Genomic DNA, 1,153,433 nt, shown 5'->3' with positions numbered 1-1,153,433 from the left:
ATGAACAGCTGCCCTATTTGTGATGTTCACTGATACCTTGGGATTTCAGATCGATTCCGTATTTATGGATTTCCGGGAGGCTTTTGACACTGTACCACACAAGTGGCTCGTAGTGAAATTGCGTGCTTATGGAATATTGTCTCACTTATGTGACTGGATTTGTGATTTCCTGTCAGAGAGTTCACAGTTCGCAGTAATTGACAGAAAGTCATCGAGTAAAACAGAAGTAATTTCTGGCGTTCCCCAAAGTAGTGTTATAGGCCCTTTCCTGTTCCTTATCTATATAAACGATTTGGAAGACAATCTGAGCAGCCGTCTTCGGTTGTTTGCAGATGGCGCTGTCGTTTATCGAGTAATAAAGGCATCAGAAGATCAAAACAAACTGCAAAACGATTTAGAAAAGATATCTGAATGGTGCGATAGTTGGCAGTTAACCATAAATAACGAAAAGTATGAGGTCATCCACATGAGTGATAAGGAATCCGTTAATCTTCGGTTACACGATAAATCAGTCAAATATAAAGGCCGTAAATTCAACTGAATACCTAGGTATTACAATTATGAACAACTTAAATTGGAAAGAACACATAGTAAATGTTGTTGGGAAGGCTAACCAAAGACTGTGTTTTATTGGCAGGACACTTAGAAAATGTAACAGACCTACTAAGGAGACTGCCTACACTACGCTTGTCCGTCCTTTTTTAGAATACTGCTGCGCGGTGTGGGATCCTTACCAGATAGGACTGACGGAGTACATCAAAAAAGTTCAAAGAAAGGCAGCACGTTTTGTATTATCGCGAAACATGGGAGAGAGTGTCACAGAAATGACACAGGATTTGGGCTGGACATCATTAAAAGAAAGGCGTTTTTCGTTGCGACGGAATCTTCTCACGAAATTCCAATCACCAACTTTCTCCTCCGAATGCGAAAATATTTTGGTTTGACACCGACCTACCTACGGAGGAATGATCACCACGATAAAATAAAGGAAATCAGAGCTCGTACGGAAAGATATAGCTGTTCATTCTTTCCGCGCGCTATACGAGATTGGAATAATAGAGAATTGTGAAGGTGGTTCGATGAACCCTCTCCTAGGCACTTAAATGTGATTTGCAGAGTATTCATGTAGATGTAGATGTAGACCTTAGTTTTTCGTGATGATCCATCATTTGAGAGAAGACAGTTGTTTTCCATTTATGACATTTTTCATAAAATTCAGCAGAACATAAATGACTGGAGATTATGTGAGGCAGGTTGCAACAGCTTATAAAATTCGACTCATTTGAGAAAGCTGAAATTGTCTTTCACTCCTTCATTGAATACCATCGAATCTATTTAAGCTGTAGGGATTACGTGAGGGACAGAGAGGTAGAGGGGGAGAGAGAAAGTCTGTTGGTGGTGAGTGGGACCGGCACGAGAAAGGACATTGTTTTCGCACAATTGGTCCATGTCTATTCGTGTGTAAATGTTAGCGAATATCTGTATGCAACGGTATCTGAATTCTATCTGCCCTAAGCGTGGGCTTACGTAATCTGTTTTCCGATAAAACTCATAACACCAAACAAATGGAATCACAAATTTTATGACTTGTAGAGGCAATCGACCTTGAGCTGCCCGAAACGATAACAGTCACGTTTGGATGGAGAGATGGTGGTTATCGCTGAAACAACCGGCTTTAGGTTATACAATTTTTTTCATAAACAGTCTAACCTGAGTGTTAAAAACGCTTAAAAAAATCAGTTTCTAAAATAACCGATTTTCGGTATTTTATTGGTACTATTTTCAGTAAAAACGTTCACATCGAACAAAAACTGAAAAATTCGAAGACTCACTCAAGATTACACATTTCAAGATACATAAAAAAACATTAGTAATGAGTGAAGAAATCTTAATCTATCCACCGTTTGCTGCTCTTCTCGAAAAGTAATGAGGGGTTGAATACTACAAAAAATCACAACCATTATATTGATCCTCTGTTGAGGTATCGTACTGTATGTAGGTTCAAAGCACTATTTGGGCGTTGCATATAGTCAGTGCTAAAGAGCTAAAACTGAGGATAAAAAACGTTTTTTCGAATTCAGTTGTCAGTTTCCAAGGGCTTCCAGAAGATGAAGGCATGTTATGTAGACACAAGTTGTAGATCAGGTACTTTTTATTTTTATAACAATATATGAATTGTTGAGTTTTTAATTTATTACTATAGCGATAATTTCCCTTTTCTTTTATTACGCTCTTATGAAACTTTTGTAGCATTCTTTTTCTTTAATTATTTAGGATGAAAAACCCGTTTTGTTGTCAAATATACTGTATTTATCAGATACGTATAGTCCTGGCGGGCTAAGTCTTGCACACGTCGCGGGTGTTAGCGCAGATGGCTTTTCCCATTTTCTGTAATACCCCAACATTTGAAAAAAATAGAAAATTTAGGAGTAAGGATTCCTCTTTTAAAAAAATGTTTTATTTAAAACAAAATTCTTTAGCACTGATGCTACGCTAAATTGGTATATTGGTTTCTTTACCCGGAAGTTAGTAAAAAATAAAAAAGTAACTGTTATAACCAAAACCAAGAAAACGCCGAAAATTTTGGTTAAACAGTAATAAAATACCAGTATTGGTTTTAACCGGCCGGTTTTCACATCCCTATCTGTATGTCGGTACGGTTGATGGGACGTGCCAGAGTTTCAAGTCGTTCAGAAACAGTAAACTATGACGACTAATGATTTTTCTCATAGTTCAGGAACGATTAACAGCTGTACGAGAGTCAAATTTAATACCGCATCTATTAATTAGAGACTGCACTTCAAATATGGGACGCGTTTGACTAACGTCTGGATATATGTCGATCGTTAGGTGAAGGGCACATTGAACTTAAGTGAGTGGTAAGTAAAAACTGTAACTGTGAACGTAATTATAAAATATACCCGAGGTTGTATGTGCATCCACGTAAAATATTTTCCTTGTGTAACCCAATATTCTTTGGAGAATAACAATTTTGTACTACGGGTGAGTTAAAATCAATACTTAGTTTTTATTTATATTTATGTACAAGACATAGATTAGAGAAGATAAATATCTTTGCCGAGATCGCTAATAATAGCCTTTATTCTCGAAAAACAGCTTCGGTAATTAGTGTTACCATCTTCAGATCTCTACAGACAGTTTGTTGCATATTTCTTAAAAGAGCAGTTAGAGTACTCTTTCTCAAGAATTGGCAGCTACTTAACAGACTAGAAGACTGATGCATCGGCATGTTAAAAGTAAAACGACAACATACACAGTTATTCACCACGTAACATCTGTCTTATATCACTCACAACAGAAGATATCATTACAGCCAGGGCGCCTATAGGCAAGCTGCAATGGTATGCTCTGTTGTGAGTGGTGAAACACACATGTTATGTGCTGAATAACGGTGTATATAGTTGTTTTAATTTTTACATGGCTATGCATCAGTCTTCTAGTCTGTTCGGTACCTGCCAATTCTTGAGAAAGAGTGCTCTTACTGCTCTTTTTAGAAATATGCAACAATTATCTGTCGAGATCTGAAAATGGTAACACTATTTACCGAAGCTGTTTTTCTAGAATGAAGGCTATTATTAGCGATGTTGGTAAAGACGTTTATCTTCTCTAATCTATTATCACAGATTGCCCCTTGCGGCTCGAAATGGGTAAACCAAAAAATACGAGATACAGTTTTCCGAAATCGAATTAACTTTTTCGAAACTCCTAGAACATTATTATGTTGTATGATTAAATGAAGTTGAACGTAATACTACTTACAGAAATAGCTGCAGAGGATTTACAATGCATAAATGAAAACCATGTAGATGTAGATGTTCGAATTGAATTCAGTGTCTACTCAAAATGCTGAGTGCAAGTGATAGAAGTGATTTAAATATTTTGCTGTACTTGCGTTCTAAACTTTTCTACATTACTAGACAACAGACAACCATAAAAGTTGAACAGATCTAAAGGTATAACATAGAAACACCAAATTTTCGTGAACCATAAAGAAGGTGCACGAAAACTGGACCTATACCTGCCGCGCTGAGCTGTAAATAAGGAAAATAAAAATTCAGTACCACCAGAATCTCTATCTCGTAAGATTTTTGACTACAAGGGCAAGGGTAAGTCCATATAACTATAGACTTAGACCTTGCCCTTAGCACAAGGATATTTGTGTTTATTTTATCTACCGTTAGCAAGCCACCTAAAACAGCGATAAGAGTACAGACATTATGACAGTTATTATCGATTTTTGTTTTAGTCTTTTAAGCCAGATGTTTTTTCAGCAGTACGCTGAGTCTGTAGCATGGCGTCATCCGACAATTTAGTGCCCTGTGTTCGTTTAATGTGTCGGAAAGCCTTAATCGTCAATAAGCTGTCCTGAAAATATTTCAGTGCCCTGTCTTTTGGTTGTATACTTACACTGTGTACATCTTTCTTTGACGATCGTGTACCACGCCGTTCTCATCTTCGGTGTGGCGTCAGTTTCGTCCGTTTGAGGATAATTCATCCTTTTTACGTAGCCACAAACCCTGATGTTGTGTTTGTGCATTGTGTCCGTAATATTTCTGCTTTAGAATATATACGTATTTATTACATTTTTATGTAGATCTAGTTTTTAAAATTTAACTGCAGTATATGAACGCCTGCATGGATAAATACACGCATGAAAGAACTCCCCATATATGTGGCCATTCAATGTTATGAGGTAGCAGGGGACGCTATCGTTATTAGGAAGAAGAGATTTAAAATATACCTAGCAGTCAAGCCTTACTGGAAGGAATGTCAGGTCGTGAATTCAGTCACACATCGTTTTTTTAAAGGAACAGTTTGCATCCTGAAATTGGAATAGGAAGAGACTCACATATATGGACAGAACAGTCACAAACGTTGTTTCCGTAGAAGAAATAAGGATACCGGATTCGTGATCATTAATGGGCAGAATAAACAACAGTCATGCGTGCTTATTGAATATTTCGTATCCCATATTTGTAAAAGCAACAAGCCAAAAGAAGACTGGGTAGGTGATCTGCTCTGACGGAAAGAATCACAGCAAGAAGGAGCTGTGTGACATAAATGAAAGTTCGTAGGCGTGTTTCTACATCTGAAAGATAATGTCTATTCAAATTTTGCGCCAGTCGCATAGAAGTGGCGCTAGTAACGCCACCATGGGGATGCAAATCAGGTTTGCTTTAAATACGCACCGTAACGATTGTGAGCGCTAGTTACCTTTGAGACTGAACGTGGTGAGCTGATGTGAGCGAAGAATGTCTTTAGGGCGACGAAGACGCCAGTATCAGCATCTCGTTGAATTTGAATGGAGTAGTGTAATAGGACTATGAGAAGCTGGATGTTACTTCTGATATATTCAGAAAGACTTGACAAAAATGTACCATTCTTAGATAGTTGCTGTTAGCTGCGGTCACTACAGTAGCAAGGTGACCAGTCCGCAGCACGTGGTTGTGTGGTAGCGTTCTCGCTTCCCACGCCCAGGTTCCCAAGTTCGATTCCCGGCGAGGTCAGGAATTTTCTCTGCCTCGTGATGACTGGGTGTTGTGTGCTGTCCTTAGGTTACTTAGGTTTAAGTAGTTCTAAGTTCTAGGGGACTGATGACCATAGATGTCAAGTCCCATAGTGCTCAGAGCCATTTGACCCATTTTGAAGGTGACCGGGCTCCGGACGGCCACGTGGCGCTACCGACAGGGAAGACCATCATGCAGCAGCAATTAGAACAGCAGCTGGCACCACAGTGACACAACGAACTGCTGCAAATCGGTTAATTTAAGGAAAGCTCCGAGCCAGACGCCCTGTAGCGTGCATTCCACTGACCCCCGACCACCGACATTTTCGACTTCAGTGGTGTCAAGCGAGAGCTCATTGGAGGGCAGAGTGAAGTCCTGTCGTGTTTTCCGATGAACGTTAGGACTGTCTCGGTGCCAGGGATGGCCGTGTGTGGGTCAGGACGCCAGTTGAAGGCCAGCAACCAACCTGTCTGCGTCATGAACACTCTGGACCTACATCTGGATTTATGGTTCAAAAATGGTTCAAATGGCTCTGAGCACCATGGGACTTAACATCTATGGTCATCAGTCCCCTAGAACTTAGAACTACGTAAACCTAACTAAGCTAAGGATATCACACAACAGCCAGTCATCATGGAGTTATGGTCTGAGGTGTGATTTCGTATGACAGCAGGAGTACTGTCATGGCTATCCCAACGCACTGTGACTACAAATTTGTACGTCAGTCTGGTTATTCGACATGTTGCGCTGCCATTTATGAACGGCATTCCAGTGAGCGTTTTCCAACGGCATAACGCTCGCCTACATACCGCTGTTGTTACCCAACACGCTCTAAACAGTGTCGAGATGTGGCTTTGACCTGCTCGATCACCAGACCTGTCTCCAAGCGAACACATACGGGACATAATTGAACCACAACTCCGGTGTCATTCACAAACAGCGTTAACCTTGCCTGTATGGACTGACTAAGTGCAACTGGCATGGAGCTCCATCCCACAAACTGACGTCTGGCACCTGCACAATACAATGCATGCACTTTTGCATGCTTGCATTAGACATTCTGGCTATTGCACCAGTTATTGCTGTACCAGTATTTGACATTTGCTATGGCTTATATCGTGCTTGCATTAACCCGTGATCTTGCAGTGTTAATCACTTAAGTATGTTATCTAGACAAACCTGTTCTAGAAATTCCCTTACCTTATTTTTTGGTATTGCGATTTTTTTTCATCAGTGTATTTTAACAGCACTCGATAATTTAGCAAAGTTTAGATCGCAAGTACGGCAAAATCTTTAAATAATTTCTATTACTTGCACTCAGCATTTTCGGTAGACACTGAATTCAATTCGAAGAAGCGCATAGGGGCCTCTAATAGGAAATATATGATAAACTGATATTACTCCGCTTTTAACCGGATGTGCGATACCAACATTTTGACGTAGGGCCGGGATACTGCGACGCAGATTATTTTTTATGTATAGTTTTACTTGAATGATGGTGCAACAGAGGTAAAATTTTGGAGGAAAAACACTCAATACAAGTTAATTTTATTTTATTTGCTGCTTCTTGTTTAGATCCGGCGATGGTGTGTCGTTGTTGTTACGCATATACGAGTATGTGTATGGCCACAGAGTCAGTTTTCCTTAACTAAAGTCCATGTTTGTTTGATCGGAAATTAAGAAGTTGCCGCATATATTACTTTTTGTTTTGGGTATTTTAGTCATTGTATTACTGAGAACCAAAGGAAAAATTCCTAGAGGGAAGCAGAAACGAATTACTATTGGTTAATAGAAACCTGATTGGCAATAATAATGCAAGGCCTTAGAGGAGGATTGACGATACCTCCCCCCCTCCTCTTCCATGATTAATAATCGAAGCGTCCTTGGTTCTAGGTTCGATCCCAGCCATAGCTTAAATTTTGAGTAAAAACCATCAGCAATGGCTGCCGTAAGATTTTTGATATAAGCCCTCACTCCCGTTTTAGCAAAAGGCTTGCAAAAGAGAGCAGAGGAATGAATAGAGGTCAGAGCCATCCAGGGCACGAAACTATCCCTAAAGGCGGAAGAATCAACTACGATCAACGGCACGAAGATGCAGAAGGCACTAGGAACCACTGCACGAAAAATACTTACTGTGATTTTTGAACAGTGTAGTCGCTATTATTTACTGAAACGTATTGGACAACTCCATCTTTCCTCTCTCTCATTTCTTCTGTCGATCCTGTATTCTCAAGTAACTCTTTCTATTCCTTCCCATACCACGAAGTTCCAGTCATCTACAAACTGATGTACGCGTTGAACATCGTCATATACTTTCTCTATCTCTTCATCTTTTTCTTGTGACGTAGGCATAGTTTGTCGTCTGTTCTACTGAGGATCACTAAACTACCCTACTTTTCTAGTCATAATGAATCCTATCACTGTTGTACCAATATCTGCGTCTGCTGCTATCACCCTATATTCTTCCGACCTCAAATCCTCATCTTCTTTCAGATTTACTACACTGACCCCCTGACCCCCACCGTATTTACAGTGAGCATTTGCATCCCCCTTTTCACTTTTTCTAGCTTCCCTACAACATTAGGACTACTGACAAGCACCGATTCGGAGAATGTTACCTCATCGTCTGTCATTCATTCTTTTTTCATGGTAACATCCTCCTTAGCAGTACTCTCTCAGAAATCAGAACGAAGAACTAGTCCAAAGTACTGTCTGGACTTATTTCCCAATGGAGAATTAATGGAGACGCATTTTAAGTAACAGGGTACATGTGTAACTTTTATGAATATAAATAAATGTTGTGAACTATAACTCTAATGAACTGAACCGGTTTCCTGTCCTAACATTCGTGTGTATGTATACACTGTAGTCCTCAACAATGTGTAGTCCTCAACAATACAAGTAGCGTAATTATGAAACGCTATCTAATATAACGAATCGCCAAATTTCCTGAAATTTTATAACTGTATTTGAATAACCCAAAAGTTCTCAAAAATAGTACAAATCATGAAATGTAAAAAACAATAAACAACGAAAAATATACAGAATTCTTACAATAATATTAGCCAGCAAAGCACCGCGTGCTCAAATGTTTGTACAATGTGGTTGTTGCAGCTTCGCTATCGAGACAAGACCTTCATCTGACTACTTCGCCATCGAGACAATACGTTCATCTGACTACGAAATTGCAGAGTCATATAACCTCGTATCCTGGACAAAGGGTTCGCCAAGTGTAACTTTTCTGACTATAAATAAATATAGCGGATGTTCTGAACCATAACTGTGCTGAACTGAACAGGTTACCTACTCTATTTCGTGTGTGCGTCTGCGTTGTAATCCTGCGCAATGCAAGCGGTGTACTTACAAAACGGTATCTGATAAAATTACATTTACATACCATGTGGTACTGTAGTAGGCATATAAAATAACGCACGTATTCGAATGTAACTTTGTGTCAAAATATCAAAGCAGTCGATGAAGAACTTGCGAAGGTTTTAGATTTTGAACAAACGAACATGAGGTTTTGACAACAACGTGTTCCTTTAGGTATTACGCACACACATCTATGTACCATAAGGCGCTCGAGTTACTATGTAAAAACACTCTAGTATTTGAATGCCACGTTGTGTCAAAATTTCAAAGCAGTCGGTGAAGAACTTGGAAAAGTTTAAGATTTTGAACAAACGAACATGAGGTTTTTGTCAACGACGGGTCCCTTTATATATTATACACATACATTTATACACCATAATGCGCTCTACTGGGTATATGAAAACACTCTAGTATTTGAAAGCAACGTCGTGTCAAAATTTCAAACCAATCGGTGAAGAACTTTCGAAGATATACGATTTTGAACAAACGAACATTTGCAATTTTACTGGCTGGGATCAAATACAATACCCATGACGTTTTGATTACTTGTCAATGACGGTACACCTACACCACGGTTTTTTTACGACGTCTTTTACGGACTTCAAATGCAACGAATTTACGTCGTTGTACAAATGTTGATGCAAAACTTATGGCTCAAATGGTGCAAATGGCTCTGAGCACTATGGGACTTAACAGCTATGGTCATCAGTCCGGAAAACTTATGCACAACTAATATATTCAAATTACTACATTCAACAAGGAATTAAAAAGAGGGAACACCATTATACATTTCTTTTCATGACATTATTAACTGATGTTTCACTTCTTCTGGGAGAACATTTCCTCTGTGCTATGTTGATGTATCCTTTGAACTGGTTTTAGATGTGCACTACAGAAAGTAATGAGCAGAATTATAAAACTACCACCGAATATTTGGTTTTCCCCTAAAATAAGAATTTCACGTGAATTACAAGAAAATGAAAACGTATTATTTATGTTAATGATACAAATGATTTGTTCAGATTTGTTGTGGATTGCAGTTCTTTGTTTGTATGTTTCTAAATATGTTATACACTTAAAATTACACATTAAATGCAAAACATATAATTTGCTTCACTTTTGCTGAAAAGGAAGATCCATAGTTGCATCCAACAATAATTCGTTTCTATATGTGTAGTCGCGAACATCTGCATTTTAATCTGGTTTCTTTGTATTTTTACATAATTTTCCCAAATGTGTTGTTCCCTTAGGTGATCGTATAGCTGGCTGAAATGCAGAATTTTTATTGCAATATTCAGTTCTTAAACCGTCGCTAGAATCAAACGTAGATAATTGTGCACTGACAGTCGATATATGGATCCTAGATGAGATGGGAGACTCGAGTGTCGCTATAACGAACGGTCGACAAATTGAAACCTATCAGTGTCGTTGAGTTTCGCGAGAAAAAAGTCATACGACCGACAAGTCAGACAAAGACATTGCGTTCAGCAGCAGAGAAACATTTACAAACTGTTCGCAAAACTTGGTAAGAGTTTAACATATCTATGAGGTTCTTCCAGTTGTAGAGAGTTTCCTTCTCACTCAACTTTAAAAAGTTAATCAGTTTCTTGCATACATATATATCTGCCATATTCGCTTCAACACTATACACTTCGCGTAAAAGTGAGTGGATCAGTTTGATTTCATATTTTTTAGGAAGAACTGGGTAGGTTTTAGAAACACCGACTCGCAAAATAAATGTAATATTTGTGGGTAAAATTACTGTCTGGGCGTTTGTCTATGTACGTGACTAGCTCGAGTGAGTATATTCGAACTGTAGGGAGGTAAAATCTGGGAGTGGTAAGATGATGAGCATAAAGAAAATAATTCCTTGAACACCCTTATTTACCACAATGGCGAAATTAACCGGCCACAAGAATGAGCAATACTTATTCACCATGGAGGCCAGAATTTGAATTACAGTTTCAAGAACGGTACAAAGAAATTAAAAAAAAAACACTGTGTACTCTGTAACATTAGAAAATCTCCTCAGACGCACTTACTGGGCCACACAATAGTTTTGGCTGCATAGAGCACAATGTGCAAATACTTTAATCAGTAAAGAAAAAAAACTTTCAAGGTAATTGATTGTGCAACATAAGAAATACTATTTTGTTACTTTACATTAAAAATTTAATTAGATTCGCTTCAATATTCATTATATTCTCAGTTCATATGTTTCTTGAAATATTCCCCAAATGATTTCTTAGTTTTCTTCATTTGACGTTGTTAATGTTTTACTTGTTGTTTGAAAACAAAGGAGGGCAGTTCGTATAGGTAAAGTTTCTTTTTCAGATACATGTAATGTTCCCAGGGCTCATTTCGTTCATAATTTTGTTCTATCTTGTTCAACAGTTTCATTTCATAACTTCGCTCCTCGATGCTTACTTCCTTTGCTATTTGCGTTCGTCAGATCTGAAGTGTGTCCTGTCTTTTTCTTTCTCGGACATGTAGTATTTTCTACGAGCAGTTAAACGACCTTCCAAAGCCCGACCTCACTTACTACTCTGCTACGCATGTTTATTTCTGTTTTTGTTCCCAACCGTTCCTTTTGCAGCCTGCAATAACTGTATTTTTGTATTTCTCTACTGGTCGAGCTTTGAATTAATTTGCTTATTCTTTTTTGTTCTTGGTATCGAATTCAGACACAGCTATTAAGCTATTCTTTCTAATAGAGAGGTATAGGTTTGAACTTCATTAGTGAAACATAGACATCAGTGTCTATATCTTTCCCCATTTTTATAAAATTATCATTATTACTAAGCCCCACAAGCCACAAGGTGTCTTCGATGCAGAATAAACATTTTGGTCTCTCTCTACAAATAATTTACCAGTGTCTGCCCTATAGCACTTTTCCAAATCAATTTTGATGTTAACAGTGAATTAAAAACATAGTCGCATTGCTATGGCACGAATGATCCACCTAAACTTATGTCAAAATTACTATTTGACCGTGAAAAGGAGCTGGTGAGGCCAGAAGGCAGAAATATTTGTCTAAAACGAGCTTACCGAATTACTGTTAGACTTCCGATTTCAGACAGCCCGAAAGCTGGAACATAATACACCAGACATCAGAACTGTGAAGGAAGAGAAAGTGTGGATCGTTGACATTGCCATCCCAAGTGATAGGAAGAAAGACAAGAAGCAACTTGGAAAACTTGGCAGATATGATCGCCTAAAAATGGAACTATACCGACTCTGGCGTCAACCAGTGACACTGATCCCAGTAGTTCTCAGCACACTGGGAGCAATGTCAGATGATGTTAATGGGCACTTTAACACAAATTGCATTAGTGCAATATCCATCTGTCAACTACAAAAGGCCACTACATTGAGATTTGCACTGATAATAGTGATTATTATTATTATTATTATTATACTGATTACCAGTGTTGCTGGCTTGTTTAATGTCAACACATTCCCAATCTTGCTATTCCATTAGCGATGAAATGTCATCGAAACTCTCAGCAACCAGCCTACGGATATGACACTAAGATCAGTCATATAGCTTTTATTCCGTCTCACCACCTTACAACCTCCGACGTCACCCCCATAAGATTATAAAAATTGTTATCCACAGTGTCTTTCAGGTAGTAAGTCGTATTCGTGCAAATTTTGGTTGAAATTGCTTCAAAACGTTCAAGGGTAAATGTGCATGTCAACATTCTCCCAATACTTCCCCCCACAATTAGAGGTACCAGTATTGACTTACACCTACATATTTTTTTCCTATACAGTAATCCAGCATGAAATAAATTTGGTTGAAATTTCCCCATGGGTTACAGAGTTATGCTAACATAAGCCTCGGTTTCCTCCATTACTTCCGCACTATCCGTTGAAGACTATGGCTGTCCCAACACCATAGCTTTTTATGTTGTTGTTGTTGTGGTCTTCAGTCCTGAGACTGGTTTGATGCAGCTCTCCATGCTACTCTATCCTGTGCAAGACTCTTCATCTCCCAGTACCTACTGCAACCTACATCCTTCTGAATCTGCTTAGTGTATTCATCTCTTGGTCTCCCTCTACGATTTTAACCCTCCACGCTGCCCTCCAATACTAAATTGGTGATCCCTTGATGCCTCATAACATGTCCTACCAACCGATCCCTTCTTCTAGTCAAGTTGTGCCACAGACTTCTCTTCTCCCCAATCCTGTTCAATACGTCCGCATTAGTTGTGTGATCTATCCATCTAATCTTCAGCATTCTTCTGTAGCACCTCATTTCGAAAGCTTCTATTCTCTTCTTGTCCAAACTATTTATTGTCCATATTTCACTTCCATACATGGCTACACTCCATACAAATACTTTCAGAAATGACTTCCTGATACTTAAATCTATACTCGATGTTAACAAATTTCTCTTCTTCAGAAACGCTTTCCTTGCCATTGCCAGTCTACATTTTATATCCTCTCTATTTCGACCATCATCAGTTATTTTGCTCCCCAAATAGCAAAACTCCTTTACTACTTCAAGTGTCTCATTTCCTAATCTAATTCCCTCAGCATCACCTGACTTAATTCGACTATTCCATTATCCTCGTTTTGCTTTTGTTGATGTTCATCTTATATCCTCCTTTCAAGACACTGTCCATTCCATTCAACTGCTCTTCCAAGTCCTTTGCTGTCTCTGACAGAATTACAATGTCATCGGCGAACCTCAAAGTTTATATTTCTTATCCATGGATTTTAATACCTACTCCGAATTTTTCTTTTGTTTCCTTTACTGCTTGCTCAATATACAGATTGAATAACATCGGGGAGAGGCTACAACCCTGTCTTACTCCCTTCCCAACCACAGCTTCCCTTTCATGTCCCTCGACTCTTATAACTGCCATCTGGTTTCTGTACAAATTGTAAATAGCCTGCCGCTCCATGTATTTTCCCCCTGCCACCTTTAGAGTTTGAAAGAGAATATTCCAGTCAACATTGTCGAAAGCTTTCTCTAAGTCTACAAATGCTAGAAACGTAGGTTTGCCTTTCCTTAATCTTTCTTCTAAGATAAGTCGTAAGGTCAGTATTGCCTCACGTGTTCCAGTGTTTCTACGGAATCCAAACTGATCTTCCCCGAGGTCGGCTTCTACTAGTTTTTCCATTCGTCTGTAAAGAATTCGTGTTAGTATTTTGCAGCTGTGGCTTATTAAACTGATTGTTCGGTAATTTTCACATCTGTCAACACCTGCTTTCTTTGGGATTGGAATTATTATATTCTTCTTGAAGTCAACAAATTTAAAACTAAAATACAGGGTTGTTTCCAGCATCGGAGTCAGCTGTATGCGTCGTTGCATCTCACATTAACTTTTTCCGTCTAGTAAGTCATATTCGCACCAATTTTGAAATTTATCCGGGTGTTCCAGAGTTGAGTATTCGTGTCACCACTTTCCCACTCCTCACAACTTGTAGAGGTCCTAGGGACATCTAAGCCACACCCCTCCACCCTATGCGGTAGTTTCCTCCTTGCAATAAGGCATATACACTCCTGGAAATTGAAATAAGAACACCGTGAATTCATTGTCCCATGATGCCGGGTGTTGGCCCTGTGTGCCTCGGTCGTATGCAGTCCTGATTGTGGCGCTCACCTGCACGGCGCCAAACACGCATACGACCATCATTGGCACCAAGGCAGAAGCGACTCTCATCGCTGAAGACGACACGTCTCCATTCGTCCCTCCATTCACGCCTGTCGCGACACCACTGGAGGCGGGCTGCACGATGTTGGGGCGTGAGCGGAAGACGGCCTAACGGTGTGCGGGACCGTAGCCCAGGTTCATGGAGACGGTTGCGAATGGTCCTCGCCGATACCCCAGGAGCAACAGTGTCCCTAATTTGCTGGGAAGTGGCGGTGCGGTCCCCTACGGCACTGCGTAGGATCCTACGGTCTTGGCGTGCATCCGTGCGTCGCTGCGGTCCGGTCCCAGGTCGACGGGCACGTGCACCTTCCGCCGACCACTGGCGACAACATCGATGTACTGTGGAGACCTCACGCCCCACGTGTTGAGCAATTCGGCGGTACGTCCACCCGGCCTCCCGCATGCCCACTATACGCCCTCGCTCAAAGTCCGTCAACTGCACATACGGTTCACGTCCACGCTGTCGCGGCATGCTACCAGCGTTAAAGACTGCGATGGAGCTCCGTATGCCACGGCAAACTGGCTGACACTGACGGCGGCGGTGCACAAATGCTGCGCAGCTAGCGCCATTCGACGGCCAACACCGCGGTTCCTGGTATGTCCGCTGTGCCGTGCGTGTGATCATTGCTTGTACAGCCCTCTCGCAGTGTCCGGAGCAAGTATGGTGGGTCTGACACACCGGTGTCAATGTGTTCTTTTTTCCATTTCCAGGAGTGTATATCTGAAGTCTTATTTAGCCTTAAAGGGTCTTAATTCGGAGCACAGAGATTACGTTCACTTTCACAATATAAAATAAGGTTCACACAGAAATACTTCAAAAGAGCACGGTAAAGAGGATTAAGTCATTTATGAAATGTGCGACTAATATTTTTAAGCTGATATTGAATAGAAAGATTGCTGGACACATCTCCAGCCATGCGCTATTCGTTTACTTTGCCTGGTGGTCATCGCGCTTCGAGCAGTTTGAAACTACACATCTCCCACAACGCATTATAATTGGAGGAGGAAAGCTGGTTTTAAGTGAGAGAGAGCGAAGCCTGATCTGGCAGAGCCGAGGCACTACGTTGAAAAGATTAGCTGGGCGTTTGCAGGAGAATTCATCCGGAGTGTGCTTCATCTCCCCTCTCGGTCGCCCTGGTATTACGCGCGGCAATGAGAATTACGGCCAGCTAATTTCATCAGAGACGACTAAGCTATCTCTGACAGTGTGGCTCGCTACATGAATTTGACGAGATCAACATAACTGCTGAGGTCCACGTTACGTAGACCCTGGCTACATTCGAGAGAGGAACTATAACAAGATTTAGGGTGAATGACACCAGAGATTCGACTGAAAGAAATTCAATTTCGTTGATCTTATGAACACATTTGGCTCAGAGCAAAAGCACGACACAGACAGAAAAAATTCCATTTCTATAGCCAACGTGATCAATGGTTACTAAAAATACTTAGTCCGTATCAAGCACCGAGCTTCTAGAAAACGTCAAAACGCAGCCAGATTACCACCCTCCGTCAGATTCAGACCACAGAAACGTCTCTGATATGACGCCTTCCAGCACCAGGCGGAACAGAGCCACACAAAGACTGCTTCCTGTAATTATTATCTGTCATCGTAACAAAATGTATGAGAATTTGATACATACTATGAGCCAGTTCTTCCACACTTGGGTGCCCTCAATTTGTATGCGAGGTGCTAACGTGCAGCCTTCGGCCTTGTCTCACATGGTCGTCGCACTGTTGCCAATGTGTTCTTTTTCCTACAGGTGTCATCTGGGTATCATCGCAAGAAGCAGTGATTACCAAACAGAAGTAGCGTAGCTGTAGCAGTTCTGGTGCCCTTGCAGTAAAATCACATTGAAAAGTGCAGGTGCTAGTGCAGGTTAGCTACATTCTGTAGAGAATCATTACATTTCACTATGTCCGATATAGATCCATTCTACCTGAAACAGAGCTTATCTCTGAGTGATGAATTAATATCCTTTTCCGAATGTATCCATTTTTTTAAAAAAGGAAAAGAAAGAACAAAGCACTAAAAGTCTTCCTCCTCTATCTAACCCTTTTTCTTCCGGCTGCCACGCTGTAAGGTATCATATATTTTTTATTCTGCAATCTTACTTGAATAATGTCAGATTTGAGCTTTACTGTGTTCTTATTCTCTAGTATTGCGATTGATACTTTTCGCTAATAATGTTTAAAGCTCGTGTTAATGTTTCAGTTTCTTAAATTCCTTGGAAGCTCCTCGTTTGGTGACACAACCATCGCGCGCCATTGCAGTTTCATTTCTGCAAGTCGAGTCTGCAATCTAATGTTCTTTATGAAGTCTAATTAGCATTGTTATTACCAAGGAAATCATTTCGTTACATTTAAACTAAACACAGTCTTGAGTCAGCAATCTTTTCCGCTCTCCAACCACGATTTCTGGATCTGATGAATCATTTACGTCAAGATACCATGTATTTAATCAGTTGAACGGATTATACGAAGCAGGAGAAATTGTTTATAGTTCATGGATTCTAAAACTTTCGTAATTTCAATATTCTCTTGTTGTCGTCAATGTGATGTGGCCTTGTCTCGCGATAATTTTATTTCTAATTTCAAAAATCGTTAAAAAATGTCACACCAGTCGAAACAAAAGTAATGTTACCCTATCGACACCACGACAGGACCAACTTTTGGTAAACATATATATAACTTTATTTTCATTACATTATTACAGATTTTCTTGTGCTTGTTTCCTGTACCATAAAAATTGACAAATAATAGGCAAATGAATGAGCAACCAAAGGACAAGCTGATTATAAAAAGGAAATTAAAATTAACAACAGTGATAGCAAAAAGAAGAAACAAATTTATCAAAAAATTATGGACATATTAGATTAGACTATATTACGAGTAATACTTGTTCTGTAGATTATGAGTACAACTCTGTATAATGATGTGGAACATGTCAGTTTAACAAAGGTTTCTTGAAATGTCATAATTAAAGGGTCTTTTTCTGAACTGTATGATTGCTCACACACACACACACACACACACACACACACACACACACATACACACACACACACACACATATATCACTCTGTGAAGCTACTGAAAATATCCCTACTTCTTTAAATAAATGTCTGCTAGCTATCTTTGGTGGGCTCCAGCTATTATTCTGATTACACGCTTCTGTGCAATGATTACTTTTTTCCTTAATGAATCACCCCAAAATATGAGGTCATAAGATAGCAGTGAATGAAAATAGGCATAGCAAACTAATCAACTGGTATGTTTATGACAAATATTTCCTGTAACTCTGGTAGCATAAGTAGCTGAACTCAAAACGTGTCTTCCAATTTAGTCTTTCATCAATGTACACACCCAAAAATATGGAATATTCTGCTTTGGTGACAACGTGTACTAGAAGCCACCAGTGCCTCCAGAAGCACTGAAAAAAGGATTTTTTCGTAGATTGTGTACACTCTGCGTGATAAAGACATATGCTTTGAGCTGATCTCTATCTAATTTCGTAAGATTGCTACTAATGTATTCTCGAAGCTCGGTAAAATTGTATGAATTTTCTGAACGTGACATAGAGGTTTCCATTACGCTAGATATCACGTACCGGCATTGGTATTCCAAAATCATACAAGTATTTTTCATCCAGACGTCCAACTTTGTCTTCAGTTTCAATAAGAGCCTTATTGTGACATCAAGATTCATATACGGAATCCTCAGTACAATATGTTTTTAACAACACCCATAAAGCAATTAGTTGAGATGGATTACAAATGCAAAAATGACTGCAAATAAATTTCTAAATTTTGATGGAGTCATTGAAATTGCCACATCCGCTAAAGGATCATTCCAATGATCATCATTATTCAGGAGACTTAATCCACTGCAAGCTGCGTGGAGCGTTGGATAAACAAGGCCACCAGCCAGAATGAAATTTTCAGTCTGCAGCGGAATGTGCCCTGTTATGAAACTTCCTTGAAGATTAAAACAGTGTGCTGTACCGAGACTCGAACTTGGGACCTCTGCCTTTCGCGGGCAAGTACTCTTCCGGCGGTAGAGGACTTACCCGCGATAGGCAAAGGTCCTGAGTTTTAGTCTCGGTCCAGCAGATAGTTTTAATCTGCCAGGAAGTTTCAAGGCCATCAATAGTCTTCAGACTATTAAATGAGCTACGTCCTTCAACGTGATGTAAGTAGATGCGTAAATGGAAACATTCACTTTTATTTTGATGGATTGTATAAACTCTATCAAGAGATATATCTTTTTAAATGCAGGAAATCGTTCAACATATAAACCTTGTTTCCTCCTAGAGAACTTATTATTGCTCCAAGTATAATAGCTAGGAAGCTGAGGTTCTTAGCAAACCCGTCCGTTTGACAGAGATGGTGAAAAGCAGTAAGAGTAGTTCGTTGTGGATTTCCTCAGTAAAACATATGCATTCGGGTTTTCTAGACGAGCAGCTAAGTATATCACAGCAGGAAATCTTTCATGAATTTTATAGCCAAGAAAATGCGGAACGGTTTCAGGGGTACATACATACCTATGACGTTATTGGTTCACTCACCTAGATAATTCTGAACAGATAATGTATTTCGACCAGGATCCTTAATAACATATTTATAAGTATAATTGATAGATTGGATAGAACTGCAAAATTCTACATTTATAGTGGAATAAAACTTTTTAATAGATACGGATTGTGTGGAAGAATCTATCTGCTATTAATATCCATTTCAACTCCACGTACATTTAATGTAGCCGTCTGCCCTCCCCTTGGATTTCTATCGTCTTTGGTTTGTGTCTCTGATATAAAGGGTGATTCAGCTGCCCCTACCGCTGTCGTTTTATGCAACCTGCAGTGTTATATCTGACCACGTACGAGATTTTCATATTCTCTCGCTCACTACGCGCAGCTACTAGAACTGCAGAGAAAAGTGAACAGGACCTTTTTTTGTAGGAAATTTGATACAGTTATATTTGAACTGGGATACGTTTTCTTTGGAGTCCATGGTTGCCGAGTTATTAAAAAAAGGTACGAAAGACCTTCAAATACAACTTCACGCCTTCACCCTCCCACACTATTCAGGATTTCCAGTATGTGGTTTGTGCACTCCTTACTACCACGGTACAAGATTTCCGACTACACTTACTATTCCCTATATTCGATCGTTTTTGATGTCTATTGATTGGGCTGTTACGCCACCAGCATAGTCGGCTATTTCGTTAACGTTACTAATTTAAACATGCCCGTGAGGGTAACGAGAGAAAAACTCACTACGTTGACAATTCAATCCAGACATAACCATTACAAGCACAGTAGTTTCATATACAGAGGGACTCACGCATATAGTGATTTAACTGTTTAATTTATGCTATTAAATTCACAAAATTATTTGATAAAATTTATACAAACGGCAGAAATTAGTGAGAGCTAGACAAATGGGGCAATAAGGCCAGTCAATGAAAATCAAAAAAGGTCCAATGTCACAAATAGTTCGTGCCGTTGGAAATTTTTGTAATGTGGTAGAAAGGAGTGACACAAACAACATATTAGAAACCCTGACTAGTAAGAAGTGAGTGGCCTCCTGCAAAAAACGTATTCCAATACAAGATTTCTTCTGTATTAACAATTAGCGCGCAGAGAGCGAGAGAATATGAAAATCTCGATCATGGTCAGATACAGTAATGCGTGTTGCATAAAACGACAGCGGCAGGAGCAGCTGACTCACCTGAATATGAGCGAGGAAACTTTTTAGAACATCTGCCGTCTTTCATGAAAGGTGAAGATGCACTGGGATCACCACGTGGGCCATAGATGATATTTTTAAAAACAAGGTCAAACAATAAATGATCATCATTTTTAAATGGAAGTTCAGCAGAAACGATGAGATTAATTTCGTCAGATTGAACTTTGTGTCCATCCACATTAGTGACTGAGCGTCTGGTAGACCACGTTTTTGCCATTTTACGTTATATGGACAGCAATTGACTTTATTAAATATTTATTGTTTGTTCACATGGCCTTCAACTTCAAGTGAAAAACACGAGATATAAGGTCATTTCCGACGATTTAATTAAAAACAATTTTGGACGTCCATGTTTGCGTACGTACGTCATGGCATTTTGTGCTTCTCGCATTTATTATGGTGAACCAGTAAAAACAGATGGTAGTATAGTACGTTGGCCAATATTAGCAGGTTCGATATTGGCATTTTGATTATCTGTATTTGACAGCTGTATGTACTTGTATTCGTCGCCACGTATCTGTGTTTTATTGTGTCGAATGTAATTTAATCTTTCTGTAATCATTATGGCAATCATGTCAAAACAATATTGACTGATAATATTTTTTTAAATAATGCAGACAGTTCATAGTATCTGCTCTCATCACAAACCTGTAAGCATAAAAGTGCATGCAATATACAGTTATAATTTAACGATTGTTAAATCTTGATTGAAGAATTCTAAGATAATACCCTTCGTCCCTTCTGGGAAACGTAAGAGAATGTTGTAGAGGATTGTATGAACGACGAACCTCTAATACTACTATCATTTGAATATATTAACAGCTTACAACAATATCTCTGCTAAGGACACAGCAACTTCGTTTATAATTGGAGCCTTATAACAGCATCTATGCTGTTCTACAGGTACTCGATCAGAAAGAATAATTTAAAATCATGTTTTGGAGTGTCATGTGTCATACATTTGATAATTGAAACTTCTATTAATTATTATTTTCTTGCAAGAAATTTAGCAATGTTTGCATTAGATCTCTTTCTAAATTTTACTCAAATTTTGATCGACGTCGTATCTGATCAGCTTCGGAAACAAAGTGAATTTGTAGAAATCGAAAATATTCGTTTGAAACATAATGCTGTATTTCCTTGAATAACTTAAGATATGTTTTGATAATGGATCTGATACTAGAATTAATTCCTTCAGCGAACCCTGTGGTATTCTTAGCTGTGGTAAAGGGACTTTACCTCCAGTGTAATATAAACCAGGAGCTCCGTCTTTCCATTTCTTTTCCATATAATGATTGTATATTTTGACCATTGCACAAATTTTTATTTAATTTGAAATGCTGTAAGCAAGGTTTGTAATACACAACGCATAATAAAGAGTTAAGTTTATCTGACAGTTTATATGTACAAAAATAAATTGACATTAGACTAGCCTCACCGCATGCACCGTTGCTTTGCAATTGTATGTACATCGTATTCTTTGGTCAGAGATGACGACTGATTTGACTGGGAAAAAAGGCTGGGACAAATTCTTCACTTTTCTAAAATCGCGCGGGAAAAGGAATTTGTCTAATTGTTTAAGTGCTCAGCTTTCGTAGTTAAAATCGTTGTGAGGACAATGATAGTAATAATTTGTATTTGTATAGTGTAAATTGTATTAAAAGTTATTGATTATATCTTGAACCGAGGTTGCACAAGCCACACGAGAACCGGAAATATGAGTGCATTCGCATATGCGAGGTAACAGAATTTACTGGACGGACCTTGAACTACGAGAAAATAAAGGACGCACATGCCTCGAAACTGTGTCAAATTGACTGCGAGGAAGAAAATAAAACACCAAGTTTTCACAGCACATCTGTACTTTTATGTGGTAGAAGTTAGTGAAAGTCCACATGCAATTGACCACATAAAAATTCTCTGATCATAAATCAGTTCCAACGTATCTGAGTATCCGACCTCGAATTTTTTTATTGTTACTGCAAATGAAACCTTGATTCGTTTAAACTGTGTGGTAAATCGCTTGGGCTCTTTGATATACTGGGTAAGAGCGAGTAAAGTTTCTAAAGATTCAGATTGCGGAATAAGCCGACAAGCCATAAATACAACTTTCGTAGTATACAGGTTTTCTGTCGAAACCGAAAATGTAACACAAGGTTGTGTCTACAGTTTTCGTTTAAAATTGTACATACGGAGAAACAGTTTTTGTAATGGGTTAAAAGTTCCGCCATCTTTGTTAAAACTGGCTACGAAAAAGAAAATGAAGCGCATACTTTCACAGCACAACACACCACAGGATTTACTTTCTCGCAGTAGGTTTAAACAGATAATCTCTACATTCTTATTTCAAAAACATATGATTGGGGTGACCAGAATCCGGACATGTCCTCCTCTCCACCCCATAGTCCGGTGTCCAGGCGGATCCTTACATTGTCCTCCGTTCTCGCAAAGTTGACCTAAGATAAATATATTTTTAATTACCCCCGTTATATTGGTCCTTTCTTCAATACGTTACCCACAGATGGCAGAAGGACCGTCGATTTTATCGATTTTCCATAAGCAAGTACAAATATCGATTATTTAAAATTTCCTTTCCGTATTTTCAGTTCAGTATTCATGTTGCCTTGGCTTGGCATTATAGGTTTCATGTCTTGTACTCAGTACTCATGTCCGAGTGTGATTTATTGTTTATTGCAACCGAGTGAATTTTGTAAGATATTTGACATTGTGACGATCATAATTGCTTTTCTACTTGCGCTGTTAGAAAGGAACAGCATGTGAAAACTGTATTCCCAGACTTTGAAACACTACTGGAAAAAAAGGCTAAAAATGGGCCGAGTATTTTTGTGAAAGTATGTCCGTTGATTGTAATTCAGAATTGTTAAAACTTGACGAATACTTTTTCTGTATCAGGGCACAATGCATATGCTGAACAAGCATTTTCGCTCACTCCAACACAGCGGAATGATGACAGGAATATGTTGAACTTTGAATCTGTTAAACGTGTTTGATTAACCAGTATAATATAAAAGAATTTTCCTGTGTATCCTTTTACAATTATCTGCTGAGCAAGCCTATACTTATACAGAAAGTTGGATCTTGAGAGAAGTACCATTAAAAGTTGAGGAACGTATGTTGTATATAATAATTAATTAATTTATGGAATTTGAACGTATGTTCGTGTGTCCTCTTTTTTCTAACTTTGTCCTCCTTTTTGAAGCTGGGTGTCCTCTTTTTAATACATCTGCATATGGTCACCCTACATATGGTCCATATCCGTCCGAATGTTTATACGAGGACAAATCAAAAATTCTTTGCCCGAATGTTTTATTAACCAAAATAAGGTACATACAGGTAATGACAAATATACATCCTAATCTACGTACTCTACTTTTCCACACAGTCCCCACACACCGGTTACACATTTGTCCCATCGCAGTACTAGATTTGAGATGCACCTGCGGTAGAATTCAGCCGTCTGCCTATCGAACCGCCGTCGGACTGCTGTCTTGGTTTCATCGTAAACTGTGAATCACTGTCCTGCCATGAACTTCTTCGGTGGTCCAAAGACGTGGAAATCACACGCCGATCTCCTTTCACCATGCATCCAGGCGGGAAATTATGTCGTCAGTCAGCGACGAACGCAGCCTCCTCGATTGTTCATTGTCATGCAAGAGCTCGCGGTCCTTGTCGAACTCACAACACCACCACCTCACTGTTCTTAAAGCGCGTCAGTTATCGCCATATGTGGGCTGCATTTCCCTGTAGATCTCGATGGGCGTTCGTCCCTTGTCCCATAGAAACCGAATCACACTTCGTTGCTCTAACGCCGTGGACGTGTGGAGCTCAACCTCCATTCTTAATAACTGACAGCAGCGCCGAGCGGCTGAGTTACCGGCAGATGAAGCCAGCGCTGGGAATGTATATGCTGACTTCGCATTTACACGTATTTTGACTATGAAATAGGAGCAAAGACGTTTTGATTTGTCCGAGCAAAAATAACCGTGCAAACATTTGAAGTAAATCGATCAAGAACTTTTCGAGGCTTTTGCTGCTAACGTTTCCCGCAGTATCTACTACTTGTTTTTGAAAATATTTTATAAGTTGAATTTAGGAGGCTAAGAGTAGTTACAAGTAAAATATGGCCTTTCTGATTTTCTGAACTGGGAACGACAACGTGGAAATGAACGCAAGCAGCAACGTAACGAGATTAAGGCAGCCGTGGCGGTGAGCCATGGGCGCCGTTTCCGTGGGGGCGCGGTATTTTCACGGCCGAAAGAAAGTAAGACACGGCCAGCGAAAAATGGATGAAGGAATGCTAAGAAGAAAAAAGAAGAAAAACGGGAATGACTGTACTGCATTAAAATGAGAAGGGGCGGAGATGCATGAAAGGGACTCAAGAGGAGCTTCGGATTGGATTCAGCCGAGCAGCATTCCTGCAACTTCTGCCTCTCCCTTTTATGGAGTTGAGATGTTCGATGATCATCACTATTTAAAATACTGATGTTGGGAGTTAAATCATCGACGTTTCAATATAGATACTCGTCTCTGTAACATCGAAACATCGATGTTGATGAGAAAATGTCGATCACCGGTGTTGGCAGAAAAACAGGTAACTTGTTAACACTTTCAATGATTTTCTTGCTATTTCGAGGAATCTTTTTTGAACATGTATCATAATGACATCAATGTAGCCCTTAAAGATGTAGAAACAGCATTTGAAAGACAAAGTGAAAATTTTGTTTCGCCAACCCACCCAGTTTGGAAGAAAAAAGTCTATTGAAAAGACTGACAGTCTGGATAACATCTGTGACAGGGATTGTGATGTTGTGTAAACCAAGTGGAGCAGCAAGTGATAAGAAAACAGTCAGACATAAAAATAATTAAAAAAGAATCAACTAAATGGAGTTCAACTTTCTATATGACTGAAAGATTTTTGCATTTGTGTGTGGTTTTTAATAATATCATTCAGTGCCATGCAGCTGCACTGCATAAGCTAACACTTGGCAGGTATTGTATCTGGCAGGTAACTGTGACATTTTACGGCCTATACAAGTGGGTACTCCTGAAATTTGCGCAGAAAAGTACGTTGTAAAACGTAAAGTAATTCCAGTAACTAGTACATTGATCATCAAAATATCTGACCTGCAAACACTACAAATTATTGAAGATAATCTGAAAAGAACAAAAATCGCTTACCATCAACTGTGCACGTTAACATATTAGCCTTATCAGCATTGTTCGATCCCAGATTCAAGTATATACCCCATCAAGACGCTTTAGAATGTTGGAAGGCAACGGAGACCATCAAGGACGCGAAACACGTTGATACATGACACGAAAATAGGAGAGCCAAATTTTATTAATGGAGTAAACGTAAAGTAACGCAAGAAGTGAAAAATTTGGAAATTGTAGCAGGAACTGACCTACCATCACTATTAATTTATTATCTGAATCATCGTCTTCTAGATGGTGAACAAGATCCAATAGAAATATGGAATGACGTTATTGGCACAACCTCTCCGAAATGGTAAGAAGTACACTGAAGGAATTAACCTGTATAGCTACACTCTCAGCTTCCGAAGGTCCGTTCTCAAAAGCAGTTTATGCTCTCTGTCAACCTAGTAGCGTCGGCGTGGTAAGGAAAGTATATTAGTGGAGCAGAGGCGAATGGGAAATCATTCTAGTGACGCTACTGACAAAAAATGGAAAAATTCATAGAGACAACCGAGTTTGACAAAGGGCATATTCCTGCGGACCGGCGCCTAGAAACGAACACCTCGGAAATGGCGAACCTGGTCGCCGTTTCGCGGTGTACAGCCCTCAGCATTTACTAAAAATTTATGGAAATGGAAATTCGTGGTAAGTCCTATGGGACCAAACTGCTGAGGTCATCGGTCCCTAACTTACACACTACTTAAATTAACTTATTACTTAAACTGACTTACGCTAAAGACAACACACACGGCTACCCCGCGCGGCAGTTTTTGAAAGACTGTGAAACCACGAGTAGATGACAAGAAGTTGGACGTTCACACCTTATCTAGGGTTACCACAACTTTCCCAGTGGAAATTCCTTGATACATCTCTAATTTCCAGACACGTTTTAACATCTTTCCCTGACAAATTTTGAGATTTCAAGAGTAAGTAAAGACACAAGTCGACAAAAAAATGTAAGGACTTCTGTATTTCTAAACGTATGAGAAAAAATCTTAAGTACTAATATTAAAATATTTTGTAATGAACTGTTTTTAGATGGAGAAAGCAAGCCAAATGGAATATATATTTCGTTAAGACCACTGATATTATTTTATTTCAATATAACGAAACGCATTTGATGACAAAAATACGTATTTCATTGGAGCTGCAAGACAGATTGAAAATACCTTCACTGATTTCAGAAATAACCTTCGAAAAAAAGGAGGCCCTTGAAAGAAATGTATAATGCAGAGAAGAGTTGTGTAAACCAGCACCATAGATGCTTGCCAATAAAATGTTGATACGATCATGTTCGTTATTTCTATTATTTTACAGGTATCGTGTAGTTTTTTTCCAAGACATTTGTACATAGTATACAAAGTGCCAGCGACTGCCACAATTTTCTTCTTCTTATTGTCCATACTTTCTAGTATATAAACTACTTTCAAAGTGCCAAAATGTAACAGAATAAATAAAATGTCTATAAAACGCCGCACTGTAAAATGTACTAGCGGCGTGACAGTCGCAATTACTGAAATCCATCGCCAGTGCGCCCGTGGCCTCTGGCCTGCCGAGGATCACCGAGCACCGCAGTCTTGGCTCCACGGAAAAAACACGAAAATCCCTGTATTACGCCACACACAAACATACCTGGCCTGTGGGCAGATCGGTGAGACTAGATCAGACGGGAGGGCCTGCACATTAGTGGGAAACGATGGGCTTCAGAACGGCAGGCTCCATCCGCCAGAGATACCCACAGAAATGGCCTAAGGTTTTGGCACGTCACGGAAGTCCACTTACAGGGAAATTCACGTGTAGCAGACACCGTATCGCTGAAATGAGATCGCGGCGATCAATCCACGTGCAAATACCCTGAGAATCAATACTAATGAGTACTAGGTAGCAACTTAAAGACGATCGCTGAGCCGCAGACAGGCACACAGAAAAGACAATCACACTCTCACAACTAAATTTTCGGCCAAAGCCTTTGTCAGAAAACTAGAGTACACACACAATGACACAGACACAACTAATGCAAACATGACCGCCGCCTCCGGCCGCTGCGTCTGCAGTCTCTCAGAATCAGATCCAAACAAACGACTCCCCACGCCTCCCTGCCTTTCGTCGGGAGCTGTTAGGCTAGCGAAAAGAATTAGTGGTAGCACTGACTGGAAGTTGAGGGAAGTGGTAAAAGGGGAGAAGCAGTAAGAATGCGGGAGTAGGGAAGAGTCGCACGTACTCAGCTTGTGATATTCGCTATTTTTGGCTTCATTAAAACAGCAAATAGTTAATACTTTCAGCCAGAAGGCAAATACTTGTTTATAAAGAATGATTAATGTGTTGGAGTTTCCTAAATAATGTAAATCGTCGTCTTTGGGTGACAACATAAACAGAAGAATACGGATAGATATGGGATACTTCACTTTTTTGTTTGCTGGAGAACAAATGAAGCCTTGAGCGCTAAACACTGGTACTGTTTTTCTTAAGTAAGACGGACGCAGATTTGTGGCGGTCTGATCTAATTTTTATTAAATGTATGAAAACGTGTTCCGTCTAAGTTTGAGTGAAGTGTAAAAAGAAGAACTGTTATAACTTACCGTAACGACGCACGAGCGACACAAGAAGACAATGGCTATATAAAAGAGCGCTCAATGGACATGACACGGACGTAAAAAACTAGCGTCATTGAAGTACTAAGCATAAGGTACGATGTATGTTTTAGTTACAATAAAAATTCTGGAAATATTCAATCAGTTAGCAGTGCTCATTCCTATCATCTCCTCAGTATTATTTTCATTTTAATAATGCATTTTTCTAAGATTACAGACACCAAGATCAGCAGTCCAATGTACGTGTTACATTGACAAAAACAAAACTGTTTTATCGTCTTCTTGCACCACCTTTAATACTGAATTTCCCTTTTGTGTGATGTTACAGTTGTTTTTGCGCCCCTAATGACTTTCTGGTCCCTTAGGGAATTGGTTTGTCATAACAATAACTTCACGAGCGGGTATGATCGTATCTACGATCATGAAGTAATTAGAAAGACGATAATGCAATTTCTTAATCAATAGCACGCTAGCTGTAACTGCTTCAATGCACGCGAAACTGCAAGTAAAAACTATTCACATTTCATAATGCAATATTTTATGACATTGGTCAATCCATGGTTCTTAAGCCAATTGTGACTGATAAAACAGTAAGCGAAATCTCAATTTCCAACTTTTCCATTGAATAACCACATCACTTTTATTTTGTTACATCACAAGCTGCACCCAGCCAGCGACGATACATGACAGTAAAAAAACCATTTCATCTACTGACACGAAAACGAGTTTTTTCTAGTACTTTTTAAAAATTTCCCTAATGTTTCCCTGATTTCCCTGACACGTTTGAAATTACCTGATATTCCCTGTTTACCCCGATTTCCAGAACTTGTGGCAACCCTGTTATCACAGAACATGGAGATCGGAGACTTGTGAGCTCTGTACAGCAGGGTAGGCAGTAATTTGTGTCAGGTTTCTCGACGGAGTACAGCAGTGGTGCAGGCTCATCTATTTCGGAGCACAGTCAGTACACTTAGGACTCCGCTGCAGACGACTCCATCGTGTTCCAAAGTTGATCCACCGATATTGTCAGATACGACGGCATTGGGCACGGGATGATCGAGACTGAACATTGGTCGGATGAATCACGTTTCTTGTTATACTGGGTCGACACTCGTGTACGGATACGCCGTTGTTTAGGTGAACAGCTGCTCGAGATACACAAGACCACAGATGCAGGCTGGTGCGGGCAGTATTAGTAACTGATGAGGAATATTCATTTGTGCTTCTTGGGAAATTGTGGTTCTAATTGTATACATCATGGCAGATGTGGATCCCTTCATGTTTGATGTCTTCCTTGGCGATGATACTATCTTTCAGCGGGATAGCTGTCCGTGTCACAAGATCAGCAGCACGATTTGAAGAGCAAGACAGCGGATTCACGTTGGTATCGTGGCAACCATTTGGCCAGATCTGAACCTAATAGAACACATTTAGGACACTATCTGGCACCAGTTCCGCATCTACAAACCATCAACTCGTAATTCACGGGAACAGAGCAACCTGTATGTAGACATGTGGCGCCCTGTTCATCCGAAAATCTACCAAGGTCTTGTCGAGTCCAAGCCACGCAAAATCGCTGCCTTATTGCGTTCAGAAGTGGACCAACACGCCATTAGGTTGTCATAATGTTTATGATTTGCAATGTACATAAATAACGTAACCTATAAAGTTCGTGCAACTTAAAGACGATGAATGGGGCTAATCACAGTTGATTCTGTTGTATATGGTGAAGTAGCATCCCCAGAAAGACCAGCAAAAGCGGACACTGTCTAGGTATCGACGGTTGTCCTTTAACACAAACAAATATAATATGCTGTGCTAAAATAGTTGTTGTCTTAATCCGGCGAACCATGTGTTAAAGCCAAAAAAACACGTTCCACGTTCACATATTTCCCCAAAATGACGCTTGCCCACTGCAGACTATTAATGCGGGCCAGAAAAGACGGAACAGGTTTTCAGATTTTTAGGTAGCTCGAAGACTCTTTCAGTAATAAAACCTACGAGTGTGAGTCTAATGAAAACCACAAATATTTTTTAAAATGTTATTTATTCTGCTGAAGTGGTACAAAGCTTCCTCCAGCGCTTACAAAGTGCATACATTCCTTTAGAAAAAAATTATTTTGGTAGTCCGCACAAACACTCATGCACCGCGTGGCGTATCTCTTCACCAGAACGGTACTTCTTTCCTCCCATTCCGTCTTTGAGTGGTCCAAACATATGGAAATCACTTGGGGCAGGGTCTGAAGAGTATGTTGGATGAGGAAGACACTCAAAATGCTGGTCTGTGATTGTTGCAACTGTTGTACGGACAGTGTCGGGCCTTGCATTGTCGTCTTGCAAAAGGACACCTGCTGACAGCAATCCACGTCACTTTGATTTGATTGCAGGCCGTAGATGATTTTTAGGAGATCTGGTGACAGTGGTCCCTCTAGGCATGTAATGCTCCAAAATGACGCCCTTTTCGTACCAAAATAGAGTCAGCATAACCTTCCCTGCTGATGGTTCTGTTCTAAACTTCTTTGGTTTTGGTGATGAGGAATGACCCTATTCCTTGCTCGCTCTCTTCGTTTCCGGTTGGTGGAAGTGAACCCAGGTTTCGTCCCCAGTAACGATTCTTACAAGGAAACCATCACCTTCTTGTTCAAAGCACCGAAGAAGTTTTCCACAAGCATCAACACATCGTTCTCTCATTTCAGGAGTCAGCTGCCGTGGCTCCCATCTTGCAGACACTTTGTGAAACTGCAGCACATCTTGCACAATGTGGTGTGCTGACCCATGACTAATCTGTAAACATGCTACAATGTCATTCAGTGTCACTCGGCGGTTTTCCTTCACTATGACTTCAACTGCTGCAATGTTCTGTGGAGTCACAACTCGTTGTGCCTGACCTGGACGAGGAGCATCTTCCACTGAAGTCACACCATTTGCGTACTTCCTACTGTATTCGTAGATTTACTACTGTGACAAACATGCATCACCGTACTGAACGTTCACTCGTCGATGAATTTCAATAGGTTTCACACCTTCACTATGTAGAAACCGAATAACAGAACGCTGTTCTTCCCTGGTGCAAGTCGAACTGGGGCGGCCATCTTTATACTGATACTGCGACGGTATGTGTGCATCTGCACTATGCTGCCACCTACAGTCCATTCTGCACGCTGTTGTAGCACGCTTACTAACTTACAGGATAACGGTGCGAAATTTCGATTTGTTATTACAAATTTAAGGTGTTCATTTGATTCACCTAGTACATGTATGAATGTACACGGGTTGATTTAAAGTGCAACGACCAGGTAGAATTAACGAAGGAGGTAGCGTACAAAACCCTTGTTTGGCCTATATCTGAGGTCCGCTCGCCTGTCAGGGGCCTTTGCCAGGTAGATGGGTGAAAAAGCGTAGATCAAAAGAAGAACAACTCCATTCCTCAAGCGTTCATTTATTTAGTATCTGCATCTGTAGCTCAGTGGTCAACATAAATGACTGCCATGCAGAGGATCCAGCTTCGATTCACAGTACAGCCAAGGATTTTTCTTCTATTGAAGGACGTATGGAGCGAATTCAGCCTCGTAGTGCCAACTTAGTAACTATTTAAATGAGAAGTGGAGTCTCCACGGTCTCGAAAACCAGCAAAACGGCCTGGAGAGCGGTGTGGTGACAGCATGTACACTACTGGCCATTAACATTGCTACACCAAGAAGAAATGCAGATGATAAACGGGAATTCATTGGACAAATATATTATACTAGAACTGACATGTGATTACATTCTCACGCAATTTGGGTGCATAGATCTTGAGAAATCAGTACCCAGAACAACCACGTTTGGCCGTAATAACGGTCTTGATACGCCTGGGCATTGAGTCAAACAGATCTTGGATGGCGTGTGCAGTTACAGCTGCCCATGCAGCTTCAACACTGTACCACAGTTCATCAAGAGTAGAGACTGTCGTACTGTGACGAGCCAGTTGCTCGCCCACCATTGACCAGATGTTTTCAATTGGTGAGAGATGTGGAGAATGTGCTGGCCAGGGCAGCAGTCGAAGATTTTCTGTACCCAGAAAGGCCCTTACAGGAGACCATGCGGTCGTGCATTATCCTGCTGAAATGTAGGGTTTCGCAGGGATCGAATGAAGAGTAGAACCACGGGTCGTAACACATCTGAGTTGTAACGTCCACTGTTCAAAATGCCGTCAATTCGAACAAGAGGTGACCGAGACGTGTAACCAATGGCACCCCATACCATCACGCCGGGTGATACGCCAGTATGGCGATGACGAATACACGTTTCCAATGTGCGTTCACCGTGATGTCGCCAAACACGGATGCGACCATCATGATGCTGTAAACAGAACCAGGATTCATCCGAAAAAATGACGTTTTGCCATTCGTGCACCCAGGTTCGTCGTTGAGTACACCATCGCAGGCGCTCCTGTCTGTGATGCAGCGTCAAGGATACCCGCAGCCATGGTCTCCGAGTTGGTAGTCCATGTTGCTGCAAACGTCGGCGAACTGTTCATGAAGATGATTGTTGTCTTTTAAACGTCCCCATCTGTTGACTGAGGGATAGAGACGTGGCTGCACGATCCGTTACAGCCATGCGGATAAGATGCCTGTCATCTCGACTGCTAGTGATACGAGGCCGTTGGGATCCAGCAAGGCGTTCCGTATTACCCTCCTGAACCCACCGATTCAATATTCTGTTAACAGTCATTGGATCTCGACCAACGCGAACAACAATGTCGCGATACGATAAACTGCAATAGCGATAGGCTACAATCCGACTTTTTTCAATGTAGGAAACGTGACGGTACGCATTTCTCCTCCTTACACGAGGCATCACAACAACGTTTCAGCAGGCAATGCTGGTCAACTGCTGTTTTGAGTATGAGAAATCGGTTGGTAACTTTCCTGATGTCAGCACGTTGTAGGTGGTGCCACCGGGGCCAACCTCTTGTGAATGCTCTGAAAAGCTAATCATTTGCATATCACAGCTTTTTCTACCTGTCGGTTAAATTTCGCGTCTGTAGCAATTTTAATGGCCAGTAGTGTATCTTTCAGCCGGATACGGTAACTGTCCGTGTCACAAGGTAGGAGCGCGATTTGAAGAGCAAGTCGGCGGATTCACTTTGATGTCGTGTCCACCATTTCGCCAGATCTGAACCTAATGGAACACATTTAGGACACTATCTGGCACCAGTTCCGCATCTACAAACCATCAACCCGTAATTCACGGGAACAGAGCAACCTGTATGTGGTGCCCTGTACCTCCAAAAATCTACGAAGATGTTGTCAGGTCCATGCCACGCAGAATGGCTGCTTTATTGTGTTTAGAAGTGGACCAACGCGCCATTAGGTTGTCATAATGTTTAGGATTTGCATTGTACATAAATGACGTAATGGATAACGTCCGTGGCTCAGTGGGTCTAGTCGTAGCTCATTCTGTTGTATATCGTGAAATACGAGTAGCATCGCTAGAAAAACGAGCAGAAGGCGGACACTGACTAGGTTTCGACCGTTGTCCCTTAACACAAACAAATATAATATGCTGTGCTAAAATAGTTGTTTGATTACGCCGTACCAAGTAATCTTTGGTAACACATTCATTAAGTATATGTATGTATGTACACGGGTTGATTTAAAGTGGAACGATCACACAGAATTAACTATAGGAAGAGCAGATATATCACAGCGAGATTTATAGGAAAAATCAACATAAAGTATAGTCCAACAACGAAGGAGGTACCTTACAAAACCCTTGTTTGGCCTATATCTGAGGTCCGCTCGTCTGTCAGGAACCTTTGCCAGGTAGATGGGGGAAAAAGCGTAGATCAAAAGAAGAACAACATCATTCGTCAAGGGTTCGTTTATTTACTATCTGCTCTCCAGCACAGTGGTCAGCATAAATGGCTGCCATGCAGAGGATCCACGTTCGATTCACAGTACTGTCAAGGATTTTTCTTCTATTATAGGACGTATGGAGCGGAGTCAGCCTCGTAGTGCCAACCTGGAGCTATTTAAATGAGATATAGAGTCACTGCGGTCTGGAAACCCAGCTAAACGGCCTGGAGAGCGGTGTGGTGTCCGCATGCACCTCCATACGACACCCACATGACGCCGCAAGGGAGAGGATGACACGGTGCCACGTAGTCATTCCTAAGGTCTTCAAGGCCTGGACGATCAGCTTTTCATTCATTCGGTGCGTATGTGTCCCGAAGATGGCCTAACTCAAGTGGCCGACGCTGTAAGTGAGGTGTTGGCATCACAGTGTGATTTACTACAACAGTTTCGAGACCGTACCTTCCTTGGAAAGTCAACCAGCATATTGCTTCCTCCTGCATGAATCTCGATAAAAGTACCTGAAGGTAATATCAGAGGGAGTGAAGCTCGTAGCGATGTTTACCAACGTCGTTCTTCCTTCACACCATTCACGATTTATTAGGAAACGGGGGAAGGAGGATTGTGGTGGTACGGGAGTATCCTACGCCACATTACTGTAAGGTGTAGATACAGATGTAGGAGGGAGGAAGAGGATAACAAAGTATTCCCGTAAGACATCTGCAACTAATCTCAGGAATAAAGGGTGATGTTTTTCGAGTCAAACAAAGATCAGAATGAAAACTTCTTGGCAGATTAATACTGTGTGTCGGACTGGGACTTGAAGCTGATATGCACGCCTTTCACAGTCAACTGCTCCACTGACTAAGCTATCCAAGCATAATTCACCTTCACATCGTTACTTCCGCCTGAACCTCTTCTCTTACCATCCAGACTTCACAGAGGTTCCTCTGCATACCTTGTGGTACTTGCATTTCTGGAAATTATTTCCCCAAAATATCCTTTCTTCCAAGAGTGTTAGACAAAGTATGCAGGAGAATTTCTGTGAAATTTATGAGTAGGAGAGGAGGCAATGGTGGAAGTGAAACTGATGGCGGGTTGTGAGCCATGTGTAGATAAACTTTGTCGGTAGAGCCCTTGTCCACTGAATGGAAACGTCTGGGGTTCGAGTCCGGTGCGGCATACAGTTTTAATCTGCTATAAAGTTCGAAATCACCACGCACTCTGCCCCAGAGTGAAAATTCATTATGAAGATTACAATGCGCTTCATGATGGCCTCTCCTTTAGTGTTTATTTTAGTAATGTGGTATAGCTTTTAGTAATGTGCAGCATGGTATTCATGGCCATCAACAAAGAGCAAATAAAGCTCTGAACATAATAAATAAAACAGAATACGATACAATTCTTTTGAATAACATAAAAAATAAGAGTGGATTATATAATATAAAAATATATGATATGATACTAACATCGCAGAGAAGAAAGAAAAAGAACTAGAAATGGAAGTAAAAGCTCTGGATGATATAACAATAAACTCAATGCAGCTGGCTGGGGTAATAGCAGGAAATTTAAGGGGGGGGGGGGGAGCACTGCCATGAATGGTAAAATACCAATGGTTACAGGTGTTGGAGCAGCACCTTTTTTAGGATAGGTAAGACAGAAAGGTGTCAAGTTCTACGAGAGGTCAGGATTGAAAAAAATCTTCAGTATAGGAAAGAAATTAAACAGCACAATTGTAGCACATTGGATCACCAATCACAGCTGTCAATTATCAATTTTAACCAATCACCAGAAATTTTATCTCCACCAAGTTGTATCTCAGTCCTAGGTAACTGCTTTGATGAATTAAAGTCACCCAACCCAGTTGACATAATCTGCTTCTCTGAATACCATGTGACCACTGGTATAGGAACTAGGCCTAAGCACAATGAGAAACTCAGACAGGAGAGTACTGAAAATGTTAGAATAAGGAAAGGTTCTCATAAAACTATAATTAAAAATAATGTAAGTATATTTCATCAAAATATTGGTAGTTTAAAGAATGAGATAGATGAGCTTCTGGTTTGTGTAGAAGATTTAGAAGCTGAGGATGAAATAGATATACTATGCCTGTCTGAGCATCACATTTTTACTGATATGGATAAGGTAAATGTAAGTGGTTATAAGCTCTCTGCACATGTAATTGGAGAAAATGTGGAGAAAGGAGGAGTTGCCATATATGTCAAAAGTTATCATTGTGCAAAAAGTATAGAAAGAAAAAAGTTTTGTGTAGAGAAACATATAGAAGCATGTGCACGTGAGCTTAAATTAAATAAAGGCACATTTATAATTGTAGCTGTATATAGGTCCCCATAAGGAAATTTTCATCTATTTCTGAAAAATTTGGACTCCTTGTTGTGCTATCTGTCAGACGGGGGAAGCAAATTATTATTTGCGGGGACTTCAATGTAGATTCTCTGAAATAAGGTAATAGTAAAAATGACCTTGAAGTATTACTCGGTTCTTTCAATTTGACACCCGTTATTGATTTTCCTACTCAGGTGGTAAAGGATAGCAGCTCACTGATAGATAACTTCTTTATAGACCAAGATAAGTTTAACCAGATAAATGCTCAGCCTGTTGAGAATGGTCTTTCTGATCATGGTGCACAGCTAGTTACAATATATGACATAGCTGCATTCAGCAGTACTGAACAGTCCTCCAAAGTAGTACGTTCAGTCAACGATTTAACAACTGCAAATTTCAGGGAAAGCCTACAGCAGTTAGACTGGGATGAGGTGTACTGTGAATCTGATGCCAATTTAAAATATAATTTATTTCATGACACTTTTGTAAATAAATTTAAAAACTGCTTCCCCAAGAAAATAGTTAAACATACTTGTAAGAAACCATGTAACAAACCATGGCTTACTAAGGGTATAAAAATATCTTGTAACCAGAAAAGGGAAATGTATCTGACAGCAAGAAAGAGTAGTGACCCAGAAACTATCAAACATTATAAAAACTACTGTGGTATATTAAGAAAAGTTATTAAAAAATCCAGAAGTATGTGTATCACGTCTGAAATCAGCAACTCTGATAATAAAATTAAAAATATTTGGAATATTATTAAAAGAGAAACAGATCAACTAAGAGCACAGGAAGACAGTATTACCATCAAATTGAATGAAAACTTTACGAATAAAAAGTGAGAAGTTGAAAAAATTTTTGTAATCATTTCCTAAATGTTGTGGATATAGTAGGATCCAGGTGCTCATTAGAAGATGCTAGGCTGTTACTGGAAGAGGCCATACCTATGCAGTTTGATACAATTGAAATCTCACCCACTTCTTCCTCTGAAATTAGGAAAATAATAAACTTGCTTAAAAGCAAAAACTCACATGGAATTGATGGCATTTCCAGCAAAATACTAAAAGCTTGTTCTCAACAGATAAGTAAGATTCTCAGCCACCTGTGTAATAGCTCTCTGGAACAGGGCACTTTCCCTGATAGACTGAAATATGCTATTGTTATACCTTTGCATAAAAAAGGAGATAGATCTAATGTCAACAATTACCGTCAAACCTCCCTTCTAACAGCTTTATCCAAAATTTTTGAGATTGTAATGTATTCAAGAGTAGCTTCACATATCTGTAAAAATAAAGTACTAACAAAATGTCAGTTTGGTTTCTAGAAAGGTTTTTCAACAGAAAATGATACATATGCTTTCACCAATCAAATTTTGAATGATCTGAATAAGCGAACACCACCCATTGGGATTTTTTGTGATCTTTCAAAGGCTTTTGATTGTGTAAATCATGAAATTCTGCTAGACAAGCTCAAGTATTGTGGCATGAGTGGGACAGTGCACAAATGGTTTAATTCGTACCTAACTGGAAGAGTGCAGAAAGTTGAAATAAGCAGTTCATAATAAGCAAAGATCAGCACATTCCTCAAACTGGGGATCTACCAAGAATGGGATTCCACAAGGGTCGGTCTTGGGTCCTTTGTTGTTCTTAATATGTATTAATGACTTGCCATTCTATATTCATGAAGAAGCAAAGTTAATTCTCCTTTCTGATGATACAACTATAGTAATCACACCTGATAAAATTGTCAATAATGTCTTTCAGAAAATTACTAAGTGGTTCCTTGTAAACGGACTCTCACTGAATTGTGATAAGACACAGTACATACAGTTCCGTACAGTAAATGGTATGACGTCATTAATAAATATAGACCTTAATCAGAAGCATATAGCTAAGGTAGAATATTCAAAATTTTTAGGTGTGTCCATTGATGAAATTGGAAGAAACACATTGATGATCTGCTGAAACGTTTGAGTTCAGCTACTTATGCAATAAGGGTCATTGCAAATTTTGGTGATAAACATCTTAGTAAATTAGCTTACTACGCCTACTTTCACTCATTGCTTGCATATGGCATCATATTTTGGGGTAATTCATCACTGAGGAATAAAGTATTTATTGCACAAAAGCGTGTAATCAGAATAATAGCTGGAGTCCACCCAAGATCATCCTGCAGACATTTATTTAAGGATCTAGCGATATTCACAGTAGCTTCTCAGTATGTATACTCTCTTATGAAATTTTCTATTAACAACCAAACCCAGTTCAAAAGTAATAGCAGTGTGCATAACTACAACACTAGGAGAAAGGATGATCTTCACTATTCAAGATTAAATCTAACTTTGGCACAGAAAGGGGTGAATTATACTGCCACTTAAGTCTTTGGTCACTTACCAAATAGTATAAAAGTCTGACAGATAACCAACAAGTATTTAAGAAGAAAAAAAATAAAAAAATAAAAAAGTAGTTATATTAAATTAATTATGCTGTTAAATTAATTTAATTATGTCATGTACTGGAAAATTTGACTCGTTCCACATCATTACGAAATATCGTATTCATGATCTATGGAACTAGTATTAATCGAATCTAATCTAATCTAATCTAATCAGGAAAACATCAGGTTTAGATGTAATTAATTAAATATGGAGGATTAGACTAAACCTTAAATTGTTCCATTTGTTTAACATGAGCTGGAAGAAAAAAGAATATCACGTAACTGAAAAAAAGAAGAAATAATATCGATGTATATGAAAGGAAAAAGAGTAGAGAGCGATAAGCTTGCTTGATAAACCACATAAAACACATGCAGTAATTTTAAACACAACACTGAAAACAATACCAGCCTGTTAAATGTAGGAAGAACACGTCGGGTTTAGAAATGGTGCGATCATCGACTGATGCAGTTTTTTATTTTACAACAGGTTATTGAAAACCAGCGAGTTGTTTTACGACAGGTTCTAGAAAAGCAGAGAGAGTTGAATAAAAATACACATATTGCTTTTTTAGATTTTGAGCGGGTTTTTGATAATGTGGCTAGAGAAACGTTATGGAGATCAATCGAGCACGGCAGTTACCCTTAAAGCTAGTATCAGATATAGAAAATCAGTATAAAGCCAGTAATCGTAGATACAGAAGGCACGTGTAAAGAGCCGATACAAATAAATTAAAGGGTGAGACAAGGTTGTAGTTTACCTAATACACTCTTAGGTATTTGCAAAGAGGATGTAGTTTGCAGATGTAATTCTAAGATCAACAGTTTGGTACAACTAGACAATTTGGTAAAACTAAAATCACTCCTGTACGCTAATGATTTCACACAGATTTTTTCAAGAGAGGATGATGTACAAAAATAACTGTATGAACCAAATAGAATATCCAAAATGAGATTTACACTCTGTAGCTGAGTGTGCGCTGATATGAAACTTCCTGGGAGATTAAAACTGTGTGCCGGACTGGGACTCGAACTCGGGACCTACCCAAGCACGACTCACACCCCGTTCTCACAGCTTTACTTCTGCCAGTACCTCGTCTCCTACCTTCCAAACTTTACAGAAGCTCTCCTGCGAACCTTGCAGAATTAGCACTCCTGGAAGAAAGGATAATGCGGAGACATGGCTTAGCCACAGCCTAGGGGATGTTTTGAGAATGAGATTTTCACTTTGCAGCGGAGTGTGCGCTGATATGAAATGTTCAGAAATATGAAAATATCCTCTAGCAAATCTAAGTAAATGGTCATTTGTGGAAAATATTCTGTAAGAGCTTAGGCAGTAGTTAGTGAAAAAATTATTTAACCGGAAAATCGATTAAACTACGTTGACTGTAAAATATCGTATGTCGTATGAATAAGAAGGGAACATACGCAGTTAAAGTTAGATTTGGAAGTGTCTATGGGATAATTCACAGAACCTTAAAACATAACACAACGAAAGAAATACGACCGAAATTTTATAAATGTCTCATCCATATACCTACTACATGAAAATTAATCGTGGCTATTGAATAAAAGACAAGAAAGGCAAGTACAAGGAATAGAAATGAGTGCTCTTAGAGAGGCGAAGGGATGTAAGAGAATAGATAAAATACGAAATGAGGATATCCGTAAGCAGCTGAAAATCTGGGGTGTGGAAGTTAAACTGGGTGAAAAAAAATGGTACGAATATCTACAAACAATGAATCCAGAGAAATCATCACGTCAGCTAAAGAACTTTAAGCCGAAAAGGGAAAGAGATCCTGGCAGACAGAGAAGAAGATGCGAAAAAAATGCAGAAAAGAAGAAAAAGAAGATTACAGTATGTAAAACAGATTCTCATCGCAAACCAGGCAAGGGGAGAAGAAACAAAACTGGACAGCCGACAGATAAGGAAATCGTCAGTTTGAAACGGGTAACGGTGCTATTTGTTTTCAATAAACAGATTTCTTAACTGTTGGTGCTGCTGATTTTATAAGAATTAAGCGATAGATTATCAAGGACGAGGCGAAAAATTAGCGCAAGTAGAAAGACATAGAGCACAACACCAGAAATTTAAACCAAAAGGGAAAATATTTCGTGGTAGAGAGGGAAAAAGATAGGAACAGCAGCAGGCCGCAGTAAGCCTAATACGTCAAATGAAAAGAAAAAAAGAAGGGATGAACAGGTTGTTGCTTGTGTTGCGTCTGCAGCGCCTTCGTGTATGACAAGAGAGCAGTAACCGGCGCGCGCTATGAGGTAACGGGCCGTGGGCCGGCTGCGACCCCACAGCTATATTTGTCAGCTCTCTCCTCTGTTCGTCTCCTCTCCCCCAGTCCTCTCGCCCTCGCATCAGCGTCATGCAGCAGCAGCAGCAACAGCGGCAGCATCCTCGGCGCAGGCGCAATACTTGCCCCGACCTGACGACATCGATTACCTGCCGCAGCGGACTCCAGGGCTGCCAACCTCCGTCCCTCGCTGCCCGCCGCCGTGACGTCAGGGGGACTGCGCGCATGAGCAGTAGCACTTCGCTGAGCGTACTCGAGGGCCTCCGCAAATCAGCGCGTATTCTCCCCCGAGACCGTCCAGGTCGTCGTCGTTTCCCGTACCTCTGGCAGCCGAGATGGTCGCCTTGACTTTGACCCCGTCCGCCTCCCTTACTCCCGTGAGGCTCAACATTCTGTGCGTCACGGTACCTCACGGTTCCAGGGTTAGTTTCTGGAGTGGGGGGAGCCGGGCGGTGGAGGGAGAGGGGAAACACTTTCTTACTTTCCCTTGCCCACCCTCCTTCAAATATAATTTTCTGTCACTTCCAATTTTAAAGTATCACAGTCTCTCCACTTCTGCATATACATCTACATCTACATTTACACTCCGCAAGCGACCCATCGGTGTGTGGCGGAGAGCACTTTACGTGCCACTGTCATTACCTCCCTTTCCTGTTCCAGTCGCGTATGGTATGGTTCACGGGAAGAACGACTGCCGGAAAGCCTCTGTGCGCTCTCGAATCTCTCTAATTTTACATTCGTGATCTCCTCGGGAGGTATAAGTAGGGGGAAGCAATATATTCGATACCTCATCCAGAAACGCACCCTCTCGAAACCTAGACAGCAAGCTACACCGCGATGCAGAGCGCCTCCCTTGCAGAGTCTGCCACTTGAGTTTGCTAAACATCTCCGTAACGCTATCACGCTTACCATATAACCCTGTGACGAAACGCGCCGCTCTTCTTTGGATCTTCTCTATCTCCTCCGTCACCCGGACCTGGTACGGAAACCACACTGATGAGCAATACTCAAGTGTAGGTCGAACGAGTGTTTTGTAAGCCACCTCCTTTGCTGATGGACTACATTTTTTAAGGACTCTCCCAATGAATCTCAACCTGGCACCCGCCCTACCGACAATTAATTTTATATGATCATTCCACTTCAAATAGTTCCGTACGCATACACCCAGATATTTTACAGAAGCAACTGCTACCAGTGTGTGTTCCGCTATCAAATAATCATACAGTAAAGGATTCTTCATTCTATCCATCCAAACGATGGCGTCCACCATGGTGCTGCTTTGGAAAGTAAACCAGCTTTCACGCGTAGAACATATCTCGCAAGCTTCAGTATTCTTTCAGTAAAGATTTTGTGCAGGCTGCGTAGATCTTTTCTTCTCAGCACGTTAATTCATACATTTTCACGATGACTGATCCTCAAAATTTTACTCGCGCATTGTTGGTGAATAACATTTGACTTGTATGCTCATTTTGCAGAGGTTTTCAATGTTTCACGTGCGTATGTAACCATGGACAGGATGGCGGAGGAGTACAGCCGAAGCTTTGTGGATGTACAGAATCTAATAGCCGTTTGGATCGAATTCGTCGGAAGACTGCAGAAGCGCGGAACAAGAAGGCCCGCTGCTACTGTTTAAAATCTTTATTCAAAGGTACGACAGGTTTTGCCAGCTATATTTGCATCATCAGGTTCAAAAATGGTTCAAATGGCTCTAAGCACTATGGGACTTAACATCTGTGGTTATCAGTCCCCTAGATTTAGAACTACTTAAACCTAACTAACCTAAGGACAAAATGGTTCAAATGGCTCTGAGAACTATGGGACTTAACAGCTGAGGTCATCAGTCCCCTAGAACTTAGAACTACTTAAACCTAACTAACCTAAGGACATCACACACATCCATTCCAGAGGCGGGACTCGAACCTGCGACCGAAGCAGCAGCGTGTTTCCGGACTGAAGTGCCTAGAACCGCTCGGCCATAGCGGCCGGCGCATCATCAGGTGTTTATTTGTATATAAATGTATAAAACAATTTATTAAAATTTTGGCAGTGGCAGGTATTGGAAAATAACAGCTATTAATTTTGTGCCTACCTACAATCAATCCATAAAAGCTATCTGTTTAAACAGTCGGAAAAAATTTAATAAATTGTGTTATACATTTGTATACAGAAAACATCTGGTGATGCAAATATAGTTTGCGGAACATTGTGTCTTCGAATAAAGGCTTTAAACAGTCACAGGGAGCCATCTTATTCAACATGGAATATTTCGAGTGTGAATGTCCTACATACAATGGGTTAACAGTATGATGGTCTGGAATTTCATATAGGCTTACAATACTCCACAATGTTTCTCGGTGTATACTGCCGAAAGCGTTTCTAACAACGAAGTTTAGGTGCAATAGACAATTGAATCGTATGCGTTGTTCTGTTATGTTTCGCACAACAAGTATTTGTTCAGAGCACGATCTCCCAGTTCGATGGCCACCCTACTCTCGTAGTCTAAAATCTGCTGCTTCTTAAATCCTTCTCAGGTGGTTAATCGCAAACTGAACAGGGTGAGAAACGAATCAAACTACAATAAATTTATGAAAGGGCCTCCTGTCCTTGAAAGTAATCCTGAACCAGTGAAAGCACTGGAATGATGAAGCAAGGAGGATAATTAATGCAAAGTCTTCACCGAACAAGTTCTTCCAGAAATTCAGAAGGATGTAGCACTTAACGTGGGTCGTCAGATGTGGATGCAACTAGACGGAGTACCTGGACTGTTTCCTGTGCTGGAACGTATCGTACTCAACGCCCCGGTCCGCAGCTAGTGGTCTAGAGGCTAGCGTTGTTGCCTCTGGACCACGGGGTCCCGGGTCCGATTCCCAGCCTGGTTGGGGATTTTCTCTGCTCGGGAAGTGGGTGTCTGTGTGGTCCTCATTATTTCATCATCATAATCATTCGTGATAGTGGTTATTGGACTATGAAAGAATTAGGACTTCGTACGAGTGCTGATGACCGCACAGTTGCTCGCCCCATAAACCAAACATCATCATCAACGCCTCAAATACCGGAGTTGGATCAGGAGGTCCATTTGCTTGGCTATCTCGCTCCCCTGATCTGACGCCTTTTTATTTTGTGGGAACTATTTCTATGACCATTCACATTAATTTCTTACGTCCTCTGCACCTTTGATAAACAGAAATTCTTTTTCGTCCACCAATGAAAATGAACAAACACAGTTTTTCTTTGCTTCATCCGAGTCGTAGACTTCAAGGTATATGTACAAAAACTACCTCAGCTGCTGCTACAGTTTCACTCTACAATGCTGTAAACACTTCTTATCTAAAGACGTCCATAGGACGTAATCAGTAGTGAAAGTTACAGTATTTTTTTAATGTGGTAGCACCATGCAGAACATCCATCCAATTATTTTGTGTTTTAGATACATTCATCGATACTGTACTTCGCAACAGGTTTCAAATGGGAAATTTGTGGTATGTTCTATGGGGCCAAACTTCACCAGTCCCTAGGCTTACACACTACTTAACCTATCTTCTTCTAAGGATAACACACACACAGGTTTCGAAATTAATTTATTTATCATGTGGCGTACATGCCAAAATAGTTGCTCTGTCTGTTTCTGCTTTCCCGATAGGTAGTTCTAAGTAGTTGTTACCGTTTGATTGTTACAGTGTGACAATATTTTCGAGCACACTGCCGTCTTTGCAAAGTGAGGCTAGGTAAATACTACTTCATATAACATATTTAATGAATTTTAGGCGGTATCATTTGGGAAATAATTACAAAGTGTTTATTTTTTATGTTTCTTGCTGAATAAGCGAGGATCGGAGCAACGCTGTTTCGTATGCTGTTTCGTTCGGAGGGGAAAATCGCCGGGCCTATCAGGGCGACGCATTTAGCTGACGGCCATTTCATGCAGTCATTATTACTGCAATTGAAACTGTAAGACAAAGAAAAATGACATGAAAACAATGTGACTTGAACCTGGTAACGTGCAGTTTCATCTTGTATCTCGTAACAGAAAGTTGTCAATCTTGTAATTTATTAGGAAAACTTATGAAGTTAATCACGACAGTACTGTATTTATAAATGTGAATTTATATTACTGGAAGGTGTAAAAATAAATATTTAACTGCTAAAGTCTGCAAATAAACTGCGCTGTGTGGAGAATTTATTTTGACAGACGTCCCATGTTGTAGTGGTTCCTTTAAACGACAGACGAAGAGAAAAACGTATTTCATACAGTACGAGATATGAAACAGTCAAAGATAATCTTTTGGTGAACTATTAATATGCAAAACATTACCGACGAAAAGACTTAAAATGATTCAAATAATAAAAAGCTTATCTAAAAGATAGGAAGATATGCAAACACTGAATGTACGAGAGGTGTCCAATAAGTAACGCAACACGTCCCTTTCTCGGCCAAATTCGGTAGAAAAAATGCGGAATTTATTGTAGGACATCGTGAAATATTCCCGTTTCAGTACCTATAATGAAGTTCCGGCACGCGGCGCTACAGGTAGCCATCAAAGTGGCGACTATAACGGTGGTGCGTTCCAGAAGAGATCTCACTTTCTTTTGGCAGCCAATCAGTGCATCGCAGATATTCATAGGCACTTGTAGTATGCCTACTCGCACCTCTCGACAAAAGCACGGTGAATCGCTGGCCGAGGAGTCTGTCATCGTCGCCGTAGTCGCCGTCGTCGAAGTCGTCGTCGTCGTCATCGTAAGGCTGCACAAACCTGTTCGATGTCCGGCGTGCCAGCCGGCTGCACGCTGCTGTGACTACTGCAATCTTGGAACGTGCGGATACTCTCATTTGAGGTGATCGACGAATCACAATCAAACACCTTGCTGCTTAACTGGATGTCTCTGATTGTAGAGCTGACGCACTCCTCCACCAGGTCGGATACTCAAAAGTGGGTGCGCGATATATTCCTTGCCTCCTAATAGAAGACCATAAAGAGCAACGAAGGACCATCTGCGCAGAATTGCTTGCACGTTACGAGGCTAATCTTGACAATTTTTTGTCGAACATCGTTGCAGGTGATGAAAGGTGGGTTCATCACTTCGAAACGGAAACAAAACATCAATCTATCGAGTAGTGCCACACCACCTCTCCAACGAAGAAAAAGTTCAAAGCCACATTCTCAGCCCGCAAAGTCATTCCGATGGTCGTCTGGGACTCGGAAGGGGTTATGCTGTTTGATGTTCTCCCGTATGGTGCAACAATCAGCTCTGAAGTGTATTGTGCTATCCTCAGGAACTTAGAGGAACGACTTTGGCGTGATCGTCGCCACAAAATGCAGACGCACTTCTCAGTCTGTGGCAATAGAAGGCCTGACACAATTCTGCGCACCCCGTAGGTGCTCACAAAACTTCACTGGACTTTCCTCCTCATCTACGCTACAGCTGGGTTGGGGAGTTTAATGCAGCAAGACGTTGGATCCGACGTCGACTAGTAGAGTGGTACCATACAGGCAATACAGATCCTTCTAGTAAGGAAGCGTTAGTCCGTCGCATTGAATGGAAATTATGTTAAAAAATGCGCATTTTAGCCAAAAGTCTAAGAAATAGGATGGTGTGTTGGAATCCCGAAGAAGACCAACATGCTTTCAGAAAAAAGTGTGTTTCATTACTTATTGAACGCCCTTCGTATTAAAATTACGAAACTGCTTCAACAAACAGTAACACAAGTGTCCAGTTAAAACGTTCATCTCTAGATCACAACAGGAACTTGGGAAAAAATCCAACAAACGATGACACGTCGCCGACCAATTGTAATAACATCCAGACGATAACAAAGTATTTATGGTTCAAATGCTTCAAATGGCTCTGAGCACTATGGGACTTAACTTCTGAGGTCATCAGTCCCCTAGAACTTAGAACTACTTAAACCTAACTAACCTAAGGACATCACACACATCCATGCCCGAGGCAGGATTCGAACCTGCGGTCGTAGCGGTCGCGCGGTTCCAGACTTAGCGCCTAGGACCACTCGGCCACTCCGGCCGACGTATTTACGGCAAGTACCTGCGACTACAGAGAAAATATTTCGGGTCCTCTCGGGTTAATTCACCTTGTCGTGGTCATTATCATGCATTTCTCCGTGTTCAAGAAATGCGTCAATACTACGTTTCCTTAGGGCAGAGGAGCAGAGTTTCAGGCGATGTGACGTGTTAGAACGCAGAGCAAGCCTTTCAGTTTGTGTGACGTCGAACGAGAGCTGTGTACTGCAATGTTGCCTAGAGAAACGGCGCTCTGAGTACGGAACTGTACGGTTTAGGCAGCTGTAGCGCGGTCGATTACAATAACATGGCGAGCGCAAATAAAACAGAACAGCCGGTTTTATGTCTGTATACGAAATCCTTTTCTATTTGTGCCATGCGACAAAGTCGGAAGGTGTTAACTATGTAATAAAAAAGTATGCAGTATTAAGACACGTAATTTACAACGTCATTATTCTGCGTACAATGCAAATGAATATCAGAAATGCGAAGAAGAAGAATATGACGCAGTAGTATCGGAAGTGAAGGAACATGCTTATGTGGAGGGCTATCAAAGTAGCGACGCATCTGTGAATCTGCTCTACGGAAAAGCTCTTCATATAGCCAAGTAACTAAGGCCAATTATTGAACGACACGTTGTGAAAGATATCATTATGATGCCCACTGAAGACATGTGTCTACATGCGGTAGAATGCTTTGAAAGGGTACGTTTGCCTCCTAAAACTATCATGCGATGTATTCAGGAAATGGGTGCAAACGTCCAAATGGAACTAAGTCTGCACACTATTCCTTATCTGTCGATGGCAGTGGTGCCAAGTACTGCGCAATTAGTTCTTTTCATTAAGGGCTTCGATGAAAAGTTGATCGTCGAAAAGGAATTTTTTGATTTAGTTCCCCTTAAGGACACCACCATGGGTTTGGACATTTTTCAAAGTTATTAAAAGAGTTCTTGAAAACGCCGGACTGATTTGGAATAAGCTTGTGACTGGCACCGTCTATGGTGGAAGTCAGATTAACAGCACGAATAAAAGAACATATGAAAGCTGTTGCTGATGCAACGTATGATCTCACTGCAATACACTGCATTCTTCATCAAAATGCTCTTTGCGCCAAATTCATTAAACTTAAACATGTTACGGATCCCGTGTTACGAATTACAATTCCATCCGGTCAAGATGCCTTAGAGACAGACAGTTGAGAACGTTTCTTGAAGAGTGTGAAAGTCAATATGGTCCACCTCCCTAATTGGAGCGTGCGCTGGTTGAGCGCGCGTAGGGTGTCGGATACTTTGTTTAAGAGACGAAAAACTATTGTTTATAATTGATCAAAATCATTCTGATCCTCAGTTGAAAGAAAAAAAAAACCTGAATTTGCGATTTAGCTTTCCTTGCTGATTTAACAGCTCACTTGAACGATTGAAATACCTCACTCCAAGGCAAGGGCCTCATCATAACAGATAAGTGCTACAGAGTCAAAGCCTTCAAAATGACATTGGATCTGTGGAGGAATCTGTTGGTGGCTGTAAAAACTGTGCATTTTCCCAAGTTATCCCACGTGCGTACTCCAAGTATTAGTCTCTCTGAATAACAGAAGTAGATATTACACAATCGTAATCAGTTTGAGCCCAGGTTTCAATATGTAGAAACATTGTCGGTTACGTTTCAGCTCTTTGCAACCTTGTATTCAGTGGTTATCAACAACCTTCCTACGAGGTACCAAATGAAACTGCTATATTTACAAACTGACTATTTGTTTAAGGACAAATTTCTGATTTCTACATGAATATTCCCCATACCAGGTTTCCGAGGTTAGATGCACTTTTTGCACAGATTTGTGTGCGTTTGGTTCGACATTTGCACGTGAAAATTTTTTTTGTTATGAAATTAGCGAAGTCCAAAGCCCCAGCCACCTTGTCGTATCACAACCTAACACGTAGTCTTCGATTACAAACATCCCAAACATTAGTTCTAACGCTTATAAACTAGCTAAAAAAAACGATACACAACATGACAGAAAAACGGCATAGAAGTGAAAGGGCTAAGGCCTCACACATCTCTAATATTTATGAGAGCATCTGAAAATCGAGTATGATGTATAGGAATAGCGAGGCGAAAATTGTATACGTGATTCGCGTCATCGAAAGACAACTCCCGGGCACAATGTGCATAATGCAGCGAGTTACTGCGATCTACGCACTACGTAACACGCCATCAAGCGTCACTGTTGCCCCTCAATGCTATTATTTCTCTCTATTTCAGTCAGCCCTATAGTGACTTCTTTGATATCATTTGATAACGTTTATTTTAAAGTGACCCTTTTCCACATGTGAAACCCGCTATTGAATACTAGAGCATTCTTTAACCAGTGCTTAAAATTAGTTTTCTTATTTCTATGTAAATATTAAATGGATAATACCATTTAATAAGTCAGATTCGATCTCCTCCCATTGTTATAATTGTACAAGGCTCGTTCAACAAGCAACGCAACACTTCTTTTTCCTTGGACAGTTTCGGCTGAAAAAATGCCGAATTTGTTGTGAGACATCGTGGAATATTCCCACTTCAGCCTCTGTAGATTCATTGGTGGTTATGCTATACGAAGTCTTCAAAATGGCATCTGTAACGGAGGTGCGTCCAAGCAGAGAACTATAATTGGGTTTGTTTTGGTGGAAAACAAGAGCATCAAAAATGGCTCCAAGCACTATGGGAGGTCATCAGTCCCCTAGACTACTTGTTGTTGTGGTCTTCAGTCCTGAGACTGGTTTGATGCAGCTCTCCATGCTACTCTATCCTGTGCAAGCTTCTTCATCTCCCAGTACCTACTGCAACCTACATCCTTCTGAATCTGCTTAGTGTATTGATCTCTTCGTCTCCCTCTGCGATTTTTACCCTCCACGCTGCCCTCCAATGCTAAATTTGTGATCCGTTGATGCCTCAAAACACGTCCTACCAACCGATCCCTTCTTCTAGTCAATTTGTGCCACAAACTTCTCCCCAATCCTATTCAGTACCTCCTCATTAGTTACGTGATCTACCCACCTTATCTTCAGCATTCTTCTGTAGCACCACATTTCGAAAGCTTCTATTCTCTTCTTGTCCAAACTGGTTATCGTCCATGTTTCACTTCCATACATGGCTACACTCCATACAAATATTTTCAGAAACGATTTCCTGACACTTAAATCTATACTCGATGTTAACAAATTTCTCTTCTTCAGAAACGATTTCCTTGCCATTGCCAGTCTACATTTTATATCCTCTCTACTTCGACCATCATCAGTTATTTTGCTCCCTAAATAGCAAAACTCCTTTACTACTTTAAGTGTCTCTTTTCCTAATCTAATCCCCTCAGCATCACCCGATTTAACTTGACTACATTCCATTATCCTCGTTTTGCTTTTGTTGATGTTCATCTTATATCCTCCTATCAAGACACTGTCCATTCCGTTCAACTGCTCTTCCAAGTCCTTTGCTGTCTCTGACAGAATTACAATGTCATCGACGAACCTCAAAGTTTTTACTTCTTCTCCATGAATTTTAATACCTACTATACACAACATGACAGAAAAACGGCATAGAAGTGAAAGGGCTAAGGCCTCACACATCTCTAATATTTGTGAGAGCATCTGAAAATCGAGTATGATGTATAGGAATAGCGAGGCGCCAATTGTATACGTGATTCGCGTCATCGAAAGACAACTCCCGGGCACAAAGTGCATAATGCAGCGAGTTACTGCGATCTACGCACGAATTGTAATAACATCCAGACGATAACAAAGTATTTATGGTTCAAATGCTTCAAATGGCTCTGAGCACTATGGGACTTAACTTCTGAGGTCATCAGTCCCCTAGAACTTAGAACTACTTAAACCTAACTAACCTAAGGACATCACACACATCCATGTTCCAACATTTCTACGGAATCCAAACTGATCTTCCCCGAGGTCCGCTTCTACCAGTCCTCAAGTACATCGCTCTTGTATAAACCCTCTATATACTCATTCCACCTTTCTGCCTTCCCTTCTTTGCTTAGAACTGGGTTGCCATCTGAGTTCTTGATATTCATACAAGTGGTTCTCTTTTCTCCAGAGGTCTCTTTAATTTTCCTGTAGGCAGTATCTACCTTACCCCTAGTGACACAAGCCTCTACATCCTTACATTTGTCCTCTAGCCATCCCTGCTTAGCCATTTTGCACTTCTGTCGATCTCATTTTTGAGACGTTTGTATTCCTTTTTGCCTGCTTCATTTACTGCATTTTTATATTTTCTCCTTTCCCAACCACTGCTTCCCTTTCATGCCCCTCGACTCTTATAACTGCCATCTGGTTTCTGTACAAATTGTAAATAGCCTTTCGCTCCCTGTATTTTACCCCTGCCACCTTCAGAATTTGCAAGAGAGTATTCCAATTAACGTTGTCAAAAGCTTTCTCTAAGTCTACAAATGCTAGAAACGTAGGTTTGCCTTTTCTTAATCTTTCTTCTAAGATAAGTCTTAAGGTTAGTATTGCCTCACGTGTTCCAACATTTCTACGGAATCCAAACTGATCTTCCCCGAGGTCCGCTTCTACCAGTTTTTCCATTCGTCTGTAAAGAATTCGCGTTAGTATTTTGCAGCTGTGACTTATTAAACTGATAGTTCAGTAATTTTCACATCTGTCAACACCAGCTTTCTTTGGGATTGGAATTATTATATTCTTCTTGAAGTCTGTGGGTATTTCGCCTGTCTCATACATCTTGCTCACCAGATGGTAGAGTTTTGTCATGACTGGCTCTCCCAAGGCCATCAGTAGTTCTAATGGAATGTTGTCTACTCCCGGGGCCTTGTTTCGACTCAGGTCTTTCAGTGCTCTGTCAAACTCTTCACGCAGTATCTTATCTCCCATTTCATCTTCATCTACATCCTCTCCCATTTCCATAATATTGTCCTCAAGTACATCGCTCTTGTATAAACCCTCTATATACTCCTTCCACCTTTCTGCCTTCCCTTCTTTGCTTAGAACTGGGTTGCCATCTGAGCTCTTGATATTCATACAAGTGGTTCTCTTTTCTCCAGAGGTCTCTTTAATTTTCCTGTAGGCAGTATCTACCTTACCCCTAGTGACACAACCCTCTACATCCTTACATTTGTCCTCTAGTCATCCCTGCTTAGCCATTTTGCACTTCCTGTCGATCTCATTTTTGAGACGTTTGTATTCCTTTTTGCCTGCTTCATTTACTGCATTTTTATATTTTCTCCTTTCATCAATTAAATTCAATATTTCTTCTGTTACCCAAAGATTTCTATTAGCCCTCGTCTTTTTACCTACTTGATCCTCTGCTGCCTTCACTATTTCATCCCTCAGAGCTACCCATTCTTCTTCTACTGTATTTCTTTCCCCCATTCCTGTCAATTGTTCCCTTATGCTCTCCCTGAAACTCTCTACAACCTCTGGTTCGTTCAGTTTATCCAGGTCCCATCTCCTTAAATTCCCACCTTTTTGCAGTTTCTTCAGTTTCAATCTGCAGTTCATAACCAATAGATTGTGGTCAGTATCCACATCTGCCCCTGGAAATGTCTTACAATTTAAAACCTGGCTCCTAAATCTCTGTCTTACCATTATATAATCTATCTGATACCTTTTAGTATCTCCAGGATTCTTCCACGTATACAACCTTCTTTTATGATTCTTGAACCAAGTGTTAGCTATGATTGAGTTATGCTCTGTGCAAAATTCTAGAAGGCGGCTTCCTCTTTCATTTCTTACCCCCAATCCATATTCACCTACTATGTTTCCTTCTCTCCCTTTTCCTACTGACGAATTCCAGTCACCCATGACTATTGAATTTTCGTCTCCCTTCACTACCTGAATAATTTCTTTTATCTCGTCATACATTTCATCAATTGCTTCATCATCTGCAGAGCTAGTTGGCATATAAACTTGTACTACTGTAGTAGGCATGGGCTTTGTGTCTATCTTGGCCACAATAATGCGTTCACTATGCTGTTTGTAGTAGCTAACCCGCACTCCTATTTTTTTTATTCATTATTAAACCTACTCCTGCATTACCCCTATTTGATTTTGTATTTATAACCCTGTAATCACCTGACCAAAAGTCTTGTTCCTCCTGCCACCGAACTTCACTAATTCCCACTATATCTAACTTTAACCTATCGATTTCCCTTTTTAAATTTTATAACCTACCTGCCCGATTAAGGGATCTGACATTCCACGCTCCGATCCGTAGAATGCCAGTTTTCTTTCTCCTGATAACGACGTCCTCTTGAGTAGTCCCCGCCCGGAGATCCGAATGGGGGACTATTTTACCTCCGGAATATTTTACCCAAGAGGACGCCATCATCATTTAATCATACAGTAAAGCTGCATGTCCTCGGGAAAAATTACGGCTGTAGTTTCCCCTTGCTTTCAGCCATTCGCAGTACCAGCACAGCAAGGCCGTTTTGGTTAATGTTACAAGGCCTGATCAGTCAATCATCCAGACTGTTGCCCCTGCAACTACTGAAAAGGCCGCTGCCCCTCTTCAGGAACCACATGTTTGTCTGGCCTCTCAACAGATACCCCTCCGTTGTGGTTGCACCTACGGTACGGCCATCTGTATCGCCTAGACTTAGAACCACTTAAACCTAACTAACCTAATGACATCACACACATCCATGTCCGAGGCAGGATTTGAACCTGAGACCGTAGCAGCCGCACGGTTCCGGACTGAAGCGCCTAGAACAGATCGGCCACAGTGGCCGGCAATAAGAGCATCGCAGATGTTCATACGCACTTGCAAATTGTGGCTGATGGTGACAATTTTTTGTCGAACATCATAATAGGCGATGAAATATGGGTTCATCACTTCGAATCTGAAACAAAACGACAATCCATGGAGTGGTGACACACTATCTCTCCTCCGAAGAAAAAGATTAAAGCCGCAACCTTCACCGGTTTAGTCATGATGACAGTCTTCTAGGCCTCTGAAGGGTTTATTCTGGGTGATGTCACGGTGAACAATTATGAAATGTGTTGTGCTACTCTCAGAAAATTGAAGAAAGCAATTCAGCGCGGCGTCTCCACAAAACTGCAAACGAACTTCTCCTTCTTGACGACAATTCAAGGTATCACACAACACTGCGCACCTGAGACGCGAACACAAAACTTCATTGGCTGTTCTCCTGATCCACCCAACATCGCGGATCTTTCACTTTTCGAATTCCATCTGTTTGGCTCAATGACGGATGCACTACGCGGGAACCAGTATGTGGATGATGGGAAGCTGTTGACGCAGCAAGGCTTTGGCTCCGGCTCGACCAGTAGAGTGATAAGACCGTCGCACTGAAAAGAAATTATGTTCAGAAATAGGGTTTTGTAGCCAAAAGAGTGGGAAATAATACGGTGTATTGGAATCCTGAATAAAACCGATCTGAGTTCAGAAAAAAATATCATTACTAACGCCCTTCGCAGTTGGCACTCCCAGTTGACGTACACTCCCATGATAAACTTTTTATTAATTGATGTTCAAGCTGACTTGTTGATTCACACCTGTCAACAAGATCGAGTCAGGTGCTTCCAGCACCACACGGTACGGCATCACCTTCTTTGTGTTTCTCGTGTTACAGAAAGTGTTGGGTAAGCGAGGTATACGACCTCGGTCTTGACCGTATCGGGTTCGTTCTGTGTACCAGACATTCTTTTCATTTACGTCAGCTTATCGTCTGGTACTCCGTGTTAACAAATTTAACCGATCTGACACGGTAAAGGGCAATTCTTCCGAATACGAATATATGGGTTTGCAGTCTGTGAGTATCTGAGATGATGTGTGCCTCATCGCAGTTCTGGAATCATGCATCGCTTGCCAAGTTAATGACGCATGAAGTATGATTAAAAAATTGTATAATGTGTACAAAGATTGTCCCTAAATGTCATGAGCTTCTTGCTGAATGAGTACGTAGCGTGCCCCGCAGACTAAATCGACCTTACGATGAACAGGAAGAAACTGCTGGGCGAACGAATCCTAATCATGTGCACGTGGCGTCTCTCAGAAGCAGCCTTGGCGGTCAGGCTACCCGCTCAACACATCACAGCTGAATGTTACAGTAAAAGTTGCTCAGAACGGAATCGCCTGGGGCTAAAATAATTTTCCAAATTTGGTAGGTTTCCGGGTTACGCAAACTCACTGGGCTACGTAAAATTTGTTAGGTATCATGCACAAAAGTACGGTAAAAATTTTTAATTATGCATATACTGTATTTACGTACCTTCACTCCAGCACAGTAGATTTCATTTACTGTATGTATGTTGGACAGTAGAACACTGGACTGTTACACTAATTCATAATTAACATGGAATTTCTATATTTTTACTCGAAACTTTAAATTCGTTGAGTACTGTATGTACATACATATTATTCCAATGTTTATTTGTTTTACATTTCACTTTTTCGCCACATATCAATGAAGGAAACTAGTTTTAATGTCCTGTTCAAAATTGTTTCTTCTAGGCAATTTTTTGCACCATAAAATAGTTCCAACAAGTTGCGAGAATTTGTGTGTACTGTAAATTGCGTAACATCGTTTATGCATGCAATGGCTACTTCAGGCGTATTAGTTTTTCTAGGGACATCATTTTGCTTCTCTTCTTCTTCCTTTGTTTCTTCATCATCATCATCTGTGTTGCGGATTTCTATTAACTCTGTTGCTGAAGTGGAGTGAGATGACATAAAGTCACGACTTCGAACGTAATCATCTGCACTACATGAGCCGGCCGCTGTGGCCGAGCGATTCAGTCTGGAACCGCGCGACCGTTACGGTCGCAGGTTTCGAATCCTGCCTCGGACATGGATGTTTGTGATGTCCTTAGGTTAGTTAGGCTTAAATAGTTCTAAGTTCTAGGGCACTGATGACCTCAGAGCCATCTGAACCATTTTTTTTTCTCTACATGAAATGTTTCGCATTTTCATTAATTCAGCAGTTGCTGCTGCATTTTCTTGAACTTCGCTGGGCACAGAAGCGTCTTGTTCTTGACCCCCAAATCCTGCTTTGTTGAAGCACTTAGAGACAGTTCCGGGTTTTATTTCCTTTACTGCCAAGCCAATTCAATTTACTGCATCCAGGACAGAAACTGACAGTGCTAGAGCAAACGCACTTTCGGCTTCTTCAACACTAAGAAAAAGAGATTGCATCATTAATTGCCTATAATGACAGTTGAATGTGTAAATAACTCCCTGGTCCATGGGTTGTGTGAGGCTGGTTGAACTTGGAAGGAACCAAGCCAATTTCACGTTTGATAACGTTACTTTCGGTGGCAGTTTGCATTTTCTAGGAAAAGGAGAACTTGGCGATTTCCTTTTTTTTTCATTTTGGCATTCAAAGTGCCCAGCCATTCTTTCATAAGACCACTCATCATCCACGCCTCTTTATTGCTTTGCCATGTGACTGGACGCTTACTGACGTCTACGTTTTTGAAACAACGCGGTTTTGCAGCCTTTCCAATCACCAGTGTCTTTTCCATTTCACCTAACATGTTTCCACATAGCTGTACAGGGAATCTTTCCTTGGATATTTTTCCTTCAGATCAAAATTGGTTCAAATGGCTCTGAGCACTATGGGACTTAACAGCTAAGATCATCAGTCCACTAGAACTTAGAACTACTTAAACCTAACTAACCTAAGGACATCACACACATCCATGCTCGAGGCAGGATTCGAACCTGCGACCGTATCGGTCGCGCGGTTCCAGACAGAAGCGCCTAGAATCGCTCGGTCACAACGGCCGGCTGCTCCAGTGCACTTTTCACCTCGAATTGCTAGCGATTTTGAAGGCAGCGCGCACTAAAACAGTCCCGTTTCATCGGCACTGAACATTCCTGCGGGTCATAATTCACAATTAAGTTGGACTAGTATTGTTTTCCATTTTGTTGCTACACTTTCCTACGCATCCTTAGCTTCCCTACACACTGCATTCATCACGATACTTTGAAACTGTCCACCTATCCTGTGGATGCCTTAAACTCCGTAATTCCAAGCTCTTTAGCGACTTTCAGAGCCTTACTCTCCAACATGGGTCCAGATAAAGTTTTTGTCCGCACACTTACGAACCATTCCCACACTATTTCGTTAATCTCTTCGTTCCCAGTCTACTTCGCCTTTCTTTTCACCTATCCGTTCCCTTTCATCCATTCGTCCCGAATCTTAGCATTGTTTCTTAAAGTCTCATAAATTTGTGTTTTACCGCATTTGAAACGCAACATAATTTCGCGCACAGAGAGTTTGTCTTTCTCACTCGCCCCGATTACATTAATCTTTTCGTTAAGTGTTAACGACACATACCGTTTGTTCGACATCATGCTACTATTCCTCTTAAAGTGCTACTAGTCAACTGAAACTGACAGAAAATAATGACCTTGACGGGTAAAACCATTGTTTAACGGAACAATGCCCACCTCTCCCACTGCGCATATTGCAGCAGTTTTAGTAGATGAGCAACAATGTTGCTGTATGCGCCGGAGTGCGTCAATAATGAGGAAAACGAGAAAGCCCACAGACAGAGCGCTAAAACGAACCGTATCCTTTGATGTGCTGTACCAACACTGAGAGTAACTTATTCGTTGTTGCACACAGCGGCGCGCTTTTAGGTCCATACCAGCAGCGCCGCGCTGCGCTGGACCTCTTTTCTTGGTTTTGCGCCGCTTAACAGAGGTGTTGAAAGTAATGCCCTTGTAGAGTCGTGAATTACTAATGAACTGTAATACAGTAGCACTGTATAGGCTCTTTTCCGCATTATACAATGAATTGTTAAGAATGCTCTAAGATTTGCTTTCCGTTTCCGCGTTAGGCACGTTCCGCTTTTCACACAAAAATCTGCATATAAAAGTGCACTGAATGCGTCGGGACTGAAATATTTGTATGGTTTGGGCCGCTTTCCGAACCACACACGTACCGATCTGAGCAAGTTTTACTGTAGCTCCAGTCATCCTAGTAGTCAGAATGTCTACTCTGTGTGTCCGCACACAACTGGAGATGCATCCGCTAGCAGAGGCAACGCAAAATTTCTCAATCTCTAGGAACGATTTTCTACTGAGAGTTAATCAAAGAAAGACAAAATTATTGAATAGTGAGAGATATAGGATTAACGACAAACTTGACACGAATATTGGAACTCAAGTAGTAGACAATCTGAAGAAATTCTACTACACTGTAAGCAAAGTAACGCACGACGGACGAGGCAAGTAGGACATGATAATAAGACTAGCACAGACAGAGAACGTATTCTCGATAAACTAAATCTACCTGTATCAAACATGGACCGTAATTTGAAAAAAGAAATATCTGAGAACCCCGTGTCTATAGCACAACATGCTACATAAGTGTATCATGGACTGTGGCAAAACCGGAGAAGAAGCGAATCAAAGCACTTGAGTTGTCATGTAGCTGAAGAGAGTTGAATGTTAAAGCGATTGAGAAGGAATGATGGTTCAAATGGCTCTGAGCACTATGGAACTTAACATCTGAGGTCATCAGTCCGCTAGAACTTAGAACTACTTAAACCTAACTAACCTAAGGACATCACACACACCCACGCCCGAGGCAGGATTCGAACCTGCGACCGTAGCGGTCGCGCGGTTCCAGACTGAAGCGCCTAGAACCACTCGGCCACTCCGGCCGGCGAGAAGGAATGAGAAGCCTCTTCAAACAATCGACAAGGAAAGGAGAAATGGAAGCTTTGCCGCAAACTGCCTAGCTCAACTTCTAGTGTACTCCTACAAGTCGTAATTTTCCGTCATTTCAAATGTTAAAAGCCATTGAGTACCCCAGCTGACTGATGAGGCTTTAATCTTCAGTGTTTGGTGGGCAAAAATTTAGCTCGAAAAGGTTCTGTGATGTTTTGGAGATATTTATTGCACCATAGTGAGTCCACTGAATGAAGTTACAAATGACACGCTAAATCATCCGCTCTTAATCCCATAGAAAACGTCTGCAGCAGCGGGTGAAAGGTTGCAATCAACCTCCCCTAATTTGGTAGCTCTGCCGAGATCTACTCATCAATAAGTGGCTTCCGCCTGATGTAGCACACCTGAGGAAGATTTGAACTGACTTCCTAGCCCAACTGAGGCCTTTATCGAGGCTAGAGGTGGTGTTACATAGACGTTTGCTTAATAATAAAGGAATGTAACTGAAAACAACTTTTCTTCAAGAGTATGTGTGATGCGTGGAAGCTAGATAGTTTTGTTTAACTATCACCACTACAATTGCCCCTTAGTGACAAACAATTTGACTGTTACGTTTCAACTACGGCCAAAAATGTAGACTTTTCTTGATGAATAAATGCTTGAACATGCCTAAGCTTTATGAAAATGGATTAAGATGTAATGTGGAGGCACTAAAGTAACAAAGAAAATTTGATAAATTCGTTTTTTCTAGCAAAGGCAATACTCGTAAAAAAATCATATCGACAGAAGCAGAACAATGTCGTTAAGTTTTCAATACACAAACCGAAATGAGTAATTTCATACGTCTAGCCAAGTAAATTCAATGTTACTTTGTAGTAGTAAGGATGATTCTGGCACCTTATTCTGTTACTGACGTGGATACATATGTCACTGCGTTTTTTTTTAAAAAAAAAGAGTTATCGTGCCCCTTTTTGTATCTTTGGTGGACTTTTTTTTCAAACTAGCATTATTGCGCGAGATCTTTGAAAAGTTAAGTACGTAACATCACATGTTTTTAGCACACAAAGCGCATATTAAAAAATTAACTGCGAATATTTCAGCTTCCAGAAAACAGTTACTCCTATGAATATGTACATATCAATGGTTGTTTTTCCCGTTACCATGAATGTGCAATCTCCAAATATGTTGATATATCTTGAAACATAAAATAAGTCTGAAGGTTACTTTTCGCAGCTTATCAGATGATTCAACAATACTATCAAGCAGACAATAACGACGTATACGATCTCTTTTCCTTGCTTGGCGAGTTGAACTACATAGTTCTCAGGTTTCCAAGAGAATACTTCGTACTAATATCGATGGATTTACTTATTCAATTGTTTTGCAACAGTAAAATAACAGCACTTTTTGCATAGAACTCCAAGGTTGTTGGATATTAGTAGAAGATGTACATCCGCTGCTCAGTTCTAATGTCAGGTGAACACTGATACCATCAGCAACACCATCTTTCTGCAAAGCTGTGTTTCCAGCAGTCTATGAACAAAGAGTAATTATGTTGGAATTTTAGCATGGAACATAAATTGAGGTTAAACAAATCCAGTTTAGCACGACATTTGAGGAGCTGTTTTGTGAACAATAAAATCAACCGTCGCAGTAACTATATTAATCATGAATTTCTTCAATAAACTGTTTGTAGGTTTGAAATACATGTTTCGTTTATCGTTACACTTTGAAAGTAACTGTTGTGTCGATAGTGGAGGGCAGTAAATAAACACAAACATCTACAAAAATGGTGCAAATGGCTCTGAGCACTATGGGACTTAACTTCTAAGGTCATCAGTCCTCTAGAACTTAGAACTACTTAAACCTAACTAACCTAAGGACATCACACACATCCATGCCCGAGGCAAGATTCGAACCTGCGACCGTAGCCGTCGCACGGTTCCAGACTGTAGCGCCTAGAACCGCTCGACCACCCCAGCTGGCAGACATCTACAAAAAGATAACACATTAATAAGTTTATTAGTTAGTTAGTTAATTTCATTTTGCACAATAAATCGTTTTGATGTGCAAAGTGTCATTTTACATCCATACTGAAAATTAATTTGTACATCTATTTGTTCTCTAAACATCACCATACAATAATTTTTCCCCAAAATGAAAACAAGATATACAGATTGAGTTAGCAATTCCAACCCACCACCTTATCACATTATAAACATAGCAATTCTTCTACGCAACAGAAAGAGTTGCCAAGGAGAAACTTTTTCAACTTGTTTACAAATTTTACCTTGCTGTCTGTTAGACATTTTATATCACTGGGTCAACTTTATTATTGCAGCGTTGTGCACCCCTTTCTGTGCTAAGGACAACCTTAATGTTGAGTAATGAATGCCATTTTATTCTAGTGTTGAACTGTACTGGATTATTTACAACAAACTTCATGAGGAAATAAATATACTGTGAAGCAGTAGTCAGAATGCCCAACTCCTTAACAGATGTCTACATGATGATGGCAGTGAGCACTAAATATTATTCTTACAACATGTTTTTGGGCAATTTAGACATCCTTTCATAAAGATGAGTTACCCCAGAACATTATCCCATTTGACATTACTGAATGAAAATAAGCATAATATGTCAACTTACTGATTTCGCTCGCGCCAAAATTTGTTATGATTCTAAGTGCAAATGTGGCTGAACTAAGCTGCTTTAGGAGTTCCAAAATGTGTTTTTTCCAATTTAAATTCTCATCAAGAATTTTGAAGTTTCCACCCTATGTATTATTTCATTACCATGTGTTTGTTACACTCATCACTTGTGCAGTACCCCTAGAAGTGTCAAACTGAATATGATGTGCCTTTGTGAAAGTCAGGGTGAGATTATTTGCAGAAAACCAGTCAATGATACTTTTGAGAATTTTGTTCACTATTTCTTCCATTTCTGTATGTATACTGGGAGTTATTACAATACTGGTGTCATCCGCAAAAAGGAACTAATTCTGCTTGCTTTACATTAGACAGTAGATCATTTACATACAGGGTGTTACAAAAAGGTACACCCAAACTTTCAGGAAACATTCCTCACACACAAATAAAGAAAAGATGTTATGTGGCCATGTGTCCGGAAACGCTTAATTTCCATGTTAGAGCTCATTTTAGTTCCGTCAGTATGTACTGTACTTCCTCGATTCACCGCCAGTTGGCCCAATTGAAGGAAGGTAATATTGACTTCGGTGCTTGTGTTCACATGTGACTCATTGCTGTACAGTACTAGCATCAAGCACATCAGTACGTAGCATCAACAGGTTAGTGTTCATTGCAGTCAGTGCAATATTTACAAATGCGGAGTTGACAGATGCCCATTTGATGTATGGATTAGCACGGGGCAATAGCCGTGGCGCGGTACGTTTGTATCGAGACAGATTTCCAGAACGAAGGTGTCCCGACAGGAAGACGTTCGAAGCAATTGATCGGCGTCCTAGGGAGCACGGAACATTCCAGCCTATGACTCGCGACTGGGGAAGACCTAGAACGACGAGAACACCTGCAATGGACGAGGCAATTCTTCATGCAGTTGACGATAACCCTAATGTCAGCGTCAGAGAAGTTGCTGCTGTACAAGGTAACGTTGACCACGTCACTGTATGGAGAGTGCCACGGGAGAACCAGTTGTTTCCGTACCATGTCCCGCGTGTGCAGGCACTATCAGCAGCTGATTGGGCTCCACGGGTACACTTCTGCGAATGGTTCATCCAACAGTGTGTCAATCCTCATTTCAGTGCAAATGTTCTGTTTACGGATGAGGCTTCATTCCAACGTGATCAAATTGTAAATTTTCACAATCAGCATTGTGTGGGCTGACGAGAATCCGCACGCAATTGTGCAATCACGTCATCAACACAGATTTTCTGTGAACGTTTGGGCAGGCATTGTTGGTGATGTCTTGATTGGGCCCCATGTTCTTCCACCTACGCTCAGTGGAGCACGTTATCATGATTTCATACGGGATACTATAACTGTGCTGCTAGAACATGTGCCTTTACAAGTACGACACAACATGTGGTTCATGCACGACGGAGCTCCTGCACATTTCAGTCGAAGTGTTCGTACGCTTCTCAACAACAGATTCGGTGACAGATGGATTGGTAGAGGCAGACCAATTCCATGGCCTTCACGCTCTCCTGACCTCAACCCTCTTGACTTTCATTTATGGGGGCATTTGAAAGCTCTTGTCTAAGGAACCCCGGTACCAAATGTAGAGACTCTTCGTGCTAGTATTGTGGACGGCTGTGATACAATACGCCATTCTCCAGGGCTGCATCAGCGCATCAGGGATTCCATGCGACAGAGGGTGGATGCATGTATCCTCGCTAACGGAGGACATTTTGAACATTTCCTGTAACATAGTGTTTGAAGTCACGCTGGTACGTTCTGTTGCTGTGTGTTTCCATTCCATGATTAATGTGATTTGAAGAGAAGTAATAAAATGAGCTCTAACATGGAAAGTAAGCGTTTCCGGACACATGTCCACATAACATGTTTTCTTTCTTTGTGTGTGAGGAATGTTTCCTGAAAGTTTGGCCGTACCTTTTTGTAACACCCTGTATACAAGAAACAGTAGTGGACCTAAGATTGAGCCTTGGGGAGCTCCATACGTGAGCTCCCCAGTCAGAATTATGTCTCTGGATTCTGTTGGTTCAACTACTAGTAAGTACAACTTTCTGCATTCTTTTAACCAAAAGACATGATCCATTGGTTTGCTATAATGTCAGTGCCATAAAACTTCAATTTATCTAGGAGTATACTATGATTCCCACAGTCAAATGACTTAGATAGGTCACAGAAAATACCTACCAGTGCTATTTTGTTATTTAATGCTTTTAATACCTGGTGTGTGAACACGTAAATGACATTCGCATTAGAGCAACCCTTCTGAAACCCAAATTGTGATTTGCTGAGGATATTATTGTTTCCAAGGTGAGATACTATTCTAGAATACATCACCTTCTCAAAAAATTTTGGAAAATGATGCCAGCAGTGAAGCAGGTCGTTGTTACTGACCTCTCTCTTATCACCTTTCTTAAAGAGGGGGTTAACAACAGCATATTTTAGTCTTTCTGAAAAAATGCCTTCAGTTAATGATGCATTACATATTTCGGACAATACTGGACTTATTACATGGAAACAAATCTTTAGTACTCTGTTGAAAATACCATCAAAAGCAGAATAGCTCTTACTGTTGAGAGAATGAATGAGGCTCTTAACTTCAGAAGTAGAAGTTGATGGTACATTCATATGATGTAATTTTATGAGAGTTACTTCTTCAACATATTGCTGTGGTCTTTCTCTTAAACTGTTGGTCCCCACGATTTCTACTATGTTTAAGAGGGGCTTATTAAATACATTTGCTATCTGTGACTTGTCATTTATAACCCTTCCATTCAATTCAGTAGTAATGTTATCTTCCTCTTTGGTTGGTTGTCCTGTCTCTTGCTTCACTATATTCCATATTGACTTAACTCTGTTGTCAGATGCGCCGATTTCTGACATTATTAGTCATTTGGAGTAGTTTTTGTACTGTACAACTACTGTGGGCTCTCTACTCGTTCTTGCCAAAAGACACATTTCCCTTTTCCTTTCAAAAGATACTTTAATTTCCCTAGTGATCCACGATTTTTTACATGGCTGTTTAATTTCCCTTCTGATTAGCTTATGCGGAAAGCTGTTTTCAAATACTGATATGAATTTATCATGGAACAGACTAAATTTTATATTGGCATTTGGTTTTTTATAAATTTCATCCCAAATTGTTTCTTGTGAATTACTCTTAAAAACATTTGCCCTGTACTCATTAATGATTCTGACAACCACTGAGGTGTATCCACACTGTAAGGCACTATGTCATTTATCCTGACTGACTGTGCATCATGATCAGAGAGAGCATTTGTCACTGGGTAAACGGTTACTTTTTGCTTTGCGCCTCATTAAAGAAAATATGAGGGACCTACTGTCTTTATCCATCTATGCTAGGAAGTTAACTACTGAGAGCAAATTGTAGGTTCCAAATAAGATTCCCATATCATTTTTCCTGTCAGAATCCTTTAGAAAGTATACTTAATTGCTGGATTCAAATGTAACTCACTATTTCCAGCGTCGTACGCAGAATTAATCAAAGTCCCTTGGTTCTGGAGGCCAGTGAATGGTCTCAACCAGAAGCTTCCATCTTGGCTGCAGATTTTTGAACCTGCTTTAGGTTGGAAGAGTTGCTGGAATCACCTAGACGGATCTGAGCGCACTAAATAGAGGAAGCAACTACTCTGCTACCAAAATACATGTGGAGTGCAAACTGTTTATTTTTCTTTACGCTAGGCAATAGTCTGTAGTCCTCTCATGAACACTCCCACACAATATCCAGGGATCGTAATCATATATCGAACAAGGCAGAGACACTTGAAATGCCAAGATTTTAACAGTAAACCGTCTAAGCATTTGTAACAAAGTCCCTACGTTTACGCACTACAAGAAAACTGTCGCATTCCAGTTATACTCGAGATTGAGAGCCGGATGAAAGCCGGTGCAGAAAGCTCCAAAATATTTAACGGGTAATGAAATGTGTATCGAAAAGACAGTTTATACATCGTGGGGGGGGGGGGGGGGCTCATTGCAGTCTCCAAAAATATTACGTCTATGTAAATCAAAACTGAGAGTGACTGCAAAGTTGTATGCACGCGATTAAAAGGTGTATGTATGGTTTTACTGGACGCGTAATTTCCATTGACAACGTCAAGGGAAATTGGGCCTTCTGGCGTTTGTTCGGACCGGGTTCAGTTTCTAATTCCCCTGTTACATTTGCGGAATCTCTCAAAGAATGTTTTTTCTTAGTTGCGCTGAAGTACCCCGATCAGGCAATATTAGTTGGGGACGACATTACGCTACGGAGTATAGACTGGGGCGTCTATAGGGTTGTTGCTGGTAGTACAGACAGACACTGTTGCGGAGTCGCTTCGAACACTTACTCCCAAAATTGTCTTAAGCAAGTAGTTCAGCAACCCATATGCAATGAAAGTATATTAGATCTCGTGGCTACCATCAGGCCTGACCTTACCGACAGTGTCAGCATAGAGACGGATAAGAGATCGTAACGTCTTTTTTGTGAATAAAACCGTCTAGATCGCTTCATACAGTTCTTATAATAGTGCAGATCAAAACTTACAACTTGCGAAAGATGTTTCAGCGTCAGTATACAAGACCTATGCATAATCGATCCATCTGCAGTTGTAGTTAACAGCTGAGGCCATGATTAGACGTATCTTTTGCATACTGACACTGAAACTTGTTTCGCAAGTTCTAAGTTTGGTATGATGATGACAGAAGCCGAAACAGCGTTATGAATTAAGGAATATATTAAGCCACCCAGACGGTTTTATCCATAAAATATTCACGACGATCCCGGACTTTATTAATGAGATCACAATGTCATCATAATCATGGTGGTTGCTAAATTCAATAAATCCATAATGAAATCTAGAAGAAATTTTATGCTAGAAAGACCTAATAGGCAGCTGTTCGTATTCATCTCAGACCGTGAATGGATATCATTTCCTTCCAGTGTGTAGAGGAGTTAGGGGGTCAAAGTTTGAGTTAATCATAAATCGCTCTCTGTAGAAGTATGTGCCAAGTAGATTAAGGAAGAAAACCCCTAACGATGGTTTAATACAAAAATTCGAAAAATGCTAAGAGAACTAAGATTGTCGCAATCCCGCTTCTAAAAATAACACGGAAACGTCGTTAGGCAAAAACAAGTACAAATTTGTGCGTCCATAGGAAGATCTACGAGCAAAGCAATCAAAAAGTTCAGCCATCACACGTCAGCGAAAGATGTTGTTGAGAAAGCTAGGCAATTCTGGTCCTACGTAAAATCACTAAGCAAGCCGAACGCTTTTGCTCAGTTACTCGTGGACCGGTCTCGAGTGTTAAAAGCAGACAGCAAAAGGAAAAGTGATGTTTAAATTTCACGTTTCAAAAAAATCATTCATGCAGGAGGATCGTACAGACAGTTCGTCACTTGATCGTCGAATAAACACCCATATGGAAGACGTAGAAGCCGTAATTCCTGGCGATGAAAAGCAGCTGAAAGATCTGAAAACAAATAAGCAGCCAGGATCGGGTTTAGGGAGATGAATTAGCCCCACACATAGCTTGCATTTATTGGAAATCCCTCGCCTAGTTGAAAGTCCCAAACGATTAAAAAGAACGGAAAATGAATCGCTTATATGAGCAGGATGAAAGAACGGATCCGTAAAATTACAGGCCAATACCCTTAACGTCGATTTGCTGCAGAATTCGTTAGCATATTCTGAAGTTCGAATAAAAGAATTTCCCTTGTGAGAGAATTTAGAGAGCATTACTCTTGTGAAACTTAGCTTGCAGTTTTCTCGCACGAAATCGGGCGAACCATGTGTTAAGGCCAAAAGACAGATTCCAAATTCACATATTTCCCGAAAATGACGCTTCCCCACTGCAGACTATTAACGCGGTCCAGAAAAGACGGAATAGGTTTTCAGATTTTTAAGTGGCTCGAAGACTCCCTCAGTAATAAAACCTGGTAAGCTGTTCTGGATGGCGAATGTTCGTCGGAGACAAAGATATCGTAAGAAGCGCCCCAGGAAACTGTTCTCCGCGTACATGTTCGACCTCACGGACAGGATGAGAAACGATCTGCGACTGTTTGGTGATGCCTCTATGGTGCGAGGAAAAATGTCGTTAGGTGGCTGCGGGAGGATACAAGGTGACTTGGATAGAATTTTTATTCAGTGTGATAATAGACAGTTTTCTCTGAATGTGGAAAAACGTAAGTTAATGCAGACAAGTACGTAATACAAAACTATAATGTTCGAATACATTATTAATCGTTACTGCTTCACAACCATACCTACAAACAGCGTTGCAAAGCGACATACGATACAAGGTCAGTTATAGAGAAGGCAAATGGTCGACGTGGGGTAGTTGGAAGAATTATCATCTGTAAAGAAGACACTTGTACAACCCATTCTTGAGTACTGCTCGAGTGTTTGGGGTCCCCATTACGTCGCATTGAAGAAAGACGTCAAAACTACTCAACTGCATACACTTAGAGTTGTTGTCGGTAAATTCGAGTATTAAGGAAATGCTCCACGAACTCAAATGGAAATCCATGAAGGCAAGAAGATGTTCTTTCCGTGAAACACTATTGTGAAAATTTAGAGATCCGGAGTTTGCGACGGACTGCAGAACGACTCTATTGCCACCAACATACATCTCGCGAAACGACCGCGAGAATAAGACAAGGGAAATATAAGTGCGCATAAACTACTGTTTTCCCCTCCCTCCATTTGCGATTGGATCAGGAAATGAAATGACTAGCAGTGTTACAATATACACTTCGCTATGCACGGTATGTCTGCTTGAGCGGTACGTATATTTTTGTAGGTCCGACCTTCGACATGGTGCTAGTCACTTCACTGTACCATTAATGTTTCCTAAGTTGTCTTGGTTCCACGTGTAGTTTAGTGCACGCATCCCAGTCAAGCGAACAGGGATTTCTGGAAGATCAGTTATGTATCTCTCACACTGCACGCGGGCGGGTCTCGGATACTTCAGCTCAATACAGACTCCGGACCTCCTACGCTCGTCATGTACACGCTCGTCATGTTATACACGTCCACGCCTCCTGATACTCTCAGAATCTAAACAGAACACCTTGAGCGTTGAGTGGGATTCTTTAACTAGTTTTAGCAAAATGCTAAATGTGGCGATCGGATCTGAACACCAGTGGTTGACTATGAAAAGCTTTTGAAATCTTTTTTTACCACTTGGTATGCACAAGTTGTCAAAAGTTGAATTCTGCTCACCAGTGTTTACAGGTACACCGTATTATTCCCAGGTGTCTCCCCATAAATCCTTTCTGAATCAATTCGCTGTACTCTGAGCGGTATGGTGAATCGCTGGTGAACATGTATTTAGTGTCGTGGTTTCACGAGTCTGTGGTTTTGCGATGGCTGACCTGAAGGAGCAGCGTATCCGTATAAAATTTAAAACCAAACTTGGGAAATTATCAACAGAAACGCATCAATTGATGGAGCAAGCTTTTGGAGACGGGTCTAGGTATTTCAAAAACGGACGAATAGAGACTGATAATGGAGACCGCACTGGTCGGCCATAAGCTGGCATCACAGCAGAAGACTTTCAGAAAGTGAGAATTCTGATTCTTGCGAGCTAACATCCCACAGACGTTCGGGCTCACATGCGGTTCCTCTTTGTCGAAATGTCTTGGCTCAAATTCGTCTAGGGGTTGAACCGCACGTGTCTCATTACACGCCCTAAATTATGCACTTGTGAAGCTTTGGTTAAATTGTCTATCTGATGGCAAGTTAGCGAAATACAAAGTTAATATAACATATAATAATTGTAGCAATAATATCGGGAACTAAATTAACGACCCATAAATGATGTAGGCCACACAGTTGCGATTTGGTTAGAATAATGTTTATTCAGAAAGCAAGCTAATAGCGAAAGTGGTCGTATTTAGAGTTACTGTTATTTTCGAGCGCATATCCATTTGATACAGTTCGATCATTCACAATCTCATCGCGAAACAAGTCCAATACACTGCCTCCTTGACTAGGCGAAAGGTTAAGAGCTCACACCAGGCGCGTGGCTGCTCACCGATCAGAGACTAAGCCCAGCGATACCACACAACGCGACATTATCGAAGTCGTTTCACTTTATAGCTGCCTAAAGACCGACTGTCCGCAATCGCGTCTCAATCCGAACTGTACCCTTTGGCGTCTCCCGCGAAACTGTACAGTTTGGTGTCTAGACCAGAACTGCCCTCTAGCCGGCCGTTGTGGCAGAACAGTTCTGGGCGCTTCAGTCCGGAACCGCGCTGCTGCTACGGTCGCAGGTTCCAGTCCTGCCTCGGCATGGATGTATGTGATGAACTTAGGTTGGTTAGGTTTAAGTAGCTCTAAGTCTAGGGGACTGATGACAGATGTTAAGTCCCATAGTGCTCAGAGCCATCTGAACCATTTAGAACTGCCCCCTGCCCGTCTCCGACCGCGTTTCCCGCGAGCCGAACATGTTCGCTCAGCTGACTAGGGAAGTTCCCTTTCCTGAAGCCGTCCATCTGATTGGCTACAGCTTATTCTGCATTATTTTACATTTTAACATGTTTAAATAATCAAAGCTTGACCACTCTCACGTTCTAAATAAAATAACAATAACATAAATTACACAATAAACGTTAAATTCTTTTACACAAAAGAAATACAATTTCCTTCTTAGCTTTGAATGCCACGGCCAGTAGCCTTGCACCAATGTGCTTTCTGATAAATAAATAAAAGAAAAGTAGCTGTTATCACTCAACTTTACAACAAATATTCTATTACTTAAAGATTCAATATGGTGTCATGGTGTTATCTTTCAACGTGTTTTTTGTGGAGGAAATGATGATGTTATGCTTAACTGAAAATACTGATAAATTTACTATCTCTTTTAAACAAATAAAGTTACAGAATTGATATTTACAACGTTTGTCATTTTAATGATGCGCTTCTATATGAAATGTCGATCGTTAAGATCGACTAAGGCGTTCAGTTTTTAGCATTCAGGTCTCTGTTACAAAACTTGTGAATTTAACAGTAAATCCTAAACTATTATAGATATGATCAGTATTCAAGTTTTATTGGGATCGCCATGAAAATTTATGAAGGCTGGCAGATTAAAATTACTGTGGCTTGACTCCCTGAAGTACTACAGAATTAAATAGTTTTCATAAATGTTTCTCTTCATGGTCGATCTTAGGTCCGCCATATTTAACACTGCTATGCTTCCCTGGGTTTCCGTATGATGTAGGTTCTCGTCTGTCTCACTCGCACACTACAGCGCTTAGGCCTCAATAGACAATAGACGCCTGTGAGTTTCCCCTTCTCGCGGTGAATCTGCGCCCTTTGAAGCAAACGGTCGTCGACGACAGGGTTCGTTTCACAATTCCTGTAGGCTAACCCTTTCGACCATATATTTAAATGAGAGCTCAATGCACATTAACTCACATTCTACACGACGGGAGATGGGCTCTCCAAGACGTATCGTAATGTAGCAAATAATTCCGAGTCTTCCACCTTGGAGGGAAGTAAGCGATCCTGAAGTGTGTCTCGTCACGTAGCCGGGAGGGAGGAGTATGGTTTTCTCTCACACATCAGCGCAGCTGTTGCTAGCCGCTGGGGCAAGGTGCTTGCATACTGCGTGGGGTACAATCTGTTATGCACACTCAAAAATGTTCAAATGTGTGTGAAATCTTATGGGACTTGACTGCTATGGTCATCAGTCCCTAAGCTTACACACTACTTAACCCAAATGATCCTAAGGACTAACACACACACCCATGCCCGAGGGAGGACTCGAACCTCCGCCGGAACCAGCGGCACCGTCCGTGACTGCAGCGCCTTAGACTGCTTTTTTTTATCTTACTTTGTTCGTTTTTGTTCGTGGTATCTGCTCGTGGCCGACGTCGCAAGACACCCGATTCAGTTCGTGGTTGATTCATTAACTCAGTTTTTTTTATTACAGAGGGCAGCTAACCCTTTGACCAAACACGCTGAGTTACCATGCCGGCAGCGGCTAATTCCGCGCGGCTATGCGCACTCCCTCTGAATCTAAAGAACCAGTGATTTAATTTTATTCAATCTTTTTCATGCTCTACATAAAGACTTTATTGGTAATACAACTGCCGGCCGGGCTGGCCGAGCGGTTCTAGGCGTTACAGTCTGGAACCGCGCGACCGCTACGGTTGCAGGTTCGAATCCCGCCTCGGGCATGGATGTGTGTGGTGTCCTTAGGTTAGTTAGGTTTAAGTAGTTCTAAGTTCTAGGGGACTGATGACCTCAGAAGTTAAGTCCCATAGTGCTCAGAGCCATTTGAACCTTTTCATAATACAACTGTCCTGTAAAAATCCTAGTTCAATATCTTCAATACTTTTCGAGATTTAAACTTTTACCTGAAATCCATAACAACTTTCCTGGTGTTACGAAAATGAGCTAGGGATTGTGTAATGTCTTCATTTACATTCTCATCTGAAACTATAAAGAGATCAGCTCACATAAACTATTTCTCTAGAATTTTGATTGATTTCATTACAATTGCTTGATGACGTAATAGTAACCATTTTTAAAATGATTGTTCAATTATGTTTTGTTGTGTGGATAATGTAGAGAGAGTGAGAAAGTATATGATGGGCTTATTTCAATAGTGGCACAAGTCCATTTTTTTCATTCTGAGATACAGAGTTCTAAAGTTAAATGAGCGCTGAAAAATCTGCAGTTGAGATACCAGAAATATTCAAGCATATGGCTTCTAGCTACAGATGAACCTTTCTTTCTGTTTGTTTGAACCATCAGTGTGAGAAGCATTATAGACAGAAAGGTGGAGGTAATGGACTTGCAACACTATTGAAGTAAGCCCTTCATATGGAGAACATACGTAAAATGTGGTTGTCTCACATTATTGCCGGCCGGAGTGGCCGTGTGGCTCTAGGCGCTACAGTCTGAAACTGAGCGACCGCTACGGTCGCAGGTTCGAATGCTGCCTCGGGCATGGATGTGTGTGATGTCCTTAGGTTAGTTAGGTTTAATTAGTTCTAAGTTCTAGGCGACTGATGACCTCAGAAGTTAAGTCGCATAGTGCTCAGAGCCATTCTTACATTATTAGAAACTATGTACAGCGTACCCATGGGAAAGTTGTCGTGCAATCAGGAATCATGTGACGTATGTTAAGTGTGAATGCTTTGGTATGAAAGCAGCCACAAAAAGATAGATGTTAAATCGAGTAGTAGTTCATTTCTGTAGAAAATTCGTATTTAGTTTTACCTAAGTTTAAATTTAGTTTCTTAAATTCAGAATTGCTTTCATAAATTACCTTCTGTAGTACACTGGATGACCAAGGAATTGCCATGAGTACTTGACGTCTGGAGCTCTTCTCATTGGCTGCCTATATCACCAGCCAACAGTGATCAAGCACTGTGTAGCGCTTTGTGCTACACTTGTGTGTACCTAGGAGTAGTGGTACACTTGTGTGTACCTAGGAGTAGCTAGTGAGCCGTATTACTGCACAGACCTCATCATGAACCGTCTTATTGTACAGATCAATGTGGAACAGCTGCAGACTAATTTTTACTGAGATGAAAGAAATTTTACTTTCTGTCGGTTCTGTTATCGGATTTGTAAATCGCCTCTAGTTTTGTACATTATAGTGAACGTCTGGAAATTTTAAGTGGATTTTAAATGGACTTGTTTGGAAGTTATTTGCGTGTGAACTTTCTGGTCGTACTTAACCTCTGCGTGACGTGTTTCGGGAACATCTGGAAGCATTTGAGCGAGTATTTCTTTCTGAAGGTCACCGGATTACTATATATAGTAAGTCGTCAATAGCTGTAGGTCAGTGAACATTAAAACGTTAAAATCATTCTCGTCAGACCGATTAACTTCTGACTGCTTTCGTGTGGAGGACTTATAGGAGAAATAGTCATTGACTTACAGCTTTATTAGTTTGACTGTAAGTGCGGACTCGCTAGCAATTTAAACCATATTTTAGAGACAATGAAGCATAGTTAGGTGAACTTTAAAACGTTTTCAAGGAAGTTATTTAGAACACCGAACGCCCAGAGTTTCTACGAACTTACAGTTTTTGCTTCCAACATTGAGTTGACGGGCATTGCTTGATGGGTTATTTGTCGGATTTTCTTCATCGCTGCCAACGCAGAGTGAAAGGCACTGACCTCAAGATGCTACACGTTACTCCCCATACCAGAGAATAGAATAAGGGTGAGAGCAAAGATTTGGTACCACGGAGGTGATTCAAAAGGAATCGCAGGGAGAACTAAACACTAACAAAGACTTCGAGGAAGCATTCTAAAAACGGCAGAAACAGTAGCATCTGTGAATACTCTTACAAGGGGACTAGTTTCAAGTCAATGCTGCATAATAAGACCCAATTAAGATGTAATAATTATAACACATATCCGGAATTATTGGATACCACTTACCACTTAGCATCTGCTTCCCTCTACTGAGATCTATTCCTGACAAGATCTTATTGAAGACGGATGGCAGTGTTACTGCTCTCCAGTTATCTCCAGCGTCCTACCATGGTCCAAATGTGTGTGAAATCTTATGGGACTTAACTGCTAAGGTCATCAGTCCGAAAGTTTACACACTACTTAACCTAAATTATCCTAAGGGCAAACACATACACCTATGCCCGAGGGAGGACTCGAACCTCAGCCGGGACCAGCCGCACAGTCCATGACTGCAGCGCCCTAGACCGCTCGGCTAATCCCGCGCGGCCCTACCCTGGTTGGAGGATGAATGGGGGGGGGGGGGAGGTGGGAGGGCAGTGGAGCGGATTCATTTCGGGCAAAAGATTGTACTACAGTTTTTACCACAAAATAAGGCATTTCAGTGTTTGCATACAGTCCGCGTCATACACTACTGGCCATTAAAATTGCTACACCACGAAGATGACGTGCTACAGACGCGAAATTCAACCGACAGGAAGAAGATGCTGTGATATGCAAATGATTAGCTTTTCAGAGCATTCACACAAGGTTAGCGCCGGTGGCGACACCTACAACGTGCTGACATCAGGAAAGTTTCCAACCGATTTCTCATAGACAAACAGTAGTTGACCAGCATTGCCTGCTGAAACGTTGTTGTGATGCCTCGTGTAAGCAGGAGAAATGCGTATCATCACGTTTCCGGCTTTGATAACGTCGGATTGTAGCCTATCGCGATTGCGGTTTATCGTATCGCGACATTGCTGCTCGCGTTGGTCGAGATCTAATGACTGTTAGCAGAATATGGGATCGGTGGATTCAGGAGGGTAATACGGATCGCCATGCTGGATCCCAACGGACTCATATCACTAGCAGTCGAGATGACAGGAATCTTATCCGCATGCCTGTAACGGATCGTGCACCCACGTCTCGATCCCTGAGTCAACAGATGGGGACGTTTGCAAGACAACAACCATCTGCACGAACGGTTCGACGACGTTTGCAGCAGCATGGACTATCAGCTCGGAGACCAGGGTTGCGGTTACCCATGACGCTGCATCACAGACAGGAGTGCCTGCGATGGTGTACTCAACGACGAACCTGGGTGCACGATGGCAAAATGTCATTTTTTCGGATGAATCCTGGTTCTGTTTACAGCATCATGATGGTCGCATCCGTGTTTGGCGTCATCGCGGTGAACGCACATCGGAAGCGCGTATTTGTCATCGCCATACTGGCGTATCACCCGGTGTGATGGTATGGGGTGTCATTGGTTACACGTCTTGGTCACCTCTTGTTCGCATTGACGGCACTTTGAACAGTGGACGTTACATTTCAGATGTGTTACGACCCGTGGCTGTACCCTTCATTCGGTCCCTGCGAAACACTACTTTTCAGCAGGATGACGCACGACCGCATGTTGCAGGTCCTGTACGGGCCTTTCTGGATACAGAAAATGTTCGACTGCTCCCTGGCCAGCACATTCTCCAGATCTCTCACCAATTGAAAACGTCTGGTCAATGGTGGCCGAGCAACTGGCTCGTCACAATACGCCAGTCACTACTCTTGATGAACTGTGGTAGCTGCATGGGCAGCTGTACCTGTACATGCCATTTAAGCTCTGTTTGACTCAATGCCCAGGCGTATCAAGGCCGTTATTACGGCCAGAGGTGGTTGTTCAGGGTACTGATTTCTCAGGATCTACCCACCCAAATTTCGTGAAAATGTAATCACATGTCAGTTCCAGTATAATATATTTGTCCAATGAATACCCGTTTATAATCTGCATTTCTTGTTGGTGTAGCTGTAGTTTCCAGCCGCAGGGCCATAACAAACCGCTTACATCAGTGGATTTCCACTTTTGCGGTCCCTACGTTGGCTATAATGATTGCCCATTCGTCTTCCTTCCGCTCACATTCTTTCTTTACTGCATCACGTGCCTGCAACACCGCCGAATGGCATTTAACTTCAGGGTTGGCAGTGGTCATAATGGTATGACTACGTACTCATCACAGTACACAGTCCAGAATTATACTCACTGGAACCATTTGTTCGGATTGCTTTCCTGATTTATCTACAAGAGAATCCTTCATAACAGTACACTCTACGAAAATAATTCGATGAACGTATAATCTGAAACGTCATCAAATGTTTGGTTTTCGTCATCTGTTTAATCGTCAAGAACTTTGTACTTTGTAAATAATTTGCTCTAGACGTTTCCCCTCTACGCTGTAGATTTTCAACACAAAATCAGCGCTAAAGCACACATACGCACTAAACACAGACAGCCTGAACGTCAGCTAAGGCTTTGAAACAACAGATAATAACAAAGGTTTCAAAAACGACGAATTTTTCCAACGTTACTGCTTCTGAAACTTCCTGTCAGATTAAAACTGTCTGCCCGACCGAGACTCGAACTCGGGACCTTCGCCTTTCGCGGGCAAGTGCTCTACCATCTGAGCTACCGAAGCACGACCCACGCCCGGTACTCACAGCTTTACTTCTGCCAGTATCTCGTCTCCTACCTTCCAAATTTTACAGAAGCTCTCCACATATTCGCGGGACAACCCAAAATTGTGGCTGATATACTGCACTTCATTCCATTCCTCGATGCTTACAGTTATTACATCATGGGAAGTGGGGTCAGGATGGTGTAGACATGAGCTCTACCCAAGTGCAGGACGCCTCTCTCCCATAAACTAATTAAATATAGAATATGCAAACTGAATTAAAGAATATATTACGGACATTGATTTGAATTTCATGGACTGAGATTATTTCTCTCAAGCACATGGGAAGAGGGGGAGGGAAGGGGGGTTTGGGGGACAGGAGATGAAGATTTGTGTAGTATTTTCTAGGAGGGGGAAAAGTGGCTGAGAAGTGAACTGGGCAGGGGTAACAAAAAAAGAATTCTCTCTTTTCCCACAGGTATGGGGAAAGAGAATGGGGTTGGTGAGGGGGGGAGCTGGGGGGGTTCTGAGAAGGATAGATTGTCGCCAACGGATCGTAAATCAATTAGCTTAATAATAGATATCCCAGGGAGTTATAAATGAATTAACATAACAATAGGTTAAGGGATTATATCATTAATTTAATTAAAAAACATACCAATCCGATATCAAAAGTGTCCCAGGACCGGTATTATCCAAGACTTCCAGTTAGTATTCAGCTAAATGCAACAATATCTACTTAGGTGTATATGCTGCTAGATTAGCCTTCTGGACAACTGCAGTAATACTGATAATTACGTTGCGGCAAAGATGGAGTTGGGCAACTTGTTCCACGTTTTAAACCTCTTCTTTATCCATATTGTAAACGGTATTTATTCACACGTCATGCGCGAGTATCAGAATGAACTACTCCATTTACCAACAGCTGTGCTATGTGGACACCATGTCAACTATATCTCAAGCTGTTGATAATCAGTTTACTTCTACAAAAGATGTACAAAACTGATATTATGACTGATTATAAGGTGTACAAATACATACAGATTCAGAATCCTTCATACTCTGTGATGATCTTGAATAGGGTCTTAGTTCGAATTCAATCTACTCCACTTCCTGCTTTATGCTCTAAGGGGGTACACTATTTTAATACAGGCCACGAAATGTCAGAATTGTGTTTTTTGTTGTAGGTAATGGAGGGCACAGTGTGGGATCTGTGTCTTGTGTTCATAAAACCAGCCCAGTCATTTAGAATAGTTTCACTTAATTTAGCACATTTTATCGTGTTCCCATTATTGTTATATTTGATTTAAATCTTGATAGCCGATATTTGTCTACTACAGTTCCTGACATTTTTGTTTCAGTGTTTTACTGTAGCAAATACTTGTTTAACAGCACCATCTCTTCATGATACATAGATAGAGACGCTTGTATTTGCCTACTAAGGCACGTGAAAGACACTTGCAAAAGACGTAACGTTTTATGACACTATTCGCTAGGACATACTATGCTACGAGGGGTTTTGTGGCATATGGGGTTGATCAGCCGGCCGGTGTGGCCGTGCGGTTCTAGACGGTTCAGTCTGGAACCGCGTGACCGCTACGGTCGCAGGTTCGAATCCTGCCTCGGGCATGGATGTGTGTGATGTCCTTAGGTTAGTTAGGTTTAAGTAGTTCTGAGTTCTAGGTGACTGATGACCACAGATGTTAAGTCCCATAGTGCTCAAAGCCATTTTTTTGGGGTTGATCCGTACTGCTGATAGTGAAGATTGGAGAAGCGAGAGCGCGAAAACAAATCCACCAACGAATGAACTCAGGAACGTAATACCTTTAGTTTTCTATCTACGGCGTCAGTTTAATCAGCTGGCAGCGTGATTATTGTGGACTTTTTAAATGTATCACACAGGGCACACACTACATTTTCCCAATTCTTACCGATGAAGTAATCGATTTCATGGAAGCCGTAATTTGTTGTGAAACGATATCACTTCGAGCTCGCAATAAGCCTTAACACCTGACGAGACAATGTTGTTGCGCCTGTGTAAGCAGAACCGGTTTACGCCTCTGCTCTCACGCACGAGGCCGGAAATATACGAGTACACTTAACAATTCGTGTGTACTCATTACGTCTCGGGCAGAGCTCATGTTCTACAAACTGCTCTAATTAGCGCTTAATTCAACGTACGGCGGATAATTTATTGAGTAAATGAAGGAATTATCTTCATTAGCGGCTCTGCGTCGCGTTATTAGCGAGCTGAGCAGGGTGCGCTGCGATGCATTATTATTTAATTTGTCGGATGTCGCACAGGGAAAAACAAAAATGCTGGTCATATAGCATTTTAACACAGTCTAGAATAGAAGTATTGCAGAAAAACACCGATTTATAGACTGTGATAACACAATCCAAGGGGAAAAAGAAGTCTCACCACTAAGGAATTATTCATATGGGACCGAAGTCGGTAGATTTGATGTACATGCGTAGACAAACAAATGATTACAGTTTCAGAAATAACGGACGGTTTATTCACGATAAAGAGCTTTATAAATTGAGCAAATACATTACTGGCCATTAAAATTGCTACACCAAGAAGAAGTGCAGATGATAATCGGATATTCATTGGACAAAATATTATACTAGAACTGACATGTGATTACATTTTCATGCAATTTGGGTGCATAGATCATGAGAAATCAGTACCCAGAACAACCAACTCTGGCCGTAATAACGGCCTTGATACGCCTGGGCATTGAGTCAAACAGAGCTTGGATGGCGTGTACAGGTACAGCTGCCCATGCAGCTTCAACACCGTACCACAGTGCATCTGGAGTAGTGACTGGCGTATTGTGACGAGCCATCTGCTCGGCCACCGTTGACCAGACGTTTTCAGTTGGTGAGAGATCTGGAGAATGTGCTAGCCAGGGCAGCATTCGAACATTTTCTGTATCCAGAAAGGCCCGTACAGGACCTGCAACATACGGTCGTGCATTATTCTTCTGAAATGTAGGGTTTCGCAGGGATCGAATGAAGGGTAGAGCACCGAATCGTAACACATCTGAAATGTAACGTCCATTGTTCAAAGTACCGTCAATACGAACAAGAAGTGACAGAGACGTGTAACCAATGGCACCCCATACCATCACGCCGGGTGATACGCCAGTATGGCGATGACGAATACACGCTTCCAATGTTGGTTCACCGCGATGTCGTCAAGCACGGATGCGACCATCATGATGCTGTAAACAGAACCACGATTCATCCGAAAAAATGACGTTTCCCCATTCGTGCACCCAGGTTCGTCGTTGAGTACACCATCGCAGGCGCTCCTGTCTGTGATGCAGCGTCAAGGGTAACCGCAGTCATGGTCTCCGAGCTGATAGTCCATGCTGCTGCAAACGTCGTCGAACTGTTCGTGCAGACGGTTGTTGTCATGCAAACGTCCCCATTTGTTGACTCAGGGATCGAGACATGGCTGCACGATCCGTTACAGCCATGCGGATAAGATGCCTGTCACGTCCACTGCTAGTGATACGAGGCCATTGGGATCCAGCACGGCATTCCGTATTACCCTCCTGAACCCACCGATTCCATATTCCGCTAACAGTCATTGGATCTCGACCAACGCGATCAGCAATGTCGCGATACGATAAACCGCAACCCCGGTCAACTGCTGTTTGTCTGTGAGAAATCGGTTAGATACTTTCCTCATGTCAGCACGTTGTAGGTGTCGCCATCGGCGCCAACCTTGTGTGAATGCTCTGAAAAGCTAATCATTTGAATATCACAGCATCTTCTTCCTGTCGGTTAAATTTCGAGTCTGTAGCACGTCATCTTCGTGGTGTAGCAATTTTAATGGCCAGCAGTGTAAATAACGTGTTGGTAAGTTGAGTAAATCAGTAACGTGTTGGTCCACCCCTGGCCCTTATGCAAGCAGTTATTCGGCTTGGCATTCATTTATAGAATTTTTTGATCTCCTCCTGAGAGATATCGTGCCAAATTCTGTCCAATTGGCTCGTTAAATCGTCAAAATCCCGAGCTGGTTGGAGGGCCTATAATTCTCCTTACGTTCTCAATTAGATCCAGCAAACTTGCTGCACAATATAGGGTTTGACAAGCGCATTGACAAGCTGTTATCGTGTTAATATTTCAAGCCTCGGATGGCTTCTCATGAAGGGTAACAAAACGGGGTGTACAATATCGTTGCCGGACCGCTGTGCTGTAAGGAAGCAGCGGATGACAACCAAAGCGATAGTGCTATGAAAAGCACATCTGGTTGACAAGCCACATGGTGAGCCACAGTAAAGCTGGTCTCCCACCACTGACCAGGGCATCTCCAGTCACGTCGTCGCTGGTCATCGAGGTTTAATTCGAAGCGAGACTTATCACTGAAGACAGTTCTACTCCAGTAAATGATATTCCAGACTGAACGTGTCCGACATCACTGCAAACGGGATTGTTGGTGTACAGAAGTCATTGGTTGTCAGTGAAAAGGACGCCGTGAGCTCAGCTCCCGTTCTGTGAACCGCTTGTCAATGGTTTTTGCTGGAACTGAAATACCAGATGATTAATCTGTGGCTCTAAGTGATGCTCTGGTCCCGGTGAGGTTCGAGTCCTCCCTCGGGATGGGTGTGTGTTTGTCCTTAGGATAATTTAGGTTAATTGGTGTGTTAACTTAGGGACTGATGACCTTAGCAGATTTCACACACATTTGAGCATTTTTTTATGTTCTGACGAATGCTCGGTCGCCACATTCTGACGTCTCTCTATGTCAACCCCTTCCTTCTTGCTGCTTTGTTGAGCCATGGTTCACCCAGTCCTGCCAACAGTGGCACCACTCCTATTCAAATGTCAGGCGTTTCACCGACCACTCCAACCGGCTTCTTTGAGCTCATGTCCTCTGTCAAATGCAGACATCTGCGTAAATTGTTCGCTAGCCTGTTTGCAAGCATAGTTTCTGTTCAACTGAGTGCACGGGATGAAATTTGCAAGTAATTTACGCCCTGGTGTCGACATGAACCCTGTTTACTATCCTTGCCTGGTGTGTGGTAATAATATGCTGTAGCGTCACACATTGAACTATAGGCTGCCGAAGTTTACTGTTTTGCATTTTCTATTAATATTCGTATTTTTTTTCCATGGCAAATCCCGGTTTAGTAACAGAACAGCTGCAGTGTGTAACAGTGTCGAAGACATAAAATGACTTTTAGCTTAATAATAGGAATATTTATATATGTGATTGGAGAGAGAGAGATTGATTTTTGATTGTGACTTTACTTTAAGTCGTAACTGGTACCTGAATTTTGGTCGCTGCCTTCTTAAATGATACAGCTTCTGCACCAGTTGGTGACGTATTATAATTTGGAGGAAGTTATTGTTCTTTAAGATTTAAAATACGGCTCTGTTGGTTACTTGGCAGTATTGCGGATAGCTTTGAGCCCAAGTTTTCGTAGCTTTTCATACCTAAGGGACCGCTGTTGTAAGTAAATAAGATCAAACAACAATGTGCTTTTCGTGAGAAAAGGAGATTGCTTGGCACACAAACTTCCTTCAAACTACACGTCCTGCTACATCAAAATTGGTCAGTGGAGTTCAGCACCGTACTGTTATACAAGAACATAATCCAGTTACTGTAATTAAGAACTTATGAGAGGTCGTTACGTATTGAATGACAATTTTGTCGACTGATAGCCGGCGACGACAATGAAGTTCACCTCCTTTTCCAAAAAGAGATATTTCTATTCTTCACTTCCAGAAAATTTGTATTATGAAACGTCCCCTTTGAACAATTATACATGACTGTGCTTAAACTGACACACAATATTTTTAGCGCAACGCAATCTGACTTTCAAAAATCCCTACAAAAGAATGGCCCTGACTAACATTAACCTATACGTTTCACAAATCGCTTACCTCACAAAAATCTTCGTTACTCGAACTACTGCAATACAGCGAGCGCCACTACTGCCAGCTAAATAAAAGATTCAAACGATTGAAGGCACTTACTACTCATAGGCACAGTTAGCAAAAGAAAGATTTTGATAGATAACAAACAATGTATTTACCTTAACATTGTTCAAAAGTCATATTATATGTATCAGTTCATGACATCCAGTCTTACAAATGTACTGTCTCTGATGGACACACGTCCAGATCATCCGCTCTCAAAAATGCGCCATCTCACTTCCCACATCCACCACTGCTGGCGGCTCACCTCCAACTGCGCAACGCTACGCGCTGTTAACATCCAGCTGCCCAACACTACAATGGCAGACAACAATGCAAACTAGCCACAGACTGCACACAGCACAGCCAGTGATTTTCATACAGAGCGCTACGTGGCGTTACCAATAAAAAAACAAACAGCCTACTTACGAGGTGCATTCAAGTTCTAAGGCCTCCGATTTTTTTTCTCCGGACTGGAAAGAGATAGAAACATGCGCATTGCTTTAAAATGAGGCCGCGTTCATTGTCAATACGTCCCAGAGATGGCAGCACTTTATGGCAGATGGAATTTTACCGCCAGTGGCGAGAATGAGAACTGTTTTAAATACTTAAAATTGCAACGTTTTCCTTACTTGAACAGCGCGCAATCATTCGTTTTCTGAATTTGCGTGGTGTGAAACCAATTGAAATTCATCGACAGTTGAAGGAGACATTTGGTGATGGAGTTATGGATGTTTCGAAAGTGCGTTCGTGGGTGCGACAGTTTAATGAAGGCAGAACATCGTGTGACAACAAACCGAAACAATCTCGGGCTCGCACAAGCCGGTCTGACGACACAATCGAGAAAGTGGAGAGAATTGTTTTGGGGGATCGCCGAATGACTGTTGAACAGATCGCCTCCAGAGATTGGCATTTCTGTGGGTTCTGTGCACAAAGTCCTGCATGACGTCCTGAAAATGCGGAAAGTGTCATCCAGGTGGATGCCACGAATGCTGACGGACGACCACATGGCTGCCTATGTGGCATGTTGCCAAGCAATGTTGACGCACAACGACAGCATGAATGGGACTTTCTTTTCGTCGGTTGTGACAATGGATGAGACGTGGATGCCATTTTTCAATCCAGAAACAAAGCGCCAGTCAGCTCAATGGAAGCACACAGATTCACCGCCAACAAAAAAATTTCGGGTAACCGCCAGTGCTGAAAAAATGATGGTGTCCATGTTCTGGGACAGCGAGGGCGTAATCCTTACCCATTGCGTTCCAAAGGGCACTACGGTAACAGGTGCATCCTACGAAAATGTTTTGAAGAACAAATTCCTTCCTGCACTGCAACAAAAACGTCCGGGAAGGGCTGCGCGTGTGCTGTTTCACCAAGACAACGCACCCGCACATCGAGCTAACGTTACGCAACAGTTTCTTCGTGATAACTCTGAAGTGATTTCTCATGCTCCCTACTCACCTGACCTGGCTCCTAGTGACTTTTGGCTTTTTCCAACAATGAAGGACTCTCCGTGGCCGCAGATTCACCAACCGTGCTGCTACTGCCTCAGCGATTTTCCAGTGGTCAAAACTCCTAAAGAAGCCTTCGCCGCTGCCATGGAATCATGGCGTCAGCGTTGTGAAAGATGTGTACGTCTGCAGGGCGATTACGTCGAGAAGTAACGCCAGTTTCATCGATTTCGGGTGAGTAGTTAATTAGAAAAAAAATCGGAGGCCTTAGAACTTGAATGCACCTCGTACAGTATACATAAATGTTTGGCAACTCTTACACACACTCTACTCGGTTTGAAACGTCCCCTTTAAACAATTATACAGGACTGTGCTTAACCTGACACACAATATTTTTAGCGCAACGCAATCTGACTTTCAAAAATCCCTACAAAAGAATGGCCCTGACTAACATTAACCTATACCTTTCACAAATCACTTACCTCACCAAAAATCTTCGTTACTCGAACTACTGCAAAACAGCGAGCGCCACTACTGCCAGCTAAATGAAAGATTCAAACTACGGAATGCACTAACTACTGATAGGCATAATTAGGAAATGAAAGATTTTAATAGAGAACAAACAATGTATTTACCTTAATAGTGTTGAAAAATCATAATATACAGAACAGATCATGACATCCAGTCTTACAAATTTCCAAACTCCGCCATCTCTCTCCCCACATCCACCACTGCTGGCGGCTCACCTCCAACTGCGCAACACTACGCGCTGTTCACATCCAGCTGCCGCTGCCCAACACTACAATGGCAGACAACAATGCAAACTAGCCACAGACTGCACACAGCACAGCCAGTGATTTTCATACAGAGCGCTACGTAACGTTGCCAATAAGAAAACAAACAGTCAACTTACATAGCCCCCATGCTCCCCACAAAAAATTTTACAAATTGTTTTGGGCAGTGGCCAATAATGATTTGATAAAATTTTCCATAATTACATTAACAAAGAAATCAAATGCCCACACTTATTGATACAATGTTGGTCAAAAGCTAAAATTTTCTCACAGTCCATAAAGACAGTCCTGATCGTTCATCACAGTAAAATAGCAGTGTTTCTCACAAAGTCTGAGCAGTAAAAGAAAATGCACACAGAAGTAGTGGATTTCCATGCTGTCTTGAAGAAGTAGTGATGTCCTTCCAACGGAAAGACAGTGCTGACTCTTGACATGCAGACAGGTAATGGGCCATAACAGAGCAAACGCACAGCAGAGTCAGTCGAAGTTTTGAAGAATATTGGTAGGTAGGTCATCACAGAGCAGACACACAGTAGTGCTGGTAGAGATTATGGTATTGGTGGGCCACCAGAGGTGCAGACCCACTGTAGTCCTTGTAGAAATAATGGTATTGGTGGGCCATCAAAGATGCAGACCCACTGTAGTCCTTGTAGAGATGGCTAGCAGCCATCCGTTGCGACTGTGCAGGTGCACAATCACCATCGAAGATTGTTGCGGACAATATACCAAGTCCATAAGCCACCACTTGTGCATGCACAGAAAATTTTTTTTGAAATGTCCTTAGAACCAGCAATGCTGTTATCTAGTCCCTTGCTGAATTATTAACACACATGCAAACACTATCAGTCCCTACTTCTCACATATTGTCCATATACTATGACCAACAGAAACACGTGCAGTGAAATGTAACTTAATTTGAAGAACTGGTGTCTATACAATTATAAATTTACAACATGAAAATACAATTACAAAGGTACAAAATACATCATTAAAGAACATAATAGTACAGATAAGATTTGTAGTAATATGGGCGTTACAAAAGAATCGAAATAACATATACATCAGTGTTACAGGAATTATGACATAAGTACATACATAGAAGGTCTGAATATCTTTCGAAACATCAACTTCGCACGTGAGCATTAAAACAAAACAGAATAAATAATGTCTAAGCATCTTTACAAAGCAAATAACATTATTAGAAAAATTCTACAATATAACTCTTATTAGCTAAACACATAAAGACAGGAAAAACAGAAATATGCAAGAGTACACAAACACATAGGGGGATAACACAATGGAAAGGACAGGGTTCGTTTTCAGTGTAACATTTGGTACTGCAGTCCAACCCAAAACTTCATTCCATATCTTTCGTCTTATTTCAACATTTGTTTTCACCAAAATATCCTATCCAAGCATGCTTTCTGTATTTATGTGTTCACATATTTCTTACCTCATTATTTATTTTCCATTATCTTACATCATTTATTTCCAAGATAATCCTACCTAAACTTCTTGTCTCTAAACCCTACTTTTTTGTTCATCTCATCTTTCAAAATACTTTTTTTGGCCAAACCATATTCTTACAGCTTCTCAATGCATTTCTTCCAATTCATCACAACTCATTCTCTTATATAGTCTACCCCCTCTTAAGCTAACTTAAATCTACTCAGCTCAGATGCTAAACTAAGGGACGAGGCAATGCAGCAGCACAAAACAATTAATACAAATAGCAATGACAAAAAAAATACAAATGGGCAAAGCAATTGCAATATTACAACTAATATAAGGCACTGTGCAGCAAGCAAGAAAAATAAATCAGTAGTAAAACTGGCTTAACAAATACAAAGTCAAATTCAGTAACACTATGCCTGGCGAACAGCAGCAGCAAATGCTATAACTTATACCTAAACATGAGAAAGCTCAAGCAGAAAAAATAGTACACTAAAGACAACAATGCAGATAAGGGAAATGTCTATTCACATCTTAATGTCTGTCATTAAAGTGGTGCACCACAACTTATTCTACAAAATAAATTACCAAGTACTTGAAAAGAAAATTATGAATGCAGTTCCTGTGAAGGTAAATGTCTTTTTGTGCTCCCTCATTTTTTTGAAAAAATTATTATTTACTCGACCTGTAGACAAAATATTTATATTAGTACATCTATAAAATTTTATTTTAACCAATGCTGCAGTGCAGCTAGAAACTAGATATTAAACGAAATGAGCAAATATATACATAAAGCAAGCCATATGGCATTTCTCTCAACTAGCAAGACAATAGATGTAAAAATGTTCGTCATTTCATTAGGCAATTTAGTAAATATCATAAATTAAGAGCTCCACAGTGTAATCATATGTTTTCAAGTTCGACCGTGTCGTTTTTGCGATGCTTTCTACAAAGGAACGTCAATAGCGAGGATAATAGCCTCCCTTTTTTTTCTCCACCTGTGCCTCTGAAAGGCACACGCTAATGGCTTTTTTCCAGGCGACTGTCGCCCAGCTTGGTTCCCACAACGCATTACGTGCAGGTGGTCACTTAACTTTCTTACCGAAATATTTACTACACCAGTTTCCGCTACAGTGACAGTCTCATATAAAAATATTTCACAGGTCAAGAATTTGCGTTACAAATATGTAGAAACAAAATGCTATTGATATAACAGTGTCCAAAAAATTTTCGTCGGCATTGTAATACATTCACGCATTTACATACATTTCATAACTCAAAGTACGATTCTTGGTTTCCAACAACCTTTTTCACAAACCAGAGTCCCTAAACACTACTCATTATTCCTTACCTTATTCATAAACACTTCTTCAATATTTCATCATAACAGATACGTAGCATAATCAAATAACTCATATAGCATCAGCTTATTGATCATAAACATACCGCAACAGCATAATACACATAGTCATCGTAATAATAACATCATAACACCTCAGTCAACTCTCAAAATCGTCGTAGCTTCCTCCAATAACTTCAAAACCTAAAAAAAATTCTCTGTTCATGTCAAAAGAGTCATCTGCCTCAAACGTACTTTAAAAATCGTGATCCCATACCAAATATATCATTCAAAGCTCTCATAATATCACAATGGGTCCAAAAAAATATGAACAGTTTACAAAGTACAGACAAAATACAATTTCGTAAGTGTGAAGTTATCCAACTGTGTAATTACGTAAACATTTGTCACTGATGTAATAAAAAAAATGTTTGTTTCTCTGTTAAATAATCAGATAGCTGTGTAATTTATGTTTTAGAGAAATATGGTACCGATGTGTAAAGTTGCATAAGCAAATACCATATTAGCTAGGGCTCCCTGTGCTTGCCAAACACATGGTACACAAAGTAAGCGTGTACCCCCCTGAGGATTAATGTAATTATACCCTCAGGTGTTACAGATTACAGCAATGGAATGAAATGTATCACGGAAAACCTTTGTATCATTGTACTTCAAATATCTTTAAAAATAAATGATTTAAGTACAAAATTAATCACTCAAATACGTGTCCTGTAGCGCTAAATGTGCGTCTTGCTGTAAGATAATCTCTGTGGAAGTGTCGTAGTTATCGTCCTCCGAAAGCTAAGTTCTGCAGAAGCCGATGTACTTACCTCATGATACACCAAATTTCAAGTAAACCAGAATGTTGCATTAAAATCTCATTAGCAGTACTGGTAAATGTTCTAAGTATGTGAGTCTTATAGTCGTTACGCATTGGTGCACTAACAAGCAAGAATGTACACACACAATAACACTGTGTCATCTGTTCACCATAACAATGCATTCGTAATTTCTGTTTAAATAAGTTCTCTCGGTTCTTGACTGGATATTTTACTTGAAACATTGTTGCATGTTAACAGATTCTAAGTCTGACAAAGCCTACTAGCAATGTAAAGTGAAAAGTTATATGGCAAAGACAAAGTTAAAAAGCAGATTATCTTTCAATAAACGGTTTTACATGTGAAATGTGGTGTAAACCTTTACTCTTCCTAGTACGCAGCGTTTCAACTTCAACGCAATTATCATGTGGTATACGTCGGATTCTGTAAGGTCCATTGTAAACTAGAAAGAATTTGTGACTCAAGTGCTTCTTATGTGACAATGAATGAGCTTTAATGAGAACTTTCTGAGCAATATATAATTTCTTTGCATTTTCTTTACCGTGTAGTTTTCCCCTTTTGTCTGCTGCAGATTTTATATTTTTAATAGCCAAATCAATTATGTCTGTGTCGAAGTTTACGTGTATTCGGGAAAGGTACAAGCTCTCTGATTCTGTTCGGTGGTTCTTCATTCTTTTGTACAAGAGTAGGTGGTAAAGCAGTGGAGTCATGAGGCATTTCATTCAGCACGTTTTGAAATAAGTGTAAATATGTGTCCCAATGCTGATGCTTTCTGTGACAAAGTCTGCAAAGCTTATTGATTTCTTTTATAATCCGTTCAGAGGGGTTACAATGTGGTGAGTACAATGAAATAAAAACAGGTTTGATTTTATGATTCCGAAGCATGCGTGACCAAACAGCAGATCTGAATTGCGGTCCGTTATCTGAAATGACTTTACTAACGTGTCCAACTTCACGTAAGAAATTTTTAACAAAGGCGTTGGATACAGACCGCCCAGCGGCTTTACGTAACGGTGTGAAAGAAACAAATTTTGAAGTAAGTTCAACAGCGACTAGAACGTACGAAAATCCATTAGATGTTCTGACAAGCGGTCCCAAGAGATCAACAGCAGCAAATTCTTTTAATTTAGAAGGAATGATAGGAAACAGCGGAGCACGATGGGAGATAGTAGATGGTTTCGCCTTTTGACAAAGTTTACAAATAGACAAGACTCTTCGAATTCTGTTTTCCATATTGTTAAAATAACTAGTCGTTCGAAGAATATGATAACATTTTCGTGGGCCAAAATGTGCATAGCTGAAATGAATGTACCAAATGAGCTTATTAACAAAATCGTCAGGAATGCAAAGTACCCATAGCTTGTCATCAACAGTGCAGCGTTTGAACAGTATGTTGTTTCTAACCAGATAATAATGCCGAATCTGTGTGTGTGTCTTTTCATGCCATTTGCTCTTGATGTCTTTCCAAATCGGATCTTTATCTTGTTCATGAGCAATGTCCTTTAAAGATGTGGTGATGAAGTTTTCAAAGGCGACTTTCTGAATGTAAAGAATACTGAAATTTTTCTCGAGGTTGCCTTCTGTGTTACTTTTCTCAAGCCCAGCCGGTGCACGTGACAGTGCGTCCGCAACAATGTTCTCCTTGCCGGGAATGTAGACTACTGTGAAGTGGAATTCTTGCAGAAACGATGCCCAACGTTTTAACCTGTCATGATTTAATTTTGAAGACATAAGAAATTGTAATGCACGATGATCACTGTATACTTTTACGTGCTTACCAGAAAGAAAGAAACGGAATTTGTTAAATGCCCAAACGATAGCTAAAGCTTCTAATTCAGTAACGGAATAATTTTTTTCAGATTTTGTTAGCACTCAGCTAGCAAAAGCAATGGTTTTCTGAATGGTAGTGTCATTTTCTATGGCTTCTTGAAATAAATGGGCACCAAGACCGACTTTAGAAGAATCCGTGCTAAGGCAGAAATCTTGTGACAGATCTGAATGAGCTAGTACTGGCGCGTTAAGTAGCGATTCTTTCAAAGAATTGAATTCCAACTGTGCTTGTTCGTCCCAATTCCAAATAGTTTTTTTTCCAGTGAGAGAACAAAGTTTTGGTGTAACTAGAATTTGCATATTCAGAAAACGACGGTAAAAATTTACGAGACCTAGAAAACTGTGGACTTGTCTTTTTGTGGATGGAACGGGAATGGCTCTGATTGCTTCTAACTTTTCAGGATCCGGCGGAATGCCTTCAGAAGAAATAATATGTCCCAAAAACCTCACCTTTGACCTACCGAATTCAGACTTTTCCAAGTTAACTGTAATTCCAGATTCTGCCAAAATACGTAACAAACTGTTGAGGATGCGATTATGTTGTTCCCATGAAGCTTCTGCTATTAGAATATCGTCCACATATAAGGTGATGTGACGTTTTAAGAACTCAGGTAATATGGAATTTAGCCCGCGAATGAATGCTGCCGAAGAAATGTTCAAACCAAAAGGAAGTTTCCGAAACTGATAACAAACGCCGAAACAAAGGAAAGCTGTGTATTTTCTACATTCTGGATGAAGTTCGATCTGATAAAAGCTGGATCTAAGATCAATAGAAGACAACACTTTTACACCATTAAAATTTTGAAGAAGTTCTTCCAACGTTTGCGGCCTGTCTGTTTCAGGAATAATGATAGTATTGATTTGTCTCGAATCTAAGACAAGCCTGATCGATCCATTTTTCTTCTCAACAACATGTAATGGATTGTTGTATGAGTTTACTGCAGGCTCAATAATGCCCTCGTCAAGCATAGATTGTATTTCTGTTCTAACACGGTCCCTATAATGTGCTGGAATTACGTATGGTCTAACACAAAATTTAGTATGCTCACGAACACGAAATTGGTATTGAAATCCCTTGATTGTTCCTGTTTTGTGAGTAAAAACTGTGGAATGTGCTTGTAAAATCTCAAAAAGATCCTGCCTATCAGTGTCATTACAATTCTCAATTGTTTGAATTTTATTCTGAATTAACTCATTAATTTCAAATATGCCGTCGATATCGGCCTTGTCAGTACTTGCAGTGTGATTGTTAGTGTCTAGTTCCGTAGAAAATTCCGAACTGTTGTCTAATAGAAGGTAAAGCCGATTAATTTCCTCATCATGGTTTGAGAGCCAATTTCAAAGCTATTGACTTACCTTCCTTCTCTAAACTTATTTCAGCATCGTGAAAGTTTAAGATTGCTTTGTATTCATTCAAAAAGTCTACTCCCAATATAATTTCCGTCGACAATAATGAAACAATAAGAAAGTTCATAGAGAAGATGTGGCTTTGGCAAAAGAATTCTAAATTGGTTTGTTGGCGTACATCTACACTTTTTTCAAAGATTGCACCTTGTAATTTAATCTTACGTAACGGAAGTGTGGGGAAATCGTTCGATATGTTGCATTTTCTAAAAGCTGTTTCACTAATTACTGAAATGGGACTGCCAGAATCAAGTACTGCCGTAAATTTTACGTCAATTACAGTAATGTGAATCACAGGATATGCAATGTTGTTATTTTTTACGTTGTGTTTTTGGAGTAAGATGTCCCTACTGTCTTCCATTTTTACGTAATTACTAGCTACGGCAGCTGCGTCGTCAATTTCATAAGTACGTTTTGTGGCTGCCAGCGGTATGAGTCATTGCCTATTGTGTCTTTGTTGGCGAGCGTCTTTATTGGGATTTGGAGACCTAACTTCTACAAATTCACCTTGTCGAGAGGACTCTGCTCTGTTTGAATCCCGCCAGTACTGATGCAATTCAGGTCTGTCGTTACGATCATATCGTCTGTCGTCATGTCGGTAGATTCCATAGTTTCTTTCTTGTCGGTCACGTGGTGGAGAATTTCTCCCTGAATCGTAACTGCGCGCTGGACCGTTGCATCTGAAGTTATTCTGTCTCCCTTGATAATAATTATTTTGGTTCCCATATTGCCTGTTGCCGGCCGAAGTAGCCGTGCGGTTAAAGGCGCTGCAGTCTGGAACCGCGAGACCGCTACGGTCGCAGGTTCGAATCCTGCCTCGGGCATGGATGTTTGTGATGTCCTTAGGTTAGTTAGGTTTAACTAGTTCTAAGTTCTAGGGGACTAATGACCTCAGCAGTTGAGTCCCATAGTGCTCAGAGCCAAGCCATATTGCCTGTTTCTCTGATTGTCTCTGTGATAGTCATTACCGCGGAGAGGTGATCTTTCCCTGTAATTATTACTACTCTGCCAACGGTTGTCATACGGTTGGTGTCTGTTTCGATCACGATTTACGTTGAAAGAATAGCCTTGTCGTATATTATTTCTGTCATCGCGGAATTGTGACGGATGTGATCTGTAATTGTTGTGCTCCTGTTTTCGCGTTCGATTGTCAGTGTCAATTTCCAGTTCTTGTAACAGTCCCTGAAAAGCTTCAGTGTCTTCTTTGCAACGTCCTGCTAAAATAATATGTCGTAAATGTTCAGGCAGTTTGATTAAGCAAATGCGGATGAGTTCTGAGGATCTGTATGAGTTTGACAGGTACTGATTCTTGTGCAACATGTCTTCAAAATATTTCACAAGACTGGAAAATTCAGATTGTTCTAAATGTTTCATCATTATGGTGCTATGTTTTACTCGGTCTTGTGTAGCTTGAGACCAATATGCTGAGAGGAAGGCATGATAAAAATCTCCTTCACTGTGACAATCGTGAATGACCGATCGCATTCTTACAGCTGGTTCATTCTCCAAGTAGCCACACATAAATTCTAACCTGTGCTCCAATGACCAGTTGGGAGGAAAACAATGAGATAATTGATGGAGCCACGCTTGTGTATGAATGTCGTTGGCAGAATTCTTAAACGTTTTGAATTTACGTGTAGTAACGAACAGCTTATAGTCAAAATCATCGTGTCGGCGAGTAGCATATCGGTCATTGTTACGTCGTGTCGGCGGTTCCATCTCAAAATTCGGTGCACCTTGCCAATTTCTTTCATAATTTCCGAAATGCCCTGTGTTATTATTTTGTGGCTTTTCCGTATTTGTAAGTTCCTCTTCCCGTGTTGGAGCGCGAGTGTCCTCTGAAATATGAAATTTTTGTATTACTTGTGCCAACTGATCTTGTACTTCCCGGATTTCTCTTTTGTATTGCGTATTAATTTGATTCTGATTTTGTTTCAATTTCTTAATTTGTTCATACTCTTCTGTGTCAGTGATGGCTACAGGTCTTGTGTCATTCAGATCATCTACCTTTGCAGATAAGTTAGTGAACTGATCCGAAAGTTCGGCTACTTTCTCCGATAGTGTACTTATTTCCTCAGTGTGTTTTTCTGAACCAAGTTTCAGTGTGTCCATTTGTGTTGAAATCGTATCTACTGTGTCCTTTAAGTTTTCTTGAGTTTTTGCAAGTTGCGTAACCGAATCGGTAGATGCAACTGAGTCAATTTTAGCTTGCAAGGTGTCGTGATTTTCATGAACAATAGTTTGCAGTTCTTTTATGGCTGCTTCGTGATTCTGTAATGCATTTTCATGACGCGAAAAAATAGGTTGGAAATGCTCACAAATTTGTGTTTTTACGTCATTACAGACTTTTTGACATTTCGATTCGATGTTATGTAACTCAGTAGTTAAATCTTCACGTGTTTGTTCAAGCGTGGTGTCTAACTTTTGAAGATTTTGTTCCATTGTGTCTAACTTTTTAGATTTTGTTCCACTGTATAACTTGTGAAGATTTTGTTCCATTGTGTCGAACTGTTGCTGTGTTTGTCTCTGGTGTTGTTCCATTGTGTCTAACTTTTGAAGCCTTTGTCCCATTTGTCTCTGATTTTGTTCCATTTGTTGCATTAATTGCAATAATAATGTATTAGTGTCTGGAATCTGTTTCTCTATGCTTTTTGGCAGTGCCCTTTCACCGGCAACATTCACATTTTGACAAGCAGAAAATGTGTCTTGACTCATTTGAGAAAACGGTGAGGACCCAAAACCTAAGTCTACAGTATTTGCAATATTGTGTTCTGTAATTTCGGATTCCTGAGGCGAGCTGTTGCCGACCGATCGATCGATAATGATTCCTTGTTCACTACCTGTTTCACTGTCTACACCATTATTTGCCGCCCACTCCATTTCCCTATGCACAATTACCAAATTACTACTTCGAATGTCTGTTAATTCACTACAGAGTGGTGCTGATAAGCTACGCTCGTCGTCACTATTATTTCTCAGTTTACTTTGAAACCTGGTGTTACGTTTTTCACACACCATTATTGTCACAATATTTCACACAATAACACAGAAAAGCACAATTTGAAGAGCAAAAATAAGAGAACACATTAACATAGCACTGAAAGTAATATGTAGTTAATTGCAAGCGCAGCTGCGAAATACTTGGTGCAAATCTACATGCATGCCACAACTGTTTTACTGTACAACAATGAAAGACTGCAACTACAAAGGAGATCCTCTCTACAATTACACACTAGCAATAAACAATAGCTACGCTAATTACACAAACTACAAGAAAAAAATCAGAAGATTCCAGTGAGGTATCCTGGCAGGGTCGCCATATGAAACGTCCCCTTTAAACAATTATACAGGACTGTGCTTAACCTGACACACAATATTTTTAGCGCAACGCAATCTGACTTTCAAAAATCCCTACAAAAGAATGGCCCTGACTAACATTAACCTATACCTTTCACAAATCACTTACCTCACCAAAAATCTTCGTTACTCGAACTACTGCAAAACAGCGAGCGCCACAACTGCCAGCTAAATAAAAGATTCAAACTACGGAAGGCACTAACTACTGATAGTCATAGTTAGGAAATGAAAGATTTTAGTAGAAAACAAACAATGTATTTACCTTAATAGTGTTGAAAAATCATAATATACATAACAGATCATGACATCCAGTCTTACAAATTTCCAAACTCCGCCATCTCTCTCCCCACATCCACCACTGCTGGCGGCTCACCTCCAACTGCGCAACGCTACGCGCTGTTCACATCCAGCTGCCGCTGCCCAACACTACAATGGCAGACAACAATGCAAACTAGCCACAGACTGCACACTGCACAGCCAGTGATTTTCATACAGAGCGCTACGTAACGTTGCCAATAAGAAAACAAACAGCCTACTTACAAGTTTTATCACTAAAATAGCAATATTCATTAAATGTAACAATACGTTCTGAGCGACGGCCTAGCAGCATGCCCTCTTTCCAGAAGATACAGATTAACAGCCCTATTTTTTTAATAAATCGTCCTTTTTTTTTAGAGTCCATACTGAAAGATTCACAACTACTATCGTTTCGCGGATTGCGCGCTTAACAGTTTCTTGCTGTCCAGCTGCCCTTCACTTGGTATTTACACACATTACTGAGCTTCTCAGAAAAAAAACTAGGCACAATTTAGTTCCATTTTGGGATTGTTGAAGTTGCCTCTGTACCTGAAACTTTCGTTTCGTTTACAACAATGCGTTGGGCGTCAACTTCTACGAAATCCAGATACAGTCATAAAATCGGTCTAGTATTTTGTAAGCTCTGATTTTGTTCACTAAGCTGTAAAATGAAATTGTATAGAATGCCTCCCAGAAGAAAAGAACAGTGCATTCAATCTGGTCGCCAATGTCGACGGCTCTATGGACCTCACGAATGGCGATAGCGATACTAGTTTCATAAGATCTAAGTTTGCGAAATCTATTTTGATTTTTACAATGAGTAGGAGGGAAATGCTAATTCAAGTTACAGTTTGACCTTGAACACTGCCATTGAACTTTGACACATGCAGAGGCATTCCAATGAACCTGAACCGTCGTCTTGACCTTGAACTCAGGATGTCATCACGCACGTCCCCTCCACAATCACAGCCCAGAGTCTTAAGAGCCATTTAAACGAAACAGGGATGTGTTTACTATACCTCCTGCTTGGCAATAAGTGAGGTTCGATATTTGTACCCCACTTGGTGCAAGGCATAATGGACCATCAAATTTAGTACTTGCCACTGAAATTTTATTATTTATCAAAACACACATGGCTCATTTATTAGGAATTTTGATCTAACTTTCGGGTTAAGGTGCACATGGTGTCAACAATAGTACAATATGTCTACCCCAGTTGGTGCACGGTACAATGCATCATAATGTTATACTCATACGAGAAGCTGACAGCCAAAATCTGACAGGAGGTGTAAGCTACCGAGAGAGTGCAGTTGTTGTGTAACGTTCAGGTTAAGATGTACTTGGCACCTAAAACATTACTGTGGATTCACAGATTAAATTGTTTGCTCTGCATTCTATGACTGGGAGGCCTTTTCCGGCAGTTCGGTCTCATCCTGTTCTTAAAATTATGTATTTGATCCAAGCTCTGTATCATCATACGATAAATAATAAACAGATTAAGTGCTAAAGGTTACTTGCACATCAAAATTTGCTGTATTGTTATTCCATAACAGTACATAACACCTGTGGCTAAAACAATATGCTAATCAGACAAACCAGTAATAGTTGAAAGTTCATCATAGGCTTATATGAGGTTATGGTACTATGGTGATTCCCCTTGTCTAAAGTTATTTCTTAAGTCACGTTAAGCAAATACTGTCGTGAACAATCAGTTGATTTTTAAGGCATTACTTTTGATTACAGAGTTTCTTTTGAATTTTTTCAGAAGTTATTTCTTATCAGTTAAAATTTCCAATCTTCATTTAGTTTATTATATACATACTAACGTTGCACTTAGTGATACGGAATTTTCGGTCGTAGTTTTTAATGTTGCTTTGTTGCCGTATACTGTACGTTGCCTTAGCGAAATCTGTGAAGATATTTTTCAAGACGTGAGATAAGTGGAAATACAGTTTAAGACCAGGAATTTCTTTGTAAGTTTAGTTGCGTATTTATTTCAGAAGTCAGGTTATATTCGGGGTAGCGTTACATTTTTTATAGAAACTGCTTCAATTTGTAGACAGTGTTGATCAAATCATAATAAGTCTGCTCCGCTAACTGCTCCCTTAAGCGTTGTTTCTCGTAGCAGTGAAATAAAGCGTAATCTCTTTGGACCGAGCACACACTTATAACTTTACACTTCGCTTTGCGTTTGCACTTTCAACTACGTGACGCGGATTAATTAGCAGCATTTATCGATTTAGTTGCCTAACAGTACAAAGAAACTTACAAAAGTCAAACAGGATATAATTTGACAGTTCACACAGTGTCGCTTTTTATCTTTTTCACTGTTCATACATTACTGATTCGGGCGCTTTATGATAATCATTACAGTTCACTGTTCCCACTATGATTTTCACATCTCACGCGGTTCACTGTTCTCGTTAATGGATAGTAGCTTCTTCTTTAAATACACGTTCCCCAACAGGGATGCCATGTGTTAAATTATGCGCTGTTGTGTTGGAAGTCAGATCTGGAGGCAGGAGAGATCTGTAGAGACTGAATAAGAGTCCCAAACCGTTCTTTACACCGACCTGTCATCTTCACAAGTTGTGTCCCCAGCGCAGAAGAGTGCTCGTCAGTCGTCGGATCTTCTTCGGCGAAGGCTGCAATGAAGTCATCTCAAACTTGAAGTTGAGTTTGTATTTTTTTTTTGTGGGACGCCACTTGCCCAGGTTAGTCTCTGTATCTACAGAGGGCAAGATCTGTAGTACGTGTAGTAACCACAACCAACAGCGGGAACGCCTTGGGCTGCGGATGGGAGCCGCCAGGCGGGGAAGCCGCCGGCGGTGGAGCACGCACCACCGGGTAAACACAGGACGAGTCGGACGACAGACCAACGACAACTGACAACAACCGACCACGACCGACTATGAGCGACACAACGAGGAAGAGATAAACAACGGAGGCTTATGGAAACCACAACACCAAACACCAAACGTAAATCCACTCAGAACCAGACCCAGCCAAATGTCAACAACGAGCAACGACCAGAACACATTACCGCCGAGATAGAAACGAAATCCAGAGCGAGTACCAGACTGTCTGGACTAGGGCAGAGCGGGTCCCTATATACGAAACCGGAGGGAGCGGCTATTGGCCGCTGTCTGCACGTGGCTTAGCGGTGGCGCCCTCGCTGCGCGAGAGCCGCTGCGCGGAATAGTCGCATATGTCTATTCAATGTTTTTCTAGTTATTTTCCATTTCCGTATTTTTCTTGGCTATGGTGGCAGAGTATGCCACTTGTTAGCTCAAGAATAAAGTTTGATGGAGACGAGCTGGTCCAAGTGTGCATTTCTTCTCTTGGTGGCTGTTTGCCAGGCGCTCTGAGCACGGGAAATACCTCCCAAGGGACTGCTTTTGTTGACACAAGCGGCGTTAGCCTTTATAGCATGTGCTACGCCACCGCAGTTCAGAGAATCATTGAGTATGGTTCAAATGGCTCTGAGCAGATTGAGACTTAACTTCTGAGGTCATCAGTCCCCTAGAACTTAGAACTACTTAAACCTAATTAACCTAAGGACATCACACACATCCATGCCCGAGGCGCCAGCCGGAGTGGCTGCGCGGTTCTAGGCGCTACAGTCTGGCGCCGAGCGACCGCTACGGTCGCAAGTTCGAATCCTGCCTCGGGCATGGATGTGTGTGATGTGCTTAGGTTAGTTAGGTTTAATTAGTTCTAAGTTCTAGGCGACTGATGACCTCAGAAGTTAAGTCGCATAGTGCTCAGAGCCATTTGAACCATGCCCGAGGCAGGATTCGAACCTGCGACCGCAGCGGTCACACGGTTCCAGACTGTAGCGCCTAGAACCGCTCGGCCACCCCGGCCGGCTCATTGAGTATGGCTACAGGCACGTTCCTGTAGGGAGATGGAAGAACACGCCGCAGCAACTGTGTCGTGCACTGTAAGAGAATATGGTGCCTTTCACTCCAGACCTTGTCATCCAGTCAAAGCAGTCGGTTCGTCTCTGCGCTGTGGCACGAATGGCAAAACCAGTGGGCCACTGCTATTAACCAGTATTAGCTCTTGCATGTTTGCATATTAAGTCACGTTCTTTAATCGATGGGTAGGACACTTCGTCAGGGTTCTCGTGCAGTTATGTGAATTTAGGGAAATTCTCGCTATCGCTGTGGTAAAAGGTGCGATTCCTGCCATCCATGTAGGTTTTTTTGGCGTCTGGTCCACATTCGACCCGGAGCGCTTGCTGAATTTTCGAGTAAGTTCGTGCTGACTCTCACCGCTTTCTAAGCATCCCTTTGCGTGATATACTACGCACCTTGTGTTGCCACATTAAGTATATTGCTCCATGAATATTGAAGCTGTTTACTTCGAAACTGCGAGCTGTACAGATTAGGAAAACTTATTGCATTTCCCAAACAGTCTTCCAATATCCTCCAAATTGTTAGCGGTACATGCAGTATGCATTTGAGCTGCGGTACAGTCAATATACACCTGAGCTGCTAGTGAGCCAACCTTTGCTGCAGATTATGGGGGGATTAATGTTCTTCTCACTAATTACCAACCATTTTCATCGTGGCTCATGTCGAACGTTAAGTCAGTAAATCAATACTTGATAACTGGAGACTTGTTTTGCATTTCCAACCTAATTGTTCTACAACTGATCCTGATTAGGCGACCCTTAAATAATGAATATTGGTGCATAAGTTCGGTGCGTGTTTCCAAAAGCTTAACAAAACAGACACATATAACAAAGAATTTAGTCCTCAAAAACATTCTCTTTCACTATTTGCCAACGCTGGGGTAGCTTTTAGATTCCGAGACTGTAGGAATCATTTGGTTTTGAGGAGAAAAATTCATCGAGCCATGTTCGGAGCGTATTTTCATCAGAAAGGGAGTTCCATGAAGGTTGTTTGAAAGGGAACGGAAAAGATGAAAATCTGAGGGCACAACATCAGGTGAATAAGGTGGGTGCGGAATGACTTCCCAACCCAGCTGTTGTATGGTGATGTTTGTTAGTCTAGCAGAATGCGGGCGGGCATTATCGTGGGGTAGCATCACTTCACACAGCCTTCGTGGTCGTTGTTCTTGGAGTGCGTCTGCAAGGTATCTCAGTAGTTGACAATGAATGTCAGTACTGATGGTTACACTTCCGGGAAGCAATTCGTAGCGCACCACACATACACTGTTCCACCAGCTGCATATCTTTTCTGGATGCGTGCAGGTCTTTTTACGGGGAGTTGCTGCTATTTTTTTTTTGCCTCAACTATTCCTACCTGTCCTTTTTAGCATAAAGGCGCTATTTCTCGTCATCAGTAACGATACAGAATAGGAATGGTTGGCGTTGTTCACAGGTCAGTTGATGAGGAGCAAGCAAAGATGCACATATTGCCACTCCCTGATTTTTGTGATTGTAATCTAGAGCGTACGGTACCCACACGCCCCCTTTTTGAACGTCCAACATTGATTACAGATGTCGCACGGTCGTGAAATGATTCAGAACATCACATTTAGCAGTTCTGGAGTACTTTCACGTGGATAATTGTGGATTAATGCGTTAAAAACGATCCTCATCAAACCCCGAACTGCCTGAACGTGGGACGTTGCCTAACGCCAAATCGATACTCTTCAAAACGAGAAACACCATTTTCTTGCCGTGTTCTGCCCATTGGCGTTATCCCCATAAACGGCGCAAATATTTCTCTCTGCCTCCGCTGTTCTCAATTCTCTATTCAAACTCAAGCAGAAGAATATCTGTTGTTCCGATTTCTCTATGTGGCACTCCATTTCTTAGCGTCAACAGCTCCGCTCACCCTCTAGAAGTGATAAAATGACAATATTTAAACTCAAATAGCAACAGTGAACTAGAAGTAAAAAAAAAAAAAAAAACAACAACTGACAAATAAACCCATAGGAACCTCAATACCAGCATTCAAAACAAAAACGCTAAATCTTCTCGGGTTAATAGCTGAATCAATGCTTTATTCTCCGGTAATGATTCAGCAAGTTTCTTACTTCCATCTTCAGGCGAAGTATCGGGTTCACGGAGCGGCTTCACCTTTTACCGTCCCCTCCTTGGGGAAATGCATGGAGGAGTCTGTTGTAGCCTGTTGGCTTTTACTCCACATTGTATGCTTGTGTGTGTGATTATCTTGGATAATTTTGGCTGTCTCTGTATTGTGATGGCGTTCTGATTGTGTTTTGTACTTGCCTGAGGTAGGCGAGATGCTGAGTATTTTAAGGATTGAGGATTGGTATTAGGACTTGGAGATTTTGTGATTTTTCTCTTCGACTTAGTTGTCTAAGAACGTCATACATTGTGCTTATTGCGGGACATGTCATACCGACCTAGGGAGTGGATGATGTTATTTTCAGATCTGGAAGGGCTCTCATAGAAAGCCCTTGCTAGATCTTGGATTATTTATTTGAGGAGGAGGATTTCAGCAGCGGCGTGCAAGTCGTCTGTTGGAAACCCACGGGGAAAATGCAGAGTCCTCATGACGGCGCGGTTCTGCAGCCTCTGGAGCTTGTCCAGGTGCTGCTTCGCCGCATATCCCCTGGCAGTGCACGCATATTCCATTATTGGACGTATGAGTGATACGTATACATTCACCCCTGTCGAGCAGGAGAGGGAGCCGGTTGTGTTGTGGATTGGGTATAGGATGGACATTTTGGCACAGACCTTCCTATGGACCTCATCTATGTGGGGCTTTCACGTTAGTCTAGAGTTCAAGATTACGCCTAGATACTTGGGAGATCTGCGCCAGGGGAGTCGGGATCCATGTAGGTATACGTGAAAGGGGGGGGGGGGTGTTCGTTGACGGGGGTCCGCATCTCTCGAGCCTCCGGGTGATCAGCACAGCCTGCGTCTTTTCAGGGTTTATGGTGGTGCGCCAGCGACGGGCCCAGGTTGTTGTGTCACCTATTTTTTTTTTCCTTTATTGTAATTTTTATCACCTATACAGGCGGGCTGTCAGCAGCAGAGTACGCTGCTCTTCAGCCTTAAGTGGAACAATAACATGACATAGAGGTGATACAGTCAATACAAAAAAACGGCGGGCAAAAAATGGAGATACACAAAACAATAAACAAGAAGCCGTTCACGTTGGACGATAAAAACACTAACACTTGTTGACACGGCGCACAAAACACGGAGAACGGCGACGGCACATGTGAACAGTTGAGTTGTAACTGCACGAAACACAAAACGAAGCACACACACTAGACATTGATGGCGATGATCTCCGGCGCGCGAATGTTCACTATGCGTGTGCGAGTCCGGGGACCTGCCAAGAGAGGAGGAGGAGGAAGGGGAGTGGGAGAGGGAGAGGGGAGAGCAGAGATGCCACGGGCAGGGGAGAAAGGGGGGAGGGAGGAAGGGGGAGGGGAAGCCCGGGGGAAGAGGGGTGGAGGGAGGGGACGGGGGAAAAGGAAAGGGAAGGGAAGGGAAGGGAAGGGAAGGGAAGGGAAGGGAAGGGAAGGGAAGGGAAGGGAAGGGAGGGAGGGTGCCTAAAGGAAAGGACACCGGAAGTGGGGGGTGGGGCAGGGTCAAAGTTGATAGGAGGGGTAGATGGAGGGGAGGAGGACATCATCAGGGAGGGGGAGCTGGCGGAAGCCACCTTGGTAAGGAGGGTGGAGAGATGGAGACCAGGTGGGATGTGGGCACACAAACGCGGCAGCGGGCGGGGGTTGGAGAGGATCGGGGAGACGAGCGGGTGAGGAGGATCGAGTTTACGGGAGGTGTACAGGATCCGTATCCTTTCAAGGAAAAGGAGGAGGTGGGGGAAGGGGATGAGATCGTACAGGATCCGCGTAGGGGAGGGGAGATGGATGCGATAGGCGAGGCGGAGAGCATGGCGTTCAAGGATTTGGAGGGATTTATAAAAGGAAGGGGGGGCGGAGATCCAAGCCAGATGGGCATAACAAAGGATAGGGCGGATGAGGGATTTATAAGTGTGGAGGATGGTGGAGGGGTCCAGACCCCACGTGCGGCCGGAGAGGAGCTTGAGGAGACTGAGTCGGGAGCGTGCCTTGGCTTGGATTGTCCGGAGGTGGGGAGTCCAGGAGAGGCGACGGTCGAGGGTGACGCCAAGGTACTTAAGGGTGGGAGTGAGGGCGATAGGACGGCCATAGATGGTGATGTAGAAATCAAGGAGGCGGAAGGAAGGGGTGGTTTTGCCTACAATGATCGCCTGGGTTTTGGAGGGATTGACCTTGAGCAACCACCGGTTGCACTAAGCGGTGAACCGGTCAAGATGGGATTGGAGAAGGTGTTGGGAGCGCTGCAGGGTGGGGGCAAGGGCAAGGAAGGCGGTGTCATCGGCAAACTGGAGAAGGTGGACGGGGGGGGGGGGTGACGGCGGCGGCATGTCCGCCGTGCTGTGTCACCTAAATGCTTTGTAGCCTATGAATGACCAGGTCCTTATTTGCGTTACGAGTGTAAAAGACTGTGCGGTCAGCATACTGTGCAGTGTGCATCAGGGGGGGCCGTGAGAATGTCCGCAGTGTACAGACTGTACAGAACGCCCCAGGACCGATCTCTGTGGCACCCCAGAACGAATACCCCTTTTGCTGGAGCTGGCTGTTTCTACCTTGATAGAGAAAGTTCTGTTTGTGAGATAGCTTTAAACCTGACTAAGCTCCCGTGGAATCCCTCTGTGTATAACTTGTATAATAGCCCTTTATGCCATACTGAATCGAAGGCTTTGGCTATATCAGCTAGCACTATCCCGCAGTAGCCTCTGCGGTTGAAGCCCTCAGTGGCTGCTTCCACCAGTCTCATGATCTGCTGTGGGGTGGAGTGCTTCTGTCGGAATCCAAAATGGAAATCCGGCAGAAGTCGCTCGTTGACGATTTGATCTCGTATGGGTATTAGCAGGAGGGGCTCATAGAACTTGCTGAGAATTGGCAGGAGGCTAATCAGCCTGTAGTGCTGCGGGAATAAAGGGTCTTTCTCTGTTTTGTGTATCGCAACCACTTCCGCGTGTTTCCAGTGAGCTAGGAACTCGCGGGTACGAGTAATGTCGTTGAAGATGTCCGCGAGGTGTTCGATAGCCGAGGGCGGAAGGTTTTTAACTAGCTGGTTGGTGACACTGTCGTGTGCTGGCGCCTTTTTTGTAGGGAGGGACCTAATTACTTTTACCACATCCTCGGGGGCGAAAAGTGGGGGTTCGTCGTCTGGGTCATCATCAGCATTGAAGAAGACAGCTAGTTGACGACGGACTAACTCTTCATGTTCGTCATCCTGGGGTTCTGCCTCTTGAAACTACTTCTCAGAGGAGTCGGCGAGGGCGTTGACCTTTTCAGCATGGCTGTAGGCTAGACCCCGCTTGCTGTGCAGTGGAGGCATCCTAGAGCGTCTTTTGGTGAATTGCTTGGTTGCTTGCCAAAATGTGTGATCGTGTACTTTGAGAACTGTGAGGCGGTTTTCCCATTGTTGGTTTCTGTACTGATTGAGCGCTACCTTCAGCTCTCTCTGTAGACGATTGAGCAGCTTCCTGGTGGCCCGATTGTTGGTGATCTTCCACTCTTTTGCCCTTTGTGTTATTGTGTTGGATTTGGGCTAGCAAATGTTTCGGGAGTTGTACTAGCGGGGGCGGGCCGTCCCCTTGTGTGGGTGTGTGGGGGGGGGGGCATCTTCCGCTGCCTGCAAGATAATACCTGCAAGGTCTTGCAGCGCTTGTTCTACTGTTTCGGCAATAGGTGGCGGAGCGCGAGCGGTATCAGAGGCGACAGTTTCTCGGTATCGCTCCCAGTCTGTACGTTTGTAAGAAGTCTGGTACCGAGGGAATCCTACCCATTCTCCCACATCGACCTCTAGAAGCACTGAGTTGTGATCGGAGGACATTCTGTTGGTTGTCCTTGCGGCCACAAACCTTGTGATCCTCCTAATGAGTGAGGGCTATGTCTAACACGTCGGGCCTACCTCCAGTTTTTGGAAAATGTGTGGTCTCGACCAGATCCAGTGTTTCGATGTAGTGGTCACGCGATAGTTGTTGCAGTTTGGCGCCAGCTCTGGAGGCTATTCTAGATTTCCTATCGGAGTTTTCGGCACTGAAGCCGCCTCCCATTAGGAGTTTGCCTTCAATTTGCCCTAGAGGAGGTACGTCTCCCTCGTCTATCTCGTCTTGTGGGTGTTGGTGGATTGCAACAATTGTTAGGGGTCTACTGGCAGAGATTACTTCGACTGCCACTGCTTCGATTTTATTGGTAGATGTTTAAGTATACCTGGTGGTGGGGGATCCCTCTTTTTATGTATATGGCAAATCCTCCACCTTGGGTTGGCCTGTGTTTACGGTAGCTAATGTAGTTGGGAACTGTCGCTTTTATTCCCGGTTTTAGGTGGGTTTCTCACATAATGCATATATCGATGGAGAACTGCCTCAGGGCCTCCCTGAATTCTTTCATCATTTCCACGATAAGGTTCATGGTCTGGACCATAATGCCTAACAACTGATCCGATGGGGTCAGCTGAGTGTGGGGGTCCCTAGAACTTCCTCAGTCCTGGTGGACCTGGTCGTTGTTGTGTTTTTCCTAGTGTTGTTCTTCCGTGTGTATCTGCTGTCGTGGTGAGTGGGCTTGCTTCGATTTCTCGACGTTTCCGTGGCTTTTTGGTGGAGAAACCACTTACGCATATGTTGCCCTTTGTGTCTCGGGCCTTGGTTTTCTCTGTGTGTATTGTCCTGTTTTGTCTCTCTATGTGGTTTGATGGGATGGTGCAGTCTTGTTTTCTTGTGTGGGGGGCGGCCTTCGCACCCTTTACCTTCTGTGTGTGTTTGATGTGGACCTCACAACCTTGGTATCCTTCCATTGGTTTTTCCTACACAGCACGCACCTTATATGCGGGTCCATGTGTTTCATTGTGCAAGTTCTGGCGTCATAGGGTTCGATGCATTTTCTGCAGCGCACGGGCATCTGGCAATGGGCGGCTCTGTGATCCAGTCTCTGACACATGACGCATTGCACCACCTTGTTCTTGCAGCGGAGTGGCTCTGTGGTGACAGGGACTGCCAGAACAACTTTGATCTCATGCCTGTTCTGGGGTATTTCTGGCAGAGTGACTTGGAACAATGGCCACTTACTCTCTGCCCCATTTTAGCCCATCTGCTCAATGGTTTTTACAACATATCCATGGGTAGTCAGGTCTGTCTTGACTGCCTGGACGTAGAGCCGTCTAGGGAGGTCCCTAATAACGATGTTTTTGTTTCTTGTCTTATGTTGTGTAACGTCATTTTGACTTTTATAGCCGCTGGACCAAGGGCTTCTCTGCATCCTCGGCGCCGCTCGGGCCAATCAGGCGCAAGGGGAATCTGCGCTGCGGCGCATGATGTTGTGGGAGGGGGGGGGGGGGGGGAGCCGTGGGCGCCGGGTCCTGGCGTCTCTTCTCGGTTCGGCCTGTTTATTCCATCCGCCTCCACCGACCTGCCTCCATCGATGCGCTCTCGTCTTATTCTTGATAATGTTGTGTTCCACGCGGTGCTGAGTTGGAAACCGCTATCACAGTTTACCACGTTATCACTGACCCGTATCTCCACTTCCAACACTGCTGTTTTTGATGCCCTCCTTGCTCCGTCCGTCACGTGTTATATCGGAATTTCTTAACTTCATCTCTTTCGTGACCATCAATCCTGATCTTCAGTTTCTCACTGTTTTCATTTCTGCCATTTTCGTTACTTTCGCCCTCTTCTTCGATTTACTGTCAATCCATATTCTGTACTCATTAGACTGTCCAGTCCATTCAGCAGATCAAGTAATTCCTTTCCTGTTTCACTCAGCATTGCAATGTCAGGTGAGCGAATCCTATCATTGATATCGTCTCACCTTGTATTTTAATTCCACTCCTGAATTATTTTTTTATTTCCTTCATTGCTTCTTCGGCGTACAGATTGAACGGTGGGGGCGAAAGACTACATCCCTGTCTTACAGCCTTTTTAATCAGAGCACTTCGTTCTTGGTGGTCCACTCTTATTATTCCCTCTTGGCTCTTGTACATACTGTATATTACCCGTCGCTCCCTATATCTTACCCCTATTTTTCTCAGAATTTCGGACATTGAACCATTTCACATCGTAGAATGCTCTTTCCAGGTCGACAAATTCTATGAGACTGGTCGCACCTGATGAAGGTAACGAGCTACGTTACCGTAATATCGTGCAAATACGACGCTGATATCCGGCAGAACACCCGACAGCCCAAGATGTCAATAATAACATTGTTTCATGAAAAAATCTGTAGTCGCTTGAATATCGAGGTATATATGGAGGTTTCGTATACCGGGTGATCAAAAAGTCAGTATAAATTTGAAAAGTGAATAAATCACGGAATAATGTAGATAGAGAGGTACAAATTGACACACATGCTTGGAATGACATGGGGATTTATTAGAACCAAAAAAATACAAACGTTCAAAAAATGTCCGACAGATGGCGCTTCATCTGATCAGAATAGCAATAATTAGCATAACAAAGTAAGGCAAAGCACAGATGATGTTCTTTACAGGAAATGCTCAATATGTCCACCATCATTCCTCAATAATAGCTGTAGTCGAGAAATAATGTTGTGAACAGCACTGTAAAGCATGTGCGGAGTTATGGTGAGGCATTGGAGTCGGATGTTGTCTTTCAGCATCCCTAGAGATGTCGGTCGATCACGATACACTTGCGACTTCAGGTAACCCCGAAGCCAATAATCGCACGGACTGAGGTCTTGGGACCTGGGAGGCCAAGCATGACGAAAGTGGCGGATGAGCACACGATCATCACCAAACGACGCGCGCAAGAGATCTTTCACGCATCTAGCAATACTTTGTTTCTTTTTTTTTGGTTCTAATAAAACCCCATGTCATTCCAAGCATGTGTGTCAATTTTTACCTCTCTATCTAATTATTACGAGGTTTATTAAGTTTTCAAATTTATACTGACTTTTTGATGACCCGTTATTTATCAAATGGCAAAACACTCTAATCTTTGCGCGCTATCATTTGCCAAAATCTTGTTTTGAAATCTAAAACTATTTAGAGGTACGAGGAATCATGAATATTTCATTCTAGTTTTTTCACTGATGCAAGAGTTCATGGGGGAGTGCTTTACATACATTCCATTTTCTCGAGATTGGAAACATAACGATATCCTTCCAATCTCAAAGAATAATTCAGTACACTATCTACATTTAATACGCAGCAGCATGCAACCTACCACGCATCAAACACAAATTCATAGCGACGCCTGTTTTTCACTGCAAACTAAGAAGAATTTGTTGCAATAATTTATCTACTATAGATAACAGTAACTACGACCATTAACGAAATGACAGGCAGAATCAGAGTTTATTACCGATTAGTGTCTTTAAAATCTTTTGAGAAAGTTCTCAGATCGACCGACTTGCTGTTCCGCGCCGAGAAGTCAAATACCAATTTTCTCGGATATAGCTTTACAAATTCTTCACTGTGTTTTATAATAAATATTTATTTTCAAATAACTTTTCATCCACTGTTTCCGTCCATAGGGGTTAAATTTCCAAAAGTGCTGACACACGTATTTCTTTATTTGTAACCGGGAAACAAATACCAATTTTTGTAGGTCTTTCCTGAATACCGTCTTAATAGAGACATATTACCAAAAACATTTCATCCTCCATTTCACAACCTTAAGTGTGGAATTTCAAAAATCCCTCCTTAAACGATGCCTACAATATAAGGTCAACACCCTCTGAAAATTTCAAATGTCTGGACTTAATGGTTTCGCCTCAGCGATGATGAGTCAGTGAGTTAGTGAGTCAGTCAGTTGGGACGTTACCCTGCATGTACAGAGATGAAGTACTGATCACTGCCGATGATGTGAGCAATAAGAGAGCAGACAGTTACACGTCCAGCGATTGTGATGCACATGTTAGCATCCACATACTATACTAGCTAACCAAAGCAAATGTCTGTCCCGTGTCCGTTCTTCATGAACCTAACTCGGTGACGGTCGTTCAAACTCCGAAAATAGTGGACGCCGATTCGCACGCAATGCGCGTTCTTGCATCGTTCGAACGAATCGCTTTAAGACGCGAGCATCCACGTCTCAGTGGTATGTGGAAGGGGTTCCTTTGCGTGCCAAATGGGCGTGACCATTTCTAGAAGGTCTGTGCCTTGCTAAAATTTTGCGCCTCTTCCCACTACAGTACAGTCCTGTTGTTGCAGTTCAATTAATAAAACGTTTGACACTCATAACCCTCTTGTCTCCAATAGTCCACTAGCATGTTTTCCAACACATCTTCATCACACCATCTCGTCGTCTTCTCACAGTTCAATTGTGCCAATTAATTTGACGCATTATGCGTTTTACTCGGCAAGTCTCTCAAATTCCATTGCTGGTATAGAGGCCGGGGCAGCTAAAACACAGAACAAGGAAATACACGTTAAAAAAAAGTTCGCACCACGAAGGAATTATCCGAATGACACGAAAAATTTCAGGCGCTGTGGCTGAGCTGTTCTTAGCGCTTCAGTCCGGAACCACGCGGCTGCTTCAGTCGCAGGTTCGAATCCTGCCTCGGGCATGGATGTGTGTGATGCCCTTAGGTTAGTTATGTTTACGTAGTTCTAAGTCAAGGGGACTGATGACCTCAGAAGTTAAGTCCCATAGTGCTTAGAGCCATTTGATTTGAGTGTTTAGGATCCATACCAGATCGGATTGAAGGAAAACACCGAATCAATTCAGAGGAGGGCTCCTAGATTTGTTGCAGGTAGGTTCGAATAACACTCACGTGTTATGGAGATGCATCGGGAACTCAAATGGGAATCCGTGGAAGGAAGGCGACACTCTTTTCAAGAAAACACTATTGAGAAAATTTAGAGAAACGGCATTTGAAGTTGACTGCCGTACGATTATACTGCCGCCAATATACATTGCGGGTAAGGACCGAGAAGTTAAGGTTCGAGAAAATAGGGCTCACATGGAGACATATAGACAGTCATTTTTCTCTCGCTCTATTTGCAAGTGGAACAGGGGAGTGAATGACTTGTAATGTACGGAGGCCTGCGCGTTATCTATATAGACGTAAAATGGAAGAATTCTCAGGAAATGCAGCCAATCTACAAAGGAAGTAGCTTACTAAAGAACTGTTCGACCAATAATTGAACGTTGCTAATCAGTGTGGTATCCATAGCAGACAGGATTAATGCAGAGAATAGAGAAGATTCGAAGAATAGCAGCACGTTTCATTACACATTCATTTGGATAGCGTTACGGAGATGATGAACGAACTACAGTGGTAAACGCTGCAAAAGTGGCGTTATGCATCACGGTACGCTCTCCTGTTTAAGTTCCGAGAACGTACGTTCCTAGAAGGTTTAAGAGATACAGCGCTTCCTCCCACTCGCAAAACGACCATCAAGATAAATTTGAAGGGCCTGGGGCCCACCATGAGGCTTAGTGGCAGTCGTTCTTCCCAGAAAATAATTCGCGACTGCAATAGAAAATGGAGGAAGTGACAATGGTAGACAAAGTACCCTCGGCCATACACCGCAAGGTGGCTCCCGGAGTACGGATGTAGATGAATATGTAGATGTTTTCATATTGCATAATCCATATATGGGTAAGTATAGTTATTGCTACTGAGAAATTAATCATCCACACACAGACAGCGCTATACTTCGCTAGATAATTACAGTGCCACAATTTTTGGGCTGCTGCTGAGAGTGGCAGAAATCTTAAAACGAGGATAGCTAACACAGAGTGTTCTGAATGGTGCCTACTTTTAAAGGTCAGTATTTGGTGGCTGGAGGCCAACAGTTACTGTAGCTAGTCAATTGGGGTCTCATAACTTATTAATTCATGTAGATTACCAGTTTATAACAAGATCGATACATACGCGGCCTGACGTGCTAGACCACACAGTCAGTATTACTCTTGAGCAAAGAAGTTTGACGACTACTATCTCAACCTATCTTCTACGGCAGGGGTGGCCAAGATTTCGGCTAGCGGGCCATGGTTGGCACGAGTGTCATAGCACTCAGCTTCGTTCCTCATTGCGCCCCCGCCACACACACACACACACACACACACACACACCACCACCACCACCACCACCACCACCACCACCGTCCCTCCCCTCGTCATGCCACCACCAACAGGTCACACTCTCTGAGCGGGAGGAGGGGAGAGATGGGAAAACTGCGAACGCGCTGCATTTAAATGGAATGCAGTCGCACTGCATGCGATTTGGTTTTATACTTCACATTTCTCAATAAATTGTAGCACTTGTGCAACTTCATCATGGAGAAGTGGAAACTGTAGCTGAGGAAAGCAATTTAGACATCCTGGACAGTATCGACGTAACAGAATGTGCCATTAAGCTTGAATTTCCTTGCAGGTCCATCGGTTTCATCTGCACATGCACAGGAGCGCTTTCAACTGAAACGGCAAACGGTCTCGAAAATAGATGTAAGACTGACAGTGATCTCAAAAACGTTTATGAAACTACGAGTCTCTTTGAAATTCTTTCAAGATCACAATGAGCTCTTCAGACATCGCATTTTCTTTAAAGGCAGTGAGCTTGTGGAACGGGACTGTGTTTCTCGAAATCTAGCTCTTCCATAACACGATTTTCTTTTTAAATGCATTCCCGTCAAATCAGAAAGAAGTTGTTCCTCACCGTTCAGTGCCTTACCGTGGACAGTGTGCAGTCAGCTCCACTTAAAATAGGAGGTCTGCAATCCATTCCAGATGTTCTAATTTTTCTTCGTGCACTCCTTTTTCCTTCATAAATTCAACAATAGTGAGTTTCAGATCGAAAAATTGCTCCAGGCTTTCCCATTAACGCAGGCATCGTGCTTTGCTGTAATACGAGTATATAAAGTATCCACACTCTTCCTTAAGTTCCATCGGAAACAGTTGCAGCTGACAGTGGAATAATGCGGGAAACGTCAGAAATTTTGCTTTCATACCATCAGTATCTTCACAAGCTGCATGCCTGCAAATTTAGCGTAAAGTGCTTCTTGATCTACTGTAGAACGAGTCCCGTCAGTCGATCGTTGTAATTCTTTGTTCTTTCTTGTCAACCAAATCTTTAAATTCTTTCTCCACGGTATTATAATATGCGGCTGCGTGATATGTATTGAGAACTCTCATCCGTATCTTCTGTCATTTCCACTCATTTTTAAAGGCTCGTGAAGATAGATCATTGGGTTTTTGTAACTAACCTTTTTCTACGGGTTATTACGTTAAGATTAGGGTCGCCACCGACTCAAACCATACAACCAATCAAAGGTTTGGCCGAGTCGGAAAATAAATTGATTTGATCACAGACCAAAAACTCAAAAATGCATACATTGCGATGTCACTCATAGGGGATGCGATGTAATTAATAGTATTGCACGTGCACTGTTCACGAGAATCAAACATTTAAAATAAAATAGGAAATGCATGAACACTGTGCATAAGATCAGTTCCCAGCAACACACCTCAAAATAAGACTTAATCTAAAGCATTTGTTTTAAAATAAAAGGGGAAACTAATCACTGGACCTGTGCCTAAGGAAACGCATTGGATGTGCTAACGAGAAAAATATGAGGTGAGTGCTTAGGTGCAAAAACGTAACCTCGGTATACAAGAGAAAATTGTGGATAAAATCATTTATTCCTAAGATATGGATGTGAGGCATGTACACAATTCCTGATAACATTAATTCCTAAAACATTAAAGAAAAGCATCGATACATTCACCGTTATAATCTACACCTAAAAGTATTGGTGTGAATCATTCATACAACTGCTGTTGCCTGATAACTGATCGCAATAACTCGTGAAACGGTACACGTTTTGCAGTACACCCACGTGCCCACGTGGTTTGTGGAGAAGCAATTTCTAGGTATCGTGGCCAAGTTGCAACAATATCACATAACACAATCACGAACAGTTAATCTTTAAAACAAACATGAGGTCGGACAGTTAGTGATGACGGTAGCCCAACAAACTCTAATGTTCAACCACGTGGTTGGCCCCCCACGGACGAAAGATACATAAAGGAAGGAAAATTTACGAGAAGTCAAAGCTATTAATATTTAGAAAAATAAAAGCTTATACAGGCACAGCTGAAGGCAAACAGACATTCATACACAAGCGAGTGCTCACTTCTTATCGACACCTTCGTGTGGCGCTCTTCCGGCGGATCCAAGTCTGCTTTAGAAATTTACTAAAAGAAAAATCTGCCAAAGTTTTGCATTCCTTGCTGCGACAAGGCAAAACAATCTTTCAGAGTTGAAAAGCGAGACCAAAAGCTAACAGCTCTCCTCTCGCCAAGTAACAACGCGACACGCGGTCAGTCTAACTCACCCTTCTTCGACTGGAGCACAGCTGTGGACGCTTCCCGTACCGGCGGCAGACTGCCTCCCTTTTTCTTCTCCAGCCTCTTTCACGCTCCACGTGGCCCGGAAAACCCAAAGATGCCGTTTCCGCCACCAACCTAACGCAGGTGGATTTCTCACAAGTAGCGCAAACCTCTTTGCCCACTTGACCACTACGAGAGTTGGCTATTCTGTACAACTGCTGCTGAATCTGTATGACTATCGCAGACTTTCAGCAGCAGACTATGCCACCGTCTAGCACAACTACATTCTTTCAGTCACACCACTATGAGAGTTATGAGAAAAGATAAACAAGGAAAAGAAAGAAATGCTAGTAAAAATGGGCTACCGGACTAATGAAAGGTGGCTACATGACCCTTTCATCGTCTCCTTTTGTGCAAACACCTACTGGACATGTAAACGTCCTTCGCACAACGAACTAACCGCGAAGTGTAAACAACTCTTACACCAGGATTCTGAGGAACTGGAGAGAGTTGTGCCGACCGAAAAACACCACAGCGCAGTACTAAAGGCAATGCCGAGCTGTGCTGGATACTTCCGGGAAGTAATGAGCAAGCTAATACAAGCGGAGCGTTGACTCGCCCGTGGCTCACACAATCGACTCGCGTGAAGTTTAGCACGCCGTGGCCGGCCCTGTTCTAAGGTAAGTCGTAGGATCAGCATTGCCTTGACCTTTCATACATTTCTCAGGAACCCAAACTGACCTTCCCCGAGATCGATTTCTGCCAAATTTTTCCATTTTTCTTACTAACAAGCCGGCCGGAGTGGCCGAGCGGTTCTAGACGCTACGGTATGGAACCGTGCGACCGCTACGGTCGCAGGTTCGAATCCTGCCTCGGGCATGGATGTGTGTGATGTCCTTAGGTTAATTCGGTTTAAGTAGTTCTAATTTCTAGGGGACTGATGACCGCAGAAGTTAAGTCCCATAGTGATCAGAACCATTTCAACCATTTTTTCTTACTAACAGCTGCGACAAACGTGCAGGTACATGAACGTGATCATTATCATTTCGAAAAGAGTTGCTGTTGAATTTGTCAAGCATCGCCTCTGGAATCACTAGAAACCAAAAGGTATGAAAGGACGAGACATTTCTAAAATAAGTTAAAGTTATTTTCCCAAACAGCAATTCTGGAAGAACTATCTTTTCTATCGTCACATTAAAAATGAGACGAAGTCCTACCCCGATGAACACGACGCGTTGACAGTTTTCGCCAGTTCACTACCCCGGCTCTCCTTTATGGGCGCTAGTGAAAGCCCCTCTGTTCGGGTGCTCATTCCGAGGGAACTAAAGCCCCTTTCGTCAGCGGCGGCGGCGGCGGCAGCGGCAGCTCGGAGCAGCAAGATGTATGGCGCGACTGAACAATAGCCGTTGTGTTCTGTCCGTGTGTCCCACAGATGACAGCCAGCTCGCAGAAATCTGTTCGCCCTATCTGCGCCCCTGCTGCCTCTCCTTTCATTCTCGTAATTACGCATCAGCCCCGAACGCTCTTCGACTGGAATCTTTTGCAGGGGCGTCTAATGACATAGGGTTTCACTGAGTTTTGCTGCCAGCGTAGTGGGCCAACTTTCATCATCTTCAAATACAGAAAAATCTGAGAGGTGCACAGATTTCTCATGTTCACCCGTTCATTACAGAAAACTCAAAAAAGGATTATATGTTGCAAACAGAGCGCCGGAAAAGTTTGTAAATCACAAATATTCATTTACTTTTTCAGTCGTTGTGATTATTACATAATGTGAAGTGTGGTGTCACCGCCAGACACCACACTTGCTAGGTGGTAGCTTAAATCGGCCGCGGTCCATTAGTACATGTCGGACCCGCGTGTCGCCACTGTCAGGATCGCAGATCGAGCACCACCACACGGCAGGTCTCGAGAGACTGACTAGCACTCGCCCCAGTTGTACGGACGACATTGCTAGCGACTACACGTACGAAGCCTTTCTCTCATTTGCCGAGAGACAGTTAGAATAGCCTTCAGCTAAGTTAATGGCTACGACCTAGCAAGGCGCCATTTGTACCATTGCATGTATCTCAAGATAGTCTCACTTGTATCATCAAGAATGCTGTATACCAAAGGACGATATAAAAGTTAAGTGTTCTAGTAGCTAAGTTCTTTTCTTTATCACATTCATTACGAATCCTGTTCCAGACTTCGCGCCAGTCGGCGTGTGTGTACGTGTGCCCTTTCGGCTACCCGTCACTGTGGACTGGCTGCCTTGTCAGTCCACTACATGAAGGACAATCAAACAATTTAAAATCAGAGGTGGTAAAATAGCCTATATTAAAATGAGTGAAAGTTCAAATCCGCAATGGCTGTATATCGTATTTTCACTGGACGACTATCAGTGTGCGACTAGCGTCGTAACTTGCAGTTCTATTTGACGCCTGCCAATATACTGTAGTATAGTGACCACTCCTAGGGACTGAGTGTCTTTACCCGCGGAATTTGACGATGGTTTCATTCTGTCATACGTGGATTGTCATGAGCTGTCCGGGATCATCTTTTGACTGTGTTTTGTAAATGTATACTGATCATGCGTGACTCGGATCGGATGCCCATCTTCCGTTTTATTCATGGTTTTACCGAGGAGTGACATATTTCTATGAATACTTGTACCTTGGAAGTCGTGGTACATCAAGTGTAGCTGTATATGACATGAAGATAAACCTCCATGGAATGAAACCGATCATCATACACTGGAAATAGAATAAACAGCTATTGCGTATTTCGACTTTCACTCGTTTTAATATAGAATATTTTACTATCTCTGAGTTTAAATTGTTTGATTACTATTCACATTATGTGCCGGTTTTTAGCTGTGGTTGCCTAACGTATAAGGTTATTTACTGCCAATATTGTCACCGAATTAATACTTTCTCTACGCCGTCAAAAGTGCGAATCAATGAAAAGAACTCTGTCGGTGTGTGAGTTACGTTCTTGTTATCTATTTCAGTCCACCCTTTAAATGTCATTGAGAATAAATTTTACGCTGATTTTGGAAAGGATTTATATACACCATTTAAAGGGGGGGCCAATCTGAATTGGGCTCCTTGTAATCATCAATTTAAATCAATCCTTAATGTTCCTCTTGCGCTCTTTTTATTGGTCGTGTTAAGGTTAAGTATAAGTCTCGATCAATTGCTTCCTGCTAACTTGTTGATTAGTAGATTACCCATTGTTAATTACTGCTTAGTCTGTTCAGGTCGACTCAACCTATTTGTGTAATACTGCTGAAGTTACTCCATGCGTAGCCCGGTGTCTAGGTCAATTAAGGAGAGCAGCACGCGATCAACATGTTATACATTGTTCTAATATAGTGAGGAGTTGCCTCACATCTAAATTTTGAGTAATGTTGTGCATGTATGTGCATATAATTTTGAAGGATCTCAGTTTTCCTCTTTATTATTGGCTTGAGAATTTTTAGTTAAATTCCGTTTTAAGTAAGCTATGTTTGCCCATCCCGCTAGCCGCGCAATCTAACCCGCTGCTTCCTGAGCGGAAAAGCGTGCCGGTCCCCGGCACGAATCCGATTAGTGTCAAGATCATGTGTGCCGGCCAGCCTGTGGACGGTTTTTAAGGCGATTTTCCATCCACCTCGGAGAATGCGGACTGGTTCCCCTTATTCCGCCTCAGTTACACTATGCCGGCAACTGCTGTGCAAACACTGTCTCTACGTACAAACACACCGCCATTACTCTGCCACGAGGGGCTACTCTCGTCTGATATGAGGCGTTCCCGGAGGGTGGGGGGGGGGGGGGGACGGGGGAGGGGGTCCACTGGGGGCCGAACCACACAATAACCCTGGGTTCGGTGTGGGGCGGCGGTGGGGTGGGTGGACTGCTGTGGCCTGTCGTGGGGTTCTAAACCACTGATGGCTACTGCGGCTCTCCATCGTTTCTAGGTCCCCGGTTTAAATACACAATACACAAGCTATGTTTAAAAATCGGATAGGACTCTGCTTTGCTATTGAGATTGCCGAGCTTGCCTGTCAAATCAAATTTTGCTTAATTGTTTCAAATAAATTTTGCTTTACTTAATGCGCCTAAAAATTGTTCTAATTGTTCAGATTGCTGAGTTTGTAAACAACACAGCTACTCTAACGGCCCATGTCCTGTTATCCTGCCATATAAGAATGTAATCTGGCAACGTTCATCCTCTTCGATCCTTAGGTACCCGTCCATCGCGGTGCTGCACGCAAAAGCCTCACTGTCCCGAAATGACGACATATTGAGAACCCTGAGTCCAGCGCTATCAATGGCTGCACGAATGTCGCGAACCTCTTTCTGCTGCCAAGCCAAGGGACACCGCAACGGTTGTGAGTGTCCATGGTTATACAAGTGTTGTTACACTGTGCCTGCAGTTGTACGTCTTCCTGTAAGCAAGCCCATTTCCTGATTCAGAAAACCGTAAATTTCTGCACTTCAGAACCAAAAATACGCGTGCTTTCTAAGAAGCTATCTACCCATATAATATACTTAATGCCAATTCGACATCATGCTGTGGCAAGCAATGTAATAATCCCTGTTGTTTATAACCTATGTCGACGAAAAAAACGGAGAAAGCAAAAGAGAAAATTCAAAGCAGGAATTTGTATTGTGTGCTGCGCCGTATTTGTTTTCCCCGTCACTGGTGGGGTATGTTCGCTTTGATTCTGTGGAGGGCACACATCCCCAAGTCGCCAGCAATTATCAGTGAGCGCTGCAAGCGACTTCTCTAGTCAGACCGGAAAATTACAACATTTATGAAAACAGTTAACAACTACAAATTACTTTAGATGCAGAACTAGAGCGAAGCCGTAGCCTGCTGAACCTGATGCATGACTTCCTTTCTCCCTCCACAGCATATGCTACTGGAACAGGAAAATAATACAGTGTGTTTGAAAAAGAATCCCTAGTTTTAATGTGTCCTAGAATCTGTACAAAGTTAAATACACTATTCTAGTTTGTGGTGTTTGATCCATTAACTCTCCAAGTTTGGCTCTCCTGCAGTTGGCAGGTCTTCTTGACCTTAAGATGGCACCAGTGCTGGTCCCCCCCCCCCCCCCCCTCTGTTCCTTCAGTTCAGTCCAGGCGTGCGTGCAGTGCAGTGCAGAGCAGAGCAACGCAGCAACAATGTGTACTCTGCAACAGAAAGCGCTGTGTGTTATTTGGCTTCTGAAAACTGAGTCAGTTATAACAGTGCAACGTAATTTTAGACGTCAATACGGTGGTGAACCACCTACAGCAAAAACTATCTCTCATTGGCTAAAGTATATCAAGGAAACTGGTAGTAGACAGAGAACGTCTGGAGATGATGTTGAAAAGATCAGTGTTTCGTGTGTTCGGAGCCCAAAGACGTCATTAGCCAGACGTAGACTACAATTAGGAGTGCCTAAGGGTACTGTGTATGAAGTTGTGCATACAAAGGTTACGTGCCTACAAATTTCAGCTGTTACATATGAAAAAAAAACTACTGGTAAAATCGAAAGATATGAGTTTGCTGTTGACTTTCTACACGGAACTGATGATGTGAATTTCATAAAAAAGATTCTCTTTTCTGATGAAGCTACATTTCATGTCAGTGGAACAGTTAACGGTCATAAATGCAGAATTTGGGGGGCAGAGCCCCCACATGAAGTTATTGAGCATCAACGTGACTCACGCAAAGTTAACGTCTGGTGCGGTTTGAGGGAAGATCGTGTGCTTGGTCCTTCCATTTTTGTAGAAAAAACAATAAACGGGGACGTTTACTGTGACATGTTGACAGAGTACGTCTTTCCCCAAATGGACGATATTGAGGTGGAAAACGGGCTTGTGTTTTTCCAACAAGATAGCTCTCCACTTCATTACAGCTACTATTTGTGTACGGCTCTCGCTTTTCAGGAAGGTGGATAGGCAGGGCTGGCCCATTACCTTGACCACCACGCAGCCCAGGCTTAACCTCACTAGACTTTTCCTTTTGGGGCCACATAAGAAATCTTGTGTACAGCGAAAAGATGAGAGATATCAATCATTTACGGTAAAGAATCGTCGCAGCGGTTGGGACAGTTACACCTGAAATGTTGGTGAATACGTGGCGAGAAGGGGAATATCGTCTCGGCGTGTGCAGACAACAAATAGATTCCACGTTGAAGTCTCATAACATTAAACAAAACTTGAAGATATTCTATTTCATGATATGTACTCATTGATGTAATTTTTCATTAATTTCCCCCCTAAATTTATACGTAAAACTAGGAGTTCTTTTCAAACACCCTGTACATGAAGTGCCCTCCGCCACACTTCGTAATGTGGACGTCAAACAGATGAAGCAACAAGAAGATGCCATTGAGCGGCAGTGTCAACAGATCTGCACAACATTCACAGGATCTCCCAGTCGCGATCCAAACACAGATACCTTGTCTGACGCTGGTTGGACACTCATGCCAACCAATGCCAGGTGACCAATCTGCTAATCACCTTCATTCTATTGATGTTGGAACAAACAGTGGCTGCAGTACACACAGCTGTCAGGGCAAACATCAGTGCACGGTCTCCAGAATCAATGGGCTGACTTTCAACACGTTGTTTGGAAACAACACGACCATGCACGATACACATTTCAGACATTTTTTTCGCAACATGTTTCTACAGTGTGATACGCACTTCAAACAATGAGTCGACATGCGATCAGCTAATTAAAATTGTTATACCACTACATTAATGACTTGTAGGTGGTGCAAAACCCTACCTTCGCAACTGTCTACACTACCACCAGTTGCATCCTCCTGTATTAGAGCAGCTGAGGAGACATCACATGAGCGAATTACATTAGTTATTAATGGACTATTGTGACACGTCTACAGAAGAACGACCAATGACTTGTCAAGTGTGTCAAGTGTGAAGCTTACAGGGCAACAGAAAGTTAGGAACGAAGAAGCACGACATATAATTAAAATGATAATACGATTAGCCGAGGTAACATCGCCACCATCTAAAAAGGCACATCATGTCCACTCATGGCTACTATCATCATACCTATTAGATGCCATGGACCACAAACTTCGAAATTATTGCGAATGGTAGCCAACTCGAAATCATGTGATAAGGTGGTTGCTGTAGCTCGAATGATGCAAAATTAAAGACATTGTTGATGAGCACCCGATTCGGAAAGTGGTTACCAAGGTCTCTACACTCAAGAGGACAACACAGCCCGGCAGACGAAAGAATCCATTCTCCACCGACATGAGGTCACCGTCTCCCGTTGGTGAAGATTCTTTAGCGAGCCAGGTCTCAAGGTTATTGCACTAGTGGGCATGGCCGTCGCAAATTCCACACCAATCGACCAGCCAGGTTGCCGACTGCATACTGCCAGTCAAGAGTGCCAGCGACGTTTTCTGGTTGCGCATCACACCGACGACGTTATCTAGATGATTACTGTAGGCGAAACATCAGCTTCGCCGCCTTGATACTAGAAAGGCACCATTGGATGGTCATCTGACTAAACGACCACTGTGTGTGGAAACGGCAACATCCAGAAGAAATTTCTGAAACATTGCAGCGACGAAGAGTATCTGACCACAAAGCTACGAGGTGTGGCTAGAAAAAAACCGGACTAGTACTGGTGAAACAATAAAACGAATGCAATAAGGCTGAAAGTCACGTGGCCTGTCACGTGACTCTCGCTCCGCCTACTGCTCGAGTTTCATCTGCCTCCTGCACTCAGTCTGCCCGTGGCGTCTGTTTTAAGTAGTTGACGTTTTGTCTGTGCGTCGGAAAATGTTGAGTGTACAGAAAGAACAGCGTGTTAACACCAAATTTTGTTTCAAACTAGGAAAATATGCAAGTGAAACGTTTGTAATGTTACAACAAGTGTACGGCGATGATTGTTTATCGCGAACACAAGTGTTTAAGTGGTTTAAACGATTTAAAGATGGCCGCGAAGACACCAGTGATGACACTCGCACTGGCAGACCATTGTCAGCAAAAAATGATGCAAACATTGAAAAAATCGGTAAACTTGTTCGGCAAGATCGCCGTTTAACAATCAGAGCAGTGTCTGAGTTAACAGGAGTTGACAAGGAAAGTGTTAGGCAGATTCTTCATGAAAGTTTCAACATGAACAAAGTGTGTTCAAAAATGGTTCCAAAGTGTCTCACAACTGAACAGAAGGAACGCCGAAGAATGATTTGTTCTGACATCCTGGAAAACATTGAAAGTGATCCCACCTTCTTACAAAATGTTATTACTTGCCAATGGATGCATTGGAAAACTCCTGGTTCTCTACGACAAAAAAAAGCACGAATGTCAAAATCGAAATTCAAGGCAATGATGATTGTTTTTTTTTTTTTTGACATCAAAGGGATTGTGCACATTGATTGGGTACCAGAGGGACAAACAGTGAATCAGCATTACTACATTAGCGTCCTGGCTACCCTACGTGAGCGAGTACGGAGAAAACGGAACGATTTGTGGAGAAAAAAGTCATGGATCCTTCACCAAGACAATGCCCCAGCTCACAGTGCGTTGTCAGTGAAGACGTTTTTGGCAAAACACAACATTCCCATCTTAGATCATCCACCCTACTCACCTGATTTGACCCCCTGTGACTTTTTTCTTTTCCCTAAAGTCAAGTCAGCTTTGAAAGGAACTAGATTTGAGACTGTTGAAGCAGTAAAAGAAAAAGCGACGGAAGTAATGTATGGACTTACCGAAAATGATCTGCAGCATTGCTATGAACCGTGGAAAATTCGTATGGAGCGGTGTAGAGACCGAGGAGGAGAGTACATTGAAGGAGATAACATGAAATTGTAAATAATTGTAAATAAATGTTTTTTCCAGCATCAGTCCGGTTTTTTTTCTAGCCGCACCTCGTATATCAAAAAATTAGGCAGAATTTGAGTACAGCATTACCTGTATTATGAGTATCGTTCAATAACTATTGAAACACGTTTTTTCCTGTCCAGTTGCGGTCTAAAAATGCGTAATTTGTTGTGGGGCATAGTGGAATATCCCAGCTTCACCCTCTGTATTTCCATGAAGTTCCAATAGGTGGTGGCGCGATAGGTAGCCATCATAATGGCGTTTGTAACGAAGGTACGTTCCAAGCAGAGAGCTGTCATTGAGTTTCTCCTGGTGGAAAAGCAGAGCATTGCAGGTATTCACAAGTGCCTGCAGAGTGTCTACGAAGACGTAGCAATGAACAAAAGCATAATGAGGCCTTGGACGAGGCGTCTGTCAGGATCGCAACGAAGTCTTGCAAACCCGTCCGATCTCCGCATGTCAGCCGGCCACACACACTTGTGATTCCTGCAATGTTGCAACGTGTGGACACTCTCACTCAAGGTGATCGACAGATCACAATCAAACACATCACTGCTCCACTGGGCATCTCTACTGGAAGTGCTGACACAATCATCCACTTGTCGGGGTACTGAAAAGTAGGTGTTGGTGTTGGTGTTGGTGTTGGTGTTGGTGTTGGTGTTGGTGTTGGTGTTGGTGTTGGTGTTGGTGTTGGTGTTGGTGTTGGTGTTGGTGTTGGTGTTGGTGTTGGTGTTGGTGTTGGTGTTGGTGTTGGTGTTGGTGTTGGTGTTGGTGTTGGTGTTGGTGTTGGTGTTGGTGTTGGTGGTGGTGGTGGTGGTGTTGGTGTTGGTGTTGGTGTTGGTGTTGGTGTTGGTGTTGGTGTTGGTGTTGGTGTTGGTGTTTGTGTTTGTGTTTGTGTTTGTGTTGGTGTTTGTGTTGGTGTTGGTGGTGTTGGTGGTGGTGGTTAGTGTTTAACGTCCTGTCGACAACGAGGTCATTAGAGACGGAGCGCAAGCTCGGGTTAGGGAAGAATTGGGAAGGAAATCGGCCGTGCCCTTTCAAAGGAACCATCCCGGCATTTGCCTGAAACGATTTAGGGAAATCACGGAAAACCTAAATCAGGATGGCCGGAGACGGGATTGAACCGTCGTCCTCCCGAATGCGAGTCCAGTGTGCTAACCACTGCGCCACCTCGCTCGGTAAAGGTAGGTGTTGCGCTGCGTTCCTCACCGCCTAACAGAAGACCATAAAGAGCAAGAAAGAACCATCTGTGCGGAACTGCTTGTGCGTTACGCGGCTGATAGTGACAATTTTTTGTCTAACGTTGTAACAGGGGATGAAACACGAGTTCATCACTTCGAACCGGAAACCAAACGGCAATCCATGGAGAGGTGCCACACGACCCGAAGAAGAATTTGAAGGCCGCAGCATCAGCTGGTTATGATGGCGAAGGGCCTCTGGGACTGTGAAATACACTTCTGGAAATGGAAAAAAGAACACATTGACACCGGTGTGTCAGACCCACCATACTTGCTCCGGACACTGCGAGAGGGCTGTACAAGCAATGATCACACGCACGGCACAGCGGACACACCAGGAACCGCGGTGTTGGCCGTCGAATGGCGCTAGCTGCGCAGCATTTGTGCACCGCCGCCGTCAGTGTCAGCCAGTTTGCCGTGGCATACGGAGCTCCATCGCAGTCTTTAACACTGGTAGCATGCCGCGACAGTGTGGACGTGAACCGTATGTGCAGTTGACGGACTTTGAGCGAGGGCGTATAGTGGGCATGCGGGAGGCCGGGTGGACGTACCGCCGAATTGCTCAACACGTGGGGCGTGAGGTCTCCACAGTACATCGATGTTGTCGCCAGTGGTCGGCGGAAGGTGAACGTGCCCGTCGACCTGGGACCGGACCGCAGCGACGCACGGATGCACGCCAAGACTGTAGGATCCTACGCAGTGCCGTAGGGGACCGCACCGCCACTTCCCAGCAAATTAGGGACACTGTTGCTCCTGGGGTATCGGCGAGGACCATTCGCAACCGTCTCCATGAAGCTGGGCTACGGTCCCGCACACCGTTAGGCCGTCTTCCGCTCACGCCCCAACATCGTGCAGCCCGCCTCCAGTGGTGTCGCGACAGGCGTGAATGGAGGGACGAATGGAGACGTGTCGTCTTCAGCGATGAGAGTCGCTTCTGCCTTGGTGCCAATGATGGTCGTATGCGTGTTTGGCGCCGTGCAGGTGAGCGCCACAATCAGGACTGCATACGACCGAGGCACACAGGGCCAACACCCGGCATCATGGTGTGGGGAGCGATCTCCTACACTGGCCGTACACCACTGGTGATCGTCGAGGGGACACTGAATAGTGCACGGTACATCCAAACCGTCATCGAACCCATCGTTCTACCATTCCTAGACCGGCAAGGGAACGTGCTGTTCCAACAGGACAATGCACGTCCTCATGTATCCCGTGCCACCCAACGTGCTCTAGAAGGTGTAAGTCAACTACCCTGGCCAGCAAGATCTCCGGATCTGTCCCCCATTGAGCATGTTTGGGACTGGATGAAGCGTCGTCTCACGCGGTCTGTACGTCCAGCACGAACGCTGGTCCAACTGAGGCGCCAGGTGGAAATGGCATGGCAAGCCGTTCCACAGGACTACATCCAGCATCTCTACGATCGTCTCCATGGGAGAATAGCAGCCTGCATTGCTGCGAAAGGTGGATATACACTGTACTAGTGCCGAGATTGTGCATGCTCTGTTGCCTGTGTCTATGTGCCTGTGGTTCTGTCAGTGTGATCATGTGATGTATCTGACCCCAGGAATGTGTCAATAAAGTTTCCCCTTCCTGGGACAATGCATTCACGGTGTTCTTATTTCAATTTCCAGGAGTGTAGTTACTCTGTCTGATGTCCTTCCTCGTGGTGCGACGATTAAATCTGAAGTGTGTCGCGCTACGCTCACGTGATTTAAGAAACGATATCAGTGTGTTCATCGCCACAAAAATGCAAACGAACTTCTCCTCCACGACAGTGTAAGTCCTCACACAAGTCTGTGCACCCGAGATGGGCTCATAACATTTCAGTGGACTGTACGTCCTTACCCACACTACAGCTCGGATCTCGCGCGTCCCGACTTCAATCTGTTTGGCCCAATGAAGGAAGCACTGCTGTGGGAAGCAGTACATGGATGATGGCGAGATCATTGCTGCAGCAAGACATTGGCTCTTCCGACTTCGATCACTTGGGTGGTAACAAGGGAGCGTAAAGGCATTCCCCGTAAGGTTGCTTAAGACCATCGCATTGAACGAAGAATGTACCCAAAGAAGTGGGGAATAATATGATGTATCGCAATCCTGAATAAAACCAATCTGTTTTCAGAAGAAAATGAGTTGTGTTATTTATGGAATGGGCTACCTGCTTATGAAACGAAGAAGAAGTGTCCTATTTAGCAACATTGTCACTCCTCTAATTTCTTGCCCCTTTTTATTAAGTAATATTTCCTTCTGTTTCATGTGATCTATCTGGTTTGAGGTGTCAGGTCAGAGGGGTGTTCTGAACACAATTTCGACACAAAGCAGCTCAATAGGCTGTGGAGTGGAAGGGATAGGCTAGCAATAGAACAGTGCATCACCATTGACTAGACACTCATTTATTGAACACATAAGTCAGGTATTACCCAAAAGGAACAATCACTCCAAATTACAAAATAATATTATTTTCCTTTAAGTCGCTCAAACATTTAAACAGGCAAATAGCAATCATTTAACTGAAAGCCTTTTAAGAAAGCAAGACTAGAAAATTTGAATGATGAGTTAAAATCATATTTAAATAGGCTCTCACCGAGCACATATTTTAAAACGAAATACTTCCTTTAAGGAACCAGCGATCAAAATTAATTACATAATCCTCAACAACCACATTACATCCAAGACATTTAAGATTAAACAGTAATATATAACATCAGAGAGCTGCAGTCCCAAGTTTTAAGCAGCACGTTTCAGATGGACTGCACTGCAACAGTACAATACAAGTCCCTCAGAGGATCTCCCCACACAGGAAGTTATTGCCGCAATCGACAAAATATGAACATCATTGCATGTACAGATCTAAAACGAACTAAACGCTCTCTTAAGTTTGGTACAGTTAATTCCCTTGCAGCATAACATACATCACAAGTCTAGCCCTAGGACGGCACCGACACCCCGCAATTTAGCACGCGAAAAACTACAGCGATGCACTCATCACGTATCCTTATAAAATCCAAGAACAGAGAGTCAGCTCCCCAATAGCGGAACATTTAACCACGCGCAGCGTGCGGGTTTGCCGGATGTTGATCTCGCCGTTAACCTCAACACCAGTTCAAATACTAGTCAGCCTACAATCTTGAACCACCATACACATTCCTTCAGTTACTGCATAGAAAGCCAATGTGATAGGCAAACAGACCAGCATACGATAAAAGCTTAAACAATTTCCTTACTAGACAACCCTTATGAATAGTAGCCGTAATTTTTTTACACCCACAATCAAAAGACAAACAATGCCAATCATAAGGACAGTAGCACATAAGCAAGTAGCAGTGGTAACTTCTGCTTAGATTGGTTACAAATCAGCGCGTGATTTAACACGCCAGAGAACAGTCTTTACAACATAAGCATCAATACAATAGAAAATTACTCACACGTGTACTCCCCACGATTTTGATTCGCAAAGCCATAGACAAAACGTGGAGAACGTATCACTTAGACCAAGATAATGGTGCTCCCTCAGTTACCCCAAATAACTGACTCCCTTAGTTGCACAGCAAAGAACCAGACCTAATGAAACCGCCACAATTTTCGCCTCTAAATTGTCACAGTACAAGTGAGACTCAGTCACAAATGTAATTTCACATCACCAGTTCCCGTATAGTCAATACAAGGGCCTGATTTTCACCCGTTTATAACGGCAGGCGGCAACATCGTACGGAAAAAAGCGTAGACACAAGCTCTTACCAATTCTCTTCTCCGAAAGCAGCCACCGCAACTCTCGGGAACCACTGGGACATACAGTGCAAAAATCTTTACTCCTTCACACAAATTACAGGACGCCCGCTTCCCGCTGCTTGCTACGGCGCCTTCCGTTCAGAGCCAACTTGTATATCTCCATGCGATAGGTCCGGTCCCACACTCGCTGCGTCAACCCGACAGCCCTCTTCCACCACGTACCGGTGCACCTCCCCCCACGGGACCGCGCCTCGTTACTCCTCGCGTAGGCCCCAGAGGGCGCTGTTTACCGCCCTGACGACATGGGCAGGAAAGATAAACCACCAGAGTGGCACTACCGATATGAGCCACCACGGCTCATGGTTTTGCTTTGCTTGTTTGTTTCTTTAAGCAACTACTTCTTTGTTGGTCCTCCATTGAGAAACTGTTGACTCTGAACGTCTCTGTTTGTCGAATTATTGGTCGTACTGGCATAATGTCTTAATAGGATAGAATGTAAACTCTGTTTGTTCCCCTTACAAGTTGTGGATTTTATGCCTAGGCTTTAGTCATCGAATTCCTTCCCCCAATCATGAGGTAGCGTGTCACAATCTATCTTTTTAACAACATCACAGTGAATGATACATTATGCTACCTGTTTGATCAGAAATGGGCTAGACAGCATGGTTCTCGAAATGCGCAATTGTATGATCGTATCCAAGGAATGTGATTTCAGTGGTTTGATCTGTCTTCACAGTATCTTTCACTGACAGTTTCTAGCAAATTTGTTGACGTTAGCCGAAGTGAGCGTCGCCAACGGAGATTTGGTTGAAGGCTATGAAAGATATTTTGTTCGTATCTTCCGATATCTTCGTTTTATGATACGATTCACTGTTCAGACACACTGCACCTTGTGGAATAGTTTAGATAGAAGCGTTAATCACTTTTCCTAGATCAATCGACATAATTTATTAAAATCTGATATACCGTGATGATGTACGTAGAAAGCAAAGCAATGCGGCAAACAACTGAGGTGGCACAGTGGTTAAGATATTAAACTCGCACTTAGAAGGCCCGAGCTTAATTTTCCTTCCAGACCCACCGATATACGTTTCCGAATGTTCCCCTATATCTGTCAACGCTAATTTCAAATTCTTTGAATAGGTTGCGACGGATTTCCTTTGTCAAGAATGAAATGTCGCAGTTAATCGTAGCAATACCAAAGCATTTTCCGAAACGCGTGTTGCGAAAGGATGGGGAAAAGGGGGGGGGGGGGGGTAGGGGCTTTGTGGCCACATTAAAAAAAATTTAAAAAATGAAAGTCGTCAATTGTTGTTAAATTGTAGTAACACCACTGGCGCGGGGTGACAGCTCTATGTATATCGACGTTTGCCCTCTGTTCAGATCTTCGGTCGTCGGTTGCGACTTGAGCGCGAAATGGCGTACTCTGATGAAGAGAGGCGAGGCCAGTACCAGCCTAGCAAGTGCCTCCGTAAATGTTCGTCGATCTTCCCGGCGTCGGCAGTGCTTTGTGTGTTGGAGGCCGTTGACGGCTGTTGCTATGTGGACCTGGATTGCTTATCCGCCAATTGGAGAATTTATTCTGTTAGACATGGGCCCTTGCAAATGTTTTAAGGTGATTTTCCTTTGCTGCATCGTTTAATCTGTACATATTTCCTGGTCTCTATATCTCCAGATGTGTGTACCCTGAAATTGTTTTAAATGCCGTTTGCTGTTTGCTCCTGAACTCTGACTTCATATTCATGTCTTATTGCGTGGACTGATGTTACAATGAGTTAAGTTCAGAGTAGTTCTGAACAGAAATTCATGTTATTCTCGAGATGGCTTACTGAAATTGTTAGCCTAAAAATCTTGATCATTGTGGGTATTTGTTGTTTTACCCTCTCTCAGTGCTGGCATTTAATCTGTTCCAGGCAGCGCCAAGTATTGTGGAGCAGAGGTTGTATTTAAAAGCGTTGTTATTCCGTCAAATACTTTCTGGGGAGTTTTCGTGTTGCCTTTGCACCGGATAAGCAATGACTGTAAGGCAGATTTATAACTGGATAATTTCTGAACTATTTTTACGGCAATTTTGATGTGGTTTTGACCGCAGCGTTTTAAGATTTAAATTTCTTGGTCACTTGATTTGGTTATAGCCCCCTGTGCGTTCTTAATTTATATTTTGTACTCTCAGTTGAAATTGTGGCACCCCATAAAGGCTCCTTCAGGATTTCTGGACTTGGTTGTGTCAATTTTGATTTGATGTCTACGCGGTTGGGAGGTCTGTAATTTAATGAGTACTAATACATATGTAGTAATGCATCTATACTAAACTTGATTGTTGTTGGTTTTTATACTGCTGTGCGCGGGCGGGAGCCCTGGTTAGAATTTTGCACGTGGTATTTGCTGGGCGTCTCTTATCCCCGGTAATAGCGATTATCACGTATTGTTTAAAATTATTTTAATGAGCAGAGGTTGTGATCCCCTTACTTTCCTGGACCGAGTTCTTGTTTTACCGTCATTTGGTTCTTTCTAGGGGAAAACTACTATTCGTATCGTTGGCGTCCATTGGTTCAAATGGTTCAAATGGCTCTGAGCTCTATGGCACTTAACATATGAGGTCATCAGTCCCCTAGACTTAGAACTACTTAAACCTAACCAACGTAAGGACATCACACACATCCATGCCCCAGCCAGGATTCGAACCTGCGACTGTAGCAACAGCGCCGTTCCGAGCTGAAGCGCCTAGAACCACTAGGTCACAGCGGCCGGCCCGCCCGTTGGGACTCGTTACATGTTGTAAATAAATTTTGGGAATTATCATTCTTTCGACCATTTGTTAGTTCTTAAAATTGTTATTGATTGGTTCATGTGAATTGAAATGTCACTAACTGATCTCTTACCCACTATGGGGTAGTTTTTAAAGTCAATCAAACAAAATTTGAATTTCCTTGAAATTAAATCCTAAAATTAAATCATCTGAAAGTTTTATATTGCCGAATTCTTGTTTTGAAATCGTAAACTTTGTTTGAGTTTAGAGGAACTTTATATTTTCAAGTAAAGTTCATTGTTTTAATTCCGAAACTTTTTTTGAGTAAATCATTGAGTGTGCAATAAATAGTGTACGATTTTCCAAAACTCTGGGGTCTAGTTCTTCCATTAAAATCCTTACTGGCGACTTTGGGAAGCCGAGACTTTCCCCACTAAAAACATTATTTTTAAAGATATGATATATGATTTTTTATTTTTATCTTTATTTTTATTTTTTATTTTTATTTTTTATTTTTATTTTTAATGATATGACATATGATCAGGTTCCAGAACCAGAAAATATCTTTTAACACACTGTTAGCGATACTAACATACTTTCAATAACGTTTACTACCGACGGGATGACCACCACAAAAAATTATAAGAAAAGGACATTTCGTTCATTGTTGTGGCCTTTTACTCTCAAAACGATTTCTAAAGAGATACTGATGAGCAATTAAGGCCTTGACCAGGAAATATGAATATGACCTTTTCTGGGGAAACTGACAACTGCTACCGAGACTTAAATTTTTGGGTTGAGTTTAACTGAAAATTTTAAAACATGTATGGAATGTGATAGAAGAATTCATTAAAAACAATAAATATTTTTTTAAATTTTAAAGTATAAAGAAACTGAGTAGATTATTAAAGTACTTCCAAAAAGTGGGCCGGAGCCCCCCCCCCCCTTTTCTTGCGTGGGTGAATCTTTATTACTCATTAATATATAGTGCTGGCCATCAAAACAGAAATCCAAGAAGGATAGCAAATAACGAAATTTTAGTTGTACATAAACAGTATAGTAAGAAAGATACGTAGTTAAATTTATAAGTGACTGAAGAGCATACAGGGTGGAAAATTTAGTACATATAGCTTTGGAGGACTTAAGATCAAGTAAGGCATAAGGGATAAATAACATTCCATCAGACTTTCTAAAATCATTGGGGGAAGTGGCAATAAAAAGACAATTCACGTCGGTGCGTACACTGTACGAGTCTGGTGACAGACACACCATCTGACTTTCGGAAACACATCCATCCACTCAATTCCGAAGACTGCGAGAGCTGACAAGTGCGAGAATTATGACACAATCAGCTTAAAAGCTCATGCATCCAAGTTACTGACAAGAATAATATACAGAAGAACGGAAAAGAAAATTGAGGACGTGTTAGATGACGATCAGGTTTGCTTTAGGAAAGGTAAAGTCACGAGAGAGACAATTCTGACGCTGCGGTTGCGGTTGAAAAGTCGAGTTCGTAGGATTTGTCGATCTGAAAAAAGCGTTTGACAATGTAAAAATGGTGCAAGATGTTCGAAATTCTGAGAAAAGTACGGGTGAGCTGTGGGAAGAGATGGGTAATGTACCATATGTACAAGAGCCAGGAGGAAATAATGAGAGTCGACGACTAGTAACGAAGTGCTCGCATTAAAAAGGTGGTAAGGCAGGGATGTGATCATTCAACCCTGATGTTCAATCTGTACATCGAAGAAGCAATGCTGGAAATAAAAGAAGGATTCAGGAGCGGAATTTAAATTCAATACGAAAGTATATCAATAATAAGATTCTCTAATGACGTTGGTATCCTGAGTGAAAGTGAAGAAGAATTACATGATCTGCTGAATGGGATGAACAATATAATGAGTGCAGAATATGGATTGAGAGTAAATTGAAGAAAAACGAAAGTAATGAGAAGCAGCTGAAATGAGAACAGCAAAAAACTTCACATCAGGATTGATTGCTATGAAGAGTAATCTACTGGTATCAAAACTAAGCCTTAATTTGAGTAAGAAATTTCTGAGAATTGTGTGACAATGAAACATAGACTGTGGGAAAACCGGAACAGAGAAGAATCGAAGCATTTGAGACGTGTTGCTGCAGAAGAATGTTGAAAATTAGTTGGACTGATAAGGTAAGGGATGAGGAAGCTCTGCCCAGAATCGGACAGGAAAGGAATATACGGAAAACACTGACAAGGAGAAGGGACAGGATGAGAGGACATCTGTTAAGACATCTGGGAATGACTTCTGTGGTGCTAGATGGAGCTGTTGAGAGCAAACACTGTAGAGGAAGATAGAGATTGGAATACATCCAGCAAATAATTGAGGATGTGGGTTACAAGTGCTACTCTGCGATGAAGAGGTTAGCACAGGAGAGGAATTCTTGGCAGGCCGCATCATACCAGGCAGAAGACTGATGAATCAAAAAAATAAAATAAAAATCTTTGCCACCTGGGCAGCATCAGTGACATCATGAGCAAAGAGTCGAATAGAGTTGGAGGGCGGATGCGTTAACGCATTTCCAGGCTGATCCAACTCTGTGCCAGAGCCCGTTATCTGTACTGGCTGGCGGGATGTGGTGTCGCAGCCACTCGGCAGGCCGTAACAATCATTTTCAGTGGCTGGGACACTACTGGAAACAGGCGTTATCTTTTTGAAGAATAACGTCGATGTAACCACGAAAATAGGGCACAGCCATAAGACTTGTTGTTGTTGTTGTTGTTGTTGTTGTTGTGGTCTTCAGTCCTGAGACTGGTTTGATGCAGCTCTCCATGCTACTCTATCCTGTGCAAGCTTCTTCATCTCCCAGTGCTAAATACGGAAAACACTGACAAGGAGAAGGGATAGGATGAGAGGACATCTGTTAAGACATCTGGGAATGACTTCTGTGGTGCTAGATGGAGCTGTTGAGAGCAAACACTGTAGAGGAAGATAGAGATTGGAATACATCCAGCAAATAATTGAGGATGTGGGTTACAAGTGCCACAAACCCCTCCCCAATTCTGTTCAATAACTCCTCATTAATTATGTGATCTACCCATCTAATCTTCAGCATTCTTCTGTAGCACCACATTTCGAAAGCTTATATTCTCTTCTTCTCTGAACTATTTATCGTCCATGTTTCACTTCCATACATGGCTACACTCCATACAAATACTTTCAGAAACGGCTACCGACACTTAAATCTACACTCGATATTAACAAATTTCTATTCTTCAGAAACGCTTTCCTTGCCATTGCCAGTCTACATTTTATATCCTCTCTACTTCGACCAACATTTTATTTTGCTCCCCAAATAGCAAAACTCCTTTACTACTTTAAATGTCTCATTTCCTAATCTAATTCCCTCAGCATCCCCCGACTTAATTTGACTACATTATCCTCGTTTTGCTTTTGTTGATGTTCATCTTATATGCTCCTTTCAAGACACTGTCCATTCTGCTCAACTGCTCATCCACGTCCTTTGCTGTCTCTGACACAATTACAATGTCATCGCCGAACCTCAAAGTGCCGGCCGAAGTGGCCGTGCGCTTAAAGGCGTCAAGTCTGCTTTCGGCCGGTGAGCGGCGAGTACGTCTTGTTTACGTCCCGTCCGCAGAGTCGCGGTCCCGTCCGCAGAGTCGCGAGCGCGCGTAGTTTGTTTACTTCCTCGCCGCAGCTAATACTCGCGTCCGTTAACACTGAGTCGCCATGGCTCATTCGTACAGAAAAGCTACCATCAAGATCAGCTTCCAGCCCGACTACGCACGACCACGAGCCTTTGAAGTAGAACGATTCATCCGTGACGAAGTTCAAATACCAACACAGCACATCATCGGTATCCACCTATCCATCACAAGTAGCGTCGTTTACGTCAAAATGATCGATGACGAGTTATGTCACGCAGTTGTGAACAGATGCGCGAACACTCTCAAGTTCAAACACTCCGATGGTCACATCGGAGAGGTTACTGTTGACCATGCTGGACTAGGATTACGCACACTAAGAGTCTTCGAACTCCCTTTCGAAGTACCACCGGACGTCGTCACCTCAGCTTTCCGCCCTTATGGGACGGTAATTAGCCACTTGGCCGAAAAATGGAACACCTTCGAGACGTACCAAGTCCTCAACGGCGTCCGACAAGTGAAAATTGAATTAAAGAAACATGTGCCGTCCTACTTAGTCATAGGTGGCTGTCGAGCAATAATAATGTACGACGGTCAACCTCGTACTTGTTCTGGTTGCGGCCAGGAGGGTCATGTGCGCTCGGCGTGTATTCAATGTCGGGTTACACAACTTCCATTGCATGACACGACATCACCTCCTACGCTCACGGCCCTCCCCCTCAATTACGCAGAGGTGACACGATCGACCGTCATGACAGACGACAACCCCCCCGGCAGACAGGAAGCGTTAGAATGCGCACCTGTCGCCGGTCCTGGATTGACCAACACCATTACGGTGTCTGCAAGGGTTGAAGAACGCCGGCCATCGACTCCACATGAAGATTCGGAAGAGAGAATGGACCTCGACGCTAAGGTTGTACCGACCTCTGCCTTTCTCCCTGAGGGGGATGCTATACGGGAACCACAAACTCTTTCGGACACAGAAACCCACGTCCGCAAACAAAGGTCACCGAGAAAACATAAAAAGCGACGTCGCACACCCTCAGACGATTGCCTCCAGCGGACGTCTTCTCCAGTTGACGACCGGACGGCCGACGAAACGACGAGGAAAATGAATGACACGAGATCGCCCTCACCTGTCACTTTGTCTGATTTTGACAAACCCGACTCCGCTCTCTCGGACAAACGGATGGCCAGCACAACGCCCGCCGTTGGTACACCACCGGAAACAACTGCGGATTTACCCTCAGTCACTCAGCCCACAAGTGTTCCACCGCAGTCACCGTTAACTTACGGACCTTGGGCGGATGACATTGAAGACGATTCTACGGCCGCTGTGGTGGATGAGGAGAGGGGTCTCTCCTCCCACACCTCGGCCCCTCCCGAGTAGCAACAGATGACGGCGCGGACGCGGCCAGCAGATCACGGGCCCCACCTTTTACGGCGACACTGACGGCAGCCCCCACCGCAGGAGACGATCTACATACCTATCGCTTGACGACCATCAACATTAACACCATTCGGACACGTACGAAGTTGTCGCTGCTCCAAGACATGCTCAATGCAGCAGACGTTGACATTGTCTTTCTCCAAGAAGTCTTCGTCGCCGATTTCCCGGGTATGTATGGTTATACGGCTCATGTGTCCCACGCCTCGCCAACTAACAGTGGAGTCGCCATCCTCCTCAGAGAGGGCCTCGAGGCGGACGAAGTCCGATATCTCCCCGACGCTAGAGGAATGGCCTTAACGGTGCAAGGCGTCCGATTTATCAATGTGTACGCCCCTTCCGGAACGAATCGCCGTCGTGACCGATCGCTCTTCTTCGCAGGAGGAATAGCACCGCTTTTTCAGGGCAGGCACGATGACTTGATATTAGGGGGCGATTTCAATTGCACCCAAGCACCTAAAGATCAGCTGCCACGCCATTCACCGTGCCCCGAACTTGGGACACTCATCGGCGATCTCCAGCTAGTAGATACATGGGAACATGTCCGAGGAAATAGACCGGGATACACCCATTTCACGAGTCACTCGTCTAGTCGCATCGATAGGATTTACGTCTCCCGTTCTCTCGCGGCAACGGTGAGTGACGCGGAGGTGTGACCAGTAGCCTTTTCTGATCACGAGGCCTATATATGTGCCGTCACCCTTCGTCGCCAACGGGTGTGGCGCAGCCGACATCCCTGGAAATTAAACCTTGCTCATCTCGCTTCTCCGGATTGTCGACGCGCCATCGAAGACACGTGGAGTTTGTGCGTCCGCCGCCTCCCAACGTATCCTACGTCGATTAGTTGGTGGTTAACCTGCGCCAAGCCGGCCCTACGGCGAACCTTTATTACGTATGGTCGTGAGACTGCTGCTTGGAGGCGGCAGACCCTTGATTTTTATTTCACCGTCCTTCGCGAATGCGCCTCCTTGCCACCCACACCGGAACGACAGCTGACAGTTCAGCGTGCGAAAGCACAGATCGTAGCCCATATGCGCCGACACCTCGAAGGGACGATCGTCCGAGCGCGGACACAGGACAGACTCGCAACGGAACGACCCACCATGTACCACGTCATCCGAGAACGTACACTGCGAAGACGGGCGCTAATACATGCCATCACCACTGAGGACGGCCATCATCACACCACACAACGCAATATTGCTGCAGCCTTCTTCGCCCATTACGCACGACTTTATTATGCTCAATGTTCCGACCCGACGACGGTGACAGCAGTCTCACAATTGGTTTACGGCATTGTCCCACAGGATTTACAAACTGAATTATTGAACGACGTTACGGAAGACGAAGTTATCGACGCCATCGGTAAAGGAGCGGCGAATAAGTCTCCTGGCCCCGACGGGCTCCCTGTGGAGTTTTATAGAATTTTCCAGTATTTACTGGCTCCCAAGTTAACAGACATCTGTCGGGAACTTATGTCCCCTGCGGTGCCGCTCCCTGCGACCTTCGTAGAAGGAATAATTACACCGGTTCACAAGCCTAAAGGTGGGGCTCGAATACAAGATTATCGCCCGCTAACACTCGTCAACCCCGACATGAAGATATTCACCAGACTATTAGCAAACCGTCTACGACCGACCCTACCTTACGTCATCTCGTCAGATCAGACTTCCCTAGGGGGTATCAACAACATCCACACAGCATTGCGTCGATACCGTGACTTAATAGCCCTAGCCAGGGCACGCCTCATCCCGGGAGCGCTGGCATCACTAGATTTTAGCCAAGCTTTTGATCGAGTGGATCACGCGTACCTAACGTCCGTTCTCCAGCACATGCAGTACCCACAGCAATTCACAGACGTCGTGATGCGCCTACTCCGAGGGGCGACTTCCAAAGTGCTCGTTAACGGGCGTCTCTCGCAGTCCCTCCCGATTTTCCGCTCCGTCCATCAAGGCTGCCCCTTGTCGACGTTACTGTATGCTCTGGCACTGGAACCGCTCCTCTGTGGTCTCCGTCAACGCCTCACCGGTCTTCCCCTACGTGACGTCACATTTCGCTGTACAGCATATGCAGACGACCTGGTTCTCGTGTTCCGCAATCGCGACGATGTCAACAGAGCACTAGAATGGATTACCACGTACGGTGTGGCTTCCGGCAGCTGTCTCAACGTCGCCAAATCGGTCGCCATGGCCATAGGAGACGGGTTGACCCCAGCGTGTGTCGAACCCCTACAGCTTCGTGGCACTATCAAATGTCTCGGAATAGAGTTTCACGACGACATACGGCGCACCGCGGCTCTTAACTACCGCCGCTTATTACAACAAATTCGGGTCCAGATCTTCAACCTTCGTCTGCGGACCCTCGACATTCTCCAAAGGACACACTTCGTCAATGTTTACCTCGCATCGCGCCTTCCACACATAGCGCGTGTTCTCCCAATACCGTTACTGATGGCTCGACGTCTATTAGCGGCATTCGGAGCCTACGTCAGTACAGGCATGCTCTTCAAAGTCAGTTATGAGTCACTGACCCTTCCCCCAGAAAGGGGAGGTCTTGGTCTAGTCCATGTCCACGACAGAGCTGTGGCCCTGTATGTCAGCTCACACATCAAGCTGTGGCGCCACCACCCGGAAAGTTTGACAGGTTTGCTGTTGGAGTCCTTAGCTCCGCCCTCTATTATGCCCCCACTGACGACGCAAGACATACCCCCACCCTTCTACTACTTCGGGAACTTTTACATTGAATACAGCTATGTCCGTATCGCAGTACCACCGACGAAACAGGCGTCGGCGCGGGATATATATCATGTCCTACAGCAGAGGCGCCCACCAAACATCGTGGAGACCAAAAGCCCTCAGGTTAATTGGACGGTGGTGTGGAAGACGAATCACGCGATTCCACTGGACACAGCCGTCCGATCCACATGGTACATCACAGTCAATGGTAAACAGATCACCCGATCACGCCTCCACAAGATAAACATGGCGGAATCGCCTCTCTGCGTAGACTGCGGGATAAAGACGTATGGCGCTTGGTGCGTCAAATTTTGTCGTATTTTCTACGAGTGACTCCGGAACACATTACACCTCGGTTTCTACTATTTCCGGATCAACAGTATTTCCCGCGCGCCAAGACCAACGCTGTCACGTGGATCCGTGCGCATGCGGTACACTACTTATTTCACGATGGACCTAAAGATGTATTAGACTTTTGGAACTACCTACAAGAACGTCATAGCAAGATCGTACGGAACCCAAAATACAGACAGTATTTTTCTAATTACTTAGGGAGTGCCCTACGCGACCCTCCACGCAGCTGGATCATCAACAGGTAGGAGAAGATACCCATTGAGTGAGCTGACATGACTAAGTTCGATTCTCGGTGGAACAACATGATATACGTGAAGACGTACCTGGATGATGAAGCGTAAGGAGAGTAGCGACACACCCTTCTGCATCCTGTATAAAGCACTTTTTTTTTCGTTTTCCCCATATACATTAACTCGGTGTAGGAACGTGCCGAGATATTGTTTTCTTTTTCTCAGAGCACGATGCGGTGCTAGATACATTTATTTTTGTTGTGGTATAAAGTAAAACCGCATTAAGAATGTATTAAAACAGTAAATAAAACTAAATAAATAAATAATCATTCCCACAAAAGATTTCCCCTTCCCATCCCTGATTCCTTGACGGACGAGGGGGACACTGCGACCAGGCCTCGGGTTACGACCCCTGATCGCTCTGCCCTCCCTGCCCTCCCCACCTCCTTAAAAAAAAAAAAAAAAAAGGCGCTGCAGTCTGGAACCGCAAGACCGCTACGGTCGCAGGTTCGAATCCTGCCTCGGGCATGGATGTTTGTGATGTCCTTAGGTTAGTTAGGTTTAAGTAGTTCTAAGTTCTAGGGGACTAATGACCTCAGCAGTTGAGTCCCATAGTGCTCAGAGCCATTTGAACCTCAAAGTTTTTATTTCTTCTCCATGGATTTAAATACCTACTCGGAATTTTTCTTTTGTTTCTTTTACTGCTTGCTCTTTTTTTTTTTTTTTTTCTTGGTCATCAGTTTACTGACTGGTTTGATGCGGCCCGCCACGAATTCCTCTCCTGTGCTAACCTCTTCATCTCAGAGTAGCGCTTGCAACCTACGTCCTCAATTATTTGCTTAACGTATTCCAATCTCTGTCCTCCTCTACAGTTTTTGCCCTTTACACCTCCCTCTAGTACCATGGAAGTCATTCCCTCATGTCTTAGCAGATGTCCTATCATCCTGTCCCTTCTCCTTATCAGTGTTTTCCACATATTCCTTTCCTCTCCGATTCTGCGTAGAACCTCCTCATTCCTTACCTTATCAGTCCACCTAATTTTCAACATTCGTTTATAGCACCACATCTCAAATGCTTCGATTCTCTTCTGTTCCGGTTTTCCCACAGTCCATGTTTCACTACCATACAATGCTGTACTCCAGACGTACATCCTCAGAAATTTCTTCCTCAAATTAAGGCCGGTATTTGATATTAGTAGACTTCTCTTGGCCATAAATGCCATTTTTGACATAGCGAGTCTGCTTTTGATGTCCTCCTTGCTCCGTCCGTCATTGGGTATTTTACTGCCTAGGTAGCAGAATTCCTTAACTTCATTGACTTCGTGACCAGCAATCCTGATGTTAAGTTTCTCGCTGTTCTCATTTCTACTACTTCTCATTACCTTCGTCTTTCTCCGATTTACTCTCAAACCATACTGTGTACTCATTAGACCATTCCGTTCAGCAGATCATTTAATTCTTCTTCACTTTCACTCAGGATAGCAATGTCATCAGCGAATCGTATCATTGATATCCTTTCACCTTGTATTTTAATTCCACTCCTGAACCTTTCTTTTACTTCCATCATTGCTTCCTCGATGTACAGATTGAAGAGTAGGGGCGAAAGGCTACAGCCTTGTCTTACACCCTTCTTAATACGAGCACTTCGTTCTTGATCGTCCACTCTTATGATTCCCTCTTGGTTGTTGTACATATTGTATATGACCCGTCTCTCCCTATAGCTTACCCCTACTTTTTTCAGAATCTCGAACAGCTTGCACCATTTTATATTGTCGAACGCTTTTTCCAGGTCGACAAATCCTATGAAAGTGTCTTGATTTTTCTTTAGCCTTGCTTCCATTATTAGCCGTAACGTCAGAATTGCCTCTCTCGTCCCTTTACTTTTCCTAAAGCCAAACTGATCGTCACCTAGCGCATTCTCAATTTTCTTTTCCATTCTTCTGTATATTATTCTTGTAAGCAGCTTCGATGCATGAGCTATTAAGCTGATTGTGCGATAATTCTCGCACTTGTCAGCTCTTGCCGTCTTCGGAATTGTGTGGATGATGCTGTTCCGAAAGTCAGATGGTATATCGCAAGACTCATATATTCTACACACCAACGTGAATAGTCGTTTTGTTGCCACTTCCCCCAATGATTTTAGAAATTCTGATGGAATGTTATCTATCCCTTCTGCGTTATTTGACCGTAAGTCCTCCAAAGCTCTTTTAAATTCCGATTCTAATACTGGATCCACTATCTCTTCTAAATCGACTCCTATTTTGTTCTTCTATCACATCAGACAAATCTTCACCCTCATAGAGGCTTTCAATGTATTCTTTCCACATATCTGCTCTCTCCTCTGCATTTAACAGTGGAATTCCCGTTGCACTCTTAATGTTACCACCGTTGCTTTTAATGTCAGCAAAGGTTGTTTTGACTTTCCTGTATGCTGAGTCTGTCCTTCCGACAATCATACCTTTTTCGATGTCATCACATTTTTCCTGCAGCCATTTCGTCTTAGCTTCCCTGCACTTCCTATTTATTTCATTCCTCAGCGACTTGTATTTCTGTCTTCCTGATTTTCCCGGAACGTGTTTGTACTTCCTCCTTTCATCAATCAACTGAAGTATTTCTTCTGTTGCCCATGGTTTCTTCGCAGCTATCTTCTTTGTACCTAAGTTTTCCTTCCCAACTTCTGTGATGGCCCTTTTTAGAGATGTCCATTCCTCTTCAACTGTACTGCCTATTGCGCTATTCCTTATTGCTGTATCTATAGTGTTAGAGAACTTCAAACGTATCTCGTCATTCCTTAGTACTTTCGTATCCCACTTCTTTGCGTATTGATTGTTCCTGACTAATGTCTTGAACTTCAGCCTACTCTTCATCACTACTATATCGTGATCTGAGTCTATATCTGCTCCTGGGTACGCCTTACAATCCAGTATCTGATTTAGGAATCTCTGTCTGATCATGATGTAATCTAATTGAAATCTTCCCGTATCTCCCGGCCTTTTCCAAGTATACCTCCTCCTCTTGTGGTTCTTGAACAGGGTATTCGCTGTTACTAGCTGAAACTTGTTACAGAACTCAATTAGTCTTTCTCCTCTTTCATTCCTCGCCCCAAGCCCATATTCTCCTGTAACCTCTTCTTCTACTCCTTCCCCTACAACTGCATTCCAGTCGCCCATGACTATTAGATTTTCGTCCCCCTTTACATACTGCATTACCCTTTCAATATCCTCATACACTTTCTCTATCTGTTCATCTTCAGCTTGCGACGTCGGCATGTATACCTGAACTATCGTTGTCGGTGTTGGTCTGCTGTCGATTCTGATTAGAACAACCCGGTCACTGAACTGTTCACAGTAACACACCCTCTGCCCTACCTTCCTATTCATAACGAATCCTATACCTGTTATACCACTTTCTGCTGCTGTTGATATTACCCGATATTCATCTGACGAGAAATCCTTGTCTTCCTTCCACTTCACTTCACTGACCCCTACTATATAGATTGAGTCTTTGCATTTCTCTTTTCAGATTTTCTAGTTTCCCTACCACGTTCAAGCTTCTGACATTCCACGCCCCGACTCGTAGAACGTTATCCTTTCGTTGATTATTCAATATTTTTCTCATGGTAACCTCCCCCTTGGGAGTCCCCTCCCGGAGATCCGAATGGGGGACTATTCCGGAATCTTTTGCCAATGGAGAGATCATCATGACACTTCTTCAATTACAGGCCACATGTCCTGTGCATACACGTTACGTGTCTTTAATGCAGTGGTTTCCATTGCCTTCTGCATCCTCAATATACAGATTGAATAACATCGGGGAGAGGCAACAACCCTATCTCACTCCCTTCCCAACCACTGCTTCCCTTTCGTGCCCCTCGACACATATAACTGCCATCTGGTTTCTGTACAAATTGTAAATAGCCTTTCGCTCCCTGTATTTTACCCCCGCCACCTTCAGTATTTGAAAGAGAGTATTCCAGTCAACATTGTCAAAAGCTTTCTCTACGTCTACAAATGCTAGAAACGTAGGTTTGCCTTTCCTTAATCTGTCTTCTAAGATTAGTCATAAGGTCAGTATTGCTTCGCGTGTTCCAACATTTCTACGGAATCCAAACACAAATTTCTTCCCCCGATGTCGGCTTCTACCAGTTTTTCCATTCGCGTTAGTATTTTGCAGCTGTGACTTATTAAACTGATAGTTCGGTAATTTTCACATCTGTCAACACCTGCTTTCTTTGGTATTGAAATTATTAAATTCTTCTTGAAGTCTGAGGGTATTTCGCCTGTCTCATACATCTTGCTCACCAGATGGTAGAGTTCTGTCAGGACTGGCTCTCCCAAGGCTGTCAGTAGTTCTAACGGAATGTTGTCTAGTCCCAGGGCCTTGTTTCGAGTCAGGTCTTTCTGTGCTCTGTCAAACTCTTCACGCAGTATCTTATCTCCCATTTCATCTTCATCTACATCCTCTTCCATTTCCATAATATTGTCCTCAAGTGCTTCGCCCTTGTATAGACCCTCTATATACTCCTTCCACCTTTCTGCTTTCCCTTCTTTGCTTAGAACTGGGTTTCCATCTGAGCTCTTGATATTCATACAAGTAGCTCTCTTTTCTCCAAAGGTCTCTTTAATTTTCCTGTAGGCAGTATCTATCTTGCCCCTAGTGAGATAAGCCTCTACATCCTTACATTTGTCCTCTAGCCATCCCTGCTTAGCCATTTTGCACTTCCTGTCGATCTTATTTTTGAGACGTTTATATTCCTTTTTGACTGCTTCATTTAACACGTCGCAAATGTAACACTCGCAGTCCAGATTATCGGATATGCGCACCAGACGTGGTCTTGTTGCGTACCCAGTGGCATTCCAAAGCATCGTGGGAAATGCTTGACCCGTATCAAAATGACGGGTTCTCTCCTCCTCGAGCCTGTACAAAGGAGTATGTCCATCGTGAAGCTTTATGCATAAACGCTTGTCTGAAGGGGCGAAGTGGCGCCACTCCTGTGGCCAGTATTGCCTTTGGGCGTACCACTACCAAAGTACTTCTCTCAGCATTCACATCAAAGGAAGCTGCGGTAATTGTTGCTGGCTGACAGTACAGAGTGCTCCAAATGTCATCACGCTGTCCATATGGATACTTGTCTTGCTGTGAACAGACCCATTTCGCGGCTCAAGGTACATGACGTGATTGTAGGATCCTGCTCTGCTGAGCGAACAATATGTCTGTCCACTCGGGCCCTGGCCGCAGTGAGATCGTTTCGATTCTGCATGGCGTAGTCCTCACTTTGGCTCTCCTGCACTTATCGACCTCATATTCGCATGACGGTCGTGGGACCCCGACTAACGCGAGTAGCAATATTCCGTCTCGATAGGCTACGATACTGCTGCTGTCGAATTCCGACACGTGGCGGTAGACGTTCTACTTCACAAACAGACATCACTCAAATACGATTTCAGAATTAGAAACGTGCTGCATAGCTTCGCTTACAAAGGGTGATTGAGCTGCCCCTAGCGATGTCGTTTTATGCAACCCGCAATGTTATACCCGGCTTTCGAAACCACACGCGAGATTTCCATATTCTCCCCCTCACTATACGCTATTAGTCCTACACATAAAGAATTAACAGGAACTCTTTGTCGGAAATTTGATGTAGTTAAATTTTTTACGTTTTTTCCAGAGGCCGTAGTTTTCGCATTACTCAAGAAAAACATCCAAAATGACCTTCAAACGCACCCCCACTCCCACACTCATACCCACCGGTCAGGGTTTCTAATATGTTGCTCATGACAGTCCCTCCTACCGCTACACAGAAATTTGCGACTGAACGAGTTGTTTCCCATATTCGTCCATTTCTTGATGTTCGCTGTTAGCCTTATTGCCACAGGCTTGGTCGAGCACATAAAAACTGTAAGATTAACATTTGTGTGAATTTTACCTAATTTACCTAAGTGAATTTTTACACCATAAAATAAACAATTACGTCATTGTATTCGTTAAGCCTGCTGACTACGAAACTACTGTGTTTGTAGGGTTTAAGTTTGGATAGGATTTTCAAATTTTCAACGTAATTAGTTTCAGTGTAACGTTTACAATAGTCATTTCTCTTTCATTACCCTCACGGGCACGTTTAAATTAATTATGTTAAGGAAATAGGCGACTATGCTGGTGGCATAACAGCCAACAGAGGTCAAAAAACGGCCGAATATCGGCAATAGTGTAGTCGGAAATTTTTGTTCATTGGTAGGAGTGAGGAATATGGAGAGCATTGTGGATTGTGTATTGTGTATTGAACCGGAGCATAGAAACGACGGAGAGGCTTCGTACCGCCGTAGAACCCAGTGGTCCACAACCCCACAGCAGGCGACAGAAGTCCACCCGCCCCATACCGCACCCAGGGTTATATGAACAGCGTACTAGACATATTGCCTGGTGAGGGATGCTTGTGTGAGTGGAGGAGCATTTGTAGGTCAGCTTTGTACGATTTCTTGAATTACTCGAAGCTGATTCTTGTTGTATTGTTGATTACGTTTACTTAAACTTATGGAGTGACTTTTTTCGAATTCATAAACATTTTATTTTTATGTGTTATTACTTTTATGCTGTATTTTAATGTACTGACACAGTCTATGACCTTGGAGGGCATTGCTCCTCAATTTTGTCCTGGTGAACGTGACGTGCAAATAAATAAATAAAAACACCTTGGCCTCTGGTGAAACCGTCTCTCAGTACAAATTTAACTACGTAAAATTTCCTGAAAAAGATCCTCTCAATTCTTTTTTTCTCTAGGACTAACAGTTGCCCGGAGGAAGGTAAGGACTGTGAAAATCTCACCCCTGGTTTTTAAAAGTCAGATAGAACATTGCAGGTTGCTTGAAATGATATAGATGTATATCGAATCCAGTTGAAATGCTAATCATTTACACAGTGGCAAATGTAGTACACTTCATGACAAATTTCACACTTGTTGCACGCCGCCCTCGCAGACCTTCAGTTTTAAATATCAGCAGTGTAGTTCCAGCCTTCATTGAATCATGCTGAAGTGGGCAAGCTAAACAAAATTACAATGATCCACTTTGTTAGTGAGATCGTAAACAGCATCCTGCAGTTATTTCCATTGTGCACGACATTCCTCAACACAAATGCTTAGTTACACACGACTCTTTTGGTATTCGACACGAGTATAGCTGCTTTTCGAAGCAGTGCTATCGAGAATGATCGATTTGTGGCCACAAGTATCTTATATTTGTGTAACAGTTGAATCTTTATTCCTGAAATGTATTTGCTTGTAGGATAGTTTACAAAAATTTGTAGGCTGATCACATTTGAAGGAAAAAGTGAAATTATACAAGCAGCGCGTTTGAGGGGTTACGGAAGAGATTACCAAAGACGCGATACTGGGGGAACAGTAGCTCGCTGTGTGTCGGAGGGTGCCCTCAGATCAATGGCGTACTGCAGCAGTGAGTTACCACGCACGGGTTTCGCCCAAGTCAGTGCGTCCCGTGTATGGAAGCTGATAGCTGTTTGTCCCGAGTGTCATATGCACATCATACTAAATGGTACCGTAGCAAAAGTGTTGAACATTAAAATCTGGTGATAAAAAGTGTACACACACACACACACACACACACACACACAAATGAAGCGTTCAATTGGCGTTTTATGCCAATAGAGGGGATTTAGATTTGACACGAAAAGTTAATATAATGTATTGTTGGCCTGACTGGGAGCGTTTGAAAGAGTGGACAGAAATGATTAACATTTAGTTCACATTTTGCTCTAATCAATAAACAATTAAATACACAATGTAATAAAACAGAATTATAACGAAAGAATCTCCATTTTTAAAATCCGCGAAGCCTTGTGATAAGAGCTAATGAACCAAATGCCCAGTGAATCTATAAGGTGACAATTAACGAACTATATGAAATGAAATCGTCATAACTTCTGAACTTGGCCGCGGGACATTATGGGAATTAGTATGCGCATGCATGGTTTGGTTTAGCGACGAAGCCCACTTTCACTAGGATGGGTTCGTCAGTAAGCCAAATTGGGGCATATGGGGTTCTGAGAATCTCGTGATTGATGGTACAGTGATTACCGAACGCTACGTGAAGCGTTTGGAGGATGATTTCATCCCCATTATCCAGTGACCGTGATTTCGACAAGATGTGGTTCCTGCAAGACGGGGATCCATTCCATCGAAGCAGGAGAGTGTTCGATGTCCTGGAGGAGCACTTTGGGGACTGCATTCTGGCTCCGGGGTACCCGGAGGCGTCTGGAATGGGCCTCGATTAGCCGCCATATTCTCCAGATCTGAACACATGCGACTCTTTTTTGTGGGGCTATGTTGGAGACAAGGTGCACAGCAATAACCCCAGAACCTGAAAACAGCCATTTAGGAGGTCATCGACATCATCATGTTCCGACTCTTCAGTACGTCATGCAGAAATTGGCTGTTCGTCTGGCCATATCATCGCCAATTATTGTAAGCATATTATACATGTCATAACCTAAATCTGAAAACCTGTAATGACATTTACATGTTGAATAAAGTGTGAGCTCGCCGTAGTTTCTAAGTAAATTACGTTTTTTTTTTTTCATATATTTCATTAATTGTCATCATGTAGATGTGAGAAACGGAACTGCATGAAAAACGGAAAAGAAGGATTGTATGACAATGCATGCGTCTCAAAGGCTGGTCAACAAATGACTAAGCCGCACTGCTTCTCCGACAAAAATGCATACATAATATAAAAAATCATTTGGAAAAGAATAAATATCTTGCACTACTTTCCCAACCCGTCAGTATTTAATCTATTCATTGATCTGCAGCTGTTCTGGTTTATACCAGAATGTATTTCTTCCCTGGCTACGTTACGACAGTCGAAGATAAGAATGCAAGGATATGCAGATGAACCTCTCGGATTAGACAAAATCTCTCTTAAGGGGGCTATCGACGTGGTCAAAGTCTGAAAAAACAGAAAAGCAGCAGGAGTGGACAGGATTAATGCGGAGTGCAGGAAATATGGTGGAAGCTTCTTTCTGATTAGCGATGCAACAGCTGAATATGTGCTGGAGACAAGGAAGAACACCCGAAACTTCGCTAAATACCATCATCATTCCTATTTACAAGGAAGGTGACAGGAGTCAATGCGAAAATTATAGCAGCTTTAACTTGCTGGACAGTGCGTGTAAAATGTACTCTAGAGTAAGCAACAGTGCGCTTAAGGGTATAGCACACACTATCAACAGCGAAGAACTCATGAGTTTAGACGGGGGCCACTCTGCAGTAGATGGAATTTATATAGTCAAACAAATGATTAAGAAAAGAAGGGAATTAATTCTGGAAACTCATGGATGAGATTAATGTTTAACATCCAGTCGACAAAAGGTCGTTAGAGAGGGAGCAAAAGCTCGTATTAGGGAAGGATGAAGATTGAAAGCGGCCGTTCCGTTCCTAGTGAGTCATCCTGGCATTTGTATTAAGTGATTTAGGAAATCACGGAAACCTAAATCAGGATGGTCAGATGCGGTTTCGAACCGTATTCCTCCCGAATGAAAGTCCAGTGTGCTAACATCTGCGCTACCCCACTCGGTTTCGAAACTCAGATCGCCTTCGTCGAATTTCGAAAAGGCATATCACAAAAAAATGTTCAAATGTGTGTGAAATCTTATGGGACTTAACTGCTAAGGTCATCAGTCTCTAAGCTTACACACTACTTAACCTAAATTATCCTAAGGACAAACACACACACCCATGCCCGAGGGAGGACTCGAACATCCGCCGGGACCAGCCGCACAGTCCATGACTGCAGCGCCTTGGACCACTCGGCTAATCCCGCCCGGCAGGCATTTCACGACCTTAATAGAGACGTGCTGCGGTAAATTTTGATGACATAAGTTTTACCAGATAGTCTAGCAATAGCATCACAACTGTGTTTATTGACACAGGAAGGCAAATAACAGTAATAGTGAACACAAAAATGATATAGGCGAGGATATTCTCTCCCCCCAACGCTTTCTAACATCTGTGTGGACGAAGTCCTGGTAAAATGGAAACGATTTTTCAAGCTGGTATAGTTTAAGTACTATTTTATATGCTGACAACATTGTTATTGTGCAACAGACAAGCCAGTTGACAAAGAGGGTCATATCTACATATCTCTTCAGATGTATAGCAGAAGAAATAGATTGATAATATCTCCACGTAAATCAAAAGATGTTGCATTTCTAGGGAAAAACGTAATAAGTTCCAAAACTGAGCCAAATGGCAAAATATTGGAGCGGGTGCCAACCTTTAACTATCTTGGATGTGGAATATCCCCATAAATATATCACGACATAGAAATAAGACTTTGAAAATTTAAACATATATAGGTGGAAGAATTCACAGAACTATGAAACAGCAAACCGGAAAAAAAACTAAACAGAAACTTTATAAAGCAATGGCGTTTCCGGTAGTATTATACGGAAATGAGACGTGGGTGTTCTCAAAGAAAGGCAGAAGGAAAATTATGTCAGCTGAGATGAAATTTCTCAGGCTGTCAAAGAGTGCAGACAGATGCACAAGACACGAAACACAGAAATAAGACAGGAGCTACAGATTTTTGATTTCGAAAGCAGGACTGAGATCGTTTGCTCCGGAATCACCGTGGACTACAAGCGCACTCGAGAGCGAAAATCGGACGTCCGAGTACAAAATTGTTTCCGAACAAGTTGTGGAGCCTACTTCATGAATATGATAGGGATGATCTTATATTGTCACAATTTTGCTCTAGTTCTCCTCTTCTATTGAAGAAGTGCGCTCCAGAGACTGTGCCAATCTGTTGCGGTCCTTTTCAGTACATACATGTTGCTCTGAAATCAGTATTCTAAAACTTTTAAATTTGATTACACAAGTAAGTATTACTCCATGCAGTTTGTTCACATTTAATGCTTTTCAGGCTCATTGCAAAAGGAGTCAATTGAGCGAGTAATCTATATTTGATAACCTAAAATTACAGAGTATTTGTGTAAAGAATAGGTAAAATGAAGATTACCATCAAGCAATGTATCATTACAATCCTCCTGATAACTTTGTAAAGACATATGATGCGTAGGAATGAATTTAAAATTAGTGAATTTAAAATTATTACACAACAATAAGGATGTAATGAAATGAATGCCTGTAACTTTAATGTCAATTAAACAGTGTATGATATAAACACGGTGCGAAGAAAATTTTATACCTACACAAAAAGCTGTAATCAAATTGCTTTCTACTTTCGATGGCAAAATATTTAATAATAATGAAGCGTACGTGATTAAATATAGAAAGAAGTATTTTACGAGGGCGTACTGAAAAGTAAGCCTCTGAATCTCTATGTGAAAAACGTGTAAGACTTTCTAAATAAAACAAATTTTATTACAATTCTACATTTTTATTCTTCATGTCTGTATATTTGCAACCCTGAACCACTAGAGGATCCGAACTGTAGCGTGTACCATGTCAGTGTGTAACGTAACTATATCGGTGAGTGAGAAACAGCCTGCTCTAATAGAGTTTCAAATTCGAAGAGTTCATACACACACTGAGCACTCCCTCCTTCAACATGATAATTGCAGACCACACATGAGTGCTGCGACATCCGTAAGAATCCGACGTCTTGGGTTCGCTATCCTGCATCACTCTCTATACAGTCCCGACTTGGCCCCATTCGATTTTCATCTGTTTCCAAAACATGAAGAAAACCTTCAAGGACCTAACTTTGATAGTGAAGAAACGGTGCTAGCGGAGGTGAGGTTGTGGCTGCATCAACCAACGTTCTATATTGACGGTATCAGCAAGCTGGTCTCTCGTTCAGGGAAATGTTTTCGAAGCCGGGAGGATGACGTTGAGAACTAGATACGTACACGTGAACAATAAAGAAGTTGAATGTAAATAACGTTTGTTTTATTTAAAAAGCTTTTAGAGTTTTCACACAAAAAATTCAGAGGCATCGCATTTCAGCACTCCTTCGTACATACGATGCATTCTACTAAATATTAATTGCAAATTCACGATTTTTATGTTATAGTAACTGTATATTACTCTTCTGTATGAGTAAATAAATTTTATAATTCATTTCCTTAACCCTACATATTGCCTTTAAGAACCTGTTTATATCTCTCCACCTTGTAATTACTGTAACTTTTTACAGTTGTAATGCTTTAAGGAAAATAGACTAGGAATTCAGACTCGTATAAATTTACTATGGGATTCTGTATAAATATTTCTGCAGCACTGAGAAATAAGATGTTTTGGGTTTCTTAAATATGATTTCGCTTTGGAATTTTCATGAACTCGTATCAAACGTTTGCTGCTTACAAACTAGTTCACGCGGTGTTTAGAGTCACTCTAATATCTAAATGTATGAGATCCTGTATTTCTAAATTCCCATCACATACTTTTTCTTCAGCTTAGGATCTATTAGGTAAAAATAGGAACCAGCCTGGAAACGCACAACTTCCATACCGTTGGAGCAAACTTAGAGACAGGTGAAAAAGTGATGACGGCTTTCAACAATCCTGATAAGTCATAGATGGCTGCCTAGCTCTTGCCGTACCAATGTCAAATCCCAGTATTTAAGTAATAGTGGAACAGATTGCAGGCAGTCTGTTGAAGAAAAAATGCCAAGTGTATAATCTGAGGCACGAATACCATACATTTTGTTTGTCCCTCACCATCAAGAATTCTTACCATGTTAGTAAGTTGGCTTACTAAATGCCATTAGTTACAGACTCATAACGAAGTATCACCGGTCATATAACCAGCGGAGAAAGTGGAATATGTTGTTTTACATGAGTGTTCCTGTAGCGCAGAAATGAGGTCGTGTGCTGACATAGGTGGGAGAGGGAGAAAAGGGGTTACTGGTCAGTCTGCGCTCCCGAGAGGTACAGAGCAGAAGGCAGAAGGACAATACACAGTGAATGTTTTCTTCTGTCTGAGCCAACACTGGTACAGGCATTTACTAGAAACGCAGGTGGTGGGACTCGGTAGGGAACTCGTTGTGGAGACTCTTCGACAAACAGGGTTTTGAAATGTTTATTCCAGACAGGACTAACTAATACACTGGATGCTAGTTCTAGGGTTAGAAAATTACATGTTAATTCCTTGAAGATTAACTAGCGTCCTGGGACCGCGTCTGGGGGCGTCTGCATTTTCGCAGGGCTCTCCGCTTACGGTTTACTTCATGTAACAATATCTCTCCTAGTTTCGTCAGCCCTCAGCATCGTCTCTGCTTCCGCGCCTTGGAACGCCTGTCCTCCTTTCTCACAGCTTCAAGATAACACTACAGTAGCAAGGAATAATCAATATATTACAGTGATACGTTTATGAACTTTAGCTCCTATTCAAAATGATACCTAGTTGCTATTCATTAGAAGTACTGAAAATATGTGCTGGGAACTTTAAACACCGTCGCCATACATGGTGACGAAGAAGGATAGCTTCGAGCCAAGTATGTATTAACGATTAACGTATTAAGTATGTATTTAAGTGTGACAACTACCTCTTACAGTTCTAACTGGTTCACGTTTTGGATACCTTTGCCGTGTTGTTGCAGTTTTCACAAACAATAGTACGTCACTAAACTCTATGGTAGCTGTAGTGGACTGACAAGGCAGCCAGTCCACAGTGACGGGTAGCCCAAAGGGCACACGTACACACACGCCGACTGGCGCCAAGTCTGGAACAGGATTCGTAATGAATGTGATAAAGAAAAGAACGTAGCTACTATAACACTTAACTTTTATATCGTCCTTTGGTATACAGCATTCTTGATGATACAAGTGAGACTATCTTGAGATACATGCAATGGTACAAATGGCGCCTTGCTAGGTCGTAGCCATTAACTTAGCTGAAGGCTATTCTGTCTCTCGGCAAATGAGAGAAATGCTTCGTACGTGTAGTCGCTAGCAATGTCGTCCGTCCAACTGGGGCGAGTGCTAGTACTTCTCTCGAGACCTGCCTTGTGGTGGCGCTCGGTCTGCGATCCTGACAGTGGCGACACGCGGGTCCGACATGTACTAATGGACCGCGGCCGATTTAAGCTACCACCTAGCAAGTGTGGTGTCTGGCGGTGACACCACAGTAGCCATCATGTGTAATGTACGTATTTTGCATAATAAATATTACGCAGCCCGTACCAAGCGTTTGAACCCTGAACGCAGATGGAGACTGTCGCTGTGCGTTGTTGCTGTAATATGTTCTCGAGTTACCAGCCGCATCAATTTATACGCATAGCCTGTCAACTGAGACGACTGAAATCCGAGAACCTTCCGTTCAGGTATTCAGTCATGCAAACATGGAAACGGTAACATTTTTAATATGAGACTTTAATTACGCCAATTACGAACCTTTCGGGCGGAATAATGACTACGGCATTGATGAAAGCGTAGGTAAAAATTAAATGTGGTATGGAAGCGTTTCGCGTTACGTTGCTGCAGAGAAACGTTGCGAAACTGACTCACTGTTTGAAAAATTTTGCTAAATACTGTTTCGACGGTTCCTTCAGAATATATGTCTCGTTTTACAGTTGCTATGTCCTTACTTTTTTGTCAGCGCTTCTTGACTTCTGGGAGAGACAAGATTGGATTTTTGTGGTGTGTGGAGGAGAGGCAATAACAGCTCTGAAGTACAGGTCGACTCATTGACTGGATTAGTTGTGTGTATGACGTGAAACCAAATGCGCACACGCCACATTCTAATTGCTGTCACGAAACAATGCAGAACTTTGATAAGATGGAAATATATTCGACCACTCTCACAGAAATAATTTTGTTCTTCTAGTACGAGCAGGCAGACACTAGTTGTAGAGAATGTGTTACGCGTCATAGTTAAATTTTGTGACTCACGTAAGGTCTTCGGTGTATTTGAGTGTTACCTTAAAGTAAAGACTGACCTATTTCTTTTTTAATATGTTTGGTATCATATTTTCTGTTCAACAGAGATCAAGAAGTTTCATTTCGTTGATAGTAGAGCTTTATTGTAAACATCGGAGGCCTCTGATGTCAACTAGCCTCTGTCATAGTGTAACCGAGACAGCGATGTAAGAGCTACAGTATTACAATCAGCTTCAGTACTAACAAGGAACGTCTCGCATACCTACCTATTTTCTGATAATGTTTTACCCCTGCTCGTTACAATTACATCGAATGTGTTTAACAGAAGGTTAAACAGCGAAAGGGAAAATCGTCAGGGGAAACAAGGAAAGCCGATAACATAAATGGATCTGCATTAGTCAGAAAAACATTTTAAAAAATTAATTAGATCGGCTCTGACGCATCTGAATTTCAGTGTACGTTAGATGTACGACCAAAGACTGTACAGCGTGGTAAACAATACGATAGAAGTTGCAACTCTTTGAGCAATATATTAAGTACTTTGTCTATTTTATTTCACTGTGTAGCTTAGGACGAGTGCATCGGTACAAGCTACTTTTTGTCAGTTCTAATCTGTCTAAGGCAGATGTATGAAACGCGATGCTCTTCTTTGGATTTACTTTGTGGATTACATTTAATAGAGATCCAGACGGACGAGCAATACTTACTTATTGGCCGAAGAAGACTTTTCGCTGTCCGTCTTAGTCCCTTCACTGCATGTGTTCCTGTTTTTATGCGTTTGGGCGCTGATGACCCCGCTGTTTAGCGCCCGTAAACCTCCAATACACACACAAGAAGACTTTTGTGAGCTACCTGCTTCATGTGTGGACTGTGCATCCTGAGGATTTTTCTGCCATTCCTACGATTACTTTTAAGTGCTTTTTCTATTGTAAATCGTTCCATGGACATACTCCCAGATATTTTATGGATGTGGATGCTTCCAGTAGCTGCTCGGCAATCGTTTAATCATAAAATGTTGGGAATTTCCGCAATATCTCACGTTTGTTTGATAATAAAGAAAATAAATTTCCTGACTGAGTCTACTGTTATTGTGGATATTTTGTGTCCAGATCGTTTACTATATTTCTTTCTTATAACATTCCATTAGAACTACTGGCGGCCTTGGGAGAGCCAGTCCTGACAAAACTCTACCATCTGGTGAGCAAGATGTATGAGACAGGCGAAATACCCTCAGACTTCAAGAAGAATATAATAATTCCAATCCCAAAGAAAGCAGGTGTTGACAGATGTGAAAATTACCAAACTATCAGTTTAATAAGTCACAGCTGCTAAATACTAACGCAAATTCTTTACAGACGAATGGAAAAACTGGTAGAAGCCAACCTCGGCGAAGAGCAGTTTGGATTCCGTAGAAATGTTGGAACACGTAAGGCAATACTGACCTTACGACTTATTTTAGAAGAAAGATTAAGGAAAGGCAAACCTACGTTTCTAGCATTTGTAGCTTAGAGAAAGCTTTTGACAATCTTGACTGGAATACTCTCTTTCAAATTCTAAAGGTGGTAAAATGCAGGGAGCGAAAGGCTATTTACAATTTGTACAGAAACCAGATGGCAGTTATAAGAGTCGAGGGGCACGAAAGGGAAGCAGTGGTTGGGAAGGGAGTGAGATAGGGTTGTAGCCTCTCCCCGATGTTATTCAATCCGTATATTAAGCAAGCAGTAAAGGAATTCGCCGATGACATTGTAATTCTGTCAGAGACAGCAAAGGACTTAAGAAAGCAGTTGAGCAGAATGGACAGTGTCTTGAAAGGAACATATAAGATGAACATCAACAAAAGTAAAACGAGGATAATGGAGTGTAGTCAATTAAGTCGGGTGATGCTGAGGGAATCAGATTAGGAAATGAGACACTGAAAGTAGTAAAGGAGTTTTGTTATTTGGGGAGCAAAATAACTGATGATGGTCGAAGTAGAGAGGATATAAAATGTAGACTGGCAATGGCAAGGAAAGCGTTTCTGAAGAAGAGATTTTTCAACTTAGAGTGTAGATTTAAGTGTCAGGAAGTCGTTTCTGAAAATATTTGTATGGATTGTAGCCATGTATGGAAGTGACACATGGACAATAAATAGTTTGGACAAGAAGAGAATAGAAGCTTTCGAAATGTGGTGCTACAGAAGAATGCTGAAGATTAGATGGGTAGATCACATAACTAATGAGGAGGTATTGAATAGAATTGGGGAGACGAGGAGTTTGTGGCACAACTTGAAAAGAAGAAGGGACCGGTTGGTAGGACATGTTCTGAGGCATCAAGGCATCACCAGTTTAGCATTGGAGGAAGCGTGGAGGGTAAAAATCGTAGAGGGAGACGAAGAGATGAATACACTGAGCAGATTCAGAAAATGTAGGTTGCAGTAAGCACTGGGAGACGAAGAAGCTTGCACAGGATAGAGTAGCATGGAGAGCTGCATCAAACCAGTCTCAGGACTGAAGACCACAACAACAATAACAACATTGTTTCGGCTACTGCCGTAATCACATTTGTAGGTTCTGTTAAAGGAACGTGCCAACTGCCTCGCCTCTGTGGTAACACCGGTTTCCGTCAGATCACCGAGTTAACAGCTGTCGGACTGGGCTAGGACTTGGATGGGTCACTATCCGGTCTACCGAGCGCTGTTGGCAAGCGGGATCCACTCAGCCCTTGTGATGCAAACTGAGGAGCTACTTGGTTGAGAAGTAGCGGTTCCGGTCTCGTAAACAGACAAATTGTCCGGGAGAGCGGTGTGCTGACCACACGCCCCTCCACATATGCATCCAACGACGCCTGTGGGATGAGGATGACACGGCGGCCGGTCCGTACCGTTGGGTCTTCATGGCATGTTCGGGCGGAGTTTAGTTTGTTAAAGGAACATTCGAGAGGCGTTTGTTATACACTATCCGATCAAAACTATCTGGAAACCTGTTAGCGGACGTTAATATGGAATGAGTCCACCCTTCGCCCTTATGATGGATTGAGCTCTGCTGGGGACACTAGCAATGAGGTGCCTGAAAGTCTGAGGAGATATGACAGCCCATTTTTCCTTAAGGAACGAAACCAGAAATGGTGGTGATGTTGATCGCTAGGGTCTAGAGCAAAGTCGCCGTTCTGACTCAACCCAAAGGTGTTCCTTTAGGTTCAGGTCGGGGCTCTCAGGTCATTCCAGGAATGTTATTGCCCGGAAACATCGTGTCACAGATGCTGCTTTATGACAAGGCGATTATCATACTGATACAATCGACGTCGCCGAATTGTTCCTCTACTGTACGCAGTCCACAATGCTGCATTCAGCGTTTTCTTAAGCACAGTGAAGAAGCCACATCCCAACCACATAGGAGAACACCCATCCATCGTAACTTTATCTCCGCTGTACTTCACTGTTAGCACTATTCATGTTGGCAAAGTAACGGCATCTGTCAAACCGAAACCGTTCCACTGGACTGTCACAGGGTATAATAAAATCACTCGTTTATAGTTATCCACGGTCCAATGACGTCGCTCTTTACACCAACCCAAGGGTCGTTTAGTATTTACTGAATATTGTGACTTACGAGAAACTGCTAGACCCCTGCACCTCATTATTTTTACGTCCGAGTCATTCTCCTTGCTAGACTGTCGGTAGCACGATGGAACTATCACCATCTGGGTTCCTCGACGATCCCTGCCAATACCAATTGGCAAGCGGTCTGCCTTGTCTTGATTTACATCTACATCTACATCTACATCTACATCCATACTCCGCAAGCCACCTGACGGTGTGTAGCGGAGGGTACCTTGAGTACCTCTATCGGTTCTCCCTTCTATTCCAGTCTCGTATTGTTCGTGGAAAGAAGGATTGTCGGTATGCCTCTGTGTGGGCTCTAATCTCTCTGATTTTATCATCATAGTCTCTTCGCGGGATATACGTAGGAGGGAGCAATAACTGCTTGACTCTTCGGTGAAGGTATATTCTCGAAATTTCAACAAAAGCCCGTACCGAGCTACTGAGCGTCTCTCCTGCAGAGTCTTCCACTGGAGTTTATCTATCATCTCCATAACGCTTTCGCGATTACTAAATGATCTTGTAACGAAGCGAGCTGCTGTCCTTTGGATCTTCTCTATCTCTTCTATCAACCCTATCTGCTACGGATCCCACCCTGCTGAGCAGTATTCAAGCAGTGGGCGAACAAGCGTACTGTAACCTACTTCCTTTGTTTTCGGATTGCATTTCCTTAGGATTCTTCCAATGAATCTCAGTCTGGCATCTGCTTTACCGACGATCATCTTTATATGATCATTCCATTTTAAATCACTCCTAATGCGTACTCCCAGATAATTTATGGAATTAACTTCTTCCAGTTGCTGACCTGCTATTTTGTAGCTAAATGATAAAGGATCTATCTTTCTGTGTATTCGCAGCACACTACACTTGTCTACATTGAGATTCAATTGCCATTCCCTGCACCATGCATTTACCTATGCCTATTCCCTCGAGTTTCTGTTTTTTACATCACTTGGGCAGCTTTATAATGGTTAAAAAGTCTTTCGTGGATTTTTAACTCAGGTGACATCCAATGGCTGGTCTACGTTCGGAGTCATTGAGTTCTCCTGTCCGGCCCGTTCCGGTATGACCGTTTTTCTACTGATAGTACCACTTTTATACTGGTGGGTCCATCTCTCGTGGCATCTAGTGGTCAAATCCCCATTGTATACGAGTTCCGGGATACTTTTTTTATGAGATGGTCTACATTATCAGATACAAAAGTGCTGTGTCGTCCGAACAAGACGCAGCCAGGGCAAAAGCACCACAGGCGCAAAGATGCGAGCTGGTGCCAGTGCCATAGAGACTCGCCACTTGTGAGAGTTCCACCAGTGCCACGGGCGGCGATGAGGATAAAGATATCGACTTCGTCTCGGCCAATTTCCGGCCGAGTACAATCCGCCAATGACAGGACGACTATGGATAGAAGTCTCCTCGGAAGACAGAAGAGCAGCTGTCTCCCACTTATACACTCATGCTCATAAATTAAGGATAACTGCAGAATGTGGTGCCACACAACGTGGCGCTAATAGTATACATACATAGGAAACACAAACAACACAGATCTGTAAGTCTACAGTATTGGTGATAAGTTGAGAAAACCGTCCCGAAATACGCTACAAAACGCCACTGTTTCCTGCGCATGTACCCTGACGTCAATATGGGATATGATCACCATGCACACGTACACAGGCCGTACAACGGGTTGGCATACTCTGGATCAGGTGGTCGAGCAGCTGCTGGGGTATAGCCTCCCATTCTTGCACGAGTGCCTGTCGGAGCTCCTGAAGTGTCCTAGGGGTTTGAAAGACGTGCAGCAATGCGTCAATCGAAAGCATGCCAGACGTGCTGGATGGGGTTCAAGTCTGGAGAACAGGCAGGCCACTCCATTCGCCTGATATCTTCTGTTTCAAGATACTCCTCCACAATGGCAGCTCGGTGGGGCCGTGCATTATCATCCGTCAGGAGGAACGTGGGACCCACTGCACCCCTGAAAAGGCGGACACACTGGTGCAAAACGACGTCCCGATACACCTCACTTGTTACAGTTCCTCTGTCAAAGACATGCAGGAGTGTACGTGCACCAACCATAATCCCACCACACACCATCAAACCACGACCTCCATACAGGTCCCTTTCAAGAACATTAAGGGGTTTGTATCTGGTTCCTGGTCCACACCAGGTCCACACCAGATGAAATTAGTGTTCAGACTATACCCGGACTCGTCCGTGAAGATAACCTGGGACCACTGTTCCAATGACCATGTACTGTGTTCTTGACACCAGGGTTTACGGGCTCTCCTATGACCAGGAGTCAGTGGAATATACCGTGCAGGTCTCCGGGCGAATAAATAATGTCTGTTCAGTCGTCTGTAGACTGTGTGTCTGTAGACAACTGTTCCAGTGGCTGCGGTAAGGTCCCGAGCAAGGCTACCTGCAGTACTCCGTCGCAGTCTGCGGGCACTGATTGTGAGATATCGGTCTTCTTGTGGTGTACACTGTGGACGTCCCGTACTGTAGCGCCTGGACACGTTTCCTGTCTGATGGAATAGTTGCTATAATCTTGAGATCACACTTTGTGGCACACGGTGGGCCCGTGCTACGACCTGCTGTGTTTGATTTCAGATGGTTCAAATGGCTCTGAGCACTATGGGACTTAACATCTGAGGTCATCAATCCCCTAGAACTTAGAACTACTTAAACCTAACTAACCTAAGGATATCACACACATCCATGACCTAGGCAGGATTCGAACCTGCGACCGTAGCGGTCGCGCGGTTCCAGACTGTAGCGCCTAGAACCGCTCGGCCACTACGGACGGCTGCTGTGTAGAACCTGCCTCCAATCGCCCCAGTATTATACCCCTCATAACGTCATCAATATGTGTTCTTTGAGCCATTTTAAACACACAGTCACCATTAGCACATATGAAGACGTCTGCACACTCACTCGCTGCACCGTACTAACACACCTCTGCGTATGTGGCCTGCTGCCAGTGCCACCGTGCGACGACAGTAGGTCAAATGCACCGCATGGTCACACCCTGACGTGGTTTAAGGTCGCAAACCTCCCACCAGAGCGTTGTTTCACCATGTATCAGCATTATCCTTAATTTATGAGCTTGGCTGTAGATCATCGTCCAGGGCTGACTTAGACGGGGAATGTCATTTAGTGAACTCTTAGAAGTGAACAACCAGTTGCTGTAAATTGCATTTGCTATGTACTGTGAAGTTTACCTACGATCATTTGCACTTAGACCTTGAGGACCTTTTTTGTGTTATATTAAAAGCAGAGTTGCAGACTTCATTATTCAACAAGCCACAAAGATAAGTTAACCTTTTAACTCATTTGTGTCACTTGATTACTAATTTGTCGGAGGGTTGTAGAACCTTTGTTCTCCTATCCTGTTACCTGACCCTGGGACATAGCTATGCAATAGTGGCAGGGATAAACTGTCTCAGCGGTGTACCGCACCAGAAGCCTTTTCACGAACTCACAAACTCGGCCTGCCGTAACTACAGTGGCAGCTCGGCCCCCACAGCAGTAGTGACGAGGCCGTTACAGAACTGGCGACAAGGGTTTACAAATAAAGAAGAAAATTTTAAAATTAAAGAATATTAAAACACCGTTTCGCCAAAATGTAAAACTTGTCTGATCAATAAAATTTATGCGTAAGCTGTTCGTCAACTGCCAACTCGATTCAAAACATTTACAGACTTTCGCCAGTAAATGTACGATGCCTTCAGTTTTCAGCACAAAAACATGAAATGACAGCTTTTGAAATTATAAATGTTCTGTGTTAAATTGTAAAACATGATTTAAATGAGTCGATTTTCACGTTCGTGAAATTAATGTCTCAGATGACAAATTCCTGTAATCAGAAGATCTAAGACTGACCTTGAACAGATCTCTCATTAACTGCTCAATTTCATTCATGGATAAAATATTTCCAGTAGCTTTATACGATTCTCTGTTCCTACTAACTACCATAATCATGTGAGCTTTCTAGTCTACAGGTGATAGTTTGAAGTCTCCGTGTAACCTTATAACGCGACCATGCAATCCATACTCAACTTGGTCCTAATTTTTCATGGAGTGGTCCGCCACTTCTGCTCTTGAGGCGTGGGCTGTATGAAACGAATCGACTGTCAGTTTTTTTATCAACCTTTCATACTTATCTTCACCACTATTGTTTTACGTAAGATATTACCGAATTATTTGTGGCTCTATATATGTCGTTTCTGAAAGTATTTGTATGGAGTGTAGCCATGTATGGAAGTGAAACATGGACGATAACCAGTTTGGACAAGAAGAGAATAGAAGCTTTCGAAATGTGGTGCTACAGAAGAATGCTGAAGATAAGGTGGGTAGATCACGTAACTAATGAGGAGGTATTGAATAGGATTGGGGAGAAGAGAAGTTTGTGGCACAACTTGACTAGAAGAAGGGGTCGGTTGGTAGGACATGTTTTGAGGCATCAAGGGATCACAAATTTAGCATTGGAGGGCAGCGTGGAGGGTAAAAATCGTAGAGGGAGACCAAGAGATCAATACACTAAGCAGATTCAGAAGGATGCAGGTTGCAGTAGGTACTGGGAGATGAAGAAGCTTGCACAGGATAGAGTAGCATGGAGAGCTGCATCAAACCAGTCTCAGGACTGAAGACCACAACAACAACAGACTATATATGTACGCCTCCATCATATGCGTACATCATAAAGTGGCGATGTAGAGTGCTATTATCAGGATTTAAAATTTCATTGCCATTAACATCTTGTTTCCTAGTATTATGTGAGCATTATTACTGGTTAGAATCGAGACTAGTGCCAGGACATTTCCATATACGCTCCTGCAGTTAACTAATGTATCAACATTTTCTTTCTTTGATTTGCCTTGGCGAATGCTGTTGTAATTATTGACTCTAATGTTCTTCCACTCCGGAACCAGAAAGTAATTTATCGAGTCTGTTGAGGGATTTATCTACGCTAAAAACACATGTGCATGTCACATACATCCTGGTATCCTAGTATCCGCTTCCTGTGTCTAGTGCACTTCTGAGCTACAGAGAGGGATTCTACAATTCTCCATCCGATAATCGAGGTCGATAAGTCTCCAGAGATCGTCATAGAATAGGTTCTGGGAACGATGGTGCAAAACGCTAGGTCCCTTACACCAGAGTAGGGTCGATAGTAGAGTTCCAACAATGCCACGAGTCACGTCTAGGAACCGAGGATCATTTCTTAAACTAGGCATCATTTTCGTCACGGAGGTTGACGTTTTACAGTCTAGTGAACTCAATAATCACTGACATAGCCTCCTCCTCACTTCGGACGAGATCCTTCAGTAAGTGCACGGAGCAGATAGTGGCCCTCCCTCCCGATTTGCCTGCTACCTACTGCAAATCCACTCTGTGTGGAAAGTGAAGAGCTACTGTCGTTAAAAAAACGACGCCTTCCTCACCAGCGCAACGAAATCTGTCAGCCAGTTCGAGGCAATACAATTCTTACTGTTTACAAATATAAAACTCATGCCGCAACATAACAACCAGAAAAGTAAAATGTTGGCCATTAAAACTGCAAAACCGGAAAGGAAATCATACAACAGATTTTACTTATTGTTCGTACGCAACAGACTAGCAAGGATGTATTGTTAGATTTGTAGGTATTTAAGAGTGTACAGCCGCGCGGGATAGCCGAGCGGTCTTAGGCGCTGCAGTCATGGACTGTGCGGCTGGTCCCGGCGGAGGTTCGAGTCCTCCCTCGGGCATTGGTGTGTGTGTTTGTCCTTAGGATAATTTAGGGTAGGTAGTGTGTAAGCTTAGGGACTGATGACCTTAGCAGTTAAGTCCCATAAGATTTCACACACATTTGAACACTTTTTTTAAAGTGTGTACAACACGAGAAATTTATTACACCGCGCAGATACCTGCTGCTGTATCCACGGCACAGATAATTATAATTATAATCGGTCGAAGCCGGCTGGCTTAAAGTTGACGAGGTACGGATACGTCATCCCAAGGTGGCGTAACCATCCATATTACCAAACGAATAGCCCAGACCACAGCCCGAATTGCAAGATGCCTATCTAATGGCTTTCAGGGACAACAAAAACTTGATATTTAATATTTCATATAATTAACGGCTGAATTTAAAAATTTAAAATGTCATGATCTACTCAAGAAATAGCAGGAGGAGATTAGTGCTAAACATCCCATCGATGGCGAGGTCATTAGAAACGAAATCTACTCAGTAAGAGATTATAATCTAATGTTTAAGGTTTAACACAGTAAGACAAGTATTTCTGTGTTTATGTTGCGAGGAAGAGTAACACATAGTGCACAAGTTTCCAGAATATATTCATCCAGTATTTGAGAACGAGAACACTTACCCACTTCCAGGAAACGTTACACATAAATTCAAACCTTTACGATACTTTGTCAAGGTAACACCCTCTCCTCCCACATTTCCTGCACTGGTAAATTGACGACACATATCGTCGAGAGCAGTTGAGGCTTCGTCATCGACTGCATCTTTGACTGCTCGCAAAGAAAGAAATCAAGAGGAGTCAAATCGGGGGATCTCGCACGCCATTTGGCAACAGAATTTCGTCGTATCCAATGTCCAGAAAATTCGCATACAGTATTTGCGTTGTAACTAGGGAAGAGTGAGGTGCACAACCGCCGTGTTGCATCCACATACCCTGTCGAATATCCAGTGTTACCTCTTGTAGAAGAACTAGCAAAATGCTCGTCGGAAAGTGTGAGTACGGATGACCACTTCGAACGCCTGATATGAAGTGAGTCGCACCATGCGTTTACTCCTCACGACCGTTAATGTTAAACCTGACGAGTTTTGATACCCAGTAGTGTATGTTATGCAAGTTTACATTATCGTGGTTAGTAAACGTCACTTCCTCGGTATAGAGCACACAGCGGAAAGTCGTCACTCAGCTGCTAAAGGGCAAACCGACAAAATTCTGTTCGACGTTCGAAATGAAGGTCGTCGAGTGCCTCATGTAGCTACAGATGATAGGGATGGCAATTCTGGCGGAGCACACACGTCTGGCTCATTCCAAATTCCTTGGTAATATGTCTCGTACCACCGTGCGGATTCATTAGCGTCATAGCCAGGACAGCATCTTAGTGTTCCCTGTCAACTGCCGCCTTCTTTCTTGTCCTCTTTCTGTCGTTCAAACAGCCTGTCCGCATGAGCGTCTTAATACACTGAAGCGCCACAGAAACTCGTATAAGCATGCGTATTAAACTACAGAAATATGTAAACAGACATAATACGGCACTGCGGTCGGAAAAATAGCGAGTGTCTGGTGCAGTTGTTAGATCAGTTACTGCTGCTACAATTGCAGGTTATCAAGATTTATGTGAGACTGAACGTGCTGTGATAGTCGGCTCACGAGCGGTGGCACACAGCATCTCAGAGGCACCAATGAAGTGGCGATTTTCCCGTACGGCCATATCACGAGTCTACCATGAATATCAGGAATCCGGTAAAGCATCAGATCTCTGACATCACTGCGGTCGGAAAAAGATCCTGCAAGAACGGGACCAAGGAATATTGAAGAGAATCGTTCAACGTGACGAAAGTGGAACCCTTCCGCAAATTTCTGCAGATGAAAGGAAGAAATGTTTAACGCTTACTACTCTTTCGCTGAACATGTAGTCCACCTTTAGCATCAGACATGAGGTTTTAATTTATAAGGGGAGATCAAAAAGATTCCGTTCGAAGACAGTACGGTCCAGAGCCGATAGCCAATCAGGTGAAATTGCCATGAGCGTTCAGGCAATTACCCCACCGACGCACCAGGTTGAAAAAGATCTCGTTTGGTTAAGCACCGTGTCTGCTGCTTTAAGAAGTCCTTAACTGCCTGCTGCACATCGTCGTCCGACAGGAATCCTTGACCCTTCAAGGCATATTAAGGGACCGAAGGCGTGATAATCGCATGAAGAAAGGTCAGGGTGGGTGCTGGAGTGTCTCCCACTTCAGCTGGCGTAACTTTTGCTTTAAGACACTTGCGATATTGGAAAGTGCTTTACCATGACGCAGCAGCACCCTTATCCCAGATTTCCCGGTTTGCGACAGACATGTTGCCCCAAACACATGCGTCGTTCTCCTATGGTTGTCCAGCGGCGTTTGTCCTTCGGCAGCGAAGAAAAGAGTAGCAACACGTTGGTCATGTTTTGACGCATTTCGTAATAACGTTGCCAAGCTCATGCTTCTGCATTTACGGCAGGCACGTCAGAAAGAAACAAATGCAATGCTAATCCCCTGCCTACATGTCGCTGCTTATGTCGACATTGGAGTCACGCTACGTTGCCTATACGCTGTAGCAGCGCCCTCAAACGGAAATTTTTTGATCGCCCGCTATATCACTTCTTTACTACTACTCGTAACTGTAGTCGCAGTTTCTGTTTTGCAACCAGTATCCAACTTATAGCACTGAATGTTTCTGCAGAATTGTATCATGACACACCACAGTTCAGGATATTTCACGTAATAAACAATGAGAACCGAGTAAATCTAGCTTTTGCTTAAGGATACAGGGTACTTTCCCTACTCAATACTATGTAGAAATCGAAATCTATTTCTTACAGGCACTGTTTCTAATGCATATGTTTTACAGATTTTTTGTTGATATCAGGTAATGCAACACACTTCCTAAACAAATCAGAAATATTTTGAATATTTTTGAACCTGCTTAATGTTATTAAAAAATTACGAAGAACTGATGCAATTTTTTTTCCAAATTGCTTCCTCATATTGAGGTATCATTTAATTCAGTATTATACATTTGAAAGAGACCAACTTTTTACCAGATGTAGATGACATGACGGCTGAGGTACTAGACCTAATTAATTCCGCCTATTATGTATATTGCAAGGATAAAAAGTACCACATCTTAAATTTTTATTTTTATAATTTTTCCTAAAAATGTTATTTTTTCTATAATTTAGTTGATTCTGCATAAAGCTTAGATCCACTACATAAGTATGAATTATTGCAAGTTACAGAAAAAAATTAGAGCATTGCTTTATAAACTTTACGAAATTTTTTTACCTTATTTCTGAAAAATACAACTTATGGAAAACTGCGAATGAAGGTAAGAGTTCAATTAAACTGTGCCTCAGAACATTCTTGAAGCATAGTCTTCATGCTGCAGCATTTCTTCATCTTCAAGCTTCCTCTTGGCATTCCTTTTAGCACTTCTTGCTTCTTTGGTAACTTGAGGAGCGAATGTTTCAGCTTCATGCACCCGTTGTCAGTCACATGCAAGCAATTGATCTTCCATATTAGACCCACATTTTATGTCTAAATTTCCCAACACTTCTAACCTTCCTATCACTCCATTACTGAAACATATCACTGCATCTTTTACACCAACTTTTAATGTATTTAATCCTACAAAAAAATTCTTGGGTAATCTTTCGCATATGCAATGGTTAAAACTTTCATGTGTATTCTGAGTGCCCCCATGAAGACATTTACTAAGCAAAACAGGGTCACTCAGGCCGCTAAAAATAAGTTTTATTTCATTCATAACAGAAAGTTCAGTTTTTTTTCGGAATAATAGTGGTTTCTGTAACAGAAGTAAAGGGGGCTTGGCGGCACACATGACCGTAACTTTAAAACTTTGTATATATAGGTCATTTTTCATTTGAAAGCCTATAATGTATATATCAATGTAATCAGGAAAGACTATAGAATTTAGTAAAGTCATAACAAAAATTTCGATTTTTTCACTGTTTATAAGTAGGCTACCCTGTATCCTTAAAGCCTAGTGCAAATTCCGCAGCTATATTGATCTACTGTTTGATAATGAAAGCCCTTAGAGACATCCCATTAAAATTAATTTCAAACTTTTATCGCTTACATGCATAACTTCCAATATTTAACACACACACTCATATGAAAAGTAATGAGTCGTTTGAAGCTACGAGGAGCGTTCAATATGTAATACAATTTTTTCTCGGCCAGTTCCTATTGAAAATATGTACAATTTGTTGCGGGACCTCCTGGAACATTTTTGTTTCAGACGGTTTCTTTTTATTCCATGATTACCATTTTCGGCGAAGCTAAAGCCGCCGTCATCGGATTTAGGGAGGACAGAAAATGTGGTGTCACCGCCAGACACCACACTTGCTAGGTGGTAGCCTTTAAATCGGCCGCGGTCCATTAGTATACGTCGGACCCGCGTGTCGCCACTGTCAGTGATTGCAGACCGAGCGCCACCACACGGCAGGTCTAGAGAGACGTCCTGGCACTCGCCCCAGTTGTACAGCCGACGTTGCTAGCCATGGTTCACTGACAAATTACGCTCTCATTTGCCGAGACGATAGTTAGCATAGCCTTCAGCTACGTCATTTGCTACGACCTAGCAAGGCGCCATTATCAATAGATATTTAACTTGTGATGCCTGTACCGTCAGGCCGATGTTCTACAATTATGGATTAAAGTTAAGTATTACAGCAACTGCGTCCGTTTTTCTAAGTTCTCATTTCCTTGTAATGTTCCAGACTTCACGCCAGTCTGCGTGAGCTTAACGCGTGCCTTTCGGCTACCGGTCATAGTGGATTGGCTGTCTGGCCAGTCCACTACAGAAAACACTACAAAAGTGGGCTTAGATTCCACTTATGTAACATGTATAGATATCAAATTAGTTACATACTACCAGTTTATTGTTTTACAAGCATCTAGATCGCTCCCGCATGAACACAATGTGCTCCCTACAAAATTTTATTTTTGCTGAAAACCAGACCATCGCAAGTATTCATAGGCGCTTGCAGAATATCGACGGAGACCTGGCAGTGAACAAAAGCACGGCGAGTCTTTGGGCGAGACGTTTGTCGTCATCGCAACAATGTCGCGCAAACCCGTCCCATCTCCCGCGTGCCGTCCGCCCCCCAGAAAATTGATGAAATGGCTTTGCGTCTTCATCGTCGCAAAAACGCAACCTATTCCTTCTCCATGGCCGGCCGCGGTTGTCGAGCGGCTCTAGGCGCTTCAGTCCGGAACCGAGCGACTGCTACGGTCGCAGGTTCGAATCCTGCCTCGGGCATTGTAGCGTTGCTCTTGGGGGACGAAAAGAAAAAGAATTGTTATTATATATATATATATATATATATATATATATATATATATATATTTGCAAAATGTCGAAAAAGTGAATATTTTGGTGGGCCACTTGGCAGCAGAATCAGGGAATGATTACACTATTATAATAACATACGTTGAGCGTTAAATACCTGAATAAGAGCAGCATATTGATATATATATTTGAGATCGTTCGGAAGAAACATTACCATTTCTGTGCATTTTTTATAGTCGCGATGTGGTCATACCCGGATCAACGCTAAGGGACCAGAAGATTTATAGACTTTAAAAGAAATGCAACACTACACAAAAAAGTTGGTTCAGAAATAATAGGAAAACGATAATGTTCCTTCTGATTCATGCTGCATTCGGCCCATCAGCGTGATCGTAATTTCTGGTGATGAAGTAACACAAAATAATTATAATTCAAGTAAATGAGGAGATGGAAATCATCAAGGTTAATTTACTAAAATAAGCACACTTATCTGTAACACACCTTCTTTTTAATGCTACGTACCTTTTCATATTAAATTACAATAGATGACCATTGTGGTTAATTACTTTATACATAACAGTCAAAATGTCCTCTTGATGCTGTCTGTTCGTAATCAGTTACAAGAAACTACATGTTTTCTTATTGAAAAAAATAACATTTAGCATATTCTCTCAATATCTTCACATAGAATATACTCGTAAAATACAGTTGCGGAATGCAGAAAGTCCGCGTCCGCCTTTCATAGAATACAAACAGTAAAAGGTGAGGTGCCAAAAGCTTCATTTGTCTTGAAACAACAGAATTCTTTTTTTATACCATTAATCGATACATGTACATAGAGATTTACAGGCACCGCGCAAGAACGGCAAAGATAAAGAATAACTGACTCTGTCGCTGCTATGCGATGGTTCATTTCTTTTACTTTACAATTCTTCGATAACTTTAGGCCATCAGGCATTTACTGTTGAGCGTATATTAATGTTTGTGAGGCGAAAATTACTAATATTACAGCATGGCTGTTTGTGATGTCCTTAGGTTAGTTAGCTTTAAGTAGTTCTAAGTCCTAGGGGACTGATGACCTCAGATGTTAATTCCCATAGTGCTCAGAGCCATTTGAACCTTCTTCATTATGACGCAAGGCCTCCCACAGGAGTGTGCACTAAAGAAGGGCTTAACTTCATTGGACTGTTCTTCCTTATCCATCCTACAGCCCGGATCTATGTTGATGAGGGGAAGGTAATTGGTGGAGGAAGACGTTGGCCCGACGTCGATCAATAGAGTTGTACCATGCTGGCATACAGGCCATCCCAGTATGGTGGTATAATGCCGTCGCGTTGAACGGAGATCATGTTGCCGGCCGCGGTGGTCTAGCGGTTCTGGCGCTGCAGTCCGGAACCGCGGGACTGCTACGGTCGCAGGTTCGAATCCTGCCTCGGGCATGGGTGTGTGTGATGTCCTTAGGTTAGTTAGGTTTAAGTAGTTCTAAGTTCTAGGGGACTTATGACCTAAGATGTTGAGTCCCATAGTGCTCAGAGCCATTTGAACCATAGATCATGTTGAAAAACAAGGTTTCCAGCCAAAAGGCTGGGGAATAATACCGTGTATTGGAATCCTGAATAAAAACAGCTGCTTTTAGAAATAAAGATGTGTTGCAGTACTTATTGAAAGCCTCTCGTATTTCGATAGTGGCACTCTCTTGACTTATTTGGTCGTCATTACAACATAATCCATCCATTTTACATATGTTTCCGTGTAATGAAGTACCTGAAAGTGCCGCCTGAATTAGAAACGAAAGAAATAAATCGAGAACATCAACCAAACTGTGAACCAATGATATAAGTCAAGTGTTTTGAATGTATATAAATCAGTAAATGATCAGGATACGGCGGAAAACGTTCATGGTTTAACGATATTTAACAAGCAGAGAAAAATCACGGTACTAAATTCAAAACGACGGAGCTAAAGTGAAATTTCATGCAGTCACTGCGTGCGAAATTTTACAAAAGGAAAATGAAGTGCAGAGAAATCAAATTAAGATATGAGAAAAGGACGTTTCTAGAAGCCAAAAAGTTGATTAATGAATGTGAAACAAATGTTTTCTTCGACCGCAACATCTGCAAACATTCCACGAGGTCACGCAACAAATTCTACATGTTTTCAATCGGAACTGGCCGAGAAAAAATTATATTACACATTGAACGCTCCTCGTAGCTTCAAACGTCTCATTACTTTCCATTTGAGTGTGTGTGTTAAACATGTAAGTGAGAAAACTTTGAAATTAATTTTAAACTTAGTGGGAAGTCGCTCAGGGCTTTCATTATCGAACACTAGATCAGTATAGGTGTGGAATTTGCGCTGTGCTTTAAACAAAAGCCAGTTTTACACGGTTCTCATTGTTTATGACGTGAAATATCCTGAGCTGTGTTGTGTAATAATACAATTCTGCAGAAACTTCGGATACTGGCTGCAAAATAGAAACCACACGACAAGTAAGTTGTCTTCAAATCGTGTAAAACGTTGAAATGAGCTGTCTAAACAACAAGCAATGGAGAAATAAGTAAATACACGGATTTACTAACAGAAAGTATTTTATTTTGAATATTAGTAACAAATATTACTTTCATTGTACAAAAATCGGTGTCGTTATATACAATACTGTAAAATGTATAAAAAACAGATACCGTTTTTGTCAGACTTCTTCATTTTACGAAACTTCTTTGAAAACAATGTTAAGTGTTATAATGTGATCCCCTTCCACCGGAGGTTCGAGTCCTCCCTCGGGCAGCCGGCCGAAGTGGCCGTGCGGTTAAAGGCGCTGCAGTCTGGAACCGCAAGACCGCTACGGTCGCAGGTTCGAATCCTGCCTCGGGCATGGATGTTTGTGATGTCCTTAGGTTAGTTAGGTTTAACTAGTTCTAAGTTCTAGGGGACTAATGACCTCAGCAGTTGAGTCCCATAGTGCTCAGAGCCATTTGAACCTCCCTCGGGCATGTGTGTGTGTGTGTGTGTGTGTGTGTGTGTGTGTGTGTGTGTGTGTGTGTGTGTTTGGTGTTTGTCTTAGCATTAGTTAGTTGAAGTTGAAGTTTGTTTAAATAGTGTGTAAGTCTAAGGACCGATGACCTCAGCAGTTTGGTCCCTTAGGAATACACAAACATTTGAACATAATGTGATCATCGTTTACTTTTTTGCTATATGTACAGCATCTTCAGAAAAACCATTAATATCATTGAGTCCACGAAATCGTGAAAAAGCCCCATATAACTGTCGATGCAGAAAAACCGGTTCTGCTAAATACTATCTGCCCTTTGAAGCGTCTGGTCTAGCGTTTTATTAACAGTCATAGCGAAGGTTACTTCTACTGGGAACTTTTTCCTTATCATCTGGGGTAGGCGTGGTAGGATCAGAAGGCATGAGGCTAATGTGGGGTATTAACACAGATTTATCTGAGTCAGTGAATTTAACTTTAATGATGTACTCGCTTAAGTTTGTTACTACTAACCTTGCACCATTAATTAATCCCTGATTTTCATTAAGAGTACAGGAACTCTACGGCGTACAATTGAACGTTGTTTATTCATCCAAGTTGAGCAGAAACATATCTGAAGTGACTCTTTGCCTCTCCACGTAACGAAGTGAAAATGACAATGACTGAATGTTGTACAATCGTCATTTTTTTGGACCAAGAATCGCCGTTGAATACAATGGCGAAACATTTTGTTCGTTGTTTTCTGTGGGATTGAATATGGTCAGACCGTTGTGCTTCTGGCAGTGTTGGAACACGAAATACAGAAGAAAAGAGTTAATAGACATTTGAGAGTTTTTGCTTTGTAATTATTCATTCGTAAAGAAAAATTAATAACAAACAAATATTCCTGGCAGTAAATGTTTGTTTTACCTTTGCTGGTGATGCAGATTAATGACACTGACTTTAACAGAAGTGTAACGCAACCACATGAAAGCTGTAAAGTTGTGACAAATTAAATGTTAAATAAATAAAGTTATAAATTAACTTAGAAAAGTAAACCGTAGTATCATGAGACGACAAACGGTGATATAGTTCGGTTCATTCGCGCAGTACTCTACGCTTGCTTATGGAAAGTTAATAGCAACTATTGTTATATATAATAGTAAAATTAAATGGTGAAAAGATGGAGCATGCTAAATTCTTTACACAGACTTGTATGAGCAAACTCGCGTGATAGACTACACTTGCGTAAAGACTCTAAACAACTGCAACATGTGTCGTGCATTTTGGTTTAAGAGACTGTCGGCAGATGGCACCTGCTATAATGTTTTCATAACAATAATTTCAAAATAAATTTTAACGAAAATATCTTTAATCATTACTGGAGAATGGTCTTGAAAATGATGTCTCAGTCATTAATTTTGATTAAGTAACGCGGGAGATACTGCATACCGACAAAAGAACAGGGTTGAGAAATAATATGCAGTCGGATTCAAAAAGATGTTTACAAACTGAATTGGCACAAGAATCAGTAATCAATAGGAACCGGGGGTTGCGAACACCACTACAGGGCGCTACGGTCACGAGACCGAAGCTTCGCAGCGAGTGTCCTCTTCACCGATGAGACTGCATTCTCACTCGAGGGACTGATGAACGTTTACAACCTGCATACACTGGCGTATGTGAACCCATATGCTACACTTACTCATGCCACAGAGCAAATTTACCCTTAACATGTGGTCTGGCATCGTCGGAGACTGTTTAATTGGGCCGTATATTCTCCAAATGGTTCAAATGGCTCTGAGCGCTATGGGACTTAACATCTGAGGTCATCAGTCCCCTAGATTTAGAACTACTAAAACCTCACTAACCTAAGGACAGCACACACATCCATGCCCGAGGCAGGATTCGAACCTGCGACAGTAGCAGCAGCGCTGTTCCGGACTGAAGTGCCTAGAACGCTCGTCCACAACGGCCGACTTGATGGTCGTACGAATCTCGTAATCCTGCGAGTAGGTTTGCTGGACATGCCTATATGAGGTGGCATTCGATTTCAGCACGACGGAGTCCCCGTGCATTTTAGCAGACAGACGAGGACGCGCCTGCAGACAACGTTTCCCGGCCGCTGGATTGGTCGGTGTGAGTCAGTGGCACGGCCACCACGATCACCCGATCTGTCCTCAATCGATTTTTTCTGCGCGGGGTGTCTGAAGAGCCTTCCGCGCGAACCATGTGTTACTTCGCCGGGGGATCTAGTGGGCAGGATTGTTGCATCAGCAGGGTGTTTTCGAGATACACCAGGTATCTTTGAGGGGCTGCGCCGCCCAATGCAGCGTCGACGTCGGGTGTGTCTCGATGCATCTGGACGAAACTGTGAGGAGCTCCTGTAGTGGGCGTCCATCCGTAGCATGTAACTAAATAACTGCAACGCCCTTTAGTAGCCCCGGATGGCCTTTGCGAACCCCGGTTCCTATGTGATTACTGATCCTTGTATACCCAATGTGCCATGTCAGTTTATAAATGTTTTCTTCGAATCACCCTGTATATGATGATGATGATAGTGTATCTTACTTTCTTTTATTTTCTCTTGCTCCCAATGCCAGTTCCTTTAAATAGAACGATGTTCCAAAAGTGGTTACAGGAACGAATTCACTGCTTGATGCATGTTAAAGCAGATAAATCTGCAGTAGCTACCCACTTCTAAACTACAAGACACCCACTTTAGAGAAATGATCTCCAGACATTCTACATTATTCAAAAAGTGTGAAAGGCTAGACGTGTTGTGGTAACAAGAAACACAGCCGGAGCGCTATGCCCGTCCGCTTAACAGCGTGTATCACAGCTTCTGACAGATGGCAGCCTCCCGTACAATTCTCTGCGGACCGCTCGTGCCCCAAGTTACGAGTAAGTGTGTGCAGTCCCGCGTGTGCTCCCCACAGTCCGCAAACATCTCGGGAAAGTTCACACATTTCACGCCGTCACTTTACTCCGGTAGAGACATCCTTATCGTACCAAGTTCCCCGCGGCTTTTACTCTTCAGCGCACTGTGGTGTGGTGATTCTTCACACAACTCTATGCTTGCAGAGCAGTTTCATGTCTGAAGTAAGCCATACAGCTGAGTAATGTTTTCGTTACAACAATCTTCCAAATACACTTATGAATTGATGAGTCAGAACGTTACAGTCAGTTACTTAATAGCGTGTTGGCCCAACTTCGGAAACCCATCGCATGTGCAAGATCCCCCGTGGCAGCGAACCACAGTTTAGCCACGACTCCGTAGAAAGCGGTATAGGTGATGCTCAATACAACTGGTCATGCCTTCCCGCGGGAGACTGCGTGAGTTATGTTACCTCTATCCTGGATTACCTTAATAGATCGGCGCATAGGACGTCCTCCTACCTGTTCTCCGTAGATCTGTCGTTTATGTATTTCCTCGAAGCATTTCTAGAAGCATACTGCATTCTTTCGGAGATGCAAGCAGGCGCCCTGTGTGGCTATAATTATGGTCACACACAACTTTTTAATACGAGCCGCCACAGCCGTTGATCTTCGTGATAAATTCAACTATAATATAGCACAAACAGCTGTTAAGTGATGATTTATTAATGACTGGTTTCGTTGCGTTAAAGCAGCGTCTTCAGGTTGTTAGTAGGGTGTATCCGTAAGAGCGTGCAAAAATGTAACAGAAAAGAGAATGCTCCACTGGGGTCGGAGAAGCCATCTTAAGGAGATATGGAAGAAAACTTTTCTACCGCTTTGTCTAGCATTACTGTTTTCCAGCTTATTTACAACGAGCGTGCGTTTATGTTCACACGTAGTGTGCTGTTTATTTACATGTACATTCTTTACTTCCTGCAAGGAAATTAGGAGGACGAGCCCGATTGCTAGGAAGTTATAATGCAGGTTTTGTTTACTTTACTTATCGGTAAGGTGGCTGTTTTGTATCGTATTTACATCGTCCCATGACAGAACGTGCTATGAATCAACTACAGACCCACTCATTACTCACAAGGGAACCTCCCCATTGCACCCCCCTCTGATTTAGTTATAAGTTGCCACAGTGGATAGGCCTTGAAAAACTGAATATAGATTAATCGAGAAAACAGGAAGAAGTTGTGTGGAACTATGAAAAAGTAAGCAAAATATACAAACTGAATAGCCCATGCGCAAGATAGGCAACATCAATGATGGTGTGAACTCACGAGCGCCGTGGTCATGTGGGTAGCGTGAACAGCTGCGGAACGAAAGGTCCTTGGTTCAAGTCTTCCTTAGAGTGAAAAGTTTACTTTCTTTATTTTTGCAAAATTATGACCTGTCCGTTCGTTCATTGACGTCTCTGTTCACTGTAATAAGTTTAGTGTCTATGTTTTGAGACCGCACCGCAAAACCGTGCGATTAGTAGACGAAAGGACGTGCCTCTCCAATGGGAACCGAAAACATTTGATCGCAAGGTCATAGGTCAACCGATTCCTCCACAGGAAAACGTCTGATATATTCTATACGACACTGGTGACGGCATGTGCGTCACAGGAATATGTTGTCGACCCACCCAACTTATACACTTCGCCAATGGGTAAAAATATTCTTAAACCTTGCCCGATTTGGGTTCTCTTGTGGATGTGATAATCACTCCCAAAAAAGTGATGAAAACATAAGAGTTTGTCACGTAAACCGAAAATAAAAAATTAAAGTTTTCACGCGAGTGAAGGCTCGAACCAAGAACCTCTCGTTTCGCAGCTGCCCACGCTAACCACGGGACCACGGCGCTCCTCAGCTCGCTTACTCCTTGATATGACCTATCTTGCGCATGGACTACTCAGTTTGTATATTTTGCTTATTTTTTCATAGTTCCACAAAACTTCTTCCTGTTTTCTCGATTGATCTGTGTTCAGTTTTTCAAGGACTATCCACTGTGCCAACTTATAACTAAGTGTGAAGGGGTTGCGATGGGGAGGTTCCCTTGTCAGTATTATTCAGAGACGTAAAGTACAATGCGATGGAGCAGTACCGGTACAGTTTCCCACAACTCACTGATATGCGTCTTGTGTCTGGGTAAGTGGGGAAGTACACTGCAATGCTCTCGCTGCTCAATGGCTGTACAGAGAATGATTTCCTAACAGGCATCATCCGTCACGACCAGTGTTTATTTCTCTCGATCGGCGAATGCGGGAGACTCGTTGAGGGAAGAAACGAGGGACCTAGCAACAGGAGGACGACTTGCACACCAGATTTTGAAGAGGAGGTGATGGAACGCGTTTCAGCGGACTCCACTATAAGCACTCGTCGTATTGCACGTGAAATGGGCGCTGAACACACTAGCGTGTGCTGAGTACTCCAAGAACAGCAATTACACACATCACCCCCATCTAATCCCTGCAATGCTTGTAACTGATTTTCCACCAAGTGTAGAATTGTGTCAGAGGATTCTCCAACAGTGGATTGATCGACCAGATTTCCTCCATATCGTGTTGTTTAGTGACGAGGCGTCGTTTGATCGTGACTGTATTTCGAACATAAGGCATAGCCTTGTGTGAGATGAGGAAAACCCTCACGCTGTAGTAGTCGCACATTCAAGTACGTTTTGCTGTGAATATGTGGGTCGGCATTGTAGGACACAATGTCATTGGATCTTATGTTCTACCGAGCCATCTGACTGGCCACCTGTACTTGAGGTTCGCGCAGAGAGTTCTACATTTAGAGGACGTACTCTTGGCTGCTCGTGAGCGAATGTGGATACAGTATGACAGTGCAACGTCTCACTTCAATGTGGATGTCCGCAGCCGTCTCAGTGCCTGGTGCTGGGCTGGAAGGGCAGGTCTTGTTCCATGGCCTGCGAGGTCACCTGACCTAAATACTCTTGATTATTTCCTATGGGAATATCTAAAGTCACTTGTGTATGAGACCCCAGTGGATACAGAGATGGAATTATAGCCAGAATTGTATCTGCCTGTGATGTGATTCGAAACACACCAGGTATATTTGTCAGGATGTGTCAGAATCTCGTTCGTCTATGTCATGCTTGCACTGAGGCTGTCAGTTTCAGCACTTTTATAAGATACAGTACGAATTTTACGTTCATTGTGTCACTGATGGCATTTGCAGATAACTGTAACTAATTTAAATAAAAAAGTACACAGCGATGTGATTTCTTTGTTATTATCTTCTTACGCTGATTTCTCTGACCCAAGTTCAATACCTCAAATTTTCTTCGAAGCATCCTCTATGTCCTATTACAATTTTGCACGCTCTGACAGAAACACTTTGTGTAATGCTGTGGTGCAAACGAATAAAATGCTGCACGAGGGAATCAGTAGAACTAATTTCTTAGTGGGCCAGGCAGTATTGCTACTAAAAATCATTACGTACACTTTCATACCCTTCACTCAATATTACGCCGCAGACGCCCTAAATAACGCCATATTAGAAAATAAGACAGAAGCGATAATAGCCTATCTGGATAATAATGACTGAGTCACAATACACTGATGAACCAAAACATTATGACCACTGCCTGCCGCGAGGTTGTAGGTTGCCTGGTGGCGTTGACGGCGCGTGACGCAGGAAGAAAAGATTACGAGCGGAGTAGAGACGAATGGGGAATCCTTCTAGCGACGATAGGTGCCGCAGATTCGGAAATCCGACGACTTCAGCGTTATTGACAAAAGCCAGTGTTGTGGCCCATTGTTTGGGAATGAGCATCTCTGACACCGCGAAACTCGTCGGCTGTTCCCGTGCTATTGTCATGAGCATCTATGGAAAGTAGCTGAAGAATCCTGAAACCACGAGTAGCCGACAAGAAGTCAGACGTCCGTACATCATCACAGAACATTTGCCCACCTCCAAAGCAGGGTAGGCTGCGATGTATGGCACATCTGACACAGTACACTGCTGGTGCAGGCACAAGCGTTTTGAAGCACACCATTCACCACACAGTGCTGAATGTGGTGTTCCAGAGTAGAGAACCCCTGCGTGGCCCCAAGAACTTCGTCAGTTATGATTACAGTGGGCACGGGTTCTTCGAGAATGGAATCGTGTCACCCTGTCGGATGAATCCCGTTTATTGTTAAAGCAGGTCGATGATCGTGTACAGATACGCGTGTGCAGGAACAGCTCCGTTGGGAGCGGCCAAGGCGTATTGAAAGACAGTGTTCTTTACTTGAAATGAGGCCATTTATTGGCAGACAAACTAACAGATTCGAATGTAAATGGGCAATATTAGTCAGGCCTGGGGAGGCGAGGGTGAGCCAAGATGTAGTGGTGGGCAAAACATAGTTCGCATCAAACTTACACGAAGTTAAAGAAAAGCGGTGGCTGCCATTCGGACAAGTCCGAATGGGATGGCAGCTACAGAAACAAAGTCCTCAGCGCCGCACCGGGAAGAGAAAATGGTGTTCACAGCTACAGGGCGCGTGGCAGAGAGCGTTTCGGCTGTCGGGCGGTAGGGTAACTCCAGCACAGCCTCAGCACACGAGGGAGACACGAGATCAAGATTGCCCTCCTCGGTGCTGATGTGCTGTTACCAGATCTTGGGATGAGAAAATTACAGGCAACTGAAGCTACCAGCTAATGTTTGACCATTATATATATATATATATATATATATATATATATATATATATATATATATATATATATATAAATGAAATAAACCTTTTGAAATAAAATAAAAGATAGAATCCCCTACTATCTGGAACAACCTTACACGCGTCATCCAGGCGAACGGCTGCTCGGAACAGGCTGCGTGCCATGGTTGCAGGCGGGTGTGAGCAGGATTACGTTATGGGAGGGGGGGGGGATATGTGGTAGTAATCGAAGGCAACATGACATTTGTGGACTACGAGAACATTATTAGGGACCACCTGTAAACCCCTTATGCTTGATGTCTTCCTCAATATGATGATTCTCGGTGCCAGAATCGTGTTTTCCTGCATGATGAATGTCTGTGCCAGAATCGTGCTGCAATGGTTTGAGGAGTGTGTAAGTGAACTCACGTTGATATCTTGACCAACAAAATTGGCATATCTGAATCCGATGAAACCCAACAGGGTTGGTATCAGGCGCCAGCTCTGCTCTCACAAACGAACCGCCTGTAAATTACAGAAAGTGTGTGACCTGTGCATAGGCATCTGGTGCTACAAACATCTGGAAACCTATCAAGTACTTTTCGAATCCATGGTACGCAAAATCACTGCTAAATTGCACTCCAGAACTGGACCAACACACTTTTAAGTAGGCGGCCATACAGTTTTGGCTTATAAGTGTACGATAACAAAGTCACACTTATGAAACACACATGTCACAGTAATGAGTGTCCAGACAGTCGCATCAATACACATTGCACCTCCCACCCCCCATTCCCTCTTGTGGCAGCGCAGGCATGTACTTTCACATGCAAACGATCATAAAAGTTTTGTAAAGGAAAACGTGGTCTGTTGTAGACTGTACATCACGTATCACTCCGTTCAGTAATACAAACAACATATACACACTTCACACATACACAAAATTCAATATTTGGCTGCACATTGAAGGACGTTTCCCAGAGATAAATTCATATGATTCCAATCCTCTGGTTTCAAACAAGGTTTTTGAGAGATTTCCCTTGGTTGTAAGGAGTATGCTCCAACCTGGTAAATCCCTCCCATTTACTCGCAGATGGGATCCCCTCACTATCAGCCTTTCTGATATTTGGCTGAACAGAACTGCGACTCTCCCATGGGCCGGGAATCAAACAGACCGCTCCACTCCTAGGTGTGGAGACTGAAAGTTTGACAATGAAACAAACAATAAAAAGTTGAAAAGTTGTAGACTGTAATGTAAATATTCTAATTAAATCGATCAATTAGCTAATTTCGACCATAAGTCATTTTGAAACACATCCGTGATTTCATGTATTACGTATTGTATACTGTAATTATCAGATTATTTTATTTTACACGTATGAAACCAGACCCTTATAACTCATTCAAAATTACCTCGTCGCACAATTTCAATAAAGAACATTTACATTACAGCCTTCAGCTTTTATAAAGTACACTCCTGGAAATTGAAATAAGAACACCGTGAATTCATTGTCCCAGGAAGGGGAAACTTTATTGACACATTCCTGGGGTCAGATACATCACATGATCACACTGACAGAACCACAGGCACATAGCCACAGGCAACAGAGCATGCACAATGTCGGCACTATTACAGTGTATATCCACCTTTCACAGCAATGCAGGCTGCTATTCTCCCATGGAGACGATCGTAGAGATGCTGGATGTAGTCCTGTGGAACGGCTTGCCATGCCATTTCCACCTGGCGCCTCAGTTGGACCAGCGTTCGTGCTGGACGTGCAGACCGCGTGAGACGACGCTTCATCCAGTCCCAAACATGCTCAATGGGGGACAGATCCGGAGATCTTGCTGGCCAGGGTAGTTGACTTACACCTTCTAGAGCACGTTGGGTGGCACGGGATACATGCGGACGTGCATTGTCCTGTTGGAACAGCAAGTTCCCTTGCCGGTCTAGGAATGGTAGAACGATGGGTTCGATGACGGTTTGGATGTACCGTGCACTATTCAGTGTCCCCTCGACGATCACCAGTGGTGTGCGGCCAGTGTAGGAGATCGCTCCCCACACCATGATGCGGGGTGTTGGCCCTGTGTGCCTCGGTTGTATGCAGTCCTGATTGTGGCGCTCACCTGCACGGCGCCAAACACGCATACGACCATCATTGGCACCAAGGCAGAAGCGACTCTCATCGCTGAAGACGACACGTCTCCATTCGTCCCTCCATTTTCGCCTGTCGCGACACCACTGGAGGCGGGCTGCACGATGTTGGGGCGTGAGCGGAAGACGGCCTAACGGTGTGTGGGACCGTAGCCCAGCTTCATGGAGACGGTTGCGAATGGTCCTCGCCGATACCCCAGGAGCAACAGTGTCCCTAATTTGCTGGGAAGTGGCGGTGCGGTCCCCTACGGCACTGCGTAGGATCCTACGGACTTGGCGTGCATCCGTGCGTCGCTGCGATCCGGTCCCAGGTCGACGGGCACGTGCACCTTCCGCCGACCACTGGCAACAACATCGATGTACTGTGGAGACCTCACGCCCCACGTGTTGAGCAATTCGGCGGTACGTCCACCCGGCCTCCCGCATGCCCACTATACGCCCTCGCTCAAAGTCCGTCAGCTGCACATACGGTTCACGTCCACGCTGTCGCGGCATGCTACCAGTGTTAAAGACTGCGATGGAGCTCCGTATGCCACGGCAAACTGGCTGACACTGACGGCGGCGGTGCACAAACGCTGCGCAGCTAGCGCCATTCGACGGCCAACACCGCGGTTCCTGGTGTGTCCGCTGTGCCGTGCGTGTGATCATTGCTTGTACAGCCCTCTCGCACTGTCCGGAGCAAGTATGGTGGGTCTGACACACCGGTGTCAATGTGTTCTTTTTTCCATTTCCAGGAGTGTATTTAGAGATTGCAGATGCTAACAGCAACAAAAACTTTTTTAATCATAAAAGTATCGAATGACATCCTGCAACAGATTTTCCCAAGAATCTTACACGCTTTGTTGCACTTCGGAAGTGGTTCTTACAGGCCCTGGAGAACAAATAAGTTCCCAATTCATCATGTCCCATACGAGTTCAATTGGCGAGAGATTTGTTGATCTTGTTGGCCAGGGCAGTTGTTTGACAATACGAATCAGACCTTGCATCGCAGCAGCGGTGTGTGGACGCACAATGTCCTGCGAAAAAGCACATCACCTTTCTGTCCAACAAATGACAGCAGCAGGGATAACAACCGGTCCAGTGTTGCACGTACTGATTACTCTATCCTGCAGAAACACCCATGTGACCACAAGATGTAACTGATTTCACATACACTATGAAGCCAGATCTGGGATCCGTGTGCCGTGGGCGAATGCACACGGGGTATAGGCGGCTCAGCGCACGCACACAAATCCGTCACTCGCATAGATGCAGAACATAATTTCATCCCAGACGACAATAGTGAGCCATTCCACATTCCAATCGACTAGAGTAGCCACGCTTCGCAGTGTCTAGGTGCCACTGGTACCCTGGACAGAGGCGAATGCGATCTTAATCCTGCTGCAAGCCGACAGTTCTCAGTAGTCCCTGGTAATGCAAGAGGTGCAAGATGTGGCCGGTTTGTTTCCTTGAATGAGGTCCGGTCGGACACCGCTGCTCGCACGGTGCGTTGATCCTGATGCGCATCCACTCTACGCGGACGTCTAGAACCTGGTCTACGGTGTGCGGGTGTTCCACACACCACTGCTGAAAGCAGTGACGCATTACCTGTACACTGTGTAGCGACCCATCCATATGGTCACCGTGCTTTCCGCAGACGTATAATGCGACCACGTTCAAATGACTTGAGTTGTTCTGCACGAGTACCTACTTGTCGGAGGGGCATGATTGTAACCCAAAATGAATGCTGCAAACACTGTTCACCTCTAAATCCAGCTCCGTCATTGTCCCAGATTCAAAACAGTGGGCGCAAAGACAGGCTTACTGAGCTCCATCTGATCTATGATGACCGCAAATCGCAAATAAAAAGGAAATACGTAATCACGGAAATAATTCGAGACTTGAGTGAGCGGGCTGCCATTACCAGGGAGAAGTGAACTCCTGACCTTAGATTGCTCCGGCACCCACCGTCTTCGCCAGTAGTTCCCAGCATGGGGATAATTACACGCTGAGGAGCAAAATGAAATTTTCTAAGGAATAAAAACTAAACGAATCGATTCTGTTTCAGTATCGATACTAAATTATTTTCGAACGATCATTAGTATTATCATAGTTTTGTAAGACTCTTATATTGATTATCAATATTTACTTTTTCTCAATTAGTAGCATTAATGTGGTGTAGGTTACAGATGCCTCACATTATCCACCCACTACAAATATCTCTTGTGCTTTGTTCCGTAAATCATTGATGGTAAAAGTGAGACATATATGTAGCAAACGTTAAATATCTCAACAAAATGTCTTCTCCAAGTTGTAGATATTACCTGCAGTAGTGCAGAAATTGCCTCATTATTCGCTTCAAAACAGATAACTGAATTAATTGACAGCACGACAAAGAAAAACTACTTAAGGGCTACTATAGTGATGTATACAGTTTTTATTATTATTGTTAAAGTGGTTCGAAACAAAGCATTAACAGCCTGTAGCCGTCCAATTTCTGCCTGTTCGGAAGGAAGGAGTGCAGCAGTGAATTGATTTACGAACAGTAAGTATAATGTGCACATCTGAACTTACTTGACTTTATACAGGGTTGCTGTGCGCAGATCACGCAAGTGCCGCAAAGGAGAGGAGTAATGCACGGGAAGCATGTTTTGTAACACTTGTACCCTCATTGTGGATAGTTAGCTTCTTTTTCTAAGAAGGAGTTGTGGGTAGCACTTGTGATGCTTCACGAATCCCTTCACCATTCGATATAATGCACACACCACACACACACACACACACACACACACACACACACACACATACACACTAAATATCATTCATCTTTCATCATTTTAAAAATAAAATTCTTTGAAGAAAAGTCTTTCCTTCTACAATTTAGTTAGGTGATAAAGTTGGTGACAATGTAGGGGACGGGGTGGGGTGGGGAGTGGAGGGCGGGTGTACTAACTAATGTCTGATAGCACTCAGGGGTAACAGTCTAAAAAAAGGTGGGGAACCACTGGTCTTGCCAGTCTAAACAAAGCTACACTTCCAACAATGGTGCATTTGAGTGGTTACAGTTTTTTGCTATGCTAAAAACTATTAAGTACAGTATACTTACATGAATGTACAGAAATCTTAATAATGTAATTTTAACTTTGGGAAAGAATATAAGCGAAGCCTACAAATAGATTATTAATTCGTTTGACGTTCAAACCTTTCAAAAATACTTGCAATAGAAAATACTTTAGTACATATTAGATGTCCATGGCGTAACCGAAAAATTTATCATCAGAAAAGAATTCTCCCCCCCTCCCCTTTCAGTCAGCCGCAGTGTACTATACTTCCTTCCATAAAAATCTCACAAAATCACTACAACAAGAAAATCTTTGAACTGGAACCCATTTGGAGGCTTACCGACAGTCATTCGTCCCACACGAATGGAACCGGAAAGGTGGGGAATGATAGAGGACCAGAAGTACGCTCCACCACACGCTGTAACGTGGTTTACAGATTAAGAGGGGTAGGACGTCAAACGGACCGACTTGGAGCAGGAGAGGCATCAAAGGACATTTTAATTTCCACTGTCTATACTTTTACAAATAAATTCATAAAACTTTAACAGCATGACAAGGAAGGATTCAGGATTCATACTCATAGCAGTGGAAGCTCAAAAATGAAACAAAACACTTTTTTTTACACGTGAAATTTCATCATTTTTTCACTTACTACTGGCTGCATTTGTTGCTATAAGTACACTTTTCTTCCTAATTAAGAGAGATTCTTCGATTACTTTTGCACACCATACAAACCATAGTTACAGGTGTATGAAACTCTAGAGGTTATTTAATTTATTAAAAAATGAGTGAACTGTTACATTTTAAACTTCGTGTTCAGAAAAAACTCAAGTTTTATAGTTAATTATCTCAATTTTTCCACAGTTTTTTAATAGATTTGGAACATTCTAGAGTTTCATACACCTGTAACTACTGTTTGTATGCTATGAAAAATTCATCGAAGAATCTCTCTTACTTAGGAAGAAAATAGTGCCTATAGCAACAAATGCAGCCTGTAATAAGTGAAAATATGATGAAATTTCACATGTAAAAAAAGGTATTGTGCTACATTTTTTAACTTCCACTGCGATGAGTGTGAGTCCTCAATCCTTCCTGGTCATGGTGACAAAGTTTTATGAATTTATTTGTAAAAGTATAGACAGTAGAAATTAAAATGTCCTGTGGTGACTCTCCTGCTCCAAGTCGGCCCGTTTGACGTCCTACCCCCCTTAAAGGTGTAGACGTAGGTATCAGAACAAGGATCGAGCAGACGGTTGCAACCGTCACGGGCTGTGACCTAGTAGCGTGGGCCGCTCGAAAGAGAAGTAGGCGCTGCTCGCGAAATGCCGGTTGGCGCTACCGCGCGCCGGTGGCGGCGCGAGGTTGGCAGGCCTGCGCGGCGCACCGGTCGCGTGCCCGGCGGGCCTGTGCGCCGGCACTCTGTGTGCGCACGCCGGCCAGTGAGCACCCGCCAGCGCGCACCTGCCGCAGCGCCGCCAACTCCGCCGCACCGCTGCACCGGTTATTTCCGTCGCCGGCAGTTCGCGACTCTGCCACCGAGTCGCTTCAGGTCGCCTCCCCAGTGTTAAGTGTGGTCGCGCGCCCCGGATACAGACAGTGTTGGTTTGCGACGCTGAGCGGATCGTAACCGCTCTTTCTCCGGTAGCGAGTTCGAGTCCGTGACGGCATGACGGACTGCAGCGGCGGCGGTGACCGGTGAGCGACGAGTGGGCCCTGAGGCTCTCTGGCTGGCTGCGACCAATGCAAGTACTCCCCCTTGCAGGTACTAAACTGTTACTACTTTTAGTCCTGTCGTAGATGTTCTTCTCTGATCTCAGTCGTTTATCCAAATGACATCTTAAATGTAGGCTCAAACACTCACGATATAAAAGCACTAATCTATCGTGTTTAGAAAATATGCCCACACAATAAACTACACTGCATGCAAAGGATTTACATATGTTAATGCATGCAAAGTCTTCACAGCAGTGTCAACACTGTATAAATATAAAGTGGTTAAACACACAAACAAAAGTAAATAAATCTTCTTGGTTGCTTTAGTTGTAACCCTGTTCACTTCTTAAAACGGAGCTCAGAAGAGGATCTAGTTATAACGGAAGTGATCACGAAATTTTTATTTGTATTTCTGTGTGTTTTTATCGTCATACAATAACACAGCTATCAGGGACTGCACGGATGAACATTCGTAAATGATTCAAATGTGATGAAGATTCTAGAGTGTAGTTATTACTGATGAAAGCATGTACCTTCGAAATACGACAAATTACAGTTTTTGCATTGTGGGTGGACTAGCCTGTTTTTTTAGCTTTGAAGCTGAGTATGGCCTCAATCTCACATACAGCCATGGATAAAATAAAATTTTGTAGTCTGTATAACGTCATATAAGGAATGCACTGAAGGAATTCGAGCGTTTCACATGTAAATATACAATATCTGTCAGAATGGTTGCTAGATTCTTGTAAGGTAGTTTTTAAATGTTTCTGTCAATTCTTCAATCAATTGACTTTTACGTCAAATGCATTCATGACATTTGCATAATTAGTGTTTCCGGAGTAATTTTTAACTGAATGGCAGTATAAGCTTCTTTCTTTTACATTAAACAGGATGTTTACAGTAAAAATATGCCATGTCTCAAGTTCTAAGGGACTATCAGAACATTTAATTAATATACTGGTTTAAGGTTCTACAAGTTGCGTAAGAAATGTTGTCATCTCAATGTTAACCCATGTATCATCATCTAAATTTTTTGTACATAAATACTTTCAACTGTTATCCCAATAGGTGAAAAAGTTTCGCTGAAAACGAAAACAATTTCTATGATTCCTGGTGAGTGTACCGAATTCTACCTTAGTTTCTGTTTTCATTTACTTATCCATGAAGAAAAGTACAGAGACGAAGCATCATCAGTTTGTTTCAAAAATGTCTGAAAACAAATCGTTGTAATAAGAACTGTTCTTTCCCGGAACGTGACTTAAAAAAAGAAATGTGTGGTGCGGTGATAGTTCTGCTGTGTGAGACGCGTTTTCATAGATTTCTCTGCAAATTAAACTTTTTGATGATGTCATTCGGAGCAATAATGTTTCCAAAGCATAATTTCTTACTTGATTTTACTTTCATTAATTTACTAATTGTACAGTCTTCCCCCGGGAGGGGGATTAGGAGTTAAATAGCTTTATGATCCGAAATACGATGATCTTTTTTTTTCTCTTTTCTTCAGTGGACGTTTGACGAAAGTCTTGTATCGCAGTAATATACAGGTAACTGATACTAGTGCACAAATCTTTCTCATTCTTCCTTTTATATATATATATATATATATATATATATATATATATATATATATATATATATTGCATGAAACACTGTTGTTCAAGCTGCGTCAATTGTTTTGGATGGTGCAAATTATAAAGTTCTGTGAAACGTCCGACCTGCTCCGTAAAATATTAGGGTAAGAGTTTTTAACGTACCATCAGGGTGGCTGATTTATCCGTGTCTTCTTAAGAGAGCCAGCCATCCATTCGTATGTCACTATTTTATAGCTCTTCGTGTATTACTCACTAGAAAAAAGAAAGAAAATCTTAGAACATTTTGCTGAATTTACAGGATTTTGCAGATTGTGTGAATGTGCAAAAGTGCGAGTTTACGTTATTGAGACTGAGAAGGATGGGTGCTGTTTTAAGCAACATTGAGTATCATACCTTTTAATCTTGCACGTATTTTAACCTCATTCGCCTCTAGTTTAGTAAGTATAGTGGTAACTCCATAGGTGCAGCGTTTTAAATCACACACACACACACACACACACACACCTTCTTTTGATAATTTTTTACTTTTACAGCAGGTAAGAAGTAACCTTTGTCTGCTGATGTTTCTGTAATAATTTTCTCCTCTAAATGTATTTTTTATTCCTCTTCATCTAGGTCATCAGTAGTTTTCTGCGTCTGTACCCAATAGTCCACCGTAAAAAGTGCTGGCTTTTCTACTGTCCAAATCAAAAAACCTGTTAGTCTACAGGTCTGTGCCATCAGCTTTTACCACATTGTAAAACTTTCATCGTCTGCTGTCTTCTTTTAATCTCGGCGTCTGCTTTTCTCTATTAGTGACAGAAATAGACGTGGACGAGCTGGGCAAGCGCCAGCGGTTAACAAATACAAGATTTCTTCACTTTGCTAACGAAACGTGGAGAGTAAATGTTGTTTCCGCGGCTACGTACATTTCTCGTAATGCACGACTGTGGTAGCTGCTGGCAGCAGAGAACGTATTACTGCGATGATACCTAGCCAGAACGCGCAGGATCATGCCGACCTGTCTTATTTTATACCTATGTATTAAGGGGAGCAACATACCTGTTGAAATTCGTTCTATGTTCCACAGGTATTCTTTCGCCTCACTCGGTCGATTTACACCCCACCCTCTCTCGTAACAAGTTGAAAGCGCTTTTGCGCTTGACGTAATGTTTCCTTTTCCTTCCTGTGTGGTTCTGTGTGAGACACCGGAGAGTTAATGCCTTTCAGCTCATCTTAAAGGGAAAGAGACTAACTAGATGGCATAACTTTGCGCGAGGGACAGAAGTGTTCATGAAATGTATATAACGTGACAGTTTTGTCGTTGCCAAGCTGAATAAATAACATTTAAAAAGTTACCTCATAACTCCCGCTGAGAGATTAGTGGAGCAAAAGCACTTCTCCAAGGCAGATGAAAGAATTTTCTCAGTTGAAGTAGCGAGTTACGGAATATTTTAAAGGAAAGGTACTGGAAAGGAGCACAAGGAATATAAAATAGCAACATCCAACCGACGGAAATCACAAGACTAGGGACTGAAGACAACGGAGATATCTGGCCCTTCATCAGCCTGATACAATCATCGTGTGGTGACTACTGGGAGCTCCAGTGTCACTCTAAATGGAAATATGTTACATATTTTAACGTATATACAGGGTGGTTATAGCGAACGTGCAGCTACTATCATAGATCCAGTGTGCGCCGTACTTATCGTATGTCAACGAAATTTGGTAGATATGCTAGTGCAGAGCCGATTTACACTGGAAAAAAATTAGCTCCAATTTTGGCCACAGGTACAAACCTGGCGCTGTACAGCATTTTTCCAACTTTTCCGGTGCTCATATTGAAAAACTGTGTAAGTAGTGGTTAATAATAACATCAACATTACGCATTTCACACTCGTTTGACCTATTCTGCCCACGTCCCGATCCTAATCCATTACATTTGGAGACTCTCTATAAGACTTTCTTGCATTCACAGCACCAGATTGGCACCTGGTGGCCACAATTTGAACTGATTTTTTTGCAGCCTAAAGTTTCGCTGCCATATGATAAATACAGCACACACTGGACCTCTGAGAATAGCTGCACTTAAATTGTAACGTAACCACCCGTCATTATAGACACTTCTAACTAACTATTCGTAACGAACTAAAAAAGCGCAGTCGACAGTTAAGAATTTTTTTCTATTAAGTGCTCGTTAAGCTTTTATATCACATCACAAGAAGGGGAGCACATACAAATCACGTCCATTTTCCACACACAAAAGTGATGTGCCATTACACTATTTCTGTCGTACATACAGGACGTTACAAAATAGGCTAGCTCGTTTAGAGTAATGCACAGCGTACTAGCTTTCGAGACAGGGAAGTGAGACAGACCCAGCTCGAATCCGCGAGGCAAATTAACGACGGTGGGTTGGTACACCGGCCCACGTATGGTTTTAGGCAGTTCTCCACGCTTTTTTTGTCAAATACTAGGCTAATTTCCAAATTCCATCTCAGAGAATACGAAACACTTAAGAGTTAAATCCAGTGACATACGGAACAAAGTTTACTAGATTTACAAACGGTAACGAAAAGGTCCAGAACATTTTAGAGATCAGCTGGAAGGGAACGTCGGGCATGACAGTAATAGCCTCAGTACCACGTTGAACGGAGGTGCACAGTGAAAATTTATGGGACAGCGATAGGCACTTATCCAGATGGCGGTAGTATCACGCACACAAGATAAAAAAGGGCAGTGTCATCTGTACTCATGTGAGTCATGTGAAGAGGTTTCCGACGTGATTATGGCCGCACGACAGGGATCAATAGAGTCTGAACACGGAATAGTAGACGGAGCTAGAACTAGGGGCGTTTCATTTTGGAAATCGTTAGGGAATTCAATATTGCGAGATCCACGGTATCAACAGTGTGCCGACAATAACAAATTTTAGGCATTACTTCTCTTCAAGGACAATACAGAGGCCGACAGCCTTTACTTAACGACCGAGGGCAGAGAGGTAACACTGCGTGAAATAATCGCAGAAATCAGCGTGGGGCGTACGACGAACGTATCCGTTAAGACAGTGCGGCGAAATGTGGCGTTAATGGGCTATGGCAGCAGACGAGCGTCGCGAGTTCCTTTGATAAAAGCACGACATCGCTTGCACTGCCACTCCTGACCCCGTGACAGTATTGGTTGAACCAAGCGAGGTGGCGCAGTGGTTAGCACACTGGACTCGAATTCGAGAGGACGATGGTTCAATCCCGTGCCCGGCCATTCTGATTTACGTTTTGCCTGATTTTCCTAAATCGCTCCAGGCAAATGCCGGGATGGTTCCTTCGAAAGGACACGGCCGACTTCCTTTCCTAATCCGATGAGACCGATGACCTCGCTGTCTGGTCTCCTCCCCCAAAATAACCCAAGCATGTTGGTTGGAACCCAAGACGACTAGAAAATTTTGACCTGGTCAGATAAGTCCCAATTTCAGTTGGTAGGTTTGAGTTTGTTGCAGATCCCACGGAGCCATGGACCCAAGCTATCAACAAGGCACTGTGTAAGCTTGTGGTGGCTCCATAATTGGTTGGACTGTGATTGCATGCTGTGATTACATGCAATGGACTGGGTCCTCGGTTACGTCTGGCTACTTTTCGACCATTTTCAGCCTTTTGTGGACTTCAAGGTCCCAAATAACGACGAAATTTTAATGGATGACAAGGAGCCATGTAACCAGGCCACAATTGTTCGCGGCTGGTTTGCAGAACATCGTGGATAATTCAAGCGAATGGATAGACCACCCAGATCACTCGACGTGAGTCCCATCGAACATTTATGAGACACAAATTCCTGCACCGACAACAGTTCGGCAGTTATGGGCGGCTATAGAGGCAGTATGGCTCTATAATTGTACAGGGGACTTCCAACGATTGCTTAGTCCATGCCACATTGAGCTTCAGCACGACGCTGGGCTGAAGGAGGTCCGACATGTTATTAGGAAGTATCCCATGACTTTTGTCACCTCAGTCTAAATTATGGAGTACTCTTACACTGGCCCAGTGGCATCGTATTTAAATACATTACACTATCCGAGCAGGCTTTTGAAGGCCTACTGATACCAACCGACAACCGTATCAACCTCAGCCCAAAAGCATCATTGTGTGATGATATAGAGGGCATGGGGTCAGCACATCGGTCTGCCGGCCGCTGTCGCTAGTGCTCAGTCAAAAAGCTTCTCAAATGGTCTCATGATGAGTGAGTTCACTCTTTGCTAAGAGCGCACGGCAGTCCCCGAACGGTTACCCATCGAAGTATTGGCCACGTCAGACCGTGCTTAACTTTGGTGAACAGACGGGAACCGACGTACCCACGGCGGCAAGGTCGTTAGATAACTACATCAACTGATTGCTGTGAAATCAGCTAGTATGGTTGTTTTATATACCAGCTGTTATGACTGTTGCGTACAGTGGAGGACTAAACAGCAGTCTTCTAAATGTAGAGCAACAACACACTTTTTACACTACCAAGTAATTTCACATATTTTTCCTCTGCCAGTGCAGCTCGTCATTTGATGTGAATGGATTAAGAGAAACGTCTATGGGCAAGCATACCAACCTCGTCGATCTTTCTCTGTGGCTGTTACAATGCTGTAGCTTCTGAAACAGAAGAGTCTGACAAGGATGTGGTTTGACAGGATACATTTTTTTTTTTTTTTGTCATCAGTCTACTGACTGGTTTGATGCGGCCCGCCACGAATTCCTTGCCTGTGCTAACCTCTTCATCTCAGAGTAGCACTTGCAATCTACGTCCTCAATTATTTGCTTGACGTATTCCAATCTCTGTCTTCCTCTACAGTTTTTGCCCTCTACACCTCCCTCTAGTACCATGGAAGTCATTCCCTCATGTCTTAGCAGATGTCCTATCATCCTGTCCCTTCTCCTTATCAATGTTTTCCACATATTCCTTTCCTCTCCGATTCTGCGTAGAACCTCCTCATTCCTTACCTTATCAGTCCACCTAATTTTCAACATTCGTCTATAGCACTACATCTCAATTGCTTCGATTCTCTTCTGTTCCGGTTTTCCCACAGTCCATGTTTCACTACCATACAATGCTGTACTCCAGACGTACATCCTCAGAAATTTCTTCCTCAAATTAAGGCCGGTATTTGATATTAGTAGACTTCTCTTGGCCATAAATGCCTTTTTTGCCATAGCGAGTCTGCTTTTGATGTCCTCCTTGCTCCGTCCGTCATTGGTTATTTTACTGCCTAGGTAGCAAAATTCCTTAACTTCATTGACTTCGTGACCATCAATCCTGATGTTAAGTTTCTCGCTGTTCTCATTTCTACTACTTCCCATTATCTTCGTCTTTCTCCGATTTACTCCCAAACCATACTGTGTACTCATTAGACTGTTCATTCCGTTCAGCAGATCATTTAATTCTTCTTCACTTTCACTCAGGATAGCAATGTCATCAGCGAATCGTATCATTGATATCCTTTCACCTTGTATTTTAATTCCACTCCAAAACCTTTCTTTTATTTCCATCATTGCTTCCTCGATGTACAGATTGAAGAGTAGGGGCGAAAGGCTACAGCCTTGTCTTACACCCTCCTTAATACAAGCACTTCGTTCTTGATCGTGCACTCTTATTATTCCCTCTTGGTTGTTGTACATATTGTATATGACCCGTCTCTCCCTATAGCTTACCCCTACTTTTTTCAGAATCTCGAACAGCTTGCACCATTTTATATTGTCGAACGCTTTTTCCAGGTCGACAAATCCTGTGAAAGTGTCCTATTTTTCTTTAGCCTTGCTTCCATTATTAGCCGTAACGTCAGAATTGCCTCTCCCGTCGCTTTACTTTTCCTAAAGCCAAACTGATCGTCACCTAGCGCATTCTCAATTTTCTTTTCCATTCTTCTATATATTATTCTTGTAAGCAGCTTCGATGCATGAGCTGTTAAGCTGATTGTGCGATAATTCTCGCACTTGTCAGCTCTTGCCGTCTTCGTAATTGTGTGGATGATGCTTCTCCGAAAGTCAGATGGTATGTCGCCAAACTCATATATTCTACACACCAACGTGTTGTTGCCACTTCCTCCAATGATTTTAGAAATTCTGATGGAATGTTATCTATCCCTTCTGCCTTATTTGACCGTAAGTCCTCCAAAGCTCTTTTAAATTCCGATTCTAATACTGGATCCCCTATCTCTTCTAAATCTACTCCTGTTTCTTCTTCTATCACATCAGACAAATCTTCACCCTCATGGAGGCTTTCAATGTATTCTTTCCACCTATCTGCTCTCTCCTCAGCATTTGACAGTGGAATTCCCGTTGCACTCTTAATGTTACCACCGTTGCTTTTAATGTCACCAAAGGTTGTTTTGACTTTCCTGTATGCTGAGTCTGTCCTTCCGACAATCATATCTTTTTCGATGTCTTCACATTTTTCCTGCAGCCATTTCGTCTTAGCTTCCCTACACTTCCTATTTATTTCATTCCTCAGCGACTTGTATTTCTGTATTCCTGATTTTCCCGGAACATGTTTGTACTTCCTCCTTTCATCAATCAACTGAAGTATTTCTTCTGTTACCCATGGTTTCTTCGCAGCTACCTTCTTTGTACCCATGTTTTCCTTCCCAACTTCTGTGATGGCCCTTTTTAGAGATGTCCATTCCTCTTCAACTGTACTGCCTACTGCGCTATTCCTTATTGCTGTATCTATAGCGTTAGAGAACTTCAAACGTATCTCGTCATTCCTTAGTACTTCCGTATCCCACTTCTTTGCGTATTGATTCTTCCTGACTAATGTCTTGAACTTCAGCCTACTCTTCATCACTACTACATTGTGATCTGAGTCTATATCTGCTCCTGGGTACGCCTTACAATCCAGTGTCTGATTTCGGAATCTCTGTCTGACCATGATGTAGTCTAATTGAAATCTTCCCGCATCTCTCGGCCTTTTCCAAGTATACCTCATCCTCTTGTGATTCTTGAACAGGGTATTCGCTATTACTAGCTGAAACTTGTTACAGAACTCAATTAGTCTTTCTCCTCTTTCATTCCTCGTCCCAAGCCCATATTCTCCTGTAACCTTTCCTTCTACTCCTTCCCCTACAACTGCATTCCAGTCCCCCATGACTATTAGATTTTCGTCCCCCTTTTCATACTGCATTACCCTTTCAATATCCTCATACACTTTCTCTATCTGTTCATCTTCAGCTTGCGACGTCAGCATACATACCTGAACTATCGTTGTCGGTGTTGGTCTGCTGTCGATTCTGATTAGAACAACACGGTCACTGAACTGTTCACAGTAACACACCCTCTGCCCTACCTTCCTATTCATAACGAATCCTACACCTGTTAAACCATTTCCTGCTGCTGTTGATATTACCCGACACTCATCTGACCAGAAATCCTTGTCTTCTTTCCACTTCAGTTCACCGACCGCTACTATACCTAGATTGAGCCTTTGCATCTCCCTTTTCAGATTTTCCTGTTTCCCTACCACGTTCAAGCTTCTGACATTCCACGCCCCGACTCGTAGAACGTTATCCTTTCGTTGATTATTCAGTCTTTTTCTCATGGTAACCTCCCCCTTGGGAGTCCCCTCCTGGAGATCCGAATGGGGGACTATTCCGGAATCTTTTGCCAATGGAGAGATCATCATGACACTTCTTCATTTACAGGCCACATGTCCTGTGGATACACGTTACGTGTCTTTAATGCAGTGGTTTCCATTGCCTTCTGCATCCTCATGTCGTTGATCATTGCTGATTCTTCCGCCTTTAGGGGAAATGTCCCACCCCTAGGACAAGAGAACCTCTATCCGCTCCTCCGCCCTCTTTGACAAGGCCGTTGGCAGAATGAGGCTGACTTCTTATGCCGGAAGTCTTCGGCAGCCAATGCTGATTATTTATCAAAATTTAGGCAGTGGCGGGGATCGAACCCGGGACCGAAGACGTTTTTGATTATGCATCAAAGACGCTACCCCTAGACCACGGGTCTATAAAAACCGGATACATACATCTTTTAAAAATGTTCACGCACTAAGGCATCTTCACATATCCGCGTCAGTTGACTGTACGCTGGTATCAGGGTTACTACAAGGCTGGAACCGACAAGTCAAACACTGCCACTAATTCTGTTTCTTTCCTTTACTTTAAGCTTAATAAATCATGTTTGGACAACGTGGTTGTGGAGTGAAAGCGATTAATATAAATTAACTTAGTATTAAGAAAACAGTCTTAATCGCGTTTTTTTTTTATTTATTTAGTGCCGACCGGTTTCAGCCCATCGCAGAGGCCATCTTCAGGGCGAACATATGGTCGACTGCTGGTGGCGTTACGTCTACCAAGGTGTGGCAGGTAGACGTAATGCAACCAGCAGTCAACCATATGTTCGCCTTTAAGATGGCCCCTGCGATGGGCTGAAACCGGTCGGCACTAAATAAATAAAAAAACGCGATTAAGACTGTTTTCTTAATACTAAGTTAATAAATAATATCTACTGAGACAAGCTTATTTTTTGTGTCTTGGCAACAACAGCTTGTGATTTATGTCTCCATTAACTTACTTTTCTATCTGTGTTTCTTTTCTCTACATTGAAGAACATTATCGAATATTTCATAGCTGTATTATCACTTCCGGATGTCGAGTAATTGTTGCCACGTCCAGTAGCAATGATGGTGCCCCATAGCTCTACTCAATTTATTTCCACGGCTTTCCTTAAGATTTTGAAGTGGCCTGTGTATTAGAGAGGGTGACAGACTGGAGAGGAGGTTACGATGAAGTAACATCCCACTCGCCCAGTACACTGAACCCATCTTTTCTGCTTCTTGAGATCGCGGGAGGTAGGACTGTAGCTATAGCTGAAGGAACAACGAACTAGGAATATATAGGATGTCCCTCCTACGAGCTATCAGGCTCATTTTCTCTGATATTTCGGCATATGTTTGCACTTTCGTGTTTGCAGTGTGTGAGGTAACAGGCGAGTTGTGGCGCCCTGAAAATATTCTAACTTCGGAGTTGGCGTGGCGACACGAGCTGCTCGACAAGCCGGGGCTCGTTAGCAACCGCATGGTGCCCAACATTAGCCGGAGCATTAGGGGCAGCCCCGGCGCGTGGTCCAGACCGACCGCGTGGCTGGGTATTCCATGTTGGTGCTGTGTCGAGGAATGGGCTTTGTGTCAATGAAGGAGATTTGTATGCCGGGAGTGCCAAAGATGGCAGACTTTGTGAAACCATGATGCCAGACACTTCAGGGTTCACGTAGAAATTAATAATAGCCAGAGGAATCCTGGTACCTTGAAAAGAAACAAGTACGTTACCATTATTTGGACGACGATTCTGATGGTGTAATCAGATTTTCAATATCTTTATTAGTTTAAAGTTTAGTATCTGACTGTAAATTATACAAGTAACACCCAGCAACGAATTCCCAACGTCTAAATGGTTCATCCGAATTTGTCGATCGATGTGTCTTTTGAAAGCTATTAGTGTATACCTAAATTGGTATGAATTAAAGGCGTCTAACTTGAATAGTACATGAGTTATTGGTGAAAGTGGCCGATTACTAATTATCGCGTCAGGTCATAAGTAGTTCACAGTTACAAGAAAAAACGGTAGCAGCATGCTTATAAATATATTTTTATTCGTCTATGTCTTTGTTTATATCCGACATATACTATTCATGAGAAAATTGGTCACATATTTACTGTGTTTTAGAAAGCACAGAGACATTAGGCTACTGGCGTACTTTTGATTCTATTCCTTTGATGTATGTTTATTTGATTTGTTTATGTATTTAATAATGTGTGTTACAGCGTGTTTATGGTCCAGTCATAGGAATATTTATTTAATTTCAAGTTATTTAAACGTAAATCCAGTATTTTGTATGTGTTTCAATATGTTTGTGAGTGTGCGTTGGCTTGGAGACATGGCGGGAGCGCTTTAGCCAATCATAACGTTCTTTACTACGGTAGGCAACTACCGAAGTCAATGGAGAGACTGTATGGAAGTGGGGGAGGAGCATCGGGTCGCACAGCACAGGGGGGAGTGCTGGACGGGAAGGCGCGACGGAAGGTCGCAGGAAATACTTGGAGAGTGTAGAGCAGTTTGCGCGTGGTCGAGGGAGATAGAAATATTTCGTAGTGCCGACTTTTGCACTTGTGAGGTTTCCGTGGCTTCTGCAGTGAAGACGTAGTATGCGTTCAGAAGTGAAGATCTCGCGAGCTATGTTGTTTCTCATAACTAATTACGTGCAGTAGGAATTTATTGCTTCCCTGTTATTCGACTTATATTTTATTTAATAGCTGGACCATCGACACCCATAAGTGTTTTACAGTAATAAATGGCATTCTTAAAAGTACTTCTGCTATCGTACTCATCATTTAAAGTCGTTAAAATAGTACCTGCAGATTTCATTTAATAGCAATCTTTCGTTTATATATTTCTATGTTACATTCAAAATTCGCAATTGCCGAGTGATAGGAAGCTTGGACCATTTGATTCATGTGTGTATTCATATTGTATATTGTAGACTCAGCAGTATTTGGCATGTAATGCGGCAACTACGTGTCCCAGCCCCTAGACAACAAAACCAGCCAAAACTTTTAATATTTCAACTCTGAGTCTGAGGGTACGTAGTTGAGAGCCACCATTTCTATATTTGAAAGCCCGCAAGTGGGTAGCTGGAGTGATTCCAAAAGATTTGAGCTGATCACGTCTTTCATGCGACACCGTGTGTAGACGGAAAGGGTTGGTTTGTTTCCCGTTACAAATAAAATGGTTTTTAATGCGAAATTTTTACGAACCCATTCCATAGAGCGGTCCAATATTAGTCTACCGCGACGTTCCTTTTTTGTATTAACAGGACCAGTAAAACAGGAAGAACAACCACTACTCCAGTGCGACTGAACAATGCACGACGGTGGCAGTCAGTGCGACCCAGGGCGGTGTTGGAGTACTGATTATTTTTCATCTCTTACTGTTGCTGGTAAAGGAAACGAATAACGCAGTAGACTAATTTGGTTTCACTCTATTGAATGGACACGTAAAATTCCACTGTAAAATCATTTTATTTGCAACGGGACGACAGACGTGATGAGCAGTATTTGGTTTGGGTTGACTCCAGCTACACATTACAAAAAGGAAATTGCAAATATCTGCTGAAACACCACAGAAAATGCGCCTGACGACTCTTAGCAGGGACACACGCTGTAATGAGTGGACCTCAGATTTTCAAATTCCTTTAAGGATTCAATGTTCCATCACATACAGAGATGTATCTTACTGTGGCAACGATAGCATAAGCAGTGATACATTACTTAAAAGAAGATAAAAGTCTAATAGTCTTGGGGGACTGGAATGCAGCTGTAAGGGAAGGAGTAGAAGAAAAGGTTACAGGAGAATATGGGCTTGGAACAAGGAGCGAGAGAGGAATTGAGTTCTGCAATAAATTTCAGCTGGTAATAGCGAATACTCTACTCAGGAATGACACGAGGAGAAGATGTACTTGGAAAGGTCCGGGTGATTCAGGAAGATTTCAATTAGATTACGTCATGGTCAGTCAGAGATTCCGAAATCAGGTATGGATTGTAAGGCATACCCAGGACCAGATCTCATATCACAATATAATAGTGATGAAGAGTACGCTGAAGTTAAAGAGATTAGTCGCGAAAAATCAATACGCAAAGAAGTGCGATACAGAAGTACTAAGAGATGACGAAATACTTTAAGGCTATAGTTACAGCAATAAAGAATAGCTCACTAGGCAGTACTGCTGAAGAGGAATGGACAAGACTAAAAAGGGCAATCACAGAAGTTGTAAAGAAAAACATAGGTACAAAGACGGTAACTGCGGAGAAACCTTGGGAAATAGAAGAAATATTTCGATGAAAGAAGGAAATACAAAAATGTTCACGCAAATTCAGGAATACAGAAATACAAGTCACTGAGGAATGAAATAAATAGGAAGTGCAGCGAAGCTAAGACGAAATGGCTGCATGAAAAATGTGAAGACATCGTAAAAAGAAATGATTGTCGGAAGGACTGACTCAGCACACAGGAAAGTCAAAATAATCTTCGGTATCAAGGGTGGTAACATTAAGAGTGCAACGGGAATTTTTCTGTTAAATGCAGGGTAGATTTGTCTGATGTGAAGAAGAGGGAACAGGGCTCGATTTAGAAGAGATAGGTGATCCAGTATTAGTCAGAATTTAAGAGAGCTCTGGAGGACTCAAGATCAAATAAGGCAGAAGGGATAGGTATTCCATCAGAATTTCTAAAATCATTGGGGGAAGTGGCAACAAAACGACTATTCATCTTCGTGTGTAGAATGTATGAGTATGGCGACATACCATCTGACTTACTGCAAAATATCATCCACACAATTCCGAAGACTGCAAGAGCTGACAAGTGCGAGAATTATTTCACAGTCAGCCTAACAACACATGCAGCCAAGTTGCTGACAAGAATAATGTACAGAAGAGAGGAAAGAAAATTGAGAATGTGCCAGACCAGTTTGGCTCTAGATAAGGTAAAGCCACCAGAGAGGCAATTATGACGTTGCGGTTGATAATGGAAGCAAGACTAAAGAAAAATGAAGACACGTTCGCAGGATTTGTCGACCTGGAAAAAAGGTTCAACAATGTAAAATGGTTCAAGATGTTCGAAATTCTGAGAAAAATAGAGGTAAACTGTAGGGAGAAAAAATTGTTCACATGGCTCTGAGCACTATGCGACTTAACTTCTGAGGTCATCAGTCGCCTAGAACCCAGAACTAATTAAACCTAACTAACCTAAGGACATCACACACATCCATGCCCGAGGCAGGATTCGAACCTGCGACCGTAGCGGTCGCTCGGCTCCAGACTGTAGCGCCTAGAACCGCACGGCCACTCCGGCCAGCAAACTGTAGGGAGAGACGGGTAATATACAATCAGTACAAGAGCCAAGAGGGAATAATTAGAGTGGAAGACCAAGAATGAAGTGCTCGGATTAAAAAGGGTGTAAGACAAGGATGTAATCTTTCTCCCCTTTTGTTCAATTTGTATAGCGAAGAAGCAATGATGCAATAAAAGGAGTGGGATTAAAATTGATATGCTGAAGGGAATGAACAATATAATGAGTATTTCTGCTACCTAGACAGCAAAATAACCAATGACGGATGGAGCAAAAAGCGCTGGCAAAAAGAGCATTCCTGGCCAAGAGAAGTCTGCTAGCATCATATGCCTTATTTGAGGAAGAAATTTCTAAGAATGTACGTCTGGAGCACAGCACTGTACAGTAGTGAAACATGGACTGTTGGAAAATCAAAACGGAGGACAATCGAAGCATTTGAGATGTGCTGCTACAGGCAAATGTTGAAAATTAATTGGATAAGGTAAGGAAGGAGGAGGTTCTGCGCAGAATCGGGGAGGAAAGGAGTATGTGGAAAACACTGACAAGGAGAAGGGACAGGATGAGAGGACATCTGTTAAGACATCAGGGAATAACTTCCAAGGTACTAGAGGGAGGTGTAGAGGGCAAAAACTGTAGAGGAAGACAGAGATTGGAATATATCCAGCAAATAATTGAGGACGTACGTTGTAAGTGCTACTCTGAGATGAAGAGGTTGGCGCAGGAGAGAAATTCGTGGCGGGCCGCATCAAGCCAGTCAGAGGACTAATGAAAAAAAAAGCCTTATTGTGCGATTATTGTGCCTATGCCTGACCCCCTTTACCGTTCCCGTGTGAATACTAGGTGACAAGCCATGCAGTCTACACTTCTTCATATGCAGAGTACCGTCCCTCAGATTTCTTCTTTCGCCATTGGTGTCCATACAATGCGATAATAAAGTTGTGACATAATTGGTGGTTAAAAAGTACTGAGCCGGAAGGTAACGCAAGGACGGAAAGATTTCTGGATGTCAGCAGGTTCCGGAACGTGAGCTCTTCTGTGCTACCTCATTGTTTCATTATGGGAATTGTTTAGCCATTAGAACAATTATTGCATCGAACGACCTACCTTTCTGCGAAAATGAACTCTGATGAGGCAAAACATGATAACCACCTGCTTAACTCCAAATAAAACCACAAATTTCCAGAGAGATTTTCAAGTCTCAAATATGTATCGTGTGTATTTGGAGACTAAAGAGACGAATGAAAATTTGTACCAAGACCAGGATTCGAAACTGGGTCTCGTGCTCACTAGTGAGGTGTGCTAACCACTTACACCACCCTGGCAAAGTGGAAAGCGGGAATAGGAATTTTGAGCCGGGGAGGGGGGCCGGAGGCGTCCTAGGGTAGCCGATGCAATTGTACAGAGCCACTGTAAAATATGGTTCTGTTCGGCTTTAGGGGGGAATACCTAGTGGGCTGAGTGGTGAATGGAAATTTGGACTACCTCTATAGGCGTGCATAATTACAAAAGTGTCGCCGGTGCCGAATTTTTTGCACCAACTGACCTCTCAGTTCGGTCCCACAAATGGTCGATGGGATTCATGTCGGGCAATCTAGGTGGCCATATCATTGAATTGCACAGAATGTTCTTCAAACTAATCGTGAGCAACTGTGGCGCATGTCATCCCCAGAAATTCCGTCGTTGTCTAGCAAGTCCACGAATGGCTGCAAATGGTCTCCAGGTAGCCGAACATAACCATTTCCATAACCGATCATTGAAAAGATCGGTTCAGTTGGACCGGAGGAAAGTCCATTCCATGTAAACACTTTTGACACACCACCGGCTTGGACGGTGGCTTGTTGACAACTTGGGTCGCTGACTTCGTGGGATCTGCGCCATACCCGAACCATACCAGCTCTGAAATTGGGACACATCTGAGTAGGCAATTGTTTTTCAGCCGTTTGCCGATATGGACACGAGCCCAGGAGTGTTCACAGAGCTTTGAGCTGGGTGCAGAGCAGATGATCTATCGTTCGATTCTGGAGGGGGGGGGGGGAGGTGACATGATTCATGACATCAGTACTCAGTACATCGCTTTAGCAAAGCTTCCAATAAATAATAATTTAGAAAATTCGTCTTTTGAAAAGCAGTTATCCAAAAATTTGAGAAGTCCTGTGCCATGCAGTTGACTTAAGAAAGAGCGGGTGGCCAGCTGGAAGTCGTGCATTTTCATTTGAAAACTATGAGGTTTAGCGTATACTTACATCCATACACCTTATAGACGACTGTTCTAGATAAACTGTCGTTAACGAAAAGTTAAACATAAGTTCATTTTTTTAAAAACTACATCAGACAGTTGGCTGCCATCATTGCCGATGCTTTGCTGAAGACGATCACGGAAACTCCTCATCACGTTCTCAATCATTTCTTAAGGACTGGCGTTTATCCCTTCCCGAAATGCGGCTTTCAACTCGTCAGTACTGTTGAGTCACTTGAAAAAACTGTGTTCTTGAGACCTGAGTTTCTCCTGGCCTATAAAGTTTTCAAACAACTTACGGGAATTCAGCAAGGTAAAGTTTACACCGACCGCCGGTATTTGTTCTTGAGGTTACCCCGTAAAAAATATCAGGACTGAGATATCAGGTGATCTCGCTGCCCATGGGATATCATCCAATCGTGAGCGTATTCTATCTGGAAAGGTACACTTCACTGTAGACGTTGAATTACGGGATGTTTGGGCTGTAGCCATATCGTGCTGAAACCGCATTGCATAACACTGCAATGTCTCTGCAGCTGTGGAATGAAGAAACAGTCAATCGTGGCCGCATACCACTCTAAACGGGAGCTGTCCAGCCGTTGTTGTCTTCAAAACAATGTGATCCAACGATTCTTCCAATGGACTGTTGAATAGCACACCACAAAACTACCTTTGGGTTGAAGGTGCACTTTTCATGAATGAGATGCAGCTATGTATCGGAGTGAATCGCAAGTTTTATTTATTAACAGACCAATTCAGATGAATGTTTGCCTCATCATACATTACAAGATTTGTCAGAGATGCGTCATTCTGATCAGTTCTGTCCAGTGACGCTGGGCCGAAGTTGCTCCTACTCACTTTATCTCTCGGCCGTAATTTTCAACGAATTTAGAGTTCATAAGAATGAAATTTTAAATCCTTTTACACAATGTAAGGTGGCTTAATTATTCGAATATTGTCATTCTACATATTTTACTCATATTTTTTGGTCTAATACTACTCCCCAGGTCTAGTAACGTAATGAATGGGTAACTCATATTTCTTATTACTACTTGCTAAATGCATATGTAATTCCACGTATTGCCTTCGGACAAGTTAGGAACTGAATTAGCTGTTCACTTTGGTTCGTGAGAAGTTGTATTTTTCCGTTTATTCGGCGCACCAGCCTAGCAGGAAGAAACGGTGGAGGGACGCAAGCATTCGACTTTCGCCACAGCCATAAACAAGTATCTTTAACTGGTCCTCGGGGCAGAAGCCGCTCCACCCTTGCAATTCCACCTACTTGTGGCTGGCCATGTTGACACGATGGGAGGTGCGCGCCGGGCGGCTTGAAAGTGCTCGTGCAAAGGCGGAGTGCCAACTTGAAGGAAAGGCTCCTTTACTTAAAGAAAGCGACAGTCGGAAGTTTTCCATGGGATCCACAAAACACAGCATCTCAACGGCAGCTCCGGAACGTGGTTGCAAAGACAGTTAGCCTCTGCCTAAGCCTCAGCCCACAAAATAAACAAAATGTATCACTCTGGCTGGCGCTTTGTCGAAATCTTGAAATTTCATTGGGGCAGTGGTCGCAATCTCGGACGGCGTTCTGAATCATTACCCTCACTGTTGCATGAATGGAGTTTTTCCAAAACCTGAGAGAGAAGTTACAATTTTTGTTTTTCACACTCTCTGCCTCGTGCCTCCACGAATGACGGGCTTTGCAGCACCTCTCGGGCCGCACAGGCGAAGGTGTATCCAGTACGCTATTAACTGTAGCTCTCTGCTGGCGCGCACGCAGCCGAGTACTGGAAGTTTAGTTGGTGCGGTTGGGCCAACAATGCTTTTCCGTGGAATAATTCAAGGAGCGTACTATTTGTTAACCTTGCGGAGTTAGTCGTTTCGGTAACTGATGGACGCAGTTAGTAGTTTGCATCTGTGAATGGTAGTTGTTTGTCCTAACTGACTTCTCATTTGCACTTTCTGATGTGCTCTCCGCTTGAATATTGGAAATATTATTTTAAAAGTGTGAATTTTCATTCAGTGTGTAGATGCCTCCATTAGCTAAAATGTGCTGTAGTGGGTGGTCGACCTGTGTATTTCATGCATAGCTAGAAACTTTCTGGTGTGATTACACCTGTCAGATTCAGAGTTCATAAGATGTTATCCGTTGCGCGACTTGTTTCATTACCTTTTAAAAGTAAATTCGCGTATTCGGAAAGGTAACTCCGTTTTACGATCAAGAAAACTTTAATTTTGCATCTCAGGGGTACACAGACGACAACCGCAACCACCCCATCTCACAACAGTCCTCCGCAAAGGCGTATGAGGCACTCCTAACTTTCTGGAACGGCGATAGATCGCTGTGGATATCGTTGCTGAGCTGCAAGAAAGCGTCGGATGGTTTCCGGCATTGGAACAGTCATTTCAATTCCCTTATGCTTCACTTTGTTTACGGAACCCCTCTCACTCATTGTTTTATCCATCTGGAGATTGTTCTTCAGTCTGGAATGCCGAACTGGCGGTCTATTCCACGGCACCTGTCGCTTTGGACAGCCGCAACGTTCTGGACACGACAAAAGTCCTCCACTTACTCCATTCGTTCCTACAACGGCCACCGTGGGCCACTCTGTACAATTGCAAGAAACTTTCATAAATTTACAAATTTCATCATTTATAAGGTATAAGTGAAGTGTGAGCTCACTATTGTCAGTGCTTCTCTTAGCACTATAATTGCTAACGAGCGTATGCAGACTAAGGCTATATGAGCATGTAAACGCGGCAGTGGTGCGTCTTCGAATCTTTTCCGTCTGCATTCAGGAAGTTGATTTTTTTTAATGTCTTTCCCTTTCTGTTTTACCTTACTACTATAGTTTGTCTAATCTAACTGCAGCCTCGCGAATTGCGATTACTTGTTAACAGCAGGTTCAGTCAACCTGAAAGCGAGCCTTTTCCTGACTGGAGAGGTCTTTGCTGCCGGTCAAGCCGCAAGCGCATACATGCGAGTTAGCCCTCAGGAAGTTCCTGTAATATGTTTCAGAATCTCTTGCCAAGTTTCAGGACTTAGTTTTATGCTACTTTCTTCTTCGGAAGTAAGCTGAAAAACTGGAAATTAATATACATCAAAATACAGAAACTTTTAATGTGGACATTTTTCATTAGGCTTTTGTGACTGTTACTGATATTGAATGAAACAAGTTCACTCTTGCCAGTTGCTGTTTAATTCCACTACAAGTTTCGTAGGTTTAAATCTCCATCATTAGGTGGATTAGTATGAGACGTTTGTGTTGCGTTCTAGCAATGAGATAACCTGTGGCACTCCCTAATAATAAAAAATAAAAAATAAAAAAAAGAAGGAAGGAAGATTAGAGTTTAACGACCCGTGGACAACGAGGTCATTTGAGACGTAGAACAACCTCGGATTAGGAAATGATGGGAAAAGAAATAGGCTATGCCCTTTCAGAGTAACCACACACGTGTTTTCCTTAAGCAATTTTGGAAAATCATGGAATCTTAAATCTGGAAAACGGGACAGGGATCTAAACCGTCGTTTCCCGAACATGTCTAGTGTGCTACCCAGTGGGCCACCTCACTTGGTCACTATTTCGGTATACGTCTTATAGTTTTGTGGAAGTTTCTGAACGAAAGGATGAGCGAAAATACCAATGTGAAATTAAAATAAATAATAATAAAGAACCTCTAATTGCCTCAGGTTTCTTTCCCTGTTGTGATACATCACAGACAACATTGTACTCTCAGAACACTGAAGTGCGCAAGGATAGCATCTAGTATCCCTGCAGTGTTTGTGAAGTGTTATGGTGTATGTGATGTAACACGAAAAGATACGAACGTGTGATCACTTGAGGTATTTTGATATTTATTTATTTTATTTTCGCATTCATATTTTTGCTCATTTACCACTCAAAAACCTGCTCAAAAGTATGAGCCATGTATTGAAATAGTGTTTTCTATTTCTCTCTTCTAGACAGTGCCAAGTCTTAGCACAACATGTACCTGCCGATATTAATCCACATAAATACCCCTGATGACAGAAGTTTAAACCTCCGAAGCGTAGTGTAGAAATAAATAGCGACTGATGACGGTAAATTGCTTGTTTCCTTCAACAGACCAGTCCAATATTCTTTGAGGAAGATGGAAGGGAGTATCGTAACTTCCTTGACTCCCCCTTCTTCTTGGCATTCGTACGTGTAAACTACAATGGAAGTATGAGGATTGTATTATCAAGGAAATAAGGAGAAACAAAACATCGAACACTGGGTAAAGGTGGGAAAGTAGTTTTGAGGACAAGAGCTCTCCTGGCTTGTAATTATGCCATGATTTCTAGGAACATATGTGGATTGGAGAAAAGAAAGTGCTACTAAGGGGTGTTAAGCGTGAATTATTTTTTAAAAAAAGATAGGGAAGTAAATAAGTGGAAAAGGAATCCATTAAGCTGGGATGGTACTACACTGTCCAAGAATAGAAAACCAGGTAATGGAATGAGCATTAGACCTAAAATAACAGAGGCAAAGTTTGTATCATGTAAACCGTACAATGTGTGGCGTTGGCTATAGCGATGTTCAGAGATTAGCTCAGGATACGTTGAAAAGAAGAACGGCATCGAACCAATCGAAAGACTGATGACATAAGAAAAAGAAAGGAGAGTCTTTCACATCAGAGATCCATGGATAATTACAACATGCTCAAAAATGCAAGGCTTCATCCTTTTGTCACAATTGCGTATGATGCTAGTGAAAGATATCAAGGGGTATCAAGGAACTTCACACACATGCAATGTAGTAAAACACGCGTTGTGAAATAGCTGACATTTAATAAATTACTTCCTGCCAGAGCTTTTCCTGGGATTTGAAATAAATTATAGCTTTTGCTTCATTACCTTCCAAGAAAATAACTAAACAGGTTGATGCCATGCAGCGAAGAGCATTCGTATACAACACGAAATAAAGACTGTGGGGCGGCGGGTGGAATTTATTGTTGTTATTTAAATGTAGAATGTAATGTAGAAAAGATGCATTTTCTGGCCGATTAACCATATGTGGGGCGGTGGGTGGAATAAGTGTAATATAAAATGTTCCTATTATTTATTTAAGGCTGTTGTTTGCCGTTCTCAACACTGGCTCTCTAACTACAATATTGGCAACCAGAAAGTGATTAGCAAAACGTGAAGCCTGTAATTAGAATTCCTAGTGCCCATTTTATCTGAGAAATACACTTATAGCTACAACTTATAGCTCTGAGGAATTAGATTATCTGGGATTCATAATCAAAAACGATTCTGTCTAAAATGTTCACTATATTCTGAAAGTCACAGAACAAAAAAGAATTCCACACAACCCAACTACCAGAGCAGTTCAGAGTCTAATGCGCTGATGCAACTATAACTGTCCAAATTAAATGTTTAAGTGAATGCTCGCCATAATTTGATGATAATGTTCATCAAACGCCACGCTAAATAATGGTAGAATGTTTGTACCGCGGCGGCACGTGAAAATACGACATACGCAAACTGAAGATAGATCATTAAAGTCATCCCAGAATTAACACTTCACTCGAAAACGATTTCATGGCTACGCGTATCCCGAGTAACTTATTACCGCATCCGAGGCTGTTTATAGCAATGATACCGACGCGACGCGACTCCCGGCACAGATGGTGCGCTAATCAGCGTCTGGAGAGAAGTGGGGCCTTACTTCCTCGCGCAGCGTTCTTATATATAAAGCCGCGGTGCGGACGGCTAAGGGAACGCCTGATCAAATCGGCTCTCCCGACTAGCCGCTGGGCTAGTAATGCACCACTTCAAGTTATTGAATAAATCATTGCTTCCTTTGCTGATGGCCGATGAAGCTCACAATTTAAATGTGCAATCAGCACACAGGTAAGTAATCATAATAAAAGTCTGACTTGGCTAAGTCAAATATTTTGGGCGAGAGAATTAATTTAATTACACTACACGCAGTCGAGGAGCTCTGAACTTGCTCTTTGGAGATACGCTATCGCTATAGTTTTATAGTTCTTCAGTTGAAACTTCTCACATCTTTATGATTATAGCGGATCTCCCTTCTACTTAAATTTAAACATCCTAGCCTTATTTATTCGCCTACTTAATCTATCTTGCTTCCTTAATTTCTAAGACAAAAACCAGAAAATCATGAATTTCAACTAAAATTTTAATTTGTGAGATCCAGAATACTGTTTCTACTAAATTATAATGGAAAAGGAATGTAAATACAAATTTTTAAGTTTCTAGCTCTTTTCTGTTGCGCCAATGATTTTTACAGAAAAACGTCCAAATTTCGAAAATGGTTAAAGTTATTGAACTGACATTCAACACATATTGATTTAGTATTACTCCTGACATGCTAGAAACGTTTCAGGTTATTTACTTGATTTTTAAAGTATTGCACAACATTTATGACGTCAGTGCCAGTTACAGCGGACTGACTGGCACACAATGGAAAGACTGATGTGAATTTTATACGGCGTGAGTAGGCTGCTTCCCTACAAGACGACAGAAACGTTGCACAAGAGGAGGAACTCAGTGCAGCTAATTATCCGTTATATTAGTCTTGCACGGCATATATCGACGGTCTTGAAACATGTACCAGTATCATGCTGGGGGAAATATTGTAATGGTTCTGCCACTTGCAGTATGCAGGGCGGTCAGAAACAGACTGAAAAGCTTATAGGGATGTTGCAGGGTAGATTGTGCTGAGAAATAATTGTTACGAAACAAACACGATACGATGCTCCGTTTCCGAGTGAATTAACATTGAAATTGGCCGTTGCGCGTAAATTCAAGCGGCCGGCAGCAGACGGTGTCGCCAAACGCGTACATCGTTTGGTTTCCTAAAACCCGACAAGAGAGCGATACAAAAGTGGCACTTGGGACAGTAGTAGGGATAGAAGTCGAGCCAAAAGCTGGACAGGCTCGTGCGCTGTCAACTAAGCTACGAGAACAACTGTCACTAATTGTATCTGGCGACCCGCTTGGATTTGCGCGCAGCGTCCTGACTAGCTAATTTCAACGCTAAACAAATCGCAAAAAACGCAAAGTATCGAATTCACAGTTATTTCTCAAAACAGCGTAGCCTGCAACAACCTTACAAGGTTTTCAGGCTGTTTCTGATCACTCTACATATCCATGGTTTACCTCGCCGTTATGATGTAGGTCCCCTGTAGTAGCGGATCATCATTACGAACTTGCACGCACGAAACATTTGTTGTAACTTCTATTGATATAAGCAAGGCATCTTCGTTGATTTCTGCTAATATTTTCATTCGCAGTTTTGGATCTCGTGGGAGTGGCTTCTTGGAAGTGGAATGCGCATGTCCGTCAGGTCACCTTTCGCGTCATGGCGTGGGCGGCAGCCTGCGTCATAGATTTCGATTATCAGAGTTCGCATCCCAAGGCTAGAACCGATGCGCGAAAGTGCCGCGTTAAGAACGTTGCTCCTCCACCGCTGCCATCAGTTTATTGCACATAACCTTAAATGGTCTCATACACCTAACCATTTCACTTTCACAGAAACGCACATAAAATAATCTGATTGCCTACACACCGGACATTTGAATATGATTAAACGATGCGGAGGCAGTCGTCTAAGGGGTGATCAAAAAGGTTCAGTTTGTGGACGTTGCTGCAAAATACGTGCATCGTCTTCGATGCGCGTGTATAGGCACCGACTTTTTGGTAAGGAATTAGTGTGGCAGTCGTGTCTTTCCGACGTGTGTGCGGCTAATGCGGAAACGTGAACTATGGCGACGTTACCAAATGCGTCCAGATAGGACCAGCGTGCTGTTACTATTTCCTTGGCTGACAAAGGGCAAGCACCGGCAGAGATCCATCGGAGAAGCAAGAACGTATATGGTGCAGCACGTCTATCGAAAATCACGGTTGTGGAATGGTGCGCCAAAGGGTGCTGCTGCTTCAGGTAACACACATTCCCATAGCGCAGATGTCGTAAATTTAGCCAGTCCAAGTGGGAGACATCGCAGCACCTTAGATTCCTTAAAAAAGACCTTGAAGTGTCGATGATTCCAGTCGGACGAGGGTGTGATGTGTAGCAGGTGATTACGGACTTGTTCACGCTGCAACACACGCCCATTTTACTTCATTGGCATACAGATTCTGGACAGAACGGCATCCGGACGTATGTTTTTTGATCTCCTCTTACAGAACGAGATGTGTTGAACATGTCCAAGACTAATGCGTTAATGATTGCGTATCAGCACCGACTGTCCAACGTGCCTGCAAGGAATAGACTACCACTCGAAATTATAAAACGAAGGAAGGAAGATAGAACTTCCCATCGACAGCCTCGCCGTTAGAGGCGGAGCGAAAGCTCGGACTACGAAAGAAGGGGGAAGGAAATCAGTCGTACCCTTTTCTAGTGACCATCCCAGCATTTGCGTGGAGCATGTTAGGGGAATAATGGAAAACCTAAATCTGGTTGGCCGTGCGGAGATATGAACCGTCATCCCCCCGAATGCGAGTCCAGTGTGCCAGCCACTGAGCCACCTCGCTCGGTCACTCTTAACTACGTAAATAGCATAAGAACGGAGGCTGTAAAAATATGCTAATCGATAGGGAGCAATATAATTTTTAAAAAACTTTCCTCGTTCTTCCAAAATGTCAAACCTTTTCACGCAAGCAATCGGCTCTCCACATCACTTCTTACGACAAGAGCACGAAACAATATTTGATGTAATCACATGAAATTACGTGGTTCCAGAGACCTTTACAAGTCCCAGACATTTATAATGTATTTACACAGACTGAAGTGACGAAAACAATTTTTTTAATCTTGGGCTCCATAAGGTTCCCTTTCTGTGCAGCGACCTTGGAATATAAAATTATAAAGAATTTCGGAAGCAGTCACGGAAACATAATTTATTTATCTGGTTGCAAATCGATTTCCTTCGATATAAGTCATCATCGGTGTATTTTTCTAACCGATACATGCCATAAGAAGAAGTACTGTCTTTGGCAGATTTCTATCATGATAGAATTCTACTTCTGCCATGTTTCGGTTAGAAAAATGCACCGATGATGACTGATATCAACCGAAATCGTTTTGCAACCAGATAAATAAAATATGTTACCGCGACTGGTTGCTACGTTCTTTATAATTTTGAATTCAAATTTGTGCCAAGGCCTGAGTCTCCTCGTCTCTACCCCGATGCGTTAACTACTAAGCCACCGTGACACAGTGGCTTTACACGATAGCACTACCCTAACACGTCTCCCTCCTCAGTCCAAATTCCCATTCACACCTCAGCACACTTCGTTTCCCCCATAACTCTAACAAATTGCATACTATCTCCAACTACACTCATGCTCATAAATTAAGGATAATTGCAGAATGTGATGCCACACAACGTGGCACTACACAAAACTGGCGCTAATAGCATAAGCACGTAGGGAACACACACGAAACAGATCTGTAAGTCCACGGTATTAGTGATAAGTTGAGAAAACCGTCCCGAAACACATGTACTACAAAAAAAGGTTCAAATGGCTCTAAGTACTATGGGAATTAACATCTGAGATCATCAGTCCCCTAGAACTTAGAACTACTTAAACCTAACTAACCTAAGGACAGCACACACATCCATGCCCGAGGCAGAATTCGAACCTGCGACCGCAGCAGCATCTCGGTTCCAGACTGAAGCGCCAAGAACCGCTGGGCCACAAGGCCGGCAACATGTGCTACAAAACGCCACTTTTTCCTGCACATGTACAACGACATCAATATGGGGTATTGTCATCATGCACACGTACACAGGCCGCACAACGGGTTGGCATACTCTGGATGAGCTGCTGGGGTATAGCCTCCCTTTCTTGCACCAGTGCCTCTCGGAGCTCCTGAACTGTCGTAGGGGATTGAAGACGTGCAACGATACGTCGACCGAGAGCATCCCAGACGTGCTCGATGGGGCTTAGGTCTGGAGAACAGACAGGCCACTCCATTCGCCTGACATCTTCTGTACTCCTCCACGATGGCAGCTCGGTGGGGCCGTGCGTTATCATCCATCAGAAGGAAGGTGGGACCTACTGCACCCTTGAAAAGGCGGACATACTTGTGCAAAATGACGTCCCGATGCACCTGACCTGTTACAGTTCCTCTGTCAAAGACATGCAGGGGTGTACGTGCACCAACCATAATCCCACCCGACATCACCAAACCACGACCTCTATACAGGTTCCTTTCAAGGATTATTAAGGGATTGGTGTCTGGTTCCTGGTTCACACCAGATGGAAACCCGGCGAGAATCACCGTTCAGACTATACCTGGACTCGTCTGTGAACGTAACCTGGAACCACTTTTCCAGTGACCATGTACTGAGTTCTTGACACCAGGCTTTACAGGCTCTCCTGTGACCAGTGGTCATTGGAATGCACCTGGCAGGTCTCCAGGCGAATAAACCATGTCTGTTCAGTCGTCTGTAGACTGCCTGTCTGGACACAACTCTTCCCGTGACTGCGGTAAGGTCCCGAGCTAGGCTACCTGCAGTACTCCATGGCCTGCGGGCACTGATGGTGAGATATCGGTCTTCTTGTGGTGCTGTACACTGTGGACGTCATGTACTCTACCGCCTGGACACGTTTCCTGTCTGCTGGAATCGTTGCCATAATCCTGAGATCACACTTTGTGGCACACGAAGGGCCCGTGCTACGATCTGCTGTGTTTGACCAGCCTCCAGTCACCCTAGCATTCTCCCCCTCATAACGTCATCAATATGTGTTCTTTGAGCCATTTTCAACACGCAGTCATCATTAGCACGTCTGAAAACGTCTGTGCAGTTACTCGCTGCACCGTACTCTGACATGCACCAACACACCTCTGCGTATGTGGACTTCCGCCAGCGCCACGGTGCGACGACCGCAGGTCAAATGCACCGCATGGTCATACCCCGATGTTATTTAAACCCACAAACCACCCACCAGAGCATTGTTTCACCATGTATCAGCATTACCCTTAATTTATGAGCATGGATGTAGATTGGAACGAACGAAGTAGGGTATCCTGCCCGAAACCCAGGCACACGTGATTTAACCAAATGAAACCATATGGTTCCAGAGAGCTTTCCAAGTTTCAAACATCTGTGATGTATATATTCAGACCCAAGCGACGAAGCAAGCCTAGGATTCGAACCCAGTCTCCTGCTCATTAGGCAGTTGCCTTACACCACCCTGGTACAGTGGCTTTGCACAACTGCACGGAATACTCCTTCGTCCTCGATCCTAATTCCCATTTCATTTGTTGGACATATTCCAATCTGCGTCTTCCACTACAGATTTTACCTTCTGTGGCTCCCTCGAGGAACGTGAAAGTAATTCCCTTATGTCGTAACACATCTGAAACACTATGTCCATTCTTTCTGTCAGCGCTTTCTACAACCGAGGTGCGACATTGGCATCTTTATGTGCTCGCCAAGGAATTGCTCAATCGCTGCTACAGGCAGGGTGACGACTTCTTTAGAAGGAGCGTCGCTATGGACGAAACTTCGGTTCGGTCGTACGAACTAGGATTAAATCGGCAATGAACCACTGCAGTGATGGTCATTGCGTCTTACAGAATACGATATTAATGGGTTGATCCTGCATCACGTTGTGCCGCAGGGGCAGATGGTCACTTTAGCGTTTTTAATCCCTCTGTTGTGCCAAACTTTTCATCTTTGAGTATCACTTGCAACCCACGTCCTCAGTTACTTGCTATACGTATTCCAGTCTTCCTCTAGTACTATGGACGCTATTCCCTGATCCCTTAAGTGATGTCCTACCACTCTACCCCTTCTTCTTGTCAGTGCTCTACACATATTCCTTTTCTCACAGATTCTGCGGAGAACCTCATTGTTCCTTATCACTTTACCTAATTTTCAACATTCTTCTGTCCGCCCTCGGTAGCTGAGTGGTCAGCGCGACAGAATGTCATTCATAAGGGCCCGGGATCGATTTCCGGCTGGGTTGGAGATTTTCTCCGCTCGAGGACTGGGTGTTGTCCTAATCATCATCATTTCATCCTTATCAACGCGCAAGTCGCCGACATGACGTCAACTCGAAAGACTTGCACCAGGCAAATGGTCTACCCAACGGGAAGCCGTAGTCACACGACATTTATAACATTCTTCTGTGGCACCACATCTCAAATGCTTCGAGTCGCTTCTTTATTGGTTTTCCCACAGTCCACATTCACTACTATACAATGCTGTGCTCTACACGTACATTCTCAGAAATTTCTTCCTCAAATTAATATCTATGCTTGATAATGGTAGAATCCTCTTTGCCAGGAATGTCTTTTTTGCCAGTGCTAATCTGCTTGTTATGTCCTCCTTGTTCCGTCCGTCATGGGCTATTGTCCGGCGTAGGTAGCAGAATTCCTTAACTTCATCTACTTCGTGATCACCAATCCTGATGTCTACTTTCTCACTGTTCTCATTTCTGCTATTTCTCATTACCTTCATCTTTCTTCCATTTACTCTACATCCATACTTTGTACTCATTAGACTGTTCATCCCATTCAGCGGATCCTGTAGTTCTTCTTCACTTTTACTGAGGATAGCAATGTCATCAGCCAATCTTATCATTGCTATCCTTTAACCTTGGATTTCATTTCCGCCAGTCAACCTTTCTTTGATCTCCGTCATTGCTTCTTCGATACACCGATTGAACAGTAGAGGCGAAAAACTGCATCCTTGTCTGACACAATTTTTAATCCAGGCACTCTGTACTTGGTCTTCCCCTCTGATTGTTCCCTCTTGGTTCTTGTACATGTTGTATATTACTCGTCTCGCCCTATAGCTTACCCCTGTTTTTTGAGAATATCGAACATCTTGCAACATCTTACATTGTCGAAGACTTTCTCCACGACGAAATATTATGAATGTGTCTTGATTTTTCCCTAGTCTTCCTTCCATTCAACACCAACGTCACATTTGCCGCTCCGGTGCCTCTACCATTCTTAAAGCCAAACTGATCGTCGTCTAATGCACCCTGTCGCTGAAAATTCTTACGACATTGTGTTCGTCCCGTCCTGAAAAGGAAGCGACAGCATCTTCTGACACTGCATCCCATCATCCTTCATGAGAATGAACGATGCCAAACGGCGAACCCCATACAGGAGATCCTGCGAACGTGGGGTTTAGAGATGCTGGAACATCCACCGTATTCACCCAATAAAAGTCCATGTGATTGCGGCCTGTTCGCTAAAATGAAGTAATTTCTTCGTGTCACGCGGTGCAACACAAGAGACGACATCTTCCGTGCCATAGGGCGGTCCTTGCGAGGCATCGACGAAGATGAACCCAATGACAGTGTACGACGCCGTCCATCAGTGTATGGGAAGCTGATCGAGATAAACGAGCCGGCCGCTGTGACCGATAGGTTCTAGGCACTTCAGTCCGGACCCACGCGGCTGCTACGGTCGGAGGTTCGAATCCTGCCTCGGACAAGGATGTGTGTGATGTCCTTAGATTATTTAGGCTTACGTAATTCTAAGTCTAGGGGACTGATGACCTCAGATGTTAAGTCCCATAGAGCTTACAGACATTTGAACCATTTTGAGATAAGCGACGATAATACACTGAAGCGCTAAAGACGCTGGTATACGCATGCGTATTCAAATACAGAGATATATAAACAGGCAGAATACGGCGCTGCATTCGGCAGCGCGTATATAAGACAACAAGTGTCTGGCGCAGTTGTTAGATCGGTTGCTGCCGTTACAACGGCAGGTTATCAAAATTTAAGTGAGTTTGAACGTGGTGATACACTCGGCGCACGAGCGATGGGACGCAACATCTCCGAGGTAGTGATGAAATGGTGATTTTCCCGTACGATCATTTCACGAGCGTGCCATGAATACCAGGAATCCGGTAAAATATCAAATTTCCGACATCGCTGCGGCCGGAAAAAGATGCTGCATGAATGGGGCCAACGACGACTGAAGAAAATCGTTCAGTGTGCTCCCTGCCGCCGTTGGATAAGCAGCTGCAGCAGCAAGTCGTATACTCCTAGCTCACTCATTTCTTACATAGTTTAATTCTTAATTTCTTTGCGTGTTTTTGGTACTTGCATTGTTTGATACATAAATTTCGGGCGTATTATAGTATTTGAGAGTTGTAGCATCGCGTTTTAGTACCTGAATAGTGTAAAATCGCGTAGTCTCCTTCCGCTGCCGAGCAGTGTGTCAGCAGTGCGCAAGTAGCAGCATTACTGCATTTACTAGGCAATCTTGTATTTTAATAACCGTTTAAATTTTGTCGATTTGTTTGCGCTCTCTGTAGATTAGCTCAGACGTTCTTTGCAAAACAGTTTTTAGCATGGATAGGGACTGCAACTGCTGTGTTCGGATGCAGGCTGAGTTGGCATCCCTTCGCTCCCAGCTTGAGGCAGTGTTGGCTTCGGTCACACAGCTTGAGGCTGTTGCCAATGGGCATCACTGTGGGGGTCCGGATGGGGGTTTGTTGGGGACGGCCAGCTCGTCCCTCGCATCCCCCGATCGGACTAAGACTGTGGTTGCCCGGGATACTGCCCGCATTGAGGCTGATCCCTCACCTGTGGTAGAGTGGGAGGTCGTCTCAAGGTGTGGCAGGGGGCGAAAGACATTCCGGAGGGCTGAACGGAAGGCCTCTCCAGTTTGTCTGACGAACCGGTTTCAGGCTCTGTCTCAGGCTGATACTGATCTTCGGCCTGACATGGCTGCTTGTCCTGTTCCAGAGGTTGCCCCTCAGTCTGCAAGATCCGGGCGGTCGCAGAGGGTGGGCTTACTGGTAGTTGGGAGCTCCAACGTCAGGCGCGTAATGGGGCCCCTTAGGGAAATGGCAGCAAGAGAGGGGACGAAAACCAATGTGCACTCCGTGTGCATACCGGGGGGAGTCATTCCAGATGTGGAAAGGGTCCTTCCGGATGCCATGAAGGGTACAGGGTGCACCCATCTGCAGGTGGTCGCTCATGTCGGCACCAATGATGTGTGTCGCTATGGATCGGAGGAAATCCTCTCTGGATTCCGGCGGCTATCTGATTTGGTGAAGACTGCCAGTCTCGCTAGCGGGATGAAAGCAGAGCTCACCATCTGCAGCATCGTCGACAGGACTGACTGCGGACCTTTGGTACAGAGCCGAGTGGAGGGTCTGAATCAGAGGCTGAGACGGTTCTGCGACCATGTGGGCTGCAGATTCCTCGACTTGCGCCATAGGGTGGTGGGGTTTCGGGTTCCGCTGGATAGGTCAGGAGTCCACTACACGCAGCAAGCGGCTACACGGGTAGCAGGGGTTGTGTGGCGTGGACTGGGCGGTTTTTTAGGTTAGATGGCCTCGGGCAGGTACAGAAAGGGCAACAGCCTCAAAGGGTGCGGAGCAAAGTCAGGACATGCGGGGACCAAGCAGCAATCGGTATTGTAATTGTAAACTGTCGAAGCTGCGTTGGTAAAGTACCGGAACTTCAAGCGCTGATAGAAAGCACCGAAGCTGAAATCGTTATAGGTACAGAGAGCTGGCTTAAGCCAGAGATAAATTCTGCCGAAATTTTTACAAAGGTACAGACGGTGTTTAGGAAGGATAGATTGCATGCAACCGGTGGTGGAGTGTTCGTCGCTGTTAGTAGTAGTTTATCCTGTAGTGAAGTAGAAGTGGATAGTTCCTGTGAATTATTATGGGTGGAGGTTACACTCAACAACCGAGCTGGGTTAATAATTGGCTCCTTTTACCGACCTCCCGACTCAGCAGCGTTAGTGGCAGAACAACTGAGAGAAAATTTGGAATACATTTCACATAAATTTTCTCAGCATGTTATAGTCTTAGGTGGAGATTTCAATTTACCACATATAGACTGGGACACTCAGATGTTTAGGACGGGTGGTAGGGACAGAGCATCGAGTGACATTATACTGAGTGCACTATCCGAAAATTACCTCGAGCAATTAAACAGAGAACCGACTCGTGGAGATAACATCTTGGACCTACTGATAACAAATAGACCTGAACTTTTCGACTCTGTAAGTGCAGAACAGGGAATCAGTGATCATAAGGCCGTTGTAGCATCCCTGAATATGGAAGTTAATAGGAATATAAAAAAAGGGAGGAAGGTTTATCTGTTTAGCAAGAGTAATAGAAGGCAGATTTCAGATTACCTAACAGATCAAAACGAAAATTTCTGTTCCGACACTGACAATGTTGAGTGTTTATGGAAAAAGATCAAGGCAATCGTAAAATGCGTTTTAGACAGGTACGTGCCGAGTAAAACTGTGAGGGACGGGAAAAACCCACCGTGGTACAACAACAAAGTTAGGAAACTACTGCGAAAGCAAAGGGAGCTTCACTCCAAGTTTAAACGCAGCCAAAACCTCTCAGACAAACAGAAGCTAAGCGATGTCAAAGTTAGCGTAAGGAGGGCTATGCGAGAACCGTTCAGTGAATTCGAAAGTAAAATTCTATGTACAGACTTGACAGAAAATCCTAGGAAGTTCTGGTCTTACGTTAAATCAGTAAGTGGCTCGAAACAGCATATCCAGACACTCCGGGATGATGATGGCAGTGAAACAGAGGACGACACGCGTAAAGCTGAAATACTAAACACCTTTTTCCAAAGCTGTTTCACAGAGGAAGACCGCACTGCAGTTCCTTCTCTAAATCCTCGCACAAACGAAAAAATGGCTGACATCGAAATAAGTGTCCAAGGAATAGAAAAGCAACTGGAATCACTCAACAGAGGAAAGTCCACTGGACCTGACGGGATACCAATTCGACTCTACACAGAGTACGCGAAAGAACTTGCCCCCCTTCTAACAGCCGTGTACCGCAAGTCTCTAGAGGAACGGAGGGTTCCAAATGATTGGAAAAGAGCACAGGTAGTCCCAGTCTTCAAGAAGGGTCGTCGACCAGATGCGCAAAACTATAGACCTATATCTCTGACGTCGATCTGTTGTAGAATTTTAGAACATGTTTTTTGCTCGAGTATCATGTCGTTTTTGGAAACCCAGAATCTACTATGTAGGAATCAACATGGATTCCGGAAACAGCGATCGTGTGAGACCCAACTCGCGTTATTTGTTCATGAGACCCAGAAAATATTAGATACAGGCTCCCAGGTAGATGCTATTTTTCTTGACTTCCGGAAGGCGTTCGATACAGTTCCGCACTGTCGCCTGATAAACAAAGTAAGAGCCTACGGAATATCAGACCAGCTGTGTGGCTGGATTGAAGAGTTCTTAGCAAACAGAACACAGCATGTTGTTATCAATGGAGAGACATCTACAGACGTTAAAGTAACGACTGGCGTGCCACAGGGGAGTGTTATGGGACCATTGCTTTTCACAATATATATAAATGACCTAGTACACTCCTGGAAATGGAAAAAAGAACACATTGACACCGGTGTGTCAGACCCACCATACTTGCTCCGGACACTGCGAGAGGGCTGTACAAGCAATGATCACACGCACGGCACAGCGGACACACCAGGAACCGCGGTGTTGGCCGTCGAATGGCGCTAGCTGCGCAGCATTTGTGCACCGCCGCCGTCAGTGTCAGCCAGTTTGCCGTGGCATACGGAGCTCCATCGCAGTCTTTAACACTGGTAGCATGCCGCGACAGCGTGGACGTGAACCGTATGTGCAGTTGACGGACTTTGAGCGAGGGCGTATAGTGGGCATGCGGGAGGCCGGGTGGATGTACCGCCGAATTGCTCAACACGTGGGGCGTGAGGTCTCCACAGTACATCGATGTTGTCGCCAGTGGTCGGCGGAAGGTGCACGTGCCCGTCGACCTGGGACCGGACCGCAGCGACGCACGGATGCACGCCAAGACCGTAGGATCCTACGCAGTGCCGTAGGGGATCGCACCGCCACTTCCCAGCAAATTAGGGACACTGTTGCTCCTGGGGTATCGGCGAGGACCATTCGCAACCGTCTCCATGAAGCTGGGCTACGGTCCCGCACACCGTTAGGCCGTCTTCCGCTCACGCCCCAACATCGTGCAGCCCGCCTCCAGTGGTGTCGCGACAGGCGTGAATGGAGGGACGAATGGAGACGTGTCGTCTTCAGCGATGAGAGTCGCTTCTGCCTTGGTGCCAATGATGGTCGTATGCGTGTTTGGCGCCGTGCAGGTGAGCGCCACAATCAGGACTGCATACGACCGAGGCACACAGGGCCAACACCCGGCATCATGGTGTGGGGAGCGATCTCCTACACTGGCCGTACACCACTGGTGATCGTCGAGGGGACACTGAATAGTGCACGGTACATCCAAACCGTCATCGAACCCATCGTTCTACCATTCCTAGACCGGCAAGGGAACTTGCTGTTCCAACAGGACAATGCACGTCCGCATGTATCCCGTGCCACCCAACGTGCTCTAGAAGGTGTAAGTCAACTACCCTGGCCAGCAAGATCTCCGGATCTGTCCCCCATTGAGCATGTTTGGGACTGGATGAAGCGTCGTCTCACGCGGTCTGCACGTCCAGCACGAACGCTGGTCCAACTGAGGCGCCAGGTGGAAATGGCATGGCAAGCCGTTCCACAGGACTACATCCAGCATCTCTACGATCGTCTCCATGGGAGAATAGCAGCCTGCATTGCTGCGAAAGGTGGATATACACTGTACTAGTGCCGACATTGTGCATGCTCTGTTGCCTGTGTCTATGTGCCTGTGATTCTGTCAGTGTGATCATGTGATGTATCTGACCCCAGGAATGTGTCAATAAAGTTTCCCCTTCCTGGGACAATGAATTCACGGTGTTCTTATTTCAATTTCCAGGAGTGTAGATAGTGTCGGAAGTTCCATGCGGCTTTTCGCGGATGATGCTGTAGTATACAGAGAAGTTGCAGCATTAGAAAATTGTAGCGAAATGCAGGAAGATCTGCAGCGGATAGGCACTTGGTGCAGGGAGTGGCAACTGTCCCTTAACATAGACAAATGTAATGTATTGCGAATACATAGAAAGAAGGATCCTTTATTGTATGATTATATGATAGCGGAACAAACACTGGTAGCAGTTACTTCTGTAAAATATCTGGGAGTATGCGTGCGGAACGATTTGAAGTGGAATGATCATATAAAATTAATTGTTGGTAAGGCGGGTGCCAGGTTGAGATTCATTGGGAGAGTGCTTAGAAAATGTAGTCCATCAACAAAGGAGGTGGCTTACAAAACACTCGTTCGACCTATACTTGAGTATTGCTCATCAGTGTGGGATCCGTACCAGATCGGGTTGACGGAGGAGATAGAGAAGATCCAAAGAAGAGCGGCGCGTTTCGTCACAGGGTTATTTGGTAACCGTGATAGCGTTACGGAGATATTTAATAAACTCAAGTGGCAGACTCTGCAAGAGAGGCGCTCTGCATCGCGGTGTAGCTTGCTCGCCAGGTTTCGAGAGGGTGCGTTTCTGGATGAGGTATCGAGTATATTGCTTCCCCCTACTTATACCTCCCGAGGAGATCACGAATGTAAAATTAGAGAGATTAGAGCGCGCACGGAGGCTTTCAGACAGTCGTTCTTCCCGCGAACCATACGCGACTGGAACAGGAAAGGGAGGTAATGACAGCGGCACGTAAAGTGCCCTCCGCCACACACCGTTGGGTGGCTTGCGGAGTATGAATGTAGATGTAGATGTAGATGTGAAAGTGACAGAAGCACAACCCTTCCGCAAATTGCTGCAGATTTCATTGCTGAGCGATCAACATTTGTAAGCGTGCGAACCATTCAGCGGAACTCGTGTTCCCTTGATGACTGCACGACGCAAAGGTTTACGCCTCGTCTGGGCCCGTCAACACCGACATTGGGCTGTTGATGACTAGCAACATGTTGCCTAGTCAGATGAGTCTCGTTTCAAACTGTACCGAGCCGATGGACGTCTACGGGTATGGAGACAACCTCATGAGTCCATTGACCCTACATGTCAGCAGGGGACTGTTCAAGCTGGTGGAGGCGTGTGCAGTAGGAGTGATATGGGACCCCCGATACGTCTAGATACGACTCTGACATGTGCATTCCGACGGACTTGGGTAGTTCCAGCAGGACAATGCGACACCCCACAAGTCCACAACTGCTACAGTGTGGCTCCAGGAACAGTCTTATGAGTTGAAACACTTCCGCTAGCTACCAGACTCCCCAGACATGACCATTATTGAGCATATCTGAGATGTCTTGCAAAGTGCTGTTCAGAAAAGATCTCTCCATAAATCCGTAAGGGTACGAGGGGGTAGAGTCCTGCAGGATTCATGGTGTCCATTCCCTCCAGCACTACTTCAGACATTAATCCAGTCCTTGCCACATCGTGTTGCGGCACTTCTGCGTACTGCCAGGGGAACTACATGATATTAGGCAGGTGTACCAATTTATTTGGCTCTTCCGTATATTAATAGCATATAATACGGTGAAATCGTGACAGTAAACTAAGGTATGACTTGCAACAGTATTACCATCACTTTTTATTCAGTCTATGTACAGTGCCCGCATCTCGTGGTCGTGCGGTAGCGTTCTCGCTTCCCACGCCCGGGTTCCCGGGTTCGATTCCCGGCGGGGTCAGGGATTTTCTCTGCCTCGTGATGGCTGGGTGTTGTGTGCTGTCCTTAGGTTAGTTAGGTTTAAGTAGTTCTAAGTTCTAGGGGACTTATAACCACAGCAGTTGAGTCCCATAGTGCTCAGAGCCATTTTTGATCTATGTACAGTGGGCCAGAGTGAAGTGGCATGCCTCCTAAGACACAGTTTCAAACCCAGTAGCAGTAGCTGCTGTCAGTGAACGCACGCCCAGTTCAATCAGTTTCCATGCGACCTTTGTGGAGGTACTAGCATGCACTGAATCCTTGGTGTGGGATACGCTGCAAGAGGTCACAGCTACTAGCGGCACATTAACATGTATGACTTCGGTGTGCCAAACAACATAGAAGTCAGAGAGTACCTGACTAGAGGCGTGTGATTCGATAAGTCGCGATTTTCCTTTTCAAATAATGCAGTGACTCGAGTGCACCGATAATACAGTGGGACATTTAAATCGCAGTAGATATGATGTAGAGAATGTGTTGTTCTGGCGGGAATTGGTACTGTGGTGTTTTGGGGCTGTTCCTCATTCAATGACTCACGAAGTTTAACGTGAACGTGAACCAGGATGTCTGCTTAGACATTCTGAGTGTTGTCCTTTCATTTCCATATTCGTGATGAGTACACTGTGTGTTGAAAACTCACGGTCCTGGTTTTACGGTCACTCAGGCCCTCTATTGCACTCCGCCTGTTGTACTAAATCACCCGAACTGAATTAAATAGAAAACCTCTGGAACTATTTGGAACAACGAGTGAAACGTAGCATTCTATAACCCAGCAATACGGTAGCTCTGCCGACTCTATTCACCAATGAGTGACTCAGTTGCGTGCGGTATACCTAAAGAAATTTGTTCACTCTTTTGCTCGTCGAGCTGAGGCCATTATCACGTCTGGAGACAGTGTTACGCGGTTTTAGCGTGAAACCTTGAGAGGATGAAAATTTTTGTGCAGTGTACTAGTTAACATTAGTTTATTTTCAGACGCCGATTTTGGAAGTCTTATCGTCTAATTCGAAACAAGGCCGTTAGAGCTACTGATAGCAGTAGGGGAGCCAGACATGACAAAACTCTTCCATGTGGTGAGCAAGCTGTACGAGACAGGCCAAATACCCCCATATTTCAAGAAGACTATAGTAATTCCAATTCTAAAGAAAGCAGGTGCTGACAGGTGCGAGAACTACCGAACTATCGGTTTAACAAGTTATGGTTGCAATATACTAACACGAATTCTTTGCAGAAGTGTTGTTGATAATTCTTCCGGGTCATATGGCCGTGGTCCATGGAATACTTCTATTCCTAACGTTTCGTCCAATACTACGTTGGACATCCTCAGAGGTATGGCTGGTCCTGTTGAGTCCTGCCGACTGTCGGCAACAGTACAATCCGGTCGTGAAAGCCTTCATTGTATCTTTGCAGAAGAATGTAAAAACTGTTAGAAGCCAAACGCAGGGAAGATCAGTATGGAATGTAGGAACACGCAAGGCAATACTGGCCCTAAAACTTCTCATAGGATAAGAAAAGGTAAATTATATTTATAGCATTTGTAGACTTAGAGAAAGCTTTTGACAATGTTGACTGGAATAGTGTCTTTCAAGTCCTAATGGAGTCAGGGGTAAAATATAAGGAGCAAACCGCTATTTACAGTTTTTACAGAAACGAGATGGCAGTCATGAGTCGATGGGGATGAAAGGGAAGGAGTGGTTGAGAACGAAGAGAGACAGGGTTGTAGTCTATCCCCGACGTTATTCAATCTGTATACGGAGTAAGCAGTAAAATAAAAGAAAAATTTGGTGTAGGAATTAAAGTCCAGGGAGAAGAAATAAAAACTGAGATTTTTCCGTTTATATTGTAATTCTGTCAGTGACAGCCAAGTTCTTGGAAGAATAGTTGAACGGGATGGACAGTGTCTAGAAAGGCGGATATAAAACGAACATCTACAATAGCAAAACGAGGATAATGGAATGTAGTCGAATTAAATCAGGTTATGCTGACGGAATTAGATTAGGGGCTCAAATGGCTCTGAGCACTATGGGACTCAACTGCTGTGGTCATAAGTCCCCTAGAACTTAGAACTACTTAAACCTAACTAACCTAAGGACAGCACACAACACCCAGCCATCACGAGGCAGAGAAAATCCCTGACCCCGCCGGGAATCGAACCCGGGAACCCGGGCGTGGGAAGCGAGAACGCTACCGCACGACCACGAGATGCGGGCTTAGATTAGGGAACGAGGACTTAAAACAGTACACAAGTATTGGAATTTGGGCAGCAATATAACTGATGATGGTCGAAGTAACGAGGATATAAAATGTAGACTGGCAATGACAAGAAAAGCATTTCTGAAGAAGAGAAATTTTATTAACATCGAGTGTAGATTTAAGTGTCAGGAAGTCTTTTCTGAAAATATTTGTATGGAGTGTAGCCATGTATGCAAGAAAACAAATAGTTTAGTCAAGAAGAGAATATTTTGTAGTGCTACAGATTTATGCTGAAGATTAGATGGGTAGATTATGTAACTAATGAGGATGTAATGAACAGACTTGAGGAGAAAAGAAATTTGTGGCACAACCTGACTAGAAGAAGAGATCGGTTGGTAAGACACATTCTCAGACGTCAAGGGATCACCAATTTAGTATTGAAGGGAAGCGTGGAGGGTACAAATCGTAGAGGGAGACAAAGAGACGAACACAAAAAGCAGATTCAGAAGAACGTGGGTTGTATTAGTTACTCACAGACGAAGAGGCTTGTACAGGATAGAGTAGCATGGAGAGCTGCATCAAACCAGCCTAGACTGAAGACCGCGTGGAAGTCAAATTAGCTGTATACTCATCCGTGGAGGAAAATAATTGGCAGTTTTTTAATGCTTACTAATAAATAGTGTGTTAAATTTGTGCATGCAAAAATATGTTTTTATCAGTTGGCTGCAGTTTGTTGATGTAAGACTTTCGTGATAGTTATGAAAACCAGGGAGATGAAAAAACCCTTCCAGCACAGCCTGCGGACATCTGTCAAGCGTTTCCTTCGGTGAGACAAATATTTACAGTGTTACGGTCCGTCAAAGAGGAAAAAGAAGACAGAATTAACTTACAAAATCTCTTTCTTTTAATCCAGTATTGTTCATGCATTCCACGACGTTCGAAAGTCCGCGCAATTTTCCAGCACATTTTCTTTTGCACCGCACAACAGATCTGCCTTTCCCAGACAAGTAAATACAGTCGCGATGCAGCAGACTGACACCCTCAAGTCAGGTGGGAAGGATCGGATTAGCAGACAAAAAGAAACTCAGCCTTCTCCCTTCAAAACAGTGTCTACTATCTCGTGCGCGGATAGCCTTTGACCTTTCAAGTGAAACAAGGGAACTAATCCCCCGTCTGAACGGAAGCTGAGTAAATATCTGAAGGAGGTTAACGGAAAACAATCAGCCTACCTTGGTTAAAAGTTTTCTCCTACATCTAGGCCATTATACAAACGAATACGTCTTGCTAATTCTTACGGCGATTGCAGACCGCCACGTGAGTACAGTCAGCAACATGAGTGAGCACGTATCATTCTACATCTGCATCTATATAACTACTCTGCAATTCAGACTTCAGTGCCTGGCAGAGGGTTCATCGAACCACCTTCATATTATTGCTCTGCCGTTCGACTCTCTAACAGCAAGTGGGAAAAATAAACACATAAGTCTTTCTGTACGACTCTGATTTCTGTTATTTTATTGCGACGATCATTTCTCTGTATGTAGGTACGTGACAATAACGTACTTTCACCTTCAGAGGAGAAAGTTGGATATTGAAGTTTCGTGAAAACATCTCGCCACAACGATAGCCGCGCTTGTTTCAATGATTGCCATCCCAACTAGCTTATTATATCAGTGACACTCTCTCCCATATTTCGCGATGATACAAAACGAGCTGCCATTCTTTGAACGTTTTCAACATCGTCCGTCAATCCTATCTGTTGAGGAGCCCGCACAGCACAGAAATACTGTAGCAGAGGACGAACAAGCGCAGTGTAAGGCAGTCTGTTTAGTAGATCTGTTGCATTTTCTAAGTGCTCTGCCAATAAAGCGTAGTCTCTTGTTTTCTTTCCCCACAACATTATATACGTGCTCTTCCTAATTTAAGTTGTTCACAATTGTAATTCCTTAAAATTTTGTCGAATTGATGGCCTTAAAATTCGTGTGATTTCTCATGCAACCGAAATTTGATGGCCTTTTTTTCTTTCTTTTTCGTGTGGACGACCTCAGACTTTTCCTTACTGGAAGACAATTGCCGCGTTTCGCACGATATAAATATCAACTCTAAGTCATTTTCCAATTCGTTTTGATTTTCTGATGACTTTATTAGATGGTAAATCACAGAATCGTCTACAAACAATCTAAGAAGGCTGCTGAAGTTGTCTCCCAAATAGTTTATGCAGATTAGGAACAGCAGAGCGCCTATGATACGTCCTTGGGGAATGCCGTGCATCACTTCTGATTTACCGTCTGTTACTACGTATTGTGATCTTTCTGACAGGAAATCGCATATCCAGTCACACAACTGATCCGACACTATATAGGCACGCAGTTTGATACGATCCTAAAGAAATGTACAGGTTTTCACAGTTATTTCGAGCTATGCTGACAACAGTCACTGGTGATGGAGGCTCCACATTGCACATATGAGCGTTGCTATATTTCAACAAGGAAGTTCATAAATCATATCGGGCGACTAGGCTGACGGACAGTTCTGGGAAGGGAGGAGGAGTTATTTGGAGGGATGTCTTGGAATAGTTCGAGCCATGGGAGCTGAACATTTAGAGCCCTAACACAAGTCATCGTAATCGATACAAAGAAGGAAACCACTAAGCCTGCATATGTTGTTGCTGTTGTGGTCTTCAGTCCTGAGACTGGTTTGATGCAGCTCCCCATGCTACTCTATCCTGTGCAAGCTTCTTCATCTCCCAGTACTTACTGCAGCCTACATCCTTCTGAATCTGCTTAGTGTATTCATCTCTTGGTCTCCCTCTACGATTTTTACCCTCCACGCTGCCCTGCAATGACAAATTTGTGATCCCCTGATGCCTCAGAACATGTCCTACCAACCGGTCCCTTCTTCTTGTCAAGTTGTGCCACAACCTCCTCTTCTCCCCAATTCTATTCAATACCTCCTCATTAGTTATGTGATCTACCCATCTAATCTTCAGCATTCTTCTGTAGCACCGCATTTCGAAAGCTTCTATTCTCTTCTTGTCCAAACTACTTATCGTCCATGTTTCACTTCCATACATGGCTACAGTCCATACAAATACTTTCAGAAACGACTTCCTGATACTTAAATCTATACTCGATGTTAACAAATTTCTCTTCTTCAGAAACGTGGCTACACTCCATACAAATACTTTCAGAAACGACTTCCTGATACTTAAATCTATACTCGATGTTAACAAATTTCTCTTCTTCAGAAACGCTTTCCTTGCCATTGCCAGTTTACATTTTATATCCTCTCTACTTCGACCATCATCAGTTATTTTGCTCCCCAAATGGCGAAACTCCTTTACTACTTTAAGTGTCTCATTTCCTAATCTAATTCCCTCAGCATCAGCCGATTTAATTCGACTACATTCCATTATCCTCGTTTTGCATTTGTTGATGTTCATCTTATATCCTCCTTTGTCCATTCCGTTCAACAGCTCTTCCAAGTCCTTTGTTTCTCGGCGAACCTCAAAGCTTTTATTTCTGCTCCATGGATTTTAATACCTACACCAAATTTTCCTTTTGTTTCCTTTACTGCTTGCTCAACCCTGTCTCACTCCCTTCCCAACCACTGCTACCCTTTCGTGCCCCTCGACTCTTATAACTACCATCTGGTTTCTGTACAAATTGTAAATAACCTTTCGCTCCTTGTATTTTACCCCTGCTACCTTCAGAATTTGAAAGAGAGTATTCCCGTCAACATTATCGACAGCTTTCTCTAAGTCTACAAATACTAGAAACGTAGGTTTGCCTTTCCTTAATATTTCTTTTAAGATAAGTCGTAAGGTCAGTATTGCCTCGCGTGTTCCAACATTTCTACGGAATCCAAACTGATCTTCCCCGAGGTAGGTTTCTACCAGTTTTATCATTCGTCTGTAAAGAATTCTCGTTAGTATTTTGCAGCTTCGACTTATTAAACTGATAGTTCGGTAATCTTTACATCCGTCAACAGCTGCTTTCATTGGGATTGGAATTATTACATTCTTCTTGAAGTCTGAGGGTATTTCGCCTGTCTCATACATCTTGTTCACCAGATGGTAGAGTTTTGTCAGGACTGGCTCTCCCAAGGCCGTCAGTAGTTCTAATGGAATGTTGTCTACTCCCGGGGCCTTGTTTCGATTCAGGTCTTTCAGTGCTCTGTCAAACTCGTAACGCAGTATCGTATCTCCCATTTAATCTCCATCTACATCCTCTTTCATTTCCATAATATTGTCCTCAAGTACATCGCCCTTGTATAGACACTCTATATACTCCTTCCACCTTTCTGCTTTCCCTTCTTTGCTTAGAACTGGGTTTTCATCTGATTTCTTGATTTTCATACAAGTGGTTCTCTTATCTCCAAAGGTCTCTTTAATTTTCCTGTAGGCAGTATCTATCTTACCCCTAGTAAGATAAGCCTCTACATCCTTACATTTGTCCTCTAGCCATCCCTGCTTACCCATTTTGCACTTCCTGTCGATCTCATTTTTGAGACGTTTGTATTCCTTTTTGCCTGCTTCATTTACTGCATTTTTATATTTTCTCCTTTCATCAGTTAAATTCAATATTTCTTCTGTTACCCAAGGATTTCTACTAGCCCTCGTCTTTTTACCTACTTGATCCTCTGCTGCCTTCACTACTTCATCCCTCAGAGCTACCCATTCTTCTTCTACTGTACTTCTTCCCTCCACTGCTGTCAATTGTTCCCTTATGCTCTCCCTGAAACTCTCTACAACCTCTGATTTAGTCAGTCTCTCCAGGTCCCATCTCCTTAAATTCCCACCTTTCTGCAGTTTCTTCAGTTTTAATCTACAGTTCATAAACAATAGATTGTGGTCAGAGTCCACATCTGCCCCTGGAAATGTCTTACAATTTAAAACCTGGTTCCTAAATCTCTGTCTTACCATTATATAATCTATCTGATACCTTCTAGTATTTCCAGGATTCTTCCATGTGTACAACCTTCTTTTATGATTCTTGAACCAAGTGTTAGCAATGATTAAGTTATGCTCTGTGCAAAATTCTACCAGACGGCTTCCTCTTTTATTTCTTAACCCCAATCTATATTCACCTACTATATTTCCTTCTCTCCCTTTTCCTACTCTCGAATTCCAGTCACCCATGACCATTAAATTTTCGTCTCCCTTCACTACCTGAATAATTTCTTTTATCTCATCATACATTTCATCAATTTCTTCATCATCTGCAGAGCTAGTTGGCATATAAACTTGCACTACTGTAGTAGGCATGGCCTTCGTGTCTTTCTTGGCCACAATAATGCGTTCTGTATGCTGTTTGTAGTAGCTTACCTGCACTCCTATTTTTTTTATTCATTATTAAACCTACTCGTGCATTACCTCTATTTGATTTTGTATTTATAACCCTGTATTCATCTGACCAAAAGTCTTGTTCCTCCTGCAACCGAACTTCACTAATTCCCATTATACCTAACTTTAACCTATCCATTTCCGTTTTTAATTTTTCTAACCTTCATGCCCGATTAAGGAATCTGACATTCCACGCTCCGATCCGTAGAACGCGTTTTTTTTTCTCCTGATAACAACATCCTCTTGAGTAGTCCCTGCCCGTATGGGGGACTATTTTACCTCCGGAATATTTTACCCAAGAGGACGCCATCCTCATTTAACCATTCAGTAAAGCTGCATGCCCTCGGGAAAAATTACGGCTGTAGTTTCCCCTTACTTTCAGCCGTTCGCAGTACCAGCACAGCAATGCCGTTTTGGTTAGTGTTACAAGGCCAGATCAGTAAATCATCCAGACTGTTGCCCCTGCAAGTATTGAAAAGGATGCTGCCCCTCTTCAGGAACCACACGTTTGTCTGGCCTCTCAACAGATACCCCTCCGTTGTGGTCGCACCTACGGTACCGCCATCTGTATCGCTGAGGCACACAATCCTCCCCACAAACGGCAAAGTCCATGGCTCACGGGGGGAAGGAGCCTGCATATACACATTCATAATGTGCAGTGGAGTATTAAAATCTGCAATGGTCCAGTACGATTTTTTTTTGCACGGTCTGAAAGCTTGGTACGTGTAAATTAAGCACACCATAAAGATTCGGCCAATAGCATTTCTTTCTCCATTAGCGGTTTCAGGTTGCGTCGTACTTGTCTGTCGCATGTGGCACAATCAGTGTTTCATCTGATAAGTGGAAAATCTGAGCTCAGACGAAAAGGTAACGTGCCATTAGTTACGTCACTGTCATGAAAATTCACCGTTGACGCTTCATAACTGCAAGTGCGTTAACTACCCGGTTGCTTCGGAACGTTGAACGAAGTCGGTTCGCTGAACTTCCGTTTCAGGCAAACGAATAATTGCTCCTTTTTTTCTACTTCAGTGCTATCTGCTGTGGCGCATGAAGTGGAAGGCGTGAAAAGTGGCTGGTGGTTGAGTGTTCGTCAGTGCTGTTTTTCTTAAAAATTTAGTAATCTCACACTAGATATAATGCAGCAACAATTACTGAAATTTTCATTGTAGATGGTAATTTATTTAACTATAAAACTACATTGTAATTAACATTACCTAGCGTTACATTAGTTTCCAAATTGACATCAATTCCTTGCTACTCAAGTTGTTTCTTTAGTCTTGGTATCAGTAGTAGGTTGTCAGTCTTTCGTAAACCAAGAGCCTACCTAGCCGAAAGGCTGAAACAACTGCAGTTGAGGACCATCCAATTTAACGAACATCAGATCGCCGCCGACAGAAAGCTTGACTGAAGCTCTTGTGATAACGAAATGCCTTTGCCACAGCCCACGTTCATATTCACTAGCAGACATGGGAACACATTTCGCTGCATTGAGAGGAGGAATGGGGGATGCTGGCATGTTTTTCTCCATCAAATAATCCCGAAATCCTGTAACAATCCTTTTCTCAGGAAGACCAAAACGACGAAATAAGGTTTTTATACTTGTTTTACCATATGTTATTCCAGGATTTTCAGGCAAAGTCGACGAGTCCAACACCTCTGCACATAAAGAGACAGCATTATCCTCTGTGTGCAGAAGACGATTAGCTTTCCGCTGTTTTGGATAGTAAAGATGTCTGATTTTTGTTCCCTTTTCCAGTATAATTCTCTGACGTTCAGCTGTCTACTGATTTGAGAGTTTCACAATAATGAGGACCGCTGCTCAGTTTCCTGTCTGCGAACACCAACAGCAGATTTCTGATCTTTCGTTGGGAGTAATACAGTAAAATGTACCGTGGCTGTAGTTAAAGGCTTAGTTATGAGAATTCTTGAAGGGTATCACACATTGGAGCTAGGTCGAGAATGAAATCAACTTTAGTAAAGCACTTCAATAAACCTACGCACATAATGATACCAGTTAATTCCCTGCTTTGATCACCTTTCACAGTTGTGAAGTGAGCAACCAAACCTCTAAAGTTCTTCCACATTCCTGACACTTCTAAGATCGATGGTACCTATCTGGCGCCCAAGATGTTGCATATTCAATTTCAAGTAGCTCTGTATGCTGCTGTAACTCTATAGAGTTCTTCGGTGACTGGTGGTACCCTGTGATGGGAAGTCTCTATCTTACACCATCAACTGACAACTCAAGTCTCTGTTTTGCACAGTTGATATCGTACACATGTTTGTTCAACGTACTTTCGGAAGTGATCTAAATGTTGAGATTTACATTTTCTTCCACCGACAACGTCGAAATTCCTGACTTTTAACTCGCACAAAAAAGACATGTTTTACCTTTTTACATATAGGAAACAAGTAAAACAGATTGTTATTTCGCTACTCATCTTACTTTAATCTCTAAGATGACTCGTAAAGGAAAGCAGGACAACTTAAATTAAGGGAGCGGTAAGTAAATAATGAACAAATGAACAATGCCGTGTCCTGCGTGTCGGCTCAGTCACGAAACAAGAATGTGGATTAGCTGATTGGTTGCCAGCGATTCAGTTGTCGAGAATGGTTTCCAACTGCTCCAAAGCGTTCTAAACAGTTAAATGTATCGCTTTTCCCGCCACACTGGCGACGAGCGATTCAGCTGTCGAGAATGGTTTCTGCTGCTTCGAAACATTCGAAACGGGCTGTACTGACACAGACCATTTTGCGATTGCCAATGAGAAAGAAATAAATCCGATTTAAATTCGTGAAATAAAGTAACCTGGCGACCAGAAAAGTTTAGTGGCACACGTACCCCAACGTTCCAACAAATAAAGAGTATTTGTGGCAGTACATCTTAAACAGTATTTAAATCTATTTCTTAATTCCAACAACTCCGAGCGCATACACAAGATGACACAAGTAAGGTATTAAACTCTCAATTTACCAAAACTGAGTGCTTAATATCTAACAGAATGGAACACATGATAAAATAATGAGCTTCTTTGAATTTCATCAACTTTACAACAAAGGATGCAAGAAAAATTATACCAAAATAGTAAACAACAGTAAAAGGAGAACAATAAAACACTCAATATTCATACTGAGCTCAGAATACCAAAGCCTAAAATATACCAAAAGTAAAGCCTACCCCATGTACAACACTAAAAAAGCAAAAAAAAAAAAAAAAAGAAAAGAAAAAAAAAAAAGAAAGCAAAAACCAGCAGTAGACTATACCAGTCAAAGTTACCCTCCGATGGGTGAAATACGTGGCAGCGACAAACTGTGGATCCCAGCAACAGGCAGAGATTAAAATTTCGCTGAATACTAACAATAAAATAAAATGTTCCATCTTTAATTCACTGGGCCATACAGTGGCTTCGATGTGGCTGAAAATTTCACTGACCAATCAGCACAATTTCCTTTAATCGTCGTAGCTGAAAACACACCGCAGCTAACAACACTAGACTCCTGGCTGGGTAGCATGCCAATCTCTGGCTGAGCAGCGTGCCAAGCTCTCACTCCTGTTTCACACTGGAACGATGCCCTATGGGTCGACAGGAAGCCACCGAGAGCCCCGACTTTCAGGCTGTTTCACTGCTTTGCTCCACAGCTTCTTGCTTCACCACGTGCAGCCAGCTGCTGATAGCTCTGTTGCGCAAATGATTCAAACGGCTCTAAGCACTATGGGAATTAACATCTGAGGTCATCAGTCCCCTAGACTTAGAACTGCTTAAACCTAACTAACCTAAGGACATCACACACACCCATGCCCGAGGCAGGATTCGAACCTGCGACCGTACCAGCAGCGTGGTTCCGGACTGAAGCGCCTAGAACCGTTCGGCCACAGCCTTAAAGTTGGGTTTCTTGATACATCTGCACTGAGCTCTAAAGACAGTTGACAGTGGCCGCTCCTTTCTGCGTGCCTAGAACCGCTGTCATAGACAACTCCTTGGGCCAGTCAAGCTGGGACACAGACTCGGAGCTCATCCCCCACTGTCTATGTCACCTCCCCCCTCCCCCGTCGCCCCCCCTCCCCCGCACTGACTACAAGATGACGGCACTTAGTCGCTATTCCTCTTTAGCTTCCAGTCCTCAATATGAACGTTGATGTCCTGTACTCGAAGGCACCACTGGTCCCCAGTCAACATTCTGAACCGGCCAACTGGGACATAAACAAAACTGTACGGCGCGTCCTACATAACACAGAGTTGCAATTAAGTTCCTGCCCGCTGCTGCCGCTCATGGTTCCCCAGTGTTTGCCCCAACTTGATGTATCTGATTCACTCTCGTAGATCAGACTGCTCTTAGCCGCGACAACACGCAGCTACACGCTTCGCCGGGGTGCTGTAAGCAGTTATTTTACTGTTGCAGGCAACACCAATGCTAGCACCAACAGCAAAGCGAGGAGGGAATACGACTGAGCCTTAAGTAACTCACGACACACTACCTTCCAGCAGCAGGTCGATCAGTAATCACTACCATGATCTTACAAAGTCGACAGTCAACACTCCTGTGATCAGTAAATGGTAATCCTGTGCTTTCTCATCGAAACGGTGCCATTTGTCCATTCACGGCACTATTGCAATGGAATAGAACATTTCTTAAAGCATGTATATTAAAGGTACATCCTTTAAAAGCTGGTAATAGTTATTGTTAGTACTAGCTGAGTACCCGGCGTTATCTGCATAAGTATTTTTTCTAATCTTCTACTACTCCATCTCTTCCTTCCCTGTCTGTCCATTTTCTCCTTCATTCCCTCTATGTTCATGTCGTATACCCTCTCTGGTTGGTTCAAATGGCTCTGAGCACTAAGGGACTCAACTGCTGTGGTTATCAGTCCCCTAGAACTTAGAACCACTTAAACCTAACTAACCTAAGGACAGCCGGCCGAAGTGGCCGTGCGGTTAAAGGCGCTGCAGTCTGGAACCGCAAGACCGCTACGGTCGCAGGTTCGAATCCTGCCTCGGGCATGGATGTTTGTGATGTCCTTAGGTTAGTTAGGTTTAACTAGTTCTAAGTTCTAGGGGACTAATGACCTCAGCAGTTGAGTCCCATAGTGCTCAGAGCCATTTGAACCATTTAACCTAAGGACATCACACACATCCATGCCCGAGGCAGGATTCGAACCTGCGACCGTAGCAGTCGCTATACCCTCTCTCTCACTGACTAGTAGAATTGTCTGCATTGATGAGTCCCGCTTCAAACTGAGCCCCAGCGATCTGCAAGGATGTGGCTGGAGCGCCCCGTACAGTGGTGGGTTAGCAGTCCGTTCACCCGTCATACGGCCCGATTCCCAGGAGTGATGGTCTAGGGTGCCACTTGTTTTCATAGGAGGACTTCCTTGGTTGTCATTCCTTACAGCACAGCGATACGTCGACTATATTCTACGCCCCGTTTCGTTGCTCTTCATGCCAAACCATCCTGGGCTTACATTTCTGCAACATATTGCCCACCCGCGCAGGCGAGTTTGTGCTACCTGTATCATACTTTGACCAGTAAGTCGCCGGATCTCTCCCCAATTGAGAACGCTTGGAGTATTATGGACAGGACCCTCCACAACCAACTCGGCACCGATCTAACACGTCAACTGGATAGGTTTCGTACGATGTCCCTCAGAAGGACATACAACAACCATATCATAATAAATGAAAAGCACCAGTTTGCTTTTGTTCTACAATATTGTAGAACAAAAGCAAACTGGTGTTTTTCATTTATTATTATAATGTTGTTCTACCAAGAACCGACGGAAGATTCTGTTAATACAACCATATCAATCAATGCAAAGCCGAATAACTGCTTGCAGAAGGGCCAGAGACGGACCAACGAGTTATTGACTTGTTCAGTTTGTGAAGCTCTTTCTCTTAAGTAAATCATCCAGTTATTTGAAACTATAAACATTTACGTGTCTCCACATGTACCTCGCATTTACTAATTTCCGTTCCATTCAGATGATTCCTTCCTGGTGCGTCAGTCTTTTTTTTTTTTCATAGTGTATATTTTATATAAAAGATGGGACAGGTGTGCAATGTAACAGAAAGTAACTATAGTTGCACAGTGAGTCCAAATACCTTAGAGGTAAAAAAGGTTCCTGGTGGCGAATGCCACTCTCTACGATATACGATTTCTTTTTATAAAAATACGGAGATGCCATACATTGTGGATCAAACTGTAAATCAAAGTCTGCTAGAACAGTCCTCCTGCAGGACAATCTTCAATACCGGATTGGCATGTGGTAGTTTCTACTCGACTATGCTTTGCCAGTGGTAATACATACATGCTTTATTGGTCTAAAAAGTGGTGTGATCAATTCCGTTCAGTACTAGCGAGTTAAAATATCATTACCACTGCCAACCACTAGATTAATTACCACCTGGTGCCAACGTGAGCACGTGCCGCGGTAATGAAAGTACACAGGGTGATTCAGCTGTCCCAAACTGTGGGTTTTATTCAACCCGCAGTGCCTTCAAAAACCACATGAGAGCTTTGCATATTCTCTCGTTAGCTACGCGCCAGCTACAGGAAAAGTGAACAGAACTTCTTTGTAAGAAATTTAATGCAGTTAAGTTTCGCACTGGGATACGTTCTAGCTGGAGGCCACGTTTTTCGAGTACTCAAGAAAAACGCGTTTCAAGGTCACTTTTGTACGTTTTTCTTTAATAATTCGAAAACTACGGCCTCTAGCGAAGACGTATCTCGTTATGAAATCCAACTAGGTTAAATTTCCTACAGAAAGATCCTGTTCATTTTTTTGTTTAGGGCTAATAGTTTGTGGGTACCGAGGGAGAGAATATGAAAATCTCGTTCTTGGCATTTGAAGGTGTTGCGGGTTGCGTAAAATCTATAGGTAGGGGCAGGTGAATCTCCTGTATAAGCGGAGCAGAGACGAAGAGTGGATCATTGACGACACGGACTGCAACATAGGGGACTTTGACAAAGGGCAGACTGTCATGTCCCAGTGCCTGGAAGCGACAGTCTGAGAGACTCTCCTGTACAGACGGAGATGGAGCGTTGTCGCGCAGTAAATACTGCATCTTTAGGCTGTGAAATTTTTCCTGACGTCCCAAATATTATTCTGACATGGCACTTTCCTCTGGTGAGTCTTGATTGCCAAAATGCGGTCGTCATGATTAATGTCACCAATTCGTCATGTCGGGAGAGTTGGCTGTGGCAGGAAGTCCCTAAAGTGACCGATAACGGAGCTTAGTTCCTGCACTTCCTGGCGCTTTAACTTTTTTATCAACCGCCGAGCGGTATTCCTATCAACTGCGTTATTAGTGTACAACGTAGTACATCAGTCTGGGATCCGCAAGAGATACGGTTGATGAGAAGATCCGAAGAAGAGCAACACGTCTCGTTACAGGGTCACTTAGTCACAGAGATGGTTTGAAACAGGTCCAGTGGCAGATGCTGCAAGGGAGGCGTTCTGCAACACGGTGTGATGTATTGTCCGAGAGTGTACTTTCCATGAAGATTCAACTGGTATGTTGCTTTCGCCTACGTATATCTCGCGAAAAGCCCATGAAGGTAATATTAGATAGATTCGAGCGCACAAGGAGAATTACTTGCAATCGTTTTTCCCGCGAGCCGTTCACGAGTGGAACACAAAAACGGGTAAGTGACAGCGGAACACAAAGTACCCTCAGCCAGCTACCGTAAGGAGGTTTGTGGAGTACAGGCGTAGATACGCTGCACACAAGCAGTTATGGATGGGTTCACCACAGTTTCTTTTTTACGCAGTCAAAAATAACTTTACAGCGCATTGTTTAAGACGAGTGTTTTGCAGAGACGTCATTTTGATGCTTCACTACGCCTCTGCCATCTGTCGGCATCGTTGTAAACTTTGCAGACGTCCGGAAGAAACATCAGATTTGAAGCACCTGAAAGGATTTTCTCATGTTTATTAAGGGCTGTAGAATAACAGTTGGAGACATCTTTTATTGAACGATCCTCGTAATTAACTGATATCGTTTCTTCAGTATCCACTCGAAAGCTGGTAAATGAGGTGTATAGAAAGTAGTGTACCAAGTTCTTCGCGTTCTGCGTAGAACGGTGAAAGTGATAACTACAACACGGTGTCCTCTAGAAGACACGCTACAATATCACGCTCCTCTATTTCTTTTGTTATATTATATCAAGCGGAACAATCAAATCAGTGATGACTAACTGAAACCCTAAGCTGCCGACAGGGGTTGTTGTTATACCTCGATGTGGACAGCTGAAAATGTGTGCCCCGACCGGGACTCGAACCCGGGATCTCCTGCTTACATGGCAGACGCTCTATCCATCTGAGCCACCGAGGACACAGATGAATAGCGCGACTGCAGGGACTTATCCCTTGCACGCTCCCCGTGAGACTCACATTCCCAACTGTCCACAATTCTACATTATAATGTACCTTATAGACATGGCTCAGATGGATAGAGCGTCTGCTATGCAAGAAGGAGATCCCGGGTTCGAGTCCCGGTCGGGGCACACATTTTCAGCTGTCCACATCGAGGTATATCAACAACACCTGTCGGCAGCTGAGGGTTTCAGTTAGTCTATTCCAGGGAAAAGCTGCACGGTCATCAACAGTATTCTGTTCTTTCGAGAACAATTACTGTCTTCATATATATATAGTTAAAGGCTACCTAGCCATTGACCTTCGTCTGTGCGAATGCGCACAGGTTGCCCAAACTCTAACGGGAATCGCCAAAGCGTGCGCGAGTAATGAGTGAATGGGCAAATGTCTATAAGGTACATTACATATGTAGAATTATGGACAGTTGGGAATGTGAGTCTCACGGGGAGCGTGCAAGGGATAAGTCCCTGCAGTCGCGCTATTCATCTGTGTCCTCGGTGGCTCAGATGGGTAGAGCTTCTGCCAGGTAAGCAGGAGATCCCGGGTTCGAGTATCGGTCGGGGCACACATTTTCAGCTGTCCACATCGAGGTATATCAACAACACCTGTCAGCAGCTTAGGGTTTCAGTTAGTCATCATTTATTCCAGGGAAAAGCTGCACGGTCATCAACAGTATTCTGTTCTTTCGAGAACAATTACTGTCTTCATACATACAATCAAATCAGTTGTTTGACGAACTACATCAAAAAACCCAACTGATAGTGGGAGAGAACATTTTGAGTGTAAGACATAAAAGTTCATCTGCTTTGGGCGTCCGGAACAGCACAATACTGCGAAACGTAATGTATATAAAGTGCTAGCAAGTAATGGCGAATACATGGTGGAAAGCAGCAGAGTGGTATGCGTACAAATGATAGGAAACATCTCAACACAGATACAGGGAAGCCCTGAGAATAAAGAGCCAGACATCTGTTCAGACCTGATCGACAATACAACCTGTCGATACCGAATATGAAAGAGTGAAAGAATTATTAAAAAAGAAACCAGTCATCTTTAAGATATTACACGAAATAATTACGCGACTTGGAGAAGAGTTACCAAGAATCTACAAACAACTTCAATTATTAAGTAATCAGAAAATAACGCTGTTCAGTACTATACCACGAAAGGAAAAGGTAAGAACAAGCACAAGAGAGCTCCTACTCGACTGAACTGTCTGCCTTTCATTGATAACCTCTCCACTGCCGCGAGAAGAATAAGGACCGTGTAAGCTGCTTAGGACCAAAATAACCGACCTCACTGTTGAAAGACGCACCCTCAGAATAATGAAAGATATTATTGTTTGGAAAATAAGACTGCACTTCGAAGATGCGGCCCAATTCTACTAACATGCAAGAGAACTTTTGAGAGGTTTATATGTCCAACGTAAATTACAACTGTTACTTGGCACGATAAGTGGACTCCGGGTTTTATTAGATCAACCGACTGCTGCAACTACTCATTCATAACCAACGTCACTTTTGGTTTTTCTTCAATGAATGTGCCGTCCGCGAATACCTTCGTGTTGCGTGACAGTTCAATGAAGGAGGAAATCGAGCAAAATATGCATGTAACTCATTTCAAACGTCGGTGAACAGCCGAGCCTACGATACGAACTCGTTTATATCAGACACCGTTAAAGATGTTAAGGCGATGACATCAAATGAGAAGCTAATGCGGTAGCACAGTAGATGTTGTACGATGGTAATAGCTGTGCTATCAATACATACATTTATAAATAAATAAAGCGAAGTGCAATTCTTTTTTGAACGGCACTTGACAGCTATTTAAGTACGACCTACAGTGGAAAGCTTTATATAGAGGCCCGTAAATTTACAAAATACGTTGATTAATTGTCGGTTGTACTACATTCGCAACTACATACAGTAGCAGTTGTTTATTTCACATTTTGTGGATATCTATAAACATTAGAACTGCAATTATTGGCTGTGGTCTGGATCAACACCCAGATAACCGGATAACTGGAAAATGAAGAAAATAGTACAACAACCTTTAAATGTCTGAAAGAATTGATATTTTTGTATTTACTAATAATAATGAACGATCATTAACTTAATAATGAATCGGTTAAATACATACTTACATCATATGCATCAGTTACAAAAACTTGATGAGCTAAACCCAAAATTGTGAGTTAGAAACCTTTATTTTGCATGGGTAAATATCATACAAGGAGGACGCGCCAAAAATATCGAAGCAGTCTCAAGTTCTTCAAAGCCCTTTCAGACACAATCTTGTCTGCGGCAATATCGTCGTCGCTAGACTCCAAATCAGTCTTTGTTCCACCATCATATACTATATCAAATATCTCCGCCAGCTATTCGGTATTAATCGCGAAATCTACATACTATGTCCGATTTCAGCAGTGACGTCTTTCTGAGTGACATCTTCAAGTTCGAGAATATTGCTTGCTATATTAAAAACATGATATCTTACCACTGCCAGGTCTCAGGTTACATTATCCTCTTCAGGGATCAGCCAATTATTTCACTATGATTTGAGGATGTGCCCCAAACTTCAGCTTCGCATTATATAGTGTGTTAGATCTCGATGGTATGTATACGCTCTCGCAAAGTAGCGTCGCCATTGTGATTAGAATCACTTCCTAAAAGGACATGTGAAGATCTGAGCGACTTCTTGCACCTTGGCTAAACCAAGCTTGTAACGATGGTCGAAATAAACTTGTCTTGTTTTCCCATTTTGCAACTGTTTCCGCTGATTCGGATGGGGCATTTTCTTTGAAATTTGTAGTAAGGTCTTATGGGACCAAACTGCTGAGGTCATCGGTCCCTAAGATTACAGACTACTTAATCTAACTTAAACTAACTTACACTAAGGACAACACACACACCCGTGCCCGAGGGAGTATTGGTTAAAATGGCTCTGAGCACTATGGAACTTAACTTCTGAGGTCATCAGTCCCCTAGAACTTAGAACTACTTAAACCTAACTAAACTAAGGACATCACACACATCTATGCCTGAGGCAAGATTCGAACCTGCGACCATAGCGGTCGCGTGTTTCCGCACTGTAGCGCCTAGAACCGCTCGGCCACCCGGCCGGCCCGAGGGAGGACTCGAACTTCCAACGGTGAGGGGGGAGGGGGGGGGGGAGGTGCGGCGATCCGTGACAAGGTGCCTGAGACCGCGTGGCTACTCCGCGAGGTGCATTTTCTCTGAAAATCCTTTACATGACAGGTATTTTTCAACTCTTAGGACAAAAACACAAGGATGGGGCCCCTCCACGCCCACACCAACGTGGTGACCAAACCAAAAGTTCTACTGTCACCTCCGTAAACATGTTAGTTTTTGAATTAGGCGTCACAGGATGCGGGCTGTGATGTTGTCCGTGCGTCTGGGTAAGATTACTCATTAACATGGTCCATCACGAGATAGAAGTGGTCGAAAACGATTGAAGGGTAGCGGTTGTAAGGGCAGAGGAAAAAAAGTGCCAAGACAAGAGCCAAGGGAAAAAAACCTCTGCGACAGTAGGACGGGTAGTAAGGGCAGTAGCGGCTTGCTATCTGCGACAGTGCATGCAAGGTGTGGTTGTGTTAGTTCGAGGTATCGTGCATCGTTACCTTTGTCGTTGTTGGAGCTTGTTGCGGCGCTTGCTGCAGTTGCTGCGCCCCTGCAACAGTTCAAGGTCGTTGTGGGTTAGTGGGCGATCGGTCATAGCTCGGCTCACAGACGGTGTAGGGGTGTGTGTGGCTGGTTTGCGTGCTGTGTACAGTACGGTTTCCCTGCGGTTGCCTGTTTTTCGGCTAGTCGCACATCTCGGTTTCCAGTAATAACTGTGTTGCAGGGGCTCGCCAGTACTGTCGTGTTAGCGTTCTATGGACCATAGATGTGTTCAGTTCCTAGCCAGTAATGTCTTTGGTCTGTTATGCTTCCATCTATGGTTGTGGTCGTAGTTACCCAGAGAAAGGATAAACGGGTTGCGCGAGTGTCTCGTGTTATTGTACAGACGTGTGGAGAGTTTTTGGAATACCTGCAAGATAGTATCTAGCCGATATTCCCGGTGAAGGTCCACGATGCGTGTGTAGCGCGGAGCGTTGCTTATGATTTTGAGTACTTTGTTCTGTATGAGCTGCAGACGGCGCAGGCGAGTTGGCGCAGCGTATCCCCAGACAGGGGCTGCGTACGTCATCAGGGGTCTAATAAGTGTCATGTACATGGACCTAGACACCCACCTGTTCAGTGTGCTACGCCTGTTAAGCATAGGGTAGAGTTGTTTGAGCCTTGCGTTAGCTTTGTTGGTCACGTGTTGAATGTTGTCCCCCCAGAGTAGTTTCCTGTCCAGCCAGACACCGAGGTATTTGACCTTCTCGCTGAAACGTATTGGGCGTGTGTGTAGTGTTATTGGGTTGCAGTGCTGATGTTTGCGCAGTTGCTTCGGTCTTCTAGTGAACAGAACGGCCTCGCACTTGTCGACGTTTACTCTAACACGCCATTTCACCAGCCAAGGCTCCACCGTTCTGAGTGCGGTCTGTAGTCGTGAGTTAATGTTAGACGGCTTCCAATCTTGCGCGAGGATGGCAGTGTCATCCGCGTCGATTGCTACCGTCGTGTTGTGTGTAGCTGGGAGGTCGTTAATGTAGAGGTTAAACAGTAAGGGCCCTAGGATACTTCCTTGGGGTACTCCTGCCTGTATACCATGTCGTGTCGATTGTTTGCCCTGCACGTCGGTGTTGAAACTCCTGTCCGTGAGATATGAGTGTATGAGACGTACGAGCCCGTCGGGGAACCCTGCGTCACTACGTTTGCGTATTAGGCCGTTGTGCCATAGACGATCGAAAGCCTTTGCGATGTCCAGGAACACCACCCCAGTTGCCTTGCTTGTGTTGTATCCGTGTGTTATGTATTCAACGACGCGGAGGAGTTGCGAACCTGCGACCATAGCGGTCGCGTTTTTCCGCACTGTAGCACCTAGAACCGCTCGGCCACCCCGGCCGGCCGGAGGGAGGACTCGAACTTCCAACGGGGAGGGGGGAGGGGGGGAGGTGCGGCGATCCGTGACAAGGTGCCTGAGACCGCGTGGCTACTCCGCGAGGTGCATTTTCTCTGAAAATCCTTTACATGACAGGTATTTTTCAACTCTTAGGACAAACTCACAGTCAAATGAATCACGAAAGAGGTCTGTAGACATCCACATGCTTCGATTGTGAGACAGGACAACATTTCCAGAATTCTTGGCTTGCCATACATAGCAGTGGCCATAATTGGTAAGCAATAAGAGCCTGGAGCCATAGCATGCGTCATAACAGACAATTGCTGTTCATTCACTGAAAGGAAATGTAGGAATTTTGAAATCGATTCATAAGAAAATATTTAAGAGTTCATTTTAAGTATAAACATTATACACTATAGTGACAAAAGTCATGTGATAGCGATATGTACGGGGTGACATTTAACGAGCTGTCTGAAATAAAATCGTCATGACTTTTGAACGGTATGCGTTAGAACTTTCAAACTGCGCTGTTTGTCGTGGGGCATGATAGGAATTAGTATGCCCACTTTGTTTGGGATGGGTTCGTGAATAAGCAAAACTGGCGTATTTGGGGGGACTGACAATCCGCATTTCTCTATCGAGACGTCTCTTCACCCTCAACGGGTGACTGTGCGGTGTGCAGTGTCCAGTCACGCAATACTAGGTGCGATATTCCTTGATGGCACGGTGACTACTGAACGGCAAGTGAAGGTTTTGGAAGCAGATTTCTTCGCCATTATCCAAAGTGAATCTGATTTCGACAAGATGTGGTTCATGCAAGACAGAGCTCGACCCCATCAAAGCAGGAGAGTGTTTGATGTCCTGGAGGAGTACTTTAGGCACCGCATTCTGGCTCTGGGGTACCCAGAGGCCACTGGCAAGGGCCTCGATTGGCTATCATATCCTCCGGATCTGAACACATGGGGCTCCTTTTTTTGTGGGGCTATATTAAAGACAAAGTGTACAGCAATAACCCAAAAACCGCTGCTGAGCTAAAGACAGCCATTCAGGAGGTCATCGACAGCGTCGATATTGCGACACTTCAACGGGTCATGCAGAATTTCGCTATTTGTCTGCGCCACATCATCGCCAATGTTGGCAGGCACATCGAACATGTCGTAACCTAAATATCTGTGGTGACGTTTACATGTTGAATAAAGTGTGTGCACGCCGTAATTTCTAACTAATTTACATTTTTTTCATATAGTTTAACAATTGTCAAGCTATACATATACATATGGAGGGAGTATCGCGTATACAGGACATAAAAGGCGAGTGCATTGGCGCAGCTGTCGTTTGTACTCAGATGATTCACGTGAAAAGTCTTCCCACATCACTATGAGCACACGACGGAAATTAACAACTCTGAACGGTAGTTGGAGCTAGACGCATGGGACATTCCATTTCGGAAATCGTTAGGAAATTCAATATTCCGAGATGTGCCGAGAATACTGGTCTCGCGACCATATCGGTTGGACCCAAGACGGTTGCAAAACCGCGGGCTAGTCAGATGAGACCCATTTCAGTTGGTAAGAGCTGATGGTAGGGTTCGGGTAAGGCGCAGACCCCACGAAGCCATGGACCCAATTCTCAACATGGCACTGTACGAGCTGGTGGTGCCTCCATGACGGTGTGGGCTGTGCTTACATGGAATTGACATGGTCCGCTGGTCCGAATGAACCGATCATTGAGTGGGAATGGTTATGTTCGGTTATTTGGAGACCATTTGCAGCCATTCATGGACTTCATCTTCCCAAACAAGGTTGAAATTTTTATGGATGGCAACGTGCCATACCACAGGGCCACAACTGTTCGCGACTGACTGGTTTGAAGAACATTGTGGACAAATCGAGCGAATGATCTGGCCACCCAGATCACCCGACTTGAATCCCATCGAACATTTGTGGGACAATCGAGAGGTCAGTACGTGAACAAAATCCTGTACCGGCAACACATTCGCTATTATGGACGGCTATAAAGGCAGCCTGACTCAATATCTCTACAGGGGACTTCCATCGACCTGTTGAGTTCATGCTCGATATTATAGGTATACCATGACTTTCGTAACCTCAATGTAATACCATGACTTCATCTATGTAATATTAATTTACTGACTATCAAGAGAAAACAGCTGAAACATGTACGATTTTCGGTCATGATCTCTTAACCCTATTACTGTCAGATTTTAGCCAGAAATTTACTTTAACGTATAGAGCACAAGTTGTCCAATGCATCTACAAAAATGAATGAACCGCTGTAGAATTATTTTTCTAACAGTTCTCCGGTAACCGATATAATTTATAAAAAATATTCCATTCCATCTTGGGCCGGTGGTACAGCAATCTTTTTTGCTTCTATTTAGGAAACAGTTGCAGATTTCATAACGAAGCATTTCGCTCGTGTAGGCCATCCTAAGGCTATGTGAAATTACAAGGGGACAACGATAGTACAATGACTACTACAAAAGCAAACTAATCTTCAAATATCGACCGAATAAAATTATATAGAGAAATATAGTGTAACTCACGTTAAAAATACAGGAATTTCCTGCCAAAAAGCATCCGTCAAGAAGGCATGGCACGCATACAACGTACTAAAAGGAAATCTATATGGAAAAATATTTTTTAAAAAAAATTAATGAAATAATATCACCGGGATCAAGCGGATGAGTAGAGAGCGAAGGAGAAACCGTAAAATGTGTATTATCTCATGGGGAGGCCGACAGGCATAGCAGCGCAGAACAGGACCTCGGGCGCAAACCGTAAAAGCCGCACACTACAACGGGCCCAGAAGTTCGTCCTTATTCACATACTGCACACATATAAAAAGTAGCAGCTCATGCAAAATAATGAGCAATTAATAATGACAGTCGCCATGCGGCGCTGCGGGTGGGTATACTGTCATAACGGTGGGTATAAAATTCGAATAGTAATGGATAAATTAAGAAATAAATAAAACAGACTAATAGAGCACTTGGGAATAGCCACAATGCAAGACATGCCAGATCGAAAGCTGTGCACAGGGACATAGAAAACCCTTATGCTCAAAAGTAGTGGAAAAGAATAATGACGTAAAATGCGTAGAGCAATAAAATAAAATGGGTCAAATGGCTCTGAGCACTATGGGACTTAACTGCTGAGGTCATCAGTCCCCTAGAACTCAGAACTACTTAAACCTAACTAACCTAAGGACATCACACACATCCATGCCCGAGGCAGAATTCGAACCTGCGCCCGTAGCGGTCTCGCGGTTCCAGACTGTAGCGCCTAAAACCGTTCGGCCACCCCGGCCGGAAATAAAATAAAGATTAGACTGCAAATACATGGCTAAACCATGCTAAAAGGATTAAATACAATTGCATCCACATGACAAGAGACCAATATATAATCTATGTTTAGTTTATTTACATATCTTATCCTCTGCTCATATGTCGTGTGGCTAGGGCCTCCCGTCGGGTAGACCAGTCGCCAGCTGCAAGTCTTTTTAGTGAACGCCACTTCGGCGACTTGTATATCGATGGGGATGAAATTATTATGAGGACAACACAACACCCAGTCCCTGAGCGGATCAATCCCCGTCCCAGCCGGGAATCGAACCCAGGCTCCTTTGCATTGCATTCTGCCGCGGTGACCACTCAACTATCGAGGCGGACGTCTGCTTATGTAACCAGTAGTGATTTAAGTTACTTCACTACTCCGAGGGCATCTACTTCTAAGTTACTCGTGTTGTCAACTGTATTTAGCCTATCCTTCCTGAACATCGTTAGGTCGTTCACAAAAATTTCGTCTGAGCTTATCTCCGGCTTTAGCTTGCTTCCAGCGCATATAACGATTTGAGCGTCAGTGCTTTTTATTAGCGCTTGGAGCTCCGGTACTTTCCCATAACAGCTACAACAATATATAACTGTCACGGCGATGATTCACAGATCAATGTTCTCCCTGTTTTCGACCTACACCCTTTGAGACAAGCCCTTTTTGTGTTTCCACGAGGCCCTCTAATCTAATAAAATATCGCCCAGTCCACGCCACACTGCCCCCGCAACCCGAGTAGCCTCCTTCTTCGTGTAATGGACTCCTCACCTATTCAGCGGAACCCGAAACCCTATAGTTCAAGTCGAGTAATCTGCAGCCTACACGTTCACAGAACCGACTCAGCCTCTGATTCAGACCATCGGCTCTGCACCAGAGGTCTGCAATCGGTCCTATCGACCATGCTGCAAATGGTGAGCTCTGCTTTCGTCTCGCAAGCAAGAGTGACAGTCTTTACCACTTCCGATAGCAGCTCGAAACCAGAGAGAATCTCTTTTGATCCAAAACGACGCACATAATTGGTACCGACATGAGGCATCACCTGAAGCTGGCAGCACCCTGTACTCTTCATGGTATCAAGAAGAACCCGTTTCACGTATTGAATGACTCCACCTGCTATGCGCATGGCGTGCACATTGGCTTCCTTCCCCTCCTTGGCAGTCATGGGTTGATTGCAGAAAACTTAAGGGGGAACACTGGCACAAGTGGTAAAATACCAGTGGTCACAGGTGTCAGAGGGATGCCTTTTTTAGGATAGGGAAGGGGGAAAGAAAACGAGTTTTAAGAGAGATTGGCAGACACACTCAGTTTGAGAAAACAGATGAACAGGAGTCATATTTTATCATACAGCCTCCATTTAAACAGTGTTTAACAGAACGTAATCAGAAACTGCCAGTTCATTTTCGCCAAAGCAGTTACAATCCCATTAGTATGCAGTATCAGTTATCTTTATTACACCAGAACATCCAGGGACTTAGAAATAAAGTTGATGAACTACTCATTTGTATCGATGAAATGAATTCATCTAACCAAATTGACATAATCTGCCTCTCTGAACATCAAGTGACCACTGATATAGATATGTTAGACATATCAGGATTTAAGCTAGCTTCCTACTACTGCAGAGTAGATATGGATGGAGGAGGAGTTGCCACATTTATCAAAAACTGCCACAAATTCAAGAACATTGACATTAATAAATTCTGTTTAGAGCAGCATCTAGAAGCATGTGCAACAGAAGTAGAGTTCCATAACAGATCCTATATAATAATAACTATTTACCGAGCACCTGCAGGAAATTATAATCTATTCTTAGATCATCTAGAAGCTCTTTTGGGTTATTTAACAGGAAGAAACAAAGAAATTTTGATTGCTGGTGACTTTAATACAGATTTTCTAATGCAATCTTCCAGTAAACATTCACTGCAGTTAGTAATGTTGTCTTTCAATCTAACTCACACTGTAAACTTTCCAACTAGGATCACTAAATCCTCAAGGACAGCCATTGATAACATTTTTATAGACAAATCAAAGGAACAAAATCATATCATAAAACCTGTTATAAATGGACTATCAGATCATGACATGCAGCTCCTTGTTTTAGATGTAAATTCCAAGCAGATTATCAAGACTGCTAAATCTGAGTACAATCAACCAAAAATTGAGTGTTTTAGAAAACTGCTCAAAGATATGAACTGGAAAGATGTTTATAGTGCTCATGACATAAATGAAAAATATAACACATTCATGAACAAAGTCAGTACCATGTTTGAAAGCTGTTTTCCTCTAAAAGTTACTCAAATTAAACAGAAGTCTATAATAAAACCATGGATTACACAAGGAATAAAGATTTCCTGTAAGACAAAAAGGAAAATGTATCTGTCGACCAAGAATAGCTCCAATGCTGATGATTTAGCTAAATACAAGGAATACTGTAAAACATTAAAAAAAGTAATCAGATGTCTAAACAAATGCACTACGAGAAGAAGATAGCAATGTCAGGGAACAAAATAAAAACAATATGGGATATAGTGAAAGAGCAGACTGGTAGAACCAGAAAGGAACAGGAGCAAATAGCACTAAGGGTAGATGACACATTAGTAACTGATGGGCATAGTGTGGCAAATCTATTTAACAAGTACTTTATATCCGTTACTGATAGAATGGGACTTTCAGGATCAGTAAATAATGCCTTTGAATATCTGAAACTAGCCTTCACAAATAGCTCCAAGTACATGAATATATCACTCACTTCACCAAAATAAATAACGTCCATAATAAAATCTTTAAAAACAAAGCATTCTAGTGGGTACAATGAAATATCAACAAAGTTAATTAAGGCATGCTCTTGTGAGTTTAGTACAATTCTAAGTTACTTGTGTAACCAGTCAATTATAACTGGGACATTTCCTGACTGGCTAAAATATGCAGATGTTAAGCCTCTATTCAAGAAAGGGGATAAAGAGATACCATCAAACTACAGACCGATTTCACTTTTGCCAGCATTCTCAAAAATTTTAGAAAAAGTAATGTACAGGCAGCTGCTCAACCATCTGACCACAAATAACATATTATCAAGAACACAGTTTGGATTTCTGAAGGGTTTTGATATTGAGAAGGCTATTTACACCTGATAATAGTCGAAGTAGAGAGGATATAAAATGTAGACTGGCAATGGCAAGGAAATCGTTTCTGAAGAAGAGAAATTTGTTAACATCTAGTATAGATTTAAGTGTCAGGAAGTCATTTCTGAAAGTATTTGTATGGAGTGAAGCCATGTATGGAAGTGAAACATGGACGGTAAATAGTTTGGACAAGAAGAGAATAGAAGCTTTCGTAATATGGTGCTACAGAAGAATGCTGAAGATTAGATGGGTAGATCACATAACTAATGAGGAGGTACTGAATAGGATTGGGGAGAAGAGGAGTTTGTGGCACAACTTGACCAGAAGAAGGGATCGGTTGGTAGGACATGTTCTGAGGCATCAAGGGATCACCAATTTAGTATTGGAGGGCAGCGTGGAGGGTAAAAATCGTAGGGGGAGACCAAGAGATGAATACACTAAGCAGATTCAGAAGGATGTAGGTTGCAGTAGGTACTGGGAGATGAAGAAGCTTGCACAGGATAGAGTAGCATGGAGAGCTGCATCAAACCAGTCTCAGGACTGAAGACCACAACAACAACAACAACATTATACCTACAGTGAATATGTACTTAATTCATTAAATAACAAATTACAAGCAGCAGGTATTTTCTGTGATTTGTCAAAGGCATTTGATTGTGTGAACCACAACATCCTTTTAAGTAAATTAGAATTCTATGGTGTCACGGGCAGTGCTGCAAAATGGTTCAAGTCATACCTCACTAACAGGAAACAAAGGATGTCAGTGCAAGGGACTAGTGAATTAAGTCATCAGTCATCAGAATGGGAAGAAATTACATGTGGTGTCCCACAAGGATCCATCTTAGGGCCATTGCTTTTTCTTGTGTACATTAATGATCTCTCATCACTTACACTGCCAGAAGCAGAGTTCGTTTTGTTTGCAGATGACACAAGTATTGCAATAAATAGTATGTCAAGTGTAGTTCTAGAAAGGTCTGCTAATGACATTTTCATGGGTATTAATAAATGGTTTAAAGCCAACTCACTGACATTAAACTTCGAAAAGACTCACTATATGCAATTTAGAACCTGTAAGAGGTTTTCACCCAGCATATGCATAAAATACGAAGAAGAGCAGATAGAAGAGGTTGAAAGTCTTAAATTCCTGGGATTACAACTTGATAATAAATTCAGTTGGGAAGAGCACACCACAGAACTGCAGAAACGCCTTAACAAATCTGTATTTGCAATTCGAGTGTTAGCAGACATAGGCGACATAAAAATGAAAAAGCTTGCATACTTTGCCTACTTTCATTCCATAATGTCATATGGTATAATATTTTGGGGTAACTCTTCAAGTCAAACAAAAGTTTTCAGAGTCCAAAAGCGTGTAATACGTATTATTTGTGGAGTAAATTCACGGACGTCCTGTAGAAACCTCTTCAAAGAACTGGGTATACTAACTACTGCCTCTCAGAATATTTACTCATTAATGAAATTTGTCCTAAATAATATATCTCTTTTTCCAACAAACAGCTCAGTTGATACATACAATACCAGGAACAAAAATGATCTGCACAAGGACTTAAAAGCACTTACTTTAGTTCAAAAAGGGGCCCACTACTCAGGAACACTCATCTTCAATAATTTGCCAGTAAACATAAAAAATTTTGTTACAAATAAAGATCAGTTTAAAAGAAGCCTGAAAGACTTAGTAGTGGCCAACTCCTTCTACTACATTGACGAATTTTTTAATAGAAACATATGATGTATTGTATATATTCGTACTATTAGTATTGTTATTTCAGCTTTAAAAAAAAAATTGACATGTTCCACATCCACGAGGATCTCCTCAGCACGGATCTATGGAACGTAAACTAATCTAATCTAATCTAATCTAATCATGTCCCTAAGAGACTTCATGATGCGTCTAACATTGGAGCTCCGAGATACCAATAATCCCATCATCTGTGACTGCCCAGATATTGCAGATTGAGATGTTTCCTCTGAAGCAGGACAAGTGATTGGATCTAGCTGAAGGCCAGTGTCAGACACAGACAACGCCTGGAACTTGATAGTCAGACAAACTGGGGAGGCCTTACGTTTGGCCCCAGGAAGTCTTTCGCTGCCACGCCCCGAGGCCGCCTCCCACTCGATCACGGATGAAGAGTCAACCTCAATGCGGGTAGTAACTGGGGTGGCCACTTCCTGTTAAGAAACCCGTAAAATGTCGCAAAATCGGTTATTTCCCTGTTGCTGCTTGTACCTCTGCCGGCTGCTGCTGCTGACTGATTCTTTTTTTTCCATTCATTTCTATTTTTTTTACGTGTGACTTGTCTCTTAACTCTGATATTCATGTCCTCGTCACGACGTAAGTTCCCATATGGACTGACAAACCGAAAAAATATGCCTTATATCGTGTAGGGCCCCCGCGAGCACCCAAAAGTGCCCCTACACAACGTGGCATGAACTCGACTAATGTCTGAAGTAGTGCTGGAGGGAACTGACATCATGAATCCTACAGGGCTCTCCATAAATCTGTAAGACTACAAGGCGGTGGAGGTCTGCTCTGAACAGCACGTTGCAAGGCATCCCAGATGCACTCAATAGCGTTCATGTCTGGGGAGTTTGGTGGCCAGTGGAGGTGTTTAGTCTCAGAAAAGTGTTTCTGGTGCCACTTTGTAGCAATACTTGACGTGTCGGGTGTCGCATTGTCCTGCTGGAACTTCCCTAGTCCGTCGGAATGCACAGTTGACATGAATGGATACACGTGTGACCTCTCAGAATCGTATCTAGACGTATCAGGGGTCCCATATCACTCCAACTGCACACGCCCCACGTCATTAAAGAGCCTCCACCAGCTTGAACAGTCCCCTGCTGACATGCAGGATTCATCCGCTCGAGACGATCTAAAACGAGATACCTCCTATCAGGCACCGTGTTTCTAGTCATCAACAGTCCAATGTCGGTGTTGAAGGGCCAAGGCGAGGCGTAAAGCTTTGTGTCGTGCAGTCATCAAGCCCATATCTATGATGTTGCGTTGAGTAGTTCGGATGCTGACACTTATTGATGGCCCAGCATTGAAATCTGCAGCAATCTGCGGAAGGGTTTCACTTCTGTCACGCTGAACAATTCTCTTCAGTCGTCGTTGATCCCATTCTTGCAGGGTCTTTTTCCTGCCGCGGTGATGTCGGTGATTTGATGTTTTACCGGATTCCTGATATTCAGTGTACCTTCGTGAAATGGTCGTACGGAAAAATCCCTACTTCATCGCTCCCTCAGAGATGGTGTCCCATCGCTCGTGCGCCGATTATAAATCTTGACAACCTGCCATTGTAGCAGCAGTAACCGATCTCGTTAGACACTTGTCTTACATAGGCGTTGCCGACTGCAGCGCCGTATTCTGCCTGTTTACATATCACTGTATTTGAATAGGCATGCCTATACTAGTTTTTTTGGTTGCAGTGCATATCTGTCGTGTCGAACCTGTTATCGATACCTTCCCACTCGCCAGGGCTCATCTTCGTTTTCTAGAAGCAACATTGTATTTTACAATGAATTCTTCCCATATATCCCCAGCTATTAAATCTGTCTTCCGGACAAGAGACTATAGAGTCACTTGGTTAAAAAATGGCTCTGAGCACTATGGGGCTTAACTTCTAAGGTCATCAGTCCCCTAGAACTTAGAACTACTTAAACCTAACTAACCTAAGGACATCACACACATCCATGCCCGAGGCAGGATTCGAACCTGCGACCGTAGCAGTCGCGCGGTTCCGGACTGAGCGCCTTAACCGCGAGACCACCGCGGCCGGACATATCTATTTTGTACGGGAACCAACCATAAGTAATCATCTTGAACAATAATCGCTTCGCTGCTCTTGTAAATAATTTATTTAACGATCGGGTTTGTAGCTTAGAAGCCCCATCATCAAGTTAGCTCTGTTAAATTAGAAAAATTGTGGCCTACTATAATTACAACCAATACTAAGAAACAGAGAAAATTACTTACATGTTAAATAATTATTCTGAACTTGCAACATGGACGGGACCAAACATACCTTTTCTATGAATAAATGGTGCAATTAGCGATTCGTTACTTAAGCAGAAAGCATAAGTCCACGATTCCGCAAGCGTGCCAAATAATTTTTTAAAAACCGTAAGACCTGTCAAGAAATATCCGCCAGCCTACTGTCACGTTAAACCGATAATGATCCTGAACAAACAGTCAGAATTAAAAACACCTAGCATGGATCCGGAAAGGACGACAGTAGGCCCCACACACAACTGGTTAACCATTAGATAACGGGTCACAGTCCATCGAAGGTGCCTAGAAATTAATAAAACTTTTTTTTTGTGATATAACAGCTCGAACCCGATGATTTAGCTTGTATGCTACGAAGCCAATCGTTAAATCGATTATTTACAAGACGAGCCAAGAGGTTAATCTACTTACCTATCATCATATTCCACCTGTTCTCCAGGTGCCTTACTTCATCTTTTCAAACAACTTATTCCACAACAAGTCATGTTTTACCTAAGAACAGCGCTGCTCCTCCATCAGATATCCACAGTACAGGGCAGCACCGTCATTTACGCAGCTCGACCAACTAGCTCACCAGGTGACATCATCACAAACTGAAAATCGTGTGACATCACCATCACAAAGCACACACTATCTCACTATTTTTAAAATTAACACTTTCCTTGTGTAGTATATACCTTTAATTATTTTGTATATGCCTGATATCTTGCGGGAAGGAAAGTGAAGCAAAACGAACAGCAGACCCACGAAGGTCCACGCTTCCTGGGAGTAACGTGATGCTCGCGAGTCGTGATATCTATACGCACATGGAGATATAGGAGACGGATAAAACTCTTTCATCATTCGCAGCGTCAACAGCAATCGATAAATTTGACATGTAACAGATCCATCATAATCTGTCCCCTTGCGTAGATGGAAGACATAATCATGATGCGAGGGTCCTTCTGCAGTTACACCCTCTGTCTTTCGCGTCAGTTGCCCACTCGAGAGCGGGAAACAATATCCCCTGATCGAGCTGCCGGAGTAGCAGTATTTGTGAACCTCAAGATGTGACCCTATAAAAAATCCGTTTTAGAACTTGCAACCTGCCTGTGTTTCTGAAGTGAACTTAGTGAACAATGAATTCCCACAGAAAATTGCTCTAATGAAAACACCCTCTTTTCTTCATGAATATTGACCAACCAACAAAGGTGCTATTACAAATCAGTTTGACTTCATCTCTATGAAAACTTTAACACAGAGAAATACTTCACGCAACATTTAAAATGAGCTTCTGTATTACTTAATTCTCTGTAATAATTAAGTTTCGCATCAAAAGAGCTAACACTTTATCCTGCAGATAATTTCATATGTCGTACTTTATAGGTAAAATACGTGCAACAAGCATGCTTGGCCCACACAGTAGTTCACAATACTTTTCTACAATGGAATATAATATCGAATATTCGTAGAACATTGCACGGAACATCGCATAGTAAGTACAGGTCCGAAGATTTCGACGCAAACGTACCCTCATGAAGCCAACTAAAAATGTTTACAAGCAAACTCACGCTATATTAATCTCTTAATTCTCATTGAAGATATCACGGTCCTGATGGCAAAAGATCGCAATAAGATCGCATTATTGAGTAATGTATAAGCCCATGGCCATATGGCACCTTGACAGTAACCAACATATTACAATTTCACGAGGGGACAGTACGTGAATAAGTGCAAGAGACTTCGTATGACCCGATAATTACTGAAAGCCAAAATTTACTAAATTAATTTATATGAAACACCATAATTAATGCCACAAAAGCCATTTGGTAACCATGCCACTGAAATGGAAAGACTTAGTTTAAAAAGGTTTCGTGAAGACAACGAAATCGGAAAGAAAGTTTGGTGAATGAAGGACGTATTTATTCATTTCGGTTACGAAACAGATACAGCGTCTGGACAGAACAAGAAATACACCCCACTAATCTAAACTGCATGTCCCACTTTGTTATCCATAATTCCTCAGTACAAACAAGAAGCCGTCGCCTGAATGTGGCTCGCTAAGCAAGCATTCGTAGCAAATGTTATCTAGTTTTCCTGCGCTCGTCCACAGACAAATGCTCTTCGCATTCTCATAATAATGTCAGACTTACAAATCCCGGCTACACACGTACGTCACTCTCCTTCCTTCTCAGTACAGTTCAGAGCAGCTACCATAGCACACAGAACAGGATATGAATCTTTGTTCATTTTCGAAAACCACAGGCCATGCTGCCTACTCAACCGCCTCCACTCCTCATTGGCTGATCCAGCGCTCGCCCCGAAGATCGCAGTTAACACAAACCAGCGTAAATGAGACAGGAATGAATAAACAGATATCTACTAGTGGGCACAAGATATCACAGCGAAGACTACCCGCGAGTAACAGATGCAAAAAACTTGATACCATGGAAGTTGACGATTATAACAGTCAACTTTCAAATACTGAGTATTAACTCATGCCGGCCGTTGTGGCCGAGCGGTTCTAGGCGCTTCACTTTGGAACCGCGCGACCGCTACGGTTGCAGGTTAGAATCCTGCCTCGGGCATGGATGTGTGTGATGTCCATATGTTAGTTAGGTTCAAGTAGTTCTAAGTCTAGGGGACTGATGACCTCAGATGTTAAGTCCCATAGTGCTCAGAGCCATTTCAACCATTTTCATTTGATTAACTCATTCGCAATATTGCTATTAGATGAGACGAGGATGACGGACAGTTAAAAGGTTGATATCGTAGATAATCGCTCACAATATGCCTTGCTGTTTTACTGGGAGGTACAGCAGTACAATTGAGTAGAATTCCAACATTGTGTTGACAGAAGGATCAGCAACTGAAACCAGTCTTATTGTTTCTTTATATTTCTGTCTCAATAGAATTGACAATTTTGGTTTACAGTGACTAGTTTCGAATGTGTCCGTTCATTATGGAACCTCTACCTGAGCGATTCTGAAATGATTAACATTTTTTTTTTTTGACTTTGAGCATTTTGAGCTATTCACAACGGTTTAACTTCGAACATACTGTGCCCTCAGTGCTTGCTATACACTCATCTGACTGTGGACTTCCGCTCGCGTTACGCGTGTCCACAGCAAACACATTGTCTAGAGCAGCGTGTTGTGTACCGTCTCTCGTGAAGACCTAACCACACATTTGATATATATCCAAGTGGGACTAATTCCTTTAACAGGTGTCAATTTTGTAGGGATCTCGAAGCATTAAGAACCCAGGAGAAATCTCGATTTTATCATTATTCCATATCTTCTTTGTTCTTCAAATGTATGCTTCACCCGGCCGAGGTGGCCGAGCGGTTCTGGGCGCTACAGCCTGGAACCGCGCGACCGCTACGGTCGCAGGTTCGAATCCTGCCTCGGGCATGGGTGTGTGTGATGTCCTTAGGTTAGTTAGGTTTAATTAGTTCTAAGTTCTAGGGGACTGATGACCTTAGAAGTTAAGACCCATAGTGCTCAGAGCCTTTTGAACCAATTTTTATATGCTTCACAACGGCGACAAGACTCATTCATTTCAATGTACAGCTTTACGTTTGACTTTATTATTTTCTGCGAATGTAAAGTAAATATGATGCATCTGGTCTACGCTTTATGGTCGATGACGTCCTTTTTTTAATTTATTAAATATTCTTTTTCTTTTAATTTTATTTATTTATTTATTTATTTATTCATCCAGTGAAAATGTTATAGTGATATAGGGTTTTTCATCATAAGAAATGAAAAGAAATAATTTTTTATGTACACACAGGAAATAAGGGTATGTTTTTACAATGAGACAAGTGGTCGGCTATGGCCATGCTGAACGAACCAGCCCATCATTTGCCTGAATTGGGTTAGAGAAACAACGGAAAACCTAAAAGGGAGTAGCCGGGTGGAGCAAACTCCATTCTCCTGAATATGAGGCCTTTTTGTTGACAATTGCACTGGCTCATTCGGTTGGTCTGTATTGCACGATGTTCTTTTGGTCATACACAGTTCGTACCAGATAACTTTTAATCTGAAACTCGGTTACTTTGCTGACTCATCAATCGTCAACATGCTGCTATGCCTCTTTGTATTCCTTCAATCTTCATCGTACTCTTATGCCTCTTTGACTTCCTTCAGTTTGTTCGGAAAACTAACTGCAGACCCGTAAATATGCTACTATGAACAATGATCATCTCGTTCCAGTACGTCTAAAAAGCTGAGACAGCATCCCCCCCACAATGACAGAGAATGACAGGACTCTGCTGTGATCGAAATCCTTTTTGTTCTTCAAATTCACTCCGACGACAAGACATTCATTTCAATGTACGGTCTAACGTTGGATATTGGCACATGATTTTCTTGTCAAAGTGTCACACTGTGATCATGTAATGCAACGTGACATAGTATTGTGGTTGATCTCTTTCGTTATTAACCTCTACTCTGAATCCTTTGTCTTCAATTGTGCAATACGTATCACTTATGAAGAAGTTTTAGCTTCATTTTTAATCAGAGGTAATTCAGTAATCATTAATTCTTTTTGGACAGTTTTATACACTTCACTTCCTGAAAGAAAATAGTGTTTTTAGTTTTTTGTTTGTTTTTCAAATTTCCATTTGTTTTTAATTTCTATGTCTACACTTGTACCTCGAAAATGACGCGGGGTATGTGTTTTCCAGTGACAAGGACAATGTAGGTTGCATTCATCTGGGCTGACTGAGATAACCCACGCAAAAAAACCCGGCATATGTACGACGAGACTTCTACTTGAACTCGATTTATCTTAGATACGAGTAACATTTCTTTCTTAGCTTTCTTCCTACCGATTGAGTCTATAAGATGGAAATTCATCTACATCGTCGATGCATGGAGAAAGAAAACAATGAAGTCTGGTTACATCACGAGTGTATACATTCATAGTACAGTATATGGTAGACGGCACTTCCCAAGGTTTTAGTCAAGTTGTTGCTCTAATCTAGTCCCACTTACTTATGCGTATCTTCTTGCCAACGAAATAGTTTTTTTCCCTTTTCGTGCACTAGTCTTCGAACACTCCTTCAAATTCTGAAGGTAGTAGGTGTAAAATACAAGGAGAGAAAGGCTATTTACAATATGTACATAAACCACACTGCAGTTATTAATCAAAGCAGTAATTGAGACGGAAGTACCAGATAATTGTAGCCCATCCACAATGTTGTTTGATCTGTACATTTAGCGAGCAGTAACAGAAACGATAGAGAAATCAAGAAAGCGAATTGAAGTTCAGAGAGACGTATTAAAATTTTAAAGATATGCCGATGACATTTAAATTCTCTCGGAGACGCCAAGTGACTTGGAGGAGCAGTTGAACTGAATGGGTAATGCCTTTAGAAGAGGGTATAAAATGAATATAAGAAATAAAACAATGGTAATGTGAAACTACAGGAATTAAATGAGGCAACGTTCAGGGAATTAGATTAGAAAATCTGACAATAAAAGTTGTAGATTAGTTTCTCCGTTTGGTCAGCAACTGAAAATGGCTGAATTAGAGAGGATATAAAATGGAGACCGCCAACTTCAAGAAAAGCGTTTCAAAAAGAGAAATTTACTAAAGTGAAATATAAATTTAAACGCTAGGAAGCCTTTTTTGAAAAATATTTGTCTGGGGTGCCGCCTTGTACGAAGTAAAACGACCCGATAAACAGCTCATACAGGAGAGAGTAGACGCTTTTGATATGTTGCCAGACAGAAGAATGCTGAAGGTAAAAGGGTGGATTGGATTACTGATGAGGGGGTACTGAATCTAACCGGAGAGTAAAGAAATTTATGGAGCAACTTGAGTAAAAGAAGGGGTCAATTATTAGGACACATCCCTAGGCCTCAAAGAACAGTCAGTTTGGTAATGGAGGGAGTAAAAATTATATTGGTGGGATGGGCGTGGGGGGGGGGGGGGGGGAGAAAGAGAGGTGGGGAATTGGAGACAAGCCTTACTACAGCAAGTAGTTCCAAGTCATGAAGGCTGCAATACTTACGCTGAGATGAAACGCTTTTGTACACTTTTATAACTGATTAGGTTTTATATTACGAAATTTGTTCCATATTCTAATATTGTGTTCAGATAAATGTCCTGTTTTAGCGTTGTTAAGTCACATAACTGTCCAGTATTTCTGAATGACAACCCCAATTATGTCAACAAGTAATATCACATCATATCTGCTTAATTGAGATTTATCTAAAACCAAAAATTAAATGTAGTTTCGATCTATGATGCCTATTTACCCGTACTATATTTATACATGTTGTCTTGACGTGACTAAAACACTGAAGGGGTCTGTGGAAAAAAGTACTAACCCACAAGTTCACGGTTTTCAGTTATTGTGTGTTGTACGTTTGGTTACATCTCTAAATCGTAAAGCACAATGATCCTGCTTGTAATGTTTCCTACGAATTGATACAATATTTGTTGATCTACATAACATTTTAAATGAGACAAAATTCTTAGTAAGTCCTAGAAAACTGTTTACGTAAAACAGTAGTGGTTATCACTGTCTTTATTGGAAAAGTTTTGAAAACAGGTATGTGACTTTTACCATCTAACATCAGAGAGTATTATACAATAGTCATTAAACGTATTAGGCAGAAAGTTATTAGCATAAGACAGTTAAGACAGTTGAGAGAGGACAAGTTACTCTCTCACCTATTTTTCTCATGCCGAAAGTTATTAAACATTATATTAGAAACTGACACACCTTGAGCGAGACTCTAGAAAGTTAACGGCCTGAGCAGATGTTGATAGAGACTGGTAGGGCGCTAAAAGTATGAGGTATTTTTATGGTTCTTAGCTACATCTACATCTACATTTATACTCCGCAAGCCACCCAACGGTGTGTGGCGGAGTGCACTTTACGTGCCACTGTCATTACCTCCCTTTTCTGTTCCAGTCGCGTATGGTTCGCGGGAAGAACGACTGTCTGAAAGCCTCTGTGCGCGCTCGAATCTCTCTGATTTTACATTCGTGATCTCCTCGGGAGGTATAAGTAGGGGGAAGCAATATATTCGATACCTCATCCAGAAACGCACCCTCTCGAACTCTGGACAGCAAGCTACACCGCGATGCAGAGCGCCTCTCTTGCAGAGTCTGCCACTTGAGTTTGCTAAACATCTCCGTAACGCTATCACTCTTACCAAACAACCCTGTGACGAAACGCGCCGCTCTTCTTTGGATCTTCTCTATCTCTTCCGTCAACCCGATCTGGTACGGATCCCACACTGATGAGCAATACTCAAGTATAGGTCGAACGAGTGTTTTGTAAGCCACCTCCTTTGTTGATGGACTACATTTTCTCCCAATGAATCTCAACCTGGTACCCGGCTTACCAACAATCAATTTTATATGATCATTCCACTTCAAATCGTTCCGCACGCATACTCCCAGATATTTTACAGAAGTAACTGCTACCAGTGTTTGTTCCGCTATCATGTAATCATACAATAAAGGAAACAGCTTGTGGTGTCACCGCCAGACACCACACTTGCTAGGTGGTAGCTTAAATCGGCCGCGGTCCATTAGTACATGTCGGACCCGCGTGTCGCTACTGTCAGGATCGCAGACCGAGCGCCACCACAAGGCAGGTCTCGAGAGACGTACTAGCACCCGCCCCAGTTGTACGACGACGTTGCTAGCGACTATACTGACGAAGCCTTTCGCTCATTTGCCGAGCAGATAGAATAGCCTTCAGCTAAGTTAATGGCTACGACCTAGCAAGGCGCCATAAGTAACTTCATGTATCTCAAGATAGTCTCACTTGTATCATCAAGAATGCTGTATACCAAAGGACGATATAAAACTTAAGTGTTCTAGTAGCTACATTCTTTTCTTTATCACATTCATTACGAATCCTGTTCCAGACTTAACGCCAGACGGCGTGAGTTGACGCGTGCCCTTTAGGCTACTTCACTGTGGACTGGCTGCCTTAACAGTCCACTACACAGCTTGTTGGGGGTTGAAAGCAATTAGCGACGAGCCCATCCTTTAGTAAATATTGCTGGACAGGCCCATAGCTATACAGGGCAGACAGAACAGCCCCTCATTAAGACATGACTCCAGCAGAACAATGCTGTGCTACCTGCTGTGGCGCCAGTGTAAGCCTGAGCTGGGCGACAGTCTGAAGGAACGTGTCTACACAGTGGAGTCGAAACCGGGTATTCTGTGCAGAGCCACAAGTAATAAAAGTTTACCTGTTTTCATGTTCATCCAATAGTGCAAATAGGCCAGTGAACCACTTGCCCAGCCGTCTCGGTTGTATAAGAAGAATTTGGCGTCTGAGAAACGTTTGGAGACAGAATCTTTATTACACCTCATAGCTAGGACTAACAAGCTCCAAGGCACAGGCGATTTAGATAATGATCTTTGAGATTATATTTGTTCGCTTGTTGCCTTGGGAAGAGATAGGACTTTGGAACAAATCATCCCTTACCCCTCTGTGAAAACTTAAAAAAAACAGTAATTGGCGTTTTCTTTTTGTTTCCAAATATTCAGGTTTCTTAACTCTTGCCCTGGTTCGACATGAGTTTGTGTTGTCGTGTGGGAGGGGAGATTTAGCGCCTCTAGAGCCCTGTGATTGGCTCAAGACAGCGTGAAGGTAGCGTTGTTCATGTACTTTGCTGGAAAACGGAATTTCTTTCTGGAGAGGTATGAGGCACTGGGTTTGGTAAGCACTTCTGGTTCAAGCTCTGGCATGTGTGGTTGGTACTTAGTACCTGTCCTGAGATTGACTTCACTTACGAGTAGTTTAGATTGGGAAGCCTGTGGTAAAGTTTTTACTGTACTGACAGTGTGACGTCCAATATTGCGGTATACTCATCTGCTGAGGGCACACTTATTTGTTTTTGGTTTACCAGTCTTGACGTTTGGTATCCTTGTGCGCTCTGTCGTATAAGTGAGCCAAATTGGTCCTTGGTACGACCAATGAACGGGTGTGTCACACACTGAAATCTACCGAGAATTGCGATCCGTCAGCCTGATCGCTAGACCGTGAGATTTTTACTTTTCTTTCGTGGCAGCGATCGATTCACAGGTGCCGCCTCCACGTCTCACCTTCGCCACACACATCTCGCCAGTTGCAAGTCACGTGGCAGTACGAAGTACACAGGGTAACGAACTGCCGCTCCGACATTGTCAGGGCGTACAGATTTCAGTCGCCACTTGCTCTCAGCTGCACCTATGTAGAGAAACGTCAGTAGATTTGATCAGTCAAAGTCTGCTCAGATAAATTCAGTTTGTCTTATCTACATTTTTTAGTGCCAGATACTTCACTCATGTATCACCTAGTTAAACTGTCTCTTCTACTCAGGATCCTTGCCAGTGTAGTCTTAAATCACCAGTTAGTTATTTACGGCATTCAATCAATATGCCCGACCGAGACTCGAACTCGGAACTTTTGCCTTTCGCGGGCAAGTGCTCTACCATCTGAGCTACCGAAGCACGACTCACGCCCGGTCATCACAGCTTTACTTCTGCCAGTATGTCGTCTCCTACCTTCCAAACTTTACAGAAGCTCTCCTCCGAACCTTGCAGAACTAGCACTCCTGAAAGAAAGGATACTGCGGAGACATGGCTTAGCCACAGCCTGGGGGATGATTCCAGAATGAGATTTTCACTCTGCAGCGGAGTGTGCGCTGATATGAAACTTCCTGGCAGATTAAAACTGTGTGTCCGACCGAGACTCGAACTGGGGACCTTTGCCTTTCGCGGGAAAGTGCTCTACCATCTGAGCTACCGAAGCACGACTCACGCCCGGTCCTCACAGCTTTACTTCTGCCAGTATCTCGTCTCCTACCTTCCAAACTCCGCTGCAGAGTGAAAATCTCATTCTGGAAACATCCCCCAGGCTGTGGCTAAGCCATGTCTCCGCAGTATCCTTTCTTTCAGGAGTGCTAGTTCGGCAAGGTTCGCAGGACAGCTTCTGTAAAGTTTGGAAGGTAGGAGACGAGATACTGGCAGAAGTAAAGCTTTGAGGACCGGGCGCGAGTCGTGCTTCGGTAGCTCAGATGGTAGAGCACTTGCCCGCGAAAGACAAAGGTCCCGAGTTCGAGTCTCGGTCGGACACACGGTTTTAATCTGCCAGGAAGTTTCATATCAGCGCACACTCCGCTGCAGAGTGAAAATCTCATTCTGGAATTCAATCAATAACTTGTTTATGATAATCTGTCTGTTTTGGAAAAATAAATGTTGTTAGTACAGTAACCTTTGCCTACATTCTCAATGATTTTATATAGTCTCTGGAGGCTCACCTTTCACAGTCACAAAGTAGTAGTGTCAGATTTTCTGTAGTAACTAAGTTAATACATAACGCTTTTTGAAACTTTCGTGGCTATTTTCTTTTGCATTTAAAAACAGAATATGAAGAGTTAAAACCTGTTCCACAAATAAACTGCAATTCAGTATTCGTAAAGCACTCAAGAAAGAAACTATGTGAATTTTTGTTAAGTACAGTTACGACACTAATAAAGCAATTCTGAATCTTAATTTTCCTCTTTATTCACCTGAAGTCTTTCAAAACCATTATGAGTCAGAGGTGGTAACTGTTTATACAACATTCTTTTTCTTGATAGGGTAGTATAAGAGTCCCCATCATTTAAATGGCCGATTGCGGGCAAACACCGTAAATGCCGGACATTTGGATCAAATTGCAGTATTTAACAGACAACAACACAAACTGTCGACGATAAGTAGGCCAATAAGGAAGTATGAAAAGTAGACCGTCTAACAATGCTTTCCACTGTTTTTCAAGGTAATTCAGTGAATTTTAATTAAGGTTTTGTAAAATCTATGTAGGTTTGGTCAATCTAATTTCTCCAGACACAAAAAAGGTACTGGTTCACCACAGACAGTACATAAAATCTCCACGGGATTCCCTCGGATGGCTTCAAAACTTGGAAAAAATTGGGGAAACCCGACATGTGGCAAACCTAAATAGGGGCCATCATATTTTCACGCTAACTAGTAGGAATTGGCTGTCTATTTCTTTTTTTGTAGTAAAACATTTAAAAAGTCTGCATTCACTAGGTGATTAACGCTCATTGGCATGGGCTTCATATGTTCTCGTTTAAGGCAAATATCATGTTTGATGTTGACACAATGGTCATCATCAGAGTGTTTCTTTGTTGTGCTCAAAAATGGCTCTGAGCACTATGGGACTTAACATCTGAGGTCATCCGTCCTCTAGAACTACTTAAACCTAAGTAACCTAAGGACATCATACACATTCATGCCCGAGGCAGGATTCGAACCTGCGACCGTAGTGGCCCCGCGGTTCCAGACTGTAGCGCCTAGAACCGCTCGGCCACCCCGGACGGCTGTTTCGTTAACATGACCTCTACAGTCAGCTATTAAAATTCTATTATTACTTTGTCTTTTTAAGTTCTGTAATTTACAGTTACATTTCGTTGCAGTCGTTGCAAAAAGACTCTGCAGGAAGTACGGTGTGGCTGAGGAACGGGCACAAAAAGAAGAAGTGTGACTTCAACGTTTCCGTCTGTTTCCTCCGCTGGCGTGCAAGAATGAGGCCCGCCGGAGCCTGAATGGAAGTTTCGAGGCCAGGGCGCGCAGCTTGCGGCGCCAAGTCCGGAAACTATCTCCGGAAGTTTCTTTGACGGGACGCAACTAACTCACGGCGCCGCCCCAACCCCCGCGCAGGCGCCGGAGCGTCTGGAAACTTTCACTTCATTACAGCCGAATCGACCTGCGAGTCCTCTATTATATCACGAGTAACGCCCTGTCCTCTGAATGGAACAGGTTAACTTATTTACTTCATTCTGAAATGGCAAGTGTAGATACTGAGGAAGCGGGCAAAGTGCCGTAAAAGCGAAACATTAACAACAAACTAATAGTGGAGCATACTTTTCGCCTCTTGGCCGTACACTACCTGATCAAAAGTATACGGACAGTCTTAGAGGTCACAAGAGGCGGAGCAGCCAGTTTAAAGGGAGCGTGAAGTAATGTGTTGTCGGTAGTAAAGCAGTAAAATCAGAATGAGTCGTCCAGGAGAACTCAGTTATTTCGAACTTGGACTAGTCATTGGATGTCACATGACTAATACGTCTAGCAGGGACATTTCAACCCTTCTGAAGCTGCCCGAGTCGATTGTTGGTGATGTGATTGTGAAGTGGAGACGCAAAGGAGCAATCGCACCTAAACGAAGACCTCAAGCATTGACAGACAGGGACCGTCAACACTGCGAAGGGTACTTGTAAAAAAAAAAAAAAAAAAAAAAAAAAAAAAAAAAAAAAAAAAAACATTTCTGGGTAAACAGTAAGATAGAATGAAATCGTAAGATCATCATGAAGAGGAAAATGAAAGAGGGATATAAATGGAGAGCTGATGTTTGGAGGAAGGGAGTGTGGCGGATTGGGGGAATGTGATTTGGCAGGTAAGCATTGTGAAGCTTCGTGTAAAAGAATAGGATCTGTGTGTGTATGTTGTAGGGTTCGATTTCGGTAAGAGTGGAGACGCTGCATTTGGTCGGCATTTAGATGACATACGAAATGAGCTGCCAGTGTGATTTCTTGGAAGATGTGAGGTCGGTGAAAAGGTGGACGTCTTGTGAGGACAGACCAGAAAAAACGTATTTTATCTTCAATAGTGGGTGACAGGATGTGGAAAGTTGTTTGAATGGAGTGTGGAGGGCCATGAATGTGGACAGTAGTTTTAGATTTTGTAGGAGGATGTGCGTTGCACTTGTAGGAGTATCTGCAGTGGGCCAAGAGAAAGAGATTACGTTGTGGTCGGGATTCCAGATTGGTATTAATTTTATGAGATGATGGGAATTTACAATGCAGACAGGTGGGTGAGTAACTATGTTTTAGGATTAGACAGTCGTTTGATTCAAGGAAATTTTGGTATTAGCATGCGTGGGCTCCGGTATCGCAAGGTTCTGCATACGGTCGATAGTGTCGAATGAGGATGCTATGTGTAATGAGACAATCAAAAATGATTCTCTGGAAACATAGGATGTTTCACGAACAACGCAAGCACTGTGTACGGTAACCAGTAAAGGGGATATGTATGTGGTGTCAGTTCTCTAGGACATGTCCGCCAAAAAGAACGCAAACCACATACAAACAGGCTCAACATTAATAAAACCGACAAAGTGCAGGGACAGATTCCTGACAGGAAATGGAGGAGGAAAGGTCCTACGAACATGGGTCCGGGAGTGCATCGTTGCCACGGTAGATGACCCTGGCCAATGAAAGTTCCTCTGACCAGGTGTCGCGTGTTATTTGTGCGCTGTCGGCTGTGTGATAGACACAGCGAACGGTAAGCAGCAGAATGGCCCGGTATTCTTCTCGGGAACAAGCCGAGGTGGAGTTTGTGTACGCTCAAGCAGATGGAAAGGGTCGAGATGCAGCACGTTGATACCAAAACAAGTACCCTTTGTGCCGTGGCTGCCTCATGCTATGCACTGGAGTAAACCTTCGTTGCGATTCTGTGTTTAGTCTCCGGCGGTTATCGTGATTATGCTGTTATCCTCTCCTTCCGCGGATGGCAGCAGCGGTGTGACTCGATATTCGCACCTTGGACTATATTTGACCTGGCGCTTGTAGTTTCCGGCTGGGCGGTGTGTGAACAGTCGGTCGGTTGGCGTGGAGCAGCGAGCAGCGAGGAATTCTCCGCGGTACGTAGTTTGGCAGCGGCCGCTGGCGGTCTCAACGCGGTGTCGGAGTGTGTGGTGCTGTTCCCATTGCTACGAGGTCCGTGGCTCACTGGTCCTGGACACGAAAGTTGAGTTTTGATTTAATCAACCGGGAAGTCAAGACTGTTCACATTATGTCGTTTGGCGTTCGTTGTCGGCTGCTGGGATATTCCCGCGAGCAACAACGTGCTTTTCAAGTTGGAAAATTCATGCCACCCGCCGGTGGAATTTCACTGTATTTGGTTATTTTAATTGAAGAGTACCAGCGGAATCTTCTGCCTTGTGGCCGTTAACGTTCCGGTTGCCTGCCCTGGCCGTTGACGTAAATTTCAGGCAGTGTAGTTTCCTCATCGTGTCTTGCTGTCCAGCACGATGTGTAGTTTGAGAATTCCATGTATGATTGGTTGTGGGCGCCAGTATCTTGTGTTGAACTCCCTGTTGTCCCCTGGTCGGGTGAGGTAGAAGTTATCCTGTCGGTGGGTCTGTAGACTGTCGGTCGGTTGGGTTGTCGTCGGATCGTGAATGGTTGGCCCGACTGCCTGTCTCACCTAAGCGAGCGTTTGTGTTTGAATTCCAGGCCGACCCTCGAACATCTGAACGCCCTTGGGTGTACTGCCTTTTTTTATTTGGTCTTGCTGTTTGTACTTTTATGGCTTCTAGCCGATTTTTTTAAAATCAGGTTTGTTTTGCCCTTAAAGCGTAAGATTCTTTAGGCTTCAGCCTAATTTAAAGAACTGTTTAAAGTAAGACTTTTGCATTTTAAAGGTTTTAATGTTGTTGAATTTTAAGTGTTGGGCTTTCAGCCAATTTTGAGTTTGAGTTGTTTTGCCCTTAAGGCCTTCAGCCTAAATGAAAGAACTGTTTCAAGTAAGACCTTTGGTATTTAAAAAAATTTAATGTTATGCAGTTTTAAGTGTTACGCCTTCAGCCGATTTGAATTTAACTTGTTTGCTCTTGAAGTGTCTGATTATTTGGGCCTACAGTCTAACTACAGAACTATTTTAAGACAAGGCATTGCCTTTTAAAATTCTGTTTTGGGTGAGTTTTGCTTAATTAAGAACGGCTTTACGTAAGGTCCTTGTTATTTTAGAAAAAAATTTAATGTTGTTTAGCCTTAAGCGTTGGGCTTTCAGCCGATTTTGAATTCAAATTGTTTGCTCAGAAAATCTCAGATTCTTGGGGCCTTCAGCCTAAATAAAGAAGTTGTAAGATAAGGCTTGCCTTTTAAATTTCTGATTATGCTTGCGTTTTAAGTTATTGGTCTTCAGTCGTTTTTAAATTACAGTGATTTTCAGCCAGTAATTAAGTCCCAAAGATTAAAGCTGTGTGTTTTTAAAAAAATTTTTTTTGTCTCTTGTAACGTTTGAACAAATAATAAAGTTGTTTGTTGGAGTGTAACTGACAGCCCCTTATTTTGACCCCTTTCCACAATTTAAATTACCTGTCCTGTCCTGCCCTGCAGGTTAATCCGGGCGTCTCACCCTTACAGACACCAACCACATCACACATTTCAAGCCCTTTTAGGGCGTTTGTGTGATAATGGGTCCTTTCAGACAGACGAACGTGCAAGGAGGCGGCAGAATGTGCGTACACCAGATTTGCAGGCCAGAGTTCTACATTATATTGAGATAAACCCTAGTACAAGCTCCAGGCGAATGGACCGCCAACATGGTATAAGCCAAAGTACGATTATGTGTATCCTGTATCGGTTATGAAAACAAACACTCGAAACCGACGTTTCACGACAATTAATCTATAAAAACACACCAAATGTCAGAAAGAAAGCGTGTAAACCGTCTGATGATGTATCACAACGATTCGAAACCGGTAACGGTTTCCTTTGAATAAAGGAACTCAAAGTAAATTTGTTGCTGGTTGCTGTCCTAACACCATCAATTCATAAGTAGTTATGGAGGCGGGTAATGAAAACAACCCGAATAAAGAACTAATTGTACAGTATTAAGAAGACACTAATTAGAATAATATTAACATAATACAAAACAGAAGAAGAATGACTAGGCACCTGATATGACACGAAGATTTCCTAAGCAACTTCGTCAAAGGAAACATTTTGGGAATAAAATCTTGCAGCAGGCCGAGAATATTAATGCTGCAGAGTAAATGAGAAAAATGCATACGTCTGTAAGGTATTGCCTTTAGTGGCTGATAATGATGATTCACGAATGGGGCCAATAAACCAAATAATAATTTACGAATGGGGTCAGACGATATTTCTTCACGAGTGATCTCGTATGTGATAATAATAATAATAATAATAATAATAATAACATCCGCAACTACAACGCAAGGGACTTCTGCAAGACGTTTGTAGGGCACATCCGAGGACAAACAACACCGAACCTCTGCTTTAGAAATAGTGACGGAAAACTGACGGATAAGGAGAACTGCAAGGTGCTGGTGCGGTACTTCTCAGAACTTCTCAATTGCCCAGAATCTAAAGAGAGATTCCCAGACGAAGAACCCACAGGCAGACACACAGTCACTACCACCGACACAAGAGGAAGTCCACAGGCACATCCTCAGCCTAAAAAAAACAGGACATCTGGTGAAGACGGCATAGTGGTCAAACTACCGAAAAACCTCGGACCAAACTCACTTAGCAAAATCACACAGGTCATCACAGACTTATGGACGACAGAAAAGTTGCCAGACGACTGGAAATTAGCATTGATCCACCCTCTGCACAGAAAGGTGACTCCACAGGTGTGAACAATTACAAGGGCATACAAGTTATTATCAGCGTGCCTACTCCAAAAGACTCGGAGTCAACTGGAACATACGATCGGCGAGTACCAGACGGGCTTCCGCCCTGGTTGCTCCTGTGCAGATCAAATATTCAGTCTGAAGACTACCCTGAAAATCAAGCCCTCAGGAACACTCCAGTCATATGTGCTGGATGAGGTCATCAAGGAATGGGAGAAAGAGCTGTAAATACAAGGCCACCAGAAGCCAGTGTGACTCGGATGACCCAAGGAAAACCTGGAGGTTGGTTGTCTAGCCTTCGCAGACGATCTGGCACTATTCACAGATAACGAAACTACAGCAGTCACACAGACAGAAGTATCAAAGAGTGCGCAGGAAAAGGCTACAGATCTCCTTTCTGGAAACTGATTTCTTTTTCACGAAACTAAACATACCAAATTTGAACACAAAGTATGGCAAGATAAACAGTGTCACACACTTTAAGTACCTAGGTGAAGTGCTCGAACCGACAGGAAAGGAGAAAATTGCCCAGAACGCTAGGTTAAATGAAGAAAGCTATGTGCATAACACAGGGTGTTTACAACAAGAAATGTCTGTCCACCTACGCCAAAATTCGTAACTACCACACTGTAATCAAACTTGGGGTGCTATATGTCAGTGAGATACTAATGTTACAAACATCCGGCCGGTGTGGCCAAGCGGTTCTAGGCGCTACAGTCTGGATCCGCAGGTTCGAATCCTGCCTCGGGCATGGATGTGTGTGGTGTCCTTAGGTTAGTTAGGTTTAAGTAGTTCTAAGTTCTAGGGGACTGATGACCTCAGCAGTTGAGTCCCATAGTGCTCAGAGCCATTTGAACCATTTTTTTGTTACAAAGAAAGGACGACTTTGAGAACGTTCTCATACATGAAAGAAAAATTATTAGGAAAATTATTGCACCAAAATTCACGGACGTGGGAATAGGCTTCATTCCAAGTACACCACACGGAAGTTCTCCAGCATCGCAGCTGACTAAACTTTTATGGACACATAAGGAGACTCCCACAGACCAGACTCACCAACAGAATCCTCAGGTACATCCAAGGACTCAGGACCACTACACCCTGGATGACATAAGTCAAAACTGATCTGGAAAGAGTTCAGATTGATTCAGCGGACGTCATGGACAAAGGCGTCTATAGACACAAGGTGTACAAGTGGGAAGTGATGTCAGAGAAAACAGCACCTAAGGCCCAAATGGAAAAGTGGACTGAAGAAAGGAATAGAGCCTTTAGTGAACGAATGAAGGAGTACTGGGAGAACAGGAAGAACAAGTAGTCATGAATGTTTCGCGTGGTCTGATAAAAGGCCTGTAACGTGTGTAATAATAATAAACATGTGAAGTGTTCGTAAAAAAGCGAGGTAACAAATGAGATTTTTGCGATATAACATGTAGGTGATAGCTGGCTGAAATATGTATGATGATGGTGATGATGATGATGACGCTCGTACTCCTAGTTCTTGAATACGGTAATGCTGCTCTTCAGGGACTTTCGAATGAGAACTTAAGCCGCATCGAAATGGCGATGAACGCTTGTGTGCGATACATTTGTTTCGTTCGGTATTTCTTCCATATCACTCCTGCCTTCGAACAATAATCATGTCTAAAGGCAGATCAACGTGGAGATTATTACACTCTCTGTTTTTTCTACCATCTACTCTGCAGCCTCTCTTGTCTTCAACTAACACTGCTATCTGAACAGAGTTGCAGAAATGTCCGTTCCCAACACAGCCACTACATAAAATGGCCAATTTCTCAAAATCGTTTCCTTTATTAGGAACCCGACTCTGGAGCTATCTTCTTCGAAATATCAGAGAAATTAACTCCTTTCCAGTTTCAAAAGGCGGTTAATGTTCCACCTATCACAAATGTGTTTCATATACTTGTATGTAGTTCAATCAAGTCAACTACATCCCCTCCTCCATCGATCTTTCCCTTCCTTCATATGATGACTCCATTTAATTCTTGAATTTTTTATTACTTTGCTGTACTGAGGCCTTAAACGATTTTCAAGTTCCCTGCTATAGTGCATAAATAAACAAACATTCCGCAGTTGAAAACAGCTTCGTGTAATTTAAGGAAGCCATGACAACTACGGATCCGACTTCAAACAATATCTGTCTCTTCGCCCATGTCTATACAGGGTGCTACAAAAAGGTACGGCCAAACTTTCAGGAAACATTCCTCACACACAAATAAAGAAAGATGTTATGTGGACATGTGTCCGGAAACGCTTAATTTCCATGTTAGAGCTCATTTTAGTTTCGTCAGTATGTACTGTACTTCCTCGATTCACCGCCAGTTGGCCCAATTGAAGGAAGGTAATGTTGACTTCGGTGCTTATGTTGACATGGGACTCATTGCTCTACAGTACTAGCATCAAGCACATCAGTACGTAGCATCAACAGGTTAGTGTTCATCACGAACGTGGTTTTGCAGTCAGTGCAAGGTTTACAAATGCGGAGTTGGCAGATGCCCATTTGATGTATGGATTAGCACGGGGTAATAGCCGTGGCGCCGTACGTTTGTATCGAGACAGATTTCCAGAACGAAGGTGTCCCGACAGGAAGACGTTTGAAGCAATTGATCGGCGTCTTAGGGAGCACGGAACATTCCAGCCTATGACTCGCGACTGGGGAAGACCTAGAACGACGAGGACACCTGCAATGGACGAGGCAATTCTTCGTGCAGCTGACGATAACCCTAATGTCAGCGTCAGAGAAGTTGCTGCCGTACAAGGTAACGTTGACCACCTCACTGTATGGAGAGTGCTACGGGAGAACCAGTTGTTGCCGTACATGTACAGAGATGGCTTGAAGACTGCAATTTGATCACGCTAAATAAGACAATACAGTTGATCCCTCCGCACATCAGCCAGGTCGTGCGTGCAGCTGCCCCGCCAGGAGGACGTTTCTAAACAGTTTTCAGCAACATAGAGATACACTATGTGATCGAAAGTATCCGGACACCCCCAAAACATACGTTTTTCGTATTAAGTGCATTGTGCTTCCACCTACTGCCAGGTACTCCATATCAGTGACCTCAGTAGTCATTATCCTCGTGAGAGAGCAGATTGGGGCGCTCCGCTGAACTCACGAACTTCGGACGTCAGGTGGTTGGGTGTCAGTTTTGTCATACGTCTGTACGCTAGATTTCCAATCTCCTAAACATCCCTAGGTCCACTGCTTCCAATGCGTTAGTGAAGTGGAAACGTGACGGGATACGTACAGCACAAAAGCGTACAGGCCGACCTCGTCTGTTAATGGACAGAGACTGCCGACAGTTGAAAAGGGTCGTAATGTGTAATAGGCAGATACCTATCCAGACCATCACACAGGAATTCCAAACTGCATCAGGATCCACTGCAAGTAACATGCCAGTTAGGCGGGAGGTGATAAAACTTGGATCTCATGGTCGAGCGGCTACTCATAAGCCACACATCACGCCGGTAAATTCCAAACGACGCCTCTCTTGGTGTAAGGAGCGTAAACATTGGACGATTGAACAGTGGAAAAACGTTGTGTGGAGTGACGAATCACGGTACTCAATGGGGCGATCCGGTGGCAGGGTGTGGGTATGGCGAATGCCCGGTGAACGTCATCTGCCAGCGTGTGTAGTGCCAACAGTAAAATTCGGGGACGGGGGTGTTATGGTGTGGTCGTGTTTTTCATGGAGGGGGCTTGCGCCCTGTGTTTTGTGTGGCACTATCACGGCACAGGCCTACGTTGATGTTTTAAGCACCTTCTTACTTCCCACTGTTAAAGAGCAATTCGGGGATGGCGACTGCATCTTCTTTTGTCTCGTTTGTTAGATCATATCCTGGGCGACTTGAAGTTTTCTTGTGTCTTTAATTACCTTGATGATGTTGTCATTTTTACTCAGTCATTTGCGGACCATATTTTCCATCTCCTTGTGGTCCTCTCCAAGTTTCGGGATGCGGGGTTGACCGTTAAAGCGTCCAATGTTACACTTGCTAGGAAACAGGTGTCCTTTCTGGGCTATTTAATTTCCGGAGACTGCATTAGGATTGACTAGGAACGAACTAAGGTGCTGAAGAAATTTCCTCAATCTCGAAATACGAAGGAGATAGCCAGATTTATTGGGATGAATTATTTTCGCCCTTTTTGATCCTGATTTTGCCCATAAGACCGCTCCCCTGAATAAACTACGTAGGAAGGAAGAGAAATTTGTCTGGGGTTAGAGCCACCAGGCGGGTTTTGAAGCTATCACGACCATTATCACCGACCTGTCTGTCTTACAAGGGGAGGCCGCCAATTGTGAAATTCAGATTCGATTCATACTGCGCATATTAAAAGCTCATGGCCAGAGGTGCAATGTGGCAAAGCACCAAGATGCACTTCTCAGCCGTTGTCGAGAAAATCGACAGTTAAAAGAAACCGTTGCGGTCGAATACTCTCTACGATTAATAGTTTTCCACAGCGTCGTGGCGCAGCGGTAAGCGCTCGGGATCGTAATCCATAGGTCGCCGGATCGAATCTCGCGCCATGCAATTTTTTTATTAGTATTTTTTTTGTAATTCAAATATATATATATATATATATATATATATATATATATATATATATATATATATATATATATATATAAAATTCCCGGCAATCAGTTGCAACAATTATGCATATAATAAGTTGTTGAAAGTCGTTTGTCGTGGAAAAACTGGCGACTTCGAACATGATTATGTTTTCCGCGAACAAAGTTGTATTTCACAAATGTTATTAATTGTCTTATTGTCTTCATAATATTTACCACGTATAGTTAACGGAAGACGTAGAAACGATATTCCGAAGCGAATACGTATAGTGTAAGTCAAACGTTCGAATTAGAATAGAGACCCCACGATATATATATATATATATATATATATATATATATATATATATATATATATATATATATTACAAAAAACAAATACTAAAAAAAAAAAAGTTGCATAGCGCGAGATTCGATCCGGCGACCTTCGGATTACGAACCCGAGCGCTTACCCTTGCGCCACGACGCTGTGGAAAATTATTAATCGTAGAGAGTATTTCACCGCAACGGTTTCTTTTAACTGTCGATTTTCTCGACAACGGCTGAGAAGTGCATCTTGGTGCTTTGCCACATTACACCTCTGACCATGAGCTTTTATTATGCGCAGTATGAATCGAATCTGAATTTCACAATTGGCGGCCTCTCCTTGTTAGCCGTCCCGGATTTTGGCAAAATATTTATCGTTCAAACTGATGCTACCAATGGCCGTATTGCTCCAGTGTTGTTGGAGGAGGACCAAGGCGTAAGACTGCTATTAGCTTTCGCTTCTAGAAGATTGGCTGGTCCCGAGATGGATTACTCCGTTTATGAGTGCAAGCTATGCTTTTCGCCTTAGAGAAGTTTCAGTTCTATCTTGAGCATAGGGAGATTGATATGGAGACCGACAAACAGGCCCTAAGTTGGGTATTGGCCCGACCCAGGAAAACTGGTAGGATTTCGAGGTGGGCCGTCCGCATCTCCGGGTTTTATTTCAAGGTGCGACATATAAAAGGATCTTACAACGTCTGCATCCACAGGATTACTCTCCTATTCACAATAAAGTGCTTGGCAGAGGGTTCAATGAACAACCTTCATGCTGTCTCTCTACCGTTCCACTCTCGAACGGCGCGCGAGAAAACGGTCACTTAAATTTTTCCGTGCGAACCCTGATTTCTCTTATTTTATCGTGATGATCATTTCTCCCCATGTAGGTGGGTACCAACAGAATGTTTTCGCAATCGGTGGAGAAAACTAGTGATTGAATATTAATGAGAAGATCCCGTCGCAACTAAAAACGCCTTTGTTTTAATGATCGTCACTCCAATTCATTTATCATGTCTGTGGCAATCTCTCCCCTGTTTCGCGATAATACAAAACGAGCTACCCTTCTTTGAACTTTTTCGATGTCATCAGTCAGTCCCATCTGATGCGGATCCCACACCGCACAGCAATACTCCAGAATGGGGCGGACAAGCGTGGTGTAAGCAGTTTCTTTAGTAGACCTGTTGTACCTTCTAAGTGTTCTGCCAATGAATCGCAGTCTTTGGTTTGCTCTATTCACAAGATTATCTATGTGATCATTCCAATTTAGGTTATTTGTAATTGTAACCCATAAGTATTTAGTTGAATTTACAGCCTTCACACTTGTGTGACTTATCGCGTAATCGAAATTTCTTTTAGTACGCATGTGAATAACCTCACACTTTCCTTTATTCAGGGTCAATTGTCAATTTTCGCACCATACAGATATCTTATTTAAATCATTTTGCGATTCCTTTTAGAAGGCGGTAAATGACAGCATCATCTGCAAACAGTCTAAGAAGGCTACTCAGATGGTCTCCTATGTCGTTAATATAGATCAGGAACAACAGAGGGTCTTTAACACTTCCTCGGGGAACGCCGGATATTACTTCTGTTTTACTCGATGACTTTCCGCCTATTACTACGAACTGTGACCTTCCTGATAGGAAATCACGAATCCAGTAGCACAACTCAGGCGATACTCTATAGGCATGCGGTTTGTTTAGAAGGCGTTTGTGAGGAACGGTGTCGAAAGCCTTCTGGAAATCTAAAAATATGGAATCAATTTGACATCCCCTGTCGATAGCACTCTTTACTTCATGGGTATAAAGAGCTCGTTGGGTTTCACAAGAACGATATTTTCTGAATCCTTGCTATGTGAGGATAAATCGTTTCCTTCGAGGTACTTCGTATGTTTGAGCACAGTATATGTTAAAAAACTCTACTGTAAATCGACGCTAGTGATAGCGGCCTCTAATTCAGTGGATTACCCGTACTTCCGTTTTCGGGTATTGGTGCGACTTGAGCAATTTTCCAGTCTTTCAGTCGCATGCTTTTTTCGTCGCTGACGCCCTCAGTCGCAGTTTCAGGAGAGGGACACTGTTGCGGAAAATGGCGTTAAAGAGTCTCACCCGGTTGTGAGTGCCGTTTTAGTTGAAGTTCCCTAGTCGTTTGTGGGCCTTAAAACCAAACGGGATCAAGATCCGTTGTGGGATCCATTTAGAAAGCAACTCTTATCCGGTGGAAGGGTTAGCGACTACTCCATTAGGAATGTTATACTAGGTAAACGAGTTAACAAAACCGGGGACTTTAAAATTTGTTTGCCTCAGGAGCTAGTGCCTCCCGTTTTCCATTATTTTCATAATTCTGCAGTGGGAAGATATCAGGGCTTCTATAAAACCATGGAAAAGTGTAAGGTTCATCTCACTTGGTCCACATTCTTAAGGATATCAGGCGATTGGTGGGTGAGTGTGAAGCCTGTAAGAAGTAATAGTCCTCTGAAGGAATTGTTACAATACGACCGCGAGGAGTACCCTGTGGACAAACTGTTTATCGATTACGTAGGGCCCCCTCCTCGTACCAAGAGGGGGAACCGATATATTCTGGTGGTTGTTGACGCGTTTTTCAGAGTTTTTTGGTTAATCCTAATCACGGCGGCCATTATCATTGCACATCTGACCAACGTCTTCGACTAGTTTGGACCCCCTAAGGCTCTTATTAGCGATAACGCTTCGACGTTTGATTCCGAAAAGTTTAAGCAGTTTTGCTTTCATAACGCTGTTAAGCACCTAACCAAAACGCCATATTATCCCCAGGCATCTCCCCGAGGGGGTGAATCGCAACCAGTCAGCTTTGATCATTTACCATCATAAGTCTCCGAGTAACAGGGATACCACCTCGATTGGCTCAGACTCGCATTTAACACAGCGCAGTACGAAGCATTCGAGGCAGTTTCTGCGTCTCTCGTTTGAGTGTCCCATCAATTCCGTCCATCTTGTGGGATATCGACGACCTCCTGCCTTCGTCCGTTACTCCTGAAAATTTTAGGGAAAATTGGGAACCTGTCAGGAATAACATTAGGTTAGCCCACCGCCACCAGGCATGGCGATATAATAGGAGCAGACGCCCCTTTCAAAGACAGATTGGAGATGTGCCGTTCGGGTGAGGGGTAGTTCCATGCTCGGGAAGCTCACTCCTCGTTCCATAGGCCAATGCTCTATCATCAAGTTCTGGGTCCGGTTAACTAGCTTGTCAGGCATCTGGCCACTGGTAAGGTCCTCTGGGTGCACCTTAATCAGCTTAAGCCCGTTAATTAACCTTCCCCTTCTATCATAGGTTGGACCGGGGTCCATTGGTTTAAGGGGGGGGGGGGGAGGTTGAGCCATGACGGAGTTGCAGGCGACTCCTTTCGAATTCTTGCGGCACTAGCTCGATATGTCGAGTGTTGTCCTCTCTGCTCGAGGTTGTTGATGTGGTCGGGGCGTCTTGTGGTGTGGCGAGTCGGTGAGTAGCAAGGGAGCGAGGTGGACGGTGTGAGAGGTCCGCCCGGCAAGTAAGGCCAGCACTTGCGCAAGCGTCTTGGGCGCAGAGTCCGGCAAATGGTTCCTGGGCATATTTGTAGGCCGATTTGAATCCGTGCCGTCTTCGTGCGTAGCCTGGCCAGCCAGCTCTGTGACGTGGCACACCAATGAGAGAGTTGAAGCCAGTTTCGCTGTGCTGAATGCTGGGCCATCTTTGGAACCGGCAAGCTTCAGCCTCGATTCGTGAACTTGAGTTAAGTTTTGGATTTCGAGGTCTTCACTGTTATTTTCTTATTGACACCTATAGGTCTTTTGCGATCATTGCGATTTCTTAGCTGATCTGTTTCACCACCAGTTGTTGCTTGAATTGTGGCTGTTGTTTGCTTTTCCTGAGTCGATACTGACTTGGTTGTTTGTTGAAGGATATTTAAACTGTGTGAGTCGGAGCGATGACGTGTTTCTTCTATGCTGTGGGCGGACCCATATTCTCTCCCTCGCCTCCCCCCCTCCCCCCCCCCCATACACATCCCTGTTATCACTGAAGGTCTGCCTGTTTTGCGTATGGTAATTTCACTTAACTGAAGCTGATACTACTGAAGGCTTGCCTGTTCCTTTTTAATTAAGTTAAGAGCTATTCCATAATTTGAATTAGCTGAAACTCTTATTAATCAAGGCCTACCTGTTTTTATTGCCCTATTATTAACCTGATAACTTACTCAATCTGTGTTGTAATTAACTGAAATTGTGACTGTCAAAAGCCTACCTGTTTCAGAGGTACTTTGTGTCAATAAGGCAGTAGACGGGAATGACACATGTCGGTGCACGGGCCGTAACCTTTCGCCTTACATCCCTTTATCGATAATTGTAGGTTTCACTTAGCACATTAGTTGTCGGAGTGTGTGTCTAAGCTGGAAAAGCCGAAGAACATATTTGTCTACCGTTACTCATGTTGCAGTTGTTTACATTCTGTATCCTTTACATTGTTTCATTCTGTTTTCTGACAAAATAAACGCAACTTTGCAAAATTTCTGTCTGTTGCTTTCATTTCGGACGCCAGTGTAGTTGACCGCATCTCGTGGTCGTGCGGTAGCGTTCTCGCTTCCCACGCCCGGGTTCCCGGATTCGATTCCCGGCGGGGTCTGGGATTTTCTCTGCCTCGTGATGGCTGGGTGTTGTGTGATGTCCTTAGGTTAGTTAGGTTTAAGTAGTTCTAAGTTCTAGGGGACTGATGACCATAGATGTTAAGTCCCATAGTGCTCAGAGCCATTTGAACCATTTTTGAACCAGTGTAGTTGCGAGGACATTCATCCAAATGTATATTGTAATTGATTCTTGTTTTGTAAATAAAACTGCCTTTTCCTGCTTCTAGTTACTTTATTTATCCCATACGCGTTTCGCCTTCTCCTGTTCTAAGGCATCATCATTGGGATCTATGATGATACAATTTTGTTAGTTATAGATTATCATACAGTTCACTTCGCGATTTTTTGTAAAAAAAAATTTGTTGCTTACTATTTGCTGATCTGCGTTTCCTCACATCTGGTCTGGAGGTCGCACTACAATTTTTATCACTACCACATAATCACATATTTGTGTTCTCGACTTCCCCACGCTGTTCACCATGTTTCTCACTCTTTTTTGTGGTGGACTATTTTTCTTTTGTTACTCGATACAACTATTTCGTCGTACACTACTTTTCACAGCGTAAATATTGCGACTCCATTACGTATTTCATCTTCTTTGGTATGTTTTCCAAATTGTTGCCAACCTAACGAAGTATATGTTCAAGACTAAATTCTATTTATGATGTTTATACCGTGTGTGTGTGTGTGCGTGTGTGTGTGTGTGTGTGTGTATGAGTTGGGGAGAGAGGGGGATAGAGCCGACGAGTTTTTTTTTTTTTTTTTACTATCTGTTAGCGAATGGTTGAAAACTTTGGTGGCATCTGATCTGACTTTTCATTTCAGTATTCTATGGAGGGGTTTATGGATGAGTGAGTGTAAAGATGTTGGGTTCTGTTATTACTACAATGGACAGTATTAATACTTTTTGCGAACGTTATTCTATTATTTTATCTATTAGTGTAAATAATGATTTGTTTGTCATGTGTACTTGGTCATTCAACAGGATTTTCCACTCTCTTTTGGTTTTTTGTATGTGGTAATTTTCTTGCATGGTCAAGAGGTGTTTTTAATTGTTGATTCTAATTATTTTCATGTCATCTTGTCTAGTTGTTGGTTTGTGGTCATTTTCTCTTAGGTGTTCTGCAAATGTGGAGTGGTTTGTCCCATATTTCCAGGCTCTCATGTGTTCCTTGTATCTGACATCAACTCTTGCTGCGGAGGATGGCCACACAAACAAACGTGTTATTGTAATTGAATTTCTTTTTGTTAATAAAGTTATTCTTTTAAAAGTATTTTCGATCACTCCTCGGTGAAGGATACGTTAAATAATAATACGTCTTCTAATGTTGGTAAAAAAGGAACGGACGAGAATAGCGCGAGGTGACAAGAGAGGATGTGAGTGGGTGAAGATCCTGTGAGGAAACGGGTAATTAGGTGAGCAGACGGGGGTTGCTACAGCGAAATCGGAACATTTCATCCCCGGCTGAGGCGGCGGCAGGCCTTGATGGCGACCGAGATTAGGTGGCGGCTGCGCCGTCGGCAAATTGGTGCCCGGATGAGGAGGCGCTGGGCGCTGAGCTCGCAGGGGAAGGCCGGGCCGCGGAGGGGCGAGGCCACCCAATTAGGCCCTGCTCTGCTCTACTCTGCTCTCCGCCCCTTCCACTCTTCTCCACCTGTCTTTTTCCCTCCTCTTCTCTCCTATCCTCCCCGGATGCATCCTCCAAAGAGCCTCGCACGTGCAGGCACGTGCAGGCATCCAAAACATTTCCTAACGTAATCAAATCAAACTATATGGTTCCAGAGACGTTTTCAAGTCTCGAAGATCTATGAGGTATTATGCAGACCGAAGCGACGAATGAAAATTTGTACCAAGACTGGAGTTCGAACCCAGGTCTCCAGCTCACTAGCCAGATACACTAACCACTACGACACTTAGCAGAGTGGCTTTGCACTACTACTGTAGCATGTCTCCCTCCTCAATTCAAATTTCCGTTCACGCCTCAGACCACTTGGTATCCCTCCTAAACTCGATAGCATTGCAGAGACCCTCCAGCTGTATTGGAATGGTACAAATGGTTCAAATGGCTCTGAGCACTATGGGACTTAACAGCTGAGGTCATCAGTCCCCTAGAACTTAGAACTACCTAAACCTAACTAACCTAAGGACATCACACACATCCATGCCCGAGGCAGGATTCGAACCTGCGACCGTAGCGGTCGCGTGGTTCCAGACTGAAACGCCTAGAACCGCTCGGCCACTCCGGCCGGCGTATTGGAATGGCATCTCAGCATTGAAAGAAGCGTGGAATCCTGCCTTCACCCTGGCATAGGTGTGTTTTTTTAATCAGCCTAAAACTATGTACTTGCAGAGACCTTTTCAGGTCTATCTATGATGTATACTAGGTGGTCCATTGATCGTGACCGGGCCAAATGTCTCAAGAAATAAGCGTCGAACGAAAAAAACTACAAAAAACGAAACTTGTCTAGCTTGAAGGTGGAAACCAGATGGCGCTATGGTTGGCCCGCTAGATGGCGCTGCCGTAGGTCAAATGGATATCAACTGCGTTTTTTTAAATAGGAACCCCCATTTTTATTGCATATTCGTGTAGTACGTAAAGAAATATGAATGTTGAATATCGTCTTGATGTATCCCTATTGTGATCAAAATGCCCAATTACTAAATTGTGATCTAAGTGTATAACTGCTTCTGGGTATGCCTTACAATCTAATATCTGATTTCGTAATCACTGCCTGACCATATGGAAATCTAATTGGAATCTTCCCATATCTCGAGGCCTTTTCCAAGTATACCACCTTCTTTTGTGATTCCTGAACAGAGTATTCATTGTCATTACCTGAAAGATATTGCGGAACTCCATCAGTCTTTCTTGTCCCTCATTCCTCCTACGAAGCCCATATACTCCTGTAACCTTTTCTTCTACTCCTTCCACTACAGCAGCATTCCCATCTTACATTACTTTCGGATTTTCATCTCCCTTTACGCACTGAATACCCCGTTCAATATCCTCATATACTTTCTCTATCTCTTGATCATCAGCTTCAGCTTGCGACCTTGGCAGGTGTACCTGAACTGTTGTTGTGCGTGTTGGCTTGTTATCGATTCTGATGAGAACAATCCTGCCACCGAACAGTTCACAGTAACTCACTCTCTGCCTCACCTCCCTATACATAACGAATCCTACTTCCGTTATACCATTTTCTGCTGATGTTGATATTACCCTATACTCATCTGACCAGAAATCCTTATCTTCCTTCCTTTCCACTTGACTGCCCCCTTCTGTATCTAGATTATGTCTTAGTATTTCCCTTTCCAGATTTTCTAGCTTTCTTACCAAATTAAAACGTTTGACATTTCACGCTCCGACTCGCGGAATGTTATCCTTTCGGTGGTTATCCAATCTTTGTCTCACGGTCATCTCCTCCTTGGGAGTCCCCTCCGAGAGATCCGAATGGGCGGCTAGTCAGCAATCTTTTACCAATGGTGACATCATCATGACGCTTGTTTGGGATAGTTGGTTATCGAACCAGGGTATTATTATGTGGACCAGGTGAAAAGGTCACCCACCCGCGGCGGGAGTGGTGTGATACTTCAGCGGTTTCAAACGTAACCCCGCCCTCCTCCCACCCCGCCGTATTTCAGCTCCATACAATAATGAGTTATACTGCATACTAAGCTCTGGCGATTTGACTGTCCTGTGATCACGCACAGTACACACGATAAACCCAGTAACAGCTCATACTTTTACCTGACTTGCTACAGGCCGGCCGGTGTGGGCGTGCGGTTCTAGGCGCCTCAGTCTGGAACTGTGTGACCGCTACGGTCGCAGGTTCGAATCCTGCCTCGGGCATGGATGCGTGCGATGTCCTTAGGTTAGTTAGGTTTAAGTCGTTCTAAGTTCTAGGGGACTGATGCCGCAGATGTTAAGTCCCATAGTGCTCAGAGCCACTTTTGAACTTTATACAGTAAGCATTGTCTGGAGTGTAATTCAGCAACATTGATTAGCTTACTGAACCCTCCCATTCCGAGAGGTACTTGTTCGAGTTTCTACTTTCAGTTAGAAAGTGCACAAAACAACTTGAACTATACCTGCACAGACGATCGATGTGGAGAGGAGGACCAAGATGTGCTGGATGAGGGGGGCAGGGGGGAGGAGAACTCCGTTGTGAACGACCGCCGAACAGTTCAAAGGCTGTATCTATGCACAAATTATGTGTCATATAACTTGTAAGCTATATCTACCTAGTCCGTAAACGACCATATTAACAAGTTTTCTCAGCAGTACCAATAATTCGACAAATATAAATGTACAAATCAGTATTTTCCACCAAAACGAAATAGTCATGTAAACAAAAGAAGCAAGGTTCGTGTAAAACAAAGGACGTGTGTAACCAGTGCAGCAATACTACCAAAAATTTAAAAAAATTTCTTCCTTCGTTCACATCTTTGCAACACAGTGAAGCCTTGGAATGTACTTGCAGCTATGATTCCCCATTCCCTGTTTCTTCTCTTTATCGAGTAGTCAGAATAGCTAGCAGTTGCCGCAACCTGTTGAGGCACAGTTTTTAAAGAGATTGTTGGTTCTTCATATGCATTTTCCGGAAAAAATGTAATAAATTCAAAGAAAGTTTATGATATAAAGCTTTTTATTTCCTTGAATGCGTGTATGCGCACTGGATTACTAGTTTAAACAGCATGTAAGTTGGCTTCCTCCTCCACCAACTCAAATACTTTAGATTTTCGTTACCAGAATGCAGACTGTGGTCCCAGAATGGTGTTGGGAGCGGCGCAACAGAGGGTGTGGACCTGTTGAAATCGAAACGGACTCATCTTCATTTCATGACCTGTGCTCTGTGGATCTGAAGATGGCAGCTTGGTCCTGTAGAAACTAGTAATCCAGTGCAAAGATACGCGATCAGAGCAATAGAAAACTTCGTATCAGAAGCTTTCTTTACTGGATTAATTGACCGCTGTCCAGCCGACAGTGTCAGATATTTATAAAAATTTAATAGCATTGCATGTAACATACATGCCTGAATACGAAGAACTTTCCCTGAACCTCTGAGGCGCGAAAAATGTGGTGCTATTCTATGTTATAAAGAGACAGCAATCAGCACAATAGAGTTGTGGGGATGGAATGGCCCAGTGCCCGTGAAGAGAATGCCTTTCTACGTCGGTGGCACGTTAGTTCTCTCCACGTATGTTAATCTTGACAAAGAGGGCATTCTTACGTGATTGCAGTACACAGTGGACGGAAAGTTTCTCCCTTTTTTTTATTAACAGCGTCACCGAGTTTTAAAGCTCTGTGGAGATGGTACCATTTTGCATCGAAAGATAGTGTTGGTTGTATGAACTTCCTCATTACGTGGTGAATCACAGTGAACAAACTGCCACAGTTATTTGTCTGTTGCAGGCAAGTGTTTCTCTGGAGGGTACTTCTTAGCACATCATTTTCATAAATTTAACACACCTGTGCTTGGTACGTTAGCAAAATTCGTCATTCACTAATTTTTTTACATATTCTTGTGTTTTCAGCTACTGCAAAAACAGAAAGATAAATTAATTTTATCTTTAAATTTTAAATAGGAAGATAAAAAGAGTGTTGTAAAAGTTAAATTTTCTTCGGTTTAATGGATTTATACATTTCTTATTTAAATTAATTTTACCTTTATAATGCTCTGTGGTTATTTGCGTTTTACATTTTTAAGGGTGTCATTGAAAAATGGGACCAAAGCGTGAACATTTTCGTTCCGAGATTCATGGCCTGCATGCAGGCATATCTAACACGAAAATTGCTCAAATATTGGGTATTGATCTAAAATGCCTTATACTTTGGATTAATTGAGGTGATGGTGATGTGAGCCACAGATACAGCTTTGGACGACCAACAGAACTCACACCAAACACTAAAAATAAGATGTATGATAAAGAATAAAATTGACGCGGTACTCGGGCAGCTGACAGACGTCTCAGATGACTTCCAGCAAAGACAATAGACCCTCTGTAGGACAACTGTGAAAGACTTTATTCATAGACAATTCTGAGAACCAACCAACACTACCCCCACCGTTAGAAAAAATATTGTTGATCGTCAGGCGTTTTGCGAGAGAATAATGTATGAAGGTTCTTCGTTGCCAGCCCTAAAGGAAAGAGGGAAATGAGGCACACTTTGTTTACTGACGATTCTCCAGTAGAGCTTTATCCAGAGCTCAACAAACGAAATTCCCGAATCCGTAAAACTTTCACCAGTTCACAGACAAAAAGCTTCGACTGGAAATAATGGTCGTTGGTGATGTCTGTTGCTATGCAAAAACTGAACTGTGTGTAGTTAATGCAGCTCATACAACCAAAGAAACGACAGCACTTCTAATGAGAAAATTCCCTGTTGTTTGGGATGACTCACCTAAAAACATTCCAGAGCTAAACCCTGTAGGGCACCTGTGGACCAGACAACAGGATGCAAAGAACCTCGTCCACGCAACAGAGGGCAGCTTACTGCACGTCTTCAGGAGAAATCGAACTCATGCACCTCTGAAGAGACAGCAGTACTCACGGAGAACTTCGGTTGACGAGTTGATGAATGTCTTCATAACCAAGGGCGCTATATAAAATACGCGAAAGTGAATAGATGATTGCCCAAATCATTCATTCAAATGCAGAGACATATTTTTGTAAAAGAAGTCTGTGTAGCAAAAATATCCTAAAAAAAAAACTTCAGACAGAAATTTTCCATCTATTTGTGCGATACCCCATAACTCAAACAGTACGCGCAGCCCTGAAAATTCTAGATCTTGCCCGTACTATCCATATCAGCAACGTTACACATTTCTTCGACATTATTGCTACATCTTCTACTTCCAAACAGATGGACTGGAGCCCTCTGTTGGTGCGTAATTTAGGAAATACAAAGTGATATATTGTAGTGTTCTTTATCGTGGGTTGCTAAAGTTACTCCCGGCAGCCAGTGACTTAAGTTCTGGCTGGTGGCTTCCCTGTATATCAGAATGCCTCGCAAACGCCAACCTCCGACACGAGCCTCTGCGGACCGCTAGTGGCCCAAGTTAGGAATAGCCATCTGCAGTCCCGTGTGACCTCTCCACAGTCCGTCGACATCTGCGGAAAGTTCACACATTTCCCGCCGTCAGTTTACTCCGGCAGAGAGATGCTTATTGTGCCAAGTTCTCCACGGCTGTTACTCTTGAGGGAACTGTGGTGCGGTGATTCTTCCTGCAACTTCCTGAACTCACAGAGGAGTTTCACATCTGACGGATATCATATTACGGAGTTAATGTTTCGTTAAACAATTGGTCACTTATTTTCCATTACAAATGGACAACACAGAAAATAGTATTCTTACTCTCCCATCCAATACGCCTTGGATGTAGAGAAGAATTGTTCCTACAACATAAATGAAGACTGTTACACTATCCGGCCGTGTACGTTCCGGACAAGAGACTATAGAGTCACTTGGTTCAAAAATGGCTCTGAGCACTATGGGACTTAACTTCTAAGGTCATCAGTCGCCTAGAACTTAGAACTACTTAAACCCAACCAACCTAAGGACATCACACACATCCATGCCCGAGGCAGGATTCGAACCCGCGACCGTAGCGGTCGCGCAGTTGCAGACTGTAGCGCCTAGAACCGCTCGGCCACCCTGGCCGGCCGGCCGGAGTTGCCGTGCGGTTCTAGGCGCTACAGTCTGGAACCACGTGACCGCTATGGTCGCAGGTTCGAATCCTGCCTCGGGCATGGATGTGTGTGATGTCCTTAGGTTAGTTAGGTTTAAGTAGTTCTAAGTTCTAGGGAACTGATGACCACACCAGTTAAGTCCCATAGTGCTCAGAGCCATTTGAACCATTTTGAACCACCCTGGCCGGCAGAGTCACTTGGAAGATAGCCGAAACGTATACAGCCGAAATACAATTTGAAGACATTTCTTTTCTGGGACAGCACGCCGCAACTTAATGGTTTAAACTACGTACACTGTCCGTCTAAAAATGAGAGAGATTAGAATTTTTCCTTTGTGGAAGGTCTGGCCTCGTGATGCCAGTTAAGGTGTTAGACCGTTTAGTAGGGGTCCAACATAACGGAAACAGACGACGACCAGAGAGTGGTGTGCTCACCCTACGTCCCTCCCTATCGCATCCAGTGATGCCTAGGCAAAGGATGACACGGTGATCTATCGGTAAACTTGGTCCCGCAGGGCCTGTGGAACGAAGTTTGGTAGTAGAGTTATGGCAGATATTTGTGGTACCCTTTCTCCTGATGACAGGAAGTGCTTTGGTAGCACCATGATCTTGCTACTATTTGATCAAGTTTCACTTACGTTACGCCACAAAAATTTACTTCAAAGGGTCCTTCCCATGCCAGAGAAAAAGTGTATAGTACGATACGAGGTCATAATGCAGCAGCTATAATCGTTAAAAAATGTTTTTGTATGTTACAAAATTCGTCCGCTGTCATTCAGTTAAAACAGCACCTGTATATATTTACTCGTTTTTAATATATTTCGAGAGACTTTGGCTGCCTTAGCTGCGTCAGCTTGCACATATCTTCAGGAAGGTACGAGTTGTATACTGAATGGTAGGCTATAGGAAACGTTTTATCATTCTTTCTACGTTCACTGCCGCACTGGTTAGTAAAAAACGTAAATATTGCACAACTTTCTGTATCCACGTGACAATAGTGTGGTCCTGTGTTTATCGTCTTCAAAATATTCGCCTCTGACGGAAAGACCTTTCACAAAAACTTGAAAGAAATCTTGTTTCCGTCCCGTCTACAGTCAGATGAAGTATTGGTTTCGTACGCGTATCGATTATTCCCTAATCTTTTTCCGAAATGAGTTAAACATTCCTTTCAGTGTTGTTGTTTAATCATGAAATATTTTATGCTGGTATCATTAGTATTTCTTTGCAGATCTGTCTGTATACGTGAGAGAAAAGAAAGAATGATAGATTTTCATATCCTGTAAATATTGAGGTTTTTATAGAACATACACAAAGCACTGGGTACCTGTTGGAGGAACTGTCTTAGCATCCGACTGAAGATGGGGAAAGTTCTGGAAAACGTTCTCAGAATGATAAGATGGGATCTAAATAAAAGTCCAACTTCTTATCCACCAGGCTACTTCGCTTGGTCGGTATGAGTAGAGGGATTATAGGGGTGTCCTTCAGATAACCTGAGAATATAATAAAGGTAAAACGATCCAAGAAAGGATTAGAAATTTCAGAACCTGGGGGAGATTTTGAAAGACACTTCGAAGCTAGTGCGCCAGTTGCGCACTGTCCTAAAACACAGCATGTTTCGACAAACTAGCTGAAGTTGTACGAGACACACAATTCCGACGAACTTCGTTCTAGAATCTGCTGCAGCTGTTCAGGTACATACAAAAATCTAAAGAATTACCGTGAAAATAGTAAAAATATTATTAACTGGTGAATACGCCTATAGTATGTAGCATCGTGTTGACAATGGACCTAGACCATGATAGTTGTTGAATATGTCGCTTTTTCATTTTGTTTGTATAGGTTTATATAGAATATGCCTCATACATATCTTAAATTCATACATCGTTAAGCTTGTTGTAATCACCTCATGTAGTAAACGAAACTTTACACAGAGTCGCAATGCGATAATGCTGAGAGAAACAGATTTGAAATTTCTATAAGGCACTACCCAGCAAACCATGTAATTAATGGCTATAAATATTATATTTGAATTATTATATTTGAAATTAAGTTCTTGCTTTACTACACCCTCTACTGCATTAAACTACCAGTTAATACTGCAGAAATGACTTCATAATCAATGTTTTCGACACACAGAAATAACTTAGTCTCTTGACATATTCAGATCAGCTCTCTTTACAGTTACTGTCCATGTCCACAATATCTTATCGATTTCGCAGTTGTATTACTCTATCTTTAGATATCCACATTAATTTGCAATCTACTTGACAATACAGCTAGCAAATCAAGTTGCATGCATATCACACACCTCTGAAATCGATATCATTTTTTTATTATAAGCAACAAATGTAAAAGCAGTTGAATAAGCCACGTACAAATATATTATAAAAAAAGTACTGCTGAACGTCCAAGAACCCCATTACACAAAAATTATAAAAGTTGCTTCGTAATTTCGCAGAATTTAAAACTTTCTTTCTACAAAGTTTTAACCAACACTGTATCATAAGCGTATATCATACAAGAGATTTATAAAAATAAAATATTTTCAGCTTTATTACGGTAAAAGGTGGAATAATCAGTCGCTAGTGACATATGTTGATGCTGGTCCAAATGACTGATAAGACACCAATTTTTGTAAAAAAAAAAAAAAAAAAAAAGTGAAGCACAGTGCACAGTAAATACTTTCTTTCGAAAATGTAGCTGGCATATCGCTGCCTGTCTAGGAATGAATATTTGGACTTGCAGTCAATAGAGAGTGACAGATACCTCAGGAAAATGTTAGTAATAACTTATGTTAGTGTGAGAAATTTTGTATTTTTCTTTTATCAGCTGGAAATAGGACTGTGAAAAGAACCATTAAGTTATCGACTGATTCCTCAGTTTGGCTTTCTGCTACGAATATGAAGACGTCATGAACATCTAGACAGAACGTGACACCTTCAGGTTAGCCAGTTGACAGTGGGGGAAAAGTTGCGTTTACGGGCTGCAGTCATCTGTATAGAGGAAATAACACAGTGACCTTTTAGAGTCCAAAAGCAGTGGCCTTAGGGGCTATTTTATCCTTACAGCGTTCTTAGGAAATGTCTATTTTTAACTGAACATTACCTGTATTGAACTCAGAGATATTTAAATTGTAATCACAAAATTGTAAATCTATTACTGACGTTGTCAAAGTACAGGATATTACAAAGTGATTCATCTTGTGAAGAGCGTTCAATAAGTAATGCAACATATTTTTTCCTCAGCCATTTTCGGTTAAAAAATGAGGAAATTGTTAAGAGACAGCGTGAAATATTCCAGTTCCACCCCAACAGCTTCATGACAGGTGGAGGAGCTGTACGTAGCCCTCAAAATGGCGTCTGTAAGGGAGGTGCATTCCAAGCAGAAAGCTGTCATCGGAGATATTATAACAGGCGCTTGCAGAATGTCGACGAAGACCTAGCAGTGAACAAAAGCACGGTGAATCATTGAGAGAAGCATCTGCCATCAACGCAACAAGATCACGCAAATCTGTCCAATCTCTGTGTTACGCACGGTCGCACGCTACTATGACTCCTGCAGTGTTGGAACCTGCGGACATCCTAATTCGAGGTGATCAACGGATCACAAACACTTCGCTGCACGACTGGACGTCTCTATTGGTAGTGCTGACACACTCGTCCGCCAGTTGGGGTGCTCAATGTTGTGTACCAGCTGTGTTCCTCGCTGACTAATAGAACACCATAAAGAGCAACGAAGGACCATCCGTGCGGAATAGCTTGCACGTTACGAGACCGATCGTGACAATTTTTGGTCTGTAATCGTCACAGCCCATGAAACATGGGCTCATGACTTCGAACCGGAAACAAAAAGGCAATCCACTGAGTGGTATCAGACCACCGCGGCTCCAAAGAAAAGAGTCAAAGCAGCACGCTCAACCGGTAAAGTCACGCCGACGATCTTCTGGGACTCTGAAGGGGTTATTCTGTTTGATGTCCTCCCTCGTGGTGCAACGATCAACGCTGAAGCGTGTTGTGGTGCCCTCATGAAATAGAAGAAACGACTTCAGCGTGTTCGTCGCTACAAAAATGCAAACGTCCATGACAACGGAAGACCTCACACAAGTCTGAACGCCCGAGACGCTCTCGTAGAACTCCATCGGATTGTCCTTCCTCATCCAACCTATAGCCTGTGTCTCGCACCAAACTTCCATCTGTTTGGCATAATGAAGGATGAACTTGGCGGGGAAGCAGTACGTGGATGATGGGAGGTTATTAATGCAACAAGACATTGGCTTCGACATTGACCAGTAGAGTGGTACCCTGCGGGCAAACAGGCCCTTCCAGTAAGGTGGAGCAAGGCCGTTGCATTCAACGGAGACTGTGTTGAAAAACAGGACTTTGCAGCCAGAATAGTGGGAAATAATATGGTGCTTAAGGAAAAAATGAGTTGCATTACTTATTGAACACCCCTCGTATTTCACAAGACTATATCTTCGACAGGAATGAATACTGAAACTGCCAAGACAGCTTTGTTTGTTACATAGTGTCTTCATATATCTAATGGTTCAAATAGCTCTGAGCAGTATGGGACTTAACATCTGAGGTCATCAAGCCCCTAGAACTTAGAACTACTTAAACTTAACTAACGTATGGACATCACACACATCCATGCCCGAGGCAGAATTGGAACCTGCGACCGTAGCGGTCGCGCGGTTCCAAACTGAAGCGCCTAGAACCACTTGGCCAAACCGGCCGGCTCATATATCTGATCACTAAGAGAGTGTGAGGATGAGCTGTACTCGAAAAGCTTCAATTAAAGTGATCGGTTTATCAGCTGGTGGCTTCTTATTTAGTGACCAATAGAGCAGTCGCGCAGTGCTCCTACTGATTTCCAATATCGCCACATTCTACCTGCTTCACTTTATCAGAATTACAAGTCCTGAATTTTAATGGGGCCTCACATCATGAATAAAAGTTTACATCGGCGTCAGTTAGAAGTTACCGTTACAGGCGTACTTGTTGCAGCTACCTCGCTCTCTCGTTTATCAACCAATCTTCGTGGAAACGAAATGTAGATAACATCTTCTTCTTTTCTTTTTTTCGCTTTTCCCGTTTCTCTACAGGGTCTTCATTTCTGTACATTGGTTTTGACAGTGACAATGAACTTCGGTGGCAAAATGTCCTTCCTGGCGCTACCGCTCTCCCTGAGAAGAAATCTGTGCACCCCATTTGTCTGTGTCTCGAGAAAATTTCATCACTTGTGATAACCTTTTCTTCATGCTGATAAGTTTTTCTGTTCACGTAGTGTGTCTCTGAGGTGGAATGTAGCTACCAGTACGGAATTTCCCCAGCAGGATGTGGTAAACCTCCTAAAAACCAGCCGGCCGATGTGACCGAGCGGTTCTAGGCGCTTCTACATCTACATCCATACTCCGCAAGCCACCTGACGGTGTATGGCGGAGGGTACCTTGAGTATCTCTATCGGTTCTCCCTTCTATTCCAGTCTCGTATTGTTCGTGGAAAGAAGGATTGTCGGTATGCCTCTGTGTGGGCTCTAATCTCTCTGACTTTACCCTCATGGTCTCTTCGCGAGATATACGTAGGAGGGAGCAATATACTGCTTGACTCTTCGGTGAAGGTACGTCCTCGAAACTTCAACAAAAGCCCGTACCGAACTACTGAGCGTCTCTTTTGCAGAGTCTTCTACTGGAGTTTATCTGTCATCTCCGTAACGCTTTCGCGATTACTAAATGATCCTGTAACGAAGCGCGCTGCTCTCCGTTGGATCTTCTCTATCTCTTCTATCAACCCTATCCGGTACGGATCCCACACTGGTAAGCAGTATTCAAGCAGTGGGCGAACAAGTATACTGTAACCTACTTCCTTTGTTTTCGAATTGCATTTCCTTAGGATTCTTCCAATGAATCTCAGTCTGGCATCTGCTTTACCGACGATCAACTTTATTTGATCATTCCATTTTAAATCACTCCTATTGCCTACTCCCAGATAATTTATAGAATCAACTGCTTCCAGTTGCTGACCTACTATATTGTAGCTAAATGATAAGGGATCTTTCTTTCTATGTATTCGCTTCAGTCCGGAACCGCACTGCTGTTACGGTCGCAGGTTCGAATCCTGCCTCGAGCATGGATGTGTGTGATGTGCTTAGGTTAGTTAGGTTTAAGTAGTTCTAAGTCTAGAGGAGTGATGACCTCAGATGTTACGTCCCAGAGTGCTAAGAGCCATTTGAACCATTTGAACCTGAAAACCACACCCAGGCTAGCCGGCTCACCAGCGTTAATCCGCGATACGGATTCCATCAGGGCCGGTTGGCCTCCCCGTCTCGCGGAAGGGTGGGATTTAGCAGTTTTTTGTTAGCCAGAAGGCACTTTAAAAAAAAAATATTTACCGATTGTGCCCTCCCAGGGACAAAGAAGTTATTTAAAGAACAAAACCAAGATTAAAGCATGAATACAACGTAAAGGCCGCCCTTCCGGAGGAACCAACATTAGACACTACACCCGCAGATCTTTCTAATCCGCCACTGGGGCCGTGCACGTCTCCACAAAGAAAATATCCGCATGGTTCTGTCGTTTATTCCGGTCCATAAAATTGACATGCACTTCTCATACCCGGCGCATCCCAAGGACGAGGACGGTCCAAGAAGACACTGCTCAGACAATTATCAAAGCATTGGCGGTAGCGCGGATAGCGTCGGAGACGAGTGAATCACTCCAACAGAAAGTTCCAGAATTCGAGAAAGTACTTGTCACCATCCCGGTGAAGATACAATACGGTCAAAACCTTCATCCATCTCACTGCATATATCTTAGTACATGGATAAAACGTGATATCCGTGATAAGAAGGGATGTCGGAGTCACTGCAGTTGCGGTCGTGCGCTGAACGAGGGCCAACGTAAATCTCATCAGCCTCCACAGGAGACCCACATTCCAGACAGTGTTCTTTCCACGTCAGGTAGGCGACACTGGCGACTTAATGGAGTATCTGCCTTACGTATGGAATGGAACCTCTGGCGATTCATATATTTGTGGTTGACCACCAAATACCAGGCTGCTCAGGCGTCCTAAATGAGGAAAGCGCCGTGCACTGAACGCCAAACCACCGACCAAGTAACCGAGGGTAGACGGCTATCTGTCGGATTTCGGGATGACCTCACACCACCTAGCAATAAACATCACGGAGTCTGTGCAGCCGCCCACTCTGCTTGATGTAACTCAAGTCCACCCTTAGGGGCGCATGCAGGGCAAAATTGAGAAAAATTCTGGATTTTTAATTGCGTAATTTGTTAGACTGATTCTTTAGGAATAATGTCGAAAAGTTTCACAATCTAATTCTTGCTAGCAATATGTTTTAAAAAAGATTGTTTCAGCGTCTGCGCCTGTCACTCCCCCTCTTTCTATGCTGTGATCCAGACTCTCTCCACGATAGAAACTTTTTGTGTGTTAGTGTTTCGTTCACACAATCGAAGCAAACTACAGATGAGTCTATAAGGCTGTGAGATAGATTATCTTTGCTTGTTTACAAAGCCTTTTTTTTTAATAGGACGCGCTACAATTTTATTTCAGTTTTTAGTTTTGCATATATCAACGTGTTTAGCTCGAAATCTGTCGTAACAGTGGATGCATATTCAAAAAAGTGAAGAAATGTCGAATTTCACTTAAAGGTACAGGAAATTTGAATAATGGTGTTACAGATGCTGCTCCTAAGGGTAAAGAACAATGTTCGACAAAGTCACTGAGTTCATTTAAGAAGGAATTGCTTATGCTATGTACAGTGCCAAAGATGAGTTTTCCAGTGGACTTAGGTCAACTGACTTAGAAATATTTGCCCAAATGATTAATGTTTCATGTGCATGTAGTAATGGTTGGTCAAAGGGCCTTAGACTGTATGATGGCAGTAACAGGAATGGCACTATAAGTAGTATACATATTTTGTGTAAAATTTGAAAATATGACGCTCAGTTCAAGAATTCTGCTCTCCATAGGATGATGTACGAAGCGAATACAAGCCTGTCGCGCCGTGAGATGCTCAGGTGTAGGCAGAGAAGGCATTAATTTGTTTTGTGTCTCGATGAGCATGCCTTCACCAGTGATTAGAACAACACACTCCTCAGTGCTTTTGAAACTGACAAGGGAACCTCCCCATCGCACCCCCCTCAGTTTTAGTTATAATTTGGCACAGTGGATAGGCGTTGAAAAATTGAACACAGATCGAGAAAACAGGAAGACGTTGTGTGCAACTATGAAAAAATGAGCAAAATATACAAACTGAGTAGTCCATGGGCAACATAGGCAACATCAAAACGATGTGAGGACAAGAGCGCCGTGGTCCCATGGTTAGCGTGAGCAGCTGCGGAGGGAGAGGTCCTTGGTTCAAGTCTTCCCACGAGCGAAAAGTTTACTTGCTTAATTTTTGCAAAGTTATGATCTGTCCGTTCGTTCATTGACGTCTCTGTTCACTGTAATAAGTTTAGTGTCTGTGTTTTGCGTCCGCACCGCAAAACCGTGCGATTAGTAGACGAAAGGACGTGCCTCTCCAATAGGAACCGAAAACATTTGATCCAGGAAAACACGTCTGATATATTCTATACGACACTGGTGACGGAATATGCGTCACATGACAGGAATATGTTGTCGACCTACCTAACTTGCACACTTGGCGAATAGGTAAAAAGATTCTTCTACCTTGCCCGATTTAGGTTTACTTGTGGATGTGATAATCACTCCCAAAAAAGTGATGAAAACATAAGAGTGTGTCACATAAACTGCAACAAATGAATGCAACAGTTTCACAGTCGCACAGTTTTCTCTGTGATCTGTCAAAACATATGTTTTTAACGTTTTCAAATTTTTCCGTGTATAGACCGTCAAATCCTGCATATCTCCAAGCAAATCTGAACATGTCCTGGAATTTTGGAGAGCGAAGTTGACTATGTGTGAGTGCCTGAATAATTGTGTGAAAATAAAAAATTAAACTTTTCACTCGAGGGAAGACTTGAATCAAGGACCTCTCGTTCCGCAGCTGCTCGCGCTAACCACGGGACCACGGCGCTCCTGAGCTCACATTATCCTAAATGTTGCATATGTGACGCATGGACTACTCAGTTTGTATATTTTGCTTATTTTTTCATAATTCCACACAACGTCTTCCTGTTTTCTCGATTGATCTGTATTCAGTTTTTCAAGGCCTATCCACTGTGAAAAATTTTAACTAAATCTGAGAGGGGTGCGATGGGGAGGTTCCCTTGTGAGTGCAAGGACAACATGAAAGCAGCTGTTGAGGGGACTGTAGATATTAACAATGAAGGGGAAGGAGGACACTGTAGTGAAGACAGATATGTGTATCTCTTGTGAGGGAACCTGGATAAAGACGGGCCATACACCATTTCATGGTGCATCATCTGTCATTAGTGTGGACACAATGAAAATCTTAGACTTTCAAATAATGAGCAAATATTGCTCTCAGTGTGACACAAGAAAGAAAGGTGATGGCGGTGAAGAAGAAATGTGGCAATAAGAACAGAAAGTGTGCGGCAACAATTACCAGAAGTCAAGTGCTGGGATGAAACTAAAAGGACAGTTGAATAATTTGTGTTAGATATGTCAAGTATCTACGTGATCGAGATTCCAGTGCTTTTAAGACTATTTTAGAGAGCAGTCCTTACGGCTCACAAACTAAAATTGAAAAACTGGAATGTGTGGGGAATGTTCCAATGCGAATGGCAGGTAAGAATTCTGTGACTGACGAAAGAAATGAAAGGCAGTAAATTAGAAGATGGAAAGCCACTGGGAGGCTTTAACAGACTGACAGACAACGAAATTCACACTGCACATATATATTATGGAAAGGCTATCAGGGACAGCTTACACCGTATGAAAATAATGCACTAAGCCGTGTGGGTGATATTCTTTCACAAACTGTCCACAGATAATAATCCTCAACATCCCTTTGTGACATACCATGGTGCAAATATCTTCAGGCAGAAGCCAGTGGAAAACATACGCCCACAAACATGGATTGCTACTTTCTGTTTTAGAGATTATAAAACCAACTTTTAGGTACCTAGTCAATCCTGAAACGCTGGAAAATGTGTGAGGGAATGATCATGAATGTGCGATGCGATACCATACGATACGATACGCTCGCCCTCCCTACGACCGTGGGCTGTCTCGGGATGGGCAGTGTGCGGGTTAGAGCAGTTGCTTTATATGTCGTCACGGTGATCAAGATGTGAACTCGCCGCCAGCGCAGCTTGACAGGAACTTTGATCGAAGAACTGACCCCTGCCTCTAACGCACCCTAATTTCAGTGGGGCACATTTCCGCGACATTATCTCACCTTAAGGACAGACGCAGGACAAAATGCATCCTTGTACTTAAACACATACACTATGTGTGATTCTTGAGTTTCTCCCGGCGTATTTGATAATCAAAATATCCACGAGTGTGCTGCCGGTCTATAGTGTCCAACGGGCACAATTTTTCGGCGATCATACATGTCGCCATCATCAGGTGAACTGACGGACTGAGCTCCTGTGAACGTGCCGGCACGGAGATCCGTACGCTATGGCTGCTCAGAGGGAAAAGGGTTCGGCCGCGGCGGCGGCCGATTTAAATACCCTCCGCCCGCGGCGCGCTCCCTCCGCCGTCCGCGCCCCGTGCCACGGTCGCGCGGTGGAATAGATTGCGACGGCGTCTAAGGTAACGTCGGTGTGATGGCTCTGTCCGTCGTGGTCGTCACAACTATACGTTTGCTCGATTTACTCTTGATTAACCCAATCGCTGGTTCCCAAGCCTTGCTAAGATTATAGCCACAGTCACAGTTTATGAGGTCGTCATTGGTGAGAATTTCGATGGCCTCTCTAACAACGCTGTCCCAGTATCTCGACGTCTGTACCAGAATCCTCGTGCGGTCATACTCCATAGCGTGATTTTCCGACAAACAATGTCCAGCGACCGCCGACTTGCTCGGATACATCAGTCGAGTGTGCCACTGGTGTTCTCGGCATCGATCCTCGACGGTACGCATCGTCTGACCAATATACGGCTTGCCACATTGACACGGAATCTGGTACACGCCGGCCTTCCTCAAACCACGGCCCGAAATATTGTGCCCGTTGGACACTATAGACCGGCAGCACACCCGTGGATATTTTGATTAACATACACTATGTATTCAAAAGTAGCCGGACACCCAAAAAATATACCTTTTTCATATTAGGTGCATTGTGCTGCCACCTACTGCCAGGTACTCCATATCAGCGACCTCAGTAGCCATTAGACATGGTGAGAGAGCATTATGGGGCGCTCCGCGGAACTCGCGGACTTCTAACGTGGTCAGTGTCACTTGTGTCATACTCTGTACGCGAGATTTCCACACTCCTAAACGTCCCTAGGTCCACTGTTTCCGAGGTCTTAGTGAAGCGGAAACGTGAAAGGACACGTACAGCACGAAAGCGTGCAGGCCGACTTCGTCTGTTGACTGACAGACTGCCGACAGCTGAGTAGGGTCGTAATGTGTAATAGGCAGACAACTATCCAGACCATTACACAGGAATTTCAAACTGCATCAGGATGCACTGTAAGTACTAGGATAGTTAGGCGAGAGATGATAAAAATTAGATTTCATGGTCGAGAGGCTGCTCATAAGCCTCACATCACGCCGGTAAATGCCAAACGACGCCTCGCTTAGTGTAAGGAATGTACACATTGATCGATTGAACAGTGGAAAAACGTTGTGTGGAGTGACGAATCACGGTATACAATGTGACGATTAGATGGCATGGTGTGGGCATGGCGAATGCCCGGTGAACGTCATCGGCCAGAGTGCCAACAGTAAAATTCGAAGGTGATGGTGTTAAGGTGTGGTCGTGTTTTTCATGGAGGGGGCTTGCATTCCTTGTTATTTTGCATGGCAATATCACAGCACAGGCCTTACATTGATGTTTTAAGCATCTTTTTGCTTCCCACTCTTGAAGAGCAACTGGGCGATGGCGATTGCATCTTTGAACACGATCGGTCACCTGTTCATAATGCAAGGCCGCTGGCGGAGTGCTAACACGACAATAAAATCTCTGTAATGGACTGGCCTGCACAGATTCCTGACATGAATTCTACAGAACACCTTTGGGATGTACGGTCGCAGGTTCGAATCCTGCCTCGGGCATGGATGAGTGTGATGTCCTTAGGTTAGTTAGGTTTAAGTAGTTCTAAGTTCTAGGGGACTGATGACCACAGATGTTAAGTCCCATAGTGCTCAGAGCCATTTGAACCTTTGGGACATGTAGGCTTGCAGTCCCAGCTATTCCTTTACAAATCATCTCGTTTCCAACTTTGGAACGCCGACTTCGTGCCAGACCTCGCCGATGGACACCTATACTTCTCCTCAGTGCAACACTCCGTGAAGAACGGGCTCCCATTTTCCAAGATACTTTCCAGCACTGATTGAACGTATGCCTGCGTGAGTGGAAGCTGCCATCAAGGCTGAGGGTGTGCCAGCAGCATACTGAATTCCAGAATAACCGATGGAGGGCGCCACGAACTTTTAACTCATTTTCAGCCAAGTGTCCGGATACTTTTGATCATATAGTGTATATCTTATGCGGACGCCCTATTCTCCTAATCATATTAGAATAATATGATCATAAGACTTAATCTGTTTCATTCAGGTATATTTAGTCTATTTTTGAGGTCGTGTTTTCTACATACCTGAAATTAACATCTTTTCATTATTTTATAATTGAGCACCTGCCACTGCTGTTTATTCCAATTAAAAAAGCCCATCTCCTCCTCCCGTCTCTGTCTGCCTCCCGCACCCTTTCTCTGTCCACATCCTCCAACCACCACTCTTTCCCCATCTCCTGCTGCCCCTCTCTTTGCCCATCTGCTAATCTCCTACCCCCCCTCCCCTTCTCAGCGCATCTGCTCCTCCCCACTCTATCTGCTACTCTCATCTGCCTATCTCCTCCTTCCCCTCTATATCCACCTCACCACCCCTTCTCTTCCCCCTCTTCTCCTGTCCATCTCCTCCTTCCCCTCTCTCTGTCTTTCGTTTCCTCATCCTGCCTTTCTGCATGTTTTCACCCACACCCCTATAGGAGACCTGCTACTTAACCCCCCTCCCCCCCCCCACAGTATTTCTTTCTACATAGTAAGTCATATATGTACCTAATTCTATAGATAACGACACAAGAGCCGTTTATTATCCGCAGATTTGCCAATATACAGACATGTAACATATTTCACACATATCTGTATGTTACCCTCTGTTACACTCTATGTATTTTTATATGTGCTACCTTAATATATACACATGTCAGTTTGTTGGTTGTTTCTTTCTGTGCATCAAACAGTCTTCCCACAAACAAGTCACATACTTTATGACCTTATGTTTTCTGGGGTCCTTACCTGGGCCGCCAAGTGAACGACACCTGGCTGTATAGGCTAACCAATTTGCTTCCTCGCTTCCATATTTCATCACTCAACTTAACCGCCAAGAGAAAAATAAGCATTAATGGCTAGCTCGTGCGCCATGTACTTCAAGATACTAACTAACCTAAAACATACTCCTAATAGCTATAATTATTAGTCTGTAAATAAACTAAATACCCATGTAATGTTGTTCAGTACACTGTCTTCAGTCACCAGTAAAAAATCTGCATTTATACCCATTCCACACTGCATATATATGCTGAAAACCGGACTGGCTCACTGCAGTGCTTGTTCTCGCCATCTGGTTCACGCATTCAACAACACGAATAAGTGAAATATTGTACTTCACACCCTTAAGGTATTCCTCATTACCTAAATACAAGAAAGAACCAACAGGTCCTTTTAGAACGTTTTTACAGCTCCCACTACTCCTAGGGGGAATAGAGTTATATTATTCCAACAGCATTCTTATAGAAATAATGAGTTATGTATAAACTAAATGTGGTTGAATTCGCTCCAGGCATTCTTGATTTATGCCTTTATGCCAACTCTTTTTATCCCTAACCACAGCTGTAGGGATGTTAGCCATGTCTTACTGCCACAGTAATACGAGTACCATGTTTGGTAGACACTGTCTCAGTGGTCACTGAGATATTATACGTCTTTTAATTCCCTACCGCACTTGACCCCACTCTTAGCGGTGAAAATTTCTCGGGACTGTCACAAATTAGCCTAGTGACCCCAAAAATATTGCTTCGATACTAATACCGGTCGTTACCGAATTATTATTATTATTATTATTATTATTACTATTATTATTAATATTTTACTTTACACGTCTTCTTACTCCAATACTCACCCCTTCAGATGGGACGGTTAGATTATTTCCACAGTAGTTTTATACAACTAATGAGTCATCTATGCAGAAAACTTAGTTGAATCTGCTCCAGACGTTACTATGTTACACTGCCCTTTTTCAGCCCTACCCCCATGAGATGTGGTTGATTCTTACTCCCTCAGAATTCTTCTAGGACGTTCACACGAGAATTCACCAAAGTTTCGTCTCAATCGATGAATGGTACAGGAACGTATAGAAGACAAACAACCAAATATTCATTTTTATGTATTAGATAGTAGTAGGTTTTATGGTCAGCAAAAGTTTAGCAGCAGCAGTAATTTATTTCCAACCGATTGATGATAGAATAGCTGTCATGAGACTAAAAGGTTGATTCACAAATATAACAATAGTTGCACTATATGCTCCGACCGAGGAAGCGGAGGACGGAAAGAAAGGCAGTATTTATGAAATTCTCGAAGAGGTAATTAGTAAGGCACCAGAATATGATATGAAGCTCGTTGTGGGAGACCCCAGCGCTTAAGTTGGAAACGAGATGATCTGTAAAGGAATAGCTGGGACTGCAAGCCTACATGTTGAAAGTAACGGTAATGGAATGAGGCTACTAAGCTGTGTAAGTGCACCCACTCTAGGGGTTATGACCACACATAGGACATTCACAAGGTAACTTGGGTATCACCCGATAGAAGAACAAAAATGCGAATAGACCATGTCCTGGTAGATCAAAGATATACAAGCAGTCTAATGAATGTGAAAACCATAAGGCGAGCCGAGGCAGCCACAGACCATTATCTAGTCGGAGCAGAGATATGCCAAAGAACAGCCGTAGAAAAGCCAAGGAGAGAGGGGGCGGGAGAAGAGAATAAAAGACCATAACATTGACATAGGCAGATTAAAGGATAACGGCAAAGCACAGGAGTTTGTCATTGAGCTGCAAAGCAACCTTGACATTGAAGACCACTGGGAAATGATAAAAACAAATGTGGAAGAAGTGGAACTTGAAGTATGTGGAAAAAGAAAAAGCAGGAAGAAATCCATTGTTGCTGAAGAATGTGACCAAAAAGTGAAAGAAAGAAGAGCAGCGAAGTAAAAACACCTGTAAGAGGATTCCAACGAAAATATGAGCAAAAAGTGAAAGAAAGAAGAGCAGCGAAGGAAAAACACCAATAAGAGGATTCCAACGAAAGGAAAGAAGCATATGAAAATGTTAATAGAGAAACTAGAAGGAAAAAGAGAGAAAATGTGGATGGTTTAATCAAAAGAGCACAGGATAAAAGCGCAGGGAATGCAACAGAGTTTTACAGATCAGTCAGGTTTTTTCAGAAAAGATATATACCACGGATGTATGGCATCAAATATAAAAGTGGCAATACAGTTCTCGAAAGAGGCAAAGGTATGGAAATTTGTAGAGAATATTTTGAGGAGCTTCTAAATGTTGAAGACAGAAGTGCAGAAATGGAGCAACAAAATGATTATCAGAATGCAGATCCTCTTGTGGAACCACCGACATTGAAAGAAATAACAGAATAAATCAAAATACTAAAAAACAACAAAGCTCCAGGGAGAGATGGCATAACAGCTGAATTGTTTAAGAAGGAAGATAGAAAAATTGCAAAACAAATACACAAACTTGTTACGAACGTTGGAATGAAGAAAGAATGCCAGAGGAGTCGACAGAAGCGATAATAATACCAATTTAGAAAGGGGGTGACAAACAACAATGCAGGAACTACAGAGGCATCTCATTGAATAGCACCGCCTATAAACTGTTCGACTATCCTTCATAAAAAATTACAACCTGATTTAAAAGAGATAATAAATGAGAAACAAGAGGGCTTTATGAAGACTCGTTCAACTACTGACTGGATATTCATACTGAAAGAAGCCATATCAAAATATTGAGAATAGAACAAGCAATGGCAATACTATTTGTTGATTTTAAGGAAGCCTATGACAGTATATTCAGAGATAAGTTGTGGGAGAAACTGCAAAGATTCGTAATACCGAAGAAGATTACAAATCTTGTGAAAGTGACTCTGAAAGGCTTGAAAGGGGTTTTAAAAATGGATGGCGAATATCCCAACGCGTTTGGTACAAAAACAGGAGTGAGGCAAGGAGATTGAATATCACCCCTATTGTTCAACACTGTAACCCCGGAAGAGCTGGACGCATGAAGTGATGCAGAAGAGGGAACAAAAATAAATGTACTGGCCTTTGCAGATGACGTAGCACTAATCGCTGACGCCGGCCAGTGTGGCCGTGCGGTTCTAGGGGCTTCAGTCTGGAACCGCGTGACCGCTACGGTCGCAGGTTCGAATCCTGCCTCGGGCATGGATGTGTGTGATGTCCTTAGGTTAGTTAGGTTTAATTAGTTCTAAGTTCTAGGCGACTGATGACCTCGAAAGTTAAGTCGCATAGTGCTCAGAGCCATTTTTTAATCGCTGACAATCCGGATAACCTTAAAATACTGGTAAACAGACTCTTTCAAAAATCAAAGAAAGCTGGATTAGAAGCAAATGATAAGAAAACAAAACTCATGAGAGTAGAAAGAAACTACAGAACAAAAAGAAGGGAAGCTCTGCAGATCGATAACCACACGTTGAAGAAGTAGACGAGTTTAAATATCTGGGGCTAGAAGTAAGTACCAAAAAAGATGAGAAACAAGAAATAGAGGTGAGGATCTAAGCTGAATCCAGTGCATCATACTCACTCAATAAACTACCATCATCCAATATTTTGTCAAGAGGAACCAAAGTAAGAATACATAAAGCCATTGTCAGACCATTATTACTATATGGGGCATAAATATGGAGAATTGATAAATACACGGACAGGAAGATAAGAGTTTTTGAAAATAAAATCTTGCGAAAGATATATGGACATATCTATGAGGGCGGAGAATTGCGAAGAAGAAAGAACAGAGAACTCAAGGAGCTATATAATGAACCAGATGTAGTTGCGGAAGCCAAGACAAGAAGACTGAGATGGGCCGACCACGTCTATAGAGGAGAGCAGAGATCTTTACTGAGAAAAGTCACAGAGAATAAACCGGAAGGACGAAGACCTGTAGGCAGGCTGTAAAGAAGGTGGAGAGACCAGATTGCCAAGGATCTCAAGGCACTGGGAGCAAGGAAAAAAGATGCCGAAGGCAGAATAATGTGGATGAGGCTACTTGACGAGGCCAAAAAACGACTGCAGTTTGTGAGGCCAGGAGAATAACAGTAAGTAAGATTCTAGAATGAAATTTTCACTCTACAGCGGAGTGTGCGCTGAAACTTCCTGGCAGATTAAAACTGTGTGCCGGACCGAGACCCGAACTCGGGACATTTGCCTTTCGCGGGCAAGTGCTCTGCCAACTGAAATACCCGTCCTCACAGCTTTAATTCCTCCAGTACCTCGCCTCCTACCTTCCAAACTTCACAGAAGCTCTCCTGCGAACCTTGCAGAAATTGCAATCCTGAAAGAAAGGATATTGCGGAGACATGGCTTAGCCACAGCCTGGGGGTGAACCGTAATTGGGTAGCTCACTTTCCCGCAAAGGTCCCGAGTTCGTGTCTCGGTCCGGCACACAGTTTTAATCTGCCAGGAAGTTTCAGTAAATATGATTGTTTACAAGACACGATCCCTGACAGTTTGGGCACACATATTCGATCCCAGGGGTAACGTGGTGGTGACAGAAAAGGTATCCCATTGCCCCTTCAATTAAGCATCCCACTTCCGTTAATAACCATGTCGACCCTGCACTGATGCGTCAAAAAGGCACAAGAAAAAGAAGAGAAAGAATGTTTACAAGATGTTTATTGTCCAGAAGTTTTATTTGGTTTCCGTTCTCCCGGCAGATCTGAAGATGATATGAATCGGAATCTGTAGTCTGATGACAGTTTGTTTGTGATCACTGACTGGAATTAAGGGCACTTCTTTATTCGTGATTACTTGGTAGCTTGCAAAACGTTGGAATACGGTGTATGTTACATGGTTCTCGAAGTTTGCATGGAGAACGTTCTGCTTTGTTCTAATGAAGGCCGTCTCTGGGAACTTCATATGCAAAATTCTTCTCGTGTACTCAACTCATAATGTGGAGTCTTCTTGCCGGCCGGAGTGGACGAACGGGTTTAGGCGCTACAGTCTGGAACCGCGCGACCGCTACGGTCGCAGGTTCGAATCCTGCCTCGGGCATGGATGTGTGTGATGTCCTTAGGTTAGTTAGGTTTCATTAGTTCTAAGTTCTAGGGGACTGATGACCTCAGAAGTTAAGTCCCATAGTGCTCAGAGCCATTTGGAGTCTTCTTAGTGCCTACAGACGAGCTTCATGCACGTCCTCTAGTAGAGAAGGTTTCACTAGAAGACACCGAGCAAAGAGGTCGTCGAAACTGCGGAAAGACGACCCTCACGCTTGGCTGACAACTGGAGCAGATTTCGTCAACATTCTTCTGCTTCACCACAATAGCATCCACTGAGTCAGAATTTGGCAGCACGCACGCGTCTCCGTTTGACGTCTAAGCCGGTGTTACGTCAGAGGTACGCACTTGGCACTGAAGCCGAGCGACAAGCGTCATCTTTATCCGAGTATTCCCGCCAACATGGTGACGTTCGAATCCCGCTCTGTCAGTGCCAACCTAGCTGTTGAGCCAAGGCTGGTGCGACGTTTAGGAAGTGCGGGACACATTTCCCGCCGGCATTGTTCCACCCTGTAAAACAGTGGTCTCCAAACATTTTAAGGACCGCACCGGCTATTACCCTCAGTCCCAAGCGCCAAGACCTAGGGTATCCTCGAGGCCTGATACCCTAGTACTGATGGGAACTACTCGGTACGATTCAGAAGTTTTCAGGACGCTTATCACTGCTGCCAATCTTTACGATCCGACGCTGAGTGGCTCTTGAGCAGTCATTGCGCAGTAAAACTCTTATTGTTTGCCGTTAATTTCATTTCACATACCCAGATACAAATAAATTCCACTCGCGATGGTCGTTGTAACGCGCTTTCTCGAAACCCTGTTAATTCCGTGCGTCATTAACATCACAGCAATTGGTTAGAATGTAGCGCTAGCTGCATATGGTTTCTATTAAAAATGAAACTCCTTCAGCTGTACTTAAAAATTTATGTTTATTTGGCAACTAGTTTTGCGTCAACGCCATCTTCAGGCCCGTACACTTTGATGAAATCAGTTGTATGTGCCTGAATACTAGAAGTCCGCGGTGAGACCAACACGTGCTCCACATGGATGGCGGGCAGTAACTTATGGTTTCGGCACTACGGGACAACTTCCCGCCGATGCATTCCTCGCCATACGACTGCAATAGTGGTTACCTCTTCGTTCCCTGCGGTCACCGCTGACATGGTTCAAATGGCTCCAAGGACTATGGGCCTTAACATCTGAGGTCATCAGTCTCCTAGAACTTAGAACTACTTAAACCTAACTAACCTAAGGACATCACACACATCCATGCCCGAGGCAGGATTCCAAACTGCGACCTTATCAGCAGCGCGGTTCCGGACTGAAGGGCCTAGAACCGCTCGGCCACAGCGGCCGGGCCCGCTCACATGTCTCAGTACAAGTTGGACGGACTATAATTCTTCATACCAACATACTGCAGTGTTGCATTATGCGCAATAGCAGTGTCGTCTTCCGGAGAGTAGAGAAGTTAAGTGCAGTAGTACAGCACCAGCTTGTGTGTAGCCGCAACGTATGCGATATATAGTGGGACAGTGTGTTTTGTTACTACAGTTTCTTACTAAATGTGTTGAATTGTGAGTATTTAATTCGATTAAAATAGCCTTAATGATAGATCCAATGCAATTCCTTACTCACATATTCTATTAACTGGCATCATTTTGATTTGCAGTTACATCCCTTTTGTGCGGATTTGTGCAAATATGGAAAAGAAACGGAAGATAGTGAGAGCAGAAATTGTAAACAGTAATGGCGACATCACTATCTCTTAATTAAGAAAAAAAAGGCAAAGAATAGAATTATGAGACTGAACATCCCCAGAGTTATCGAAGATTTACAAGAAGTCAACGGTTGGAAATATGTGCCTATTTGAAACGCGGTTTGAAATCTCAGCAAATGTTGTTTAAGGAAATAAATACTGGAGAAGAAAGCAAGAACCTGTGCTAGATTCCGTGGCACTCACTGAAGAGCAACATATGGGAAACCATTTACTGACAGCGAATTAATGAAGGATTGCACGATTATGTCCATAAAAAGCTAATTTATTTTTAAAAAATCAATCTGTTGGCAAATACGGTGGTTCGAAGAGTAAATGATACTGCTGAACGTATATTAACTTAGTAAACTCGACAGAGTGGTTCTCTTTGGCTCTGGATGAGTCAACAGATGCCTCATATACTGCACAGGTGTCAACTTTTATTCGAGGACTGAAAGAATGAATTATATGAAAAAGCTTCTTGAAGTTCAGAGCATTTCGGTACTGCCACGGAAGAAGAAATTTTTCAAGGAGTAGAAAAAAAATCTGTGGAAAAACTTAACGTGTATCACAGCTGATGGCAACTAAAACATGTATGGAAAAAATATAGGTGTCACTGCTCTCGTGTCAAAGGCAGCAGAAAATGACGGTGAATCAAAACTATAAACCGTACACTCCGCCATTGATCAACAGTCTTTGTGCGGAAATTTCCTGGATATGTCGGTAGTTTCGAAGCTAGTCATGTCAGCAGTTAACTATAAGAGATCACATGCTCTCAGTCATCGTCAGTTCCGCGAGTTAATTGAAGAGATTGTAGAAAATGATTTACTGTATTATACAGCAGTACGTTAGCTTAGCTGTTGAAAAGCTCTGACAATTTTTTGAATGAAGAGAATTCTCCTCTGACAGTTACAAAACAGTGAGTGGCTATGGAAGTTATCATTTATACAGATTTAGCCAAACGTATGAAACTGTAATTTAAAATTACTAGGAGAAAACCTGGTATTACCTGATTGTACACTCGTATTAAATCCTTTCGACAAAAAATTGTTTTCTGAACAAAATATGATTCCCGAATTTTAATACATGCCAGACATTCATTCATCAGTCAGAGACTCCATTTCCAGTAGTAGATTTCGCAAGTGAAACAGTGCTTTAAAAACAAATTTGGACTCTCGTTTTTCAGATTTTGATGGAGCTGAATACGATATCAAGATTTTTTAAAATCCTTGTAATACCAGTATAGAAATTCTTGCCCGAAAAATCAAATAGAAATGTTTGATTTGCAATGTATCAATTTTTATATAGGTAAATATTAAATTCATCATTGATAGAATTTGTAAGAGTTTTCTACTCACACAATTTGATCCGTTGCATAAGTTTGATCGTGGCTTTTTTCCACTATCGGCATTACTTATCAGTGTGAAATAACGTTCTCCAAAATGAAATATACAAAAGATATTCACTGATTTAAAGTAACTGTTGAGCAGTTCAAGTCGTTGCTGATAATTTCCAGTAGCAAACTCGATGCACAAGTTCAGTCAGTTGTAAGTGGGAAGTAACAGCTACATAAATCTCATTAATCATAATTACAGAGCTTAACTCCATTAGGTGTATTACATACGTATGCCACTTAGGTACAGTAAATTTCCAGGAAATCTCATATAATTAATTACAGTTAAAATATTCAGTTACATTATATAGGTTAGTTAATACGTATTAAAACAAGCGATTGTGGTACGCATTTCAAATCATTTATTTGCATTGTAAATTGTGCACTTTGGTGTTACTTCGCTTAGTGAGCATTCGTTACTGAGTCTTACTGATAATTAACATTCGTTAAGAGGGTCAGCTTTTTTTCCATAGGAATCCATGTAGAACAGCTCAATGCGTTTTAAGCCTGTGCTTCAAAATTTGGCGGAAAAGAGACAAAGCGCTATTGTTAAGTAAATCTGTATCGTGCTTAGCTACTGCTTATGAGTATCTTTAATGAATTCATATCAGTTAACGGCGACAAATCAGAATTGGGATTCATGGAGACATGCTGCAAGGGAAAGGGCTACCATGCGCCGGAAAAGGAAAGATCTGCAACATCGTTACAGAGAATTTACTGACTGAGTACAGCTTCTAGTTTACAGACCGGTACTTTATGGGAGTACGCGTGAGTTAGTATTCAGGCATAGTGGGCATTGAGACCGATCCAGGCCAGCTGGTGGTTTCTGAAATGGTTATTAAAGACTGAAATAAATAACACTAACAGATTCTTTACGCGGAACATCGTTCGTTAAACGGGTCAATTTCTAACATCTTCTTCTACACGTTGTGCGGATCACTCGTTATCGGAGATGCTCTAGAAGTAAGGTTCCACAGTAGCAAAAAAAATTACGACGGACGGATGCCAAGTACATTCATGAGCCAAAACATTATGTCCACTTGCTTAAAAGCTTGTTTGTCCTTCTTTGAAACGAAGTATACTGCTTATTCGACAACTTGTTGGTAGTTTTGTGAAAGTATGTGGCATCAGATGTCGGTGCACAGATCATGTAATTCAAGTAAATATGGGGCCGCTGATGTGCGTACTCAATGACGGCGCCCAATAGCGACACAGATGGCTTCCACAGGATTTACACAAGGCGAATTTATGGCCGAGACATTAACATCCGTTCACTATAATGCTCCTCAAATTACTGTATCACAGTTGTGGCTCGGAGACACGGACTATTATACTGATGAAAGATAACATCGCCGTCACGAAGACATGCATATGGTTTGCAACTAAGCACATGGACACGTCTCCCATAGCATAATAATGCTCCCATCAGCCTGCGACCGCGGTGCGCCGCACGTTTTTGTGCCGCCGTTCACCTTTATGACGGCCTTTGTAGAAACGACAATCGACTGGCGCAGCAAAAACGTGATTCCCCCGAAGAGCCGACGGTCGAATCCCTATGGTGCCGTGGCCGCCGCAATAGCAACTGACAGTGTCACTGAGTCAGCATGTGAACACGTAGGGGCGCTCTGCTACAGAGCTCCACGTTCAACAGTGCTCGATGAACAGTGTGCTCTGAAACACTGGTGCGTGCGCCAGCATTGTCCTCTTTCGGCATAAATGCCACACAACACCATCTGTTCTGCCTTACACAGCAGACAAGGCTCCGATCCCCACGTTCTGTGAGGAGTCGATGACTTGCAACCTTTTAGCGGCTTGTGGTAATTTTACTGTCCTACTACTTCCCGGAAATGTTCACGACAGCTTCTTGTCAAGTGCCGCAGTGCCACCTGGCGGCATCCAACGTCACGGTAGGTAATGGTCATAATGTTCTGCATAATCAGTGTATTGTCTGACCCGTTACCGTTCGACGGGCACGTGTTGGCCTGCAGGCCGTAGTTTGGAGGGATCTTCCATAAGAGAAAGCATTTGAAGTACCCAGAACTCTGAACTATGAAAATTTCTCATACACCGCTTGTCATTGAGACTGCAACTCCAGGAAGAATATCAAATAACAAAATTTTACTTATTGTGCATATACCATGTAGTAGTGGTAGTAGTATCCGGATCCCGCTCCAGCTACTGCCAGGTCTGGGTGCTGACGAGTCCTCTCCATTTGTCTCGGTCCTCCCACCACTTTTCTTCCTCCACCTGCTGACAGGTTGCACCTCTCCTTTCCACAGATATTCTCCCGTTTTCCACCCTCTAGGTCTTTTTCCATCCATCTTTAGTTCTTCCATAATTTTGGGAAGTCTCTGCGCATACATCCGCTTATCATGCCAGTACCATCTTCATCGTTTTTTTTTTCGATTTTTTCTCTCATATTTTCTTGTATAAGATCCTCTCTAACATTTACATTCCTTACTCTGTCCATTCTTGTTTTTCCCTTAACTGCTCTGAGAAGTTTCATTTCCCCTGCTTGCAGTCTGCTCCAGTCCCTTTCTGTCACTGTCCATGTTTCCTCTTCGTAGGTGACAATAGGGAAGTAATAGCTTTTATACACAAGGAGTTTTGCTTTTTCTGAAACTGCCGGCCGGGGTGGCCGAAAAGTTCTAGGCGCTACAGTCCGGAACCTCGCGACCGCTACGGTCGCAGGTTCGAATCCTGCCTCGGGCATGGATGTGTGTGATGTCCTTAGGTTTGTTAGGTTTAAGTAGTTCTGAGTTCTAGGGGACTGATGGCCTCAGAAGTTAAGTCCCATAGTGGTCAGAGCCATTTGAACCATTTTGAAACTTCCTTATTCCAAATCAGGTGTTTTATTGTTTGGTAGAAATTGCCTCCTTTCTGTAACCTCCTATTAATTTCGTTGGTTATTCTTACATCACTAGATATTTCACTCCCTAAATAAGTGAAACTGTCTACCACCTTGAGGGGTTTTCCATTCAAAGTAATATTCCCGTTGATCCCTTTATCTTTTCCAAATAGTATTACTTCACTCTTATCTTTACTTACTTTTAATCCATACCTTTTCATTATTCACTTCCACGAATCAAATTGTAACGTACATCTACCTCTTCATCGCCCCATTTACCATGTAGTGTGAATATGACACTATTAAATTTGTAGGTAATTTGTGGCTATACAGGGTGCGAAATTCAGTATAAAGGGCTACCACCTCTGGCAACAACAATAGCGCTAAGCTGACTGGGCACCGAGTGGAACTTAGTATGAGCCGCCGGTACGTCTATCTATATTGTGTCATTTCTATGCTCAAGTTCATGAATCGTACTGGCTGGCGAATGGGAAGCGTGCCAGTCTCTCAGCAACCAATGTGTGGGAGATCTGGAGAGCGTGTTGACCAGTGCAACATGCCATAATCCTTTGTCTCTCATGCATAAAAAGTAACATGCCGTATTGCGCGTTCGTGTTGAAAGATAATGTCACAGACATCCCGAAGACGGGGCACAGTCACTGTCTCTAACACATCTGAAATGTAACGCCTGCTGTCAAAATTACCGGCTATGCGAACCGGAGGTGTTCGTGTTGTGCAACCAATGATACCTAATACACCAGGGAAGGCCAGTATAATGATGAAAATGCAATGTGGCAACGTTCTTTCTTCTCGGGATTTACGCATGCTGATGGTGAGCCCAATCTGGGACTCGGCTAAAAAATGATGTGGCTCGACTCCGGTGTCCATCGTGGTCGCTGAGCACTCACCTATCGACACCCCTCTGTCCGCTGCTGTGTCACGTGAAGTCCCAACAGTGGTCGCCCTGCTGGCGGTCCACGGTGCTCTTCACGTCGTGTACTGCTCGTGTGGCTACTTCTCTTGTTACAAACAAGCCAAAATTCTGACTAAAGGTCCATGACGAGGCTGTACAATCCTTAAAAGTACAACGAACAATGTATCTGTCTTCTCGGGCGCTAGTCGCCAGTGGTGTTTGATGCAAAGTGTCCAGCGCGGCGCCCCTGAAACCATCGATCCCATATTCGAATGACAATGTGAACAGCAATATTGCAGAACGATAAACCCCACACTCCATGACCGTGGAGGTGGTGCAGTGGTTGGCACACTGGACTCCCATTCGGGAGAACGACGGTTCCAATCCGAGTCCTGCCACCCTGACATAGGTTTCCGTGATTTCCCTAAATCGCTTCAGACAAATACCGGGATGGTTCCTTTTGAAAGGTTATGGCCTACTTCCTTCCCATCCTTCCCTAATCCGATGGGACCGATGACCTCGCTGTTTGGTCCCCTCCCCCACCCCCACCCCCAAACCAACCAACCGTCATTCTCCGTAAGAAACCCTTCTACCGCCGTGGAATTCCAAGACGTTTTGGAAGACGTTTCTCCTTCTGACACAAGGCATAACACGATATTCTCTGTCACAACTATTATTAAAATTCGATTTTTGAACAAGAAAACTGCTGCTTAAACATTTCTTGTATTCAATACGTAGATGACGTTACTCGTGCCTACTCTGTGTAGTTGCGCCGACATGCCGATCACATACGAACAAAATAAAATAAAAAGCGTTTACTACGGCAGAGATAAGACTGTAATGTGCTTTTATGCCATTCCCGAGCATATGCACATTTTTGTATACATGCACAAACTTTTTTTTTATGAGAGAGAACTGCGTCAACGTCGGGGCGCTACATGTGGCAAGGTTTCTCAAAGGGGCGACATTAATTAATAGTTGACAACATACGATTATATGACTGCGTGACTCAACAGTAGCGACATGGAGGCAACCCATGTTGATGATGTACATTCTCTGTAGATAGCACCATGCACTGCAACTGGTTGAAACTTCTTTTGCTTTAACTGAAACATCACCTTAGTATGGTCCATCATCAGAACATTGTCTTATAATTGGGACTGCATCAGCTCATGGAGCAGGAGGACCGGTGTAGTTTTTTGAAGTCTGTAACCGAGCAGATCGATGCATATCTGACAACGACATATTACGTAAAGCAAGGGAAATGATCGGATAAAATATCTTAGGAGATGGCGAGGTTCTCGCTTTCTGTTGTAAAGCAGTTAACAAAAGAACGCAGATAGTGTTCGATCGTCCGCCTCCGAACAATCCGCCGTCAGCTTCTGCTATTTTTCCACTGAAACACATTTGAAATAGGTACAATATAATTTGAGTAAAAGCTATGGATACAGGATGGCTGTCCTTGTGAACTCAAGTAATTATGGTAAAACAATGATGACGATAGAAAAATTACAGTCAAATCGTATTACACTTGTCCTGTACAAGCAGCCATCAAGGGGAGAGAAAATGGAAGTGGGAAGACAAGTGAAATCGTTTGTTTCCTTTCCTTGGTAACATTGGTTTAACTTATGATACAGTTCTGAAAGATTCTCCCAGTAGGTATGTTGAGTGGTTTTACAGAAGTATTCATTGTTTTATAGATAATGCCACATTTTATCAGATACGTTTAGTGGTACAATTGATCTTTACGGACATAAGATGGATATTAAGGACGAAAGGAAACGCATCAAGTTCTACGTACCTTCTCGCTTCGCGAACATTCTTGTTTAGTCGTCAGTCTCCTGGCTGATGTCAGGTAGACCGCTACGAATTTCTTTCCTCTTCCAGCCACTGCAATTGACATGGATTCATTTACATAAGTTTTACAGCTCCGTCCTGGAAAACGCTTTCCTGAGTGAAACGTTTTGACTGTGTATCGATCCCTTGACTGAAATTAAGGAAATGGCCGACGAAAAATAAATAAACCTTCGCAACCGCCACGAATTGATTTCCGCCAAGATATCGCAAGTCCACAAACTTTTGTCCGAATACCGGGCCAAGTACGGTACTTTATCATTCACAATGACAGTTTTCACTACATCACAAAGGCATTTCTGAATTGTTCATGTTATTTGTGAACACAGGATAAGCGTTGTACTAAAACTGTCGCTACGTAAGAAGTTTGACATCGGTAAAACTATTAGAGGACACGATTGTGCCTTAATGGAAATCTTAACATCCGACAATCCGGCAACATCTTAGTTGTAGCGAATGCTGCAGTAAATCACTGAATCGTGCGAAGTTTCAGTTCGCGGAGACAAAAAGTGAATCTGAAATGAAATAACTGCATTAACTGAATTGTACGTTTTTGTTATTGAATAGGTCTCTTCGGAACCAAACATTTTCTCAGCTACACAAATTCTTTTTCGCAGTCCTGTTTGCCAGAAAAATGAACCAACATCTAATCTCTAGCAGTAGCTGACTGTGCATCTTGTTTATCGTCAATATTTTCTGATTCGTACTATTTGGCTGTCAGCTACTCAAAGAAACACACACACAAACTTTTAAATTTTCAATGAGGCAGTCGTCAATACTGAAATGTGAAAATACGGCCTCTTCATTTGGCCAGGAAGGAAAACGAGGAAAGGCTAGACCGATGGGGATTTGGCATAGCTCATTCGCGGGTGCAACACACAAATTTATTTTTCATAGAGTGAATTACATTAAATCCAATTAAGAAATTAATTAAACAACGATTATTTGACCACTGAACAATAAGCAGCGTCGGCAGATAATGTCAATTGTAAATAGCAAGCAATCACTTGTTTGCCAGATCATAAGATACAAATTTCAATCAAACTTTAAACAGCCATAAAAAATTAACAATACTTCGTGAGCAGAATACACCAGTAAGAAATTTAATGAAACGTAATCGGCTAGATAATAGACTACAGCCAAACAATTCTTTTACTAAAATACAAAGTCACCAAAGAAGGATAAGAAAGATTTAAAACCTCAAAGCAGACATAATAGCATGGCTTACAGGGTTCCACAATAATATTCAGTTCAAATGTACATTAAATAAGGAATACCGTAGAGGTCTCAACCACTAGTAAAATGTTTAAAAACTTATAGTTTAAAGAAGCAATAAAGTTATAAAAATGGAACCTCTTAATTAACTACTAGAATGGCTGAGAATTTCTCTAAAATTATAACTTTGAACAACAGCATTAAAACACACGGCTGCGCCTGGGAGAAGTAAAACAGCAGAAAACGGACAGCGCGAGCTTTCGCTGCCTAGTGCTTGAGCATAGAATCGCGTAAACAGGCGGCTGGGCCCCGACTGAGTGGTCCTCCAAGGATCGGTAAACAGCACCGACGCCAGAGCATAAGCATTCTTAACAAAATTCCCTTCAGCACAAATAAATTCCAGTAGGTGCGAGCTCAATTCTCAGCCGATATTGTAATAAACAATGGTTAATGCAATTTCTTACGGAGCTGTACTCTAAATTTAAGCCTTCTAACAAGTTAGCGGAAAATTTAAGACACCACTTACAGTAGGCTTAAGGAAATCCCAGAACTATATAGTTATACCAAATCCTCCTGGAAGAATGGCTAAGCCAACCCCGAGCCAATTTCCATAAATTCTGCGGCTCTTGGTCACGTAGACAGTCCAGGCCAAGTTTAGAACGGACAGTCTGTCCTAAAACAAAGTAAAATTTCCTTATAAAACACTTAAGTGAAATAAACACACTATATACATGATCTGAAGCAGGATGAGCAGTCCATTAGCTTCGATGAGTAAGAAACATTAGAACCAAGTCCAGAAGGACCGTTAATGTTCCGCCAAACGACAACTACAAATTGAGCACGGAATTTATCCAAAATGTTCAAATTAAACGTAAGTCATACGGTTCTTAACACTAACGCAATAACATCCGCGCTATACCGAAGTCCACTTTTACACCAGGAATAGACAATCTGTGATACTGTTAAACATCAATCAACACCTTGCGCCATAACTACAACTTGCCGCAAAGAAGGCGAAAGTTAATAACAGACAAATAGAAGCACTTAAAACGCATATGAATAGTACACTACCAACAAAATTCACAATCAGCTTCCTTGTAGGGGCAGATACTACCATCAACCCAAATTAAAAGAATCACACATGGTTAAAAAGCCACAGATCAAACTCCTAATAAGATGCAGTATACAAAGATCTAATTAAAATATTTAACAGACCTTATTTACACAAATTCTGGTTCATACAGTTCAGTTTGAAAATTCCATGGAGGAGCGGACTTCTGTACCAATAAACAGAACTGGAGTATCCAGAAATTCTGGTAAACACTCCTCTGACAGCTCGATGGGTTTTCAATGATTCCCTCCTGATGTTCCTCGGCACTGTAATCCAAACACAAGCAAACATGTCCCTTGAATATTCTTCGCAGTTTACTCCACACAGAGACAGGTGGGTGGCGGCGAAGAGCCTCCTTTCCGCTTGGTTGCTCCAATGATAATTTCCTGATCACACTAACTGTCACACTCGATAGCTGGCCTAGCAGGCCGGTCCTCCAGGCCACGCTGGAGGGAGATGTGCTCGCTGGGCAACATCTTAGAGCCAAAGAGAAGAGCATATCGATACAGTACGACGAGGTGCCACGGCTCAAATACAGACTCACAACTAATCCCTAATACAGTGGTGTGGAAAAACTCGCCTCAGTGGCCGAACAGTCTGCATCTGGCAGTGGCGCGCTTCAGACGTCTTCTCCCGGCCGTGAGGGCGCGTGTAAGAAGAAGTGTTTACGCCGCTGATACCAGCACGTGTTATTATCTGAATAGATCGCCATGGCACATAATTTCAGAAAGAATACGGTCCAATTTACGTTTGAATACGCCAAGCCTAAGGCTTTTGAATGTGTTCAAATGTGTGTGAATTCCTAAGGGAGCAAACTGCTGAGGTCATCGGTCCCTAGACTTACACACTACTTAAACTAGCTAAAACTAACTTATGCTAAGAACAACACACACACCCATGCCCAAGGGAGGACTCGAGCTTCCGGCGGGAGAGGCCACGCAATGCGTTACATGGCGCCTCAAACAGTGCTGCCATACCACGCGGCCCAGGCTTTTGAAAAAGGGCATTTTTTTAGAGATTAAGTTCGTTTACCTGCTTCAGGCATAGTTGGGATGCATCTATCCATTGTAAGCAGCACGATGTAGGTTAAAAAGACCGATGAAGCTGGATGTGAAAGAACTATCGCCGCTGCTCAAAGTGGATTTAAATTTCGACATTCTGATGACCAAGTGAGCAATGTAACAGTGGCTCCTTCAGGCTTGGGAGTGAGGCTCGTTTGGATCTCTGAACAGCCGTTGAGGTATCAGAGTCGATGATTATTGAATCGCTGCGACCATCTGGGCGGTATTCAGTCACATGCCTGAATCCTGGGCGAGTTTTGGCACGTATCCCGTGTTAAATGGCGTTCGACAGGCGTAGATCGTCCTTAACATTTTTCTTCATACTGTGAGTTACGATATGTTCTCGCTGCAGTGGAGAAGGAAATATCTACTCGAAGTGCGTACAGTGCCGCATCATACAACTGCCAAGTGGAGAAGCGTCACAGAAAGGATTTCCCACTAAACTGACAATGACATATGTGTCAGTGGGCCACCGGTAAGTGGTACAGAGTTCAGAGCATAACGCGGACATGTTGATGGAAGAGCGGACCCAGTTGGGGAGCAGAGAGGAGATGGCGAGAGAGGCAGATGTGGCAGGAACCTTACGTAGCCTCACAAGTAGCACGCGGCGTGCAAGTGGAGGTCGAGAATGTGGCGGCAGCAATGGATCACCCAGCACCCGATGAAGGGCTTGAGGCGTCGCCCGCGGCCGAGGACAGGGTGCGAAAACAACTCTAGCCGAAGCGTCGCAAGAAGCGCTGCCATATTTCAGGCGGCACGACCCCCCCCCCCCCTTTCCCGCTGGCCTTGGGAGACACGGGAGAGAACTTCGATCCGAAGAGACATCTGACATGGAACACGTCGAAAAGATTTCTTCAGATGGTGACCAGATGTCCTACCTTTCAGACAGTCCCTCTTCACTGACACCGACTGACGTGCTAAAACCGATGGGGCAGTCAGCTTTCCGGTAATCACATCTATATGCAGCAGGGGGCGTTTCTGGGATTGATGACCAATGTGACTGGGCAGAGAAAGTCGATGAGGTACCAGAACTGGGACCCCCCACTTGACGACCGCTCCCTTACAGGAGGCACACCACAGGACGAAAACAATGGAGGGAAGACCGTTGGCGGGCAACCATCTGAGCACTAATAATGGACTATAGTCTTTGGAGTTTATAATGACACGAGCATGACGACGAAACGAACCGAGCATAGAACGAGGGGAACAGTCAACATTAATACCGTACGATCGCTTGCGAAGCTGCAACTTTTTCAGGACAGGATCTGCGCCACGGAGGTAGATATCCAGCTGGTGCAGGTAACCTGCAGTGCTGCCCTTGCAGACATGCGTTAATACAACACCTTTCTAGCGCTGACTCCAGACTTAGGACATGACACAATGATCTTCGACTGGGAAGGGATCTACATCTACATCTACATCCATAGCCCGCAAGCCACCTGACGGTGTGTGGCGGAGGGTACCTTGAGTACCTCTATCGGTTCTCCCTTCTATTCCAGTCTCGTATTGTTCGTGGAAAGAAGGATTGTCGGTATGCCTCTGCGTGGGCTCTAATCTCTCTGATTTTATCCTCATGGTCTCTTCGCGAGATATACGTAGGAAGGAGCAATATACTGCTTAACTCCTCGGTGAAGGTATGTTCTCGAAACTTCAACAAAAGCCCGTACCGAGCTACTGAGCGTCTCTTTTGCAGAGTTTATCATCTCCGTAACGCTTTCGCGATTTCTAAATGCTCCTGTAACGAAGCGCGCTGCTCTCCGTTGGATCTTCTCTATCTCTTCTATCAACCCTATCTGGTACGGATCCCACACCGGTGAGTAGTATTCAAGCAGTGGGCGAACAAGTGTACTGTAACTTACTTCCTTTGTTTTCGGACTGCATTTCCATAGGATTCTTCCAATGGATCTCAGTCTGGCGTCTGCTTTACCGACGATTAGTTTTATTTGGTCATTCAATTTTAAATCACTCCTAATGCCTACTTTCAGATAATTTATGGAACTATCTGCTTCCAGTTGCTGACCTGCTATATTGTAGCTAAATTATAAAGGATCTTTCTTTCTATATATTCGCAGCACATTACACTTGTCTACATTGAGATTCAATTGCCATTCCCTGCACCATGCGTCAATCCGTTGCATATCCTCCTGCATTTCAGTACAATTTTCCATTGTTACAACCTCTCGATATACTACAGCATCATCCGCAAAAAGCCTCAGTGAACTTCCGATGTTATCCACAAGGTCATTTATACAGGGTGTCCCAGCTATCTTGTCCACCCAAAATATCTCTGGAACAATAACAGCTATTGGAAAACGACTTTCACCGGTATCAATGTAGGGCTGGGGCCCATGAATGTACATATTTGGAAACATTCTAAAACGAAAGCATATGTGTTTTTAACACAAACTTATGTTTTTTTAAATGGACCTCCTATATTTTTTCTTCCGCTATCCATAGCATGACAAAGCACATACACAATTGCGTTGATTGCATCGCAATATTCAAATTACATCCAGAGATATTAAGACGCGAAGTTGACGCTTGAAACACCCGACATGCGCTGCTAGCGCACGTCGTGAGGCTCAGGCGTGAACCCCATGCTACACGTAATCGCGATGTGATTGACATGCGTAATCTTACTTCCATACTTATCAAGAAGTCCGAAACGAATAATACGGTCTGCTGCCATCCTGCAGCATGGGGTTCACGCCTGAGCCTCAGGACGTGCGCTAGCAGCGCATGTCGGGTGTTTCAAGCGTCAACTTCGCGTCTCAATATCTCGGGATGTAATGGGAATATTGCGATGCAATCAACACCATTGTGTATGTGCTTTGTCATGCTATGGATTGCTGAAGAAAAAATATAGGAGGTCCATTTATAAAAACATAAGTTTGTGTTAAAAAACACATATGCTTGCGTTTTAGAATGTTTCCAAATATGTACATTCGTGGGCCCCAGCCCTACACTGATACCGGTGAAAGTCGTTTTCCAATAGCTGTTATTGCTCCAGAGATATTTTGGGTGGACAAGATAGCTGGGACACCCTGTATATATTGTGAATAGCATCGGTCCTACGACACTCCCCTGCGGCACACCTGAAATCACTCTTACTTCGGAAGACTTCTCTCCATTGAGAGTGACATGCTGCGTTCTGTTATCTAGGAACTCTTCAATCCAATCACATAATTGGTCTGATAGTCCATATGCTGTTACTTTGTTCATCAAACGACTGTGGGGAACGCCTTGTGGAAGTCAAGAAATACGGCATCTACCTAGGAACCCGTGTCTACGGCCCTCTGAGTCTCGTGGACGAATAGCGCGAGCTGGGTGTCACACGATCGTCTTTTTCGAAGAATGAACACCTATATCTTTTCGTACGAGCTCTGATTTCCCTTATTTTATCTTTGTGATCGTTCCTCCCTATGTAAGTCGGTGTCAACAAAAAATTTTCACATTCGGAGGAGAAAGTTGGTGACTGGAATTTCGTGAGAAGATTCCGTCGCAACGAAAAACGCCTTTCTTTTAATGATGTCCATCCCAAATCCTGTATCATTTCCGTGACAATCTCTCCCATATTTGACCATAATACAAAACGTGCTGCCTTTCTTTGAACTTTTTCGATGTAATCAGTCAGTCCTATCTGGTAAGGATCCCACACCGCGCAACAGTAATCTAAAAGAGAACTTACAAGCGTAGTGTAGGCAGCCTCCTTAGTAGGTCTGTTACATTTTCTAAGTGTCCTGCTAATGAAACGCAGTCTTTGGTTAGCCTTCCCCACAACATTTTCTATGTGTTCCTTCCAATTTAAATTGTTAGTAATTGTAATTCCTAGGTATTTAGTTGAATTTACGGCTTTTAGATTAGACTGATCTATCGCGTATGTGTAAAATCGAACTGGTATCCCATCAGGTCCAGCGGCCTTTCCTCTTTTGTGAACTTGATTCAGCCCGGGACTTGGCGATGACCGTGAACGTTATTCGTATTGTAAACATCTATGTTAAATCCAGACATGTCAGTGAAAGGGCGCATGCGCAGTAACGACGTAACGCGATCGACGGGAATACTAGAGACACTGCCCAATACACCTGTGCAAAACGTCATCGGATTTTCACTGTGGTTTCCATTTCGAGACCGATCGTTCCTTACTTTCCGAATAACCCTCGTACCATAGGCCGCCTCGTGCAAATATTATTAAAAAGACAAACACATGAATTTCCAGTTGATAGAGCAACGTCACACATCTGCTTCATTCTCGTGAAATGATTTAGGAAAGTTTCCGAAACTATGATTGGACGAGGATTCGAACCTTTCTTGAGCGAAGGAGAGTCCAGTGGTTTAACAAGTAACAAACGACGTACCGCAGCAGTCTTCACGGATACAGCCAGATCTATTGGTGCTCATTTCGATGAATTTTTTAATGTTAATGTTCTTACTGAACCATTTTGCGCATTCTGCATGCGAACATATGTCCTCTGCAGGTGGAGCTTCACATTTAGCCACGAGAAGGAACGCTAACCGTTATGTGAGACCCTCGATCTTGCAAGCCTTGCCAATGTGGGCAGAAGCTGTTTGACCTATTCAAGCTAATAGACTTCTGTCCGCCATGTTAGTGGCGAGTCACATTACGTTAGGTAACCGTCGCGTTGCTAATGTAATACGCCATAGGCAGTGCGTAATCATTAATGGAGATTGGTCCTCCGGGATATCAAATTGCGGCTTCGCGGCCATGTCTGTGGCACACAGTATTAGGGACAGCCTATCGCATTAATTAGAGTACTGGAGAATTACGTTTGTAAAAAGCAGACGAGGACAAAGAGGCGAAATGTCAGAATTGGTACATTTATTCCAGTCTTGGTCGGTTAACACTCGCTACAGCGCCTATGAAAATCAATCGAAACAAAAAAAGTTTACAAGAAGTACTCGAAAAACAAATTTTACAAATTTAAGGCATTTGATACCTAGACCTAGAGGAACAAAAAAAGAAAAACATAAAAGGAAGTCGGTCTCAAAATGCAGTTTCAGTAAAGTAAGCAGGATTTTCAAAACTAACTTCCGACGTGCCTGAAACGCATAGTATGCTATCAGTGAGTAATATTACTTAAGACCTATACCAACGAGACATGGACATTTAATGCGAAACCATTCAAAACCTGAGAATTGCTTAAAGGGAATGGAGAAATGCAGGTTCCTCAAATAGATCAAGGTACCAATTGGAATGGAAGCTATGAAAATGAAGTGGAGGTGGGGGGAAAGTTTAGTCAGGTGAATGGACGGTAGATGCACCAAGGATGTACGAGGTTGGTTTAAATGAGAATGTTAATTGCGAGAGTCATTTCAAAATTTCTGTACATCTTAAAATTATGGTTCAAAATTTTCCTTTGCGTTTCACAAAATGTCTTTACAGATCTTCAGTGTAATGTCCATTCTTCCCAATAACAGCGCCACAGTGCTTCAAAAAGCCTGAAATCATCTTTGTTGATCTGTCTGCTTACTCGAGTCACTGCATAAGAAGCGTCCTCAGTTCGTTGAAAAAGATCTCCTCGGGGTATTTCTTGATTTCCGGAAAGAAATCAAAGTCTGGTGGCCTCGTGTCAGGATTTTAGTGGGGATGGGGAAGGATTTCCCACCCATAATTCTCTAAAACCCTGCGTACTTGTTAGGCAATTTGCGGTCATGCATTATCATGCACAACGGCGGATCTTCGGCCTCAAAACATTTTCCAGAAAGTCCGTGTAGTATGACCCTGTTACTGTTGTTCCATGGGACAGACTGTTGCTACCATTTCACACTTGTCATAAGACATAATCATCATCGGCTTGACATTTGAGTGTCAGCGGTGGCATTATCTTGCCTTCGCGGAAACGGAAAGCCCACGGTGACATTGAGCCTCGATCCGGTCCGCTATCGGGGAAAACTTTGAGCTCTGACGGAAGACTGCTGCTCGCTGCGTGAGATTAGACCTGAATCATTTCCTCCCTCCATTTCTATCAGAATATATCAGTCAAATCACAAATTACCACCCCAAAGGAAACATATGGCGATAGCTAAAAGTCTGGCTCAAACTTCCGTTTCGCATACAGGAATGGTTATGGATGTACATGATGATGATGATGATGATGATGATGATAATGTTTGGTTTTGTGGGGCTCTCAACGGCGCGGTCATCAACGCCAATACAAAGGCCCAATTTTTTGCACACTCCAATTTTTTACGCAGTCCAATCTAGCCGCTATCACTAATAATGATGATGATGAAATGATGAGGACACCACCAGCACCTTGTCAGAGAAAATCCGCAACCCGGCTGGAAATCCAACCCGGGACCCTGTGATCCAGAGGCAGCAACACTAACCACTAGACCACGAGCTGCGAACACGGATGTACATGATCTCTGTGCAGAAGCTTAGAAACGGTCCGCATATTTATTACTACGCAAACGAAGTAATACAGGAAAACTACAGATATTTCATTTTGCAGTGTAATCCGCACACATACACTGCTGGCCACCGTAAATGCAACACCCTGAAGGAAGCATCCGAATCTAGTGAAATTTACACCATTGGTTTGCAGCGATGAGATATGCAACTGATTAGAATTTCAACGCAGACGCACATCACGCGCGCCTGTGGCGCCACCTCATAGCGCCATTTAAGGCTTGGCGATTTCGACGAGTGTACGTTCGGCACGTGTGTTTACCTTGTGGTTGTTTCACAAGACGATCAGTTATGCCTCGTAGACAACAGCGAACATCTTTTGATCAAGTATCCGAGATCGACAGAGGAAGGATAGTGGCTTACCGAGATTGTGGATTATCATACAGAGAAATCGCTAGTCGTGTTGGACGAAACCAAACAACTGTAATGCGAATATGTGACCGTTGGATGCAGGAGGGTACGACGGACCGACGTGGTCGATCGCATTCACCTCGGTGCACCACTGCACGTGATGATAGGCAAATTGTGCGCATGGCAGTGACGGATCGCTCAGTGACATCCCGAAACATAGCACAGCACATTGCGTCTGTAACGCATCATCCAGTGTCTGCGCGTACCATTCGACGCCGTTTACAGCAGAGTGGTCTGTCCGCAAGACGTCCATTGCTTCGTCTACCATTGACGCAGAACCACAGACGTCTCCGTCGCCAATGGTGTGATGACAGACGGATGTGGACGGCAGAATGGAATGACGTTGTCTTTACTGACGAGGCACGCTTCTGTCTGCAGCACCACGATGGTCGGATTCGAGTGTGGAGACACCGTGGAGAGAGGATGCTGGATAGCTGCATTATGCACCGCTACACTGGTCTTGCACCGGGTATTATGGTATGGGGCGCTATTGGATATTACTCTCGCACGCCTCTAGTACGCATTGCCGGTACTTTAAATAGCCGGCGCTACATATCCGAGGTGCTGGAGCCGGTTGTCCTTCCTTACCTTCAGGGCTCGGCCACAGCCATATTTCAACAGGATAATGCGCGACCACACGTGGCACGCATTGTCCAAAGGTTCTTCGTCAATAACCAGATTGAATTGCTTCCCTGGCCGGCTCGCTCTCCGGATCTTTCGCCGATAGAAAACATGTGGTCCATGGTTGCTCAACGAGTGACCCAGATTACATCCCCAGCTGCCACACCAGATGATCTTTGGCAACGTGTGGGAGCTGCTTGGGCTGCTGTACCCCAGGAACACATCCAACGTCTCTTTGACTCAATGCCGAGACGTGTGGCAGCGGTGATCTCCAACAATGGTGGCTACTCTGGCTACTGATTCCGGCAGGAACCACATGTCACAGACGTCTGTAAACGTAATCATGTGATACTTGGTCAACATGTTATCTACAAAATAAATTTTGTTGTGCTACCTCTTGTCTTTCTTGGTGTTGCATTTACGGTGGCCAGCAGTGTATAATGCACGCGCTACACATATCCGGAAGTCCACGGACACATCGTGGGAAGAATTCTTTTGGTTGTGTACGCAGCCATTCTTGCTCCACGCTTTTCATCTTTTCATTGTCTCTGAAATGCTTGCCATGCAGCGTTACTACGAAGTTCCGATAAGTTCAAATAATTCGGGACGAGGTCTTATGAGCAAGGTGGTTGTTCGAGACATTCAAATGTCATATCCTGTGTTGCTGTTACGGTTGAGCGGACATACGTAGACGAGCACTGACGTATTGCAACGAAAAAGTTGCACACGGAAGTCCTCATCGTTAACTCCTGACTCCATAGTGAAAGTGATTTCGCAGTAGACTTGAGGAGTATTAATTATTAGTCACTGTTAACCGTTTTCCACGTAATGCTCCGAAATTACCCCTTTTGATATCCCAAACGAGAGGATGTCTTTCCCTGCCAATATTTAAGTGCGGAATTTTTGGTTTTGGTGAAGAGCTATAGCGCCACTCCTGCTCTATCTTTTCTTTTCACTTTAGTGAAAGTGCACTCAGGTTTCTGCTGTAGCAGTTCTGTACAAAAATCTATTACTTTCGATCAGGAAAAGACGCGAAAGTTCTTCACACACCGACGCGACAAACTTTCAGTTCTGCAGTCAGCTGGCACCCATCACGCGAACGTTTTCACTGCACGGTGTGTCTTGCCCGTGCGCTGAGCGTCTTGGACAAAAGTCACGTCTCTTTTAAAGTTTGTATGCCACTCTTGCCCTTCTGCAAGGACACACCCGAATCACTAGGCTCTTCTTTCATCCTGCGATGCATTTCCGCAGGTTGAACAGCTTCATTACTCGTAAAACGTACCACAGATACACATTGGAAATTTGTGGTAAGATCTTATGGGTCTGCTGAGGTCATCGGTCCCTAAGCTTACACACTACTTAATCTAACTTAAACTAACTTATGGTAAGCACGACACACACGCACTAATGCCCGAGGGAGGACTCGAACCTCCGACGGGGGAAGCCGCGTGAACCGTGACAGGGCGCCACGGCTACCCCCGCGGCCACAGATGCATCCGCCAGGTATACAGATCCGCGAGACAGTCAGAAGTACAATTAGAATTTGGGTGGCAGTAGAAGAGGTACTGGCGGAAGTAAAGCTCTGTTCGAGTCCCACTCCAACACAGTTTCAATTTTCCAGGAAGCTTCAAATCAATGTACATCCCGCTGCAGAGAGGAAATTCATTCTGGATGGTTACAATTTTGTTTTTGATCCTCTCTACAGGTTTGCCTTGTTGATTCCCTGACTCTGGATAATAAGGGCTTCAGCTGTAAATTACTTTGTTTTGACGCACACCGACTGTTTAAACATTGATTTTACACACACCTGTAGTTTTTGCTTATTTACAATGGTTTCGGAAGCCTGTGCTGTATATTCAGGCACTTAGGCACAGTCATCGAACTGAAATACACTAGCAAGCGTATCTTTTGGTTTGGAGTAAGAACGTCTAAATGGTAACGACTCTTACATGTACTACATTAGATGATGTTATGGTTCAGGAGTAAGATACACTTGAAGGTGTAGTTCATTTCGGTGACTGTAATTAGGTGCCTGAGGTTGTTGCCATAGTAGGTTTCGAAGTAGAAAATAAAGTAAGCAACAAAGACAGCTGAGTGTAGAACGTATAAAAGTAGCCTATGTGTGTGGTAAAACACGTCTGTTCAATGTAAATCTTCATGTCAAGCGACTGTCGTGATGTAACACTACACACTGTGATAAGTCATGGGGTGCCACCTAATATCTTCTAGGACCTATTTCGGCGTGGTGCAGCAACTCGACATGGTATGAACTCAACAAGTCATTCGAAGTCCCCTGCAAAAATATTGAGGCATGCTCCCTCTTTTGCGGTCCATAATCGTGAAAGTGTTGTCGATGCAGGATTTTATGTACGAACTGACCTGTAGAGTATGTCCCATAAATGACCGACGGGATTCATGTCGGGCTATCTGGGTGGCCAAATGACTCGCTCTAATTGTCCAGAATGTTCTTAAAACCAATCGCAAAAAAAATTGTGGCCCGGCGAGAAGACGCAGTTTCATTCATAAAAATGGCTGCAGATATCCTCCAAGTAGCCGAACATGACAATCTGCAGTGAATGATCGGTTCAGTTGGACCAGAGGACACAGTCCCTTCCGTGCAAACACATCCAACACCATTATGGAGCCACCACCAGCTTGCGAAGTGTCTGGTTAACAACTTGGGTTCATGGCTTCTTTGGGTCCGCTGCACACTTGAAACCTACCGTCAGCTCTTACCAACTGAAATCGGGATTCATCTGACCACGCCACGGGTTTACAGTAGTCTAGGGACCAGTGGATATGATCACGAACGCAGGATAGGTGCTAAAGGTGACGTTGTGCTGTTACAAAAGGGACTTGCGTTGATCGTCTGCCGCCGTAGCCCATTAACGGAAAAATTTGCCACACTGTCCTAACGGATACGTTCGTCGTACGTCCCACATTGAATTCTGTGCTTATTTCATGCGTTGTCGCTTGTCTATAATCACTGACAACTCTACACAAATGCCGCTGCTCTCGGTCGTTAAGTGAAATCTGTCGGCCACTGCGCTGGTCGTGGTGAGAGGTAATGGCTGGAATTTGGTACCCTCGGCACATTCTTGACGCTTTGGATCTCGGAATTTGAATTCCCTAACGGTTTCCGAAATCAAATGTCCCATGCCTCTAGCTCCAACTACCATTGCGCATTCAAAATCTGTTAATTCGCGTCGTGCAGCAGTAATCACGTCGGAAACCTTTTCACACGAATCATCTGAGTACAAGTGACAGCTCGCCAATGACCTGCCATCTTACACCTTATTTACGTGAGACTACTGCCATCTGTATATATGCATGTCGCTATCGCTGTAAATCTTTACCATTACTAGTAGCACCAAGTAGCACTACTTGAAAACGCTGACAAGCAGGCAGGAATGCTAGTTGCTCAGTGTCGTGTGTGTTGCCGGCAGGAGTGCTGAGGTGTGTGTCGTTTGTTGCAGACGGTGATCATCTGAGCGAGCGGCAGCCGTAGCCATGGGCAGCAGCTGTTCCTCGGGCCAGGCGCACAAGGACAAGGACTCGGTGTCCACGCGCTCTGAGGAGTGAGTACCGATTTCTTTTCTGCCGTCGTCGCTTCTCGATACCTAGGCACTCTAGTACCATTGTGACTTCCCGATCCGCCAGCTGTGTGTTTACATCCCAGCAGTCATGCATATTTTGTTATAATTTCTCAAACAGAGTTATGATATGTAATATATGTAAATAGAAATACTGTTGCCGTGAAAAGTGGTGAACCAACAAAATAGAATTTGAGGGTTGAATAACACTTAGGCGGTTTTTTGTTCTACTGATTTTTATTTGTATGAACTAGTTTTCGGGTTATTAGGCCATCTTCAGGTAACTACCGACTATTGTTTGCAAGGAGCTTGTGTTCTTACGAACCAAACATTCTAGGCTAAGATACAACGCACTGACATACGATCTTTAGTTGTGGTATTGTCTATGGAATTTTCAAACAGGTCTTTTGACTTTTTGTGCTGTAAAACTGTTCTTTAACATAAAGAATCACCTTTTATGGTTTGTCAGTACCATGTATGGAAACAATTAGCATTATTTAGGATACACATTATTACAAATTTACAATTTTTTGGTATTTTTTGTGAACAGTTGCACTGGACATTAATTGTTGGTTGTACAACAGCGATGTTTTCTTTGGCGGTTAGATTTTGTTATTAGAAAATGGTGCATTAATATAGACCAAAATTACATTGTTACAGTTGAATTACAGTTAGGAATGTAAACACGTAAGGGATATTACATTATATTGGGGCGCGAATTTGTTTACTATTGGGACACTTTGTGGTTAGTAGCAGGTTTACTGTATTGGGTAAAGTTTAAGAGTGGTGATGTGCTCAGCTGCAATTGGTCATTTAGAACCAGCTGCTGATTTAGTGCTAAGTGTTTGTTAATTTCAAGTGCTTCTAGTAGGCTGAGTTTTCTGCCTTTTTTGGTTGTATGTAGCACTTCTGTGTGTGTTAGATATGTGTGTGCTTCTTTGAGCACATGTCCATCAAAGGTGGAGTCTGATTTATTTAATCTCCAGCTGCGTTCATGTTCAGTCAGCTTTGTTGATAAGGGCCAGCCCGTTTGACCAATGTACAGTTTACTGCAGTCAGTGCAGGTTATTTTGTAGACCCCACTATTGCTTAGTTTATCTGTTTTGTTCTTGCTGTTGAATAGCAGATTAGTTGTAGTTCCTCTTACGTATAGTTTTTGGCTTTCAGTGTTTTGTCTAGTTTGTCTGATAGCTTACCTAGATATAGTATAGTACACCAGTTGGTCTTTGGTGTAGTTGTTATTGTAGAGGGGGCATAAATGTAAGGCACCAAACTACAAAATTACCAAAGAATTACATTCCTGTATCAAAACCAAAACAAAATTCATATCTAAGTTTGGAACTGTAAACTCAGCAGACGTAAATTAAAGACGTTCCAATACCATGTAGTGCAAAACTAGTATCTTTTGACGTAAGCAGTTGATTTACAAACATACCTACACAAAAGTGCCTTGGTACTGACAAACCATAAAAGGCGATTCTTTATGTTAAAGAACATTTTGACAATTCCAAAGACAGTACCACAACTAAAGACCGTATGTGAGTGCATTGTATCAGTCCAGAATGTTTGGTTCGTAAGAACACAAGCTCCTTGCAGACAATAGTCAGTAGTTAACTGAAAATGGCCTAATAAGCCGAAAACTAGTTCATACACATAAAAATCAGTAGAACAAAAAACCGCCTAAGTGTTATTCCACCCTCAATATGGAATTGTTCTACCAAGAAGCGACGGAAGAATCCATAAACATTTATCTTCGGTTATAGAAACCAATTTTGTCGAAAGTAAATATTCTAGTATTTACTTTTGGCAAAATTGGTTTATATAACCGAAGATACATGCTTCGACCATGAGTTGTGTTCTACTCACGTCTAATGATTTTTAACACTCGTAAAACTTGATAATGGCATAAGACCGAAATCTAGATTGTGTAATAAAACCCTGTTACAGTCAGATGGCGGTTACATCCTTCAAAAAGTTCACAGAAATATTTAGCAGTGAGTATAAAGTTCGGCAAAGCCGATCAGATTCCATAGCACACACGATTGGACAGAGCAGGCAATAATACCGAAAAGAAAAAGAAACGAAAAAGAGAGAAGAGAGACAAAACAGAAAAGAAAAATACTGTAATACTGAACCACTATGTTGCTACACTTGGTCGTTATCGGGAACACCCTATGATGTCACGGTTAACAAGTATAGCGGTGACTAAGGTGACTGAGCTCTTATGCCAGTTATGCATATGCTGTCAACCCCATTACGCGTTGACTCACGATAAGCTGACGGAAGAGCCCTCACTTCCAGGTGCAACAATACTGTGGTCGACTAACCACGGCCGTCACAGAGCGACAGAGTACATATACAAAGTCGTTGTCGGAGGAAATGAAGTGTGAGAAAACCTCACGAGAACGCTATTGGACGTCGTAAAAATTCGTTTAGTTGTACAGAGACTGTACGCCGGATGGTGACGCTGACGATGCTGCTGCCGCTCATGGTGTGGAACGCCCTGGTTATTGTGCGTCTTCAGGGGTTTCGGCCCCTGGTGATCAGTTGGAACTTCTGAAAGTACTCTCACCGTCCAACACTTACTTACACTAATACTCGTGCGTGACATACGCTCTCAATTTATTTATTATCAGGATTCACTTCGGAGAAGTCTTAATGCTTATTTTCAGCCATAATTAGCTACTGTCTGAATTTGTTGTAAGCAAACGCAAGACACATGACGCTAGTACGGTATGAAACAGCCTCTTGCCTTGAGAACTGCACGCCACATCGAGCTGAATCCACACTTTGATGGGTAGATTCCGCACAGCTACCAAATTACGAGGGTGTAGATTGCAACTACGAGCGCTATGCAGCCATAATTGACATTTTCTTCACTCTACATCTGCAGGGATATTGCCGCCTAAACGCGATGTGGTTTCAGAAAGACGGGGCTACAGCGCGTATAGTCCTTAATTCAGCGAGCACTCTGAGCCGCCGCTTTACACATAGATTACTCTCACGACACAGTGATATCACATGAAGGCTATCCCGTGGTCGGCGAGATCACCTCATCTTTCAACTCCTGATTTATTCTCTGGGAGCCGGCCGGTGTGGCCGAGCGGTTCTAGGCGCTACAGTATGGAACCGCGCGACCGCTACGATCGCGGGTTCGAATCCTGCCTCGGGCATGCATGTGTGTGATGTCCTGAGGTTAGTTAGGTTTAAGTGGTTCTAAGTTCTAGGGGACTAATGACGTCAGAAGGTAAGTCCCATAGTGCTCAGAGTCATTTGAACCATTATTCTCTGCGGACGTCACCTTAAGAATTATTTTTTTTTTTTTTCACGGCTACCCCACAATACTGATTAGTGAAAAACCGCAATCCGAGGAGGCAATTCCTCAATAAATATTGGAAATTTGTGGTAAGTTCCTATGGGACCAAACTGCTGATGTCATCGGTCCATAGGCTTACACACTACTTCAGATAACTTAAACTAACTTTCGCTGAGGACAACACACATAGCCATGCTCGAGGGAGGGCTCGAACCTATATCGGGGGGAGCAGCGCGATCCGTGGCAAGCCTCCTCAGACCCCGCGGCTACCCCACTCGGCGAAATATTCGAGAGCGAAACATCTTCAGCAGTTCATTGCTAATGAATTTGTGTAATGTTCGCCTCGCTGGATTAGCCGAGCGGTCTGATGCGCTGCAGTCCTCGACTGCGCGGCTGGTCCCGGTGGAGGTTCGAGTCCTCCCTCGGGCATGGGTGGGTGTGTTTGTCCTTAGGATAATTCAGATTAAGTAGTGTGTAAGCTTAGAGACTGATGACCTTGGCAGTTAAGTCCCATAAGATTTCACACAAAAAATGGTTCAAATGGCTCTTAGCACTATGGGACTTAACATCTGAGGTCATCAGTCCCCTAGAACTTAGAACTACTTAAACCTAATTAATCTAAGGACATCACACACATCCATGCCTGGGGCAGGATTGGAACCTGCGACCGTAGCAGTCGCTCGGATCCGAACTGAAGCGCCTAGAACGGCTCGGCCACCGTGGCCGTCGATTTCACACACATTTGAACATTTTTTGTGTAATGTTCTTTAAGACATGAACTTGCTTTCGGATTTTCAGTAAAGGCAAAGTTTGTGGAACTGTTACCTATAAGATATATGGGTGTCAGTATATGCTAAACACAATAACGAAACAAAAATTTACTACTTGTCGTGGGCCACTTTATATAAGCAACATCTTCGACCAGCAGTACTGGCCTCATTTGTAGCTTTCTGCACACAAATACGAACGGTACGAACGAACATGAACCAGTGAAAGTAATGTCGGTAGGCCGCTGTACGTTACGCCCTAGTCACGAGAACGACGCGATGGAGACATCCGCCATTTCTCAACTGTTGCGACGAATGGAGCGCCAGCGCTAAACTGTTCGGCCCTTGCCAAGTGGGTTAATGGCGTCGCGTCGCCAGGCAGCGGTGGCGGGGAACTCAAGTGCAATACGACGTCCACCGAGAGTGATCTGAAACCACGGCAGTTAATTACTCCTGATGGCGACCTACAACTCATTCCAGTTACACCCTCGCGATCGAGAAATAAGAGCCAAGGGACCAACGATTACGCTTCCTCCTGCCTTCGTGTCTGTTGGTCTGTGCCTCCCGGAATTCTGCTGCCTATAATCTACATCTACATCTGAACTCAGCAGACCACTGTTACGTCCTACTGTACCAGTTATTCGTGCTTTTTCCCATTCCATTCAGGTATGGAGCGCGCGAAGAATGTTTAAATACCTCAGTGCGTCGCGTAATTAATCTAACTTGTCCTCATTAATGCTATGTTGTCTAAAAGGACACCATAAATATAATCAAGAATAATCTGCTTAAACACAAGGAACTGTGTATGGCAGAAATCTATGAGTTCATTGAGTTACTCACATTGGTGTACTTCAGTTTTAATAACAAAATTTACAAACAGAATTATTGGTTGGCAATGGGTAGCAGCCTAGCAGGGAAGCTAGCAGACATCTACATAAACTACTTAGAACACACATTTTTCAAAACTAACAGTCACATCAACAGCAAAATCATCTACTATAAAAGGTATGTAGATGATACAATTATTCTTTTTGATGGCACTAATGAAGAAATTAACACATTAGCAACCAAGCTGAGCAGCATGCACAGTAACATCAAATTCACTGTTGAACATGAATCAAATAACAGCATCAATTTCTTAGATTTAAAAATTTCCAGCAAAAACTAGAAACAGCATTTTGAAATTTACAGAAATCAAACAGCCACAGATGTGTGCATCAACAGCTCATCTTGCCATCCAAACCCCAGATGCCATACTTGAGGTCCATGCTTAATCGCCTGCATAAAATTCCACTGGAACCAGTTGAACAACATAAAGAAACCAATATCATCAAAGCCATAGCTCTAAACAATGAATATAACACACACATGATTGATAAATTATCACAAAAAATAAAAAAACAGCAAACAACAAAGCTCCACACCAGACAGCTATGCAGTCAACACAAAAGTCTGCAGAAAGCAGCAGAAAATATGTCTCACTTACTTTTCTAGGGAGCATATCCCATAAAATAAGTTATCTCTTCAAAAACACAAACATAAATACAAGCTTCCACACAAACCCTAAACTTCAGCAGCTAACCATTCATAACATAAAGAATAACAACCACCCTTACAAAAGATCAACTATACATAAACTTAGATGCCAAAATTGCCCTTCCTTCTATACTGGACAGACTGGGAGAAACTTTGAGATTAAGAACATTTAGATGCCATACGTCTAAACAATCCTACAAAACTGCATTTGTAATGCTCACAACTCTCAGTAAACATGGAGTAAAAAAATTGAAGACCACATTCAAATATTGCATCGTGTTGAGAAAGGTAGCCTCATGAATCTGCTTGAAGACACAGAAATATATAAACATAAAAGCAAATCACCACATCATATTCTTAATAAACAGGCAGAGCTAGCCAATGCAACCTTTCTACAAAACTTCACTCACCTATTATCCAGTCTAAGACATAAATAAACACTACTCCTTTTAACAACAACATGCATTCAATAATACAAATAAAGTATTACATCACAATATGGCTGCCTGCTCAATCACACATTACTGCAACTGTAAAATTGATTTAAAAATAAAAGTGGCGTGCCATACTACATTAATATAATTACTACTGTCACATTATTCATGTACCTCATGTGAATGTTGTACCCTGTTTATTGCACTGTATTTACACAATATCATATAAGTAACATTCATACAACTGGCCATCACATTTTCCCGATTTATTTGTAATTAATGCTCACTGAATATGGTATTCTTTGTAATATAAATACTTGTAATGCTACCTTGATTCCTGAAAAAATAAAAAAATAAAAGAAAAAATTAACTGCTACTATACTTGATTCAAAATTACAGTGCACCATAGATAGATATTAATACGGTTGTTATTGTCATATTATTCATTTTATCTCACCTCTATGTTGCTCCTTGTATATTGCACAGTATTTAAATAATACCATATAAGTAGCACTCACAAAGTTGGTTACTACATCTGTCAACTTCATTTGTAATATTATATGTTCCTAATGTAAGGTTTATCTTTGTGTTTTAATTTTCAGTAAGTTATGTTAGTCTTGAAAAAGTCATTCTGTGAAATCAAAGCAAGCTATATATTGTGATGTCTCTGAGAGAGAACGTCTCTGACACTGTTGTGTTTGTAAATCTGCAATCTTGTGATAACTTCACATATGGCAAATTCTTTTTGGTGTGTGTGTATGTGTGTGTGTGTGTGTGTGTGTGTGTGTGTGTGTGTGTATGTGTGTGTGTGTGTGTGTGTGTGTGTGTGTGTGCTGCTTTGCACAATATCGTGATGTACAAATTGCATAAGTGCTGGATATATTTTGGAATATTCGAAAAATACAATCCTGCAACTTCGCAACAAAACCGCGCGGAATTTTCGACATAAGTGCCATAACCACTTATCCTCGCATATTTATTTACGCTGTATTTCATCGTTTGGAGGTTAGTTACTTCCACACAGTGCGCTTCTAACACTGTTTTCTACCGTAGGGCAACAACACACCAAAAATACTTCGCCACAGTGGAATAATAAAAATCGGAAACGGACGATAATGTAAAGTGTATCTTGAAAATCATGTGAACAGCCGTCTGATGATGAACTTGCCAGTTCGAAACCGGTAACGGCGCTATTTACCTAAATAAATAGCAGTATTAATAGTGGCTGGTTGCTGTTTTCTTCTTTGTAAGAATTAACCTACATTAATTGTCCTCACTATCCCTGCGGGAGCGGTACGAAGGAGTTGAGGCATATTCCTAGTCACAATTTAAGTCCAGCTCTTGAAGTTTTGTAGATGACTAAGCTTTTTCGGGATAGCTTATGTCTGTCTTCAAAGATCTGCCAGTTCAGTTTCTTCAATATCTCTATGGCACTCTCACATTGGTCAAACAAACCTGCGACATTCGTTCTGCCCTTCTCGCTGTACGGTCACTATCCTCCGTTAGTCCTGCGCCTCTCCAGACACGTTTTCGGTCTGAAACCTCAATGACTGCAGAAGAACTGTCTTTAGTGATGAGTCCCGCTTCTAACTGGGTTCAGATAACAAGCGAAGATGTGTCTGGAGACGCCTCGGACAACGGTGGGATACGAAGCTGATTGTCGTGCCCGCCACCAGAAGAGATGGAATGGGGTGGCATTTCTTTCCATAGCACCACGCCCTCGATTCACATCCGCGGAACCCTTGCAGCTCAGTGGTACGTCAACGATATTCTACGCCCTGTTTTGTAGCCCTTCAAGGCAAGCCATCCTGGGCTTACGTTTCACCAAGATAATGCTCAATTGCACACGGCCAGAATTTCTACTGCTTGTCTCCATGCTTACGAAACCTTACATTGGACGGCAACGTGCCGGATCGCTCCCCAAACTGAGAACGTTTGGAGCATTATGGGCAGCGCTTTCCAACCAGCTCAGGATTTTGACGATCTAACGCAGCAGTTTGGCAGAATTTGGCACCACGTCCATCAGGATGAGATCCAACAACTCTGTCAATCAATACCAAGACGAATAACTGCTTACATACGGGCCAGAGGTTAAGTAACGCGCTGTTGACTTGCTCAGTTTGTGAAGTTCTTTCTCTTGAAGAAATCATCCAGTTTTTCTGAAATTGTAATCACTGGTTGGCCTCTACATGTACATTACATCTACCGACTTCCGTTCAATTCGGAAAAAAATTCCTTAGTGGTGCGTCTTCTATTTTATCCTTTGTAGAAAGTATATGAGACAAGGCAAATAATATCGGTCTTCGAGAAGAATGTAATAATTCCTGTTCCGAAGCTGGCAGGTGTCGACAGGTGTTAATGCTACATCAGTTTCACAACTACAACATATTGACACGAATTACTTATAGTGGTGGAAGTCAATCTCAGAGAAGATGAGTTTGGGTTCCGGAGAAGTGTAAGAGTATGATTTTAGAAGAGAGTGGTGGCACATGTCGGCACTAATGACGTGTGTCGCTTTGGATCTGGATTTGGTGAAGGCTGCCGGTCTTGCTTACGAGATGAAGACAGAGGTCACCATCTGCAGCATCGTTGACAGAACCGACTGCGAACCTTTGCAGAGCCGGGTGGAGGGTCTGAATCAGAGGCTCAGACGGTTTTGCGACCGTGTTGGCTGCAGATTCCTTGACTTGCGCCATAGGGTGGTGGGGTTTCTGGTTCCGCTGAATAGGCCAGGAGCTCACTACACTCAGTTGGCGGCTACACGGGTAGCGGAGGCTGTGTGGCGTGGACTGGGCGGTTTTTTAGGTTATAAGGCCTCGGGAAAGTACGAGGTGGGCTGCAATCTCAAAGGGTGCACGGCAAATACAGGACGTGCTTGGATCAAGGAACAGTCGGAATTGTAGTTGTAAAATGTTGTAGTTGTGCTGGGGAAGTCCCTGAGCTTCAAGCGCTAATAGAAAGCACAGAAGCTGAAATCGTTATAGGTACAGAAAGCTGGCTAAAGCCTGAAATAAGTTCTGCAGAAATTTTTACGAAGTCTCAGACGGTGTTCAGGAAAGATAGATTAGGCAGAATTGGTGGTGGAGTGTTTGTGTCTGTCAGTAGTAGTTTATCTTGTAGTGAAGTCCAAGTAGATACTCCGTGCGAATTGGTATGGCTGGAGGTTATACTTAACAGCCGAACTAAGTTAATAATTGGCTCCTTCTACCGACCCCCAGACTCCGATGATATACACTCCTGGAAATTGAAATAAGAACACCGTGAATTCATTGTCCCAGGAAGGGGAAACTTTATTGACACATTCCTGGGGTCAGATACATCACATGATCACACTGACAGAACCACAGGCACATAGACACAGGCAACAGAGCATGCACAATGTCGGCACTAGTACAGTGTATATCCACCTTTCGCAGCAATGCAGGCTGCTATTCTCCCATGGAGACGATCGTAGAGATGCTGGATGTAGTCCTATGGAACGGCTTGCCATGCCATTTCCACCTGGCGCCTCAGTTGGACCAGCGTTCGTGCTGGACGTGCAGACCGCGTGAGACGACGCTTCATCCAGTCCCAAACATGTTCAATGGGGGACAGATCCGGAGATCTTGCTGGCCAGGGTAGTTGACTTACACCTTCTAGAGCACGTTGGGTGGCACGGGATACATGCGGACGTGCATTGTCCTGTTGGAACAGCAAGTTCCCTTGCCGGTCTAGGAATGGTAGAACGATGGGTTCGATGACGGTTTGGATGTACCGTGCACTATTCAGTGTCCCCTCGACGATCACCAGTGGTGTACGGCCAGTGTAGGAGATCGCTCCCCACACCATGATGCCGGGTGTTGGCCCTGTGTGCCTCGGTCGTATGCAGTCCTGATTGTGGCGCTCACCTGCACGGCGCCAAACACGCATACGACCATCATTGGCACCAAGGCAGAAGCGACTCTCATCGCTGAAGACGACACGTCTCCATTCGTCCCTCCATTCACGCCTGTCGCGACACCACTGGAGGCGGGCTGCACTATGTTGGGGCATGAGCGGAAGACGGCCTAACGGTGTGCGGGACCGTAGCCCAGCTTCATGGAGACGGTTGCGAATGGTCCTCGCCGATACCCCAGGAGCAACAGTGTCCCTAATTTGCTGGGAAGTGGCGGTGCGGTCCCCTACGGCACTGCGTAGGATCCTACGGTCTTGGCGTGCATCCGTGCGTCGCTGCGGTCCGGTCCCAGGTCGACGGGCACGTGCACCTTCCGCCGACCACTGGCGACAACATCGATGTACTGTGGAGACCTCACGCCCCACGTGTTGAGCAATTCGGCGGTACGTCCACCCGGCCTCCCGCATGCCCACTATACGCCCTCGCTCAAAGTCCGTCAACTGCACATACGGTTCACGTCCACGCTGTCGCGGCATGCTACCAGTGTTAAAGACTGCGATGGAGCTCCGTATGCCACGGCAAACTGGCTGACACTGACGGCGGCGGTGCACAAATGCTGCGCAGCTAGCGCCATTCGACGGCCAACACCGCGGTTCCTGGTGTGTCCGCTGTGCCGTGCGTGTGATCATTGCTTGTGCAGCCCTCTCGCAGTGTCCGGAGCAAGTATGGTGGGTCTGACACACCGGTGTCAATGTGTTCTTTTTTCCATTTCCAGGAGTGTAGTTACTGAACAGTTCAGAGAAAATTTGAGTCTCGTAACAAATAAATACCCCACTCATACGGTTATAGTTGGTGGGGACTTCAACCTTCCCTCGATATGTTGGCAAAAATACTTGTTCAAAACCGATGGTAGGCAGAAAACATCTTCCGAGATTGTCCTAAATGCTTTCTCCGAAAATTATTTCGAGCAGTTAGTCCACGAACCCACGCGAATTGTAAATGGTTGGGAAAACACACTTGACCTCTTAGCCACAAACAATCCAGAGCTAATAGAGAGCATCATGACTGATACAGGGATTAGTGAAGGTCGTTGTAGCTAGGCTCAATACCGTTTCTTCCAAATCCACCAGAAACAAACGCAAAATAATTTTACTTAAAAAAGAGGATAAAGTGTCACTACAAGCCTTCCTAAGAGACAATCACCATTCCTTCCGAACTGACTATGCAAATGTGGACGAGATGTGGCTCAAATTCAAAGATATAGTAGCAACAGTAATTGAGAGATTCTTACCTCATAAATTGGTAAGAGATGGAACTGATCCCCCATGGTACACAAAACAGGTCCGAACGCTGTTGCAGAGGCAACGGAAAAAGCATGCGAAGTTCAGTAGGACGCGAAATCCCGAAGATTGGCTAAAATTTACAGACGCGCGAAATTTGGCACGGTCTTCAATGCGAGATGCCTTTAATAGGTTCCACAACGAAACATTGTCTCGAAATTTGGTAGAAAATCCGAAGAAATTCTGGTCGTATGTAAAGTACACAAGCGGCAAGACGCAGTCAATACGTTCGCTGCGCAGTGCCGATGGTACTGTTACCGACGACTGTGCCGCTAAAGCGGAGTTATTGACCGCAGTTTTCCGAAATTCCTTCACCAGGGAAGGCGAATGGAATATTCCAGAATTTGAAACACGAACAGCTGTTAGCATGAGTTTCTTAGAAGTAGATACCTTAGGGGTTGCGAAACAACTCAAATCGCTTGATACGGGCAAGTCTTCAGGTCCAGATTGTATACCGATTAGGTTCCTTTCAGACTACGTTGATACGATAGCTCCCTACTTAACAATCACATACAACCGCTCGCTCACCGATAGATCTGTACCTACAGATTGGAAAATTGCGCAGGTCGCACCAGTGTTTAAGAAGGGTATTAGGAGTAATCTATCGAACTACATTGACGTCGGTTTGCAGTAGGGTTTTGGAGCATCTACTGTATTCAAACATTATGAATCACCTCGAAGGGAACGATCTATTGATACGTAATCAGCATGGTTTCAGAAAACATCGTTCTTGTGCAACGCAGCTAGCTCTATTCGCACGAAATAATGGCTGCTATCGACAGGGGATCTCAAGTTGATTCCGTATTTGTAGATTTCCGGAAAGCTTTTGACACCGTTCCTCACAAGCGACTTCTAATCAAGCTGCGGGCCTATGGGGTACCGTCTCAGTTGTGCGACTGGATTCGTGATTTCCTGTCAGGAAGGTCGCAGTTCGTAGTAATAGACGGCAAATCATCGAGTAAAACTGAAGCGATATCAGGTGTTCCCCAGGGGAGCGTCCTGGGACCTCTGCTATTCCTGATATATGTAAATGACCTGGGTGACAATCTGAGCAGTTCTCCTTGGTTGTTCGCAGATGATGCTGTAATTTACCGTCTAGTAAGGTCATCCGAAGACCAGTATCAGTTGCAAAGCGATTTAGAAAAGATTGTTGTATGGTGTGGCAGGTGGCAGTTGACGCTAAATAACGAAAAGTGTGAGGTGATCCACATGAGTTCCAAAAGAAATCCGTTGGAATTCGATTACTCGATAAATAGTACAATTCTCAACGCTGTCAATTCAACTAAGTACCTGGGTGTTAAAATTACGAACTACATCAATTGGAAAGACCACATAGATAATATTGTGGGGAAGGCGAGCTAAAGGTTGTGTTTCATTGGCAGGACACTTAGAAGATGCAACAAGTCCACTAAAGAGACAGCTTACACTACACTCGTTCGTCCTCTGTTAGAATATTGCTGCTCGGTGTGGGATCCTTACCAGGTGGGATTGACGGAGGACATCGAAAGGGTGCAAAAGAGGGCATCTCGTTTTGTATTATCATGTAATAGGGGAGAGAGTGTGGCAGATGTGATACGCGAGTTGGGAGGGAAGTCATTAAAGCAAAGACGTTTTTCGTCGCGGCGAGATCTATTTACGAAATTTCAGTCACCAACTTTCTCTTCCGAATGCGAAAATATTTTGTTGAGCCCAACTTACATTGGTAGGAATGATCATCAAAATAAAATAAGAGAAATCAGAGCTCGAACAGAAAGGTTTAGGTGTTCGTTTTTCCCGCGCGCTGTTCGGGAGTGGAATGGTAGAGAGATAGTATGATTGTGGTTCGATAAACTCTCTGCCAAGCACTTAAATGTGAATTGCAGAGTAATCATGTAGATGTGGATGTAGATGTAGACAGACTGAAGAAAGGAAATTCTACGCTTCTAGCATTTGAAGATTTGGAAATATCTTTGGGCTATGTCAACTGGACTGGACACTTTGAAATTATTAAGGTAGCAGGGATAAAACGCGGGAACCAAAAAGTTATTTATTAACTTGTACAGAAACTATACTGCAGTTGTAACAGTGGTCAATGAAAGGGAAGCAGTAATCGAGCAGGCAATGAGACATGTTTGTTGTCTGCCCATAACGTTATTCGATTTGTACATTGAGAAAGCTGTGGCGAAGACCAAAAAGAAATTTGAAAATGGAATTAAAGTTCAGCGAGGAAAAATAAAAACTTTGAGGTTTGCTGATGACATTGTGGTTCTGTCAGAGACGGCAAGGAGTTGGATGTTTTGGAAATTTGTGGTAAGTTCCTATGGGACAAAACTGCTGAGGTCCTCGATCCCTAAACTAATGTACGCTAAGGACAACACACACACACCCATGCCCGAGGGAGGCCGCGCGAACCGTGTCAAGGCGCCTTTGACAGCGCGGCCAAAGGAATTGAAACAGCAGTTGAACGAAATTAACAATATCTTGAAAAGACGTTACGAGATGGAAACAAAAGTACAAAAAGGGTTATGGAATGTAATGTAATTAAAGCAGAACTGCTGAGGGCATTAGGAAATGAGACACTAAAAGTGGTGCTAAAAGTAGTAGACTGGTGTTTTCTGTTGGGACAGCAAATTAACTGATGATGGCCGAAATAGATTATTTGTTTAATTTTAATGCAGACTAGCAATAGTACGAAAATACTTCTTAAAAATCGACATTTGTTGACGTCTAATACGAACTGAAGTGTTAGGAAGTATTTACTGAGGGTATTTGACATAGTGTTGCCTCGTACGAAAATCAAACGTGGAGGATAAGGAGTTCAGACAAGAAGAGAATATATGCTTTTGAATTGTGGTGCTGTAGAAGAGCGCTGAAGATTAGATGGTATATCGAATAACTATGGCACAACTGGATTAAAAGAAGGGATAGGTTGACAGGACAGATCCTGAGGCATCAAGGAATAGTCAGTCTGATAATGGAGGAAAGTCTGAAGAGGGGGCGGGGTAAAAATTGTACAGGGAGACGTAAGCTTGAAATATTGACCATATGCGAGTAGGACTTGCACACTGAGGCTTCAATATACACTTAATTATGCATATAGACAGTTCATATACTCCGCGAATCGACAGTATCGACCAGTTTTGTCTATCATCGACAGGTACTGCAAGAGTTTTGAGAATGCTTTAATTTCAGTAATATAAATATGACATAAAGTTATGCAGGATGCAGGAGACCATTGTTATAATTATCACTGGTTCTCCATTCAGGCTGACTGGATCTTAATGGTAAAAGTCAAACATCAGGCAAGGAATGACTTCGTTTCTCGCCTAACACGTTTCAGAATTTATCCATCATCAAATATCCAGGAGCAATTACTGTACGTAAATATGGCGTTTCAAGTTTTATGTGAAACGAGCATTCGCAAACTAGTCATTCCTTGTCTGATGTTTGACTTTTGCCATTGCGACCCAGTCAGCCTGAATGTAGAACTATTGATTTCAAGTCTGACGTGGGATAGCAGTTGACAAAAGAAATATTTTTTTTCGTGTGATATAATTACATATTAACAACTTTCGAATTTTTTCTTTGCTTGTACTCTGAAACCTTACTTCTTGCCAAATTTCTCGTTGTAGGTCAATGGAAAGTACCCTGTAAGTTTTGATGAGTGAGATTGCGAGAGGCCGGCCGAGGTGGAACCGCGCGACCGCTACGGTCGCAGGTTCAAATCCTGCCTCGGGCATGGATGTGTGTGATGTCCTTAGGTTAGTTAGGTTTGAGTAGTTCTAAGATCTAGGGGACTAATGACCTCAGAAGCTAAGTCTCATTGTGCTCAGAGCCATTTGAACCATTTTTTTTAGATTACGAGTATTAAAATGTGTGACATAATTGGCCGTATCTTTTGACTGCATTGACTTAGAAGCTTCAATTTTTTACACTACTAAGGGACCAGGTACCTCAGTGACTGACATAAATTTCAAGGTGATACGTGTATCTGTTACTGAGAAGAAGAGTTTTTACCAGTCTGGCAGACAGGCAGATAGGTAGGCAGACAACAAAGGGATGCTGTAAACGTTCTCGTTTTGTCATATCAGTGTCTTAATGTTCGGTTACACTGCAAAGTAAAAAAAAAAAAGTTATTACTGTCGGTTAGACGTGGCTCGAAAATGGCAGGGAATGTTACAGTCTGATCTGGTCTATCAATGGTACATCCACCGAGCGAGGTGGCGCAGTGGTTAGACACTGGACTCGCATTCGGGAGGACGACGGTTCAATCCCGCGTCCGGCCATCCTGATTTGGGTGTCCGTGATTTCCCTAAATCGCTCCAGGCAAATTCTGGGATGGTTCCTTTCAAAGGGCACGGCGGACTTCCTTCCCCGTCCTTCCCTAATCCGATGAGACCGATGACCTCGCTGTCCGGTCTCCTTCCCCAAAACAACCAACCAATAGTACATCTAGACGAATTGTGCGTTATTCTCGACAGTGAAATCTATTATTTTCTGTTCAGAAATATGCAGCGTGATTTGCACGGGACTGCGTTAAAGACACGAATGTTGCATGTCAGTTTGATGGAGTGGTCTTTTTCCGCTGCAGCTATACAACTATTCGTGTTTAAACTAAACGTCCTTTCATTGCTGCGACATTGATATTTAATTTCCTAGACCCGTTTCTCCTTTTGTACGAAATGTATCTTCAGTGTGTTTTCTTCAAAACTATACAGGTTTTTTTCTAATTATAGGTTTATCGCCATTAACCTCATTATGTTTTCGTGTGAAATATGGAACTAAATTTTATTTCTTGCCTGTACTATCAATGTCTGCGTTTTCTTTCATATCATCAGAAGTTAAAAGACGCGGTCGTACTTACGACATACGTTCTCGACGCGTCCTGTACGCAGACGCACGCACTCACGTGCTCGCACAGACAGGGCGAGAGAAAACCAAACTACTAGACAGCAATGTTGCAAACCAAACAGACGCCAATAGCCGGCCACTTCTTACAGAAAAAGCAACGCACTTTTCATGTTATCCATCGTGATTACCAAATTACCGCTGAAGGGCTTCACATGCGACCTTCTACTGTATCTCCAGCAAGCGATAGGGATATTCCCCTAGTGGATAGCGATATGGAGGCGGAATCGATTGCTCACTAGACCACGAGGTGGAGCGTGGATATTGAGACGTGCGGAGGCAGAGGCCAGCAGAAGATGAGGCTCAGACGGGCCAATCCTTTGCTTTCTGGGCCGCTTTAAACAGAACGCTCCATGGCGGGAAAACTGAAGCACTACATTACACGTCATCGTAGTATCGTGTTGCTTACTTTGCTGTGGACTCCAGTATCGATTTGGATACAACTGGGTTGTTGGTTACGGGTAAAAAGTTATCCGTTCTGGAATTTATCGCCGGCCGCTGTGGCCGAGCGGTTCTAGGCGCTTCAGTCTGGAACGGCGCTGCTGCTGCGGTCGCAGGTTCGAATCCTGCCTCGGGCATGGATGTGTCTGATTTCCTTAGGTTAGTTAGGTTTAAGTAGTTCTAAGTCTAGGGAATTGATGACCTCAGATGTTATGCCCCATAGTGGTTAGAGCCATTTGGAATTTATCAGCTTGCATCGTTTTCTTCGGACTTGTCACTTCGCCGTATGTTAGACATCGCGAGCCTTCTTACGCAACTGGTCGAGAACCCATTGCTCCTCAGAACACTTTCCAGATGTTACGTCTGGCATCTGAGATGCTGCTGCTCATATATTCGTGTTGCGCGCGTTACGAGCATATTAGTTGTGTCCTTTTCCTGGCTATACGCGTTGTTAGGAAGACTTCCGCTGGCAGGTGTTAAAATTGTTTTTTATCCCAACCGGTTTACAAGCCTAAAGCCGAATCATCAGGCGCAACAACGTTAAAAGATTATACGTATAACCATCGCTTCCTGAGCCGGCCGAAGTGGCCGTGCGGTTAAAGGCGCTGCAGTCTGGAACCGCAAGACCGCTACGGTCTCAGGTTCGAATCCTGCCTCGGGCATGGATGTTTGTGATGTCCTTAGGTTAGTTAGGTTTAACTAGTTCTAAGTTCTAGGGGACTAATGACCTCAGCAGTTGAGTCCCATAGTGCTCAGAGCCATTTGAACCATCGCTTCTGTCAAAATTTACCAGTTTTGACTAGCAGCCGTGGGTGTGCCTATGATCTTTCAACGTTTTTGCACCTGACAATACGGCTTTATGTCGTGAGAATCGGTTGTGTTGTAATAAACAACAATTTTATCAGTTGTTTGCGAAATTCTTCCTAATATCATGCCTTATCAACAGCTGAAGATTACCGGATTATGAAATACTTTATGTGTCGGTTTTCCACACCGAGAGAGGTGGCGCAGTGGTTAACACACAGGACTCGCATTCGGGAGGACGACGGTTCAATACCGCGTCCGGCTATCCTGATTTAGGTTTACCGTGATTTCCCCAAATCGCTCCAGGCAAATGTCGGGATGGTTCCTTTGAAAGTGCAAGGCCGAATTCTTCCTTGTCCTTTCCTAATTCGATGAGACCGATGACCTCGCTGTTTGGTCTGTTCCCCTTAACAACCCAACCACGGTTTTCCACACACACCGTTCCCACGTTCTCACAATCCCTTGTAACGAGCACGTCTAGAAAGGGTAGTTGGTCCTTTTCTATCTCAGCATGGAGACCATTCAGGTGTCCTCATCATGCCTCCACGCGACGAAAGTATCATCGACGATCCTGTAACACGTCTTAGGTTTACAAGGTGCTAAGTCCAGCGCAGGTCTTTCGAAGTGCTCCTTGAAGAAATTGACTACCACTGGACTAATGTTCGCAGAAATCAGCGTTCAGCTTGAAGTGGCTCGTGGTAAGACATCCACGTAAGAGACTGGTAATGTCATGCGCGAAAACGGAGCCGATGTGCTTCTGAGAATCACTGAGAACAGAGAAACAGCATCAAATCTGACCAGGCGGGACCGGTGCGTATGATCTCCGGCTCCGGCCTAGACTCCAGTCGGTACCAGCAATGGAGGATGAAGCTTTCACAGCGTCAGCCACTCGTGCTGACGAAACGTCAGGAAAATCGTCAAGCAACCGTCGGTCGAAGTACCCAAGACAGAAGGTAATAGGCAATAAATCAACAACCCGCCACGAAAGCTTCAGTAATTGTGTTACATAGTATTAACCTTCGTCATGCTCGCGCTCATCCTACTCCTGGAGTTAACTTTAAAAAAATTACAGCGACAATTTGCAGTTGTTCTTCCTTCACGGCTCAATTAATCATTTAAATCAGTAATATCATCAAGAGCGAGCGACTCACTGGTGACATTTCCCTATTAGACAGAAGATGAATACTTAATTGCAGCTCTCTCATTGTAGTTTTATATCATCACAAGCGTGGATTTACACTATTTCGGCAAGAAATTTCACGATTCAATTGACCGTATTCTCGTTGGCCGAAGGATTACAACGTTCAAAAATTCGTCACTTCATCACGTGGATATGTTTAGCCATGAAGAGACACGATGATCCTTCGCTTAATGCTTACTGCCGACAGACAACCATAATAAATGTATTATCTTCGTTTACATAAACAGTTGAAATAAAACAAATTTTAATGACTCAGCGTTGTGAGGGAAGCCTAACAACCGTATCGTTTATTTGTAGCAGCAAATCGAAACAGGTGTAGCGCACAAAAAGATTTCTGTGTACTGCAAATACCGGACTATGTGCTGTTGTTTCGAGGGAGCTTTTGGTTTTAATAGATATACACTGAAGAGCCAAAGAAACTGGTACACCTGCCTAATACCGTCTAGCGCTCCCGCGAGCACGGAAGTGCCGCAACACGACGTGGCATGGACTCGACTAGCGTCTGAAGTAGTGCTGGAAGGAGTTGATACCATGAATCCTGCACGACTGCCCATAAATCCGTAATAGTAAGAAGGGGGTGGAGATCTCTTCTGAACAGGACTTGCAAGGCATCCCAGATATACTCGACAATGCCCATATCTTGGGAGTTTGGTGGCCAGCGGAAGGGTTTAAACTCAGGAGAGTGTTCCTGGAGCCATTCTGTAGCAGTTATGGATGTGTGACGTGTCGCATTGTCCTGCTGGAATTGCTCAAGTCCGTCGGAATGCACAATGGACACGAATGCATGCAGGTGATCAAACAGGATGCTTACGTACGTGTCACCTGTCAGTTCGCATACCACTTCAACTGCAGACGCCGCTCACCACTGCAGAGACTCCGCCAGTTTGAATAGCCCCTGCTGATATGCAGGATCCATGGATCATGAGGTTGTCTCCATACCCGTACACGTCCATCCGCGCGATACCATTTGAAACGAGGCTCTTCCGACCAGCCAACATGTTTCCCGTCAGCAGCAGTCCAATGTCGGTGTCGACGGGCCCAGGCGAGGCGTAAAGCTTTGCGTCGTGCAGTCATCAAGGGTACACTAGTGGGCCTTCGGCTCTGAAAGCCCATATCGACGATTTTTCGTTGAATGTTGCCAAGCTGACACTTGTTGATGGCCCAGCATTGAAATCTGCAGCAATTCGCTGAAGGGTTGCACTTCTGTCACTTTGAAGGACTCTCTTCAGTCGCCGCTGGTCTCTTTCTCCAGGATCGCTTTCCGGCCGCAGCGATGTCGGAGATTTGATATTTTACCGGATTCCTCATATTCATAGTACACTCGTGGAATGGTCGTACGGGAAAGTCCCCACTTCATCGGTAACTCGGAGATGCTGTGTCCCATCGTTCGTGCTCCGACTGTAACACCACGGTCAAACCCACATAAATCTTGATAACCTGCCGTTGTAGCTGCAGTAACCGATGTAACAACTACGCCACACACTTGTTGGTTGCCGACCGCAGCACCGTATTCTGCCTGTTTACATATCTTTGTATTTGAATACGCATGCCTATACCAGTTTCTTTGGCGCTTCAGTGTATTTCCGTTTACATAAACAGTTGAAATAAAACAAATTATAATGACTCACATTTGTGAGGGAATCATGACAACCATGTCGTTTATTTGTGGGTAACAGACAGTGATACGTGTTACAAACCGGACACAATAGGAAGGACCCGGCCCCTTTGCTTTTTTCATTTATCACTCGATTATTACATCAGAGAAATACACATTTTAAGACAATATTTAACTAAATGAAATATTGCTCCCAGTAAAGATTAACATAAGCAGTTCTCTTCAGGGTCTCTGCTGGCAACAAATTTTAAGGAGGCAATGTAAGGTTTATATCACTTTAGCTCAAACACGTAGATAGTGATTGAATCACGACATAGGCACTTTAACAATTTCGGCAACAAATAAATAGCGTGAATTTGTACTCACAGTAACCAACTAACCAACAGCCTTGCCATTGAATAAGTAGTAGGCCATTTGGAACGAATTAGCAACACCCAGCAACTTGGGGAGTTAATACCAACAGTCTTTAAATGTCTTGCTCCCCATTAAATAAACAAACTTACAGTAATAAAATGAATAACAAATCAAACGCACTACGCTCCACTCAAACTCTTCAGTGGAAGGCAAGCCAAAATGAAGATTCCGTTAACTGACTAGCACTGAAGTCACACTAAAAGCTCATCTCTGTTTTCCCAGACACACATGGGGCAAACTTATACAAGACAAGATTTTGAAGGGAGCACATCAGTAAAACCGGTAGTGGAGTTAACTCGTGCCACTGAAAATTAAGGTACTAGACCGTGGCACAAGGTAGTATACAATGAGGTTGCCTTAGTGCTATACTGCGCTCCAAAATATTAATTCAAATGGCTAATTCAAAATTAATTACACATAAACCAGCATTAATTAACGGGGAGTGACACCAGGTCGCTCGAAGGGATGACAACACTTAATTGAAAAGACGAATGTCGGAGGCGGCAGTAACATCAATCACTTTCTACGAGTTTTCACCACGAGACACTTCCCGCTATACAAGTAAACATTTACCCAAGCACAAGGAAGGAACCCCAAAGAGAAAATTCAAATAAAACCCCCAAAAGATTATAAAGGACAGGGAACCTCAACTATTTAAATTAGCTCTCCTCAAAGGCAGTGTAAACGCTAAGGCCACACTTAAGAGGCCACCAAAATTGGTTACATAAGGTCTTCTACATTTGCTCCTTTTCTTTAAAAGAAACACAAGGCTGCTTAACTTCTGCTGAACGTCCGGTATGGCTCGTGTAGGATACACCAGGCTGGAACCCAAGCTAGGCGGTCGCAAGGCACGGCGAGCAAAATCAGGAGAGCAGACACGCAGGCAGCCAACACATATCCTCCATCCTGAACCGGCAGACAGCGTACAACCAGTTCCACATATACGTGGTTGCTTCCCACCTCGTACCTCGAGGCGTCTCAGCAGGTAGCGCGAGCAAACGTCAACTGCCATTCGCCCCGCAAATGCGGAAAACAACAAGGCAAGCAAAGATAAGAAACATCGAAGGATCGATAATGGACATCCAAGAGACTGGCGCGCCAGTAACGAGCGCGACGGCTCAGACAGAAACAGAAGTAACGTCCAAAACCATTCGTGTGCATTCCAGATACTCGAGAATGTTCTGTTGTTGCGTGGGAACTGTTGGTTTCAACGGATATGCATCTATTGTGGCAAATCAAGATTTTTCAAAAGCAATAGCTGTTTCGGTAGTTAGCACGGAAGTGCAACACAGCCCGACACAGGCAGACACGTGATACTTGAGTCCGGGCAGTTTGCGGCTTGTGGCCGGCCGCCGTCTGTGCGGTGAGCGGCGGCTCGCGTGACGAGGCCCTGTTGGCAAACCGCAGCCAGCTGTTTTCGCCAGCCCAGTAAGTATACTCACAGACGACTCGACGCCGGCCGGTGCTAAAAATACCGGAGCGTCCGCGGCTCTCAGCACAGATTTCCTCTCAGTCGCCGATGCTCCTAGATCAGAGGCCAAGTGTCCCAGGCTACTCGCGCTCGCGCCTTAACTGCGAGGATTTACGAGTAAATGTGCACGCTTTACACTGAGGTGACAAAATCTGTGGGACACCTCTCGATATCGTGTCGGACCCCCTTTTACCCAGCGCAATGCAACAAGTCAATGTGACATGGTCTCATCCGCAGCTCGTGGTCGTGCGGTAGCGTTCTCGCTTCCTGCTCCCGGGTTCCCGGGTTCGATTCCCGGCGGGGTCAGGGATTTTCTCTGCCTCGTGATGACTGGGTGTTGTGTGATGTCCTTAGGTTAGTTAGGTTTAAGCAGTTCTAAGTTCTATGGGACAGATGACCATAGATGTTAAGTCCCATAGTGCTCAGAGCCATTTGAACCATTTTTGAAACATGGACTCAACAAGTTTTTGGAAGTTCCTTGCAGGGCTATTGAACCACGCTGCCTCTATAACGGTGCATAATTGTGAAAGTGTTGCTGGTGAAGGATTTTGCGCACGACCTCACCTCTCGATTATGTCCCATACATGTTCGATAGGATTCATTTCGAACGACCTGGGTGGTCAAACCATTTGCCTGAACTGTCAAAAAAAAATGGTTCAAATGTATCTAAGCACTATGTGACTTAACATCTGAGGTCATCAGTCCCCTAGACTTAGAACTACCCACACGTAACTAACCTAAGGACATCACACACATCCATGCCCGAGGCAGGATTCGAACCTGCGACCGTAGCAGCAGCGCGGTTCCGGACTAAAGCGCCTAGAACCACTCGGCCACAGCGGCCGGCTCTGAACTGTCCAGAAAGTTCCCAAACCAATTGCGAACAGTTGCGTTTTGCCTGCAAATGCTCTCCAGTTAGCCGGACATAACAATTTCCAGTCAATGATCGATTCAGTTGGACCAAAGGACCCAGTCCATCCCATGTAAACACAGCCCACACTATTATTAAGCCATCACTAGCTTGCACAGTACCTTGTTGACAATTTGGATCCCACGGCTTCGTAGGTGTGCGCCACACTTGAACCCTTCCATCAGCTCTTACGAACAGAAATCGAAACTCATCGGACCAGTCCACGGTTTTCCAGTCGTCTGGAGTCCAACCGACATGGCCACGAGCCCAGGAGAGACGCTGCAGCCGACGTGCTGTTAGTAAAGACAATCGCTTTGCCGGCCGGAGTGGCCGAGCGGTTCTAGGCGCTAACGTCGTGAACCGCGCGACCGCTACGGTCGCAGGTTCGAGTCCTGCCTCGGGAATGGATGTGTGTGATGTCCTTAGGTTAGTCAGGTTTAAGTAGTTCTAAGTTCTAGGGGACTGATGACCTCAGAAGTCCCATAGTGATCAGAGCCATTTTTTTTTATTCGGTTGGATTGCTGTTCATGAGTGATAGCACAACAGGTCGAATCACCAGACTGATGTACGGTTTTCCAGACAGGGTACATGGGTTAGCCACGAGACTGCTCCAGCCGTCACAAGAAATGGTACTCGAGACCGTAACTCCAGGTATAGGTTCAGCGTGTCTAGCACGCAAACAGACAGGTTTCAGGCTGTCAAATGGCCTTCTTCTAACCAACACACGGCCGTCACTGGCACTGATGCAGAATCAGCTTTTATGAGAAAAAAACAATTGATCTCTGTGGTATCAATAGCTACGATGCCACGACGTAGGCGCGCTCTGCTAGGATTGGCCCTACGACAGACACCGACGACAGCGCACTCTAGCCGGAGCGGGAGAGCTCTACGAGCTCCGCTCCAGACTCAGCCCATTTCATCAAGAGCTGACGGCTGGGACACTTCGCGTCAGCTTCGATTCAGATTGAGACTGTGTACTACTTACGGTGGGGGTAAGGCTTCGCACCTCAGTGCAAAGTTATGTAACCATTTATTAACTTGTTTTTGCGTATAGTAAACATCTATAATTTGACACGCAGTACCGACGAGCTTTACCTTTTCCTGCTCCTACTCACTTCCTACATTCGGCCTACCCTTCAGTTTACAGGAACAGACCCACGCGCCGCCTTCCAGGCGGGATACAAGAATCTCCGTCCTACCCTCCAATAAGCTCTCACTTGACAACAAATGGCTGAGGTTTCCGATCAGTGGAATGGACACTACAGGGCGTCTGTCTCGGAACTATCGAAGTAATCGTTTTGTAACAGTTATATGTGTCATTGTAGTGCAACTGCTGCTCAAATTGCTGCTGTAGATCATGGAATGTGCGGCTGGTCCCGGCGGAAGTTCGAGTCCTCCCTCGGGAATGGGTGTGTGTGTGTTTGTCCTTAGGATAATTTAGGTTAAGCAGTGTGTAAGCTTAGGGACTGATGACCTTAGCGGTTAAGTCCCATAAAATTTCACACACATTTGAACATTTGCTGCTCCAGATACAATACGATGTGCCAGAGCCATACGCCGAATATGATGCTCTTTCCTCTTGGTTGTGCCACTTGGCCGTCCAAAGCTCGGTCTTCTTGTGACTGTACATTCTTGTGACCACCGCTGCCAGACGTCATCTACAGCGGCTGCATTTCTGCCAAGTCTTTCTGCAACATCGCAAAAGAAACGTCCAGCTTCTCACAGCCCTATTACTCGACCTCGTTTAAACTCAGTGAGGTGATGATAATAACGTCTTTGTCATCTTAAAGGCATTCTTGACTAACATCAACTCACCATGACCAATCTCAGAGGTCTTGTCACTGATGATAAAATCTCGTAAGTCGTTAGACTGCGTCACATTCCTCTTTAAACTTCTCCACTGCTTGATGTTCCGCTCTCTCTGCTAGAAAGTCATTCAGTATTCCACTGGTGTCGCTGGATTGCCTACCACTGTCGAAAGGCAGTGTCCTATTCACTTATAAGAAGTTTATTTTGCCACTGTTTTTCAGAGAAGTCTTAAAATCTTACGGCTGCCACAGGACGCCTACATACACTCCTGGAAATTGAAATAAGAACACCGTGAATTCATTGTCCCAGGAAGGCGAAACTTTATTGACACATTCCTGGGGTCAGATACATCACATGATCACACTGACAGAACCACAGGCACATAGACACAGGCAACAGAGCATGCACAATGTCGGCACTAGTACAGTGTATATCCATCTTTCGCAGCAATGCAGGCTGCTATTCTCCCATGGAGACGATCGTAGAGATGCTGGATGTAGTCCTGTGGAACGGCTTGCCATGCCATTTCCACCTGGCGCCTCAGTTGGACCAGCGTTCGTGCTGGACGTGCAGACCGCGTGAGACGACGCTTCATCCAGTCCCAAACATGCTCAGTGGGGGACAGATCCGGAGATCTTGCTGGCCAGGGTAGTTGACTTACACCTTCTAGAGCACGTTGGGTGGCACGGGATACATGCGGACGTGCATTGTCCTGTTGGAACAGCAAGTTCCCTTGCCGGTCTAGGAATGGTAGAACGATGGGTTCGACGACGGTTTGGATGTACCGTGCACTATTCAGTGTCCCCTCGACGATCACCAGTGGTGTACGGCCAGTGTAGGAGATCGCTCCCCACACCATGATGCCGGGTGTTGGCCCTGTGTGCCTCGGTCGTATGCAGTCCTGATTGTGGCGCTCACCTGCACGGCGCCAAACACGCATACGACCATCATTGGCACCAAGGCAGAAGCGACTCTCATCGCTGAAGACGACACGTCTCCATTCGTCCCTCCATTCACGCCTGTCGCGACACCACTGGAGGCGGGCTGCACGATGTTGAGGCGTGAGCGGAAGACGGCCTAACGGTGTGCGGGACCGTAGCCAAGCTTCATGGAGACGGTTGCGAATGGTCCTCGCCGATACCCCAGGAGCAACAGTGTCCCTAATTTGCTGGGAAGTGGCGGTGCGGTCCCCTACGGCACTGCGTAGGATCCTACGGTCTTGGCGTGCATCCGTGCGTCGCTGCGGTCCGGTCCCAGGTCGACGGGCACGTGCACCTTCCGCCGACCACTGGTGACAACATCGATGTACTGTGGAGACCTCACGCCCCACGTGTTGAGCAATTCGGCGGTACGTCCACCCGGCCTCCCGCATGCCCACTATACGCCCTCGCTCAAAGTCCGTCAACTGCACATACGGTGCACGTCCACGCTGTCGCGGCATGCTACCAGTGTTAAAGACTGCGATGGAGCTCCGTATGCCACGGCAAACTGGCTGACACTGACGGCGGCGGTGCACAAATGCTGCGCAGCTAGCGCCATTCGACGGCCAACACCGCGGTTCCTGGTGTGTCCGCTGTGCCGTGCGTGTGATCATTGCTTGTACAGCCCTCTCACAGTGTCCGGAGCAAGTATGGTGGGTCTGACACACCGGTGTCAATGTGTTCTTTTTTCCATTTCCAGGAGTGTAGTTCGGCGTCCGCGTCAACTGAAGTATGGAGAGAAATGCTCGACACCTCAGTGGATCTTAGTTCTTGGTTGCAGCAGATCGTTTTTCTCACTACCGCGGGTGTTGCCGCCAATTTCATGTCAGTGCGCACGCTTCCTGTACTTGGTACCAGTCAACGACCGCGTAGCTCGTGATAGTGCAGCTTTGAGCAGTAACAGATGCCAATATTTCGGGTGAGATTTCACACTGATGCAATTGTTAGCTTCCTGCTAGGTAGGCTTGATAAAGCTAACAGGGGGAAGTTCGTACGCTTCTGTTGTAAACATACTTTCGGCCGCTGTCCCCGCGTGGGCTTCAGTCGTCTCAGTTCTGTTCGTTACTAACCATTTTAAAGTAACTGTCAGTGCTATCTCTTTCTCTCTCTCTCTCTCTCTCTCTCTCTCTCTCTCTCTCTCTCCAAACAGGGGCTGGACGAGACGCTCATTTATGATTCAGTTACAGTTACTTGTTTTATTTACCTTGACCTGCAGCAAGACATTTTCAAGCCAGGTTTGATTAGATTGTCAGTCGAGTAAGCGTTTTTATATTGTACCAGGCTATCTCGCATTTCAGTTCTTCCAACAATATATTTAAATTCTTACCAAATCTGTCTGCCTTGTAATCTGTATACTTCCCCTGCTGTCTCTCATAAATATACCTTTTAGCTATCAGAAACCCCTGGTAGACGAAACGGCGTCTGTGTAAAGACCTATGCGCGAAGCATACTACAGCTACCACCGTCATACCTTAGCAAAAGATCTGGAAGAGAACCCGAGAAAATTCTGGTCTTTTGTACAATTGCTAAGCCGGTCTATGGCTTCAATCCAGTCACTCACTGACCAGTCTGGTGTGGCAGCTAAAGATAGCAAAACGAAAGCCGAAGTTTTAACTTACGCGTTTAAGAAATCGCTCATGCAGGAGAAATTAAAAAAAAAAAAAAGCAGTGGTTTCACCGACACCCAGAGCCCCGTAAGGATTACATAGCATCCCTGGCGTATAGAAACAACAAAGAGTTGAAAACAAGAAGTCAGCAATTCCGCATGGGATCTCAATTCGGTTTTACATTGGCTCCTTATTTCGCTTGCATTTATCGCGAATGTCTCTCGCCCAGCGCTAATGTCCAAACGCCTGAGAAAAAGTACAAATGACCGCCGTATACTTGAAGGGTGAAAGAACCGATCCGCAAAATTACAGACCAATATCCCTAACGTCGGTTGAGTTGGAACACAATACCGAAAAGCTTGTCCAGGGATTACCACGTTTTTGGAATGCATCGCTCGTGTAAAACTCAGCTTGCCCCTTTTCTCCCATGATATACTGCGAACTATGGATGTTGGGCAATAGGCAGATTCCATATGCCTAAATTTCCGAAAAGCTTTCGACGCGGTAACCCACTGTACACTGATGAAGAAGGTACGAGATTATAGAATAGGTTCTCGTACATGTGAGTGACTCAAAAAATTCGTAAGTAACAGAAGCCAGTATGTTGTCCTCTACGGTGACTGTTCATCAGAGATAAGGGTGTCGTCTCGAGTGCCGCATGGAAGCGTAATAGGATCGCTATTACTTGCTACATACGAGGGTTAGAACTTCAATATTGGCAACTATTTATTTACAACTCGTACAAAATAGATAAGTGTTTCAAAGTTTCACTGACCTTCAAAGTAGTCACCAGCATTGTGTATAGCCCGTTGCCATCAATGTCGAAGTCGGATACTCTTAGCAGTGCCAGTTGTGTTGACAGTTCGAGCGGCGCGGTCTATTGCCCGACGAATTTGTAGAAGTTCTAAAGCGAATGCTGTAAAGTGTTTCCTTCAGTTTAGATGGCTCTGAGCACTATGCGACTTAACTTCTGAGGTCATCAATCGCCTAAAACTTAGAACTAATTAAACCTAACTAACCTAAGGACATCACACACATCCATGCCCGAGGTAGGATTCGAACCTGCGACCGTAGTGGTCGCTTGGCTCTAGACTGTAGCGCCTAGAACCGCACGGCCCCTCCGGACGGCCTTCAGTTTAGAAATCAAATTGAAATCACGAGGCCTTAATTCACGGGAGTGTAGTCAGTCGCATAGCACTTAGCAGCCCCATCAGTCAAACAAATCAGTAACAGCCTCCACTGTACGTGCTTGAGCATTGTCCTGCAAAATGATGGCCAGGTCCTCTAGAAAGTGTCATGACTTATGTTTCTAAGCTGGTCGTAGGTTGTGTTCCAAAAATGAACAGCATAGAGACACAAGTGATGACACTTTCAGCGGGAGCTGATCACCATTTCACAGGACGGGCTGTAAATAAATAGTTGCCGCTATTAAAGTTCCAACCCTCGTACATAACTGATCTGACGGACAGAGTGGGCAATAATCTGCGGTTGTTTGCTAATGATCCTGTGGTGTACGGGGTGTACGGGAAGGTGTCCGCGGGTGAGTGAGTGCAGAATGATACAAGATGACTTAGACAAAATGTCTAGTTGGTGTGGCAAATGTCAGCTGGCTCTAAATGTAGAAAATCGTAAGTAAATGCGATTGGGCCGGAAAAATAAACCCGTAATCTTCGGATACGGCATTAGTAGTTTCCTGCTTGATACAGTTACATCGTTTATACACCTGGACTTAACTTTGCAAAGCTATATGAAATGGAACAAGCATGTGGAATAGTTCAAATGGCTCTTAGCACTATGGGACTTAACATGTGAGGTCATCAGTCCCCTAGAACTTAGGACTATTTAAACCTAACTAACCAAAGGACTTCACACACATGCCTGCCGGAGGCAGGATTCGATCCTGCGACCGTAGCTGTCGCGCGGTTCCAGACTGAAGCGCCTAGAACCGCTCGGCCACACCGGCCGGCAAGCATGTGGACATTTTGGTAGGGATGGGAATGGTCGACTTCGGTTTATTGGGTGAATTTTAGGAAAAAGTGGTTCACCTGTAAAGGAGACCACATATAGGACGCTAGTGCGACCTATTCTTGAGAACTACTCGTGTGTTTGGGATCCGTACGAGGTGGGATTAGGGAACACATGTGAAGTAATTCAGAGGCGGGGTGTTAGATTTTTCGCTGGTAGGTTCGAACAACGTGCAGGTGTTACGGAGATGCTTCTGGATCTCAAAAGGGGATTCATGGTGGCAGAGTGACATTCTCTTCGAGAAAAATTGAGAAAATTTAGCGAACCGGCATCTGAAGCTGACTGCATTACGGTTATGCTGCCTCCAACATACAGTGCCCGTAAAGACCACGCACCGCACGGTGGTTTGCGGAGTATATACCGGGTGATCAAAAAGTCAGTATAAATTCGAAAACTTAATAAACCACGGAATAATGTAGATAGGTAAAAATTGACACACATGCTTGTAATGACATGGGGTTTTATTAGAACCACCCCATATTGCTAGACGCGTGAAAAATCTCTTGCGCGCGTCGTTGGTGATGATCGTGTGCTCAGCCGCCACTTTCGTCATGCTTGGCCTCCCAGGTCCCCAGACCTCAGTCTGTGCGACTATTGGCTTTGGGTTTACCTGAAGTCGCAAGTGTATCGTGATCGACCGACATCTCTAGGGATGCTGAAAGACAACATCCGACGCCAATGCTTTACAGTGCTGTTCACAACATTATTCCTCGACTACAGCTATTGTTGAGGAATGATGGTGGACATGTTGAGCATTTCCTGTAAAGAACATCATCTGTGCTTTGCCTTACTTTGTTACGCTAATTATTGCTATTCTGATCAGATGAAGCGCCATCTGTCGGACGTTTTTTGAACTTTTGTATTTTTTTGGTTCTAATAAAACCCCATGTCATTCCAAGCATGTGTTTGTCTATTTGTACCTCTCTATCTACATTATTCCGTGATTTATTCAGTTTTCAAATTTATACTGACTTCTTGATCACGCGGTATGTAGATGTATGTGTAGACCAAGTGTTCCGGCTAATTCGGAATTCGGGATCAGGGATTTTCTCTGCCTCGTGATGACTGGGTGTTGTGTGATGTTCTTAGGTTAGTTAGGTTTAAGTAGTTCTAAGTTCTAGGGGACTGATGACCATAGATGTTAAGTCCCATGGTGCTCAGAGCCATTTGAACCATTTAATTCGGAATTAGAGGACAGTCTGCTTCAATCATTCATCAATCTTATCGCCATGTTCAGCTAGCAAAAATAACAGTATCTGCAGCACATTGCGGCTCTAGCGTGGGTAAAACTGAACGTCAATTCGCTTGAGAGTCGCGGCGCACATGAACTGCATTTATTACATCGAAGTATGTACTTCAAACGCGCGAAAAAAATGAGAAAACTCGGGGAGCCGTTGCTTCCTACGTCAGTTAATTGTTACCCTTTCTTGCGGTCGCTTCGTCGCACGCCTGGTGATTCTCCGCGCTTCAGTTTGCAGGAAGCCAGCCCCTAATAGAGGAGGCCTTCCCGTGGGACAACTCGGACGGCTATCGGCGTGTCCGCTATTAGGCCGTGTTGACAAAGGCAGCCGCTGCACTATCTCGGGCCGCACAGCTTATCTGGCGTTCCGTGCGAGCGCGCCGCGCGGCAACGCTGAGCGACGCCGCGCCCGCCAGATGGCGCCGCCACGCACCACGCACTTCTCAGGGGTACAGTGCGCACTGCCAACAGGCCAGCTTATTACGGCGCTCCCAGCCCAGGGGCAGCCGCTAGCTGGGCGACCGCAGGAGCTGGTGTAAAATTGTGTCGTCGACCAATTTTAAAAATGAAATGTGTGCAAGACTTAAGGACGTGTCAGTGGCAAGTAACACTGGGCGATGGAACTTGGACAACCCATACGCTAACAGGAAAAAAAAAATGCGACACCAACGAATAATTAATTAAGAGAAAAGAATTTCAGGAACACATTGCTCTAGATCAGCGGTTCCCAACAAAATTTTCTCGAGGACCCCGTCATCGAGCATGATTGGTACCTTGTCATATCACAGCATCAAGTACCTAAAGAAGTCAAATTAAGAGTCTTTTTATACGTTTTCTATTTTTGATACTTAGAAAAAATGGTTCAAATGGCTCTGAGCACTATGGGACTTAACTTCTGAGGTCATCAGTCCCCTAGAACTCAGAACTACTTAAACCTAACTAACCTAAGGACATCACATACATCCACGCCCGAGGCAGGATTCGAACCTGCGACCGTAGCGGTCGTGTGGTTCCAGACTGTAGCGCCTAGAACCGCTCGGCCACTCCGGCCGGCCGTCTGCTTAGAAAAAACATCGACATATTCATTATTGAAAAAATATTGAGCTTAAAACTTTTTCAATTTAGCCATCATTGTTATTGTTAAATTTTTGATTATTGCTCAAAATCTTTGTCTTCCAATCTAGGTGTTTAGTACAACAAACTCCTTAAAAAAATAAAAATTGAGTATGAACTGGAAACGACAGGAAACATTAAAACTCAGTTTATTGGTCTTTCAAGTGTACTACACTTGAGATTGCATTGAGTAGACATGTGTGAAAAATAAGAAAACACTAATTTCATAGAAGGTACTATTTATTTGAAAAAAATACAGTTACAACAAAGTACTCCATCACTATACAGTTAGTTTTAATTTTCAGTTCTTAATTAGATGAGTTCAATCTGACCTTTGAGTCCATTATTTCTGAAATATTAGGTTCCAAACTTGAAATTTTCACTGTGAAATCCGACCGCATGTCGAGCCGATTCCTATATTTGTTTTTCATGAAACGCTTGGAAGAAAAAGCTTGCTCACACCGATATGTGGTTGCAAATGGAAGGATCTTTTTCATTGCCTTATCTCCAAGTTTCTTGTAGTCCTTGCGTGCTGACGTCCATAAGTCTTTAATTTCATCATCGATGAAAATGTTTATCGTCGTACCACAGCTGGACAGATCCACAAGTTGACCTTGCCTTTCTTCAGTCAGGTCTCGGATTTTCTCTATTTCTTCGTAGCTGAAGGGATTTCGAATCCATCTGTCGTCAGGGTCAGGTTCAGGGAAATAATATCTAAAAGTGGTGGCAGGGCAGCGTAGATGCTCGGCTTCATTCATCTTGATCTGGTCAGGCAAACTCTCCTCTGATGACTGCAAGAATTGTTTTAAAGTAGAAAAGTTAGTTTGTGACTAGATTTCTATCCTTGACGCCCAGATCTGACACTTTTTGACCATAGCACTAATCTTATCCTCAACTTTGAACATGTCTACATTTTTTCCTTGTAAACTCAAGCTTAACACAGTCAAGTGTTCAAGCATATCAGCTAAGTACGCAACTGAGCAAAGCCAACAGAAGTTAGTGAGAAAATCCGCGTACTTTGTGTCAAGAAGGAAGACACGAACCTCGTCTGTAAGTTCAAAAAATCTTGACACGATCCTACCTAGAGAAAGCCATCTTACTTCCGTATGAATAAGAAGTTGCTCATGCTCACTGCCGATCTCTTTACACCCTAGGAAGACGCTAGACGCAGAAGTTAGCGTTCGCTAAAGCTCTGCTCATGCAGGAAGCGGCCAAAACAAAAAATCTGTTATCATACGAAATATATTTAATATATTTTTTATTCTAATAGCATTTTGCGGACCCCTCTGGCTTAGCTCGTGAACCCCTGGGCGGATAACATGGCAAGATCACAGTTCAGTGTAAGCGGGAGGTAAGCCATTGCATATGTGAAATGCTGGTACATTAGTAACCGGTGTAATGGCGAGAATGCTGAATGCAGACGTGCATGCTTTGCGTCGAACAGGTGTCAGATGTCAGTTTGCAGGATGGAGAGCCATGCTGTTCGTAGATGACGCTGGAGCTATCGCCCAATGATGTCCCACATGTGCTCGATTGGAAAAGATCTGGTGATTGAGCACGCCAAGGCAACATGTCGACATTCGTAGAGCATGTTGGGGTACTGCAGCGGTATGTGGGCGAGCGTTATCCTGTTGGAACACACTCTCTGGGATGATGTTCACGAATGGCAGCAAAACAGGTCGAATCACCAAATGAACAAACAAATTTGCAGTGAGGGTGCGTGAGATAACCACAACACTGCTCCTGCTGTCATACAAAATCGCACCCCAGAGCGCAACTCCAGGTGTAGGCCCAGTAGTACACAGACAGGTTACTTGCTGGCCCTCATCTGAGCTCCTAACCAACACACTACCATCACTGGCACCGAGGGAAAAACAGCTTTCATCAGAAAACACAACAGACCTCCACCCTGCCCTCCAATAAGCTCTCGCTTGATACCATTGAATTTGCAAGTAGTGCTACTCTAGATCACCACTGATCCAATATTAACGGACTAAATGCAGCCAAAGCGATTATTAACCCTTAGTTGGTAACATGTGCAAAATTGACGTTTACGGGAACATCCGTCTGGGAGACTAACAAGACCAAATTTTCTAAGAATGTCCACTGTAATGAATATCGTGGAAATGAAACAATGACATCCACACAGTAGCAAGTTCAACTCATGAATGAAGCATAGCTGAAATATCATATCCAAGTAACAATGCACGTCTGTCAACGATACATTTAGAGCTTGTATACCCACCTAAGAGACAGATGTTACCAACTGAGGGTTAATACCCAAGTTTCGCTAGTGCCGGCCCAAACTGTTTTCCTGTGAGCCCTATGGATTCTCTCAGAGGTACCCTTGTAAACAGACAGACCACCTTGAAGCTTAGCATGAAGTCTTCTTGGCCCAGTCGGAAGTTCTGGAGCTGATGGATGAAATGCGTCGAATTCCGTATATGGTGCTGGTATTTTCACACAAACGCGCTGAATATCACCATCAGCTGCTTTGCTAATTCATACGTTGGTGTGGCGATGTTGCTGACGATTGGGCAGAGTGGTATTCCTTCCTTGTGGACTTTAGGTAGGTTGCAGATTTTTGGCTTTGGTGGAGCAACCCTGGTAAGTGTACAGCACGTTTCACGTCGTATTTCCTCTGCAGCGTCTCACGGAAGTGCAACAGCAACCTGTTCCACGGCGTTGATAAATACATTTGTTGGTAGGGTCGTCGTAGTGAGTGCAATATTTGACACTTTTCCTAGTGTAGATAAGTTGGTGTCATCAATTATTTTTGTCCGTACAAATGATTGCAGTTCACCGAGGTTCCTCTTGCGTTAATTTAGTCGTAAGGCGTTCTTATTTAGGGGCTGGTCTGGAAGTGGCCTACTGCCATGCTTTGTTGGCATAAGACCAGCCGCTGCGTCTATCCACTACCACGAGTCAGGTGAGCGTGTTGACGTCAACTGCAGGTGGAGTGCCAAGACTACGCATGAGGTCAATGTTATTGAAACTAATTTTCTCTTGGGTGCAGCATCGACACCACGCTAAACAGCCAGTATAGTAATAGGTCTCCCACTGGTACAGGCCTAAACTCAAACACTCCCATCAAATTCCACCAGTCAATGTCCTACTTGCCTGAAGGAATTGAATAACAGAAACACTCTGAGTCGAATATTAATATAATGGGCTCATTGGCGATTCCTTTCCTATGTATGACCAAAAGAGGTTATTGTTTACCGCAAGTTTTAAGCGTAAGTTCGGTCACTTTACCTATGGTCCACAATAAAACGTAAAGTAATGAACCAAAACATTAATGAATGGCGATGATGGTGTTCAGGGTTCGTGAGGCAATAAGGGAGCGGAGCAGATGCGAATGGAGGCTCATTGCAGCTGCTTTGGGCCGCAAGAGACTCTGATAAAGGGCAGTGCTTGGCAACCAGCATCCCGAAATGCGAAGCTGGTCAGCTGCCGTGAGCATCCATGGAAAATGATTGAAGGACAGTGAACCCACGAGAAGGCTACAGTATGTCAGATACCCTCACCGCGTCGAGGTGTTTGTGATCCGTCGATCATCTCCAATGAGAGTGTCCGCACGTTCCTACATTGCAAGAGTTACAGCTGTGTGCGGCACGCGGAAGACCGGACAGATTTGCGTGACGTTCCGATGATGGCAGAGTCCTCGCCCAAATACTCTCCGTGCATTTCATCACTGCCTGGTCTCCGCCGACTTTGTGCAAGCGCCTACGAATATCAGCGAAGCCCTGGTTTTCCGGCAAAAAAGACTGCTTGGAATCCACCTCCGTTACAGACGCCATTTTGAACGCCACGTACAGCGTCTACACCTATCGAAACTTCATGAAACTATAGGAACTGATGCGGGATATATTCCACGATGTCCCACGACAAATTCCGCAATTTTTTTACCGAAACTGGCCGACAAAAAAATATATGTTGCGCTACTTGTTCAATGCACTTGGTATCTGGTACCACATACCTCCAGAAACCTACCAAGGACTTGTGTAATCCATGGCACGCAAAATAGCTACTGTACTGCGTTTCAAGGGTGCGTTAACACGTTGGTAAGTAGTTAGTCATAAAGTTCTGACTCATCAGCGTGGTTTGTGGAAATACAAGGAATAAAAATAGACTTTAATTACTTTCTTGCAGACGGGCACGTATTCTTTGCACACGATGATAGTGTCACACTCGTGTGCAACAGATTACAGCTGAAAAATTTCGATTAACACACAAACACACATTAATTTTCCAAGCAGAGTAACATAATAAAATCCGTCACCACACTAATTAGGTTCCCAAAGCGTGCCTGACAAATTCATCGCTTCAAGTTCCAGCGCCAATTTTTGAAGACTCCGCTTTCAGTAGTTATGTGGTAATGAAGGGAAATTTACGGAACCTACAGAAATGAAGGACGGTACAAAATCAGTCAAATTAGCACACCGTAAACTAGCGGTAAGCACGCCTACCCGACGCTTAACTCTTCTTCTACCCTGACGTAACTTCCAGCTAATTTTCAGAGCCACCAGAGGTTTCCGGTTGCCTTCCACATTTACTCCTCAGAGCTGTAGCAGCTGCGTCCTTGGAGACCTTCAGCGCGAAACGAGGCTTCACTGTTGACGTCTACTTGATCCCCCTGCTCTTAATTGACGACGCAAATTCGCGGAAACTGCGCGGCGTGCGCATATTTTGAGAATGTGCCGCTGGCATACGAGACGCGAACGTCTTCTGGGAACGAGGAAGTCGAGCCGTGACTGCTCTGATGAGCTGGAGGCTCCTGTTTTGCTCATCACGTTGTCACCTCCTCCGTTGTGAGCTGCCGGCCGAAGTGGCCGTGCGGTTAAAGGCGCTGCAGTCTGGAACCGCAAGACCGCTACGGTCGCAGGTTCGAATCCTGCCTCGGGCATGGATGTTTGTGATGTCCTTAGGTTAGTTAGGTTTAACTAGTTCTAAGTTCTAGGGGACTAATGACCTCAGCAGTTGAGTCCCATAGTGCTCAGAGCCATTTGAACCTTTGTGAGCTTGTTCCTAAAAAGAAAAGTTGTCCTCGTGAAGCATTTGGGACGCAGCTTTAGAGATTGTGAGCTTAACGAACACTGGTTAGCCCCTACTAATCATTCGAGTGTACTTTCAAGATAAAGATACTTCTGAAATACACGTATTCACTTTACCAATTGCTGGCAGAATGTTCTGTGAATCGGTTCGTGTGGTTGCAGTTGGATTGTTTGGGGGAAGAGACCAGACAGCGAGGTCATCGGTCCCATCGGATTAGAGAAGGACGGGGAAGCAAGACGGCCTTTCAAAGGAACCATCCTGGCATTTGCCTGGAGCGATTGAGGGAAATCACGGAACACCTAGAACAGGATGGCCGGACGCGGGATTGAACCGTCGTCCTCCCGAATGCGAGTCCAGTGTGCTGACCACTGCGCCACCTCGCTCGGTGGTTCGTGTGGTGTGTGAGGGAGAGTGGCAGGGCATTTGCCTGCGACTGAGCCTCATTGACTTATCTACTTCATTACTACTCCATAGAAAATTATTTACAAATGCTGTTTGTCTGTATGTCGTATTGCAGATCCGAAGATGACAGCAAAGACTTGTTGAAACCGGTCATCAATTCAAAATAAATATTTAAGAGCGATCTTGGCTCTGAATTATTTCTTCTCTAGCAGTAAATGTTAGAGAAGAAACGGCCCTTGCACCTCAACGTTGAGAGGACACTGGTAAGCCTCGAGTCAATTGTACATCTGAAGATATGCTACGTATCTATATGTATTCTCTAAGAAAATACACTACTGGCCATTAAAATTGCTACACCAAGAAGAAATGCAGATGATAAACGGGTATTGATTGGACAAATACATTATACTAGAACTGACATGTGATTACATTTTCACGCAATTTGGGTGCATAGATCCTGAGAAATCGATACCCATAACAACGACCTGTGGCCGTAATAACGGCCTTGATTCGCCTGGGCATTGAGTCAAACAGAGCTTGGAGGGCGTGTACTGGTACAGCTGCCAATGCAGCTTCAACACGATGCCACAGATCATCAAGAGTAGTGACTGGCGTATTGTGACGAGCCAGTTGCTCGGCCTTCATTGACCAGACGTTTCCAATTGGTGAGAGATCTGGGGAATGTGCTGGCCAGGGCAGCAGTCGAACATTTTCAAGGGCCGTACAGGACCTGCAACATGCGGTCGTGCATTATCCTGCTGAAATGTAGGGTTTCGCAGGGATCGAATGAAGGGTAGAGCCACGGGTCGTAACACATCTGAAATGTAACGTCCACTGTTCAAAGTGCCGTCAGTGCAAACAAGAGGTGACCGAGACGTGTAACCAATGGCACCCCATACCATCACACCGGGTGATACGTCAGTATGGCGATGACGAATAAAGACTTCGAATATGCGTTCACCTCGATGACGCCAAACACGGATGCGACTATCATGATGCTGTAAACCGAACCTGGATTCATCTGAAAAAATGACGTTTTGCCATTCGTGCACCCAGGTTCGTCGTTGAGTACACCATCGCAGGCGCTCATGTCTGTGATGCAGCGTCAAGGGTAGCCGCAGCCGTGGTCTCCGAGCTGACAGTCCATGCTGCTGCAAACGTCGTCGAACTGTTCGTGCAGATGGTTTTTGTCGTGCAAACGTCCCCATCTGTTGACTCAGGGATCGAGACATGGCTGCACGATCCGTTACAGCCATGCGGATAAGATGCCTGTCATCTCGACTGCTAGTAATACGAGGCCGTTGGGATCCAGCACGACGTCCCGTATTACCCTCCTGAACCCACCGATTCCATATTCTGCTAACAGTCATTGGATCTATACCAACGCAACCAGCAACGTCGCGATACGATAAACCGCAATAGCGATAGGCTACAATCAGACCTTTAGCAAAGTCGGAAACGTGATGGTACGCGTTTCTCCTCCTTACACGAGGCATCACAACAACGTTTCACCAGGCAACGCCGGTCAACTGCTGTTTGTGTATGAGAAATCGGTTGGAAACTTTCCTAATGTCAGCACGTTGTAGGTGTCGCCACTGGCGCCAACCTTGTGTGAATGCTGTGAAAAGCTAATCGTTTGCACATCACAGCATCTTCTTCCAGTCGGTTAAAATTCGCGTCTGTAGCACGTCATCCTCTTGGTGTAGCAATTTTAACGGTCAGTAGCGTAAGATCAATATTTCAGAACTTAGACAATTAGGTGATGAAGATGATTGATTAGAAAAGAGAGGGGGGGGGGATATAAATCGGCCTTCTTATTTCAGTGATACAATTCCCAAATTATCCTTACGCAGGTTAAGGAAATCACTTCCCAAATGTGAATCTACCAGGCTCGGTCAAAACGCTCCGTAGAACCATTCTCGTTTCTTATAAATAGTACATAAAAAAAGTACACGTAATCATTAAATAGTAAGTTAATAAGTTGTTTAATAGTGCAGTAAATTCTGATTTAGATTTTTTGTGCCAATAAAAACGCGTCCAAGATTACAGGCCGCCTCTCGCAGAAGAGTTAAGGAACGCGCCCAGGAAATGAGCCGTGTTTCGGAGTATACCGAAGCTGCGTGATCCGCTAGTTTATTTTCCGCGGCCTTAATAATAGAGGTGGCTCCCGGTTGTACGGGCAGGCGGGCGCACGCAAGGCGGCTGTCTGCCCATAGCCGCTCCCGCCGTCACAGCACGAATTGTTATGACCGCAACGTAAGGCAGCTACGTATTCTCCTTCATAAACAGGCACACTGTTTTCTGGCGAAGAAATAAATAAATTAAGACGATGTCCATTATTTCTCTTGGTAAAACACTGGAAACGAAAGCTCACCTACAACCAGTACAGAAACCAGACAGACTATGACCCATATGTTAATCAACCTGTACATATTCCGAGAAAAAAAGGATCTGAAAACGAAGTTCAGGAAATGTGAGGAACCTGCCTTTTAATTTATTTATTTACTTATTTATTGGCCCCACGGTTACTCCTCAAGGCCGCATTCCTGCCAAGAATTATGTGAACATTTCGGCTGATCAGGTGCATCCCATGGCACAACATTTGTTTCCCATCGCTGACGCTGTGTTCCAAAAGATAGGGCCCCTGTTTACACAGCTCACACCGTCTACGACTGATTTTTTTAGCTCGAGGAGGAATTGTCCCATCTCCACTGGCCACTATAGTCACCAGATGTCAATATTGTTGAGCCTTTGTTGTCTACTATGGAGAGAAGGGTACCTGATCACTATCCTTCTCCAATCATTGTTATCTATCTTGGAGGAACAACGGCGTAAGATACCCTTCAAAACCGTACAGGACCTGTACTTATCTATTACGAAACGACTAGAACCTGTTTTGAATACCAAAGCATTCCTACACTTTGTTAGAAATGATAATGCGTTGTGGCTTAGGTTTTCCAACATTATTGTCCAACCTCCGTATCTGTCATCGAAGTTCAGTCAGAGAAGCTGCCCGCCAGCTTAGAGCCACTGGCAAAGCTGTGTGAGCTACATTTCCCACCCAATTTCCCCCCACCCCCACCCCCATTTTTTTAGTAGTCATCAGTGTTCTGACTGATTTGGTGCAGTTCGATAAGAATTTCGTTCCTGTGCCAACCTCTTCATCTCAGAGCGGTACTTACAACCTACTTCCACACTTATTTGCTGGATGTATTCTAATCTCTGTTTCCTCTACAGTTTTTAACCTCTACAAAATTTATCATCTGTTTTTCCGACAGTACTATATAAGCACAAAAAGTAAATCTTGTTCTTTGCCATCCTTCCTCGTGCAGCAGCTTTAACGGCTAGCAGCGCAGTAGTGATATTTTATACACTGGACAGGATTGGGGATGTCAGCTGCAAACAGTGACGAATGATTTGTTATTATCCTAGATGGGGGATTGCAAACAGAACAATCCACATGCGCAGTACTGAACATAAAATTGTACACTAGTACAATTTAGCTCAGCGAGTTTTGAGTGGTTGAGCATTGTATTTGACTCACCACATAATTCACTAGATAATGTTCAGACATGTAATTGGTTCAGGATTTTGGTAAAGGTGAGCGAAGAATTTTGGAAAAACCAATAGCAGACAATCGAATAAACTGGAATATAAATTGGAGAAGAACGTACATTATTTCCGGGAGAAATAGTCTGCTTCAAGATTTTTTTTTTTTTTCAGCAACAGTCTTACATCCGCCATCCGAATACGCATCAACCTCCAATATGTTAATCATTGAAGGAATATGTAATTTACTTATCAAAATAAAAATTCCTTTCAATTACTATTTTGCAAATTATAGAGAAAAGCGCCTTGCCGGCCGGAGTGGCCGAGCGGTTCTAGACGCTACAGTCTGGAACCGCGCGACCGCTACGGTCGCAGGTTTGAATCCTGCCTCGGGCATGGATGTGTGTGATGTCCTTAGGTTAGTTAGGTTTAAGTAGTTCTAAGTTCTAGGGGACTAATGACCCCAGCAGTTGAGTCCCATAGTGCTCAGAGCCATTTTTAGAAAAGCGCCTTATCTGAAAAGAACTGTATCTGCATCCGCAAGAATTTTTGTGACGTAACTGAACCTGCAGTTCATTACGACTGTAAACAAATGATACTTAGTTTCCCAAGCATCCCAACTTTCCATTTTTGTATATTTAACGCTAGTTGTAAGTCTATGCTCCATGACGCTGTTATGTCGAGATCTAACAGGACATTACTGCATGTTCTACGAGACAGAATTTCATTACCACTAGCGAAATCCCTGAGACAGGCACAGAACCATAGACAAATAAATGCTGCACTTAGCTGGCCCACACCGGGTATTATTCCAATGTACATGGATGATTCTTCATGCAGGATAAACCACTGTGTTCTGGCTTTAGGAAATTGTTGATCAGTTGCAAACCTGGCTATATATCATATTGGAAGGAATTTTGTTTGGAAGACGTCGAAGTGTTGGGTAATCAAAAGCTTTTCGGAAGCCTAAAACCACAGAATCGACTGGATTTTTAGGTTCGTTCAAGTTATAGCACCTCAGACTTTTCTTTCTCAGGATTGGAAACAGATAGAAACATGTGGTTTGTTTTATTTGAAAATAAGCCTACATCCGTTGTGAATGTGTGACAGATGGCAGCACTGTACGGGACACGGAACTCTAGCACAGCAGCGATACTGTTTTTGATATTTAAAATGGCGACACTCTCATTACAATATCAGCGTGAAATCATTCGTGTTCTCTATGTGCTTAGTGTGTCACACGTACTGAAATTCATCACCAGTTGAGTGAGACATGTGGTGATGACGTCAAGAATGTGTCTATGTGCATTGGTGGATGAGACGATTCAAAGAAGCCGGAGAGTCGTATGACAACGATCCAAAACAATCACGGCCCCGAACAACCAGGATTTTTGGCATGATCGAGCGAGTGGAAAAAATTATTTTGGAGGGTCACCGGATGAATGTGGAATACATCGTCTCCGAAGTTGGGATTTCCTGGAGATGTTTGAATACAGTCCCACATGAAGACCTCAAAATGCGAAAAGTGTCCTTCAGGTGTCTGCCACGAGCGCTGTCGGACCAGGCAGTGATGAAATGCACGGAGAGTCGTTGGGCGAGGACTCTATAATCATCGGTTCAAATGGTTCAAATGGCTCTGAGCACTATGGGACTCAACTGCTGAGGTCATTAGTCCCCTAGAACTTAGAACTAGTTAAACCTAACTAACCTAAGGACATCACAAACATCCATGCCCGAGGCAGGATTCGAACCTGCGACCGTAGCGGTCTTGCGGTTCCAGACTGCAGCGCCTTTAACCGCACGGCTACTTCGGCCGGCTATAATCATCGGAACAAGGTCACGCAGACCTGTCCGGTCTTCCGTGTGCGGCACACATCTGTGACTCAGGCAATGTAGGAAGGTGCCGACACTCTCATTGGAGGTGATCGACGGATCACAACCAAACACCTCGACTCAGTGAGAATATTCGACATACGGTAGCCTTCTCGTGGGTTCACCGTCCATCAATCAATTTCCATGGATGCTCACGGCAGTGGCGCGCGAACAGCCGACCAGCTTCGCATTTCGGGATGCTTGTTGCCAAGCATTGCCCTTTATCAGAGTCTCTTGCGGCCCAAAGCAGCTGCAATGATCCTCCATTCGCATCTGCTTCGCGCCCTTATTGCCTCGAACCCTTAACGCCATCATCGCCATTTTGGTGATCTTGAGTGTGTGTGATTCAATGGAGCAAACTGGAGCTTCGCTTCAGGACTGAAAAACGGCATCCATATCTCACACCTTGTCATTAGCTATGAATGGAATGTGCCATATGTGCGCGCGTGGCATGTTGCCAGATAATATTGACAGCTGGTGACGGCACATACGGCACATTCCATTCATAGCTAATGAGAAGGTGTGAGATATGGATGCCGTTTTTCAGTCCTGAAACGAAGCTCCAGTCTGCTCCATGGAAGCACATACACTCACCATCACCAAAAATACTTGGAGGAACGCCAGTGGAGTGGACATATTCTGGGACGGTGAGGACGTAACCCTTGCTCAGTGCATTCCAAAGAACACTTTGGTGACAAGCGCATCTTTCCAAGATATTCTGAAGAACAAGTTCCTAACAGTATTGCGTGAAAGACTGTTGGAAAAGGTTGCACGTGTGCCCTTTCACAAAGACAACGCACCAGCGCATTGGGCCAATATAAAGCAGCAGTTCGTTCGTGACAAATAGTCAGAAGTGTTTTGTCAAGCTCCCTACTCACCTGACCTAGCTCCTAGCGACTTCTGGCGGTTTTCAACAATGAAACTCTGCGTGGTCGCACATTCACTACCCGTACCACTATTGCATTAGCTACACTCCTGGAAATGGAAAAAAGAACACATTGACACCGGTGTGTCAGACCTACCATACTTGCTCCGGACACTGCGAGAGGGCTGTACAAGCAATGATCACACGCACGGCACAGCGGACACACCAGGAACCGCGGTGTTGGCCGTCGAATGGCGCTAGCTGCGCAGCATTTGTGCACCGCCGCCGTCAGTGTCAGCCAGTTTGCCGTGGCATACGGAGCTCCATCGCAGTCTTTAACACTGGTAGCATGCCGCGACAGCGTGGACGTGAACCGTATGTGCAGTTGACGGACTTTGAGCGAGGGCGTATAGTGGGCATGCGGGAGGCCGGGTGGACGTACCGCCGAATTGCTCAACACGTGGGGCGTGAGGTCTCCACAGTACATCGATGTTGTCGCCAGTGGTCGGCGGAAGGTGCACGTGCCCGTCGACCTGGGACCAGACCGCAGCGACGCACGGATGCACGCCAAGACCGTAGGATCCTATGCAGTGCCGTAGGGGACCGCACCGCCACTTCCCAACAAATTAGGGACACTGTTGCTCCTGGGGTATCGGCGAGGACCATTCGCAACCGTCTCCATGAAGCTGGGCTACGGTCCCGCACACCGTTAGGCCGTCTTCCGCTCACGCCCCAACATCGTGCAGCCCGCCTCCAGTGGTGTCGCGACAGGCGTGAATGGAGGGACGAATGGAGACGTGTCGTCTTCAGCGATGAGAGTCGCTTCTGCCTTGGTGCCAATGATGGTCGTATGCGTGTTTGGCGCCGTGCAGGTGAGCGCCACAATCAGGACTGCATACGACCGAGGCACACAGGGCCAACACCCGGCATCATGGTGTGGGGAGCGATCTCCTACACTGGCCGTACACCACTGGTGATCGTCGAGGGGACACTGAATAGTGCACGGTACATCCAAACCGTCATCGAACCCATCGTTCTACCATTCCTAGACCGGCAAGGGAACTTGCTGTTCCAACAGGACAATGCACGTCCGCATGTATCCCGTGCCACCCAACGTGCTCTAGAAGGTGTAAGTCAACTACCCTGGCCAGCAAGATCTCCGCATCTGTCCCCCATTGAGCATGTTTGGGACTGGATGAAGCGTCGTCTCACGCGGTCTGCACGTCCAGCACGAACGCTGGTCCAACTGAGGCGCCAGGTGGAAATGGCATGGCAAGCCGTTCCACAGGACTACATCCAGCATCTCTACGATCGTCTCCATGGGAGAATAGCAGCCTGCATTGCTGCGAAAGGTGGATATACACTGTAGTAGTGCCGACATTGTGCATGCTCTGTTGCCTGTGTCTATGTGCCTGTGGTTCTGTCAGTGTGATCATGTGATGTATCTGACCCCAGGAATGTGTCAATAAAGTTTCCCCTTCCTGGGACAATGAATTCACGGTGTTCTTATTTCAATTTCCAGGAGTGTATTTCCCAGTAGTCAAACAAGACCCCTAAAGAAGCGTTCGCAGCGGCCATGCAATAATTGCCTCGAATCTGTGAAAAATTTTTGCGGTTGCAAGGAAATTGCGTCGAGAAGTAACAAGTTTCATAGATTGCGAGTGATTAGTTTGTGAGGAAGAAAATCGGAGGTCGTCTAAGTTGAATACACTTCCTACATACAGGGTGGGGCAAATAAAGGTGGCCCGCACGAGTGGATACAATTGGACGTGAATGTATTCATGTAACCACATCACGTGACGTGCAACCACGTGTTCTCTCGCCACGTGATCCACACCAGTTCAGAGTGTAGTGCGGGCTGTACCAGTGTGAGTGTAGCAGAGCAAAGGGACGATGGTATTCACAGTGGAGCGGCCGGTGCTCGTTGTGGAAAGTTACGTGAGAACAGAGTCACGGAAACGGTGTGGTCAATTGTTTGCTGAGAAGTTTAATGGTCTCAAAGTGCCAGCAAAGAGTGACATGCAACGCTTGGGCCGAAACTGTCGTCAGACAGGGTTTGTTCTGAACAAGTCAAGAAACGTGATTCTTCAGTTTGACCTTGTTTCATTACTCACCAGGGCGCCTCTTCGAGAGTCATTTGTGCTTATTGCACAGAAATTTGACGGGAGGACGACCGACCTTTTCAGGCACGTTCCGACCTCCAAGTATTTTCTCTTTAATGGAGAATACTATGGACAAACAGAAGGAGTCGCAGTGGGGAGCCCACTCTCGCCTGTGACCGCGAATTTCTATACGAGCACTTCGAGGAGGAAGCTTTGGCGTCATCCAAATCGCAACCTACTTGTTTTCTCCGTTATGTGGATAACACGTTCATGATCTGGCCCCATGGAAGGGACAAGCTAGACTTCCTTACACACCTGAGCTCCATACATCTGAATATCAAATTCACTATGGAAGGAAGATTACCATTCCTGGACGTCATTGTCTAAAGAAGAGCGGATGGCACGCTGGACCACGGGGTATACAGGAAGAAAACGTACACCTAACTGTATTTGCATGCAGATAGTTGCCACCACCCTTCGCAGAGGAATGGGGTGCTAAAAACACTGGTGCACAGGGTGAGCACCATCTCTGACACAGAGAGTCTGCCCCAAGAGCTGGAACACCTGAAAACTGTATTCCGAAAAAACGGGTACTCGGAATGGCAGATAAGACGCGCTCTCTTCCCCGCCTCTACAGTACAGCGTGTGAAGACGGAAGAAGTCACGGAGGAAGAGATAGCCACTGCCTATATACCGTATACTGGCGCAATATCGGGGAAAATAGGACGAATATTGAGGAAACACCGAGTAGCAGCTGTCTTTTGCCCACCCAATAAAACACGAGCATTATTGGGAAGTGTCAAAGACGATTTCGGTTTGCGGAAGGCTGGCATATACCAGTTTCCGTGTCAGTGCGGGAAGACTTATATTGGACAGACAGTGCACACCATCGAAGATCGTTGCCGAGAGAACATCAGAGGCACACTCGACTAAGCTACCCCAACAAGTCGGCTGTCGCAGAGCACTGTTTGTCCGAAAATCACGAAATCGACTACCAACATACCAGGGTCTTGGCACAGACTTCTAAATACTGGGACAGCGTCATTAGAGAGGCTATCGAAATTCGTACCAGGGACAGACTCAACTGAGATTGCAGCTATAATCTCAGCAAGGCATGGGAACCAGCATTAAAAAGATGCTCAGCAAATAAAACGAACGGGCGACCGGGGTGGACGAGGCAATTACAACGTCGCCACCATACACGTCGATGCCAGCATCTCAGCGACCGCCGACGCCTCGGACAGAACGCCACGCAGGGGAGAGGATTTAAGACGGCCGCCTGCCCTCAGGAGCTCAGTTCGCCAGCGTACTTGACCATGCCGACATGTCTGATCGCCGATATATTGTGCCCGTTGGACGCTATGCACCGGCAGTACACCCGTGGACTGTTCGAGCAAGTCAAGAAACATTCCGAAAAGTGACCGCTCACTAGAAAATGTTGCTGCAGTTCGCCAGAAAAATGCGTGAGACCTACCGACCTCTGTCGCCAGAGACCGGTATATCACATCGATCATGTATCTTGGAACTCTATTCTCCGGACCATTTTCGTTTGTCCCACCCCGTACAAGGTGTTTACTTTAACTTGACACAGATAAATATCTCGAAAGGACACATACGAAAAAAATGTTCTAGGTGAAAAGTTAGTATTAGTTAGTATTAGTATATTGCACCCGTTGGACGGTATGGACCGGCAGTACACCCGTGGACTGTTCGAGCAAGTCAGGAAACATTCCGAAAAGTGACCGCTCCCTGGAAAATGTTGCTGCAGTTCGCCAGGAAAATGCTTGAGTCCTACCGACCTCTGTCGCCAGAGACCGGTATATCACATCGATCATGTATCCTGGAACTCTATTCTCCGGACCATTTTTGTTTGTCCCACCCCGTACAAGGTGTTTACTTTAACTTGACACAGATAAATATCTCGAAAGGACACATACGAGAAAAATGTTCTAGGTGAAAAGTTAGTATTAGTAAAGGGTACATCCGTCTGTGCTACAACTGCTCACCTCCTACCCGCACTCCTTTGTGGGTGGGATCAACTTAGTATTTTTTATGCGAACCCCTCATTTTGTTGAATGGTCGGATTATACCCCCAAAAATGTGTACGGGTTTCTGAAACCATTGTCTCTCATTCGTGGTAGATAGCGCTGTAATCGATGAATATCTGCTGTACCACTTTTGCAATTAAGAAGCGACACATTTGATTCTACACTTCATTTACAATGTAAATGTAAACTTTTTTGTTCTAGTGGTTGATACTGCTGTTAAAATGTTACTTAAGTGTTGGAAAATTGTTTGTACAGTACAAATAATATCGATATACATTGATATTTCTGGCAAAAAGCATCTTGTATGGTGATGTAGTTTTCTGTTTCCTACGGGGTTGATTGTGGTGAGTACCCAAACCATCGGAATGCTTGATTTCGGTGGTCGCCGTCGAACCTCGCCATCAGGATGACTGATTACGGTGTGCGTTGTCATATGACCGCCTTAAATGTTGCACCGGCCGCTACTCGGCTACCGTGGCACCTGCCATGATGGATACACATCAAAATGAAGCGCCCTAGAAGTGGGAGACAAGGGTACTCGTCGAAACCAAGCATCTCGGTGAACAGAAAACTATTACAAACAGAATTAGAATGATATATTAATACCTTCAGCTGCTGACGGGCGTTGATATATATCAACGGGGACAGGGCAAAATGCGTGCCCCGACCGGGACTCGAACCAGGTATCTCCTGCTTACATGGCAGACGCTCATGATATCCCTCATGAACGTCACATGACATCCGTTAAAGTTCGTTTGGTGATCCTTCCACTTACTTTTTTATTACAGAGTCCAACCAGCTCTCTGACCGAAGGATGGTAGATTAAAATTACTGTGGCTTCATTCCCTGCATTAGTACAAAATAAAATAGTTTCCATAAATGTTTCCCTTTATGGCCTATCTTAGGTCCGCCATATTTAACACTGCTACGTCTCTTTGGCCACAAACGGCTTCTACTGTGTTTCCCTGTGACGTAGCTTCTCGTCTGTCTCACTCGCACGCTACAGAGCTTAGGCCTCAATAGACAATAGACGTCTGTGAGTTTCCCCATCTCGTGGTGAATCTGCGCTCTTTGTGGCACACGGTCCTGAACGACAGGGTTCGTTTTACAATTCCTGAAGGCTGACTCTATCCGCCATATATTTAAATGAGTGCGAAATGCTCGTTAACTCACAAGGTTTTCCTCTTGGGGTGGTGGCAGGATAATGTATTTATGTCCAGAGCTGGTGACAGTGACGGTCTTACTAGTCGAACGACTTGTCCCCCTGTGTAAAGCGACCTGGTAACTGGGTCGCAGAAGTCTACTACTGTACTGTGCGCACGCGCGTGCGCGCCTGGACAGGGGGAGTGGTCGGCGCCACGTCCACGTCGCTGTGAGCATGGCTGGCCATCGCGCTTGACAGCGCAAAGCTCTGGCGGATGAACTTTTCAGCGCCGCATAAAGGCGACCAAAATACGGACGTGCGTGAGCTCTCGGGGGAAAAAAAGCTACCAAGTAGGCAGTGTGTGGACCTCACGTGCCGCGTGGGCGAGGACAGACTTAAAACAGATATCGTGATGGATGCAAAAACGTTCCAGTAACCATGGCTCCGCAAATAAGCCGTTGCCGATGTAACTACAAGCCGACACTGGTTTCAGAATGGGGTTTTGTCACAGGTATTAAATGTATTTTCTATGTAAACGTTTCTAATAAGTCCTCACATAATTGGACTTAAATTTCACCCATGGCTCTTACAAGGGGAGGCCGCCAATTGTGAAATTCAGATCCGATTCATACTGCGCATAATAAAAACTCATGGCCAGAGGTGTAATGTGGCAAAGCACCGAGATGCACTTCTCAGCCGTTGTCGAGAAAATCGACAGTTAAAAGAAACCGTTGCGGTGAAATACTCTCTACGATTAAAAATTTTCTACAGCGTCGTGGCGCAGCGGTAAGCGCTCGGGTTCGTAATCCGAAAGTTGCCGGATCGAATCTCGTGCCATGCAATTTTTTTATTATTAGTTTTTGTAATTCAAATATATATATATATATATATATATATATATATATATATATATATATACTCCTGGAAATTGAAATAAGAACACCGTGAATTCATTGTCCCAGGAAGGGGAAACTTTATTAACACATTCCTGGGGTCAGATACATCACATGATCACACTGACAGAACCACAGGCACATAGACACAGGCAACAGAGCATGCACAATGTCGGCACTAGTACAGTGTATATCCACCTTTCGCAGCAATGCAGGCTGCTATTCTCCCATGGAGACCATCGTAGAGATGCTGGATGTAGTCCTGTGGAACGGCTTGCCATGCCATTTCCACCTGGCGCCTCAGTTGAACCAGCGTTCGTGCTGGACGTGCAGACCGCGTGAGACGACGCTTCATCCAGTCCCAAACATGCTCAATGAGGGACAGATCCGGAGATCTTGCTGGCCAGAGTAGTTGACTTACACCTTCTAGAGCACGTTGGGTGGCACGGGATACATGCGGCCGTGCATTGTCCTGTTGGAACAGCAAGTTCCCTTGCCGGTCTAGGAATGGTAGAACGATGGGTTCGATGACGGTTTGGATGTACCGTGCACTATTCAGTGTCCCCTCGACGATCACCAGTGGTGTACGGCCAGTGTAGGAGATCGCTCCCCACACCATGATGCCGGGTGTTGGCCCTGTGTGCCTCGGTCGTATGCAGTCCTGATTGTGGCGCTCACCTGCACGGCGCCAAACACGCATACGACCATCATTGGCACCAAGGCAGAAGCGACTCTCATCGCTGAAGACGACATGTCTCCATTCGTCCCTCCATTCACGCCTGTCGCGACACCACTGGAGGCGGGCTGCACGATGTTGGGGCGTGAGCGGAAGACGGCCTAACGGTGTGCGGGACCGTAGCCCAGCTTCATGGAGACGGTTGCGAATGGTCCTCGCCGATACCCCAGGAGCAACAGTGTCCCTAATTTGCTGGGAAGTGGCGGTGCGGTCCCCTACGGCACTGCGTAGGATCCTACGGTCTTGGCGTGCATCCGTGCGTCGCTGCGGTCCGGTCCCAGGTCGACGGGCACGTGCACCTTCCGCCGACCACTGGCGACAACATCGATGTACTGTGGAGACCTCACGCCCCACGTGTTGAGCAATTCGGCGGTACGTCCACCCGGCCTCCCGCATGCCCACTATACGCCCTCGCTCAAAGTCCGTCAACTGCACATACGGTTCACGTCCACGCTGTCGCGGCATGCTACCAGTGTTAAAGACTGCGATGGAGCTCCGTATGCCACGGCAAACTGGCTGACACTGACGGCGGCGGTGCACAAATGCTGCGCAGGTAGCGCCATTCGACGGCCAACACTGCGGTTCCTGGTGTGTCCGCTGTGCCGTGCGTGTGATCATTGCTTGTACAGCCCTCTCGCAGTGTCCGGAGCAAGTATGGTGGGTCTGACACACCGGTGTCAATGTGTTCTTTTTTCCATTTCTTGGAGTGTATATATATATATATATATATATATATATATATATATATATATATATATATAAACTATTAATGAATTGCTTATGCCTGTTGGTGAAGGCGGGTCGCTCTCCAATTGTACCGCCTCTATTTTTCCGTTTGTTCAACAGGGTGTACCAAAGCTCTCACGTCCGCACTGATTTTCGACGATGTTATAAGTTGCGCTAGGGGCCGCATCTACCTTCTTTCGAAGTTAGCAGACAACTACGCTGTTATAAGGCGGCTCGTTTCGGCCCATTCAGCATCTGTCCTTCAACTGTAACGAGCGAGTAACGGGGTTTATATTTCATACCTGCCACAGCAAATTTGTTTTCGTGGGGTCTCTATTCTAATTCGAACGTTTAACTTACGCTATACTTATTCGTTTCGGAATATCGTTTTACGTCTTCCGTTAACTATACATGGTTAACATTATGAAGACCATTAATAACATTTGTGAAATACATCTTTGTTTGCGGAAAACATAATGATGTTCGAAGTCGCCAGTTTTTCCAAGACAAACGAATTTCAACAACTTATTGTATGCATAATTGTTGCAACTGATTGCCGGGAATATATATATATATATATATATATATATATATATATATATATATATATATTCCTGGAAATTGTAATAAGAACACCGTGAATTCATTGTCCCAGGAAGGGGAAACTTTATTGACACATTCCTGGGGTCAGATACATCACATGATCACACTGACAGAACCACAGGCACATAGACACAGGTAACAGAGCATGCACAATGTCGGCTCTAGTACAGTGTATATCCACCTTTCGCAGCAATGCAGGCTGCTATTCTCCCATGGAGACCATCGTAGAGATGCTGGATGTAGTCCTGTGGAACGGCTTGCCATGCCATTTCCACCTGGCGCCTCAGTTGGACCAGCGTTCGTGCTGGACGTGCAGACCGCGTGAGACGACGCTTCATCCAGTCCCAAACATGCTCAATGGGGGACAGATGCGGAGATCTTGCTGGCCAGGGTAGTTGACTTACACCTTCTAGAGCACGTTGGGTGGCACGGGATACATGCGGCCGTGCATTGTCCTGTTGGAACAGCAAGTTCCCTTGCCGGTCTAGGAATGGTAGAACGATGGGTTCGATGACGGTTTGGATGTACCGTGCACTATTCAGTGTCCCCTCGACGATCACCAGTGGTGTACGGCCAGTGTAGGAGATCGCTCCCCACACCATGATGCCGGGTGTTGGCCCTGTGTGCCTCGGTCGTATGCAGTCCTGATTGTGGCGCTCACCTGCACGGCGCCAAACACGCATACGACCATCATTGGCACCAAGGCAGAAGCGACTCTCATCGCTGAAGACGACACGTCTCCATTCGTCCCTCCATTCACGCCTGTCGCGACACCACTGGAGGCGGGCTGCACGATGTTGGGGCGTGAGCGGAAGACGGCCTAACGGTGTGCGGGACCGTAGCCCAGCTTCATGGAGACGGTTGCGAATGGTCCTCGCCGATACCCCAGGAGCAACAGTGTCCCTCATTTGCTGGGAAGTGGCGGTGCGGTGCCCTACGGCACTGCGTAGGATCCTACGGTCTTGGCGTGCATCCATGAGTCGCTGCGGTCCGGTCCCAGGTCGACGGGCACGTGCACCTTCCGCCGACCACTGGCGACAACATCGATGTACTGTGGAGACCTCACGCCCCACGTGTTGAGCAATTCGGCGGTACGTCCACCCGGCCTCCCGCATGCCCACTATACGCCCTCGCTCAAAGTCCGTCAACTGCACATACGGTTCACGTCCACGCTGTCGCGGCATGCTACCAGTGTTAAAGACTGCGATGGAGCTCCGTATGCCACGGCAAACTGGCTGACACTGACGGCGGTGGTGCACAAATGCTGCGCAGCTAGCGCCATTCGACGGCCAACACCGCGGTTCCTGGTGTGTCCGCTGTGCCGTGCGTGTGATCATTGCTTGTACAGCCCTCTCGCAGTGTCCGGAGCAAGTATGGTGGGTCTGACACACCGGTGTCAATGTGTTCTTTTTTCCATTTCCAGGAGTATATATATATATATATATATATATATATATATATATATATATATATATATGTGTGTGTGTGTGTGTGTGTGTGTGTGTGTGTGTGTGTTTGTGTGTGAGTATACACACATTTGAATTACAAAAAACAAATACTAAAAAAAAAAAATTGCATGGCGCGAGATTCGATCCGGCGACCTTCGGATTACGAACCCGAGCGCTTACCGCTGCGCCACGACGCTGTAGAAAACTATTAATCGTAGAGAGTATTTCACCGCAACGGTTTCTTTTAACCGGCGATTTTCTCGACAACGGCTGAGAAGTGCATCTCGGTGCTTTGCCACAACACCTCTGGCCATGAGCTTTTATTATGCGCAGTATGAATCGGATCTGAATTTCACAATTGGCGGCCTCCCCTTGTTAGTTTGGGAACGTGGTAGATCCACGATGGATCACCAGAACAATTTGTTGCTGATGTAAGACGATATTTACTGCACAAGTGTTGTACAAGATAGGGGTGGAAAAACTGACCAGCTAAAACAGATACCGATAGTTTAGCTTTGAATAACCGGTGTTTTTCAATATTTGTTTGGTCCTGATAGATTCCCTAAAATTTTACTGGTAACCAGGTAAAACAACCATTGTATCAGTTTGTCATAACAGAGGTCCAAATTGTTTTTAAATAACTTTTTTTAAAACAAGTAATACTTATTCATAAGATTTCCATTGATTCGAAATATTGGGTTATTATAGGAATTGGGAAAGCGATCATCGAATTTTAATAAGAAATCCGACTGTTACAAGTGAGCTACAAACGCATAAGATAGAGCGTTTCTGAGACAACCAAGTACCTGTTACCGTGTGCGTCGTCTGTTAGACGGCACGCTCATCCGTGCTGTGTGCTATATCTCGTCTATACGGCAGTTTCTCGATATAAATTAAGAAAAATATGAATAAAAATGTATCAGTGGTTTTGCAGAATGACACCATCCCTAGTCTGGACGTTTTGGATTGTGCTGATTTGAAACTTCCTGGCAGATAAAAACTGTGTGCCGGACCGAGACTCGAACTCGGGACCTTTGTCTTTTGCGGGCAAGTGTTCTACCAGCTGAGCTACCCAAGCACGATTCAGGCCCTGTACTCACAGCTTTAATTCCGAAAATTGTCAGAAATATTTCGTATTTTAATGTCCTACGGCGAGGCTAGAATGGAGTTTATGGAAGCGAGTACATTACGGGCAATCTTGGTTTTCGTCTGGCGATCACCCTCGAAAATGTATTAAGAAATCACAATTGTAAACATATTGCAGGCAAAGTCTCGCCTCATATGCTACTAAGCAGCCTTGACCACAGATGTGCTAAAGTATTACAGAAGTCTCTGTTGTGCAGTTCTATACTATCTGGTCCACAGTTTGAAAAAATCGTGAACCTCGTTACCAGCAAAGCCGTTATAAATTAGAGTGATGAGCTAAATAACTATTCGGACGAAATCGGTAAATTTTCACCTACAGAAACGGTTACTTCGGTTAGCTATAGTGGAGCTGAAACTTTATTTCCAAATGAAATCGAGTTTCCCTTACAGCATTCTTTACAACCGAGAAGCAATGATTGATCGTTTCTGTTTTGGAGAAAGAAGCAACAAAACGACTATTCACATTGGTGAGTAGAATATATGAGACTGACGATATACCACACGACTTTCGGAAAAACATCATGCAGACAATTCCGAAGATAGCAAGAGCCGACGAGTGGGAGTATAATCGCACTGCAGCTTAACAGCTCATGTATCCGAGTTGCTCACAAGAATAACATACAGAATAATGGGAAGAAAAGTGGGGGGGGGGTAGATTAGATGAGATCAGTTTGGCTTGAGGAAAGGTAAAGACACAAGGGAGGCAGTTCAAACGTTGCAGTTGATAATGAAAGCAAAATCGAAGAAAAATCAAGGCACGTTCATACGGTTTGTTGATGTGCAAAAAATGGTTCAAATGGCTCTGAGCACTATGGGACTTAACATCTTAGGTCATCAGTCCCCTAGAACTTAGAACTAGTTAAACCTAACTAACCTAAGGACATCACACACATCCATGCCCGAGGCAGGATTCGAGCCTGCGACCGTAGCAGTCGCGCGGTTCCGGACTGCGCGCCTAGATGATGTGCAAAAAGTGCTCGCAAATGTCAAATGGTGATGATGACGGTGTTTGGTTTGTCGGGCGCTCAACTGCGTGGTCATCAGAGCCCAGACAAAGTCACAGTTTTTACACAATCCAAGTACTTTCACAGTCCATTGCCACGAATGAGTGTCAAATGAAGCAAGATGCTCGATAATCTCAGAAAAATAGGGGTAAGATATAGGGAGAGACGGGTAATATAGGGAATAAGAACCAAGAGGGAACAATGAAAGTGGGAGACCAAGAACGAAGTGCTCGGATTATAAAGGGTGTCAGACTGGGGTGTAGTCATTCGCCCCTACTGTTCGGTCTATACATCGATGAACCAATGATGGAAACAAAAGAAAGGTTCAAGAATGAAATTAAAATTCAGGGTAAAAGAATACCAGTGATAAGACTCGCTGATGACATTGCTGTCCTCGGTGTACGTGAAGAAGAATTGCTGGATCTGCTAAATACACTCCTGGAAATGGAAAAAAGAACACATTGACACCATACTTGCTCCGGATACTGCGAGAGGGCTGTACAAGCAATGATCACACGCACGGCACAGCGGACACACCAGGAACCGCGGTGTTGGCCGTCGAATGGCGCTAGCTGCGCAGCATTTGTGCACCGCCGCCGTCAGTGTCAGCCAGTTTGCCGTGGCATACGGAGCTCCATCGCAGTCTTTAACACTGGTAGCATGCCGCGACAGCGTGGACGTGAACCGTATGTGCAGTTGACGGACTTTGAGCGAGGGCGTATAGTGGGCATGCGGGAGGCCGGGTGGACGTACCGCCGAATTGCTCAACACGTGGGGCGTGAGGTCTCCACAGTACATCGATGTTGTCGCCAGTGGTCGGCGGAAGGTGCACGTGCCCGTCGACCTGGAACCGGACCGCAGCGACGCACGGATGCACGCCAAGACCGTAGGATCCTACGCAGCGCCGTAGGGGACCGCACCGCCACTTCCCAGCAAATTAGGGACACCGTTGCTCCTGGGGTATCGGCGAGGACCATTCGCAACCGTCTCCATGAAGCTGAAGATCGTCGAGGGGACACTGAATAGTGCACGGTACATCCAAACCGTCATCGAACCCATCGTTCTACCATTCCTAGACCGGCAAGGGAACTTGCTGTTCCAACAGGACAATGCACGTCCGCATGTATCCCGTGCCACCCAACGTGCTCTAGAAGGTGTAAGTCAACTACCCTGGCCAGCAAGATCTCTGGACCTGTCCCCCATTGAGCATGTTTGGGACTGGATGAAGCGTCGTCTCACGCGGTCTGCACGTCCAGCACGAACGCTGGTCCAACTGAGGCGCCAGGTGGAAATGGCATGGCAAGCCGTTCCACAGGACTACATCCAGCATCTCTACGATCGTCTCCATGGGAGAATAGCAGCCTGCATTGCTGCGAAAGGTGGATATACACTGTAGTAGTGCCGACATTGTGCATGCTCTGTTGCCTGTGTCTATGTGCCTGTGGTTCTGTCAGTGTGATCATGTGATGTATCTGACCCCAGGAATGTGTCAATAAAGTTTCCCCTTCCTGGGACAATGAATTCACGGTGTTCTTATTTCAATTTCCAGGAGTGTAGAATAAACTGTCTATTGAGTACAGAATATGGTCTGACAATAAGTGGAAGAAAGACGAAAGTAAGGAAAACTAGCAGAAATGAGAACAGCGAGAAACATAACATTAGGATTGAGGGTCAAGAAGTTAAGGAATTCTACTGCCTAGGCAGCAAAATAACTCATGATGGAGGAGGGCATCAGAAGCAGACTAGCGCTGACACAGAGGGCATTCCTGACCAAGAGAAGTCTACTATCAAATATAGCTCATCAGGTTACCTTCCATTCGGAAAGTGGTGCACTCAACGACTGTTATGTGGCTTATAAGTTATAGGGTGCAGCAATCAGTCGTCCTTTTTTAGATTTTATTATGCAAATCCAGATTTTGTATAGTGGATAGCGATTCCCAATGCACTAATTTCTATTCTCGATGCATGTAGGTCCTTGTTGTTCGGCGTCAGTCACATTCCTTTGAATAATACTCAAGAAATGTGACTGACGCCCGAACAACAGGGACTTACATGCATCGAGAATAGAAAATAGTGCACTGGGAATGGCTAGCGACTAGCAGAAATCTGGATTTGCGTAATAAAATCTATAAAATGATGACTGATTGCTGCACTCTATAATTTATGAATCAAATATAGCTGTTAATTTGAGGAAGAAATTTCTGAGAATGTACGTTTGGAGCACAGCATTATATGGTTGTGAAATATGGACTGTGGGAAAACCGGAAAAGAACGGAATCTAAGCATTTAGATGTGGTGCTACAGAATAATGTTGAAACTTAGGTGAACTGATAAGGTAAGAAATGGGGAGATTCTCCGCCGAATCACCGAGAAAAATGATGTATGGAGAACACGGACGAGAAGAAGAGAAGAAGGAACAGGATGATAGGACAGCTCTTAAGAGGTCTTTTAATATCTTTCACGGTACTAGAGAGAGCTGTAGAGGGTAAAAACAGTAGAGGAAGGCAATGATTGGAATGCGTCCAGCAAATAACTGAGGACGTAGGTTGCAAGTGGTACTATGAGATGAAAATTTTGAGCTAGGAGAGGAATTCGTGGCTGGCCGCGGCAAACCAGTCAGAAGACGGATGATAAGAATGAGTATAATGGATGTGCGTATAATGTAGCGTTATGTTTGTGTTGTATGATAATGATGACATAAGGTAGAGAGTGAATATAGGTGTCCGCACATAGCGTGTTCCTCTCGAATAGCACCAAGTGAACCGCCGAGCTTGACGAATCCGTCTGACGAACGGCTGACCGTAAATAGTGTCACATGGCACGCTGCGGTGGTGTTTGGAATTTAATCCACGATGCTGGCGCAGAGGCTGGTGGCCAGAAACTCCGCGCCATCACCTCTACTCCCCTTGCCGGCCAAATACTGGGACTCAAAATTTTTCTCCACTAGAATTCGTACCGGCTTATCCGCAACTCGAGCGCCTCAGCACAGACGTGTGTTAGCGATGGCGGCTGCGGAGGCGGTTAAAGGAACCCATCGAAACATGTAAGTATCATGCTGCCCAATACTAAAGAAACTTTAGGAGACAATTTCTGCTCACCCATATTTTCTAGTTTTTTATTAAAAAAGTCTGCCGCATTTAGCAATGTATCGCTCTTGGCCAAGCCTTCGATCTCCTTCCGTAAATAAGGAATGAATTCGCATCTGTGTTGATCGAGAATTCCTCCCCACGAGCTTAAAGCGGCACTATGTACGATCTGAAAACATTACTCAGCTTGTAATGCTGCCACCAGGAGCTCGTGTGCTCGTAGAAATCGTTAGAAGGGGTTTGCCGCCCGTTGTCTCTCGCCTGACACGCCAACATCTGCCCGTTCGACGAAGCAGAAAACGGAACTTAGCGGGAGGGGCAACGCTTCGCCAATCAACGGATATCGAATTCCAATACCAACGTGCAAACCAAAACCTTCTCTGCTAGGTGCCTTCATTAGCGTAGAAACACTTATTTCGGAACTCGCACTCACCGCGACATCCGATGTGCAGTTGCCTCAGACTCGTTTTTGACGCCCCAAGATATACACCGAAAAAATTTCATAGGTTTCTCAGGGATACTTTCTTAGTATTTTAATATAAGGGTCCCACGGAATCCAGTGACTCGTTGCAAAGTAAAAATGTAGTCATTCACGGTAAATGATAACAGCCAAACAGTTGCAGGATAAAGACTTATTAAAATCCTTGACCACGGTTTCGGTATATGTAAATATACATTCATCAGACGTAAAATACACTAAAATCACATCCTGCAGTGGAGATACATAAAACAATCGTGCCAAAGGCGTCGTCAGTAGTTAAAACATCATTTACCGTGAAGAATTTCAACAGTTGCTGTGTCAGTCATGTTTTAAATCTTGAAATGTAATCATTATTAATTCAGTTAAACATTTGGTACATCAGTCAGACAGATTTTGCTTTTGTGTTATTTCCGATCTTTACGTTGCGTCTTTTACACTATTACAACTAGCAGCAAACATGATTATATAATTCCCAAGAGTGTGTGTATATGTGTGTGTGTTCTCACGATGTTTAGGTAATTGGTATTCTTTCATTTTTGTAGTTTTACCACTCTCAACCAGATTTGTATCAACTCAAAAACGTTTTATTACACACACTAAACACATGGTTATCGTGCACTCAAACTAAAATATCATCGTACTCATCGTCATCACCTCGACGATAAATAGTGTCTCAGTGAATATGGGCCTTTTACATTGTGATGGTTTGCAGCACAGTAAGGCCATAGTCGGCTTGCAGATATGTTACAACTGCCCGTCTGTGTATCTTGTACAAGTTTACTTTGGATGTTGTAGTGCAAGTACATTAGTGATTTGTTCTTGTACAATGCTTGCTCTTGAGGATTCCGTAACTTGTAAACTGTGATAATCACTGGACCGAGATCTGCTTCGCCGCCCACCACCCCACCCCCGCCACCGCCCCGTCACCGTCACCACCAATACATTCACCTCCGGGTCCTGATGCGCTAACAGTCACATCCAACACACAGCATACTGCATTATAAACAACATCAGGACGGACTAGTAAAACAACAAGCCACTGGGTACCCGAAACGAAACTAAGAATGCTAAGACAGGATGAGACTGTTTTTATTATGATTGGCAGAGCTACTTATAACATATTTTCGTAGAAGCGCTATTTATCCCTTACACCACCACTATTTGGACTACAGCGGCTAGGCTACGAATTTACTATTACCAGATCGTGAGTGACGCGGAAGGGAGAATGCCTGTACAGCCAAACATGGACCGGTATTTCCTTCCATGCTACTGTAGTTCTTAATGTAATTTTATATTAACTCCAGCTTTGAAGAAATAATTAATCTTTCCAGATGACTGTATTTACCTATACACAAACTGATCGAAAAGATATGGACTGAACAGTAACGTAGCAAATGTTCACTCTTCGCTTTTGTGATGGTTTAAATTCTGCCGGGACACTTTCAATGAGATTTCTGAATGTCTGTGGAGGGACGAAAGCCTATAATTCCTCAAGAACCGAAAATAATCAGAGAAGGTAGTGATTTTGGACGCTGGAGTGGGTCTGGAACAAAGACACGTTCAAACTCACCACAGTGCTGTTCCATTGGGTTGAAGAGGGGACTCTGGGCAAGCCAGTCCATCTCAGGAATTCTATTACCCACAAAGCATTGCCTCACAGATGCTGCCTTGTGGCATGGTGCATTGTCATGCTGATACAAAAATCATCGTCTCCCAATGTTCCCTTACTGTGTGTACTGCACAACGCCGTGAAATGTGTTCATATCCTTTTGCATGTATCGTTTTCTTAAGTGCAGTAAGAGGACCACATCTTAACTACGAAGAACACCTCCATACTGTAATATCATCTCATTCGTTGAACTACGCATTAAGGCAGGTAACCCAGAATCTGCCGTAGGATTATCACAGGGTAAGATTAAAACTGTGTAATGGACAGAACTCGCGGGCAAGTGTGCTACCAACTGTGCTACCAAAGGGCGAGTCATACCCGACCTCGTAGCTTTACTCTTGCTGGCTGAGGGAGATGAGGTACTGGCTGATCTCCTACTTTCCACACAGTTTTAATCAGCCAGCAAGTTTCACATCAACGCACACTCCGCTGCACAGTGAAAGTTCATTAAGTATAATGTGACTCATCACTCCATCACTTCAATCAGCCACTGACCAGTGGCGTCGCTCGTCGCTCTTTACACCACCTCGACTGTTGTTTAGCACTGATTGCAGAAATGTGTGGCTCATGAGGAGGTGCTTCACCACTGTACCATATTCTCTTCAACTCCCTACACGCAATCATTGTGATCGCTGGAAATTGTGGTAGCACTGTGAAACTGCAAACTGATACCTTTCGCTAATTTCATCGGTATTTTTAAAACCATCCTCCACAATGTTCCACCGTCCCTGTTCGTCGGTACCTGAGGTTTGCCTGGTCTTGGGTTAAAGTGCGCGTCATTTACGACGGCGGCCAAGTTTAGGTTCGTTCTGCGCGTCTGACGTCACAAAACACAGTCAGCCAATGAACAGAGAATGACGTTGCCAGAGCTCGACTGCAGGCCGAGCACGGACGAGTGTTTTCAGTTTTAGAAACGTTCAGTCATACATAAAGTAATTGAACAAAAGCAATGTCTTCGTAGCAGACTTTCTTTTATAGAAAGTTTGGAAAAAGCATTCTTTCTACCAATTGCTTCATATTCTATTAATTAATTAAACAAAACAAGCAGTAAGCCTCCTAATTCAGGCGATAGCAAGGAAAGCTGTTTGTATCATTCTCACTAACCGCTTTTTCGCAATAAAGAACAGCGGTAATTGTTTATTTCCTATTGTACTTCGACGAAACGCGATTAATTCATAGTCATACCAACAGTGTTTGTCGGTATTTTGCGTCACATTATAAAGTCCTCCGGGAGAAATATTCGGTGACAAGCTGCGTTCGTGTAATGGTTAAAGCGTTTGGTTGCTAAGCTAAAGATTCTAAGTTCAAATTTTGTTCGATGCTCAATATTTTCTTTATTTAAAAACAATATCGAAGTGTCTTACTTCATGAATTTTATTCGTTTGAATGTAATTTTTTGAAATTTCTAGTGGCAACTAAAATCGACCATTGTTGTTGTTGTGGTCTTCAGTCCTGAGACTGGTTTGACGCAGCTCTCCATGTTACTCTATCCTGTGCAAGCCTCTTCATCTCCCAGTACCTACTGCATCCTACATCCTTCTGAATCTGCTTAGTGTATTCATCTCTTGGTCTCCCTCTACGATTTTTACCCTCCATGCTGCCCTCCAATACTAAATTGGTGATCCCTTGATGCCTCAGAACATGTCCTAGCAACCGATCCCTTCTTCTAGTCAAGTTGTGCAACAAACTTCCCTTCTCCCCAATCCAATTCAATACTTCCTCATTAGTTATGTGATCTACCCATCTAATCGTCAGCATTCTTCTGTAACACCACATTTCAAAAGCTTCTATTCTCTTCTTGTCCAAACTATTTATCGTCCATGTTTCACTTCCATACATGGCTGCACGCCACACAAATACTTTCAGAAATGACTTCCTGACACTTAAATCTATATCGATGTTAACAAATTTCTCTTCTCCAGAAACGCTTTCCTTGCCATTGCCAGTCTACATTTTATGTCCTCTCTACTTCGACCATCATCACTTATTTTGCTCCCCAAATAGCAAAACTCCTTTCCTACTTTAAGTGTCTCATTTCCTAATCTAATTCCCTCAGCATCACCCGACTTAATTCGACTACATTCCATTACCCCCGTTTTGCTTTTGTTGATGTTCATCTTATATCCTCCTTTCAAGACACTATCCATTCCGTTCAACTGCTCTTCCAAGTCCTCTGCCGTCTCTGACAGAATTACAATGTCATCGGCGAACCTCAAAGTTTTTATTTCATCTCCATGTATTTTAATACCTACTCCGAATTTTTCTTTTGTTTCCTTCACTGCGTGCTCAATATACAGATTGAATAACATCGGGGACAGGCTACAGCCCTGTCTCACTCCCTTCCCAACCACTGCTTCCCTTTCATGCCCATCGATTCTTATAACTGCCATCTGGTTTCTGTACAATTTGTAAATAGCCTTTCGCTCCCTGTATTTTACCCCTGCCACCTTCAGAATTTGAAACAGAGTATTCCAGTCAACATTGTCAAAAGCTTTCTCTAGGTCTACAAATGCTAGAAACGTAGGTTTGCCCTTCCTTAATCTAGCTTTTAAGATGAGTCTTAGGGTCAGTATTGCCTCACGTGTTCCAACATTTCTACGGAATCCAAACTGATCTTCCCCGAGGTCGGCTTCTACTAGTTTTTCCATCCTTCTGTAAAGAATTCGCGTTAGTATTTTGCAGCTGTGACTTATTAAACTGATAGATCGGTAATTTTCACATCTGTCAACAAATCGACCATACGGAAAGTATACGCTATGGACTTTTACCTCTGCAAACTCACCAAAATTTCGTGCAATGGTTTACCACATCTAATGCTGCACAATAACTGCGTTGAACATCGAAACAAAATTAAGTCATCTGTGGGGGGAATGTATCAGTGAAGAAGATGTGTAAAAATCAAATTTTTTTGGCCAAATAGTTTCTGTGAAATCGTATAATAAAGTGTGTCAAAGCAGTCGAAACACCATGTGTCTGCACAGGCTAGCAGTGCAGTGATGACAAAATCGCGCACAGCGCGGAATACGGGGAGCACGTCTCTATAGCAGCGAAAGGGTTAATGCGGCCAAGGTGGCCTTACTTCATATTCTGCGCACTCCTCCCTAAACGTAAGTTTGCGAAGTATACTATGGCGCTGCTTGTCTTGGCGCGTGCAATTGGCAACGCAACAATCTCCCGCGTCTGGGCGGGCATGCGCGAACCGCCAAGATAAAAGAATTGAACTACAGTTGCGTTATAAACATCAAAAAGCTCGTCGGCTCTAAGTTCATCTCCACTTCATTTCGTAGGCTACCGGTTTCGGCGATATAATACGCCATCGTGAGGCTCCGATCAACAAATGTACACCAGTATTGACAACAACAAATACATAGAATACGTACCTGTACGTACATGAATCATTTTTGTTACTTGATAATCTTCTCATATTTTCGGACCACAGTCATGTAGAATATTTCAATAATATTCCCGCCATTTGACTGTACAAACTTCTTTATTTTACACTGTGTGATCAAAAGTATCCGGTCACCCCCAAAAACATAAGTTTTTCAGATAAGGTGCATTGTGCTGCCACTTACTGCCAGGTACTCCATATCTGCGACCTCAGTAGTCATTAGACATCGTGACAGAATAAACTCCGAGGGGAGCTGGTCATTGTTCGCTGGGAGGTTGGTAATATCAGTTGCTCATAAGAGATTCTCCTCGACCGTTTAGTTACTGTTGGAATTTGCGTAATTTTTCAGCCTAGCTGAAACCCTAACGTTTTTCTCTTATAACTTTATTACTTCGTGTGACAAATTTCATTTTAGTATCGTGAGTTTGAATACCTTTAAATTAGGTGATTTCTTAGGCATTGTTTGATTCCATTACTCACTTGAACACGTGGAAGTATAATGAATGGGTAACGCTTCAGTTCAATCAGCTTCTCATTTTTATAACCCCGAGTGCATGGGCATTGTATGATACCACTTTCATTTAGCCAATGATGTTTCAATCCATTTTATACCGCACCTTCCAGTGTCCGTACTTGCATTTTTCTTTACCACCACGTGTTAGTGTTCACGTTTTAAGAACCTTCAGCTCTCACGTCTTGTTACTTTTGTGACAAATTCAGTGCAGTTCTAATACGTTTATTCTGAAAATCGTGTTGGTTAGGTACTTGCTTTGTTCGCTGTCACCAACTGCTCGTGTTCGTCTCAAAGAGCCTTAGCTGCTGTAGCTTTCGTAATCTCCTTCTTACACGGTGCATTTAAATTAAACGTGTTTTTAGTTCTTGTTTTGATCTTCGTTTGTGTATTTCAATGGTAAATTTACGTATTTATTTCGCGTGTTAAAATCAACGGAGCAGCATCTCTTTGCTAACCACGTTTGGTCATGGTGGAGGGCCTTTGCTGTTTTCATGAACTGCTTGTGGGTGTTAAGTGCGTGTATGGTTAACCCAGTCTTTGATTATTCCTGTTCAATAAACCACAAATTTAACACCGGACTTAGAACCGAGGTTTAAAGTTTATCGAAAATGGAGCTTAATATATATCACGCACCAACAATCGTCACGTTTCATTAGGATCACAAGTATTTGTAGTTAAGTTATCAAGTCAAAATTTTTCATATTTATATTCAGGCGTTTCATAACTGAAACTGAGTCCACGCCGTACGCACCCCTGATCCAGGCCGCGTCCTGCAACCGGGGGTGTACAAATTCGCCTAAAAGTCTGTCTGCCCCTATCTCTTCCGCTCAGCTACCGCAACGGACCCAAGAGTACATATGTACTGAAGTGCAGTGATAAAGGCAGGCTAGCTTGGGTTTCCGCAAGAGTGGCTATTCACCATGCTGCGACTGACAACGCCGGCCATTGTGGCAGAGCGGTTCTAGGCACTTCAGTTACAATCCTGCCTCGGACATGGACGCGTGTGATGTCCTTAGGTTAGTTAGGTTTAACTATTTCTAAATCTAGGGGACTGATGACCTCAGATGTTAAGTCCCATAGTCCTCAGAGCCATTTGAGCGACTGACAACGAGTTGCCCTATCAGTGCACTGTAACTGCAGAACAATCAGGTGTATGTCTGCGTAGGTAGATTTACTGCACCTCATATATTGTGACGGTGGGAGGAACAAAATTAACAAAACAAACTTAAAGTAGATTGAGGACAAACTAAGAATTGGGGAATACATACCAGTCACGAAACAGAGGGCAATTTGTCGTGTATTTAAGAGGCAGCTTCAAATAAATTGGTATGTGGTTCAGGATGAAAAAAAAAAAAAGCTACCGGACACACATTCCGGACCCTCGAATATATTACGACTTTTTTTTTTGTAAATTTGATCTCACTCCATATTTTTTAATATTTAGGGCAAACATTGATTGCCGCGCGGTGTAGCCGCGCAGTCTTAGGCGTTTTGTCGCGGTCCGGGCGGCACCCCCCCCCCCCTCCCCCCCTGCCCCCCCCCCCCCCCCCGTCGGAGGTTCGAGTCCTCCCTTGGGCATGGGTGGGTGTGTTGTCCTCAGCGTAAGTTAAATTAAGTAGAGCGTAAGCTTAGGGACCGATGACCTGAGCAGTTTGGTCGCATAAGACCTTACCACAAATTTACAATTTTTTTTTTTTGCAAACATTGATTGAAATAGGAAAAAAATGTGATTCAGAGGATGTATAAAACCACACTCTGGCACTCTGGAATGTAAGAGAGCTCAGTTCGAAGGAAAAGTTTTTTCTTTTAGACATGTAGTTTTTTAGATTAACGTAATATGAAAAACCAAGTTCGTGTTTGCTAAAATGCCTTTGGGGATTTGAGAATTAACTAGTTTGACCGCTTATAATGAATTCAGTGAGCACGCAATACACATCCTGGAGAAAGTAATTGAAACAGGTATAATTATGGACATATTTGGCCGAAACACACTAAGGTTAAAAAAACTAGACTTCCAAAACCTTCCTTAAGTTGGCGTTGCAGTATAATATATTTCTTCAGGTTCTTCAGTGCAAAGGATCTCCACTTTCAGAAATGGTTCTTATCACTACAAATAACATGTATTAGATGCGACATTACGGTGGTTTGAAATGACAATAGCCAGTACTGATCGAAAGAGGGTGAAGTCGCAGAGAAAGTTCATATCGAAATAAATAAATAAATAAGCCAGAAGTACTCCGAAAAGGAAAAAAGGACAAATAAAATCCGCCATTTTCTGACCTACAATGACCAAAAATGAATATAGATTTCATTGAGCCACGTCTTGTGATACTCAGATATTTTCGTCAACTTCCGAATGCTACGCATAACACTACAGTGACAGCGTCCAGAATAAACTGCTAGGTAACTTAACACAGCTGGAAGACGTACAGGCGAGCAAGACTCCTGTAGCCTGCTTGGTTCGGGCACAGCTTGGCTTGGATGGGAGTAGAGCAGCCTGCCCCCTCTGCTAACAGGCACACACGAGCAGGTTGGAAGCGGAATGAGTTCACCTCTGCCTACAGCACTTCCTTCAGCAGTAGTAGAATAAGGGCTGCTGTTTTTAATGAATTATGCATTTTTTTAAATTGGTCCGGGGTTAGATAGGATGGATCTTACATTCTTAAATGCACAGCTGTAGTGCCAAACCAGAGCCAAGACTTTTCAGACTACAGCCGCGCCGGCCGGAGTGGCCGAGCGGTTCTAGGCGCTACAGGCTGGAGCCGCGCGACCGCTACGGTCGCAGGTTCGAGTCCTGCCTCGGGCATGGATGTGTGTGATGTCCTTAGGTTAGTTAGGTTTAAATAGTTCTAAGTTCTAGGCGACTGATGGCCTCAGAAGTTAAGTCGCATAGTGCTCAGAGCCAATCTTTTAGCAGCGGAAAATGTAGACTCGCCACCGCCAAAAAACATGAAGACCTATACATTATTGGGCAAGGTGCTGCTGCTCGTTTCTGCAGCGTGGGTTTAAGTCCGGTGAGTTTGGTGGCCAGAGGTACGGTGAACTCATCCTGGTGCTCTTTGAACAACGCACGTACACTGAGAGCTGTGTAACACACTGCATAATCCTGCTAGTAGCCGCGCGGTGTAGACGAGTGGTCTTGGGCGTCTTGCCACGGTTCACGCTGCTCCCCCCATCAGAGGTTCGAGTTCTTCCTCGGGCATGGGTGTGTGTGTTGTAAGTTAGTTTAAGTTAGGTTAAGTAGTGTGTAACCCTAGGGAATGATGACCTCAGCAGTTTGGTCCCATAGGAACTTACCACAGATTTCTAAGTTTTCCTGATGGTAGGCGCCACCATTCCGAGGAATATCAGACAGCATATAGAGGTGGACATGGTGCCCAAGGATAGACGCCGATCTATTGTGTCTTCAAAAAATGGTTCAAATGGCTCTGAGTACTATGGGACTTAACTTCTGAGGTCATCAGTCCCCTAGAACTTAGAACTACTTAAACCTAACTAACCGAAGGACATCACACACATCCATGCCCGAGGCAGGATTCGAACCTGCGACCGTAGTGGTCGCGCGGTTCCAAACTATAGCGCCTAAAACCGCTCGGCCACTCCAACCGGCTATTGTGCCTTCCTGAATGTCGAGATAACGCAGAAAATTCCACGAAAGCATACCCCAGATCACAACGCTGCGTCCTCCGGTTCAAATGGCTCTGAGCACTATGGGACTCAACTGCTGAGGTCATTAGTCCCCTATAACTTAGAACTAGTTAAACCTAACTAACCGAAGGACATCACACACATCCATGCCCGAGGCAGGATTCGAACCTGCGACCGTAGTGGTCGCGCGGTTCCAAACTATAGCGCCTAAAACCGCTCGGCCACTCCAACCGGCTATTGTGCCTTCCTGAATGTCGAGATAACGCAGAAAATTCCACGAAAGCATACCGCAGATCACAACGCTGCGTCCTCCGGACTGGACCCTTTGGCTGCAGACGTTTCACGTCATACAATCCAATGACCATCTGTCCGATGGAGCATAAAACGTGATTCATCCACTAAGCTGCGGTATTAGCGTGCAAATTCAAGCCTTTGTTGCCGATGGACAGCAGTCAGCAAGGATGCTCGAACCAGGGGCCTGCTGCGAAAGCCCATACGCAACAACGTTCGCTCAACGTTGTTAGCCCCTTGGTTGATCTGGGTGGTCAGTTGTTCAACATTATACGCCTATTCGCCCATACACATCCCCGCAACCGTCGTTCAACCGTATCGTTTATGGCGTATGGTGCACCGCAGTTGACTCGTCGTTGGTTTCGGATCGCACTATTTTGCCACGCACTTTTAACCACAGCGACTCGCGAACGGTTTATAAACCAACCCGTTTCGTAAATTCTGCCCCCTTGGCCCGAAAACCAAAAATCATGTCATTTTTCGACGTGGACTGTTTTCCGCATCTCCTCTCCCCCCCCCCCCCCGCTCTCCCCCCTCCACCATCTCTCTCTTACTATTCCCTTCCCTCCCCTCCCCCACCCCCCACCCGCTCCAACTGCTCTACTACTTCCATCTGCCGTCTGTGAGTGGTTATTGCACGCGTTGACGTCCAAAGTAGGTGATGGTCACTTTTAATGTGACCGGGTCGTGTTTTAGCATACGAATTTTAAGGCCTTTCGGTCACCGAATGCCGAAGTTCCTTGGGGTAGCGACTTGGGCCACAAAGCATGCTTGCGTACTGCGGCCTCAGAGGGCTAGCGTGCGTGCGTGAGCCCGTAGCCTTCATGCGTGCGTGCGTGAGACAGCGGGCAGTGTCGCGTTGCGGCTGCAAGTCGAGCGCGTCGGAACCACGGGCCGGCGTGCAGATCGATGGCGCAGCACGGCGTGCTGGCTGCGCAGCCTCCAGCCCACAGCTTCCAGAATCCCGCCACTGCACCGGCAGAGGGCACGTACCACGTGGCCGTGATCGTACGCGTGTTTCTACCACTGTAGTGTTTCATTTATGGAGAGCGCAACCTACCCACTCAGTGCTACACTGATTCCTGTGTGGGACCAGCCTATCATCTACATCCACACTCTGCAAATCACTGCAAAGCGCGTAACAGGAGGTGCTTCACATTGAACTGCGTGTTAAAGTTTTCCCGATTCCTTTTGCGTATGGAGTGTGGGAAGAAAAACTGCTTAAATGCCTTTCTGCGAGCTGCAACCATTCTGATTTTCTATTTGTAGTCACTATGGGAGCGATAGGTAGGAAAAATGGTTCAAATGGCTCTGAGCACTATGGGACTCAACTGCTGAGGTCATTAGTCCCCTAGAACTTAGAACTAGTTAAACCTAACTAACCTAAGGACATCACAAACATCCATGCCCGAGGCAGGATTCGAACCTGCGACCGTAGCGATAGGTAGGAGACTGTAGTACAGTACGAAGTCATAAAGTGTAGGAAACATCTAAAAATTGGAGTTATTTTTTTTGTTTGTTTGTAAGGAACGTACTTGTGAATACTCATTATACACAATGAATTTCTTGCTCCAAAGTACCACAGAATGGCTCTAGAGGAGCGAAAAAAGTTTGGAAGAAAATGTTCTTTGACAGGACCTGTCTAAAAGTAAGAAATAAAACAGACTAGAGAAACATTTGGTGAGCCTTTGAATGATGCTGAAAATCATGTGCAGCAAGTCAAGTACAGGTTTACAAATCATTAGACTTTTGTTCAAAACTAGATACGTTGGTCAGGTTTATAACCCATCTGGACTTTCCCTTTCTTCGTATAGCTATGAAAATTCCGATAATAATCCCTTCGTTTAATTTACCCTCGACTAAATACTTAACTTTTTAATATCTTAATGCTGTAAAATCAGCAGCTGTACGAAAGAGAACTTGGAGAGGTTGAAAAATCAGCCAATTAGTTGCAAATAAAGTTTCACTAGAACACTTGACATACGTTTCTAAGCTTTTTAAATTGCAGTTGCCTTTTTCTGAAGAAGGTAATTTTAAAATTGTCGAAATCTAGATCAAGGATTCCTGTAATCCTTTATTTGAAACTGTTTGGCTGATTTTTCAACCTCTCCAGGTTTACTTAAGTTTCTAATTAACCACGCAGATTACTTTCCAGAAAGTAAATATTTTTCTCGTAAAACTAAATCTCACGCTGGTCATTTTTATTGCCCATTTGTTTATTTCCCGTTCTTCGTTTCGGTATCAAAATTCAGACAAAAATACTCTGCGTTCTTTCTATGGAGTCGAATTTTTGCACCGCTCAAACATTTGACCAAAAACACGGGCCATTTTATCTCCGCTTTAACAGCACGCAACCCCGGTATTTGCGGAGAAAATAATTTGACGAAAGGATTATGAAAACCGGGTAACTCTACGCAAAAGAAGAAAACCTGCGAACATCATCATGCTTTCAAAGGAGACAACGAAACCAACTCAGTTTACTTCCTTTCTTTTCCCTAGCGTGTATTCCATGTGGTATCGGTTAAAATCCGGTGTAAAACGAAATCGAAGTAATGAATATCCACAGCTCAATTTTCAACGAGGTATTCTCTACTCATTTACCTAAAACTTCCCTCCTCCCGTTCTCAGAAATTTTTCCCCTTATGAAAGAACAACACAAAGACTTGGTTCCTGGCTACCAAAACCGAGCCGCGGATCCAAGATGGCTATGCACAGACAATGGCCGTAATTTTCTTATTATATTCCTAAGATACCGGTCTCGAATAGCCTTGAAAATTTTCCTTATCTGATGCGTTTCCGAGATAGAGAAGTTCAAAGTTACCCTACTTCTGCACGTAAAAACCGGTGTGAGGCGAAAACGTAGTTTATAAAGTGACGTATCACGGAGAAATATGCTATAAAGTGTCTCCGTTATCATCAAAAGGTTCTGGGGACCGTAATTGGTTGTAGTACTGAAGCACATATAAAATTTTTGTGCGCATAAAATCGGCGTGAGATGTGAAATTATATATTTTTCCGTTATTTTAGTTTCACATCTACATCTACATCTACAGGGATACTCTCCAAATCACATTTAAGTGCCTGGCAGAGGGTTCATCGAACTACCTTCAAAATTCTCTATTATTCCAATCTCATATAACGAGCGGAAAGAACGAACGCCTATTTCTCTTCGTACGAGCTCTGATTTCCTTTATTTCATCGTGGTGATCGTTTCTCCCTGTGTAGGTCGGCGTCAACAAAATATTTTCGCATTCGGAGGAAAAAGTTGGTGATCGGAATTTCGTGATAAGTTTCTGTCGCAACGAAAAACGCCTCTCTTTTAATGATGTCCAGCCCAAATCCTGTATCATTTCAGTGACACTCTCTCCCATATTTCGCTATAATACAAAATGTGCTGCCCTTCTTTGAAAGTTTTTCGATGTACTCCCTCAGTACTGTCTGGTAAGGATCCCACAACGAACAGTAGTATTCTAAAAGAGGACGGACAAGCGGAATGTAGGCAGTCTCCTTAGTAGATCTGTTACATTTTCTAAGTGTCCTACCAATAAAACGCAGTCTTTGGTTAGTCTTCCCCACAACATTTTCTATGTGTTCCTTCCAATTTAAGTTGTTCGTAATTGCAATTCCTAGGTATTTGGTTGAATTTACGGCCTTTATATTTCACTGATTTATCGCCTAACCGAAGTTTAACGAATTCCTTTTAGCACTCATGTGGATGACCTCACACTTTTCGTTATTTAGGGTTAACTGGCAACTATCGCACCATTCAGATATCTTTTCTAAATCGTTTTGCGGTTTGTTTTGATCTTCTGATGACGTTATTAGTCGATAAACGACAGCGTCGTGTGCAAACAACCTAAGACAGATGCTCAGATTGTCTCCCAAATCATTTATATAGATAAAGATCAGAAAAGGGCCTAGAACACTACCTTGGGGAGCGTCAGAAATCACTTCTGTTTTACTCGATGAATTTCCGTCATTTAATACGAATTGTGGCCTCTCTGACAGGAAGTCACAAATCCAGTCACATCACTGAGACGATATTCCATAACCACGCAATTTTACTATAAGCTGCTTTTGTGGTACAGTGTCAAAAGCTGTCTGGAAATCCAGAAATACGAAATCATATGATTGACATGCCCCTCTGTAACAGGGAACCAGCAGAAAAATGTTCGTATCAGAGCACAAAAAAGGCGAATGTGCTCCTGTTTATCAAAGGACTCTGACTGAAAAGTGGGGTACCAGCTGTCTATTTCTATCATCCTTAGCACCTTTACAAATTTTTGCAAAAATTTTGTCATGTGAATGTATTCGCACGCTTTTAATCTGAGAGAGAAGAAGACAGTGGCAGTGGGAAAGAAACGGAAAAATAAATACCGGAAGATAGCAGATAGTTTTTGTGGTATAGAAAGAGTGAAGAAATCAAAGACAGTGTGGGAGAAAGAGACGGACACACTGACAGTGGAACATTGTTGACAGTGATGGTGCTACGCAAAGATCGAAGAAAACAATGTCAATGATAGAGGAATAAAGAAGGAAAAGGGAATGTAGAAGTGAGTGAGAGCCAGTGATAATGAGAGAGAAAGTCTATGACAATTAAAACGAGGAATACCGTGTCAGCGAGAAGAGATAGCAGGAATGGGAAGGAATGAATGAGATAGAAGCAGTAGAGAGAGCATGATGGAGACATTGACAGTGAGAGGAGATAGTAGTAGTAGGACAGAACGAAGATGACTCTGGCTGTGAGACAGAGGACAGTGACAGAAAGACACAAAAAGATGAGGGCAAAAAATTGGGCCTAATGAGTGAGTGAGAGTAGACAAGATGGAGTGGATGGTTATGAGCGACTTACAGCGATGGATTAGTGGGTGTGAGCGATTTGCAGTTAAGGGAGCTTGTTGGAGTGAGGGGGGAGTTGCGTGTTAATAAAAGCGTGAATATGTGGGCATGCCAATATTTTGGGGAAAATTTTTAAACATGCTGACGAAGATATAATGAGGCAGCTGCTAGCCCACTTTTCAGTCAGAGTCTTTTAATATATAGGGGCATATTCACATATTTTCCGCAGGTTGATGTATAGCTGCTTTTTTGTTGTTCATTTATTGGTGTAAAACTGCTGTTATAAATATAATTTAACATTTCATTTGTAAAGCGTAGCCTAGAAAATATTTCAACCTGAACAAAGGATGCAGCTCCACGTGTCTGAGGGTGCAGTCTGTCTAACTACCACTACGAAGTGAATGCGGCCGAATCTCCTCGTTTGCGTAACATGCCGGCTCCGGCAAAGTAAAAATACTCGCTATTAAGGGAGTGAACGCAGGAAGCGCTGACGTCACCACGAGTCGCTGCAATTGGCGTAATTCGCGGCCGGATCGATGCGTCTGCAGGCTAAGCTAATGCTTCTGTTTACCCCGACGGGACGCCCGCTGCGCTAATCGCTGCCCGCTGTCCACTGCACCGCGCAACGCTGTCCCTTCGCCCTCCAGTGAAAACCCGACTTCCCCGTCTCGTTCTTGCACGCTTTCTTCCGCCTTCGGTTGCGCTGTTCCTTGCTGTAAAATGGCTCATCACCTCAATTTATTTTTGTGTAAAGGCACCCGTAGACGATAAAGCAATTTGGCCAATTTCACGTGTGTAACAAATTATTTACCAGTGCGCTGCTTTGTTTGATTTGTTTGTTAAACTGTGTTTGATAAGTTTGAGAGAAATTTTGACTGACGAGAGATTACACTAGCAAGTGTATCCGTTTACGGATGCATTCGTCAAGCAATAGGCTGTAGCTGGCTGGCTCTGCGCACTATGGGACTTAACATCTATGGTCATCAGTCCCTTAGAACTTAGAACTACTTAAACCTAACTAACCTAAGGACATCACACAACACCCAGCCATCACGAGGCAGAGAAAATCCCTGACCCCGCCGGGAATCGAACCCGGGAACCCGGGCGTGGGAGGCTGTAGCTTGCCAGACCTTTACGTATGCATTCGTCAAGCAATAGGCAGCAGCTTTCCGGACTGTTATCTATAACTTTGAGGTATCTGGCAGCTCGAGCAGATTTCGAAAATTTAATATGCGCATCTTGCATCGCACCTCTTACAAAGCCTCTCGTCACTATACTCACAGCGTGAAACCTGCTACAACACTGAGTTTAAATTTGACATGTATGGTTCGCTTGTTTGGCAAACCTGAGGACAGCGTACAGCGAATTTGACATAGAAGTTTGGTCGTTAACAGGCGGATCAACACAGCTCCTTAGGAACTCAAAACGGCTCTGAGCACTATGGTACTTAACATCTGAGGTCATCAGTCCCCTAGAACTTAGAACTACTTAAATATAGGACATCACGCACATCCATGCCCAGGGCAGGATTCGAACCTTCGACCGTAGCGGTCGCGCGGTTCCAGACTGAAGTGCCTAGATCCGTTCGGCCACAGCAGTCGGCTCCTTAGGAGCTCAAGATTTCTATCACGTCAGCTGTGACGAGTAATTATGCAATTACACCTCGTCTGTTCACCACTTCCTCCTAGTAAGTGCATCCCAGAGGAGGTGAAAGTACACTCCTGGAAATTGAAATAAGAACACCGTGAATTCATTGTCCCAGGAAGGGGAAACTTTATTGACACATTCCTGGGGTCAGATACATCACATGATCACACTGACAGAACCACAGGCACATAGACACAGGCAACAGAGCATGTACAATGTCGGCACTAGTACAGTGTATATCCACCTTTCGCAGCAATGCAGGCTGCTATTCTCCCATGGAGACGATCGTAGAGATGCTGGATGTAGTCCTGTGGAACGGCTTGCCATGCCATTTCCACCTGGCGCCTCAGTTGGACCAGCGTTCGTGCTGGACGTGCAGACCGCGTGAGACGACGCTTCATCAAGTCCCAAACATGCTCAATGGGGGACAGATCCGGAGATCTTGCTGGCCAGGGTAGTTGACTTACACCTTCTAGAGCACGTTGGGTGGCACGGGATACATGCGGACGTGCATTGTCCTGTTGGAACAGCAAGTTCCCTTGCCGGTCTAGGAATGGTAGAACGATGGGTTCGATGACGGTTTGGATGTACCGTGCACTATTCAGTGTCCCCTCGACGATCACCAGTGGTGTACGGCCAGTGTAGGAGATCGCTCCCCACACCATGATGCCGGGTGTTGGCCCTGTGTGCCTCGGTCGTATGCAGTCCTGATTGTGGCGCTCACCTGCACGGCGCCAAACACGCATACGACCATCATTGGCACCAAGGCAGAAGCGACTCTCATCGCTGAAGACGACACGTCTCCATTCGTCCCTCCATTCACGCCTGTCGCGACACCACTGGAGGCGGGCTGCACGATGTTGGGGCGTGAGGGGAAGACGGCCTAACGGTGTGCGGGACCGTAGCCCAGCTTCATGGAGACGGTTGCGAATGGTCCTCGCCGATACCCCAGGAGCAACAGTGTCCCTAATTTGCTGGGAAGTGGCGGTGCGGTCCCCTACGGCACTGCGTAGGATCCTACGGTCTTGGCGTGCATCCGTGCGTCGCTGCGGTCCGGTCCCAGGTCGACGGGCACGTGCACCTTCCGCCGACCACTGGCGACAACATCGATGTACTGTGGAGACCTCACGCCCCACGTGTTGAGCAATTCGGCGGTACGTCCACCCGGCCTCCCGCATGCCCACTACACGCCCTCGCTCAAAGTCCGTCAACTGCACATACGGTTCACGTCCACGCTGTCGCGGCATGCTACCAGTGTTAAAGACTGCGATGGAGCTCCGTATGCCACGGCAAACTGGCTGACACTGACGGCGGCGGTGCACAAATGCTGCGCAGCTAGCGCCATTCGACGGCCAACACCGCGATTCCTGGTGTGTCCGCTGTGCCGTGCGTGTGATCATTGCTTGTACAGCCCTCTCGCAGTGTCCGGAGCAAGTATGGTGGGTCTGACACACCGGTGTCAATGTGTTTTTTTTTCCATTTCCAGGAGTGTACAATTTACATGCCCAAACGTAAACATATATATTTTGTACTCAATAGAACGTTCTTCATCACAATCAAAACCAGAGTTTCCTGTTATTACTGACAAATGCGAAAGTTGTTTGTGAACAACATAACCAGGTTTTATGTAAGCCTGACGAAGTGCTGAAGCGATGTTTATATATTTTTGTTCTCCTGTTTTTTTCTTATTTTACGATAAATCTCTATTATTTCCTTTACTTTTACTACAAAATGTCTCTGAGTAACATTGCAAACCAACAATTTTCGAACAAAACTTGAATTAAACATTGACAATTTCAATTTTGCTGTCAATACCGTTTGTTTTCAAGTAACAGACAGAAGGATAACTGCGTAGGACAAAACTGTTCCGTAGGCTACCTGGCCCTTTAGATATCCTCACTCAGTTTCTAGACGCTTCACCGGTTCTGTTTTTTTTAGAGGACTCCAGAAAGACACTGGTCGCATAAGAAAGAAAGCGATCGCTGTAAGGTAACACCCAACAGGTAGGCAACACACCTAATATACAGGTAACACGGGTACCACCTTAACTGACCAAAGCTACTATGAAAACTACCTACGCCTACTCTTACTTGTGATAGCCGACAATTGCCTACAGTGGTTTAGAACTGTAGTGGCTGAACAGAGTAACTGTTGATGGCTAAATGATGTACTCTCTCTGGAGACCAAAGCAAAGTAAGAAAATCTCGGAGACGTGTAGGGGTGGGGCCGTTCGCGCTGTGAGAACAGCAGCTCCGCGCGACACGCGACGCGAGGCCTCTCACAACACTGGTCGACCTGGCGTCGTGCCCGTGTGACGTGTCCCACCAACATCGAGCGGCCCGCCCGCGATGACACGTTATTCGAGTGCCGCCACAGCGCGTCGATCGATCAACAGGTCATCGCAGCGTCGCACTGCCAAGAGTCTTTGTCTTCCTGTTCTGACATGAAGCTCTGGAGTCCTCCGTTCTTTTCGCGAATTAAAGATCAAACGCGAGCATTCGATCTATACCTAATCAATTTCAAGCAAGACCCTTTGTTTATTGTGTTGTTGTTGTTGTTGTGAAGGCTGATTTGATGCAGCGCTCCTTGCTAATCTATCAGGCGCCAGTCTCTTCATCTAGTGGTCCAACTAAAACATTCATATTTCTTTACGTACTACACGAATATGTAATAAAAAATGGGGGTTCATATTAAAAAAAAAAAACCGCAGTTGATATCCGTTGGACCTATGGCAGCGCCATCTAGCGGGACAAATATAGCGCCATCTGGTTTCCCCCTTCAAGCTAGACGAGTTTCGTTCTTTGTAGTTTTTCCGTTTGATGCTTATTTCGTGAGATGTTTGGCCCGGTCGCTATCAATGGACCACCCTGTATATTGACGAAACCGTGAGCAAGTTAATCACATCTAAGGATGACAATCAAATTCTGATATCGGTAATGTGAACATAGTAAGTTTCAAGTTTTCTTGGATCTAATAAATTACTGTAAAAATTATATCTGACAATATGTCATATTTTAAGTGCTGTTGGAACAGCTCAACATAGCACTGTTGTTCCATCCTTCCACTGCAGTCAGAGAATCAATACAAGAGGTTGACATCAGCCACCGCCTCATCAGTAAACCTATCCATACTGTTGTCTATCACTGCGTGTAAAATTAAAACCTTTGCTGAAACAATAAACCTAAGACAGCACTGAATGGAAACGTTGAAAGTGAAGAGTAACGTGGGACTCTTTGTTGTAACAGAAAGTTGTAATGTTATGTGTGCCACACTGCTTTTCTTTTAAACTAATTTGTGCCTGATTTTATTCTGAAAAGGTCAGTAATGTATCTAAATACCGTAAATGTAAATGTGATTCAAAAAGCAGTTGAAGTGAAATGAAGCGCAGCTGGACAGCAAGAAACTCTTTAGCGCGCAATCCCCGCAACGATAGTATTAGAGAATCTTTGAGTATGGACTCTAAAAAAAGAAAGACAATTGATTTGTTTGAAAAAAAGAGGACTGAGAATCTGTATCTTCTGGAAAGAGGACGTGTTGCTAGGCCGTCGCTCAGAATGTATTGTTACATTTAATGAAAATTGATATTTTAGTGATAAAACCGAGTAAAGTGTGTGTAAGAGTTGCCAAACATTTATTTATACAAATTTTCTGGAAGGGAAGAATACAAATATCTAGTTTTTGGAAAAAGGAGGTGGACTTCATTGTCGTTGCCGTCTATCAATCGACAGAATTGTAAGTGTACAAAGTTCACTAAAATACAGGAAAAGAAATGCATTCTCTATAGGGTTCATTCAAAAAGTAACAACCTCTCATAATTTCTTAATTACAGTAATTGGATTATGTTCTTGTACAATAGTATGGTGCTGAACTCCACTGACCAATTTTGATGTAGCGGAACGTGTAGTTTGAAGGAAGTTTCTGTGCTAAGCAATTTCCTTTTCTTACGAAAAGCAGATTGCTGTTTGATCTTATTTACTTACAACAGTGGTCTCTTAGGTATGAAAAGCTACAAAAACTTGGGCTCAAAGCTATCCGCAATACGGCCAAGTAACTAACAGAGTCGTATTTGAAACCTTAAGAATAATAACTTGTTCCAAATTGTAATACGTCACCAATTAGTGCAGAAGCTGATCACTCAAGGACGCAGCAACCAAAATTCAGGTACCAGTTCCGACTTAAAGTAAAAATGTCCATCAAAAATCAATCTCTCTCTCTCTCTCTCTCTCTCTCTCTCTCTCTCTCCAAACACACATATGAATATTAATATTATTAAAAAAACTCATTTTATAAAGTACCCGAAATGAATGTGCTGATATTTTGAGTGTATTACAGATACAAGGAAATGAAATTACTCTGTAACGAGCCACTGGAGACCACCTATATATTGCACAAAAATACTCAGAAAATAATAATGCTGAACAGCCCCCCAAATACTATCGGTAGAGTTTCGTTTCAGCCTGTGTATCACATCCAACGTGCTACCGGGCAAAACAAATACTCGAGAAAATAAAATCTGAGGTCAAGATAATGTGACAAATTATGGATAATACAACCTCACGGAGTAAGGGGGAAACGCTACAGAAATAGGTGTGCTGGTAGTTGGTAAGTGTGACGTTGCTTAGTTACTGGATCCGCAGACATAGTGTGTCTTAGGTGCCTTTTGTTCACATCGAAACAAATCTCGATGGTGAAAAGTTATTGAGGCGAACGTTTGGTAGGACAGAAGGCGGTCGCTCACAGCGTAAGGTAACACGTGCTGTGCGAGTGCTTCGAAGCGTATTTTCACGACTGTGCACCCGCTTTCAAACAATGGCAGCCATTTGAAGAAGATCAAAGGTGGGCCGTTCGCAAACAACTACAGCCAGTGGCGTTCGTTACCAGCTCCTCCCAACCCGACCGAAGAGGCGACCGTTTGAATTTCATGTGGAGTGAACGTTGTAAACAGCCATTGGACGCAGTATACAACCCAAACTGTATGTACCAGTGGACCAATGTGTGTTCAGTGATACGGAAACGGAATCCTGCAGTATTTTATTTTACTTTATGGTGATGCCATTAGTGATTGTTATGATGGCAGTGCTCCTCCTCAAAGAACTGAAAACTTGCAAAGCTACAAGATGAATCACTCGATTGCTGCATTTATCGCCCTTTCTAAACTTCATGTTCAACATTTCTGGATTCTCTTGGAAGTCATACACTATTCTTGAGAAATAATATTCCCAGTGGATACTATCTGGGTAAAAAGTAACGCTTATCTTACAAAGTGACCGTAATGGTACAGCTTTGTACTCATGCGATGTTTCCACTGCTCTACGGATGTATTTCTTTATTCTCTCTCTCTCTCTCTCTCTCTCTCTCTCTCTCTCTCTCTCTCTCTCTCATATAATCTATGAAAAACTTCAGAAGCCTCTACCAACCACAAAACCTGTTGACATACTTGGACGATTTAATGAAGTAACGAGATACAAACCCCAGTTCCGGGCTATAACGCCAATACAAGAGCATTTAACAAAATTTCGCATAGATGTTAAAATTGTTCTTTACATTCTCGGCATATGATGTGTTCATCCTGCTGAGAAAGAGAAGGGTAATATAAGAGGAACTTCTCGTAGTTACTTAGAAAGAAATATTTCAATAATGTCTCAGTTTGTTCATGTGAAATGGCTGTATCGTTGTGGCGTGGTAGTTACTTCAGTTGCTGTGGTTTCTCGGACTCTGTTATCCACTCTTCATAAACTCGCAAAGGACATTTAAAACACATCACAATCAACTCTACTGTGCAGAAGAATCTAGATGGCGGTCAAAACGGAGCTTGTTTTGATTTAATTGTACATGTTTCAATACTTGTGTTATTTATTAATTGCAATGTCTTCTGGATATCTTGCTGCTGCAACTCCGATATTGGTAGACGAAACAGATTACAGTAAGAGAGTCTGTCACAATTTGATATTATAAATGACGATTCAAATTTATTTTGAAGAATTACAAAGATACTGCTAGTAAATAAATTACCTTAACTCTTAATCGTTACGCAATTTCTATTTTAACTGTACTGAACTGAAGTTAGTGAAGATATATGAGAGCTTGCACTGTGTCATCCTCAAATATGCCCATTTTACTACTGTAAAGTATGCAGTAGTTTAAGATCGTTGTCTATTGCAATAACGTGTCCTGTGTCGTCTACATGCTTCGCTATAGCTGATTTGTTAGGTTTATCAAGTCTGAAATAGTCAATACGCTCTCAAAAAGAGTTTTAAAATTTCTACACGTTTGGCCATTGTCGTGTTTATTGCTATGACTGCATGTTACTTCGCAAATTCCTCATTTGCTCAATTTATCACCTGGTTGTGAGGTGTTATGCACCAGTTTCTTCCTTGATTCGTTAGTGGTAGCAAAAATGGTTCTAATGTCTGCGTTTTTAAACAGTTTGGCTATTTTGTCTGAAATGACTCCTAAATATGGCATAGCTACATAGTACGTTCTTATTTACTGTTGTGAGTGGTAGCCTTGTCAGTTTGTCTGCTTTTTCTTCTTGTTATGTTTTGTGAAAGTGCACCTATTTTATGTTTATGATATTCATATGTTTTAAACAGTCACGATTGATTAACAGCTAGCATGGCTTTAAATTTCTAAGAAACAAAACTATCATATTACAGTACGAGGGTTATTCCGAAAGTAAGGAACGATCGGTCGCGAAATTGAAAATACAGCGAAAATCTGATGAAGCTTTGCACAGATGCGTTGGGCTCTTGTGTCTAGTACGCCCGTCGATCGCATCATGTGGCTCTTTTCAGTTCTGAGGTCACAGTGAGAATGTAAAGATGGCTGGAAATTAGCGTCTCCCGCCAAGTATGAGGGCCTGGTGAAAGATTTCGCCTGAAGCTATGCAATCCACATAACATAACTGTAATGCGGTTGGTTCTACACGACAATTATCGGCCACACTCTGCAGGGGCAATGAAGATGCTCCTGCAGCGTTTTCGATGGGAAGTGTTTGATCACCCTCAATACAGCCCGTAATTAGCTACCCCTGAGGTTCATTTCTGCTCAGATAAACCGCAGGCTACAAACACAATATTTGACACAGACAACGAGCTGCAGTCCAGAGTAGAAAATTGTCGAAAAGCATTGGCGGCTGTCTTCTATAACGAGGGAATTGAAAAGTTGGTACAACGCTATGACAGATGTCTAAGTCTGAGGGGCGACTGTGTAGAGAAGTAGCAAATAAAACAGTTTTGATTTTCACTGAGGTTTGCATCTCGCGACCTATCGTTCCTTCTTTCTGAATAGCCCTCGTATATCACAGGGCCTCTAAAAGTGCATTCTGCTATGTATATATCATATTGAGAGAGCTTAAAGCTTACCTTTTTGAACTTCCTCCCGCCCCATCCCCCTTACCTACTTCCTTGAATAACGGAAGCTTTCCCAAGTTTTGTGGCAATATAACAAGTGAATATACTAGGGATATTCGGAAAGTAGCTTCCGACCGATCAAGAAATGGTAACCACTGTGAAAATATAATAAAGCTTTGCACATATGTGTTCGACAGTGTCTCTAGTCTGCCTGTCGGTTGCATAACTTCGCTCTTTCCAGTTCTGAGCGCATGGTGAGCACATAAAGCTGCGTAGAAAATAGAGTCTCCCACCAAGTATGAGGTCCTGGTGAGAGATTTCGCCTGATGTTATGCAGCCCACATGACAGAGCTGTCGTACGTTTCCTACTTCGTTACAATTCTCGGTCGCAATCTGCAGGGACAATGAAAATGCTCCTCCAGCGTTTTCGATGGCAAGTGTTTGATCACCCGCACTACAGCCGGTAACTGGCTCCCTCTGTGTTTTATCTCTGCTCACATTAACTACTGGCTATGAAGACAACATTTTCGCACAGACAACGAGCTATAGATGAGCGTACAGAATTGGCTGGAAGCACAGGCGACTGCCTTCGATAACGAGGGTACTGGAAAGTTGGTACAAAGCTACGACATATATTTAAGTAGGAGTGGTGACTATGTAGAGCAGTGGCTGAAAGCTGTAGCTAACTGTAGGAGATAAAATATTTCTGATTATCACAGTGGTTTCCACTTCGCAATCAATCGGAACTTCCTTTCCGAATAGCCCTAGTAGTTGAAACTTCCTGGCAGATTAAAACTGTGTGCCGGACAGAGACTCGAACTCGGGACCTTTGCCTTTCGCGGGCAAGTGCTCTACCAACTTTTTTTTTCTTTTTTTTTATTCACCAAAAACAGTAACAAAAATGGCTACAATGAAATGACATAAATAAGGTGACAGATAATTGCAGTCATAAATTACAGCATTCAAAAAATGAGTCTTTAGCAGTAACACAATTTAGCACCTTCACTGTCACCTTCAGCTGGTGGCAGATCAGCATGCACATTTTCTTCTTCTGCAGCCGGTTCCTCATCATCATTTCCCAGACCAAAATTAATCATTCAGTAAATCCTTGATGTGTGTTCCTTCCAGGGTAAATTACATGGACAGAAGAGAAGTCCCGAACAGCGACATCGCAAAATATTTCACTGCCTTGTTATTTTTGTCAGTTCCAGCCTTCTAAACGCATCTATAGGGATTTCAAGATCTTCCTTTATATCAGACACCAGATGTTTCTCACCATATTCTTGTATCTGCTGTACTGCTGATTTATTTTTCATGTGTGAATTGCAGGTGAGGTTAGGGTCGGGAACGTGACCCAGTCCATTCCCTCTCTACTAGGAATCCAGTTCCTAACCTATACCCATTCGGTTGAAGACAATTCGGAGCATGTTACCATATTTCTTATTGTGATTCTGATATTTGAGTATTTCCTCGAATTCATTTTCCATATACATCTTGTATTCAATATGTTCATCGCTCCCAATATTGTTAAAAACATAACTTGTATATTTGCCCATTAACCAAATCACTGCGTTATTTTTTGCCTGCGGGTAGTAACTTTCCTCTGGTCTGAAGAAAATGTTAGTCGGTACATTATTTGCTGAAGTTCTTGTTATTTGAGCACTTTTCTCCCTGGTGAGCTACCCAAGCACGACTCACGCCCCGTCCTCACAGCTTTACTTCTGCCAATATCTCGTCTCCTACCTTCCTAGTAGTTCGTTACGTTAGATACGCAGTGTGCTATTAAACTGAACTGTGAGCTTGAACCAACCTGCGTGCTTCATCTTATATGTGTAGGGCGCTGTATTAATGACTGTTCTTAAATAATAAACCACAGTTTATTTGTTCAGTTGTAGCAAGTTTATGGCCCCTCATCAGTCTCTTATTCTAACATTGCTCATCCTGTTTAGCCACATAATTTAGTTTCTTTCAGCTATATCACAGAACGAACATTTCTATTTTTTAGTTACTTAACCGAGAATTATTCAAGACTGCTTCTGATACGGAATTTTGTACACTGTCGCCTAAGGAATGACACATGCCATTCTACGATTTTCAAACTGCTCAAAATTCACGGTTCTGTACACTTATCGCTTCATAAAATTAGTTCCCATGAATATTCAATCGCTAACACTACTGTAACAGATCTCCTTACCACTTCAAGTCTTATTGTTCTTCAACTTTAAACTTTCGTCCGAGCGCCTGAGCCGCAGGGCGACCGTCATCCTTAACCACCTACCAGCAGTCTACCCGGGTTCATCCGCCAGGGGTGCCTAAGTATATCTTCCAGAAACTTGTAGCACATCAGCGATATTTCGATCACCAGTAATTAGCGGCTAATAGCGATTTTAGGAACTGTATCATAATAGTGCCTACTATATCATATCTCCTCTGGTTCCCAATGTGATGAGGACCCAAAGCACAGTCAAAAAGTTTCTAGAAAGATAGATATTTTTTTAAAATTAAATTTGTACACATTGCAACAGTCTCATAGACCACACTTTATTTTTAGCTGAGTCTCAACGTTGTATGTTTCCTATGAAAAATAATAATCCTATGAAAAATTATAATACCAATTAATTTTAAGATTATACTTATTATAAATATTAATTCACAAAATTTTCGTACATAAGCTAATGACATAGTGTGTTTTGCAAATTGTTAAGTTTTTAATTAATGTGAACCTAGGATCATAACATAAAGCATGCATACTAAAATCAAAACTCACACACACACCTTTACGACCTACTCCAACACTTCGTGGTCCTCATTATCATCACTTACATTAAGCGCATTCTGTAGTTTGAGTTTCAGATACAGTTGCCGATATACCTCTGATTACAAAGTACTGCTATTACGTACGTGATGCAGACACTAAATTAATAACAATTCAGTGGCGCAGAGCAACAAATTTGTGGTCTGTGCTTTGAGCCCATATGGAGACAAAAATCCAAAAATTGGTGAGACAGGTTTTGATGAATGTTCATATATACAATGTGGGCCAATAGATATAGGTAAAGGCGGTTCACCAGAAATTAGACAGACGACAGGAGCATGCACATGCTTATCAACGACCGTGTGCTTTAGGCCCTTATGATTCCCGGTTCCTCTATTGTGTCTGTCAGAAGACAACATGCATCCTTTGAAAGTTGCGATTGTTACAGTGCTTCATTCCAGCATAAAATATGGACTATGCTAAGTCCAGTTGCTTATAAATTATATAGGGTGTTGCCGTCAGAGCGTGCAAAAATTTAATAAGACATAGAGGATGCTCCACTGAAGAATTTGAGGTAGGGAACCTGGGGTCGGAGAAGCCAGGTTAATGAGATAATAGGAATAAAATCACATTACTGTGTAGTTTTTTTTATTTACTGTCGTTACAATTAACCGCTAATACAATCACTGACACAATGAACGTACCATTTGTATCGTATCTTACAAAATGTGCTGAAACTGACGGCCATCAATCTCAATGCTAGCATAACATCGGCGAACAAGACACCCTGACAAATACCCCTGATGTGTTTCGAACCACATCACAGAAGGTTACAATTCTGGCAACGAATTTCAACTCCGGTTCCAATAGAGTCTCATACACAAGTGGCTTTAGATATCCCCATAGGAAATAATCGAGGCAATTCAGGTCAGTCAGGTCAGGTGACCTCGCAGGCCATGGAATAGGACCTCCCTTTTCGATTCAGCGACCAGGGCGGAGATGGTTGTCGACATCCACACTGAAGTGAGGCGGTGCACCGTCCTGTTGTACCCACATTCTCTCACGAACGGCGTACGTTCTCCAACAACTCAGGTAGAGCTTCTGCACGAACCTCGATCACAGGTGGTCATTCAGACGGCTAGGTAGAAGATATGGCTCGACCTCCTTGTTTCCTGGCACGAAATAACAAATGTACATGAAAATAAACAGCACAGTAAGTGTGAACTTGTACGCACGTTAGTTGTAAATAAGCTGGAAAACAGTAATGCTAGACCAAGCGGTAAACAAGTTTATCTCCGTATCCCCTTAAGCTGGCTCCACCGACCCCAGGTTCGCTACCTCAAATTGTTCAGTGGAGCATCCTCTGTGTTCCGTCAAATTTTTGCACGCTCTTATGGAAACACCTGTATATTTAAATAAATAATACATACCCGTTTCTTTGTGTTTCTAATAACTGTATCTCTTAAACTTAGTACATATAATATCATTATGAGGGAAACTTCTACATCATGAAATTTCGCTTGCAAAAATACTGATGTAAAAATTATTTTATGGAGTTTATCTAGTGACAGTAATCAAGACGTTCAGGACTATATCTCAAAATGCCGTTGTACATCGATCAATAAGCATTGCAGAACGTAATTATAAGCTATAAACATGAAAATTCTAAACACATTAGATTATATATATATATATATATATATATATATATATATATATATATATATATATATATATATATATATATAAAAGAAAGTCGTTCTAGTTACACTAGTTATAACTCAAGAACGGCTGCACCGATTTGGCTGAAAATTGGTGGAGAGGTAGCTTAGAACCAGGAGACGGACATAGGATACTTTTTATCTCGTTCGACCGCTATAAAACGTGGTATATTCACGAATGTCATCCTACTGTTGTGCATTTGGCGGTGCATGTGGAGAATGGTCAACGAGTATATTTCACGGCTTCGAATGTTGTTCAACGTACTGAAACACCTCCAGCGACAACATTGACCAGTTTCTTTGCGATCTACCAAAGCGATCCGTTTGCACGAACTCTGCTTTACTCGGACATGCCACGTTATTACACTTGGAATGCTTCATCGAAGAATTTTCAACGACGGAAGCAAGGCCATGCGGTTCCTTGTTATCCGGATGTGCATTCTACTGATGCTCTTGGTCGTATGTATACAGTTCATCCAAAGCATGACGAATGCTTCTGTTTGCGGTTGTTGCTGGTAAATGTGCGTGGGTCAACGTCATATGAGACCCTACGGACTGTTAATGGTATAATACTCCCAACATAAAGTGTTGCATGTGAATAACTCAATTTACTAGAAAACGATACCCATTGGGATACGACAATCGGTGAAGCCCTGATGTCTGCATCTCCAAGTCAGATACGCACATTATTTGCTATCATCATTTCAACATGCTTTCCATCGAACCCATCTAACCTGTGGCACAAATACAAGGATAATACGTCAGAAGATATTTTACATCAAATTCCCGTCAGTTCCGGGAATCAACATCTTGAAATGCATAACGAGATACATAATCGCGCTTTACTCTTGATCGAAGCCATGTATTACCTAATCATCGAATCTATGGCGCTATGTGAAGAAACTTCAGCTGATAACAAACATGAGAGTTGCATTGCTTAATGATACATCTGCTGAAGATTTCTCTGAACAATTGCTGACTATCGGCAATGGTCGAATACCAGCCGAAGAATCGAGCGGATTGATTTCATTTCCTCATAATTTCTGTAACTTTGTCTCATCGAAATACGAACTTATCAACAAATTATTCCCAAACATCATTACTAACTACAAAAGTAATGAATGGCTGAGTGAGCGAGCAATTTTAGCGGCTAAGAATAAAGATGTAGATGACCTAAAATGCATAATTCAGAATGAGATCATTGGTAAAATGTATTCATTCAAATATATTGACTGTGTAACAAATGAAGATGAAGCCACCAACTACCCAATTGAATTTTTAAACTCCTTCGATGTGCCTGGCTTACCACCGCACAATTTACGTCCAAAAGTTGGCTCCGTAGTAATCATGCGTCGAAACATAAACCAACCAAAACTGTGCTACGGTACGCGTTTGGTGGTAAGTAAATTGATGAACAATGTTATTTACGCGACGATACTCAAAGGAAAATTCGAAGGTGAGGAAGTTCTCATTCCGAGGATCCCGATGATCCCAACCGATATGCCGTTTAGTTTAAAAGACTTCAATTTTCGATCCGTCTTGCATTCGCCATGACCATTAACAAATCACAAATCTGGAATATCCATGTTTTTCACATAGTCAGTTATATGTGGCATGTTCACGGGTCGGAAGACCATCTGTGTTGTTTGTTCTTGCGCCTGATAATAAAACAATAAATATCGTGTATCACAAGGTACTTAATTGAAGAGTGGAAGCTATCCACCAAAAAACATAAAGAATAAGGAATCATTAAAATACTTAATTTTTTATTTGTATTTCCTAATAAAAAATTGAACTTAACATCCAAAATCTGATTATTTATTGGCTTTAAGGCGGAACAGAGATCGCCGGGTCAGCTAGTAATTTAATAAAATACTGACAATACGAGCGTGAAATTTCGGCTGTGCTATACACTGAGATGATAAAAGGCTTGTAATAGCGATATGGCGGTAGTATCGAGTACCATTGCGCATTGGCTGAGCTGCCATTTGTGATTCATGTGAAAAGCTTTCCAGCGTGATTATGGCCGCAGACTTTCAACGCGGGATGATAGTTGGAGCTAGACGCATGGTGCACTCCATTTTGGAAATCGTTAGGGAATTCAATATTCCAAAAAGCCGCAGTGTCAGGAGTCAGGACTGTGTCGAGAATATCAAATTTCTGGCTTTACCTCTCCCCACATTCAACCCAGCGGCCAACGGTCTTCACTTAACGAACGAAAGCCGCGGCATTTGCGTAGAGCTTCCAGTACTAACAGACAAGCAACAATGCTTGAAATTATATCAGAAATCAACCTGGGACGTACGACGAACGTATCCGTTATGACAGTACGGCGAAATCTCGCGTTATAATGGGTTACGGCAGCTGACGAATGACGACTGCCGTTGGTAACAGCACGACATCAATGGTTCAAATGGCTCTGAGCACTATGGGACTTAACATCTATGGTCATCAGTCCCCTAGAACTTAGAACTACTTAAACCTAACTAACCTAAGCACATCACACAACACCCAGCCATCACGAGGCAGAGAAAATCCCTGACCCCGCCGGGAATCGAACCCGGGAGCACGACATCCCCTACCGTATTTCTGCTAGATTCGTGACCTTATCGTTTGCACCCTAGACGAATGGAAGACCACGGCGTGGTCACATTAGATCCGATTTCAGTTGGTAACAGCTATTGGTAGGGTTCGAATGTACCGCAGATCACACGAAACCATGGGCCCATGTTATCAACAAGGCACTGTGGGAGCTGGTGGTGGCTCCATAATGGGGTAGACTGTATTTACATGGAATGGACCGGGTCTTTTGGTTCAGCTGAACCGATCAGTGACTGGAAATGCATTTGTGCTCACCTACGTGGAGACCATTTGCAGCCATTCATAGGCCTAGTGTTCCCAAACAACGATGGAATTTTTATGGATGACACAGTGCCACATTACCTGGCCTCAGTTGTTCGTGATTGGTTTGAAGAACACTCTGGACAGTTCGAGCGAATGATCTGGCTACTCAGATCGCCAGATATGAACGCCATCGAACATCTACGGGAGATAATCGAGAGGTCAGCTCGTGCACAAAATCCTGCACCGGCAACACATTCGTTGGCTATAGTGGCAGCACGGCTCAATATTTCTGCACGGGACTTCCAACGACTTGCAGAGTTAACACCACGTCGAGTTGCTACACTACTTCGGGCAAAATGAGGTCCTACATGGTATTAAGAGGTATCTCATGAATTTTGTAACCTCAGTGTACGGCCTTTCATGTAAGCGACAAAAATCTGTGGGTGCACAGTACAACTGGATGAAGCGAACACTGCACCCGGCCATACAGGTAACTAATGTAGTGGCGTGACTCTGTACAGTCACGTCCAATTGAAAATAGTGCGTAAAATTCCTTTTCACAGAGAAATCTTTTGACGACGCAACCCTATCCGTGCTAGGGAAGGGTTTAAATTTTGCACCCACTCCGAAGAATTTGCCGGTAGTTGATTTTATTAGTTCAATTGAACAGGCAGTTTGCAAACTACCTCCTGACGCTGCAGAGGAAGTTAGGAGGGAGGCATGCCGTGTTTTGACTAGGGCTCGTCCACCCAAGAGTAATGTAACAGCAGCAGAGAGGGCTGCTTTACGCTCTCTCAAAGTTGATCCCAGTATTGTTATTTTACCTGCTGACAGGGGCAATGCCACCGTTGTTTTAAATAAACATGATTATGTACAAAAGATGCAACGTTTACTATCTGATTCAGCGTATCGCAGAATCGATGCTGACACCACGAAAAGTGTTGAGAGAAAGACCAACAGCCTCCTGAAGATAAGTGGTTTGTCGCAGGACACAATCAAGAGGCTTAACACCTATAGTGCCGTTCCCCCTAGGTTATATGGCCTTCCAAAGGTTCATAAGGAAGGGGTTCCTTTCCGTCCTATAGTGAGTAACATCGGCGCTCCGACATATCGTGTATCCAAGCATCTTGCTTCTCTGTTGAGTCCACAAGTAGGACGGTGTGAACATCATATCAGGAACTCAGCTGATTTTTTACGTCGTTGGGAGGGACTGAGGCTGAATGACTCTGATATTTTAGTGAGTTTCTATGTGGTCTCTCTCTTCACTCGTGTTCCTCTGTCTGATTCGTTGCGGTTAATTGCAGCCAGGTTTGCTGCTGGTTTAACTAATCTCTTTAGGCATGTGTTGACATCCACTTACTCTTTATTTAATGACCAGTATTACGAGCAGACAGATGGAGTTGCGATGGGTAGTCCGTTGTTTCCTGTGATCGCAAATTTATTTATGGAAGACTTCGAGGAACGTGCATTGGAGTCGGCGCCTTTAAAACCCGCCTGTTTCTTTAGATACGTTGACGATACCTTCGTTGTTTGGCCTCACGGTAGGGAGAATTTGAATGTCTTTCTAGAACATCTGAACTCGATCCACCCGAACATTCGTTTTACGATGGAGGTGGAAGAGGATGGTTGCCTTCCCTTTCTCGACGTGTTGGTTAGGAGGAAGGATGATGGATCATTGGGACATGCAGTCTACAGGAAACGTACTCACACCGACTTGTACTTACAAGCTAATAGTTGTCACCATTCGGCTCAGCGTGAAGGGGTACTTCGTACCTTGGTACACAGGGCACATGTCGTTTCTGACGCTGAGACTTTGCCAGCGGAGCTGTCCCACCTTGAAGTTACATTTCGTCAAAATGGTTATAGTGATAGACAGATTGAACGTGCGTTGCGCTATCGACCAACTGTACATCGGGTGATTGATGATAATTCTGAGTCAACACCTAAGTCTACTGCCTTTCTGCCTTACGTAGGAAACACGTCCAATAAGATCGGTCGTATTTTACGGAAATACGATGTGAAATGTGTTTTCCGACCTCCATCTAAAATTAGAGCTCTTTTGAGTCCCGTTAAGGATGATCTTGGACTGCGTAAGGCGGGTGTACATCGTATTCCTTGTAGCTCCGGCATGGCATATATTGGTCAAACTATCAGGACCGTGGAGGACAGATGTACTGAGCATAAACGGCACACACGATTACAGCAGCCAAATAGATCAGCTATTGCCGTACATTGCTTGGATACTGGTCACCCCATGTTATATAATAACACCGAGATATTGGCATGCACGTCCAGCTATTGGGACAGTGTCATTAGGGAGGCAGTTGAAATTAAATTAGCGAGCAACCTCGTTAACAGGGATGGAGGTTTCTGTTTAAACTCTGTTTGGAATCCGGCTCTCTCCCTTGTCAAAAAACAGAGGAACAGAGTCAATGCTGCCTCACCTGCGAATTCATAGTCTCACTATCGATAGCTCTGACTTTGGTCATCTTTGGTGGCACTAGTGTTCAGTGTGTGTGTGTGTGTGTTATCTTTCCTGCTTCTGTCGGAGAACCGAGGTATTAAATTTGCATGTACGCCGCCTGTCCGTTGCAGTTTGCCTTGAAAATGGCGGGGTGTTCTCCCGCCGAAATATCGGCGGTCGCTGAAAGTGTTACCTGGCTGAATTCCCGGAAGTTATTTGAAAATTCCTTTGTGGGCAGGCGCGAAGGCTTGCTGTTCACGACGTCAGATTCATTGTCAATGAGGAGATGAAAGGGATAGTAATGCTGACGTATTATATTTTTAAATAAAAACTACCGGACGATTCGTGCAAGCACACTATAAAATATGCCTAAATCGATGGTGTGCAAGAGGAGGCACCAACGCTGAGCCGAGTTGAAGCATCCCGAAGCAAAGTGCACACAATAAACAGTTTCTGCGATCTAATGAACAGTACAAGGAAATACCACCCTAACGAAAACCTCACGTCTTTTGGTTTGCTGTCTGCCTCGGAGCTCAGTGTTCAGGATCTGGGATCGATTCGCGGTATTTCTACGGGGTGTACACAGCGTGGTGATGCCACTGAGTAGCTACTACAATGAGAAGAAACGGCGCTAAGGTGAAGAAAGCCGACGACTTCTGCGAAAGTTGTGTGCAGATCACACACTCCTCCGAATCCCACCCAATGACGCCATTGGTAGAAGGTGACTCGGCAGTCGGTGGCTCCTGCTTTGCCCATTAGGTCGAAAACGCCGAGGTTTTTGTTGGGCTGAACTGGTCTTTCTGGCTGGCAAGAAAAGTAAGCTATAAATTATTCTATGATATTTCACTTTGAAAAAGCGCCAGAATCAGAGGGAGCCAAGTCCGGGCTGTTTGGTGGGTGATTAAACACTTACCAACGAAAACGCTACAGGAGCGTCGTCATTGCCCCTGCAGTGTAAGTCCGAGAATCGTCATCAAGAAAGAAATGCATGACAGTTATGTTACGTGGGTTGCATGAAGTCAGGCGAAATCTCTCGCAGGCACTTATACTTGGTGGGAGATAATATTTTCAGTGCTTCTTTGCGTGCTCATTGTACGCCCAAAACTGCGAAGAGCGAGATGGTACGATCGACGAGCATTCTAAACACATTATCTAAATTCATCTATACAGACCTTCATCAGGCTTTCACTGGGGTTTCCATTTCTCGATCAATCAGACCTTGCTTTCCGAACAGCCCTCGTAGTTTCAAAACAGACATACTGCATGAATTTTGTGAGTAAAATTTAAACGTCCGAATGACAGTGGCTGGAAAAATGATTATTTATAAACATTTCACCGCGAATATATGTTGTCAAAGTGTGCAAGATGCTACTCAAACAAAACTGCACACCTACATCTAACGGTTGTGCAATGCTGACCACTGGCATATAAATGTGTAGCGTGTGAAAACGCTCCACTATTAAGAATAGTGCTGAGTATGCTGCTACTACCTTCCCTTTCTGTTCCCCGGGCGTAATCGTAACAGTTCTGCCAACATAGTCAGGGTAAAACGAAAATTACTATCTCCACTGTTTATCACTTCATCATTGTTTCTCTCTGTGTCTTTTTTTCTGTGTGTGTTCTTTTTCCACATTTTTCTCTCTCCTTGGAACCTTTCCCTTAATCTCTCCCTCTCTCGCCCTCTCTCTCTCTCTCTCTCTCTCTCTCTCTCTCACCCACCTCTCCCTTCCTCCTTCCTCCACCTCTCTCTTTCTCTTCTATCTTCCCACCTTTATCTCTCTTTGCAACTCTTTCCGTGTTTTGACGATGCTCTCTCTCTCTCTGTCTCTCTCTAACACACACACGCACACACACACATACACAGAGAGAGAGAGAGAGAGGGCAGTCAAATGGGGGACCAACGTGAGGCGGAGCACGAGAGGTGGCGCAGCATTTTATCCTCAGCGCTCTCGCAGAGTCAATTTCTGCGAAGCGATAGCTGGCTCAACGTGTTCTCGCTGCCTTTTGAACGCACAGTGAAAAATAGGGGTACTCATTAACGGGGATTATCCGGCGCAGAATGGGAACCCCATTGACACCGGTCCGAGCGCTACCCGCCTCGCAGCTGCCAAGTGGGACGTAATTTAGTTTGCGACTCGCCGGCCGTTAACACGGCGTAACGACGTACCGATGCGAAAAGTAATTCGGACAATTCATGTGCGTCGCACTGCGCGCAGGACGTCCTCAGAGGACTAAACTGTGGATGCGTAATCCGAAATGCTGCTTTCCTTCATCTCGCTCTCTTCCTGTAGACTGAGGAGGCAACGGAAGTAATTTGTTGCCTAGAAACTGAAATTATCTTGCACAAGAGGAAGCACAACATTGCAGTAAAAGAATTTCAAATCAAAATACTTGAATAAATTGTCTGTGTGTATTTCGGGCCACACAAATGGAATCATTAGTAGTTTCCACTGCATAGAAATTCAACATAAAATGGTCGAAATACGTCATATTGTAGCTCGTCAAAATGATGCGTATAACACATGGGTGTATGTACGTACACTATCTGACAAAAATTATGTGGACCACCCCTGTGTAATACGGAACTGGAGACATTTTACTGCATTATGTATTGCATACATTTGAGGAAAAGACTCAGTATCCAGGAAGGGCAAGGAAGACTTCACGAGGGCATTCAACGATAAGTCAACATGCTGCCATCCTGGCTAGCTAGTCTGCAGATGGAGAGAAGATGACTGAGGACAGCAACCACGAAATGAAATAGTGTCCCAAGAGTCAACATTGCGTTGGCACAAGAGATCATGGAGGTGTGGACTTTAAGACATAAGATTGATGGGTGGAATTACTTGCTATAGTGGAAACGCAGCCGACGTGCTGCCTGACGCCCTAGGAATCCAACAGACACTGGCTCTTGACCGGCTTGATCTGAAGGCGGAGCCAATAGCGGATACAACCGCCTACAAGTTGAATGCACCAAAATAAATGAAACAACAGGAAACAGATTCTGTAGGGCGGTTAAGGGTTTTATCGTAGTTTTGTATTAGTAGAAGTAGTTTAAAAATTATCAGAAATAAATAGTTAACATACAGATTTGTTATAATCCAAGGAAATGTGATCTGTTTAGTCTACTTTAGCTTTTCAGATAATATACTGTAATTGTGAATAGTAAATAAATAAATAACTACCCTTTCTGGTTTCGGGTCTTGAGGAAGAATGGGCTGCCATTTCTCCGCAGACATTCAGAAACCTCATTGAAAGTTCCTCAGCATAGTTCAAGCCGATGTATAGGCGAAGGATGGACATACTCCATATTAATGTCCACAAATCGATGATAAGATAGTGGAAGTTGTACTTAAAGAAGATTGTACACAAATAAAATTACAGCTGCTTACAGACAGTCCATATTAATTGTATTTTCTCATTTTAAGAGCACTGAAGGGCGATCTGTTTTAATTGTAAAAACCATTCAAGATCCAAGACAGCATAAAATATTTTTTTTATTTAAGATAACCTGTTCCAACGGACTTTGCTCTGCTCTTCAGATCTTAAAATCTTGTGTTGTAATATACGTTCATTTTACGCTTAACCTCACGCACAACGTGACAACTTGTGCGTGAGGCTGAGTATAAAATGAACATGTTTTACATACAAGATTTTAAGACTGGGAGGACAACAAGTCTGATGAAGCCGGTTGTCTTAAATAAGGCAATATTTTATTCGATCTTGGCTGTTGAGTGATTTATGCAATAGGTCCATATTATACCGAGGCATGCCGATGTCCATCACCACGATAGGGTTATACAACAATTGTCATAGCGAATTATATCGAAGCACAATACCTGGAACAACGAGCGGGTGTAATGAGATTCTACACCTACATCTGCTTCTGTACTCTAGAAGCCACCGTATGGTGTGATGCGTAGGAACACATCATGCACCAACATCACTCTCGTATATCCCAGTCACCGATGGTGCGTTTAAAGATGCCTATCGTTATGCTCCAGAATATCCACGAATTCGTTTGTGAAATACACGTTTGTAGCTCCTGTGAGGCTGTTCGCAGACGGGGTAATTAGGTACAGGTGAGGTCGTCATAAACTTGTTAATAAATGCGTGCACAGCGTCCTCTACCACATGGATTCGCAGCTGACACTAAGCACACGAGGAAATACATGTCCCCGTAATGCCTAGCAAGGCTTTCAAAGAGAAGGTCTTGTTCAGACAGTATTTTCAACCGAAATCCTCCACGAGTGGGAGGAATTGTTTGGTCACATGACAGAAGAAGAAACAGGAATTGATATGGAAGACATAGGGGATCCAGTAGTAGAGTCAGCTGTACATAGCGTTGGAAGATTTATGACCAAAAGAGATGGAAGCATAGAAAACATTTCTTCGGAATTTCTAAAATCATTGGAGAAGTCACAATCAAAGGACTATTTAAGTTGGTCTGTAGAATCTATGAAACTGGAAACACACCGTCACACTTTCGAAAGATATCATACACTCAAACCCAAATAGAACAAGGGCAAGTTAGAAGGAAAACTACCTCATAATGAGCTTAATAGCTCGTGCATCAAAGTTACTTCTAACAAGGGAACCTCCCCATCGCATCCCCTCAGATTTAATTATAAGTTGGTAGAGTGGATAGGCCTTGAAAAACTGAACACAGATCAATCGAGAAAACAGGAAGAAGTTGTGTGGAACTATGAAAAAAAATTAACAAAATATACGAACTGAGTAGTCCACGTGCAATATATAGAACTTCATGGGTACTGTACAGTCAGGAGCGCCGTGGTCCTGTGGTTAGTTCGCCGGCGGACGGCGTGGAGGTAGGACGTAGTGTGGTGTGCGCTGCGCCGTCTGTGCTTCCGCGTGGTAAGTCTTGCGCTTGCTGCGGCTTAAAACTCTGTTATAGAACGCTTCGAGAAGTAATGCGTAGTATGCAGTGATGGCTCAACCAAGTCGAAAAGATACGTTGAAACTTACTTTTGATCCTCGATATGCCAGACCCAAGTCGTTTGAAGTAGAAAATTGGTTAGAAGAAGATGTGAAGCTTTCCTTTAATGATGTAATTGGGATCCACCTGTCGATTGTAGCTTGTGTCGTGTTTGTTAAAATGCGTAGTTCCGAGTTGTGCGAGAAAATAGTTGAGTCTTCCGGAGGTGTCATGAAATTTAAGCACTCAGATGGAAACGTTGGTGAAGTCACCGTTGCACATGCTGGTTTTGGCATTCGCACGATTCGAATCTTCGAGTTACCCTTTGAGATTACAACAGACCAAATTAATGCTGTAATTTCGCCCTTTGGGAAAGTGCTCAGCAACTTTGCCGAGAAATGGTCAAGCGCGCATAAATTCCCAGTACTAAATGGCGTACGGCAGCTTCGTGTAGAGTTACAAAAGCACATTCCGTCGTACATCAATGTCTGCGGATATAGAGGGATTGTAATTTATGACGACCAACCGCGAACCTGTGCCGCCTGTAACAAGCCTGGGCACGTTCGCGCAGAATGTATACAGCGGCGCGTTGCACAGCTGCCGGCCGGCGAGGCCGCCAGGCCACCGGCGATGACAACACTGCCTGGAACCTACGCCGCCGTGGCACGCGAACGGCCGACTGTCTCCTCAGCCCCTGAATCGTGTGCAAATACAAATTCTCCAAACACTGGAATTCCGATGGACGTCAGTGCCGTCATAGCTGACGACTTACAAGAGTCCCGCCAATCTACGGAAACAGTTGAAGTTCCACCGACACAAGCGACTGCAATTGTTAAGGCAGCAGATCCGCCGGAAGCTGAAGACCGACACACCTTGCAGGAAAGCGACACTAACTTGGATGCTGAAGAAAGTCCGTCGAGAGGCAATTCTCCGAAGAAAAATAAGAAACGCCGGCTGGCGCGCAAAGGTGCAGAGGAGACAGCTCCCATACTTCGACAAAAAGCGAAGGAAATAGGTAGTACCTTAAGCCAACAGATCTGTAGCAACACGAAAGCGACACCAGTTTCTGGGGAGCGTTCCCCTTCTGCGCTGGAAAAACGAGACGTCCAAGGGAAACCAACAAAGAAAGCATCCAACCACCCTCAAGAAACGAGTCACTCTCATGAAGCTTCACTCGTCCCACCCACGACGACAACCTCAACCAGCTGGGCAGACGAAAGCGACCATAACAATCCCGACGCTGAAATGACAGAAATTTCAGAAACTAAGACAGACTGTAAGCTAGCCCCACAGGTGGCTGATATCTTCAACGACGACGTCTCCGCGAACGAACATCCTAAAGAACAAGGACACACCGCTGAAACATTTGCTACCGGTGAATATTATTAAGACGCGTTTTAAAGCTGACGTTTGCGAGACAAAACGGAAGAATGTTTTTTAAAGTTAGATCAAGTAGAACGAAGAATGTCTGACCTACAAGCATACAAAATCGCGACAGTAAACCTTAATAAGATTCATAGTTCCTTTAAACTACAGAACTTAAAAGATTTTATATACGCTTCTGACAGTGACATTATACTTTTACAAGAAGTGACAGACATTGAGCTCGGTAACGTACCTGGCTACAACGCCATTACAAACCCAGGGCATGGAGCGGAAATGGGCACGGCTCTGCTCACAAAGGAGGGCATAGTAGTCCAAGATGTAGTAAAACTACCAAACAGTAAAGGCATAGCGGCCACAATAAACAAAATACGACTCATTAACGTGTATGCCCCTTCAGGATCCGGTAACAGGCACCACAGAACGGAGTTCTATAAAAAAGAAATTGTCCCACTATTTGGAACTCGATATGAACACCTTATCCTAGGAGGGGATTTTAATTGTGTTTTGCATGCCAAAGACCAAACTCCCAATTTCAACAAGTGTACTGAACTGGAACGTATAGTTAATGACTTACGACTAATAGACTCATGGGAACATATGCACGGTGCAGCCCCTGGCTTCACCCACGCCACAAGTCACTCGGCGAGCCGTCTCGACAGGATATATGTAACGCACAATTTGAAACACCTCATTTTGCAGTCCGAAGTATGGCCTACCGTTTTTTCAGATCATGCTGCATACATATGCACAATCAATCTGATAAAACAAGGGACATTCAGAGGTAGAGGCACATGGAAGCTCAATGTGTCACATCTGGAAGACCATGCTTGTCAGGAGGCATTTCACAAGGTATGGAGAGAGTGTGAAAGCAAATTTAGCTCGTACAACTCTGGCACTGACTGGTGGCTGAAACATGCCAAACCTAAAATACGGAGGTTTTTCATAAACTACTCCAAAGACAAAAACTTTTGGTACAAATCAACTATAGAATTTTACTTTCAGTGTCTAAGGGATTTGTACAAGTGCGATGCGACAGTTGTGGACAACCACGAAAGAATTAACAAAATTAAAGCAAAAATTTTAGCACTACGGCGTAAACAACTGGAAGGCTACCAAATAAGGTCACGTGCCCAGAACATCGCCCAGCACGAGGTTACTTCCATTTATCATGTCATTCGTGAAAGCAAAAGGGCGTCTCGCAAGATATTATCTGAAATAACAACTGATGATGGAAGGAAGCTGACGAAGCAAAGAGAGATTAAAGAGGCAATCGTACAGCATTTTGAATCCTTAATGTCTAGTCAGCCGGTTGACGAACAGCTTCAAGACGAGTTAATGATCAACCTCCAGGGCAAAGTATGCCACGCGGAAGCACAGACTCTCCTCTCGGAAGTGACTGAAGAAGATGTCGAAGAAGCTATATATGGAAGCACGAAAAATAAGGCTCCAGGGGCAGATGGAATTCCAGCAGAATTTTATCGCAGATTCAGTGGCCTCGTAAAAGGCAAGTTTACCCTCATCTGCAACGAACTGCTAAACCCTGCGAATGACATCCCGAAAGAATTTCGTGAGGGACTCGTAGTGCTAGTGCCAAAAACTACGAATACGAAATCTGTAAGCGCTCTGAGGCCAATTACGCTTTTAAACAGCGATTACAAAATCTTTGGCCGCATCCTCGCTCGCAGGCTGAAAACCACAATGACCAGCGTCACTGGCCCTTATCAAACAAGTGTGGGCAAAGACAGAAGAATTCTCCAGACCCTCTGTGATTACAGGGACCTAATCTCAACGGCCGACGTCTGCAAAATAAAATGTGCACTCATCTCACTCGACTTTGACAAAGCCTTCGACAGAGTTAACCATAGTTTTCTCCTTCGCACCATGGGCGCAATGGGCTTCCCACCTCGATTCATTGCGGTAGTAAGAAATACATTAACAAACAATTCAGCTAGATTTGTCATCAATGGACACATTAGCCGTTCGATTGACGTCACCAGCTCCATTAGGCAAGGGTGTCCAATGTCAATGGCACTCTTCGCCATCGCCATCGAGCCCCTGCTTGCCTCCCTTATGAAACATCTACAAGGACTACAAATACATGGAGAAAAGATCGTGTGCAAGGCATACGCTGATGATGTTGGCTTCCTAGTCGTGAATGGCGCTGAAGTACAGAGCGCACTACGAATAGTAACAAAATATGAACAGGCATCTGGTGCAAAACTTAATAGAACAAAGTCGGGGATTTTCAACATCGGCCGTGGAATTGGGACGCAAACGCAGGATCTGTTACGCGAGCTTGTAACCATGAAATGTCTCGGCATAGATTTTAAAAGAAATATCAAGCACACTATTGCTGCGAATTATCGAAAACTACTTAACAGCATACGCGCCTCTGTACAAGCACATAGTATTAGGAAACTCGATGAACTTCAAAAAGTAACAGTGGCAAATGTATACATCACATCCAAAGTTAATTATGTAGCACAAGTTCTGCCACCACCTGCGACTTTGTTGAAAAGCATCGCATCTGCACTAGGACACTTTGTGAGCCGCGGACGTATTTTCAAAGTCAAATATGACATTCTGATGCTCCCTACGAAATGTGGAGGGTTAAATCTTACCGATGTCAGCAAAAAAGCGCAAGCCTTATACCTTGCTACCACATACAAACACTGGAAAGAGCCAAGTGGTACCCTTGCTGCACATTTGTTAAACGAAATAGCTCCTGCTGACGTCAGTGCACCTATAAATGTCCAACACATACCCAACGGACTATACCACTTGAAATACTTTTTCGTAGAATACAGCTATATACAGGCAAGGATTCCTGGGAAAGACATCATGAAAGTTAAAGAACTTTATAATAACTTGATGAAAGACAAACCCAGAAACGACATAGAACAAAAGTATCCTTGTTATAACTGGGAGACAATATGGGAAAATATTCACTGCCGGAACTTGCCAACGTATGTCAAATCGACCTGGTACTTTGCTGTAAACAGAAAAATTACGACGAACTCTAAACTTCACTCAATTCGATTGGCCGAGTCACCGCTGTGTCCATTATGTAAAATACCAGATACCGAAGAGCATAGATTGCTGTGTGACAGGGTAAAAGATATATGGCTCTACATAAGACAAAAGATAGCGAGCATCAGCAGAACTACGCCCAACGCCGTTACGCCTGCTGAATTTTTAACCCCTGACGGTATACCTTACCCTAAAACAAAACGAAATGCAATTAACTGGTTGAAAGGCCAAACGATGCATTACGTCCTAACAAAAGAATCAAGCAATAGGGAGGACTTCTGGGTATACCTTACAACTGAGCACCACAAGTTGATGTGTACTAAAAAATACAAAGAAAATTACGCAAACTTTTTAACTAAAACAATCCTGTAACCAATAGAAATACGTAATTTACATTGCACATCCAAGCATTTCGTATATTAGACGAATGATTTTTGGTTAAAGTTTGTACTTCAAGTGGCAGGAGGACGATTTCCAACAGAATGTAGTCAGAGAAGATCATCAGTATAGACCAATTAAGCCTATGTGTATCTATTACTTTGGTTTCGGGGAAACAGTGATGAAACTGGTATACACCATTTATTTAGTTTCTGTCTTTCTTTCTTTTTCTTTTCACAAGAAGACACATTTATGTTAATTAAGTGTAAAATCAAGCAGAAGAAGCCTATTTTACTTCATTACCTTCTGAAAAAGGAAATTATACTTATCAGGAATAATGAGTTTGCTTCTTTCCGTTTTTCCACGCACGGAGAACGAAATTTACAGATGCAGTTACATTTCCACAACAATTATGAGACTGCTTTCTCCATGGAAATTACATTTATTTTTATTCAAGCCATGTTGCAAACAAAGGCAACAGAAGGGGCATACTTCGTTCGTCGTTCAGAAGAAGCGCGTTTAAAAAAAAAAAAAAAAAAAAAATGTGGTTAGCGTGAGAAGCTGTGGAGTCATAGGTCCTTGGTTCAAGTCTTCCCTCGACTGAAAATTTTAATTTTTTGTATTCAGACAATTATTATCTGTCCGTCTGTCCGTCCGATGCGATCACTTTTTTGGGAGTGATAATCACATCCACAAGAAAAACTAAATCGGGCAAGGTAGAAGAATCTTTTTACCCATTCGCCAAGTGTACAAGTTAGGTGGGTCGACAACATATTACTGTCATGTGACGCACATGCCGTCAACAGTATCGTATAGAATATATCAGACGTGTTTTCCTGTGGAGGAATCGGTTGACCTATGACCTTGCGATGAAATGTTTTCGGTTCCCATTGGAGAGGCACGTCCTTTCGTCTACTAATCGCACGGTTTTGCGGTGCGGTCGCAAAACACAGACACTAAACTTATTACAGTGAACAGAGACGTCAATGAACGAACTGACAGATCATAACTTTGCGAAAATAAATATAGTAAATTTTTCGCTCGGGGGGGGGACTTGATCCAAGGAACTCCAGCTCCGCAGCTGCTCACGCTAACCACAGGACCACGGCGCTCCTGATTGTACATCACCCTTGAAGTTGCATATGTTGCACGTGAACTACTCATTTCGTACATTTTGCTGATTTTTTTCACAGTTCCACACAACTTCTTCCTTTTTTCTCGATTGATCTGTGGTCAGTTTTTCAAGGCCTATCCACTCTACCAACTTATAATAAAATCTGAGGGGGGTGCGATGGGGAGGTTCCCTTGTAAGAATAATACACTACAAGGTGGAAAAGAAAACTGATGACCAAGAGCTTGGTTTAAGAAAAGGAATAGGCACTAAGGACACTGTTCCTGACTTTCTGATTGGAAGCAAGATAAGAAGGAAATAATATAAGGGGACGCACAAAAAGAAACGAGCCGGAGGCATAATTACAGAAACCAGTACCTGTATGTTAGAAGTACTTCCCCCGGCTGTTGAGACACTTGTCCCACTGTGACACAAGGCAGTGAGTGGCTGTCTTATAAAATTCCCGGGGCTGCGATTTTAACAACTTCCGCACGCACAGCTCGACATCGTCGTCCGAGGTGAATCGTTTGCCCTTCAGAGCCTTTATGCTGACGTTCTTCTTTGACCAAGATAGCCCCCTTCTGATTCACTTCCTGTAGCACGGGACAACAGTGAATGCCCAGGGTTACTCGCAAACTTTGTCCACCCTTCACCAAGCGATCAAATCAAAACGACCAGGCAATCTCACCCATGGGGTCATTCTGCTCCACGACAATGCAAAGCCTCATACGGCCAACACAGTCGCAGCACTCATGCAGAAATTCAAATGGGAGGTTCTCGGCCATCTTCCATACAGTCCGGACCTCTCTCCCTGTGATTACGCCATTCATGCATTTATGTACGTATATGTACATGTAACTTGTATAAGAAAGAAGTGTAAAATTAGTGTCTTCGATTCAAGGGCGAATGTTTCCTCGTTAATGAAGGTGTAGCGACCGAATCATCAAAGATCTCCAGAAAAAAAGAGAAAAATCATGTAAGTATGAATACTATCAGTATGTCTTGTAACTTAGGTAGAAACGTACAGTGCAAGACGGTTTCGTCAACCCTATCAAAGGTCACAAGCATTAGGAAACCGTTGATTTCACGATCACTGATTGCAATTATAGTAAACAGCGACGCAGCCGCATATAATCTACAAGCAAACAGCCCCAAACACCAAGTGAGTTACAGTTCGACAGAGTTCGAGACTTCCAGCGAATGACAGCAGCCCCAGATGAACGAACCTACGCCAGTTACCCTGTAAGTGAGCAGTCAGTCTCAATTAACTTTTCGCACTGAGAAGAACTTGCAAAGCTTGCCTGTAGGTACCTCTGTGCTAGGACTGTTGGCTTCCATCGTATATTTGTCTACATGTAAGCCAAGCAGACCAGTAAGCCACGCCATAAACTCATTTCACGAGTAATACCATATCTACTTCCTTAGTCTAGCAACCAAGCCTCCAGTCACTTCACCCCATTGATGTTTCACTCCCGTACACAGCCGCTCAAGTACCAACAACAAAATGGTCTCAAAATCCCTCGTCACCTCTTGTCTAAGAGTGAGGTTCTGAAGTACGTACGTAGCAACCCGCGTCAGGTTACGACAAAATGAGCTCGTAAGTGACATCATTCTTCGCGATTTCAGTGTGGGCGGGACTCAGACGTCTTCATCACGGTCGGTGCAGACGATCTGCCGAGCACGGTCATGGGGAAAAAATCGTTCAGTATTAACTTCAGTTTCCTACTCAACTCCATTCTTGGAATCGGATGTTGCGAAGTTTGCTGTACATCTCCCTATGCTGTTGAGGCAGACATGACTTTTCATAACATTTTCCAGATACGCTTTGTTTTAGTCTTTGTTGATCCATTATGGACTGTGGGACAACGGCTGACATGTATTGCTTGATGCAATAATTTAACAACAGCCGTACGTATTGTAGAAATTTATTTTATGAACTTCTTATATGCTACCAGTTTCGGCGTTACATTGATGCCGTCTTCAGGCGCCTATGACGTGTGGGGCCTGAAGATGGCATCAATGTAAGGCCGAAACTGGTAGCATATAGTCCCGGCGGAGGTTCGAGTCCTCCCTCGGGCATGGGTGTATGTGTTTGTCCTTAGGATAATTTAGGTTAAGTAGAGTGTAAGCTTAGGGACTGATGACCTTAGCAGTTAAGTCCCATAAGATTTCACACACATTTGAACATTTTTGGTAGCATATAAAAAGTTCGTAAAATAAATTTCTTCAATACATACGGCTGTTGGTAAATTATTGTATCAGGAACCACTTTGTTTTGTCTGTTCACACCTCTAACATTCGTTACTATTTTTGAAACCCATACTACCTCCTGGGATTAAAAAGTTTTATTGATACGAATAAAACTGTTCGTCAACTGAAGAGAGAAGAGCTTAACGCATGACACCTGGGGGTCCAGAAGAAAGCACTGCTTGGCACGAAGACCATTTTCCATCTAGTAATGAATGTTTTAAACATTTCCTCCATGATTTTGCGCTTGAAACAAGTCTAGGAACAATAGTACTGAAATTACGTTTTGTGAAGAAGAAAATGGAATTTAGAACACTTGATATTTCCACTCTTCAAATATTGTTCAGCTACCAAGTAGACATTAACCAGCATGCTTGCTTTCTTGTAACTTTGTTTGCTTTGACAGTAATAATGGTAGTACGTCTTTTAAACAGAATTCTGTATTTTTTATTTGGTACTCCATTTCCTCCACACAAGATCTTTTCAAAAACCTATCAGGTATTCACATAAACACAATATTCAATTTAATAAGAAACAGAGACAGGGGTCTTTAGTACGATTTTGTAGTAGTATAATATATTGTAGGCACAGAAAGTTGAAGAGCATTAAAAAGATTTTCACATTGGTGACCATGAAAAGTGATACACTGGTCAGAACGTTGGAGAAAGAGTGCGTCGCTGCTTCCAGTTCTGCCTGCTAAAGTGAATTATAAACTAGACACGTTCCTGCATGTTCTCTGGAGTTGTTGTAATATTGCAATAGACAATGTGTTTTGTGCGTCCCCAAAGAAAAAAGTCCAAAGTCGAGAACGCTAATTCACTGTTCCTCCACCTGCAGGATACCTCTACTTCAAAGCACGACATGCATTCAAGGCCTTACGTACTGGACATTTATCGTGTTGTTAGCACATGAGCAAACTGGTTTTTAGCGGCATCTCATCCAGAAGGCAAGAAACATTTCGTGTGAGTAAGATGGCATATGCCCTGCCGTTTAAGTTACCACTGATGAAATAAGGGCCAATTATTGTAGCACCAAGCAACCCACACGAGACATTAACCCTTCATTAACGCTGATGTTCCACCTATCTATGCCATCGTGGGTTTTCGCTTGACCATTGATGCTTGTTCTTTGTATTTACCTGTCTTTTTTATGAATGAACGTACGTCTGTAAGAAGAACATCGGAGAAGGTTGTGGTTCTCAAGGATTTGCCGCTGGGGCCACTGAAAGAACTGTAAAAAATACTGAAAATCATTTACATGCAATTCTTTGTATGAGTGTGCATGGGAAGGATGGAACAGGTGTTAGAAGGCGATTTATGTTGCTATTAGGACCGCAGATCTCTTGTTCAAGCTGCAGTGTGTTCACGAGTGAATTCATTGCAACAGAAGCGAGAAACGCAATTTCGGTGGCTTCTACGACGGTTGCTTTGCCTTGAATTTAAACTTCTTCCTGAAGCGTCACAACAAGACGAAAAAGATCTATTGGGAAGGTGGTCTCTTTCAAGATATCGTTCTCTGTAGCGTTTGAAAGTATCTAATGAAAACTATTTAATGATGGGAAATTGCAGAAAAAGTATCTAATGAATTGAAAATTATTTAATTTGGAAATTTACAGTGAAAGGTACTTTGAACATTGACAATACTAAATAGACTAACCCTGTCGAGGAAATTCTCATTCACAGTGGCTATACATTACGTGTCAAGAATATGTTCACATCTAATTTATTTCACTGCGCGCAATAAGGAAATGTCCTTCCAAATGAGTTCTGTAATTAGGAACAGATAGTGTCTTAACTGCAACGACGCTGGGTTCCGTAACGACGGCCGGCCGGGGTGGCCGAGCGGTTCTAGGCGCTACAGTCTGGAACCGCGCGACCGCTACGATCGCAGGTTCGAATCCTGCCTCGGGCATGGATGTGTATGATGTCCCTAGGTTAGTTAGGTTTACGAAGTTCTAGTTCTAGGGGACTGATGACCTCAGAAGTTAAGTCCCATAGTGCTCAGAGCCATTTGAACCATTTTGAACCGTAACGACGTATCTGCCAATATTAACACTGTTGCGACGTAATAAGCTGAAAGAGAAAAGTGCTGACCTGCGTAATACAGTAACCGCTTGTCAAGAAAGACAACAGCATATCCACTCGTCGTTCTGTTCATTTACTAACAATGCTTTTAGTACTGATTGTATTCAAACCGTGCGTCATTTAAGAAACGGTAGGTGGTGATTAAAGTGAAAAGTTAAATTTAAAAACAATTTATTTAATTTACTCAAAATTGCAAATCTAGCATTTAAACACCTTTTAATAAAATTGCTCATTCTTTTTAACCTTATCACAGACACCAAGCATTATTAAAGGGAAATGTTACTGTCAATTTTATTTTTAAGTATTTAATCAAAATCAGCTTTTAATTAAAAGAAGTGGACTTATGGCTGATAAATCGTCTCCTTTATCTAAAACTCAAACTCAGTGAACACTGAAAATTGACAAACTCCAATAATCGCTAAATGCACACAAAGCAACGCAACAAATAGCTTTTTGATTGCTGAGTCGTTTCTGCATCAAAATCAAATTCCAAAAACCTTTCCTCCAGTAATATTCAATTCTAGTACTCTCCACTTCTCAAAATCACTCATCTTCGAAAGATAACCACTTACTTGGACCCATCGCTCCTCAGATAACCCAACCGATCACCATTGCACTCGACTACGACTCGCTCCCCCCCCCCCTCCCCCCCCCCCCCACCTCTGCTGCTGTTCTGCCTACCACGCGCTATTTTCTTCAATAATGCTTTTCTTAATGTATCCTTTCACGTGCCCAAACTTTACAAATGTATCTACGAAACTTAAAGTCTTTGCAATCGACCTGCTACATAAATTTCTGATGAACTCGTGCTATGGAAAATTATATCTCAGTAAATCGATACAGACGACAAACTATTTTTGTAAATAAAATTTCTTCATGATATAAGTGGCAGACAATGTATTTCTCTAAGATATAAGTCAAATTGATCTATAAAACGTTTCTATATCAAACAAAGTAGGTGGTTTCATCCTTACACGAACCTATCAAGGTCTTCTGTCTGGGCAGCATTACATCTACCTTCAACGACAATAACAGAATAATAATGATGATGCAGTTTTTAATCAAGGACAACATATCGCTTAAAAGTACTACATTATTGTACTTCATGTATCCACATTGTAAATAAGAAAACATTACTGCAATTACCGTTCTGCACAACTTAACATTCTCCATAGCTGAGTGGGATTTCTAATTTTTCTTCATTGATGTATATTGCACTCGCGTAATCCTTCAACTGAAGACGACTTACTGAATGACTGGTGTGCATTTTCCTTGTGCTACCATTCGATTACTGTGAACTCCACCAAGTGCACGAGTTACCTCACACCGGATACCTGCAATATGTCCTACTACCGGAGAGACAGGGTCAGTTTTGTGATATGCTTTTAATAATTTCTTTACGTGAACTATACACTGTGATATATTTTTGGATGACGTCTTGAAGAGAGGGAGTCGACTTGGAAGAGTGGTTCAGAGGAAAGCATAGTATCTCGAAAAAAAAGATTATAAGATCAACATTAAAATTTATTAATAAAAAAGGGTAAAGGGATGTAGCCGAATTAAACCAGGAAATCAGATTACGAAATGGGACACTAAAAGCAGTAGCTGAGTTTTGCTGTCTGGGCACAAAATAATTTATAATGGCCGAAGTAGAAAGGTTATAAAATTCAGACTGGCAAAAGCTAGAAAAACATTTTTGGAAAAATGGGAGTTTGTTAACATCTGCCGGCCGCTATGGCCGAGCGGTCCTAGGCGCTTCTGTCCGGAACCACCCTGCAACGGTCGCAAGTTCGAATCCTGCCTCGGGCATGGATGTGTGTGATGTCCTTAGGTTTAAGTAGTTCTATGTTTAGGGGACTGATGATCTCAGACGTTAAGTCCCATAGTGATTCGAGCCATTTGAACCATTTGTTAACATCTGATGTTAATTTAAATGTTGGGAAATCATTTCTGAAGGTATTTTTCTGGTGTGCAGCCTTATTAGGACCTGAAATGTGGACGATAAGCACTTAAGACAAGCAGAGAATAGAAGGATTTTAAATGAAATACTACAGAAATACGTGATGTTTAGATGGTTGCACATAATAACTAATGAGGAGGTACTGAAACCAATTCAGGAAGAAAAATATTTACAGCACAATATGATAGGACACATCTTGAGACATCAGGGGATTGTCAGACTGGCAGTGGAGGAAAGTGTGACGATAAATATTGTACAGAGAGAATCAGGCACAAATACAGTAAGCAGGTTCAAATGGACGTACAGGGGGTGGACAGAACTATGAAAGCACAAGAAACACAACACGTTACAATGCGTAATACAGTGCAGGAAAATCGTTGGCATTCAGAACTGCTCCCAGTCGTCTCGGAATGAATAAATATATGTCCTGTATGGTTTTAAAGGGAATCTGAGTGGTCAGCGCATCTGACTGCCATGCAGTGGGTCTGGGTTCGATTTGGGGCCGGGTCGGAGACTGGGTGTTGTGTTGTCCTCATCATCATTTCATTATCATCGACACGAGAGTCATCCAATGTGGCGTCAACTGAAAAGACTTGCAACGCGGTGGCTGTACTTCCACACGTGGAGAATATGACCCTTTCATTTCACCATTATTCTTGCAAAACAGTGGCGAATTCGTGTAGCGTTAATGGTGTATACAGTTCCACACAGTAAATGGAATGACACCATTAATAAATATAGACGTCGATCAGAAATCGGTAGCTATGGTAGAATATTCAAAATTTCTAGATGTATGCATTGATGAGGGGTTGAACTGGAAAAAATACACTGAGGATCTGCTGAAACGTTTGAGTTCAGCTACTTATGCTATTAGGGTCATTGTAAATTTTGGCGATATACATCTCAGTAAATTAGCTTACCACGCCTATTTTCATTCTCTGCTTTCGTATGGCATCATATTCTGTGTTCAAATGGCTCTGAGCACTATGGGACTTAACATCTGTGGTCATCAGTCCCCTAGAACTTAGAACTACTTAAACCTAACTAACCTAAGGACACCACACACATCCATGCCCGAGGCAGGATTCGAACCTGCGACCGTAGCAGTCGCGCGGTTCCGGACTGAGCGCCTAGAACCGCTAGACCACCGCGGCCGGCCATATTCTGGGGTAACTCATCATTGAGTAAAAGTGTTCATTGCACAAAAGCTTGTAATCAGAATAATTGCTAGAGCTCATCCAAGATCATCCTGCAGACAGTTATTTAAAGAGCTAGAGATCTTCACTGTAGCCTCACAATATATATATATATATATATATATATATATATATATATATATATATATTCACTTATGAAATTTGCTATTAACAATCCGAACGAATTCAAAAGTAACAGCAGTGTACATGGCTACAACACTAGGAGAAAGGATGATCTTCACTACTCAAGGTTAAATCTAACTTTGGCTCAGAAGGGGGGTAAATTATGCTGCCACAAAAGTCTTTGGTCACTTACCTAATAGCATCAAAAGTCTGACAGATAGCCATATAGCATTGAAAAGGAAATTAAAAGAATTTCTTAATGGCAACTCCCTCCACTCATTAGATGAATTTTTGGATATAGTAAGTGGGTAATGTCCCCAACCTCCACAAAAAATTAAAAATATTAAGTGTCATGTAATATTTTTTGTAATATAATATCTTGTATAGACACCTTTTATTAACCTGACACGTTCCACATCATTACGAAGTGTCGTATTCTTGATCTATGGAACAAGTACTGATCTAATCTAATCTAATGGAGGATAGCGATCACGCACAATTCTCTCCAAAGTAGACCGCAAACGCTCAACAATATTGAGATGTGGTGACTGGGATGGAGAGAGAAGATGCGACAATTCATCCTCGTGTTGACAAATCCAGTTGTAGATGATGCGAGTTGTGTGAACTGGTGTCCATTGGATGGACCTGGTCAGTCAATATCGCCACGTGATCCTCGGCAGTTATGTGACCTCGTAGGGCAATCATGGTACTCCCACAGAACACCATCACGATATGGCTGCGCAAGTCATAACCTAACCCTAGACACGTTTCACTCTTGGGATGTAAACTTGGCCAGAAGTTGGAAACAGTGCGAATGAAGATTCGTGTGATGAAATGACATTCTTTCCTTGATACACAGTCCAGGTTTTATGGCTACGGTGCCATTTTTTTCTGTTAGGGGCATTTGCGTCAATGATAAGCAGCTTTGAGGTTGCAGCTCCTCCTGCAATTCCGAGGCTATGGATCTCCCTTCGCGCCGTGTCGATGCTGCCAGAGTTTGAATGTGAGACATTCAGTTCTGCAGTGAGTTCTGCAGTTGTAGTCGCCATATTTTTCGTCACAATTGTCTTCTATGACCCTCTGTCAAGATAATACAATACACGCTTTCGTCAGCGATGTTGCAACACTGGTTACGGAAGCCACCACCGTACAGATTTGCCCTCGTTATAGTTCAGTTAGCTCCGACATACTGCACTCACAGCTACGCAGAACACTGTTCTGTTTACGACTGACACCTGCGGCGAGTTGAGGGAATTGCAGTGGAGCAATTCGTGGTCAAATACAATACACCAATCTGCTGACAGCTAGCATCTGCATTAATATTCAAGCATGTATTCTCGTAGTTTTTCCATATTTTTGTCCTACCCCTATGGACTGCAGTAGTTATGCTGTGTCGAAGAGACTCGTAGGGGATAGTCTAGCTTGGAGAGCTACATCAGTTCATTCGTACTGCTAACCACAATAGCACATCATGTACGAGGGTTGACTGACATGTAATGCCTCCACCTTCGTAACACTTCAACAGTTGGCAGCATTGGTATGCTGCAGGTATTGGCTTGTTCCGTATCCTCTTCTATAAAGCTCCAGTTTGCGGGAAACCTTAGCATTGAACGACTGCGTTGTTACAGTGTGAAGTATGGAACCCTGTGCAGACGGTCGGTCAATGCGATTTAAGCAACGCGCAGTCATTGAATCCTTGACAGCAGAAGGTGCCACCCCAAAGGACATTCATCAGAGAATGAAACCAGTTTATAGTGGTTGTGTTGATGTGAGTACTGTGCGTCGTTTGAAGATGTTGAGGTTCTAACATCTGACCTCCGTGACAGACAAAAAGCTGGATGTCCTGTGACAGCAACCACCGAGTTTCACAAGAAAAATGTTGACATTGATTCAAGAATATCGTCGTATCACTCATAGAGAAATTGTAAGCACAAGAACGTGTGGGTCACATTATTGCTTTGCTTGGCTATCGGAAGCTGACTCCTGATATGAAAGCGCACAGACTAGAAATTCGTCAGGAACTCTCACGTTACGAGAATGAAGGTGATGCATTTCTCTATTCTATTGTGACAGGAGACAAAACGTGGGTACACCATTAAGAGAACTGTGAGACTGTGTTTGGGGAAACAGAGTGTCGACTTCTTCCGTGACGGCTTCAGAAAACTTGTTCAGCATCGACAGAAATGTATCCAACTGGCTAGTGATTATGTGGGAAAGTGAGTATTGACAATTAAAGATTACATTCTAAGGATTATTTCTGATTTTGATTTATTAAAATATCCCTATCCAAACCCAATTAACGAAGGTGGAGGAATTTTTCATTCAACCCTCGTAGATACGATAGTCATGAAAGAGAAAGAGAAATACAGGCTAATATTTATGAGGTCTGTCCAAAAAATTGCGGAACATTGGCAATTGCGTGCCAATGGTATGTTGGGGCGAAATGCGATTGGCATTCCTGCACACGCCTGTGTTTAATGTGTAACATCCGGGAGTTTCATTGCTGTATGTCTGTTAGTTTCCGTTCAATGCTGTATTGAGTAGTTCTACTCAATATTGTCAATTGTGTCACACAGTTTGCGAATTGCGAGATGGCAGAGTAGAGGAGCAATGCATTTGGATTAAATTTTTCGTGAAACTCAAGAAAACCGTTGAAGACACGCACGAATGATGCAGTAAGCCTACGGTAATGGGTACTTGAGCCGAACTCAGTGTTACAAATGGTTCACACACTTTAAAAATTGCCGGACGGAAGTTAAAGATGGCCTTCGTTCAAGGCACCCTTCGACGGCTACCGACGACGCTCATGTCACGAAGGTCAACGAAATTGTGAGCGCCAATCGAAGACTGACTGTCCGAGAGATTGCAGACGAATGTATCATTTCAGTTGGATCATGTCGTGGAATACTTACACAGCATCTTGGAACGCATAGTGTTGCCGCCAATTTCGTCCCACAGCTCATGAGTCAAGACCAGAAAGACCTTCGCCTTACAATCTGTGAAGAGAGCTTGGATCGCGAGAATCAGAGCGAGATGTTCGTTTGAGAATCATAGCTGGTGATGAGACGTGGGCCTACGGTTATGATATTGAGACCAAGATTCAGTCTTCATAAAGGACGGAAAAGGTTCTCAAAGACCGAAAAAAGCTCGTCAGGTCAGGTCAAATGTCAAAGCCATGCTGACAGTTGTCTTTGACTTCAGTTCATCGTGAATTAAAGCCACAGGAAGAAACTGTTAATCGGTGGTGCTATCGGGGCATGTTGCGACGCCAGCGAGCGTGACGATTGAACAAAGAAGGACATCACTGTGCTGCCTCATTCTCCATACTCTCCAGACCTGGACCCTGCGGACTTGTTTTTTATTTCCAAAATTGAAAACCCCATTGAAAGGACGGAGATTTGCAACGATACACGAGATAAAAGAAAATTCGCAGACTGCGCTTCGCGCGATCCAGCATGAGCCGTACCAGAACTGTTTCGAGAAGTGGAAACGGCGTTGGTTGCGGCGTATGCATTGTGTACGAGAGTATTTCGAAGGGGACCATACACAATACGTAATAGATAAGTGTAGAAAAATTTTGTGGACAAAGTTCCTGAATGTTTTGAACAGGCCTCATAAAAACAATTTTCAGTTGTTTATATCTTCGTAATAAATAAAAGTTACTTGTTTGGACTCTGCTACTCACTCCAACTGCCATCTAGTGGCAGCTTCAAACTGGGCAGGTCAGACTGTCCAGTATAGTCTGCTCCCTGTCGGAAGAATTTGCAACCTATGTGCGGAAGTGGACCTCTCAGGTCCTTTGTGCACACAGGTAGGATTAGCCGTTGTAACGGCTGGGCAGGTAGCTGCGAGACCCCGTAGCGGACGGGCGTGTATGTCTTCCAGCTAAGCCAGGAGCCGCAGTTGGCGCGCTGCCTGTGCAATTTGTAACGTTTAATGTAATAAACAATTATACCAGACAACTTGTTCTGTCTAGTTATTGTGAGTGGAAAAAAGGGGAGGACAGTATGTCCTTTCGTACTATACATTCACACTTCAATGTGCCACCACGGGAAGAAGAGCCCGCGCGCACATTTTTTGGTCCTCCGGGCCGGATACAGTGACCACGCGGAATTTACCTTCGCGCGGATTTATTTTCCGGTATTTGTGAACTTCTAAAAAACCACGTGAGAGCTGCGCACGTGATCGGTTTCGTTGTTGCCTGCTATCGAGTGTCCCAAGGCCTGTTCGGGACTTCGACAATAACAGCCTTAACAACGACGATCGGGGACATATTTGTGAACATTTAATGTGTCTCTAATTCAAACGCGGGAGGCACAGAAACGCGTCGGTGCAGCATCGTCGGTGACGTCACCTCCTGCTCCCGCCGAAACTTCGCGCCGTCGGAGACTGCAACGCCTGCCACGCCAGCTGCCAGTGTCCGTGACGCCGCTGCTGTTCCAGTCCGTACTGCCGCTGCAGCCTGGTAAGTGCAACTGTTGGCTTCCTGCTATCATCTTCCTGGTCCTAAAATGGAGCCCTCAGAGAAAACAAAAATAGTCAAGCAGAGAGGTGTAGCAAAGGCCGCTCTCGCGCGCTTAGCGAGCTTTGTGCAGTCTGCAGACAGTGCCAGCATCGAAATGTTGGAATCAAAATTAAATCGTTTGACTCGGATTCGGACTGATTTTGAGTCGTCTCAAACACGGCTGGAAATTGAAGACGAATCAGCAGATCACAGTAAGGACAGGGCAGAATTCGAGGATTCGTGGGACTTTGTTGAATCCACTTTCAAGTGTTCAATGAAGAGGTACACCCAGCTTCCGCAGCCTTTGGGCTCGAATGCATCAGGCAGTGTCAGTTCTTTGAAACTACCCGCTATTAACTTGCCAAATTTTGAAGGTGACTACCTTAAGTGGTCATCATACAGGGATACGTTTTTGAGCCTCATTATGAATAACAATTCAATTGATGACGTTCAAAAACTTCACTACCTTAATTCGTCCTTGCGAGGTGAAGCTAAAGACCTTTTGAAACATATACCTGTCACAGCAGGAAATCTAGCGATAGCCTGGGGACTTATTACGCAGAGGTATAATAACCCAAAAATAATTGCAGCCAGACATGCTAAGGCTTTGTTGGCCTTGCCTACAGTCGGCCACGGCGCAGCGAGCGATTATAGGCAACTAATTAATCACGTATGCAGCCATTTGAAGGCCTTAGAAGCTCTCAAACCTAATGTTCCACTTCATGAAGTTATTCTTTCGGAAGAGATTCTGTCCAGTATGCGACCCACAGATCGTCATGAGTGGGAGGTAAAGATGTCTGGGTCGACATTCACCACATTAAATCAACTAATAGATTTTTTGGAAACAAAATGTCAGGCCCTTGAGTTGATCAGGTTCAGGGATAACACCTCAAGGGATTTGCAAGGAAATGTTAATAATTTAAATCAAACGAGACATGTGAGGAGGGCTCATCTCGCTAATGCTGATGGTGAGGAATCATGTAATTTTTGTAGTGAACCTCATACTATCACTAAATGCAAATGGTTTCAAGCACTAAATGTCGATGAGCGGCGGGCATATGTCACAAAAAATAAGCTTTGTTTTTTGTGCATCCGCTCTGGTCATTTCTCGACTAAATGCAGGATTTCTCCTTGTAAGACCTGTAAAGGAAGGCACAACATACTCCTCCACAAGCCTGCTGAACCAAGGAATGGGCAGAATAGTGAACCAGGAGGCCATTCCCTGGCCCATCAAACTACGAACGGGAAGGCAAACACCCTTTGTAATGTTTTGTTGGCAACAGCTGTTGTCAACATTAAAGACAGCATGGGTAGACAGCAGGTTTGCAGAGTTCTGCTAGATAGTGCGAGTCAGCTATCCTTTATATCTAAGGGCCTGGCAGAGAAATTAAAACTGAAACGATGTAAACATTCGTTTCCTGTGAAGGGCATAAACAATGCCTTTGCTGCGTCAGTGTCTTACACTTGTGATGTTGAACTGTCGTCTAGGGTCAACGACTTTCGTGTCAGAACCACTTGTGCTGTCGTAGATCATGTCACCAGTGACCTACCAGCGAGCAAGATAGACACAAGGTCCTGGAGTGTCCCATGTAATCTTCCGCTCGCTGATCCAGAATTCAACAAGCCTGCCACAGTAGATTTAATTCTTGGTGCTGAGGTTTTCTTTGACGTTGTTTGTAAGGAAAGGCTGGTGAAACCAGGTCATCCTTCACTGATCGAATCAAGATTTGGCTGGATTTTGTCTGGTAGGATGCCTTCAACAGCATGCAACATGCCTTGTTCTACAGTGACCTCGTGCTTTGTTAGAGGTGACAGTTTAGATGCCAAACTGCAAAGGTTTTGGGAGTTAGAGGAACTGTCTACGAAAACGATGAGTAGGCAGGATAATATATGTGAGGCTCACTTTCAGCGCCACACCGCACGAGATGCAGAAGGGAGATTTGTGGTTCGACTACCAGTGAAACCTGACTGTAAATCATTAGGCGAATCACGACAACAAGCATCTCGGAGACTGGCGCATCTTGAGAGGAGGTTTAAAAGGCAACCGAATCTGCAGAAGGAATATACTGCATTCATGCATGAATATGTCGAATTGAGGCACATGGAGATCTCTAATCCTCAAGGTATTATTGGTCCAAGGTGTTACCTTCCACATCATGCTGTCTTCAAAGAATGCAGCTCCACTACTAAGTTGAGGGTAGTATTTAATGGCTCTGCTGCCACTTCTAATGGAGTATCTCTTAATGATATCTTGATGGTTGGTCCCACTGTCCAGCCAGATTTATTTTCCATTATTATAAAATTTCGCTCTTTTAATGTGGCTCTGTCAGCTGACATAGCAAAAATGTATCGCCAGGTGTCTCTCCATCCTGATGATAGGAACTTCCAGAGAATTCTGTGTCGGGAATCACCGTCTGAAACTATGCAAGAATATAGACTGTGTACACTCACTTATGGAACCGCTCCTGCTGCCTTTCTTGCTACCAGATGCCTTCAACAGTTGGCTTTGGAAAATCAAAACAGGTTTCCAATGGCATCACAAGCCTTGAAGTCTAGCTTTTATGTGGATGACTTCTTAGGTGGCTCAACCACGGAAGCTGAAGCTCAGGAACTTCAAATCCAGCTGACTCAACTACTTGCTTCAGGGGGGTTTCCACTGAGAAAATGGTGTTCCAATAGTCACAAGGTCATGGAAAAAATTCCTGTGCAGGACAGAGAAACGTCTTTACCTTGTCATCTTACTGGTGAACAAGCCATAAAAACGTTAGGGATATTATGGCACCCTGGCACTGACACTTTCCAGTGCCATGTACAGCTGAAGAGTCTTCAGCTCTCAAAGGTTACCAAACGCAGTGTCCTGTCTACAATAGCATCAATCTATGACCCACTGGGGCTTTTAGGTCCAGCAGTCATAAGATGTAAATTGTTCATGCAGCGCTTGTGGCAACTAAGCCTTGATTGGGATGAAATTCTTCCATCCAACCTCACTGATGAATGGAATGCTCTTTGTGTGCAACTGCCTTCCCTAAATGGTATTTTCATTAACAGGAAGATCATTCCTTGCCCCCAGCATGTTAAATTAGAAATTCATGGGTTTTGTGACGCTTCACAGTTGGCATATGGGGCGTGTGTATACGTCAGATGTGTTCTTCCCAATAACAGCGTGTTGGTCTCATTGGCTGCAGCCAAGTCTCGGGTTGCCCCTGTAAAACAACAGTCTCTTCCACGAATGGAATTATGTGGTGCGCTACTTCTTGCCCGACTCATTCACAAGGTGTCCAATGCCTTAGGCATCATAAATAGTGGCGACATTCATTTGTGGACAGACTCCACAATAGTTCTCTGTTGGCTGCAGCGTAGTCCTTGTCACTGGAAAACCTTTGTTGCTAACAGAGTCTCTGAAATCCAGGAACTGAGTTCAGTTGCCAACTGGAGACATGTCAAATCAGAGGATAATCCTGCTGACCACTTATCACGTGGTATTAATCCAGCTGCCTTGAGTTCACTTGTTCAGTGGTGGTCTGGCCCGTCATGGCTATCCACTTGCGACCTCGACTGCAACACTTGCACTCCGCTTAGTGTAGAAGATGTACCTGAGAGAAGGTGTACACAAGTATCCTTGGTGTCTGTCATTAATCTTGATGATGAACTGCTGTGTAAATATTCATCATTCAAAAAAACTTACAGAGTTTTGGCCTATGCACTGAGGTTTGCTAATAACACTAGGCTTCAGAAATCAGACAGGATAACTGGGCCACTCACTCCACAGGAATGCCACAACGCTATCAAAAGGGCATTTGGCGCAGCTCAACACAGTGAATATGGTAATGAGATCGCTTTGTTGAAGGCCAGCTCCCCTATTCCACATTATAGCAAATTAAGGGATTTGCACCCGTTTGTTGATGCCGAAGGTATTTTACGAGTGGGAGGGAGATTAATGAATGCTGATGTACCATATGATGAGTGCCATCCTATTATCGTTCCGCCTAAGCATCATTTGACAAAAATTCTCATTGTAGATGAACATGAAAATCTGTTGCACGCTGGGTCACAACTTTTGTTGGCTATGTTGCGTAGGAGGTTCTGGATCCCCAATGGGCGTAACACAGTCAAGGGAGTTATCAGAAAATGTATAAAATGCTTTAGGCTTAAGTCCAAGACAGCAGTTCAACTCATGGGTCAGCTACCTGCAGCTAGAGTAAACCAGTCTCATCCATTCCAGCACTGTGGAGTAGATTATGCAGGCCCTATTGCTGTAAAGCATGGTGGAAGGCGGAGTAAGGTTACCACCAAGGCTTATATTGCTTTACTCATTTGCATGGCAACCAAGGCCATCCACTTAGAATTAGTTAGTGACTTGGTAACAAGTTCATTTTTGGCCGCCCTCAGGAGATTCATTGCAAGAAGAGGGAAACCTTCTCACATGTACAGTGACAATGGTACCACATTTGTAGGTGCAGACAATGAGCTTAAACGTTTTCTCTCCAACGATGTTATAGTTGAAGGTGTGGTGAATTATTCGACCTCAGAGGGAATCAGTTGGAGGTTCACTCCACCTCGTGCCCCTCACTTTGGTGGACTCTGGGAGGCAGGAATCAAATGCATGAAGTCGCATCTCAAACGCGTCGTCGGCAATGCAGTGTTGACATTTGAAGAACTGACTACTGTGTTAATTCAGATAGAAGCATGCTTGAATTCAAGGCCATTGTGTCTTCTCTCTGATGACCTAGATTCTCCTGCTGCTCTCACTCCTGGTCATTTCCTAATCGGACAGCCCCTTTGTGCTCATCCTGAACCCTCTGTCCTTGAGGTTCCCGCCAACAGGTTGCACAGATGGCAACTTGTGCAGCAGTTGCATCAGTCCTTTTGGAAGAGGTGGTCCACAGAATACATACATGATCTGCAGCAACGGAAAAAATGGACATCGGAAGGTGCATGGCAACCGCAGATCGGCGATCATGTGTTGGTCAAGGAGGATAATTTGCCTCCTTTGGTGTGGAGGCTGGGTGTCATTGACCAGCTGTTTCCCGGTCCTGATAAGTGTGTGCGTGTGGTGATGGTAAAAACTGCTAATGGGCAGATTAAGAGGCCTATAGCAAAATTGTGCCCCCCTACCTAAGCAGTGAATCCGTTAAGTGTTCCCTCAGATCTGTGTAGTGGTATATGATACAGAGCCACTGCCAAATTGCCATTTACTGGAACATAAGTCATAAAATCAGCTTGGGAGGCTGTGGATGTTTCTTGTGGACTAACTGTTGTTAGTATTGATTTCATGTTTTTATGCAGTGTAATATTAATACTCTATTGTTTTGTGTCCTGCATGTTAGTACCCATCGTGTTTCACATGCAGCATGACAGTGGTGTTTGGTGATGTGGGCATCCCAAATGTTAGTGTATTCATGTTTTATGTGCATTGATATTGTGTCTAGTTATATTTTTATTGTTTACTTGTTTTGGTTTTGTTGTTTGTTAAAATTTTGGTATTTGTAAAATGAGAAAACTCATTTTAGAGTGGGAGTATGTTTGGACTCTGCTACTCACTCCAACTGCCATCTAGTGGCAGCTTCAAACTGGGCAGGTCAGACTGTCCAGTATAGTCTGCTCCCTGTCGGAAGAATTTGCAACCTATGTGCGGAAGTGGACCTCTCAGGTCCTTTGTGCACACAGGTAGGATTAGCCGTTGTAACGGCTGGGCAGGTAGCTGCGAGACCCCGTAGCGGACGGGCGTGTATGTCTTCCAGCTAAGCCAGGAGCCGCAGTTGGCGCGCTGCCTGTGCAATTTGTAACGTTTAATGTAATAAACAATTATACCAGACAACTTGTTCTGTCTAGTTATTGTGAGTGGAAAAAAGGGGAGGACAGTATGTCCTTTCGTACTATACATTCACACTTCAATGTGCCACCACGGGAAGAAGAGCCCGCGCGCACATTACTTGAGAGGCAGTCTTGCTCGTTAATGACATCCTGGTAGCTAAACAACATTTTCTTGTACTAGTTTGTTAGTTACATCTTCGATACATCATTTGAACGACTCTCTTGTCGAAATGTAGAGTTAACATAAATGAATACATTATTATTTTTAGTCAAAAATGGTTCAAATGGCTCTGAGCACTATGGGACTTAACATCCATGGTCATCAGTCCTCTAGAACTTAGAACTACTTAAACCTAACTGACCTACGGACAGCACACAACACCCAGTCATCACGAAGCAGAGAAAATCCCTGACCCCGCCGGGAATCGAACCCGGGAACCCGGGCGTGGGAAGCGAGAACGCTACCGCACGACCACGAGCTGCGGACTATTTTTAGTCCTACTCATGGAACGCCATTCTTTCAAATGGTTCAAATGGCTCTAAGCACTATGGGACTTAACATCTAAGGTCATCAGTCCCCTAGACTTAGAACTACTTAAACCTAACCAACCTAAGGATATCACAGACATCCATGCCCAAGGCCGGATTCGTACCTGCGACCGTAGCAGCAGCGTGGTTCCGGACTGAACCGCCTAGAACCGCTCGGTCACAGCGGCCGGCACGCCATTCTTTTTACTGGCTACCAGTTTTAATGAAGAAATCCGTCAACAGAATAGAAGGAGTTGTCCAGCAGAATTTATTTTACATAACAAAACATTTTACATAACTTGCTTCGGTACCTTGTGAGACATTTTATATTATTGGCTAAATGATCAAAAAATTTTATTGCTGTATATTGACCTCCTCTCATAGCCACAGACACCTTTAACAGTGGGTAATGAGGGTCAATTTTCCTTCTCGTGTTGTAGGTATGGACATCACTCTTCTTCTCAGGTTTTGATGGATTATTTATGACGAATTTCAATAGCGAATATATGCATCTTCAAGACGCAGTTAAATTGCGTAGCTCATTGAAAAGGGACCTACATGAAGTCTGTGAAAGAACTCCACATATTATTCTAACTGCTCACTTTTGCATCAGCAACGCTTTGTGTTATCCTAGAAAATTATTCCGTATGACATTACTGAGTTGAAATATGCAAAATATGTCAGGAGGTTGATACGTTTATATGCCAATTAGCTCTGCAGATGACGAAGAAATTGAAGAAATGTATGATGGGATAAAAGAAATTATCCAGGTAGTGAAGGAGGACGAAAATTTAATAGTCATGGGTGACTGGAATTCGACAGTAGGAAAAGGGAGAGAAGGAAACACAGTAGGTGAATATGGACTGGGGCTAAGAAATGAAAGAGGAAGCCATCTGGTAGAATTATGCACAGAGCATAACTTAATCATAGCTAACACTTGGTTCAAGAATCATAAAAGAAGGTTGTATACGTGGAAGAATCCTGGAGACACTAAAAGGTATCAGATAGATTATATAATGGTAAGACAGAGATTTAGGAACCAGGTTTTAAATTGTAGGACATTTCCAGGGGCAGATGTGGACTCTGATCACAATCTATTGGTTATGAACTGTAGATTAAAACTGAAGAAATTGCAAAAAGGTGGGAATTTAAGGAGATGGGACCTGGATAAACTGACTAAACCAGAGGTTGTACACAGTTTCAGGGAGAGCATAAGGGAACAATTGACAGGAATGGGGGAAAGAAATACAGTAGAAGACGAATGGATAGCTCTGAGGGATGAAGTAGTGAAGGCAGCAGAGGATCAAGTAGGTAAAAAGACGAGAGCTAGTACAAACCCTTGGGTAACAGAAGAAATATTGAATTTAACTGATGAAAGGAGAAAATATAAAAATGCAGTAAATGAAGCAGGCAAAAAGGAATACAAACGTCTCAAAAATGAGATCGACAGGAAGTGCAAAATGGCTAAGCAGGCATGGCTAGAGGACAAATGTAAGGATGTAGAGGCTTATCTCTCTAGGGGTAAGATAGATACAGCCTACAGGAAAATTAAAGAGACCTTTGGAGAAAAGAGAGCCACTTGTATGAATATCAAGAGCTCAGATGGAAACTCAGTTCTAAGCAAAGAGGGGAAAGCAGAAAGGTGGAAGGAGTATATAGAGGGTCAATACAAGAGCGATGTACTTGAGGACAATATTGTGGAAATGGAAGAGGATGTAGATGAAGATGAATTTGGAGATACGATACTGCGTGAAGAGTTTGACAGAGCACTGAAAGACCTGAGTCGAAACAAGGCTCCGGGAGTAGACAACATTCCATTAGAACTACTGACGACCTTGGGAGAGCCAGTCCTGACAAAACTCTACCATCTGGTGAGCAAGATGTACGAGACAGGCGAAATACCCTCAGACTTCATGAAGAATATAATAATTCCAATCCCAAAGAAAGCAGGTGTTGAGAAGCGTACGAACACTTCGACTGAAATGTGCAGGAGCTCCATCGTGCATGAACCACATGTTGTGCCGTACTTGTAAAGGCACATGTTCAACATTACCTTCCTTCAATTGAGCCAACTGGCGATGAATCGGGGAAGTACAGTACAGACTGACGAAACTAAAATGAGCTCTAACATGGAAATTAAGCGTTTCCGGACACATGTCCAGATAACATCTTTTCTTTATTTGTGTGTGTTTCCTGAAAGTTTGGCCGTAACTTTTTGTAACACCCTGTATAAGGAATAGGAGTTTACCCAGAATTCAGCCCTGTGGGAATCCCTTTGTGGTTTTTTTTTTCCCAGTCATCAAAATTTTCTACCTTTTCGACACTGTCTGAATTATTCAGCACAATCTTTTGGATTCTGTTTGTCAAGTATGATGCAAACCAGCTGGGTGTAAAGCCATCAATTCCATAAAATTTGATCTTTTCTAAGGGAGTATCATGATCTACATAATTGGAAAATCACAAAAAATACGAATTTGCGGTATGTTATATTGAGAGACGTAGGTGTTCAAAATGTCATTTGGGGTGGTTATGTTAAGGGGGTAGGACGTCAAACGGGCCGACATGGAGCAGGAGAGGCACCACAGGACATTTTAATTTCCACTGTCTATACTTTTACAAATAAATTCATAAAACTTAAACAGCATAACCAGGAAGGATTCAGGATTCATACTCATAGCAGTGGAAGCTCAAAAACGTAACAAAACACATTTTTTTACATGTGAAATTTCATCATTTTTTTCACTTTCTACTGGCTGCATTTGTTGCTATAGGTACACTTTTCTTCCTAAGTAAAAGAGATTCATCGATGACTTTTGTACAGCATACAAACCATAGTTACAGGTGTATGAAACTCTAGAAGTTATTTAATTTATGAAAAACTGAATGAACTGTTACATTTTAAACTTCATGTTTAGGATAAACTCAAGTTTTATAGTTAATTATCTCAATTTTTTCCACAGTTTTTTAATAGATTTGGAAAATACTAGTGTTTCATACACCTGTAACTATTGTTTGTATGCTATGAAAAATTCATCGAAGAATCTCCCTTACTTAGGAAGAAAAGTGTACCTATAGCAACAAATGCAGCCAGTAATAAGTGAAAAAATGATGAAATTTCACATGCAAAAAAAGGTATTTTGCTACGTTTTTCAACTTTCACTGCGATGAGTGTGAATTCTGAATCCTTCCTGGTCATGCTGTTAAAGTTTTATGAATTTATTTGTAAAAGTATAGACAGTGGAAATTAAAATGTCCTGTGCTGCCTCTCCTGCTCCAAGTCGGCCCGTTTGACGTCCTGCCCCCGTTAACATAACCACCCTAAATAACATTTTGAACCCCTACGTCTCTCAAAATGGTCATGGTGACAAATTTTTATGGATTTATTTGTAAAAGTCATGGTGACAAAGTTTTATGAATTTATTTGTAAAAGTATAGACAGTAGAAATTGAAATGCCCTGTGGTGACTCTCCTGCTTCAAGTGGGCACGTTTGACGTCCTACCCCCCTTAAATGGGAGACTTTGTGTGTCTACCGAGACATACCGTAGCGCTGCTTTCCGAGTAGAGATGATGTTGTTGTTGTTGTTGTTGTGGTCTTCAGTCATTAGACCGGTTTGATGCAGCTCTCCATGCTACTCTATCCTGTGCAAGGCTTCATCTCCCAGTACCTACTGCAACCTACATCCTTCTGAATCTGTTTAGTGTATTCATCTCTTGGTCTCCCTCTACGATTTTTACCCTCCACGCTGCCCTCCAATACTGAATTGGTGATCCCTTGATGCCTCAGAACATATACTACCAACCGATCCCTTCTTCTAGTCAAGTTGTGCCACAAACTTCCCTTCTCCCCAATCCTATTCAATACCTCCTCATTAGTTATGTGATCTACTCATGTAATCTTCAGCATTCTTCTGTAGCACCACATTTCGAAAGCTTCTATTCTCTTCTTGTCCAAACTAGTTCATGTTTCACTTCCATACATGGCTACGCTCCATAGAAATACTTTCAGAAACGACTTCCTGACACTTAAATCTATACTCGATGTTAGCAAATTTCTCTTCTTCAGAAACGCTTTCCTTGCCATTGCCAGTCTACATTTTATATCCTCTCTACTTCGACCATCATCACTTATTTTGCTCCCTAAATAGCAGAACTCTTTTACTACTTTAAGTGTTTCATTTCCTAATCTAATTCCCTCAGCATCACCCGACTTAATGCGACTACATTCCATTATCCTCGTTTTCATTTTGTTGATGTTCATCTTATACCCTCCTTTCATGACACTGTCCATTCCGTTCAACTGCTCTTCCAAGGCCTTTGCTGTCTCTGACAGAATTACAATGTCATCGGCGAACCTCAAAGTTTTTATTTCTTCTCCATGGATTTTAATACCTACTCCGAATTTTTCTTTTGTTTCCTTCACTGCTTTGCTCAATATACAGATTGATTAACATCGGGGATAGGCTACAACCTTGTCTCACTCCCTTCCCAACCACTGCTTCTCTTTCATGCCCCTCGACTCTTATAACTGCCATCTGGTTTCTGTACAAATTTTAAATAGCCTTTCGCTCCCTGTATTTTACCCCCGTCACCTTCAGAATTTGAAACAGAGTATTCCAGTCAACATTGTCAAAAGCTTTCTCTAAGTCTACAAATGCTAGAAACGTAGGTTTGCCTTTCCTTAATCTAGCTTCTAAGATAAGTCGTACGGTCAGTATTGCCTCACGAGTTCCAATATTTCTACGGAATCCTAACTGATCATCCCCGAGGTCGTCTTCTACCAGCTTTTCGATTCGTTTGTAGAGAATTCGCGTTAGTATTTTGCATCCGTTACTTATTAAACTGATTGTTCGGTAGAGATGTAGAGATGTAGATGGAAATATACACCCTCTACGTGAAAAACACATGCCGTTATTTATCTTCCAGCACTGGGATATAAGCTAAGACGTGGAAACAAATATTTTTAAAGGAAGAGGAAATGGCCAGCGTAATTAAGCTGCTCATTTCGAGAACTTTAATACTGGTGCGTATACAGCTGCTTCCCTCACGAAGTGAAGTAGGGTGGAAGTACGGTGGAGTGGCGCGGGGGAGCTGCTGCGCTGACGCCCGCACCGCTGTCGCGGCGATAAGCCAGTGGCCGGACCCGCCGTCGAGTGGCAGAGGCGCGCGCTGCGGCCGGACGCGGGCCGCTCTCGTGCGTCACCGCGGGCCGCCGCCTACGTCACCGTGACGTCACAGGCGCCGCCGTCGATACCGGCGCTAGCGCTGGCTGTGGCGCTCCGCTGGCAGCCAGCACGCCGCCGCTGCCTGCTGGGTGCAGGTGTGCACCGCGTGTGTACCGCTGACATCACAACACACGTCACTTCCCGTCTCGCAATCACTACTTTTTCGGCAAACTGCGGGTGTCCGGCATTCCGATACTGCTTTTCGCAACGCGTGTATATACACATCCACTCACATTACAGCGGAGTCGAGCGTCGTTAGCAGGTATTTCACATTACTCAAAAGTAAACATCATTAACACTAACTGACGTGATTTCACTGCAGTATACTGGTAATCGTTTTAATATCAACCATCTTTATGCACGTGAGTTAGTCATTTGCTAAGTCAGCTATTATTTTTGCACGTCACACAACAAACAATACGAGGTCGGATCGCAAAGTTTTAATTAACACCTCGAAAAAAATCATGCTGCGATTTTAAAACTTAAAGCAAGTCTTCGTTATGTACAAAGCCCGCCCCACAGGAACGGCGATTGGTTTCATACTCGCCTAACTAGTAAGACCATCTGTAAACGGAAGTATGGATTATTTACTGGAGTTTTTCGACTACGTTTCGTTTAAAAAGTAACAGCGCTGGTATCACAGACTGCTCGTAATACCTGATATTTGAACAATATTTTGAACTTTGGCCGTGAAAGGACCATTGTGCGAAAATTAAGTTTTGTTTTGAAATGTTTATGGTAGTGAAGCAATAAGTCGTAAAAACGTTTTTCTTGATGGTAGGGAGGGCACTGAAGATGATCAGTTTCCAGGGGTATAATTGACAGATGAGTCGAAGAAAATGTTCGAAAAGTGACAAATTTTTCGAGATGATCGTTGTGCATCTACCAGGTTGAATGTGGAGCTCACTGGAATTTCTAAGACAACCGTGCTTCGGATTGTAACTGAAAATTTGGGAAAAAGCAGCTCTGTGGTCGGTTTGCGCCGCCTTCACCCACTGACAATCAAAAAGAGTGCAGGGTGTAACACTGCAGAGATATGAACTGCCGGCCGGAATGGCCGTGCGGTTCTAGGCGCCACAGTCTGGAACCGAGCGACCGCTACGGTCGCAGGTTCGAATCCTGCCTCGGGCATGGATGTGTGTGATGTCCGTAGGTTAGTTAGGTTGAATTAGTTCTACGAACTAGGCGACTGATGACCTCAGAAGTCGCATAGTGCTCAGAGCCATTTTTGATATGAACTCACAGTTCACGTCTTGTATCGCAACAGGTGATGACACTCGCCGTTTTCAGTACGAGCCAGTTAATAAGCGCCAAATCATGGAATTGAAAGGTCCAGAATATCCGAGACCGAGAAACCTCACTGTTTTCCTTGATACAAAAGAAATTATCCACATAGAATACGTTCCAGAAGGTCCAGTGGTGAATGTACGAGGGGCGTTCAGAAAGTAAGCTCCGATCGGTCGCGAAATGGAAACGACTATGAAAATCCGATAAAGCTTTGCACAGATGTGTTGGGTAGTGTCTCTAGTATAACCCCAGTTAGCATCACGTCGCTCTTCTCATTTCTGAGCTCGCAGTGAGTGCGTAAAGATGTCTAGAAAATAGTGTCTGCCGCCAAGTACGAGGGCCTGGTGAGAAATTTCGCCTGAAGCTATGCAGCTAACATTACATAACTGTCGTGCTGTTTCTTCTTCAAGACAATTCTCAGCCGCATTCTGCAGGGGCAATTAAGATGCTCCTGCATCGTTTTCAAATGGAAATGTGAGATTACCCACAATACAGTCCGCAATTGTCTCCCCCTGAGTTTCATCTCTGGTCACATGAACCGCTGTCTTTGAAGACAACATTTTGACACAGACAACGAGGTGTAGGCCAGCGTGGAGAATTGGCGGAAAGCACTGGCGGCTGCCTTCTATGATGAGGCTATTGAAAAGTTGGTACAACGCTATGACAAAAGTCTAAGTCAGAACGGCGACTACGTAGAGAAGTAGCTGAAAGGTGTAGCTAATTGTTACAAGTAAAACATTTCTGATGTTCACTGTGGTTTCAATTTGGCAATCAATCGGAGCTTACTTTCTGAACAGGCCTCGTAGATTACTGTTTGAGTGTTCTAAGTCGTTTATGGGCGAGAACTGTTTGGGTTGGATCTAAGTGCCAATATCAAGGAACATGGTGTTCGGCGCACAAAGGCAAAATACTACGCGATTTCTTAGCTCAAAAATGCGTCGTGATGCTCGAACACCTTCCTTATACGCCTGATTTGTCTCCGTGCGACCTCTGATTTTTCTGAAACTAAGTATGGCAATTAAGGGAAAGTGTTACGACACGATATTAGATATCCAGAAAGCTACGACCATGGTGCTGTAGACAGTTTCAAAGATTTACTATCAGAATTGTTTCGAACAATTTTTCTAACGGGTTAAGTTGTGCATTGATTCACAAGGAGGCTATTCTGTATATAAAGTCGTGTAAACAAGTAAACACCGTCTTATATTTTTCTTCACATCAGTCATCTTTCCTGTGGGGCGGAACTGTGTTTTAGCCCTTCAAAGTAACACATTGTTAATAATGGTGGATAACTTGCGCAGACTTGGCTGTTGACATCTTCATTGTGGCTGTTCAGGAAGTTCATCACGAAAATGTCCGCCTGCTTAGCTGGGTGATAGCGTGCTTGTCTCCTAAGCACTAGGCACAGGTTCGATTCCCGGCCGGGTTGGAAATTTTCTCCGCTCGGAGACTGGCTGTTGTGTTGAAATCATCATTTCATCCTCATCACCGGCCGCAAGTCGCCCAATGTGGCTCAGAATGAAATAAGACTTGAACATAGCTGCAAAGCCCGACTGGGACATCCCGGCCAACAATGTCATACGATCATTTCACTTCATTTTTATCTGAAAATAACCTCGTCGTCATTCTGGAAATGCAACGAATTTCAACAGAGGTAAGACGTGGAAGCCATTAGGTGCTATGTCAGGAGAATAAGTGAGGTCGGGAAGGTGGAGAGCGATTTGATAGTACAGAGAAGCAGCATGTGTGTGTCTGTGCTGACAAGGGAACCTCCCCATCGCACCCCCCTCAGATTTGGTTATAAATTGACACAGTGGATAGGTCTTGAAAAACTGAACGCAGATCAATCGAGAAAACAGGAAGAAGTTGTGTGGAACTATGAAAAAATAAGCAAAATATACAAACTGAGTAGTCCATGTGCAAGATAGGCAACATAAAGGACAATACTAGCTGATCAGCGCCGTGGTCTCGTGGTTAGAGTCAACTGCTGAGCGAAAGGTCCTTGGTTCGAATCCTCCCTCGAGTGAAAATTTTACTTTCTTTATTTTCGCAAAGTTACGATCTGTCCGTTAATTCATTGACGTCTCTGTTCACTGTAATAAGTTTAGTGTCTGTGTTTTGCGACCGCACCGCAAAACCGTGCGATTAGTAGACGAAAGGACGTACGTCTCCAATAGGAACCGAGAACATTTGATCGCAAGGTCATAGGTCAACCGATTCCTCCACAGGAAAACACGTCTGATATATTCTTTACGACACTGGTGACGGCATGTGCGTCACATGACAGGAATATGTTGTCGACCCACCTAACTTGCACACTTGGCGAATGGGTAAAAAGATTCTTCTACCTTGCCCGATTTAGGTTTTCTTGTGGATGTGATAATCACTCAAAAAAAGTGATGAAAACATAAGAGTTTGTCACATAAACTGCATCAAATGAATGCAACAGTTTCAGAGTCGCACAGTTTTCCCTGTGCTCTGTCAAAACATGTTTTTTACGTTTTCAAATGTTTCCGTGCGTAGACCGTCAAATTCTGTATATGTCCAAGCAAATCTGAACATGTCCTGGAATTTTGGAGAGCGAAGTTGATTATGTGTGAGTGCCTGAACTTTGACAATTATCTGAAAATAAAAAATTAAAACTTTCACCCGAGAGAAGATTTGAACCAAGGACCTCTCGTTCCGCAGCTGCTCACGCTAATCACAGGACCACGGCGCTCGTCAGCTCATACTCTCCTTTATGTTGCCTATCTTGCGCATGGACTACTCAGTTTGTATATGTTGCTTATTTTTTTCATAGTTCCACACAACTTCTTCCTGTTTTCTCGATTGATCTGTGTTCAGTTTTTCAAGGCCTATCCCAGTGCCAACTTATAACTAAATCTGAGGGGGGTGCGATGGGGAGGTTCCCTTGTGAGTAAAATGCGCTGAGGCGTTGCCGTGAAGCAAACGCACACCACACGACATTTCCTCTTGATAGCCTCACATAACGTCGTCAAGCGAATTCGGATTTCGGTAGTATGTTTCTGTTACGAATTAACGAGGATAATCTGCTATTGTGACATTACCTTATTCGTTGGTGGTTAGATCTTCACCTTTTCCGCCATTAGTGAATCGTCGTATTTCCGCTGCTTCCTGTATGGCTTTGAGAACCATAATGATACCCTTTGAGAACGATAATGATACATTCAGCGGTCAACAAACGTGACTAGGTAGCTAAATAAGGCATCTGGATTGACCTGATCAGCATCGGTTCGACAACATTTTGCCACACAAGCGACATATCACTTGACAGCCCCCTCACCCTCAGTCCAACACCCCGCCTCTTTCCCTCTCTCCCTGTCCCTCAGGCATTAGTTGCATTTCCTTGGTTTATTGGTAAGAAATTTAAATCACACTTAGTGACCTTGGAACTGGTGGTTTCTTCCTTTAAAGTAAGTACTGCACAGAAACTTATCTCTAACAGGAATAAATTTTGGAATTTTATTTTGGAGCTAAAAGAAAAAACAATTCATTTCCACTCAAGGCATTTCCTGAACACTTTAAAGGCTTGCATTGAAGGCCGGTAGAACTTTGCGTGTCCTTGGCTTCGCCATCGACGTGGCCAAATCGCAGTGCACCTGTACTTAAAGGGGAAAGTCCCCATTGCATCCCCTCAGATTGAGTGGTAAGATGGCGCAGTGGATAGTTCAGTAAACCTTTTACCTGCTTTCATGCTTCATCTGTGTTCAGTGTTTAAAGGTCTGTCCACTGGGCCCACTTACACTACTGGCCATTAAAATTGCTACACCACGAAGATGACGTGCTACAGACGCGAAATATAACCGACAGGAAGAAGATGCTGTGATATGCAAATGATTAGCTTCTCAGAGCATTCACACAAGGTTGGCGTCGGTGACGACACCTACAACGTGCTAACATGAGGAAAGTTTCCAACCGATTTCTCATACACAAACAGCAGATGACCGGCGTTTCCTGGTGAAACGTTGTTGTGATGCGCCGTGTAGGGAGGAGAAATGCGTACCATCACGTTTCCGACTTTGATAAAGGTCGGATTGTAGCCTCTCGCGATTGCGGTTTATCGTATCGCTACATTACTGCTCGCGTTGGTCGAGATCCAATGACTGTTAGCAGAGTATGAAACCGTTGGGTTCAGGAGGGTAATACGGAGTGCCGTGGTGGATCCCAACGGCCTCGTATCACTAGCAGTCGAGATGACAGGCATCTTATCCGCATGGCTGTAACGGATCGTGCAGCCACGTCTCGATCCCTGAGTCAACAGATGGGGACGTTTGCAAGACGACAACCATGTGCACGAACAGTTCGACGACGTTTGCAGCAGCATGGGGTATCAGCTCGGAGACAATGGCTGTGGTTACCCTTGACGCTGCATCACAGACAGGAGCGCCTACGATGCTGTACTCAACGACGAACCTGGGTGCACGAATGGCAAAACGTCATTTTTTCGGATGAATCCAGGTTCTGTTTATAGCATCATGATGGTCGCATCCGTGTTTGGCGACATCGCGGTGAACGCACATTGGAAGCGTGTATTCGACATAGCCATACTGGCGCGTCACCCGGCGTGATGGTAAGGGGTGCCATTGGTTACACGTCTCCGTCACCTCTTGTTCGTATTGACAGCACTTTGAACAGTGGACGTTACATGTCAGATGTGCTACGACCCGGGGCTCTACCCTTCATTCGATGCCTGCGAAACCCTACATTTCAGCAGGGTAATGCACGACCGCATGTTACAGGTCCTGTACGGGCTTTCCTGGATACAGAAAATGTTCGACTGCTGCCCTTTGTCAGCACATTCTCCATATCTCTCACCAATTGAAAACGTCTGGTCAATGGTGGCCGAGCAACTGCTTCGTCACAATACGCCAGTCACTACTCTTGATGAACTGAGGTATCGTGTTGAAGCTGCATGGGCAGCTGTACCTGTACATGCCATCCAAGCTCTGTTTGACTCCATGCCGAGGAGTATCAAGGCAGTTATTACGGCCAGAGGTGGTTGTTCTGGGTACTGATTTCTCAGGACCTATGCACCCAAATTGCGTGAAAATGTAATCACATATCAGTTCTAGTATAATATATTTGTCCAGTGAATATTCGTTTATCATCTGCATTTCTTCTTGGTGTAGCAATTTTAATGGCCAGTAGTGTACTACCTAATCTGAGGGGGTTGCGACGGGGAGTTTCCCTTGTTAGCAGGTTATCGTCAGCTCAATTCACGCGATCAAGCTGCTTCCTGCGGTATTAGACTCAGTCCGAGGGCCTCCCAGTACTAGGCAGAGAGTGCAGAAGATAGCAACAGGAGCCGCTTCAGACATGCACTTCTTGTTGCGTCCGCGGCAGCTTCGATAGCCGATAGGAAAAATGTAATCTTCCACCGCGAAAGTATTTATGCCCTCGCTGCTCGTGAGATAGAACCTGAATATGTACTTAGTTTTGAAGACAGATTTTTACTGGTCAAGAGAATGTAATCTACTTTGTCAAGGACCTGTTTTCGCTTCGTTGAAGAGCAATTGTTAGAGACGCACTTTTCCGTCTCATTAGTAAGAAGAATTTCTTTAGAACTTTTATTTCCTTTTTTTGCACCGAATCGGAAACAGCAGACTGTTTGTGTTCGAAGTTTACTTGTTCAAATAAATAAAGTCAAATTTCATCAACTTGTGGTCTTGTGGAAATATTCTGAGTAAGAAATACTTCAAAACTACACTTATCTTATTGTTCTTGCTTCAATGAAAAGGTACTATCTATTAAACTCAGTGGGAAGAATGAAAATATAACATTTCTGTATTATTTCTTTAATTGAGCAATGGGACTTTTGAATTCCATAGTTTACAAATTATTTCACTTCACGTCACAAAAAGTGGGACATAAATATGGAAAATATCATTCCATTTTATGCATAAAATGTGTGAATTGTGTATCACATCTCATATGTAGACAACGGCGCCCACATGGACGTAATGTTGATTGACTTTCGGAAGACGTTCAAAACGGTTCCGTACTGTAGTGACTGGATTTAGGACTCTTAGAAATTTAATTCTTTTCTGTACCAAGTAGGGCAATACTTGATACTGGAATCAGTGGCGGCTCGTAAACACACATCTCAAATATCTATTGAACTGCTCGTTTGCTGTCCCGTGGCCACTGGAATGTTTAAAATAGTGTCAGTGTTCGCTACTACGAGAGTTGCCTAGAAAGTAATGCAATGCATTTTTTTTCTTCAACAATTCTTTATTGAACGTAATGAGAACTACACAGACGAAAGAATACTGTTTTATCTACACACCGTACTTTTGCACGTAATCTACATCCCGTTCTATGGCCTTCCTCCAACGCGAAGAAAGGGCGTGTATGCCGTGTCGGAACCAATCCTTGTCTTTGTGTCGGAGCCAGCGCTTCACTGTGTGAAGCATCTCCTCATCGTCCTCAAAATGTCTTCCATGAATGGCATCCTTTAATGGCGACTGACAACATCAGCTCGCTCCAGTATGTCAGGTGTGACGGCTGTGGAAGGTCTCCCCGACCGCTGCAAATCCTGGAGCTCCGCCGAACCGCCTTCTGATGACCTCTCCCTCCGTGCCCAGTAACTATCTGTACTTCGGTCGACAGCAGATGCTCCATAGACTTTGCACAAGCGTTTCTGAACATTGCCCACTGTTTCTTTCTCTGTAATGAGAAATTCAATAACGACACGTTGCTTGTAACGTACATCACCTACTCACGCCATTTTCAAACTGTACTGCAGCTACGCCATCTGTCGGAAGTGACGGAAACTTGGCGCGCTCACTCAGGAGACTTCCAATAATACACACGTAGCGTTTCGCATTCGTAGCGTTGTTTACGACTGAGAAAAAAGCCATGTAAGCCGCTTGGTTTGCAAAAACCGTTTTAATACGTGCTGTGTTCTGGGCGAGAAAACTTCTGTAAGGTAATTTTTACTCGATGGGACTTTGCGTCGTAAATTTTCGTTTATTCTTCTCCTCTGCAGAGAAATTTCTGCACCACAGCTTCTTTAGAGATGACAAAGTGGGCGGACGGGCAACCCATACACCGATGAGCAGAAATTTTATGCTCCCTGACATGAGGTGTTACTCGTAGTCACGCCAGAGGTTGTGCGCCCATTTTATGAATTACAAAGGAGGAAAAGTGCTGATATGGACGCTGAATAAGAATTTTTGTTTCAAAATTTTAAACATGTCTGAAGCCGCAACTGTTGATAATCTTCACGGTAAATGATAACAGCAAAACAGTGTAGGATAAAGATTTATTGAAATCTCGTCATAATTATGCTGTACAGATGGAGGTGATATTTTAATTTTAACTACTGACGACGCCTTTGGCACGACTGTTTTATGTATCTCCACTGCAGAATGTGATTTTAGTGTATTTTTGCTTCTTATGAAGGTATATTTAGATATACCGAAACCGTGGTCAAGGATTTCAATAAATCTTTATCCTGAAACTGTTTGGCTGTTATCATTTACCGTGAAGAACTTTTTGTTTTTATATGTTACTGGATGCGAGCTGATGATCTGTGAGCGTGTTTCGATTACAATCATCATCAGAAAATCAGTGCAGGCGGAAAAATTTCATATGTACGTTATGAGGTCATGCGAATGAAACGTCTTGGAATGTGTCGCATTCACATGACACCAAACTGTGTGTATGAAGCTATTCGCCCTGTACTGATTTTTTTATTATGACTATTACCGAAACGCCTCAATAAACCAGTCGCCTCGCATCCAGTATCTTACAAAAACACAAGCGCTGATAACCTCGCCGTTGGGCGCCTATAAGATCCCAAACCACAAAAACAAAAATTTTTATTCATTGTCCATATCAGAACTGTTTCTTCACTTTAATTCACGCCCACTGCCTATTGCGACAATTGAACGCCGGCTGATGGTGTCGCGGGCACGTGACGCGGTAAGGAAAGTACACAAGCGGAACAGAGAGGGATGAGGAATCGTTCCAACGTCAGTACGCATTGTTAATGGAGGACTCGACTACCGTAAGTGGTTCTGACCATGCGGAAATTGTTATGGCAGGCGCTATGTAAAACAGCATAGCGGAATGCTGGTACAGGCGGCAGTGTTTCGGAGCACACTGCTCGGCGCATGCTGTTAAACATGGCAAATAATCCTGTCGGAGGAACATCCGCAACTGAGCGTTATACCGGAGGTTGAAAATACTGCTACATTTGTAAGGTTCTTTTATTTAGAACACCACCGGTTTCGGGCTCTTATACGCCCATCTTCAGGTGTCGCAACTTGGTCCTGTGACCCCGAGAGCCGCGGTGGACGAGTACAAGATGCGGTGTCCTACCAGCGAGCGCTGGAGAAAGTTAGTTCTAATTTTGGTCACCAGGTGCAAATCTGGCGCTATGAATGCAAGGAAGATGTATAGAAATGTTTCCATATATTCTATGCTCTGCGCTCGCTGGTAGCACATCGCGCTTTGTACTCGTCCACCGCGGCGCTCTAAGTCACAGCACGAAGTTACGACACCTGAAGATGGGCTTATAAGAGTCCGAAACCGGTCATGTTCTAAATAAAAGAACCTTACAACTGTAGCGGTATAGTCAACCCCTGGTGTTAAACATGGGGCTCCACAGTAGACAACCCCGTATGTGTTTCCAGGTTGACGTAACGACATTGTCAATTACGACGCCAGCGGGCAGTGAAAACATGTCGCTTGATCAGATAAATGACGTTTCTTGTTACACGACGTCGATGGTCGTGTCCAGATACGCCGTCATCCAGGAAAACGGCTGCTCGAAACAAGCAAACGCGCCACGAACGCAGGCCGACTGGGCCACTATATTTTAGAACAAATATTGTGTTCTAACATTACGAATTACCTCGAAGAAAACTGTCTAATCAAATGGTTCATGACTCTGAGCACTATGGGACATAACATCTGAGGTCATCAGTCCCCTAGAACTTAGAACTACTTAAACCTAACTAACCTAAGGACATCACACACACATCCATGCACGAGGCAGGATTCGAACCTGGGACCGTAGTAGTCGCGCGGTTCCAGACTGTAGCGCCTAGAACCGCTCGGCCAACACGACCGGAAAAAACTGTATATTGAGACACAGTCAACATGGGTTTACAAAACATTGTTCCTGTGAAACACAACTAGCTCTTTATTCACATGAAAAGTGCTATTGACAAGGGATTTCAGATCGATTCCGTATTTCTGGATTTTCGGAAGGCTTTTGACACTGTGCCACACAAGCGGCTCGTAGTAAAATTGCGTGCTTATGGAATATTGTCTCAGTTATGTGACTGGATTTGTGATTTCCTGTCAGACAGGTCACAGTTCGTACTAACTGACGGAAAGTCATCGAGTGAAACAGAAGTCAGCCGTCTTCGGTTGTTTGCAGATGACGCTGTCGTTTATCAACTAATAATGTCATCAGAAGATCAAAACAAACTGCAAAACGAATTTGAAAAGATATCTGAATGGTGCGAAAATTGGCAGTTGCCCCTAAATAACGAAAAGCGTGAGGTCATTCACATGACTGCTAAAAGAAACTCGTTAAACTTCGGTTACACGATAAATCAGTCTAATCTAAAAGACGTAAATTCAACTGAATACCTAGGTATTACAGTTACGAACAACTTAAATTGGAAGGAACACATTGAAAATGTTGTGGGGAAGGCTAACCAAAGACTGCGTTTTATTGGCAGGACACTTGGAAAATGTAACAGACCTACTAAGGAGATTGCCTAAACTACGCTTGTCCGTCCTCTTTTAGAATACTGCTGCGCTGTGTGCGATCCTTACCAGGTAGGACTGACGGAGTACATCGAAAAAGTTCAAAGAAAGGCAGCACATTTTGTATTATCGCGAAATATGGGAGAGAGTGTCACAGAAATGATACAGAACTTAGGCTGGAAAACGTTAAGAGAAAGACGTTTTTCGTTGCGACGGAATCTTCTCACGAAATTCCAATCACCAACTTTCCCCTCCGAATGCGAAAATATTTTGTTGACACCGACCTACATATAGGGAGGAACGATCACCACGATAAAATAAGGGAAATCAGAGCTCGTACGGAAAGATATAGGTGTTCATTCTTTCCGAGCACTATACGAGATCGGAATAATAGAGAATTGTGAAGGTGGATCGATGAACCCTCTCCTAGGCACTTAAATGTGATTTGCAGAGTATTCATGTAGATGTAGATATTCACCTGGGCTTTACGGGACGTGTGTGAGCTATTTCTCATTCGGAATACTTCCGCATGATCGCAAGTAGATGAAATGTAACTTTGGAAAGTTCTCCAGAAATTCTTCTTAGTAATGTGAAGCAAAGTTTCGTCACAAGCAATTGTTCTTCAACGAAACGAAATTAGATTCGTGAGAGAGTAGATTACGTTCTCTTGACCAATTAAAATTTATCTTCAAAACGAAGTACGTACTCAAGTTGTATCTCACGTGCACCGCGACTTGTCCACGGCGCATAACAGCAAGGCTCTGAGCACAGATCCAGGGAGCGCAGTGGTACGGGCGACGAAGGCGGCGTCCGATATTTACGCGGCGGAAGGTTACAGCTTTCGTAGTGGCCATCGAAGTTGCGGTGCGTGCAACAAAAAGTGCATGTCTGGAACGCCCCTTTTGCTGTCCTCTGCGCCATGTGATTGGCTACCGGGAGGGTCTCTTAAGGCTGAGCCGGATACCGCGAAACCAGCACGATCGCAGGAGTTGAGCTGACGATAACCCACTAGGTATAGATGCGTTGCGGGTTAGCGACGTCGTAGGCGAAACCGAGAGAGACCCCACTGCGATAGTCATCGAAGGCAGCGTAACGGGTGTGGAATGCGTGGGCTTTATTGCGGACCACATGTTTCGCTTCATGCTTGATGTCTTCACCTACGGTGACGGCAGCTTCCAACAGCTGTCCGTGTTACGAGCACGAAATAGTGCTATAGTGGTTCGAGGATCGCGATAACGAACTCTCGTTGATGTCTTGCCTACAAAATCCGCTTGGTCTCAACAAGACTGAACACACCTAAAAGGCTCTCAGGCACCTTTTCCGCACTCCAAAATCAGTAGCCCATAAATTACGCGAACTGCGTGATGTGTGTGGAGGCATCTGGTGATTATAACTAAGGTGCAGCTACTCAAGGAGTACAAGTTTGGGGTGCAATTATCCTATGTCAGCAAAACTTGGTTGATATTCTAATGCGTTAATGCGGAACCGACTTGCGCAGGAAAAAATTATTTCTAATTTTGGTCACCAGGTGCAAATCTGGTGCTATGAATGCAAGAAAGACTTATAGAAATGTTTCCATATGTTCCAAATGTGCCGTATTAAGAACGGGAAGTAGGCAGAAAAGGTCAAGCAATTGAGAATGTCATAATGTTGATTTTATTATTAACCGCCACTTAGTCAGTTTGTTTCAGTACGGGCACAGGAGTTGTCGACGAGGTGCTGTAAAGCCACCTGGCGGCCAAAATTGGAACTAATTTTTTTCAGCGCGAATTGGTTCCGTATTAACGCAAAAACGAATCTACCAAGTTCCGCTGCAGTACGATAATTACAGCCTACACCGGACCTCTGTCAGTAGCTGTATTTTACTTATAACTAGCCGGTCCTTCTGCAAACCTACCAAATACTTTTAAAACCGTGCCACTCATAGTCGTTGCTGTATGGACACGGATGGATAAAAACTTTATTAAGCAGGTGGTCATAATCTTTCGCCTCATCAGCGTGATGCCGTTGTCTGCATCATTTTTAATGGAACTCTTCTGGCCATTCCTCCACGTCTTCCGTAAACCTGGATAGGATCTATACCACAAAAATAAGCGTTTCGACAAACATGCAGTGGTGCTCCTGAGAACAACGAGAGTGATGGATTAACTATGTCTTCCCTATCTTACGTCCTTTCCTAGTTATAATTCGAAAACCGACATCGCAGTTCTGGTCGACATTAGATTACCTAGAGCCATGTTACCTCTAATAGAGTGGCTAATGAAACGAGAGATCATTGTTTGTATTACTATAGAGAGTCATAGGCAGTCAAGAACGAATCGATATTTTGCACCGGAGTTCACTGTTTTCCTGTAGGTAGACACGGGCGCCATACGGAAATTCTCATACGGCTTCTTCTTCATTCAAATGAAATACGAGAAAGAGTGTAACGTGTGAGGAGGACTTTCAGCAGAACAGTAATTTCGACGCCCAGAGGAGGAACTCTGAAATTAGATCGAAACTGACTTTTGTACTATAAATCCGATATAATTCCACAGAGTGATCAGGCCTAGTGCCCCAAAAGAATTGTACTCTAACTTACTGCAGTACCCCACTCCCAATTTGCCTAAATTGTACCGTGTGCTTCATGGTATCTAGCTGGAGCTGTTTTACAAGTTAGATTTAGGTGTTCCATATCAGGGTAATCTTTTGTTTACCTGCAGCGCTCCGCCGTGATTGGGTCTGGAATTAGTTGTCAGCATGCAATAACACGTGCTGTCGAGGCGAAATATGACAGTCATAAACAACATAGGCTTAAGTAAAACTTGCCGCCATTACCAGCGTATGCTAGTAATTACGTGGCTCGACAACGCAAGCCGTTTGCCTTTTCTCCTTGCCATACAGAAACCATTACAGAGATTCACATCACATTCTGGTGATCGTTAGATCGCAAATGATCAGCTGTTCTCGTAGACTCATAGTACAATTTTATTTTCTGTATTTGGTCCCTCACTTAACTCTATAGAGAAGAAAAGACAGTATATTCAGTTCCATAAAGCATTACCGTCATGCATACGACATGGTCTTCAGTGTTAGCACTTCGTATGACAGAAACAGTAACATAGACAAGAATTAATAACTGAACATATTTTGCCTACACACTGAAGTGCAAAGCTCATGGGATACCTCCTAATATCATGTCGTACCTGTTTTTAGCAGGCGTAGTGCAGAAACTTGACTTGTCGTGGATTCACCAAGTCATTGGAAGTCCCCTGCAGGAATATTGAGCCATGCTGCCTCCAAGACGTCCATAACTGCGATAGTGTTGCCGGTGCAGGATTTTGTGCACGAAGTAACCTTTCGATTACGCCCCATAAATTTTCGATAGGATTCGTGTCGGATGATGTGGGTGGCCATATCATTTGCTCGAACTGTCCAGAATATTCTTCAAACCAGTTGCAAAGAATGTGACCCGGTGACATGGTACATTGTCACCCATAAAAATTTCATCGTTGCTTGGGTACATGAAGTCCACGAATGGTCCAAATGGTCACCAAGTAGACAGACATACCCATTTCCAGTTGGACCAGGAGACCCATTCCGTTCCATGTAAACATAGGCCACACCGTTACGGAGCCACCGCCAGCTTGCACAGAGCCTTGTTGACAAATTGGGTCCATTGCTTCGTAGTGTATGCTCTACATTCGAACCCTACCATCAGCTTTTACTATCTGAAATCGTCCACGGTCCAACCGATGTGGGCACTGCCCAAGAGATGCGCTGCAGGTGATGTCGTGCTGTTAGGAAAGCCACTCGCGTCGTTCTTTTCCTGCCATAGTCCATTAACGATCAATTTCGCCGCACTGTCCTAACGCATACTCTCTTCGTATGTCCCACATTTATTTTCGCAGTTACTTCACGCACAGCTGCATGCCTGTCAGCACTGACAACTCTACACAAACGCCGCTGCTCTCGGTCGTTAAGCGAAGGCCATCGGCCACTGCGTTGACCGTGGTGAGAATAATGTCTAAAATCTGCTACTCTGGGCACGCTTTTGATTTCGGAATATTGAATTTCGTTACGATTTCCAAAATTGAATATACCATGCATCTAGCTCCATCTACCATTCTATGTTCGCACTCTGTTAATTCCCGTCGTTTGACCATAATCACGTCGGGAGCCTCTCCACGTGAATCAGCTGAGTGCAAATGACGGCTCCGCCACTGCACAGCCCTTTCATACTTTGAGTACACGACACTACCAACATATGTATATTTGCACATTGCTATCCTTTGACTTTTGCTATCTCAGTGTATAATGGAATGAGAGTTTCGAGTACGTCACCTTTTGAACTGAAAATTTTTTTTAACAAAAGGCGAACATGAGAAGCCCATCAGTGTTAATTCTGTAGATTCCTTCTTAGAGAGTCACATATTACAACTAAAGATCACTATGCAAGCACACCTAAAAGAATATTTTCCACCGCCTAGAACAGCACACTGGATGCTCTGCAGTGCTGTAGACGGTGAGGAACTGCAACCAGTAGGTCGTATTACCCTCCACTGATGACGTAAAGCATTGTAATGCAATGGTGTGAATTTTCCGGTCGGTTGTATGGAATCAACGCAGTAAGACGTGCCGAAGCGGAGGGACGACAGAATGGAGGAAAGCAGCTGTCATTTGGACGTGCTTATGACCACACCATGCATGAAGTTTCTTTGAGTACAAACGCAGACCATCCAAAGCGTCTACAAGAAATTATATATCACCCACACCCATGGAACTTAAGGGGAGGTTTACTATCTTTGGACCGAAAAAAAGCATATTCTTTGAGAATTTTTTCTCGAGATGTGTTATAGATATCAATGTCAAATTTGGTCAAAATGTTTATAGATATTTCCTCTACAAACCGGAATTTTTTTGACCGTAAATGTCGAAGAGCGATTGCGGGAGTGCCGTCGGAACGAAAACAAATTTCGATGTAGACCTCCACGCGCTGTATGTCACAGGTCAGCCGGCTCGTCTGAAATCAAAATTGAGTTGACGTTAGCGAAGTATATAAGATTCTTTGGGAGTTGTACCTCGCTTATTTGGACCATAGGAAACAAAATGGCGGCCATTTGAAGTAAATAGGGTTTTTTCATCGATTTTTCGACCTCGTTTGCCAAGTAAGAATATTTATAGTTGATGGATCGGAATAAAAGTGGTACAACTCCTAGACAATTTAGTTAGCTTCGTCGGAAACAAAGAATCATGCCAATGGGTTCAGTAGATTTGAAGTTACCATACCGCGCTATAAAAATAGGTCATTTCGAGATAAACACGTACGCTCAATCTGCTATTCCGCATCCATAATCTAGTGCTTCCTCTTCCTCATAGAGGGCGTTCTGCTCGATCTGGGCGATCCTGTGATGCTCCAGAGCCGCTCTTACGGTCGGTGACACGTGGTTTTCGGCCGCTTGAATCCGGTAATCGCCCGAATTCTTGGCGAACTGCGTCGAATAGAGTCCCAGGGTGACGTCCATCGTTGTCATGGTCTTCAGAATTACTGAATACCCTTCGCTGAAGCTGCTCACTGCCAGGAAAGTCGCAATCTCCACAGTCTTCGCACCAGGAATGCAAATGATTTCATTTGAATTTTGTGTGTTTCCTCCGAAGCACCGGTACAATAACTCGTCCTCCGAAAGATAAAAAACTGGTCCGTGAAAAAGGCCGAAATCGGGCAGGTGCATTTTTTTGTGCAACAGTGAATAACAAACATTTCCGTTTCGTATTCGAAAAAACTGTTTCACGGGTGGATTCTAAACACTTTTATGGATCCAAAAATGCAATTGAAAAAATCGATTGTTTGAACCAAAAGATAGTAAACCTCCCCTTAAAAGTGTCAGTCTGTAGTCAGCCTAGTGCTTCATTCTGATTAGTCATATTTATTGAGTTAGTAAGGCGATAGTACATTTAGTTCTCAAGAGTGTAATGTATACGAAATGCAGGGCACGATTCTCAAGCAGCACGAGTGGTGATTGCTGAGTTTACCCATGCCTAGTTTTAATACAGCTTGCTGCATTGAATCTCTGCGCTGTTAGAGGGAAGAACAGCAGAGCGATGACAAAGGATGGGATGGGGCGCAGGGGAAATCAGACCAGTATCCGGGGAACAAGCCCCCACAAGCCATTGTATATGCGGGGCCTATGGGCCATTTCGCTACGGTTATTCAGGTGGGCCGGCGACTTCTCCGTCTGAAATTAACGTTTCCTCGAACTGGCGGCGCCTGGGCGGGCTTGGTCCCCTTTCATCTCCGGCACATCTGCGGGGCCGCGATATTTTCTATACAGCGTCTGCCAGCTGTCAGTGACCACCCACATAGTGGGCGGGGTCGGCCGGAGCGTCGGGCTGCGGAAAGTGTGCGACGCCGGCGCCTTGGTGAGAGCGGACGCCTTCGTAATGTGGTAAGAGTAAGACTGCACTGTACGACCCGCATTGTACCTTGCCATTTTAAATCTACTACACGGTGCCTCTTGAAACACCAAATACTTCGTCTAAGTTGGTTACAGAAGCACCCTCAATATGAGCAACAACGGTATGCCCACGTTCGAATTCACTCACCTCCGAAAGACTGCACCGCAACTAGACAGAACACTGCTCTTACCGCGAGAGACCTTGCAACAGCCTGAGGACATTGAACAAACATGCCAAATTTAAACAGGCGCAAGCTCCACAAGATTGGCGATATTTAACAGAAGCTCGAAGTTTACCGCGGACTTCAATACGAGATGCCTATAACAGTTTCCACAACGAAACTTTGTCTCGAAACATGGCAGAAAATCCAAAGAGATTCTGGTCGTATGTGAAGTATGTTAGTGGCAAGAAACAATCAAAGCCTTCTCTGCGCGATAGCAATGGAGATACTATTAGGTACCTTTCGGATTATGCTGATGCATTAGCTCCATACTTAACAATCATATTCAACCGTTCGCTCGAAGGAAGATCCGTATCCAAAGACTGGTTCAAATGGTTCAAATGGCTCTGAGCACTATGGGACTTAACTGATCAGTCCCCTAGAACTTAGAACTACTTAAACCTAAATAACCTAAGGACATCACACACATCCATGCCAGAGGCAGGATTCGAACCTTCGACCGTAGCGGTCGTGCGGTTCCGGACTGTAGCGCCTAGAATCGCTCGGCCACCCCGGACGGCCCAAAGACTGGAAAGTTGCGCAGGTCACACCAATATTCAAGAAAGGTAGTATGAGTAATCCACTAAATTACGGGCCCTTATCGTTAACGTCGATATGCAGCACGATTTAGGAACATACATTGTGTTCGAACATTATGAATTACCTCGAAGAAAACTATCTATTGACACATAGTCAACATGGGTTTAGAAATCATCGTTCCTGTGAAACACAACTAGCTCTTTATTCATATGAAGTGTTGGGCGCTATTGACAAGGGATTTTAGATCGATTCCGTATTTCTGGATTTCCGGAAGCCTTTTTACACTGTACCACACAAGCGGCTCGTAGTGAAATTGCGTGCTTACGAAATATCGTCTCAGTTACGTGATTGGATTTGTGATTTCCTGTCAGAGACGTCACAGTTCGTAGTAACTGACGGAAAGTCATCGAGTGAAACAGAAATGATTTCTGGCGTTCTCCAAAGTAGTGTTACAGGCCCTTTGCTGTTCCTTATCAATATAAACAATTTTGGAGACAATCTTAGCAGATCGGTTGTTTGCAGATGACGCTGTCGTTTATCGACTAATAATGTCATCAGAAGATCAAAATAAACTGAAAAAAAGATTTAGAAGAAATATCTGAATGGTGCGAAAAGTGGCAGTTGACCCTAAGTAACAAAAAGTGTGACGTCATCCACATGAGTGGTGAAAGGGACTCGTTAAACTTCGGTTACACGATAAATCAGTCTAATCTAAAAGCCATAAAATCAACTAAATACCTAGGTATTACAATTACGAACAACTTAAATTGGAAGGAACGCGTAGAAAATGTTGTGGGGAAGGCTAACCAAAGACTGCGTTTTATTGGCAGGACACTTAGAAAATGTAACAGACCTACTAAGGAGACTACCTACACTACGCTTGTCCGTCCTGTTTTAGAATACTGCTGCGCGGTGTGGGATCCTTACCAGATAGCACTGAACGAGTACATCCAAAAAGTTCAAGAAAGGCAGCACGTTTTGTACGAGGGTCAGTCAAAAAGTAATGCCTCCTATTTTTTTTCTACGTTTAATTGTCAGGAAATTTAAATGCAATTACATAGGTTGAAAACCACAACATTGAGGATCATTTTGTCATTTTTCAATGTAATCTCCGCCCATCTCTACAGTTTTGGTCCATCTTTGAACAAGGGCATGTATCCCAGCACGGTAAAAATCACAGCTCTGCTTCCTAAGCCATTGACGCACGGATGTTTTGACGGCCTCCTCATCTTCAAAATGAATCCCACGATGAGCTTCTTTTAGTGGCCCGAACAGATGGAAGTCTGATGGTGCCAGGTCAGGGCTGTATGGGGGATGAGGCAAAACTTCCCATCCAATTTTGACAATCTCGTCAGAGGTGTGACGACTGGTGTGTGGTCTTGCATTGTCATGCAAAAGAAGAACATCTGCCATTGATTTTGTTGGGCGAACTCGCTGAAGACGTGCTTTAAGTTTTTTGAGGGTTGTGACGTATTGAACAGAATTTATTGTGCATCCCTGCTCCAAAAAATCAACCAGAATCACACCCTCTGTATCCCAGAAAACTGTTGCCATAACTTTCCCTGCTGATCGCACAGTTTTGAATTTTTTCTTCCTCGGCGAGCTTGTGTGACGCCACTCCATTGACTGCCTCTTTGATTCGGGTTCAAAAAAATGCACCCATGTTTCGTCCCCGGTCACAATTTTTTTCAGAAACTCATCTCCCTCCAAACGGAAGCGCTGCAAGTGTTGGGAGGCTATTGTTTTCCTTGCCTCTTTATTCTGATCGGTTAACATTCTTGGAACCCACCGTGCACAAACTTTTGAGTACCCCAATTGTTTAATAATCGTGATCACACTGCCTTTACTAAGAGAAATAATGCGACACACTTCATCTGCAGTCACCCGACGGTCACCACGAATGATGTCATCAACTTGCTGAATGTTGTGTGGAGTCACTGCACTCACCGGCCTGCCGCTCCGCTTTTCGTCAGTCAACGGTGTTTGCCCTTCAACTTCCTTACAACGACGAACCCATCGTCTAACAGTGCTGACATCCACTGTCACAACACCATACACCTTCTTCAGTCTTTCATGAATGCGTATGGGCGTTTCACCTTCTGCATTCAAGAATTCAATCACACAACGCTGTCTCAAACGAACATCGATGTCGGCCATCTTACAAACTTCTGCTGTGCTGCCACCTGTTGACACAGAAAGTTACTACTGCAGTGGATTGCAGAAGAAGGTTTGAGGAATGGCGCCAAATTCAAATTTTTCACTTAACTTAATTTCTTTAAGTAGAAAAAAAATGGGAGGCATTACTTTTTGACCGACCCTCGTATTATCGCGAAATATGGGAGATAATGTCACAGAAATGGTACAAGATTTGGGCTGGACATCATTAAAAGAAAGCGTCCCGTCTTCCAATACGACAACGCCTGCGTTCACAGGGCTGTAAACATACGTTCCTGGTTTGACAAGCATTCAGGTACCCTATGGACATCGATAGGCCCGACTTTAATTACGTAAAATATTTGTGGGTCTAACTGTAACAGGAGGTGGAGGAGGAGGAGGATATTGGTGTTTAACGTCCGTCGACAACGAGGTCATTAGAGACGGAGCACAAGCTCGGATTAGGGAAGGATGGGAAAGGAAGGCGGCCGTGCCCTTTCAAAGGAACCATCCCGGCATTTGCCTTGAGTGATCTAGGGAAATCACGGAAAACCTAAATCAGGATGGCCGGGCGCGGGATTGAACCGTCGTCCTCCCGAATGCGAGTCCAGTGTGCTAACCACTGCGCCACCTCGCTCGGTGAACAGGAGGTGAAACGTTGAAATCCTACTGGCGCAACTTGCTAGGTAGACAGACTGTGGTCATCAATGGCTTCATCTGGATGTGTCAATTATGGGTCATTGTCATAGCTGGAGGCAGTGTTACGCTGTGTTAGCGTGGTGACTCTGTAGGGATGACAAATGTTTTGTCCGATACACTTGTATTCTCGTAGGAAGTATTATAAATAATCACAACTGAAATGGGATGATGGCGACCGCAACTTCGAAACTAGGTGAAAAATTACTATCATTACCATTGGTGGAAAATGGGGCTAAATTTGTGTTGCAGTTTTAATGGCAATAGTGCATGTTCTCTAACAATGGCGTTTTGTGAGAAAATTCAACAATTTCACGTCATCATTTGATAGTAGTAGAAGTGGTTTATTTAAGAAACCTTTCGTTATTAGCGTCACTACGCTCATGTTGCCACCACCTTGCGTAATCTTTCAGAAAGCATCTGACCGTATCTCTTAGAGGTATCACTTGCAAATGATTTAAATTACCTTCAATCCTGTTCTAACACTTTCCCACCAATCAGTTTTCGAGTATAGATGCCTCAAGCTTTGTGTCGCCATTTTTACCCATTTTAGAACCATACCTTCACATAACTTTCTCCATCTATGAGCCCGAAGTAAACCAAGACGAAAATGTCTGCAGTGGGAAACAAACAGCTATTCTCCATCCTCAGAGTAGAATGGGTACCTTTTCGGAGAAATGTATTTGTTGTAATCAAAAATGAGAATCCAGTACCTCGTTAGTGATGCAATCATCATATGAAGTTATTTTGAAATTTATCAACTGTATGTCGTGTTTCGAACTGATGATAATTGGCACAGATAACGCTCTATCATTGAAACAGTTAAAAATGCACACTTCCCCTTGAATTCTATTGATCTGCGCATAAAATGGAAGAAAGTGTTCTTATTTTTTTCTTTAAACGATTGTTGAACAATCATTTAAGACACATTCTTCAAATTTACTGGACTAAGCGTACGGAGTCATTTAAAGTAGAACGAGCAGATGAAAGTTATTGCGGAAAATGTGGAGGTCGTACTATCAATGCTGATGAAGTTTAGTCCCTCTGCGAAGGATGTATCGTATCTCCAATACTAGACCCTTGCTCCTCAGTGTAGATGTTTTATTCCATCAGTTTTCTGAATGGTTTAATGCACCCTTTCACAACCATTTCTCCTCTGCCAGCCTATTCATCTCAGAGTAACACAACTAACGTCTTCAGTTATTTGTTGGATATATTGCAATGTCTATAGTCTTCTACAAATTTGACTCTCTAAAACTCCCTACAGTACCATGAACGTATTTCCCTTATGTCTCAACACATGTCCCGACGTTTTGACCATTATTCTTGTCAGAGCTTCCGTATGTTCTTCTCCTCGTTGATTTTCCGGAAAACCTCATTTTTTTATCTTCTCATTCATCTCATTTTCAACATTCTTGTATAGCATCGCTTCTTAAACGTTTCGATTCTCTTTTTTCCCCGTTTTTCCATAATCCATGATACCCTTCCATACAATGCTGTGCTCCAGGCGCACATCCTCAGATACTGCTTCCTGAAATTAAGGCCCATCTTCATATTCCGCAGGGTACCGGGCTGTAGCGTCCGATTGCATGAATTTGGTTCACACTCTGTATTTTGAACAAGCAACACAGTAGGTTTTGAAAGGTAACAAATAATGTTTTTAATTCACTGATGAATGTAAACGCTGACTTAACAGTTTCAATAATACACCCAAGCTGATTAAAAGAGAATAAGTCTTGTTTCCAAAACGCTAGGACAGTGGTGTAAATGAAAACAGTTATTCTTATTTAGTCTTCAGTGACTAACTTAGCAGATTCTCCATTAAGAAGACCAAAATCTGTTACAGAACTACCAAAGACTGGTATCTCTTTTGAAGTAGGATCACAGTGAATACAGACGATAACATAACACGATGATCCTGCTTAGCGCAGACTTCCTTTCTTGCCGGAGCACTTCCCCTGAAAAGCCGGCCAGCCCGCGTAACGCTCACGCAGCCCTGGCTGCAGACACGCCGGCGTAGTATCGACCGATCGCAGCTAGTCCCCCCCCACCCCCACACCCCTCGCTGTCCCCAACCCACTTACCCACACCACTCCACAGCCTGGCGCGATAGCTCTCTGTGGGGTTGGCCGCTATCCTGCGCTCTCCAGCAGGACTCAGATATTTGCAGACCACTCGTGACACAGCAATATGACAACGCCGAGTTTCGTAATGGTCGTGCTCTGCTTCCTATCTCTCGCGCTTGCATGGGTGGTACCTTATTTGCACTGTGACCAATAATCCTCCCTGCAATCACTTCACACTGTAGTAGGGCTCGCATCATTATTTGAAGAACAGTGTTACTAATTTGACTGCGCAATTTGACGGAAATTTGTTCCATCCTTTCGGATGAGCTTACCGACTGACTCTAGCCTTTCACAAGCACGACGAACCCCAAATTAGTCACCACAGCAGACATCACACCAACAGAGTTTAATTTCAGCCTACTCTCTCGCAGTTCGGCGAGGAGGAGGGTCTACAAGTTTCTTCAGGTAAGTCATATCCAGCCGAAACCATTCACTGAAGATTAGATACGGTAGAGCTATGGTACCGCGGGGATAGTTACACTTACGTTTTCCAAATAATGCCAGAGATTCGCGATGGGATTAAGATCACGAGGTTTACCGGGCCAGTTAAGGTGCAGTAAGGTGTCTGGCTGTTCGTCAGTCCAGGAACGTATAACGCCAGTGCTGTGAACACGGCTGTTCTCATCTTCGAAGACAGAAATAGCCACGGCATATGAAGATAGAGAAAATTGACCAACTGTTCTTTTTAAGTCATCAGTCTTCTGATTGGTTTTGAAGCGGATCGCCACGAAATCCTCTGCATGTCAATCTCTTCAACTCAGAGGAGCACTTGCAACAATTATTTGCTTGATGTATTCCAATATCTGTCTTCCTCACTGCCCTCTAAAGCTCCCTCTAGTACTATGGAAGTCAGACCCTGATGTCTTAAAAGTTATCTTATCACCTTGCCCGTGTTTTCCACATATTCCTTTCCTGTCCGAATCTGCGCACAACCTCCTCATTCCTTACCTTATGAGTCCATCTAATTTTCGACATTCGTTTGTAGCAACACATTTCAAATGCCTGATTCTCTTATGTTCCGATTTTTCCACAGATCATGTGCTCCAAACGTACATTCTCAGAAATTTCTTCCTCAAATTAAGGCCTCTGTTTGTTACTAGTAGACTTCTCTTGGACAGGAATGCCATTTTGGCAGTGCTAGTCTGCTTTTGATGTCCTCCTTGCTCCGACCGTCATAGGTTATTTTGCCGCCGAGGTAGCAGAATTCTTTACATCTACTTCGCGATGACCAGTCTTGATGTTAAGTTTGTCGATGTTCTCGTTTCTTTTACTTTCCATTACTTTCGTCTTTCTTCGATTTACTCTCAATCCATATTCTGCATTCATTAGATTGTTCTTTCCATTAAGCAGATACTGTAATTCTTCTTCACTTCCACTGAGGATAGCAATGTCATCAGCGAATCTTTCACTCTGAATTTTAATTCCACTAGTGAAAATTCCTTTGTTTCCGTCATCGCTTCTTTGATGTGTAGATTGAAAAGTACGGGCGATAGGCTTCAACCTATTTTAATCCTAGCACTTCGTTCTTCATCCCCCCACTCTTATTGTTCCCGCTTGATACTTGTACAAATTGTATATTACCCACCTTCCTCTATAGCTTACCCCTATTTTTCTCCGAATTTCGAACATGCACCATTTTACTCTTTCGAACGCTTTTTCCAGGTCGACCAATTTTTTTCAGTCTTGCTTCCACTGTCAACTGCATCATCATAGTTGGCTCTCTGGTGCGTTTACCTTTCCTAATCCCAAAATGATGATCATCCAGCAGATCTTCCATTCTTCTGTATATCGTTCATGTCAGCAACTTGGATACATGAGCTGTTAAGCTGACTGTGCAATAATTCTCGCAAATTCAGTCACTAAGAATTTTGGAATAAAAATCCTCTGTCATGTTCACGGTAACATGAATGTCTGGGCTCAAGTCATGATGCGGAAAACATACTTAAAATATTGCAATACCACGTTAAATGACTTATTGGGCCGCAGGTGCATTCAGCGGATTGCGTTATTCTTACACCGTATTACACGTCTGAGAGCGGTACACCATTCCTAGTGGGCACGCTAGATATGGTCACTGTTACATCCAAACCCGATAATTACTTTCTGATATTCTGTTGCGCCTCCACGTCGAACCATTTTACTGTGCTAGTTCCATATAACCTATTGGCCGCACACCAATTCACTGCCATGACTTACGTCACATGACCGCAACGAATGATGAAATGAAATGAGCGTTTGGCGTCATTGTCCGGTAGTCCCCTTATGGGGCAGGTCCGGCCGCCTTGGCGCAGGTCTTATTACAGTCGACGCAACACTGGGCGTCCTGCGCGCGGGATGGGGATGAAATGATGATGAAGACAACACAACACCCAGTCCCTGAGCGGAGAAAATCCCCGACCCAGCTGGGAATCGAACCCGGACCCCTTAGAACGGCAGTCCGTCACGCTGACCATTCACCTATCGGGGCGGACACCGCAACTAATGATGAATTTCGATAAGTGTTTACGGTCTGTGGAGCACTACCTACTATAAATACTTCGCACTATTGAGCCAAGTTATTTTTAAAAGCAGAAGATTTGTGAAATGATAGTGCTTGTCCACAGACGAAGAGAACTTGTAACAATACAGCTACATTAAAGAGTATAAATCAACAAATGTCACTGTAATTGCATGACAACATGGATGTTAAACAAGGTGTTGTAGTGCTGATTATTTTCTTAACATAACAGTTGTTGTAACGAAAATATTGCCGGCCGGTGTGGCCGTGCGGTTCTAGGCGCTTCAGTCTGGAACCGCGTGACCGCTACGGTCGCAGGTTCGAATCCTGCCTCGGGCATGGATGTGTGTGATGTCCTTAGGTTAGTTAGGTTTAAGTAGTTCTAAGTTCTAGGGGACCGATGACCTCAGAAGTTAAGTCCCATAGTGCTCAGAGCCATTTGAACCATTTGAACGAAATTATTCGGATGGGAAAAATGTGACTTTGTAATAGTGAGAAGCAAATTTTGTTTTGTTGTTGTTGGTGGTAGTGGTGGTGTTATTGTTGTTGTGGTCTTCAGTGAGGAGGCATTTGATGCAGCTCACGATGCTACTCTATCCTAAGCGAGCCCCTCAGTCTCAAAAACACACTGTAACCAACATCCATTTGGAGCTGCTTGGTGTATTCATCCTAAACTACATCTACAATTTTTACCCACACACTTTCTCTGTTATCAAATTCCTGAATACCTCAGGAAGTGTCCCGTGAACGGATCGCTCCTTTTACTCAAGTTGTACCGTAAATTTCTTTTTTCTCCAATTCGATTCAGTACATCCTCACTAATTATTAGACTTATCCATCCGATAACTTTAGCATTCTTATGTAGCAGCGCATTTCAAAGGCTTATATTACCTTCCTGTCTCAACTTCTTACTGTCCATGTTTCAGATCCGTACGTAGTTAAACTCTAGAAATATACTCTCAGGAAAGACGTCCTAACACTTTTCAGAAATGTTTTTCTTGCTGTTTCCAGTGTGCGTTTTTTATCCTCTCTATTTAGGCCATCTTCTACTATTCTGAAGCTCAAATAGCACTACTTTTACTCTCTCATTTCCTAATCTAATCCCCTCACGATTATCTGATTTAATTGTACTAAATTCCATTAAGCTTGTTTTACTTCTGTCGGTGTTGAAGACACTATCCGTTCCGTTTAGTTGCTCTTCCAAGCTCTTTACTGTCTCCGACAGAATTATAATGTCATCGACAAACCTCAAAGTTTTTATTATCCCTAAATATTTGATTCCTGTTCCAGAATTCTGTTTAATTTCGTTTTCTGCTTGCTCATTGTACAGATTAAATATCAGTAATCTACAGATAACGGAAAATACATCCTTCAAAAATTCTTCATGAGTGTGAACCCCGACCATGAGGACTTAAACATTATCCAGGCCAACGGCTGCACCGAACACGCACAGCGACGCGGGCGCAGACCACTGGAGGTAGTATCATGCTATTGTAGAGGACGTTCGCCTGAGATCCATAGGAACTGTGGGAATAATCGAATCTACCATGGCATCTGTGGACTGCGTGAACATTACAGGGGACCACCTACATCTCCTTTATGCTTGATATATTGCCCGACGGTGACGGCATCTTCCTCGAATGTTATTGTTCGTATCGTAAGGCAGAATGGTGCTAAAATGGTTTGAGGAGCATGATAATGAACTCTCGTTGACGTCTTGACCTCCAAATTTGCCTGATCTGACCTCGATGAAACATATCAGACGCCAGCTCCGCACCCGCAAACCACCGGACCGTAATTTACTGAAGTTGCTTGACCTGTACGTACACATCTGGTGCCAAATACCTAGAGAAACCTACCAAGGACATGCTGAATCCATCTCACTCAGAACTGCTGTTTTACTGCATTCTAAAGGTGGAGTAACACGCTTTTAAGGAGGAGCTCATAATTTTTTGGCTCATCACTGTCTTCGAATAGTTTCGTCGTTAATCAGAAGATATTATGAGCACCAGATACATATTACGTCTCATCTATCTATGATGATAAATACAGGCTGAGGCAATGAATTAAAATTTGTACCAAGATTGGCATTCGAACCCGGGTCTTCTGCTCACTTTTTTCTGACCTACATTGAAAAAACATACATTTAAAAGACAAAACAAAGAAATGAGTGTAGTTTGCCGATTACGGAGCCTGAACGCTAACCAATTTTTTTTCGGACTGGTGCGTTAAGGGTACCTAAGAGAAAACAAAAAGCACGAGTAACCCCACGGGGCACCGACACTTGTGCCCTACCAACAAAAATAAACTGACCCCTCTCCGGGCGTTGCTATTCTCCCCCCCCCCCCCCACCGAACCTAAGGAAAATAACTAAAATGGGGTAAACGTTCGGACGACAATCTGTAAGGGTTGGAAATCCCAGAAACCCTAAAACAAGTACATTTTAAATTTTTTTTATTGTTTATTTCTATTGTGTGTTCGTGTTACATCCGTTCGCTGGCCTTTACCTGTTGGTTCACATTACCGTGAGAGGTGAAGGTGGATGTGTCATGAAATGGGGGGACGGGGCACATCCTTACTGTATGGGGGTCAAGAAAGGCGCTACTAAGATATCCCATGAAGGTTCGTCGGCAGCGGGGCGAGTGGATGAGCGCTAGATACTGTGCCACTGTGCCACCATGGCACTGCGGCTGACACAGCTGCACAGATTACTTTATGCACCTTCCTGCCTAATACAAACTCCAATTCACACCTCAGCCCATCACGATGTTTCCCTTCTCATCTTATCAGTATTTCATAGGCTCTCCAACACTGGGATAGCACCGTAGTATTGAACATATGGGGATAATTCTGCCTGCCCCTCAGGCGAAGGCGATATCTTAATCAGATGAAATTATATGAAGAGCCAGTGCAATACTGATATGAGTTAAGGAGGCAAAAATGAGGAAGGGTTGAGGCATGAACTGGAGTTTGTATTAGGAAGGGAGGCGTACTAGGATAATTCGTGCAGCTGTTTTACCTGAAATACCATTTTAGCGCAGTGGCTAGTGCACCTGCCTAATTAGCAGGAGATCCAGGGTCGAATTCCGGCCTTGGTTTAAATTACACTACTGGCCATTAAAATTGCTACTCCAAGAATCAATGCAGATGATAAACGGGTATTCATTGGACAAATATATTACACTAGAACTGACATGTGATTACATTTTCACGCAATTTGGGTGCATAGATCCTGAGAAATCAGTACCCAGAACAACCACCTCTGGCCGTAATAACGGCCTTGATACGCCTGGGCATTGAGGCAAACAGAGCTTGGATGGCGTGTGCAGGTATAGCTGCCCATGCAGCTTCGACACGATACTACAGTTCATCAAGAGTAGTGACTGGCGTATGGTGACGAGCCAGTTGCTCGGCAACCATTGACCAGACGTTTTCGACTGGTGAGGGATCTGGAGAATGTGCTGGCAAGGGCAGCAGTCGAACATTTTCTGTATCCAGAAAGGCCCGTACAGGACCTGCAACATGCGGCTGTGCATTAAGCTGCTGAACTGTAGGGTTTCGCAGGGATCGAATGAAGGGTAGAGCCACGGGTCGTAACATATCTGAAATGTAACGTCCACTGTTAAAAGTGCCGTCAGTGCGAACAAGGGGTGACCGAGACGTGTAACCAATGGCACCCCATTCCATCACGCTGGGTGATGCGCCAGTATGGCGATGACGAATACACGCTTCGAATGTGCGTTCACCGCGATGTCGCCAAACACGGATGCGACCATCATGATGCTGTAAACAGAACCTGGATTCATACGAAAAAATGACATCTTGGCATTCGTGCACCCAGTTTTGTCGTTGAGTACACCATCGCGGGCGCTCCTGTCTGTGATGCAGCGTCAAGGGTAAACGGAGCCATGGTCTCCGAGCTGATAGTCCATGCTGCTGCAAACGTCGTTGAACTGTTCGTGCAGATGGTTGTTGTCTTGAAAACGTCCCCATCTGTTGACTCAGGGATCGAGACGTGGCTGCACGATACGTTAGGGCCATGCGGATAAGATGCCTGGCATCTCGACTGCTAGTGATACGAGGCCGTTGGGATCCAGCACGGCATCCGTATTACCCTGCTGAACCCACCTATTCCATATTCTGCAAACAGTCATTGGGTCTCGACCAACGCGAGCAGCAATGTCGCGATACGATAAACCGCAATCGCGATAGGCTACAATCCGACCTTTATCAAAGTCGGAAACGTGATGGTACGTATTTCTCCTCCGTACACGAGGCATCACAACAACGTTTCACCAGACATCGCCGGTCAACTGCTGTTTGTGTATGAGAAATCGGTTGGAAACTTTCCTCATGTCAGCACGTTGTAGGTGACGCCACCGGCGCCAACCTTGCGTGAATGCTCTGAAAAGCTAATAATTGGCATATCACAGCATCTTCTTCCTGTCGGTTAAATTTCGCGTCTGTAGCACGTCATCTGCGTGGTGTAGCAATTTTAATGGCCAGCAGTGTATAATTCTTTGCTTCGGCCTGTATTCACACTTCTGTCAGTGTGGGCGCTCCCAAGAGTCTCAGTAATTCTGAAAGGATACAATCTTAGTCTTTCACAAATGTAGCTAAAGTTCTGTAGGCAGAGCAAAATTACGCCCAAAGACACGGACTACGTTGTTGTCTAAACAAGACGCCAGTAGAGCAGAGAGGAAAGTGTAGAGTTGGCGGTACTGCGTCTGCGTGTGGCTCTAGGCGTCGCTAACGAGCGCGCTGCTAGCTCGCGCCTAAGCAGCGTGCAGACGCGCCACGGGTCCAGAGGCCCGCCGCTGACACACGCAGACCGCGGCCGCCTGCCCCACACCGCCCCCTGCCACCGGCAGCGGCTCGCAGCTCCGCCTCTGGCTGCTGCATTATTCATGGCCGGCCAGCCATAATTATTCAGCACTGTCGCTGACGCTGACGCGGGCGACTCTCAGATACGGTGGAGGCTCCAGATCCGTCACTCGGCGCACAGTCAACTGTCACTCCACGTCTCGAACAGGGCGCCCACGTTCGTTTCTCTCGCACGAATGTTAACACTCCTCGTGCAATCTTTCTCTGGACTCGGTTCTTCTGCCTCAAACAGCGACATGAAGACTTACAAAACACTTGTGTGGTTACCATGAAAGGGCATAGGATTCGGCGATAGATTGTGATAAATGAGTGAGTCCAGCTTCAACAGAACATTTGACATATTTATTGCATCGCAGAACAGTTAACGTCTACGTCTGTGTGATTGCGCTGCTATTCACAATAAAGTGCCTGGCTGAGGGTTCAATGAACAAGCTGTCTCTCTACCATTCCACTCCCCAACGGCGCGCGGGAAAAACGAGCACTTACAAGGCGCAAAAATGGTTCAAATGGCTCTGAGCACTATGGGACTTAACTGCTGAGGTCATCAGTCCCCTAGAACTTAGAACTACTTAAACCTAACTAACCAAAGGACAACACACACATCCATGCCCGAGGCAGGATTCGAACCTGCGACCGTTCAAATGTTAAAATGTGTGTGAAATCTTACGGTCATCAGTCCCTAGGCTTACACCCTAATTAACCTAAATTACCCTAAGGACAAACACACACACACACCCATGCCCGAGGGAGGACTCGAACCTCCGCCGGGACCAGCCGCACAGTCCATGACTGCAGCGCCTTTTTAGACCGTAGTGGTCGCGCGGCTCCTGACTGTAGCGCCTAGAACCGCTCGGCCGGGTAAAAGGCGCAAGCTGGAAACATGAATACATTTAATATTTAACTCAACACTCACACTACAATCACAGCTCGTCCGGTCTAAAGGTATAAAAACATTTGTTGGGTTTTTTGGGGGAGGAGACCGGACAGCGAGGTCATCGATGTCACCGGATTAGGGAAGGACGGGGAAGGAAGCCGGCCGTGCCCTTTCAAAGGAACCATCACGGCATTTGCCTGGAGCGATTTAGGGAAATCACGGAAAACCTAAATCAGGATGGTCGGACGCGGGATTGAATCGTCGTCGTCCCGAATGCGAGTCCAGTGTACAAAACATCTGTTTATATTTCAGAACCAATTAAGGTAAAATTAAAGCAACAACAGCTCTCGGTCGCAAAAAAGAAGTATTTTGACCTAGGTTTCGACACTGCTCTAGTTCCATTCAGTAATTCAAAGTTGTGCATTCAATTAATGACTCAACAATTAGAAACTTCAGAGAAAATCTTCAGCAGTTAGACTGGGTGAAGTGTACAAGGAACCCGATGCTAATTTAAAATATAGCTTATTTCATAATACACTTGTAAGACAATTTGAAAACTGTTTCCCCAAGAAAGTATTTAAATCTAATTATAAGAAACTATGCAACAAAACCTTGGCTTACTACAGGAATAAAAATATCTTGTAACCACAAAAGGGAACTGTATCTAACAACAAGAAAGAGTAATGACCCAGAAACAGCGAAATATTATAAAAACTAATGTGCTACATTGAGATAGGTTATCAAAAAGTCCAGAAGCATGTCCATCATGTCTGAGATTAATATCTCTGAAAACAAAATCAATACAATTTGGAATATTATTACAAGGGAGACAGGACAACCAAGAGTACAGGATGACGGCATCACCATCAGAGCGAATGGAAACTTGATAAACAACAAGCCGGAAGCCGAAAACATTTTGAATAATCATTTTTCAAATGTAGAGAAAATAGGATCCAAATGTTCATTAGAAGAAGCAAGGCTGTTAATGGAACAGGCCTTACCCACACCATTTGATGCAACTGAAATTCCACCCATCTGAAATTAGGAAGATAATAAACTCTCTCAAGAATAAAAGCTCACATGGAATTGATGGCATTTCCAGCAGGATAATAAAGCTTGTTCCCAAGAAATAAGTGGGAATTTTAGCCACACATGTAATACCTCTCTGAAGCAGGGTATTTTCCAAGATAGACTGAAGTATGCCATTGTTAAACCACTGCATAAAAAAGGGGACATGGCTGATGTCAACAACTACCGCCCAATCTCTCTTCTGACTGCCTTAACCAAAATTCTTGAAAAAGTAATGTATTGTAGAGTAGCTTCACACCTTTGTAAAAATAAAGTTTTAACAAAATGTCAGTTTGGTTTCCAGAAGGGTTTTTCAACGGAAATGCTATATATACTTTCACTAATGAACTATTAAATGCCCTAAGTAACCAGAAGTCACCCGTTGGGATTTTTGTGATCTATCAAAGGCTTTTGATTGTGTAAATCATGGAATACTTCTAGATAAGCTCATGTATTGTGGTATGAATGGGACAGTGCTCAAATGGTTTAAATCATACCTAACGGGAACAGTGTAGAAAGTTGAAATAAACAGTTCACATAATTTGCAAAAAACTGGTGATTTCTCAAACTGGGGAACAATCAAGAATGGGGTGCCGCAAGGTTCGGTCTTGGGTCCTTTGCTGTTCTTAATATATATTAATGACTTATATTCACGAAGATGCAAAGGTGGTACTTTTTGCCGATGATACAAGTATAGCTATCACACCCGACAGACAAGAATTAACTGGTGAAATTGTAATCGATGTTTTTCAGAAAATCATTAAGTGGTTCTCTGCAAATGGGCTCTCATTAAACTTTGACAAAACACAGTATATACAGTTCCACACAGCAAATGGAATGACCCCATTAATAAATATGGACTTCGATCAGAAATCGGTAGCTAAGGTAGAATATTGAAAATTTCTAGGTGTGTGCATTGATGAGGGGTTGAACTGGAAAAAACACACTGAGGATCTGCTGAAACGTTTGAGTTCGGCTACTTATGCTATTAGGGTCATTGCAAATTTTGGCGATATACATCTCAGTAAATTAGCTTACCACGCCTATTTTCATTCTCTGCTTTCGTATGGCATCATATTCTGGGGTAACTCATCATTGAGTAAAAGAGTGTTCATTGCACAAAAGCTTGTAATCAGAATAATTGCTGGAGCTTATCCAAGATCATCCTGCAGACACTTATTTAAAGAGCTAGAAATCTTCACTGTAGCCTCACAATATATATATATATATATATATATATATATATATATATATATATATATATATATATATATATATATTCACTTATTAAATTTGTTATTAACAATCTGAAATCAAAAGTAATATTAGTGTACATGGCTACAACACTAGGAAAAAGGATGATCTTCACTACTCAAGGTTAAATCTAACTTTGGCTCAGAAGGGGGTAAATTATGCTGCCACAAAAGTCTTTGGTCACTTATCTAATAGCATAAAAAGTCTGACAGATAGCCATATAGCATTTAAAAGGAAACTAAAAGAATTTCTTAATGGCAACTCCTTCTACTCATTAGATGAATTTTTGGATATAGTAAGTGGGTAATTTTCCAACTTCCCAAAAAAAAAAAAAAAATTGAGTGTCATATAATATTTTGTCTAATTTAATATCTTGTATAGACACCTTTTATTAGCCTGACATGTTCCACATCATTACGAAGTGTCGTATTCATGAACTATGGAACAAGTACTAATCTAATCTCTAATCTGCTATGACTGCCTTCATCAGAAGGCAGCTTAAGGGTATGCAATCCGTCTTCAGGCCACAAGTGGCCCATGGGGACCATCCGACCGCCGTGTCATCCTCAATGAGGATGCGGATAACAGGGGCGTGTGGTCAGCACATCGCTCTCCCAGTCGTTATGATAGTTTTCTTTGACCGCTACTCATCGGTCGAGTAGCTCCTCAATTTGCATCACGAGGCTCAGTGAACCCCGAAAAATGGTAACAGCACATGACGGCCCGAATGGTCACCTATCCAAGTGCCGGCCACGCCCGACAGCGCTTAACTTCGGTGATCTGACGGGAACCGGTGTATCCACTGCTGCTAGGCCGTTGCCCGTAAGGGTATGACGCATGGGTTTTCGCGCGCAACGTTTCTTCCGCTGTTAGTTCTGTTTGTGCCGAGATCGACCTGCCACTCCTTTGGATAGTGGCAACCACACAACCGTATCTACGGTGTCCTCCTACGGATTTGCACTTCCCTGTTTATCCATGCTGTGCGGACATCGACGGTTGTAGTTTTGCCCTCATCGTTGCCGCCTATGCATTTCATTGTAGGTCGCAATCTGGTGCAAAAATGTTCCCGTTCAGTTTGGCAACGTGTCAGCAACCCTTTGTACACGTCTAGACGGTGAAATTTGTGCTCTGCGGTGAGAAGACAAGACGCCACGTTGCGGACAGTGATGATAGCCAGAGCACTATTGTAGCTTATGCCAGTTGATCGGCCACCATTGACCAGACGTTTCCAATTGGTGAGAGATCTGGAGAATGTGCTGGCCAGGACAGCAGTCGAACATTTTCTGTATCCAGAAAGGCCCGTACAGACCTGCAACATGCGGTCGTGCATTATCCTGCTGAAACGTAGGGTTTCGTAGGCATCGAATGAAGAGTAGAGCCACGGGTCGTAACACATGTGAAATGTAACTTCCGCTGTTCAAAGTGCCGTCAATGCGAACAAGAGGTGACCGAGACGTGCAATCAAAGGCACCCCATACCATCACGCCGAGTTATACGCCAGTATGGGGAAATCGAATACACGCTTCGAATGTGCGATTCACCGCGATGTCGCCAAACACGGACGCGAACATCATCATGCTGTAAACAGAACCTGGATTCATTCGAAAAAATGACGTTTTTCCATTCGTGCAGCCAGGTTCGTCGTTGAGTACACCATCGCAGGTGCTCCTGTCTGTGATCCAGCGTCAAGGATAACCGCAGCCATGGTCCCCGAGCTGATAGTCCATGCTGCTGCAAACGTCCTCGAACTGTTCGTGCAGATGGTTGTTGTCTTGAAAACGTCCCCATCTGTTGACTCAGGGATCGAGACGTGGCTGCACGATCCGTTACAGCCATGCGGATAAGATGCCTGTCATCTCGACTTCTAGTGATACGAGGCAGTTGGGATCCAGTACGGCGTTCTGTACTACCCTCCTGAACCCACCGATTCCATATTCTGCTAACAGTCATTGGATCTCGACCAACGCGAGCAGCAATGTTGCGATACGATAGACCGCAATCGCAATAGGCTACAATCCGACCTTTATCAAAGTCGGAAACGTGGTGGTACGCATTTCTCCTCCTTACACGAGGCATCACAAGAACGTTCACCAGGCAACGGCTATCAACTGCTGTTTGTGTCTGAGAAATCGGTTGGAAACTTTCCTCATGTCAGCACGTTGTAAGTTTCGCCACCGGCGCCAAACTTGTGTGAATGCTCTGAAAAGCTAATAATTGGCATATCACAGCATCTTCTTCCTGTCTGTTACATTTCGCGTCTGTAGCTCGTCACCTTCGTGGTGTAGCAATTTTAATGGCCAGTAGCGTACAACACAATGCGTGCACGTTAGCATGCTTTGATTCAACGTTCTGGCGGTCACGCCGGCTCTTAATGGACTGGCATTTCACATTCTCTTATCTAGCGCTTTCGTTATCCTGTCATTTTGCTGTTTTAGTGGAAGTTTACTAACTTTTGGTTCAAAAAATCGATTTTTTTAAAATGCATTTTTGGATCCATAAAAGTGTTTAGAATCCACCCCTGAAACGGTTTTCCCGAATACGGAACGGAAATGTTTGTTATTCGCGGTCGAACAAAAAAATACACCTGCCTGAAATCGGTCTTCTTCATGCACCAGTTTCTTTCTTTCGGAGGACGAGTTATTGTACCGGTTCTTGGGAGGAGACACACAAAATTCAAATGAAAGTTTGAACACGTGTGTTTGGAAGTTAGCCCCCAAGCATTTGCTTACTGGTGCGAAGACTATGGAGATTGCGACTTTTCTGTCAGTGAGCGACTTCAACGAAGCGTATTCGGTAACTCTGAAGACGATGACAACGATGGACGTCACCCTGGGGCTCTATTTGACGCAGTTCGCCAAGCACTCAGACGACCACCGGATTCAAGCGGCTGAAAACCGCTTGTCAGCGGCCGTACAGGCGGCTTTGGAGAAGCGCAGGATGGCCCAGATCGAGGAGAACACCCTCTGTGGGGAAGAGGAAGGACTAGTTTATGGACCCGGAATAGCACATTGAACGTACGTTGGATAATATTGCATTTATATGTAGTCAAAACTTCAAACGCGATTTTCGCGAAATGACTTTTTTTATCGCGCGGTATGGTAACTTCAAATCTGCTGAACCGATTGGCATGATTCTTTGTTTCCGACGAAACTAACTAAATTGGCTTGGAGCTGTACTACTGTTATTCATATCCATCAACTATTCTTTTCAAATTGCCGCCATTTTGTTTCCTATGGTCCAAACAACTTAAGCGATGTACAACTCCTTAAGAATCTTATATACGAGTACTTCGCTGACGTCAACTCAATTTTGATTCAGACGAGTCGGCTGACCTGTGGCATACCGCGCGTGGTCTACATCGAAATTTTGTTTCGTTCCGACGGCACTTCCGCCTTTGCTCTTCGACATTTCCGGTAGAAAAAATCCAGTTTGTAGATATCTGTAACACATCTCAAAGAACATGGTTTTTTTCGGGCCAAAGATAGTAAACCTTCCCTTAATCTCACAAATGTTACCAAGGCATATGTATTACTCTACATTAATTATTTTTAGGGACTACGATTCTTTTCCGTCAGTGTATTTTCAGTCCCATCCCAACAGAAATTTCATTTCATGGAATACTTAATAAATTCGAACTTCCTGATTATTCTGGCACAGGGCCATCTAGCAACTGAACTCATTCCGTCCACATGTTGCGCAGCGGACGAGTACGTTTCCGTTGCCACATAAAAATAGCTCGAAACGTATTAATAACTTACCGCTGAAAGGTACCGTGAAATACAAATTCCTTCAAATTTAGGATATGTGGAGATATCTGCGGTGATGAAATTAATGAGACTAATTATTTCCGTGCCAGTGACATACGTTTACCATCCTTAGGTTTCAGATATACTTGGTCTACATTTAAACCTACAAACATGTTCCGCAAGCCACGGCATGGTGCTTGGCGGAGGGTACTTTGCACCTCTACTAGTTGTTTCCTTTCCTTATCCATTCGCAAACAGAGCGAGGGAAAAACGACTGTCTATATACCTCCGCACGAGCCCTAATTTCCCTTATCTTCTTGGCCCTTACGCCAAATGTATGTTGGCGGCAGCAGCATCGTCTTCAGGCAGCTTCATATGCTGGTGCTCTAAATTTTCTCAATAGTATTCCTTGAAAAGAAGGTAGCGTTGTCTCCAGGGTTTCCCATTCGGATTCACGACACATATCCGTAATACTTGCATTTTGATGTGCCACCGCTAACAAATCTGCCAGCCTGCCTTGTAATTGCTTCGATGTCTTCCTTTAATTCGATCTGGTGGGGTCCAAACCCTAGAACAGTACCCGAGAATGAGTCGCACTAGTGTTCCATACGCGCTCTCCTTTACATATAACCAGTTTTTTCCTTAAATTCTCCAAATAAACCGAATTCGACCATTCCCATTCCCTACTGCAATTCTTACATGTTTGTAACATTTCATATGGCTTTGCAGTGTTATGCCTCGATATTTAATCGAAGTGACTGTGTCAAGCGACTCTCTACTAATGCTGTACTCGTACATTACGAGATTGTTTTGCTGACTCACTTGCATTAACTTTCGTTTTTCTAGATTTAGAGCTAGCTGTCATTCATCACACCAACTAGAAATTTTGTTTAAGTTATCTTGTACCCTCCAACGGTCACTCGACACATTCCCATACACCACAACATCAGCAAAACAGCCGCAGGTTGCTGCTGTCCGTCAGATCATTTATGTTTAAAGAGAATAATAGCGTTCTGATCACGCTCCCCTCGGGTATTCATGACGATTCCCTTGTCTTTGATGAACAGGAGAACGTACTGGTTTCCATTACTCTAGAATTCTTCGAGCCTCTCATGTATGTGGGAATCTATTCTGTTGCTTTCTTTCTTTAACAGCTTGCAGTGGGGCACTGTGTGAAGCGCTTTCCAGAAAGCTGGAAATATGGAAACTGCCTGTTGCCGTTCATCCTTGGTTCGCAGGTTATCATGTGAGAAAAAGGCAAATTGAGTTCCGCACGCACGCTTTCTAAAACCATGCTTATTTGTGAACAGAAGCTTTTACATCTGGAGGAAATTTCCTATATCCTGAGAATATGTTCAAGAACTCTGCAGCAACCCCTGCAAACCGATCGATGTTAAGGACATTTGTCAGTAATTCTGCGGACCGTTCTTTTGCCCTTAGTATATAAAGGAGTCATTTGTGCTTTTTGCAGTCACTTGGTACTTTGCGCTGGGCGAGGGGATTCTCGATAAATGCAAGCTAAGGAGCCAATGCTGGAGAGTACTCTTTATAAAATCAAATTGGGGTTCCATCCAGACTTCGCGAGTTATTTTTTCAACCGTTCAGTTGCTTCTGTACGTCATGGATGCATATTACTGCTCCTTCATATGGGAGTCTGTGCGATGATCAAACTACGGTATGTTTAGTACGATGCTCCTGTGTGAACAATTTTTTAAATGCTAATTGTAAAACTATACTTACCTCTTGCTTTCTTCTATTGCCACACCAGACTGATGAGTGATTGGATAGAAGCCTTCGACGTCCATAGTAATTTAACGTAGGACACGAAATTTCTCGGGTAGTTGGCAAAATCTTTTGCTAAGGTATGACGGTGGTAGTTGTTGTATGACACTTTTTACAGACGGGCGAATCGCTGTAAAGATTTGCCTCTCGTTACTTCCCCCTAAAATTTTCAAAGCTGTGCCCTCAGCAGTCCAGATGAAGCTCACCGCCTTTTTCGACGTCCGAGCTCCGATACTCATCAAATTCCTCGATCAGTAAGAGCCATAAACACTGACGTGTATTGCGAAACACTACATAGTCTATGCAAGTCCATCATGAGCAGATGGCCTGGGATGTTCACGAAAGAGGTGATTCTGCCCAATAACAACCCGCGTCCACTTGTTTTCAAGATCACACGAAAGATAATGACCAAGTTCAAGTGGGGACAGCCTGAGCATCGGCCCCACAGTCCAGACGTTTTGGCCTGCGACCTCGATGTGTTTGGTCCTCTAAAAAAACAAAAGTCTCAAAGGGAAGCGCTTCAACTCGGATGATGAATTGAAGGACACAGTTGAGGACTGCCTCCTGTAACTGCCACAGGAATTCTGGCAACAGAGAATTGTTCAGCTCGTGAAATAGTGGGATGGATGTGCTCAGGCCGCTGGTGATTATTTTTCATTATACCCACACTGTTTTTTCGTACCTTTTCTTTTGCACATCCCTCATATTTCGTTTCATCTTCATATTTGAGGCAGTGCTGCGCGACAACTGATTTGATTTGCTTAGTTGTTTTAGTTAGGTGTGCCGCTAATGTACCTTGAACCTGTGTGCGACTATTCTAATATTCTGCTCACGTGAATCATGGCACATTCGATTGGAAACACAGAGGATGTGCTCTTCACAGAATATCAATGCGGGCTCTGAAAAAAAAAGAGCGTCAAAGTGCGTAGGTGTCGTTGGGAGTCGACCTCAACTACAAATGACTGCACAAGACCAACAATAGTTCATAATCTGATTGGAGCCCAGGTACCGATCACACATAATAGCCCAACTGGCAACATTTGATGAAGACAGTTAGGTCTGTGGTCGAAATATTATGCATAAAATGGAAACAATAACTCGGCGAAACATACTGAAGCACACCATTAAGTTCTTTGCCTCTTACATAAAAATCTATACAAGACCTTTTTGACTTATTCGAAAATCATGAGGACCATTTCATGCTGAATCTGCTGAAAAATTACTAGTACATGTCTTTTATTGTAAACTAGCCTTCTCACAGCAGTCCCCCCCCCCCTCCCCACCACATATGAGTTCGACACGTATGTTGAACACACCTCCCCCTCCTTTTCCTCTGTGTGTCCACCTCTTCCTCCCTCTGTCTGTCCACCTCATCCTCCTATCTCTATGTCTGCCCCACATTTTCTGCCTCTTCATCTGCTCCTCTCTCTCTCCTTGTCCATGTCCTCCAACCCATCTCTCAGATCACTTCCCCCACCCTATGCCTCCTCTCTCTTTCCATCTCTGCCTCTCTTTCTTCATTTTCCTCCTGGCCATCCCCCCCTCTTCACTTCCCACCTACTTCAAGGAACTCTGATTCTCCCTCCCTCTGTCCCTCTTCCCCATCACTCTGGCCATCCCATCCTCTATCCATCTCAACCTGTCCCCAGTCACTTTATTGGCATGTGTAGCTCATGAAATACAGTTCAATAAAGCAGGTCAATATTACTCACACAACACGCCTGTATTGCAGGGCAGGCTGCAACTTCTGGGCTCGAAAATCATTTACTTCCTCCTGACATACAGGCCACCTTGCAAAACAGGTCAATACTACTCCAACGCAACTCACATGTCAAGCAAGTCAGCCTATGTGCCAGGACTTGGAAAGCCGTTTTTTGCCCCTCTCATATAGACTGCCCTGTGAAACAGGTTGATTTGGCAAGCCAAAGCTGTTCCCATGTAACGTACCTCTCATGCAGGGTAACCTATATGCTAAAGCCTGGCAAAAGCATGGTTTTCCCCTATCTTTGCTCCTATTGGGGCCAGGAGGTTATAAAGCCAACAGTGCTAATACTCATGAGGCCTGCTGTTTCTGTGCCAGATTTGGTTGAAATCGATCCAGGGGTTTAGATATGCTCTGTTTTATACACACAGGGTCTGCAGAAAAAGTGTCAAATACTTTTGAGAGGTGGTAGTGCTCATCCAAACAAGAAAAATAAGTCCATTAAACATGGGTCCAGAAATGCATACTTCCTGCAATAAACAGGTGTGTACAGTAGGTCTTCAATGTGGTGTGACAGTGCACCCCTCTGCCCTCTGACGTAAGAAATAACACACCCTTTGAAGTAAACCCGGTTATTGTAGCTACAGGCACAATCTGAAGACACAACTCTGTAGTGTCCACACTTCGTTGATTTGCGTGACGTCCCCATAACCAAAAGACTACCGGATTGAGGTCTGGAGAACGAATAGGGCAAGGTGTGGGGTCCATCTGACCAATCAAGGGGTCCTGAAATGTCTGTGTCAGATGTTCGTGCACATTGTGATGAAAGTGTGTGCATCAACCACATTTGTGTGGTACAATGGCACAGCCTCCAGCAAGGTAGGTAATACATTGATGAGAATGTCCAGATAATGCGCCCCAGTTAACCTTTGTGGTAGCACATATGTCCCTATTAATCTATCGCTAAGAGTGCCTGGCGGTATCTTGATTGCGAATCGGTGCTGATGCCTTCTTTTCTGAATGGCTTGGGGATTTGCATCTACCCATATATGCTCGTTACGGAAATTCGTAACACCATCTATTGTGAACTCTGCCTCATCAGTAAATAAAATCTTGGATGTGAACGGTGCATTTGCGTCTCACTTCTGCAACAGCCAGTGACAGAACTGCCGTCTTCCACGGTAGTCCTGTGGCCTAAGGGCCTGAACGCGCTGTAGATGATACAGGTACAGCAATTTTTCGTGAAGTAACCCCCAGATAAGAGAATGAGCTGCTACCAATCATCTTACACTGATCCCAGGGGTTTCTTCCACTGAAAGCAGCACACACACACACACACACACACACACACACACACACACTGTTACGTATGCGGAGTGTGTGGGGCCTTACACGGTCAGTCTTCTGAGGTGCAAAGGTACCAGTGTCCCTCAGGCTTCCACGAAAACAAGTGGTGGAAGAGAGAAAATGTAAATGTACGACACCACTTGTGCGTACAAACAGCGCAATAACAGTAAACACGTAACTGAATTCGCATTTGGAAGAAGGTAAAACACCATGATACGTACCCAGGAATGACAGTACTGTACAATAAGGGGCACGAACACGACGAAAACTAACGTAGTCTATAACAAGACTCTAACCGCACAAGAGTAGGTAAAGTACTGTGAGCAAGATATCATAATACCCTGCCGGCGCATCTGACGGAGCACCAATGCAACGACTGTGCTAATATCCGCAACCAAGCGTCGCGCAGCCCATCCTATAAATATGTGTTTATCTCGGAAAGTACGCGTTTCTGTACCCATGTTCATCGGACTTCTTTTTCTTGTTTCGGTGAGTACTACCACCTCCCAAAATATTCGACACTTTTTGAACAACCTATATATTCTTGTCTTATGACATACTAGCGACCCACCCCGACTTCAGAAATATTAGCACTAACTACAGCTGGGCGACTTGTTTATAAGATATATAGATATCAACAAACCTTCCCTGTGAATAAATTGATTAGTGAAACTGTATCGAAAGTCCTTAATTAGTATCTGAAATTAACCTTCATATACAGACAAAAAGTCGTAGTGAGGGACTAACTTTTAACACGTATAGATCCTGGTCAGGTTTCGCTGGTCTCTAGAGTTGTGACGGCTGTGATTTTACTGTGTTTTTCGCCAGAGACCGCCTCCTCTCTAGATAACCAGCTTGTATCTCCCATGACTGCTACGAGGTTATCACTCAAATGCCTATGTTAGTCTGCCTGCTTGTAACCAGAAAGGCCAATAAAGTTCTGGCTGCTGAGAAGCACTAGCTCATTTAGCATTACCCGTAGTGCATGTGCGGTATTTTACTGCTAGATTTACATTCCAGACCCTCTTACAAGAGAACCTAAAAATGTATATGCCCTTAATTGACCTTATGACAGAATATGACGCTGTCTCGAAGGAAGGGATGATTCACAAATTACTGAAAATAATTGAATGCCGAACGTGAGCATTTATTATTAAGAACATACAAGTAATCGATAATATCATGTTTGTTTGGTTAAAAATAGAAGCTGAGTAAGGAAAGTAAGTAATGGCTCAGTTCGCGCACCTCTCCTCTTCAATCTTTGTATTTCTGACCTTCGCGAAAGATGTTCAAGGAAATTCTGCTACGCAGACGATATCACTCTGGCTTGTCAATCAAAAGAGCTTGGTCAGTCAGAGGGATCGGTAACAGAGGACTTAGCGGCTCTTAGTTCAAATTTCAAAAAATAGAGACTGAAGCCCATTATCAGCAAAAGCAAAATTTGTACGTTTCACATTAACAACAAACAGGCTAACACTGAGCTCGAGGTGCAGTTTTATGGCAGTATTCTCTGTCAGAAGTATCCCGAGTATCTTGGCATCATACTTGACTGCCCTCTGTCTTGTAAAAACATCTGGAAAATACATCAGCGAAGAGTAAAAGACACACAGTCCTTGGGAGTCGTCAACATACGAGCGCTGTAACGTGCAGTTCTATTTGATGCCTGCCAATATATTTTAGTATGTTGACGACTCCCAAGGATTGCATGTCTTAATTCTTTGTTTCCCCCGTTGATTTTCACTTTATCCTGTCAGACGTGGATTGTCATGTGGTATCCAGGCTCGTTTTTTTGATAGAGTTTTGGAGATGTTTTACTAATCATACACGATTCGGATTGGGTACTTGTCTGCCGGTTCATCCCTGGTTTTACCGAGGAGTGACTTGTATTTACACGCATCTGCACCTTGGAAGTTTTGGCACATGAAGTATTAGTTTTATATGACTTAAAGATATACCTCCAAGGGTATAAAACCGGTCGCCATACGGGGAAAAACAGAATACACAGCTACTGCGGATTTAGAGTTTCACTCAGTAAAGTGTAGACTATTTTGCTATCTTTGATTTTAAATTGTTTGATTGTCCTTCACAAATATGGAACAGTTAACGATATATACATTACACACTCGTCATTAGTACGAGGGTGGTCCCAAAAGTAAGGTCTCCTAATTTTTATAAGTACATAGACCTGTTTATTTCTACAGTGGTTTACATCAGGTTAGAGCTTGAACATTCAGCTATTTTTCGACATAATCACCATTTCTGTCGATGCATTTTTGTAGACGCTGTGACAGTTTTTGTATACGCATGTCATACCAGCTTGCCGTCATGCTGTTCAGAAAGTTACGAACCTCTTCTTTCACCTCGTCGTCGGAGTTGAATCGCTGGAACCACAATTAACGCTGATAGGTACTGTGAGACTCTGAAAAAACTCAAATGGGCAATTCAGAACTTCCACACATCACTCGGCAAACCGTTGCTCTCCTGCAACAGTTTCAGTGGAACATAATCACCGACACACACTATAGTCCTGACTTGGCGCCCAGTGACTATCACCTGTTCCCTAGGTTTAAAGAATATTTGGCCGGAAAGCGATTCAACTCCGACGACGAGGTGAAAGAAGAGGTTCGTAACTTTCTGAACAGCATGGCGGCGATCTGGTATGGCATGGGCTTACAAAAACTGCCACAGCGTCTATAAAAATGCATCGACAGAAATGGTGGTTATGTCGAAAAATAACTAAATGTTCAAGCTGTAAACTGATGTAAACCATTGTAGAAATAAACAGGTCTATGTACTTACAAAAAAATAGGAGACTTTATTTTTAGGATTCTAAAAATACCACCACTTGCAAAGTAGGTTAGAATTCAGATTAATAATGTTGCTCACGCAGCATATATTCGCTTTATCGGGCAACAACAAAGTTATTGACTGTGGATGGTATCGTCAGAATGGAAATAATGAAGTCACTGTAAAAAAAGTCATTAATTTTGGCACTTATCTTGAATGGATTCCCACGTAGATTTCGTCGAAGTTGTTATGGCTCATCTTGTTGATTCTAGGGTGATTCCTTTGACTGCTAGAAGGTCCAGATCTGTATTTTAGCAATATTTGAAGACCTATCAAATGCGTTTTTCAGGAAATTCTTAATGATCAAACAATCCCAGATCAGAACAATGGTATGGTAGAAATAATTTTTGACTTCGTGTTCACGATCCAAATTTTTATTAAACTTCTTGTAAATTCACATATACTTCTTCTTAATTGTCACATCATCATGAAAACAGTTTTGTATCAGTCTTCATATATTTAATTTCCACTTTAACCAAACACAAGACTTGACTGTTCTTTTACAAAGCGAAATAGCAACTTAACTTCTGCAAAGTGAAACAAAGACTGCTATGTGCGCATTCGCGCCAAATCGGTTACAAGTAAGTCAAAGATTATGACAGTCTCACAGAAATGAATACATACAAGAACCATATCACTGTAATATATCGATACATCGGAGTACCTATACATTAATAAAACCAAATGTGAATATTGTCACAAACAAATGTATGTTACTTACCAGAAAAGTACTACGATATTACTGGTATCGAGAACTGCGGTTGGAGTGCCGTAATGGTCACGTAAATAAAGAACCATTACAGGATTACCCTTGTATAAACCGTATATCATACGCACAAACCTTCCTTGTGAATTGAGTATATCTATTAGCGAAAACCGTATCAAAATCATTGCAGTGGTTCCTGAGGTTAGCCGTAAGACACATACAGAAAAACGCGGGACTTCGATTTGTAATACGTATACAGGGTGTTACAAAAAGGTGCGGCCAAACTTTCAGGAAACATTCCTCACACACAAAGAAAGAAAATATGTTATGTGGACATGTGCCCGGTAACGCTTACTTTCCATGTTAGAGCCCATTTTATTACTTCTCTTCAAATCACATTAATCATGGAATGGAAACACACAGCAACAGAATGTACCAGCGTGACTTCAAACACTTTGTTACAGGAAATGTTCAAAATGCTCTCCGTTAGCCAGGATACATGCATCCACCCTCCGTCGCATGGAATCCGTGATGCACTGATGCAGCCCTGGAGAATGGCGTATTGTATCACAGCCGTCCACAATTCGAGCACGAAGAGTCTCTACATTTGGTACCGGGGTTGCGTAGACAAGAGCTTTCAAATGCCCCCATAAATGAAAGTCAAGAGGGTTGAGGTCAGGAGAGCGTGGAGGCCATGGAATTGGTCCGCCTCTACCAATCCATCGGTCACCGAATCTGTTGTTGAGAAGCGTACGAACACTTCGACTGAAATGTGCAGGAGCTCCATCGTGCATGAATCACATGTTGTGTCGTACTTGTAAAGGCACATGTTCTAGCAGCACAGGCAGAGTATCCCGTATGAAATCATGATAACGTGCGCCATTGAGCGTACGTAGGTGGAAGAACATGGGGCTCAATCAAGACATCACCGACAATGCCTGCCCAAACGTTTACAGAAAATCTCTGTTGATGACGTGATTGCACAATTGCGTGCGGATTCTCGTCAGCCCACACATGTTGATTATGAAAATTTACAATTTGATCACGTTGGAATGAAGCCTCATCCGTAAAGAGAACATTTGCACTGAAATGAGGATTGACACATTGTTGGATGAACCATTCGCAGAAATGTACTCGTGGAGGCCAAGCAGCTGCTGATAGTGCCTGCACACGCTGTACATGGTACGGAAGCAAATGGTTCTCCCGTAGCACTCTCCATACAGTGACGTGGTCAACGTTACCTTGTACAGCAGTAACTTCTCTGACGCTGACATTAGGGCTATCGTCAACTGCACGAAGAATTGCCTCGTCCATTGCAGGTATCCTCGTCGTTCTAGGTCTTCCCCAGTCGCGAGTCATAGGCTGGAATGTTCCGTGCTCCCTAAGACGCCGATCAATTGCTCCGAACGTCTTCCTGTCGGGACACCTTCGTTCTGGAAATCTGTCTCGATACCAACGTACCGCGCCACGGCTATTTCCCCGTGCTAATCCATACATCAAATGGGCATCTGCAAACTCCGCATTTGTAAACATTGCACTGACTGCAAAACCACGTTCGTGATGAACACTAACCTGTTGATGCTACGTACTGATGTGCTTGATGCTAGTACTGTAGAGCAATGAGTCGCATGTCAACACAAGCACCGAAGTCAACATTACCTTCCTTCAATTGGGCCAACTGGCGGTGAATCGAGGAAGTACAGTATACATACTGACGAAACTAAAATGAGCTCTGACATGGAAAGTAAGCGTTACCGGACACATGTCCACATAACATCTTTTCTTTATTTGTGTGTGAGGAATGTTTCCTGAAAGTTTGGCCGTACCTTTTTGTAACACCCTGTAGATTCTATATCTTCGAACGTCTTCTCACCACCGAACTTTGGAACAGAACGAATATATAATTTAACGTGTTTTTGTGTCAGGCTTTTTATGTCAGTTTTTTCCCCCGTTGCGTTACGTTTATTTGGCCGTAGTTGGTGTCTGAGTCTGACACGTTTGTTGTAGAATGTAGGGAAACAGCGACCGCTGCAGCCGCCACGCTGCCGTGTATAACGCGCTGTTGGCGCGTGCCGTGTTGCAGCTCGCCGAGTTACCAGGCGGCGGCGAAGCGCAACCACAGCGGCGCAGGGCTCGACCCGTACGCGGTTTCTACGCCCGCCTCCGCCGCCGCCTCGGCGCAGCCCCCGGGGTCCGCCGCCACGCACTCCGGCGTCATCCTCGAGCCAGCCAACATCGACACGGCCAAGCTAGGTAAGGCGCGCCGCTAATTCCCCATGGAAAAGGCTGCACTGGGGCTGTCCACGAAACGTTCCACCTCGAAAATCTCGTCGACGTCATTGTAAACATGTTTGTCATGCAACGGTTTCTTTTATCTGAGGGAAGAGGAAGAGCCCACTGGGTATCTTAACGCAATAACGGAGGGTAGGGAATGGGGAGGTTGCAAAAATTTGATAGTCCAAATAAGCATCATAATGTTACTGTGTCCTGAGCCCCCTTTCAAAAGCTGTACGAGACATTTGTCTTAAAAGCTTACCCTGATTTCATCACAAGGCTTCGCTAATATGCTCCTTTGACAGTTTGCACCTTATAGACATAATCTGTTAGTAGCTACCAGATTATCTGGTTCAGTGGTTCACTGGTAATCACCACAGAAGCTCAGAATGTTTCGTCAGGAGTCAGTCCACTCTCCGCAGTATATAAAAAAAAAGGGGGGGGGCACACAGGCTGATTTATCTGCCGCTACCAATGTCGTTCTGTATCAGGAATGGTATCCAGGTAACCAGGCAGACGATATAGGTTCCCAGTCAGAGCTTTTGGCGCCTGTTAGCAAACGTAATTGTACTGTAATTGGTCATGAGTTACACGGTATTTTTGGACCTTATTTCTACCACACTTATCCAAGTGCCCCCACTCTTTCTTTTTGTAATTAGCGGTGTAGTCATACAGGTTTCGGATGTCTCTGAAAGTTTTTTTTCGTTTATACTACTTAATCTTTCATAAATGCTCCAGAAACGTTGCCCTATAACATGTGTTTCACCATCGGAAACAGCGATATTAACAGGAGATATCAAAAACTAAAGCATGTAAGTAACAACTTTACAGTACATGGCCAAACGATGAATATATGACTCGCCGTGTTAATGTACTAAAGTTGTTTCATAAATCAAATTTGTACGAAAGTTCTAAGACGTTGTTTGAATATTTTACCAGTCATTCTGCAAGATTTTTACAATGTGCTAAAGTAGTTTCTCAAACAAAATTATTATGTACGTCTAAGATGCCTTCCTACATTTTATCAGCTATTCTGCATATTCTGATAGCACGTTTTTCTTCTCCAGAGTGAACTCATGATGAAACTGATAAATAGTGTTCAGATAAGAAATGATAGTGGTAAAACGCCAAACTGCAAATCCAAAGGTCTCGGTTTCGGTCGCCAGACAATCCTAGACTTTTTATGTGTCACTTATCCCTATATAAATCTCTGGAAATGTTAGTTGATGTGAAAAATGCCCAATTAAATCGAGGTCCGGAATCCACGTTCAGCTGCAGGTCCCTCTATAGCTGGCTGGGTGAGTCAGTTCAAAGGTCGGAGGAAGGCAATGGCATACCGCACCATGCCTTGTAAAGCACTGTGATGTTCAAAACAGTCTTCGGACTGATGACTACTTTACATTTTAGCTTGAACACCATGAAAGATCCAAAAACCACCCCGCCGACTGTTTCGGTGGCAGTGAATCGGCATGTTTCCACTTCTGTGTCTGAGGCTCGTTTTTTTTCTGATTTGATGCGGCTGGAGATTACTTCGCCGCCTCTACCGACCTCGATAGCTTGCGCCCTACGTCCTCGGTCTCTGTTTTCCCTTAGTTTTTACATTCTACAGCTCTCTTGCAGCACCATCCAAGTTATTCCCTGATGTTTTAACAGGGACCCTTTCTTCTTAGTGGTTTCCATACATTCCTTCCTTTACCGATGCTGCGGAGAATTTCTTCATTCTTTATTTTGTCTGTCCTTATATAGCACCACATCTCTAACGCTCTGAGTTTCTTCTCCTCCGGTTGTCCCACAGTCCATGATTCACTACACACAATGTTGTGCCCCAAACGTACATTCTCGGAATTGTCTTCCTCCGTTTAGGGCCTATGTTTGAAGTTTTGGCCCTATTACAGTTCTCTTGGCCAGGAAAGCCTTTTTTACCTGTGCTGATCTGCTTCCTACGTGTTCCTTACTGCGTCCTTCTTGTGTTGCGGGTTGCGCATCCTTTCTATTCCAGCGATGAGCCAGTCACAGCTTCTAAAGCATCTTTTTAATTCCTTTCTCTACTTTTTGCTTATTGCTGTTGGTTTTCATTGGGACAACGTACGTGATTTTCAAAGTTGTTTTGTGTGTGTGTGTGTGTGTGTGTGTGTGATTGTGTTTGTGTGTGACTGTGTTTGAGTGTGTGTGTGCGTGTGTATGAGTGTGTGTGTGTGTGTGTGTGTGTGTGTGTGTGTGTGTGTGTGTGTGTGTTTAGGCGGTTATTTACGTTAGTCCTTGTAGTTGCAGCGTTTAACAATACTGCGCCCTTTATCCACATTCGTCTCATAAAATTCGTTAGGATGCCACTTCCCTCCATAATTTTAGAAATTCCGTTATAATATTATCCATGCATCCTGCCTCGATCAGACTCTAATTCTGGATCCCCTTTATCTTCCAAATCGACTACCATTTCTCCTTCTAACACGTCAGCAGACAGTTCCTCTCTCTCCTAGAGACCGTCAATGTACTCTGTCTACCCATCCGCTGTCCTCTACGCTTAGCAGCTGAATTCTTCCCGCAGTCTTGATGATCACACTTTTGCTTTAATTTCCTGTAACGTTGTTTCTACTTTTCTACATGCTGACTCTTTGCTTCCAACAACCATTTCTTTTTAGATTTCTTCTGGCTCACAGTGATACACTAAGCACTCTTTTATGGTGATTAGGCGGCTAAGAAAAATACTCGCTGCTGACTCGGTTTGGCGAGCTTTCTGATCGAGTGTGTACTGTCTCGGAACCTTTGTCAGTTCAAAATGTTGTAATATTTTGTAAATCGATCCATGGCTGATTCTCACTTTTTCCAGTGTCGCATCGACTGTAGCACGCAGGCCTTTCAACACCAAGGCCTCCACTTCTTGGAGTCCCCGCTGTTTTACTAAGAGATTACTAGTCACTTCATTTTCTATCATTTAGACATGTCTGACCATAATGGAATTGTCTGCGCAACCTAACCACTGTCTCATATGATGGCGCACTGTCGCCGTACACTTTCACCAACTCAGCATGAACTGTTGCAGTGTTGTACCCGTTTAGATGTGGAAAACGGATTGCCGCACGACACTTCACTTCATCCGTGGACTAAGCCATGTAGCAGGAGCGTATTACTTACTGTGGCGCGGGTATTGCATTGCATACCAGGACTGCTGCATGCACTGTCAAACAAACAAATAGTTAATTATGTAACCTTTCCTTAGGCGAATGGTTACCGTCGCTGCCCTCGGCACGGAAAGACTTGGCCTCGATTCCGGATACTTCCTCGGATTTTTCTCTGGCGGGAAAGTCTGGAACGTCATCGACTCCACCTAACGAGGCAAAATGAAAAGTTGCTTGAATAAAGAAGCAGCGGCATCATCATGATTCATCTACTGGCAACAACAGTAGGAGGGGTGGCGACATGCTGATCACATGTTCCACGATCATACGAGGGCTATACAATAACTAACACGAAAAACTTTTTTTTAAGCAGATTGGTTCTGTTCAGGGTTCCAGTACACCATATCATTCCACCATTTCGACTACAAAACCCTAGTTTCCAGCATAGTCTCTGTTGAGTGAGACGGTCTTATGTCATCTTGTTGGGAGGGCCTCTATGCCCGCATTACACCAATCTACAGGTGGACGTCGGAGCCAACGTCTTGTTGTATCAATACTCTCCCCATCACCCACGTACTGCTTCCCGTTGTAACTTCCCCTTGTATATTGATTGATTGTTAATTAATGATGCTCAGGCTCCGGCTAGCTCGCGGTAGAATGTTTGCGAGGGAAGTCAGAAAAAAAGAATTGTCTTGCTGCACTGTATTTACGCCGAGTGCGTGTTAGTTGTACCGGCTTACTCAGATGAATATTTGCTCCCCGACGTGTACGAGCCTAGCAACACGCAAATGCATACAATCTGAGATTATTGCCCTAATAATGATTGCAGTCTATATACATCCAGAGTTTATCTATAGAAGTTTACAATTCGCTTGAGCTAAATAGTCTGAATCAGTACGATAACTTTCTAGAGCGCCAAAGAATATCTATGAATTCTGCGCTCTGTTGATAAACTGTGCTGTCGCAGAAATAAATGTTTCATGAGCATGTAATATTAAATGGGTTGAAAGAAATGCCAAACACTGTAAATTCACTTTATGTTGGTTTATTCTAGTCTATGCGCATCCTATCATTGTCTTAAGGAAGTAACCTTTCTTTCAGATGCGTGAAATTAGTTACGTAAATTCAGCCAAAGAGTTTACAGCAATATACAGATTACGCTGTTTACTTTAACGCAATTTAGGTATATTCCTCACAGTTTACACTATGCATCACTTACTATCAGTTGAATTATTAATTGTCTATCGCGTTGGGTCTAAGTTCAGTCTTTTGTTGATAATGATCAAATTAAGACAATATATTCGGTTATTTTCCTAACTTGAATTACTTCAAAGATATTTTCAAAGTTGCTGATTTACCTCTGTCAGTTTTTAATCATTTCTAGCAGATCGCAAATATTCAAAATGTAACAGACCATCTCGTATCGCCTACCAATATTACGCACGAGCGCACAAGTCCAGTTACGACACGACAAGGCAAGCGCCAGAAGCACATTAACAATGTGCAACTTTAGCTTCTGTATTTCGCAGTGTCCTCAAAGAGTACTCACAAGAAGTATTCTTGTAGGTCACTTGTTATACTCAGTGATCTACAAGTCTACTATTTTGCGATCTATTATTATTTTATCTTGAAACTAATGAATTCTATTTCCTTTTTATTCTTTTTCAAAGCATTAAGTTACTTTGCTACCAAAATTCTTTTGTATTTCTTTTTGTATTACTATCTTTTCAGTCTACTTGCTACCAGTCATGCAGTGTTAGTACAGAGGAACTTTTTCTTTTTATGAAATTTGGTTCTTGGTCTCGGGGTGTGAGGACTAGATTTATGTTTTTCATTTTTGCGTCCAAAGGGTAGCGACGTTACACCGTGGACCAAACAGGAAGATGCGAGATGGGGGTATTATGATGGATGAGGAAGAACAGTCCATTGAAATTTTCTGAGCTCCTCTCTGGTGGGCGGACTTGTATGAGGCCTTGTGTTGTCATGGCGAAAGGGAAATTCATTTGCATTTCTTTGGCGACGAACACTCTAGAGATTTTTCTTCTATTTCCTGATGGTAGCGCAATACACTTCCGAGTTGATCTTTACACCATGAGGGAGGACATAAACGATAATAACCTCTTCAGAGTACCAGAAGACCGTCGCCATGACGTTACCGACTGAGGGTGCGTCTTTGAACTTTTTCTTCGGAGGAGAAGTGGTGTGGCGCCTCTTGGTGGATTGCCGTTTCGTTTCCGGCTCGAAGTAATAAAATGTGTCATCGCCCGCGATGGTGTTCCACAAAAAGTTATCACGATGGGCCTCGTAAAGCGCAAGCAATTGCAGACAGATGGTCCTTCGTCGCTGATGAACCCGGTGGCCACACACCTTTTAGTATCCCAACTGGTGGTCGAGTGTGTCAGCACTACCAACAGAGACGTCCAGCTGAGTAACGAGGCGTTTGATTGTGAGCCGTCGATCACCTCGAATGTTCGTGTCCACACCTTCCAACATTGCAAGAGTGACACCTGTGTGCGGGCGGCCGGCACATGGTACATGGACAGATTTATTCGATCTTTTTGTGATGATGACAGACGCTTTGCCCAACCTCTCACAGTGATTTTGTTCAATGCCAGGCCTCCGTGGACATTCTGCAAGTGTCTATGAATACCTGCGATGCTCTGGTTTTACGTCAAAAGAAACACAATGACAGCTCTCTGCTTGGAACGCACCTCATTACGGACACCACCTTGAACGCTACGTATTGCGCTGCCACCTATCCGACCTTCAGAAAACTATAAGAGCTGAAGCGGGAATATTCCACGATGTACCACAACAAATTCAGAATTTTTTCAAAAGAAATTATCAAAAGGAAACGTGTTGCATTACTTATTGAGCGCCCCTCGTACATCGATCCTCGTACTGCCTTGTAGTCATCAGTCGACTACTCAGAGCTGACCTAAGGCTTTTTTTTTTTTTTTTGTGGAATGGAACACCGACCATCGTAAAAACTTGACCAATCGAACGAAGTACTTGAAATGTTCTACTGTCGTAGAGTGTTTCAGATTAAGTGGACTTTTAAACACCAAGAATAATAAGTGGGAAAGAAGGTCTATCAAAGACACCAAAAGACGGGACAGATAGTGGGACTTCTTCTGTGCCATCAATGAACAGACAACTTTTCGCTTTAAAGGGCGATGGAGGGGAAAAACGGTAGCAGCGGACAGAGGCTAGACTAAACACAACAAATTATAGCGGACGGTGTAGTGATTGCGTAGATATGGAAGCATTAGCACAACATAGGGGAAGGTGTACAGAATGAAGCCAGGAAAAAGACTGATAACAAAAAATGAGATGAAAAGAAAATTATAAACTGATTTCAAGCCAGTTGTCTTAAGAACGTCGTAAAATGCATAACAAACATCATTACAGAGGAGCGTCAGAGACCACATGAAAAGCACCAATTCTTTCTAAGCTCCTCGATGAATCCAGATCTACGGAAGATCCTTGCCCAAGTAATATCGACAGACACAAGTGTGAACACCAAGAAAACTTAAGCTTTTCAAAAGCGAACCCATAACTGTAATAGGCCGGGTTTCAAGAAGAGGGTCACTACCTATCAACAAACAAAATCACTGTATTAGTCACTGATGTAAATAATTTCTTATGATTGTAATACATTATGTACGTAGGTTGGAACTTAAATAGTGGCAACTATTTATTCACAACCGATACAAAATATTAACATGTTTGCACCTGTTACTGTCCTTCAAAGTAGTCACCAGCGTTGTGTAGAACCCGTTGCCAGCGATGGGGAAGGCGTAGTATACTGTTAGCAGAGCCGGATCTGTTGATGGTGTGGATGGAGCGGTCTACTGCCTATAGAATCTCTGGAACAGTCCTGAAGCGAATGCCACGAAGTGGTTTCTTCCTCTTCGGAATCAAATCAAAGTCACGAGGACTTAACTCCGGAGAGTATGGTGGATGGGTCAGTACCTCCCAGTCCCATCGACCGAACAGAGCAGCCACAGCTTGTGCTGTATGCACCCGCACATTGTGGTGCAAAATGATGGGTGGGTTGCGCAGAAACCATCCACCATACTCCACGCAGTTAAGTTCTCGTGACTTTGATTTGATTCCGAAGAGGAAGAAACCACTTCGTGACTTTCGCTTCAGAACTGTTCCAGAGATTCTACAGGCAGTAGACCGCTCCATCCGCACCATCAACAGATCAGGCTCTGCTAACAGTATATTACGCCTTCCACATAGCTGGCCACGGGTTCTACACAACGCTGGTGACTAATCTGAAGGACAGTAACAGGTGCAAACATGTTACTCTTTTGTATCGATTGTGAATAAATAGTTGCCACTATTTAAGTTCCAACCCTCGTATTTTATTATTATTAAAATCCTAGGCACCAGTGCCACGCTAAATATAAAGTTGAGAAGAAGACAGCCCCCCCCCCCTCCCCCGTCACAACTACACCTCGTCGAGGTACATCGTTACAACCAGTGGTAACTAAGTAAATGTAAATGCCGTGTGACGTTGTTGGCTGGGGGAGGTCACCGTTGGGAATTTTCACTTCTCTAAAGCAGTGGCAGTGGGGTATGATGTTGGGGTATCTCACGTGCTGCATTCAGCCACTACTCCGAAAAGTTGTTCTTGCTCTGCACGCAACTACCCCTTTGTTTCAGAACGTCGAAAATTGTATTGTATTCATATTTGTAGAGTGTAGGTGAGTGTATTGGACTCGTTTAGTGTTTTGTTTGTGTTGTACGATGATGACAGGAAAAGAGGGTGGAACTTGGTGTCAGGACATAGCACCAACGGAGCGGCCGAGCTTAACATCCCCTTCCGATGGACGAATCATCAACAGTGTCACTTGTCCTCGCTTCACGAGACACTGCGCAGATGTATGGAATTTAATATAAGGCATTGCTACAAAGGCTGGGGATCAGAAAATTTACCCCATCACCTCTTCTCCCCTTGCCGGCCATATACTGGCACTGAAATTTTCATCCAAAATCAGGATTCGAACCGGCTTATGTCCGAGCAGCAGCGCACGGGCGCGCGTTATCGACTCGGTTACTAAGGCGGCTCGGTAAGTCTACGAAAAGGGCCCAATAACCCACGTTTCTGGGATTTCACAGAACACAGACCTTTTTCTGTATGTTAACCGTATCGAGTTACAATAAAATGTCCAACGTTTCGCTTTCTATTGCAAACGACTTTGATCAAAGTGACTGTCACCGTGATTAATGCTGCCAGCAGCAATAGCCGAAAGTCGTTTGTTTTATCGTATCAAGACATCACGACGCGGTCATATACCCAGAAGAATTTTATTGCAGTGGGCTGTGACCGCGAAATGCTACGTTCATCTAGATAGTACCTAATTTCGCAGTATCTCCTTCACAACATTGCACAGGTTTTTCCCCACAAATGAATGTTGTGATGTTTTCCATTTCCATCCTACCGGAATTTTGTAACATCGGTACAAAATACGTATCTGGTGTCATTGTTTACTTTTTACTGTGTCACGTAAAGTTGTGAATGATGGGAAAGACCCACCATTTTATAAAGATGATCCGAAATCAAAGAGAGTAAACATAGCCAATACCTTATAGACAAACAAAACCTGAACGGACTCAAAGTTAGCCATGTGTGATGCGTTCAACGAAATCGAAAGTAACATTTTGCCTGCATGCGTGACAGAAAATAAGAAGGTTTGGTCTTCAGCTACCTCAGGAAATGGACCGAAGCCATCTGTACAGACACACTGTACTCATACTGGTAGCGAAACGGAGAATGACTGTTGTACACAGGAAGATCGACCTGCGGTTCGTGTTTTAAAACCGCACGAACGTTAAAATGACAGATATTGGCATATGTGACCGCAGGATGGGAATCACTCAACAGGGAAAAGGTCAACGGACATGACACAATTTTACAAAGAGTATGGGAAAGAACCTGCTCCGTTTCGAGCAGCAGTGAACAGTAGGTTGCTGGAAGAGCGAAGCGGCACTAGTGATAAGAAAAAAGCCCAGTAATTCCCATTTCAAGAAAGGTCGTCGAACAGCCGCACAAAACTGTAGGCTTGACGTCGGTCTGTTGTAGAATCTTGAAACATGTTCTATGCTTGCTCTTTTATTATGAAATTTCAGGAGACCGAATGGAGAATCAACATGGATTCCAAAAATAACATTCGTGTGAAACTCAGTTCACCCTATTCGTCCACGAGAGAGAGAGAGAGAAATAGAGACTGGCTCCCTGGTTGATGCCATGTTGGTTGACTTCCAGGATGGCGTTCCGGACAGTTATACCCTGTCCACAAATTAACAAAATACGAGTTTACGAAAAATCAGAACAACTATATGATTGGAGAGTTCCTAGCAAACATAACACAGCCTTAGCAATTAGCAATCCGCAAGACGGGTGGGAGCGGAGGGGGGGGGGGGGGGAGAGATAGGGGCAGTTCCCCCCTCCTGGAATCTGGAGGTCAGACGTTTTATTCTTTAGAGAATTAGAATTCTGACACTGCGTTTCTACAACGAAATCTAGCACTGTTAAATGCGACAGGAAATATTGTTTTTGTATGTCTGTCCATGTGATGGAGGTCTGGTGGATTTCGGCCGTTCACTTCCGTAAAAAAATTAAACACCTACAGCCGTCTTTATGATGTAATTTATTGTGTGGCTACCGGTTTCGATGCTTCAGGCCTGTACGCATAAATAGTAATAATAGCATCATCAACTTACCAACCATGCAATACAAAAATAGATTAAAAACAGACTAAGAATCGAGGACAAGATTCTGTAAGTGAATTTACAGTAATCATTTGATAAAACCAATCGATTGTCACATTCCTAAAGTATACCGTAATGAATTTCCACTCTATACGTTGTACAAATGTACTATTAATAACTTCATTAATTCGATAGTCCATGATTTTTATTGGCCAGTTGGACGATATATTATATGCAAAGTCCTGAAATAATCTACTAAACGACAAAAGTAGCTGTACGAAATGAGAAATGTATGAAAGAAACTATAACCTCAGAAACAAGTAAACCGAATAAACATTCATATACGCGCAAGTAACCTTGCACAAGAGCAGCATCACATCAGAGATATAAAATGCTAAGATGAAAACCGAATACGGAGATATCTATGTCACATGTATGAAATGAATGTACACAGCCTTATCAAAAGGTCAAACATAGAGAATCACCTGTGTCATACCATTCATATTATTGCTTCAGGAATCACTATGTATGTTGGATTTCTTTGGTTGTTAGGCTGCTTAATGGGAATATTATAACTTTTCCTTTTGGCACTGTGCTGAAGTAAAGGCAAATATGAAGATTTGCAGAACATCGCCAAAACAGCCCGCAATCCTCTCCCTACCACCTTCTCATAATCTTTATCGGGTTACAGAAAGTGTCTATTCCAGCATGCAAGTGCGCGTATTCCCGCTCTTATTCACAGCACAAAATAAAGATTGGTGTAGTAATTCTGCCCAATGTCCGTCTCCCATTTTCATAAGGTCGTTCCCTTCTGCTGTTGGACAACTTGATCATAATAGTCTTTTACCGTATGTGTAATCAAAGCGAACCCGTCACCACTTTCTGAGTCAACATTCTGTTTTAAAATCACAGATCGATCGTTCTAGAATAAGGAACAACCCAGTGGACTGAATCACACGAATCGGAGATGACAGAATATGCAAATTAATAAAGAATTATTACGCAGTAGGCGTAAGATATTTAGAAAGACCAAGTAAAAGGTGGAAAGATCAATAATGTCAACCAAGAGAGCGTAGCAGGCAAATGCCTGACACGTGTAGATAAAACAAGACATTTCATATTTAAAATATTACAGTTTTTTTAAGTAACTGTGATGTCATAAGTTTTGAAATTACATACAACCATGTTCTGCTGTAAGTGGTGTCCTCAGAGCATTAATCTGGTTCGGTTTAAAAAACAAATAATTAATACAAACAATATATACACGAGGTATCACATATGGAAAACTAAATATGTAAATATATAATGTTATTATGATAAAAAATAAATATCCAGTAAAGCTAAACTTGGATGGAGAGGCACTGAGTCAAGGAAGCGAACTGCATGCTAAATCAGTGAGTGAGCCAAGAGTGCAGAGAATAGAATAACTCCAGAGTTACTTTTTATCCACTCCATGCTTTCGGCCGGCGATCGGAATTTGACGCTAGCCCCCATGGAGGGTCGCTTAGCGATCTACTCCATGTGAGTGAGGGCTAAATACTGCTGCTCATGCGACCCACAATATCGTCAACAACATACTGGAAAATGAAATTTTCACTCCGCAGCGGAGTGTGCGATAATTTGAAACTTTCTGGCATATTAAAACTGTGTGTCGGACCGAGACTTGATCTCGGGATCTTTGCCTTTAGGGAGCAAGTGCTCTACAAACTTGCAGGACTAGCACTACTGGAAGAAAGGATATTGCGGAGGCGTGACTTAGCCACAGCCTGGTGGATGTTTCCAGAATGAAATATTCACTCTGCAGCGTCTCCGCAATATCCTTTCTTCCAGTTGTGCTAGTCCTTCAAGTTTTGTAGGAGAACTTCTGTGAAGTTTGAAAGGTAGGAGATGAGGTACTGGCGGAATTACAGTTGCGAGGACGGGTCGTGTGTCGTGCTTTGATAGCTCAGTTGGTAGAGCACTTGTCCGCGAAAGGCAACGGTCCCGAGCTCGAGTTTCGGTCCGGCACACAGTTTTAATTTGACAGGAAGTTTCAACATATTCCGAGTCCAATGGTACTTCGATTGATTAGAAGTATCGACTCATTTAACAGCACATATTCGATTATTGGGCTTCTGAAATTTGAGATTTTCTTTTCAAATCGAAAGCGGATATAGAGGGTGTAAACGGTAACTGTTACCTACGTACCACTATAGTGTAGAGGAAGTCGAGACGAACAATTTGATACAAGAGACTTGTGGTCTTTCAAGTGGGAAAACTGTCTCAGATGGACCCAAAAAAGACTAAGCTAAGGTGCATGAGCGTTGCGCAAGATTTGCAGTATTCTCTCGCTCTCTTGACGTAAATTATTAGTCCTAGACATAAAAAAGTAGAAAATTTAATTTAGTTTTCGCTAGAAGCCACATTTTTCGAGTTTTTCAAGAAAAAAGTGACCTTCAGACACCCGCCACTACTAACTTCCTACCAGTCATGATTTCGCCGGCCGCTGTGGCCGAGCGGTTCTAGGCGCTTCAGTCCGGAACCGCGCGACCGCTACGATCGCAGGTTCGAATCCTGCCTCGGGCATGGATGTGTGTGATGTCCTTAGGTCGGTTAGGTTTAAGTCTAGGGGACTGATGACCTCAGATGTTAAGTCCCATAGTGCTTAGAGCCATTTGAACCAGCAGTCAGGATTTCTAGTATGTATTTCACAGCGCTCGCACCTGCCATTGTACGAAAGTGTGAGACTACCTAAATATTTTCCGTATTTTGCAGTTTTTGGTCTTCATTGACTGGGCTACTATGCCACAGACTTAGACGCCTCCTTCGTTAATATTAATTTAGTATTTCTCGTGAGAGTAATGAAAGAAAAAAAGACTTTGTGAACGTTATGCAGAACCTAATTAAGTTTATAGTTCAATCTACACTTAACCTTTATAAGCACAGCAGTTTTGTAACAACAAGGACAGATAAAAGGAAACGGTTTAATTGTTACTCTACTATTGCTGAAATTCACAAGATTCTGACGTAAAATTTAGTCAAACGTCCATTTTACGATCTGAAAGTGCACCACTCAGCTAGCGGCTTAACAGCAAAATCAAGAAAGACCAAAAAAATGTGGAATACGGGAAAGAATTCCGGTGGTCGCACAATTTTGTACATTGGTAGGAGCTAGTGCCATCAACAACATACTAGAAATGCCGATGTGAGGGATGAGAGAGTGCGTGGAGGTGCATTTGAAGATAGCTTTCGTACGTTTTTCTTAAATAACGTTAAAAACGCGGAGTCTAGCGAAAATGTATCCCAGTACAAAATAAAACTACGTTAAACTTTCTACAAAAAAAATTCTGTTCATTTTCGCCCAGGAATAATCTTTTGCACGAATAGAGGGAGACAACATTGAAAATCCCTCACGATGTGCATGCACTGTAGCTTAGGTAATCTTTGTTCAGCAATATGAGGCCGTTTCCTGACTTGATAGAGCACAAGTGTCCTCTATGAGATTGTTTCTTCTCTACTTCCCCTACACCTGTGTGATATGTTGTAAACAGTTGTTGTTTAAACTCAGTATAAGGCTCAATGTGTGCTCTGTATTAATGCAGTGTTCTGAAGAACTTATCTTTCTTCTTTTCTATTTTTTTCCACGGCTGATTTAGCAGCACACATTAGTAAGTTATGCAAATCCATACATGCACATGATCTATAGCACATTTCTTTGCAAATTGGGAAACGTTTCCTTCAGCATGTGACATGGACGCTGCTGCAGCAGCATGCCGCAGAATCCTTATTCAGTGCACCGACACTCCTTTTTTTCCGACTCACAGATCTCTCAGTCCTTGGGATCTGGTTCCCTGAATCAGTGTAGGAGCGGATTGCCCATCTCTACACCATGGGCCGTAGGAGTCAGGTTCAAATAGTTCAAATGGCTCGAAGCCCTATGGGACTTAACATCTGAGGTCATCAGTACCCTAGCTAACCTAAAGACATCACACACCTCGATGCCCGAGGCAGGATTCGAACCTGCGACCGTAGAAGTAGCGCGGTTCCGGACTGAAGCGCCTAGAACCGCTCGGGCGCAGATGCCGGCTAGGAGTCAGGGGTGAACAGTAGCTGAGGAGATGGGTACAGACGAATAGATGTGCAACTGTTGAGCAACTGACCGCCAAGAAAAACCAAGTGGCTACCAACCGTGTTTCAACGACCATTCAGCAACGTTGCTGCGATAGAGCCTCCGCAGCAAGCGCCTGGTTCATGCATCCATGCTGACTGCTGTTCATCGGCGATAAAGGGTGTAATTCGCACGCCTTTTCAAATAAATCACATTTTATGCCCCATTAGATGGTCGTTAGTGAGAAGGGCGTGAAAAGTCTGAAACCTAAAGGTCCAGGCCTGAGGTGTGCGCGTTATGGTGAATATTTTCGTGACATTCACTGGGTGAGCTTCTCATTCTGGAAGACACAATGGATCAACACAAGTATGCATCCATCATTGTGGACAGTCCTCCTTCCTACATGCACTTCGTTTCTCCCTGGCACCATGGTATCTACCACCAACTCGCAGCCTACGTGCGTGGAAGAGCACCAGAATGAGTTCACCTTCTCTCCTGCCCGCCAGACTCCCAAGATTTAAACCCAATCGGATAATCTGTGCGACCACTTTGATAGGACTGTTCGCGACATGGATCCTCAATCGAAAAATCTAACGCAACCAGCCGCAGCTCTGCAGTTGACATGTCTCCACATCCTTGTCGGTATCTTCCAAAACATCACTGACTCACTTCCTTCACGTCTCGCAGCAGCCGCCGCTGCACAAGGCTTTTAGCAGTTAGTCACGTTAATGTGACTGAACAGTATAGTAGCGAAACACAGGAAGGCCAGCAGAGGATCGATGTTTGGTCCAGTGATTGGCAGTCCACCCTCAATACAATAAAGTGTTGCATATTGCAGTTAAATAAGCAGAACGATCCATTATTGTATGATTACACGATAGTAGAACAATCAGTGGTAGCAGCCACACCCATTAAATACCTGAGAGTGTGCAATGGAGCCTCTGAGAGTAGAACTACCACGTAAAACTAGTCATAGGAAAGGCAGATTTTGAAACGCCCGCTAAACCCGCAGGGTAGAACAGGTAATAGGATTGTGGAAAGGGCCAAGAGTAGAACACAGTTCTGCTTCTAATTGTCATTATTGTAATTTAGCAACTCTTTCACGGCTGAAGGCCTCCAACAAGAAACATAAACCAGATAAAAATCCAATTAAGATAGCAATAAAATAATTAAAAGAAAACAACATACGCGAAGTGCAAAAGAAATGGCTGAGGGCCACAGTTAATTTCCAAAATTTTAGAATATATTACCATAGATCTTCAAAGCCAGAAGGCCCACAATAAATCTTTAAAAAATCAAAAATGCAATTAAGATAGCAATAAAATAATTTAAAACCCAAAAAGGCAACATACATAAGGAGCAATACAAATGGCTGAGAGCCACAATTAAATTTCAAAACTTCAGAGTATATTACCATAGATCTTTAAAGGCAGAAGGCCAGCATGTTTAACAATAAGAAATCTTAAAAATCAACAAGACAAAAATCCAATTAAGATAGAAATAAAATAATTTAAAAATATATGTTACCATAATCTTTAAAGGCAAAAGGCCGCAGTGTTTAAGCTTGAAAGATTAATTTAAAAATTAATTTTGCACAATTTTAAGAAACAAACAATAACCACAAGCCTAAAATTTAAAGTAGCTAACAACAGATAATCAAACACCGGTGGCACTCAGAAGGCCTCCAGGGAGGTCGGTCTGCCCTCGTTCACTTAGGTGAGACAGGTTGTGAGCCCAAGTATACTTGATTCGTCGGAACCCAACCAGGGGGCAGCCACGGACCGACCAATACAACAACTTGCTTCCCGTCAATCAGTACGTGAGAACCCCAACCGGCGATGTTACAAACGTGATAATCCACAATGGAGTACGTATTAGCTGTCAAAATTACACACCATATTGGACAGCGACAACAGGTGAGGAAAGGACGCTGCCTAAAATTACGTTAGTGGCCAGGGCAGGTAACCGGAACAAATGGTTCAAATGGCTCTGAGCACTATGGGACTTAACTTCTGAGGTCATCAGTCCCCTAGAACTTAGAACTACTTAAACCTAACTAGCCTAAGGACATCACACACATCCATGCCCGAGGCAGGATTCGAACCTGCGACCGTAGCGGTCGCGCGGTTCCAGACTGTAGCGCCTAGAACAGCTCGACCACCCCGACCGGCAGTACCATCACAGAATGGTCTGGTGGCACGGTGGCGATCTTCGGTATTGTGTTCGGAATCCATGCCACTTGAAAACCATGGACGAACACTTCTCTCATTTAGTCACTCTGAATGACTTCTGGTGTGGCACTTTGCAACCGAAGTCACGCTGTCTTCTAGTTGGTTTCAAAGTCTGCAACCGATAGTTTCAGAGTTTTTTCTTTCATTTATCCTCATGTGACGAGAAAAAATGAATGCAATATGTGTCTCCAGAGGCGTGCCGTGTTCGAATCAGCCTTCAGTAAAGGATGTGCGGCTGTCTGTTCAGTGGCGGAGTGTTGGTGTTGTGCGCTACGCAGGGAGCGAGTAGCTAGGCACCATGAAATATGTACCAGATGAATTACTGGTCTTCGAGCTTCCGATGGAGGATGGGCACTAAAGGTCACAGACATTTTTCCGACGACGAAGGCGACTCGCTGCTGACACGCAACACTCGGGTGAGCACGGATGTAATAAACTTGGTGGACGCACCAAAGCCGTGAAAACTGGCTGACGAGGAAACCGGTCGAACTTCCCTTCGCCGATTTGATTCATACTGACAGGGCGTGCAGAGAACGACTGGCACTTTAATTTATATAAGCAGTAAGACCCGTATCTCAATCGTTTTCAAGGAAATGTTTGAAAATTTTAGGCACAGTTATACACTTCGTAGGTTCACTAGTTTCCAACGAGTCCGCAGCCGAGCGAGTAGGTGCATAGTTTCACAAGGGCGAAGTCTCTGGATCTAATGTTGCGCCCATACAACTTTTTTTGTGAGGTATCTGAATCAGTATTCGGTGATACGGTTCTATATGCAACTTTTTTTGTGAGGTATCTGAATCAGTATTCGATGATACGGTTCTATATGCAACTTTTTTTGTGAGGTATCTGAATCAGTATTCGGTGATACGGTTCTATATGCGTGGTACGCCGCGAAATTGTGTGATGACCGAGAACCGTTTATGAACGAAAAACAAGTTTGTTTTACAATGGGCCCATTGAAAAGATATGCACATGGAAATACTTGGCCTTCATAACACGTGCTCTATGTCGCTAAAATTATTATTTTCCATGATTCTACGATCAATATATCCTGATTCGTGGAGTTCTACATACGCTACATTCATGCTTATCACTAATGTAGATAGAATAATGTAAATGAAATAACTATACTCATTTGACTGGAAGTTTTCGTGTATGCTTTTTTTTATTTCCTATCACCTTAAGAAAAAATTTGTTCTTTTTTCGGGGTGGAGATTATGAAGATAATAAAATATTTATAATTTTCACACTCTTAATAAATCTGTTTTGTTACAATTGCGTGGGAATAAAAGAATAAATAGAAAAAAGGTATAAGTGGCGAGACTCGATTCAGAGGCCTTACTCTTATAAAAATAAGCGCTTTTTCGCCTTTTCCCTTATTTTTTAATAACCTTGGCAGACACACAAAATACGAGTTTAAAAAAATAAGGCATCGAGTGGCCACGAACTCACGCCTTTACAGCTACAGTGATCGGCGCTTACCACCCTTTCCACCTTAAAAAAACTGGGCCCTGTTTCTTTTTTATTTATTTTTTGCTTTGTTTTTGTGTTACTTTACAGCAAAGAATGAACACATTTAGCTTCAGGCTTGGTGGAACAGGGGGGGGGGGGGGGGGCGGGGGGGCGGGGGGGGGGGGGGCAGGATCGGAATCCCGACGACTGGCCACGATGCCTTCCTCTCGCCTGCATGGTGCTAGGCTGGTTTTTCTTCTTTTTTACTTTTTAAATTTTTTTTCTTTATTTCTTCTGAAAACTTGACAGACATAAATTCCACAATTCCGGGACTCAAAAGAAAACAATTTTTTTTCTCTAGGAAGAACACAATGAGAGAAGCCTCCAGAAGAGGGAAAAAATAATAAACAAAACTGTCTAATATTTTGATTATTTAAGACAAGATGCAACATGATTGCAAATAAAGCACGATAACATAGAAACCTTTGCCACTTCCAACGAGCGTTCGCCACATATTGGAGAAAGACAGCGGGTCGGGATCGTTGTCACAACCGACAACATAGTTGGCGTAATTTCCGGGGAGCCATACGATCGAATTAGTCTTTGGCCGAGGAAAAACAGAGAAGCCGGAACAGAGAAGAAGTTCAACCGAGAAAGCAGCTTCAACTAATCGGGTAAGGAAGGCCAGCTGTCGGCGAATCCGATCCCAGTGTTGGTATCAGATCAATGGCATGTGTCGCAAAGAGCAGTCGGACTAAGACCAATGCGATGGAGTCGTTCGTTGGTTGGTATCAGATTGTGAATGACCCTATACCACGAGGAGGTGACTTCCATCCGGAGGATAGGAACACTAATGTGGCACCACACTGTTTTCCAGGTTATCAATTCCATTTTAACCGCGGAGAGGGATGACTGTATTCATCAATGAGAAGGCAAAGATTTGGTGGTAAGTTGTGTCACTACAAAATAGCGGCTCCCAGAAAGCTTATTATTATATAAAATTCACAAGTTATTGCTGTTGTGGTCTTCAGTCCTGAGACTGGTTTGATGCAGCTCTCCATGCAACTCTATCCTGTGCAAGCTGCTTCATCTCCCAGTACTTACTGCAACCTACATCCTTCTGTATCTGCTTAGTGTATTCATCTCTTGGTCTCCCTCTTCGATTTTTACCCTCCACGCTGCCCTCCAATACTGAATTGGTGATCCCTTGATGCCTCAGAACATATCCTACCAACCGATCCCTTCTTCTAGTCAAGTTGTGCCACAAACTTCCCTTCTCCCCAATCCTATTCAGTACCTCCTCATTAGTTATGTGATCTACTCATGTAATCTTCAGCATTCTTCTGTAGCACCACATTTCGAAAGCTTCTATTCTCTTCTTGTCCAAACTAGTTCATGTTTCGCTTCCATACATGGCTACGCTCCATAGAAATACTTTCAGAAACGACTTCCTGACACTTAAATCTATACTCGATGTTAGCAAATTTCTCTTCTTCAGAAACGCTTTCCTTGCCATTGCCCGTCTACATTTTATATCCTCTCTACTTCGACCATCATCACTTATTTTGCTCCCCAAATAGCAGAACTCCTTTACTACTTTAAGTGTCTCATTTCCTAATCTAATCCCCTCAGCATCACCCGACTTAATGCGACTACATTCCATTATCCTCGTTTTCATTTTGTTGATGTTCATCTTATACCCTCCTTTCATGACACTGTCCATTCCGTTCAACTGCTCTTCCAAGTCCTTTGCTGTCTCTGACAGAATTACAATGTCATCGGCGAACCTCAAAGTTTTTATTCCTTCTCCTTGGATTTTAATACCTACTCCGAATTTTTCTTTTGTTTCCTTTACTGCTTGCTCAATATACAGATTGAATAACATCGGGGAGAGGCTACAACCCTGTCTCACTCCCTTCCCAACCACTGCTTCCCTTTCATGTCCCTCGACTCTTATAACTGCCATCTGGTTTCTGTACAAATTGTAAATAGTCTTTCGCTCACTGTATTTTACCCCTGCCACCTTCAGAATTTACGTGCCGAAATTTAGAGTTGATCCGGCCAACATCTGCAGGGAGAGTCAAATTGTCTGGCAAGAGATAAATGAGCGAGATGCAGTGGAATAAGGAGCTCGATTACATGTTAAAACTTTACGCCATATAGACAATACTGAAGCTTTCACTTTGATATTGGGAAGACCTAACCCTCCAAGATGACTTTTCCAGAGGAAATGACCAGATAATTGCATCAATTTGTGCACCATCATCGCGGGGAGCGGAAATGTTTGTGCCACACACTACACTTTACTGAAAATGAAGGAATCTAAGACCTGTGCTTTGTGAATAAGGCTAAAGAAATGGCGTTAGTTTTCACGAATTGTCCCTTGAATTCGATCCATCACTTCCCACAAACCGAATGCATCCATTTTCATGGGGCAGTGACCCACAATAATCCCCAACGATTTGCGGCAAGCAACCACCACTTCCCACGGTATGGTGAAAACCCCGCAACGATAAAAGTGTACATTTACGTTCATTAATGCGGGTCCCAAAGGGAAAGAGAGAGATGGAGAGAGAGAGAGAGAAGAAAAGGAATCCAATATGTCCTTGAGGAAATGTAAGCCAAGGACATGACGTAGCAATACCGTAACATCATCCGTTTACCCTCGTACCGTGAACATTTTCCCCAATATCTTCCGCCCATATAATTGATCAGCCACACGGCGAACCGGAGATTTTAGGGACAAGACAAAAAGCGACTTGGAGAGGGGGTTTCACTGCGGTAAGTCCCTTCGGATGATGATTACGGGAATATCAGTAAAAAGATTCGATAATACCTGACATGGAGTATGATTGAGAGTGTTCGTCTATCGCACCTGCAGCGAGAAACTGTGACGGACCCAGACAAATGCCTTAATAAAATGTATAAAAGGCTCCAGAAATAGAGATCGCTGCAGCCACCGAGATGACGTCCCAGCATTCGACTACAGAAGTCAGGATCGTGCGTCCAGGCACACAGCTTTGGTGAACAACAAGAATTTTCTCTGGAAATATCGACAAACGGTTATTAACCACCCGGGCGACAGTTTTATGGTCGGAATTAAGTAGTGTCATGGGGGTGAATTATCAGTATCTGGAAGTCCGGTTTTCTTCGGAATTAGAATGATTTTAGTAAACTTGAAAAGGGCACGAATGAAACCCGCCACGCCCCCTTCCCCCCCCCACCCCCCTCGCCTGTAATCACCTCATCTACCAGTGACGTAATGATATCAGCTGAAAGAGGTCAAAAATGTGCATAAAATTCCTGAGAAACGTCGCCGAGACCCGGCAATTTTTGCGATGGTGAAGCATCAATAAGGCGATATGTATCATCTCGAGTAAAACCAGTTAGAAATTCTTTCTTTAATGCAGAAGTAACCACGCTATCCAGGAGAGGAGTAAATGTATCAGAGACAATCGTATCAGTAGCACGGTCGTCATAAAGGTCTGTAATTTTAGATAGCTCAGGAAATGTCACACTGGGACGTCAGCACATGAGTAACGGTTTGAATAAGCGTCGCGATACATGCTCTTTTACGACACACCCACACGCGAGTAAGGTGATATACGCAGGTGAATTCATCCAGTAGAAATGAGCAGGATTTTGATCCCAGCCCGAGTCCTTCCATTTGTTGTCTCTTCAACAGAAGATTCTTCGCCTTAACATGGCGGACACCCATAATCCGTAAGCACCGTCATAAAGTCGTGGCAAGACGGAACAATAAAATTTCTGGGTCTGCTGGAGATCCCCCGCCCCCTCAGCCCCGTAACGCATTAACGCTTTCCGGAGCAGTGGTTTTGCATGCCCTGGTCGTCATTCCATAAGAGAAGGACAGAGGTCCTGCTGACGCAAGCTACGGGCCCAAACCTGTCGTACGATAATCTCGAGGGAAGCGTTCTTTAAGAGAGATGTGCTGCACATCCAGGGAAGGCGATACAGTTTTACTGGTTGCGGCACCTGATTTAAGGCTACAACCACGGCACAGAGATCAGTGAAACAAGTGAATATCACGTCTGTCGCTATTGCCCGCATAAAGAATCATAAAGATAAAGCGATCGAGTGTGCTGCTGGAGGCAGCCATAAAGTGCGTGCACCTGACGAGGGCGGGAGAGTGATAAAGCCGCGCAGCGTGTATTTCCGAAGGGCGCACCAAATGGTCTAGTTCTTTCCTGAAATTAAAACTGAGGGTCTCATCCACAGGACGGAAAACACAATTAAAATCTCTAGCTAACAGAAGTTTCTGTGGAGTTTTACGACATAAACTGCACCTGTTCTGTAAAATCGTGCCCGATCTGTGGAATGGCCAGATTCTGAAGGGACATGAAGAAGAATTAAAGGAAGGCCAGAAGAAATGCAGCCTATCAAGAACATTGAAATCATTCAGTGGTATTCCCTCTGTGTAAAGTAATGCGGTATCAACTGATAGTTCAGGAGCCATATTAAAGGAACAGGAAAACCTGGAGTAGAAAAATGGTCAAATAGCACTTCTTGCAGAAATACCACGTCTGCACTTGAATTGTCCCAGCATCGCAAGTTTAAGATCGGAATGTTCACATTCAAGGTAAGAAAGGTATAGGCCTGCATCCAGTTGTTATTACCAAAACAATTCAGCTCGTAACTTGCAAGTGCCTTTAAAGTCGCATGGTAGAGCCAACGTATGAATGCAGCAGTTCTGGATCCATTTTTCCACCCTCTTTCTGGAGGGAAAGGATACTACGGAAATTCAGAATCAGGTTCAGAGGATCCAACCCACTCTTCAATCAGCGGAAATAAAAAGTGATGATATGTCTTTCACCGTTACCAAGTGTTCCACAGGCACGTTTGGACCGATCTGGGACTGATCAGCAGTGGCTTGTGACATACTCTCCCCATCCACGGGCGCAGAAGTAGGGTGGGAATGCATTACAGACTCAGGGATGCCCGGAAATTCCGTTAATATAATACGGAGCACCACAGGAATCTCCTGATGCCATCCAGGCTCTCGGGCTCGGGACGCTTTTGAATCTTAGACAGCAGCATCTCGTCTGAACTCGGGGAGGGGAGAGGCCTGTTCCAACGGAGAAGGGAAGAGCAATCGTCCGACTCCTCACCATCTGGCGTCTGTCTACTCTTGTTTTGAAGAGGAGGTGGTGATGACGCGGAAGCTACTGTGGTAAAGTCCCCAATGGAGGTTAAGGCGGAAATGCAGTAGAGACATCAAGCAATGTCTCACGCTGCCCCTCAGGAACTTGGTTAGGCAAAATTACGGAACGTGAGAAGCTTTGTGACTAAGCTACCCTTATGAGTGATCAGTGACAAAAAACATGCTACAGACAACGAAGACCGAGTTGATACCATTTTATATTCACATTAATAATTGCTCTTCGGACAGCATGATTAAAGAGGTGTCTATATCACTGTAGTTGAAATTAATGTATTAGTAATAAATGTACTCAAGTAATGAATTCAGGGTAGCCGTGGCCCTCGTTTACCCAGTGAGAAAGAGGATAGGTCATGATCGTAACCGACAGTGATGATGATCATGATGTGTTTTGCTCATTAGTAAGTTCCATCAACGCAATTTCATCATTCTGTGATCCTCTATGTTTTCTGTCGCTCTTTTCATAGCTGTGTGTGTTGACTTTGTCTTGATGCTGTCAACTGGCTTTCGTCATCTTCTTCCTCTTGTCCTCAGAAAGCATTCCTTGTTATGCAGTTTGTTCACATCCTTCTCTTAACTATTTTCATTATTCCCTTTTTCTCGTCCACCCTGTGTAACACAGCTTCATTACTTACTTTATCTGTCGATTTCACACCTATTCTTCTCTAAATGCAGATCTCAAGACTCTCGGTGTACATTATGCGGCACTATACAGGACAACGCTCCTTACTAAATACCTCGTTAATCTTTTATTTAATTCTTTATTTAACAGATCACGGAAACTAGTCCTTCTTCAATAAAAAAATTCCTTTCCAATTGCTGTCATTGTTGTTGTTTATTGATTACTTATCAAGTTACTGGCTATTTTGCATCCTAGTTTGTATCCAAGTTATCACCTTGTTCTCTTAACTCACGAAAAATGGTCATACCTGCTTACATTACCTTGTAAACGTCATTGCCTTAGTCTTTTTCACATACAGTTCATTCCGTATTGCTCACAGTTGATGTTCATTTCTTTTAATATATCACTAATTGTCTTTTCATTTTCTTGTATTAGCACCAAGCCACCAGCAAATGTTGTAATTCAATTATCTTCCCCGTTTTGTGTTGGAAGCGGTTACTAACCAAATCATCTGAATATTATATAGACTTTGTCATATCATCTGCCATTTTTTCTGGGTCATATATAAACTGCTTTTTAACTCCTCTCTTTCTGACAGTGTGAGTACATGGAAAACACCATCACTGCTACCATTCAATTTAAGAGCGTTATATTGCGTTATAACTATGCTTAAAGGATTTGATAACCTTTGAAGAAGTACACTGTTCCATTAAAAAACTTCTTTTCGAATTCTCAATATAAAAAAAGATAAGACTATTAATCAGACAACAAATACTTCACCCTTTGCTGAAAAGCCCGATTCGAAATGATAATCTGTTTATAAAGTATTAGGGTTTTCATTCCTAACTGGTTGCGGATTGATGGACAGCATTGGTACGAACAAAACTTACAAGGGGACCATCAGATCTGTTGATAATGGATTTTCATGAGTTCAGTTATGTTTCCGAGGGACATGTCCTGAGTACCTGCTTAGCGGCTCTTCATACGACCGCCCCTAAATTCCGAGGTAATATATGTTGAATTGTTACGCGTACCTATTATACCTGCAACGTTCATTGTGTTTCGACCGACCGAGCGTAGCGCAGGGGCCAAGGTTCTCGACTGTCACACTGGCGGTGCTGCTTCAAACCCTGACTTTGTACCTTTTTTCCAATTTCATCGCACACAATATGATTAAATACTATATGTCATGAAAAATTTATCAAAAATTGTGATTTTCGCTGTAGTAATTTCATTAATAAATCTATCATACAGAAAACTTTCTTAAAATGTCTGGTTGGTTTGGTTGATTGTTTGGGGGAAAGAGACCAAACAGCGAGGTCATCGGTCTCATCGGATTAGGGAAGGATGGGAAAGGAAGTCGGCCGTGCCCTTTCAAAGGAACCATCCCGGCATTTGCCTGGAGCGATTTAGGGTAATCACGGAAAACCTAAATCAGGATGGCCGGACGCGGGATTGAATCGTCGTCCTCCCGAATGCGAGTCCAGTGTGTTAACCACTGCGCCACCTCGCTCGGTCTTCAAACGTTGTTCCGTTTGTGGCTCGTAGTCAAAATTCCAAATATTAGGACATCTCCAAAGAGTTCTCAACGATGAAAGACGAAAGTTCTCATGCCTCATTTTGACCTCTATTATATACTACTGGCCATTAAAATTGCTACACCAAGAAGATATGCAGTTGATAAACGGGTATTCATTGGAAAAATATATTATACTAGAACTGACAAGTGATTACATTTTCACGCAATTTCGGTGCTTAGATCTTGAGAAATCGGTACCCAGAACAACCACTTCTGGCAGTAATAACGTACTTCATACACCTGGGCATCGAGTCAAACAGAGCTTGGATTGCGTGTACAGGTACAGCTGCCCATGCAGCTTCAACAGGATACCACAGTTCGTCAAGAGTAGTGACTAGCGTATTGCGACGAGCCAGTTGCTCGGCCACCATTGACCAGACGTTTTCAATTGGTGAGAGATCTGGAGAATGTGCTGGCCAGGGCAGCAGTCGAACATGTTCTGTATCCAGAAAGGTCCGTACAGGACCTGCAACATGCGGTCGTGCATTATCCTGCTGAAATGTAGCGTTTCGCAGGGATCGAATGAAGGGTAGAGCCACGAGACGTAACACATCTGAAATGTAATGTCCACTGTTCAAAGTGCCGTCAATGCGAACAAGAGGTGACCAAGACGTGTAACCCCCCTCCCCCCCAAAACACACACACAGGAAGTAGACACTTCTGTATTCGTTGTGACAGGGAAGGAAACTATCTCCTAATGTTGTCTTGGGGAATACTTTGCCATTCCTGAAATATACACCTGTCACTTCATTTAGGCTGCTGGCTGGTACCAAAGTATACTTCTTCCCACAGCATCCCAGAGATTTTCTACGGGTGACAGATCTGGAGACTGGACAGATCAGTAATGCAAAGCGTTTGTAGTAAGAACTGCAGTGTTGGATCTTGCATAATCTTGCTGGATATATAATCTGGTACCCAGGACATGAAGAGTAAAGAAAAGGGTTAACTACATTTTATGTAAACTAGCGTGGATTCATCCTCCTTTCATCAAATCAGTCATCCGCCGCGCCATGTTTCCAGCAAGTGGGGACGTAGGGGACACGAGAATCGGTGACTCCCGTGACCTGTTAGGTCGTCTTTGGACGCGTTGGTGTCCATCTGAATGCCGCCGCAAATAGAGAAGCGAGAATCTCGCTGAGCACCACATAATGCCACCCAATATCTCACTAGAGTCTAGTCTGTGATATGATGATCTTTGGTTCATGGGGCGCTCAATTGCGCAGTCATCAGCGGCCATACAAAGTCCCAATGTTTACACAGTCCGTTTTTTTACACCAATCTAGCCACTGTCACGATGATGATGATGATGATGATGATGATGATGATGATGATGACGATGAGGAGGAGGAGGACAACACAAACACCCAGTCTCCGGGCAGAGAAAATCCCCAACCCGGCCGGGAATCGAACCCGGGACCCCGTGGTCCAGAGGCAGTCTATGATATCATGCCAGCACGGCTACTCCAGATCTGAACCTAGTTTCCAGCGATTTATTCCTGACGATACGTGGTGGCACTCTACCCAGAATCTCTGGCAATAATTTTGCTGTTGTCATCCGTCTATTCGTCATAGTCAGTTGAAAAAACCAACTATATCTATCTGTTGTAGTCGTTCTAGAAGTACACGTGTGTACCCCACTTGGCATACTGTTGCCCAACTATGTTGTCAGGCATCATACGATGCTCCAGTATCCGTCAGACCAGATTCCGAAAGATGGCTATAAGTTCCAAGTGCACGGAGTACGGGCACGCTATATTGTCGTCTCCACGTGAAAATTGCCATCAATATTGGCACACCCGGCAGCCTTAATGTACGCAAATGGTTTTCCATCTGTGGGTACGTGGCTCATCCGTACCAAAAACACTAAAAATAAGCATTGATAAAGATGAAATTTTAATCAACATATCCCAAAAAATGGCTCTGAGCACTATGGGACTCAACTGCTGTGGTTATCAGTCCCCTAGAACTTAGAACTACTTAAACCTAACTAACCTAAGGACATCACACACATCCATGCCCGAGGCAGGATTCGAACCTGCGACCGTAGCCAACATATCCCATCTACATCTATATACATAACTCACAAGCAACGGTACGGTGCATGGCGGAGGGTACCACTAACCATTTCCTGTCCTATTCCACGACTGTTTTGAAGTCTTCGTAAGAGAGCTAATTTCTCGTGTGCTATCTTCGTGTTCCTCACGGGAAATGTATGTTGGTGGCTGTAGACTCGTTCTGCAATCAGTTTCAAGTGCCAGTTATGTAAATTTTCTCAATAAAGTTTTCGAAAAGAACGTCGCCCTCTCTCCAGGGATTCACACTTGAGTTCCGGAAACATCTCTACGACACTGGCGTGTTGTTGGAACCTACCGATAAGAAATTAATAAAGCCAACTTTGAATTGCTTCGATGTCATTTTTTAATCCGACCTGGAGCGGATCACAGTCACTCGAGCAGTAGTGAAGAATAGGTCGCACTAGCGTCATATGTACGGTCTCGTTTAGAGATGAAGCACACTTTCCTAGAATTCTCCTAATAAAACGAAGCCGACCATTCACCTTCCCTCCCACAATCCTTACATGTTCGTACCATTTGATGTCGCTTTGCAACGCTACGCCCAAGTATTTAAACTGTAAAGTGTAAAGCAAGGCACTACTAATGCTATATCCGAACATTACGGGTTTGTTTTTCATAATCATCCGTATTAACTTACATTTTGCTATATTTAGAACAGGATGGCATTCATTACATCAACCAGTAATTTTGTCTAAGTCATCTTGTATCCTACTATAGTAATTCAACTTCGACGCTTTCATCAGCATCACCAGAAAACATTCGTCGATAGCTGCTCACCGTGTTACTAGATTATTTATGTGTACTTCTACATCTACATCTACATCTACATGCAAGTGTCTGGCAGGGGGTTCTTAAAACCACCTTCATAATTCTCTATTATTCCAATCTCGTATAGCGCGCGGAAAGAATGAACACCTATATCTTTCCGTACGAGCTCTGATTTCCGTTATTTTATCGTGATGATCGTTCCGCCCTATGTAGGTCGGTGTCAACAAAATATTTTCGCATTCGGAGGAGAAAGTTGGTGACTGGAATTTCATGAGAAGAATCCGTCGCAACGAAAAACGCCTTTCTTTTAATGATTTCTATCCGAAATACTGTATCATTTCTCCGTCAGTCGTATCTGGTAAGGATCCCACACCGCGCAATAGTATTCTAAAAGTGGACGGACAAGCGTAGTGTAGGCAGTCTTCTTAATTGGTCTGTTACATTTTCTAAGTGTCCTGCCAATAAAGCATTCTTTGGTTATCCTTCCCCACAACATTTTCTGTGTGTTCCTTCCAATTTAAGTTGTTCGTATTTGTAATACCTAGGTATTTAGTTGAATTTACTGCAACGAAGGTTAACGAGTTCCTTTTAGCACTCATGTGGATGACCTTACACTTTTCGTTATTTAGGGTCAACTGCCACTTTTCGCACCATTCAGATATCTTTTCTAAATCGTTTTGCAGTTTCTTTTGATCACCTTATGACTTTATTAGTCGATAAAGGACAGCGTCAACTGCAAACAACCGAAGACGGCTGCACAGATTGCCTCCAAAATCGTTTATATAGAAAAGAACAGCGGCCCTATCACGCTTTATTGGTGAACTCCTGACACCGTTGTCTCTGATGAACACTCACCGTCGAGAACAACTTACTGTGTTCTATTACTTAAATAATATTCGAGCCACACGCATACCTAGGCACCTAATCAGTGTGCGCGGAGTTCAACAGTCTGCAGTGGGGCACCCTGCCAAATTCTTTCCGGAAGTCTATAAACATCGAATCTACCTGTTGCCCTTCATCCGTTGTTCACAGGCTATGATGTGAGGAAAAAGCAAGCTATGTTATGCAGCAGCGATGCTTCCTAATTCCGTACTGATTTGTGGACAGAAGCTTTTCTGTGTCAGGAATGTTTATTACATTCCAATGCAGGATGAATTCATGGTGGAACACTTTCCAATTGTTAGTGTAAAGTCTCTTGATACAGGTCATCATAATTAAACTTCCGCCCCGATAGCTGAGTGGTCAGATTGACGGATTGCCGTCCTACGGGCCCGGGTTCGATTCCCGGCTGGGTCAGGGATTTTCTCCGCTCAGGGATTGGGTGTTGTCTTCATCATCATTTCAACATCATCCGGCGCGCACGTCGCCCAATGTGGCGTCGAATGTGGTAAGACCTGCACCAAATGGGCCGGACCTGCGCCGCAAGGGGCCTCCTGGCCAATGAGGCCAAACGCTCATTTCCATTTCCATCATAATTAAACGAAAGGAGGCAGGTTACAGGTTACTTGCTGTCTCCGATCTAGTTTTGCAGCGCTCTAAAGCAAAGAGGTGATAATGCCCGCGACCGCGTCAGGGAAAAAGCCAGGCGGCGCGCGCCGCCGCCACGCCGACGCCGACGCCGGCGCCTTGGCCGTGACCTGTGACGGCGCGGCGCCGCCACCTGTTGCCGACGCCCACGCAGTGCGCGCTCGGTGCTGGAGCCGACGTAGGAAATAACGCGCCGTGGCCAGCGCAGCGGGGCGATACCAAACCCTCACCCACTGCCGCATACCCAGACCACGTGGGCAGCAGACACCGCTCCAGTAGAACCTCTCGAAGAAATCATAACAGCATGCTATATCTGGTGAAAAATATCCGGACACTCTTCTCTAATACGTAACTAATCGTCAGATCTTACGAGAGGCGGAGGAGTATGTGTAGTCAGCGAAATGCTGGATAGGTAGCAGAGGGGAAAAACAGAAAAATCATCTTATTAATGTACATTAAAATTGTTACACCAAGAAGAAATGCATATGATAAATGGGTATTCACTGGACAAATATATTATACTAGAACTGACATTTCAATACATTTTCACGCAATTTGGGTGCATAGATCCTGAGAAATCAGTACCCAGAACAACCCAACCACCTCTGGCCGTAATAACGGCCTTGATACGTCTGGCTACTGATTCAAACAGAGCTTGGATGGCGCGTACAGGTACAGCTGCCCATGCAGCTTCAACACGATACCACAGTTCATCAAGAGTAGTGACTGGCGTATTGTGACGAGCCAGTTGTTCGGCCACCATTGACCAGACGTTTTCAATTGGTGAGAGATCTGAAGAATGTGCTGGTCAGGGCAGCAGTCGAACATTTTCTGTATCCAGAAAGGCCCGTACAGGACCTGCAACATGCGGTCGTGCATTATCCTGCTGAAACGTAGGGTTTCGCAGGGATCGAATGAAGAGTAGAGCCATGGGTCGTAACACATCTGAAATGTAACGTCCACTGTTCAAAGTGCCATCAATGCGAACAAGAGGTGACCGAGACGTGTAACCAATGGCACCCCATACCATCACGCCGGGTGATACGCCAGTATGGCGATGACGAATACACGCTTCCAATGTGCGTTCACCGCGATGTCGCCAAACACGGATGCAACCATCATGACGCTGTAAACAGAACCTGGATTCATCCGAAAAAATGACGTTTTGCCATTCGTGCACCCAGGTTCGACGTTTAGTACACCATCGCAGGCGCTCCTGTCTCAGATGCAGCGTCGAGGGTAACCGCAACCATGGTGTCCGAGCTGATAGTCCATGCTGCTGCAAGCGCCGTCGAACTGTTCGTGCAGATGGTTGTTGCATCTCGACCAACGCGAGCAGCAATGTCGCGATACGATAAACCGCAATCGCGATAGGCTACAATCCGACCTTTATCAAAGTCGGAAACGTGATGGTACGCATTTCTCCTCCTTACACGAGGCATCACAACAACGTTTCACTAGGCAACGCCGGTCAACTGCTGTTTGTGTATGAGAAATCGGTTGGAAACTTTCCTCATGTCAGCACGTTGTAGGTGTCACGACCGGCGCCAACCTAGTGCAAATGCTCTGAAAAGCTAATCACTTGCATATCACAGCATCTTCTTCCTGTCGGTTAAATTTCGCATCTGTAGCACGTCATCTTCGTGGTGTAGCAATTTCAATGTCTAGTAGTGTATTAGATCTACAACTTCGCTTCCGCTGTTTTGCAATAGACGGCAGTAGTGAAAAGTAGTGGTGCAAGTCGTTCCTCATAAGTGTCATACAGTAAGCTTAGGCATTTGAGAACATAACGCCATCAAAATATAGGTCGATTTTTTATTGCATCATAAAGTTATTCTCGGCTAAATACGTCAACTTATGAGCCCAATTATTGTCATCTGCGGGAGGTTTTAATTTTCTGGTTTGATATGAAGAAATCTGCGGCTGAGTCTCATAGAAAGCTGGGTAAGATCTATGATGAGACACCTGTTAGTGACAGAACTGCGCAGAAAATGGTTTCCATACCTCGAGACTGGTGATTTTGACGTTGAAGACTGGCATGGTTGTGAAAGAGAGAAAACTTTTCATGCTACTGCAACCGACGGGAACAATCACAGGAGATAGTTATCGAAAGCCGTTGATGTGTTTGAGCCGAGCACTGAAAGACACAAGGCCAACAGTCTGGAACCGCGTGACCGCTACGGTCGCAGGTTCGAATCCTGCCTCGGGTATGGATATGTGTGATGTCCTTAGGTTAGTTAGGTTTAAGTAGTTCTAAGTTCTAGGGGATTGATGACCCCAGAAGTTACGTCCCATAGTGCTCAGAGCCATTTTTGAACAAAAGGCCACACTATAGCGATAGACATGGAAAAATGATTTTGCAGCATGACAGTGCACGACCTCATGTCGAAACTCCCGTCAAAACATACTTGGAAACGTTGAAATGGGAAGTTCTACCCCAACCGCTGTATTCTCCAGATATTCCTACCCCAACCGCTGTATTCTCCACATATTCCTTCCTCTGACTGCCAGCTTTCTCGATCCATGACTCACGAGCTAGCTGACTAGCACTTGCGGTCACATGAACAAGTGCAAAATTGGATCGATTCATGGCTCCCCTCGAAAGATGCCCAGTTTATACACTGTGGGATTCGTATGCTGCGCTAAAGCTAGGAGAGAGCAGTGGCCAACTATGGCCAATACTTTGAAACGTAAATTTTTTGTAGGTTTTTCACACAAAGTCTCTAACTTTGAGAGAAAACGGCGGAAGCAAAGTTGTAGACCTAGTAATATTATGCGTTACGGTTTTTGGCTTCATCAGACATCCTGGAATTTCAAGTAACCAATAGACATAATAGTTACAAAGTAAATGTATTCGCATTTGCGAATAATGACAACCATCAGCTGTAGTTAAAATTTGTGCCAACCGGGACTCGAACCCGGATTCCTCGCTTATCGCGAGCGGTCATCTTATCATTTTTTATCTCATTTTGTTCTATACTGTTCGTCGCATTTGTTTGGGGCGGACGTCCGATGACAGCCGTCCAAGTTGTTCGTTGATCCATTCACTCAGTTCTTTTTTTTATTATTACAAGAGGTAGTTAACCATTTGGCTACCCGTGAACTACACAACGCCAGTCCCAAACTTCCATATGTAGTCAAACGTGTGTCTACAACCTTTACTCGTACATCCATCATGTATATTCCTGTACAGGTCAGGCGTTGTACTTTAAAGTCGCTTGCCCGCTATCGGCACAGAAATACCATATTGCAGTGCCTATGTTGTTCTGATTACGATGCAAAGTTCCTTTGGGCATGCATGCATGCCCAAAGGAACAGACGCAAGGTTGACGACATACGTATGGAAATTTGGGTTTGGCCGTCACTCGTGCACGGATAGCCAAATGGTAAGGCGACCGCTCGCACTAACCGGGAAATCCGGGTTAGAGTCATGGTCCAGCACAAATTTTCAGTGGCGTCATTCCATTCTACAGCTGATGATTGTCATTAATTGCAAATGCGAATACATTCAGTGTATTTCATAACGGCAGTAGTCGCAGCAGTCTCTGTTCCTTTGTCCAAGGGAACTTTGCATCGTAATCAGAATAACACAAGCGGTGCAACGTCATATCGTATAATAGTTACATGTTTTAGTGCCAATAAAAGTAAGCAGGCTCTGCTGCTGGACCAATAAAGTCACTCTACATTCAGTGAATGACTCTTCCATTAGCGACCTATCCAGCATTTTGCAGACCACACATATTTTTCAACATGTTCACTTACCATCTTCACGAATTTACGTCACGGCTGTGAATAGCGAGTATTCTTTAGTCAGTAGAGAAGCAGTAGCAAGAGAATTGGCCAGTCAGAAAACCTCAGTGCCTTTGAACGGGGACTAGCCATTGGATGCCATCTGAGTAACAGATCCATCAGGGATATATAAACCCTTCTAAAGCTGCCCAAACGACTGCTGGTGATGTGATTGTGAAGTGTAAACGCGAAAGAACGACACAGTTAAACCCGGACCAGGTAGATCTAGTGTACTGACCAACGAGCATTGCGGAGATTGGTTATAAGAAAATCGCATGAAGTCAGCAGAAGGAATCACTCGGTAGTTCGAAAGCGCTACCAACAGTCCAGCCACCACAGCGATTGCGCGTAGGAAATAAAAAAGATCGGAGTAGCACAGTGAAGCAGCTCCACATAAACCACATATTTTTGTCTCTGTTGGTCCATCATGGCCAGGTGACAACGGCTGGTAAGTATTTGTCAATGTCAATAAAATTCACCAACGGCCATAGACTTTAAGATACTTTACTTTATTCTGAAAGCGATCGGTTTGACAATTCTTTACTTGTCGCAAAGCGCCATAAATCACTGGATATCGTGAATTCCATTGCAATGAAATGCCGAAACTATTGCTTTCATAATAAAATAAAATAATATCTTAATAAAATTCACCAAAAGCAGTATATTTTGAAACTGACAAACACATATTGTGAGTGTGTGGGTTTTATTTTGTCAAGTTGTACAATGGATTGATCCAACAAGTATACTTTGTCGCCTGCAATAAACAATTTCCACCTCACACTACTACAGAAGTCAGACAGACGCTCCTAATGTACCAACAAGAACTGCTTGAAAAACATTCAGCAACAAGTATCTGCTGGAGTCGTCCGCTGTAAGGAAATGGCACAAAAATATTCTACATTCTTACGTAACTAGTGCAATACTTGGGTACTGGAGTATTGCTAGTTAGTGTAAGAAAAACAGTAAACGAACGAAAAATATTATTTATTGCAAAAAAATTCTGAGAAATCAAGTGAAACTTATGGATAGGAATGCTATTATTTTACAAAGTGTGGGAACGTTCTTTTCTCCCTTTTCTTTAAGAATGTTATTTACTCGGCAGAATGGCTGAGAGCCACACCTACACAACTTGAATAACTTTTCTAGGTACGATCAAGGCTGACGCATGATAAATGTAATGGAGTGTACAGTTAAGGAGGAAAGACGGGGCTCGCATATGCTGTAGCACACAATACCGTGAGCTGCAACGACTGCTTCCTGCGTCGCTCGCTGCTGACAAATAACACAACTATCTCTTTCTATCTGTATTGACCCTCACCAATCAAACTCTCCCTACGTCTTGATGATGCCAAGGACTCCTTTCTGCCCCTAGTCTATTGGCGTGGTACACCGGTCAGACAGCCAGTCCACCGTGATGTCACTCAATATTCGCTTGCAGGCATTTGACTAGTACTCTGTCCATGTTCACACCGCACAATAAGTGTGGAGGCCAACACAGTGAACAACGCTTAATCGCGAGTGACTCAATATAGAGTATCACTCCGATTCACTAACGACAGAGGTGCTCTCCCAGTGAAGTACTGAGGAGAGACTTTGTTCCTTGGTCTTTGCGTACATGTACAAGCGAATTCGCTCTCGTTACTTGTTCACGCTCCAAGAGCGACAATGGAATGGCCCCTTTTTATGGAAAAATTGCGAGGGTATATCACTCAATATTCGCTTGCAGGCATTTGACTAGTACTCTGTCCATGTTCACACCGCACAATAAGTGTGGAGGCCAACACAGTGAACAACGCTTAATCGTGAGTGACTCAATATAGAGTATCACTCCGATTCGCTAACGACAGAGGTGCTCTTCCAGTGAAGTACTGAGGAGAGACTTTGTTCCTTGGTCTTTGCGTACATGTACGAGCGAATTCGCTCTCGTTACTTGTTCACGCTCCAAGAGCGACAATGGAATGGCCCCTTTTTATGGAAAAATTGCAAGGGTATATCATTCGCTCTCTTCCCTCACTCCTCTGGCTCTTTGTGTCAGAAATATTCCGCCAATCAGCGTTGCTCTTTTAAACGGGAGAGTGACGTTTCGTTTAAGTCGACCATTGCGGAAATATGTAGCATCTCCGATAGGCATATACCGTCCTCCTGTGAGAACTCCGTAACTACGCAGTCGGTCCGTCGGAAAATGCGTCTTCTGGGCGCTCCCATACAATGTAGCGGAATTTGCTTTTAAGTCAAACACAGGGGTCGTTATCCCTTCGCTCTGGCAAAAGCTGCCCTCTCTCTGGGCGGTCGATCCGGCCGAAGTAGATGTGTGTTGACTCACCCCTCTGAAGGGACAGGCCTCCCAGCAGGCTGGTTGCCTCTTTAGAGCGAAAATTCCTCTGGCCGTCATGTTGTGTATGCCAGCTTCGACTTTTTCAACCTCGGTGCGCACTTGCGATTTACTTATTAGATTTTCATATGGCTTACATGAATTCATACAAAACTGACTCACCCTTATCGAGTTTGTGTTTGAATGAAGCGTCTTGATGTGCAGAATACGATTGTACGAAATGAAGGTCAGGAGACCACGCCACCTTACAATATTTGTTGTCAATGCTAAGCGACGCTTTAAGTGGTGCAAAGACCAACATCGCTGGACAGTGAACGATTGGAATAATGATGTATCTCGATACACCCTGTAGAAATCCAATGGAACAGTTTGGGTTTGGCCAATGCCTGGACAACGTTAGCTGCCAGTATGCATACTACGAGCTCATGTTACAGTAAGGGTGATTTTCGTGGTCAGGGTGTGGTCCCCTTGATGTGTATAAGAAAATGTTAAATGCAGAAGGATAGGAATACCTTTTACAGCATTGTGTGCTGATACAGAGGAGGAAGAGTCCAGAGATGCTGACTGTTCATATTAGCATTACAGTGTATTCTGTCATAAAGCAGCATCTGTTAGGTAGTGGTTTGTGGACAGTAAAAATCCTAAAATGCACTTTCCTACCCAGTGTCCCGACCTGAATCCAAAGGAACAAATATGCGATTAATTAAAACCTCAATTTTGCGCTGGCCCCAGCGTCCAACATCACTAACTTCTTTGGTTTCGGCTCCTAAGGAAAGAAAGTGCAGCCATTTCTTCACAGACATTCAGATACCCCATTGAAGTGTCCCCAGCAGTGTTATAAAGGAAACAGTCGTCGTGACATCCTGTGCTGCATATGTTGTTGATGTTGCAGGCTTCTCATTGAATAGGGTTCTCACTCGTTCCACAGGTGAGGCTGATCATCTTCAGTAGCCCTTCCTGGAATCACGATGGGATCTGGTCTTTGAAAAACGATACTTCAAGCTGAAAAAAACCCTCATAGAAAAATGGTCACTCTGGATGCCGCTGTCATTAAACCGAATGTGCTGTTGAACGCGCGATGCACGTGAAAGTGAGCGGAAGTTTTTCTAAACGTTACGAATAATTTATTTATTTGTTTATTTATTTATTTCATTAACAGTACAGAGTAACTACCGCCTTGAGATGCAAGGCGGGTTGGATGCTACTAAATCTAACAGAAAACTTCGTATTGTTACAGTCTTATTGGTATGGAGTTGTTAATGCTATTTAAAATAATATAAAGAACATAACATATAAAAATTAACTTATAAAAATTAAGCGCTTTGCGATTGTTAAAATGGTTCTATGTAAATTGTTTCTGTCTCGTTGAGGAGAATATAACTTATAATTTGTAATTTATTTAATGCAACTATTAAAAAATGTAATACGAGGTGCATTCAAGTTCTAAGGCCTCCGATTTTTTTTCTAATTAACTATTCACCCGAAATCGATGAAACTGGCGTTACTTCTCGACGTAATCGCCCTGCAGACATACACATTTTTCACAACGCTGACGCCATGATTCCATGGCAGTGGCGAAGGCTTCTTTAGGAGTCTGTTTTGACCACTGGAAAATCGGTGAGGCAATAGCAGCACGGCTGGTGAATGTGCGGCCACACAGAGTGTCTTTCATTGTTGGAAAAAGCCAAAAGTCACTAGGAACCAGGTCAGGTGAGTAGGGAGCATGAGGAATCACTTCAAAGTTGTTATCACGAAGAAACTGTTGCGTAATGTTAGCTCGATGTGCGGGTGCATTGTCTTGGTGAAACAGCACACGCGCAGCCCGTCCCGGACGTTTTTGTTGCAGTGCATGAAGGAATTTGTTCTTCAAAACATTTTCGTAGGATGCACCTGTTGCCGTAGTGCCCTTTGGAACGCAATGGGTAAGGATTACGCCCTCGATGTCCCAGAACATGGACACCATCATTTTTTCAGCACTGGCGGTTACCCGAAATTTTTTTGTTGGCGGTGAATCTGTGTGCTTCCATTGAGCTGACTGGCGCTTTGTTTCTGGATTGAAAAATGGCATCCACGTCTCATCCATTGTCACAACCGACGAAAAGAAAGTCCCATTCATGCTGTCGTTGCGCGTCAACATTGCTTGGCAACATGCCACACGGGCAGCCATGTGGTCGTCCGTCAGCATTCGTGGCACCCACCTGGATGACACTTTTCGCATTTTCAGGTCGTCATGTAGGATTGTGTGCACAGAACCCACAGAAATGCCAAGTCTGGAGGTGATCTGTTCAACAGTCATTCGGCGATCCCCCAAAACAAGTCTCTCCACTTTCTCGATCATCTCGTCAGACCGGCTTGTGCGAGCCCGAGGTTGTTTCGCTTTGTTGTCACACGATGTTCTGCCTTCATTAAACTGTCGCACCCACGAACGCAATTTTGACACATCCATAACTCCATCACCACATGTCTCCTTCAACTGTCGATGAATTTCAATTGGTTTCAAACCACGCAAATTCAGAAAACGAATGATTGCACGCTGTTCAAGTAAGGAAAACGTCGCCATTTTAAGTATTTAAAACAGTTCTCATTCTCGCCGCTGGCGGTAAAATTCCATCTGCCATACGGTGCTGCCATCTCTGGGACGTATTGACAGTGAACGTGGCCTCATTTTAAAACAATGCGCATGTTTATATCTCTTTCCAGTCCGGAGAAGAAAAATCGGAGGCCTTAGAACTTGAATGCACCTCGTACAATGTTCAAATGAAGGGGCCAGCAGACCTACCGCCGTTCTTAGTAAAATCCTTTATACCGTCCGACACTTACGTCCTAACTTCCCTTCCTTAGTACTCACCAAATATACCTTACATATAATATTTCTGTCTCTGTCGAAAGTTCTAACATCTCCATCAACCTCCTCGATTATTGACTCCCACATATTATCTTAACGACGAGTATTTCATCACCATTGTTTCACTGTATTAATGTTTGCATACATACGTAAACTTTCTGTATAATATATTTGTTTCGTAAATAAAACTCACCTTCTCTTTCTGCACTCTATTTTATTTTTCTCATACGCGTTTCGCCTCTGTAACTTTAAGGCATTTTGAGTGGTGTCTACGTGATCTGTTTTATAATCTACAAATAACACATATCAAAACAAAAGTGTATAATTCTAGATCCCTCTGAAGGTACCTTAAAGTAAAATATGCGAAATGTGTGTGAGAGTAATAAAATACAGTACAGCAAGAAAAGTTGGTTTTGATTTAAAAATCAAATATTTTTGTGCTTGCTGCGGAGATGGCCACGCAAACCAACTTGTTTCTGTACGATGTCTAAAGAGCGACAGGCAGTCCGCTGCCTGTCCAGCATCTATTAAGAGGAACGTATACAGCTTGGCATAAAACTCTAATGTGTATGCAGTAACAAGACAGCCACAATTTGCATAAACGGCCATGGAACACAATCAAAGTAGTCTTTTGACTTTATTTTCCTCCAGGTGCAGCCAGAAGAATTTCAGCATTTTAGCTTTTTGCATTCAGTTCTCGTGCATGGGGCTATCTGTCGTACAACTTTCTACATCTACATCTACATCTATGTTCTGCACAGCACCACGCATTGCATGGCAAAGGCTATGTCCCACTTTACCAGTTATTAGGATTCAATGCCTCTAATATTATGCTCAAAATCCGTCTGTGAGCAATACGTAGATGGTTGTAGTATATCTCTAGAGTGATCATTTAAAGTTGGTTTTTGAAACTTTGTTAATGGACTTTCTCGTGATAGTTTACGTCTTTCAGTTCCTTCAGTATATCTGTGACACTCTCCTACGGATTAAACAAACCTGTGACCATTCGTGCTACCCTTCCCCGAATGCGTTCAGAACCCCTTTTAGTCCAATATGATACGGGTCCCACACACATGGCCAATATTCTAGGATGGGTCGCACGCGTGGTCTCTTTTCTAGACTGACTGCAACTTCATCGCATATCCCAGCAGGCTGGTAGCTGAACAGTAGGAGTCCCATTTGTGAACACTTAGAAGGCGATTTCTAGTTCCAGAAACCTCCAGAAAACCATGATGGGAAAACTTGTAAAGTTTTCCTTCGTTCTAGCCAAAGATTAGAGGTGTGTGTGCGTGTGTGTGTGTGTGTGTGTGTGTGTGTGTGTGTGTGAGTGAGTGAGTGTGTGTGTGTGTGTGTGTGTGTGTGCGTCAAGAAGTAGTATCTATTTCTCCTGTCTGATATTATCACTTTGTTGTACATTCATTCAAGACTGCGGATAGGAGAATAACTAGGCAACCAGCCATGCCTGACTTTTTTTATAGTTCTAGTACTCTGTGTTCATAGAGCACTTTGCTCTAACAAGCCGTGTGAACATGACAAGAGAAACAATAGAAACTCGACCAAACACCGCATCCTGTCCATGTGACAGTGAGTCAGATTTTGTTTTAATTCTCCGTAATAATTCTGTTCTTTTGCATTGGAGTGTTCGCTTTCGTGAAACTTGCAGACAGATTAAAACTGAGTCTGACCTTGCCTTTCGGCAGCAATCTTCTAAAACTTGCCCGCAGGTTTCGCTCTGGTAAATAGCTTAAATCAGCCAAACTTCCAATTTTTTTTACTCGAATCGCATCGAGCATCTATCTTTAACGAACTGTGAGTTGTAGTTTAACTTTCGTGTAACTGCAGCTAGGTACTGTCACATTTAGCATGCCTTTATTTATTTTTAACATTTTTGAGTGTGTTCTGTAAGTAGGAAAAGTACGAAAGCAGACTATAATAAAATGGGTTTTATGTGAGACTCGGTAAAAGGGAAAGAAAAAGGAGGAAAGGTGTTCACACACAACACGCAATCATATCCGATGGCAGTGTGAAAAAGTTTCAGCCTGCAGCAGAGGCAGAAAAATTTAATTTTTGTTACGTTGATGTAAGTTATGCATAGACATAAGTCGACTAGTTGATATATGTATATTTTTATTGCATAACTTTTTAAAAGTAGCGTGTACTATAGTTCAGTCAGAAAAAGCAAAACTGATAGAGATATCTCAGCAATTAATCTATTAACCACAAGAGACAATTCTCGTTCAGTGAGGACTTTTTGTAATTCATTCAATGTAAATAGAATTATGATACATTAAACGGTTCTGGAAATTCCGAAATCACCCAGTCAGTAATATGGCAGGTATGAAAAGACACACAAAATTTCAAGCATTTTTATGTTATAGTCGAAATTTTGTGCCTGGTTACATGAGAACCAGCCTTTAATATGTGTAAATTAAGGTTATTAAACCAAATAGCTTTTAACGAGTGGAATCAGTCTGATATTAATTTAAAAACTTTATGTTCTGCCTTACGGCAGGTCTTGTCATGGGCGGAAGCCTCGTCAGAGAGGTCCACTGCAAAAGTGATTCCAGTGGTGGTTTCCCGTTGCCTTCCACTGATGATGATGAAATGATAATGAGGACAACACAACACCCAGTCCCCGAGCGGAGAAAATCTCCGACCCAGCCGGGAATCGAACCCGGGGCTCCTGGGTGTGACAGACCGTCGCGCTGACCACTCAGCTATCGGGGAAGACTCATATTAATTGATTGCTATTGATCTTTGAATTTTGAGTGGAAAAAATTGATGGGGATTGCCGATATACCATAAGCTTCTCGTCTGAAAGTGTGGCAAATGACAGACCGCCCATTTACTGGCAATTGTGATAGTGATATCATCAATCTCAGGTGATTTTCGGTGTTTTGTAAGCAAAGAAAACCATACAGCCAAAAAAAAGTGAAACGCCCTCAAGGACAAATTCATTTTATTGACAAGTGAGATGACACGTAGTGCATCATTGTAAGAATGGTATGATAAATTCTGGCCAAATGAAACTCCCATGTTACAGTTACGGCTGCCAAGACAGGTGCATCAATACACGGTCTGACTCTCTCAGAAAAGTCGCAAATTGCACCCTGCGATAGGGTTTCCCAAGCATCTAGCCCATCTTCTTGCAGTTCGGCAATGTTTCGTGCAGACTCTGGAGAAATGCCCACTTCATCATGTTCCATGCGTGTTCAGTTGACGAAGGAAGTGCTGATCTTGCTAGCCGGGGCAGTTGTACGCACGCAGCAGCCGTATGCTGACGTTCATTGTCCTACCGAAACAGCATATCATCTCCCATCGAAGAAATGGCTGAAGCGCGTGGATATCAGTCTGTGCAATGTAACGGGTGCCGGTTGCTTTACACAGAAAATGTGGCCACAAGTTGTACTAATAGTCGCTCCCTCCCTCCCCCACTGTGACGCCTGTGATGGAACATGTCTATTGTGGGCGAATGCACTCTGGAACAGGCACTTTGCTTGGTCCACATCATACACGTGTATGTCCATATCGCTCGCATACAGATACAACCTACTCTCATCAATGACAACAGAGCTCCACTCTAAAGACGACTCTTTCCTCAAAACCACAGTAGCCATGACTGGCAGCGTCGTGGTATCAGTGGCAGCCTGGCCAGAGGCACACGTGATCTTGAGCCTGTTGCAAGCAGACTGGTTCCAATGGCTCCTGATGACACAGTAGGTGCAAGATGTGCCTGGATTTCGTCCTTGGGTGATGTTCGGTCGGGCGGTCGCTGTTGCTTGTACAAACCGTCGATCTCGACGGGCTTCTGTACTACACAAATGTCCAAAACATGGTCTGCAGGTGTTGGAATGTTCAGACCACTGTCGATACATCCGTCCAGCTTCCCGCAGGCCCACAATTCGACCCCATTCAAATGCCTGAAGCTGTTCAACTGGAGTATGTACTCGTTTCTGGGGCGTTTTGCCAAACTGTTTACCTCTATACTCAGCATACTTCTGGCTGCAGAGCCAAAACAGAGGGTGCATAGACAGGCCTCCTGGGCGTCATCTGATCGCCGATGGCCGAACAAATGAATCAGTAACACTACAACCCCTCAGTATCCACATATTATACCCGGCTACCCCTGAGCACAGTGTATCTATAATACCCTGGTGCCACTGAGCACTGTCCTTGAGGTTGCTGCATTTTCTTCGGCAATCTATAAGCCTTGCAGGACCCTCATCATCATCATCAGTGTCCTGCCTAAAGGCAGGTTTTCACATGGTAGTTCTCCAGGCTGTCCGGTATTCTGCCATCCTCATCAAGTCTGCATAATTTCCTCTTCCCTTTATGTCGTCTACCATCTTGTATCTCCTTCTTCCTCTCAGTCTTCTCCCACAAACTAATCCTTCCAAAGCATCCGCTAGCAAGCACTCCTTTCTCAATGAATGTCCCAACCAGATCTTTTTCCTTTCTCTTAAAACCTTCAGCAGACATCTTCTCTCACCAACCCTTTCCAATACTCTTTCATTACTCGCCCACGACAGGCATGTCCCATCCCAGGCATCACGGTGGGGGAGGAGGGGGGGGGGGGCGTCTATTACTGCAACTTGTGTCCGTATTTGCTGTGTAAAGCAGCCAGCGCCCGCTACATTGCAAAGACTGATATCCACGTGCTACAGCAGGTGAAAAAAAATCTTGCAGGACTTTGTCGCCTAGAAATTACCACATCCCTCTCTTTTCGAGTACAGGGGCTCATGACCGTGACATTAATGTTCGCGGCCGCACACAAGGTTGAAACAAACTTTCGAGTGTGATTGAATGCCACGAGCTAAAGCGGGAAAATTACGATAACACATTGCATTTTACAGGGTGGATAAACTTAGAATGATAATAAGCCCAGAGCAGGGGAACATACGATGAATCGAACAATATTTACGACATAACCATAGGCCAGGAATGCACCATTCGTAAAACGATGATTTCACAAAATGTTTGCCCAGTAGACAAATGTGTTTGGGTGTGTCCAGCATAGTGCTTTTGCTCCAGTTAGCTGCTGCTGTTTCCGCAATACAGCCAATTATCTTAACAAATGAATGACTTTAAGGTAAGTGTAGCATAGATGGCTGAAAAGTCAACCTTTACATACACAGCATGACAGATAATTCATGTCTAATGCAACCACACACGGAAAGGAACTTATAGTTTGCCTAGCTGTAACTGTTCATCTCCAACCATTATCTTTAACTAATTTTATTGATGATGAAGGGTGACATGATCACCTAGAAAGTAACAGGGATCCAATGTCCGAGAATACGTGGGAACCAAAACAGTCTCTGGAAGTGAATTCGTTTTATTCAGTTCAGTAACCAGATTCTGTTGTGTACGACTTTGTACGAGGAGAGGTGGGCTACAGAATGGCTCGGCTACTGTCATCATAGGAAACCTGGACAGCAATGGAAATAATTAGCGAACAACTTAACACAGAAAACAAAAGATTTACTTAACTTGTTTTTCTCCAAGCGTACAAAGACTCGTTACAAATAATGCAGTAAGAAATAAAGGCTAGCTCGGAAAGTCAACAAGGATGAGGCTCTCTGAACTAAAGCACGAACGATGAAGTTGGAGCCAAGACTAGGCGGCGTTTTCGTAGTATGTTACAGCAAAGAGGCTCCAAGCGTGAGTGGGGGTGTCTGGTTGCGACCGGCCGCCCTATAGCGCAACAGCAGAGGGTGCTCGTAGTCCAGAGCCGCTGTAGACGTGCACAGCGGGCGCGCGCCATTGGGTCCGCTGGATCACGCTCGACAGAAACTTGCAGTTATATTGCCAACTGTATGACGTCCATGGTGTGGTACTGATACGTGATACCACGGTTTCAACCGTTACTACCACATTAGATTGAACTCTCTCCTTAAACTTCGAAACTGGTCACAGAAATGAATAAAAAATATTGGGGCTCACTTTTGGTTTCCACGTATTCTCAGTTTAATTGGTAACTGCACTACTTACCATAAGAGCCAAGTTGATTTAAATGCGCACACTCCAGCATGCTTGTCGCTGATTGGCTGTAGTTTTACCGCTGTATCTCCATAATGGTGCGTTTTCGACCCGTGGTGGTGGTGATGCTAATAGTAGTAGTAGTTGTTGTTATTGTTATTTTCAATCCGAAGACTCATTTGATGCAGCTCTCCACACTAGTCATCCCTGAATACCTACTGCAACCTATATTCATCTGAACCTGCTTACTGTATCCGTGCCTCGTTCTCGCTCTACAATTCTTGCCCCCCCCCCCCCCCGTACCCCTCCATTACCAAACTGTCTATTAATTAATGCTTCAGGAGATGCCTTATCAATCGATTCTTCATTTTAGTCAAGTTATGACATAAAGTCCTTTTCTCCCCAATTGTGTTGTGTACTTCCTCATTAGTTACTCGTTTTATCCAAACAATTGTTAGTATTCTTCTATAGTACCATGTTTCAAAAGCTTTTCTGTTCTTGTCTGAACTGCATATTGTCCACATTTCACTTCCGTAAAAGACTACAATCAATATGAATACCTTCCTAAGAGACTTCCTAATACTTACATTTATATTTCACTTCATCTATTCTTACTTGGAGGGACGATAGGACGACAGTTGATAGATATAACCAGCTATAAATAAACCAACAGCTGTATTTTCATCTCTGGTATATTTCAGAGGCAACCGGTTTTGGCCATCCATTATGCCATCATCAAGGCATCTGTGGCAACATAGTGGCTGAGCTTATATTACAAGACAAAGTATCATGCAGAAGTGAACCAGTATCCTCACCAATGTACGTAATTACCACATTTAACACCCCTGGTACGGATGCTGGATCACTTCTGCATGTTATTTTGTCTGGTAATACAAGCTCAGCCACTTTGTTGCCACAGACGGCTTGACAATATCGTAATGGAACGCCGAAACCGGTTGCCTCTGGAATAAATCAGGGATCAAATAGCAGCCGTTCGTTAATTTATTGGCGCTTACAAACTGAAATCTGACTATCAAACTTCTATTGCCAAGAAAAGTATTTTTTTCTGCGGCCAGTCTACATTTTACATTGGGTCATTGGGTCATTCTCAATTATTTTGCTATCGAAATAGCAGAACTCATTGACAACTTTTAGTGTCTAGTTTCCTAATCGCTCCGGCATCGCCAGATTTAATTAGACTACATTCCATTACCTTTGTTTTTCTTTTCTTGGTGTTCTAACTCCTTTTCAGGATACTGCCCAGAATTTTCACCTGTTCTTCCAAGTGCTTTACTATGGTTATCTGGAAAATTTTGCTCCGTTCGACATCCTCTAAACTGCACTGGTGTTATCAGGTTGCTTCCCTCCACTCTGTACGAACATATCAAATCCTTTAGTCGATGTTCATCTTATAATCTCTTTTCAAGACGCTACACACCTCCTCTTCCAAGTCCTTTCCTATGGTTGTCTGGAAACTTTTGCATGGTTCTGCGTCCCCTACCTACCCTTCTTGATCTTACCAGGATGTTTTCCGCTGCCCAGTATACACAAATTAAATCATGGACATTTTAGCAGATAACTTTTAGCACGCCGAACTGACACCTGGTTGCCTGGTTGCCCTTCGCCTGTCACGGTGCTGTGTGTGTTACAGCGGGCGGGGACCATTGGACCACAGGCATCTCGACGGAGAGGAAGCTCAGCAAGGATGGGCTGGCCAAGGTACGCGGCGTCGCCACCTCCAGCATCTCAGGTGAGCGCCTCCCTCCGTGTGAGTCACTAGAAGTTAGTAGTTCATAGCTGCAGAGTAACGCACGCCTGAAAAATTCGACAACTGGCTAAATACGAGTACTAGACGATCTGTATTACTGAATTGCTAAAACGGTCACCCAGAACAAGACTCAGCTATTTGTCTGACAACTTTCAAGGGTAACAAAAATAGGTTTTTCAATATGTCATATAATTACTGGCCTAATTTAAAAATTTAAAATTCTGGCATAATCTACTGATCAATATGTGTAATACGTAAACTGAATAACGTTTTACGAACTTATCAGATCGTTATACCTGTTGTTGTGGTCTTCAGTCCTGAGACTGGTTTGATGCAGCTCTCCATGCTACTCTATCCTGTGCAAGCTTCTTCATCTCCCAGTACCTACTGCAACCTACATCCTTCTGAATCTGCTTAGTGTATTGATCTCTTGGTCTCCCTCTACGATTTTTACCCTCCACGCTGCCCTCCAATGCTAAATTTGTGATCCCTTGATGCCTCAAAACGTGTCCTACCAACCGATCCCTTCTTTTAGTCAAGTTGTGCCACAAACTTCTCTTCTCTCCAATCCTATTCAATACCTCCTCATTAGTTACGTGATCTACCCACCTTATCTTCAGCATTCTTCTGTAGCACCACATTTCGAAAGCTTCTATTCTCTTCTTGTCCAAACTAGTTATCGTCCATGTCTCACTTCCATACATGGCTACACTCCATACAAATACTTTCAGAAACGACTTCCTGACACCTAAATCTATACTCGATGTTAACAAATTTCTCTTCTTGAGAAACGCTTTCCTTGCCATTGCCAGTCTACATTTTATATCCTCTCTACTTCGACCATCATCGGTTATTTTACTCCCTAAATAGCAAAACTCCTTTACTACTTTAAGTGTCTCATTTCCTAATCTAATTCCCTCAGCATCACCCGACTTAATTTGACTACATTCCATTATCCTCGTTTTGCTTTTGTTGATGTTCATCTTATATCCTCCTTTCAAGACATTGTCCATTCCGTTCAACTGCTCTTCCAAGTCCTTTGCTGTCTCTGACAGAATTACAATGTCATCGGCGAACCTCAAAGTTTTTACTTCTTCTCCATGAATTTTAATACCTACTCCGAACTTTTCTTTTGTTTCCTTTACTGCTTGCTCAATATACAGATTGAATAACATCGGGGAGAGGCTACAACCCTGTCTCACTCCTTTCCCAACCACTGCTTCCCTTTCATGCCCCTCGACTCTTATAACTGCCATCTGGTTTCTGTACAAATTGTAAATAGCCTTTCGCTCCCTGTATTTTACCCCTGCCACCTTCAGAATTTGAAAGAGAGTATTCCAGTCAACATTGTCAAAAGCTTTCTCTAAGTCTACAAATGCTAGAAACGTAGGTTTGCCTTTTCTTAATCTTTCTTCCAAGATAAGTCGTAAGGTCAGTATTGCCTCACGTGTTCCAACATTTCTACGGAATCCAAACTGATCTTCCCCGAGGTCGGCTTCTACCAGTTTTTCCATTCGTCTGTAAAGAATTCGCGTAAGTATTTTGCAGCTGTGACTTATTAAACTGATAGTTCGGTAATTTTCACATCTGTCAACACCTGCTTTCTTTGGGATTGGAATTATTATATTCTTCTTGAAGTCTGAGGGTATTTCACCTGTCTCATACATCGTGCTCACTAGATGGTAGAGTTTTGTCATGACTGGCTCTCCCAAGGCCATCAGTAGTTCTAGTGGAATGTTGTCTACTCCCGGGGCCTTGTTTCGACTCAGGTCTTTCAGTGCTCTGTCAAACTCTTCACGCAGTATCTTATCTCCCATTTCGTCTTCATCTACATCCTCTTCCATTTCCATAATATTGTCCTCGAGTACATCTCCCTTGTATAAACCCTCTATATACTCCTTCCACCTTTCTGCCTTCCCTTCTTTGCTTAGAACTGGGTTTCCATCTGAGCTCTTGATATTCATACAAGTGGTTCTCTTCCCTCCAAAGGTCTCTTTAATTTTCCTGTAGGCAGTATCTATCTTACCCCTAGTGAGACAAGCCTCTACATCCTTACATTTGTCCTCTAGCCATCCCTGCTTAGCCATTTTGCACTTCCTGTCGATTTCATTTTTGAGACGTTTGTATTCCTTTTTGCCTGCTTCATTTACTGCATTTTTATATTTTCTCCTTTCATCAATTAAATTCAATATTTCTTCTGTTACCCAAGGATTTCTATTAGCCCTCGTCTTTTTACCTACTTGATCGTCTGCTGCCTTCACCACTTCATCCCTCAGAGCTACCCATTCTTCTTCTACTGTATTTCTTTCCCCCATTCCTGTCAATTGTCCCCTTATGCTCTCCCTGAAACTCTCTACAACCTCTGGTTCTTTCAGTTTATCCAGGTCCCATCTCCTTAAATTCCCACCTTTTTGCAGTTTCTTCAGTTTCAATCTGCAGTTCATAACCAATAAATTGTGGTCAGAATCCACATCTGCCCCAGGAAATGTCTTACAATTTAAAACCTGGTTCCTAAATCTCTGTCTTACCATTATATAATCTATCTGAAACCTGTCAGTATCTCCTGGCTTCTTCCATGTATACAGCCTCCTTTCATGATTCTTGAACCAAGTGTTAGCTGTGATTAAGTTATGCTCTGTGCAAAAATCTACAAGGCGGCTTCCTCTTTCATTCCTTCCCCCCAATCCATATTCACCTACTATGTTTCCTTCTCTCCCTTTTCCTACTGACGAATTCCAGTCACCCATGACTATTAAATTTTCGTCTCCCTTCAGTACCTGAATAATTTCTTTTATTTCATCATACATTTCTTCAATTTGTTCGTCATCTGCAGAGCTAGTTGGCATATAAACTTGTACTACTGTAGTAGGCATGGGCTTTGTGTCTATCTTGGCCACAATAATGCGTTCACTATGCTGTTTGTAGTAGCTAACCCGCACTCCTATTTTTTTATTCATTATTAAACCTACTCCTGCATTACCCCTATTTGATTTTGTATTTATAACCCTGTAATCACCTGACCAAAAGTCTTGTTCCTCCTGCCACCGAACTTCACTAATTCCCACTATATCTAACTTTAACCTATCCATTTCCCTTTTCAAATTTTCTAACCTACCTGCCCGATTAAGTGATCTGACATTCCACGCTCCGATCCGTAGAATGCCAGTTTTCTTTCTCCTGATAACGACGTCCTCTTGAGTAGTCCCCGCCCGGAGATCCGAATGGGGGACTATTTTACCTCCGGAATATTTTACCCAAGAGGACGCCATCATCATTTAATCATACAGTAGTGCTGCATGTCCTCGGGAAAAATTACGGCTGTAGTTTCCCCTTGCTTTCAGCCGTTCGCAGTACCAGCACAGCAAGGCCGTTTTGATTAATGTTACAAGGCCAGATCAGTCAATCATCCAGACTGTTGCCCCTGCAACTACTGAAAAGGCTGCTGCCCCTCTTCAGGAACCACATGTTTGTCTGGCCTCTCAACAGATACCCCTCCGTTGTGGTTGCACCTACGGTACGGCCATCTGTATCGCTGAGGCACGCAAGCCTCCCCACCAACGGCAAGGTCCATGGTTCATGGGGGGGCGTTATACCTATAAGCTGCTAAACAAAAGTAATGGTAATGGAAACACATAAGAAGTGCAAAATTAGTAATGAGCAATTAAATAATAGAAAAGGTAAATTTGTTTGAGTACCATGGGACATAAATACACAAAACTAATTCAGATGTAGTTCAAAATACACAAAAATATGCCATAAATGACAGTTTAACGAGGTGTCTTGGTAGAACTATGAGGAAACAGTTGGCACTAAGACAACACAAGATTGTAGTTAAGCCTGCTCTTATGTATATTCGTGAGAACTGGATCCTTAAAGAAACGGAAATGAACGAAGAATTGAAGCAGCTAAGATAATGTTTGTGAGGTGACTACTTGGGCTAACGCTAAGAAACAGATTGCGGAGTGAAGACGCAGCTAGACGTAAAACCAACAGTGTCAGAAGATATTAGATATTACCAAAAAAAAGGGTAGGACCACATAAAAAGGATGCCACCCAAGCACCTGCCACGGCAAGATTACACCTACACCTCAACCAAACTGGAAGACAGGATGTAGTACCACCAATAACGAAATGAGGACAGAAGATTTGTTCCTGTGGTTTCAGGACGGGCCAACGCTCGCTCCTTGAAATGGAAGAAGAAGAATATTGTGCCAAACATTTAACAAAACAAGTCAAATATTAAACTTAGAAACCTGAAGTGGCGTAACCCATGGCATGCAAATTACACAGACCATATTCATCCATTATTTGAGGAGACCACTTAGCGACTTCCGAAGTATACACAACTTCAAACCCTTACGAAACTTTTTCTCACAGACACCGTCTATAGAATAATGAGAAGAAAAGATTTTATCTCTTACCACATTTTCACTGTTCATGTAGTAGAACTTCAGCCTCAGGGGTGACGTTTTAATTTATCACTTCTTTACTACTCACTCTATTTGGTACTCATTTTGCAGACATTATTCACATATGCCACTGAAGATATCTGTAAAATCATATCATTATACGACGCATAGTTTGGGAGAAAACTTAGCTTTTCAGAAAAATGTAAATAGTTCTCAATATCAGTTGTATAAATGTTTATAGAATTATGAGCAGAATTCATTTACTTTTTAACGACGATATGTGTAAGAAATGCCAAGTGATTCGTGTTACATAACCACATCTGGACGCCTTGCCATTTCCCCTTCTATTTCCAACTGCACAATAAGTCTAGAGCCTAAACTTGCAAGATATAAGAAAACAAGAAACCAAAACTGAAGTTTCACATCTACAACCATGAAGCTGTTACAAGCATAACGTCATATACATGGTGTTTCTAAATGAATATTGGGGTTTTAACGCTTTATAATATTTATTATATTAAACTTACAGTTATAAATGATATATCAAATGAAAGAGGAACTCAAACAGTTTTATCAAGAATCTTATAAATGTTCAATGTGAGCACCATCTGTCTCACGGCTAACACATCAAGCCTATACCCGAGTTCTTCCCAATTGTTGATAAGTGTGCCATCAATGATTGTAGCAACAGCTGGTACAGTCCGGTTTCTTAATTCAGGGAGATCTGCTGGTAGCGAAGGCACGTACACACGATCCTTGATGAAGCCCCAAAGGAAAAAAATCGCATGACGTTAGGTCGGGTGAGCTTGGAGGCCATGCAAAGCAAGCCCTGTCATTGAGCCCCTTGCGGCCTATCCAGAACTTGTGTGTAGTGAAGTTCAACCAATCGCGTACTTCGCTATGCCAGTGAGGTGGCGCACCATCTTGCTGGAAAACGAAGTTCTCTGGCTCATCTTCTTCCAACTGAGGGATGAGCCATTGTTCTAGCGTATCAAGGTAATAAGTGCAAGTTACAGTAGGTTCACCAAGAAGGAAAGGCCCATAAACTTTTTGCCAGGATACGGCACAAGAAACAGTCACTTTAGGGGATTCGCGTTGCATTTGTACCAGCTTGTGAGGATTTTCTGAGCCCCAGATGCGCACATTGTGAGTGTTAATATATCCACTAAGGTGAAAGGTCGATTCATCACTGAAGACAACATGATCCAGAAAATCTTCACCGTCATGAAACCACATTTCGTTTGCGAAGTTGGCACGTAATCCATGGTCTGCTGGCTTTAGAGCCTGTAATAACCGTAAACGGTAAGGACGTAGTTGTAGCCGACTGTTGGTGGCAAGCGGTTCAAGGCGCTTCAGTCTGGAACCGCGCGACCACTACAGTCGCAGGTTCGAATCCTGCCTCGGGTATGGATGTGTGTGATGTCCTTAGGTTAGTTAGGTTTAACTAGTTCGAAGTTCTAGGGGATTGATGACTTGATGTTAAGTCCCATAGTGCTCAGAGCCATTTGTACCAATTTTTTTTTTTTGACATAGTTGTACGCGTTTTCTTAAAACTTTCCAAACAGTCGACATGGGAACTTGTAATTCACTACTAGCTTTTAGCTTCAATGATTATATTCCGAAAATATTTATTTTTGAAAATATTCCTACGATATTCTATTTTGAAGGACAATTATGAGTGATTAGAAAATTTTATGTCTCAAGTAGAATTCTAGTTTAGAAGAGTGATTTGGTTACCAAGAATAGTTTTAGTTTCTAATAATATTTAAATGGCTTTTGGTGGTGGAGAAGAAATTACTATTCATCACGCTTCCTTCTCGACGCTAGGAAACAAAGTTCCGCTTTTTTCAGCTGCGTACATTAAAAAGTGTAACTATCAGATCAGAAATCTAAGGCTCCAATTTTCAGTCTGTTGTGTTTAAATATATTTTCTGATCATTTCAACAAGACGATCAACTAAAAATGAATAGATATTTGAATAATATTCCTTATTAGAGGGGTGACATGGTCGCTTTGAAGGTAGCATCGAACCAAATTTTGACAATAATTAAAGGTTAAAACAGTCTATAGTGTTTACATAATGCTCTCCTTTACGTTCTAATTTGCCTTTCGAGTTCATCTCTTCTGCTACACATCCAGGTCCGCCATCTATGTCTGCTTGGATCCAAGGATTAACATGCGACGGTCGTTTAATAAGTAATGCAACACGTTTTTCTCTGAAAGCAACTTAGTTTATTCAGGATTCCAGTACACCATATCATTCTCCATACACCATATTATTCTCCACTGTTTTGGCTACAAAATCCTATTTTTCAATATAATCTCTGTTGTATGCTTGCATGTTACCACTCTAAAGGTCGACTTCGGAGCCAATGTCGTGTTATATCAACCATCTTTTCATCATCCACCTACTGCTTCCCGAAGAGTACGTCCTTCATTGTGTCAAACAATGGAAGTCGAAAGGTGTGAGATCCGGGTTGTAGGATCGATGAGGAAGAACAGTCCAACGAAATTTTGTGAGCTCCTCTCGGGTGTGCAGATTTGCGTGAGGCCTTGCGTGGTCATGGAGAAGAAGTTCAGTTCCAGTTTTGCTGCGACGAACACGCTGAAGCGCTGAAGTCGTTTCTTCGATTTTCTGAGGGTAGCACAATACGCTTCGGAATTTGCCGTTGCAACATGAAGGAGCCCCCGAAGACCCTCGCCATGTCTTTACTGGTTTAGGGTGCGGCTTTGAATTTTTGTTTTCTTTTTGGGGTAGTGTGGCGCCACTCCATGGATAGCCGTTTTGTTTCCGATTCCAAGCGATGAAGCCATGCTTCATCGCTTGTGACGATGTTCGACAAAAAATTCCCACGATCAACGTCGTAACGCGCAAGCAGTTCTCCGCAGATGGTCCTTCGTTGGTCTTTACGGTATTCTGTTAAGCGGCGAGGAACTCAGCGGGCACATAACTTAGTGTACCGGAACTGGTGATCGAGCGTGTCAGCACTACCAACAAATTATGACGTCCAGTTGAGTAGAGAAGTGTTTCATTGTGATCCGTCTAGCAAGTCGATTGAAAGTGACCGCACATCCCAACATTGCAGGAGTCACAGCTGTCTGCGGCCGGCCGGCACGCAGAGATCGGAAAAGTTTGTGCCAGTTCACTGCCAGATCTCCGTAGACATTCTGTAAGCGCCTGTGAATATCCGCGATGCTCTGGTTTTCCGCCAAAGGAAACTCAATGACAGCTCTCTGCTTAGAAAGCACTGCAGTTAAAGACGCCATTTTGAAGGCTACGTGTAACGCCGCCCGCGCCATCTATCGGAACTTCATGAAACTATCGAGGCTGATCTGGGACTATTCTACGATGTCCCACAATAAATTACGCTTTTTTCCAATTGAAACTGGCCGAGAAAAAAAAGGATTGCATTACTTATTGACAGCCGCTTGTACAAGTTAGCTTCACAGAATACACAACACCTCTCGGCAGCAGCAATGGTCGCTTGATAAGTAGGCATCACAAACTCTAAAACATGGAACAGAATTAATTAAACAATGAAGTAAGATCAGTATTATCGCAACATGACGTTAAAATTTAAATATGATTAAAAATTCAAATACTGAATCAGTGATCCAGTATCGGATATTTTTCGATGCAATAACGTAATTTCAGGAGTAGCAGCCAGAATTCGTACCGCTCTCTACAGCTCATAAAGATCCAGACGACCGATAAGTGCGGAATGAAGTTAGAACAAGCACGGAGAAAGACATTGGCCTCACCGATATAATATCTTTGTAGTCACGACTCGCGATTTTGATTACAGAGACAAGGGCGTACCCAGGATCGGAACTAGGGGGGAGGGGGCGGGGCAGGTCATTCTAGTCTCAGGAAACAAGGACTCGAGACAACATACAGCACTTCTTATTAAATAAAACAGTAAACCAGTGAAAAACTGCTTTTAATAAGCATTTTAAATACAAGAATGCACTTGTACAATCCGAGAAAACATGCAGCATTTCTTATTAAATAAAACAGTAAACTAGTGAAAAATTGCGAATATCTTCTAGGGGGTACGCCCATGTACAGAAATATAATTTCGTAATTAAAATAATAATTTCGAATATCAATAAATATAATTAAGCGTTTCGCTATGGACACGATAAGTCCTCGGCCGGCCGCGGTGGCCGTGCGGTTCTAGGCACTTCAGTCCCGAACCGCGTGACTGCTACGGTCGCAGGTTCGAATCCTGCCTCGGGCATGGATGTGTGTGATGTTGTTAGGTTAGTTAGGTTTAAGTAGTTCTAAGTTCTAGGGGACTGATGACCTCAGATGTTAAGTCCCATAGTGCTCAGAGCCCTTTAAACCCCCTTTAAACGATAAGTCCTCTATCAGTTCCAGGATCTTTTTTCTGTGTTTATCGCTTATCTTGCTTCTGGTAACGATTTATATGTGTGAAGCATTAACATTAAGCTCTAACCCAACTACAACTTGCTGATTAAGTCAGTTCAAAAGGTGGAGCAAGGCAACCACATCCACCCATAAGTTGCTGTTCTCAGAGAGAGGAATGTTTTAGGTCTATATCTAAAGTACAATACTACAAGTTTCCATTTGTTCCACAGAAACTGATTTTGGACTTTCATATGTTCTCTAAGTATTATTTCAAAGGTGTAGCCTATCACACCTATATAAAACTATTTTATTTCATGTATGCCAGATTTCGGAACAATAAAAGACCAGCATAGCCGAACTCGGTAACGTACCGCTTCAGCGATTCTGGGCGGCGAACCAGTCCCGGATAGAACCGCCTCGCGTAATAATGACGATGGTTGGAGAGCCGATCACTCTGGTTTTTAGGCTGTTTCCAACATGCAAAAAAATGGTTCAAATGGCTCTGAGCACTATGGGACTTAACATCTGAGGTAATCAGTCCCCTAGAACTTAGAACTACTTAAACCTAACCTAAGGACTTCACACACATCCATGCCCGAGGCAGGATTCGAACTTGCGACCATAGCAGTCGCGCGGTTCCAGACTAAAGCGCCTAGAACCGCTCGGCCACACCGGCCGGCTTTCCAACATGCACCTAGTAAATACCAGTCTGGTGGTTACGTCCCTCCTCAGATACACTATGTGATCAAAATTATCATGACACCTGGCTGAAACTGACTTACAAGTTCGTGGCGCCCTCCATCGGTAATTCTGGAATTCAGTGTGGTGTTTGTCCACCCTTTGGCTTGATAACAGCTTCCTCTCTTGCAGGCATACGTTCAATCAGGTGCTAGAAGTTTTCTTGGGGAATGGCAGTCCATTCTTCAAGGAGTGCTGCACTGAGGAGAGGTATCGATGTCTGTCAGCGAGGCCTGGCACGAAATCGGCGTTCCAAAACACCCCAAAGGTGTTCTATAGGATTTAGGTCATGACTCTGTGCAGGCCAGTCCATTACTGGGATGTTACTGTCGTGTAACCACTCCGCCACAGGCCGTGCATTATGAACAGGTGCTCGGTCGTGTTCAAAGATGCAATCGCCATCCCCGAATTTCTTTTCCACATTAGGATGCAAGAAGGTGCTTAATACATCAATGTAGGCCTCTTCTGTGATAGTGCCACGCAGAACAACAAAGGGTGCAAGCCCCCTCCATGGAAAACACGACCACGCCATAATACCACTGCCTCCGAATTTTACTGTTGGCACTACACACGCTGGCAGACGACTTTCATCGGGCATTCGCCATACCCTCACCCTGCTATCGGATCGCCACATTGTGTACCGTGACTCGTCACTCTACACAACGTTTTTCCACTGTTCAATCGTCCAACGTTTACGCTGCTTACACCAAGCGAGGCGTCGTTTGGCATTTACCTTCGTGATGTGTGCATTATGAGCAGCCGCTCGACCATGAAATACAAGTTTTCTCACCTCCCGCATAATTGTCATAGTGCGTGCCGTGGATCCTGATGCAGTTAGGAATTCCTGTGTGATGATCTGGATAGATGTCTGCGTATTATACATTACGACCCTCTTCAACTGTCGGCGGTCTCTGTCAGTCAACAGACGGGGCCGGCCTGTACGCTTTTGTTCTGTACGTGTCCTTCACGTTTCCACTTCACTATCACATCGGAAACAGTGTACCTAGCAATGTTTAGGACCGTGTAAATTTCGCGTACAGACGTATGACACATGTGACACCAATCACCTGACCACGTTTGAAGTCGGGGGTGTCCGTATACTTTTGATTACATACTGCAGATGTTAAGCAAACATTTAGGAAACGTTCTCACATTTGAGCATGAGATTTAGTCTGGACGCAGACAGGTGGGGTAGACAAAATCCGTACCGTTGAGGGGGGGGGGGGGGGGGGGAAGTAGTGCAGTCAGATAGGGCAAGCGGCTACCAGCTGTCACTAACTTTGCCAGTACCTATGTAACAAGGAAGAAGAAGAAGATTTAAAAACAACATTCCTGCCATTTCCATACGAGCATACCCAACAAACCAATTTATACCTACATCTCTCGGGGGAATATTAGCTCCAGAGCGTCGTCGAATGGTGAAGTACTGAAGGGCTAGAGACCCTTCTCTACTATAATGATGTGCTGCATGGGCAGAGCTATTCTGTTCCATCTGTAGTCAACTAGCAGGGCTCACAATGAGCACAAAATTCGTCAAAATTCGACCTATTTCGAATAATGTCGAATGCAGATCCATGTGAACAACCAAGGGCGCACGCCATATTGTAGAGCTCCTTTCGACCATCTTCATGTATCATTTATTTCACCCTTTTCAATGTGATAAACTACGCAACGCGATAAGGATGATCCCTGTTTGTTATTCTTCCTCGTCATTTGTTGAAGTCCTGTATGCAAATGCGCTCAGTTTTCCTTACAATACAGCTCCTATCATATACATGACATATTTTATGACTAATAGTCCCTTGGCTGAGAAGAACAGCACTACTGCGCGGTGTTCAAGAGACTAGATCAGTGGTTTCCAGCCTATCCGGGAACATTATCCCTCAGTGCGATCACTGTACAATATTTTCAACTGTTGACCAAGGAAGAGGCAGTGTCTGTGATACAGCTCGAGCACTGACTGTGCTGCACGGTCGGCTACAGCTACAGTACCCCCCTCGCACTTTCCTCGCCCCAACCCCCCCCCCTCCCCCCCAATCCCTACTCCGCGGCCATTATCAATATTGGTGCCTAAGTAAAATTAAGAATTAAAACGATTTTCGTTGAACACTTTAATTTTTAAAATAACGGAAGATAAATGGTGTTTAGTATTTATAGGTATCTTACTGAACCACAAATTAATGAGTTCTCCTTCTTCCCTGAGACCATTTGAGCTGCTTTCTTCTCAGACTCTTCTTTTGTGTACATTTTCGAAGCAATTGTCAGCGCTTCGCGAGTGCTACCTACAACTCTTCTTTCAGAAAAGAAAGTTAACTATCCGCGTAAACGGTAGTTACTTGGTACAAAACATGTTTCCTCTGCACCACCCCCGTCCCCATCAAATCTTGCTTCTCACAGCCTCATTAAAAATGACCCAAATTAAACTGTGTGCACCATACTTACTCCTAGTGTTTGTAAATCATTTTAATGGTGGACTCATTACTTCTGCATTGGCAGAAACTAGAAGAATTCAGGCTGCCAACGCGTTGTGCCTGAACAATTCCATTAATACCGCTACTGCTACCACTTCCAACAATAATAATACTGTGTAGACCATACAACAGTGTAGTAGCTATTACATAGTTTCTGCTGTACTGTAATTAGTTGATCTATCGCGAAGTGAAAAGTGAAGCAATTCCTTGTCGATTGTGAGAACTACCTACAACATGGAGAAGGCATTTTCATGAGATATTTAAGAAAACTTGTGTAAATTTAACTTTCATAGATGCATGGTAGGAAACAAAAATTATGTGGTTAAAGAGGCATCTAGGTAAGGAAGATGTCGTTCATAAATTTGTTTCACCTCCACCACATTGTGTCACGTGTTAAAGCTAGTATTTGAAAAAAAAACGTAATTACTGGTAACTTTCGTAATCAGTATTACAGTCTTACGAAATAGCTACGAGGGTTGGAACTTTAATAGTGGCAACTATTTGTTTACATCTCGTACAGAATAGATACGTCTTTCAAAGTTTTACTGACCTTCAAAGTAGACACCAACATTGTGTATAGCCCGTTGCCAGCGATGTGGAAGTCGAAGGATAGTCTTAGCAGTGCCAGTTGCGTCGACAGTTCGAGCGGAACGGTCTATTGCCCAACGAATTTGCAGCATTGATTGGCGACTCCATAGTGTCCTGTGCACTACGACCAGATAATGGGTATACTTGGAAGGATGGACAGCATTGGTCGTATATTTTTGTTTATTATCGCAAAATCGATTTTCGGTCACTTAGTGACCATCTTCAGTGCTGCAATATATAACTTAAATTAGTAAGCACTGGTGTCAATAAGCTTACGGCGATCACATAGACTCTATGTGATCACTCTATGTGATCGCCGTAAGCTTATTGACACCAGTGCTTACTAATTTAAGTTATATATTACAGCACTGAAGATGGTCACTAAGTGACCGAAAATCGATTTTGCGATAATAAACAAAAATATACGACCAATGCTGTCTCTCCTTCCAAGAATTTGTAGCAGTTCTGAAGCGAATGGAGTAAAGTGTTTCCTTCAGTTTAGAAATCGAGCTCAACTCACAAGGGCGTAAGTCAGGGGAGTGCAGTAGGTGGTATAGCACTTAGCAGCCCCATCAGTCAAAAAAATCAGTTACAGCTTGCACTCTGCGTCCTTGAGCATTGTCCTGCAAAATGATGGTCAGGTCCTGCATAAAGCGTCATCACTTCTGTCTCTATGCTGTTCGTTTTTGGAACACAACCTACACCAGCTTAGAGACAAAAGTGATGACACTTTCTGCAAGAGCTGAACATCATTTAGCAGGACAATGCTCAAGCACGTACAGCGCAAGCTGTTACTACTTTGAAACTTCCTGACAGATTAAAACTGTATGCCGGATCGAGACTCGAACTCGGGACCTTTGCCTTCCGCGGGCAAGTTCAAAAAATGGCTCTCAGCACTATGGGACTCAACTGCTGAGGTCATTAGTCCCCTAGAACTTAGAACTAGTTAAACCTAACTAACCTAAGGACATCACAAACATCCATGCCCGCGGTCCGCGGGCAAGTGCTCTACCAACTGAGCTACCCAAGCACGACTCACGACCCGTCCTCACAGCTTCAATTCTGCCAGTACCTCGTCTCCTACCCTCCAAACTTCACAGAAGCTCTTCTGCGAACCTTGTAGAACTAGCACTCCTGGAAGAAAGGATATTGCGGAGACATGGCTTAACCACAGCCTGCCTGATGTTTCCAGAATGAGACGTCCCGACTTCGAGTCTCGGTCCGGCATACAGTTTTAATCGGTCAGGAAGTTTCATATCAGCGCACACTCCGCTGCAGAGTGAAAATCTCATTCTGTTACTAATTTGTTTGACTGATGGGGCTGCTAAATGCAACACCACCTACAGCACTCCCCTGACTTAAGCCCTCGTGAGTTCAGCTCGATATCTAAACTGAAGGAAACACTTCACTCCATTCGCTTCAGAATTGCTACAAATTCGTTCGGCAATAGACCGTTCCGCTCGAATTGTCGACGCAACTGGCACTGCTAAGATTATCCTTCGACTTCCACTTCGCTGGCAACGGGTCATACACAATGTTGGTGTCTACTTTGAAGGTCAGTAAAACTTTGAAACACGTATCTGTTTTGTACGAGATGTAAACAAATAGTTGCCACTATTAAAATTCCAACCCTCGTATAATAATAATGCTCCTTTAAAAATAGTTTTGTTGCTATCCCTCTGAAAGTTACACTTTAATCCCGACCTTCCCTCCGCAGAGGTAATTACCTCAAGGTTCAAATGGCTCTAAGCACTACAAGACTTAACATCTGAGGTCATCAGTCCTCTAGACTTGGAACTACTTGAACCTAACTAACCTAAGGACAGCACACACATCTATGCCCGAGGCAGGATTCGAACCTGCGACCGTAGCAGCAGCGCGGTTCCGGACTGAAGCGCCTAGAACCGCTCGTCCACAGCCGCTTCAGTTACCTCAAGGTTGGGGACTACTGATGTAGACGCTACGTTCTTGAAGCACAACTAATATTACAAACTGGTTGCGATTCACTGACGACTGACGGCGGAATTTTTACCCGAAATATGTCGCCACCTTCTAGAAACACATGGAAACGGAACTTAACACAGTACACAATATTCTGGGTTAATTAGTCCACTATATGTGAAAACTGGCCTGGAGACGAACGAGTGAGACATTCCTGACTTGTCTCTGATATGCACACGACGATTGTGGGGCACACAAAAATGTAGGGATGGAAATGGTCATTATCATTGACAGACAGATACCGCTTGCAAATGAAACTATATGGTTTCAGAGACCTTTCCGAGTCTCAAACATGTATGATGAATATTTGTGGACTGAAGCAATGAAGATAAATTTTTATCCAGTGTGGGATACGCCACGCTGGTACCATCTTTTTGCATCACCGCACCAGCTACCTCGCACCCGTCCCTTCTCAATCCAAATTCCCGTTCATGCTTCAGTCTACTACGTGCTATGGTAGTTCGTGCAGTTTCGCAAAGCCACTGTGGCAGGGTGTCGTAGTGATTAGCACATGTGCCTAGTGAGCAAGGAATCCGGGTTCTGACACCAGCCTTGGTGCCATATTGTCAGTAAGTTCATGGGACAAAATATTAGCCATGCTTTTAATGTACTAAACTGCTTTGAAACGCTGTAGATGGTGTAACCAGTCATGTATGCTTCCAATGCTGTCGTAAGTCATGGATCACCAGGCCGGTTAGCCGTGCGGTCTAACTCACGGCTTTCCGGATTGGGAAGGAGCGCCTGGTCCCCGGCACGAATCCGCCCGGCGGACGTGTGTCGAGGTCCGGTGAGCCGGCCAGTCTGTGGATGGTTTTTCGGCGGTTCTCCATCTGCCTCGGCGAATGCGGGCTGGTTCCCCTTATTCCGCCTCAGCGACACTGCTGCGCAAACAAGTTCTCCATGTACGCGTACACCACCATTACTCTACCACGCAAACATAGGGGTTACACTCGTCTGGTGTGAGACGTTCCCTGGGGGGGATCCACAGGGGGCCGAAACGCACAATAACTCTGAAAGAGTGGTTTGGTGTGGGGCGGTGGAGGGGTGAAGTGGACTGCGGTAGTCGTCATGGGGTTGTGGACCAATGCAGCTGCGGCGGGGAAGGAGTCTCTCCGTCGTTTCTAGGCCCCCGGTTAACATACAAGTCGTGGACCGAATTGCAGAGTGTGGTTCAGTACATTGTTTGGAGTCAACGCAGTGACATTGGCCGACATGGAGCATAACGACAGTAGGAGCTAACGTGTTTCGACGTACCCCTGACCACACTATGAATGAAACTGCCGGATTTATTGCTGTAGCAACGTGAACTGCTCAACGTGTCTGCGACAACTTGTGTCCCGTGTAACACTGCATACGAACAGTGGCCATAAAAAGATTCTGACCAGCAAGGGTACAAAGAGAGAGTCACGCGTTTTCAACGACCGAGTAAGAATCACTGCTGTCAGTGAATTCAGGTCCGTCCCAACCAGTTTCCTAGCAAACACAGAGAAGGGAACAGCATGCAGTTCACATTTGGAGTCGATAACTTCTCGACACATACAGCTGTTCGCTTTCAATGGGTCAGGCAGCATAGAAATTGGACAGTAGTTGACTGGAGGCGTTTGGTATGCCTCCTGGTCGTGATTTTGTCTCTTTTCAGTTGATGCAAGATGTCGTGTGCACCGATGGCCGAATGTGGTATTTAATCCTCGGCTTGTGGAGGGTGCAGTTACGGTCGGAGGTGAGATCGTGAACAAATAATAAATGGACGTTCCTGCCCGATGTTCGCGTCAAACTGGTGCCAATGTTTAGGAAGCTATATGACACGCTAGTACAAGTGGGGGTGGGGAGGGCGGGGTGGGTGGGGGGGGGGGAGTTGCGCGGCTGATCAGTTTAATAGGTCATTACTTTTAAAATGATCCTCACACCAGGCGACGCTTCACGTCAGTTCTACAGCTAGTTCATAAGTTACATGTACTACAGATCATTCGAATGATTCTTTTATCGAACAGATGTGGAACAAGTCAGTTTACAGGATATGTATACGTAATAAGTGTTAACATTTATGAAGATATTATTAGTCGTACTCACTCAACTACATTTAAAAAAATCACCATGGAATACAAAGATTTGTTAAGAAGAAATGGTTTTAGGTTAGACTTAAAACTTGCTTTCCTTCCTATCAAACATTTTATCAAATGATCAAAAAAATTATGCTCTTTCTCAGCAACTAACAGCTTTAACAGTGGGTAATAAAGGTCATTTTTTTCTTGTAGCATTTGTGCGTGGATATCAAAATTCTTCTCAAATTTTGATGGATTATTTATGACGCATTTCACTAACGAGTATATGAATTGTGGATGTGCAGCTAAAGTGCCTAACTTCTGCCACAGCTACCTATATAACGACTGTGGGCGAACACACACAACTGTAACTTCCTGCTTTTGTGCAGTCAATATTTTCTTCCAAAATCATATATTATTCAAGAAAGTAATTCCATTAGACATTGAGTGGTAATATGAAAGATATGCTACAATGTTCATTGATTTGCATGCAAGACTAGCAGTTATGCGAAGAGCATAAGCATTTGAACCTAACTATTCGAAGAGTTCTGTAACATGCTTCTTCCATTTCATGTTTTCATCAGTTTGTACACCCAAAAATTTGGAGCGTTCTATCCTGTTTATTGACACTTGTTCATCTACTAAGTCAATTTTGATATGATTATTTATTGTACAGAATTGAATACAGAGTGTTTTGTCAAAATTTAGAGGAAGACCATTTTCAGAGCACTGCTTAATAATTCTTTGAAAAACATCACCAATAATCTCTTACGTTAGTTTTTCTCTAATGGGATCCACTATTAATTTACGACACAAGAATCGTCTGCAAAAAGTACCGATTCTGCTTGATGAATGTTAAGCGGAAGGTCATTCACATATACAGGGTCATTCTCATTAGCGCTTAATCATCCCCAAGGCGACTTAGATTATGCTGAGATAAATAATTTAATACAAGACACGCAGAGCCGCAAATGTTGCGAAATACCCCAAAAACAGATGATAAATGTTGAATACGTGACGTCACCAGATGACGTCCCTCGCCGCATGTGCAGTGGTTAGGCTTGACTTTGAATGGATGATTGAGTGGTGTAATACTTGCATTGGAGCAAACGGTGCACATTTCGATTACCTCCTGTAAATGTGATCTATCGTAAAGGAAAAAGCTACAAAATTATTGTCCTCGCTGTAACCGAAGGAAGGCAGTTTTTATTTTTTATTTCTTCCTTCTGTCGTTTCACTTTTTGGTTGCAGACATACTCTACTGAAGAAAACGTAGGTCATTTAATGGTAACGACGCATTAGGAAACTTTTACGTGTGACACAATACTGTAGGTTTTTTCTTTCACTGTATTTTGCAGTATCCAATGGAGAGAGCGTGGGCAGTTAACAAAATAATAAACCTTACCTTAGTGTAAATACATAAATACTTGACGCAATGAAAAAAATACTGCTTGTCAGACGCAAGACGCGAACCCTGAGCTCCATGCGCTAAAGTCACGCGCGTAGGCTCAGAGCCACATCGACGTGAATACCTGTCTTGGGTCGGGATGAACAGGTGGGACACACCGATAGGCTCAACCACCGCACGTACGGCGACGTACGTCATCTGGTGACGTCGTATGTTCAACAGTTGACATCCACTTCTGGCAATTTTTCCGATATTTGCGGACACATATGTCTTACATTAAATTAGTTGGTGAATGACGCAACCAGCCATAAATAGTTTTTAAATGTTTTATTTTAGTGCCCATCTTCAGATGCCTAATACTTCTCGTTACACTGATTTTTGATCAATAGCGTGTCGCCTACTCCACATTGCACAATAACATTTGAGTGTTTAGCGCCAATTCGTCAGTTGTTTCATTAATGACAATACACTAAAGGGCTTGCATTTTTATGGAAGCGGGTAAGTTTACTTTTATTAATGAAACAACTGATGAGTGGTGATAAATACTCAAATAATCTTGTGCATTGTGGAGCAGACGACATGCTGTTGATCAAAACATCTGTGTAAAGGAAGTATTAGCCATCTGAAGATGGGCATGGTAGCCCGAAGCCAGTTATGGCACTAAAACAAAAAATTTTAAAGTATTTGTGACTCGGTGCGTTATTCAACAACTATCATTAACAGCCGCCGAGGTCACAAGATCCAACATGCGTAAAATAACCTTATATTAAATTGTTTCAGCGTCTTCTATGTACAGGGTAGCAATTATTGAACTCTATGGGAAAAAAACCTAATTAGTTCCAAACTACGGCATGCACACATTTTGTTCAAGATGTAAACGCCACTACAGACATTCAGATTTAGATGATGATATGTTCGAAATGCCTGCCATCATTGGCTATGAGGAGGCGCAGACGAATAGCGAAATTCTGAATGACCCACTGAAGTGTCGGAACATCGATGCTGTCAGTGACCTCTTGAATGGCTGTTTTGAGCTCGGCAATGGTTTTGGGGTTATTTGTACACATTGTATTTAATATAGCCCCCACGAAAAATTGTCGCTTGCGTTCAGATCCGGAGAACATGCTGGCCAATCCGAGCCCATGCCAGTGGCCTGTGGGTACCACAGAGTCAAAATGCGGTTCCCAAAGTGCTCCTCCAGGGCACCTAACACTCTCCTGCTTCGATGGGGTCGCGATCCGTCTTGCCACATCTTGTCGAAATGAGGGTCACTTTGGATAATGAGAATGAAATCATTTTCCAAAACCTTCACGTACCGTTCGGTAGTCACCGTGCCATCAAGGAATATCGCACCGATTATTCCGTGACTGGACACTGGACACAACACGGACATTGGACTCATCACAATCAGCCGTTGAGGGTGAAGAGACTTCTCTATAGCAAAATGTGGATTCTCGGTTTTCCAAATGCACCGTTTTGCTTATTGACGAACCCATCCAAATGAAAGTAGGCTTGGTCGCTAAACCAAACCATACAGCGCATACTAATTCTTATCATGCCCCGCGGCCAACCGCGCAGTTTGAACGTCCTAATGCAAACCGTTGAGAAGTTATGACGATTTTCTTTCATATACACTACTGGCCATTAAAATTGCTACAGCACGACGATGACGTGCTACATACGCGAAATTTACCGGACAAGAAGCAGATGCTGTGATATGCAAATGGTTAGCTTTTCATAGCATTCACAAAAGGTTGGCGCTAGTGGCGACACCTACAACGTGCTGACATGAGGAAAGTTTCCAACCGATTTCTCATACACAAACAGCAGTTGAATGGCGTTACCTGGTGAAACGTTGTTGTGATGCCTCGTGTAAGGTGGAGAAATGCGTACCATCACGTTTCCGACTTTGATAAAGGTCGGATTGTAGCCTATCGCGATTGCGGTTTATCGTATCGCGACATTGCTGCTTGCGTTGGTCGAGATCCAATGACTGTTAGCAGAATATGGAATCTGTGGGTTCTGGAGGGTAGTGCGGAACGCCGTGCTGGATCCCAACGGCCTCGTATCACTAGCGGTCGAGATGACAGGCATCTTATCCGCATTGCTGTAACGGGTCGTGCAGCCGCGTCTCGATCCCTGAGTCAACAGATGGGGACGTTTGCAAGACAACAACCGTTCGACGACGTTTGCAGAAGCATGGACTATCAGCTCGGAGACCATGGCTGCGTCTACCCTTGACGCTGTATCACAGACAGGAGCGTCTGCGATGGTGTACTCAACGACGAACCTGGGTGCACGAATGGAAAAACGTCATTTTTTCGGATGAATCCGGGTCCTGTTTACAGCATGATGATGGCCGCATCCGTGTTTGGCGACATCGCGGTGAACGCACATTGGAAGCGTGTATTCGCCATCGCCATACTAGCGTATCACCCGGCGTGATGGTATGGGGTGCCATTTGTTACACGTCTCGGTGACATCTTGTTCGCATTGACGGCACTTTGAACAGTGGGCGTTACAGTTCAGATGTGTTACGACCTGTGGCTCTACCCTTCATTCGATCCCTGCAAAACCCTACATTTCAGCAGGATAATGCACGACCGCATGTTGCAGGTCATGTATTGGCCTTTCTGGATACAGAAAATGTTCGACTGCTACCCTGGCCAACACATTCTCCAGATCTCTCACCAATTGAAAACGTCTGGTCAATGGTGGCCGAGCAACTGGCTGGTCACAATATGCCAGTCACTACTCTTGATGAACTGTGGTATCGTGTTGAAGCTGCATGAGCAGCTGTACCTGTAAACGCCATCCAAGCTCTGTTTGACTCAATGCCCAGGAGTTTCAAGGCCATTATTACGGCTAGAGGTGGTTGTTCTGGGTACTAATTTTTCAGGATCTATGCACTCAAATTGCGTGAAAATGTAATCACATGTCAGTTCTAGTATAAAATATTTGTCCAATGATTACCCGTTTATCATTTTCAATTCTTCTTGGTGTATCAATTTTAATGGCCAGCAGTGTTAGTTCCATAATTGAAACCCTGTAGCTTCGGAGGTTTTGTAAACGTTAATAAGAATCGTACTCGATAAGGAATAGGTGTGGACCTAAAAATCAACCTTGTTGGATTCCTGTTGTGATTTGCCCCCAACCACTAAAAGTTTCTCACCTTGCAGCATTGTTCGAATTATTCAGACCAACTTTTTGCATTCTTTTTGTTGAGTATGATACAAACCAGCTGTGTGCAAATCGAAATTTTTCGAAGAGAGTAGCATGATCCACACAAACGAATGCCTCGGAAGGGAAAGTTAGGGTGGTGTAATACTTTAGTACGGAAATTTTATCGAAAGTAGTTGGAGAATACTCAGTATTGTAAAACACTCAGTATAATGTCGTTTATTGAAACTGAACTACACTTCTCGAACAGTCACTATATACACACAAAAACAAATAACTTGTAGACGACCATTCAAGAGCGTCGGTGAGGTCTGTCGGAGCTGGTCCTAGCTCGGCGAGGAACTGGCTGTACTGCTGCTGCGCTGGCCTTATAAAGCCGGCGGCGGTCGGCGGAGTACTCCAACTTGCCCTGTATCTGTGAGGCGGCCTCTGCAGAAAAAGGTTCGCATTAGTCTCTAGCAAGTTCTGTTTGTTTTGAAGAATTGTTTTCCTCTTGGTTGCACCTGCAAGTGTTTGTGTATGATATATGGTACACAGGGGTGTCTTGAGTGCAGTCTGCCTGGCAGGGGCCGTCTGTGGCAGACGTAACAGTAGTGGATCTTGTTTCTTGCTGGGGAGGAGTGCCGGCAGTGACGGCGAGCTGGCTGTTGCAGCGGACTCGATGTCGCTGTCGTCGCCGCCGGCGCAGAGCCCGCGGGACTCTGAGCGCGGCCCGCCGTCCTCGGCGGCGCCCTGCTCGGCGACGCCGTCGTCGGCGGCGCTGCAGCTGCCGCCCGAGGTGCGCCGCCTGCCTGAGGGCGCGCGCCACCTGCTGCTGGGACACGTCGCCGCCGCCAGGGTCGCCCCGCGCTGCCGCAAGATCGCGCTCTACGTCTGCGCCGCCGACTCGCAAGGTACGCGCCTGCTCGCTCTGATCGTACAAGATGTTTTGCTAACAGAAGACCCCCCCCCCCCCCCATAGCTGACGCGCCACTTCCTGGGCACAGGCGAGAGATGGCGAGTCGTCCGGCCTGAATGTGGCTTTCAGGGGGTTTTCCACATCCATCGATGTTATGGTTGTACACTGACCAGCCAGAACATTATGACTACCTGCTTGATAGCTGGTATGTTCGCCTTTGCCGCGGATAACTGTGGCGACGCGTCGTGGCATGGAAACAAAGAGACCTTAGTAAGTCGCTGGTGGTAGTTCGCACCACATCTGCAGTACATCACCTAACTCCCGTAAATTCATAGGAGGAGGTTGATTAGCTCTGACACCATGTTGAGTGACATCTGAGATATATTCAGCTTCAGATCTGGCGAGTTGGGGGACCAGCACATCAACTGGAAATCGCGATTGACTCATCACACTCCTGGCTCTGTAAAATGGCGCATTATCTTGTTGAAAAATGCCCATGTCATGAACAGATGTACGTGGTCTACAACCAGTGTACGATACTACCTGGACGTCATGGTGCCTTGCACGAGTTCCAGTGTATCCACAGTTATCCACGTGAATGTTCGCCAGGGAATAATCGAGCTGCTGGCAACTTGTCTCCGTCCCTCAGTCCCACAGTACAGGTGTCAAGGAGCTGTACTTCTGGAAGACGACTGATTCGCGCCCTCCTATCAACATGATGAAGAAGGTACCTGTATTCATTAGACCATACAATGGTCTGTCACTGCGTCAACTTCCAGTGCCGATGGTCATGTGCCCATTTCAGTCATAGTTGCCAATGTCGTGGTGTTAACATTGGCACATGCAAGGGTCGTGGGCCGTGGAAGCCCATCGTTAGGAGTATCCGGTGCACTGTCTGTTCAAGTACACTTATACCCTGACCTTTATTTCTTACATATTCCGACCTCGCCATCGTATTCTGCGTATCAAGACGTTTCATTCGAGCCCAAACTCGATAGAGTCAATTTTATATATTTCCACTTAATTAATAAATAAATCGCAAGTGTGCACCGAGATTAAAAAGTTCAGGCTGGCGTACACAAACATTCAAGACACGACGGCCACAGGAGGTTTTGTTCGGTGGAGGCAACCAGCCCGCTGGAAAGTCCATAGAAGGGTGAGGTAGCACGCAGCTGCGCCAGGTGGCCGAGTGCCCACGGACCAAAACGGTTTTTGCCAGAGAAAAGGGATAATGGCCTGCCCGTTCACCATAAAAGCAAAACCCGCTGGATTTTTTGGGAGAGCCCCAGCATACACATTTTTTTGATGGACCTAGTGCACAGTTTCAGAGATCTCACAAGTGGACAGTAAACGCCTAACGCAGATGCTATATATTTCCGGATTGGTCGGCTTAGCCATTCTCCCATTTGTAAGAGTAACGCTGATTGGTGGACTATTTCTGACGCAATGAGCAGGAGGAGTGAGGTAAAGACAGCAGATGATAGACCCTTCCGCTTTCTGCGTGGAGGGAAGTCGTTCCTGTGACACTCTTGTAGTGGGAACACGTAGCAGGAGTGAGTGCGCTCGTGCGTGTACGCAGAGAGCGATGAACAAAGTCTCTACTCAGTACTGCACTGGGAGAGCACCTCTGTTGCTAGCGAATCGGAGTGATACTCTATATTGAGTTGCTCGTGATTAAGTGTTTGTTCACTGTGTTGGCTGCGACACTTAATGTGTGGTGTGAACACAGAGTATTAGTTAGCACCTGCAAGTGAACATTGAGCGGTATCGTGGTGGACTGGTTATCTGACAGAAGTACCACGCCAATAATTAGACTAGGGGCAGATAGGAGTCCTTGACTTCATCAAGGCGTAGTGAGAGTTTGATTGGCGAATGTCAATCCAGATAGAAAGAGATAGTTTTGTCATTTTTCAGCAGCGAACGACGCAGGCAGCAGTCGTCGCAGCTCATGGTATTGTGCGCTACAGCATAGGTGATCCCCATCTTTCCTCCATTAGAAATAACATACTTCATTCACATCACTCCATTACATTTCTCACGCGACAGCCTCGAGCGTACTTAGAAAAATTCAGTCAGATAATTATTCAAGTTGAGTAGATGCGGCTCTCAGCCATTCTTCCGGGTAAATAACATTCTTAAAGAAAAGGAATAAAAGAGCTTTCCCACACTTTGTATATAAATGTCATTAACAGGATTCCTATCCATAATAGGTAACCTCCTATTCCGAAAAGAACCCGGAAATTTGTGTATCAGTTTATAAATAAAAGTTTCATATGATTTTTCTTAAATTTTGCAATAAATAATATTTTCCATTCGTTTAATGTTTTTCTTACACTAACTAGCAATACTCCAGTCCCCAAGTATCCCACTAGTTACGTAAGAAAACAGAACATTGTGTGTCTTTTCCTGACAGCGGACGACTCCAGAAGATATTTATTGCTGAAAGTTTTTAAGGCATTTCTGTTTGGTGCGTTAGAAGCGTCTGTCTGACTTCTGTAGTAGTGTTGGGTGGAAATTGCTTCTTGCAGGAGCCAAAGGGTACTTGTCAGATCAATCCGTTGCGCAACTCATCAACAAAACACCCACACACTGACACTTGTCCATCATTAAAGTCTGACGTTAGTTGCGCCATAATTCTCGAGCCCTCCTGTTTTACCAGTCCGCCCAGACTACGACGCCCGACATCCGCCTGGATGTGGTTTCACCTTGATTTGACGCATGCTGAAGACACTCACCACAGCGCTCCTCAAACGCCTGACATTTCGTACAGTTTCCGAAATGCTCGTGCCGAACCTCCAGGCCATCACAATCTGCCCTCAGTCAAACTCAGATAGATCACATGCCTCCGCCATTCTACACAGGGACAGCACCCCCACTGATACTACATGCACTGTGTGTGTGTCTGACCAATAGCCATTTCTCGCCAGGTGAAACTGCTATCGCCTGTACGAGTTTATATCGAAGTAGGTCGGCGGTCATAACGTTCTGGCTGATCAGTGCACTTAAACTGACAGTGCTCCAAGTGTTTCAACATGGGCTGTATACTTGTGCATCGCAGGATGCTGAAACATCGTTAAGTACGTTCATTAATCGGTGAGTTCGCGAATATACTGAAAGATAATAGTTCCACTTTCTGTAACCAGGTGAAAATACGACGCTGTTAGCAGTCAGAATGTCGTGTGGGTGCAGGAAAAGGGGAGGAACAATCACACATGATAACGGTGATTCTGGCATGTTTATTAGGATATGACCACAATACGCCATATATTTTCAGTATGGTCTCCCGACTCAGCAACGTGCTGCGTCCATAAACGGCGTGGCCAACAGTTGCTCGCAGTACATCCGGTGTAATCACAGAGAGATGTCGTCGTATATTAGCCTTCAGATCAGAAAGATTCTGGTCACATCCCTGATAGACACGAGCTTTCGGACATCTCCACAGTCAGAAGTTACGCTGATTTAGGCCGGGGAATCTTGAAGGGCACACATATGAAATTGCCTTGAGATGATGTGGTCGTTACCAAAGGTTTCTCCAAGCAAATCTTTTACCTACCAAGAGACTTGGGGTGTCGCCGAATCTTGCACGAAAATAAAGGAACAAGATTGCAAAGCTGGAAGCAAGTGTTGCACAATGATGTCCTTATAATGTGCAGATGTCACTGTACACCTGAAAAGCCCGTGATGGTGCCATGTCCTCGAAGAAAAACGGACCGAGAATAAAGGAGCTTATGAAATCAGACTACAGTGTCCCATAAGATGAGTGGCTCGATGTTACAGCACAACTTGTGGCAGAGTACAACCCCATATGTGACAATTCTGTGCATTCACGGCACCGTGCCTCGTCGGTCCAAAGAATATTCTCTGGCCACATGTCATCCACCTCTATGCGTGCCAAAAAGGAAGGGCTAAGTCACGGTATTGTAACCCATCTTGGGGATTCATTTGTTGCACATTCTCAGTCTTGTAGGGATATCAGCGTAAAATGCGCCACAAAATATTTTGAACTCTTGACCAAGGAACCGGCAGTTTCTGTGATACAACTCGAGCACTGATTGTGCTGCACGGTCGGCTACAGCTACGGCAACTCCGGCAACAACTGGCATGGGAATGATGCAGGTCCCTCTCCCTGCTGCCCCACCTTCAAATTTATTCATCATATTTTTAGCCAATTTATTATGGGGCCCTTTATAGCTGTTTCTGTCTTCGATATTCCCTTAATGCAGCGCTACTATTCCTGTCGTTCTGATAAAAACATGGTCTTTCTTCTCAATAGCATTGCGTTTCGTAAGGAAAACGTCAACCTTCTTATCCCTTTATAGCAACAGTCACTTTACAAAAGAAAACAGCACGCGTCGCCAAGTCATGAACAGAATAATGAAGTCAAAGCTGGAAACATTTCCCATTCTGCATACAGCGCCATATTTTCACTCGGTGGTAGAAAGTGAAACTAATATTTTTCAGCATACTTAGCGAGCGTACCAATTAATGACCACACCTACGTTTTTTCAAGGTCCTGCGAACATCGTCAGATTAATCACAGCCACCCAGTCGATAAATGGTCGGCTGGCACCAAGTATACGCCCCAGCTACACTTATCGCAAACACTTAGAAAACATTACCACGCTTGAATGTGTGATCTACACTAAATGGAGGCAGATGGTGTACACCAACTCCTCGGCAGAGGGAGTGGTGTTGTCGTAAAGGGCATCCAGCCACAGGTGAACAAGTGAATTGTCAGTTTCGAGATTCGACATCCGTTCGTTAGTGAACCATACCGCCATTAACAACAAAGATACGACCAGACGTAGTTCCTTCGCGGATATGTCATTGGCTTGATGAATTTTTTATTAATTGCCTGTTAATACCTGACAGAAGGGCACTGAACGGAATGGATCGGTAAATCAATCCACACTGCATTTCAAATTATGGCATTCTCACATGCCGTCGATTGAATGAAACGCCAACGCCGAGGTTTCTCAGAAATAAAGTTTTGACTTTGAACTTGTTGGGAGGCGGCTGATGTCTCAAGTTTTACTATTCTCCCTGCGCCCATACATGTTATAGTAGCGGTCTGTGAAGTGCAATTTGGGTATTAGCTAAACTTCTTTTGCTGTAGGAGACAATACCTATGTTTAAAAACACCTCGATGCTAATTTTTATGTGAATTATGCGATACATGTGAACACATGTAAGTAATTGGTTCATTCAGCGTAAGTTGTAGATAATAAAAGCACTGATGAGCCAAAGCATTATAACCATCTGCTTGATCTCTTGTTTCTCCGTCTTTGGAACGACATACATCACTTATTCTGCGTATCAGGGATCCAACAGTTTGTTGGTAGGCTTGTGGAGACACGTGGGATTAGATGTCTGCGCAAAGGTCATGTAATTCGTGCCGCGGTGATGGCCCCCGATGGCGATCCATATGGGTTCAAAAATGGTTCAAATGGCTCTGGGGACTATGGGACTTAACTGCTGTGGTCATCAGTCCCCTAGAACTTAGAGCTACTTAAACCTAACTATCCTAAGGACATCACACATATCCATGCCCGAGGCAGGATTCGAACCTGCGACCGTAGCGGTCGTGCAGTTCCAGACTGCAGCGCCTAGAACCGCTTGGCCACTCCGGCCGGCCATATGGGTTCCTTTGGATTTGCATCAGGTGTATTTGGTCACCGAGACATCGACGTCAGTGCATTACAGTGCCCCTCAGCCCACTGTAACTAGGTTGCGGCTCTGAGACACGGACAGCTACATTGCTGAAAGAAGACGCCGCCGTCGGAGAAGACGTCAACCATGAAGGGATGCAAGTGTTTCGCAGCTGTCAGCGTGTCCTCGGCTGCTACCACAGGTCCCACTCAAGAGCTGGAGAATGTCTCCAGCGCGCCACGGACGCATCCTGATGAGAGCGTTATCATGCTATCCCATAGCATAATAACGCTCTCATGAGCATGCGTCCCTGGCGCGCTACACTATTCGAGACGCCGTTCACCTCGATGACGGCGTTTATGGAGACGACCATCGACCTAGTTTAGCAAAAATGTTATTCACCCGAAGAGCCGACACTTTTCCACAGATCTACGGTCGAATCGCGATGGTCCCGTGCGCAATGCGCACTGCAGTCGTAATTGCCGAGATCGTTGGGTCAACACGTAGGGATGGTCCGCTGCGGAACTCCGTGTTTAACAATGAACAGTGTACTCCGAAAGACTTGTGCGTGCAACAGCATTGTGCTCCTTCAGCAGAGATGCTACAGATCACCATCTAGCCTACTTTACAGAGTAGACAAGCCTCCTAACCCTATGTCCTCTGAAGAGTCGTGGACGTCCAAGCATTAGCGCCTAGTGGTAGTTTCACTGTCGTTCTACCTCTTTCCGTAGATGTTTTAGTCATCACATAAAAACTTGGACTTAGACAACGAGCAACAAGCGTAAGAAAAAGGTAAATAAAATGCATTTTGTTTGTAATTATTTCCTCTTAATTATAGTGAAGCCGTGAAAGAATGGTGAATAAAATATTATACCTAAATGCATTTACTTTGTTGGACGTTTAACTTTACTGCATACTCACTGCGACGGAATATTACAACTGCCAAGTGTTCATGAAGATTGGAATGTTTCTGTAATGGAGCACACAAATCTGAAAGCGAAAAATTGTTTAGGTTTTAGAATACCATTATAAAAAAACAGCTTACAATGTGCATAAAGAAGAATATAAATTGATGAAATAAGTTTTGTACATAAATTGATGAAATTTTTCCTGTCAAGAAGTCAGTTTATTGGAGGAGATAAACGCAGTTGGAACTTAGAGATAAAAAACACGACGCAAAAGGCAGGAAGGCTTCTAAATAACGTTTGATGTCGATGTATTCAAGTATTTGAACGATATTTTTCCTCAGCACTTCACCTTACAAACTGTGTGGCTATTGTGATTACGTAGGCTTTCCCAGCGTAAAAACTCTTGAAAGTCTCTTCGGGTTTGCTGCCGGATCCTAAAATCAACTTGACTCGATATTTCGGCGATCCGTCTGGTCGCCATCTTCAGGAGAATGCTGCTTCTGCTGATGAGTCCCGCTGATAACTGACGCCAGGCTGCAAATCGACGTCCTATATAGGCCACCGTTCAGTACACGACACATACGCCGCCCATCACGGTTGCTGCCCTCGAAGACAGCGAAGTGGCGCCGCCCGTAGTGGAACACTGCTGGCAACGATGTATCGTACTCACGGCCGCACCGAAGAACGTTCAATTTTGATGCGAGATAATACAGGATTCCACGTCTTGCTAAGAGGAAACCCATTGTCTCTGTTGATTAAATTATACGCCAACCTAATTTCAATCACCTCTTTGTAGACACTGTTCCAAAAAACCGAAATGTTGGCAACTACCACAGTTTCATCAAATTTCATACTGTGTACCTCATTTAAGCAGTGTTCTGCTACTGCCGATTTTTCCGGCTGTTGTAGCCTCGTATGACGGCAATCTCCCACACACCTGTCATGTACTGTGCGAATCGAACGGCCAATGTAAGCTTTCCAACATTGACACGGAATTTTGAAGACACTGGGTTTCCTAAGTCCCAAATCATCTTTCACAGAGCCAGATAGTGCCCTAATCTTAGAAGGTGGACGGAACACACTCTTAATGTTAAAATTTCTTAAAATTCGTCCAATCTTAAACGATATGCCTCCAGCATAAGGAAGAAAGGCCAGCAGTCTATGTTACTCTTCATGCACCTCCGGAGATGGTCCAAACTCCATAGCCCGACGAATCTGCTTCTCGGAGTGTCCATTTTCCTTAAAAACAGCCATCAAATGCGCAAGTTCTTGGGTTAAGCTGTCCGCGTCGGAAATGGCATATGCTCTCCGTACCAAAGTCCTAAAGACGCCACTGCTTTGGTGTGCTGGATGACAACACTTGGGATGCAGATAACAATCTGCATGCGTCGGCTTTCGGTGAACACTGTGTCCCAAAGTACCATCTGGTTTTTTATAAACCGTAACGTCTAAAAATGGAAGCATCCCATCACTTTCAACCTCCATAGTAAATTTGATGCGGGGATGAACACAGTTGAAGTGGTCCAAAAACCTATTAAGAGCATCACATCCACGTGGCCAGACGAAAAAGGTATCATCTACATATCTCCAGAAGCACGTTGGTTGCAAAGCTGAAGTCCTCAGTGCCATATCCTCGAAGTCCTCCATAAATAAATTGATGAACCACACAGCGTAAGAAAACAAATGATGTACCCAGAAGGGGAGGAGGAAAAGAAATGATATTTCAAGGGTTCAGAGAGTATGTGCTGTTATTTTTGTGATTACAAAATCGAGTCACAATTACAAAGAATTTAGCCGTATGAGCCCACTTATCAGTAGAATGTTGCATCCTGTCTGCCATGGACTCATGAAGTGATTCGGTTGGGAATCTGTTATATCATCTCTTGGAAGAAGCTGGCCCACAATAGTAACTGGTCGTTGATACCTTGATACAGGCACTGGGACAGAGCTGGTCCCAAACATTTATTGGGGACGGACCTCGGGATCTCGCTGGCCATCGGAGTACCTCAACACCACGCAGACAGTTCGTAGAGCCAGGTGCCGTGTGTAGATGCGCATTGTCCAGCTGAAAAGTGGCACCACGATATTATATCGTGAGAGATAACACATGAGAAAGCAGGACGCCGTGACGTACCATTGTGCAATCAATGTTCCCTCAATAACTACCAGCGGTGATCTGTCATTATATCCGATGACTCCCCACACCATCACGTCACGAGTAGCACAGCACTGCTCTGCATTTTCAGAACACTGGAGGAAGGCGACCTGTCCCCAGGGCACCGCCAAACAGCGCGTTGGTGGTAATGTAACTTAGTACACAGCCGCGATTCATAGCCATACATAATGTGGCGCCGTTTATCAACAGTCCATGCTTCCCGGTCACAGCACCATCCAAAACGCAGCAGTTTGTGTTGTGGGGTTAACGGCAGCCTAAGCATGGGACAGTAATTTCTTAGAGCGGTTGCTGCTAGTCTCAGACCAATATGCCGATCCTCCCTTACGGTGGTCATATGCGATCTACCGAAACCTTGACGACAAGCATGCCCGGCATTCCATTGCCGTGAATACCACTATCACGTCCGCGTGCCTCACATATCTCGATACTGAACAACTCGACAAACAAGCCAAATGAAGACCCACAACGAGGCTCCTTTCAAGCTGTCAGCTGATGATAATGGTCTCTCATCTCCTTGTTCTTCACAGTACTAACTCACCTCCGACGCTGTTCATGCCCCTTATATAAGCTGCCAGCCCTCTTAACAACTCTACAAATGCACTCTTATGGTCATTCTACCTATCACAGGGAATTGCAGCTGAAGTTACGTTGACAATGCGTGCTTCAGTTCCTTCGTCAGTCAATTCATATCATTGCTAAATCTTTAATTCTGATACAGTATTTCCTTTCTTGGGCACCTCATAACATCATTTTCACTGTTCGGTAGTGGGCTAAGTGAAGTGACTTTGTGTTAACGTTACGTATAGCACCATGACACCACCATGTCAGCTTTCAATTGACGCTAACAGAACCCAACGTGTTGTACTGACCAGTGAATATTCAGGAGAGGCGAAATTAGCATTGGGTATGACTTAAGGAAGCGAATATCAGATTGTTTCTGACAAGATAGTATCATATTACAATATCAGCGGCGAACTTGTTGCTATTCGAGACGAGTAGGCTATGTGTCGGCTCTCTTCACTCCCTCCATACCATCATAAGCTCAACACTACCATGTACACACACTCATCACAGCCAACCAAACGACACACATACACATTCAGTTCATAGGTGGGAGAAAAACAATGGCAAACCACCTCCACTAGAATCTTGCCAAGAGTCGTAATGCAGAATTCCTGCATCTCCTCCTCTTTCTCATTCCCTGAGTACACGACCAGTTGACTGCGAAACGACAACAAATGGGGTGAACACATAAATTAGCATTAGGGAAGCGGCTGGTCCCGGCGGAGGTTCGAGTCCTCCCTCGGGCATGGGTGTGCGTGTTTGTCCTTAGGATAATTTAAGTTAAGTAGTGTGTAAGCTTAGGGACTGATGACCTTAGCAGTTAAGTTCCATAAGATTTCACACACATTTGAACATTTGCAATTTAGGGAAGCCAAATGGAACTCTTACACTGGTCAGCCAGAACATTACAGCCGGCCGGTGTGGCCGAGCCGTTCTAGACGCTTCAGTCTCATGGATGTGTTTGATGTCCTTAGGTCCTAGGGGACTGATGACCTCAGATGTTAAGTCCCATAGTGCTCAGGACTATTTGATTTTTTCAGAACATTGCAACTACAGACCTGCTGTCGATATAAACCTGTCCAGGCGATAGCAACGTCACCTGGCGAGGAATGGCTGCTTGTCAGACACTCACACACGGTGCATGTAGTATCAGTGAGCGTGCTGTCCCTTGTAGAATGAGGAAGACGCGCGATCTATTTGAGTTTGACCGAGGGTGGATTGCGATAGCCCAGAGGCTCAGCACAAACATTTCGGAAACTGCACGGCTTGTCCGTGATAGAGGAGTGCTGTGGTGAGTGCCTTCAATACGTGGCGGGACGAAGACGAAACCACGTCCAGGCGTCGTGGCGTTCGTCGGCCACCGCTCACCAAAGATGTTGGACGTCGTAAGCTGGGCAGACTGGGAAGGCGGCGAACTGTGGCGGAACTAACTTTAGACTTTACTGCTGGGCAGAGTTCAAATGGTTCAAATGGCTCTAAGGACTATGGGACTTATCATCTGAAGTCATCAGTCCCCTAGACTTCGAACTACTTAAACTTAACTAACCTAAGGACATCACACACATCCATGCCCGAGGCAGGATTCGAACCTGCGACCGTAGCAGTCGCGTGGTTCCGGACTGAAGCACCTAGAACCACTCGGTCACCGCAGCCGGCGCTGGGCAGAGTGCAAGTGTGTCTGAACACACGGTGCACCGAACACTCCAAACAATGGGCCTCCGCAGCCGACTACCCATGCACGTGCCAGTGTTAAGTTCGTGGCGCCCTCAATCGGTAATGCTGGAATTCAATATGGTGTTGGCCCACCCTTAGTCTAGATGACAGCTTGCACGCAGGTATACGTTCAGTCAGGTGCTGGAAGGTTTCTTGGGGAATGTCAGCCCATTCTTGACGGCGTACTTCACTGAGGAGAGGTATCGATGTCGGTCGGTGAGGCCTCGCACGAAGTCGGCTTTCCAAAGCGTCCCAAAGGTGTTCTATAGGATTCAGGTCAGGACTCTGTGCAGGACAGTCCATTATAGGGATGTTATTGTCGTGTAACCACTCCGACACAGGCCGTGCATTATGAACAGGTGTTCGATCATGTTGAAAGATGGAATTGCCATCCCCAAATTGATCTTCAACAGTGGGAAAGCAGAAGTTGCTTAAAACAACAATGTAGGCCTCTGCTGTGATAGTGCGACGCAAAACAAGTGGTGCAAGTCCCCTCCATCAAAAAAAACTACACCGTAATACTACCGCCTCCGAATTTTACTGTTGGCACTACATACGCTGGCAGATGACGTTCACCGGGCTTTCGCCATACCCAAACTCTGACATCGGATCGCCACATTGTGTACGGTGATTCATTACTCCACACACCGGTTTTCACTGTTCAATCGTCCAATGTTTACGCTCCTTACACCAAGCGAGGCATCGTTTGGAATTGCCGGCGGGATGTGTGCCTTCTGAGCAGCCGCTCGACCATGAAATCCAAGTTTTCTCACCTCCCGCCTAGCTGTCATAGTACTTGCAGTGGATCCTGATGCAGTTTGGATTTCCTGTGTGATGGTGTGGATAGATGTCTGCCTATTACCCATTACGACCCTCTTCAGTTGTCGGCGGTCTGTGTCAATTAGCAGACGAGGTCGGCTTATTACGCTTTTGTGCTGTACGTGCCCCTCCCCTTTTCCACTTCACTATCGCATCGGAAACAGAGGACCTAGAGATATTTAGGAGAGTGAAAATCTCGCGTACAGACGTATGACACAAGTGACACCCAATCACCTGACCACGTTCGAAGTCTGTGAGTTCCGCGGAGCGCCCCATTCTGCTCTCTCACGATGTCTAATGACAGCTGAGGTCGCTGATAAGGAGTACCTGGCAGTAGGTGGCAGCGCAATGCACTTAATTTGGCAAACGTATGTTTTTGGGGGTCTCTGGATACTTTTGATGACATAGTGTATTCTGGTGCAGCTTGAATTATTTTATATTCGTGTGATCTGAAATATCTATCTTTTTTTCCATTTCGAATCAACGACGCAGGCTATATCTAGATTCAGCAGTTACATTTCACTTTTTAAATTTTCTAGCTTTTCTACCACATTCACCTTTCCAACAGTCAATGCTCCGATTCGTAGAATGTCACGGTTTCGTCGGTTATCCAGTCTTTTTCCTAGGGGCAGCGCATTCTTGGCAGTCTACTCCAGGAGATCCGAATGGGGTTGTAATTTATAATCTTTTCCCAAAGGAAAGTGCATGATTTTTTCAATTATAGGCCGCAATTAAATGTGGATATTAGTTGTGTATCGTTAATGCAGTGGTTTACATCGCGTTCTGTATCCTCATGCCGTTGAAGATCGCTGTCCTTCTGCATCTCAGCCGCAAGGGGATGCCTCAAAAATCTCTTTCCTTCTCCGTCCAATTTGACAAGGCCGCTGCAGAACGAGGGAGACTACTTATGTCGAAAGGTTTCAACCGCCGTTGCTGATCCTTTTGATCTAACAATTAAACAGTATTTGGAATCGAACATGAGATCCAAGACTTTTGCTTACTAATTAGAGACGCTACCTGTAGACCTAGGTATGTATCAGAATAAATCAGTGAGGCGCGAACCGTTAAAGGACCATACTGCAGGTTTGAAGGCAGGCCTGTCATTTTGCTTTTTGTATGTTATCGATGTGTACGTCAGGGGGAGAGCAAGTTACGTTACTGTTAAACACTCTTTGGTCTTGTCGCGGCCCAGTCTTTGCCTCTGCGCAGTCTAATACATTCCTAGTTGAAGTGTGGTAGGTGATGAACGTGTTGATGGACGTATTCAGTGAGCTGTGTTGATTTGTGATTGTGTCTGTTGGATGACGATAGATTTATTGAAAAGGACATCAGGGATGAACATAATGTATGTACCGAAAGGCGAAAAGAATATAAATTTTGAAGTTTGAGGTAAGATTGCAGCACTGCGCAGCTAGTGTGTCGGAGTGATTCTCGTCAGTTAGATAAGGTCGTTCAGTTGCTCAGAGCTGAGAGAAAGACCACCCCACTTCCTTGAGTCATGCATTAACATATCAACTGATTAAGCTGTTTGTTTTTTATATAAATTCTCTGTTAACATTGTACCTTGTTCAAATCATTGTTCACTTTGTTAAGCATAGTATTGTTCGGACCAATGTTATGAGTGAAGATTTCGCGAAGTTTATTCTGTCTCTATGAATACATAATTCATTCTAAAATCGTTGTTTTGAAATATCATTTCATAGGAATAGTTACTCTCCCCATTCCACTGTTTAAAGGTCTATATTACGTATTATCACACTGCAGCATGTGGTATGCAACAGTCTGAATAGTAATTTACGAGTAGAAACAGAAATATAGCTTAGCCGCTGCCTGCTTGCTGTTTACTGTTGTGCTTTCGATAAATTTGCAACAATGTTGTCAAGACGTGAGCTAAGTGGAAATTTTGATTAGGGTCAGATATTTTTTTTTACCTCAGTTGCGCATTTAATACAAAGGCAAGTTGCTTTCAGACCAGCTACAGTTCAGTTATGTAAGAGAGTAAATTATGTTTAGTCAAAGGTCAGCATACGAGTTTAGGTTGAATAGCACTTTGTGGGTACATAGTTTTGGTGAAACGTAGACTTTTTGAGTAGGAGGTAAATTTCGGCTAAATGCCATACAAAAACACATAGTGGGGAACTTATGCTATCTCTTGACAATGTTACCGTTGACCATAAAGACGAAGCGTCGGGAAGCCAAACTAGGAGGTGACCTGCTTGATGACAACGCCCCTGCTCTCTCTGCACAGAACACAGTCACTCAAGCTGCCTCTTGTGTGACGACGAGGTGATTTTCTAGGCAGAAGTTTTCCTGAACAGCGCAAATGCAGACTTCTAAAACCCAGTTCTCCGCCAAATCATCCACCTCTGCGAAAAATGTGTCACATTGAACGGTGAGTGTCTAGAAAATGACGAACACCATCACAAAGTTCGTGAGCGCAGTATAATGATTTCAAAATAATGACTACAACTTTATGATTACTTTCTTTAACGGAATTATACACCTTTTGAAAAGAGTAGTACAGTGTTGAAACACATTCCAATGCTAACAGCAAAACTTCTCACAAAAAGGAAACCCACACGCTGTGCTAAATGTCAGGCAGCATCCTGTCGGCACAGCACTTTTTCGACTCCACCTCTCTGTTAGCACTGCCCAACAGGGTTGAAATTTCGCTGACTCCCGATTCATATTTAGCAGTTTCAACGGTATTTTGTTTTTCTTCTTGTGAACAGTTTCACTCTGAACGTTAACTGTGACTGTACCACTGCAATCCCCTTCTCACAAGATAATGAAAGCCATTAAAAAGTATGTACATGGATCTTTCTTGGCGGATTAAGATAGCTGAATTGTAACACCAAATAATTATTTTAATATACAACAGTTTTAAAACGAACTAGAAAGTATAAAATGATTTCTCTTAGCCCCATACGGATTCCTGATTCCTTGCCGATAGTCCTGAAAATCTGTAATTGCGAATTTGTAATAGCATATGGTTCCCCAAGGTTTAATTTTAGGTCCACCATTGTTCCTCATTTATGTAAACGATCTTCCACCTCATATACGACAAATAGAATTAGTTCTTTTTGCAGATTACACTAATATTGTAATACACTCAAACATACATACAGAAACAGAAGATATGGTACACATAGTTGTTAAAATTATCATTGACTGCTTTTTTGCGATACAATATACACAGTTTTGTACATCTAGGGCTGCAACACCAATGATAAGTGTAACGTATGGTGAGGAAACTATATACAGGGTGGACTCTTCAACATTCGTTAGTGACCATATTGATGAGATTTTAAATAGGAGAAAGCACATTTTGGAACTACTAAAACAACTTAGTTAAGCCTCATTTGCAATTAGAATCATTGCAGATCTTGGGGAGACACAAATCAGTAAGTTGATATGTTTTGCATATTTTAATTCAATAATGTCATATGGAATATTGTTCTGGGCTAACTCATTTTTAAGAAAGAACGTCTTCATTGCCCAAAAATGTGCTGCAAGAATAATACGTGGTGCTCACCCATGATCATCTTGTCGACATCTGTTTAAAGAATTGACCATTCAGATTACTGCTTCACAGCATATTTATTCCCTCATTATGTTTTTTAAAGTAATTCACTACAGTTCAAAAGGAACAGTGATGTACATAATTACAACACAAGAAGGAAAAATTACATTCATTACTCCACATCATGGTTGTCTTTGGCACAAAAAGCGTTGCACAGTGCTGCAACAAAACTTTTGATTACTTGCCCAATGATACAAAATACCTCACAGACCAAATAAAATTTGAAAACAAATTGAGGAAGTTTCTCCTTGACAACTCCTATTCTGTAGAAGAATTTGTATTAGTGTAATGTGTAAAAGTTGGTGCACAGGATGTACTGATACCACATTCGTATATCTTTTTTCTATTTGGAAATAAGCTCAGAAATGTTCAGAATGTAATCATATGTACAAATTAATTTATGATGTGAATGAAAAATGACTCATTCCACACCATTTCGATCTATTGTGCAAAATGATCCATGGAATATGGAACTAACGAACTACTAACTAATTAACAGTACTTATACGATTTAAAACGCAAATTATTTTATCCGAGTACCACCCAGAAAGTAAAGAACGTTTTGGCTTAACTAAATAAAAACAGAAGAGATCAACAAAAAACTTTGTTTACAAAGTTGTATTTTCTTACCCTATTTTTCAAGCTGAAGGCACTCATTGTAACGTGGAGTCAATTTTTTAATTCCCATGTGTTTCTCCTCTACCAGCGAAGATCTACGCCAGGATGCCACGGCTTGTTTGATGTTTTCATTGTTTGCAAACTGTTTTCCACCCAAAGATTCCTTCAGTTTCAGAGATAAGTGAACACCACTTGGTGCCACGCAAGACGGTGAAGTTCTTGTGCCCGTGCTGATGCCGTAATGACTGACGCCTGCCCACTTCGAACTTCATTAAGCATGCTGGTTTTCTTTGATTAAACATAACCACCATTTTCTCCTTGAAGACCTGTTCAATGCACTATCGCCATAAACATTGTTTATTTACTTGTAAATTTTGATAATCCGAAAATTTTGTGCATTCATAAGCCAAATGATACTCCACACTTCGCGTTTACGAGATTTTCTGTGGGTGCCGCTATGTGTAAAGGTTACATAACAGGCTTGGTCGTTTGAATCATTAATTGAACGCACTATTTTGGAGGACTGTTTCACATTACTGTGTGGTGCTATGTCATATACTGTAACTAGCTGTGCATCGTGATCAGAAAAACCATTCTTAAAAGGAAAAGTTTGTATCTGGTTAAATTTATCTTGGTTTATAAAAACATTATCCATCACTGTGCTACTTTCCAGTACTACGGAAGCAGGAAAATCACCAACTGATGTCAAATCTAAAGACCCAAGTAATACTTAAAGGTGATTCTTTCTGTCAGATTCTTTCGAGAAATTGACACTGAAATCCCCACAAACAATAATTTTTTTCCCTCTGACAGACAGACAGAACAACAAAGAATACAAGTTTTTCAGAAAGAGCTGAAAGTTTTCCAATGGAATCTACACACAGCAACAATTATAAAAGTACCATTACTTAGCTTCAGTTCACAGACACATACTTCTACATGTTACACTACACAAAAAATTTTAGTTTCTAAATATTTCACATTCTGATACATTTTAACATATTCGTAACTCCTCCTCTCCATAGTGTCTCTACTTACACGTGCTGAAAACTTATATCCACCCACATTTACCCTTCCCATCTCTGTGACTACTTGGTGTACAGACAGACATAGTACATCTATTCCACCCTCAGTTTCTAAATCTTCTAAACAATCAAGAAGCTCACCTACATTGTTGTTTAACCCTCTGATATTCTGATGCAGTATACTAACATTATTTTCTGTTGCACTACTATGAGAATCTTGTGATACTTCCACATCTGCAGCACCTGTCTGTGTAAGCTTCTCATTAAGCTCAATTTCGTTGAATTCTGAATCAACGGTCACTCATCTTCGCCTAAAAAAGAGGTACTCCCTTGAGTTTCAGTGTCCCCCCTTAAAGATTTTGCTATCATGCCGACCAACTTATCCTTCCTTTTCCTACTGAGATGCAGGCCATGCCCTGTGAAGTCCCATCTACCAATAGTATCAACAGGAACAAAACCCATGCCTGACAAACTAGCCGCCAGAAGCAGCTGATCTAACTCCATATTGTCCCTCGTGACAGAGCTGTTCAATACGGCAGATCATACCGCATCAAAGCAGGAACCAATCCAAGACTTGTATGGTTCGCTGCAGATGCTATTTTTATGTCACACTCAATACTGTAGCAATGATCCCGCGAATACTGTTTCCTATTCCACCAATTAGCACAATATGATCTTGCATTGTAAAACTGTTGCAGAATGAACTCACATCCTCTATCATTTGGCTAAGACGTGCACAGGGTTTCAAAGAACTTGTGACCCGGTACCTGACACCTAATTTTTTCTGCAACATCTGGCCCACACCTCTCCCATGGCTACTAACAACAGAACTTTCGTCGTACTTTCTACTTTTTTGAAACAGTTGATTTCCTGGTGAATGTCTGTTGAGTATTAACTACACTTACATGTACTTGAGCCTCTTCTTTAGTTAACTGAGGTAACAACGCAAATCTATTGTTTGTGCCAATTATAAAAATTACAGCACTGTATTAAGAAAAGTTATTAAAAATTCTAGAAGTACGTGCATTATGTCTGAGATTAGCACCTCTCGCAATAAAATTAAAACAGTTTGGAATATTGTTAAAAAGGAAACTCAAGGAAAAGTTTGTTAACAAAATTCACAAATAGAAAGTATTTTAATAATCATTTTTAATGTTGTAGTGAAAAAAAGGATCCGACTGTTCATTAAAAAATTCAAGACTGTATGTGGAAGAGGCAATACCTACGCAATTCGCGAAAATTGAAATTCAGCGCACCTCTCCTACCGAAATTAGGAAAATAAATTCACTCAAAAACAAAAGCTTGCATGGAATTCAAATTTTTGGTAACATTTTCGGGAAACAGCGATCTTTTAAGCTATATAAAATCAGTGAGAAACAGTCTAGATCGCGATGGTACTTTAATAAAATGACCGGTTTCGGCCGAAACTTATCTTCAGGCAGAACCCTCAGCTGAAGTTGACGACGGAGCTGATCCTCCTTGGTACACAAAAGGGGTCAGAACACTGTTACAGAAACAAAAAAACGTGCCACCCTCAATCGGACGCAAAATCTCCAAGACTGGCGATCTTTTACAGAAGCTCGAAATTTAGCGCGGACTCCACTGCGAGATGCTTATAATTGCTTCCACAACGAAAGTCCTTCGCCAAAGAAGACGAAGTAAATATTCTAGAATTCTAATCAAGAACAGCTGCCAACATGGGAAACGTAGAAGAAGATATACTCGGAGTAGTGAAGCAGCTTATATCACTTAACAAAAGTAAGTCTTCCGGTCCAGACAGTATACCAGGATGCTGATGCAATAGCTCCAAACTTAACAAACGTATACAACCGTTCGCTCGACGAAAGATCGTCACACCAATATTCAAGAAAGGTAGAAGGAGTGATCCACTAAATTACAGGCCCATATCATTAACTCGATATGCAGCTGGAGTTTGGAAAACATATTGTGTTCGAACATTATGTGTCACCTCGAAGAAAACGGTCTATTGACACACAATCAACTCGGATTTAGACAACATCGTTCTTGTGAAACATAGCTAGCTCTTTACTCGTAAAAAAGTGTTGAGTGCTATTGATAAGGGATGTCAAATTGATTCCGTATTTCTGTATTTAGGGAAGGCTTTTGACACTGTATCAAACAAGCGGCTTCTAGTGAAACTGCGTGCTTATGGAATATCGTTTCAGTTACTTGCCTGGATTCGTGATTTCCTGCTAAAGAGACCACAGTTCGTAGTAATTGACGGAAAGTCATCGAGTAAAGCAGAAGTGATCTCTGACGTTCCCCAAGGTAGTGTTATAGATCCCTTGCTGTTATAAACGATTTCGGAGACAGTCTGAGCTGCCGTCTTAGGTTTTTTATAGTTGAAGCTGTCGTTTATCGACTAGTAAAGTCATCAGAAGATCAAAACAAATTGCTAAACGATTTAGAAAAGATATCTGTAGGGTGCAAAAATTGGCAGTTGACCCTAAATAACGAAAAGTGTGAGGTCATCCACATGAGTACTAAAAGAAATCAGTTAAGCTTCGGTTACACGATAAAGGTCATAAATCCAACTAAATACCTAGGAATTATAATTATGAACAACTTAAATTGGAATGAACACATAGAAAATGTTGTGGGGAAGACTAACCAAAGACTACAGTTGACAGGACACTTAGAAAATGTAACAGATCTACCAAAGAGACTACCTACACTACGCTTGTCCGGCGTCTCTTAGAATACTGCTGCGCAGTGTGGGATCCTTACCAGATTGGATTGACGGAGTACATAGAAAAAGTTCAAACAAGAGCAGTACGTTTTGTATTATCGCGAAATCGGGGAGAGAGCGTCACTGAAATGATACAGGATTTTGGGTGTACATAATTAAAACAAAGGCCTTTTTCATTGCGGAGGAATCATCTCACGAAATTTCAATAACCAATTTCCTCCTCCGAATGCGAAAATATTTAGTTGACGCCGACCAACATATGGAGAAACGATCACAATAATAAAATAAGGGAAACCAGAGCTCGCACGGAAAGACATGGGTGTTAGTTTTTTTCCGCGCCCCATACGAAATAGGAATAACAGAGAATTGTGAAGGTGGTTCGAGGAACCCTCTACCAGGCACTTAAATGTCTATCTATGTAGATGTAGTTGTAGAACAACCAGTTGACCTCAGTCGCTGAAACTGCTAATAGAGTTGATGTCATTTCCAGTAGAGTGCTGAAAGCTCTTTCCCAATTAACAAGTGGGATTCTCAGCCAGTACCAGCTCAGTGAAACAGGGCATTTTTCTGGACTGGCGAAATACCCTATTGTTAAAACATTCCATAAAAAGGAGGACAGGTCTGATGCTAACGACTACTGCCCAATCTCACTACCGACAGCTTTATCCAAAATTCTTGAAAATGTAATGTATTCGAGAGTAGCCTCACATATTTTTAAAAATGAAGCACAAGCAAAATGTCAGTTTCATTTCCACAAAGCCTTTTCTATAGAAAATGCAATGTATGCTTTCACTGATCAGATATTAAAAGCTCTTAGTAACCGAACACCACCCACTGGAATTTCTTGTGACCTGTCAAAGGCTTTTGAATGTGTGAATCATGAAATTCTTCTCGATAAGTACTGTGGTAGAGGTCGGACAGTGTACAAATCGTTTGATTCATATTTAACTGGAAGAATTAAGAATGTTAAAATTAACAGTACAGATAGACTGCAAAAATTAGCAAAGCCCTCTATCTGGGCAGGTGTCACAACAGTGTCCCACAGGGTTCAGTCTTGAGTCCCTTATTGTTCTTAGTACATATTAATGACTTGCCATTCTATGTTCGTGAAGATGCAAAGCTAGTTCTTTTTGCTGACGATACAAGTATAGCAATCACACAGAACAAACGAGAATTAGCTAAGAAAATTGTGAATACTATCTTTCAGAAAATTATTAAGTGGTTCTCTCTAAATGAACTCTCACTAAATTTTGTGAAAACACAGTATATGCAGTTCTGTACAGTAAATGGCACAATGCCATTGATAAATAAAGACTTTGAATGGAAGTCCATTGCTAAGGCAGAATATTAGAAATTTATGAGTGTGTACATTGATGAGTAATTGAATTGTAAGAAACACGTTGATGAGCTACTGAAATGTTTGAGCTCATTGGTGATATGTATAGCAGTAAATTAGCCTACTATGCCTATTTTCATTCACTGTTTTCATGTGGCATCATATTTTGGGGTAATTCATCATTAGGAGAAAAAGTATTCATTGCACAAAAGCGTGTAATCTGAATAATAGCTGGAGCCCATCTAAGATCACCTTTCAGATACTTATTTAAGGAACTAGGGATACTCGCAGTACCTTCACAATACATACATTCACTTATGAAATTTGCTGTTAATAACAGATCCCACTTCAGAAATAATAGCAAAGTGCATAGCTATAACGCTAGAAGAAAGGATGATGTTCACTATTCTGGATCATATCTGATTTTGGCATAGTAGGGGTCAATTATGCAAACTCAGAAGTCTTTTATCATTTACCAAATAGCATTAAAAGTCTGACAGATAGCCAACCAGCATTTAAAGACAAATTAAAAGAAATTATAAATGACAGCTCCTTCTACTCAGTAGTAAAAACGTGACATATTAAAAAATTATTTAAATAGTTATTTCCTGATTTTTGTGACTTGTGTCTGCCTAAAATTAGAGCCATACTTCAGTGAAACCAGCGGCTAGATTACCTGATGGTGTGATCCAGTGATGTTCAAACCTTAGATTCCACATAATCGGAACACGTCTGTTAGACAGTGTTATCCGTTGTCCTAATGATATTTTTCTTAGACGTCAGTTGTGGAGGAGGAGGATAGTGAGCATAAAATGGGTGTTTATCGGAGGTAGATACTTTATATCTTTCTCTCCACACAGCTATCTCAGGCCAGATGTCTGGAGGAGAAATTCCAGCTAAATAGTAAAATTTATCCCTCGCTTTATGTTTCGGACATCCAGTATTAATCTACATGACTCATTAACAGCAATATCTACTTGTTTTGTGTGGGCAAAATTATACCACGAAGGGCTAGCATATTCACCTGCAGTGTAACACAAAGATAAAGCTTTAGTCTTAACTGTTTTTTCTGCAGAACGCCAGGATGTTAACGAAATTGTACGCAATATGTTGCATTTTTCAGATGCTTTTTGGTTTACATTCAGACATTACTGCTTGAAAGTTAATGTACGATCACGAATGAGCCCAAGACATTTGGGTTATAAACTGTGTTCCAGCTGCTCTCCTCTCCAAGTCCACTGTAGTTCCACGGTGGTCTATCTGTTACAAAGATGTAATGCTTATACTTACGTTTTGCTGGTTTTAAATGGTTATTACAGTACCATTTATCTAATGCCTCCAAAGCAGCGTCAAGAGAAGATATTCATGATTATGACTGAAAATGTTGATTTTCAGTTTTTTTTTATTTATTAGTAGATCTCATGGACAATAGAGGTACCAAAGCTATAACGATGAAATCGGCATCGAAGTGCCTGAAAAATAATTAAATGTGTGATGCGACCTTTCTGGGGGATGGTGACTCCAGTGCTCTCAAGGCTATGAATGACAACAAACCTTATGGAGAACTTTCAGTTGAGAAACGTGAATGCATTGGACACGTCCAGAGGAGAATGAGATCTAGTCTGAGGGACGTTGTCAGTGATATGAAATGGAAAAAGTTGAAAGATGGAAAGGGCACTGGTGGACACAATAGACTCACAAAGAGGATGGCAGACACTCTTCAAGTGTGTTATGGTAAAGCCACCAGGCAAAACCTATCCAGTGAAAGTTATATGAAAAGTGCAGCATGGGTTACATGTTTCCATATAGTGTCAACAGATGAACATTCCATTCATCATCTGCGCCATGTCTGTCCGGGTGCACATGTCTGTAGGCTGAGAGAGATAACAACTCCTAAATTCACAAGGAGAAGCTTCCAAATTGTATCCTATATGTCGAAGCCCACTTATATGTTTCCGGCCGATCCTGAACATCTAAAAAAAGTGTTCATGGCAAAATCCAGAATCCAAATGAGTCTCTAAATTCACTCATTGGAAACAATGCCCTATGACCACATTTTCATCTGCTGCAGTTGTCATAATTGCAACTTACGATGCACTTATTGCATTTAATAATGGCAACGGAGGCAAATGGAGGTATTAAAGAGAATGTGCTTTACAGTAGGAAATTTCATTCATGACATCTTGAGAAAAATAAATTTACGCCACCTCTCTGCAGCTGAGAAGTCAGTTGAAGACCTAGTAAAGAAAAGGAAACAGAAAACAAGAAACCAGAACAGAATCTAGAATGAAATAGGGCCGTTAGTACAAATCTGTGGTCATCTGAAGAGATGAAATGAAAAGAAATGTTAGGATGAACTTTAAATTGTTTTTCCTGAAATTTCTGTTTTTAAAGTTTGTGTAACTTTTCCTCAGAATGAAAGCTACGGTTATGAAATTTCGTACACTTACTTCTATAAACTTAATAAATGTTGTCTCAAGAGCAAATTTTCAAATTATAAGGGTAAATGAGATATGGGACAGAGTGCTTGCAATTTTGCATGCATTTTATATTATAGGGTTACAATTAATATGTTATTAAAATTCTCCTAAGCAATATAGTCAAAATATCTCATGAGAGATTAGACACATACAATTTTGTAGAAATCTCTTGCACAATTTATGAGAAAAAGGTACATATATTACTTTTTTGAAAATAATTATTTTTACTTTCATAAGAAAGTTAAATATACATAACCCAACTAACTCGACAGTAAATGTGATAATTTCATGTAAAGCATGGTATAAAATTTCTTTGCCGTATCTTCAGAATTGTGGATTGGTGTATTTTGTAAATAGTGTGTGTTTTTCATGAACATCCCTGTTCAAAGGTCTCAGTCTGGGAACAGAGGGAGATATCGACAGCATAGATGAAAATTCTTGTGTTATTTGGCAGGGGTCGACTGTTGGTAGAAGTATTAAATAACAGAGCCAAAACACACTACCATCTTGGTGTGGAACGCAACATAAGCTGCAGGCCTCGCTATAGCCGGCAAGGATAAGCCTGTGTTCAAACGTCGGAGGAAGACGGGGGCATACCTTGTGAAGCACTGTGATGTGCTACACAAAACAGACTTTTGTGTGGTGCAAACGACACCCCATTACCGAGTTACAGGAAGTAGTGTTAGTAGTAATGGAACGGGTCGTTATGGACAGCAAATTTCGTTAAACTTGTGACAGCAGCTGTTAACGTAGATCTGTGTAATGAGTCTCAGATATAACAAGATGCGAAACACTGGCCAAATACCTCTTTAAGTTGTTGTAGAGTAGAGGTAATAAGTTCTTCCGGAGCAGTGCCGTATCAAAGAGCACCTTTCTCAAAGTAAAAGGAAAATTCTTGAAGAGAGTACAATGTAGACCTAAATGGAACGTCAGAGATGAATAGAGCTTTATTACGATAAGATCTAAAGGAAACTGGAGCGCTAAAGAGAAGCAGTAATGGGTTCCGTGTAAGAATCAACATTGCGTAGAAACTACTGAACAGATCGACTTCTTAAATATTTGGTTCGAGTCACTCGAAAAAAACAAAAAAACGCACAGTCTGAGCTTAAAATGTATCAAATAAGCTAAATACGGTGCATGTTTTTTCTACAAATTACAATTGTACTAGCCACAAGCAGTAGGTATCGAATTGCTTCATAGCTACTCACAAAACAAATTATAATTTTTTATGGACTGATTACTTCCTTAATATTTGACTTTGATTCATATCAAACACTATATCAACCGGTGCGTTTGTTTTAATTAAAACAGTATATCTTCATAAATAGCGAACTCTTACAGGTACCCGACGTTCACGTTATATTATTAGCTTCTATAGGTAACTTACTATGGCTGTTGAATATTTTTATAGCCATCAACTGTACACATTCAACTTCATTCTTTATCGGTTTGGTTTTTACAGATATCGTCACTGAAAGGCAGACAGTACATCAGATGAATCAAAAAAGCAAACTTCTCACATAAGACTCATTACCATACCATGTGTAAAAGACTGAGTAACCAACGAAAGAATAACGTTCCACGAATCTGGGTGTGCCACGTCAGAAGTTTGGACGTGGTAGAGAAGCTAAAAGGTCTGGAAAAGGAAATGCTAAGACTCAATCTTATACAAAAAGCGTTTGGCAATATCAAATGATGCAAGATCGAAATTCTGAGAAAGTAGAGGTATTTTTTGGGGATTGACAGGTGATATACAATGCGTACAAGAGCCAAGAGGGGACAATAAGAGTCGAAGATCAGGAACGAAGTGCTAGGATTAAAAATGGTGTAACACAGAGATATAGTCTTTCGCCCTTACTGTTCAATCTATATATCGAAGAAATAATGACGAAAATAAAAGAAAGGTTCAAGAGTGGAGTTAAAATTCAAGGTGAAAGGATATCAATGATAAGATACGCTGATGACATTTCTATCCTCAGTGAAAGTTTAGAAGAATTACAGGATCTGCTCAATGGATTGAGCGCAGAATATGGACGGAGAGTAAATCGAAGAAACATGAAAGTAAAAAGAAATAACAGGAACTCCGAAACTAGAACAGCGAGAAACTGACAATCTGGACGAAGTAGATGAAGTTAAGGATTTCTGCTATCTAGGCAACAAAATAACACATGACAGACAAAGCAAGGAGGACATAAAAAGCAGACTAGCACTAGCCAAAAGGGAATTCCTGGCTAAGAGAAGTCTACTAATATTAGATATACGCCTTAATTTGAGGAATAAATTTCGAAAAATGTACGTTTGGAGCACAGCATTGGATGGTAGTGAAACATGGACTGTGGGAAAACCGAAACAAAAGAGAATCGAAGCATTTGAGATGCGGTGCTAAAGAATAATGTTGAAAATTAGGTGGACTGATAGTGTGTTCTCACCTGTAGGCTATGAGCGAAGAATCGCTTTGTTAAAAAGAAGTCTACAGATATCACAGACTGTACGGTGGATCCTATTTTGATTGTACAAGAGGTGGGACTCTTTCTACACGTCGGTCAGGCGACCTGAAGATTGCATAGTGCAGCTGTTAGCAAAAATAAATTATGACTGGAAATTTAGATGGCTGAAGGTGTTTTGATCTCACATTTTGTACTGGACAGCATAACCGTCCAGCGTAAGATAGACTTGCAGTGTCAGGCTGGTACCCCACCGCTGTCTGGGGCGTCTAGAACCACGTCTTTGCTGGTCATCTGAGCTCAGTTCGAAACGAGACTCATCACTGAAGACAGTTCTACTCCAGTCAATGAGATTCGATGCCAAAGATGTGTCTGGAGACGCCCCGGATAGCGATAGAACACCAACTTCACTCTCGCCCGCCATACTGACTGACAACCAGGAGTGATGCTCTGGGATGCCATTTCATTTCTTAACAGGATCCTTTTGGTTGTCATCCTCAGCACCCTTACAGCACAGCGTACGTCGACTATACGCCCCGTTTTGTTGTCATTTATGACAAGCCATTCTGGGCCTAAACTTCAGGAAGACAATACCCCCGCACCCGGCGAGAGTTTCTACAGCTTGTCTTCATTCTTGCCAAAACCCTACCCTTGGACGGGTAGATCATCTGATGTCTTCCCTATTGAGAAAATTTGTAGCATTGTTGGCGGGGTCCTCCAGCCATCCCTGGATTTTGACGGTCTAGCACACCTAATGAACAGAATTTGGCACGATATGCCTCAGGAGAGCATCCAACAACTATGTCAATCGACTCCAAGCAGAATAACTGCTTGCATTATGGACAGAAGTGGACCAACAAGTTACTGACTTGCTCAATTAGTGTAGCTCATTCTCTTGAATAAGTCATCCAGTTTTCCTGCAGTTGTAATGGTTTGTTTCTGGACGCATATCACATCTACCGATTCGGATAAATCCTTTGTGGTGCGTCCTTTTTTTCCTCTAGAGTATATATTCCCATATTAAAATTAAAAGGTTACCAAAGACCCAATAAACATTTTAAATAGCGCTGAAAGCTCCAGGAGATACATTAGAATTTCTGTAATACAAGCCATCTGATATACCTCAGTCTTAGCGACAGGTGTGATGGCACAAAGGTCCACAGTGTAATGTAATGTGCCAAGTGCTCTATTTCTCACAAGCCAGAGAGAGATCAGTACAAGACGAATCACATGTGGTCAATGGTGTGACTCCCAAGTGATGCTGACAGATCTGGCCCTACATGCCTGTACAGTATTTCATTAAGCGTACCATAACTAATCGCATCTCGCAGGTCATATTCAATATGCAGTTCTAAAACAAGCACTGTCACTCAAGAAAATGTGTTTTCGTTTTTACCTTTTTGTTGTTGTTGTTGTTGTTGTTGTGGTCTTCAATCCTGAGACTCGTTTGATGCAGCTCTCCATGCTACTCTATCCTGTGCAAGCTATTTCATCTCCCAGTACTTACTGAAACCTACATCCTTCTGAATCTGCTTAGTGCATTCATCTCTTGGTCTCCCTCTACGATTTTTACCCTCCACGCTGCCTTCCAATGCTAAATTTGTGATCCCTTGATGCCTCAGAACATGTCCTACCAACCGATCCCTTCTTCTAGTCAAGTTGTGCCACAAATTTCTCCTCAGTCCTATTCAATACCACCTCATTAGTTATGTGATCTACCCACATAATCTTCAGCATTCTTCTGTAGCACCACATTTCGAAAGCTTCTATTCTCCTTGTCCAAACTACTTATCTTCTATGTTTCACTTCCATACATGGCTACACTCTATACAAATACTTTCAGAAACGACTTCCTGACACTTAAATCTATTCTCGATGTTAACAAATTTCTCTTCTTCAGAAACGCTTTCCTTGCCAATGCCAGTCTACATTTTATATCCTCTCTACTTCGACAATTATCAGTTATTTTGCTCCCTAAATAGCAAAACTCCTTTACTACTTTAAGTGTCTCATTTCCTAATCTAATTCCCTCAGCATCACCCGAATTAATTCGACTACATTCCATTATCCTCGTTTTGCTTTTTACCCTTCGTACAATGCGCACTAGGCCATAAAGGAAAACCAAAAGAAATACCTTTTAACTCCGAAAATGAAAACCTTCAACGTTTTTCAGTCAACCCCTTCTTCGCCTGGCATCTTCCTCAAAACCTCACGGCGAGGACGAAAATAGCTGATATCTTGTGACGTCAGTCGGCGATGGAAATCAGAGAAATCAGGTTGCTGTCAGCGGATGTCCTACCGAAATTTCCATTTCCGCTCTCTGCCCCGATTCCTCTCGCCCTCCATCGCAGTCGTCTATTTCACAGCAGTGTTAGTAAAGCTTCGCAGCTACGTTTCAGTACGCCTATTGCACAATGAGGCGTGATCTATCCGTTTGTGGAGTTTTAGCTGAGGGATGCGGTTTTAAAGTGTTTTAAGTACAATTTTTGTATTACGAGTTTTTTAAAAAAGGCGGTTGACACCTGAGAATGATGATTGTGTAATGTGCTTAAGGCCTGAGTATGTGTGTGTCCGTTTAGTTCACTCAATGTCGAGCTTTGAAAATTTCCTACATCTATTGCATAGTTTCTGTCTAAATTATTTTAAAAAGAGGCATATTGAGTGTTGTGACTTAACCTTATCAACTATTAGCCACGTGACATCCTTGGTCTAAAATTTCTGTCCATTAATTGCAGTTGAGTTCAGCTGTACATTGTTTTCGACTGTGACATTGCCGTCTTGTTGCAATGCATTGTCATTTGCATTAGATGCTGATTCACTATTTTCGTGATCACTACAGTGAGTATTAATTTCCTCATCGACACTTGATTCCACTTTTACTGTCCGCAGCTCGTGGTCGTGCGGTAGCGTTCTCGCTTCCCGCGCCCGGGTTCCCGGATTCGATTCCCGGCGGGGTCAGAGATTTTCTCTGCCTCGTGACGACTGGGTGTTGTGTGACGTCCTTAGGTTAGTTAGGTTTAAGTAGTTCTAAGTTCTAGGGGCTGAGGACCATAGATGATAAGGGAACCTCACCATCGCACCCCCCTCAGATTTAGTTATAAGTTGGCACAGTGGATAGGCCTTGAAAAACTGAACACAGATCAATCGAGAAAACAGGAAGAAGTTGTGTGGAACTACGAAAAAAATAAGCAAAATATACAAACTGAGTAGTCCATACGCAAGATAGGCAACATCAAGGAAAGTGTGAGCTAAGGAGCGCCGTGGTCCCGTGATTAGCATGAGCAGCTGCGAAACGAGAGGTTCTTGGTTCAAGTCTTCCCTCAAGTGAAAAGTTTACGTTCTTTATTTTCGCAAAACTATGATCTGTCCGTTCGTTCATGGACGTCTCTGTTCACTGTAATAAGTTTTTCGCAAAGTTATGATCTGTCCGTCCGTTCATTGACGTCTCTGTTCACTGTAATAAGTTTAGTGTGTGTGTTTTGCGACCGCACCGCAAAACCGTGCGATTAGTAGACGAAAGGACGTGCCTCTCCAATGGGAACCGAAAACATTTGATCGCAAGGTCATAGGTCAACCGATTCCTCCACAGGAAAACACGTCTGATATATTCTATACGACACTGGTGACGGCATGTGCGTCATATGACAGGAATATGTTTCGATGTTTGTTTAGGTGTAGCGTCCCCATACTACGGCGCAGTTACCTCGCATCGGACGGACGGACGGACAGATAATAATTGTCTGAAAATAAAAAAAATTAAACTTTTCACTTGAGGGAAGACTTGCATCAAGGACCTCTCGTTCCGCAGCTGCTCACGCTAACCACGGGGACACGGCGCTGCTGAGCTCACATTGTCCTTCATGTTGTCTATGTTGCGTATGGATTACTCAGTTTGTATATTTTGCTTATTTTTTTCATAGTTCCACACAACTTCTTCCTGTTTTCTCGATTGATCTGTGTTCAGTTTTTCAAGGCCTGTCCGCTGTGCCAGCTTATAACTAAATCTGAGGGGGGTGCGATGGGGAGGTTCCCTTGTCAGAGCCATTTGAACCACTTTTATGTCAATAAAATGTACATACTGTAATTGAATTACTGAAATATAACAGAAACTCAGTAGTTGTGGAAAATTTCAGTCGTGATATACGTTCCCGACTAGATGGTTTCTGATTATTGTCGCCGTTACGCATATGAGTGTTTACTATCACAATGAAAAATCACCTTTACCATATATATATTCTTGCTAGAAAAAGGTTTTTGAGTAGGATAAGGATTTGGATACTGTGGCGAAACTGCTTTTGCTTGCTATGATCAAAGGAATATTCTTGATCTTACCTGTGGTTGACGTACTTCTTTCTACATTCCGTAATGTTCAGTTTCTTCACATTCTCCTTTTCTCATTGTATCCTCATTGTTCAATATAAGGAGCAAAGACAAAATAAAAGTCGTTTTTCAACAATCACTGTTACAATTACTTTACTTTGTACTTACGATCCGAAGATTGTGGGATCTGATCTCTGTTCGGTCACCAGTGCATTTTATTCTATTTTTTACTACTGGCTGGAGAATGACTTAGAGCTTTTGAATTGGAAATGTTTCCTGACTTTTAATTGACGAAGCATAAATGGAAGTTAATGAAGTGCTTTTACGGCCGGCTGCCGAACAGACGCCATCAAACATATCTGAAATAAACTTTCTAGGAAATTTCATAGTAAATGTTCTTAGTTATATTTTCTCCTCAGTGGAAAGCTTTACCTCTTCTTTCTGCTGCGACGGTCGTCTCGAATACAGCCGCCGTAGAAGTTAGTAATTGCTGATCCTGTCGCCAAATGAAAGAAACACGTATTTCTATGTGGTGAGATGAACTGTTTGCCAAATAGACAGGCACTGCAATTCACTTCGTGGTATTTATATTAACCCAAAATCCAATATTATTTTCAAAAGTGTTACAATGGGAAGACCGATGAAATGTTTGCGTCCTTTCTTGATCAAGACACACCTCAGACTCCTCTCTTTTGGTCGACGAAAAAAAAGTGACACTCACATCTCTATCATTCATCCATCAGCATCTCTGGTGCAACGCATTGCTTCCTTTTTTTATCGTTTGTATACTCTTTGGAAACATCTAGCGAGAGCCATTACGGATATTCGGGAAAAAAACGTCTGAACTGATATGAAACATTACGAATTAATGAATGCGAACACATCGGAAGTTTACTTAATCTACTGAAGAAAATTAATGCCATTTTTACAGGTCAGGTGAGAAAGAATAAGGGGAAACAAGGGTGAAAATAAAGGGACACCTGCTGTGTCTTAGGTACCAACACTCAAACGTTTCTTAGAAAGTGACTGTCTGTCAAAGTTTTCATGCTGCTTCATCAGTTCATGTGCTGCATTAAACCAAGTTTCGAATGTTTGCGCTTCATGTTCAAATCAAGTAGTGTTTATTTTGTCACTGAAGTATGTAACGGCAATATTTTCCGCAAGATCGAGAAATGCTATGGGATTACTGACAAAAGACATAAGCGTTTCGAATCTTATTAAACGAAGACTTTATCAGCATTAGTCTTATGTAGCCTTATATAATTAACATCAATTGAAAATGAAAGACGTATTCTAGTATTTCATTGTTTGCTTTCATTTTCTACTTTACACTTCAAGAAAACTAATGCAGTCTCTAGGGTGATATGTCGTAAAATATTCAAAGCATAAAAATTCAGAACTCGTGTGAGGGCACATATACCACAGTCAGATTTTTAGTGTGAAAATCATTAACATAAACAACCTCGTTAACGTTGCTGAATACCTCGTACTCTAGCGATAATTTCGCGGCAAATCAAGCGTATCAAAGCATTTTCTCGAAAGCTGGAGCCTGCTACTGATTACGGATGCAGGCGTGTATTTCATTAATTACATCGCTTTTACTTATGATTTACGTTTTTTGAACGGTGAAAAAAAAGGTGGATTATATTCGTCCATTACAGAAGTGCCCTAGGCAATGCAATTAGTAGGAATTGCAGGCAGCGAAGGCGAATGGAAGCAGGCGAAACTGAAGAAATGGAAAAAGAAATCATCTTCAGAAGGACTGACTACGGATATAGAAAAGTCAGAACACTCCTCGGTGAAATTAGAAGCAGGGGTGGTGACTAAGAGTGAAATGGGAATTCCACTGTTAAACGCAGAAGGATGAGCAGATAAATGGAAAGAGTGCAGTGAAGGCGTTCGACAGTGTGAAACAGTGCAAAGTATTCGAAGTTCTGAGGAATATAGGAGCAAACGACGGAGAAAGAAGAGTGACAGGAATGATATAAAATTAGGTTTGCCAGATTAAATTGACAAAATTACCATATATTGTCAGACGAAAGAATTTTGTGAGCTTAGCAATCATTAAAAATTATATTTATTATTGCTAGTTTCAGCTATCAAAAAAATTTTGTTGCCTTTAATTATTGTGGGAAAGATCGTTCCACGTTGCAACTTCAAATTACAACGAATTCGTAATAACTCTGCTTTCACCATACGGTCACTCAGTTTGTTTCTAGTGTTAGACCACGAATGATTCACGAGACTGAAGACACTTTCCATAGAGGCCTTGCTGTATGGCACCCCCATTCTTCTTTTGACAATTTTTCAACTCAGTAAATAATTTGGTGCTATGAAATGAATTCTAAAAATACCAAATCAATCGTACTTCGATACTGAAAACCGAACATGCGTTTGGAATACCGAACAGTTCGGTAAAAAACCGAACACCTGGCCACACTGTTTACATGTACAAGAACCAAGACGGATCAATGAAATTGGAAGGCCAAGTACGAAGTGGTCGGATTAAAAGGGGTGTAAGACAGGGATACAGTCTTTCGCCCCTGTTGTTCAGTATATAGATCAAAAAAGCAATAAGAGAAACAAAAGAAAGTTTCAAGAATGGAATTAAAATTCGTAGTGAATGGATATTAATGATAAGATTCGTTGATGACATTGCTGTCCTCCGTGAAAGTGAAAAAGAATGCAGGATCTGTTGAATGGTGTGAACAGTCTAATGAGTACAGAATTTGGATTGAGAGTAAACGGGACATAAACTACTGAGAAGTTAAAAATGGGAACAATGAGAAACTTAACATCAAACTTGGTGGTGAGGAAGTAGATTAAGTTAAGGAGTTCTGCTGACTTGAAATCAAAATAATCTTTGACGGACGGACACAGTACGATTTAAAATGAAGTCTTGCATTGGCAAAAAACGACATTCCTGGCTGAGAGAAGTCTACTGGTATCAAACATAAGCCTTAATTTAAGGAAGAAATCCCTGAAAGTACAAGTCTGGAGCACGGCATTGTATGGTAATGCGAGATGGACTCTGGAAAATCCGGAGCAGAAGAGAGTCGAAGCGTTTGTGATGTGGTTCTGCAGAAGAACGTTGAAACACAGTTGGACTGAAAGATAAGGAATGGGGAGGTTCCCTGCAGAATCGGCAAAGACAGGAATATGTGGAAAACACTGACAAGAAGAAGAGACGGAATGATAAGACATGCGCTAAGGCATCAAACTCCGTGGTTCTAAAGGGAGCTGTAGAGGGTAAAAAATGCAGAGGAAAGTGCTACTCTGAAAAGAGGAGATTGGCGCAGGAGGGAATTTGCGGCGGACCGCATTTAATCTGTGCGAAGACCGAGGATTCAAAAAGAATGGAAAGGTCATTTAGACTCAGTCGTAGATATAACAGGCGGCACACTTCTGTTTATTGATAGGATACTGAAAAAACCGCAGTCATACTATAAAGGAATTTTGCTTCATAATACTCGTACGATTAATCCTAAAAAATGCTCGTGTGTGTGGACCCCTTAGTAAATAGGCGTAACAGGGCGTACTGAACGTACAAAAAGAAGGACTACACGAATGGTCACAGATTTGTGTGACCTACATGAGAGCGTGTCGGAAATGCTGGAAAACGTGAGTTAGCAGACGCATATTCGCCCGCTATATCGCGAAAGTCTGCTCCAGAAGTTTCAGGTATCGGTGTTAAGTGAGGAATGCAGAAGTTTACTGCGTATCGGTCCCGCAGGGACAGCGACGACACTGTTAGACTAATTACAGGAAGCACAGAAGCATTTGAAATGTAAATGGAATGGCGAGAAACATTAAAACGTGTTACAACGCTAAGAATGCTCTGAAATACAGTTCCCAGTTTGCACAGTATGCACGAGGATGTAGATGTAGACGGTATTGTATTGTATTTTTAATGGGCGTAGTTTTCTGCTTTTGGCTGTAGAAATTTTTATTCCGTTATTGTAGTGCGTAAATGAGACTGTTCTACTCGTATTTTAACCTTCACGTGGATAGCATACGTTTAGGCGTTATATTACTCATGTCAGTAATCACAGCTGTTGTCTCAATTGCCACAAAGTGGAACAATCGTAAAAGGGTTCCATTATTCTTAACTTCCGTGTATTTCTGGGCAGTGACATGTTATCAAGTATTTATGTTTCACAAGGGATCACAAATTTAGCATTGGAGGGCAGCGTGGAGGGTAAAAATCGTAGAGGGAGACCAAGAGATCAATACACTAAGCAGATTCAGAAGGATGTAGGTTGCAGTAGGTACTGGGAGATGAAGAAGCTTGCACAGGATAGAGTAGCATGGAGAGCTGCATCAAACCAGTCTCAGGACTGAAGACCACAACAACAACAACATGTTTCACAATGGCTCCCGCGCCCGGGTTCCCGGGTTCGATTCCCGGCGGGGTCAGGGATTTTCTCTGGCTCGTGATGACTGGGTGTTGCGTGATGTCCTTAGGTTAGTTAGGTTTAAGTAGTTCTAAGTTCTAGAGGACTGATGACCATTTGTGTTAAGTCCCATAGTGCTCAGAGCCATTTTTTCACAATGGCGTAACGTCGATTTTGCAATAGCAAAATAAAAACATGTACACCAAGGCGTGATACCACTACTAAGATCAAACCTCCATCGGCGCATCAACCTTAATAATTTTTGACAATTTGCGTAATTTTGAACCTAGGCCTGCCAAATTTGATAAATTATTAATCTGGTACTTAGCTAGTATTATGTTAGCTTCGGTGCCTTCTTCACGGTATGACTGTTGTATTGAGTTTTTGCTGTGCAAAGAAGTGTGGAACTTCCCAGAATCGTAACAATTTAACGAATAATAAAAGTTCATTAACTTTAGCTTCTGTACTTTTAAACACTCAGACCACCGTTCACAATAATCTTCAACTTTGAAAGTAATATCATTTCTATCTACTCACAAGAGCTACAAAATTGCAACTATTCCCTACGACTGCACACACACACGTCTGACTTTATATCGTCTGTTCCCGCCAGGCGCGTCAGATCAGAGATTAAAAGTGGAGACAAAGCCTCTAACCATTTACGCTGCTGGTAACTAAAGTATTTAAATTGACTTTACACATATTTTTTACGTAAATTACGAAATTTAATGAAAAGATTGTTGTAAATAAATTTGTAAAATTTACCTAGGTTTATATCTTGATAATTAACTTAGAAATTATTCTATTCATATCGAATAAAAGCAGAATTCACAAAAAGTATCGTTTAAATAGAAATCGAGTTACATGAAATTATTATTTGTAAATCGAGTGATCGATATCCGAGGGTTCCTAATATGAGTTGGACCTGACGACATCGCAACATCTAAAAACATAAAATCGTGTTCTTTAAACAATTCATACAGGCTGCAGACCACATTACAAAAAATTAATGTATTGCGACTGGCTGCAGTTTAAGTTGAAAGGCTTGACCCAGAAAGTCAACGTGTTCACTTTTCCTACTTTCACAACTCAATAAAACCGGTTTAATGCAATTTATATCCTGACTTATGTATCTGGTTTCTTGATGTAGGTAAGTTGCTCATTACATAAGACGCAACGGGAAAGAGGGGGACGCCTTTGTTGGTGTTAGACGTGTGCCCTTTCTGCAGTACACTGGATCTTCAAATTAAATTTAGGGTTAGATTAAAACAGAATTGTATATATAAACGTATTTCGTTGTAATAATATTGTTTGTTGAGACGAGATACTGGCAGAAGTAAAGCTGTGAGGACGGGGCGTGAGTCGTGCTTGGGTAGCTCAGTTGGTAGAGCACTTGCCCGCGAAAGGCAAAGGTCCCGAGTTCGAGTCTCGGTCCGGCACACAGTTTCAATCTTCCAAGAAGTTTAATATTGTTTGTTACACATTTCTGAATAATATTTGGCGTTTTGCCTGTTTGCATTAGTCATATTTATCTACATCAAGAGATGCCGTTGTTGTCGGCCATGATGCGACTGAATTCCAAAACTGCATCTTGTCCTGAGGGATATAGACAAAAGATTTCTTGCTATCATCCATTTCGTTTTTATTTATAGGTGGTACAGGTATGTAGGCTTTCTTTGAAGGGAGTGTCAAAGCTTGTACAGCTTTTCTCAGCCTGCAACTGTCCATCATAATGTCAGCAATATCCGTGTGGCACGTAACATTACGCGGATTTGCAGCTGAAAAAGTCACCTCATGGTATTTTGAAACAATGAGAACGCTTTTCAGGTGTCTAGGAACGACTATACTATACGAATCATCCCTCAGGCAGTTTCTTTATACAGTGCGCTCTAAAATCCCCCTTACAAACTTGCAGAACTTGTAGATGGGATTGAATAGACAGCGTTTTCAATCGGAACCCATGTCCGCAAACGAACCGTTTCCGTGCTACAGCTGTTTGAAAACATGTTTGCTAGGTAGGTATGCAACAGGGTAGTCACGGTGGAGGGTGCTTACGTCGGATCAGCTGATATCATTTGACGTCTGCCCTACCTATCCGACCTGGTTCGAGCCTTATTCACTCGTGTGTGACGGTTAGAGCAACATGGTTGAGTACACGTCTGCAAAATACACCAACACGATCCTACTGCATGACATATCTCACGACAGTGGAAGAGCTGTTCGTCGCCTTTATCAAAATCGTTACACAGAACGTCTGGCTCCATAGCATACCCCTTTCGCCAGAATTATGGAAAGGGCACCTTCCCCGTCGCTGGCGTGACTGTGGTACTCCACGGGGACACTGCAAGCCCAAATCGGGAGAGGCCTTACTGCATCATATTGAAGGGAACCCGTCAACGAGTACTTCGGTCCGGTTTCTTTAGTTATTAATGAGTGGTATTGAAAAACTACTGATGTACTCTGTCACGTCTAATAAATTATTCGTAAAAGTGGTCGCGTTACCAACGTGTTTTCAAATGGATGCAGCACGGAAACGGACGTGGGATCCAATTCAAAATATTGTCTACTCAGTCCCTCTACAAAGTCATAAAAAGTTTGTAATGGGACTTTTAGAGCACCCTGTAGAAATGGAGGGCAAAATATTGTCTACTCAGTCCCTCTACAAAGTCATAAAAAGTAATCGTTAAAAAGTCCACCTTCATCTGAACAACGGAAAACTTATCATATTTTGACGAATGTTTTATGAGTTCAACATTGCCGTCCATTGTATAGTATCTTTCCTCCTTCCACCTAGTTCCCCACCTGCGGCAAACAGAAAACTGAAGGCGTTGCCAGGCACGTTCTGTCCTTTGAGCAGCTTTCCTGTTTGCAGTAAACAGTGCATTGAACCGCTTGGATCATAATCGAGAGAAAACGGAAATTTATAAATTTCGGACTAGTAGCCTTTTTGTAGTAAGCGATTCACCTGATTAATCTGCCCTACAGGGCCGTTATAGAGCTGGCCGCAAAATTTCCGCCTCTACCGAGATTTTGTTTATTATTTATTTATTAAAACTACAGAGTGATACACCACCTTGGTAACCACAGTGGTTCGTTTGCTACTACAAACAAGCAATTTTCAGAATTTTAGTACGTTTGTTGTTTTTTGTATAATTCAATTGTTAATTAAAAAAGAGAAACAAAACAAAACAACACAAGATACATTAAGTACAATTGGAAAAAATTACTATATTCTTAAGAAAGGAATGATACACGAACGGAAAGATTCAGATAGCTAAAGAGGTTCTTTTACCTAGCTATTTCAAGTGGAAGGGCTTCGATCTGTCTGGCTGAATTAGCATATTCTATTCTTCTATAGCTACTACTCTTTGCATGTGTGCTGTGATAGTAACTTACGAGATTTTTGCTTAAGGTATGACAGTATCATTTGTTACTACAATTGCTTGCTCCACTTAACCACGCCGTAAGCGGGAGAGGAGCCTTCAAGCCCCGTCTCTCCGAATGGCGCTTCTTATCTATGTTGTGCAGTTGTGTTTGTGTATTTACGTCTTATTATAGTGCGTATGTACGTTTATGCACAACTTCATAAAGTTCAAATGTTTTACAGTTTGCATCTTATACATTTCACAAATTACGCGTTTAAATGTTTGAAAATAATCATCCGAAGAACTAAATACTTGTTTTGCTTGTAAAAAAAATGGTTCAAATGGCTCTGGGCACTATGGGAATTAACTGCTGTGACCATCAGTCCCCTAGAACTTATAACTACTTAAACCTAACAAACGTAAGGACATCCACACATCCATGCCCGAGGCAGGATTCGAACCTGCGACCATAGCGGTCGCGCGGTTCCAGACTGTAGCGCCTAGAGGCGCTCGGCCACTCCGGCCGGCTTTTGCTTGTGCAAACAGGAAAATCCGTTGTTTTACTTCTGTTACTAACTTATTTCTAAATTCCATGTTTGTATTACTTGTAGTATTGTTGCAGTCGTGTGATTTGCTACTGTATCGTATATGTATCTTAGTGATATTGGAGTGTTCATGTCATCACCTGTTTCTATATATCCATGTTTTTCCATATCAGTGTTTGAATCTCTGTACATCATATTGTGGTGTAGGCAGTGTTTCGGGGCGTGATCTTGTATATGGTCGTTGCTGGTTGTAAGTCTTGTGTAGCGCTCTTGACATTTCATCACTGTTGCGGTTATGCATGCTCCAGTTATCTAGGTCTCTTAAAGCTTGCCCTGAGTCTTCGATTTCTGACGTCGGCCTTACATTTTAGTGTTAGGTGTTCGTCGGATCCATATTGCTCCCATTCACACATATCACTTTGGCTAAGGCCAGAGCGGTGCAGGTGTGTAGGGTAAGGGACACGGCCCGTCAGGAAGTGTGGCGTACCGCGACTTGGGTCAACGTGTCTGAGCCTCAACCGTTCCCGGATGTTCGGGAAGAAGGAGGAAACCAGAGAGGTTTCCCATGCTTTTTGCCATCGAGGCGTAGCGCCTTTGCATCGCTCCTGTCACTTGTTAGGACGATATCGTTATAGGCATGAGTCATCGACAGATGTCACCAGCTGACATGGACCTGAGTTACAGAGCTGCACGTAGTTGTACTAGTAGGCGGCAGAGGTCAGCAGCTGATGGACAGTGCTAGCAGTCGTAGTCAAAACAATGTTGCAATGTTATGTTTGATTAATATTTAATGTATTTGCATAATTATAATTGCTTTATATGTGTAGTAATTAGCCGTGTGAGTGTTGTATGCGTGAAGAAGAACAGAAGTAAATGAAAATTGTTTTGTTTATTCACGAAGTACCAGTTAAACTATACAGGGGATTTACTATAATTAAATGTGGAGTCAGTTTATGGTACTCATAAATCGTGAGTAGAACACTTATTAATCGGTAATTTCAGAAGGAGTAATTTTATATTTGATACTTTTCTAAATTTATTTATTTAGATATTGCCACAGAAACAAATGTTTTACTATGATTGGTCATTAAAGTAAAGCGCGGGTTAGCGCGGGATAATACTGCAACCTGATTTGCTGTTTGTGATATCAGCCAATCAGAAAAATGCAGGCTCGCGCCAGTCTATGCTGGGAACAAAGCCTTTGGTGTCATCTAGGAAGTCAGGGCTGAGGGTTTGAACTAGTAACATATCATTGAAAGCAGCTCCGACGAAAGTACTGTAAAATCGCGGAAATATGCTAATTACGAGTTCGCAAAGTAGTACAAAGTGTATTTAAGTGAACGGTATAGTGGAAGTCGTGTGGAATTTCGGACGGAATATCAAAATTATTGCTTTTGACTGTTAGTTAAAACCGCGTGGCGTGTTGTGCTGTCTAAGACTGGAACAGGTATTACGTGTAGAGCAGAGGGCACAACATTTGAGCGAGCATTTTCATAACTAAACGATCTAGTCAACTCCATTAACTTCGGTAACGGGTGTAAATACCATAAACTAGCTACGTGTGTGATTGTGCAGTGCGTGGGAGCTTTGCATTGTGTAGACACTTAGTACGGACTTTGCAGTATTAACTGTGATCTTTATCGTAAAAATACACATGAAAATTTACATTGCCAAGTTAAAACTTTTATTTCAGTACTAGCCACATCCCGTTTACCGGATAATTCTATGTATGTTGCGACCTGCAGTAGACAGTAGTGGTCTAGTATTTTCTACTACAGCTTTTAGCTAGACAAATGAACATTGCTGGACACTGGCAGGGCGATAAAAAGTAACGTGCCGCGCCGCACCATGTCTCAGACTTCCAAAGATTTAACTGGTGTTTATCTGTAATATGGTCCCCCGTGATGTCACATACCTAATCCAGTCTTCCACACTCTACCGAGTGCACCCTGAGTGACTCGTGGAACGATGACCCGTGTTGCAGACTGCTGCGTGGAGAAGGGCGCGCTGCACAACAAGGTGTACCCGGCGGTGCGCGCGCGCTGTCGGCAGCGCGGCTATGAACTGCACGCCGTCGACCTGCACTGGAGGACGGCGCTGGAGAAGCAGCAGGACCACGAGTTCCCAGAGCTCTGTCTGGGCGAGCTGGCACGTGAGTACAGCCAACAGATACACTTCCCCCCACACCATGTCTCACTTTGCACTCGGTTAGGCGCAGCCCTGATATGTAGGGTGTTCCAAAAAGGTACGGCCAAACTTTCGGGAAACATTCCTCACACACAAATAAAGGAAAGATGTTATGTGGACATGTGTCCGGAAACGCTTAATTTCCATGTTAGAGCTCATTCGTCAGTATGTACTGTACTTCCTCGATTCACCGCCAGTTGGCCCAATTGAAGGAAGGTAATGTTGACTTCGGTGCTTGTGTTGACATGCGACTCATTGCTCTACAGTACTAGCATCAAGCACATCAGTACGTAACATCAACAGGTTAGTATTCATCACGAACGTGGTTTTGCAGTCAGTGCAATGTTTACAAATGCGGAGTTGGCAGATGCCCATTTGATGTATGGATTAGCACGGGGCAATAGCAGTGGCGCGGTACGTTTGTATCGAGACAGATTTCCAGAACGAAGGTGTCCCGACAGGAAGACGTTCGAAGCAATTGATCGGCGTCTTAGGGAGCACGGAACATTCCAGCCTATGACTCGCAACTGGGGAAGACCTAGAACGACGAGGACACCTGCAATGGACGAGGCAATTCTTCGGACGATAACCCTAATGTCAGCGTCAGAAAAGTTGCTGCTGTACAAGGTAACGTTGACCACGTCACTGTATGGAGAGTGCTACGGGAGAACCAGTTGTTTCCGTACCATGTACAGCGTGTTCAGGCACTATCAGCAGCTGATTCGCCTCCACGGGTACACTTCTGCGAATGGTTCATCCAACAATGTGTCAATCCTCATTTCAGTGCAAATGTTCTCTTTACGGATGAGGCTTCATTCCAACGTGATCAAATTGTACATTTTCACAATCAACATGTGTGGGCTGACGAGAATCCGCACGCAATTGCGCAATCACGCCATCAACACAGATTTTCTGTGAACGTTTGGGCAGGCATTGTTGGTGATGTCTTGATTGGGCTCCATGTTCTTCCACCTACGCTCAATGGAGCACGTTATCATGATTTCATACGGGATACTCTACCTGTGCTGCTAGATCATGTGCCTTTACAAGTACGACACAACATGTGGTTCATGCACGATGGAGCTATGGAACTCCTGCACATTTCAGTCGAAGTGTTCGTACGCTTGTCAACAACAGATTCGGTGACCGATGGATTGGTAGAGGCGGACCAATTCCATGGCCTCCACGCTCTCCTGACCTCAACCCTCTTGACTTTCATTTATGGGGGCATTTGAAAGCTCTTGTCTACGCAACCCCGGTACCAAATGTAGATACTCTTCGTGCTCGTATTGTGGACGGCTGTGATACAATACGCCATTCTCCACGGCTGCATCAGAGCATCAGGGATTCCATGCGATGGAGGGTGGATGCATGTATCCTCGCTAACGAAGGACATTTTGAACATTTCCTGTAAGAAAGTGTTTGAAGTCACTCTGGTACGTTCTGTTGCTGTGTGTTTCCATTGCATGATTAATGTGATTTGAAGAGAAGTAATAAAATGAGCTCTAACATGGAAAGTAAGCGTTTCCGAACACATATCCACATAACATATTTTCTTTCTTTGTGTGTGAGGAATGTTTCCTGAAAGTTAGGCCATACCTTTTTGTAACACCCTGTAAACGTAGATAGTCGCTGTTGATCTGAGAGATACGAGGTGCGACAATAAAGTAATGAAACTGATGTGAAAAAAAAATGTTGCTTACCGTTTTAGTCAAGTTCAGTGTTGTCTCCTTCAAAGTAGTTCCTTCTGGTTGCACACACTCTTCCAGCGCTTCTGCCATTGATGGTAACATTTCTGGAACTGATCTACTGTAATATCCTCCAAGACCCTCGTCACAGCTTTTTGGACATCTTGTGTTGTTTGAAAATGGTGTCCCTTGACCGCCGTTTTGACTCTTGGAAATAGAAGAAAGTCACACGGAGAGATATCTGCTGAATAAGGTGGCTGTGGTAGTACTGAAATTTGTTTTGAGGTTAAAAATTGCTGTACTGACAGAGCAGTGTGGGATGGCGCATTATCGTGATGCAGAATCCAATTATCAGCAATGTTGGCACAGAAACGAAGAACTCGTTTACGAAGACTTTTTAAAATTTCTTTGTAGTAACATTTGTTAACTGTTTGTCCTAAAGGCACTCACCCAAGTTGACATCTGTCCGTGAGGTTGATGGTCGTCCACTGCCGTCTTTATCTTCAACATTCGTTCTGCCTTCACTAAACATTTTATGCCAACGAAAAACTTGAGCTCTTGAAATAACCTCCTCTCCAAAAGCCTTCTGAAGGTTACCGTAAGTTGTCTTCGCGTTTTCACCCAGTTTAACGCAAAAAGAAATGGCCTACCGTTGCGCAATATTATGCGCTTCTATTTCCGTGACGAGAGACACAAACATGTGTTAACTTATTACAGCACAACTCACGACTGAGCAGTTGCAGTGATGTGCCTCTTGGACTAGAAGCAGCTTATGGACCAAGGTCAAAGATATTGTGCCTACGCAAGCCTGCAAGGTTGCCACATCTTGCAAAGAAAATCAGCCTCATTACTTTCTTGTCGTAAAAATGAGAAAAATGGATAATTTTGTATTTAAAAAAACTAGTGAGTTTCACATTCAAAAGGTGGAACACGAGAAACGACTGTCGTTCTTCACATGTTTATTGGAAACGTGGAACAGAAATAGGATCGGGCAAATAAAAGTGGCTCAGACTAGTGAATACGATTGCACGTGAAAGTATGCATCTAAGCACACCCCGTGACGTGCTCACCACGTGTACGCCTGCCACGCCGGTTCAGAGCGTAGTGTGTGCTGTGTCAGTGTGAGTGGAGCAGTGCAAAGGGGACGATGGTAGCCACAGTAGAGTAGCGGGTGTTCGTTGTGGAAAGTTACGTGACAACGAAGTCGCGGTAACTAGTTGTTTGCAGACAAGTTTAATGGTGTCAAGGAGTGCCACGCAACGCTTAGTCCGAAAATGGCGTCGGACAGGATCTGTTCTGAACAAGTCAACAAACATTCCGAAACGTGCCCGCACACCAGAAAATGCTTCGGACTCTACCATATCAACCCGATGCCTGTCGCAAGAGATCGGCATATCACGTAATACTCCACCTGCACCTGCAGATGAATCCCTACCGAATGTCTGTTGTTCATGGAGTAAAACTAGCAGATGCTCCTCAGCGGCTCCAGTTTTGTGAGTGGCTGTTCGCTGAGATAACAGTAAATGGCTTGGACATGGACCTGTTCTTTATGACTGGTGAAACCTGGTTTCACCTGGCCGGTTATGTCAACTCACAGAATCACAGGGCCCGGGCAGTGGAGAATCGGCATAACTTCCACGAAACACCGTTGTACAATCAGAAGGTTGGGTTTTGGCGTGTAGCCTCTGCACGTCACATTGTTCAGCCCATCTTCTTTCATCAGACGCTGACTTCAGCACGTTAGATTGCCAACATTTTGAAACCAGCATTAACGGAGGAGAAAAAGACCTAACATTAGTTTCAACATGATGGAGCAACTGCGCATACAGTCGATCAAAGCTTGGAGCACATTTACATAATCTTCGCACCCGACAGACTTGATAGCAGAGGTCAGTCTAGTTGCGGCCCTAGCTGGCCAGCCAGGTCACCTGATCTGTCAGTACACGATTACTCTCAAGTCTAAGGTGTATCACAACCACCCTCATAGTCTTCAAGAACTGCAGCGGAACTTTTCGGATGAGACTGCAGCAGTTCCAGCAGTCCAGCTTCGATCTGCCTTAAGCAGCTTGCTGATCATGGCCCAAAAGTGTCAAGAGATGAATGACGGTCACTTTTAACATCTGCTACAGTCAGATTAGTACTGGACTTCCTCTTCTCTGCTGTGTTTCTTTGAACCCTGGAACTCTGTTCTCCAGCCTATTTTTATTTGCACCACCCTGTATGCAAATGAAAATAAATTCTCTTAAAATGCTTTAGGAACCCAAGTGTCACAACATATAAACTGAAAGGAGTATACTGTGGCGCACTTGTATGTGGCACCGGAATGAGATAAGAATGTTAATAAAATAAACTAGTATACCATAAACGATGAATATCTCTCATAGGCTCGACAGTGTGAATCTCTGACTGTGCGCGACCGCAGAGCCAAAGATACTGCTTTGTTGGAGTAAGAGAGCGCTGGGAGCTTCGTTGTAGGCAGCTGTCAGTGAGGGAAAGACGATGAAGTAGGCAGTCTTTGTGGTGTGCTGCCACCAATAGTTAGATTGATGTAGGTATGTCAATATCGTTGAACATGGAAGCAGAAATCTTCATGGAAATAAGGTAAAAGTGTTAAATAACTATGATTTCTGTTTCTGCCAGCGCGGTAGTATAGATGAGTTGGCTGATAATGTGTAATTGTTGAACAACCCCAGAATATACGTAAATGTTTTGGGAAAAAGACTAGTTAGATATTTCATTTTTGTAATGCTTTTAAGATTTGTTAACAGAGCTATGTGTAATTTGACGATTCGCGTTTATGTTGGATTAAGGAAATTAGATAATACTTGATGTTTAAATGTTATTGTTTGTGAATCAGTTGTGAGTAATGTAGCTTCAATTATCAGATGTTTTTGAAAAGCCAAACTTAACATGCAATATATATTTTTCAAAGAAGTTGGATATTCTCAAATGTTCTCGTTTATCAGACAAATGAATTCCATGTGCATTTCCAGTAGGCCTATTATGGCCAGCATTGCACACTGCTGAGCCTGTAGCTAGCATTCATATTTTTTATGAGAGACCAGAATATATCGCGTTATTCTGTTGCTGTTTTAGGGGTAAGACAATTTAATTTATTTGTCATGTGCAGAGGGACCAAAGTTTAGTTTTGAACAGGGCCAGATGATTCACTGCCTACGGGGCTGAATATATTTTGTAGCTACTATATTTCGTTATTGGTACTGGGAGTTGCATTGCCCACTCGATTCGTGTAAAGTTTTGCTAACAATAACACAGAGCAAGCACACCACTTGCAGTTGCAACACGCAACACGACATTTCGAGTTATGTATCCATTCCACAGATCAGACTTCATTCAACATAATCGTAAAGTTTATTATTTCATTTTTTAAAGAACGTTACCAAATGACAACGTGCATAAATAGCTACGAAAAACAAAAATCAAATCAGTCAGAATATTTACAAAGTTCAGTCGCTGTGGATCTCACAGGTCCATTAGATATCTACAGCATTCGGAAAGTCGAACCAACTATGGAGTGTGACGGCTGACTATTTAGTACGATACTGGACCAAGGACCCTCTCACTCCATGACACTATCACTGTACGGCCAAAAACATCGGAGATCCAGAGCGGCTAAAAGAGTGTCAAATGCTTTTACTCAAGAATTTGTAGTAGTAATTTCACTTCCTGACAAAATAAAAACGTCCAGGAGGAAATGATGAATCTTCACAAATTGAGAGGATGTTGTTGTTGTGGTGGTCTTCAGTACAGAGACTGGTTTGATGCAACCCTCCATGCTGCTCTATCCTGTGCAAGCTTCTTCATCTCCCAGTACCTACTGCAACCTTCATCCTTCTGAATCTGCTTCTTGTATTCATCTCTTGGTCTCCCTCTACGGTTTTTCCCTTCATGCTGCCCTCCAATACTAAACTGGTGATCCCTTGGTGCCTCAGAACGTGTCCTACCAACCGATCCCTTCTAGTCAAGTTGTGCCACAAATTCCTCTTCTACCCGATTCTATTCAGTAGCTCCTCATTAGTTACTTTATCTACCCATCTAATCTTCAGCGTTCTTCTGTAACACCACATATTTCGAAAACTTCTATTCTCTTCTTGTCTAAACTATATAGTTATCGTCTATGTTTCATTTCCATATATGGCTACACCCCATCCAAATGCTTTCAGAAAAGACTTTCTGACACTTAAATCTATACTCGATGTTAGCAAATTTCTCTTCTTCAGAAACGTTTTCCTTGCCATTGCCAGTCCACATTTTGTATCCTCTCTACTTCGACCATCATCAGTTATTTTGCTCCCCAAACAGCAAAACTCATCTACTACTTTAAGTCTCTCATTTCCTAATCTAGTTTCCTCAGCATCACCAGATTTAATCTACATTCCATTATCCTTGTATTGCTTTTGTTAATGTTCATCTTATATCCTCCTTTCAAGACACTGTCCATTCCGTTCAACTGCTCTTCCAGGTCCTTTGCTGTCTCTGACAGAATTACAATATCATCGGCAAACCGCGAAGTTTTTATTTCTTCTCCAGGATACATGATGTTATTTCAGGGATTACAAAATCGAGTCAAATGTAAAAAGCAAAATAACTGTACGAGGTGCATTCAAGTTCTAAGGCCTCCGACTTTTTTTCTAATTAACTACTCACCCGAAATCGATGAAACTGGTGTTACTTCTCGACGTAATCGTCCTGCAGACGTACACATGTTTCACAACGCTGATTCCATGGTAGCGGCGAAGGCTTCTTTAGGAGTCTGTTTTGACCACTGGAAAATCGTTGAGGCAATAGCAGCACAGCTGGTGAATGTGCGGCGACGGAGAGTGTCTTTCATTGTTGGAAAAAGCCAAAAGTCACTAGGAGCCATGTCAGGTGAGTAGGGAGCACAAGGAATCACTTCAAAGTTGTTATGACGAAGAAACTGTTGCGTAACGTTAGCTCGATGTGCGGGTGCGTTGTCTTGGTGAAACAGCACACGCGCAGCCCTTCCCGGACGTTTTTGTTGCAGTGCAGGAAGGAATTTGTTCTTCAAAACATTTTCGTAGGATGCACCTTTTACCGTAGTGCCCTTTGGAACGCCTTGGGTAAGGATTACGCCCTCGTTGTACCAGAACATGGACACCATCATTTTTTCAGCACTGGCGGTTACCCGAAATTTTTTTGGTGGTGGTGAATCTGTGTGCTTCCATTGAGCTGGCTGGCGCTTTGTTTCTGGATTGAAAAAAGGCTTCCACGTCTCATCCATTGTCACAACCGACGAAAAGAAAGTCCCATTCATGCTGTCGTTGCGCGTCAACATTGCTTGGCAACATGCCACACGGGCAGCCACGTGGTCGTCCGTCAGCATTCGTGGCACCCACCTGGATGAGATTTTTCGCATTTTCAGATCGTCATTCAGGTTTGTGTGCACAGAACCCACAAAAATGCCAACTCTGGAGGCGATCTGTTCAACAGTCATTCGGCGATCCCCCAAAACAATTCTCTCCACTTTCTCAATCATGTCGTCAGACCGGCTTGTGCGATCCCGAGGTTGTTTCGGTTTGTTGTCACACGATGTTCTACCTTCATTAAACTGTCGCACCCACGAACGCACTTTCGACACATCCATAACTCCATCTCCACATGTCTCCTTCAACTATCGATGAATTTCAATTGGTTTCAAACCACGCAAATTCAGAAAACGAATTATTGCACGCTGTTCAAGTAAGGAAAACGTCGCCATTTTAAGTATTTAAAACAGTTCTCATTCTCGCCGCTGGCGGTAAAATTCCATCTGCCGTACGGTGCTGCCATCTCTGGGACGTATTGACAGTGAACGTGGCCTCATTTTAAAACAATGCGCATGTTTATATCTCTTTCCAGTCCAGAGAAGAAAAATCGGAAGCCTTAGAACTTGAATGCTCCTCGTACGACAGGGCACCACAGCTGCGTATCTCTATGTTAGAAAGTGAAAAACTGCTTCAGCTGTATAAAGATTCTTTTTATTGGATTCACGACTGGTTTCGTGGCACTACAACCATGCGTATCTTCCAGCGATCATCTAGATGTAAACATATAACCATTATATTTACCCTGTAATATCAGTCCTCAGTCTTAAAATGTAGCTGTAATAACATATCTCAGGTCATAAGATGAGCAACACTGGGGGTTATATGCAACATCCAACATTCATCATCAGTTTAGAATAAAACTGCCAGAGAGGCGATATGATAAAAATAAAAGTTACAAGTAGAGATCCTATTCCCTGATTAATTGATAATACCTAATAAAGACTATAACATGTTGTGTGACAACAGACGAAATCACACGAACGTTATATATCTAAATAGCAAGTTAAAGTATAGGACCAAATAGAAACAACTCACAGGATGTTCTAATCTGATGCTACAATGTCATCTGATTCGAAAGATGAATAGTGAAAACCAGTGATAGGTCCAAAGCTGGATTTCCAATGTAGAAAAAGCAGTACCTAGAAATTTAACTGTGCAGAGTATAGAAACGATGCATAAAATATGGACATGGTTCTATGGTCACTTCAAAAGATAGGACGTTAACAGGCTGACGGAAAAGATATATTTTAAAACAAAAACCCAAAACCACATGTTCTGCTTTAGCAGACCAAATGGTGTGAAGCGCTCAGAGTAACCGACACGAAGACGCGTTGCTCCATGGACAGAGGACCGCAAACAATCCTACTCAAAAAGGAATTTTGCACGGAGAGCAAAACGAAGATCGTTGCCAAATACATAAAGCTTATACAGATCGAAGCCTGTCTCATTGAGTAATAATGATGATAACAATAGTATTACTACAATAATAAACAATTCATGCCACAGGTCTAATCCGAAGAACAACAGATAATACCATATGCCTTTGTTTTATTAGCTTGAATGAAAAAAAAAGAATACAGTGAAGAAACCAATACACTGAAATGGTTTTGTGTTTACAGCTCTATAAAACACTACATGATAGAAGCTGTGCATAACCAATCTACACTTCTGACTATTAAATTACGAGGGTTGGAACTTTAATAATGGTAAATACACTACTGGCCATTAAAACTGCTACACCACGAAGATGACATGCTACAGACACGAAATTTAACCGACAGGAAGAAGATGCTGTAATATGCAAATGATTAGCTTTTCAGATCATTCACACAAGGTTGGCGCCAGTGGCGACACCTACAACGTGCTGACAATAGGAACGTTTCCAAGCGATTTCTCATACACAAACAGCAGTTGACCGGCGTTGCCCGATGAAACGTTGTTGTGATGCCTCGTGTAAGGACGAGAAATGCGTACCATCACGTTTCCGACATTGATACAGGTCAGATTGTAGCCTATCGCGATTGTGATTTATCGTATCGCGACATTGCTGCTCGCGTTGGTCGAGATCCAATGACTGTTAGCAGAATATGGAATCGATGGGTTCAGGTGGGTAATACGGAACGCCGTGCTGGATCCCAACGGCCTCGTATCACTAGCAGTCGAGATGACAGGCATCTTATCCGCATGGCTGTAACGGATCGTGCAGACACGTCTCGATCCCTGAGTCAACAGATTGGGACGTTTGCAAGACAACAACCATCTACATGAACAGTTCGACGACGTTTGCAGCTGCATGGACTCTCAGCTCGGAGACCATGGCTGCGGTTACCCCTGACGCTGCATCACAGACAGGAGCACCTGCGATGGTGTACTCAACGACGAACCTGGGTGTACGAACGGTAAAACGTCATTTTTTCGGATGAATCCAGGTTCTGCTTACAGCATCATGATGGTCGCATCCGTGTTTGGCGACATCGCGGTGAACACACATTGGAAGCGTGTATTCGTCATCGCCATACTGGCGTTATCACCCGGCGTGATGGTATTGTGTGCCATTGGTTACACGTCTCGGTCACCTCTTGTTCGCATTGACGGCACTTTGAACAGTGGACGTTACATTTCAGATGTGTTACGACCCGTGGCTCTACCCTTCATTCGATCCCTGCGAAACTCTACATTTCAGCAGGACAATGCACGACCGCATGTTTCAGGTCCTGTACGGTCCTTTCTGGATACAGAAAATGTTCGACTGCTGCCCTGGCCAGCACATTCTCCACGATCTCTCACCAACTGAAAACGTATGGTCAATGGTGGCCAAGCAACTGGCTCGTCACAATACGCCAGTCACTACTCTTGATGAACTGTGGTATCGTGTTGAAGCTGCATGGGCAGCTGTACCTGTACACGCCATCCAAGCTCTTTTTGACTCAATGCCCAGGCGTATCAAGGCCGTTATTGCGGCCAGAGGTGGTTGTTCTGGATACTGATTTCTCAGGATCTATGCACCCAAATCGCGTGAAAATTTATTCACATGTCAGTTCTAGTATAATATATTTGTCCAATGAATACCCGTTTATGATCTGCATTTCTTCATGGTGTAGCAATTTTAATGGCCAGTAGTGTAGATCATTTATACACACTGTAAACAGTAACGGTCCTCTCCCACCTACTTGAGGTATTCCTGAAATTACCTTTACATCTGTCGGTTTTGTTCCGTTAAGACCGACGTGACGAATTCTGTCTGCAAGGAAGGCTTGAATGCAGTCACCAATCTGATCCGACACTCGGTAAGCTTGTATTTTTTCACTAAACCATAGTGAGGAACTGTAGTAAATGCCTTGCTGAACGCGACATCAACCTGAGTATCGTTGTCTACTGTGCTATGGATGTTATGGAGGAACACGGCGAACTTAATTTCGCAATATCTCTGCTTGCATAATCTTGATTTTTATAGAGAATATTCGCATTCTCCAAAACGTTGTAACACGTAACCACCTAACATGTTCCGTAATTCTGCAACTGACTGACGTCAGCGATATAGGCCTACAATTGTATGCATGTCCTACGACCTTTCTTGAAACTAGAATGAGGTACTTTTTTTCCAATCGTTATGTACCCTTCGTTGCTCCAGTGACCTACGAAACAGTGCTGATAGAAAGGAAGTAATTACTTTCGCGTTATCTCTGTAGAGTCTTAAGTTATGTCATCTCTTACAGACGCGTTTCCACTACTAAGCGATTGCAGTTGCTTTTCTAGTAAATGATTACTTATCTCAGCATGTCGGCCTTCTTGCGATGATTTAAAGTAGAACGTATCACGACCTTCCGCAGTGAAACAGTTTTGGAAGAACGAATTCAATATTTCGACCTCCATCTTCCGATCCGCTGGCGGTAAGGTCACTGAGTGACTGAATACATGATTTCGATCCGATTTCACGTTATACCAAAATCTTTCAGGGTTTTTAGTCGGATGTGTTGGCAAAATTGTCCTTTCAAAGTCACTGATCGCTTCTCTCATTACTCTTCTTATGCTCAATTTCGCCTAGTTCAGCTTTTGTTTGTCGACTAGGTTCTGACATCTCTTAAATCTGTGAGGAAGCTCTCTTTGTTTACATAGCAACTTTCTAATACGGTTATATGTTATCCAAGCTCAGTTCGACGCTTTGCCTACCCGTGATAAGGCCATTTTGACCGCTGAAAGTGACAGCTCCTTGCACTAAATTTACACCGTTTATACCTCTGTATCACCTAAAAATTTATTCAGATGTTCTCCCTCCTACACTGTATATGCACAGTAAGTAAAATTACGCTATTTGGTGTCCTTCCTGGTGTAGCATTTTTAATAACTCAAGAGTAGTCGCGTTCTTAAGTGGAAATTATTTACTTAGCGTATCACAGTTCGTATTTCAGAAGGATTACTCGATCCAGAATGCAGTTTTTAAATTCAGTGATCAAATACCAATGTATTGCCAGTTGGTACTTTTGTGATCTTTCCAAGGCGTTTGATTGTACAGATCATGTTACTCTCTTAGAAAAACTCAATTTTTGTCGAACTGATGGCATTACACACAGCTGCTTTGAATACACTTAAAAAGAGAATGCAAAGCGCTGTCCTGAATAATTTAAACAATATCAGAAAGGTAAAAAACTGTACTGCCTGGACAGGAATCACAAAAGCAGTCCCACAGGGTTCAGTTTTGGGTCCACTCCTATCCCTTGTATGTGAATGACCTCCCACTTAATATTCAACAAGCAGAATTATACCTTTTGTAGATGATACTAGTGTTGTAATAAATCCCATTAGAGAGAAAACAACAGGCGATATGGTAAATGATACGTTCCACAGAATTATTAAGTGCCTCTCAGAAAATGGACTCTCCCTAAATTTTGAAACAAGAAAACATTACAGAATCACACCAACAATTGATGCTGCACATGAGTAGGAGTCAGTAAATAGGGCAGAATGCTTCAAATTTATGGATGTACTTGAACTGGAAGAAGAATATTACTGAGCTTCTCAAACAATTAAGTTCAGATACCTTGCTAATCTTGGAAATAAACCTAGCAACCTCCTGACATATTCTTCAAGTTTCCACTCAATAATGGCTTAAGGAATAATTTTCTGGGGTAACTTATCACTTAAAAAGAAAGTATTGATTGCACAAAAGTGAGCAGTCACGGAAGTCATGTGCGTACGTCTTCAAGGTTCAAAATGGTTCAAATGGCTCTGAGCACTATGCGACTTAACTTCTGAGGTCATCAGTCCCATATAACATAGAACCACTTAAACCTAACTAACCTAAGGACATCACACACATCCATGCCCGAGGCAGGATTCGAACCTGCGACCGTAGCAGTCGCTCGGTTCCAGACTGTAGCGGCCAGAACCAAACGGCCACTCCGGCCGGCGTCTTCAAGGTCTAGCTGTTTTAACTGCGTATATTTACTAACGAAATTAGTCATAAATAACCCGTCACTATTTGAGAAGATCAGTGATGTCCATATCTGAACAATAGAGGGAGAAATGACTTTTATCACCCATTATTAAAGTTGTCTGGGGCTCAGAAAGGAGTTCAACACGCAGCAACAAAACTTTTATCATATGTCCAGTAACATAAAATCTCTGACAGTTAGCAATGGAGCTTTTAATTCTATCTTAAAATCACTTCTCCCGGACAACTCGTATTGCATTGACTCATTTATACTTAAAAACTGGTAGCCAGCAAAAAAATAAAAAAATAAAAAGGAAAAGGCGAATAGTTGCTTGAGTAGGACTGAATGTAATAATGTATTCATTAATGTTAACACTAATCATGTATTCATATCCTGTAAACTGACTCGTTCCACAACGTTTCGATAAAAGGATCGTTCAAATTATCTGTGGAACTAACTAATTAACAATAGAGCAGTGCAATTTTTCTATGGTGCACAACAGCATTCACGCAGAATAAACGCACATACACACACGCAAGTGCACCCACTGGTACGAATATAACACTCCGATTCACTGTGGAGAGAGTAACAACTGATTACGCACCCGCTGTCGAAGCGTAGGCCGACCGTAGGATACAGCTGCGAAATTGCTACACGATTTGGAGTGACGAATACCCTACAAACTCTAATTGGATTATTCCGCCGCATGGCAGATTTCCGTGCCGAAGTTGCAATACGCTCCAGCTTGCTCGCATTAGCTCGGAGATAGCGTGGCGGCAGTTTGCGGTTGTGCCAGTTTGCCCTCACTATGGCCTGAGAGTCTGGGGAACAGTTGTGATCGCTTTCTGAGGGAATTACTGAGGATAGATTCACAAGTCGAACTCGAGGTAGGTGTAGTGTCAGTTCGACAAACGGTGATCGATTTGAGGAAAACGCTTAGCGGGATTTGCCCGTCATTTCATGTCGAGCTGGATGTGGCGGAGCGTAACTTTTGCATTCTGAAGCTACCCCATGTGTAAGATCGCGTTACTTCTAGGAATTATGTGACCATTTTCGGCTGATCAGGCCCATCCCATGAAATAACGTTTGTTCCCCAGTGGTGAAACTGTCTTCAAAGACTGCTCACACAGTTTGCTACGTCCCTGACTAGTTTTGTGAGCACGAGGCTGAATTATCGCATGTCCCCTGGCCACCATAGTCACCAGATCCACAATATTATTGAGCATTTGTGGTCTACTTAGGAGAGAATGGTGCGTTATCGATCCCCCCCACCATCCTCGTTACCTAAATCTGCAAGTATTTTGCAGAAAGAATAGTAAGATTACCTTGCAAATAATAAAGGACTTGTATTTACACATTTCGTGACAACCAGAACTCGTTTCGAATCCTAACGATTTCCCTACACCGTATTAGGGATGGTACTGTTTTGTATTTTCGAAGTTTCCTTATTTTTGTCGACCCTTCCACATTACAAGTCTTGCGATCAAGATCAGTGCCAAACGGTGAAGTGGACTGTCACCAGCTTTGTGCAGCACAGGACTGGGGAAAGTCATCAGATAGTGGAGAGCAATAAGCGACAAATTGGGAATATCAAAGACGTTACTAGGTGACTAAAAGGATACTAGGACACAAGGGGACTGACTAGCCCTTGCGGATGACATAGCGACAGTAAGTGAGACAAAAGGAGGCGCAAATACACAACTCGACAACCTAAGCGAGACAGCCAGAAGAGTGGGATTGAGCATCGCCCACAACAAGATAGAAGCACTGAATACCTCTGGGGATTGGAAAACACCAGAAGGAAAAAGGTGGACAGATTTATATATCTGGGAGAGTATGTACCATCAACAAACAGGAGCAGATAGGAAATAACAGAGAGATTGAAGAAGATGAGGTCAGCCAGCTGTGCAGCCAAAAATATATAAATACACACATCAAAAAAAGTTTTGCATCACCCCAGTTCCCAGAACTCTTGAAGATAGATCTCGACTGTGGGTATTGCACCACAGATACAGTCCTTTTGACTGTTCAGAGACGTCACTAAACCCGCCCAAAGATGTAAACAACCATGCATGAGCAGCGCCTATTAGACGGAGGGGGTCAGACAGCCGATCAATTCCAGTCATTCCATCAGGAAGGGGGTACACGGCTCGTGTTGTCTGTAGTTTAACCATGCCTAGACGGTCAATACCGCGGTTCGATCGCGTCCACATTGTTACTTTGAGCCAGGAAGGGCTCACACCAAGGGAAGTGTCCAGGCGTCTCGGAGTGAACCAAAGCGATGTTGTTCGGACATGGAGGAGATACAGAGAGACAGGAACTGACGATGACACGCCTCGCTCAGGCCGCCCAGTGGCTACTAATGCAATGGATGACCGCTACCTACGGATTATGGCTCGGAGGAACCCTGACAGCAACGCCACCATGTTGAACAATTCTTTTCGTGCAGCCACAGTACGTCGTGATACGATTCAAACTGTGCGCAATAGGCTGCGTGATGCGTAACTGCAGTCATGGACTGTGCGGCTGGTCCCGGCGGAGGTTCGAGTCCTCCCTCGGGCATGGATGTGTGTGTTTGTCCTTAGGATAATTTAGGTTAAGTAGTGTGTAAGCATAGGGTCTGATGATCTTAGCAGTTAAGTTCCATAAGATTTCACACACATTTGAACATTTTTGATGCGCAACTTCACTCCCGACGTCCATGGCTAGGTCCATCTTCGCAACCACGACACCATGCAGTGCGGTACAGATGAGCCCAACAACATGCCGGTTGGACTGCTCAGGACTGGCATCACGTTCTCTTCACCGATGAATGTCGCATATGCCTTCAACCAGACAATTGTCGGAGACGTGTTTGGAGGCACCACGGTCAGGATGAGCGCCTTAGACACACTGTCCAGCGAGTGCAGCAAGGTGGAGGTTCCCTGCTGTTTTGTGGGACATTATGTGGGGCCGACGTACGCCGCTGGTGGTCATGGAAGACGCCGTAACGGCTGTACGATACGTGAATGCCGTCCTCCGACCGACAGTGCACCCATATCGGCAGCATATTGGCTAGGCATTCGTCTTCATGGACGACAATTCGCGCCCCCACCGTGCACATCTTGTGAGTGACTTCCTCCAAGGTAACGACATCGCTCGACTGGTTAGCATGTTCTCCAGACATGAACCCTTTCGAACCTGCCTGGGATAGACTGAAACGGGCTGTTTATGAACGATGTGATCCACCAACCACTCTGAGGAATCTACGCCGGATCGCCGTTGAGGAGTGGGACAATCTGGACCAACAGTGCCTTGATGAACTTGGATAGTATGCCACGACGAATACAGGCATGCATCAATGCTAGAGGACGAGCTACTCGGTATTAGAGGTACCGATGTGTATAGCAGTCTGGACCACGACCTCTGAAAGTCACGCTGTATGGTGGTACAACATGCAATGTGTGGTTTTCATGAGCAATAAAAAGGGTGGAATTGATGTTTATGTTGATCTCTATTCCAGTTTTCTGTATAGGTTCCGGAACTCTCGGAACCGAGGTGATGCAAAACTTTTTTTGATATATGTATATACAATAAAAAGGAAGTATCTGTAAAGATCAGACACTACAAGACAACGGTGAGGAAGTGGTACTACATCTGGATGAGACGATAACACTAGGAAAAGATGGCGCACAACAACTAGAGAAAGTAGAGATAAATTAGTGAGTAAAATACTAAGTCCTCAAGGAGATAGTGAGAGATGGGTGCGAAGACCTAGGGAAGGAATGCACTGGAAGATGTGAAGAATGTCGGGAGAAATCTGACTCAAAAGGGCTAGGTTTACCGGACACATAATCAGGATGAATTTGAATAAAACGACGAAAAGAGTATGAGAAATAACAGGAAGCATAGGAGAAAAGACAGGAACCAAGTGAGTTGTTGAACTCTATGATTGGTCGGAATTCGGGATGAAGATGAAGGAAAGGAATATTGGAGCAGCAAGTACATATCTACCAAAATGTCAGAGATCGTCGACAGAGTGGGATACAGGGCAAGGATAGTGTCACCAGCAGGTCAGGAAGAGAGAGGACGAAGAGGTTCTGGGAGCAGAAGAGGAAAATATAGTCCATGGAGAGGCTACCCGCAGTCCTACAGAAGCTGTAACACAAGAAGAAGAAGACGAGATTCTGTGAGTCTACATAAACATTATGAAGTGGAATCAGGTGAAAACTCGTTTCTTTATAGAGAAATATAGAGAATGGTCTATTCTCTGGGCACACTGGACTCGCATTCGGGAGGACGACGGTTCAATCCCGCGTCCGGCCATCCTGATTTAGGTTTTCCGTGATTTCCCTATATCACACCAGGCAAATGCCGGGATGGTTCCTTTGAAAGGGCACACAGCCGACTTCCTTTCCCATCCTTCCCTAATCCGAGCTTGTGCTCCGTCTCCAATGACCTCGTTGTCGACGGGACGTTAAACACCAATATCCTCCTCCTCCTATTCTCTGGGATTCCTCCCAATCAGAATATTGCCGTAAAGTGAGCAAAGAAGACGCCTGAGTCACATTAACTGGAGAATAAGACCTTCAGCTAGTCGAATGCAAGAAAAAAACTGACGTGATAACTTGCCTATTGGCCTCTTTGAGAAGGAGGAAACGGAAAATAAAAATGTCTATGAACACAAGAAGAGGTTAGTACTCACGCCATACCAATGTGCTTTTTATTGAAAGGTTCAGAATTTTCGGAGTTTTCATTGCAAATAAATTAAGAACATATAATAACGCAACTAGAATGTATGTGCAACGCAATATGGCGAATATTTTGTGTAGAGGTGACAGGGGGAGTATGGATATGCTTCCTTCAACTCTTGGTACAATACTTCTCTTTGGTATACTTCTGCATAAACTAACCTATCAATCATCAGCAAGGTATTTCCCTTGTGCCATCGACTTCAAAGGCAACAGTTCGCGTCTACGAACCGCCTCAGTACATGTATCTGACATTCGGTCACTAGCGTAAGGGATTCACTTCAGGATTTCGTGACTTAATTAACTAGATTGAAAATGACGCTGTGTTATCACTGTTGATATCCTCTTAATTAAAAATAAAACTAAATCAGTTTGATGATTTTTATTCTCACATTAACATATTGCTTTAGCACTCTAACATTTGCTTAGCTTACTTCTTTCACCGTGGACCCATCTCATTGCAAGGAAATTCTGGACAAGTACTGGAAACTTGTAAATGAATTCCGGTTACACAGAAGCCAATTGCAAAGGCTAGTCCTTCAGTAACCGTTTAGCTTCTTTGTAATGTATATCTTGCTTACCGACTTTTGGCCATATTAATGCTCCCATTGTTAGTATTGGGGCTCAACATTGTCACAACCTGTAACGTAGAATTAATATCAGTTGCACCTAAATGCACAATAAAAAGGTACAGGGTGAGTCAAAAAGGACTTTACAACTTTGGAATGATGTAGAAATTTATTGAGGCAACTTACAGATGTGTCATTTTGTAGCAGACAATCCGAAGTTTGATTCACGTAGTGCTTCAGTACCCTATTCCTCCACCAGAATCCCCAATGTAGCGCACAGTTAAAATGGCTAATTTCACTTGTGCGGAGCGTGCTCGCTGTTTGTTTTGGTTTCGTGAAACGAACTCTGCCGCAGCTGTTCGGCGTAAATTTCGCACCGAATATGCAAAATAACATCCATGCAGGCCTACATTTTAGTCTTGGCACAATAACTTTTTTGAGACGTGTTGTTCACTGCGACATTATAAATCACCAGGTCGCCTCCGTGTTGATGTTCATGTCAAATAATGTCAGTCCCCAAACTTGACACCATTGGATTTATTTCTCTGGGCTTTCGTTAAAGACCGTGTGAATGTTTCTCTCCTACCAAACAATTTTAGCCGACATGGAAAATCGAATCTACACTGCTGTTGCACAAGTTTGCCCGTTTTGCTGCAACGAGTGTGGGAAGAAATTAATTACCGGTGGGATGTTTGCCACATCACAAATGGTAGTCACATCGAACCAAACTGCGTTTGGCATATGTGAAACTTGAGGTTGTTTGCTGCAAAATGTTACATCTACTGATTCTGTAAATTATCTCAGTAAATTTCTATATTATTCCAAAGTTGTAAAGTCCATTTTAACTCTGTAGTATTACGCACTTGCAAACAAAATGCAACACTCCAAAGTTCGTGCGCAGAAAAACTCACTAGGAAAGGATAACTTTTTGCTACTCCAAAACGCAGTACCGTTTTGACTTATATGTTGTGAGCTGTCTTGTTCCTCCATAGTTCACACTGCGGCGCGTCAACAGGTGCTGCCAACAGCACCACAGTTTAGAAACGCTCTCCGGGCGCTGATGACCGCGCACTTGAGTGCCCCACAAACCAAACATCATCATCATCAGAAACGCTCTTGTCCGATACATTCCGCTGTTAGATACTACCCTGCCTTGCCGTGCTTGTAATCTATTGACTATAAACGCAAATTTCTGAACAGCGTGATAATAGTGGCAATTATAATCTCTTTAAAATACCAGTTACCTTCGAAGGTATTTATTACTGTAGTAGAATGTCGTCTTGTCATAAAGATACATCTTTTGCTACACAACTACGGCAAGCAACTAATGAGTTTGGGACTCTTACTATCTTGGATAACGGAAGAAACAGAAAAGATTCACGATTCACCACTGTTTCGTTTAGTCAGCATGAAAATATCAGGGAAAATGCACCATTAACTGCAGCAGAAGACGTTACAATAATGATGTATACGGCGATGTATCCTTACTAACACGAGTGTAATTAGTGTACACTGTCGTCGATGTTGAATATGACTTAAGTCAGTCATAAGAGAGAGTGCGTTTGAGGACGTACAAGATGAGCGAGAAGTCGCTCCTAGTTTTAAATGTCAATAATTTTTTTACTAATGAATACATGCGTACTGATTAAGTTATAGTCGGTTCTCAGGACCATGATAATATGTGCACTACTCTACAAATCCACATATGCTCTTCCGTTTTAAACGCTTAGAAATGTCATCAATTGATTTCTGCAGGAGAGTCACAGGCACATTTCCAAGGACAACTGCGATAGTCTCCTCAAACAACAAGAAAAATTAGCAAACATTCACAAACATGGATTACATAATGTACCGGGTTATCAAAAAAAAAGGATAAATTTGAAAACTGAATAAATCAAGGAATAATGTAGATAGAGAGGTACAAATTGACACACATGCTTGGAATGACATCGGGTTTTATTAGAAACAAAAAAAAATACAAACGTTCAAAAAGTGTCCCACAAATGGCGCTTCATCTGATCAGAATAGCAATAAATAGCATAACAAAGTAAGACAAAGAAGAGATGATGTTCTTTACAGGAAATGCTCAATATGTCCACCATCATTCCTCAACAATAGCTATAGTCGAGGAATAATGTTGTGAACAGCACTGTAAAGCACGTCCGGAGTTATGGTGAGGCATTGGCGTCGGATGTTGTCTTTCAGCATCCCTAGAGATGTCGGTCGATCACGATACAGTTGCGACTTCAGGTAACCCAAAGCCAATAATCGCACGGACTGAGGTCTGGGGACCTGAGAGGCCAAGCATGGCGAAAGTGGTGGCTGAGCACACGATCATCACCAAACGACGCGCGCAAGAGATCTTTCACACGTCTAGCAATATGGGGAGTTTTTTCGGTTCTAATAAAACCCCATGCCATTCGAAGCATGTGTGTCAATTTTTACCTCTCTATCTACATTATTCCGTGGTTTATTAGGTTTTCAAATTTATACTAACTTTTTGATCACCCGGTCCATATGACAACCAATTCACATCTGGACAGAATTAAGCTGGTATCGCAAAGTTTGCTAACTGAGCAGAACTATGACTAGATTCATTATAAATCCCATAAGTCATTTCCTCCCAGTCTGAAGACTCTCAACTCTCAACATTGGTTGAATTATTAAGTACAACCTTTTGTATTTTTTTATACTACGCTGTCTATTGATTGGCTATAACATAAATCTCATAGAGCTTCAGTTTATCTAGCAGGATACTATGGTTCACACAGTCAAATGCCTAGTGAGATAACACACTAGTGAAGGGTGTGATACAGAAAAAGTGTTTGTGGCGCAGGCGAGATGCAGACGGCGTACGTGGTGCCGGTGCTGTTCCTGAGCAACTCGCTGGGCACGCCGCTGCTGCCCAACACGGTGGAGACGCAGGACTTCGAGATGGCGCTGGAGCGCGCCGACAACAAAGAGCTGCTGCGCAAGTGGTACCGCCTCGACAGCGCCGCGCAGCCGCCCTGCTACCGCCTGCAGCCCACCGCGCTGCACATACCCGGCTTCAAGGTACGACCCCAGAAGTAAACTACTGGCCATTAAAATTGCTACACCAAGAAGAAATGCAAATGATAAACGGGTATTCATTGGACAAATATATTATACTAGAACTGACATGTGATTACATTTTCATGCAATTTCGGTGCATAGACCCTGAGAAATCAGTACCCAGAACAACCACCTCTGGCCGTAATAACGGCCTTGATACGCCTGGGCATTGAGCCAAACAGAGCTTGGATGGCGTGTACAGGTACAGTTGCCCATGCAGCTTCAACACGATACCACAGTTCATCAAGAGTAGTGACTGGCGTATTGTGACGAGCCAGTTGCTCGGCCACCATTGACCAGACGTTTTCAATTGGTGAGAGATCTGGAGAATGTGCTGGCCAGGGCAGCAGTCGAACATTTTCTGTATCCAGAAAGGCCAATACAGGACCTGCAACATGCGGTCGTGCATTATCCTGCTGAAATGTAGGGTTTCGCAGGGATCGAATGAAGGGTAGAGCCACGGGTCGTAACACATCTGAACTGTAACGCCCACTGTTCAAAGTGGCGTCAATGCGAACAAGATGTCACCGAGACGTGTAACAAATGGCACCCCATACCATCACGCCGGGTGATACGCCTGTATGGCGATGACGAATACACGCTTCCAATGTGCGTTCACCGGGATGTCGCCAAACACGGATGCGACCATCATGATGCTGCAAACAGAACCTGGATTCATGACGTTTTCCCATTCGTGCACCCAGGTTCGTCGTTGAGTACACCATCGCAGGCGCTCCTGTCTGTGATGCAGCGTCAAGGGTAACTGCAGCCATGGTCTCCGAGCTGAGAGTCCATGCAGCTGCAAACGTCGTCGAACTGTTCGTGCATATGGTTGTTGTCTTGCAAACGTCCCAATCTGTTGACTCAGGGATCGAGACGTGTCTGCACGATCCGTTACAGCCATGCGGATAAGATGCCTGTCATCTCGACTGCTAGTGATACGACGCCGTTGGAATCCAGCACGGCGTTCCGTATTACCCTCCTGAACCCACCGATTCCATATTCTGCCAACAGTCATTGGATCTCGACTAACGCGAGCAGCAGTGTCGCGATACAATAAACCGCAATCTCCATAGGCTATAATCCGACCTTTATCAAAGTCGGAAACGTGATGGTACGCATTTCTCCTCCTTACATGAGGCATCACAACAACGTTTCACCAGGCAACGCCGATCAACTGCTGTTTGTGTATGAGAAATCGGTTGAAAACTTTCCTCATGTCAGCACGTTGTAGGTGTCTCCACCGGCGCCAACCTTGTGTGAATGCTTTGAAAAGCTAATCATTTGTATATCACAGCATCTTCTTCCTGTCGGTTAAATTTCGCGTCTGTAGCACGTCGTCTTCGTGCTGTAGCAATTTTAATGGCCAGTAGTGTACATCCCAAGTCTACACTGAGGGACAAAAGTCACGGAATATCTCGCATTATAGTGTCGGAACTCTTTTCGCCCAGTGTAATGCAGCAACTCGGCGTAGCACGGACTCGACAAGTCGCTGGATGTCCCCTGCAGAAATATTGAGCCATACTGCCTCTACCTCCGTTCATAATTCGAAAGTGTAGCCGGTGTAGGACTTTGTGCACGGACTGACCTCTAGATTATGACCCGTAAATGTTCGATGGGATTTATGCCGGACCATCTAGTTCAATAAACCATTCTTTCGAACTTTCCAGAATGTTCTGACAGGGCGCACTAACGTCCATAAAAATTCCATCGTTTTTTAGGAACATGAGGTCTATGGAAAATGGAAATGAGTGTTTGGCGTCATGGGCCGGGAGGCCCCTTGCGGGGCAGGTCCGGCCGCCTTGGTGCAGGTCTTATTACATTCGACGCCACATTGGGCGACCCGCGCGCCGGATGGTGATGAAATGATGATGGAGACAACACAGCACCCAGTCTCTGAGCGAAGAAAATCTCCGACCCAGCCGGGAATCGAACCCGGGCACATAGGACGGCAATCCGCCACCCTGACCACTCAGCTATCAGCTAGCCGAAAATAACCATTTCCATCAATGATCGGCTCAGTTGCACCAGAGGACCCAGTCCATTCCATGTAAAAACAGCCCACACCATTGTGGAGCCACCACAAGCTTACACAGTGCCATGTTAACAACTTGGGTCCATGGTTTTGTTGGGTCTGCATCACTTTCAAACCCCATCATCAACTCTTACTAACAGAAATAGGAACTCATCTCACCAGGTCGTCCGCAACTCGTCGTTAGTGGCTAGCGTTGCTCCCTCTGGATCAAGGGGTCCCGGGTTCGATTCCCGGCCGGCTCGGAGATTTTCTCCGACCGTGGAGAAGATTTGGAACTTGTACTGGCGCTGATGACCGCGATGTCGAGAGCGCCACAAACCAATAGCATCATCTCACCAGGGAACGGTTTTCCAGCCGTCTAGGGTCCAACAGATATGGTCGCGATCCCACGACTGGCGCTTCAGGCGATGACGTGCTGCCAGCAAAAGGCACTCGCATTGGTCATCTGCTGACATAGCCCATCAACCCCAGATTTTGCGGCACTGCGCTAACGGATACGTTCGTCGTACGTCCCACGTTGATTTCTGCGGTTATGTCACGCTGTGTTGATTGTCTGTTAGCACTGACAACTCTACGCAAACGCCGCTGCTCTCGGTCGTTAAGTGAAGACCGTTGGCTGCTGCGTTGTCCGTGGTGAGAGGTAATGCCTGAAATTTGGTATTCTCGGGATACTGACTTCCCTAACGATTTCCAAAATGGAATGTCCTATGGTGTCCAGCTCCAACTACCATTGTGCGTTCAAAATCTGTTAATCCCCGTCATACGGCCATAGTCATTTCGGAAACCTTTTCACATGGATCAGCTGCTTACCAAAAACAGTTCCGCCAATTCACCACCCTTTCATGCCTTATGTACGCGATTCTACCGCCATCTGTGTGTGTGCAAATATCTGTCCCATGACTTTGATCACTTCAGTGTAAAGACTCCTGGTAACGGTTAAATTTGTTTTTCAAATTCGTTGTTTCCTATTCACTGGTTTTTCAAACAAGCGCACAGACCTACCAACCAACTGTGTCAAATTTAATCTGACATTGTAAGTAGGTGTCATGCTAGGCGATCGTGTCACGAAGTATTTTGACACTGGCGTGAATAGCTACCAATACAGACCAAGCGTTTCTCGCATTGACTTTAGCGCTGTGTATAAAGAAGAAAACAAGCACCGGAAAAATGATCCTATGGGAAGACATAAAAGGCTAATGTGCTTCTGCTTAATAAAAAATTCTGACTGGAAAGTGCGGTAGCAGCTGCCAAATTCTACCTCCCACAGCACCTTGAAAAATTTTCCCAAAAATTTTGGGATGTGAACATACTTGCGCTTTTCTTTGCCAAGACACGAGGAGAAATTAGCAGCAGGAAAGAAACGGAAAAGTAATAAATACTGAAAGATAGCAAACAATAGTTGTGGTATAGAAAGAGCGAAAGAGACAATGGCAGTTTGAGAGAAACCGAGGGACACAATGTCAGTCGAACATAGTTGACAGTGGCAGGACATGCTAGGAAAACAGAGAAGGACCTCTGCCTGTGGAAGAGGAGTAAAGAAGAAAGTGGAAGTGAATGAGAGCCAGTGATAATGAGAAAGAGAGAGAGAGTGTTTATGACAATGGCAACGAGAGGTTGCAGCAGTAAGAACGAATGACTGAGGTAGTTGCAGTAAGAGAGCGCATGAGGCAGGCAGTAATAGTGAGAAGATTCAGTAGTAGTAGTAGCACACTGTGGCTAAGAGACAGGAGACAGTGACAATTAGAGACACAAAGAGATAATGGCAACGAGTTGGGCTGAGAAAGAGAGAGAAATAATGGGCAAGTGACAGTGGATGCGTATGAGCGACTTACAGCGATGGACTAGCAGATGCGAGCGTGTTACAGTGATGGGAGCTTGTTGGAATGAGAGGGGAGTTGCATGTTAAAAAGAGCGTGCCTAAATTTTTGGGAAAATTTTTAAAAGTGCTGAAGAAGGTAGGATGAGGCAGCTGGCATCTCACTTTTCAGTCAGACTCTTTTAAATAAACAGGAGCACATTCGCCTTTTTTGTGCTCCGATAGGGGCAATTTTCCGCTGATTCCCCTCGCTTCCCTGCTGCGGCAGGGCATGTCACTCATACGAAAAGAACTTCATGGACAAATAAAATTTTGATAGTTTACTTATGTGAAACAATGCAAACCTAATTTTATTTCCACCTCAGGCCTGATTTTACGTGCAAAATGATTTTGCATGTGCTTCAGTACTACGACTTGGTGTTCCATGATGGTAACGGAGACACTTTACAACATTGGTTTTCAAACTGTGAGGCACGACCCCGAAGGGGGACGTGTGGACGTATAAAAGAGGGCGTGGCCGGGGCCAGCGATATTTAAAAAGTAGCTTTTTAATCAAGACAAATGTGTTAGTACTTAGGACGAACTGTTTACTGGGTACCCAGCACTTTCCCTGTACTCTGAGATTCGTTTTCTTCGTAGATCATCAGCCTGAATGTAACCGCAGTAACTGACCGTAGCCAACATGACCACTAAAATTCGTAGCGTACAAGTACAGTAAACATACGGAAACTTGGCTGATTGTCGCACGTCATTCAGATTCCGAAACAAGCATTGTTGTCGCTGAAGTCTTAGTTGGACTGGGTTGTTCATTCATTATCGATCGAACATGCAGCTTAGTCGTGTATACTTTTGATGTGAAAGTGAACTGACGACTTGCGAAACTCTTTCTTTACTTCGTCATGAGTTTGTTGGATAAACACAAATACAGTGATGATTACATTAAATACGATTTTGTTGCTGTACAAAACAATGGTGTCGGTTAGCCGCAACGTGTTATTTGTTACGAAGTATTGGGCAATGATGCCATGAGACCTTGCCGTCTCGAACGGCATTTGCGCACTAAACATAGCGCTTTAAAAAAGTAAACCGATACAGTTTTTTGCTGCAAAATGTGCGAGTTTGAAACGTATGAAGTTAAATAGTACTTGATCCTTTGCTCGGTTTTCTGAAACAGCTATCCTAGCTTCATATGAGTTACCGCTACTCATCGCAAAGACTAAGAAAAGTCTTACTGTCGAAGAAACACTTGCCAAGCCCTGTTTATTGAAAGCAGCTGATATTGTTCGTGGACTAGAAAGTAAACAAATCTTTCACAAATACCGATTTCTGATAACACTGTGAAACTTCAGATTCATGATATGGCCGAAGACATAACAAATTAGTTAGTGCAGGCCGTGAAGGAGCAGAATTTTTCACAATACAGTTAGACGAAAGCAACGGTTGCAAATTGTTGTTAACTTGTTAGTTTTCGTTCGATACATACAAAACGAAACACTTAAAAACGAGATGCTATTTTCTACAGAGCAAACGCCTACTTCAAAAGCAATTCATATAATGACAGCGATATCTGAACTCTCTTGCAAATATGAACTGTCGTAACAAAAGCTGATCGCCGGATGCACAGACGCAGCCACGTCAATGCTTGGATCTCGCTCAGGTTTCGTGCAGATGATCAGAGAAAATTTCAGTTCACTTGTGATATGCCATGGCAGCTAAGGCACTACGAAACGAACTTAAAATTGTGCATCAAAATTGTGAATCATATGGCGTCTTTTTACGTCACTTTGTAAAGATTTGGCAACAGAATCTAAAGTAATTGCTATTTCACACGGAAGTAAGTTGGCTCTCAAAAGGAAAGATGTTAGCAAGATTATTTGAACTTACAGATGAAGTGATTCAGTGTTTGGAAATTCAAAACCAAACTGAATTGTGTGTGTGTAACTCCGAAAGTCAAGTGTTCAATTGTGTTGGCTTATCTGTCAGATACATTTTAGATTAGTTGAACTCACTGAATTTGAAATTGCAAGGTGTAGATTCGAACAAATTCTTCGCGATGCCATCACAGCGTGTACTGTTAAGTTGCTACTTTGGAAACGTAAAACTGTAACCTGCAATTATTTCTCTTTTCCCAGATTATTTGGAATCCTGGAAGAAGCACTCTTTATGGACGTCTTTAACCAAACATATTACGAATAAAATATAAAATCATTTGCTGCATCTAACTAACGAATTCAAACGCTACTCCCTTTGCTCGTGTAATAATAACATTCACACATTGGCAACACATCCTTTTACGTAGGCATAGATGTGCTGTCGGAAACACTGCAGAAGCAAGCTTTGGAAATTATAAACGATTCTGCAGCCAAATATGAAATATGCCATTATTTTTGGTTAAAATATCTGAAATTTTATCTAAGCACGGCAAAGTAAGCAATTGTCATTTTCAAGCACTTTGTGCGAAAGAGCGTTTTCAGCAGTTCTAGCAATGAAAAGGAAATACAGAAGCGTACTCAATATTGCTAGTAATTTACGTTGCACACTCTCTTCTGTTCAACCAAGAGCTGAAAGTCTTTGCAAAAATAAAACTCATTCATCACATTGATTTATTTTTTACATTCAAATGCGTGTACAATAAAATATTTATAATATAACAGTTGATGAACTTTTTTTGCCCTTATAACCCTTAGCCGCAAAATAGTTGCGACAGGCTATATTTCGGTCGATCAGTACCCTCCCAAATCGAAGCAATTTGTGTGACCTATCTTTTGTTTCACACTGCTCGCAGCCGTACCGACCTGTCAGTAGTCGCCATTTTTCTTCTGTTCATTGCGATGTACTCTAACAGACTTATTTTCACAATGTTGTTGTTGTGGTCTTCAGTCCAGAGACTGGTTGGATGCAGCTCTCCATGCTACTCTATCCTGTGCAAACTCCATCTCCGAGTAACTACTGCAACCTACATCCTTCTGAATCTTCTTTGTGTAGTCATCTCTTAGTGTCCCTCTACGACTTCCCCCCCCCCCCGCCCCCCACACACACACACTTTCCTTGATGCCTCCGAACATGTCCTACCAACCGATCCCTTCTTCTAGTCAAGTTGCGCTACAAATTTCTCTTCTCGCCAATTCCGTTCAGTACCTCCTCATTGGTCACGTGATCTACCCATCTAATCTTCAGCATTCTTCTGTAGCATCACATTTTGAAAGCTTCTATTCTCTTCTTGTCTAAACTATTTATCGTCCATGTTTCTTTCCTAGAAATAAGCGCCACATTTGAAACTGGCCATTTCTGTAATGAGTAGAGCCAGAATTTCCATGCAAATGGGTGTATTAACCATTTAGGGAATAGTTGCATATGTCGAAGAATTTTTTTATGTAATGTCCTTTATTTAAAAATCCATAAGGGATACAAACAACTTTCCTCGCTTCAATGGACATGTTACAGTAAGTTGCATAGGCGTAACAGGTACTCTCTTTACTCATGTGAATTATGACCAAATTCAAGATTATGCAAAATCTGTGGTAATTTGGTTGAACTAATTATTATTTTAGAAATGAAAAATTTTGCCAATTTTTGGACGGTTCTGTTTCATAGAATTGTGAGTAAACACATAGGCCTTAGAATTTTTCTCCGTCTATTATTTTACTTGTCTGTTTGTTGCTGGAAAACTCACTTCCGGTTGCGCAACCTCGCTGATAAGGACTTCCCGTACAGCGTTAGCAGTCATTTCTTAAAATAGACATTATGTAATCCTGTTTTCTGCAGCAACATTATTTTACTTGTCTGTTTGTTGCTGGAAAACTCACTTCCGGTTGCGCAACCTCGCTGATAAGGACTTCCCGTACAGCGTTAGCAGTCATTTCTTAAAATAGACATTATGTAATCCTGTTTTCTGCAGCAACAAGGGACCTAGTATTACTAGGACCTTGTTGCAGAATAATCCTTTTTAGGTATTTTAGCTCAATAGAATAAATAAATTTATTAATAAAGAAGACTACACATTGATCTTGTCAAAAGCCGAGAAGCGATTCTTCTTGGTGTTTTAGCTCTCTGGGGCACACTCGGACGGCACTCTTGGTGCTTCGACATCTTCTGCGAAGGGTAAAAAGAATGAAGTAAGGGGAGTAGGTAAAACCTTTTCTTTGTTGTTAGTCCTAAAAGCAAAAGTGTTTCCTTGACATCCACAAAGGAAAGTGTCCGAGAGTGGTGCAGTACGCACATTTTTAGTTATTCTTCCCGTGGCATGTCAGAAGAAGTCGGAACGTTTCGTATCGATAAACCTCTTTTTTCCCCACTGGCCTCATCGTCAAAATCTTACTGTTGTGGCATTAAAGATGCGAGAGAAGTGATGCTGTGTCGTGGTGTATTTTTTGGTGTTGACATTTAAATATTAACGAAATGAGCGATTAACTACGAGTGCTGTTAATAGTATTTCTATAAAACTATCTGACACGACCTGGAACGCTCAATACGTTTTGAGTTGTGTTTCTCTACAACTTTCTTAGTGCTACAACACCTTTAAAACAGTTTCATTTCCCCTGATGCCAACGGCCATACCACGTTGAATACACCAGTTCTCGTCCGAGTACCGAAGCTTCTTTCCCTGATACATGTGAGCAACGCATTTGAAGATGAGCGTCTATCTGTGTAATGCACAATCTCGAATCTATGTTTCTTTCGTGTCAAATTTATACCACTGCAGCCTTTTGGTATAATGCGCGCGAACTTGCCGGTTGGCAGCTCCGAAACGGAGACAGATAAGGTACTCTCTCGCTCTCCTCCACCTGCACGCCCTTGAGATAAAACACTAACTTCAAATTTTCGCACTGTAACAAATACTCTACCGCTCATGATCCAATGAACGCTTGAAGCCGCGCGGTTAGAGGCGCCATGACATGGATTGCGCGGCCCCTCTCGCCGGAGGTTCGAGTCCTCCCTCGGGCATGGGTACGTGTGTGTGTGTGTGTGTGTGTGTGTGTGTGTGTGTGTGTTGTTCTTAGCATAAGTTAGTTTAAGTAGTGTGTAAGACTAGGGACCACTGACCTCAGCAGTTTGGTCCCTTAGGAACTCAAACACATTTGAACGCCTGAACAAATTTGTTTAGACCTGTGAAGTGTATTTATCGCACTTCCCAGTATTGCCAGATGACTTGTCCAAAAATGGAACTGAGGAAATAGTTTTAATGAACGGACAATGTTGTTGTGGTTGTCGTACGCGCCGTTTTAGGTAGCGGGTTACCTCAAAGGCGTGCGTGATACAGAGGGAATGTCGTTATAGCCGCCGTGTTCGTGAGAGGGGGAATGTTGACTTGGCTGCCAACCCACAGGTGCGTGCACTTCCTACGGAGCGGAACTGGTGCCAGGCGGCCAACGTTTTGGATAAAAGCATGCGACAAAGTGAAATTAATATAAAACCAAAGCTGAATTTTGATACTGCGTCGTTTAATTGTTTTTGCTTCATTGTGCAATTTTGTTCTTGTGGCAGTTACTGAATGCATGTATGTTTACAATATAATAGTGAACGGAAATTGGGCCTCTAATAACAGGTCTTCACTAATCTATACTACTTCCGTGCGGTATTTACGCTATACCGACTGATCGATACAAGGCGCACGCCTCACCTTCATATTCCCAGTGCCGAGGGAGAAATTATACATGCGCGTTTGTCCTTTCTCGCTCACCAAGTGCTTTCTACTTTCTCTTTTAACCACCAACCCCAAGACAATGAGCTAATCGGTCGCATTTTCAGGTGCTTGTTGTGACAACACGGTATTATTGTTGTGAAAGGGGAAGCGAAGTTTCCATTTTTGGCAGTAGAGTGGCGCGACAAACAAAAGTTAACAGCTTATTTCTCTGTGCTACGTCACTTTCGGAACTACGTTTTCGCCCCGTAACAGATTTTACGTGCACAAGTAGGGTAACTTTGAACCTCTGTATCTCTGAAACAGAGAGAGATGTCACGGAAATTTTTAAGCTTATTCCAGAACAGCGTCTTAGAAATATGTCGTAAAAATTTCAGGCATTTGCTGTGCGTACCTGTCGGACTCCTCGACTGGTTTTTGATGCCCATAAACCATGTTTTTGATGTATTTCTCGACTTTAGATAACGATTTTCGAAAACGGGAAGATGACACTTTTACATAAATGCCCAGAGAATGTACCATTGAAATTTGAGCAATTTACTGCGATAAGTTATTTAGATATTCGCTGCTGACGCCGAAAAAATGGCGAAAAACGTTTGGATTTTCTCAGGAACCGCCTAAGAACCAAATTGTACCTTCATAAATCCGTTGAGATGCACCGCAGACAACGTCTAATGCAAAAATAATTCACTGATTTGCTCCGTCTGCCTAAACTAGCGGAAGTATGTAATACTCAAACTTTGAACCTGTGGTATATGATAGTCACAGTAATACAATCCATCTCTTTGCTATACGAAAGATCCCCATTCCTAGGGCTATCCAGAACACTTGACCCTACCTTTCCAGCAGCAATAGAACCTGTGGTATGAACTCCGAAAAAATTCCGTTTATATGCGCAGCCTTTTGGAACGTAATGGTAGCGCATGCTGTCGCATGCGTACCGAAAAATAGGACGCTGGTCCAGGGGATGGTCAAAAATCTGCTAAAGGGAACATTCCACTCAGAACTTGATTATTACATCAAACTTCTCCGAATGGACAGTCAAACTTTTAATAGAACTGATTTGCAATCACTTTGAAAATGGAGACATACACTTATACGAAAATGTATTCTGTATGGTCCATAACGAAAGTTCTTTAAATACCACAACTTGGGAACATACACATCGTTCGTGGAAGAACCAGAGAGATTCGATATTTTTAGTAGCAGTCCCACTTTTTCGTTGTGCGTATAATATTGATTTTCTTCAACATCTTCCTGCGTAATGTGTGGCTGGGAAAGACGCAACATCTCTACCATATTGGTAAATGCCAGTACTTATTTGTTTTCATCGTGTACTGTAGTTTCCACACACAAAAAACATCCGCCATCTTGTTAAATATACCGTCAATCAAAATTTCTCTCAAACACAACAGACACGAACTATACAGGGTGTTACAAAAAGGTACGTCCAAACTTTCAGGAAACATTCCTCACACACAAAGAAAGAAAATATGTTATGTGGATATGTGTTCGGAAACGCTTACTTTCGATGTTAGAGCTCATTTTATCACTTCTCTTCAAATCACATTAATCATGGAATGGAAACACACAGCAACAGAACGTACCAGCATGACTTAAAACACTTTGTTACACGAAAATGTTCAAAATGTCCTCCGTTAGCGAGGATACATGCATCCACCCTCCGTCGCATGGAATCCCTGATGCGCTGATGCAGCCCTGGGGAATGGCGTATTGTATCACAGCCGTCCACAATACGAGCACGAAGAGTCTCTATATTTGGTACTGGGGTTGCGTAGACAAGAGCATTAAAATACCCCCATAAATGAAAGTCGAAGGATGTAGGTTGCAGTAGGTACTGGGAGATGAAGAAGCTTGCACAGGATAGAATAGCATGGAGAGCTGCATCAAACCAGTCTCAGGACTGAAGACCACAACAACAACAAATGAAAGTCAAGAGGGTTGAGGTCAGGAGAGCGTGGAGGCCATGGAATTGGTCCGCCTCTACCAATCCATCGGTCACCGAATCTGTTGTTGACAAGCGTACGAACACTTCGACTGAAATGTGAAGGAGCTCCATCGTGCATGAACCACATGTTGTGTCGTACTTGTAAAGGCACATGTTCTAGCAGCACAGGTAGAGTATCCCGTATGAAATCATGATAACGTGCTCCATTGAGCGTAGGTGGAAGAACATGGGACCCAATCAAGACATCACCAACACTGCCTGCCCAAACGTTCACAGAAGATCTGTGTTGATGACGTGATTGCACAATTGCGTGCGGATTCTCGTCAGCCCACACATGTTGATTGTGAAAATTTACAATTTGATCACGTTGGAATGAAGCTTCATCTGTAAAGAGAACATTTGCACTGAAATGAGGATTGACACATTGTTGGATGAACCATTCGCAGAAGTGTACCCGTGGAGGCGAATCAGCTGCTGATACTGCCTGCACACGCTGGACATGGTACGGAAACAACTGGTTCTCCCGTAGCACCCTCCATACAGTGACGTGGTCAACGTTACCTTGTACAGCAGCAACTTCTCTGACGCTGACATTAGGGTTATCGTCAACAGCACGAAGAATTACCTCGTCCATTGCAGGTGTCCTCGTCGTTCTAGGTCTTCCCCAGTCGCGAGTCATAAGGTGGAGTGTTCCGTGCTCCCTAAGACGCCGATCAATTGCTTCGAACGTCTTCCTGTCGGGACACCTTCGTTCTGGAAATCTGTCTCGATACAAACGTACCGCGCCACAGCTATTGCCCCGTGCTAATCCATACATCAAATGGGCATCTGCCAACTCCGCATTTGTAAACATTGCACTGACTGCAAAACCACGTTCGTGATGAACACTAACCTGTTGATGTTACGTACTGATGTGCTTGATGCTAGTACTGTAGAGCAATGAGTCGCGTGTCAACACAAGCACCGAAGTCAGCATTACCTTCCTTCAATTGGGCCAACTGGCGGTGAATCGAGGAAGTACAGTACATACTGACGAAACTAAAATGAGCTCTAACATGGAAATTAAGCCTTTCCGGACACATGTCCACATACCATTTTTTCTTTATTTGTGTGTGAGGAATGTTTCCTTTTTGTAACACCCTGTATAAGCAAACGAGTCAGACTAAGTGGCAGGTTGTAAAATAATTTGAGAAACTAGTCAAGTTTGATAAATTGTTTGATCGGTTACGGAAGGCCATAAGGGCTCTGTCAAACAGGGAGTGGAGACTTCGCCGTGGTCAGCTTCCTGTACGCTGTAGCGTCGTTCCGACGCGATTAAATAGAAGCCCGAAGCAGTTGCTCACTGTGGGTTGTGAATTTCTACAGAAATTGAGGCGGGCAAGTGCGATAAATGTCAGAAGCAACCTAAATATTTATATGGTGGGCGCAAACTTATTTTTGTGTGTTCCATGCCATGTTGTTGTTGTTGTTGTGGTCTTCAGTCCTGAGACTGGTTTGATGCAGCTCTCCATGCTACTCTATCCTGTGCAAGCTTCTTCATCTCCCAGTACCTACTGCAACCTACATCCTTCTGAATCTGCTTAGTATATTCATCTCTTGGTCTCCCTCTACGATTTTTACCCTCCACGCTGCCCTCCAATACTAAATTGGTGATCCCTTGATGCCTCAGAACATGTCCTACCAACCGATCCCTTCTTCTGGTCAAGTTGTGCCACAAACTCCTCTTCTCCCCAATCCTATTCAGTACCTCCTCATTAGTTATGTGATCTACCCATCTAATCTTCAGCCTTCTTCTGTAGCACCACATTTCGAAAGCTTCAATTCTCTTCTTGTCCAAACTATTTACCGTCCATGTTTCACTTCCATACATGGCTACACTCCATACAAATACTTTCAGAAACGGCTTCCTGACACTTAAATCTATACTCGATGTTAACAAATTTCTCTTCTTCAGAAACGATTTCCTTGCCATTGCCAGTCTACATTTTATATCCTCTCTACTTCGACCATCATCGGTTATTTTTCTCCCCAAATAGCAAAACTCCTTTACTACTTTAAGTGTCTCATTTCCTAATCTAATACCCTCAACATCAGCCGACTTAATTCGACTACATTCCATTATCCTCACAAAAATATTTCGAAAATGGCGGCAGCGCGGCAGAAAATAGGTGCAAGATGAATCACACAGTATTATTTTATTCCACATTCTTCTTGTTCTCTTCGTCCTGTTCATGTCCGGACGACGCTATTTCGTCTGATCTAGCGCCTGGGCATTAAAACTTTAGCCCATAATTTCCGCATTCTTTTCCTGTGTTGTTCTTCCCTCGCTTCAGTCCACGTTTCGCTAGTTTTCAATTCTTGCTTTTCTTGGAACCCACGGTGCTCTTGTGTTTTATTTTCGGCGGGATGCGTTTATTGACATCTTACAGTGTTATTGCCACTTGTTGCAGGTCTTGCATTTATCGCGAATCTCTAACCCAGCCGGGGGCGATTCTAGAAGCCCGTCAACTGTGGGTGGGGCAGGGGGGGGGGGGGGGTTGGAGGACTGGAATATCGCTTAACAAAAGGAGAGTTGGGGTCCTGCACCGACAAACTGGAAGAACTTGGTGTTGCTTAAAATAGTTTTTGGTACTGTCTTGGAGTTCAGGGTAAAAAATGTGTATTAAAAATAATAAGACGCCCATTTTAAGTTAAATGATATGTACTGGTTTACGTAGTAAGCTATTTGCCGCTCTTATTCTTTCGTTAAAATGTGTTTGAAATACATTGCAACCTATATTGCTACATAATTATTTTAAAAAATGATTGAATCTGTTGGAGTAACATATTCGCTGATTTCAGAAGTCATTTTATCCAGTGTAATACGATAATCCATTGGGGGGGGGGGAGGGGGCTATAGCCCCCATTGCCCCCTCCCCCCTTGCAACCGCCCCTGAGCCCAGCGTTAAGTCCCAAGCGACTGGAAAAAACGCAGGTAACTTCTGTATATAAGAAGGGTAAAAGGACGGACTGGCAAAATTACAGACCAATATGATTAACAAAGGCTTGCTGCAGAATTCTAGAACATGTTCTGAATTCGAATACAATAAATTTTGTACAGACCGTTAACATGTCCATGGATCAACACGGTTTTAGAAAGCATCGTTCGTGTGAAACTCAGCTTACCCTTTCCTCGCATGATATACTGTAAACGCCGGCCTCTGTGTCCGAGCGGTTCTAGGCTCTTCAGTCCGGAACCGCGCCGCTGCTACGGCTGCAGCTTCGAATCCTGCCTCGGCCATGGATGTGTGTGTTGTCCTTAGGTTAGTTAGGTTTACGTAGTTCTAAGTCTAGGGGACTGATGACCACAGCTATTAAGTCCCATAGTGCTTAGAGCCATTTGAACCATTTTTTTATACTGGAAACTATGGATGAAGGGCAATGGCAGATTTCATATTTCAAAATTTCCGACAAGCATTTGAGGCGGTAACCCATTACAAACTGTTAACGAAGGTAAAACCGTATGGAATAGATTCCCACATATGTGAGTGGGTCGAAGACTTCTTAAGTTACAGAAACCAGTATGTTATCCTCGACAGCGAGTGTTCATTGTCTTCGACGACGAGTGGTTATCAGAGACAGTGGTATCGTCTGGAGTACCCATGGATGAGGACAGCCATTTATTTATTTATTTATCACATGACAATACATATACAAAGATTAAAAAACTACTAGAGCTCTCCAGCATAAAATAACACAAATGACAACAGCTGTAGAAGTATATCAAGGTCTTTTATGTATTTTATTACATCACTGTCGCTGTGAGAAAATCTTCGAGAGGACCCTTAAAGGCACGCGCGGGACATGTCGATACAGCATGAGCAACTGTCTGTCGTTCCGAATCACCGTCACACAATGGTGATGAGATCTGCCCCACTTGTAGAGACTGCACGTCGTCCATGGCCCGTTCGGACGCGGTTCCAAACACTCCAAACTGCCCGAGGCTGGTCAAATCCAGGGGGTTTCTTCCGGCTGCAAGGCACCTTCAGGCAGTGTGGGAAAGTTTTGTTGCCACCAGCGTTTCCATTTATCGATGGGATTGAGTTCACTTTCCATGGGAGTCCTGGCTGTGATGAGAATCGGGTATCTTGACCTTAGTCTCTTTCGCTACGCAGGGAATACGTCGTCCATTATTGGAAGGTCGGTGTTCTTAGCAATCTTGTGGTACCGACGCAGTAGCACGCTCTTCCGCCTGATATCGGGAGGTGGAATGTGGCTCACGATAACTAGTCAGTATGTGGGAGTATATCGTACTGACCCACTAACAATGTGCATGGCCTCGTTAAGTTGTACTTCTATCTTTTTTACGTGTGGATTGTTAAGCCAGCAGGCGCACAGTACTCTGCTGCTGAATATACCAAACCGAGTGCTGATACCCGCAGAATGTCTGCTGACGATCCCCAGTGAGAGCCGCAGGTTTTATGAAGGACAGCTGTTACTTTCTCTATTCGTAATCGATTTGGCAGACAGGGTGGGTAGCATTCTGTGGTTGTTTCCTGATGTTGTACGGGAAAGTGTCGAAGGTGAGTGACTGTACGATGATACTAGGTGACTTAGACAAAACCTCTAGTTGTTGTGATCAATGGCAACTAGCTCTAAATGTAGGAAACTGTAAGTTAATGCGGATAATTAGGAAAAACAAACCCGTAATGCTCGGATACAGCATTAGTAGTGTCCTGGTAGACAGTCAAGTCGTTTAAATATCTGCGAGTAATGTTGCAAAGCGATATGAAATGAAACGAGTATGTGAGGATTGTGACAAGGAAAGCGAACGGTCTCCTTCGGTTTACTGGTAATATTTTAAGGAAGTGTGGTTCATCTGTAAAGGAGACAGCATATACGAGGTGCGACAATAAGGTAATGTGAGTGATGTGAAAAAAATGTTGCTTACCGTTTTAGTCAAGTATAGTGCTGTCTCCTTCAAAGTAGTTCTCTTCTGATTGCACACACTTTTTCCAGCGCTTCTGCCATTGGTGGTAACATTTCTGGAACTCTCCTTCTGTAATATCCTCCAAGACCCTCGTCACGGCTTTTTGGACATCTTGTGTTGTTTGAAAATGGTGTCCCTTGACCGCCGTCTTGACTCTTCGAAATAGGAAAAAGTGGCACGGAGCGATATCTAGTGAATAAGGTGGCTGTGGTAGTACTGATAAAATACGCCTCATTCGGAGGCGTATAGATAGTCGTTTTCCCTCATTCTATCTGCGAGTGGAACAGGAAAGGAAACGGCTAGTAGTGGTACAGGATACATCTGCCACGCATCGTATAGTAGCTTGTGGAGTATGTATGCAAATGTAGATGTCTTTCTCCACCTCGGTGAACTGCGCGACCTTGGTTTTCTTATTCAGATAATAACAGATCATCTGATCGCTCAACCTTGCAGGACTCATACGGGCAATGTGGCCATAGAAAACAATACTCATCCTACGAATGATGTATGTGATCTGTTCTACATGCGTATATATTCCGTACTTTCCTCGTCTCCTGAATTGCACCCTCAAGATCTGTTACTCTGTTGCTTAGAATTTAGACGGCAGCATATAGAGCCTCCGGTCATATTACTGTACAGTAACGTCGTACTTTGGACGTTAATTAATATTTATTTCTGCTTGTAGACACTTTTGGTAAGTTGATGTGTGCAATTTTTGTTTCAGAGATGTTGCGTTCTATCCACTCTCCTAGGTACTGAAACTTCTCCATCCGTTTTATTTTACATTCTTCCATCACTAGCACTCTAGGTGCCAACTTGAATTTCCTAATAAATTCAGTTTTCTCGGAGGAGATCTGGAGAACTAACTTTTGCTGATTGTGTCTTTATTTCACCGATTTGTTCTGCAGCTGTCTCTAGCGAATCACAGAAAAATTCAAGGTGATCTGCCTTTATTGCATATTTTTATAAGTAAATGCATACTTGTATAATATATACTACCATATGAATATTGCTGAGTAAAATAGAGTTTAGTTGATAGAGTAATAAGTATGCATAAATTAGGCCTGCACATTGTAATAATACAATATTATTCTAGGGAATACGAGGAAATGAAATAAATGAAGAAATTCTCTGCACAAAGCGACTGTCCTCTGGAAATACGTCGAAAATCACTATAGTCATCTTGTTTACTATTAATATCAAGTAACCACCTTCTTCACTTGCATGGAGAGAATGCAGATAAAAGCAACAGCTGAACATCGGAACTTTGTTGGCCGACGGATCATGTTTACTGTATTCAATTGCAACGAGCACCATTCAACCACTGGATTGCTAACGCTTGCCCTCGCTGTGCCTGCGCGGCAGAGATGGGCGATTAATTGCAAGTAATCGATTTATCGTCACTTTTCTGCTAATCTAATGTGGATATATCCATATTTCTTTCACGTCAATTAATTTTACCTAGTCGGCTATACTTACGATTTAACTATTTCAATTTTGAACGTTTGCTGAATTGTCCATCGGTGCTTGGTAGAGCATGATAATAGTATTAAAGAGAAAAAACACTTCTTAATATTTTGCAAAATTGTATTTGATATACAGAACATAAAATCCCGCCTGAGGCCTGCGATCATTTTATGTTAATAATTGGCAACAAATGCTGTACAATCGCAGTAAAGTCATGAGATGTTCAATTGACTCATTTACTCGTATTAAGACATGTTGTGCGTTTCGGGATTACACCCATCTTCAAACATCACAAACTTCAACTCCTTCCTAACCTACCAAGCGTACAGCCTTGACAACTCTAAGAAAGTGTCGCAGTCATATGTTATTCGACACTTTCTTTGAGTTGTCAAGGCTGTACGCTTGGTAGGTTAGGAAGGAGTTGAAGTTTCTGATGTCTGAAGATTGGTGTAATCCCGAAACGCGTAACATGTTCTAATAAAAGAGTCAATCGAACATCTCATGACTTTATTGCGATTGTACAGCATTGGTTGCCAAATATTAAAATTGTATTTATCTTCTCACGAACCGCCTATCGGCTTTTCTGGCCATCTTGAGGTGACAACTGAATGTCGCAAACACATATATACATGATATACACAGATATAGGTCGCTCAGGATACGATGACCAACGCACAGTGACTAGTTCTCGTCCAAAGCGCTGGGCAAGTTCACACATTTGTTTAGAAGGGAAGCCGACAAGCGTTTTCCACCTTTCGGCCGGTTGGCAATGACCGAGTCGAGCACGCTCGCTATCTCTCTGAAAAAAAAATCATTTTTGCTTTACTTATAGCTTTATATATCAGGTTCATTGTGATGTGCCCATCATTTCGTTAATAATAATAGTTATTGTGATATTTACGTAGAAGTAACAAACTGCGCGAAATTCGAAAAAGTTTGCAATGAAAAGCAGGGGCCGCTGCGATTTTGCTTTTGGTGTATACTACATAACATGTAGTTCCCCCATGAACCATGGACCTTGCCGTTGGTGGGGAGGCTTGCGTGCCTCAGCGATACAGATGGCCGTACCGTAGGTGCAACCACAACGGAGGGGTATCTGTTGAGAGGCCAGACAAACATGTGGTTCCTGAAGAGGGGCAGCAGCCTTCAGTAGTTGCAGGGGCAACAGTCTGGATGATTGACATCTGGCCTTGTAACATTAACCAAAACGGCCTTGCTGTGCTGGTACTGCGAACGGCTGAAAGCAAGGGGAAACTACAGCCGTAATTTTTCCCGAGGACATGCAGCTTTACTGTATGATTAAATGATGATGGCGTCCTCTTGGGTAAAATATTCCGGAGGTAAAATAGTCCCCCATTCGGATCTCCGGGCGGGGACTAATCAAGAGGACGTCGTTATCAGGAGAAAGAAAACTGGCATTCTACGGATCGGAGCGTGGAATGCCAGATCCCTTAATCGGGCAGGTAGGTTAGAAAATTTAAAAAGGGAAATGGATAGATTAAAGTTAGATATAGTGGGAATTAGTGAATTTCGGTGGCAGGAGGAACAAGACTTTTGGTCAGGTGATTACAGGGTTATAAATACAAAATCAAATAGGGGTAATGCAGGAGTAGGTTTAATAATGAATAAAAAAATAGGAGTGCGGGTTAGCTACTACAAACAGCATAGTGAACGCATTATTGTGGCCAAGATAGACACAAAGCCCATGCCTACTACAGTAGTACAAGTTTATATGCCAACTAGCTCTGCAGATGATGAAGAAATTGATGAAATGTATGACGAGATAAAAGAAATTATTCAGGTAGTGAAGGGAGACGAAAATTTAATAGTCATGGGTGACTGGAATTCGTCAGTAGGAAAAGGGAGAGAAGGAAACATAGTAGGTGAATATGGATTGGGGGGAAGAAATGAAAGAGGAAGCCGCCTTGTAGAATTTTGCGCAGAGCATAACTTAATCATAGCTAACACTTGGTTCAAGAATCATAAAAGAAGGTTGTATACCTGGAAGAATCCTGGAGATACTAATAGGTATCAGATAGATTATATAATGGTAAGACAGAGATTTAGGAACCAGGTTTTAAACTGTAAGACGTTTCCAGGGGGAGATGTGGATTCTGACCACAATCTATTGGTTATGAACTGCAGATTGAAACTGAAGAAACTGCAAAAAGGTGGGAATTTAAGAAGATGGGACCTGGATAAACTGAAAGAACCAGAGGTTGTACAGAGTTTCAGGGAGAGCATAAGGGAACAATTGACAGGAATGGGGGAAAGAAATACAGTAGAAGAAGAGTGGGTAGCTCAGAGGGATGAAGTAGTGAAGGCAGCAGACGATCAAGTAGGTAAAAAGACGAGGGCTAATAGAAATCCTTGGGTAACAGAAGAAATATTGAATTTAATTGATGAATGGAGAAAATATAAAAATGCAGTAAATGTAGCAGGCAAAAGGGAATACAAACGTCTCAAAAATGAGATCGACAGAAAGTGCAGAATAGCTAAGCAGGGATGGCTAGAGGACAAATGTAAGGATGTAGAGGCTTGTCTCACTAGGGGTAAGATAGATACTGCCTACAGGAAAATTAAAGAGACCTTTGGAGAGAAGAGAACCACTTGTATGAATATCAAGAGCTCAGATGGCAACCCAGTTCTAAGCAAAGAAGGGAAGGCAGAAAGGTGGAAGGAGTATATAGACGGTTTATACAAGGGCGATGTACTTCAGGACAGTATTATGGAAATGGAAGAGGATGTAGATGAAGATGAAATGGGAGATAAGATACTGCGTGAAGAGTTTGACAGAGCACTGAAAGACCTGAGTCGAAACAAGGCCCCGGGAGTAGACAACATTCCATTAGAACTACTGATGGCCTTGGGAGAGCCAGTCATGGCAAAACTCTACCATCTGGTGAGCAAGATGTATGAGACAGGCGAAATACCAACAGACTTCAAGAAGAATATAATAATTCCAATACCAAAGAAAGCAGGTGTTGACAGATGTGAAAATTACCGAACTATCAGTTTAATAAGTCACAGCTGCAAAATACTAACGCGAATTCTTTACAGACGAATGGAAAACAGGTAGAAGCGGACCTCGGGGAAGATCAGTTTGGATTCCGTAGAAATGTTGGAACACGTGAGGCAATACTAACCTTACGACTTATCTTAGAAGAAAGATTAAGAAAAGGCAAACATACGTTTCTAGCATTTGTAGACTTAGAGAAAGCTTTTGACAACGTTAACGGGAATACTCTCTTTCAAATTCTGAAGTTGGCAGGGGTAAAATACAGGGAGCGAAAGGCTATTTACAATTTGTACAGAAACCAGATGGCAGTTATAAGAGTCGAGGGGCATGAAAGGGAAGCAGTGGTTGGGAAAGGAGTGAGACAGGGTTGTAGCCTCTCCCCGATGTTATTCAATCTGTATATTGAGCAAGCAGTAAAGGAAACAAAAGAAAAATTCGGAGTAGGTATTAAAATTCATGGAGAAGAAGTAAAAACTTTGAGGTTCGCCGATGACATTGTAATTCTGTCAGAGACAGCAAAGGACTTGGAAGAGCAGTTGAACGGAATGGACAGTGTCTTGAAAGGAGGATATAAGATGAACATCAACAAAAGCAAAACGAGGATAATGGAATGTAGTCAAATTAAATCGGGTGATGCTGAGGGGATTAGGTTAGGAAATGAGACACTTAAAGTAGTAAAGGAGTTCTGCTATTTAGGGAGTAAAATAATTGATGACGGTCGAAGTAGAGAGGATATAACATGTAGACTGGCAATGGCAAGGAAATCGTTTCTGAAGAAGAGAAATTTGTTAACATCGAGTATAGATTTAAGTGTCAGGAAGTCGTTTCTGAAAGTATTTGTATGGAGTGTAGCCTTGTATGGAAGTGAAACATGGACGATAACCAGTTTGGACAAGAAGAGAATAGAAGCTTTCGAAATGTGGTGCTACAGAAGAATGCTGAAGATAAGGTGGGTAGATCACGTAACTAATGAGGAGGTATTGAATAGGATTGGGGAGAAGAGAAGTTTGTGGCACAACTTGACTAGAAGAAGGGATCGGTTGGTAGGACATGTTTTGAGGCATCAAGGGATCACAAATTTAGCATTGGAGGGCAGCGTGGAGGGTAAAAATCGTAGAGGGAGACCAAGAGATGAATACACTAAGCAGATTGAGAAGGATGTAGGTTGCAGTAGGTACTGGGAGATGAAGAAGCTTGCACAGGATAGAGTAGCATGGAGAGCTGCATCAAACCAGTCTCAGGACTGAAGACCACAACAACAACAACAACATAACATGTTGCTGCATATGAAATTTAGCTAACATATTGACTTTTCCTTTAGACTTGAGTGGAGATCTCTATCTGTCACCAATCTCAAGAAAATTGATCTAATGCAGCTCGCTCATTTGCGATCGCATTCCATCAGCAATAAACCCAAAAACAACATTCTTCACATTTCATAAACGGTTTGAGATATCGAAATGAAATTTTGCCAAATGATAGCACACAAAACGGAAAGTATTTTGTCATATGGTTATTATCAAAACTGCATTTTTACCGTGTTATTCCACTAACTACAGGCTTAAACGATGTTGGTAAAACGAGAAATGCTATAGGTTTTGAAACGATATAAGTGAAGTTCATTGCACGTTTATTTTGTACTGATTTGCTTTTTCATTAGATGCTGACCTTACTTTTCCTCAGTTCCTCACTAAATAAACTCAACAAACCACTGTTTCAGAATTCTGTCGCAATTGCATCTGCACAACATATTAGTGAGGTGAGTATGTTGCAAACCCTGCTGAGTTTTGACAAAGGAAGCAAATTTTAACATGGCAACAAGAGAATTGTATAGGTTGTACTCAAAATTCTCCACCTGTGTCACTTCTCTGAAAGTTACAAATGATTACCAAACCAGGCAGAGGTCGAACTATCTCCTTTAATCGCCAACTTCTCTCACTTTCAAGTAGCTGAATTGCCACAGCTCTGCCTGACTGACCAAAATACACTTTTTTACAATGCTTGCAAACGATTTTATATGTACCACTCTCTGACAAGGGTTGCATTTTGTCTTCCTTATTGAATAAAAATTTTGATACATTATTGGTGTTATAAAATGCAGGTCCTTTCTCCTAGATTGTCTGAAATGTTGCCAAGCTATGGAATTTTGCACCAGGCTTTGAAACAACGAGTGATTTTTGTTGGCCAGCGTATAGATGTGGTGTAATTTTATTCATTTTCTTTTTTCGTAGAATATTACCAATGAGGTCAGAGCTATAGCCATCGCTGGAAGCAGTTTGTTTGATGTTTTGTAGCTCTGTTTGAAAGGTTGATTTGATTAATGGAACATATACAAGGCGATGCGTCATTGAATGGGAAGCTGCATATTTGTGGCTGTGTGGATGCTGGGAGCAGGCATTGCTGTATCAATAGCTACGTTTTTTTCAGTAAATGCTACATACATACACTCCTGGAAATGGAAAACAGAACACATTGACACCGATGTGTCAGACCCACCATACTTGCTCCGGACACTGCGAGAGGGCTGTACAAGCAATGATCACACGCACAGCACAGCGGACACACCAGGAACCGCGGTGTTGGCCGTCGAATGGCGCTAGCTGCGCAGCATTTGTGCACCGCCGCCGTCAGTGTCAGCCAGTTTGCCGTGGCATACGGAGCTCCATCGCAGTCTTTAACACTGGTAGCATGCCGCGACAGCGTGGACGTGAACCGTATGTGCAGTTGACGGACTTTGAGCGAGGGCGTATAGTGGGCATGCGGGAGGCCGGGTGGACGTACCGCCGAATTGCTCAACACGTGGGGCGTGAGGTCTCCACAGTACATCGATGTTGTCGCCAGTGGTCGGCGGAAGGTGCACGTGCCCGTCGACCTGGGACCGGACCGCAGCGACGCACGGATGCACGCCAAGACCGTAGGATCCTACGCAGTGCCGTAGGGGACCGCACCGCCACTTCCCAGCAAATTAGGGACACTGTTGCTCCTGGGGTATCGGCGAGGACCATTCGCAACCGTCTCCATGAAGCTGGGCTACGGTCCCGCACACCGTTAGGCCGTCTTCCGCTCACGCCCCAACATCGTGCAGCCCGCCTCCAGTGGTGTCGCGACAGGCGTGAATGGAGGGACGAATGGAGACGTGTCGTCTTCAGCGATGAGAGTCGCTTCTGCCTTGGTGCCAATGATGGTCGTATTCGTGTTTGGCGCCGTGCAGGTGAGCGCCACAATCAGGACTGCATACGACCGAGGCACACAGGGCCAACACCCGGCATCATGGTGTGGGGAGCGATCTCCTACACTGGCCGTACACCACTGGTGATCGTCGAGAGGACACTGAATAGTGCACGGTACATCCAAACCGTCATCGAACCCATCGTTCTACCATTCCTAGACCGGCAAGGGAACTTGCTGTTCCAACAGGACAATGCACGTCCGCATGTATCCCGTGCCACCCAACGTGCTCTAGAAGGTGTAAGTCAACTACCCTGGCCAGCAAGATCTCCGGATCTGTCCCCCATTGAGCATGTTTGGGACTGGATGAAGCGTCGTCTCACACGGTCTGCACGTCCAGCACGAACGCTGGTCCAACTGAGGCGCCAGGTGGAAATGGCATGGCAAGCCGTTCCACAGGACTACATCCAGCATCTCTACGATCGTCTCCATGGGAGAATAGCAGCCTGCATTGCTGCGAAAGGTGGATATACACTGTACTAGTGCCGACATTGTGCATGCTCTGTTGCCTGTGTCTATGTGCCTGTGGTTCTGTCAGCGTGATCATGTGATGTATCTGACCCCAGGAATGTGTCAATAAAGTTTCCCCTTCCTGGGACAATGAATTCACGGTGTTCTTATTTCAATTTCCAGGAGTGTATTTTGTTGTACTAATATGTATATTAAGGTCCAACAAACTTGTAGAAGAGCAAGCCAGCTCCATTGTAAACTGAATTTTCTTTTGTTGTGAGTTTAAATGCTCTAGAAATGTACTTTTTCCCTTTTGTTTTCAAGCCTGTTGAGTGTTGTTGACTTGCTATCTATATAACTTAATTATGGAAAGAAGTCCGACTGTCCTCTTGTATTCATCGTGAAACGTCGACACAGGTCGGACCATTTCGGGTCGACTATGTTCTGTTTACCATGCGGCCAACATCGGCAGCCTAACTAAATAGTGTGGCTAAGTGTGTGACGGTACACAAAAAATTAATATAACAAGTGTTTTTGAACATGAGCGTGTCTATGAAGTTCTTTCACCTACAGTTGTCACTTCTGCCGTAATTTATACCATAACTGGTTATCGGTACGAGGCTGACAAACGCATGAGTTGTCAGCGCTGGACGAAAGTAAGTGAAAATTCTCCCTTTCACGTACACACACCACATGGCAGTGGCCACAATGGCATTCTTCCTCCATACCTCGCCCGCCTATGAACCAGAAGGACTTCCATCCACAGTCAAACCTTAGTGTTATGTGCACTTTCCAAGTTACTGTGTGTTACTTACAAAATACTGTTTCAAAAGACAGGGGACACAGCAATAGCTCGCCGTTCAAGACTCAGTGGTGAGTACTCGTTACGATGTACACTACCGACTCTTTGTTAACAGAGTAATGTAAGTTATTTTTGGTAGAACAAACCTTTTGATTGTAAAAAATAGTTTTATGGGAATGTTTCGTAGCTATAAAAATAAAGAATTAAAATGGTAATACCTCGAAAATCGATTATTAGCATACAGTTAATCTATATGTTGCTGGTAAAAGACCAGTTAATCGACTCTTTCTTATAATCGTCCATCCCTACCATTCGGGCAGCTTAAGTCAGCTTTAAGGTGTAAACATATTTTGAAATTTTGTTACAATCGCGAACATCTTTGACATCAGCTATATTAAGCATGGAAATCATGCATGCATGCTTGATAGAACAGGCATTGTAACAACAAATATTACAATGTGGACGTATGAAAGGAGGATAATACTAATGTCGAACACGTTTGTCTCATTAGCCCCGTTGGGGGAACCCAGGTAAGTTGAGAGCAATGGCGGTGTAGACACTATTGCATATGAAAGTTTACGTTGCTCCTGGAAGAGTGCACGGATAGCCAAGGCAGTAAAGGTGGATGCTTGTGATAAGCGATAAATCCGGGTTCGAGTCCCGGTTTGTCAAAAATTTTCATGTATTACCAGATAGGAATGATTTCCATACCTAGTACATCTGATGTCAAAAATATTCGTAACCACAACAAAATTTCGTAATATTACTACAACTACAGATCGTCACCAGTGTTTTGATATTTTGTGTGGTGCGTCTGAGGCAGTTTCTAGCAAAAGTAAAGTATGATCTTCGGATTACACTAGCGCAACGACGAGTATCTCAGGAGTGACGTGCGTCGCTGAGTAATTTATCGATTGGCGGTGAGGGGTTAAGGTACACGGTGATATCTCTCAGCTCACTAGTTTCGAATTGATATGAACGTCTGTTATTGCACGGAAACTATCAGCATCATCTCCAACTATTTGTCATCCACCCATGAATAAACATCGCTTCAGACTTCCCCACACATTATGAGCTTCAGCTATATGAACACAAGCTGTTTCTGCATGTTTTCTAATTTCAACTACTCACTTTCCGTTAGCTTTACTTTTCTGAGTTCACGTATTTCCTTGAAATTCAGCAAAGTATTTAGTTTTATTCATCTGCCTTCTTCACAGCTCTTTCTCCTTCTCTTCCTTCTACTTTTCCTGTTACTACATCATCTTATTTATGTTTACATTTCTGTAAATTGCCCATAAATGTTTAGGAACATTAGCACATAACTATAACCAATCGCATTTTCTCGAACGTGCTAATCTCTTGGGCTGTCCACAGACAATTTATCTGTTGTCCTCAGATAGTTTGTTCATGTAGACCTAAATGAGTTCTCAGTGGACTGTATGGGACCAGAGGAGACAAGCTCCGCGTATTTAAGCCCAGCACATAAACAACTGCGTGGAGAGCAGCGTTACAGCGGGAACAAGCTGCGTTTTCTTTAGTTCTGCAAGTGCTCTCTGGTTTGGCAAGGCACTGCATATCACTTCGGAACTTAAGGTACACGCAATCACTGTATTGTTAGATCACTGCTGGCCGGTGTGGCCGAGCGATTCTAGGCACTACAGTCTGGAACTGCGCAACCACTACGGTTGCAGATTCGAATCTTGCCTCGGGCATGGATGTGTGTGATGTCCTTAGGTTAGTTAAGTTTAAGTAGTTCTAAGTTCTAGGGGACTGATGACCTCAGATGTTAAGTCTCATAGTGCTCAGAGCCATTTGAACCATTTGTTAGATCACTAACGTTGGCAGCGGCCGCACACATATCTCTGGTGTCTCGAAGTCCACCGACTTCTACAGCCTGCAGCCGATTCAGAACTAGGGAGCTCTCCTTCAGAGTGTTGTGAACAAAGTATAGATGGAACACAGCTTCAGCGAACCTCAATGCTTTTCCTCAACACTTTTTTCTGCTAGTGTTCCTTTCACTTATATCTGTAATGAATAAAGTGAATGCATAGCAGGTGGAATAACTGATTAGCTTGTTAGGCACTAGCTACCAGCATGTGGAAAGAGTATGAGTCATCTTTGTGTTTCTAATTTCTTTCAGGAGAACTGTCCAGATGAAAAGGAGAGGGCGCTCAGTGAATGGCGCTCTGAAATTGAACGCACACTGGCTGTCATGGTTAACGTCTTCCCACAAGAACTCCGAGACACATACCTCACAACGGTTGTGGAACAAGTAAGCTACATTCTTCTGTATACGTTATGCATTCAGCGTTATGACTTACAGAGGTATGACTGTACAATCCATAACACAACTTTTCTCACATGTTCAGCTATGATCGACACAGAGAAAACTTGACGCTATTTCATTGTGTGTTTGTTCCACATCTCCTAAACGACTAGATCTCTTTCAACCAAATGTGAAGATGTACTGTGAAGGTAAGAAACACCTAGCTCTCGTAGAGGTGGGTGTGAAAAGTGTTGATAAACACTGACATCTTGACTGCCTTGCATGAGAGGCATGTTGTGCCCTGAATGCGTTCCAGGGGCTATATGTGCACAGCGCTATAGGTGCATGGCTGAGGAGAAAGGGGGGAGTGTAGGGGATAAACAGTGAGAGGGGGATAATGATGGGAATGAGAAATGGGGAGCAGGTGATGGATTAAGGGATGGATAAACTCTAAGAGAGAATGGCGTCAAAGAGAGAGGGGAGCTGGAGATAGGCAGAGACAAGAGTAGGAGTAGGAGGAGAGTTTTAGGAGGCAAGCGGAAGAGCTGAGGGATAATTAGCGGATGGAAAAACGGGAGGGGGAGGGGCCAGACAGAGAGGTGGGGAGGTGTGGGAGACAGGTGAATGAAGAAGAGGGCTAATAGGCACACAGGAAAGGAACAAGGGGAGAAGGTGAACGGCGAGAGGCTGGAGGAAGAGATGGGAAGAGAGTGAAGGTGAAATACACTCCTGGAAATGGAAAAAAGAACACATTGACACCGGTGTGTCAGACCCACCATACTTGCTCCGGACACTGCGAGAGGGCTGTACAAGCAATGATCACACGCACGGCACAGCGGACACACCAGGAACCGCGGTGTTGGCCGTCGAATGGCGCTAGCTGCGCAGCATTTGTGCACCGCCGCCGTCAGTGTCAGCCAGTTTGCCGTGGCATACGGAGCTCCATCGCAGTCTTTAACACTGGTAACATGCCGCGACAGCGTGGACGTGAACCATATGTGCAGTTGACGGACTTTGATCGAGGGCGTATAGTGGGCATGCGGGAGGCCGGGTGGACGTACCGCCGAATTGCTCAACACGTGGGGCGTGAGGTCTCCACAGTACATCGATGTTGTCGCCAGTGGTCGGCGGAAGGTGCACGTGCCCGTCGACCTGGGACCGGACCACAGCGACGCACGGATGCACGCCAAGACCGTAGGATCCTACGCAGTGCTGTAGGGGACCGCACCGCCACTTCCCAGCAAATTAGGGACACTGTTGCTCCTGGGGTATCGGCGAGGACCATTCGCAACCGTCTCCATGAAGCTGGGCTACGGTCCCGCACACCGTTAGGCCGTCTTCCGCTCACGCCCCAACATCGTGCAGCCCGCCTCCAGTGGTGTCGCGACAGGTCTTGGTGCCAATGATGGTCGTATGCGTGTTTGGCGCCGTGCAGGTGAGCGCCACAATCAGGACTGCATACGACCGAGGCACACAGGGCCAACACCCGGCATCGTGGTGTGGGGAGCAATCTCCTACACTGGCCGTACACCACTGGTGATCGTCGAGGGGACACTGAATAGTGCACGGTACATCCAAACCGTCATCGAACCCATCGTTCTACCATTCCTAGACCGGCAAGGGAACTTGCTGTTCCAACAGGACAATGCACGTCCGCATGTATCCCGTGCCACCCAACGTGCTCTAGAAGGTGTAAATCAACTACCCTGGCCAGCAAGATCTACGGATCTGTCCCCCTTTGAGCATGTTTGGGACTGGATGAAGCGTCGTCTCACACGGTCTGCACGTCCAGCACGAACGCTGGTCCAACTGAGGCGCCAGGTGGAAATGGCATGGCAAGCCGTTCCACAGGACTACATCCAGCATCTCTATGATCGTCTCCATGGGAGAATAGCAGCCTGCATTGCTGCGAAAGGTGGATATACACTGTACTAGTGCCGACATTGTGCATGCTCTGTTGCCTGTGTCTATGTGCCTGTGGTTCTGTCAGTGTGATCATGTGATGTATCTGACCCCAGGAATGTGTCAATAAAGTTTCCCCTTCCTGGGACAATGAATTCACGGTGCTCTTATTTCAATTTCCAGGAGTGTATATGGATATGGGCAGGTAGAAGACGATATGTTCAAAGAGAGAGGCAAGGAGAATATTGACAGAAGAGAGAGATGGAAGAAATGGATGGCAAGGTGAGGAGGAGGAGATGACGTAAGAGGAGGAGAAGGATATGGAGAGATACAGGAGGAGGAGGGTGTGGACAGAGAGTGGGGAAGAGCAGATGATCAGGGAGAGAGAGGGAGTAGTATATGTACGTAGGCAGGGAGAAGGGGAGATGTTTAGAGGCAGGGAGGATGAAGAGGGAACAGACGAAGATATGAGGAGGAGAAGGAGATGGAAAGAGTGAGGGTGGGTTAGGAGATGGGCACAGAGAGGGGATAGGGGGAGATGGATAGGAAGAGGGAGTGAGGAGGATGTGAGTGGAGGAGGTGATGGAAATAAGGAAGGTAGGAGAGGACTGAGAGAGGGGATGAGGAAATGTACAGAGAGAAGGGGGAGGACTGAGAGTGGGGGAGGAGATGTGTGCAATACATGTGGCCTAAGGGAATATGGGCAAAGCCGCAGATAAAAGGCGAGTCATGATTAACAAGAGAGTTGTGTGTGTGTGTGTGTGTGTGTGTGCGGGTGCGCGCGCGCGCGCGCGCGCATTCACACATGCAGGTGTGCATGTGTATATGAGCAAGTGTGAGCATGTGTACGTATACATGTATACATGCACATTCCAGTATGGTAAAGAAATTCCTGTGGCTATTTCAACAAAATTTAGTATCAGCTCGCAATAAACCCAAAACCACAATATTTTGTTGGAGTGAGTAAAAACAGTGGTGATATGTAAGCGCAACTCTGAAATGTCTGGAATAGTGTCAAACAAATTTGGAACACATATGATCCACTATCTGGAAGAATATATCGTTTTGGGATAAGACACCCAGCACCTTTAGCAATGTGGTATGGTTGTCAAGAGGATGACATATAAGAGTAATTGAAAATGAGCACTTCTGCCGCTTTTATCAATGTCTTATAAGTAGGTTATGCTAGAGAGATGTGGTGTGTCGTCCTGCTGAATTTTATTGCAAGCCTTCTGAATATTTATGCAAGCTCTATGCATTGATTATTGAACAGAGTGGTGGCTGGTTGAACTATTAGTTCACAAGCATCGTCTACCAATGAAAATTAGGTGTGGTTCTCACTGAGGCGATATGATATGTGATACGCTATGCAATGCAACGTGTGGCACGATGCAGAAGCAACCCGCATTGGTTGAGACCACAGAAAAGTAATGGAAGTAGTGTAACTGGTTCCGACTGGGACGTCAACAATACAGGACCAATGCAATTCTGTGTTGTCTAGCCCGACGCAATATAGTGTGCCGCTGGTTGCTCCACGTAACTGTATCGTGCAATAAATGTAGAGGGAAATTTCAAGTTGTTAGGTCATCAATGTTAGTGTTTAAACCATAGTTTTTGTAGGTTGCCAAGCTGACTGGTGGCATTCATGAAGGCAATTAAAACCAACAAATGGGGCAGCACAAGGAAAGTCCAATGTGTAAAACAGAGTCTGGATCACTTAAGATGCGTTTTTATGCTACATACACGTCTGATGTGCCTCAAAAATTGTGTTATGTAGACGAAACAATGGCACATCTGTCTCTGTAGTTAGTTTCTCAGTAAAACTTTTCGCATAAAAAATTAATAACTACTGTTATGAGATGCGTGCATTCTCCGCTATGTAATCTTTCTCATTGAGGAGATTGTCTCGTAAAAAATATTGCTCTTACTTTGCTTCTTATAGTCTGATATCACAGTTTGATAATGAACTGGTTTTCTTTTCTGTTTTGCCCACAGTTACTCTGATACGACGAAATTAAGTAAAACGTTGCATATATTTTGAGAAGTTGTGCAGTAATAATGTAGTCTCTGGGTCTGTACATTTGGTACGTTTTAGGTCATACAATGCTGCATACCAAAGGTAGCTGACATATCGAAATTGTTGTTAGTGCTGGAAGGAGAGCCATACCTCATTTGAGTATTGAGAAAGTGTATGACATATGTGGAACTGTCCACGATAAGTCTGGCAACCGTGTGCCACACACGAAGCTACTACCGCCTATTGTCTATTTGGCTTGTCATTTACCTCGCTTCTGTAGGAACGAGAATGTCACACATATAACTGTCACATCGTGCGACCTTTATTGCAGTGTGTCGTATCACATATCTTTTTTCTTTGCGTCATCAGTCTTTTGACTGGTTTGATGCGACCCGCCACAAATTCCTCTCCTATGCCAACCTGTTCACCTCAGAGAAGCACTTGCAACCTACGTCCTCAATTATTTGCTGGATCTATTCCAGTCTCTTTCTCCCCAGTTTTTACCCTCTACAGCTCCCTCTAGTACCACGGAAGTTAGTCCCTCTTGTCTTAAAAGATGTCCCTTCTCCTTGTCAGTGTTTTCCACATATTCTTCCCTCTCGTATTCTCCTCAGAACCTTCTCGTTCCTTACCTTAACAGTCCACCTAATTTTCGACATTCGTCTGTAACACCACATCACAGATGCTTCGATTCTCTTCTGTTGTGCTTTTCGCTCAGTCTATATTTCACTATATTTCTCAATTTAAGGCCTGTGTTTGATACTAACAGACTTCTCTTGTCCAGGAATGCTCTTTTAGCTAGTCTGCTTTTTAGATCCTCCTTTCTCCATCCATCATTGGTTATTTTGCTGCCTAGGTAGCAGAATTCCTAACTTCATCTACCTCGTGTCCATCAATGCTGATAAGTTTCTCGCTCTTCTCATTTCTGCTACTTCCCATTACTTTCGTCTTTCTTCGATTTAGTCTCAATCCATTTTCTGTACTCATTACACTGTTCATTCCATTTAGCACAGCATGTAAGTCTTCTTCACTTTCACTCAAGATAACAATGTCATCAGCGAATCGTATCACTGATATTCTTTCACCTTATTTTAATTCCGCTCCTGAACCTTTCATTTCCATCATTGCTTCTTCGATGTACAGATTCAACAGTAGAGACGAAGGACTACATCCCTGCCTTACACCCTTTTTAATCCTAGCACGTCGTTCTTGGTCGTCCAGGGTCATTCCATATCAAATCACCCAATAAAAAATAAATTTTACACCCACCTCCTTAGATTTTTATGAAATTTGGCTCAAATGGTTCTAATACCATCCTGACAACACCTGCAATTTTTTTTGCTGTATCTCTTACAGTTTTTTTTAATAAATTTTTAAAGTTTTTATGTTTTGCGTTTTCTGAACCTTCGGAAATGGTCAATTTAATTTGCATTCAAAACTTTAAATTTGCTTATCTTAAAAACTCTTTTAGATAACATCATGAATTTTTGCAGCAAGTTTATTTATTATACGTATTTGAAGATAAAAATGATGTCATTAAAATATATTAATATTTTCTATGAAAAAGAATATATATAAGGAATTTTTTTTCTTTTTTTTTTTAACGGATGTTTTGTTTTATAAGAATTGCAATATCTAGAGTCTCAGACCTGATAGAATGCTCAAATTTGTTTTAATTTACTCTTAAACATATAGGCTACTTGATAAAACAAAAATAATGATGGCTTTTTGACATGTTTATTAATTATAGTAGATTACATTAGAATTATGTACGAAGATAGTTTACTTACGACACTTATGTATAACCCAACTGATTGCTTGAAACATTGAATTTTTTGAGTAATTTTGTCTTTTTAATAAACATTAATGCTGATTCAAACTGTTTTTCCACTTCATCCAAGAGCTTTCAGTTCTTTTGATACAGTCTTTTTTGAAGTAATACATTCTCCCAGTGCCGCTTGATTGAGGTGCGTCTACTACACAGACTATGTGCTCCAAAGGCACTATCAGGCCAATAAAATGATGCAGCGGGTCCTGAAGGATGTAGAAATAGAATTTCTGCATCTTCTTCATCATTGAATATTGTTTTTACCAGTCCAAAGTACCAGTTACCATCATAATTTGCAGCCACATAGCAATTTATGGATGGTTCAACACGAACCCAATCAGAAGAAGAATGGAAAGAAAAGACTAAGGAGGGTTTTACACTATCTGTAGTCCTAATTTCAATGTTGTTTGTTGGAAGTGGTTTGAAGTTATGAAAACTTCTAGTTCCAGGAATGGTTCGGGTTTCTGAAAAACGTTTTTCTAGTTTTAACCGTAGCAAATCAGCTTCTTTTTTGTCAATAAAGTGAAAATGAATGTTCTCAATATTTTTTTCACAAAACTTATACACATCGATTGCTGTCATTATTTGTTCTTTGTCTGAAAGCTATAGACTGGCTTTCCTTAAAATTCTTTTAATAGTTCCTCCTAGGCCATCACAAATTGACTTCCCATGACTTGTTGCAAAAAAAGTGTGTTGGGCCTTCAAATTAAAGTCTCTCAAGTGTTCAGTCAAATTTTTAAAACTGTTTCTATTTTTGTACTGCCCAGCACAACCATCTGTAAAGTAGTGAACTGAGTCAATGTCGGTATGATGTAATGACAGCCACTTTGTAATTTCTTTTTGTACAAAGTTAACAAAACCCGTGTCATGTTCTTGGTCATCACTAATAAAACAGTGGTTGGAAACAAAAACATTGTTTTCCTCATTTCTTAGAAAAACTCCAACTGGGTGTAGAGTACAACCACCTCTATTCCAGTGGTAACTTTGGATCTCATTTTGCATAACAAAGGAATAATTTTCACTGAAATCCATCACAATAATTGCTGTTTTGGGTGGTGGGTCTTCTTTCAATCTTTTAAAGGCTGCTGATTGGGATTTTGCTAAAAACGAGTGCGGGGTGAGCTTTTCCAATGACCTAACCAATAAAGAAATGTAGTCTTCAACACTGATAGACTGTTTGATCATTTCTGCCCTGTCTGTGTTAACCCACTGACTGATTACAATTTCTTCTTCTAAATCATAATCTTCACTTAGTTTTTCAGTTAAGTACTCAGTTAGTGCAGTATTTGCAGGACAGCTGTCGCAATGATGTAGCATGCAGTTTTGGTTTCCGTGTTGCACACAAGCATCTTAATTAGGTCTTTATAAGATTCTTCAATTTTCACAGCATCCAGTAATAGTTTAACATTCTGGTGGATACTGCATACACATACAGTGTGTGTGCCTGCAGCACCAGTAAGGATACACCATTTAGGTCACAAGAAACAAAATTTTGAAAATCCTACTTCTACCTCGGGATTCTCCCATTTGAAAGAATAATAGAGTTCTCTCGAGTTACACAAAATGAGTCTTTTTTGCATGTACACATTTTTTTGAACACTTAACTTTGTCTTTTGTTCCAGGTGGCACTCTGGAACTTTCATCCTTTTCATAAAAATCTGTTACAAGTCTTACTGTATTTTCAGAAAGAGTTTTACCTTTTTTTGGACCAGGAGTTTCCAAAATACCCTTTTCAGATTTTAGCTTTCTAGCTTGTCGCACCATGTACTCACTTACATTAAATTCTTTCATCACTTTATTTCGAGTCCAAGAATCTGGAGCCAAGGTCAGAAGCTGGATTTTTCTAGACCTCCCAACAGATGAAATCTTCTCTTTCATAAGAGAAATCATTACATCAAAATCCTTTGCTTTCTCAACCACACTTTTATCTTCTTCGTCATCATCAGAACTTGGTGCATCATATTTTAATGCTTTTGAAACCGCCTTTTTTGCAGTCTTTTCAATACTGCTAACCTTCCTTTTAAAATAAGACCCTTTACTTTGTTCTGACAAGTCATGAAGCTTTATCGGTGTTAAACCTAAATAATCAAGAGCAATGTTTGTTTGTACGAGGGATTCATTTCTGGATTCCAATGATTCTAATTCAACCATGACTTCATCATCTGTTTCACTTTCATTGACTTCAACTCTTAATTTTTCCTCACAAAAGTTACGGCATGTTGAGCAAAGCTTTTGTCCAGGTTTTATGCTAATATTTTTTGTCAGTAATTGTTTAGAAAGATCCAAGCCTACACTTCTCAACGATTTTTTGATGGGCTTTTTGTGTTTTTTTAGTAGGTCTACACATGTTGTTTGATACTTTTCAAAAACATTTAAAAAGTAGTAGCTGTGGTGTGAACATATATTCTTAAATTCACACAGATTAATTCCAGATCGTAAGTGGATCAAATCTTTTTCTTCCTCACTCAATTCTGATACCGGTTGTAACTTTTTTGAAGGTGTGTAGGTTGTTTGGAAACAGTCAGATTTTTTAAATAACCCTACACTACAGGTTTGAATATCTGACATACTGATTTCACTTTTGGTCTGATTACTGTTCTGGTTACTTTTATAGGATATTGGAAAAGAATCTCTGTAAACTAAGTAACAGTACTTAATGAGAGTTCGAATAAACTTAATAAAATACTATCCAAGCACTATTTAACACTGTAATAATTTTTTACTTCAAAACACAGGAGTAACAATAAAAAATCCAAGTGTACATTGTTACTCCAAGAAGACAAAAACTTATTTTCGGTAAGTCACTTGGTATTTTATATTTTTAAAATATAATTAATATTATTTTAAAAATTAGATAACTATTAAACAGGTTAAAAAGCCAACATAATTTTTCTTTTATCTAATAGCCTATACAATTAAGAGTATTTTAAAACAAATTTGAGCTTTCTATCAGGTCTGAGACTCTAGATATTGCAGTTTTTGTAAAACTAAACATCTGTTAGCTAAAAAAAAAAAATAAAAAACTTGAAAATTTTTTTTCATTTTGAAGAATTTAATATATCTTTATGGTAATTTTTTTAACATTTAGATATAATACACAAACTTATTCCAAAATTTCGTACTGATATCTTGAGTATTCTTTAATATACAATTTTTTTTAGTTGTGATGACACGTTTAAGTTACAGTTTCCGACTGCTGAAACAACGCCAAATCTAAAAACTTTAAAAATTTATATAAAAAAAACTATAAGAGATAGAGCAAAAAAATTTTACAAGTGCTTTCAGGATGATAAAAGAAGTAATTGTACCAAGTTTCATCAAAATCTGACATGGTTGGTGTCAAGGCCTGGGTGACTTGACATGGAATGACCCTCCACTCTTATTAATCCCTCTTGGCTCTTGCACATATTGTATATTACCTATCTCTCCCTATAGCTTACTCCTATTTCTCTCAGAACTTCGAACATTTTGCACCATTTTACATTGTCGAATGCTTTTTCCAAGTCGACAAACCCTATGAACGTGTTTTGATTTTTCTTCAGTCTTGCTTCCATTATCAGCCACGACGTCTCTGGTGCCTTTACCTTTCCTAAAGCCAAACTGGTCATCATCTAACAAATCCCCAATTTTATTTTCCATTCTTCTGTATATTGTTCTTGTCAGCACTTTGAGTGCATTAGCTGTTAAGCTGATTGTGCGATAATTCTCACACTTATCAGCACTTGCGGTCTTCGGAATCATGTGGATGACGTTTTCCCGAAAGTGAGACGGTATATTGTCAGACTCATACATCCTACGCACCAACCTGAATAGTCGTTTTGTTGCCAATTCCTCCAATGATTTTAGAAATTCTGATATCTATCCCTTCTGCCTTATTTGATCTTAGGTCTGTAAAGCTCTCATAAATTCTGATTCCAATACTGGATCCCCTAGCTCTTCTAAATCCTGTTTCTTCTTCTATCACATCAACCAAATCTTCACCCTCATAGAGTCCTTCAATTTACTCTTTCCACCTATCCACTCTCTCCTCTACATTTAAAAGTGGAATTCCCGTTTCACCCTTAGTGTTATCATCCTTGCTTTTAATTTCACCGAAGGATGTTTTGACTTTCCTATATACTGAGTCAGTCCATCCGACAGTCATTTATTTTTCGATATCTTCACATTTTTCGTGCAGCCATTTCGTCTGAGCTTCCCTTGCTTCCTATTTATTTCATTTCTTAGCGACCTGTATTTCTGTCTTATCTTCCCTGCACTTCTTATTTATTTCATTTCTTAGCGACTTCCGTTTCTGCCTTCCTGAATTTCTCTGAACATTTTTGTTCTTCCTTCTTTCATCGATCAACTGAAGTATTTCTTCTGTTACCCATGGTTTCTTTGCAGCTACCTTTTTTGTACCTATGTCTTTCTTACCAACTTCTGTGATTGCCCTTTTCAGAGATGTCCATTCCTCTTCAACTCTGCTGCCTACTGAGCTATTCCTTGTTGCTGTATCTATAGTAAAGGAGAACTTCAAGCGTATCTCGTCATTCATTAGTACTTCCGTATCCCACTTCTTTGTGTATTCATTCTTCCTGGCTAATCTCTTACACTTCAGCCTACTCTTCATCACTACTAAATTGTGATCTAAGTCCATATCTGCTCCTGGGTATGCCTTACAATCCAGTATCTGATCTCGGAATCTCTGTCTTATCTGATTTAATACAATTGAAATCTCCCCGTATTGCCCTGCCTTTTCCAAGTATATCTCCTCCTCTTGTGATTCTTGAATAGCATATTCGCTATTACGATCTGAAATTTATTACAGAATGCCATTAGCCTTTCTCCTCTCTGATTCCTTGTCCCTAGCCCTTATTCTCCTGTATCCTTTTCTTCTACTCCTTTCCCTACAACTGCATTCCAGTCCCCAATGACTATAAGATTTTCATCTCCCTTTATGTACTGTATTAACCTTTCATTATCTTCATATGGGCCTACTTTCTCTTCCTCTTCATCTTCAGGTTGTGACATTGGCATGTATACCTGAACTATGGTTGTCAGTGTTGGTTTGCTGTCGATTCTCATAAGAGCCACCCTACCACTGAACTATACACAGTAACACACTCTTTGCCCTAACTTCCTCTTCATAACTGATCCTACTTCCATAATACCATTTTCTGCTGATGTTGATATTACCCTATACTCATTTAACCAAGAATCGTCTTCTTTCCATTTCATTTCGCTGACCCCCACTAGATCTAGATTGAGCCTTTGCATTTCCCTTTACAGATTCTCTAACTGCCCTACCACGTTCAACCTTCTGATATTCCAGGCCCCGACTCGTAGAACTATATTCTTCTGTTGATCATTCAATCTTTTTCTCATGGTCACCTCCCCCTTGGTAATCCACTCCCAGAGATCTGAATGGGGGACTATTCCAGAATCCGTTGCCAATAGAGAGATCATCATGATACTTTTTCAATTACAGGCCACATGTCTTGCGGGTACACATTATGTTGCCTTGTGCATCCTCATGCTGTTGATCATTGCTGATTCTTCCACCTTTAGGGGCAGTTTCCCACTCCAAGGACAAGAGAATGTCCTGAACCTCTGTTTGCTCCTCCGCCCTCTTTGACAAGGTCATTGGAAAAATGAGGTTGACTGCATATGCTGGAAGTCTTCGGCATATCATATCACATACAATATCACCTCAGGGAGAACCGCACCTCTGTTTGACATCAACTGTGATATGAAACAAAACACAACCTGGAAGTCCTGCATACCTGACCTACACAGTGTCGTAGTGGGGGATATTTACTATACAAAAAACGGTTACCTTCCTGTACTGTATTGTGAACTGTCGAATATATATTTATGTCATGTGGATGATTGCTGTGAATAACTGTGCAACATTGAGTTAGTGTTGAAACTTCGTGGCACATAAAACATGTGGTGGGGCTCGAACCCAGAGCCTTCTTTGCGTTTTCCAGGCAAATCTTCTGCCAGCTTAACTGCCTATGCACGATTCATTGACCTCCCCCTTATAACTTAACTTCCACCAATATATCTCTCATACTTTCCAGACTTGTGTTAGGTAAAATAAATATAAATAAATATTACTTTATCCAGTTCCTGTATAGATCTGAGGGGGGACACCACATGAAGATTTATTTGTTTTTATAAATACAGCGGAGCACACCTCACCTACTAAATAAATGCAAGGTAGATGACACACGCTGTGAAATAACACCTTTTCTCAAATGACACCATAAAGCTATTGAGCTCAAAATCTAATTAGCAGGGAATCACCATAAACAACACCTTTATCTACGGTGCAATCGCCGACGCACTTGTGCATTACAGTGATTTCGGTAGTTGAGGCAGTTGTTGACAGGTTAATAAAGGTAAAGCTGCCCACAATACGAAGGTTAGTTTGAGTTTAGCTTACATTATATGCCCATGCCTTCCTTCAACCTCTGAATTAACTTACACAGCCTGTTATGAGGGGCCTATACTCTAACATGGTTTCCTGAACCTTGCTGCAACTTGGTGTTTTCCGCATCAGCAAAGAACGCCACAATTATACTTCCATTGTAAAATGTGGCTAGTGTATAGATTAATGGGACAAATGAACAGATTCGATAATAATGCATTGAAAAAATTGTACAGAGTACAGCATACTTTCTTGTTGGCTTGCAGCTGGAAACAGCTGTCTTGTAAATAAAATTGGACTTTGGTGCAGATTTTAATCGCTCAAACACTTCCCAACAATTCGTTCCCTGTATGAGTTCTCTGTTCACCTTAACACCTTGAAATTATCTAGAAAAATCAATATTTAGTTCTTACGTTCTGTACTGTATTTATCTTGCAAGCAACTAGTGGTTAAGCCATGAACCTAAGAGGATAGCTTAAACAGCTGTGAGTGAAACAAGAAACAACAATAGTCATATCCTACATTGTTACGAATATTTCAGTGTTTATTTCTGAATATGTGGCTCTTTCCTACTGTGGTTAGACAGCAGCCTAGGAGGACAACTTAAATTGCTGCCAGTGAAATGATGAGCAGTTGCATTCATATTTTTCCTGTCACAAATTTTCTTCTCACAAGGGTTCCTGCCAACCAATAGCACTTCCGGTTGGTATAGTTCTACCGCTAACAACATATGTGAGCTCGTACACATGTGAGTGAGGCCCACATCGAACGATAATGGAAGTCGATAGCAGTTCCTGCTGCTGTCGATAGTGCTGCACATTTGCAGGAAATCATGTAAAATGAGCGTTACCCCTTAGCAACACTGAGTACAATGCCCTATCTGGAATAATTCATTATGCATTTTAAGCTTAGTTTACACAATGACATTGGGTTGCGCCACTCGTTGCGTGGAATGAGTTGCATGCAAGTAGTTTCATATATGACTGTAGACATGGCGACACCAGTGTACACTTCAGTTTCGTCGTGTTGTGGCTCCCTGAGTCGTGTCTGGAATGGAAGTTTTGGCAGCTGCACGTCACACAAGTTGTGATGGAGTCAAAGGTTGTTGCGTGGAATCGTTGCATAAGAAAAACAAATAAGAAACGTGTTTTGATTCGTGACTGGATGAAGAAAAGACGTCAGCCCGGTTGCTCAGCATCCTTGCTGAAATAACTTATAACGGAAGATCAAAGAAGTTCTTTTAATTACCTTAGAATGTCACCAGAACTGTTCACGCAGCCACTGTGGCCGAGCGGTTGTAGATGCTTCAGTCCGGAACCATTCCGCTGCTGCGGTTGCAGGTTCAAATCCTACCTCGGGCATGGATGTGTGTGATGTCCTTAGGTTAGTTAGGTTTAAGTAGTTCTGAGTCTAGGGGACTGATGACCTCAGATGTTACGTCTCATAGTGCTTAGAGCCATTTTGTTCACATTTCTTTTAAATAGAGCTAATTATGCGATAAGGAATAAAGGTACTGCAATGCATGAAGCACTGTCGCCAGAACTGAAATTACGTGTCATATTGCATACATTACAATCGAGAAAACTTGGCATGTTGTAAGATACGGTTTTAGTTGCTGATGATGCTATTTCACTAACACCAATAACTATTAACATTAACAGTAATAATTATCAACATTAGCAACAATAATTATTTGAAGCTGGTCGCATTAAGAAGAGAATGGTTTGCAAACTACTCTCTTGAAGATAGATCCGTAGGCAATATGTCAAAATTCTAACATATGTGAATGGGAAGCACTGCAGCGAGTTTTGAAATATATGAATATAGAATAAAGAATGCAGCTTCATGATTTTGTATAGCCTTCCCTCCTGTCAACAATATTTCTTAACAAAGAGTTGGCCAACTCGATGGGATTTTAGTCTTGCAGACGAGATCATTGCCACAGCTAGAATTACACTTGCTTGTATTTTTCTTAATTCAGTTGTATATGTGTTCCTAACTCAATAAATTTTTCCCTGCAGCTTAGATATTGTCAAACTATCTATGTTACAATCGCACATGACGGTCTCAGCAGAAGCAATATCTTGCTAATTTTTGTAATCAGCATCACTGAAATCCCACAAACACCTATGCAAAGCATAGATATCCAAAAATCGAACATTATTCTCCGTTCCCCGCTTCATATTTTAGTTTGTCTACACTCTACGAACACACATAACCTCAAAACTCATGCAACTAGTGTCACCAAAGTTGGAACACGCCGAAAGTGTTTAGTTTCACCAACGAGTTGCGAAAACAAGCGGCGCGCATGCTCAGTGTCTGGCAGCACAGTTGGCTGCAACCTAGTGCCGCCGTGTAAACTAGGCTTACAGCTTGCGCACCATGCACACGGATTTTCCCAACGATACTGGTATTGTACAGTGATAACATGCAAAAAGTTCCTGGACTGTGAAGGATTGAAAATCAAACCTTCTGATGTGCATTCTGATACTCATCGTAGGTGCAGATCTAGGGTTCGATTCTGGCAGTTACAGTTTTTCACTGTTTCTCCTGCCCCCCAAACATAACCTCCAGTCTCCTCTACATTTAACATGCCACAGGTGCCTAGGATTTTAATACTAAAAAACTATAAAATGCAGTATATAAAATGATTGAATGTAATCACAATAATTTGTTTCCATTGGTGGTTAATATAGAACTCCCCTTGGGCCCATGTCTGACTACAGTACTTTGGCATCGAGCCACAATCAAAAAATGATTAATAAATTAAAATATCTTTTGGGTATCCCCCTCATTTGGCTTAACACTATTTTTCTTAGAAGAACCATGAATAATCTGTTATCACATAGTTGGTTTGCTACTCAATTGGGCTACTGTCTTTTTTTTAACGTCCAGTGGGTAGGCAGCAACCATCTCCCATTCCTTGCTGAGTACGCTAATAGTGACACAATAGGCAGGCAGCAGTCACGACCAGTATACCAGTACCACTGCTACACTGAAATACATGTCAATGAAGTGCTATGGTCACACAATGATAAGTTCACATTTAGAGGGGTTATGTGCACAGTAAGGGCTCCACACACATGTGATAGATTGCAGCAATCCATCACATACGCATGCAGTCACCTCATAGATCAGACGAGTGTGAGCAGATCACAGCAGTAGATCACTGATAACATAGAAAGGCCAGGAAATCTGATGGATTTTTGTATGTAATATGGCTGCCGGGATGTGAATCTTTTGTCTATTTGTTTTGCATTGGTACGTAATTTTCTTTCATTTCACTTTTCTCGAGTTGGCTATAACTTTATATTAGAATTTGTAGTTATTCAGGGAGCACAAACCACCCTAAGAAGCAAAGCGGAAGCCAAAGTTACCACTTATATTGAAAAGAAATAAAATACAAAAACATTGACACCATCAGGTTTTGCCATATTTAGCATTTGGATGCTTGTGCTGCAGATAAAGAAGTTTGAGGACAGCTAATAGTAATAGTCAGGATATACTGTGCTTCATGTGGTGAATATGAGTTATTTATGAAACAGCAAGACGCATTATTAAAAGTTACTTATGGAATGTGTTGTGGATTGGCAAGACAGCCAACCCACTAGGAGGAAGCCGAAAGGCACGCGTTTAAGCTCACGCAGGCTGGCGTGAGGTCTGGAACAGGATACGGAAATGAGAATAGCCAAAAACATACGTAGCTGCTGGAATACTTAACTTTAATCCATAATTGGTGAACATCACTCTTGACGGTACATGTTTTACAGCATCAATAGTAACTGGTAATGGCGCCTTGCTAGGTCGTAGCAAATGACGTAGCTGAAGGCTATGCTAACTATCGTCTCGGCAAATGAGAGCATAATTTGTCAGTGAACCATCGCTAGCAAAGTCGGCTGTACAACTGGGGCGAGTGCTAGGAAGTCTCTCTAGACCTGCCGTGTGGCGGCGCTCGGTCTGCAATCACTGATAGTGGCGACACGCGGGTCCGACGTATACTAACGGACCGCGGCCGATTTAAAGGCTACCGCCTAGCAAGTGTGGTGACTGGCGGTGACACCACAGAATGAATAATGGAACTCAGCAGTGCTACTGTTGATAACATTGCCATACATACATCGAGATTGCAGAACTATTATGTAAACATTTACAGTTACACTACAACACTAATGAATAAAAACGTAATTGAGGGCTAATAAATCGACATTTATTAGCTCGCTAGAAAAATGAATCCAAGTCACTTCATGCCAATGAAAAATGTATTCTGGAATGTAACCTATAGTTCTCAGGACAAGTGTTTCAAAAATGGTTAATAAATTTCAATTTGCGTTTGTTTTTATTCATTTATGTTGCAAATATTAGTGGAGAGCAACTGCCACTGCTATTAAACACAAATGGTTTATTTTCCATATCAGATCTTCGTGACACAATGACGTACATAATACTGGTTCAGATAGTTTGACAAAACGTTCATTTGCGGCAGGGACAGGGTGAGCGACTGGTGGCAGCGATATCAGTTGCATCGGATGTCTGCTGTCGGCCTGTGTGTGCAGCCCTGCGCATAAGTTCTTGGGGAACATTAGTCATCTGATTGTTAGCTAATTTTTTTAAGTGGGTCGATCTTGGTAGTTCAGACTGTAGTGTCGTTGTCAGCTATACTCTACAAACTGCTGTGACTTCTGGGTTGGGGATAGTACCATCTGCACTCTAATTAGCATGCATACACAGGCTACTTTTGCATACTAAACATTATCTGAGAGACAAAAAACAAATTTCGGAAAAAGTTTTTCTCTGTTGTGTTTCCACGTTAAGTTGGATTCACACTTGCAACTAATGTGACGCCACAGCCTGAGGCTTTCTGTAGTGGCACGGCGCTGTACCATTCACACAGGATGCCACAAACTCTACGTAGTTGCACACCTTTCAACACAGTGTCAACTGAAATCGTATGGGCAGGTATTAGTGGTATAGTGCTGGCTGTGGCATTAGCGCTGTGACAAGAGTTAAATACGAGGAAGACGAAATCCAAATGTTACAACCGTAGATATATTTCCTGCAGGGCTGAATCAGGGGCCACAAACACATTTATAAAAGAAATATACTTGGAGAAGAAAATGCTCTCTGCTGTGGTAAATTAACCAACTGTTGGCATGAAAATATCGTCTGCAGACAAGCCACTCTTCCAAGGTTTTAGAAACTAACGGTATTCGATGATGTAGGCATTCCAAATTACTGATTTTTAGTTCAACAGCTATCACATCACACTCGGGTGGCTATTTCGCGCATATAATCCACAATTTATATACTGCTTGGTCTCACAAATCACGAAGTTTATCCAACTCCCTTTTTTGGTTGGATATTAAGTGTATTTATTTATTCATCCAAACATCTTTCGAGATAGTGTGCTACATCATTGGTTTGCACACACACACACACACACACACACACACACACACACACATTCCTAAATTAAACACAAGTTATTGTTCTTGTAGCTCCAGAAGCTGTGGAAATGTACCTGCCGGCCATTGTTCTGACTTTTTCATTAATGAAATGAAACCACACTGAAATCGAAAGGAGTACAGCAGCAATTCTTCCACGATAACTGCAACAGGATACTCGTGTTTTGAAATACAGCCACCAGGAAGCAGTCATGGAAGAAAATCGGCGAAACAAAGTACAACCAAGCTGAACTTTCTGTGGCACGACAAAACCTGCATCTCGTAAGTTGTGCCACTGAAACTAGGATTTCTTATATGCAGACGTGGCGACGCTTTAGTTGCATCTGTGAAAATGAATTTAATGTCTGAAGCAGGTTTGTTAGCCCAGTTAATTAATACGTCTGGAAAACAATTGTTCCAGTTTCTGAATTAGTCAGCACAATCACAGTTAAATACTCAGCATCATCCCCAACCTAATATTTCTGCTTCTCCTTCACTGAACAATGAATCACTCTGTCCACATTAGCTAAATATTTTGAAAACAAGATGTAACTTGACAATCCAAGCGCGTTTCAAACACGGTTGTGCATTTACACGGGAGCAAAAATCAGTTGTGGAAGTAGAAAACCAGCAGCTAGCGAAAGATTTATCATCTTTGGAATCAGTAATGTACTTGAGAATGGGTTTATAACCTAAAACCTAGGATGTGCAGTAACTATAATAAAATTTGTGAAACAAGGGAAGAAACAGTGTTTGTTTTGTTAGGTTTCTAACAGAGGGTGCATTGTCTATAATACAGTACTGTCTGGATAAGAACTCCATAAACATTCAGTCAGATCTTGATAATATTTAAATGGTGCAAAAGTAGGCAACCTGTTTTAAATGTCTGAAATATGACCTTCTGCACTTCACAAAACGAAAAAAACATGGCTTCCTATGGCTACAGTATCAACAGGTCACAACTGTAATTGGTAAACTCATACATACAGCACAATCATACAGGTATAACAATTTGGAGGGATATGAAATGGAATGATAATACAGCCTCAGTCATAGGTAAAGTAGGTGGCAGACTTTGTTCACTGATAGAATACTAGGGAAACACAATCATTCTGTGAAGGAAATTGCTTACAAAACACTCATTTGACAAATACTAGAATATTGCTAGAAGTGTGAGACCCGTACCAAATAGGACTAACAAGGGAATATTCAGTGTGTACAAAAAAGGCAGCATGAATGGCCACAGGTTTTTTGACCCATTTGAGAGTGTCACAGAGATGCTGAAGAAATTGAACTGGCAGACAATACAAGGTAGACATAAACTTTTCTGAGAAAACTTGCTCACAAAATTTTCAGAACCCTCTTTAAATGATGAATCTAGGAACATAATACACCCCCTCACATATCGCTTCCAATGGGATCATAAGTAAAAGGGGAAGCAGCACTAATAAGTGGTGCAGTGTGGAGTGCCCTCGACCTCGCATTTCAGTGATTTGCAGAGTATAGATGGGTCGTTTGCGAACTAATGGATCCAAAGAACGGCTCATCAAGATGAACGGAACGAGCGATGAACGAACTCTAAGGAATGGTCTTTCATAGTTTACTTCAGTCGCGGCTTTCCATAATTACACGTCGGCCGGTCTTGTTCCACTCTCGGTCCCGTTCAAGTCGGTCTCAGTCGCGGCTTTCTACTTAAAGTTCCTGGGAACGGGAAACGGTCAGTCCGTTCCGGCAACGACACGTCAGCCAGTCTCGTTCCAGCCTCGGTCCCGTTCCCATCTGTCTCGGTTTCGGTCTCGCTCGGCCGGACACGTCCTTCACGTGGCCTCTCGTCGCAGTTCCACTGTCGACTGCTCATAGTTAGTTCAGTATGGAGTTGTTTGTTTCGTCCACTGCGCATGCCCATTCTAGATCTGTTTCAAACTTTTTTTGAACTCTGAACTTCTTGTTCTTTTCGTATTCTATTCAGCAACCATGACCGGTAATTAAAATGTATTTTATAATTACCTAAATTACATAAAATTACGTGGTATGTGATGTGTACATCTTTTCAGGTAACAAAACGGCATATCAGCTTACTTCACTATTTCGATAAACAGCAGAAGAAATGCTTGTAAAAAGGCTAGATTTTTTGTTATTACATATGCAAAGGAAGTCGGCACGGCACACATGAGTGGCTTTCCATCTCTTTTGTATCCAGGGTAAAAGAGCATGTTCATTGTTATGGAAGGCAAAAAATGGCTCTGAGCACTATGGGACTTAACATCTTAGGTCATCAGTCCCCTAGAACTTAGAACTACTTAAACCTAACTAACCTAAGGACATCACACACATCCATGCCCGAGGCAGGATTCGAACCTGCGACCGTAGCAGTCGCGCGGTTCCGGACTGAGCGCCTAGAACCGCTAGACCACCGCGGCCGGCTTATGGAAGGCAGACCGACTTCCAACCGAATGAGTCGAGTGTCTGGTGTCACACTTTGTAAAGAGAATATAACTTCTACAACACTATTTCAGTGGTACAGGCTGACGCACAAAAAATCGCCCCCTAGTACTAGACTGCTTGTTGTCGCCTACCAATCGTCATCTATTGTTTCAAAGTTGTTGTTTACATTAGTTTATTTTTTACTTCTTCACTGCGTAATTGTTACATGTTTATCTATTCTGCTCGTAGCAGTCAACAAATCCTGCGCAACTGGGCCGGTTTTTCGTGTGCCACCTTATATTGTTTCACTGCGATCAGCCACCTAACGCTACAATTGGCTAAATGAGAGGATTTGCAGTATCGCAAAAATTACTTCTACAAGTGTGTGAGAATTCTGTTATGAATAAAAACTTTGTACTCCAGGGCGGAGGCAAGTGCCTTCTCTTGGCGCCTTCCATCTTCAGTCACCTATGTTACTAATTTTCAATTTTTCATAAGAACTGTATATCACACACAACTGAACAGTGAACGAATAAAAATGAACGGTTCCCAAAAAAGAGCGATCACCAGCGAACTAGTTCCCAAGGATGAACGAGTTTGGCCATCTCTATTGCTGAGTATGGATGTAGATGTAGACGCATTGCCCACTGTGCCGTTAATGATTATGTCAGTTATGATCTGAGTGCTGTTTGAGGTTCAACATTTATTCCAGGCTCTCAAGTAAGTTGTTTAGGTTACTCTAGTTAAAATGAAAGAACCCTTCAGAGTCACAGCTCATGTGACTGAAACACATTCACCTTTTACCATTATAGTTGTTTCATCAAGACTTTGCAAATGATAGTAACCTAGAATTTCTTGTTGTGAGCAAGCAAGAAATTTGCCTAAACATTGTAACAAAACAGCAGCTGTCATGTTTGCCTTTTGTTCATTGTGGAGTTGTATGTTGTGGTGCAAAGTTAGGCAATTGCTAATGAAATGAAGACGGGATATTGTGGTTTCACTCATATTCAGAAATTAGTATTGGCAATTTTTGTAGGTAAGGTATGCAACCAGTATGATTTATTGTATCATTAACTTGTATTTGAGCCACTGCAGGCTTATCAGCTGAAGATGCTACAGGAACGTTATTTTCTGGACTATGTGCAGTTAGACATCAGGCTCATGGTGATTGCATTGGTATCCAAGACAAGTTCATTCTGATAATATACATTTTAGCCAGCTTAGCACATGCACATGTGCCTGCACACACACACACACACACACACACACACACACACACACACACACACACACACACACTAAACACATGTGCATGCAGCAACTTCCCTTGTCACTCAGTTTATTACGCACTGATTGTTTCAGGAAGTTCACAACACTGTCTGTATGAGCCAAGAGCTTGCACGTCGCTGCTTGTGGCTGTATAGACTGTATACGCACACAGGACCAACCACAGAGCCATCGACCCCAGGTGATGTGGAGCTTCTGCGGAGACTTGACACACTTCACAAAGAGTTAAAGGTACGGTACATAGCTTTTCATAAATTTTTAAAAGCTTACTGTCCTTGAGGAATCACATAAATGACAGTCACCTTGTAATGTTTGTACTAAGTGATCAGCTTGCACAAGAATCTTAAGGCATTTTTGGTTACTATTTACACTGTATTACAGTATAACTGTATGAGGAAGTGCATAATATTATACAATAGTCAAATAAACCCCCCCATGAACCATGGGCCTTGCCGTTGGTGGGGAGGCTTGCGTGCCTCAGCGATACAGATAGCTGTACCGTAGGTGTAACCACAACATAGGGGTATTTGTTGAGTGGCTAGACAAACGTGTGGTTCCTGAAGAGGGGCAGCAGCCTTTTCAGTAGTTTCAGGGACAACAGTCTGGATGATTGACTGATATGGCCTTGTAACACTACCCAAAACGGACTTGCTGTGCTGGTACTGCGAACGGCTGAAAGCAAGAGGAAACTACAGCCGTAATTTTTCCCGAGGGAAAATAGTCCCCCATTCGGATCTCTGGGTGGGGACTACTCAAGAGGACGTCGTTATCAGGAGAAAGAAAACTGGTGTTCTACGGATCGGAGCTTGGAATGTTATACCCCTTAATCGAGCAGGTAGGTTAGAAAATTTAAAAATGGAAATGGATAGGTTAAAGTTGATATAGTAGGAATTAGTGAAGTTCGGTGGCAGGAGGAACAGGACTTTTGGTCAGGTGAATACAAGGTTATAAATGCAAAATCAAATAGGGGTAATGCAGGAGTAGGTTTAATAATGAATAAAAAAAAATAGGAGTGCGGGTAAGCTACTACAAACAGCATAGTGAATGCTATATTGTGGCCCAGATAGACACGAAGCCCACGCCTACTACAGTAGTACAACTTCATATGCCAACTAGCTCTGCAGATGACGAAGAAATTGAAGAAATGTATGATGAAATAAAAGAAATTATTCAGATAGTGAAGGGAGACAAAAATTTAATAGTCATGGGTGACTGGAATTCGGTAGTAGGGAAAGGGAGAGAAGGAAATGTAGTAGGTAAATATGGATTGGGGGAAGAAATGAAAAAGGAAGCCGCCTGGTAGAGTTTTGCACAGAGCACAACTTAATCATAGCTAACACTTGGTTCAAGAATCGTAAAAGAAGGTTGTATACATGGAAGAAGCATGGAGATACTGACTGGTTTCAGATAGATTATATAATGGTAAGACAGAGATTTAGGAACCAGGTTTTAAATTGTTAGACTTTTCCAGGGGCAGATGTGGACTCTGACCACAATCTGTTGGTTATGAACTGAAGATTAAAACTGAAGAAACTGCAAAAAGGTGGGAATTTAAGGAGATGGGACCTGGATAAACTGACTAAACCAGAGGTTGTACAGAGTTTCAGGGATAGCATAAGAGAACTATTGACAGGAATGGGGGAAAGAAATACAGTAGAAGAGGAATGGGTAGCTTTGAGGGATGAAGTAGTGAAGGCAGAAGAGGAACAAGTAGGTAAAAAGATGAGGGGAGGGCTACTAGAAATCCTTGGGTAACAGAAGAAATATTGAACTTAATTGATGAAAGGATAAAATATAAAAATTCAATAAATGAAGCAGGCAAAAAGGAATACAAACGTCTCAAAAATGAGATCGACAGGAGGTGCAAAATGGCTAAGCAGGGATGGTTGGAGGACAAATGTATGGATGTAGAGACTTATCTCACCAGGGGTAAGATAGATACTGCCTACAGGAAAATTAAAGAGACCTTTGGAGATAAGAGAACCACTTGTATGAATATCAAGAGCTCAGATGGAAACCCAGTTCTAAGCAAAGAAGCGAAAGCAGAAAGGTGGAAGGAGTATATAGAGGGTCTATACAAGGGGCAATGTACTTGAGGACTATATTATGGAAATGGAAGAGGATGTAGATGAAGATGAAATGGGAGATATGATACTGCGTGAAGAGTTTGACAGAGCACTGAAAGACCTGAGTCGAAACAAGGCCCCGGGAGTAGACAACATTTCATTAGAACTACTGACAGCCTTGGGAGAGCCAGTCCTGACAAAACTCTACCATCTGGTGAGCAAGATGTATGAAACAGGCAAAATACCCTCAGACTTCAAGAAGAATATAAAAATGCCAATCCCAAAGAAAGCAGGTGTTGACAGATGCGAAAATTACCAAACTATCAGTTTAATAAGTCATGGCTGCAAAATACTAACGCGAATTCTTTACAGACGAATGGAAAAACTAGTAGAAACTGACCTCGGGGAAGATTAGTTTGGGTTCCGTAGAAATATTGGAACATGTGAGGCAATACTGACCCTACGACTTATCTTAGAAGCTAGATTAAGGAAAGGCAAACCTATGTTTCTAGAATTTGTAGACTTAGAGAAAGCTTTTGACAATGTTGACTGGCACATTCTCTTTCAAATTCTGAATGTGGCAGGGGTGTAATACAGGGAGCAAAAGGCTATTTACAATTTGTACAGAAACCAGATGGCAGCTATAAGAGTCGAGGAACACGAAATGGAAGCAGTGGTTGGGAAGGGAGTGAGACAGGGTTGTAACCTCTCCCCGATGTTATTCAATCTGTATATTGAGCAAGCAGTGAAGGAAACAAAAGAAAAATTCGGAGTAGGTATTAAAATCCTTGGAGAAGAAATAAAAAAAAGTTTGAGGTTCGCTGATGACATTGTAATTCTGTCAGAGACAGCAAAGGACTTGGAAGAGCAGTTGAATGGAATGGACATTGTCTTGAAAGGAGGATATAAGATGAACATCAACAAAAGCAAAATGAGGATAATGGAATGCAGTCAAATTAAGTCAGGTGATGCTAAGGGAATTAGATTAGGAAATGAGACACTTAAAGTAGTAAAGGAGTTTTGTTATTTGGGGAGCAAAATAACTGATGATGGCCAAAGTAGATAGGATATAAAATGTAGACTGGCAATGGCAAGGAAAGCATTTATGAAGAAGAGAAATTTGTTAACATCAAATATAGATTTAAGTGTCAGGAAGTAATTTCTGATAGTATTTGAATGGAGTGTAGCCATGTATGGAAGTGAAACATGGATGATAAATAGTTTGGACAAGAAGAGAATAGAAGCTTTCGAAATGTGGTGCTACAGAAGAATGCTGAAGATTAGATGGGTAGATCACGTAAGTAATGAGGAGGTATTGAATAGGATTGGGGAGAAGAGATATTTGTGGCACAACTTGACTAGAAGAAGGGACTGGTTGGTAGGACATGTTCTGAGGCATCAAGGGATCACAAATTTAGTATTTGATGGCAGTGTGGAGGGTAAAAATCATAGAGGGAGACCAGGAGATGAATACACTAAGCAGATTCAGAAGGATGTAGGTTGCAGTAGTTACTGGGAGATGAAGCAACTTGTACAGGATAGAGTTGCATGGAGAGCTGCATCAAACCAGTCTCAGTACTGAAGACCACAACAACAACAACAGTCAAATAAAGATAAAACTAAAAATCTAGACATGCTGTCAGTTTCCACGGGATATATTTGTCCTGAAAACTATCTAAGGTAGTTGTTTGGCTGCTTGCACCAGTAGACAGTATTGACAATTTCAAAAGTTAGCCTTTAAATCATATGTTAATTTTGTAGTTTCTGCACTCACAATTAGAAACTTGTATTGGCTTTATATTACTTCTGCATTATGTAGATGTCAGTGCTCAAAAAATCTGATAAGTGAAGCTAGCATACCACAGACTGCTAAATCTACACTAATTGGCTAAACATATATTTTGATGGTAGTGTTCAGCACATAACATTTATCATGCCACTGATATGTTCTGAACTTATCTTTACTTTGTTTGAATGCTAATGTAAATGTCATAATTACTTTTGAACTATGCTCCAACATTTGATAGTAACATATATTTTTTCAATGCTTTTCAGACTCAGTTAAGTGAAAAACATATACTGCGGATTCCAGTGCGATGGGTAGAAGGAGGCCTCAACACTCAGTTGCCAGAGCACGCACAGTATGTTTCAGAAGTGGTTACGCAGCTCACTACTCATCTCAATTCTGTAATTGATTCCATCATTGAGGAGGATCAATCCAAGGTGCAAAAAGCTGTACTACTTGCACACAATTAATCCTGAACTTAGTATTACTTACTGCAAGGCTTTGAACTTCTAGTACCCCAATTTATGAAGGAAAAAAGGAGATTTATTTCCTAGAGAATTACTAAAAACATGGAGAATTGGAGCAGGCCTCTTAAATATCCTCTGACCTTTAGAATAAGCAGTTCTTTCCTCACAGGGAAGAGTTCATTGGGAGAATTAAAAATATTGAAGAAAAGATATAGCCTATACATAACGTAGGAAATTAAAGGAGAATTCACTAAGTGCTTAATATTGGCAAATCTCTACTGCACAAGACAGAAACCTGGAGTGGAAATGAACTGTAACAGTCATTGTCCAAATTACAGGATTTTTTTATGTTAATGTGAATTGTTACTTCAAAACTCATTCCTGATCCTGGTGATTATATATTTTAGGAATGGAGGAAGTTCTGTCCCACATGGTATCCTTGATAACCCTCTTGTTTCTTTTTCCACTCATTGATTTAGAATTTGTGATGAAAGAATTTCCAGGTCGCAATTAGTTTCAGCATTGATTCCTTTTTGTCTTTCCCTGACTCTTGTTCCAAGTATCCTTAGTTCAGTAGGTGATGAAATGTGCTGTTCTTTACCATGTAGTACAGATCTTCATTTAACTGTGGTATTTTTCTCCTTTATCATAGTTTTACATATGCATCCTTACATCTGTTGATATGAATGGCTGTTAAAGGAAAGAGTATAAATTCAAGTCCTTCCTTAAACATTATGTGAGATTTAATATTCTTACCTGTCCGCTATGAACATGCTAGTCCATTTACTTTGCTTCAGACAGACTGTTGGTAATTTCTGCTCAGTGCTTTAATCTGTAATTTTTGCACCAGGATATTGATCTCCAATTTGAACCCTTGACAAGCATCCTCAGTCTATCTAGAAGTTATTAGTTGTGAATTTCACAGTTCATCACTCTTAATTATTAATTGCAAATACTACTAGGGAGACAGAAACACGAAGTGAAAATCATGGTCCAAATTACAGGTTCTCCCCCCCTCCGTTCAGTCAGTTGTTACTTCAGAACTCGTACATGAATGTAAGAGTGCCAAGGTCACTGGAGAAGCTTCTCCTAAACATTTGGTTCTCAACTTAACTAATATCCTGATTGCATGCTTCTGTAGAATAAATACTTTTTTCTTACCTTATCTCCATTAGCCCCAGAAGATTTGCCATAGGACAGTATTGGTTGAAAGTTTGTTAGCAATGTGGTCCATAAATCAACACAGTGAGAGACATTTCTAAGTTCAAAGTGGGCAAGACTGATCTTTATGTTTAATTATCCATATGCTGATGCCACCTCAGTTTGCTCTTGACTGGGATGCGTAGAAATTTCACACAGGGTGTTTCATTTAATGTGTGCCTGTTGATCTCTATTACTGCTACCTGTAAGTCATATTTATTTGCTTTGAGTTGCTTGGTACTGTAATAATAAAAGTTCAGCTATCTGCTCCAATCAGTTATTAGCCTGTTCCATTCTTAACCTGTCTGTTTCTGGTATGGATGTGTATGGACACTTCATCAGCATACTTGTGTGGCTTTGGACCCATAACATAATTTGAATTACAGCACTCATCTACATAATTTGGAAATTTGTGGTAAGTTCCTATGGGAACAAACTGCTGAGGCCATTGGTCCCTTGGCTTTACACACTACTTAGTCTAACTTAAACTAACTTACACTAAGGACAACACACAAACACACACACACACACCAATGTCCGAGGGATGACTCAAACGTCCGACGAGGGGAGCCACACAAACTGTGGCAAGATGCCCTAGACCACGTGGCTACCACGCGCGGCTCTTGGCAAGATTACAGAAAACACCAACAGGTTAATTTTTCTTGACTAGTCATACCATAACTAAGTTTCTGAGACAAATTTAAAGTGAAATGGCTATGTGTAATAATTTCATAATTTGTATTCAATTAACAGCTTTTGAATACCCCATTGCTTTCAAACATTTCTCTTATCAATTCTTCATTGTATTTCCTTGCATCCTCTTTGAGGGATTTTCCAACCGTTTTATGCAATGCCACACATATTTCCAGTTGAAGTAGTAAAGGTGATCACTCCCTCTACATTACCCCAGTATGCTTCCAAGTTCCTGTTATTTTCCTGGAACTCTCATTTTTTATTTTATTTCATTTTTTTAAAGGTTGTGTTATAACCCTCACTTATGCTCAACAAACATTTATTGAACACAAAATTATCATTCTGTAACAACAGATTAAATCATCCACTAGTCCGCAAAACTGAGCAATAACGGTTTCTGACTGAAACTAATGTAAGCCCAAATGTAACTACACCATTATACATACATACTGCAATTTTAATATTAGGCACAGTTTCAGATAAACTGAATGCTCATCAAATAGTAGTATTGTACAGAAATGTTGTACCACTTTATGGAGTGTAGGTAACAGGCCCATCACTCTGCAGTAACCAGAAAGCTTGACAGTTACTATCGAAACACAAGTCCAATCCAGTTTAGGTAAACAGCAGTGGTGGTCATAAATCAGTCTGTAAAGGCAAAGTCAGATAATAGTAGCTAGCAAAGGAAGAACTGAAGTGTGAGCAGCTACCATGCATCTTTGTATTTGTTCACTATGAAATTTCACATGTCTGCCATGCAAAACAGTGGCTTCTCCACAGGAGCCTCTTTGCTACAAGTGAGTGATGTTAAGCATATTGATATGCTGCTTATCTTCCATTTGCATGTCCTATTTTCGTTTGCATGTCCTATAAGGTCACTAAAGTTTCTCTTGTTTCATCTTGTATTTTATTTATATTTGCCTTCTTCATACCTGCCACATATTTTCTGTTTGTCTAAAAGGTAGGTCACCAGATTATGGTCATGCACATCCCTCTTATAGATCTGCCAACTGAAGAATGAGCAGATGAGTACCCACTCTTATCACCGAAGGTACTACAAGGTGCATCACGAAATTATACTGACCCTTCCACAGTGTGCCTTACGAATCACTGGCAATGCAGCATGCAGACACCCCGGAGGAGAGGAGGCCATTATTTTCCAAAAAGTGTGTTAACACTACAATGAATACAGGTATGAGTTACCAATAATACTAGTGCTAGAAAAGCATATAGACAGATTCTAGGTAAATCTCTGTACAGTGTTCTACACTGCTAGGAGGGAAATTGATTCTTAGTCAACCTTCATGGCAGTTGTACTGTTCTATGGGGAAAGGAAACTTCCTCCACCATGAGCAATGCTCACTTTTCAGTTTATGAACAGACTATACTTCCTCAACCTTTCCAGTCCTGTTCACGATTGTAATTACACAAAATAAATTCACTGAGCTCATGTTTATATTGTGGAGGTACTTTCAGTTTATTAAGTGAGTACTTGTTTTCTTTTGTTAAATGAGCTTTTATGTAAAATACGTTGCCATAAACAATGGCTGAGATGTTCTTAATTTGTAAATGTGACCTATGTAGTGTTAGTGGGAGAGGAATTGAATTGGTAAATATGACATCGTGTTGCTGTCCATCATTGACAGCACAATGTGAAGCCCTGCAACTGTGTTGTAGTCACTTACTCTTAACAACCGTGAAAGGCCCAACAGTACCAACGAACTGTCGTGTCATCCTGAATGAATAGGTGTCACTGGATGTAGAAATGGAAGGGAATGTGCTCAGTACATTGCTGTTGAAACTGTTGTCAGTTTTTGCGACCAGAGCTGCTACTTGTCAGTCAGACAGCTCCCCAGTTGCCCTCATAAGGTCTGAGTGCAACCAACTTACCAATAGCACTAGGCATACCTAGACACTTATACTTCCAGGTGCTAGCCAAGCCTAACAGCACTTAACTTCAGTGATCTGACGGGAATCAGCATTACCACTGTGGCAATGTCATTGGCATTGTGGTCACTTGGTGGTGAAATAGTGAATGACCAAAATGTTTCTGCACTTCTGTTACCATTAATTGTGTTACTGATTGACAATGTAAGTCTCTTCCATTCAGAAATTGCTGTCATTTGTAGAATGGGCTGAACTGATTGAAGCCACTTATCACACAATCACTGTATATCTTGCAAGATGGACATCAGTATGTGTGATGGAAGAGGACTGATCAAGTTCAAATGTAGAACAGTAACCTGATGTAATGCATTGCTTGACTTATGGTACGAAATGTGAAGTTCCATAACAGCTAAGTGACCTACTACTGTATAGAGGGAGCCAACTGAAGTTTCTATGCCTCTTAAGATGTTGAGAGGCTTGATGCGTTTTATACCTCTCATGCTGTGAAAAGTGTTATAGCCCTTTATAGTGAAGACTAGTAAGTCAACATTGCCGAATACATATTGTCAGCATTGCACACTTTGGACAGGCTCTTCATTGTGATAGATAGTTTACAGCTCTGGCTGTGAAACTTCCTTACATACTAGCGCACTAGACAACTGCAAGTAAGTAGTCACTTACTAAACTGAAAATAACTTCACTATGTACACATGAGCCCAGCAAAATTATTTTGTCTGCTCATATTAGAGAAATGGACAGCAATGCTGGGAAGGTTTAGTCTGTCTGTAAACTGAAAAGCGAGCAGCACACATGGTGGGGAAAGTTACCTTTTCTTGAAGAATCCCATAGCTGCTGTACAGGATGACTTAAGAATCAGTTTCCCCTCTAGCAGTGTAGAACAATCTGCAGAGATTTACATACATTCCATCCATATGCATTTCTTGCATTACATTATTAGTAACACATTTCTGTATTCCATGTAGCATTAATGCACTTTGTGGAAAAATAAACTTCTCCTGGCATTTCCACATGCTGTGTTACCAGTGATTCATAGGGTGAGCTGCAGAACTGTTGGTATTACTTTATAAAATATCCTGTAGTTGTTCTTTTGTTATTTCAAGTGGTACAGAGAGTGGGGAATCACCTGCTCATGATTCAGTTTGTAGACCTGTGAAGGAGAAAAGTGCATGACCACAATCCGGCAACCTTCCATCCCTCACACTTCTACCCTCCACCCCCTTTCCACTCTTTCACACCCCCAGAACACAACTTATGCCTTAACACCATTTTACTACACTTAGATGTGATACACACAATTAACATTTGTTCTTAATCCACTTCATTTAACAATAGACATTAATTTTGTACCATTAAAACACTACTTTTTAATAATCTGTGAATTTTCCATCCCCTGCAATATGGAAACTATTAGTCCTAGAAAAAAATTAAAATGGCCATTTTTGTAGGAAGTTTGATGTACTTCCATTTCGTACTGGGAAACAAGCTGCAGGTCTCATGTTAGTCAAGAAAAACTTAAACCGATCTTCAAAAGCACCTCCACACCTACACTCAGACCTTACAAGTCAAGGTTGTTAGCATGTTCTTCACGACAACCTATCCCACCACTGGAAAAGAAATATACAACTACAGGAACTTTTTCCTCTATTTTTCATTTGCTGGCTAGACTTCTGACTCTGACCACAATGGGCAAAAGTTATAGCCAAACCTCAATGTGGCACACAGTGATATAATTCTGTGAACTTTGTGCCATCATTCTTCCCAGAAGGAGAACCAATACAGATTTATTTTCTGAGTCCGGCATTCCTAAGTCTGTTTTGTAGTTAATATAAGTTCTCATTTGGTCTCAATTCCGTATAATTCTGTGCATTTTTGTTATTAAGGATACTTAAGTGCTTCTCTAAATACTCAACAATATATTGCAGATGGTGCTTAAGTCCAGCTATGGCATCAGTGGACAGCTTTTGCAGGAGCTCATGTTACAAACTGGTGTGTGTCAGCAAGCTGCTCAGAGCAGTGTGAACCGTGAAGCTGTGCTCAATGATATTAGAAGGTGAGTTCTTTCTGAGGGAACAACATTCTAACAACAGTGTGCTTCATATGCATGTATATTTATAGTTCAGTGCAGTGTTGCAATTCTCATGTTAAATTATGGAGTGGTAGCCAGTCAGTAGCCAAGTGACAATGAGCAGACAGCTGTTGATTGTCATAAGTTGCAAGTAATTGCCAGTTAATCCACATTATCTGACTGTTTGTGTAGTGAATATCAGTCATTGCTCACTCACATAGTTAATTTCTCCATTTTAATGCTTTATGTACACCTGTAGATAAGGAGTGACAGATAAAGTGCCTAGGAGTAGGGAGTGTGGGAAGCAGGAGATTAAGGGGCTCCGGAAAGGCTCAAAATCATGAAAAGTTCAATTTTTACTTTTTTGCGTTTTCTGAATCTGCAGACTATTACCTTTTAATAGATATATAATTTATTCAATTCCGAAGACTACAACTATTTTTAATTTTTTTTGAAATGTGTTCTACACGGGCGTGACCCACTGTGGTGCTGTTAAACTGCTGTCAAATGGTGTTATTATTAACGTCCGTGTTCATCAGGTACATTTTAGTGATGTAAGATAAAGTATGTGTTGTGGCTAACCTGTGATGGTTCAATATATATTGCTGGTGTGATTGTCGATTGTTTCATGTTTATTTACTCTGTCGTTATCTCGAAAATATTCGTAATTAATTCTGTTTCTTGAGTCTCTGTTTTGTTGAAGTATAATAATGAGTAAAAGTAAAGTTATTAGAAATCCTCTGAAGGCTTTTAAGAAAAGGAGAAATGTTGGAAAGCCAAAGGTATTTAGAAATATGGGAATGAAGATAGGTTCTAACATGGTACGAGCGATGCTTGCTTTAGACAAGGAACGCCTTCGGGCTGCAGACAGGGCTGTAAAGAGTCTAGAAATACAAGCAAGAGTAAACAGGAGGAGGAACAAGAGGAAGCTGGAGGAGGAGTTTGCAGAGGATGAAGATAATCCATCCTATGGACCTGGAATGCACTAAAAAGTTAATCCAATCTTTGTCGCTCGATTCCCAAAACTTTTATTTTCTCATACTAATTACATGTTTTCTAAGGATCTTCGAAACATATTTGTTTCAAACTTTCAGTAAATGTTACACAGTACCTTCTGCATAATTTAACACAGCCTTTTTCCAAAAAACTGTAAATTTTTGAATATATAAATAAAAAATTGCAAACAAATGTTGTGAATTTTCATTACAATTGAAAAAAAATTCATCTTTAATAACTGAACTAAAATTTTGTAAAATCCCTGTGTTAAGTTGTAGCCCATATTCCAATAAATAATCTGTGAAAAGTTCAACTTCCTACCTCAAATACTTTGTGAGCAAAGATGTAATTTATAAGCATTATTTTAACATTGCAAGTATAGGGCGTTCCGGAGCCCCTTAATAAATGACCAACATGAGTGAGAGAGTGAGTGACTGACTGTCCTTAGAACATATTCCTTGGCTATGAACAAGTATGGCTTCTTTTCGTGTAATGAAGTATCATGATGAGTAATCCTGGCTCAAGATAAATAAATGTGATATATATTTTTGTTTTACTGAAATTATACTATTTCCTGTGGTATTACGTGTCTGTAAACCAATCTTAGAAAAATTTTAAGTACTGTTTCTTGAAACTCTACAGAAGATCTGAAACTTACAGCTACATCACTTCATAATTAAATGTTCACTTTGTTTAGCTCTTAGATTTTTGGTTCCTCTTTATGGAGCTCGACATCATATTTCAGCTACCTGACAGGTGATTGTCGACAGCCACTGATTCTGTCTGGATGCCATGGCTGCGGGAAGAGTACACTCATGGCTCGTGCTGCTCAGTGTTGCCACACTTGGCTACCTGAAGCAGTGCTTGCAATCAGATTTGTGGGAGTGTCTTCCCGAAGTAGAACAGTGGAACAGCTGCTCTCTGGGATTGCTGACCAGATATCTGTTGTGAGTGTGGGTCACCAGTGTTGGGCAACACAGGTAAACTGGCTTGACAAGTTTAAATTACTGTCTGCTATATTTCTAATGTTCTGTTGAAAGAATATGGGATTTTTTTTTCTTAAGAGATACTTGACTCTGTGTAACTAACACTTGATGAGTTATTTGTGTGTCATACCATATTTCATCTTTTTATATCATTAATCTTTTTAAATGCCTTCCTTTGTTTCTGAATTTAGTAAGCCAGTCTAGCCTTTTACCATTATCATTACTTTAATTTATTATTTTCTGTCATCCTCTCTGTTGTTTTTTGTGTAGTTTTGTTAAATCTCTAATATCGTCTCCTGCCAATTACCATACACATTTTATCTCCGTACAGTATTGTCACATTGAAATAACAGTCTAGCCTTTTACCATTATCATTACCCCAATTCATTATTTTTTGTGATCTCCTCTGTTGTTTTTTGTGTAGTTTTATTAAATCTCTAATATCGTCTCCTGCCAATTACCATACACATTTTATCTCTTTATAATATTGTCATATTGAAATAACAATCAAACCAAAATATGACGGCAGGTTCGTCAATGAAGTACAGCGCTTAGAAGTGAAAGTACATTTATTAGTGACACCAGTGTAGAACCAGCACAGAACACAACTCGTGCACAGCCTTTGCAGCTATGTAAACAACCATTGAATATTCCAGAATGCTGGTATTTACACACACACAAGGAATTTCCTAGAATATACACACATCCAAATAATTGCTGGTGGTCATATTTGAACTGTAACCCACAGCATACAATCCATTGATGGTAACCACTTACTGCATGTGCCATTGTTCCCTCTCCTGAAGAAGCTGCTGTTTCAGAAATTCTCCTTGGAGCCAACTACAGCACCATGGATCCAAAAATCTGCCAGTGCTCTTCTGTATGATGGCGCTGAAAGATCCTCATATTATACTCATGTTCTTACAGCCTCTTCACTATGATGAGCATCAAAGATATCCCCTCCTTCAAAGCTTTGTGATCATTGGTGGATCTTCAGTTTCCTCGAATCGCCTTTCACAAATCTTCGTCTCTGTACTGTAGCAGGACTTCATACAGAGAACATGCATTATGTCTCTTCACCTCTGTCTTCTTGATGAAGGGTCATAATCCCTGACTTCATATGTGACATTCAAAAAGGACAAAGGATACATTAGGACCCAAAGTAGGCTTTAGTAATTTTTCTGATGGTCCTCCTTTCCACAGTGGTGTAAAAATCCAAATGAAGTTCCCTGGTCTGTATCTCACTGGTCGCTGCTTGGCATTGTAGCACTCTTGGTCCTTTTCCCGTGGCATTCAGGGCCCATATACCTCTTTGATCCTAGTGACAAGGTGTTTCCCACAGTCATTCTGAGTACCATTCAGTTGAAACAGGTACAGTGTATACATGGTCATTTCAGCATCATGACTGTGGAGCAGGAAGTGTGAGACGTGTAGTGTCTGGCTTCACCATGTTGTATGTGCATGTCACAGAGACCAGTATTGTATCCCAGTCTCCCTTTCTGACATCAGTATATATGACAGCATATCTGCCAGTGTCTTATTAAAGTGTTGATGGAAAAATTTTCTACAGTTGGATATCATCACATGGGGTACTTTATGCTGCAGAATTATGTCTCCTAGAAGGAACTTTTCAGTTTTTGGAGCTTCAGCAGTTGGTACAGCTTTGGTGACAGCATAGCGGATGAGGAAGTCAGAGCAGACTATTATTGATTGATTCCCATTTGTCGATTTCAGGAACCTCCCCAAGAGTTCAATTCCAGTTCAGTGGAATGGTGCCTCTGCAAGCAGGAGTGATACCAGATGCCCTGGAGGTAACTACACCACATGCTTCCATCATTGGCATTCCTTACAGTGGTTCACTTAGTGCCTAACAGATCAGTAGAAACCGGGCCAGTTATTCTGATTCTATCCTGGTAACCAGATATTGGATCATCATGGAAATACCTCAGGATAGCTGGCCTGGGATGACGAGCACCATTACTGCCCCATTGGATTATAGTTCCTCTTTACTCTGCTCCATTTATTAATTGGAATTCTACTTTGGTTGGTCCCTCCATCTTCAAGGCTTTTATGGGTTTCAGCAGGGCTGGACCATCCTTCTGTTCAGCATCACTGCCATTTAATGCAGCAATGACTGATATTTTATCCCTGCAGCTGTATTTCACCAAAGAATTCCTTGGAATGCAGTGAGCATCCTTGTGCTCGTGCCCACTTTTTTATACCACTGTGGTGTCATATGCCTGTAGTTTCAGTGCCCATCTCACCAGAAGAACTAACAGATCCGCATGGTTATTCAGCCACCATAGAGAAAGGTGGTCCAACATAGTGATAGATGGTTTGCGGAATAAATTTAGCCAGAATTTTTTGATCAGTGTGAAGCTCTGTGTCAGCATTCTTGCCATACAGTGTTAAAACTGGAGAACATGTTAGCACCTCCATGAGGACAAGGCAAGGTTTTTTTTGTGCCGCATTCCAAGAAAATGCTATGTCTCCTTGCAGTAGTTCTTCCAAGGCATATGCCTTGGTACAGATGTCCTTTTTGAATCACTGTTAGTATGAACACATTCCTAGAAAACTTCTCACATCATGAATGGGCCAAAGAGCTGGAAAATCTGTGATTGCTCTTATTTTCTCTGGATCAGGCCAAACTCAGTCTTGGGTGATGAAGTAGCACTTTTTCAGATTTAGGCAGAGATTTTCAGTCTGGACAGAATTCGACACTGTTGTTGGGCAACTTTGGTATTCTTCAAATACCTTCGAAAAATGAGAATGTTACCCAGATAGCAAAGACACATAAGCCATTTAAGGTGTTAAAGCAGGTTTTCGTCATATGTTCAACAGTGGCTGGAGCATTATACAGTCCAAACAGCATAACTTTAAACTCATAAAGCCTTCAGGAGCTATGAAGGCAGTTTTTCTTGGTTGACCTTGTCAATCTCGATTCGCCAATAGCCTGTCTGCATGTCCACAGAGAAGAAATACTTTGCTCCTTTCAGTTAATCAGGGGTGTCATCAGTGTATGGCAGTGAATACATATCTGTGGGGTCTTGCCCACTCGTCCCTAATGGGGTGCCTACGGGATGCAGCATTCTTGGAATGCTATACAACTCAGACAAATACCATTATTAATTTTATTTCCACAAAGCAAATTGACAATACTTAACTTTATTACAGCAAATGTCACTAGCAAGAAGCAACATGAAAACAGTACTGTTCTGGCTGCACAGCGAGTCCAAGGAAACACTTGATACAGCTCTGACAGCATAGCATTAATCACGTTGCAGACTTGAGCTGATATGAGCTGCCAAGTCTGGCAGGAGCATCGTTTATATGCACTTGTTGCAGGGGCACACCTGGTGCAGCGCAGTCTGATTCCACGCACAATTGGCCGCTGTTTCCTCACAGTCTTCTCTGCTCTTTCATGCCGCCTCTTCGTTCCAGTGTTTATGGTTACTCCATAACAATATCCTTCTTTGTGATTTTGTTCAGTCACTGATAGTCAATGCAGAAATGCCATGTGCCATCCTTATTCTTCACAAGGACCACAGGAGAGGAACAAGGACTCTGAAAGTTCAGAGATGCCATCTTGCAGCATCTTCTCCACTCACTCCCAGTTTATCCATCACTGAGGCAGCAACACTGTACAAGAGCACTGGCTAATTGGTGGATGGTCCCCAGTGTTGATACATTGTTTTACTGTGGGCCACTTGGTCTGTCTTTTCTCCACTCTGGATTTGAAAGCAGCCAAAAATTGTCACAAAATGGCTGTCACTTGCTGATGATGTTCCTCATTCAGGCCATATTCTATTGGCAGTTTGATAGCACCTTCCTCCATTGCATTGTATTTAGTGGATTTTGAGCATTGCTCTTCATTGATGACATAAAGCTGCCCTACCTGGACTTTCAGCTGTCCCTATGTACATACGTTTAGCGATGAGTTGTGGCTGCTCTTGACAACTAGTTATCCAGAGTTCTCCCTAGCCAGCCTACAATGCTTGTGATAATTTACTGGAATACTTTTGTGTACACATTTAACAAAACCTTCCTAGCATAAAAGATCAGCTCGATTAACAACTGAAACTCGTCTTGGTGCTGATGATGTGATAACAACATCTTCAAAGCAATTCAAAAAAGCTGCTTTGGTTCTATGTGCATGTTGGAATAGCTTTGATAGTTTAGAGTTCTTATCTATAACAGTCTACAACATTGTGATGCTTTCAAGAAGTCCCATCCAAGTGTAACATTATGATTACATTCTGCCAAAACACCCAGTTCAAAGGGGTGCATTTGGTCATCGATAGTTATATATATATTTCATCCAAAGACTCAGATGCTACTCACACTCACATGACTGCAGTTTCTGGCAGCTGGCAGGCAGCAGCAGCAGTGCATGATGGGAGTGGGGGTAAGGAGGAGGCTGGGGTGGGGTGGGGAAGGGATAGTAGGGTAGGGGTGGGGGACAATGAAGTATTGCTGGGGAGCACACAGGGACAAGGTGGAAAGAGGTTAGGCAGCTAGGTGCAGTCAGGAGGTACGACAGAGGGCAGGGCTGGGCAGGGAGGGGGGGGGGGATGTAGTGGAAAAGGAGAGAACTAAAAAGACTGGGTGCATTGATGGAATGAGGGCTGTCTTGTGCTGGAATGGGAACAGGGAAGGGGCTGGACAGTTGAGGGCAGTGAGTAACAAAGATCGAGGCCTGAAGGGTTACAGGAACATAGGATATATTGCAGAGAAAGTTCTCACTTGTGCAATTCAAAAAAGCTGCTGTTGGTAGGAAGGGTCCATATGGCGCAGGCTGTAAACAGTCATTGATATGAAGGATGTTGTGTTGAGCAGTGTGCTCAGCAACAGGGTGGTCCACTTGTTTCTTAGCCACAGTTTGTCAGTGGCCATTCATGCAGACAGACAGCTTGTTGGTTGTCATGTGACTGGACTGGGATAGGTGGCGGTGAGAGGATGTTTGGGACAGGTCTTGCATCTAGGTCTATTACAGAGATATGGGCCACGAGGTAAAGGGTTGGAAGCAGGGGTTGTGTAAGGATGGACGAGTGTATTGTGTAGGTTCAGTGGATGGCAGAATATCACCACCTACTCCAGTCCTGTCACAAACATCATCTATCCCATCAAAGGCCGGACTACTTTTGAAACTAGTCATGTGATCTACAAACTAAGTTGCAACCTCTGTGCTGCATTTCATATGGGAATGACAACCAACAAGCTGTCTGTCCGCATGAATGACCATCGATAAAGTGTGGCCAAGAAACAAATGGACTAACCTGTTGCTGAGAATACTGCCCAACACAACATCCTTCATTTCAATGACTGCTTCATGGCCTGCGACATATGGATCTTTCCCACCAACACCAGTTCTTTTGCATCGCGCAGGTGGGAACTTTGCCTGGAATATATCCTACATTCCCATAACCCTCCTGGCGTCAGCCTTTGTTAGTCATTGTCCTCACCCACCCAGCCCCTTCCCTGTTCCCATTCCAGCACTACACAGCCCTCATTCCACCATTGCACCCAGTCTTTTTACTTCTCTCCTTTTCTGATACCCCCACCCTTCCCCACCTCTTCCTTGCCCCCTGCCCTCCGTTGAACCTCCCGACTGCACCTAGCTGCCCTACCCTCTCTCCACCTCATCCCTGCATGCTCTAAGCAGCACTTCACTATCCCCCACCCCTACCCTATAGCCCTCTTCCTCCCTGCCTCATCCTTGTCCTTACCCCCACCCATTTGCCTCTGTCATCATGCACTGCTGCTGCTGCTGCTGCTCGCAGTGTGGCTTCAGTTGCCACAGATTGCAGTCATGTGTGTGTGAGTTGTGTGTGTGTGTGTGTGTGTGTGTGTGTGTGTGTGTGTGTGCACGTGTGTGTGTTGTCTATTTTCAACAAAAGCCATGTTGGACCGAAAGATTATTTGTGGCAGTTTTTTTTTGTTGTGCCTGTCTGCAACTCAGCATCTCTGTATATGGTGGGTAGCAACTTTCCTTTTCGTAATATTGTTATATTCCATCCTGAATTTTCCATTGTTTGAATTTTTCTTTTCAGCTTTTTTGGTATTTATTTGAATTTTGGCTGTTGAAACGGAGGAAGAAATCTCTCAAAGAAAAACTTAAACTTTTGGTTGCTCTGACTTAAGAACAAAGTGAGATATGTTCAGACATTGAAAAGTGTTAAATGTTCTCTCATTGTTTGTTGTTGATGTAATTCCAGTCTATCTCTTTTATCTGAACAAACAGCTTTTGTGAATCAGAAACGAAATCTTATTCGTACTTTTCGTTTTTTGATCCAATATATATGGTGTTTTTTGTAGTTCGCATCAAATTTGATGTTACAGCATCTGAAACATTCAGTATGTGTTTGTCAACACAGTAGTTCAACTTTGTATTTTCCATCTGTGTTCAGAACTGACCTATTTAAAGGCTTAAGTAAATTTTGCTTTTATTTTAATGGTATGCACCTTTTAAATTGGTTTTAGATAATAACCTGTCTCATCCTTATTGTGCAAACTCCTACATTCTCCAATTCTTCATTGTGGAATAAGCCTAAACATTTGATATAACTCAAATTGGTATGTTGGAAGTTTTTGCCTTCATATCAGGTTTCTCAGCATACTTTGTTTTTCAAGCAGAATTCTTCTCTATCAGTTTGTGTAGCTTTCTTGTGTCATTCATTTAAATGAAAATGCACCCCAGAAAATATCAGAGAATGATCATCAAATCCCATGTCTGCTAAGAGTTTTTTCTCTTCTGTTGCATAATTTTCTACAAGATACACATAAAACTCCATGATTGATACTTTTTATTATATTATTGCACTGCGGAGGGCATGAGCATTTATGTCACACAGAATCAAAGTATGAAAAAGAATACTTCTTTCCCCCATCAACAATATTTCACACTCATCCGTGAGTCAAAAGCTTGTGAGATTGGTAAATAGCCACAGTATTTTTGCGGTAATCTCAATCTCTTTTCAGTTTCTCTGTCAGTCTTTTCCATTTCAAGCATTTTTGCCCTGTTACAGATTATTTCCACCCACAGTTATATTTTGTTACACTACTTGATGGCAGTCTTTGTATCAGTTGACATGACAGACTTTTTTCCCTTTCAGTGCCTAATTATATTTTGACACATTATACTGTTCCTGAAAGCAGTACAACATTCTGTTCTTCCATGATTGTGAAAGCAAAGCAATGAGTCTGAGCTTCAGTGCCAGTCATGGACATTGGTTATGCCCCTGCTATAAACAGATCCTCATGGGTGCTGCCACTGTCTCACTTTGGTTTCTGAGTTGTAGAACCAAATTTCTCTAATTACATTTTTACCTATACACCTATTAAAATCAAGAGCACAGCCAATCTGACAGTTGTGTAGCACATGAAATTTTATTCTAAACCTACTTTGCATGTTTGAAGTAAATGGTTTAAAAATTAATCACCATTTGAACAGTACAGACCACTTGCAAATGGAACACACTATGGTATGATGTCTAACAACTTTCCTTGTTTCAAACAAGCTGTCTACTTGAGTAACTGTGTAAAGCTTAGAGAGAATCAGGGTGTGTTGTCATGTCACATGTTATAGTTGCAGAGTGTGATAACATGTGGCAGCTAATACAGACAGATGTCAGCAATATGCAGATCACAAGAGGCCCTGCATATGACAACAGGAATTAGGAAGAAAATATTCTATGCATTGGATATGGCACCTGTAATTGAAGTACGTTTTGGTTGGATACACAGCCCATATATGAAACTAGAGAAAATACAGTGAGTCTGTATAAGTTGGAGGAAATTCATGTGTTAATCATCACAATAATACATTTGCCAATACACAGTCATCCAAAAGGTTGTATCATAAATTTTCCTGTCAGAGAGGATGTGATAACATTCATCTCTGCATCAAAAGCTTCCCTACAAACTGTGAAAGCGTTGAAAAAATACCCTACTTGATGTTTTCTTTACAAGGAGGAAGAAGACACTGTATGTGTACGGCATACAGCAAATACTACAGACATAAGGCATAAGCAATAAATGTTTATGATCACAGACTGGAATGGCTCCACAGCTATGTATCTCAGCAGGTACCCTGCACAATGCAATGGTAGTGTCAAAATGCAGGAAAGTTATATCGTAGAGGTTTGATTTTAACACCATAAATGGCTCATGCTTGTAGAGTGGTATACACATTTCCACATTAACTGGTCTTAATTCAATGTAAATTGGTTGCCAGCTATATACAATGATGTTAACACACCTAAGACAGAAAATAATACTGGCTTATATTTGGCTTTGACAAAGAGTAATTGTAATTTCATTTATAATCTGACTTAAGAACAAGAACTTCAATCTGGTCTTATGACTGGTAGGTTTTACATTTCGTAGTATTTAGTATATGAATATTGCTGTTACACTGCATATGTACTGATGAAATTATGGAAAATTTTTCTGTGTGCACAGGTGCTTGTGAAAATGGGGCTAGCAGTTCCAAAATCAAAATTGATTTTGCATTAAATAAATTAAAAACTATTTTCCTTGCAAGCAGTGGCAAACTCTCTCTCTCTCCCTCTCTCTCTCTCTCTGGTGTTAATGGTGTTAATGTAATGAAGAAAAAAGAAAAGAGAAAATAAAGACTAACAGAAATATTTATATCTTTTTTTTTTTTTTTTATTCTAAGAAATATCAGAGTAGTAGCATCATTGTCTTTCATTATGAAATATGTCCACAGAGTGGAACACTGCATACATAGTTTTACATGAATAAAATAATTATTTTCCAGTAAATCTGTTTCGTAGCCTTTTTTCAATGATTCCTTTCTAATATTATCTTACATTATTATTTAAGCTGTAAGACATATTTGAGTACTGATGTAGTTAATCTGTTCTTTCATTCAGAATGTGAAAAGCCTCTCTGAGAAGTTACCACCTCTTTTAGCTGCAGCTTGTTTACAGCGTCCCCAGATCATCATGATAGACGGTATAGATCAGGTTAGTCTCAATTACTGCACTTGCAGATTTAGTGGCATATCAATCAAATTATGGAAATCAGGTTCTTAAAATATGCTGGACAAGCTGTAAAAAAATCAATCAATCATTTCTGAAAACCAATAGAATCTTGCATACTATGAACTTACAGCATGCTGCAGGTGAAAATTAGATCTGCAACTTGTTTTATAATTGAAATAAATGCTCATAGCTCTGTCATGAGTTGCATTGAGAAGCATCCGTCAAGAACTAAAAAAAGATACTTCTCAGTGCACCTTATGACAAAGCTACAACCATTTATTTCAGTCTTGCACAGTAGTTTGTAATGTGGCTGTGCTGTGTAGAAAATTCTCAGTTACAACCTGTTGGTATGACCGTTACTAACATAATTGCTCTGAACAATAGGGTGGAGCTTACCGGTAAAAAAAAAAAAAAAAAAAAAAAAAAAAAAAAAAAAAAAAAATTGTTTTTTTTGTTTTTTTTTTTGTTTTTTTGTTTTTATGTTACCATAACAATTTGTGCAGTTTATAGAATAGCTTTAGGGTCTTTCTGTGTTGGAAAAAATAAATAAATAAATAAAATTAAAAAAAGAAAGTTACAAAAGTGTGAAACTTTACACGTATTTTGTCAAGATGTAAATGTGATGAGATTACTTACGTACTATACTTGTGGAGTTTCCTCAACTGAAAACATCTAGTTTAATTGAAATGAAAGTCTTTGTTTCTCTCAGTCTGGAGTGAGTGTTTTGATTTGATATGATTTCATGTGTCACTGAAGTTCTGTGTTTTGGAGCAAAAATCATTAAAAATTGCCAATTGGCTTGCAATCGAAAGTTTGTCATCTCCAAACATTTGAAAACAAATTAAAAACATCCTGTATCAGCTTTTGTTCTATGGATTTACCTGTATCTTGATACTGAGTGTGAAGTAAATGTCAGTTCCTTAAGCATGTCACTAATTATTATCCATTTACAAGTATCTGTACACTAAAACCATTAAAGTTAAAGCAAATTGTAGAAACAAAACAATTAGAAACAATGAAAAAACTGCAAATCATTAGGAAGGTGAACCTCCTAACTGTTTATCCCAAGAGAACTCGAGTTAAACTGTTTAAACTGTTTTGCTGAGAAATATCTTCCCAAGATAACTCAGGCTCTGAAATTCTGCATCTTCCTGTACCTCCATCCGATTACAATCACTGTAATTCCTTCTGCTGCTGCTGCTAGTTAGCACCAGCATCCTGATTATAACGGTAGTTCCTTCTGATGCCACTAGTTAGCAGGTTTACTGTTTTGTGTTTTGTTTCAGTGCATTGTTACTGGCATGTGATTATGAATCCTTTAGAAGGCTTGGGAGATGAGGGATATGTTTCCAACAAGATAGACTCACATCAGTAGAGTTTCTATAGTCACTGCAACATTGTAATGTCCTTTAGTAGCATTTTGGTGCAGCTGTTGCAGTATTACGTCTGCTTGCAGTTTTCTAAATTAAGAAGTGGTTATTGCAGTGAGGAAGAGCAGAGGAAAGACCTCTCTATTTCATAGTCTAGTGATGACTCTTTCTGAACCTTCATCAAGTGAGGGAGAATGTGAGGAAGACACAGTTATAGATTGGCCCAGGCGAGAGTATGTTATATTGTTGATCCAAGTACTGATTGTGCTCCCCCAAGATTTCCAATGTCTGCTAGTCACTACCATGCAATTCCTTTTTCTGAGGATGAACCTCAAATATCTGAACACTTTTTTTATAAGAATTTGCTGACAATTATACTCTTGGAAACAGACAAAGCTGGGTGCAGACTTTCAGATTTTCCAGTGTCTTCACAAGTAAAACTGCTCCTGATGAAAGGTCTGAGGACAGATAACTTCTACACATCCCCACAATTAGCAAATTTGCTGATTTGAACCCCACTGTAGTTATGGAATAGTAGAACTGAGCTTGAAAGAGATGCCACAATCTCTCTGAAATCAAAAATTATGAAAGGGGGAAACTGAGCTGAAAGATGAGGAAAAGTTCCAGCATGTGTTGGAAGGATAAACAGGACATAGTATTTCTTCAACTATCCATACGATGGATATGGTGCTGATGACTGAGAATGTGTCAAATAAAATAATAAAGCCAACGCTTGTGCCTGACTACAATGACACTGTGGGAGGAGTGGATTGAGCCAATCAGAGAATGGCATCATATACAATCCCCAGAAGAATTTTGGTTAAGAATGTTTGACCAAATGCACAAACATATGAAATTTTCCAATAAAATTAATTTATATTTTTCAATATTTTTATGGTGTACTACCTTCTGTACCACTAAACAAAGTTCCCTTATAACAGTATTATGAAAAGGAAAATTGCTACTGACCATATAGCAGAGATGCTGAGTCACAGATAGGAACAACTAAAAGGCTGTCACAATAAACTTTCGGCCAGCAAGGCCTTCGTCAAAAATAAATGACAGACACACACGCAAATGCAACTCTCACACATGATTGCAGTGTCTGGCAACTGAAGCCACACTGCGTGCAGCAGCACCAGTGCATGATGGGAGTGGCGATTGAGTGGTGGGTAAGGAGGAGGTGGGGGAGGGAGGGGGAAGGATAGTAGGATAGGGGTGGGAGACAGTGAAGTACTGCTGGGGAGCTTGCAGGGATGAGGTGGAGAGAGTGTAGGGCAGCTATGAGCTATGTACAGTCAGGAGGTTTGATGGATGGCAGGGGAGAGGTGGTGGTGAGGGGGGAATGGGGCATAGCAGAAAAGGAGAGAAGTAAAAAGACTGGGTGCATTGATGGAATGGGGGCTGTGGATAGGTGAGGACAATAACTAACAAAGGTTGAAGCCAGGAGGTTTACGGGAATGTAGGATATATTCCAGGCAGTGTTCCCACCAGTGCAATTCAGAAAAGCTGGTGTTGGTGGGAAGGATCCATATGGCACAAGCCATGAAGCAGTTGTTGAAATGAAGCATGTCATTGAGGCAGCCTGCTCAGCAACAGGTCCACGTGTTTCTTGGTCACAGTTTGTTGGTGACCATCCATGTGGACAGACAGCTTGTTGGTTGTCATGCTCTCATAGGAGCATAGTGTCTGCAGCTTAGCTTGCAGATTACATGACTGGTTTCACTGGTATCCCTATCTCTCGTCATGCCCTGAAATGAGAAATGTCCACCCCTCCCACAGGGGTATTCTGCCGTCCACTGAACCTACACAATACACTCGTCCATTCCTACACAACCCCTGCTGCCGAGCCCTTACCTCATGGCTCATATCCCTGTAATAGACCTAGATTCAAGACCTGTCCCATACATCCTCCCACCACCACCTACTCCAGTCCAATCACAAACATCACATATCCCATTAAAGGCAGGGCTACCTCTGAAACCAGTCAAGTGATCTACAAGCTAAGCAGCAGTCACTGTGCTACAGTCCATGCAGGCATGACAACCAACAAACTGTCTGGCCGCATGAATGGCCACCGACAAACTGTGGCCAAGAAACAAGTGGACCACCCTGTTACTGAGCATACTGTCCAATACAACATCCTTCATTTCAATGACTGCTTCACAGCCTGTGCCATATGGATCTTTCCCACCACCACCAGCTTTTCTGAACTATGGAGTTGGGAACTTTCCCTGCAGTATATCCTACGTTCCTGTAACCCCGCTGGCCTCAAACTTCATTGGTCACTGTCCTCACCTATCCAGCCCTTTCCCTGTTCCCATTCTGGCACTCTACAGCCCTCATTCCACCATTGCACCCAGTCTTTTTATTTCTCTCCTTTTCTGCTACCCCCCCCCCCCCTCCACCACCATTCCCTGCCAACTGCACGTAGCTGCCCTAACCTCTCTCCACCTGTGTGCTCCCCAGCAGCACTTCATTGTTCCCTACCCATACCCCACTATCAACCCCCTCCCCACCCCAGCCTCCTTCATACCCCCATCCAGTCGCCAATCCAATCATGCACTGCTGCTGCTGCTTGCAGTTTGGCTTCAGCTGCCAGAAACTGTAGTCATGTGAGTGTGAGTTGCATTTGAGTGTGTGTGTGTGTGTGTGTGTGTGTGTGTGTGTGTGTGTGTGTGTGTGTGTGTGTGTGTGTGTGCACGCGCGCACACGCTTGTTGTCTATTTGCGACAAAGGCCTCTTTGGATGAAATCTTATATGTGACAGTCTTTTAGTTGTGCCTATCTGCGACTCGGCATCTCCACTATATACTATCACAACTCTTGTCATCCTGGAAGTAGCATTCAGCAATGGGAAGTGGTGCAGTATGTTTGAAATCCACAGAAATTGAAGTATCTGGTGTAAGGGAGGATAGGTAATATACAATTTGTGCAAGAACAAAGAAGGAACATTAAACGTGGAAGACCAAAAGAGAAGTGCTCAGATTAAAAAATAAATAAAATAAAATAAAAGTAAATAAAAAAACATAAGTATGGGGTGTAGTCTTTCTCTTCGTATGCTGTTCTACTTGTATACTGAAGAAGTAATTAAGGGCATAAAAGAAAGATTTAGAATAATGATTAAAATTCAGGGTGAAAATATGCTAATAATAAGATTGCCACTGTTGTCCCCTGTGAATGTGATTAATAATTACAAGATGTGTTGAATGGAGTGAACAGTTTACTGAGCACAGAGAGAGACAAAGATATCAAAGAGCAGCGCCAATCATTTATCATAAAAACTGGAGAGCATATAGTAGGGTAAGTGTAGGAATTCTGTCTTGGCAGTAAAAGAATATATAACAAACAAAGCAAGGAGAATGTAAGAAGGAGACTAGCACAGGCAGAAAGGGATATGTTAAGACTTACTATAGGGAGCTGCAGAGACCAAAAATTGTGGGGTGAGACAGAGATTAGAATACATACAACATATAGTTGACAATTTTTGATGTAACTGCTGCTATGAAATTAAGAAATTGGCAAAAGAGAGGATATCATGGCATGTTTCATCAAGTGAGTTGGAAGAAAAAAAGAAGATAGAGAAAAACAGGCCAACCAGCTGGAAAAAATTCTGAAGGACATTTAAGCAGAGCTGGTTGGGTAAGATCGAGGATAACCTATGGACACTGTGCTGCAGACTGGTCTACACCACCAATCCTCTAAGTGTTTATTGGTCCAAGAATCAGTTTCATACATTGTTTGTACATGTGATACAGGACAGTGGTAAACCTAGTTAGTTTACAATACAGTAGTCATTTTGACTACATTGTCGACATAATAAAAATGCATAATAATGTAGGTTGGTGTACTACATAACTTCTACATGTGATAATATCAGTTATTAAGTGAGATGACATGATAAGCACAATGTCAACTATATTATGAATTGACAATTAGTGAAATTTGGTAAATGATGTTTACTAATTATGATGTTCCATGAACTCAGACAAAGAATATAAGCATTGCTGTAAACCTGGAAGTTATGCACATGCTTCAGCAACAAAGCATCAGGAATAAGCCCCTTGAGAAAGAGAAGCTTATTGATCTTTTCATAAGTATACTCAGTTAAAAATAATATCTTCTTTAGTGTGATAACAGCTGTACATCTGTACTTATTGTTGCCATTTTCTGCAGTTCGCTCTATTTGCTTTGTGATACTTGAATGACATTTGTTATCTAAGGGCTCTGATACGTCACTTCTGGCTGTTTCAAGATTTTGATTGGGTAATGATAGTTAAAGGCAGAGAGATTTTTACTTAAAAATGCAGTAAATGTAGAATTTACATTCATTATCATATATGCCTCATTCCAACTGATGCTTTTGCAGGTTCTCTCTAAAGCTGTCTTTTGTGAGTTCATTAAGTGTTTTGATGGTTTTCCTAGTTATCACTTTATTTAGAGTTGCTTGTTATGGCTGATTATCCTTCATGGTCCAATAAACCATTTAAAACTGAAGGAACACTAGTTTTGTTGACTCTGTTCTCATATACAAAAATATTATATATTGAAATGTTACTGTCCACATATTGTGACAGGAAAATTTTCAGCTGAGGCTAAACTGTAAGTATTGAGTAAAATTTCTCTATCATGTTATCATCCAGGCTCCTTCAAGAAATTAGTTTTGAAATTGCCACACATTGTTATTCTCTTCCTTCCATCAGACAGGTGACATTATAGTGTCTCACATTTTTCCGAGCTCTTCTGAAAATTTCCATAAAGTGTAATGATTGCTATTGTTTCATTATGCAATTGAACTTCACAATCATAAGCTTCTGCATGCTGGCCATTCTGTTCAAAATCCTGTGATTGTTTTCCACACACATGACAACTTGTCTTACCTACATACTGATCCCACAGCACGAAGCAGCCATCAGCTTTTAATATTTCTGCTCCTGTATTTCAGTGGTGCTCAGACAGGCTAAATTCATCGACTACATTTCCTAATTTTGGGTCAATAAAAGGATTAATGACTTTGTTTTACAAGCTTCTGATAGTTCTATGCATGATATTAAATGGACTAACCAATTTCTCTACTTTTGTGATGTCTGGAACTTCAGTTATTTTGATATCTTTCAGTACTAGCTGTCTGTGCTAAGAGATTAGCCAAGAAAAGAAGTCATTCAGACACCAGTAGCTCTAGGACTTCTATAATATGCGGTTGTACCCTCCTTACTCTCTCAGCAAACAGATCTGCTAACATGTGATTCTCCTTCCTATTAGGTTGTAGAATTGCACTATGCGACAAGTATTCCCACCTCCTATTTCCAGTCTATACTGATTCAGATATATATAAACTGAATCTCATTTGATATAGTACTTTGTTAATTTTTATTTCTGTTCCACTGTAATCTTCCCTGTGTGCTATAAATCAGTTAAATAAAAAAAGGAATTAAAAAATGTCCAACACTTTTCAATTTCTTCCACTCTGTTCCTATTTGTAATTTAATAATTATTTATTTTTTGTCTCCAGAGCAAAGACCATCTGAAAATTTTTCTCAATTTTATTTAGTAATAAAATTTATTTTTAATTTGTCTTTACCATAATAATACACAATATGTGTTTTTCTTATAGATATTTAAATGTAACTTAGCATTATTTTGTTCTTGAGACAGTAATATTCAGTGTTTTTATGTTTAGATAAGAGAGTATGGCTCCAAAACAATAGACTGGCTTCCGCTTACTCTACCAGAGAGTGTCAAGTTGATTGTGTCCGTAGCTGATGACAGTCCTCTCTTCACAGAACTAAAGGAGAGGTTTGGTGCAAAGGCGCAGTATATAAAAGTGAGTGAAAATTTATGTGTATAATTTTTTATATACATCGTTCTGTATTTTGTTAAGTTAATGATGATGTTCTAAATGTCTTATTTCTTATTATTAACTGTTTGTTAAATAGAGGTAATGTCTACACCAATTACTTATATCCCATACTCAAAGACAGGTCTCCACTGTTTAATATCTGGTAAGATTGTTGGTAAAGCTAACCAAAGGCTGCAGTTCATTGCCAGAACACTTAGGAAACGCAACACGTCTACTGAAGAGACTACTTGCGTTATGCTTGCTCGTCCTCTTCTGGATTACTGCTGCATAGTATGAGATATGATTGATGGAGGATATCAAAAAATTTCAAAGAAGGGCACCTCATTTTATATTTTCCCGAACCAGGGGAGAGAGTGTCATGGATATGATATGTGAGTTGATGTAGCAGTCATTAAAATAAAGGCACTTTTTGTAGCAGCAAAATTTCAGTCTGTAAGTTTCTCCTGCAAATATGAAAATATTTTGTTGACAACCACCTACACATGGAGAAATGATCATTGTAATGAAATAAAAGAAATCAGAGCCCACACTGAAGGACTTAAGTGTTCATTTTTCCTGCACGCTGCTCAAGAGTAGTATGAAAGAGAAATAAAGTAGTTGAATGAACCTCTGCCAGGCAATTCATTGTGAATTGCAGAGTAGTCATGTAGATACAGATAGTAGTCTTTTTCGTCTCTGATAGTTTCTGATGATGATCATATGACTAAGCAGCATAGTTTGTAGGATTCTCACCAATGTGACCAAGGCTTCAGATATGTTACAGCAGATACAGTTCACCCCAAAACAGAAACTTTGTGTTCAGTTGCACAAAAAGAGAGGCATCCAAAACAAATATCTCAGTGAATGTTTGTAACAACAAAAATAATCAATTTTTGACAATATAATGTAACTGGATAGATAAAAAAAATCTACTCACCAAGCAGCGGCAAGAGGACACACATAGAAAAAGGTTTAACTTATGGAAACTTTTGGAGCCAGTGGCTCCTTCTTCTGGCAGAAGAGTTAAAGGGGGAGGAAGAGGGGTGCAGGAAAAGCTGACTAGGTGACTTTTCCAAACTGTACCCTTTTTCCTAAACCTCTCCACTCCTTTTTCTTCACCCCTCTTCCTTCTCCTTCAACTCCTCTGCTGGAAGAAGGAGCCACTGGTCCCAAATGCTTGTGTAAGTTAAAACTTTTCCTGCATTTGTTCTTTTGCCAGCATCTGGTGAGTAGATTCATTTATCTATCCTGTTACATTATATTGTCAATGAAAATTTTGTGTCACTCCCCATTTTCTTTTGTAATTACAATAGTATCAGTTGTATATAGGATGAAAAGATCTCAGGTTTCCAGCTTGGTGACAGTATTGAGATATCACAGTATTTCAATGAGTGCCACACTCTTCATCTTCTGACAAAGAGTGGCTTCACCAGAAGGTGATGAATAGGGAATTTGTTGAAACATGTTACATCACCAAAGCCTACATTCAGACAAATCCATAACCATTGTTATTTCAGTTTTGTTTCATATCAGTAATAATATTGTGTTATAGGAGTTTCGCTATTAAAGCAGCTACCAAATCCATTGATGGAAATAAACCATGGTATTAAAATTTTAAACATACAGTGGTATATAAATTATTAAAGACACTGTTGCTCTCCTGAAAATTGTAGATGTTTATTGCTGGGTAGCTATACGAAATGTGATTTATTCATCCAGTCACATAGAGTTTCCAAATCATGTGATTTGTTGTACAGGTGACATGACAAAATTTAAAATGAGAAATTTTTAAGAGGAACTCAACATTATTTTTGTATGCAGCACCAGGTGCTCAGTACTCACTATAATGTTCAGTAAATAAATAAATAAATAAGATATGCAATTCTCTTGTTCAAACTGTGAAACTGTTATCTGTGAACTATTCAGTAGAGTATAACTCTTCCCTGTTAGCAGAGTAAAGAGCAATATTTTTAATAAACCAAGCCCCATGTTGAGCAAAATTATTGCCTTTCAGTTTATTGTAAACTTTTAACCCCATGTACTCTGGTGTTTCAAGTATTAATCAGTTTCGAGTAAGTTAAAAAAATGCTGTCTATAGCTAGTGTTGTAGTGCTGAAAATGAAAAGTTTCAAGTGTGAGTTGTTTTTTAAATAAGAAACTCAAGACCTCATACTTGTACTGGAAATGAATTGATAGTATTTTTAAACTTTGTAACAGTGTATGACAAGATATCTTTTATTTGGTGATACACATGTTCCTATTTATTTTATTTTGTGGTACTAGGAGCGTTGTGACATTTGTTGATTTCATCTATACAATTATACCATAACAAATGACCACCTGAAAGTAACAATGATAGACTATCACTTTTGGGCCAATTTTCATGACACCTGACAAAATGCATATTCCAAATGCAAAGCTATTTGGTTTGTTCACTTAGTAGCATATGTGTAACTTCTGCTGTAAAATTTTGTCAAGATTTGGGCCTAGGAACCTTACAGTTATTGTTTCTGCGATTTCCTGATCATTTCAAGTTATTTTTATATCTCTCCATTCTAAAGAATTAGTTTCAAATTGCTTCATTTGGGTTTTAGTGACATTCAGTTTTAGTCCATTTTGAGGAACCTGAGTTTCAAGTTTTTCTGAAGTATTTCCATCTTGCTCTTGAATTTTTTCAGGAATCCCATTTTCAGTCAGAACTTATGTATCATATGTGTGGCGTAGAGCGCCATAAATATCGATATTTGTTCTGCGCGCAAGTGTGCTATCTTTGAGGAGAGGGCTTTGGGGCAGGATGTGGGACGCTAACGGCAGTTAGCCTCCGGACTTGTAACTGTGTAGAAGCTAAGTGTGAATAAATCTGTATATGAGAGAATTCTAGTTGTTTACCTACAACTATACTATATTCCCTCACTGGTGACCCCGTTTTTGTGTAATACGCGTCCGGGTTAGCGCCCGAAGGTTATTTACGCGCCTACCGCGTCGGGTTTCTCCGCGATCGCGAGAGCCTTTGTTCAGCTCCAGACAATGGCCTTTCAGCATTCACCGCCACCCGGATTCCAACAACATCTCTCCAGCACTCCTGCCGTCGTAGTGGACATGCCGCAAGAATCTTCGGAATCCTTCAGCCAGAACATGCAGTGGAATTCATCGAGTGCCGCCAGTATCTTCCAACTGCCAACGGTCGTGGACTCTGGCTTTGTTAGCATGGACCTTCCCAAGTGTTTTCCACAGCGTGTTGGTCGGAACATTCCTACTGCTGTGTCAAACACACAATTCAATACAGTTTGTGGCGTCGAGCGAGGTTTTGCTACTTTGGAAAATCCAGTAGTAAACTCAAACTCGAATCAGTTCCCGCCACGTGTGTATCCTTCCGCGCTGGCTAGTCAACAGGTGTTCAATGCTCGCCAAACAGCAAATATCACACCGAGTGTGCATCCTAGTGGACGTGTGTGGGATCCTTGTGTTGCTTCTAATCAAGTCAACAATTCTGTGCTGGACAGTAATTACTCTGACATCTACAACCAGTCCCACCACCCACGGTCGAGTGAATACTGTCTGCATAACGGACATTCACCGGCGTACTTAAGCACTTGTGGCTTCTCTCTGAGCTACCACGCCAATGAGAATGCACATTTTGACTACGATCCTCACACCGTTCGAGCGTCCGCCGCTTCTCAGCCGCTCCCCCAGCATCAAGTGAATTTCACGATTCCCGCATTATGGGACGCCAATAATTCGGACTCGCAATCTTCTGCATGCTCTACTTCGGTCCGAAGTAATAGGCGCACCTCCGCAGTGACTGCAGTGCCGAATCTGCCGAAATTACCAGACTTCAAACCTGCTCACCCGGAGTTCTGGTTTAACCTGGTTGAGCAAATATTCAATGTCTGTGCTTTGGACGACGACACACGCTTCGCCTGCCTCATGAACCATCTTCACGACCGCGTCAATTTAATTTACGATCTGGTCAAAGCACCCCCCCCCCCTAGCAGGGAAGTATGCTGTGGCGAAACAGACGATACTGGAGCGTGTCTCTAAAACCAGGAGAGAAAATTTGCGACAGCTCATCTACGAAGAGTGTCTCGGCGACAGGTCTCCGTCCAAACTGTGGCGATGCATCCATCTTCTCGTCGATGAGCAAGCTGTGCCTGATGACACGCTCGCAGAAATCTGGACTGAAAAGCTGCCTTTGCCTGTCCAGACTGCAATCTCTGCATATGAAGATAGGCCAGTAAATGAACATTTACGTGCCGCCGACACAGCATACTCCGCCAGGCAACGTGAGCTCCGTGCACTGCATTCTGGACGTGACCGCACTAAGACGCTTTCTGACGCCACGCCCTTGTGTGGTGCTGCTAATAACAAGCTTGTTAAACTAGCCGCCCGGCCTGCACCTTCAACTCCTCGCAACAACAGTGCATCGGCCTCTGTGGAAGACTCTGGGGCACATACTCCGTCACCTAGCAACTATCCACAGGAGCACAGGCCCGCCCAACCTTACTGTTTCTTCCACACAAGATTCGGGGAGCAAGCTCACAAATGCCAGTCACCGTGTTCTTACCCAAACTCCAACCGCAGGTAGGCTACGGTGCCACCTCCTGCGATGTAAACAACGGGCACCATCCCACATTGCACTCCGTTTTGGACAATAACAGTAAGTGTGGTCGAGTCTATGTTCGCGATTTACGATCAGGTGTATGTTTTCTGGTAGACACTGGCGCAGACGTCTCTTTGCTGCCGGTTCGCCTAGCAACCAATAAAGTGCAACCACACAAAACAGTACTTTGTGCAGTGAACTTGTCTACCCTACAGTGTTCGGGTTCCACTTTGTATACAGTGAAACTTTCGCCCGAGTGCAAGCTGGAGTGGACGTTTCTAGTGTCAACAATTGAAGAACCTATTCTCGGAATTGATTTCCTCAAGCACTATCAGTTGTCACTAGATTTTGTGCAAAATACTGTGTTTTACCCCGCCCTTAACAAACATATTCCTTTCGCTTCGCCGAGTGACAGTTCGGCTAACACCAAACATGTGTGCTGTGCTAAGAAGTGTGTAAACCTATCCTTGGAGCTGCAATCTTGGACAAACAAGTGGCTAGTGGAGTGCGCCAAGTCTTCGAAGTTGCGGATGGAACGTATGGAAATGCTGCTGCATCTCCGCGATGTACACCACGAGTTGGCCTCCACACAACAACGCCTCGCGACACTACAAGCAGATGACTCATATGCTACAGACAAGGTCAGTCCGTGCCAATCTGGTGTTCCCGTGCCCGCACACGTTAACGACAATGTTGTGAACCCTGCAAACTGTGTCAGCACCCCCTTTTGTAATGATAGGGTGTGGTGTCACTGCCAGACACCACACTTGCTAGGTGGTAGCTTAAATCGGCCGCGGTCCATTAGTACATGTCGGACCCGTGTGTCGCCACTGTGTGATCGCAGACCAAGTGCCACCACACGGCAGGTCTCGAGAAACGTACGAGAACTCGCCCCAGTTGTACGACGACGTTGCTAGTGACTATACTGATGAAGCCTTTGCTCTCATTTGCCGAGAGACAGTTAGAATAGCCTTCAGCTAAGTTAATGGCTACGACTTAGCAAGGCACCATTAGCCTTAGATAGCTTGTATTTAAAGAGCCTCACTTGTATCGCCACAATCTCCAGATGTCTCATCAAGAACGATGTATACAAGGACGGATTAAAAGTTAAGTAGTCCAGAAGCTACGTACTTTTCTTTATAGCATTCATTAAGTCTCCTGTTTCAGACCTCACTCCATCCTTCGTGAGTTAGCGCGTGCATCTTGGCCGCCTCTTTCAATTAGTGTGCGTAGTGTTGGCAAGTCTGCCGACACTACATAGGGTATGCCTGAGTGCTCATGCTCCTTGCGTTCCGAATGGACAATTAACTTGCCAAGCTCATGGCAATGAACTACGGCCATCTGCTGTCTGGCCACGCCCACTCGTGCCTACAGTGCTCGTAGCGGCACGGCCCGCTACCAAGAACCAGTGTACCAACCTCACCCATGTTAACACGTGTGCGGCCTTCACGCAGCCTACGAGCGGGTGGCACACCTGTACTTCCGTGCCCTCAGCGCCACAGCTTGGCCTGTCCGCCACTGCCTGCTCCGCTTCACGGACATCTGACTGTCGTGCCACGCCACGTATTGCAGTAGTCACTAACGGCACAGTTCATCGGTTACGTCTAACCGATGGGCCGCCCATATCGCAACGTCCACGCCGCCTCAAGCCGAAATTTATGAAAATTGCAAAAGAACAATTGGACGATCTGTTACAAAAGGGAATAATTGAACCTTCTTCCGGTTGCTGGGCTAGTCCTATCCTGTTTGACCAAAAGAAAGACAGTACTTGGTGTATGGTCAGAGACTATAGGCGTTTAAATGCCCGCACCATCATTGATAAATATCCGGTCCCACACATCATGCGCTCGCAGGAACAGGACTGGAAAAGGAAAGGGAGGTAATGACAGTGGCACGTAAAGGGCCCTCCGCCACACACCGCTGGGTGGCTTGCGGAGTATAAATGTAGATGTAGATGTAGAAAGTACTTCTCTGTTTTGGACTGTAAGCACACATTTCATCAGATTCCTATGGCTCCGGAGGACATTGAGAAGACTGCCATAACCACTCCCTTCGGACTGTTCCAATACAATTTTATGCTGTTTGGGTTGAAAAACGCCCCCCAAATGTGGCAGCGTTTCATCAATCAAACTTTATCCCATCTAGACTTTTGTTTCGTATACATGGATGACATATTGGTTTTTGCTTCTACTTTGGAACAGAGTGAGGAGCGTGTTCAAGTCGTGACAGATATTTTAGCAGCCGCTGGTATTGAACTGAACAATAAAAAGACTCAATTGCACCAGTCATCTGTCACATTCCTAAGTTATGTTGTGTCATCGGACGGTCTGACACCACCACAGGACAAGATCAAGCCTATTCTCAAGATGCTACGCCCTCAGACCTTTAGGGAATTACGCAGGTTCATTGGAACAGTTAATTATTACCGGAAACATTTGCCAGCCACTTCTGCGGTGCAGGCTCCTCTCACAGATGCTCTTGCTGGCCCACAAACTTCTGGCACCCGCCAGGTACCATAGACACCAGACATGGACAAGGCATTTAATGAACTCAAACAGCTGTTGGCCTCCGCTGTCACTATTGCTCACCCACGGGTGGATGCCACAATGTTTATCACTACTGACGCTAGTGACAATGCTATCGGCGCAGTACTGAGTCAGACATACAACGATGTTACGACCCCCCTGCAGTTTTTCTCAAAAAAGCTAAACAACACGCATTAGAAATACTCAGCATTCGACAGAGAATTACTTGCAGTTTACAAGGCCGTAAGACACTTCAGAACTGATGTTGAGGGACGAGATTTCTATGTGCTCACTGATCACAAGCCGTTGGATCCTGCCATAAAAAATCCAGCGGCTGATCCGCCCCCATGATGCTTTCGTCACATCGATTACATCTTGCAATTTACAAATGACATTCGCTACATCCGAGGAGCAGAGAATGTGGTCGTGATTTTCTCTCGCGTGTTGGTGCTGTCACAACCTTAATTGACTTAACGGACCTACCTCGGTTGCAATCGGCAGACCCCGATACCATTCAGTTAATTTCAGACCACAGCTCCTCTCTCCAACCGGTACGTTCTACTTTCCCTGGCATAACTGACTTAGTGTGGTGTGATGAATCGACTGGTACGTTGCGGCCATTCATTCCTAAGCCCCTTCAACGCCAGGTCTTTGACAACTACACACATTAGCACACCCCGGTGTCAAAGCTTCCACCTGTCTGGTAGCTGAACGGTTTGTATGGAGAGACATGCGCTGTGACTGTCAGTCTTGGGCAAGGGCATGCATGGTGTGTCAACAGAACAAAGTTTCCAGGCACACTTCTCCACCCCTTGGCTGCATTGCCCAACCGCCAGGCCGGTTTCACCATGTTCATGTCGACCTCGTAGGCCCTTTGCCCCCCTCCGAGGGTTTCTGTTACTTGTTTACAGCTATTGACAGGATGACTCGGTGGGCTGAGGCTGTGCCTATTCCAAACATTACCTCTGAGACAGTAAGTCGAGCATTCTTAGATTCGTGGATCTCTAGATTTGGCTCACCTGTTTACCTCACCACTGACCAGGGGCGACAATTCGAGTCTTCAGTTTTCTCTGACTTATGTAAAATGTGTGGTATTGTCAAAATTCATACTTCTGCATACCACCCCCAAAGCAATGGGCTTGTCGAGCGATGGCATTGCACCTTAAAGTCTGCCCTGCATTGCCATGACTCACTATGGACAGAGGCACTGCCCTTCGTGCTTCTTGGCCTTCATGCGACTTTCAAGGAAGACCTCAAGGGTTGTGTATGGCCAACCTCTGGTTTTGCCTGGAGAATTAGTCACTCCGACCCCACTTCCACGGCCCTCTGAACTCCCTTCACTTCTCGAGCAGGTGCGCTTGCACTGCAGCAAAATTCAGCCGCCACCTCCGGCTGCTCATACACCTCCGCGCGTGTACATACCGCGCACGCTAGACTCTTGTGAGTACGTGTTTCTCAGAGACGACTCAGTCAAAGCCCCGCTTCAGTCGCCCTACACAGTTCCTTACAAGGTCATCAAACGCTCTGAAAATAACATGGATCTCTTCATAAAAGACTCTGTAACCACGGTCTCACTCAACCGAGTGAAACCAGCTTTCATTGAGCCTCAGGTGAACCTCCCTGATTCTGCCCCTATTTCTCCCACTCCTGCTTTGAGCGGCCATCCATCTTCCCACACCATGCATTTGGGTATTGATTCTCCACAGCGTGCTTCTCTGCTGAGCACTGCTCCTTCTCCGCGTTCATCTAATTCGAGTGGCCAATCTTTTCGGGGCTTCACTCCTCACAGCCCTCGCAGTCGAACTGCCAACCACTCGGATTCTACCATTGTGTTACCATCTTCATGTGACAGCTCTTTGTCATGCCGTTCAATCCACGCTGGCTCCTCATTGCCTTCGGTCACGCTCTCTCGTCTGTCAGCTGATCGCCCGAAGTTGTCTCCTGTGCAGTCCAGTGCACCTGCCACCCCCCTCTTAGCAGATGCTTCCCCCTGCCATGGCTTTCCCACACCTCCCTGCCTCCCTACCATTGCTCGTACAGGTGCCATCCAAGAATTCACAACACATGTGCACCCTGATGACACACATAAATTATCTGTTGTCGTAGATGGCGATACGGTGTGTGTGGTACTCGCTTGTGACATTACTGAGGGAGGAAGTGCAGAATCTCGTGTGGTGCGCCGCTTTAAATTGAGCAGAAGTGCTGCGTGTGGCAATTTGCGTGCCTTTGTTAGGCCTTCTGGCAAGGTGATTCTCCGCCTGCCGGCTGACGAAGTGCTACACCTCCACTCCAGGACGGGACGTCGTCTCCAGCTGCCGGCGTCGCTTGCTGACTTCACTGTCGACGTACCAGGTTTCACCCCCCGGTTTCCTACCTGTCGACTGCTTCCACCTGACGCAGAAGAACTGTGCGTTACCTTCCTAACTTCTCCCCCCCCCCCCCCCCAATTCACAGGGACGTACTCCATACTGTGGCGGGCTATGTGGCGTAGAGCGCCATAAATATCGATATTTGTTCTGTGCGCAAGTGTGCTATCTTTGAGGAGAGGGCTTTGGGGCAGGATGTGGGACGCTAACAGCAGTTAGCCTCCGGACTTGTATCTGTGTAGAAGCTAAGTGTGAATAAATCTGTATATGAGAGAATTCTAGTTGTTTACCTACAACTATACTATATTCCCTCATATGCATATAAGATTGGATGAACATCTACAGTAAGTGGGGAGTCCTTTACATCAAATAGGAACAGATAGGGAACCAGTACTGAACACTGTGGCATTTCTTGGAAAATTACTTTCCAGTCAGAGGAGTAATCTGATGTTATGCTCACTCTTTTCTTGAAATGTGTTAAGTGTGAGGACAACCACTGTAAAGCATTGTCTCTTATACCATACATATGAAGGACTTATTTCAATAGTGGTACAAGTCCATTACCTCCACTTTTTTGTCTATAATACTTCTGACATGAATGGTCCAAACAAACAGAAAGAAAGGTTCATCTAGCAATGCCTTGATTAGATCACAGATTGTTCTCGTGACCATATAACCCGTATCTAATGAAGGGCATATCTTTTAAGTAAACTGGCTAGTAACATTCACAAAGATTTTTCCCTTGCTGGAAGATAAGCTGGTTTTTAAAAGACATGTCTCATAATGTAACATACTTTTCAATTTGTTTTGCTGCAATATTTTCAAACACATTAGAGTAGACCTGCAGAAGAGACATAGCCAGTAATTTTCCACATCTGCTAATTCTTTTCAGAATACGGTAAATGTTTTTATCTCAGCATATTTTAGAAATACCCTTGCTTGAAGACCTGTTTTGTAAAAATTGACATTGGTCATGAAATAATATTCACACACACACACACACACACACACACACACACACACACATGATAATTCAAGTTTCAAGGAATTTCAGGTGCTGATAGGTATGAACATTACTGAGCTACTAGTTGAAAAAGTCATTCTTCCAAAATATTGGCGTAAACTATACACATAAGAATGAAAAGAACTGTGTTAGAATCCAAGCTTGGGGAAGATCATTTGTTTCTTACATCTTCACACAAAAGTTTGGAACATTTTATCCCAGAATAAATAACTTTATGTTGTACCATTGGTTCTGATACAGAGTCATTTGGAAATTAGTTTTGTATCTATTGTGTGTATTACAAAGGCAGATGAGTTACTTGATGCATGTGTCAATGGATGTCAGATATCACCACTGCAAGTTTACTTGTATGATGAATTATTGTTGTGACTTCTGCCAAAAGCAATGACATAAAGCAAGACACACAGAAAGTATGACAGAGTGTAACACTACGTGTTACTGAACCCTCCCAACACCACAATCTGTCAACATGCACATGTGGGTGGCTACACGAGAATGAAAACAAAGAATAAGTTGAGCATAAATCAATGAGTAATAAATCAGGTGACGGATTCAGAACCCTTGGACAATGAACAACTCACCAGTGAATTCATAATTACATGTTATTTTGCTTTGAGGTACTTAAAAATTCAATCAAGAGTTAAGCCATCACAGAAATTTCTGTGAGAAAAAAGTTTTATGATACTGGTTCCTAGCATAGGTTGCTGTCTTTTTGAGAGAAGTTAACAATTTACTCAAGAAGGGAGCAACTATTAAAAATGGTTCACTTTTTAAATGAGAGTCTTCTCTTGGGACTCATATAAATACAGAAAAACCTGCTGTTATGATGGTCAAAACTGCACCAGTGTAGGCAACCTATGGGGCAAAAACAAAGTGGATCATTTCTGTGTTAGTGCAGGAAGGCTCCACATTGTTGGAAATGACAGTATTTTTGAAGTCAGAGTCTTACCAGAGTGTGGTGATAGTCAGCCCATAAAAGGTATACCTACTGCAATGACCAGTCCATTCTGTGTGAGCTACAAAATGATCAGCAGCTGCAGTCTTCGCACCATATGTGACCTCCTTTAGCTGTAGGCATTCACCACCATATGGTTGTAACAGTTAACTGTTCATTACTTTGATCAGAACATTACAATGTCATCTGATTATGCTCACAATTTCACTTGGTTATCGCGAATATCTTTTGCTACAACTGCAGTCCAGTGGCACCAGCTATGCAGCAAGGTTCAAAGACTTACTGTAGTTTACCACTCCCCCACCCTCACTTTTTCCACCCTGATCTACTTCTCATGGTCTAATAGTCTCTCTCTGATTTGTTCTACATTGTACGTGTCTAGCTATGGTTAAATTCTTGTTGTGTGTGTCGTTTTGTTATTGTGTAGTATCAGTGAAGATTACCTTGGGATCAGTAGTATTCTGTTCCATTCTGGTTTCAGAATCTATCTCTGTTTTTATTGTATGGCCAGTGCTACACTATAAACTCTCTGATTCTTGACATTGCCTCTGAACTGAAGACAAATCGTAGATACAGATGGCTATTACAGTCTTATGATAACATATCATAATTAATAATTTATGTTATGTTTAGCAAATAAATTGTATTTGTGCATGACTTTTGTAACCTGAAGTTTCTTACTCATGTGCTGTAATGATATATTAACACACCATAAAAGTTTAATTGCCCACCAGAACGATAAAATGTATATTATGTAAGTTTTTGCATCAGCCGTGCCGCATTGTTAGCTGCAACAGGCAGAACACGTTTTGCTGGTGCTGCACATTTTAATGATATTGATCAAGGTAAACTTATGCTGCAGTGTTCTTCTTCAGCACTCCAATGTAGAAGTGTGCACAGAATCAGATAAGTGAAAAATCCGTTCAATATGCACATTTATTTATATATAAAAGTCAACTTAGGGATTTTCCCATGTGGGAGACCACATGTACAAGATCATGTGCTGATTTAAAGTTCTAGATTCACATATTTTTCTGTGCAATCTTTCATTGATGGTATTAGTACTCGTTTGTATTGTGAGGTATTTTGATTTTGAACATAAATGAGCGCCACTGTAAACTAGTACTGTTATCATCAATTGTCGGCTTAAACTGAATTGTGCTCTTTTAAAATTTTTGAGAACAGTAGGCCTGACCTTGTTCAAAACAATCATTCTCTAATTTCATTTTACAATTATGTGAGAATTTTCAAATGCTTACAAAACTATGTTTTCGTAAATCACCAGTACAAGTGTTTTGGATATGTAATTTAGTTCATAGCAAATCAGTGTTTGTAGTTCACAGTTCAGCCAAAGAATACATCACCCCTGAATTTCAGTGCAAATCAGTGCAAATAAACATGCGTTTTTCAGAATTTTGAGAAGCTGCTGTTGCGCTTTGCATAATGTACGAGCAATTTGTAGCAAGTAGGCGTTTGTGATTTAGTTACTGTAGCAGATTTTCTAGCTAACATATTGTGTTACATATAATTTTGCCCTTAAATAGGAGTATTCCTATATATTATGTGCATTAATCATATATTAATACTGTTTTCAAGTTTGTTAACAACAATAATTAACATCAGAACATTATGGGAAACTAGTAATTTTTACCACAGGTTTTTGTGTTTCCTTAATAGAAATGTGTATCTGCTTCAATTCTTATAGGGAATTAGGAATTTTTTAGCTCAACAGATTAAAAGATGATCAGTGGGCTTAATTTAAAGTTATTTGTTCACTGCCTTGTAATACAGTGCACTAGCCAAAATGCAGCCCCAATGTGAATGCTGTTCTCAAACACAGGATGAGTCGGTTGATGTTTATAAGCAGCTAGAAATTGCCCTGACTATTGTCAAACAATTGGCAGCAGCTATGAATTGGCACGTTGGGAGAGTTCTCAACAGTTGTGTACCTGTAATAGCTGTATCAGAGGTACCTCAGGTACTATGCTCTCCTGTGGATCCTATCTTCTCTGCAGGAAGAACAGGATCTGTCACTACCTGTCCACTTGACTGTGAGTGGTGTGTCAATGGTAGATCTAGGTGTCCTGTAGAGGACCAGGACCAGGGAGAACTCATGGTGTTGTACTGATCCCTCTAACCAACAGGTTTGAGGTACTGTCTTTCACTGAAACTTAAACTAAGCCAGTGGGACTCGCTTCATCTGTTATGGGGAAACCTGTTTTGTCCGGTGTCAGGAGGAAGCAAACTGAACCAGAGACTTTGAAGGTTCTGTGACCAGCTTGGCTTAGACTGCCTGGATTTGCGCCATAGGGTTGAGAACTGTAGGGTCCCCTTACATGGGTCAAGTGTGCATCATACATCAGAGGCTGCTACTCATGTAGCTGACTGTGTGTGGGATGCACACAAGGGTTTTTTACTTTAGGCGACTCTCCGTCCAACTGAGATAATGATAGCTGTGAGAAACCTAGAAGTATCAGTACAATATGAAAAGAAATGCCTCCTGCATGTGAGAGTATTAAAATCCTGATAGTAAACTTCCAAAGCATTTGCAACAAAGTGCCAGAGTTTGAATTGCTCATGAAAAGCAGTGAAGCTCACATAATTCTAGGTACGAAAAGCTGGTTGTAACCAAAAATTGACAGCAGTGAGATTTTTGGGGAAAATTGAAGCTACATGTGAGATTGTTTGGGGAAGACCCAATCATTGTATCGCCCACCAGACTCATCTCTGATGTAACCAAAATCATTAAAGAAAACCTCAGTTCACTTGTATGTAAGTTGCTCAATCATATTGTTATCCTCAGTGGAGACTTGAATCATCCAACACTTAATTGGGAAAATTACTTTTGATAGTGGTGGGTGTGATAAGACATCCTGTGAAACTTTACTAAATGTCTTCTCTGAAAACTACCAAAACAGATAGTTAGGAACCCCACTCATGATGGAAATATGTTGGATCTAATGGCAAGAACCCCAATGAACCATGGACCTTGCCATTGGTGGAGAGGCTTGCATGCCTCAGCAATACAGATAGCCTTACCATAGGTGCAGCCACAACGGAGGGGTATCTGTTGAGAGGCCAGACAAACATGCGGTTCCGGAAAAGGGACAGCAGCCTTTTCAGTAGTTGCAGGGGCAACAGTCTGGATGATTGACTGATCTGATGTTGTAATATTAACCAAAAAGATGTTGCTGTGCTGGTACTGTGAACAGCTGAAAGCAGTAGGAAATTACAGCCACAATTTTTTCCCAAGGGCATGCAGCTTTACTGTATGTTTAAATGGTGATGGCATCCTCTTGGGTAAAATATTCCAGAGATAAAGTAGTCCCTCATTGGGATCTCCGGGCAGGGACTACTCAGGAGAATGTTGTTTTCAGGAAAAACAAAACTAGCATTCTGCAGATCGGAGTGTGGAATGTCAGATTACTTAATCGGGCAGGTAGGTTAGAAAATTTATAAAGGGAAATGGATAGATTAAAGTTAGATATAGTGAGAATTAGTGAAGTTCAGTGGCAGGAAGAACAAGACTTCTTGGCAGGTGAATACAGGGTTATAAATACAAACTCAAATAGGGGTAATGCAGGAGTAGGTTTAATAATGAATAAAAAATTAAGAGCATGGGTAAGCTACTATGAACAGCGTAGAGAACCCAAGATAGACACGAAGTCCACACCTACCACAGTGGTACAAGTATACAGGGTATGGAATGGGGGTAAGGAATGAAAGAGGAAGCCGCCTGGTAGACTTTTGCACAGAGCTTAACTTAATCATAGTTAACACTTGGTTTAAGAATCATGAAAGAAGGTTAGAAACTGCAAAAAGGCGGGAATTTAAGGTGATGGGACCTGGATAAACTGAAAGAGCCAGAGGTTGTAGGGAGTTTCAGAGAGAGCATTAGGGACCAGTTGACAAGAACAGGGAAAGAAAAACAGTAGACGAAGAATGGGTAGTTTTGAGAGATGAAACAATGAAGACAGTAGAGGATCAAGTAGGTAAAAAGACGAGGGCTAGTAGAAATCCTTGGGTAACTGAAGAGATACTGAATTTAACTGATGAAAGGAGAAAATATAAAAATTCAGTAAGTGAAGCAAGCAAAAAGGAATACAAATGTCTCAAAAATGGGATTGACAGGAAGTGCAAAATGGCCATACAGGGATGGCTAGGGAACAAATGTAAGGATGTAGAGGCATATATCATTAGGAGTAAGATAGATATTGGATGCAGGTAAATTAAACAGACCTTTGGAGAATAGAGAACTACTTGTATGAATATCAAGAGCTCTGATGGAAAACCACTTCTAAGCAAAGAAGGAAAGGTGGAAGGAGTATACAAGGGCTAGGTACTTGAGGTCAATATTATTGAGATGGAAGAGGACATAGATAAAGATGAAATGGGAGATATGATACTGCAAGAAGAGTCTGACAAAGCACTGAAAGACTTGAGTCGAAAAAAGGCCCCAGTAGTAGAAAACATTACATTAGAACTACTGACAGCCCTGGAGAGCCAGCCATGACAAACCTCTACCATCTGGTGAGCAAGATGTATGATACAGGAGAAATACCCTCAGACTTCAAGAAGAATATAATAATACCAATGCCAAAGAAAGCAGGTATTTAAAGGTGTGAAAATTACCAAACTATCAGTTTAATAAATCACAGCTGCAAAATACTAACATGAAATCTTTACAGACAAATGAAAAAACTGGTAGAACCCAACTTCAGGGAAGATCAGTTTGGATTCCATAGAAATGTTGGAACACGTGAGGCAGTAATGACCCTACGACTTGTCTTAGAAGATAGGTTAAGGAAAGGAACACCTCTGTTCCTAGCATTTGTAGACTTAGAGAAAGCTTTTGACAATGTTGACTGGAATACTCTCTTTCACATTCTGAAGGTGGCAGGGGTAAAATACAGGGAGCGAAAGGCTATTAACAATTTGTACAGAAAGCAGATGGCAGTTATAAGAGTCTAGGGACATGAAAGGGAAGCAGTGTTTGGGAAGGGAGTAGGACAGGGTTATAGCCTATCCCCGATGTTATTCTATCTATATATTGAGCAAGCAGTAAAGGAAACAAAAGAAAAATTTGGAGCAGGAATTAAAATCCATGGAGAAGAAATAAAAACTTTGAGATTTGCCAATGACATTGTAATTCTCTCTGAGACAGTAAAGGACCTGGAAGAGCAGTTGAAAGGAATGGACAGTGTCTTGAAAGGAGGATATAATATGAACATCAACAAAAGCAAAATGAGGATAATGAAATTTAATCAAGTTAAATCAGGTGATACTGAGGAAATTCGATTAGGAAATGAGACACTTAAAGTAGATGTGTTTTGCTGTCTGGGGAGCAAAAGAACTGATGATAGTCAAAGTAGAGAAGATATAAAATGTAGACTGACAATGGCAAGCAAAACATATTGAAGAAGAGAAGTTTGTTAACATCAAGAATAGATTTAAGTGCCAGGAAGTCTTTTTTGAAAGACTGTATGGAGTGTAGCCATGTATGGAAATAAAACATGGACGATAAATAGTTTAGACAAGAAGAGAATAGAAGCTTTCAGAATGTGGTGCTACAGAAGAATGATGAAGATTTGATGGGTAGATCACATAACTAATGAGGAGGTACTGAATAGAATTGGGGAGAAGAGGAATTTGTGGCACCACTTGACTAGAAGAAGGGGTCTGTTGGAAGGTCATGTTCTGAGGCATCAAGAGATCACCAATTTAGTATTGGAGGGCAGTGTGGAGGGTAAAAATCATAGAGGGAGACCAAGAGATGAATACACTAAGCAGATTCAGAAGGATGTAGGTTGCAGTAGACACTTGGAGATGAAGAACCTTGCACAGGATAGAGTAACATGGAGAGCTGCATCAAACCAGTCTCTGGACTAAAAGCCATGACAATGACAACAACAATGGCAAGAAATAGACTTGACCTCTTTGAGGATGTTGACATCAAAACTGATATTAGTGACCATGACACAGTTGTGCCAACAATGATTATCAAAGTACAAAGGACAACTAAAACAAGCAGAAAGATATATTCGTTCAGTAAAATAGGTAAAAAATTGTTAGTGTCATATTTCAGTGATGAACTTGAAACATTTCAGTGCAGTGCACGAGCATGTAGAGGAACCCTGGCTAAAGTTTAAAAGAATAATTGACCATGCATGGTTAGATATGTACAATTCATAATGGGAGGGAACCTTCATGACATACAGTCATACTGTAATCATCAGTGGAGACTTTAATCATCCAACAATTAATTGGAAAATTACAGTTTTTTGCTGGTGGGCATGATAAGCAGCCTGTGAAAAACCGAGTGAGGTGGCGCAGTGGTTAGTACACTGGACTCGCATTCGGGAGGACGACGGTTCAATCCCGTCTCCAGCCATCCTGATTTAGGTTTTCCGTGATTTCCCTAAATCGTTTCAGGCAAATGCCAGGATGGTTCCTTTGAAAGGGCACGGCCGATTTCCTTTCCAATCCTTCCCTAACCTGAGCTTGCGCTCCATCTCTAATGACCTCGTTGTCGACGGGATGTTAAACACTAACCACCACCACCACCTCCTGTGAAAATTACCAAATGACTTCTCTGGAAACTGCTTAGAAAAGATAATTAGGAACCCCACTCATGATAGAACGTAGCAGCAAAAATAGGGTTAAAGTTTTCAGTTGAAGAAGTAAAGAAATATGTTAAAAATGTCATTCCCCAGGACTTTAGGCCTTTAGAAATATCACCAACATCCCCCACTGAAATTAACGGAATTATAAATATACTGAAAAACAAGAGCTCATGTGGTGTTGATGTACCAGTAGTCTCTAACAGAATTTTGAAGTGTTGTTCTAATTTAATAAGTGGAGTCCTTTGCGATGTATGTAATGCTTCGCAGGCACAGGGAATTTTTCCAGACAGATTGAAATACGCAATTGTCAAACCTCTTCATAAGAAAGGGGACAAGAGTGACTTAAATAATTATAGACCAATCTCATTGCTGACTTCATTTTCTAAAATATTAGAAAAAGTTATGTATTCAAGAGTACTCTCACATTTAAGTGAAAATAATTTACTCAGAATGTCACAGTTCGGATTCCGGAAGGGTTACTCAACTGAGAATGATATCTACACATTTACCCATCAAATAGTACAAGCCCTAAATAACAAATTATCACCAGCTGGTATTTTTTGTGATCTCTCCAAGGCATTTGACTGTGTGGATGATGTCACACTCTTAGAAAAACTCAGGTTCTATGGAATTGAAGGCTATACACACAGCTGGTTTGAATCATACTTAATGAACAGAAAGCAAAAAGTTGTGCTGGATAGCACAAATAATGTTGGGAGGGTCATAAATTCTAGTTAATGGAGAGTTATCACAAAGGGAGTCCCACAGGGTTCAATTTTAGGTCCTCTGCTGTTCCTTATTCATGTGAATGACCTCCCACTTAACGTTCAGCAAGTGGAACTAGTACTTTTTGCAGATGACATGAGTGTTACAATAAATCCCATTCCAGAAAAAGCAGCTGAAGATACTATTAAGGATGTCTTTCAAAGAATTATTAAATTGTTCTCAGAAAATGGACTCTCCCATAATTTTGAAAAAACTCACTATATACAGTTCTGTACACTGAATAGAGTCATACCAACAATTGATGAAGCATATTAACAGGGCTCAGTTAACAGGGGATTTCTCCAAATTATTGGGTGTTCACAGTGACGACAACTTGAACTGTAGGAAGCATATTGCTGAGCTTCTCAAACAACTAAGTTCAGCTTCTTTCACTCTTCGTATAATCGCTAGTCTTGGTAATAAACAGATCAGCCTCCTAATGTACTTTGCATATTTCCACTCAATAATGTCTTATGGAATAGTTTTCTAGGGAAACTCACCACTTAGACATAAAGTATTGATTGCACAAAAGAGAGCAGTGAGAATAATTAGTGGTGTTCAACCAAGGAAGTCATGTAGGCATCTTTCCAAGGAGCTTGGTATTATAACTGCTCCATCAGAGTATATATATTCGCTAATGAAATTTGTTACAAATAATCCATCTCAGTTTGTGAAGAACAGTGATGTTCATACATACAATACTAGAGGGAAAAATGACCTTTCCTATCTGTTATTGAAGCTGTCGGTTGCTCAAAAAGGGGTACATTATTCAGCAACAAAAATCTTTGATCATTTGCCCAACAACATAAAGTGTCTGGCAGGTAGCAGTCCAAGTTTTAAATCTATTTTAAAATCATTTCTTTCGGACAACTCATGCTACTCCATGTACGAGTTTTTGTTTCAGAAAGGGTAAAAAAAAGATTGTACCTCTAAATGTAGTTGCATGTGTAGAACTAAAAATTTCGGTAATATTAATATTAGCACTATTCATGTGTGTATATATATCTTGTAATCTGACCTGTTCCACACCATATCGATACAATAACTGGGAAAATGATCTACGGAACATGACATAACTAAAACTAAACTAAAACTATTGGATCTAACAGCAACAAACAGACCTGACCTGTTTGAGGATGTTGACATCGAAACTGGTATCAGTGACCATAACATGGTTGTGGCACTAATGATTATCAAAGTACATTGGACAACTAAAACAAGCAGAAAGATATGTATGTCCAGTAAACCAGATAAAAAATCAGTAGTGTCATATCTCAATGAAGAGCTTGAAATTTTGAGCACAGACCAGGAGCATGTAGAGCAACTCTGGCTCAAGTTTAAAAGAATAGTTGACAATGCCCTGGGTAGATATGCACCTGATAGAATAGTTGATGGGAGAGAACGTCCATGGTATACAGTCACTGTAAAGAAACTTCTAGAGAAACAGAGATTACTGCATCATAGGTGTAATGTGGGGCTATAGATAGAGAGATATTGAATGAAATTTATTTGGCTGTCAATAGAACACTGCATGAATCCTTCAGTGATAGCCATAACAGAGTATTGTCAAGTGATCTTTCACAGAACCCAAAGAAATTCTGGTCATATGTAAAGGCTATTAGTGACACCAAAATTAGTGTCCAGCCCCTAGCGAATGAGGCAGAACTGAAACAGAGGGCTGCTTGTGTCTGTATATGTGCGGATGGATATGTGTGTGTGTGTGTGTGTGTGTGTGCGAGTGTATACCTGTCCTTTTTCCCCCCTAAGGTAAGTCTTTCCACTCCTGGGATTGGAATGACTCCTTACCCTCTCCCTTAAAACCCCCTCCTTCCCTCTTTCCTGATGAAGCAACCGTTGGTTGCGAAAGCTTGAATTTTGTGTATGTTTGTGTTTGTTTGTGTGTCTATCAACATGCCAATGCATTTGTTTAGTAAGTTACATCATCTTTGTTTTCAGATATATTTTTCCCACGTGGAATGTTTCCCTCTATTATATATAAAAACACAGATGATGTGACTTACCGAATGAAAGTGCTGGCAGGTCGATAGTCACACAAACATACACACAAAATTCAAGCTTTCGCAACAAACTGTTGAGAGGGAAGGAGAGGGAAAGACGAAAGGATGTGGGTTTTAAGGGAGAGGGTAAGGAGTCATTCCAATCCCGGGAGCGGAAAGACTTACCTTAGGGGGGAAAAAAGGACATGTCTGCTTGTGTCTGTGTATGTGCGGATGGATATGTGTGTGTGTGCGAGTGTATACCTGTCCTTTTTTCCCCCTAAGGTAAGTCTTTCCGCTTCCGGGATTGGAATGACTCCTTACCCTCTCCCTTAAAACCCACATCCTTTCATATTCTCCTCTCCTTCCCTCTTTCCCGACGAAGCAACCGTTGGTTGCGAAAGCTTGAATTTTGTGTCTCTATCGACCTGCCAGCACTTTCGTTTGGTAAGTCACATCATCTTTGTATATATATATATATATATATATATATATATATATATGGGGCTGCTGGCAAGTTATTGAAAAAGTGTGTTCCTGAATAATGCACACCTTTTTGTACAAGACTAAGTGACTTTAAATCCCTGTGAAGATTATTCTTATTTCTAGTATTGATTCCATGAATTGAGCTGTTGGTTTGAAAAAGTGATATATTTTTAATGACAAATTTCATTAAGGAATAAATATATTGGGAAGCAGTAGTTAGTATCCCTAGTTCCCTAAACAGGTTTCTGCAGGATGTTCTTGAGTTCATACAACATATAACTCTTACTGCACGTTTTTGTGCCCAGAAAACTTTAGCTTGGCTTGATGAATTACCCCAAAAAATAATCCCATATGACATTATGTAATGAAAGTAAGCATAGTATGCCAGCTTTTTCATTTTTATATCCCCTATGTCTGACAAAATTCGCATTGCAAACAGAGATTTGTTAATACGCTTCAGCAGTTCTGTGGTGTACTCCTCCCAGTTGAATTTATTATCTAGCTGTAATCCCAAGAATTTAACACTGTCCACTTCTTCTATGTTCTTGTCATCGTATATTAAACATATACTCGTGGTACACCACCCCTTACAAGTTCTGAACTGCATGTAGTGTGTTTTTTCAAAGTTTCTGAACTGCATGTAGTGTGTTTTTTCAAAGTTTAGTGACAAGGAATTGGCTAGGAACCAGTGATTAATGTCCAAAAATATTTTATTAGCTGATCTTTCTAAGACTACACTTGATTTGCTATTTATTGCAATGTTTGTATCATTGGCAAACAAAACAAACTTGGCATCTGGTAATGTTACTGATGAAAGGCCATTGATATACACAAGAAAAAGTAAGGGCCCCAAAATGGAACCTTGTGGGACCCCACATGTAATTAGTTCCCAGTTGGATGATGCCTGATAGCTTGATACATGTCTCTTTTCTAATAACACCCTTTGTTTCCTGCCAGAGATATAAGATTTGAACCATTTTGCAGCATTTCCTGTTACACTATAATATTCTAATTTACTTAAAAGGATATTGTGATTTACACAGTCAAATGCCTTTGACAGATCACAAAATATACCAGTTGCCTGCAATTTTTTGTCTAATGAATTAAGCACATTTTCACTGTAAGAGTGGACAGGCTTCTCAATATCAGAACCTTTTAGAAATCCTAACTGTGACTTTGACAGTAAGTTATTTGTGATAAGATGGTTATAAAGCCGACTGTACATTACTTTTCCTAAAATTTTTGAGAATGCTGGGAACAGGGAAATTGGATGGAAATTTGATGCTATTGCTTTATCTCTCTTCTTAAACAGTGGCTTAACTTCAGCATATTTCAACCATTCAGGAAATATTCCACTGATAAACAACTGGTTACACAGATAGCTTAATATGTTACTTAGCTCAGAATCACATTCTTTAATTAACTTTGTTGATATTTCATCATACCCACTAGATGTTTTTGATTTTGAAGATTTTATGTTGGACATTATTTCTGTTGGGGTAGTGAGGGTCAAATTCATATTATGTAAGTTCCTTGAAATGTCTGGTCTGAGGTATTCCATAACAGCTTCTACTGAACCTGACAACCCCATCTTTTCAGTAACAGTTATAAAATGTTTGTTAAAAAGTTCTGCAACACTACACACATGTGTCACCAATGTATCATTTACTCTTAATGCTATTTGTTCCTCTTCATGTCTGGCTCTACCGGTCTCCTCCTTCACTATATCCCATATTTTCTTTATTTTGTTATCTGATATGACTATCTTTTCCTTGTAATATATTTGCTTTGACATCCGTATTACAGTCTTTAATATTTTGCAGTATTTCTTGTAATGTGCTACAGCATCAACATCGGAACTATTTTGGATTGACAGTTACAATTTTCTTTTTGTTTTACAAAAATCACGACAACCATGTTGATGCAGTATTTCTTGACTTCTGAAAGCATTTGACTCAGTACCACACCTGCACTACCACACCTGCACTAATTATAAGAAGTATGACCATGTGGGATTTTGGGATTTCAAGTGAAATTTGTTACTGGATTGAGGACTTTTTGCTGGGGGGGGGGGGGGACGACACAGACAGCATGTTAACTTGGATGGAGAGTCACTGTCAGATGTAGAAGTAACTTCGAGTCTGTCCCAGGAAAGTGTGTCGAGATTGCTGTTCATCTTGTGTATTTATGACCCTGCAGACAATATTAATAGTAAATGCAGATGATGTTATTATAATGAAGTACTATCTGAAAGAAGTTGCATAAATATTCTGTTAGATCTTGACAAGATTTCAGTGTGGTACAGAGATTGGCTGCTTGCTCTAAATGTTCAGAAATGTAAAATTTTGCACTTCACAAAATGAAAAATACGTAGTTCCTGTGACTAAAACATAAATAAGTCACTGTTGTAATTTGCCAACTCATACAAATACCTGAGTGTAACACTTTGTAGGGATATGAAATGGAATGATCACATAGGTTCAGTCATGGATAAAGCAAGTGGTAGATTTCAGTTTACTGTTAGAATACTGTGGAAGTGCAATCATTTTACAAAATAGATTGTTAACAAATCACACATGCAACCATTTCTAGAATATTGGTGAAGTGTGAGGGCCCTTTACCAGACAGGACTAACAAGGGGTATTGAACGTATACAGAGAAGGGCAGCACAGATCCTCACAGGTTTGTTTAATCTGTGGGAGAATGTAACAGAGATACTGAAGGAATTGAACTGGAAGACTCTTGAAGATATATGTAAACTATCCTGAGAAAATTTGTTAACAAAGTGTCAAGAAGTGGCTTTAAATGATCACTCTAGGAATATACTACAACCCGCTACACATCACTCACCTATGTGTTGTGAGGGTAAGATTATAATAATTACTGCATGCACAGAGGCATTCAATCAATCATTCTTCCTGCACTCCATATGTGAATAGAGCAGGAAGAAACTCTAATAACTGCTACAATGGGATGTACTGCCTGCCATGCACCTCACAGGGGTTTGCAGATGTAGATGTAGATGCAGATGTACAACCATTCATGAACAGCTGCATCACTTAATCAATGTCTACCATGACAAACATATAGAATCCTGCAAGCACTGGCTTATCAGCAGCAAAGTGATCCTTAGTCTAATTGTGGTGAAAGTCCTGCCCTCTAGTTGGATAATCTGGTATTATGGTTTGCGCAAGTTGTGAGCCAATTTGTCTTGGCCCACATTATCTCAGATGAAACTAAATGTAGTAGTTTCACTTAGCAAGAAAATGGCTATGGAAGTTCAATACATCCTACCTTTGCTGCCAAGAACTTTTTCTGTGCTTGAAAAATGTGATGTGTCAGAAAGCAAGCAACTTGAAAAACTGCTCTGCACTGAAGGACTCTGCAACCACACACCATCTCAACTACTTTGTTGTCTTCATGCACTTGCAGTCAACGCCATTAACAATGATATTCTGTGGAGTGTATGGCTGTCATTCTTACCTGCGCATGCACAGAAAATACTCACAGTTTTTACTGGTGACCTCGACACTCTCACTCAATCTGCTGACCAAATAGTCAAGATGTATCCATCAACATATATCACAACTGTCTCTGTCGGAACAGATACTTTTCTTCAAGCACAAGTAACTGAACTTTATAAGCAATTTGTGCCCTTACGAATGTGGTGCACCACACATGTGTCACAACAGTGACTTCCAACAGGAACAGACATTCTCCCATTGCAGAGAATATCTACTGCTACAACAAAAAATTTGGGATTGCATCTTGGCAGTGATGACCACCCTGTGACAAGGGAAATGTCGCCAGGCATCAATAGTGATGGTGATGGTGACTGATTTAGAAATGACCAGCTGTCAATTGCTTATACAGAGAACTCTACCAAGCTACAATTTCTCTTTGGTGGCGCTGATTTCTCAGTTTACCCTTCTTATTATCTTCCCCATTGAAATACCAATAGCAATTACTTGTCTACTGTGCATGAATCTTCGATCAATACCTACAGCTGCATCAACTTACATCTAAACTCCAGTCTCCCACATGAATTCATATGGAGATTCATTGTTGTTGACATGCTGTACTGGATTGTTGGAGCAGGGATCAGTTTCCCTTGAAAGAGTAGATGTGTCTCTACACTCCATGTAGTCCCTAAGAAGAATAACTTTAGGCAAACAAGTGGCAACTGTTGTCAGTTTAATGCCACAATGAATGCCAATCATTGCCCTCTGTCACATGTTGACAACATTGCTGTGCATATTCATGGTAAGATTATTTTCTGCATGATTGACCTTGTCTGTCCTTTTTATCATACACCAACTGCAGCAGAAAATATACTCAAAATCATTGTTTACACTCGATTCAGACTTAACAAATTTGTGCAAATACAATTAGGATTGTAGAGTGCTGCCTGGACTTTCAAGTGCATTTGTGGGTGAAATGACTAAAGAGTTTTGTTGCATCGCCATTGGTGACTTACTTGTAATGTCATCCAACAAGGCAGAGCACTTACTATGTATACAGCAGCTGTGAGAACATGGTTTAGTGATTAACCCACAAAAATGTGTCTTTGAAGTGATGCAAGTAAAATTCTCAGTGTACCTTATCAATGCACAAGAAATCCTGCTACTCTAATGTTTTTGACGAAGTGTATGTGCAAACTTCCCACTTACATGAGTCGACTTACTTTGTGTATACAGCCAATCTTCTTTTCTGTATAGTCAGTTTCTGGAATCTCTATAAACTTCTTCTTCGAAGAATGATGCTAGTTACAGGAACCTTAAAGACTCTCTCACCACTTGCGAAATAATTCGGTACTTGAAGAATACTTTTCAGTAGCTACGGATATATTTGAACTTCATAAAGAAGCAAAATTCACACTTCACACATAACATTTAACTTCTTGTAAGTAACTCTTATTGTCTCACATTAGAAACAGATTTAAGTCCATTTAGAAAATAGTTGGCTTAACAACGATGTCTCTACTACAAACATATTGTAAAATACGCCTTGCCTCCAGCAAGCCCAAGATAAGAGATTTTTCACAATTCTACATCTCAATTGTTCTTTTGTCACTAACAATAGTCACAATTACAAACAGCATAGAATAACACAGAAGTTCCTTGGTTCTTCTGTGTGCTTTCACTATGACTTCCAAGAACTTGTTGGTGCCGTTCAGCCACCGTGTTGACCTTTAGCTCACTACTGATTTCACACCTGCAGACACAGACATGTAGATAAGAGTTCCTTTCTCCCAATCATGTCTAAAGTATTGTGTGTTCGAGATGGTGGAAGGCCGAGCGGTTCTAGAATGTATGCGGAAATTCTCAAAACACTACACTACCTCAAGGCAGAGTGGAAGCTATTTCTCAGCTCCCCATCCCACCAAAATATGAAAATTACATCATTTCTTGGGATTGATGAAATTTATCAACAACCAAATGTTAAAAATTTCACCGAAACCATGGGACATGCTAAGGTGGATTAATGAAAAGAAAGCACCCTTGGCCAGATTGAAAGCTACTACTGCAATGGTTTATTGTTAGCTTATCCTTTTTCTGATTTACCTATTACAGTTACTGTGGACTCTTCATCATTGGAGTTGTGTTATTGTGTGCAACATGTCTGGCAAATTCCTGGAATTTTTCATCAAAAACCTGTTAGCTTCACAAGCAAATTGGCGAACATATGACATGTGAGCTCTATGGCATGTCAATCAAAAAGTTTTGGCATATTTGAAACAGTCATTTTACACTTCTCACAGATTACAAGCACTTGTGTTCACTTTCTGTTGGAAGCCAGACAAAGCATAACTGCCCCAATTGCAGTATTACACAATTTACTATAGATATTCAAAATGTTGGTGGTGAGCAGAACAGTCCAGCAATGCAATATCTTGCATTGACACCATCGTGAAGGAACCTGACTTGCTAGCACTTGCCAGTGCACAGGCAAGAGACAACAAACTGAAAGAATGCCTTGAAACATTGTCTGGCATATAACTCTAATGCTCTTGAATACTGAGCTCGAATGTAGCACTATATTGTAACAAGTCAATGCAACAAGTGCAACTTTCATTAAGGCAGATTTTCACAAACATGCAATTTCCTTCCTTCACAGCCTCTCCCTTTTAGAAGCAAAGGCTACTGTATGACTTGGGAAGAAGGCATTTGTTTGGCCAAAATTCAAGAAAGATTGCAGGGCATTTGCTTGCCAGTGCAATACTTGTCAGCACAACAAAATAATTTGACACATCAACATCATTGGACCTTTGTAGGATGTCAAGAGAAACTATCAGTCTCTATAAAGGAGACTGATAGTTTCTCTCATTGGCCTGAAATGCTTAATGTAGCAGCTGTAGCCACGACCTTCTTTTGTGAGTGTATCCCACACTTCAGAATTCCCCTCTGCATCAGTACCAATCAGGGCAAACAGTTTGAATCTTACTACCACTTTAAAGCACTGTCAGCTTTGCCTGGTTCAAAACTGTGCCTAATGCCCTACAGCTAATGGTCTTATGGAATGGCTCCACTGACAATAAAAGGCCTCACTCAGGTGTCATGCCACAGAGCATTGGACTGAAAGGCTCCCTATTGTCCTATTAGACCTCTGGAACAGCTTCCAAGGAAAATCTCAATGCAATAATGGCTGAATTAGTGCATCGACAAATACTTTGACCATCAGGTGAGTTCTTTAATTAACACATCAAACAGTATTAGTGGAGTCTCGGACTTCGTGCAGCATCTTCACTCTCGCATCTGCAAGCTCCAACCTACCATTTAAAAAGAGCATTCTACTTAGTGACCATTTGTTTTCTCCAACTTAACAGTTCTGCAAGCAGATATTTGTCTCCATAGTTTTGTATGTTATATCAGTGATATGTTTAGACACTCATATCTTTTATACAACACAATAAGCTTCAGTAGTGTTAATATGTTTGTTAATTGTAGTTCTTGTATAGCATAGGACATGATGACTAACTGAAGGATATGGACACATTCGTTCTAGATGCCTGATTTGGGAAAAGAAGAAGCAGAAGCTATCCTCATGGCATCTGTTATGCAATATAACCATAGTGTCAATAGCCGTGTACATGACTGTGTTCGTTCATCAGTGCAGAGCTGCACATTGCCATTGTATGTAAAGGTGAGTGACATACCCTACAGTTAAAACTGGAATAGAAATGGGGGGAAGGAGGCGAATAGTTGTCTTAATACTATGTTTTATTTGTAAGTATAGTGGTAGATATTAGTTTCTGATGTTATTTCTGAAACTGATTTTTGGACCCTTTCCAAGTACTAAATTTTCATCAAAAATAATGAGGAAAAGACTGTGTGAGTGAAATTAAAGTTAACTGTTTACTTAATACTGTCTTAGTGAACCAAATGTCTGGACACAAGAAACACTTGTGATAATGAAGTCTTTCGTGTTGGCACTTATACATAAAACATTCTTGGTTTTATTGCTGCATCAGTTCGGGATAAAATCTCAAGCTTGCAACAGTATCCTCCATCGTCATCATCATCATCAGGAGCAACTTACTGCCTTCACCACTGCTGTGGTGGCCTTATATAGCCTGTGGACAGCTTTTGATTGGTCGGCTTATGATTGGTAGGCACTTACGTATTGCTGTCGCAGACGGTGTCAGTGTCTGCACTGGTGGCACCACTGCTTACCTGGCAATGTAAACACTGCAAGAAATGTCTCTCCTGCTTCTCTGCATTGAGTGCTTGTTGCCGTGCACCACTCAGGTAATATTTGCTATCACGGTTAAAGTTCTTCTCACTCATTCTTATTTCAGCAGCCTCCTTAATAACAGAATCCCAGTATGTGGAGGCATGGGACAAAATTTTTGTTTTGTCAAACAGAGTTGACATTTTAGGCAGTCTGGATGTGGTATTGCTGTTCACAAAGGTTCCCGTGGAGGACACTTTTTAAAATGCTGGTGGATCTTTTTCCTCTTGCAACTATAAAGTTGTTCCGGCATGTGATGATGACCACCTACTTGTTGTATGGTAGTAAATTTTATGAAATGACGGACAGTATGGTGGTGGGCTCTCCATTGTCTCCATAATTGGCTAACTTTTTTATGGAGAATTTAGAGGAATGTGCATTAAATTCAGCTCCTCTCCTTCCATCCTTAATTTATCATTATGTTGACGATACATTTATGGTCTGGCCACACAATGCAGAAGCTCTCGAACAATTCATGGGACACATGAACAGCGTACATCCAAACATCCAGTTCACCGTTAAGATGGAGCAGGAAGGAAGGTGGCCATTCTTAGACGTTTTAGTATAACAACATCTCTGTGTACTGTAAGCTGACACATATCAATTTATATCTTAATGCACAGAGTGTCCATCATCCTGTTTAGAAGAGAGCTGTTTTTAACACATCAGTATATAGAGCAAAAACTGTTTCTGATGAGGACCACTTGAATTCTGATATTAACCGTCTGAAGTACGTGTTCTGAAATAATGGCTATGGTGCACGAGATATAAAGGCAATATTCTCCAAGAAAAGGAAATGTGAAAATGCTGCACACTTACAGGAGAAACCACTGATTGCAGTTCTTCCTTGTTGTGGTGCTATATCCAGTGAAATAAGAAGAGTCCTGGGTAGACGGGGTATAAGACTGATTTTTCGTTCTAGTGACTCCTAAGGAAATTAAGGAGATCGCCCTGTTAAGGACAGTCTTGGCCTCAGTGTCCCTGGAATTTATAATATCCCCTGTGAGTGTGGAAGAAATTATATAGGTCAGACCATTTGTGCCATTTCTGAATGCTGTGCGGAACACCAATGGCATATAAAAAATAGAGAACTAGAAAAATTGGTTTAAGTTCTTCTCACTTATTCTTATCTCAACAGCCCAAATTTTAACAGAACCCCAGTATGTGGAGGCATGGGACAAAATTTTTGTTTCATCGAACAATCAGAAGCTGTCCACAGGCTATATGCACACTTACAGGAGAAACCACTGATTGCAGTTCTTCCTTGTTGTGGTGCTATATCCAGTGAAATAAGAAGAGTCCTGGGTAGACGGGGTATAAGACTGATTTTTCGTTCTAGTGACTCCTAAGGAAATTAAGGAGATCGCCCTGTTAAGGACAGTCTTGGCCTCAGTGTCCCTGGAATTTATAATATCCCCTGTGAGTGTGGAAGAAATTATATAGGTCAGACCATTTGTGCCATTTCTGAATGCTGTGCGGAACACCAATGGCATATAAAAAATAGAGAACTAGAAAAATTGGTTTAAGTTCTTCTCACTTATTCTTATCTCAACAGCCCAAATTTTAACAGAACCCCAGTATGTGGAGGCATGGGACAAAATTTTTGTTTCATCGAACAATCAGAAGCTGTCCACAGGCTATATAAGGCCACCACAGCAGCAGTGAAGACAGTCAGTTGCTCCTGATGCTGACAATGGAGGCTATTATCAAAAGCTAAAGATTTTATCCCAAACTAAGGGGGCAAGAAAACTGGGAATGCTTTATATACAAGAAGCACACATGAAAAAATGAAGGCATCATAGAGAAAAGATTTTCCTGCATAATGTAATGTCAGTGTCAAGGATTCAAGAGTGAGAATTAGTACTGTGCAATATTTCATGGGATTGTATGTATTATAACTTAAAGTTGAACAAATATATTTCAAGGACGACACAATACATGTAAGTCACAGATCAAGTAAACAAAGTAAGACGTGTGTACACTTTAACAGTCGAATCAGAACTGAGTCCGAGTCTAGTGGCCGCTGGCTGGCTGGCCGCTTAGGTGGCGCTGCTGCTGCGTGGCTGGCAGATAGCGCCGCATGTAGAGGACGCGCGTAACTGCGCGGCGGCACTTTGAAAGATCGGCGAGTCACAACAATATGTTTTCTGTCTTGTACCCTATGTTTGTTATTATTTATTTTAGTTATTGATGAGTGCAAAACTTTATTCTCATTCAAGATTATTCCGGTTTTTACTTCAACAATGACATATCTGTTACAGACAGTGTACACATAGGGATGACAACAGAATACCATCGCTAAATTGTCTGATGTACATTTTTATATTTACATCTATTTTTGAAATTTCATGTAAACATAATTAGAGTGTTGTCCAGAGATTCATAATTGCTGTATTACATGGATTTCAAATAGATCCATTTGAAAATGGCATGAAGTCAAAGTTGGCAAATTGTATGCTAATAAATGCTTGTTCACCAACAAATACAGCCTAGGAGGAAGATGAATACTTTCTTCATCTAATAAACATATGAATAAAGTGAGAATGTCTTCTGTAGCTGCATAAAACTGCCAAAACAGTATGAAATTAGAACTGCATGTGATTTAGCCTTCAGCACATTTCTGTGTTTGCTGCAATAAAAGGAACTGAAATTGTGATAGTCAGAAATGGAAAGTGTATGTAATGTTTTAGTTTAAAATTTAAATAAGTAAATAAAAATACAAGTTAAGTGTTACAACTAATAACTTCAGGACACTTGTAATACAAAAATTAAGGCATGACAAACAGAAAATATTGCAGTCAGGGCAAATCTTAAAAAAAGTATAGAGAAGCATAGCAGTTCATGTCAAGAGAATGGATTGCAATTAGAGTGACAGATGTGCCTTTATGTGTATCTATGTTCCACAAGTATCCTTTGATTCATTCGGGACATCATCAGTAGCTCCCTAGTTGTGTTTTATACTACTGATCACACTTTCAAAAGATATTTTGGTGTGTGTGTGTGTGTGTGTGTGTGTGTGTGTGTGTGTGTGTGTGTGAGATGTAACACTTTGTTGTGATCTGCTTATTTGATAAATTAACTTTTAGAATAAGGCTGTGTAATTTTGTCCCGTTATAACAGTATTCAATGTATAAAGGTGCTGGCATGGCAGACATCATGGTGGTCACACACAGACCACAATGTTGCTCCGACAGGTGATGTCATCAAACAGATAAATCAAATGCTGGAAGAAATAGAAAACATTCTTGGGCAAGATATGGTAAGAAACTTAAAGTGATACATTATTATTTGTGTACAACCATTTCCCCAATTTTTAAAATTATTTTTTGCTGTACTGTTTGAGAAGTATCAAACAGCTGTTAAAAATATATTTTTGCTTTAACATTCTGTTCTACTTGCCTATTTTTGTTTTGTTATTCAGTGTGAAAGACTGAGTTTTTACCTTTTGAAGGGACTGTTGTCAACGGACATATTCTGTCATGGCAGGTGGAGCATGCGTTGTCTCTCATAACTGCTGCAAAGACTGGTGTTACAGACTCTGAGATATTGGACATTCTGGCACATGACAGCATCTTCCATAGCACAGCTACATACGGTACCAACATTTTTACTAACTTCAGTCTACTTTCTCTAACTGTAACTTTTTTTTTTTTTTTTTCATGAAACCTCACACTGTAGTTGATCAGACAGAATATTTATTTAGCCTTTTAGAAAAAAACTTCACTGCTGGCCCGTGTATGATGAGGTCCTGTAATTCACCATAGTTATGAGTGAGTTTTGCCTATTAATTGTCTAAATAAGTTAAGCTAAAAAGACCATGTCTTATTATCTCAATATCTATGAGATGTCAAATTCTGTCAATAGCCACAGATTAGAATTCTTATGGGGGAATTGAAAAATTTTACTCCTTTTAAAATAAATGTACAGTAGATTCCCTTTTATCTGGGTGTAGATTATCCAGCTTGCAAATTATTCATAAGTAGATCACCAGTTTCTAAAAAAATAAAAAATAAAATGTCTAAAATTTTCTGTTATAATTAGAATGAATACTTTTGTTTAGAATACAAATTTTGGTTGTGAAGACATAACAAAAACACCTGCAAATGATTAAATATCAATGCCTATGAATTGGGATTTGATCAGCTAGGTGACATAGAAATAGTGAGAAAAGTGTATTCAGTAGACGAAGTGAATGAGGATGAGGAAATTTAATAACAAGTTATAATGCACACCAAGGCACTGAAATGCATTAATCTAGTATGAAAGATAAAATTTGCTTGATGGTACTGAAGGTTTTACTCTCCAGAAAATGTGAAGCATTACAAGAGGGAAAATAACCTGGATGCCATTTTGCATAAATGAACTGAGAATAAGTGATAATGAAATTGGTATAATTCAGTACTATTTTGTAAATAAGTTGTCAGCAGATTCCAGTAAAAACATATGTATTTTAGATTATACATGTTCTTTTTTTTTCCATGCAGTTTGGATCTGCACTGACCAAGATAAATGGCAGTTTACTGTATTATTTATTATTAAGCAATAAATATGAAACTTTCAAATATTGATAGTGAATCTAAATATTAATTTTCCACAATATATGAATGAGTCTATAGTTACTATATCACATCAAGAACTATTCTAAAATGTTTTGATGATTGACTGTTAAATAATTCAGTATTTTGAAACATTGCTGCCTTTATTCAGTATTTTGAAACATTGCTGCCTTTCCTCCCAGCTTACAACATCTAATATATGTGGGCATGGCTTTTTATTTCAAATAATTGTTGAAACTCTATGTTGAATTTAAGGGACGTGTCTGTTTGCCAGTTTCTGAAACATTAGCAATTTAAATAGGTTCAGCAGACATGCAAATTGAATAGGCATTTCCCTAGGTTTCAGAACTTACTATACTGTTTCTTTATCAGAATATAGAGACAAGATTAAATAGCAAAAGTGACAAGAAAATGTGCATGCAGAGGAGGAGAGAATAAATTGTTCTGAATGTTACTTCAGGACAGATGTAAATTGCAAGACAGAACTTTGACATAACAACCCACAATAACATGAAACAAATTCTAAGGCATAACTAGCTGCCAGCAATCAGTAAGGCAGAAAATAATAGAGATAATTTTTTTGCTCCATAGCTAAACAATGTAAATGGTAATAAAAACCACCAGAACTGTATTTCAGGTATGTTTATTGCGCCAGAAATGCCATAATAAACATACCTGAGGTATAACTGTAATGTTTTTTTGCCAACATTTACAATAAGCCACACATGGGTAGTAAGTCTTGGACAGAAACAAGAAAATAACAAAACAGGTAGTGTTCATAATTGAAATTGAATAAATAAAAAAGTAACATAACTGATATTATACTGAAATAATATTAACATGGAGACTAAATCAAACAGTGGAAACTCCAGGATGGAATAACAACAGCATTAAGTAAAGAATAGATTGCTGATCACCAAATAGAGGTGATGCTGAATCGCAGACAAGCACACAAACAGACTGCATACATAGAGCTGTCTCTCACTCTCTGAGAGTGGCAATGGTCATGTGATTTTGTCAACAAAAAGGTTTTGACTATAATGAAATGTTCAGTCCTGTTGCTAGATACGATACAATTAGAGCAATTTTGAGTGTTTCTGCTGGTGAGCAACTTCAGTTGGCACAATTTGGTGTAAAATCTGCTTTTTTGAATAGCTTCTTAAACGAAGAGATATATATGAAGCAGCCTGAGGGATTTAGTGTTGGAAATGATCAGGTATGCAAACTTCATAAAAGTTTATATGGACTAAAACAATCTCCAAGGTTCTAGGACTTCCTAATAAATCTTGGGCTTGTGAAAAGTAAGGCAGATCCATGATTGTTCTGTAGAGAAAACTGTGATGACAGGTTGATGGTCATTCTGTATGTTGATGATGGATTAATATCTGCAAGTAAGGAGAAGGATGTTGAAGTTTTCCTAAAGGAAAATCAAGATGAATTTAAAATTACTGTTGAGCCAGTAGGATATTTCTTAAATATTAATATTGTATGTCATGATAATGCATCAATAGAGATTAATCAAGAAAGTTATGCTAAAGATATTCTTCGACAGTTTAACATGACAGAGGCAAATCCTGTGTCAACTCCAATTGAGCAGTATCTGCAGCCAAATGAGTTAACCTTGATAAACCAACTAATGCTCCATATCGAGAAGCAGTTGGCTGTCTTATGTATTTAGCTGTTGGTACAAGGCCTGATATAGCATTTGCAGTGAGCTATGTGTCAAAATTTTTAGAGAATCCTTGAGAAAATCACTGGTATGTGGTAAAAATAATCCTAAAATATATAAAAGGTTCATTGTCACTGGGTATAAAATATGATGCTAGCCGTCCAAACAGAAGACTGGAGATGTATACTGTTGCTGATTATGCCAGTGATCCAGCAACCCCATGCTCAGCTAGCGGAGTGGTTGCAAGATTTTGTGGAGGAGCACTTACTTGGACTAGTAGGCGGCAACATTGCCTATCACTGTCAACAACAGAGTCGGAGTATGTGGCTGCCAGTGAAGGGGCAAGAGAAGGAATTTGGCTATCTAAGCTCTATGAAGAAATTTCACGACTGGAGAGTGTTCCTGTTCTTATAATTGATAATGCAAGTGCTATTAAACTGGCCAAAAATCCTGAATTTCACAAGAGGTCAAAGTATGTTAATGTTCGCATGCACTACATCTGTAAGAAGATTCAAGAAGGCCAGCTAGCCATTGAGCATGTACCAGGTAATCAGCAAGCTGCAGATATTCTCACCAAACCATTGCCACATGTCCAGCTTAAATATTTAAGATCATTAATTGGAATGTGTTAAGTACTGCATTTAGCAAGATAAACATTTAGGGGAAGTGTTGAAGTGAAATGTTTATGTTAATCTCTCTGCTGTGTTCTATACCTATGTCTTCGGTTGGTGTCATAAAATAAAATACATGTGTCTTGTTATAGCAACTACATCGTGCATATGCTTTATGTTGTGCCCTTTAGTTCTTTCTTGAAGTTTCTGCAGTATATTTTACTGTATTTATTTGATCCAGTAAATCTTACATGTACAGTAGAGCACATCAGATATTGGACAGGACAATTCAAATACATTTTCATGTTTCCAATAATGAATACATTTTTTCAGCTCTGATTTATAATTAAGTCACTAGCTAGAAAATTACAACTGAAAAAAAAATGTTATTAGTTCTTTCAAATTAATGTGAATCCTGGATTATAATATTGCAGTTAAAAACCTTACATTACCTGCTGTTACAGAAATTTTAATTAGATCAACAATCTTTCACAGAGGAGTAGGTCATCTTCCAAATAAAGTAGATAAAAATAAACAGAACAAAATCTAATAACTATCTCTGATATTTATTATATACAATTGCAGTTCCATGGGCTCCAGCCTGTCTGTTCTGGGCTAGGCTCAACAAGTACATGGGACCTTTCTTGCGGTGGTCAGCTACAGCAGACTGCAGCACTGCTCAGTGGAATGATGAGATGCTTCTGCAGACAGCCGCAAAACGGTATTCACATAGGAGAAAGTGGGCTCATGAGACACTAGTCCAGTATTACCAGGTAATTTATTCATTTACTATAGAAATAAGTCAATGTAATAATCCCAATAAAAGAACAATCAGTATACTATGGTGGAGCTGAACTGATGAATTACCCAAAGCATCCAAGTTCTGGAAAAAAAGAGAGATGGTGACTGCCTAATTGTGAAGCATTATTTTCTTGATTTTTGTGTCAGTCACTTTTTTATGATACTAGAGACAGGGCACAAGCTCAGGCAGGGGAGAGAAATTGACTGTGGTTTTTTGCCCCCTCTCAGAGGAACCCAGACAACATTTTCTATAATTAATTTTGGGAAATCAGATGAGGATTTAAATTCTTTTTCACACATTTGTGAGTTCAAATTGTTTTGTAAGACAGATCTGGTTTTACAATCTGAGAAAAACTTAAGAGCCAAAGAAGAAGGTCCTTTCCAGAAATATTAATAAAATATGTCCCATGAATTGAATATAGTTATTAATTTTGTCATTCATTTTTGCTCTTATATTTTCCTTTTATAAATAACAAGAAATGGTATTAGAATTTTTGTCTATTTTATTAAAATTCTTTTTTTTCAATAGGGCATTTGGTCAGAGAAGGAAAATCCACAACTGGTTGCACATCTTTTAACACAACCTAATAATAGTGATGGATGGTAAGTCATCTAAGAGTAAAATATTTAATGCTTGTAAAGAAAATAAAAAAGTTTTATAGTTAGCATATAAATTTGTCTTACATTGCATGTGAGATATTTTATATGGAGTTTCCATTCTAAAAACAAGTTGTGAGTTTCTGAGTGTTGCCAGTGAAAAGCTGAATGATTTTTTGTATATTTAAATTATCATATTCTGTTACTTACAACTCTCAAACATGTAATGTGCTACTGTGCCACTTTAATGACTGGCTTTGACTTTGGAGTAGAGGGGATGCTCTAGTTTGTATTACAGATAAAATGACAGAAACTCATAATTTATTTCAGAAATGCCTTTGTCCAGAATTTTCATTCCTTTTCCTGCTTGTAGTGAAAATGGTTAATTTTAAACTTTAATGTAGAAGTCCCACTTGACAAAGAGACCTTCAGCTAACAGGAAGTATTTCTGGCATAAAAGTTCCCTCTCACATTTTGTCTGTAAGTGACTCTTGTAAGCAAAATTTATACCATGTTTCCCTTTACACAAATATAGATAATTTTATCTTTTACTGCATAAATAACATTCACATCTCAGTAACCTTCTCTTTAGTCAGTGTCATATGGAATTGTCTATACACACAGTCACTCAACTGTCTAATATCCAGTGAATACTCTTCCCTTATTATGCTCTATGGGTATGATATGTTTTCTACAGTCTGCCCCTTAGTTCATGTTAGTGACAGTGATAAAAAAATCCCATAATTTACCAACAGCATTTTCACACCTTTTAAATAAATTAACCTCGAATTAGCAAAACAAAATTGTGTTTAATTTGCACCACAACTTAACACCCCAGATCTCTCATGAGCTTGAGTCATGTAATATTGAATAAATTTTCTTCTCTCCAAATCTTTCACTTTAAATTGTTTGTTTTTTTATCTCCAGAATGAGGCTTTTACTCTGCAGCAGAGTGTGTGCTCTTTAGAATCTTCTTGGCAGATGAAAACTGTGCTCGACCGTGACTCAAATTCATGCCCTTAATTTCTACAGGCAATGTTCTTGCCATCTGAGCTACACGGATATGACTTGGTATTCACCCTCACAGCTCCAAACAGCTAATCATCTTGATTTATTTTACCTTGCTTCCTCTTAAACTGTACCAAATCAACAATAAAAATTTTGATGTGTTTTTCAGGAACTATTTTGCTTCAGTTCAACTGAGGTTTCTCCCTCCTCCCTTTCTTTGTGTCTCTTCCTTTTCCTTTTGAAAGATTTTGCCTTATTATCTTTCCTGTTTTTGTTTGGGACCCATTGGCCCATAGAGGTTCTTGTCCCAGGTATTTTGTGGTTCCCATAATTTAAAATGTATAATCAGTATTAATATTTCTATATGCAGATTTTAAACATATTTTGAAGAACAGAATATCCTGCCTCAAGAAGCCTACCTCATTTTAATTCTCCACTAACTCATGACATAAATACAGCTGTTAATATGAGAAGTACTTAGGTTTTGGAGGGATGAGATGGGAACCTCACAACTCTTATATTAAGACCTACTCAGTGTTCTCTTTTCCCTAACTTAATTATTGTAAACATTGTCATATTCTTTGTCCCCATTTACTCAAATGTATCTAACTGCTTGTCATGAATTTATTATTCTTAGGGACAGGAAAACTTCACAAAACTGACACTGCAGAAAATATAACCAGTTTTTACAACATGTTATAAAATTTGACATTTTCCCATAAAAAAGTGTTATAAATCTGAGGATGTCCATTTACTAATATTTGTAACTGATAGTTATTGAATATTGAAATTGACTTTTGGTTTTTTTGGTATCAGAATGTTTGCTGGTGGCACTCCTATAGGAACAGTGCCACCACCTGTGTAGATGGTGTCAACTTCTACATTGGTCAGCAGCTGCACTGGTGGTGCCACTGCTCCAATAGGAGTGCCACGACAATGTGCATTGAGACCATCTATGGCAGCATGATTTAATTGCTGACCAATCATAGGTTGTCCATGGGCTATACAAGACCACCATAGCAGCAGCCACCAAGACATTCAGACACAGCTGACAAAAGTGACAGTGGTAATCATTGAAATCTTGAAGTTTGTCCCTAAATTGATGCAACAAGAAGTCAAAGAATACTTATACAAGACTTTTGTTGTGAAAAATTTCAGTCTTTTAAAGCACCATATTTGGTGGTTTTTGTATTTGTATTTGTGTCCTACCTTCAAGCCATTTTTTGTATGCTCTGTTGCACAAAAGTAACACCAAAACTGGTAAACAAGTAACACCTAAATTGGTCATAAAATAAAACAATTTTTCCCCACCCCTACTTATTCTGCATTTCTAATTCTTGACTTACCAGCTTGTTTAAATTCAGTAACTTCCTTAATGCCATCATCTTGTGGGAAATCATTTTTTGCTACATAGCTATCCTACATGTGCATTGAGACCATCTATGGCAGCATGATTTAATTGCTGACCAATCAAAGGTTGTCCATGGGCTATACAAGACCACCATAGCAGCAGCCACCAAGACATTCAGACACAGCTGACAAAAGTGACAGTGGTAATCATTGAAATCTTGAAGTTTGTCCCTAAATTGATGCAACAAGAAGTCAAAGAATACTTATACAAGACTTTTGTTGTGAAAAATTTCAGTCTTTTAAAGCACCATATTTGGTGGTTTTTGTATTTGTATTTGTGTCCTACCTTCAAGCCATTTTTTGTATGCTCTGTTGCACAAAAGTAACACCAAAACTGGTAAACAAGTAACACCTAAATTGGTCATAAAATAAAACAATTTTTCCCCACCCCTACTTATTCTGCATTTCTAATTCTTGACTTACCAGCTTGTTTAAATTCAGTAACTTCCTTAATGCCATCATCTTGTGGGAAATCATTTTTTGCTACATAGCTATCCTACATTAATCAAAAGCTTTCATTCTTATTAATTTCCCTGTACACTTCACTCTGTTCTATAAAAATGGTCCTCACTTAACCTGTTTTATTCACTGCTTATCTACTCTGATTACATCTGCCTTCAAATTATAGTTATTCATTTTTCTTGACAGTTACTCAGTTAGTACAGTCAAGTTGTTGTTGTTGTTGTGGTCTTCAGTCCTGAGACTGGTTTGATGCAGCTCTCCATGCTACTCTATCCTGTGCAAGCTTCTTCATCTCCCAGTACCTACTGCAACCTACATCCTTCTGAATCTGCTTAGTGTATTCATCTCTTGGTCTCCCTCTACGATTTTTACCCTCCACGCTGCCCTCTAATGCTAAATTTGTTATCCCTTGATGCCTCAAAACATGTCCTACCAACCGATCCCTTCTTCTTGTCAAGTTGTGCCACAAACTTCTCTTCTCCCCAATCCTATCCAATACCTCCTCATTAGTTACGTGATCTACCCACCTTATCTTCAGCATTCTTCTGTAGCACCACATTTCGAAAGCTTCTATTCTCTTCTTATCCAAACTAGTTATCGTCCATGTCTCACTTCCATACATGGCTACACTCCATACAAATACTTTCAGAAACGACTTCCTGACACCTAAATCTATACTCGATGTTAACAAATTTCTCTTCTTGAGAAACGCTTTCCTTGCCATTGCCAGTCTACATTTTATATCCTCTCTACTTCGACCATCATCGGTTATTTTACTCCCTAAATAGCAAAACTCCTTTACTACTTTAAGTGTCTCATTTCCTAATCTAATTCCCTCAGCATCACCCGACTTAATTTGACTACATTCCATTATCCTCGTTTTGCTTTTGTTGATGTTCATCTTATATCCTCGTTTCAAGACACTGTCCATTCCGTTCAACTGCTCTTCCAAGTCCTTTGCTGTCTCTGACAGAATTACAATGTCATCGGCGAACCTCAAAGTTTTTACTTCTTCTCCATGAATTTTAATACCTACTCCGAATTTTTCTTTTGTTTCCTTTACTGCTTGCTCAATATACAGATTGAATAACATCGGGGAGAGGCTACAACCCTGTCTCACTCCCTTCCCAACCACTGCTTCCCTTTCATGCCCCTCGACTCTTATAACTGCCATCTGGTTTCTGTACAAATTGTAAATAGCCTTTCGCTCCCTGTATTTTACCCCTGCCACCTTTAGAATTTGAAAGAGAGTATTCCAGTCAACATTGTCAAAAGCTTTCTCTAAGTCTACAAATGCTAGAAACGTAGGTTTGCCTTTTCTTAATCTTTGTTCCAAGATAAGTCGTAAGGTCAGTATTGCCTCACGTGTTCCAACATTTCTACGGAATCCAAACTGATCTTCCCCGAGGTCGGCTTCTACCAGTTTTTCCACTCGTCTGTAAAGAATTCGCGTTAGTATTTTGCAGCTGTGACTTATTAAACTGATAGTTCGGTAATTTTCACATCTGTCAACACCTGCTTTCTTTGGGATTGGAATTATTATATTCTTCTTGAAGTCTGAGGGTATTTCGCCTGTCTCATACATCGTGCTCACCAGATGGTAGAGTTTTGTCATGACTGGCTCTCCCGAGGCCATCAGTAGTTCTAATGGAATGTTGTCTACTCCCGGGGCCTTGTTTCGACTCAGGTCTTTCAGTGCGCTGTCAAACTCTTCACGCAGTATCTTATCTCCCATTTCGTCTTCATCTACATCCTCTTCCATTTCCATAATATTGTCCTCAAGTACATCGCCCTTGTATAAACCCTCTATATACTCCTTCCACCTTTCTGCCTTCCCTTCTTTGCTTAGAACTGGGTTGCCATCTGAGCTCTTGATATTCATACAAGTGGTTCTCTTCTCTCCAAAGGTCTCTTTAATTTTCCTGTAGGCAGTATCTATCTTACCCCTAGTGAGACAGGCCTCTACATCCTTACATTTGTCCTCTAGCCATCCCTGCTTAGCCATTTTGCACTTCCTGTCGATTTCATTATTGAGACGTTTGTATTCCTTTTTGCCTGCTTCATTTACTGCATTTTTATATTTTCTCCTTTCATCAATTAAATTCAATATTTCTTCTGTTACCCAAGGATTTCTATTAGCCCTCGTCTTTTTACCTACTTGCTCGTCTGCTGCCTTCACCACTTCATCCCTCAGAGCTACCCATTCTTCTTCTACTGTATTTCTTTCCCCTATTCCTGTCAATTGTTCCCTTATGCTCTCCCTGAAACTCTGTACAACCTCTGGTTCTTTCAGTTTATCCAGGTCCCATCTCCTTAAATTCCCACCTTTTTGCAGTTTCTTCAGTTTCAATCTGCAGTTCATAACCAATAGATTGTGGTCAGAATCCACATCCGCCCCAGGAAATGTCTTACAATTTAAAACCTGGTTCCTAAATCTCTGTCTTACCATTATATAATCTATCTGAAACCTGTCAGTATCTCCAGGCTTCTTCCATGTATACAGCCTCCTTTCATGATTCTTGAACCAAGTGTTAGCTATGATTAAGTTATGCTCTGTGCAAAATTCTACAAGGCGGCTTCCTCTTTCATTCCTTCCCCCCAATCCATATTCACCTACTATGTTTCCTTCTCTCCCATTTCCTACTGACGAATTCCAGTCACCCATGACTATTAAATTTTCGTCTCCCTTCACTACCTGAATAATTTCTTTTATCTCGTCATACATTTCATCTATTTCTTCATCATCTGCAGAGCTAGTTGGCATATAAACTTGTACTACTGTAGTAGGCATGGGCTTTGTGTGTATCTTGGCCACAATAATGCGTTCACTATGCTGTTTGTAGTAGCTAACCCGCACTCCTATTTTTTTATTCATTATTAAACCTACTCCTGCATTACCCCTATTTGATTTTGTATTTATAACCCTGTAATCACCTGACAGTCAAGTTATATTTGATAATTTTTTTCACAGTTTGATCTGTTTTTTTCTTTTACTCTCCCCCCCCCCACCCCCTCAACATATATGCAATTCAGCAAATACATAAGCTCCTTCGTCTCTATAGCACTTTTAAGAGATGGGAAAGCAAAAGCTTCCAATATTGTTTAAACAACAGTATGGTCAGAATTAAAAATAAAATGAAATTTAATAAAAGCAAATAAATTAATTTCCTGTGGTAGCAACTGTTACATGTTTCTCATCTGTGAAAACTTTTTCAAATCAAGATTTCAGAAGTTGGTAGCATTATTAAAAAGAAAAAAAATGCAGAGTAAAGTTGAAATCCTCTTCACTAATGCCGTTATTTAATCTCAACAACATGGCCAAATCTCTGTGATGAATTATTTACAAATAAATAAAAAATATTTAAACAGTAATATTCAAGCCAAGGAAAAAATTTGGGGCTTTTACCATATTCCTTCATCCACTGAAAGAGAAAAACCTTGAAAAGTATAATTTTTCTCAGCATGTTGCTTTCCTTTTCTTGGCAGCCTTGGAGAAACTATAAATTAAAAACACTTCCTACTAACCATATTGGCAATCTTATTTCATTGTATTGAATCAAAATAAATAAATAAATAAACTCTGAAGCAATTCTCACAGCACTTCACCATTGCTATTCAGTACACTGAGAAATTTTTCTACATGCTTCTCATACTTTGCAGATATCCAGAGACTTTTCATAGTGCATGTACAGAGTCCATGCCTTCTTCTCTTCATCCCTACCTCTGTGTTTGTCTGAGTCAGTACACCTTATCTCAAATGACAACCTTCAATAAGCTCATAGTTGAGGCATTGAGTGATCAGTGCGCACATATATAAGACTGAAAACAGTGCTAAACTTTCAGATAGTGTGGTCACCTGACTGTGAAGGTGCACTGCCATGAAAGTTTAGCATTTTTGTTGTATGTGTATTCTGTCCCATACAACAGTTTCTTAGCAAACGTTAATAATAAATAGTTTACCTCAGAAATATTTACATCATCACTATCAGTCTTTTGTCCACCGTTCATGTTCATTCAGATGAACACTGCCACTACTGCATTTCTGCAGGCGGAATATGTGGTGTAGGTTACCTTGCTTGGAATGGGTAGAGTGGCAGACATGCATGAGGCCGGGAGAGGGAGTGGGGTGGGTCACTAGCAGCTCAGAGGAAGGCAGCCGGTTTGTTGACTGGAAGTGCAGGAGGGTTAGGCACAGTTGTCAGAGCTGGTGGGGTGTGGTTCACACTGAATGGATGTGAATTACGTGCGGCTGACTGGACAGAGGATGGGAATATTGTTGGGAGAGAGGTGGGGACAATGGATCACCAAAGCATGAGAGGAGAATGTCTTGTAAGGATAATGCCCATGTGCATAGTTGAGAGAAGCTGGTGGTGGAGGGAAGGATCCAGATGCCCCAGGTTGTGAAGCAGCCACTGAAATTGAGCATGCTATGCATATTTTGCCACCAGGAGGTCAACTTTGTTCTTGGCAACAGTTTCGTATGCCTATTCAACCTAGTGAACAGCTTGTTGGTAGTCATTCCAACATGGGATATGATCCCTGTGGCAAGGGTTGCTAATGTCATAGGGGTGGACTAGGATGTTGTGTAGGATGGTTTGGTGATGGGACACCACTTTAGGAAGGGTAGGAAGGTTCTTGGGTATGATGCCTCTCACGTCAAGGCACGATGAGGGATAATCAGAGCTCTAATGTTGGATATGGTTATTGTGTGTGTGTGTGTGTGCAGGGGGGGGGGGGGGGCACTCCTTTGTAGCTGACTTGTGCTGGTGGTGGTGGGACAATTGGGCATACATGAGGATATGGCACAGGAAATTTGTTTGTGGACTAGGTTTGGGGGGTAGTGTCTGTCTGTGAAAGCCTTTATGAGACCTTCAGCATACTGGTCAAGATAGTTCTCATCACTGCAGGGACATCAGCCACAGGTGGCCAGACTGTATGAGAGGGATTTTTTGCTGTGAAAGGGATGGAGGTGTCAAAATTCAGGTGGTGAGGTGGTGGTTAGTGGGTTTAACCTGGACAAAGGTGTGAGTGGAGCCATCAGAGAGGTGAAGTTTGGTGTCAGGGGATCACATATTGGTTGAAGACCAGATAAAGCGAATGGGAGAGAAGGTGTTGAGGTTGTGATGGAGTGAGAATAAGGTGCCTTGGCCCTGAGTCCAGATCATGAAGATATTATCAGTGAACCTAAATCAGACTAGGGGTTAGGAGTTTTGGGAGACTAGGAAGGTTACCTCTAGATGCCACATAAATAGGTCAGTGTAGGAAGGTATTATGCCCTATGCCATGGCACAGCCATGGGCATCTGAATGGCTCCCTCCTGCACCATCCTGTTTGTGGGCCATGGGCCATCTAGAGGAAACTTTCCTAAACTCCCACCCCATTGTCTGTTCCAGGTGCACTGATGATATCTCCATGATCTGGACTAAAGAGACAAGACACCCTGTCCTCATTTCTTCACATTATTAACATCATCTTTTCTGTCTACTTTACCTAGTTCTTCTCAACCGACATGCTATGTTCTTTGAGATTGGCCTCTGCCTCTCCAATGGCTCCATCTGCATCTCTTTCCACATTAAACCCATTAACCACCATCTCACCACCTGCATTTTGACAGTTGCCATCCTTTTCATGCAAGAAAATCCCACTCACACAGTCTAGCTACCTATGGAGGACATACCTACAGCAACAATAACTATCTTTCCCAAGAGACATCCTACCTAAGATTTTCCCACTCCTCCTAAAGTGGTGTTCCATCACTCACCCAACTTACACAACCCTTGCCACAGGGATCACATCCCTGTGAAGATGCACGTGCAAGACCTAACCAATCCACCCACCCAGCACACCCTACTCCAGTCTGTTACAGGGTTATCCTACCCCATCAGAGGCTGGGCCACCTGTGAAAGAAGCCTTCTTCTATACCAGCTCTGCCGCAAACACTGCACAGTTGTTTATGCTGGAATGACTACCAACCAGCTGCCCACTAGGTTGAATGGCCATCACCAAACTGTTGCCAAGAACAGCCACCCCTCCCACCCACATTCCTAGATGGCAAATGTGCTGCCTCCCTCTGAGCTGCTAGCCACCCACTCACACTCCATCTCCCTGCCTTGTGCATGTCTTCACATTTCACCCACCCCATCTGACACAAACCACACCACAACATAGTCCACCTGCTGAAATGCAGTACTGGCAGTTTTCATCCAGCCAGCACCACGTAGGGGCATGGGTGTGTGTATGTGTGTTTGTGTGCTTTACTCTATCCCAAAAAAGGATTATTCAGAAAGCTAGCAAATTTTCTATTTTTGTGTCTGTGCCTGTTGGTGACTCATTGCTTCTACCTTTCAGTGAATGGACTCCATTAACACAAAAGTATTATAACCTTAAGTGATGCCACTCAAAATGTCATGTCGCTGCTACTCACCTGTCATTTTGCCACCTAGCCTACATTCCATGTTCGTTCGGCTCCATCACATATATTGTTATCTTTGATCGTCAGAGCACATCTTCAGTAGTTGAACCAAAATGTCAATTTTTATGGGTTATTTAGCCTACCCACATCTGTGTTCACAAGTAATATAAAATAATAATATATCTTAGAATCAAATAAATAGATTGAACAAGATTAAATATATCTGTGCAAATGGTCTTTTGCTACTCATTGACTTTTTAATCTGTTTTTACATTGTATTAGTCATCCATAGTAAATGCACACAAGTAATACAAGATATAATCACAAAAAATACTCTTAGAAAATTAACCGAATTCAGCTAATTCATATGACAACATATGTTCATTAACACCAAGAGGATTAATATTAAAACAAATTGTTAATATCCATTGCAAACAAACCTCATTTTCTGTTATTCCAACTGCAAGCCAAAGTTAAAATAATCGCACACCTGTGCTGACAAAACTATTTCAGTTTACAAGACTCAAATGCTGGACATTTTAATAGTGAGCTGTATGACAGAATTTCACAATAAACACAGACTAAAGTTTTGGAAAAAAACGAGATTTTGTCTATGGAGTGTGTGATTGATTATTTTGTAAAAAGTGTTTTATTTGTTTATAGATGCAATCACATTTATGACACAGTCATAATCGGTTTCTGCCATACAGTGACCATCTTCAGATTCTAAAGGCGGCCTACACTGAACACACGTTCATGCGTTGTCATTTTTACAGACTAAAGTTTCAGGAATTTGATGGTTTGACATGGGGAACAGACTAGAAACAACATTCAATCAAAATCATAATTGAGGTTGAGAGATCATAAAGTAATGTTAATAATGTAATAATAGTAATAACAATATTAATTTTCCAGTGCATTCCATTGTACGTGAAACTATAATAAAGAAAACAAGTGTAATATTGGAGAAGAGGGAGAGCAGAGGAGATAAATGTTTCCAAGTAAGAGAAGAAAAGGACACTTTCAGGAATAAAACTAAGACATTAAAAAATTCAAAGCTGAGGTTGTATGAGTGCTAGTGATGAGAGAAATTCAACAAAGCACCCAAGTTGAAAGTAGTTTATTTCTACATATAAGGGCAAACAGCATAATATTCCATTAAGATTTGGTGACTGTTATATGTAAACATTTCCAAATTTAATTATTTATTCCTCACTTTGTCATTTTTTCCATTTTCACAGCTATAATGATCGGAAGTTGGAGGAATTACCATATCAGCTGTACAAAGTGAAAGGTTCCATAAAGGAAGAATTCTTATTAAATGATAAATGGCTTTATGACAAACTGTGTGGTTCTGACGCTCATCAGGTAGGAACATATTTTGAATATAATTAAAATTGTATATTGCAAGAACAGAGAAGCTAGACTTTTGTCGTAAGAAATACTTGTTATGAAATAATCCAGATATCAAGCAGTTTCTCCTCATTCACCATAAAAAGTTTTGCTTGAAATGTATGTGATTTCTGTGCTATACAGGAATCCAAGAGTTGTCATTGTGAGACCAAGAATTCCACATTGTGTCAACAACATGAACTTTCACAAAAATTTTATCATAATTTTACATAAAACCAGTACATATGTTGAAATGCTTTATGAGAACAATGGCACAGGCAAACATCAAAGCTTTAATTTCCTCTTGCTGAATTTCAGTTTGCTTTCCAAATTTCTGTCAAAAGCTTTCTCTAAATCTACAAACTGTATAAACATACGTTTGTCTTCCTTCAGTATATCATCCGAAATAAGTGATAGTGTCAGTATTTCCTCGTGTGTTTGTAAATTTCTCTGGAACCTAGCCTAATCTTCCCTGATGTTGGCTATTATCAATTTTTTTCGTTCTTTCGTAAATAATTCATGTCTGAATTTTGTGGATATGATTTATTAAACTAATGATTCAGTAATATGCACATTTGTTAGTACCTGCCTTTTTTGCAATTGGAATCATTACATTCTTCTTAAAATCTGATGGTATTTCTCCTGTCCCATATATCTTGGGTATGAGATGGAATGGCTGGCTCTCCCAGTAATCTCATAATTCTGAAAGAATGACATCTAGTCTAAATGCCATGTTTCAACTTAGCTCTTTCAGTGCTCTATCAAATTCTTTTCTCATTATGACACCACTCATCTCTTCATCATCTATTTCCATTTATATCTCCATAATATTGTTTTGATATTTCTGCTTTGTATAGTCTTTTTATATACCAGGAAGTTAAAATTAAACTTTCCCTATTTAACACATTATAACACAGAAACTAATTACAGTATTTGTTCCAAACTTCATAGCATTAATGTCAAGGACATGAGGAAGAGAAATAATGCAGAATCAGTTCAATGAAATACTTTTAATGTACTGCTATGGTACATCATACCACTACATACCAGTACCATTACAGCTACAAAAGGGGCTCAATATGATGCCCATCAGTGTTCAGAAGAGTCTGAAAGTGCAGGATTGCATTCTGCACAGCAGAACGAAGCATGTCCGTATGTATGCTGGCTACCCCTCCTGACATGCTACACTTCAGATCAGCACATGTGTGAATGTTCCCCTGGTAAACCCTGCCCTTCAGGTAGCCCCACAACCAGAAATCACAGGGAGTGATTGTGCTGGCCAAGTATTTGGAAACTATCAGCTGATAATTCAATCATTTCCAAATGTGTTTTGGAGAAGCAGGTGAACTTCATGAGCGATGTGCGGTAGGGCCCCATCTTGCATGAAAACTGTTGAGTTCAATGTGTCTCTCTCCTGTAGGGTGGGTATGACATGCTGGCAAAGCATATCACAGTAATGTTGGCCAATCACACTGCAGTCTTTCGTCCTTGAGGGCCACCCTGTCCATAGGATAGTCCAGGGCCAGCCCTTATTAATTTCAATCCTTGCGAGAAAGTGGAGAGTGAAGTCAACATGTCATTGTGCATCCTGTAGTGCAAGCTGCTCTACAATATGGATCTTGTACAGATAACATTTGAGAATTGTTCTAAGCACATTCTGTTCAGTGGACCATGGGATGTTCAACTGTTGTGACACAGCATGCACACTGCCTGACAATCGGGAATTCCATGCAGCATTGTCTGTCATAGCAACAGCGATTTCATCAACCACCTGTGGCACAATCAGTCATCAGCCTCTTCCCAAAGCGACACCCAGTTCTCCAGTTGATTTGAACTCCTTCAACATGCTCCGCATAGCAGGTGGAGAAAGAGGACCCTTCTGTAATCCTTTCAGCTGGCAATATTCTCGAAGTGCAGCAGCAGCATTATAGTTGTTTTGATAATAGAGTTTTACCAATAATGCCCGGCTCCTTTCATCCAAGCTCATGTTGACACATTAACATGCGCGGTGCAACTGGTGAGATGTGTGAGACTATGAATTACGATAAGTGATCACGGCACCTGGTGGCCATAGTTGGAACTAGATGATGGCGCTGTGATACATGGAAATCATGCACTTCATACTCTGGGCATTAATGCTACCAAGTTCGGAACTCGTAAGGTAATTAGTTTCCCTGTTATAATGTCTCAAACAGGAAAGTTTAATTATAACCACCTGGTATATAACTTCCAACCTTAATCCTTCCCTTCTTTGCTTAGTACTGGCTTGCCATCTGAGGTCTTAACATTTCAAACAGATGCTTCTCTTTTCTCCACAGGTCTCCTTAATTATTCTGTAGGTGGCGTCCATCTTTCATATAATCATGTATGCTTCTAGCTTGCATTTTGTCTCTAGCCATTTCTGCTTTGCCATTTTGCACTTGCCCTCAATCTCACTTGTTTAAATATCTGTATTCCCTTTTGCCTGTTTCATTTGCTCAATTTTTATACTTTCTCCTTTCCTCATTGGGCAATATTCTGTGTTATCTGTGGATTTCTATGAAGCATTGTGTTATTGCTCATTTGATCCTCTTCTCCCTTCATTACTTTGTCTTTCAAAGCTACCCATTTGTCTTATATTAATTTCCCCCAATTCAGTCAAAATTCTTGCCTAATGCACCCTTTAAATCTCTCAACAACCTCTGGTTCTTTCAATTTATCCAGGTTCCATCTCCTTACCTTTTTGAAATTTCTTTAGATTTAATCTGTAATTCATAATTAGGTCATAGAGCACAGTTGCCCGTATGAATATTTTGCAGTTTAGAATTTGATTTGAAATCTGCCGTACCATTATGTTAGCCGTTGTAACCTCCATGTGTCTTCAGGCCTCTTTGACATACATAGCCCACTTTCATGGTTCTTAAACCACTTATTGTCAATAATTGAATTGTGGTCTCTGCAAATTTGTGTCAGGTGGCTTCTCCTTTTACTCCTTTCCCCCTGCCCAAGTTGTGCTATTTTCCCTTCTCTTCCTTGTCTTACTGTGACATTCCAGTCTCCATCACAAGTAAATTTTCATCTTTTGTAACTATCTGAATAATTTTTTATCTCACCATACAGTCTTTCAATCTCTTCATCCTCTGCAGATCTAGCAAAAATATAAAGATGTACTACTGTGGTGAATGTTGACTATATATGTTGGCAATGACAATGCATTCACTACACTGTTCACTTCCATCACTTTAGAGAATTTAAACATGGTCAAAGTAGACTGTAATCTGTACACAGATTACAGCCTACTTGGATTATGTTTTCATTCTCAGAACACACTGAGGCTATGGCCCCCCCCCCCCCTCCCCAAAAAAAAAAAAAAAAAAAAAAAAATAAAACATTTTAAAATGCTATCCATCTCTGTTTTCAAATTTTCTAATCTATTTCCCCAATGAAGGGATCTAAAAAACATCATGTAGCTGGCGTTCACAGTCAGGTAAAATTGTGTAAATCACATTGTTGTCACCTTTTAACTGTAAAATTACTGATTTGTACAACCCAATGTTGCAATTTTTGTTGTTTTGTCATTATCAAGTAGAGATAATTGTGCTTTGTCGTATGTCAAAATATAAAAATCATCTGACACACCTGCACATCATCACATCCTTAAAGTCTTTAATTTTAGCATTGTTAACATTTTTTATATGAGTCACATCAAATCACTACTCGTGTAACTTGTGCCAACTCCTTTTTTGTTGAAATTTAATATTGTGTGTGTTTTTCAAGGATTTCTATGGCCTTACGTTATTCCTTTGAGTTGTACATAGGCCTACACTGAAACACAATTACTTGCACTTGATAATGGCCACATGGTCAAAATTTCAATAGTGGCTTGTGCAAATAAATAATTTTGCAGTGTATATGTGACCACAATGTCATTTATAAAGGAATGGTTTAACAGTCCACACTCTAACCCACAGAATGGTAGTTTTGTTTTAACTAATGATAACATTCTCCTGAATTATTTCTGCCCAGAGATATGAATGGAGGAGTATTTTGCTTCTGGAATATTTTATCACAGAGAGTGCAATCATCAGTAAGCCATGCAGCAGAACTGCATGTCCTCAGGAAATATAATGGCTGTAGTTTCCCTAGTTTTCAGCTGTTCACAGTACCAACATAATGAGACTATGTTGACTAATTTTCATCTCATAATGATAGACATTCAGAATTTGAATCAGTCACACATGGTACGAGGTGCATTCAAGTTCTAAGGCCTCCGATTTTTTTTCTCCGGACTGGAAAGAGATAGAAACATGCGCATTGTTTTAAAATGAGGCCGCGTTCATTGTCAATACGTCTCAGAGATGGCAGCACCATACGGCAGATGGAATTTTACCGCCAGCGGCGAGAATGAGAACTGTTTTAAATACTTAAAATGGCGACGTTTTACTTACTTGAACAGCGTGCAATCATTCGTTTTCTGAATTTCCGTGGTTTGAAACCAATTGAAATTCATCGACTGTTGAAGGAGACATGTGGTGATGGAGTTATGGATGTGTCAAAATTGTGTTCGTGGGTGCGACAGTTTAATGAAGGCAGAACATCGTGTGACAACAAACCGAAACAACCTCAGGCTCGCACAAGCCAGTCTGACGACATGATCGAGAAAGTGGAGAGACTTGATTTGGGGGATCGCCGAATGACTGTTGAACAGATCACCTCCAGAGTTGGCATTTCTGTGGGTTCTGTGCACACAATCCTGCATGACGACCTGAAAATGCGAAAAGTGTCATCCAGGTGGGTGCCACAAATGCTGACGGATGACCACATGGCTGCCCATGTGGCATGTTGCCAAGCAATGTTGACGCGCAACGACAGCATGAATGGGACTTTCTTTTCGTCACTTGTGACAATGGATGAGACGTGGATGCCATTTTTCAATCCAGAAACAAAGCGCCAGTCAGCTCAATGGAAGCACACAGATTCACCGCCACCAAAAAAATTTCGGGTAACCGCCAGTGCTGAAAAAATGATGGTGTCCATGTTCTGGGACAGCGAGGGCATAATCCTTACCCATTGCGTTCCAAAGGGCACTACGGTAACAGGTGCATCCTACGAAAATGTTTTGAAGAACAAATTCCTTCCTGCACTGCAACAAAAACGTCCGGGAAGGGCTGCGCGTGTGCTGTTTCACCAAGACAACGCACCCGCACATCGAGCTAACGTTACGCAACAGTTTCTTCGTCATAACAACTTTGAAGTGATTCCTCGTGCTCGCTACTCACCTGACCTGGCTCCTAGTGACTTTTGGCTTTTTCCAACAATGAAAGACACTCTCCGTCGCCGCACATTCACCAGCTGTGCTGCTATTGCCTCAACGATTTTCCAGTGATCAAAACAGACTCCTAAAGAAGCCTTCGCCGCTGCCATGGAATCATGGCGTCAGTGTTGTGAAAAATGTGTACGTCTGCAGGGCGATTACGTCGAGAAGTAACGCCAGTTTCATCGATTTCGGGTGAGTAGTTAATTAGAAAAAAAATCGGAGGCCTTAGAACTTGAATGCACCTCGTAAATGATTTGTTGTTTAATATATCAGTTAATTATCTTCCTCTTGCTCTACCACAAGATGCAAATTCTCAGCATTTTCTAGAAACAAGCAAAGAAACAAAAAATAGTCATAGTGTTCATAGTGAAAGGATAACTAATGGAATATTTGAAAATACCATCAGATTATTCACATGGTGTCATTCAAGCACAGAACAATTGCTAGACTCTGATGGCGACATTACTGGATACAGGGTGCACTTCTGCCCATCTTCTCCTCATAAAATTTCTCTAACAAAAACCAGTACCGTCAAACGGGGTGATTTCTGATGGTTCTGTTGTTATTTTGATTGTATCTTTCATATATATTGTTAGATTAAATTGATTGTTTTGGAAGTGGAAGGTATACATGTAATGAATAAAATATCCCAGAGCCAGAAAGTGTATGTGTAGGTATATTTATCTGAGGCTGTTAAATAAAGTGTCTGAAGTCACCCCATGGATTGGGGTGATTTTGGACACGTGTTTTTTAAATCTCTGTCTGAAGTTACAGTATATAGAGGGAGAATTCGGACAGTTACTGCCTTTTCTTAAATTATACATGCTTTTTATTTGATTTTGGTGACATTTTACACATTTTAAGGTAGCCCTTTGTTACGAGTAAGTGATATAGGATGATATAATGAATTTTATATATTACAGATAAGTTTTTATTTTGCAAGAATTTAAATAAAATTTTTTTAGAGCTCTTAACTGAAATATTAGAAACAGACAGAAACAAACAAAGTAATTTAACTAAAAGGTCAAAACAATTTTTCTCGCTCATCATTCTAAATTAAGCTGCAAACACTTTAAATAAATGATTGTCTTTGAGTCTAAAGCTCATTTTCTTGAAAAATGAACATTCCTCTCTTCTCAACTGGTGTCGGAAGTATTCTCGAAATTTGCAATTTTGGTATTGTGTCTTCATCGGGGACATAAGGAAACACAAATATGTTTTTACTGTTCTCGTGTGGGTGCAAGAATTTCACACTTACTTCTGTAGCACCAACATTTGTGGCCACTCCAACATACTTCCTTGTTTGCTCCTTGTTTCCACGTTTATATTTGTGCTCTGCAACAAGAAAAGCCTGTTCTTTCAGCAGTAAAACTTTATTGGATGATGTGTCGTTTTCACTTTCACTACTGCTAGAAGCACTGTCACTTTTTTCAGCACTGTTTTCGTTTCCTTGAAAATCTCGGCCAGTGATTGATTTTTCAGGTTGAACGTCTAGATTTTGGCGGCGTTGGGAGCTACCAAGCTTATTTGGAGGATAATGAATTTCTTTGAGCATTTCTTCAAAAATGGAAGACCATGCGTCTGTGCTGCTTTGCTGGCTACCCTTATTATCAGGCAATTTTCGTAAGACATGGCCTGAATCAAAAGGGATTAGGCCCGTGGTGCGAAATCCACCCTTTATGTTTTCCTTGGAGTTTGCTGAAATCTTAGTCAGTGTCTGCTTCAGAAGAGATGGGAAGGCATCCCTGGAAATGGTCCCACGAGTGTGTTTCTTCCAGTCAGTCAACACAGTTCGCCAAGCTGCTTTCATTGGCTTGAAGAAGCTTACATCAAGCGGTTGGAGGAGGTGCATGCTATTGGGGGGAAGAAGAAGGAATGAAATACTGTTCCGCTCACATTCTTCAATAATACGTAAAGACATGTGACTGGATAAGTTGTCTCCAATCATGACAGTTGGCCCATTTTGACTCTTCAAATAGGGCAAAGCGATTGTCAAGAACCAGTCTTCAAATACAAATCATCCACTTTTGGTTCCTATTGAAATGGGTTCCTTGTGGTCCACCTTCTTGCCACGTGTCCCACAAATGCTCTGATTTGTAAAGGACATATGGAGGAAGCAGTTTACCATTAACACTAGCTGCCATCATTATTGAGACACTAGATTTTGATGAGTCAATCACTTTTCTAGCATGCTTACTCCCTCGTTTCGTAATTAATCTGCTGCTTGCCTGGATCATCTGACATGTTGGTTTCATCGTAGTTGATCATGTTGCTAGGTGGGAGATTTTCCAGCTTTGCCTTGATATTGGAGAAAAACATCTTAACAGTCTCTTTGTTCACTTCAGCAGAAGCTCATTTAATATTTTCGCTTAAGCGAACAGAAAGATCTTCTGACTGTTGTTTGAGGAATAAATGTGCCCATTCTTCTCCTGGCAAATTATTACGAAATTTCTTCTCTTTTTGGCCAGATTTATTAAGGTAGCCTTTAACTAAATAACTAATATCCAATTTAGTGAAGGGAAATCCCCAATGTGCAGCCCTCAAGATGCCTTGCTTCAACATTTCTTCTTCTTGTTCTTCATTTAGCACCGGCTGTCCTCCCATTTTTTTCGGATGTGTTTCCTGCATTTTATTTTGTAGGGTTGATTTAGGTATACCATACAAATCACATGCTTTTCTGTATGATAATTTACCACTCTGAATATCACGAACAGCATTATCTAAAAGTTCTGGGTCATAATTACACCGTACTGTAGCACCTCTCCTGCTCTTATACGTTCATGGCATTGTCTGAAATCACCCATACAGTACACAGTTTTACAAAAACTGCCATTATTTTATAACCTTGCATGAGAAACTCGACAAAATTGTACAGAAATTGTCTCAATGCTGTTAGCTACTGGGTGTGTCGACAATTATGCTTACAATAACTTCCCACTCGGCGCAACAATAGAAAGTTTCCACTTTATGATGATGCATGGATATTTAACACTGAGACTGTTCATCAATTATTCACATAGGGAAACAATTGATACAAAATAAAAGTTGTAGAAAGCGATAAATGTAATCTCTCGCTTAAAATAACTGGCACACGGATGTTAAAATAAGCAACTCTTTGTTTCTATGCAATGGCAAAGAGCAAATAAGCCATACTGTCCGAATTTGCCCCCGTGTCTGAAATCACCCCATTTGACGGTAACTCCCAAAAATAGCACTACTTCACCTTAAAGAAATATTATATATCTAAGTAGTAGTATTTGTCATGAATGACAGTAAGCTCAGTAATAGAGCATTTGTCCTCAGGTTCAGAGTAAAACCAGTCTCCAAAAATATTTCCTTTCAAGTAGCTGTTTTGTGGTCACAGGTGCTGGAAGATTTTGCTTTGGAAGAATCTAACCCAGAAACATGGGATGTGGAGCTAGAATTGCTGCAGCAGTGCCTACAAGAGTGTGGTTCTGCACTTCTGTATGATGGAAGACAAATGTACTCACAACTGTTGTGGAGGTTGCAGAACCAAATAACCAGTAAAGGCGAAGTTGGGATGCCGCACCTTTCAAACCTTCTGCAGATTTGTCGAGATCCTCCTGTTCCATCATTACTTCCTGTCAGCAATGAAGGCTTATTGTCTGAAGAAGAAGAACAATGTTCAGACACTTGCATTGACTTGATTGCACGCCTTGGAAACTGTGCAGATTTTGTAGCCACGGTGAGTATTTGAGACTAGTTTCTGTTATTTCTTCTTTCTTTTTCAGAGAACTACATCACCAGGAATCACCTAGTATGATGTAGTACACTTTGTATAATAAAATCAATGTTTTGAGATGTTAGAACAAAAACAAAAATACAAATATCTTCCTTCAACTCAGTTGTACCACAGTGTTTTACATGCAGCAAATTGTGACAGTTTTCTCATTAGTCCATTTTGACAGTAAGTCCAAGTTATTTGGTGAAAGATATGTGATCAATGAAACATATATATTATAGGATTTCTAAATCTGATTATTTTGTCAGAACAGATCTGGAATTAGACTATTCAGTGCCAGTAGCATTTGAATAATTTTACTTAGTCCTCTTTCTGTTAATATACCATACTTTAAATAAATGCAAATCAAACTCTTCAGATATATCATCTATGGAACATAGTACAGTATGTGTGAGGTGGGCAGGGAATTTTAGTGGAGAAACGAAAACTGCTGCTTGGACAATGTGAAAGTTAAAAATAAAAGTATTTCTTCTAAATGTAGGAATCATTTTAAATAAGAGAGTCAATTTTATTGCATCACTGCCAGAAACTGAACAATCAGTAGCTATTTTTACAGATGTGTTATGTGTAACACAACATCATTTGAAATTGAGCAACACTACTGAATGGATAAAAATTAATATCGTATTATTGTATGAAAGGGAGATTGGCTGTACACGCTTGAAGTGGAATAAAGTATCAGGCCCTAGACCTAAATAGTTCACTCTTTCAATGATGTACTTCAGTACTAGACTTGGAAATGTACAAAATGGTACTTCTAACCATGTACATGCCCCTGCTAGGAATATTTACATCCACAAAATAGTAAAACTAATTGCCAACACATTGTATGTCTTGATTTTGTCTCTAATAGTACTGAAAGAGGACATCTAGAGTTCTTGACATCTCCATAGTCACGTTCCTAACAAGAGTAGAAGGCCGTAATGCAACAGTAATTAGAAATAAATTTTCTAAATCCAGCTGTTTTCTTTGAAATGAATGTGAGCCTAACAATAAACTATTTTCCTGACACTGGCGGTCAAACGACAGCAGTAAAGCATCCTCATCATTCAGCTGTAGCTAAGAAGACTACAGTTTCATATAATTATAAATGCTAGTTTGTTTCTGAGATCATTAGCATCACTAGCCAGAGAAAATGATTCTCAGTCTTATCTCTGATGGTTGAAGCAGTTCAGTTTACTCTGTGACTCAAGTGTGTTATGTCATGTATCCTTGTATGAATCAATTTTCTATGAAATAAAGTGTATTGTGTACTCCATACCACTGTATCAACTGTCATTCGCTATCACTATGTACCAGAGTTCCACATTGGTGACTCTGAACTTTGAGTGAATCCTAAAATAATGCAAATTCACATTGTGACAATTTGGCTATCATACCCACATTGTGTTATGCTGATCAAGAATTTTGTCATCTCTTGTGCCCCTTGCTATCAATAGACATGAACAGTGCTTTGAATGGTGTGCAAGTGTTTAAAAGTGACAGTGACATACATGCAGCATGATGGGCCATGCCATCCGTCCTCTGATCCATGCAGCTGCCTGCATTACTGGCCACTGCCCACCCACAATTCTCCCCGTGCTGCGCAGCCATATTCCAACCGCATTATCAAACTGCTTCATGACTCATACTACTGCTATTCTGTACAGACAACCCACACCTTTGGTTCGTGATTGTCAAAAGCATGTTTGCTTCCAACACCATTCTCACAGATGACACGAAGTGTGGCACTCTACTCAACCACCATGGCATCCATGCTGATGTTATCTATGACATCATCCTGGCAACACTGTCTACGGAGAAATATGAGACCACCATAATGGCACTCTTACAATGCTTCTCCTGGACTCCCGAAGAGCAACCACTCCAGGTACTTTACAACGAACATTTTCAGGATGGGTCCTCCTCTGAACTGTTTCAGCATCTTTGCATTAAAATAGACCCATGCATCATGCCTGATGAGGTCCTGTGGACAATATGGATCATTAAGCTTCCATCTCAGGTGCAGATGACTTTACTCGCCACTAGTAACGAGTCTCTCGGTTCCTGCATGTCCCTGGCCGACTGCTTTTTCACCGTTTCTCAACATAGGCGCAGCATCAACAAGGCTCCCAACAATGGTATGGATACACATGCTGCACTGTCACGCATGCGACCTCCTGCAGCCACTGACAATCGCTGAGTACTTCTGGCTCTACCCAAAGCTGACATCACTGTGGCCACCACCCTCTGTGTGTGTGAAACAAACTCAGCTTCAGCTGTCGATCCTGGTACATCGGCCGCCATGCATGCACAGTCTCACCACTGTTGGCACCAAGCCCACTTTGACGACACTGCGTCTCTGTCGTCAACCTCATGCATTCCCAAAACACACCTGACAGCCTGCAAGAGGTGCCCTAAGCATGCATGAACAATGCATAAGCCACCTTGATATACACAAAGTTGGCACCTGTCCACCAGCTTCCGATGTTGCTCCAAGCACCGTCTGTATGTCCTCAACCGCATCAGGACTATGTTTCCTAGTCGACACCAGATTGCAGGTAAGCAAACATCTCACACACCTGCCTACACCTGAAGACTGTCTCTTCACTTGACAGCTGCTAACAGCTCTCATATCACTGTTAGGTGTATCCAGACACAGACTCTAGACCTCGGCTACAGCATGCCCTTCATGTGTGCTGATTTCCAACAGGTCTTTCCCCTTGTGCCCTTACTTTATGCAAACGAACTCACCTACACGCCTCTTGACAGTACCACATCCCTGCCATGACAACACGATGACGCCAACGTTCCTTCACCCTCAACTCGTGCAATAGTACATACTATAATGTGTGGATTGCACTGGCTGCTTACTGCATTTCTGTTAACAGCATATAGACGTGCAAGAGACACTTGCTCACCTCTGCCAGGACAACATGTCCCTAAACAGTCGCTTTCAAACAGCATGGGCAGATCTCACAGAGGTCCGCTCCACCCTCGAGCACCTCCGCTCCTCACATATTTATTGCCTATGCTTACGGACCTGAACCTGTCACCCAACACCTCAAGTCAACTCATGCTGTGCTTGTGCTACGACCACTCACCTTCGTCGCCTCTGCACCTCTGCTGGACAATGCCTGCTCACAGTACGTCACTGTCCACACCAAACCAGCACCTGCACCCAGTGCTACCTATCACGCTGCAAACAAACTGCCGCAGCTCGTCAACCATGCCACACACATGCATGCACCAGCATCACCCAGGCATCCTAGCTCGAGTCTGCAGCTGCAATCTAATACTGCTGCCTCAGAGGCCAAGCCAATGCCTGCACATGGCACTGCATACTGCGCTGTTTCCGAACTTCCACAGCTCGCTGGCTGCGCCACCCATGCACAGACTACCACCTTGCTCGGGCAACCCACCTCCAGCCTACAGCTGACATCCAACATCATTTCTGTTGCTCAGGACACCGACTCAATGTGACCCACACTGAAAAACTCTCAAGCAGTGGCTCTCCCACCGTATGATCTTTTTATCTTGTCTGACATCAACTACAGCACAGTGTACCTTATCAACACTACACCCAGCCTGTCAGTTAGTCAGCACCCCAGATGTCTACCCCCTGACCACCACCACACAGCGAAGGCAGTGGTGGACAGGATGTTACAAGCTGGAATCATACGCCTGTAAAAGTTCGGCCTGACCCATCCGTCTCAACCCTAATAAGTACGGCTTGGCCAGATTTAGTGGGGACTATCGTGCCTTGAATGCATGCACAATCGTGGACAATTATGCTGTCCCTAATATTCAAGACTTCATACACTTCCTTGTCAACACTGAAGTGTTCAGTATAATTGATTGTAAGAATGCATATCTGCAGATAATGATGTACAAAGGTGACATTCACATAACCACACCTTTTGGATTGTTTGAGTTCCTTTTTATCCCTTATGGACTAAAAACGCTGAAAAAACCTTGAAACACTTTATAGGCAGCCTGCTTTTTAAATTTTCTTTCTGTTATGCATATCTGGGCAATATCCTCATTTTTTTTCCAGATGTAGACTCACACTCTGCCCACCTTGAACAAGTTCTTAGCGCCCCCAAAGCCAATGGTTTAGTGATTAACACTGACAAATGTTAACTCTGTCAGGTGCAAGTCATATTCTTGGGCCACATCTTTAATACTTCTGGCATCCGCCCATTTCCAGAGCACACAAAGCTGATTTGTAATCTACCACCACCATCCAACTACCACGAATTCCACCGTTTCCTCAGGATGGCCAGTTTCTATCTCCTTCACTTGCCCCATGTTGCTGCCCTGCAGGAACCCTTAACATAAGCCCTCAGAGGTAAAAATACAATGGATCACAGGATGCTCACATGGACCACAGACATGTAGCGCACCTTCCAAGCGATCAACAGTGATCTGGTTCAGGCAGCCACCTTACCTCACCGAATTCCAGGTGCTCACACATCCGTCACTGCTCACACTAGTGATTTAGTGATAGGACCATCCTTCAGCAACAGCACCAGTCAACACTTGCATTTCTTCTCTCATAAACTGACTGAGGCACAGTGCACTTGGTCAGCTTACTACCAGGAGCTACTGGTCATTTATGAGGCCATGTGGTATTTCAGGGAACATATTGAAGAATGCCTCCTAGTCATTTACATGGACCATGTAAATGGTGCAATCTGTAGCTCACCCAGGGATGAGTTTCTCTGCTGTTACTGTCGCCTCAAATACATCGCACAATTCGCTGTGAACGTCCATTGTATGAAAGGTGCAGACAACATAGTCACTGACTGCCAGTAAGGCATTGGTGCCATTGTGGCCATGATTGAATTTGACAAGCTCACACAGGCTCAGCAGGACAACCCTCAGCTACAGGACCTCTTAAACAATGCCTCCTCTACCCTCATCATTGAGCCAAAGTTTATCTCCGACACACCCCTGGCACACACATGCCTGCTCATCACACAACAATTCCACAGAATTATTTTTCAGCTGTTTCACAACCTTGACCACCCCACTGTCAAACCTACTACTTGCCTAATAACTGATAGATACATTTGGCCCATGTTTAGCTATGAACTAGGGCCTGTGTACCATGACAGCAATGTAAAACCATCTGGAACACTCAGTCTCCACTAGGCACCTTCCAGATACCAAAGGGATACTTCCAACACATTCATGTGGATATGGTTGCCTCCTTCCCTCATCTGGCAACTATTGCTATCTCCTCCCAATTTATGACCAGGCACTGGGTAGAGGCTACTGCCATCCAAGATATCAGTGCTGAAACAGTTGCCACAGCTCTCATATCTAACTGGTTTGTGCATTTTGGCTGCCCTCCCTCCATAGCCACATTAGCAAGGTAGGCAATTTTGAGTCCTTGCTGTTTGCCAATCTCTGTAAACTATGCGGCATTTCTTGTTATCGAACCATCACCTGCCACCCTCAAGCTAATGGGCTTGTCAAGAGGCAGTGTTGCACCCTAAAAGTCATTCCTATGTCCCATGGGGGTGGCTGGTGCATGGTGCATAACCAAGACCTCCAAGACCTCAATTCCTCACTAGCCGAGATTTTACGTGGCAAGACACTATCCCTCCCCAGTGATTTCATCCAGTGATTTTATCTCTTGTGACTGCACCCCCGCCCCCGTCCCCACCCATGCTAGCCTTGATTCCCACCATGGTTGACTGCATCTGGCGTCACACTGGCAACCTTCAAGTTCCTCCCCTTCCCTCCATACCCCTCCTAAAATTATGCTCCAAAGACCTAGCCATGTGTGAATACATCATAACCTTGTGATGATACCATCTGCCCCCACACTCCAGCACTTATTCTCAGGCCCACATAGAGTTCTTCGACATGGCTCCAACACCTATGACATTCTGCCTAATAGCAAGCAATTCAGAGTCTCTCCATCAGCTGACTGAAACCTGCTTGGTATTGCTTCAACAAGCCCCCTGATAGGGACTCTACCATCACAATGTACCATCACAATGGCTTTCCCCCCTACTCCTGACCCTTCTCCCCTTGGGACTGTGTCCCATCCTTTCCAAACACTAGACATCTGCTGCTTCTGCCCTGAGGATCTTAGCCTCATGGTTACAGACAAGGAGCTTGTAGTCACAGGGACCCACGATGACTGCACGGTCTCACCTGACTCCCTGGTAAATCATTTCTGGGTAGTTCTCACTTTGTCAGGTAACGTTGACCCCACAACTCTGCTTGCATGTTTCACCGATGATTGCCATCTGGCCATCTCTACTACTCATGCTACTTGCCTGGCCCCTCCAGACAGTGAGCTCCCATGGACCCATCCAACTTACACATACTGGGGGTACATATTCTCCCCTCCCCCTCCCCCCTCTCATGCTCACCCACAACAACCAGGCCATTGACACACCTGCCCCATTCCATGGCTATCATCTCTACACCCTGCACCAGACCACCCTTGGTCATGCCTCCAAACCATGCTCCGCACCACTGGGGGAGAGGGGAGAGGGAGGGAGGGGCCCTCTATGGGAACATGTTAGCATAGCTGGCTGGAGAAAATGACTTGTGGTCTTACCTCTGACAGTTCATGGTGGCAGTTCAGTTCACTCTGTGACTCAAGTGTGTTATGTCACAATGTGGAACTCTGGCACATAGTGATAGCGAATGACAGTTGATACAGTGGTATGGAGTACAGTGGTATGGTGCATAACCAAGACCTCCAAGACCTCAATTCCTCACTAGCCGAGATTTTACGTGGCAAGACACTATCCCTCCCCAGTGATTTCATCCAGTGATTTTATGTATCATTCCCTATCACTATATACTGGAGTTCCACATGTACATACCATTCAGAGATAATTTACTGGATAGATCATTGGAATAAGTTTACCAAGGGAATAAAGTACACGACAAGTTTAATTCTTTCCTTATTCTTACATTCTTACTGCATTATGCATCAAATTTTCCGTGATAGTGAATCAGGGATCTAAAAAAAATGGGTAGCTTATATTTGTGATCAGAGCATCTGGCACCAAAGAGAATGCTTTATTTAATGCAGAAGACATGCTGGCTACACCACAAGCAATTCTGGACAGTCTCTCACTGGAAAGAAAGTGGAAAATGTGTGAACAAACCAAATGCAATCTGGTTCAATGTTAATTGTGAAGTGAAAAACTTGATAAGGCAAATGAAGTAAGTTTCAAAATGAATAGCCACAAAATTCAGTGAATTTTTCTAACAGTAGCTGAAGATCAGAAAATGCAGTGCCAAAGAAATGAACCATTGAAAACAGATCTATTAGATTTAGTTAGGCAGGCCATGTATACTGCACCATCGGACATTAATTTTGCTAACTTAGCTATTGGAGAGATCATAAAAATGGTTTGGCCAGTGAAATGCTCTTGTGGCTATGGCTACATTTTAACCAAAATATGAAATCTTGAGCTGATTTGGTACCATCTCCCCTCCCCCCCCTTAATTACAGTCATAATTAATTAGTAAGTCACTGTATTTCTTGAAAGATTGAAATATGCAATAGTAACACTCAATTATGAAAGTGGAGAAAAGCTAGTGATCTTTAATTATAAATCCACCTCCTCTAAAACATTTTTGAGAAGGTAGCTTATAATAGATTATTGACTCAATTTTCTGGCAATAGCCTTTTAAGGTCAGTTCAGTGTGGCTTCTATAAAGAGTTCTCCACAGAAATGGGAAAAGTAACTCAGTCCTGTAGAAATAAATAAACAAATAAGGGTTCATTATGAAATGGTAACACAAGAATAAAACTAAATTCAGAGTGGAGAAGCATCCTACATAGTCCAGTTGTTGCTGCACTCCTGTTCGCAACCTACATAAATGTTTTACCAACGACATGTGACAGAAAACCTCTATTTTGCTTTCTTTGAACTTATAAATTTCTCTAGTTGTGTTGATCTACAAATGAAGTCGTTAATCTACTTTACATATTTTCATTCAACATTGTCATGCGAGATAATCTTCAAAGTGTTAATGTAAATAATTTTAGAAAGACATTTGTTCTTATAGATGCATGCAGTAAGAATATTACGTAAAGTAATAACGGAGTATCTTGTAGAAGCCTCTTCAGAGATCATGAGATTTTTACACTCATGTGCCAATACATTTATCCCTTTCATTAATGGTACTTTTGGCTAATAATAAGAGCGAATTTAGGAAATGTTAGAAGTAAAAATAATTTCCTTATAGACTATTTATCACTATCTAGGGTTCAGATAGAAGTTCTAACTTCAGATGAAACATACATTACTTTCCATATATCAGTTTATATGTATTGATACATTGTATCAGTTGGGAGTGCTTGTGTGAATAAAATGCAAATAAACATTAATTTCAGTAATGTTGAATTGAATTTGATAATGAAAACGTATTTTTAGACTATGTTGTCAATGCAAGTAGGATATGTTGTAACATCAACAAGCTGTCTAGTGGTACTTTTCATTTGATTGTCCCTTGTAGCATTTTGTATTAATCATCAATTAATTTTATGCTTATATAGTAAAATAAGAATCTTACCCAACCAAACAGTACTGTCCTACAATTTAATGGTGCTTGTATAAGTTAAGTCATAGAAGTTGCCTTATAGGTGTATTATTATCTGTGTTGTGTCACTTGATGTCTTAAGATTTTTTATCATATTATTCTGTACAACTATCTAATTTGATACTTTAATACATAATAATGCCCATCGAGTTTTTCAATTTAAGATTCACTTGGCTCTGCTGCTTCATGCTTTTAGCAACTGTTGAGCTTAATAACTTATTGGCTCTTGTCTGTTCCCATTAGATAAACTATAACTTCAATAGTTTTTATCGTACAATTAAGTGGCCTATATCACTGTACTCAAGTCTCAGTTACATGTCTTTTTAGCCATTGTAGATTGAAGGTAGCACAAATAATTACAGACTGTACTTGGAGCATATGATAACTGAATGCGTGCTTTGTGTCAGCACAAGGAAATCATCTCACACAAACCAGTGTCTACCTGTTACTGTGGGGGAAAACCCACCAGTAACTCAGTTCCTCAGCATCCTGTGATATTTCATAGCTGCCTGCTCCATCAGCTAGCTTGATGAAGTCCCCTGATATAGCTCTCCTGCTCATACAACTATGGCTTTTTTAAAATGTAGTCTTACCAGTTTTGCATGTTGTACCAACATTTCCAAGCACCCACTTGTGTAACATTACAGTAAATGATTTGATTCATCTCTCATCTCTCAGTGTTTTCTTTCATGATGGGAATTATGGAACGCTATATCTCAAGGAACAGATTTCTCAATTGTCTCATTTGTGTATTGTTGACATGTTGGATAGTGTGGCTGTGTTTTAATTTCATAATTATATCATAAGACATTACATTACAATTGTTATTTGAAGGTAGTGTGTGTCAAATATGCAGTTTGCCAGTTCTTCAGCAAGGCCTAAACATGGTACAGTAAATTTAATTCATGTCTTTGTTTCTGATTAAGTTATACTCTCTATGTGCATGTGAGTCATACATATTTTTGTTTGATGAATTTGTCATTCTGCTCTATTATAAAAACATTGCTATAAAAACTGGGCAAAAACAGTGTGAAAATGAATGTAAACTTAATAATGATATGAAAGTTGTTTATATTGAGTTTCTGATTTTTCTGTTGATTGTGTTAATATTTATGTATAGGTGGCTACAGAACATGAAGAAATTGCTGTATGGAGTGTGAGAACAAATAAGAAGGTACGAACACTACAAGGAGTTACTCGACCAGGGGGTCTGCGTGCCATTGATTGGCGGCGGGCGGTTGTCCTCTGTCGCCGAGAACTGAGAGTTTATGATCTAGATGCTGGTCGTCTAATTGTTCGTCTGAAAGGAGTCATGAATCAAAAAATGCCATTTTTTGGACTACACGATGATAGTCACCTAGTGGCTCTCTCTCGCAATCGCATGTATGTTAATTTGATGGATCTACGAACTGGGGACTGTGTGACAACATTCAAGGCAGGAGAAGACCGCTTCCTGAACTCACTTCTGGTTTCTGGTGATGGCAGGTAATTGAACTGAAACTTACTGGACTAGCATTCACAGCAGAAAGAATATGGCAGATATTTGCTTTATGTCAATTTGGTTGTTTACCTTGCTCAAATTAGGGTCTTTAGGCTGTCGAGGAAAAGAGAGAAAGGGCCAATGAGCTAAAATGTGTGTCAGGCATTGCATAACAATCTTGACAGTGCAGATTTTGATGTACATTGATGCAGTGAAATGTAAATGGAAACATTGTTTTAAGAGATATCTGCTTATTTTAAAAACTGGGAAATTCCTCACTTCTTCTCTCTTTTGATAACTTTATCCATGGCCTATGAGGAATTGGGATTCAGGAGAATTTTGACCACCTGAAAGTCATAACCTTTTCAGTAATGTCAATTTGGTTTCCAGCAAAAATAGATGCTGTTATTTTCTCCTTCACCTGAAATCTCTTACAGTAAAAGGGCACTAGTCAGAATCCTGTGCGATGTATCCAAGGCTTTTGTCTGTTTGGGCCATCAAATTCATTTAAAGAAATCACACTTCTGTGATGTAACTGGAGTAATGGCCAGAAGGCTCATCGCTGGTCACGTGTGCTGTTTCTTGTATTCGTAAAGTACACAGTAACTGTACTGCTATTGATCAGTTGAACTCATTATAAAATAAATTAATAAATAAGAAATTGTACTATGAGGAAGTAAAGAAAGTAACTGTAAACTTTAGAACCAAATGTCTCATGAGTGGTATGGCAGTGTAGAAGTGCTATAATTGAGGAAAGAAATTTGAGCTTATATTATTGAGGAGACGACTACAACAAACAATGTAGACTGTATTCACTGCTTTGGACTTCATGTACCAGAAGAATTGTCTGTAGAAATGGTTACTGTGGCCATACAGTATTGGGAACAAAGTATTTATTGAAAATAAATTCAGGTCTCTATCACTTTTGTTTTTTCATGACAATTTTTCAATTTTCTCTTTCATTATGACATTTTCACAAATAATCTCATTTAGAGCGGTCTGTAGCATTTTAACAAATCATCAGAAAAGCAAAATATTGTAGATTTGGAGAGGTGCCATGCGGAACTTCAACATATATTTTTTTTCAGCAAACTTTGAAGTAGTGATATGACACATTCACTCTTGACCTGCATGATTTGAGATGATATAGTGCTTTAGTTTTAACTCTGATTTGACACAATCTGAACACCGATTAGACTTTATACAAAATAAAATGTAATCTAGACTGCTTATTCTATGGTTTATTTACTTTTATGAATGTTTAGGCAGTAGTGTGGGTTCTCATACAAACTCAACACAAAAAGCAACTAATTTTCAACTAAAATCAAACAGTAGGAACTCCATGTAGGAATATCAACAATGTAGGAAAAGATAAATTGCTTCTTACCATAAAGAAGACATGTTAAGTCACAGACAGGCACAGTTTTGTAATTTTATTTACCCAAAGAAAGCAGGTGTTGACAGATGTGAAAATTATCAAACTATCAGTGTAATAAGTCACAGCTGCAAAATACTAACGCGAATTCTTTACAGACGAATGTAAAAACTGGTAGAAGCTGACCTCGGGGAAGATCAGTTTGGATTCCGTAGAAATGTTGGAACACATGAGGCAATACTGACCCTACGACTTATCTTACAAGAAAGATTAAGGAAAGGCAAACCTACGTTTCTAGCATTTGTAGACTTAGAGAAAGCTTTTGACAATGTTGCCTGGAATACTCTCTTTCAAATTCTGAAGGTGGCAGGGGTAAAATACAGGGAGCGAAAGGCTATTTACAATTTGTACAGAAACCAGATGGCAGTTATAAGATGAAAGGGAAGCAGTGGTTGGGAACGGTTGTAGCCTCTCCCCGATGATATTCAATCTGTGTATTGAGGAAGCAGTAAAGGAAACAAAAGAAAAGTTCAGAGTAGGTATTAAAATCCATGGAGAAGAAAGAAAAACTTTGAGGTTCGCCGATGACATCATAATTCTGTCAGAGACAGCAAATGACCTGGAAGAGCAGCTGAACGGAATGGACAGTGTCTTGAAAGGAGGATATAAGATGAACATCAACAAAAGCAAAATGAGGATAATAGAATGTAGTCAAATTAAGTCGGGTGATGCTGAGGGAATTAGATTAGGAAATGAGACACTTAAAGTAGTAAAGGAGTTTTGCTATTTGAAGAGCAAAATAACTGATGATGGTCAAAGTAGAGAGGATATAAAATGTAGACTGGCAATGGTAAGGAAAGCGTTTCTGAAGAAGAGAAATTTGTTATGTCCATTATAATTATCCGGGCTGTTATGCCGTGGTCAGTTGATGAATTCTGTGTCAATTCCCAGCGTTTCATCTCCGACTGCGGGAGACATCTTCAAGGGGGTCTGCAGCTCAATGGAAGGTCCAACACACCTACTGGCTCGCTACTGAGTGCTTCTAAATTCTGTGTCCGTGCGCTCCCACGCCACGGTGTGACGTCACTTGTTTTGAAAACGTCAGTGCATTTCCTTTAACACCGGCATCCATATACTGTTTAATTTCACGCCCTCCTCCTTTTGATTGAAATTATGTACCACCCGTCCACTACTGGGTGATGGCAACGAAGATCGACAGTGATGGACAGTGGCCAATTGCACTGACATTTTCAAAACGGGCACGGAATTTAGCAGCAGTGAGTAGCGAGCCAGTGGGTGTGTTGGACCTTCCATCGAGCTACGGGCCCCTTTGAAGATGTCTCCCGCAGTCGGAGACGAAACTTTGGGAATTGACACAGAATTCATCAACTGACCACGGCATAACAGCCCGGATAATTATAATGGACATGATATTTCCGGCCGTGAAGGTCTATATTTTAGTATCAGAAATTTGTTAACATTGAGTATTGATTTAAGTGTCAGGAAGTCGTTTCTGAAAGTATTCGTATGGAGTGTAGCCATGTATGGAAGTGAAACATGGACGATAAATAGTTTAGACAAGAAGAGAATGGAAGCTTTTGAAATGTGGTGCTACAGAAGAATGCTGAAGATTAGATGGGTAGATCACATAACTAATGAGGAGGTATTGAATAGAATTGTGGAGAAGAGGAGTTTGTGGCACAACTTGACTAGAAGAAGGGATCGGTTGGTAGGACATGTTCTGAGGCATCAATGGATCACCAATCTAGTACTGGAGGGCAGCGTGGAGGGTAAAAATTGTAGAAGGAGACCAAGAGATGAATACACTAAGCAGATTCAGAAGGATGTAGGCTGCAGTAGGTACTGGGAGATGAAGAAGCTTGCACAGGATAGAGTAGCATGGATTAGATTAGATTAGTTTTCGTTCCATAGATCCATGCTGAGGAGATCCTCGTGGATGTGGAACATGTCAATTTCTTTTCTTTTCTTTTCCTTTCTTTTTTTTTTTTTTTTAAAAAAAAAGCTGAAATTACAATACTAATAGTATGAATATATACAATACATCATTTGTTTCTACTAAAAAATTCGTCAATGGAGTAGAAGGAGTTGGCCACTAGTAAGTCTTTCAGGCTCCTTTTAAACTGATCTTTATTTGTAACTAAATTTTTTGTGTTTACTGGAAAATTATTGAAGATGAGTGTTCCTGAGTAGTGGACCCCTTTTTGAACTAAAGTAAGTGCTTTTAAGTCCTTGTGCAGATCATTTTTGTTCCTGGTATTGTATGTATGAACTGAGCTGTTTGTTGGAAAAAGAGATATATTATTTAGGACAAATTTCATTAATGAGTAAATATACTGAGAGGTAGTAGTTAGTATACCCAGTTCTTTGAAGAGGTTTCTACAGGACATCCGTGAATTTACTCCACAAATAATACGTATTACACGCTTTTGGACTCTGAAAACTTTTGTTTGACTTGAAGAGTTATCCCAAAATATTATACCATATGACATTATGGAATGAAAGTAGGCAAAGTATGCAAGCTTTTTCATTTTTATGTCACCTATGTCTGCTAACACTCGAATTGCAAATACAGATTTGTTAAGGCGTTTCTGCAGTTCTGTGGTGTGCTCTTCCCAACTGAATTTATTATCAAGTTGTAATCCCAGGAATTTAAGACTGTCAACCTCTTCTATCTGCTCTTCTTCGTATTTTATGCATATGCTGGGTGGAAACCTCTTACAGGTTCTGAATTGCATATAGTGAGTCTTTTCGAAGTTTAATGTCAGTGAGTTGGCTTTAAACCATTTATTAATATCCATGAAAATATCATTAGCAGATCTTTCTAGAACTACACTTGACATACTATTTATTGCAATACTTTTGTCATCTGCAAACAAAACGAACTCTGCTTCTGGCAGTGTAACTGATGAGAGATCATTAATGTACACAAGAAAAAGCAATGGCCCTAAGATGGATCCTTGTGGGACACCACATGTAACTTCTTCCCATTCTGATGATGACTGATGACTTAATTCACTAGTCCCTTGCACTGACACCCTTTGTTTCCTGTTAGTGAGGTATAACTTGAACCATTTTGCAGCACTGCCTGTGACACCATAGAATTCTAATTTACTTAAAAGGATGTTGTGGTTCACACAATCAAATGCCTTTGACAAATCACAGAAAATACCTGCTGCTTGGAATTTGTTATTTAATGAATTAAGTACATTTTCACTGTAGGTGTAAATAGCCTTCTCGATATCAGAACCCTTCAGAAATCCAAACTGTGTTCTTGATAATAAGTTATTTGTGGTCAGATGGTTGAGCAGCTGCCTGTATATTACTTTTTCTAAAATTGTTGAGAATGCTGGCAAAAGTGAAATCGGTCTGTAGTTTGATGGTATCTCTTTATCCCCTTTCTTGAATAGAGGCTTAACATCTGCATATTTTAGCCAGTCAGGAAATGTCCCAGTTATAATTGACTGGTTACACAAGTAACTTAGAATTGTACTAAACTCACAAGAACATGCCTTAATTAACTTTGTTGATATTTCATCGTACCCACTAGAATGCTTTGTTTTTAAAGATTTTATTATGGAAGTTATTTCTTTTGGTGAATTGAGTGATATATTCATGTACTTGAAGCTATTTGTGAAGGCTAGTTTCAGATATTCAAGGGCATTATTTACTGATCCTGAAAGTCCCAGTCTATCAGTAACAGATATAAAGTGCTTGTTAAATAGATTTGCTACACTATGCCCATCAGTTACTAATGTGTCATCTACCCTTAGTGCTATTTGCTCCTGTTCCTTTCTGGTTCTACCAGTCTGCTCTTTCACTATATCCCATATTGTTTTTATTGTGTTCCCTGACATTGCTATTTTCTTCTCGTAGTGCATTTGTTTAGATGTCTGAATTACTTTTTTTAATGTTTTACAGTATTCCTTGTATTTAGCTAAATCATCAGCACTGGAGCTATTCTTGGTCAACAGATACATTTTCCTTTTTGTCTTACAGGAAATCTTTATTCCTTGTGTAATCCATGGTTTTATTAGAGACTTCTGTTTAATTTAAGTAACTTTTAGAGGAAAACAGTTTTCAAACATGGTACTGACATTGTTCATGAATGTGTTATATTTTTCATTCATGTCATGAGCAATATAAACATCTTTCCAGTTCATATCTTTGAGCAGTTTTCTAAAACACTCAATTTTTGGTTGATTGACTACTCTCCTGTACTCAGATTTAGCAGTCTTGATAATCTGCTTAGAATTTACATCTAAAACAAGGAGCTGCATGTCATGATCTGATAGTCCATTTATAACAGGTTTTATGATATGATTTTGTTCCTTTGATTTGTCTATAAAAGTGTTATCAATGGCTGTCCTTGAGTATTTAGTGATCCTAGTTGGAAAGTTTACAGTGTGAGTTAGATTGAAGGACAACATTACTAACTGCAGTGAATGTTTACTGGAAGATTGCATTAGAAAATCTGTATTAAAGTCACCATCAATCAAAATTTCTTTCTTTCTTTCTGTTAAATAACCCAAAAGAGCTTCTAGATTATCTAAAAATAGATTATAATTTCCTGCAGGTGCTTGGTAAATAGTTATTATTATATAGGATCTGTTATGGAACTCTACTTCTGTTGCACATGCTTCTAGATGCTGCTCTAAAGAGAATTTATTAATGTCAATGTTCTTGAATTTATGGCAGTTTTTGATAAATGTGGCAACTCCTCCTCCATCCATATCCACTCTGCAGAAGTAGGAAGCTAGCTTAAATCCTGAAATGTCTAACATATCTATATCAGTGGTCACTTGATGTTCAGAGAGGCAGATTATGTCAACTTGGTTAGATGAATTCATTTCATCGATACAAATGAGTAGTTCATCAACTTTATTTCTAAGTCCCTGAATGTTCTGGTGTAATAAAGATAACTGATACTGCATACTAATGGGATTGTAACTGCTTTGGCGAAGATGAACTGGCAGTTTCTGATTACTTTCTGTTAAACACTGTTTAAATGGAGGCTGTATGATAAAATCTGACTCCTGTTCATCTGTTTTCTCAAACTGAATGTGTCTGCCAATCTCTCTTAAAACTCGTTTTCTTTCCCCCTTCCCTATCCTAAAAAAGGCATCCCTCTGACACCTGTGACCACTGGTATTTTACCACTTGTGCCAGTGTCCCCCCTTAGGTTTTCTGCAATCAACCCAGACAGTTTTCCCTTCCCTTTCCTATTGAGGTGAAGGCCATGCCTAGTGTAGTCCCATCTATCGATAGCATCCACAGGAATCAAATCAATATGGGACCCTATATCCGTCCTAAGCAGCCACTCCAACTCCAAGTTCACCCTCCCTATGGAAGAGTTCAAATGAGGCCGATCATGGTGTCTCAACACAGACACAAATCCCACACTCGTATGCTTCGTTGCTGATGCTATCTTCACCAGGTCACTCTCTATGGAATATTCAGAGTCTCTGCCAATGCTATTTCCCGGACCACCCACTATAACCACGGCATCCATCTTTGTGAAATCCTTGCATAAAGCACGTACATCCTCTGTTACCTGACCCAGATGTGCACTAGGCTTGAAAAAGTTTGTGACCTGGTACTCTGGACCTAGATTTTCCTGCAGTAGTTGGCCAACACCTCTACCATGGGAAATACCTAACAACAGAACTTTCTTTCTCTTTACAAATTTCCCTACCTTTTTCAAGTCCTTGAAAGCTTGTTGTGCCCTTTCTACAGCTTCAGCTACATGAGGCTCATCCGATTCTGACTGAGGCAACAGGTCAAATCTATTTTCAAGATTTATGACAAAGCTGTCTGATGCTCTCCTTTGCCTGTCCCCCTTATTACCTGTTGCCACTTCTCACCTCTGTTCACCCTTCTCCCTCTTTAACCTGTCCAGATCCTCCCTTGCCTTGTCTGGGTCAGCTTGAAGAGCTGCAATTTTCCCTTCCTGTTCCAGTATTTTCCTATCTCTACTGCAGATCCTACAATACCATTGGTGAGCCTCATTTATGTCCCCATTTCCCACGCCACTACATTCGCCCCAATGAAAGAAACTACAGCACCCATCACACCATACCCCAGAACTAACGATCCTACGGCATGTCACACACTTCTCACTCATGGTAAAAACAGAAATCGTATAAGCTGATTTAAGTAGTGACTAAAACATAAACAAAGGACCCTAGAAACTATTCAGGCAGATATAAATAAATTGAAAGAGTACTGAATAAAAAAACTGGTGATTACATATAACTCACTGTTTACTTACTATACGCACGTGTGAAATTAAGCCTAAAATCCGTGCTATAGGCGCAAGAAGGAAAATAAACTTCTTACCCCGTTTAATCTTCTTTAACACTTCACTAACACTTCCACTAATGTAACAACACTTATATTATATTTATACCAACTGGAAACGTTTATCTATAAGTTTAATTCACTGCTTACTTACGATTCGCGCGCGTGAAATTAGGCCTAGGATTCGTGCTACAGGCACGAGAAGAAAAATACGCTTCTTACCCCGTTTAATCTTATTTTATACTTACTAACACTTCCACTAATTCAACAACACTTATATTATATTTATAACACCTGTACACATTTAAAAATAGCTTAATAACAACGCTTTTTATAATTATTTAGTGCAGCAAATACTCAAAGAGTCCGCGCCGGCGCAGTGTTGCCAACTATGTCCAACTATGGAGAGCTGCATCAAACCAGTCTCAGGACTGAAGACCAGAACAACAAACAACATATACCCTGTAGGTCATACAATATGAGCAGAGAAGCACATGATGATATAGGACAAGTCAAAAATGAAGATAAGATGATACTTGGTTAAAATTATTATGACAATGCTATTATAATGATACAAATGTTCATATAATACATATGTAATGCCCAGAAACAGAAAAGCATGTAGGTGCATATCTTGCGAAAAATTCAGACTTGCACAATATTTCTAAACAATTTCACATTATTAAGGGAAAGAAATATATAAGCAAATAACATGGAAAATCAAAAGTACCATATATACATTTACAAAATTCAGTACTAAAGTAAAGCAGTAGGTGACACACTTCTGTATTAAAGTGTTCAGCTTTACATACAATGTACAGAACTTGGGCGAACAACTAACATGGAAATTCAAAGAATACATTAAAAAAAACAAATAATATGTAAATACAAAAGTACCATATACATTTAAAAATTCATTTTGAAAGTAAGGTAGTAAAGATGACACACTTTGTATGAGGTGTTCAGGTTTACATGCAAACTTCGGAAGTTGGACATAATAAAGAACATGGAAATTGAAAAGTACACATTAAAAATACATTACAAAGGGGAAGATTGGCTTCTGTACTACGAAGTTTAGGCCTTCATACAAATGCATAGAGCATGGACAGAAAAAGTAACAATTTAAACAGAGTTACAGTGTATATAAGAAGATGAGGAGGAGTTTTGTGCCAAGAAATGCAGTAATGGAGTAAAAACAGTGATTTAATAAAATTTAATTTAGTATTCTTCTCATTTCCTTCATATTATTAATGGTCTTGGTCTCTGATGGGAGATTGTTACAAATTTTTATGCCCATGCTGCCAGCATATAATTTAGTGCTGTGTGCTACAGTTCTTAACTGAGATTTGTTTCTAGTGTTGTGTGTCTAGCAATGTAGATTTCTGTGTAGGGTTCCCAAACACTGAGCTACAAAACAAACCAGTTCCGTGATCTAAAGACATGCCATTGGCAGAATTTTTAATGCTTTAAACACTGATCATTCACTTCTGTTTTTTGATGACATGATTCTGACCACTTGTTTTTCTAATTTGAAAATTATATTGGATGCAGAAATATTTCCCAGAAAATTAGGCAATAGCTCATAATGGAGTCAAACAGAGCATGGTATATGAGCATCCAAGTATTAATGTTGACTTATTCTTTTATCGGCCTGAGAAGGTAGCACACTTTGCTGACCTTTTTTGCAACTATCTCTACATGTAGTTTCCAGCTTAGGGTGCTACTGACAGTTAGTCCAAGGAATTTGCTGTCATGCTCACTGACAATTTCATCTTTGCCAATATATATGTCTGTATCAAATTGAGTAACATTCTGCCTTGTGTTAAAGTTCATGCTTTGAGTTCTCTGAGTGTTTATTAGTAGTGTGTTTGCCTCAGACCAAGATTTTATGTGGCAGGTAGTTTCATTGGCCGTTTCTTGAAGCACATCTCCTCTATTGGAAATTAAACTATTTGTATCATCAGAATACAAAAAAGAATTAGCATTACATCATTGATGAACAATGTGAAAAGGACTGGGCCAAGAACAGACCCCTATGGGACACCACAAGATATACTTAGGGTATATGGCTTGTAATAGGTAGAATCCTTGAGTTTCCTGATTTCTACATATTATCTGCTTTAACTTGGATAGCTACTGAACCAGCTTTGAGCAGTATCCCTGATTCCAAATTTCTCAAGTTTTGTGAGGAGGATCTTATGGTTGACTATATCAAAGGCTTTGGATTGGTCAAGGAGTATACCAACAACAGGCTGTTTATGATCAATTAGAATTCACTTCTCTAAAAACTCATCGGTGCTTTTATGGTTGACCTATTTTTGCAAAAACCATATTAAGATGATGTTATAATGTTGTTGGAGTTTTAAAAGCTTTCTAACCTCACAAAAACAGTATTCAAAATTTTTTTGAAAATGTGGATAATATTGCAATAGGCCTGTGATTTTCCATGGTAGTGTTCTCTCCTTTCTTGTACAGTGGTATAATTTCAGAAATTTTTAAATGGTGAGGAAATGTTCCCTTCTCAAAAAAAGGTGTTAATGATAGTAGACATTTACACAAAGCTTTCAGCCACAGCCTTCATCAGCAAAGAGAAACAGAAAACCACACATCATTCATACACACAAGTAAGCACACCTCATGCACATATGGCTGCCAACTCTGGCATCTCAGGCCAGAATGCAGCATTCTGGTCTGAGCTGCTAGAGTTGGTGGTCATGTGTGCTTGAGGAGTGTTTCTTTGTGTAAGTGTCTTTTAATTGTGCCTGTCTGCAGCTTAAAATGTCTTCTTTACAGTAAGTAGCAATCTATCATTTCCTATGTTGTTCTTAATTTTCAAGTAAACTTTCATTGTCTAGAGTTAATAGGAAGGTTCTTCATTGTAGATATGTAATGCATAGTTTTATCGGGAGTGAAGGAAAGAAATGTAAGTCCTTGCAGATTCAGAGTAAAATCAGAATTTAACAGTTTTTTCACTCCTTCCACAAACTATCTAATTATCCAGATTAAAAAACTGAAGAATCTTATTAGCTGCATAACATTTAGCAATATTTAAAGTAAACAGGCTTCTGTTGCTACAAATGTGGGCAGCTGTCATTCTGTGGTTAATAGCAATGTGCTAATGTAGAATGTAGATAATAAACTAACAGTAGGAGGAAGGCATCTTATTTATTACAACTGCGAAAGTGATAGCTTAAATGTCTTGGATTTACCTTAAGAAGGAATGAATCATTTGTATCATTGACTAATAATGAATGTAATTTACAGTAGCTTCATTTTGCTAACATATAACTTGACTCATTCCATATCTCCTGAGCTTCTCTTTCATGATGGAATGTATGGAACATGATGGATGAATGAATCTTTTTTATAGTTTATTTTATAATCAAGTGAAATTATACAAACAAAAACAATGCTTATTAGCTTCATTTATGCGTACTACATTTTCTGAAAGAAAAAAAGTGAGTTGATCTTTATACATGCAACTAGTGAACACAACAATGCTACACAATTGCTAAATATGTTCAGGAACTGGATATACGTCTTAGTCTTCGGTATGCCTGTGAATTGTGTCACTTTACAAATTTCAGCTCCTTGCTATGACTTTGCCCACTTTATAGGTATGGAAGTTGAAATTGTATTAAATTATATAGGATATGAATTAATAAGATTCCTTTTTTTTTCCCTATTGCTTTTAAGATCTTTTTAATTTTTTGTGCACAATAAAACTACAAAATTTAACAATATTTTTTAAAAATTACTTGGTGGTAAGAGTATGAACTGGTTTTCTGTACTACCGCTTCAAAAAAAGGGCAACATAAAATTGAGCATGGTAAACCCACTCTGATTGTAAATTAGTTCCAATGCATTTTAATGTCCAACCTTGGACGTTCTTTATTGTTACTTCAAATGTAACCTTGAGTCACTTAAACTGAAAGGGTAATCAGAGTATGAAAGAGATCTCTTCAGCTGCTGGATCTGTGAAAATAGTTGCTTCAGTGACATTATTTTGCATAATTTTAATCTCATAAATACAACTTTTCTAATATACAGGTACAGTACCTATAGATCTGTTGTTTAAAAAAAAAGTAGCATATGTCTCTCTAAATGTTTATTAGAGTTTTGTGCAAAAATCTGAAGTAAATTGGTCAAGATATTTTTGCTAATAATGTTTCAACTTTATATGTTAGTACAGATTAGAAACTCCAAACCAAGAAAGTCTCTTCTGACATGTTTCATGGATTTTCTTGTGCTTGTGGTATTATTCCATTCTGTCAACTTCATAGACTTGCTGTTTTATTTTCAGGGTTTTAGTGTGTGGTGATGAAACACAAAAGCCATTTCCACTACTTGTATGGAACCTAGCATCAAGGAAATTGCTTTATGATCTACGTATTCCACATCATGATTTCATCACAAGTTTAGCTGCAATAACACATGAAGGACATTATGTGTGCTGTGTAGCAAAGGTAAAAAGTCATATGCGTCAAATTATTTGCAAACATGTGTATTTTTTGTATTTCTATTCAAGAAATAATGAATGATTTATACCCCAAACTTTATTTTTAGGAAGTGGATGAACCATCTCCAAATTTCATTGTTGTGTATGATTTACAAAGTGGCACACTATTCAAGAAATGGAAGCCTGGTGTGGATACAGTTTCACTAGATATATCTTCTCGTGATGGCTGTGTAATCAGTGGATTAGAAGATGCTCGTATTTTGGTCTGGGACCTTGTCACAGGTTATCCTATTTTTCTTTACAATTATTATCAATATTGATTTTGAAACATCTAGTGCTGGAATTGTACATGTGATGTACAGTGCAGGCAATGATTAATCATAACAACACTTTTATTACAATACTAAAAATTCCTGGATGGAACAATAAGTAAAAAAACGGGAAAGGAACCTCACCTGTAGTGGACTGACATGTGAAACACGCAACAGAAGACTCTTCACACTAGCTACTGAGCTAGCTTCTAGCAAAGAGACACACATTCATGCACACACAACCACAGAGGCACCCAAATGCAGTCTCCTGTAGACATCATGAAAACTATTTGTTATTTGTTCTTTATTATATAAAATAAAATCAGTCTAATAGGCAGTAGTCATACTGTATTATCATTAATTTGCCACCAATTTTTCATAGTTGCAGAAACTGTAAGGACTCAAGTACATTTGAAACATGCTTAAAAAGCAACTGACATCAGTTCATTGACAAAGATTCTCTTACACAAACTCATCAATCTCTGAGACATGAATTCAAACAAATTTGAAAGTAAATATGTAGCTTAAAAATTAGTATTTGATTATGATGAAAGGCAGATAGGAAATAAGAAAAGTTAAATCAAAAGTGTAGTTAATGAAAGAAATATAACTTTGAGCTCCATAACATGAGGGGGGAAAAGGCTGTTATGCCCAGGAGAGTTATAAATATGAGAGATTATTTTGATTTGTTGATGATATGCAGCTGTTCAACAGTGATACCTTATCACAGCTAACCATAACATAATCCTAAATTTTACAGGAGAGTACAGCTCTTTGTACCACAAATGAATGATAGTATATATTATGCGACTTGATACTGATGAGTAGGACCCTCAGTAGCTACTTACCCCTTTTGTTCAGCATCTTGTAATTTAACAGTATCCTGTTGTTATAATAAAGTGGCAATTCAAGCACCTTTTCCACATATGTATGATAACTTTTTGTGTATATTTGGTGTATGATCTGAAGCTAACTGGCTATTTGCCAGCCTCATAAAAGAGAATTTTAAAGCTTTTCAGTATTGAAAATTAGCGTAAATAAGAATAAGAGCAATGATTATTGAACATAAATTAGTGGGATTCTATAAAGTAGTTTACAATTAGTTAAAAATCAAATAACAATTCATTTTTCTCATACTGCATCCATGGAAGGAAACAGCCAGACAGCACTTACCAAATAATGATATATTACCAACACCCTTCTTGATATACATAAGAATCTAATGGTTCCACATTCATTAATATATTGTAAATGAAAACTATATTTTTATAGTACACAGGTTTTATATTTGGTTTTATTTTTACTGTAGGTCATTACACTTAATTTATAATAACATGCAAACATTTCATAAATTTTCTATTGATTTTCAGGCAATTGTCGCTGGAATCTTTGTGGCCACACAGCTCCTGTGACATTCCTGCGACTTGATCCTCTTGGTGGGTCATTCTTATCAGCCGACAGTAGTTGTCGTGATCGTTCCTTACGTCTCTGGAGTCTTAGTAAAGGTCAGTATACACATGTATTTCTCTCTCTCTCTCTCTCTCTCTCTCTCTCTCTCTCTCTCTCTCTCTGTGTGTGTGTGTGTGTGTGAGAGAGAGAGAGAGAGACTCTCTCTCTCTCTCTCTCTGTGTGTGTGTGTGTGTGTGTGAGAGAGAGAGAGAGAGAGAGAGAGAGAGAGAGAGAGAGAGAGAGAGAGAGAGGGGGGGGGGAGGGAGAGGGGGGAGGAGCCAAAGAGGAGGGAAGGAGGGAGAATTTCTGATTATCTGTATCTCATTTTCCTGCAAAACACTGACAAGTACTTGACAGTTTTGATACATATACAGTAAAATTGTGATGGAGGGCTGGAATTTGATAGTAGGAAAAGAAGGAGTAAAAATAGTAGATGAACATGTATTGGGAGAGAGGCTTGCAGTGTTCACAGTGGAGTATGTATGATAGAGACCTGACCAATGATCCCTCCATCTGATTTTGTCAAGAGTCTTCATGCATTCCCAGTGATTAAATGCTGGAGAATTACGAAAGTACCATGGTGTGCTCCTCTGTAAATGTACTGGATTGACAAGATGCACTCTTTCTAGTGAATTACATATGATAGAGACATGGCCAATGATTCTTACATCTGATTCTACCAAGAATCTTCATGAATTTCAGGTGATTTAATGTTGGAGCAATATGGAAGTTTTATGGTATGTTCCTCTGTAAATGTACTGGAATGACAAAAGCCATATCCACTCATTTTAAATCCTTTTATCCATTGTTCTGTCTTCAACTAATTATTTTTCATTGGCGGTTTCTTCCCTTTCCAAGATGTTTATAAACTTGTGCCATGTAAAGACAACTCTTTCATCTGCAGGAATGTATGTCAATGTAGTTATGATTGGCGTATGATCCATACTGAAGTTTCCTTCAAGGGATTTTTCAAAAGAAAAACCTTATTTACAAGGCCTTGATACTGCTGAAAATGCGTGATCTTCCCTTTGTTCAGCAAGAAACATTAGTCATTCAGAGATGGCAGGTGAATCATTCAGATTTAAATTTTTGTCAAAAGAATTGCTCAAAAGACATTCAGTGTTCTTAGGATTGTGTTGTATACTTCTGTGATAATCATACTCTTGAAGCCCCAATGTCCTCCATGACAGTCATTCTGACAGACCTCCAGACTTGTCAGCTAATGTGAAGAATGATGGTCCATTATAATTGTGAATGATGTGACAAGTAAGTATGGTCAGAGCTTACTGATTCCCAGAATAATTGCAAGACTTCTTTCTTAGCTGCTGAGTAATTTTTATTTGACTTGGAAAGTGCTCTGAAAATACATGCAGTCACTTTCTGCGCCTTCCTAGATGTGCACCAGAACTGCATCTATTCCATAACAGCAGTAGTCTGTGCAACTCTGATTCAGCATTATCATTAAGCAGTACCAGATATAGAAAAGATTTCAACAACACATTAACAACAGAGAAAGAGCATTCTTGTTCCTCATTCCATGAAATTATGAAGTCTCCTTGCAGCAGCCCTTGTAGAATTACCTTCTGGATGGTGAAACACATTGTGAAGTACCCGCAGGGCAAGTATATTCTGAGAAAACATCTTGTAAAATAAATCTGCTGAGGAATTGGAAAATCTCTCCTGGATCTTACATTTTACTAGATTAGGGCAAATTCAGTCAATATGAACTAGGCACTCAAAGATTTTTTTTTTTTTTTTTTGTGATGAAGAAGTGTTTCACAAATTCTTGTAAAGACTTGAAATTGAGTAGTTAAGTAGGTTAGATTCTCTTCAAAAAGTGACTTACTAATGATAGTTGCAAAAAAAACAAATGTTATTCATTTCTGGAACTGAAGCAAATTGCCTACCATATATACACTCCCGGAAATTGAAATAAGAACACCGTGAATTCATTGTCCCAGGAAGGGGAAACTTTATTGACACATTCCTGGGGTCAGATACATCACATGATCACACTGACAGAACCACAGGCACATAGACAAAGGCAACGGAGCATGCACAATGTCGGCACTAGTACAGTGTATATCCACCTTTCGCAGCAATGCAGGCTGCTATTCTCCCATGGAGACGATCGTAGAGATGCTGGATGTAGTCCTGTGGAATGGCTTGCCATGCCATTTCCACCTGGCGCCTCAGTTGGACCAGCGTTCGTGCTGGACGTGCAGACCGCGTGAGACGACGCTTCATCCAGTCCCAAACATGCTCAATGGGGGACAGATCCGGAGATCTTGCTGGCCAGGGTAGTTGACTTACACCTTCTAGAGCACGTTGGGTGGCACGGGATACATGCGGACGTGCATTGTCCTGTTGGAACAGCAAGTTCCCTTGCCGGTCTAGGAATGGTAGAACGATGGGTTCGATGACGGTTTGGATGTACCGTGCACTATTCAGTGTCCCCTCGACGATCACCAGTGGTGTACGGCCAGTGTAGGAGATCGCTCCCCACACCATGATGCCGGGTGTTAGCCCTGTGTGCCTCGGTCGTATGCAGTCCTGATTGTGGCGCTCACCTGCACGGCGCCAAACACGCATACGACCATCATTGGCACCAAGGCAGAAGCGACTCTCATCGCTGAAGACGACACGTCTCCATTCGTCCCTCCATTCACGCCTGTCGCGACACCACTGGAGGCGGGCTGCACGATGTTGCGGCGTGAGCGGAAGACGGCCTAACGGTGTGCGGGACCGTAGCCCAGCTTCATGGAGATGGTTGCGAATGGTCCTCGCCGATACCCCAGGAGCAACAGTGTCCCTAATTTGCTGGGAAGTGGCGGTGCGGTCCCCTACGGCACTGCGTAGGATCCTACGGTCTTGGCGTGCATCCGTGCGTCGCTGCGGTCCGGTCCCAGGTCGACGGGCACATGCACCTTCCGCCGACCACTGGCGACAACATCGATGTACTGTGGAGACCTCACGCCCCAATTGTTGAGCAATTCGGCGGTACGTCCACCCGGCCTCCCGCATGCCCACTATACGCCCTCGCTCAAAGTCCGTCAACTGCACATACGGTTCACGTCCACGCTGTCGCGGCATGCTACCAGTGTTAAAGACTGCGATGGAGCTCCGTATGCCACGGCAAACTGGCTGACACTGACGGCGGCGGTGCACAAATGCTGCGCAGCTAGCGCCATTCGACAGCCAACACCGCGGTTCCTGGTGTGTCCGCTGTGCCGTGCGTGTGATCATTGCTTGTACGGCCCTCTCGCAGTGTCCGGAGCAAGTATGGTGGGTCTGACACACCGGTGTCAATGTGTTCTTTTTTCCATTTCCAGGAGTGTATAAAGGGAGCTGGAAAGCTACAAAAACCAAATGACATTACTTTAAACTTGTACCCAAAGGAAGTGGTGAAGTGGTTGTCAGCGGACCTGCATCTGGGAGGAGTATGTTTCAGGTCTTAGATTTCCTGCAGTTTCCCTAAATTGCATAAGGTAAATGCTGGACTAGTCCTTTTGGAAAGGGCATAGCACAGAATAAAATGCAAATAATTGTACCTATTAGGATCCTCATACTACATTTTGAAGACACTATTTCGACAGTCATTGAGGGAACAGGCAGCAACCTGCTAAAGATAGTGGCTTATCTTGGAATGAAATATGTCTGTTGTATGGGCTCCAAGATAATACTGGGATCATTCCAGTGACTGACAGAGAAGACTGAGAACAACAGTATTGTTCACAGAAATTCAACAAATGATTGTCCCCACAACAGATGGAGACACCGTGGAGCTGAGTCGACTCAAAGGCTTGCACCAGAGACTGAATTTCTGTGACAATCTAGGCTCTTACTTCCTATCCTTGCACCATAGAGTTTGAAGTGCAGAGTACTCCTTAAATGAGTCAGGAGAGCACATCAAATTGGATGCTGCTATTCAAATATTTGACTGTGTGTGAGTTGCACATTAGGGTTTTTTAGTGATTGAACAGCCCACAGTTGTACCACAGGTTCATAGCATCCAGTGACGCAATATTTTGGCAATCAGACATGTTGCTATCTTCAGGTGTGCTGACGAAGTGAGCTCCTGAGGCCACATGGCAGACTCATGTCTCATCCCCCTGCAAGCCACTCACTCTGTGGTCCACACCCATGGCCATACTTTGGTGGTCGCAGAGATGTTAGCGTCAGTGTTTGTGATAGTGTTGCGGTAGATGCTCTGTCTGCCCTGGTTGCTGAATTAAACTCAGTACTGGGTCCCAAGCCTTACTAAGATTATAGCCACACTCTCAGTTGATGAGATCATCCATGATGTGAATTTCTATGGCCTCTCTAACCAGTATTTGGAACTCTGTGCCAAGACCCTGGTATGTTCGTACTCCATCATGTGGTTCTCAGACAAACAGTGATCTGCAACTGCTGACTTGTTGCGATATGTCATTCAAGTGTGCCTCTGGTGTTCCCACCAGCACGATCTTCAGTGATGTGCATTGTCTGTCCAATATATGTCTTTCCACATTGAAATGTTATGTGCTGTACACTGGCCTTCTGCAAACTGAGATCATCTTTGATGCTTTACAATAATGCTGCTGTTCTATTGGGTGGCGGAAGGCAGTTTTTGCTGAGTGCTTATTCATTATGCCAGTGTATGGCTTCTTCATTATGCCAGTGGATTGTGTAGAGACAGTGGCTACCTCTTCCTCTGTGACTTCTGCCATCTTCACAGTTTGTGCTGTTATGGTTGGGCAGAGAGCATGTCTGATCCACCATTCTGGGCACCTGTTTTCTCAGAATACAGTTCTGAGGTGTTTCAGCTGCTGGGGCAGATTTTCTGTGTCTGAGATGGTGTGCAGCCTGTGTACTAGGGTTTTTAGTACTCCATTCCTCTGTGTTGGGTGGTGGCAGCTGTCTGCATGCAAATACAGCTCAGTGTGTGTTTACTTCCAATACACACCATGGCCAGGGTGCCATCAGCTCTTCTCTCGACCATGGTGTCCAGGAAAAGTAATCTCCCTTCTGCTTCAGTCTCCACAGTGAATTTGATGTTGGGATTATGGAGCTCAAATGTGTAAGGAAGTCAAGGAGCTTTCCCCCTTCCATGGGGGTTGATAACGAATGTGTCATCCATACAAAGAAAAAAAGCATGTGGGCTCCTCGTAGCACTCCATATACAATTAGTTACCACAGGTGAGACTGGGCTGCCCATTGTGACTCCTACCATTTGTTTGTAATATTCTCCAGTAAACAGAAATTACGCAGATACCAAGACATGCCTGAAAACGTCAATGGTCTTCTTGTCAAATTTCGGTCCAATGAGCCCTAATGACTGTTTTAGAGACACCCTGGTGAATAGTGAAATGATGTCAAAACTCACCAGGATGTCTTAGTCTTTCACTCTGAAGTTGTCAAAACATTTTACAAAACCCACAGAATTGCAGATGTGATGAGACCTTTTAACCACATAACAGTTTAGTATTTACATCAGGTATTTTGCCAGCAAATATGTAAGTTCCCTAATGTTGTTGAGAATAGGGGCCAACGACACCCCATCTTTGTGGAGTTTAGGGAGTCCATAAAGTCTTGGCAGCACAGATGCTTGAGATAACAGTTTCCTGATGACTCCCTCTGTTAAAACAACATCCTTGAGAAGTGCTCTAGTCATGTTCTCCATCCTCTATGTGTTAAGAGTCAGTATCAAAACTAGACATGAATTAATTGGGTGATTATACCGACCACCACACTCGACTACAAATGCAGCTAAAACCTTTAGAAGAATACCACAGCCCATTAGGACATATTTTTCTAAATCATACTGTCAACATTGGAGGAGACTTTAATCAACCAACAACCAACTGAGAAAATTGTAGTTTTGTATGTGCATGTGGTGGACCCAAGACAGTACTACTTGCTGTATCTGAAAATTACTTCAAGCAGTTTGTTCAGAAGGCCACTCATCATAGAAATTTGTTAGATCTAATGACAGCAATAAATTTCACCTTTTTAGGATGTCCACATTTAACATGATGTCAGTGTAGCAATAATGATTACCAGAGTACAAAGGGCAACTAAAATAAGTCATAAAATCAACATATTCAATAAATATGATAAAAACACAGTAGTATCATATCTCATGGACGACCTGGAAACATTTGTCTCTGGGCAGAAACGTGTAGATGCTTGTCATAATTGTCAAACAATGTATAGAGCTATAGATAGATGCTAAATGAAACAGACGTGACTGTCAAAGGGGTGTTGCATGGTACGTTCTCCAACTACCACTGCATAATCGTATTGAAAGACCTCTCAGAAATCCAAAGAAATTCTGGTCATATGCAAAGACTGTTCGTAGCACCAAAGTCAGTGTTCAGACATCTGGGTTGACGCAAGGACTGAAACTGATGATAGCAAAGCAAGAGGTAGATTCAAGAATACTGTCCCAATTTAACCTCAGATCACTGTTAAGACAAGTAATATTGGTGTTAGTATCTGTAGCATTGAAAAACAGCTAAAATTTCTGAAATTGAACATGCCCCAGGGGTTGATGGACTCCCTTTCAGATGTTATATAGAGTTTGTGGTTGAATTAGGAGATTACTAACAGAACTCTTGTGTCACCCATCCTAGAATATTGCTCAAGTATGTAGGACCCATACCACATAGGATTAACAGAGGATATAGAACACATATATAAAAGGGCTGTACCAATTGTGACAGGTCTGTTTGACTCACAGCAGAGCATCACAGAAATTTAAAAAAAAATCAGTACTGGCAGATGCTGGAGGATAGACTCCAAGTATTACATGAAAGCATACCTACAAATTCTCAAGAACAACCATTAAAAGGGGAATCCAAAAATATATTACAGCACTCTACAAATTGTTCCCATACAGATTGTGAAGACAATATTAGACTAATTACAGCATGCACCGTGGGATTCAAGCAGTCATTCTCCCTGTGCTTCAAACATAAATGGAATGGTAAGAAATCCCTAAATCTACTACTATGGAAAGTATCATCTGCTGTGGTCTTCACAGTGGTTTTGCAGATAGTGGATGTAGGCATCTGCTGCGCTATGTCTTTGCAACATATATATTTACTTCCACAGTTTGTGAGTTCCTATGAAATTCATGAAAGAAACTCTTCTATTGACTGTAGGGTCCTGGCACATTAATGTGAACACCACAGATGTTTGACATCAATGTGAAATAGCCACTCACAGATGGCAGTTGGAATCATTAGTAGTGGAGGGAATATAAAGTGTGTCGAGGAGAGGTAGAAAACAATGCAGTCCTTGCCATAAAGCAGAAACGGAGAGATTTATCTGATGTCCAAAAGGGTATGACCATTGGCTTTGAGGCCAAGGGTGAAAGTATTTTAGAAATGGCTAAGTTTGTAAAATGTTCACATGCTGACATGGTTAAAGTATACTGTCCACTGCAAAACAGCACTATCCAAAACTGGCAACAAGACAACTGTGCTGCACCAAGGGACATAGATGACAGGGGGTGAGTGATGACTGCAGAGAGTTGTAGGGGCAAATAGATGTGCAGCTGTTGAGCAACTGACCACTCAGATGAAACAAGGGACTGCCAAAACAGTGTGTCCTCAATGACTGCTCAGCAAACATGGCTGCATGTGGGCCTCAGCAGCAGGCAGCTGGTTAATTCACTCATATTGACTGCTATTCACTGGCAACAAAGGATGGACTTTGCACACCAATTCTACAACTGGACATTCACTGAGTGGCAGCAGGTGGCCTTTTCAGATGAATCACATTTAATGCTTCATCAGACAGATGAGCTAAGTAACATATTAAGCTATCTGTGTAACCAGTCGTTTATCGGTGGAATATTTCCTGAATGGTTGAAATATGCTGAAGTTAAGCCACTGTTTAAGAATGGAGATAAAGAAATAGCATCAAATTTCCATCCGATTTCACTGTTGCCATCATTTTCAAAACTTTTAGAAAAGTAATGTACTGTAGTAACACGGTTCACGTTTTCCGTCGCATTTCAGAGCAGACCGGGAACTGTCTCATAGGCATGCCCGATGTGAACTTACTGGGCACGGCCCGTGCTGCCTGAGTTGTTGTTGTTGTTCCGCTGGCAGAGGTCGCGGCCGAATTCTCGCATGCCCTCTGGTGGACGGGACTCTATTTGCGGGAACTACCGTCCGTGACACGCCGTGCCGATGTGCGCCTCCCACGATCTTTCTGGTGGCTACTGCACTCCTCCTCCTTCGGGGGGTGAAGCCACTGTGATCAACTGTGTCGGAAGGTGGAGCGTCGTGCAGGAGTGATGACCTCCACGTCCATCGGAAGGCTGGAGTCGAGGGGATCTGCCAACCCTCGTGCCAGAACCTTCGAATACGGCTGGAAGTGACCCACACGAAGAGGCCCCCGTCGTCCCACCACCGGAACCCGGGGCAGAATGGGAGACATGCCGTCGAACTCTGGATCCTGGTCCACCCCGGGAGGGGCAAGACCCAGTGGCGGGGACGATGGGGAAGGGATGACCACAGGTGAACCAGCCTGCTGATAAACTGGGCCTGCTAGGGGGGCCGTCTCTCGCTGGGTCATCGCTAATGATGGCAATGCCGGTGCTGGAGTGACTGGAGGCTTCCAAGGCTGAGAGCCATCGCAGTGCGGCAGAATCACAGGGGGGAGGGGTGGTAGCGTCCCATGAGAAACCAACACAGGTGCCTGCAATGGGAAAGCCAGTGCCCGAGGGGTTGGAGGGTGGGTGCCCAAACGTGGACGTAGCTGATTTTGGTGATGACGTACCTCCCGGTCCCCCATCTGCAAGGTATAGAGCCGGTGGCCATTTTGGCACAGGACCACCGCCAGTATCCAACGTGGATTGCGACCAAACCCATGTGCCCAGACCGACATACCCGGTGGAAAGCTGGGTACTCCATTTTGCGAAGACTGGCGAGGACCGGGCCAAAGGAGGTGCTGCAGAGTCCTAGGTTGGCGCCCGTGGAGGAGCTCTGCGGGGCTGCGTTCTCCCATAGGTGTGGTCCAGTATGCCATCAGGAAAAACGTCAACGCCTCCTCGGCAGGAAATTCGTGCACATACTTTTTCATCTGTGTCTTAATTGTGCGCAACATGTGCTCGGCTTCCCCATTCGATTGTGGATGAAAGGGGGGAGAGCAAACGTGCCGAGTACCGAAGCACCTACAAAAATCCTGGAAGGTCTGTGACATAAACTGAGGTCCATTGTCTGAGACTAGGGTGACTGGCAGACCTTCCACAGAAAAGATTTTTGCTAGTGCCTGGATTACAACCTCTGAAGTGGTTGAGGAGCAGCGAACCACATATGGAAATCGGGAATAAGCATCAATGACAATGAGCCAAAAGCCATTGAGAAATGGGCCCACAAAATCGATGTGAACACGTTCCCATGCCTGGGTTGCAGGTGGCCAGGAAGAGAACGCTGACCGGGGAGATGCCTGTTGGCTCGCACACTGGGAACAGGCGGCCACCAAGTGCTCAATTTCTCTGTCAATACTGGGCCAGTACACATTCTGCGAGCCAAGATTTTAGTACGGGAAACACCCCAGTGCCCCTCTTGTAATAACGTGAGGACTTCCCTTCACAAACTTGCAGGAACAACCACGCGAGGAGCTGTATCATCGGTAGCTAGAAGGAGAACTCCTTCCAAGACGGAGAGGCGGTCTTGTAGAACAAAATAATTACGAATAGGATCCGAGGCCCGGCCTGGAGGTTGGGATGGCCACCCCTGCTGAATGAGGCGAACTACTTGCCAGAGAACCGGGTCAGCTGCCGTTTCCCTGGCGACTCGAGAACTAGTGATCGGGAGGCCATCAACCGCTTGGCGGGACGCCACATCCAAATGAAAACACATAATATCCTCTCGATCGAACTTAGGATCCGGGCCCACCGGGAGACGGGAAAGGGCGTCTGCGTTGGCATGCTGTCTGGTAGGGCGAAAATGAATGTCATAATGGTACTTAGAGAGGAACAAGACCCAGCGCTGTGGTCTGTGGGCCGCACTATCCGTAATCTGAGAGGCGGGGCCAAATAACGATATTAACGGCTTATGGTCAGTGATTAACTGAAACTTCGTGCCATAAAAGAAAGGGTGAAACTTGGTAACAGCGCAGACAATGGCCAAAGCCTCTTTTTCCACCTGGAAGTAATGGGCCTGTGCGGGACTAAGAGTTTTAGACGCAAACGCCAGTGGCTGCTCGGAACCATCTGCGTTGCGATGGGCCAGGACCGCCCCCACCCCATACTGCGAAGCATCTGTAGCCAGGACCAACGGCTTATGGGGGTCAAAAGTAGCCAAACACGGCGCTGACGTGAAGAGGCCTTTCAACGAGGTGAACGCTCGCTCGCATGCACGTGACCAATCGAAAGGAACACCCTTGTGCAGAAGGCAGTACAGGGGGTGGGCGATGGTGGAAGCCCTGGGAATGAACCAGTGGTAATAGGCAATCTTGCCTAAAAAAGCTTGTAAGTCCTTCAGCGAAGCGGGCCGCGGAATGTCGACGATACCTTGGACCAAACTTCCTAGCGGATGGACGCCATGCCGAGAGATTGTGTAGCCCACATACTCAATGGACGGTTGGAAGCAGTTTGACTAACGCGGCTTGCAACGCAAGCCCTCAGACCTGAATTTGAGAAAGAGGGTGTGAAGGTTGTGCAAGTGTTCCTTCGTGCTGCGGCCCGTGACAATTATGTCATCCAGGTAAGTAATACGATGAGGGATTGTCGATGTGACATGCTCAAGATAACGCTGGAATATCGCCGGGGCACTGGATATTCCGTAGGCCAACCGCTGGTATTGGTAAAGGCCATACGGGGTGTTGACAACAGCCAGCCGTTTGGAGTCCTCATCAAGAGGTATCTGATGATAAGCCTCCGAAAGATCGATTTTCGATAAATATTGGCCTCCCGCTATGGCGGAGAACAATTCGTCAGCACGAGGCAAAGGATAGGTGTCCACCACCAATTGGGAATTAATGGTGGCCTTGAAATCGCCACAAAGACGTAATTTTCCCGAGGGTTTCCTGACAATAACGAGGGGCGAAGCCCACTGACTAGAAGAAATGGGAAGAAGGACCCCTAGGGCCGTCAGCCGGTCTAGCTCTTCTTTTACCTGAAGGCGGAGAGCCAAGGGGATCTGCCTCGCGCGTAGAAAACGCGGGCGAGCCGACGCCTTCAACGTTAAGTGAGCTTCAAAGTCTGAAACACGCCCCAGGCCCTCCTCAAAGATATCCGGAAAGTCAGAGATCAAAGATTCTAATTGTTGATAGGGAACGTCTTCGGAGACCAAATGTATGGTGTCAGTGATAGAAAACCCGAAAGCTTGAAAGGCATCCAAGCCAAAAAGGTTAGCGGAGCTCGCATCACTGACAACAATAAAAGTAATAGGCTGAGTGACTGATTTGTAAGTCACGTCGGTAGTGAATTGACCCAGTTGGGGAATGAACTGTGCACCATAACCGCGTAGACGCCGGTAAACTGGCGCCAACGGGGGCGACCCAAGGTCGGAGTACGTTTGTGCATTCAACAAAGAAAGTGCCGCGCCCGTATCTACTTGCAGTTGTAATCGGCGCGACCGAACCGACACCTCGATAAAGAGTTTGTGGGCTGATGCATAGGGAGCCTGGCCCGATGAAACTTCCTGAATGTCAACGTCCATGTCCTCTGTAACTGCTTCCTTCGATTCTTCCGAGGCTGAGCGGCAAACTTTAGCAATGTGTCCTTTTTTATTACATTTGCGACAAACGGCCCAACGCTGGGTGCACTCCGACCGATCGTGATGTATATAGCACGACGTACAGGACGGTAACAGGGGCCGGCGGCCGGAACTCTGTTTACGCGCCATGCGGGAGCGGCCGTAATGGCCGGATTGTACCGCTCGCACGTCGTCCACCCCGGACGCAGTGGACGCAGCCGCGCCGCCCTGAACCGCCGCGATGTCGCACCACGCTTCCAACTGTTGACCGGCAGCGTGAGAGACTTCATACGATTCAGCAATGGACAGGACTTCCTCGAGGGAAGGGTCTTCTAACTGCAGGGCCCATTGCCGGACCTCCCTATCAGGGGCCGAACGAACAATGACGTCGCGCACTATAACGTGGGCATACGACTCTCGCGACTGCTCCGTGACAAAATGACACTTGCGACTAAGACCGTGCAGGGTAGCAGCCCACGCCCGGTAAGACTGATGGGGCTGATTCTTGCATTGATAGAACTCGACCCTAGCCGCCGCAACATGTGTGCAGTGGCGATAATACGAAGACAGTAATGAACACAATGCGTCAAAAGACAAGGACGAGGGTTCCTGCAATGGCGCTAGCTGCCACAAAACTTGATACAACGAGAGAGATATCCAAGACAAGAAAAGAGCACGACATACCTCCGCAACGGCAACATGAAACGCCTGGAAATGCTGCCGAAGGTGATGTTCATACGCGTCCCAATCCTCCGCCGTCTCGTCATATGGGGGAAAGGGAGCAGGAAACGGCGCTGGAGCAGACGGCGTGGAGAGCAACGCCGGAAGCACTTGTTTCATGGTGGCCATGAACTCCGTCTGCTGTTCAACCAAAACCCGCACTAAATCCTCCATGCCGCGGATAAGCTGCGAAACCGGAACAACGACGCAACACAAAAAAGAACGACCCTACTCGTCGCCAATTGTGTAGTAACACGGTTCACATTTTTCGTCGCACTTCAGAGTAGACCGAGAACTGTCTCATAGGCATGCCCGATGTGAACTGACTGGGCACGGCCCGTGCTGCCTGAGTTGTTGTTGTTCCGCTGCCAGAGGTCGCGGCCGAATTCTCGCGTGCCCTCTGGTGGACGGGACTCTATTTGCGGGAACTACCGTCCGTGACGCGCCGTGCCGATGTGCGCCTCCCGTGATCTTTCTGGTGGCTACTGCATGTACAGTCGGCTTTATAACAATCTTATCTCAAATAACATGCTGTCAAAGTCACAATTTGGATTTCTAAAGGGTTCTGATATTGAGAAGGCTATCTACACTTTCAGTGAAAATGTGCTTAATTCATTAGACAAAAAATTGCAGGCAACTGGTATATTTTGTGATCTGTCAAAGGCATTTGACTGTGTAAATCACAATATCCTTTTAAGTAAATTAGAAAATTATAGTGTAACAGGAAATGCTGCAAAATGGTTCAAATCTTATACCTATGGCAGGAAACAAAGGGTGTTATTAGGAAAGAGACATGAATCAAGCTATCAGGCATCATCCAACTGGGAACTAATTACATGTGGGGTTCCACAAGGTTCCAATTTGGGGCCCTTACTTTTTCTTGTGTATATCAATGACCTTTCATCAGTAACATTACCAGATGCCAAGTTCGTTTTGTTTGCCGATGATACAAACATTGCAATAAATAGAAAAATCAAGTGTAGTCTCAGAAAGATCAGCTAATAAAATATTTGTGGACATTAATCACTGGTTCCTAGCCAATTCTTTGTCACCAAACTTTGAAAAAACACACTACATGCAGTTCAGAACTTGTAAGGGGTGTCCCACGACTATATGTCTAACATATGATGACAGGAAGATAGAAGAAGTAGACAGTGTTAAATTCTTGGGATTACAGCTTGATAATAATAACAATAATAATAATAATAATGGCATGTGACGAGGGCCTCCTGTCGGGTAGACCACTCACCTGGTGCAAGTCTTTCAATTCGACGCCACTTCGGCGACTTGCGTGTCGTTGGAGATGAAATGATGATGATTAGGACAACACAACACCCAGTCCCTGAGCGGAGAAAATCTCCAACCCTATTGGGAATCGAACCCGGGTTCTTAGGATTGACAGTCCGTCGCGCTGACCACTCAGCTAGCGGGGGACGACAGCTTGATAATAAATTCAACTGGGAGGAGCACACCACAGAACTGCTGAAGCATCTTAACAAATCTCTATTTGCAATGCGAATTCTGTCAGACATAGGGGATATACGAGGGCTATCTACAAATTTTACGACGAAGGAATTTCCAAGCTCGTCCATCGCTACGATAAGTGCCTTAATTTAAATGTCAACTATGTAGAAAAGTAGTATTTAAGTGTGGCTTTCATCTGTATATAATAAAAAAAATTTCCGATACTTTATTTATTTTTAATTCCAAAACGTAATGTACTTTGTGGATAGCCCTCGTAAAAATGAAAAAGCTGGCATACTATGCTTACTTTCATTCCATAATGTCATATGGGATTATTTTTTGGGGTAATTCATCAAGCCAAGCTAAAGTTTTCCGGGCAAAAAAACCTGCAGTAAGAGTTATATGTGGTGTGAACTCAAGAACATCCTGCAGAAGCCTGTTTAGGGAACTAGGGATACTAACTACTGCTTCCCAATATATTTATTCCTTAATGAAATTCGTCATTAAAAATATATCACTTTTTCAAACCAACAGCTCAATTCATGGAATCAATAGTAGAAATAAGAATAATCTTCACAAGAATTTAAAGTCACTTAGTCTTGTACAAAAAGATGTGCATTATTCAGGAACACACATTTTCAGTAACTTGCCAGCAGCCACAAAAAGCTTAACAACCAATGAAATTCATTTTAAGGATTTATTGGTGGCCAACTCCTTTTACTCCATTGACGAATTTCTCATTAAAACCAACTGATTTGTATATATATAACTTCTGCACAATTTCAGTGCAGTAATGTGGTCATGAACCATGGACCTTGCCGTTGGTGGGGAGGCTTACGTGCCTCAGCGATACAGATGGCCGTACCGTAGGTGCAACCACAACGGAGGGGTATCTGTTGAGAGGCCAGACAAACGTGTGGGTCCTGAAGAGGGGCAGCAGCCTTTTCAGTAGTTGCAAGGCAGCAGTCTAGATGATTGACTGATCTGGCCTTGTAACACTAACCAAAACGGCCTTGCTGTGCTGGTACTGCGAACGGCTGAAAGCAAGGGGAAACTACGGCCGTAATTTTTCCCGAGGGCATGCAGCTTTACTGTATGGTTAAATGATGATGGCATCCTCTTGGGTAAAATATTCCGGAGGTAAAATAGTCCTCCATTTGGATCTCCAGATGGGGACTACTCAAGAGGATGTCGTTATCAGGAGAAAGAAAACTGGCGTTCTACGGATCGGAGCGTGGAATGTCAGATCCCTTAATCGGACAGGTAGGTTAGAAAATTTATAAAGGGAAATGGATAGGTTAAAGTTAGATATAGTGGGAATTAGTGAAGTTTGGTGGCAGGAGGAACAAGACTTCTGGTCAGGTGAATACAGGGTCATAAACACAAAATTAAATAGGGGTAATGCAGGAGTAGGTTTAATAATGAATAGGAAAATAGGAATGCGGGTAAGCTACTACAAACAGCATAGTGAACGCATTATTGTGGCCAAGATAGATACGAAGCCCATGCCTACTACAGTAGTACAAGTTTATATGCCAACTATCTCTGCAGATGACGAAGAAATTGAAGAAATATATGATGAAATAAGAGAAATTATTTGGATAGTGAAGAGTGACGAAAATTTAATAGTCATGGGTGACTGGAATTCGGTAGTAGGAAAAGGGAGAGAAGGAAATGTAGTAGGTGAATATGGATTGGGGGTAAGAAATGAAAGAGGAAGCCGCCTGGTAGAATTTTGCATAGAGCACAACTTAATCATAGCTAACACTTGGTTCAAGAATCATAAAAGAAGGCTGTATACATGGAAGAAGCCTGGAGATACTGACAGCTTTCAGATAGATTATTTAATGGTAAGACAAAGATTTAGGAACCAGGTTGTAAATTGTAAGACATTTCCAGGGGCAGATGTGGACTCTGACCACAATCTATTGGTTATGAACTGTAGATTAAAACTGAAGAAACTGTAAAAAGGTAGGAATTTAAGGAGATGGGACCTGCATAAACTGACTAAACAAGAGGTTGTACAGAGTTTCAGGGAGAGCATAAGGGCACAATTGACAGGAATGGGGGAAAGAAACACAGTAGAAGAAGAATGAGTAGCTTTGAGGGATGAAGTAGTGAAGGCAGCAGAGGATCAAGTAGGTAAAAAGACGAGGGCTAGTAGAAATCCTTGGGTAACAGAAGAAATATTGAATTTAATTGATGAAAGGAGAAAATATAAAAATGCAGTAAATGAAGCAGGCAAAAAGGAATACAAACGTCTCAAAAATGAGATCGACAGGAAGTGCAAAATGGCTAAGCATGGATGGCTAGAGGACAAATGTAAGGACATAGAGGCTTATCTCACTAAGGGTAAGATAGATACTGCCTATAGGAAAATTAAAGAGACTGTGGTATACACAACAAAATTTATTTATATTGCAACCTCAAATTATTGTTATTTTGAATCATTCTTTGTAAATGTTGTAGATAAAACAAAAGGAAAGAAAACTGTAAAAAGATGAAAAACGAAAATTGTAAGATGTACAACCTGTTTTAAACATCAGGTAACAGGTCTATAATTTGGCAATAAATAATAAAATAAAAATAAAATACACCACTTCTAACAAACACCGAACAACGCGCTCCAGTACGCGGCCGCCAAATACATCGCTAACCGCACTTCTCTGGGCGGCCCGCTGCTTCCATCGCTGGCCATCTTTACACGCACGCTCCCTTATGTGGCCGAGAAATACATCGCTGGCCGCACTTCTCCGGGCGGCTCACGGCTACCATCGCTGGCCGCCTTCGCGCACGCGCGTTTTTCAGCACACAGCAATTGGCTACGCCAGGAAACATTGCGTTTGGTTTTCCCTGGAAAACAGCAACCCCAGCCGACGGCTCCATTAACTAGCAAGCCTTATATAAACCCGGCCACCGCCGCAAACGAAAGTTCTCAGTACGCCGTGCTCCAGCTGCTTGTGGATGACTCGCCGCACCACTCGAGGTTACCTGGCTGCTCGCCGGAAAATCTTGCGACTTCACTTGGAGAGACTGAACTTCACTGGACTTGGGAATAATTACGGGACGTGCACCCCACCATGCACATTCGGACATTGGTATAACCCAACTTTAATTCTGCATTACTTCTGAGTGTGAGCCTGGGTAGACGCTTGGCTAACATAATTGTTAAAAAGTGATTTGTGATTTAATAAACCAGACTGAAGAGGTTATTGTGTTATTCCTGGTTATAACAGAGACCTTTGGAGATAAGAGAACCACTTGTATGAACATCAAGAGCTCAGATGGAAACCCAGTTCTAAGCAAAGAAGGGAAAGCAGAAAGGTGGAAGGAGTATATAGAAGGTCTATACAAGGGCGATGTACTTGAGGACAATATTATGGAAATTGAAGAGGATGTAGATGGAGATGAAATGGGAGATACGATACTGCGTGAAGAGTTTGACAGAGCACTGATAGACCTGAGTCAAAACAAGGCCCCCGGAGTAGACAACATTCCATTGGAACTACTGACGGCCTTGGGAGATCCAGTCCTGAAAAAACTCTACCATCTGGTGAGCAAGATGTATGAAACAGGCGAAATACCCTCAGACTTCAAGAAGAATATAATAATTCCAATCCCAAAGAAACCAGGTGTTGACAGATGTGAAAATTACCGAACAATCAGTTTAATAAGCCACAGCTGCAAAATACTAACACGAATTCTTTACAGACGAATGGAAAAACTAGTAGAAGTCGACCTCGGGGAAAATCAAGTTTGGATTCTGTAGAAATACTGGAACACGTGAGGCAATACTGACCTTACGACTTATCTGAGAAGAAAGATTAAGGAAAGGGAAACCTACATTTCTAGCATTTGTAGACTTAGAGAAAGCTTTTGACAATGTTGACTGGAATACTCTCTTTCAAATTCTGAAGGTGGCATGGGTAAAATACAGGGAGCGAAAGGCTATTTACAAATTGTACAGAAACCAGATGGCAGTTATAAGAATCGAGGGGCATGAAAGGGAAGCAGTGTTCGGAAGGGAGTGAGACAGGGCTGGAGCCTATCCCCGATGTTATTCAATCTGTATATTGAGCAAGCAGTGAAGGAAACAAAAGAAAAAATCGGAGTAGGTATTAAAATCCATGGAGAAGAAATAAAAACTTTGAGGTTCGCCGATTACATTGTAATTGTATCAGAGACAGCAAAGGACTTGGAAGAGCAGTTGAACGGAATGGATAGTGTCTTGAAAGGAGGATATAAGATGAACATCAACAAAAGCAAAACGAGGATAATGGAATGTAGTCGAATTAAATCGGGTGATGCTGAGGGAATTAGATTAGGAAATGAGACACTTAAAGTAGTAAAGGAGTTTTGTTATTTGGGGAGCAAAATAACTGATGATGGTCAAAGTAGAGAGGATATAAAATGTAGACTGGCAATGGCAAGGGAAGCATTTCTGAAGAAGAGAAATTTATTAACATCGAATATAGATTTAAGTGTCAGGAAGTCATTTCTGAAAGTATTTGTATGGAGAGTAGCCATGTATGGAAGTGAAACATGGACGATAAATAGTTTGGACAAGAAGAGAATAGAAGCTTTTGAAATGTGGTGCTACAGAAGAATGCTGAAGATTAGATGGGTGGATCACATAACTAATGAGGAAGTATTGAATGGGATTGGGGAGAAGAGAAGTTTGTGGCACAACTTGACTAGAAGAAGGGATCGGTTGGTAGGACATGTTCTGAGGCATCAAGGGATCACCAATATAGTATTGGAGGGCAGTGTGGAGGGTAAAAATCGTAGAGGGAGACCAAGAGATGAATACACTAAGCAGATTCAGAAGGATGTAGGTTGCGGTACGTACTGGGAGCTGCAGAGGCTTGTACAGGATAGAGTAGCATGGAGAGCTGCATCAAACCAGTCTCAGGACTGAAGACCACAACAAAAACAACAACAACAATGTGTTCATTGTGAATAAGTATTATAGTAGCTGTATTACATGTTTATTACCTTATAAATAAATAAATAAACTTATTTTAAATTCAGTCCATTAGTATTTGTTAAATGACTCTTTCATATAGGGTTCATTAAAAAATGACGATCATTCCACTTGGGACCTGTGGAATGGTACATTAGCTTATTTGCTTTAGTTGTAAATATTTGTCATGTATTGTTGTTTTTCTGACATGTTCCACATCCTGGAGGACCTCCTCACTATGGATCAATTGGAATGAAAGTAAATCTAATCTAATCTAATGAGTTTTAACACATACGGTGGGAGATATCTGAAAGTGAACATCCTGAATGTGTTGTGGTCTGGTGAATGATTTCATGGCATTCCTTGTATGATCACATCGTTCTGGAAGGCACACTGAATCAACACAAGTATGCATCTACCATTGGGGATGATATACGCCTCTGTATGCAGTTTGTTTTCCCTCATCAGGGTGTCATCTAACAACAGGACACTGCAAGGTGTCAGACAGCTCGCAGTGTACAGGCATAGTTGGAAGAGCACCAGGATGAGTTTAGTCTCTTCTGCTGCTCATCAAACTCCCCAGATTTAAACCCAGTCAAGAATCTTTGGAACCACATCAGTTGGGCTGTTGGTACCATGGATCCTCAACTGAGAAACCTACTGCAGATGGCCATCGCACTAGATTCAGCATTGTTCCACATCTCTGCTGGTACCTGCCAGAATTTAATTGTCTCTCTTCCTGCACATCTTGTAGTTGTCCATGCTGCAAAAGGTGGTTATTTCAGCTTTTGACAGGTTGTCACATTAATGTGACTGGACAGTGTATAATGCTTTGTTTTATTGTTGTCTTTTTCACATTATAAACATAGGAAAATACCTAATAATTGTTTCCACATATGTTGCAGTTATTCTAGTCACCATAGTACATGGTTTTGTCGCTGTGTGTGGCCATGAGAGATCAATGATCTAGTTCGGCCGTCATTTGTGTAGACTTTCTGCTGTCCTGCTATCGCAGTCCGTTGCCCGGGGTGCACCATCTTGAAGGTTGTCTACACAAATCGGTGGACAAATATTAGAGGGACTAAACACACACAGAAAACACAAGTGGCAGGAACTCACATCCCAGCTGAATTTTACACATTCCAGCAGAAAAGCCTGATCGTTATTGAGGAAACTTGGTAACTCCTTTTCAGCACGCCACCAGGAACCTAAAATAAAACCTTCGGAGATGGCACTGCACATAAAGGCACGTGCTGAGAAAACCCCTCTTGATCCAACAACTGAAGCAGAAACTAAAGAAGAACTACAAGAACTTGATAAAACTCTGAATGACGATACATCGCTTTCGTCACCATTTAGCGAAGAGGAAATCAAGGGTGCGATAAAGACCTTGAAAATATGCAAAATGTCGGGATTGGACGATACATTCCCAGAATTTATAAAACACCTCAGACCTAAAGGCAAAGCACAGCTAAGAAACTTGTACACCAATATTTTAAACACTGGAATAGTCCCACCACAATTTAAAATAGCCCATACGCTAGCAATCCTTAAACCTGGAAAGCCACCAGAAGATCCAACTAGCCACCGCCCCATCGCCCTCTTGAGTGTATGCTTTAAGTTGCTGGAACGCCTAATACTTAATAGAATTCAGAACATCGTGGGTGGAGTAACCCCTCCATATCAAGCAGGTTTCAGAAACAAGTGCAGCTGTTGCGGACAAGTTTTAGCTCTAACATCACATATAGAAAGCGAATTCCAGAACAGGATGAAGTCAAGTGTAGCTTTTGTTGATCTGCCATTGGCATATGACACTGTGTGGCTCCAAGGTCTCATGCTTAAGTTCAAGAGACACATACCTGGTTTAAAACTGGCAACCTTAATGAACAACATGCTGACAAACAGGTCTTTCAAAGTGAGCATTGGCCATAACACCAGCAGATCGTATAAAATAAAAAATGGCCTTCCTCAAGGATCTGTGTTGGCTCCAACCCTTTTTAATTTGTATATCAGCGGCTTTCCAAACACAGTCAGCAGGAAATTTTGCTACGCCGATGATTTGGCACTAGTTGTACAAACTAAAACACTTGGGGAAGGAGCAAACATACTCACAGAAGATCTGGAGTCCTTGAATTCCTATTATAAAAAATGTTGACTCTGCCCTAATTCAACCACTACTGAGGTGTGTGCATTCCACTTGAACTATAAAATGGCCCACCAGGAACTGAATGTGAACCTCTGTGAACAAAGAGTCAAACACAACTCCAACCCCAAATACCTTGGCATAACACTAGACCGCTCCCTAACTTACAAAAAACATCTAGAAAACATAAGCCAAAAGCTAAAGAGTCACAACAACATCCTGAGAAAATTGGCTGGCTCAACTTGGGGAGCTCAAGCATCCACCTTATGTACTGCCGCAATAGTCCAGTTATATTTGTTGCCGAATATTGCTCTGCTGTCTGGCATTCAAGCACTCATACTAAGAAAATCGACGTCCAGTTGAACGAGTGTATGAGGATAATAACGGGTACTATTAAATCCACCCCAGTCCTTTGGCTGCATAAGCAATATCCCACCTCCACAATTGAGAAGGCAAGAAGCAGCAGCCAGAGAGTGGTCAAAAATTCATGACTCAGATTACCCACAGAATCTACCAATCCATGATGTTTTGAACGAAATACCATCAACCCGCTTGAAGTCACAGAAGCCTATATGGGTTAGTACACAAGAACATCAATCTGAAATCAAGGAGCAATGGCAGCACTTTTGGAATGATTCTGGAATTAATAAACAAGTTATCCAATATCCTACTCTGGAATTACCGGGCTTTGACCTAAAGAGATGTACCTGGACTAAATTAAACCGTATCAGAACGGGCCATGCAAGATGCAATGCATATAAGTACAAGTGGGGTCTATGCGACTCACCAGCCTGTGACTGTGGAGCACCAGAACAGAACATCCGCCATATTATTGAGGAATGCCCCTTAAGAAGATACGCCGGACCTGTCTCTGAGGTCATATATGTGAAACCCTCTGCTTTGGATTGGCAGTGCAATCTAGATATTGAGCTTTATGTTGTGACTCGCCGATCATTCAAAGCGCCGCTGCGCAATCACGCGCGTCCTCTACGTGTGGCGCTGTCTGCCAGCCATGCAGCAGCTGCGCCACCTAAGCGGCCAGCCGAGCAGCGGCCACTAGACTGGGATTAGTGCTCATTCGAATGCTAACGTGTACACATGTCTTGCTTGTCAACTTACTCTGTGACTTATATGTGCTGTGTCGTTCTGAAATATATTTGTTAAACTTGACGTTATAACACTTTAAATATATGAATGAGTTTCTAGTCAGGCTTGCCAAACTTTTAATGTGTAGTTATTTTGTCTTGAGTGTTATACTTTCTCCTTTTGTGCTATTGCTTGTTTCTTATACATGTACTATTTTCACAGTGTTTTGTTTTATATATTTCGTTTACATATTGTTGTACTTATATAAAATATTGTTGCTGTATTGCCATATGCAAAATAAAAAATAATAAAATAAATAAGTACATATGTACCTTGTTCACATTGTTACAAACAAATGTGGAATATAACATGTTCTTCAGGTGAGCTGCTGGCAGTCTACACCCCGGAGAAACCAGTGACGTCCTGTGAGGTGACAAGTGGGGGCTGTACTGTAGTGCTGGCGCTACGTGGCTGCTCCCACATCCTTACACTACAGCTGCACGGGCCTGGTATCCAGTCACCAACAGATGGCGTGGTGACTTGTTACGGTGATCCAGGACTGGAAGGGAAGGTTTTTAATGTGGAGGATGAAGAGAGGTGATGCTCTGTGAACACAGTGAAAGGCAAAGACAGTGGTCTTATAGGCAGCTGCATTGCCGAAAAACAGTGTGGACAGTGAACTGTTAAGACAGAGATCTGCAGTCATGTTGATAATACGCTAATCATGGTGAGACAGTTAAAGTGCACAGCATGGAGTGCATGACACAGAGTTGTTATCCTTATTCTGAATCGTGAAGTTTTTTTTTTTTTTATTTTTCCTGATGTTGTCACTTGTCTTGTGAAGCAGATATTATTTGGGATTACATTCTTGTGAGACCACCTGGACTGTTTAAACTCATTGCTTGATGCAACTGAACCTTTTGTGTGTGTGTGTGTGTGTATGTGTGTATGTGTGTGTGTGTGTGTGTGTGTGTGTGTGTGTATGTGTGGGCGGGCGCGCATGCATGTGCATGCATGCACACATACAGAGAGAATTTTATACATCTTCATTAACAATGGAGTCATATTATTTGATGGGCACAAACATTTCAGGAATATGATATATGTAAATGTTCAGCTCTCGGTGACAAATATTTCCATAATTTGATATCTGTAACATAACTAGCTCTTCCTGTAATAGAAATGTATTTAAACTTCATTTTCCTCTTTTGACATTCTTTTCTGAAATTTCTTCATCACAGAATTGAAAATTTCCTCTTGACCTTCTTAATTGGATCTAATTCATCACAGAACTCAATTCCATTTCTCATTAGCTTCTTCTTACATTTTTGGAAAAGCTCAGCAGAATGAATCTTACAGAGTTAACTAAGATTGGTGAATCAGTTTGTTGGTGAATCAGATGCTGACCAAGAAATAGCCAAAATTCCTGGAGGCTGACAGACGTTATTGTGGTGATATCATAATTTATTTGTACCTATACTTTCCTATTATTTTTTCATATTTTTTGGCTGCTTGCTCTGAATTTATCTAAATTGTTAAACATTTGGAATAATTTAAGGAATGCTACTGAGAATACTGGTTATATTTGAGCTCACAGGAACAATGCTATCAACTGAATGGTTAATATGAACAAAGCAGAAATCCATAAATAGCAATTTTATTGAATGTTGTAATATAAGTACTATATTTTATTTTTGAAAATTGATGAAAAATACTGATATTGGTTCCACAGACACCAAATGGAAAATCATTTATGACATGTTACAAAGGAGGAGTTTAACAGACTGGTTTTAAAGATTATTTAATTCATTCAGTGTTTCAAATTACAAATGACATTGGAAAAGAAATGAGTATGATCTTATTAATATTATTGTTATTAATAATAAGTTAACACATTACAGTTGTGTTTGTGTGTTGGTTCTTATAAAAGCAACTCAATTGCCTCATTTTATTTATTGTTCTTGGAAACTTTCTGTTACACGTAAACAGTGTGAGTGAATGTTATCTACAAGGGTCATTCAGTAAGTAATGCATCACCTTTGTCTGTGACCCCATGTCACCTCAATGTGAGAGCCTGTATATGGCCATGCTATCACTTTACTTCTCTATGCCTTAGCCAAGTGTTTGCTGCATCAGTAACTTTCCCATCATTGCTGTAATGCTTCCTGTGGAGTTTTCTGATCTCCTCTTGGCTACACAGACTTGTATGTGGCCTTGCGTAATCATGGATAAGGAGGAATGTCTTTGAATTTTTGGGGCAATGAACTTGCTCTATTCATTTGTTCAGTGTCCTGAGAGTCTCCCTATAGATTTTTAGAGTTGATCATTTGACCAACAAACAACAGAATAGTCCCTTCAGCCCTTTCTTTATCAGTTGAGGGTACTGTTTTGAACTACTTCATTGAAAGAGATGGTGTGGATTGCCATTTTGTTTCAGGTTATAAATCATGAACTGATATTTTGTCAACTGTGACTATGTTCAACAACAGATCTTCATCATCGGCCTCATAATGACCTGCACATGTTCCTCCTTTCCCTTTATGCTTTTTGATTAGTCTCTGAGGAAGCAAGTGAGCACAAATCTTTGAATACACTAACATGTGGACAAGTGTGACAGTACTACAAACAGAGATGTCAAGCTGAGAACTCGGATGCTTGTTCGATATTCATTGATCACCTCAAATTATAGTGTCTGCACATTCTAACATTATAGCTGTCCTGTAGATGAGAAACCAGACAAATTTATTCTCCTTTTTGTGTTTACAACAAATGCTTTGTCCAGCAACTTACCGAGGTTTTAGAAAGAGGCCATTATCTGAAAAAAATTCTTTAAATGCTTGTGAACTTTTGTGATGGACTGGTTACCACCAAAGACATTCAGTGACTTCTCTTTGTTTGCAATGCATCTCAATTGTGGACACCATTTTAACCAGGATTGATCAATAAACAATATGTATTGCATTACTTATTGAATGCCCCTTACACCATTTTAAATTTTTATGACTGGGAGCAGCAACATTTCTTGGATGTCATATCAAGGTAACACTGCAAGTTAATTTGTGGAATTTAAAGATTAAAAACAGTCTCGATCACAACCTTTTATTTTTGCTCTGAGCTGGCAGAGTTGGTGGTCATGTGTGTGTGGGGCATGCTTTCTTGTGTGTATGAATGGTGTGTGTTTCTTTGTTTCTCTTTTGCAGATGAAGGCTGTGGCTGAAAGTTTTGTGTAAGTGTCTTTTAAAAATAAAAAGTTGCATCAAGACTGTTTTTAATCTTTAAATTTTAATTTTAGTGATTGCTGAAAATGTTTTCAAAAATTTTAATTAGTGGAAATGCATAAACTGTAAAGACTGCAGTGATATAGCCAGATTTACAAATGAAGGTGGATGAGCTTAGTTTTCAATAACCAAGAATTGATAGTTTACTTTGTGAGGACTCTATTTAGAAGGATGTTGGCAATGCAAATTTTAAAATTGTCTTCCAATTGTTTAGTGAATTATTTTCCATAAAAGTGCTGGAATTGTTCCAAATGATGATGATTTCTGGTGGTGGCAAATAGCAAAAACTATATACACAAGTAAAAGATATCATTCATAGACTACATGCTTCCTTGATGAGCGAAGCGGAGAACAGCAGTCTGACTGTTTATTTTGCTGCCTCTCAGGAAATCACTGTCTTCAGAAACCACTACTGCCATAATTTCAACAACTGCTTGTCTTCACCAACCTTCTTTCGTGGCTCTGACTATGATCAGTTGCAGTGTTTCTCCATATTACTGTTCATTTTGCATGACTGTACATACCATCCAAAGTTCAACACAAATTCATAAGGAAAAAGGTTAACACAGATGTATTTGTTTGTTTTTATTTTACTTTTGAACTTCTGAATTTATAGAAAAGAGTAAGAACAAAATGAGGCTTGATTAAAAAATAAATATTAACCAACATATACATGCCAGATGACTCTTCAACCAAAATCAAATAATGTGTTCGTGTTATGTGTGAGATAAAAAATAAAATAATTCATTAAATTACATTTTAAAACTTAACTACTTGTCATGCAAGAAATTCACCTATGGATGTCTGAATTCAGTTAGAAAATTAACTGGCATATAGCACTTTTCACATATTTTTATTACTCATTCTGACATATCCATTATCGTATACAATCTCATTTAGTGTGAGGCTATTTTCTCTTACATTACAAAACTACTGACTTTGGCCAAAACAGAGTTGCTCAATAAAAAATCACACATACTTCCCAAAGAAGGTGCCTGGAAAAACAAGTAATAGTATGCCTATAGTTGTACTTTGAGTTACTTTGTACATACTAAAATCATGTGAAGACAACTTTCTAAGAAAATGATGGAAAATCCAGGAAGGAATGTCAACAATGAAGCAAAAGACAGATTGCTACTTACCACAAAGAAGAGCATTTTTGCTCTGAGCTGGCAGAGTTGGTGGTCATGCTTTCTTGTGTGTATGAATGGTGTGTGTTTCTTTGTTTCTCTTTTGCAGATGAAGGCTGTGGCTGAAAGCTTTGTGTAAGTGTCTTTTAATTGTACCTGTCTGCAACTAAAGGTGTCTTGTTTATGGTAAGTAGCAGTCTGTCTTTTTCTACATTGTTGCTAAGAATTCAAAATCATTGATAGTATAATCAGTGCATCTACAGGCTAAAAAGTACAATAAAAGAATTTTGTTAAACAAGTTAGTTGGAGTCTACAGAAGAGAATGTTAGCCCAAAAATTCTGACATCTTACAAAATCCTAGTTTTGAATAGTACTTGCAAAACATAAAATCAACCCAGTAACAAGAATTGATTGAAGGATGTAAACATAAGCCAAGTACATTGTACTCCTCAGAGGAAGACCTGACCATGTGTATGAGTGATAAATGACAAAGTAGTTAAGAGCACAATATGAAACACAAGATAATTCTACATGATAATTACATCATATGACTTGCTTCACAGATTTAAAAGTATATGTCAGTGTGCAACTCAGTCTTAGACCTCTGTGTTGTTTACAGTACCTTACCACTTATACATAATCCATAACTTCAATCTGTCAGTGCTTTTCTTCAACAGTTCTCAACTTAACATACCAATGGTTTGATTTTTGCCATGAAACATTATCAGATAACTCAATTTTAAAAAAAGCAACAATAGTATGAAAAGGATAGATTGCTACTTGCTATATAGAGATGGTCTTGAGTTACAGACAGCCACAACAAAAAGACTGTTATATATGGGAGCTTTCATTCAAAAGGCTTTCTTCTAATGAAGACACTGAACACCCATTTAGATTAACCAGGAGAGGCGTGATAAGAGTTCTTGTGCCCTTGTATTATTATCTTACGCCTATGAGAAAAAGCCTTTCTCTCAGTCTGCAACTAACTGCAAGCTCTTGTTGCATTGTCATATAGTACAAGTAGCATCGTAGACAAATGACTACTGCAGAACAGATGTCTGCCACTAACAAGGTGTGTGTGACAACAGTGTGCTTGGTTCACACATTTGCTGCCTAGGTAGCTCGCCCATGTTCAACTGTGGAGTGCTTGCTGCTACTTCACTACGGTATTGTAGGGTCTTAAAGGTCAACAAGTGTGTGCTGAAGCAAATATATTATTTGACCAAAGACTTCCAACAAATAAATAGACTCTAACATAATCTGCTGTAATATCTCATTTTTACTATTGGGGGGAGGGGGGAAGAAGAAGTTTTTGCACTGGAATTTAGAATGAAACACTTGGCAAGAATTAGAAAGGATGATGCATGGATATTTTCTGCAGGTGGTTTCTGTTGTGTGAGTGTCTCCAGTAGCTTGCTAGCTTGCAGATAAGTTGAGCTAGAGGCCTTGAGAATGTTCCAGCCAGCTTACTGTAGTGTCTCAATGACTCATCGGAACCCTAACATAATAAGAGAGGGAACCACACAATCGCACAAGAATGAGGTGACAACTTCAATGGCCACACTTTGTCACGTGGGCATGACCATTTGCCTTGTACCAGAGATAATCAGAGGCCACCACAGCTCATTTGCACTCTCATGATACTATGCCTATGCTGTTTATCATCTGTCAGATAGACTCAGAGATGCTGAATGCTACTGCAATGGTTGGTTTTCTCTTACACACTCTGCTCAGTTTAGTGGTGGTTATGATGTTAATGGCTCTTGGCTATGAACTGCCTTCTAAAGTGTATTGCACTGTCAAGTGAACTCAATGTTCCATCCTATCATTTATCATATCATCTGTTTGTGCAATAAAGGCATCCGAGAGCCATCATAAAGAAAGTTATTACCGGCTTAGAGTGTGAATGAATAACCAGTAAAATGGGTTCAGAATTCCTAAAGCTGTAGCAACAACTAATGGATTTATAAGAATAGCAAATGGAACAACAACAGTAATAGTAACAATAACAGTTTGAACAACATATTATTCAAAAAAAAATTGCACCCTTGACCATTCTCTAGCAGCAGTCCAGCAACCTGCAGTCTTGCAATCTGCATTCCCAGCATTCAATGACAATAAAGAGAACTGGGAATCTTACAGCAAATGTCTGTAACAGCACTTTGCAGCATTTATGGTAAAACAATGCACATGTCCCATAAGCATTCTTCCTCTTTTGGCATGGTCCAGATATATTTCAGTTTTTTCATAAGCTGGTCCAGAAGCAGACCCAAATTCATTGTCTTTTGTAGAAATATGTGAACTGCTAACATCATTTTATTGAAAGTAAACATACAGTGTAGCAGCTAAACTGAATTTTTGTCCGTCATGTTAAAAGGCAGATCAGACATTTGCAAGCTAGGTAGCGGATTTTTGTGGTTTAGGTTGCAAGTCGTTATTTAGTGCAGCCAGTTCAAGCATCACATACAGTAAGAATTCACTAATTCATGACATCATGCTGCAGAATGTGTCAGATGGAGAAATCTTTCATTAAGCTTTAAAATTACCAGAGCCACCACGTAGCAAGTGTTACAAATAGTCCAGCCACTGAAACTTTTTCAATGGGATGATGTGCAATTACATCAACCTCCAGAAAAAGTGAAAATGAGTAAACCGAGAACCTCATCTTTGGCTAGTTTGAATATTAGTGTGCTTTCAGACCCAAGCAAATAGGATTTTGGCATCAGAATCAAATTGAGACTTTTCTTCTCTGCCAAATGCAGAAGAGATAGTCAACAACACTTAGATTCTACCACAACTGTGCACTTGCTTCTTGCTCTCAATATTGTCTCTGCATGATCAGTCTACCTGCCACTTCCATAAAGCAATCTGTCAGTGCTGTGGAAAAGAATTTAATTTAGATATTATGTGGAACAGAAAGCGTGTACAGTAGTTCTGAGAATATTCAGCTAGCAAAATGGATATTAACACACTATAAGCTCAATATTATTCAGGTTAAAGTAAACCCCATAAAATACCATTGAATGCAATTATAAATCAGCACCCAATGTGTTTCCTGGCTGATATCAATGCTGCAGTGACTTAAATCAATTTAGAAACCTTTCATAAATCAATTCCTCGTTATTACAAGACATTTACTAAATTCCTGTTCTGGTAGTGATTCAAAACTTAGTAACAAATATTTTTGAGTTCAATACATTTACAGCTTTTGATCCATAACACAGGGTGCAGTAGGTTTAATTGAGCAGCAAATTCCATTGAATGCCCTAGAAAACTTATGAAAAGAACTGTTTGTACCAGATCTAGTATGCATTAACATTTTCACAGCATGTATAAGTTTGAAATTTGCAGCAACACGAAATTCTGAGAGAGTGTGTCCAGCACCATGTAATGGTGCCAAGATGCATGCGCTAACTCACGAAGGATGGAGTGAGGTCTGAAACAGGATACGTAATGAATGTTATAAAGAAAAGTACGTAGCTTCTTGAATACTTAACTTTAATCCATCCTTTGTATACATCGTTCTTGATGAGACATCTGGAGATTGTGGCGATACAAGTGAGACTCTTTAGATACAAGCTATCTAAGGCTAATGGCGCCTTGCTAGGTCGTACACATGGACTTAGCTGAAGGCTATTCTAACTGTCTCTCGGCAAATGAGAGAAGGGCTTCGTAAGTGTAGTCGCTAGCAAAGTCGTCGTACAACTGGGGCGAGTGCTAGTCAGTCTCTCGAGACCTGCCGTGTGGTGGTGCTCGATCTGCGATCCTGACAGTGGCGACACGCGGGTCCGACATGTACTAATGGACCGCGGCCGATTTAAGCTACCACCTAGCAAGTGTGGTGTCTGGCGGTGACACCACACACCAATTGCAGTAAAACAATTGATTAAAGAAGAACTTTATCACATACAAAGTTTGAGTGTCATTGAACCTTCAATGTCAAGTGATTGTGCTTCACCTGCAGTTCCCACTAGGCAAGGAATTTTAAAATATAACATTAATTGATATGCCCTACAGCTTGTATGCCAACTGTTTGGTATTGCAAGTTCACTGAAATTTTTCAGCATCAACATGAGGGACTGCATCAAACCCATGTTGTACAAATTCCATTGACAATATCATAGTGACTGGTTACAGCAAACTGAGCACTTGAAGAATTTACATGCAGTGTTTTCTTGCCTAGAGGAAGCTGCCCTGAAGAGTAAACTTGACAAATGCAAGTTTTTCAAAGAGACCATAGAATACCTCAGATATGTGCTTAGTGCAAATGGCATCATGCCCACAGATTGTCATCTAGCCACTACTGATGCTGTGCTGTACCCCAAGGACCTAGCTTTCTCAGGGAAAGTCAGTTATCATGCAAAATTCTTTATGGAGGCAGCTGATCTCATGTATCCACTCAGCAGGCTACAAAGCTAATGTGTCACATTCAATTGCTCAGAGAAATGCAAATGATCAATTCAAAAGCTAATATGGAAACTTGTGTCAGAACCCTGTATATCTATGTACATGCCTGGAGAAACATTAGCAGTAGCAGCAAATTTGTAGGTGTGGTGCTTACATATCAAAATCCTGATAGGTCAAAGTAGCCCATTTGTTTTATGACAAAGAAATTACTCACAAATTCAAAAAGAGACATCTGCAGTAGTCTATGAAATAAAGTGAGTCCACATGTATATATGTAATATGTATAACTATGACTTCTACTACAAGCCAGCAGGGGAACATGCAACTGCTGGCACTCTTCAGTTACCTATGGGACAGGACCCAACATTTGACGAGGAGGAATTCCAACTGGATTCAGAATTACAGCAGACAAACAACAATTTCTCAATGATGTCACAGACCATTGCCCAAACTACAGATGATGTCCCAGTCTTGTGAAGAATGGCCACATATGTACTCAAAGGATGGCCAAAAAAAACACTCTGCCAACAAGCAGATTCAACCCCTGTGCACCATCAGTTACAACTTGTAAATGGTGTAATCATTTCCACCATTTACATTCAACAGCTTTGTGTCATCATTCTGACAGTACTGAGACAAAGGATTCTTGCCTTGTTTCGTGAAAAGAATGAAAAACTTGGCCTACCACTATTTCTACTTGCCAGGGCTCAATAGTAACATAGAGGTCTTGATCCACCTCTGCACCAATTGCATCAAGGTGCAGCAGGCTGCAAAGGCCACTTTTTCATCTTGACTTGAGCCCATGTAGCCATGGGGATGGTCCCATATTGATTTTGCCATGCCGTTCCACCAATTCCAAGTGACTGGAAGTAGATGTGTTGTGAAACTTCCGTTATATTGTTGCAATGTCATCCGCCATCACAGAAACAACAGTTAAGGAATTGACCAATGTATTTTTCAGTAGTGTCTCACAATAGACCACAATTTAAAATGAAGAAATTTGAGGATTTCTGGCATAGAAATGGTATACAAAACCTAGTATCAACACTGTTTTGCCTTGAAAGCAATGGCAAAGCCGAAATAATGTTCAGGATATTTAAACAACATATGTTAAAAACTGTGGGTGAGGCATCCACAGAATTGGCTCTCTTACAAAGCATTTTCAGCATGGTGTAATCATTTACACCATTTATGTTCAACAGCCTTGTGTCATCATTCTGTCAATACTGAGACAAAGGATTCTTGCCTTGTTCCATTATCAGAAGGACATCAGCGAGCGCATTGCTCCACATCATATTTCTAAAGAGCACCATGAGCCTCATATCCATCGAAGACATATTTAATGTCTGGCCAGGTTTCGTCTTCACAAGGCTGCATCATGTATGAAGTTAACAATAGGGACACACTACAGAGAAAATAGCAAAACCAGTTGCAACCCTGGTAGTCAAATATCCCACCTCCATCCTAGCAGTCACCCTTGAGAAGCTGGAGCCCATGCCAGGACAGCCAGACCTGCAACTGCATCGCCAGCCACTACCAAGGTATCTAGTTGATGCCACAGTTAAGACATGACAGTCGGACAGTCCAGCTGCCAAGTTCAACCAAGACTGGGGAAGACACAGGATGGTGAAGCATGGCACATAGGAACTTCACTTCTGAACAGCATAGGCAAGTGCATCTGCCATCCAGAGGACTTCCACACAGACAGTATCACTTCATTTGTAGTTTGGGTGAGGACATTCTCTATTCGGAGGACAAGATGGACAGCCCTGCCGACACTGCCACCACCTGCAGTGCAGCAAATGTCACTAGCTCAGCAGTGTTTGACTTGGAGTATAACATTCTCCCTCCTCATATCCCACACAGCACTACTGGCATCATTCTGTGCCCTACATCGCAAATCCATGGTTGAGGCTTTTTGTATCCAGAGGGCTATCAATACAGACTCCCCAGAGATAGCTACACAGTTGGGGATGGTCTCTCACCAGAGGACACCAAGCCGTCACATAAGAATGAAGTGATGCCACGAAAGACCATGCTATAACGCACAGGCATAGCCAGTTGTATCATACTTTGGACAAAGGAGCCCCCATGGGAGCATCGACACTCTCATGGTGCTATACCTACGCTGTTCACTATCACACTCTGCCGGACAAACAGTGCTACAATAGTTGGTTTCCTGTCATGGAATCAGTGTGGTTTATTCTACATCTACATCTACATCCATAATCCGCAAGCCACCTGACGGTGTGTGGCAGAGGGTACCCTGAGTACCTCTATCGGTTCTCCCTTCTATTCCAGTCTCATATCGTTCATGGAAAGAAGGATTGTAGGTATGCTTCTGCGTGGGCTCTAATCTCTCTGATTTTATCCTCATGGTCTCTTCACGAGATATATGTAGGAGGGAGCAATATACTGCTTGACTCTTCGGTGAAGGTATGTTCTCGAAACTTTAACAAAAGCCCGTACTGAGCTACTGAGCGTCTCTCCCGCAGAGTCTTCCACTGGAGTTTATCTATCATCTCTGTAACGCTTTCGCGAATACTAAATGATCCTGTAACGAAGTGCGCTGCTCTCCGTTGGATCTTCTCTATCTCTTCTATCAACCCTATCTGGTACGGATCCCACACTGCTAGCAGTATTCAAGCAGTGAGCGAACAAGCGTGCTGTAACCTACTTCCTTTGTTTTCGGATTGCATTTCCTTAGGATTCTTCCAATGAATCTCAGTCTGGCATCTGCTTTACCAACGATCAACTTTATATGATCATTCCATTTTAAATCAATCCTAATGCGTACTCCCAGATAATTTATGGAATTAACTACTTCCAGTTGCTGGCCTGCTATTTTGTAGTTAAATGATAAGGGATCTATCTTTCTATGTATTCGCAGCACATTACACTTGTCTACATTGAGATTCAATTGCCATATCCTGCACCATGCGTCAATTCACTGCAGATCCTCCTGCATTTCAGTACAATTTTCCATTGTTACAACCTCTCGATACACCACAGCATCATCTGCAAAAAGCCTCAGTGAACTTCCAATGTCATCCACAAGGTCATTTATGTATATTGTGAATAGCAACGGTCCTATGACACTACCCTGCGGCACACCTGAAATCACTCTTACTTCGGAAGACTTCTCTCCATTGAGAATGACATGCTGCGTTCTGTTATCTAGGAACTCTTCAATCCAATCACACAATTGGTCTGATAGTCCATATGCTCTTACTTTGTTCATCAAACGACTGTGGGGAACTGCATCGAACGCCTTGCAGAAGTCAAGAAACACAGCATCTACCTGTGAACCCGTTTCAATGGCCCTCTGAGTCTCGTGGACGAATAGCGTGAGCTGGGTTTCGCACGACCGTCTTTTTCGAAACCCATGCTGATTCCTACAGAGTAGGTTTCTTGTCTCCAGAAAAGTCATTATACTCGAACATAATACGTGTTCCAAAATTCTACAACTGATCGACGTTAGAGATATAGGTCTATAGTTCTGCACATCTGTTTGACGTCCCTTCTTGAAAATGGGGATGACCTGTGCCCTTTTCCAATCTTTTGGAACACTACGCTCTTCTAGAGACCTACGGTACACCGCTGCAAGAAGGGGGGCAAGTTCCTTCGCGTACTCTGTAAAATCGAACTGGTATCCCATCAGGTCCAGCGGCCTTTCCTCTTTTGAGTGATTTTAATTGTTTCTCTATCCCTCTGTCATCTATTTCGATATCTACCATTTTGTCATCTGTGCAACAATCTAGAGAAGGAACTACAGTGCACTCTTCCTCTGTGAAACAGCTTTGGAAAAAGACATTTAGTATTTCGGCCTTTAGTCTGTCATCCTCTGTTTCAGTACCATTTTGGTCACAGAGTGTCTGGACATTTTGTTTTGATCCACCTACCGCTTTGACATAAGACCAAAATTTCTTAGGATTTTCTGCCAAGTCAGTACAAAGAACTTTACTTTCGAAGTCATTGAACGCCTCTCCTATAGCCCTCCTCACACTACATTTCGCTTCGCGTAATTTTTGTTTGTCTGCAAGGCTTAGGCTATGTTTATGTTTGCTGTGAAGTTCCCTTTGCTTCCACAGCAGTTTTCTAACTCGGTTGTTGTACCACGGTGGCTCTTTTCCATCTCTTACGATCTTGCTTGGCACATACTCATCTAACGCATATTGTACGATGGTTTTGAACTTTGTCCACTGATCCTCAACACTATCTATACTTGAGACAAAACTTTTGTGTTGAGCCGTCAGGTACTACAACTACAACTGATCGACATTAGAGATATAGGTCTATAGTTCTGCACATCTGTTCGACGTCCCTTCTTGAAAATGGGGATGACCTGTGCCCTTTTCCAATCCTTTGGAACGCTACACTCTTCTAGAGACCTACGGTACACCGCTGCAAGAAGGGGGCAAGTTCCTTCACGTACTCTGTGCTTTTTGTCACTTTTGCTAAACAGAAAAATCTTCCTACCTTTTTTAATGTTTCTATTTACGGCTGAAATCATCGATGCTGTAACCGCTTTATGATCGCTGATTCCCTGTTCTGCGTAAACTATTTCAAATAGTTCGGGTCTGTTTGTCACCAGAAGGTCTAATACGTTATCGCCACAAGTCGGTTCTCTGTTTAACTGTTCAAGGTAGTTCACTTAAAAAAATTTCACTGGATTCTTTGTCCCTGCCACCCGTTATGAACGTTTGAGCCTCCCAGTCTATATCCAGCAAATTAAAATCTCCACCCAGAACTATAACATGGTGGGGAAATCTACTCGAAATATTTTCCAAATTATCCTTCAGGTGCTCAGCCACAACAGCTGCTGAGCCAGGGGGCCTATAGAGACATCCAATTACCATGTCTGAGCCTGCTTTAACCGTGACCTTCACCCAAATCATTTCACATTTCGGATCTCCATCAATTTCCTTCGATACTATTGCACTTCTTATCACTTTAAACACGCCTCCCCCTTCACTGTCCAGCCTGTCTCTGCGGTATACATTCCAATCTGAGTTTAGGATTTCATTACTGTTTACATCTGGTTTCAGCCAACTTTCTGTCCCTAGTACTATATGGGCCTTGTGACCGTTTATTAATGAGAGCAGTTCTGGGACCTTTCTATAGACGCTCCTGCCGTTTACTATTAGCACATTAATATTGTTATTCCCTGTTGCATTTTGCCTGCTCCTACCTTGCCGCGTCTCAGGAGGCGTCTTGTCTGGCCTAGGGAGGGAATTCTCTAACCTAAAAAACCCCCATGTGCACTCCACACGTACTCCACTACCCTTGTAGCTGCTTCCGGCGTGTAGTGCACGCCTGACCTATTCAGGGGGACCCTACATTTCTCCACCCGATAGCGGAGGTCGAGAAATTTGCACCCCAGATCTCCGCAGAATCGTCTGAGCCTCTGGTTTAAGCCTTCCACTCGGCTCCAAACCAGAGGACCGCGATCGGTTCTGGGAACGATACTACAAATAGTTAGCTCTGATTCCACCCCGCAAGCGAGGCTTTCCGCCTTCACCAATTCCGCCAACCGCCTGTACGAACTGAGGATGACCTCTGAACCCAGACGGCAGGAGTCATTGGTGCCGACATGAGCAACAATTTGCAGTCGGGTGCACCCAGTGCTCTCTATCGCCGCCGGCAGGGCCTCCTCCACATCTCGGATGAGACCACCCGGCAAGCAGACAGAGTGAACACTGGCCTTCTTCCCCGACCTTTCCGCAATTTCCCTAAGGGGCTCCATCACCCGCCTAACGTTGGAGCTCCCAATAACTAATAAACCCCTCCCCCCGTGTGCCTGCTCGGACCTTATTGATACTTGTGCTGTCAATGACTCTTAGCAACGAATGGTTTCCAGTGTGTATGAACTGGTGTTACTAACACTGCTGAGTGAACTCAGTATTCCACGTAGTAATGTATTGTATCTTGAATTCATGATACAAAGGTAGCTGAGATCTGGCATAAAAGAGAAAATAAATGTGATAGTCCTATTTTTTTCACCTGTTTATGGATTGTAAATAAAGTCATAGTACTGAAAAATAAAATAAATAAATAAATGTAATAAAGCTTATGTTATGTGGCCATTTGGATGAATTCACGAGCACAAAATCGTAGAAGTGATAATATAATTAATGCTAAAAGGAAAATAAATGTATTTCTGCTATGAAAACATATCAGAAATGAGTACCAAACCATATCAATATGTCACTTATATATCATCTTACTACATCTTTACTACATTATTTGCTCCTCTGTTATGTGCCCTTGGTTAACGTCTTTCCATTGTTTGTCTAGAAAACTCACTCTGAATGTAACCGAATCAGCATTTATGATACTGTGAAAGTGTTCTTTTTTCCTTCTTACAATGTACAATCCAGGATGAAATAACAAAAATATGAAAAGTGTTGGTGTCTCTTCTGCCTAGTGATTAGCAAACTATCCTCTTCATATTGTTGCTTTTCACTTCCTAGCTAGAGTTTTACTGCTATCATTTGACAGTCATGGAGGATATTCAAGCCATTTATTATGGATTCACATCTGTTTCATGAAAGACAGTAGGAGTTAGAAGTAAACTATCAGCTAGTGCTGTGCTTTGTCTTTTTATTTTCATTAGAAATTTTAATGTGGGTACAACCCAAAGTAACTCTAGGTTCTCTCTGTCATAAATATCCAAGATGAAATCCATGTTTAAATCATCACATGCAACGATACTCAATTATTTCTACTAAATCTCATTAATGAATTTAGATTTTCCATTTCCTAAAGTAAATGTGAGAAGCTCTTCTTTCTTATTGAATAGGCTTCTTAAGTTTGGATGAAAAGTCCAAAAGTATTGCTATTTTGAATTTAAGCCTTTCTGATTTACAAGCTGCCTTTTTTTCCCACTTATCGCTTGTATTGTGTCAATGCTTATTATTCATTTATGTTTTTGAGAAACATTTATTCTAAACATTCTAATGATAACAATGAAAATCACAGCAACAGGACACATACTGTTCTAATTACACTGCATGCTTCCAGAAATTATTCATAGAAGTGGCCTATAAACAAAAACATCTAGCTGTAAAACCAACTGAGATTTTGTGTGACTGAATAAAGAGTGAAATATACACTCCTGGAAATTGAAATAAGAACACCGTGAATTCATTGTCCCAGGAAGGGGAAACTTTATTGACACATTCCTGGGGTCAGATACATCACATGATCACACTGACAGAACCACAGGCACATAGACACAGGCAACAGAGCATGCACAATGTCGGCATTAGTACAGTGTATATCCACCTTTCGCAGCAATACAGGCTGCTATTCTCCCATGGAGACGATCGTAGAGATGCTGGATGTAGTCCTGTGGAACGGCTTGCCATGCCATTTCCACCTGGCGCCTCAGTTGAACCAGCGTTCGTGCTGGACGTGCAGACCGCGTGAGACGACGCTTCATCCAGTCCCAAACATGCTCAATGGGGGACAGATCCGGAGATCTTGCTGGCAAGGGTAGTTGACTTACACCTTCTAGAGCACGTTGGGTGGCACGGGATACATGCGGACGTGCATTGTCCTGTTGGAACAGCAAGTTCCCTTGCCGGTCTAGGGATGGTAGAACGATGGGTTCGATGACGGTTTGGATGTACCGTGCACTATTCAGTGTCCCCTCGACGATCACCAGTGGTGTACAGCCAGTGTAGGAGATCGCTCCCCACACCATGATGCCGGGTGTTGGCCCTGTGTGCCTCGGTCGTATGCAGTCCTGATTGTGGCGCTCACCTGCACGGCGCCAAACACGCATACGACCATCATTGGCACCAAGGCAGAAGCGACTCTCATCGCTGAAGACGACACGTCTCCATTCGTCCCTCCAGTCACGCCTGTCGCGACACCACTGGAGGCGGGCTGCACGATGTTGGGGCGTGAGCGGAAGACGGCCTAACGGTGTGCGGGACCGTAGCCCAGCTTCATGGAGACGGTTGCGAATGGTCCTCGCCGATACCCCAGGAGCAACAGTGTCCCTAATTTGCTGGGAAGTGGCGGTGCGGTCCCCTACGGCACTGCGTAGGATCCTACGGTCTTGGCGTGCATCCGTGCGTCGCTGCGGTCCGGTCCCAGGTCGACGGGCACGTGCACCTTCCGCCGACCACTGGCGACAACATCGATGTACTGTGGAGACCTCACGCCCCACGTGTTGAGCAATTCGGCGGTACGTCCACCCGGCCTCCCGCATGCTCACTATACGCCCTCGCTCAAAGTCCGTCAACTGCACATACGGTTCACGTCCACGCTGTCGCGGCATGCTACCAGTGTTAAAGACTGCGATGGAGCTCCGTATGCCACGGCAAACTTGCTGACACTGACGGCGGTGGTGCACAAATGCTGCGCAGCTAGCGCCATTCGACGGCCAACACCGCGGTTCCTGGTGTGTCCGCTGTGCCGTGCGTGTGATCATTGCTTGTACAGCCCTCTCGCAGTGTCCGGAGCAAGTATGGTGGGTCTGACACACCGGTGTCAATGTGTTCTTTTTTCCATTTCCAGGAGTGTAGATCACAGTCATATGTGACCATCCAATCCTGTTCAGTCACTCCTAAAGCTTTGTGTTTGCATGTTTTGATAGAGGAGTGATCCAGGGCTTTTCGTATCCCTCAAAGAGCAACAAGTTCTTCACATTAGTGGGAGGACCGTATTCAGCAATGTGCCCAATGTCATCCTCAATTGTATAACTGAGGTTACAAATACTGCCCCCTTTCCCCAGCCACACTGAAGTTACCTTTGTTTTCACTGCCTGTCAGTAGCGTGCCAATCATAGTGTGAAGCCACTACCTGCAAATTTTTTGTTTTAGCATGACTTGGCAAGCAATGCAATTAATAAAACACTTGAATCTCCCACACTCTCCCAAAAAACACATATGAGATCTTAGAATTAATATTGGATTAACCTTATCAGATGGATACCCACATAAAGCAACTAACAATTGCAAAACCTAATCCAATCGTGACATGACCTCTGCAAAACTCTGTGTATAATACTTGTCAGTGCTACTCTCCACATTTCCTAGAAAACTATAGTGCTCTATTAACACTAATAATCACTAATAACCTTCATAAATATTATAATGCAGATTTAAGAAACAATTATGAGATATATGCAACTGAACTATGGAAGAGCTGCACGATATGCGCACTCCACGTTAAATTTGGAGAGCCATGATTACGGAAGTGTTTTCCACTGCTGTGTCCTGTTGTGTGTAAAAATATAAACCCAGATTAACAAGATAAGTAGGAGATACAGGCTGAATACTGATGATAGTGTACTCGCTGCTGGATCCACACTAATTTTGGTGATCCATAACTAAAGAAATAGTTGCTGTCACCACATGGCACTTGTCACCACATGGCATTTGCTCCACTTATACAAGTGCACTTCTGGTGCTATGTGTGCAGAAATGAACCCAGATTAACTAGCTAATTAGAAGATAACCGCAACTGAACTGTGGCTTAAACACTAGAGTTGCAGATTGTGCACTAAGTTTGGAGAGTTATAATTTAAATAAATATCTGCTGTCTCCAAAAGTCACTTCCTTTATCTGTAACAATGTGCTTCTGCAACTATGAGTGAAAAAAGAAACCAAAATTAATGAGCCAACTATGACATACAGGCAGTGGAAAGACCGCAGAGTTGTATTAGTAATGAATCGCTTCTGTCACTTGCAACTTTATCCACCAAATGTGCTACTGCCATTTTTCCACAGATGATGGAGCAATGAACCTGACAGCCCATGTGATGTGGTTATTACAAAACATCTCTTCAATATTAACTGATTAAATAGTGTTGTTATGAATTACTGTGCAAAAACTGTTTTCCAGGGTAATGAGATCAATTGGTAAATTGTATGTCTTATATTTGACAACATACTGCAAGGAAAAACTTCATTAATTTTATATTTTCAGTCCATTTCATGCAATCAGGAATCTTTTGTGTACACTTGCAGGTGCACTGAATGGAAAAGAATAGTTATATTTTGATTCATTTGAATATATGAACAGGAATCAAAGGGAGTATTAACCTTAAGAAACCTTCGTTTATAATTGAATTGGAACTAATTTCAACAAAATTGACTAGCAGGGCTATTAAGTTGGTTTGTTAGGAACATGCAGATCAGAAAAATTGAATATTTGTTGTTATGTAGTTAACTTGTCTGTAGAGAAGCAACTCTCAGATGAAGTAAATCTGCATCGAGTAATGTTGTGAGCTTAAAGGGGGATATATACAGGGTGAGTCACCTAACATTACCGCCGGATATATGTCGTAAACCACATCAAATACTGACGAATCGATTCCACAGACCGAACGTGAGGAGAGGGGCTAGTGTAATTGGTTAATACAAAGCATAAAAAAATGTACAAAAGTATGTTTTTTAACACAAACCTATGTTTTTTTAAATGGAACCCCGTTAGTTTTGTTAGCACATCTGAACATATAAACAAATACGTAATCAGTGCCATTTGTTGCATTGTAAAATGTTAATTACATCCGGAGATATTGTAACCTAAAATTGACGCTTGAGTACCACTTCTCCGCTGTTCGATCGTGTGTATCGGAGAGCACCGAATTACGTAGGGATCCAAAGGGAACGGTGATGGACCTTAGGTACAGAGGAGACTGGAATAGCACATTACGTCCACATGCTAACAGCTTTTTATTGGTCTTTTTCAATGACGCACATGTACATTGCCATGAGGGGTGAGGTACAGGTACACACGTGGTTTCCATTTTCGATTGGAATAGAGTGTGTCCCGACGTGTCAGGCCAATAGATGTTCAATGTGGTGGCTGTCATTTGCTGCACACAATTGCAATCTCTGGCGTAATGAATGTCTTACACGCTGCAGTACATCTGGTGTAACGTCGCCACAGACTGCCACAATACTTTGTTTCATATCCTCTGGGGTTGTAGGCACATCACGGTACACATTCTCCTTAAACGTACCCCACAGAAAGAAGTGCAGAGGTGTAAGATCAGGAGAACGGGCTGGCCAATTTATGCGTCCTCCACATCATGGTAATGTACATGTGCGTCAGTGAAAAAGACCAATAAAAAGGTGTTATCATGTGGACGTAATGTGCTGTTCCAGTCTCTTCTGTACCTAAGGTCCATCACCGTTCCCTTTGGATCCCTACGTAATTCAGTGCTCTCCAATACACACGATCGAACAGTGGAGGAGTGGTACTCAAGCGTCAACTTTAGGTTACAATATCTCCGGATGTAATTAACATTTTACAATGCAACAAATGGCACTGATTACGTATTTGTTTATATGTTCAGATGTGCTAACAAAACTAACGGGGTTCCATTTAAAAAAACGTAGGTTTATGTTAAAAAACATACTTTCGTACATTTTTTTATGCTTTGTATTAACCAATTACACTAGCCCCTCTCCTCACGTTCGGTCTGTGAAATCGATTCGTCAGTATTTGATGTGGTTTACGAAATATATCCAGCGGTAACGTTAGGTGACTCACCCTGTATAAGACTATGAAATAAGAAAGTGGACAGTGACATATGGAGGTTTGGATCAAGCCAGAGAGCATGCATGGATAGCCAAGATGACTGCTTAACAGGAAATCCGGCTTTGAGTCCCAGTCCAGCACATATTTTCAAATGTTACATTTGGGTAATACATCTATACCCATTGCAATTGATGTCATCAAATTTGCATTCAGCAAATAATTTGGAATACTATTTCATACAGCTGCTGATTGTCAAATCATATATAAGTAAAAAGATGATATTTATAGAGCTACATGCTATTCATTTACAGGGTATTTTACTTTAATTAAGAACTGTGAGGTACTGGAGGAGCTGTTAAGGGAAACCTCTTGAATCTGTGTTTGGAAACACTGTTGCTATCTGTCAGACATTTTATTTGGACACATCCAGTTGCAGGCAGACACAGTTCAAATATATTTACACATAAACTTTCAGCCACAGCCTTCACTGGAACCAGAAAGAGAAACATACATCATTCATTCACACAAGCAAGCACACCACACACACACACACACACACACACACACACACACACACACACACACAACCACCAACTCAGATCAGAATCCAACTTTCACATGGAATGGAAGTAGCAATCTGGAGAGGGTGGAGAAGAGGAAGGGATAGCACCATATCTGTGAGGGCAGAGAAGAGTGCTGTCTGGCGGAGTATGCAGGGACTAGACTGCCAACAGGTAAAGGGCCAGGAGGTTGTGGGGCATGGAGGTGGGGAAAATAGAGCAAGAGAGAATAGGATCAGGGAAAAATGGGTGGGTGCATTGGCAGAGGGTGGGAGAAGAGGATGGGAGGAAGGGGACAGGACAGAGAGGGTGGAAACTGTTGGGTTGAGTCTGTGGGGCAATATGTTACTGTAGGATGAGACTGGAATAATTATGGGAGTGGAGAATGTGTTGTAAGGGTAACTCCCATCTGCACAGAAAAGCTTGTGACAAAGGGGAGAATTCAGATTGCTCAGGTAGTGATGCAGCTGTTGAAATCATGCATGTTGTGTTCAGCTGCATGTTGTGCCACACGATGGTCTACTTTGCTCTTGGGCACAGTTGGTGATGATTTCATGTTTGTGGACAGCTTGTTGGTATTCATACGAATATAAAAAGGTGTGCAATGATTGCAGCAGAGCTGGTATATGACATTGCTTCTTTCACAGATGGCCCACTTGCTGTTGCCATCAAACAAGCCTGTGACAGGACTGGAATAGGAAGTGTTTGGTGGATGGATTGGGCATGTCTTGCACTGGGGTCTTCCACAAAAATATGATCCTTGTGGCAAGGGTTTGGGAATGGGAGACGCATAGGGATGGATTAGGATGTTGTAGCAGTTGGCTGGGCAACAGAGCAACACTTTAGGAGGAGTGGGAAGGACCTTAGGTACGACGTCACTCATTTCAGGAGGCTAGACTTCTCAATGACTATCCATTCTTTCTCTTCTTTCCTGCATTTATTCATCACCTTCCAAACGGCATCTGATTCTAAGCCATAGTGTATCAACCATCATCAATGTATGAAATGTGGCTTCATGACCACATAAACTGTTGCTGCAGCATCTGATGCCCAAGATTCTTTCCTCTGGTAATTATAATTACATTTATTCCTACTGACTCCACTTCATCATTAATCCTGAGGTGCTTTAGCTTTCTATTTTCCACATCTGCCCGTGCCACATGAACTTGTGATCCTCGACGTAACCCATCCCCCTTCCCCTGTCTTCCCTTATCGCAACACACACGTACTCCCGTATCTTATGTGTTCCTTTTCTCCCATGTTTATGTACATTTTTTATGCATTTGTGTGTCTTTTCACATGGTTTCACACAATTTTGTGTATTTTTATGAACTCTGGGTGTTTTTACATATCTGTGAGTGTTTTGCTTCTGTACGTATCTTTTCTATTGTCCAGCTCCACTCACAACCATCAACACCTTATTTTGCCCATTTCCACATCACTCCCATTTTCTTTACATGATCCATGTCACAATGGACCTCTGCTCCATCTTTCTGCACCAGTTCAGGAAAGTATCCATTTCCATGGCTGAAACTCAGTCCCACATCTTATTTCTTAAATGCCACCTAAACCATGGAATCCTTCACAAAGGTCTAACCACAAAAATTTCTTTCTCTGGGTCCCAAGCCTCCTTTCACAATGACCTTCACCTTTTCAGATTCTGCCAATTCCTGGGCCTCACAGACCTGGTACTGCAAAATCATATCTCTGTGGCACAGGCTTCCCAGAATCATATCTACTACCTCGGCAAGATACTGCTACCGTGCAATCCCTGCTTCGTGCATCACAGCTCTGAAACTGGATCCCTTGCTCTCCAGCACATGCAGGTGCATTCCAGATACCAGCTCCATAAGTTAGCCAACCTGCTGACATCTTGCTGCCATCTCAAAGCACCACTGTCCCACCCTTATCCTAGCCACAGCGTTCCTCCTTGTCTGCCTCTCATAACACGTAAACCTTGCCTACTCTCCTTCTTCTGACCCCTGCAATGGAAATACCTATTTTCTGCCAATCCTTCCACCCAAAGCCAACCTAATTCCAATATTGAACCCTGCTTCTCCTAGTTCATACTACCATCCAACCGTGATCCTCCTCCCCTCCAACTTAACCACCTACTGGTCACCTTTCGGGAATTCCTTACATCACCATGCTTCACCAGGTTCCTTCCTCAGAACACCAATCTTCCAGTAGAAGAAAGAATAGCCATGTACAACCTCGAAACAAATCCTGACGTAATCGTCCTTTCTGCAGTCGAAGGTTCTACCACTGTCATTATGACTCACTGTGTCTACCTGGTGGATGACCTTTGCTGCTTATATGACTCCTCTACCTATAAAAATATATCATATCCCTGCGGAAGACACAGATGCAAGACCCTTCCAAACCATTCACCCAGCATTTCTTATTCCAGTTCTGTCACAAGTTTATCCTCCCCATCAGGGGCTGAGCCACCTGTGAAAACAGCCATGTCATATATCAGCTCTGCTGCGTCTTTTTCTATCCATATGACTACCAACCAGCTGTCCACAGAAATGAACAGTCACTGCCAACTGTGGCCAAGAGCAAAGTAGACCACCCTGTGGCACAAGATGAAGCTGGACATAAAATGCATCATTTCAATGGCTGCTTCACTACACCAGCCATCTGGATCCTCCCCTCTACCATCAGCTTTTCTGAACTAAGCAGACGGAAGTTAGCCTTACAACACATTTTCCACTCCCGTAATTATCCTGGGCTCAACCTATGGTAACAAACTGTCCCCACACCCTTTAATCAACAGTTTCCATCCACTCTGTCCTATCACCTCCTCTCCATTCTCTTCTCCCACACTCTTTGTTTGCTGCCCTCTGGCAACGGACACACCCATCTTTCAACACTATTCTCCTTTTTGCTTCGGTTTGCTCTCTTCCCTGCCCCGCAGCTTCCTGACACTGCACCTGTTGGCAGTCTAGTCCTTGCACACTCTCCCAGACAGCACTCCTCCCTCTCTCTCTCTCTCTCTCTCTCTCTCTCTCTCTCTCTTTCTCTCTCCCCATCTACACACTGCTATCCTTTCCCCTTCCCCACTCCTCCAGGCCACTGCTTTCATTCCACATGGAAGTTACATTCTGGTCTGAGCTACCGGAGTTGGTGGTCATATGTGCGGGAGATATACTTACTAGTGTGAGCGAATGGTGTGTGTTTCACTTTCTTGTTCTGACAAAGACTGTAGATGAAAGCTTCTGTGGTAGTGTCTTTTAATTGTGCCTGTCTGCAACTTAACCAGTCATCTTTATTGTAAGGAGCAGCCTATCTTTTTCTACACTGTTGATACTCCAGCCTGAAGTTTCCATTATTAGACATCTCATATTCATGGGTAGACTGTCAAAGGGTTTTATAACTGTACCAAAGCCAGATTTATTAATTGTAATGCAGATCATTTTTCCTTCTAGTGTTGGACTTGCGAAAATCTCTGTTATTCTCAAATGTACATGGAATTTCATAAGTGAATATATATATTTTTTGAGACTATGGTTAATATCGCCAGTTGCTTAAAGAAATAGCCACAAAATGTATCTGTGGGAACTCCATACATAATTATAATTATTGGCTTTCATTAATGAATACTGTTTGGGTACATTCCAGCAGCCTCAAGTTTGAGGTCTGGAAGAAGTTTCCTCAAGATCACTTGTCTTGCAAACAATAGTTGCTACAGTAAGAAAACAGTTGTGGATCTCACGATGTGAAAACATCTCTATTTGGGCTCTACCTTTTGTAACTCTCCCACATGGCCATGGACAGAGGTGGATTGTGCGGAGATTACTCAGTGCGGAGATCACTCAATTATCTTCAGCCTGAAGTTAGAAGATCCAGTATTAAACTCCAGAAATCGCACTTGAGCTGGATTAATTCAACTGAATTTTATTTAATCCTTTAGAATTGCACATGTAATATAAGTCACGTCAAAAATGAAAAACATTCATTGTCAAGCACTTCCTAACCGTTTTTCTTACATTCTAACATCATTGACTATAAGTAACAATATACACAAATTTAATGTGATATGTATTCTTCAACACTATAAAATTCCTTTTTCCTGTGGATATTACCAAATGTGACTATGCAGAATTGCAGATCATGGAGGACCTATGAGATTGTCTGCTACACCTTGCACAGAAGATGTGTATGCGATGCCAGGTTCAGTTGAAGATGCAAGATTTTGATCAAGAATAGTGTAGCTAGATAATTCTTTCTTTCATTTGTTTGTAATGGTAATTACCATGCATTGTATTTGTTTCTGACTTGAATAAAAACATCCCATAAGACATCAAATAATTAAAATAAGCAAAATATGTTAACTAACTGACTACTGTTGTCTATCCCTAAAGTTGGCAGTTATTCTAATGACAAAATAGCTGAACGTAAACATTTTAGCAGGTATGCTCTATGGTCTTTCCAGTTTAAGTTTTCATAAATTTTCTACTCTGATTCTTGTTTCTTATTAGTATAATAGGTTAATAAGTTTTTTAAAAAAAGTTTAAAGCTAGTCCATTTGTATGAAACCATTCAGTAACTTTCACAGAAACATATATACTATTTTCTCTGCTGATGCTTCTTTGCTCAACTTAACAATAACAGTCATATCATTTGCAAACAGGACTAATTCTGCCTCCTGATTGTAATAAAATGGCAGACCATTAACATAAAGCAAGAAAGTAATCACCCAATAATCAAACCCTGTGAACTCTCATTGTAATTTCTCCCCATTCAGATAATGTGGTGTTCCTCTTTGCATTACCCAGCCACCCTAGGGTAGCTTCCTGCAGTCTGTTTCTTAAATAAAAGCTGAACTAAATATTTGCTGAACTAGGTGTTCCATAAAAAATACTTCTCTAATAGAATACTATGACTGACAGCATCAAAAGCCTTCAGTAAGTCACAGAAGACACCAGTTTGTAATTTTTACCAGATTTTATTATGTGCTCAGTAAATTTATAAATAACTAAAATTATGTAAGGAGTGATAACGGACATTAGATACTGACACCTGTGTAGTTTCCCTTTTTACAGAGAAGCCTAATAATTGCATAGTTCAGTCTTGCTAGGACAGCACCCTGAGTTAATGATGCATTGTGTAAGTGACTAAGAACTTTACATATTATAGGGCCACAACCTTTAAGTGTCTTATTGGAGATATTATCCACTCTATATGTACCCGCCATATCTAAACCATGGACCTTACCGTCGATGGAAGGGCTTGCGTGCCACAGCAATACTGTTAGCCATACCATAAGTGCAACTACAACAGAGGGGTATCTGTTGAGAGGCCAAACAAATGTGTGGTTCCTGAAGAGTGGTGACAGCCTTTTCTGTAGTTGCAGGGGCAACAAAGACTTGCTGTGTTGGTACTGTAAATGGCTGAAAGCAAGGGGAAAATAATGCCATAATTTTTCCTAAGGACATGCAGCTCTACTTTATGGTTAAATGATGATGGCATCCTCTTGGGTAAAGTATTCCAGAGGTAAAAGTAGGAAAGATATTTTGTGAATAGGGACTCCGGTAAAGGAATGAAAGAGGAAGCCTCCTGGTATAATTTTGTGTAGAGCATAATTTAATCATCACTAACACTTGATTTAAGAATCACAAAGAAGATTGTTTATGTGGAAGAGACTTGGAGACACCAGAAGGTTTCAGATTGATTATGTAATGGTAAAACAGATTTTGAACCATATTTTAAACTTTAAGACATTTTCAGGGACAGGTGTGGACTCTGAACACGATTTGTCAGTTATGAACTGTGGATTAAAACTGAAGAAATTGCAAACAAGCAGGAAATAACAAGATGGTACCTGAATAATTTCAAAGAATGTGAGGCTTTTGTAAGTTTCAAAGGAAGCTTTAGGCAATGATAGATTAAAACAGGGCAATGCAAGACAGTAAAAGATGAATGGGTAGCTTTGAGAGATGAAATACTGAAGGCAGCAGAGGATCAAATTGGTAAAAAATACTTGGATACCTGGATAAGACAGAAGATATTGAATGTAGTTGATGAAAAGACAAAATACAAAAATGGAGCATGAGAAAGCAAATACAAACACTGAAAAAATATTGACAGTGAGTGCAAAATGTCTAAACAGGGATGGATAGAAGACAAATGTAATGCTTGAGAAGCACATTTTACTAGGAGAAAGATAGATACTGCCTTCATGAAAATTAAAGAGGATTTTGGAGAAAACAGATGCAGCTGTATGAATATCAAGAACTCAGACGGAAAACTGGTATTAAGAGAAGAAGGGAGATCTGAAAGGTGGACAAAGTATATAGAAGGACTATATGAGGGAGATGAAGGCAATATTATGGAAATGGAAGAGGACACAGATGAAGTTGAGATGGGAGATATGACACTGAGAGAAGAATTTGACAGAGCACTGAAACAAGGCACCTGTAGTAGATGACATTGAGTCAGAGCTACTGACAGCCTTGGGAGAGTCATCCTTGACAAAATTATTCCATCTGATGTGCAAGATGCTTGAGACAGGCGAAATACCCTCAGACTTGATGAAGAATGTAGTAATTCCAATTCCAAAAAAAGTGGGTGCTGACAGGTGCAAATATTACTGCACCATCATTCTAATTAGTCCTGGTTGCAAAATACTAACACAACTTGTTTATATAACAATGGAAAAACTTGTAGAAGCAGACCTTGGGGAACATCAGTTTGGATTCCAGAGAAATATAGGAACACATGAGGCAATATTGGCCCTATGTCTATGACAGGTTTAGGAAAGGCAAACCTACATTTATAGGATTTGTAGACTTAGAGAAAGCTTTTGGAGATGGTGTTTGGACTTTTCTGATTGAAATTCTGCAGGTATCAGGGCTAAACTACAATGAGCAAATAGCTATTTACAACTTGTACTTAACCCAGACACAGTTATATGAGTCAAGGGGCATGAAAGGGATGCAGTGGTTGAGAAGGGAGTGAGATAGGGTTGCATGTAGCCCAATGTTATTAAATCTGTACACTGAACAAGTAGTAAAGCAAACCAAAGAAAAATTTCAACTAGGAATTAAAGTTCAGGGAAAAGAAATAAAAACATTGAGTTTTGCCAATGATATTGTACTTCTGTTAGAGACAGCAAAGGACTTGGAAGAGCAGGTGAACAGAATGAACAGTGTCTTGAAAGGAGGATATAGGTGAGCATCAATAAAAGTAAAATAAAGATAATGGAATGTAGTTGAATTAAATCAGATGATGCTGAGGGAAATAGATGATACTTAAAGTAGTAGATGAGTTCTGCTATTTGAGGAGCAAAATAACTGATGATGGTCAATGTAGAAAAATTTAAAATGTGGACTGGCAATGGCAAGAAATGTGTTTTTGAAGAAAAGAACTTTGTTAACATCGAATATAAATTTAAGTGTTAGAAAAACTTTTCTGAATGTATTTCTCTGGATTGTAGCCATTTATGGAAATGAAGCATGGATAGTAAGCAGTTTGCACAAGAGGAGAGTATAAGCCTTAGAAATGCTGTGTTACCAAAGAATACTGAAGATTAGATGGGTAGATTACGTAACTGATGAGGAGGTACTGAATTAAATTTGGAGATACAAGAAATTTATAACAGAAGAAGCATTAGGTTGATAGGACACATTCTGAGACTTCAAGATATCACCAGTTTAGTATTGCAGGGCAAAAATTGTAGAGGAAGGGCACCAGACATCAATGTAGCAGATTCAGAATAGTGTAGGTTGCAGCAGTTATTTAGAGATTAAGAGGTTTGCACAGGACAGAATACCATGGAGAGCTGCATGAAACCAGTCTTTGGACTGAAGACCACAACAACATATACTTTCACTTTTAAGAGTCATGATGATCTTCCCCATTTCAGATGGGAACACGAGATAAATTTTTAATCCACTAAATTTCCTGTGGATTGGTTTTCTATGTACTGTTTTGCTTTCTTTTCTGAACTATTTGCATCAACTTACTCACCTTTTTTAATAAGCAATAATTCAAAAATCTTGAAAAGATTAGACTGCTACTCACCATATAGAAGAGATGTTGAGTCATAGATAGGCACAATAACAAGACTGTCAAAGAAGTAAGCTTTCAGCAAAAATGCCTTTATCAGAATTAGACAACACACACACACACACACACACACACACACACACAAATATGACCACAGTCCCATCTCTCAATAGCAACAACTGGCACAGCACGAATATGAGATTTTGCAGCAACCTGAAGGAGCCCTTTTGTGATGGAACTGACCTGACTTTCACAGTCTCTCCTCAGTTGCACCAGTGTGGATCATCTTGAAGCTGAAAGTCTAGAAAAGTGTGGAATGATGTTCATTTAAAAATTTATGTGACACCAACATTTGGATTTCATAAACACACCTTTATTCCTTAAGAAGTTGACTTATGAATGAACTCCCACAATGCTGAACAGTCACTCTCCAGTGATAAAGTATTCAATTGTAGCTCAAAATAAACAGTGCAGACAGTTCACTTTTAGTACAGTCCTTTAGTAATACATCAGATATAATTACAATGGGATAGTTAATTTAAGTCAATCCATAATTAACATCAGTGTGTCCAACAGTCACTCACTTTGATGACATTAATCTTTCACTTTGTTCATAATAATCTTTCACAGTACTTATTAACCATACACAATTCAGTCACAATGTTCATTAATTAGAGGTACTGTAATACTCAAAAGCTTTTAACATTAAAGTTATTGAGTTTTGCAGTTGCCAGAGAGTGTAATCAACAGTGTGAGCACGGCCAACACAGATGTTACTTCTCTACTTTCAAACTGCAGACCACCAATTCTGGGTTACATCCCACTAATTACAGACAGGGATAAGAAAAAACTGTCATTTTGAAGACTACATAAATCTTAAAAAATGATGAGGTTGGAATTTACTGTTTTTGATAAAGTACAAAAAGCAATAGAATTATTGATTTCACAAAATATTGCTGGTTACAGATTTATTAAAATACATGGTCATAATTTTTATTCTTCAATGTGAATCTCCTTGTTTGTGTCTATGAACAACATATTGCAAATTAGAGTGAATTGGATAAAATTATTAATAGTGAGTTAATCAATCAATTCTGTGTGTGTCATACTACACACAAAAATGAATTCAAAGTTTGGAATCTAACAGTGATTCTGACAAAATCTTCAATGGATAATTGAACTGCTTATGAACTTCAGGTATGTATATTGTTGAAGATAATTGGTTGTAGGTAATTACAGGAAAGTGGGACTGCTTAACTTTTCAATGGTGTAGGTCACTTTTCACAAGTATATTGATTAGCTCATAGATTTTTCATGTAGCGAACTATTATGCTAGCTTTAATTAGCTATAACTTTTATTTAACAGCTTGAAATGAGAATATGAGTGACAAATTTAAGTGAAATTAAGTCTAAGTGGACCCTAAGATTTTCATACACACATAAATGTACAGAAAATGAGATAAAAATTATGGAAAACATTTGGTCATTTATGTTAGTATGAAAACACAACAAACTGGATGAATCCATCTGTTATGTCACACTATCAACACTATGTTTTATCATTTTGCACGATAGTTAACACAGGGAAGTTCATGGTGCCACACAGAACCCACATTTGTGTGCTCAGTAGCTGCTCTTGTCCAGGTCATCCTCAATACTGTATTTTTCATTTTTACCTACCGGTAGGCTTTTCCCAGTTTCCCCAGTTATCAACACCTAACCTTCTTTGTTGAAATCTTTGCATATTTGTGTAAATTGAATAGATAAAAAAAGAAAAGAAAAACACATGCACACATAACGTGAAAGCATGTCACTGAAAACCATTCTAGAGGAGGCCTTTATACAGAGGTGGAAGTCAAGTTGATGGTAAAGATGACTATAATGGTGCAAGAATCAGAGCGAAACAGGAGATAGTAACTCATGGTAACAATGAAAGCTTCAAAATTGATTGTTTGTGTGGCAGTGCCCACTGTGTTGAAGAAACTGTTGCAGCATTTGCTATTGCTATTTTGTAGGCAGCAGGGTCGCTGACTTTTTCCAACACTCAATGTAACTTTGCAGAAAGGCTCTTCCATAAAATCTGACGATGGTCCATTGCCACATTATATATAGTGCTCTGTGAAGTGGCTGCCCACCTATCATTCTGCCTCACTCCATGTGCAACTCTGCTGTGATCTGGAGATAAGTGAAGGAATTTATTTTTTTGATGGGCAAAATACAGATATGACCATTTTGCTTGATGCTATTCTGGACACTTGCTCCTGCATATATTTAAATGCCTTATCCCATTTATGTAAGTAATGTATGAATAAATGTAAAACACACATACACACACACTCACACATACAGCTACAGTTTTGCTATGTGGCTGTACCGAGTGTGTGTATGTGTGTGTGTGTGTTTGTGTGTGTGTGTGTGTGTGTGTGTGTGTGTGTGTGTGTGTGTGTGTTCCCTCTACTCCTACATTTCTACTAGAACTTTCCACCAACACATTTATACTACTTCTCATCAGTTAATGTCTTTAAGTTCTTAATGTGCTGAAAGAAAGTAATTAACACTTACTTAAGCTTTACTGGTAGGTGCCAAACACTATGTCCTCCTGTTATCATACCACAACAAGACTCAGTTATCAAACAGTTGTACTGCAGTAATCTTTCATTACAGACAACTGAACAACTGCACTGTCTACAAATACCAGCAGGCATCAACTAAAAATACCAGCAGGAATGGCCACTGATCATTACGGGCTGTAGATTGTTAAGATGTCTCACATCCACTCATTAAAATGTCTGGTTACTACTTTAAATGCCTTATCCCATTTACGTAAGTAATGTATGAATAAATGTAAAACACACATACACACACACTCACACATACAGCTACAGTTTTGCTATGTGGCTGTACAGAGTGTGTGTGTGTGTGTGTGTGTTCCCTCTATACCTCTGTATACATGGAAGAACCCTGGAGATACTAAAAGGTATCAGATAGATTATATAATGGTAAGACAGAGATTTAGGAACCAGGTTTTAAATTGTAAGACATTTCCAGGGGCAGATGTGGACTCTGACCACAATCTGTTGGTTGTGACCTGTAGATTAAAACTGAAGAAACTGCAAAAAGGTGGGAACTTAAGGAGATGGGACCTGGATAAACTGAATAAACCAGAGGTTGTACAGAGTTTCAGGGAGAGCATAAGGGCATAACTGACAGGAATTGGGGAAAGAAATACAGTAGAAGAAGAATGGGTAGCTTTGAGGGATGAAGTAGTGAAGGCAGCAGAGGATCAAGTAGGTAAAAAGACGAGGGCTAGTAGAAATCCTTGGGTAACAGAAGAAATATTGAATTTAACTGATGAAAGGAGAAAATATAAAAATGCAGTAAATGAAGCAGGCAAAAAGGAATACAAACGTCTCAAAAATGAGATCGACAGGAAGTGCAAAACGGCTAAGCAGGGATGGCTAGAGGACAAATGTAAGGATGTAGAGGCTTATCTCACTAGGGGTAAGATAGATACTGCCTACAGGAAAATTAAAGAGACCTTTGGAGATAAGAGAACCACTTGTATGAACATCAAGAGCTCAGATGGAAACCCAGTTCTAAGCAAAGAAGGGAAAGCAGAAAGGTGGAAGGAGTATATAGAGGATCTATACAAGGGCGATGTACCTGAGGACAATATTATGGAAATGGAAGAGAATGTAGATGAAGATGAAATGGGAGATACGATACTGCGTGAAGAGTTTGACAGAGCGCTGAAAGACCTGAGTCGAAACAAGGCCCCCGGAGTAGACAACATTCTATTGGAACTACTGACGGCCTTGGGAGAGCCAGTCCTGACAAAACTCTACCATCTGGTGAGCAAGATGTATGAAACAGACGAAATACCCTCAGACTTCAAGAAGAATATAATAATTCCAATCCCAAAGAAACCAAGTGTTGACAGATGTGAAAATTACCGAACAATCAGTTTAATAAGCCACAGCTGCAAAATACTAACACGAATTCTTTACAGACGAATGGAAAAACTAGTAGAAGCCGACCTCGGGGAAGATCAGTTTGGATTCCGTAGAAATACTGGAACACGTGAGGCAATACTGACATTACGACTTATCTTAGAAGAAAGATTAAGGAAAGGCAAATCTACATTTCTAGCATTTGTAGACTTAGAGAAAGCTTTTGACAATGTTGACTGGAATACTCTATTTCAAATTCTAAAGGTGGCAGGGGTAAAATACAGGGAGCGAAAGGCTATTTACAACTTGTACAGAAACCAGATGGCAGTTATAAAAGTCGAGGGACACGAAAGGGAAGCAGTTGTTGGGAAGGGTGTAAGACAGGGTTGTAGCCTCTCCCCGATGTTATTCAATCTGTATATTGAGCAAGCAGTAAAGGAAATAAAAGAAAAATTTGGAGTAGGTATTAAAATCCATGGAGAAGAAATAAAAACTTTGAGGTTCGCTGATGACATTGTAATTCTGTCAGAGACAGCAAAGGACTTGGAAGAGCAGTTGAATGGAATGGATAGCGTCTTGAGAGGAGGATATAAGATGAACATCAACAAAAGCAAAATGAGGATAATGGAATGTAGTCGAATTAAGTCGGGTGATGCTGAGGGGATTAGATTAGGAAATGAGACACTTAAAGTAGTAAAGGAGTTTTGCTATTTGGGGAGCAAAGTAACTGATGATGGTCGAAGTAGAGAGGATATAAAATGTAGACTGGCAATGGCAAGGAAAGTGTTTCTGAAGAAGAGAAATTTGTTAATATCGAGTATAGATTTAAGTGTCAGGAAGTCATTTCTGAAAGTATTTGTATGGAGTGTAGCCATGTATGGAAGTGAAACATGGACGATAAATAGTTTGGACAAGAAGAGACTAGAAGCTTTCGAAATGTGGTGCTACAGAAGAATGCTGAAGATTAGATGGGTAGATCACATAACTAATGAGGAAGTATTGAATAGGATTTAGGAGAAGAGAAATTTGTGGCACAAGAAGGGATCGGTTGGTAGGATATGTTCTGAGGCATCAAGGGATCACCAGTTTAGTATTGGAGGGCAGCGTGGAGGGTAAAAATGGTAGAGGGAGACCAAGAGATGAATACACTAAGCAGATTCAGAAGGATGTAGGTTGTAGTAGGTACTGGGAGATGAAGAAGCTTGCACAGGATAGAGTAGCATGGAGAGCTGCATCAAACCAGTCTCAGGACTGAAGACCACAACAACAACAACTACTGTCTCTCTATTATTCCTTGTTTGGTAAAGTGTTACAGCAAATATCGATCACATGGGTGATTATAAAGCAGAATGTGTTTCTTTCTTTCATAAGCGTCTTACTATTCAAAACTGATGAAACAGACTTTAGATGAAATATATATATATATAGACACTGTTTTACATGTAAAGAGTAAAGAGTGTATTGTCATCTGATTAATATCTGTTACAGCCTAAACACAATAATTGTTACATAAGTCAAAGAAAGTTTGTTCATTAAAGATTCAAGTAAATGTGAAAAGTTAAGCTTATATCAACTGAAACTGTTGAGAATTATCGTGGAAGGTATAAAAAAATATATATCTATAATATAATAATTGTTGCTTTCCATTAAGTCTCTCACCATGTTCTCTAATTTCCACCTTACTTTTAGCAATTTTTTTTAAATGCAACAATCTATAATTTTATTTTTTACATGAAATATATATCCAATCCTGTCTCAACTGTCTGCTGTTATGAATGATAAATGTATATAAATTATTGGAAATCAAAACACAGAAATTATTTCTTTAGTCATTTTATGCACTTTTATTTTCAATAATAATTTTAATGTATCTTATTCACACAATACTTGGAAATATCTGAACTTGAAATGTTACTGCATACATCATCTGTCAAATAATAATTTGTTTTCAGAACAGAATTGGAGAAAATCCAAATAACACATTTTGGCAGTGTTGAAATAACTATTCAATATGTACAACTGAAAGGGTATTAATAGGAAAAAATAGACTTTTTCTGCAGAGAAAACATTAATGGTGAGAGCAAATATAGCACATGCAACTTTTAGCCATGCAGTTCTTCACTTTAAATACTGATTCCCTCTTTCTTTCTCTCTCTCTTTCTCTACACTGATAATATTAGCTGTACAGAATACATCTCAAGAAAATTTCTCTTGCCCTTTATATTACAATAAATATATTTTAAATTATGATACACAATGAATATTTACAGATGGCAGTGTTTGAAGTATTTACATATGTATGATGTCTGCATGTCTTCATTTCCTTTATCTTCCTTATCTCCTTGCTAATTTCATCCTCCATGCAGAAAATCACAATAAGCACCCAATAACTATAGTTCATTGTCATGAAATCTGATTACCAGATTGTGTTGTAATAATTTTCAGACCTATACTGTTGTCACCTGTAATATAAAAATTAAGATGAGAAGTATATACCAAATTACATTTGTATCACAGTCAGTCAATATGGGAGCAAACACAACAATAACATGAAAAATATTAACTCCTTGTGCTCTTAGTACTCTTCTTCAGGAGTTTATTTATTCACAATGCTCATGGCCTTGTGAAAGCCTTACAAGTTGATGCCACATATGCATCTTGCACTTTAAGTGTCAGCAAAGCAGACTTTTAGCTCATGACAAATTCATAGAGAAATATTTTAAGGAGAGCAGAGTTACAAATCAACATGAAGAAAACTGAGTACATCATCATGAACAAGGCTCCCAATGATGGTCTCCATCACCAGTTGATGAACTCACTTTTTATAGAAATGGACATATTTAAATATTTGGGAACAATTTTTAGCAAGCAGAATAGAAAGGAAATTGAGATTAAAGCAAGGATGCATTGATAAATAGAGTATATTTTGGCTTAAGGGTTGTGCTGTGCAGTAGGGCAGATGCAAGAAGTTTTAAAATCAGACTATACCAGAGCATAATTTTCCCAATAGCGCTATATGGGTCATAAACATTGACATTAAGGAAAACAGATGAACAAAAACTGCTAGTCATTGAGAGGGAGATACTAAGGAAAATATATGACTCCAAGAGGGTCCCCCAGTAACAGTAGAGGATATTAAAACATTAGGAACTGGGAGACTATACTCACAATCTGATATTGGCCCAAGGATAAAGATGGAAGACTGATGTGAGCAGGACAAATAATTAGGATGGAAGAGGAAACACTACAACTAGTAGCTGTGTTAGTAAATGTACATGCTTATGCAGAGAAAGTATATTTAAGACAAAAGGAAGAAGAATACTTTAATAAATTTGAAAAAATTTCAGTTAAAAAACAAAATTTCTGCTGGGTGGGATGGCATACTTACCAAAGCTGTTAAAGCAACTGCCTGGATAATAGCTCACCCTCTTATTCAATAATTAGTAAATAATTCGAAGAAGGCCATTTTCCAGGTGTCCTAAAGTATGTGGAGGTAAAACACTTGTTTAAAAAAGGCTCAAGTGAAGATATGGGGGACTACCACCCAATCTCTGTTCTCCCGATTGTTTCAAAAATATTTGAAAAAGTGGTGGTAACACAAATGAAAAAATTTATAGAGAAATCAAACATAATTTCAGATAATCAATATGGCTTTCAAAAAGGCAAAAGTACAATAAAGGCCATTAATGATCTTGTGAAAAAAATTGGTTCCACCGCAACCAAGTCAAGAAAAGTTGCAGGATTATTCTGTGACCTCACAAAAGCATCTGATTGTGTAAACCATCACTTGCTTCTGTATAAAGTGGAAAGATATGGAATTGGATTTGTGCTTTAGTCGTTTATGTCATATCTTATGAACAGAAAACAAAGGGTAGTCATACCATCACGTAAGGAGAATTCGTTCTCTGAATGGGTGATTATCCCGCAAGGCATTCCACAAGGCTCAATTCTAGGCTAATTTTGTTTTTACTTTATATAAACGATCTACCCTTGAACATAAATCAACACTCAGTTTTATTCGCTGATGATATGTGTGCTCTTGTCAAAAGCAATGACCCAGAACAAATTCCTTCACCTGTCACAAAACTATTAGACAGTTTGGAAAACTGATTACAACTAAATGGGCTAAAACTGAATAATGGGAAAACACATTTTCCAGCTGCAGTTTAAAACTAAAAACTGTAAGGTAAAATATCGTAGAAACCAATAACTGAAAGAAGTGGACCGTGTTAAATTTTTAGCCATGCATTTGAACCAAAATCTATCCTGGTCTTCACAAGTAAAGTATTTATCAAGTAAATTAAACAGCCGGCCTTTTTTAATGAAGATTCTATCATATTCAACTAGCATGGAGACAAGAAAAATAGTTTACCACAGCTACTTTGAATCAGTTATAAAGTATGGCATTATGTTTTGGGGAGGCACAAGCAAAATTACTAGAATCTTTAAATTACAAAAATCAATTGTTAGAAATACGTTTAATGCAAAACCAAAAGTATCCTGTTGCCCACTGTTAAGAAATTTAAAAACATTAAGTGCTCCATGTTTGTACATTTATGAACTGATTATTTTTTAGTACAGTAACCCCAAGTTATTCATAGACAATAACTTTAAACATCAATCCACCACTAGGAACAAGGAGAATTTCATGCTTCCCACTCATAGGTTCAAGCTGTTTGCACAAACCCCAGAATATGTGGGCATGAAAATTTACAACATTCTATAAAAGAAACAAATCCTCAGCATGGAGATGGGGCAACTAAACCAAAAACTATGACAATTGTTAATACAGAAATGTTATTACCCGTTAGAAGAATTTATTAATGATAATATGGCAATCTGAGCAAGAAAGCAAGTGGCTGAAATGTTTTGTTAATTGAACTTTCAAGTTTTATGTCAAATAAATGACTGTAATAATTATTCTGTTTTCACAGCAATACTGTTGTTAGGCTACACACAGTATCTGTAAATTATAAATTAATAATTATTGTTTCTGTAATACACATAAACTGTAACTGCAGTATTGATGAGTCCCCTGTACGTTAGATCCTGTGACTTAACTCTGTATGTTATGGGACAATAAAAATTCTGATTCTGATTGTATCATTCTTAGGATCAGTGGAGGGCAGAAGGGGCTGATGAAGGCCATGGACAAGATAGATGGGTGATATGAACAGGGATATAGAGGCAATGTTGCTGAGAAAAGAAGAATTGCACAAAAGCTTGGAACAGAAATGATTGGTTTAGGGATATAGGGAATGCAGTTGGCCTCCCAGGCCAAAGCTACTATTAAGAAAAAGAAGAAGAAGAAAAGAGAACCTTTGTGAATGTGTGTATAGTGTGCTGGATGTTTGTATTGCTGATGATGATTACAGAAGGTGGTAAATTGCTGTAGCAGTACCACGAAGGAGGCCACCAAGTTTAATGACCCCATCCATCAAGAATATCTTATGACCTCATTCAATGACACCCTGCAGTGACCTTTGAGTTAACCAATACAAACAAACTAAGCCTGGTAACAAGCCACCAGCTCTCCTCCCCTTGAAAGTCAAACTCTAGAGAGATTAAAACTAAAATAAGTAAGTAAATAAATTAAGTAATGGAAAATCCAAGAGGGAATAATGACAATAAACTGAAACAGCCTGAATTCCAAAGAAATGTGCATTGATATGACTTCATTGGAAACTGATACTGTTCTGAACAATGTGTTGCACATGTCAAAGAGATAAATTAACACTTAAACAAACTGAATAGTACGGAACATAGAAAGGATAGTCAGAAAAGACAACTGTGAGTGGAAAAACATAGGTAGATGATCAAGAGTAAACAAGGATAGAGAAGATAAGAACTATGGACTGGATAGAGCAGGGGAGAAACAGCAATTATTGGTAATGAACAATAATGAAAATGGAAGATAAAACAGAGCAGATGGGCAGATAGAGTATTTTAATCTGGGACACAGTGAGAGTGCTGATAAAATACATGAAGCAAAGTGAGTATATAGATGGCCACTGCCAAGGAAAGAAGATTTCAAGGCTTAGTTTTGTGTGGTAGAATGTATGTGCAAAAGGAAAATGTATGCTGTCTCCACCATATGCCTTTGTTCAGTCATTCAAACTGAAGGCATAACCCTAGATGAAGCACATCTAACCACTGTTTAGGACAAAACTGCTAAAAATATGAGGTCTCACAGATGAATATAGTTTACAAGGTTACTCTCACATGCCTAAACTTCTCCTCGATATCCAAACTGTTCCAGATACAGGTGCAAAAAATCTAACATTTGAAAAGTATGAACTATTATTGTTGCAAAAAAATGTGCCTTTGTCGCCAAAACAAGTGATAGTGATAAACATAGAAGTGTGAAGCATGTTGGCAACGAGTTTTGTAAACAACGCAGCAGCAGAACAAACAAAACTTCAGCTAGAGCCAGTGACAACAGAACCAAGAATACGCTGGATAAAAGGTACAGTGTTCTTTTTTAATGGAAAGCCACGGCAGAAACCTGGCAAGAACCTTACAAGACAATAACAAAGACTCCAAAGCAGTGGGATTAGTAAAACTTGGTGCAAGCATGAAAAACATTAATGATATTTAACCTGCAGGGAAAAATGGAAGACGAAAATGAATATATTGTGTACATATCTGGTACCAACAACATTGCAAGAAACAAGGTGCAAAATTTCTTAGCAAGCCTGGAAAACTTCCTAGAAATTAATAAATCTCATAACACAATAGTTACAACATTACCTCATAGGTATGATCTAATACATAATTCATGTGTCAACAAGGAGATTTGAAAAATGAACATCAAAGTGAAACAGTTGTGTGCTTCATTTGGAAAATGTAGAGTAGTTGATATAGGTAAATTGGACAGATTCCTTCATACCAAACATGGGTTGCATCTAAATTTCAAAGGCAAAAACTTTTGTGTGACAAAATAAGCAAAACTATCACAGAAAAAGGCCACTTAAAAAAATCATAAATATCAGAGGTATTAGGAATGCTTTTTTAGAGTAAATGGTAGCATAGATCAACATCCAAGCAGCCCTGAAGAAGAAAAATATTGGCTTAACAGCTAATGGTCTTATGCAAATTAATTTATGTAATGTAGCTAATACTTCTAGTAGCTTAAGCTTAAGCAATGCATTAGTTTCTAGTGGTAATAGCAGTAAAACACTTCACATAGGTAGCTGTGCTTTTGTAAATAAAATCAACACTACAAACACAATTAAAAGTCTAACAGTGTTCCATCAAAACATTCAGTGTGTTAAAAACAAAGTGCAGCAGCTTGAAGTTGAGTTGCAAACCCTAAATAGCTCTGTTATATGCGTTACTGACCATTGGTGCGAGAAAAGTGAAATTGCCTATGTAACTTTACCCTCTTATACACTAGCATCTTCTTATTGTAGAGTTTCAATTAAAGGGGAAGGTCATATATTTATATTAAGAATGAACTCCAGTAAGAAGTGAAATTGTCTCTCTTGGTGAAGAAAAACACCTTGAAGTGTCAGAAATAGAGGTATCATCTCGAAATGTTTCTAAAAAAACTTGTCATATTACGTCTGTATCATTCTCCTAGAGGTGATTTTGACATATCTGTGCAAAATTAATACAGAATATAGAACAGGCATCAAACACTAAAAGTAACATCCTGTTATGTGGAGATCTTAACATAAACACAGCAAAAATAGATAATGTTACTAATGCTTTCCTGAGCATTTTATGTGGCTTTGGAATGACATCACTAGTCAGCTGTGCAACAAAGATAACGACACACTCAGCCTCTACTACTGATCATATAACAACTGATATTGGCACAGAAAACTGTGACTTAGTACTAAAAAATCTGGGACTTTTGAGTCATCTTTGTCAAATTGCACAAATAAATTTTCCTATGGGAAAGCAACCAAGCTACATGTGTGTAAAACAAATCCTCAACAGGACTGGATGAAGTCCCAGTTTATGTGTTGAAAGAGTGCATAGACAGCATTAAAGCCCCTTTAACTGACATCAATAACCAGTCTTTTAAGACTGGCTGCTTCCCAGACTACCTTAAACTAGCTCTTCCCCAAAAAGTTGATGTTGAAAATGTAGAAAATTACAGGCGAATTGCTTTATTTCCAGTATTTTCCAAAATAGTGGAGACTTTAATGAAAAGTAGACTTATGAGCAACTTAAACAAATATAATCTTCTCTGCAAGGAACAACTTGGCTTCAGACTGGGCAGAAGCGATGAAAACGCAATAGCTCAGTTTACAAAAATTGTTCTTGAATCACTAGACAAGGACTGTTATGTAACTGGAATTTTCCGAGATCTATCAAAGGCCTTTGATACCATTGATCACGGCATTCTTCTACACAAGTTGGAGTCTCTGGGAATCAGGGGACTGGTAAATAAATTGTTCAAATTGTATCTAAATAACAGAGTGCAGAGAGTAGAAATTTCACATAGCATATCCAAATATGTCGTAAATCACTTATCTGACACACAGTATGTTAATATAGGAATCCCACAAGGAAGTGTTCTGGACCCAATACTGTTCTTACTGTATATTAACGATTTTCCACAATGTATGGAGCATGGAGGAAAAGTACTTTTTGCTGATGACAGCAACATACTGATTACCAGCAAGACACCTGACCTGCTATTGGAAAAAGCCAGTGAAGCACTAGCAGATGTTTACAAATGGTCTACAGAGAACAGAATAACTCTCAACATTAAGAAAATGAACAGCATGTACTTTAGAAGAAACAAGAAGCACAAGTCCATAAATTTAAAACTACACAACACTTCAATAACAGATGTAATTAACATTAAATTCCTAGGACTGCACAGTGACAGCCAACTAAAATGGAATGAACACATCATGATTATCTCAAAGAGGACCTCCACAGCATGATACGCACTTCAGAGTTCTTGCATCAGTATGCAGTTACATCTGTGTAGGGTCAGCTTACTTTGGTTATGTGCATGGCATCCTTTGCTATGGATTTTTCAGACTACAAAAGAGAGCGGTAAGAATAATGACAAAATGCAATAAATGGGCTCATTGCAAAGTATTATTTAAAAACGTGGCCATTCTGACTGTTCCTTACGAGCTTATTTCAAGAATTTATCATCATTCATGTTACTCTTCTCCATACAGCACACCGTCTGTTGAAGAACAGTACCCACAATTAACTGAAACTAACTAAGAATGTGCATATAAATTAAACAGCTACACAAGCTACTTTCAAATATTCTTTAATAATTATTGTCAGGCACAGTCAGAAGCTTATTAAAATTCATATAACTGATAGCAAGTGCAGTTTGCATAAGAAGTCATTTCACATCATTATAAAGTTCATTAAAAATAAACTGACAGAATGAATGATGAATGAAATTTTCCACTAAAATTACTGATAAATTTCCAGTACACTGAATGTCTCATAATTTGTAAGGTGTGCCACTGTTCAATTGTTGTGACCACAATATTTATCACTTTGAGTAGCAACTAGAGGCTCTCAAAAACAGGAAGAGATCAAATACACAGTTATTATACATACTGTGCATTCTATTCTCAATCATCACAATGACATCCACTGTAAGCTCAGATAATGTCTCAGTTGTATGACATAATTAACTACCCAAGTTGTTTTGATGACAGGAGTCGTCTCTTATCTCTAATTCACATAGTGAAGGGATACTGCCTTAAGGGAACACAGTTGCCATCTTGTAATTAAAAGTAAAGTACCTCTAATATAAGTATTCATGAGTCAATACACTGCCATGAGAGTATAAATACCTTGAGTCTTCAAGAAATCCTGCAGGGTTCTTACTAATAATGTTGTAGATCAGGCTTAGTGTTCATTATTGTAACAGAAAATGCTTTTTCAGTTTTTATTATTTTCCTCTAATATCATTACACAGGAAAGAATGAATGGTTTCAGACAAGAATAGCTACTCTACCAGTGAACAGACTCCTTGTCACTTTTTAAAAATTAAAATCACTTTCTTAGATACTGTTTTCTTAATGTGGTACTATTAGAATTTGGCATACATGCATAAAGCAACTGTGGATCACTGTAACCCCTGTGCACATTTTATGCGACAGTTAAAGAGGTGTATGATACTATGATTACTGCCGCAATATAGCCAAACGCCAGGTAAATAAGGATGGACATGTTTCAGCACCAATTTCTTAATTGGAATTATGGAAGATTTGATTTTTGTTCTTTTTGTTAGTGGGTCACTAGCTTACAAGGAGAGTTGACAGAATAAGTTTCACTATTTGAAATTTCCCACATCACAAGATATTTTGAAAAAACTGAAGAACCAAAAAACCAAAAAAAGTACTAAGAAATAATAAAAAGGTTGGGGATAACTTGCAGTCAGTCCACTGTCTGCAAATTGGTCAGCATACATTTTCTGCATTGATTCTTGCAAAGAGTGCCCTCCACTGCAACAAACCCCACAACAGGGTCCTATATTACTTTATGTCTACTCATTCATTGCACAAAACTGCTGCTAACAATGATCTATTTCCAGGTGTTATGCCTAGCTGTTGTTTACATGATGAGAACAACAATTCAGCAGAACATGTGGAAGCACATCATTAAAGTGTTGCCATCGACATGTATAAGTACTGTCAAACCAAACAGAACAGATTAAAACACATATGACTAAATTGACTTTTCTTTTCTTTATGTTCTCATAAAAGTTGCATTAAATTTTACTGACCTTTTTCTTTTGGTTTCTTTTCTTCTGAGTGGTCATTCCAAGGCTGAATTTCCCCTGAAGCTGTCAGAGCAAAGATCAAGTTTGTTGCTAATAATACAGCCACAGTTATCCAGAACACCATTCTCCATTGCAACACAGTGCTCTGTAAGAAAGCGAGAAAAACAAACACTTTCAGATGAAGTTTTGCTAATGAATATGTTCCCCAATTACACTGATATCATTGGAAAAGATTTAATTCAGCCATTGATTGACTGAGATTATTAGAGTTTTGTTCGTGGAGGATCTATCAAGTGGAAGACTATTTACAAAGTTTCAAGAACTGGTGATACGTAAAAATGTTGGAATACACATACCATTCCCATTTGGACTGTAAAGACAAGATTAGACTAATTACAGAGTCATTTAAACAGACATTCTCCCCACTTTCCATATGTGACTGAGACGAGAAGAAACCATAATATTTGTTACACAGGGAAATTACCTTCTACCATACACTTTACAGAGTCTGGATATAGATGCATAATCAGAAAGAAGACTATTTTGTACAGGCATTGTGAATCTCATGAGCTTCAGGTGTCAAAAAGATCCATGTGAACAAATTTTAAAATAATTTTTGAGAAACAGCAGATCAATGAAAGGTAGACAGTTGCAGTAACCAAGCATTTAAATTAGATGTCCCTAAGCTTTCAACATGCAGCTTTGTTCTGCTGGAGTAAATTAATGAAAGGGACTGTTAAGACTAGAGAATAGGAGGGCATAAGGGAGAGATAACCTACAGCCCTTATTAAAATCTTAACACACAGAGAAGCAAAGGAACTGACATATAAATTAAATTCCAGTAATCAAGTTGCTAGAGAAGAGACTGTCAGTAGAAGGAGACAGTACTTGGCAAACTTTAAGCATCTCAAGTGCGCTATTCAGAGTATCACAGTAGTGGCATGTACTTTCATCAACTTTTAGTCATTCACATGCATGTTTTCACTTTCTGTTGGCTTATAGAATCAACTTTTGGGGTAGTTCACCTAAGTAAATAAAGTGTTTATTCAACAGACCTGAGCAGTAAGAATATAACGTAAAGGAGATAATCTTGCTTATGGCAGAAGCTTTTGGAATTCTTACACTCACTTCCCAAAAGAGCACTACAGAATTTCTTCAGGTTTTGTGAGAGACATTTTGATAACATTGTGCTATGGTAGTTTTCAAGTCTTCACACACTAATCTCCTAACTGCCAAACACGTTTTATTGAGCAGCTCTCTGTCTATATGATCATCAATGTGGTGTAACAAGAAACATGTTTCATCCAGTCAGCTGACACATTTCTATTGATCCACAGACTGAGCTAAAAGATTATGTACCTATTGTAGTTGTAACTAATGACGTTCTTAGATCAACATAGGAACAGATAGGGATCAGCAGAAACTCTATATTCAACAATGTGCGCTGAATGGTGTGCTCCATAACACTTATCCCTACACAAGTATTGTATTCAGCCACCAGATTTTCCACAAGTTGCTGTCCATCCTGATTTAATGGTCTGGTAAGCTTCTGACCTCCACCTTCTGTGATGTGGCATGGACATCCAACGCACTGTCACATACTTGTATATTCACCGCCTTTCAACCAATTTTGCATAGATGCTCATGACAGCAGCACACGAAGAGTCAACCAGTTTCACTGTTTCTTGGGTGCTCATCTCCAGGCCATAAAAATCTATCGTTTGTCAAAATAATTTACATCAGTGTATTTCCCCTTACATGGCCCATATTGTGACTAGAATGTTCCCCATTCATCTGTGCTCTGTTTATATACTTTTCTTACCACATTATGTGCTGCAGTGCCATAAGGCAGCATCCAGTTTTGCAGTGTGCAGTGATTATAATGTTTTGTTTCAACAGCATTATTTCATGGATAACTCTATCAATTCAGATTTTAATATTCTGCTAGGAACACCCTCACAGTTAGCAGAATTACAATTTTTGATGGCCTGAAAAGTTTTGTTATCCCCTTTTTTCTGGGGACTCAGTTTCATTTGGAGCATTACTCTTTTCTAAATAATGTCCTAAATAGTTTTTGAATTGCCTTTAGAGTGTTTTACTTTCTCGAGCAAAGTAGATTAGTTTCGCTTTTCTGGTGACAGACTGGCATATTTTACAGTACTGGTAGTAACAGAGTTTCAACTTTTGACTATCTCTTGTCCTCTGAATTAGGTAGAGGTCTTGTTTACTACAAGATACTTTAATCCCACAAGTTACCCATCCTTTGTAATTACTTATGTTCATTTATATGCACATTTGCTTTAGGTTAAAAGAAGACTTAAAGTTCTATAGGAATATGTTTAAGGAAGAGTTAAATTTTCTATCTACAATGTCTACCTTAAAAATCTTTTCCTAGCATTCTTTCCATAATTTCTCTCTAAACACTGGCTGAGTGAGTAGTTCTGATATTGTGATAATTTTTTTCTGTGTTCTGAATATAACTGGTCAGTGTAATAAATTGTTAACATTTGATCATTATTATCAGATAAATCATTGTCTATTGATTTTACATTTAAATCACTGAGGCAATTGCATCCAAAAACAAATCATCATTGGCTATTGTACTGTCTCTTTTAATTTTCACAGGCAATTTTCATCTCTTGCCATGGGAAACAAACCATGTAGAATTGTTTTTGTACATTATCTTATGGTTGTGTTGATCAAAGTTAATTCAAATTGATTTTTATAGTTAAGCAAAAATTTCATTAAACAGTTATTTTACAACCATTTGAGTTTACGAGTGTGGTTCTTGAAGGGTCCTGTATGCTTATTGGCTCTGCATTGTATTTTTGTCATTCTCTTTTCAGGAAAAAAGATTACAAAACATGGCTAACATTACTGCAGAACTATATCACCTTAACCTGTAATATCTGAAGTAACAGGTCTAGGCCGGCCGTGGTGGCCGAGCGGTTCTAGGTGCTTCAGTCTGGAACCGCGCGACCGCTACGGTCGCAGGTTCGAATCCTGCCTCGGGCATGGATGTGCGTGATGTCATTAGGTTAGTTAGGTTTAAGTAGTTCTAAGTTCTAGGGGACTGATGACCTCAGATGTTAAGTCCCATAGTGCTCAGAGCCATTTGAACCATTTAACAGGTCTAGTTAGAGCAATTCATTCTGTTTCAATTGAATTTTTTTATTGTAATAAGCCTATTTTGACTATAATTGCCATTTTAAAGCTATCTGGTAATAATATGTAGAATTTCATCATTATTTGCTCAGTTTATATATATATAATATGGCTATATGGTATGTGTGTATACTGGTACCTATATCTAGTTATTCTTGACTTCCATTCCACATATATGGAGGGAGAGGGTGGTGAAGAGGTACTGTCTCTTATTAAATTCCTGTCTCCGAGTTTGTGATTTATGTTTGTAGTTTAGCAAATTTGGGGTAGCTTGTTACCCTTTTTCATGTCAGTGGATGCTGTCCAATGTACTTTAGTTATATTTATATGGTAACAAATTTCTGACAGCATATTTGACAGTGGCACCAACAATGCTATATTGTTATAAAGTTGCTTTATATAGTGTATGAAGTTAGCTGACTAACTGTTTGATCTTTGTTAATCAACTAACTTCATAGACTATATAAAGCAATTGTGTAACCATACAGCATTAATGGTGCAATAGTCAAATGAGATGTCAGAACTACATTACCTTATAAATCCAAACCAAAATACGCTGGACAGCATTCACTGATGTATAAAAAGGACAAACAATCTGACCAAATTTGCTAAAAGACGAACGTGGATTACAAAATCATAGTGACAATAATCACAAATGCACAATGGAAATAAGAATAACTAGACATAAGTACCACTGTATATACACACCATACAGACATAAAACATAAATAAAAATATTAAGCAAATAATGATAAAATTCTAAGTATTATCCACAGACAGCTTGACAATGGCAGCTATAGCCGAAATAGGCTTATTGCAATGAAGAAATTCAATATGACAAAACAAAATCGAGACCTTTTTTAAAAACATGACATCATAAATATGAATAAATATATATTGAAGCAGTGTACTTGGATTCATATTACATAGCAGAGATAATTAGAAGCATGCAAGTTTAAATGGGTATACATTATAATATCTTCTTTTAAGCTATGGCAGTTTATAATAATGTAAGTGAAAATTGTAAACTGCTTGCTAATAAATAATTATTTAATTTAACCAAGACTATATGGTCAAAGTAACTGAGTAGACTTTAATTCTAGCAACTTTAGTATTTACTTACATTTGGAGTTAATAAGCCAACTACATATGGTACAATAACACCTGTGATTGCCCCAATTCCATTAACTAGAGCCATGACAGATCCAGCATAATTCGGACTAAGGTCCAAGCCATTCACCTTCATACCAGCATAAAATGTACCCATCAATGCCATACCAAGTGTAAACAATGATACCACAGTTACCCTATCACAGCTTGCATATGATGCTGCTATAATACCAACTGCAGGTCCTACAGAAGCTGTGGAAACAAAATTTCATACTTTATTAAATTATGTATTAAACTGTAGTGATGTGTAAAAATGTGTAAAAAGCTTTACAACAATTCTTATATGAGAAATTTTCTGATAATTTAAAAATCTAAATGTGATGTAAAAGCATCTATCATAAACAGCAACTGACGTCAACTAAGAGAACAGAGTATAGACAAGAACTCATTTCTTCCCTACAAATAACTCAAACTTCCCTACAAATAACTCAAACACAAATATTTTGAAGGTACCTATAGATACTGTGCATTTCAGGCAGTAGTTTGCTCAATGGTGATTGCTTACACTTACATAATATAATGAAATATAAAACAGAATTAAAGTGATGGAATAGGAACAGTTGGTGCAAAACCTGAGTGAAAGACAACAGGGTGAGAAGATTGCGAATAAAAATATATTTCCAGAATATATTTCAGAACTGTATTTAACTATTTTTATAATATTCACTGACATACTGAACATCTTATTCAGAAATAAAGACAAAAATAATAAAACAAATAAGTTTTACATTATTTGTAGAATCTTACCTATAGTAGTGAACAGCTTTCGTGTGTTTGTGGTGGAAAGATATCCATGTGTTATAATCCAGTCTGCCACTCGTCCACTACCAATTGAAACAAGCCACATAGCTATGTATGGTAGTGACGACAGGAATCCATTCTGAAAAAGATTTTGATGTGTGATTTTCCTGAAATATGCTTACAGTAAAGTCTTCAAATAAATACATGAATTTTCTATCTCATGGAACTTGGTGAGTGTAATTCTGAGCCTAGCATTCCTTCTCAAATGACTTTGAAAATAAATTTCATGAAATATAGTGGAACTAAAGTTTTCTTTTTCATAGCTCTGCCTAACTGCTGTAGAGGGAATTTAACAGAATGTCTCCTGTTCTAACATGAGACAGTACTGGCAAATGCAACACACATTGTTATTGCTTCTGAAATAACAAATTTTATAAGTATTTACTTGTGAAATTTGTTATTAATAACCCATCCCAACTCAAAAGAAATAGCAATGGGCATAGCTACAACATTAAAATGTTAGGCTCATCTTCGCTACTTTGCATTAAGTCTAACTTGAAGTCTGACAAATAGCAAACCAACTTTTAAAAACAAACTAAAGCATTTCTGGATGACAACTCCTTCTACTCAATAGATGAATATTTATTTTAGATTTTTTGATATAAATTAGTAATCTTACAAAAATAAATATATAAATAAATAAAAAACTTAAATTATGGCATGTAAAGAAGCCTTTTGTTAAACTGGCATGTTCCACATCATTACAAAGTGTTGTATTAATTATCTATGGAATAAGTATTACTCTAAAATCTAAAAATAAAAACCTACATTACAAACACGTGTCTAGAAGCAAATATTTAATGAGATAGGGTTCACTCTGTCTTGTGTACTGTCTATTGATACAGCAGGAGGTGTTCAATGTGGTTAGCAGTCATTGTTAGACATACTTCAGGCTTCCTTCTCAAAGAATCATAAACTCATGTGAACACACCCTGACTGCACTGCTCACATGCATGGGAGACATGTTCCAGTAATGTTACTATATTGGCAATGGGTGTGCTGTTGATCAATTCCTATAAGTGTTTCTGTAGCTGTAAGTCTATCAGATTATGAACTGGTGAAAGGAAACACCACACTGCCTTACCTCCTCAACCACTCCATGGTTCATTAATGTTTGTGTTAAATACTGTTATATAAGGCATAGTAAATGGCATAGTGTCCCATTGTGCATGAACTACAATGCCTGTCTTTATGCAAAGGTAATGTGTTCCAGCAGTAGGGTAATATATCATGGGTGATAAACATAACCTATCAATTTGCTTTGTAAAGTGTATGGCTCTATGAGTCTGTCATCCACAATTCCTGCTGATACTTTGAAATTAATATCTCACTTCATCCCATTTCATTTCATATGCCTACGAAGTATTACACCAAGATATTTTATATGAGTTGGCCAATTCCAGCAGTGACTCATTGGTATTATAGTCATACAACATTACATTTTTTCATTTTGTGAAGTGTAAAATTCTACATTTCTGGACATTTAGAGCAAGTTGTCAATCTATACACCACTCTGAAATCTTATCAAGATATAACTGAATATTAATGCAGCTTCTTTCGGATAGCACACCATTACAGCTAACTGCATCATCTGCAAACATTCTGATTTTACTATTGATATCACCTGCAAGGTCATTAATATACAACTGAACAGCAACAGTCCCAAAACACTTCCCTGGGGACCACCCAAAGTTACTTCAACATCTGACAATGATACTCCATCCAAGATAACATGCTGTGTCCTCCCTACCAAAAATTCCTCAGTCCAGTCACAAATTTCACTTGATACCCCATGTGGTCGTACTTTTGACAATAAGCAAACATGCAGTACTGAGTCAAATGCTTTTTGGAAATCAAGAAATATTGCACCCACCTGGTTGCCTTGATTGAAAGCTTTCAGTATGTCTCGTGGAAAAAGCGCAAGTTGGATTTCAAATGATCGATGTTTTCAAAATCTATGTTGGTTGGCATTAAGGAGGTCATTCTGTTCAAGATACTTCATTATGTTTGAGCTCAGAATGTTCTAATGTCAAGGATATTGGACAGTAGTTTTGTGGATCACTTCTAATACCTTTTTTGTAGAGGGTGTGACCTGAGCCTTTTCCCAAGAACTGGGCATGGTTTTTTGTGCGAGGGATTTACGATGGATCATAGTTGGAAGAGGGGCTAACTCAGCCACATATTCAGTATAGAATCTGACAGGGATTCCATAGGGCTCTGGAGCTTTGTTCAGCTTTAACCATTTCAGCTGTTTCTCAACACCACTGACACTAATACTTGTCCATTCACCTTTTCAATAGTACAAGGATTAAATTGGGGTAGTTGTCCTGTGTTTTCTTTTGTTAAGGAATATTTGAAAATGGAGTTAAGCATTTCAGATTTTGCTTTGCTACATTCAATTTCAGTTCCTGTCTTATTTGCTAGGGATGGGACACTAACTTTGGTGCCACTAACAGCCTCTACATACGACCAGAATTTATTTGGGTTCTGTGAAAGATCACTTGACAATATTCTGCTATGGTGGTCATTGAAGGCATCACACATTGCTCTCTTGACAGCCAAATGTGCCTCATTCAGTATCTATCTATAATCCTGTGCTTTGTTTTTCACTTATTGTGTAGTAATCTCTGTTTCCTTCAAAGTATATTTATATTTACTGTATACAATGGAGGTTCCCTCCCATTCTGAACTGTACATATCCATCCAGTGCATGGTAAATTATTCTTTTAAACTTGAGTCAGGGTCCTTCTACATACTCCTGCACTGTGCTGAAAGTTTCGAGTTCCTCACTGAGATATGACATTAATGATTTTTTACCTAGTTAACTGAACAAATATATTTTTCTGCTTGTTTTAGTTGTCCCTTGTACTTCAGTAATCATTGTTGCCACAACTGCATCATGGTGACTAATACCAGTTCTGATGTGGACATCCTCATAGAGGTCAAGTCTATTTCTTGTCATTAGATCCAATATATTTCCACCATGAATGGGGTTCCTAACTATCTGTTTCAGTAGTTTTCAGAGAAGGCATTTAGTAAAGTTTCACAGGATGTCTTATTTTTACCCACCACCAACAAAACTAATTTTCCCAATTAATTGTTGGATGACTCAAGTCACCACCAAGGATTACATTATGACTGAGGAACTTACGTACAAATGAACTGAGGTTTTCTCTAAAGTTTTCGGTTACATTGGGAGACAAGTCTGGTAGGTGATAGAAGGATACAATTATCATTTTATGCCTACCCCTGATACTGAGTCTTGCCCAAACAATCTCACTTGAAGCTTCAATTTCTATCTTGTTGGATATGAGTTTCTTGTCTACTGCAAGAAATACACCACCTCCATTTCCCATTTGCCTATCCTTTCGATTTACACTTAAATTTCCCCCAAAATCCTCACTGCTAACAATCTCAGGTTTCAAATGGCTTTCTGTACCTCATATTATGTGAGCTTCACTGCTTTTCATGAGCACTTCAAACTCTGGCACTTTGTTGCGAATGCTTCCGCAGTTTACCATTAGGGTTTTAATATTCTCACCTGTGGGAGGCATTTCTTTCAATATCACACTGATACTTCAGGGTTTCCTACACTTCCATGTTTGTTTGAATGTTAGAATACACTCCATATCTGAGTATTGTGGTAATTTATTATCCCAGACTGCATGAATCCTAACTGATCCATAAATAAAATGTAAGCTTTGAGCTATGGATATTCAGCAACTATGGATATTTAGCAGTCTGTATTCAAATCCATTGATAGAACCGTAACCTGCCATATTGGTCTTGTGGACTGAAAGCTTGCACATGCTGGAAGTGATATGAATGAAGTAACTGTTGAAGCAGAACTGACCAAGCAACAGCATGGCTTATGCCTTCAGCTCCAATTCCTTGCATACCTGTGTCAGAATCATCATCTATTTGTTGCAACAGTCACTCCTACATATCCAAGGTGCAAACTGTGAGAGGCTAACCACAAGCCTTTGTCCTTATTGCACATGACATCATGTGTGCAACATACTGAAAACTTTATCAGATGGAATTTTGTGTAGAGGATGTCATTTGGTGTGCATGACACATAATGATGATTAACTGTAAAGGCTAAACCATACCAGAATACCATTTCCCACAAGGAATAATTGATTTATTTATCCCCAGTAAAAAACAGTTCTGGCAACAGAAAAATTGTTTGGTCTGTGAAGTCATCCAAAGCATTTGAAGGCATGAAGACAGCACTGGCAAATGAAACACTGATCACACATACAAAACCCAGCACCCCTATCGGACATCTTGTCAATGCTAGCCAGGCAGTAGTGGGCACATTTTGGAGGGCCAACATTTTTCTGTTTTAACAGACCACCAACCATTCTCCTCTATTTTACAGCAATCAACTGAACTTGTTTCACGATTGGAAAAACAAATTATGTCGGAAAATTCAATCATAAAATTAATAGTGTAAGAAGAACATTTAAGCTACGCATTAATGTATGTAAAAGTAAAAATGGAGAATTACTACCTGATGACCAAGAGATATTGGAACACTGGGTAGAATATTTCAGTAAACTGTTGGGATGCTCAAAAGCCTCCTACTGAAGAGATCCTTCTGTACCCAGAAGAAAATGGTGAGGCCATAGTCACCCACACCCTCTCTCAAGGAGAAGTAGACAAAGCAATAGCCCAACTAAAGAACTATAAAGCACCAGAGACTGATACTATAATATCAGAGCTATTGAAAGCCAGAGAAGTTGACTTAAACTGCAGCGCATACAAGATTTTGTGCTGTATCTGATAAAAGGAAGAGCTACCAGGAGAATGACATGTAGGGACAGTGTGTTTGATACACAAGAAAGAAGATATACTTAAATGTGGCAACTACATAGGCATAACACTCCTGATTATTACATATGAAGTACTGTCAAATATCTTGTTCAGTAGATTCTCACCCATAGCTGAAAACATTATTGGAAGTTATAATGTGGGTTCACACCAACAGCCTAGCTGCAGTAGTAACACCGATTCCCATTATATCACCAAAGTGCTATTGGGCTGGGATAGCTCTTGGATGGGTGACTGCGCAGTCTGACAAGTGCTGTTGGCAGTCTAACTGAGGAGCTACTTGACTGAGAAGTAGCAGCTCTGGTCATGAAAACTGACAACGGCCGGGAGAGCAGTGTGCTGACCACATGCCCCTCTGTATCTGCATCCAGTGGTGCCCGTGGGCTGAGAGGATGACACGGTGGCTGGTTGGTACTTTTGGGCCTTCCAAGGCCTGTTTGGACAAAGTTTTTTATCATGTGGGTCCAGACCAGGAAAGTTAACTGTGACCCAGACATTTACTCTCCGGCAAATAGTAGAAAAGACAAACGAATTTAATGTTGGTGTGCACCATCTTTTCATTGATTTCAAATCTGCATATGACACAATAAATTGGGCTAACCTTTATGAGGCAATGTAGTAATTTTGGGTGCCTGAGAAGTTGGTGTGGTTGATAAAGGTCACCCTAAGGCACGCCCATTGTACTGTGTTAGTGCAGTCTAGGCTATCACCCCAATTTTGCACACAAGCTGGGTTAAGACAAGGGTTAAGACAAGTGATGCAAGACTCGGGTATCCAGACAAGAGGGACTATCTACTGTAAGTCCGTACAACTGTCAGGATATGCTGATAACCTGGATCTAATGAGTAGAACATTTAGAGATCTACAAAGTGCCTTCTCAGCTCTAAAACTGAGGGCATAGAAGGTGGGACTCAAAATTAATGAAGGGAAGACCAGATACATGTATAATCGTACAAGACAGCCTTTATAGCCGACAGTAACACTTGACGGAATGACTTTCGAGTGAGTGGAATGTTTCACTTCTCTGGGAGCAAAGATAGAAACAAATGGCAGCACTTTGGCTGAAATTATGACCCACATTAAGTGCTTGTAATCAATGTTATTTTGGAGTGTTGTGACATATTAAATCCAAGCTTCTATCACAAGAGACCAAGTGCTGACTCTATAAAATGCTGATATGCCCAGTATTTACATATGGTTCAGAAACATGGACGACTACAAAGCAGGGTGAAAATAGACTGAGGTCACAGGAAGGAAGTATACTGAGGAGAATCTTTGGACCTGTGTATGAAAATGGAAGCTGGAGGAGGTGAAGGAATCACAGGCTTTTTGACTGCTATAAGAAGGATGATGTGGTCAAGTTCATAAAGTTTTGTAGACTGAGATGGGCTGGACATGTAATACAACTTTATGAGACAGATCCTGCAAGGAAAGCCTGCTACAGTGAACCTGGAGATAGAGGAGCAAGAGGACGACCAAGATTGAGAGGCAGTGATGAGGCTGGGGAAGATGATGTCCAAGTTGGTTGCTGTAACTGGAGGTCTACAGCAAAGTCCAGAGAGGAATGGCATAAAATTATCAAGGAGACAAGTACTATCCTCAGATGTAGTGCCAGTGGAAGAAGAAGAAGAACTGAACTTATATCACCACATCAATGCCACCATACCAAATTTATAGCTCAGGGTCTGTATACATGTGCCACAACAAGGGCAAGGGCAGCACTGCGGCAGGTTGCCTTTCCAGGAGCATTGCCAGTGTAACAATGGTGGACTGGGCTAAAATTGTAGATGACCAACTGACAGATACATTCATATAACAGATTGTCTGTGACAGTGCATCTCCATCATTTCATTTGGCTTGTGTAGCAGCTGATGTAGCTGTTGCGATGATCGTCTGAGGCCTTTAATCCTGCAAAAACATCACCATGAAGTCTTTAATGTCATTAACAGCTTGTATTACCCTGGCATCAAAGCAAGATGATCTGGCCTGGTGTTAAAAAAGATAACCACATGTGCACCCACTCCTGCATCCTGTGCCCGAAAAACAAAGTTTCATGAATGTGCACATAACAATTAAGGATTTTCCTCTCCCAATGGCACCTTTTGCACACATACATCTGTACCTCATTGCCTCTTACCCTGTACTAATGGTCACCATTACCAACTCACTATCATTCACCATTATAACAGATGGCCAGAGACCTTACCAGTTTCAGATACCACAAATGAATCTGTTGGCATGTCATTTGTGGACACCTGGTTTTCTAACCATGGAATTCTTCTTAAAATCACCATGGAATGCAGCCATCTGTTTGAGGTTCTCTGTTCAAACTACTTAACCTCTGTGGCAATCATCATGCTCATACAACAAGCTAGCACCCCAACAGTAAAGGCATGGTGAAATGCATGCACCACTCCCTGAAATCTACTCTCATGTGGACAATGAGCTTAGATCAATTCATTGCCATGGGCTCTGATAAAATGATGACTTGTCATATTAACTGGTGTAGTTCGTATTCAGCAAATAGTTTCATGTTCCTCCATACAATTCAGTCATCCTGTGACCACATAGGCTTTCTAAAAAATCTTGAGATGCTCCTACAAGAATTTTGGTCACATAACCCGCAAATCATGTCAACCTTTCATTTTTAAAGATTTGAAAACTGCAACACATTTTTGGCTGCATGATAACACCATATGCCCGCCTCTTACTCCTCCATATTCCAGCCCATATGAAGTTAATATCAAGAGGAATGAACACCTTCATCATCCACAAGTATGGAACACATGAAACTGTGTCCATTGAGTGACTTAAGCCTGCTTTCCTCGACAGTTTGACAAACGAGTGTGAGAGCAATTCTTTAGCATTAGCAGCAGTTGTCGAACAACATGCAGTGGCTGCATCACCCTCTGCTCTAGATCTGGCAACACAAATGCAAGGCCAGCTGCCTTTCCTACCCCCCCGCCCCTCTCAAATTCTTCTCCTGTAATAACTCACATGGGCAGATTGATCACTTGCAAGTACCCCAGGCTATTGTATGGACAGACAGCAGCAGGACACCGTCACAAAGCTGACTGGTCAACATTCCTGCACTGTGCTCTCTGTTGGTTGCTCCCTTCTCCCATCCTCAACTGGTTCTGAAATGGTCCAGCCTCCAGTAGCCTGCCATGGACATGTGTTGGTTTCCTGTCCCAAAAACCCCAAAGAGAGGAGATGGAAGCTGAGGCACAACAGGCAATTCAGTCTAGCTGTACAGGGGTGGAGGGGTTAGGGGCAGAGGGGAATTATTGTGGTGACCATGAAATTGACTGCTTGAAATGTGTTGTGCAGTGTGGTGCAAAGTGATATCTTTACCTCTCTGGTGTCTTTTGTGTTTGTAATGTGCTGAATAAATTGTGGCTGTATGTTATTGTATACCATTTAATCATTCATAGTTATGGTAACACCACAAAAGGAATCCTGCAACGTGCCCTTCCTTTTTAAGCTTGGCAAATCTATTCCATTCCCCTCCCTAAGGAAGGAACTATTTGTTCCAAATATTAGGCTAGTGTATGTTCTTTTGTATGTGTTTCTCTGCAGTACAGACATTTTTCCTGAAGGTTAAGTGCTGGCCAGAAATTCTGTCTCACAATTTTATGACATAATATTTCAGCAGTCAAGCTAGTCACCATCTCCAGACGAGATCAGCAACATTGTTTCATGTGCTCAACTGGTTTGATGCAGCTCTCTATACTAGTCTATCCTTTGCAAGCCACTTCATCTCTGCATATCGGACCACAGCAGCTGGAGACAGTGGTCAAGAGAGTGTGAGCTGTGCTTGTGTGAATGTTTGTTTGTGTTTTCTATTTCTGAAGAATGCCTTTTGGCCAAAAGCTTAAATGTTTAACTGTTTTTTCATTGTGCTTGTCTGTGACTTGAAAGCTGCTCTTAGCGAAAGCTGCTCTTAGCGATGGGTAACAATCTATCCTTGTCATAGTATTGCTGTTATTCCATCTTGGATTTCCCAGTATTTGCAGTAAGTTATTCTAAATTTGTATCTAGATCCTGCCATACATTAGTGCATCAAAGTTACAGAATAACATTTTCCATTTTGTATAACTTGGATGCTTTCCTGTATTCTATAACTTTGATATGCAGATACTAACAGTCTTCTAGTAAACACTTGGATTCCTGGTCTGAAGTGTTAATATTCTGTTGTACAGAACAGTATGGATTTAAGTGTCCACAAGGGAAGGCAAGGCGGTTCACTTGCCACTTCTCTAGAACATACATTACAAAGCTTTTATTCATGTACTGAGAGTATAACTATCAGCCCTCTGGGGTGTAGTAAGTTGTTTTGAGTAACCTACAAAAATTTGGTTCTTATGGCATGACATGTCTCAAAACAGACCAAATAATTTACATCAGATCTGACATTAAGAAAAGGATAGACTGTTATTCATCATATAGTGGAGATATTGAGTCACAGACACAAAAAAAAAAAAAGACTGATAAACAGTGGGCTTTCAGACAAAAGGCTCTCTTCTAAAGTACACATCATACACAAACATTCACACAAGCACAACTCACACACATATGACCACTGCCTCTGGCCACTGAAGCTGGTCTCTCTGCTACTCAACATGTTCATTATATGCAAAGTAGCAATCTATCCTATTCATAATGTTGTCATTATTCTGTCCTCAATTTTCCATTTTTTTATGTCAGATATGGCAATTTTAAAGTCTTCTCGTCCACTCATCTCCTGGAAAAAATATTTGCAGATGCCCAGGCTACTCCCCACTTGGTACATGACCTACTCATATAATGGTACGCAGCTTCAATTCATTATAGTTGACTCAACAGGATGCTTTTGCCAATAATGTACAGCCTTATAAAATGTCTTAAAATATACCTGATAAATATTTCTTGTTTTCCATTATAGTTAGAAATTCACTTGGAAACTAAAAGCTACCAGTCTCAGAAAATTTCCCTTACAAAAGCCAAACTAACTGCTTGAAAATAAATTACTATTCCCTGTTAAGAGTTCACAATGTTTTACTAAAAAAAATCATTTACTTTGGAAGAAATAGCTTGTAGTGGTACTGCCCTTTTAGTTTTAAACATTTGTTATGCATCTTTTTCTGAAAGGAGGCTTCACTTTTGTCATTTTTCACCTTCTTGGAAAGATGCCATCAGATAATTCACAAGGAGAGAAATTTATGAAGGTAGTCCACTGCTAAGGAAGGACATTTTTAAGAAAATATTTGTTATGTTATGAAGACTAAAGCAGGGCTTTTCTTTAAGTTCTCTGATTGTGTCTTATCAACATTAAGGTCGGACAATACACATTAAGTTTTTTAGTAGCTTATGTTCTCACATTCAGCCATTTTTCCAACAGTATTAGGACTAGTTTAATACCCAAGTGACACAAGTGGCTGCTCAGGAAGCCAAACTGAGGGGACAGCCAGAGGCCTGTTAGTGCAAAATTTGTGCAGTGAAAACAACTCATTTCCATGATCACTTGATGCAGATTTATTTATTTATTGTTTTTAAAGATCTAATCAACAGCCCAAGGAATGGCAGTTAATGTCTGAGGAACCAGGAAAGGGGGGGGGGGGGGTAATTTGTCACTGAAACACTCATGCCCAGTGGCTTTTCTTATCAAATTTAACATAGCTTTCAATTTTTTCAGGAACTGGGTTGTTTATCATCTAGATGTACCTGTCTGATGTTGTGAATCCTAAATTATATTCCAGTAATTATTAACATCTGCTTATTTCCCAATAATCTCCAACAAATCCAGTTAAATATTAGACATTCATCTTATTTATTTACTTATTTATTTATTTATTTTTAATGACGCTTTTTTTGGTTTGAAGGATCATGCAAAATTATATTTCTATGGTAGTTTCCACATTTCCCATTTTGAGAACAGAAATTTTCAAGAAATGTGCAGTGAAAGATAATAATTAAGAGATTTTTATGTGTCATTACATTAAAAATATTGATTCTTGAGTTTCTCCCGGTGTATCTGATAATCAAAGTATCCACGGGTGTACTGCCGGTCTACAGTGTCCAACGGGCACAATATTTCGGCGATCATACATGTCGCCATCATCAGGTGAACTGACGGCCTGAGCTCCTGTGAACGTGTTGGCACAGAGATCCGTACACTATGGCTGCTCAGGGGGAACTGAGTTCGGTCGCGGTGGCGGCCGATTTAAATACCCTCCGCCCGCGGCGCGCTCACTCCGCCATCCGCGCCCCGCGCCACGGTCGCGCAGTGGAACAGATTGCGACGGCGTCTGAGATGACGTCAGTGTGATGGCTCTGTCCGCCTTGGTCGTCACAACTATACATTTGCTCGATTTACTCTTGATTAACCCAATCGCTGGTTCCCAAGCCTTGCTAAGATTATAGCCACAGTCACGGTTTATGAGGTCGTCATTGGTGCGAATTTTGATGGCCTCTCTAACAACACTGTCCCAGTATCTCGACGTCTGTACCAGAATCCTCGTGAGTTCATACTCCATAGCGTGATTTTCCGACAAACAATGTTCAGCGACCGCCGACTTGCTCGGATACATCAGTCGAGTGTGCCTCTGGTGTTCACGGCATCGATCCTCGACGGTACGCATCGTCTGACCAACATACGACTTGCCACATTGACACGGAATCTGCCACCACCCTTCACAGAGGAATGGGGTGCTTAAAACTCTAGTACATAGGGCGCGCACTATCTCTGACGCAGAGAGTCTACCGCAGGAATTGGAACATCTGAGAACTGTATTTCGAAAAAATGGGTACTCAGAGTGGCAGATTCAACGTGCTCTCCGCCCACCCACTACAGCCCAACCTGTGGAGATGCATGAAATTACGAGGGAGGAGGTAGGCACTGCGTTTATCCCATATACAGGCGCACTCTCGGGGAAAATCGCCCGCATTTTGAAGAAACACCGGGTCGGAACTGTTTTGCCCTCCGAATAAAACTCGTGCCCTGGTGGGGAGTGCCAAAGATGACCTTGGTTTGAGGAAGGCCGGCGTGTACGAGATTCCGTGTCAATGTGGCAAGTCGTATATTGGTCAGACGATGCGTACCGTCGAGGATCGATACCGTGAACACCAGAGGCACACTCGACTGATGTATCCGAGCAAGTCAGCGGTTGCTGAACATTGTTTGTCGGAAAATCACGCTATGGAGTATGAACGCACGAGGATTCTGGTACAGACGTCGAGATACTGGGACAGCGTTGTTAGAGAGGCCATCGAAATTCGCACCAATGACGACCTCATAAACTGTGACTGTGGCTATAATCTTAGCAAGGCTTGGGAACCAGCGATTGGGTTAATCAAGAGTAAATCGAGCAAATGTATAGTTGTGACGACCAAGGCGGACAGAGCCATCACACCGACGTCATCTCAGATGCCGTCGCAATCTGTTCCACCGCGCGACCGTGGCGCGGGGCGCGGATGGCGGAGTGAGCGCGCCGCGGACGGAGGGTATTTAAATCGGCTGCCGCCGCGACCGAACTCAGTTCCCCCTGAGCAGCCATAGTGTACGGATCTCCGTGCCGGCACGTTCACAGGAGCTCAGTCCGTCAGTTCACCTGATGATGGCGACATGTATGATCGCTGAAATATTGTGCCTGTTGGACACTGTAGACCGGCAGTACACCCGTGGATACTTTGATTAAAAATATTGTTTGCAAATGAGGATTAATTAACAACAATAGCCTCACATAAAATTTAAATTATGAAACATTCCTACATATTTGTTAACCAAATGGTACAGAACATTATTTATGAAAAAATATTAAACTATCTAGTGACAGTAGTTTGTTAAGACTAAAATATTTGGTTGATGCATATTATTCAACACATAATAACATTACTGTTTCTAAAAAAAGAGCTGTGGGTTTCTCAATACAGCAGATCTAAAATGTTAATGGGCGTATGTTTATAAAACTGATTAATAAATGGAAAGTTACCTGAGCAATACTGAATTTGAGGACACTGCTCATATATTTTGGAAGGTCCGTAATCATCGTAAAAAATCCCCAGTCATGTCCAATTTGTGCACAAATGAGACCCCAGAGAGGGACAGACATGGCCATTTCTTTCCATGGAGTAGGATGCCGTTCCTAAAACATTGCATGTAGATGTCAAGCAAGCTTCATTCACAAAGTGTGCATCTGTTCAATCTTGCATCTATATTTGATTAAACATGTTCTGAATCTTAAAAGTAGGTAAATTGCTTTTAATTCTATTAATAAGTCTTACAGCCAACATGAAAAAGAAAGGTAACAGTATAAGTGTAACATCACAAGCTGTATGTAATTCTGTCCTGATTTACCTTATCTTTCTCAAGACCACCTATTGTCTTGTCAAGGAATATTGATTCCTCTTCAGAAATGAAAGGATGAGACGATGGAGAACTGTAGCAGAGGTATTGCCAGGCAATGAACCAAAGCACACTAATGCCACCAAAGACATAGAACACACTCTCCCAGCTTTGTGTCAAATACAGCAGCAATCCACTCAATGAATTTCCTACTACAGTTCCTATTAATGAACCTGTGAATACAGAAAAGATACAGTGTTTTTATTTCTTTAAAACTTCAGTATTTCTTAAATCATCCTTTGAATGTCTGCTGTAAATGGGTATACCTAACAGTAAATGACATTAGATTTTTAACAGTGAGAGACTGAGGAGTAACAAGAAATAAAGGGAAAAATATGGAGATACCAGGTGCATGTTACAGATATAAAGTTACATCCATATACAGTGAGAAAGTGGTATCCATTATGGACACATTACATTTGCACTTGATTCCAGACTATATGTGGACTTCAGATTCATTCACCTTTATCCGTAAAGTGAATCATGGGCAACACTGCTTCCCGGTATGTGGTCTCAGTATAATCTGTTTTAGTTGCAATCACATTTTCTGAGAATGAAAATACTTTTATGCAAAATCCACCGTTTGATTCTAAGATTAAGGAGCTAACTGTTGACATTGTACAATTTTTTGAGAAGAATGAAAGAGAGTACTCTTTCTATTTCTCTTTAGTTTGAGTGTCATATCTTATCAATTATTATAAAAAGCTGTCACATACCAGAAAAGACAAATGATCCCAAAGTTCCTCTTTCACTTGCTGGGATCCAATGCGCTAACAGGGCATTGATTGCAGGAAATGTTGGTCCCTAAAACAAATATAGCATAATTATATAGTTCTTTGCCAGCTTACTGTCTACCTATAATGTACCACATAACTCTTGTATAGTATGCATTCTTTAAAATTTTCTAACTCACAGCAGTTATCCTTAAAAGATCTCATATGGAGAAAAACCGATTTTAAATTGCACAGGAAGTACAGCAGCGAACAGGTTAACATACACAGGGTGTTTAGGCTCACTATCAAGCTTTGCAGAACAACATGCCACACAAAAAGCATAATATTTTATTGTTTCACCACTCCTCTAACTCGTCATTTACGAATGAGCATACAGGCATTGTTCAATGTATGCAATATTCCATAGCCAACCCACTGTTAGTAATTGCTCTGCTGTGGAGTCTTCTGTGTGTGGTACCAGTTGCTGTTTACATTGATGTTCTAAATCCAGTGTGACTTATGAAATGATTGAATTAAATGATATGAAAATGTGCTGTGGGGTGAGTGGTAATGAGTGGTATCTCTGTCATGACTACAAGCAACAGTTTTCTAACAGGAGACATCCATATAACTTTATTAATGCCTTCAAGAAACAGGAAGTCTGACACCAGATGATTCTTGAAACTTTGCAAGCAGGCTTCCACATGATGGTAGATGTTACTCTTCAAGCATCTGCCAGTTTTGATTTTTCAGCATTTCTATGGTGCTGCACTTCTCTACTCAGACTTGCCTATTGATCATATTGGGCAAGGGTTCCACCCGTTTGAGCAGTATTCCAGGACTGATTGCCCAAGTCCTTTATAGACTGACTGTATCCTACAGTGAACCAAAATCTGCCATCCACTTTACTTACAACTGAGTCCATGATCACTGCATTTCATATATCCACAAGTGTTTGCGTCTAATGATGCACATTTCAGTAAATATGAGCTCCTCTCAGATAATGCCTACTTTATTTTTATTTTATTTTAACAGTTGGAACAGTCACATTTGGTACTGTGTGACTAGTGTTAGTTAGCTATATGTTTATGGCCACAATAAGTTATTTAACATTATTAATTTGATTTATTTATTTATTATATGTGTAGGCCTACAGCACTAGGCATTTCAGACTTTTATCCTTTATCTGGTGCCTTATTTGCATAATCTAAGACATCTTTAGTCTATGCAATAAAATTGAAAAATGCTAGTACTCTTTACTGTTGTTGATGTTTGTTCTAGTTTAGAAGCAGCTGGATATATTCCACTGCTGCTCAGATCATACATGTTTAAGAAACCAGCTATTTCATCCAAAACTTCTATGTAGAATCTGAAAGAGATTTCATCAGACCATGGAGCCATGTTCAGTTTTAATGTTTTCAGTTGTTTCTTAATGTATCTAATATCTACATCATTCATTTTTACAGAGGTGCAACATTAAATTGGGAGAGTTCTTCAGGATCTCCTTTTGTAAGCAGTATTGCAAAACAGAATTCAATTTGCTTTTCTATCTTCAGTTTCAATTCCTGTGACATCAACTTTGGTGCCACTAACATCCTTAATATACATCCAGAATTTCTTTGGGTTTTGTGAGAGATCTTTTGATAAAATTCTATTGTGACTTTCACTACAGAATCTATGCTTTGACAGCCAGACATACCTCTTTAAGAATCTTTCTACCTACAGCCATATTTTTTATTTCACACCAACTGTGTGGTAGTTGTTGTTCCTTTTAAAGTTTATTTAGAGAGACTGTAAGCTATGGAGAGTTGCTCCCATCATGACCTGTTCTACCAGGTACATATGTGTCCAACACTTGGTCAACTATTATTCTAAAATCAAGCCACAGTTCCTCTACATTGAACAAATGGCCTATCCTGTCTATTTTTGTAATGAATGACTTACAAAGTGTCTGTTATAAACAGTTTTCAGAAAAAGGATTTAGTACTTTTTTATGTGGTGTCTTGTCATGTCCATAACTTATAAAACTATAATTAAGTCAATCTGTTGTTGGATGATTAATGTTTCCATCAATGATGATGGGCGCACATATGTATTACCTAGCGGACATTGTCTCTGAAGCTTGCAGGTACATTTGGAGTTGAGTTTGGTGGTCAATGGAAGGACCTGATTTAAGGGTTATGCCCACCCATGATACTGAGTCTTACCCAAAAGCAATCTCACATGCAGCTTCAACTTCTATTTCAGCAGATTTGAGTTTCTTGCCTACTACAATAAGTACAACACTTCCATATCCCATTATTCATACTTCTAATATACATTTAGATTTATTCCAAAAATCTCATTGCTGTCAATTTTATGCTTTAGTCAGCTTTCTGTGCCCAGTGTTAAGTGAGCTCCATTGCCTTTTGTGAGCAGTTCAATGTCTGGCATATTGTTGCAAATGCTTTAATGGTCCCACCTGTTTTGCATTTCTTTGGATCATACATTAATACACCAGTTTCTTCTACAGTGTTATTAATTGTATATGACTCAATGGCCTGGTGAAAGTCTTTCGATTGGTGGCTGCTTCTGCAACTTGCATGTCTCTTACCTACACCAGTTATCCAACTGGGGAAGAGCTTAAATATAATGAGTTATCTGGAACAGAATGGTTACTCAATGTTAACCAGCATGAACTCTGTTGACATTTGTCTTGCAAATCCCACCTTGCATTTTTCTGATATGACATCCAGTACACATTTGGATGTGGGTGAGGTTGTATGTGAATATGTGTACTTTTTCGCAAAGGAAGAGCCAGGGCTCAATAGGTAGTTAATACAGTTGTCTGTTACATGCACCTATGCACCACACATCACTTGGCTAGTGTGGGAAGAGGCTTTTCCTTTCCTTTATGTAAGAGATAAGTATAGGTTACTAGGAGAAATAATAGTAGATTTTACAACAGAATGGCTATGCACAGAGCATGGAAAGAAAACATAAATAGAAAATGCTGCAATCTTTAATAGCAGAAGTTTCTTGATTGGAAGAAAGCAAATGCAGTTAGCATGAGAGAAAAAAGTATACAATTAGTCTAATAAAATAAAAGTTGCTCACTACCTGCAATTAAGGCTGTTGTAATATGCAACAAATCAGACTAAAGTAACAGTTTTTAAGTTTACAGGCACTGTGTGAAGAGAGACACAATGCAAAAGGATGGAACCTAAGGCAAAAATTATTACTGCACAAAAAAAATTGATGTTACAGGTAATATTGGGTACTGTTGTTGAGATTTACTATGTGTTAGAAATATTTTCATGTCAAACAGTATGCACTAACAGTTAAAAAATCTTTCATGAGAAATATTTTACTGACCTCTCCTAATCCTTCAGCAGCTCTGACAATGATGATCCATGTGGCTCCACCATATCTGGCTGCTAAAGGAGTGAGCAGTGTGAACACAGCAGTGCACAAGATGCCAAGTCCAAGTGAGTACTTGCCACCAAATTTTTCTGCCAGCATTCCTCCAGGCAGATGGGTGAGAATGTAACCCCAGAAGAAAGAACTCAATATAAGGCCTTGTGTTTCTTCATCCCAATCAAATTCAGCTAATGTACCCTGTAAAACAAGACAAATAATAATTCTATTTATTATAATATCAATGTTAATTAAGTTCAGCATTTTCCTACAAATTCTAAATCTGAATTTACATCCACTATAAAAAAAAGACACACCAGAGATTAACAAGTAATTTTTCTTTGGAAGTTTCTTATGTTCCTATTTAATGATTTATTTAATCACCCAGTCACAAAACATCTTACACTGATACATTGTAATTCACTGGAAATAAATACCTCAAATATATATTTACACACAGAATACACAAGTACGCTTTATTGATTTTAAGGATATGAAGAGAGGTTGGTCAAGGCTGTTTTGGTGAAGGCCACACAAATGCAGCCAAGTTTATCTGTGTGTAATTCATACCAGTCTTTTGAGTTCATATCTGTTTGCACACCATTCGTGTTTAGGTGCTACAAAGTGCAAGTATTTTTTTTCCTGGGATGTACACTACTGTTGGGCTCACGTATCTTCAGAAGGCAAAATGTTTGGTACAGCTGACAGCTACATACAAAAGTGATGACACTGTTCTAGCTTTCGGAACTGTTAGTTCCTTCCTTGGGAGCAGAGAAGGACAGTTAGGTTGGAGAGGCCACTGAGAGGGACCCACCTGAAGTGAGGCTGAGAGTAGTCAAAGATGAATGGCATATATTGAAGATATGCTTACACTCTTCATGATGTGAATGAAAAATACAATGTATTTATTTATATAACAAAGTCCTCACTTTAAATGAAAACTGTTCTCCCCAAAAGTAATTCATATTATATAAGAGGCTACCAAAATGTATATAGATTGCTCAAGGAATAAAGGTAACTCACACACAAAAAGGAAAATATCTATATGTCAGGAACAGCTCTTACATTGATACTGTACCTCATTACAATGCATTTTAATAATATTAAAGAAAGCAGTCCTGACATCAAACCAAATGCAATATGTGAAGAGGATAGCCACATCAGAGAGCAAAATAAAGACAATACAGAATGTGGTGAAGAAGAGCAATAAGAGATAGGAGGAGTTCACTTTAAGAGTGAATAATAAAGTAATAGATGTATGTAGTGTAGTAAAACTCTACGAAAAGCACTTTACATAAAGGCTGTAAGTTCAGTAAATGTTGCCCTGGAACACCTGCAATTATCACTTACCGCTAAATCTTTGTAGGAGGCATATGATCCTGAGTACAACTGTAGAAGTAGTGTCCATCATGGAATCTTTAAAATTTTCAAGTTGTATCTAATATGACAAACTACTGTTTTATTTTTAATATATTTCAAAGCAGCATGGTTGACTCCTGATTCTATCCTAAGAAGTTGTCATATCTTCAAATTAGCACATTGTCTGCCTACCAAATGAATGAGGGCAGAAATGCAAGAGCAATCCAGAAAACATTATGTTTTGGTATAAAAAAAACAGTGTAAGAAATAATAATGTTTTACTTATTTGAAAGTGACTACTTTTCAACATAGCCTCAACAAAAACTTATATGCTTATAATAGTCCTGAACAAGCTTTGAAATCCCACTGGCACAAAATTTTTCCACCTGACACTTCAACCAGTTAGTCACACCCCCACCCCTCCTTCCCCACAGTTCCACATCATCATCAAAGTGCTGTGTTCCAAACCAGGTCTTCATCATCGGAAACAGATGGTAGTCACTTGGTGCAAGATCTGGACTGTACAGTGGATGAGGAAACACCTCCCACTTGAAAGCAATGAGTACTTCTCAACTGTGATTTGTTGTGTGTGGCCAAGTGTTGTCCTGCAAGAACAAAATGTTTTAGCTCAACTTTCCTCTATTCTTATTCTGAATTGCTCTTCCTAAAAACATAACGTTTACAAGCATTTTCTTCTTTTTGGGTGGGAATTTGTGTGCCCCACTCCATAGATTGCAATTTGGTCACCCAAGTCTTGTCTCTAGTTATGATTCAACAAGTAATGAGTCACCATCTTTTTCCTACAAATTGAGAAATATCAATGATGTAGTGATAAGTTGGTTTCAGTCAAGGCTTTTGGTACCCATGTTGCACAGAAATTTGTGATAATCTAGCTCCTGTGCAACAATTTGATGCAGAAAGCATTGTGAAATTTGTTAAAAGCTAACAAGAGCTCCCCCATTATGTATCAGTTGTTTCTTTGAGTCTTCTGAATTACTTCTGTGACCAGTTCATCAGTCACAATGCTTGGTAGTCCACCTCACTCTTCATTGCCAACGTTAGTTCAACCACTTTTAAGACTAATGGACCACTGGCACCCTCTACCTTCAGTGATTACAATGTTTCTGAACACTTCACACAGTCACTGATAAAATTCAATTGGCATGTGGTTTTTTGCCAATAAAAACTTTATTACTCATTGCATTTCACTTCACAACTCGTGGGATTTTCTATTGCAGCACACACTTAAAACTTTTATTGTGAAATAATGGGAAATGAGATGAATAGACAAATGCTTAGACAACCATTATTGCTGCAGTCAAACATGTAATCTACTTTCTGGGTAGTCGTTATATGATCTTTTGCATTAGTTTTTATGGCAAATTATCACTAGTGCAATATTTCCAATAATTGACTTTCAAATCGGTCTCACAATCACAGAGCACACTTACCATTCGTTTTGGTTCGTGTGTTGGATAATCTCCAGGACATCGAAGGTCATCTGGATCTTGAACACTGATGTCAGTTGCATTACTGTGGGTGATATTACTGTTGTAACTCTTTGGTGTTTGGTGTGGAAGCACCATCTCTGTTATGGCAACAGAAAGACATATGCGCATTGTATAGGCATTGGCTATGGCCAGGAAGCTCATCACAGCAAGCACATATCGCTGTCTCACACAACCTGTAACAAAAGTGTTTGTATCAGTTTTCTGACAGATGGGGGTTACATCTGATCATGATTTGCATTAAAAATAAACAAGCCTACATCAATAAAGAAGAGACAAACTGTAAGGGAAGAGGTTTGCATAACACTTTTAGGAACTACATTATGATACTGTGACTATATTTACTGTAAAAGCATAAGTGGCAATGTGATATTTGTCTCTATTAGGGTCTCAAAACTGAAAATATCAGTTTTTAAGTGATGCACATGTTGATATTGAGAATTTTTTAGTGCTTTTCTCCTTCATTCCTCTCTAGGCACGACATTATGAATAAGTACAGATGTATTCAATTCTTCAAAAATATGTTTAACCAAATTCTGGTCTCTCTTGTGGATGCTACACCAATATAATAGCCTCAAACTGAACAAAGTACATGGATAGGCTGAATATTATGATCGAAATGCTGCCGATGTGTGAACACTACTATGTCTTTTTAGACAGGTGCATTACACAATTTGGCTAACTGAAAAACAAATGTTATCCCACTCTCTTCTGCTCATAACTATCCAATGTTTGGTCTGTTCATGGCTGATTCCATGTACATCTTCCACAAAAGACAAAAGAGAGAGAAAGAGAGGGGGAAAGAGAAATTAGAGGAAAAGGGAAGGGAGTTCAACAATAATATGCCTGTAGCACATTTAGCACTGGTACATTTTGGTGTTTGATATCTATCACTTTGCCGCACTGATCTTTGGTACCGTAACAAATTGTCTGCTTGGGAAGTTGGACAGTTCACACATTACATTGTCTTGTAACGTATTTTCTCACAATGAAACATTGTGTATGACAACAAAAATCTTAATAATAGGAAGCTTTTAGCGACATTAAAATCTATTTACGTGTTTTCAGAATACATATTATTAAATAAGAAAGCAATTTGTGACAATAAGAATCAAAATCAAACTTCCACTGAAGAAGAAACATACTTGTAGAACTTTAACATGAAAAAGAGCACAGAATCCAACCTAAAGCAGGAATAGGAACAACAAGCAAACACTTGGCGAAGAATTCCATAGAAAGATCACATAAAAAGCACAAGAATTATAACTATGGAAGAAGAACACTGAACACCCATGGTGGGACTCTGGATGTGAAAATGCACTAGAAAAATGCAAACAAGCTTTCCAAGAATATAGCAGTAAAAAACCCTCTAAAGCCTATATTGTTTTAACAAGTCCAAAAAACAGTGTGTAAAACTTATGCAAATCAAGTGAAAGTACTTGAAGGAGCAACTGTGCACTATGGAGGACATCTTCTGCAACCACAACGTAAGAGAATTCTACAGGACCTTCTCAAGGAAGGTTTGCAGGTACACACCTCATAACATATGCTTCAGAAAATGAAACAAAAACTCACTCTAACTAATCAGAAGAATTGTCTGGAAATGGTCAGTTATTTCTCTGATCTCCTTAACTGCTCTGAACTTGAAAAAAAAGATCTCAATGTAGGGCAGCACTCCATGCACCAAGAATCACTTTCACCAACATGGGAAGAGATCTACAAATTTATAGTTAGAAAAACAACAGGATATTCAGCAAAGATGGCATCATTGTAGAACTACTACAGAACATCAGGTCAAAGTATCTAGAGGAACTTACACAAATAATCACAACCATCTGGCAAATATAAAAACTTCCTAGTAACTAGAAATCAGCACTTATCCATCCACTGTACGAAAAAGGAGATAAGATGAATGTGAAGAACTACAGAGGCATCTCCTTGCTACAAGTGATCTACAAATTTTTTCAGTTTGCTTCCCTAGAGGAAACGAGAAGAGTTATAACACAAAATTATTGAATACCAGGCAGGCTTCTTCCCCAGTCATTCTGCAAAGAACAAATCTTCAATCTGAAAACTATTCTAAAATACAAGGCCATTAGCACTGCTCCAGTCTTTTGCACCTTCATAGATTTCTAGAAATCATATGATTCTGTTGGTTGACAATCCTTGTTCTACATTTTAAAAGAACAGAGACTTAACCCAAAAACACTACCATTAATCGAACAGACAATGGCTGCCATGACACCGAACGTTATATTCAGGAGTGAAATCTCTGATCCCTTGGTAATAAAAACTGGTTTAGGTGACAGACTATCCACACCATTATTCAGTGTAGTCCTGGAGAAAGTAATGAGGGATGGAGAAAAAGAACTGGAAACCAAGGACACTGGAAACCAACATGACTAGGATGATCCTGAGCCAACATAGAAATCTCAAACCTAGCTTTTTCAGATGACCTGGCACTACTCTCAGATAAAGCAGCAACAGCAACCAAACAAATAGAAATTTTAAAATAATGCTCATCAAAAGTTAGCCTGCAAATTTCTTTCCAGAAGTCTGAATTTTTCTGCTCAATATTAAATATACAAAAATTAGACACAAAATATGTCAAGTTAAACAGAGTTACACATTTCAAATATATAGGTGAAATCCACTAACCTACAGGAGGAGAAAAGATCTCAGGCAAGACACAGGACATACAAAACAAGAAATGCATGTCCATTGACACAAAGCTTAAACAGTACAACACAGCAATCAAACATGAAATACTATATGCAAGTGAGACGCTAATACTTCATATAAAAGTGACATGGAAAGCATACTGATGAAGAAGGCAAAATCATGAGAAAAATTCTTGGCACCAACCTGACAGAAGGGGGATGCAGATTATACTTAAGGAAAACCGTAGAGAAGAAGTCAATCAAGTAGCAGACATCAAGAAAAGAATGTTAAAGTTCTACAGGCACATCCCCAGACTATCACCAACAAGACTCAGCAACAGAATACTGGCACACATATAAGAGGTCAAGTCAACAGCACCATGGATCATACAAGTCAAACTTGGCCTAGAAAAAGCACAAATTGATCCAATAGAAAGTGAAGACAGAAACATATGCTGAGACAAAATACACAAGTGAGTCGGATAATGAAGTCCCAAAGAAATCATGCACAAAGTGAACCAAAGACAGAAAGAGACTCCATGAAGAACAAAATGAGAGAATCACACAAGATCAAAAATAATGCTCAAACTAGACGGATTGCTTTGCATTAGGTCTGAACACCACCTCCAACAGGACCATGCTTAGTGAAGTGCTATGGTATTCAAAACAATTTTAGAACAGATGACAAATGTACTGAGATATTTTGCCTACTCAAAGCAACATTGAACCCTATCCTTGAATAAAGATTTTGCATGCTTATAATACCAGAAACAGGAGTGATTATCATATTACAAGCAAAAGACTGAAACTAACAAGTAACGATCCTACAGAAGTAAGATGTATTTCTTACAGTAAGCTTCCACAAGATATAAGGAGTATAAAAGCATTAACAGTATTTATCAAAGGGGCCCAGAACTCAGCCTTAGGGCACTCCACATGTGATGGTACCCCACTCTGAAGTAATGGGACTCCATTTTGACAATCCACTACAACTTTTCGTTTCCTGTTTGACAGGTATGAGTCAAGCCATTTCCCTGATGAACCACTTATACCGAGATGTGCAGCTTTTTGTAAAAGAATCTGGTGACTGACACAGTTAAATGCTTTTGTTAGGTCACAAAAAATCACAAACACCTTAAGTTTTTTGTTGATAGATTACAAGACTTTGCCAGCAAATGCAAATATTGCATCTTCTGTTGACAAACATTTCTGAAATCCAAACTGACTTTCACTGAGGATATTTTGATCCCTGAGATGCTTAACTATGCTGGCAAGCATTAGTTTCTCTAAAACCTCCGAAAAACTTGTCAGTAGTTATACTGGCCGATAGCAGCATCTGTCTTAGCTCCCTTCTTATACAGTAGTTTTACAACTGTGTACTTAAGCCTCTCAGGAACTATTCCTTGCTTAAGTGATGCATCAAAAATGTGGCAAAGGACTTTACTTACATGGCTGCAGTAGTATTTTAATAATTTGTTAGAAATATTGTCAATCCCAGTAGAGTTTTTACTTCTCAGAGATTTAATAACTCTTTCAATTTCTTGAACAGTGACTGTTGTTAGCCTCATGTGTTGTACTGAGCTAATTACTCTGGCTTTCAAAAGATTGATGGTTTGGTTCATGGAGCCTTGTATCCTATTTTTTTTCTTTTACTGTTAAAAATGTTTGTTTAATGTGTCTGCAGCTATTTTTGGATTGATAACAAGATGACCCTCACTTTTTATTTGGATATTTTCACCACAAAGTGTATTTTCCTTGTTTCCTTCTTTAGAAAATTCCAAATAGTTTTTACTTTATTGCTCGAGTAATCAATTTCTGTCTTCAACCACATGTTCTTTGCTGCTTGTATGGTCTTATTCAGAACTTTATTGCAGAGTTTATAGTGCATACTCCTACTGGGATCATTTGATCTCTTGGTTGCTTGAAAGTATCTTGTGTAATTACCTGCAAACAATCCATTTCTCCATACAAAAACATCTGGTAGTGATGCATTGCTATTCGCATATGTTCATTTTGTTATGGACCAAGAATTTCATGAAGAACTCCCCATCCTGAGAACTGCCTCAACAGATATTAAAATTAATTAATATCTATGTTTTGAAAGGTTATTTCATGAAAAAGCCTCCCCTTTATCAAATGTAATATTAGGGGCAGTAGATGAGTACCTGCCATGTTTGGGCACTATCATGGATTTATAAACCATTTAAAACAAAATGAACCCATGGTGTTTGCAGCACACTGCTCCATCCCTCAGCAACATGTACTTGCTAAAAATATGGGTTGTAGACTGCAGCAATCTCTTCAATTTGTCATTAAGACAGCATACAAAATCCAAAGCAATGCATTGAATTCAAGGTTATCTGCACATTTCCATGAAGTAAATAACAAGAACTTTCACTGATTACTTCTTCACACTTAAGTATGCTATCAAAAGGTTTAGGTTTTTTTGAGTTTCTGGGTGCTAAGAGAAAATGTTAAAAGAAAACTTTATCAACTGGAGACCAGGCATTGCTTATAATTTAACAGATTTGCTTACTAAATTTAATGTGGTTACAAGGTGATGATCTAAAGTTGATAAAAATGAAGTTTATCATTTCAGCTTTTCTTGCCAGAATTACACAAATGAACAGGAACATTCGATGGCATGAATTTTCCCACTTGCCACATTTGTCACTGTCAACCTTGCAGCATGATGACATTTCAACATAAGCACAACTTTTAAAAGTCCTTCATACAGGCTTATTTTTATTTATTTATTTATTCTCCAGAGATAAATACAAGATTGTGGACATATTTTAGACTTCCTCTCATAATTTTGTCGTAACATTTACAACAATAAAAAATATACAGCTTGATTACTGGTACATAAAAATACTATTTATACAAATGAGAATACTGGTATTCTACATCTACATTTATACTCCGCAAGCCACCCAACAGTGCATGCCACTCTCATTACCTCCCTTTCCTGTTCCAGTCGCGTATGGTTCACGGGAAGAACGACTGCCGGAAAGCCTCCATGCACGCTTGAATCTCTCTAATTTTACATTCGTGATCTCCTCAGGAGGTATAAATAGGGGGAAGCAATATATTCGATACCTCATCCAGAAACGGACCCTCTCGAAACCTAGACAGCAAGCTATACTGCGATGCAGAATGCCTCTCTTGCAGAGTCAGCCACTTGAGTTTGCTAAACATCTCCGTAATGCTATCACGCTTACCAAATAACCCTGTGACGAAATGCGCCGCTCTTCTTTGGATCTTCTCTATCTCCTCTGTCAACCTGACCTGGTACATATCCCACACTGATGAGCAATAATCAAGTATAGGTTGAACGAGTGTTTTGTAAGCCACCTCCTTTGTTGATGGACTACATTTTCTAAGGACTCTCCCAATGAATCTCAACCTGGCACCCGCCTTACCAACAATTAATTTTATATGATCATTCCACTTCAAATCGTTCCGTACATGTGCTCCCAGATATTTTACAGAAGTAACTGCTACCAGTGTTTGTTCCGCTATCACATAATCATACAATAAAGGATCCTTCTTTCTATGTATTCGCAATGCATTACATTTATTTACGTTAAGAGTCAGTTGCCACTCCCTGCACCAAGTGCCTATCTGCTGCAGATCTTTCTGCATTTCGCTGCAATTTTCTAATGCTGCAACTTCTCTGTATACTACAGCATCATCCGCAAAAACCACATGGAACTTCCGACACTATCTACTAGGTCATTTATATATATTGTGAAAACCAATGGTCCCATAAAACTCCCCTGTGGCACGCCAGAGGTTACTTTAACATCTGTAGATGTCTCTCCATTGAGAAAAACATGCTGTGTTCTGTTTGCGCCTCTGAAAGGAATTCCTTGATACTACAAAAACATTTATCAGTACGGAACTCTTCAAGGCCATTTCAAAGCAGCTACCATTTGACTTTTTAAAGTTTATTATAAAATTTCATCCCCATGTATTTTGTGTTATGTCTTTACAGATGATATTCAGTCTCTCTCTCTCTCTCTCTCTCTCTCTTAGTATTGTTAAATATAACAGAGGGAAACATTCCACGTGGAAAAAATATATCTAAAAAGAAAGAAAGTGATGAGACTTACCAAACAAAAGCGCTGGCAGGTCGATAGACACACAAACAAACACAAACATACACACAAAATTCTAGCTTTCGCAACAAACGGTTGCTTCGTCAGGAAAGAGGGAAGGAGAGGGAAAGATGAAAGGAAGTGGGTTTTAAGGGAGAGGGTAAGGAGTCATTCCAATCCCGGGAGCGGAAAGACTTACCTTAGGGGGAAAAAAGGACGGGTATACACTCGCACACACACACATATCCATCCGCATATACACAGACACAAGCAGACATGTCTGCTTGTGTCTATGCGGATGGATATATGTGTGTGTGCGAGTGTATACCCGTCCTTTTTTCCCCCTAAGGTAAGTCTTTCCGCTCCCGGGATTGGAATGACTCCTTACCCTCTCCCTTAAAACCCACTTCCTTTCATCTTTCCCTCTCCTTCCCTCTTTCCTGACGAAGCAACCGTTTGTTGCGAAAGCTAGAATTTTGTGTGTATGTTTGTGTTTGTTTGTGTGTCTATCGACCTGCCAGCGCTTTTGTTTGGTAAGTCTCATCACTTTCTTTTTAGTATTGTTAAAAGTGCACATCTCTTATACACTACTGTACTGCTTGTATTTGAAAATTCAATTGAACAGTTTTATGAACATGTATCGGTGGCAGTGCTAATAGATTCTTACTCTTGAAAATTCCAAGTATACACATGACCCACATAATGCCCTGTTTTCAATGGATAAATACCCTATTTACATGCTTGGCAGCAGCACATCCCCACACTTCAATTCCATATGTGAGGTATGTACACACTAAATCGTAGGAGATAATACTCCTTTGCTCATACGGAAGAACTTGTGACAAAGTCCTCATTGCATAAATTGATTTTCTTAATTTTTGACATGAGAAATTAATAAGATGCCCAGAAGAGAGATGCCAGTGTAATTTTATGCCCAGGAAACGATTTTATCATTCAATTTTATTTCTATACCATCATCAGAAACAACACTCTATAGCACTTCATCTGGTTTGTGGTGTATTTGGAAGTCTATCAGACTTGTTTTACTGCATGGGTAATTGTTTTGGAATTCTTTTTTCAATTCAAATAAGACACCAGAACAATTTTCGGCCAGATCATTCACAATGGGTCCCCAGTTAACAACTGTTTTATCACCTGCAAAGTTAATTATCTTGCTGTTGTGTTCAGTCAGCAGATCGTTAATTTATAATATGAAAATAAAGACGTCAGAACTGACCTCTTTTGTATGAAGCTGTACTTTTTATTAATTTTGCCCACTTTGTGTATGACCTTTGTGTTATGACATCTGTTGTAACTAGATCTGGTGATAATGAAGAAACGGGTGTCATATTATAAGAACTGATCAGGATAAGCACAAATGGAGAACTTACAGTACAATTTAGAAAGTTCTTGTTTCAGATAGGCATACCTGTTACTCATATTGTATTATGGACTTTCAGGAGAAGTCTTTGATAACTTTTTCATCTTCATACCTCTTGGAAAGGGGTTTCAGTGCCGCTGCCATTCTTCTTACAAGAAAACAGAAATAGACTGGAAATCACTGTTCGAGGAGGTTTAAGGTTATACCTAACTAAACTGAGGCCAAATGTTTGCTAATAAAGCAATAGGCACATCTCCCATCGTTCCCAACAATAAAATGCGTCTATGTGTTAATTTTATTAGATTTTCATTTTTTGTTGTTTGAATAAGTGTACAAAATTTGCCTTTTTTCGTTTTTCACTCTGCTCTTCTACAGTCAATCCTCTGACAAGCATGCCTACTATTGTCACATGAGCAGGCGTGTGTTGTAAAATTTACAACATGGTTGTAAACAAATCTGCCTTAAACAAAGTATTACATTTATTGAACAAAGCAGTTCATATTTACTATCTTCAACATTTATAACAAAAGATTTTACTCTTCTAGTTCTTTAAATAACAATTTAGCCAGTTTTTCTGACATATGTTCAGTTTCATAACACCTTTCACAGACAATTTGTTTGCGAACTAATTCTGGCAATGTTCAGAATAATGAAAAAGTAGGCAATGGCCCTCTCCTTGTAGTTCTTTGAAATGGTGTATCAGGCACATATTTTAGCTACAGCGTCAACTCCATCTTTTGTCATGGTGTACTCAATTATGATTTCAGATTTGTGTGTTTCTTCATCCACTGTTGCCATGTCATGCACAGCAGACAAAAGTATGATAGCAAAGTTTTTACAAGGAACATATGAAACTAAGGTCTTATCATACTGAAACCTAGACATTGCACTTCCAATTTTTTTGTTTTGTTTGGGATAAATTCTGGAAGAATTAATGTCTGTCCTTCATCATTGTACCAATGCAAGTGATAGTCTTCTACAGCAAATATTAAGAACGGAGGTAGCCTGTGTACCAGTTTTCAGTTGTAAGGTTCCTGTTAGAATTTTCTATAGGCACCACATCTTTTCATTATGCCCTCAGGAGCATTAGAACCCGATATTGTCCAAACCGCATACAACTTAGAAAAAGTAGAAATCTATTGTAACTCATTGCACTCCTAAGCAGTAGCATTGCTATCCCACCTGCTGGCCATAGTTCCAGTATATTAGCATGATGGCATTTTCTTCTTCTTCAAAAAAATTCCGCAGACAGCCATTGTTTCGTCACTTTATTACCTCTTTTGCGCGAGAACTGATGTGTGTCTCGGTCAATTACTTTCAATAAAGCACTAACTTCATCAGTTATACCCATCACCTTTCTCTTCGGATCTGGTGGAATTTCTACAATGTTTTTTCAGTTGGTTTTGATGTTTTAACACACTTATCTTTTACACCAACGTGAAACTTTGTCTTTTCAATAAAGAACACTCGTACATCTCTTCGCGATTATCACTATCCTCACCTTCAACTTCAGACTCACTGCCATGGTCCTATTCAGTGTTTTCATCACCCAAATCTACTTTACTTTCCTCTAAGTCTGAAAAGTCTGGATAGAATTTATTATATAACACTCTTTGAGCAGTTTGGGAATTTCTTTGCCTAATACTCCCTTTGAATTGGAACAAAACATCAAAGAAATGAAATGAATAGATGTATTCCGATGACGTTTAATGTGCACCTGTAAAAACTAAAAAAAATACAAAAACAAGAACGAGTAGGTATAGTTAAGTTTTTAGTTCAGTTACATCTGGACATCGACTGCTGGAACAAAGCCTGCTACTGTCACCTCAGCAGGCGCGCGTTATACTTTTTACAACATTCGACATGACTTTGCTTGCAATTCAGAAAACAAACTGAGAAAGCTGACCAAATGAACGGAAGCCACTTTAACATATTGAGAAAACATCAGCAATGGAATACATGGCAACAATGGTGCAAAAGCTGAAGGTTAAGGCATCGATTAGCCATAAAAACTGCTGATGATGTACTTTTTAGAACAGCAGCCTGCTCGAGGGTTAAATCGAGTAAAAATTCAATATATGAAAGCCGGGGGGGGGTCCACTCAAAACAGAAAAAATTTGCACGTGGTCTGTGAGACAGAAAAACTTGGGGCCCTTCGCTCTACCAGTAAACAGTCCAATAACACAAAGCCCTGCGAATTCTTGACGTTTTAAGCTATGATGTCACGTAAAATGATATAAGAACAAACAAACAAAATTAGAAACAGCTGTAAAATGTTCAACCTTAGGGGATAACAGGGCGATTAAGAGTAAGGGTAATAACTTTATTTCTGTTCCACTTTTGGGGAACGTATCATACAAGAAAAGGAGGCTTCTACAGAAGCAATGAGGTTACAGAGTTGCCTTTTCCGTAAATAATAGCTTAAAACAAAGAGTGATTCATACTATTGGGGCACGAGAAGAACTTGGCACTAAATGCGGAGTTTACAAAATTACTTGTAACGACTGCGCCAGCTATTACGTTGGAAAGACAGGTAGACTCATTAAAATAAGATATAAAGAACACATGCTAGGTAAAAATGGGGAAAACGTGTACAATTCCACTTTTGTTGAACATCTATTGCTCTTACAGTATACGACACGTAAACTGGATGACGTAGAATTGCTACATGAAGTGAGTAATGGTTACAAACTGGACCTGTTCGAGGAATTAGAAATTTTCAAACATCTACCTCAGAAAGATGGAGTTATTCTTAACGAACAGGTGCAGCTTAGAAATAAAAATGTTTTGGATAGTTTCAAACCCCTTCTTGCTCTAGCGTAATATAGTTTTGGCTCACTAGAATGCTAGTTTTCTTGTCTGTTGATGCTGGTGAGATGCTTCTTTCCAGTCTTGTTGGGATTTTACGGATTTTTTATGGTTATTGTTTTTTGCTAATGAAGGTGTCTTCCTATTCAGGTGTATTTTTGCTTCTGATGAAGCTATATTTAGATATACCGAAACCGTGGTCAAGGATTTCAATAAATCTTTATCCTCAACTGTTTGGCTGTATCATTTACAGTGAAAACAAAATTAGTTCAGGAGGCCTATATGGCTTTCGGGTCTGGCGCTGGATCAAGCTTTATGCATCTCATAATGTCAACTTGTACACAAACCGATGAGAAATACAAATATATACAGCAGTTACAACAAGCGACGTTAACAGTCGCCCTACATTTGAACTCAACAATGAGCCAAACACTACGATAGCAATATTACTGCCGGATTGTAGTTGAAACCATTCATTAAAAAAGCATATTACCCTTATCAGGCCGGCCGGAGTGGCCGAGCTGTTCTAGGCGCTTCAGTCTGGAACCGCGAGACCGCTACGGTCGCAGGTTCGAATCCTGCCTCGGGCATGGATGTGTGTGATGTCCTTAGGTTAGTTAGGTTTAACTAGTTCTAAGTTCTAGGGGACTGATTACCTCAGAAGTTAAGTCCCATAGTGCTCAGAGCCATTTGAACCAATCCTTATCACACCATCGAGGTCCAACAATACGGTAACGAAGTTGCAACAAGAACTCTCATTAGTGATCACGAGCAAGCGATGTAGGCGGTAACTGCGTGAACCAAGCGTCCTGCTGACACAAACAACAGACGTCTGTTCTGTGGACGTTTCCTTGTGGTGCTACTTGGACGAGATGACTGTAGCAACAGCGTGCGTTTACAGTCGCGGGCTGAGAGAAAAACTTCTTCTTCTTCTTCTTCTTGGCAGAAGATAAGGAACACTAGGCATAGGAAAATCCACGTACCTCTCCCAGTTAATTATTAAATTGTCTTTCTTTCTAGTTTTTATTATCAGTTTTTGCAGTCCTTGTGTGTCTGCGCCAATGGCTTCGTGATGCATCCGGTGTGAACTTAGATACAAGCACAAAATGCAAGGAAGCACTTGTATACGATTCTGTTGACGTACGCAGCGTTTATTGCTTCTAGTGATTATTGGGCTTCACGACATTTTTTTTCATTCTATTGATTCGATAATCTGCTGTTAACTGGTCCACACCTTTCTGCAGAAATTCCTCCTGTGCGTGTAAAATACACAGGAAAATTATCTGAATAAGAAGCCTGGCTCATAAAAGGAGAATGATTTAGAGCCACATGAAATTAACTGATGAAAAAGGGAATAAAGGTTGATAACGCTAAGCCTCGACAAAGTGAGTTGGCACTATATGAAGTCGTCACGTCGAAACGGACGACATTGTTGAACAGCCAAGGACGTCGCCGTGCTGAGCGACGGTTTGCGGTTAACATGAGGACGCGCTGCAACTGCAAGGACGCCTGCTGCGACCGTGAACAACAGAGAACAATGCGACAGCGGCCTCGCGCTGACCGAGACCCAGCTACGTAAACAATCAAGCGCCAGGAAGAGCATGTGGTCCAGTCACAATTGCTTTTTAAGCAGATCAGACAATTGTCTCTTAAGGAGCGGTTCAATAACTACACTCGTACGACGAACCACTTTTACAATAAAACGATTGTAATTTTTGCAGTCATAATTTATAGAATTAACTACAATTCAAGTCAATAGCTTCTCCGAGTTAAGCACTTTCGTAGAAATTATTAGTGAAACGTGAAACACAGAGGAGGTAAGATACGACAAGTTATAAAAAAAAAAATAGGGTCGTCTGCATCGCCGAAAAAATGGTTCAAATGGCTCTGAGCACTATGGGACTTAACATCTGAGGTCATCAGTCCCCTAGAACTTAGAACTACTTAAACCTAACTAAGCTAAGGACATCACACACACCCAAGCCCAAGGCAGGATTCGAACCTGTGACCGTAGCACCCGTGCAGTTCCAGACTATAGCGCCTAGAACCGCTCGGTCACATCGGCCGGCTTGCATCGGCGAAAGGACGCACATGGGGACGCAGTATGTGTCATAATAACATGTTCAAAGCCGCGCGGGATTAGCCGGGCGGTCTAAGGCGCCGCAGTCATGGACTGTGCGGCTGGTCCCGGCGGAGGTTTCTTGTCCTCCCTCGGGCATGGGTGTGTGTGTTTGTCCTTAGGATAATTTAGGTTAAGTAGTGTGTAAGCTTAGGGACTGATGACCTTAGCAATTAAGTCCCATAAGATTTCACACACATTTGAACTTTTTTTTTTTTTTTTTTTTTTTTTTGAACATGTTCAAAAATTGGTTGGTTGGCTGATTCGGGGGAGGGAACCACACAATGAAGTCATCGGCCCCATCGGATTAGGGAAAGATGGGGAAGGAAGTCGGCCGTTCCTCTCAAAGGAACCATCCTGGCATTTATCAGAAACGATTTAGGGAAATCACGGAAAAACTAAATCAGGATGGCCGGAAGCGAGTTAAAACTCTCGAACGCGAGTCCAGCGTGCTAACCACTGCGCCACCTCGCACGGTGTTCAAAGATTTGGAGGTCATATGCCTATGTAACACTATGCCTCTCCACAACATAACGTCTGGACCACCAAAACGATAATGCATGACAATGCTGGGCGTAACCTCATGTGGCGAGAGGTAAATCACCCAAGAACATTGCAGAATTTGATCGTCTTGTTGGTCCAAGTGTTGTGGGGAGGCATAATTTTGTGTGGACGCACTAGAATCCGAATCTCTGAACACGAAACACTCACCAGTCAACGCTATTGTGACACTGTACTTCCTCCTGAGCGTAGTTTCAGGGCTGCATTCACCCTTACTTCATTTTTATGGATGACAATGAGCGACCGCATCGAGCACTGCACTTGGAGAAACACTTGGAACGATGGCGAATAGGCTGATTTGTAGGATGTGTTGAGGAGCGTACTGCAGCACTAACGATCATCAAGCAGTTGTCAATCGTCCTGGTGAAAAAATGGAACGCCCAGCTACAAATATAGCACCATTCTCATCCATCATCTATCAGAGATCACTGGAATAGCGAAAAGTTCCACGGGACCGGAAGAAGGCCCAGGTCATAGCAATCTATAAAAAGGGTAGAAAATCGGATCCAAACAATTACCGGCCAATTTCACTGACATCGATTTGTTGCAGAATCATGGAACATATTTTGTGTTCAGACATAATGACCTTTCTAGACTCTGAGAAGCTCATCTGTAGAAACCAGCACGGTTTTAGAAACAGCGGTCATGCGAGACAGGGCTGGCCCTCTTTGTGCATGATATTCAACAGGCTCTAGATACCGGCTCCCAGGTTGATGCCGTGCTTCTCGACTTTCGACAGGCGTTCGACTCAGTTCCGCACTGTAGCTTGCTCCAAAAAGTGCGCGCTTACGGTCTATCCGATGTCATATGCGGTTGGATAGAAAGTTTTCTAACAGACAGAGAGCAATATTACGTCCTCAATGGGGTGACTTCAACAGAAACAAGCGTAACTTCAGGTATGCCCCAGGGCAGCGTAATAGGTCCACTGCTTTTTACGATTTACATAAACGGCCTGGTTGATGGTATTGACAGCGGCATTAGACTGTTTGCCGATGATGCTGTAGTCTACAGGAAAGCAGTATCACATGAAAGTTGTGAACAAATCAATGAGGATTTGCAGAAAATAAATGCGTGGTGTAATGACTGGCAGTTATCTCTCAATATTATTAAGTGTAACCTACTGCGTCTAACAAGGCGAAAATCCCCATTAACGTACGATTACGAAATAAATGCCCAGTCTTTGGACATCCGTCAAGTATCTGGGTGTCACTATTCGAAATGATCTCAAATGGAATGATTAGATTACCCAAGTAACGGGCAAGGCGAATTCTAGGTTGCGTTTCATTGGTAGAATCCTGAAGCGATGCAGTCCTTCAACAAAGGAAATTGCTTACAATACGTTAGTTCAAAAAAATGGTTCAAATGGCTCTGAGCACTATGGGACTTAACATCTGAGGTCATCAGTCCCCTAGAACTTAAAACTACTTAAACCTAACTAACCTAAGGACATCACACACATCCATGCCCGAGGCAGGATTCGAACCTGCGACCGTAGTGGTCATACGTTAGTTCGTCCAGTCTTAGAGTAGCCTATTGTTCGTCTGTTTGGGACCCTCACCGGTTGGGTGTGATTCAAGAGATTGAGAAGGTCCAAAGAAGAGCGGCAAGATTAGTGACTGGTACATTTAGCCATCGCGAGAGCGTTACAAATCTCATAGAAAGTTTGAAGTGGGACACACTTGCAGATAGACGACGCGCTAATCGGAAGGGGCTGCTCACTAAATTCAGAAATCGGATCTTCGCCGAGAATGTGGAGCGTATATTATTACCACAAACTTTCAAATCGCGCAATGATCACCATTCAAAGATAAGGGAAATTAGAGCTCGTACTGGGGCATTCAGACAGTCAGACAGGAAGGAGAGGATATGACGTTGGCACTATTTGTGCCCTCCGCCACACACCGCTTGGTGGCTAGCGGAGTATATATGTAGATGTAGATCTCCTCCCCAACCTTTAGTCAGCATGGGAGCACGTTGCAGAGCAGGCATTGCCGTCAGTGGTGATTACACATCCTATTAAGAACCATGTCCCGCTCTTTTAAGGTTCAACGGACCATCAGGAATCGCTGTGACTTCAGAGTAATTGTTGTCTCTGAATAAAAGTGTCTCTTCTGTTCGCCTCACGACGTACTTCATTCAATTACTTCTTGTGCTACGCTGTAACAGTTCTTTCTGTGCATGGTCCAGGTTCCATCGAACTACGTTACTTTTGTCTTTGACTTTTGTACACCATTCTACAGCGTGTTGTTGTTGTGGTCTTCAGTCCTGAGACTGGTTTGATGAAGCTCTCCATGCTACTCTATCCTGTGCAAGCTGCTTCATCTCCCAGTACGTACTGCAGCCTACATCCTTCTGAATCTGCTTAGTGTATTCATCTCTTGGTCTCCTTGATGCCTTGATCCCTTGATGCCTCAGAACATGTCATACCAACCGATCCCTTCTGCTCGTCAAGTTGTGCCACAAACTCCTTTTCTCCCCAATTCTATTCAATACATCGTCATTAGTTATGTGATCTACCCATCTAATCTTCAGCATTCTCCTGTAGCACCATGTTTCGAAAGCTTCTATTTTCTTCTTGTCCAAATTATTTATCGTCCATGTTTCACTTCCATACATGGCTATACTCCATACAAATACTTTCAGAAACGACTTCCTGACACTTAAATCTATACTCGATGCTAACAAATTTCTCTTCTTCAGAAACGCTTTCCTTGCCATTGCTAGTCTACATTTTATATCCTCTCTACTTCGACCACCATCAGTTACTCCCCAAATAGCAGAACTCCTGTACTACTTTAAGTGTCTCATTTCCTAATCTGATTCCCTCAGCATCACCTGACTTAATTCGACTACATTTGAAACGTCCCCTTAGAAAAATTTGGACATGACTGTGCTTAAACTGACACACAGTATTTTTAGCGCAACGCAATCTGACTTTCAAAAAAATCCCTACAAAAGAATGGCCCTGACTAACATTAAACTATACCTTTCACAAATCACTTACCTCACAAAAATCTTCGCTACTCAAGCTACTGCAATACAGCGAGCGCCACTACTGCCAGCTAAATAAAAGATTCAAACTACTGAAGGCACTAACTACTGATAGGCATAGTTAGCAAATGAAAGATTTTGATAGAGAACAACCAATGTATTTACCTCAATAGTCATATATGTAGCAGTTCATGACAAATTTCAAAACTCCGCCATCTCTCTCCCCACCTCCACCACTGCTGGCGGCTCATATCCAACTGCCCAACGCTCAGTGTTGCCAACTCTAAAAAACTCGTGTCGCTAGATTCAATATCAAAAGTCGCTAGAAAGTCGCTAAAACTGATTTTACTGGGGTGTACTGAAAATGCTGGGAATGGTGCAATAAGCCAGTTGGGGCGGGAGGGGGGGGGGGGCAGGTAATAAAATATTAATATCGCTTGCAACAACATACATATAAAATACGCTAATGTTTAATTAAACATGTTATCATAATTAACGCAACAGATAAATTGTTGTTTCAATCACAGTAGTCAAATATACTAGAAATATACAACCATATTTGTAACAAAAGAAAGCAAGAACTCAAATTAGGTTACAAAATATATACATACCGGTATGTAAGCTATTCATCGTCGTCACTCAGAAGATCGAATAACTCATCTGTTTCATGCTCTGACAGAACTGTAGTTGATGTAGAGGGTTGAACGTCGCTCAAAAGATGATGTTGCAGTTCGACTGGTTTTGTCGCAGAACAGTAAATTTTGTTCGTTCCAATAAGCTCCAATACATCTGACGGTATGTCAAAAGATGCACAATCTTTATTTTGTTTCTTCAGCTGGTCTCTTAATATGATCAAAGCATTAATTGTCTTTAACGATAATCTGTTACGTTGTTTAGTTTTTATAATGTTCACAGAACTGAATATTCTTTCCACTTCTGCATTTGAATGTGGTAGGCATACAACAGTCATTGCTAGCTGTGAAATCAAAGAAAAAGGATTCTCCCCTGCGGCATTTTTATACTGCAAAACCTCACTCCAAAATCGAACAGTGTTAGTAGTGTTATTCCACCTAATGAAGTTGATATTATGCCATTCTTCTCAGCATACCTTCTATGAAATCGCCACTAAAACCCGATTCTTTGGCTTATCCTCTACAGCATTATTTTTATTCACTTTTAGTGTTTCTTCGACATTCAGCATTGAAATTTTTTTCAGGATCGTAACGTTACTTGGCAGTCTTTGTTGAAATTCTTTTATGAGTTCCAGACTAAACTGAATGCATCTCTTCTTCAAATAAACTTTATTTTCTTCAGACAAACTCGACTCAGACAATTTCTGTTCAAACATAAAGCCAAGGTTCGGATTTGCGTACATACATTCGCTTGGAACTGATGTTGTCAACAAATCAACAGTTGGAAAAACTGTTTTGTCCGAGTGACTGCATAAGAAATACAAGTGTATCTAGTAATTTAGTGGCGTCACTGTCTTCTCCTTCAAAAGCTTTTATTGCTATTTGTACGTCTTTTAAAGCATGTTTAAGGTAAAACATGTAAAGATACATCTTGTACAAAAGATCGGCAGTGTAACAATTGTCTTGAACCATGGCAAGTGAAAAATGTAGCTTTAGTTCTTCCTACTGCTCCAGAATTCTTCGTATTGCTGGTGCAATTGAAAGCCAACGTGTTGCACAGACCTTCAAAATTTTTAGTGGCTGTTTTCCACAATTTATTGTCTCATAAACCTTTTTATATTCCTCTTATCTTTTGGGTAAAATGGAGAACCATTGTAGGTTTCCCATACAAGAAACTCTATGTTTCTAGGTATGGTATTCACTGAGGCATGCGAAACTGCAAGCTGAAGAGAGTGACAAATGCAACGGATCAATACCAAATGCTTCAAACCATATTCTCTCTTGAGTTGTTCGAAATGCCCATTGTTTATTCCAACCATTGAAAAAGCATTATCTGTGCCAATTCCTACCATATTAGCTATTGGAAGTTTGAGATCTTTCAAAGAATTCAGAAGAACAGCAGCCAGATTTCTTGCATCTTCAGTTTCTACTACAGCGAGTTTGAGAAATGCTGATCTAATGGTTTGGTTGTTTACACCACAGTACCGTATAACGATACCTAGGATTTTAGACATTGATACATCTGTGGATTCATCTATTAGTATACTGTAATTTTGGTTACCTATATCTTCAACCAATGATTGTGTAAAATATGGAGCCAAAACTTCAATTATAATGTTAGTGCACTTTGTAGGATGTAATTGCATGTTTTTAGCGCCCTCATCACCGGTAAACACCTTCTTGCACAGTATTCTTAAATGATCTACAGCTAAAATAGAACAATGTTCAGCAATAAATAAAGAAAGGGCGCCTTCCGCTCTGCTTGCTATTCTAACTGTAGTTTTCGGAACAATTTTCACAGGTAAGGTGGTTTTTTTTTTTTAATCAATTTTTTGTTTATGCTTAATAGTTTTCGAATGCTTTCTAATATCACACAATTTAGCATAAAACTCTGTTGCACATACTTGACATCTTGCCTTGGATAAGTCTCCAACGACTGGTTTCAGCCACCCTTTGAACTCAGGTTCTGCTTGCCACGCATCCCGATATTTTTGGGCGTACCACTTCTTCTTCTGCGGTAAATCCATTATGTAAGCCACCACAACATAATAATCACTGAAAATACATTAAAACTCAGGTGAACTTGAGGTCATGAAACAATCTACTCACTCGGTAACTCGATATCAGTCCTATTGTTCATTGTTTTAAACGTAATAATGTCTGAGATACCCCCACGAAATTGTTCTTGCGTTACCACTGTCCATGTAGTAATAATTTGACTGCGAGTTAACATTTCGAAAAATTAGAGGTTTCTGGACAGAAATGTATTCTATTATACTTAATATTACGTATGTTTTTTGTCAAATCGAAAAATAAAGGGAGTTCAAAAGCTGAAGAATTATAGATCGATACGCTATCGACCATAACAGGCTAGTGGGTAATGAATAATGAATTGTTCTATAGTCAAGGTTTTCTTACTCTGTAGGCAATTCCCTCAATCAGGTTTATTAAATGCTGAACAATGCTACATGATCTGCTAACAACTTAATTTAACTTAGTAAATCTAGAACAAAGTCAGTGTAGTAACCATTCTATAGTTAAAATCTTAGTTTTGTTAATGAAAATACGGCCCCAAAATAGTTTTGATTTGTACTTCAAAAGTCGTCAGTACTCCAAAAGTCGCCAGATAAGTCGCTAAATAATTTTTCTCGCTAAAAAGTTTTTTTTGTCGCTAAGACGAAGGCAAAAGTCGCCATTTCTAGCGACAAAGTCGCTAAATTGGCAACACTGCCAACGCTACGCGCTGTTCACATCCAGCTGCCTAACACTACAATGGCGAGTTTTACAACAATGCAAAGCAGCCACAGGCTGCACACAGCACAGCCAGTGATTTTCATACAGAGGTGGCGTTACCAATAAAAAAACCTAAACAGCCTACTTACACATTCCGTTATCCTCGTTTTGCTTTAGTTGATGTCCATCTTATATCCTCCTTTCAAGACACTGTCCATTCCGTTCAACTGCTCTTCCAAGTCCTTTGCAGTTTCTGACAGAATTACAATGTCATCGGCGAACCTCAACGTTTTTATTTCTTCTCCATGGACTTTAATACCCACTCCGAATTTTTCTTTTGTTTCCTTTACTGCTTGCTCAATATACAGATTGAATAACATCGGGGATAGGCTACAACCCTGTCTCACTCCCTTCCCAACTACTGCTTCCCTTTCATGTCCCTCGACTCTTACAACTGCCATCTGGTTTCTGTACAAATTGTAAACAGCCTTTCGCTACCTGTATTTCACCCCTGCCACCTTCAGAATTTGAAAGAGAGTATTCCAGTCAACATTGTCAAAAGCTTTCTCTAAGTCTACAAATGCTAGAAATGTAATTTTGCCTTTTCTTAATCTAGCTTCTAAGATAAGTCGTAGGTTCAGAATTACCTCACGTGGTCCAATACTTCTACGGAATCCAAACTGATCTTCCCCGAGGTCGGCTTCTACCAGTTTTTCCATTCGTCTGTAAAGAATTCGTGTTAGTATTTTGCAGCCGTGACTTATTAAACTGATAGTTCAGTAATTTTCATATCTGTCAACACCTGGTTTCTTTGGGATTGAAATTATTATATTCTTCTTGAAGTCTGAGGGTATTTCGCCTGTCTCATACATTTTGCTCACCAGATGGTAGAGTTTTGTCAGGACTGGCTCTCCCAATGCCGTCAGTAGTTCTAACGGAATGTTGTTTACTCCCGGGGCCTTGTTTCGACTTAGGTCTTTCAGTGCTCTGTCTAACTCTTCATGCAGTATAGCATTCTATAGCATATCATGAAGATAATGTTTTTAGTTCTTTTGGTCACTTTTCTATGGCCCATGAGGAGTACCAGAGCTATTATTTTGAAATTAAGATTATGCATAGCTTTTTAATCACTTCTGACCTTTATACAAGCTTTAAAGTACCTAAGACAATGAAATAATATGCAGTATATTATGTTTTTTGCACGGGATACTTTTTAGATCTAAGACAGAAACGCAAAAATTTACTATTCAGACACTTTACTCTGTCATCGGTCCATACTATTTTGACTCGGATTGACTTTTAAGCTTAAATTATTTACACCCCCCAAGAGATAGTAGACCCTAGTATGTAATATAAATTTCAGCTTGATACTTATACCAATTCATGAGAAAACGGTGTCCTAAAAGCTGGACAGACAGACGGCAAACAAAGTGATCCAATAAGCGTTACGTTTTTTACAGACTGAAGTACTGGATCCTAAAAATGAATCATCGCAGACCGAGGAAATAATAGCTGCTTCAAAACAATCACAAGAGAAAGGTCAAATGAGAAAGAAACGTTGTACATAATCTAAGACCATGCAGCAAAGGTAGGGGAAGGTGTGTAACTGCAAAGGGCCTATGTTTATCCTTCACGAGATCCGAGCATTACTAGTGGTTTTGAGATGCCTGCCTAGTTTTTAATACTTTTCTTTATTGTGGAGGAGGTAGGGAGTACGTACACGAATAGAATCGTAATTTTCGTACGGGCAGAGAAATCCAGTAATTACAGAGTAGAGTAGGCTGTTCTCAACGGAACTGCCCACTCTCTTCCGAGAAGAGTTGCGCGCTTGCCGAATCGTAATGCTTAAGACGCGATGACAGGCATCGCTCGACCCTGAATTGCTCTAATGACTCCAAAGAAATTACTGTACTTACCGAAAATTAGAGGCAACGGTACACACAATTACTGGAACCGGTTCCAACTGAGCTGCTGCAGAAGTCTTCAGGACTCCTTGTCCCAGTCGAGGCTTTGGTTTAATGTCTGTCTTCGATGTTGTCTCTCGACGTATTCGAGGAACCTAATGCTACGATTTGGCAGAATGCTAAGAAGTGTACGACTTACACGGTCCATTCCCGATAATTCGAATTTCACGGGACCAAACAAACAGTCCGAGTAATTGAGAGTTCGTTTTAACTAAAATTCGACTGATCGATGCGGAATCGGAATTCCGATGGACTTGGGCAATTCTAGCATGACAGTGCGACACCCCACACGTCCAGAATTGCGACAGAGTGGCTCGAGGAACACTTTTCTCAGTTTGAACACTTCCGCTGGCCAGGAAACCCCATAAATGAACATTATTGAACATATCTGGTGTGCCTTGCAACGTGCTGTTCAGAAGAGATCTCCACCCATTCGTACTCTTACGGATTTGTGGAGAGCCCTGCAGGATTCACGGTGTCAGTTCCCTGCAGAACTACTTCAGACATTGGTCGAGCCCATGCCACGACGTGTTGCAGCACGTGTTGCCCTACACGGCATTAGGCAGACGTACCTGTTTCTTTGGCTCTTCAGTGTAAGTTCACATCGGGTGGCGTAATACTTCACAAATCTCACACTTCGGCATCTCAACAGATGGTGAAACGGAACCAGCAGCAATTAGAGCGTAGGGAATTTTACTAGAGGAGCAATTCTCAATGAGCTTCACTTTTTCCTTTTTAAAATCCAGATTCAGACTTGCATTTGCTGATGACTTGATTTCAGCTATAGTTTGTTCAATGAATTTTCATCAGATTCATTTAGTTGCTTTCCACAGTCAATCACAGGTGCCCACTTTATAGTCAGATAGCGTTTTTGGGTGTTTAATTTACCTTGAAGTCAGATTGCAGTTCGAGAAACTTTAACTTTTCAATGTTAGACCGCATATCAGAAGCCATTAATTCTAATTTAATGTGAGATTACGTATTAGGTGCCCCGACCCTTGCTTCAAGCACGTTTGAATACTTTGGTAGTAAGATTTTACTTAATTACTTTCTTCAATGCAAATAATGAATAAATTACATTACATACCAATTTTAGAACCATTCTCCCCATTCATTTACCTACAAACCCTCCTATAATCACTCGATACGATACCTACTGTACAGTACTGATATGAATAAAAGGGTCAATTAAAATATGAAGTGGAAAAACATCGATGTCGAGATGAAAGTACTCGACAGTAATAAGTATCGATACTTCTACCGTGTCCCTAGATACGTAATCAAGCTAGTTCTTGTTAAGGCCGCGTTTACAGTTCGCTTTGTTGGGTAACAGATGTAGAGCTTATTGTTTCCATTATCTTCTCTTCAGACTTGAAATAAATGAACAATGCAGCTGTCGATTAATTGGACGTGTGATAGCGTAACAGACGCAATAGTGAGGCTGGGTATCCACAGCGAACCCCCACAGCTGACGGAGGCCACGACGTTGGGAGAACAGATTTTCTTCTAACTTCGTACACCTTTAATAGGCCATTAAAACAACATAAAGGGCAAGTAGTAAGGTGCACTATCTGGCAATTGTGTGAAAATCCCAAGAGAGGTTTTAAGCGTCTATTATTTGGCTTCCGTATCTGTGAGTAGGCACTGGACGTTAGAGTTGATGGTCAAGTGATAGCCGGCACGGTAGCTCTCAGCGTGTTCGGTCAGAGGGTTAGCTGCCCTCTGTAATAAAAGAAAACGAATTAATGGATCAACGATGAATTTGAACAAGTGTCACGGAACGTGCGCCGCGAACAAATAAACGACGAAAGAGGAAACAAAACAAAAAATAGTGGTTGGTGTTCGAGCTTCGTAAGACGAGGGTGGATGAGGCGACGTAATTCGACGCCCACTCGAAATTAATTTTTAACCTATAAAATCGGAAGAAAGAGAAATTTTTTAGTGCTAGTGAGGTGTATTTTCCATTAGAAACTCTGAACATTCCCTGTAAACGTGGGAAAACTGCATTCATTCGATGTTGCAGATGCCGTTTCAATTAATGTTTTCCATGCCTGTATGACAAATATCATCCTGAAACGCGCGATGTCAAGACCACATCCGACGAGTGAGTGTACCTTACTCTTGTGGTCTGGCGCATTGTGTCTTCCTATGTCATTCACATCATTATTTAACGAGGTTTAGTTGGGGTTTCCAGGCAGGTCCTTCGTCCTTGAAAAATTAATTAAAAATAGTAAATAGTCAAATAACATACGAAATTCGCTACAAATTCTTGAAAATGCACTGAGTTTTTTTTCCATCATATTACCTCTCAAACGTCGTATACACTGAAGAGCCAAAGAAACTGGTACACCTGCCTAATATCGCGTAGGGCCCCCGCGACCACGCAGAAGTGCCGCAACACGACGTGGCATGGACTCAACTAGTGTCTGAAGTAGTGCTGGAGGGAACTGACACCATGAATCCTGCAGGACTGGCGATAAATCCGTGAAGTACGAGGCGGTGGAGATCTCTTCTGAACAGCACGTTGCAAGGCATCCCAGATATGCTCAACAATGTTCATGTCTGGGTAGTTTGGTGGGCAGCGGAAGTGTCTAAACTCAGAAGAGCGTTCCTGGAGCCACTCTGTAGTAATTCTGGACGTGTGGAGTATCGCATTGTCCTGCTGGAATTGCCCAAGTCCGTAGGAATGCACAGTTGACATGAATGGATGCAGGTGATCAGTCAGGATGCTTACGTACGTGTCATCCACGCCATTACAGAGCCTCCATCAGCTCGAACAGTCCCTTGCTGACATGCACGGTCCATGGATTCATGGGGTTGTTCCCATATCCGTATACGTCCATCCTCTCGATCTCGATACAATTTCAAACGAGAGTCGTCCGACCAGGCAACATGTTTCTAGTCATCAACAGTCCAATGTCGGTGTTGACAGGTGCAGGCGAGGCGTAAAGCTTTGTGTCGTACAGTTATCAAGGGTACACGAGTGGGCCTTAGGCTCCGAAAGCCCGTATCGATGATGTTTCGTTGAATGGTTCGCGTGCTGACACTTGTTGATGGCCCAGCATTGCAATCTGCAGCGATTTGCGGAAAGGTTGCACTTCTGTCACTTCGAACGATTCTCTTCAGTCGTCGTTGTTCCCAATCTCGCAGGATCTTTTCTCCGGCTGCAGGAATGTCGGAGATTTGATGTTTTACCGGATTCCTGATATTCACGGTACACTCGTGAAATGGCCGCACGAGTTAATCCCCACTTCAGCGCTACCTCGGAGATGCTGTGTCCCATCGCTCGTGTGCCGACTGTAACACCAGATCCAAATTCAATTAAATCTTGACATCTTGATAACCTGCCATTGTAGCAGCAGTAACCGATCTAACAAACTGCGCCAGACACTTGTTGTCTTATACAGTGGTTGCCGACCGCAGCGCCGTATTCTGCCCGTTTACATGTCTCTGTACTTGAATACGCATGCCCATACCAGTTTCTTTGGCGCTTCAGTGTAAATTAAATAATGTGATCAGTGATGAAAAAAATATAGATTAAAAATTCCGTATTAGCGGGATTCTAATCGTCGTCTAGTCCAATGTTCTCTCGCATAGAGCGAACACCAACCAGTTGACCACAACTACTTCTTACAGCTAGCTCTTTCGCACAGGTACATCAAGTACATAGACGATTAAACCTTGTATTGCGAATTTCTCGAAATTGTCAGAGTAGTACACCTTACTACTTGCACATTATGCTGTTTTAATGGCCTAATGAAGGATTACAAAGTCTGAGGTAAACGCGTGGTCCCAGCGTAGTGACCTCCCCTTGTCGGACAGCAAACACGGTGTCGGGAGATACGGCCTGTACACAGAGCAAGGGCGGGCGAGTGGGCCCACTCCCTGGTCGCTGGTTTGTGCTGACGCAGGGGCGCCAGCGTGGGCCAGGGGCATCGACCCACGCCCGCCACAAGGCAAACAGTCGCCACACGACACGGGCACTATTCTCAGAAATCACGTCAACCACATGTTGGTACACTGCTGGGAAAAAATGTGGCACCCACAAGGACAGTGCGATTTTACTGACAAGTGATGTGACAGGGAATAAATCATTGTAATAGTATATGAAAACAAATCCAGACCAAAACAAACACACATGTCACAGTAAAGGGTGCCCAGACAGTCTCGTCGATACATAGTGTCTCCCCCTTTGGCGTCAACGCAGGCGTGTATTGTCGCATGCAAACGCTCATAAAGAAGCGAATGACATCGTGCAATAGACTGTCCCAAGCATCTTGCACACTTTGTCGCAATTCGGCAATGGTTCTTTCAGGGTCTGGAGGAAGAGTTAAGTTTCCGCTTCACTATGTCCCATACATGTTTAACTGGCGAGAGATCTGGGGCTCTTTCTGAACAGGAAAATTGTACGCTGTGAAGAGCACTTCGCGTCGCAGCAGCCATATGCGGAAGTGCATTGTCCTACTGGAAAAGCACATCGTCTACCTGTCGAAGAAATGGCTGTAGCATGGGGAGAGCCACCTCCACAGTGTAACGGGCACTCGTTACTTTACCCTGCAGAAAACGCGAGTTGTAACTGATGGCTCTCACCCCATGAGATCTGGGGTGGGACTTTTGTGTCGTGCATTTATGCACTTTTTGGTAAGTTCCTATGGGACCAAACTGCTGAGGTCATCGGTCCGTAGGCTTACACACAACCTAATTAAACTAACTTATGCTAAGGACAACACACGCCCAAGCCCGAAGGAGGACTCGAATCTACGACGGGGAGGGGGGTGGGGAGGTGGAACCGCACGGCTACCCCCCGCGGCCATTCGTGCACTCGAGAATAGGCCGCCCACCAGGTCTACGCCAGGGATTTCCAAACTTTTCCTCTGACGGATCACGTTGGGAACCCTGGTACTTATTTCGAACACCTCGTTTAGTATGAAATTTAATAAAAATAATAAAATTTCAAAAATGTTGTTTTATTCAGTGATTAATTCAGTTTTAAATCATAACTAATGCCACAGAAATCATGAAAATTAAAAAATACGGAAAATGTAGAAAAAACGCCACGTTATTAATAATTTTTCGTGGAATAGTTATTCACCTTCCGCGGTGCACTAGATTTCCGCCATACGAGTGTACGTCCATCACTCGCCTACAGACAGAATCTACTCTCATTACTGAAGACAACAGAGTGACATGCCACTCTCCAGTCAACTCTTTCATGACACCAGCGTAGCCTTGCTTGTTGGCTTTGTTGTAGTGTCAGTGGCTGCATGGCCAAAGGCACACGTGCACGTGATCTTAATCCTGCTACAAGCAGACTGTTCTCAATGAACGCTAACGACACAGCAGGTGCTGCATGTGCCCGAATTTCTTCCCTGGACGATGTTCGGTCTGCCACCGCTGCTCGATGTTGACGTGCACCTGTACTACGTGGACGTCCAGAACCTAGTCTGCAGGTCCGGAAATGTTCCACAGATTACTTCTGGGAGCAGTGACACACCAGGGATACATTGTACCCAACATATGCAGCAACCTGTCGATGCGTCCATCCACCTTCCCGGAGGCCCACAGTAAGACCCGATTCAAATGGTAGCAACTGTTCAAAAGTAATACGTACTCGATGGTGGGGTATTGTTATACCCTACAATGAATGTTGCAGTCACTGTTCATCTCTAAATACAGCACAGTTTCTGTCTTCAACTACTGGGTACTTCAGTAAGAACGTGCAAAAATGTAACAGGACATAGAGAATGCTCCACTGACCAATTTAAGGTAGGGAACCTGGGATCACAGAAGCAGGTTAAGGAGATATAGAAGTAAACTTGTCTACCGCTTTGTCTAGTGTTACAGTTTTCCAGCTTATTTACAACTACCATGCGTACAAGTTTACACGCACTATGCTGTTTCTTTATTTCCTGCAAGGAAACAAGGAGGACGAGCCTGATTACCAGGAACTGCATGGTTAAAATGGCTCTGAGCACTATGGGACTTAACATCTGAGGTCATCAGTCCCCCAGAACTCAGAACTACTTAAACCTAACTAACCTAAGGACATCACACACATCCATGCCCGAGGCAGGATTCGAACCTGTGAACGTAGCGGTCGCGTGGTTCCTGACTGAAGCGCCTAGAACCGCTCGGGCACAGCGGCCTGCGGAAGTCAATGACACAGGCTTTTTTTTTTTTACTTTACTTATCGATAACGTGGCTCTGTTGTATGGTATTTACTTTATTCGGCGTCAGAACGTGTTATGAATCAACGGCGGACCCATTCATTACTCATTCCTACTCAGAGACGTACAGTCCAATACGATGGGGCAGTACCGGTACAGTATTTCCTGGTCGCTGGATTGGAGGGGGAGGTCCTATTCTACGGCCTGCGAGGCCTCCTGACCTGAGTCCCCTTGATTATTTCCTATGGGGATATCTAATGTCACTTTGTATGAGACGCCAGTGGATACGGAGGTGGAATTAGTTGCCAGAATTGCAGCTGCCTGTGATGTGATTCGAAACACACCAGGGATATTTGTCAGAAACCGTCAGAATCTTGTTCGCCAATGTCAAGCTTGCACTGAAGTTGATTACCCTGAGTTTCAGCACACTTTGTAAGATACAGTAGAAATGGTACGTTAATTGCCTCAGTGATGGTATTTACAGTTAACTAATGTAAAGGAAAAAGTACACAGTAATATGGTTTTATTCCTATTTTCTCGTTAAAGTGGCCTCTCAGATCCGAGGTTTCCTGCCTCAAATTGTTCACTGGAGCGTCCTCTATGACCTGTTAATTTTTTGCACGCTGTTATGGAAACACCCTGTACATATGTATATTCTACGAGCCACTGTGAAGTGCATGGGAGAGGGTACATCTCACTGTACCGGTTAGTACGACTTTTTCCCGTTTCATTCACGAATGGAGCGCGGGAAAACATGATTATTTAAATGCTCTGTGCGTGATGTAATTAATCTAATCTTATTCTTACGATTCCTATGGGGGCGATACGTACGGAGTTGCAGTATATTCCTAGAGTCATCATTTAAAATCGGTGCTTGAAACCTTATTGGCAGACATTCTCGGGATAGTTTCCGTCTATCTTCAAGAGTCTGCCAGTTTAGTTCTTTCAGCTTCTCCGGAACACTCTCCCGTGGATCACAGAAATCTGTCACTATTCGTGCTGCCCTCATCTGTAGACGTTATCACTGTCACTCCCATTTTTGGATCCCACACACTCGATCAGTATTCTGCGATGGGTTTAATGAGTGATTTGTTTCAATCTCCTTTGTAGAGTGATCGTATTTTCCTATTATTCTACCTATAAACCAAATTCTGCTACCTGCTTTCCCCACCACTGAGCCTAACTGATTGTTCCACTTCATGACCCTACTAAGGAATACACACAAGTATTTGTATGAGTTTACAGATTCCAACTGCGACTCATTAATATTATATTTAATAGGATACTATGTTTTTTGTGAAGTACACAGGATGCTGCCAATCATTGCACCTGTTTAAAATCTTATCAATGTCTGACTGAATATGTATATAGCTTTGTTCACACTGTATTTAATTGTAGATATCTGCACAATCTGCGAAATCTGCATGATCATTAATGTACAACATGGACAGCAAGGAACCCAACACGCTTCCCTGAGGTGCACCCGAAGTTACTTTCACATCTGTCAATGACTCTCCATCCAAGATAACACGCTGTGTCCTCCTTGCCAAGAAATCCTCAGTCCAGTCAGATATTTCTTCTAATGCCGTATATGATCGTACTTTTGATAATAAGCGTAGGTGTGGTACTGAATCAAATGCTTTTCGGAAATCGAGAAATACTGCATCTATCTGATTGTCTTGATCTATGGCTTTCAGAATGTCGTCTGAGTCACACGATCGATGTTTTCGAAATCCTTGCTGGTTGGCAAGGAGGAGGTCGTTCTGTTCGAGACACCTCATTATGTTTGAGCTCAGAATGTGTTCTCAAATTCTACAACAAATGGATGTCAAGGATACTGGGCGGTAGTTTTGTGGATCACTTCTGCTACCCTTCTTTTGGACAGGTGTGACCTGTGCTTTCTTGCAACTACTGGGCACAGTTTTTTGCTCGGGGGACCTAGGATAGATTATAGTTAACAAAATAGTTAACTCAACTGAGGACGCGAAGATAAGCTTTCTGAACGCCATCTGATAGCTGATAACCGTGAAAAATAAATCACTAACAGTACAACCCCTCAGTATGTACATATTATACTCTGATGCCACTGAACACAGTCCATGACGGTGTTGCATATTTTTTTTTTCCAACGGTGTAGTTTCTGAAGATGAAGAGCTAAGGGGAATGAAGTAGAGAATTTGCAAAAACTATCATGACTCAATAATACACATAGGCTAGATATACAGGGTGATATTGCTATGTAGGAACAAACTTCAGGAAACGATCCCGAGAGGATAAGGAGAAAACGGCCGCGGTGGTCTAGCGGTTCTGGCGCTGCAGTCCGGAACCGCGGGACTGCTACGGTCGCAGGTTCGAATCCTGCCTCGGGCATGGGTGTGTGTGATGTCCTTAGGTTAGTTAGGTTTAAGTAGTTCTAAGTTCTAGGGGACTTATGACCTAAGATGTTGAGTCCCATAGTGCTCAGAGCCATTTGATAAGGAGAAAAGAAGGTCATGTGGGCATATGCTGTGGGGTATGTGTGTAGGTTTCAATGACTGAAAGCACACATGAGAAAACACCAGGCAAGTACCGGTTGGCTGCAATTAAAGTGCAGTTAATTACAGAGGTCCATTGTGGGCCGTAATTATCATCCGACAGCGAAACTTGGTAGATATGCTAATTTGTTGACGCGGAATCGATTTACACTGGAAAGCCAATTACTGCCAATTGTGGCCACCAGGTGCAAATCTGGCGCTGCACACTGTATGACGGTATGAGATCCACGCTGCCATCTGACTAGCCATAACGTGCGTCAACAGTGCGGCTGTCGAGAACGGAGACCGTGCACTGTTTTATGCGAACGGCAACTACAGTGCTGCACTGAGACAGCGTCGCCGACTGAAAGGTCTGAGGAAACGACCGATGTCAAATGGTTTAAAGAAGATGATAATGAAATTCGAAAACACGGGTGATCTTGGTGTGGCACCTGGAAGAGGAAGGCGTCCTACCCCGGTGGAAGTTATTGACGAGGCTGCTTTTGCTGTAACTGACCAAGCAGTATGTGCCCCAGGTAGTGCTCCTGTAATGTCACGTGAGTTTTCCATCCCAAGGTCAACAGTACGGGAAGTTTTGTGGTCTCTTTTACACTGGTACCGTACAAGATCTAAAAAAAAATGGCTCTGAGCACTATGGGACTTAACATCTTAGGTCATCAGTCCCCTAGAACTTAGAACTACTTAAACCTAATTAATCTAAGCACATCACACACATCCATGCCCGAGGCAGGATTCGAACGTGCGACCGTAGCAGCCGCGCTGTTCCGGACTGAAGCGCCTAGAACCGCTCGGCCACCAAGGCCGGCGTACAAGATCTAAAGGATGCAGCAACTGAAACCTCATAATTCATAGCAACGCTCTGAATTTATTCTTCGGTTTCTGACACGGATCGAAGTTGATGACATGTGACTGGGCAATATTCTATAGCGTGACGAGGCACGTTTTACGTTCCAGGTTGCAGTGAGTACACAGAACCGCCGAATTTGGGTTGCTGTTAAATCTCGTGTTGTGCATAAAGAGCCACTGCACTCACCTTAGGTGATTGTGTGGTGTCGATTCACAAGCACCATTATTCTTCTTTGAAGAGAACAGCCGGCCGCGGTGGTCTAGCGGTTCTAGGCGCTCAGTCCGGAACCGCGCGACTGCTACGGTCGCAGGTTCGAATCCTGCCTCGGGCATGGATGTGTGTGATGTGCTTAGGTTAGTTAGGTTTAAGTAGTTCTAAGTTCTAGGGGACTGGTGACCACAGATGTTAAGTCCCATAGTGCTAAAAAATGGTTCAAATGGCTCTGAGCACTATGGGACTCAACTGCTGTGGTCATCAGTCCCCTAGAACTTAGAACTACTTAAACCTAACTAACCTAAGGACATCACACACAGCCATGCCCGAGGCAGGATTCGAACCTGCGACCGTAGCAGTCGCACGGTTCCGGACTGCGTGCCTAGAACCGCGAGACCACCGCGGACGGCCTCCCATAGTGCTCAGAGCCATTTGAACCATTTGAAGAGAGCACACCCAGACGGCTCTCATGTATACTGTGACGTCTGCACGTTATCGAGAGTTCGTTGTACAGCTTGAGATACCGGTTTTGGAAGAGCGCAAATGTGTGGAAACCACAGTTTTGAAGCAGTGTGGGGCAACACATCATGTCGCTCGTCCAGTAAAAGATTTACTTAAGCAACCTTTCACGAATGTGTTATCTCCAGAAATTTTTGAGATGCATGGCCTGCAAGGTCATGTGGCCTAAATCCACGTGACTTTCGGCTTTGGGGATGTCTAAAAGAATGCGTTTACCAGGGACACTTTCCGTCTCTACCAGTGTACAGGAACACGTTGCTCAGATTCCACCGAAACTGCTCCGAGTAACAGATGACCATGTCGTATTGCGGGTGCACCATCTAGTCGACGTCTCTGGTGCTCGTAATGAACAAATTGTGTAAGTGGCGTTCAATAATAATGTCAACGTTATGCCTTTTGTAAGAAGGCTGTTTAGGTTTTTATGTTGGTAACGCCACGTAGCGCTCTGTATGAAAATCACTGACTGTGCTGTGTGCAGTCTGTGGCTGGTTGGCATTGTTGGAATATTCGCTATTGTAGTGTTGGGCAGTTGGAAGGGAACAGTGCGTAGCGTTGCGCAGTTGGAGGTGAGTCGCCAGCAGTGGTGAATGTGGAGAGAGATGCCAGAGTTTTGAGACGACTGGACGTTTGTCCGCCAGAAAAAGGAAATTTGTAAAGATGGATGTCAAGAATTGATATATATATATATATATATATATATATATATATATATATATATATATAATGACTTTTGAACACTATTAAGGTAAATATATTGTTCTCTATCAAAATCTTTCATTTGCTAACTAGGCTTATCCGTAGTTAGTGCTTTCAGTAGTTAGAATCTTTTATTTAGCTGGCACTAGTGGCGCTCGCTGTATTGCAGTAGCTCGACTAACGAAGATTTTTGTGAGGTAAGTGGTTCATGAAAGGTAAAGGTTATTGTTAGTCAGGGCCATTTTTTGTAGGGATTATTGAAAGTCAGATTGCGTTACGCTAAAAAAATATTGTGTGTCAGTTTAGTGATGATCAGAATAAGTAAAGAGACAACTGTCTGAGTACGTTCAGTATCAAATAACGGAGAAGTTTACGAGCACAGTCAGTCATAATTTTTCTAAGGGGACGTTTCACTTCCTCACTTTTCTGCTCACGTCCTGTCCCTAATCCGTTATATATGAAAACTTTTCTGTGCATCTTTCTTGCATTCAGAGCATCAGATTTGAACATGATGGCCAAAAGTGGAACTTCTTTTTTTCCGACGTAGAATGGCTCCGCATTAACGCATTAGAATATTTACCAAATTTCGCTCCCATACGATGATTACAACCCACGCTTGACCTCTGTGAGTAGCTTCACTTTAATTATTACCACCTGGTTGGAATGTTCTGTCTGTACTAGTATTTTAGCTCCACGCCCAAGAGGGCAGTATGTTGTCCACGAGGGGGACGCCCTCTCACATCGCTATTAGTGGACATACGCTTCACTGCTGTTGCCGAGAATCTCTGTTGTGGACGTGTGTCGTGTAGAGCCGCGCTGAGAGACGATAGCACGGAGAAGCAACTGGTAATGGGCGAGCGGCAGCACTACTGTAGTGGGAAAATAATTTCGCCGACAGCATCAGCACCATAAATTGCAACGCAGGCTGGTGTACGGGAATGGGTAAACATGAAAGGCAGTTGCGCCCTGTACGTACACAGACCTTCGAGGAACAGTTGTTGAACATTGTTATGGTACCGTACCTTCCTCATAAAAAAAGAGGACAGTGTAGACACAAAATGGATGTACTTTATTGATCGTACAGTTTTCAACTTAAAAATAAATCATGTAAAACTACCCTAAACTAAACAGTGACTCTCCGTGGTTATTTCTCATAAAAAAAGAGGACAGTGCACATAAAAAATGGAGGTACTTTATTGATCATACAGTTTTCAACTTAAAAATAAATCATGTAAAACTACCCTAAACTAAACAGTGGCTTTCCGAGGTAATTTTTAAGACTAAATATGAAATATGTTGACAGTTTATTCATGATCACTACACTCAGTTATCTCATTATTGTCTTTTTCATTTTTATGCCACGAATATTTGAAGGATGAATAAATCTCTCTTAACTGGTTTTTGCTTCCAACAAGTATTCATAAGAGCTCAGGCAATTCAGATCTTTGAAACTGTACTGGACACACACAACATCTTTTGTATTTTCTATTTTAAACATGTTCCTGTCTTTGAACCAATGTACGTTTACAAAAGAAAAGACACGTTCCGTGTTAGTATTATGACTAAATACAGAAAAAAAACTCTGCAGTATTCAGCAGTTCAGAATAACAAACAACACTAGGTGACTGAAATATGCACGCCACACTTCAACAGAACTATACACAACTGTCACTCTTTGCCAACGCTGTCACACTCCTGTGAATGACCTCCTTACTTTTATGTGTAAGTATAGTCTCTATTTTTAAGGAAATGCAATTATATTTGTAACTTCCCTCGAGAGTTTATCATGGAGATTCTAAAATAGAAATAGATTCATCTACAGAATTTGATTCATTCTCCAAGTTCAGTATATTATTTTTGAAACCTGACGTCAACGAGTGAACAAACAACAATCTAGCTTCAATTAAATAATTCTCAAAAAATCTTTTAAGTACCACAGGAATAAAACTTTGAGAAAAATGTTAGATTTCAATGTTGGAAACATACGAATCAATCTGTCAATACAAGGAAATAGAGATAATCACCTAGTTTTTGTATAGTGTAACAAATTCACAAAATTCTTTCAACTCCTCTGGTATGTACACTATAAGTGGAAAAGGAATGAATGTTTTCAAAACATCTCTATCAGTATTATTCTGCAACCTGTTGTCAAAACCATATTGTACACAATTGTGCAGAACATGTGCTGGAAACCCATATCTACCAATTTTGAATTTCTCCTCTTTTAAATGATTTGTATTTCTCCACAAGCACATAATTTAACACTGACTTGTTTTTCGGCATTTTGTATTGAAGTTCGTAACTTAATCTGATGCAAAAGACACACACTAACTCGAATAAACAGCACTGCCTTAACTTCAGCATCCAAGGCTAGCAGAAGCAACACCAACTAGCATGATGCGGAAGACAGAACATACTGATTGAATACGGGGGAGATAACTTGCTAATGGTGTCGCCAACGAAACAAAAGTAAACTTAACAAACCAAAGACAGAGTTTTTTTCTCAAACCTTTTACAGTTGCATTTATTTACGATTAATTATAGCGATGAATGGTTCCCTTCGTTCAAAACTCGCATATTTTTCTGCAGTCCAAAAAACAGGACTTTCGTAGATTTTTATTAAATCTGTTCGGACACATTTTTTGGCTCAAAAAGAGGAAATTTGGAAATTTATGGTAAGGTCTTATGGGACCAGACTGCGGAGGTCATCGGTCCCTAAGCCTACACACTACTTAATCTAACTTAAACTAACTTGCGCTATGGACAACACACACACCCATGCCCGAGGGAGGACTCGAACCTCCGGCGGTGGGAGCCGCACGGACCGTGACAAGGTACCTGAGGTCGCGCGGCTCAAAAACGGGACTTGTCCGGGAAAAAGAAGATGTATGGTAGGCCTAAACATTGTAGAATGTGACACCAGTATCAGCATCAAGAAGTGAAACACCAGAATGCCGTAAATGAAACGATCGTATGAAACTTTCTTCACGACAAGTGCCACTGTCCGTATCATTTACGACGTGTGCGTGCCTTATTATCCACGGCGACGGTTTTGTCGCTGGCTCATCGCACACGTCATCATGGTACTGCGATTTCCGTTCTGTTCACAGACGAAGGCGATGTCGTGAATCATCACAACACCCACCGGTGGGCTACGGAGAATCCCCATGGTGTGGTGATAGCGAACAACCACCACAGGTTCAGCTTCAGTGTGTGGTCGGGTACTATTGGCGACCGCCTCGCGGGGCCAGTCATCCTTCCGCAACACCTCATAGGCGAGGCATATCTGCACTTCCTGCGGTTGACCCTGCCAGTCCTGCTACAAGAGGTGCCTTTGGTGGTGCGAAGGGTAATGTGACTACTACATGGTGGTGCTCCAGCTCACTTCCGCATTTCCGTACGGAGGCATTTCGACTTCATATACCCCAACCGATGGATCAGACGGTGTGGCCAAACTCCACGGCCCGCCCCGTCGCCGGATTTCTGCCTGTGGGGACACCTGAAAGAAGCTATGTACTCGGATCCTATCCTAGACGTGAGGACAGTGTAACAATTTAAACATGCTCCCTGCGACGCCTTTTGGTTGCAGGATGGCACGTTTGAAGTGGTGAGCTGGTCGCTGCTGCGTCGCGTTCACGCGTACTCAGAGGTGCGTGGGGCCACCTCGAACACCTTGTGTAACAGTGGTTTTATCATAGCTTCCCGAATAGTGCATTGTACTGTAAATGTAAGATGAATTAATAAATAATAAGCATATACCTTGTGCACTAAGAGCCAAAACATTATGAGCACCTACTTAATACGAGGGCCGTTCAGAAAGTAACCTCCGGTTGATTTAAAAAAATACACCAAGTTAAATAAAAATATTTTAATATATACATCTTACAACTACATCTTTGCACTATTTTTCTGCATAGTCTCCATAGCGATTGAGGCACTTATCGTATCTCTTCACAAGCTTTGAAATTCCTTCTGCATAAAAATCACCCGCTTGTGCCTGGAGCCAGCCTGTGACCGCATCTTTGAGCTCTTCGTCGTCATCAAACCGCTGTGACCCGAGCCATTTCTTCAAATGCATGAAGAGGTGATAATCACTTGGCGCCAGGTCTGGGCTGTAAGGTGGATGGTTGATAACGTCCCACTTGAAGGACTCAAGAAGGGCCGTTGTTCTGCGAGCAGAGTGAGGACGGGCGTTATCGTGCAAAAAAACGATACCGGAAGTCAGCATACCACGGCGTTTTTTTATTGTTTCACAGTACACGTCTTGATTAATGGTCGTACCATTTTCCATGAATTCAACCAACAACACCCCTTTGGCATCCCAAAACACCGTTGCCATCAGTTTTCTGGCAGAAAAATCTTGCGAGGCTTTTCTTGGTTTGGTAGGCGAATTTGAATGTGCCCACATCTTTGATTGTTCTTTTGTCTCAGGGTTCACGTACTTAATCCAGGTTTCGTCACCGGTCACGATTCTGTTTAACAATGGTTCTCCTTCGTCCTCATAACGTGACAGAAAGTCTAATGCAGAGGCCATTCTTTGAGTTTTGTGGTGGTCGGTAAGAATTTTGGGCACCCATCGTGCACAGAACTTACGGTAACCCAATCTTGCTGTCACTATCTCGTACAAGAGAGTCTTAGAAATCTGTGGAAAACCAGTAGACAACTCCGACATTGAGAAACGTCGATTTTCACGAACTTTTGCATCAACTGTCTGAACGAGTTCGTCAGTCACCAATGATGGTCTACCACTCCTCTCTTCATCATGAACGTTTTCTCGTCCACTTTTAAATAAACGTACCCATTCACGGACAACTCCTTCACTCATAACTCTTGGTCCGTACACGGCACAAAGCTCACGATGAATAGCTGCTGCAGAATATCCTTTGGCTGTAAAAAACCTTATGACAGCACGCACTTCACATTTGGCGGGGTTTTCTATTGCAGCACACATTTCAAACTGCCACAAAAACTAAACTAGCGCAGGTACGACGTTCACTCGACCACGGCTTGATGCCGACTGACCGGTTGAGTGCGTGAACGCACAGATGGCGTCGCTACTCCCCCCACAACCCGCACTGTGACCAATCGGAGGTTACTTTCTGAACCGCCCTCGTAGTTTATTTATCCGCCTTTGGAACGATTTGCATCACTGATTCTGCGTATCAGCGATCCGTCAGTTTACTGGCAGTTTTGTGAAGGTATGTGGTATTAGATGTCTACGCACAGGTCAAGTATTTCGTGCAAATAAAGGGCGTCTGATTTGCGTACGCGGTGATGGCACCCGATAGCTTGACAGATGGGTTCCATAGGATTTGCATCAGGTGAATTTGGTCACCAAGATATCAACGTGACTTCGGTATAATGGTCCTCAAACCACTGTAGCACGGTTCTGGCTCTGAGACGAGGACAATTTTACTAATGAAAGATGACATCGCCGTCGGGGGAGACATCTCAGGAAGGAATGCAGATGGTTCGCAGCTGTCACCGTGTCTTGGATTACTACCACAGGTCCCATTCAAGCGCAGGAGGATATCTCTCATAACATAATACTGCCTTAACCAGCCTGCGTCCGTGGCGCGCTGCACATTTCGAGCTATCATTCTCCTCAATGACGGCGTTTGTGGAGACGATCAGCGACCTAGCGTAGCAAAAATGTGATTCATCCGAAGAGCTGACACGTTTCCATGGATCGACAGTCGAATCCTGAAGGTCCCGTGCCCACTGCAATCGGAATTAACGATACCGTTGGGTCAACATGTGAACACGTAGGGGTGGTCCGCTGCGGAGCTCCATGTTCGACAATGTACGATGAACGGCGTGCTACGAAAACTTGAGCTTGCATCGGCATTGTACTTTTTCGGAAGAGATGCCACAGATTACCATCTGTCCTACTTTACAGAATTGACAAGCCTCCGAATACTACGTTCTGTGAAGAGTCGAGGACGTGAAATCATTTAGTGCCTAGTGGTAGTTTCACTGACCTTCTACCTCTTTCCGTAGATGCTCACGACAGTAGCACGTAAACATTCGACCAATTCCGCGATTTTCGAGATACTCGTTCACAGGCTCTGCGTAATAATAATCTTCCCTTTGTTAAAGTTGCTTATCTCAATTGATTTTCCAGGGCCCACAACGCCACCAGACGGATTCCAACGTCGCGGTGGGCAGTGGTCATGATGTTTTGGCTGGTAAGTGTATTTACGAACATACATCCATGCGACCTTTCTTGATCTTTATCTTCCCAGAAATGGTTTCCTACGATCTGTCCGCATTTACCAAAATCATACGAAATAAAATTATAAATAAAACTGGGTATTGTTGTGCAAAGAACACGTATAAAGTGTACTCTAGAATAAATCTCTCTCTCCCTTGCTGCCACCTCAAACAGTTAATCACCCGCGAATTTCCACCGAGAGCTCCTCCGCCACAGAGAAGTGTTGACTGTCACGTGGTTGCTGCTGCCGTCCTTATACAGGGTATTGGTTTTAACATGAGACAACTAAATACCTCGGAAACGACGCATCATACAATAAAGCTGTTCTGGGTGAAAAGTCAATATTAGTCAAGAGGACATCTATCTCTGCTACATAACCACCCCTCCTGCGTGGGCGGGGTAAACTTGCAGGTGGAGGAGGAGATTAGCATTTAACGTCCCGTCGACAACAAGGTCATTAGAGACGGAGCACAAGCTCGGATTTGGGAAGGATGGGGAAGGAAATCGGCCGTGCCCTTTCAAAGGAACCATCCCAGCATTTGCCTGAAACGATTTAGGGAAATCACCGGGGTCAACTTTATGCTTTCAGATGTGACTCCCCTCATTTTTATTGCATATTCAGATTCTGCGCCAAAAAATACGTACGGTTTACTCAAATCATTGTTTCCCATCCGTGCAGAAGACGCTGTAGTTGACTAATATCAAGTGTGCTTGTTTTTACGATTAACAACCAACGTATTTGATTCTACATACCCTTTACGTTGTAAATGTAAAGCTTTGTGTTCTAACGGTTATATTGATGTTCAAATGTTTGTACAGTACAAATAATATGGCAAGACATTGATATTTGTGGCAAATAAGCCAATTTTATGGTAATGTAGTTTTCTGTCTCCAGTGGGATTCGTTGTGGAGACTCCACAAACTATCGAATCGCTTGATTTCGGTGCCCCTCTCGAAGCCTGTCATCAGGGTTACTGATTCCGGTGTATGTTTCTATCTAGCCGCCGCCATACAAACCACAACCACTGTAACAACATAAAATATCAATGAAGTGATAGTGAGAGACGCACCTGCCTTGGAACTCATCGAAATCAAGCACCCCGTTGGTGACAGGCAAGGAGACTCACCGATACCAAGCATCCCGATGGCAACAAAAAAATGGCTCTGAGCACTATGGGACTCAACTGCTGAGGTTATTAGTCCCCTAGAACTTAGAACTAGTTAAACCTAACTAACCTAAGGACATCACAAACATCCATGCCCGAGGCAGGATTCGAACCTGCGACCGTAGCGGTCTTGCGGTTCCAGACTGCAGCGAGGGCAACAGAAAACTACCACATACACGTCGTTGTTCCTGGATCACGCTAAAAGTATTTTCTGATCAGACATTGAAACGGCTAACCATGTTGTGCTGAACAATCAAATCTGGAACACTCAAGTAAATTTCGAATACAAAGATTTACGTGGACGTCGAGAATGGAATGCAGAACCAAAATGCAAAAATAGCGCCATCTACCACGAATGGAACGCAATAGTTTCAGCAATCCGTACAAATTTTGTGGCGTATAATCCGAATATGCAATAAAAATAGGAAGTTCCCATTTGAAAATGCAAAGTTGACCACCATCCCCACGCAATAGGGCTGATTAGGACGCCAGTTGTCGCACAGGCAGATGTTCCCTTTGCTAATATTAACTTTTCACCTATGACATTTTTTTCGTTCGATGCGTCGTTTTCGAGATAATTAGTTGTCTCAAAATAAACACCCTACATAGTCGTGCTACTGCCTGTGACGTCAGTAGTGCCCAGTCCAGCGTTATATAAATGTTTTGGTTGCATTTTGCTGGAGGCTGAAAAATGAATCAACTTTGGGCCTGTTTAGGAGCCGGCTATGTTTCCTGTTGTCCGCCCCTCGTGGTCTCGCGGTGGCGTTCTTGCTTCCCGAGCGCGGGGTCCCGGGTTCGATTCCCGGCGGGGTCACGGATTTTTCCTGCCTCGAGATGACTGGGTGTTGTTGTGTCGTCTGCATCATCATCATTCATCCCCATTACGGTCGGAGGAAGGCAACGGCAAACCACCTCCATTAGGACCTTGCCTAGTAAGGCGGTGCGGGTCTCCCGCATGGGACTTCATTTCCATTTCATGTTTCCTGTTACTGAGCCACAGAGCGGGAAAACCGCACTTTTGTGCCGTCCTCGGAGGCCTTTATGACACTACCGCGTATTAATGATTACCAAATTTGGTCTCAACTTGCAGTAAAGGTTACCCTCTGGGAAGATTTTTAAAAGTTTCATTTGTGTTACCTAACAGACAGAGGGAATCGAACATGAAGTTCGTAATAGTAGCAGTTGGTGGACAACAGAAATTCTAAAATTTTCAAAGAAATTACAGTAGCAGAGTATCTGTAAATGAAACATAAAACGGCCGCCAGACTAATTAGGAATAATAATGTGGACACATTATTTTTAATGAACCTATTTTTACTCTTGCAAAAGGAACTTTCATAAATCCTTTCTTAAACACGTGCAATGAACACCTACCATAACCAGACGAACTACCCAGTGAATAGCAAATAGTTACAAACAGCATACATAAGCAATCATAAAAAAATTGGACTTTATCCCTGTTGACCATAATCTTCGCTTTTACAATTCACTACTTTAGCACAGGAATTATTCCCAAAGGCTTACACAACATTAAGTGGCATCTGATGAGAATTAAAGTTTGACTGACACACATATACATATCGCAAATGCAATAAGATAATACAGAACACATACCTTTTTTTTATATATTCTTTTAAATGATTACATCAGGTTTATTTAACTTAAAAACAACTATTTAGTTTGGTTTCTTCCTGATGTAAAAGAATGAAATGGAGGCCCACAAATCATCCCTTCTTTACATAAGCAAACTATATACACTTTTCAGAAATATTTTGCATTATGATAAAAACTGCATTACTGCCCCACTTCAGATCATTTGTCTTGCAAAGTTTTAACATTATTTGTACTGGCAAAATTCTCTACAACTTCAGAATGACTTCAAGTAAAAGTTCAACTTCAAATAGCATCAAAATCTAATGCTTTATGACACCACTTGTGAAGCAAGAGATTTTCACTGACAACTTTTATACTGCTGAACATTAAAACTCTGATATCTGTAAAATAGAAGAAAAATAAAACACATTGAAGATTTTCATAAATTCACCAGTAAGTGTCTCCCTTGATTTCAATGAAACCATTAATCTGACTATCTACATTTATACATTTTTGCATTGAGAAATTAGCCATAAGCAAATAACACAGATTATTGTCAGTTTTCACACACAGGATACTCGGTGTTTAATAATTTTGAGGAGAGGATCCTGTTAGATACCATGAAAGGAGTAAATCCATGGTTGGAGCACAAAGTTGAGCAAAATTTGAATTATTATTGCAAATTAAATCACACAAGCACTCTGGTTCATACTGTTATACAGTTCTAAGCTCTTGGATCTGGTGAAGTAGTGGCGCAATAGTAGGAGCGAGCACGTGGTGACTACCTAGTACCTCCTTTGGCAGTAATATGCTGTATTTAGTTCTTCTTGGTGGCGTGAATATCATTCTTAGAGCCATTTCCAATGTGAGAGCACCATTTCACAGTCACAATTACACCCGAGGCCATTCCATCTCAAATTAGATACTGGATGCCTCGCTCAGCACCTGCGCTGTTGGCTGGTCGACTGCTGGCCACTGACTGCCTTCTGTACTCTCTCGCTTCCCGCCCAGCCTGACCGCCACTTCCACCTTTTCTTTGGGCGCCAAACCACTTCCATAGCGGAGGGGAATCACTATGTCTTTTATATTATACAATACAAAATTCGCAAGTATGAACCAGTTTTTACATTGCAGTTTCTCATACGTAAACAACCATATTTAATAAAGTTTCATTATTTAAACATACAGTTATAATTACACAAAAGATATTTCGCTAACTCCATTTCCTTACAGTAATGCAAAGACATTAAGCAGTAAAGAGTAAACACTTTATACTTCACATAATAAATTGCACTGTATAAACTACTCACTATCTCTTATGGTGTTACACCTTCTACTTATGAGTCTTAGGTGAAATGGCTTGCAGAATTTATCGGCTGTTGCAACCGTTTTCTTGGAACACTTTTCGTAAGTAGCTTAGCTCTTTCGGCAAGTTTTCAGCGTCTGAAACGGCTTCGTCTCGATGCACCAAGGTCCTCAGAACAGAACATTTCTGTGCTGGATGGTGATAGCTGTCTGAGAAGCCCATTTGCTTTTCGGCGGACAAGGATATCGAGGAACGGAAAGGCAACATCCGTCTCTAACTCCATCTTGAAACTGATGTGATCATGGGTGTTATTGATGTGGCCAAAGATCTGTTTCAGATTTTCACGTCCAACATGTCAGGCAGCGAATGTGTCGTCGACGTAACGACAAATGCAACTGGGCTTTGCAGCAACCGTGGCCAAGGCGATGTCATCAAAGTATTCCACATTAACAGGTTACATGACCTAAGTTGGTCAGTATACAACGCCATGAAACAATTTTTTTTTGGGGGGGGGGGGTAACAAACGGGTACGTAAGGTGTGTGTGTACACTTAATCCACCCAGGCACACAGGGCTCAAGGTGTTTCCAAGGCTTCTGTGCCTGGACTGCGTTGCTGGCGGAATATTCAACTATTTCTACCTCTCCTGTCTTCTTGATTTTCTCTGCGTAAGTCAGTCACCATTGTTAATTTAGTGCCTTTTCTATTTCTCATCTGGTGTAATTTTAAAAGTTTTCATAAAAATCTGCGAAGAAAATAAGAGCTTTGAGACATATCTGTAAAATGTATGACCTATTCTACAGTCTCTAGGTAACTGATCAAACAATTTTATCGGAATAACTAAATAATTTACATAATAAATGGCAAATAAAGTTGCAAAGAAACCGTCTACAAGATGTAAAAGAAAGATAGAATCTGAAATGTTGAAATATGAGAATCAGATCAGTTAGTGCAACGAACTAAACTCTTACCAAATTTCAGTTTTCTGCCCACCTTCTCCTCCATCTGTATGTTATTGTGATATTCAGTCGAAAGAATGGTTCGATGCAGCTCTCCCACGGCTATTTTGTGGAAGACAAATGTTGATGGTGTTGAGACAGCAACCAGCCACAAATTTATTTTCAGTTCCTTTATTCAAAAGGCACCGTTACCGGTTTCGAATGATTATGATTGATCTTCAGACATTTTCAAGCTTTCATTACAACATGTGGTGCGTTTTTTTTACAGAATAACTATCGTGAAATGCCGGTTTGGAGTGATTGTTTTCATAGATTTCGTCCAACAAAAAAATGTTCAAATGTGTGTGAAATCTTATGGGACTTAACTGCTAAGGTCGTCAGTCCCTAAGCTTACACACTACTTAAGCTAACTTATCCTAAGGCTTAAGGACGAACACACACACCCATGCCCGAGGGAGGACTCGAACCTCCGCCGAGACAAGCCGCACAGTCCATAACTGCAGCGCCTTAGACCTCTCGGCTAATCCCACGCGGCTTTCGTCCGACAGATGTGAATACATTCCCACTGCATTCTTATCTTCGGACACGTAAATTTTTCTCACTGAATACTTTAGATTTGTCACAGAATTGATTTCTAAGATGCACCACATGCTTTGATACATACAAAGTCTCCTATGTTTGGCAGCACTTTGTACACTACTGGCCATTAAAATTGCTACACCAATAGAAAATGCAGATGATAAACGGGTATTCATTGGACAAATATATTATACTAGAACTGACATGTGATTATATTTTCACGCAATTTGGGTGCATAGATCCTGAGAAATCAGTACCCAGAACAACCACCCCTGGCCATAATAACGGCCTTGATACGCCTACGCATTGAGTCAAACAGAGCTTGGATGGCGTGTACAGGTACAGCTGCCCATGCAGCTTCAACACGATACCACAGTTCATCAAGAGTAGTGACTGGCTTATTGTGACGAGCCAGTTGCTCGGCCACCATTGACCAGACGTTTTCAGTTGGTGAGAGATCTGGAGAATGTGCTGGCCAGGACAGCAGTCGAACATTTTTTGTATCCAGAAAGGCCCGTACAGGAACTGCAACATGCGGTCGTGCATTATCCTGCTGAAATGTATGGTTTCGCAGGGATCGAATGAAGAGTAGAGCGACGGGTCGTAACACATCTGAAATGTAACGTCCACTGTTCAAAGTGCCGTCAATGCGAACAAGAGATGACCGAGACGTATAACCCCTGGCGTCCCATACCATCACGCCGGGTGATACGCCAGTATGGCGATGACGAATACACGCTTCCAATGTGCGTTCACCGCGATGTCGCCAAATACGGATGCGACCATCATGATGCTGTAAACAGAACCTGGATTCATCCGAAAAAATGACGTTTTGCCATTTTTGCACCCAGGTTCGTCGTTGAGTACACCATCGCACGCGCTCCTGTCTGTGATGCAGCGTCAAGGGTAACCGCAGCCATGGTCTCCGAGCTGATAGTCCATGCTGCTGCAAACGTCCTCGAACTGTTCGTGCAGATGGTTGTTGTCTTGCAAACGTCCCCATCTGTTGACTCAGGGATCGAGACGTGGCTGCACGATCCGTTACAGCCATGCGGATAAGATGCCTGTCATCTCGACTGCTAGTGATACGAAGCCGTTGGGATCCAGTACGGCGTTCTGTATTACCCTCCTGAACCCACCGATTCCATATTCTGCTAACAGTCATTGGATCTCGACCAACGCGAGCAGCAATGTAGCGATACGATAAACCGCAATCGCAATAGGCTACAATCCGACCTTTATCAAAGTCGGAAACGTGGTGGTACGCATTTCTCCTCCTTACACGAGGCATCACAAGAACGTTTCACCAGGCAACGCCGATCAACTGCTGTTTGTGTCTGAGAAATCGGTTGGAAACTTTCCTCATGTCAGCACGTTGTAGGTGTCGCCACCGGCGCCAGCCTTGTGTAAATTCTCTGAGAAGCTAATCATTTGCATATCGCAGCATCGTCTTCCTGTCGGTTAAATTTCGCGCCTGTAGCACGTCATCTTCGTGGTGTAGCAATTTTAATGGACAGTAGTGTATGAATCAAAACACATGGTGCATGTTAGAAATCTATTCTGCGACAAATCGAAAGTATTCAGTGGCATAAATTTACGTGTGTAATGATAAGAATACAGAGGGAATGTATTCACATCTGTTGGACGAAGACTATGAAAACAAACACTCCAAACCGACATTTCACGACAATTAATCTGTAAAAAAAAACGCACCGCGTGTTGTAATGAAAGCAAGAAAACCGTCTGAAGATTAATCGTAGTGATTCGAAACCGATAACGGTACCTTTTGAATAAAGGAACTGAAAATAAATTTGTGGCTGGTTCTGTCTCAACACCATCAACATTTGTATTCAAATAACAGCCACGGTCTCCAATCATGTCATCATATGACAAAATTGCATCAGTTTTGTGGAAGCTTTTGATATCTGCACAATTGCTGCATCCTATCTCAATCTGATCCTTCTTACTATATTCAGCAATGGCCAACTCTACAATTTTTACCCTCCCTTCTTTACCTGTTCACCTTTTCCTTCCACTGCAAAACTGACTATGCCTTGAAGCCTCAGGATATGTCCTACCTACGTATCCCAGTTATAAACCTGTTATAAATGTCTTTTCTTCTCATTTCATTTCTTTTAGAAATAATATCAAATAAAACAGGAGGCGGAATTTTTTTTTTTTTTTTTTTTTTTTTTTTCCAGAAGAGATACAGGAACAGCAGAATGTGTCGCTCAGGAGACAGCAGTGACTTCGAATGAGGAGTAGTCATTGGATGTCACTTGAGTAACAAATCTAGCATGGACATTTAAACCCTTCTAAAGCTACACAAGTAGACTTTTGGTGATGTGGCTGTGAAGTGGAAACGCGAAGGAACAACAGCAGTTAAACAAAGACCAGACATACCAAATGTACTGACGGTCAGGGATGGACAAGCGTTGCGGAGGGTTGGTGCAAAAAATCGCCATAAAATCATCGAAAGAAATCAGTTGTGAGTTCAGAAGTCTTACCAGTAGTCCAGTTGGCACACTAACTGCAAGTTGGGAGTTAAAAAGAATGGGGGGGGACAATGACCGAGCAGCTCCTTATGAGCCACATATTCAATAGTCATCAGCGACGTTTGAAGTAAAGAGTGGGGCCAATGGACAGTGGATGACTGGAAACGAGTGATTCGTAGTGATGAATCATAGTACATTATGTGGCATTCCGATGGAAGGGTTTTGATTGGGCGAATGCCTGGGAAACGTTGCCCACCATGTGTGGTGGCAACAACAGGGCACGGAGATGGTGGTGTACAGTATGGGAGTATGTTCCGTTGGTGTGGTCCCCATATTGGGCTGAAGGAAACACTAGATGAGGAAGGATAAGGACAAATTTTACAGCATTGTTTATTGCGTACAGTAGAAGAACAATTCGAAGACAATGTTGTATCAGCATGATGATGCATTCTGTCATTAAGCAGCGTCTGTGAGGCGATGGTTTCTGCACAGTAACATTTCTGGAATGGACGGGCCTGTCCAGAGTCTTGACCTGAACGCAACGGAATACATTTTGGATGACTACAAGTCCACGCTCCAACATCCAACTCCATTACCTTCTCTGGTTTCGGCTGCTTTATCTCCACTGGCATTCAGGCACCCTACTGAAAGCGTCCCCAATCCGTCATAAAGGCAAAGCATGGATATGTCCCATATTATTGTCCACTAATAGGTGTCCGGATGTTTTTGAACAGATAAAGTATTATTTGAAGAGCATGTGGGATAGACTAGAGCCCTAGCTCGCTTCCTGTAAACAGAAAATCGGAGTGTTGCTTTGGTAGGTCCGAAACGAACCGGAAACCAGTTCCAGGAATGCATTCCAGCTTCCGCACGGCTGCTCATGGCAACGACCTCGTGGCTCCGATTCTGCTTTCTCCGCTCGTCTGCAGATGACCTGTCTGACCCTCGCGTCCTGATAACAGGTGCCTGAGGGAAAATTCTCTCTCTCATTTCGTTTGCTGCGACTTTCCAGGCCACTTTATACTGTTTTGGGCTTAATGACACGTCAATAAAGAGGACCAGAAGAAGCATGATGGTGGGTAAGGAAGGAAGAAGTCAGCCAGACATTCGCTTGAAGCATTAGAGTGGAAGGCTGGGTGGTGATCTTTGATTCCTGACGAACTGCAGCGAGGTACTTTACCACTGCAGTACCTTTATGAGGACATGCCAAGGTAATGTGATCTATATGATCCACGTATCGATAATTGCCTTAGGATCCTTCAGAACATTCCGAAGCTTTTGTGAATCAGCAGTCCGCATTCTGATTGTCGTATTAGAAATTTTTTGGATGGGTAGACTGATGGATTAGCAAGTCAGCAGATCAAAACTTCATAGTGCGTCAACATGTTGTGTTGCTTTTCTAGAATTTTCCACTTTAGTTTCGCAATTAGCTTCAATTCCCAAGGGCTCCGGTTTTATATGCATGATCATTCACAAAGAAAGAACAGGTCTAGATTGTTTGTTACAGACAAATTACGAAAGATAGAAACACATTGCTCACCTCACTGGACAGAAGGAGGCTCATAGTTTTATGTTCGCACAGACACTATCTCATACACTCAACATAAGCGCCAAGGTGAACATGGGCCGCCGCATGAAGCCAAGGTGGCTCTGAGCACTATGGAACCTAACATCTGAGGTCATTAGTCCCCTAGAACTTAGAACTACTTAAACCTAACCAACCTAAGGACATCACGCACATCCATGCCCGAGGCAGGATTCGAACCTGCGACCGTAGCGACTGTAGCGCCCAGAACCGCTCGGCCACTCCGGCCGGCACGACAGCTGTAGCTACTCGATTTCTCACCTCTTAAAGAGTAGCTGCCATAGATGGAACAAACGCTCTGTCTTTCATGAACCCCCCCAGAAAAAGCTAGATGTGAAGTTTGGTGACCTGAGTGGCCAAAAACAACGAACAGATCTTGTTGTCCACCTCTTCCAGTCCAACGTCTTGGGACAGCGTTATTAAGATAACGCCGGACCGCAAGATGAAAGTGAGACAGGACGAAAGAAATGGCTCTGAGCACTATGGGACTTAACATCTGAGGCCATCAGTCCCTCAGAACTTAGAACTACTTAAGCCTAACCAACCTAAGGACATCACACACATCCATACCCGAGGCAGGATTCGAACCTGCGACCGTTGCGAACGTGCGGTTCCAGACTGAAGCGCCTAGAACCGCTCGGCCACACAGGCCGGCGAGACAGGATGCCGTCACGCATAAAAATGAAGTCATTGGAATCTTCGTGAAGTTGAACAAACAACCAGTTTTTCTGCGTGTCCAGGTATGAGATTCCTGTCACAGTTTCCTCCACAAAAGGAAAGATTCCTAAACTTTCTGAATAGAAAAGGCACAAAACACATTCGAGTTTCGGCGATTCTCTTTCATTTTCGACGACGACGCCAGGATTAGTGACCCCAAGTTATTACATAGTGGGGGATTGCTTTACCTGATAGGTGAAACTTCGATTCCTTCGAGAAGATGAATCTTTCGTAAAATGCGTCCTCTGTCATATCTTGGAAAAATGAAATACAAAATTCGTACCTTCTCGTATTGTCGCCGCGACGCAGTTGCTTCAGTAACTGCAACTTGTAAGGTTTCATATGCAAGCTTTGTTTCAGGCCACGCCACACTGTTGTATGAGGAAGTTGCCCGTCTTTGGGACTTTCGAGGGCTACATCTCAGATGCGCTCAACACTTTCATCGGAGGCGTGTGGCCTACACTATTCTTCCCTTTGCAAATGCAATCAACTTTCAATAAATTTGTATACCATTCATAAATCTGCTGTGCAGAGGTGGCATCTTGTTGAACCGACGACGGAATGAGCATTGAACTTCAACAATGGATTTATTTTTCGCAAATTCCAACACACAGAATGATTTCTCTTGTAGTGTTGTCGCCATTTTGCAAGAAACAAACAGCGCTGCTGTGTCAAAACTCTGAACCTTCCTCTATTCAGAATCATGCGCAACGTGCTTCTGTCTTCTACAATTTGTCTATATTAAACAACGGAAATCTGTTCTTTCCTCTTGAATCATCCGACATTCACTGACATGCAGAGATACGAGGCGTGTTTTTTTAAGTAAGTACCGTTTTGCAATCAAAAAAAGATGTGCTAAGATATCTCAATAATTTTATTTTTACATGAAAGCCTGTACCTTAATCTATATTTCTACATAGTTTCCGTCAAAATTGAGGCACTTGTCATAACGCTGTACTAGTTTTTGAATACCTTCCTCATAGAAGTCTGCCACCTGACGTGTTAACCACTGCATCACCACTGTTTTGACTTCATCATCGTCTTCAAGACGCTGACCGCCCAGGTGTTTCTTCAAGTGCAGGAACAGATGGTAGTCACTGGGCGCAAGACCGGGGATGTACGGAGGATGATCTAGAGGTTCCCACCGAAAAGATGTGATGATATTTTTGCTTCGATTCGCCACATGCGGACGGGCATTGTCTTGCAGCAGAACGATGCCCTTGCTCAACTTCCATGGACTGTTGCTTTGATTCTGGTGTGACGTAGGCCACCCTTGTTTCATCGCCCGTAACAATTTGGCTTAAGAAATCATCACCGTTGTTGTGGTACCGCTCAAGGAAAGTTAATGCACTGACTAAACGTTTGGTTTTGTGCACATCCGTCAACATTTTCGGTACCCAACGTGCGCACAATTTTCGGTAATTCGTGTGCTCGGTCACAATTCCACACAAAACACTACGAGAAACATTGGGAAAGTCATCCCGCAAGGAGTAAATCGTAAAGCGTCTTTTTCTCTCACCTTATTGTCCACTTCCTGCATCAAACTTTCATTAACGACCGAAGGACGCCCACTCCGTTTTTCGTCATGCACATTTGTGCGGCCATCTTTAAATGCTCTCATCCACTTTCTTACCATTCCATCACTCATAATGTTTTCTCCGTAAACTGCATAGATCTCACAATGAATATCGATCGCTTTTAGGCCTTTAGAACTAAGAAATCTTATAACAGCCTGTACTTCACTGTCGGCGGGACTCACGATTATCGCAGGCATCTTAAACACTCATTACACAACGTAAACAAATAAGAATCAGACTGTAGTGGCGTCAGTGCGTAGATTAAGGTACAGGTTTTCATGTAAAAATAAAATTATTGAACTATCTCAGCACATCTTTTTTAAATTTCAAAATGGTACTTACTTAAAAAACACGCCTCGTAAAATGTAAATAGTTCTGCACAAGGGGTTGCGTGGTCGCTATGGCAAAGAGGCCGCAGAAAAGCGGTGGCAAACCACCTCTATTAAAGTTCTGTTCACGAAAACGCTGAATATTTATGCACGGTCTCATGACAGATACAGCCCGGTGAAACGTCACCGGAGGAGAGTGAAACGTGGAGACTTCCAGGGCAAATTACACAGAACAACACTGAATATTTACTCGTACACTAACACCTACAGACAGCTGTCCCAGCAGGTACAAATTACACGATGATTTCCGCTAGATACTACCGAACAGCTCAACAAAGGAACACATTTACGCTTCGAAATTAGACTAGTGACAAATGCACTTTAAAGACGTGTAAATGACAGGAAAAGAACTTGGTTGGAAAAATCTGATACCTAGTCAATGTGGCAGTGGAGATTCTTTTGACACAAGTCGTAAATCGAAGTTCGTCTGCAAAGATGAAGCCATAATGTAAATTATTCATGATGTTTTGTTGAACGAGGCGTAAGGTGTTACGAAAGTGACTATCTAGCGAGAAAGTTACAATGCAATAGTGTGAAAGTGTGTGAGAAAGAATAAAGCGAAGAATTCCAAGCCCTAAATACCTATGGCACTAAAACCAATCATGTCTGCAGACGGCATGACATTAATAAAAGAAAATCAGAAAGGCTTGAGACCTTCACAAAAGAAAATGAATGACTTACTAAACTAACAAATGTTGCATGAAAACAAGAAAAAAGCCGCAGCGATGAAATTCATACGCAAAATCGGAGCAGAATGCTAGCATCGGATGTGAAGAGAAAACACGAGCAAGTTAGTGAGCACAGTTAATTAGGAAGCCTTACTTCTACTGATAGAAAAAGCATGAGAGACGGCCACGTTAAAATTTTCAATGTTGAATTAGTATTCAATAAAAAAGTGCAAGCTGCTGACATATTGGAATATCCCATTAAAAGTGAAAACATATTTCGTAAGTGGTTTTATTTGGAATGCGTCGACATGTGGATAGCAAACATTACTTACTGAAGGAAGATAATAAGTGAGTGACAAGAGGAATCTGAGGTGTAGTGATGACGCCAGATACTGCGCATATCCTGGACAAATAGGAAAACGGGTGAAGAGATACTGAGAAATGTAACAGTAGACAGTAATGACATTAACGGAAAAGGGACGTTATAGTTGGAGCAGATATTGACATCGTTACTCATCTTAGCGCTTTGATACAACAGAAGTGAAACTTCTTAGAAAACCAAACGAGGAAGGACAGGAGCTGAATTATAAGATGAAATCACAAGATGTCGCCTGTACTGGAAAATAAAACGACTAGCTCAGGGAAGGTTCGCATTACAGCACGACGCTGACCACCATTCGTAAAGTCGAGAAGAAGAAAATAAGGTGTGAATACAACACGTGCTTGTGGTTAGCATGACGTCGCATTCCGTGCATTCCCCTTTCAGCGAAGTAATGAACATCTTCGTTATCATAAGGGAAACAGCCTTCATACTGAGTAAATTTCGGAGGAAATCTCTCGCCATAAGAACAAAAAGCCAGTAGCTTACGCAATTATTGTACACTACAAAGCCGTACTCACATTCATAGACATATTCTGAGGAGCAGGAATAGCTCTTGATGTTTTCTTACTCTCGAATTAGACGTCACCTTGGATGACATTAAGAAATCCACGGAAGATCGTGGACTCTGAGTACTAGCTAAACAAAGCTAGAAAGAGAAACTGCGTGTATACCAGTTCAGTATACAAGCCTAGAGTACACAAGAAGACAATGAACGGAAAGCGTTATGCCAGTGTAGTATGAAAACATTGTTTTCATTTCAATTTTTTAAGGTACACGTCATCTTCTTCCATAGCGGTTTTTCGCGCAATGTCCCTTCAGCTCTCTGTCTCCACTTTGCGAGATCTTGTGCTTGGTGGAGTGAGGTCTGATTTCTTGAGGCTTGTATAATCTAGCCATATTTTCCTCGGTCTCCCAGTAGACCATTTACCGTCAACTTTCAACGAAAACCCGCATTTCGCTATTCTTTTTTGATCTGTTTGAAGTGCGTATCCGTACCACCATACACATCTTTCGCTCATCTTCTCAGTCACAGGTGCCACTCCACACCTCCTGCGAATTTCACTTTATTGTTAAGTATCGGGCCAGATGTCTACCGAAGTATTTCGACTTCTTTCACAGCAAGTCGATGCACCGCTTCTATTGATGCGTGCCAACATTCTGCGCCCTACAAGGCAATTAGGCGACAGAGCGGTATATTTTCGATTCTAGTTGCTCCGGGATCTTCTTATGACAAAGCACATCAGACACTGTCCGCCATTTAAGCCACGCATTGCTAACACAGTTTGTGATTTCGGGAACGAGTGAGCCACTGGCAGCGAATTGTGAGCCGAGGTACTTGAAGCATATTTGTCTTTTGCAGGTCTGTACCGTCGATCTTGATGGTGTCCTTACTATTCGCATCTTATGACGGATATTCAGTCTCCTTACTATCGAGTCGAAATCAGGACTTTTCAAGACGGTCATTCCAAACTAGTAGGAGAAGCTTGTTTTTGTCTTCAGCAGCCAACAGAACCTCATCAGTATACAGCAGTGTGCAAGTTGCAAAGTTTCTGTAGCTCTCTGGTGACCGTGTTCACTACTACGATGATGAGAAGGGGGCAGAAGAACAGATCCCTGATGACACCCACATAAACAGGGAAGTCTCTTGATGGCCCACCAGGAGATAATCTTCCAGGATTGTGATAGAAAAGTCGGACCCGTTCTATTTATTCGTCAGGAACTTCAAGCATTCGGAGGGCGAACTGTATGAGATTACATGATACTTGGTCAAGAGCCTTTTCTAGGTTCAAGAAAGAGAAGCGAAGATGCTTAGACTTCTCACAGTGTTTCTTAATAAACACGCAAGTGGCATAGAAAGTATCGGAGAACCCCAACAAATCACAAAATCACACCAATCAGTGGTAATACTGACATCCTTACGTATTTTTCTGTCTATGATGGGCTGTAAGATTTTAATTTTATGTGACAGCCGTGTACCGCAAGTCTCTAGAGGAATGGAAGGATCTAAATGATTGGAAAAGAGCACAGGTAGTTCCAGTTTTCAAGAAGGGTCGTCGAGCAGATTCGCAAAGCTATAGGCCTATATCTCTGACATCGATCTGTTGTAGAATTTTAGAACATGTTTTTTGCTCGCGTATCATGCCATTTCTGGAAACCCAGAATCTACTGTGTAGGAATCAACATGGATTCCGGAAACAGCGATCGTGTGAGACCCAACTCGCTTTATTTGTTCATGAGACCCAGAAAATATTAGATACAGGCTCGCAGATGGATGCCATTTTCCTTGACTTCCGGAAGGCGTTCTATACAGTTTCGCACTGTCGCCTGATGAAGTAAGAGCCTACGGAATATCAGACCAGCTGTGTGGCTGGATTGAAGAGTTTTTAGCAAACAGGACACAGCATGTTGTTCTCAATGGAGAGACGTCTAGAGACGTTAAAGTATCTTCTGGCATACCACAGGGGAGTGTTATGGGACCATTGCTTTTCACAATATATATAAATGACCTAGTAGATAGTGTCGGAAGTTCCATGCGGCTTTTCGCGGATGATGCTGTAGTATACAGAGAAGTTGCAGCATTAGAAAATTACAGCGAACTGCAGGAAGATCTGCAGCGGATAGGCACTTGGTGCAGGGAGTGGCAACTGTCCCTTAACATAGACAAATGTAATGTATTGCGAATACATAGAGAGAAGGATCCTTTATTGTATGATTATATGATAGCGGAACAAACACTGGTAGCGGTTACTTCTGTGAAACATCTGGGAGTATGCGAACAATTTGAAGTGAAATGCTCATATAAAATTAATTGTTGGTAAGGCGGGTGTTATTAATACCAGGAAGGACAGCAAATAACTAAGTTTTATTTATTGTGAGTATACTGTATTGCAGGAAGAACACATGATTGCAGGAGACTTGGGGGTGCACGGTGCGTGATATTTAGCACACAGAGCTAACACCCATGGTAGCAACAACGGCACAAATCGGGCTGGGCATCGAGTCTAACTGATTTTGTGTGGCAGGTATCCGCACGTCAATCCGTGCTGCTTCAGTTTTATGGCAGAGTTTATCAGATGTAATGTTGGGCAAGTTGTGCTGTGCCGCTGTCTCGGCAAACCACGACCGGATAATGAAAGTGACAGAGAGGTGTGATGGCCCACGGTATCGAGATAGGTCAGGAAAGCTTGGTCAACATGCGGCCTTGCGTTATCTGGCTGAAAGATTATGTCAAGGACGCCACGAAGATAAGACACAGCCAACGGCCTTAACACAGCTGCGGCTGGTGTTCAAATTATCGGCTACGAGAACCAAACGTGAACTTGTTGTTTACCCAGCGGTATTCTACACCATCTCGAAGGAGTTGGACCAGTATAATGATGAATGCAGTATAGAAAAGTTCTCCACGGAGCCTCCATACACTGGTAAGTACATCGTGATTTGGACTGTTGATATTTTTAAAAATGTCGGAAATCTGATACATCGATATTTAAAATATATCATTTTCGGCTGCCGATATATCGAAGAACGTACCGATATATCACTGGAATAAATATCGACGTACCGGCTTATAAAAAATATCGGCTGCGCGCGGTAAATATACTGCCGGTTTTCGAGCTGTATATTTAAGTATTCAAATGGTTCAAATGGCTCTGAGCACTATGGAACTTAACTTCCGAGGTCATCAGTCCCCTAGAACTTAGAACTACTTAAACCTAACTAACCTAAGGACATCACACACATTCATGCCCGAGGCAGGATTCGAACCTGCGTCGCAGCGGTCGGGCGGTTCCAGACTGTAGCGCCTAGAACCGCTCTGCCACCTCGGCCGGTCATTTAAGTATTGATTTATTATTAAATACTCTGTACATCGGCAAGCTAGCAGCCTGCCTATGCCCCCCTCACAACAAGAACTGAAAGGAAAACGCTTGGCGATAACCACTTTGCTGACAATGGTAACTGCATGTGAAAGGCACAATAAAACGTGTCTAATGGGTCCGTCGTTCGGTTTCGTTACGTATCGGATTTGTCCGGAAAACTTCAGGGCGACTTCCCTGTTTTTTTTTTTTAATTTATGCCGATGCCACCGACCTAGGAGTTGCAGTGTCATAATTGAGTGGTGAAGCTAAAAGTTGCAGTATCTGTTGGTAGCGACCAGCGCCGATTACGTTAGCATTTCCCCTCAGACGTCTTCGCCCACCGCAAAGACCAATCATGTCATTTAGATTTGTGTTCATCATTTTCAGCAACTTTTTCTTGAAGAATGCCGATGTGAAGAAATAGCGCACTAGTTGCGTTCAAAATTGTTTTTAACGCAACTTGTATGCTATTTAATCACATAGAAAATCTTGTTATTGCATTCACACGCCCCCCCCCCCCCCAAGTTCAATCGGACTTCTTCTTTTGTGCCATATATACTTGCTTCACACAGTCCAAAAAGAGATATTGCACGTGACGAAAGTTTATAAAGTAGTAAGACTCCTTCACACAGTGAAAGTAAAATTATCTTCTACTGCAATTTCAAAAGAACAAGATCAAGTATTTACCGAAAATTGTGAACAAAAATATAAAATAAAAATATCGGCACACGGTATTGTCGTTTTGATATCGATATAGTCGGGGACAAAATATCGCCCGTGTATATACACTACTGGCCATTAAAATTGCTACACCACGAAGATAACGTGCTACTGACGCCAAATTTAACCGACAGAAAGAAGATGCTGTGATATGCAAATGATAGCTTTTCAGAGCATTCACACAAGGTTGGCGCCGGTGGCGACATCTACAACGTGCTGACATGAGGAAGTTTCCAACCGATTTCTCTTACACAAACAGCAGTTGACCTGCCTTGCCTGGTGAAACGTTGTTGTGATGCCTCGTGTAAGGAGGAGAAATGCGTACCATCACGTTTCCGACTTCGATAAAGGTCGGATTACAGCCTATCGCGATTGCAGTTTATCGTATTGCGACATTGCTGCTCGCGTTCAGAATATGGAATCGTTGGGCTTGCGAGGGTAATACGGAACGCCGTGCTGGATCCAAACGGCCTCGTATTACTAGCAATCGAGATGACAGGCATCTTATCCGCATGGCTGTAGCGGATCGTGCAGCCACGTCTCGATCCCTGAGTCAACAGATGGGGACGTGTGCAAGACAACAACCGTCTGCACGAACTGTTCGACGAGGTTTGCAGCAGCATGGACTATCAGCTCGGAGACCATGGCTGCTACCCTTGACGCTGCATCACAGGCAGGAGCGCCTGCGATAGAGTACTCAACGACGAACCTGGGTGCACGAATGGCAAAACGTCATTTTTTCGGATGAATCCAGGTTCTGTTTACAGCATGATGATGGTCGCATCCGTGATTGGCGACATCGCGGTGAACGCAGATTGGAAGCGTGTATTCGTTATCGCCATACTGGCGTATCACCCTGCCTGATGGTATGGGGTGCCATTGGTTACACGTCTCGGTCACCTCTTGTTCGCATTGACGGCACTTTGAACAGTGTACGTTACATTTCAGATGTGTTACGATCGTGTCTCTACCCTTCATTCGATCCCTGCGAAACCCTACATTTCAGCAGGATAATGCACGACCTCATGTTGCAGGTACTGTACTGGCCTTTCTGGATACAGAAAATGTTCGACTGATGCCCTGGCCAGCACATTCTCCAGATCTCTCACCAATTGAAAACGTCTGGTCAATGGTGACCGAGCAACTGGCTCGTCACAATACGCCAGTCACTACTCTTGATGAACTGTGGTATTGTGTTGAAGCTGCATGGGCAGCTGTACCTGTACACGCCATCCAAGCTCTGTTTGACTCAATGCCCAGGCGTACCAAGGCCATTATTACGGCCAGAGGTGGTTGTTCCGGGTACTGATTTCTCAGGATCTGTGCACCCAAACTGCGTGAAAATGTAATCAAGTGGTTCAAATGGCTCTGAGCACTATGGGACTCAACATCTTAGGTCATAAGTCCCCTAGAACTTAGAACTACTTAAACCTAACTAACCTAAGGACACCACACACACCCATGCCCGAGGCAGGATTCGAACCTGCGACCGTAGCAGTCCCGCGGTTCCGGATTGCAGCGCCAGAACCGCTAGACCACCGCGGCCGGCTAAAATGTAATCACATGGCAGTTCTAGTATAATATCTTGTCAACAGCCCTAATCGTGATGCTTTGCAGAGAACTAGGGCTCTTCTAAAAAGACGACGTGCTGCCATTCTTGTGTCCAGTGTTGTTGTTAGGTACCTCTGGCCTGCTGCCTCGTCTATGACAGCGGCAACAAGGTTCGCCATGCTGACTCTCTATGGTTCTCCAGATGTCGCCATACTGTCCATTTGGATACTTGAGTTGCTGCAAAGAAGCTCATCACTTCATGATTCAAACTACGTGACGTGGCTGTACGATCCTGCGCAGATGACCGAATAACATATCTGTCCTCTCGGGCTCATGGGGCCGCTGAGACTTTACAAGGCGTTGGGTAAGGCATTCTTGAAACGTCAGATTACAAATTCGCTTGACAGTCGTATGGTAGTGACCAACGCGAGCAGCAGTGCTTTGGAACGATGAACAGCAGTCTTCATAGGCCAAAAACCAGCCGTTGTCGAATACCGCCACGTGCTGGTGGACGTTTCTCCTTCTTACAAGAGGCATAACACTATCTTCGTACAAGCACTAAGTGGAACTTATTTCCATACGAGACTCGCCAGAGGACACTTCAGCCGAAAGAGCGACTTCGATTCCAGGTCCTGAAGGAGAGTATCCTTTGGTGCAGGCCAGATGACAGAATTTTCAACCACTGCAGCCGCCACCACAGGGACCGGTAATGGGAAAATGTGGTGAGCAACTGCAGCATTCGCAAACCAAAGGCTAGGATGTACGTGATGTTTTCAGACTGACATTAAAGTTTTTACGTTTCTAATTCATCCACGTTTATTAGCAATCTCGAACTCCCTCAACCAAGATAGTGAGTACATGCGTGATTCTTTCTGCAGTTCATTCTTTCTTCTCTCTCTGATTAACTAGTCACTGTGAGTCTTCCACGGGTTATTCCCTGAAGTGTTGTACTGACTTTAAAGTATTCACCATGACGTCATTGACCGTAACTCGTGGTCTACGGGCTATCGTCGCTGCCTCTGGATCACGGGGTCCCGGGTTCGATTCCCGGCTGGGTTGGGGATTTTCTCTGCCTGGGGATTTCATCATCATCATTCGTCATAATGGCTAGTTTGAATTGTGTAAAAATTGGGACTTTGCACGGGCGCTGATGACCGCGCAGTTGAGCGCTCCACAACCAGACATCATCATCATCACGTTAACGTCATTATCCGATCTTTGCCAAGGTGATGATATTTTAATTCTGTTGTAAACTTAGATGGACGTAAGGATTGCATGTCCTTGTGTTTAATTTGAGGTCCACAGGAAATTGTAATAAATACGGTCTTATAGTGTTCATTGTTTCATTCAGTAGTTTGATGAAACTCTTCAGTTTTTCATATTGTGAGCAACAGCACTGATGGTCACGCATGCTAAGGCCACACCTGTTCAATGAATTAAATTCATTAATTATCCATTTCGCGACACCTGTAATTAGATCCATGTGATCCTATGTGGAGCAAGCTGACTATTGCTTAAGAGCACCCGGTAGAGCTATTCTGACATCCACAGGCTATGAGCATTTCGCACCCGTAACCTCGTAATGTGCTTAATTAAGATCCATATTAATGTCATTGTTCGAATTGTGCACGCTGATAATGCTTATAATAAACGTAGATTCTGAGAGGATACGACCGCTTTGGCTGTAGGCTCGTTATTTATAGGCACGGTTTCACTACAGTTTAGCTACATCATCAGGTGCAATAAAATCAAATGAAGATAAGTTGTTAAAAAAAAAAAAGAAAATGGGACGACGTAGTGTTCATAATCAGCAAATTTGCCCTAGGTAGCGGACGTCTAAAATACGAGTAAAATCACATAAAACGCTCCTATGATGCCATGAGTAACAGTATTTGGTGAGCCAGCGGAGTCCCCATGTGCCGAAATGGTGATCAAAGTACAGACCGCATCTGATCATTTACGTAGTAATGTAAAAATTGAGCAGCTAACGGTCACCCATTTGCTAACAGCAAGCGCGAGCACGGTATTGTGTGCTAAGCAGGCAGCATGTTGGGATGCAACTTCGGTCACGCCTATAAATAAAGAACTTAACAGTTAAAGCGGTCTTATATTTTCAGAATGATGTATCTAGGTGGTGACTGTCCAGATTTCAAAGTCTGCTGGAAACATAGATTCACTTAGGCCATGATATTAGTTCTGTAGTTAGCGAATCCCTTTTCCGTGCAGTATGGTGTTAACGATTTCGTGAAGCCCAACACCCAGGACTTATTTACTAGGACCACACCTTTGATATCGCTAAATCTGTTACGCACAGTTCTTAATTTAGTATCTGAGTTCGTTGGAGAGCGATCCGTCTTTCAGTAGCCCTGCTGATGCAAATAATTGCAGCAGCCAGAAGACACGCATTCACAGCTTGGTTGGCACTTCGTAACATGTTTTATGTGACACTTAGCTTTTGCGGTCAAGTGCGTCCTTCTCCATTTACGAGACAACTGACCTGGCAGGTACCTGAACATGTTCTGCACATTTGCCTGACATCTTCCTACAACTTTTCCAGCGCCCAAAACATGTTTATCTTCTTTGCGTGATGACTCAGCATAGCCATTCATTTTCCTGTTGTTTTTCCTCCTTCTTATGTCTTCGTTTCTAGTTTCGTGCATGTAGTCCTTTAAACCAATCGAAACCCTGCACGTGCAGCAGCTGCCTGATGCTGTGGAAACTGACCGCGTTCGATCTGCCGTGTTATTTTCCTCGTCTGCGTCGTGTGCGTGAATACATTTGTTCAGGGTCGAGAACGTAAGAGCAGGAAAATCTCTGGGTTCCAGCCTGTTGTTTTCTGTGACTTTACGTATATGAAGCACTTAATTTTCCTACCATGTTTATTACGTGTAAATTAGAATTATTAATCCAAGTACAGTAAATTGTGCTGTGTTTATAAACATTTGTCCATTAGTGTAGATCTCCAGACATCGCCTGATGCGGTCCTAGTGTAGGAAAGGTCAGGTATATATCCATGCACATGGTCGAGAACCCATTTAAATATAATGTAATCCTTTAGATGTTAATGGCTTTACACAAACACACCTCCTTTTTCTTTACTAGTTTGAACTGCACCGCAGTCCACCAAAGAAAGCTAGGCAGGAAACAAGACTACACACACTGAAGGAACGAGATATACAAAAACAAAACATAGAGGAGGATCTGGCGATGTACACTTGAAAGTGAACCGAGTAAACGTGACTCATGATATTTGACCACCGTTGGACTGAAAACCAGACTGGCCGCGCGGGATTAGCCGAGCGGTCTTGGGCGCTACAGTCATGGACTGAGCGGCTGGTCCCGGCGGAGGTTCGAGTCCTCCCTCGGGCATGGGTGTTTGTGTTTGTCCTTAGGATAATTTAGGTTAAGTAGTGTGTAAGGTTAGGGACTGATGACCTTAGCAGTTAAGTCCCATAACATTTCACACACATTTGAACATTTGAAAACCAGACTGTGGGGGAATTAGTGTTCACACTGGCTATATGTTATTCCGCTGTTTCATAGCGCAAGAGGTTTGCAATAGTTGCTACTTGGCACAGCCTTTTAGTGATGCAATTAAATTAATTTGTAAGGAACAACATATTCTTATAATATCAGACTAATTACTTTTTTATTTTTCTAGTGGTTTCAATTTAATCACTTCTTTGGATGCAGCTCCAAAATACGTGATGCTTCATGGAACAGAACTTTAATGCGTGCACTGCACCGCTGTGGAATTCTAAATCCAGAAGAAGTATTCATCCAGAGATGAGAGCCTTAACTACCTCAATGTTTTCAAATAGTCATCAGTTCCTGAGATCTGTTAGTTTAAAAATAAGAGTTTGACGTTTCTAAATTATAGAGATGTACGTCAAGTGTGTCTGGTCGGCCGGCCGCTGTGGCCGAGCGGTTCTAGACGCTTCAGTCCGGAACCGAGCGACCGCTTCGGTCGCAGGTTCGAATCCTGCCTCGGGCATGGATATGTGTGATGTCCTTAGGTTGGTTAGGTTTAAGTAGTTCTGAGTTCTAGGGGACTGATGACCTCAGATGTTAAGTCCCATAGTTCTCAGACACATTTTTTTTGTCTGTGGTCGGATACAACATTACCGTGGTCGTTAGAGCGATGCTTATGTACTTCACAATTTACGAAATAGTGAAATATTCATATTTCCTGCACCGGTCGTTATTAATTTCGGTTTTTTGTGTACTACGACGCTTGGGCTGTGTAGCGATGCTCAGGCAACTGCATATATATAAGAAAAGCTATAATTAGAATACAAATAACGAAGCAACCATTGGGTATTAATACAGTCAAACTAAATCAGAACAAAAAAGCACTTACAATGTTTAACACGTATGTGTTTGGTTACTATCATATAATGTTTTCCTCTTGTGTAGTCCGTGGTTGGCCTGATACACAGTACAATAACATAAAAATTTAAAAAAAATCAAGTACAGGTAAAAATAGTACCCAGACATTAGTTTAAAAAGGCATATGATAAAATGATTTATTGAAGTTGTAGCCATTACATTCCGTTCAACAGAAACAGTAGCAGACAGCCAAACTATTTACTGTTGAGGAAGCATTATGCAATGTACAGTGCAATGGCTGCTTTATAATTTGGTTTCTAACTAAGTTTTTTTCTGATATGTATGCAATTGAAACTTCCTGACAGATTAAAACTGTGTGTCGGACCCAGACTCGAGCTCGGGACCTCTGTCTTTGCGGGCAAGTGCTCTACCAACTGAGCTACCCAAGCACGACTCATGACCCATCCTCGCAGCTTCAATTCTGCCAGTACATCGTCTCCTACCTTCCAAACTGAACAGAAACTCTTCTGCGAACCTTGCAGAACTAGCACTCCTGGAAGAAGGGATATTGCGGGGACATGACTTAGCCCCAGCCTAGGGGATGATTCCAGAATGAGATATCCTGAGATGTCAGGTTCATGATGATGAGTCCACCATTTCCTTAATGGTCATAGTTATTGTGATATTTACACAAAAGTAAGACACTGCTGGAAATTTGGAAAAGTTTTCAATGAAAATTAGCAGTCGCTGTGATTTTGGATTTGGTGTATATTACACAATAAGTTATTGCATATGAAATTTAGCTAACATACCGAATTTTTCTTTACACTTGGGTGGAGTTCTCTATCTGTCACAGATTTCGAGAAAACTGATGTGACGTAGCACACTCATTTGCAATTATGTTGTGCCAGCAATAAGGCTAGAGTGAAATATCCACAACATTCCTCATATTTTATGAACGATTAGAGATATCTGAATGTAATTTTGGCAAACGATAGCACACGAAGATAAGAGTCTTTTGCCCAATGGTTATTATGCAAGAGTTCATTGTTTAATGTGTTATTCTGCTAACTACAGACTTTTTAGATGAAATAATATAATTTTTTAGGGCCATCGATAGCTGCTGAAATGAGAAATGCTGTGGGTTTTGGAACAACATAAATGAAGACATTACATGTTTATTTGGTACCGAGAATATACTTTTCATAAGATACCGACCTTACTTTTCCTCAGTTCCCCACTGCGCTGTGTTTTGGCAAAAGAAGCAAATTTTAACACGGTAACCAGAAGAAGTGTAGTTTTTACTCAAAATTCACCATTCATAATGCTTCTCTGAAAGTTACAAATAATTAATAAGTCAGACCAAAATAAATCGATGTATTTTCGGCTGAATTCATTTAGATACGAATCAAAACAGAGGTGACAGATCTTTTTGATTGTTCACCATGCAAGTGTGGGTGTGAAGGGGCCACACCTTATATTTACAAAAAATGTGTGTAAGCTTCAGTTTAGCAAATCCTCTCCAGTGTTCGGCATTTCCCTCTACAGTACTTGCCCGTAGCCCCGATGTAGATATTCCGAGAGGACTGGAAGCTGTTTTGACTGTCAGTGGGTTTTCTATACGCTATAGACACGGCAATGTGCCGTGTTCCGGTGTTTCCATATTTTTGTCCAGCCCCGGTATATTATCAACAACAAAATCGTGGAAAGGTCTCACGTTTTACAAGACGACGTAGTCACACACCCAGAAGATCCTTTCATTTTATCTACCTGAGACCTATGCACACGTAGATTCCAAGCACTTAACCAAAATGTCAGCGGAATTCCTTTCAGTTACTCCCTGTCAGAGTAAAAACTTTAGAGACTGGATTAATAAAAAAATAGAAAAATGTTAAAATGGTGGTTAGTGCTTCATGCGTTCTATATAGTCACCACTCACTTAAGTACATCGCACACAACGTTGGCACAACCACATGAAACTGTCTAAATGCCCTTCTTGGGATGTTATTGACCTCGCGCGTCACACTGACTCGAATGTGGGTTATGTCGTCAAAGCGTTGATCCTTAATGTTAATTTTTGCACTTTGTCAGTTTGTGGTAGGCTTGCTAACACTAAGTCTCGGAGCCCATTGCGATTTTTTCCAGAGAAGAATTGTCCGCGTTATGCATTTACATGAAGTCGCGGCACGCGCCCATGCATGTCTTTTCTTTTTATTTCCTATCTTTTTTTTCGGGAGTCACGGTATGGGGTGCAAACTTTGCTCAAAATTTTCCCTTCTTCAGTAAATTTCAGAGAATGTTTTGAACAGTTGATTTAGAGATGTTGCTCCTTCGCGAATTGTGTCACAACAACGCTGGCACATTACCTATGCACGTACAAACGGATTGTGTACACTACATACTTCATATCACATATACGGGATGAAAAATGGCTAAATCCACTACATTTTAGCCACATGAAATTAGACGTTAATATTTATCCATTGTTGTCATTGTAGTGACGAGGATGCCACGAGGTAAAGAGTATTTTGACAACACTAACACCACATACATCAAAAGGGGTGTATCAAAGAAGTTTCCGGATGAATATCAAGTCAATAGACTTGAAAACATACTTCGTTTGAATAAAATACTATAGAAGGACTGCCAACCATTGGAGAAAGCGTGAAACAGACGGTAGTGCTCTCTCAAAGAAAATGCTCTTTCACGCCAGCAACTAAACTCTTTTTTTTTAGGAATACAGAAGCTCTTGTTGCTTTTTAAGGCTCATTTATAAGACACTATTTTCATACAGTAGGGAAGATCACGTCTCCGCAATGTGTTCACTAGGAATGAGACCCTAAACTCGTCTTTCCTTACACCTGAGCTCCTGTGTCAACATTACTCGTGTTCAGGGCTATTTGCACTTAAAATATACACAAGAGCTTCTCTAATTAGGCAGCTGATGTTAGCTTAACGAGCCAGGAATAGACCGCGGTTCAAATACGGACGTGTGACGCAATCTGAACCGGTCTCTTACTTTGCTTATTGATTAGGGTAACGGATGTACATGACATACGAACAGGCGCCTTTGTTTTCTAGCAGTTCAGTGTCAGTATGTCGTGTAAAAAACTAAAGAACAATGTAACAGCAGCAGAATGGTAACAGTAATAGCATTATTAGCGCCTAGGATATGGTGATTCAATACGGCGAATACGACAAGGGACACAACTGCTGGCTGAATAAACATACACTTCTCAATAGCGAGTTACGTTCTGACTCCGAGATGAGATGTTGTGATGAGCTTTCCATTCGTCCGTAAAAACAAGGAGGGCCATTGTTCGAACTACAATAATGATTGACACTAGGGGTCTTTCTCCAGACGATCCTGTGACTTACCCACGTGATCTGCGACTTCAGCGCTTGTGCTATTAGGTCCTGTGTGCCAAGTCAGCTCGAAAATAGTTCTTCTTACTAACCTAGTAAAATAATTCTGAAACCAAGTAGATGAAACATCATAAATAACCACGAGGGGTAGCCGCGCGGCCTACGGCGCCTTGCCACAGTTCGCGCGGCTCCCCCCGTCGGAGGTTTGAGTCCTCCGTGGGGCATGGTTGTGTGTGTTGTCCTTAGCGTAAGTTAGTTGAAGTTAGACTAAGTAGTGTGCAAGCCTACGGACCGATGACCTCAGCAGGTACCTTGAGTACCACTATCGGTTCTCCCTTCTATTCCAGTCTCGTATTGTTCGTGGGAAGAAAGATTGTCGGTATGCCTCTGTGTGGGCTCTAATCTCTCTCATTTTATCCTCATGGTCTCTTCGCGAGATATACGTAGGAGGGAGCAATATACTGCTTGACTCCTCGGTGAAGGTACGTTCTCGAAACTTCAACAAAAGCCCGTACCGAGCTACTGAGCGTCTCTGTTGCAGAGACTTCCACTGAAGTTTATCTATCATCTCCGTAACGCTTTCGCGGTTACTAAATGATCCTGTAACGAAGCGCGCTGCTCTCCGTTGGATCTTCTCTCTTTCTTATATCAACCCTATCTGCTACGGATCCCATACCGGTTAGCAGTATTCAAGCAGTGGGCGAACAAGCGTACTGTAACCTACTTCCTTCGTTTTCGGACTGCATTTCCTTAGGATTCTTCCAATGAATCTGTCTGGCATCTGCTTTATCGACGATTAATTTTATATGGTCATTCCATTTTAAATCACTCCTACTGCCTACTTCCAGATAATTTATGGAATTAACTGCTTCCAATTGCTGACTTGCTATAGTGTAGCTAAATGATAAAGGATCTTTCTTTCTATGTATTCGCAGCACATTACACTTGTCTACATTGAGATTCAATTGCCATCCACTGCACCGTGCGTCAATTCGTTGCAGATCCTCCTGCATTTCAGTACAATTTTCCATTGTTACAACCTCTCGATATACTACAGCATCATCCGCAAAAAGCCTCAGTGAACATCCGATGTTAACTACAAGATCATTTATATATACATTGTGAATAGGAACGGTCCTATGACACTCCCCTGCGGCACACCTTAAATCACTCTTACTTTGGAAGACTTCTCTCCATTGAGAATGACATGCTGCGTTCTGTTATCTAGGAACTCTTCAACCCAATCACACAGTTGGTCTGATAGTCCATATGCTCTTACTTTGTTCCTTAAACGACTGGGGGAACTGTATCAAACGCCTTGTGGAAGTCAAGAAATACGGCATCTACCTGGGAACCCGTGTCTATGGCGCTCTGAGTGTCGTGGACGAATAGCGCGAGCTGGGTTTCACTCGATCGTCTTTTTCGAAACCTATGCTGATTCCTACACAGTAGATTTCTAGTCTCCAGAGAAGTCATTATACTCGAACATAATACGTGTTCCAATATTCTACAACTGATAGACGTTAGAGATATAGGTCTATAGTTCTGCACATCGATCGACGTTTTGGAACGCTACGCTGTTCTAGAGACCTACGGTTCGCCGCTGCAAGAATGGCGTTTGGGGGGGGGGGGGGAGGGGAGTTCCTTCTCGTACTCTGTGTAAAATCGAATTGGTATAACATCAGATCCAGCGGCCTTTCCTCTTTTGAGCGATTTCAATTGTTTTTCTGTCCCTCTGTCATCTGTTTCGATATCTGTCATTTTGTCATCTGTGCGAATAGGTCCTGTACGGTTTACAAGAGAGTCTTATACCATTCTCCTGGCATAATAGTGGCAACTTCAGATAACGATAGTGGAGGTGGATAGCGATCAAGCATCCTACTCTCCTACTCTCAGAAAGTAAACCGCAGAGGCTCAATAATATTGAGATCTGGTCACTTTGTAGCCAGGGGAGATGCAACAATTCATCATCGCGCTCACAAAAATCAGTCCTGGGCGGTGCGAGCTGTGTGAACAGGGACCCTCTCTTCTTGGAACACAGCGTCACCATTGGACAACAAACATTTTACGATAGAGCGGATCTGATCAGCCATAATGGTCACACAGTCTTAAACAGCAATGCGACCTCCTTCCATTACTTCATAGTCCAGATTTTTATTGTTTAGACGCCATGTTTTCTTGTTATAGGCATTTGCATCACTAATCAGAGGTTTTAGAATTCCAGCGTGCCCTCCAGTTCCCTGCTTCAGGAGCTCCCTTCGTGTTGTTTTGGTGCTTTCAAGGTTCGAGAGTGCGTCATTCAGTTCTGCAGTAACCTTCGCAGCTGTCATCCTCTCATTTTTAGTCACAATTCCCTCCGATGACCGTCTGTGCGATTACTCAAAACACACTTTTTGTCCGCGCTGTGACTTAGCGTACGATATTTCTCCGCTTTCCCTGTATACGGTATAAATCTTCCATACATTTACTTTTAAAACAACAAACTTTGCCGCTACCTTGGTTAAGGAAACACCCATCACTGAAGCACCAACTATTTGCCTACTTTCGCCGGCGCTTCAGTCGGGAACCGCGCGATCACTACGGTCGCAGGTTCGAATCCTGCCTCGGGCATGGATATGTGTGACGTCTTTAGGTTAGTTAGGTTTAAGTAGTTTTAAGTTCTAGGGGACTGATGACTTCAGATGTTAAGTCCCATAGTGCTCAGAGCCATTTGAACCATTTTTTTTTTTTTTGCCTACTTTCGAATTCACTTAGCTCGACATAACGCACTCACAAATACTCAGAACACGGCTCTGAGCACGACTGACACTAGAAACATAACAAGGACATTGCACAGGTGGCGTTCGTGGTCAGATACAAGACCGCATTCTGCAGGCTTGGTTAGTATCTGCATTTATGTTCAAGCACGCATTTCTCGCGGTATTTTCGTAATGTTGTCCAATCGAGCTCTAGTATGTTAGCGATGGAAAATTTTGCAATATATTGCCGTCAAATATTCAGGAAACTCTTATCGAAGCTAAACGGGGAAGTATACGAAACGTAAATGAAGCTCTTCTCTAATTACGGAGCGAGATACGACCCTCGCAAGGATACACTCATTTTATATTTGTATTGCTATTTTTGCTGTAAGCGTCCTAGGTTGAAGGCTAAGGGATTTATCTCTTCATTTATTTTTTTTGATAACAACAGTCGACTCTCACATATGAAATTACATTTATGTAAATAATAATGATAATCATATCCAGAGTGATTTTTTGCCACACTGAATCTTAAATTAAGCTTACGCTATTTGTTATTATTAGTCAAGTTTGGACCCTACTGGAAAACACGATATACGACAAGGGGAGATGTCCGAAAGAACAGACAACACATATAATTAAAGCGAAGACGGCCAACGATCTCTTCAGTGCAGATGCGGTAATCGGCGAAATGGCAGAAGTAATGAGGACAATGGGCAAGCTGCACTACATTCGTACTGTGTAGTAGAGAAGTTGGGTCTGACGGGGAGCGCGCTAGTAGTAGTCCATACACGTGAGATGACTACTGTGTCCAGGTGGCGGTAGCTCAGCGTGTTTGGTCAGAGGGTTAGTTGTCCTCTATAATAATAATAAAAACTGAGTGAATGGATCATAGATGAACTTGAACAGGGATCATGGGACGTCCACCCCGAACCAATGCAACGAACGAAATAAGATAAATAAATAAATAAAAAGAGTGGTCACAGCAACTGCTTAGTAAGCACGTGACACGGGTTCTAATCCCGGTCCAGCACAAATTTTCAACTTTCCCCATCAATTTCAATCAACGCCCACTCGCAGCCAATGTCTGTAATTCATTTATGTCTTAATACAACAAGGGGCATATTCATAGTTCTGTTTTAGCTTTCCTTTGTGCTCTCGTATCTTTCATTTTTCTGCTCGTCAGACCGAGCTGTTCTGGTCTTCTTGGGTTTTACTGCTAGGCAACTTGCCATCCCTGAATTTTCTACCTAATTTTTTTTCTGTCTGGTTTATAACGTTGCGTTATTTCTTCAGGTCTTCTTTATCTGCAGTGATCCATTTTATTCTTTCAGTTTTTGCTTTATTGCTAGTTTCGTAAAATTCAGCAAACTTTCTACTTAATCTAGTTGGTTCCATTCTTTTAATATGCACGTAGAAATTTCGTCTGTGTTTTTCATATCCGAATAAACATTCCTATACTTTATAATGTCTTTATTTGGATCTAAAATTTTCTTGATTGCTTTCTTTCTCTCTCTCGGATTTCTTTACTGTTGCTCCTTGTGTTTAAAGTCGATGTTTTAGCCCCATAAAGAATATTTTGATGACTGTGTCTCGTTTTCTCAGTTTGGTATATGTTGAGATTCACTTTTTGTTATAGATGTCTTTTGTAAGCCTGAAAGCTGTTTACATTTTGTGACAACGAATTTCGTAATCAATCTTTTCAAGGCAAGTTTCCTTAATGGTTTCACCTAAATAGTTGAATTGACAAACTCTCTGGATTTGCCTGTATTCAGAATTTTGTGTGCCATGTAGCTGTTAGATATGTATTTTGTTTCTACAAACGATTTTTGGAGCCCTACTCTTTCTGCTGCTTCTTTAAGAATTTCTATTCGTTTTGCATTGTTTCAATTTCCTGATATAAAATCGCTAGTTCGTCCGCAAATGTTAAGCAGTCTGTGCTAATACTGATTCTTCTTAATTTGATGGAATTGTGAAATTCAATTTCTGTTTCAGTTTTCTCCACCCTAGGATTACTTTCTCTAGCACACAACTGAAGAGTAATGGAGAGAGTACATCACCTTGTCTCACTCCTGTTTTAAATTCAAAACATTCTGAAATTTTGTCCTAGAATTTTATGTTTGATTTGTGCAAGTTACTGTTACACTAATAACTACAACTATTTTGAGGTTCAGACCGTGTTCTTTCAAAATTTGGAAGAAAGACCTACAGTTCAATGAGTGATAAGATTTTTTGTGGTATATGAAGATACCAATTACTTTTTATTCTAATTTTTTTTATACATGTAAGCTACGCTATGCAACCCCCAGATGGAGCGTATCTCCAAGAGCTGTTTTGTCTGCTTCACTTCTGAGCCGTTTGCAATTTCCAGTTTTTCAATTTCAGGACTAAAATCTGTCCTGGGCAAGATTTGTTTGGCCTGAAATCTGCTCGATACTCATTGACTTGGCGTTCAAGTTGTCATGCTCGCTCCAGGGAACTCAGAAAGAACTATGTATTGGACAGGCAAAAGAGAATTACGTCTTTAATTATTAAATCCCTTCTGTCTTATATATCAGACGTCTCAATGAAGTTTTCCAGACATTCGGAATTTTCTCAGAAGTTCTGCAACAATTCCGCCTTTAGCAGGTGATTTGTTGATTTTTTAACCTTTAACCTTGGTCTTGTCTCGCATTATCCTCTTCATGAGGATATGATGTGGAGTCTGAAACAGGCACAGTGTCTCATTCAGATCCCTGGGGGTGCCCCAGGGATCAGTGCTGGGGCCTCTCCTATTCCTTATTTCTATAAATAATATGTCTTCTAATATTACAAGTGATTCTAAAATAATTATGTTTGCTGATGATACTAGCTTGGTAGTAAAGAATGTTGTGTGGAACACTGACACTGTTCCAAATGCTGCAGTTCATGACATAAGTTCATGGCTTGTAGAAAATAAACTAACGCTAAATCTACATCTACATCTACATCCATACTCCGCAAGCCACCTGACGGTGTGTGGCGGAGGGTACCCCTGGTACCTCTATCGGTTCTCCCTTCTATTCCAGTCTCGTATTGTTCGTGGAAAGAAGGATTGTCGGTATGCTTCTGTGTGGGCTCTAATCTCTCTGATTTTATCCTCATGGCCTCTTCGCGAGATATACGTAGGAGGGAGCAATATACTGCTTGACTCCTCGGTGAAGGTATGTTCTCGATACTTTAACAAAAGCTCGTACCGAGCTATTGAGCGTCTCTCCTGCAGTCTTCCACTGGAGTTCATCTATCATCTCCGTAACGCTTTCGTGATTACTAAATGATCCTGTAACGAAGCGCGCCGCTCTCCGTTGGATCTTCTCTATCTCTTCTATCAACCCTATCTGGTACGGATCCTACACTGCTGAGCAGTATTCAAGCAGTGGGCGAACAAGCGTACTGTAACCTACTTCCTTTGTTTCCGGCTTGCATTTCCTTAGGATTCTTCCATTGAATCTCAGTCTGGCATCTGCTTTACCAACGATCAACTTTATATGATCATTCCATTTTAAATAACTTCTAATGCGTACTCCCAGATAATTTATGGAATTAACTGCTTCCAGTTGCTGACCTGCTATTTTGTAGCTAAATGATAAGGGATCTATCTTTCTATGTATTCGCAGCAAATTACACTTGTCTACATTGAGATTGAATTGCCATTCCCTGCACCATGCGTCACTTCGCTGCAGATCCTCCTGCATTTCAGTACAATTTTCCATTGTTACAACCTCTCGATACACCACAGGATCATCTGCAAAAAGCCTCAATGAACTTCCGATGTCATCCACGAGGTCATTTATGTATATTGTGAATAGCAACGGTCCTATGACACTCCCCTGCGGCACACCTTAAATCACTCTTACTTCGGAAGACTTCTCTCCATTGAGAATGACATGCTGCGTTCTGTTATCTAGGAACTCTTCAATCCAATCACACAATTGGTCTGATAGTCCATATGCTCTTACTTTGTTCCTTGAACGACTGGGGCAACTATATCAAACGCCTTGTGGAAGTCAAGAAATACGGCATCTACCTGGGAACCCTTCGAAACCCATGCTGATTCCTACAGAGGAGATTTCTAGTCTCGAGAAAAGTCATTATACTCGAACATAATACGTGTTCCAAAATTCTACAACTGATCGAAGTTAGAGATATAGGTCTATAGTTCTGCACATCTGTTCGACGTCCCTTCTTGAAAACGGGGATGACCTGTGCCCTTTTCCAATCCTTTGGAACGCTACGCTCTTCTAGAGATATACGGTACACCGCTGCAGGAAGGGGGGCAAGTTCCTTCGCGTACTCTGTGAAAAATCGAACTGGTATCCCATCAGGTACAGCGGCCTTTCCTCTTTTGAGCGATTTTAATTGTTTCTCTATCCCTCTGTCGTCTATTTCGATAACTACCATTTTATTATCTGTGCGACAATCTAGAGAAGGAACTACAGTGCAGTCTTCCTCTGTGAAACAGCTTTGGAAAAAGACATTTAGTATTTCGGCCTTTAGTCTGTCATCCTCTGTTTCAGTACCATTTTGATCACAGAGTGTCTGGACATTTTGTTTTGATCCCCCTACCGCTTTGACATAAGACCAAAATTTCTTAGGATTTTCTGCCAAGTAAGACGCAGTTTTTATGGATTCACAATTCAACAAAACCCAAAGTTTTGATTTCACAGAATGGACATATGAGTAGTGAAACTGAATAGTTCAAATTTCTAGGTGTTCAGATAGCTAGTAAACTGTCGTAGAAGCCCACGTTCAGGATCTTGTTCAAAGACTTGATGCTGCCATTTTTGCAATGCGAGCGGTGTCTGAAGTAAGTGATAGTTCGACACGAAAAGTAATCTACTTTCTTTATATTTTGGGGTAACTCTTCCCATTCTCAAAGGATATTTTTGGCTGAGAAACGGGCAGTTCAGGCAACAACTGGTGTGAGTTCGCGAACCCTTGTCAGCTCCTGTTCACTAGTCTGGATATTCTGACATTGGCCTCTCAATATATATACACAGGGTGGTCCATTGATCGTGACCGGGCCAAATATCTCACGAGATGAGCGTCAAACGAAAAAACTACAGAGAACGAAACTTGTCTAGCTTGAAGCGGGAAACCAGATGGCGCTGTGGTTGGCCCATTAGAAGGCGCTGCCATAGGTCAAACGGATATCAACTGCGTTTTTTTAAATAGGAAACCACATTTTTTATTACATATTCGTGTAGTACGTAAAGAAATATGAATGTTTTAGACGGACCAAACTTTTATTTCGGCTTAATGTGATCTTTAATTGAAAAGCAATTAAGAACTACTTTTCCTCCTCCAGAGTCTCTCAAGGAATTAAAATAACTTGTTTTAGAGGAATAACAGGAAGACTGACCATCTCCAGGGGAATTTATGATGTATTTGTTGTCATCCCCTTCTCCATACTAGGTTGATACACTGTTTTGTTCAAGCCTCCTAAAGTTACAGATTAACAGATGGTGTTAGCTAGTTGCTTTAGATGTTCATCTGCGCCGGAAGTTCACTGTTGTACCTGTTTCCCAATGTTTCAGATATTTGTCTGAAATCGACCATTAGTCCATGAACTGCTGCCTGTAGCATTGTGGCGACTACAGCTCAACACTCGGCACACAATGTACCGTACTATATGCTTCTGGAGTGCGGAAATTACTTTTCGTCTGGTACTTCATGCGGTCTAATTCCTCTTATCATTACGACCAGTCTTTAACGGCCTGCGTTTTAGACTGCAGTTTATGCGACATTCCGGTGTTTATCCAAATACTTGATAAAACAGCGCACCTAAGCGTAATTCTTTCTCCAGCTTCATCGAATATTTCTGATATTTGCGCGCGCGCGCGCTCGTGTGTGTGTATGTGTGTGTGTGTAAGCGCTGACGAATTCGTAACAACTTCGAGAAGTAGCTAAGTATTCTCTAGAGATATTTCCACAAACTGAAAATTGAAGACCTAAGTTTAACATATTGAGATTTAATGTTCTAATTTCGCTGTCTAGCAAGGAAATCTGTAGCGCAGGGAAAAGAGGTCGCTTTAGAATTCAGTTACGTATCGTTTAGACAGTTATGATGTCACTCGAATGAATCGTATTACTGTGAAATTCCTCACTTTCGGTAACCAGAAGAGGCCCCTAACAAAAACGCTTTTAGAGCGAAGTAAATTTTCACGAAAACGAGTATACACCTATGAAGGATTGCTTCGGCAAATTAGTTATGAATAATCTGTGTATTTATGTTCCCGATGATTACTTCATGATATAGCGCTCTCCACAATCATTAAATTGGCAATCAACATCGCAAATTATTGTACTGGAGAATGTGGCGTCGGTACATCCACAAAATGCATATGTAAACAGAAAATTAGGGCAGACAGAGTTTTCGGAAGATCTTTGCGTAAGATAATCACTTCTGTTTTGAGAACAATATTTACTTCTGTTTTAAACTGAAAATCCGGTCTATGACTGCTTAGAGTGTCTAATATTTGTGGGGTAATAATGAATTCTAACCCGTGAACCATGGATCCGTCGAGGTGCGTGGCCTGTGAGCCTCAACGAAACAGACATCCAAACCGTGGGTACAGACACAACGGAGGAGTGTCTGAGGTGAGGCCAGATTAAACCGTGGTTCATGAAGAAGAACAGCAGGCTTTTCAGTAGTTGCAGGGCAGCAGTCTGGATTATTGACTCACCTGGACTTGTAACGTGAGCCAACATGACCCTGCTGTATTAGTACTGCGAACGGTTAAAAGGAAGGGTAAACTAGAGTCTTTATTTTTTATGAGAGATTGTAGCCCACCTGTATGACTTAATGATGATAGCATCTCCTTGCGTAAAATATTCCGGAGGCGTAAAGCAGTCCACTATTCGGATCCCCGAGCGGAGACTACTCAGGACTTAGTCTTCAGGAAAAAATACTACAGCCCTTAATGAGGTTGGTAGGTTAGACAGTTTAAAAAGGGAAATGCTGCTTACCGTAAAGAAGACACATCAAGCTGCAGACAGGGATTCCGGCCCGAGGTGCTGGTGTTGTCAGTCGTGTGTGCGAGAGGTGTGCTTGCTTGCGTGTGAGCGAATGGTGTGGCTGTGTCTCTCTTTTAGTGACGAAGGCTGCGGCCGAAAGCTTTATGTGACTGTCTTTAAATCATGCCTGTCTGCAACTTGACGTGTCTTCAAGCAGCAATCAGTCTTTTCCTACATTGTTGATAATCCTACTTGCTGTTTCCATTGATTGATTTGTGAAAAGGGAAATTAGATAAAGGTTGAAATTACATAATAATGGGAATTAGTGAAATTCGACAGGCACAAGAACAGGACCTCTGGTCACCTGAGGCAAGTTTTTTTAAATTAGAGAGGGATAATGCAGGAGATGATCTAATAATGAGTAAGAAAATAGGATTACAGGTAACTAATAAGAACAGAATAGTCAACGTATTATCGTAGCCAAGACAGACACGAAGCCAACAAGTTTAAAGTAAATGGTACAGGTTTATATGCCTAACTAGTTCCCCAGATAATGAAGAGATTCAGGCAATGTATGGTAAAAGAAAAAATGGCTCTGAGCACTATGCGACTTAACATCTGAGGTCATCAGTCCCCTAGAATTCAGAAGTACTTAAACGTAACTAACCTAAGGACATCACAAACATCCATGCCCGAGGCAGGATTCGAACCAGCGACCGTACCAGTCGCGCGGTTCCGGACTGAAGCGCCTAGAACCGCTCGGCAACCGCAGCCGGCTGGTAAAAGAAAACAAGAAATTATTCAGACGGCTATCAGCAGACAGAAATTTAATTGTGATGGAGGACTGGAATGGAGTACTTGCCACTTCCTGGGAAATTAAAATTGTGTACGACACCGGTACTCGAAAAAAATGCAACAAATTGGTTTCACTAACATGCGTATTTCTTGAAGTTAACGAACCTACCGGACGTCGACGGATGGTGTTTGCAGATACGGTGTGATTCCTATATTCCACCCGATTCGGTGATTGTGTGAGTAATGCGCCATACCACAGCAGGAAGTTCAACAGAATACCTAATGAATATGATTTCATGGGTGTCAGAGTGGTTGCAAAACAGACAAATAAACTGCAACGACTCAGCGAGGAAGGCTGAACTGTTGTCTAAAAATGAAAACAAACCAGCCGTGAAAATGTACGACGTGAATAAAATCGCTGAGAGCAGAACCCGCAAAATACACCGTTTGCCGCCGCACAACTGCGATCTAAATCCGATAAATTGGCATGGGCCAAAATACACTACTGGCCATTGAAATTGATACACCACGAAGATGACGTGCTATTGACGCGAAATTTAAACGAAAGTAAGAAGATGCTGTGACATGCAAATGATAAGCTTTTCAGAGCATTCACACAAAGTTGGCGCCGGTGGTGACACCTACAACATGCTGACATGAGGAATGTTTCCAACCGATTTCTCATACACAAACTGCAGTTGACCGGCGTTGGCTGGTGAAACATCGTTGTGATGCCTCGTGTAAGGAGGAGTAATGCGTACCATCACGTTTCCGACTTTGATAAAGGTCGGATTGTAGTCTATCGCGATTGCGGTTTATCGTATTGCGACATTGCTGCTCGCATTGGTCGAGATCCAGTGACTGTGAGCAGAGTATGGAATCGGTGGGTTCAGGAGGGTAATACGGAACGCCGTGCTGGATCCCAACGGCCTCATACCACTAGAAGTCGAGACGACAGGCATCTTATCTGCATGGCTGTAACGGATCGTGCAGCCACGTCTCGATCCCTGAGTCAACAGATGGGGACGTTTGCAAGACAACAACCATTTGCACTAACAGATCGACGACGTTTGCAGCAGCATGGACTATCAGCTCCGAGACCATGGCTGCGGTTACTCTTGACGCTTCACTACAGACAGGAGCGCGTGCGATGGTGTACTCAACGACGAACCTGGGTGCACGAATGGCAAAACGTCATTTTTTCGGATGAATCCGGGTTCTGTTTACAGCATCATGATGGTCGCATCCGTGTTTGGCGACGTCGCGGTGAACGCACATTGGAAGCGTGTATTCGTCATCGCCATACTGGTGTATCACCCGGCGTGATGGTATGGGGTGCCATTGGTTACACGTCTCCGGCACCTCTTTTTCGCATTGACGGCACTTTGAACAGTGGACGTTACATTTCAGATGTATTACGACCCGTGGCTCTACCCTTCACTCGATCCCTACGAAACCCTATATTTCAGCAGGATAATCCACGACCGCATGTTGCAGGTCCTGTACAGGCCTTTCTGGATACAGAAAATGTTCGACTGCTGCCCTGGCCAGCACATTCTCCAGATCTCTCACCAATTGAAAACGTCTGGTCAATGATGGCCGAGCATCTGGCTCGTCACAATACGCCAGTCACTACTCTTGATGAACTGTGGTATCGTGTTGAAGCTGAACGGGCAGTTGTACCTGTACACGCTATCCAAACTCTGTTTGACTCAATGCGTAGGCGTATCAATGCCGTTATTACGGCCAGAGGCGGTTGTTCTGGGTACTGATTTCTCAGGATCTATGCACCCAAATTGCGTAAAAATGTAATCACGCGTCAGTTCGAGTATAACATATTTGACCAATGAATACACGTTTGTCATCTGCATTTCTTCGAGGTGTAACAATTTTAATACCCAGTAGTGTAAAACGCAATTTTAATGAGAACAATGTCACCGGTGACTTACCGAAGAAGAGATTGCAGAATCTTGTTAATTTCATTATTGCACAGGAATCGCAAGGTTACTGCAGGAAAGTGCACCAGCTGTAGCGAGAGTATTGGACATGAAATAATGGAAATGTCCATCGATGATGTTATCATCACTACCACCGTCTTGAATGTAACACAAATGACAGTGATCTTTAATGAACATCATTTTGACAGTTCTTTCAGGCACAGTTAATTGCACTTGCTGTGCAGTGTTTAATAAATACAACGTGCGAACAGATTCCAAAAATCATTGTGTGACTTTCGATTCGTGGTGTCGTAAGTTGCACATTCATCTTCTTTAATTTTCCATTATTTCCGATGAAGAAATAGTACATAAGTTGTAGGTAGAGCTCTCGAGTATGAATATGTCAACAAATTCAAAGGTGATTTCCGATCCGATGGAAGTGTCACATAAGTGGGCAATATTTCCGCGAGAGCTGCCTCCGTTTTCGTGTTAAGCGCGAAATGCGGGTAGTAGTGCCAGCACTGCTACGAGCAGCCGACGCTGTCTTTCCTCCGCCGCTCCTCTTCCCACGGCAGCCGTAGTGGTAGGAGAGAGAGAGAGAGAGAGAGAGAGAGGGGGGGGGGGGGGGCACGGCCGTTCCCGACGGCCACCACGCCAGTCAACTTACCTTGGATAAACACTAGTACATAAACGGAAAAACGGCGGGCAAATATTGCCCTGGGAAAAGGAATGAAGGTGGAATTCACTTGGTAGAATTTTGCCCAGAGCATAATTTAATCATTACTAGTACTTAGTTAAGGTTCTATATGTGGGATGGACACAGAGACACCACAAAGTTTCAGACAGATTACGTAATGGTAAGACGAAATCTCTGTATCAATTTTTAAACTGTAAAACATTTCCAGAAGCTGATGTAGACTCTGACCACAGTTTATTGGTTATGAACTGCATATTGTAAGTAGGCTGTTTATGTTTTCTTATTGGTAACGCCACGTAGCGCTCTGTATGAAAATCACTGGTTGTGCTGTGTGCAGTCTGTGGCTGGTTTGCACTGTTGTTGGCTATTGTAGTGTTGGGCAGCTGGATGTTAACAACGCGTAGCGTTGCGCAGTTGGAGGTGAGCCGCCAGCAGTGGTGGATGTGGGGAGAGAAATGGCGGAGTTTTGAAATTTGTAAGACTGGATGTCATGAACTGCTATGTATATTATGATTTTTCAACACTATTAAGGTAAATACATTGTTTGTTCTCTATTAAAATCTTTCATTTGCTAACTATGCCTATCAGTAGTTAGTGCCTCCCGTAGGTTAAATCTTTTATTTAGCTGGCAGTAGTAGCGCTCCCTGTATTGCAGTAGTTCGAATAACGAAGATTTTTGTGAGGTAAGTGATTTGTGAAAGGTATAGGTTAATGATAGTCAGGGCCATTCTTTTGTAGGGATTATTGAAAGTCAGATGGCGTTGCGCTAAAAAAAATATTGTGTGTCAGTTTAAACACAGTCATGTATAATTTTTCTAAGGGGACGTTTCATAATATTAAACTGAAGGAACTGGAGAATAGCAGAAAATTAAGAATATGGGACCTGGGCATATTAAAAAAAACTGAGGTTGCTGAGAGTTTCAGAGGCAAGGAGCTACAGAGGAAAGGAATACCACAGAAAACGAACACCTGACTTTGAGAGATGGCGTAATCAAGGCACAAGTGGGTGAAATAATTAGAAAGACAAGGATCAATAGGAATCCTTGAACAACACAAGAGATATTGAATTTAACTGTGGAAATAAGAAAACATAAAAATTCAGTAAATGAAGCACCAAAAGTGATCACATATTTATAAAAAGTGAGAATGACAGAAAATGCAAAATAGCTATGTCGGTTTGGCTAGAGGACAAGTGGCTGTAGATTAGCGGAAAGATAGACGCTGCCTACAGAAAAATTGAAGAAACCTTTGGAGAAAAGAGAAACAGCTTATGAATACGATGAGCTCAGGTGGGAAACCAATACTCAGCAAAGAAGGGAAAGCTGAAAAGTGGAAGAAATATGTAGAGGAGCTTTCAAGGGAAATGCTCTAGACGATTGTTATAGAAAGGGAAGAGGATGTGAATGAATTTGAGCTCTGAGATTAATACTAGAATTTGATAGAGAACTGAAAGAAGTTAGTCGAAACAAGGCCCCTAGAGTAGAATGCATTCTCTCAGAATTAGTGAGATCCTTGGGAGAGTCATTCATGAGAACCCTGTTCCATCTGAACATGAAAGTTTATTCAACGGATATCCACAGCTAAAAAGCCTCATGTTGAGTAAAAAATTTCGCTGCAGGTGCATGCTTACTTTATTTAAAAAGTACGACCGGTTTCGTTTCCTTCCAATTTTTTTTGTAGAATGAAGTAATTCACAGTATATCACGAGTGCTACCTTCAACTCCTCCTCAGAAAAGAAAGTTAACTATCCAAACTGAGGGTAGACACTCGTTACACAACATGCTTCCCCTACAGCAGTCCTTTCTCTAGCGACACTTACATCTCACACACTCTGCAACCCCCCTTCCGCCCCCCCCCCCCCTCTCCCGCCACACTTGAGATCAAGTTAATTTGTCTGCGCTACACTTACTGTTAGTAAATCGCTTGGTTGCTGGATTCCTTACTTCTGAACTGGCAGAAACTGGAAGACTTTCGGCTGCCACTGCTTCTCCCTGACTACTGGCGCTAATAATAATAACAGTAATAATAACAGTAGTAGTAATAGTGGTAGCAGAGTAATTGCACTACCAACTGGTTCGTCCATCTGTTGCGAAGCGAAAAATCAAGCGGTTTCTGTTCCATTGTGGGAGCTACCTGTAACGCAGCGAAGGCATTTTCACAAGGTTTTTTTTTTCGTGTGTGGCGTATTTGTCTCACTTTTACTGTCGTGAATGCGTTGTACAAAGTACGTGTATGATGGGAGCACTACGCGTGTAAGACGTTGCTCGTACATTCATTTCACAAGCTGTAATCTCCACCACATTTATCAAGCGTTAAGTCTACTTGTGAAAATATGTAATTGGTGGTAACTTATACAATCAGTATTACAGTCTGACGGAATAGAGATAATAGTAATGATCTCTTTAAAATGAAATGAAATGATCGTATGGCATTGTTCGCCGGGTGTCGTAATACTCTTTAAAATAATTCAGTATTACGACAGAAGCCTATGTAAACCCTTTTGTTTTTATTCCTTAAAAAATTTAATTGCACTCCCTAGGTGATCGTTTCTCCCAGACAGGGAAGAACTGATCTTGATGATGATGATGATGAAGTAGCATACTCCTTAACAGAGCGTAGGGGACGATGCGGGAGACCCGCACCGCCGTACTAGGCAAGGTCCAAGCGGAGGTGGTTTGCCATTGCCTTCCTCCGACCGTAATGGGAATGAATGATGATGATGAATACGACACAAAAACACCTAGTCATCTCGAGGCAAGTGAAAATCCCTGACCCCGCCGGGAATCGAAGCCGGGACCCCGTGCTCGGGAAGCGAGAACGCTACCGTGAGACCAAGGGCTGCGGACACTGCTCTTGAAGGTATTATCAAATGAAATCTGTTGAATCTTTTGGGGAGAAATAGGGAGGATGTAAAATGTAGACTGGCAATGGCAAGGAAAGCGTTCCTGAAGAAGAGAAATTTGTTAACATCGAGTATAGGTCTAAGTGTCAAGAAGTCGTTTCTGAAAGTATTTGTATGGAGTGTAGCCATGTATGGAAGTGAAACGTGGACGATAAATAGTTTAGACAAGAATAGAATAGAAGCTTCCAAAATGTGGTGCTGCAGAAGAATGCTGAAGATTAGATGGGTAGATCACGTAACTAACGAGGAGGTATTGAATAGAATTGGAGAGAAGAGAAATTTGTGGCACACCTTGACTAGAAGAAGGGATAGGTTGGTAGGGCATATTCTGAGGCATCAAGGGACCACCAATTTAGTATTGGAGGGCAGCGTGGAGGGTAAAAATCGTAGAAAAAAAATGGCTCTGAGCACTATGGGACTTAACTTCTCAGGTCATCAGTCCCCTAGAACTTAGAACTACTTAAACCTAACTAACCTAAGGACATCACACACATCCATGCCCGAGGCAGGATTCCAAACTGCGACCGTAGCGGTCGCGCGGTTCCAGACTGTAGAGCCTAGAACCGCTCGGTCACTCCGGCCGGCAAAAATCGTAGAGGGAGACCAAGAGATGAATAAACTAAGCAGATTCAGAAGGCTGCAGGTTGCATTAGGTACTGGGAGATGAAGCTTGCACAGGATAGAGTAGCATGGAGAGCTGCATCAATCAGTCTCTGGACTGAAGACACAACAAACAATCATGTTCTGTAGACTAGGGTGTCTATTCGTCCCGTTTTTCCCGGGACAGTCCCGTTTTTTACCAAAATGCCCCGCTGTCCCGAAAGTGTTTTTGGCGACGCTCAAATGTCCAGTTTTTTTATGATTCCGCTTGGCTAGAGTATTTTACGCTATTTTTGTTTGACTTGCTATTAACTGCGCAATTATTTACGCTAGGAAGCGTGTGATGACTGTCAGCATACCCCCAACATGTACCGAACTGTCAAAAATCGCAAGTAATTTTAAACGCACTATAGGTTACGAATAACAACGAAGATTATTCTCCTCCAAACCGATCCACTGAGTCCGTCCTTTCGGTCCAGAGATACTTTACACCTCTGATACTTGCTCTCTGGCTTTCGTCACCATACTGTTAATATTTTGCACTGTGCAATCACTGTTTCATTTTGCCAAAACGAAAGTGTAATTTTAACAGCAATATAAAAAGCGAGTTTCCTTTTATCACTGGTAGTGGAGAAACTGTAGAATTTACGTTGTGCAGATCAATATTTGCTATTGGTCATGGTGGAAGATCTGACATTGTGAATCACATTAAGACGAAGAAACATCGCATGAGTGATCAAACGAAAAGAGTAAATAAATGCGTGAGTGACTACTATGTAAACTTAAAATCAGTAACAGACATAGATAGGCAGTCGGCAGCACAAGAAGCTACGTTTTGCATACCACAGTGTAATGCATAACCATAGCTTTAAGTCAATGGACTCTACTACAGCAGTTGTTAAAAGACTTTTCAATCCTAAATTCACATATGGACACACAAAATGTAATGGAATCATGTCAAATGTTATTGCACCGTATGCAGCTCAGCAGGTTTTAAATGAACTGAAGAGTGCTCGATTCATTTCTGTAATGATTGATAAATCGAATCATCTGGATTTGAAGTTGGTTCCTCTCCATATCAGGTATTTTAACCCTGAAAATGGCATCACGGTGAAAGTGCTCGAATTGGTTAATTTAGTTGGAGAAACTTCAGATTTACTTCAGATTTATGTGCTGGAGGTTTTAAAGAAATATGATCTTGAGGGAAAGCTGATTGCAGTTTCTGCAGACAACACTAACACCAATTTTGGTGATAAGCAAAGGAAGGGAAAAAACAATTTGTTCTATAAACTACAACACAACACAGTGAATAATATAGTAGGTGTTGGCTGTCCAGTACATGTGGTGCACAATTCCTTACAAACTGGCTCAGATTGCCTATCCATCGACTGCCAATTAATTTTAAACAAAATCTACCAGCATTTCCACATATATACAGTAAGGGTTGACTCTCTGAAGTCATTCTGTAAGTTTACCGAAACTGAATACAAAACTGTACTTGGGCACAGCAAGTCAATGTGGTTGTCTCTGCTACCAGCATTGGAAAGAATTGTAGAGATATTTCCTGCTTTGAAAATATTTTTCATTTCCCTTGATAAGTGTCCTGTTATCCCTAAATAATTTTTTGATAACCCTGTGTCTATTGTTCTTCTACATTTTATTGTTAGCCAGCTAAAACCTTTCTTCACAACAATTAAATGTATTGAGAAGCAAGAAATCACAATAGTGGAAGTTTATCAAGAAAAAACCAAATTATTGGGCAAATTACAATGTTGTTGTTGTCGTTGTTGTTGTAGTCTTCAGTCCTGAGACTGGTTTGATGCAGCTCTCCACGCTACTCTATCCTGTGCAAGCTTCTTCATCTCATAGTACCTACTGCAACCTACATCTTTCTGAATCTGCTTAGTGTATTCATCTCTTGGTCTCCCTCTACGATTTTTACCCTCCACGCTGCCCTCCAATACTAAATTTGTGATCCCTTGATGCCTCAGAACATGTCCTACCAACCGATCCCTTCTTCTAGTCAAGTTGTGCCACAAACTCCTCTTCTCCCCAATCCTACTCAGTACCTCATTAGTTACGTGATCTACCCATCTAATCTTCAGCATTCTTCTGTAGCACCACGTTTCGAAAGCTTCTATTCTCTTCTTGTCCAAACTAGTTACAATGTAGAAAATCTGAAAGATTTCTCTCATCCTTTGTACATGAGACTCTAAGAAAGCTGGAAGAAGAGGGTGAAATTACTGTAGAACAATTTCATAATTATGCTGACATCTTCTATGACTCTTGCATTGAGTATATTAAAGAATGATGTTTACCATTTCTCACACCTTTTAAAGCATTTGACTGGGTTAATACTGAAAAGGAGCAGCAACAGTGGAAGGATATTCAGGGCTGTTGTGTTTTTGTTAAAAGTATTGTACCAAATTTTCCGTTGATGAAGACGAACTGTTCGATGAATTTTCATGTGCACAGAACTTCATAAAAAGTGAAGGAGACAAAGAAAGTGTTAGTGCAACGTGGTGTAAAATATTTACTTATTTCAAAAGTAAAAACGTTAACATGAAAAACATAATTCATTTGGTGGAGTTTTGTCTGGCAATTTCTGGGTCAAATGCTGCTTTGGAACGTGTGTTTTCGTTAGTGAACTCTTTGTGGTCAGATGAAAAAAACAGAATGAAAGTTGAAACAGTGAGGGCCTTGCTCATTGTCAAAACACACTTTAATGGTGTATCGTGTACTGACTTTTATGATACAATTTCATACGAAAATGCACTTCTTGATAAAGTACATAAAAGTGAAAAGTACGGTGATAGTGTGGCAGAAATAATTGTAAAAAGTGATTTGGGATCATTTGAGTGCACGTTGTAAAGGTAAACTTGTATGTGTATTACATTTAGTCAATACAATATTTATGTCCCGTTTTTTTTTTCCTTCATTGTCCCAGGTTTTTCTCTAATTTTTTTAAATGTCCCCTTTTTCAATGAAAATGAAATGGACACCCTACTGTAGACCCTTTCATGAAGGAGTACTGTCGAAGATTTGGAACCAGCTAAGTGACTCATTAATACAAGAAAATGCCTATTGAATTACTGCTGTAAGAAAGACGTCCAAGCAACCAACCATAACTAAGGTAGCTGCTCCACGCTCTACGTACATGTGCAACCTATTCGTGGATTTCGCATCGCATCCCGTCATGCCGTGCAAGGCCTCGTGTGCTGTGCAGCAGGTGATGGGACGCAGGAAGTAGCATAACGGGGAAGGACGCGCTTCGCACGACAATCACGTCGGCTGACATCACAATACTCGCAAGGTTCTGCTCCGCGTAAACGGGGAACCTTCTCCTCCACAGCAGATGAGGATACTGCCACACGTAACAGTGCAATGGCAGAAAATAGAAAATATTTACTCGTCCTACAGACACGTATTAGGAACAGATCGTAGCTAGTCTTGAGAACTGGAGACTACTGGGTTGGAAAGGCAGGCGGATGTCAGGGTTTGTTAATAATTCGCCAGTAATAACAGTAACGCTGCGTCGTGCAAGGGTTCATCACAAAATTATGTGACACAATGGTTAAGAGCGGACATTTTAAGCTGGGGGTATTTTGAAACGTGATTGCGTTAAGATGTCGGCAGATGTCGGGCCTGCACTAACTCGTTTACGATACTGCCAACCTCAGAAAGCAATATTGCGCAGTAGCCATTGTTAAGCTTTGTGTACTACGCTTTATTTTATATGTTTGGATGCGCGTTGTTTTCTTATTTTGAAACGACTAATCTTGGTCCAACAGGGGTTAGGTTACGCAGCGAGGATGATCAAATGTGAGTTGTGCTCAAATTACATGTGTAGAATGGCAGGCAGGTGAGAGGGAGGCGAATCTTGTTCCCTTGTTTTGTGTCCCACCTGGATAGGCGGTGCGTGGATCTGCTCCTGTGAACTGCTTCTGCAAAATAGGCCGAGAATGTAGGACTCGAGTAGGAGCAGAAAAAGGTGAAGTACTTCGGTACTGAGTATAGGTTAATGCACTTTTACTGGTGTAGGAACATATACAAATTATAGTATTGCTTAACTTTGCGTACAGATGAGCGCGTAGGTGCGAAGCCGTTCATGTATCAAAGCTAACAGTTACTAGTAGTTGGACAAACTATCACTGAAGTAACAAAGGCAAAGTCTGTCATGAAGCAGAAGCTAAGTTGCTTGGTCGTCTGCTCTTGATCAAATGGGCTGGATCCGGAGCGGCGCTCGTAGAGCTGCACCGCTCCGGCTAGAGGGCGCTGTCGTCGGTGTCGGTGTCGTAGTGCCAACCTAAGAACTTGTACCTACGCCGAGGCATCGTAGCTGTCGATACGACACCTTGCACCTATAATATACTATAATTTTATTTCGAGACACTGTAAATGTTTTCCGTATCTTTGACTGTTGGTCGAATTACATTCCAGAGACGTTTAGCGCGTAATTCAGACATCGCTGTTCCCTTTTTCGTTCTACTCGCTGACTATTGAAAAGTATGAAAGGTATAGCTGCCATTTTATGAACCCCATTCTACGGCAGATTTTGCCTAGGCCGTAACAGAGTATAAGGAGCTTATTGAATTGATTAGATAATACGTATATTGAGAAATATTTCAAGACAAAAACTTAATTTGTCTTTGCGCTGCACCTATGCGTGCGGATTCTAAGCTGACTTAAGTTTTACTGTGAATGAAAAACGCTTCCGATAATTAGAACATTTTTTACTGCCAGTTGGGGCCAGATAAGACGAGTGTTGTTGTCGTACTGAATACTAGCATTCGCTACTACTGTGGCAGACAAAACTTTATAATAGTACCTGACAATCGCTATTATATAGCTCTCCTCACTATTACACACCTCTCCCCGCGGCAGTATTAAGTTCTCGTTTGTTTAATCTTCCTGCACACTGTAACTTTTAAGTGACTGCACTCTAAGCCCATTTTATTTAGAAGCACATGGAGCAAGAAGTTTACTCGCAACCCTCCCAGGTAACATGATGCTAATCGCGTAAGGCCACCTATAGCCTTGATATGGGCTTGTGGAAGAGATTCCACAAACTTCTTCAGGTCTCCAGCATCCAAAGAAAGTCACCCACTGCTGCTTAAATCTCACTACCAAACCCAGCAATGCTTCTCAATTGCCTAATATGTGTGGGAATTGGATACATGTACTAATCTTCTTCTCCCCCTTGTAACACTACATCCCAGAACCTCACGTATTTTTTAAGCTACTTTATTTCGCGAATTTATAACCAGTTTTTGTAAATATGTGTATTAATGAGTTTTTACAGTAATTAGTGTTTATGAAAATGTAATGTATGTTGATAGGATAAGAAAGAATTGTTTATGTCGTGTGCTGGCCATGCTAGTGAAGCTTTTATGTATGAAGCACAGAGAATATCCTTCGTGTAACAGTAATATCGTTGCGCAGTCCTAGAGGTGAAGGCAGAGATGTAGTTGTGCAGCGTCTGTGGTGTGGGACAGACACACGGTGGCGCGTAGATGGGCGAGGAAATATGTAGGCTCAGAGAATGGTAGAAAGAAGATTTTGGAAGTAATGAAGACTAAAGTGTGGCCCACATTTATTCAAGCCAGTCGCTAATCAAGAAAAGCGTTTTGCCAATAACGGGCCACGAAACAAGCTCTACTTCGCGGCACAAGCAATGCACCGCAAAGTAAGATCCAGCTAGTATTTTGTAGCTGTATGAGAGGCATGCCAGCGTCTTAATAACTTTCTGGAACATTAAACTGTGTTTACTCGAAGCACAAACGTCGAGAGAAACTTCATTCGGAACCGCGCGACTGCTACGGTCGCAGGTTCGAATCCTGCCTCGGGCTTGGATGTGTGTGATGTCCTTAGGTTAGTTAGGTTTAAGTAGTTCTAAGTTCTAGGGGACTGATGACCACATATGTTAAGTCCCATAGTGCTCAGAGCCATTTGAACCATTTTTTGAGAAACTTCATTGACCCGAGTCGTTAACCATCAGCATGGTCCTACTACTGCAAACAGTTCAAAATAAAGTGATAGAAAGTGAAATTCATATTATATGACAAAAGCATGCTGGATTTCATGTAGTCAAAGAAAATTTAGTATTTTATGTTCTATTTTGCAAATGATATTATGTTTATACATCTACGTAACGTTAGTACTGAAAAACTGTTGTTGCAATGACTGTATTAATTTGTGACGCAATCATACGCAAATTCTTAAGTACAGAATCATAAAGAGTTTTTGTCACTTTCAGACTTTATTTTTCAAACAGGTATCATTATTGTGAGTTACGTAACGCAGTACGTTTTCCCTAAAGCGCTGCTAGTCATTGCTTATTACTGATGATCGTTAAGGTAGCCAACATCATTGCATTCCAAATTAACGTCTTTGTTTTCACTTTACATGTGTCTTTTACATGTACGTTAGCAAGTGTGCATTTTGTTGAGTTACTGCCTTGTCTTTGCCACACGATATTCGCGTGATTTTAAAGTGATTACAGTCATTCACTAAATTTAAATTTTTGCTCGTTTTGGAGCTGGCGAGCATCTTATCCCGCAACGTAATTTCTTTTAAATTAAATTCTGACATTCAAAACTGCGGCTAACCAGAGTGTGATTTTAATTCATTACCAATTTTTACTTTTCGATCCTTGTTGTTCTTAGTAACAAACATTCGTGCGATAGGGATCAGGTTATAACTATCTGTATGCTACCGGCAAGCACTGATCTTCGGATTCGATGCCTTGTTTCCAGTACCAGCGGAACCTTAGGTACACACGTCACAATAAAACACGTGAACTGTAGAGTATAGGTGCGTTACACCCTGTCTGTGTCGATCTCTTCCTCCCCTCTCTCTTTCTCTGCCCATCACTTCCTCCTGCCGCTCTCCATCCATCTCCTCCAAGCCCATTTGCTCCCCCCCCCCTCGCTATTTCATCCCCTTTCCAGCCTCCCTCTCTCTGCTGGGCTTGAGGCTTATTTATTATTATTGCAAACGAAATCTTGTTTGGGGATTGGGGTCGATTAAAATGAATGAGTAAATTGGTCGGGATCCTTGGTATACGTAGTATGAGGAGAACTCTCCAGCTGCTTAATCAGTGAGAATAGTAGCTTCAATGAAAAGTTGCTGACGATTCAGATTCCGTTGTAGTATTCTAATCAGAACCTCATAAGCCAAAAATACAAATTTCCTGATTTGTTAATACCGACTGCCAGAAAGAAAGCAAATCATCAGACCATTGTGCACACAAGTTTTGTTTAAAATTATATATAAGGAGTATAATTATATGGGAGAAACAATTCGTCTAATTGTTTAAATGCCCTGCTATCTTAGTTAAAACTGACTGTGAGAAACAAAACGAAACCGCTAATTTTCACAGCACCGCACAAAATTTTCTTTTTGCAGTCGTTTTTAACTGGAAACATGTACATTGGTGTTTTTTGTTTTTTTTAGTGTATCCTATGTCCGTATGTTCGAGCATTGTGTTGTTGTTGTTGTTGTTGTGGTCTTCAGTCCTGAGACTGGTTTGATGCAGCTCTCCATGCTACTCTATCATTGTGTAAACATTTAAATTAAGTCGCTCAATTAGTTTACGAGATTTTGCTAATAGCTTTTCCCCTTTAAATATATAATACGTGCATTTGTATACCATAATTATACACAGTCGAGTTACACTAAAGTGACCACCTGTCAAAAGCCTGAATATCCAGATTTTGTAGCACAGACTACTACGAGGCGTGTAGGCAGAGAGTGAATGAGATTCTGGAAGGTACTGACAGGGATGTGGAGGTATGCCGACTCCAGTGCCGTTGACAGCTACGCTAGTTATCTCAGTTAAGGATCTATGATGCGAACAGCCAGATCGAGGTGGTCCCACTGATTTTTGATTTGGTTCAAATCTGGGGAGTTCGGTGGTCAGGTGAACTCATCCTACCGTTCTTCGAACCAAGCACGTTGATTGCGAGCTGTGTGATACGTTGCATTATCCTACTGGTAGATGCCATTGTGCCAACGAAAAAACAAACTCCATGGTCCACGAGGATGGATGCATAATAGTCGTGATCTGAATGACGAGACCACCCAAGGAGCACCACGAAAGCATTTCCTAGATCATAAGGCTGCCTTCTCCGGCCTAACGATTGGTGCATGATCATCTCTCCGATGGAGCATAAGACCTGTCGCGGCTCAGTATTGGCGTTCAAATGTCAGCTTTCATCGACGATGAACTGCAGTCAGCGTGGGTGCATGTACCAGGAGCCTACTGCGCATGCCGATTTGCAGGAACGTTCGCTTAACAGTCGTTCAGGAGACCCTGTTCGTAGCCCCCTGGTTCATCTGGGCGGTCAGTTGCTCAACAGTTGCATGTGTGTTCGCCCGCGCACATCTCTGCAGGCGTCGTTCATCCCTCTCATCTATGGTCCGTGGTATAGCGCAGTTGCCTCGGCGCCGGTTTTGGATAGCGCCATTTAGCCACGCACCACTTTAACCCCAGTGGCACACGACAGAACTTGGCCGTTTTAGAAATGGTTTCATCCTTGGCCCGGCCAATGATCATGCCATTGGACGTTAGGTAAATCGCTTCGTTTCCGCATTACAACCACGGCTGCACTGTTTTCCACGGCCTCCAACATGCTTTATATATCTTCAACCTCTTCTGCTGCCATCTACTGTGAGTGGTTATTGCACGTTGACGTCGAACAAATGCGGTGGTCAGGTTAATGTGAATGGACTGTGGCTATTTGAAGAAATAGTAGCCAACGTTCGTCAGGTAGTTTATTGAAGTATTGGTAATAAGTTGAAGTAAATTGGTCAAGAAGTTTTCGAAAGTTTTCGAAACAATGTTGAACAATGTCTTGTTGTAATTACAATAGTGTAGATAGAACTACTACAAACAGCACAGTAAACGCATTATTGTGGCCAAGATAAACACGAAGCCCACGCCTACTACAGTAGTACAAGTTTGTATGCCAGCTAGCTCTGCAGATGAAAAAATTGATGAAATGTATGATGAGATAAAAGAAATTATTCAGGTAGTGAAGTGAGACGAAAATTTAATAGTCACGGGTGACTGAAATTCGAGAGTACGAAAAGGGAGAGAAGGGAACATAGTATGTGAATATGGATTTGGGCTAATAAATGAAAGAGGAAGCCACCTGGTAGAGTTTTGCACAGAGCATAACTTAATCATAGCTAACACTTGGTTCAAGAATCATGAAAGAAGATTGTATACATGGAAGAATCCTGGAGATACTAGAAGGTAACAGATTATATAATGGTAAGACAGAGATTTAGGAACCAGGTTTTAAATTGTAAGACATTTCCAGGGGCAGATGTGGACTCTGACCACATTCTGTTGGTTATGAACTGTAGATTAAAACTGAAGAAACTGCAAAAAGGTGGGAATTTAAGGAGATGGGACCTGGATAAACTGAAAGAACAAGAGGTTGTGCAGAGTTTCAGGGAGAGCATAAGGGAACAATTGACAGGAATGGAGGAAAGAAGTAACGTAGAAGATGAAGGCAGCAGAGGATCAAGTAGGTAAAAAGACGAGGCCTAGTAGAACTCCTAGGGTAACAGAAGAAATATTGAACTTAATTGATGAAAGAAGAAAATACAAAAATGAAGCAAGTGAAGCAGGCAAAAAGGAATACAGACGTCTCAAAAATGAGATCGACAGGAAGTGCAGAATGGCTAAGCAGGGATGGCTAGAGGACAAATGTAAGGATGTAGAGGCTTATCTCACTAGGGGTAACATAGATACTGCCTACAGGAAAATTAAAGAGACCTTTTGAGAAAAGAGAACCACTTGTATGAATATCAAGAGCTCAGATGGAAACCCAGTTCTAAGCAAAGAAGGGAAAGCAGAAAGGTGGAAGGAGTATATAGAGGGTCTATACAAGGGTGATGTACTTGAGGACAATATTATGGAAATGGAAGAGGATGTAGATGAAGATGAAATGGGAGATACGATACTGCGTGAACAGTTTGACAGAGCACTGAAAGACCTGAGTCGAAACAAGGCCCCGGGAGCCAGTCCTGACAAAACTCTACCGTCTGGTGAGCAAGATGTATGAGACAGGCGAAATACCCTCAGACTTCAAGATAAATATAATAATTCCAATCCCAAAGAAAGCAGGTGTTGACAGATGTGAAAATTACCGAACTATCAGTTTAATAAGTCACGGCTGCAAAATACTAACGCGAATTCTTTACAGACGAATGGAAAAACTGGTAGAAGCGCCGACCTCGGGGAAGATCAGTTTGGATTCCGTAGAATTGTTGGAACACGTGAGGCAATACTGACCCTACGACGTATCTTAGAAGAAAGATTAAGGAAAGGCAAACCTACATTTCTAGCATTTGTAGACTTAGAGTATTCCAGTCAACATTGTCAAAAGCTTTCTCTCTTTCAAATTCTGAAAGTGGCAGGGTAAAATACAGGGAGCGAAAGGCTATTTACGATTTGTACAGAAACCAGAGGGCAGTTATAAGAGTCGAGGGACATGAAAGGGAAGCAGCAGTTGGGAAGGGAGTGAGACAGGGTTGTAGCCTCTCCCCGATGTTATTCAATCTGTATATTGAGCAAGCAGTAAAGGAAACAAAAGAAAAATTCGGAGTAGGTATTAAAATCCATGGAGAAGAAATAAAAACTTTGAGGTTCGCCGATGACATTGTAATTCTATCAGACACAGCAAAGGACTTGGAAGAGTAGTTGAACGGAATGGACAGTGTCTTGAAAGGAGGATATAAGATGAACATCAACTAAAGCAAAACGAGGATAATGAAATGTAGTCGAATTAAGTCGGGTGATGCTGAGGGAATTAGATTAGGAAACGAGACACTAAAATTAGTAAAGGAGTTTTGCTATTTGGGAAGCAAAATAACTCATAATGGTCGAAGTAGAGCAGATATAAAATGTAGACTGGCAATGGCAAGGAAAGCGTTTCTGAAGAAGAGAAATTTGTTAACATCGAGTATAGATTTAAGTGTCAGGAAGTCGTTTCTGAAAGTATTTGTATGGAGTGTAGCCATGTATGGAAGTGAAACATGGGACGATAAATAGTTTGGACAAGAAGAGAATAGAAGCTTTCGAAATGTGGTGCTACAGAATAATGCTGAATATGAGATGGGTAGATCACATAACTAATGATGAAGTATTGAATAGAATTGGGGAGAAGAGGAGAATGTGGCACAACTTGACAAAAAGAAGGGACCGGTTAGTAGGACATGTTCTGAGGCATCAAGGAATCACAAATTTTGCATTTGAGGGCAGCGTGGAGGGTAAAAATCGTAGAGGGAGACCAAGAGATGAATACACTAAGCAGATCAGAAGGATGTGGGTTGCAGTAAGTACTGGGAGATGAGGAAGCTTGCACAGGATAGGGTAGCGTGGAGAGCTGCATCAAACCAGTCTCAGGACTGAAGACCACAACAACAACAACAACAACAACAGATAGAGGCACCAAGTTATGGCATTGTTCACAGCTACATTACCGTCCTGTTTCAAACAGCCCCAAGTATTTTCCAAGGGGTTAATATCCAGTGATTTAGCAGGCCATTTTAGGTGTGGTAGGGTGTCTGAGCGTTCCGCAGACTAGGGACATAAGCGTGCAACCTTGTTATATGGGGGTGTCCACAACACCGTCAAGATGTAGAAGAAAAGGCAACATGTGGTCACCAGTAATGTTGAAATAAAAATCCTGATTTATATTGACGGTAACTTGAAAATGTGCGTGCAAATCATGGCACGAACAATACCCACAAAATATCACAGAATCATCCTCACACTCCGTAGGTTAGCCACCCCATCGGTGTACTCGACGCCTTGTGTCATTTGATAAGATGCACTGTGAATAATGACTTTTGTGACGTTTCAGACTCAAATTCCAAGTCCTAGTTGAGAAGGACCTGCAGTCATTGCCGGCTGCAGTTCCTGTCGGGTTTGAAACCATCTGTCAATAACAAGGCGTGACAACTCGTCTCCACATGCTGTCAAATAGGATCTCTTTGTGGCGCCGTGTTAGACAGTTGCGAGTCACACAGCATTCGTAGACACGCTCATCGGTCCGCGTTGATACAACAAAGCGGGCGACTTCAGTCACGGTGTGGTCATCAGCCTATGAACCACAAAGTCTATTTCACCATCGTGGTGGGAAATACCGACTAGTTAAAACCGATACAAGTAATTTATCTCCGAATAACAGGTATATTTCAGTATTTGTTTGGTCAGTTATAAGAGGTTTTTCATTTTTTACTAATAATTGTGTAAAAAAGCCCAACATAATAATTTGCCATAGCAGCAGTGCTAAAAATGTTTGTTTCCAAACAAACCTGTAACGTGTAATGTTTATTCATAATACAGGGTGTTTCAAAAAGAATATACGTATTTCGAATGCATATTTTTATTAGACTTTAAGACATACGAGTATGAAACTTTACACACACATTTACGACCCACTCGAGTTCAGATTACAGATGTTCAATATGTCCTCCATCAGCTGCTCGAGTAAGCATGTCCTTCACTGATGATATGGCAGTACGGATCCGGTTCTTGAACTCTTCCAGGTTATGTGGGTACATAAACGTTGTTTTTAACGGAACCCCACAGGAAGAAGTCAGAGGGTGTCAAATCCGGTGACTACGTTGGAAAGCAGTTTGATTTCGTGCAACATTTTCGGCAGGAACAAGAGGGTGGCCAGGACTCTTTCCTTTACATACACATCCTGTATCTAGAAACTGTCGATACCATCTACGCATGTTCCACCCATCCGGAGGATCAATTTGGTACCTCAATCTAAAACGTCTTTGCACTGTAATCACGGGAATGCACTTTGCAAACTCGAGAACACAAAATGAGTTCTGTTGCGGAGTAGCCGTTTTGAACATGACGGTTACCAAGCAAAACAGAAGACAACTGACATCTAGCGGCTATTACATAAACTAGGAAATGTATTCGTTTCTCCAATAGCCAAGCCGAGGCGCAGCGATCGATAGTTTGGACAAAATAATACTTTGTAATATGTACATTCTTTTAGAAACACCCTGCATTTCCATTACTTTTGGATTATTATAGAAACTGGGAAAAACGAACAGCACTGTTTTCATTTAAAAAATCCCACATTTAGAAACTACCAAGAAACACATGACATAAGAATCGGTACACCACTGCAGAGACAATAATGTACGTGGCGCCGTGTGGCGTGGCTTACGAGTCGGTACGTTTGTACGTGCAGTCTGTAGAACTTGCCACCATCCCCCGCCCTATCCCATACACACACACGGTCTGTGTGGTAGTTTCATGCTGTCGTCCTAGCACATCAGCTGTATTGCAGAATTGTACCATCCATAGTTCGGAAGTATTTTACGAAGTGCAGCAGCAATGAAGAACAATGCTCCATAGGATTAAAAACGGGAAGAGGCACAAAAAACCTGTAACATCATCTAAGGTGAAAACACCTACAATGTTAGTTGGCAGATAAGGTAAATTTGATAGATATGACTCTAATTTTACTGAGGTGCTATAAACTTGGGATAATAGCTGAACCTTTAACTCTGTGGTTGCTTCAACGTTAAAAATTGAAGCCTCCAAAGGTGACCATGCTGGGCACTCGTCAACTTGTGACCTTTCGCTTCGCTTCTGCCGCAACCGTCTCCTTCATCTACGCAGTCTTTACTGGAGACTATGAGACCGACTTATACCGCAGCGTCAATCCCATATCGATCGTGATCTGTTACTCCTTCAGCTTCATCAGAATTTTTCAGTCTCTGTTCGAAGTCGAAGTTTATTACTGGCAGTAACAGCAATAAAAAACCGAAATTGGGTTATTTCAGAAACCGATTATTTTGAGTGGTTTTAACAGTCAGGTTAAACTAGAACTGAAATGAACCGTGTAACCGAAAACTGGTTGTTTTAGCGATAACCGCCGTCACTGTTTCAGCATTCTCGGAGTCCAAGTGTTGCCATTTCTACGACACGTCCATAATAAGTGTGCTCCTACGTATCTGAGGGGTCAGCGTGGCTGACTGTGATATGGAGGTCCCGGGTTCAAATTACCGATATTGCCATGGATGCTTCCTTGGTAGGAGGACTTGAGTAAGGACTTCGCGATGCCAGCTGAGGATCTGCTTGAATGAGAAGTAGCGGCTCCAAGGTCTGCAGAGCCGACAACGGCCAGCAGTATGGGGTCCTGACCCCACACCTCTCCATGCTGTATCCATATTATGGTATTGGCAGATCATGAGATGGTGGTCGATGGGATCCGGTTGGCCCGTCTGACACCCGAAGGATGGACCTTTTTGTGTTGTTCAATGTGGGATTGTGTGTGTGTGTGTGTGTGTGTGTGTGTGTGTGTGTGTGTGTCCATGGTGAGTTCACAGGGCTGCATGCATAGGATTCTTGTTTGCCCAACATTCGGACACCTCGATTGGCCAACTAAATGACTCGATCTTTATCCCACAGAAAATGTCTGGGAAAATTTGAAACAGCTATGAAACATAGCAGTCCATATTTCTTCGGACTCTTAATCATGAATGAGTTCTTCAGCTGGATTTGGCACATGTGGATAAATGTGTAAACTCTCTTCCTCGCTGAACTGAAGCCATCACCAAGGATACAGGTGTTGTAATACGGTTTTAGCGTGGTGTCCAGTATGTGTATCTTCCGGCAGCCTCCTCACGATATTTCAAACTCTTTTTCTTTATTTCAGCGTATCGTACCTACCGTCTTCCTATTATCGACTGATTGAAACTTTCGACTTCCCTTACTCGCCGAATGTCTATGGTGGGAAAAGTGGAGAAATTCGTGGCATTGAAATGGGTTATCGATAATCGTTATTCCCACACAAACTTCTGAAATGGACTATAGCCCTTAACTCACGAGGTAACTTTTTTGTAGCGAGTGCTACGAATTAGGGTGTCTGGGGCTCTTGTGTTTAAACCGAGATTTAAGGCGCAAATCATTTGAAATATTCAAAATAAGTTAGATAACATTTCAGTGTAGTATTACTGAAGTGTTGTTTAAATATTCCTTGTTGATCTTATTGCAATAAATTAAGACTGCAGGATTTACTTTGTATCACACAAAATCAAACATTTTGTGCTGTTTTTTGATATAGTACACGTAAACGAACTGTTAGAGAACTGAATTTTACATGCCGAAAAAGAATCGTATCTCTGTAGCAATTAGATCTTCACATAAAGCTAAATTCCAAGGTTTAAACTCGCACATAAAAATTGCTCTCGGTAGGCACAAAAAGGAAGTTTGCAAAAATTCCATTCATCGCTGGCATCCACAGTTTTATTTATGACATCAGAGAACATATTTGATATTAATTAACACTTTAATCATTTTATAGGAGAAATAGAGGATCCCACCACAATTGCCCTGAAGTTCTTCCTCTGAATGGCCCTCTGCTAGCAGAACGGTGATCACTGACCGTCGTCTTTTTCACGTGATTTTTGATCTGTATCACTGACATATTTCTCCATCCACTGACAAACAGTTGCATAAAACTTAGGTTCGTTGATACTGGCTCGTTCCTGCGAGCACATTTTGTACTACACTAAAGAAAACAGGTACATAGTTCACAACATGTGTCAACAATAAACAAAAAGGCCATAATGCGACTGACAACAAAACATTGAAGGATTGGCGATTTAAAGAGGGTAGGGGGATACAGAAGCACTCCACCAGAACTGATCTTGGAGAGGGAGATCGAAAATTTTTGCGCGGTTTGAGAGATCACACGTCGTCAGGTCTAGGAAAGGGGAAAATGCCTCTGGTACAGTGTACCCCCCAGAGTGTAGGTGTCGAAGTAGACAATGATTTCAAAAGAAGAGAGGCGGAAAGACGTATGTCTGTTTACGCAGGCAGGAGGCCTATTAACACAGGATGCACATATCATCAAGGCTTCCGCTACGTCGTGAGCAGCACGTGAAGTATCTTAAGTTGCGTCCGCCGTGATGTCACCTTCCTGCAGCAGCTGTCTACAAGGTCGGCACACCGAATGACGTTGACATCAGTCGTGACGTATTGAACAGGCCTGTAGCTCAATGACGTCTGTCTCCGACTACGCACCGCCGAAACAGCTGCTTGTTACGATACATTTCCCCGTAAATAGACAGAAAGACCCAATGCTGTATGATTACTAGATTGTCACGATCGCAGAACAATCACTGGACGTACTCACATCCATTAAATATCGAAGAGCATGGCTTAATGTGGAATGACCGCTTAAAACTAATCGCAGATAAGGCAGATTCATTGGAAGAATCCTCAGGCAGTGTGGTATACCCTAGTTCGACCAGTACTTCAGCGTTGTTCGTCCGTCTAGGAACCGTAACCGATAGAATTGATGGAAGAAATAAAGCAGTTCCACGAAGAGGGCCGTATTTCTTCACAGGTCCACTTAGTAAGAGCGAAAGCGTCATGAAGGTGCTCTTCCCGCTCCAGTGGTAGACGCTACGAGAAGTTGTGCATCACGATGTGGTTCGGTGTGGTTTATTGTTGAAATTCCAAGAGCGTGCATTCCTAGAAGAGTCAGACAATAGAGAAACTATGTGGAGCGAACTTCCTAAGCTTGCTTAACATTGCCGATGGCTGATAAGTGTAGACCCTGAGTATGAGGGAAGCAAAGTATGGCGAATGTCGTCTCAACAAACCTTGTATTCGTATTATTATTATTACCGCATTCTTTCCTGCCAGATATATCTCGTGAAAAGACGATGAAGGTAGAGAACTGGACCTCACATTCAGGCTTACCAGCAATCGGGCTTCTCACGGAGCATTCGCTACTGGAGCAGGAAATGGGAAAGTGGAGACAAAGTATCCTCCGACGCATACCGTAAGGTGTCTAGCAGAACATAGATTTAGATTTAAATCTAGAATCATTGCCACTTTTTTATCATAGAAACGTTGCTGTCTTTCGTACCAAAATGGTTCAAATGGCTCTGAGCACTATGCGACTTAACTTCTGAGGTCATCAGTCGCCTAGAACTTAGAACTACTTAAACCTAACTAACCTAAGGACACCACACACATCCATGCCCGAGGCAGGATTCGAACCTGCGACCGTAGCGGTCGCTAGGTTCCTGACTGTAGCGTCTAGAACCGCACGGCCACTCCGGCCGGCTTTCGTACCAACAATAACCTTTTAATAAGTTTTTTTTTTTAATTTTAAATTTTGCTTTGCATCAACAGTGTGATTATCGGAAAGAGGTGAGTAGCTAGGTTTCGATTAATCTGAAGACTTGCATCATCTGTTTACAGAATTGCCCTGGCTTAGTCCGTTTTCAACTGCAGTGGATATATGTCTCGTCGGAACTGATGAGTGTACCGTTGAGGAGACTACTACTTTCGACTCTTATGTTTAAATGTAGAGAGGTAGTTCGCTAGTTGTGCTTGCTAATACAAGTATTTAAAACAAAGCTGCACACTTTACACACATTGGATACGCCGGCGTAGTATTTGTGTACGGCTTTAATAATGGAAACGCTCTTGGTCTTCTGGAGAAAAGACCGTTTCCGTCGCATAGAGAAACAAATTGTTGGTGTTAGCCCTGTATACAAGAAACGTTGTAACACTAACGTATTTACTTTCAAACATATTTCTCGTGAAAGTGCAGCTAAGCACAATATGGACAAAATAAAAGTGATGCGCAGTCGATAGAATATACACTACTAGTCATTAAAATTGTACACCACGAAGATGACGTGCTACAGACGCGAAATTTAACCGACAGGAAGAAGATGCTGTGATATGCAAATGATTAGCTTTTCAGAGCATTCACACAAGGCTGGCGCCGGTGGCGACACCTAAAACGTGCTGACATGAGGAAAGTTTCCAACCGATTTCTCATACACAAACAGCAGTTGACCGGCGTTGCCTGGTGAAACGTTGTTGTGATGCCTTGTGTAAGGAGGAGAAATGCGTACCATCACATTTCCGACTTTGATAAAGGTCGGATTATAGCCTATCGCAATTGCGGTTTATCGTATCGCGACATTGCTGCTCGCGTTGGTCGAGATCCAATGACTGATAGAAGAATCTCGAACCGGTGGGTTCAGGAGGGTAACACGGAACGCCGTGCTGGATCCCAACGGCCTCGTATCACTAGAAGTCGAGAAAACAAGCATCTTATCCGCATGGCTGTAACGGATCGTGAAGCCACATCTCGATCCCTGAATCAACAAATGGGGACGTTTGCAAGACAACAACCATCTGCACGAACAGTTCGACGACGTTTGCAGCAGCATGGACTATGAGCTCGGAGGCCATTACTGCGGTTACCCTTGACGCTGCATCACAGACAGGAGCGCCTGCGATGGTGTACTCTACGACGAACCTGGATGCACGAATTGCAAAACGTCATTTTTTCGGGTTAATTCAGGTTCTGTTTACAGCATCATGATGGTCACATCCGTGTTTGGCGATATCGCGGTGAACGCACACTGGAAGCGTGTATTCGTCATCGCCATGCTGGTGTATCACCCGGCGTGATGGTATGGGGTGCCATTGGTTACACGTCTCCGTCACCTCTTTTTCGCATTGACGGCACTTTGAACAGTGGACGTTACATTCCAGATGTATTACGACCCGTGGCTCTACCCTTCGTTCGATCCCTGCGAAACTCTACATTTCAGCAGGATAATGCACGATCGCATGTTGCAGGTCCTGTACGGGCCTTTCTGGGTACAGAAAATGTTCGACTGCTACCCTGGTCAGCTCATTCTCCAGATCTGTCACCAACTGAAATCGTCTGATCAATGGTGGCCGAGCAACTGGCTCCTCACAATACGCCAGTCACTACTCTTGATGAACTGTGGTATCGTGTTGAAGCTGCATGGGCAGCTATACCTGTACACGCCATCCAAACTCTGTTTGACTCAATGCCCAGGCGTATTAAGGCCGTTATTACGGCCAGAGGTGGTTGTTCTGGGAACTGATTTCTCAGGATCTATGCACCCAAATTGCGTGAAAATGTAATTGCATGTGAATTCTAGTATAATATATTTGTCCAATGAATACCCGTTTATCAGGTAGTGTAGCGAGCAGGTAGTGCAATGCAACAACAAGATGACTTAGCTGAAGCTATGACATGGAGAGCCATAGGACGGTTGGAGGCGAAACAGACACAGAGGGAGGTGGCTGCAACTATTGGAGTGCCGCAGAACCTGGACGCGATTCCAGGCAACAGGAACCTCTAAAAGAAGGCAAGGCCAAGGTCGCCCACATGTAACGTCAGCGAGAGATGCCCGGTATCTCCGGTTAACGGCCCGTCGAGACAGGAGGCAGAATGCAACTCAGCTGCAATGCACCCTCCAGGTAGCAAAGGGACGCGCAATATCAACGCAGACAGTCCGAAATCGCCTTTGGGAATGTGGCCTCTACGCAGGGAGGCTTATGGTGTGTGTCCCATTAAAACCACGACACCGTTCAGCCCGCAGAAACTGGGCGGAGGAACATCAGGATTGGAGTCGTAACGAATGGCGCCTGGTGCTCTTCACAGATGTGTGAAGATTTTGTGTTCAGCCGCACAGTCGTCGTTCCCTCATCTGGAGAGAACGTGGAACTCGTAACAATCCTGCTTAGGTGCAGGAAACATCACCGTATCATGGTGGTGGACGAATGGTGTGGGCAGGAGTCAGTATTGGCGGACGGACGGACGTCTATGCCGTTCAGAATGGCGTTTTGACCGCTTGTATAGAGACGAGATCTTTGAATCTTCTGTTGTGGCCTGCGCTGATGCCATAGAAGATGGATTCCTTCTGGTGGACGATACCACTCGTGCCCACAGAGCTGCACTGGCGGACAACATGCTTGAAGCTGAGGGAACTGAACGAATGGAGTGGCCAGCTTGTTCACCGGAGTTAAATCCGATTCAGAATGTCTGGGATGCACTTGGCAAACGCATTGCAGCCAGACCAACAATTCCCACAACGGTTGCACAGCTGGATATTGCACTAATGGAGGAATGGCGTAATATCCCTCAAGAGCTGATTGATACCCTCATACTGTCCATGCCATGCAGGTGTGCAACTGTACTGGCCGTCCGAGGATATCACACACCAGATTAGAGGGCAAAGAGAATGACTGTTTCACTATTATGGTAGCCCCATGGCGCCTCACTCCACGTGAACGACATGTAAACCTCAAGTAATGAGTTGGGATAGCAGGCCGGCCGCGGTGGTCTCGCGGTTCTAGGCGCGCAGTCCGGAACCGTGCGACTGCTACGGTCGCAGGTTCGAATCCTGCCTCGGGCATGGATGTGTGTGATGTCCTTAGGTTAGTTAGGTTTAAGTAGTTCTAAGTTCTAGGGGACTGATGACCACAGCTGTTGAGTCCCATAGTGCTCAGAGCCATTTGAACCATTTGGGATAGTCGCTCCACGTGGACGACATGTAAACCTCAAGTAAAGAGTTGGGATAGCAAAACATCGTACTGTATCACTCACAGATTAAAATTACAACCGATATCTGAATAAAATACGTTCCCATATTTCTACTGTGTGATATCTCACCTGATCCACTAACTGTTTTCGGCAGTGTACTTGATTGAGAAGTGGCGGCAACGGTCACGAAAACTGACAACGGCCGGGAGAACGGTGTGCTGACCACATGCCCGTCCCCACAGTTGCGCGAGCCTCCAGTTTTAGGTGTATGAACGTCTCCAGACAGTAAAAGTAGCAATGGTTGTGTAACGAGAAAGATAACATTTCCATATAGGCTTCTCTAAAACAAAGACACTATAGCTAGCAAATTTTTACATGTGTACAATACCTTGCGTACTTTGTGGACAAGTAATAGATTTCCAGAATTGACATCAACTCGGTCCACTTACTCTCAGTTTTTCCTCGTAATGACCACAAATGAAAAGAATAATGTAAATCGTAGCATTTTCAAAATACTGGAATCTTTGTCGTAACTGGTTGATTTCAGGCAAGATAAAATAAAGGTCTCGTATCCGAAGTTCAGTTTCTCAATAGAAGGCTGTTCACTCCAGTGGACTTCGGTTAATGCGAGGTGAAGTCTTCATAACTATTTAAATACTTTCGCGGAAAGCATTGTTGTATTAGTACGGTGACATAATATCGGAGCAAAATTTTATGGAAAGAAGTGGCGAAAAACGACCATCAGATTTCCGGGAGCTCAACTGTATTCAGAACCACTTCACTACCACAAAATGAAGCACTAAGGCATGTATAAATCCGGAAAACACTGTCCACCTGCGGAAGAAAGTAGGGAAGGAAGCGTATTGTATCAGTGTCTTGTGTCACAGTAAAGTCATTCCTTCAGTATCGTTGTAGAGCACAGGGCACAGATGTCGTCGAGAACTTGTAGTCCAAGGGATAGGAAAGAGTTCTTCAGTAACAGTAATACCTTTCCAAAAATAATACTGTAGTCAACTAAGGACACGGGCAGGTTTCTCCATCCATGGCCGGTTCGAGAACATTTTTAAACACAAGTGAAATAATTTTACCTGTAACCCCCGCCCCCCCTCGGACATTAGCTGTCTTTTCTTGGAATCTTGGAAAGAAATGAAATGATTTTGCGCCCCGAGCGACAGCTAGTGTCTCTTGGACATTAAACTGGCACTGGGTTTAGCCAAACAACACCATCATACTGCTGTTTTTCCCAGCTGTCAATTATTTGAACAGTTGTGTCTACCAGCCATTGCCGTCATGAAGAAGGTTGACAGGAACAAGCCATACTGTCTGCCTCTTACGTACTTATACAGAACCAGTCTACAACAAAGCGTTCCACGGTACCAGCATATTACTTGAATTCACTATAGAATATTTCTCAATGAATAAAATATGAAGTAGTCTTGATGTACGTGTTAGTCTACCTCTTCACCGATTGCTGTCAACTTGTTTAGCGAATTTTCTGTGTTTCAACTCAACAAACACACTGATTTTGTTGTTATTGTTTCCTGTGTGGGGTTCCTTATTAGAGAAGTTATTTTGTTTTTGAGTCTGTTTCAGAAACGGCGGTTTCAGTTCTTGAGCTATCGACTGTGGATTTATGGAAATTACGCTTAGTTTACATCGTTCATACAGTTTTTTTAGTTTGAATGTTGCACTCATTGTTGACTTCTACGCCACCTTAAAATAAATACATATCACAATGATAGCGTTTACCTACCACGCTTATACAGGGTGTTTCAAAAATGACCGGTATATTTGAAACGGCAATAAAAACTAAACGAGCAGCGATAGAAATACACCGTTTGTTGCAATATGCTTGGGACAACAGTACATTTTCAGGCGGACAAACTTTCGAAATTACAGTAGTTACAATTTTCAACAACAGATGGCGCTGCAAGTGATGTGAAAGATATAGAAGACAACGCAGTCTGTGGGTGCGCCATTCTGTACGTCGTCTTTCTGCTGTAAGCGTGTGCTGTTCACAACGTGCAAGTGTGCTGTAGACAACATGGTTTATTCATTAGAACAGAGGATTTTTCTGGTGTTGGAATTCCACCGCCTAGAACACAGTGTTGTTGCAACAAGACGAAGTTTTCAACGGAGGTTTAATGTAACCAAAGGACCGAAAAGCGATACAATAAAGGATCTGTTTGCAAAATTTCAACGGACTGGGAACGTGACGGATGAACGTGCTGGAAAGGTAGGGCGACCGCGTACGGCAACCGCAGAGGGCAACGCGCAGCTAGTGCAGCAGGTGATCAACAGCGGCCTCGGGTTTCCGTTCGCCGTGTTGCAGCTGCGGTCCAAATGACGCCAACGTCCACGTATCGTCTCATGCGCCAGAGTTTACACCTCTATCCATACAAAATTCAAACGCGGCAACCCCTCAGCGCCGCTACCATTGCTGCACGAGAGACATTCGCTAACGATATAGTGCACAGGATTGATGACGGCGATATGCATGTGGGCAGCATTTGGTTTACTGACGAAGCTTATTTTTACCTGGACGGCTTCGTCAATAAACAGAACTGGCGCATATGGGGAACCGAAAAGCCCCATGTTGCAGTCCCATCGTCCCTGCATCCTCAAAAAGTACTGGTCTGGGCCGCCATTTCTTCCAAAGGAATCATTGGCCCATTTTTCAGATCCGAAACGATTACTGCATCACGCTATCTGGACATTCTTCGTGAATTTGTGGCGGTACAAACTGCCTTAGACGACACTGCGAACACCTCGTGGTTTATGCAAGATGGTGCCCGGCCACATCGCACGGCCGACGTCTTTAATTTCCTGAATGAATATTTCGATGATCGTGTGATTGCTTTGGGCTATCCGAAACATACAGGAGGCGGCGTGGATTGGCCTCCCTATTCGCCAGACATGAACCCCTGTGACTTCTTTCTGTGGGGACACTTGAAAGAGCAGGTGTACCGCCAGAATCCAGAAACAATTGAACAGCTGAAGCAGTACATCTCATCTGCATGTGAAGCCATTCCGCCAGACACGTTGTCAAAGGTTTCGGGTAATTTCATTCAGAGACTACGCCATATTATTGCTACGCATGGTGGATATGTGGAAAATATCGTACTATAGAGTTTCCCAGACCGCAGCGCCATCTGTTGTTGACAATTGTAACTACTGTAATTTCGAAAGTTTGTCTGCCTGAAAATGTACTGTTGTCCCAAGCATATTGCAACAAACGGTGTATTTCTATCGCTGCTCGTTTAGTTTTTATTGCCGTTTCAAATATACCGGTCGTTTTTGAAACACCCTGTATATTCGTCTTCGGATCGACACCTGACATAATATTTCTACTCATACCGATTATTTCCATTACTTTCTATCTGAATTGTGTATATTGAGTCACCTGGTAACCTAAAATATTTTTGGAGCCTTTGAAGATGTCGTGATTATCCGTATAATCATCATTTTTCAGATCGAAATATACCAATTTCTTATGGAATGTAGTAGACCTCAAAGGAGAGCCGATAAGTGATCAGTAGGAATTAGAACTAGCATATCTCTCCTGCGAAGCAGGAACAGAGAATGGCTAGGTCAGGAGAGCTGGGTGGCTTCGAACGTAGACCAGTCAGTGGATGTCACCTGAATTCAAATCCTTTAGCGGTATTTCAACCCTTCTAAAGCTGCCCAAGTTGACTGTTGGTGATATGACTGAAGTGGAAACGCGAAGGAACACCACTGTAGAACCAAAACAAAGAAGTACTAACGAACAGGAACCGTCCACCATAGCAGAGGGTGGTTGTAAAATCACATGAAATCAGTTGAAGGAATCACTCGTGGGTTCCAAAGTGCTGCCATCAGCCCAACTAGCACAATGACTGTTTATGGTCTGCCCCTGGTAGCTGAGCGGTCAGCGCGACGGAATGTCACGCCTAACGGCCCGGGTTCGATTCCCGGCTGGGTCGGAGATTTTCTCCGGTCAGGGACTGGGTTTTATGTTGTCCTTATCATCCTTATTTCATCCCCATTGACACGCAAGTGGCGTCAAATGGTTCAAATGGCCATGAGCACTATGGGACTTAATATCTGAGGCCATCAGTCCCCTAGAACTTAGAACTAGTTAAACCTAACTAACCTAAGGACATCACACACGTCCATGCCCAAGGCAGGATTCGAACCTGCGACCGTAGCAGTCGCGCGGTTCCGGACTGAAGCGCCTAGTGACGCTCGGTCACCGCGGCCGGCGAAGTGGCGTCAACTCGAAAGACTTGCTCCCGGCGAACGGTCTACCCGACGGGAGGCCCTAGTCACACGGCATTTTCAGTTTTTACGGTGCGTATGGATTTAAAAAGTACGGGATAGAATGGTCAAACAGCTTCTTGCAAACCAAACATTCCTGTTCTCAATGCTAAGCGGCGCTTGAGCTGGTGTAATCAGCGATGGCACTAGACAGATGATGCCTGGAAACAAGTGATTTAGAGTAATGACTCATGCTACACCCCGTGGGAATTCGATGGCAAGGTTTGGGTATGGTGAATACCTGGATAAAGTTACCTGTATTCATGAGTAGGTGAATTACAGAGGGGTCGTGTTATGGTACGTAGGTGTTTTTTCGTGGTTACAGTGAGGTTCCCTTACCGCGCTTACGAAAACGCTAAACGTGCAAGAATAAGAACATATTTTACAGCATTGTGCGATTTGTACAGTAGAAGAATATTTCGGAGACGATGATGTTTTGGCCGGCCGATGAGACCGAGCGGTTCTAGGCGCTTCAGTCCGAAACCGCGCTGCTGCTACGGTCGCAGGTTCGAATCCTGCCGCGGGCATGGACGTGTGTGATGTCCTTAGGTTAGTTAGGTTTACGTAGTTCTAAGTCTAGGGGACTGATGACCTCAGATGTTAAGTCCCATAGTGCTCAGAGCCATTTTGATGATCTTTTGTATCAGCATGACAATGCACTTTCATAAACGAGCATCCCTGAGACAGTGGTATGTGAACAATAACTTTCCTGAAATGGACTGGCATGCCCAGAGTCCCGATCTGAACCCAATGGAACACCTTTGGGGTGAGTCAGAACGTTAACTTCGCTCCAGACTCAAGCATCCTACGTCGCTACCTCCTTGATTTCGGCTCTTGAGGAAGACAGGAGTGCAGTACCTCCACAGACATTCACACACGAAATTAAAAGTGTCTTCAGCAGAGTTCAAGACGTCCTAAAGCGAAGGTTGGGCACACCTAGTAATAATGTCCACCAATAGCTGTCTGGATACTTTTGATCAGATAGTGTAATCGTTATCACATTTCGGTGAGAAAAAGCAGTAATAGTGTAATAGACCCTCTGCTGTTCCTGATTCATATAAATGATCTAGGCGATAATCTGAGCAGCCCCCTTAAATTGTTTACAGAGGACGCTGTAATTTACCGTCTAGTAAAATCATCAACGATCAATTCCACTTACAAAATGATCTAGAGAGAATTTCTGTATGGAGCGAAAAGTGGTAATTGGCACTAAACAAAGAAAAGTGCGTCGTCATCTACATGGGTACCAAAAGAAATCCGATAAATCGCATAAATCTAAGGGCTGTCAATTCGACTAAATACCTAGGAATTACAATTACGAGCAACTTAAATTGGAAAGACCATATAGATAATATTGTGGGGAAGGCGAAACAAAGACTGCGCTCTGTTGGCAGAACACTTAGAAGATGCGACAAACCCACTACAGAGAGAGCCTACATTACACTTGTCCGTCCTCTGCTGGAATATTGCTGCGCGGTATGGGATCCTTACCAGGTAGGATTGACGGAGAACATCGATAAAGTGCAAAGAAGGGCAGCTCGTTTCGTGTTATCGCGCAATAGGGGTGAGAGTGTCACTGATATGATACGCGAGTTGGGGTGGCAGTCACTGAAACAAAGGCGGTTTTCTTTGCGTCGAGGTCTATTTACGAAATTTGAATCACCAACTTTCTCTTCCGAATGCGGAAATATTTTGTTGGCACCCACCTACTTAGGGAGAAATGATTATCGTAATAAAATAAGAGGAATCAGAGCTCGAACGGAAAGATTTAGGTGTTCCTTTTTCTCACACGCCATTCGAGAGTGGAATGGTAGAGAAGTAGTGTGAAAATGGTTCGATGAACCCTCTGCCATTCACTTAAGTGTGTATTGCAGAGTAACTATATAGATGTAGATGTAGGTAGCTATGTATAACATTATGACCATTTACACTTAAAGCCGTTAATTAACTACAAGGGATCATTCAAAACCATTAGATGAAATTCGAACACGATCCATAGTAGCAAAGGGTGCTCACACTTTATCAGCCCTCCTGTTTTGCGCCTTCCTATGACGTGATCATGAAGGGATGCGATATTGTTACATCCGTGAATTAAATGGCAAAGTCCCTCCAAGGTCCCCTAGTTCGGCAACACTCCCGGTGTCACCCGACCATGTTTGTTGAGCACTTTAAAAATGTACCTGTACAGAGAAAGCGCATTACGAGAGTCCTTGGAACGTGAGGCAGGCAACCAGTTGACATCTCTCTGTTCTGGCATGCCTACTAGCAGGTGGCCAGCACTCTAGTCGTGGATTTTATCTGTGCAAGTTCGTTTTTAAAGTGCTCAGCAAATGTGAGCGTGTGGCACTGAGGGCGTTGCAGAACTAGAGGCCTTAGAGGAACCTCTTGCCGTTTCGTACGACATGCGTCAATGTCAAACTTCTCTGCGATCACGCCACAGGAGGGTGCATAACAAGAGAGCGGAAAAACATAAGCATCCTTTACCGGTTAGGATCACCTTCAAATTTCATCGAATGGTTTTGAACGGTCCCTCGTGGTTCCACACTGTACACAAGAGCAAAAATTGTAGTCGCACTGCACTCCAAAGGTGTGTGCTCACGTTCAGTGGGGTTGAAAGCCCCTGATGTCGTTAGAGAAGAGATGAAGGTATTTTAAACCCGTCTTTATGACTACAATAGAATGCACATTTTGGTCATCAAACGCGTTTTGTTCTATTGAAAGAAAACATCATCAGAGGTCCGTAATGAAATGTATTTGTAAATATCTAAATCTGAAAACAACTAATTACTAAAGATGTTGATTTTACTCGTGGATTTTCAATCACGTCAGGAAACAGCATCTATTTGATCGTTTTTGAGGTATTCCCTCATTTGAAAGTGTTGTTTTGCGCGTAATTCTACGTTGCTTTGTAGGATTATACATTTGTTGATGTAAAACGCGTTACCTGAACTGAGCGAAAATCGGAGATAAAACACCATAAGCTTTAGCGTTCGCAGCGAACCGTTTTTAATCTAAAAAGCAAGCCAAATCATAAATAAGTTTCTGTTTTATTTCAATAGATCGAAAGGCCTTTGGTGACAAAACTATACATTTTCTTATAACTGCGAAGAAAGATTTAAACTACTCTTAAGTTCAATAATTGGGCCGCTCAGTGTGACCGAGCGGTTCTAGGCGCTTCAGTCTGGAACCGCGAGACCGTTACGGTCTCAGGTTCGAATCCTGCCTCGGACATGGATGTGTGTGATGTCCTTAGGTTAGTTAGGTTTAAGTAGTTCTAACTTCTGGGGGACTGTGGACCTCATATGTTAAGTCCCATAGTGCGCAGAGCCATTTGTTCAATAATTATACGGTAAGTACGAATAACATGACTACATAAATGAAGAATTTCTCTTCTGGAATTTTATTTCAAATTTTACAGCTTAGATTTTTCTTCTTCTTGATAACAGTTGGAACACCGTCTAGAAATGTTTCAGTCATCTTTTTGTACGATCTATTTTTTACATTCTTGTTTGGGTAAAGTTCATATGTCGATTTCCACAAACAAAGTATTTCGCGAGATAGCTGTATAACTTTTTCGATATGGTCATTGCTCCACTTTTTCACTGTACTTGTAGCGGCTAATACGTGGTGTCACATGGAAACCACAGGAAAACTCACAGGCGTGGCCTGTCATAGAAATCCGGTCGTGTGTACACAGGTGGGGTGGCGGGATCGGCAGTTCCGAGAACGACCTGCGGGTTGTGCCTCCGCTAACGCACGGGCGGGTCCTCAGGGTTTTTGCAGAATCAGTCGGTAATATCCGTTGCCGGCCGCTAAAAGCTGCTCCTTACGGCCAGCTAATCCCTGCGCCGTGAGTCGATCCTCTGCAGGTCTTCCGGCATTTCGCTACAGTTTTCTAGCGTTGCGACTTTTCTCTATACTACAGCAGCATCAGCGAAAAGCCTCGCCGCCGGTCGGAGTGGCCGTGCGGTTCTAGGCGCTTCAGCCTGGAACCTCGTGACCGTTACGGTCGCAGGTTCGAATCCTGCCTCGAGCATGGATGTGTGTGATGTCCTTAGGTTAGTTAGGTTTAAGTAGTTTAAGTTCTAGGCGACTGATGACCTCAGAAGTCCCGTAGTGCTCAGAGCCATTTGAATCTTTTTTTTTTAAAGCCTCGTGGTTCTTCAGACTTATCCCCTAGGTACTTTATGCACACTGCCTGACAAAAAATGCTTTTATGACAGTTATGTCGTCAAAACGTTGATCCTTCATGTGAATTTCTGTACTTTGTCGTCGGGTGGTAGTTTCATTTTGGTAACACCAAGTCTCTTCACTCGTGATGACGTTTTCCGGAAAATAAATGTCCACGTTTTGAATGTCAATCAAGACGCGGCAGGTGTCCACGTGTCTTTGTGTTTTATCCGGAACAAACTTTCCACACACTTTTCTATTCCTCAAAGCATTCTAAAAAAGAGACGTCGCTTCTTGCGACACAACAAATTTGACACGCTATGTCCGCATGTCCACTACTGAACACTTCCTGCTCAGAACTGACTGGTTGAATGTACATGTACATATGTTGTTTACGGTTGTTAGTTCAAGCTGCCGCCGTAGTTACTGCGCTGACGTCGCTTATACTGTAACGTGGTTTCAAGAAACTTCTAACATCTTAACTTGCCATTGATAACATCGTTGCTGAGCGCTCTTATCTGACAGTAATAACCATTTAGTCTACTTCGTCGACTTTAACATGAAATAAAAAATGTGCGAAACTGTTTGGTTTGACGAAACAAAATGAAAAGGTGTTGCTGCTGGAGAGTCAAGCAGATGATGTAGTTCCCTGTATGTGTTCTTTCTGGAATATTTCGTTGGTTCTGCTGTTACGATACATGGAATACCAAGGCCTTAGTCAGTCAAACTGCACACCAGAAGGGTCAGACAAAGACCCTACACTCGTAGACTGCGGCTGCGATAGTTACGGTTGCGATGGCGTTTTTACGAGAGTTTTGATACTCTTGTTCAGAAGCAAGATGCAGCAAAGTTCGGCCGATAAGGGCAAACAACAATGGCAGTTTGTCTGCAGTCGTCGCCATATCCAGCGGCTTTATGGGATTAGCAGTGATTTCTGTGACGAGTCGAACTTCAAGTTCTGGATGACATTTGTATCGACAGAATCAGCAAAATAAATCCTACTTTGAGCTCTGTAACGAGAATAATAAATATGACGTAACGCGGATCTAGTAGTGAGGAAAGTAGACATACAGGATATCTTACAAAGCATTCCATAAAAGGTGCAAAATAACGAGATCAGAATTGGCTGAAGAGACAGTACTTAAAAGGAGTGAGTATTTTGCCGTGCCAACAGCTGCGGCTTTCGTTTCCGACTCGTGTTATCGATGAGTTGCCGAAAACACTTACACCACTTCTGTAAAATATCTGGGAGTATGCGTGCGGAACGATTTGAAGTGGAATGATAATATAAAATTAATTGTTGGTAAGGCGGGTACCAGGTTGAGATTCATTGGGAGAGTCCTTAGAAAATGTAGTCCATCAACAAAGGAGGTGGCTTACAAAACACTCGTTCGACCTATACTTGAGTATTGTTCATCAGTGTGGGATCCGTACCAGGTCGGGTTGACGGAGGAGATAGAGAAGATCCAAAGAAGAGCGGCGCGTTTCGTCACAGGGTTATTTGGTAAGCGTGACAGCGTTACGGAGATGTTTAGCAAACTCAAGTGGCAGACTCTGCAAGAGAGGCGCTCTGCATCGCGGTGTAGCTTGCTGTCCAGGTTTCGAGAGGGTGCGTTTCTGGATGAGGTATCGAATATATTGCTCCCCCATACTTATACCTCCCGAGGAGATCACGAATGTAAAATTAGAGAGATTCGAGCGCGCACGGAGGCTTTCCGGCAGTCGTGTACCCCGCGAACCATACGCGACTGGAACCGGAAAGGGAGGTAATGACAGTGGCACGTGAAGTGCCCTCCGCCACACACCGTTGCGTGGCTTGCGTAGTATAAATGTAGATGTAGATGTAGAAACCTTAGAATGTGTGTGACGTCTATGTACTTTTGTTCTCACAAGCTAATGAGATCTGTTGCTGCTAGTAAAAAGAATGTGTTCTTCTCAAATAAGTATACCGAAATATGTTGTCTTTTTTTGACATAAGTTGTTAGGATCGTTTAGATACTTCATCCTTTTTGAACATTCATGGCTATGTTGGACTAGATCAGCTCTGAAAGCAAAATTTGATACTATTTTCAGACTGTAAAATGGCTAAAATTATTGTGCAGGTGAACAGGCAATAGTTTCCTAGTTACAGTTTACAGCCACTAACCTAGGCGATGCTGACATTCGGAAAAAAATGAAGATGTCATTCCGAGTGTCGTCATGACATATGTAACAATCTAAGACTCTCGTGTTAATTGTTAAGTAGAGCATCAGGAGACAAAAAGGAAAATGACTTTCGAAGCCTGGTAATAAACTTGACACAGACGCCAAAGAAACGAAGAATCTATGGGCAGTTAAGCCTCGGGTAAAACATGGTGGAGCGACACATTGAGGTAACGAAAGCATTGGTCACTTGCGTAAGAAAGAATCAGTTTCGAGGGCCAAACTGCTGAACAATTCTACAACAATTCGTGCGTAAGATGCTCCCCGTTGTAAAAACTATGTTGCAAATTAACGTAAACGATACTATACGGACTCATCCGCTATCGTGGTCAGAAGTGTAGACTGCTCGTAGCTTGGAGCGCTGCTGTCGCAGAATATAAAGAAGATAAACAGGAGTGTCGTCGCTATGTGCGTTACACTGTGATCTGTAGATTTTATACAATTAAGTTTTCCTTGAGACATATGAGTCTCAACTTTATCTACGGTAGTGATAGAAGCTGAAGAACTGAATTACAGTTTGTGCCACAGATGGGACTTGAACCCGGATCTCCTGTTTACTAGGTATATGTAAGACTGAAGGATAATTTAGTTATGTAAGATCTATAAATCACCTACGCCCGAGGTACAGACAGGATTTCCCCATTGCGTACAAAACCGGGGTGCTATTCCAATATCGGAGAGCCTCGGCAATACAGACGACTTAAGAAGAGGAAAATAGGCTGAAGGCGTGAGTTGAAGGTTGTGTTAGGGAGTGCACTGGACGAGGTTAGCCCGTGCAGCTGCATTGCTTGTACTGCTACGGTTGTGTAATGGCTACCACACCCATCAAGAAAACAGCGGACCTGTGTTCAAGCCCTGATTTCAGTACAAATTTTAATTCTTTTCTTCAACTTCTGCGATCTGTTAACCATGAATCCAGTTTGTGGCATGGCACACAGTCCCAGTTTCGTGTTGCCTGTGTAATGGCTTCCACGGGTAACAAAAATCCTATTTTCAATAATCTTCGCCGGCCGAAGTGGCCGTGCGGTTAAAGGCGCTGCAGTCTGGAACCGCAAGACCGCTACGGTCGCAGGTTCGAATCCTGCCTCGGGCATGGATGTTTGTGATGTCCTTAGGTTAGTTAGGTTTAACTAGTTCTAAGTTCTAGGGGACTAATGACCTCAGCAGTTGAGTCCCATAGTGCTCAGAGCCATTTTCAATAATCTTCAAAGCGATAGGGTCCGCAGCTGCGATGAATTTTTTTGAAAGATGTCTTGAAGCCTTCAGCTGCCAATCTCTTTGTTTCATGTACGATTGTACAATTTCGACCTTAGGCCATTTTCAAGTATCTAAAACGAAAGTATCATACATTGGATACATTAGTGACACCTGTGATTTTGATATAGGAACAAGTCATATGTGTACATATACTAGGCGCTTTGTAACTTACTCTATGGATGATTTTTTTAGTAGTAGATTATGTAATGCACGCCGTTGCTCCTGTGACATCATGTTATGCTTATAAAATAAATCCGAGATGTTCACAGTATTTTAGGAGCACGTTGCTTTCGAGTAGTTGTTGAAAATTTGTGGTAAGTTCTATGGAACCAAACTGCTGAGGTCATCGGTAACACACACACCCATGCCCAAGGGAGGACTCGAACCTCCGATAGGGGGAGCCGCTCGAACCGTGGCAAGGCGCCCTGGACCGCACGGCTTCCCCGCGCGGCGCAGTTTTTGCAAGGCTCTTAGCTTTACAGGGTGAGTCACTAACTATTGCCAGCAAGAATCACTCCTAAAGTTTGATAGGAGCTGAAAAATTTGTGGGACAAAAGTTGCCCGGGGCAACGGGGGCCATAATATTACGTTGGTTTCTTGTTGCTAGGAGGGGTCGCTTCAGAGATATGAAGGTCAACTTTGTTTTTTTAGAGGGATGCTATAGTTTGGTATTTATTTTTCTGATAGCGGCTATCGAGTCGAATCCAATGATGTGTAACAGTAATGTCTTTGAAGGTCAACGAAGGTCAAAAAGGTGGCATGAACGTCCATTTACAGAAGGTATTCGAAGTGATGACCACTGGTATCAATGCAGTGCTGCAATCTTCTTATCATGGATTGAGTGGTATTCCTTATCACTTCGGCACTTTTCGAAGCACATGCTCTGACAATTCTCTCTCGTATATCGTGCAAGTAGTAAGCATTCGCCGAAAACGGCGTATCCATCTAACGTGCCATTGACAGGTACACCATTCGACGGTTTCGTAGTACAACACTAATAGGAACGTAAGACTAATATCGTCGAATCAGGCGAATGTGAATGATGTATTCCTTCGAAGAACAAGTCGATATGCTTCTCATTTAAATTCAGTGAAAGCTAGAGACGTACACGCTGAAAAGTATCCTCAACATACTCAACCTACACGTCGTACATTTAAATGTCTGTATGATAAGCTGAGAACAACTGGATGTTTAACACATCGGAAACAGTTATGGCAAAGGAAAGTTACCAACGAAGAAACGGAAACTGGTACTCTTGCCTTGTGTTAGTTCGCATCAAATCGCAACGGAATCTGGCATGAGCCAGAGTAGTGTTGTTCGTGTTATGCATCGCCATAAATATCATCCTTACCATATCAGTCTTCATCAAGAATTAACTGGTACGGATTGCATGCGCCGCATTGAATTCTGCCGATGGGCTCAATTTCAGATTCAGAAGGATGACACATTTATTAATTCGATTTTATTTACTGACGAAGTTACATTCACCAACCAAGGAAATGTTAATTTGCATAACATGCATTATTGGGCAACTGAAAATCCATGTTGTCTGCGGCAACTTGCACACCAAAATCCGTGGTCGGTGAATGTATGGTGTGGGACTCTGGAGGACAGAATTATAGGCCCCTGTTTCACGGAAGGAAATCTTAAGGTAGTAAGTACACCACATTCCTGCAAGAAACATTAGATCTGTTATTGGAAGAAATGTCTTTAGGAACAAGTAACAGAATGTGGTATCAACACGATGGGTGTCCGGCACATTTTCCGCTGGTGACTAGAAATGAGTAAATGAGTTGCAGAGACAATTTCCAAATCGTTGGATTGGACGCGGAGGAGATGTGTCGTGGCCGACTCATTCGCCAGACTTGACGCCTCTGGATTTTTTCTTGTGGGGATTAGTAAAAGACATTGTTTATAAAGACGTTCTAACTGCACCTCAAGATATTCGAGAGAAAATTGTCAGAGCATGTGCTTCGATAAGTGCCGATGTGATAATGAATACCACTCAATCCATGATAAGAAGATTGCAGCACTGCATTGATACCAATGGTCATCACTTCTGTCAGAGAGGTAACAGTTCGTAGTAATTGACGGGAAGTCATCGAGTTTCTGCCGTTGCCCAAGGTAGTGTTACAGGCCATCTGCTGTTTTATCTATATACAAGATTTAGAAGGCAATATGAGCAGTCGTCTTAGGTTCTTGCTGTCATTTATCGTCTAGTAAAGTCATCAGAAGATCAAACCAAATAGCAAAACGATTTTTAAAAGCTATTTGTATAGCGCGAAAATTGGTATTAGACCTTAAATAATGAAAAGTGTGATGTCATCCACATGAGTGCTAAATGGAATTCGTTACGCTTTGGTTACACGATAAATCAGTCAAATCTAAAGGCCGTATATTCAACTATATACCTAGGAATTTCAATTACTAACAACTTAAATTGGAAAGAACGCACAGAAAACGTTATGGGGAAGGCAAACCAAAGATTACGTTTTATTGTCAGAACACTTAGAAAATGTAACAGATCTACTAAAGAGACTGCCTACACTAAGCTTGTCCGTCCTCTTTTGGAGTACTGCCGCGCAATATGGGACCCTTACCAGATAAGATTAACGGAGTAGCTACATCGAGAAAATTCAAAGAGGAGCAACACGTTTTGTACTATCGCGAAATAGGAGAGAGAGTGTCACTGACATGATACAGCAAAACAAAGCCATTTTTCGTTTCGGCAGAATCTTCTCACGAAATTTTAGTCGCCAACTTTCTCCTCGGAATGAGAAAATATTTTGTTGACGCCGACCTACATAGGGAGAAACGATCATCGTAATAATATAAGTAAAATCAGAACTCGCACGGGAAGAGGTGTTCGTTTTTTCCCGCCCTGTTTGAGATTGGAGTAATAGAGTATTATTGTGAAGGTTGTTGGATGTACCCTCTGCCAGGCGCTTAAGTGTGATTTGCAGAGTATCCATGTAGATGTAGATGAAACTTTTTCCCACGGACACTTGCTCACAAAATGATGAAAGAAGAAAAGTGTGTCGTTGACTACATTCTTGCTGTATATGCAGTAATACTTGAGCATTAGGCATAACGTTTTAATTTATAACTTCTTTACGACTTACTCTATTCGCCACAGATGCTGCCGACAGTATCCGCATACACCACTGAAGTCACTTGCAAAATTATATCACTGTACGACACACAGAGCAGAAAATATTATTTCATAAACATTGAGATTCGAGAAAAACTACCTTCTGCTTAAAACGGAGACCAAATTACCAAATACCTACCCAACAAGCGTTTGATAATTAGCGCACTTAGCGACTGCCAATAAATTTCTAACATAATTTCGAATCTTTCCTAAACTTTTTTCGCTTATATCCTTAACATCAAATATTTAACATAACTCATTATAAAGCTGTTTTACGCATGGAAGATCGATTCTTTAAGGAATCGGGGCTTTACCGGTAAGAGAGATTATGGCATGTACTGAAGCGTAAATTCTCTTTGTTGATTTTTTCCTCGCCTAATAGCTGGAGACTGCTTTCGGGCAGCCGGCCGGTGTGGCCGAGCGGTTCTAGGCGCTTCAGTCTGGAACCGCGCGACCGCTATGGTCGCAGGTTCGAATCCTGCCTCGGGCATGGTTGTGTGTGATGTCCTTAGGTTAGTTAGGTTTAAGTAGTTCTAAGTTCTAGGGGACTGATGACCTCAGATGTTAAGTCCCATAGTGCTCAGAGCCATTTGAACCATTTTTTTGCTTTCGGGCAGCCTGAACTAACAGGAACAGGCCCATATGCAACGGTATCCTGCCATGGTATGTTATCTGGCTACATAAGACCACAGCCAGCTAGTAAATTGTATCTCTGACAAATGTCCAGCAACACACATGCCGTGACATCGGAAAGGTGATCTATAAACGCCCGCAGATTAATTTATGTTTTGTTGTAACGTCACCAGGTCGACTGGTAGCGGGAAAGGGCTGGGGATGACAGGAACAATCGTCTGCCTTTTCTTGTGTGTAGTTCCCCGGAGAGCTTTAATAATCGCTCATACATGCTCCTTAGTCCACGCACGCTAACCGCGAAGGAGGACACCTTGCGACCTAGAGATGTGTGATGTAAACTGATGAAAGTTTGTTGACGTTCTGCTAACGAGTTCTGAGTTTAAGAGGCGCTACTGCATGGGCTATAAATAGAGGAAGAAAGTTGCCTGGCAGCGGCACTTCGATCACTGACCAACTCTTTTGTGATGGGGTAGCATATTTAATTGTCTTGTGTCTTTATCTGTTTAATAAACGATCGTGCTCCTGAAATCATACGTCGAATGTTGCTATCAAATAAGACTGGTAAAACAGGCATTTATGAGTTAAGTGAAAATACTAGTCCCATCTGGATATCCCTAAGTATACTGCTCCGAAATTGTTTGTATTGAAAAAGAATTTCCTTTAATTCAAATCAACCGGTCGTCTAAGAGTGACCATAATAATTCGGAATGTATTCTCGTAGTATCAAGAAATGCGTCACGCCATCTAAGCAGTATCAACGAACGACACAGAAGATAACAAATAAAAGCCGCACAAGATTGGTGGACACCAAACAAACGATCCACACCTCTTTGAAACAGAGGTCAACAAATAACACACGACCACGGGTGATACATACTGACAACCCGTATCGCCATGAAGACAATTGTATTATCTACTGGAGATAGTTTGCTGTAACGGCTGTTAAATATGATACACACAGAGCTAATAAATTTTGGGATGTGACAAAAAGGACAGTTCTTGGAGTTTCTTTTAGCGAGTCGAAGCTTGTATTTCAAAGGCAGGTTCAGAGCTTTTAATCTGACATCAGCCACACTGTCATCAAGTCCTGATTATTAATCCTTGTTCTCTGCCGCATTCGCATCCCCCCCCCCCCCCGCCAATCCACCACCACCACACCCGCCCTCCTTACACCTACCCACTCTCCACATCCTATCCTAAGCAAACATTAACCACTTCCCCGAACCTTACCACAAAATCCCCAAGATTACCCATTCTTCCAAGGTTTCTCTTTGATCTGTTGCCCACTTCCCTCCCTCCCTTTCAACCTCTTGTTTTAGAGACCTCTTCCTCAACTTTTCCATCCAACACCTTTCCAAAACATTCTCCCTTCACCAACATTTCTCACCTAATAGTTTCAGCAACCGAAACCAGTAAAGTGCTCCATTTGTTTTTATGAAAACTATCGCCAATAGTGAGAAGTTGTTTGGATGGAAAAAGAGACTTCAGGAGATGAGGGCGAAACATAAAATGCATAAGAATCGTGGAAAATGTGGTGAATCTTGCAGAAAATGAAGGAACGACCTAATCGATGCCTGTGTAGCATACGGCTTCAAAATAAACAAAAAGAAAACGAAAGGCATGGTTATAGGCTTGAATAAGAGAAGAGCGAAATATAATGTTGAGCCATAAATCATAGAACAAGCGAGACCATTCAAATATCTGGGGAAGATATGCATGATGAACAGGCCACCAAAGTCAGAATGGCGCTGGTGAAAGAGGCATTTCAAAAGTAGAAAAGATTCTTAGCTGGTGGTTTGAACATAGAATAAAATAAGTAACCAGAGAAATGACTGAAATAGGATGTGGCGCTGTATGGAGCAGAAACGTGGACGTTGTGAAAGCAGGACGAGAGCAGAATTGAAATTTATGAAATATGGATATGATACAGAATGGAGATCAACTGGACTGATAAAGTGAGGAATGAGGAGATACTAAGAAGAGTTGGAGAGGATCGGAGGATGTTTCTGACGGTGCAGGATAGGACATAATTTTAGAGGAGATTGCCTCCAAGTAGAGGGACCTGATGGCTTAATTCCGTGGAAGAGAGAGAAGGGCAGAAGAAGAAACTAACGTTGGATCACGGTAGTAGACCGCAAGGACGATACGAAAGAATGAAGAGGAAAGCAGAGGACAGAGAAGCATGGAGGGCTATGAAGTATAAACTTGCCGCAAGGCAGGTAACCAAATTACGGTGACTGTCAAGTGACTTTTAAACAAGTCAATATTTTATTTTAATAAATGAAAAGCGCTAGTTTGCGAAACTGAGATCAAAAGTTTCCGGACACCCCCAAAAACATACGTTTTTCATATTAGGTGCACTGTGCTGCCACCTACTGCCAGGTACTCCATATCAGTGACCTCAGTAGTCATTAGACATCGTGAGACAGCAGAATAGGGCGCTCTGCGGGACTCACGGACTTCGAACGTGGTCAGGTGGTTGGGTGTCACTTTTGTCATACGTCTGTACGCGAGATTCCCACTCTCCTAAGAATCCCTAGGTACACTGTTTCCGATGTGATAGTAAAGTGGAAACATGAAGGGGCACGTACAGCACAAAAGTGTACAGGCCGACCTCGTCTGTTGACTGACAGAGACCACCGACAGTTGAAGAGGGTCGTAATGTGTAATAGGCAGACATCTATCCAGAACATCACAAAGGAATTCCGAACTGCATCAGGATCCACTGCAAGTACTGTGACACTTAGGCGGGAGATGAGAAAACTTGGATTTCATGGTCGACCGGCTGCTCGTAAGCCACACTTCATGCTGGTAAAAGCCAAACGACGCCTTGCTGGTGTAAGGAGCGTAAACATTGGACGACCTAACAGTGGAAAAACGTTGTGTGGAGAGACGAATCACGGTACACAATGTGACGATCCGATGGCATGGTGTGGGTATGGTCAAAGGCCGGTGAACGTCATCTGCCAGCGTGTGTAGTGCCAACAGTAAAACTCGGAGGCGGTGATGTTATGGTGTGGTCGTGTTTTTCATGGAGGATGGCTTACACCCCTTGTCTTTTTGCGTGGCACTATCACAGCACAGGCCTACATTGATGTTTTAAGCACCTTCTTGCTTTCCGCTGTTGAAGAGCAATTCGGGGATGGCAGTTGCGTCATTCAACAAGATCGAGCACCTGTTCATAACGCACGGCCTGTGGCGGAGTGGTTACACGACAACAACATCCCTGTAATGGACTGGCCTGCACAGAGTCCTAACCTGAATCCTATAAAACACCTCTGGGATGTTTTGAAACGCCTACTTCGCGCCAGGCCTCACCCACTGACATCGATGACACTCTTCAGTACAACATTCCGTAAAGAATGGGCTGCCATTCCACAAGAAACCTTCCAGCACCCAACTGAACGTATGCCTGCGGGAGTGGAAGCTGTTGTCAAGGCTAATGGTGGGCCAATACCATACTGAATTCCAGCATTATTGATGGAGGGCGCCACGAGCTTGTAAGTAATTTTCAGCCAGGTGTCCGGATACTTTTGATCACATAGTGTATTTTGTTTTAAGTCTTCATTATACACTGGTCTGTTTTAATAATTTTAATAACATGTAGCCTACATATTTACATTCTTAAACACTTACATAAACTCTGTTTGTATGTTTTATTAATGTTGTTGTTGTGGTCTTTAGTCCTGAGACTGGTTTGATGCAGCTCTCCATGCTACTCTATCCTGTGCAAGCTTCTTCATCTCCCAGTACCTACTGCAACCTACATCCTTCTGAATCTGCTTAGTGTATTGATCTCTTGGTCTCCCTCTACGATTTTTACCCTCCACGCTGCCCTCCAATGCTACATTTGTGATCCCTTGATGCCTCAAAACATGTCCTACCAACCGATCCCTTCTTCTAGTCAAGTTGTGCCACAAACTTCTCTTCTCCCCAATCCTATTCAATACCTCCTCATTAGTTACGTGATCTACCCATCTAATCTTCAGCATTCTTCTGTAGTACCACATTTCGAAAGCTTCTATTCTCTTCTTGTCCAAACTGGTTATCGTCCATGTTTCACTTCCATACATGGCTACACTCCATACAAATACTTTCAGAAACGACTTCCTGACACTTAAATCTATACTCGATGTTAACAAATTTCTCTTCTTCAGAAACGATTTCCTTGCCATTGCCAGTCTACATTTTATATCCTCTCTACTTCGACCATCATCAGTTATTTTACTCCCTAAATAGCAAAACTCCTTTACTACTTTAAGTGTCTCATTTCCTAATCTAATCCCCTCAGCATCACCCGATTTAATTTGACTACATTCCATTATCCTCGTTTTGCTTTTGTTGATGTCCATCTTATATCCTCCTTTCAAGACACTGTCCACTCCGTTCAACTGCTCTTCCAAGTCCTTTGCTGTCTCTGACAGAATTACAATGTCATCGGTGAACCTCAAAGTTTTTACTTCTTCTCCATGAATTTTAATACCTACTCCGAATTTTTCTTTTGTTTCCTTTACTGCTTGCTCAATATACAGATTGAATAACATCGGGGAGAGGCTACAACCCTGTCTCACTCCTTTCCCAACCACTGCTTCCCTTTCATGCCCCTCGACTCTTATAACTGCCATCTGGTTTCTGTACAAATTGTAAATAGCCTTTAGCTCCCTGTATTTTACCCCTGCCACCTTCAGAATTTGAAAGAGAGTATTCCAGTTAACGTTGTCAAAAGCTTTCTCTAAGTCTACAAATGCTAGAAACGTAGGTTTGCCCTTTCTTAATCTTTCTTCTTAGATAAGTCGTAAGGTTAGTATTGCCTCACGTGTTCCAACATTTCTACGGAATCCAAACTGATGTTCCCCGAGGTCCGCTTCTACCAGTTTTTCCATTCGTCTGTAAAGAATTCGCGTTAGTATTTTGCAGCTGTGACTTATTAAACTGATAGTTCGGTAATTTTCACATCTGTCAACACCTGGTTTCTTTGGGATTGGAATTATTATATTCTTCTTGAGGTCTGTGGGTATTTCGCCTGTCTCATACATCTTGCTCACCAGATGGTAGAGTTTTGTCATGACTGGCTCTCCTAAGGCCATCAGTAGTTCTAATGGAATGTTGTCTACTCCCGGGGCCTTGTTTCGACTCAGGTCTTTCAGTGCTCTGTCAAACTCTTCACGCAGTATCTTATCTCCCATTTCATCTTCATCTACATCCTCTTCCATTTCCATAATATTGTCCTCAAGTACATCGCCCTTGTATAAACCCTCTATATACTCCTTCCACCTTTCTGCCTTCCCTTCTTTACTTAGAACTGGGTTGCCATCTGAGCTCTTGATATTCATACAAGTGGTTCTCTTCTCTCCAAAGGTCTCTTTAATTTTCCTGTAAGCAGTATCTATCTTACCCCTAGTGAGACAAGCCTCTACATCCTTACATTTGTCCTCTAGCCATCCCTGCTTAGCCACTTTGCACTTCGTGTCGATCTCATTTTTGAGACGTTTGTATTCCTTTTTGCCTGCTTCATTTACTGCATTTTTATATTTTCTCCTTTCATCAATTAAATTCTATATTTCTTCTGTTACCCAAAGATTTCTATTAGCCCTCGTCTTTTTACCTACTTGATCGTCTGCTGCCTTCACTACTTCATCCCTCAGAGCTACCCATTCTCCTTCTACTGTATTTCTTTCCCCCATTCCTGTCAATTGTTCCCTTATGCTCTCCCTGAAACTCTCTACAACCTCTGGTTCTTTCAGTTTATCCATGTCCCATCTCCTTAAATTCCCACCTTTTTGCAGTTTCTTCAGTTTCAATCTGCAGTTCATAACCAATAGATTGTGGTCAGAATCCACATCTGCCCCTGGAAATGTCTAACAATTTAAAACCTGATTCTTAAATCTCTGTCTTACCATTATATAATCTATCTGATACCTTTTAGTATCTCCAGGATTCTTCCAGGTATACAACCTTCTTTTATGATTCTTGAACCAAGTGTTAGCTATGATTAAGTTATGCTCTGCGCAAAATTCTACAAGGCGGCTTCCTCTTTCATTTCTTCCCCCCAATCCATATACACCTACTATGTTTCCTTCTCTCCCTTTTCCTACTGACGAATTCCCATCACCCATGACTATTAAATTTTCGTCTCCCTTCACTACCTGAATAATTTCTTTTATCTCGTCATACATTTCATCAATTTCTTCATCATCTGCAGAGCTAGTTGGCATATAAACTTGTACTACTGTAGTAGGCATGGGCTTTGTGTCTATCTTGGCCACACTAATGCGTTCACTATGCTGTTTGTAGTAGCTAACCCGCACTCCTATTTTTTTATTCATTATTAAACCTACTCCTGCATTACCCCTATTTGATTTTGTATTTATAACCCTGTAATCACCTGACCAAAAGTCTTGTTCTTCCTGCCACCGAACTTCGCTAATTCCCACTATGTCTAACTTTAACCTATCCATTTCCCTTTTTAAATTTTCTAACCTACCTGCCCGATTAAGGGATCTGTCATTCCATGCTCCGATCCGTAGAATGCCAGTTTTCTTTCTCCTGATAACGACGTCCTCTTGAGTAGTCCCCGCCCGGAGATCCGAATTTTACCTCCGGAATATTTTACCCAAGAGGACGCCATCATCATTTAATCATACAGTAAAGCTGCATGTAAAGCTGCATGTCCTCGGGAAATAATTTATTAATACTGTCGACAAAAAACCGACAATGTACACCGTGTGATCAAAAGTATCCGGACAACTATTAGTGGACATTAATACGAGGAGTGCTCATCCTTGGCCTTTATGACGACTTAGCTGGAACACTTTCAGTGAGGTGAGAATGCCTGTGGTGGAATGCCGGGCCATTACTCATCAGCAGCCAAAACCAAAGACGAATATGATGTTAGACGCTGGCTTCCGTAGCGAAGTCGACTTTCTAACTCATCCCAGGCCAATTCACTTAAGAAACGTTGTTGTAACAATCCTGTTGCCTCATAGATGCTGCTTCGTGCCAGGGAGAATTGTCGCGCTGATACAGTAATCGTCTTCGAAATGTTCCTGTACTGTAGGTGGTAAAATGTATTCATTTCCTTCCCAATTAGCGTTTTCTTAAGCACAAAAACTGGACCACACCCTGAACACAAAAAATATCCCACTACCGTAACACCACCATCGCAGTACCTCACTATACTTGATGGCCGGTAACGTGCTCCAGGCATTTGCCAAATCCAAACACTTCCCTCGGATTTCAACAGAGTATAATGTGGTTCATCATTCCAGATGACTCGTTTCTATTGGAGTTATTCTTTAAACACCTCAAGCGTCTGTGGCGTATCAGTAACTGCTTGACTTTTATACCACATACTTTTAAACTCTGCACTCCCAGCCATTATGCTAGTTGGAGTGTGGTAGTACTCCAGAAGTCACGTGTGATTCCTCGCGAAGATTTCATGTGGTATTTTACAGCCACCCTCCGTGATGTTCGACGCTCCCCGTGCGTCAGTAACGAGGTTTGTCTTGGATTAGCTATGTTGTCCGTTTGCGTTTCCACTTCGCAGTCACATCACTAACAGTCGATGCGGGCAGTTTTAGAAAGATTGAAATGTCCGTGATGTATCTGTTAGTCAAACGACTGTTCCTTATTCTAAATCAACGATCTTTCCTGACTGACCCAGTTTGCTGTCACTGCTTCTCTACTGTTAACACAATGCTTTCCACCTCCTTTCATACTAGCGACTCTGCCTCCCTCGACATCTAGCGATCAATTCCGCACTATAGAGTGTGGAGAAAAATTGTGTCACAAAATTTTAACCCTGGGTAGCTGATGCCAGCAGGAACCGAAATTACTAATGTTGTGTAGGTCTACAAATCACAGTTTTTGAGCTACGGAAACTTGGCGCCACGCGCTCCGATTGGCCGAGGGATTGCCCTGTTGCCAGATGCTTTGGACAACGCATGACCGCGAATGCTTTGCCTGCCGGAGACCGCGATGTATCCACGGCGGCCCGCACGCTCGGTGGCAGCGCGTCAGCTTTCCATTCTTGGGGCCAGGAGACGAATCCGCTGCGGTCCCGACAAATCCATTGTAGTTTCATGATAAGACATACCGGGAACAAACCCGTCAACAGCTGTTAGTTCGCGTACAGAAAGGCTATTACAAATTGCGTCGGCCCTGAAAAGGGCCTTTTTTGTAGCTAGGACATTGTTTACTTAAAGCAGGTGCTCGAACTGGCGACCCCCTGACGCGACACAAGCTTGATAACATCGAACGGGGTTTGCCGCTTCCAAAGATTCCTGGCATTGCCCTGATGTGATTGGTGGTATGTTGAATGTGACCCATTAATTCCTCTTCGTTTCTAGGTGTTTCGCGTCCAGGTGGGTGAACAAGACCCTTGAAGAATCGCCACAGGAAAAAGACCGGTGGCGTGAGGTCTAGTGACCGCGAGGCCCATGACTTATGAGCACCTCTGCCAATTACCCGGCCGTCGGAGAGTTCATTTAAATATCCGCACACAGCACGACTGTTATGTGCGCGCGCCCCATCATGCTGCAACCACATGTGTAGCCGGCCGTCGGAGAGTTCATTTAAATATCCGCACACAGCACGACTATTATGTGCGCGCGCCCCATCATGCTGCAACCAAATGTGTAGCCGGCCGTCGGAGAGTTCATTTAAATATCCGCACACAGCACGACTGTTATGTGCGCGCGCCCCATCATGCTGCAACCAAATGTGTAGCCGGCCGTCGGAGAGTTCATTTAAATATCCGCACACAGCACGACTGTTATGTGCGCGCGCCCCATCATGCTGCAACCACATGTGTAGCCGGCCGTCGGAGAGTTCATTTAAATATCCGCACACAGCACGACTGTTATGTGCGCGCGCCCCATCATGCTGCAACCACATGTGTAGCCGGCCGTCGGAGAGTTCATTTAAATATCCGCACACAGCACGACTGTTATGTGCGCGCGCCCCATCATGCTGCAACCAAATGTGTAGCCGGCCGTCGGAGAGTTCATTTAAATATCCGCACACAGCACGACTGTTATGTGCGCGCGCGCCCCATCATGCTGCAACCACATGTGTAGCCGGCTGTCGGAGAGTTCATTTAAATATCCGCACACAGCACGACTGTTATGTGCGCGCACCCCATCATGCTGCAACCAAATGTGTAGCCGGCCGTCGGAGAGTTCATTTAAATATCCGCACACAGCACGACTGTTATGTGCGCGCGCGCCCCATCATGCTGCAACCAAATGTGTAGCCGGCCGTCAGAGAGTTCATTTAAATATCCGCACACAGCACGACTGTTATGTGCGCGCACCCCATCATGCTGCAACCAAATGTGTAGCCGGCCGTCGGAGAGTTCATTTAAATATCCGCACACAGCACGACTTATGTGCGCGCGCCCCATCATGCTGCAACCACATGTGTAGCCGGCTGTCATAGAGTTCATTTAAATATCCGCACACAGCACGACTGTTATGTGCGCGCGCCCCATCATGCTGCAACCACATGTGTAGCCGGCTGTCATAGAGTTCATTTAAATATCCGCACACAGCACGACTGTTATGTACGGGCGCCCCATCATGATGGAACCACATGTGTAGCCGTATGTCCAGGGGAACATCTTCCAACAGGCCAGGCAGCGTTTCTTGCAAAAAGTGAGGTTGCTCCGGTAAGCAGAGGAGGTAGACGGGTCGGCCCAATTAGATGGTCACCCACAATGTCTGCCCAAATGTTGAGCGAAAAAGTCGTTCCTGGTCTCCGTGGACGTACCTGACGAGAGGATTTCCCCTTGTCCAGTAATGAACATTTCGAGTGTTGTAAAGGCCATCCCGATGGAAGGTGCACTCGTCGGTAAACAACACAACGGCGAAGAAGTCGGGATCTCGTGCAACACGTCGCAGAAACCACCGGTAAAAGCCTAGCCCCTGTTCGTAGTCCGCTACAGGATTTAGGTCAGGATGGAAACTAAATGGATGCTGGCCGTCATCCCTCAAAACCTCCCAGACTAACCGATGAGTGATCCCCACGTCGTGTCCAACCGCTCCAACTTGCTCAAGAACAATCTCTTCAAATGCAGCTACACATCGTGTTCGAGATCTTCCAGTATCACCATGATATCCCGCTAACGAACGTGTTTCCCCAAGTCGCCGGTGAATTCCTGTAAATGTTTACAGGTGTGGATGGCTTCTTGATGGGTACCGTTCCTCATATAACCGTCGAGCTTCATGCGCATTACCATCGGCTAATCCATAAACAAAAACCATATCTCGTTGTTCTTCAAAAGAATACTTTGCCGCCATACTTAATGTATGACTAAATCGCAGGTGACGCTTGTGTGCTCCGAAGCAAAGCTTACATGTGAATACTACTGACGTGAGACGGAGACAAACAGCAATAGCTATTCGACACGTGTGCGTATCACGTTGGGACAGTGATGGGGCGAAGTATGTTTGTTGGTTCAAATGGCTCTGAGCACTATGGGACTTAACTTCTGTGGTCATCAGTCCCCTAGAACTTAGAACTACTTAAACCTAACTAACCTAAGGACAGCACACAACACCCAGCCATCACGAGGCAGAGAAAATCCCTGACCCCGCCGGGAATCGAACCCGGGAACCCGGGCGTGGGAAGCGAGAACGCTACCGCACGACCACGAGATGCGGGCTCCAGGGGCAGATGTGGACCACAATCTATTGGTTGTGAACTGTAGATTAAAACTGAAGAAAATTCAAAAAGGTAGGAATTTAAGGAGATGGGACCTGGATGAACTGACTAAACGAGAAGTTGTACAGAGTTTCAGGGAGAGCATAAGGGAACAATTGACAGCAATGGGGGAAAGAAATACAGTAGAAGAAGAATGGGTAGCTCTGAGGGATGAAGTAGTGAAGGCAGCAGAGAATCAAGTAGGTAAAAAGACGAGGGCTAGTAGAAATCCTTGGGTAACAGAAGAAATATTGAATTTAATTGATGAAAGGAGAAAATATAAAAATGCAGTAAATGAAGCAGGCAAAAAGGAATACAGACGTCTCAAAAATGAGATCGACAGGAAGTGCAAAATGGCTAAGCAGGGATGGCTAGAGGACAAATGTAAGGATGTAGAGGCTTGTCTCACTAGGGGTAAGATAGATACTGCCTACAGGAAAATTAAAGAGACCTTTGGAGAGAAGAGAACCACTTGTATGAATATCAAGAGCTCAGATGGTAACCCCTGTTCTAAGTAAAGAAGGGAAGGCAGAAAAGTGGAAGGAGTATATAGAGGGTTTATACAAGGGCGATGTACTTGAGGACAATATTATGGAAATGGAAGAGGATGTAGATGAAGATGAAATGGGAGATAAGATACTGCGTGAAGAGTTTGACAGAGCACTGAAAGACCTGAGTCGAAACAAGGCCCCGGGAGTAGACAACATTCCATTAGAACTACTGATGGCCTTGGGAGAGCCAGTCATGACAAAACTCTACCATCTGGTGAGCAAGATGTATGAGACAGGCGAAATAGCCACAGACTTCAAGAAGAATATAATAATTCCAGTCCCAAAGAAAGCAGGTGTTGACAGATGTGAAAATTACCGAACTATCAGTTTAATAAGTCACAGCTGCAAAATACTAACGCGAATTCTTTACAGACGAATGGAGAAACTGGTAGAAGCGCCGACCTCGGGGAACATCAGTTTGGATTCCGTAGAAATGTTGGAACACGTGAGGCAATACTGACCTTACGACTTATAAAATTGATTAAGGAAAGGCAAACCTACATTTCTAGCATTTGTGGACTTAGAGAAAGCTTTTGACGAAGTTGACTGGAATACTCTCTTTCAAATTCTAAAGGTGGCAGGGGTAAAATACAGGTAGTGAAAGGCTATTTACAATTTGTACAGAAACCAGATGGCAGTTATAAGAGTCGAGTTGCATGAAAGGGAAGCAACGGTTGGGAAGGGAGTGAGACAGGGTTGTAGCCTATCCCCGATGTTATTCAATCTGTATATTGAGCAAGAATTAAAGGAAACAAAAGAAAAATTCAGAGTAGGTATTAAAGTCCATGGAGAAGAAATAAAAACGTTGAGGTTCGCTGATGACATTGTCATTCTGTCAGAAACTGCAAAGGACTTGGAAGAGCAGTTGAACGGAATGGACAGTGGCTTGAAAGCAGGGTATAAGATGAACATCAACAAAAGCAAAACAAAGATAATGGAATGTAGTCGAATTAAGTCAGTGATGCTAAGGGAATTAGATTAGGAAATGAGACACTTAAAGTAGTAAAGGAGTTTTGCTATTTGGGGAGCAAAATAACTGATGATGGTCGAAGTAGAGAGGATATAAAATGTAGACTGGCAATGGCAAGGAAAGCGTTTCTGAAGAAGAGAAATTTGTTAACATCGAGTATAGATTTGTCAGGAAGTCGTTTCTGAAAGTATTTGTATGGAGTGTAGCCATGTATGGAAGTGAAACATGGAAGATAAATAGTTTGGACAAGAAGAGAATAGAAGCTTTCTAAATGTGGTGCTATAGAAGAATGCTGAACATTAGATGGGTAGATCAGATAACTAATGAAGAGGTATTGAATAGAATTGGGAGAAGAGGAGTTTGCGGCACAACTTGACAAGAAGAAGGGACCGGTTGGTAGGACATGTTCTGAGGCATCAAGGGGTCACAAATTTAGCATTGGAGGGCAGCGTGGAGGGTAAAAATCGTAGAGGGAGACCAAGACATGAATACATTAAGCAGATTCAGAAGGATGTAGGTTGCAGTAAGTACTGGGAGATGAAGCAGCTTGCACAGGATAGAGTAGCATGGAGAGCTGCATCAAACCAGTCTCAGGACTGAAGACAACAACAACAACAACAACACCTAATGCGCAAGGGAATGAAATAACAATAAAGAAAAAGCAATAGGTACAGTGTGTATTTTCTGTGCACAGTTACCAAAGACGAGTAACAATATTTACATCATTTTTGGCGATAAAGCACAAAGCTTGTAAATAATCCCATCCGATTAATATTTGTTATGATGCCCTCTGCAGACGTTCATATTAAGAGAGAATTTTTTTTACAATCAATTTTAACAAGGCAACACACCAGATATAATTTGGCGTTATCTGGTTGTAGAATATGTCTCGTTTTCAAGTGTTCTTGCGCTATTGTTTCTCATTAACCGTGAGCGTCTGCGTATGCTGAATGACCGGTTTTTGCAGCAGTAGCACACTGATAAAATCTAACGAATCCTTACACCAAAGAACTTTTTACGTGACCAATAAATCAGCGATGCTGACTTGTGGTTTGGTCTCTTGTTGCTGGAACGACTTCGTGAGGCGTGCACTTCGCTGAGCAGGCTCCGCAGACCGTAGAAGTTAAACGATTATTGCTTTTCTGCTGAACTGAGTTATGAGAGGTGATGTCAGAACGCCTCCACCTGTAAAAATGCAACTCGAACGCACTGCGCTTATCTTTTGTAAAGGGTGAAACCGAATTCCACCGATATGATTGAGGGATATTTTCTCAATATTTTGGTATAAGAGACACGTCGTCTCCAATGGCTCGTTGTACAATAAATGCATTTTCTTTGATTCTTTTTACACTCATTTATCTTGTATCTGTAGTCCAACTGAAAATATCTGCACAACAGTACAGATTTAGACTGTATGCGCTGTGCGACTCGTTTGGAAACAAACTGTTCCATTCACTCACGACACTTTCTGTCGCCTACAACAATAACCACTTCACTGTTCGCCCTCAAGATTGCATTCAGTACCAGTCGATTCTTTCTCGGGTTTGTTTTCGCGGCAATGTCACACTCATGCTCATAAATTAAGGATAATGCTGACACATGGTGCAACAACGCTCTGGTGGGCGGTTTGCGGGTTTAAATCACCTCGGGGTATGACCATGCGGTGCATTTGACCTGCGGTCGTCGCACAGTGGAGCTGGCAGCAGTCAACATATGCAGAGTTGTGTTGGTGCATGTCAGAGTACGGTGCAGCGAGTAAGTGTGCAGACGTTTCCAGACGTGCTAATGGTGACTTTGTGTTGAAAATGGTTCAAAGAACACATATTGATGGCGTTACGAGGGGTAGAATACTACGGCGACTGGAGGCTGGTCAAACACAGCAGGTCGTAGCACAAAGTGTGATCTCAAGATTATGGCAACGATTCCAGCACACGGGAAACGTGTCCAGGCGCTACAATAGGGGACGTCCACAGTGTGCAATAGACCGATATCTCACCATCAGTGCCCGCAGACGGCCACGGAGTACTGCAGGTAACCTTGCTCGAGACCTTCCCGCAGCCACTGGAACAGTTGTCTCCAGACACACACAGTCTACGACTGAACAGATATGGTTTATTCACCCGGAGACCTACAAGTTGCATTCCACTGACCCCTGGTCACAGGAGAGCCCGTAAAGCCTGGTGTCAAGAACACACTACATGGTCACTGGTACAGTGGTCCCAGGTTATGTTCACGGACGAGTCCAGGTATACTCTGAACAGTGATTCTTGCCGGGTTTTCATCTGGCTTCTACCAGGAAAAAGATACCAAGCCCTTAATGTCCTTGAAACGGACCTGTACGGAGGTTGTGGTTTCATGGTGTAGGGTGGGATTATGATTGATGCACGTACACCCCTGCATGTCTTTGACAGAGGAACTGTAACAGGTCAGGTGTATCGGGACGTCATTTTGCACCAGTATGTCCGCCTTTTCAGGGGTGCAGTGGGTCCCACCTTCCTCATGATGGATGACAACGCACGGCCCCACCGAACTGCCATCGTGGAGGAGTACCTTAAAAAAAAAAAGATATCAGGCGAATGGAGTAGCCTGCCTGTTCTAAACCCCATCGAGCACGTCTGGGATGCTCTCGGTCGACGTATCGCTGCACGCTTCAAAACCCTAGGACACTTCAGGAGCTCCGACAGGCACTGGCCTAGCAAGAATGGGAGGCTATACCCAGCAGCTGCTCGACCACCTGATCCAGAGTATGCCAAACCGTTTTGCGGCCTGTGTACGTGTGCATGGCGATCATATCCCATACTGATGTCGGTTACATGCGCAGGAAACAGTGGCGTTTTGTAGCACATGTGTTTCGGGACGATTTTCTCAACTTATCACCAGTACCGTGGACTTACAGATCTGTGTCGTGTGTGTTCCCTGTGTGCCTATGCTATCAGCGCCAGTTTTGTGTAGTGCCACGCTGTATGGCACCACATTCTGCAATTGTCCTTAATTTATGAGCATGAGTGTAGTTGTACGCGAACAGTGATACACAGCAGTATGGATAGATTAAGAACAGCGCCGCAACGGTGCTGCGCAGGGATGTTCTTCCAACGAAGGCGACAGTGGCACAGTAAGCGTAAGTCTGCAAGTTTTGCGACTCCTCATTAGTAAACCTATCCGTAATGGTGTGTATCATTGTTCACGTCAACTAACATTGTCGGATCAACAAATCCGAAACATAATCGGCCTTTACTGAATTTAAGCCCGTTTGCGAACAGTAAAGTGGTCATTGCTGTTGGCTACAGCAATGGCTCTAAGTAAATGGTAGTCTTTCCAAACGAGACGCACGGAGCTTGCTGTCAACATTTTCACTGTGCTGCTATGTTAAGTGAAATACAAAAATAAATGGGAGGTAAGAATGGAGATTTACGGACAACGCCAGCTTGAGGAAAAGATGGATATCCAAACTATCTGCCAAACCCGTCTTTCCGCAAATCTTTGTGTCCGCATTTGTGCGGCATTGGGAATCTTAATCAGGACAACAATGCGTGATTCATGAATTTTTTTCTAATGCTCAATCTGAGTGTGAGAATGTCAAATTTTGAAAATAAACCCAAAAAAATACATGGTCAAAACAGGGCTTCGGCAGCCCACAACGAACCAAAAACGAACCAAAAACGCACAGTAAATTTGTAGTAACATAGAGGTGGATCAAAGTTGAGTGGATGATCTTTGTGCTGATCGCAGCAAACTACAATAATGATTTTATCTTGGTCACCATTTGCAAGGGACGGGTTAGTAATAATCTAGCCACAGGTCATGGGCAATAACATGGGAACACCAAAAACACAACTGATTACCATGGCTAATGCGGTGGAGCAACAGAATTAGGATTTAAAACAGCTTCTCATCTCAGAATGGGTATTTACAGATCCTGTATGGTTTTCAAGAGAATCTTGTACCATACTTCCTGTAAATAGTTGCAAGTTCAGGTAACGGCGAGGGAACTGTACAGCGACCATGCACCTGTGTCTCCAAAGTAGAACACAAAGCCTCTATAATGGTGCGTTATGATGACTGCGTTGACCGGGGCAGATGCCACTGTTCATCGTCGTGCTCTCAAAACCAATCCTGGACCATGCGAGCTGTGTGAACAGGGGCCCTGTCTTCTTGGAACCGAGCGTCACCACTGGGGAACAAACATTGTAGCATGCGATGAACTTGATCAGCCAGGATGGCCGCATAATACTTGGCAGTAATGTGACGTTGCAGAGTAACCGTGGAGCCCACGGAATACCACGATAACGCTGCCCAAATCATCACCGAACCCCGCCATGTTCCACTTTTCAAACGTAAACTCGGCCAGAAGTTGGATTTAGTCATCCGACTAAATGACTGACCGAGTGAGGTGGCGCAGTGGTTAGCACACTGGACTCTCATTTGGGAGGACGACAGTTCAATCCCGAGTCCGACCATCCTGATTTCGATTTTCCGTGATTTCCCTAAATCGCTCCAGGCAAATGCCGGGATGGTTCCTTTGAAAGGGTACGGCCGACTTTCTTCCCCGTCCTTACCTAATCCGATGAGACCGATGACCTCGCAGTTTGGTCTCTTTCCCTAAAAACAACCCAACCAACTAAATGACTTTCTTCCATTGCTCCGTAGTCCAGATTTTATGACTTCGGCGCCAGGTTTTCCCGTTACGGGCATTTGCACCATTGAAGAGTGATTGTGGAATACCAGTTCGTCCTGCTGTCCCCTGCTTATGGAGCTCCCTTCGTGTTGCTTTGGTGCTGACAGGGTTCGCGAGTGCGACATTCAGCTCTGCAGTGACTTTTGCAGCTGTCGTCCTCTTATTTTTCGTCACAATCCTCTTCAATGGCCGTGTGTCACCATCACTCTAAACATACGTGCGCCCGCGTTGTGAGCGGATAGTGTATTTCGCTTTCCCTGTACAAGGTATGAATCTTCGATATGGTGCTTATTCAAACACCAAACACTTCGTCTCCCTTGGTTACGGAAGCACCCACCATAGGAGCACCAACAGTTTGACCTCGTTCAACGTCACTGAACTCCGACATAAATCACTCTTAACTACAATGAAAAATTTTCTGGCCGCGACTGACACTTTCAAAATATTAAGGACATTGAACGGGAGCCGTTCGCGCAGAAATACAACGGCGCAAATTGCAGGCTTGGCTAGTATCTGAATTTATGATGAAGCAAACATTTGTCGCACTGTGCGCATATTTTTCTTCAACTTCGGAAACGAGTAAGCGGAAGATGGACGATAATTTTATTTGTCTTAAGATTAAAGATTCGTACAAATATGAGCATCTGTTCCATGAGATAATACAGAAAAGAGCGTCACACGTTACACATTACCAATGTTTTCTTGCATTTCAGTGCAAGTACAAAGATACTTTGTACACTACTGGGCATTAAAATTGCTACACCACGAAGATGACGTGCTACAGACGCGAAATTTAACCGACAGGAAAAAGATGCTGTGATATGCAAATGATCAGCTTTTCAGAGCATTCACACAAAGTTGGCGCCGGTGGCGACACCGACAACAATCTGACATGAGGAAAGTTTCTAACCGATTTCTGATACACAAACAGGAGTTGACCGGCGTTGCCTGGTGAAGTTGTTGTGATGCCTCGTGTAAGGAGGAGAAATGCGTACCATCACGTTTCCGACTTTTATAAAAGTTGCGGGTTATCGTATCGCGACATTGCTGCTCGCGTTGGTCGACTTCCAATGACTTTTAGCAGATTATGGAATCGGTGGGTTCAAAAATGGTTCAAATGGCTCTGAGCACTATGGGACTTAACATCTGTGGTCATCAGTCCCCTATAACTTAGAACTACTTAAACCTAACTAACCTAAGGACATCACACACATCCATGTCCGAGGCAGGATTCGAACCTGCGACCGTAGCGGTCACGCGGTTGCAGACTGAAGCGCCTAGAACCGCACGGCCACACCGGCCGGCTCGGTGGGTTCAGGAGGGTAATATGGAACGCCGTGCTGGATCCCAACGGCCTCGTATCACTAGCAGTCGAGATGACAGGCATCTTATCCGCAGGGCTGTAATGGATCGTGCAGCCACGTCTCGATTCCTGAGTCAACAGATGGGGGCGTTTGCAAGACAGCAACCATCTGCACGAACAGTTCGACGACGTTTGCAGCAGCATGGACTATCAGCTCGGAGACCATGGCTGCGGTTACCCTTGACGCTGCATCATAGACAGGAGCGCCTGCGATGGAGTTCTCAACGATGAACTTGGGGGCACAGATGGCAAAATGTCACTTTTTTCGTATGAATCCAGGTTCTGTTTACCGTATCATGATGGTCGCGACATCGCGGTGAACGCTCATTGGAAGCGTGTATTCGTCATAGCCATACTGGCGTATCACCCGGCGTAATGATATGGGGTGCCACTGGTTATACGTGTCGGTCACCTCTTGTTCGCATTGACGGCACTTTGAACAGTGGACGTTACATTTCAGATGTGTTACGACCCGTGGCTCTACTCTTAATTCGATCCCTGCGAAATCATACATTTCAGCGGGATAATGCACGACTGCATCTTGCAGGTCCTGTACGGGTCTTTCTGGATACAGAAAATGTTCGACTGCTGCCCTGGCCAACGCATTCTCCAGATCTCTCACCAACTGAAAACGTCTGGTCAATGATGGCCGAGCAACTGGCTCGTCACAATACGCCAGTCACTACTCTTGATGAATTGTGGTATCGTGTTGAAGCTGCATGGGCAGCTGTACCTGTACAAGCTCTGTTTGACTCAATGCCCAGGGGTATCAAAGGCCGTTAGTACGGCCAGAGGTGGTTGTTCTGGGTACTGATTTCTCAGGATCTATGCATCCAAATTGCGTGAAAATGTAATCACATGTCAGTTCTATTATAATATATTTGTCCAATGAATACCCGTTTATCATCTGCATTTCTTCTGGGTGTAGGAATTTTAATGTCCAGTAGTGTAATACATAAGCAATGTATCAAGGCAATGCGCACACCTCCGCAACATGACATATGCCTCTATGCAAGATGTTCGGAGTTTCGAAGTTTATCAATGGTGTATTTGCAGTCTCTTGTGATTGCTTGCAAGCAATATATCCAGCCGTTGCTGAAAGCGATTAGCACTACACTGCATCTCTTGATTTCTTAAGACTACGAAAGGAAACGCCATCAAGCAACTGCGACCAAATTTTCCCGATGCGATTAAAGCTTCACGATGCACTCTTCCTATTAGCTTCAGCTGTGCAACTAGTACAGTAAATTTGGTACAAGTCTACAGTTTTATAATACTGGCAGTGCTGTTTGAGAAATTTTGTTTATTAATATTGTTACATATGTAAATTAAATACGGTTTTCTCTTCCAGCGTTGTCCAGTGCCGTACCACATTCTGTCGTAAACCTTTCATGACGTATATAGTTCTAGGGACACATGATTCTTAAAAGGTTATTAAAAATGTCATGCGAGTTGTGTTTCAAAACGTGTGACCGACCCCATGAAGATTATTTCATTTCGGGTCTTTTTGGAATTGTAGAAGAATTCTTCACAGAAATTTTTCCAAGACAGATTTGCACTGCGTTATTAAAACATTCTGTTTTTCTTAACTCTGCTGAGAGAAAGGCGTCTCTTAGCGTGCAGGAAGCAACACTCGCGTAGTAAGGTGCGTTACCAAAATTTTTGTAAGAAATTTTGACTGCCGTCGAAGGTATCGAGGAGGAAACATTTCCTGTGCTGTGCACTTCTCATTCTCGACTTTGAGTGGCATGCCCCAGTTTCGAAAAAGAAAGGTTTACAATACTCTTGCAGTGTTAACGCTGTACAAACCCCAAAAAGCATTCGCCATTGTTCCCAGACCTTACTGTGATTCGATGTGTTTTGTTTTTTCCGTTTCGTTCTACAACACTGACGCCTCGTAAATCAAATCGGCTTCGGTCGACTGTTCAGAGTATCCTTGACACAGTAACCTTCCTTTAAGACCTTACGTCAACATTTCATTATAAATTGGTAACCAAAGTAACATTTTAAAATTGAAGCTCTATTAAAAGGTTGTCTTTTTGCTCAAGCTCATCCAGGCATGTGACTACCTCGTAAATAAGACTGTTTATAAGAATCAGGCTGCACTTCGTGATTACTTACCTTGTAGGCTGTGAATAGTGCCTGAAATATTCGTAAAAGTTTTGGATTTTATAGAATATGTTTTCCCGATTCTAAAACACTCAGAAATAAATTTTTTGTTTCCTAGTTACACAATCAGCGACGAGACGCTGACGTATGAATTACTATGACGGGCGTCGTGTGTGTGTCATATCAAACAATGCAAAATCCAGGATGTAATGTAACAGTACAGAGTGTTTATAAATGAATGTCGTGTTTTAATGCTTTATAATATTTATTACATTAAACTTACAGTTAAAAATGATATGTCCAATGAAAGAGCAACTCAAACATTTGTGTTTGGTACCAGTGCGCATGCGCAGCGCGCAATGTTTCCGCCGCAATACGCTAGATTGGTTGAACTTCACTGTACCCTAGCGCTGGATAGGCCGCAAGGGGCCCAATGACGGGGCTTGGTTTGCATGGCCCTCCACGTTCACCCGACCTACCGCCATGCGATTTTTTCATTTGGGGCTTCATGAAGGATCGTGTGTACGTGCCCCCGCTACCAGCAGACCTCCCTGAATTAAGAAACCGGATTGAAGCAGCTGTTGCTACAATCACTGAAGACACACTTATCAACGTTTGGGAAGAACTCGGCTATAGACTTTATGTGTGCCGTTTGACAAATGGTGCTCTCATTGAACATTTATAAGGTTTTTCGTAAAACTGAGTTGCTCTTCCATTTGACATATCATTTATAACTGTAAGTTTAATATAATAAATATTATAAAGCGTTAAAACCCCGTTATTCATTTATACACCCTGTGTTATGAAAAGGAAAGTTGCTGCTCACCATATAGCGGAAATGCTCAGTCGCAGATACGCACAGTAAAGAGACTGTCACAAATAAAGCTTTTGGCCATTAAGGCCTTTGTCAAAAATAGACGACAGACAATCACACGGTTCAGTCACCACCCTATTATTCTTATTTTGGTTTTCTGAGGTTTACGTAAGGCACGTCACGCGAATATCTTTATGGTTAATTGAGCATAGCATAGCGGCATCCAGTCTCCACCAGTCGCTAACAGAAGTAACATTCGCCTCTAATGACCCCGACAACGACGGGATGATAAACTCTAATTTTTCATTTTTCTTCGTAATGAAATGCTGTTTTCGTAGACGATGCGGCTTTCTGCCTTCTTACAAGTAGAGTATGGCGCACAGCATTGTATGGTAGTGCATTATCGACAGTTGGGAAACCGGAACAGAAGAGAATCAAGATATAAAATGTAAAATTAAAAACATCTTCAACCGTCCATATTTTGAACGTAATTGATTTATGCTAGCAGTTTCTGTGTTTCACTACGCCATCTTCGGGCGCCCTGACCAACATGCAGGAGGAATCCCACCTCATGTGCAGACGAAATACAAACCGGCATTAAGCACTGGTATCTGTAGACCTCTAGTTTCAACAACGTTATCCCTTCGTTTATCAGTTGATAAATCACGTTTAAAATATAGACGGCTAAAGGTGTTGTTAATTTTACTGTCACGAAGAATGAACAAGATGATAGGACATGTGTTGAGACGTAGGGGATTAACTTCCCTAATAGTATAGGGGGCTGTAGATGGCATAAAATATAGGGGCAGACAGAGATTGGTATACATCCAGCAAACAGCGTGAAAGTGCTACTCCGGGAAGTGCTAATTTGAGATGAAGAGCTTGGCGGAGAGGAATCCGTAGCGGTCCGCATCAAATCAATCGGAACACTGCTGACTAAAAAAAAAAATACCTTTCGTATCTTACACAGTACTGACCGTAAGTGTGAATCCAGGTAATATCTTGCGGAACGTGGCGTGGTCATTAGCGATTGTGTATCGTTATTCGCACCTATTTGTACGACGTGAACGGCTCCAGATTATAGTAGGTCTTCTCGATAAGACTGCAGACTCAAGAAATTCTAGTTTGTTTAAAGATTCATTAAAGAAAACAAATACAACCTGTAGCACATATTACCTTTGAATACGGAATTCATGTGGCCATCTGGTAATAATTACATGTACAAATAAGGAAATTAAATATAAACGTAAAATCTAGATCCGTTTTCCTTGGAAACAATAGCTTTTGGTATTCCAAAACTCTCACTCCAGAATGATTACATTTGCTGTTTTCTACAAATAGGAAGTAAATTTAGAGCGGGCCTCCAGTGCAACTGACTAAGTCGACAAATGAATAAACAGGTGAACTTCCGAAAATGGTGATTCTGATAGTTAAAATATCTGCACCACTATTCGTCAGTTGAACCCTTCTCAACAGTGATAATAATATTGAGATTTCTTTTGAGGTTCAGGAGATACCATTTACTAAGAAAGTAGGTTTATGCAAACAATAAGGCAGTTTGAGAACGCCTCTATTGACACTTAAAGTTTAAGAAAAAAATATCACTTGAGGAATGGATACATGACCACAGCTGGACACCTGTAATTTACATCTAAATCTGCGTCAATATTCCGCAAGCCACCGGACGGTGTGTGGCGGAGGGTACTTCCGGTTCTGCTAACTGATACCACTTCCCTATTCCACTTGTAAACGGCACGTGGGAAGAATGTAGGTCTAATTTCTCAGATTTTCTCGAATTGGTCATTTCGCGAGATGTATGCGGAAGGAAGTAATACGAGGATAACCCCATAAGTAAGGTTTCCTATTTTTTTTTTATAAGTACATAGACCAGTTTATTTCTACGATGGTTTACATCAGTTTACAGCTTGAACATTTAGCTATTTTTCGTCATAATAACCATTTCTGTCGATGCATTGTTGTAGACACTGTGGCAGTTTTTGTATGCCCATGTCATACCAGCTCGCCGCCATGCTGTACAGAAAGTTATGAATCTCTTCTTTCACCTCGCTGTCAGAGCTGAATCGCTTTCCGGCCAAATGTTCATTTAACCCAGGGAACAGGTGATAGTCACTGGGCGCTAAGTCAGGACTGTAGGTGGCTGGGTGATTATGTTCCACTGAAACTGTTGCAGGAGAGCAACGGTTTGCCGAGCGATGTGCGGGCGAGCTTTGCCAAGGATAATGTGTACGCCCTTGCTCAACATTCCTCTTCTCCGGTTCTGAACTGCCCGTTTGAGATTTTTCAGAGTCTCACAGTACCTGTCAGCGTTAATTGTGGTCCCAGCGATTCAGCTCCGACGACGGGGTGAAAGAAGAGGTTCATGACTTTCTGGACAGCATGGCGGCGAGCTGGTATGACATGGGCATACAAAAACTGCCACATCGTCTACAAAAATGCATCGACAGAAATGGTGATTATGACGAAAAATAGCTAAATGTTCAAGTTGTAAACTGATGTAAACCACTGTAGAAACAAACAGGTCTATGTACTTATAAAAAAATAAGAACTTACTTTTGAGATTACCCTCGTATGTTGTTCGACTGTCCCAGTAAATTACTCTCTCGAAATTTCAATAGCAAACGTCTCGCTTTTGGTTGAGCGTCTCTGTAACTCTCTCGCGCCGACCAAACGATCGGGTGACGAATCGCGCCGCTGATCGTTTGATCTTCTCAATCACGTCTATCAGTCCTACCTCCTAAGGGGCACAGACTGATGAACAGTACTCAAGAACGGGTCGAACAAGCGTCTTGTAACCCAGGTTTTCCGTGAATCAGTTACATTTCCTTGTGATTGTTCCCATGAATCTCTCTAGCATCTGATTTTCTACTATTTTTTATGTGATCATTCCTGTTAAGGTAGCTCTGGATAGTTACTTCTAGATATTTTTCAGTAGATACACTATTTCCATCAACTTTTCATGAGTAGTGTGGTTGTACAGTAGTGGATTTCTTTGCCAATGTATTCGCAATACGCTACATTTATTGATGTTCAGGGTCAACTACCAGAGGCTGCACCATTCATCAACCAACTGTAGGTCGTTCTGCAAACCAGTACTGTCTTCTGGCGATGGTTCTTTCTTATAGACATCCACTTCATCTGCGAACCGTCTTAAAGAGCTTCCGACGCTTTCTGCTAGATCATCTGCATACACTGTAAACAGCAGCGGTCCTGTCACATTCCCTTGGGACACTTCGGACATTGTATCTATCGATTTTGTTCCGTTAAGAATGACGTATCGAATTCTATCTACAAGAAAGTCTAAGATCCAATCGCAGCTCTAATCCGATATTCGGTAAGGTCGTGCGTTTTTTATTAAATGCCAGTGGAGAACGGTTTCAAACACTTCCTGAAGTTTAGGAACATGGCTTCAACCTGAGCCACGTTGTCTACAGTGCTATAGATCTCATGGAGGAACAGAGCGAGGGTTTCTACACTACTGGCCATTAAAATTACTACACCACGAAGATGACGTGCTACAGACGCGAAATTTAATAGACAGGAAAAAGATGCTGTGATATGAAAATGATTAGCTTTTCAGAGCATTCGCACAAGGTTGGCGCCGGTGGCGACACCTACAACGTGCTGACATGAGGAAAGTTTCCAACCAATTTCTCATAACCAAACAGCAGTTGACCGGCGTTGCCTGGTGAAACGTTGTTGTGATTCCTCGTGTAAGGAGGAGAAATGCGTACCATCACGTTTCCGACTTTGATAAAGGTCTGATTGTAGCCTATCGGGATTGCGGTTCATCGTATCGCGACATTGCCGCTCGCGTTGGTCGAGATCCAATGACTGTTAACAGAACATGGAATCGGTGGGTTAAGGAGGGTAATACGGAACGCCATGCTGGATCCCAACGGCATCGTATCACCAGCAGTCGAGATGATAGGCATCTTATCCGCATGGCTGTAACGGAACGTGCAGCCACGTCTCGATCCCTGAGTCAACAGATGGGGACGTTTGCAAGACAACAACCATCTGCACGAATAGTTCGACGACGTTTGCAGCAGCATGGATTATCAGCTCGGAGACCATGGTTGCGGTTACCCTTGACCCTGCATCACAGGCAGAAGCGCCTGCCATGGTGTACGCCACGACGAACCTGGGTGCACGAATGGCAAAATGTCATTTTTTCGGATGGATCCAGGTTCTGTTTACCGCATCATGATGGTCGCGACATCGCGGTGAACGCACACTGGAAGCGTATATTCGTCGTCGCCATACTGGCGTATCACCCGGTGTGATGGTATGGGGGTGCCATTGGTTACACGTCTCTGTCACCTCTTGTTCGCATTGACGGCACGTTGAACAGTGGACGTTACATTTCAGATGTGTTACGACCCGTGGCTCTACTCTTCATTCGATCCCTACGAAACCCTACATTTCAGCAGGATAATGCACGACCGCAAGTTGCAGGTCCTGAACGGGCCTTTCTGGAGTTGCAGGTCCTGAACGGGCCTTTCTGGATACATAAAATGTTCCATTGTTGCCCTGGCCAGCACATTCTCCAGATCTCTCACCAACTGAAAACGTCTGGTCAATGGTGGCCGAGCAACTGGCTCGTCACAATACGCCAGTCACTACTCTTGATGAACTGTGGTATCGTGTTGAAGCTGCATGGGCAGCAGTACATGTACACGCCATCCAAGCTCTGTTTGACTCAATGCGCAGGCGTATCAAGGCCGTTATTGCAGCCAGAGGTGGTTGTTCTGGGTACTGGTTTCTCAGGATCTATACACCCAAATTGCGTGAAAATGTAATCACATGTCAGTTCTAGTATAATGTATTTGTCCAATGAATACCCGTTTATCATCTGCATTTCTTCTTCGTGTAGCAATTTTAATGGTCAATAGTGTATTTACAGGATCTCCGTTGTATCCATTTTGATTTCTGTGTTGGACATTTTCGTTCTCCAAAAATTTCTTACTTCTTGAGCATACAACATGTTCCACATACTATATTAAGATTGACGAGCGGTTCTAGGAGATACAGTCTGTAACCGCGCGACCGCTACGGTCGCAGGTTCGAATGCTGCCTCGGGCATGGATGAGTGTGATGTTGTTAGGTTTAAGTAGTTCTAAGTTCTAGGGGACTGATGACCTCAGAAGTTAAGTCCCATAGTGCTCAGAGCCATATGAACCATTTGTCCTAGGACGCTTCGTGGAAATGGGAATGGCTTGCGCTTTTTCCCAGTCGCTGGGCACTCTTCGTTGTTCTAGTGAGCTAGTAGAGGAGTAAGTTCATTCACATAATCTTTGCACGATCTCACAGGTGTCTCATCTGATCCTGATGCCTTCTCACTAGTTACTGATTGTAGTTGCTTTTCTGTCCTACGATCGGTTATCTTAGTATCTGCCATTTCACCGTTCGTATGATGAATGAAATGAGGGATCGTATTACGATCTTCCGCGGTGAAACAGTTTAGGATGATCTAATTCAGTATTTCGGTCTTCTCTCTGTTATCTTCTGTTTCGGTGGCATTATTGTCGTTGAGCGACTAAACAGATGATTTCGAACCGCGTACTGACCTTAAGTAAGACAAAAACAACTCTTAGGGCTTTTAGTCAGATCATTTGACAAAGTTTTACTTTCAAAGTTATTGAACGTAGGTCTCATTGATCTACTTACGCTCATTTTCGCTTCGTTCAGCTTTTGTTTCTCAGGAAGGTTTTGATTTCTTTTGAATCCGTGATTGAGTTCCCTATGTTTATGTGGCAATTTTCTAACACGACTATTAAACCACGGTGAGTTTCTCGCATTCCTGAAGACCTTATTCGGAACGTACTTCACTGAACGTACATTGAAAGATGCCTTTGAATTTGTTCCATTTGTGCTCTACATCTTCGTCCTCATCAATGAAAATTTGATGTTGACTGCTCAGGTACTCTGCAGTTGTATCCTATCACTATTGCAAAGCAAAAATATTTTCCTAACACCCCTTGTAATACTCGTCGTCATAGTTGCCAACACAGTTTTATGATGATTCATACCTTCCTGTACGTTGACTGATTCGATAAGCTCAGATCTGTTTTGTTGCTAGGAGGTCTGAGACGTTCCCTTCACAAATTTGTTCTCCAGCTATCTGCTCGAAGAAATGTTCGGACTAGTCATTCGAAATAATATCACACGAATCCCTGTCTCTGGCACCAGTTTTTATAGCATGACTCTCCAAAGCTGTACCTGACAGGTTGATGTCACCCCGTACTACAATGGCATAATCAGGAAAGTTATTCCAAAGGTCAAAACAATTAAACCAGAAAATACGACTGCTAAAAACAAAAAATGACAATTCATTGAAAAAAAAAAAAACACAGCAAGCAACCAGTATTCTATAAAGCCAAAGAATTCCAACATCTGCCTGTACGGCAGGTAAGCCGTGTACAAATGATAACAGACAGTTACTGTGGCACTAAATTAATGATGATAAACTACCCAAGCCCGGAAGAGAGTGGACAGATTTCCCACAAATTTTCGGGTAGCACTTGTCTCTCGACCTACTATTTATGTTGTCACGCACCCAGGCAAAGTTATTAAGTTTTTATGACAGAGGAACCGAATGGAGATTTTCGAAAGAAACTTAACGGACTTTTTAAGTTCTTCGTTTCATTCAATCACTAAAAACTTTAGTTACACGTTTTTTAAAGTGAAACTGCGAATGTACTGCCCGATTGAATCTTATACTCTTCTTTCTTCTTCTTTCTACGAGTCTTCTACGCCATGTGGTGTCTTTCAGATTCATGTTTCCATCTCTTTCCACCTTGACAGTACTCTTCTTGCATGGCCAATGTAGCCAAGATCTTCCTCTTTTTTTGTGTCGCGGAGATCTCCAGTGCCGTAGTTTAGAAGGTCATCTTTCCTGTGGCATTCTTCTAAGACGTCCCTACCATGTTAGCTGTTTATTTGCAGTTATGTCTACAATATCCTTTGTAACTCCCATCTGCTCTCGTAGCACTTCAGTTATTATTTTGCCTCTTCTTGTACTTCACAACTTCGTCTCCAGAAATCCATTTCCATTGCCTTTAATTTCTTTTCATTGACAGTTTCGTATATCCTTTTCAAAATTTTAATCTGCATCTACATCTACGTGATTACTGTGGTATTCACAATACTGTGCCTGGCAGAGAGTTCAATGTAGCAACTTCATGCTGTCTCTCTACCGTTCCACTCTCTAACGGCGCACGGGAATAACGAGCACTTAACGTTTTCTGTGCGAGCCCTGGTTTCTCTTATTCTATCCAGATGACCATTTCTCCCTATAAAGGTGGGTGCCAACAGAATGCTTTCGCAATCGGAGCAGAAAACTGGCGGTAGAAATTTCATGAGAAGATCCCGTCGCAACGAACAACGCCTTTGTTTTAATGATGGCAACTCTAATTCACGTATCATGTCTGTGGCACTATCTCCCCTATTTCGCTACGATACAAAACGAGCTGCCCTTCTTTGAACCTTTGACGTAGTTTCATTCGACATAGTGTAGTGTAATGGTTTAGTTGCCACCTCTTGCTTTCCCATTCTGTGCTTTATTTCCTCGCTTCTTTCACTTTTATCCTAAATGAGTGTCCCTGAATATTTATATGATAGTCTACACATTACTGTAGATCCATCACACGCAACAAGATCCCTTCCTATACCTCCGACGACCAAGTATTCAGTATTTGTAAATTTAATTTTCAAGCCTCACCGCTCATATTCTTCTTTAAGCTTTCTTAACACAGAAAACACATCCTCTTCCTTCTCGGTGAAGATGACCTTATCGTCTGCGAAATTTAGGGAGAACAGGATGTCATTACCTACTCTAATTCCCCTGTTTCTGCAGTTCCTTTTCCAATTTTTTAGTACTTCATTGAAAAATATTTCAAAGAGGATAGAAGCTAAGCAGCATCCTTGCCTCAGTCCTTTGCTAAACTTTAGTTTCTGTAGTAGTAACTTCCCAACTATTACACGACAAGTATTGTCTGAATATAACTTTATAAGGGCCTGTACGCAAAATTTATGAATGTTCTGGTTGTTCATTGCCTCCCACGACCTAGAAAAGGGGTACACTGTCATAGGCCTTCTGCAAGTCTATAAAAAGTATACGCGTTTGCAAGTTACGTGCCATTCTCTTGTCAGTCACCTGCATAATCCTGGAAATGTTATCGATAAAAGATCTTTCTGCCCGAAAGCCGCTGTTCTACTTTTTCAACTTCTCTCTCATTTCTAGTTTAAGGACCTTGCCATGTAGTCTCTATATATAACTGAGAACTATGATGCCTCGACAATTTGCGCAGTCATCCTTGCTTTCCTTTTTAAGTATGTTTGTGATGAACCGTTCTTAAACTCAACAGGGACTTCTATAATTTGAGATCTATACCACATCGATTGCTTCTAACTACAGGCTTTTTCGTTTTCAAACCTAATTTTTTTATGCTCAACATGAGTGATGTGCGCTCAACTTGACATTTGTCGTGACCAAACAGTCTGTGTGTTCATGGTACCTTTATTTCTATTGTTTGGTTTCTTACAATCTGTTATCTCTTGTGAACGTTGGTCACTTGTTCCCTGACAAGGACCCAGTTAGATGGAAATCGGTTCGAAAGCAACAAATATTAGAAGAAAAACTCTTTTTTGTCACCTTTAGCTTCTAGAGTCTTTGTTCATCGTGCAGGTTTGACTTCCGCACAAGGCAAAACTTCAGACGAATACCTTCAGAAAATACTTCCTTACACTTGAATTTATAATCACTGGTATTGACAATCTGCATCTAATTTTGTATCCATTTCGGCTATTGTCATGTATTTTGCAGTCCAATACCAAAATTTTTACACTACTTAGTAAAATGTTGTTTATGCCACGCGATCAAACGAGTATTCCAGAGAACGTTCATCAGTAAACAGACGTATACAATTTCGGGTGGTCGTTAATAGGAAAGATGACGCCTCATCAGATTCCTCTTACTGATTGATATATCATTTCCATACTGAGTGGAGAAACGCAGACGATTGGCAGGAATTCTTCACAAGCTCGATACCATATATACGAGTATTATTCGGAAAGTGAGATACGAATCGCTGTAGCTAATTGAACGGTTCACGAAAATTGAAACGCGCATGCGCACCGATTCTCGGAGTTACTTGCACGACAGACGTCGTCATCTGTATTGGTACTGTCGCAATGTGTTGTTTACAGTGTCACTTAAAAATGTTTAAAACAATTTATCAGCCCACCGAATGTGAATTACGCTCATTGATTAGGTTTTTTTGCAGAGAGGAACATTGTAGCAACGAAAAACTCGTCGACAGATAAGAGAGATATATGGCCCCAACGCAATCAGTGACAGCGAATTGTGTGAGTGAGAGCTTTTAAGAACGGACGGAAAAATATCCATGATGAAGCGTGATCAGGCCAACTATCAGTGATCTCAGAAGATTTGGTCAAAGCTGTGGATGATTGGCTGATTTGGGGGAGGGAACAAACAGTGAGGTCATCGGTCCTATCGGATTGGGGAAGGGTGGGAAAGGAAATCGGCTGTGCCCTTTGAAAGGAACCACCCCGGCAGTTGCCTGAAGCGCTTTAGGAAAATCACGGAAAGCCTAAATCAGGGTCGCCGGACGGGCGTTTGAACTGTCTTCCTCCCGAATGCGAGTCCAGTGTGCTAACCACTGCGCCACCTCGCTTGGTAAAGCTGTGGAAGACCGGCAATTCACAATTTCAACTTCTGCACTGAAATTTCCGAGTGTGGATAGAACAACTTTGCACAAAATCGTCTCTGAAGTGTTGCGGATTCAAAAATTCTGCACGCCTTAGATTCTCGGGCTACTTATTGAGAATCACAAAAAGGAATGAATGGGTTGCGCTCTTGATTTTTTGGACCTATAACGGGGGTGATCAGTTTTTTTTATAGAAGATTGTCACAGGGGACGAGACCCGGGTTTCCCACATGACCCCAGATTCCCCACGTCAGTCAACAGTGGGGGCTCACACGGCATCATCAAAGTCAAGCAGACAATCTCAGCGTGCAAGGTTATGGCAGCCGTGTTTTGGGATAGATATGGAGTCTTGTAAGACGAGTTCATGCGATAAGGGTCAACAATTAATCTAGCCGCTTACGGCGCCACCCTGACTAAACTTCGACGTGCTATACTGAACACGTAGTTTTCTTACTTCTGGAGTTTTGCTGCTGCATGACAATTGCAGACCCCATATTGTCATTCGCATCCAAAATCGATCAGATCTCCTGTATGGGAACAGTTTGTCCAACCACCGTACTGTCCGGACTCGGCGCCGAGCGAGTTTCACTTGTTCCGCTACCTAAAGGAGTTTCTCGGCGGCAAGCGCTTCGCAACAGATGATGAGGTGAAACAAGCAATTAAAGACTGGTTACTTCACAGGCGGCAGACATCTACGAAAGGGGTGCAAATGCTTGTAGAACGTTATGACAAATGCTTAAACAAATATGGAGACTATGTTCTATTTCTATCCGCGGCAGCGCTACGATCCCTGTTCCGAGCATGCGCGGCAGTTACTCTGACTCAAGGAGAAGACATGTACGCCATTTTCAGATCGCTGCTGCCGACGTGTGCTTTGTAGTGCTCCTTTATAATGTCAGCTGTGATTGAAAATGCCGCCGCGTGTGAAATCAGATCCGTGGTTCGTTTTCTAAATGCAAAGAAAGTTACACCAAAGGAAATTCATCGGCAAATCTGCGAGGTTTACGGACAAAAGTTCTACGAGTGATTCAATGGTTAGGAGATGGGTCAGACTGTTCAATGCAGGACGTGATCAAGTGCGAAATGAAGAACGAAGTGGACGCCCGTCTGTGGTTACTGATGAAATTGTTCACACAATTGAAGAGTAGATTAAGCACAACCGTAAGTTTACAATTAGTGCCCTTGCTATGGAAGTTCCGCAAATCTCACGATCACTAATTCATGAAATTGTTACTCAAAAACTGAAATTTCGAAAACTTTGCTCACGTTGGGTACCCAAAATGCTTACTGAACGACACAAAAAACAACGGATGGGCAGTGCACTTCAGGTTTTGACACGCTACAATGAAGAAGGCGATGGCTTTCTTTCTCGGATAGTCACGGGGGATGAAACCTGGGTATCGTACGAAACCCCTGAAACAAAACGGCAATCAATGGAATGGAGGCACACTTCATCCTCAGCGAAGGTTGAGCCTAAGCAAATCTTGACACCGTGAAAAGTCATGTGCACCTTTTTTTGGGACAATAGGTATTTCTCTTACCATGAGGCCAAACAATCAATGCACATGGTTACTGCGAGACCATTAAGAAATTGCGCCGCGCAATACAGAACAAGCGCCGAGGATTACTGTCAAAAGGTGGTTGCTTTTTCCACGATAATGCCCAACCTCATGTGACCAAACAACTCTTACCGGAATTTCACTGGGACGTGTTTGATCATCCTCCGTACAGCCCGGACCTCGCTGCTAGCGACTTTCATCTCTTCTTACACCTAAAATCTGTCCTTGGTGGTCAACACTTCAACTATGACGACGAGCTGAAAAACGTGTTACCACATGGTTGAATACACAGGCGGCAACGTTCTATGAAGAATGCATACAAAAACTTGTGCCACGCTATGACAAGTGCCTACAAAATTTCGGAAGCTATGTAGAAATGTAGTTTAACAGTTGTAGATTTTTGTACAGTAAATCATAACTACGTTTTAACCAAGTAAGTGTAGGTTCAAGTTTTTTCCGTTTTCATGCATATAAATTGGCTAAACATTGACAAGATTCGTTCGTACGTCGTTCGGTGAGGGTTGACAAGCTCGTGGTATCATCCGAAATTGTGCTAAACGCATTCTCTGAAAATTATTTTGAGCAGTTAGTTCACGAACCTAAGCGAATAGTAAACGGTTGTGAAAACACACTTGACCTCTTAGCAACAAATAGTCCTGAGTTAATAATGAGCGTCAAAACCGATATAGGGATTAGTGAACACAGGTTTGTCGTAGCGATATTAAATACTGCAATCCCCAAATCCTCCAAAAATAAACGAAAAATGTACCTATTCAAAGAAGCAGATAAAAATGCACTTGACGCCTTCCTGCGAGACAATCTCCACTTATTCCAAATTAATATTATAAGTGTAGACCAGATGTGGCTTGAATTCAGGGAAATGGTATAGGCATCAATTGAGAGATTTATACCAAATAATTTAACAAACGATGGAGCTGATCCTCCTTGGTACACAAAACGGGTTAGAACACTGTTGCAGAAACAACGAAACAAACATGCCAAATTTAAAGAGACGCAAAATCCCCAAGATTGGGATCTTTTACAGAAGCTCGAAATTTAGCGCGGACTTCAATGCGAGATGCTTATAACAATTTCCACAACGAAACTTTGTCTCGAAACCTGGCAGAAAAACCAAAGAAATTCTGGTCGTATGTGAAGTATGTTAGTGGCAAGAAACAATCAATGCCTTCTCTGCGTGATAGCAATGGAGATACTATCGAAGACAGTGATGCCAAAGCAGAGTTACTAAACACAGCCTTTCGAAATGCCTTCACAAAAGAAGACGAAGTAAATATTCCAGAATTCGAATCGAGAACAGCTGGCAACATGAATAACGTAGAATTAAATATCCTCGGAGAAGTGAAGCAACTTAAATCACTTAATAAAAGTAAATCATCTGGTCCAGACTGTATACCAATTAGGTTCCTTTAGGAGTATGCTGATGCTTTAGCTCCATACTTAACAATCATATACAACCATTCGCTCGACGAAAGATCCGTACCCAAAGAATGGAAAGTTGCATAGGTCACACCAATATTCAAGAAAGGTAGTAGGAGTAGTCCACTTAATTACAGGCCCATATCGTTAACGTCGATATGCAGCAGTATTTTGGAACATATATTGTGTTCGCACATTATTATTATCTCCAATAAAACTGTCTAATGACACACAGTCAACATGGGCTTAGAAAACATCGTTCTTGTGAAGTACAACTAACTCTTTATTCACATGAAGTGTTGAATGATATTGATAAGGGATTTCAGATCGATGCTGTATTTCTGGGTTTCCGGAAGGCTTTTGACACTGTACCACACGAGCGGCTTGTAGTGAAATTGAGTTCAATTATGTGACTGGATTTGTGATTTCCTGTCAGAGAGGTCACAGTTCGTAGTAACTGACGGAAAATCATCGTGTAAAACAGAAGTTATTTCTGGCGTTCCCCAAGGTAGTGTTATACGCCACTTGCATCTCCTTATCTATAGCCGGCCGGAGTGGCCGTGCGGTTCTAGGCGCTACAGTCTGGAGCCAAGCGACCGCTACGGTCGCAGGTTCGAATCCTGCCTCGGGCATGGATGTGTGTGATGTCCTTAGGTTAGTTAGGTTTAATTAGTTCTAAGTTCTAGGCGACTGATGACCTCAGAAGTTAAGTCGCATAGTGCTCAGAGCCATTTGAACCTTATCTATATAAATATGATTTGAGGGAGAATCCGAACAGCCGTCTTAGGTTGTTTGCAGATGACGCTGTCGTTTATCGACTAATAAAGTCATCAGAAGATCAAGACAAATTGCAAAACGATTTAGAAAAGATGTCTGTATGGTGCGAAAATTGGCAGTTGACCCTAAATAAGGAAAAGTGTGAGGTCATACACATGAGTGCTAAAAGGAATTCGTTAAACTTCGGTTACACGATAAATCAGTCAAATCCGAAGGCGTAAATTCAACTGAACACCTAGGAATTACAATTACGAACGACTTAAATTGGAACACACAGAAAATGTTGTGGGAAAGGCTAACCAAAGACTGCGTTTTTTTGGCAGGATAGTTAGAAAATTTAATACATCTACTTAGGAGACTGCCTACACTATGCTTGTCCGTCCTCTTTTAGAATAGTGCTGCGCAGTGTGAGATCCTTACCAGATAGGATTGACAGAGTATATCGATAAAGTTCAAAGAAGGGCAGCACGGTTTGTATTATAGCGAAATAGGCGAGAGAGTGTCACTGGATACAGGATTCGGGGTGGACAACATTAAAACAAAGGCGTTTTTCGTTGCAGCGGAATCTTCTCACGAAATTCCAATCACCAATTGTCTCCTCCGAATTCGAAAATATTTTGTTGAAACCGACCTACATAGGGCGGAACGATCACCACTATAAAGTAAGGGAAATCAGAGCTCGTACGGAAAGATATAGATGTTCATTTTTTCCTCGCGCTATACGAGATTGGAATAATAGAGGATTGTGAACGTGGTTCGATGAACCCTCTGCCAGGCACTTAAATGTGATTTGCAGAGAATCCATGTAGATTTAGATGTTAGATGTAGATATGGTAGAGTCAGACTTTATTACATTTGCACCCGTCTTGCTATTGTGTTTTTCATAACAGCTGGCAACAATTTTTATCTCTTATTTACTATTTGTCCAGATGCGATATTCAAGGTGTACAGAGAGTGCATACCAATGATCTATCTATGTATGGTTTCAGAGACTTGTCGTATGTGACTCTCTGCCCTGGTCAGCGGTTGCACGTTTTCTTACTGTGACAGTAGCGTTCGACAGGAACAGGAAGTGTGGCTGAGACGAAGTGACACCGCACGTCACACACAACTGATGGGGGAAGTTGTATGACGATCGTATTTACGTGTATTTTAAAGAGATGGTCATTCTAATTCGTTTAGAGTTTCACAGTTACATGATATGTACACTCGGCTATCTGTGTACTGCAGAGGTAAGACACTTTCTTTCTACGAGGAGGTGACGCTCTATGCCGTGTTCAGGGTTATAATTACGTTTTGAATGTCCAGGGGGTTTCTATGTTTTCTAGATCTACGTCATTTATAGTCATCATAAGATTTTACACTTGACAGACACGTCGTTTGATGTAGACGTGTGCAGTATGTAAGTATTCTTACGTCCCTGCTTTCGCCTATAGGAAGTTTTCTTGTGTACTCGAATTAAATACGAATTCATTTATTTGTCTTATTTGCCTCTGCATCAGAAGCGACTAACGACTGGCTACATGCCCGAATACCCGTCTAGCAACTAAATAGTTTTGAAGTGCAGTTCACACTGTACAACATGATGGCCTTAACCAAATACAGTCAACTTACTAATTCGAACCTCTACAATTGGCGTCCTCGAAGAATGGAACTAATTGTCCTGTCTTTTGGAAGAAAAGGTATCTCGATAAATCGAAGAAACCCCGTATGTATTAGTGCTCTTGATAAATCGAAGCGATTGTGATGACTGAGCATCGACAAACAAAATATAATTCGAAGTCAGCCGATTTGATACTCGGTAGTTCAAATGTTTCGAGATTCAGCTCTTCTTTACATTCCTATGTTTAACCAAGAATGAATATCTCCCTGATTTAGGAGAAAATGTTGTATTTGATGATTTCGTAGATTTTAACAGTTATGTAGAAAGCAGAAGAAGGAAGGCCGGTTCTATCTGTATCTTCAGAAGAGGGGAAGTCATCGTAAGAGCACATTTACGCCACCCGTCCGAAAATTTCTGAGACTGATTTTATTCCTGGCGCACAAGCGTCAGCGCAGTAAGCTAATTGTGGTGGCAGCTTGAACTAAGATCTGTAAACAAGAGATGTGCATTCGACCAGTCTGTTTCACTTTGCAGAAGTTAAGTTGTTATTTCGCTTTGTAAATGAACAGTCAAGTGGAAATTAAGTAAAGTGGAAATTAAATATATGAAGATTGATACAAAACTGTTTTCTTGATGGTGTGACAATTAAGAAGAAGTATATGTGAATTTACAAGAAGTTTAATAAAAATGTTGATCGTGAACACCAAGTCAAAAATTATTTCTACCATACCATTGTTCTGATCTGGGATTGTTTGATCATTAAGAATTTCTTGAAAAACGCATTTGTTAGGTCTTCAAATATTGCTAAAATACAGATCTGGACTTCTAGCGGTCAAAGTAGAATCACCCTAGAATCAACAAGATGAGCCATAACAACTTCGACGAAATCTACGTGGGAATCCATTCAAGGTAAGTGTCAAAATTAATGACTTTTTTTACAGTGACTTCATTATTTCCATTCTCATGATACCATCCACAGTCAATAACTTTGTTGTCGCCCGATAAAGCGAACATATGCTGCGTGAGCAACATTATTAATCTGATTTCTAACCTACTTTCCAAGTGGTGGTATTGTTAGAGTGGGAGACCACAAGCACTAAAATCACCAGCTTAACTTTTCTCTATTTTTTTCTAGTCCAAATGGTTCAAATGGCTCTAAGCACTATGGGACTTAACATCTGTGGTCATCAGTCCCCTAGAACTTTCAACTACTTAAACCTAACTACCCTAAGGACAGCACACACATCCATGCTCGAGGCAGGATTCGAACCTGCGACCGTAGCACCAGCGCGGTTCCGGACTGAGCGCCTAGAACCGCTCGGCCACCGCGGCCGGCTTTCTAGTCCAGTCTTTAAACTTTTTGTACTAATGGATCCGTCTTAGAACGGTAGCAGACGACGGACTTCGGTCACGCTAAAATACGTAATTACTCAAGCACGCCGGGGGTCGCTGAAGCAGAAAAGATCATTGATTTTTAAGTGTTTTATATCAAAAATACTTATTTCGACTATTTCTTGAAACAACCTTGATCAGTCAGATTTTCCTTACTTCGAACTCATACTTCATCGAACTGTGTCTTATATACCTTAAATTTTTAATTATCAAGAGTCGAGTGTACATGCAACTTGCGGAGCAACCAACTTACAAGACTTCCTCAAGCTCGATTTTTTATTGGTATCGGAAATCCTTATTTCGACTATTTATTGATTTCTCCTTGAGCTACATCTGACTCCCAGTTAATCGAACTATTTTTGATGTCCCTTGAACTCTGAATTATCAAGAGTCGAGTGTACATACGAGATTTTCATGTTGTCTTGATCGCAGTAATCCTGGTGGCAGCTTGAACTAACAACTGTAAACCACAGATGTGCATTCGGCCTGTCAGTTGTGGGCAGGCAGTGTCGAGTAGAGGGTGTGCAGCCATAGTGAGTCAATGTTGCTGTCAAGCTGCGAAGCACTCAGGATACACAGATTCCCACATGCTCAATACTCTCTGAGGATTGGATGTGGGTGTAAGTCATTTATTTATTTTATTATTTATTTATTTATTTTATTATTTATTTATTTATTTATTTATTTTATTATTTATTTATTTATTTATTGTTCCGTGGGACCAAATTAAGGAGAAGTCTCCATGGTCATGGAACGAGTCAATACAAGAAATTATAACACGATAGTGGAAAGAGATAAAATGAAATACAAGAAACGTATTCAGGCGACAATTCGTAAGTTTAAATAAAGAAAATCAGCAATGTAACACTGAAATTTGCTTAATTTTTCAGCTCTTCCAGGAGCTCCTCGACAGAATAGAAGGAGTGAGCCACGAGGAAATTCTTCAGTTTAGACTTAAAAGCGTTTGGGCTACTGCTAAGATTTTTGAGTTCTTGTGGTAACTTATTGAAAATGGATGCAGCAGAATAGTGCACTCCTTTCTGCAAGAGTCAAGTAAGTGCATTCCTCATGCAGATTTGATTTCTGCCTAGTATTAACTGAGTGAAAGCTGCTAACTCTTGGGAATAAGCTAATATTGCTAACAACAAACGACATTAAAGAAAATATATACTGTGAGGGCAATGTCAGAATTCCCAGACTATTGAATAGGGGCCGACAAGAGGTTCTCGAACTTACACCACATATAGCTCGAACAGCCCGTTTTCGAGCCAAAAATACCCTTTTTGAATCAGAAGAATTACCCCAAAAAATAGTACCATATGACATACGCGTATTATTTCAGATACTGTTCTAATGGTAAATAAAGCAGCATTTAGTTTCTGAACAAGATCCTGAACATGGGCTTTCCGCAACAGCTTACTATCTATACGAACGCCTAGGAACTTGAACTGTTCCGTCTCGCTTATAATATGCCCATTCTGTCTGATCAAAATATCAGTTCTTGTTGAGTTGTGAGTTAGAGACTGTAAAAACTGAGTCTTAGTGTGATTTAGCATCAAATTATTTTCCACAAGCCACGAACTTATTTTATGAACTACATTATTTGGTAATGTTTCAGTATTACACACAAGATCCTTCACTACCAAGCTGGTGTCATCAGCAAACAGAAATATTTGTGAATCACCTGTAATACTAGAAGGTATATCATTTATATAAATAAGAAACAGCAGTGGCCCCAGCACCGACCCTTGGGGAACGCCCCACTTAACAGTGCCCCATTGGGACTGAACATCACTACCACTCTCAATATTGCGGAGAATTACCTTCTGCTTTCTGTTCTTAAAGTAAGAGGCGAACCAATTGTAAGCACCTCCCCTTACTCCATAATGGTCCAACTTCTGCAGTAATATTTTGTGGTCAACACAGTCAAAATCCTTCGTTAAATCAAAGAAAACACCTAGCGTTCGCTACCTTTTATTCAATCCGTCCAAAACCTCACAGAGAAAAGAGAATATAGCATTTTCAGTTGTTAAACCATTTCTAAAACCAAACTGTACATTTGACAGCAAATTATGTGAATTTAAATGCTCCAGTAACCTTGTATATACAACCTTCTCGATAACTTTAGCAAACACCGATGCCATAGAAATAGGTCTATAATTGTCAACATTATCCCTGTCTCCTTTTTATAAAGTGGCTTCACTACCGAGTACTTTAGTCGGTCAGGAAACCAACCACTCCTAAAGGAAAAGTTACAGATAGGCTAAGTACTGGGCTAACACACATAGAACAATACTTAAATATTCTGCTAGATACCCCGTCATATCCATGAGAGTTCTCGGTCTTTAGTGGTTTAATTATTAACTTGTCAGTATCATGGAGGAGCATTTCAGGTAACAGTCTCGGAACACTTTTTTCTACGAGCGCTATATGATTCCCTGTTGGGACTAGGTTTCTATTTAGTTCACCTGCTATATTCAGAAAGTGATTATTAAATACTGTACATATATGCCACTTATCAGTAACACGGACATTCCCACTACGCACTGATTCTGTATCCTCGACCTGTCTGCAGACCAGCCACTTCCTTTACGACTGACCATATGGTTTTAATTTTATCCTGAGACTTAGCTATTCTATCTGCATACCACATACTTTTTGCCTTCCTAATAACTTTTTTAAGCACCTTACAATACTGTTTGCAATGGGCTGCTGCATTCAGATTTTGACTATTTCTAACGTTTTGATATAACTGCCACTTTGTTCTGCAGGATATTCTTATCCCTCTAGTCAGCCACGCAGGCTGCCTGTTTGTGCTAGTACCCTGTTTTGAACGTTCTAACGGAAAGCAACTTTCAAAGAGCACGAGAAGAGTCTTGAGGAAAGCATTATATTTATCGTCTACTGTATCAGCACTGTAAACATCTTGCCACTCTTGTTCCTTGATAAGGTTTACAAAGGTCTCTACAGCAACTGGATCAGCTTTCCTAAAGAGTTGATAACTATATTTAACATGTGTTACAGCACAAATATCTTTTATAGTTAAAATTTGTGCATCACGATCTGAAAGGCCATTCACCTTTTTGCTAACAGAATGCCCTTCTAGTAATGAGGAATGAACAAAAATGTTGTCTGTGGTTGTTCTACTGTTCCCTTGCACTCTCGTTGGAAAGAATACGGTTTGCATAAGATTATATGAATTAAGGAGGTCTACCAGCATCCTTTTCCTTGCACAATCTTTGCGGATTGGATGTGGGTGTAAGTCACCCCGAGTTGACGGTGATGTTGTGCAGAACGCTTGATGCAGCCAGTGCGAGGGTTGCCGTAGGAGACCCACCTGCCAGTCTCGGTCTACGGCGGCGGTCGCTGGTGGCAGCGGCGGGCTGTGGTGCTGAGGCGGCGGCGGCGGCGGCGGAGGCGTCCATGTCAGCTTCCGGAGGCGCCACGGCGGTGTCTGGCCGGCAGCGGCGGGTGTCGGCAGGTGCCTCAGCTGTCGTGAAGCGCCGTGGTGGGGCGCTGGCAGGTCGCGGCGGGGAGGTGCTCACGCCGCCTGGTCACTTACCTCTGCCAGCAGCCGTCCCACGTCACTGTGGGCTCATCCAGGAGGACGCTCTCCCCTCTCCTCGTCATTTTAGGGATCCACGGAACCGGTGCTGGTTTAAGTACCGGGTGATCAAAAAGTCAGTATAAATTTGAAAACTTAATAAACCACGGAATAAAGTAGATACAGAGGTAAAAATTGACACACGCTTGGAATGACATGGGGTTTTATTAGAATCAAAAAACAACAAAGTTCACAAAATGTCCGACAGATGGCGCTGGACAGCAAAACGTCAGTGACTGCGCAAGACAGTCGTGTATAAGAGGAGCTGTAATGAGAGAGAGAATCAGATGCGCCAGCAGTCGCAGCATGTTGACGTTACCTGAAAAGGCGCTTTTATTGAAGCTGTATTATAAGAATGCGGAATGTGCCAGTTCAGCGTTACGATCCTATCGCCATAGGAAGGGGATTCGAACGGGTAAAGGTCCGTTGACAAATGCAGCTGTGGCGAGAATGATTTCGAAGTTCGAAGCCACGCGTTGTTTAGACGATAGACCCCGTAGTGGCCGACCGAGCACAAGGCGTAATGCTGCTGAGACAGTTCAGGAAGAAATGGAGACTGTAGCGGGTTCGTCTATGCACGGGGAAGTCAGCGCTCGTGCAGTCGCACGTCGCACCGGCATTCCATACACTACTGTTTGGTTGGCACTTAGGCGTAACCTCCGATGCTATTCGTACAAAATCCATCGGCATCATGAACTGTTACCTGGCGATTTAGTGAAGCGGAGGGCATTTGCGGTGTGGGCGTTTCAAAAGATGGCGGAAGATGACGATTGGTTGAGTAACGTGTTGTGGACCGACGAAGCTCATTTAACGCTCCGACGGTCTGTCAACGCCCACAACTGCAGAATTTGGGCTACCGAAAATCCTACAACTGTCGTGGAAACTCCATTGCACGACGAGAAAGTCACGGTATGGGTTGGATTTACCACATCTACCGTAATGGGGCTTTTTCTTCGAGGAAATGCCTGATTCTGGTTTTGTAACTGCTACCGTGACGGGTGAGAGGTACGCCGATATGTTACAGAATCGCATCATCCCCAGCCTGGCTGATAAACACCTGCTGGAACGTACGATGTTTATGCAGGATGGCGCTCCACCCCGTATTGCTAGACGCGTAAAGGATCTCTTGCGCGCGTCGTTTGGTGATGATCGTGTGCTCAGCCGCCACTTTCGTCATGCTTGGCCTCCCAGGTCCCAAGACCTCAGTCCGTGCGATTATTGGCTTTGGGGTTACCTGAAGTCGCAAGTGTATCGTGATCGACCGACATCTCTAGGTGCTGAAAGACAACATCCGACGCCAATGCCTCGCCATAACTCCGGACATGCTTTACAGTGCTGTTCACAACATTATTCCTCGACTACAGCTATTGTTGAGGAATCATGGTGGACATATTGAGCATTTACTGTAAACAACATCATCTTTGCTTTGTCTTATTTTGTTATGCTAATTATTGCTATTCTGATCAGATGAAGCGCCATCTGTCGGACATTTTTTGAAAGTTTGTATTTTTTGGTTCTAATAAAAACCCATGTTATTTTAAGCATGTGTGTCAATTTGTACCTCTCTATCTACATTATTCCGTGATTTATTCAGTTTTCAAATTTATATTGACTTTTTGATCACCCGGTACTAAGTGACACAAGAGGCCAGTTGGGGCGCGGTAATGACTGTGTTGACTGGAATACTCTCTTTCAAATTCTGAAGGTGGCAGGGGGTCGAATACAGAGAGTGAAAGGCTATTTACAATTTGTACATAAACCACCCTGGATTTCGAACAAACCGTTCCACAACCGATAATTTGCTAACTTACGACAGATCTTTCAGAAATACTGGGAATTTAGCACTGTCTCTTCATTGACATCCAGCGAGCCTACGACAGCATCCACAGAAGTAGCCTCTAGAACACATTACGAAAATTTAATATACCCAGTGAAATCATTAGGATGATACAACTGTGCATGAATGGCTCCCCAGCAGCAGTGAAGTTCAGAGGACCGTATCCCCCACCTTTCCAATTAAAACAGGCTTAAGACAGGGAGACGCTCTTTCATGTGTCCTCTTCAACCTTGCATGAGAGAAAGTGGTTCGGGAGAGTAATTTACATCTATACAATAGTCTCCGATTCGAACACAGTGAAGTAAAACTCCTGGCTTATGTAGATGATATAGTGTTGCTGAGTGAAACTGAAGAAGAACTAAAAGACATGTACAGATCTCTCAGGCACAGTGCCAGCAAAATGGGGCTTTTGATTAACCAAGAGAAAATCGAATACATGGAAATAGGTCGAGTCATAGAGCCCAGACGGCCGGTGTTTCTGGGTGCTTCAGTCTGGAACCGCGCGACCGCTACGCTGGCAGTTTCGAATCCTGCCTCGGGCATGGACGTGTGTGATGTCCTTAGGTTAGTTAGGTTTAAGTAGTTCTAAGTTCAAGGGGACTGATGACCTCAGATCTGAAGTTCCATAGTGCTCAGAGTCATTTGAACCATACACCCAAATCCTTACTTTGAAATTGACCAGCATTCTACATTCAGAAAAGTTCTCCAGTTTAAATACCTTGGATCACGTTTCAATAGTAAAAATATCATAACAATGGATATAAATGAAAGAACAGCCTCAGGGTCAAGATGTCTGTACTCACTAAGCAACCCACTCAAAAGTAAAGCTTTGTCAATCACCACAAAGATGCAGATATGCAACACTATCTTCTGCCCGATAGTACTGTACGGTTCAGAAAGCTGGACGCTTACAAAGAATGAAAGAGAAAAGCTGAATGTTTTCGAAAGAAAAGTAATGATAAACATCTGGGGACCTGTGTTGGAGAATGACTTACGGATAATTCGAAAGAACAACGAAATTTATCAGATAATGAAGCAACCCACTATCATCCAGAAATTAAAAAGTAGGAGACTGCAGTGGGCTGGACATGTGGCTAAAATGGAAAACAACAGAATCACCAAGAAAGCATTTGAAGGAACTCACTCTCCAGGCAACAAGACCATTGGGCCGACCCCGTACAAAGTGGAAAGATGACATAGAGAAGGACATCGCAGCATTAGGAATATCCGCAGGGTGGAGAGAGGCTGCGAGAGATGGAATTCGGTGGAAGCAGATCGCTGATGCAGCGCGTGGTCTACAGGGCCTGTGATCGCTGAGAAGAGAGAGAGAGAGAGAGAGAGAGAAACCAGATGGCAGTTTTAAGAGTCGAGGAGCATGAATGGGAAGCAGTGGTTGGGAAGCGAGTGAGACAGGGTTGTAGGCTATCCCCGATGTTATTCAGTCTACATACTGAACAAGCAGTGAAGGAAACGAAAGAAAAATTTGGAGTAGTAATTAAAATCTAGGGAGAAGAAATAAAAACTTGGACGTTTGCTGATGACATTGTAATTCTGTCAGAGACAGCAAAGGACCTGGAAGAGCAGTTGAACGGAATGGACAGTGTCTTCAAAGGAGGTTATAAGATGGACATCAACAAAAGCAAAACGAGGATAACGGAATGTAGTCGAATTAAATCAGATGATGCTGAGAGAGTTAGATTACGAAATGAGACACTTAAAGTAGTAGATGAGTTTTGCTATTTAGGGAGCAAAATATCTGATGATGGTCGAAGTAGAGAGGGTATAAAATGTAGACTGGCAATGGCAAGAAAAGCGTTTCTGAAGAGAAATTTGTTAACATCGAGTATAGATTTAAGTTTCAGAAACTCTTTTCTAATAGTATGAGTATGGAGTGTAGCAATGTATGGATGCGAAACATGGACGATAAATAGTTTAGACGAGAAGAGAACATAAGCTTTCGAAGCGTGGTGCTACAGAAGGACGCTGAACATTAGATGGGTATATCACGTAACTGACGAGGAAGTAGTGAACAGAACTGGGGGGAAGAGGGATTTGTGGCACAATATGACTAGAAGAAGGGATCGGTTGGTAGGACTTTTCTGAGGCAGCAAGGGATCACCAAGTTAGTTCAAATGGTTCAAATGGCTCTGAGCACTATGGGACTTAACATCTGAGGTCATCAGTCGCCTAGAACTTACAACTAATTAAACCTAACTAACCTAAGGACAGCACACACATCCATGACCGAGGCGGGATTCGAACTGCCCGGTTCCAGACTGCAGCGCCTAGAACCGCACGGCCACTTCGGCTGGTACCAAGTTAGTATTGGAGGGCAGCGTGGAGGGTAAAAATCGCAGAGGGAGACCAAGAAATGAATACACTTAGCAGATTCAGAAGGATGTATGGTGCAATAGGTATTTGGAGATGAAGCTTGCACAGGATAGAGTGGCATGGAGAGCTGCATCAAATCAGTCTCCGAACTGAAGACAACAACAACAACAACAACAACAATAAGCGGGGTGCGAGAGGAGTCTAAGTGAAAATTTCGTATATATAAAGGGTGTTTCACAATTCATGTAACATACTTTTAGAGATTGTAAGGCACCTTAGTAGTTCAAGTTTTACATAGCAACCCATGTCCGAAATCGTCATCCAACAACGCTACAGAGCGTCTAAGTTATATGTGCTGGTGCCTGTAAATGTATGTACACTGGTGTCCAAAATTAAAGCAATAAACAGTTACTTCCGCGTTCCGTGTCTTATTCCCAATAAAATCATACAGACTGTCAACAGATGTCCGTATGATCGTGTTCTGCATGGAAGATGGCATTCCGGTCAACGGACAACCATACGAAAGATGACGTCAGGGCATCTACGAAACGAGTTAGTGTTTTCCGGGTAGTTTCACATCCACAGTCACTGTGGACACAGTCACAGACGGTGCAGTATGGCACAGAGAAGATGCCTACCAGACTTTCTGCGGTGGAGGGACAGAGAAAGATAGGAAGCAGGACAGTCGCAAAATGATGTGGCCCGATGGCTCAGTGTGCATAGTTCTGTTGTTTCTCGGATGTGGAGACAGTGTATGAAGACCGAAACTGTATCCCGAGAAACAAGGGAGGGCCGACTACGTGTGACTTCAGAGGAAAGGCACGTTATTTGGCTCTAAGGGAACGACAATACTGCCTTAGTACTGCATGATTACTGGCATTTGAGTTCGCAGCATCTACTGGACGTACTGTATCGAGGCGAACGGTGTGCAGAAGGATTCGGCCGAGTGGCCTTTATTGTCGGAGATCTCTGACGTGTCTTCGCAGAAGGGAACGTCTAGAGTGAAGTCATTAACATGCCACCTGGCCGGTCGAACAGTAGGCCAATATTGTTTTCACAGATTAGCCCGGATTTAGTATGATTCTCGATGGATTCGCATCTGCATGGATCGTGGAACATGATTTCGGGACCCAAACATTGTGGAAAGACAACCTTGTAGGTGGGGCCACTGCAGCTATGAGCAAGTTACCTTGGGTTTTAATATCCGCTTCAGCTGTATGTAGTCCTTTATTATTGGATTACTACCGGTTTCGTGGCACTAAAAGCCATATCTTCAGCCAACTTCCTTCCCAATACGTGAATTGGAGCATGTATGATGTCGTTAATAACTCCATTTATTAATATGACTTCCTTTGACATACTTCCATAATTTTGTTCAAGCTTCTTACATAACAAAATACAGGAAAAGAAATACGACAGAATAACAGGTGAAAATCCCAAGGAGGCTTAACTTCATCTCGACGACGAATCCATTAGAATTAAAAGTATGAGATCAGATACAGAACTATAAAAAATATCGATAAATCAGAGTGGATCACATTCGTATTCCCATAAAAGATACACGCATATTAGGAAGCGAAAACCATTGGAAAAACAGGGAAGGAATGGAAAGACCAGCACTGTGAGTAAGAAGTAGAAATCATTAAAAAAAACAGGCTAGCAGTCTAATGCGTGGTGGCAGAAGGATGAGGATGGGGGGGGGGGGGAGGGAGGAAGGGAAGCTTGTCCATGCCGAACTTTCTCTAGGTCAGTGATGGCCACGCCTCGACGGTAGATGACCGTTTGGTCAATGGTTTCTGGTCACATTGCCTCTATTTTCTGCGTTACTGTTTTTTATATCGCCTTTTCTCGTGGAGTTGAGGCTCTGCTTTCAGTAAGTTACAGATTAAATATCAATATATTGTTTTGGAAATTGATTTTACGCTGAAATATATTACAATGTAATGGTAAAATCTAGGTTATTTCTTGATTTTCAGCTTCTGAGACTAATAATTGTGTGTCACACGTCAGAAGTGTCTCTTCATTCCCACATCAACACAAAAGCTTGGGAGCAGTTTTTAGGACAGTATCCGAAGGTAACCTACACTCCTGGAAATTGAAATAAGAACACCGTGAATTCATTGTCCCAGGAAGGGGAAACTTTATTGACACATTCCTGGGGTCAGATACATCACATGATCACACTGACAGAACCACAGGCACATAGACACAGGCAACAGAGCATGCACAATGTCGGCACTAGTACAGTGTATATCCACCTTTCGCAGCAATGCAGGCTGCTATTCTCCCATGGAGACGATCGTAGAGATGCTGGATGTAGTCCTGTGGAACGGCTTGCCATGCCATTTCCACCTGGCGCCTCAGTTGGACCAGCGTTCGTGCTGGACGTGCAGACCGCGTGAGACGACGCTTCATCCAGTCCCAAACATGCTCAATGGGGGACAGATCCGGAGATCTTGCTGGCCAGGGTAGTTGACTTACACCTTCTAGAGCACGTTGGGTGGCACGGGATACATGCGGACGTGCATTGTCCTGTTGGAACAGCAAGTCCCCTTGCCGGTCTAGGAATGGTAGAACGATGGGTTCGATGACGGTTTGGATGTACCGTGCACTATTCAGTGTCCCCTCGACGATCACCATTGGTGTACGGCCAGTGTAGGAGATCGCTCCCCACACCATGATGCCGTGTGTTGGCCCTGTGTGCCTCGGTCGTATGCAGTCCTGATTGTGGCGCTCACCTGCACGGCGCCAAACACGCATACGAGCATCATTGGCACCAAGGCAGAAGCGACTCTCATCGCTGAAGACGACACGTCTCCATTCGTCCCTCCATTCACGCCTGTCGCGACACCACTGGAGGCGGGCTGCACGATGTTGGGGCGTGAGCGGAAGACGGCCTAACGGTGTGCGGGACCGTAGCCCAGCTTCATGGAAACGGTTGCGAATGGTCCTCGCCGATACCCCAGGAGCAACAGTGTCCCTAATTTGCTGGGAAGTGGCGGTGCGGTCCCCTACGGCACTGCGTAGGATCCTACGGTCTTGACGTGCATCCGTGCGTCGCTGCTGTCCGGTCCCAGGTCGACGGGCACGTGCACCTTCCGCCGACCACTGGCGACAACATCGATGTACTGTGGAGACCTCACGCCCCACGTGTTGAGCAATTCGGCGGTACGTCCACCCGGCCTCCCACATGCCCACTATACGCCCTCGCTCAAAGTCCGTCAACTGCACATACGGTTCACGTCCACGCTGTCGCGGCATGCTACCAGTGTTAAAGACTGCGATGGCGCTCCGTATGCCACGGCAAACTGGCTGACACTGACGGCGGCGGTGCACAAATGCTGCGCAGCTAGCGCCATTCGACGGCCAACACCGCGGTTCCTGGTGTGTCCGCTGTGCCGTGCGTGTGATCATTGCTTGTACAGCCCTCTCGCAGTGTCCGGAGCAAGTATGGTGGGTCTGACACACCGGTGTCAATGTGTTCTTTTTTCCATTTCCAGGAGTGTATATCTGTACTGACGGCACCAAAACAATTGACTGTCAGGAGTGAGCACTATATACCATGTTTGCAGAAGTCTGCGCTATTGAAATGATCAACAGAAACAAGTATCGTGACTGCGAAATTTGCTACTATACCAGCTGCACTACCTTTCTGCTCGCAGAGCATATCTATGAGGACTGTTTTTCTTTTTCACGTCCGATCTGTCGCTAAACTAAAACTGCAGCGAAAATTACGTGAAGCTTTGCACAGATGTATTGCGCAGTGTCTCTAGTCTGCTGGTCGATCACGCCACGTCGCACTTTCCAGTTCTGAGCACATAAAGACACCTAGAACGTTAGAGTTTCCCGCCAAGTGTGTGTCGTCATTAGATTTCTTCAGGTCGAATGGTTCTGCATGATTTCACGCAAACCACATAACGTCATAGCCGTACGTGCGAAGTCCGACAATGGTGTAGGGACTTTGACGCACGACGTATAGAAGTCCATGATGCAAACGGTCAAGGAAGGAAGCGAGAGCCAACCGATAATCTCGTTCTGCGTGTGGCTCAGGCGATTCGAGAAAGTCGTCTATGAAGCGAAGAGGAATATTGCAATCAGGCATTGTCCTTCTTCATGACAACGCTCGGTCGTAAACTGCAGCTGCAACAAAGACGCTCCTCCAGCATTTTCGACGGCAATGGTTTATCACCCATCATACGGCCCGAACTTGGCTCCCACTGATTTTCATCTCTCTGTTCATATGGCCCGTTGGCTAAGAGGACATCATTCTGTCAAAGACAACTAACTGCATACCAGCTTAGCGAAATGGCAGAAAGTACTTGTGGCTGCCTTACATGGCGAGGGTATTGGAAAATTGGTTCAAGGCTAGGACAAATTTCTATGTCGAAGCGGCGATTGTGTAGAGAAGTAGCTGGAAGATGTAGTTAACTGTTGCAAATAAAACATTTTTGATTTTCAATGTTTCTCGGCTGAGTCGCTTCATTGTTGTCAGTAAACGTCCATTCAGGAGCTCAGCGATAGGAACAGAATGAAACAAAGACAGGAAATGTCCGTGGTTATCCATGGTCCTTGCTACATTCTGTCTGCAGCCTACGTCTCTGTTCAAGAAAATAGCTCCAGGATAATTTAACGTAGAATACAAGTAAATCACGCCAGCCCAATCCGCCGATGGACAGTGGGGTTTTAAGTATGAGACACGCACTGACACTGTGTTCATTTCCTGGTTAGTAGTTCAAATAATGTAGCCGCCTCTAATGCAGCCACCCTTGATGTTCTTGACGGTAACTTCCGTGAACGATACCGACGTGAGGTCTCAATACGGCTTACCATTTCCATCCCCTACCAAACGGGTGATGGGTCAAATAAGTAACTGCGTCATGCGGAGGACTTGAATGTTCCTTTACACAGCGTATTGTTGTTTGCGTTGTGACACAGGCATTGCTGAAATACCGTGTCAGCTCATAGCACACTGCTGTCAGTCTATACCACGGGCACTGCCTAAATTAACGTCTCTATTCCACGGAATAATTACCGTCACCAGTATCATGTGTAATTTCTCTACGAGATTTTGCGGATAGGGTTTTGCAGAGAGGATTTTACCCAAGATTTTGGGGCACAGTTTATCTGTCACAAACTGTACAAAACACTTCTCACCTGCCCTCAGCTTTCTGCTTGAATGCTTCTCGAGGAAACAATATTAGCGTGCCAATGGTCACAAGGCCATTGCGATATAAGCGCAGTCGGTTTCCTGAGAAAGATTACACAAACAGCGAATGTCGCAGCTGTGATCAATGTTATTAAATTTGAGGGTGCAGCTAAAATGAAGGCTGATTAGGTTTTCTCCGCCGATTTCCTCTCTCACTGTGCTTATGGAGAAGTGCACTGAAGTTCGGGAAAAGTTCTACAGGGAGTAAAAGCAAAGCAAGCATTTAGAACGTGACACCTTCTAGAGTTGCGGTATCTCCTGTTTGTTTTATGAATCTGTCCTTTTTTTGTGCTGAATTTCCCATATGTGGGCATGTTGTTCCGAAATTACCCGAGTGAATACTGAAGAGTGTTACCCTTGAAGGGAAGGATGAATTTAAAAACAAACGACATATGTTTGGAACAATTACGTGAACTCCAAATTGTCTACTAGGTAAAAATGTCTAACAGGCATCACGAGCGATCTAGAATAACGTCATCTAAAGCGTCAAAATACGTCGTAGTGAACTCCTTCGGAAGTCAGTCGTTTTCTTTTTTACCCGACATTCTGTTCCTCAGCTTCATTAAAAGGCGCAAACCGGAAAAACTAGAGCGCTAACCCAGAATGAGATTTTCACTCTGCAGCGGAGTGTGCGCTGACATGAAACTTCCTGGCAGATTAAAACTGTGTGCCGGACCGATACTCGAACTCGGGACCTTCGCCTTTCGCGGGCAAGTGCTCTGTCACAGCGCTAATCCTTTGCGGGGTTCATGTCTAGTTACGAGCACAAATGCATCGAAAGAGATTCAACTGCGAAACAAGAAAAAAAATTACGGGAATAATACGCAAAAGAAGGGCGCAGCCAATGAAATCCCGAGGGAAACCTAAATGTGATTTGAAGCTCGTTCCTCCGCAATCCGATCCAGTGAATTTACAACTGCGTTTCCGTGCTCGGAGATTAAAATCAAAATATGAGTTAAAAATAAGTCAGACAAAAAGGGAATAGTGTCACATCATATTTTAGAAGAATGTAGAAAGGCAAACCTACGTTTATGGCATTTGGAGATGTAGGGAAAGCTGTTGCCAATGTTGACTGGAAAGCAGTCTGTGAAATTTTGAAGGTAGCAGGGATAAACAATGGGAAGCGAAATATTACATACAGCTTGTATAGAAAGCAGTCTGCAGTTGAGCCACAGGACATGAAAGGAAAGCAGTGTACAATGGGCAGGTAGTAAAGGAGCAAGAAAAATTTGGAAAATGAATTAAAATTTACGGAGAAGAAATGAAAACTTTAAAGACTGTCCATGACATTGTAACTTTGTCAGAGAAAGTAAAAGATTTAGACGATAAACAAATTAACAAATTGAATAGTGCCTCGAAAAGAGGTGTAAGATGAATATCCACAAAAGCAAAACAAAGGTAACGGAAAGTAGTCGACTTAAATTAAGTGATTCAGTGGGGGTTAAATTACGAAATGAGACACTTAAAGTTTGGGCAGCAAAATAAATGACGATGGCAGAAGTAGAGAGGATATAAAATGCTAACTCATAATACCGAGGAAAACGTATCTCAGAAAGAGAAATTTGTTAACCTGAGATTTATATTTAAGTGTTAAGAGTATTTTCTGTATGTGTTTGTCTGGAGTGTAACTGTGAACGAAAGTGTAACCTGAAAGACTGAATAGTTCGGACGAGAAGAGAATTGGGCTACAGGAGAACGCTGGAGATTATATGCCTAACTTGGTTAATTAATAAAGAGTTACTGAATAGAATTTGGAAGAAAAAATATATGGCTGAACAAAAAGAAGCAAGAATCGGTTGATATGACGTATCGTAAGTCGCCAAGCCTCATAAACTTTGTAATGGAGGGAAGTGATGAGAGGGAAGGAGGAAGAAAACTTTCAGAGCGAGACGAAGCCGGGTCAAGAGGATGTAACGTTTAGTAGTTACACAGAGATCAGTTTTGCACAGGATAAATTAGCGTGGAAAGCCTGCAGCGATCCGTTCTTCAGAATACCACACCAAGAACATGCAACATTTTTAGGTCGATAGCTAAGGTAGGAGACCGTTTTTATGTATGTCATTATTCACAAACGAAGAAGGTCGATAGCTAAGGTAGGAGACCGTTTTTATGTATGTCATTATTCACAAACGAAGAAGTACTATGTTTTTATTTACTCGTTGCTTATATAAACAGCCGAAAAGTTACTTCACTGAGGTCGGCGATATAGCAGGAATCTGCCATCGCATGTTAAACTGCAGCTGAATATGTTGAAGGTAAAGTCTTCTGGCTTATTAGACCGTGTCATGTTCCTTTTCAATCTCCTTATGGATTCGATGTTGGGGCCGCCCTTCTGTGATCTTCTTCTGGAGTCATCAAGTGTCACGGGTTGGGGGTTGTTAAGATACGCCAAAATCTGCTTGAAATCTCGGTCCTATCTGAGAAATCTCAGGGAGTGATGCCACACGGCGCCGGTGACGATCATTTTTCCTTCGAATAATAGTACTAATTTTGGCCGCTCCCTTTGTGGAGACTGATAGGAGTATTTAAGGAAATATGAAATTCATCCAAATTATGAAGTTGCTCATCCTACCCACCACTCATTGGTCGGGGAAAGGCAATGGAAAACCAAATCGACCAGTTCTTTGTCACGGAATCTTCAGGTGAACAAAGTTTCAGCCAACAAGGGTTATAACCTTCAACAAATTCAGTTGCATTTTGATATACTATTATTACGCATTTAAAACATACATTCAAGGGAAACGGAATGTCTCTTATAATTATCTCCTGTAATAACGCGATAGTGGTCATTTTAGAATTATGTAATAAGCATTCTACTCAGTGTACTTCACCCTGATTTTGAATTCTCCTTTCATCACGTACTATACAGCTTCATTTTTGCTCACTATATTCAAAACATACATTTGCGTTGAGGTAAACAAAACGAAAGTATGGAAATGTTGGGGGACTTAAAGACGGAGCATCTGACGTTGGTTTCGTATCGGCCACTAATTCCTTTCGTCCTAATTACAAGATCAAACTAATCTCCACCGGTGAATTTCAGATGTTGTTCAATGATTGTGATGAGTATTCTTGTGTAAGGCCACCATGGTCTTCTGTGGCTCGTTACACAATAAGAACGCAATTACGATTTATTGGGTTTGTTACCCCACATACCTTTCTTCCAGTGAAAATGCCTCCATAACACTGTAAAATCATGTGGTAAGCAATCATTAGAATGCACAACACAAAACGCAAGGCAACGGCTCAGCATGGCGTCGTTGCGGCGCTATTCCACTGGATTTGACGAACTCATACGCGAACTGCATATCGGCCAACTTTTCATCAGAAAACCTATTCATACTGCTGTGTATCCCTGACACCTAACACGGTCGCAACAACCAACTCCAGCAGTACTGCATTCTGTGTGATATGTGCATCTCCCCTCTCAACGACAGTGGTCTTTCCGCTGAGTATCGAATAGGATGCAAAATAACACATGACGGACAAAACAAGGAGGATATGAAAAACAAATTAGCACAGGCAAAGAGGACATTTCTGACCAAGGAAAGTTTGGTAGTATCAAAAACAGTTTTACCTGGGGAAGAAATTTCTGAGAATGTACGTTGGGAGCATAGGACTACATGGTGGTTATTCATGGAATGTGGGGAAACCAGAAAAGGAGAGAATCGAAGCGTTTAAGATGTAGTGCTACGGAAAGATGTTGAAAATTAGATAGAAATTTCTATTTCTAGTGATCCGACGATCTAGCAGCCTAACCTTTCAGTGACTTAGTTGGTTAGGTACATGTTCCTTAGATAGTTTGAACTATTCTTTTATCGAAATCATGTGGAACAAGCCAGCGTGCACGATATGTATACGTTGTTGGTGTTAACATTTTTTTGTCCTACTCATGGAGCTAGACTGAAAAAACAAGTTTTTTGTTACTTGGAAAATAGTTTTTGTTGCATATTGAACTCGTTTCTGAACATATTGTGAATAACAATAACACTCGATTACACTCAAATTATTATAAAAATTAAAACAGTTAAAAAGTTAAGAATGGTGAGATGTTTCCATAAGCCGCATAACTGTATGAAGATAAATACACAGCAACATCATTGAATAGAATTACACACATAGAAAGAACAAGAAAAAAAAGAGTACAGGTCAGAAACAAGCTAGTGGCAACGTTATGTTGGCAACACTACAAAACACAAATAACAATACATACTTAGAAGTATAAAAACAAACAGAAGACAGTGGTGAGCGAAAAAGTATGCTGTAAAAAACAAACAAAAGTATAGTCCTGCAGAGCAACAAAATGGTTTAAATGGCTCTGAGCACTATGGGACTTAACATCTGAGGTCATCAGTCCCCTAGAACTTAAAACTTCTTAAACCTAACTAACCTAAGGACATCATCACACACATCCATGCCCGAGGCGGTCGCGCGGTTCCAGACTGAAGCGCCTAGAACCGCTCGGCAGAGCAACAAAAGTTAGAATACTATCAGCGTCTAAAGAATGAAAACATCAACAATGTGCTATCAGACGACATTTCCAGATATAGGTGAGAAACCAAGTGGAAAATCACCGTAAGTAAAAACGAACATATTGTTAACGAACTGTTTTCTTGTTTTAAAGCAAATTAAAATGTAAATAACTTAATTACAGACCACTGATGGTGCTTTACCTCAATTAAGCGATTCTATCAAGTGAAACAAACTCATTTTTTTGTAGTTGCAACGACAGGAGGAGAATACCCACAAGAACTGTTTGAAGGTGCTTTATTCGCAACTACCGGTTTCACATCAGTAGAGACGCATCTTTTATTTGTTATAATTTTTATAATAATTTGAGTTATTAGTGAGTGTTGTTATTGTTTCTGAACCACTGACAGATTTAAAAACGGTGATGAAGGTCATTTTTCCCTGTATGGTCATCACTGTTCTTTTCAAATTGTGATGGATTATTTATGACGAATTTCATTAGCAAATGCATGTAATGTGACGACGAAGTTAAAATGTCTAGATCCTTGAAGCTGTAGCTACGTGACATTCACAGGTGAACACCCCATATTGTTCTTACAGCTGGCTTTCGTGCAGTCAGTGCTTTCTTTCTAAGCGGTTGGGTTCCATTGAAAATTATTACATAGGACACTTGAGTGGAAATAGGCAAAATATGACAAGAGGTTGACTCGTTTGTCTCCAAGATTAGCAATTATACGAAGAGCAAAAGTAGCTGAACTTAATTGTTTGAAAAGCTCAGTAATTACGTAATATTCTTTTTGCAGTTCAAGTTCGCATCAATACGTACACCCAAATTTTGGGAAATTCTGTCCTACTCACCTGCTCATATGGTACATCAATTTTTAGTATGACTTTTTGTACAAAAAGATTTTATTTCAAAATTTAGGGAAAGTCCATTTTCTCAGAACCACTTTATAATATTTTCAAAAATATCATTTATCATGTCACATGTCGCTTTCTCTCTAATGGAATTTATGGTAACAGTAGTACCGTCTGCAACAAGTGCCAATTCTGCGTACCTTATTGACAACAGCTGGTCGGTTTTAACTGCTAAGGAATCTGTTTCACTTGGATTTTTGATTGTCAATAATACTATGCTCAAGAAAGAGATTTTGCAGTAATGGAGGTCATGAATTTTGCACTCTTTAAAGCGACATAATCTTGCTAAACACGACAGGAGACGTGCATTTCTAATCACATCTAATCTCAACACCGATCCAATACATCGAAATATCGTCACGCGCTGTAATGTGTACATATTATCCAACCTACAATACATTGGCCGCAGCGGTAGACATGAACGCGTAATATCGGCACTTCGTATTTTATAATCACCTTTTGCTAAAACAGATAGTTGGTCACTAGCCAGTTGCTGAGGGTCAAGCCACGGCTATGGGGACAGATATACCCGGTACGATATTTGAGTACACTTCCTGTCGCCACACCATTACAACGACTCTACTGCTCAACTGCCAACAATATCACTCGCTCAGCGAACTCGGCGGTTGAGAATCGATTCCTCGCTATGCGAGCAAAATATATTTCTCTCGGTGTACGAGATAATGGATCCCTTGCAGGATGTCCTCCACAGAATAGATGAAGAAAGGAATATATAAAAACACTGAAATGAAGAAGGGACTGGATAATAGGATATGTGTCAAGACATGGGGGAAGAATCTCCATGGTTCTAGAGGGGGTGTAGAGGATAAAAACTGTAGAGGTTCTAGAGGGGTGTGTAGAGGATAAAAACTGTAGAGGAAAAAAGAGATCCAATAAATAATTGAGGATGTAGGTTGCAAGGGCTATTCTTAGATGAAAAGGTTGGCACATGAATTCGTGGCGGTCCGCATTGAACAGTCAGAAGACAGATGATTGAAAGGTAACAATATTCTGAACTGTAACCTCAACTCTGAAAGACAGATGAGGGCTTAACATAAATCCCATCATCCATATTCTTTATTTGTATTAATCAAAAACCGTACATTGTTACTGTTGTAGAAAAAAAATCCACAGACAAATTTGAATTTACTTGACGACGTTGCCATTTTCCTGGAGCGAAGCAAACATAATATGGTGATGTAGTTTCAAAATAAAAAATATTACAATCTGAAAGATATGGAAGCATAGAGAAAGTCAGAAAAATATAGTATAGCAAGCTTGAGGGTGAAGAGCAAAGTTGGAATTGCTGTTGTCAGCAGCAAGCACCATGAGTGAATGGAACGAGTTTGTTTCCAAACACAGCGACTGTTTTCTACCACTGTTGTCCAATACAGATAAAAAGGTAATTTAGGGAGAGACCTCAAAAGAAAAGCCATTACTCTGTACCGCGCCACTGGAGGCAACTGGTCCCTTATACCAAAATACTCAGAAGATGTCCCTTTAACAGTCTCCGTAATTTTTTGGTGGGTTTCAGGTTAGTCTTTCATAATGTAGTAACTCTACCTTTTTACTTCACACATGCTAAGCGACCTAAGTCAGACGTAATATCACTTTCTCGCTGCTTTCTTCAATGTTAATAACGTTTTATAACTACAGTTAACGACTCGCACAATGCACTGGAGCAGGAAGACAGATGAAATTTTTATAGCATCTAAAACTTGTATTATCAAGAGGAAAACGATTTTCTGCCTAAAAAGACTGAAAATGGCACACTCTTTTGAGGATAAATAGTAACTTGCGGAACCATTGATCAGTTCCGCGCTCTTCCTTTAAACTGCTTTGAGGAAAACGTGAAGAGGACGCGGCTCACTGAGTATGATGCAGTAACGCAGGAATCCATTGCAATGTTGTGCATCTCTTCATCTCTGTGGAAACTCCAGCGATACCGCACGCAGGTTTCCGTAATGGTGAAAGTCTAGCAGCATAGCCGGGCACACTGCGTAGCGCTGGTGATGTTGGGGAACTTTCAGGAAACGTGTTGCCCGTACCAACGCTATAGTGCAGACTCACCGCGAACACCGGCAGCGCTTGACGTTTTTGCAACCGGTTTCCGAGGGATAAATTATGCCTGTGTTAAATTTACTGGGTCCCGCCGCTACGGTAACTAGATCTTGTGAACGAAACCGACTGATAAACTGATGTGTGTGCCTTTGTTGTTAAGATGCTCAAAGTTTGTGTGTGTGTGTGTGTGTGTGTGTGTGTGTGTGTGCGCGCGCGCGCGTGCGCGCGTGATCAGTATTCTGACTAGTTTGATGCGCCCCTCCACAAATTCCTCTTCTGTGCCAACGTCTTCACCTTAGAATAGCGCTTGCAACCTACGTCCTCTATTTTCTGGATGTATCCCAATATCTGCCCTCCTCAACAGTTTTTACTTTCTACAGCTCCCTTTTGTACCATGGAAGTTACTCTCTGATGTCTTCACAGATGTCCTATCATCCTGTCCCTTCTTGTCAGTGTTTTGCACATATTCCTTTCTTCGCCAATACTGCGGAGAACCACCTTATTCCTTACTTTCAGTCCACCTAATCTTCAACATTCTTCTGTATCGCCCCATCCCAAACGCTTCGACTCTCTTCTTTTCCCACTGTTCATGTCTCACTGCCATGCAATGCCGTGCTCCAAACGTACATTATTACAATTTTTTTCCTCAAATTAAAACCTACGTTTCTTACTAGTACACTTCTCTCTGCCAGGAAGCCCTTTTTGCCAGTGCTAGCCTGCTTTTTATATTGTCCTTGCTCCGTCCGTCTTGGTTTATTTTGCTGCCTAGGTAGTAGAATTCCTCAGCTCGTGGTCGTGCGGTAGCGTTCTCGCTTCGCGCGCCCGGGTTCCCGGGTTCGATTCCCAGTGCGGTCAGGGATTTTCTCTGCCTCGTGATGACTGGGTGTTGTGTGATGTTCTTATGATAGTTAGGTTTAAACAGTTCTAAGTTCTAGTGGACTGATGACCATAGATGTTAAGTCCCATAGTGCTCAGAGCCCTTTTTGCCAGTGCTAGCCTGCTTTTTATATTGTCCTTGCTCCGTCCGTCTTGGTTTATTTTGCTGCCTAGGTAGTAGAATTCCTCAGCTTCGCGCGCCCGGGTTCCCGGGTTCGATTCCCAGTGCGGTCAGGGATTTTCTCTGCCTCGTGATGACTGGGTGTTGTGTGATGTTCTTATGATAGTTAGGTTTAAACAGTTCTAAGTTCTAGTGGACTGATGACCATAGATGTTAAGTCCCATAGTGCTCAGAGCCATTTTTGATCATCAATCTTGATGTTAAATTCTCAGGATAGCAACGTCATCAGGGAATCGTATCATTGATATCCTTTCACCTTGAATTTTAGTTCCACTCCTGAACCTTTGTTTTATTTCCACCATTGCTTTCTCGAAGTACAGATTGAACAGTAAAAGCGTAAGACTACATGCCTGTCTTACACCCTTTTTAATTCGAGCATTTGGTTCTTGTTCATCCACTGTCATTGTTCCCTCATGGTTCTAGTACATACTGTATATTGCTCCTTTTTCCCCTGTAGCATACCCATATTTTTATCAGAAATTCTGGCATTTTGCACCATTTTACATTGTCAAACACTTCTTCCAGGTCGACAAATCCTATGAACGTGTCTTGATTTTTCTTTACTCTTGCGTGCATTATCAACCACAACGTCAGAATTGCCCCATTGATGCCTTTACCTTTCATAAAGCCAAACTGATCGTCATGTAACACTCCCTCAATTTTCTTCTCCATTCTTCTGTATATTATTCTTGTCAGCAACTTGGATGCGTGAGGTGAAAGCTGTGCGATAATTCTCGCATTTGTCGGGTCTTGCAATCTTTCGAGTTATGGGGATGATATTTTTCAGTCAGATGATATATCGCCAGACTCATACAGTCTACACACAAAAGTGAATAGTAGTTTTGTTGCGACTTCTGCGAATGATTTTAAAAATTCTTGTGGAATCTTATCTCCCTTCTGCCTTATTCGATCTTAAGGCTTCCAAACCTCTTTTAAATTCTGATTCTAAAACTGGATCCCCTCTCTCTTCCGCATCGACTCCTGTTTCTCCTCCCATCACATTAGAAACAGTTCTTCCGCCTCATAGGCGCCTTCAGTGTCCTCTCTCCACCTCTCCACTCTCTCCTCCGCCTATAACAGCGGAATTTCCATTCCACTCATGATGTTACCACCCTTGCTTTTAATTTCACCGAAGGGTGTTTTGACTTTTCTATATGCTGAGTCAGTCCTTCCGATATCATTTATTTTTCGATTTCTTCACGTTTTTCATGCAGCCATTTCGCCTCATTTTCCCTGCATTTCCTATTTACGTGTTTCTTTCTCCTATTTACGTACTTTATTCCTAAGAGACTTGTATCTCTGTATCCCTGAATTTGCCCGAACAGTTTTGCACTTTCTGCTTTCATCGATCAGCTGAAGTTTTCCTTCGGTTTCCCCGCAGTTCTTTTCTTTTTACCGACAGTTTTCTTTCCAATTTCTGTGATTGCCCTTTTTAGAGCATCCATTCCCCTTCGAACTACTTACTGAGCTATTTGTTACTGCAGTATCTATAACCTTAGAGAACTTCAGTCCTTAGTAGGGGTACTTTTTCGAAGAAATAGACAAGAAGAAAATGAAGACACGTAATGTCAATACCCAACACTTTTGAAGAAGCGACTGTCTGTATTACACATGCGCAGGACCAGAAGTAGATAAACAAATAGCAAACTACACGACCCAGTCGCAGTAACGCGACCTCAGCCTACGTTTGACGTCAACGAGCCAATAACCACTCACAGATGCCAGGTGGCAGTATTAGCATGCATAGCTTTGTCTTAATATGTCAATGTCCAGTTGATTTAACTGGTAAAGTTATTTTTCCTGAGGAGCGTTAATAAAAATCTTGATACGAATGGTTTTCAATCCTTACTTGGGCCACACCTTTCACTTCCAGGCAATCTTACGCCAGTACTTCATACCATTCTGATCGCAGAGCATAGTTACAATGCACGGATCTCAAATTTATGTGCCCACACTAACATCGACGTCTTAACACAATCGTGTGCAATTATGCAGACTCTAGGTGGTACATTGACTGGGAACTTATTTACTGCGCTTCGAGAAATTGGAGGTACTCTGCCCCCTGCGATTCTTCCTTGTTTGCGTGATCTTCGAGAGCACATGGGTAGACCGACCATATTTCCAAAATCAAAATATGGGACACATATGGGTACCATATGTTGCGATACCAAACCTCGACTTTGACCCGTGACTTAATCATCATGGCAGTCAGCCCTTAAAACTTATACAATATAGCCAACCTTGACGTTACTTGTTAATGCACGCAGGTACAAACACAGGAATTAATACACGTATAGTGTAGGAAGACATGAAGCTGTTTTTTTGCTTTCCAAAGCTAACGTGCTGTATTTAGTGGTTCTTGTACTTATACTTGCTTCTTTCAGAAACACTTCATTTTAGTACAGTTTGTTGTGGGTAGAAAATGGGGCTTTTGAGCGTAAAATGATTAGAACACAAAAAAATATTTAATTGCGGAAATAATATGAAACCAACGGGGCAAGCGCAGGAATTAAGGGGTTTCGGGTGGGGGCAAAGGAAATATATGGCAATATCAATAACGAAGATATACCAAATCAATCGCTAATGCAAAAATTAATCAGACCTATTCGCACTAAAAAAAAGTCGAAATAACTTGCATTAGGCTGCTAATCGAATGAATATATTATTTCCTGGCAGATTAAAACTGTGTGCCCGACCGAGACTCGAACTCGGGACCTTTGCCTTTCGCGGGCAAGTGCTCTACCATCTGAGCTACCGAAACACGACTCATGCCCGGTCCTCACAGCTCTACCTCTGCCAGTATCTCGTCTCCTACCTTCCAAACTTTACAGAAGCTCTCCTGCGAACCCCCAGGCTGTGGCTAAGCCATGTCTCCGCAGTATCCTTTCTTTCAGGAGTGCTAGTTCTGCAAGGTTCGCAGGAGAGCTTCTGTAAAGTTTGGAAGGTAGGAGACAAGATACTGGCAGAGGTAAAGCTGTGAGGACCGGGCGTGAGTCGTGCTTCGGTAGCTCAGATGGTAGAGCACTTGCCCGCGAAAGGCAAAGGTCCCGAGTTCGAGTCTCGGTCGGGCACGCAGTTTTAATCTGCCAGGAAGTTTCATATCAGCGCACACTCCGCTGCAGAGTGAAAATCTCATTCTGAATATATTATTGTTTTATAGTTGTCACAAGCAAAAAATTAGGGTAGACAATGATTATTACTTACGGAGAATACATATTTCTCTCTCAATTATAGTTTTCAGAAGAATGTATTTCATTCAGGAGTCTGGCATTTGCAGATAAAATTTCATAAAAATAAACACACAAAGTATTCTGAAAATGAGTTTCTGCTATAATTAATTGCCTCGTAGTTTGCATACTAAATCTGTTCTTTTCATCAGTCCATAAACTCTTTGTGACAGAGAACACTTTTTCTGCAGCAGCATTGGCGCCAGGTGGAGCTAGCAGAAAGGAAATAATGGGCTGCATATTTTTGCAGCAGACATCTTCAGATGCAAGCAAGTTGAAAATAACAGACCATTTTACCTACACACTTCACAGTTTTCAATTCATCAATTTTCACCTCATATATTTTTCACGTAATTTACTTCCTCAAAAAGCTGATCTTCACCTATTTCTTTCCGAATATTTTCATCAAACTCTGCTATAGTTTTAAGACTCTGCTGAAAAAATTTCCCAAGAAGAGGATATTTGAGTTGAACACAGTTAAATAGTTTCAGCACATTAAATGGGTAAGCCCACTTTCTCAATATAATCATTTAATGTCTCATAACAAACTCGAAACGTCCAAGATATCAGACTCTTTCAGCAAGCCATTGTCTTGCAATGTACTTATCAATGACTGAATTTTTGTAGTGTGAAAGTTTCCTTCCTTCCGCGATTTAACTTTCCTTATCAACATTTCTAATCCCTCCAAAATTCATTTGCTGACATATCTGCTGCCTCAATAGTTTTTGCTGTCGGCGAAAGCATTTTCAACTGGCTCTGAATAAAACAGAGGCAAATCAGGATCGCTGAAGAATGATTTCAAGATAGGATATTTTTTTGAGACTATCGTCAATATCGATAATTATGTTAACAGCCGGTTCCAAGGAGAGCCATCTGCCTTTAACACTAGCAAGCAGCTGTTTGTATTCCACTTCAGAAAACTCGCGAAATTCTTTTAGTTCATCCACACGAATGGTGTAAATGTGGAAATACTGAAAAATTTAGCTTGTAATTGTCTGTATGTCTACTGGGAGAATGTCAACACTGATTTGTACTGCATTATGCACTATGTGCGCTGCACAACCTACACCATTAATTTTGCTCTTCAGCAAAGGTTTAAGTCTTGCAAAAACACTGTTTTGTCCGTTTCTTCCTGCACCTAAAAAATTTGTTTTGCAGTTGTCACCACAAAATTCAACAATTTGATCCCTGAGATGATATTTATCGGAACTTTCATGGTAAGATTTGTTATACCATCAGCCGTTTCACCTGTTTCTTTCTGGAAGTCAATAATTTTTACCTGAATACTTCGCATCTTGATGCAATGCGTATGGAGCCAACACATTCACTATTATGGACTCACAGTTCATTCTAGAACAAGTAAACTTCTTCTCAAACAGCTTCCTGAAGACCGCAGCAGTTCAGTCCATTGATATGAAAGAATGTTAGAGTTTCACTGCATGGAAAGCTAGCGAACCTCCCTCAGCGACAAGACGCTTTTCTTCATCATTCATAATAGCATTCTTCTCACGTTTTGTAATAAAAGACATCATACTTTGTGGTGAAGTTTCGCTTGAATCAGCTAGATCGTGTTTCTTCGCACTAATGTGTTGCGCAGCATCAGATCGACCTCCATGACCGATTGAAAAAGTATTTTTACACAATGTGCAAAATAATTTCTGAGTTTGCGGTTCTAATTTCGAAAATTGAAAGTCAGCTTTCATTTCGTCGGTAAATGCACACTTCCTTTTTGGAATCTCTGAGAAATGTAAAAGTTGTAGTGTATTACACCAGGCAATGTAATCTGTGAATCTCGTGGTTTAGTGCGCGGTGTCGGCATCGAAACAAATGAAGAACGAAATAGGGATTGGTCGTCTGAATTTCCCGTGATACATCGCGCTACCATAGAGTCAAATGTTTCTACTCTGTGACACCAACCAAAGAACTTCTCATTCAGTTTAATCAGACTATTTACTTTATTCTTTTGTTATGACCACATTTTTTCTCCATTTGGTTACGCTACACATTATTTAAAAAAACACGCTACTTCTAAATATATGGGAAAGTTAACAAAAAACGGGACAATAAAGGTCCCGTATTTATTTTGTCGGGACGATCCCTTAAAATACGGAACGTCTGATCACCCTACAATAGGGAATATTTACGTCACAGGAATGAAAGCACGAAAATGGGCACAAGAGAGCTACAACTATGGTATGAGCACTGCTTTTGGCCAATTGCTGGTCAAAATAACTTGCTTATGCTTGTTTCCTGGTCTGCATATAAAAATCATACGCCTTTACAGCAAACTATCCCTCTTGAAATATGTGTGACACTGCAGTTCGTACCACCTGGAACCACTGGACAAATTCAGCCTCTGGTTTTTTGCTTTTTCCGTGTCTATATAACATATTATCGCACTGTCTGCGGCTGCGCCTTAAGGGGTAGCCAGTTTCACGACAACCTCCATGACAGACTGATAATTAATTGAAACCCTCAGCTGCCGACAGGTGTTGTTGATATACAACACATGTCGGCAGCTGAGGGTTTCAATTGATTATCATTTATTCTAGAGAAGCTGCACGGTCATCATTGGTATCTGTTATTTCGAGAACAGTTACTATCTTCATATCCATGACAGACTGTTTAGAATTTGGTTGGCATGCATCACATTCCATCTCTTCTCATCACCCCGCTACAACAGTGTGATTCTGTATCCATTCTTTAAGAGTGGATACCTAACTGAACGTCATGCGTGGTTTGTAACTCCAAAGGAGCAGCATGACTGTGGATGGATCATGCAATGTAAAACGCCAGCAAGTGATATTGCAACAGGACTGAATGAGTGGAGTTTAACTTTTGGACGGTTATTACTGTTACACGTGACGAGCTTGTGGGGGTATGGTGATGCCTTAGGAAACAGTACACATGGTACCAGTTCACAGCGAAAAGTGGGTTGTTCTTCAAATCTTCATGTGGTGACTCACCTTGTGCAGGCCAATCCTGCTATGATTTACTGGACTCGTGTGTCATACAGATACACATATGTACAGAAATACTGATACAGAAGTTTTAAAATTTTCTACATGGCTGGAACAGCATCCGTAGAATAAAACATTCTTGTAGAAATAGTAAACAGCCAATCAGTTGCGATTGGAAGGTTCTTTAAAACCTCTTTTACCATTGTTTTAACATTTATAGTAACATCTTTTCCAAAAGGAAATATAGAGCACTGGATTACATGTTATGCCAGATGTACGTTAAAATATAGCCTAAAGGTGTCAGTCAAATATAAAATTTCACCTTCATAATAAATTAAAACATGCACAATATGGTTGTTGCCGTATCATATTTCCTCACTAATGTGCAGCTATTGCACTGTTATAATCGTTGAAACCATGGTAACGAGCTTCTAATAAACCTTTGAATTTGCAACTGATTGGCCGTTTACTATTTCTACAAGAAGATGTTACAGAAGTGCCATTATGACCATAACAAACGCATGACAAATAATCCGAAATACTCATGTCTTTTATTGGGTTGACACAGCATTCAAGATGACAAAAATACTGACTCAAACACATGAGTTTTAATGATCTGGATACCACACAGTTGTGTTCATAAATCGACATGGACGAGAAGTGAAGCCGTGATGTCCATCGCCTACTGTTCGTTCAGGGTTTCGGTGGTTTGCTTAGACGATAGTTTTAGTGTGACGGAAAATAAACGGAGCAATAACGAATTACTCCGCCTCTTCATAAGGTAGGAAAAGCCCTGATACATTGGTGCTGCTTCAGGCATATGCTAAGCAACTACGCAGGACGTCGTCCACTGTCCTTGCCTCGTTATCGTACAAGGACTGAGCCCATATCGGAAACTAAGTTTCTTAGAACAGAGGTGCGTAGTAAACCTTGTCACATATCTGAATCCTGTAATCTTCTCTAAGCGCTGTTCGGTTCACAGTGCATCGTCTAGGATGGTCGGTTGAATACTCAGGATCTCGTGGCTAAAACTAACTATTTCTCACGTAAATACTTCGTTACAGGTGAGAGACAATTTAACCTGTTCCACAATGATGATAGAGTTTTAGTGCAAAATACACCAAGTGAAGGGTAAGAATTGTAAGGTATACTAGTATAGAGTAGTATTTGATGCTATGAGATGCGTTTCCTCCATGAGTTAGGCTCAATATCTTCGGTACATGAAACATAGACCATTTCCAGTACACGAAGATACTGCAGGACAGCTTTCAAAATAATCTGCAGGCTATTTGAATTCGTGAAAGATTTGTGGGTAATTTCCAAGAATGTTTGTCTATCGAAGCCGCGGGCTCCAAACGATAGACGTCGAACGTGTGATTCTAAATCGATCACGCGACCGTGGTGGCGGGCGTTACGATAAATTATTTGTGAGTTGCTAGGAAAACCCAAACGATTTATGTCCGTAGTGAGTGGGATGCCTGGTATTGTACACGTTTATTCGGCCGATTGCCTCACGTGGAAGAATCTAATTCCATGCTTATGCAGTATAGAAAATTGTTTGAATTTTTGTCAAAAATGTGACATTCTACCCATAATTTTGCTTGAAATTGGCAGAGTCTACCCAGCTTACGGCGAAAAGGTAATGCTTCCCGTAGTATACACATCAAATGGACTTTCTCATGACGACAACGTAGACGACAAGTGGGGTAAGTCGTTTCCTTTGTAATTACTAATATTTTAGTAACGCTCTTCTTTTGTAGTTGCTGTAGAGCCCACTATAAACGTGCTCATAACGCCCGCCACCACATACGCGTGATCGATTTAGAATCGTACGTTCGATATCTATCATTTGGAGCCCGCGGCTTTGATAGACAAACATTCTTGGAAATTAGCGATTTGTGCATTTATGCATGCGGCGATCCGAAGCTCACAGTATAAATAGCCTGTCAGCGCTGCAGATCATGCCTCATAAACATCTCCACACTGCATGCATAGACGTTAATCCACGTGAGCACTTGTGAATCGTTAACTGAAATACAAGCACAAGACAATTACTAAAGTACACTTGCTACTACTTCAGGAATACAAGAAAATTCATAGGTTGTGAATGGTAAAAGGAGCTATCAGAATTAACAAAGGTAGCTGCAAATTTTTAGACAGAAAATTAAACACATACTAGCAGATCCTATACAGTACACTTTGAGATAAGGAACTAACGCTCGGAAATATATATTTAGATTAAATTTTCAATCGTTAACGAAACGGCGAGTTAAAGATTTAGGTGACCGTAAGAGAGCAAAAATTTGTAATGTTCGCCGGATGGGATTCATTGTTTTGTACATCATGAAGCACTTTGCGCTAAACTCGCAGGCACTAAGAAGTGAACAAATTGGTAAAATTTTTGAAGTCGCATATATTATTATGCTATCAATTGCAACAATTTTTGATGGAATCGATATGGAGACTTTATATATTACTGCAAAGTACGTTGGTTAAGTCAAGGGGTATGCCTGAAACGTTTTGTTGATTTAAAACCCACTGTTGTTCAATTTATGAAGGAAAAATGTGTGCAGGAACGAAACTAAGAACATCTGGAATGGCTGGCAGATCTTGCATTTTAAGTGAACTTGACTGCACTCTAGCCACAGTAAGACACTGCAAGATGAGAAACAGCATATTTCTGATTCGATGGGGATGTATTTGAAAAGAAAATCGTATCGCAGAAGGGACAAATTCTGAAAAATACAGTTCGCTCCCATAAGCTCACTGGTGTTAAAGAAAATGTGAGCTCTGGAGAATTCATTGTGGCCTTGAAAAAATTACAATGATAGTTTTCTAAACGTTTCGAGGACATTGCCAATCTTATATATGTTTTCGAGTTGTTGTTGGGACCATTTGCCATTCCAGTTGAAAGTGTCCTCGTACGTATGCAAATGTAACTGAAGACCTGCAAGCTAATTCCTGTTTTACATATAAATCCTTTTCCGTTAAAATTGTCCACCTTGTCAACATTGTTCTTCTCAGCTAGCGTTCTCATGGTCCCATAATGAAGTTACGGAAGTGCTACTATATTTCGATCAACATAGGTGCGTGAAAGACCTTTCTCGATTATGAAACTAAATAAGTCACTACTACGTGGTAACCTGAATGCAAAAATCTGAAACTATCTGTGTCTGTCCATATGTCGACAGTTTGTACCAGATAAAAATTATGTCTTCAGCGCGCCAAATATTTAAATAATACTGAAAAGTCGTTTTCTTGCGATCTGTGTCATTGAGAAATGTGCAATATAAAACGTAGTCGCATGTAGTACGACTGCATTGCCGTTTAAACACAGTGTGTTCGCAGTGTCCTAACGCTAAGACAGCATGCCGTGGAAGTGTGCAACTAGGCCGGACGCTATGGCACTCGTGCCAGGGCACAGCTTGCAAGCCGAATTCTTGGCTGCTCCTGATGCAGATATTGGACTCCACCAGTGATCTGCTGTGATACCTCTAAAACTTAATTCGATCATGAATTATGTCATACTCCATCCACAGAATACGATTCCAAGGACCTTTTTACATGCTGACAGCATAGTTCTAATAGCAGATTCTCTACCAGAAATTCAAGATGATCCTAATGCTTGGTGCATGGTGCTAAAACGAACGTAGAGGATTTAGAGTAAATAGCAAAGTTCCACATTCTGCCCCTTGACGGCTAATTGGGCCCGATCGATCTCTGTATCATCGTCTGCTAGTAGCGCCAATTGGATGTGGTATGAAGGGATATGTGATCAGCACATCACACTCCTGGTCGTTGTAGAATTTACTAACCTTTTCCTTTGATAACTATTACGCAGTTGCATAACTGATGGGAGACGCAAATTTCCTATGAAACGACGTTACAGTACCATGGGTTGGGTTGGGTTGTTTGGGGAAGGAGACCAGACAGCGAGGTCATCGGTCTCATCGGATTACGGAACGACGGGAAAGGAAGTCGGCCTTGCACTTTCAAAGGAACCACCCTGGCATTTGCCAGGAGCGATTTAGGGAAATCACGGTAAACCTAAATAATGATGGCTGGACTACAGTACCATGCAGAAAGAATTTATCGTCAGATTGTTTCGTAAATCACGAAGCACTTTGTGTTAAATTTGTAGGCATGGAGTATGTGAAGAAATTAGTGGTACGAATAGTGCTTCATGATTTACTAAACAATAAATCCCATCTGACGATCATTGTAATTTTTTGCTCTCTTATTGTCACGTAAATCTTTAAATCCTTTCTGCATGGTATTGTAATGTAATGTCATAGGAAATTTGCATCACCGTTCAGTTATCCAACTACATAGTAGTGACCAGCTGAAAAATGTTCCTATCGGAGCACAAAAAATGCGAATGTGCTCCTGTTCATTTAAAACACTAACTGAGAAGTAGGGTACCAGCTGCCTCATACTACCTTCCTTAGAAACTTCTAAAAAAATTTTCAAAAATTTTCGCATGTTGAACATATTCGCGTTTTTTTTAACATGCAACTCACCTCAAACTCCTGCAAGCTCCCCTTACTGTAAGTAACTCACAACCACTAGTCCATCATTGTAAGTCGCTCATATCCATCGACTAACAGTTGCCCTTTCTCACTCGCTCCTCAACCGAACTTATTCATTATCTCTTTGCGTCTCTCTGCCATTGTCTCCTCTGCCGCAGCCACAGTCCCTTTGTTCTGTTCTAATACGACAATCTCATCTCGCTGTCACTGTTTCCCTCTTGCTCTCTCTTACTGATAATTTATCATTCCTTCCTTCCTTCCTGTTGCTGTTGCCTCTTCTCCCTGTCACTACCTCTCTCTTCCACGTTGTCATGTACTTTGTCTCTCATTACCACTGAGTGTCCCCCACTACCACTTTCTCTTTCTCTTTATTCCTTCCCTGCCCCCTCCTCCTCTGGCACTGTATTCTTGACTCTTTTCCTAACACTGTTCTGTCACTGTCAACTATGCTCCACTGCCACTATGTTCCTCTCTTCCTCTCACACTGCCATTGTCTTCTTCGCTCTTTCTATAATACAACAACTGTCTAGTACTTACTACATTTCCGTCTCTTTGCCACTGCCACTAGGCCTATCTTTTTCTCTCACAGCATAAAAATGTGCCAAAATTTTTGAAGGTGCTTAGGAAGTTAGAATAAAGCAGCTGGTACCCCACTTTTCAGTCAGTCTTTTAAATAAACAGGAATATATTCGTATTTTTTGATGCTCCGATAGGAGATTTTTACAGCTGGTTCCCTTCTTTTCCCTCATGCAGCAGGGCATGTGACTCATATGAAAAGAATTGTATCGGTCAGTAAATTTTTTTTCCATGTGTTTCAGTACTAGAACATGGTGTTTCCAGATGAGAACGGAGACACTTTACAGCCTATTTATCAGTGCTAAGTCACTTTATGAATTGCGTTCTCGCCTCACACCGGACTTTACGTGCGTATTTTACGTGTTCAAGTACGGTAAATTTGAAACTCTGTATGTCGGAATCGGATCAAGATATGAAGAAAATTTTCAAGGTTCTTCGAGATCGGGATCTTAGCAGTAGATCTTAAAAATTACAGACACAAGCTGTTCATATCCTCCTCGGAATCCGCGGTTGGGTTTTGGTACCCAAAAGAGAAGTTTTTGGGAGGTTTATCGATAATGGATAAAGATTTTTGAAAACAGAGAGATGGTTCTTCTAGATAATTGCCTATAGATTGTATTGTTTAACTCTGAACAATTTGCTGTGATTATTTATTACTTAGTTTCGCCTCATACCGTATTTTACATGTAGAAGTAAGGTACCTTTGAACATCTGTATCTTAGAAACGGGTAAAGATATCACTAAAATTTTCAAATTGTACCAGATCGTAATCTTAGGAATGTATCGTAAACATCCACTTGCTGTGCATTGCCACCTGGGACTGCTCGGTTGGATTTTGGTCTGCCGGTGACGGCGAAAATATAGTAAAAAAATGCCAAGAGAATCAACTGATTTGATCAATTTTTCTAAGCAGGAGGAAGTGTGTGATGTTGGTACTTTGACTCTGTACTGCAGATTACTGACACTGTGACGATCTTTATGTCGAGTATACAAAACGTCCCTAGCCCAAGGGCTATGCAATACACTTGACCTTACCTTTTTATGACCAATAGAACCCGAGGTATGAACACCGGAAAATCGTGTTTTTATGCGAGGCGTTTTGGGAAGTAGATTTACATGCTGTATTGAGAATTCTCATCCCTCTTTTCTGTCATTCCCAATCATTTTAAAGGTTTGTGCCGATATACGGGTGTTCAAAAAGTCTCTCCGTAGTGCCGTATGATTGTTAGCCACGCGTGCCGTATACCGCAGTGAATATACCGAAATGAAACTCGGTGAAATACAAGGTATTAATTTATTGAATATTCATTTTTACTAACAAATTTTCACATTAAATGTTGGAAGTGTGCACCCTGTTGTTCAATACACAATTCAATTCGTGTAATCGTGTTTCCAAACACAAGCTGTAACATTTCTTCCGTAACAAAAGCAGTGAAAGTCGATACTGCAGTTTCCAATTCATCGATGTATTTTGGACGGTTTTTATGGACAGTTGCTTTCGCTGCATCCCAGAAGAAAAAGTCAGGTGGTGTTAGGTCAGGCGATCGAGGAGGCCAAAGTCCCTGTGAAATTATGCGATCACCGAAAACATCAGCAAGCAGTGACATTGAAACGCGAGCTGTATGCGCGGTTGCAGCATCTTGTTGAAAATAACCGTTCAGTATTTCACTTAACACAAGTTCTCCTATGACTGGGTACAGAATATCACTGCAGTATCGTTGTGCGTTTATTGTTTCGTTGAAAAATATGGGACGGACAATCCGACATCTAGAAATTGCAATCCAAACTCGTATTTTCACAGAATTAAGTGGTTCCTCATGAATACACAATGGTTTTGCAATACTCCACATAAGAGAATTTTGCGAGTTCATGTTCCCGGATAAAGGTAACCACGCCACATGAGTGACACGTTTCATTAAGAATATCCCTTCCACTTTGTTGAACGAAATTTTAGAGTTCTAATTTTTTCCTTAAAGCTGTGTGGGCCAATCCGACACTAACAGCGATTTCCTGTGCGAGTTTTCTTACTGACTTGTTCGGACTCAGGGACATTTTATCGGGAATATCGATTAGTTTATCCTCAGACAAAACGCTAGGACGACCACTTCTCGGTGCATCTGTCGCTGAACCCCTAGTTCGAAATTTGTAAGTCAAATCTCGCACAGTACCGCGATGTGGGATTGTTGTCTCCGGGAAAACTGAATTAAATGTTTGACGAACTGAAACTGTGTATTTACCGCTAGCTTTGAACACTTGTTCTGGTCCCGGCGGAGGTTCGAGTCCTCCCTCGGGTGTGGGTGTGTGTGTTTGACCTTAGGATAATTTAGGTTAAGTTGTGTGTAAGCTTAGGGACTGATGACCTTAGCAGTTAAGTCCCATAAGATTTCACGCACATTTGAACACATTTTTTGAACACTTGTTCGACTAAAAACACACGTTCTTCAATGGTTAGCATTTTAACAATGACAAAAACGAAACAGACGAACAAAGGAACTAAAACGTCCACGTCAACACGTAACGACACATGTAAGTAGGCTGTTTAGGTTTTTGTATTGGTAACGCCACGTAGCGCTCTGTATGAAAATCACTGGCTGTGCTGTGTGGAGTCTTTGGCTGGTTGGCATTGTTGTAATATTCGCTATTGTAGTGTTGGGCAGTTAGATGTGAACAGCGCATAGCGTTGCGCAGTTGGAGGTGAGCCGCCAGCAGTGGTGGATGTGGGGAGAGAGATGGCGGAGTTTTGAGAGTGGATGATCTGGACGTGTGTCCGACAGTAAATTTGTAAGACTGGATGACATGAACTGATATATATATATATAATGACTTTTGAACACTATTAAAGTAAATAGAGTGTTTGTTCTGTCAAAATCTTTCATTTGCTAACTATGCCTATCAGTAGTTAGTGACTTCAGTAGTTAGAATCTTTTATTTAGCTGGCAGTATTGGCGCTCTCTGTATTGCAGTAGTTCGAGTAATTAAGATTTTTGTGAGGTAAGTGATTCATGAAAGGTATAGGTTATTGTTAGTCAGGGCCATTATTTTGTAGGGATTATTGAAAGTCAGATTGCATTGTGCTAAAAATATTGTGTCAGTTTATTGATGATCTGAATAAGTAAAGAGAGAAATGTCTGTGCACGATCAGTTTTGCTCAGCTGTTTAAAAATCAAATAACGTAAGGGGTTTATCAGCAAAATCATTCATAAATTTTTCTAAGGGGAGATTTCACATACACCAACGATACTACTGACGCTGGCTGAGATAACGAAACAGTGGAATGTTTGGAGAGCCCACTTGGAGGGATGTAACCTAGGCAGGCGAACAATCATACGGCACCCGCGGCTAACAATCATACGGCACTGTGGAGAGACTTTTTGAACACCCCGTATCACAAGGACGCCTCTTATTGTGCAAACAGCCACTGGACCTGTGAATATCCTTCATACAACTAACAAACAGTGAAGGGTAAACAGCATTGACACCACGTTTCTGCCGAACTGAAGAGAGTTGTCCACCCGAAAAATGCCACACCGCGATACTAAATGAAGTGTCGCACTATGGCGGGTACTTCCGAGAGGACGGAGCAAAGCCGAGACAAGCAGAGCCTCGGTCCGCACACTTTTCCCGCGGGCCGTTTGGCACACCGTGGCCGAGCACGATCCACATCGAATTCTTCGCCGACACTTGCAGGGCTTACAGCTTTCGTCCTGACGTCCAGCGTACCACAAAGGCCTTTCACTTTCTGGCAGGTGAGGTATGCGGCACGAGTTCAGCGGCCGCGACAAAGAGGCGCAGGAAGTGGAGAGGCCTGGCCGCGGCCGCCGTATCTCGGCAGTCAAACACGGTGCGGCGACCTGGCTGGCCGTCGCGTCGGCTGCCCGGGCGCCACCGGCCACCGGCCTGCCCGGCGAGATAGCAGACGCCAGAGCGCGCTCAACGCCCTTGAGCAGTGGGCAGCCAAATGGCGCATCAGTTTCAACCCAACTAAGAGCCGGCCGTGGTGGTCGAGGCGCTACAGTCTGGAACCGCGCGACCGCTACGGTCGCAGGTTCGAATCCTGCCTCGGGCATGGATGTGTGTGTTGTCCTTAGGTTAGTTAGGTTTAAGTAGTTCTAAGTTCTAGGGGACTGATGACCTCAGAAGTTAAGTCTCATAGTGATCAGAGCCATTTGAACCCAACTAAGACGCAAGCAGTCTTTTTCACTCGTCGGAAAACCATGCCTGCCCGACAACTACGACTTTACAACACTGAGCTCCCGTGGGAAGCCTGTGCACGATATCTTGGCGTCATACTGGACAAAAGACTAACTTGGAAGCTGCACATAGAAGACGTCCGTGTCAAAGTCAATCAGCGGATTGGGGCCCTGCACCCCCTCATCAATGAAGGCTCAGACCTTTCCGTCGCGAACGGACTTTTGATCTGTCGTATGTATGTTCGGCCCCTAATGGATTATGTCTGTGAAGGGGCTGTGCAGCTCGAACACCCATACAGCGACTGCAGTCCCTACAGAACAAGATCCTACGCCGCGTATTTCACGTGCACTCTCTGTTTCCACATCGCTGCCTAAAAGACGAAGCAGGAGAACAAGACGTAATATAACGACATCAAGACATCGCAGGATCCTTTTACAGGAAGACTCAAGACGCCGAAAATCCCCTCATCAGAGCACTTGGAGCACCCCAGAATGCAAGAGACCGCTACAGAAGACCTACTGACTTACTTGACCGTGTATAAGACGACGTAACAAGAAGATGTACTCTTTTCAACACAGCCCTAAAGGGCTCTGAAGACAAATTGCCGCCGGCCGGAGTGGTCGAGCGGTTCTAGGCGCTTCAGTCTGGAACCGCGCGACCGCTGCGGTCCCAGGTTCGAATCCTGCCTCGGGCATGGATGTGTGTGATGTCCTTAGGTTAGTTAGGTTTAAGTAGTTCTACATTCTAGGAGACTGATGACCTCAGATGTTAAGTCCCATAGTGCTCAGAGCCATTTGAACCATTTTTTTGAAGACAATTTGCCCCTGAAGACAAAATAATTCCGCACCGCAACAAGAAGTTCATCCCCCGTCCCACACACACACAAGATGCACAGAAAATAAAGATGACCAAATCCTACACGCAAAACCCAGAAGAAGCAGGCAATGCTAAACAGTAAATCCTGCACAAAATAGCTGTAAGATAGCCATAAGAAGGCGGACGGAGGAGCCACCGTCTGCCGCGTCCGCGTCACGCGGGGCGCACAGCGACGCCGAGCGCCGGTCTCGGTGGCTGTGCGGGCTCTACCGCTTTGGGGAAAAAAACAAAAGTTCCGGCAGAACTTTTCACATATCTGGACTGATACAGCCGGTTTGCACCGGAGCCAACATAGGCGAACGAGCATCAGCTAACGATAATTTTCTCTCTGACTTAAACGGTAGGCGCGTGCGAGCGATCACCATTCGGTCGTGTTCGGTTTACATTCGTAGGTGTTCGCTAGTGTTCTGCTCCCTGTCGGTCTTTCAGAGAACCATCAAAGCAAGTTCGAATCCTCTCCGTCTCGGCGCTAGTAGTACGGAGAGCGTTCGCCTGCTGTTTTGTTTGCAAACTACATTTGTTATTGACATGAGTTGCATGAGAGATAAATCGCTCAGAAGCGAATGTAATGTTGCTAATAGAAGCATATAGATGGTGTTTAGCTACTACAGGAACAAACGAAATGGTTGATTGGTTCAAATGGCTATGAGCACTATGGGACTGAACATCTGAAGTCATTATTACCCTAGAACTTAGAACTACTTAAACCTAACTAACCTAAAGACATCACACACATCCATGCCCGAGGCAGGATTCGAACCTACGACCGTAGCGGTCGCGCGGTTCCAGCGCCTAGAAGAGAGATAAATATGCACTCTAAGACAAAAAAGAAAGACCCACCACCAAGAAATTACCCCCAATGGAACGGAAATCAGTAGATGTTATATACACGTACGTTGGTCCATCTGTGACCCTTATGTAAGATGTTATTCGAGTTGGCATTTATTGACAGAGTTCTTGGATGTCCTCCTGGGGATATCGTGCCAAATTACTTATAAATCCAACTGGCGCTTTAGATAGTCAAAATCCAGAGCTGGTTGAAGGGCCCTGCCCATAAGCTCCAAACTTTCTGAATTGGGGAGAGATCCTGCAACCTTGCTGGCCAAGGAAGGGTTTGGCAAGCATGCAAATAAGCAGCATAAACTCTCTACGTGTGCGGACTGGCCCACTGAAATGTAAGGCCATGATGGGGAAGTAAATGGATCGTAAAAAAATTGCTTTAAGCACTATGGGACTTAAAATCTGAGGTCATCAGTCCTCTAGACCTAACTAACCTAAGGACATCACACACATCCATGCCCGAGGCAGGATTCGAACCTGCGACTGTAGCCGCCGCGTCGTTCCGGACTGAAGTGCCTAGAACAGTTCAGTCACAGCGGCCAGCAAATGGATCGTAGAATGTCGTCAACGTAGCGCTGTGCTGTAAGGGAGCTGCGGATGACAACCAAACGGGTCGTGCTATGACATGCAATGGCAACGCAGACCATCACTCCGAGTTGTGGGGCCGTATGGCGGCTGACTGTCAAGTTGGTATCCCACCACTATTTGGGTCTTCTCCAGACACGTCTTTGGCCTGGAATCTCATTGACAGAGTAGCGTTGTCTTCAGTGATGTCCCGCTTCAAACTGAGCCCCGATGACCAGCCAGGTAAAGCCCATTCGCACACTCCGAGGTTTTGTACTGCTTGTCTTCGTGCATGTCAAACCCTACCTTTGACAGCAAGGTCGTCGGATATCACCCCAATTGAGAACGTTTGGAGCATTATGGGTAGAGCCCTCCAACCAGCTCGGGATTTTGACCATCTAACGCAACAGTTGGACTCAATTTGACTCGATATCTCTCAGCCGAGTAACAGCTTGCATAAGATAGGGCCAGAACATACGAATAACGAACTACCTTACTGAAGGTAACTCTAACAGCGCTGAGGAAACTAAAGGTGAACAAGACTTACTACGAACTGTGACTGATTTCCGGAACAGAAAAACTAAAACACATCCCTTGATGATCATTAGAGATAATCAACATGCTCAAGAATAAAGCGGAACTTCAGCTGCAGCTTGATTAGTGCACTCTACTGCTGAGTCATCTCTATTACTGAACGGATAAGCCAACGTGTGGTTCATTGTGATAGTCTTAGTTGCAGATGGTCTATCTAACGCCTTTTCAGGGGACAACAAAAATTTTCATATAATTGTTGCCCGAATTTGAAAATTTAAAATGCTGCCATAATCTTGTCATTAAGAGCTATAATATGATGTTACAGGTGTAGCACAATACGACAAGCATTTCTGTAAGAAACTCTGATACATCGTGAGGCAGCATGACTTGCGGCGTCCGAATTACCCGGACAATATTCAGTAGCCATAATTTGAGAATGAAAGCACCCCCCCCCCTCTCCCCCTGCCCACTACATCTGGCATGATGTATTAATATATTACTTATTTACTACTAACTCTATTCGCAACGTATTTTGCAGATAGTTTCCACATATACTACTGAATGTACCTGTAAAATTGTATCGTTGTACAAGTTCATGACATATGACGTCATAACACTGAGATGCGTGAAAAGCTAGCTTTTACTAAAAACGGAGTGCAAATTACCAAAAATATTGGCTTAGTAATCCAGTGTTTGATGCTGAGAGCATTTAGCGACTTCCATCAAACTTTATACATATTTCAAATATTTTCTAACGGAAGCTCTATTCCCTACAGAATCGGGGATGATATTATCTTAAAATGAATTCAGCAACCGTTAATAGAAAATAAGACATTCCGTCTAGAACAATTTGAATTCAAACAATGGTTTTCTGCAGAGATATAAGCCTTCAGACTCATAGAAAGCATCACTACAAAAAAATGGCTCTGAGCACTATGGGACTCAACTGCTGTGGTCATAAGTCCCCTAGAACTTAGAACTACTTAAACCTAACTAACCTAAGGACAGCACACAACACCCAGCCATCACGAGGCAGAGAAAATCCCTGACCCCGCCGGGAATCGAACCCGGGAACCTGGGAACCCGGGCGTGGGAAGCGAGAACGCTACCGCACGACCACGAGATGCGGGCGCATCACTAACAACATCAACATCTTTACACCGACCACAGCGGTTTTTATGAAATGGACAAAACGAATGATGAAGAAAGAGTCACAAGTGATCATGAAATCACTGACAGATTAAAATCCCAGACTGTTGTACAAAAATTATTAACAATTTAAAGATAAATGGACGTATTATTGTTTCAATTGGCAGCAAGCAACCAGAAACAAAAACAATTAAGTCCAGCCTACCAGGAGTGTCGGCACCTTCATCACCATTGTTTATCATCTTCGTCAATAATGTACCCCTAAATCAAAGTTTACATTTGGGTTACGGCCTTTTTCACAAGCAATAGAGGTAACTCCATAAACAATTTAACCGAGTAAAATGGTGCAGGCTTAACTAAATGGCGAACAATAATGAAAAAATGCCTTATGTGAGAAACTCCGAATTCGCAGACATAACATCATAATCAACTATCACGTTATTCGATCGTCTACTAATACACAGAATACTGGGGTAATTCTGAATCGGCAATTCTTCTTTAAAAACCATATCATAGAAAAATGACCAAAATGCCTGTCAATGCCTAAAGGTTTGGCCCCACTGTTACTAAGCACTGAAGTGGGAACGAAAACAAAAATCAGAATGTATGAAGCCACAGTTTTAGCAGCCCTGATACATGGATACTCCATCTAGGTCAGATTAAAAAGAGTGCAAAGTAAGATCATGAGATGGATACTAAGAGCTCCACCCCTGGGAACGAATTGCAGACAGCCTATCACAAGATCACTACAAGGAATCATACAGAAAAACTAGTTGACAGAACCAACGTATTAGGCAACAACCTACCTGTACTGAATGAGGTTTACTGAATACTACAAAGCCACAGAAAGGAAATAAAAATGCCGCTCAGTATCTTGGAAGATACATAAAGTGATATTCAAGTACTAAATGAAGACACAAAAATAAGAGGAAAGTAGGGACTCCAGAAACCCCACATCTATCCCCTGCACTGCACAAATATTTCTCGCAGAAAACCGCATGACCCAGATACACTCTTCAATGCAGAATCTTGTAAGAGGCCGTTCTCGAAATTTCTGTATGAGTACGAAACTTAAGTCACAAAGTTGTATTTAGAAGAATAATTAGGTGGTTATGTAGTCCAGTATGGCTATGAAGTGTTGTAATTTTGTCGAAATATTTTGTTTACATGTATTATACGCTCCACGAATCTCAAAGCATTTCATAGTGTGGTGGCTTGACTCTCCCAACCATACCGCGGATGCAACCACACTATAGGGGTATCGGCGGATAAGCCACACTAACATATGGTTCCTGAAGAGGAGCAGCACGCTTTTCTTTAACCATAAAAGCAACTGTGTGGATGAATGACTACTTTCAACTCGCAAAATTAGTGTGCGGCAATGGCAACGGCAAACTAGAACCGTAACATTTCCATAGGACTTAAAGCTCCATTAAATGGCTTAATAATAACGTCCTCCTGGGTAAAATATTCTGGAGATAAAATGGACCCTCATTGGCATCTCCGGAAGGGACAACTCAGGTTGAGTTTGTCATCTAGAGTGAAGAAGAGCGAAATAAAAGACTTGGCGCTCTACGATCCGGAACGTGAAATGTTAGATTCCTTAATTTGGTTGGAGGTTAGACCTATGTAAATGAGAAATGCATAGGCTGAAGTCAGATACAAATGGAATTAGTAACTGCGGTGGCAGGAACAACAGCATTTCTGGTCAAGAAAGCTCAAGGTTTGCAACTTGAAATCAAATAGAAGTAATGCTGAACTAGAAAATAGGAATTCTGGTACACTTCTGTGAACAATGTAATGGACGGTTTATCACAGCGAAGACAGACACAAAGCCACAGTAACAGAAGTGTAAATATGTAACCCTAATACATCGGCAGGTGACGAAGAGACTGAAAAAATGTATGATGAGATAAAATAAATAATCCAGTTTGTTAAGAGAGACGACAATTTGTGATTCTTTTTTTGGGCGGGATGTGGAGTGGGGCTATAATTCAATAATAAAAAAATGAAGAATAGAAAAAATAGTACAGGGCCGTGGACTGGGTGAAAGGGATGGAATAGGAAACAGCCTTGAAGAATTTTGCGCAGAAAGCAAGTTAGCTATCACTAAAACTGGTTTAAGAATCATGAAAACACGTTGTACACGTGGAAGAGAGCTGGATACACTGGAATTTTTCTGGCTGATTTTAAGTTCGACATAACACTGTAATTCTGCCAAGGACGGTAAAGGTGTTGAAATATCACATGTACGTAATTGACAGTTATTACGGTATAAGTGTATATTTTTATTTTTAAATATTTTATGATTTTGGTTGGGGTGGCTTTAAATATTGTGGGCTAGCATGAGACTTTTAATTAACTTATACCGCGATAACACTCGTACGGACATCGGCTGCACCGAAGTACGTACGATATAATATTTTTTAAACACAGGGCGCGACTCACCGCCTTCTAATAAATAGTGTGCGTGAGCGCTGCTATTTATAAAAGAAAATATGCGTATTATTACGCAAACTGTAATTATTAATATGGGTCACAGGGGCTACTGGTTATTCATGTACCAAATTACACAAAGATTGACTGAGATATTGCGGAATGTAATGCTTTTCAATATTTTTGTTCATTTATTTGCAAGGCAAAACTGGAAGGAATCTCGTCTGCCGTTAGGCGGCCAAAATGAAACATACTGATCTCACTCAGTATCCTAAATATTAATGAACGAAATCTATTTTCACTCTTTTTAACTTTGAAATTAATGGAAGATCAAAATTGAGAAGTCTCTCGCATTTGCATTTAATATTATGACATGATGTTTTAATTAAATAATACAGTCAGCGTAATGGCCGACTAAATCCTGCTAGGGGAGATGAACTCCCAGCACTACGAAGTTCTGTAAAAATTTTGTTAATTATAATTAGTGATTGCAATCATGAGAGGTGGCAACTAAGTCAATAATACACATTTTCTATTGACAATTTCTATTATATTTTTCAAAATACGGATAAAACTTACGTTAATTATCAGACAGCACTACAACGGCGGCCTACCGCTAGACGAAACAAAACAGGAGAGCTGGTTCAATCAAAGCATTGTCTCTGATCTTCATGGCCTATGTTACAGAGATTATACAAAAAAAACTGTTTTGTTAATTACATCGGTATTTGTGTTTTGATAATAACTTACGTTCTTTACTAATTGTTATACATGGCGCACACGTACACAGTCTTGAAATAATTTATAATTCACACGTCTCATAACAAAAAGTTCCTTTCCCTTTCTCCAAATGTCCGTTTATGTGACGTACCGTCACACAGTGTCTCGAAAAGGTGTTATAAGTAGTAATATAACTGACAATTTCAGAAATAAAAATATAAAATATAAAGCGACAATAACAATGAACAGTTTCTTGAAACAAGACGAATTAGCGTGGAGTATAAATCTATTACCAAGTTCTATTTTCGGAAAGTATTTGTATGGAGTCAAGCTTTGTGTGGAATTCAAGGTGGACTATAAAAATTACAAACAGAATTATAACACATGCTTTTAAAATGTAGTGTTACAGAAGAATGTTGAATATACTCGCATGGGTGTATCGGGTAAATGATGAGGAGGTACAGTATCGAAACAGGGGGAAACAGTCCTTGTGCTACAGCTGACTAAAAGAAGGTATAAGCTGGTGGGGCACATAAAATAAATAAAGTCATGTGTTATGAATGGCTGGGATGCCGAATTGGAAAGGTTTTCCCTATTCTTCGACGCGCTCGCAGGTACCTTCCCATTGCGAAAATTGAGAACTGTATGCGTAAGTGTATCTGTTAAGGGCACATATTGAGGCGTGTAGGAAAAGTCAGTGTCGTAATGGAACGGAATGGAAGTGGTAAAAGTTGTGGAGAAATAGCAAAGCTTGACTACAATAAACAAGTTCATGTTAATGTAGGCTGCAGTCGTTACGAAGAGATGAAGCTACTGGCGCAGCATTGATTTATGTGGAGAGCAGCATCATCTTCGGATTGAAAACTACAACAACAGCAACAACATATAATTAGAGATCTTTGGAGAGAATATTTGAGGCTTACCACAGATTGTAATGATTTATGGATGACTAATGATGTTCCTGCTCTGATTTCAGTAACAAGTACAGCGCTACAGCGCTGCTTCGCAGCATTGCTGTTAATGCGTCCTTTAACACAGCTGTCTTCCGTAAGTTGCTCCCTAAAAATTACTAATTCATTTTGTGTGATATCTTCAGATAATTAGAAGTTACGGTTACTCCACGCGGAGAAGGCAGGTAGAAGTCAAGTCCAGCCCATAGAAAACCGGGAACTGGTGATGGGAGAGTTACACGGTTATTTTTTATACTTTTTTTAGGGTTCCGTACCTCAGATGGTACAAATTGAACTCTTGTAGAATCATGCTGTCGTCCGTCCGTTTGTTCAAAACCCTTATTCTCAGGAGCGGTAAACGTATCAAGTTGACATCTTATGTCACGTATTAAAGTCTACGGCCACTTGGCGACATAAAAAAGTGAAGCTTCTAAAATCCATTCGAAAGATGCGGCGATTTATGTCACATATTTTTCTACTCCCAAACTCAGTAATCAAAAAGTACTGGGTATTTGTCTTTGACCCATAATCATGAAATTTGCCAAGAAAGAAGGTTTCATGCTACAACCAAAGGAAAAAAGATTCCGAATATTGTTAATTTCTCAATGCAATTAAAAGATAGAACGATTTATGTCACATCGCAGAGTTACTCATTAAAAGCTGTAGCGTACTTCCGCTTGACGTCTAATAGCGAAATTTGAAAGTAAGAAAAGGTTCACAGTACACGTAAAGGATAAACATCAGAAAATCCAAATGGTTCAAATGGCTCTGAGCACTATGGAACTTAACATCTGAGGTCATCAGTCCCCTAGAACTTAGATCAACTTAAACCTAACTAACGTAAGGACATCACACACATCCATGCCCGAAGCAGGATTCGAACCTGCGACCGTAGCGGTCGCGCGGCATCACAAAATTGTTAAGCTGTAATTATATCACACGAAAAAATATTTCTTTTGTCATTTGTTGTCCGACTTCAAACTTAAAATATAATCGAAAGTCATAGAATCCCTGGGAGTGATATCTTGTCATTATTAATGTCGATAACAGGCAAAACTCGTCGAGATCCTCGACTCCGGGAATGCATGTATTGTCTACAAGATGTTTCCGTACGAGCGTGCAACAATTTTACAGGACGTAGAGGATGCTCCACTGGACAATTTGAGGTAGGGAACCTGCGGTCGGAGAAGCCAGCTCAATGAGATAATAGGAATAAAATCACATTACTGTGTACTTTTTCCTTTACATTACTTAACTGCAAATACCATCACTAACGCAATGAACGTACCATTTGTACTGTATCTTAAAAAACTTGCTGAAACTGAGGATCATCAACTTCAATGCAACCATAATACTGGCGAACACGATTCTGACGCATCCTGACAAATATCTCTGGTGCGTTCCGAATCACATCACAGGCAGCTACAATCCTGGCGACTAATTCCATCGCCATATCCACTGGGGTCTCATACACAAGTGACTTTACATACCCTCATAGGAAATAATCAAGAGGATTCAGGTCAAATGACCTTAGCTCATAGAACAGGACCTTCCCTTCCAATCGAGCGACCAGGAAACACTGCAACGGTACTGCCCCATCGTATTGCACGGTACGTCTCTAAATAGCACTGAGTAATGAATGGGTCTGTCGGCGGTGCATAGCGCGTTCTGTCATGGGACAATGTAAATACGATACAACAGAGCCTTACGGAAAAGTAAGGTAAACAAAACCTGCATCATGACTTCCTGGTCATCGGACTCGCCCTCCTTGTCTCCTTGCAGGAAATAAAGGATGTACACGTAAATAAACAGCATAGTATGTGTAAACTTGTACGCATTTACCTGTAAATAAGTTGGACGAACCGTAGACAAGTTTACTTCCATGTCTCCTTAAGCTGGCTTCTCCGACCCCAGGTTACCTATGTCAAATTTTTCAGTGGAACATTCTGTGTGTCCTTTTACTTTTTGCACGCTCTTACGGAAACACCTCGTACATACATAATTTAGCGCGTGTCCTAGTCGCACCTAGCTATTTTTTTCAGGTACTCCACCACACAGCTAGAATATTTTATATGTGCAGTGCTCCGCAGATTGTGTTTGTTAAAAATATATTGCTTAATGTCATGAGCGACATGTAAAATATCTGGCCGGCCGGAGTGGCCGAGCGGTTCTAGGCGCTTCAGTCTGGAACCGCGCGACCGCTACGGTCGCAGGTTCGAATCCTGCCTCGGGCATGGATGTGTCTGATGTCCTTAGGTTAGTTAGTTTTAAGTAGTTCTAAGTTCTAGGGGACTGATGACCTCAGATGTTAAGTCCCATAGTGCTCAGAGCAATTTGAACCATTTTGTAAAATATCTAATTGTCAGACCATTATTCGGACATAAAGTCCATTGTAAGTGGTATATATCGTGCACATCTACGTTAAACAGAAAATTTCTGTGACGTCAGAATGAGTGTGTACTTCTGTAACAGACAGGTTGTCATGCGTACGTTAGAGCTGTCAAATTCTAAACGACCACACTTCCTCGTCTCATTTGACACTACTGTCGCGAATGGAAAACACTTCCTGCTCTCATTCAATACCTCTATTGCGGAACTGAAAACATGTTTTCACTCCATGATGTTAGTGCCGAACGAGGCCAGGAAGTGTGGTCGTTTAGCGTCTGACAGCTGTAACATGAAGTACGCACGACGACCTGTGTACTGCGTGGATCCACACCAATTGTGACATCACAGGGATTTTCTAATTGACCCTCACGTCATTTGGTTTGAACGTTCACAACATATGCCGCTGATGATGGGCTCTATGCCAGAATACCAGTGACGCATTTAAATATTTTACATGCAGCTCAGGGAGTACAGGAAGATGTCTTTTAACAGCTAGCATATCAATGCTGTAATTTTAAGATGTATTAATTATACCTCCTGTTAACTTCACACGTTAATAGAGGAGCTACGAGAACGTGTATCCCACACTACCGCAGAATATAACGTTTGTCAATGCTGCGACACAACTGACAGCGTTTCATCTCACCTCCAGAGTGTTCTCACTATAACTTCTCTTCCTTCGATAATTAAAACTTTCTTATTCGTTTTTTTTTTTTTTGCATTGGGTCTAGTGAGATGTTTCAATCATCCTTTAGGTCTTAGATTTATTGGCAACAGTTCCAGTTTGATACCAGTAATTCGATATTCGTGTCCTGCTCTATTTCCTCTACCTACATCACTTCTTCGCATAACCTGGATAACTACCGAAAAACTTTACGGATTGCTCAGATTGAAGATTGAGTCAGTGTTCCGAGGAATCTGACTCAGTATAGCTATTAGTAGTGACACGTGTTTTTTCTTTGAGTTTGATATCTGCTGCTGGGAAACAACAGGTCATTTTGTAATTCAGACCAACTCGTTGTCGACTGCAGTCGCGAACTCCTTTTTCGTGGTGTTTACTTTGTACAGATAAGATGGTGCACTTCCGTGCGCAAATCACCATCGGCAGACTTATGTTGATATGATCCAGCGTTTGTCTGAGGATGTGAAATGTAGATTAATAAAGATGATCGAGCCGGCCGAAGTGGCCGTGCGGTTAAAGGCGCTGCAGTCTGGAACCGCAAGACCGCTACGGTCGCAGGTTCGAATCCTGCCTCGGGCATGGATGTTTGTGATGTCCTTAGGTTAGTTAGGTTTAACTAGTTCTAAGTTCTAGGGGACTAATGACCTCAGCAGTTGAGTCCCATAGTGCTCAGAGCCATTTGAACCATTTTTTGAATAAAGATGATCATTTAGCAAAGGAAGCAATAGGAACTGGGTTAAAGCCCTATCTGAACCTACATTATAAAGAAGATCATAACGACTTCTTCGTAAAAATTACGAATTAATGGAAAAGCAGTGGAAAATATCAAGCGAGATATGAGTAGGGAAGAGAGTAACCGGAGATACAGTCTATTATCCACTGGAGACTGCTTCGAGCCTATGATTAGAATCATGTTGCATCCATAGTACTTACGTCACAGGCCCCGACTGTCAATACACGATACATTTTGTCACGGATCAGTCAGTCACAGCGACTAGATTGCGGTTCCCGTTCAAAATGCAGAGGATTTTCGCGTACGACAATACAACTGCGCGCAGAATAAGAAATATCCATTCATTGTAAGCTTGTTTACCGTACATGGAGTGGGATGGTTCAAATGGCTCTGAGCACTATGGGACTTAACATCTGAGGTCATCAGTCCTCTAGAACTTAGAACTACTTAAACCTAACTAATCTAAGGACATCACACACATCCGTGCCCGATGCATGATTCGAACCTGCGACCGTAGCGGTCGCGCGGTTCCAGACTGTAGCGCCTAGAACCGCTCGGCCACTCCGGCCGGCTTCGAGTGGGATGAAGAGAAAATTTCGTGCCACTGAGTTTCCGCCTGTAAACAAAGAAATCATTGCTAGCTCTTACAAGGGAACCTCCCCATCGCACCCCCCTCAGATTTAGTTATAAGTTGGCACAGTGGATAGCCCTTGAAAAACTGAACACAGATAAATCGAGAAAACAGGAAGAAGTCGTGTGGAACTATGAAAAAATAAGCAAAATATACAGGAGTCTATGCGCATGATACGCAACATCAGGACGATATGGGCGTGGTTAGCGTGAGCAGCTACGGTAAGAGAGGTCCTTGGATCAAGTTTTCCTTCAAGTGAAAATTTTAATTTTTTGTTTACAGACAATTATTATCTGTCCGTCCGACCGTCCGATGGGAGGTAACTGCGCCGTAGTATGGGGACGCTACAACTAAACAGAAAAATTTGAAAATGTTAAAAACATATGTTTTGACAGAGCACAGGGAAAACTGTGCGACTGTGAAACTGTTGCATTCATTTGTTGCAGTTTATCTGACAAACTCTTTATGTTTTCATCACTTTTTTGGGAGTGATTATCACATCCACAAGAAAACCTAAATCGGGCAAGGTAGAAGAATCTTTTTACCCATTCCCCAAGTGTACAAGTTAGGTAGGTCGACAACATATTCCTGTCATTTTTTATTTTCAGACAATTATGTGACGCACATGCCGTCACCAGTGTCGTATAGAATATGTCAGAAGTGTTTTCCTGTGGAGGAATCGGTTGACCTATGACATTGCGATCAAATATTTGCGGTTCCCATTGGAGAGGCACGTCATTTCGTCTACTGATCGCACGGTTTTGCGGTGCGGTCGCAAAACACAGACACTAAACTTATTACAGTGAACAGAGACGTCAATGAACGAACGGACAGGTTATAACTTTGCGAAAATAAAGAAAGTTAACTCTTCATTCGAGGGAAAGCTTGAACCAAGGACCTCTCGTTCCGCAGCCGCTCACGATAACCACGAGACCACGGCGCTCCAGAGCTCACGTCGTCCTTGTTGCCTATCTTGCGCATGGACTACTCAGTTTGTATATTTTGCTTATTTTTTTCATAGTTCCACACAACTTCTTCCTGTTTTCTCGATTGATTTGTGTTCAGTTTTTCAAGGCCTATCCACTGTGCCAACTTATAACTAAATCTGAGGGGGGAGCGATGGGGAGGTTCCCTTGTTAGAAATCCAGACCTTACTACATCCCCAGAAGTCTTTTGTTTGCTTGTCGAGACTGTATTGTGGGCAAACGCTTCAAGTTAAAGGGCGACGCACTCATTATTAGGATTCTAGTCCGTAACTTTTGTCCTGTTAGTTATTTGTGAACGGAGAAAACGAGGTGAGCGTGTAGTTTGAAATGAACACTTCCGCCTCTAAGAATGTGGAAGCGTCACGCAAGTGGTAACCCGGACATGTGACGCTCTTAATGTACCGGGGTAAACTTGACGCAAACGTACGTACTCGAACGACCTCGGAGCTTACGTCGCAAAACAGATAACTCCTAGGCACCACTCTAACCAGCGACAGTTTTGCCTGCAGTGTTCCAGGCTCTAATACAGTGACGCCTGTTTGCAACTCCTAAGTAGTAAGCTGCACTGCGGTAACACACACATAATGAATATTTATTTTGGTACAGATATCCACACCTTTAAACCGATGAAGTCAACAGTTCAGCATTCACTACCACACAGAGGAACGATTTGCACTCTGGTAACACTTCTGTCATCACTGTATAGAGATATTTACGCTGTGAAGCACTTTCAGCAGAATCGAAAAATGTGAGTGATAAACCTCTGATTATCAAAACTAAGATGATGGGCTCCTTTAATCGTGAGTTTGTGGCTACATTTTGTTGCCTATAAACGGTGATCTGAAACAGACTGAAAATATAGCAAGGATATTGCACGGTAAGCTGCATTGGGAAGCAAATGTCAAGGAAAAAAATTCGATTAATTGAGCCGTTTCCGAATTACTTAGCATTGAAGTTAGCCGCAGGCCACTGAGCGCGCAAATTCAAGCGACCTGCCAGGTTCCGCTCACTCGTTCGATTTCACGAAATCAAACGAAGAACAAGTTTGGCGACACCATCTACGGCGGGACACTGGAATTAGCGCATTCTGATTGACTAAAGCTACACTACTGGCCATTAAAATTGCTACACCACGAAGATGACGTGCTTCAGACGCGAAATTTAACCGATAGGAAGAAGATGCTGTGATATGCAAATGATTAGCTTTTCAGAGCATTCACACAAGATTGGCGCCGGTGGCGACACCAACAACGTGCTGACATGAGGAAAGTTTCCAACCGATTTCTCATACACAAACAGCAGTTGACCGGCGTTGCCTGGTGAAACGTTGTTGTGATGCCTCGTGTAAGGAGGAGAAATGCGTACCATCACGTTTCCGACTTTGATAAAGGTCGGATTGTAGCCTATCGCGATTGCGGTTTACCGTATCGCGACATTGCCGCTCGCGTTGGTCGAGATCCAATGACTGTTAGCAGAATATTGAATCGGTGGGTTCAGGAGGGTAATACGGAACTGCTGGCCTGAGCTTCCAGTTGGTGCACATCGACAGCGCAGAAAGATACGTATATAGCTTCTTTTCTGTGTTTACTTCGTAGATTCTTACTTAAATTGCGTGTGAGTTTCGTATAGGAGGTGTAATTTCGAGTTTTAGTTACTCTAATCGTAAATTCAGGCAGATTGTAACGCAGTCGTTAGGCATTTGTACAGGTTAGTTCATACATTCTTTGCGTGTTTCCCTTGCGTTATCTAGTCATGGACTCGTGTTTCAGTAAGTGTTGTTCAACATCGATTTGAATTGTCAGGGACTGTGATTGCTGTGTTCGGATGAGGGCTGAGGTGGCATCCCTTAGCTCACAGCTGCAGGTGGCGCTGACTTCGGTCGCGCAGCTTGAGGCTGTTGCCAATGGGCACCACTGTGGGGAGCCGGACTTGGGTATCACGGGGATGTCAACCTCGTCCCATCTGTCCCCAGATCAGTCTGCCACTGTGGTTGCCCCGATTCCTGCCTGCAGTCGGGCTGAGCCCTCGCCTGTGACTGATTGGGAGGTCGTTCCAAGGCGTGGCAGGTAGCGAAAGACGTCCCCGGAGGCTGATCCGAAAGCCTCCCTGGTGCGTCTGACAAACAGGTTTCAGGTACTGCCTCTGGCTGAGCCAGATGCAGCTGCCTGCCCTGTTTCAGAGGATGATTCTCAGCCTTCAAGGTCCGGGCAATCGCAGAGGGTGGGCTTATTGCTAGTTGGGAGCTCTAATGTTAGGCGCGTAATGGGGCCCCTTAGGGATATGGCGGCTAGGGGGGGGGGGGGGGAAGAAATCCAGTGAGTGTGCACTCTGTGTGCATTCCGGGTGGAGTCATTCCTGATGTGGAAAGGGTCCTTCCGGATGCCATGAAGAGCACAGGGTGCAGCCAGCTGCAGGTGGTAGCACTAATGACGTGTGTCGCTTTGGATCTGAGGAAATTCTCTCTGGATTCCAGCGGCTATCTGATTTGGTGAAGGCTGCCGGTCTTGCTTACGAGATGAAGGCAGAGCTCACCATCTGCAGCATCGTTGACAGAACCGACTGCGGACCTTTGGTGCAGAGCCGGGTGGAGGGTCTGAATTAGAGGCTCAGACGGTTTTGCGACCGTGTTGGCTGCAGATTCCTTGACTTGCGCCATAGGGTGGTGGGGTTTCGGGTTCCGCTGAATAGGTCAGGAGTTCACTACACTCAGCTGGCGGCTACACGGGTAGCGGAGGCTGTGTGGCGTGGACTGGGCGGTTTTTTAGGTTAGAAGGCCTTGGAAAAGTACGGGGTGGGCTGCAATCTCAAAGCGTGCATGGGAAATACAGGACGTGCTTGGTTCAAGGAACAGTCGGAATTGTAGTTCTAAATTGTTGTAGTTGTGCTGGGAAAGTCCCTGAGCTTCAAGCGCTAATAGAAAGCACAGAAGCTGAAATCGTTATAGGTACAGAAAGCTGGCTAAAGCCTGAAATAAGTTCTGTGGAAATTTTTACAAAGTCTCAGACGGTGTTCAGGAAAAATAGATTAGGCAGAATTGGTGGTGGAGTATTTGTGTCTGACAGTAGTGGTTTATCTTGTAGTGAAGTCGAAGTAGATACTCCGTGCGAATTGGTATGAGTGGAGGTTATACTTAACAGCCGAACTAAGTTAATAATTGGCACCTTCTACCGACCCCCAGACTCCGATGATATAGTTGCTGAACAATTCAGATAAAATTTGAGTCTCGTAACAAATAAATACCCCACTCATACGGTTATAGTTGGTGGGGACTTCAACCTTCCCTCGATATGTTGGCAAAAATACTTGTTCAAAACCGGTGGTAGGCAGAAAACATCTTCCGAGATTGTCCTAAATGCTTTCTCCGAAAATTATTTCTAGCAGTTAGTCCACGAACCCACGCGAATTGTAAATGGTTGCGAAAACACACTTGACCTCTTAGCCACAAACAATGCAGAGCTAATAGAGAGCATCATGACTGATACAGGGATTAGTGATCACAAGGTCGTTGTAGCTAGGCTCAATACCGTTTCTTCCAAATCCACCAGAAACAAACGCAAAATAATTTTATTTAAAAAAGTCGATAAAGTGTCACTAGAAGCCTTCCAAAAAGACAATCTCCATTCCTTCCGAACTGACTATGCAAATGTAGACGAGATGTGGCTCAAATTCAAAGATATAGTAGCAACAGCAATTGAGAGATTCATACCTCATAAATTGGTACGAGATGGAACTGATCCCCCATGGTACACAAAACAGGTCCGAACGCTGTTGCAGAGGCAACGGAAAAAGCATGCGAAATTCGGAAGAACTCGAAATCCCGAAGATTGGCTAAAATTTACAGACGCGCGAAATTTGGCACGGACTTCAATGTGAGATGCCTTTAATAGGTTCCACAACGAAACATTGTCTCGAAATTTGGTAGAAAATCTGAAGAAATTCTGGTCGTATGTAAAGTACACAAGCGGCAAGACGCAGTCAATACCTTCTCTGCGCAGTGCCGATGGTACTGTTACCGACGACTGTGCCGCTAAAGCGGAGTTATTGAACGCAGTTTTCCGAAATTCCTTCACCAGGGAAGACGAATGGAATATTCCAGAATTTGAAACACCAACAGAAGTAGATACCTTAGGGGTTGCGAAGCAACTCAAATCGCTTGATACGGGCAAGTCTTCAGGTCCAGATTGTATACCGATTAGGTTCCTTTCAGATTACGCTGATACAATAGCTCCCTACTTAGCAATCATATACAACCGCTCGCCCACCGATAGATCTGTACCTACAGATTGGAAAATTGCGCAGGTCGCACCAGTGTTTAAGAAGGGTAGTAGGAGTAATCCATCGAACTACAGACCTATATCATTGACGTCGGTTTGCAGTAGGGTTTTGGAGCATATGTTGTATTCAAACATTATGAATCACCTCGAAGGGAACGATCTATTGATACGTAATCAGCATGGTTTCAGAAAACATCGTTCTTGTGCAACGCAGCTAGCTCTTTATTCGCACGAAGTAATGGCCGCTATCGACAGGGGATCTCAAGTTGATTCCGTATTTCTACATTTCCGGAAAGCTTTTGACACCGTTCCTCACAAGCGACTTCTAATCAAGCTGCGGGCCTATGGGGTATCGTCTCAGCTGTGCGACTGGATTCGTGATTTCCTGTCAGGAAGGTCGCAGTTCGTAGTAATAGACGGCAAATCATCGAGTAAAATTGAAGTGATGTCAGGTGTTCCCCAGGGAAGCGTCCTGGGACCTCTGCTGTTCCTGATCTATATAAATGACCTGGGTGACAATCTGAGCAGTTCTCTTAGGTTGTTCGCAGATGATGCTGTAATTTACCGTCTAGTAATGTCATCCGAAGACCAGTATCAGTTGCAAAGCGATTTAGAAAAGATTGCTGTATGGTGTGGCAGGTGGCAGTTGACGCTAAATAACGAAAAGTTTGAGGTGATAAACATGAGTTCCAAAAGAAATCCGTTGGAATTCGATTACTCAATAAATAGTACAATTCTCAAGGCTGTCAATTCAACTAAGTCCCTGGGTTTAAAAAATACGAACAGCTTCAGTTGGAAAGACCACATAGATAATATTGTGAGAAAGGCGAGCCAAAGGTTGCGTTTCATTGACAGGACACTTAGAAGATGCAACAAGTCCACTAAAGAGACAGCTTACACTACACTCGTTCGTCCTCTGTTAGAATATTGCTGCGCGGTGTGGGATCCTTACCAGGTGGGATTGACGGAGGACATCGAAAGGGTGCAAGAAAGGGCAGCTCGTTTTGTATTATCACGTAATAGGGGAGAGAGTGTGGCAGATATGATACGCGAGTTGGGATGGAAGTCATTAAAGCAAAGACGTTTTTCATCGCGGCGACATCTATTTACGAAATTTCAGTCACCAACTTTCTCTTCCGAATGCGAAAATACTTTGTTGAGCCCAACCTACATAGGTAGGAATGATCATCAAAATAAAATAAGAGAAATCAGAGCTCGAACAGAAAGGTTTAGGTGTTCGTTTTTCCCGCGCGCTGTTCAGGAGTGAAATGGTAGAGATACAGTATGATTGTGGTTCGATGAACCCTCTGCCAAGTACTTAAATGTGAATTGCAGAGTAATCATGTAGATGTAGATGTAGATGCCAACTGCCTCGTATCACCAACAGTCGAGATGACAGGCATCTTATGCGCATGGTTGTAACGGATCGTGCAGCCACGTCTCGATCCCTGAGACAACAGATGGGGACGTTTGCAAGACAACAACCATCTGCACGAACAGTTCGACGACGTTTGCAGCAGCATGGACTATCAGCTTGGAGACCATAGCTGCGGTTACCCTTGACGCTGCATCACAGACAGGAGCGCCTGCGTTGGTGTACTCAACGACGAACGTGGGTGCACGAATGGCAAAACGTAATTATTTCGGATGAATCCAAGTTTTGTTTACAGCATCATGATGGTCGCATCCGTGTTTGGCGACATCGCGGGTAACGCGCATTGGAAGCGTGTATTCGTCATCGCCATACTGGCGTATCACCCGGCATGATGGTATGGGGTACCATTGGATACACGTCTCGGTCACCTCTTCTTCACATTGACGGCACTTTGAACAGTGGACGTTACATTTCAGATGTGTTACGACCCGCGGCTCTATCCTTCATTCGATCCCTGCGAAACCCTACATTTCAGCAGGATAATGCACGACCGCATGTTGCAGGTCCTGCACGGGCATTTCTGGATACAGAAAATGTTCGACTGCTGCCCTGGCCAGCACAGTCTCCGGATCTCTTACCAATTGAAAACGTCTGGTCAATGGAGGCCGAGCAACTGGCTCGTCACAATAAGCCAGTCACTCCTCTTGATGAACTGTGGTATCGTGTTGAAGGTGCATGGGAAGCTGTACCTGTACACGACATCCAAGCTCTGTTTGACTCAATGCTCAGGCGTATCAAGGCCGTTATTACGGCCAGAGGTGGTTGTTCAAAAATGGTTCAAATGGCTCTGAGCACTATGGGACTCAACTGCTGTGGTCATAAGTCCCCTAGAACTTAGAACTACTTAAACCTAACTAACCTAAGGACATCACACACATCCATGCCCGAGGCAGGATTCGAACCTGCAACCGTAGCAGTCGCACGGTTCCGGACTGCGCGCCTAGAACCGCGAGACCACCGCGGCCGGCTAGGTGGTTGTTCTGGGTACTGATTTCTCAGGCTCTATGCACCCAAGTTGCGTGAAAATGTAATCACATGTCAGTTCTAATATAATAGATTTGTCCAATGAATACCCGTTTATCATCTGCATTTCTTGTTGGTGTAGCAACTTTAATGGCCAGTAGTGTCCTTAACTTGGCAACAGTTGTACCATATCCAGTTTTTTCCTGAACAATGATTTCGCAGCACGCCCTGCACTACAACACCCTTACAAGTTTTTCAGACTGTTTCTGACCACCCTGTATGTAACGTTAGTGAAAATTATGGCGCCGAAAATCTCATCAACATCTGTACTCTGTAAGCCATCTTCTGAGGTGTGGGGAAGCGTGCTTTGTGTACCACTTTCACTTTCCTGTTTCGGTCGCGAATAGTGCGGAGGAAGAACGGCTGTCGATAAGCTTCTGAGTGATCTCAGATCTATCCAATTTTACCTTCATGGCCTCTCTGCAGGATATACGTAGGAGGAGGCACTATACCGGATGACTCTTCTAGGAGCATATGCGCTAGGAATTTTAACAGTAAACCAAACCGTGATGGACAACGACACTCTTGTGTCGTCTGCCACAGTAACTGGATCAGAATCTTTGCGATACTGTTAGCTTGCTACATGAACCTGTGACGGAATCCGCTGCTCTTCTTTACCTTCTCTATTTGCCCTATGAGTACGACCTGTAAGGGTTTCATACTGGCGAACAGTGCTCAACAATCGAACAAGAGTTTTGTAAGTTACCCTCTTATGTCGGTCGACTACAATCGCTGGGGATTCTTCCAATGAGTTTCTATCTAGCAAACTGCCTTCCTATCATTAGTTTTATGTGGTCGTTGAGTTTCAAATCTTTCCATACGTACAATCCCAGACATGCATGCTTCCAGTTATTATTTGATAATCGTGCAATCAAACAATAACGATCTTTCCGCCTGTTTACGTGCAATATGTTATATTCGCTTAGGGTGACTCAACTTCCAATCTGTACACCAAGCGTCAACCCTTTGCCGATCTTCCTGCATTTCAGTACAGTTTTTTTAGAGCTGCGACTTCTTTATATTCTTGCTTTTTAGCACACGCTGTAAACGTCTTGAGCGTTAGTTTTGAGATTCGACGTGTTAAGTTGATTTTAGTCAAAACTTATATAAGTAATGAAAACTGCACAACTTACTTATTTTTTGATGCTTGACCCAACGCATTTCGAGAATTTATTCTCATTTTCAAGTGAATTTGTGCATTCGTTTACATGAATATTTTGGCGATGTTTCGTCGTTTTAAAGTTGCAGGGTATTGTGCATCCTCCATTACGCAGAATATCACACACACACACACACACACACACACACACACACACAAATCATCACTTACAAACACTGTAAGTAGTAAGTGAGTATGTTGGGTGCACTAGGACATAATTCACTGAACAGACCCAACCCACACACAAAATTAATACAAAATAAAATAATTTATTCTCACATAATGAACTACAGACTGTGAGGTTCATTTTCATTGTTTATAATTTTCTTTATTCCATTATATCTTACTTTAATTATTGCTTCTTCAAAAAACTGAGAACCCCAACAGGTAATTAATTTGATGTGTCTGTTTGGTACAGTAATTTTAAATGTATTATTGAGCACCATACAATTTTTTCCCATGTCTAGTTTTTATATATATATGCACAATCTAGTGTAATACAATTCATTTACCTCTAGCTCACTAATCTTTTTAAACAAATCTGAATTACTTGAATTATTAACCTTCTTCAGTAGAGCATCCATTTATATAGAATAAAAAATTAATAAGATTAAAAATTCTTGGTTAAAATCCTGTGCTGATAATCATATGTGACATTTTTGTTTACACACCTTATTATGTACAGATCTGTGTCATTCGGAATTTTATCATCAAAAGTTGGAACTAATTTCAGTGTTGTTTCCAGCATGTCTAACACAGTCATTCTGCTAGACATATTTATAAGAAAAATATAATAATTTTCAATAAAATTGAATGGAGTTACACTCGCATGACTATTCAATTGAGTGACTCTTTTGAAGTCTAGGAAAGCATCATGTGTTTTCATATAGGTAAAAAAATCATATCGCTATTCTTGTTGAAGACCACCATGTGGAATACAAATAAATTCTTCTTTTTTAAACTCTTCTCTGTCTTTACTTGTATTTATAAATTTATTTTTATTGAGGCCTTTAATGTAATATACAGATTTGTATGATTATTTTCGCCTTAAACACCAGCATAGGGAAACGTATTTTTATAAACTCCACTTCTGGTAAAATCTATCCATTGTCATTTTAAATAATTTTTTAGTTCTTCTTCCTTTTCTCTTACTTTTTGTTCCTTCCCCAAAATATTTTTTGTTCTTCCATTAAAGATTTTGTTTTATCCAAAAATTCTAGGTTTCTTTCTTGTATGCTAAAATTTTCTAATTCTTGTTCTTGTTCTTTAGTGGATTCTAAATATGCCTTATTAGTTGGTTAAATTTCTTTAATTGTATATGGATTAGTCTGCTTTGTGCATTTATTTTTTTCTACACATAGATAAGATATTATTTGTTTTGTTACTCTCAATTCTTTGACATTTATTTCTTTGGGTATTGTAGAAAATAAGCTATTGAATTTAGGGAAATATGTGTCTTCAGATTTTATAAAGCATGTTTGTATTAAATTTTCGGTCTCTTCGAAAATTTCTATAACATTAATAGGTAACAAGTTAAAACTAAATGCAGATAAGACAAATTTAACAAAATTTTTCTCTTTCTTCTTTATTACCTGTTTTAATTTTTATTTGTGTTCAGTTAATTTTGCAACGGATTATTGTAAATAAGACAATAACTGTTCTTAATTTAATCTGTTAATTTTTCCCACATTTTAGATATTGGAACAGAATAAAAAGGAGCTTTCTTGAAATTTTTGCTGTTCTTTGTTGTTAAGTCTAACAATCTGTTCATTGATCGAATTGTTCTTTTTGAAAATCTGGATTGATAAAATTATAAATTGTCACCTGTAATCTTGTAATTCCATTTTCTTTAGCTGATGTAGAAGTTATTTTTTTTTAATCTTCTGCCTGGACAGTTTAAAATATCTATAATGTGGTTGCCAAGTTGTTTATTAATTCCCGAGCTTGATAGTTGACAAATAAATTTATTGTATATTTTTACTCCAGAATTAGAATTAGTCCAAGTTAAACAGTCTTTTCCAACAGACTTATTGTTGTTTAGTATTGCATTATACTCTTCTTTATGTTCTCCTTGCGAAAAAAATTAAAATTATTTGTTAATTGCACATTTCTTCTTTGTTAAAAATCCCAGAAAATGTAGTGTTACGTCAAAATCTAGTAAGTAATAATGTTCTTGATAATGTTCTTGTGGAATTTGTGGTAGTTGTTCTAGTAATGTATCAATCTTCGTATCTGCTAATTCTGTCTTGTAAGGAAAAGTAACTGTATTAGTATATTTACTTCTCATTAAGTGTATATATACATTAATGTCTTGTTTAGCTCTTTTATTTTTTCTTGTATCCGAATCTAAAAGAAGAGAAGTATGTTTCACAGAAAAAAATTACAAAATACTCATTGTAAGAGGCTGTTAAATGATTCACATATTTCCTTCTTACCTACAAATTGTTTATGGCTTGTATCTTTTGTACAGTGCGTTAAATCTATTATTTTAACTACCATAATATCGCAGAACTGCTCTGTAATTGGCTTAAATTCTTAAATTTTCGTCCTCCACTTGTACAGATAATATCTCCAATATTTGTGACAAGATTATTATCATTCAAATTTTCTGTAAGAAACCATAAGCCAAAGCTCTTGCTCCTTGGTTTTGTTTCCAAGTAGGTCCATTACAGAATATTTCTTTCTGTTCATAGCACACATTTGTTTTTCAGTGTCCATTTATTACAGATAAAAACATGAGATTTGTATAAAAATGGCTAGAATTTAGAAAGGTGAAAAACAGAAAATATAAAAATAGCGAAAACTGGGGTAGCTGAAAGCATAGCGATGTGATTTTTTTTTTACCTATGTGAAAGCATATGATGCTTTCCTTGATTTTAAAAGAGTCACTCAATTGAATGGTGATGTCAATGTAACTCCATTCAGTTTTATTGAAAATTTTATTTCTCTTATAAACTACAATGAAATTAGTTCCAACTTTTGATAATAAAAATCCAAATGAGACGGTTGTGTACAAAATGTGTGGAAAGAAAAATCGCATATATGATTATCAGCAAAGGATTTTTAGCGAAAATTTTTAATGGTATCAATTCTTTGTCCTACATAAGTGAATACTCTACTGAAGGAGCTGAATAATTCAAGTAATTCCAATTTGTTTAAAAAGATTAGTGAGCTAGAAGTAAATGACTTGTAGTACACTACAGATTGTGAATATTTAAAAACTAGATATGGGGAAAAATTTGTATGGAGCTTGATAATAATTTTTAAATTGTTGTATCGAACAGGTACAACAACTTAATTACCAGTTGTGATTTTCAGTTTTTTGATGAAGGTAATGTTAAAGTAAGATATAAATGAGTGAAGAAACTTATAAATAATGCTAAATCGTTTCACGATCTGGGGTTAATTATGTGAGGACTAATTATTTTGTTTTTATATTAATTTTGTGGGTGGTTGGGTTTGCTCAGTGAATTATGTCTTAGTTCACTGAGTATACCCACTTACTATTACTACTGTAAGTGGTGATTCGCGTGTTTCGCCTGTTGTAACCCAATATGCTCTACAGAGTGTCAATATACTGCCTTGGCGTGTTCTATCACAAGATCTGTCTTCAGTCGAGCACATTTGGAAAGTCATCGGACGACAACGCCACCGTCATCCACAAGCAGCGTTAACCGTCCATGTGTTGACCGACCAAGTGCAACAGGCGTGGATCTCCGTCCGCAAACTGACATCCGGCACCTGTACGACTCAATGAATGCAAATTTGCAAGGTCACATTCAACATACGGCGCTTACACCAGTTATTAATGTACCATCATTTCAGATTTACAATCGCTTACCTCGCGCTCACATTGACATGCAATCTTGCCGTTTTATTCATTTAAATATGTTACCTAGACAAATGTATTCCTGAAATTTCATTACTCCACGTTAATTATTTTGTGGTGTTGCTATTTTTTCGTTAAATGTTTATGAAAGCAGACTATCACGGAATATCACTAACGAGGAACGCGAATGGGAAACCTCGATTTGTTTGAAGGTATCTGTAAAAGTCCAATGTATCTGTAAAGATATTTGTATACAAGGTACCAGAGCGAATTATTCTAATGTATTTTTCTAGCTGTTGATGTCCTTGTCAAGCAGACGTGACTAACATCGAATTCAGACATGGGCTGGTAGGACTGTACCAGGATGGTAGATTCCGTACGGAGGGGTAACAAAAATGCTCGACGAACTCAAATAGGAACCCTTGGAAGAAGGACGAAGTAATTATTGGGCAACCCTTTTGGTTAATTGCGAGAACATTTATTCAAGCTGAACTATGCGACCATTCTGCTACCATCATCATATAAGTCGTGTAAGGGTCATGGGAACAAGGAAAGAGATTAGAAGACGCAGACAGCCATATACACTGAGCTGATGAAAGTCATTGGATAGCGATATGCAAGTATAGAGATGGCGGTAGTATCATGTACACAAAGTATAAAAGAGCATTGGCGGAGCAGTCATTTGCACTCAGGTGATTCATCTGAAAAACGGTTCCCGACGTTGTTATTGTGGTGAATGAGGAGATGAATCGGCGCGGAAAGAAATATATGAAAAACTCTAACAAGAAAAAGGGACAGGATGATGGGACATCTACTGAGACATCAGAAAGTAACTTTTATCGAACTACAGGGAGCCTTGTAGAATCAGTTTGGATTCCGTAGAAATGTTGGAACACGTGAGGCAATACTAACTCTACGACTTACCTTAGAAAATAGAGAGATTGGAATACATGCAACAAATAATTGAGGACGTAGGTTTCAAGTGTTATTGTGAAATGAAAAGGCTGGCACAGGAGAAGAAGTCGTGGCAGAAGACTGATACCTCAAAAAAGAAAAACGTGGTTACTCCTTGTATTGCGGTGTGGGGAGCCATCGGCTATGACTTCATGCTACGGCTAGTAGTGACTAAGGAAACTCTGACGGCACAGCGGTAGGTCACGTACATCTTGCGTCCTTAGTTGTTACCTCTCGTGCGGCAGTATCGTGCTGGCACTTTTCAACTGGACAGTGCTCTTCCACACATGGTACGTGTCGTGTACTTGATGCCGATGTACTCCTTTGGCCACAAGGTCCGCAGATCTGTCTCGGATAGAATGGTGTGTGAGGAACAGCTCAGACGTCAGCTCCATCTCGGTGAGGACATCAAGGATCAATTACTTTATGTTTACAAAACACACCTCGTAGGATTGTGATGAGAAGCTCCATTCATTTTCAGAAACGATTATGGAAGCATGAGAGGGTAAAGCAATATGCAAACAAGTTCAGATGAAAATTTAGAAGCTTTTTAATTTTCAGTTTAACTCTATAGTTTCAAAATATCCACGGGTGTGCTGCCGGTCTATAGTGTCCAACGGGCACAATATTTCGGCGATCATACATGTCGCCATCATCAGGTGAACTGACGGACTGAGCTCCTGTGAACGTGCCGGCACGGAGATCCGTACGCTATGGCTACTCACAAGGGAACCTTCCCACCGCACCCCCCTCAGATTTAGTTATAAGTTGGCACAGTGGATAGGCCTTGAAAAACTGAACACAGATCAATCTAGAAAACAGGAAGAAGTTGTGTGGAACTATGAAAAAAATAAGCAAAATATACAAACTGAGTAGTCCATGTGCAATATAAGCAACATTAAGGACAACTTCTGTGCAGGGGCGCCGTGATCTCGTGGTTAGCCTGAGCAGCTGCAGAACGATAGGTCCTTGGTTCAAATCCTCCCTCGAATGAATATTTTAATTTTTTATTTTCAGACAATTATGTGACGCACATGCCGTCACCAGTGTCGTATAAAATATATCAGACGTGTTTTCCTGTGGAGGAATCGGTTGACTTATGACCTTGCTATCAAATGTTATCGGTTCCCGTTGGAGAGGCACGTCCTTTCGTCTACTAATCGCACGGTTTTGCGGTGCGGTCGCAAAACACAGACACTAAACTTATTACAGTGAACAGAGACGTCAATGAACGAACGGACAGATCATAACTTTGCGAAAAAAAAGAAGTAAATTTTTCAATTGAGGGAAGACTTGAACCAAGAACCTCTCGTTCGGCAGCTGCTCACGCTAACCACAGGACCACGGCGCTCCTGAGTCTACGCTTTACATGAAGTTGCTTATCTTGCGCATGGACTACTCAGTTTGTATATTTTGCTTATTTTTTTCATAGTTCCACACAACTTCTTCCTGTTTTCTCGATTGATCTGTGTTCAGTTTTTCAAGGCCTATCCACTGTGCCAACTTATAACTAAATGTGCGGGGGGGGGTTGCGATGGGGAGGTTCCCTTGTCAGAGGGAACTGGGTTCGGTCGCGGCGGCGGCCGATTTAAATCGGCCGCCGCCGCGACCGAACCCAGTTCCCTCTGAGCAGCCATAGCGTACGGATCTCCGTGTCGGCACGTTCACAGGAGCTCAGTCCGTCAGTTCACCTGATGATGGCGACATGTATGATCGCCGAAATATTGTGCCCGTTGGACACTATAGACCGGAAGCACACCCGTGGATATTTTGATTATCAAATACGCCGGGAGAAAGAATCTATAGTTTCATTTCTTTATTTTGGGACATATAACACTTTTTTTTACAAACAAACACGATAGAAGCTGTAAATTTCCGGAAGATCAGCACCTGAAACAGACGTGTCTTTGCTCCGTTTGCTTAAAAGCATTTTCCTTAGAAGCACAGCAGATGACGTGAAACCCCACACTGTGGACACAGACATGTTACGCGCGCATTTGTAAACAGAAACCCGAGGACGACTAGTACATCCGGCTCCGTAGCTGAAGTATTGGGTGCCGCTAGCAGACAGACTATACTCGTAAGTAAAACATTTCGGTTCTCCGATCTGCGTTTATCCTTTTGCGCCTCGAGCCAGAGATTCTCGTCTGTAACCATCACTAATGGAGACGAATCTGTACTGTGTGTTTCCATGTGGTGCAGTTTTGTGACGGGCGAAAAAGATAAGAGTAAAGGTAAGCAAAGAGGAGAAGAAGATGGCGGAAGAAGCAGAAGGTTCAGAAATGCTGAACTGTTCTCCTCATTGAATGAAAGAGTCAGACAGTATTTATTCTCCAGACAGGAGGACAGTGGCTACGATACGATGCAGACAAAAAGGGCCTTAAGACCAAACGGCGTACGTTTTGCCAAAATTTACAGCCATGATATGGATGGTAAATAACTGTATGTAGATATTTTGGAGTGTAAGATGCTGCTATGAAGCCGTGAATCCATCAGACTTTCAAGACCAGAAGAGTTCTTTCAGTGCACTATTAAATGCTGTTAGAGAAGTGTCTTCTTTAATCTAAAAGTAGCCGTTCAAAACATGCTGCCTCCACGGCTAGCTGTGTGAGGTCCCTGAGCAAACCCAAGCTTAGACTTTTCTATACCACTGAGCAAATCTCAGCAAATAGGGAAGGAAGGAAAATCTGGGTTTTACGTGTCGTCATCAACGAGCTCATTACAGATGTAGCGCAGGCTGATAATCATATTTTTTTGTTTTTAAAGATGCGGAAGGAAATCAGCCTTGCCTTTTCAACGAAAGCATAGAAGGTTTCGCCTGGAGCGGTTTATGAAAGTCACGTAAAATCTGTCTGTATGGCTGGACGCGGATTTGAACCGTCATCTACACGAATTCGTGTCCAATGTGCTAACCACTGAGCCACCACCTTCTGTAATTCTGCAAAGGAGGCGCGAAAGGTGTTTGTGAACAGAAAAACTTTTGAATGTCATATATTTAAGATTATATCGGTTTCATAAAAATTATCACTTACCGCTATTATCGTGTTCATTTTAATGTATTTTTAGATTTTTTTCGTTCGTTTTATTGTAAAGCGCACTAAACTGCAAGACGAAACACATATAGTGCCAAAACCGGATCTTCTACCTGCCAGTAGTAATTATTGGTACATAATATTACTTTCCGACCTACAAAATGCCGTCTTAACTTGCACCAAAGTGAAAATTTATATTATAAAAATACAGGCTCGTCAGTATGTGCATAACTCATATGAAAAAGAACCTTGTATCCTAAAACCATGAATCAAACTGTAAGGTAGTTTGCTATTTTAGCTGCAGAGGAATATACAGAGACATAGTAACAGCGCCATTCACACATGAATAATAATTAAGACAGATCGCAGTTTCTAGATTGTGCCGCTGGTACTTGTGATGAAAATAAGAAATTAGCGATATCTAAAACTACGTTTGCTGGTTCGGTTCAAGACTTAGAGAAGACCGTGAATCCTGAACTGCTACACTTACAGAGCTGGCTGCTGTTCTGCTACTTGCAAAACGCGCCATGCTGACCATGGATGCATTTCGGTCAGAAAATAGAAGCACACGTAACGCCATAACCTGCTCCACGGCAGCCGGCCTTTGTGGCCGAGCGGTTCTAGGCGCTTCAGTCCGGGACCGCTCTGCTGCTACGGTCGCAGGTTCGAATCCTGCCTCGGGCGTGGATGTGTGTGATGTCCTGAGGTTAGTTAAGTTTAAGTAGTTCTAAGTCTAGGGGACTGATGACCTCACATGTGGTTAGAGCCATTTGAACCATTTGCCCCACGGCACTCTAGTTAAGAAAGAAGTCTGCATTACGCTGAAAGATAAAGACCTAACGACACGTTGACCGTGTGATTACAAACTGATAACATGAAGAGTTGCGTGACGTGGCGACGCTAATCAAGCGTGGGCAGATAACTGGACAGACGTGCAGCACCAAAGCGTCGAAGCCGCTAAAATGTGTGAGTAACTGAAAGAGTGTTTTCCGGACGAAAGGCAAGAAAGAGGAGGAATCTTGCAAAAAGCCAGATTAGAGTTTAGTCTCCTGTGCATGCCAAATATATCGGACGGGGGGCACAAGGATGGAGCAGGAGATCACTCTTGTTCTTTTCAAAGCAAATCACGGACGGAAACCCTAAATAACAATTGCCAGACCAGTGTTCAACCCGTCCGCTCCCGAATACGGTGTTGGATCACCAAAGGCTAACGGAAGAACCACTGAAGAAAAAAATCAGCGCATCTTGCTACCTTGCAAGATTAAAGGTATAAGAGCACGATAGGCTAGCAGATGCCGGAACTCCAAAATAATGGCTGGTGGGGGTAGACTGGGCTCCTAATCTGAGGTGAAAGCAGCCAATCTAGGGAAAGGAAAATCCTTAAAAGAAACCCACGGGCAGCCAGGACAATGTCCCATTAGAGATATAATTTCACTGCTCAGTATACCAGTCTGTGCCTAGGAAAGGATGGACTATAAATATGAAGACAAAGACTAGGAACGTGTCTAAGACATAGAAAAATAAAAATATTTTGATAATTGGAACATGGAGCATAGAATCCTTTATTAACAACTATATATGCTTATATATGAATTGAAACATCGTAAAATATCAATATGTGGTATCCAAGACCTCCCCCCATGAACCATGGACCTTGCCGTTGGGCCGGCCGCGGTGGTCTCGCGGTTCCAGGCGCGCAGTCCGGAACCGTGGGACTGCTACGGTCGCAGGTTCGAATCCTGCCTCGGGCATGGATGTGTGTGATGTCCTTAGGTTAGTTAGGTTTAAGTAGTTCTAAGTTCTAGGGGACTGATAACCACAGCAGTTGAGTCCCATAGAGCTCAGAGCCATTTGAACCTTGCCGTTGGTGGGGAGGCTTGCGATACAGATGGCCGTACCGTAGGTGCAACCACAACGGAGGGGTATCTGTTGAGAGGCCAGACAAACGTGTGGTTCCTGAAGAGGGGCAGCAGCCTTATCAGTAGTTGCAGGGGCAACAGTCTGGATGATTGACTGATCTGTCCTTGTAACACTAACCAAAACGGCCTTGCTGTGCTGGTACTGCGAACGGCTGAAAGCAAGGGGAAACTACAGCCGTAATTTTTCCCGAGGGCATGCAGATTTACTGTATGGTTAAATGATGATGGCGTCCTCTTGGGTAAAATATTCCGGAGGTAAAATAACCCCCATTCGGATCTCCGGGCGGGGACTACTCAAGAGGACGTCGTTATCAGGAGAAAGAAAACGCGTTCTACGGATCGGAGCGTGGAATGTCAGATCCCTTAATCGAGCAGGTAGGCTAGAAAATTTAAAAAAGGAAATTGATAGTTTAAAGTTATAGTGGGAATTAGTGAAGTTCGGTGGCAGGAGGAACAAGACTTTTGGTCAGGTGAATACAGGGTTATAAATACAAAATCAAATAGGGGTAATGCAGGAGTAGGTTTAATAATGAATAAAAAAATAGGAGTGCGGGTAAGCTACTACAAACAGCATAGTGAACGCATTATTGTGGCCAAGATAGATACGAAGCCCACGCCTACTGCAGTAGTACAAGTTTATATGCCAACTAGCTCTGCAGATGAAAAAATTGATGAAATGTATGATGAGATAAAAAAATATTCAGGTAGTGAAGCGAGATGAAATTTTAATAGTCATGGGTGACTGGAATTCGAGAGTAGGAAAAGGGAGAGAAGGAAACATAGTAGGTGAATAAGGATTGGGGGTAAGAAATTAAAGAGGAAGCCGTCTGGTAGAATTTTGCACAGAGCATAACTTAATCATAGCTAACACTTGGTTCAAGAATCATAAAAGAAGGTTGTATACATGGAAGAAGCCTGGAGATACTGACAGGTTTCAGATACATTATTTAATGGTCAGACAGATTTAGGAATCAGGTTTTAAATTGTAAGACGTTTTCAGGGGCAGAGTGCACTCTGACCACAATCTATTGGTTATGAACTGTAGATTAAAACTGAAGAAACTGCAAAAAGGTGGGCATTTAAGGAGATGGGACCTGGATAAACTGACTAAATCAGAGGTGGTACAGAGTTTCAGGGAGAGCATAAGGGAACAATAGACAGGAATGGGGGAAAGAAATACAGTAGAAGATGAATGGGTACCTCTGAGGGATGAAGTAGTGAAGGCAGCAAAGTAGGTAAAAAGACGAGTGCTAGTATAAATCCTTGGGTAACTTAAGAGATATTGAATTTAATTGATGAAAGGAGAAAATATATAAATGCAATAAATGAAGCAGACAAAAAGGAAAACAAACGTTTCAAACGTTTCAAAAATGAGATCGATAGGAAGTGCAAAATGGCTAAGCAGGGATGGCTAGAGAACAAATGTAAGGATGTAGAGGCTTATCTCACTAGATAGATACTGCCTACAGGAAAATTAAAGAGACCTTTGGAGAAAAGAGAACCACTTGTATGAATATCAAGAGCTCAGGTGGAAACCCAGTTCTAAGCAAAGAAGGGAAAGCAGAAAGGTGGAAGGAATATGTAGAGGGGCTAAACAAGGGTTATTTACTTGAGGACAATATTATGTAAATGGAAGAGGATGTAGATGAAGATGAAGTGGGAGATACGATACTGCGTGAAGAGCTTGACAGAGCACTGAAAGACCTGAGTCGAAACAAGGCTCCGGGAGTAGACAACATTCCATTAGAACTACTGACAGCATTGGGAGAGCCAGTCCTGATAAAACTCTACCATGTGGTGAGCAAGATGTATGAGACAGGCGAAATACCCTCAAACTTCAAGAAGAATGTAATAATTCCAATCCCAAAGAAAGCAGGTGTTGACAGATGTGAAAATTACCGAACTATCAGTTTAGTAAGTCACAGCTGCAAAATACTAACGCGAATTCTTTACAAATGAATGGAAAAACTGGTAGAAGCCGACCTCGGGGAAGATAAGTTTGGATTCCGTAGAAATATTGGAACACGTGAGGCAATACTGACCTTACGACTTATCTTATAAGAAAGATTAATAAAAGGCAAAACTACGTTTCTAGCATTTGTAAACTTAGATAAAGTTTTTGACAATGTTGACTGGAATACTCTCTTTCAAATTCTAAAGGTGGCAGGGGTGAAATACAGTGAGCGAAAGGCTATTTACAATTTGTATAGAAACCAGATGTCAGTTATAAGAGTCGAGGGACATGAAAGGGAAGCAGTGGTTGGGAAGGGAGTGAGACAGGATTGAAGCCTCTCCCCGATGTTATTCAATCTGTATATTGAGCAAACAGTAAAAGGAAACAAAAGTAAAATTCGGAGTAGGTATTAAAATCCATGGAGAAGAAATAAAAACTTCGAGGTTCGCCGATGACATTGTAATTCTGTCAGAGACAGCAAAGGACTTGGAAGAGCAGTTGACCGGAATGGACAGTGTCTTGAAAGGAGGATGTAAGATGAACATCAACAAAAGCAAAACGAGGATAATGGAATGTAGTCGAATGAAGTCGGGTGATGCTGAGGGAAGAACTAGATTAGGAAATGAGACACTTAAAGTAGTAAAGGAGTTTTGCTATTTGGGGAGCAAAATAACTCATGATGGTCGAAGTAGAGAGGATATAAAATGTAGACTGGCAATGGCAAGGAAAATGTTTCTGAAGAAGAGAAATTTGTTAACATCGAGTATAGATCTAAGTGTCAGTTTCTGAAAGTATTTGTATGGAGTGTAGGCATGTATGGAAGTGAAACAAGGACGATAAATAGTTTGGACAAGAAGGGAATAGAAGCTTTCGAAATGTGGTGCTACAGAAGAATGCTGAAGATTAGATGGGTAGATCACATAACTAATGAGGAGGTGAATAGAATTGGGGGGAGTTTGTGGCACAACTTGAAAAGAAGAAGGGACCGATTGGTAGGACATGTTCTGAGGCATCAAGGGATCACAAATTTAGCATTGGAGGGCAGCGTGGAGGGTAAAAATCGTAGGGGGAGTCCAAGAGATGAATACACTAAGCAGATTCAGAAGGATGTAGGTTGCAGCAAGTACTGGGAGATGAAGAAGCTTGCACAGGATGGGGTAGCGTGGAGAGCTGCATCAAACCAGCCTCAGTACTGAAGACCACAACAACAACAACAGTATCCAAGAGACAAAAAAAGAAAGGCAAGGGGCAAAAGGAATACCAGTACCTACTCATTTTCAGTTGAGCAGAAGGACACAAGAGCTAAAGCAGAAGAAGGGGTAACTTGTCCACAAGAAATTCGAAGATCTTATTGAGATGTCCCAACACATCTCTGAGAGAACAGTTTTACTAAAACTTAAACTGGCTCACCACAAATTGAATATAATCTCCTTGTATAGCCCAGAGGACTGTAAACCTGGAACAGAAAGCGAAACCTTTTACGAGCGTTTACAAGGATTTACCAATCTGATATCTTCAAACGAACTTAGTAATAAGGGGGATTTTAGCGCTCCTGTTGGAAATAAGTGTCATCCGTGGAGTTAAATGACTACTTAATAAAGACATTCTAAATGGTAACGGTGAGTTTATGATCAACTTATTCTCTAGCAACGAACTGAGAATAAATAACACCTCCTATGACCACAAAGAGCAGTATAAATACAGAATGAGATTTTCACTCTGCAGCGGAGTGTGCGCTGATATGAAACTTCCTGGCAGATTAAAACTGTGTGCCCGACCGAGACTCGAACTCGGGACCTTTGCCTTTCGCGGGCAAGTGCTCTACCAACTGAGCTACCGAAGCACGACTCACGCCCGGTACTCACAGCTTTACTTCTGCCAGTACCTCGTCTCCTACCTTCCAAACTTTATAGAAGCTCTCCTGCGAACCTTGCAGAACTAGCACTCCTGAAAGAAACGATATTGCGGAGACATGGCTTAGCCACAGCCTGGGGGATGTTTCCAGAATGAGATTTTCACTCTGCAGCGGAGTGTGCGCTGATATGAAACTTCCTGGCAGATTAAAACTGTGTGCCCGACCGAGACTCGAACTCGGGACCTTTGCCTTTCGCGGGCAAGTGCTCTACCAACTGAGCTACCGAAGCACGACTCACGCCCGGTACTCACAGCTTTACTTCTGCCAGTACCTCGTCTCCTACCTTCCAAACTTTACAGAAGCTCTCCTGCGAACCTTGCAGAACTAGCACTCCTGAAAGAAAGGATATTGCGGAGACATGGCTTAGCCACAGCCTGGGGGATGTTTCCAGAATGAGATTTTCACTCTGCAGCGGAGTGTGCGCTGATATGAAACTTCCTGGCAGGTTAAAACTGTGTGCCCGACCGAGACTCGAACTCGGGACCTTTGCCATTCGCGGGCAAGTGCTCTACCAACTGAGCTACCGAAGCACGACTCACGCCCGGCACTCACAGCTTTACTTCTGCCAGTACCTCGTCTCCTACCTTCCAAACTTTACAGAAGCTCTCCTGCGAACCTTGCAGAACTAGCACTCCTGAAAGAAACGATATTGCGGAGACATGGCTTAGCCACAGCCTGGGGGATGTTTCCAGAATGAGATTTTCACTCTGCAGCGGAGTGTGCGCTGATATGAAACTTCCTGGCAGATTAAAACTGTGTGCCCGACCGAGACTCGAACTCGGGACCTTTGCCTTTCGCGGGCAAGTGCTCTACCAACTGAGCTACCGAAGCACGACTCACGCCCGGTACTCACAGCTTTACTTCTGCCAGTACCTCGTCTCCTACCTTCCAAACTTTACAGAAGCTCTCCTGCGAACCTTGCAGAACTAGCACTCCTGAAAGAAAGGATATTGCGGAGACATGGCTTAGCCACAGCCTGGGGGATGTTTCCAGAATGAGATTTTCACTCTGCAGCGGAGTGTGCGCTGATATGAAACTTCCTGGCAGATTAAAACTGTGTGCCCGACCGATACTCGAACTCGGGACCTTTGCCTTTCGCGGGCAAGTGCTCTACCAACTGAGCTACCGAAGCACGACTCACGCCCGGTACTCACAGCTTTACTTCTGCCAGTACCTCGTCTCCTACCTTCCAAACTTTACAGAAGCTCTCCTGCGAACCTTGCAGAACTAGCACTCCTGAAAGAAAGGATATTGCGGAGACATCCCCCAGGCTGTGGCTAAGCCATGTCTCCGCAATATCCTTTCTTTCAGGAGTGCTAGTTCTGCAAGGTTCGCAGGAGAGCTTCTGTAAAGTTTGGAAGGTAGGAGACGAGGTACTGGCAGAAGTAAAGCTGTGAGTACCGGGCGTGAGTCGTGCTTCGGTAGCTCAGTTGGTAGAGCACTTGCCCGCGAAAGGCAAAGGTCCCGAGTTCGAGTCTCGGTCGGGCACACAGTTTTAATCTGCCAGGAAGTTTCATATCAGCGCACACTCCGCTGCAGAGTGAAAATCTCATTCTGGAAACATCCCCCAGGCTGTGGCTAAGCCATGTCTCCGCAATATCCTTTCTTTCAGGAGTGCTAGTTCTGCAAGGTTCGCAGGAGAGCTTCTGTAAAGTTTGGAAGGTAGGAGACGAGGTACTGGCAGAAGTAAAGCTGTGAGTACCGGGCGTGAGTCGTGCTTCGGTAGCTCAGTTGGTAGAGCACTTGCCTGCGAAAGGCAAAGGTCCCGAGTTCGAGTCTCGGTCGGGCACACAGTTTTAATCTGCCAGGAAGTTTCAGTATAAATACACTTTTCAGAACACAAGAGGTCATAGATCTACAATAGATTACATTGTTACAAGCAGGAACATCCATCCTCAGTTGGGAGAAAATCAAAGAAAGTACTGAAGCAGCAGCTTAGAAACCACTAGGTACATGAGTTATAAAGCAAGACAGGAAAACAAGCAGAACACCATGATTTCGAAAATAGGTTAAAGAAATGTGTAAAAGAAGAGGTATGCCCATTTGAAATATAAAACACTGAAAACACAAGAGTATTTGGAGGTTACAAAAGAACTCGTAATGAGATGGAATGACTAATGATTTGTTTTATACAGGAGCATTGGGATATCTTTTCTAAAAAAAATTAGACTATGACTTCTATGGGTCGTAGCAACAATTTTAGGGAATGATACGACAACAGGGGAAAGAATTACATGAAATTCTGAAAGTGAACGACATAAATGAGGATTTATGGGCTAAGTATTTACCAGAGTTGTATAAAGGTAAAAAAATCACCAGAAAAGGAAGAGAGATCGGAAATCACTATACAAGTAAATGATGATTTAATTGTTTCACATGCAGAAGTAGAAGAAGCTGTTAGTCTCTCAAAAAGTAGTAAGTCTCCAGGTAAAGATAGAATTCCCAACGAATTACTGAAGTATAGAGGATATCCACTAACTGAACATTTAACCAAGTTGACTATCAGTGTTATAACTGGTAATTAAATCAAAAATGAACAGAGAACCAGTATCAAAATTCTCATGTAAAAGAAAAAGGAGACAAGAAAGACCCATCCCAATACAGAGAAATAAGTCTACTGAGTTAAGTTCTTAAACCCACAACAGAAATAATACGAATTAAAATGAAAAGCATTCAACTCTTTTAGAGAAGCACTATGGTTTTAGATTGGTAGTATCTATTGTTATACAAGTTGTAGAGAAGACCGTTGACTACAACACACCAGCTTATCTTTGTTTTATTGATTTGCAGAAGGCTTTATATAGGATTCAGTTAACAGATGTTTTAAACTTGCTGTACAATAGGGGAATACCTTCCAACTTAATAAAAACAACTGAAAACATTTATTCCAACAACTATACCCAGGTGAAAATTGGTTCCAGGTTAACTAATTGCATAGCAACTAATAGTGGCATTAGACAAGGTGACTCTTTGAGCACGCTACTTTTTAATACAGTCATGGATGAGGTGATATGGAAGGTATTGATTGGCTGGTAGGTTTATAGAAGAGCAAACGAAGAAATGAAAACATTTCTAATGCTGATGATGCAGTTCTATTGGCAAACAGTGAAGATAATGTGCAGAAACTTTTACAAAATAACGTAGCAGCCAGAAATCTAAATACGGTCATATCCACTCAGAAAACCAAATGTATGAGGACATCTGTGGAACCAGTTACATATAAACTGGGTGTGGATGAGAGAATTATTCAACAGGTAATGACATTTAAATATTTTGGTATTGAACTGTCTAGCCGTACAAACAAATGGTTCAAATGGCTCTGAGCACTATGGGACTTAACTTCTGAGGTCATCAGTCGCCTAGAACTTAGAACTAATTAAACCTAACTAACCTAAGGACATCACACACATCCATGCCCGAGGCAGGATTCGAACCTGCGACCGTAGCGGTCACGCGGTTCGAGACTGAAGCGCCTAGAACCGCACGGCCATGCCCGCCGGCGCCGTACAAACGTCGGAAGGAAGTTAGAGAACATGTGGAAATATCAAACAAAGTGGCAGGGTGTTTAAATGATATTATTTGAAAAAAACAAGCATACAGGGAAAGACGCAAAGTCAAGAATAAATAAAACAAAAGTGAGACCAATTATGACATACACAGCTGAGACACGACTTTTGGTTACCAAGGAAATGAAAATTCTGTGAAGGTTCACAGGAAAGACACAGAGATAGAGGGAGAAGCGAAAGTACGAGAAACCGACGTAAAGTGGACTCCATTAATGATTGGGTAGATAAGAGAAAGCATGAATGGAATGAACACATAGACAGGATGGGTGAAATAAAAGTGATAATTGTAAGAAATAAATCACCAGCTTGTAAAAGACATATTGGCCGACAAGGAAAAGATGGAGCAACTACCTCAGTGTAGATTGAGGGGTACTGAAGGAAACATGCTTTAGCGTAGGAAGAGAGGAAGAAGCAGAAAAAGAAGAAGAAGTAGTATGAGTATTCCTTTCGAGATGGATAGGTTGAAGAGGCTTTGCTGTGGAGTACCCAGCTTCATCACCGGATTTAACCCCATCAGACTTCTGTCTTTGGGGCACTTTCAAGAACACAGTGTACGCCGCTAAAGCATATACACAAACACAGGGTGATGAAAGAGAGCATACTGATCAATTATGCGATGTTGTTACATTGGAAAAATACAATCGGTACGTTCGCTCTATTCTAAATCGTTGTCGACGAGACACTGAGATGGAACGTCGTCATTTTGAACATATACCACCTTAGGTTATACCTTAATGTATGCGACTCCAAAAACCTGTCTATTTCTTTAACTAAAGCGATATTCAGCTTCAAAGAGTGTATCCACTAATAAGGGTTACGCTGTAGTTCTGTTTAAATATGTGGTAGAAGGCACGAACTATTTTACATCATATAATTACGAGCAACAGTGATAAAACATTAATTATAAACTTAAATAATTCATTACGTTTGTTTGAAGATGCATGTCTGCAGACCTGATGCACAATGAAATCCCTGAGTTAGGTGTCTTGCATCACCAGCAGACGGTAACGGTGCCCCATCAATCATGTACCTCATCCCCCAAACATAAGCCATGGATAAAATTTGAGTGCAGTTGTATGAAGATTTAATGGAAAACTTTAAATTTCAAATAAATTTGTGCTAACTAAGGCAATATTTCATAGGAAAGTCTTTGGCGGTTCGTAACCACACGTTCACAGTTATCTCGCAAACGGCTCTTTTGTTGACCCATGCTTAATGAAGCGTTTTTACTTCTGTTATAGTATACTTCCATAATTACGGTACACCCTCTATTTATAAAGAAACAATGTGGTGCTTAACTCTTCACACGAAATTTTAACCGTCAACACCGACGTGACGCACAACTGACTTGCAACTTCAGCCACTGGAGTTCGATGAGCATTTCCTTGACGCTCTAGCGTTTACTAAACAAATCCATGACGAAACGTGCAACTCTTATTGGATCTTAATCTGTTAAGGATCCTAGTATGAGGAACAGTGCTAACGAATCTGTCGATAGCAGGTGGATAAATTACATTGAAGAGCAGAAGAAACTGGTACACCTGCCTAATATCGTGTAGGACCCCTGCGAACACGCACAAGTGCCGCAACACGTCGTGGCATGGACTCGACAAATTTCTGAAGTAGTGCTGGAGGGAACTGACGTCATGGATCCTGCAGGGCTGTCCATAAATCTGTAAGAGTAAGACGGAATGGAGATCTCTTCTGAACAGTACCTTGCAAGGCATTCCAGATATACTCAATAATGTTCATGTCTGAGGAGTTTGGTGGCCAGCGGAAGTGTTTAAACTCAGAAGAGTGTTCCTCAAGCCACTCTGTAGCAGTTCTGGACATATGGGGTGTCGCATTGTCCTTATGGAATTGCCCAAGTCCGTCGGAAGGCACAATGTACATGAATGGATGCAGTTGATCAGTCAGGATGCTTTCTTACGTGTCACTTGTCAGAGTTGTATCTAGACGTATCAGAGGTCCCATATCACTCCCACTGCACACACCCCACACCATTACAGACCCTCCATCAGCTTGAAAAGTCCCCTGCTGACATGCATGGTCCATGGATTCATGAGGTTTTCTCCATACCCGTACACGTCCATCCGCTCGGTACAACTTGAAAGGAAACTCGTCCGATCACGAAACATGTTTCCAGTCCAATGTCGGTGTTGACCGTCCCAGGCGAAGCGTAAAGCTTCGTGTCGTGAAGTCATCAAGGGTACACGAGTGGGCCTTCGGCTCCGAAACCCCGCATCGATTATGTTTCGTTGAATGGTTCGCATGCTGACACTTGTTGATGGCCCAGCATTGGAATCTGCAGCAATTTGGGGAAGGGTTGCACTTCCGTCACGTCGAACGATTCTCTTCAGTCGTCGTTGGTTCCGTTCTTGCAGGATCTTTTTCCGGCCGCTTCGATGGCGGAGATTTGATGTTTTACCGGATTTCTGATATTCACGGTACACTCGTGAAATTGTCGTACGGGTAAATCTCCACTTCATCGCTATCTCGGAGATGCTGTGTCCCATCGTTCTTGCACCGACAATAAGACGACGTTCAAATTCACTTAAATCTTGTTAACCTGCCATTGTAGCAGCAGTAACCGGATCTAACAACTGCACCAGACACTTGTTGTCTTATATAGGCGTTGCCGACCGCAGCACCGTATTCTGCCTGTTTACACATCACTGATTTTGAATATGTATGCCTGTACCAGTTTGTTTGGCGCTTCAGTGGATATTTCCCTGGGATTCTTCCAATGAATTGTAATCTGGCGTCTGTCTTCCCTACAGCTAGCTTACTTGATCGTCCCACTTTAATCCCTCGGAACGCATCTTCTTAGATATTTAATTTTTGTGAGTGTGGTGTTTTGCTCCACTCGTTGCTAGGGTGCCTACGGGATGCAGCATTCTCCGAATGCTATACAACAATTCAATCAAATAAGATTAGTAGTTTTATTTACAGAAAACAAATCGACAATACTTAACTGGACTACAGCAAATGTCGTTAGCGAGAGGCGACATGAAAATAGTACAGTTTGATAGCTAAGCACTAAACACGTTGCAGACTCGGGCCGATCTAAGCGGCCGAGGCTAGCCGGAACTGCGTATATACAGGGTGGTCCATTGATCGTGACCGGGCCAAATATCTCACTAAATAAGCGTCAAACGAAAAAACTAAAAAGAACGGAACTTGTCTAGCTCTAAGGGGGAAACCAGATGGCGCTATGGTTGGCCCGCTAGATGGCGCTGCCATAGGTCAAACGGATATCAACTGCGTTTTTTAAAAATAGGAACCCCCATTTTTATTACATATTTATGTAGTACGTACAGAAATATGAATGCTTTAGTTGGACCACTTTTTTCGCATTGTGGTAGATGGCGCTGTAATAGTCACAAACATATGGATCACAATTTTAGACGAACAGCTGGTAACAGGTAGGTTTTTTAAATTAAAATACAGAACGTAGGTGCGTATGAACATTTTATTTCGGTTGTTAAAATGTGATACATGTACCTTTGTGAACGCATGCTGTTACAGCGTGATTACCTGTAAATACCACATTAATGCAATAAATGCTCAAAATGATGTCCGTCAACCTCAATGCATTTGGCAATACGTGTAACGACATACCTCTCAACAGAGAGTAGTTCGCCTTCTGTAATATTCGCACATGCATTTACAATGCGCTGACGCATGTTGTCAGGCGTTGTCGGTGGATCACGATAGCAAATATCCTTCAACTTTCCCCACTGAAAGAAATCCGGGGACGTCAGATCTGGTGAACGTGCGGGCCATGGTATGGTGCTTCGACGACCAATCCACCTATCATGAAATATGCTATTCAATACCGCTTCAACCGCACGCGAGCTATGTACCGGACATCCATCATGTTGGAAGTACATCGCCATTTTGTCATGCAGTGAAATATCTTGTAGCAACATCGGTGGAACATTACGTAGGAAATCAGTACACATTGAACCATTTAGATTGCCATCGATAAAATGGGGGCCAATTATCCTTCATTCCATAATGCCGCACCATACAATAACCCGCCAAGTTCGTTGATGTTCCACTTGTCGCAGCTATCGTGCACTTTCCGTTGCCCAATAGTTCATATTATGCCGGTTTACATTACCGATGTTGGTGAATGACGCTTCGTCGCTAAATAGAACGCGTGCAAAAAATCTGTCATCGTCCCGTAATTTCTCTTGTGCCCAGAGGCAGAACTGTACACGACGTTCAAAGTCGTCGCGATGCAAATCCTGGTGCATAGAAATATGGTACGGGTGCAATCGATGTTGATGTAGCATTCTCAACACCGACGTTTTTGAGATTCCCGATTCTCGAGCAATTTGTCTGCTAGTGATGTGCGGATTAGCCGCGACAGCAGCTAAATCACCGACTTTGGCATGTGGCTGACGTTTCACATGTGGCTGTTTCCTTAAATAACGTAACTATCCGGCATACGGTCCGGACACTTAGATGATGTCGTCCAGGATACCGAGCAGCATACATAGCACACGCTCGTTGGGCATTTTGATCACAATACCCATACATCAGCACGATATCGACCTTTTCCTCAATTGGTAAACGGTCCATTTTAACACGGGTAATGTATCACGAAGCAAACACCGTCCGCACTGGCGGAATGTTACGTGATAACATGTACTTATACGTTTGTGACTATTACAGCGCCATCTATCACAAAGCGAAAAAAGTGGTCCAACTAAAACGTTCATATTTCTTTACGTACTATACGAATATGTAATAAAAAATGGGGGTTCCTATTTTAAAAAAACGCAGTTGATATCCGTTTGTTCTATGGCAGCGCCATCTAGCGGGCCCACCATAGCGCCATCTGGTTTCCCCCTTCAAGCTAGACGAGTTTCGTTCTTTGTAGTTTTTTCGTTTGACGCTTATTTCGTGAGATATTTGGCCCGGTCACTATCAATGGACCACCCTGTATTCACTTGCTGCAGGGAGCGCGCCGCGTGCGTAGCAGGCCGATTCCGCGCACCATTGGCCTTACTTTCTTCACCGCCTTCTCTGCACTAGCGTGACGCCTCTTCGTTCCCGCGTTTGTGGTTACGCCGGAACAGTGAGTGTTCCCGTTTGTTGGCCATTCCTTAGATACGATTACTAGATGAGTACACCATCGTCACTCTATTCGTTTATGATCTTCCGTATCTCACTCGTAGCTGAAGCTCAATGCACAGCATTCATCTACAGGAATAAATTGTTGTTAGGTATAGCACCTTATAAATACATATAGGAAAACCAGAACTTGAAAATACCGCTACAGTTGTAAGGTTCTTTTATTTAGAACACGACCAATCTTTGGCTCTTATATGCCCATCTTCAGGTGTCGTACTGAAAACTACAAGTGTCGGGAGATAATTTTTACACACCGCAATACACATAAAAAAAACAAAAAACAGAACTTCCATAAAAATTTAAAAACCACCGGTCGCCTAGGTACTGTAAAACCTAAGTCAATGCCAAAGTGACAGCAGACAGTACTGTGAACGACTGCCTGGGTAAAGAAACATGCAAAGAATACCAGGATACTTATTACACTTCGTGTTGTGATCCCGAACGCCGCGATGGACGAGTACAAGAAGCGGTGTGCTACCAGCGACTGCAGTGCACGGAGCAGCGTACGCAAAGGAGGAAGCAAACTGGTAAACGAGAGAGGTAAAAGTATTGCCATTTTTTGCCGCGAAGGACATTGTGGGGCCACTAGACCCGCCGTTCACAATTTGAATTAGTGATTTACAATTAACATGGAAAATGAAAAAAAGGTTATAGAGAAAGTTACATGGAAACCGTTAAATGAGTATTAAGTGCTGTAAAGGAACACGTCGAACATGGCAGAACAGAACTGTAGTAAAGCTGAGTGGAAGCTGGCGACACAAAATTTATGTATAATATTTAAAATTTATGTCGCCGTATATATATGAGATTGCTGAAAATGAACCTATTTCATCAGCATTCTCTACCTAGTATAAAAACTGGACTGGAAGACTTTCCTTTATTGGCTTAAATTACTTCGCTACACCAAAATCGAAGTCTTATTCCAGTGTGTGAGTAAGTAGCAGTGGTGCTGAATATCTGTAGGGAGGTTGCAACACTTCAGCAAAATACAATCTACTGCCTGGAGTGTGAGAAGTAAAATTGTCCCTCCTTTCGAGTGTGCAGAGTCTGTTACGAATATTGAGGCTAACTGGAAAATGATAGAACTTTCCACCCCATTTGCGATGGGATTGGGGCACACTACAGCGAATCGCCCTTGTGGTAGTTAGACGTGGTTGACCAGAACCTTGATGACACGTATGTCTGCCGTCATGTTCACATGCAGTCCAACGTGGGACCATTGTCACATCTGAATGACCAGCAAACCTGGCTACTGCACGATTCGACAAACTTGCCAAATCAAGACCTACAATGAGGCGATTACACAGCATTTCCGAGCCCTTCACAATGTTTACTCAGCATCTGACGCTTTCCACGACCCTTATTAGCCCTCCCAAGCTTGGTAATAACACTAGACACAAATGTATTCTGGCGAACGTTATACCCCGACAAGCTAAAACATTATGACGACTGTCCACCGCTACGTTTTATGCCGCCTGGTGGCGTTGCGGGTACGTGAGATGGTAAAAAAGTATGTAAGCGGAGCGGACACGGACGGGGGATCACCGTAGCGAAGATATGGGCTGCATATGGTGAAATCTACTGAGATAAGCGACTTTGACAAAGGGTAGATTATTAGTATGCCGAGCCCGTGAATGAGTATCTCGAAAACGGCGAAGCTGGTAGAATGTTCACCTGCTACTGTCGTGAGCATCCACAGAAACAGGTTGAAGTACAGTGGAACTACCACTAGGCGCTGAATAGTTGAATACCACGACTCTTCACGGAACGTGGGGTTCGGAGGCTTGTCTGCTCTGTAAAGTAGGACAGATGGTGATCTGTGGTACTCTGTCGACGGAGCACAATGCTGACACACGCACAACTGTTTCGGAGTACACAGTTCATCGTACATTGTTGAACATGGAGATCCGCAGGAGACCACCTCCACGTGTTCACATGTTGACCCAACGACATCGTCAATTACGATTGCAATGGGACCATCGGGATTCGACCGTCAACCAATGGAAAGGTGTCGGCTATCCGAGTGAATCACATTTTGGCTATACTAGGTCGATGGCCGTCTCTACAAACGCCGTCATCGAGATGAACGGCGGCTCGAAACGTGGAGCAAGCCACGGACGCAGGCTGGTGGGAGCAGTATTATGCTACAGGAGATACTCTACTGCGCTTTCATGGGACCTGTGGTAGTAATCGAAGCCATGCTGGCAGCTGTAAATCACCTGCATCCCTTCATGCTTCATGTTTTCCCCGACGGTAACGCTACCAGTCAGCAGCATAATTGTTTGTGCCTCGGAGCCAAAACCATGCTACACTTGTTTGAGGAGCATTATAGTGAACTCACGTTGGTGTCTCAACGACCAAATTGGCCTGATCTAAATCCTATGGAACCCATCTGGGCCCCATCACCGCGTCCACGAATCAGAGGCTCGTTATTTCGCGAATCGCATCATCTCTGCTTAATGCCACATACCTCCACAAACTTACCAATGACCTGTCGGGTCCCTGACACGCAGAATAAGTGATGTATTTCGTTCCAAAGACGGACAAACAAGCAATTAAGTAGGTGGTCATAATGTTTTGGCATATTAGTACAGCTGTCACATAGAACTGCCACTCTGATCATTTGCGTAGCTGCCGATAGTTTGTACGTCTACGAAGTTACATTGACATCCGATCCCGCCTTCTGGGTGCTCGTTTTCTTTTGTCAGGCGGTATAGGCTAATTTAATTTATACGACTGTATTTCAAATTATATAATATTGGAAGCAAGGCTAAAGAAAAATCAAGACACTTTCATAGGATTTGTCGACCTAGAAAAAGCGTTCGACAATATAAAATGGTGCAAACTGTTCGAGATTCTGAAAAAAAGTAGGGGTAAGCTATAGGGAGAGACGGGTCATATACAATATGTACAACAACCAAGAGGGAATAATAAGAGTGGACGATCAAGAACGAAGTGCTCGTATTAAGAAGGGTGTAAGACAAGGCTGTAGCCTTTCGCCCCTACTCTTCAATCTGTACATCGAGGAAGCAATGGTGGAAATAAAAGAAAGGTTCAGGAGTGGAATTAAAATACAAGGTGAAAGGATATCAATGATACGATTCGCTGATGACATTGCTATCCTGAGTGAAAGTGAAGAAGAATTAAATGATCTGCTGAACGGAATGAACAGTCTAATGAGTATACAGTATGGTTTGAGAGTAAATCGGAGAAAGACGAAGGTAATGAGAAGTAGTAGAAATGAGAACAGCGAGAAACTTAACATCAGGATTGATGGTCACGAAGTCAATGAAGTTAAGGAATTCTGCTACCTAGGCAGTAAAATAACCAATGACGGACGGAGCTAGGAGGACATCAAAAGCAGACTCGCTGTGGCAAAAAAGGCATTTCTGGCCAAGAGAAGTCTACTAATATCAAACACCGGCCTTAATTTGAGGAAGAAATTTCTGAGGATGTACGTCTGGAGTACAGCATTGTATGGTAGTGAAACATGGACTGTGGGAAAACCGGAACAGAAGAGAATCGAAGCATTTGAGATGTGGTGCTATAGACGAATGTTGAAAATTAGGTGGACTGATAAGGTAAGGAATGAGGAGGTTCTACGCAGAATCGGAGAGGAAAGGAATATGTGGAAAACACTGATAAGGAGAAGGGACAGGATGATAGGACATCTGCTAAGACATGAGGGAATGACTTCCATGGTACTAGAGGGAGCTGTAGAGGGCAAAAACTGTAGAGGAAGACAGAGAGTGGAATACGTCAAGCAAATAATTGAGGACGTAGGTTGCAAGTGCTACTCTGAGATGAAGAGGTTAGCACAGGAAAGGAATTCGTGGCGGGCCGCATCAAACCAGTCAGTAGACTGATGACAACAAAAAAAAATTTCAAATTTGTCTCATTGCAGTGCTACTAGCAGCACATACCTTACTTATTATTTCATTTTCTGTATGATAAACACTTGGGGTTCCAGGCAACAGTATGGAATAGTAATGTTTTTCGGATGTATCAAGGTCGAATGGGGTTGTTTCTGAGCATATCATTGTGTCTTTGAGGAGAGTAAATCGGTGAAACACACTTTCAGGAGCTCCCATACCTGCACCTGTAACTGTAACGGTGTTTTCCTGCCTGTGTTTTTTTCCAGCTTCGCACTTGGCCAGATAATCGTTATGGCCAGAAAGGACGTAGCTGACACTATGAGTCAGAATGACCTGCTAAGCAGTCTTCCATTGAATCGCGCAACAGCAACTGCAGCTGACGACAGCAAGTGACGGGCTTCCCCTCTTCAGGCTGACGTTTTCCAAATCCGTTTTTCCTCCTTCCTCTGTACAGCGGCAACGTATCACTGAACCGCAGTGAGCTGCTTAATTTCCTTTCGCTGACTCCGAAGCGGTGAGGTGGGAAGAGAGAGAGAAACAAAACAGTGTGAGGGGGGGGGGGGGGAAGAAAGAGAGAGAGAGAGACAGAGACAGAGACAGAGAGAGAGGAGGGGAGGAGAAGAAAGAGAAAGGGAGATGTGATACCCCACGATTGCTTCTCAGATGATACGTTGCCTCAACTTTTGCACTCTACCGAACGATGCTTTACATTTCACAAGTTGGTTCAAATGGCTCTGAGCACTATGGGACTTAACTTCTGAGGACGTCAGTCCCCTAGAACTCAGAACTACTTAAACCTAACTAACCTAAGGACATCACACACGTCCATGCCCGAGGCAGGATTCGAACCTGCGACCGTAACGGTCGCGCGGTTCCAGACTGTACCGCCTAGAACCGCTGGGCCATTCCGGCCGGCCTTTACGAGTTGATTAGATGTATGGTCAACATGTGAAATATGCAGAAACGCTATTGAATTACTTTCGCTTTTCTGGAAGACAGGGCGTTGGGAGACGGGTTATGGCAATGTTAGCGACTGTTTGTGGGCAGATGGCATAACTGACCCCACTACTCCACTCGGGACGGAGTCTGTCCCCCGTCCGTCTTCTTCTAGAATAGATTTCATGTTCAAGTGCAAGAACGTGGGTACCAGCGTGATATACTGCGCAACAGAATTAAAAGATCATTTTTTCGAAACCCGTGATTTTCTCCCATTGCGACGCATAAGTTCGAAATTTGGCTCAAAGGTGCCTAAAACTTCCTCTGTAATGGTGCAAAGGCGTGGCGCCCTGCATCACCCTTAGGCTCGGCGGCGCTTCAAACAGCAAATTGTCCACACGTACGAAATTAAATAATTTTCTGAGTACACAGCATTGCCAATGTATGCATTTATTTCATTTCTATTAGTTCTTCTCCCCCTTTCCTCTCTCCCTGCCCATATCTTTTGTCGTTTGCCCCCCCCCCCTTTCTGTACATCTAATTTTCCGCCTCTCTCTACCCATCTCCCTCACCAACCAATCTTTGCTGCCCATCTCCTCCTACATGTCTCTGTCGATGTGCTACTCCCCCTCTCCGACCATATCCTTCTCCCCCTCTCTCTATATCCTCCTCTCCCTCTCTCTGTCCGTCTCCTCTCCCTCTCTCTGTCTATCTCCTCCTGCCACCCTCCGTTACTCTCATCTTCACCCATCTCTCTCCATCTCCTCCTCCCCTCACTCTCTGTCCACCTCCACTTCCCTTTCTCTGTCCATTTCTTCTTCCCCATCTCTCTGTCCTCCTCCCCCTCTCTTATTCCATCTGTTCTTCCTCCCCTGTCCATCTGCTTTCTCCCGTTCTGTCCATCTCCAAATCTGTCCTCCATCTTCACCTCATCCCCTCTTAATTTCATCTCCGCCTCCCCCATCTCTCTGTTGTGTCCTCCTCTCCCTATCCATCTCCTCCTCCCCCTCTCTCTGCCCATATCTTCGTCAACCTCTTTCTGTTAATCTCCTCCATCCCTCCTTCTGTCCATCTCCACTTTTTTTCTCTGTCCATCTCCTCCTCCTTCTCCTCTCTCTATCCACTTCTCCCTTACCCTCTCTCTCTCTCAGTCCATCGCCCCTCCCCCCCCCTTAATATGCCCATCTCCTCCTTCCTGCACTCTTTCACCCCATCTACTCCTCACCCATCTGCTTCCACATTATCAACTTCATCCCAGTAAGAGGTTGTTGGGTCTTACCCACGCAGTATTTCTTTCCAGATAATAATTAATGTCTGTACCAAGTTCGGCGACATCAATCCAGTAGTTTAGGAGCAGTTTTTTACCCACGTTTGCCTTCATATGCACAGTTCCAAAGTTTAAGTGAGCTGTAAGGTGGGTTAATGATGTCACACTGGCACCCAATTTCAACACAACTCTGGGTGACGCGTACAGAGGGTGTTGCTGACCTGGGAACCTTTTGCCGTTTTTTTCACTCACATGTTAATATTGCACTCTCGTGTGACCATGCCACCGTAGTACCGTAAGTGCTTCGGATCACGTTCAATATTTGTGGAACGCTTTTTAATGATCCACAGTGGCTCCAACCTGTGCATTGTGTATTGAACCGGGATCTAGAAACGGCGGAGAGGCTTCGTCCCCGCCGTAGCCCTTAGTGGTTCACAACGCCACAACAGGCTGCAGCACTCACCCCACCGCCGCCCCACACCGAACCCACGATTATTGTGCGGTTCGGCCTCCAGTGGACCCCCCCCCCCCCCCGCACCGGGAACGTCTCATTACTGATACTAGACGAATGTAAACCCAAATGTTTGCGTGGTAGAATAATTATGGTGTACACGTACGTGGAGACAGTGTTTGCGCAGCAATCGCTGCCATACTGTAACTGAGGCGGAATAAGAGGAACCAGCCCGCATTCGCCGAGGGAGATGGAAAACTGCCTTAAAAACCGTCCACAGGCTGGCCGGCACACCGGACCTCGACACTAATCCGTCGCACGGATTCGTGCCGGGGACCGGCACGCCTTCCCGCTCGGGAAGCAGCGCGTTAGACCAAAGCCTTCTAGATACAAGGCCTACGCATAGCGGTCATATTGGCACGTGACGTCACAAACTGTTGGCCATCTTATCTTTAGGAGGCAGTCCTGTTGGCATGTATGTTGTGTTGAAAGTGTGTTCCACGTGAAAGTGATATACATTTCATACAGTATTCGCTTACAGTTCTTCGAAGTATGGGGTACAAGTGTTGCGTTCCCTTTTGCCAGGGAAATTATAAATCCCAAAAAGGCATGAAAGTGCACATGTTTCGATTTCCCAAATGTGTGAAGTTGAGAAATCGCTGGATTGCAGCTATTCCTAGACAGGAATTTATGTCTACGCATCATTCAAGTGTAAATAAATGACAAAAAATTTATAGCGTGTTATTTGTTTCCCTTGGACCACATTTGCCAATTGTTTTTAAAAGCAGTTATGTATTATGTACCAGTATCATTTGTTTCTTAATTCTGAACCATTGCTGCGAGGTTAATACGAAGCTGGCTGTGAAATGTCTCTCATACTTGCAACTATTGTCACACAGAGTAGTTATATTAATTAGTGTGTCTCGAAAATGTTTAGTTTCCTTATCATTCCTACCAGATTATTGAGTTTCCAGTACTTTTATTTGGAAGAGCTACAGAATGATTTTTTTCGGTTTTACATACACAGATATTCGGAAATAATTTCAATTTGAGTAAAATACCTTAGCAAATTGCTTTAATGAATTCAGTGTTCGACAGATTAAACAGTATAGAAAGCAGTATTTCGAGGTAAGTGGATTCTGATTAAATTAACAGCACTCTGTGACACGAATGTCAGTCAAGGATATAGAAGAAGCAACCTTTTCATGTTTAAGGTTCTAAAGTTCTGGGGAAACAGGGAAATAAAACAGTTTTTCGGGTTTTGTGATTTATTAAACATTATGTCAGGAGGTGCTCCATTTCGTCGAATGATTTGAATTTCGTGTGAGGTCAGCAAATTTTGAAGTGGAGAGGAAAATTTACGAAAATTACAGGGAAACAAATTCTTAAATTCTATAGGAGCTCCAGCTGCTTGATTTAAAACCGAAAACGTCTGCTTGTTGTTGGATATTGCCGATTTTTTACTGCAAGAAAACGTAGCTCCTGAGGTAAAAGACAGAATTTAAAATTACAGTTTGTATTCAAGCTTAGAAACGCATATTTAAGGCAAATCGTCAAAATAATTTTACATCCTGAACTAACATAGGGCAGTTTTGTTCAGTTACTTTACTCACTGATATAAATTTCCATACTTTCATTACAAGGCAATGTAGAAGAGGAAAGCACGAGAATCCCTATGCGGTCTCAGCTCTAAAACTCGTAAAGTTCGTATAGCTGCAGAGTGCTTGAGAGGAACGTTCCGATACAGACCCGGCCATCAGTATGTGACGTCACAAGTGTGCGCGCAGGCTTGTAGTCTAGGTGGTGTTGGTAAGACCGCGCGGTTGGCCGGGCGGGCCAGGCTCCAACCTGTGCAAGTAAGCAAAAATTGCGGTCACACTGCACTCGAAAGGGGTACGACATTATTCAGTGGGGATGCAGGCCCACAATATCTTTTAGAGAAACGTTGAACTCTGATATGTGGTTTGAGTAGACAAGACGGGTTGCTGACGAACTACCCAGATCTGAAGATAATACATTGACGGAACAATAAAATAATTATTTTAGTTGTCAAGATCATCTTCCTCTAGTTCAGCACGCTGTCGTTTCCGACAGCGGAACGAACACTGGTAGCTGTTGCTTCTGTAAAATATCTGGGACTATGCGTGCGGAACGATTTGAAGTGAAATGATCATATAAAATTAATTGTTGGGAGAGTCCTTAGAAAATGTAGTCCATCAACAAAGGAGGCGACTTACAAAACACTCGTTCGACCTAGAGTATTGCTCATCAGTGTGGGATCCGTACCAGGTCAGGTTGACGGAGGAGATAGAGAAGATCCAAAGAAGAGCGGCGCGTTTCGTCACAGGGTTATTTGGTAAGCGTGATAGCGTTACGAAGATGTTTAGCAAACTCAAGTGGCAGACTCTGCAAGAGAGGCGCTCTGCATCGCGGTGTAGCTTGCTGTCCAGGTTTCGAGAGGGTGCGTTTCTGGATGAGGTATCTAATATATTGCTTCCCCCTACTTATACCTCCCGAGGAGATCACGAGTGTAAAATTAGAGAAGATTCGAGCGCGCACGGAGGCTTTGCGGCAGTCGTTCTTCCCGCGAACCATACGCGACTGCTTGTGTCCGCAGCTCGTAGTCGTGCGGTAGCGTTCTCGCTTCCCACGCCCGGGTTCCCGGGTTCGATTCCCGGCGGGGTCAGGATTTTCTCTGCCTCGTGATGACTGGGTGTTGTGTGATGTCCTTAGGTTAGTTAGGTTTAAGTAGTTCTAAGTTCTAGGGGACTGATGACCATAGATGTTAAGTCCCATAGTGCTCAGAGCCATTTGAACCATTTTGAACCATACGCGACTGGAACAGAAAAGGGAGGTAATGACAGTGCCACGTAAAGTACCCTCCGCCACACACCGTTGGGTAGCTTGCGGAGTATAAATGTAGATGTAGAAATGCTTGGGAATCAATGCTCCAAGGGAATGGGTGGATTCGCTGACTTCCCGTACACCACCCTCTTAGGCCTTTTCGTGTCGGTTCTGAGCGGCCATGTGACAAATGTTTTTTTCTCGACCACCCATAAGAAAACCGCGTGATTTTAACTCTGGATGTCGAAGTTCTGACCACCATCGCAGAGAGTCAAAAGAAGGGGTGAAATGTGGGTAAGAGAGGCCGTGACGATCTTCTCATCGTGTGACACGTCCATGATGGCTTTCGGCAGGACTGTGGTGAAATTTGTTGTCAATGTGACATCATTAACCCACCTTACACGTCGCACGAAGATTTTGAGCTGTAGCCTTTTCTCAGGTGTGTTGACCCCTTGCTGTTTCAGATGGCGCTGAGCCCGAGGATGGAGTCGCTTTTGCACCGGTCCAGGAATGTTGTAGGCTTCAGGCTTGTGCGTCGCACTGGGAGACAATTACTTGGTTTCGAAAAAGGCAAACGCTGGAATGTATTGTTTTTAAGGAAAAATCAGATGTCCTTTCCTACCATTGTGCAATACAAGATTGTACACAGTAGTTAATGACCACATTGTCAACCAGATCGCAAGCCCTAATCTTCCTTCCCTTTCTTTGGTTTAATTTTCTAGGACTGAGTGAGGTGGTGCAGTTGTAAGACTCTGTGAAATATATGTGACTGGAACAGGGTTGGCAAGTCAGTTACAGGTTGTTGCTTCTGGATATGTGCTCATGTTACATGGTTGTTGGTCTCTTGGGAGGCTGTGTGTTGTAGTGCTTCCTTGAGTAATACGTCCGTTGGAGATATTTTGAGGACTGTACGATTTATTAACGAAGTTAGTAATGACCTATTTTTACGATTTATTAACGAAGTTAGTAAAGACGTCTTTGGCTGTGTTCTGTGACAGTCTGTGGTATAGTGATGTTAAGGGGGATAGGACGTTAAATGGGCCGACTTCGAGAAGGAGAGGCACCACAGGACATTTTAATTTGCACTGTCTATACTTTTACAAATAAATTCATAAAACTTTGTCAGCATGACCAGGAAGGATTCGGGATTCACACTCATAGCAGTGGAAGTTCAAAAACACGAAAAAATAATATTTTTTAAATGTGAAATTTCATGATTTTTTTCACTTACTGTTGGCTGCATTTGTTGCTAGAGGTACACTTTTCTTCATAAGTAATGAAACATCCCCTTTTAATAATTTTACACGACTGTGCTTATACTGATACACAATATTTTTTAGCGCAACGCAATCTGACTTTCAATAATCTCTACAAGAGAATGGCCCTGACTAACATTAACCTGTACTTTTCACAAATCACTTACCTCACAAAAATCTTGGTTACTCCCACTACTGCAATACAGCTAGAGCCACTACTGCCAGCTAAATAAAAGATTCAAACTATGGAAGGCACTAACTACTGATAGGGATAGTTAGCAAATGAAAGATATTAATAGAGAACAAACAATGTATTTACCTTGATATCATCATATATATAGCAGTTCATGACAAATTAAAAAACTCCGCCATCTCTCTCCCCACATCCACCACTGCTGGCGGCTCACCTCCAACTGCCCAACGCTATGCGCTGTTCACAGCCAGCTGCCTAACACTACAATGGCGAGTATTACAACAATGCAAAGCAGCCACAGACTGCACACAGCACAGCCAGTGATTTTCATACAGAGGTGGCGTTACCAATAAAAAAACCTAAACAGCCTACTTACATAGCCCCCATGCTACCCACAAAAAATTTTACAAAATTTTTTTGGGCACTGGCCAATACATATTTGTTAAAATTTTTTTTCACAATTACAATAACAAAGAAATCAAATGCACACACTTATTGATACAATGTTGGTCAAAAGCTCAAATTTTCTCACAGTCCATAAAGACAGTCCTGATCGTTCATGACGGTAAAATAGCAGTGTTTTTCTCAAAGTCTGAGCAGTAAAAGAAAATGCACACGGAAGTAGTGGATTTCCATGCAGTCTTGAAGAAGTAGCGTTGTCCTTCCAACGGAAAGACAGTGCTGACTCTTGACATGCTGACAGGGGCCACAACAGAGCAAACCCACCACAGAGTCAGTCGAAGTTTTGAAGAGTATTGGTGGGTAGGTCATCACAGAGCAGACCCACTGTAGTCCTGGTAGAGATTACGGTATTGGTGGGCCACCAGAGGCGCAGACCCACTGCAGTCCTTGTAGAAATAATGGTACTGATGGATCATCAAAGATGTAGACCCACTGCAGTCCTTGTAGAGATTATGGTACTGGTGAGTCAGCAACGACGTAGACCCACTGTAGTCCTCGTAGAGACGGCCAGCAGCCATCCGTTGTGACTGTGCAGGTGCACAATCACAATTGAAGAGTCTGGCGGACAATATAGCAAGTCCATAAACCACCACTTGTGCACTCACAAAGTTTTTGGAATTGTCCTTAGAACCAGCAATGCTGTTATCCAGTCCCTTGCTGAATTATTAACACACATACAAACACTAACAGTCCCTACTTCTCACATATTGTCCATATACTATGACCAACAGAAACGTGTGCAGTGAAATGTAACTTACAAGTTAATAATATGATGAACTGGTGTCAATAACAATTTTATAACATAAGAATACAATTACAAAGGTACAAAATACATAATTAAAGAACATAACAATACAGATAACATTTGTAGTACAGGCTTTACAAAAGAATCAAAATAACATATACAACAGTGTCACAGGAATTATGACATAAGTAGATACATAAAAGATCAGAATAAATTTTGAAACATCCACTTCACACATGAGCATTAAAACAAAATAGAATAAATAAAGTCTAAGCATATTTACAAGTTAAATAACATATTATTAATGCCAATTATATTTGAGGATAACAGTATTCCTCATCATAGGGAATGTAGCTTAGTATTAGAAGAAGAAAAATTCTATGAAACTACACAGAGACAGGAAGAAAACAAATACACAAGGGTACACAAACACATAGTGGGATAACACAATGGAAAGGACAGAGTTCGTTTTCAGTGTAACTTTTGGTACTGCAGTCCAACCCAAGACTTCATTCCATAGATCTTTCGTCTTATTTCCACATTTGTTTCCACCAAAAAAATCCTATTCAAGCATGCTTTCTGTATATATATGTTCACATATTTCTTACCTCATTATTTATTTTCCATTATCTTACTTCATCATTTATTTCCAAGAAAATCCTACCTAAACCTGTTGTCCCTAAACCCTACTTTTTTTGGTTCATATCCTCTTTCAAAATACTGTTTTGGCCAAACCATTTTCCTATAGATTTTCAATGTATTTCTTCCAATTCATCACAACTTGTTCTCTTATATAGTCTACCCCCCTCTTAAGCTAACTTAAATCTACTGAGCTCAGATGCTAAACTAAGGGACGAGGCAATGCAGCAGAACAAATCAAGTAACACAAACATCAATGACAAAAATTTCAAGCTGGCAAAGCAAGCTACAGTAAATCTAAATTACCAAGCAATTCAACATTACAACTAATATGAGGCAATGCGCAGCAAACAAGAAAAATAAATCAGTAGTAAAACTAGCTGAACAGCGTAATACAAAGTCAAATTCAGTAACATTATGCCTGGCAAACAGCAGCAACTTATACCTAAACATGACATAGCTCAAGCAGAAAAAATATTACAGTAAAAATGGCCATGTTTAAAACTTACGTCACATCTTAACACTAGAGTGATGCATCACGAGAACTTACACTAGCGGATAAGTTACTAAATCGTAATGAAATTATTTATGCAATTCCTGTGAAGGGAAATGTCTATTTGTGCTCCCTCATTTTTTTTTTGAAATATATCACAAAACTATTATTTACTGGATCTGTAGACAGAAAATATTTATATTAGTACATCTATAAAATTTTATTTGAACCAATGCTGCAGTGCAGCTAGAAACTAGATATCAAATGAAATAAGCAACTATGTACAAAGTAAAGCATAAAAATATCATTCAGTAGTCATGAGGCATTTCATAAGTTAGTAGAAAAATCTCTCAACTAGAGAGACAGTAGTCATAATCAGGTGTATAGACATAAAAATATTTCTCGTCATTTCATTAGGCATCTCAGTAAATATCATAAATTAAGAGCTCCACAGTATCATATGTTTTCAAGTTCGACCGTGTCGTTTTTGCGATGCTTTCTACAAAGGAATGTCAGAAGCGAGGTTAATGGCCTCTTTTTTCTCCACCTAATGGCTGTTTCTCCAGGTGGCTGGCACAGGTGGCCACTCAAGACGCATTACGTCAAGGTCACTTACCTTTCTTACCGAAATATTTACGACACCAGTTTGCACTACAGTGGCAGTCTCACATAAAAAAATTCACAGGTCGAGAATTTGCGTTGCAAACGTGTAGAAACAAAATCCTATAAATATAACGGTGTCCAAAAAATTTTCGTCAGCATTGTGATACAGTCACACATTTACACACATTTCATAACTCTTAAAGTACGATTCTTGGTTTCCAACATACTTCTTATTCCTCATATACGATAGCATCATCTTATTGATCATAAACATATCTCAACAGCATAGTACACATCGTCGTCGTAATAATATCATAACATCTCAGTCAATTCTCAAAATCGTCGTAGCTTCCTCCAATAATTTCAAAACCTAAAAAAAAAATTCGCTGCTCATTTCAATAGTGTCATCTACCTCAAACGTACTTTAAAAATCATGATCTCATACCAAATATAGCATTCAAAGCTCTCATAATATCACAATGGTTCTGAAAAAATATGAACAGTTCACAAAGTACAAACAACATACAATTTCGTAAGTGTGAAGTTATCCAACGGTGCAATTACGTAAACATCTGTCACTGATATAGTAAAAAAGTTTGTCTCTCTCAGTTAAATGATCAGATAGCTGTGTATTTTGTGTTGGAGAAATATGGTACCGATGTGTAAAGTTGTATAAGCAAATACCATATTAGCTAGGGCTCCTTGTGTTTGCCACACACATGGTACACAAAGTAAGCGTGTACCCCCCCTGAGGATTAATGTAATTATACCCTCAGGTGTTACAGATTACAGCAATGGAATGAAATGTATCACGGAAAACTTTCTTTGCAATTTAAAAATCTTTAAAAATAAATGTTTTAAGTACAAAATTAATCACTCAAATACGTGTCCTGTAGCGCTAAACTGTGTGTCATGTCGCAACATAATCTCTGTGGAAGTCTCGTAGTTATCGTCCTCCGAAAGCTAAGTTCTGCAGAAGTCAATGTACTTACCTCATGATAAACAAAAGTGAAATGCTTTGTGTATAGATATCGTAGTTATTACGCTTATTGTTGTGATGAAGAAAGTACTGTGCTGTGACGTATTGTTGTGCCACGGAAAAGGCTGTCTCATTGTAGCTATACCACAAAAGTTAAATACTAAAACATGTTTTACTTTCCAGAAGAATTCAGAAAAACTGTGCAGATATAAAACAGATACACCGCAAAAGCAACATTGTAAATTGTCACTCATTAGTAACGTCGTGATAAAATCGTGTAGTTGTCACATAACTAACCACTGTGTCATCTGGTATCTCACTGAAAGTACTTTAAATCCAGAATGTATTTTCAAGTAAACCAAAATGTTGCATTAAAATCTCATTAGCAGTACCAGTATGTGTCCTAAGTATGTAAGCCTGATAGTCGTTACGTAATCGTGCAGCTAACAAGCAAGAATGTACAAATACAACACTGTGTCGTCTGTTCACTATAACAATACATTCGTAATTTCTGTTTAAAAATGTTCCCTTGGTTCTTGACTGGATATTTAACTTTAAACATTGTTGCATGTTAACAGTTTCGTAAGTCTGACGAAGCATACTAGAAATGTAAAGTGAAAAGTTATATGGCAAAGACAAAGATAAAAACAGATTATTTTTCAATAAACGGTTTTACATGTGAAGGGTGGTGCAATCCTTTACTCTTCATAGTACTCAGACTTTCAACTGAAAAGCAATTGTCATGTTTTATACGTCGGTAAAGAATACTGGAATTTTACTCAAGGTTAGCGTCTTTGTTATTTTTCCCTGAACCAGCTGGCGCACGCGGCTGCCTGCTGTGCGGGTCATTGTCTGTCTCTTTGTTGGCGCGCGCCGTTATAGGGATTTGGAGACCTAACTTCTACAAATTCACTCTGACGAGAAGGCCCTGCCCTGTTTGAATCCCGCCAGTTTTGATGCAATTCAGGCCTGTCGTTACGAATATATAGTCTGTCGTCATGTCGGTAGTTTACATAGTTTCTTGTTTGTCGATCATGTGGTGGAGAATTTCTCTCTGAATCGTAACAGCGCGCTGAACTGTTGCGTCTGAAAGTATTCTGTCTCCCTTGATAATAATAGTTCTGGTTACCATATTGTCTGTTTCTATGATTGTCTCTGTCATATTCATTACTACGGAAATGCGATCTTTCCCTGTAATTATTATTACTCTGCCAGTGGTTGTCATATGGGTGGTGTCTGTTTTGATCACGATTTACGTTGCAAGAATAGCCTTGTCGTGTATTATTTCTGTCATCGTGGAATTGTGACAGATGTGACCTGTAATTGTTGTGTTCCTGTTTTCGCATCCGGCGACTCTCTGTGTCAATTTCTAATTCTTGTAACAGTCCCTGAAAAGCTTCAATGTCGTCTTTGCAACGTCCTGCTAAAATAATATGTCGTAAATGTTCAGGTAATTTGATTAAGCAAATGCGGATGAGTTCTGAGGGGCTGTATGGGTTTGACAGGTACTGATTCTTGTGCAACATGTCTTCAAAATATTTCACAAGACTGTAACATTCAGATTGTTCGAAATGTTTCATCATTATGATGCTGTCTTTTACTCGGTCTTGTGTAGCTTGAGACCAATATGCTGAGAGGAAGGCATGGTAAAACTCTCCTTCACTGTGGCAATCGTGAATGACCGATCGCATTCTTACAGCTGGTTCATTCTCTAAGTAGCCACACATAAATTCTAATCTGTGTTCTAACGACCAGTTGGGAGGAAAACAATGAGAGAATTGATGGAGCCATGCTTGTGGATGAATGTCGTTGGCAGAATTCTTAAACGTTTTGAATTTACGTGTAGTAATGAACAGCTTATAGTCAAAATCATCGTGTCGGCGAGTAGCATATCGGTCATTGTTACGTCGTGTCGGCGGTTCCATCTCAAAATTCGGTGCACATTGCCAATTTCTTTCGTAATTTCCGAAATGCCCTGTGTTATTATTTTGTGGCTTTTCCGTATTTCTAAGTTCCTCTTCCCGTGTTGGAGCGCGAGTGTCCTCTGAAATACGTAATTCTTGTACTACTTGTGCCAACTGATCTTGAACTTCCCGGATTTCTCTTTTGTACTGCGTATTAATTTGATTTTGATTTTGTTTGAATTTTCTAATTTGTTCATACTCTTCTGTGTCAGTGAAGGCTACAGGTCTTGTGTCATTCAGATCATCATCTACCTTTGTAGATAAGTTAGTGACCTGATCCGAAAGTTCGGCTACTTTCTCCGATAGTGAACACATTTCCTCAGTGTGTTTTTCTGAACCAAGTTTCAGAGTGTCCATTTGTGTTGAAATCGAATCTACTGCGTCCTTCAAGTTTTCCTGAGTTTTTGCAAGTTGCGTAACCGAATCGGTAGATGCAACTGAGTCAAATTTAGCTTGCAAGGTCTCATGATTTTCATGAACAGTAGTTTGCAGTTCTTTTATGGCTGCTTCGTGATTCTGTAGTGCATTTTCATGACGCGAAAAAATAGGTTGGAAATGCTCACAAATTTGTGTTTTTACGTCACTACAGACTTTTTGACATTTCGATTCAATGTGATGTAACTCAGTAGTTAAATCCTCGCGTGTTTGTTCAAGAGTTTGCTCCAATGAGTCTAACTTTTGAAGATTTTGTCCTATTTGTTTCTGATTTTGTTCAAGTGTTGTGTCTAACTTTTTAAGATTTTGTTCCACTGTGTCTAACTTTTGAAGATTTTGTTCCATTATGTCTAACTTTTGAAGCTTTTGTCCCATTTGTTGCATTAATTGTAATAACAGTGCAATTACCAAATTACTACTTTGAACATTAGTTAATTCATTACTCTGCGGCGCTAACACACTGCTTTCGTCTTCACTGTCATTTCTCAATTTAGTTTGGAGCCTAGTATTACGTTTTTCACACGCCATTATTGTCACAGTATTTCACACGACAACACAGAAAAGCACAATTTGAAGAGCAAAAATAAGAAAACACATTAACATAACACTGAAAATAATATCTAGTTAATTGCAGCTGCGAAATACTTGGTGCAAATCTACATGCGTGCCACACCTGTTTTACTGTACAACAATGAAAGACTGCAACTACAGAGGAGATTCTCTCTACAATTACGCGCTAGCAATAAACAAAATCTACACTAATTACACAAACTACAAGAAAAAATCAGAAGATTCCAGTGAGGTATCCTAGGCTAAGGGTCGACATATGAAACATCCCCTTTTAATAATTTTACACGACTGTGCTTATACTGATACACAATATTTTTTAGCGCAACGCAATCTGACTTTCAATAATCTCTACAAGAGAATGGCCCTGACTAACATTAACCTGTACTTTTCACAAATCACTTACCTCACAAAAATCTTGGTTACTCCCACTACTGCAATACAGCTAGCGCCACTACTGCCAGCTAAATAAAAGATTCAAACTATGGAAGGCACTAACTACTGATAGGGATAGTTAGCAAATGAAAGATATTAATAGAGAACAAACAATGTATTTACCTTGATATCATCATATATATAGCAGTTCATGACAAACTACAAAACTCCGCCATCTCTCTCCCCACATCCACCACTGCTGGCGGCTCACCTCCAACTGCCCAACGCTATGCGCTGTTCACAGCCAGCTGCCTAACACTACAATGGCGAGTATTACAACAATGCAAAGCAGCCACAGACTGCACACAGCACAGCCAGTGATTTTCATACAGAGGTGGCGTTACCAATAAAAAAACCTAAACAGCCTACTTACAGTAAGCGAGATTCTTCGATGAATTTTGCACAGCTTCCAAACCATACTTACAGGTGTATGAAATTCAAGAATTTATTTAATCTATGGAAAAATGAATGGGCTGTTACGTTTTAAACTTTGTGTTTAGAAAAAACTCGAATTTTATAGTTAATTATCTCAATTTTTACCACAGTGTTTAATATATTTGGGAAATTCTAGAGTTTCGTACACCTGTAAGTATGATTTGTATGCTGTGCAAAATTCATCGAAGAATCTCTCTTACTTATGAAGAAAAGTGTACCTACAGCAACAAATGCAGCCAACACCAAGTGAAAAAATGGTGAAATTTCACAAGTAAAAAAAATTGTTTTGTTATGTTTTTAACTTCCTCTGCTATGAGTGTGAATCCTGAGTCCTTCCTGGTCATGCTAACAAAGTTTTATGAATTTATTTGTAGAAGTATAGACAGTGTAAATTAAAATGTCCTGTGGTGCCTCTCCTGCTCCAAGTCGGCCCGTTTCACGTCCTACCCCCCTTAATCCTCAGACTACATAACTCATTGAAACCAAATAAACGAATGCATGGTTTCGTGTCGCTATGTATCTACTGACAAAATTCTCTGGAGCTTCCAGCCGTGTCAAGTGGTTTCAACTCCTCGAGGTTTCGATCGAGTTCTCCTCGGCCCTTGTCAACTGCTGACTGTCTTCTGGCTGCTGCTATCATACTTATATTGTCGTGTTGTATTCTGAGGAGTCACTAGTTGCGTGCCCGCAGCGCGCGCTTCAACATTCCAATGGCGGGCTCCAACCAGTGCTTAGCTGCAGGGCGCAGTCTTTATTGATCACGTTGTCACAAATTTTTGTCTCGATCGCTTCTTTTGTTACACTACCTTAGAAACTATTAGTCCGTGTACCACTAACAGATGTATCGTTGACTGCAATATGATGCCCGTTTTCTAGAGCATCCTCTGCTCTGCTGTTAAATAGGACGCACAGTCTGTCCGACATAAGACTGTCCAGACCGACATGGTGTTTTATATGCTCCTACCGTTCACAGGCCTTATGAGTTGTCGAGTGGCTCAGTTCCTTCGGCAGGTTGTCAGCGTCTCAGACGGCTTCCGCTCGATGTACGAAGCTCCTCAGAGCAAAACGTTTCTGCGACGGATGGTGATAGCTGTCAGCATGCAGGTATCGGTCCGTGCGGGTGGGTTTCCGTAAAACACTGTGGCTGAGACACCCATTTGCTTTACAATGTTTCAGGGAACTCCAAGGCAACATTGTCATGTATACTGTTGATATGGTCCAAAAACTGTCCTAGCTTTTCATGTCCATGAGATCAGACAATGAAAGTATCGTTAATGTAACTATAAAAGCAACTAGGCTTTGCAGGAGCCGTGTCCAGGGTGATGTCCTCAAAATACTCCATAGACAATTAGGCTGTAATTGGAGCTAATGAGCTCCCCATCGTGACGCCATCCGTCTGGTTTTTGTATGATGGAGATTATTTTAGTTAATAGTACAGAGCTAGTAAGGGAGTAATAAATTAACGGGAACTTAACCACATCTTTATTAGCTGTTAATTCAATAGTGCAAATACTACTTAATGTTGATACACTACTGGCCATTAAAATTGCTATACCAAGAAGAAATGCAGATGATAGACGGGTATTCATTGGACAAATATGTTATACTAGGACTGACATGTGGTTACATTTCCACGCAATTTGGGTGCATACATCCTGAGAATTCAGTACGCAGAACAACCACCGCTGGCCGTAATAACCACCACGATGCGCCTGGGCATTGAGCCAAACAGAGCTTGGATGGCGTGTACAGGTACAGCTACCCATGCAGCTTCAACACGATATCACAGTTCATCAAGAGTAGTGACTGGCGTATTGTGACCAGCCAGTTGCTCGGCCACCATTGACCAGGCGTTTCCAATTGGTGAGAGATCTGGAGAACGTACTGACCAGGACAGCAGTCGAACATTTTCTGTATCCAGAAAGGCCCGTATAGGACCTGCAACATGCGGCCGTGCATTATCCTGCTGAAATGTGGAGTTTCGCAGGGATCGAATGAAGGGTAGAGCCACGGCTCGTAACACATCTGAAATGTAACGTCCACTGTTCAAAGTGCCGTCAGTGCGAACAAGAGGTAACCGAGACGTGTAACCAGTGACACCCCATACCATCACGCCGGGTGATACGCCAGTATGGCGATGACGAATACACGCTTCCAATGTGCGTTCACCGCGATGTCGCCAAACACGGATGCGACCATCATGATGCTGTAAACAGAACCTGGATTAATCCGAAAAATGACGTTTTGCCATTCGTGCACCCAGGTTCGTCGTTGAGTACAGCATCACAGGCGCTCCTGTTTGTGATGCAGCGTCAAGGGTAACCAGAGTAATGATCTCCGAGCTCATAGTCCATGCTGCTGCAAACGTCGTCGAACTGTTTGTGCAGATGGTTGTTGCCTTGCAAACGTCCCCATTTGTTGACTCAGGGATCGAGACGTGGCTTCACGATCCGTTACAGCCATGCGGATAAGATGCCTGTTTTCTCGACTGCTAGTGATACGAGGCCGTTGGGATCCAACACGGCGTTCCGTATTACCCTCCTGAACCCACCGATTCCATATTGTGCTAACAGTCATTGGATCTCGACCAACGCGAGCAGCAATGTCGCGATACGATAAACCGCAGTCGCGGTAGGCTACAATCCGACCTTTATCAAAGTCGGAAACGTGATGTTACGCATTTCTCCTCCTTACACGAGGCATCACAACAACGTTTCACCAGACAACGCCGGTCAACTGCTGTTTGTGTATGAGAAATCGGTTGGAAAACTTCCTCGTGTCAGTACGTTGTAGGTGTCGCCACCGGCGCCAACCTTGTGTGAAAGCTCTGAAAAGCTAATAATTTGCATATCACAGCATCTTCTTCCTATCGGTTAAATTTCTCGTCTGTAGCACGTCATCTTCGTGGTATAGCAATTTTAATGGCCAGTAGTGTAATAAAAGCTTTTTCGCAATCTGCAACCCAGAGCAATAATAAGCACGGACAATTCCCTCGTAAGTTTTGGATCAGTCAATGATGGAAAAAGTTTTTATTATCAACATTACGTAGTACTTACACTACAGAAGTAAGAGTTATTAAAGAAGCAGTTAAGTTTTGAACTGAAAAATGGGACAACACTAAATCTGACAGAATTCACAAGTGCTTTGGAGTAATTTGTGCATCGAAAATAGAAAACTGGTAACAGTTGTATCTACGATTTGGCAGAAAGAAAACGAAGATCAAAAACGAAAATAAATCCGTACATCTAATTTGGGTAAAGGTGCACTCAGGTATTCGGCATAACGAAGTAGCAGACGGTCTTACAAAAGAAAGCACCAAACAAGGGGAACGTATATTTACAGTTTCCATATTCTGACTTCCTCCACATTTCAAAAAAAAGAGGACTACAGTCAATGGAAGCAGCAGTGGCAAATATCGAAGCAAGGAATACGGCTTTTTACTAGCTGCAGTTCAGTGCGATATACCAATAAAACTGTGGTACGGCCAGAGAAATCAAGGAGGTATATAACATGAATTATCAGTGTAAGATTTGGACATGCATGTTTCCAGTGCACACTTCTATAGGATTGGAGTGAAAGACTCTGACACATGCAGTGACCATCTAGAAGACAACTGAGATCTTGATTACATCACTTTGAGATGTGCCAGATAGGTTTCACATCAAAATAAACTGGGGGAAAACGGTGCAAAAATGAAGATTGCCTACCAACAAATATTAAAACATTAGTGAGTGAGAAAACCTCGAAATCAATAGTTTAATAATAAGTTACCTCGGAGATAAAGCACTGACATATAAAATACTGAGTTCGATTACCGGCGGGGTCAGGGATTTTCTCTGCCTCGTGATGACTGGGTGTTGTGTACTGTCCTTAGGTTAGTTAGGTTTAAGTAATTCTTAGTTCTACGGGACTGATGACCATAGCTGTTAAGTCCCATAGTGCTCAGAGCCATTTGAACCATTTTTTATAAAATACTGAATTTGTAATTGTAATTTTCTGATTTCATATATATTAAAATAAATGTGTATTTAAAAATGAACTGAAGTCACCAACCTGAGCAATTGTAATGGCTGTGTTGTTTGCTACAAAGAGCCAATAAAATTAATTAAAAATGTGTGTGTTGTGCGCTAAACTCTGAACCTGAAAGGAATTTGTAGCTTGTGTTTAGGTTAAAATAAAGGGAATGAAAGCACCATTCCACTATTCCCCCTCATGCACAAATTAGACATGTTACGGTCTTGCGGGGCTACATTCACTTGTAGACGGTAGAGCGATTGTAGTAGACTTCGAAGAATATGGGGATGCTGAACTGCAGAGGTATTCATCACTCATCTAACGGCAAAGCGATATCAGTTGTAAAATGGAGATACCAGCCAGTCTCTGTGCCAGAGGAGAAGAAAAAAACAGGATCTGTGCGTGTAGGGGTTCCGTACTAAATAGACATTTCATCTATGTGTTTAATGAATGAGTTCACGAGTATCAAAATACGTGGCATGAATGGTCGTACCTTTTGATCGTATTGACTTGGAAGCTTACGTATTTTCACACCCCCAAGGGACTGTAGACCTAAATATTCGACATAAATTTCGATTTCATATCCCTGCCTGTTCCTTAGAAAAAGGTATCTAAACAGACGAGCAGACAAACGGACAGCAAATAGCAAAACATATTTTTATCTGATATAATTACAAATTAACACTTTTACGATTTTTTCCTTTCCTTGTACTGTGAAACTTTGCTTCTTGTCAAATTTGAAGACTCTAGGTCAAAGGGAAGAATCCTGTAGGTTTTGATGACTGAGTTTGCGAGTATCAGAATATATGACGTAAATGGCCGATCTTCATACTGCTTTGACGGTAGAGACTTAATTTTTTTACACTGCCAGCGAATCATGGACCGTGTATTTGACATTAATTCAACTTAAGAGTCTTAACAGATGAACGGACAAACGGACAACTAAGTGTCCTATAAGAGAGTCCGTTTTTACCGATTGAGGTGGCAAATCCTAAGAATATTGTCGAACTACAAGGTCTAAAAGATGACCTCTCCAGAAGGTGGCTGCATGTAAATTATTAACGGCTGAAACACAGCGCATATGCAGTCTCAGAGTAACAAACAGTCGCACTGCGGAGACGAGCATTAACATGATTCCCAGATGTATCTAGTCGAATTCCGCCCCTTGTATGTATTTTACCCAAACAACCTGAAACATATGAATTTTGAAACATATTAGTTTAAGCTGAGTTATTCAATTCAACATTAAAAAACAGAAGACAAAATGATGCAATAAATCGATTAACACTATCAGATGTGTTTTGTTGTAAGCTAGTTACGTTTGATATGAAAGTTGAAGACGCGTTTTTTTTAGTTTCTTTCTTGCTTCTTCGACTCGAAGAATATTAATCAATGAATTTTTTTGCTGGCACTTTCTATGAAATAGGATTTTATCAATCCTTCTTTTTTTTCCTATTTCAGACGATGATATTGGTAGTTGAATAAAACTAGCTTTCAGAACTAGATGAACTAGATTTAATCATATAAGGTAATTTCATACCAACTCAAACAACAGGCTTCCATATTTACATTGATAATATAAAAATTCCTAGTTTTCTTATGCTAATGGTATTTCTTATAGCATACATACCGTAATAACGTATTTTCAAAAATACGTTGAGAACCATTTTCAATCTGCTCAGATGCAATAAGTTTTGTGCAGTTGCTGTCAACTAAGTTATTTTAGCACAATACATCTTCAAACTCACCGAATCAATTATATAAAGACTGAGAAATTTATAATCTGGCTCCTGCTGACGCCCATTGCTTTGATAAGCTTTTTCGGATGCAGGAGGGTAAAAAAAACTAATCCGTACTTCACAAACTTTCTCCATCATCTGGATGAAACAAATAAACGAGAAAAGTCTGGACACCGAAAGGAAAAAAAAAATTATCATCGATAGGCACTTGACGACAGAGGTACTTTGACCATCGGAAAACTGAGGGATTTGAAGTACGAATTTTTTGAATAGGCACACAATTCATTATATTTGATTCCTTATTATTTGGCCGTTTCCCACATCTGAAAACAATTATGGCTCTCAGTCTAATGAACGGATTATGACAAATAAGAATGACAAATTTGGACACATCCTAGATTCACAGCTCACGTATGGAATCTGTTGACTGGGAAACCGTTTGACAAAATGCGTTGACATAAAGGTAAGTAACCACGATTTTAATTAAAAAATACAGACTTCTAGTGCCATGCCAAGACATTTTTTCTGGCTCTCGCATATCCTCTACCTGAAACGCTAGCAGCAACTTTTATGTCCAAACAACTTTTAATATCCCTTAAAACTCCTAATGACAGGTATGAGACATTGTGAAAAATTATAGCGACAGTGAAAACACGTGTCTAGGATCACCCTCATACTGCCTTCCAGTATACGGTTATAGGCGTGCGTCTTCCAGGGATTGTTACTTAAGCAAAATCTATTTTCAGCTACATCTTTTACGGCTGCTGACATTGCCTTGGTCAGAACACGTTCGTCACGAGCACTGAAGTTCTCACTCTCGCTGTACGCCAGAGACAAAAATAAATGTCACTGTTGCACTAAACATGGCGTTTTCTCCTGCTACACTCAATGTAACGTGTTACGTTTAATAGTCGTCACACAAGATGTTCCCTTACTTTATTAGTTTAAGGACAGATAATTTTCTAAGTATTTTTATTTAACGTAATACGCGTTTCGGGCTTTCACCCACCTTCCTTTAGAGTCCCACATATTTGAATCTGCAGTAAGAACATCGTTACAACATCGACAGCAAATTTTCGAGGGCAAACGAAGATGTCAGTCGGCACATGGCGGATACGGCTGTTTTTGAGCTAGACAGAACTGGAAAAGTGTTTGTGCCGCGTGTATAAACGAGAAATTCGGAATACCAACAATCAGAGTAGAAAGTAAATTCACTTAACCAGCAATATATCGTGAATATACAATTCGTTAAGTGCTGTAACTGAACAAAATTGTTATATTGCACAGGACAGCTGCAGCATTCAATCTGCTGCCGATACTGTAACGATGAAATTACGGAAGATTGAAATATGTATTGAAGATGGGTGCAAGCCCAAGATGACTATTAGCCTAAATAAAAATACGTAAAACTGTGGCTGGTTGCCGTATTTCTTAAAGTAATTTAATCAAATGGTTCAAATGGCTCTGAGCACTATGGGACTTAACTTCTGAGGTCATCAGTCCCCTAGAACTCAGAACTACTTAAACCTAACTAACCTAAGGACAACGCATACATCCATGCCCGAGGCAGGATTCGAATCTGCGACCGTAGCGGACGCGCGGTTCCGGACTGTAGCGCCTAGAACCGCTCGGCCACCCCGGCCGGCAAGTAATTTAATCCAGTCAGATCTCAACAACCCGTAAAATGGATAAATAATTCCCTTACAGCTGTCCATTTTCCTCAAAGTAATGTGTTTCCATGGTATTGCGTGGTTGTGAGGCTTAGTATACTTTAATACTAGTCCAGTGGTTTGGTGTATCTGACACCAAATACTTCTAGACATTTTTAGTTAGCTCACTGCATTTTCACATTTGCTGACATTTAACTACCTGAGAAGACCTAGCGGGTACAGTGAATCCGTAGATAAATAATCAACGTTGTAAAGAAGGACGGATATGTTTCAATGGAGTAACGTAACGGAAACGCGCTGCACTTATTTCATAGACCAACCTGTGATGGAAGAAATTTTTCAGCGAAATCCATTTGCGAGAACATATACATTTCGGTGTTAAGCAACCAACCAAATGTACGTTTGCGCCGGCCGGTGTGGCCGTGCGGCTCTAGGCGCTTCACTCTGGAACCGCGTGACCGCTACGGTCGCAGGTTCGAATCCTGCCTCGGGCATGGATGTGTGTGATGTCCTTAGGTTAGTTAGGTTTAAGTAGTTCTGAGTTCTAGGGGACTGATGACCTCAGATGTTAAGTCCCATAGTGCTCAGAGCCATTTGAACCATTTTTTGTACGTTTGCTGCAATGGCTGTTCGGTCACTGATATTGGTCATAACAATACATAATAGTAACCAATGTAGAATCTTATCAATCAGCCTGTACTTCTTACACACACACACACACACAGACACACACACACACACACTCACACACACTTTCCCAGCAGGCGACACACATTTATCTATGTCTCTCTCTACAGAAATCTTTCAAGTAAACTGTCCATCGTCCATATCACTCACTACACGCAATCCAACTCTCCAACTTAGAGCATACAGCAAAGTAACTTCTTACGACTCGATGGCTATATTGAATCGTGGTTGCTTTCCAGCCATTAAACCTATATTTTCGTATAAATGTACCTAACCTAAGAGCTAAGCAGTCTTTCGAATTTCGTATCTTGCTGGACTTCCCTGTAGTTACTGTGTGCTGCGCTGTTAAACATCATTCAATAAAATTGCGTTCTTGATTTTTGTTTTATCTGGCAAAGAAAGAATCCCGGACAGGCTGTATCCGAAATAATTATCTGACGTTTATCTGAAATCTCGTGAACATATGAATAATTTGCAGAATTGTGTTAACAAAATTACACTGCATGCGAAGAAAAAGTTAGGTACATTGAGCGAATGGTCATATTTGGATTTCCAGAATGCATCAAGGTGACATGTACCCGTACATATCATGCACAAAATAAGGCATTTGTTAGCGTACAATGTTTTATTTCAATTTCTTTTATTCTTTGCACAATGATGAGCAACTGGGCTTGGAGTATTTGGATGTGCCGCTGAGAACAGAGAGAAACATGTCGTAGAGGATTATTGACTCCGAGCAAATATCTAGCAGTTAAGTGCAAATGCCGAGCATTAGTTTCCAAAGATAAAAGTCAATTAGATATAATTGAATAATTAAATTTCGATGTTGGTGTAACTATTCTGGTATACTTAAATGCCAGATAACAATAATAACAGTGATTATCCTCAATGAGAAAAATAGCGTGTCGATACACAGAGTATATACAAAAAATCACCGGAAATGTTTGCTACATTGTGTAGGATGGCAAACTTGTCAATTATCAAGAGGGAAATACCTGTCCCGAAACGTATCGTTTGGCGCTGTGGGGTGTCAAAGTTAGGCAACAGTCTGGACAACATGATGGGTCGGTGTTTCATATTTCGTTAAGAAATCAAGGAAGAACATTACCAGCTTGTTCCAAAGAGCTCCAAAATGCTGACTTCCAACGTGACTCCAGAGTGCACATGGACGGTGTAGAGGTTGACGCAGACTATGTTAATGTGGCTGTGAATTGAGAATTCCAGCCATTGTTTCAGGAGTAGCGTATACCGGAGTCTCCACAGTACCCTACAGGAAACAGCGAAGGGGTGTAAGATCGCGTGACAGCAGTGGTCACGGAAAAGGTCTCTACCAGCCAATCGCCGGCCGAAGTGGCCAAGAGGTTCTAGGCGCTACAGTCTGGAACCGCGCGACCACTACGGTCGCAGGTTCGAATCCTGCCTCTGGCATGGATGTGTGTGATAGGTTAATTAGGTTTAAGTAGTTCTAAGTTCTAGGGGACTGATGACCAAAGAAGTTAAGTCCCATAGTGCTCAGAGCCATTTGAACCATCTATCAGCCAATCGATTTGTGTTTGTGGCGTGCAAGTGGTGGCGCAAATTTGCCTCAAATGAGCTGCGGCTCTGTCGTTTTGCAGCCACATTATCTGGCGAACCTGTATTTCTGTCTGGTGAGGCAGGCTGATTACTTATGAGAAAACGAGATAGTGACCCGAGTGACAGATACGCGCAAATGATCTGATCACAAATTGTCTGAGGCAATAAGTCCACACTGCTAATCGATACATTCACACTGAACGTCTGCTGATTACTTTTAACACCTTGTGCAAGAGAAGTTTCGTCTTTCAAAATATGTGCGTTGCTCGAGTAGACGTGCATTCTTCAACTGATAGCATCGATGTCAGCATTTGCGAATGGAGTATGCAGGACTGTGACCTCCACTGCGCAAACTGTACTCGAGTACTTCTGTTCATGTTCATCTTATCCTTATCCTTTTCGTTCAACTGCTCTTCTAGGTTCTCTGTCTTCTATGACAGAATTCAAATGACGTCCGGAAACCTCAAAGTTTTATTTTTTTCTGCAGGTAGCGTATTCGCAGTAGCGAATATGAACCACCTTCTGCTGTATATTGGAATGTCGGATTTCCCGCTTTACGCTAATGGTCGTCTTATCCGCTTCGTCCATCATTTCATTTCATGTCGCCGTCCATGTGTCTCAACAGGCACTCGTACGTTACTTAAATTTCCGCCACAGAAGTACATACTTATGGAGAGTCGAGGGCCTGTTATTGGCGAATAGTGCAGTGCCTTTGTTGTCCAGATGTAGGGTGCAATATTCCTTAGGAGATACACTCATGCTCGAAGGAACATTGCACCGTACTTCTTAATGACACAGGCACTGTCACTTCGTATTAACTTCTTCTCCCTAACTCAAATCCCTTTCCCAAATTTTTCCTTGGTTTCCTTTACTGCTTTTCAACGTACAAACTGAATAACTTCTGGGATAGGCTACAACTCCCTTATTAACTCCATTATTAACCACCGCTTCTCCATGTTGTTCCTACTTACCACATGCGCAGTATACAGGGTGTCCGAAAAGTCTTTCCCTGATTACATAAATTGATAACTCAGGCTAGAAGTAAGATACAAATATGAAACTGGTGTGTAATTGTTTACAAACTATCACTGGAGGGATCGATTCAACGACTGTGGTTATCTGTTGCCGCAGGGTTTCAAGCTCTGGTACACGTGTTCGTTAGACCTCGTCCTTGACATAACCCCATAAAAAGAAGTCTAATGGGGTTATGACAGGAGAGCGTGGAGGCCAAACCGTTGGCCCATCACGACCAATCCATCGCCCAGGAAAGGTCATATCGAGATAGGCACGGACGTCCATACTCCAATGAGGTGGTGCGCCGTCTTGCTGAAACAAGTCATCGGGGTGATACTGAAGCAGCTGAGGAACAGCATACAGTTGCAACATGTCCAGATATACTGCAGATGTGATGCTAGCCTCAGCCCAGAAGAATGGCCCGATAATTCGATCGTGCAATAACGCGCACCAAACATTCACCTTTGGACTGCCTCTGGTGCACTCCATGACCTCGCCAGGGGGTTGTGAACCCCAAATGCGCACATTATGGCCATTCGCTACTCCACTGACAAAAAAGGTCGCTTCTTCGGAAAAGGCAATTCGTCTGAGATAACCATCGTCGTCCTCAATACGTGATAGCATTTCGACCGCAAAGTCATATCGACGTGTACAGTCATTGGACAACAAGGCCTGAACGATTTCCACTTTGTATGCACGAAACAATAAACGTTTGTGTAAAATGTCATGGAGAGAGCTTTTTGGCATCCGTAATTCACGTGAGGCCTTGCGCACCGATTTCTTCGGACTTCGCAGAAAAGACTGCCTTACAGCTTCCACCCTGTCTGCTGAGGTTCTTGGTCGACCAGACCTCGGAAGGTCAGCAACCGATCCTGTGTTCTTGAACTTCTCATACCAGGCTTTAATGCTCTTGACATCAGGTGGATTCCTTCCAAATGTTGTCTGGAAGTGTCTCTGCACTGTGGTTGATGATGGTGTCTCATGGTACCACAGGACACACTGTGCCTTCTCCTGATTAGTTAACATGGCTTCTTGGGCACTGCACCTCATCCACTACTTACGTACTGCGAACCTAAAACAGAAAAAAAACTTTGATAGTTGTAAACAATTCGACACAAGTTTCATATTTGTATCTTACTTCTATCCTGCGTTATCAATTTATGTAATCAGGGAAAGACTTTTCGGACACCCTATATTTCTTAATGTCGCACAATACTACTACGCATATGGAAAACTGTAATAGTCATAGGTAATACAATTTGCTATTCGTACGCGCTATAATTTTGGAAAAATGACAAGTGGATAATACGGTATATGCTTCCAATTTCCTAGTCTGTCGTTGACACTTACACTTGTGGCTAAACTGTTGCATTAACTAATCAGTACAACAAACACAGTCCGAAGACACATTGACACCACTGAATATTGGAAGCAGGAATGGCTAACAGTATTCTTCACTCAGCCTTAGTGTAGCACAGAAAAGAATGAGGTATTCGGTCATAAAAATCTTACACCACTCACCCAGAGATGACAGTATAACAGATAGTAAGGTTTAGTTCAAACGAAAAGTGAAATGTACTGCACAGAAGACTTTTTGGTGTGATACACTGGTGTGCAAAAATTTGGTTTAAAAAAAATTCATCATAAATTACGCGCGAGCATGCAATGCAGCAACATTACCTGAAAATATTCACACTGCTCAGAGCTGCCTTTACAAAATCGTATTTCCAAAAAGCGTCATAATCTGCATATGCATCTTTGTGTTCTGCTAGTTATTGCCAGATTACTAAGCAGAGTCGGCAACACCCGATTCCCTCACGTGCTTCTCATTGAATACTACTGGCAACGACAATGCTACTGACAACCAAAGATCACATTGCTTGTACTCAGAATCTCTGTGGCGTAATGTATCGATTACTGAAGACTGCAGTTTGGAAAATACCGACTGTACAGATATGAAGTATGGCACACCGAATAAAAACAGCTCAATCACTTTCATTGAACACCAAAAATAAGCTAGTAACCTTAGAAAATGTAATTACTGTTCCTCTCATTGCGCGTTTGCCTCATTTACATTCTGTGCTATAGTGTAGCAGTTCTTTCTGTGCATTGTCCAAGTTTCATGAACCAAGTTTCTAAGACCGGTCACTCCAACGATATATCGAGGTACGGTTTTCACTAAGTTATGGCGCACAGTGTGATGAATTATCTAGTGTACTCATAAATAACACTCATAGGCCATTGTTGTTGTTGTGGTCTTCGGTCCTGAGACTGGTTTGATGCAGCTCTCCATGCTACCCCATCCTGTGCAAGCTTCTTCATCTCCCAGTACTTGCTGCAACCTACATCCTTCTGAATCTGCTTAGTGTATTCATCTCTTGATCTCCCTCTACGAGTTTTACCCTCCACGCTGCCTTCCAATGCTAAATTTGTGATCCCTAGATGCCTCAGAACATGTCCTACCAACCGGTCGCTTGTCAAGTTGTGCCACAAACTGTCCAATACCTCCTCATTGGTTATGTGATCTACCCATCTAATCTTCGTCCATGTTTCACTTCCAAACATGGCTGCACTCCATACAAATACTTTCAGAAACGACTTCCTGACACTTAAATCTATACTCGATGTTACCAAATTTCTCTTCTTCAGAAACGCTTTCCTTGCCATTGCCAGTCTACATTTTATATCCTCTCTACTTCGACCATCATCAGTTATTTTGCTCCCCAAATAGCAAAACTCGTTTACTACTTAAGCGTCTCATTTCCTAATCTAATCTCCTCAGCATCAGCCGACTTAATTCGACTACATTCCATTATCCTCGTTTTGCTTTTGTTGATGTTCATCTTATATCCTCCTTTCAAGCCACTGTCCATTCCGTTCAACTGCTCTTCCAAGTCCTTTGCTGTCTCTGACAGAATCGCAATGTCGTCGGCAAACCTAAAAGTTTTTATTTCTTCTCCATCGGTTTTAATACCTACTTTGAATTTTTCTGTTGTTTCCTTTACTGCTTGCTCAATATACAAATTGAATAACACCAAGGAGAGGCTACAACTCTGTCTCACTCCCTTCCAAACCGCTGCTTCCCTTTCATGCCCCTCGACTCTTATAACTGCCATCTGGTTTCTGTACAAATTGTAAATAGCCTTTCGCTCCCTGTATTTTACCCTGCCACCTTTAGAATTTGAAAGAGAGTATTCCAGTCAACATTGTCAAAAGCTTTGTCTAAGTCTAAAAATGCTAGAAACGTAGGTTTGCCTTTCCTTAATCTTTCTTCTAAGATAAATCGTAGCGTCAGTATTGCCTCACGTGTTCCAACATTTCTACGGAATCCAAACTGATCTTCCCCAAGGTCGGCTTCTACCAGTTTTTCCATTCGCCTGTAAAGAATTCGCGTTAGTATTTTGCAGCTGTGACTTATTAAACTGATAGTTCGGTAATTTTCACATCTGTCAACACCTGCTTTCTTTGGGATTGGAATTATTATATTCTTCTTGAAGTCTGAGGGAATTTCGCCTGTCTCATACATCTTGCTCACCAGATGGTAGAGTTTTGTCAGGACTGGCTCTTCCAGGGTTGTCAGTAATTCCAATGGAATGCTGTCTACTCGCGGAGCCTTGTTTCGACTC

At 42.4% G+C, this 1,153,433-nt stretch overlaps 2 protein-coding genes across 2 annotated transcripts; one reads left to right on the top strand and one right to left on the bottom strand.

The window, feature by feature from the left end:
* The first annotated feature begins 184,862 nt into the window (after positions 1-184,862).
* LOC126194745 (NACHT domain- and WD repeat-containing protein 1) lies at positions 184,863-818,157 on the top strand. Its single transcript, XM_049933012.1, has 26 exons — positions 184,863-185,189; positions 328,951-329,052; positions 503,662-503,831; positions 549,808-549,906; positions 571,787-572,026; positions 612,665-612,832; positions 633,471-633,688; positions 661,264-661,395; positions 682,776-682,931; positions 686,822-686,989; positions 692,743-692,870; positions 694,627-694,861; positions 703,762-703,854; positions 710,922-711,065; positions 739,427-739,564; positions 743,289-743,411; positions 743,639-743,747; positions 747,574-747,761; positions 748,319-748,392; positions 758,920-759,046; positions 767,731-768,072; positions 777,815-778,179; positions 790,171-790,333; positions 790,434-790,608; positions 792,008-792,142; positions 814,539-818,157. The coding sequence occupies exons 2-26, from the start codon at positions 328,985-328,987 to the stop codon at positions 814,757-814,759; spliced, it is 4,179 nt and encodes a 1,392-aa protein (XP_049788969.1). The 5' UTR covers positions 184,863-185,189; positions 328,951-328,984; the 3' UTR covers positions 814,760-818,157.
* A 30,834-nt stretch (positions 818,158-848,991) lies between these two features.
* LOC126194746 (putative inorganic phosphate cotransporter) lies at positions 848,992-1,043,306 on the bottom strand. The gene is made up of 10 exons (XM_049933013.1): positions 1,043,206-1,043,306; positions 882,993-883,225; positions 880,141-880,383; positions 876,790-876,877; positions 876,026-876,246; positions 875,661-875,813; positions 862,801-862,933; positions 862,007-862,245; positions 857,722-857,863; positions 848,992-849,460 (listed from the first exon to the last, which is right to left on the bottom strand). Exons 1-10 carry the CDS (start codon positions 1,043,291-1,043,293, stop codon positions 849,402-849,404), a joined length of 1,599 nt encoding a protein of 532 aa, XP_049788970.1. The 5' UTR covers positions 1,043,294-1,043,306; the 3' UTR covers positions 848,992-849,401.
* Between the last annotated feature and the right edge of the window lie 110,127 nt (positions 1,043,307-1,153,433).

This window comes from Schistocerca nitens, chromosome 7 (assembly GCF_023898315.1).
Source record: "Schistocerca nitens isolate TAMUIC-IGC-003100 chromosome 7, iqSchNite1.1, whole genome shotgun sequence".
NCBI lineage: Eukaryota > Metazoa > Arthropoda > Insecta > Orthoptera > Acrididae > Schistocerca > Schistocerca nitens.
The sequence above is the reverse complement of the archived record's forward strand: the minus strand, read 5'-3'. Positions and strand labels throughout refer to the sequence as shown.

What these genes read in the sequence shown, in the direction of transcription:
- LOC126194746 (XM_049933013.1), bottom strand. Translation starts at nt 1,043,293, where the DNA reads ATGGACGCCTCCGCCGCCGCCGCCGCCGCCTCAGCACCACAGCCCGCC. An exon ending in CTGCTGAAGGATTAGGAGAG is followed by an intron (nt 876,878 to 880,140) that starts GTCAGTAAAATA and finishes TATTTGTTTTAG; the next exon opens with GGACCAACATTTCCTGCAAT. An exon ending in AAAGAAACCAAAAGAAAAAG is followed by an intron (nt 849,461 to 857,721) that starts GTCAGTAAAATT and finishes TTTATATTACAG; the next exon opens with GTGACAACAGTATAGGTCTG.
- LOC126194745 (XM_049933012.1), top strand. Translation starts at nt 328,985, where the DNA reads ATGGGCAGCAGCTGTTCCTCGGGCCAGGCGCACAAGGACAAGGACTCG. An exon ending in CATCGACACGGCCAAGCTAG is followed by an intron (nt 503,832 to 549,807) that starts GTAAGGCGCGCC and finishes TGTGTGTTACAG; the next exon opens with CGGGCGGGGACCATTGGACC. An exon ending in TCTCTGGAGTCTTAGTAAAG is followed by an intron (nt 792,143 to 814,538) that starts GTCAGTATACAC and finishes CATGTTCTTCAG; the next exon opens with GTGAGCTGCTGGCAGTCTAC.